General features: G+C 49.5%; 306 protein-coding genes and 2 non-coding genes across 308 annotated transcripts; 154 read left to right on the forward strand and 154 right to left on the reverse strand.

Moving 5' to 3' along the window:
- Positions 1–5,773: 5,773 nt before the first annotated feature.
- On the forward strand, positions 5,774–6,295 carry ACHE_40483S (uncharacterized protein; the record flags this gene model as incomplete). Its single annotated transcript, XM_043278685.1, has 1 exon — positions 5,774–6,295. The coding sequence occupies one exon, from the start codon at positions 5,774–5,776 to the stop codon at positions 6,293–6,295; it is 522 nt and encodes a 173-aa protein (XP_043136440.1).
- Positions 6,296–6,469: 174 nt separating this feature from the next.
- Positions 6,470–7,708, forward strand: ACHE_40484S (uncharacterized protein; the record flags this gene model as incomplete). Its single annotated transcript, XM_043278687.1, has 2 exons — positions 6,470–7,558; positions 7,613–7,708. 2 exons carry the CDS (start codon positions 6,470–6,472, stop codon positions 7,706–7,708), a joined length of 1,185 nt encoding a protein of 394 aa, XP_043136441.1.
- A 74-nt stretch (positions 7,709–7,782) lies between these two features.
- On the reverse strand, positions 7,783–9,342 carry ACHE_40482A (uncharacterized protein; the record flags this gene model as incomplete). The annotated part of the gene is made up of 1 exon (XM_043278688.1): positions 7,783–9,342. The coding sequence occupies one exon, from the start codon at positions 9,340–9,342 to the stop codon at positions 7,783–7,785; it is 1,560 nt and encodes a 519-aa protein (XP_043136442.1).
- Positions 9,343–9,626: 284 nt separating this feature from the next.
- ACHE_40486S (uncharacterized protein) lies at positions 9,627–10,535 on the forward strand (the record flags this gene model as incomplete). Its single annotated transcript, XM_043278689.1, has 1 exon — positions 9,627–10,535. The coding sequence occupies one exon, from the start codon at positions 9,627–9,629 to the stop codon at positions 10,533–10,535; it is 909 nt and encodes a 302-aa protein (XP_043136443.1).
- Positions 10,536–10,899: 364 nt separating this feature from the next.
- ACHE_40485A (uncharacterized protein) lies at positions 10,900–14,882 on the reverse strand (the record flags this gene model as incomplete). The annotated part of the gene is made up of 2 exons (XM_043278690.1): positions 10,900–11,998; positions 12,052–14,882. 2 exons carry the CDS (start codon positions 14,880–14,882, stop codon positions 10,900–10,902), a joined length of 3,930 nt encoding a protein of 1,309 aa, XP_043136444.1.
- Positions 14,883–15,425: 543 nt separating this feature from the next.
- On the reverse strand, positions 15,426–17,382 carry ACHE_40487A (RNA polymerase-associated protein; the record flags this gene model as incomplete). The annotated part of the gene is made up of 3 exons (XM_043278691.1): positions 15,426–16,306; positions 16,364–17,085; positions 17,183–17,382. The coding sequence occupies 3 exons, from the start codon at positions 17,380–17,382 to the stop codon at positions 15,426–15,428; spliced, it is 1,803 nt and encodes a 600-aa protein (XP_043136445.1).
- Positions 17,383–17,911: 529 nt separating this feature from the next.
- ACHE_40488S (demethoxyubiquinone hydroxylase family protein) lies at positions 17,912–18,622 on the forward strand (the record flags this gene model as incomplete). The annotated part of the gene is made up of 1 exon (XM_043278692.1): positions 17,912–18,622. One exon carries the CDS (start codon positions 17,912–17,914, stop codon positions 18,620–18,622), a length of 711 nt encoding a protein of 236 aa, XP_043136446.1.
- Positions 18,623–19,364: 742 nt separating this feature from the next.
- Positions 19,365–20,120, forward strand: ACHE_40489S (uncharacterized protein; the record flags this gene model as incomplete). Its single annotated transcript, XM_043278693.1, has 1 exon — positions 19,365–20,120. The coding sequence occupies one exon, from the start codon at positions 19,365–19,367 to the stop codon at positions 20,118–20,120; it is 756 nt and encodes a 251-aa protein (XP_043136447.1).
- Positions 20,121–20,146: 26 nt separating this feature from the next.
- ACHE_40490S (uncharacterized protein) lies at positions 20,147–20,743 on the forward strand (the record flags this gene model as incomplete). Its single annotated transcript, XM_043278694.1, has 1 exon — positions 20,147–20,743. The coding sequence occupies one exon, from the start codon at positions 20,147–20,149 to the stop codon at positions 20,741–20,743; it is 597 nt and encodes a 198-aa protein (XP_043136448.1).
- A 495-nt stretch (positions 20,744–21,238) lies between these two features.
- On the reverse strand, positions 21,239–22,460 carry ACHE_40491A (zinc-binding alcohol dehydrogenase family protein; the record flags this gene model as incomplete). Its single annotated transcript, XM_043278695.1, has 2 exons — positions 21,239–22,017; positions 22,070–22,460. The coding sequence occupies 2 exons, from the start codon at positions 22,458–22,460 to the stop codon at positions 21,239–21,241; spliced, it is 1,170 nt and encodes a 389-aa protein (XP_043136449.1).
- Positions 22,461–23,225: 765 nt separating this feature from the next.
- ACHE_40492A (uncharacterized protein) lies at positions 23,226–24,002 on the reverse strand (the record flags this gene model as incomplete). The annotated part of the gene is made up of 2 exons (XM_043278696.1): positions 23,226–23,720; positions 23,769–24,002. 2 exons carry the CDS (start codon positions 24,000–24,002, stop codon positions 23,226–23,228), a joined length of 729 nt encoding a protein of 242 aa, XP_043136450.1.
- Positions 24,003–24,030: 28 nt separating this feature from the next.
- Positions 24,031–24,603, reverse strand: ACHE_40493A (uncharacterized protein; the record flags this gene model as incomplete). Its single annotated transcript, XM_043278698.1, has 1 exon — positions 24,031–24,603. One exon carries the CDS (start codon positions 24,601–24,603, stop codon positions 24,031–24,033), a length of 573 nt encoding a protein of 190 aa, XP_043136451.1.
- A 555-nt stretch (positions 24,604–25,158) lies between these two features.
- On the forward strand, positions 25,159–26,804 carry ACHE_40494S (isocyanide synthase family protein; the record flags this gene model as incomplete). The annotated part of the gene is made up of 4 exons (XM_043278699.1): positions 25,159–25,393; positions 25,451–25,713; positions 25,769–25,919; positions 25,969–26,804. The coding sequence occupies 4 exons, from the start codon at positions 25,159–25,161 to the stop codon at positions 26,802–26,804; spliced, it is 1,485 nt and encodes a 494-aa protein (XP_043136452.1).
- Positions 26,805–27,447: 643 nt separating this feature from the next.
- ACHE_40495A (uncharacterized protein) lies at positions 27,448–29,591 on the reverse strand (the record flags this gene model as incomplete). Its single annotated transcript, XM_043278700.1, has 6 exons — positions 27,448–28,059; positions 28,110–28,854; positions 28,903–29,065; positions 29,116–29,315; positions 29,377–29,412; positions 29,464–29,591. The coding sequence occupies 6 exons, from the start codon at positions 29,589–29,591 to the stop codon at positions 27,448–27,450; spliced, it is 1,884 nt and encodes a 627-aa protein (XP_043136453.1).
- Positions 29,592–30,466: 875 nt separating this feature from the next.
- On the reverse strand, positions 30,467–31,331 carry ACHE_40496A (uncharacterized protein; the record flags this gene model as incomplete). Its single annotated transcript, XM_043278701.1, has 3 exons — positions 30,467–30,661; positions 30,714–31,114; positions 31,175–31,331. The coding sequence occupies 3 exons, from the start codon at positions 31,329–31,331 to the stop codon at positions 30,467–30,469; spliced, it is 753 nt and encodes a 250-aa protein (XP_043136454.1).
- Positions 31,332–32,096: 765 nt separating this feature from the next.
- ACHE_40497A (SDR family oxidoreductase) lies at positions 32,097–33,015 on the reverse strand (the record flags this gene model as incomplete). The annotated part of the gene is made up of 4 exons (XM_043278702.1): positions 32,097–32,285; positions 32,338–32,497; positions 32,546–32,653; positions 32,708–33,015. 4 exons carry the CDS (start codon positions 33,013–33,015, stop codon positions 32,097–32,099), a joined length of 765 nt encoding a protein of 254 aa, XP_043136455.1.
- Positions 33,016–35,177: 2,162 nt separating this feature from the next.
- Positions 35,178–36,051, forward strand: ACHE_40498S (uncharacterized protein; the record flags this gene model as incomplete). The annotated part of the gene is made up of 2 exons (XM_043278703.1): positions 35,178–35,209; positions 35,262–36,051. The coding sequence occupies 2 exons, from the start codon at positions 35,178–35,180 to the stop codon at positions 36,049–36,051; spliced, it is 822 nt and encodes a 273-aa protein (XP_043136456.1).
- An 821-nt stretch (positions 36,052–36,872) lies between these two features.
- Positions 36,873–37,692, forward strand: aspf2 (major allergen Asp F2; the record flags this gene model as incomplete). Its single annotated transcript, XM_043278704.1, has 2 exons — positions 36,873–37,242; positions 37,292–37,692. The coding sequence occupies 2 exons, from the start codon at positions 36,873–36,875 to the stop codon at positions 37,690–37,692; spliced, it is 771 nt and encodes a 256-aa protein (XP_043136457.1).
- A 255-nt stretch (positions 37,693–37,947) lies between these two features.
- On the reverse strand, positions 37,948–39,546 carry ACHE_40500A (ribonuclease H family protein; the record flags this gene model as incomplete). The annotated part of the gene is made up of 1 exon (XM_043278705.1): positions 37,948–39,546. One exon carries the CDS (start codon positions 39,544–39,546, stop codon positions 37,948–37,950), a length of 1,599 nt encoding a protein of 532 aa, XP_043136458.1.
- Positions 39,547–40,548: 1,002 nt separating this feature from the next.
- On the reverse strand, positions 40,549–41,198 carry ltpA (tyrosine protein phosphatase LTP1; the record flags this gene model as incomplete). The annotated part of the gene is made up of 2 exons (XM_043278706.1): positions 40,549–41,090; positions 41,147–41,198. The coding sequence occupies 2 exons, from the start codon at positions 41,196–41,198 to the stop codon at positions 40,549–40,551; spliced, it is 594 nt and encodes a 197-aa protein (XP_043136459.1).
- A 972-nt stretch (positions 41,199–42,170) lies between these two features.
- Positions 42,171–45,249, forward strand: chsA (chitin synthase I; the record flags this gene model as incomplete). Its single annotated transcript, XM_043278707.1, has 5 exons — positions 42,171–42,195; positions 42,384–42,547; positions 42,595–44,622; positions 44,669–45,166; positions 45,235–45,249. 5 exons carry the CDS (start codon positions 42,171–42,173, stop codon positions 45,247–45,249), a joined length of 2,730 nt encoding a protein of 909 aa, XP_043136460.1.
- Positions 45,250–46,244: 995 nt separating this feature from the next.
- ACHE_40503S (uncharacterized protein) lies at positions 46,245–46,631 on the forward strand (the record flags this gene model as incomplete). Its single annotated transcript, XM_043278709.1, has 1 exon — positions 46,245–46,631. The coding sequence occupies one exon, from the start codon at positions 46,245–46,247 to the stop codon at positions 46,629–46,631; it is 387 nt and encodes a 128-aa protein (XP_043136461.1).
- Positions 46,632–48,716: 2,085 nt separating this feature from the next.
- Positions 48,717–49,151, reverse strand: ACHE_40504A (uncharacterized protein; the record flags this gene model as incomplete). Its single annotated transcript, XM_043278710.1, has 1 exon — positions 48,717–49,151. The coding sequence occupies one exon, from the start codon at positions 49,149–49,151 to the stop codon at positions 48,717–48,719; it is 435 nt and encodes a 144-aa protein (XP_043136462.1).
- Positions 49,152–50,891: 1,740 nt separating this feature from the next.
- Positions 50,892–51,577, reverse strand: ACHE_40505A (uncharacterized protein; the record flags this gene model as incomplete). Its single annotated transcript, XM_043278711.1, has 2 exons — positions 50,892–51,049; positions 51,100–51,577. 2 exons carry the CDS (start codon positions 51,575–51,577, stop codon positions 50,892–50,894), a joined length of 636 nt encoding a protein of 211 aa, XP_043136463.1.
- Positions 51,578–52,065: 488 nt separating this feature from the next.
- On the reverse strand, positions 52,066–52,800 carry ACHE_40506A (uncharacterized protein; the record flags this gene model as incomplete). The annotated part of the gene is made up of 1 exon (XM_043278712.1): positions 52,066–52,800. The coding sequence occupies one exon, from the start codon at positions 52,798–52,800 to the stop codon at positions 52,066–52,068; it is 735 nt and encodes a 244-aa protein (XP_043136464.1).
- Positions 52,801–56,488: 3,688 nt separating this feature from the next.
- Positions 56,489–58,724, forward strand: ACHE_40507S (ATP-binding protein; the record flags this gene model as incomplete). The annotated part of the gene is made up of 5 exons (XM_043278713.1): positions 56,489–56,855; positions 56,917–57,653; positions 57,764–58,071; positions 58,121–58,557; positions 58,615–58,724. The coding sequence occupies 5 exons, from the start codon at positions 56,489–56,491 to the stop codon at positions 58,722–58,724; spliced, it is 1,959 nt and encodes a 652-aa protein (XP_043136465.1).
- Positions 58,725–60,627: 1,903 nt separating this feature from the next.
- ACHE_40508S (uncharacterized protein) lies at positions 60,628–61,467 on the forward strand (the record flags this gene model as incomplete). The annotated part of the gene is made up of 1 exon (XM_043278714.1): positions 60,628–61,467. The coding sequence occupies one exon, from the start codon at positions 60,628–60,630 to the stop codon at positions 61,465–61,467; it is 840 nt and encodes a 279-aa protein (XP_043136466.1).
- A 646-nt stretch (positions 61,468–62,113) lies between these two features.
- Positions 62,114–63,711, reverse strand: ACHE_40509A (putative monooxygenase; the record flags this gene model as incomplete). The annotated part of the gene is made up of 6 exons (XM_043278715.1): positions 62,114–62,216; positions 62,267–62,370; positions 62,426–62,664; positions 62,713–62,768; positions 62,824–63,659; positions 63,706–63,711. 6 exons carry the CDS (start codon positions 63,709–63,711, stop codon positions 62,114–62,116), a joined length of 1,344 nt encoding a protein of 447 aa, XP_043136467.1.
- A 396-nt stretch (positions 63,712–64,107) lies between these two features.
- ACHE_40510A (DUF3500 domain-containing protein) lies at positions 64,108–65,517 on the reverse strand (the record flags this gene model as incomplete). The annotated part of the gene is made up of 2 exons (XM_043278716.1): positions 64,108–65,186; positions 65,238–65,517. 2 exons carry the CDS (start codon positions 65,515–65,517, stop codon positions 64,108–64,110), a joined length of 1,359 nt encoding a protein of 452 aa, XP_043136468.1.
- A 463-nt stretch (positions 65,518–65,980) lies between these two features.
- Positions 65,981–68,499, reverse strand: SNF1 (serine/threonine-protein kinase; the record flags this gene model as incomplete). Its single annotated transcript, XM_043278717.1, has 4 exons — positions 65,981–66,513; positions 66,566–67,141; positions 67,200–68,035; positions 68,096–68,499. The coding sequence occupies 4 exons, from the start codon at positions 68,497–68,499 to the stop codon at positions 65,981–65,983; spliced, it is 2,349 nt and encodes a 782-aa protein (XP_043136469.1).
- Positions 68,500–69,928: 1,429 nt separating this feature from the next.
- On the forward strand, positions 69,929–71,969 carry ACHE_40512S (uncharacterized protein; the record flags this gene model as incomplete). Its single annotated transcript, XM_043278718.1, has 2 exons — positions 69,929–70,732; positions 70,785–71,969. 2 exons carry the CDS (start codon positions 69,929–69,931, stop codon positions 71,967–71,969), a joined length of 1,989 nt encoding a protein of 662 aa, XP_043136470.1.
- A 448-nt stretch (positions 71,970–72,417) lies between these two features.
- ACHE_40513S (phosphoglycerate mutase family protein) lies at positions 72,418–73,572 on the forward strand (the record flags this gene model as incomplete). The annotated part of the gene is made up of 4 exons (XM_043278720.1): positions 72,418–72,504; positions 72,554–72,778; positions 72,854–73,093; positions 73,180–73,572. 4 exons carry the CDS (start codon positions 72,418–72,420, stop codon positions 73,570–73,572), a joined length of 945 nt encoding a protein of 314 aa, XP_043136471.1.
- Positions 73,573–73,782: 210 nt separating this feature from the next.
- On the reverse strand, positions 73,783–74,915 carry MRPL22 (mitochondrial 54S ribosomal protein uL22m; the record flags this gene model as incomplete). The annotated part of the gene is made up of 2 exons (XM_043278721.1): positions 73,783–74,810; positions 74,867–74,915. The coding sequence occupies 2 exons, from the start codon at positions 74,913–74,915 to the stop codon at positions 73,783–73,785; spliced, it is 1,077 nt and encodes a 358-aa protein (XP_043136472.1).
- A 1,213-nt stretch (positions 74,916–76,128) lies between these two features.
- On the forward strand, positions 76,129–80,190 carry PRP24 (U6 snRNP complex subunit PRP24; the record flags this gene model as incomplete). The annotated part of the gene is made up of 4 exons (XM_043278722.1): positions 76,129–78,678; positions 78,736–78,963; positions 79,018–79,374; positions 79,426–80,190. The coding sequence occupies 4 exons, from the start codon at positions 76,129–76,131 to the stop codon at positions 80,188–80,190; spliced, it is 3,900 nt and encodes a 1,299-aa protein (XP_043136473.1).
- A 612-nt stretch (positions 80,191–80,802) lies between these two features.
- On the forward strand, positions 80,803–81,672 carry ACHE_40516S (uncharacterized protein; the record flags this gene model as incomplete). Its single annotated transcript, XM_043278723.1, has 4 exons — positions 80,803–80,902; positions 80,997–81,058; positions 81,133–81,417; positions 81,499–81,672. 4 exons carry the CDS (start codon positions 80,803–80,805, stop codon positions 81,670–81,672), a joined length of 621 nt encoding a protein of 206 aa, XP_043136474.1.
- Positions 81,673–82,050: 378 nt separating this feature from the next.
- Positions 82,051–83,052, reverse strand: ACHE_40517A (putative pathogenicity factor; the record flags this gene model as incomplete). The annotated part of the gene is made up of 1 exon (XM_043278724.1): positions 82,051–83,052. One exon carries the CDS (start codon positions 83,050–83,052, stop codon positions 82,051–82,053), a length of 1,002 nt encoding a protein of 333 aa, XP_043136475.1.
- Positions 83,053–83,962: 910 nt separating this feature from the next.
- Positions 83,963–86,986, reverse strand: ACHE_40518A (uncharacterized protein; the record flags this gene model as incomplete). Its single annotated transcript, XM_043278725.1, has 2 exons — positions 83,963–86,702; positions 86,754–86,986. The coding sequence occupies 2 exons, from the start codon at positions 86,984–86,986 to the stop codon at positions 83,963–83,965; spliced, it is 2,973 nt and encodes a 990-aa protein (XP_043136476.1).
- A 1,491-nt stretch (positions 86,987–88,477) lies between these two features.
- ACHE_40519A (uncharacterized protein) lies at positions 88,478–88,780 on the reverse strand (the record flags this gene model as incomplete). Its single annotated transcript, XM_043278726.1, has 1 exon — positions 88,478–88,780. The coding sequence occupies one exon, from the start codon at positions 88,778–88,780 to the stop codon at positions 88,478–88,480; it is 303 nt and encodes a 100-aa protein (XP_043136477.1).
- Positions 88,781–89,452: 672 nt separating this feature from the next.
- ACHE_40520S (snoRNA-binding rRNA-processing protein UTP15) lies at positions 89,453–91,075 on the forward strand (the record flags this gene model as incomplete). The annotated part of the gene is made up of 1 exon (XM_043278727.1): positions 89,453–91,075. The coding sequence occupies one exon, from the start codon at positions 89,453–89,455 to the stop codon at positions 91,073–91,075; it is 1,623 nt and encodes a 540-aa protein (XP_043136478.1).
- A 144-nt stretch (positions 91,076–91,219) lies between these two features.
- Positions 91,220–92,173, reverse strand: ACHE_40521A (phytanoyl-CoA dioxygenase family protein; the record flags this gene model as incomplete). The annotated part of the gene is made up of 1 exon (XM_043278728.1): positions 91,220–92,173. The coding sequence occupies one exon, from the start codon at positions 92,171–92,173 to the stop codon at positions 91,220–91,222; it is 954 nt and encodes a 317-aa protein (XP_043136479.1).
- Positions 92,174–92,639: 466 nt separating this feature from the next.
- Positions 92,640–93,226, forward strand: ACHE_40522S (uncharacterized protein; the record flags this gene model as incomplete). The annotated part of the gene is made up of 2 exons (XM_043278729.1): positions 92,640–93,040; positions 93,118–93,226. The coding sequence occupies 2 exons, from the start codon at positions 92,640–92,642 to the stop codon at positions 93,224–93,226; spliced, it is 510 nt and encodes a 169-aa protein (XP_043136480.1).
- A 63-nt stretch (positions 93,227–93,289) lies between these two features.
- On the reverse strand, positions 93,290–94,582 carry ACHE_40523A (putative sulfate/molybdate transporter; the record flags this gene model as incomplete). Its single annotated transcript, XM_043278731.1, has 1 exon — positions 93,290–94,582. The coding sequence occupies one exon, from the start codon at positions 94,580–94,582 to the stop codon at positions 93,290–93,292; it is 1,293 nt and encodes a 430-aa protein (XP_043136481.1).
- A 2,910-nt stretch (positions 94,583–97,492) lies between these two features.
- ACHE_40524S (uncharacterized protein) lies at positions 97,493–98,017 on the forward strand (the record flags this gene model as incomplete). The annotated part of the gene is made up of 1 exon (XM_043278732.1): positions 97,493–98,017. The coding sequence occupies one exon, from the start codon at positions 97,493–97,495 to the stop codon at positions 98,015–98,017; it is 525 nt and encodes a 174-aa protein (XP_043136482.1).
- A 478-nt stretch (positions 98,018–98,495) lies between these two features.
- Positions 98,496–99,361, reverse strand: ACHE_40525A (uncharacterized protein; the record flags this gene model as incomplete). Its single annotated transcript, XM_043278733.1, has 2 exons — positions 98,496–98,749; positions 98,800–99,361. The coding sequence occupies 2 exons, from the start codon at positions 99,359–99,361 to the stop codon at positions 98,496–98,498; spliced, it is 816 nt and encodes a 271-aa protein (XP_043136483.1).
- A 1,543-nt stretch (positions 99,362–100,904) lies between these two features.
- ACHE_40526A (uncharacterized protein) lies at positions 100,905–101,717 on the reverse strand (the record flags this gene model as incomplete). The annotated part of the gene is made up of 1 exon (XM_043278734.1): positions 100,905–101,717. One exon carries the CDS (start codon positions 101,715–101,717, stop codon positions 100,905–100,907), a length of 813 nt encoding a protein of 270 aa, XP_043136484.1.
- A 974-nt stretch (positions 101,718–102,691) lies between these two features.
- ACHE_40527A (MSF1 domain protein) lies at positions 102,692–103,504 on the reverse strand (the record flags this gene model as incomplete). The annotated part of the gene is made up of 1 exon (XM_043278735.1): positions 102,692–103,504. One exon carries the CDS (start codon positions 103,502–103,504, stop codon positions 102,692–102,694), a length of 813 nt encoding a protein of 270 aa, XP_043136485.1.
- A 419-nt stretch (positions 103,505–103,923) lies between these two features.
- On the forward strand, positions 103,924–105,294 carry ACHE_40528S (tryptophan--tRNA ligase WRS1; the record flags this gene model as incomplete). The annotated part of the gene is made up of 2 exons (XM_043278736.1): positions 103,924–104,315; positions 104,379–105,294. 2 exons carry the CDS (start codon positions 103,924–103,926, stop codon positions 105,292–105,294), a joined length of 1,308 nt encoding a protein of 435 aa, XP_043136486.1.
- Positions 105,295–105,973: 679 nt separating this feature from the next.
- ACHE_40529A (aminotransferase class IV) lies at positions 105,974–106,789 on the reverse strand (the record flags this gene model as incomplete). The annotated part of the gene is made up of 1 exon (XM_043278737.1): positions 105,974–106,789. The coding sequence occupies one exon, from the start codon at positions 106,787–106,789 to the stop codon at positions 105,974–105,976; it is 816 nt and encodes a 271-aa protein (XP_043136487.1).
- A 540-nt stretch (positions 106,790–107,329) lies between these two features.
- tom70 (putative mitochondrial outer membrane translocase receptor (TOM70)) lies at positions 107,330–109,481 on the forward strand (the record flags this gene model as incomplete). The annotated part of the gene is made up of 5 exons (XM_043278738.1): positions 107,330–107,639; positions 107,740–107,822; positions 107,896–108,667; positions 108,715–109,188; positions 109,240–109,481. The coding sequence occupies 5 exons, from the start codon at positions 107,330–107,332 to the stop codon at positions 109,479–109,481; spliced, it is 1,881 nt and encodes a 626-aa protein (XP_043136488.1).
- A 1,273-nt stretch (positions 109,482–110,754) lies between these two features.
- ACHE_40531S (FHA domain protein) lies at positions 110,755–113,124 on the forward strand (the record flags this gene model as incomplete). Its single annotated transcript, XM_043278739.1, has 5 exons — positions 110,755–110,770; positions 110,853–111,058; positions 111,115–111,247; positions 111,302–111,353; positions 111,405–113,124. 5 exons carry the CDS (start codon positions 110,755–110,757, stop codon positions 113,122–113,124), a joined length of 2,127 nt encoding a protein of 708 aa, XP_043136489.1.
- Positions 113,125–115,530: 2,406 nt separating this feature from the next.
- Positions 115,531–116,622, forward strand: ACHE_40532S (quercetin 2,3-dioxygenase; the record flags this gene model as incomplete). Its single annotated transcript, XM_043278740.1, has 2 exons — positions 115,531–115,833; positions 115,882–116,622. 2 exons carry the CDS (start codon positions 115,531–115,533, stop codon positions 116,620–116,622), a joined length of 1,044 nt encoding a protein of 347 aa, XP_043136490.1.
- A 296-nt stretch (positions 116,623–116,918) lies between these two features.
- ACHE_40533S (uncharacterized protein) lies at positions 116,919–119,528 on the forward strand (the record flags this gene model as incomplete). Its single annotated transcript, XM_043278743.1, has 10 exons — positions 116,919–117,084; positions 117,140–117,203; positions 117,259–118,063; positions 118,111–118,144; positions 118,191–118,302; positions 118,353–118,373; positions 118,432–118,766; positions 118,816–118,990; positions 119,044–119,377; positions 119,433–119,528. 10 exons carry the CDS (start codon positions 116,919–116,921, stop codon positions 119,526–119,528), a joined length of 2,142 nt encoding a protein of 713 aa, XP_043136491.1.
- A 2,762-nt stretch (positions 119,529–122,290) lies between these two features.
- Positions 122,291–123,806, reverse strand: ACHE_40534A (uncharacterized protein; the record flags this gene model as incomplete). The annotated part of the gene is made up of 4 exons (XM_043278744.1): positions 122,291–122,446; positions 122,496–122,917; positions 122,967–123,363; positions 123,411–123,806. The coding sequence occupies 4 exons, from the start codon at positions 123,804–123,806 to the stop codon at positions 122,291–122,293; spliced, it is 1,371 nt and encodes a 456-aa protein (XP_043136492.1).
- Positions 123,807–124,324: 518 nt separating this feature from the next.
- ACHE_40535A (uncharacterized protein) lies at positions 124,325–125,961 on the reverse strand (the record flags this gene model as incomplete). Its single annotated transcript, XM_043278745.1, has 2 exons — positions 124,325–125,846; positions 125,906–125,961. The coding sequence occupies 2 exons, from the start codon at positions 125,959–125,961 to the stop codon at positions 124,325–124,327; spliced, it is 1,578 nt and encodes a 525-aa protein (XP_043136493.1).
- Positions 125,962–127,091: 1,130 nt separating this feature from the next.
- On the forward strand, positions 127,092–128,258 carry ACHE_40536S (ankyrin repeat domain-containing protein; the record flags this gene model as incomplete). The annotated part of the gene is made up of 2 exons (XM_043278746.1): positions 127,092–127,427; positions 127,482–128,258. The coding sequence occupies 2 exons, from the start codon at positions 127,092–127,094 to the stop codon at positions 128,256–128,258; spliced, it is 1,113 nt and encodes a 370-aa protein (XP_043136494.1).
- Positions 128,259–130,289: 2,031 nt separating this feature from the next.
- ACHE_40537S (uncharacterized protein) lies at positions 130,290–132,560 on the forward strand (the record flags this gene model as incomplete). Its single annotated transcript, XM_043278747.1, has 1 exon — positions 130,290–132,560. One exon carries the CDS (start codon positions 130,290–130,292, stop codon positions 132,558–132,560), a length of 2,271 nt encoding a protein of 756 aa, XP_043136495.1.
- A 1,460-nt stretch (positions 132,561–134,020) lies between these two features.
- Positions 134,021–136,261, reverse strand: ACHE_40538A (uncharacterized protein; the record flags this gene model as incomplete). The annotated part of the gene is made up of 7 exons (XM_043278748.1): positions 134,021–134,276; positions 134,335–134,437; positions 134,495–135,258; positions 135,332–135,589; positions 135,644–135,733; positions 135,790–136,074; positions 136,128–136,261. 7 exons carry the CDS (start codon positions 136,259–136,261, stop codon positions 134,021–134,023), a joined length of 1,890 nt encoding a protein of 629 aa, XP_043136496.1.
- Positions 136,262–136,879: 618 nt separating this feature from the next.
- ACHE_40539S (uncharacterized protein) lies at positions 136,880–137,492 on the forward strand (the record flags this gene model as incomplete). Its single annotated transcript, XM_043278749.1, has 2 exons — positions 136,880–137,165; positions 137,245–137,492. The coding sequence occupies 2 exons, from the start codon at positions 136,880–136,882 to the stop codon at positions 137,490–137,492; spliced, it is 534 nt and encodes a 177-aa protein (XP_043136497.1).
- Positions 137,493–137,960: 468 nt separating this feature from the next.
- ACHE_40540S (uncharacterized protein) lies at positions 137,961–139,226 on the forward strand (the record flags this gene model as incomplete). The annotated part of the gene is made up of 5 exons (XM_043278750.1): positions 137,961–138,330; positions 138,381–138,485; positions 138,539–138,777; positions 138,826–139,056; positions 139,110–139,226. 5 exons carry the CDS (start codon positions 137,961–137,963, stop codon positions 139,224–139,226), a joined length of 1,062 nt encoding a protein of 353 aa, XP_043136498.1.
- A 291-nt stretch (positions 139,227–139,517) lies between these two features.
- ACHE_40541A (flavin-containing monooxygenase) lies at positions 139,518–141,486 on the reverse strand (the record flags this gene model as incomplete). The annotated part of the gene is made up of 7 exons (XM_043278751.1): positions 139,518–139,673; positions 139,723–139,827; positions 139,884–140,031; positions 140,081–140,421; positions 140,481–140,809; positions 140,856–141,257; positions 141,306–141,486. 7 exons carry the CDS (start codon positions 141,484–141,486, stop codon positions 139,518–139,520), a joined length of 1,662 nt encoding a protein of 553 aa, XP_043136499.1.
- A 538-nt stretch (positions 141,487–142,024) lies between these two features.
- Positions 142,025–143,025, forward strand: ACHE_40542S (alpha/beta hydrolase; the record flags this gene model as incomplete). The annotated part of the gene is made up of 4 exons (XM_043278752.1): positions 142,025–142,130; positions 142,181–142,291; positions 142,342–142,433; positions 142,483–143,025. The coding sequence occupies 4 exons, from the start codon at positions 142,025–142,027 to the stop codon at positions 143,023–143,025; spliced, it is 852 nt and encodes a 283-aa protein (XP_043136500.1).
- Positions 143,026–145,091: 2,066 nt separating this feature from the next.
- Positions 145,092–147,241, forward strand: ACHE_40543S (PPN1 endopolyphosphatase family protein; the record flags this gene model as incomplete). The annotated part of the gene is made up of 3 exons (XM_043278754.1): positions 145,092–145,210; positions 145,258–146,426; positions 146,478–147,241. The coding sequence occupies 3 exons, from the start codon at positions 145,092–145,094 to the stop codon at positions 147,239–147,241; spliced, it is 2,052 nt and encodes a 683-aa protein (XP_043136501.1).
- A 592-nt stretch (positions 147,242–147,833) lies between these two features.
- ACHE_40544A (MARVEL domain-containing protein) lies at positions 147,834–148,464 on the reverse strand (the record flags this gene model as incomplete). Its single annotated transcript, XM_043278755.1, has 3 exons — positions 147,834–148,052; positions 148,106–148,372; positions 148,423–148,464. The coding sequence occupies 3 exons, from the start codon at positions 148,462–148,464 to the stop codon at positions 147,834–147,836; spliced, it is 528 nt and encodes a 175-aa protein (XP_043136502.1).
- Positions 148,465–153,417: 4,953 nt separating this feature from the next.
- Positions 153,418–154,438, reverse strand: MAF1 (RNA polymerase III-inhibiting protein MAF1; the record flags this gene model as incomplete). The annotated part of the gene is made up of 2 exons (XM_043278756.1): positions 153,418–154,368; positions 154,433–154,438. 2 exons carry the CDS (start codon positions 154,436–154,438, stop codon positions 153,418–153,420), a joined length of 957 nt encoding a protein of 318 aa, XP_043136503.1.
- Positions 154,439–155,209: 771 nt separating this feature from the next.
- On the reverse strand, positions 155,210–156,164 carry ACHE_40546A (AP-1 complex subunit sigma; the record flags this gene model as incomplete). Its single annotated transcript, XM_043278757.1, has 5 exons — positions 155,210–155,242; positions 155,513–155,787; positions 155,857–155,974; positions 156,054–156,087; positions 156,154–156,164. The coding sequence occupies 5 exons, from the start codon at positions 156,162–156,164 to the stop codon at positions 155,210–155,212; spliced, it is 471 nt and encodes a 156-aa protein (XP_043136504.1).
- A 1,643-nt stretch (positions 156,165–157,807) lies between these two features.
- On the forward strand, positions 157,808–159,910 carry ACHE_40547S (uncharacterized protein; the record flags this gene model as incomplete). The annotated part of the gene is made up of 3 exons (XM_043278758.1): positions 157,808–157,864; positions 157,951–158,634; positions 158,690–159,910. 3 exons carry the CDS (start codon positions 157,808–157,810, stop codon positions 159,908–159,910), a joined length of 1,962 nt encoding a protein of 653 aa, XP_043136505.1.
- Positions 159,911–160,068: 158 nt separating this feature from the next.
- Positions 160,069–161,359, reverse strand: ACHE_40548A (endoplasmic reticulum-Golgi intermediate compartment family protein; the record flags this gene model as incomplete). The annotated part of the gene is made up of 3 exons (XM_043278759.1): positions 160,069–160,571; positions 160,627–161,205; positions 161,269–161,359. 3 exons carry the CDS (start codon positions 161,357–161,359, stop codon positions 160,069–160,071), a joined length of 1,173 nt encoding a protein of 390 aa, XP_043136506.1.
- Positions 161,360–161,994: 635 nt separating this feature from the next.
- Positions 161,995–162,551, reverse strand: ACHE_40549A (uncharacterized protein; the record flags this gene model as incomplete). The annotated part of the gene is made up of 2 exons (XM_043278760.1): positions 161,995–162,228; positions 162,279–162,551. The coding sequence occupies 2 exons, from the start codon at positions 162,549–162,551 to the stop codon at positions 161,995–161,997; spliced, it is 507 nt and encodes a 168-aa protein (XP_043136507.1).
- A 188-nt stretch (positions 162,552–162,739) lies between these two features.
- Positions 162,740–162,904, reverse strand: ACHE_40550A (uncharacterized protein; the record flags this gene model as incomplete). The annotated part of the gene is made up of 1 exon (XM_043278761.1): positions 162,740–162,904. One exon carries the CDS (start codon positions 162,902–162,904, stop codon positions 162,740–162,742), a length of 165 nt encoding a protein of 54 aa, XP_043136508.1.
- Positions 162,905–163,449: 545 nt separating this feature from the next.
- Positions 163,450–164,619, forward strand: ACHE_40551S (zinc-dependent alcohol dehydrogenase family protein; the record flags this gene model as incomplete). Its single annotated transcript, XM_043278762.1, has 3 exons — positions 163,450–163,594; positions 163,648–164,094; positions 164,147–164,619. 3 exons carry the CDS (start codon positions 163,450–163,452, stop codon positions 164,617–164,619), a joined length of 1,065 nt encoding a protein of 354 aa, XP_043136509.1.
- A 315-nt stretch (positions 164,620–164,934) lies between these two features.
- ACHE_40552S (NAD-dependent epimerase/dehydratase family protein) lies at positions 164,935–166,169 on the forward strand (the record flags this gene model as incomplete). Its single annotated transcript, XM_043278763.1, has 4 exons — positions 164,935–165,390; positions 165,454–165,642; positions 165,694–165,977; positions 166,025–166,169. 4 exons carry the CDS (start codon positions 164,935–164,937, stop codon positions 166,167–166,169), a joined length of 1,074 nt encoding a protein of 357 aa, XP_043136510.1.
- Positions 166,170–167,777: 1,608 nt separating this feature from the next.
- Positions 167,778–172,378, reverse strand: ACHE_40553A (putative protein kinase; the record flags this gene model as incomplete). The annotated part of the gene is made up of 4 exons (XM_043278765.1): positions 167,778–167,789; positions 167,844–171,864; positions 171,997–172,186; positions 172,273–172,378. 4 exons carry the CDS (start codon positions 172,376–172,378, stop codon positions 167,778–167,780), a joined length of 4,329 nt encoding a protein of 1,442 aa, XP_043136511.1.
- Positions 172,379–173,319: 941 nt separating this feature from the next.
- ACHE_40554S (PEX28-32 family peroxisomal membrane protein) lies at positions 173,320–175,021 on the forward strand (the record flags this gene model as incomplete). The annotated part of the gene is made up of 3 exons (XM_043278766.1): positions 173,320–173,501; positions 173,558–173,704; positions 173,767–175,021. The coding sequence occupies 3 exons, from the start codon at positions 173,320–173,322 to the stop codon at positions 175,019–175,021; spliced, it is 1,584 nt and encodes a 527-aa protein (XP_043136512.1).
- A 1,031-nt stretch (positions 175,022–176,052) lies between these two features.
- Positions 176,053–179,947, forward strand: ACHE_40555S (putative ABC bile acid transporter; the record flags this gene model as incomplete). The annotated part of the gene is made up of 2 exons (XM_043278767.1): positions 176,053–176,374; positions 176,424–179,947. 2 exons carry the CDS (start codon positions 176,053–176,055, stop codon positions 179,945–179,947), a joined length of 3,846 nt encoding a protein of 1,281 aa, XP_043136513.1.
- Positions 179,948–180,053: 106 nt separating this feature from the next.
- ACHE_40556A (uncharacterized protein) lies at positions 180,054–181,866 on the reverse strand (the record flags this gene model as incomplete). Its single annotated transcript, XM_043278768.1, has 4 exons — positions 180,054–181,444; positions 181,501–181,544; positions 181,603–181,734; positions 181,793–181,866. 4 exons carry the CDS (start codon positions 181,864–181,866, stop codon positions 180,054–180,056), a joined length of 1,641 nt encoding a protein of 546 aa, XP_043136514.1.
- Positions 181,867–182,409: 543 nt separating this feature from the next.
- Positions 182,410–183,190, reverse strand: NOP16 (nucleolar protein 16; the record flags this gene model as incomplete). The annotated part of the gene is made up of 2 exons (XM_043278769.1): positions 182,410–182,998; positions 183,060–183,190. The coding sequence occupies 2 exons, from the start codon at positions 183,188–183,190 to the stop codon at positions 182,410–182,412; spliced, it is 720 nt and encodes a 239-aa protein (XP_043136515.1).
- Positions 183,191–183,412: 222 nt separating this feature from the next.
- ACHE_40558S (Zn(2+) transporter YKE4) lies at positions 183,413–184,839 on the forward strand (the record flags this gene model as incomplete). The annotated part of the gene is made up of 4 exons (XM_043278770.1): positions 183,413–183,553; positions 183,616–183,766; positions 183,829–184,774; positions 184,824–184,839. 4 exons carry the CDS (start codon positions 183,413–183,415, stop codon positions 184,837–184,839), a joined length of 1,254 nt encoding a protein of 417 aa, XP_043136516.1.
- Positions 184,840–185,158: 319 nt separating this feature from the next.
- On the reverse strand, positions 185,159–186,357 carry MNN9 (mannosyltransferase complex subunit MNN9; the record flags this gene model as incomplete). Its single annotated transcript, XM_043278771.1, has 2 exons — positions 185,159–185,179; positions 185,233–186,357. 2 exons carry the CDS (start codon positions 186,355–186,357, stop codon positions 185,159–185,161), a joined length of 1,146 nt encoding a protein of 381 aa, XP_043136517.1.
- Positions 186,358–186,846: 489 nt separating this feature from the next.
- Positions 186,847–188,205, reverse strand: ACHE_40560A (putative mitochondrial carrier protein; the record flags this gene model as incomplete). The annotated part of the gene is made up of 5 exons (XM_043278772.1): positions 186,847–187,266; positions 187,324–187,600; positions 187,674–187,829; positions 187,902–187,911; positions 188,019–188,205. 5 exons carry the CDS (start codon positions 188,203–188,205, stop codon positions 186,847–186,849), a joined length of 1,050 nt encoding a protein of 349 aa, XP_043136518.1.
- A 2,535-nt stretch (positions 188,206–190,740) lies between these two features.
- On the reverse strand, positions 190,741–192,040 carry ACHE_40561A (uncharacterized protein; the record flags this gene model as incomplete). Its single annotated transcript, XM_043278773.1, has 2 exons — positions 190,741–191,801; positions 191,947–192,040. The coding sequence occupies 2 exons, from the start codon at positions 192,038–192,040 to the stop codon at positions 190,741–190,743; spliced, it is 1,155 nt and encodes a 384-aa protein (XP_043136519.1).
- Positions 192,041–192,801: 761 nt separating this feature from the next.
- On the forward strand, positions 192,802–194,387 carry ACHE_40562S (RNA-binding protein; the record flags this gene model as incomplete). The annotated part of the gene is made up of 7 exons (XM_043278774.1): positions 192,802–192,863; positions 192,929–192,938; positions 192,990–193,064; positions 193,118–193,139; positions 193,187–193,239; positions 193,296–193,811; positions 193,869–194,387. 7 exons carry the CDS (start codon positions 192,802–192,804, stop codon positions 194,385–194,387), a joined length of 1,257 nt encoding a protein of 418 aa, XP_043136520.1.
- A 599-nt stretch (positions 194,388–194,986) lies between these two features.
- RPS16 (40S ribosomal protein uS9) lies at positions 194,987–195,804 on the reverse strand (the record flags this gene model as incomplete). The annotated part of the gene is made up of 4 exons (XM_043278776.1): positions 194,987–195,277; positions 195,353–195,424; positions 195,651–195,673; positions 195,759–195,804. The coding sequence occupies 4 exons, from the start codon at positions 195,802–195,804 to the stop codon at positions 194,987–194,989; spliced, it is 432 nt and encodes a 143-aa protein (XP_043136521.1).
- Positions 195,805–196,174: 370 nt separating this feature from the next.
- On the forward strand, positions 196,175–196,797 carry MRPL23 (mitochondrial 54S ribosomal protein uL13m; the record flags this gene model as incomplete). The annotated part of the gene is made up of 3 exons (XM_043278777.1): positions 196,175–196,195; positions 196,253–196,613; positions 196,670–196,797. 3 exons carry the CDS (start codon positions 196,175–196,177, stop codon positions 196,795–196,797), a joined length of 510 nt encoding a protein of 169 aa, XP_043136522.1.
- A 259-nt stretch (positions 196,798–197,056) lies between these two features.
- ACHE_40565A (urate oxidase) lies at positions 197,057–198,083 on the reverse strand (the record flags this gene model as incomplete). Its single annotated transcript, XM_043278778.1, has 3 exons — positions 197,057–197,190; positions 197,243–197,889; positions 197,944–198,083. The coding sequence occupies 3 exons, from the start codon at positions 198,081–198,083 to the stop codon at positions 197,057–197,059; spliced, it is 921 nt and encodes a 306-aa protein (XP_043136523.1).
- A 539-nt stretch (positions 198,084–198,622) lies between these two features.
- On the reverse strand, positions 198,623–200,134 carry ACHE_40566A (type III PLP-dependent enzyme; the record flags this gene model as incomplete). Its single annotated transcript, XM_043278779.1, has 4 exons — positions 198,623–198,801; positions 198,856–199,407; positions 199,469–199,864; positions 199,924–200,134. The coding sequence occupies 4 exons, from the start codon at positions 200,132–200,134 to the stop codon at positions 198,623–198,625; spliced, it is 1,338 nt and encodes a 445-aa protein (XP_043136524.1).
- A 2,094-nt stretch (positions 200,135–202,228) lies between these two features.
- ACHE_40567S (MFS transporter) lies at positions 202,229–203,926 on the forward strand (the record flags this gene model as incomplete). Its single annotated transcript, XM_043278780.1, has 6 exons — positions 202,229–202,324; positions 202,383–202,403; positions 202,458–202,515; positions 202,579–203,240; positions 203,288–203,390; positions 203,442–203,926. 6 exons carry the CDS (start codon positions 202,229–202,231, stop codon positions 203,924–203,926), a joined length of 1,425 nt encoding a protein of 474 aa, XP_043136525.1.
- A 271-nt stretch (positions 203,927–204,197) lies between these two features.
- On the forward strand, positions 204,198–205,778 carry ACHE_40568S (agmatine deiminase family protein; the record flags this gene model as incomplete). Its single annotated transcript, XM_043278781.1, has 1 exon — positions 204,198–205,778. One exon carries the CDS (start codon positions 204,198–204,200, stop codon positions 205,776–205,778), a length of 1,581 nt encoding a protein of 526 aa, XP_043136526.1.
- Positions 205,779–206,057: 279 nt separating this feature from the next.
- On the reverse strand, positions 206,058–206,645 carry ACHE_40569A (uncharacterized protein; the record flags this gene model as incomplete). The annotated part of the gene is made up of 1 exon (XM_043278782.1): positions 206,058–206,645. The coding sequence occupies one exon, from the start codon at positions 206,643–206,645 to the stop codon at positions 206,058–206,060; it is 588 nt and encodes a 195-aa protein (XP_043136527.1).
- A 3,062-nt stretch (positions 206,646–209,707) lies between these two features.
- ACHE_40570A (uncharacterized protein) lies at positions 209,708–211,432 on the reverse strand (the record flags this gene model as incomplete). The annotated part of the gene is made up of 2 exons (XM_043278783.1): positions 209,708–210,582; positions 210,634–211,432. The coding sequence occupies 2 exons, from the start codon at positions 211,430–211,432 to the stop codon at positions 209,708–209,710; spliced, it is 1,674 nt and encodes a 557-aa protein (XP_043136528.1).
- A 3,302-nt stretch (positions 211,433–214,734) lies between these two features.
- Positions 214,735–216,528, reverse strand: ACHE_40571A (amino acid permease; the record flags this gene model as incomplete). The annotated part of the gene is made up of 3 exons (XM_043278784.1): positions 214,735–216,046; positions 216,094–216,205; positions 216,270–216,528. The coding sequence occupies 3 exons, from the start codon at positions 216,526–216,528 to the stop codon at positions 214,735–214,737; spliced, it is 1,683 nt and encodes a 560-aa protein (XP_043136529.1).
- A 2,408-nt stretch (positions 216,529–218,936) lies between these two features.
- ACHE_40572A (putative disulfide isomerase) lies at positions 218,937–220,921 on the reverse strand (the record flags this gene model as incomplete). Its single annotated transcript, XM_043278785.1, has 2 exons — positions 218,937–220,565; positions 220,622–220,921. The coding sequence occupies 2 exons, from the start codon at positions 220,919–220,921 to the stop codon at positions 218,937–218,939; spliced, it is 1,929 nt and encodes a 642-aa protein (XP_043136530.1).
- A 488-nt stretch (positions 220,922–221,409) lies between these two features.
- On the forward strand, positions 221,410–222,260 carry ACHE_40573S (complex I NDUFA5 subunit family protein; the record flags this gene model as incomplete). The annotated part of the gene is made up of 3 exons (XM_043278787.1): positions 221,410–221,948; positions 222,023–222,127; positions 222,200–222,260. 3 exons carry the CDS (start codon positions 221,410–221,412, stop codon positions 222,258–222,260), a joined length of 705 nt encoding a protein of 234 aa, XP_043136531.1.
- A 629-nt stretch (positions 222,261–222,889) lies between these two features.
- ACHE_40574S (coatomer subunit beta') lies at positions 222,890–225,818 on the forward strand (the record flags this gene model as incomplete). The annotated part of the gene is made up of 6 exons (XM_043278788.1): positions 222,890–222,907; positions 223,009–223,071; positions 223,123–223,144; positions 223,200–223,231; positions 223,295–224,563; positions 224,625–225,818. The coding sequence occupies 6 exons, from the start codon at positions 222,890–222,892 to the stop codon at positions 225,816–225,818; spliced, it is 2,598 nt and encodes an 865-aa protein (XP_043136532.1).
- Positions 225,819–226,616: 798 nt separating this feature from the next.
- Positions 226,617–228,849, reverse strand: ACHE_40575A (serine/threonine-protein kinase; the record flags this gene model as incomplete). The annotated part of the gene is made up of 6 exons (XM_043278789.1): positions 226,617–226,814; positions 226,870–227,234; positions 227,295–227,710; positions 227,783–228,545; positions 228,620–228,757; positions 228,828–228,849. 6 exons carry the CDS (start codon positions 228,847–228,849, stop codon positions 226,617–226,619), a joined length of 1,902 nt encoding a protein of 633 aa, XP_043136533.1.
- Positions 228,850–229,955: 1,106 nt separating this feature from the next.
- Positions 229,956–231,708, forward strand: adaB (chromatin-binding transcription regulator ADA2; the record flags this gene model as incomplete). The annotated part of the gene is made up of 3 exons (XM_043278790.1): positions 229,956–230,048; positions 230,105–231,574; positions 231,640–231,708. The coding sequence occupies 3 exons, from the start codon at positions 229,956–229,958 to the stop codon at positions 231,706–231,708; spliced, it is 1,632 nt and encodes a 543-aa protein (XP_043136534.1).
- Positions 231,709–232,174: 466 nt separating this feature from the next.
- Positions 232,175–233,341, reverse strand: ACHE_40577A (mannitol-1-phosphate 5-dehydrogenase; the record flags this gene model as incomplete). Its single annotated transcript, XM_043278791.1, has 1 exon — positions 232,175–233,341. One exon carries the CDS (start codon positions 233,339–233,341, stop codon positions 232,175–232,177), a length of 1,167 nt encoding a protein of 388 aa, XP_043136535.1.
- Positions 233,342–234,073: 732 nt separating this feature from the next.
- ACHE_40578A (uncharacterized protein) lies at positions 234,074–234,999 on the reverse strand (the record flags this gene model as incomplete). The annotated part of the gene is made up of 3 exons (XM_043278792.1): positions 234,074–234,364; positions 234,417–234,782; positions 234,835–234,999. The coding sequence occupies 3 exons, from the start codon at positions 234,997–234,999 to the stop codon at positions 234,074–234,076; spliced, it is 822 nt and encodes a 273-aa protein (XP_043136536.1).
- Positions 235,000–239,432: 4,433 nt separating this feature from the next.
- On the forward strand, positions 239,433–241,580 carry ACHE_40579S (putative MFS phosphate transporter; the record flags this gene model as incomplete). The annotated part of the gene is made up of 3 exons (XM_043278793.1): positions 239,433–239,749; positions 239,843–240,010; positions 240,071–241,580. The coding sequence occupies 3 exons, from the start codon at positions 239,433–239,435 to the stop codon at positions 241,578–241,580; spliced, it is 1,995 nt and encodes a 664-aa protein (XP_043136537.1).
- A 6,506-nt stretch (positions 241,581–248,086) lies between these two features.
- Positions 248,087–249,235, forward strand: ACHE_40580S (RCC1 domain-containing protein; the record flags this gene model as incomplete). Its single annotated transcript, XM_043278794.1, has 1 exon — positions 248,087–249,235. The coding sequence occupies one exon, from the start codon at positions 248,087–248,089 to the stop codon at positions 249,233–249,235; it is 1,149 nt and encodes a 382-aa protein (XP_043136538.1).
- Positions 249,236–249,272: 37 nt separating this feature from the next.
- On the reverse strand, positions 249,273–250,953 carry ACHE_40581A (putative DNA repair protein rad9; the record flags this gene model as incomplete). Its single annotated transcript, XM_043278795.1, has 6 exons — positions 249,273–249,425; positions 249,479–250,095; positions 250,145–250,360; positions 250,413–250,548; positions 250,605–250,769; positions 250,840–250,953. The coding sequence occupies 6 exons, from the start codon at positions 250,951–250,953 to the stop codon at positions 249,273–249,275; spliced, it is 1,401 nt and encodes a 466-aa protein (XP_043136539.1).
- A 274-nt stretch (positions 250,954–251,227) lies between these two features.
- ACHE_40582S (uncharacterized protein) lies at positions 251,228–253,276 on the forward strand (the record flags this gene model as incomplete). Its single annotated transcript, XM_043278796.1, has 7 exons — positions 251,228–251,364; positions 251,419–251,679; positions 251,744–251,856; positions 251,925–251,969; positions 252,047–252,194; positions 252,249–253,174; positions 253,236–253,276. The coding sequence occupies 7 exons, from the start codon at positions 251,228–251,230 to the stop codon at positions 253,274–253,276; spliced, it is 1,671 nt and encodes a 556-aa protein (XP_043136540.1).
- A 398-nt stretch (positions 253,277–253,674) lies between these two features.
- On the forward strand, positions 253,675–258,287 carry POL1 (DNA-directed DNA polymerase alpha catalytic subunit POL1; the record flags this gene model as incomplete). Its single annotated transcript, XM_043278798.1, has 5 exons — positions 253,675–254,061; positions 254,117–255,844; positions 255,900–256,457; positions 256,513–257,253; positions 257,307–258,287. The coding sequence occupies 5 exons, from the start codon at positions 253,675–253,677 to the stop codon at positions 258,285–258,287; spliced, it is 4,395 nt and encodes a 1,464-aa protein (XP_043136541.1).
- Positions 258,288–258,749: 462 nt separating this feature from the next.
- ACHE_40584S (putative thiamine biosynthesis protein (Thi-4)) lies at positions 258,750–260,759 on the forward strand (the record flags this gene model as incomplete). Its single annotated transcript, XM_043278799.1, has 9 exons — positions 258,750–258,799; positions 258,859–259,040; positions 259,100–259,182; positions 259,252–259,796; positions 259,854–260,004; positions 260,065–260,130; positions 260,186–260,294; positions 260,361–260,576; positions 260,635–260,759. The coding sequence occupies 9 exons, from the start codon at positions 258,750–258,752 to the stop codon at positions 260,757–260,759; spliced, it is 1,527 nt and encodes a 508-aa protein (XP_043136542.1).
- Positions 260,760–261,127: 368 nt separating this feature from the next.
- Positions 261,128–263,765, forward strand: DBP2 (DEAD-box ATP-dependent RNA helicase DBP2; the record flags this gene model as incomplete). The annotated part of the gene is made up of 6 exons (XM_043278800.1): positions 261,128–261,165; positions 261,437–261,636; positions 261,697–262,665; positions 262,721–262,828; positions 263,351–263,479; positions 263,539–263,765. 6 exons carry the CDS (start codon positions 261,128–261,130, stop codon positions 263,763–263,765), a joined length of 1,671 nt encoding a protein of 556 aa, XP_043136543.1.
- A 4,746-nt stretch (positions 263,766–268,511) lies between these two features.
- ACHE_40586S (putative C2H2 transcription factor (Con7)) lies at positions 268,512–270,313 on the forward strand (the record flags this gene model as incomplete). The annotated part of the gene is made up of 6 exons (XM_043278801.1): positions 268,512–268,548; positions 268,606–268,878; positions 269,002–269,195; positions 269,252–269,432; positions 269,733–270,077; positions 270,285–270,313. The coding sequence occupies 6 exons, from the start codon at positions 268,512–268,514 to the stop codon at positions 270,311–270,313; spliced, it is 1,059 nt and encodes a 352-aa protein (XP_043136544.1).
- Positions 270,314–271,835: 1,522 nt separating this feature from the next.
- Positions 271,836–274,517, forward strand: ACHE_40587S (uncharacterized protein; the record flags this gene model as incomplete). Its single annotated transcript, XM_043278802.1, has 2 exons — positions 271,836–272,492; positions 272,547–274,517. The coding sequence occupies 2 exons, from the start codon at positions 271,836–271,838 to the stop codon at positions 274,515–274,517; spliced, it is 2,628 nt and encodes an 875-aa protein (XP_043136545.1).
- Positions 274,518–275,820: 1,303 nt separating this feature from the next.
- Positions 275,821–276,666, forward strand: ACHE_40588S (uncharacterized protein; the record flags this gene model as incomplete). The annotated part of the gene is made up of 1 exon (XM_043278803.1): positions 275,821–276,666. One exon carries the CDS (start codon positions 275,821–275,823, stop codon positions 276,664–276,666), a length of 846 nt encoding a protein of 281 aa, XP_043136546.1.
- Positions 276,667–277,047: 381 nt separating this feature from the next.
- On the forward strand, positions 277,048–278,151 carry ACHE_40589S (Yip1 domain protein; the record flags this gene model as incomplete). The annotated part of the gene is made up of 4 exons (XM_043278804.1): positions 277,048–277,138; positions 277,205–277,631; positions 277,691–277,843; positions 277,902–278,151. The coding sequence occupies 4 exons, from the start codon at positions 277,048–277,050 to the stop codon at positions 278,149–278,151; spliced, it is 921 nt and encodes a 306-aa protein (XP_043136547.1).
- An 894-nt stretch (positions 278,152–279,045) lies between these two features.
- Positions 279,046–280,849, forward strand: ACHE_40590S (uncharacterized protein; the record flags this gene model as incomplete). Its single annotated transcript, XM_043278805.1, has 6 exons — positions 279,046–279,082; positions 279,164–279,196; positions 279,279–279,745; positions 279,802–280,354; positions 280,410–280,720; positions 280,784–280,849. 6 exons carry the CDS (start codon positions 279,046–279,048, stop codon positions 280,847–280,849), a joined length of 1,467 nt encoding a protein of 488 aa, XP_043136548.1.
- Positions 280,850–281,300: 451 nt separating this feature from the next.
- Positions 281,301–284,951, forward strand: ACHE_40591S (ATP-dependent 3'-5' DNA helicase; the record flags this gene model as incomplete). Its single annotated transcript, XM_043278806.1, has 1 exon — positions 281,301–284,951. One exon carries the CDS (start codon positions 281,301–281,303, stop codon positions 284,949–284,951), a length of 3,651 nt encoding a protein of 1,216 aa, XP_043136549.1.
- A 604-nt stretch (positions 284,952–285,555) lies between these two features.
- Positions 285,556–287,776, reverse strand: ACHE_40592A (Zn(II)2Cys6 transcription factor; the record flags this gene model as incomplete). Its single annotated transcript, XM_043278807.1, has 3 exons — positions 285,556–285,817; positions 285,877–286,673; positions 286,727–287,776. 3 exons carry the CDS (start codon positions 287,774–287,776, stop codon positions 285,556–285,558), a joined length of 2,109 nt encoding a protein of 702 aa, XP_043136550.1.
- A 3,001-nt stretch (positions 287,777–290,777) lies between these two features.
- ACHE_40593A (phosphoribosylglycinamide formyltransferase) lies at positions 290,778–291,521 on the reverse strand (the record flags this gene model as incomplete). The annotated part of the gene is made up of 2 exons (XM_043278809.1): positions 290,778–291,023; positions 291,111–291,521. The coding sequence occupies 2 exons, from the start codon at positions 291,519–291,521 to the stop codon at positions 290,778–290,780; spliced, it is 657 nt and encodes a 218-aa protein (XP_043136551.1).
- A 407-nt stretch (positions 291,522–291,928) lies between these two features.
- On the reverse strand, positions 291,929–293,059 carry ACHE_40594A (uncharacterized protein; the record flags this gene model as incomplete). Its single annotated transcript, XM_043278810.1, has 1 exon — positions 291,929–293,059. The coding sequence occupies one exon, from the start codon at positions 293,057–293,059 to the stop codon at positions 291,929–291,931; it is 1,131 nt and encodes a 376-aa protein (XP_043136552.1).
- Positions 293,060–294,227: 1,168 nt separating this feature from the next.
- Positions 294,228–296,865, reverse strand: ACHE_40595A (RING-H2 finger protein; the record flags this gene model as incomplete). The annotated part of the gene is made up of 3 exons (XM_043278811.1): positions 294,228–294,335; positions 294,389–294,664; positions 294,730–296,865. 3 exons carry the CDS (start codon positions 296,863–296,865, stop codon positions 294,228–294,230), a joined length of 2,520 nt encoding a protein of 839 aa, XP_043136553.1.
- A 1,098-nt stretch (positions 296,866–297,963) lies between these two features.
- ACHE_40596S (uncharacterized protein) lies at positions 297,964–299,283 on the forward strand (the record flags this gene model as incomplete). The annotated part of the gene is made up of 1 exon (XM_043278812.1): positions 297,964–299,283. The coding sequence occupies one exon, from the start codon at positions 297,964–297,966 to the stop codon at positions 299,281–299,283; it is 1,320 nt and encodes a 439-aa protein (XP_043136554.1).
- Positions 299,284–299,760: 477 nt separating this feature from the next.
- On the forward strand, positions 299,761–300,916 carry LAD1_2 (NAD(P)-dependent alcohol dehydrogenase; the record flags this gene model as incomplete). The annotated part of the gene is made up of 2 exons (XM_043278813.1): positions 299,761–299,906; positions 299,980–300,916. 2 exons carry the CDS (start codon positions 299,761–299,763, stop codon positions 300,914–300,916), a joined length of 1,083 nt encoding a protein of 360 aa, XP_043136555.1.
- A 351-nt stretch (positions 300,917–301,267) lies between these two features.
- Positions 301,268–302,752, forward strand: ACHE_40598S (uncharacterized protein; the record flags this gene model as incomplete). The annotated part of the gene is made up of 1 exon (XM_043278814.1): positions 301,268–302,752. The coding sequence occupies one exon, from the start codon at positions 301,268–301,270 to the stop codon at positions 302,750–302,752; it is 1,485 nt and encodes a 494-aa protein (XP_043136556.1).
- A 323-nt stretch (positions 302,753–303,075) lies between these two features.
- ACHE_40599A (VPS9 domain-containing protein) lies at positions 303,076–305,336 on the reverse strand (the record flags this gene model as incomplete). The annotated part of the gene is made up of 2 exons (XM_043278815.1): positions 303,076–304,921; positions 304,990–305,336. 2 exons carry the CDS (start codon positions 305,334–305,336, stop codon positions 303,076–303,078), a joined length of 2,193 nt encoding a protein of 730 aa, XP_043136557.1.
- Positions 305,337–305,976: 640 nt separating this feature from the next.
- atg15 (triglyceride lipase ATG15) lies at positions 305,977–307,863 on the forward strand (the record flags this gene model as incomplete). The annotated part of the gene is made up of 2 exons (XM_043278816.1): positions 305,977–306,180; positions 306,241–307,863. The coding sequence occupies 2 exons, from the start codon at positions 305,977–305,979 to the stop codon at positions 307,861–307,863; spliced, it is 1,827 nt and encodes a 608-aa protein (XP_043136558.1).
- A 487-nt stretch (positions 307,864–308,350) lies between these two features.
- fgaCat (catalase easC) lies at positions 308,351–309,976 on the reverse strand (the record flags this gene model as incomplete). The annotated part of the gene is made up of 3 exons (XM_043278817.1): positions 308,351–309,601; positions 309,665–309,897; positions 309,955–309,976. 3 exons carry the CDS (start codon positions 309,974–309,976, stop codon positions 308,351–308,353), a joined length of 1,506 nt encoding a protein of 501 aa, XP_043136559.1.
- Positions 309,977–311,143: 1,167 nt separating this feature from the next.
- On the reverse strand, positions 311,144–311,456 carry ACHE_40602A (uncharacterized protein; the record flags this gene model as incomplete). Its single annotated transcript, XM_043278818.1, has 2 exons — positions 311,144–311,388; positions 311,450–311,456. 2 exons carry the CDS (start codon positions 311,454–311,456, stop codon positions 311,144–311,146), a joined length of 252 nt encoding a protein of 83 aa, XP_043136560.1.
- Positions 311,457–312,274: 818 nt separating this feature from the next.
- ACHE_40603A (uncharacterized protein) lies at positions 312,275–312,595 on the reverse strand (the record flags this gene model as incomplete). The annotated part of the gene is made up of 1 exon (XM_043278820.1): positions 312,275–312,595. One exon carries the CDS (start codon positions 312,593–312,595, stop codon positions 312,275–312,277), a length of 321 nt encoding a protein of 106 aa, XP_043136561.1.
- Positions 312,596–313,453: 858 nt separating this feature from the next.
- Positions 313,454–315,271, forward strand: ACHE_40604S (putative MFS alpha-glucoside transporter; the record flags this gene model as incomplete). Its single annotated transcript, XM_043278821.1, has 2 exons — positions 313,454–313,780; positions 313,862–315,271. The coding sequence occupies 2 exons, from the start codon at positions 313,454–313,456 to the stop codon at positions 315,269–315,271; spliced, it is 1,737 nt and encodes a 578-aa protein (XP_043136562.1).
- A 237-nt stretch (positions 315,272–315,508) lies between these two features.
- echA (enoyl-CoA hydratase echA) lies at positions 315,509–316,516 on the reverse strand (the record flags this gene model as incomplete). The annotated part of the gene is made up of 3 exons (XM_043278822.1): positions 315,509–316,104; positions 316,168–316,305; positions 316,363–316,516. The coding sequence occupies 3 exons, from the start codon at positions 316,514–316,516 to the stop codon at positions 315,509–315,511; spliced, it is 888 nt and encodes a 295-aa protein (XP_043136563.1).
- Positions 316,517–317,020: 504 nt separating this feature from the next.
- ACHE_40606S (Rer1 family protein) lies at positions 317,021–317,849 on the forward strand (the record flags this gene model as incomplete). The annotated part of the gene is made up of 4 exons (XM_043278823.1): positions 317,021–317,089; positions 317,219–317,336; positions 317,417–317,713; positions 317,770–317,849. 4 exons carry the CDS (start codon positions 317,021–317,023, stop codon positions 317,847–317,849), a joined length of 564 nt encoding a protein of 187 aa, XP_043136564.1.
- A 654-nt stretch (positions 317,850–318,503) lies between these two features.
- Positions 318,504–321,407, reverse strand: ACHE_40607A (class I SAM-dependent methyltransferase; the record flags this gene model as incomplete). Its single annotated transcript, XM_043278824.1, has 8 exons — positions 318,504–318,633; positions 318,689–319,030; positions 319,085–320,366; positions 320,420–320,494; positions 320,560–320,825; positions 320,881–320,897; positions 320,947–321,078; positions 321,150–321,407. The coding sequence occupies 8 exons, from the start codon at positions 321,405–321,407 to the stop codon at positions 318,504–318,506; spliced, it is 2,502 nt and encodes an 833-aa protein (XP_043136565.1).
- Positions 321,408–322,121: 714 nt separating this feature from the next.
- Positions 322,122–323,645, reverse strand: ACHE_40608A (zinc-dependent alcohol dehydrogenase; the record flags this gene model as incomplete). Its single annotated transcript, XM_043278825.1, has 9 exons — positions 322,122–322,303; positions 322,354–322,610; positions 322,680–322,730; positions 322,789–322,882; positions 322,946–323,026; positions 323,082–323,103; positions 323,164–323,245; positions 323,296–323,347; positions 323,408–323,645. The coding sequence occupies 9 exons, from the start codon at positions 323,643–323,645 to the stop codon at positions 322,122–322,124; spliced, it is 1,059 nt and encodes a 352-aa protein (XP_043136566.1).
- Positions 323,646–324,464: 819 nt separating this feature from the next.
- On the reverse strand, positions 324,465–325,303 carry ARL1 (ADP-ribosylation factor family protein; the record flags this gene model as incomplete). The annotated part of the gene is made up of 5 exons (XM_043278826.1): positions 324,465–324,491; positions 324,558–324,881; positions 324,973–325,056; positions 325,121–325,159; positions 325,229–325,303. 5 exons carry the CDS (start codon positions 325,301–325,303, stop codon positions 324,465–324,467), a joined length of 549 nt encoding a protein of 182 aa, XP_043136567.1.
- A 675-nt stretch (positions 325,304–325,978) lies between these two features.
- On the forward strand, positions 325,979–328,332 carry ARP8 (putative chromatin remodeling complex subunit (Arp8); the record flags this gene model as incomplete). Its single annotated transcript, XM_043278827.1, has 4 exons — positions 325,979–326,021; positions 326,099–326,177; positions 326,250–326,643; positions 326,707–328,332. 4 exons carry the CDS (start codon positions 325,979–325,981, stop codon positions 328,330–328,332), a joined length of 2,142 nt encoding a protein of 713 aa, XP_043136568.1.
- A 438-nt stretch (positions 328,333–328,770) lies between these two features.
- ACHE_40611S (uncharacterized protein) lies at positions 328,771–330,334 on the forward strand (the record flags this gene model as incomplete). The annotated part of the gene is made up of 2 exons (XM_043278828.1): positions 328,771–329,032; positions 329,091–330,334. 2 exons carry the CDS (start codon positions 328,771–328,773, stop codon positions 330,332–330,334), a joined length of 1,506 nt encoding a protein of 501 aa, XP_043136569.1.
- A 738-nt stretch (positions 330,335–331,072) lies between these two features.
- On the forward strand, positions 331,073–332,774 carry URA9 (dihydroorotate dehydrogenase 2; the record flags this gene model as incomplete). The annotated part of the gene is made up of 2 exons (XM_043278829.1): positions 331,073–331,588; positions 331,647–332,774. The coding sequence occupies 2 exons, from the start codon at positions 331,073–331,075 to the stop codon at positions 332,772–332,774; spliced, it is 1,644 nt and encodes a 547-aa protein (XP_043136570.1).
- A 367-nt stretch (positions 332,775–333,141) lies between these two features.
- Positions 333,142–333,957, reverse strand: ACHE_40613A (triose-phosphate isomerase; the record flags this gene model as incomplete). The annotated part of the gene is made up of 1 exon (XM_043278831.1): positions 333,142–333,957. One exon carries the CDS (start codon positions 333,955–333,957, stop codon positions 333,142–333,144), a length of 816 nt encoding a protein of 271 aa, XP_043136571.1.
- A 1,504-nt stretch (positions 333,958–335,461) lies between these two features.
- ACHE_40614S (RpiB/LacA/LacB family sugar-phosphate isomerase) lies at positions 335,462–335,950 on the forward strand (the record flags this gene model as incomplete). Its single annotated transcript, XM_043278832.1, has 1 exon — positions 335,462–335,950. One exon carries the CDS (start codon positions 335,462–335,464, stop codon positions 335,948–335,950), a length of 489 nt encoding a protein of 162 aa, XP_043136572.1.
- A 771-nt stretch (positions 335,951–336,721) lies between these two features.
- ACHE_40615S (uncharacterized protein) lies at positions 336,722–337,855 on the forward strand (the record flags this gene model as incomplete). The annotated part of the gene is made up of 4 exons (XM_043278833.1): positions 336,722–336,903; positions 336,965–337,166; positions 337,221–337,678; positions 337,738–337,855. The coding sequence occupies 4 exons, from the start codon at positions 336,722–336,724 to the stop codon at positions 337,853–337,855; spliced, it is 960 nt and encodes a 319-aa protein (XP_043136573.1).
- A 29-nt stretch (positions 337,856–337,884) lies between these two features.
- On the forward strand, positions 337,885–338,178 carry ACHE_40616S (uncharacterized protein; the record flags this gene model as incomplete). The annotated part of the gene is made up of 1 exon (XM_043278834.1): positions 337,885–338,178. One exon carries the CDS (start codon positions 337,885–337,887, stop codon positions 338,176–338,178), a length of 294 nt encoding a protein of 97 aa, XP_043136574.1.
- Positions 338,179–338,517: 339 nt separating this feature from the next.
- On the reverse strand, positions 338,518–338,703 carry ACHE_40617A (uncharacterized protein; the record flags this gene model as incomplete). The annotated part of the gene is made up of 1 exon (XM_043278835.1): positions 338,518–338,703. One exon carries the CDS (start codon positions 338,701–338,703, stop codon positions 338,518–338,520), a length of 186 nt encoding a protein of 61 aa, XP_043136575.1.
- Positions 338,704–339,145: 442 nt separating this feature from the next.
- Positions 339,146–339,547, reverse strand: ACHE_40618A (uncharacterized protein; the record flags this gene model as incomplete). Its single annotated transcript, XM_043278836.1, has 1 exon — positions 339,146–339,547. One exon carries the CDS (start codon positions 339,545–339,547, stop codon positions 339,146–339,148), a length of 402 nt encoding a protein of 133 aa, XP_043136576.1.
- Positions 339,548–343,101: 3,554 nt separating this feature from the next.
- On the reverse strand, positions 343,102–344,026 carry ACHE_40619A (uncharacterized protein; the record flags this gene model as incomplete). Its single annotated transcript, XM_043278837.1, has 2 exons — positions 343,102–343,933; positions 343,986–344,026. 2 exons carry the CDS (start codon positions 344,024–344,026, stop codon positions 343,102–343,104), a joined length of 873 nt encoding a protein of 290 aa, XP_043136577.1.
- A 444-nt stretch (positions 344,027–344,470) lies between these two features.
- On the forward strand, positions 344,471–344,686 carry ACHE_40620S (uncharacterized protein; the record flags this gene model as incomplete). Its single annotated transcript, XM_043278838.1, has 1 exon — positions 344,471–344,686. One exon carries the CDS (start codon positions 344,471–344,473, stop codon positions 344,684–344,686), a length of 216 nt encoding a protein of 71 aa, XP_043136578.1.
- Positions 344,687–344,899: 213 nt separating this feature from the next.
- On the forward strand, positions 344,900–345,813 carry ACHE_40621S (putative U-box domain protein; the record flags this gene model as incomplete). Its single annotated transcript, XM_043278839.1, has 2 exons — positions 344,900–344,982; positions 345,042–345,813. 2 exons carry the CDS (start codon positions 344,900–344,902, stop codon positions 345,811–345,813), a joined length of 855 nt encoding a protein of 284 aa, XP_043136579.1.
- Positions 345,814–346,142: 329 nt separating this feature from the next.
- Positions 346,143–346,695, forward strand: ACHE_40622S (uncharacterized protein; the record flags this gene model as incomplete). Its single annotated transcript, XM_043278840.1, has 3 exons — positions 346,143–346,394; positions 346,465–346,530; positions 346,579–346,695. 3 exons carry the CDS (start codon positions 346,143–346,145, stop codon positions 346,693–346,695), a joined length of 435 nt encoding a protein of 144 aa, XP_043136580.1.
- A 151-nt stretch (positions 346,696–346,846) lies between these two features.
- ACHE_40623A (tyrosyl-DNA phosphodiesterase 1) lies at positions 346,847–348,685 on the reverse strand (the record flags this gene model as incomplete). Its single annotated transcript, XM_043278842.1, has 4 exons — positions 346,847–347,566; positions 347,616–348,003; positions 348,060–348,172; positions 348,224–348,685. 4 exons carry the CDS (start codon positions 348,683–348,685, stop codon positions 346,847–346,849), a joined length of 1,683 nt encoding a protein of 560 aa, XP_043136581.1.
- Positions 348,686–349,354: 669 nt separating this feature from the next.
- On the reverse strand, positions 349,355–351,336 carry alg10 (dolichyl-P-Glc:Glc(2)Man(9)GlcNAc(2)-PP-dolichol alpha-1,2- glucosyltransferase; the record flags this gene model as incomplete). Its single annotated transcript, XM_043278843.1, has 3 exons — positions 349,355–350,322; positions 350,380–350,517; positions 350,577–351,336. 3 exons carry the CDS (start codon positions 351,334–351,336, stop codon positions 349,355–349,357), a joined length of 1,866 nt encoding a protein of 621 aa, XP_043136582.1.
- A 281-nt stretch (positions 351,337–351,617) lies between these two features.
- psf2 (DNA replication protein PSF2) lies at positions 351,618–352,648 on the forward strand (the record flags this gene model as incomplete). The annotated part of the gene is made up of 3 exons (XM_043278844.1): positions 351,618–351,731; positions 351,887–352,479; positions 352,540–352,648. The coding sequence occupies 3 exons, from the start codon at positions 351,618–351,620 to the stop codon at positions 352,646–352,648; spliced, it is 816 nt and encodes a 271-aa protein (XP_043136583.1).
- A 3,651-nt stretch (positions 352,649–356,299) lies between these two features.
- ACHE_40626A (CUE domain-containing protein) lies at positions 356,300–356,989 on the reverse strand (the record flags this gene model as incomplete). The annotated part of the gene is made up of 2 exons (XM_043278845.1): positions 356,300–356,596; positions 356,684–356,989. The coding sequence occupies 2 exons, from the start codon at positions 356,987–356,989 to the stop codon at positions 356,300–356,302; spliced, it is 603 nt and encodes a 200-aa protein (XP_043136584.1).
- Positions 356,990–357,676: 687 nt separating this feature from the next.
- On the reverse strand, positions 357,677–361,481 carry SMC2 (condensin subunit SMC2; the record flags this gene model as incomplete). The annotated part of the gene is made up of 5 exons (XM_043278846.1): positions 357,677–357,941; positions 357,997–358,670; positions 358,727–361,259; positions 361,358–361,398; positions 361,455–361,481. The coding sequence occupies 5 exons, from the start codon at positions 361,479–361,481 to the stop codon at positions 357,677–357,679; spliced, it is 3,540 nt and encodes a 1,179-aa protein (XP_043136585.1).
- Positions 361,482–361,967: 486 nt separating this feature from the next.
- ACHE_40628A (uncharacterized protein) lies at positions 361,968–364,315 on the reverse strand (the record flags this gene model as incomplete). The annotated part of the gene is made up of 9 exons (XM_043278847.1): positions 361,968–362,060; positions 362,137–362,491; positions 362,555–362,817; positions 362,879–362,943; positions 363,002–363,061; positions 363,113–363,516; positions 363,627–363,768; positions 363,843–363,950; positions 364,303–364,315. The coding sequence occupies 9 exons, from the start codon at positions 364,313–364,315 to the stop codon at positions 361,968–361,970; spliced, it is 1,503 nt and encodes a 500-aa protein (XP_043136586.1).
- Positions 364,316–364,957: 642 nt separating this feature from the next.
- On the forward strand, positions 364,958–365,814 carry mrpl4 (mitochondrial 54S ribosomal protein uL29m; the record flags this gene model as incomplete). The annotated part of the gene is made up of 3 exons (XM_043278848.1): positions 364,958–365,324; positions 365,400–365,566; positions 365,698–365,814. 3 exons carry the CDS (start codon positions 364,958–364,960, stop codon positions 365,812–365,814), a joined length of 651 nt encoding a protein of 216 aa, XP_043136587.1.
- Positions 365,815–366,410: 596 nt separating this feature from the next.
- Positions 366,411–368,257, forward strand: GDI1 (secretory pathway gdp dissociation inhibitor; the record flags this gene model as incomplete). The annotated part of the gene is made up of 8 exons (XM_043278849.1): positions 366,411–366,456; positions 366,515–366,539; positions 366,609–366,668; positions 366,737–366,764; positions 366,838–367,183; positions 367,247–367,801; positions 367,855–368,112; positions 368,169–368,257. The coding sequence occupies 8 exons, from the start codon at positions 366,411–366,413 to the stop codon at positions 368,255–368,257; spliced, it is 1,407 nt and encodes a 468-aa protein (XP_043136588.1).
- A 273-nt stretch (positions 368,258–368,530) lies between these two features.
- ACHE_40631A (PaaI family thioesterase) lies at positions 368,531–369,119 on the reverse strand (the record flags this gene model as incomplete). The annotated part of the gene is made up of 2 exons (XM_043278850.1): positions 368,531–368,941; positions 369,015–369,119. The coding sequence occupies 2 exons, from the start codon at positions 369,117–369,119 to the stop codon at positions 368,531–368,533; spliced, it is 516 nt and encodes a 171-aa protein (XP_043136589.1).
- Positions 369,120–369,929: 810 nt separating this feature from the next.
- On the forward strand, positions 369,930–372,085 carry ACHE_40632S (origin recognition complex subunit 4; the record flags this gene model as incomplete). The annotated part of the gene is made up of 2 exons (XM_043278851.1): positions 369,930–371,411; positions 371,459–372,085. The coding sequence occupies 2 exons, from the start codon at positions 369,930–369,932 to the stop codon at positions 372,083–372,085; spliced, it is 2,109 nt and encodes a 702-aa protein (XP_043136590.1).
- Positions 372,086–372,894: 809 nt separating this feature from the next.
- Positions 372,895–373,583, forward strand: ACHE_40633S (alpha/beta hydrolase; the record flags this gene model as incomplete). Its single annotated transcript, XM_043278855.1, has 2 exons — positions 372,895–373,005; positions 373,059–373,583. 2 exons carry the CDS (start codon positions 372,895–372,897, stop codon positions 373,581–373,583), a joined length of 636 nt encoding a protein of 211 aa, XP_043136591.1.
- A 4,164-nt stretch (positions 373,584–377,747) lies between these two features.
- Positions 377,748–380,201, forward strand: flbA (developmental regulator FlbA; the record flags this gene model as incomplete). Its single annotated transcript, XM_043278856.1, has 4 exons — positions 377,748–378,581; positions 378,634–379,768; positions 379,819–380,006; positions 380,061–380,201. The coding sequence occupies 4 exons, from the start codon at positions 377,748–377,750 to the stop codon at positions 380,199–380,201; spliced, it is 2,298 nt and encodes a 765-aa protein (XP_043136592.1).
- A 915-nt stretch (positions 380,202–381,116) lies between these two features.
- ACHE_40635S (uncharacterized protein) lies at positions 381,117–381,944 on the forward strand (the record flags this gene model as incomplete). The annotated part of the gene is made up of 2 exons (XM_043278857.1): positions 381,117–381,303; positions 381,370–381,944. 2 exons carry the CDS (start codon positions 381,117–381,119, stop codon positions 381,942–381,944), a joined length of 762 nt encoding a protein of 253 aa, XP_043136593.1.
- Positions 381,945–382,143: 199 nt separating this feature from the next.
- CDC73 (CDC73 C-terminal domain-containing protein) lies at positions 382,144–383,636 on the forward strand (the record flags this gene model as incomplete). The annotated part of the gene is made up of 2 exons (XM_043278858.1): positions 382,144–382,863; positions 382,911–383,636. 2 exons carry the CDS (start codon positions 382,144–382,146, stop codon positions 383,634–383,636), a joined length of 1,446 nt encoding a protein of 481 aa, XP_043136594.1.
- A 662-nt stretch (positions 383,637–384,298) lies between these two features.
- Positions 384,299–387,145, reverse strand: ACHE_40637A (putative PHD finger and SET domain protein; the record flags this gene model as incomplete). Its single annotated transcript, XM_043278859.1, has 1 exon — positions 384,299–387,145. The coding sequence occupies one exon, from the start codon at positions 387,143–387,145 to the stop codon at positions 384,299–384,301; it is 2,847 nt and encodes a 948-aa protein (XP_043136595.1).
- Positions 387,146–389,179: 2,034 nt separating this feature from the next.
- ACHE_40638A (putative proline permease) lies at positions 389,180–390,475 on the reverse strand (the record flags this gene model as incomplete). The annotated part of the gene is made up of 1 exon (XM_043278860.1): positions 389,180–390,475. The coding sequence occupies one exon, from the start codon at positions 390,473–390,475 to the stop codon at positions 389,180–389,182; it is 1,296 nt and encodes a 431-aa protein (XP_043136596.1).
- Positions 390,476–391,096: 621 nt separating this feature from the next.
- SEH1 (putative nuclear pore protein (SEH1)) lies at positions 391,097–392,356 on the reverse strand (the record flags this gene model as incomplete). The annotated part of the gene is made up of 2 exons (XM_043278861.1): positions 391,097–392,107; positions 392,174–392,356. 2 exons carry the CDS (start codon positions 392,354–392,356, stop codon positions 391,097–391,099), a joined length of 1,194 nt encoding a protein of 397 aa, XP_043136597.1.
- Positions 392,357–392,792: 436 nt separating this feature from the next.
- Positions 392,793–394,304, forward strand: ALG7 (UDP-N-acetylglucosamine--dolichyl-phosphate N-acetylglucosaminephosphotransferase; the record flags this gene model as incomplete). The annotated part of the gene is made up of 3 exons (XM_043278862.1): positions 392,793–393,040; positions 393,094–393,274; positions 393,324–394,304. The coding sequence occupies 3 exons, from the start codon at positions 392,793–392,795 to the stop codon at positions 394,302–394,304; spliced, it is 1,410 nt and encodes a 469-aa protein (XP_043136598.1).
- A 329-nt stretch (positions 394,305–394,633) lies between these two features.
- Positions 394,634–395,788, forward strand: AAD14 (aldo/keto reductase; the record flags this gene model as incomplete). Its single annotated transcript, XM_043278863.1, has 1 exon — positions 394,634–395,788. The coding sequence occupies one exon, from the start codon at positions 394,634–394,636 to the stop codon at positions 395,786–395,788; it is 1,155 nt and encodes a 384-aa protein (XP_043136599.1).
- Positions 395,789–396,552: 764 nt separating this feature from the next.
- ACHE_40642S (zinc-binding alcohol dehydrogenase family protein) lies at positions 396,553–397,907 on the forward strand (the record flags this gene model as incomplete). Its single annotated transcript, XM_043278864.1, has 3 exons — positions 396,553–396,827; positions 396,880–397,325; positions 397,387–397,907. The coding sequence occupies 3 exons, from the start codon at positions 396,553–396,555 to the stop codon at positions 397,905–397,907; spliced, it is 1,242 nt and encodes a 413-aa protein (XP_043136600.1).
- Positions 397,908–398,027: 120 nt separating this feature from the next.
- On the reverse strand, positions 398,028–399,449 carry ACHE_40643A (LLM class flavin-dependent oxidoreductase; the record flags this gene model as incomplete). The annotated part of the gene is made up of 1 exon (XM_043278866.1): positions 398,028–399,449. The coding sequence occupies one exon, from the start codon at positions 399,447–399,449 to the stop codon at positions 398,028–398,030; it is 1,422 nt and encodes a 473-aa protein (XP_043136601.1).
- A 366-nt stretch (positions 399,450–399,815) lies between these two features.
- On the reverse strand, positions 399,816–401,809 carry ACHE_40644A (flavin-containing monooxygenase; the record flags this gene model as incomplete). The annotated part of the gene is made up of 3 exons (XM_043278867.1): positions 399,816–401,105; positions 401,155–401,415; positions 401,477–401,809. The coding sequence occupies 3 exons, from the start codon at positions 401,807–401,809 to the stop codon at positions 399,816–399,818; spliced, it is 1,884 nt and encodes a 627-aa protein (XP_043136602.1).
- Positions 401,810–404,037: 2,228 nt separating this feature from the next.
- On the forward strand, positions 404,038–406,356 carry luA (3-isopropylmalate dehydratase LEU1; the record flags this gene model as incomplete). The annotated part of the gene is made up of 1 exon (XM_043278868.1): positions 404,038–406,356. The coding sequence occupies one exon, from the start codon at positions 404,038–404,040 to the stop codon at positions 406,354–406,356; it is 2,319 nt and encodes a 772-aa protein (XP_043136603.1).
- A 636-nt stretch (positions 406,357–406,992) lies between these two features.
- On the reverse strand, positions 406,993–414,566 carry ags2 (alpha-1,3-glucan synthase Ags2; the record flags this gene model as incomplete). The annotated part of the gene is made up of 6 exons (XM_043278869.1): positions 406,993–407,041; positions 407,096–407,606; positions 407,661–407,866; positions 407,917–413,922; positions 413,985–414,160; positions 414,216–414,566. 6 exons carry the CDS (start codon positions 414,564–414,566, stop codon positions 406,993–406,995), a joined length of 7,299 nt encoding a protein of 2,432 aa, XP_043136604.1.
- Positions 414,567–418,168: 3,602 nt separating this feature from the next.
- Positions 418,169–418,918, reverse strand: URA5 (orotate phosphoribosyltransferase; the record flags this gene model as incomplete). Its single annotated transcript, XM_043278870.1, has 1 exon — positions 418,169–418,918. The coding sequence occupies one exon, from the start codon at positions 418,916–418,918 to the stop codon at positions 418,169–418,171; it is 750 nt and encodes a 249-aa protein (XP_043136605.1).
- Positions 418,919–419,635: 717 nt separating this feature from the next.
- ACHE_40648S (methylenetetrahydrofolate reductase (NAD(P)H) MET13) lies at positions 419,636–421,597 on the forward strand (the record flags this gene model as incomplete). Its single annotated transcript, XM_043278871.1, has 3 exons — positions 419,636–420,462; positions 420,526–421,397; positions 421,455–421,597. 3 exons carry the CDS (start codon positions 419,636–419,638, stop codon positions 421,595–421,597), a joined length of 1,842 nt encoding a protein of 613 aa, XP_043136606.1.
- Positions 421,598–423,941: 2,344 nt separating this feature from the next.
- Positions 423,942–426,542, reverse strand: ACHE_40649A (putative NTP binding protein; the record flags this gene model as incomplete). Its single annotated transcript, XM_043278872.1, has 1 exon — positions 423,942–426,542. One exon carries the CDS (start codon positions 426,540–426,542, stop codon positions 423,942–423,944), a length of 2,601 nt encoding a protein of 866 aa, XP_043136607.1.
- A 982-nt stretch (positions 426,543–427,524) lies between these two features.
- On the reverse strand, positions 427,525–428,873 carry ACHE_40650A (Nur1/Mug154 family protein; the record flags this gene model as incomplete). The annotated part of the gene is made up of 2 exons (XM_043278873.1): positions 427,525–428,556; positions 428,616–428,873. 2 exons carry the CDS (start codon positions 428,871–428,873, stop codon positions 427,525–427,527), a joined length of 1,290 nt encoding a protein of 429 aa, XP_043136608.1.
- A 389-nt stretch (positions 428,874–429,262) lies between these two features.
- On the forward strand, positions 429,263–429,867 carry VMA7 (H(+)-transporting V1 sector ATPase subunit F; the record flags this gene model as incomplete). Its single annotated transcript, XM_043278874.1, has 5 exons — positions 429,263–429,274; positions 429,329–429,363; positions 429,422–429,455; positions 429,529–429,666; positions 429,727–429,867. The coding sequence occupies 5 exons, from the start codon at positions 429,263–429,265 to the stop codon at positions 429,865–429,867; spliced, it is 360 nt and encodes a 119-aa protein (XP_043136609.1).
- Positions 429,868–430,390: 523 nt separating this feature from the next.
- NPC2 (ML domain-containing protein) lies at positions 430,391–431,051 on the reverse strand (the record flags this gene model as incomplete). Its single annotated transcript, XM_043278875.1, has 3 exons — positions 430,391–430,486; positions 430,543–430,759; positions 430,822–431,051. The coding sequence occupies 3 exons, from the start codon at positions 431,049–431,051 to the stop codon at positions 430,391–430,393; spliced, it is 543 nt and encodes a 180-aa protein (XP_043136610.1).
- Positions 431,052–431,512: 461 nt separating this feature from the next.
- On the reverse strand, positions 431,513–432,990 carry ACHE_40653A (putative peroxisomal 3-ketoacyl-coA thiolase (Kat1); the record flags this gene model as incomplete). The annotated part of the gene is made up of 5 exons (XM_043278877.1): positions 431,513–431,663; positions 431,718–431,782; positions 431,835–432,683; positions 432,736–432,831; positions 432,892–432,990. The coding sequence occupies 5 exons, from the start codon at positions 432,988–432,990 to the stop codon at positions 431,513–431,515; spliced, it is 1,260 nt and encodes a 419-aa protein (XP_043136611.1).
- Positions 432,991–434,029: 1,039 nt separating this feature from the next.
- On the forward strand, positions 434,030–436,176 carry ACHE_40654S (putative bifunctional fatty acid transporter/acyl-CoA synthetase (FAT1); the record flags this gene model as incomplete). The annotated part of the gene is made up of 5 exons (XM_043278878.1): positions 434,030–434,315; positions 434,373–434,528; positions 434,593–435,739; positions 435,799–435,948; positions 436,008–436,176. 5 exons carry the CDS (start codon positions 434,030–434,032, stop codon positions 436,174–436,176), a joined length of 1,908 nt encoding a protein of 635 aa, XP_043136612.1.
- Positions 436,177–436,528: 352 nt separating this feature from the next.
- Positions 436,529–437,744, reverse strand: KRR1 (KRR1 small subunit processome component; the record flags this gene model as incomplete). Its single annotated transcript, XM_043278879.1, has 3 exons — positions 436,529–437,275; positions 437,335–437,607; positions 437,685–437,744. The coding sequence occupies 3 exons, from the start codon at positions 437,742–437,744 to the stop codon at positions 436,529–436,531; spliced, it is 1,080 nt and encodes a 359-aa protein (XP_043136613.1).
- A 1,868-nt stretch (positions 437,745–439,612) lies between these two features.
- On the reverse strand, positions 439,613–441,022 carry ACHE_40656A (class I SAM-dependent methyltransferase; the record flags this gene model as incomplete). Its single annotated transcript, XM_043278880.1, has 6 exons — positions 439,613–439,794; positions 439,853–440,091; positions 440,166–440,287; positions 440,492–440,773; positions 440,829–440,949; positions 441,018–441,022. The coding sequence occupies 6 exons, from the start codon at positions 441,020–441,022 to the stop codon at positions 439,613–439,615; spliced, it is 951 nt and encodes a 316-aa protein (XP_043136614.1).
- A 1,419-nt stretch (positions 441,023–442,441) lies between these two features.
- On the forward strand, positions 442,442–442,768 carry ACHE_40657S (uncharacterized protein; the record flags this gene model as incomplete). Its single annotated transcript, XM_043278881.1, has 1 exon — positions 442,442–442,768. One exon carries the CDS (start codon positions 442,442–442,444, stop codon positions 442,766–442,768), a length of 327 nt encoding a protein of 108 aa, XP_043136615.1.
- A 1,888-nt stretch (positions 442,769–444,656) lies between these two features.
- Positions 444,657–447,506, reverse strand: ACHE_40658A (gamma-tubulin-complex subunit SPC97; the record flags this gene model as incomplete). The annotated part of the gene is made up of 4 exons (XM_043278882.1): positions 444,657–444,738; positions 444,799–445,004; positions 445,061–447,048; positions 447,137–447,506. 4 exons carry the CDS (start codon positions 447,504–447,506, stop codon positions 444,657–444,659), a joined length of 2,646 nt encoding a protein of 881 aa, XP_043136616.1.
- A 418-nt stretch (positions 447,507–447,924) lies between these two features.
- Positions 447,925–448,973, forward strand: pup2 (proteasome core particle subunit alpha 5; the record flags this gene model as incomplete). Its single annotated transcript, XM_043278883.1, has 5 exons — positions 447,925–447,949; positions 448,023–448,035; positions 448,099–448,177; positions 448,281–448,624; positions 448,694–448,973. 5 exons carry the CDS (start codon positions 447,925–447,927, stop codon positions 448,971–448,973), a joined length of 741 nt encoding a protein of 246 aa, XP_043136617.1.
- Positions 448,974–449,168: 195 nt separating this feature from the next.
- RRP8 (25S rRNA (adenine645-N1)-methyltransferase) lies at positions 449,169–450,704 on the reverse strand (the record flags this gene model as incomplete). Its single annotated transcript, XM_043278884.1, has 1 exon — positions 449,169–450,704. The coding sequence occupies one exon, from the start codon at positions 450,702–450,704 to the stop codon at positions 449,169–449,171; it is 1,536 nt and encodes a 511-aa protein (XP_043136618.1).
- A 493-nt stretch (positions 450,705–451,197) lies between these two features.
- On the forward strand, positions 451,198–454,353 carry ACHE_40661S (putative C6 finger domain protein; the record flags this gene model as incomplete). Its single annotated transcript, XM_043278885.1, has 4 exons — positions 451,198–451,348; positions 451,405–451,988; positions 452,052–453,118; positions 453,180–454,353. The coding sequence occupies 4 exons, from the start codon at positions 451,198–451,200 to the stop codon at positions 454,351–454,353; spliced, it is 2,976 nt and encodes a 991-aa protein (XP_043136619.1).
- Positions 454,354–455,521: 1,168 nt separating this feature from the next.
- Positions 455,522–456,844, forward strand: ACHE_40662S (uncharacterized protein; the record flags this gene model as incomplete). The annotated part of the gene is made up of 3 exons (XM_043278886.1): positions 455,522–456,281; positions 456,363–456,746; positions 456,798–456,844. The coding sequence occupies 3 exons, from the start codon at positions 455,522–455,524 to the stop codon at positions 456,842–456,844; spliced, it is 1,191 nt and encodes a 396-aa protein (XP_043136620.1).
- A 415-nt stretch (positions 456,845–457,259) lies between these two features.
- Positions 457,260–458,548, forward strand: ACHE_40663S (BAR domain-containing protein; the record flags this gene model as incomplete). Its single annotated transcript, XM_043278888.1, has 5 exons — positions 457,260–457,294; positions 457,431–457,586; positions 457,697–458,258; positions 458,324–458,455; positions 458,516–458,548. The coding sequence occupies 5 exons, from the start codon at positions 457,260–457,262 to the stop codon at positions 458,546–458,548; spliced, it is 918 nt and encodes a 305-aa protein (XP_043136621.1).
- Positions 458,549–459,307: 759 nt separating this feature from the next.
- Positions 459,308–459,740, forward strand: VMA9 (H(+)-transporting V0 sector ATPase subunit e; the record flags this gene model as incomplete). The annotated part of the gene is made up of 4 exons (XM_043278889.1): positions 459,308–459,318; positions 459,381–459,464; positions 459,547–459,599; positions 459,661–459,740. The coding sequence occupies 4 exons, from the start codon at positions 459,308–459,310 to the stop codon at positions 459,738–459,740; spliced, it is 228 nt and encodes a 75-aa protein (XP_043136622.1).
- Positions 459,741–459,922: 182 nt separating this feature from the next.
- ARV1 (sterol homeostasis protein ARV1) lies at positions 459,923–461,393 on the reverse strand (the record flags this gene model as incomplete). The annotated part of the gene is made up of 3 exons (XM_043278890.1): positions 459,923–461,038; positions 461,096–461,149; positions 461,205–461,393. The coding sequence occupies 3 exons, from the start codon at positions 461,391–461,393 to the stop codon at positions 459,923–459,925; spliced, it is 1,359 nt and encodes a 452-aa protein (XP_043136623.1).
- Positions 461,394–461,567: 174 nt separating this feature from the next.
- arg2 (acetyl-CoA:L-glutamate N-acetyltransferase) lies at positions 461,568–463,880 on the reverse strand (the record flags this gene model as incomplete). Its single annotated transcript, XM_043278891.1, has 3 exons — positions 461,568–463,523; positions 463,589–463,750; positions 463,827–463,880. The coding sequence occupies 3 exons, from the start codon at positions 463,878–463,880 to the stop codon at positions 461,568–461,570; spliced, it is 2,172 nt and encodes a 723-aa protein (XP_043136624.1).
- Positions 463,881–464,106: 226 nt separating this feature from the next.
- ACHE_40667A (NAD(P)/FAD-dependent oxidoreductase) lies at positions 464,107–465,695 on the reverse strand (the record flags this gene model as incomplete). The annotated part of the gene is made up of 4 exons (XM_043278892.1): positions 464,107–464,378; positions 464,439–465,012; positions 465,071–465,360; positions 465,446–465,695. The coding sequence occupies 4 exons, from the start codon at positions 465,693–465,695 to the stop codon at positions 464,107–464,109; spliced, it is 1,386 nt and encodes a 461-aa protein (XP_043136625.1).
- Positions 465,696–465,973: 278 nt separating this feature from the next.
- ACHE_40668A (putative 2-haloalkanoic acid dehalogenase) lies at positions 465,974–466,759 on the reverse strand (the record flags this gene model as incomplete). Its single annotated transcript, XM_043278893.1, has 2 exons — positions 465,974–466,097; positions 466,158–466,759. 2 exons carry the CDS (start codon positions 466,757–466,759, stop codon positions 465,974–465,976), a joined length of 726 nt encoding a protein of 241 aa, XP_043136626.1.
- Positions 466,760–467,643: 884 nt separating this feature from the next.
- Positions 467,644–469,205, forward strand: ACHE_40669S (uncharacterized protein; the record flags this gene model as incomplete). The annotated part of the gene is made up of 4 exons (XM_043278894.1): positions 467,644–467,745; positions 467,821–468,639; positions 468,692–468,970; positions 469,041–469,205. The coding sequence occupies 4 exons, from the start codon at positions 467,644–467,646 to the stop codon at positions 469,203–469,205; spliced, it is 1,365 nt and encodes a 454-aa protein (XP_043136627.1).
- Positions 469,206–470,245: 1,040 nt separating this feature from the next.
- Positions 470,246–471,330, forward strand: ACHE_40670S (polyamine acetyltransferase; the record flags this gene model as incomplete). Its single annotated transcript, XM_043278895.1, has 3 exons — positions 470,246–470,638; positions 470,794–471,246; positions 471,295–471,330. The coding sequence occupies 3 exons, from the start codon at positions 470,246–470,248 to the stop codon at positions 471,328–471,330; spliced, it is 882 nt and encodes a 293-aa protein (XP_043136628.1).
- Positions 471,331–471,805: 475 nt separating this feature from the next.
- NOG1 (putative GTPase NOG1) lies at positions 471,806–474,200 on the forward strand (the record flags this gene model as incomplete). Its single annotated transcript, XM_043278896.1, has 4 exons — positions 471,806–471,826; positions 471,920–472,028; positions 472,136–472,237; positions 472,300–474,200. The coding sequence occupies 4 exons, from the start codon at positions 471,806–471,808 to the stop codon at positions 474,198–474,200; spliced, it is 2,133 nt and encodes a 710-aa protein (XP_043136629.1).
- A 263-nt stretch (positions 474,201–474,463) lies between these two features.
- On the reverse strand, positions 474,464–476,959 carry ACHE_40672A (putative phospholipase A2 (PlaA); the record flags this gene model as incomplete). The annotated part of the gene is made up of 1 exon (XM_043278897.1): positions 474,464–476,959. One exon carries the CDS (start codon positions 476,957–476,959, stop codon positions 474,464–474,466), a length of 2,496 nt encoding a protein of 831 aa, XP_043136630.1.
- Positions 476,960–477,411: 452 nt separating this feature from the next.
- On the forward strand, positions 477,412–479,429 carry EXO70 (EXO70 family protein; the record flags this gene model as incomplete). The annotated part of the gene is made up of 3 exons (XM_043278899.1): positions 477,412–477,695; positions 477,754–477,971; positions 478,036–479,429. The coding sequence occupies 3 exons, from the start codon at positions 477,412–477,414 to the stop codon at positions 479,427–479,429; spliced, it is 1,896 nt and encodes a 631-aa protein (XP_043136631.1).
- A 281-nt stretch (positions 479,430–479,710) lies between these two features.
- ade13 (adenylosuccinase ADE13) lies at positions 479,711–481,447 on the forward strand (the record flags this gene model as incomplete). The annotated part of the gene is made up of 6 exons (XM_043278900.1): positions 479,711–479,762; positions 479,821–479,907; positions 479,970–480,697; positions 480,760–481,028; positions 481,083–481,147; positions 481,197–481,447. 6 exons carry the CDS (start codon positions 479,711–479,713, stop codon positions 481,445–481,447), a joined length of 1,452 nt encoding a protein of 483 aa, XP_043136632.1.
- Positions 481,448–481,732: 285 nt separating this feature from the next.
- On the reverse strand, positions 481,733–482,270 carry ACHE_40675A (uncharacterized protein; the record flags this gene model as incomplete). Its single annotated transcript, XM_043278901.1, has 2 exons — positions 481,733–481,900; positions 481,953–482,270. The coding sequence occupies 2 exons, from the start codon at positions 482,268–482,270 to the stop codon at positions 481,733–481,735; spliced, it is 486 nt and encodes a 161-aa protein (XP_043136633.1).
- A 100-nt stretch (positions 482,271–482,370) lies between these two features.
- Positions 482,371–482,916, forward strand: ERG20_2 (farnesyl pyrophosphate synthetase; the record flags this gene model as incomplete). Its single annotated transcript, XM_043278902.1, has 1 exon — positions 482,371–482,916. One exon carries the CDS (start codon positions 482,371–482,373, stop codon positions 482,914–482,916), a length of 546 nt encoding a protein of 181 aa, XP_043136634.1.
- A 1,647-nt stretch (positions 482,917–484,563) lies between these two features.
- Positions 484,564–485,628, reverse strand: ACHE_40677A (uncharacterized protein; the record flags this gene model as incomplete). Its single annotated transcript, XM_043278903.1, has 4 exons — positions 484,564–484,794; positions 484,850–485,263; positions 485,354–485,499; positions 485,580–485,628. The coding sequence occupies 4 exons, from the start codon at positions 485,626–485,628 to the stop codon at positions 484,564–484,566; spliced, it is 840 nt and encodes a 279-aa protein (XP_043136635.1).
- A 510-nt stretch (positions 485,629–486,138) lies between these two features.
- On the forward strand, positions 486,139–488,048 carry ACHE_40678S (uncharacterized protein; the record flags this gene model as incomplete). Its single annotated transcript, XM_043278904.1, has 3 exons — positions 486,139–486,377; positions 486,430–487,372; positions 487,422–488,048. The coding sequence occupies 3 exons, from the start codon at positions 486,139–486,141 to the stop codon at positions 488,046–488,048; spliced, it is 1,809 nt and encodes a 602-aa protein (XP_043136636.1).
- A 325-nt stretch (positions 488,049–488,373) lies between these two features.
- ACHE_40679A (uncharacterized protein) lies at positions 488,374–489,996 on the reverse strand (the record flags this gene model as incomplete). Its single annotated transcript, XM_043278905.1, has 3 exons — positions 488,374–488,820; positions 488,880–489,294; positions 489,419–489,996. 3 exons carry the CDS (start codon positions 489,994–489,996, stop codon positions 488,374–488,376), a joined length of 1,440 nt encoding a protein of 479 aa, XP_043136637.1.
- Positions 489,997–490,313: 317 nt separating this feature from the next.
- Positions 490,314–491,229, forward strand: CCS1 (copper chaperone CCS1; the record flags this gene model as incomplete). Its single annotated transcript, XM_043278906.1, has 4 exons — positions 490,314–490,331; positions 490,382–490,454; positions 490,516–490,650; positions 490,712–491,229. 4 exons carry the CDS (start codon positions 490,314–490,316, stop codon positions 491,227–491,229), a joined length of 744 nt encoding a protein of 247 aa, XP_043136638.1.
- Positions 491,230–492,497: 1,268 nt separating this feature from the next.
- On the forward strand, positions 492,498–492,777 carry ACHE_40681S (uncharacterized protein; the record flags this gene model as incomplete). Its single annotated transcript, XM_043278907.1, has 2 exons — positions 492,498–492,717; positions 492,767–492,777. The coding sequence occupies 2 exons, from the start codon at positions 492,498–492,500 to the stop codon at positions 492,775–492,777; spliced, it is 231 nt and encodes a 76-aa protein (XP_043136639.1).
- A 1,834-nt stretch (positions 492,778–494,611) lies between these two features.
- Positions 494,612–496,440, forward strand: ACHE_40682S (putative PB1 domain protein; the record flags this gene model as incomplete). The annotated part of the gene is made up of 5 exons (XM_043278908.1): positions 494,612–494,626; positions 494,696–494,845; positions 494,904–495,239; positions 495,291–496,346; positions 496,411–496,440. 5 exons carry the CDS (start codon positions 494,612–494,614, stop codon positions 496,438–496,440), a joined length of 1,587 nt encoding a protein of 528 aa, XP_043136640.1.
- A 1,102-nt stretch (positions 496,441–497,542) lies between these two features.
- On the reverse strand, positions 497,543–501,108 carry ACHE_40683A (uncharacterized protein; the record flags this gene model as incomplete). The annotated part of the gene is made up of 3 exons (XM_043278910.1): positions 497,543–498,513; positions 498,566–498,863; positions 498,919–501,108. The coding sequence occupies 3 exons, from the start codon at positions 501,106–501,108 to the stop codon at positions 497,543–497,545; spliced, it is 3,459 nt and encodes a 1,152-aa protein (XP_043136641.1).
- Positions 501,109–504,162: 3,054 nt separating this feature from the next.
- BPL1 (biotin--[acetyl-CoA-carboxylase] ligase BPL1) lies at positions 504,163–506,348 on the reverse strand (the record flags this gene model as incomplete). The annotated part of the gene is made up of 4 exons (XM_043278911.1): positions 504,163–504,934; positions 504,985–505,554; positions 505,602–506,235; positions 506,300–506,348. 4 exons carry the CDS (start codon positions 506,346–506,348, stop codon positions 504,163–504,165), a joined length of 2,025 nt encoding a protein of 674 aa, XP_043136642.1.
- Positions 506,349–506,443: 95 nt separating this feature from the next.
- Positions 506,444–506,919, forward strand: ACHE_40685S (coiled-coil-helix-coiled-coil-helix domain-containing protein; the record flags this gene model as incomplete). Its single annotated transcript, XM_043278912.1, has 4 exons — positions 506,444–506,502; positions 506,570–506,601; positions 506,653–506,717; positions 506,851–506,919. 4 exons carry the CDS (start codon positions 506,444–506,446, stop codon positions 506,917–506,919), a joined length of 225 nt encoding a protein of 74 aa, XP_043136643.1.
- A 144-nt stretch (positions 506,920–507,063) lies between these two features.
- On the forward strand, positions 507,064–508,069 carry ACHE_40686S (putative mitochondrial genome maintenance protein Mgm101; the record flags this gene model as incomplete). The annotated part of the gene is made up of 2 exons (XM_043278913.1): positions 507,064–507,743; positions 507,802–508,069. The coding sequence occupies 2 exons, from the start codon at positions 507,064–507,066 to the stop codon at positions 508,067–508,069; spliced, it is 948 nt and encodes a 315-aa protein (XP_043136644.1).
- A 200-nt stretch (positions 508,070–508,269) lies between these two features.
- On the reverse strand, positions 508,270–511,498 carry ACHE_40687A (serine/threonine protein kinase; the record flags this gene model as incomplete). The annotated part of the gene is made up of 2 exons (XM_043278914.1): positions 508,270–510,621; positions 510,680–511,498. The coding sequence occupies 2 exons, from the start codon at positions 511,496–511,498 to the stop codon at positions 508,270–508,272; spliced, it is 3,171 nt and encodes a 1,056-aa protein (XP_043136645.1).
- Positions 511,499–511,836: 338 nt separating this feature from the next.
- Positions 511,837–513,276, reverse strand: ACHE_40688A (phytanoyl-CoA dioxygenase family protein; the record flags this gene model as incomplete). Its single annotated transcript, XM_043278915.1, has 1 exon — positions 511,837–513,276. One exon carries the CDS (start codon positions 513,274–513,276, stop codon positions 511,837–511,839), a length of 1,440 nt encoding a protein of 479 aa, XP_043136646.1.
- A 315-nt stretch (positions 513,277–513,591) lies between these two features.
- On the reverse strand, positions 513,592–515,623 carry ACHE_40689A (uncharacterized protein; the record flags this gene model as incomplete). The annotated part of the gene is made up of 4 exons (XM_043278916.1): positions 513,592–514,433; positions 514,479–515,091; positions 515,140–515,455; positions 515,526–515,623. The coding sequence occupies 4 exons, from the start codon at positions 515,621–515,623 to the stop codon at positions 513,592–513,594; spliced, it is 1,869 nt and encodes a 622-aa protein (XP_043136647.1).
- A 2,699-nt stretch (positions 515,624–518,322) lies between these two features.
- On the forward strand, positions 518,323–519,373 carry ACHE_40690S (RING-H2 finger protein; the record flags this gene model as incomplete). Its single annotated transcript, XM_043278917.1, has 3 exons — positions 518,323–518,401; positions 518,453–518,984; positions 519,034–519,373. The coding sequence occupies 3 exons, from the start codon at positions 518,323–518,325 to the stop codon at positions 519,371–519,373; spliced, it is 951 nt and encodes a 316-aa protein (XP_043136648.1).
- Positions 519,374–520,222: 849 nt separating this feature from the next.
- ACHE_40691A (uncharacterized protein) lies at positions 520,223–520,570 on the reverse strand (the record flags this gene model as incomplete). The annotated part of the gene is made up of 3 exons (XM_043278918.1): positions 520,223–520,322; positions 520,375–520,455; positions 520,515–520,570. The coding sequence occupies 3 exons, from the start codon at positions 520,568–520,570 to the stop codon at positions 520,223–520,225; spliced, it is 237 nt and encodes a 78-aa protein (XP_043136649.1).
- Positions 520,571–521,319: 749 nt separating this feature from the next.
- Positions 521,320–522,810, forward strand: AAT2 (aspartate aminotransferase; the record flags this gene model as incomplete). Its single annotated transcript, XM_043278919.1, has 3 exons — positions 521,320–521,583; positions 521,638–522,615; positions 522,715–522,810. The coding sequence occupies 3 exons, from the start codon at positions 521,320–521,322 to the stop codon at positions 522,808–522,810; spliced, it is 1,338 nt and encodes a 445-aa protein (XP_043136650.1).
- Positions 522,811–522,939: 129 nt separating this feature from the next.
- On the reverse strand, positions 522,940–524,198 carry ACHE_40693A (putative SNARE protein (Ufe1); the record flags this gene model as incomplete). The annotated part of the gene is made up of 3 exons (XM_043278921.1): positions 522,940–523,180; positions 523,260–524,011; positions 524,067–524,198. 3 exons carry the CDS (start codon positions 524,196–524,198, stop codon positions 522,940–522,942), a joined length of 1,125 nt encoding a protein of 374 aa, XP_043136651.1.
- A 3,447-nt stretch (positions 524,199–527,645) lies between these two features.
- ACHE_40694A (uncharacterized protein) lies at positions 527,646–528,041 on the reverse strand (the record flags this gene model as incomplete). The annotated part of the gene is made up of 1 exon (XM_043278922.1): positions 527,646–528,041. One exon carries the CDS (start codon positions 528,039–528,041, stop codon positions 527,646–527,648), a length of 396 nt encoding a protein of 131 aa, XP_043136652.1.
- Positions 528,042–528,593: 552 nt separating this feature from the next.
- Positions 528,594–528,956, forward strand: ACHE_40695S (uncharacterized protein; the record flags this gene model as incomplete). The annotated part of the gene is made up of 3 exons (XM_043278923.1): positions 528,594–528,734; positions 528,787–528,851; positions 528,911–528,956. The coding sequence occupies 3 exons, from the start codon at positions 528,594–528,596 to the stop codon at positions 528,954–528,956; spliced, it is 252 nt and encodes an 83-aa protein (XP_043136653.1).
- A 1,689-nt stretch (positions 528,957–530,645) lies between these two features.
- On the forward strand, positions 530,646–532,261 carry ACHE_40696S (cytochrome P450; the record flags this gene model as incomplete). The annotated part of the gene is made up of 2 exons (XM_043278924.1): positions 530,646–531,047; positions 531,101–532,261. The coding sequence occupies 2 exons, from the start codon at positions 530,646–530,648 to the stop codon at positions 532,259–532,261; spliced, it is 1,563 nt and encodes a 520-aa protein (XP_043136654.1).
- A 944-nt stretch (positions 532,262–533,205) lies between these two features.
- Positions 533,206–534,743, forward strand: egl3 (putative extracellular endoglucanase/cellulase; the record flags this gene model as incomplete). Its single annotated transcript, XM_043278925.1, has 4 exons — positions 533,206–533,302; positions 533,352–533,628; positions 533,677–533,774; positions 533,824–534,743. 4 exons carry the CDS (start codon positions 533,206–533,208, stop codon positions 534,741–534,743), a joined length of 1,392 nt encoding a protein of 463 aa, XP_043136655.1.
- A 187-nt stretch (positions 534,744–534,930) lies between these two features.
- Positions 534,931–535,955, reverse strand: ACHE_40698A (NRDE family protein; the record flags this gene model as incomplete). The annotated part of the gene is made up of 2 exons (XM_043278926.1): positions 534,931–535,839; positions 535,890–535,955. The coding sequence occupies 2 exons, from the start codon at positions 535,953–535,955 to the stop codon at positions 534,931–534,933; spliced, it is 975 nt and encodes a 324-aa protein (XP_043136656.1).
- Positions 535,956–537,459: 1,504 nt separating this feature from the next.
- ACHE_40699S (HVA22/TB2/DP1 family protein) lies at positions 537,460–538,509 on the forward strand (the record flags this gene model as incomplete). Its single annotated transcript, XM_043278927.1, has 3 exons — positions 537,460–537,488; positions 537,552–537,701; positions 537,759–538,509. 3 exons carry the CDS (start codon positions 537,460–537,462, stop codon positions 538,507–538,509), a joined length of 930 nt encoding a protein of 309 aa, XP_043136657.1.
- A 1,948-nt stretch (positions 538,510–540,457) lies between these two features.
- On the reverse strand, positions 540,458–541,738 carry ACHE_40700A (uncharacterized protein; the record flags this gene model as incomplete). The annotated part of the gene is made up of 1 exon (XM_043278928.1): positions 540,458–541,738. The coding sequence occupies one exon, from the start codon at positions 541,736–541,738 to the stop codon at positions 540,458–540,460; it is 1,281 nt and encodes a 426-aa protein (XP_043136658.1).
- Positions 541,739–542,475: 737 nt separating this feature from the next.
- ACHE_40701S (putative eukaryotic translation initiation factor subunit eIF-4F) lies at positions 542,476–547,194 on the forward strand (the record flags this gene model as incomplete). Its single annotated transcript, XM_043278929.1, has 5 exons — positions 542,476–543,126; positions 543,264–543,683; positions 543,879–546,485; positions 546,539–547,005; positions 547,056–547,194. 5 exons carry the CDS (start codon positions 542,476–542,478, stop codon positions 547,192–547,194), a joined length of 4,284 nt encoding a protein of 1,427 aa, XP_043136659.1.
- A 1,137-nt stretch (positions 547,195–548,331) lies between these two features.
- ACHE_t40009A lies at positions 548,332–548,425 on the reverse strand. The gene has a single exon. It is a non-coding gene; the product is annotated as a tRNA-Phe (tRNA).
- A 496-nt stretch (positions 548,426–548,921) lies between these two features.
- ACHE_40702S (uncharacterized protein) lies at positions 548,922–549,275 on the forward strand (the record flags this gene model as incomplete). The annotated part of the gene is made up of 1 exon (XM_043278930.1): positions 548,922–549,275. One exon carries the CDS (start codon positions 548,922–548,924, stop codon positions 549,273–549,275), a length of 354 nt encoding a protein of 117 aa, XP_043136660.1.
- A 2,638-nt stretch (positions 549,276–551,913) lies between these two features.
- On the reverse strand, positions 551,914–553,956 carry ACHE_40703A (uncharacterized protein; the record flags this gene model as incomplete). The annotated part of the gene is made up of 1 exon (XM_043278932.1): positions 551,914–553,956. The coding sequence occupies one exon, from the start codon at positions 553,954–553,956 to the stop codon at positions 551,914–551,916; it is 2,043 nt and encodes a 680-aa protein (XP_043136661.1).
- Positions 553,957–554,747: 791 nt separating this feature from the next.
- On the reverse strand, positions 554,748–556,228 carry ACHE_40704A (universal stress protein; the record flags this gene model as incomplete). The annotated part of the gene is made up of 3 exons (XM_043278933.1): positions 554,748–555,419; positions 555,475–555,853; positions 555,909–556,228. 3 exons carry the CDS (start codon positions 556,226–556,228, stop codon positions 554,748–554,750), a joined length of 1,371 nt encoding a protein of 456 aa, XP_043136662.1.
- A 2,649-nt stretch (positions 556,229–558,877) lies between these two features.
- ACHE_40705A (uncharacterized protein) lies at positions 558,878–559,744 on the reverse strand (the record flags this gene model as incomplete). Its single annotated transcript, XM_043278934.1, has 1 exon — positions 558,878–559,744. One exon carries the CDS (start codon positions 559,742–559,744, stop codon positions 558,878–558,880), a length of 867 nt encoding a protein of 288 aa, XP_043136663.1.
- Positions 559,745–561,610: 1,866 nt separating this feature from the next.
- On the forward strand, positions 561,611–564,420 carry ACHE_40706S (uncharacterized protein; the record flags this gene model as incomplete). The annotated part of the gene is made up of 12 exons (XM_043278935.1): positions 561,611–561,706; positions 561,765–561,941; positions 562,001–562,242; positions 562,301–562,397; positions 562,456–562,654; positions 562,709–562,930; positions 562,988–563,184; positions 563,255–563,435; positions 563,494–563,670; positions 563,740–563,955; positions 564,022–564,220; positions 564,279–564,420. 12 exons carry the CDS (start codon positions 561,611–561,613, stop codon positions 564,418–564,420), a joined length of 2,145 nt encoding a protein of 714 aa, XP_043136664.1.
- A 1,158-nt stretch (positions 564,421–565,578) lies between these two features.
- On the reverse strand, positions 565,579–567,468 carry TRK1_2 (potassium transporter; the record flags this gene model as incomplete). Its single annotated transcript, XM_043278936.1, has 2 exons — positions 565,579–566,304; positions 566,353–567,468. 2 exons carry the CDS (start codon positions 567,466–567,468, stop codon positions 565,579–565,581), a joined length of 1,842 nt encoding a protein of 613 aa, XP_043136665.1.
- A 1,247-nt stretch (positions 567,469–568,715) lies between these two features.
- ACHE_40708S (uncharacterized protein) lies at positions 568,716–569,613 on the forward strand (the record flags this gene model as incomplete). Its single annotated transcript, XM_043278937.1, has 4 exons — positions 568,716–568,897; positions 568,962–569,252; positions 569,319–569,399; positions 569,466–569,613. 4 exons carry the CDS (start codon positions 568,716–568,718, stop codon positions 569,611–569,613), a joined length of 702 nt encoding a protein of 233 aa, XP_043136666.1.
- A 454-nt stretch (positions 569,614–570,067) lies between these two features.
- ACHE_40709A (sterol desaturase family protein) lies at positions 570,068–570,826 on the reverse strand (the record flags this gene model as incomplete). Its single annotated transcript, XM_043278938.1, has 1 exon — positions 570,068–570,826. One exon carries the CDS (start codon positions 570,824–570,826, stop codon positions 570,068–570,070), a length of 759 nt encoding a protein of 252 aa, XP_043136667.1.
- Positions 570,827–571,236: 410 nt separating this feature from the next.
- ACHE_40710S (C2HC-type zinc finger protein) lies at positions 571,237–572,280 on the forward strand (the record flags this gene model as incomplete). The annotated part of the gene is made up of 2 exons (XM_043278939.1): positions 571,237–571,784; positions 571,854–572,280. 2 exons carry the CDS (start codon positions 571,237–571,239, stop codon positions 572,278–572,280), a joined length of 975 nt encoding a protein of 324 aa, XP_043136668.1.
- A 3,930-nt stretch (positions 572,281–576,210) lies between these two features.
- ACHE_40711A (uncharacterized protein) lies at positions 576,211–576,507 on the reverse strand (the record flags this gene model as incomplete). Its single annotated transcript, XM_043278940.1, has 1 exon — positions 576,211–576,507. One exon carries the CDS (start codon positions 576,505–576,507, stop codon positions 576,211–576,213), a length of 297 nt encoding a protein of 98 aa, XP_043136669.1.
- Positions 576,508–577,956: 1,449 nt separating this feature from the next.
- ACHE_40712A (arabinan endo-1,5-alpha-L-arabinosidase) lies at positions 577,957–579,324 on the reverse strand (the record flags this gene model as incomplete). Its single annotated transcript, XM_043278941.1, has 2 exons — positions 577,957–578,189; positions 578,244–579,324. The coding sequence occupies 2 exons, from the start codon at positions 579,322–579,324 to the stop codon at positions 577,957–577,959; spliced, it is 1,314 nt and encodes a 437-aa protein (XP_043136670.1).
- A 1,017-nt stretch (positions 579,325–580,341) lies between these two features.
- Positions 580,342–581,016, reverse strand: ACHE_40713A (uncharacterized protein; the record flags this gene model as incomplete). The annotated part of the gene is made up of 2 exons (XM_043278943.1): positions 580,342–580,416; positions 580,735–581,016. The coding sequence occupies 2 exons, from the start codon at positions 581,014–581,016 to the stop codon at positions 580,342–580,344; spliced, it is 357 nt and encodes a 118-aa protein (XP_043136671.1).
- A 754-nt stretch (positions 581,017–581,770) lies between these two features.
- On the forward strand, positions 581,771–582,776 carry ACHE_40714S (uncharacterized protein; the record flags this gene model as incomplete). The annotated part of the gene is made up of 4 exons (XM_043278944.1): positions 581,771–581,832; positions 581,903–582,080; positions 582,139–582,405; positions 582,459–582,776. The coding sequence occupies 4 exons, from the start codon at positions 581,771–581,773 to the stop codon at positions 582,774–582,776; spliced, it is 825 nt and encodes a 274-aa protein (XP_043136672.1).
- A 486-nt stretch (positions 582,777–583,262) lies between these two features.
- Positions 583,263–585,022, reverse strand: ACHE_40715A (carboxylic acid transport protein; the record flags this gene model as incomplete). Its single annotated transcript, XM_043278945.1, has 5 exons — positions 583,263–583,591; positions 583,644–583,992; positions 584,043–584,218; positions 584,278–584,408; positions 584,457–585,022. The coding sequence occupies 5 exons, from the start codon at positions 585,020–585,022 to the stop codon at positions 583,263–583,265; spliced, it is 1,551 nt and encodes a 516-aa protein (XP_043136673.1).
- A 14,528-nt stretch (positions 585,023–599,550) lies between these two features.
- ACHE_40716A (uncharacterized protein) lies at positions 599,551–600,737 on the reverse strand (the record flags this gene model as incomplete). The annotated part of the gene is made up of 3 exons (XM_043278946.1): positions 599,551–599,904; positions 599,970–600,288; positions 600,352–600,737. The coding sequence occupies 3 exons, from the start codon at positions 600,735–600,737 to the stop codon at positions 599,551–599,553; spliced, it is 1,059 nt and encodes a 352-aa protein (XP_043136674.1).
- Positions 600,738–604,341: 3,604 nt separating this feature from the next.
- On the reverse strand, positions 604,342–606,876 carry ACHE_40717A (Zn(II)2Cys6 transcription factor domain-containing protein; the record flags this gene model as incomplete). The annotated part of the gene is made up of 2 exons (XM_043278947.1): positions 604,342–604,548; positions 604,606–606,876. 2 exons carry the CDS (start codon positions 606,874–606,876, stop codon positions 604,342–604,344), a joined length of 2,478 nt encoding a protein of 825 aa, XP_043136675.1.
- A 340-nt stretch (positions 606,877–607,216) lies between these two features.
- On the reverse strand, positions 607,217–608,692 carry ACHE_40718A (flavin monoamine oxidase family protein; the record flags this gene model as incomplete). Its single annotated transcript, XM_043278948.1, has 1 exon — positions 607,217–608,692. The coding sequence occupies one exon, from the start codon at positions 608,690–608,692 to the stop codon at positions 607,217–607,219; it is 1,476 nt and encodes a 491-aa protein (XP_043136676.1).
- A 461-nt stretch (positions 608,693–609,153) lies between these two features.
- On the reverse strand, positions 609,154–610,509 carry ACHE_40719A (saccharopine dehydrogenase family protein; the record flags this gene model as incomplete). Its single annotated transcript, XM_043278949.1, has 1 exon — positions 609,154–610,509. The coding sequence occupies one exon, from the start codon at positions 610,507–610,509 to the stop codon at positions 609,154–609,156; it is 1,356 nt and encodes a 451-aa protein (XP_043136677.1).
- A 1,541-nt stretch (positions 610,510–612,050) lies between these two features.
- ACHE_40720A (uncharacterized protein) lies at positions 612,051–612,425 on the reverse strand (the record flags this gene model as incomplete). Its single annotated transcript, XM_043278950.1, has 1 exon — positions 612,051–612,425. The coding sequence occupies one exon, from the start codon at positions 612,423–612,425 to the stop codon at positions 612,051–612,053; it is 375 nt and encodes a 124-aa protein (XP_043136678.1).
- Positions 612,426–612,932: 507 nt separating this feature from the next.
- Positions 612,933–614,687, reverse strand: ACHE_40721A (putative C6 transcription factor; the record flags this gene model as incomplete). Its single annotated transcript, XM_043278951.1, has 1 exon — positions 612,933–614,687. One exon carries the CDS (start codon positions 614,685–614,687, stop codon positions 612,933–612,935), a length of 1,755 nt encoding a protein of 584 aa, XP_043136679.1.
- A 1,879-nt stretch (positions 614,688–616,566) lies between these two features.
- Positions 616,567–617,259, forward strand: ACHE_40722S (GNAT family N-acetyltransferase; the record flags this gene model as incomplete). The annotated part of the gene is made up of 1 exon (XM_043278952.1): positions 616,567–617,259. One exon carries the CDS (start codon positions 616,567–616,569, stop codon positions 617,257–617,259), a length of 693 nt encoding a protein of 230 aa, XP_043136680.1.
- A 1,331-nt stretch (positions 617,260–618,590) lies between these two features.
- ACHE_40723S (uncharacterized protein) lies at positions 618,591–619,289 on the forward strand (the record flags this gene model as incomplete). Its single annotated transcript, XM_043278954.1, has 1 exon — positions 618,591–619,289. The coding sequence occupies one exon, from the start codon at positions 618,591–618,593 to the stop codon at positions 619,287–619,289; it is 699 nt and encodes a 232-aa protein (XP_043136681.1).
- A 460-nt stretch (positions 619,290–619,749) lies between these two features.
- On the forward strand, positions 619,750–621,496 carry ACHE_40724S (uncharacterized protein; the record flags this gene model as incomplete). The annotated part of the gene is made up of 3 exons (XM_043278955.1): positions 619,750–619,998; positions 620,064–620,467; positions 620,518–621,496. The coding sequence occupies 3 exons, from the start codon at positions 619,750–619,752 to the stop codon at positions 621,494–621,496; spliced, it is 1,632 nt and encodes a 543-aa protein (XP_043136682.1).
- A 283-nt stretch (positions 621,497–621,779) lies between these two features.
- On the reverse strand, positions 621,780–622,560 carry ACHE_40725A (uncharacterized protein; the record flags this gene model as incomplete). Its single annotated transcript, XM_043278956.1, has 4 exons — positions 621,780–621,942; positions 622,001–622,150; positions 622,219–622,404; positions 622,481–622,560. 4 exons carry the CDS (start codon positions 622,558–622,560, stop codon positions 621,780–621,782), a joined length of 579 nt encoding a protein of 192 aa, XP_043136683.1.
- An 849-nt stretch (positions 622,561–623,409) lies between these two features.
- Positions 623,410–623,874, forward strand: ACHE_40726S (uncharacterized protein; the record flags this gene model as incomplete). Its single annotated transcript, XM_043278957.1, has 1 exon — positions 623,410–623,874. The coding sequence occupies one exon, from the start codon at positions 623,410–623,412 to the stop codon at positions 623,872–623,874; it is 465 nt and encodes a 154-aa protein (XP_043136684.1).
- A 615-nt stretch (positions 623,875–624,489) lies between these two features.
- On the forward strand, positions 624,490–624,954 carry ACHE_40727S (CVNH domain-containing protein; the record flags this gene model as incomplete). Its single annotated transcript, XM_043278958.1, has 3 exons — positions 624,490–624,631; positions 624,693–624,874; positions 624,946–624,954. The coding sequence occupies 3 exons, from the start codon at positions 624,490–624,492 to the stop codon at positions 624,952–624,954; spliced, it is 333 nt and encodes a 110-aa protein (XP_043136685.1).
- Positions 624,955–627,639: 2,685 nt separating this feature from the next.
- On the forward strand, positions 627,640–628,952 carry ACHE_40728S (intradiol ring-cleavage dioxygenase; the record flags this gene model as incomplete). The annotated part of the gene is made up of 4 exons (XM_043278959.1): positions 627,640–627,886; positions 627,946–628,095; positions 628,146–628,288; positions 628,344–628,952. 4 exons carry the CDS (start codon positions 627,640–627,642, stop codon positions 628,950–628,952), a joined length of 1,149 nt encoding a protein of 382 aa, XP_043136686.1.
- A 363-nt stretch (positions 628,953–629,315) lies between these two features.
- Positions 629,316–629,397, forward strand: ACHE_t40010S. Its single transcript has one exon. It is a non-coding gene; the product is annotated as a tRNA-Ser (tRNA).
- Positions 629,398–629,747: 350 nt separating this feature from the next.
- ACHE_40729S (cysteine hydrolase family protein) lies at positions 629,748–630,320 on the forward strand (the record flags this gene model as incomplete). The annotated part of the gene is made up of 1 exon (XM_043278960.1): positions 629,748–630,320. The coding sequence occupies one exon, from the start codon at positions 629,748–629,750 to the stop codon at positions 630,318–630,320; it is 573 nt and encodes a 190-aa protein (XP_043136687.1).
- Positions 630,321–630,752: 432 nt separating this feature from the next.
- ACHE_40730S (putative C6 transcription factor) lies at positions 630,753–632,803 on the forward strand (the record flags this gene model as incomplete). The annotated part of the gene is made up of 4 exons (XM_043278961.1): positions 630,753–630,814; positions 630,915–631,358; positions 631,420–632,419; positions 632,477–632,803. 4 exons carry the CDS (start codon positions 630,753–630,755, stop codon positions 632,801–632,803), a joined length of 1,833 nt encoding a protein of 610 aa, XP_043136688.1.
- A 4,499-nt stretch (positions 632,804–637,302) lies between these two features.
- On the reverse strand, positions 637,303–638,895 carry ACHE_40731A (uncharacterized protein; the record flags this gene model as incomplete). The annotated part of the gene is made up of 1 exon (XM_043278962.1): positions 637,303–638,895. One exon carries the CDS (start codon positions 638,893–638,895, stop codon positions 637,303–637,305), a length of 1,593 nt encoding a protein of 530 aa, XP_043136689.1.
- Positions 638,896–642,831: 3,936 nt separating this feature from the next.
- Positions 642,832–643,122, reverse strand: ACHE_40732A (uncharacterized protein; the record flags this gene model as incomplete). The annotated part of the gene is made up of 1 exon (XM_043278963.1): positions 642,832–643,122. One exon carries the CDS (start codon positions 643,120–643,122, stop codon positions 642,832–642,834), a length of 291 nt encoding a protein of 96 aa, XP_043136690.1.
- A 3,042-nt stretch (positions 643,123–646,164) lies between these two features.
- On the reverse strand, positions 646,165–647,807 carry ACHE_40733A (MFS transporter; the record flags this gene model as incomplete). Its single annotated transcript, XM_043278966.1, has 2 exons — positions 646,165–647,156; positions 647,216–647,807. 2 exons carry the CDS (start codon positions 647,805–647,807, stop codon positions 646,165–646,167), a joined length of 1,584 nt encoding a protein of 527 aa, XP_043136691.1.
- Positions 647,808–653,748: 5,941 nt separating this feature from the next.
- Positions 653,749–656,183, reverse strand: ACHE_40734A (CCCH zinc finger and RRM domain protein; the record flags this gene model as incomplete). The annotated part of the gene is made up of 5 exons (XM_043278967.1): positions 653,749–654,096; positions 654,146–655,158; positions 655,217–655,837; positions 655,907–656,025; positions 656,119–656,183. The coding sequence occupies 5 exons, from the start codon at positions 656,181–656,183 to the stop codon at positions 653,749–653,751; spliced, it is 2,166 nt and encodes a 721-aa protein (XP_043136692.1).
- Positions 656,184–656,858: 675 nt separating this feature from the next.
- On the reverse strand, positions 656,859–659,579 carry EFT1 (elongation factor 2; the record flags this gene model as incomplete). Its single annotated transcript, XM_043278968.1, has 4 exons — positions 656,859–656,876; positions 656,938–659,360; positions 659,431–659,504; positions 659,572–659,579. The coding sequence occupies 4 exons, from the start codon at positions 659,577–659,579 to the stop codon at positions 656,859–656,861; spliced, it is 2,523 nt and encodes an 840-aa protein (XP_043136693.1).
- Positions 659,580–660,569: 990 nt separating this feature from the next.
- On the reverse strand, positions 660,570–670,424 carry ACHE_40736A (putative fermentation associated protein (Csf1); the record flags this gene model as incomplete). Its single annotated transcript, XM_043278969.1, has 3 exons — positions 660,570–670,182; positions 670,273–670,308; positions 670,363–670,424. 3 exons carry the CDS (start codon positions 670,422–670,424, stop codon positions 660,570–660,572), a joined length of 9,711 nt encoding a protein of 3,236 aa, XP_043136694.1.
- Positions 670,425–670,830: 406 nt separating this feature from the next.
- ACHE_40737S (OSTA/TMEM184 family protein) lies at positions 670,831–673,108 on the forward strand (the record flags this gene model as incomplete). The annotated part of the gene is made up of 7 exons (XM_043278970.1): positions 670,831–670,976; positions 671,043–671,060; positions 671,124–671,177; positions 671,238–671,325; positions 671,394–672,407; positions 672,464–672,864; positions 672,922–673,108. 7 exons carry the CDS (start codon positions 670,831–670,833, stop codon positions 673,106–673,108), a joined length of 1,908 nt encoding a protein of 635 aa, XP_043136695.1.
- Positions 673,109–677,117: 4,009 nt separating this feature from the next.
- ACHE_40738S (uncharacterized protein) lies at positions 677,118–678,852 on the forward strand (the record flags this gene model as incomplete). Its single annotated transcript, XM_043278971.1, has 3 exons — positions 677,118–678,507; positions 678,566–678,610; positions 678,665–678,852. The coding sequence occupies 3 exons, from the start codon at positions 677,118–677,120 to the stop codon at positions 678,850–678,852; spliced, it is 1,623 nt and encodes a 540-aa protein (XP_043136696.1).
- Positions 678,853–681,792: 2,940 nt separating this feature from the next.
- On the reverse strand, positions 681,793–683,482 carry ACHE_40739A (uncharacterized protein; the record flags this gene model as incomplete). The annotated part of the gene is made up of 2 exons (XM_043278972.1): positions 681,793–682,800; positions 682,865–683,482. The coding sequence occupies 2 exons, from the start codon at positions 683,480–683,482 to the stop codon at positions 681,793–681,795; spliced, it is 1,626 nt and encodes a 541-aa protein (XP_043136697.1).
- A 770-nt stretch (positions 683,483–684,252) lies between these two features.
- Positions 684,253–688,068, reverse strand: BMS1 (GTPase BMS1; the record flags this gene model as incomplete). The annotated part of the gene is made up of 4 exons (XM_043278973.1): positions 684,253–687,600; positions 687,670–687,759; positions 687,833–687,903; positions 688,011–688,068. The coding sequence occupies 4 exons, from the start codon at positions 688,066–688,068 to the stop codon at positions 684,253–684,255; spliced, it is 3,567 nt and encodes a 1,188-aa protein (XP_043136698.1).
- A 500-nt stretch (positions 688,069–688,568) lies between these two features.
- ACHE_40741S (urea carboxylase-associated family protein) lies at positions 688,569–689,566 on the forward strand (the record flags this gene model as incomplete). The annotated part of the gene is made up of 2 exons (XM_043278974.1): positions 688,569–689,307; positions 689,364–689,566. 2 exons carry the CDS (start codon positions 688,569–688,571, stop codon positions 689,564–689,566), a joined length of 942 nt encoding a protein of 313 aa, XP_043136699.1.
- A 688-nt stretch (positions 689,567–690,254) lies between these two features.
- On the forward strand, positions 690,255–690,638 carry ACHE_40742S (uncharacterized protein; the record flags this gene model as incomplete). Its single annotated transcript, XM_043278975.1, has 4 exons — positions 690,255–690,269; positions 690,330–690,370; positions 690,429–690,497; positions 690,551–690,638. The coding sequence occupies 4 exons, from the start codon at positions 690,255–690,257 to the stop codon at positions 690,636–690,638; spliced, it is 213 nt and encodes a 70-aa protein (XP_043136700.1).
- Positions 690,639–691,854: 1,216 nt separating this feature from the next.
- On the forward strand, positions 691,855–692,316 carry ACHE_40743S (uncharacterized protein; the record flags this gene model as incomplete). Its single annotated transcript, XM_043278977.1, has 3 exons — positions 691,855–692,113; positions 692,175–692,245; positions 692,299–692,316. The coding sequence occupies 3 exons, from the start codon at positions 691,855–691,857 to the stop codon at positions 692,314–692,316; spliced, it is 348 nt and encodes a 115-aa protein (XP_043136701.1).
- A 637-nt stretch (positions 692,317–692,953) lies between these two features.
- On the forward strand, positions 692,954–694,240 carry ACHE_40744S (uncharacterized protein; the record flags this gene model as incomplete). Its single annotated transcript, XM_043278978.1, has 2 exons — positions 692,954–693,062; positions 693,120–694,240. 2 exons carry the CDS (start codon positions 692,954–692,956, stop codon positions 694,238–694,240), a joined length of 1,230 nt encoding a protein of 409 aa, XP_043136702.1.
- An 842-nt stretch (positions 694,241–695,082) lies between these two features.
- ACHE_40745A (KH domain protein) lies at positions 695,083–698,314 on the reverse strand (the record flags this gene model as incomplete). The annotated part of the gene is made up of 5 exons (XM_043278979.1): positions 695,083–696,503; positions 696,555–696,879; positions 696,937–697,398; positions 697,453–697,734; positions 697,787–698,314. 5 exons carry the CDS (start codon positions 698,312–698,314, stop codon positions 695,083–695,085), a joined length of 3,018 nt encoding a protein of 1,005 aa, XP_043136703.1.
- Positions 698,315–700,701: 2,387 nt separating this feature from the next.
- Positions 700,702–703,209, reverse strand: ACHE_40746A (uncharacterized protein; the record flags this gene model as incomplete). Its single annotated transcript, XM_043278980.1, has 1 exon — positions 700,702–703,209. One exon carries the CDS (start codon positions 703,207–703,209, stop codon positions 700,702–700,704), a length of 2,508 nt encoding a protein of 835 aa, XP_043136704.1.
- Positions 703,210–703,639: 430 nt separating this feature from the next.
- ACHE_40747S (putative pyrimidine 5'-nucleotidase) lies at positions 703,640–704,704 on the forward strand (the record flags this gene model as incomplete). Its single annotated transcript, XM_043278981.1, has 5 exons — positions 703,640–703,810; positions 703,875–703,887; positions 703,950–703,985; positions 704,043–704,468; positions 704,523–704,704. The coding sequence occupies 5 exons, from the start codon at positions 703,640–703,642 to the stop codon at positions 704,702–704,704; spliced, it is 828 nt and encodes a 275-aa protein (XP_043136705.1).
- Positions 704,705–705,213: 509 nt separating this feature from the next.
- On the forward strand, positions 705,214–709,342 carry ACHE_40748S (putative dynactin; the record flags this gene model as incomplete). Its single annotated transcript, XM_043278982.1, has 2 exons — positions 705,214–705,633; positions 705,698–709,342. The coding sequence occupies 2 exons, from the start codon at positions 705,214–705,216 to the stop codon at positions 709,340–709,342; spliced, it is 4,065 nt and encodes a 1,354-aa protein (XP_043136706.1).
- Positions 709,343–709,739: 397 nt separating this feature from the next.
- On the reverse strand, positions 709,740–715,481 carry chsE (chitin synthase class Va; the record flags this gene model as incomplete). The annotated part of the gene is made up of 4 exons (XM_043278983.1): positions 709,740–709,771; positions 709,828–715,064; positions 715,129–715,317; positions 715,381–715,481. 4 exons carry the CDS (start codon positions 715,479–715,481, stop codon positions 709,740–709,742), a joined length of 5,559 nt encoding a protein of 1,852 aa, XP_043136707.1.
- Positions 715,482–717,700: 2,219 nt separating this feature from the next.
- Positions 717,701–723,147, forward strand: csmB (putative chitin synthase; the record flags this gene model as incomplete). Its single annotated transcript, XM_043278984.1, has 4 exons — positions 717,701–717,978; positions 718,040–721,651; positions 721,703–722,991; positions 723,050–723,147. 4 exons carry the CDS (start codon positions 717,701–717,703, stop codon positions 723,145–723,147), a joined length of 5,277 nt encoding a protein of 1,758 aa, XP_043136708.1.
- A 290-nt stretch (positions 723,148–723,437) lies between these two features.
- On the forward strand, positions 723,438–723,935 carry ACHE_40751S (uncharacterized protein; the record flags this gene model as incomplete). The annotated part of the gene is made up of 1 exon (XM_043278985.1): positions 723,438–723,935. The coding sequence occupies one exon, from the start codon at positions 723,438–723,440 to the stop codon at positions 723,933–723,935; it is 498 nt and encodes a 165-aa protein (XP_043136709.1).
- A 91-nt stretch (positions 723,936–724,026) lies between these two features.
- ACHE_40752A (ATP-binding mismatch repair protein PMS1) lies at positions 724,027–727,298 on the reverse strand (the record flags this gene model as incomplete). The annotated part of the gene is made up of 4 exons (XM_043278986.1): positions 724,027–726,911; positions 726,970–727,056; positions 727,116–727,212; positions 727,266–727,298. 4 exons carry the CDS (start codon positions 727,296–727,298, stop codon positions 724,027–724,029), a joined length of 3,102 nt encoding a protein of 1,033 aa, XP_043136710.1.
- A 254-nt stretch (positions 727,299–727,552) lies between these two features.
- On the reverse strand, positions 727,553–729,194 carry ACHE_40753A (serine incorporator domain-containing protein; the record flags this gene model as incomplete). The annotated part of the gene is made up of 4 exons (XM_043278988.1): positions 727,553–728,278; positions 728,331–728,919; positions 729,011–729,090; positions 729,144–729,194. 4 exons carry the CDS (start codon positions 729,192–729,194, stop codon positions 727,553–727,555), a joined length of 1,446 nt encoding a protein of 481 aa, XP_043136711.1.
- A 534-nt stretch (positions 729,195–729,728) lies between these two features.
- On the forward strand, positions 729,729–731,824 carry ACHE_40754S (putative MFS transporter; the record flags this gene model as incomplete). Its single annotated transcript, XM_043278989.1, has 7 exons — positions 729,729–729,806; positions 729,904–729,975; positions 730,033–730,165; positions 730,230–730,334; positions 730,396–731,032; positions 731,099–731,114; positions 731,165–731,824. The coding sequence occupies 7 exons, from the start codon at positions 729,729–729,731 to the stop codon at positions 731,822–731,824; spliced, it is 1,701 nt and encodes a 566-aa protein (XP_043136712.1).
- A 919-nt stretch (positions 731,825–732,743) lies between these two features.
- ACHE_40755A (putative GATA transcription factor (AreB)) lies at positions 732,744–734,112 on the reverse strand (the record flags this gene model as incomplete). Its single annotated transcript, XM_043278990.1, has 3 exons — positions 732,744–733,442; positions 733,517–733,705; positions 734,023–734,112. 3 exons carry the CDS (start codon positions 734,110–734,112, stop codon positions 732,744–732,746), a joined length of 978 nt encoding a protein of 325 aa, XP_043136713.1.
- A 2,526-nt stretch (positions 734,113–736,638) lies between these two features.
- Positions 736,639–739,071, forward strand: LSB6 (1-phosphatidylinositol 4-kinase LSB6; the record flags this gene model as incomplete). The annotated part of the gene is made up of 2 exons (XM_043278991.1): positions 736,639–738,159; positions 738,229–739,071. The coding sequence occupies 2 exons, from the start codon at positions 736,639–736,641 to the stop codon at positions 739,069–739,071; spliced, it is 2,364 nt and encodes a 787-aa protein (XP_043136714.1).
- A 690-nt stretch (positions 739,072–739,761) lies between these two features.
- On the forward strand, positions 739,762–743,388 carry ACHE_40757S (uncharacterized protein; the record flags this gene model as incomplete). The annotated part of the gene is made up of 2 exons (XM_043278992.1): positions 739,762–740,551; positions 740,606–743,388. The coding sequence occupies 2 exons, from the start codon at positions 739,762–739,764 to the stop codon at positions 743,386–743,388; spliced, it is 3,573 nt and encodes a 1,190-aa protein (XP_043136715.1).
- Positions 743,389–743,658: 270 nt separating this feature from the next.
- Positions 743,659–744,316, reverse strand: SRB7 (med21 domain-containing protein; the record flags this gene model as incomplete). Its single annotated transcript, XM_043278993.1, has 2 exons — positions 743,659–744,219; positions 744,275–744,316. 2 exons carry the CDS (start codon positions 744,314–744,316, stop codon positions 743,659–743,661), a joined length of 603 nt encoding a protein of 200 aa, XP_043136716.1.
- A 184-nt stretch (positions 744,317–744,500) lies between these two features.
- On the forward strand, positions 744,501–745,490 carry ACHE_40759S (uncharacterized protein; the record flags this gene model as incomplete). Its single annotated transcript, XM_043278994.1, has 1 exon — positions 744,501–745,490. The coding sequence occupies one exon, from the start codon at positions 744,501–744,503 to the stop codon at positions 745,488–745,490; it is 990 nt and encodes a 329-aa protein (XP_043136717.1).
- Positions 745,491–745,652: 162 nt separating this feature from the next.
- SPC24 (kinetochore Spc24 family protein) lies at positions 745,653–746,561 on the reverse strand (the record flags this gene model as incomplete). The annotated part of the gene is made up of 3 exons (XM_043278995.1): positions 745,653–745,830; positions 745,882–746,279; positions 746,337–746,561. The coding sequence occupies 3 exons, from the start codon at positions 746,559–746,561 to the stop codon at positions 745,653–745,655; spliced, it is 801 nt and encodes a 266-aa protein (XP_043136718.1).
- Positions 746,562–746,656: 95 nt separating this feature from the next.
- Positions 746,657–747,352, forward strand: FIS1 (mitochondrial fission 1 protein; the record flags this gene model as incomplete). The annotated part of the gene is made up of 4 exons (XM_043278996.1): positions 746,657–746,672; positions 746,736–746,754; positions 746,830–746,923; positions 747,023–747,352. The coding sequence occupies 4 exons, from the start codon at positions 746,657–746,659 to the stop codon at positions 747,350–747,352; spliced, it is 459 nt and encodes a 152-aa protein (XP_043136719.1).
- A 637-nt stretch (positions 747,353–747,989) lies between these two features.
- On the forward strand, positions 747,990–749,503 carry ACHE_40762S (putative RING finger domain protein; the record flags this gene model as incomplete). The annotated part of the gene is made up of 4 exons (XM_043278997.1): positions 747,990–748,097; positions 748,157–748,743; positions 748,801–749,244; positions 749,293–749,503. The coding sequence occupies 4 exons, from the start codon at positions 747,990–747,992 to the stop codon at positions 749,501–749,503; spliced, it is 1,350 nt and encodes a 449-aa protein (XP_043136720.1).
- A 288-nt stretch (positions 749,504–749,791) lies between these two features.
- ACHE_40763S (amidohydrolase) lies at positions 749,792–751,472 on the forward strand (the record flags this gene model as incomplete). The annotated part of the gene is made up of 2 exons (XM_043278999.1): positions 749,792–750,000; positions 750,053–751,472. The coding sequence occupies 2 exons, from the start codon at positions 749,792–749,794 to the stop codon at positions 751,470–751,472; spliced, it is 1,629 nt and encodes a 542-aa protein (XP_043136721.1).
- A 33-nt stretch (positions 751,473–751,505) lies between these two features.
- ACHE_40764A (putative aminotransferase family protein (LolT)) lies at positions 751,506–752,501 on the reverse strand (the record flags this gene model as incomplete). Its single annotated transcript, XM_043279000.1, has 1 exon — positions 751,506–752,501. The coding sequence occupies one exon, from the start codon at positions 752,499–752,501 to the stop codon at positions 751,506–751,508; it is 996 nt and encodes a 331-aa protein (XP_043136722.1).
- A 771-nt stretch (positions 752,502–753,272) lies between these two features.
- On the reverse strand, positions 753,273–758,165 carry ACHE_40765A (uncharacterized protein; the record flags this gene model as incomplete). Its single annotated transcript, XM_043279001.1, has 4 exons — positions 753,273–753,586; positions 753,644–757,355; positions 757,419–757,860; positions 758,071–758,165. 4 exons carry the CDS (start codon positions 758,163–758,165, stop codon positions 753,273–753,275), a joined length of 4,563 nt encoding a protein of 1,520 aa, XP_043136723.1.
- A 1,455-nt stretch (positions 758,166–759,620) lies between these two features.
- On the forward strand, positions 759,621–760,502 carry ACHE_40766S (uncharacterized protein; the record flags this gene model as incomplete). The annotated part of the gene is made up of 1 exon (XM_043279002.1): positions 759,621–760,502. The coding sequence occupies one exon, from the start codon at positions 759,621–759,623 to the stop codon at positions 760,500–760,502; it is 882 nt and encodes a 293-aa protein (XP_043136724.1).
- A 432-nt stretch (positions 760,503–760,934) lies between these two features.
- ACHE_40767S (putative alcohol dehydrogenase) lies at positions 760,935–762,092 on the forward strand (the record flags this gene model as incomplete). The annotated part of the gene is made up of 2 exons (XM_043279003.1): positions 760,935–761,744; positions 761,793–762,092. 2 exons carry the CDS (start codon positions 760,935–760,937, stop codon positions 762,090–762,092), a joined length of 1,110 nt encoding a protein of 369 aa, XP_043136725.1.
- Positions 762,093–762,371: 279 nt separating this feature from the next.
- Positions 762,372–763,148, forward strand: ACHE_40768S (uncharacterized protein; the record flags this gene model as incomplete). Its single annotated transcript, XM_043279004.1, has 3 exons — positions 762,372–762,479; positions 762,550–762,921; positions 762,987–763,148. The coding sequence occupies 3 exons, from the start codon at positions 762,372–762,374 to the stop codon at positions 763,146–763,148; spliced, it is 642 nt and encodes a 213-aa protein (XP_043136726.1).
- A 7,213-nt stretch (positions 763,149–770,361) lies between these two features.
- Positions 770,362–772,502, forward strand: medA (transcriptional regulator medA; the record flags this gene model as incomplete). The annotated part of the gene is made up of 3 exons (XM_043279005.1): positions 770,362–770,401; positions 770,482–771,983; positions 772,044–772,502. The coding sequence occupies 3 exons, from the start codon at positions 770,362–770,364 to the stop codon at positions 772,500–772,502; spliced, it is 2,001 nt and encodes a 666-aa protein (XP_043136727.1).
- A 1,096-nt stretch (positions 772,503–773,598) lies between these two features.
- trpB (tryptophan synthase TRP5) lies at positions 773,599–775,925 on the forward strand (the record flags this gene model as incomplete). The annotated part of the gene is made up of 3 exons (XM_043279006.1): positions 773,599–773,734; positions 773,839–774,142; positions 774,197–775,925. 3 exons carry the CDS (start codon positions 773,599–773,601, stop codon positions 775,923–775,925), a joined length of 2,169 nt encoding a protein of 722 aa, XP_043136728.1.
- Positions 775,926–778,714: 2,789 nt separating this feature from the next.
- On the reverse strand, positions 778,715–779,295 carry ACHE_40771A (uncharacterized protein; the record flags this gene model as incomplete). Its single annotated transcript, XM_043279007.1, has 2 exons — positions 778,715–779,127; positions 779,199–779,295. 2 exons carry the CDS (start codon positions 779,293–779,295, stop codon positions 778,715–778,717), a joined length of 510 nt encoding a protein of 169 aa, XP_043136729.1.
- Positions 779,296–782,149: 2,854 nt separating this feature from the next.
- ACHE_40772S (uncharacterized protein) lies at positions 782,150–782,566 on the forward strand (the record flags this gene model as incomplete). The annotated part of the gene is made up of 1 exon (XM_043279008.1): positions 782,150–782,566. The coding sequence occupies one exon, from the start codon at positions 782,150–782,152 to the stop codon at positions 782,564–782,566; it is 417 nt and encodes a 138-aa protein (XP_043136730.1).
- A 1,298-nt stretch (positions 782,567–783,864) lies between these two features.
- Positions 783,865–784,501, reverse strand: ACHE_40773A (uncharacterized protein; the record flags this gene model as incomplete). Its single annotated transcript, XM_043279010.1, has 2 exons — positions 783,865–784,082; positions 784,339–784,501. The coding sequence occupies 2 exons, from the start codon at positions 784,499–784,501 to the stop codon at positions 783,865–783,867; spliced, it is 381 nt and encodes a 126-aa protein (XP_043136731.1).
- A 2,236-nt stretch (positions 784,502–786,737) lies between these two features.
- On the reverse strand, positions 786,738–786,920 carry ACHE_40774A (uncharacterized protein; the record flags this gene model as incomplete). The annotated part of the gene is made up of 1 exon (XM_043279011.1): positions 786,738–786,920. One exon carries the CDS (start codon positions 786,918–786,920, stop codon positions 786,738–786,740), a length of 183 nt encoding a protein of 60 aa, XP_043136732.1.
- A 58-nt stretch (positions 786,921–786,978) lies between these two features.
- On the reverse strand, positions 786,979–787,176 carry ACHE_40775A (uncharacterized protein; the record flags this gene model as incomplete). Its single annotated transcript, XM_043279012.1, has 1 exon — positions 786,979–787,176. One exon carries the CDS (start codon positions 787,174–787,176, stop codon positions 786,979–786,981), a length of 198 nt encoding a protein of 65 aa, XP_043136733.1.
- Positions 787,177–787,919: 743 nt separating this feature from the next.
- Positions 787,920–789,881, reverse strand: VMA2 (H(+)-transporting V1 sector ATPase subunit B; the record flags this gene model as incomplete). The annotated part of the gene is made up of 8 exons (XM_043279013.1): positions 787,920–788,212; positions 788,278–788,496; positions 788,545–788,819; positions 788,873–789,189; positions 789,263–789,424; positions 789,495–789,530; positions 789,600–789,704; positions 789,780–789,881. 8 exons carry the CDS (start codon positions 789,879–789,881, stop codon positions 787,920–787,922), a joined length of 1,509 nt encoding a protein of 502 aa, XP_043136734.1.
- A 762-nt stretch (positions 789,882–790,643) lies between these two features.
- ACHE_40777A (universal stress protein family domain protein) lies at positions 790,644–793,029 on the reverse strand (the record flags this gene model as incomplete). Its single annotated transcript, XM_043279014.1, has 4 exons — positions 790,644–790,809; positions 790,869–790,930; positions 790,982–791,787; positions 791,853–793,029. The coding sequence occupies 4 exons, from the start codon at positions 793,027–793,029 to the stop codon at positions 790,644–790,646; spliced, it is 2,211 nt and encodes a 736-aa protein (XP_043136735.1).
- An 855-nt stretch (positions 793,030–793,884) lies between these two features.
- On the reverse strand, positions 793,885–794,850 carry ACHE_40778A (DnaJ domain protein; the record flags this gene model as incomplete). The annotated part of the gene is made up of 2 exons (XM_043279015.1): positions 793,885–794,651; positions 794,709–794,850. 2 exons carry the CDS (start codon positions 794,848–794,850, stop codon positions 793,885–793,887), a joined length of 909 nt encoding a protein of 302 aa, XP_043136736.1.
- A 432-nt stretch (positions 794,851–795,282) lies between these two features.
- On the forward strand, positions 795,283–795,969 carry ACHE_40779S (putative DRAP deaminase; the record flags this gene model as incomplete). The annotated part of the gene is made up of 1 exon (XM_043279016.1): positions 795,283–795,969. The coding sequence occupies one exon, from the start codon at positions 795,283–795,285 to the stop codon at positions 795,967–795,969; it is 687 nt and encodes a 228-aa protein (XP_043136737.1).
- Positions 795,970–796,211: 242 nt separating this feature from the next.
- ACHE_40780S (OB-fold domain-containing protein) lies at positions 796,212–797,185 on the forward strand (the record flags this gene model as incomplete). Its single annotated transcript, XM_043279017.1, has 2 exons — positions 796,212–796,344; positions 796,479–797,185. The coding sequence occupies 2 exons, from the start codon at positions 796,212–796,214 to the stop codon at positions 797,183–797,185; spliced, it is 840 nt and encodes a 279-aa protein (XP_043136738.1).
- Positions 797,186–797,461: 276 nt separating this feature from the next.
- Positions 797,462–799,270, reverse strand: ACHE_40781A (uncharacterized protein; the record flags this gene model as incomplete). The annotated part of the gene is made up of 3 exons (XM_043279018.1): positions 797,462–798,483; positions 798,542–798,644; positions 798,695–799,270. The coding sequence occupies 3 exons, from the start codon at positions 799,268–799,270 to the stop codon at positions 797,462–797,464; spliced, it is 1,701 nt and encodes a 566-aa protein (XP_043136739.1).
- Positions 799,271–801,894: 2,624 nt separating this feature from the next.
- On the reverse strand, positions 801,895–803,121 carry ACHE_40782A (uncharacterized protein; the record flags this gene model as incomplete). Its single annotated transcript, XM_043279019.1, has 6 exons — positions 801,895–802,008; positions 802,061–802,459; positions 802,510–802,614; positions 802,673–802,910; positions 802,979–803,005; positions 803,063–803,121. The coding sequence occupies 6 exons, from the start codon at positions 803,119–803,121 to the stop codon at positions 801,895–801,897; spliced, it is 942 nt and encodes a 313-aa protein (XP_043136740.1).
- Positions 803,122–808,197: 5,076 nt separating this feature from the next.
- ACHE_40783S (uncharacterized protein) lies at positions 808,198–810,635 on the forward strand (the record flags this gene model as incomplete). The annotated part of the gene is made up of 4 exons (XM_043279021.1): positions 808,198–808,362; positions 808,423–809,166; positions 809,217–809,622; positions 809,716–810,635. The coding sequence occupies 4 exons, from the start codon at positions 808,198–808,200 to the stop codon at positions 810,633–810,635; spliced, it is 2,235 nt and encodes a 744-aa protein (XP_043136741.1).
- Positions 810,636–811,946: 1,311 nt separating this feature from the next.
- ACHE_40784S (exosome non-catalytic core subunit RRP42) lies at positions 811,947–813,201 on the forward strand (the record flags this gene model as incomplete). Its single annotated transcript, XM_043279022.1, has 2 exons — positions 811,947–812,525; positions 812,581–813,201. 2 exons carry the CDS (start codon positions 811,947–811,949, stop codon positions 813,199–813,201), a joined length of 1,200 nt encoding a protein of 399 aa, XP_043136742.1.
- Positions 813,202–813,483: 282 nt separating this feature from the next.
- ACHE_40785A (uncharacterized protein) lies at positions 813,484–814,323 on the reverse strand (the record flags this gene model as incomplete). Its single annotated transcript, XM_043279023.1, has 2 exons — positions 813,484–813,867; positions 813,922–814,323. The coding sequence occupies 2 exons, from the start codon at positions 814,321–814,323 to the stop codon at positions 813,484–813,486; spliced, it is 786 nt and encodes a 261-aa protein (XP_043136743.1).
- Positions 814,324–815,062: 739 nt separating this feature from the next.
- CYC1 (c-type cytochrome) lies at positions 815,063–815,958 on the forward strand (the record flags this gene model as incomplete). Its single annotated transcript, XM_043279024.1, has 5 exons — positions 815,063–815,090; positions 815,447–815,478; positions 815,545–815,703; positions 815,767–815,861; positions 815,934–815,958. 5 exons carry the CDS (start codon positions 815,063–815,065, stop codon positions 815,956–815,958), a joined length of 339 nt encoding a protein of 112 aa, XP_043136744.1.
- Positions 815,959–817,316: 1,358 nt separating this feature from the next.
- Positions 817,317–819,261, forward strand: ACHE_40787S (uncharacterized protein; the record flags this gene model as incomplete). Its single annotated transcript, XM_043279025.1, has 2 exons — positions 817,317–817,845; positions 817,916–819,261. 2 exons carry the CDS (start codon positions 817,317–817,319, stop codon positions 819,259–819,261), a joined length of 1,875 nt encoding a protein of 624 aa, XP_043136745.1.
- Positions 819,262–822,333: the final 3,072 nt, after the last annotated feature.

The raw sequence follows: 822,333 nt of genomic DNA on the forward strand, positions 1-822,333 counted from the left end.
GAGGCGAATGCTTGTCGGTACTCCGGGAGCATTCAGCAATTTTCATTGCCTCGACGACCAGGGTTGATCTGAGTTTCAAAGATCACTATCAAGAAAGGAATCAGGGTGTCCATGATTGCTATGGCTTCGCCTTCCATTCTGGTTCAAGCTGGAGCCTTTGCGGGAAGCATGCTTCTGGTATTATCAACACTATCAAATCCTGGCTAACCGCCAAGTAAAACTATGATCCTCGAGTCCACGGCACACCAGGAACAATGCGCAAGCTTGACTAACCCCAATAGAGGCCAGGCTAGGAAGCAAAATCTGAACGCCATGGCGATACCTGCCTAGTGTCGAAATTCGCCGAGAACTAGAAATACAGCTGCAGCATTGTCTTATGGTAGTTGCTCAGAGGCTGCTTGACTTCAACCCCGAACAACACTGGAAACTTTCGCATATGAACATGCGAAGATAAACGGAGTCACGTTTGAAGCCATGGAATTGACAGGACCAACCATTCTATGGCTGTGGCGACGCAGACCAACACGATAACCCATGATTTTCTCGATATCATATGGTGGCAGCAGGCGTGGGAGACGGAACAGAAAGGGGCAACCTTGATTGTGCAGAGAGTTTGAGCGCATACGAGTCAAAAGGCTTATGCTTCACATGGCCTCCTGAGCACTGACGTTGTCAAATTACGGCTTTCTCCAAGATCGTAACGCTGCATTGTAACTCGGTACAGTTTTCTTAGACCGAGGCAGAAAGTGCCCATGTCTAGACGGGAGATGCCTCTTCCCTTTTCCCACTGAGTGTCTTCAATGTCTTCAATCTTTTAAACCAGGCGAGAAATGGTATCTCGCGGTTAAATCGGCTTCGAAGGAAATCAGCCATATGCGATCCGCTAGACAAGTCAGTCAGTCCCCATAGTATGGGAATATTCTCATCCACTTACCCTGATTGTCCTCTTGCTTGTTCGTCTCCACGTTTGGAGGTCCCTTCGGATGTAATTTCTTGATTCGGCTATCCATCCCGAGTTTATCGGCAATTATGCATGGTAGTTGGTTGTGTATTTGTATGGTCAAATCAATATCAGAGTCGATTGAGCGCCGCGAGGAAAATATTCGAAATTGTCTCATGGTTTCAAGTCTGAATATTATACGTACCCGGATGCGGAAGCTGCCATTTCTCAACAATTGCCGTGGATATTTCTGCCTTCCGGAGGTCGGAAGGAGTTCTACACCCTGCGTGTGTGATTCTCCCTAGCTTCTGGATTCACCAATTGCTCTTCCATTGGCCAATATAGCGAATGCAGCGACAATACTACTGAGGATTGCCCAAATACTGGGTGCTAGGAAGTTCTGCCCCCACAACTCGCTCGACAACGAATCCATTACACCCAACGGAAGTGTGGGAGACCTAAAAAGATGCGCTTATGTTTGGGTGACATGATCAGTGACACAATAGCCCGTTTCGTTGAACTACATAAGTCCTTCTCCACGAGCAGGCCTGGCAATATTGTCTGCTAGAGAATGAATCAGGAGCATAAATCGGGCGTCGCCTCTCAATTCGCAAACCACCAAATGACATTATGCTGTCAACCAGGCAAGTGACTCGCTCGCGCCGGTCATTGAGACCGGCGCGAGCCAGCCAAAGCTGTCGCCGAGAGTCGCCGAGTTTCGTTTCGCATTTGGCCTGAGACGCAGGCCCAACTGATTCGCTTTGTTAACGAAACAAGAGATAGCAGTTGTCCCCACTGGTAATCCAGGCAGGTATGCTAGGACATGCTAGGATATGCATGAAGAAGCCGATTTTATCAGAGTTTTCTTTTTTCTTTTTTCTTTCTTTGTGACAACATATTCCATAGACCATGGAATATCATCATGGAAATAATGATGCGGCAGAACATTCTCAGGCGACAGTTGCCATTTTCAACCCTGACGGGATTGTCTGTTTCTCATGGAATTGTATAATTACCAGCGAGCATCATTCCGCAAACGATCCACTGACTCAATGAGCCCGACTTCGATTATTAGAGAAGGCCATCCCGCCATTCCTGTTTGTTTGAAATAGCGGCATAAGCCTCGGCCAGGCAGCTTGACCAGAGGTACGACGTAGTCTCCCTTCAGCAAATCCGTGATTTGTACTAGAAATTCGCTTGTTTCTGGCGGTACATAAGATGTATCTGTGCTTAGGCAGGTGACTGTCGATCTTGCTGTGAGACAATCGCCAAATCAATCGCGATCTCAGAAATGCCAGCGCGTTTCCCGGTTGGAATCTGGAATAGATGATATAAATTCAGATTGAATGGCAAGATCGTACGCTATCCATCTTAAAGTCTGACCAAAAGCACGCGCAAAAAGCGAATGCCACTATTTCTGGCTTGCAAAGTTTGCATCCAGGATATAGCCATATGGCAACAACTACGAATTCAGCGTCTCAGGGCTCTGAACAAAGAAGAGATGAGTTTATCGTGATCGAGTAATCGGTCTATGACTGCCTTGGAGCAAGACTGCGTTTAAGCGCTTCGGTCACCCCGACAATGTCATCGTTACCAGGAGGCGGAAGCTGCCCCTTGTTGGTTGCTCCATATGGAGTTATTGGTCTGTGTGGAAATCTTCTTTTCGCTGTCACCACAACTCCAGGCACGCCAAACTGACATCGCTCCTGACTTTAGGCGATGTACGACGGATGCAGTTGGTTTGTATAAAATTCGTAGACCCCTTCCCCTCGGAGAGTAATAGCCTGGCAACGTTGTCTCAATGAGAGAGCATGTTTCGCGTGTCGCTTTCTGAATTCTCAATACAACCCCTGTTATTGTCCTCCTAACGAGGTGCTGTTCGCTGACACCAGTTTCAACGACCAGCGTGAACCGGGCACGACGTCAGCCGAGGTGTTATAGCCGTACGGATGTATACATCAAGCCGTAAGGGATGCGTTAGTCCCCATTGATAGACCAAACCGGTTATGGAATGGCCTTCGCGAAGGTTGCATGTGTTATCCTTATGTGAGACAGGTTGTAGAATCTCCTATCAGACGGCATGGACGATATGATAGACTCTAAAGGGTGCGTATGTGCAATCCTGAGGACCGGACACTCGGGAATGCCGCACAGTGCCTGATGGTTGAGACAAAAATATTGAAGATACGGACAAGAAAACTGTCCCCGACTTGAAAAGAAGAACACTATTCCTTATATATCGAATGTCAACTCGGTAAAGCTCGACGTAAAAGATAGATGCTGCCATTACACTTCCATCATAGCGAAACAAGCTTGCAAAGCAAATGGCACCTAATAAAAAGCAGTGTTTTTTTGCCTTGTGGTTTGCAACTTCATGAATGTTTCTAGTAAACCATGATCAGGCTTGGTGAAGACCCGTGAGGATTGCTTCGGATATTGAGCTGTAGCTATAAGTTTGGGCTATGAGTTTGGGCTTGTAGCTGTCAGCGAAGTTTCACAAAGAGGAAATTGTGGGATCCCTGACAATTTATCATACCCAACGCAGCCTCATTGGTCACTCGTAAACGGTCCATGACTGTTCTAATTACGACGGTGTCCAGTGGCCCCAACATTACTTCAAGCCTGTGGAGGTTGGGAGGCCAAATAAGCACCCAGAAATTCTGCTACGATCAAGCTGCCACTTCTGAGTGACGGGATTGGATGTTTGAATTTCTGGCCATGTTGGCATTTATGTGATTCTTTCGTCACGGCATTGTAAATAAGTGGTCTTATTATATATTGTGTGGTGCGGCTTGCTACTTTTTAACTCCAGAGTTGATTAAGCTTTCTGCGTCTTCTCGCTTAACAGACAACAGTGGCATTGCATAAGTGAAGTCTTGACTTATATTTCGAACCATTGCAGTCCTGTCCGCCCCTAGCACTTTTAGACAACTGCCTTGCATCATTCCGCATTCGGGAAATGACTCAGTCCATCCAGTCTCGACAACTAGTGTAGACCAGCCGTATTTGTCTAATACAATCTCGGGTTATAAATGCCTCTGCTGTGTCCCCGCTTGTATTTTCTCTGGGGCCCAAACAAACCCAATCGACATGCCCCACTGGTACTCTGAACGGGATGCGCACATAGTCCTTATGGGGCGACCAATCTTTTACCTGAAGTTATCGGTGCTGCAGCCGTGATGAGTGAAGGGATTACTTTGATCAGGCTCATGTTCCCTTCGAGGGTGAATCTGAATGGGATGTCTCCCAGGGTTTGGCGGTCGTCGAGGATCGCTGATGCATGGAGTGAGAGGCAGGATATTGAGGTATTGGCTGGGTTTCTCATATTGCTCTTCGAGGTTGCGGAGAATGTGCTCTGCTGCGGCTTCGAGGTTTTCGAGGTTGGCGAAGATTCGGTATAGGGTGTCGTGGGTAGACCTGCTAGGAGGCCTTCTCCGCTGCTGTGCATTTTACCTGTATATCAGATCTTGCCTTCTCTACTGTAGCTACTACGTTCAATATCAGAATGCAGTAAGAAAAAATAAAAAATTCATTGCATTGACTTGTCATAAGTCCATCTATGCACTCCGTCATGATAAGATTATCTTATCTTGATCAAAGCCATCTTATCAATAAAAACCCACAACATCAGAATTCTCTAAATCCTCCAACCCGGCTACAGAAATTGCCTGGTTGTTTTTTTTTTTTTTTAAAAAAAAGCCAGTCGCCAATAGGCCAATACTATGCTTTGTCTCCAACTGACTCAACTCAGCTGAGCATAAGCTTTCCGAGACTCAATGCCCGAATCCCCACTTGTGGAGGGCTCTAACACAGAATTACCAAGCCGGTCGTTGGCTAGCTGAGAACCCTCTCGAATAGCGGCGCGCACAAATAAGAAAATACTAGACTAGCCTCGCGAGTATACGTGGACGTCGCGGTCTCGTTCTAAATCACAACAATAATGCAAGTATGCATACTCTTTACGCACTCCACCAGCCAGCTGGCCTGCACCTGCAGCGCAGTTCAGTGCATCCTCCTGACAGAATGGGGGAGGGATTTCCCCCACGCTGGGTGGAAGATCCTGTCGGCGGCGAATTGGAATGTTAGCAGGGCCCGGGGATGGCATACAGCTTGCCGTACGAGTATGTGTATACACCTGCACTCTGTCAAAGTGAAGCTACACATTCCCCTGTACCTTCTCGTATAATAGTCGGTCATATGGGCAGATTGCCTTTATTTCGCCGCGTCTAGCGCGAGGTGGGATGGAGAGAGACATGGACATCGGACTTCCGACAAATGTATATTTCTTCTTCGGCGGGTGTAGCGCTTTGTGCAAAAGAACTCCACACAATCTAGATTCCGGATACGGGCCGTAGGAAAGCATACTCGCAGGAGTACTCCGTACCAAAGGAGGGGATTAACACTGACTCCGACCGATGACGAATGATATAACATGCAATGGTCAGCTATTTTGCTTTTATCCTTTACAACTGTACATCCCTCATAGGACGGGCTGTCCTGCGTCGGGAAATGTTACCAAGCGCCGACATGATTATCTGACCGATGCCTTTTTGGTAACTTTCGAAAATCGACAGTGCACCGGCACGCACCGATCAGAGATCAAGCGGTTTTCATCTCGGGCTCCGACTGCTGGTGGTGGCTGGGGCTGGCTGCATGTCTACTCAGCTGTGGATCGACCATCGAATCGGAGACTGTTTTGGGGCAGGTGGGTAGAGGTCTGGAAAGTGTATTCTGAAGACTGCGCAAAGAAATGGAGCTTCAGATCAGGTATAAAAGGGCTCGACGGCCCGTCCAGGTTGATGGCAAGATACAATTTCACAACTACAAGACAAAATGACTATCCCAACAACCATCCGTTCTCTTTTATCGCTACTGCGATCGATTCTCCTTCGTTCAGACGGCGGCGACGCCAAGATATCTAAGCACAGCCAAGCACTTTTTGAAACTACCAAGCGACTCCTCGCCGAAGTCGTCAACGAAGGTCTGGTGGATGCTACCATCGGGGGGTCGAAAAACAACCCATATCTGTATCTGCACAGGCGTTCGCCCGCTATGGAGAATGATCGCAAATGGTTAAAAGTCGGTCTTCAGCCGGGTATCATGTTAGAGACCAGAGATGGAAAGGTTACGGCTGTCGTGCGGCCAGATAGCTTGCAGCAGCCTGTGGTGATCAGTAATGGCAGTGGAGAAGAGGAAGAGCTAGACCCGGGTATATTATTCCAGTTCTTGAGCCCGTGGTTAGTCGAAGATGCCGATGAGGATATCTTGAACGAAATCGCCCTTGAATTGGGCAACTCAGCGCGGAATCAAGGTAAGCCATACATCCCTGTACGTGAATCACTGGATACATGCTAATGGAAAGCAGAAACATGGCTTGACATTGGCGAAGCCCAGAAAATTCTCAGCTTGGACGACAGGTCCGCCGCCTGGGAACGAGCCCTGATATACGGCCACCCAAGCCATCCATACCACCGCCTCTGCTACGCCCAACCGCCTCTCCAACAAATCCAACCCTCCGACATTCCTGAAATGCTGACCCCAACGCTCGCCTTCCTCTCCGTCCCGCGAACAGATCTCCGCGTAACAGGTGCTTTTGAAGCAACAATCCAGCCACTGCTAAGCAAACTGGAAATCCCTAGCACAAGCGCCGACAGAGTTGTCGTCCCCTGTCTCTCGCGCCAACTCCCCTCTGTACACCAACGTTTCCCAAACGCTGTTGTGCTAAAAACCGTCGATAACGTTGCAGACGCCCAAGCGTCAATGCGAACACTAACCCTCCGCCCAGAATACGACTTCGGCTACCACCTGAAACTCTCCCTAGCCTGCCAAATTACCTCCGCCCTCCGCACAATCACACCTTGGACAACATGCGGCGGGCCCGTGCAAACAGCGCTCCTCGAGAAATTCCTCCCAACAGATCTCTGGGTCTTCCGCGAAGTCGCTGCAGTCTCAGGCGCACAGGACAACTTTGCTGATGCGAAGCATTTATCTTGCATCCTACGCGATGACCTCGAATCCCGCGCAGACGCCAACAACGAGCGTCTCGTGATCGCAGCAGCACTCGCCCAACAACCTTACAACAACACCCGCAGCTACGCAGAGATCATATACAACATGCACACAACCACCGACAAACAATCCTGGCTACGTACATACGTAACCCGGCTCTTCACCCTGGTGCTCCCGCCTCTAGCGCGATATGGTATCGGTCTTGAAGCGCATGGGCAGAATCTTGTTGCTCGCATTTGTCGGACAACAGGTGAGGTGAAGGGTTTCGCAGTGCGGGATTTTGGTGGCGTGCGGATGCATGTTCCCACGTTGAAGAAGTTCGGGGTGAACTTCGACAGTTTGCCTCCTGGAGGCGCAACGCTGACGGAGGATCTGCACAATGTGTGGAGTAAAGTGCATCATGCGCTTGTACAGAATCATGTAGGGTTGATTGTTAGTGCGTTGGGGTTGGAAAGGGCTGGGGGTTGGGGGATTGTGAGGGAGGTGCTTGGAGGTGTTTTGGAGCAGGAGGAAAAGGGCATGGGGAGGGAGGTGGCGGAGTATTTTATGCAGGATACGATGCCGTTTAAGTGCTTCTTGAGGATGAGAATGGAAGGGAAGTATCGTGATGTGAGTGACTCTTTTCCCTTTTTCAATCAGGGTTATACTGACGATCTATGACAGTATGTCGAGAGGGAAGTCCCGAATGTGCTTCTTATGGACTCGCCTAGATGGGAGAAGGTGCTGCGGAGTTATGAACCAACGTTGCATTATACATAGCCGAGTGGTTGCATTTATTCCGTAGCTATTTTGTCAATTTGTAAACATACAGGGTATCAGAATAGACATAGCGTTCATGAATCATCAAGTTCCGTCGGCCCCGGGATAAAGTCCCACCCCCAATACTCCACCCCACTACCCTGAGGGTTCCTGACGTCGCGACATGGCGGGTTCTCCCAATCTTCAATGATGCCCATCGGCCAGACAGGTATAACGCAGATTTCGTTATACGCACAGCCCTGACACTCTTTCCAGGTTGTCCAGGCGAGGTACTCAACCAGGTCCTGGATCTTGCTGACAGCCGTCTCGTACTCCGGTTGCTCGAACGCCTCCAATAATGTGAAGCAGATACTGTCTGCAATGGAGCGCACGGCACGAGCGGCTATGCCTTGGGTTGGGGCCGTAAAGGGGATGAACTGGGTTGCGCAACGCTCTGCCTCGACGGTGATGTTTCGCCCGCCAAAGTCGAAGAATGGATCCAACACCTTCTTGAGGTTGTCATGCAATTGTTTTGTGTTTGTCGTAATATCTGCAGAGACAAGACTCTTCAGCGTACGAGCGTATCTCTCAACCACCATGTCCGTGACGGATTGCCAATCGAACGAGGACTCGTCCGTGTCATGACCCATAATCAAAGCCTTAAGATCCTGCCGGACAGGCTCCAACTTCGTGGAATCGATATGGTTCAAACGTGGTCGAAGCGGCTTGCTCGCGCCACCGAATATATCCAGGTCGTAGGTGTACGCCGTGACAAAGTGATCGTAGTTAAGTTTCACCCTGTTTCCCCCAATACCATGATACCGTGCCGTGATAGCCTTCATCCACGGCCCAGCATCAGGGATGATTTCATGCATCGTTTTGTTATGATCCTTACCCGGCCGTGGCAAATGACGTGGAATACCGCCCTTGTTTGCCTGGACCTCAACCTCACGCAGCAGGTGTAGATCGCGTTCGAATGAGCAGAGGATGATCTCAAAACCGGCCTCCATGCGGAGCACCCCGTCCAATCGATCGTCCCATACTTCGCGAGACAAACGGCAAAAATCCTTCGCGCGCTCGAACTCGTTCATAATCCGGTCATCGTGGACCGTATCGTTAAACAGAACCCGGTTCTGCGAGTCAAGAGTCCCATTGCTCGTTTTTCCAGCGGACATGCCATCAATATACAACAGTCGTAGGTCCCTAACCGGCACATACGTCTGTAACCAGCCACTCTTCTTCGGCTCCCCGTCCTCCGGCGGCTCGAGCGACAATGGCTTCTGCCCTCCAGGTCCTCCAGGGCCACCACGACCTGGTCGTCCTCCCTTATGTCCACCCCGCCCAGGAGGAATACCAGGTTGAGAGCCCATCGGGGGCATCCGTGCAAACAACATCGCATGTTCCGGTTCAAACGCCAGCCACTCTATCCCAATCACATGGTCAGGACTCATACCACCATGGTACAACTGTGTTCCGGCCGGGACGGAGGCCAGGAAGAAAGACATGCCGTTGTGGTACAGCGACGAGCCCCACTGGCGCATCGACGAGTGGATGGCGTTGAATATATGGTTTGCATTCTTGGTGGATTCTTCATGCGCGACAGTCGAGGTAGAAAAACTAGCCAGCAGGGCCAGAGATAAGAACTGAGATCGCATCTTCGATTCGTGAAGCCGGTGCTGTAGAGAAGTAAGCAAAAATTTCGGTGAAACGGTGGATATATACACGTACCCTCGCAGAATCAGGTGACGCGTCATCCTGCCGGTAGCCGTTGGGGAAAACGATCCCGGTCGAATTTGTGCATAGCGCCTTCTTGTTTGGTCGGGTTTGGTACTTTCTCTGGCTGTTGTTTTAGATATGTCCCATGCCGACCGACCGCCGATACCGCCGATCGGGCATATGACAGCTGCAGCTCTGCAACCACTTCAACTACACATAAAATATGTCGCCACGTTCACTCCTCCTCACTATTGACGCATTCGGTACTATATTCCACCCCCGTCTCCCCGTGCCAGAACAATACGCCTCGACTGCCCACGCTTTTGGTCTTTCGCGGTCGCTCGTAACGCCCGAGTCGCTGCAGCCCGCCTTCAAGGAGGTGTTCAAAGCACATGCTAAACGGTATCCGAATTACGGGAGGGAACTGGCGCTAAGGGGACAATATGGAGGCCCGAGACAATGGTGGGAGGAGGTTATACGGGGGAGTTTTGGGAAAGTGTTGAATGATAATAATGGTGACTTGCCGGAGGGGTTGGTAAAACGACTACTAGATCGGTTTGCTAGTAAAGAGGGGTATGCTTTATACGCGGACGCAGAGGAATTTCTGATGAGGATGAGAGAGGTCAAAAAAGGTCTTCTGCAGAAGCAGAGGTTCGGGCCGTTTGAGAAGGTGCTTGTCGGGGTGATTTCGAACTCGGATGACCGCGTGCCGGGTGTTTTGAAGTCGCTGGGATTGGCTGTTGGCGATACTCGTGCAGATCAGGGCGTGCCGAGTATGCGACTTGCGGGATTTGAGGAGAGGAGTTCTTCCTCAAAGCAAGAGGACAGTGAGATCAACGATCTCGATTTCATCATCACAAGCTACGAAGCCGGGGAAGAGAAGCCCGGTCAAGCTATCTTTGACGTTGCCAAACAGCAGGCCATGAGGGATGCTGGTGCCGATTCTGAGAATTTTTCGCAATGGACTTGTGTCCATGTTGGGGATGATTATTCCAAGGATTATCAGGCTGCTATTGATGCTGGCTGGGATGGGTATTATGTGCCACGAGACGGCGAGGTGCAAGGACATCAGGGTGTGGGAACCATGCGTTCTTTGATTGAATTGTTAAGTTTGTTGAAGGGCTACAAATGAGGGTCTCATGAAAGCCATCGCCGCATGCCGTTATGGACACCGTCGTGATATGGATATATAGATCGCCGACATTTATACCTGTCCAATCATTGAGAGCAGCACAGAAATCTTACCAAGGGACATGGTGGACCACAAGCTGCCTCTCAAGAGACGTCTGTCGGAACCAAGACAGACAACGCTCCCACCAGAGCAATATACGATGACCAGAATTCATCAATCTATAATCATGCACATATAAACCCGTGAAGTAATGAACCTTGCATATCAACATCCCATAGATTATCCTAGAACCAACCAATCCAAATACCAAATCAACGCCCGCTAATCCTACGAGATAGATATCAAACAAGCTCAGTCAAAACCCTCACTCCCACTGCCCCTCCCCCAACGCCCCCAAACCACGCCTATTTGCAGCATGCTTATTGAGCAACGCGGCAACATTCGACCCACTAGACCGTTCCTTAGCCCGAATCGCACGCTCCCGCTCCTTCTCCCTCGCAGCCGTATAGTAATTAACAGCGCCCTTCTTCGCCGTCGATGCTCCCGCAGGCGCCTTCATAGTCTTCCGCGAATCAGAATGCCCAGAAGACACGCTGCCTGATGACGAAGAATTTGCTGTGTTTTTGCGAAGCAGCGGAGGAGGTCTGAAGCCGATGCTTGCAGCTGCGTCGTTTCCGGCGCCAGCGTGGAAGGCGAAGCGGGTGCTTGCAGAGGATTGGGCGGAGTTGGAGGAGGCTTGTCGGAGGAGGGCGAGGCGGTCGACGACAGGGCCTCTTGTGCGGCGGGGGTGGTTATGGTTGTGGGTGCGAGGGACGAAGTCTTCTTTGGGTTCCTCTGCTGTTGGTGTTTCGGCTTCTGCCATTTTTTCGTCGTGGTCACCTTCTTCGTCGATGGCGGCGTCCTCGTGGAAGGAGTCGTATTCGTGGGTCTCTGTAAGGAAGGAGACTGTTTCGCGGATCTCTGCGAGAGTGGCGGGTTTCTTGGACATGTGGCTGGCAGGCTTGCGACGGAGATGAGGTGGTGGACGGTTGGCGATGTCTTCTGCGGAGGGCTCAAGGGGTCTCTTTCTCTTGTTGTCGTTGTTTTCGGTTTCCGGTGTGGCAGGTTCTTTCTGGCCTTCGGATGCCACGTCCTGCGAGGATCGTTCCTGAGAACCACCCTCGTTCTCGTATTCCAGGAATTCCAGATCAACATCATCTTCCTCATCCCGGTCCTCAATGGCCTTGAAGAAGGCTGCCTTCTTAGGATTCTCGGCAATTTCGTTTACCTTCTCATCGGCAAGGAGAGCTCTTCGCATCCGGGCGAATTCTCTCTGCTTCTCGCGACGGCGGGCGAGAAGTTCATCCTCGGGGTCATCGAGATCAAGGTCATCATCAGCTCCTCTGCGCCGTCTCAGAGCACCAGTGGTAATGTCCCTCATGAGCTTTTCCACTTGTTTTGCATCGTCATCTCGCTGACGAGCACTACAGAAAGCGTTAGCATTGCAGGTTTCCATCCCAAAGGGAGGGATACTTACGCATTAAGCCTAGCCAACAACTTCTCATCCACAACCTCTCCGCTGTTATCGTTGATCATTGACTGATCATACGCATCTTCTTCGCCGTCGCTGTCATCACTGGCACCACCAAGACCGGCATATTCATCCTCGGATTCCTCGGCTGCATCCTCGACAACATCCTTGGCTCTGCTCTTTTGCTTGTCGAATGGGACGATGTTCTTCTTTTTACTCGCCTTCCTCATAATGTCAAATGCACTTGAGTCGATTTCAAAGTCGCCTTTACTTTGCTCTTCGGTTCCTTGGTTATCATCTGTACGGCCGCGACGGAGGTGCTTGTTCTTCTTGATGACAACAGGAGAATCCGGGGTTTCGTGCCGCTCGACGACTACCGTTTCGATCGTCGAAGGGGGAGGCCTAAAGCGTTTTGAAGGGTCAAATGGCGAATAAACGAAGCCAGCATCTTGTGTCGGTTCAGGGACCTGCGAAAACTCGGACATGGCTCTGGGGGCTGGTGATTCAGATGCACCACCCTCGGACAGTGCATACCCAGCAAAGATGTCGGCAGTCTGTTCTTGTTGTCCTTGGCTGTCCCTGACGAGGATCTCAGAATCAGACTGTTCGACCCCATTGACCATATTTGCAGGGTCTGGGAGTGACGGGATGACGCTGGGGGTATTAGGCTGAGTATCCTGTCCACTTCCGGCCAATGTGCCCGCAAAAGCTTGGGTTAGACCCATGGTTAAGCCGCCAGAGCCCTCCAAGCCGGGGAACTCGGGTCGTGCTGCAGAACCCTTGTGTGGTGTTATTGGGTTAATCGGAGTTGCCGGCGCTCGAGGTTCATGTTGCTGCTCGTCTTCGTCATCCTCATCTTCAATTACTCTAATAGGCCGCTTTCTTCGCGTGGACGGCACAGCAGCTTCATCGGCAGACATGGCTTCACTCTGCTCGTCTACCGATTCCTCATCCTCACCGGCTTCAGCATCGATCATATTCTCATCATTCTGGGCCCCTGTTTCTCCTGTTTCTTCTTCATCCTCTTCCTCCTCTTCATCTACCTCGTCATTATCACCCTGAACTTCATCCTCGGAACCAGAAGGCTCATAATCCCCCTCATCACTGTCATCATCATCATCGCACTGAGCTTGCTTCTTTTCCTTCCGCTCTTGCTTAGCAATGTCATCAGCTTCTTGCCGGGCCTTCTCCATGAGATTCTCGATTTCATCCTCCATGGCTTGTCGTTCCTCGGCGGTCTCAATAAAAACACCCTGAGCTCTAAGCTCGTCAATTCTCTGCTTTCTTTCGTCGGCAGCTTGCTTTCTCGCTTGTGCAAGTAGATCAGCTGACAACTGCGCAAAATTGGTCGATGTCGCTTGGCGGTCAGGAGAAGTAAGATGAGCCAAAGCCTTCAACTTCAACATGGAAGCGGATTCCTCCGATCTCTTGGTCTTGATGTTTTCGAACGCTGCGACACGACGGCATTTTGCGGGAGATGTAACGACCTCAAGGTCGCTGTCGGAATCCTCCTGCTGGTGTTCCGCTACCGACTGTCGAGAGAGCTGGACGCGAACAGGTGGTTTTGTCAGCGTTTTACGCTGCGGCTTTGATTCTGGTGCCTTTTGTTGTGGTTCTTCCGTTTGGACTTCGGCCTGTGCAACAATTGGTTCTTCGTGTTGTAGATGCGTCCCTGCAAGCACTTCCTCGAGAGGAGGCATGGTAAACTCCATAGCCTCAGTTTCCGTCTCTTTCCCCTTGTCACCCGCAGTTTGAGGACTAACTGGCTTATCAGCAGGGCCCATTACAGGAGATGTACGTGGGGTCTCCCGATCTTTCTGTGCTTCCCCATCCGACGAGTTCTGCGACGCTGTTGTAGAAGAATTCTCCGCCAATGGCCCTGCATTATCCGTCTTAGGCTGCCCGAAATTAAACCTAGCAAAGAAACTCTCCTTCGTAATCTTCTTCTTCGTCTGGGCCTGGTGCGCCAATTGCATGTTCCGGCTCATCCGCTGTGTCTCGCGATTCATCTCTTCCAGTGCCTTCTTGCTAGCCTTGCGTGAAGGACGAGCTTGCTGCGATAATTTCTTCGCGGAGCCACGGTCGTTATCGTCGCCACTGTCTTCACCAGAGAGAACATCGGAGCTGAATTGTTCATTCTGCTTTGCGCGAGCGGCTTTCTTCTCGGCTTCGATTCGCTCACGCTCCTCGCGTTCCTTGCGTTTCTGGGCGATAAGTGCCTGGAGTCGGGTGTCGTTCTTCGGTTGTGGTTCCTCGTCGTCCGGTCCGTCCGATCCATTATCTTCCAGTAGAGCAAGTCGTTGTGTTGCTGGAGAGGACATAAATAACGGAGAAAACGAGCGGGCAGGAGATGGCGATCGATCTGATTCTTCGTCTTCAGAGTCGTTTTGTTTATTTGCTTGTCGCCTCCTTGGTCCAGCCATAGGAAGGTCATCCTCCTCATCATCTTGATTTCCCTTCTCCTGTTCCTTTAGCGTCTTCTTGATCCGATCGTAAGCCGTCTCAGGCTTATTGGCCTCCCCGTCCTGTCCCTCCGCCTGTAATCTCGCAGCCATCCGTCCCCTAGGCATGATAATATCATCAGCTTCATCGTCGCCATCCGAATCCGCGTTCTCTGCCCCTTTTCGCTGAGCCGGTTCGTTGGTCGATGTGTTATTCGTAAAGTTCGGTCTGGCGATTGGCCGTTGCGCTTTCGATGTAGTCTCATTATCTGATTCCGAATCACTATCGAATTGAGCCATCATGGCCTTGATCTTTTGTCCAGGCGTGAGAATCGCCGGCGAGTCGCCTGGCGGTGACGCGGTGCGCGTCGAGCGGGGTGTAGATGGGGCAGACATTGTGGATTATATGATAATTAAAAGGAATATTAGTTCACATAGGTATTAGCAAGAGAATACCATGTAAATGGTGTATTCAATTGCCTGTCATGAAGAAGACAGAAAGCATGGTTGTCAGTGCATGGCGGAGATTCCAACTACAACGACGCGCCGCGTCCAGCGCGTCACGGCGGAGCCCTAGCGCATTACCTATTTGGCCATGTATACACGTGACTCTGAACGCGAAAATGTGGCCAAATTCGGCCCTACAATTAATATTAAGAGGTTTGTTCATTATGCAATTCCTTTTCTATGCAAAATGCGGACTATCCTTTGCGTAGTGCTCCGTATACAAATATCCCATGCAAAAAAGTCATTTACACCCGTGAAACTCCATCAGGATTATACAATTCGAGTAATTCGCTGCCGTTTCGGCCGGCGTATAGAGGAGAACCCTATGGGTATCAAATGTCTTACCAACATCCCGGTTGTGGTGGTTCATGACAGGTTCTCCGCTTATCCCTGGTTGGTGAAGATCTCGACATCGCCTCGTGCGGAAGAAAACTATATTTCGACGTCCAAATCAAGGTCCAGAGCCGCAATGTTCTCGTCATCCATGTTCCGGTGACGAATACCTGCAATGCCTCCCTTGACAGGTTTTTTCTGGGTAGGCGTATCACTCCGTTTCGGTGTGGCTTTGCCAGGGGTGTCGGGGCCGGTTGTCGGTGTAGCATCGCGACTGTCAACAGGGGCGTCTGGCTTGGGCGGTGGTACACTGCTAGTACCATTTGCATCGTGGTGTGTCTTGGCCAAAGTCCTCACACGCATGAACGGATCCTGCGCAGCTTCTCCACGGGCAATGGCAGCGGCAGCTTTCTTGGTGGCTTTCCGCTCTTCCAATTGAGCACGGCGGACATTCTCGTAATTGAGTCGTTGGTTCCGTAGGTTGAGCTCAGCGAGGCGCTCGTGCTCAGACTGCTTCTTAGGCTGCGGTTTGTTGAGTGATGAGCCGAATGCCAATTTAGGTCCAGTTAATTCGGCCAGTTGGGCTTGCAACTTGTCGACTTCGGAATCATCACCAGAAGCCCTAGCAAATGCAAGTTGTTTCTCAGTCTCCATACGCTTGAAGACAAATGTTTTTGAATCCAACGATCCTTGTTTTCGGAGCTTCTCATTCAGCTCTTCGTTGGTAAATTTGTGGTTTAGCAGACGGTTGATGTCAGCCACTTTATCTGCTAGCATGGACTTTGTGGCCATTTTGCAGTCTTCGACTGCCATGGTTTGGCGGTACCGGTTAAATTCATGATCGGTGATAGGAGAGTCGGAACAGGCAACGAATGGGAACTCGCGTTCGGACTTGCCATGAGCAAGAACTGCATATTGGTTCGTGACAAAAGGCCGCCCATTAGAACCTTCCATAGCATATGGCTTTCCTTCAGAGAATTCTAGGGCTATGTTAGTACACCTGTATGTTTAAGGCAGGAAATTTTGATTTCACTCACTCTTAATCAAGCAAAGACGATACTCATTGATGCCAGTATCCCTGTTTGGCCCAACATTGACTCGCACGTAGCAACCAGAAATGGAATTGTCGAATCCAGGGTAGAAGCAAACTTGTGCAAAGTTGCTTCGCCCAACACGGGCACGTTGAATGTCGCGTAACTCGGCAGGGGGGTCATCTTTCGGTGGCGAAGGCGAGCGATCCCGGTCGTCCCACTCGGCCTCGCTCTCTCCCTCAGCATCGTCTTCACTAGCACTCTCATCCTTGGTTCGGCCGACGTCTTTGCCAGGATCGCGGCGCCGGAGTTCATCGCGTTTGCCCTTTTGCTCTCTCTGTCGCTTGTAGGCCTCGATAGCACCAGAAGCTTCTCCAACCTTGCGACCTCCAAGCGTGGTCTTTTGTCTAGAGCTCTTGCGCTGGACATCGTCTATTCCCGCTGAGCTAGCCTTCCGTTTGTTCTTCTTCGCCTGTCGAGCCTCTTCACGTTCCCGGGATGCTAAAAGACGACGCAGCGCAATATCCTGGTTGTGACGATCGACTTGCTGAGCACGTTCGGAGAGGATCTCTTCTCGTTGAATTTCCGGCATGGCCATAATCTCCTGCTTATCCTTTGCAGAATAGTATAACTTGTCATACGGGAAAATCGGGCCGTCGCCATCGACATCCGGCGACGACTCAGCCTCAGAATCTGATTCTGACATGCTGGCGGATTCTGCATCAGACCTGCGTAGCGCAAAATAGTCAGTTCTTCATCTCTAATATGAAGTATGGCGCCGCTAGCAGCAACATGCCATCAAAGAGTACAGGATTAACAACATACACCTCTCCATCCTCCTCATCCCTCCGAGACTTTCGGCCTCTTCGTGCGGACTTGGCGGTCCCTTTGCGATTCGTTGGTTCCGGAGAACGAGATTGTGATGGTGCAGGCGACGCTGCGCTCTGCTTCACTTGGGGCGAAGTCTCCTCGTCCGAGTCGTCACCCGCCAGCGCGAGCAACTCGGCATCAAAATCATCGGCCATGGTGGATAATTCGAATCGAAGTCGTCTGTAATCTCGAGAGGACTGTGGTACGTAGCAAGAAACACCAGGTTCGAGTAAGTAACCGCAAGATGCTCAGCAAAGAGATCTTTCGGTATGAAGGAGTTATCCAACCCCTGAACAGCTGACTAGCCAGGGAAAAGAAAAGGAGAATCTGTCCTCCTCAGTCGGGAATCGGGCAAAAAGACACCAGACGGCGCGTATACTCGTCTCAAAGCGCGTGAATAAGTTTTCGGATAAAATAGGGCGCGAAACCCTGCTTTTGCGATGAGAATAGTCGTGATAGAGAGAGAGACTGGGTGGCGGGCGAGGGAGTTGGGAGTTGGAAGTGACTGAATTCGACGCTGATTCGGCGTACCATGACGTTCCAGCCGAGTTAGGCGCCGAGCCTAGTTGCCGCGCGTTTGTGGCGGGGAGCCGGCATCGGCGGGCACCGAGGATGTTCCGAAATCAGTCGATTCTTGGAATGCCTTTTGGACATTCTTGGACGTTTTGAACTTCACGGATTACAATGTATACGAATCGAACACTTCGGAGTTGTGCGCTGGCTTGCACCGCATCGCCATTGTTCCTCGATTTCCTAGTTCCCTCCACATTGCGCGTGAACCGTGTACGATACAATTCAACCACAACCAAGAAACCAATCTATCAATTAAGCCAACGGCAGCGTGAATTTCTCGATAGCGCCCTTCGCGTCAACCAAGCAGGCGAACTTGCCGCAACCCTAATCTATGATGCACAAAAACCACCCGTCGTGCGCTCACATCCTCACCTCCGGCCGTTAATGAAGCACATGTACGACCAAGAGGCGGGACACTTCTCAACATTCAATAAATACATTGCGAAACACCAAGTTCGTCCGACGGCTATGTATCCTGTCTGGGAAGTTGCTGCGACAGTGCTCGGTTGGTCAACCGCGGTTATGGGCCGTGAGGCTGCTATGGCGTGCACGGAGGCTGTGGAGACGGAGATTGGGTCACACTATAATGAGCAGGTGCGGGAGATTCTGTCGTGGGCGGCCGAGGCTGAACGACGAGGGGAGGAACTGGATGATGAATTGAAGGAGATGGTGGCTACATTCCGGAGGATCCGTGATGAGGAACTGGAACACTTGGACCATGCAGTCGAGAATGACTCGAAAGAGGCAAAGCCCTATGATCCATTGGTCAACTTTATTCGTGCGGGATGCCGGGCTGCCATAAATGTCAGTGAGAGGGTATGATTGGAAATGGTCATGTCATTGAGCGGTGCGTGTACAACTATTTTGTTTTTCTACTGTAAAACATGAATGACATAACGTTATATAATAATGAATAAACAGTGATAGACAACGAATTTCCGTGGTAAATACTACTGACGACTGAGTGTTATCCTCGACTGGCACTAAGCAGCCCCAACCCGCGTTATCCATCCGGACTATGAATGTCAGTTCTGCGACTGCCATTACAGGAGAGAAGAGAATAACTCACCTGGTAGGCGTCAAAAAAAGATAGATCGTAACGACCATCCGAGCATGACCCCAGAATGCCAGAACAGGAACCTGTCACAGAGACTATGAACAGCGGTAAAAGTGCCACAAACTACTACCAAGCTTCCATTCACATGCCTTGTCTAGTCGTGTGTGTTCCTTGCAATTCCTGTGTTGGAAACGTAGATGCAGTCCATGAATTTAAATGATGCGATTATTGGTCATTTGCCTAATCCGGGTTACTTGCCTGTCTCAACTTTGCAATTGAATGAATAGCGCGTGGCAATTAATAAAAAAAATTATTCGCTATCTTCTCGTATAATATCACATAAACCCGGCTTGTGCGATTTGTCCCCCGCGTGTTCATCTTGGCTTTGCTATATGAGCCCTCGACCCCTCGTATTCTGAAGCCACCAACATATATAAACTCCCTTGCAGGAATGCAACATCCTACACTTTCCGATTAACCCATAAAGCTATTCTTTTTTATAGTACAATGAGAATGCCGTGGCAACAAATTTACCCAGGCTACTACGAGCGTCCCCCGGATGTCCTCGAAAGCCTGCACTTTCACGCAGCCCGAGTCGTCTCCCATCTGGGCAAGACACAGCACACGATTAGCACTTCACTCCAGCTCAGCACCGCTCCACCTGCGGAAGATGTGCGAAGGGCGTGGATAGCGTTGCGTGTCAAACACCCGCAATTAGGTGCACTTACAGACGAGGCCGGTACTAAGGTTACCTATATCGTTCCCTCAGGCGAGGATTTGGAGGAGTGGCTACAGGAGTCCCTCACCATTTATGATACCACGGACACTCGCACCGCCGATGATGTGGACGCTAATATCCAGGAGTGCCGATGGCTAGCACTGTATTATTTTCCATCAAGCCGGGAGCTGCTTATCCGGACGCCACACTGGCGGGCGGACTCTATAGGGTTACTTCTTCTTCAGCATGACCTTCTGGATATCCTGACACATGGACCCCCATCAGACACCCCAGTCTTCGACGGCTCCGAGCTGGCCCGTTTTCCGCCGACATTCACGGAAGGGGCCGGTATGCCAACAGAAGCCACACCTGAGATGAACAAAGCTGTCGATGAAAGTTTGGCCGTGATGCTGGTAGGATCGCCTCCCGTAACGCTCCGAGAGGTGCGGCCAGGTACGGTTCCGGAGACCTCACAACGTGCAGTGACACGGTTTTCTCAGGATCTAAGTCGACGGTCTTCGCGGCCTCCAAGGCCCGAGGGATGACGGTCACCACCACGGTACAAGCTGCAATGGCGATAACGATACTTGCACATGCGGCGCCGGTAGAGGAAAAATCTCGTCTTATTTTCTTCAACCCCGTAAATACTCGCGACCACTTGCCGGAACAATGGAGCGGAGCCGCCGGCGCTGCGGGAATATATCACACTGGGAGGGCATGCAGTATTGATCTCGGATCATCACAAACGAACAAGGACAACAACTTCGATAGATTTGCTGACCTTCTTTCCGCCCACTACCGGCAAGATATTAAGACGCTATTCGGGTACATGGTGCCCTACTTACAGAGGTTGGAACAAGCATTCACGGTTCCCTATGAGGTTGGGCTACACAACCCAGGTACGGCGCGTCCCGACCTTAGCTCCCTCGGCATCCTTGAGAAGTATTTGAACCCACGGTATGAAGGACCAAACGCGTCATTCGAGATTCAGGACTGGTGGCTCGGAATGCAGGTGATGGGCCGTTCCCTACACACTTATCTTTGGACGCGGGATGATATGTTGCATATTGGGTGCAGCTACAATGAGACTTTCTATGAGAGGAAGTTCGTGGAGGGGTTTCTGGAGGATTGGAAGACGGCGCTGGTGGATAGGTTGCTTTTGACTTAGTCTGTCACTTTCAATATGATTGTCTCTCATGTTAACATGAGAACAACTAAAGCAACACTACCCAGTTGTGCTTGGATTAGATAACTACACATAATAGTAGAGATTGTCTTTCACTGACATGGTACCATATGCTATATACTGCACCACCGTCCACCACGGATCCTGTAAGAGCTCCTTGGTAGTTGGTCTGTCTTCTGGTCTCCAGGCCAAAGCTCTCCGGATGAACCGTAGAAAGTCCTTCTTTTGGTCTAACATGAACTCATATCTTGGAGCCTGCTACTAGATGTTGAACCAGAGCCTCTAGCTGAACTTGAATGACTGTCAGACAGTTCATCCTATATAGCATTGATATAGCATATGGCAACTACGTGAAGACTGTTCAGTTTATTCGTCAACGAGACTGTCCGTTACACTTCGCAGACTAAAATTTAGAAAGTGCAAGGTATTCTTTAATCTAACCTTCATGTTAACAGCACAAGTTCTCCAATTCCATCCCTAAACCCGATACACCAACTTGACACCGCTAACCCTATTGTGCTTCAAATCTTCCGCACCCTCCAGAATCTTTTCCAAGCCACCCTCCCGCACCTCAGGTGGATGCACCTTAACCTTGCCCTGAGCCAATAACTCTCTCGACAACTCCCAGAACTTAACCTGGAAGTCCAAGTGCGACTGGTCCGCCGGGAACTCCGTACCACCTTTGTGGAAGGTCTCGCCAATACCCGTGTAGGCAAGGGTACGTTTGTTTTCAACGTCTGCGCGCGGGAACTCCTTAACAAGCAACAAGCTACTGTAAGCACCGCCGGTGCTGCTAATTGCCTCCGCGGAGATAGCGACGGAGCTTTCGGAAGCGATGCAGTCAAAGACATGGGCAAGGCGGTCATTAGTGGCAGCGCGAATCTCAGCGCCAACAGTCGGGGAGTGGTAGTCGAAAACCTCATCAGCGCCGAGGGAGCGGAGGAGGTTGAAGTTATGTGGGGAGGCAGTCGCTAAGACTTTGAAGCCGGAGAGCTTAGCGAATTGGATGGCCAGGGTGCCGGTTGCAGTACTACCGCCGTAAATAAGGATGGCAGGGGATTTATCTGTCGTAATAGATGTCGTCGAGGGCCATGGCAGCTCGAGGGACTGGTATAAACCTTGACCGACGGTGGTAATACCGACACCGAGGGTGGAAGCCTCCTCGAAGGAGATATTATCGGGGATTTTAATTTGGATGGCAGCCTTGGCCACGATATGCTCGGCAAAAGCGCCATCTTCAATGTTGTCGCCGTTGCCTGCATGAAATTAACTGATTATCCTCCACAAAGTCCTCGGGGAAACACTTACTGCCGTGAACAAATCCAGCAACCTTATCACCAACCTTCAGGTTGGTCACCGCGGACCCGACCTCCTCAACGATACCACTGTAGTCACAGCCGACAATAGCGCCCTCGGTGGCCAGAAAGTCAATGTGTTTCCAGTCAGTGGGGTTAAGGGCGACGGCGACAGTCTTAACTTTAACATAGTCATCACGGATACTGGGAATTGGAGCATCAGTGACCAGTTTGGCCACCTTAGGACGTTGGATTTGAATTGCACGCTGAACGGACATGGTGTAAGATGAGGCTTTTATGAATATATGGCGCGGGATGAATTTGACGAATTGGAATGGGTTGCATGAGTATTCCAGGTGCGATATGGTACGTCTTTTTATATGCCTAAAAACGGACTCAAACATAATCTCTAAGTCCGTGCTTAACAATCAATGCTAAACAGACATAAAAAAGCAAAAAGAGTCCTATACGAGGTGAGCTGCGGGGGTCATCTAGCGCTTATTCTATGCCGCTATCGGGTCTTCGATTGCGATATATCACCCGGGAATAAGCACCGCAATAAGCAACATGCACTGCTTATTCCGAATTATGGAAGCTTATGGGGATTCCTTTTTCTTGATTTCTAATTCATGTCTTAAATACGGGAGAATGTGAAGGAAAATGTCGATTGGTAAGCTATATTGAATCCTTTCTGTTCTATTCTCACTCGGCGGCCATGTACGGAGCTAATGTATCCGTCAGGTCGAGACTCAAAGGCGCATGATTGGAGACCCTGAGGTATCTTGCTGCATAGCCTACTAAGATACGGAAAGGTTGTACAATTCTGTGTCCCCGTATCATCGCTATAGCGACAGCGTCAGCCAGCTATCCCAGCGATGAGATTAGATCGATCTCCAGATCAGAATTGGCCTGACGGGCCGAACCAAAGTCCAATGTTCCAAAGGAAATAGAATCCGGATAAGGCTGAGCATCTTCCGATTGAATGACATGACTCGTCAATCTCAGCAAGGATTCCGGAGTACAACGCATACGCTTACTTATGCAGCATGAAGATCGTGTCGAGAACATTCTATTCTATGCAATGCAACGCTTTTCCAATTATACCGAAAACTACGATAACAAACATTTCACCGTCTATACCAAACAAACCAGTCTATGCGGAATACATATCAAGACCGCCCCTTCGTCCACCGTGCCACAGACAAAAGCACAAACCCAAGAATAACCGACGTCCCTCCAAACAGCTGCGCCCACAAATAATCACCACCCTTCTTACTGATCAACGCCCCCGCAATCGGCGGCCCCGTAAGACAAGCAAAGCTGCCCACCGTAAACACCATTCCCACCCGAGAAGCCACTTTACTCAGATCCGTGGTCAGCTGAGACAGTGCCGACGGGAAAAGTGTCTGCACGGCATTCGCGCAGATACCGTATATCACGACAAAGCCGTAAAAGCCGCCCGTGGAGTGTACGCCGATCCAGCCGTATAGAAGAGCGGAGACGGCGCAGACGAATGGGAGTAGGGTGTTGAAGGTACCGAAGTAGTTGTCTGCTAAGAGGGAGGGAACAATTCGGCCTGGAACGCCGACAGCATTAAGGATCATGAGAAGGGTGAGGGAGTTATTCTCAGAGATGCCGATTATTTCTTTCCCGAAAGTGGTGGTCTGGCTGGTCAGCGTGAGTGATTAAGAGAAGGGGAAGGAAAGACATACGTAGAAATAAGCAATATAGACACCCCAAAGGGTAAAGAAGATCCCAATGGCAAAGAACAGGTACGTGGGCTCCTTGAACGCCTTTGGATCAACCAAAGGCCCCTTGGTACGTTTGAACTGCCGTGGCCGGGCCAACAAAACGATGAGCACCGAGTCAAAGACGATAATAAAACCCATCACCCGGATCGCCCAGGGATACCCGATCTTCGGCGACAGCTGTTGCGCGATCTGCATTTGTCAGTTGATCATCTCGCTCATGATGTCAGGTGCATAAACTCACAATAGGGAATACGACACCTCCAACCGGTGCCCCGCAAGCAGCGAGACTGAGTGCGAAAGCGCGCCGCTTCGTAAAGTACGTTGACACAAGTGCAATACACGGCGTGAAGAGGAGACCATTACCAATTCCCTGTACAATACCCTGCGAAAGCAGAAGCTGCCAGTACTGCGAAACCGCCGAGGTGGTAAACACCCCTAGAATCTGAAACCCGCAGCCAGCTACCAGCAGGTGACGCAAGTATCCCCGATCCATAATCGGACCCGAAAGGGTACCCAGGAAGAACAGTAAGAAGAGAGAGAGTGATCCAACCCATGAGATGTCTGAATTAGAGCGGTTGAGTGTATCGATCCAATGGGACTGGAAGATGCCAAAGGAAGAAAAGTAGCCGAAGCCATTTACCACAATGAGATGACTGACTAGGACTTGCGAGCAGGCGAGGAGGGATCCTTCTGGGACTGTGGTTTGGGTGTTCTCGGCGGGAGTCTCTTCGGATTCGGAGCTCACGAAGGGCTCCTTTGCTGCTAGGCTGCTACTGGAAGTAGAAGTAGAAGCCATCTTTGAAACTCCGAAGGAGAATTGTGGATGGAAAGATAGAAAAAATTGAGCGTCCCAGGAGATATGAGGTGGGAGAGACAGTCCTAAAACATGGGATCTGCTTTAACAGGCTCTTGTCCTCGTTTTTCCAGTCAGCATTGTAAGCTTAAGCCCACCGGTCATGCTGACGGTAGCACGCCATTCTACTGCAGGGTTGATGACACCTGCAGGGTGACTCTGCTCGGCAAAGATGACCGATGACAGATCCCGACGCGTCAATTAGGGCTACCACATGTTGTGTACTGTATTTTGTATGGTAGAATTGGAATACGGATCCAAGAATAGACAGGAATCAGGATGGAACGCAAGCGGCTGAATGAAGAGCAATGTCAGAGAAATGACAGATGTGACAGGTGACAGAGGTAATAGGGTTGACGGGAGTGACGGGAGGATAGATATTTAAACGGGAACGAAGTGGACCATTTCGTTGAAGCATCAAGCACAATTGTTCTCTTCTCTTCTACAGGAATCCAGAATTAGCAATCAAAAAAAAGAAAACTGCAAAATTTGGATACAATGGCATCTCTTTCTCTTCCGGTTGAGCGAAAGCTGTTCAATCCACTATGGTGGAGAGAGATGCTCTTCCAGTGGCAGAGCCAGTCTCACAAGATCTCCTCCGCCTCCGATGTCGATGCCGGTACTCCAGAGTCCAAAGTTGTTGAAGTTCATCAAGTCAACGCACCATCGAAGGCTTCCTCGGCTTATGACTTCGCCAAGGTCCCTAAGGATGGGGTCACCATCACCGTTACTGGTATTTATCTTCTAGTAACCCTGCTCTGTGTGTCTACTAATACCCTTACTCCTCTAGAACTTGAATCTGAAGACGACCTCGAAGTTGAAGAAGACCGAGCGGTCACTATCATCAGTGAGCCAGAGCCAACCGACTGGGACAAACTCGCCAGCGACATCCTAGATGTTATTGGGGACTATGGTCTTCATACCCAACCTAAAGATGTGGACGGACCGGTCACCGGTTGGGCTGGCAAGTCGTTCTTCATGGACAGAGTAAGGACACAGGTCGCAAAGGGACATGCTATTGAGATGATCCTCCCTGCCTTTCCTTGGAAAAGTGTAAGTAATACCCAGATATCCACGAACGAAGCATGACTAACCTGACGCTGCGCAGATCAACCAAGTGGACAAAGTTACCGGTGTTCTCCCTGACTTGGGTGAGGAGCTGGCACTGTCTCGTCTCCACCAGCTGTGCGAGGATATTAAGGTGGTTTACCCACCTGGAGGCGAGGTTCATATTGCTACAGATGGGTTGTTGTTCGACGGTATGTTTACTCTAGTTCTTGGGATCTAGCCCTGACTAACCTAGCACAGACGTGGTTGGAATCTCCGACGATAACACCTGGGCCTATGGCGACGGCCTCGTCCAAATGGCCAAGTCCAAGGGTTATGACAAATCGATCAAACTTTTCCGAGTCATGGACATTCTCGGCTACACAGCCGACACACCCCTTAACAAAGAATCCTACCTCTCGCTCGCCCAAAAATGCCGCAATGAGATCCTCGAGAAATATGGCCGTACCGAAGAAGAAGTCCGTGAAATGATGCGTGATGACCCAGATACCCTCCTCACTTACTGCGGCTTTATCCGCTTCCTGGAGACAGACCTCCGCCACAGCCCGGTAGCAGCGCATGCCACCAGTGGCCAGAAGTACCGCAAGATTGTCAAGAAGGTCGCTATCAGTATGATGATCCGGGCAGAGTCGTTCACAAAGTTTTTGCAAGCTATGAAGCCCGAACATGTGCGGTTATCCATCCACCCGTCTAGCGGTAACGTCAAACTGTCTATTCCCCTGATTGTCCAAGGATCTGGTGACTTCCCCAAGTCGCCGTGGCATAGCTCCATTGCTGTGGCTCTTGACGGGACTTACACTACTGTCCACTCCAAGGCCGTGCGTGATACGCACCGATTGATGTACAAGGACGGACGGCCGTACTTCTACCGGGAGAAGTCCGAACTGTGGGATTGGGAGGATGAAGATGTTGTCTTCGAGGCGCAGTATCCGAATACCATGCTTCTTTACCCTAGGGCAGGCATTAAGAAGTCGCTTACCGAGGAGCAGTTGGATAAGGTAAAACAGTTGAGGGGTGTACACAAGGGTCCTGTCAAGGTGATCGGATTTGAGAATGCAGCAGCAGGAGCAGCATAAAGAGTGCTTGTCGGCTTTGATTTCTTTTTGGCTTTTCTATTGTGTTTGCTTGTTTATATTTATTGTTTCTTAGGGACATCAATGTCAATAGAGTGTCTTCAATTTTGCATTTGAAGGCCTGTTTTATACTTAAATCTCCACTCCCTTAATATGCGAGGATTTAAATTAACACTATAAAGTTGGCAAACGGTAACATACTGTGGCTATACTCCTGGAAAACTCGTATATGGAAAAGTTTCTCCTTGGAGCCCTGGGTGAAATAGGGCTACTTCGTACGATCGGCCGTCAAGAATCATTTAAGTTACATCTTTATCAAAACGCATTTCATAGCCTCGGACTATGAACCCACCAAACTAGAAAATAAAACAATAACCGAGAACATCAAAATCAGTTCCGATAATGGGGCCTCGGGTATTATATGTCTCTTTTATAGCGTAAGGATGTTCAATACTAATGTTGCAGGATATATATCTATTTGGAACCCGAGTTAGAGATGAAATCTTCACAAAATGAACTATCGCTAGTTATGCATTGACGCTCATAACTCATAATCTAAAGTCGCAAACAAAACCAGACACGCTATTTACAAGCCCCATGCGACCGTGCAACTCCAATCTCATCCCAAATTCATCTTCATATTGATCTAAATGCCCGAATCAATCTGTTCAACGACGTTATACTTTGACCACCGATCCCAATCCTTACATGTCTGCTCCATATAAACAGGGATCTCCACATCCTCGATGTCCCTTGACTGCTCTAGAATCATGATATTGTAGCCCATACTGGCGTGCCACGCAATGTGGCAATGATATGACCACACACCTGGATTATCAGCTTCGAACTGAATTACCAGGTGTCCGTAGCGGCGTTGCATGTGTGTATCCCGACGGGTTGGATTACGTGGGTTGACGATTGTGCCATCCCAGGGACCGTCTCCTTCGGCAAGCACTTGAAAAGAGTGCCCATGAAGGTGCATAGGATGTGCCGATTGATAGACAGTATTCAGCACAATGCGAACGGTCTTGCTAGTTCCGAAGTCATAGACGTTCCAGTCCGGATCTGGGATTGAGAAATTGCCTTCGTTAGCGAGAAGGAGCAGCGGGTTGTTATAGTCTGTTCGCTGTGTTCGGTTGTTCATAGTCCACAAATGGTGGCCTGTTTCGTTGGTGTACAGATCGACTTGGATTGTGGTTGTGATGTCGGGTTCTTTGAGGGCTTGGGGGAAGAACGGGACCGTTTTGTTCAGGTCGTCCTGTGGACCGTTAGTAATCAAAATTTCCATGGGGACGGTTCCAGTCCTACATTTCTGCATAAGAAGTCCTTGCGGTCAGCCTCTTTCACAGCGTCTGTGCTGTCAGTTGTCGGTTCCTGGATATCATCATTTCCCTCGTAGGACAGAACTGCCCATGCCATGGAAGTGTATGTATTGGAGCAATTGGTCGAAATGTTAGATCGGATCCAATAGGTTTCTCTCGGATCAGCATCTCCCATCACCAGAACATCAGTCCGCTGCGCAGCACCCAAAGTGACAACGTCCGCTTCATACGGCACAACGGGTACAAAGTCCTGTGCAATGACTTGCATTTTATGTCCGTCAATGCTGAAGTGAAGGAGCGCCGCAGCACCAATATTCATCAACCGCAGACGATGAACCTTACCAGGCTGGAACCGGAACTGCGCTAGTCCCGCGTCGTCAACGCACGTCGCATTTGTCTTGGACATGGAGCAGTTGTAGTTGTTCTTGCCGTTGATCAGGTTGTTGTCAGACCAAGGCGCGTATACGTTCAGGTCGGTACTGTTGCTGGCGGCATCTTCTACGACTTCGAAGTAATCGCGGTGGTAGTAGTCGCCGAGCATGATGGGTCCGAGGTCAACATCATACGGAATGTGCTTTGGACCGTAGACAATGAGAGGCCCGAATGCCCCGGCTGTCCATTGAGCGGAATAGTGAGAGTGCCACCAAGAGGTTCCGTACTCGCTTGCGCGGAATCGGTAGGTAAAGAACGAACCTGGGGCGATGGGACATTGGGATACGCCAGGGACGCCACTAAAATTGTTAGTAATGCCTAGTCAATGCTTTTGAAAGGATACATACTCAGCCCATTGGGTTCCTTTCTGGGAGATACCGTGCCAATGCATCGCTGTGCCCTCTTCGGGACCCGTGATGTTATTATGCACTGTTACTTCCACCCAATCCCCCCAATTTGCTTCAATTGCAGGACCAGGAAACTGTCCGTTGACAAAGATTCCGTTTTTCTCTGCGGAATGTTAGTTTAATCTCAATAATCGGGCCGTCTTTATGACCTACCATAGCCATCAGGTGAGAGGATATCTCGAGCAACTTCAAAATAATAGTATCTCGTTACTCCCGTATAAGGCACTTCGGGATATGGATCGTTATCCCGACGTTTATTGCTCAGGTTCTCCCATGGGTTGTCCGTAGATCCGTCATGCGATGGGAGGAAATCGGGGAATTGTGGGTTATCTAGTGTGCCCCATGTCGAAAGTCTAGTGAATATCAGTACTGTAATAAAGTCTCAACATGAAAGAGTATGAATGTTCATCTTACCCATTTGTTTGTGCTTGTGTCAAGCCCTGAGAGAGCCTATTTACATGTTAGTCCGTGACGATGCAAGGTATGGCCGTTGTTACTTACTTGGCTGCGCATGCAGCAGTCGCGAAAAGCAGACTTGAAAATAATTGCTTCATGTTTAAACAAAGTAAAGTCATGCAAGTTTGCCTATTTATCGTATCACAACAGAGAGCCTCGATGATCGTCGTCATTCAGATATATATACTACATGTAATTAGTTCTTATCTCTGATATTCCTATAACCTGTCAGTCATCTCATTCTGTTAGCCTTCTGAAACAAAGCTGTTCTAATTACATAGATTAAACAGTCGTATAACTACCACAGCCGTAGGGCTGAGCCGGTTCCTGCCAGATCAGCTTACGGGCTGAGCCCTAACGTTGATGAATGCTGACACCACATCCGTATGCTTATAGGGCGAAATGCAGGGCTTGTGCCCTTATCATTTACCATTATCGGCCCCTACCGTGAGAAATATCCTAATTATATTGCAGGATTGGAGATGTTGAGTCACTGTTTGGGGGCATTTTGAGGGCATCAGACTATTTTGACGCTACATCGGCGAGTGTCATCACGAACGGTGACTCCGATCGAATCCTGAAACCAGCTTCCGACATACTCTAGCATAAAACGTCAATTGGACAGAATCAGAGCTGAGATTAGACCACGTGGGCCCTTCTACTAACGCTACAAGAGCCGCAAATCACGAGATATTGAGTCACAATGGAGAATGGTTCCGCGAAGAAGCCATCAAAGGCTATACGAAGATGTGGTAGGCATCTCACTAGGCTAAGGAGCGTAAACTAACTGGATATGGAACTCGGATGGTAAGCTTGCAGATTTAGCGAGGCGGCTCTTGCCGTCCATTTCTCTTCCACATACGCCACTCTGTAGTCTTCTATCGTATATTTGTAATAATTCTATTGGCAGAGACTATATTGTGATAGTTTAGGAAGCTCCAATAGAAGTGGTCTTTCACGAGTTGGGATTAGAAATTGCAGCACACTAATAAAACAAAGTTTTTATCATGATCATCACGATATGTTATCACACCTCCCTATACTCTAATCATGCCACCTTCATGGCCTTACAAAACGCTTTCTTTAGACTCTCCAACTGAGTAAACATATCGTTATCCTGGGGTACCAGCTCCAGTTCAATGCCAATGTCGTACAGTAGAGATAGTTCGTCCAGTGTCTTCTTAATGCGCTTCGCTAAGCGGTCTGCATTTGTATCTTTTGAACACAGCGGAAGAGGCGATGACTGTTCAAAGATGTAAGTCGATGCTAATTATTTTAATTACGACTCTCCATACCTGGAAATTACGTTCGGGTACCCCGACGGCAAGGAACGGATCGTCAATAGGCAGTGCCCCGTAAAAACCCCGCTCGGTTTGATCCAAATAGCCCGCGTCTTGAGAAAATGCGTTTGCACTGAAGCAAGACGATGCCGATGACGGACGAGAGAGGTCACCCGACGGAGGGAAAAGTAAATCATCCTGTCCCTGGTACTGCCATGGCTCACTCGGCGTCCCGTTGCGAAATGCACTTGTTTCCGGGTTCCATGATAGCGCCGGAGTGTGCTCTCTCGTTCTTGTCGTATTCGGCCCCTGTGCAGAATTGGGATACCAAGGCAGATCGGGGGGAGGCTCCATCGTTAAAGGAACGGGAATCCGATGCCCCGCTGTGGATGCTGCTTGTTCTCTTATTTTGCGGCCTGATTGGTACTTTTGTCAGATATGCAACAAAAAAACTGGGAACTGGGGAGAGGACGTACGATATCTTCGTTGAGCGGCTTTGTTCTGAATTCGTCTTCGCAGGGCCATATCCTCGATGTGAGACCAGCTCTCGTCAGAGGTAAATATAAATTCCACATTGGGCTGTAGAGGGTATTGGTCCGGATGGGAGTTGGGCGATGTTTGAGCGCCTGCCATGGTGATTGCTCGAATGATAATGTTTGGAAGTTATCAACCGGAACAGCATGCATCTCATCTATATAATATATCAACTGTCAGCCGTTGAGAGAAGAATTCCGAGGGTTCACACTACTCAACCTGCAAAATTTGTGCCTCCATCCCCCTTCGTATTGCACCGCCCCTAGTTTCAGGCCTCATGTAGGAGAAAAAGCAAGAATATGTGATTAGCTGAGCCTCTGCACACGAACTCGATGTTTAATTGGTGAATAAGAGCTCGCCGAAATCCTGCAACATGAAAAAATTGGAGCAAACACACAATGATTCGCCCGTTCATGGTTGAGGCTCTGCTCAAATACCTTACCTCGCAGACCCTTGGCAATCAGATAATTGCTGAAAGACCATCATCGGAAATTCAGAGGATGATTCTGGACTCATAAGGCTGGTCAGACGGGACTTTTACTTGGGATCCTTGATATGCTTAGTTGGATCAGTGTCATCCCCGGTTGGTTGCGAGTGTTGGTGCTAATGGCTCGGCACCATGGCGCAAATACGGTATTTTCCATTAGCTTCTATCCAAAGTGTGAGGAATAGGCTGCGACCTGCCATATATGCAAATCATTCCACATTGATCCTCTACAGCCCGGATCTAGGCTCCTTCAGAAGCTAGCATGGTAGTTTGCACGCCATTGAAGTCGGATTAATTGTTCGATACTTGTATAATACCAACATATTAACTTGTCGGATTTCATTGACATTGTTCATTGATTTCACATTCCGTGTAGCCTACCACGGAATTTCACCACCATTGTACTGGTTGATGCCCTCGGACCTCTCCCACCCTGGCACATGGATGTTCATGAATTTTCCGTTGTTTGCCTGGGGGGTCGAGTTGAATACAACGTTCAGGATTGCATTCACACTTTGTTCTATCGTCAAGTCGGCAAATTCGCCCCCAAGATCCGTCTTCACCCACTAGAAATAGGTGTCAGCATCAACGAATCCTTCATGTTGGTGACAGACCTACCCCTGGGCAGATGGCGAAGAATGTGAAGCCTTGATCCGCAAAATCCATGGCATATTGTACCGTGAGCATGTTAAGGGCTGCCTTGGAGATCTTGTACGCTGGCGTAGGCATGTGCGTGTGGTACTTCGGCGCCAGTGTAATCGAGCCAAGTGACGTGGAGCTAACCATGATTAGTACCTGGACCATTAGTACAAACATGAAAACTTACATGTTAGCAACCTTCTTCAAATTTCCCTTTCTTAAAAGCGGTAAAATATTTCTGGTTACTAAATGGGCGCCCAAAACATTGCTGTTCAAAATGAAGTCGAGATTATTTCTATTCAAGTCAGATGGCTATCTCAATTGAGGCACAACAAGGACGTATACACACACTGTGTGAACACCCTCCGGTGCGAAAGGCATGATCCCCACTCCATTGATCAAAACATCTAGACCCTTGCCGCCGAGAGACTTTTCAACCTGCTCCGTAGCTTTCTGGACACTCTCCTCGGAGAGCACATCCATTAATACAAACTCGACGCGCTGGGGATACCGTGAGATCAAGTCTTTCAAAGCATCGGTATGTCTGCGCGCAGTTGCAAAAACCTTTGAAACCTCGGAAGCAGGCTTGGAAGCAAGGATATTGCAAAAGCCCAGGTTGAGACCTTTGGAGCTTCCGGTGACCAGGTACGAAGCCATTGTTTTTGATCTTTGAAATGATTAATGAATAAAATGCTTATACTGGTTAGGCACGGGTGGTAGTAGGAAATGACCGAAGTATGGGATCACTGGTCTTGCGTCAGGGCTTCTTGTTATCGGAACTCGAAGCCGAAGGGACATGTCTCGGATAGACTTTTGGGAAGGACTAATCACATTAAATCGTACACACTTTCTAGATTCTCACAAAAAGACGAAGTAAATTCTCCCTCCCTTTAATGACCGCCTGAATTAGCATCGTGTCCGTTTTGAACCTTAGCTTGGCATCAAACCCGCCTGTGTTCATCGAAATTCTCAGGGAAGGACTAATCACATTAAATCGTACACACTTTCTAGATTCTCACAAAAAGACGAAGTAAATTCTCCCTCCCTTTAATGACCGCCTGAATTAGCATCGTGTCCGTTTTGAACCTTAGCTTGGCATCAAACCCGCCTGTGTTCATCGAAATTCTCATCACGTCTGCATTATCACCTTCGGCGCATTCAAAAAAGTACCCTCATCGCATAGGCCTCGTGGCGGCGTCACTTCGGCGCCTTTGTCCAGCAGCATGCGCACTATTGTTAAGTCCCCATTTTCTGCTGGGGCGCATAGACATGGTTGGTTACTTGGCTTTCCAGTCTTGTGTCAACGCCTCTATCCAACAGCATCTGCACTATCTCCACATGCTGGTGCTTGACCGCAAGGTACAAGGGAGACAAAACCCGTCGATGACCAATACGATGGTGCTGTCTCGAGCGCAGATCCGGATAAATTCGCGGTTGCGCAAGTAAAATCTTTGCCACATCAACGAGCCCATAACTAGCGGCCAGTGCCAAAGCACAATGCCAGAATAAGTCATATGCGTTTGGTCACGCGCTCATGTCGAGTAACAGTACGACCGCCTCTGCATGCTCAAAGTTCGCGACATCAATTAAGGGCGTTGTATTGCAGTAGCCTCGGGTATTTGGGTTGGCACCATGCGCGAGGAGGATATTCAAAACACCTATATGACCTGCTTCTGCAGCCGCGCAGATTGGCGGGTTTCGAGAGGGCTGCCGGTACGGAGGAATGGGGCGCCTGTTGCTTTTTTTTTTTTTTTTGAGGACGACACGTCTGAGTCCGACTCGTGGTCATTGTTACCAAAATTACTGTTTTCAAGTTCCTCGCCGATGCTCACTCGGTGCTAGTAATCACGCAAGTATTCATACTGCCGAGCCACGTCGGCAATCTCCTCTGTGCCAGGTTAGTCCTCCTCGTCTGCACACTCCTCATATGGGATATAACGGTTGTAGTAAAGATATCTACCCATCCGCTCCATAGCGCACGGATTGACACCTTGCCAGATGAACTTTAGCAGCGCGGGCTCGCTTCCTAGCTCTATGGCCCTTCACATGCCCCAGAAATTGTAGCAGTGAATGTTGTGTCGATACAAGAAGATATTCAATCGCCTATAGAGGTTGCTGCATGTGCGGCCGAGCACATGCAGCTTCGGGTTATTTCGGTTCGTCGGTGATATTTAGGAGAACCTCTAGATGCAAGAGGGACATAGTCGTTCATGCTCGCCAGCGGTTACTGTTGTTCGTAAGATTATAATGGCTTACAAGGGAAGGAAGTGATAATAATAGAATGGTGTCATGTGACCGAAGAGAGGTGAACAATCACTACCAGGCACAACTGCAAACAAGACTGAATGAAACACACTCTTGTTTGTCAAATGGGCTCTTTTCATAATAAGTTACCGCGCTTCTTATAGATTCTCTTGGCTTGACAATTTATGCATTCTGCAATGTTCATAGCTCGTATGATAAATACCGCCATATAGGGAACATATGATGGGGCGAGTAGATCCAGCTGCAGTTCCTTGCAAACAAAAGCATCGATAAAGAAACAGTGAGATTGCAGTAGACTGCGTTGCAGTCTTAGCCATAGGAACGACAAAGAATGAAAGGTTGAAGACCAACGGCTCTGCAAGATAAAAGAAAACAGTTCCCTTAGGAACCGAGCAGTTCGTTCAGCTTCAACCCCACATCCAATTCTCTCCATCTGAGCCCAATAGCTCCCCAGGTATCCCACGTCCACACACATCTCACTGTTGGTTCCTGACCTGGCACTTTTGGCAATACAAGAACGCAGGTCATCACCAACTGTCGGATTCTGGGGCAAAATGAACAATGAAAGCACGAGCTACTATACATCGTTCGTACCATTAAATACAAAGTCACCCTACGCATTCGCTAACATTCTATAGAATTATCAAGTCGCCACAGTTCACCTTCCTTGTTGGCAAGGACCGAACCCCCATGACCATCCATGCGAGCATCGTTCAAGGAAAATCAGATCCCCTGGCCGCTATGATCAACAATGGGTTGATGAAGGAGTCGACAACGGGCGTAGCGATACTTGATGATGTCGACGTTGATGTGTTTGGGGGGCTTTGTGAACACTTATACACTGGCAGATATACGACACCTATTTGCACCGTGAATGACGCTGAGAAAACATATCCCGAAGACAAAAAAGTGACGAGATCAAGGTTCCCGTGGATTCCGTATCTGAACCGCCGCGCGATGACGAGTACCAACCCGCGGTCCCCCGACTTTAATGACAATAACATGAGACATGCTCAGCTTTGTATTTCCTACTATCTAACTGTCAGTTTCCGCGAGTTGAATTTTGATGCTTGCAGATGCGCATCAAAAACTTCCACCCCTGACATTATCTTCCATGCTAGACTATACGTGCTGGCAACCAGATTCCTGGTTGAGTCGCTGCGTGAACAGTCCCTCGCGTCTCTCCATCGGGACCTCGAACAACTCATTGACAAGACATCGGATATCGGTCTAATTATTGACCTTCTCCACGTCACTTACAGTCTTACCGGAAAGAGCGAGCCTGGAGGGGGGTCTGCGCTTCGAGAATTGGTCAGCCATTACGCCGCCAGCAAAGCTCCAGAGCTGTCCAAGCACGCTATGTTTCGCGAGTTATTGGAAGCCTCTAGTGACATCGGAACGGATATCATCATGAATTTAACGACATGACAGAGTGTCTTTGAGAGGTTCCGGACAATTCTCTGTTAATTCTTTTGCCTTTTAATCGTAATCGTTTTGTCAAGAATAATTTACATAAAAAGGATTTCCATGTGAGATTCTCAAGGCGCTATAATTATGAGCGTGCAAAGTCAAATGAGGTACATAAGTACTTAATGCAATTATCAATCCTGACTGGTTCATTCCGTATCTCTCCGGGTCTGAACCCTTCAGAAGCCAACCTCCTTACAAGGTATTCATGCCAAGTAGGATATCGTCCTCTGCCAAGAGGTTCCGGGTGTTTCCACCCATTGTAGTCTGGAGTATCTGCAATTAATAGGAGCATTATAAGCAAGTCCTTGGGAATGGCACAGCTTGTTTCTTCCAAGGTCCTTGCCCAGCCCTTGGCACTCTCCGCTCTCGCACGTACGTCGCGCGGGTTTACACTGACAACTGCCCCAGAGAGCGAAAAGCCATACATGCATCTTTGAGGAAACACATGCAAGTGACATCAGATGCTCGGCTAAATTTTTGATGTTCCTGGCAGATGTTCATATCAGATTCTCGGCGATAGTCTCGTAAGCCATGTCCGACATGAGATCTTTAGGGTTAGGCGGAATTATCCGAAGCAACACTGACCTGTTCTGCAAGGTACCTCTTGGCCCTATGTTCGAAGATGGAGATATGCCCTAAGATGGCTCTATCTACGACTGTCACTTACTTGGCAGCTGTCATGCCAAGGCAAACCATCCCGCAAAACAACAGTATAAAGACCTTACGTAGTCCTGACTATGCACGAAATCACCAGAGACTTCCAAGACATCTCAATCAAAATGGCGTCCCTTATCCCCTTCCTCCTCCTCTCCTCGGCCGTGTCAGCGATTCCCACCCCCGTGCAGAATCAAACCACCACATCACCATCTCCCTGGGACTCAGACGCGGTAAGTCAATACCCCATCCACTCAAGCTGTAACGCGACCCAGCGTCTGCAGATCGAAACTGGCCTCAATGAGTCCATCGCTCTAGCCGCGCACGCAAAAGAGCATATTCTCCGCTGGGGTAACAAAAGCTCGATTTACCGGAAGTACTTCGGGAACAGGCCTCTGTTTGAACCAATTGGCATTTATGAACTCCTGAACAGCGGTGATAAGGGCAGTGTGCTTTTCCGGTGCGATAATCCGGATGGGAAGTGTGAAATCGACGGTTCGTCTTCAATATCTGTATATGTTGACATTGATACTGACGTTAGCAGGTTATGCCGGCCACTGGCGCGACACGGCCGCCCCTAACGAAACCGTCATCTGCGATTTGAGCTACATAGAGCGCCGCTCTCTGACTACCATGTGTTCCCTCGGGTACACAGTCTCCAACTCCGAGACGAACACCTTCTGGGCTGCAGATCTGCTGCACAGACTTTTCCATATGCCTCCGATTGGCCAGAATTGGGTTGATCATTTCGCAGATGGTTATGATGAAGTTATTGAATTGGCTGCTAGCAACAAGAGCGTTTCGACGAGGGACTCGGAGACTTTGCAGTATTTTGCGCTGGAGGCTTATGCGTTTGATATTGTTGTTCCGGGCGTTGGATGTCCTGGAGAGCATGATCATGAGCATGATCATGAGCATACTGAGGATATTATTATTATTATTTAATCAAGTTTATTGTCCATACCGAGCCCTAGAGCTATGATAGACCATGATTCGTGGACTCGAGGTCAGTGGCTATTCTACAGTCTCTTGTCCCCATAGGTTCCTGAGGCGTTAGCCCCCTTTTATCATCTTTCCGATCCTTTTCCTCGCCCCAGACCGCCTGTATGCGCAGGGCTTTCGAGCACCGTGCTCTCCTTGTGTTTTGGAGCAAGATGGGTGTGGCCTAGGCTGACTCTCAGCCTTGGGCTACCCTCCCTGCTACCCCTCTCCTGTTCTAACTGCTTCCTCCAATGCTTCCAATCCCCATTCGTCGTCTCTTCGGGCCCTTTCCGCCGTCTGCTGTAGGTGCGCCCGGGGTAGAGCTATGCTGGTGCTGGCTAGGAATTGTAGCAATGCCCTTGTAGCTTTGGGCTCTCCTAGGAGTCGTCCTTGTGGATATTCTTCTGCAGTGGTGGGTCTCAAGACCCCGTCAGTCTCTAGGTCCTTGTAGAGCCTGTTTCGTTGGTGTCGCCATTCCCGACATTCAAAGAGAAGATGGTGTATTGTCTCCCTTGATATACCGCATCCTTCACAGGTTGCATCCTCCCGGACCTGGATCCGATGTAGGTATGTTCCTATAGCGGCGTGTCCTGACTTCAGTTGAAAATAACGGCTTGCTAGGCGCTTGGGAGCCGTTGCGGCTGCCCGGTCAAGCCGCCAGTTCCTCTGTGGTCTGTATGTTCGTTGACCTTGTTGGGATCGCTGTCCAAGTTCTTTGTTGAGCCATCTCTGCCTTTGTGCTGTAATGGCTTCTGTTCGGGCTCTACAGGTGAAGGCCAGGGATATCTCTCTTGGGCCTCTTCCTGGTGGCTTACTGGCTGCCTGTTTTGCTGCCTGGTCGGCTCTCTCATTCCCTTCTATCCCTGCATGTCCCGGCACCCATTGGATAGTGGTTTGGCAACCTCGGGCATGTAGTCTCTTGGCTATAGCATGTGCTTGGATCACTAATGCTTGGCCTGGCCCTGGCTGGGTGTGTCGCATCCTTGCAATGGCTGCTTGGGAGTCCAACAGGATAGTGACTGGTCTTTGGTCTCCCACTTTCTCTGCTAACTGGAGTGCTCGTACAACCCCCAGAAGCTCTGCATCAAAGACCTCATATCCCTTGCCTAATGGGAACCCCCAGGTCTTCCATGTTCCTCCCGGCTCTTGCCAGGCAATCCCTGCCCCGCTTTTGCCATTCTCTAATCTTGATCCATCTGACCAGATTGCTAGCTCTGGAGGGAGAGATTGCGCTGCTGCTAGGGCCTCTGGACCTGGTAGCATCTCTATTTGGCCTGGGAACTGGCTGCTGGTTGTCTGTGTTGTGCTCTCAAAGCCCCCAGATGGGTCCACTGGTAGAATATTGGCTAGTTGTCGAGCAAGGTGTTGTCCCAGGGACCATGGGCCTCGGTTGTTTCTCTCAGCCCATTGTCGGTTCCCTGGGGTCTGTTCCCCAGGTTGGGCGTGCTGATCCCCTTCCCGGAAGCTCACTGGGAGGATCTCCTTAGCTGGGTGGTTCTCTGGTAAGCTGAGCAGCCGGGTAGTGTATTTCAATTGTCGAGCCTCCAATAGGGCCTCTGCTGGTGCCAGGCCCGCTTCACGAACTAGTGGCCCTACAGGAGTGGATTTCATCATGCCAGTAATTGCACGGGCCTGTCGATTGATCATGAGCTGTATACCCACTAGCCGATCCTTCTGGCCCTGCCACCAGAGCTCTGCTCCATACAGGGCTACTGATTGCACTGCTGCTACTTGAACCTGACGAGCTAGCCCTGGGGCCAGTCCATGACTCTGGCATAGGCGTTGTATTCTGTTTTCTGCAGCCCGTGCCTTGCGCATACAGGTCTGATAGTGGGCTTTGAGATTCAGCCCAGAATCAAGCCAGACACCAAGCCATCGCGTTGCCTCTAAGTTGAAGGGCACACAGTGGCCATCTACCTCCACTTGTGCTCGTTGAATCTGATCTTTCAGTTCCCGGCCCCGTTTGCGAGTAAGTCATACTGAGGATAAAACGGATGGTGGTGATTTGGCTAAGGTGAGTAGTTCCCTGTTTGACGTGGTCGCTGCGGTTGGCTAATTTGTTTAGAACTGTCACACTCATGAGGGAGGGGAAGTGCATTGCACATAGCTGGATTAAAGGGACGAATATCAGGGTATGCTCGTGCTTGTCACTAGTCAAGTAGAGAACGGAAATCTGAGTCATAGATAGCCATCCGTATCTGGTGTCGTTCAGTATTGCAATCTAGGAATCAGTTTCCTCTGTCCCCAGCAAGACTTGAAACGAAGCAGCCAGAATACTATCATTGACGAGCTTATCAAACAATCCCCGAACTTGCGCTTCGATGGAAACCCTGCATCAGTCGCCACGGAATCAGACCTTCTTTTCCACATCCGGCTGTACGTGCTTGCCACCAGATTCCTGGTTGAGTCGATGCGCCAGTAATGCCTCAAGTCTCTCCATAGGAATCTCAGCAACCAGTCCCTAAAGAAGAGTGCCGGGTGGTTGTCTCTTCTTGACTACACTATAAGCACACTGCGCGGGCTGAACCTGGAGGGGGGTCACCGCTTCGAGAACTCATGATTCATTATGTGTCTGGTGTGGTGAAGTTGTATCGTCTAGGGGTATTTTGCGAGCTATTGGTTTCGAACGAGGAGATTGGGGTAGATCTTGTTATGAGGTTGGCGATGTGAACGGTTGATTATAACTCGAGGGTGTTTGTGGAGTTAGCTGTTCCCGTTCAAGCCAACGAGGCTTGGATCTCCGAATTTGTGTACATGGTTGACGCTGTCTATTCTATTGAGGGTATCTGTACAATCATAAATCATCCCAGTCACAGAAACTTACTTCCTCTTCTCCAAATGCTCCAAAAACCCCTGCGAAAACCTGACCACCTGCTGATAAACCTCCTCAAACCCATTCGTCCCCCCATAATACGGATCCTGCACGACCTCACCTCCGCCCACGCGCTCATGCACAACACCCTCCTTTCCAAAATCCCCAAACAGCCGCACCTCCGCAACCTTGACATCCTCCCCCTTCGCCTCCGCCGCCGCCGCCGCAGCAGCAGCCTTACTTCCCTTCTTCCCAGCACCACCGCCCTTACCCAAAGACGCAAGCACAGCGGCACGCTCATCCAGTAGATCCCGCAGATTGTACTTGTCCATGGCGAGCAGGTAATCGAAGGTCAGGAAGTCCTCGCGGGTGACTTTGCGGGCGGCGTGGTTGTAGTTTTTAATGCCGTGGGAGCGCAGGGTGGACATCGTGCGCGGGTCCGGGGGCTCCATGACGTGATAGGCGCCTGTGCCGGCGGAGTCGATTTCGTTGATTTGGGGGTGGGAGGCGGCGACGTTGCGGAAGACGCCTTCGGCCATGGGAGAGCGGCCTGTTTGTGTTAGTGGGGTGTGGTATGGCGGGGTGGTGATGGGAATGACGGCGTACAGATGTTGCCGAGGCAGACGAAGAGGACGTTGACGGAATTGGAGTTGGACATTGTGACGTCCCTTTGAACTAGTGTGGTGTTGTATGGTATGAGCAGTCAAGCTTGGTGGGCTGATACGTGAGGTGGGGTGAAGAGCTTTATCGATAGGAGCACGTGCCGCACGTGAGATGCGGAGAGATACGAGTACGAGATTACGGAATTTTATATGTAGAAACAACCATGCCATAAAAGATCAATTGTATAGGCTAGATGAATAACATGATAGAACACTAAATAGTAGATGATCGATGTTGCAGGTGCTCTCCCGTACCTGTATGTATATGCATGCCGAGGTATATCCGAACACTAGAGTACTATTATCGTGGAGAGCTACACTGCACTCGGTCTACTCCGTGCATGACACATAGAGTGAAATTCTCTTTATTCTGTAGAGCATCCCGTACTCGTATAATACCAATCTATTCATGTCGCAAATTCTGCAGCCTGTCTATAAAAAGAAATGTGGCTGGTTGGTGTGGCGCCTATGGCGGTGCACTGTTGTCCCAGTGACGCTCCAATTGGATACCGCTTGGAAAGCTCCCATGGACGCTGTTGATTGTTCCATTTCGGTTCCTTTTCAGGTCCATTTTTTCATCTGAAAGGTCCGGCAATAATTGGTGATAATTCTCTAATTGGCCACTGACCCCAAAGTGGACTGTGTTCTCCCGTCCTCGTGGACGCACCGCCCATCTGCATCGTCATCGGCATTCCGAACAAACACTTCTTTCAGCTTTTTTCAACTCTTCCACTTTCTCTATCTTACTGTTCTACCACCCTACGCGTACTTGGTATTCTCCGAGGTGATACACCCCCTCCATCCCCATAATCCTGTATCAGGTGCTGTCCTGAAACACCGAACAAAAGCCCTGTCAATCCGTCACGGCAGCGCTGCTCGTTATTTCGTCGCCCTCCTGCCAATTTCTCGGCTCCCCTGGTCGAAACTTCGGATGAGACTGTGATTGGAACTGGCTATTAAGTGCGACCATGTCCTACAATCGCTTAGATCCAGGTCAGTTTGTTCTGGTATTTGCTGGTGCTACCCGTCGCATTGTTGCGCCTCTTCGGTGCATTCTTCGGGATTTAGCTTAACTATTTTATTTATTTTTTTTGTTGTTGTCTTTTCTTACCCGAAAAGAGATCCTCTCAGTTGTTATTGTTGATTTTGTACCTGGGAAATGCAGAAACTAACCCCCGCAGACCCCTACGGGGAAGATGAACACGCTCACATGATGCATCCTTACGCCCAGCGCACACCCTCGCCAGGACATCCATTGAACGGCTACCAGCTGGCAGATAATCCTTATGCGCCACCTGGACACCTGGAAATGCCCTCCAGCGACCGTTTGGCGGAGCAACCAACAGTGAGTTTACTCCGCGACGATCACCACAACAATGCTAATGACCACAGTACTCGGTGACCAGGCTGCCCAATTCCTACGGACATAATGAAGCCTACGAAGACCACGGTCCGAACGTCGGTTACCCTGGGTATGACTACACCCTCGACCCCGAGGCTCACCACGACGCCTACTACACCGAACCGTACCGACCTACGGCTACGCCAGAGGAGGACTATGATCTGGGACACCAGCAAAACTTCCAGGACGATCATACTCCCATTTTACAGCACCCAGAAAACCCCTTTGGTCCGGAGAAATACAGTGACGAGTACCACGATGACCCGGGGCTTGCGCACACACCCAGTCCGGCCCCGCTCCGGCGATGGAAGACGGTCAAGGAAGTGCAGTTGTTCAACGGAAACCTCGTGCTCGACTGCCCCATCGCACCACGACTGCTCTCGCAAGTGCCCCACGCTGAACCTCCGGGGCGTGATGAGTTCACGCACATGCGTTATTCGGCTGCAACATGCGATCCGAACGATTTCTTCGAAGAACGCTTCACGCTGCGTCAGAAGCTTTTCGCCAAACCGCGACACACGGAATTGTTCATTGCCGTCACCATGTATAATGAAGATGACTTCCTGTTCGCGCGCACAATGGGCGGTGTTTTCAAAAACATCGAGCACATGGTCTCCCGCACGAGCAGCAAAACCTGGGGCAAGGATGCTTGGAAGAAGATTGTCGTCTGTGTGATCAGTGATGGCCGTGCTAAGATCAACCCGCGGACTCGCGCTGTTCTGGCTGGTCTGGGTGTCTACCAGGACGGAATCGCCAAGCAGCAGGTCAACGGCAAGGACGTAACAGCCCACATTTACGAGTACACCACTCAAATGGCCGTGGAACTGAAAGGCCAACACGTCTCGCTGAAGCGCGGCGCGGTCCCGGTGCAGATGATCTTCTGCTTGAAGGAAAAGAACCAGAAAAAGATCAACTCTCACCGTTGGTTCTTCCAGGCATTCGGTCGCGTGTTGGACCCCAACATCTGCGTTCTTCTGGATGCAGGAACAAAACCCGGAAAGGATTCTATCTACCATCTGTGGAAGGCTTTTGACGTGGAGCCCATGTGCGGTGGCGCCTGTGGTGAAATCAAGGTCATGTTGTCGCACGGCAAAAAGCTCCTGAACCCGCTAATCGCTGGCCAAAATTTCGAATACAAGCTGAGCAACATTCTCGACAAACCACTGGAATCCTCGTTTGGTTTTATCACTGTGTTGCCAGGTGCCTTCTCCGCCTACCGATACGTCGCTTTACAAAACGATAAGAACGGCCAAGGTCCTTTGGAACGGTACTTCCTGGGTGAAAAGATGCACGGTTCGAATGCGGGTATCTTCACAGCAAATATGTACTTGGCTGAAGACCGTATTCTGTGTTTCGAAATTGTGTCCAAGCGGAACTGCCGTTGGTTGCTGCAGTACGTCAAGTCGTCGACGGGTGAGACTGATGTGCCAGATCGTATGGCGGAATTCATCATGCAGCGTCGTCGTTGGTTGAACGGTAGTTTCTTCGCTGCTGTATATGCCATTGCGCACTTCTACCAGATCTGGCGGAGTGATCATAGCTTCATCCGGAAGACGATGTTGATGGTTGAGTTCATTTATCAGACGATCGCTATGCTCTTTGCCTGGTTCGGTATTGGCAACTTCTTCCTGGTCTTCCATATCCTTACGACTTATCTCGGTGACAAAGAACTCCTGGGTACGGCTGGTAAAGTTCTCGGTGTCATATTCGAATGGCTCTATCTCGCGACTTTGGTAACTTGTTTCGTCCTGGCCTTGGGTAACCGACCTGGCGGTTCGAACAAGTTTTACATGACCATGGTGTACTTCTGGATTGGAATCATGATCTACCTGGCGTTCGCCGCGGTGTTCGTGACCGTCCGATCTATCCAGCAGCAAGTCGAGAAACATAGTTTCACGTTCTCGGACTTGTTTACCAACAAGCAGTTCTTCAGTATCATAGTGTCTCTGGGCGCGACGTATGTCATGTGGTTCATCGCGTCGTTTATCTTCCTGGACCCATGGCACATGTTTACTTCCGTAAGTTTCCCCTATTACTGCCCTAAAGCTCAAGCTAACAAACCAGTTCATCCAATACATCCTCCTCACCCCAACCTACATCAACGTCCTCAACATCTACGCCTTTTGCAACACCCACGACATAACCTGGGGCACGAAAGGCGACGACAAAGCCGAAAAACTGCCCTCCGCAAACCTCAAACCCGGCGGCAAAGTCGACGTCAACATCCCCCAGGACGATGGCGACCTCAATGCGCAGTACGAAGCGGAACTCGCCAAATTCGCCGTCAAACCACCAAAGGAGGAAAAAACGATCCCTGAAGAAGAGCGCCAGGCAGACTACTACAAGGGTTTCCGGAGTGCCGTCGTGCTGGTGTGGGTGTTTTGCAACTTTGCGCTTGCTGCGGTTGTGCTTAATGCCGCGGGTATGGAGCAGTTTAGTTCGGATAGTGACAGTACGGAGAATCAAAGGGCGGAGATTTATATGGCTGTGATTTTGTGGAGTGTGGCGGGGATTTCGATTTTCAAGTTTATGGGGGCTATGTGGTATTTGGTTGTGAGGATGGTGAGCATGCCCGTGAATTCTGAATGTGTTTTCTTTCCCTTGAGAAGCCTGCTAACATGACTGAACAGTTCCGCGGCGTTTAATGGATACCCTTTCCCTTTGTCTACGACTTTTCTTACCTAAATATACCACTTACGACCCTATACCACTGCGGGTACAGTGATGGTGCTACGCTACGGCTGATGATTGATGATTGGTTTGGTTTCTTTGCGTTCTAATTTTGATCTCGGATTGGATTGATTGCGGATAGAGATGTACTCTATGTAGATAGATCACTTATGACAGATGAAAATGATGATACTCTCGAGATTTTCAGCACTCGTTATTTCAATTGTGTCAGCGTTGGCTATAGTAGTGGTTCATATGAGATCAATGTTTTCGCATATCAGCTCCTTTCCACCAACAATAACACCCCCAAATCAAACCATTAACGTACTCCACATGCGAATGTAACACACGGGCGAATGTAACACGAAATCACTCCGCCGCGACTTCCGATTTCTACTACAAATTTCACCACACCCAACGATGCCTCAGAAACATGATGAAAGCCAAGTAATATTGGCCCTTCAAGCTATGCAAAATGATAAAAATCTAAGCGCTCGAGCCGCTGGCAGGATCTATCACGTGGATCATGTGAAGCTTAGTCGCCGCCGGCGTGGCATGCGATCACGATGCAATATATCAGCCAATTCACGGAAGCTCACTGATCTAGAGGAATCAACAATTGTCGAACACATACTTGATCTAGATTCCAAAGGGTTTCCTCCTCGGTTGTCTGGTGTGGAAGATATGGCCAACAGACTACTCACAACGCGCGACGCGGGACGCGTTGGGGTAAACTGGGCTAGCACCTTTGTCAAACGGCACCCAGAGCTCACAACTCGTTTCAATCGGAAATATGACTATCAGAGGGCTCTATGCGAAGACCCAGAAGTTATTGGTCGTTGGTTTACACTTGTTCAAAACACAATTGCGAAGTATGGCATCCAGGAAGCAGATATCTATAACTTTGATGAAACTGGGTTTCAGATGGGAGTGATCTCGACTACAATGGTTGTCATAAGCTCTGAACAACATGGAAAGGCAAAAGCAAAACAGCCTGGCAATCTTGAACACTGCTGACGTCCTTACAAAAGGCACGAGGAAGATAATGCATAAGATGGATTTGATGGAAGCAGAGATTCATGATCTTCGGGCGGCAAACGAGGCCCTTAGCAAACGCCGGAGGGCTAAAAAAACACGTCTAAGGAAAGGAGGGTCGCTTTCAATACTGGAAGCTCAGGAATTAGGGGATCAAATGGAGGTTGAGGTGCAACTAAAGGAGGAAACACGCATTAGGGCTGGTCGGCGACCGCGGACTGAGACACGCGCGCGGCGCTGTGGCAATTGCGGAAAGGCCGGACACAATGCGCGTTCCTGTCAGATAGTAGTAGAGACGTCTGAGGAAGATGATTCTGAATAATTTTAATGGAATTTTAGTGCATTGGTGGAGATGTTGGAGTTAACATCGCGGCGGAGCGATTTCGTGTTACATTCGCCCGTGTGTTACATTCGCATGTGGAGTACGTTATATAAAATGACCTGCTCAATCTCTCTAATAACCTCCTACCCAAGACACTTCCTCCGCGCCGTCTCCAACACCCTAACCAACTACTTCACTACGATAATCCGGGAATTCTTCCACACAATCCTCCCCTTCACCACAACAGCCATCGTCATCCTCGCCCTCCTAGTCAGTTTCACGAGTATCTTTTCGTGGTTGTAGAGATGCTGGGTTCCAATCCGTCGAGGGAACTTACGAAGAGGCAGAAGAGAGGGCGGGCTGTGGTGAAGGGAGAGACGCAGATTCAGAATACTAGTGCTGTTGGTGTCTTGAAGGGGGTGAATGAGAGGACGAGGTTGAGGTTTGCGGTGCAGATTTTGAAGGGGTTGGTTAGGGAGAGGTGTGAGGGGTTGGAGGATTCGGGTGTTGTTACTGGATAGCTGGGGATGGCTGTTGTTTGCTGGTGGTGTTTGCTTTTGAGATATCCAGCTGGCGCCTGGTAGGCTGTAGCGGTTCTGGGTTGATTGTCTGCTTTCAGCGTGTTTATACATGGTGTATATCATATCATGCAGTACTCTGGGCACTTCATAGACACATGGACAAGAATTTCAGGCTGTGCTTACTTTCGAGATCTTTTTTTTTTTCCTGACTATGTTGATCATCGGTGTTTACTATGAGTGGCTAATATGAGATCATTACTCTTGCTTGCTATCGTGCCAGTACCTAGAGAACAGGCAGCCAGCGCCCATCAACTTCCATCCCTACAGACTTACACCCCCCTCCAAAACCAAACCACTAGACTCTGTACAAACCCAGTATCTCCTGCCAATCAGCAATCCTGTCCTAACCCGTCGACTTCATCACAACATTCCAATATCCTAACCACCTTCTTCAGTACCATATTCAGTGCCCTCCTAACCATCCTCAGCACATGCTTCAATACTATCCTCCTATTTCTCACAGCAGTACTCATGATATCGAGCTAATGCCAGCTGTTGTGTTTATTTGGTTTTCGGTTAAGGAAATGCTGGGGTTTGATGAGAGACAGAGGAAAGGACAAAATAGTCAGGGCTCTGGGTTTGGCTCTGAGGCAAAAGGGCAGAGTCGGAATGCTAGTGCTAGTTGTCACGGACTCAGCTAGGATACTGGAACATCCGACTCATGTATTGTACCTAGGTAGCTATCGACGAGAATAATCGACATGAGGAAGGAAGAGAAGAGGTAACGCCGTAGTTATCAACAAAGCAAACAACGCCCTTCATGTGACAGCCAACCAACATGACCAGGCCGTCACAGTTTGGATGACGGGAAGACGTGGGTGAGCATTGGAGCACAGATCTTAGAAAAGTTTTTCAGGGTGAAGAGGGAGAGACTTGTGGTGCTGGGTGGATGATGAAGTACACAGTAGTAGTTCGCGTGTTTTAGTTGCTGGTGAAATTGCTGAGGATGATTATTGCTTGCTGGTACTGACTAGCGCCTGTGTTGAACAGAGCAAAGTGGTTGTTTGCTCTCATTATACTCTTGTATATGTTATGATGTGAAATAATGCATCTTAATGCTCTCCTTGTCAACCGCTGGGGTAGCTTCCCTTTCCCTCATCGCTAGAATCAGAACGAACCCTAGACCTTTGTGGGCTTTGCCTTCCATTTCGTTCCCATTATCGTCCTTCCGATCAAGATCATAATATTCCAGCATGTTCAATAGCAATAACGAAGATAAGTGAGCGTGGCCAATGTGATCGTTATTGCAGATGGTCATGAGGAATGCGTGGGGTGGTAATAGTCGTTGCCAACGTCGAGGATGAATGAGATAAGGTTGGGGATGTGGGTTTTTGTTCTCCGGAGTTTGGGGATGTCATTCTGGTTTAGGGTTGAGACTTCCGGCGTAGGGCTTGGAAGGAAATAACCACTCCGTTTCGGCTGATGTCTTGCATATTTAGGAACACACGTCATGCTCATTGAACATCCATCCCCGGCCGGCGTCATACCAAATAGTTCTCATCACTTAATCCTTGTTCAACTCCCCAAGCCTCTCCTTCCGAGCTCTCAATATCCCCTCCAACATCTCAATCTCAACCCTCAACCTGGTCTTCTCATCCACCTCCCCATTTCCCCCGGTCCCGGAACCATCGCAGCCAGCAGCCCCGGGGGCCTTCTTCTCACATTCATTCGAACTTTGACTGTCTTCCTTATTCCGACGCTCACCCTTCTCCTGCTCTGTCTTCTTCTTCTCATCCATCCCAACATCATACCCCAACGCACCCGCAACCATCATACAAACCAAGAAGCAAACAAAAAGAATCACAAGGATAAGAACAACCGCGACAAAAAACGGAAGAATACCTTCGAAGATGATTTCAAAGATGCCAGAGACCATGTCTCCAACAGTTGAGTAAAAGCGTTTATAGTAGGGAGGCGTGACCTTCGGTCGGCAGGCCATTTTGACGATATATGAACAGTGTTTTGTGAGAGGACAGACGAGGGAAAACGAAGTGAGGTGAGATCTAGGATCAAGGCGTTTAGTTTACGCCCTTACGCCGGGCGCCCGGTGCGGTGCTCGGTTAGCCGCCGTGCTGCGATTTATACGAGGTATGAGTGGATCGTTGTTGGCCAATCATGATTTTATGGTACAATCTCTATTTGTTGGGCGAAGATCCTAGGATATAGCCCGTGAGGTATAATCAGCAACTCCATATCAGTTATTATGAGTAGGTAGTCAGCAGAAATGGCGGTACCCTACTCAACTCCCCTAAACAATTTCAAGCCTTCTTCTGCACTCTTTTTTCATTTCTTCCAGCATGTGTATTGAAACCTGCTTCCGTGTTTATTTATCAACGCTCGGCTGTTTGTTTTCTTGCGAATCCGGATTGTGACTAGAGTTTGTAGCTAAATCCTATAGAATCTCTATTTCAATCTGCAATCGGGTCTTCTCATCAACTCCCAAGCGGTCTTTCTCTTGCAATACTCCGTCAAAATTCGTATTATGCTGTACGACTGCTAATAGTAGCAGATAACCAATGAGAATACTGTATGGTAGGCTCCAGAGAGGCAATCAGTGTTTATATTTGTTAAGATGATGTGAGACAAGCTAGTTCGCAGGACTACATATTGGGCAAGCTGAGCGAAGTACATCGTGTGTATAGTGGCTCGGAATATGGTGCTGGGAATTGACCGTGTCATCCTAATAGGGTTGTACGACGCACACAAAACAAGGATTGCTTGATGGTTTGTTAGAAAGCAGGGTTTTGTTTGGCACAAACAAATGAGAAGGAAATTACTACTCTTCTTGAGTACTGGAAAGCTATAAATTATGGCCACCGTACGGGCAACTCACAGCAAGAGACGCCTCAACAGCATCTTGGGAAATATCTTCTGATATTTCATTTCGCTCCCCCGGCTCTGGAGAGACAAAGAAAGCATCCACTATCCTAATGTTAGTGTTCCTATCTACAGAAAGCATAACTGCTAACATAGTCTAGGTTTACAAGGCACTGGGTATCCTGGAAGACATGAGCGAGAATGTTTACCTAGCCCGGCAAGAGCAGCATCCTGTCGAACTAAATTTCCCGATATCATCCAACGGTCGAACTGCGACAGAAGAAAGTCTCATCTACCCTCTACAAAATGGACTATCTCTTATACGAGAAGCCTTTCAATGACTACACTAAAATGATGAAAGGTCAAAACAAAAGGCCAATGAGCTAAACCCGAGTCCTAAGCGTGGATATTGGGCAAAGTCTGGCCACCCTTTAGACATGGTGGTTTCGACGTATTATTTCGTTGGCTTGAAATCTAAGAAGACTATACTGGAAGTGGTCAAATTCTGCTCGGTAACCTGGGATAAGAACTACGAGTGATGCTATGAAATTTCTGCCACCCTTGAACAATTCGAATATGCGCCTTTCGAAGCATCGCAAGCTGGATGTGTTCTAACCTCTATGAACGTTGGAAAGAACTTTCTATGCTTTTATATCCAATAGTGGAAATTTTATCAGCAGCGAATCAGATAGTCGAGTGGTTTGCTTGTGCAGCATCGTTGGTCTAGTGGTAGAATTCGTCGTTGCCATCGACGAGGCCCGTGTTCGATTCACGGACGATGCATTCCTTTTTGTTTTTCTTTTTTTCTTCACCTCTCAATCGAGATGTCTTTCTCATTAAATTACTGCCTTTCTACTGAATATTACTGCTTTGACTGTACACACAATGCAATCCCCCCGAGGACCAAACCCATACCCAACCACGTCTCCTTGGCTATCATCTTCTTTTCCACGTACCATTCCCCAAGGACTGTAAATAAGAATGCGCTCGAATTTGCTAGCGGAACGGTGAGGGATAGTTCTATAGCCCGGTCAGCACTTTCACTGATCGCACGTAGACGGGGGAGGTACCATGCTTCCCAACAAGGAGAAAGAACCAGACACTCCCGGTTAGGTTGATGACGAGTGGAATGGAATAAGCGGGTGTACGTAGGAGATTGAAGACGGTCCAGAGGAGGGTGATGAGCTTTTGTTTGAGCCAGGATTGTTTGGACGGGTTGGGATTCTTCCATGCTGGTTGTTTGGTTGGTGGTGATCGGGGTACCTTGCGAAGGCGTAGACCATTCGATTGCTCACTATCCTCCTCGTGCTCAGCTGGGGTATCATCATGTTTAACCTTATTTTTTCCCCCGCGATTTTTCAAGGGCACCTCCTTCTCTGGTGATTCCGGTTGTGTATCCCGCTGCGCCTCCTGTCGTGCATTAAAGTCCGCCGCCGCGCGCCGGATAAACGGTGTCGTAAAGCCCCATGCTACACCGACTAGGAGGAAAGAAAGGATATAGTTGTAGACGGAGGGAGGTGGTTCGAGGATACTGGCGTCTGGATCCATTGCGTGTGTTTGTGGTTGTCAATGGTAGATGTTTGGGGATGTGTACTCTACGGAGTTTATGCGGAGGACAGACGGAGATAGCGGCATTGGCGGTCAACTACATACAACAGGTAACGTCACCAGAAACATTAAGAGTAAATAAAACAGCGAAGGCCCGATATCATGCACAATATAGCCAACAACAGTCATTGCCTCTCCGGAGGCGAGATCAAGAGCAGAAAATCATGCGTGCTAAATATCACTAACGCCGCTGCGGTCCATTCCCCTGTCTGTCTGTCAGCATTGCGCGCATTCCGCTTATTATCTTGAACTTCAGGAATACTGAAAGACTTGGAGTCGAAACTCATCCGTTCTCAAGGTTGATAGGATCAAAAGTACGCTACCTTTGTTTTGTCTGTCAGCAGCGGGAGATATACATTTTTGTAGAAAATTACCCGGCATTTTCATTAATATGATTGACACCGCAAGGGAATCTATAAACAAGAACTCTATTTGAAGTAAGCACCGTGGAAATGCAAGTGCATGAATCTCTCGTAAGCAATAAGAAGTGCTTGGGGATGATGGCGTCGGTGTCGACGTTGCCGCGCCCTTGGGTGATATTCCTCGCTCATCGGACTGACAACCCGTCCCGCAACCAGTGGCATACCCACCAGGATGTTGGCCTTGTCCGGCAGAACCTTGGCGAATATGCGGCTGACTGTCTGTGAAGCAGCTTTGGCACAGGAAAGCGAGCCGAAAGTCGGTTGCGGTTCTTTATCCAGGATTCCCCCAGTGACGAGAAAAAGCGGCCATTCCCCCTCTGCAATACGATCGACCCGGGAATTGCCCTCGGCAAACCACTGACTGGCCACCATAGTGCCCACGGCTGAGGCCCTGAAGTCTTTCTCCAGCTCCTCGGGTGCCGTTTTGGCGATATCAGTCATGGCGACTCGGGCCGCATTGTAGCTCAGAACATCTAACTTGCATCCTAGTTCCCGGACACACCAGTCAAGCATAGCCTTCAAAATTGAGGGCTCGCTAGCATCGACAGCCTGGTAGATGACACTGACATCTTTGCCTTTCTGGGCCCTGCGCACCTCGTCGGCGATGGCGGACAGGTCCTTCTCGGAGCGGGACACCAAGGCGATGTTCCATCCTAGGATTGCGAGCCAGATGGCAAAGGATTTGGACATGAGGGAGCCGACTCCTACGATGACGATATTTCGGTTTCCGCTGAGGCTCATGACGTGACTGAGAGGTGGATGAGGGGGCAACGGATTGCTTCAGGAAGATCGTAATTTCTTTTGTAAGAAGAGCTCAGAGGATTGATCTGCGGGAGTAGTGATGATGTAAGAGAATAGCTGAGAGTAATAATTGAAGTTCGCAGGGTCGTACACAGGCACATATATGTACTTTGTAGTGGGCCCTACTTTGATCATCGAGCTTTTAGGACTTTCCCATGGAGTCCATTTAGCTGTGTAATTGGTGCTATACATATTATTCTATTACTTTCTGCTTTTTAATATTTATATTACAATTTACGTATTGGACCGCGTTCGTGTTGATCGAGAAAGTGGAAGGGCATTACCCGGGAGGTGGATTACTGTTGACGGGAGGGCATTACCTGGAGAGAGGTCAAGGAACAGCAAATAAGAAAGATCTGAGCCTATAAATAAGTGGTCTTACCAGAAGCAGTCATGGATATTGCATTATCAATCGATGTACTCTTGCCACAATGACTATCTTACGTCTGGTCCTTTTCCGATTCAAATCGAAGGTCGCCCTGGCCACTCAGCAGGAAGTGAGCATGCTGCCGAATGTTGTTTGGACTTTCCTATTCGGCAACATGCTCACTGCCACGCATTTATAAACCAGCTATCTGATGCATACACCTTTGACTGGTTGCTGACTAGTCTCTTTGCCTTGACTGCTTGGTTGAGCATGGTGGCTCCTGACTCTGGAAGGGTCAGACACTCCCTAATTTAGGAGCCAAAATACATAGTAGAGGGTGTCGAATAACTAGAAGCACCCCAATCAAGCCTGGGTGTAGAGATGGTTTCTGCAGGCGACGCTACTCCAGGAACCGGGTACACGGTACCATAAAGAATTGTCCCTGGTGCCATAAAAAGCACGCTTTCTGTGACGGTTCGATGCCTCAGTGACGGATATATACAGATGACGCCATCTCAACAGACAACGCTATCTGAGCTAACAGAATAAAGAACTTAGCGCGGCCACACATATAAGCCCTTTTTCCTGTAGATAGATTTTTTTTTTCTTTCCCAGATTCGATATTCTCGTCGATGCCTAAAATAGTTTAGATAGGAATATCATTTCGTTATTATCTATTATTCCGAGCCCGTGACACTCTCTGAAGTGGGTAGCGCTCAAAGTGACAAAGGCGAAAACGGGAGTTGATTATCATAGGCTATCCAGGCCACCGTATGAAGGGATAGAGGAAGAGTGGATAGACAGACTATTACTATACACACCTCATCGTGGACGTACACCCACTGTAACTATATTTACTGATATATCTGGCCTTTGGACACCTCATTTACTCGGTCTGACTATTTATCTGAGGAAACTCCGACCGTACGACGGTCTTGGCTCCTTTGACAATTTGGAGCCCTAGACGGTGAGAAAATAGGTCCGGAAAAGCACTGAAGTCTTCGGGTAAATAGCCGCCAAAGAGGGCCGGCTCAGCTAACTAACTTAACGTAACCGACCACCGAGCTGGCCAGCTGGCCACATCCGCAACTACCCACCATTTGTATTTTGCTATTTTATCCACGACCACGATTATGGCCGATAATTCAAAAGAAGAGCGCATCAAACTAGCTCTAGAAGCTTATAAAAAAGGCCTTTTTCATCAAGAAATGCAGCAGCCAAGGCATATGATGTACCTCTCTCTACCTTCAAGACCCGAGTCAATGGAACATGCCGCAAGGAATTTATTGCCAATGGCCGAAAATTGACGCCTACTGAAGAAAAGACACTTTCATCATGGATCATTGATATGGGCCAGCGTGGCCTACCACTACAAATCTCTACTGTACGCTATTTGGCACAGTTGTTACTGTCCGCACGGCTATCCTCTCAGACTGCCTATGTTGGCGAGCATTGGGTGACTCGGTATATTCAACGCCATAAGGAACTCTCTTCCAAATATAGCCGAAAATATGACTATCAGCGTGCCAAATGTGAAGATCCAGAGCTTGTTATGGGGTGGTATAAGTGCTTCTACAATGCTATTGAAAAATACGGCATTCTCGAGCAAGATATCTACAATGTGGATGAAACTGGATTTCAGATGGGCATGACATCCACGGCCAAAGTTATATGTGGCTCAGAGACTCAGGTAAGTAACGCCAAAGCCATACAGCCTGGGAATCGCGAATGGGTAACTGCCATTATTGCCGTAAATGCAGCTGGATGGGCCTTGCCTCCCCAGATTATCCTGGCTGCAGAAAACCATCAATCTCAATGGTATCATGCTGTTCCGAAGGACTATACGATCAGTGTCAGCAGGAATGGCTGGACGAACGATGGATTAGGCCTGGAGTGGCTTCAAACTGTCTTTGAGCCACATACAGCCTCCCGTACATTAGGGAGATATCGCATGTTGATTTTGGATGGCCATAGCAGCCATGCCACTGCAGAATTTGACAGATTTTGTACAGAAAGGAATATTATTCCTTTATATATGCCTCCGAATTCATCTCATCTTCTTCAGCCATTGGATGTTGGCTGCTTTTCGCCATTGAAACGCTTATATGGCGAAAGAATCACCAAAAAGATGCAGAAGGGAATCAACGTTGTGGATAAAACAGAATTCCTCTATATATACCCTACCGTCCATTACCAAGCTCTATCATCATCAAATATTCGAAGCAGCTTTGCAGCAACTGGCCTGGTCCCATTTTCACCTGAGCGAGTCCTTTCAAAGCTTCATATACCATATAAAACACCGACGCCGCCTTCATCATCACATAGCAATCAATCCTTTGGTGCAGGAAAGACTCCAGCGGATATAAACCAGCTTGAGGCCCAAAAGAAGCGAATAAATCACCTCCAAAGTCATCAGGTGTCCCCATCAACTATGCAGGAGGCAATGGGAAAGGTCATGAGAGGGGCGGAGATGACCATGCAAATGCCATCCTACTACGGCACGAAGTCCACCAGCTTCGCGTGGAAAACCGGCATCAAAAACAGAGAAGAGCAGCTCCTAGGGCCTTTATACAGGCTGGAGGGAGCCTGACAGGTGCTAAAGGACTACAAAAAGCGCAAGAACAGGAGGCTATAGTAGAGGAAGCATACCACCCAGTTTCCAGGCGGCGTAAGCCACCAACCTGTAGCACATGTGGTAAAATAGGCCACAATCGGCTAAAATGTCCTGAGAAATAGTCTATTGTTTTTATGGATAATACATATCAATTTTCTGGGGAGAAAGGCTTCAAAATCAGTGTATAGTACGATTCGGCGGTAGGCGGCGGCCAGCTGGCCAGCTCGGTGGTCGGTTACGTTAGGGACGTGTATGACATAATCAATCAATCAACCAATCAACACACTAATATCACATGCTCACATTCCTTGGCGGCAGGTCTTCCTTAGCAATTAGCATCCATCTCTAATGATCATAATGATCACCTCTCATCTCACTACATTCTATTCCCTGCAAACTTCTTTCTCAACGGTCGTAAGATAATCCTGGATGGAAAATGGACACATATCACTTGCCTCTGTGTCAAAAGGCCATCAGCAACCCCTCTTCGTACAGTATTGTTTGTCTGTTGTCAGGCAGGTGCATTTCTCGCCCTTATTAGGCAGGTGCAACTCTTGTTCTCATCAGGCAGGTGCGCTTCTAGTCCTTATCTTCCAATTGCCGCTGCCATCACCGGCTGGGTGCTCAACCAAATCCAATCTTTGACAATGTCTCGACCACGCACTCGCAAATTATGGTGTGCTGTCCCTAGCAATCTTAGGGAGCCATTCTCTGTTGTGTGTTTTTCAGACCAGGACGATATTGAGACACTCAAGGAGAAAATATGGGAGAAGATAAAGGAAAGAATCAAGGATACTGCACCTCACTACAGCAATCTCACTCTCTACAGCCCTGTGGTGCAACTCAATCATGAAGAGCAGTTCAGGATTGATGATGGTGAATTCCTACATCCACGCCGAATGATCACGTCCAACCCACTCTTCCCCGAAAGCAAGGATCCAAATGTGGATATTGTTGTTGTTGTGAGTGGAGATACCACTGCACGGAAACGGAAGCGCTCTGAATCACAAGGTGGTGAGAATATCCCATTCTTAATGATCCTTTCATGCTTATAGTTAACAATTACACATTACAGCAAATATACCTTGGACACGTCCCATCACAAAGAATCAATTGATATGCCCTCGAGAGCATACAGTGTCAAAACTTGCGACCATTTTGGATGAAGTGAACATAGTCCATGTGCGTGGAACTCCAGCCAGTGGCAAAACACGTCTCTCTGAACTTTTGAGGGACTACTATCACAAAGAGGGAAGAAAGGTTTCCTTGATCAAGGAATGGGAAACACTCAATCACATGAATCCTTGGCACAGTCTTGTCAAGCTTGTTGAGAAATGGAATGAAGAAACACAGGATGCTCCCACCATGACTTCATTACAATCCGAACAGGATCTCTCTTGGGTTTTGACATCAAACACTGTGATTCTTGTGGATGAGGCACAGGCAACCTACAATGATGATGCGCTCTGGAACACAATCTTCAAAGAGAGACTAACCCCTAGTGTTTACAAATTTAAACTCTGTCTTTTCTGCTCTTACGGCAGTCCGGTCACAGGCCCAGATCAAACATTCTTCACTCCAGTCAGGTTTTCTGACCAACAACGCATCTCATTAACGCCACAAAGCCAGGAAGACTCACCACCTATTGGTCTATTTTATGACAAAGAAGAGTTCAAGGATGTTGTTTCACGGTTGCTTACATTTTATTATGAAGAGAGATTCAATTTTAATGAAGGTGCCCTGGAGTATATATTTGCTCTATCGAATGGCCATCCAGGAGCGGTGACATCGATAGTTGATGTACTTTATGAGGTATGTGCCAAATATCTCTTTAGTATTTTTTTGTTAGCTGAACACATCCCCCCCCCACCTTGGGGCATTTTGAGGGACCATATTTGAGCAAAAAAAGCTAACAGTTTCAGGCCTATCGCCAAGACATCAAGCATGGACATATTAGGACCTTGACAGAAGATCATGTCATCTGGTTCCTGGAGGACGCTGCCACAGTCTTTGACAAACTAAGCACCCGGCCAATTTATCGCTCCTTTCCAGATATATCAAGAGCTACAAATGGAATCTCCAACACATTGTGCAAAATCACAGAAGAAGGAAGTATTCCATTTGATATCAATGATGCAAGTATCAATTTCTGTTATCAGAAAGGTTGGATTCACAGGGTAGCTCTGGATGGTGATGATATTGCAGTTCTGCCATCACGCTTACATGAAAAGTAATTCTTCTTGCATGCCCTTATTGTTGTTCTGATCTGACCATCTTAGATACATTGAATATTCAATTGGCACAATGTCACTGCCCCTGCCTGCCAGATTTGACTCACTACCAAAATTATGCAAGGAAATCCTCAGCAAATTCTCCATAATGAACTTAAGGCATTCAGTTGAGGGCAGAAAAATGTCAAGCGCGTCACAACCCAGACCTGTGGAAGCCCAATACCAGGATGAATTCTACAGGGGATTCAACCATGTAGCAGGGCGAGGTGTGCTGATATCCAGTGAGTGGTCAAGGACCAAGGACAGTCGAGTGGATTTCTATATCCCAGAAAAGAAATGGGTGATTGAATTATTGAGAAATCATGATAAAGTTGATGAACATATCTCTCAATTCAAGGAGGGTGGCAAATATCATCCCTGGCTGAAGGAGAATATGGTCGAGGATTGGATCATAATTGACTGTGCGACTTCTTTACCAACCAAAGGTGTGTTCTCAGTGTTCAATTCAGTATCCATGAGTTATCCCACTAACAACTTAATAGGGTTTTCAGAGCCTAGGCTATGGCATGCTGTATTCATCAATGATTATTCTGAGTTGCAGCTGTATAATCATCAGAAAGCTCTTATGATGTCTGTGCATCTACATAATTGAGAATCAGCAGGGATGATATGGCTATATTACTGCTTACTTGGACTATCTGTTTTATTGTGGTATCTTTGTTAGCTGTAGCCAACTTCTCGACTATCAAGCAATCAGATGAATTCACCAGGTTTCCTTTGTCTTGTTCCCATGGCTTCTTTTCTTCCCTCTCCAGGGCCGATATTTTCGTCTTATGGCTACCTAGTTTAGATTGAGAATACTATCTCATTTTAGCTACTAGACCGAGGCTGTGACAAACAGGGCAATAATACTCTTAGTGTCACAAGTGAGTTGATGGATGAGAAGGTAGACTTAATTCACCCGAACTTAATCTGGACAATTGACCATCAGAAACACCCACGCTAGTCGCGCGAGTGCCAAGAGTTTGCACCATCTCGCACCTTTTAGGGTCACCCACCCGGCTATGACCGTACACAAGCAACATGTTAAATGCGACAAACCGTCATTCTTGCCCTTTTTTTATTGCTGCTCTAAGGGTGATGTCTGGGTGAGCACTAGTTGTTTGCAGGTGATTGGGTGATGCCTTTAGAGTTGAGGGTGAGTGTTGGGGTGATCAATGGGTGAGCAGAGCCATGCAACATGGCATACAGCCTCAAGTCATAAACTGCCTATTGCTACTATCAGACATGGAAGTATTTGATCTGATAAGGCTTTGTTCTTTCCATCTTCAGCGTCTGCATGGAGTGTTATTACCAGCATGATAGGCCCAAGATTTCCATGCCGAAGGGCCGACTATAATATATGCTATTATTGAGCAGATACTAACCTTGCCTTACTGCATCCACTTGGAAGAAATCTAACTATTTTTGGAAGCGGACAATCTTCATTGTTGCCGAAAGAACTGTTGGGGATAGGATTTACTAATATCCGTCAGGCACAATACAATGGTATGCCCAGAGGACATTGATGAAAGTAGTGAAGATCGGATGAATATCGACCAGTCTAGCGAGCTCTGGAGGGGTTTCATCACACAGCAATGAAACGCACCTAATTAGTTAAGCAAGCACTCATTCTATTGTCATAGTGGACATAGTCTATCTATATCACCCTTTAGTGTAATTCAAAGTTCTCTTCCATATAGCCTCATACAGTCCGGATTATCGACTCCCGGTTTCCCGAACCTGAGCTACCCGCTTCAGACATGATCTGGCACATACAGCATAGAACAGGGTGGGCTATGACCACTCTGTCAACACCGCCACACTTGAAGTTATAAAACCCGAATGTCTTGACGCTGACACCACACTTTTTAATTCCTACCAGTATGGGTAAACACGCACAACCAACAACCAGTCCCTTCTCCCGCCTACCACAAGACTGCTGGGAAATAATTGTCCAGCAGCTATCATTTGAAGAACTCCTCTCTACATCAGCAGCATGCCGGAGCCTGTGAGACTCCACTGAACGCCTTATTTACCGGGACATCAGCTGGAATTGGACCACTACACTTCCCCTGCGACGATTCCTGCGACTGTTCCGGAGCATTCTAGAGAGACCGGATTTGGCCTCGACAGTGGAAAATGTCAGCCTGTTTTGCTCAGCTCCTCTCTGGACCCGTCTGGAGGAGTGTGATATGGACAGGGATCAGGAGCTGAGTTCAATATCCTTTGCACCTGTTGTGGAAAAGGCAGTTGCAATTGCGCAGACAGCTCAGTTATCGCCAATTGAGGAGTAGATTGAGGCACTTCAGGGTGGAAATTTTTATGCATTTGTGGCTGTCTTCATCTCACAAATTCCAAATATCAAGTCACTCTGCTTGGATTACTCCTTTCTCTGGATGGGTGGGTATCCAGGACGGATGATAGAACACGCAATACTCTTGCCAAACAGAGCAGTGAGGGAACTGCCCATCTTTGATCAACTGGAGAAAGTTGATTATGGCGGCAATGTACCTATGTATGAGGAGTTTGTTCCTGAATGGAATGACCCGATACCTGACTCTCCTCCCGCATCCTTTAACCATGATCAGTTTGCTGGATGGTTTCATCTGCCAGCACTTAAACATTTGGAAATTTGGCTCTGGGATACTGCAAGACTCAAGGAGCGACCACAAGACCTCAACAACTTACAAACTCTTGTCCTCGCTCGCTCAACTATTCCTGAAGAAGATGTCCCCTTCATCCTTAATCGAACCACTTCTCTACAGAACCTTCATCTAGGATTGGCATATTCATATTACTGTGGATATGTCTTCGAAAAGAGTGACTGCATTGTTCGTGCATTAGACTCTGTCAGCAACACTGTGGAAAGACTCTCTGTGGGTCTAGATCACTATCCAGTTGTATTTAATGAGAGGGACTTTAATGGAACAGAAGTAACTCGATATGAGCATGTACAAGAGGCATTGAAGAAGTTCACCTGCCTCAAAACAGTTGAACTGCCCATCTGCCTCTCAGTCAGTTATGATGTATATCCTGACAATGACGTTGACCTGAGCACTATCTGGCCAGACACACTGTGCGAGGTTGGCCTGAGAATCGACATGAAAGCCGGTCACGAGAATGAGTGGGATGAGTTGAGGATGGTTGATTGGGTGTATGATGTTCTTCTGAAGCAGCGAGATGCGGTCCCACATCTCCAATGGATCATCATTCGGTTTTGGGAACCGTTTTATGATGACCTTTGGCAAGAAGACGAGAAACGGTTACAAGCCAAATGTGAAGAAATAGGCATTCCTCTCGAATTCGTGAACGATGATCTTTCCTGGGGATTGTGGACGCGGACAATTCCGTAGCTTTCTACCGGCCATGAAATGTAGATATTCATTTTTCTATTCATTTTCAAGACATTGCAATCGATAAATGAAGTTCAAGGAAGCATGATAGTAGCTCAGTCTCTTATCTCACCCGGTCAATGTTTCGGACATTACTAGCTGTATTTCGATAGGCCTAAAATATTTCCTTCAGTCCTGGGCGAGGTTGATGAGAAAGAGGGTAGCAGTGCGCCATGCTTATGCGTCCACGCTTTGCTGTATGTGCAAGGCATACATTGGCAACAAAGAATGCGCCTAATTGTTGATAGAGCGGCTGAGGAGAAAGTGGCTGTGTATTGTGAAGCGGGGTCTCTCGGATCGTAGCTCAAAGGGGAAATCAGAAGTCGATTATTCTAGACTAAACGATGTCTATATGGAGAGAATTAGCTTGACGAAAGAGGTATATTGAGCTTTTCGTTGGTGTAGATTCTATCTATAAACTACAGAGGGCTAGGACGGTACTGGGTAACAAGTTGAGAAATTGAAAGTGAAATAGGAGAGTTGGTGCTCTTTAGACCACTCGAAAGTTCAATATAGTGTACACAACGTGAGATAGCACAAACCAACTGCATGTCACAGCAGTCATCATATATTAACTGGGTTAAACACAATAAACCACCATCAAGGATCACAAAACCGATTTAAACATCTCCATGTTCCTCCCAACAGCGTCCTCAGCCTCCTTGATGGCATCGTATCCATACAGCCATGGCTGCACTTCAGGACATGTCCTAGCAGATTCGTTAATCAACAGGAATGGCTTGAGGAGGATAAAACGTACCACCGACTGGGAAAAGCACCCTTGATCTCCTTTCCCAACTGCGAGAGAAAGATCTCATCTCGCTTCCTTTGTTCTTCGCCGTCGGGCATATGGAAGTCGTGTCGCTGCATTGTTATTAGCACTACACAGGGCAAGCTCGTATGGTTGTTCGTTGCGCACCTGCTTAAATGTCTCCCTGACAATAGCCTCCCCTCTTGACTTTCTCAGACTCTCATATAATCGGAGTATTTCCGGTAATTGGGATTTGTTCTTCATATGCCCCAGCAAATGGCCCAGAACGGCGCCATCTTCGAGGGAGGAGTTCGCTCCTTGAGCAAGATAGGGCAGCATGGGATGACAAGCGTCGCCAATGAAAACTAGGTTGGATTTTTCGTTCACCCAGGTTTCCATCTCAGCATCTGCTTCATTAGCTTGTTGCTTAACAATCGCAGAAGAGGGCAGCTCACGATGCATCAACTTCCACTTATCAACATGATCCACATGACTCAGAAACCGAGTCAAACTACACCTCATCAGCCAAGCCATAACCCCCCGCCCTCCTTCTAAAGGAAACTCACATAGGATCCCATCCCCCAAACAACCCCCTCATCTCCTCGACCGACCCAACCTCCCTCGCCACCCCGGGCGGCAAATTATCCGGCACAAGCAACACAACATTAAACATCCTCCCCCCGCGCAGCGAATAAGCAACCGCATGCGCCCCCGGTCCAACCCAGAAATGCACCTCCGGGTTCTCAACCAGCTTCCTCAACTCCGGGTCCTCAATCTGCTCCACAGATAGCACGATCCGATATGCCAGGTCGCCCGTGGGTAGGGGCTCATCTTTGCGGCCCAGGAAGCACTCTCGACAGCGGGACCAGAGACCGTCTGCTGCGATTATTAGATCGCCGGTGTATGTGTTTCCGGAGGCTGCATGTACAGTTGTAGTATTGAAGTCAATCCGCTCAACGCGCTCGTTTAAATGAAATGTCACGCCTAGCTGTTTTGCGCGCGCGAAAAGGGCTTGCTGTAGATCAACCCTGTGCAGGTCCACGAACGGCGCTGTGTATTTTTCGCGGATATTTATGCCAAAGTTGTCCTCATGTGCAAGGACCTGCCCTGAATACCGATGTACCGTTACGGATTTTGGCTCTGCGGCTGTTTCCCAGATTGAAGATGGAAGTTGCCAGTAGTTGAAGAGACGTGAGGCGTTGGGGGTTATTTGGAGGCCGGCTCCGACCTGCCTGTGATTAGAGTTGTGCATGTAATGAGTGTATGGGTTGGATGTTACTTCGGCGAGTTCTTTGGCTTGCTCGACCATTCGGACTGAGTGGCCTGAGGCGGCGCAGGAGATTGCTGCTGCGATGCCGCTGAGGCCGGCGCCGACGATGGTGATGTCGAGACGTTCTTTTAACTGTTCCTTGTTAGCCTTGTTCATCGAAGGGATATATGCGACGCACCACCATTTCGAGTAGCGTGTGTAACTTGATAGGAATGAAATGAACTGCGGTATTGAACGCTCGACCCTACACAGCTGAGCACAAGTTGGACAAAAATAGAAGAATCAAGAAAATGAATTCCTAGTAGTTATAATGAACGTTCGAGGAGTTATGAGACGTAGATGACATCTAATCCCGAGCCTTGGACCCCTGTGGTATCTCTGATGCCAATGCTGGATCGCTCGGGATTGCCGACTACTCGGGATTTCCACCCCCCGGATTTGCAGAGCTTGGCAGGACATTCCGGAGGTATCCTTGTACGCATACAAATACTCCTGCATATGTTATATTCTTGACATTTATCATTCATTCAATTCTCAATGCAAACTTAACTCACAACACACTCCGTACACAACCATCTAGTCACCATGTAATCTCTTTCCCCACAATCCCCTCCACAGAAGGAATAGCTCCCCTCAATGCATGTCCATAGTCCCCTCCATTCGGCGTCCTCAGCAGCGTATGAATATGAAATTTCTTCGGCTCCTCATTTGTCAGGAATACACCCGAGTGGTGATCAAACTCGATTAACACAACGGGACTTTGCACGCGGTAATAAAAAGGGTCTTCGTTTCCGAAGCCGCCGATCCACGAGAACCATGTTTCGGCTTCGAATTGTTTGATGTGTTGGATTTTGAGCTCCCGTGATCGCTTCGGGAGATAGAGGAGGTACTGCTCAAGGATACCATAGAGCAGCTCTCGCTGGGCATCTGTGAAGGTACTCCCGACGTTAATGCCCTCATACGGCACGACACGGTTATCGCGGTATGCCCCGCAAACATGCCGCTGGTCATCTTTATTCCAGCGCCCTGGCGGCATAGCAGGATCATGCATCTGCTCATACACCTGTGCCTGCTTCTGCAACTCTGGACTCAGCGACTGCATAAGCCTCAATCCCAGTTCCTCTTCAACCTGCATAATCCTCGTCCCCGCATGCGGCCCTTCATCAATCTCATTCGGCTCCGCACCCGTAAACCACGGCGATGCAATAATCTGCCCCTTATACAAGAAAATATTCAAGCACAAATGGTGTCCGTAGAACGACCACCCCCACGGCCTAGTTGTCGAGGGCGTCCCAAAAAGCACAAAGTTATACGAGAGCTCGTTCATGACACGCGGGGACTCGACGAGTTCGCCGAGGAAGTGGTTGATGCGCATGGCTTTGATGGCTTTGTCGTAGCCTTCTGGGGAGAGGGTGGTTTTGAGGACCGTTAGGATTGCGTCGCGGAGCTGGGGCTTGACCTCGTCGAGTCGCAGGCCTTTGTGGCTGAGGAGGAATTCAGGGTTGGACCAGGTGCGCCATTCAGGGGAGTCGATGTGGTAGCTGAGGGCTTTTTGTTGGGACTGGTCGCAGAGGGTTAGGACGGTTTGGGTGGCGGTTACGATGGAGTCGATTGGGACGTCTTCATCTTGGAGTGTGAAGAGTCCTGGACGGACGTTTCCTACAGGCCATTGTTAGCCCTCGCTTTTGGATTGTAAAAAATGAAGCGTACCATCGTTGGTTACACCCTTAAACGGCTCCTGCAACAGCTCCAACCAATGCAAATACAACGCATGTAGCCACGGCGGTCTCGCCAACGTCTTAAAATCACGCGCATATTCATGCGCATCCTGCTCGCGCATATTCTGGAAGCGTGGGATACTCAAATCAGGCAAATACTGGCGATATTCGCCCGTTGGCTTTTCCGATGTGACCGTCATGGTGGCTGCCGACCTGCAATGATCCCAACAATTCCCAATGGCAGAGTGGATGGAGGAATTTAATTGAAACATAGTGTCGTTATCAGTAGATATACGTATCCCACTCGGCGTTGATGCTCTCCCCGCGATGGGGCTGTGGGGAGGTTACCCGGGAAAGATGTTTTCCGTCAAGAAGCGCCGGCATTTCCGAGGCCGAGGGCGCTGTCCCCACCGGGTATTGCGCGTGGGGAGGACGGATCCCCACAGATGTTGAGGGGCACACGTGCTAATGTACGGGTGTTATGCTTGTAGAAGACATGAGATCATTTAATTTATGCTAGTATCGTATGATTATGAGCGTTCTATGAGAAACTGAAATTATCCGCCCTGATGTATCCAGTCAGTGTTTGGCAACATTTTTGCAAGGAACAAAGACGTAAGCGCAAATACAATGCATGCACGATGATATAGACACCACAAGCTGCCTTGCGACAGAACTCCAGACTCCATGACGCCACCCAAGATGAACAAACGCGGAAACGCAGAGTATATTCCCTCAGCTAGCAACGGCAAGCTGAGCCACCAAATCAGATGCCACATCAAGGAACGGATAAGGACTCGTAACCTCTTTCTCCTTGTTGCGGAATCGTCTGCTGATCGGACGCCATTCCGCATCTCCTTCCTCCCGTACCACGTTCTGGTAGCCATCGCATTTGAAATCGACCATGTAGCTGTTCTGCTCCAGCTGGTACAGCTGGATGTCAACAAACACCCACACTCCGTGGTTGACACGGCTAGAAGAAGTCCGTCGCGACGGAGGACCAGACGCAGTTTCCACGGCAAGGGAATTCCTGTCATCCCTCGGGATCTTTGTGATGTTGAAACGGCGACGTAGCTCTTCGACCTCGCTCTTGCTGACGGTGCTGCTGGTGCGGCCGTGGACTCGTGGCGAAGGACCAGGTATTCTCATGCCTTCCTTCAAGAGGCGGGCACGAATAAACCAAGGATCCTTAGGGATGTAGTAATCAGACGGAAGGTGGGCATATTTCGTTTGCAGAGGCTTTTCCTCGTCGGCACCGATATCACCGCCTGTAGTTGCATTAGCTTTGAGTTCAAAATAGGGATGATGGTTTGAACTGACCTGTATCGCCTGGTAAAATGTCCCAAACTCCACCCTGTGCATCAATCGCTCTGTACAGATACAGCATTGCTTCATACGGCTGATTGCGCGACCGAATACCAAACTGCCACTTGCGAGATCTCTTAGGCATGTGTGCTGTAGAGTGGTGGCCCTCGGGCGGCTCAAACCGGAGCTTGTCCAAATCGACAATACTCCGAGAGTGCGGCTTCAATGCTCTAGCTGTTGCTTCCTGATCATTTATCGACCGCTCACCCCATGCCGGATCGTCCGGGTTTTCAGCCCTGGCTTGTGCGTCGAGATGCGCAGCACGAGCTCGTTGTTCGCGCTCGCGTTCGCGCTGTTCCATAAGCTGGTCGTGCACGTATGGAATACTCGTCGGTAGGATTCGGACATGGCTCACGCGCACTGGCTCTTCGTCTTCTGGTGGTAACTGGGCGAATCTTTGTGGCGACGGGACAGTAGGAGCTCCATGGGGACGAGTAGCAGCACTTTGTTTAGCCACGGCCGGTGAAGGCAATGGGTTCTTAGAAGGAGGGGAAGGTGCAACGGAGGCCATGAGATTATCATCTGTAGGGGCTGTTCAAGTCAGCACGACTATTTTTTTTTTTTACCATCCAATAGTTAGAGAACTCACAGTTGGTTTGCATCATCTCGTTCTCGACAATAATGAAAAAGGCATCTTTAATGGCGCTCGGTTCGGGGTTCTTCAACGCGTCTTCAATGTCGTCGCGGGCATATCCCATACTCCGCTCGAGTTTTGAGATGGCAATCTGGTGAATCTTGTGTTGGGCAGAAAGGGGCTTCCCAGGTGCAATTTTCCGGATGTCAATCGCCTTGTTCGGATCGGACCCAGTTGCGATGACTTCTTCCGGCGGTGGTTGAAGGTAAGGAGGAAGGTCTTGGAGGAACCAGGGATCCTGACGGATTTCAGGAATCGTCAATCGATGGACAGGATGGACTTGCAGCATGGATTTGATTAAGCGCGCTGCTCCGGAGTGGATGTAAGGCGGCATATGGAAGTTGCCTGCAGCGATCTTCTTAAACAATGCTGGGATGTAATCGTCATCAAATGGCAGTCGCCCAACGAGCAACACATAGAGAATGACACCGCAACTCCACACATCCACCTCTGGTCCGGCGTAGAGCTTTCCTGAAATGACTTCTGGCGCCGCATAATTGGGACTACCACAACTTGTTTTGAGGAAATTCCCATCCGTCATGATATTGCTTAGACCGAAATCAGCAATCTTCACATTCTTATTGGCGTCGATGAGCAGGTTTTCTGGCTTCAGGTCACGATGCACGATCTTATGCCGATGACAGTACTCAACGGCGCAGATGATCTGTTGAAAGAACTTGCGGGCTTCGGCGTCATTGCATCGTCCTCGTTTCACCAGGTAGTCGAACAGCTCCCGTTCTGCGTATTCTAAAACCATTATAATATCGGTTTTGGTAGCGATTACAGTATACCTGCCGGAACAAAATAGTCAGCTTCGGAGATTCCAATCCCCAGGATGGACGGGTACCAACAATTTGATAATATGAGGATGTCGCAGCAATTGCAGATACTGAATTTCCCGTTCCACGCGACCGACCATATCTCTCGAAAGCAGCTTGCGGCGGTTAATAATCTTCAGAGCGACCTGTCGCCCACTGGGCTGATGAATAGCCAATTTGACTTTCCCAAACGAACCCTCCCCCAGAATCTTCATTGTCTGATACTGATCGAGTCGTTGCATATCTCTCGTTGTTGCCGGGGACTGCTTGACCTCGTGGCCTTTTGCGATCGGACGAGCGTGGGGAGGCATTGCCATGGCGGCCGGGTTGTCACCGGAGGGAGGAGGCACCGCAGCCCGATCGCGATCCCGACGATGATCCCGTTCGATGGGAGGGAGGGAGACGGAAAGGTCTTCGTCGTCGAACGCAGCGGCCATGGTTTAATAATAGAGGCGGAGGATAGAGGGGATGGGCAGGTTCAATGTGACGTGATGGATTTCTTTTCTTTCCCAGGGTTCCCGATGGCGGTGACAGAATATTCTGTCTGTCCGCAGTGCAGCACAATTACCTTGACCTTCCGCCCTCGTTACTTTTGTGCTGGTCCTTGTTTATTTTTTGCTCTATTCGGCGTAGGATCAATAGAGTAGTGATAGAGGAAGACTGAGGACGGCAGAGGATCAATTGCTGGAGTTGGCGGGGGGCGGAGAGCGGAGAGGAAAGAGCGCCACGTCACGGATACAAGTTAAGAGGGTCTACTATGGATACTATATACACAGGGCAACAATATCATTGTAGACCTAGCTATAGAAATACTGTAGAAGATATATATGTAGGCTACCCCGGGACCATATATGATGGATTGCAAAAATTGGTGTCGATATGACCGAGTGCTGACAGGACACGTGAATTTCCAGGCAAAGGTGTCATATCGATAGCCCTCGCTTATCGCTCGTTCCACGGTTGGTTCCGATTGACTGCTCGAGGACCGAGTACGTACGGAGTGCTTGTAGCACTATTCGGCTAGCTCACAGAGACGAGAACATGGACGGTGAACATCTCGACACGAACCTATGGTGCGCATAGCCACAGTCTTGCCCGACAGTACCGTATGTAGATCAGCCCTGGGCGGTGCACCGAATACATAACCAGCATTGGTCCAACACACCCATTTCATCATGATCCAATTCGAAAATCTGTTGTTGTTCTCATTTGCAGTCCCAAACTATGATGACGATTAAGCTCAGCCTCGATCTATAGTCGGCACACTGCATTCTATACGGAGTACTCTCTACTCGGTAGTCGTCGTCGGTATCCCGATTCCCTTTATCCCAATTTCCAATGTCATCAATGGTATTGCAATGACATTCGCATCCGTCATGGCTGTCTTTTTGTATGTTCTCATCATTCGCAGGAGTATAGGGCATCCTGATGTCATATAGAGAACCCTGCAATGAGGCTCAAAAAAAGAGAAAAACGTGACTCACAAGGTGTCGGGCTCCCAATCGGGTTTAGCCTAAGCCGGGGTCGGGGAGTCGAAAAGGGATTAGTGTAGACACCTGAGGGTTCATTCTGAAGGCAGTGCCGGGCATCGAGAATCAAAAAGCGCCGTCTTCTCTCGTCGCTCGTGTTGTCCTTTTTTCACTTCCTCTTCGCCCTTGGCCCTCTTTATAATATCATTCTGAAAACCTTAGGTTCTCCTGGGTTCCTAAGACCTCCGGCGTCCCGTTTAGGATCCCGCTCTTGTCGCACGGACATTGTCCTGATATCTTATCGAGGTATATCGAATTGGTTGCTTACGAGCGACTAAGCCTCAGACAGGACAACATTCCTTTCTCCGTCGTACCACGAGCTAGGCAGTTGACCGTTATGGCGACCAACACTCTCTTCCAGGAATACCCCGCGAGAGAATTCGGCCCGAACGATGTCTTTGACTACCATCTGGGCGACCTGAGTCTTTCTCCAGAAGACTGCGACTTGATTGCCAGGATGAACGGGTTCGACACGGACCCCGCATCCGAATTCTCCTCGGAGCCGTGGTTCTCTGATTTCGTCAACTATGATGCTCCTGACGGCCTCCTGCCCGGTGCGTTGGGCAACCTGGGCGCATTCCCTGATGCGGGTCCCATGGGCAACGTGGGAATGGTTCCGAACGGCGGGTTCTTCGATCCCTCTTTCGACTGCAACACCAACAACGGCCAATTTCAGGACATGGTCTTGTATGACCAACCCTACGACTTGACCACCACCATTCGACAAGCGGTGGAAGCCCAAGCTGCGGTGAACACCAGCTGCTCCTCCCAGAAGGAGAAGCGCATGGAAGCATCTATTGCTTTTCACATGCAACGCCTTCAGGAATCCCCGCTTACCGACCCTTATACGAGCCCCGAGTTCTCGTCCCCGTCCTCCTCGTACATGGGCCAAGGTAGTGCGTCTCCAACTTCAACGGGAGCAAGCCAAACACCCGCCTCTGCGACAACAGATGGCGTGTCCACTCCTACACTATCTGGACCAGACCAGCCGGGTGGTGTTGAATTGGTGCTTGACTTGAACATGAATGCAACGACGAACCTCCCGAAGAAGCACAAGCCTCGATCACAAGCCCAGCGAGACAACTACATCAAGGTTCGGAAGCATGGTGCTTGTGAGAAGCACAAAAAACAGCATAAACGGGTAAGTCTTGCAACACCATCATTATGTGTTCAGAAGATGCTAATTTCACTAGTGCAACTGCCTTGAGAAGAAGGCAAGCCTTGTCGACGTTCACGATGGCACGATAATTCAACCACCAAAGCATGCAACGTTGCAATCATTCGCTCCTCGCTCGACACAGTCATCGCTACCGTCGAGAAGTACGCCCAGGGATACGGCACACGATACGCTTCTCGATTTAGCGCACAACCCAACACACATCCCACGACCACCACGACCATCGATTCAACCCATATCCAGGAACGATACGGACATACAACCACACAGCTCTACACCAAGGTGTCCCAGATCAGAGATCCTTTGGTCACTATACCGTCGACACGACCGACCGTCGTTGGACTATGCAGCTCAGCATTCTGTGTCTGTTAACGACAAGCGAGCCAAGCTACCAACTGGACCGCAAATCCAGCTTGCAAGCAACTCGCGTGTTGTCAATACAGATACCCAGCAACTTGGCAAAAATGAAATCTCGAGACGCCTACAGTCTCGCTCGACTCTGCAGAATCACGATACTGCTCAGTCCACGTGCCATACTTACACTAAAGGCAGCCGGATTGAACACATCCACCAAAGACAGAGCCACGAAAAGATACAATCGACTGGAACCAGAGCTGGTATGCTACCAGTCCGCCCTCCAGCCACTGCCAACGCACCTGGCACAACGCCATTTGCGAACAATGCACAGAATCACACCCTTCCCAAGTATGCTGGGCGGTTACAGAGAACGCTCGTATCGGACAAAGCACCATCTATTATTACGTCTGGCACGCTTCCATCTGGAAGCAACGGGAAGAATCGCACTCCCGAATGTGCTGGACGAAAGGTACAGAGAACGCTGGAATCAACGCGCTCATTCTGGCAAGCACCTGCAATTACGACTCTACCTGGAAGCAATGGAAAGATTCGCACAGCTCGCGAAGATGTTGGAAAGAGAACGGTGGTATCGATGCACAGTCAAGCGCCTGCAACTACGTCTGGAAAAATTCTACCTGGAAGCAATGCGCAGAGCACACTTCCCGAATATGCTGGGCGAGTTATACAGAGAATGCTGGGTTCAGTGTTCTCGCTCTGGCAAGCACCTTCTGCACTTACGTCCTTGGTTGGGTCGTACTTTGGCAAAGCTATCATTGGTTGTCTCAAACAGTATTGGTCAGCTCGGAAGAGCCTTGGGATATGTGGTTCGTCTCGAATCGTTTAATTGGTGTACTTGAAGCTTAGCGATGGCCTGATATATGAGGTCTAGTTATGTTGTTTTTTGATGTCTTCCTTTGTCTTTCCATCTCGGCCTAATTAATTAACGGACGAATGCCAACCTGATTAATTTCTAAACCATGTCTTCCCGGTATATATCTCACGTAGTCTATGATGGCAACAGTGCTTGAAAACAGTCAGAAACGGACCAATGGATGGCTCAGGCGCATTCACGTTTCTGCATAATCTTATCTAGATCCCCACATTATCGCATTATTGACACTGAATTCTCCGAACGTCTTGAGCATGGAGAATCTCATTCCTGTTCACGTCTATAAAAGCCAATTCCCCGGTATGTTCTGCAGAATCATCGAAGGCTCCAAATTAACATAATGGCGCTGACCATGCACAGACTCGCCACTCTGCTCGTCGTCCTCAGCTGGACACTCTCAGCCATGGCCTCATTCCACTTCAACCTCACCACCGTCCCGGGGTACTTTCTCCAAGATGACCCAGACACCGACCCGGATGCTTTTAACTATGTATCCCACCCCATTTCTCAGATCCCAGGACGCTACTAACAAATAAAAGGTCTCCTCAAATTTCGGCCTCATAAACCGCACCTACAACACAGACACCGACCTCGACGCAAAAAACACAACCCAATGGCAACGCTTCGCCTACCACCTGCACCACCTAAACCAAGAATCCCACCACAAAACACCAAATGTAACATACCGCCTGCTGTTCCTTGGTAGACACGGCGAGGGGTTCCATAATGTCGCGGAGGAGAAATACGGCACGAAACTGTGGGACGTGAGTCATTTCCAAACTATTACAACCCAATCCCAATATCCAATTACTTGATAACATGATAATATGCTGGAAAAGTGCTACTGGTCCCTCCAAAACGGCGACTCCAATCTAACCTGGTTCGATGCACACTTAACAACCGCGGGGATAAAGCAAGCGCAGGTCGCAAATGAGGCGTGGGAAAAGCAGATCGAGCGCAAGGTGCCCTTTCCGCAGTCATTTTATGTCTCTCCGTTGCATAGGTGTCTTGCGACGGCGGAGATCACGTTCAAGGGGTTGAATGCTACGCCCGTGCCGTTCAGGCCGGTTGTTAAGGAGGTAACGTCCCTCTTTACTTTCATCTTCACCTTGACAGTAGATGCATGCGCCTGCGGCGCAGTCTGGATAGTCGCTGATGGGAACAGTTGCTCCGCGAAACAATCGGCATCCACACCTGCGACAAGCGCTCCCCAGCCTCGAACATAACCGCTTCGTATCCGAAGTACATCCTCGAAAAGGGCTTCGCCAACGGCACGGATCCGCTGTGGGAGCCCGATGCGCGGGAATCGAACTCCATGCGCGATGTGCGGTTACGCGATTTGTTGTATGATATCTTTGAGCACGATGAGAACACGGTTTTGTCGCTGACGGCGCATTCGGGGGCGATTGCGAGTATCCTGAATGTTGTTGGGCATCAGGAGTTTGCGTTGGCCACTGGGGCGATGATTCCCGTGCTTGTGAGGGTTGAGAAGGTTGCTGGACCGAAGCCGGAGATGGAGGTCGACCCGCCGATTGGGGTGCCTAGTTGTGGTGAGTGATTTGTGCGATTAGGGTGTTGTAGATAGCAGAGCAAGGGCGTAGGTGTATATAGAACAGAACAATTTTCGGTATTGTACATTGATGTTCGTAACATGCTGATCCGTTAGGTAGATCTAAATAGAATATCACAACGCCAGGAGACCCGCTTGTCCCAATCAAGGCCTAATACATAAGAGAAAGAAACAAATGAACTCATTTTTAGCTGCAGTCTACCAGCTGTAGTACTGGTTCTGCGCGCTGATCTTCCGGTCAGGGAGCTGGGTCCAGAGGTGAGTCTTGCGCTTGCGCTGCGCGGTGTTTTCACGGTCCTGCCACTCCCGGATCCGAGTGTGTTCTTCCTTCAGCAGCACCGAGAGAGAGGTGTATGGCGGGCGGAGGAGGTTGATCTGGCCTCTCGCCCGGTGGTCGTAGTCAACACCGTACGGTCCCCGGTTCACCCAGGCCTGGGAGATGTAGATGGAGGTTGGGTCAGTGATCGTCTTACGCTCACCAGACTTGGAGACAATGCTGATAGGCTTCTGGGCCTCATCACCAGCAGCAGCACCAAGACCCATACCGGAGCGGACAACAGCGACGTTCTTCGCATGCTGCAAGTGTTCAAGAACATCCTTTGCAGCCTTCTTCTTGCTAAACCGCATCTGCAGAATCGCCTCATCGATGTTCTTCCCCGCAATCTGCCTCGCCAACGGCCCCAACTTCTTAATCGACGTCTTAAACCAATGCGACTTGGACAACGACTCCCTCTCCGTCCGCATAACCTGCTCCGTCTTCGAAAGACGACCCCGACGCCGAATCTCTCTCACAACCATCTTCCGCTCCCAGCGCGTCCGCGCCTGAGGACGAGGGTCCAGCGCCGCCTGCATATTCTCCCGATTCCGAGTCTCCAGGCTAACATCCTGCTCTTCTCCCTCTCCCTCCGCAGGCTGTTCGGCGGTAGGTCTGCGGCCGGGGGTGCGGCCCGAGGCAATTAGTTTGGGGGTGGCCTCGTCTTCTGCGAAGATCGAATCTGCACTCAGGGAACCTTCTCGCTTTGGGGGGGCGTTGGCTCGGCGGGTGATGGTGGGTTTGGGGGCGTCGGAGGGCTTGCCGCCAAAGCCGAAGAAGTTTTTGATCGAAGAGAGGGCGGAGGGTTTGGAGGGGTTTTCGTTGTTGCCATTGTTACTGTTGTCTTCTTGGGCACGACGGGGGGTGGTGTAGGTCAATGTCCGGCGGGGGACGAAGGTCACACCTGCTCGGGCTATTATTCATCGTTAGATTTGACATAGGTTTTAATAGTGATGATGGTTGACATACTGGACCGGAGCAGGTTCCCATAGGGGTAAAGAGCACCCATTGACGCCATGGGGACGGGATTGATGGTGATGGCCGTGGTCAACAATCACGATCTTCTCTTTGCCGGAGAGAACGAAAAAAGCGGCCAGTCTTGGCAGCGCTGATGGTCTCTGCGGATATCCGGAAGTTGCACCGCCACATGCTGTACCTGTAAGTAACAGTACAATACGATATATGTGGCTGTAACATATCGTCATTGGCGGAAACAAGTGAACCATGGGACTATGCCGCATAGGGTGTGGCTAACCGAGCAGCCCTAGGGACTGTGGCTGGTGTCGGTTATGTGAAGCCGGGATAGAAGTAGTAATTGCAAGTCATTAATATAGAGAACAATTATAGGTATACTAGGTCGATATATAGCTGAACATCGACATCAACTGGGCTGAGCTTCTCGTGGTGGCATTACGCCATAGGCGGTCAGGGCGTTGTCGGACGTGAGTCGAGATTCATCAGCGTCATTCTCTTTCTTCCTACTGCCGAGGACGACATCAGCGTCAACTCTCTACAGTTGTTAAATGTTCATATCTGAAGCACAAGATACACATGTTAAGTCCCTGTCACTCAATGCTTGACTCGTGTTCCCTCCTTCCGGTGCCAAACACAGCGGACAACCGTCATCTCCACCGTGCCGATCCACCGACCCTCATCTTTCAAAGGCTTTATTTCTCTTCTTCTTCCGAATCCTTTTTCGCACCTCTTTTCTCCGTCCTCTGCTACTTTATCTAGCAGGTTGTCTGCGTTTCAAGTACAGTACTCTGTATGTTGCTATCCTTCTCCATCTCCCCCGCCCGTGCGGACTCGCTAACCCGCTTTTTTAGATCCCTTCCGCCCTGGAGTCCTCCTAATAGCTCGTCCTCGGCTCTCTGTTCCTTCCGTCCTCTACCTCCTCTACCTTCGCTCGTCGTTCATCGTGCCGTCGGTTCCGCGACTATCCATATTGTCTAGTTGCAAGCGTGGGACGAAAGTGTCAACGGGGTTCTGCTGGATTTCTTTCGCGCTCTTTGCAGCTCGGTTTGGTTCCGAAGAAAAAAGAAAACAGCAGAAAAAAACGCCTACGAATACTGTGACACAACAGCGATTGCTGCGCTGAGCAGGAATGGACGAGGTGATTGGAAAGATTGCCGTTGTTAATTGAGAATTTCCTTCCTTTAGTTCATTCGTCACTCCTTCAGCATCCCTTAGCCCTGTCAAAAACTTTGACGTTTTTAATCAGACCAGAAAATATGGACATCAATTCGTTACTTTCGCCACAGGAATCGAATTCCCAGTCGGGACGCTCGACGCCCGGCTCTGCGCCAACTTCCGCACCATCGTCCGGCCCATCCCAAAAAGGTTTTCGGCGAGGCGGTCGCGCGACTGGTGGACGGGGAGGAATGACCTCGTCTCCGCTTGCGCAGCATGTTCTCGCTCCGCCAAATATCCCCGAACCATCCCCTCCCGCTGTGAGTCCGTCAGTTGGTCCGAACATGGGAGGAGGAAGTGGAACCCCCCCAGCGACTGAACTGCCCCCGTCTCGACAACCTTCGACTCCGGGAATGGATACATTGGCGGATTTGGCATCAATGCAGCATCACCAGCCGCCCCGCTCAAACGCTCCGATCCTGCGAGGGGAATCCTACGAGAGCCAGCTTTCTCCGTCGACGATGTTCCCGAACGTGAATCCTATCGTGCATAACACTCCCACCCCGCGTTCGTCCTTCGATATCGCAATGTCTGATGGCCCGAAGAGGGATTACGCGAAGACGTCTATCAAATCCGACGCGCAACTTGCGACCGAGCTTTTTCAACAGATCCAAGAGAATCCCCACTCGTATACCGCGCACGTTAGCTTTATTCGGCTTTTGCATGCCGGTTTCATGAACCACGTCTATCCTCCAAACAATCCGGAAATTCACGGCGACCCGCATCGGTACGATTTGCTCAAAGACATGAGGACCGCGCGCGAGGAGATGGACAAGTTGTTTGCTATGGGCGAGGATCTCTGGGCTGAGTGGATTCAGGACGAAAGTATGCTGGCAAGCAACGTGAACGAGCGTATCGCAGTTATGGATCTCTGCCAACGGTCCGTTGAGGAGGAATACGGGAGTACGAAACTGTGGAGCATTTACGGAGAATGGGTTCTATATCTTTACAACGCCGCCAATGGGGAAGCTGGTCATAGCCAATGGACGGAGGAGGACCGAATGATTGGTCGCGAGGTTTTCACATTCCAACTGGTCCTGGACGTTTGGCAGAGAGGTGCGGAGGCAACTCGATGGAGGATCAATGACAGCCATTTGGTCTGGGATCGGTTCCTCGAGCTTCAGATCCGTGAACTCTCGCACGTTCCATCGCAGGAGAAGCTCAACCATGTGCGTGGGCTGTTTGAAGTCCGACTTCACACACCCCACGCTACCTGGGAGCAGACGTTCCAGGCATTTTCGAGCTTTGTCTCGACGTACTACAATGCCAATTACGAGGAGATCATGTCGAATACAGCAGCGCATACATCGGAAGCGAAGAACAAATACAGAGCTCGTGAGGATATCGAAATCCGCCTCCGCAATGTGGTGGAAGCGGGCGACATGGCGCAGGAATGGGCTGTTTATACAGAGTATTTGGATTGGGAACTCAGCCGGAATCGGCGCCGACGCCAGTTCAGTTTCGATTTAGTCAACGCTGTCTACCAACGTGCCGTCTTGCGGTTTCCCACCGATGCCAATATGTGGGAAGACTATGTGATGTTTCTCATCGATGAATCCACGCATAAGAATACCAACATGACCACGACATCCACCCTCGATCGCGCGACACGCCACTGTCCGAGCTCCGGTACGCTCTGGTCGCAATATCTGCTCAGCTCAGAACGCGAATTGCAGTCCTTCTCCAAGATTGCCGACATCAAGCACAAGGCTACAAGCACTGGTTTGCTCGATGTGGGCGGAATGGAGGAGGTGCTCAAAGTGCACACGACGTGGTGCAGTTATCTCCGCCGGCGGGCCTTTGCGACTGACTCTACTGACGAGGATATTGATGTTGCCGAGGTTGGTATTCGCTCTGCTATTGAAGATGTTCAGGACCTTGGCGAGAAGAAGTATGGCCGGTCGTACCAGGGAGATCCGTTATTCCGTCTCGAGCGGATCTATATCCGTTATCTGAGTGAAAGTGGCAGCTGGGATAGCGCACGGGAGACGTTCAAGGGCCTGGTAGGACGTCGTGGCAATAGTTATGAGTTCTGGCTCACTTACTACTCGTGGGAGCTGATTTCGTGGAGCAAGTTTGTGCAAGGCGACTCGACTGCCGATGCAGCTCGAAGGACACCCAATCCGTCGTTTGCCACCGCCGTTCTGAAACAGGCGATCAAGCGCACTGATCTGGACTGGCCCGAGAAGATTATGCAGGCCTACATTGCCCATTGTGAAGACTATGAAGATTCGGATGAGCTGCAGCTGGCAATGCTGGCGACACGTAAGGCCACGAGAGCCGTCAATGCTCGCCGCGAACGCGAGGCCAGAGAAGCCGCCGCACAGCAAGAAGCCCTGGTTCAGCAGGCAGCGGTGTTGGCCGAACCCGTTCAGCAAGAGAAACGGAAACGGGAAGATGAGGCTGAATCGAACGGTTTGCCTGAGCAGAAAAAGGCGCGCGCAGAGGAGCCAGTACCAGTCGTCAAGACCGAACCGCAGCCCGAGCCCGAATCTGTTCCTCTACGACGCGATCGCGAGAATGCGACCGTTATTGTTAAGAATCTGCCTCATCATATCACGGAACATCGGGTGCGGCAGTTTTTCAGACATGTAAGTCATTGATTGCATTCGTCCCTTCGTATAATATCTGACTGACTTTTTTTTCAGTACGGAAACATCAATGGAGTCAAGATGCTGCCCGGCGAGGACGGAAATTCAGAAGTCGCCATAATCGAGTTTGATACCAAGGATGAAGCCCTCATGGCGCAGACTCGTGATCAGAAAATGATCGACGAAAACACCATTCAAGTGCAGCTCGGATCTGGCTCGACGCTATATGTTACTAACTTCCCACCCTCTGCTAATGAGGAATATATCCACAATCTGTTCCGTGGTGTAAGCCAAATCCCTTCAAATTTTCATAAGCTGCTGTTGCTGACTGGGTAACAGCATGGCGAAATCGTCGACATTCGTTGGCCATCACTGAAATACAATACTCACCGGCGTTTCTGCTACGTGCAATTTAGGGACCCCATCCAAGCTCGTAAAGCCACGGAACTCGACGGATCGAAAGTTGGTACAGACCAGCAACTCGTCGCTAAGATTTCGGATCCCGGCCGTAAACAAGAGCGTCATGGTCCTATGTACGAGGGGCGGGAGCTTCATGTGTCGAATATCGACTGGAAGGCTAGTGAAGATGATGTTAAGGAGGTGTTTTCGAAGTATGGTACTGTGGAATCGGTGCGCATTCCGAGGAAGGTTGATGGTGGGAGCAAGGGCTTTGGCTATGTTGTGTTTTCTTCTAAGGTGGGGTTTCATGTTTGTCTTACGGGGAATCGGTGCTGACATTTCATCCAGGATGAAGCAAATGCGGCGCTTGCCATGCATCAACAGGAATTCCGTTCTCGACAACTACAAGTACAGCTATCCAGTCCCCAAGGTGTGAAGCGCAGTTCCACGACTATCGTCAACCGTGTTGGAGATTCGCGGTCTCCGTCTGTCGAAGCCAACGGCAGATCCGACCCAGAGGCACCGACTGGCGAACGCGCGGCTCGAACGCTTGGTTTGATGAATGTCCCCGATACCGTTAACGATGCACGGATTCGCGCACTGGCGGAGTCATATGGCAAACTTGTCAAAATTGTTCTGCGACCCGACCATCAAGGTGCGATTGTAGAATATGCGGATGTGCACACTGCAGGGAAAGCTTCATTAGAATTGGAGGGTCAGGAGATTGCGCCTGGGCGCCCATTGCATGTTGGAACGGTCCCGGAGATGCTGAAGCAGTCCGCGGAGAGGAAGAACACGCGTGTGACGCACTCAACTCTATCCAAGGAGAAGAACAACACGGGAGTCCTTGCTCCGCCCAGCGCGGTTAGGCGGCCACAACAACCCGGACGTGGTAGCGGAAGGCGCGGTGGATTAGGCGTGAAGCGCGGAGGAGCGTCAACACAGGCGCGCAACGAAGTTGCAGAAGGCAAAGGCAACGGCAGTAACAATGGCATGACGACAACGACAGAAACAGCTCCCCCGACCGAGGGAGGAACAACGACGACGAAGAGCAACGACGATTTCCGTGCGATGATCCAGCGGAATCAACAAAGCCAAGGTCAAGCGGAGTGAGTTTACGGCGCAAAGGATTTGATATCTTATTTGTCTTGCATGGCAGGTTAGGCGTTCTGTTGCTTGCCTTTACTCTGTGTGTTACAACAAGAGTATTGCTATTGTGTTTCCATTTGATTTGCTGTTGGCATGATGTAGACTATGTTTTATTCGGCTGTTTTTTTTTTTTTTTTTTTGCGTTATCTTCGCGTCTTTGCCTACTACTGGTAGTGGCTATGATTTACTGATGATTTACCTTTTTTTTTTTTTTCCTTTATGAATGGTAGATTGATATCAATGGAATGTCTGTATAGTTGATCTCCATGATATATATATCCGTAATCTGACTGACTGGTCCCGTGACGCGCATACATACCACACCTTGACGTTGATTCAAAACCAAGGGACTTCCCAGTCCTATTTAATCCCGCGACCACCCCACGATAAACATATAAGCCTCATCTCTGTATACATTCACTGCGTACCCTCGACGCGGAAGGTATCGCATGCGGCACTCATCTGTCGTCATCGTAACCTCGTCTCCGCGTTTTGTACAGCTTCACTTCTTCCCCTCTTCTCCAACACTTTCCTTCTTACCTTCTTACAATCCATAGTATCTGGAAAAACAGCACAATGGACTCGCATCTCGTGCCCCGCGGAACAGATCGCAACTATACCGGGCTCTTGACCAAGACGATTGTCTATACGGGGACGCTGGTTGTATTCTTGGCTGGTGGGTTCCGCTCGCTAAGCTTTTAAGCTATGGCCTATAGCTTGGTATTTTATATTTTAAGAGACTAACGGGAAATATGTGTTATTTGTTATAGCATTCGGATTGACTATATCTTCGATTGTCGTCCCAAAATGGGTTAGTTATTCTAACCACAAGGTATGCCCCTCTTCCCATACGCATACCGTCTACTCCGTACGTGCATACCCGCTAACAAAATAATCTACGAAAAGCACACCTACTCCTACGGCCTCCACCGCCGCTGCTCCTCCCTAACCGACACCTGCGAAAGCTTCCCGCAAGGTGAAGACTGCCACGGCGAAGACCGGTACTTCTGCTCCATGTGGCGCTCGGTCGGATTCCTGATGTCGTTTGCCGTTGTACTCGAGGGCATAAGCGTGGTGTCGTATTTGATTATATTATCCGGTGGGAAGAAATTACGGGAGTCTGGGTGGAAGGTGCTTAGTTTGTTGATTGTGTTGGGGGCAGTTGTGCAGGCCGGGTGTGTTAGTATTGTGGTGAGTGCACCCTTTCCTCTGCCCCCGGTATGGAAGTGGAAGGGGTTGGTGGTAGTGGTGGTGACTGATGGTTGATGACAGGCATATCTGTACGACAACGAGGATCGGTTCTTTGCTGGGTGGAAACTAGGGGAGAGTTGGGTTTATTGCACGGTGAGCTGGGGGTTGAGTTTGGTTTGTGCGGTGGTGTTGGTTCTTGCTGCGAATACGTTGCCGTCTGAAGGGGGGTATGAGTTGATTCCGGATCATTTCTGATTGATTGTTTTTCATGGCCGATTGATCCGAGATTGGTCTGGTGATTGGATTGATGGTGGTCGGATTGTGGCGATGACGATAACAAGTCCGGCATGTGCCGGATTCGGATTCTTAATGATTTACGACGGTATTTGGTTGGAAAAGCTGGGGGATATTTGATTATGGGTTTATGATTTAACTTGATTTGATGCGGGTTGAGGGTTACTATGGCGTTATGGAGTACATATTTTGTTTTTATGGTGGCTATGTTGATACGTGAAGCTAATGTCCATTAAATGGTAGTTGCAATCCTCAGGAATGCTAGTACTACAACAATTCTCTATCTTGAGACATATAGGGAAAAAAAAAAGAACACACAAAATTATAAAAGGAAACAGGCTAAACCTTCTGCACAGCACCCCGTTCACTAACTCTCTTCCCACCCTTTTTCACCTGTCCGCCCTTCCGTCCACCACCAGCAGCAGCCCTAGCCTTCTTCACCATCTCCCTATCCATCTTAAACACCCACCCTTCAAGCTCCGGCAGAATCTCAATATCCGGGAACCGTATCTCCTCCTTCCTCCCCTGCTCCCGCAGAACAGTCAGGTACTCCAACAGACGGCTGACAATGCCGCGGATGTCTTCGAAGGACTTGTTAGGGCCGACTTCTTGACGAAGCCAGTCGGGGACGGGGGCAGACTCGATGTTTGGCTTCTTGCGGCAGCCCTTACCCTTGCCCTTGATATTGGTGCAGGTGTGTTCGTCGGAGGAGGGCTGGTCATGGTCATGATCGTGGTCGATGGAAGACGCAGACGTCGAGCCAGTGTTACCATTCTCGCCGCCCTCGTTACCATCTCCCTGCTCCTGGCATTTGGCAGTAGCACTAACCCTTGCACTCTTCCTAGTCCTAGCGTGCCCAATCTCCCCCTGCCCATAACCCTTATCAACCCTCTCAACCTCCCTCCGTCTTAACACCAAATCAAACCCCCTAACCCCACCCCACCTCTCCATCCTCCCCAACGAGTCCAGAAGCAGCTCCGCCTGGGTAAACGGCCACTGCGTGGACCTGTATCTCGCGCGCTGGTAGTGCTTGCGGCAGTAGTGCACCCACACGGAGGGCGGGATGAGCTTTGTGACGAACTTGTTGCGTCCGAAGATGTGGGATATTATTTTTCGGGGGTGTTTGCCGGTGATTTGGGTCGAGGAATTTTTGGTGGGGGAGGAGGATGAGGAGGTTGTTGTGCAGGGGCTTGTGAATTCGCAGCTGGGTTCGGCTTCGCTGGTCTGTTGGTGGTTGGTGTCATCGGGGACGATAGTGTTGCTGTTGCTGTTGCTGTCGCCGTGGTTATTGTTGGTTGGGTAATGCTTGAAGCTGTAGCTGATAGGCGTCAAGCTGGGCATCTTAGCTTGGCTTGTTTGGGTGTATGCTGTGCTTGCTTTGTATTGAAATTGGACGTATGAGCCAAGGAAAAAACAGTCCAGATACAAGATATAAGACGCAAGTATGGACAATAGAAAGTAGAATACGAACAAGCAACCGATGAGCAAAGCGAGAGAAGAAATATGGGAGAAGGACAGAGATGGGAGAAGGACAGAGATGGGAGAAGCACAGATGCCACAGACCGCATATTTATACCCAGACAGAGCAGTGTTCATTCACCATCTTAACGGGAGGTTCCATTCACTGATCCAAGGGGAGATGCCATTATCTAGATGCCACTGGAAGCGCTGAGGGGAGTTGTCTTATGCACTGCGTTGGGATTAAGGCGATATGCCGTTGGATCTTTATTGAATAGGGCATTATGCGATTGAAGTGTCTCTGTCTGGTAGATAAACAGGACAATAGGGGTTCAGGATGAAGATGTTGACAATGAGCGTTGCCTTTCGTTGCCCATTGTTTTGAGATAGCTGTCTTTCAGATTGACTGGAAAGGGAGATTCCTAAACAGATAGGCAGAGACAGAAGGTGAAGATGAAGGCTACGTGTAGTCAGGCTGTAATCGGCGTGTCTGAGACTTGAATCGGACAGCCCTATCTAATTGGTGTGGGCTCAGCTTATACCAACCTAGAAGACAATAGTCTACAGAGTACCTAGAGGTAGAGACAATGCAATATCTTCATTGTTCAATGACTTGAATACAGTAGCTATGCGTGTACGTATACAATTAAGAAGCAAAAACTCCAGCCATGCAGATAAGCCTTTTGATCATGTTGTCGCGTCCCTCCCATATCAAGCACAATCTCATGTCAATATGCAATTCATCAGGCGTCAATCAATGTAATAAAATATACAGGCATTGCGTTCATAAACATCAAACTGCATAACCAGTAGCCACGCGCGGGACGTATTTCCGGATCGCGCGGTTCGTATTGCATCCAACGGATCCAATGTCGATGGTGTTGAGTTCCCGGCTCAGTGCATCCAAGCCTCCGCTTTCGTTGCCGCTGGTATGGGTGTAGTTGGTACCGGCGGGTATTATCGGGTAGCTTTGGTTCATCGGTTGTGCGATGGGGACCTTGGCCGGGATAGGTGGTCCTGTGTTCACAGGTGCGTACAGGCTTGACGTGTGAGACCCAGGGGATGGTGAGACAGATGTTCGCGAGGACGTATACGATGAAGAGTCCATGTTAGGGGACCGGCTGTAGTCCCTCCCGCGGTTGTACTCTGTGTATGCGTCACGTCCGCGGACCAAGTCCATTCGCGGGGACATTCGCTCGACTGCCATGGATCCCCGCTGGTATGAGCTGTTAGGACGTGCCAGGCTCTTATCCGGCGAGTACGTCCGTACTCGATCGGCTGACGGCTTGAATGTCACACGGAGAGGTCGGGACTCCCTGGCTGGAGGGGGGCTGGTCTGAGTGGGCGGGTTCTTGAAGCGAACAACCAGCTCGGGTTTCCGGTTCTTCTTCTCTGGCTCGGGTGCCCATGTATCAGTGGGTAGGTGGTCGGAGGGATCGATCTCACGCCCATTATCGTCGATAATAGGCCCGGGATCCCGTTTGGTCTCCGCCTCGCTCCGTCGCGCAGCTTCCATCGCCTGAGCTGGTGAATCATATTCGCGAGCGGGATCTGCGGTCAAAGCAGACCGTGATGCATTGGGATTCAAGGCGTCATATGAGTCTGGCGAGAATGGTATCGTTCCCGATGAACGCGCTTCAACCGGGGGTGGCTGTGGACTGACGGATTTGCGCCGTGGAACGATGCGAGAGTCAGAGGCTGCAGAGCCCCCTCTGCTCCTCACCAGAGCACCGCTCATCGATCCTCGGTCTTCAGCGGGTTGAGGTGCAGGTTGGGACACGGGCTTAGGGGGCGGATCAACAGGATACGGAGGCACAACAGTAGTCGGTTCTGGAGGCATAGAGGCAGGCGGCTGCGAAACTGCTGGTTGAGAAGCAGGCGGTTGAGTGACCATACCGTCCTCTTCAAACAGGACGCTGCGCCTCTTGCTCTCCCTTTTTTCGTTGTACATACGGTCTGTCTCTGCATCTGCAATCCCAGGATCAAAACCTGCGACCAGGCTGGGGGGCATAGACGAGGCGTTTGTGTGGGGAGGGAGGTCCTGCAATCGAACGTTGTCTGGTATGTAGTGAGAAGGCTGGGATGAAAGGTTGACATCGTCAGAAGCGCTTGGGGAAGATGCGTACTCTGGAGAGTAAGCTCTGTAAGATGATCTTGGCGAAGGCACCAACTGCTGACTCGGCTGCCCCAGGCCTGATCGATGCACGGGCGGAGGAGGAGGAGGGCCTTCATCTTCCTCGTCTTCCACCTTGGGCTGCATCCTGGCATATTGTATCTGAGGCTCGGCGCGACTCATTGAATTGCGCAATGAGCTACGTGTGCTGGCGACGGAGTTGCTCTGCTGACGATAATAGAAACGGTCTTGTTCCGGTTCCGGCTCCGGTAATGGCGCTGGCACGTACTCGTGCGGGGTTTCGCCTGGCATACTCCTCGAATGCCGCAGAGCATAGTTACCAGTCTCATAAGCAGCTGGCTCATCACTGTGAAGGAATCGCTCTGACGACGAAAATGGATAGTCCTGGGTGCTCGGTTGCCGTGGGCGCGTTTCGTATACGTGGGAGTTCCTTCGCGGCTCAACAGGCTCTGCAGGTGGCAGTTGCTGCAGTTGCTCTTGACTGTTCTGGTACAGGTCTTGTCTCGATACGCGGTAGTCCATGGGAGGTGGAACTCCGTCGTATGACGAATGCGGTCGTCCGTGGTTAGAGCGTGCTTGCAAAGAATAAGACTCAGGCGGAGGTTCACGGTAAGAGTGTTGCTGCTCTACCGCGTAATGTCTAGAGGACGGCGTGGGCTGCGGATACGCCACTGGGGGATGAACGGGAGTCGGTTGATGGATCGCAGGAGGGAGTTTCGCAGGTAGAGCAGGTTGGTTTAATTCTCTCTGAAAATCATCCGGGCTCTCATGTCCTCTCGCTGGCCGCGGGCCTGTAGGAGCGTGTGTTGGCACATCGAACTCGGTTTGCATAACCATAGAATGCCTCGAGGGCTGGCGCAAATTATCACTGCTGACATTAGGAGCCGGCATCGAATAAGTATGGTGATGACCGTATTGCTGCTGTTGCTGTTCAGGATAAGGAGCTCTCACGGACGGGAGCTGTGACGGAGCTGGGGCCGTATGTAACTTCTCTGGAGGCGGGGGTCGGACATGAGTTGGGTTATTGGGATCGGTCGGTAATGGACGTCGTTTGATGTCTTTGGGTTGACGGGGCCCCGACATGGTGGAAGAACTGGATGTTGAGCCACTGGTTCTGGCCTGTATCCTCCCTGCAGCATTGCTCCGTCGTTCGATCACGGCTTCGTCCTGCACACGCGTATCGTAGAATGTCATTTCAATCCGAACCTCGCCAGCATATCTCCCACGACACTGTAGTGGATGCCAATTATCACTTTGGCCACCGCCAGGAATAATCAGGTCCCTGAGATCCACCCAGGTTTCTCCGATCATATCGGTTTTCTTATCGTCATTGAACACGGATACCTTGAGTCTGAAGTAGTCTGGCGATTCATGCACGGTAAAACGAAGTTCATAGTCCCTGTTCCTGTCAGTATCATTGTCACAACAGCTCGGATTTGCGGGTAAATACCATCTGGGAGTTTGACCGCCGCGCAAGTCAGTCTCCGTCTTCTTGGCCTCCTTTCCCAAGCGAGCCGCACAGTAAGGATTCTGCTTTCCCATGGTCTTTCTATTAGGCAGGTTCTTGGCACGATCGATAATAGCCACGAGCGTCCCAATTGACGGTCCATCGACGGACATGTCGGCGAAGATGCCTGCGGCATGGTTGACCATGGACATCCGGGGGAGTTGTTTGGAAGCCATGATGGATTTCTCCGACAATGCGCTTCCTAAGACAAGGACTATAGATTGCTGTATGGTATTCTAGGAGACTGAAATCAACACGACTCAAAAAGATCGTCCCACTGGGAGTAACACGTTCAGATCCCAGTCATAGAGTATAGACTAGTAGGATGGAGTTAGAAACGAATGGAAGACCAACGCAGACAGTCGATGAACGACAGATGGTCTGGATGGAAACAAGCGACAAATTGGAAGAGGAGGAAAGAAAATAAGAAGCAGAGCAGATGCAAAGAAAGAAGAACAAAGTGAATGAATGGCTGAGAGGGATGACGAAGGGTGCCTATCGATACGCGCGATAAGCCTTGATAGCGCTAGTACCGTATGGTATGCGGCTTACAGTGCATCCATTGGTGGATGTAGCGGAATAGTGGAGCTCTAGGGAATGAGGGAGGCTGGGATTCGTCGAAAGTTGTGGCTGGTCGTTGTCTCTCATTGGCCAAGGCGGGTGTTCCTGCATGCGCGTCAAGAAAATACCACCTGATTACATACCAATACGCATCTATCCTCCAGCAAGCATGCACTATACACTGGAGAGGGTCACTGAACGCTATATACGGGCATTTCTAGGTAAACTAAACACGTTCTGCTGTTTCGAGATCGCATGAATGACCCCTGCCTGTATCAGCATGATTACACAGCGCTCAGACAATGAACTCAGCCCAGATCCAGACCCGATCTGCCCGTCCCCAGCCACGCCATTTCTGCTTCAGGCAAAGAAAAAAAAAGAAAGAAAGAAAAATAAACAAGGAAATAGTTGCACAAACCCACTTTCAAGAGTCATGTGAATACGTCTTCCGGATGCTTTTCCGCTGCTTTTCTCCCCACAATAGCTTACTCTTTTAAGGGTGTCACCGACGACAGCACGACTCGTATAAAGGCTGGATGGCGACTCTCTCACTCCACTCCCCACGGCGTCACCGTAAACTGGCAGGCGTTTTTCTCCTAGTGACAGGTACTGGCCCTATAGCGTCTCGGAAATTAGAATTGTGATCGTTGCTGTGCAGTAGGTGTGTGGGATAAGCCCGATCCTTGTCGATATCAGGTAGAAAAGATGTTGCCTGTGGGTTCCTTCGGGCTCATTTCGGTTTTTCCGTCCCAATATCTATTGACAGTCCAGCCGTCGGCTGTGTTTCGCGACTGTCTTCACTGAATATGGAAGGCTGAGTTGCTAAAGATAGCTTCATTGCACGGAGTGTACAAGCAACTGTGCAGAATACGATCAAAAAGGCGCATCCACGTGCTTTCCCATTGCCTTTGCCTGGAATGTGAAATCCGATTCTCAACTGTCGAGCGACAAGCTGGGGTGTCAGCATGGAATGCTACCAAGCGCTTCTTGGAATGGCCAAGAATTTGCTGGGACCAGAATGCGGTCTGGGTCTGAAAGACGGTAAACGGGAAAGCAACGAGACAGAAAGAGACAGAGCTTCTGGAATAGGAAGTGGACGTGGTGGATCAGGTGACCGCCATCTTCAGTGTTCGTCGGTCGAACTTCTCTAAGAGCTCCAGAACACGTTTAACTAGAGAATATGTGAGTTCACCTTCCCCCGGTGGCAAGGTACTTAGCGGTATCTGAAAGTACAGAGCACAGTGAGGGCCCATGCCAATAGCTTTGCTACTCGGAGGCGTTCGTTCTATACAGAGTACTCTGTACCAGATGGGGAATGCGTTCAACAAATTCTTCGGCGATTCGATGAGTTGGCTTTGCGTTGGATCCGCAATATATCGCTCTCCGCCGGGATACAAATAGCCAAACATCGCGTGCCAGCTTCGAATGTTAATGTGCCATTGGCCAGAGGGCACGCTGAGAACACAGCAAAGAATTTTTGCCTAGGTGTTCACTTATTACTAATGTATGGTATTAGATTCAGGCAAGCTGGGCCATGAACACATGAACACGGCCGTACGGACAACCGAGGAAGCATTAACATAGGATGATTTCCTGCACAAAGGTGATAGGACCTTCATCCTCGCAAGATTGAACAATGACTGACGGTATACTCCGTACAAGTGCACTCGTCTCTATGATCGGTGGTCGGCTCTCTCGATCATATCCTGTCCGAGCAGAAACTCTTCTGCAGGCTGACAGACGCCATTTAGATTTTTCTCTCCTATGGTGCTTCTATAGCTAGCGTAGCATATGAAAACATTGTTTTCGATCCCTTTACATATGGATTACAAATATTGAGTGTGTTTTTGTGTATTGATGGCCGTCAGATGTGTAATTACATACGGCATGCGCTAACCCGATAAGGAATGAGCGATAGAACTTTTCCCGATGCGATCAAAAAGAAAATCTTCCCAGCACCAACCATCAACGCTTTTTTCCACCGCGCTCCAGCAGGGCTTCGGGGCGACACTTTAACACCCAATTTCCTTTGACCAATTGCGACTGTCTATCCGAAAATAAACAGGACACTCCTCGCAGCCATGGCTGCCCCCGTCCTCCCTCTCCAGCAGGTCAAGCTACCTGCGCTGCCCTCGACCCGTCTAACCCCAGAGCAACAATATTGGAAGACTTTCAAGAACCCTCTCCTAATCCCCTCGCCAGCAAACGGTCCCGTCAACCTCATTACCCAGCCCGCTGCTCCGTCATCCGCCGCAGCCTTCCCGTCTCTCACTCAACCCCCCGATGTCTTCACCGTTACCACCGGCGCCCGCGTGCAAATCTACTCAATCCGTACCCGAAAGCTCCTCCGAACAGTCACGCGCTTCGACGATACTGTGCGAGCAACAGATGTGCGCCCGGACGGGCGTGTCCTGGCGACCGGTGACGAGTCGGGTACAGTGCAGGTGTTTGACGTGGGATCTCGTGCGATTTTGAAGACATGGAAGGATCACAAGCAGCCCGTGTGGGCGACAAAATTTTCGCCTAGTGACCCGACGTCTGTTTTCACGGCTAGTGATGACAGAACGGTGAGATTGTGGGAATTGCCCAGTGAAAATAGTGTGCGGACGTTTGTTGGACATACGGATTATGCGCGCAGTGGTGGGTTCATGCCGGGGTCGCTAGCATCGTCTGGGGTGGTTGTTTCGGGAAGTTATGATCGGACGGTGAGATTGTGGGATCCGCGGATGGAGAGCCGGTCTGCTATGACGTTCAAGATGGGTGCGCCTATTGAAGAGGTTCTACCTATGCCTACGGGAAGTACGGTCTTGGCTGCTGCGGATAACAAGATCGCTGTGTTGGATATTGTGGCCGGAAAGCCGCTGCATATGATCCAGAGCCACCAGAAGACGGTCACGTCGCTTGCACTGGCTTCTGGGGGTGAGCGACTGCTCAGTGGTGCGCTGGACGGACACATGAAGGTGTTTGAGACTACCGGGTGGAACATGGTGTCAGGATCCAAGTACCCATCCCCGATTCTGTCTTTGAATGTGATTACCTCGGGGATCAACCGGGAAGACAAGCACATCGCTGTTGGTATGCAGTCCGGCCTGCTTTCGATCAAGACCCGACTCTCCGGACAACAGAAGATCAAGGAACGTGAACGCAAGAAGGAAATGCAAGCCCTGCTCGAAGGCAAACTCGAAGAACACGACCGCAAAGTCGCAAAACAAAAGCGTGGCTCCGGCTGGGATAAGCGGTTACGCGGACGCGACTTCATCGGTGAAGGAGTAGACATCGTGATCGAAGGACAAGACAGGAAGAAGCGAAAGAAGGAGCAAGCATGGGAAAATGACCTCCGCAAGGCCCGCTACTCCGCCGCGCTTGACCAGGTCCTCACCGGCAGCGACAAGACAGCGCAGCTCACTTGTTTGACGGCCCTTCGGCACCGATCGGCGCTGCGGGCGGCGCTGCAGGGACGGGACGAGGTGACCCTGCAGCCTGTGTTGCAGTGGGTGTATAAGAACATCACGGAACCGCGGTTGGTGACTCTGAGTGTTGAGGTTGGTATGAACCTGCTGGACATCTACTCCGGGAACCTGGGCCAGTCGGCTCAGATCGACAAGCTGGTTACACGGTTACACCGACGGGTACGGGACGAGGTGGAGATGGCACATCAAGCGTGCCAGACAAAGGGAATGCTGGATATGCTGCGGGCTTCTTGATTAATTCTTGCTAAAGTGATGAAGCGTTGGCGTCTGGCCACAAAAGCATGTTTGTATAGATTTGGATACCTCGGATGGAGTTAGGGTTTGACATGTCAATATCGATAATGCATGAGTTGTAAACATAAAACCAAGTACAGGCCCTCAGCGATAAAGCTTGGAAAACCCACCTTCCGTCGGCTGCAACCAATTCCTTCCATCATACTCCCACCCCTCACCCCCCTCAATAACATGAAATGTATACGCAAACCGGCTCCGCCCACTTGTATTCTTCTCACTCTTATGCAGCACATTCCCATGAATCAACACCAACGACCCAGCCTTGATATCCAACACTTCCACCACCCCCTCTCCTTCCTCTCCGTCATTAGATTCACCTTCCATCCCCTTAGGTAGCTTAGGCCCATCATTCTCCACAAACTCCGTCCCGACAGTAACACCGCCCTCCCCAAACCTCCTCACAAACCGCCTCTTAATCGCACCACCCTTAGACCCCTTATGGGAACCCTTGTACATTCCCAGCGTCCCGTTCCCGGGACCAGCGTCTTGTAGCGCATACCACCACCCGACTGCAGATGGGGGACTCGTGTACAAAAACTCCGAGTCCCGGTGCGAGGGCACAGCGCCGCCTATCGACGGCTGTTTGCAAATGACCATACTCTGCAGGACGCGGGGGTCAATAAATCCCAGCGACTTCGCGATAGCCGCATTCCTCTCTGAAAGGGAAACTTTCTCAAATGGCGGCGACAACGCGTGCAATGCATGCCCGATTTTATTAATCGCGAGATGTTTCGGTTTGTTCAGCGTCGGTTTGTCGTTCGGTTTCTGGGGATTTGTGGTGAACGCATCCGGCTCGAAGAAGAAGCGTACTTTGTCTCCGGAGGTTAGGAAGTAGTCATCGCCGACGTGGTCTTTTTGGGAATCACTGTCGTCGCCGGTTGTGAATTGTGTGAGCGGGTGGGATTCTAGAGGGAAGGTTTCGAGGAGGTGGTTTGTTTCGGCGATTAGGGAGGTGATTTCGGTGGGGGAGAGGTAGTCTGGGAGGACGAGGTAGCCATTTTCGTTGAAGAAGGTGAGTTGGTCTTGAGATAATGCCATTTTTGCTGGTGATGGGCGGTGGTGATGTTGTTCGATGGTGGAAGTGGTTTGTGGTGGTGAGAGAAAAGGTTGAGATAAGAAGCGGGGGAGCTTATCGGAGATAGCCGAGGCTTGGGGTTGTATAGCTTCAGACATGCCTGTTTGGGTAGTCTGTGGTTCATTGTTTGGGCCGGTCCAGAACATAGTTCATAGTTCAATGGGTTATTGCATCAGTTGCCATACTCCGCATCACACCCAGTCGGCGATTCGTTTGGATCACTTCTTCAAAAACATATGGCCACCGTCGTGGAGGCAAGTGACATCACCCGCCACGAGATAGTATCTATATATTTCCCCTCAATTTCACCATGATTCTATCTAACATCTACATAGAGTGTAAATAGTACAAGCATTCGCAAGTAGTTCACTCTTAGCAGCGTCCATTCTTAGCGAATCCTCCTCCCCTACCTAATCCAAAAGCAATAAGATGTCCAACTTCACCAGCACATCCTTCTCCTACACCTCGACAACCAACACCACCGACGGCGGTACAACAACCGGCCGCCGTTTCTCAACTGCCTCAACAACCGACAAAGAAGGCCTCACCATAATCCGCACCGCCCGTCAAGACCTTGGCCAACCCGCCATAATCGAAGAACGCCGGTACGACAAGTCCGGCCAGGAACAGCTGCTCCCTGCACCGCCGGAGATGGCTGCTTTACCGTCGCCGGGAGCGGGAAAGGGTGAACCGGGGGAAGGAGAGATGCAAAGAATTACGGAGGTGAATGATGAGACGGCTAGCTATGGGGGTGGGGATATGGGAACGGAGGTTTATGGGTTGAATTCGAGCGAGAATGTAGGTGGGAATTGGGGGGATCTTGGGAGTGGGTATGTGATTCCTGTTGCATCTCTTCTTTCAATGTTGGTTACTTGTCAGTGGAGTATAGCTAATCATGCTTTTTAAGGACAGAACCGGTTGAAACTGGTACGACTAGGGTACAGTATGAGGATCCTAATACGGGGGCCAAGTTGCGCAAGGAGTCGGAGATTGATATGTCCCAATTATTAGGATAGATGTATGTATTTTTTATCGAGATTGTATATACTGGCTTGTCAATATGTAACAATGCGATGTAATTACACTCGGATCCTCCCCTCGCTCCATCGTGCCTTTGCCTTCTCAATAATGGCTGGCAGATCATATGCCCAGTGGCACAGCATCCCAGCCGAAAACCCAACAGCATCGTTCTTGAACCCCACCAAGAGACCAACAGTAACCATCATTACAGTCCAGCGCTTCCGACATTCGCCTTCACTCAACACATGCTGACTGTTGGCCAGATCTCGTGCATCAGAAGTGTTCAGGCTCTCGCCCACACTGACCAATTCCAACCCCGACGCAATCACCATAACCCCCAACAACGCTGCAGGGAAGCGCTTCAACAAGTCCACCAGCGTCTCTCCGAAAATGAGTCCGACGAGCACCTTGAGAACACCCAGGCACATCACACTCGAGCCGGATCGTGCGCCGAACCGGTATTGTGCCGCAAGACCACCAGATCCGTGGCACACGGGCATCGCACCGAACCAGCATCCAACGAGGTTCATAGCGGCCACGCTGAATCCGATTGAGGTGGTGGATGGAGTGCGTACCTCTGGCAGGAGATCACCCGCCAGATGTGTAACTGCCACAATTGAGTTCAAGGTTGTGAGTGGGAGCTGTCCAATACCAGCATCAATGGTACCTACGAGCCACTCGTGTGGCCCTGGTACATTAGCAGTTGGTCGCCAGAGTTGGAACGATGGCAGACGGGCCGACGGGCCGGTAGCCGTGTGGATGATCGCAAAGACCAGACCCAGTATAAATACCAACAAGGCATACGGCACCTTTCGATAAATATGCGAACAAAGAAGGGCTAGAAATGCCGCGACCGCCCAGATGCGATTATCGGCCCATGAGGGATGGATCCATGACAAAGAGGACAGTATATTACCCCCGGCCGCGATGATCAGAGACAGCCCCGCACCAACCTGAATTCCTTTGATGACTGGAATGGGGATCGCATTGGTAAACCAGTGCAGTAGACCAGTGATACTGAATACCAATACGCATATGCTGACAAAAAGCCCCGCGGCTGCGATGGTACCATTGCTGAACGATCTGGCGATAGCAACCGCTCCAATAGCCTTCATAGGCTGCACAGGTAGCGGTATTCCGAAGAAGAGCCCGGTGATTATATTGTAGATCCCGGAGAAAATAAGTGTGCTAGACAGCGAAACCGTGTCGTTGACGGCCAGTGCGATGGCTATAGGGAGAAACGTCCCCAGATCGCCTAGAGAGCCCGAAATTTCCGATACATAGCGACGGCGGAATGTTTGGATATTGTGTTTAGTGATATCTTGGAGATCTGAAAGCATGATGGATGTCATGGAGAAGGTGAGTTGGCGTTGAGTGAGATGAGGTCAAGGATACCCCGCCTTTTAATATGCCCGACAGATCATCTGATATCAGATAAGATCTTATTCTCAAATATGCTCTATTAACAGATTGGTGATGATTTTCCATAATTGCATTTTCAACCTCATCCATCCCTCTACCCCTCCTCATCACACCATTAGCATTACGGAATGGATCATCAGCGCTCTGAGCGTAAGAGCCAGTCCACACATCCACCGTAAAGCATATGATTATCCCATTTGGATAGCCACCACCCAATATTCTGGCCCGTAGCTAGCGACACGCTAAGCCGCCCATGAGACGGGGACACGGTTAAGAAATCCGTCATCATCACTACTGGCTGCAGAAATGCGAGTGCGGGGCTGAATTACTCCACGATTTAGCTCGCCAGCTCTCCAACTGAAATCCCCGGACGCCTCAAATGCTTGATTCCCGGTCCATTGACTCTTTTCTTTTCATTCTCTATCATACTTGAAACAACTTCGAGAGCACTGACCACCATCAAAATGAGTGCAAGTCACCTGTTCAAGAAGTATACACGGAGAGGTAACCCAGCCTAGATCAATTTTGTATGCTCCTGCCCATCTAACTAACAAAAAAGAGAGCATCTCACTTACACCAATCATTCCAGTACGTTCTGGCCCGGATTGAGGATTTAACGGCGCCGATTTTGGTGAGCCTGGCCAGTCGTAAGTCGCTGATTCTTCCATATCCTATGCACTTTTCACATAACTTATACTGATTACCTCAAAAGTGAATCCCCTCTCCTTCAAGTCGTGCAAAGAGCTTTGGAATCAATTGGTGGCCAATTCAATGGTGGCCATGTTGCGCCTGCTCCACGTGTGTGGCCTCCTTTTGTTGCTGTCGTGTATGTCTGGTTCCAGTTTATCCAGCCCTTTCTCAAGACTGCCGTACTAATCTGCTATGGCTTTAGAGCTCAAATCACTCCTGTTTCTGATGAATTGCTCAATGAATCAATCGAGGAGGCCTGGGGAACCTTTCCCCCCCACTCCTGTAGGTTTATGCCAACGTCCAAGATTAATGTGCCATTGCGAGAGGTTATATTTGGCTAGAAAGGAGGTTGGCAGCAATATACAGATATATTCCGAAACTGTTCTCTTTCATGTTCTATTTTGTAACGCCTGCTTCAGTAGTTCGTCTATGGGTGCTAGACTGTCTTCTTATTCGAGACCAGTTAGAGCAGTTCCTAATTGCAAAGAGTGTATCGTCATGTTCGGTTCTCATCATTCACCGTGAAGATGATAGAGACATTGGATTATCATTGCCTGACAGTCACTTTGGGGGAATTTATAAATTTGAGACTGATATTCATATTCTATATTGGTTACAAGTCGTGGCATTATCAGACCAGTAGCTTTGTCCAAGGGTAAAATTGACTTCTACAAATCGACGACCATCGCAACGACTATCATGCAAGATGTAATCCGCTTCCTTTACTGGTGGTGAACATCTCGAGCTTTAAAGACTTGGACCGACCTCGTCATTACTGGTAAATGACCGGTTGCTCTTGGACAACGGTATAAGTATCAGCTTCCCTAGTAAGAGTGAATAATCATTTTTATAGAGAGAATAGCCTATCAAGATCTTACACAAGCATTTCAACGGTCATTAATGATTGCATCTGATAAAGTATTACTCGCCAAAATTATGACTCCTAAGCATTCTCATATGCGGTGTATTAGACCCAGAACTATCAAGACTTGAATGAGATTCAGCACCGCGACCTGTAGGTTTCATTTGCCCGCGGTCAACGAATTGAAGTTCTCGTGTGTTATTATCTAATTATCCACAAGTCCCGTTCTGACAAAATATAGCATTCACTTGAGATACTTCGCAACCGCAGAATGCGGATATACGCCAGCCCTAATCCAAAGTATACAGTTTATACAAACCACAGACTAAGGTGCATCATCTACACGCCTGATTTCAGAAAGAAACAGGCCATCTTAAGCTCACCGAACGCGCTGACAATACACAATTGAGAACAATGAAAGCCCTAAAACGGCGCTGACAGTCCGAGCACCTCGACCGTTGTCTAATTCATTCTCATATCCAACAGAGTATTTCTAAGTATAGGTGGCGCAACTATTTCAGGAAAGGACGTCTGACTCGAAGTCTCGTTCATCGTCTTGCTTGTCGTCTCACTTGCCCCCGAAAACAATGGTGATAGCCCATGATTACAACTTCCCACGCTGACAAAAGAGATAGTCCGGAGTGGCTCCTCCGCGAACGTTCCTAACGACATCAATGGCTTACACAAACGAGCATTTGGCTTCCACTACCCATCTATGTCGATGCAGTATTGGCTCTGAAACTGCATGGCTGTTAGATGTGACAGTAATAACGAGCTATATGGATACACATCCAATCTCGCTACGATTATGTGGTACAAAAAGTGCAAGCAGATCAATATGAGACACATGAGAAGTTGTAGGGAATGAGTTAAAACTCCTCGATGCTCTACAACATCTAGGTCCTCGAGGTTAAGAGTCCACAGAGCCAGGATATCGGAAGATCAATAACTACGGCGCTCTATCTCTTAGAAGACACGCGCATTATGGACGATAGAATCAGGTTATGGACGTACCGTGGGTAGACGATAGTGACATCGGAGATTCCGATGTATACAACCGGATGATCTTTGGTTGGCCATTGACAGATAATGATCTCATTCCCCACAGCTTTATGTCGTAAGTCCATGTCGATCTCATAGAACTTACAATTCCATTTTACACACAAGTACTCTGTACATACTCTGTACAAAGACTCAATTACCATTCTAACCCAGTAGATGACAGCCAGCCATATAACATAACTCCCCTGTACAGTGCCGCAATCGCAACTGCAATCGCAACCGCACCATGCCCCTAAACCCACCAACTCCCGAAACAACCACAACTTTCATCACCGACCTAGCAAACCGCCACCTAATCTACGATTATGATGTGCATGACCGCAACGGCAACCTGGACAAATGGCGCTACGAGCTCTGGTTCTACAACGCCGACCGCGTGATCTACGCCATCCACGGAGGCCCCATGGCCGGCCGCAAAAACTACCAAGAAGCAACATATCAGTGCATTCGGCCGGGCGAACTATGGCAGTGCAACTGGCTTGAAGAGACGGGGACGATCTGTTCGCTTGTTTTCGATATTCCAAAGGGCAGGATTACGACGTTGATTGGGTTTTCGAGGGGGCATTGGGAGAGGAATGGTATGGCGAAGGGGGATAAAAGGGCGAAGGCGGATTTGGAGAGGTGGAGGGAGCTGGCGGGGGTGGGATGGCAGACGGAGAGGGTTATGTTGAGTGAGCAGGCGAGGGTTGTGGAGGATTTTTGGGGGGCGGGGCAGTTGGAAGGAATTGAGATGGATTGGCCTACCATGTGATGTGCTAGAAACGGTGTTGGATGTAAATTGATTGAGATTGTATATGGTTTATTGTCCTCTATAGGTGTTACATGTATATCCGACCAGAGGTACCGAACATGATCTATTCAAAAGATCAAAAACACATATATACAATCCGCGGCAGGCGCTCATGCGGCCAGGTACTGGCAGTCAGTGCAAGGTGTTCAGCTAGCGTGAGTGTCACCCAATGGTTATTCTGACCAAGGCTGGTCTGGTGCCTCGCACTGCTGCGGACGAGTTGACTCATTAAGCACAAGCGCCGTGAATAGCCGCTCAGCGGCGTCGTCTGAATCACAGGATGATCGGTCTGGTAATCGTGAACCAGCCGCACGGTAGACGATGGGCGCTATGCTTGGTAAATGGTCCAAGGTGCAGATGCTGTTCGAACTGCAAGACTAACGTCGCAATATAGCGATATCGATAGATTCATTCGATGGAAAGATGGGAATTGGGTCGGTCAAGAGTCTGGATCTTCGTTGAAGGTGTTTCCGGATGGGGCTTGAAGACAAGCTAATTCAATTTGTACATCGTCTTTACTCTTCGGTGGTGGGCTGTCATCAGATGGGCTGCGACTGAAGATGGCGACGGCGACCTGTTCGGCCTGCTGAAGGGCGCTCATGCGGTCGATATACCAGGTTTTCCAAGGACTTAGATTCGATCCAGCTGTTTGAATGGTAGCGGTTCGTTCTGGCTTCGATTCTTGGGCAAATCCTGGTACTGTCAGCATATTGTTGTCATTGATCGACGAAGGGATAGCATACGAATGACCGGTGCCGACTGAACATCAAAGAACTGAGGCGGACAGTTTTCCAAATAAGGCGGAGTCGAATGCATCTGGTTGAGGACCGTCTGCAAAGGATTCGAATTGTACTCCCCCTCGGTCGCCAACTCGTAAATAGCACCACTCAACAAATTCTTGAGATCCCTCGAACAACGAGGACCCCAAATACCATCACATCCGTTGTTGTTTCCAGAAGGTGTGCCCGTCAAATTCCCGACGCGAAGACTCAGTTCGGATGTGCGGTTCGTGGTGATGGCCGAACTGTTGATCTCCCGACCGTACCGTAGCCAATAACTAACCTTGGTCATTGGTCCATGACCCTTGCCCTGAGAGTTAGCATCGTAGGCGTAATACAGGTTGACATCCTCGAGGAAGAGCGGCGGCAAGTCGAGCGAGATGGCTGTCTGGGCCAGGGGATCAACACAGCCCCCATCCCAAAAGGTGCATAGCTGAGCGGATGTCAAATGCAGGAACGTTGTCCATAGTAACAACAACAGCGTGATGGGTCGACACCACCCTACACTCAACATCGAGGTAGCCATTGACAGGAGAGTAGCGTAGTGAATAATTTCGTATATCGTGGATGAAAACGATCGATTGTGTTATTGTTCGGTAGAGAGCGACCAGGACCACCTCAGAGGCGCGACAGGGACAGAACAGCAGCGGCCAGGACAACAACTGGCATGCTCGTCACCTCTGGTCGGTGGGAGACGTAGTGAAAGAATCTTGTGCTGGAAATTCGAGGACCAAAGACGGGAGAAATGGTAGAAATAATGATAGGATGAAGAGGGTGTTAGTCCAAGGGCATAATCTTAGGTGATCTCCTTCGCCAATCAGGGATTTGTTGCCCAGGAGAGTTGGAAGAATAGCCGTCCCGCAGCGCTTATTACTATAGCCAATGAGATACACACACCGGTTGGCGATAATTAAAAAATAGCGTCTATAGTGTGAAAAAAAAATGAGAGAAAGAGAATAATAATAATGAACGGATGATAAGAGGGAAATAAACGAGAGGAGAGAATTTGAGAAAGTGAGAGAAGAGAGTTTGGCTGGTTTCGCCCGTGGAGGAAAAGGGTGGAAAAGGGTCTGGGCGGTGAGTGTATCGTTGCCCTCTAATTGGCGGATGGTGATCGGATCCCCCCGACAGATTACCATATTACCGTTACGCAGGGTCACCAAAACAGGGATGGATCCACCGCCCCTGGTGGCCGGGCATTCTTGGCGCTGTTTCCGGCGATGTGAGTGGTCGTCGCATAACTGTGCTCCGTATATAGTATGTGAGCTTGCCGATCGGTAACGCTAGTGTATTGGTATTACAGTGTCCTACATATTGTACACTGCTCCGACTCTGTGCTATTGCTACTGCTACTCTTTGACCACTATCGAAGGAGATGCTCTATCCTACTACGGAGTACCGAGTAGAACTAGTTTCTGCTAGAATGCTAGTATCACTGTTTTGAGTATCATATTTCACTTGTATAGTACAGTGTATCACCCCTGCAGGGACTAGTGTTCCAGACTGCTCCACTGCCATCTCCGACACCTCCGGATCTGAAGAAGAGTTTTTTACAGTGGTCCTGATCTTCTTCACAATGGGTTCATAACGGCTGTTTGGTGATAGACATTCTTCGGTTGATCTTCTTGTTGATCTTGACAGTGCATATCTCAATGCTATTGGCAGTACAGTTTGTCTATGGAGTACAGAATGCACTTCTACATTGAACAAACAGAGATTAATGTATCGAATTAATATGCAAATAACACCAATCTTATGTATCAAATGCCCGCATTCCTGCATCGTATGGTATTACTGGTATATTACGGAGTACAGTCCGTTCGGCCTATGACCTCATCGCCAATGCTGGCTGCTATGCGGTGCACGGAACCCGCCGTAAACATCCCCGATCCTGGTATGGGTCAATGGATGAATGCCGGCAATATTCTTGATATTGAGGAAATTCCTTGCGTCATGCCAAAGCCAAGTCCACTGACCTGTCCCAAATTTGAATCATGTGTTCGGATGCCCAAAGTTATCCCCCGGTAGCCCGACAATATCCGTATACAGTACGGCACTGTGTACCGAAATCAGTTCGATTCACGCTGTTTTCGCTTCTCTCCCCTAGGCACCGTCGTTTCCAATGTCGAGGGTGATGGCGATGACTGCAATGACTGCGACGGCGATGATGATTGCAGTAGTTTCTCAAGACTTTGTATTCGCGCTTTCATCACCTCCGTATTCTGGCTAATTGACCGAGTCAGAAGACGGATCCGTTCCAGTTCGCGCGAACGGTTCCTCTCGGCGGTCGCCACTATCTTGCGCGCCGTTTCCATCTCGACCACTTCCATCTCCGATAACCCAGCGTGGGGATTCTGCTGCGCTTGTTTCTCTGCGTTCAACACCCGGACGACGGCTTGTATCAGCGGTAGCGTGGCTGGCATGTTGAATGTCAACCACGACGCATTCTCTGGCGTGGCTCTAGCGCTGACACCTGATGAATCTTCCTTATCTTCTTCCCTTTCAGGCTGAGATAATGGCCTCCATCCCCAAATAATATCCATGGCGACTGCCCTCTTCTCAAACTTCTTCAAACTCTGCACTCCATTCGGAACAACAGCCACGTTCCCCGTCCACTCAAACTCCGGAATCTGATACTTCCCCTCCTTCCACGCATCATAAGCCTGTCGCTCCGAAGGCGTCATCTGCATCCGCGCATTTGTCTCCGCGTCACTGCGCGGCTGCGGTGTCGCTGCCTTCAGACCCGTCCATAGGGCGAGGCTGTTGCCTTTCTGCACGACTGATGCTAGATCTTTGAGCTTTGTTGCTGTGGTTTCTAGGTCATCGTCGATTTCGGGGATTGGGTGGATGGTGAAGTCTTGGCGGAGTTTTTGATAGCTCATTTTTGCTTCCTGTCTTGGTATGGTAGTCAATTCACTATGATACCATGCAGCTTTACTGTACGTGATAAGTAGTATGTATATGTAAGGACGACGACCCGTAAAGTCCTCCGCTATGTACGCTGTGCGCCGTACGCTGCAGGAATGTATGTGTATGTGTATGCGAATGTTCGACCCGCGCAGCAGCGTAGGGCCCGCTCAACGGTCTGCAACGTTCCTGACACTTTGAGAAACAAGAAAGTCCGATGTCGCGATTCCAGATGAGAAGCAAGGAAAGCAATGTCGCATCAAATGTGAGATTCTTTCAATCAATCCGGCTCGTTTGCCTCCTTGCCCCTTTGAGCGGTATAGTCACGTGTGCTTGTACTTGTAGAAGTACACACATATATATCCTGAAAGTCATTGACTTGGATTGTGGTTTTCTAGAAAGACAACACCTTCCTCTCTCGCGCTGTTTGTTTTTCGTATGCCCGTGCGACGGCCAAGTGAGCTTAGTGAACGGGCCAGTCGGATTGTCCGCGTTGTTGATTTTCCGGCCGATGCTTGACGGTTTGCGGATATTACTAAGGCATTAAATTTTGAGTGCTACGCTACGATATCGAAGCAAATGAGAAAATAAATGGAAAAGAAAAATACATACTCAGTGCTAAATCATCAGATAGAATGAATATAGTACAGAAATGCCCCTCATCACGCACGTGAGGTGCCTCCCCCTCCGCTAATGTACAGTATTTTTGTGCTCGTGACTCTCTCCTCGTACTCCGTGATTGCAGCACATTTCGCAGTGTGATGTGCTGGTGTAACAAGAAATTTGAAAAAGAAAAAAAAAATTGAACAGATGCCGAAAATATGGGAGAGTGTCCAGAATGAGAAAGTCAATCCGTAGAAACGCCAAAGCTCCACGCTGAAAACATGGTGAGATGTCACACGATTTTGTCGTACCATACCCGCATAACGCCACAACGGTCTCAACTAGCTCAATTGCCATCGTCGGTTTCCTTAAGACCGTTGCCATTAAGCCAGACCCGCTTCCAAGGGCCCTCGGGTCCATAGAGGGCCTCACGGTCCTGCCGCATGCCCTCCAAAACGCCAACGATGCCGCCATTGCGCAGCCGCTCGAGGACTACATTCATGCCCTGCTTGCTCTTGAGCACAGCATCCCTGGTCCGGTTGACACCAATGAGCTCAATGCTTCGTTGAATGCCCGCAGTGGACAGGGAGGAGAACCAGCCCTGTTTCGGTGCCTGCTCTTCGGCTTCACCGGCCTGGTCACCAATTGACTCAGCCTTCTTCTTACTGCCCAGCAGTTTGCCTTGTCCAAAGCGAGACTTGAAAATAACGGTCGTCTTGACCGTAGTCTTCTCGCCACTCCTCTTATCGTCAAGAGGAAGCCCTACTAGGCTCTCCAGAGCGCCTTCAATCGGCTGACGCTCGAAAAATTGCTTCTCAACTACGCTCAGAATGCCGGTCCATTCCATGTTGCGTGATTCCGTGTGCATCCAGCCTTCCTTGGGGTCCACAACAGTCGTTTCCATGATGTAGCTTTGGCCCGAGTTGTCCGAGCCGCCCATGCCCTTAGGGAGCAATTTCAGTATACCCGAAGGGACTTTTGATTTCTTTAGATGCAATCTAGTGGTGTGAAGACGCTCAGTCTTGGGATCGACATAACGGTCGATAACGTCGGTTGTGAGGACATGACGGGAGTACGGATTCGGATAGCGAAGGAAGTAGGCTAGAGAAACGGCGGGAAAGGAATAATCGTAGGTGAAATTGTTCTCGAAGAACTTCATTGTGAAGAATTCATAAGCAGATGCTCTGATGTTGAGATAGAGACGGGATCGATTCAATCGTTGAGAATATATGCTGGTCAAGAATTGTTGCGTGATGTCGTCTGATCGGTAATGATGGCGTTTTGTTTCGGTTGGAGAATTTCTGGCAGCTTCCGTTATGACGCTAAACCCGTTCGGTAATGCGGGGTTCGATGCCAATATCACGTGAGTGCTTGCTCACCCTGGCCAATCAGCGCCCGGGCCGATTATCTTAGGGCCGACCATCGGGAAAAAAGAGTCATCTCGGAGGGGCATCTTTGTCTGTACAGCGCCGACAGAGCACCTTTACAGCGAGCTTTCTTGTACTTCTTTTGTCTAATTTTGCATTTATTGAATTTTCTTCTTCGGTTCTCCTTCCTCGTTCCTTTTTCCATATCACAATGGCCGACGAACCGGGTCAACCCCCGGCCCTCACGACGCTGAGTCTCGCTGACCAAGCCCCCAGCTCCCAGGCCGTCGAACAGATCGTGACTCCCTTTGATGTCTCCGGTGGTGTCGATGAATCCGGAAAACTACTGCCGGTCGATTATGACAAGCTGGTTCGGGAATTCGGTGCGCATCCAATTAGCAAGGAGCTGCTCGAGCGCTTTGAGAGAGTGACTGGTCACCGTCCGCATCGGTTTATGCGTCGGGGTATTGTATTCAGTCATCGCGAGCTGAATTTGATTCTTGATCGCTACGAGAAGGGGCAGCCTTTCTATCTGTATACTGGACGGGGACCGAGTAGTGATAGTATGCACGTGGGACACACAATTCCGTTTGAGTTCACCAAGTATGTTTCTTCGTCTCCACCTTTTTATGGTCTGCGATGGATACTAATGCTTGCGCCTGCTAGGTGGTTGCAGGATGTCTTCCAGTGCCCGTTGGTCATCATGTTGACAGACGACGAGAAATTCATGCACTCGCAAAAAATCGAGATCGACGACGCAAAGCGGTACGCCAAGGCAAACGCAATGGACATTATCGCAGTTGGTTTCGACATGAAGAAGACTTTCATCTTCAGCGACTTCGACTTCGTCGGTGGCGCTTTCTACGAGAACATGTGCAGAATGGCCAAGAGAATCACAATCAACTCCGTCCGAGGAACCTTCGGCTTCAACGACAGCAACAACGTCGGCGAGTTCCATTTCTGCGCTACCCAATCCGCCTCCGCCTTCGCAACCAGCTTCCCGCACATCTTCGGGAACGATAAAAAGAAGGTCGCCTCGATCCCCTGCCTGATTCCCTGCGCCATCGACCAGGACCCCTACTTCCGTCAATGCCGCGAACACGCCGAGAAGATGAAGTTCAAGAAGCCCGCCCTCATCCACTCCATTTTCCTCCCTGCCCTGCAAGGCCCCGGCTCCAAGATGTCCGCTTCCGTCGACACTTCCGCTATCTTCATGAGCGACGCACCCAACCGCATCAAGAACAAGATCAACAAGTACGCCTTCTCCGGTGGTCAGGACACCGCAGAACTGCAGCGCCAACTCGGTGGAAACACCAAGGCAGACGTCCCCTTCCAGTACCTTACTTTCTTCTTGGAGGACGATGACGAGCTCGAGCGCATTCGCGTTGCGTATGAGAAGGGAGAGATGCTTACGGGCGAGATTAAGCAGAAATGTATTGCTGAGTTGCAGGAGTATGTTAAGGGCTTCCAAGAACGGAGGGCTCAGGTGACAGAGGAGATTCTGAACGAGTATATGAGCCAGCGGCCGTTGGAGTGGACAGGGAACCCCAACCCTGTCAAGGTTGACAAGGAGAAGAAATAGATGATTGCTTGATGAATACCCTAGCTATGCAAAATGGAGACACGTTTCAAAAGTCTGTGCGGTATGATTGATAGAGGTATGCATGAACATCCCGCTTACCTATCCTCTATAACCCAGAAAGATGCCCGTATCAAGGCCTATAACCCGACTCCCGCTGCGGGATCTTCGAATGCAAAAGTCTAAGGTTATTAAATCAGCATTGGTCTACACTTTTTACCAAGCACAACTAGTGAGAGAAATTAGAAGCGTACAGTAGCCTCAGTCGTCTCGCCTAGTCTCTTGCCGGCTAGCTTGTTCCGCCACTCAGTCATCTTTTCCTCTTATGAGGGCGCAAGGTCGATGAGAGACATGGTATCTCTATTCTCTCCTTGTCTGTATATTTCCTCGATCGAAAATTGATGAGGAGGAATTGGAAAGAATGCAGTTCTGGAAGGTGAGATAGTCTGAGGGAAGGGCGGGACTACAGGTACAGGGATGCCGATGATCGCTCCAATAAAAATCTGGATTGCTTCTTTACATTCCTTGTTAATGAGCTAAGATATTTGGCGTGAGCTTATTGTATGCATAATTGGTCCGGATATATATATATCAGGTGGAGAGCTGCTATGCATCAATATACATCACTCACATCTGATATCACATCAAGGCACAGAATGCCAACCTACTGTAATTTCTGCTCCTATTGTCTAAGAACAACTACCCCACGGATAAACCCTCTGACTCCATTACTGATCCAACACTCTTCACCATCAACCAACTCCGATGCCGAAATCACCTGCTCAGCGCAGAATCCCTGAGCCAGCGCATACCGTCTCGTCGTCCCCGCATTCCCGCCACAAGATAGTGGCGGCGTGATCCATCCCAGACGGTTATCAGGGTTATCTTGATTATCAGAACCTCCCCGCCGTCGGAAATATGGGGTTGTAATGCTCCCCTCCATAACCTTGCCCGCGGGGTTGACCACTAGTACCTCCGCCTGTTCCTGAGGCGACATGATCCCTGCGCGATGCCGCGCGGCTGTGTAGTATTCCCGCGCTGTGGTTTTATGGGTGGTAAATGCAGATGGGACAGTGGGTTGGCTGTCCACATAGACGCGCCATGGGGTCGATTGTTGTGTTGCATCGGTCGCAAAGGGAAGGAGGAGCTGGAGGGGGTCAATTGGGGCTGCTGGGTTTATATCGACTGTCAACCCCGCGTCTGGTTTGTTCGCGATTACGATGCGAAGGCGCCAGGGTTTTGTGCGGTCAGGAATGAAGCTGTCGAGGGCGGAAGTGAAGCTCTCGAGATCTTGTTCGAGGAATTGGAGAGCATGATGCCAGTTGAAGTGTTGTGCTGCGTTGATCAGACGATCTAGGTGGTATGGGAGGAGGTAGTAAGGTGTTGGGCGGGGCTCCGGATAGGACTGTGCGGCGTGCTGGGCCACCGCATCTGGAAGTGACGGATCATAGCGAAGGGAGGAAATAACCTGGAAGGATTGCGGGCTATTTGAAGCCATCGCGACAGGCTGTGGGTATCAATTGCTCGCTCCCGTAACCTGATCCCGAGCGAGCCGTCGAACCGAGGATTCCGTCATAGGGTGTTAGTTCCTGGCCATAGCTGCATGTTCGTGCCTCGAGATCATACTGTAGGGTAAAAATGTCAATTGGAATCTTAAGCACAGTCTTCTGATTCCGAGGATTGCATCAGTAAGGACAGTCTCCTTGCTCTGCGATATGCTATGAACAATGGGTTGTTAAAGATGGTCATCGAATGATGTGGGCGGTGGAACAGGGTCGCCCGCCATTGGCCGGGAGATGCCTCAACTGAACTTTTTCAGGTGGTTCCCCTTCCACTCGCCTTGCGTTTCTCAATCCCACCTCCAAACCTTCCATTGAAGCTGCTTTTCGCTGCTCGTGGCTATTGATTACCGCTTTATATTTCCGGGTTTCTTCATTTTTCCTATATCTTACCCGTGACCTCTGCTACCGAGGGTAATCATATAGCACACACACACACACATTCATCACATTAACAATTAAAAAAAACACAACCCACCATGAGTGAATCGTCATTATCCAAGAACGTCGTTGTCGATACGACTTCGCTTCCAGAGTCTACTACTTCCGGCGTGTGGGATCGCATTTCGAAATGGGTGTCGGAGAACAAGGCGCTTGTTTATACTATTGCTGGTGTCGCGGTCGTGGTGACTAGCGCTGGTGTGGTTTACTACCTCTCGGACTCGAACTCCCCCGCAAAGACCGCTACAGCTTCCGCGGCAGCTACAGAGAAGAAGAAGACCAAGAACCAAAAACGGAGAGAGAAGAAGAAGGCTGAGGAGAAGGCTAAGTCTGCGTCTGTTCAAGATGGTAGGTTTTTCTGGTTGTCAGCCCACCGGGATGTTATGCGCCCGGTGTCTATGCAAAAACATACAAGAAGCGGGAAAAGGTTGGAATTGACGTTTCACAGAACAATCAGCTAAAAAGGCCGAAGAGCCTGCCGAAGATATTCCTGAGGTGGACGAGGCGACCGTTGGGCAGTTGTCGGAAGAGGTTCGTGTTAAGCGATTTTGGTGATCTTCGTGGGACGGGGTTGGTAAATGCTGATTTGTCGGAACCATAACAGACCAGAAAGTCATACGCCGGCAAGCTGAAGGCCGCCGGTAACAAGGCCTACGGCTCCAAGGACTACAACCGAGCTATCGAACTCTACGGAAAGGCTATCATTTGCAAGCCCGATCCCGTCTACTACTCCAACCGTGCCGCCTGCTACAATGTCATGTCGGAATGGGAAAAGGTCGTGGAGGACACCACCGCGGCGCTCCAGATGGACAGCGAGTACGTCAAGGCCCTGAACCGTCGTGCCATTGCCTACGAGCATCTCGAGAAGTACAGCGAAGCTCTCCTCGATTTCACCGCCAGCTGCATCATGGACGGATTCTCCAACGAAATGAGCCGTAACTCCCTCGAGAGACTGTTGAAGAAGGTTGCGGAGCATAAGGGTCAGGCCATCCTCGAGGCCAAGGGCAAGAAGCTCCCCAGCCCCACCTTCGTTTCCAACTATCTCCAGAGCTTCCGCCCTAAGCCGCTCCCCGAAGGTCTTGAGGACGCCGAAGACCTGCCCGAGGAATCTGGCAAGGGCCAGCTGCGCAAGGGATTGATTGGTGTCAGCAAGAAGACTGGTGACGGCTACGAGGAGGCTGCTGCTGCCTTTGAGAAGGCTCTGGAACTTGGCGACTTGGGTGAATTCGAGGCTTTGGCGCTTAACATGAGGGCTACCTTCACTTACCTTGAGGGTAACGCCCAGGGTGCTTTGGCTGATCTTGACAAGAGTGTTGAGTTGCAGCCGTCCTTGGTGCAGAGCTATATCAAGCGTGCCAGCTTGCACCTTGAGCTTGGTATGTTTACTTATGACTGCTTAGGGTTCCGTTTTAACGATTTGTAGGAAACAAGGATGCTGCTGCCGATGACTTCGAGCTCGCCATCACTCACAACAAGGATGACCCCGACATCTACTACCACCGTGCCCAACTCCATTTTATCCTCGGAGAGTTCGCGGAAGCTGCCAAGGACTACCAGAAGTCGATTGACCTCGACCGTACCTTTATCTACTCCCACATCCAGCTTGGTGTGACTCAATACAAGATGGGCTCTGTTGCATCCGCCATGGCTACCTTCCGGAGATCACTGAAGAACTTTGAGGATGTCCCCGATGTCTACAACTACTACGGTGAACTCCTGCTCGACCAGCAGAACTTCTCCGAGGCTATTGAGAAGTTCGACAAGGCCGTCGACATGGAGAAGCAGATCAAGCCCATGGGTATCAATGTTCTGCCTCTGATCAACAAGGCCCTTGCCTTGTTCCAGTGGAAGCACGATTTCCAAGAGGCGGAGAACCTCTGCCAGAAGGCTCTTATCAGTAAGTTTGTCGTCATCAAACGTCCCAGAATCACTCTTTAACATAATGTAGTCGACCCCGAATGTGATATTGCCGTTGGAACCATGGCCCAGCTGCTCCTGCAACAGGGCAAGGTCTCGCAGGCACTCAAGTACTTCGAGCGGGCAGCGGAACTGGCCCGTACGGAAGCCGAAATCGTCAACGCCATCTCGTATGCCGAGGCGACACGAACACAATTGGAGGTGCAAGAGAAGTACCCCAAGCTGGCAGCACGACTGCAGACCATGGGTGCCGGGCTTGGTGCCGGTCTGTAAAGAAGGCCAGTTGATAATTGAAGAGTCGCTGTAGATATCTGTGGGCTAATCATATCTTTCCTTTCTTCTGATCCTTCCTCTATTCCCTTTTGCTCTCCCCTTCCACCCCGTGTCTTCTCTAAACGGGATATCGGGAAGACGTATATCATTAATACACTATCTCCCCTGGTTCCTGACCAACTGTCTCGACTGTAATTGCCCTTGTCATTGCTTGGCCATCTCGACATCTCTCACCTCCTTTCGCTGTTTTGCGACCTGGTTCACTAAAAAGAGTTTTGTTTCTTTTCTTTCCATTGTGTTGTTTTACCTTGGTCTCCTACACGACGAGACGTTAGCCGTGGAGTACGAAGCGAATGTCTGTATCATAGTGAATGAAAGACTATCAGTACCTGTAATGGGATGGTACCGTGCTCTTATCGTGTTATCAGTGATCGCAATCAGGTGACCCGCAGCCCCGTCTGATATCCGCCAATTAACAGCCATAATGAATAGAAATCGGCGTCATTGCGGGACCAACGGATCAGGAGTATGAGATATGAGAAAACTAAGGGAAGAATGAACAGAGGAAAGAGTACTATGTATAGAATAACATTGTATTCACTACAGTCGGCAGGCGACTTACTAAGTAAGGGACTGCGACAGAGGAAGTCCATCTCACGGAACTTGACGGAGTTGATGCATGTACTTGTACAGTCAGACTATCCCTGTATACCATGATGACCGACTTTCGGGCAACAACACTGTTCAGTAGGATAACACTAAATACCCCTGTAAAGGACCACCGGAATAGCAACAACAGGATAGTGCAGCTTCCGTGGGCGCAAAAGTGACCGGCGACTGCCGCGTTGACCTCAGCCTGATTCCATCCACTCACTGCATTCCTCCGGCTGCCCCTCCTCTACTCTCTTTCTACCGACGGCTCTCGTCATCATTTCCAACACACCTTCTTCTTCCTCTTTCTTCCTCTTCCTCTTCTTCTTTTTCTTCTTTTTTTTCCCCCTTCTATGCTCTCCTTTTCTTTCTCTTCTCTCTCTGTATATCTATCAGAAGCCACCAACGAGCAAGAGCCGTATCAGCGTTGACTCAGCTACTCCTGTCCATGTCATACAGGTTTAGGTATGTCACTACCACTTTAGTCTCTTTCTCACTGTTCCTTCTCTTCCTTCTACTTTTTGTTGGATATAACTGACTTTGCCAGGAGCCAGTGACAGCAGCCTCGATACCTTCAAGTCCACATCCTCAGCGTCGTCCCTCGAGGATCCCGTTGCTCACCATGCCGGAACGACAAGGTACACTCCTTTTTCTTCTGGAAGCTATGGATAATATCCTGTGGTATACGGCTGACGTGTATTTTTTTTTCTCTTCCTACAGCCGTCGTCACCCTCTACACCCTCTACATCCCCGATACCTTCTCCTTCCGGTCCCTGACCTTCGCATCTGACGATGACTACGTTGATATCGGCCGGTCTTCGAAGCGAGAAACCAAGAATCTGATCCCCGCTCAGAATAATGCTTGGTTCGACTCGAGGGTCATGTCTCGTGATCATGCGAGGATCGGAGTGAATATGGCGGAGAAGGTACATATATCTTATCTCCTACCATGAGATACTGGACATATACTGAGTGTTGGCAGACTGTCATTATCCGTGATGGCGGTTCCATGCACGGTACCTGGGTGAATGACAGGAGGATTCCTGTCGATCAGGATGTCGTTGTGAATAGCGGCGACATCCTGACTTTTGGTGCGGATGTTACTCGTGGTGCTGGTAAGTTTATCATTTCCCCTTGGGTTTTCGGTAAGTGAGGCTAACTGGTAATAGAAACGTTCCCCCCGCTTAGGGTTCGTTGCGGATGTGAGTGGTTCGATTCTAGGTACGTCCTTCCCTTACTTGTTTCTTTTTCCGGATAACCAACGCAATATAGTGATGCTGCAAAGGAGAACATCTCAGCTAGAAAACGGATCCATCCTATCAACACTTTCATCGTTCCTGATGATGATGACGACGACGACAGTGATGTTGAGGTCGTTGAAGACTCTGTGCCCGCTAAACCGATGAGTCCCCAGGATCACGAGTTTGAGGATTCCGACCAGAGTGGTGACGCAGAAAATCAAGATATCAGAGAGAACTCTACGCCCATCACCTCGCCGTCGACTAAGGAAGTCTCTTTGGGACTCGAACCCAAACCCACGAATACCACAACCAAGGAGGGTCATTCGGACCCCTCTGACGGAACTTCGGGCAGTCCTATTGTTCTCGATGGTGACGAGGCTCCCGTCACCCCGAGGATGACTCCTCCACCTGCCTCGAATAATTCGAACTTCCATGTTAACAATGTAGACGCTGATGCCGACGCTATGGACCACGATTCGGATCACTCATCCTCCATCGCAAGCTCTCCCAGGGAGACTCAACCTGCCACCGAATTTGATTACTGGGATGAAGAAGATGTGATTAGCTATGGATTTGGTTCAGAGAGTGAATCGTCGAACGATGAGTCCTCTGACTCAGAGATGGATAGTGAATCCGAGAACGCAACCTCCCACTGTGATGACCTGGAGAACAAGCCCCAGTCGCAGGCAGACAACAAAACGCAGGTTGCTAATGAGAAGGAGGTCGAGTTCAGTGGTTCTGCTTCGACTATCCAGCATCAGGCCATCCAGCCGCAGAGCATCGAAGAAGCTCCGAACGATTTTGACAAAACATGGTCGACGAATAACTTCACCCGATCGGGTCCCCTTTCACCAGCGCTACTTTGTGATCCGTATGCTATCCCAAGGTCCTCTTTGCAGCAGACCGGCAACTCATATGTTCCCCGTCTTCCTAGTCTACATGCTCTTTCCTCAAGTGGATGGGAACCACAAGCAGTGCCACGGAGTGATCACTTTGATATCGGAACGGCACCCAGAGCCTTTGGGCACCGCTGCACTCGATTCGATGATTTCCCTGTGAGGCGACAACCACGGCAGACAGTTCTCTCAGCTCCAGCCATCCCTCCAGTGATTCCTAGCTCATACAACGGCTCGAGCGGTATGTCTCCTGTAAAGAATGATATCTATAATGCGGAAGACCAATGGCAAGTCGAGAAGCCCGGCCTCGCGAGCCAGTCGAAGATAGAGCGGACAACCCCTATGGATTATTTGCGTGAACCCAACACTCGGCTCTGTATTTCCGACATTGTCGATAGCCGGTCGCAGGAGGCCCGGTCTGCGCAGGGACTCCCTCCGAAGAGGAAGGCAGACGAGATGGAATCGGCCGCGATACGTCATGCACCTGCTTATCCATACGAATTTGCTGATCCTTCAACCGCCAACCCTTACGCCTCTGGTTCCAACACTGTACCGTTGGGTACTAACCAATGCGTAGACGACGAGAGCTTTTCGCAAGATGCACAGCCGCGGTCCTCGCTGCCTGATCTTGAGGACTCGACTCAGAACACTGGTATACACTCTATTCCCGAAGATGAGCCCGAGGAACCAAAGTCTGTTCCCGAAGTGGAAAGGCCTAGCAAGCGCATCAAGACCTCCGATGAAGGCAGTGGACGCTTCGTAACTCATGCTGCAACGGCCCTCGCAGGAGCAGTGTTGGGTGGTCTTGGTACCGTTGCTTTGTTGGCTTCTTTGCCACCCGACTACTTTGTCTAGCCAGATTGGGATTCAGACTGATTGATGCCAGTTTTATGATACTATTACGCAATCTCTTTCTTTTGTTTTCCTTCTTTGGGCGAGTTTGGATCTTTACTGCGACGGGATACTTTTTCTTATGAGCCGGCTCAGGCGTATGGTCATAATCTATTCTTCTTTAGTCAGGTTCTTCACGATTGCAATAGCTACGTCTTCTTGTAAACAACTTGTAGCTCATTGGAAATAGACTGTCCGTCGTAGTCTTTCGCAATGGGCATTCTCGTCCGTTGAGCCACTATTTACCAGCTTGATTAAGCTGTACGTACCTTAACCATCCCACGTAATAAAAACCCCTTGCTATCGCAAAAATCAACCACTGATGGCTGATAACAAGAGGCCGGATCCTTGCAGGTCAGCCTCGCATATATTGCTGAAATATTTTACCGCAGGTTGGTGGACATCTGCAACATACGGTTGGTTTTCACACATGTGGAACTGGGACATTTCTTTGAATATGACTTTACGATCGTGGTGGAGTGGTCATGGTTGTCGTTCCTGATTCCTAGTGGATATCTGCCCATAGCGATGATAGTACGTATGTTGATTGTATTTTCTGAATTAAATAATCATCTATGAAACGCTTAATAGCCGAGGCAGTTCCGCAGTCTCCACTACGGCCCGTTCCGTGATGTCGTTCTAAATATACATAGGTTCGATAGACGCTCAAGCATTCAGAGACAAATTTCAGATGGAAAGAAACCATAAGAAGCACTAACATCTTTACATTGATCCGTTAGAAGCACTTGGTTGTCAACATGCCCAGTAAATAAAATGTCTTACGTTGAACTTGCTGGGGGTCGAGGATGGCTTTGCAGTATTGCAGGCAGCTGAAAAAGATTGGCATATTACAGAAAATGCTGCAAGAACTTGGAGGATATTATGGATCACAGGAGAATACATGAATTTAATAGCATTGCCTCTTGTGATGGTTCAGCGCTGTTATCAACAAACAACACCAACATGGCAAATGATACCATACAGGCAATTAAGACAAACGGCAGCTTAGCGATGCCACGCAACCCCTATAAATTTCTTCATGTAAATAGGCCTTTCTCCTTATTTTCTTTTCTTCTTCAGATTCGAGATTCGTCGATGCCTACACTGGTTTAGATATGAATATCATTTCGGTATTTCTACTCGTCCGAGTCCGTGACAGGTGGAATGCCACGCGCTCTGTTACCAATGTGGAAACACCGTATCCAGCCTGACTGGCCTTGCGCCCCATTTAAGCAAGTGAAAACCACAATTTTGGCCCAAGCCTTGATTGTTTCTTACTCTGGCAACTAGATCTATAGCATAGCATCACAACACAACATCCTCAGATTAACTGATTGTATGAATCATTATAGCAATAGGCACTTTTGCCTATTTACCTTTGCGGGTAACCCCCTGGACGTATTCCATTTCGATATAGAGGCGCCTGCCAACACAGTAGGTTCGATGAATTTTCGGAACAGGTATAGAAGTGTATTGTGCAATTTGTTTTAGGCCTTCAAGCTCTGCCAACCTCTCACGGGCCTTTGATTATTCGGGCTTCGCTCACTCTCACTACACTCGGTCCTAAGGAGCCAGAGCACTTCTTGCCCAACTAAAGCCGAGCTCGAAGAAAAAGAGATATTATGCGCTCGAATATTGGCATGATGGGGATTTTTGTATGAAGGTGCCTGTGCAAGTTAAAGCTAGTTATCATAAGATCGAGATGAATGGGTCACGGTCTCGATCTAGAGATGTGATAGGCTCTACGTCTCAACGCTGACTGGAATTGAAAGTTAACAGAGAAAATGTCACAGGCTGCGCCTGTCGCATAAACAGTATGCTTATGTTAATGGAGAGACAATGGGAGATTAGTAATAGGATATCCACTCCGCACGGCGCACATATGTATATAGAATCGTCCGAGCGGACATTCATCCTTTTCTTCAACGAAACCTCTTGTGTTATTATTTTGTTATTATTATTGTTCATACACGCTTCTGTCAGCCCTATGGGCCGAGTGGCGGCAAACCTCTTATGTTATAGCTAGTTATTAGCACTGCGGGCTTAGCCCCTAACAAACAATGATTCTCAACTGACTAGGTTCTCTTCGCTGGCCAGTGCACGGGGAAGACCATAGTGGGACAGGGTATCGGACTGCCGTGAGATGAAGGAAATGCAGTTTATTCAATTCACATTTAATCGCTCGAAACCCTAAAAACCTACTATTTACCGTCTTAATATGCCGTCCATATCAGCCGGATATTCCGACGCGGCTTCTCCGACCTCGGCCTACCCCACATCCCGGACATCCCCAATCTCCAGACATCTTGCGCCAAATATCATTTAACCATCCCATCTTGGACACAAATATTTCTGTATACATATCTGATAATGGCGCTTTCATGGAGCAACCAACCACCCCAATTGCGGGTCCCATACGCAATTCCCCAGCTGGAAGGGGAACGCATCACCATCCCCGGCAGCAAAGGCGTTTTCCGCATCCTCGCGTCCTCCAAGCAGACAAATGGATTGATGGCGGTTTTCCAAAGCGGTGGTGTGCTCTCTGATGCACCGGGCTTCCACTATCATAACCACGCGCATGATGTCTTTCTGGTTACGAAGGGGTGTTTGAAGTTGTGGAATGGGGACAAGTGTCGGTTGATGGGGCCCGGGGACTTCGCTTATGTGCCTCCGGTATGTTTTGTCCGGATATTGGTATGTTGGGATATACTGACTGTGTAGACGGTGATCCATAACCCGGAGATGCTTGGTCCGCATACGGAGATCTTTGGTTTGATTACACCGGGTGATTGGGTGGATTTCTTTCGTTACGTGTCAGAACCGTATGAGGGGATCCTTGTTCCTGAGAATGATGAGCGGGATTTGAAGTCCTTGTTGATTCCTAAAGTCATGGCTGCGAAAGAGCAGTTCGATGTCGTTTTTCAGCCTGATTATCAACCGCCAGAGGTGGGTGATTGGACGGAAGATGATGAGAAGTTACCAAACGGTCCGCAAGCGTTCTATTTGCGAGCCAACACTGGGCCGCGATGGATTTTTGGGGGTATCATGTCTCGTCCGTTTGTTACCACTGCTCAGAGTAGTGGCGTCTGCGCTATTTCTAGCATCGAGTCATCACAGGTCTACGGTCCGACGCTGTTCTCAAAGTACATGACATTCGGATCGGTGGATCACTGTCTGTGTGTCCAAGAGGGAACATTAGTCGTCCGTCTCAAGGGAGCCCCCGATGCTGTGTTCCGGGAGGGCGAGACGGTCGTGATTCCAGCAGGTCAGGCATTTGCACTCGACTTTGCCAGTCGATATGTCCGGTTCTGGTCATTTACTGACGGCAATGGAATCGAGACACTGGTCCACCTTCTGGGAACGCCATTCGTGGGCGTTGTATTACCCGATCAAGCACCGGCATGGGATTCGGCAAATGTAGAATCGGTGACAGCAGAACTCGGCGTCACAATTGAGCTCTAATTGTACATATAAGCATGCGTATAGCGATATCCAATATAACCCATTTCCCCCGCGAACTCAACGGGTCTTAATCTATATCCCTGCTGGTCCTGCAGAAGCTATCCCCGCGGGGTAGTCACGTGGTTCTGCAGGCAGCCGTTCGTGTCGGAATTCCCGGCGCGTTCGGTTCTTCCATACAACTAACTCCCTTCTACGAAGTACAAGCTACCGCACACTGATATCATTTCCTCCACTGGGGAAGCTACTGATAAGAGCACAGTACATACATGATCGTCCGTACATAACATGATTCGATAATGGAGCGTCCGGCTTCATCGTCGCCTTTGCGCCGTCCAGCAGCTACGGCTGGGGATGACGCTGTTCAACCGAAGGCGAAACGGCCGCGCGCGGCGCAGGCCTGTGATCGATGTCGGGTGAAGAAGTATAAATGTGATGAGTCGTATCCTTGTTCGCATTGTAAGAGTGAGTGTGTTTGCCCCCTTTTGTTTTATAATGGATAGGGGCTGATGATTTGAAGAGAGTCAGGTGGATTGTAAATATCAAGGGAATTTTCGATCGAGAGAGGATGCGAGATCTACGACGTATGTTTGTGTGATTTGTTCTGGGGGCTTCGATCCTAATTGACTGTCGTATCAGCTATGTGACCGATTTGGAGAAACGGGTAGAAGAGCTATCGTCAAAGTTGCGAACGCTTGAGTCGAGTGGTGCTTCACGACCATCGCCACAACTTTCGCAGTTAGCGACAGCTCTGGGAAACAAGGCGGCAGCACAGCCGATCACCACTGCAACACCATGTTCATTATCACAACATGAATCGACACCAAAGGACGACGCCACCGTGGCCGGCGACAATCGAGATGGGTCCGCAGACAGCGCAGAAGAAGAGATTAGCGAGTTCAATCATCATACTAATGGGATTGAGTTCCACGGAAGCACGTCTTCTGCTGCTTTTATAGGACACCTTGAAAAGGCGCGAGAGCCAAAACGACCGGAAGAGCAGTCGAACCTGCGTCCGCCGGACGGGTCGTACTCGTTGATCTCAACATTGCATAACTCAAGTTTCTCGCCGTCATGCGCAACCGGTTCTGTGCAGCCCGAGTTTCTCCAAGACCAGAATTTCTATTTCGATCAGGCCTATGCGTTCATGAATGGTTACTTTGAGAATATCCATTTCATCCACCCTTTCATCGATAAGGATGACTTTATAGCTCGTGCGCATGATCTGTGGTTCAACAGGAATCACCAGCAATCACTCAGTTTTATTGCGCTATATCTCAGTATCCTCTCGTTTGGGGCGTTGGTTCGAGTGTGGGATGAAGAGATCCTGAATGGACTGACACGGTTTGACTGGAGTCGGAAATTGTTCCGCGAGGCGCAGACATATTTGAATTATTTGCAGTTTTCCAATGACTTGGAGACTGTGCAGTGTCTTTATCTTATGGTGGGTATATCATTGTTTCCGCATGGAGCTATGCTGATATTTGATAGGCCAAAGTATGCCAGAATGAGCTGAATCCGAATTGTGAGATCCCTTACTTCAGACATTGAGATTTATGCTTATTGTATAGTGGCGTATATGTACCTTGGACTTGCCATACGGACGTGCTTGTCTGCTGGGTTCAATCGAGAGGTGCGGAATCCGAAAGATCAACGCGAGAGTTGGATCTCGAAGACGTGGTGGTATGTAATTGACCATAAACAATCTCGCGTAGATACTGACGTTTTGACAGGGGTCTTTTCTCTCTGGAGATGTGAGCTTTAAGCTTATCGTTCTATGCAAAGCGCAACACGTACACTAACAATCCGCAGAGAAATGAGCTTCTCCGTAGGACGCCCAGATACCCTCGGTATGGACGAATACCACAACCGCTCTCTCCCGGAACGCGATGATTCAGAATACGCCATCATACCATGGATGGTCGACTTTGCGCAGATCATCCGAAAGGTTTCCGTGCAAATATACCATTCACGCTTTACCTTGCAAGACAAACTACAACTTGCTCTTCAGATCGAACAGGAAATGGACAGATGGGTAGCTAGACTGCCTCCTAGAATTAAACCTGACCTCCACGGGCAACCGGCGACAGGAGGTGCGCTGCGGGATCCGAAGTGGGCGAGGAGGCAGAGATTGGTTTTGGGCATTCGTGAGTACTCCCATTAATCCATGACATGAACGATAACTCATTTGTACAGGATATTATAATGTCAAGATGCTGCTCTTCCGACCATTCCTGAGCCACTTTACTCGCAAATTAAGACACACTCCAGCCGAACTAGAGGAAACAATAAACAAGTGTCTTGACGCCGCCATGAAAACCATCGAAGTAATCCACGACATCTACCGCATCCATACATTCTTCCGCTGCTGGTACATCCCCCCTCCCCTTTTTCCCTCCAAATAGAAATCCCTAACAAATATAGGTGGTACAACACGACCTACGTAATGTTCGCCACAACAACCCTCCTCCTCCCCATGTCCAAATTGGGCATGTGCCCACAAACTCTCCCCCTAGCAAGCTCAGTCGAAATGGCCGTCGAGATCCTAGAATCAATGGACGAATCCGTCGTGGCGCGAAAATCTGTCGAGATAATCTTGCAGTACTTGAAGGACTTTAGGGCTCCGAATAACAGTACCGATGGTACACAGATTGCTATTACGCCTTCGCAAGAGAATGCTGATCAGGCAGCTTTTGTGGGGACAGGGACGGGGACGGAGCACGGGGCTGGTCAGGCTGGGATTGGGATTGATATTCCGGTATGTTTTTGTTTCTCTTTCGGATTTAGTGTTGTGGTGCTAATGTCGATGCAAGGAATGGGCATATGGGTTCGGGTTTCCTGATTATTCATTCGATGGGATTGCACGGTTGTTTGATGATTTAGGTGGGCTTCCTATGTTGGATAATTGATTCAGTTGTATTGTTGAGTGTACATATCTTAGCAAGACATTCTCACAGGTGTTTCTCTCGTGGAATGAGGCTATACATCGAGAACTAGATACGGAGTACTGGCGCCAAATGTCAATATCAAGTGTACAGTATGATACAACCAAATCAGACTTCAATATGTACATCGTGAGGTATGCTCTAGTGATAGATAGCCGAACCATTAGTTCCTCTTTTAGTACCCCCCTTAAACCACCTATACCTGACCCAGTCTGTGGTGGTGTTCACCGACCTCTCACTCGAAGCCGCAAGCTCCGAGACATGTCAAACACACTATCTCAACGAAATGGAGTGTGGCCAATTTCACCATAGTCCTTTAGCTCCGATACACCGTATTAAGGCTCCATGAACTAGGTACCTCGGCTGCTAATAAGCCAGGCCTAACTGATTGATATGCCTGTCATCCCTCTTACACTCAATAACACCACACAATTGCGTTGGCGCACCTTGTCTTCTGACATCCAGCAAGCACCTTAGCTGATCCATGCTAACTGGGGTGTCCTGCATTAAACGGATCAGAACAGTTGCCAACGATGGTCACTACTTCGTCGGGCCATTTTCGACAAACTCTGCAAATTCCATGAACCAGCCAAAGACAAAAGACGATGTAAAAACAAAGTCAACGAACAAGAAACAAGGCATATCTTCTGCTGGTATGGATTATGACCAGTTACACTTTGTAAAAGGCCCATATTCAGAGTATGCGCAATGGTGGTAACTTGTAGAAAGGATCAGTGACCAGCGCTACTTTCTAACTTCTTTTCATCATTACAACTTTCCCATTCCACTTGCGTTGAGGATTTCTGCAACACGGAAATACGTGTCTAGAGACATTAAATCTGGAAGAAAAAGATTTGTTTTGGTTTTGAGCGTTATAGTTCTGTATACGGGGGAGGTCGCGGTGATAGCCGGTAGAAAGCTATTCGTATATCTTGACGCTGCAACTTTTGAAAGTCGCTTTGGAATGTAGTCGTATAAGTGTTGATTCAGTCAGGTCATTTTTATCAAGCATAGCACTTGTATACTCGCCTTGGGTTTAAGGACACCCGAATAGTCCGAGCTGAATGTGTATCCCTGGTATCATGCTGATTGCGTTTGAGATGTCAATTTTATCCATATGTATACCCACGCACCAAAACGCTGGGAAGCAGCGGTACAGCGCTTTCCAGATCGTCTCAGTGACTTTGGAAGCGCCCTATCCGTGTGATTGCCTTATGTTCGTTTGTGTGTCCAGAATATTTTCGATTCTAGACAATGGCATTACACGAGCAGCCACTATCTTGCTGCATTTGTCGCTTTCCGGATGTCCCTGTCTCTTCCACTAAGAGTACTCGAGAGCCTTTGTAATTGTGCACAGGTAGTTGCTGCTATTCTATTTGCATGTTCATTTAATTTTTCTATGGTGGGCTCTATAGTTGGGTTTTGCCTAGTCGTTGCCGTTACTATACTGAAGATAGAACCGTATGAGATAATCTGTAGTTCCATATGGCCTACTTGACTCTGATAGTCACGTAGCGAGATCTATACAGTAATTTTATGACCACACAAGGATATGTGTCCCGCTCGAGACACATATTACGGAATTCGTAATCGTCAGCATCCTCCTTGAGCTCATAAGGTTCAAGGGACCTCAGCATGAAGGGATTTGTAACGAGTTCTTTTCTCCGGGGCGTCATCACTTCGAGGGTTAACAGAGCAAAAGAAAGAAACAGAGCCTAACTTACTGGGGTATAATAACCCAGTAACCAATCTGTAGTAGACCCTTCAAAGAGTGTCGTTAACCGTATAGTCTTGGATGTCCCTTGCGACCCATTTCCTTCCTTCTTCCGGTACCCATTCAAGGAAAGCGTGCAGATAAGATACTAAATGTTTGTTACAGCTCGGTCTGCTGGTACGTACCGGTCGGTGCGCTGTTTGGCTTGACAATTCAAATCTGGCCATGTCTCAGTAGACTTATTCTGGGGTGAACCGTTGACTTGGTGTCCCGACGACCGGGGATTATGTGTGTCTGCTGGTGATTTGCCAGCTAAGCAGCGAGATTTTTGAGGATGTTCTTGTACTTGATTCTGGGGGTTCATTTTTCAGGGTTGAGATAGATGGGGAGTGGAAAATATCTATGATGCTATGTGCAGATAGCATCATATGACTTATTCAACCAGGGTAAATGATACTATGGATCAGTAGATATAGAAGTCTTAAAAAAAAAAAAAAAAGAGAGATACGCGATAAAAGAGAATCTTCCGAGCATGGTGCAAGTATTGAGGTCATACTATTCTATATAGCTCAAGGGCATTAGGATTCCCAACATGTTACTGACTATATCTAGCCACACGATATGATGAGGCAAGGGCCAGCCTTTTTCTTATGTTCACAGTAGAATATCATATAACATCTTCTGTGTATTGGAGCTGTGTTATCAATCTACATCGGAGGTGTAGCAGGGCCAATGGGGTACTGATGAATACGTTCAGAAGGTATTAAAGCTGATCAAGGGTCATTCCAGGGAATCAAAATTCATGTGTCAAATCAAATTTATTCTGTAACTTTTTGACATCTATTATGTACTACTTATTTGCTGTTGAAAACTCTACTATGCCCACTCACCCCCAATTTACAGCCGTATTTCCGTTACAAACTTTGGCAGCGACCTTTTCCCACAATTCTACCGGCCTCGTCGAAATCCCACAGAACAGTCCCAAAGGTGTGATAGCTCCTCTAGCACTATCCTACACAAACAGCTCGTTTGTTTCCTCAAGGTTCCGCCCCGCCGTTTCTGGCAGGAACAGCAATGTCCACAAGAGGCCCAAGAACGTCAAGACCGAAAAGAACCAAAAAGTCCCTTTCGGTTGAAGTGCATCTTCAAGTAACATAGACGGGACAGCCTATTTGATCAATATTTTGAACAGCACATGGCATGGTGGGGATGCGTACCTTGGACAAACCATACCGGTTGGCATAGTGAAAACACATCAAAAGACTGGTCCCGATGGCTCGAACTCGGAGTGGAAACACCTCGGCATTAATCAGGTATTGGATTGCGTTAAACCCCATGGCCCAGCCCACGCCTGTGAAATAAATGAAGACGATTGCTCCAATGGCTGCTCGCTTCATGGAAGCTGACTCTGCATCGGCGGAGAATGACTCCATGGTGAGATAGATGGCGACGTACAGCATGGAAACTTGCTGGATCAGAATGCCGGAGACTAAGGATCGCTTGCGTCCGATGTGGTCAATCAAAAAGATGGCGCAAAGGAGAGAGGCAACCAACTTGACGGCTCCCAGTATTGCGGTCGTGAATAGTTTTTCAGACTGGCCCGTCAAGCCAAGCAGGGCGAATAGCCCAGGAGCATATGCTGCTGTTTGTTAATACCAGTATCGTGCGATAATGGGGGATAGACGCACTGGTAATCGAATTTGCTCCGGACCATTGGCTCACAAGCTGCTCTGATATGACAAAAAGCAGTCGCTTTTGGTTAGCTGCCACGAGAAACAATTCCCGCAGGGCACTGAGCCAGGATAGACCATTCGATTGCTCCTGTTCAATATGCAGCTGACGTTGGATAGTATCCATTTCCGACGAAATCAACTCGTGTTCGCCAGGTAGACCCCATAGTTTTTCCAGCGATGTTCTCGCTTTTTCGTCATGCCCGACCTTACACAGATACCGAGGGCTTTCTTCGCATAGATGGGAGAGCAGGAGTAGAGCCCCGGCAACAATGATTTGTATGCTCTGCGGTATGATCCACTGTTTTGCACTGCTGTTGGAGATATGCAACGAAGCGCCCCACGCCGAGAAGTACTATATCTGTTAGTAAACAGAAGTTAAACCCTTGGAACCTGACTTACCCCTATCATTATCCCGATGTACTCTGACATACCAAACAAACAGACCAAGAATCCCCTCACATTGCGAGGAGCAATCTCCGCTAAATATGTAGGAGCAACGATACCAGCCTGCCCAATACCAAGTCCCATGACAAACCGTCCACCATATATCCGACATAGCCTTCCACCCGCAGTGATCATGATGATTACACCCGCTAGCCACAGGGCACATAGTTGGCGCATGGACCAAAGCATTCCAATTCTTTCGCAGAGGACAAAGGCAATCAAGGCACCAGGAATACTGCCGATGTGGACCATGGACGTGATATTTGAGACTCGATCCGCTTGCTCGGAGGCACCGAGAGAACTCGTTCGAAGGTCGAATTCATTGATGAAGGATGGCTCGGCGACAGTCATTGCGATGAGACCCTCGTCAAGTCCTGCTTCTTAGCATACTGTAACAACTCTCTAGGAATACGGCAACTTACCTCTTGACATCCCGGAGAGCCCAAAGCATAGCGCTGCACAGAGCAATTGAAAGCTAACTTTCCCGACTAGGGGGTGAGTGTTCCGTTGTCCCTCTATTCTCGTCATGAGGACTTCGAGCAATGCAAACAGGCTTAACCATGACTGTACGGCAGTGGTTGAACGAAAATGGTCCTGGAAAGGATGCTCTTCCAAAATGAATTGACTATTGTTGCCATATTGGCAGACTGCGCTCCCTTATAAATACACAACTCGCTTGGATCCACTGACCGGTCTATGTGGAGCTAAATGCCGGTGACCCACTCAGCCCTATAAGGCTGAACTATTCCTGGCTTCCGGGGCAGATACAAATTTTGTAGCCTAAGGTGGAACGGCCTATCTGAAGAAAATTCTTCAGATAGGCCGTTGACAGTGCATAATTACTCACAAAAACTCTGTGGTAGCTTTATTCATATGCAAATCTCTTCTATTTGCAGTAAAACCTGGGAATTCATCAGCCGAAATCCGCGGAGATAACACACCGGAACCACCTTTTCGATATATCGAACGCCAACAACAATACCATCCTCGTCCTTCACATCGTAGCCGAAAGTATTGCTTTCCCCATTGTCGAGGCAGGTTAAACAAGCCACTGTCAAATCAGTGTATCTGTCACCCATCGAGCTGGGAAGGCGGTGTTCGGCCATAGCCACCAGTTTTTTCTTGATGGCAAATGCACCTCGACGCGGGTCCTTATCGGAAATAGCGGCCGTTATGTCAAGTTCGGAACATGGAATGGCAGTATCACCATCGTACTGTACGAAGGACCACCACAGTGCAAGCTCCAGTAAGCACACCCCGAGACTGTAAATATCATGCTGCATGTTATAATAATCTTCGGGCCAGAGGCCTTGTCGCGTCGGATGCCGATAAAAGTTCTTTTGCCACACCAAATCACCTGACTTCTCTGTTGCTGCCCCGGATGGTCGGATCCTCTCAAAGCCACTGAGGAACGATGGACCGAGGCGGTTCGATCCGTCTGCGAACACCAGAATGGTCTCCGGGCGGATGTTCTTGTGGACAAACCCTGATGTATGAACGAACATGACTGAGCGAGCCAACTGCTTGGCTAGCTGGATACGATGGCTGAGAGAACACCGAGGAGCTTCTGCCAAGATACTCCGGAGCGTTCTTGGTGATGATAGCCCCTTTGGTACTTCGAGGATGAACTGGAATTGACTTTTATTATTTTCGTCAGGTAGTTCGATCACGCCCTCGCATTTCAAGAGACCAAATGTCATCGGTTCCACGTTCAACAAAAGCCTTGCCACGTCGCGAACATATGTCTTGGCTGTCATTGCTTCAGTGAGAGGACCATAGTCTGTACGGTCCAGTAACACCGTACGTGCAACATTACCGTAACTCGCGATGGTAGTGTTAGTCCCGGGGATTTCGTGTGCGGATCCTACTATATGGGACGTGTTCATGAATACTGAGCCAGCATGGGAGCTCCCAATTGACGAGACCTCCTTAATCGCCTCCCTTATCCGTTTGAGTCGGATTGTGGAAGAATTGTTACCTGGAAGGCCATCTCTGAGTTGCTTGTCGATGACAGGGCTAGCGATGCGTGTAATCAGGTACCACGATGGATCGAATCGTCTTTGCCAATCTTCTAAATCCGCAACGGCTTCCTTGAGATGTCTCTTGATATATATTGCCTTGACTTTCCGAAGTGAACTGGCATCCGGTGCGGCCAACTCCTTGACGTGCTGGATAGTCTGAACAGCGGCCAAAGTCTTTCTTTCAAGTCTTTGTAAGGCGTCGAAGTAATGTGACTGAAGGGTTTTATGGAGTGTGTTCCAAAGGACTCTAAGAGAATCGAGCTGGACTTCAGTCTTCACCCATAACCCTTCCACCACGAGTACAATCTCGTCTATTTCCTCCTCGAATCTTCGATATTCTCGGCATATCTTGATGAGCTCGGTCCCATATCTGCTACAGAGTCAGCCAGCTGAGCAATGCAATGCTTGGGGATCGTATGGTCTGCTCACTTAATGCACAGATCCAAAGCACTGAAGACCGCAAGTCCGAAGCTTGCAGGATCCATAGTGATGGCTGATGCGAGGAATAATAAGAACACAATCTTTACGTTAAGTTTAAGCAAGAACGAATTACCAGAGTGAATTTAAGAGTCACAATGTCTGTTGCATTGTTGGCGCGGTCAGACGAGGCTGAGATTTGCCATGCAGTCACCTGACCAACGAGGCTCTTGAAAGTTACCTTTTCTCCATTAACACAATTACTCTCGATTATCGTCTCATATTCTCTCCAGTATTTTACAAGATGGAAGAAGACGAGTTTGTGAAGCGATACAATCTGGACGCGTCCGTCCTAGGAGATTTGGTACAGCGATATAAGCTGAACGTGTCCGTTCTGGGAGACCGAAATCGCGAGATCCTCCATGTGCCCTCTAACGACCAGTCCCAGGAACAGAAAACTATCACGAAGATATGGCAGCAGAAACGTGCTCTCGCTCATCACGTATACCTGGAGGAGTCGCAATTTGGCGAACTGCGGGCTATCAAGCAGGTGCATTGGAGAGATGTCAAGAGGGACCTGAGGGAGCTTCAGGTCATGAGACGAGTTACAGAGGTATATTAAAACGGTCACAGATTGCTATAATCTTGAACGGCAGCTGACACTCTCGATTCTACTCTAGGAACATGTCTTTTTTGTTCAATTCCTCGGATGGTTTTCGACTCCTGATTATATCTCCTTCGCGATGGAATATTGCTCCCTCGGCGATGTTTCCCAGTGCTTTCAAGATCCGGTTCCTGAAGTGATGGCTCGTAATATCTGTGGACAATTACTGGAAGGACTAGAAAAATTGCACGAGATGGGGATTACGCATCGGGATATAAAGCCTCAAGTACGTTCTTCATGCGGTTATTGTGATGCTCATCTGACCTGTCTCAATAGAACGTAATGGTAGTGCAGAAGGACCCAATATGGGTAAAGATCGGTGACTTCGGAATCAGCAAGCGCATCATAGAAGGTGAAACCAAAACCGACCTAAGAACTCGTGCTGGTACAGAAGGGTATAAAGCCCCGGAAGTGCTTCAGCTACTAGACGAAGACAAAGAAGATTCGAGTTACACATGTGCCGTTGATATATGGTCCTTGGGGTGCTTCCTCTATTACATTCTCACGAAGACAACCCCATTCCAGACGGACTCGATGCTTCGTGACTATTGCCGGGGCCGTATCGAATTCCCCGAAACATCACTTACTGATCGAGGAGTGTCCCGGTCCGGCAGACAGTTTATTAAAAACCTCATGGCTCTTCATCCTCATGACCGACCGCAAGCTTCAAAGGACCTGGTTTCTGATTGGGATATTACTGAGGAAAATAAAACCTCCGAGACTGATAGCTTGCAAGGAACGAGCCGCGAGGTAATAAGGCTGGGAAAACGGCCGGAGTATGTCATGAATCAACCGTCCATCAATATCAATGGAAACGTGCCACTTTATATTCAACCTCAACCCAATAGTGTCAACGTCGACGACGAAATGGTACGGACGCGTCCCCCACTCATAAATATATTCGATACTAAGAATTTCTATTAGAACTATCAATCTTCAGAGTTGTGGCTTATGATGAAAGACACCGATGCAGACATAGGAAGAATACGGTCGTTACTTGAGTCTGGAGCCAACCCAAATAAGTTTCGAGATGGACATACAGCCCTACACAACGCGGCAGAGCGAGGGTCTACAAGATGCATGGAGCTCCTAATTACATACGGGGCGAACGTGCACTTGAAAACCAGATCACACCAGGAGACAGCCTTGCACCTAGCCACGTACAATAGCGACATTTCGAAACTACGATCGCTTCTCAAGCAACGAGCCGACGTCGATGCTCAAAACGCGGATGGAGATACTACACTACACTTAGCCATCCTTAGGTTTTTCACAACGGAAGCAATGGAACTACTCCTCAGCAACGGAGCATCCACGGAGATTAAAGGCCGAAATGGATATACACCGCTGCAGTATGCAATTAGTCTAGACCTGGAAGACAAAGCCAGATTACTCCTGGATCACAGTGCTAGTCCAAATGCGCAGGATAAGCGGGGACGCACACCGCTGCATCAGGCTATCGTGTCTGATAAGTTGACTTTAGCATTTATCAAGAGGCTAGTGGAGGCGGGAGCCAATATTGACCAGAGAGACAAGAGCAAGCGCAGCCCATTATATGAGGCAGCAAAATGCAACAGACGTGACATTATGCATTATCTTATTGACAGCGGTGCGAGTCGTGAGATTGGTTCTTCTGGAATGCAGAGACGATTACAATGGGTGCAATTTTGGAGGGACCTCCCGTGGCCGTTCGGGGGTTGATTTGAGGTTTATGTTTACCATCGTCGAGGTACAATACAGAATAATATAGAATTGTGACTGTTGCTTCCATATATAACGTACCCCACGTGCGAATGTAACACAAAATTGCTCCGACGCGACTTCCGACTTCCACCACAAATATCACCACACCCAAGGATGCCTCAGAAACATGATAAAAGCCAAGTATTATTGGCCCTTCAAGCTATGCAAAATGACAAAAATTTACTGGCAGGATCTATCACGTGGATCATGTGAAGCTTAGTTGCCGCCAGAGTGGCATGCAATCACGATGCAATATATCAGCCAATTCACGGAGGCTCACTGATCTAGAGGAATCAACGATTGTTGGATACATACTTGATCTAGATTCCAAAGGGTTTCCTCCTCAGTTGTCTGGTGTGGAAGATATGGCCAACCGACTACTCACAACGCGCAATGCAAGATGTGTTGGGGTAAATTGGGCTAGCACCTTTGTCAAACAGCACCTAGAGCTCACGACTCGTTTTCATCAGAAATATGACTATTAGAGAGCTCTATGTGAAGACCCAGAAGCTATTCATCATCGGTTTACGCTTGTTTGAAACATAATCGCAAAGTATGGCATCCTGGAAGCAGATATCTATAACTTCAATGAAACTGGGTTTCAAATGGGAGTGATCTTGACTACAATGGTTGTCACTAGCTCTGAATGACATGGCAAAGCAAAAATGAAGCAGCCTGGCAATTGCAAATGGGTCACAGTCATCCAGGGTGTTAATGCTCATGGCTGGGTGATCCCACCATACATCATCATCAAGGGTCAATATCACCTTCTTTCTTGGTATCAGAATAGCCAACTACCAATGGATTGGGTTATCGCTACATCAGAAAACGGTTAGATAATGAATTAACTGGGTTTGGAATAGATCAAGCACTTTGATGAATACATAAGGGCCCAAACAATTGGTCGTTATTGTCTCCTGATTCTTGATGGCCGAGAATCACCACTCAACTGACTTTGAGCTTTATTGCAAAGATAATAACATTATTATACTTTGCATGCCTGTGCATTCATCCCATATCCTCCAACCACTTGATGTTTGATACTTCAGCCCTTTGAAGATTGCTTATGGTAAGCATATTGAAGGGCTGATGCAGGCGCATGTTACCCATATCACCAAAGAAGATTTCTTTCCTGTGTTTTACGCCGCGTACCAAGCCACCATGACAGAAAAAAATATTGAAGGTGGCTTTCAAGGAGCTGGCCTTATCCCTTTTGACCCTGAGAGGGTAATATCAAAGCTTGATGTCCAGCTTAAAAAGCCAACACCATCAAATTAGCGACTGAGTAACTCCCATAGCTGGGTCTCTAAAACACCGAATAACCCAATTGAGGCATCATCCCAGACAAACCTTATCAAAAGCTGAATCTCTCATCACCAAGATAGCTCTCCAACATTAATCTTGAACGCTGTTGACATCCTCATGAAAGGCACGACAAGGATAATATAAGATGGATTTGATGGTAGTAGAGATTCATAATCTTCAGGCGGCGAACGAGGCCCTTGCCAATGCCAAAAAAAAAAAAAAAAGTCAAAGGAAAGGAGGGTTGCTTTCCATACAAGAAGCTCAGGAATTAGGGGATTAAATGGTGATTGAGGTACAACTAAAGGAGGAAACACGCATTGGGGCTGGTCAACGACTGCGGACTGAGACACGCGCGCGGCGCTGTGACAATTGCAGAAAGGCCGGACACAATGCACGTTCCTGTCAGATAGTAACAGAAATGTCTGAGGAAGGTGATTCTGAATAGTTTTAATGGAGTTTTAGGTGCATTGGTGGAAATGTTGGGGTTAAAGTCGCGGCGGAGCGATTTCGTGTGACATTTAGCGTATGCAAAATTTTCTTCATTTCTTGGCGCGATTTCGCGCCAAACATACACATGTATACTCTCTAGTTCATTTACCCCGTTAGACACACAATTTAAAGAGCTCAAGTTGCCTAATTTGTCCAATCTGAAGCTATTCAAACACCTGATATTCTCTATCAGCCATGCCACCCAAGCGAGCCTCCCGAACACCGCAGCCAGCCCCCCAACGCGTATATGACCTTCGGAAAACGCACATTCCTCGCATATCCCCCCCTCCGGAGGAAGGCTATCAAGGGAGGAAAAATACCAATGGGGTATATGTTCCTCGTGCTGCTGCCACTAAAGCTGCAGCCATACGTCGACGAGCAGCTGCCGCTCGAGCTGCACGTGCAAATGAAGAAGCCGATGCGTCTCCTGGGCTGCCGCAAACACGTTTAAGAACTCTGAATAGACGCTCTACAACCCCCCAGGCACGCCGTTCAGCTACTCCTGGAAAAAGAGTGCAGTTTGCACTGCAAAATGCCCAGCCGAAGCCATCATCTGCAGCCAAATCCAACGCGTCATCTCAAAAGGAAGCCTTGCACCGTAGGGCTGCCTCTACGAGTACTGAGCCTGAAACCACTGAAGCAGATGAGGCATCAGAGGCCTCATATGATGAAGAGGAAGTATATGAAGAAGGGGTGAATGAGGATCATGATGAGAATGGTCCAGAAGACGAAGAAAGTGGACAAATGGATGATGAGGGGAGTGCTGATGAGGATGACAATCTACCCTCCATAGATGACCGGGATGTTGATACTGAAGAGGAGGCCTCTGCCCGGGCGCTCTATGATGCCAAAGAGAAGTATAGAGAGCTTATTGGACGACGTGTTCTAGATGAAGCCCGGCGCCGCTATCCAGAAGGCGTACAACGGCAGCCTCGAGAAGTTGAGACTTCAGATTTGGAAGCAGCATTAGAGGATGCCATGAGAGCTGCAGACTATCCTGTAGGCATCATCCTGAATATTCGCATCAACAAGAAGCCATATGTGAAGAAGAGCTTGCCTGATAGTCAGCGCCGTTCCTTCAATATGGAGGATGTTGAAAAGGCCTTTCTAAGTGCCATTGCTCCAACGGTTGGAGAGGAAGAGTATCAAATCATGGCTCGGAGAGTTACCGTCAAACACTCTTCTGGGCGTGGTGGCACCACCCACCATGATTTTGATGATTTTGACACTGCTAACGGCAGCCATATACTATCAATTATAGATAAACACCATAGTCGCCATCGGACAGGCATGATTGAAGCCCATTTCGATATAAACGTCCAGTGTGATGCCATCTTACCAACACCGAAGCGTTCACGGCAGCCAGAGCCCCCTTCTTCAGACATACCGAGCTCCCCCCCTTCCTTCCCTCCAAAAAAGCGCCAAAATCGATCAAGTCGCCTGCAAGAGCAGCATAGTACTCGGCTTGATACCATTCGTGTTGCTGGCAACTTTCAACGCCAGTTGATGGACCGTTGGCGTTGTCACGATCCAAATTGCACAAACAAGGATAACTACTGCTTTCCTGATCCAACCGAGCGTACAAAGCACTTTAATATCACTGCTGTACAGCATGAAGCATGGGCAAATGCTATATCAAATGGTGAAGCTACTATTCAAAATCCTCCGGTCAAAATGCTTCGCTATTGGGAGGAGCATCAGGGTGCTTTAAATAGACAGTCCCGCCAACCAGCCCGCCAAACTTTTATCCAACAAACGAAGTCATCACTTGAGCGATTAGCTGAAATGCAGCAGCAAATGCATGAGCGGATGTTGGAGGCTCGTATGTATGATCAAATGGATGCCCTGGAGGAAAAACAGGAGCGCAGGGAGGAGAGAAATGAGCGAAGGCGTATGGAGCAAGAACGACGTGAGCATGAGCTGGCACATGCACGCTTGATGTACATGCCTCCCCACTATGCAGCCATGCCATACAGCCATGGCCAGTCTCCCCGGCCAATGATGCCTATTTCAGGCCAATATCCTGCAGCGCAATATCCTCGCGCTCCAATTACTCCTCAGGCGGCCTCTCGGGCATCCCAAAAACGCCGTTCTAGCCCAATTGATGAGACAACAGATGAGTATGAGCTGCTTGAGTCTTTTTTCTATTGGAAGAATGTCAACACGCCAAATCCACGCCAAAAAGAGAAGTGGAATCAAGTGAAGGAGATTGTATTTCAAAATGATTGGACGATACAGGATTTAAAGGACATGGAGGATGACGCCAGCCCCATGTATCAGCGTGCTATAAAGGCAGGCATCTCAGATGGCTTCACTCGCCTTATTCAGCGGGAGCTGCAGGCATTCAAACGTGATGTTCGGCGTCAGAAAGAAGCTCATGAGGAAGAGCTTCAAGCTATTGCCACTTTGGGTCAGCTAGGCCATCAAACAGACATTGAAGGATCGGAATTTATGCGATATACCTGATCTATTCGCTCGGCTTCATAGTCAGCTAGAAATCGACGAAATTCATCAAGCTTTTCAGTTTCAATATACACGCCTGCAGCAGCATGTTGGAACTGGCTCCTAGCATATCGACCGCAACGACTATCTCTAATAGCCATCTCCAAGAATTCACCATAGCTTTGACATGTACGGCGATAAAAGGGCCAGTTTCGCTTCATCCATGCCTTTAAGACCGAGAATGTCAACTCAATCGGGTTATAATCAGGCGAATATGGAGGCAGATAACGGATTATATGGCCAGATGATTCTATCAACTGTGTAACCTCCTCTTGTACATGAATGGCGACGTTATCCATCACTATCACCATAGGCCGCCCATGACCATGCTGGTTGACAGCAGGAATCAGATGATTCTGGAGCCAATGAATGAAGTTTTCAGCGCGATAATAACCTTCTTTTATCCCAGTACATGGAAGCCAATCATCTAATGACATGGCAGCGCATATACTCCAGGTTTTGCCTCGTTGGATGTCAGTTTCATAGCGAGCTTCATGCCCGATAGGGGCATAGGCATGATGACGCCAACCAGTCTTCTCATTGAAGATAGACTCATCTATAAAGATGAGATCTTGAGCGCCAAACTGCCTAATATCATCAATATAGGCCCGCCGGAGCTCATCACTGCGGTTTAATGATATTCGCTGGAGTTCTTTTCGAGTCCATCCACGCCGTCTGAATACGCGGGAGAGGGTTGACTGATTAATATGCACCCCTCGCTCATTATATAGCCACCAAACGAGCTCATCCTGCTGGTGCCAACCCTGACTCAAGAGATATTCAAAGAGAGCCTCCTCATCCGCATTTGACAGCTTCCTTGCCCGGCCTAACTTCCGCAGCTGGGGGGGCCGTATACTGCCATATCGGAGTAGGTTGGATTGCATTTTGTACACTGTACGGACAGAAACCTGACACTCCTCGCTTATATCCTGGAACTTCCATCCAAGCAGCATAAGACGTAGTATTCGAGCACGTGTTTCAGCAGGTAGACCATGAGAGGAAAGGGCCGCATTGCTGGGGGGTTCGTCTGGAAAATGATATTTTCTGAGAAGTGAGCAAACTAACCACCGAGAAATCTATATGTATGAGTTACCTCGGCATATTAAAGGCTTTATTAATTCTAAAAAGAGTATAATATGGCAAATAGAGTGCAATCAATAAGTTGGAGTAGACATGTGTGTGTTTGATGTGAAAAAGTGCCAAGAAATGAAGAAAATTTTGCATACGCTAAATTCGCATGTGGGGTACGTTAGAGGCTTTTAGATTCATTCAATATAGTAATGTATTCTATTATCGACATTCTCTTGGATAAAACATGATTGTTGACTTTCAAATTGCAAGCCATGATTGGCCGGCTTGCTGAGAGGCACGAATGTATAGTTCTTTGGTATTCAATAACACAACCTTGGTGTCATAAATACCATTCACGGCGGAGGCGAGGTACCAGTATCACCCAATGTGATCATCCCAACGTTGTACTTGGATTCCTCGAAAGGTTCAAGGGCCACGTCCTTTCGAAGAATATAGCGCTTGAATTTGTACGGGAGCTCCACAAAGAGACGGTACAATGCCAAGTTTTTTGTTGAAGCTTCGAAAACCATGTGCATCTCTTCCAGCGGATATTGGCTGGTTTCTCTCATGAACAAGTATGTCAAAATCGACATCAAAATTAAGAGCGGCCTAATAGCATTAGCATATCTCCAAATTTTCGAGAAAGGTGATAATACTCAATACTCACCCCATTATAGAAGGATGGAGGAAAACGGATCTCCATGACGAACTCAGAATCTCAAGATATTCGATCACCCCTGTAACCGACATGGTCATGGCCAAACCAATCTCTGCTGATATTAGCTATATTCCTGGGAGAAAAGGGAATATAGAGAAGTAGCACTTACCGCGGTGGCTCGCAGGAAAAACCTCAGAAGCATATATGAGCGGTACATGAGCAGCAAAGGACATAACAAGAGTGGCTGCTGATCCCTTGAATAATATTTTAATGATATAATAACCTTGGGGACTCAAGAATGCACCGCTGACTTCCAGTAGCATCAATGGCCAAAGGATATGCGGCATTGCCCTCATAAGCAGCCCACGTCGTCCATACGCCTCGATTGCATATGCAGCGAATAGCTTGAGACCGGTTTGGACGATCAAAACACTGATGGCGCCGAGAAGCATCAGAATAGGTGGGAATAAGCTTGAATGAAGAAGGCGCTGAAGTTCCTGGTTGGGTGTCATCTGTAGGGCGGCGATCGACATGTAGAAGCTAATGATAATACATGGCAGCAACGCACGTCTTACCCTTGGTAGCGTGACTAGTTGATGAAACCTGGTAGTAAAGCTTGATTTCCCATAGCATCGTTGCTCGGGTATAGTTTGGACGTAGATCATGTATAGATCACGCCCAGCTTGTAGCTCTGTTTTTCGGAGCCGACAGAGAGACATGTATGCTTGGTGCATCTCACCTCTGAGTACCAACCAGTGGGGTGACTCAACTGATTTCCATATACAAACCAGTAATAGACAGAAAGTCATGACACTGATAGCAGAGTATGCTTTATTCAAAACAATCATATTTGATGTGGGATCCGGTGTTCCAAATAAGAACCCAACCACAAACATTAGCCCGAGCATGAGTATGAGGGTCAGCTGCGAGATCCTTCAACCTTGTTAGTGAAATAATGACAGAACATATAATCAAACTAAAAAAAAAGAAAAAAAAACCAACTTACAACTGCAACCATAATATCGCACGACCGCGAGAACGAGCAGTGCTAATCTCAGCTCCGTAGATGGACAGGGAGCAGAACAATATCCCCATGCCAGTCCCAATGAATATTCGACTGGCCAATGACCATTGCCAACTACCACCGGAACCTGCTATCGGACCTACGATATTGAAGATCCCAGCTATCACGATAGTACCTCGGCGCCCGGAACACCTGTTTAATAGTTCCGACAGCCAATACCCAATTATAATAAACGGAGCACTATTGCAATTTTTGGTATTGGTATATAACTCAAGCAGTTGATCGAGTACTCACTATTTGCTTATCTTTGCTAGCCGTTCTGCTGGTGAAATGGAATCGTCGTCATCAACCATACTAGAACCAACCATCAATCCAGCTTGTGCACTTACAATCAGTTAGCATGACATCGGACTCGGGGAAGGCTTCCATTAGCTACTTACATGGCAACTCCACCTAGGTAGTATGATAAAAGAGTCATAGTGTCGAAAATATCCTGACGGCCATAGAACCAACGTCGTTTTTCCAGCGCTTCGACGCTCAGAGCCATAATATCAGCCTGGTTCAAGCCCTCGACAAGCCAGAACCTATCAGGGCTTTGAGACAAGATTGCACCTTTCCTCAGGATATCACGTATGTCATGGAGATTATACTTCGCTGTGAACTCGTCGACACCGATCAGGATTTGGCGTTGGCTTATTCTTGTAGCGTGGTGACGGTATTCCTCGCTGTTAAAGAGTGGTTAGCGAAATTTTCAAATATCATCAAGAGTATGACCAACCTTGAATTCTCAATCTCATTTTGTTCTTCCCATTCATGTTGCACGTGTTCATGAGATACGGCCTCCTCAGAATCCGGTTGTCGTCTTTTAGCCCCTCCCGTCAACATCGTTATCCATTTTCCCATTGTCATCATGATTTTTGAATCGAGCGAAGTGGTATGTTGGTAGAATAGGTTAATTGCATTCCGTCAGACAGGAAGAAAAGCGATTCGGCTTACAAGGCTGCGCCTGCGTCGAGCCTCAGCCTCGCAGGGCACGTGACAGAAAACGTAGCCTCACTTTGCATTGGTTATCTAAATAATACGCTTATTTTAATAATAGGGATACAGCTATCAATCATAGTTTTTGAAGTCTCAGAATGTTCAAGGAAACAAAGCGTCATCTGGTATAGTGTCGATATTTCGTACAGACGGGGAGTCCAGGTCAGTGTTTCTCGTCTATGACCTAAACAAACGAAAGACCATATAGGATCTAATAAGGTCAATATGGGTCACTGGCTTTCTCGAGTGGATGCAATGATCCATTGACTGTCGAGCCGAGGTCATGGGAACAAAGCTGTATTGCGGCCTGTAATTTTTTTTGGACGAACGAACAGATGGCGTTATTAGTCAATCGGATTTGTGCAAGCTGCAACATAATCTGAACGAGAGCTGGGTGAGCGATACTACTGTGACGCGACCAGCGACGCACCAGTGCAAAACGGCACCGTCACTTCGAAAACCGTCGATTTATACAGGACAATTATCGGTGGCATGAAAGACGCCCAGGGGCGTCAAGTCTATCTGTCTTACAAACCCGGCGCTCTCTTCTACGATGCCCAGACTCAGTATAACTCGACCTTGGGCCAATGGGAACTGGAAATCAACACATTCGGTGCCGGATACGTCCTTCGTTTCCTATCTCTGGTCGATTCTGATGACTTCGCCAATCTCGATGGTGTCACTTATGATGCCTTGAGGGACTGGGTATACCAAGGTTGGCAGATGTATGAAGACTCCCTCCACACTACCTGGTCCGATTTCACCCGGTTCAACGAAGGTGCGGAAAGATCATCCACTACCAAGGTGAATCCGACGGCAGCATTGCTACTGGGTCATCAGTCCAATACTATGAATAGTGCGCAAGACGTATCCGGGGTTGTCGTATAACCAGAGCACTGAAGTGCTGGGTGACTGGTATCGCCTTTTCCTGGTCACGGGAGCATCAGACTGCTCCAACAATGATCTGCAGCCTAACGGTCCCTTTCCACAACGACCTCTTGCTTTATTGATTGACTGGGTTGAGAATGGCGTGACTTCAGTCACTTTGAATGGAACTGTTCTCTCGGGCGACTATGAAGGCGAGGTCCAGCAGATCTGTGCATAGCCTTTACATCCAATGCGGCGAGACAACGGCACGGTCATGGAGTGCTAGTATGATCGGGACTCCCTTAATACTTGGAATTATGTGTTTGATACATTCAAACTCCCGGTGTACTAGACAGTTAGCCTTCTGTACACCCTTCTCTGTCCCCGTTGATGTCGAAGCAAAATCATGGCAGTATATGGTACTAGTTCTACAGATAAAAATTTGCTTATCAAGTATATGAGTTCTATTCATGGGACCAGTTGGCCTAGGTACCCAGATAATTCACATTCATAGTTCGAATAGGCATGTCTCCGGATCCATCCCGGCCTCCTCGGAATGCACCCGGCGTCAATCTCATCGCCGATCTTTATATTGATAGTACTTTACTAACTTATAGAATGGCCAGTGTACGTTAGTACTTTAGATGTAAAATCATAATTCAGCATTCTTTGCCACATCTATCTTTCGGACTTCATAGGTGTCACCATGTCCATACTCCCCCGCGAAGGCCTATACATCGACCCTATCGTATCTCTGATCCGGAAAACCATCCTAAATCCCACAATCGCTCTACTATTTGTGGGGTACCTCAAGCTGATAGATACTCCACGTCTTGCCGCTTATGAGAGGCCTGCCTTTTGCGCAGCAGCGCTCAGTGTCGCCCTGTGGCTCAACGACTTCCTCACTAGAGGCAGCAGAAACAACTGGGTGACCGATCGGACCTGGGATTGGTCGAAGGAACTCGTCGTAGTGACTGGTGGCAGTAGTGGGATTGGAGGTAGTATCGTACAGCGATTAGCCTCGGATGGAGTGCAGATTGTGGTGATCGATGTTATCCCACCGACGTATAGTACTGGTGAGATAATCCCCTGCGCATTTTCAGATTACATTGTCTAATAAATGCAGAAAACAAGCACATAGCGTACCACTATTGTGACCTGAGCGATGAGTCCGAGATCCGCGAGGTTTGCTCGCGTATCCGGGAGAATATTGGTCATCCTACTGTCCTCGGTGAGAAAAGAAATTTCCTTCTGGGAATTTTAAGTATTGATCAAGGTGATTAGTGAACAATGCCGGACTCTCACGCGGCCAGATGGTAGCTGAAGGCACGTACCACGACAACAGTATTACTCTACGGACAAATCTTCTTGCTCCCCTTCTCCTGAGCAAGGAGTTCCTCCCACACATGATTGAACGGAATCATGGACACATCGTTAATATCTCCTCTCTGAGTGCCTACATCCCTCCGGCTGGACTAGCAGACTATGCTGCCTCCAAAGCCGGACTGGTGGCATTCCATGAGGTCAGTATTTCTATACCCTCTAACGAAGTCATTGTCTAACGTTATTAGTCTCTCGGTCTGGAGCTCAAATATCACCACGGCAGCACAAAGGTCCGCACCTCATTGGCCGTATTAAGCTTTATCAAGACACCACTGTTCAAAGGAGAGTTGAACCAGCCCCACTTCTTCTTTCCGTTGATGCATGTTGATACGGTTGGAGATGCTGTCGTAGATACTTTGTACAGCGGGTATGGAAGAACCATGTTCCTACCGGGAGTATTTCGCTATTTTGCCGGCCTGGTAAGTGAATCTAGCTCTTGTCTGCTGGGATGTAAGCTCTAACATGTCAATAGCGAGGTGCTCCAGAGTGGATACAGAATATCGTGCTAGGTAGCTCGCAGTCTCTGAAGGTTGATTTCAAGGGAAGGCAGATGATTGATCCGGTGACTGGGAAGCTCAGAGAATTGTAGAGTCTCGAGTGACAGATACTTCGCTTGATTAGACAGCTTATATAACCATGTTGATGTTAAAGTCGTCAACACAATATTGGGCAATTCATCGTATTCCATGTGCAGATTTTCAAGCCAGCAATTTCTTGTACCAATATGGTATCTTAGCAAGGGGACATAGGAGTATACGGACACTAATGTGGATATACAGGAACTAATTCATGTGTTTCAAATATGTACGTGTAATTCAGTGGTTAACATAATGATAACGTTCAAGAAAATTATCACATGAAACGAAGCTATTGAAACAGGCTATGCCACATAGGTAGACATCACACTCCTCACTGACCCTAAAACGGTCTCCCAAATTGTTGGCTCTTTCAAAACAACAATCGCTACCCCCACGAGGGATACCAAGCCAATTCCCAGTTGTGCACTTGCCAAAACGTTCTTAGGCTTCTGTGCTGCCTGAAAGATGTAAGCTTTCTTATTCCAATGATATCGACCACGAGCATACCTTGATATTCCAATCGGACCATGTCGGAAACAGACTGCGCCACCAGTAATGTGCCTGCGACCAAGGATAGGACATCGCATTCCATGACTTTTCGTTAACATACCACTGCCTCCTGTCAACTCATCGTCTTCAAAAGGGGGGGGGTTGTGTTGGGTTCATACAGAGTTGCACCCAGTATGCCACACGCGGTTTCTCAAGGCTTCCTGCATCTTCATGATGTATTCGCCTTCTGCTTCCGGCTTGAGGTCGACATATGCTGCGTCCCCTTTCAAAACAGGTTTTAGGACGCGGAGCGCGTAATTCACTGAGCTGTGGATATTAGTACTATACCTTCTTCTCTTCATGTACGGAAACTCACTTCTCCACCGCCATGACGGCAGATGTATGTCCTGTGGCAGCGTTGGGTCCGAGCAGAAGGAAAAAGTTAGGAAACCCACTCATGATAGAGCAGTTGTATGCTCCCGGGCCATCATGACGGCTCCAGTGCTGATTGAGTGTCTTGCCGCTCTGGCCTTTGATCTGGGTATAGGGCACGAATTTGTTTGTTTGAAAACCAGTTGCCAGAACAATCACGTCTGCAGGCACGAATCCATCTGTAGTGACGATTCCATCTGGCACGATTTCAACAATTGGTGCATCTGTGAGGCACAATTTGTCGTTGTGTAGGGACTCGAGGTATCCGCAGTCGAAGATTCGACGCTGCAATTCGTGTCAGCACAGTAGCCCACTTATAAGCCTTATATAGCATGTCTCATTACCTTGCATCCCACGTCAAAATCGGGGATGAGAATGCCGTGATACTTTGCAGGTGCAGCCTTTCGCATATACCTTTCGGCCCATGTTCGTTTCATCTGACGCATTCGAGCCGCTAGCTTTGTCATTGGAAACATAAGGAAGTCGCTTTCTGCGATTAGGAAGATATGAAACCGATGTAATTTCATAGCTAGGGGGATGTAGTGGAAGATCCATTGCAGGACGGTTGGGTATGAGAAGTTGTGCGCTGGAAATATCCAGTGTTTGCTGCGGACGATCTGGGTCAGTGATTGGGTACGGTCGACGATAGATGGCACGATTTGGGCCGCGGTACCTGTTGGGGTTAGCATAGAGTAGGTGCTTCGGTGATTGTCACTCACATCCATTCCCAATAACCACAACCTTCTTTCCTTCAAGATCAACATCGTGATTCCACCTCGCGGAGTGAAAGATTGCACCCTTGAACAATGGCGCGCCTAGAATTTCACAGGGTCGAGGCTCAACCAATTGCCCTGTGGCAGCGAACAATATCTGGCACTCATGATAGAATATTCCATCAGTGTCCAGGTTCCGAATGATCATCAACCATCTTGAGGCATCTTCTCGCCAGATGCATTCCTGAACTTCAGTGCGGAAGGCCATCTTCTCGCGCAAGCTGTAGGTATCGGCCACCTCATGCTGATACGCTTTGATCTCTTTGTACGAAGGCATAAGCTTCGTCCATTTGGCGTTGAGAGCAAACGAGAAGCTGTAAAGCGCACTTGGAACGTCACAGGCACAACCTAAAACATGTCAGAACTGACAACGCATTATTTAAAATACTTACAGACCTGGATAAGAACTGATGTGCCACGTTCCTGCACAGTCGCTATGCCGTTCGAAGAATCTGATATCGTCCATCTGGTACCATCGCTTCAGGGTGGCTCCGAGAGCGATAGCACTCAGACCAGCGCCCACGCAGGCAAATTGGCTGTAAGATGCTACCATCATCTTGGTGGTCTTCTCGTCCATGATTGCGTTTATGTTGGTTGCAGTCACAAAGTGTGTTGAAGCAAGAGTATTTAAACAAGGCCGGACATCTACATGTTCATTTCCCCAGGATGTCCCCGGAACCACCTCCGTGATCAACATGAAGATCTTCAATTCACTGTTCCATCGACCCGTAATATCAAGCATGTAGACAACCGGTTCATTCCGGGCGTGGTGGAAGTAATCATTCTAGCGGTCCGGAATGAACCCGGTGCATGTTTTCATACGATAAAACGACAATAGCCTTTCCAGGTAGACTCCCTGATCCTCCAACTAATCTGACATGGCTTCACAAGTATTATCCGTCTTTGGGTGGGTATCATTGGTCCTTAACTTCCTGGTCTTTGTTCTTCCCTCGGCTCTGCGAAACACAGTAGCAGCAGCCATTCGGGCATTGGTACAACGATTACCCATAGGTGCATCAATATGGAACGGATTCGCACGTTCTCTAATGACCAATCTGTCACCTCATCAGATCCAGGCCCTACTACCGTCGACTATTGACACTTATCGGTCATGGATGACTTCTGCTGGGAAGTCGCCGCTTGTCCAGGTACTCTCTGATGGGTCGACTCGGCTATTATGGCAGAAGGCAGGCGGTACCAAGGTTCTGTTGTTCTTTCATGGTGCGTCTATCGCTCGCTTTACTAGGTTAAGCGACTGACATAAAGTCTAGGTGGGGGATATGTTATGCCACTATCACCAGGGCATCTGGACTGGATGGCCTATATCACAGACAAAGCCTCCGACGCCGGTATACAGTTGGCCACCTGCCTGCTGGAATATGGTACGTCTCTGTTAATCGGTGTCCGAGCTTAGTACTCACAGACACATTAGATTTGGCTCCAAGCAAGCCCTATCCTAAGCAAATGAAACAGGCCACTCTAGCCTTAAACCATCTCCTTAACACTGGATACAATCCCAATGATGTGCGCTGAGTCCCAAGCCTATTTCTATTGCTGAGCTGACCATTGTCAGATTATATTCGGCGGCGACTCAGCAGGCGGTCACCTCGCTCTTTCCCTGCTATCTCATATCCACAACCCACGTCCTGAGCAGGGCAAGGTTAGCCTCACCGCTCCAATAAAAGGCTGCTTTCTAGTCTCCCCGCTTACATCGTTCAATTTCGCCAACCGATCCTACGAGCAGCGCTTCAGCGCAGACGTACTCAGCAAAACCATCGTCCAAAAATGGGGCGACTATCTCATCAACCACTCCCCATGGCAGCAGGAAATTACCGAAGGTAACGGGTGGGGCATGGCTCTGGACGTACCGGAGATGTGGTGGGATGGACTGGACGCTGTGGACCAGATTATGGTAACTGCGGGCCAGGAGGAGGTATTCCGAGATCATGTATTGCAATTAGTTGATGTTTTCCGGCGGAGGTCTAAGGCAAAAGTAGAGTGGTTGGTGCCGGTTGCTGAAGCACACGATGGACCGTTGATGGACTTTTCGGCGAAAAGGTCACCCAGTGCTACCACGGAAAGGATTACGAAGTGGGTTATTCGGTGCTTTGACTAGATTGTTAAGCTCCGGGATATGGTCAACTCCACTTGCCCTTGAGTCTTGGTTAAGTTTGTATGTAGCACGTTTTTGGTTGGGGCATTAGGGCAAGATGATCGAAAACAACTTGCAGATGTGCCAATCACTCCTAATTCTTACTGTGGACATATTCACTAAGATTACTTCCTTTGTTTATTCTATTTCAAAGCTTGCATGTGATTCTCCTCAGTACTGTTCGCTGTCGTTCCGGTCTCTGTTCATCCCTACGGAACCATCCCGTAGATGTCGGATGTCATTCCGGAACCATCCACAATGGCATGCAATTTTTACCCATTCTGAATATAAAGATATCTGTGCATTGAAGTGAGGATCTTCCTATTTCTACTAGCGATCCTTTGCTAAAATTCCACAGCATGGCGTTTGCCGTCATTCAATACTTGTCTCAGGCGTGGGAACACGTCTACGAAAGTTATCCATGAATCTCCATTATTAGTCTCCGGCTATTAATCGCATTCGTCCTTCTTTTCTGGCTACGCGAACAAATCAGACCACCGTACAAAAACGAGGTAAAAATGGAAGAAATACCGCTTGCCCCAGAACCCTCGGGATATCCCATTATAGGGAACTTACTCCGGTTGGGGCAAGCTCGAGATGATGTGGATCATAAATTCGTAAGTAATAATTCCCAGTGTGCTTTTTACCATATTCTAACGCAATAGCAGCAATTGGATCTCAGGGATTACGGTGAAATGGCGACCATACACCTCGGTTCTAAAACCTGGGTGTTTCTTAACTCACCTCGTGTCGTGACTGAGATCATCGCAAAAGAGGGAGTATAACAAATGGCCGTTCCGTGTATCCTGTAGCCAGCGATATCGTGAGCCGCAAAGGCAGGTCATTGATTCTCCCTCCGGCGCAATAGGCAGAGAAGCGTCGCACCATGCATCATTTCCTCAGTGGCTCCGCTCTGAAGCAATACGCAGAGTTCCAGGAGCTGAAAAGCACACAGATGCTGGCTGAGTATATCTACAAGCCGAAGCACTGGTATCAGAATTGCTCTACAGTTCTAGAGACCCTACTGGGAGCGAATCGGGCAGTTTCATTACGACATCTATCGCAGCTGGTGGGATCCGGTCAAGAAGAAAATTGATGAAGGAACCGCGCCTCCGTCCTTTGCTCGCGATGGCCTTTTAAGTCCCGATGCGAAGTCCTCGGGCGATGAACAGGAGGCCATGTATGTCACTATGCAGTTAGTTGAAGCAGGAAGCGACACGACACGAGAGACATTGAACTGCTTTGTAATGTATGCGCTCGCTTATTCTGACAAGTATCAGAAACTGCGTGAGGAAACTGAAAGGGTATGTGGCAAGACACAGAACGACTGCCGGGATTGACTGATATGGAGCACATGCCGTACGTTCACGCGTACGCCAAAGAGCTACTTCGCTGGCGACCGATTTTCGTCTCCATGCCCGATCATATGCTCACCCAGGATGTGGAATTCGAGGGTTACTCCTTCCCAGCAGGGACACATGCTTTGCTATCAACGAGGTTGGATCGTGGTGGCCGGAGTACTAGGGTTTGAATATATATATAGTTGTATCCCGCGGGATCCGCCAGATGTAACCTTTTTGCAGAAATACAGTTAGTTATCTATTCTTGTCTTTCGAAGCCACGTAACATTCTGATCAAACTCAAAGAAAAATATAATATGTACCTATTATGTACCTATTATGTACCCATTATGTACCCCTGAATATCCCCGAAGAAGCAACGATGGCCATTCAATGTTCAGATGAAGGGCACGTGCGCCGCTCTCCTTATCGGGAAATCCCGTGATCACCAGCCGGCTGAATATCTGTCACAGACACACAGCACTAAATTGACAGCCATTCCCATTGAATCTTGAATAAACGACTGTATCGATAGGAAGAGAGTGATTGATATATATCCGACCCTCATGCGCCCTGTGTCCACCAGTTATTGCTCTTATCGCGGTTGTTGACCCACCCTCCTTCCGAATCGGTGTATCAACCACAGCAGGGAGAGATTCAACGCCAGAGAGAATTGGACTTCCCTGGGACATGACGCCGCACTCTGCCATGGCTTGGTCACTTTCGACTCCGGTCTCTAATGCACCGTTATCCCTCCCCGGTGTATCTTCTTTCGTCGCGTCGGCTGGATTTCCGACGTCGGCTTTTTCGTGAGTTTCTCAAGTCTTTAACGGACTACATTTCTAACTGAATCTAGGGCATATTATTATTCACCTGCAAAGCCAACACGGCAGCCTCAACCAATGATTTATGACCCAGTTCTGAACATCACATTTCCCCACAACTTAACAAATCCAGATACTATACCAGACGACAAGTCGGATCCAATCTATTTCCCGGGTCCAGTCAAGAACTTGTCTTACACGCAGAAGCATGCATTAATTGACGAAATAAAGGTCAATGTCCCGCAAATCCTGCAGTCAGATGCCACAAAGGACAGTTGCGCCAAATGCAAGAAGGCCTTGGCAGCAGCCAAGCCCGCCGCTCTATATGCGCCGACCTGGGTACCAGATGCTATGATTTCACTATGTCAAGAATACCAGCTCAAGTCAAATGACAGCTGTGAGGATGAGTTTGCTGCGTCGATATTTGGAGCGACCTGGACGCAGGTGCTGGCGTATGCAGATGTCGAGGGCCTTGATGGCGACTATATCTGCAACTTCTTCAATCCGTCTTCCTGCGCGAAGCCAAAGACGAGTCCATTGGATACGACGACTCTCTTTCCCAAATCTAAACCAGCGAATGCGAGTGTGCCTAAACCCAGCGGTGAACGAGTCAAGGTGCTGCACTTGTCGGATATCCACTTGGATCCACGGTATTCGGTGAGCTCCGAAGCGAACTGTTCGGCCGGCATGTGCTGTCGTAAGAACGAATACAATGCTCAATTTGATGACCAAATTGTTCTACCTGCATCCGCATATGGCGCATACAAGTGTGACACACCATATGATTTGGCTCTGGCGGCTTTGGAATCGGTTGGCCCTTTGACCGGAACGGCGAATGGCAGCCCTCTCGCTTGGACATTATATACGGGTGACCTGGTATCTCATGAGCCCGAGAACCAGTTGTCCCAGAAATACGTGGAGTACACAGAGACTAGCATCTTCGATATGCTGAAAAAATACCTTGGGGGACCGGTCTTCCCAGTGCTGGGAAATCACGACACTGCTCCGTCCAATATCGACTCACCACATAGCCTCCCGGGACGCCTTGGAGAACAACAGAGCTGGAACTTTGAACATGTCACGGGATTGTGGAAGCATGAAGGATGGATCGACGCAAAGACAGCAGATGAAGCACGGACACAGTACGGCGGTTATTCTGTCAAGACGCACTACGGTCTTCGTATTATTGCATTCAACAGTGGTAAGCAAATCAGCCACCCCCTGCTATTCCGATATAAACTAACAATGACAGACTTCTGGTATAAAAGCAACTACCTAAACTTCATCAACACCACCAACCCCGACAACTCTGGCACCTTCTCCTGGATGATCACCGAACTCCAACATGCAGAAGACAACCACGAACGCGTCTGGATAATAGGCCATGTCCCCAGTGGCTGGGATGGAAGCAACGCATTCCCCAACCCAACCAACCTCTTCTACCAAATCATCGACCGCTACTCTCCCCACGTCATCGCAAACGTCTTCTTCGGCCATAACCATGAAGACGAGTTCATGGTCTACTACGCCGACAACGGGACCATTCAGAACAGCAATACGGCATTGACGACCGGCTGGATCGGTCCCAGCATCACGCCCCTAACAAACCTGAACAGCGCATTCCGCCTCTACGAAGTCGACACAGGCGACTTCAACATCTACAACGCCTACACATTCTTCAGCAACGTCTCCGAATACTCCTCCCTCCATGAAACAGGTCCAATCTTCCGCCTTGAATACTCAACCCGTGAAACCTACGGTCCCGCGGCAAACTGGGACGCAAACGCACCATTGAACGCGACATTCTGGCACCGCGTGACGGAAGGCATGGAGAAAGACTTGAGTCTCGTGAGCTGGTTTAATGCACTGCAGGGGAAGAGGAGCATTAAGAGTCCGGCGTGTGATAGTGAAGAGTGTCAGTTGGCGAAGATTTGTTACATGCGAAGTGGGAGTTCTGCGTTGGGGAGGGAGTGTGTTCAGGGGTATGGGTCTGTTCAGAGTGATTTTAAGGTATAGAAATGGGATGGGTCTTGGTGCCTAAGGATTGTTTAGCCCTAATGGCATCCTGTATATACGCTTGCGGATTATTTTTGACGGCCTGGCTTGCATGGATAGACTACGTTCAGGACCAGATATAGAGATAGACATGTGCATTCATGACGAAAGAATTGAATTAATCAATAATCAATTACCCAGAATACGAGTACAAATACATTAAAGCGAGTCTGCTCCATACACCAAAGACATTAAACAAGAGGTATTATTTTAAATCCCATTTCCACTTATCCAACGATCCCATCACTTAACTCCATCCCCAAGATATTTTATTAGTTGATATAAGGCAATATACGCCAGATTAAGTAGTGCTAATCGTCCCGTGAAAATTATTGTCGATATCGAGGTAATCATTATGCATTAGACGTCCGATGGCGGTCGTTTTTGTTGTCATCTGTTTTCTCGAGAAGCATAGCGTTCGTTTTTTCTCTTTTACGTCGCCCCGTTTCAGTACCCAACATCGGCTAGAGACTTCGGCGCACATCGATCTGCACTTCATGTTAGTCGCAGCTCTTCGCCATTTACTCATACACCATACACTGGGAAAACAAACCTAGACCTGAGCCATGCTGGGACGGCTGGGACGAGCAGGACCAGTACGAGGACGCATACGAGAACCACCAGACTGGCGCCACTGGATGAACGAGAGGATCATGGAGGCGGTATACCCAGCCCAGGCAAACCAAAGGAATGCCACGGAAGCTTGAGCCTCGCGGCAACGCTTGGTGCGGCCTTCGGCGCCGTTGGTGACTTCGTTGTGGCGGGTGTATTCCTGCAAGGATTAGTATCGTTATTGCAAATTTCGGGATTGTGGTGGAGACGTACATCGTTGGAGCAGTCGTGGCACTCCAATCTGGCAGCCAAAGCGATACCAGAAGTAAGGAAGAAAATGGCGTTTAGAGTGTCCAGGACGATCAGGATGATCGGGTGGCCCGACCAGTCCGTGTTAAAGGATGCCGGAACGAGGTAAAAGAGAGTGAACATGGAGAACGCAGAGGTGAACATGGCATAGTTCACCGTCGCGGGGTTGCCGGCGAAGGCCTGGTTGATCATGTTACCGATGAGGGCCATGACCAGCAGAGTCCATACGAACTGGCAGGTGTCAGTTTGGCATATTCGGTTGAGATGCAAGTAGAGCATACCTGCCAGGCCCGAAGGCCCATCTGAATTCCTCCAATGGCCATGATGATTGTCTTTGCTGTCGCGCTGTCGTTCAGAGATGTAAAAAGAGGAAAAAGAAGGAGCAACGAGAGAAATTACAGTAAAATAGCAGACAGCACAGCGGAGGTTCAATCCGATCGAAGTGATCTAGGCATTGGGAAGACAGGGCGACTTTTTATGTTCGGAATGCCCGGCGATGCGACGATGACGATATGCGAACTCTGCTACGTCATGTGTCGACTGGCTAGACGATACTGGCACTGGATGAAATCACCATTGGCTTACTTTTTCAAGCAAAGAAACGAATCTTGACGAATTGGGAACGTGGAGAGCAAAAGGATTCTGGTCTGGGAGTTCTATCGCTGTCGGATCGGCATCCTCGCTGATCAGTATGGAGGGGCAGATCTCGTATTGCTTTACATTCCTCGCAACTAGAATAATACCTATCTGTGCAGAATCTAACCAACTAATCTAGAATGATATCTGCTGAACATTCTGACCGAGTGGACTGACATCCGCCGCCATCCGCTCGTGAAATCTCGATGTCGTCACGGACAGTACTCCGTAGCTACAACATCGCATCCTCAACCAAAGCTTATTCAAGGCCCGCAATAGCCTGACTCTGTTATTTCCACTTAAGAAGCTCCCCGTGGTATCCGGCGTTGGCCCAAGTGGACCGACTGTCTTGGACATGGTTGTATCCATCCTTTTCAGGTAATCGCATACCTTCCAATGTCCGAATCATCCTGAATCACCATCCACGACTTGCATCGGTCCGGTTCTTCCCCTTAACATGCCAGGTACGGACGTAGAATTTTCGAGGTAGCGAACCTGATTTTTTCCTTCTCTAGATACGTTACCTTATTCGTAAGTAAGCGCTTGATATGCTTTCTCGCTATACCAATTTTGGATCTCGGTCGATGACCGGCTTTACTGGTGAAGCTCGTGGGACTTTCAAGCAAGCCTCGTCTCAGGATATCAGATTATCGCTGGGGTATATTCATAAAGAAATATCAAGTGAGACTGGTTGTGTTTGGATGCCCTTCACAGGTTTGAGAAGTAGAAGTATTCCTGACTGGCTGCTTAGAACCTCCTAACTCGACTTCATCCACGTCACATCTATCATCTGCTAAACTGCAAAATGGGCAGAAAAGAAGACATTCAAGCTCAAATCACAGAGTCCGAGCGACGATTCAAAGAAGCCTTCCCGGTCTCAAAAAGAATCCAGCAACTCGAATCTTATCTCCAAGATGATAGTCTAAGCCATCAGCATGTCAACATTCGCGCCGCCATTAAGATGTACAAAGCAGGGGAAATTGAATATGAATATCGGCGTACCATTTCGTGGGAAAAGTCGTATCCATGGACGCCTTGCCAGAGGAGTTGGTGATGGAGCCGAGGTGGGCCGAGGTTTGTCTTTCGGTTGATACTTGTATATGTATGGAGTACTTATTCTTGAAAAGAGTATCGGTCGTCAGTGATAGATTGGTGCATACTGTAGTCGGTCATCCAAGATCTTTTGGGTGTTGTACTTCTGCATCAATATGAATGTGTTGGGATTTGCTTCCTTTCACTGCTTCTAGGTATCTATTGAAGCAGTGTGAGAACCAGTGAATATCAGGGTATTATTACTGAACACTAGTGCCATTGACTGGGTATAAAAGGATCGGCCTCCCCCAGCAAGAATTGTTGTTCTTTACCCTCATACTTCTTCAGACAGAGCCAGAATCGTTTTCAGCCAGCTTCAGCTTTCTATTATGTATATTATGTTGTCACAGTGCTGACATCCCCGTCTGCCTCCGGTCTCATCCTACTCATAAAGCCCATATTGCTCATGCAGATTGGATAGTCAGAAATCGCATCAGCGGCCACCACCAGCATCACAATGTCATGGCAGACAGAACAATACACTAAAAAAAAAATTGCCGCTCATTATCGCTACGCATACTATGGTCTGTGGTATGAGGTCCGTGATGCGTCGACAGGAAATTAGTAGTAGACGAAGCGCAGGAACGGTACCTTACAAGTGCAGCTGAGCTCTAGCTGTTAGGCTATAACTATGGGTATGTGGATCCCAGGCTCTGAGTTCCAAGCTGAGGTAGGAAGAATACCTAATTGCTTTCAAATTCCGATAGACATGTCGCAAAGAGCACCGGCCTTCGGGTCGTCGAGGTTCACTCAGGGGATATATCATATTAAATGCCCATACAGCAGAGCACAGGGAAATAATATTTCCCAAATCACGATATTTAACACGCACTGGACTTACGACCGATATTGGTCGTCTTTAATCTCCGTTTCAACTTGCATCTCACCTTGCATTGTCCTCGTTGTTCCATGAGCGCGACAACGCAAAAGCCAATCACTTGCCCAAGTATAGCACCAAATTTGGTACTGAAAGGTTTCCCTGAATGCTGGGATTGAGAAGAAAACACCTTGCGGTTGCTCCAACCCAGACAGCCAGATGCTAAACTGAACCGTTCATGGTTACATGTTGCCCATCATGACCTTCCAGGGTTAGCCATGAACGATATTGATTAAATCTCCATATCATTCATCCAGCTTACGAATTGTGCGTTGATATCGAGTTTGCTGTTGAAGATCTAGATCATCTGTGATGCTGCAACTACTATTAATCGGTATTTGATTATGTTTCTATATAGACTATAGTCGTGTTGATAGAGTCCTATAACCGTCATACAGCAGTACCCTAGCTCTGGAGCTTGGTGGAATCAACAATCTTATTCTCCTCCTCTATCTTCCCAGGAAGACTAAAAAGAGCATATGTCACCCTTCCGAAGACCAATTCCCAGTAAGCTACACAAGACAACTATCATAAAACTTCTGAAAATCTTCCCACTTAGCATCCTCACCATACAGCAAGGAAGAATAAGCTGGATATTGAAAATAGCTCTCCATGGGTAACTATAAGTGCATCGACAAACTCAGACCTTGGCTATGCGAAAAGGGAGTGCAACGGCCTCCCTTTTTCTTTTCCATTTCTTGTTTCAACCTTCTCCATTGCAGCAATAAACATGTCCCGGAACTCAACTATCGCTTTCTGAACTGTCGCATCCGCTACTCGGGGTACCATGAATTCAGGAATCATGGCAAACCTCTCAGCTGGGACAGTTTGCGCATTACTCTAGTCAAGGATATCCGTGATATTGTATTCTTCATCAACGGGTATATTCCCGTGATGAAAGTCCATATGACACAATTGAAATGAACCGTTGATATTCTCTTTTCAGTGACTGTCAACGCCAACGACTTCTCCGGCAACCAAGCAACCGATTTCAACTCTTCTTCGCCTCTTTTGTAAAGAAAGCCTTTGTGGTCTTCGAGAACCACCTTTGTTTGATCTTCGCGAAGGCGATAGAAATACTCCAGCGAAGTGGACAGGGGATCGATGGGAAACCGAGAGTACATGATGGGAAATGACCACACTCCGACCCGGTCAGTCTCAGCCGAGTACAAGATGCGGCCGATCTGGTTGCATCGGATTGTACTCAGCTCGTAGATGTAAGTTGCTAGCTGAGCTGCAAGCTTCCCTTTGTGGGCATCTGGTATTAAGCCATTCGCTTGTTCAGGATGCTTCCGGGAATGGTTTCCGTTAATAGGTAGGGGTATCCGAAGTCATTCGTCGTGTTCTCGGAGTATCCGAACCCGAGGGATTGATGTTTTGGCCCGGATCAATTTTATGATATTTCACCCAACAAAGCAATAGGCGCATCGCCAGCTTCTAGAGGCTGGGGCAGCCTGATTCTCGCTACCCAGAAAGGTGAGAGCCACCACCAGATTACAATATCCAGATGTGAATTTGGTTGTATCGACAGAGCAGGTCAGTAAGTAGGGTGTCTTGGAGTTGCGGTTCCTTTTGTTTACGGACCTTTACGGTTTTGGAGAAAAGGTAATTGAAATTTGCTTCTGGAAGGACTTCGTATTCTTGACTCTTAGGGTCGATAGCTTGGAAGGAGGTTCAATTCTGGTGATTGGAGGCATACTTGGTAAAGGCCTGGAAATTCAGGTAGACAAAGAAAGAAGTGGGAAAATGTGGGCAATCCAAGGGTATTTATAGACAAGGAAGATGACTTGTCCTATTAACAGGTGCTCTATATTACATGCATACCGTTAGACAGTATGATCCAACTTGATACAGCATATATCATCCTTCTGAAGGCCGATTCCCACAGCAACCCTTTCGAGTCAGGAAACCAGCCTCAAAGTGAATGACGTTGTGTTTCTCTTTATTCCATTCGTATATAGACGCCTCGCTCATGGGCAGGATCGAGACGCATATGCTTGATGGTGCAGTGTACAGAGATGGGCTATCGACGGTTATTCAAAGAGGATTTTAAGATGCAGGAAACAGGGCAGAGACGAGAATAGAGGGGGTATAGATATTTTTATGTTAGGGTCATTTCATTGTGTACACCATCAATGAAGCTGTGACTGTTGGATACTGACAGAATTTTTTAACAAGACTAGAAGACTAATATGACAAAAAAGAAAAGATTGACAAGGATGCGTGTCATACGTTGACATCATGTATACAAGGACAGTGGTTGGTCTGATAAATAATTACCAAGAAGAGTAGAATAGTGAATTGTATCAAGATGGTAGTCAAAAAAAGTTACACAGAATCGAAAGCATCGTCAACGTCGCCAGCATGTTTCCTCGTACGCCACGCCGTGTCCTCGTATACACAGCGCATCATCATCAAAGCATTAGAAAATAACAATATAACAGGGGCATCAATACGTATCAACAAGAAGTAGAAAGAAAGAAAATATAGGGGCACGATAAGACCTCTGCCAACGCCCCGGAACTCTCAAGATGCAGGTTGAATGTACGAATCAATCAGTGAACGCCACGAACCAACACAAAAGAACAGCAAAGGAGCCCAACAAGATAACGAAAAGCAAATAGAAAAAGAGAAAAACAAAGAAAAGCTAATTATAGTAAAGGAAACGTGCTTAGACCTCCATCGAATCGGCAATCTCTTCACTCATCGCCCGAACGCCGCCCTTCCTGGACCTTGAACGGGATTCCTCGTCGCTAAGGACATACTGGTCGTATTCACTGTCACTTGTGTGCCCAACCATGTCGGCAACGTCGCCCAACCAGTAGCGAGCCCGCTTGCTGGAACTCAGGTCCGGCGTCAGGTAACCATCCTCGAAAGTGCGTTTGCCCGTTGGTGTTGCAACAAAGCCTTCAGTGTCGGTGGGCGTGTGGCTCAAGATAGGGATTGCGCGGAAATAGAGATAGCACACACGCTTCCGGAGCGGGTTGAAGAAAAAGTAGTGGAGACTCCAGATCGCACCATCATCTGCACCCGATGGGTCCTCCTCGGGGGTGTAGGTGTATATCGAGCACTCCTTCAGCGACATGTGCTCATCGATAATCCTCCACATTCTCGGCCCCCATGTGAAAGGGGCACTCGTGCTGTACGAACCAGATAACGTAGCTGGCGAGGGAGGCGTTAGATCCATGTTCTCACGCGGGCGCAGGTTGAAGAGTGTAGTGTCGATCGTATTCATGACTTTCTTCAGATTCCGCTCTCGATGAAAATCCGATGGGCGCAGGACATGAGAAAAGTCATAATCGGGATGGCTGGCGTTGAGAGTTGCGATCAGGTAGGCGAATGTGCGGCGGCTCCCGTGGTCACTCAGCGGGCCGAACGGACTGGAACGGGAGAGATTGAGAGTAGACGCGGCGTCTGATGCGTGGGGAGGTGACAGAGAGGCGGAAAGACGGAGGACGGATTCATATTGAGCTTCCAGTGATTGTTCAATGTTCCTGTATAGTTTGCGATCGGCTCGAGCAGCCTTCGTTATGTAGAGATCGCATCCTCCGGTTATATTGCAGTCCGCGGTATCGAAAGTGAGGGAACTCGTGATATCCTCAAACTCGGGCAGGGGGATGTACTATACAAGCAGACCATGTTAGTGCCATAGGCAAGTATATATTTTTCATGCGCCATGTCCGTACCTTCATCGTTGGGAGTTGCGGTCAATGTCGCAGATGCTGATAACAGGCGTAGTGATGTCAGATAAGCAGATCCTAGAGAGAATCTAAAACAGACGCGTTCTTTCAAAGGAACAAAGGCAGGACCCCTCGAAATAGCGGAAGATTTCCAGTCGATATAGCAGAGCGATCCTTCGTAGATAGTCGGTCAAGCTGATGGTTTGTTGTCCACTTGAAACGTAGCCGATCGGGGCGACCCGGGGGGGGGGGGGGGTTTTGGGGCAGGTTACAGGGACGAGATAGGGTAAACAAACGTGCCTAACAGTTGGTTGCTGCAAAGACACCATCACAGGTACACAAGAATAGTGAATGAAGATAAAAAACGAGATGAACAAGAGGCCATTCGGGGGTACTTGGATGGTATGGCTGGCTGGATGGTTGCGCGTTGCGGCCGAGGGGGTGTCGGTCACGTGGCGCCGCGCTCGGCCAGTGATATCATGCGCCGACTTCACGGTCCGGAAAGGGGAGATATCACGGCTTTCTCTCAATCTTGGGTCCCGTGGTTGTATTTAGAATCCGGCTTTGGAAAGGTTGGTAATCACTGCCTCGGGATCCTGATTTTGCAGTCAATGTCGTATTAATTAGTCTGAAAATCACAAGTAGTAGTAGTAGTAGAAATAGAAAACAACGCCTATGTAGCCCGTGCCCCAATGGCAGTATACACTCTGCAAACCGGAAACAGAAACCAAATCAAACAAGTGCAAAACATAGAAGCCGCTGAATATGAACAATCGAAAGCCTCTACATGATCTTCGTAACCACGTCCTCCTCAACCTGAGGTTTCAGTGGTATTAGCTCATGTCGACACGTGTGCTCCGGCGGACAGATTGACGGGGGAAAAGGTGTTATGGGAGGTAGGATTTGTGGTAGTAGGTATTAGGATAGCAGCAGGGGAGGATTGGGGATGAGGCCGGGGCAGGCGAGGGGGAAACGAGAACGCTGGGCGGGCAGGCGAGCTGCGAGGCAGATCTGACAAGTGCATTGCCAGCTTATCCTCACACATTTGCGGCAACGAGGGACATAGCATTAAGGTGACGAACTCACCTCCATGTCTTCTAAGCTGTCCTGTTGACTTATGCACCGCAAAACATTCTTCTTGCTGCTTTCCTGCATCTCTCCTGCCAGCAGGAGTTCGTCCAGAATAAAGTATGCCTTTTGGAAATTGAAAATGATATCAAGCTCGCAGACGTTTCCGTAGTACTTGTCCATTTGTTCGACGTATCGGTGGACGGTCTCGAGGGTGATCAACTCGTTGTCGGTCGAGGCGCAACCGGCGATGAAAAAGAGGGAGGCATAACGGCGGTAGACGACTTTGGAATCTGCACAAGAAATAACTCAGCGGTTAAAGGCATTTTCAAGAGTGAGAGCAAGTGCTGGCCATGATGTACCTTTGTACTCAAGGAAGTTGCACATCCGCGTCCGGCGCGAGAGCACAAGCTGAGTCACATCCTTGATGATCTTGGCTTTTTCTTTCGGGGACAGAGTGGTAAACCATTTGGCAAGACGCTGTGAAGGAAGAGTTTGCTGTTAGTCCAAACGAGCTTCTCCAGCAAAATCCGACAGATGGGTGGGCCACGAGACGAACCACTTTGCCCTGCCTCGACAGGAGAATCAAGTAACTGGCCAGATTAGGCTCGTCAGTATATGTTCGTAGGTTCGCATGGTATACGGCAGTGGATTCTCACTGGATAGCCATAGTGATCTTGTGTTGGTTGGAGAGAATTGGCGAGAAAGTTGGAGAGAATTGGCGAGAAAAGGGTAGAGGGGTTCCGACAGGGTTGTTGTGGACAGCTACGAAATCACTGAGGCTCTCCGAAGAAATTATTTGCGGGCCTCTCTTTGGTCTTTGGTGGCCCCGCTGCGGTCAGCAACACTACTGTCGCTGTCAGATGCTTACACAGGCATGCTTTACTTCTATCTTTATTGGAAATTTATTTATGATTTTACTCTGCATTCTGCAGGAAAATCGCTACGGCCTGAGATTCTCTTTCTTGGCCGGCGGCGGCCTTATTTCATTTCGACGACCACGGAGATAGAAAAATATTCCGGACAAAAAGCAAAATAGCCAAACCAATAAGTTATTGGCAATGACCCTTTACTCTTGACCACTGTCTCGCGAAAAGAAACTTGTTCGCTATACACACTATGTGTGTCCCTCTGTGGTTCGAAAATCAAACAACATGCCCTTCTACATCACTATCCCCCAAAATCCCTGGCTAGAACCTTATTGTCTGGACATTTCCACCCCTTGTCAGACCAGTCCCAATCGCGTTCGCCAGAAATAAGCATTTTGGTCCCAACGATGCAATTTCTAATCACCATCTTTTAGGGAAGTTGTGGATCAAGATGCTCAACACTTTTGAGGGTCTGTGTTTGGTTAGCTATCTTGCTGGCTGCCCTGACCATGTCGTTGTATAGTATCCGTCCACCGTGCAATGGCTGCTAAATCCTGCAGTGAAACGGTCGATTTCTTTGTAGCTGATTTTTATGATGATGCTGTCGATTTTGAGGACCGGGCACCATCTTGGTACTGCAGGTCAAAGATCTGACGGCAGATCCTAAGCATTTGCAGCCGTACACATCGCAGATGGGGAATCTTGAGCGCCAGCTGAGGACAGACATGTATTCCACTCTTAAATTCAGAGCCGCAGGTGTCGATCTCAAGCCCTGAGAACTTGGAAAGCCAAGGAGCATCTAAAATTCTAGTCGGTGACCATTTCGAGAGGTAATTAGTGCGGGGGGCTAGAAGCTCTCCTGTATATTCACTATGTGCTCGGAAACGGAAAGATGATAGGCGACAGTATTGAAGCATCAAAATAGCATTTAATGCACCATCGCCCTTCTTGCCAGGCCAGTCCTCGAAGCAACACAGATCAATGATGAACGACTTTACCCAGGCCCTGAGTTTTGCATGCCTTTTCTCAGTCATTTGTGGAAGCCGAGTGGCAGTGAGGATAACATTCTCCAGTAGAATAGGTTCTGCAAGCCTATACCACCACTTGCAGACAGTCTTTTGTTTTCCGAGTTCATGGCTTCCTACGTAGTAAAAAATTTTGCAAATCATCTCAACCGGGAGGTCTTGAAGCGGCATTCTATGTACTCCGTAGGAATGGCGGGTTTGCCTACTATAAGCAGGAATAACTAAGTTAACCTAATCATCGTTATGTTTATAGCAAAGGGCGGTGAGTATACCGCTTTGTTCTGCCTGATGTTCGGATGCTGTCACGTGGTCCATGCGCGGATACCTCGCCGCTCTGGTGTCAACAATTGCTCCTACTCTCTGCAGTACAGACAATCAATTCTCTATAACTTATTCTGTATAACGGTCTGCACTTCATCATGGCTGATGACGAAGAGCGCGTCAAGGCTGAGAAGCTAGCCGCCGCCAAGAAAAGGGTAAGCATTGCGCACTCCGGTCTCAAGCCCGCTTACAATGCGGAGAAGGTGACGGATATCATACTAATTAAACGCTTTCTGAACAGGTGGCCCAATTGCAGAAACAAAAGAAGAAAGCCAACAAGAAGTCCGCCGGCGCAGATGCTTCCAAGGACTCAGAATCCCCCAAAGACTCGGCTACTCCTGCGGAGGAAACGCCCACACCGGAAGAGAAACAAGATGAAGTCGCTGCCACCCCCGAACTCGCGGAGAAGAAGCCAGAGGAGGGAGAAGAAGATAATAAGGAGGAAGAGAAGTCCACTGAACCAGAGCGACCTACCGAATGCGAGGAATCCCCAACTGAACCTATGCCCGAAGCCCCCACGGCCCTTCCGTCAGAAGTCGACTCTTCAAGACTAGACGCCCCACGTGCTCATGGCCGCCAGCCGTCGCTATCAATTCAGTCGAAGATGCGGTCGTCGTCATTCCGCAAAACCTCCGTCTCCCAGGGCAGTGTTTCGCCTTCTCCGTCTACGATGAGGTCGCCCTCGTTACCTCCCTTGAGTGCTGATGGGGATTCGATTCAGGAGGTTTACCGGAAACAGTCCACGCAGATTGGAGAGTTGGAGAAAGATAAGAAGCGGCTTGAGAAGGAGCTCGAAGAGACTACTGGACGGTGGCGGAAGACCGAAGAGCAGCTGGAAGACCTGCAGGAAACGACTGCTGATATGGCGGAGTTGAAGGATAAGTTGGAGAAGGCGGAGCAAAAGGTCACAGAGATTGATGCATTGGTCAGTTCTTATCCTCCACGATTTCCTGCAGACCGGCATACTGACATGCGCTCAGAAAGAGGAAATTGCTTCTCTTCAGCGACAGAACTCACACCTCCAGTCAAAGTCTCATCGCAACAATGTACCTGAGTCTCCACCATCCGACCTAGTACAACAACTAGAATCCATGTCTGCCACGATCGAAGCGATGGAGTTGGAAATCTCCAACCTTCGTGCGCACGAGACCCAGATCAAGGCATTGGAGCAAAAAGTCTCCACAAGTGAATCAACTCTTCAGGAGGCACAGCGCGAACTTGCCGATACTAAGCAAGCTCTCACCCGGGCTTCTGAAAAGGCAGTCAAAGAAGGTGTCGAGAAGACATCTACAGAGACCCTGATCAAGAACCTGGAGCGAGAAATTGAACAACTGAAGCAAGAAAAAACCGAAGCCGACAAGAAGAATGAGACACTTGAGAAGAAACTTGAAGCACTTGGAAACCTCCACAGAGAATCAGAGTCGCGGCACCAAACCCGCCTCCAAGAAGGCGAAAAGACCGAGAAAGAAGCAGCTGTTCTGAAAAAGAAACTAGCCAGCGTCGAAAACGAAAACCTCCGCTTAAAGGAAGAACAAGAGTCTCTCAAGCTTCGCCTCAAGGAGCAAGAAGAATCTAGCAGCAAGCGCGACTCCAGCGGCGGCGCCGATGACGAAGCCATAGATGAACTTGAGAATGAAGGCCGTGCCCATCTAGAGCGCCGCATCCGCGAGCTCGAAGGCGAGAACTTTGATCTCCGCCGCGGAGTTTGGAAGGAGAGAAGGCAAGAACTCGAAGCAGAGCAATACGGCCTGACCCCTCCCAACGAGTCGGACGCCAATGCTTTCGACGACGTCGATTTGGTTGGCGGTGCTCCGGAACACGCTCGACGGCGCAGCATCGCCCAACAACAGCAACAGCGCCATTCCTCTTTCTCCACAGTTTTGTCAAGCGGTCTCGCTGCATTTACTGGTGTTGCAAACAACCGCGGCCGTGCATCCTCGAGTACCAGTAACCAGAATCAAGCCTATCCCCCCGCTACACGGGGAAGTCTGGAACTCCTTTCGGAAGAGAATATCGACGATTTCGATGAAGATGCATTCGCACGCGCGCAAGCTGAAGAAGAGGGGAAGAAGCGTGTGGAATGGGCGAGGGAGATCAAGTCAAAGCTCAATGACTGGAAGGGGTGGCGGTTGGATTTGGTGGATAGTAGGGCTGGGGCTGAGGGAGCGGGTGTTGGGATGGGCGAGATATTTGTCATTTAGCCTTTGTTTCTTTTATTCGGTCTTTTGGTAATTCTACAGCTATGCATTACATGTTGGCACGGATGGGCCAGCGCAGTACGAACGGCATGCTGATATCTTACATCCTTGAAATGTGATTGTATGAAACTCAACCTTCAATGGAAAGACTAGGAAACAGACTAATCATCCACATGCTTCCCTGTCAATACACCTTCCGACACACCACCCCGCCTCTTCCTAACCAATTCAATAACCCACCCCGAAAGTTGATAAACCCAACCCCCAGTAACCATGACTCCAGACACGGTGTTAACCAACCTAATCAACAACGACAGAAAGCTACTCCTCTCCTCACTAATCAGCAACATAATCGGTTCGATGTTATACTTGAAGTAGATGCCCGGCACGTAGAACGGGTTCTCGGGAATAGCGTCGGACTGGCTGGTTGCTCCGTATTGGTTCGTGAAGATCAGGTTCCTGTTGCTGTGGGAGGGGTTTCCGCTGAGGGTGCTGTCGACGGCGCGGGCACCCTTGGAGTAAATGGTGGGGACGACGGAGAGGAAGTATTGGTATTTGTAATAGTGGGATTCGGTGGAGGCGATGGTTTTGTCGAGGGGGTTGAGGATTGTGGGGTAGTGAGGGCCGAAGGAAAGTTCGGTGATCATGTGCGTGAAGTTGAAGGCTGCGTCAGTCAGTCAAATGTAAAGAGAAGACCAAGTGATTGGGGGTAGACGTACTGCTGTGATCTAAATGCGGCGCAAACTCCTGATACCCATGACCCCGGGCTGTGATATGGAAATCCCCCTGCACCTTATTGCCCTCGAGACTGCCATAAATGCGACACGAATCGGGCTTCTCACCCCACCTCAACCTTGGCCCTTTCGCAAACTTCTTTCTTGGATTCCTCCTCACTTCCCCAAGCACATGATGCACATGCGCATCCTCCTCTTGCGCCTCCAACCGCTCGTTATCTTCCTGACTCAACGTTTGATAAATACCCGCCCCGCCATTCCGCTTATCCATCCACAACTTCCAGCTCGTATCTTCCCTCTTGAGTAACTCGCCAGCAAGAATACGGTCGCCCGCCGCGTCCTGGATGTTCACGCGCAGCGTGTCGCAGGGCATCTTGACGACCATGTCGAGGTTGAGCTGGAGTTCGTGCGAAACACCCTTTTCGACGCTGAAGTGGTGGTTTTCGGTGCCTTTGAACCAGGTGCGGAGTTCGGAGAAGGAGAGAACGGTGCAGATGGCGAGGATTAGGACGGTCCATTGGCCGCCGCGGCGGGAGGGGGCTGTATAGGACGCCTTTGTTTTGGCTGGTGCCGTTAGTCTGTATCAATTGGATCGCATCATACGATTTGAGTCGTAGAAAGACATACGAAATGCATCAAACGTCCTCAGGCTCCCCTTCAAGTCCGACTTCTCCCCGAACGCATCTTCGTCCAGGCCGTGCGCCGAGAACCCGTTCATCCCGAATCAGTACCGCAGGTAAGCGAATGTTGGGTCGCAATTAAGACATGAATCGAATTGCACAGAAAAAAGAGCGTGAATAAGATTTACACAGGAAAGAGCGATGGAGCCAGAGCTCTAAGGAAGGGAGGGGTGTCAGCGAAACAAACAAGGCGGAGTTGAGGCCAAGTAGTCGTTTCCGCCTTTGATTAGATTAGATTAGGTTGCCCTAATTACATGCAGAATGTACTCCGTAGCATTAATTTCAATTGGAGAATTCTTGTAAAATCGGTATTCTACGTGTCTTAATCGGCCGGTTAATATTCCATCCTGCTTGTATTGGTCGGATCGGAGAACTAAAAATTCGCAAGAGACTATAACACTCATTATCAGGATAAAGTGGAGCAGTATGGCTTTTCAGTCTTTTGATTCATTATATTGATCGGAGGAATGAACCTCACTGCCAACCCCCTATCTATCGACAAAAAAAGATCAACAAGTAACTACACAAGATGAGCGGATATCAATTCTTGCGCTTCGCCAGAAACTCAGTGCTGAAAGGATAGTCGACGTATCCTGTGGCTGTCTTCGGGGTATAAAAGCTGGTCCTGTCATACTTGGTCAACGGAATGCCGTGTTGAATAGGGAAAGGTAAATTAGGATTCGCCAGGAAGTGTCTGCCAAACACGACCGCGACTTAAATTATTCGCATAGTCCTTATCAATAGCGTGCTTGGCATTCTCCGGAGTATATCCACCAGCAACCAGGGCCGGAGAACACTTCCCCCAGATATCCCAGGCGAATTCGATCCCCTCTATCTTCTCAATGTCCACGTTTTTCGTAACTCGCGACTCGATCACATGGAGATACCCCAGCTTCAGATCCCGGGGCTTTTCAACCAAGTATGAGAATTGTGGCACTGGGTGGAACATCCGCATACCCTGGAAGCTGCTCCAGGGACTGATATGATAACCAAGTTTCTCCGGTCCGATGGCGTTTGAAATTGAACTGACAGCTTGATAGCAAACCGTGCACCGTTTTCGGCGCTCCTACCATATTCGTTGTTTCTGCAGTTGCATGTGTCTTGGAGGAATTGGTCCAAGAGATACCCGTTGGCGCCGTAGATCTCGACGCCGTCAAAGCCTGCACAGATAGTGTTCTGGGCAGCTTTGGTATAATCCACAACAGCGGACTTAATCTGGCTCGCTGTCATGGCCTCCGGGATTGCTGCAGCATCAGACAGCGGAACATGGCTGGAAGACAACAACCCATGACCAGCCTCTTTTTGCACGTGGTAACATCGGCAGCACGGTCAGGAGCGAGGAGCTGACAGAATATAAAGCAGCCTCGAGCGTGTACCGCGCCGACTACCTTCTTCCATCCCGCGATTTGTTCATCGTTCTACATCCCTGGGGCGTTGGGAACTCCGCCATGACTCGGAGAGATCAGCGATGATTCCGCAATGATTAGGGTTCCAGGGTCGGAGGCGCGCTGGCAGTAGTACTTGGTTGCCATTGAGAGCTGGACGTGTTTGTCATCGGCGCGGAGACGGGTCAATGGGGCCATAACGACGCGGTGGGGCGAGCGCTACATTCCCGATTCGGAGAGGCATAAAGAGCTTCGTCATGGTTATAATGGTAAGTGGTCAAGAATAGAATGATGGATGAGAAAAGATACTGCTCAGAACCTTGAGGTTGAAATATTTATACTTATATATCCCAGAGCTCAATGTTTGGAGCTAGCTACCAACTCCAGCAGTCTGGAAGGTTTGGAAATATATACTTCATGATATTGTCAGTAATGGGGACAGCACCTCCAACCCTATAAGACTGTGCTTAATTTATGATTAAAGCCACTTTCGAGCTTATTCTTCTTCTTCAAACCCACTACATTGATAATGCAATAAAGTGTCTCCAGGAGAACAAAAGACCTCGAGTTGGAGGTGTCTGAGACGGATGACAAATCAGGTCCGGAATGGTCAATTACCACCCTCCAACACCTCCAACACCTCCAACAGAATATGTCATCATGCGATATCTAGCCTTCTAGAATATTTGTTTTGGTGTGAATGTTTCAATTGGCCTTTTTTGCTTATCACTGAAAACCTTGCAATGGCACCCTCAATTCAGCAATTCGTTTCCAACTTCGATGGCCTTGATGGCCTGAAGAAAGTCGATGCACCGATGCCCTCTCCCGGACAGGGAGAGGTCCTAGTGCAAATCAAAACCGTATCCCTAAACTACCGTGACATGGAAGGTATGAATCCGTAACTCCCAATTGGCAAGAGATCTGTACACTAATCCACGCAGTAATATGCGGCGAGTACACCCATCACCAATCCATCAATCAGGGCTCCACCATTGTCCCCTGCTCGGACATGTGCGGCATAATCCAAAGCGTGGGAAGTGGTACTACGAAGTGGAAAGTCGGAGACCGCGTGCTTTCAACCTTCATACCAGACCATCAAACTGGTCTGCTCAGTGAAAAAGCACTTTCCAGCGGCCTTGGACTCCCACAGCCTGGTGTGCTTACGACGCACCGGGTGTTCCCTGAGCATGCTTTGATCAAGGCACCTGAGTACATGTCAGACCAAGAGGCTAGTACTCTCACAATCGCAGGTGTCACCGCATGGATGAGTATCAACGGGATGCGTCCGCTTGGCCAGAGTGGTGGTAGGGATGAATACATCCTGCTACAAGGTACGGGAGGAGTCAGTATTGCGGGATTGCAGCTTGCGAAGGCATCCGGCGCAAAAGGTGAGCGTTCATTATGTCCCTCTTCATTTTCTACTCTTGACTGACCACAAAGTGATCATTACTTCCTCCTCTGACGACAAACTGGCCAAAGCCAAAGCTCTCGGCGCAGACTTCACCATCAACTACCGCAAAACCCCCGACTGGGAAAAGGAAGTCATGAAAGTCACAAACGGCCACGGCGCAGACATCATCCTCGAAGTCGGCGGTTCCAAAACCCTCAGCAAGAGCTTTAACTGTGCCGCATACAACGGCTTGATCAACTGCATTGGGTACACTTCCGGCAAGGCGCAAGCTGGTGGCGACCAGCCGAATGTGAATATCCTCGCCATAAGCAAGGTGCTTACTTTGAAGGGTATTATTGTTGGGTCTACGGATCGGTTTGAGGAGATGGTGAGGTTTGTTGAGAAGCATGAGATCCATCCTGTTATCTGTAAGACTTTCTCGTTTGAGGAAGCGAAGGATGCTCTGAAGTATTTGGAGAGTGGATCGCATTTTGGGAAGGTTGTTATTCAGGTATCGAGTTAAATAGTACATAGTGATGGCCCTCGATGCAGATGCAGATGTTAAAATTACCCTTAACTGGCCATTATCTCCACCTTCCAAGGCGCAGATCACAAAATGATTAATCTGAGCTTCTGGAATGTCAAAGTGAAAGATCCAAATCGGACCAAAATCTGTCCGGTCCGGACACTTCCCGGATGGTATAGAATGTAAATTACAAAGCACATCGCACGGAATTACAAATGTATAATATTTGGAGAACAAGTGAGGTCATAGCAGACTTGAATATATATACCGTCTTAGATCCAACCGCCACAATCAACTATATTCAATGCAAACATGTCTCGCAACATCCTGATCACCGGCGGCTCCGGCTACCTAGGCGGCACTGTCCTCGCACGCTGGAAAAGTGCCAATCTACCTCCATACAACACCCTCTACGCCCTCGTCCGGACAGAAGAGCAAGCACAGAAGGTGAAGCAGTACGGCGCGGAGACGCTAATCTGCAACATCAGCAATCATGAGCATGTTACTCGAGCGATCATTGACAAAAAGATCACTGTGATCTATTTCCTGATCGATGCATATTGGGATACGCATCAGAAGGTTTTGATCAAGGCTTTAGGGGAGGTGAAGAAGCAGACAGGGGAGGAGGTGCATTTTCTGCACACTGCAGGAGCAAAGCATTTTAGTCGACATGCGGGGATTTATTTCGATGGGCCGTTGCTTGATACTGATCCGAAGCTGTATGATATTCAGAAGACTGCTGTTTCACCGCATGATTTCTTTTCTCAGGTATGGAATGTTTCAAGTTACGGATGGGATAGGTTAGGTGCTGATATAATTCGTGACGATTAGGCCGTCAGAACGAATGTCACGGTGATTGACACTGCCGAGCGATACGGAGTACGAAGTTATATTTTTGCTCCATGTATCGTCTACGGTGAAGGAGAGGGATTCGGCAACCGCACTTCGATTCAGGATGTTGCAATTGTCAAAGCTGCAAAGAAGGCACGACGAGTGTACAAGGTTGATCTCGACAATCCGGTTAGCATATATCCCCTTTATCTATCCACAATCCATGCTAATGCACCACAGACTTGGCCCGTCTGCCACATAGTCGATACCACCACTCTCTACTTGCAGATCCTGCGCCATATTCTGCTAGGTAACGACATCGGGCATAACAAGAATGGTTTTTTCCTTGCCGCTTCTGGTAGTGTACCTTGGAACGATATCTACAGTGCTATCGCCAAAGCCCTCGCAAAGCGTGGTGTTGTGGATGACGAGAAGGTCGAACAGGCGGACGGACCCGGCCTGGTAAAAATGGCTGATGCGCTCGAGGTAGCGCCGTCTGCTGTTCCTGTGCAGCTAGGTGGGAAGTAGGTAGTCTATTCTTTTGTCTCAAGCGAATGCTAATAGGAATCAGGTGTACCTTTACGGCGGTACATGGCCACCAGATCGGATGGGAGCCGCAGTATCCACCAGAGCACATACTCGAAGAGGCAGATGCAGAGGTTGACCTGATTCTGAGGAGCTTGGAGGTTGATGATTCAAGGGCAACCATCCGGTAATGGCGGAGTGTGTATATAACGAGCAGCGGGTGATAAGATGGTGCTTGACCAAGTCCTGGTAGAATTGTTGCTGAATGCATAACGAATGAAAATATGTACAGCAATTCAAATCCACTTCAGCGTTTGATATTACTGTCTGGGGTGTTAGTCGATCAACCCCAGATAATCCTCATTACAGGAGCCTGTAGTGGAATCAGGTCAGTACCATAGCACCTCACTACAGTAGCCTTCACCTTAACATATAACTCATCCATATCTACAGAAAACAACAGGTACAAACTCCATTCCTTTGGAGCGATTTCATTCCTCTGACATAAACTGACACTCCCTAATGCAACTCATAAATGAACTCTAGCCAACAAGAACGAAACCAAAACACAATTACAGCAATCTCGATGTCTTATCTCCCACAGAATGTACCAGTCTCATCGCTAAGCAGATCAATTCCCTCGATTATCTCTTTAACTGCGCTGGTATAAACCCAACCACAATCTTTATAACAGACACAACAGAAAACTACTTCACAAAGCTCATCGACACAAACCTCCGCGGCACATTTAATGCAACCCGCGCCTGCATTCCCTGCATGCAACTCGGCTCCGCAATCGTAAACGTTCCCAGTATCTGCGGCCTCCAAGGTATCGCAGGATACTCCGTCTACTGCGCGACAAGATCCGGGATCATAGGGCTTACAAAGACCCTAGCGGCGGAGTTAGGGCCGAAGGGGATCTGAGTGAACGCCGTTGTGCCGGGGCCGACTGATACGCCGACCTTTGCTGGGAATGTGGAGGGTAATGTGAGGATGGGGAAAGATGTAGAGGGGATTACGTTGGGGTGGTTGGTGAGGGCGGAGGAGGTTGCAGATGTGGTTGTCTTTCTTTGGGGAGGGGAGTTCGTTTGTTAATGGGCATGTTTGGGAGGTTCATGGGGGAATGAAATAGACACTCTAGACGCGAGAGATGTAATCGATATATTGGAGTCCTTGGTAGACTAAAATACATCAATGCATATATAATCTACTGCTGTTCTGCAAGCTAACTGTACAGCAGAATAATAGAAACCTGATTTCATGAGCGTAGAACCTCAATTCGCAGAAACACCACCCCAGTCACAAGAATGCATGTACCAGCCGCAGCCAAACCATGTGAATGAGAAAGGAAAGAATATAAATGTACAGATTTTTATCAGGGCAGGGAACATCGAGTCCCGTACATGCCCGAGTCTGATCATAGATGAGATGAAATGAAGGACAGACGATGGGTAAACAGACATGCAAATATGGGATATGGGGCTTTCATAATAACAATAATATCGCAGAAAACAGATGGGTTGTAAAGCAAAACGCAAATCATCTAGGCAAAAGCAAAAAAACAACAGCAACAGCAACAGCAAAAAGAAAAGCATGCAGATGTTCAGACACGGGTATAAAATTGAATGAATGAATGCTTCCGCCTCGTCGACCACTTGATTCGAATCAAATTCAAAGTCAGTCATAATGCAACTCCAATAATGATGATGAAACCTTCACACACACAAAATGTACTATTACAATAAGTAAATGGACGAGAAGGTAAAACATAGAAAAAGGTGAAGCCATGTATTGGCACATCATTTGGTCCTCTAGAACATCAGTTAGCAAATTTCATCACCGCACCCTGATATTTGTTTACTTACCAAGCTGGTGGCTGCCGCCGCCGTGGCGAGGTCCGGTTTCCCACTTATACTTCTAGCCGCAACCCGTGGCAGCGCTGACGAAGGCGTAGACGTAACATTTGTACTCATCGTCCGCTTTCCGGGAGTCGATGGTTGCGAACCACTCACAGTAGGATGCCGTTTCGCCAAGTGCGGCTTCACGGGTGAGTTACCCGAAACATCCCGGCTGCGGACAAAGCTGCCATTCTTCATGCTGGTCGCAGGTGGTTCCGGAAGTGGCCTTCCGGTAGACGGGAGCGGCCCGGTAGCGACCCGTTTTCCTGGCGAGCTCGTGGCCGTGTACGTCCTGGAACGCGCGGGCAATTTAACGCCCGTGATGAACTCGTGCCGAAGGGCATCATGAGGGTTAAGACGACGAGCGGGGTCCCAGCGCAGACACCGGCAGAGGAAGTCGAGGAAGGCTTCGTCATCACACCTCAGGACCTGTCGAAGGTCCTTGGAGCTTGGCCGGCGTCGCCGGCCCTTGGAAGAAACGGTCAACCTTGGCTTGCCCATAGAGTCGAAGAATAGCTTCTTCCGTGTGCTCTTCTCGATGAGATGCTTTTCCGGAGGTCCAAAGATCTCCATGATGCATGCAAGCTGCTCCTGTTCGTTCTCTCCGGGGAATAGCGGGTAACCAGTGTATAGCTCAGCCAATATACAGCCAACACTCCACATATCGATAGGCATACCGTAGGACATACCCAGGATGACTTCAGGCGAACGGTAGAAACGACTCTGGATATAAGTGTATACCTTTTCGTTCTCGAAACAACTTGATCCGAAATCGATGGACCGAATCTCTGAGCTCAACGGGTGGACCAGGAGAATATTTTCCGGTTTCAGATCGCAATGAATAACCTTCTTGGCGTGCAACAGGACCAACGTGCTGAGCATTTGTTTCGTGAAACGACGAATGAGCTTCAACGAGAATCCTTTGAAGTCGTGGGCTTTGATGAACTCGTAGAGGTTCATGCCCAAAAGCTCTGTTGATATGCAGAGATGGCCTCTGAAGTAGAAGCTCTGGGTGAAGTTGACCACACTGTGACGACGGTGCGGATCCCATTCCTTTAATTTCTGGAGAAGGTTGACCTCGATCAATGCTTGCTGATGGAACCTCTTCTTGTTGCGGATGATCTTCACGGCAACCAAGCCACCAGTTTTGTGATCAACACACCTCACTACCTGACCGAAACTTCCCTTACCGAGGACATCAATGACTTCGTATCGGTATGCTAGATGATCCCCAATGACGATATTGTAGTCACCGCGGTCATCATCATAGCCGAAATTAGCCGCCTGGGCGTGCAGATCACCGACATGTTTCTTCGCATTCTGAGTCCCGCAGAAGAAGATGTCCTTGAAGTCGATAATTTCGCCGCGTTCAAAGATGTTCAAGTTCGCCATCCGCAGCGCTTGTGCTGGACTGACGCGCTCCTTTGGTCCTGCCTTGCGACGCAAGTCATCCAGTTCTCGTGCAGCAGACTCAAAGTCCTTGCGCTTGCTACCAAGTCGTCTCATTTCCTCATCACCCGCAACGGCATCCGGATCAACGTTGGGATCCACGGTCCGTTGGTTGCTTGCTGCGCTTGACCTTGCGGAGTTTATGATCTTGTGAACGGGCGACAGAATTGAGGTACCAGAACGAGTCGAGTTCGCATCACTCTTGTCAGAATCATTCGAAGGACTTGGCTCCAGCGCAAGACTCTGCTCACTACTGAAACTGGGCTTTCTCGCCGTGGGCAGGTTTCCACTGGATATAGATGCCTGCCTTCGAGATTGAAGATAGCCAGGTTTAAGGGTCGGGCTCCTGGATCGGACCGATGACAAGTTGTTCCAAGTTGAAGAGCTTGGGATCTTGGGAGGTGGCATCTTGTCGTGCTTGACGGGGTCACCGTTCGCATCTGGTTGCTGCGACTTGGAGTTGCTACGCATCCGCGTCAAGTGCAGCTTGCTCCGGAAAGACGGGGTCGGCTGGCCGGCATTCTCAGGTTCAGACGGAGTCGAGATTTGACTGATACGCTCGCCATTCGAAGAGATAACGGGTGTTTGCGTCTGAGGACGAGAACTGGTCAATTTCGGAGTTTGGGGTGCCTTTTGAGAATAGTCTCCGCCGGCATTGCTCCGGAGGTAGTTATAGTCGCTGTTGCTCTTGGGAAGAGCGTAGGAAACGTAAGGCGAAGTGGCCCTGTTGGCGCTGGGAGTACTATCGAACGATGCAAGTGCGCTGGAGCTGCTAGCTGTCCTGAGGCCCGATGTGCCTGAGCTCACCACAAAATGCGATGTGCTGCTCCTAGCTTGAGTCAGAGGCATGCCCACATCGTCTTCATCGCGGGCTTGGAAAAAGTTCGCTTTCGAAGCGGTCATCGGTGTGCTTGGTGTCTTCGGCAGAAGTTGTGCGGAAGGCGTATGGGCTTTACGAGCCCCTTCCTCCTCTCGATCCTTCAGTGCTTCAATCTTGGTCGCCATTGGTGTGCCAAGAGGGAGTAGGTTGAGAGGCGGTAACTTCAACGGTTGCAGGCTCTTCTTCGAAACGCCCACCGGGGCCCTGGGCTTGGCCTCGGGAGTCTTCATAGCACTTCCGCCAGAGCGTTCGGACGAATCATCACCGGTGTGATTGGTGTCCAAATCGGAATCACGCTTGGACTTGGGACGGGAGGGGTCCACCGCCAAGCTCGATTTGCGTGACGTGGGGAAAATCGGTTGCTCCTCCTCGCCCTTGGGGGACTCGAACGCTTTTGGAATCGCGGGTACTGGCGGCACCTCTTCTTCATCGGCAACCACATGTTCCACGCGGGGCTTGGGTGTCGGGAGCCGAGAGGACGAAGACGGAGTTTGCGACAGCCTTGTTTGTACAGAACTTGCCAAGTTCCTAGCAGAATTGGCAGTGTTGGGTGTCAAGGACAACCCAGATGTGTAGGACTTCCTGTTTGGATCGGGTGTTGTTCTGGTCGACGAAGGGGTGACACTCTTTCGCGGGATGTATGATGGAGATTGGACACACGAGCGTGGCCGAACCGGAACGGGATCGGTTTGGGTCGGAGGAGTGTAGGGTACTGGAGGCACTTGAGGAGCTGCTGACATCCGTTGTAACCGTCGTGCGTCGGTAGGGCTTATCGTGCGAGCCCCAAGACCAGTGACATGGTGCGGCATGACAGAAACTCTTTTGTTGGATGAGGACGGGGTTGTCGGAGCCGGCCCAGTAAGTTGGTTTTTCATCGGCGTCCGGACAGCATTGGTCGAAGAGGATCGGGTATGGTCGACCGCCGTGGTGGTCGACAAGTAATTTTCGCGAGGTTCTCTCGTCGGGGGTTGAAGTGACTTGGCTTTTATCGTCCGCGAATGCGTCGGAAGCTTTGATTCGTCACTGGTCCGGTTCGGGTCGAGGTTCTGTCCTCGAGGCTGAAGGAGGCCGTTTTGCTGATCGGCAGCACTGGCTTTGCGAGCCGATAAACTCTGACGCCTGGTAGCAACACCTGAAGGATAAGAACCCGTCCCAACAGATTTACGCGGCGCCCGTGAAGTTGCACTACTGGCACTTGTGGCTTGAATAAGACTCGAACGACGAGTCCGAGGGTTGCCAGAAGTCGACGGGCGCGCAGAATCCGCCGGCAGGTTTGATCCAACTAGACGAGGTACCTCGCTTTTCCGCCGAATAGAACCGCTCCGTGTCCGCCCCGACGCATCATTCTCATCGTTGGTGACTGCTGCCCAGGGATTGGTCGAAGGGAATTCCGGAGGCTGATTTTCAGCGCCTCCGTTTCCGGGCATGGGGAAGTGGTTCAAGCTTGGCTCCGCCACGATACTATTGTGTAGATCGTCGAAGTTGACCGGTGCTAGGAAGTCTGCATTTTCGGGAGGCGTTTGGTTGTAATCGATATTCGAGAGGTTCACCATGCTGGCCGATCGGATGTTAACGCGCGAATTGTTGAGATGGTTATGGCGATCGCTTATTGAGTCGATTGAGGAATCCCCGGAGTGGTAGAATGAGCCGGATAAGTTACTAGAGGAGCAAGTAGATGTTAGCTGAAAAAGACTCAGCCCTCCATTGGTAATTTCTGCAGTCGAATAGACAAGGCGACGCTCGAATCAAGCATGATTGACCAAGCAAAACTCGACACGGCCAATGTCCTACCTTCTTTGCGAGGATTCCTGCGGTCGCGGACCCTGAGGCGCCTTCTGATCGCGAATGGACAGCCTCCTCTTGGCCATGGCACCAAAACGCGACCCGGTGATACTTTTAGAGGGCTGGTGGGAAGCTTCGGATTGTAGATTAGCTTCCGAAACGGGCTTGTGTAATCGTCTGCGGGAAGATGGAGCTTCAACTGTCAAGATTGAAAACAGAACCGTTAGCCATCTGTTAGTTTTTCTGCCCTATGGCATCACTGATCACAGCGTTGTATCACCATACCTCCAGAGCTCGAGTCATCGTCTCGAGACGGATTGGAGCTCCGGGATTGAACCCAACCTGACGAATCTTTCCCAGGCGTTTGCTGGGACGGTACTGATGCCGGCATCGTTGAATCCCTTTCGTTTCGCTATTTTTTAATGAATCTTTTATAAGAGGTCCAGTATCGACGCGGTCAGGAGGGGGCGAGATGAGGTGGAACTGGCGAAGGACAAAGGAGACAGTCGAAAACTCGATGAAAACCGCAGACCAATTGCAATGGCAGTCCATTCAGGAGAAGGACAAGTCGTATAGGAGAAGAGGTCGTATAAAAGGATTGTGTCCAAACAGATAACAAGACGTCTTGACCATGACACCGTCGCGCGACCCGACCACACCGTCGTTAACGGTCCATTGCGGGGATTATAGGCGACAGAAGGGGAGAGGGTTGAGCTTTTGTTGAGATGGTCAATACTCAAGGAATAGAAATCAACGAGAAACGAGTCCTCCAGCAGTACAACAAGGGACACTGTCGAGTGGTTGATGCAGTAACCCCCTATAGGGGACTTTTTATTTTTCCAAGTCGGCCAGAGAAAGAGAGTTGAGGAAGAAACTCTGCTCGGAGCAGGCAAGATCTCTCTTAGTGTTGCTGGCTTGGCGTCACAAACAGGGAGTCTCCTGAGATACTATGCCAGTATACGAGTATCTGAGTACTTATATATGTATCATTTCATCTGCTACAATTTTATGCTTGTTGTGTATATGATGGCTCATTTCCTTTCTGTAGAGTATTATGATACCAGATGATACCAGTTCATCTGCGTGCCCCTTTAGGATTGATATGTGCTGCAATCAGCGTTGATACGGTATTGTACCGAGTGTAAGGTTCTAGCCCTTTCCGGACTAGTCGGCGATCTTAATGCAAACAAGCTCTATGATACAAACATTGCAAACTACCGTTTTCCCAAACGTTCCATCACTCGGTCCCCGCTCCAGCATGTGACTCGCTCACCTCGTTCTCCGAGAATGTCGTTTCTGTCTTTATTCAATTCATCATTACTATGAGCCATCATGGAGGACCACACTGCCAATGCTGTCGTCAATCGCAATGAACCAATTCCCGTCATTTCTCCCCGGAGTCGAGCAGGGAGCGTGAACAGCACCACCAGCTCTACTACGAATAACGCGCAGCACAGGCATAAGAGATCCGGGTCCACCTCCGGGCGTTCCATACAAGATCGACTGTTTACCAAGTATGTCAACGGATCTCTTTCGCGGTACCACCCGCTTCCTAAGCTCACAAGTCAAGATTTCTCCAGCAGATGTTCCCGGTAGAGGGAGACGGCGACAATGAACCTGTACCATCAGGAGACAAGTCCACCGCAGCTGTCGACCCCAAGCGACCTGCCTTTAGCTTACCTTTGATGACAAACAACTTCCGTCGGTTTAATGCAAGGCAAGTATTAATTTGATATCAGGAAGTGGTCGGTGGAAGAGAGCATAACTGACACTGCCCAGAATCGGCATAGTATTCTCCCTCCAGAACCAAATCGAGCGTTTACTCAACTGGCGCAAAGCCTCCCATACCATTTCCTTCCTCGTCGTCTACTCCTTCGTCTGTCTCGATCCACACATCCTCGCGATTCTCCCTATTGCTGCGATTCTTGTCTATGTCATGGTGCCTGCTTTCCTCGCTCGCCATCCTCCGCCCCCCTCCTCGTCCACGTCCAGCACTACACCGTACTACTCCTACGAAGGCCCTGCGCTAGCTCCTCCGAAGACAATAGAGCCGGCATCCGAGACCTCCAAAGATTTCTTTCGCAACCTGCGTGATCTGCAGAACTGCATGGCCGATTTCTCTGATCTGCACGATGGAATAATCTCCATGTTCGCTCCTGTCACGGACTTCTCCAACGAGAAACTGGCTTCAGTAATGTTCCTCTTATTATCTGTTACAGCGGTGCTTTTATTCCCAGCAGCGCACCTTCTTCCCTGGAGATACATTATCCTCGCGGGAGGCAACGCGATCGTTCTATCCAATCACCCAGGCATCCAGGACTTCTTCCGGAATCTTGTGAACGACTTCCTTAATGAGACAACAGGAGAGCCCACGATGTTAGAAAAAGAGGCGCAGGACCTGCTTGGGATTTCCTTACCATCGAGTCCATACGCAACCATGTCTGCCCTGGGACCATTGGCTGAGATCTCCTTGGATTCATATACGGAAGAGCGCGAGGTGGAGATCTTTGAGCTCCAGTATTGGTCCCCCGAGCCGTATGCTGAATCACGTTGGGAGCCTTTCCTCTTCAGTCCCGTTCCCCATGATCCACTTTCTCCTGCCCGCATCGCAGGGGATCGCCCTCGGGGATGTCGATTCTTTGAAGACGTGCAACCACCCTCTGGCTGGGGCTGGAAAAACAAAAAGTGGGAATTGGATCTGGATTGTCGTGAGTGGGTTGTCGAGCGTATGATCACTGGTGTCGGATTTGAGATTCCCGGAAGTGAAGCAGACGGTGCAGGGTCCAGCGAGGTTGGAGGCTGGGTGTGGGATCTGCCTATGAAAACCAATCGTGATGGATCATCTACTTATGATAACGACCCAACGCCAATTTCAAACGGAGAGAAGAGAAAGAATCCACCGCACAAGCGAAACGGTCAAAAGGCACCAGATTGGGAGGAAGGAAGCGTAGGGTCCTACGGGATTGGCGAATGGCGAAGACGAAGATGGGTTCGTATTGTGCACCGGGTTAGCGTAGAAGATGGTGGGAAGTGACAATTGTAAATAATAATACCGAGTACCCTCGTGGGATGTACATATAGCTCAACCATGGACAACATGTCTTTAGTGCGACCGCCTCTCGTATAACACGTGACATGTGACAAAATTATTGTCTTTTGAACGAGTCAAGCCCGTTGGCTATTCTCCAAAACAGTTCCTACAAGATATTTCCATTCGAATGCATACCGTATACCACTTGCAGGCTTGCTGAAATGATCCCAAGTCAGTGGAACCCGAACCTGATGTCCGCCTGGTTCCCGATAAGCTAAGCTCCGCTGCGAACATTCAACCTCGACCATGTCAAGCCATCAAAAGCTACAATTGGACTTGGTCAGTCAAAGTGGCTCAATGCACTCAAATCAACAAAATGGATATCCAATCTCTTGTCATCCGATATGGGTATGTGCAGATACCTCCATGTTGTCGGTCAGGTCTACTATGGACCGTTAGTTAACGGCCGTCTAGGACTCAACCAAGGCCCGGTTATCACCATGTGTGATGCCATATATCTCTGCCATCCCAGGTGCTATAGTACTCATTATCGGATTCAGTCATGTGCTGGACTATTACTTGCGTAGATGGAGGCCAAAATGGACGACACCGTTTGTTGCGGAATATCCCCTGGACAGTCGTCCGTCTTCACTACAAGGAGCAAAACGACGCTTGGGTTGGGCCCTATGCCTGTTGGCTGTCTCTACTATTGGGCTCGCAACTCAGATAGCTCAATTGGTCCCTCCCGGGCTGGATTCAGCTGCTATCATACTGACTATCTCATGGGTAAGTATATCTGCCATCGATTCTACCACAGGCCCAACAATTAACAAAAAATATAGACAGCTGCTACTCTCTCAATTGCGACTAATCATCCAAGGTCATGTCCTACTTCGATACTTGCATTTTTCATCACAGCATTTGCCGTGGAACTCTCCATCATTCTCAGTCTCGAGGCATATCCAAAATTCAAATTGATTTCCCACTATATTGCAGCCAGTGCCGCTGTGTTGGGTTGTCTAGTTATCCTTCTAATGCCACTACGAGCACCCGCTCTTCCATGCATCGATATTGCTGCAGTGGGCCAGCAACCATCTAGCAAGTTCCGCAGCCCAGAGGACAAGTTGCGACTATGGCAGTTCCTTACTGTCTCGTGGATGGCCCCATTGATATCGACAGGGAAAAAGCGACAACTCCAAGAAGATGATGTTTGGCTCCTTGGATTTGAATTTCAACATCGGAGACTACATGATAGGTTCCGCCGGCTTCGAGGTTCCGTTATTGGTCGCTTACTGCATGCGAATGGCATTGATGTGTTTATAATCACTGCTATTGCCATCGTGCAGATGCTTTGCGGTATGTCATTCTATGCACCCTAGTTGAGCCAGTATTAATGCTCTCATAGACTTTTCGACTCCGGTATTGTTGCAGCAGCTATTACAGGCAATGAATGATGTCGCGGCCCCGAAAAGCGTGGCCTTGACTTATGCTTTCCTGTCACTCGTTGTTCGTTTTGTTGCCACGCAATTCCAGGTCCTACTTCTCTGGTATGGCAGAAGATGTTATGAAAGAAGCAGAGGCGAGATTATCATGATGATCTATGAGAAGGCCCTGTCAAGGAAGAATATCTTTGGCGTTCGAATTGATAATGAACACGGCAAGCCTCATGGTGATGATCACGACGAGGATACGGAATCACAGAACGCTAAGAAGAGAAAATTATGCGGACTCATTCCTTGGGGTCGTGAAACCCATGAGAATACCAAAGAGGCAGCCTCTATCGGAAAGATATTCAACCTGCTACGTGGGGACGCTTACGAAGTGGCCCAGAGATTCTGGGAGATTGACTCATTGGTTGACAAGCCCCTGGGACTTTTGATCGCTGTCATCCTCGTGTGGAAATTGTTTGGACCATCATGCTTCTTGGGAATTCTAGCAGTCCTCGTTGCGCAGGGAATCAATGCAATCATTACTCGGACTCTTCTTCGATGGGAGCGTGTCAGGAGAGCAGCGACAGATGTGCGACTACAGATCTCCTCCCAGTTCGTGGAAGCTCTACGTCATCTACGCTGGTATGGATGGCAAAACCATTGGCTTAATCAAGTCATGGATGCCAGACAGTCTGAGCTGAATCTCCGGATTGTGACAAGCTTGTGGAGTATCCTTATCCGCTTTGTCAACGTGTTCGCCAGTGGTGTATTCCCTGTGTTGGCGTTGTATGCCTATACACTATTGGCTGGAAATCCGCTACGGGTTGATATTATCTTTCCGGCGCTGCAGCTCTTTACCATGCTGGAAACCCGGCTTAGAGATATCCCTGGTCTGATCACGGTGTTGATTAACGCTTCCATTGCGGTAGAACGAATCGAGGACTTTATGTCAGAACCGAACAAAGAGATCAGGCCTACGCAAACTCATGCCGACTCGACCCCGATTCAATTGGAATCATGTTCCTTTGCCTGGCCGGGTAAAAGGTCGTCTGTGCTATCTGATATCTCCTTGACCATTCCGAACGGCCTAACCGTGGTCTCTGGAAAAGTTGGTGCCGGAAAATCAGCACTACTTCAAGCGTTTCTCGGAGAACTGGACAGATTCAGTGGTGATTCGCATATCCCTAATGAGATGGTCGGATATTGTGCCCAGACGCCATGGCTTCAAAGCATGAGCATTCGCGACAACATCTTGTTCTCATCTCCTTACGACGAACAGCGATATAAGCGAGTCCTAGACGCCTGTGCCTTGCTCCCTGATCTTTCAAGCTTCAAACATGGCGATCTGTCATTTGTGGGTGAGAACGGCATTGGCTTATCGGGTGGACAGAAGGCTCGTGTGGCCCTTGCCCGGGCACTCTATAGTACATCCAGGATACTGTTGCTTGATGATCCAATCTCCGCTCTGGACCACAGTACAGCCGAAACGATTGTTCGCAAATGTTTCTCTGGTCCATTGATGCAGAATCGGATGGTCGTGCTAGTGACGCACCGTACTGCGCTCGTTCGTCATATTGCAACTCAAATAGTTGAGATCGAGGATGGACGTGCAATTGTGTATGACAAGGATGCTATTTCTACCGCTGCCACGGACGATGTCGCTCAACAGCCTCCCTCAGACGATGAAGAAGCTGAGCTTCATCACGAAGACGAGCTGGAAGGCACGGAAGCTGCAGTTCCGGACAAGTTTATCGAAGAGGAGCATCGAGCAGAATGGGGTGTAAAGGCCAAGGTTTACTGGGATTACATCAGAGCTGGCAAATATAGATGGTGGATTGCTCTTCTCATTGTCATGACAATCTATCGCCTGATATCGGTTGGACAATCCTGGTTTCTGAAAGAATGGGGAGAGGCCTATGATCAGCGCACCCTCGTGCAAGCGTGGCAAGGTCTGAATTCGTTGCCAATTAACCCCGTCGACGGACTGCCCGCACCCCTCGACGACGTTAAACCTTGGCTACTAGCATTCTTCTTGATCACAACCTTTCAGGCTTTCATGCTGCTGGTTGGACAAGTATTGATGCTGGTCATCGTCTACTTCGCGGGAAAAACGCTCTTCAAGCAGGTGATGGTGGGCGTCAGCCATGCCACATTCCGATTCTTTGATGTCACTCCTATCGGCCGTTTGATGAACCGTCTTACGTCGGACATTGGGGTTGTAGATGGCAATATCAGCGAGCAATTCCAAATCATTGCGTTTCAAGCGATTACTTGGATATCGTCTATTGTTGTCATAGCATCGGTGACGCCAATCTTCCTGGTCTTCTCGCTTGTCCTTACCGGCGCATTCATTGTTATTTTTTTGCGCTTCTTACCAACATCACAGAGTCTGCGAAGATTAGAGATGGTGTCGCTGAGCCCTTTGATCTCAAACTTTGGCGAGCTCCTGCATGGCCTAACCACGGTTCGTGCTTTTCACGCGGAAGAACGATTCCAAAACCGTGTTATAGACGTCGTGGACCGTTTCCAGGGTATGGATCACTTCTACTGGTCTTTGCAGAGCTGGTTGATGTACCGTTTCGAAAACCTCTCAGGCCTATCCACGTTCTGCTTGACAGTGCTTGCTCTGTACACAAATGTCACGCCCGGCCTGGCTGCATTCGTTTTGATCGCAGCAAACAATTTCGTCGCATCGACACACGGCCTATGCAAACAATACGGTCAACTGCAAATGGACTTCGTCTCCGTAGAACGCATAGACGAACTCCTCCATATCGAACAAGAAACACCAGGAACCATTACACCCCCAGCATCCTGGCCCAAATACGGCCACGAAATCACCTTCGAAGATGTAACCATCCGCTACGCACCACACCTAGACCCGTCTCTGTCAAACATATCCCTCCGAATCCCAGGCAGCTCGACAACAGCCATAATCGGCCGCACGGGTAGCGGCAAATCCACACTCGCCGTCTCCCTACTATCCGTAATCCGCCCCGAATCCGGCCGCATCATAATCGACGATATCGACATCGCAAAGGTCAACACCCAAGCCCTCCGCACCCGTGTGACCTTCGTCGCCCAAGACCCCGTCCTATTTCCCGGAACCATCCGCCTAAACCTCGACCCCACAAGCGACTACCCAGACTCCGAATGCGCAGACGTCCTGCACCGCCTCTGCGCCAGACACGGCTGGACACTAGACACAAATATCGAAGCTGGTGGGCGGAACCTTAGTCAGGGACAGAGGCAGCTGATTGGGTTGTCGAGGGCTGTGCTTAGGCGGAGTCCGGTTGTTATATTGGATGAGGCGACGGCATCGATTGATCATGAGACATCATTGGAGATCCAGACGATTTTGAGAGATGAGATGAAAGATTCGACAGTTATTATGGTTGCGCATAGGTTGGAGGCGATTAAGGATGCGGATTATTATGTTGTGTTGGATGGGGGGAGGGTTGCTGAGCAGGGGTTTGTGGGGGAGAGGAGATTAGTATAAGAGTGGTTTTTGTGTCTAGCATAAAACTTTTGATTATCCAGGTAGACTGTGCATTGTACAAGCTTTCGAGATAAACGAGAGTATGTTAGTTAACCCTGATCCGTATTCAAACCCCAACAACCAAGGACCAAGCCATTCCCATCAGCCAGAGGAGCATCAACCGGCTCGCATTCAAGCCCAAGACATTCGCACCACCCGTGGCCGTGGCACCCATGGTCTGACTCGGCCTGTCAAGGTTAACGCCCGTCCAAGTCTCAGACACCGAAGACAAGACAAGCTTTCCCGACCTCGTGCTTATTCCAATTTCTTCCTCCCGAGATGCAGTTCTGGTCGTGGATCCGATAGGCACCAGATCAGTAAAGGTCATCGCACGACCAGAGTGAGTTACCACGCTTTCGATTTGCGAGAACGTAACCCAAGGATCTTCGCCGGATTTAGGGTCGGGGAGTGAGTAGCTCACCAGGGGCAGGGCTTTGGTTTGGATTGTAGCATGAGCCGTAGTTGCAGCCGTGGGCTCATTACCAAGCAATAAAATAGTCCCTGTCAGCTCCTGTCCCAACGACGTGATCACACTTTCTACTTCGTCAATGATGATCCACGGGCGCTCGGATTCAGATCCGGAAGATGTGAAGATTGCTTGTGTTGCTGCTGGGTCAGCAAAAACAGTTGTAGTTCGTGTTTCCGTAACCATCCCACGAGCTAGTGTGGGTTTGTTCGTGAGCAATAGAACAGTTTCCGTAAATTCCACCCCTGACTGCGTTGTAAAGCTTTCCGCCTCCGAGACTATCATCCAAGGGCGCTCGGATTCAGACTCGGAGTGCTCGAAAATCAACGGTTCGAATTCGTCTTCTAGTGGTAGTTCGTCGATTGGCATGGTGCTAGAATCAGTCTCGGTCTGTGCTTCGGTTACGATCGCCATTATGATTGTAGGGTATAGGGAGTCGTCTCGGGATTCAGTCTCGATCGAAGTTTCCACGAAAATATGGGGTTGGAATGCTGGCATGGTTTCTTCATTGTCTATATCCTCTGCCTCCGACTCCGTGGAGCTAGCGCTGGGAATAGGACTAGGATCTCCGGGCATAACTGTGACAGCAGTTGCTATATGTCCATTCTCAGGCCACGGGTTCGAGCAAATAGGCGTTGTAGAATCAACTGGCGATGTCTCGAACTCCGTAATGCTAAAACTAGAACTATCAGACAAGACTGTCGTGGTATATCCATTTTCCGGCCAGGAGCTTGAATAAGCTGACGTAGTAGCATCAATGGGCGAGATCTGAGTCTCGACTTGCGTATGAGTCCTATCCCAGACGGTGACCGTTATGGTGGTGGTTGGCGTCGCGTGATCTTCTTGATGTGAGCTGTCTCTCTTCGATAAGAGATGGACAGGTACATCACACAAAACGGTCTCGTCAAGCTTGACTCGAGAGCCGTCGAAGGCGTATCCTGTTCCGTTGAAAGCACAGACGGCATCGCCGGCACTGGGAGATGATTCGTAACCTGATATGTACTTGTTAGCTGAAGAGTTCGAGTCAGCAGGAAAGTGGACTGCTTACAGACAGCAGTTTCTTCATAACCCCCAGGAAGAATTTCCGAGAGTCTAATCCACGGTTAGCCATGTGCCCTAGTAAACACCGTACGTATATCTCTCAACTTACTCAATATTGCAAGAACGTATCTCAGCATCCGTGTTAGACAGGCAAGACATCATGATAGGACTCCTCAGAGGTCCTTCGAGGCAATAATGTCCTCCTGGCTTCGAGCAGAGAAGGGTGTTTGTTTTCGGGTTGCTAGAGGGTGGTCCCGTTAGAGCGCTGGAAAGTCTAGAGTTGGTATAGAGTAACTTACTAGCCAACCTGCGCCTGTCCAAGATGGACAACGGCGAGGATGACCCAAAGGAGGAAGGAGAGGGTTCGAGTCATGGTGGTAAAGGTTTGGTCGAGTTCTTGAGAGGGGAGAGAGGATGAAGATGAGAAGACGTTGAGGGTGGAAGGTAAACATAAACAACTGGAAGACGGTGAATAACAGGCGCGACGCGAGTCGCTCGATAAATACAAAACAGATGAGATCGTATGGCTTTGGCATTTATGTGCATTAATTGGAGCGGTAGACCAGTGTAACAGTGAATATCTACATGACCATCGGATGAAGCAGACCTGAATTTCATTCGGAGCATTGACTTAGGAAAGGGAAGGTGTATTAGCCTTCGAATTTCGAGTAACTTTCATGTACTTCAGCTTGGACTGACTGTTAAGATAACGGACTTGAGTATCACGTATGTGCATTAATGGCGCTGCTGGGGGGACCAGCTAATAGCAAATATCAACATGGCATGGAATAGAGCAGAACCAGTTATAGAACTTTTTTTATCGGAGGAACCCAAAAAAAAAAAAAAAAAAAACCGACTAAACGCCAAACTCGCCCATCAACATGCATCGAAATAGCCAAAGGCACCAACCAGCAGATTACGCCTGGCTTTCCTTGAACTTGCGAATCCGCCGTTTCAAATCGCCCGCAGTTTGCTGCATAGGGTTCAGCTTCATATCGCGCGCCATAGCGCTATAGTCATCTCCATGTCTCTCGATCAACCGCGATGCCCACTCTTCTTCCCGCTTGCTCAAGTGCCTTGGCTTCTTGCTTTCAACCGCCTTGCCCTCCTGCACCGCCTGGCGCTCAAGCATCTGCACAATCACAGAACCATCATTCCGCTTCGCAGACTCTGTTACCCGGCCCTCGTCATCAGACAAATCATTCAGCGGGTCGTTAAGCGGGTTGGAAATCTTGTGCTTGCGGCCGGCGACTTCGATCTCGTCGTCGGGGCGAATCACACGGATAATCTTGCCGGTTTCGGGGTCGCGCTCAACCTTAATCTCACCAAGTCCCAATTGCTTAGTTGTGGCTTTTGCGCTGCTCTTAATGTGGAGAGGGTCGTCGGGTTGTTCCTCGTAGCCTTCTGCGGTTGTGCCGCGGCGCTCGCTGCCACCGGACGGGGCGTTCAGACGGTGCACCAGACCCAGGCGGCGGTAGTTTTGGGTAAGGGTCAGCTTGCGGTCCCTGCGATTTATTGTAAGCATCCATTTTTAGAAAATACTTGGGAAGGGGGAAAAGAAAATACCAGTTCTCAGCAATGATGGAATTGCCCAGCACATTGACCTTCTTGCGCCCACTCTTGAGGACACCACTCCTCTTAGGCTTGGCCTTGGGTAACGAAGACCGGTTCTTCTTAGCTTGTCGAATGTTCGTCATTTTGTAAACTTGCTTGAGACAAGCTCGTTATGGGATGCGATGCTTTTTTCTTGACCTGTAAAAGATCTCTTATCGATTGATTCCGAAACTTTTGATGTTTGCATTGTTGGTCTTGGCATGTTTGCAACTGTGATCAACAACCGATATCGCCGAGGGGGTTCTTATCTTCGACTTCCTCACTCTCGTATTGACCAGAATTTCAACTTACTTCTAATACGCGCAATGGCGTCTGGATTCGTGCCTGCAATGCGCAGGACAGGACTGGTGCTGATTGCTACTGTTGTTGTTTTCTCTGCCCTCGCGGCCGCCAATGCTGTTCCAGTCGGGGAACTGTCAGTGGGTGAGATTGAGGAGGAATTGCAGGTAATGAGCTGTCTTTGAGCATTTTCAGGATGAAGGGAGAATTCTAACCAAGCGAATGACAGAAATGCCCCCTGGTGGAAGCCCTCAATGAGCATAAACGCGCCACTATCCCTGAAACTACCAGCTTAACCTCCAAGATCTTCTCGGTTCTCTTCCCCGGAAGCCCTGCCGTCAATGCTCTCCTGGCAACATTGTATATCTCCGGACCTCCAAGTATGTCAATCTAAGACGCTATACAAACAAGTCCTGCACACTGTATTGACAACTGTAACTAGACTTCCTCCTGGCCCTATGCCCACCCAACATCGACCCCTCCTCTCTCTCCGTCATGGTCGCGTTCGCTGTCGGAGGTCTACTAGGTGACACACTCTTCCACCTTCTTCCCGAGATCTTCCTGGGCGAGGACTCCCCCGAGCACGTGCGATTTGTCATGGTCGAACCGAACCGGAACCTGCTCCTGGGCGTGGGTATCATGGTTGGTTTCTTTACGTTCGTGGCTATGGATAAGACACTGCGCATTGCGACTGGAGGCGAAGGCCATGACCACTCGCGCAGCCATAGCCATGCGGGGGATAGTCAATCCCAAGCCGTGACAACCGGTGCCCAGCAAACCAGCGACAACGGGCTGAAGCGGCGCAAACCTACTACCACCCAACAACATGAGCCCTCGACTTCCACCAAGAACGAGAAGGAAATTAATCCCAGCGTCAAACTGGGCGGCTACCTAAACCTCATTGCTGACTTTACCCACAACATCACTGACGGCCTCGCCATGTCTTCCTCCTTCTACGCCTCCCCCACTATCGGCGCAACAACCACCGTCGCCGTCTTCTTCCACGAAATCCCACACGAAGTTGGCGACTTTGCTCTCCTCGTGCAATCCGGTTTTTCGAAACGCAAGGCCATGGGCGCGCAGTTCGTTACTGCTGTCGGTGCGTTCCTTGGTACACTTATCGGAATTGCAGTGCAAGAGTTCAGTGGACACGGTCCCGATGCTACGTCTACAGGTTCTGATGCCGCTGGTGCTGCGGCTGGGTTGTTTGGGACCAGTTTGACATGGGGAGATATGTTGCTGCCATTTACGGCGGGAACGTTCTTGTATGTTGGAACTGTGTCTGTTATTCCGGAGTTGTTGGAGACCAGCAAAAACAAGGCCGTTGAGATCCGGAAGACGGTTGTGCAGTTTCTGGCTGTTGCTGTTGGAGCGGGGATTATGCTTGCGTAAGTATACATCTTTTTGGTTCGGTTGAATTGGTGCTGACTTGGACAGTATCTCTTGGGATTAATTGCATCGCTGTCATGCATACAACGCATACACTGTCGATCCATACAGATTCGATTGACGATATGAAGGCTAGGTCCAAATTTAATGATAAATACTCATGCCTCATTTGCATTTGTCTCATCAAGCAGTCTATTAATAAAACATGATAAATGATACCAAGTTGTTAATCAACGCCGAAACCCCAAGGTCCCGTTCAATGTTCAATCAAAGCAGTGCAAAACAAAATCACTCGAAAGAATATGCGCGCTGCGCTATAGTCTATAATCAAGAGGGAAGATATCTATAAGTATAAGGACTTTTTTTTCTTCTTTTTCAGACCATCACTCGTTGTAATGATATACCTAGAAAGAGTCAGCACCAAGTAACGACTATAGTCAGAACGACGGGGACTTACAAAGTACTCGGGCAACCCAAAAATAGAGTACCCCAATCTCTTAGCCATCTTAGCAAAGCCCTCCGTCTCAACCAAATGGTAAAACGGAAAAGCCGGGAACATGGCACCATCACGGTGCACATCGGCCTTGACCATCAACGCCGTCCCGCCAACACCGTCCAACGGCATAAGGCGCTCAGGATCGGGATTCTCAACATCCGCGAGATGAGCCATCAGAGTCCGATAGGTAGCCATCTCGCCGTATCCCTCAAGGATGATCTCGTCGGGGTCCAATTCCGCCGCCAGGGCCTGGGCCGTCCCGCTGTCCACCCAAGAGTTATAGTCGTAGGGCCGGGCATCCATCTTTTTCTTATCCTTGTTATAGTACCGCTGGTAGCAGTTCGGCACGATGATAGGCTGGTTGTGGCTGGTCAGATCCTGGATGAGGGTGGAGGGTGTCTCGATGATATCAGCATCCAGCCAGAGAACCCAGGAGGTGCTGGGTCCGAGAGTCGTAAATACAAGACTGTTTCGGGCACGACTCATAGACTCGCGACGCGCCTTCTGGTTCTCCATCTTGTGCCGCTCCTTCTCATCCTGCGAGGTGAGCGGCGGGTCGAAATCTTGCCGAAGGATGCTGATACTCGCGAACCGAGAGTCGACCGGTCCGGACTGCGTCTTGCTGATAGCTTTTTCGAGCGCCGCAACAGCCGCGTTTCCATCTTTCGTTGATGGCGCAATGAACCCGATAGAAACGAGCTCATGCGGGTAACTCAACCGGACCACGTTGTCCCAGTATTCCTGGTAGAACCGGCTCAGCGGCGTGAGAATAAGGACCCGTTCGCCATTTTTCGCGGAAGCGCTAGTGCTCGTAAGACTGTTGAGGTTGTAGTGCACAACAGGTGGAGGAGCACGGTATCCATCATCGCGGACGGGTTGTGACCTCAGGAACGGCTTCGTGGGCGGGGAAAGCGGGTTTTCAGCCGCATCTCCTTTCCGTAATTGAGAAGATGTGTCGTCTGGTGCGGTAGAAGTCGATGGTGTAGAGGATGAGGGCGAGAATAGGAAAGTGATGAATCCGAATGCTAGCAGAGCTGCTAGGACTAGGGTGATGGGGTTTGTACGCCGGCGTGTCACGACGGCCATTGTGTCCGGAGGAAAGATAAAAGTGCGAGACAAGTGTAAATTAGGATTCGGTTTGTAGATGGCTTCGCCTAAGCAGGAGAGTGGTAGAACTGTCTCGTTACCCAGGAATATTCGCAATGAGGTACTGGCGAGCAGGCATAGTAACGTAGCAATGCAGATGGAAGGAGGAACAGAACGAAGGTGGTGACAAAGAAAGTTCGAGCGGAAAAAAAAGTCAATCAATGCAAATAATATAGGGAGACATAGACTGAGAAACTCTCCTGAGAGTCTCCTGCGCCCTTGTTGCTGATGAAGCAAAAGAGGTTGAGTTCTGTAACTTCTGTACAAGGTCCAGCGGAGTGAAAACCGAGGGCGGTGACCCAATGCGGGCAATGGTATGACGACGCTGCATTGGCTGCTATGTATACAGTAGTAGCCATCTATATAGCATGTTCACAGTATATAAGTACAGTCTATCTATTCATTAAATTTACACCCTCTTGCAATTGATCATGGCAAAGACCGCATCACACCCTCAAATGCAACCAGAGCCATGGCATTCGCCGGGAAGGCCCTCAGGAAACAAGGCACGAAGCCTCGCCAATATCCTCTCCATCCACGCTCCTGGTAAACAGCTCTCGCTGCATCCTTCCACCTGGGGAACCGCCGCTCTCCATCGTTCAAAGCGCCACCCATGGGATCCGTCATGAGACGCTGCTTGACCACGTCCGACGGGTACGATGTGATCCAGAAAACCTGGGCGGAGATACCACCGGCCCAGAAGTTGACTACCGGTGCTGACAGTTTTGTGTGTTCATTGAAACACCGGGTTAGGATATCATAAGATCCCCACCAGCAGAAGAAGAAGGATCGAAAAAAAATCGTGGCACAGAGACCACGATAGAGACCCGATATACCGTGCGTTTTCAGCTGGTTCCTCTATCAGCGATGCTTTCGTAGTCATTTGCAGAAAATGCGTAAGCTTACAAGTTTGCGCAGACAGTCAACAGGCCCACTGTACATGCGCTGGGACTTTTCTGCCGCGTATTGAATCTGTAACCGGGCCTTAATGTGCTCAACTGGAGCAGCAATAAAGCTGACTGTAGTACCCGCCATAATACCTGCAATACCATGACCCAAACTTGGCAATGTACGCATATCCGATTGGCTCCCCCGGTTGAATGGGGTCAATGCACGGGTGTGGGGGTTCGAAAAGACATGTTCAAGAAGTAGTCGCCGGTAGAGTGTCAGAGAGCCAAGCATACTGCAGATTATAATCAGCGACCGCTCTCCACGCTATCTGTTCCCTCGTCACCTTCGCGAGGGCTGGAACTCACACAGAATCCATCACCATCCAACCGACCAGCGGCGGCGTGGCACCTTTGTATAACCCGCTTACACCCTCAACCCGTATTGTTCGTAGCACGCAGTCCAATGGACCCTTAAATTGACCTTCTGTGCTTGTTTGTAGTCGGACTTTCACAGTATCGAATCTGTTCGACCAACGATTGGTTATCTTTCTGACTCTCGCACGGCATTAAGACGGAAAACGGTGGGAAACATACGGATGGCCAACTATATTTACGAAACATCCCGATTAGCCGTCACGTCTTCTCATCCATTGCGCCCAAGAAAACAACGGAGCATCATAATCCAAGAAATTAGGTACTATGGAGACATACCACTCAACTTCGCAATCCCCGAGAATACCCCTGCCACAAATCCCTTATAATTGCCCTTTGATTGCGCTTTGCGTGCCGCCGTATTCCCGTTGTTATTGTTATTATCGCTACCAGTCGCTGCTGAGTTTTGTTGGCCCGCCATCCCCGATGTTGTGGCTGTCGCCAACGGTGGCCGCGTGGATGACATTGTCTGTGCTAATTGTGGGCTTTCCGTATCCTGTATACCTCCGTACTTAAGGCACCGACGTGAGCTTATGATGATGTGTAGCTCTTTTGTCAACGAAAAAAGCTGAGAGAATTGCGGGAGTCCGCTATCGGACGCAGTGGTAAAAGTGTCGGTCGCTCGTCATTCAATTGCGCGGCCAATTGAGTAGAAGGAATGAGGAAATGATAGTAAGTGACAGCACGAATCGCACTTAGCAGAGAACTGAGATTTGAGAAAGATGTCACTTTGGAATGAGTGGAGGGGAAAGAATTGGAGAATATGGATGTTCTTAGTAAAGCGATCGCCCCGCAAAACCGAATGCTTCGGGGATAGGGCCCAACTCCGGGCAGGAACAAGCCTTTCCTGTTTTGGTTAGCTCGTATACATCATTCAGGTGATTCTATCTGAGTATACTACAACACATGGTGCTAAACTAGAGCATCAAAATGTCATTGTCAGCAGAAAGCTCCAAATAAGGCCAGTCGGATGTTGTCGCAAACACAACCAAGCTCGAATCCGGCGCCTATGTGGAGAGGAATGCTGGGCATGCAGCATTATCCCAGGGCATGTAAGTCAGTAGTCCAAAAGAATGACGGGTATGCAATATCGATGAAATTCGTTCTAATCAGAAAAGAACTAATATTTCTATGCTGCTATGTAGGTCGGGCTATGGCGCGACAAAGGACTCATCAACTTTTCCGTCGAGCCCATCAACAACGTCATCCTACTCTGCGCCTGTCATTCTAGATTCGAATCCCTTAGGTTCATATTCATTCCAGATGATATTCAGTTCTCTATCGACTTTGAGCGTCGAGACTACGAGCGCAGACGATCTGCGGTGGGAACTTCGGACATTCTGCCCCAAAGAGAAATACCAACCTCAGAGGTGTACCGTGCCTATCAAAACGGGTCGATAGGAGGCCGCTACGAGCGTGTGTTTGTCCATAAACTCGCTCATTTAGGGTTTGGTCTGGAAGAGCATGCGACGACACCGAAAGAATGGCTGGGCTCTCCCATCATTGTTTTCAGACAGACGGGCTTTTCAAATGCTTAGCAGTCTCTATTTTGACTCTTTGAGACTTGAGACGCGCCTTCAACTTGAAGAACTTATGAAACTTATATGTCTACGATGACAATGAACTCAGAGCTGTTTTCCAAGGATATCAAGAAGTAGTTGCCGAAGAGCGGTATGCTGATTATCACCAGCATTTACCAAATACCAGGGTCAGGGGATGCAGGTTGGGTCCTGGGTCCGGACTCTACAACGGAAGATGTGGTTCACCGAAACTTACCCGTCATGTATGCCTATGGTGACAAGCATCTCAGGGGCTATTTCTCAAAATGTCAAGAAAGATACAGGATTTATGGACGCCCCACTAGAGTCGACCAGCAATTATCAAGTGATTCAACAAGTGATTCGCCCGGTGATTTACCCGGTGATTCATCAAGTGATAAAGCAAGCCAGCACTCATCACTTGTCAGCGAGCCAGAAAAGCTTGATAATCAAAGTCAAGCTAGTATCCAGGAATACGGAATGGGTACTGAACCGAAAAGAGGATGTTGCTACCCTATGTAGGTTTCTGTTTACTCGTGGACGAAGCGGAACGAAATGAATGTCTCCCTTTACACTGATACTTTTGTATTTGCAGTTAGACTGAGGAATAATACGTTCTATATTCATGATAATATTCGGTCTTTCTATTGTGTCTTGCCCTTGTCCCAGAAAATCCCGGGAACAGAGCATTCGGGTTTTAAGTAGGTCCCTTTTCGCTTTTTTTTAAGTGCGTTCAGTTTCGCCTCTCTGTTTTTGTTTATCGCATTGGTATCAAAATTTGCGTTTCTCCTTGCTTTAGTTCTCACCATCGGCAAACGGCGCATATCCAGCAGTGACCTGCCTAAGTCTTCGTGACCGCATCTTTTACTAAATTTGGGGATGTACTCGACTCGTTTTCTGGGTGCTGGATTGTTCTGAGCGGTTGTGCTTGTGTTTGAACAGAACTGCGTGTTGTCTGTTTCGGGTACAACGACCTTGAGAATGACTACACAATGCTGTGGAAAGGGCCAGAAGCAGAAGGGAAGGGTGCAGAAAGGAAATAGTAAAGTTATGAATGTCTAGAGGACAGAACACATGTAGTCATTTAGAGGCAGTAAATATACCAGCTATGATCGATTATAAGTACGTTTCAAGGAAAGTATCGAACATGTTCTATTGTCCAAGCCATTTATCCTAGTCAGAACAGCCTGGTTCTGTCCTCCTAATCCATGACTAACACAAAGCAAAAGGTCCGTGAAAGATAAAGAATAGCAAAAAGGCTGTGATGCCATTGGGGGTATAATATAGACATATCATGATGCTAGGCGCTGTGTTATAATTTATAATCGAATCAGAAACTTCATAATGCCGTTTGAATAAACCGCGCCTGGGTGGAGGGCGACAAAAAGAAAAGGAAACATAGACGACGAAGAAGACTTTTTGACCAAGGCCATGCCACCAACGACGCAGGCAGCTAGCAACAGTCACCGACCCTTAGCATTGAGTATGCTGTTCTTCTGCCAGGCTCGGTCCCCTTCGCGGGCGATCACCTTATCCGACGCGGATCCCGAATTCGAAGGGTCTCTCGAAAATGGGTCTGCGCCGGACGCGCCGGAGGTGAGGTAGTTGTTACCGTCCTCCAAGGCCAAGGGGGTGACCGGACCAGGACTCATGAGGGGATCCAATCGTGGAGCGGATGGGCTTGGAGAGTACTGTCCCGAAGGTACTCGCGAGGTCACACTCTCCATCAGCTGCCATACGCCATCCCGAGAAGAGGAGCCTGACGACTGGCGATATGTGTGGTGACGCGATTGCATTGAAGGCTGAGACTGTTGTTGCTGTTGTCCGATCGTAGTCTGCGAGTTGGTGGATGGGTAGGCGGCAGGGTGGAAGCGTGGAAGATTGCTCAGATGAAAGGAAGGGACGGACTTTGTGGTGTTTTGAGCGCGAGCTCGAGACGATTGCGGAGAGGCAGGACGTCCGGAAGGTGGCATGGCCGATGACATGACAGGGGAGTAGAAGTTGGAGTTGTCGGAGCGCATGCTTGGTGTAGACCGGGGGTGGTTATGGTGAAGATTGTGGGAGTGGTGGTGGTGGTGATGATGCTGATGCTGATGACGACGACGGTGAGACGGACGATGACAACCGTGAAAGTCGAGGTTTTTATGTGAAGATGGTTTTCTCTCGTTTGGAGGAGATTGATCGGTTTGCTGCGGTGCGAAATAATAACCTTTTTCGAAACGGCCGGTTAGTGGGGTGACGGGGAGGTCCGCAGTAGAAACCGGTTTTGGGATGGGGATCGGTCGGGAAGATGAGCTAGAGAGATTGAGAGTGTCTAAATTATCCGCAGTTGCCGTAATCGGCGAAGTTGAACGTGTAGGAGAAGAACAGACGGAAGGAGAAGAGGAGGGGGAGGAGGAAGGCGGAGGATTATAAGTCGAGGAAGTCGCTGTCAAATCGCGCAAGGAAGACAACGAAACGGGTGTGGGGTGAGTTAACGACGGTCTGGAGATTAAGCTCGGCCGACGGTATCCACGATTTGAGGCTGGAAAGAAAGCACGCGATCAGCAATCATGAAACTGAGAAGGTATGCCACACGTGTTCAACAGCAGAATGGGAAGGAGAGGAGGGGAAAGAGAGGAATGCTGTCCATACAGAAGAATGACAACTGGAAAAGAGGGCAAACTTACAGGAACTGGTGGTGGAAGATCCATGGGACGAGGGATACACAGAGGACGACGACGAGGAACAGGAAGAGGAGGGGAAATACATTTTATATCCCATCAGCCTATTTTCTCAACACTCTTCTGTCTTTCCCTTTTTCTCTCTTTCTTTCTTTCTTTCTTCCCTTCTAAGCAAAATATCAGTGTCTTAATCTTCTGTTACACGGAGAAAAGACTGCGGGGAAAAATACCGACTATTATATACATAGTACACGGACCCAGACAACGGCAGGTCACGGGCCAACCATCGTGTGACTTGTACGCATGGCGGGCCGGACAGATCCACCCACAGCCGGAACTAGTCTATTTCTAGGCGTATATATGAACTCTTATACCCACTTATACGCTCTTGTGCATGATTACCGTATCATACGGTATCGTAACGTACAGGATGCTCAGACACTGCCCTATGACTTGATCTGCTGCTCATCTTATCACATCATCATCACCGTTGCTGTCACCAGTACTTTCAGCTGGCAGTGTTTTATTGGAGTTGAAGATGGTCTAGATGACTGGATATATATTGATATATATTGATAGTAAACTAGTTGAACTGATTGGTCATGCAGCATGCAAAACACCAAAGACACACGACAACTGGAAGCTGTCGACGATCGGCTGCAGAGCCAACGTAGAGTGACGTTGTAAGATTTCCTCATTGTCTGCCCAAGACTAATAGTTATGCCATACATACAAAAACATAAAAAGACTGGTACATCTCAAGTCTTTCTGTTTTGGTTTCCTTTCTGCCGCTTTCCTTTTTTGGATAACTTCCTATTAACTTCTTTTCTGCCGTGCCAGACCGATCACTACGAGACAATCATGGCCAAAGTTTCTTCACTTTTCCCCCTGGAACAGACCTACTATCAGTCTCTGCTGCAGAGGTAAGTCCTGTCATCTTGTACATCGCTCGTTTCAGAGTCAAAACTAATTATCAACAATCTGACAGGTCCAAAATGGTGAGTACAATCATACTCGAATGTCATCAGTCGCTTATTTCCCTGAGACAGTATTTTCCGGCTCAAGATGTCATGCTGCAAAGCCTCAATACTGTTACCATTTCCAAGCTGGAATATGAGAATCTAGTGAGCTTCATCTTATATGGCTGGCTACCACTTGAAGAGCTAACCTCTGCTAGCTCCAAGCGTCGTATCAATTTGGTATGCAAGTTTTGATACCTACATCGAATCTGACTGACACCATCCAGCAAAACTAAAGGGATCGCTTCTGAACGGGGGTCTGTCACAAGAAACTCTTGATGTAAGCCTCGCTGTTGCAAACACACTTGTCACCTCTGCTGACATGTTGCTTTATAGATATTGATCTACGGTGCGCAAGCACAACCGAAGCCCTCGTCTCAGAACAACGACCAGAATAACGAGAACGCTGCTCCACGACACACTGAATCTAATGAACATACCAACGTTTCGACTCCTGCAAAGACTGCGGTTCATACTCACAAGTATCAGGACGACAAAGACACGATCAATGACTACAAAGTACCTGGTGGCTTTGGCGATTGCGAATATGATGATGAGGAGGAGGAGGAGGATGGCGTCATTGTCTCGCCAAATAGCGAAGGGAAAGTTTATTCTGAGGATACCTCGAAGGGCGAACAATCTTCTACTGGTCAGCGAACTGTTTTGATTCGTAACCTACCAGACCGGGTCACTCATGAAGACATCACCGACGCCGTGAGAGGCGGTGCTCTTCTACATATCTACCTTCGAGCTCGCGACCATTTTGCAAATATATCTTTCGTTGACGAGGGTGCGGCGTACGCCTTTCTGCGTCACACCAAGATTCACGGCCTTCATGTGGCTGGTAAGCGCGTACGTTGACCTATCCTTCTACTGCGTCGTGCCCCAAATCCTAATGATAACTTGCAGGTGGATACAGCGTGGAGTGACCGTCAATTCTATCTTCCTTCATATGTCAGAGCCAAAATCAACGGAGGGGCTTCCCGGGTCCTGGTCATCAACAACGTCAGCCCATTTATCACGGAAGAGTTGATTCGGAGAGACCTTGACCATATCCATAATCTCATTGTCATCTCCGTCAAATTCCATCATGGCAATGCATACATCTCAACGAACTCCGTCCACAACACTCTTTTTGCACGTACGTGTATGATGTCCCGCCGCACGTACAAGGGGATGCGCATTGCCTTTTACCCAGATGAGTGCGCCGAACCACTGGCCAAGATCACGCCAAAGAAGGACATGCATCCAGCACCAAATAAACCAGTTTCACGTCCAAACCGCTTCCAGCTTCTCTCCCTTGATGGGACCGAGAACGAAGAGGAGGATGGGACCGAGAACGAAGAGGATGATTACGAGAACATCCACGATGGCTTGGACAGCCATTCTTCGGTGAATGGCGGTGTCTGCTGGGCAGACAGGATCTGACACGGCATGAGAGTGGTCTTTGTCTTATGATATACCCTATGTTTTATTTTTTTTTTTAGCTCTCCGCCTCGGTCGAGTAAGATCTACCGTGCTTGGTCATTTTGCTTTATAATGTTTATTTTAGGTCCAGTTACGCAGTAGAATGCGATTATACGATCCTACTCTTGAGATGCAACTACCATAGCCTTTAGAATGAGATGGCAGTGAACTCAACTCGAAGCATAAGGATATGAAGGCCGTAGGTATGCGTTGCAGGTTTTTCTTTGATTGCCAACTCCAGACCCAGATAAAACACTAATGCAAGGCTCCCTGTCTTTAAACAGAAGAAAACAGAAAACGGGGTGATATTTCAGATTCCTGGCCTATACTAAATCCATCCGAGAAATTGCCAGTAAACCCTATCCACTTCCATAACACCATGAACAGGACGTTCCTCGGTCGCCCAATGATCCCTCTCTCCCGACAGAAACCACCGCCAAACGAAGCAGAACCAACACCATATGAAAAAGGGGATATGTGTTCGTATTCCCTCTCTTCCGTATTTTGCAAATAAACTTTTTTTTTCGTAAAAAGATGTATTGGCGTGTCGATCTGTCCGTTTAACGGTAGGACTTCTGGTACCTTGCGCGGGCACCGCGACCACCGAACTTCTTGGGCTCGGCGCGGCGGTTGTCGGCAACGAGCAGTGTGCGGTCGTACTGGCCAAGAGCCTGCTTGAGCTGGTTCTTGGAGTGCTCGTCGACGTACTTCTGGTAGTAGGCGACGATGGACTTGGCGATGGCCTGGCGGATGGCGTAGACCTGCGAGGTGTGACCACCACCGGAGACGCGGACACGGATGTCGACACCGGCGAACTTGTCGGCACCAACAATCAGGAGGGGCTCGTAGACCTGTTCATCATCTTGTTAGAAGCGTGTCCCCCTCTTCGACTTCATTTTTTTTTTTCGGCGGTGGTTGCGGCGTACCTTGAAGCGGAGGATCTCAGGCTGGACCAGAGAGAGGGGCTGGCCATTAACCTTGACAAGACCCTTGCCTTGCTGTATAACAGTCTCAGTATTCGTTTCAAATCCCAGGCGATGTGTGAATTCAAGAGCGAGAGCGAATGATTCCCTTCCACCGGTTCCTCCGTGGTCTCCCTTCCATCTTCATTTTTTTCCCCTTCCGTTCTTCATCTTCCGATCATTCAATTCGACGCCATTCGTATCGCCAATCGCTCGTAGAAAGGGACAAGGACAGGATTCATCAGGAAAAGTATTCTCATACCTTGCAGTGGGCGACAGCGGTAGCTATAGTCAAAATCCCGTTAGCAACTCCGATCGCACAAAATTCTTCCCCCATCAAAAAATCCCAAGGAAAAAAATCCAAACATACCCGTCTTCTTCTTGCCGAAGCATTGCACACTCGGGACGGAAGCCATGGTGATAGAATGGCCCTTGTCGGTTGTCGAGAGAGGGAGTGTGCTGTAAAGTTGTCGAGATTATTGCTTGGTCGCTCGAATCGAGATTGTTCCGTGCGGGCAGGTTTTCGCTTAGTGCGCGGCGCTAGTGCGCCTGGGTCTAGGGCTCGGCCGCGGGCGGTGGGAGGTCACGTGATATGGAAAGTTCCGCGTTGGTCGGGCCGGAGGATGCGGACGTAGATGTAGATAGAGAGAAGAGGCTTGGTTGAGGACCATTGTTGCTGGATTGGTTCATTGCTTGTTTGTTTTGCTTTGCGGTGACACATTGATTGATTCCACGTCCTCCGTTCGAAGATAAATCGCCCTCGACGCTGGGGCTGAAGATACAAACATGTCACAAACCGTCGGAAGGGTAAGTTATGCCTCTTGACTTGCCTGTCCGTATAACATTACTGACAATGTCATTCAGACCCGCCTCGCCTACTCTCGCGCCTGGCATCATGTCGACGTCGGCTCCGATCCCCGCTCCCTCGGCCGCGTCGCCTCCTCCATCGCACTCTTCCTAATGGGCAAGCATAAGCCCATCTATGACCCATCGACGGACTGCGGCGACTACGTTGTTGCGGTTGGCTGCCACGATCTGCGAACAACGGGGAAGAAGCGGTTCCAGAAGCTGTACTACACGCATAACACCCGGCCCGGTAGTCTGAAGAGCATGACTATGGACAAAATGATTGAGAAATGGGGTGGTGGCGAGGTTTTGCGGAGGGCGGTTAAAGGCATGTTGCCGAAGAATCGGTTGCAGGCGAAGAGGTTGGCACGGTTGAAGAGTGAGTGCTTATTCTGGACTATGCTGTCGTTGTTGGGTGTAGCTAACTCGTTGCAGCGTTCGAGGGTGTTCACCATCCGTACAAGGAGAACATTATAAAGTACGGCAACCAGTCGGTTATTGGAAGCTTGCCGGAAGTTCAGGATGCTTTCAAGGTTGAGGCCGCCAAGGAGGCGTCTTCGTGAGAATTGCCGGGTTGTTTGTTCTTCTTTCTATCTGTAATGCTTGTCTCCTTTTACTGTTTTCATGATCAAGCGCATCGGTGGGCGTTTTGTGATTATACTACACCACGTGTCAGTTATGCCTTTTCTACTTAGGATGGCCATTGTCGGACTGAAGTTTGATGCTATTGTACTATAGGAATGCCAAAGTGAATACCCTATCTAGACGACTAAACAACGCCGATTGTTGATATTAGATATCGATCCAGTTCTGAATGTATCTCTACAGCTTCCCCTTGACTTGGTCAGGCGGCGAACGTCCCACGGTGCACTTGATAAGGCCGTTGGGGTTGGTTTGCGGAGCGTATACTTCGGCATTTTCACCCGTGTTCTTGAGGTCTTTGTGCCAGCTGAGGTCTGCAAAGGGTTAACATCCAAAGTTCAACAATCCATAGCGCAAGACACATACCGATCTCGAAATAATGCTTGTTCGGCAACGAATACTCCACCGTCTCAACCAACGGCTGATACGCCAGAATCTCGTCCGCCATCTTGTACATCGTGTTCTGCACACTCGCACTGTTATCCTCCGCAAAGATCTTCAATGTAATATCTCTCGCCGCCTCCCAAGTAGCATCAAACTTGGGCACATTTGAACGAACATCCTCCAAATCCCTCAACCGCTTCCACTGCCAATCAGCAGCAACGTCCGTACTCAATACCCGATCCCAAGTCTCCGGCAACGTGGTATACTCGTCCCGCAAGAACCCCCAGAACTGCGAGTTGGTGCTCTTGAGCACTGTCAACCCGCGGATGCTCGTTTTGATATCGATATCCACACCTTCTGTCGCATCTACCTGCACAGTTCTCGTTTCCTCGCCGTTCTTGACGAACGAGTGCGGGTGAGACTTGCCGTCGATGTCCATGCGCGCCCATCGGTGTGTGACGACGGTAGCGTGGGCGGCGTGGATGTGGCGGTATGTTTGGATGAAGTGGGTGGCTAGGATGGAACCGAAGAGCTCGGGGGGTGTCACGGGATGCTGTTTAGCGAGAATGTATATGGTATTTTTGATGGAGTCAGTTGCGACGACGACGCTGTTGTCTGCTTTTGTGTACCTTCACGATATTAGCTTGTTTCGTCTCATGGTGGTTAGTGCATGGAAGACTAACGACTCATCGATTTCTCCCTCCAAGAGCACGCAGACTGTCATCTCGAACACGGTCTGCACGCCTGTTTCGGGATTCCGGTGGACTTTGTAAACGCGCACATTGTCCTTGCCGTAGCGAGCTGCGGATAGTCGAGAGGACATGTTGACTTTAGGATAATGGTATAGAAAGCGTAGAGCAATACAGTAATCGAATCTAAGCCGTAGATAGGCGCTAGCAAGCGATTTGCGGGGAAGCTGTCAACTGATAAGGATAGATCAAGAACTGTCAATCCGGATCACCAACAATCCAGAGTGATGTTTCTTCTTGTTTCTCTTCTCAAGACCAGTTGCATGAGTGACTCGTGGCCTTTTATAGCATGGACTCCTGCAGAAACGCGGTCTGTATCCCACGGCCATCGGCAACCTCCGATGCCCGCATGCCGGCCGCATCCAACGGAGCTCTTATCTCGTTATCAGGGGCTATCAAGAAGTCGCTATCAGTAAAGGAGCAGTATTTGAATATCGCCTGTCGCTTCGCTCGCTAGTTTCTCTTTTGCCTTTCTTTTATGTGAATGTGGGCTGATCTACCCATGTTCCTTCTCTCACGGGGCTTGGATTTGGACGCATTAGCCGCCACGAACCATACAAATGCTATTGGTTACATACATTCTTATAACAACGCAAAGAACAGGACTTTTGAATCAGGTTGAACAGGACATAATCTCAGGCTGACCAGACCGTGTTTCATATTGAATCACCGATTCTGTCGTTCCAAGAGGCATCATTCCCCCGTCTCCTGTCTGCGACTCGCTATTGATATATATCACCGCATGCTGAGCCCCGAACCCATTGAACCGTGTCCCAGTTGCTGTGGTATACGCTATTTCATGTCAATGACCTCATTTCTCGTTTCAACTGATGGTTTGAAACTCACCTCCCATGTTCTTGTACATCAACCAATCCCCAACCTTGACTTCCGAGTCCATTCGCATCTTGCGAGTCACGCAATCTACACTGTCGCAAGTCGGGCCCCAGATGCTATACCAGTGCTCCCCGTCTTCCCGTGACGAATCCGCTCGAGAGGCTGTCAAGCTGAGTGCCGGTGTTACAAGTGACGGACACATAGCCTCGTGCTCGATCAGGACGTTCATGAAATTGCCGTATACGCCGTCATTCTGGTACAGCATGTCCGGGTTCGAGTTGTCATTACAAACCTGGCGTCGACGGGAGATAATTTTGCAAACTAGCGTGTATGCATTACGGGCATAGAACCGTCCGGGTTCTGCGATGATGCGGACTTCGGGAGGCATATACAGCTTTACAGCTTCTCTGATACCGGATGCCATGCGCTCAAAGCCTGAATCTTGGAACCCACCACCTATGTCGAGATATTGCAGATGATGCCCAATTCGAGCGGCTTGATCAAAAACGGCTCTTGCTCTTTCCATTGCGTCGACGAACGACTGATGATTGGTTGCTCCGGTGCCTGAACATCTTTTAGCACCGTGCTCTCACTAGATTCTCAAGGACACAGCGTCATAACTCACCAACATGAAAACTAACCCCTACAACCTCGAGTCCCAAGTCCCAAGCCCGTTCAAGCAATGCCGTCGTCGCCTCAGGGGAAGCACCAAACTTATCACCAAACTGAATCAACGCGTCGTCATCACTGGCATATATCCGCAAAAACAATTGAGCATTAGGCATAAACTTTTTGATCGAGTCCAGCTCGTCCAAATTATCAAAAGTCGTCTTGGTCACACCCATATCGCGTGCCGTACACAATGCAGACGCTGCTTTGCATGGGTTGGCAAAGACAATCCGGGATGGATCCACTCCCAGATTTCGTACTCGTCTCAGTTCGTCAATCGAGGCACAGTCAAAGCCAGTGCCTAGTTCCGCGAGGAAGCTCAGCAGTGTCAGGTCTGGATTACATTTGACCGCTTTCTTATCCATTAGCGGCGCTCAGAGAACAAAATAGTATAGAAGGAGCCATACGGACCATAAAATGGTTGAACGGCAGGCAAATTGCGAGTCCACCGCTGGTGTTGCCTGTATACCTGCCCCAGATCTGCAACGAAGAATGGTTCGTCATCTTCTACTCTACCTGATTCGTCGTCCAACAGGGCCAGGCGGGCCTGGATGACGAATGTTGCTAATTCGTCTGGGCTGATTGCGCTGGCGAGCTTCATTTTATTACCCACGAGGACCATCGAAGTCGAGTATACGTGCGTGGCTTATTAATTCAACTCGAGTCGAATGCAAAAAAGGCAATGGTACGATATGGCTTGGGAAAAAAGACTAGGTGTATCAACGCACATAAACTGAGCGCAGAATCATATCGAAATTGATGTGCGAGAACAGTGGGTTTATAAATGAGAAAGCAAAGAGATGGTGAGCTGAAACTGCACGCCAGCAATGGCTGCATCATTGGTGCAGAGGATTGTCGCCAGAGCTGAGAGCTTGTTTACGGAACCCACCCTCTGCTGCTCTTTACTGGCTAGCTCGCGATGTTGTGTACAGGTATGAGCTTTTTTGAAGGCTTGGAATTCATTTGCCTTACGGATTTACCAACTCGTGATAATTTGATGTCGTGAGATTCGTCGAGAACTTCCCTATTCAGGTCAAAGTGTGCGTGCCGGATGCCGGGGGATGTGCAACAAAATGGCGCTTTTGTTTACATCTTTTTGGTGGAGGCCTGGACCCCCAGTTATGCACAGACAAAAAGTACAAAATACACGAGAAGATTTGTGTTCCGTTGCCAATCATGTCATTTTTCAGCTTGTTTGGTGACGGGTCGAATGGAGGATATGTATCCATACAGAGAGTCGGTGGGCCTGGATGCACTGCCGCCCGGACTGGCTGGCGATCGTCGCTGTGGATCCTCGATATCCATACGCGAATTGCCTGAATCCAGGAAACTGAGCAATGTCCTCGATAATACCCAATGGACTGTACACTTTCTGTTGGGAGATATAATCGGATGATAAGCCGAGTACGACAAAGTACATCAAAACGGTTCCACATGTCTTGAAGCCTCAGGACAGATTGGAATCTACATGTCATTCGGATCGAGCATGCCAGCTCACCGTTGTATGAATTTTAAATGCCTCATGGGATGAGGTGGAAATCCGGTGTCAGAGAGACGAAAGTGAGAGCAATGTCGGACACTGGGGAGCACAGCATACAACCGAAAAATGACCAGAAAATAGAAGCAGTGAGAGACGCGCAGTCGAGTATCCGAGGAATCATTAGGGACCACTCCGTACAGCTATGGTCATGCCCCATGCATACGGAATGCAGTGCTGGAACTGAGAGGGGTGTTTGTTTTGCCGGACACACGGACTACGGGGCAGCCATTGACCTTAAAGCACTCTGAGCTAACAGGCGTGCATAATAACATCATATCCAGCACGGGGGAGGGATTATGCCGTGGAATCCAGATGCAGCCTTGCAGGAGAGCAGGGGTAACCAAACAGCATAATGCATGATAAATCACACAAATCACACCCCTAAGGATCGATCCACACATCGGTCGAATCTTCGCCTCATGAGCAAGGAAAAGCAGAATGGCGTCCGCGTATACAATACGGTGCTACTCTTTCCCAGCTGCTGACGGGAGACGTCAACAAGTTCAGTTGCATCATGAGGATTCTGTACTCCGTACAGCATCACCATGAGTTTGTATGATCAATAGCGAAACGGACTGACTGGCGAATATTTTGCGACGTTAGGCCCGGACAGCTTTTTGTGTGTCGATGTCATGTACTCCGTACCGTTGAGGCTTGTAGGATCGCAAGTAGATTGATCTGTTTTAGATTTCTGAGGCTGGAGGTCACTGTAAGCTCGGGTCAATTCGAGTTTTCAGTTAACTGCGCCGAGGCGGATGCTTATCGAGACGACTATCGGACCATGACCTCACTGGTTTCGATACCTCCGTCTCTGGACTGCAGATATTCGCATTTTTTTTTTTTCGTTCTGTTCAGATGCAGGTTGTTGACAATGCAGCGATACGATCGATGGCGACGGTGCTAATGGCCTGGATTCCTGAGTAATCCGATCCCCGGCGTCAGTCTAATTCTTCAGCCGCGCCATGATGAACAACAACAATTTCATTGCGATCAACCAAGCAGATCTGATTTTCTCGTCTGCTGGATTATACAGCTGTCCATCGCTGACAGGATGAGCGGAATTGATTGCCACGACAAGTGTTAAGAAAAAGAAGTGATTCACGCCTTCGCTCTCAACTTTTTCCCTCGCCGCCATTTTCTCACCTCGAATTGAAACTATTCGGCACAACAGTCAATATGGCAACGAAGAAAAATGCACATCCTCCGTGGATGCTGCGGTTTCGATCGTCGACGGGGTTTATTATCGCGACGGTGTGGACGTCGTGTTTTACTGTAAGCCTGGAAGTTAGTGCGACTGGTTATCACAAGACTAACTGGTGTTCTTCTGTAGGATTACTTTCTATATGCGATGGTGAGCAGAAACATCAATACAATGCTCAATGTATTGGCTCACTAAACAAACCAGATCGTCCCCGTAATGCCAACCGCGCTGAGTGACCGAGCCGGAGTTCCATATGAAGACCGTACGATACTTCCCCAAGAAACACACCAGGAATAACAACGGTACGGTGGTTAACAAGATGCAGGTGAATACTGGGTCAGCGTCCTCCTCATGTGCGAAGCTGCCGTCGCCCTTGTCTGCTGCCCCATCTTCGGCTACCTAGTCGACGTCTCACGAACCCGCCAATACCCTTTCTTCCTCGGTCTAATCCTCCTCGGTGGGTCAATGGGGATGCTCTCCGTCGCACACGCAGTATGGCTCTTTGTCGTCGCCCGGTTACTCCAGGGCGGTGCAACGGCTATGGTCGCTGTCGCCGGTCTAGCGCTGATGACCGATACGGTGGAGTTTAATAATCTGGGGCAGACGATTGGGTATTTGGGGTCTGCGATTACACTGGGTTTCCTGCTTGGACCATTGCTTGGTGGATTGGTATATAATGCTGCTGGGTATAATGCGGTCTTTGCGATGGCATTTGCGATTATCGGGGTGGATTTGGTGATGCGGGTGGCGGTTATTGAAAAGAAGGTGGCGCGGCGGTGGATTAGCACTGGACATGAAGAAAATGGGAATGGGAATGGTCATGTGTATTCGTCCGGTGGTGGTTATCACACGTTCCCTGGGGAGTTTACAGAGGTGGAAGAGGACAAGGGCAAGTTTGCTCTTTTGGAGATTGCCCGGCAGCCGCGGGTTTTGATCTCGTTATGGGCTCTGCTGGTGCAGGGATTGCTATTCTCTGCTTTTGATGCGGTACGTCCTCTGTCCTACAGGCATATCTGATGTACTAACGACTATAGACAATCCCCATCTTCGTGGAGTCGATGTACGGTTGGTCACCGTTTGAAGCCGGAATGACATTCCTCCCATCCGCCATTACAGCCCTTTTCGAGCCTTATTTTGGTATGACTTCCTCCTTTTGCACTACCTGAATCAGAAGCTAATGAATACCAGGTTACATCTCCGACAAATACGGCAACCGTATCGTCACCTTCACCAGCTTCCTCCTCCTCTCCCCACCCCTAATCTGCCTCCACCTGGTCGAACACAACGGCACAGCCCACAAAATCCTCCTCATAACTCTCCTCACCATAATTGGCGCCCTTCTCAACAGTGCCATTCCCGCCCTCTTCGTCGAAACACAACAAGTGCTCGAAGACATGGAGCGGGCGGAACCCGGGATCTTCGGCCGGAAGGGCGCTGTTGCGCAGGCATTTGGGATCCAGACTATGGCGCAGTTCTTGGGACTGTTCCTCGGGCCGTTGTGGGGTGGGTTTGTGACGTATCGGTTCGGGTGGAAAAGTATGGCGTGGTCGTTGGGGGTTCTTGCGGGTGTTACGGCTGTGCCGATGTTGTGGCTTAGTGGTGGCCCTGGTAGTGATACTGGGGATCGTGAGAGTGAAAATGAAGAGGAGCAGGAACGGTTGTTGGATAGTTGAACAACGTGCTGTACATATCTGTCTGTGTGTACATAAAATGGACCATACTTGCTCACGGCAATCCCCGGTACCATACATCAAATGCCAATAAATAAAATATAATCATAACCATTGGGTGCTCAAAGCCGTTTGAACCTGAATGATGCAATTCCACGTCTCTTCTCCCAGGCAGTCGTGATGGGGTGTACAACCGGTATATTTTATATTTATATAAAGCATATAAACCCGCAATTCACCTTCCACGTTTTATTTTTCTATATTACTCGATAATATGCATTCCCTGCGCAACACTCGCCTCCCATTCAAAGTCTCTCTTTCTCTATTGAGTCTGAGCCTCATCCTTCCAATCCAAACATCCGGCCTCTTATTCAAACCCCTAACCCTACCCCCAAGCCATCCCTTATCTCTCCAATCATACCAACCACTCACCAGTGCCACCACCACCACCACCATCACCACCAATAATACAACACCATCACCTCTAACTCTATCAACAAACATGACCCTCTTCTATCCCGCCGAAACAGCTCCCCACAAAGCCACCATCCTAGGCTTCCCGTCCACCCATGCCGTGCCAAGGGACTTACTCAACCAAACCCGCAACGAGATCATGGATCTAGCGGTTGTTATCTCGGAGTTCGAGCCCGTGCGCGTGCATGTACGGCCCGAGGATGAAAGTCTCGCTAGGCGGATTCTGAATGAGCGGTTTCAAAAACTCGAGGATATCAATAACAACAACAACAACAACAACAACAACAGAACCAAGAAAGCCAAAGCCAAGCGCTTCAACCTTCTTAACCGGAGAACCAGAGACAATAATAGCAAAGAGGATGATATACCACAATACCACCTCGACCGAATAACCTTCCACCCCTGTCCAACAAACCACCCCTGGGTCCGCGACACAGCACCAGTCTACGTCCTCGACAAATCGAACCCCGCCCACCGCATCGCCATCGACTTCGGCTTCTGCGAATGGGGCGGCAAGAACCTCCGCGAAATAAACGTCCGCAACGAACCACTGGGACTAGAAGCGGATGGAGAAGATGAGAGATCACCAGTCTCCAGCAGAAAAGGCTATGCGGCTCCTGATAATCGGCACTGGGAGAATGCGCGGTTTGCAAAGAGGGTTCTGGAACGGGAATTTGATCTCGATGAGCAAGCTGAGAACAACGAAATAAAGGTGGAAAGGGTTGTATCGCCGCTGCGTCTCGAAGGCGGGGCCCTCGAGGTCGACGGCGAGGGGACATTCCTTGCAACTGAGAGTTCGATTATCTGCCCGCACCGCAATCCTTCAAGTTCCTTGACAACCAGGGAAGCTATCGAGTCGCACCTGCGCGCTCTGTTGGGTGTTACCAAGATAATCTGGTTCCCCGGCCGGAAGGGGTTAGATATCACGGACTGCCATGTTGACGGGGAAGTCAAGTTCATAGAGCCGGGCCTTGTGGTGCAGAACAAGCCACATCCGAAGACCGGGAAGGCGGAGATGGAGATCTACAAGGAGATCAAGGAGATCCTGGGACGGGAGACTGATGCACAGGGACGCAAGATTAGGGTTGTGGAGCTTGAGGCGGCGGATCCGGATCTGGTAGGTTGGGGTGGAGATTATGATGAGGGTGGTGAAGAGGAACTGGAAAAGGAGCAGGAGGAGGCAGCTGGGACGTATGTCAACTTTTACTTTGTGAATGGGGGGCTGATTGTGCCTGCGTTTGGGGATCAGAAGAGGGATCGAAAGGCCGTTGAGACACTGCGTGGGTTAATTTCACCAGAGCGCAAGATTCGACAGGTTTATGTTAGTGCTTTGCCTCTCATGGGGGGTGTGGTGCATTGTGTGACTCAACAGGTTATCTGAAAGATGGTAATAATTAGTCATTAATCGTTTCATTCATATCATCAATGTTAGTTCAATATGTCAGTATGTACATGCCATTGCTCCGTGTTCCGCAACAGCCAGCAGTTAAAAAATCATGTTGAATATCCTTTTGCAAGGAAAGTGCAAGTGCAATAACACCACCACGCCATGCCTTTTCATGAATACCAAAAATAAACACATAACCCAAAATCACAAACCCAAATGTTATATGTAAACCGAGAATAATTACCCTTCCCACTCACGTCGAAAATGCTCAAGTCACAAACTCAACTGATCAAAGCTCCCCACCCGAGCCATAGCCCCCAATCTCCCACCCCCCTTCGTAACCATCCCCAGCCGATAAAACCTCTCCTCCCCACCCGGCGACCGTCCCCCAATATACCACTTTTCAGGGCCCAGGGCATCGCGGAATCCTCCGCCGCCGCTACCCCCTCCAGAGCCGCTGGAGCTGTCGCTTCCGCGACGGCGTTGGTGGTACTCTGAGACTGCGGGTGTGTTGGCGGCGGTGTTGGCGTTTGTGATGGGTATGGGTGAAGAGGTGGATGGGTACGATTCGGTTGTTGGTGAGGAGGAGCGGTTTGCTGCGGCGGTGGTGTTCGGTGAGGACCCTCGTTCTGTAGCGGATGCGGACGCTGCGGCGGCGGCGGCGGCGACTGCTGTTGCTGAACCCGAGGCTGAAGAAGATGAAGGACCAGGAGATGATGAACTAGCCTTGGTAGCTATAGTTCTCGCGTTTTGTGTGGAGGAAGAGGCGGTGGTGGATGAAGAGGAGGCCTTGAAGTTGGAGGATGATTGGGCTCGAAAGGCGGCCAGGAAGTTGGCCAGGAAGGGTCTGTTTGTGGACATGGCCGTTGTTAAATTGGATTTTTCTAGAGTGAAAATGAATGTCCTCGATATATGAAGGAGATTCAATAGAGTAGAGTGCTAGAATCCGGGGAAGAAGAGAGTGGGTTTAGATTCTGGGGATGACTTCAGACGAGGATTAGAAAGGCCGCTCCGGGGTTTCCCGATCGCCGCCGGGGGGCCAATCAAAAGTGGGGACGTAAATGCTTACTCCGGCACGTGGACGGAGAATACAATACAGTCAAGTCTCGCTATAACGAACGAGTCTCGGCAGCCTAATCTGCTCGTTATAGGCAATATTCGCTATATAAAAATCCTTGGCATTGATATATATCATTATCTAATCCATCCATCTAGCGTAGTCTGCATACGCCGGTCCACCTCTTGGTAGACTAAATGCCGCTCCAACCGCTCAAGACATTGAATATCACTCTGTTGGGCATCTTCCTGAAATTCCTCGTATAAAAGCAGAGTCCGGAGGCAATCTAAAGCCTGTTCCACTGATGGTGGCTGCACAGGTGGTATATCCTCAGGTTCCATCTCAAATTCTGACTCCACATTGTGGCTTAAATGGAAGGAAATAACTTCATTTAAGTCATCATTGTCTGCAATATCCACCATGTCTTCATTAGGGGGGTTGAGAAAGTTATGAAGACTCATAGCCTCTCTGATTTGGCCCACACGCTGGGCTTCAGTATAGAGCGTAGAAAGATCTGGAGGTGGCTGACTTGGGAGACTTGGGATTTGAGGCTGAATAACTGTGCTCTTTCGAAAGCAATTGTAGACAGCAGTATTGCTTATATCATATTTCCATGCCTGAAGAATCCAATGCACGGCATGATATAAGGAAATAGAAGAGGTCGGATCCAGATTAAGCTCATAACTTTCAATCATATATTGCAGCCACCTCTTGCGATAAAAGACTTTCAGATTATTGATGATGCCTTGATCAAGAGGTTGATAAAGACTGGTTGAATTGGCTGGAAGGAATTCGACTCGGATATTAGATGGAGGTGGTGCTAATTCAATGCTTCGAATATGGGCACGGAAGTTGTCTAATAAGAGAAGTATTGATCGGTTTCCTCCTACATGAGAGTAAAAGGATATAAGCCATTCTCTCATTATTAGAGAAGTCATACAGGCTTTCTTATTTGAGCGCCAAACACCTCCAAGAGCTTGAATATTGACCCCACGAAGAGAATGGGGAACTTTTGCTTGTCCAATTATCCAGAGAGGAACCCGGTCAGAGCCTGTACAATTTGTACAGGCAACTAGAGTAATCCGACTTTTATCCTTTCTGGGCCCAGGTCGGTTTTCAGTTGCCAATCCAGATGTAGGAGATTGTCGCCAAAAGAGCCCCGTTTCATCCATATTATAGATATCCTCCTCCAAGAACTCTCCACAAAGTGTTTTAATAGACTTCATCTCTTCAGCAGCTGATTCAGGCACAGAAAAAGCTTCTCCATGATTATTTTGCTTCTGAATCTTGTAGCGCTTTTTGAAGCCAGCAAGCCATCCGACACTGAACTCCGGGACTGGTTGGTTCTGGTATTCTGGGATTTGATGCCAGATATGTCGTGCCTTCTCAACAAGGATTTCGCCAGTCACAATTCCACCTCGGTTTTGGATGATTTGTTGCCAGTCATATAGTATTTCTTCAAGAATCGGCCAGTTCGCAGTCCGGTGCTTTGAGGAGGAGAGGGAGGAGGAAGGGATATCCTGGTCAAGAAAAAGATAGCGGTCAGAAAGGATTTCACAGACGGTAGAGGCGCTGATTTGATGATTAAATTCCTTTTTAAACCAAGGAATAAGCTCACGTTGACGTGGCTTAGGATATTGCCTTTGATACTGCTGCCGGAGAGCTTTTTTCTGACTATCGGGGATTGCTTTACGAGGCATTTTGGATGGCAGGTTTAAATGGATATAACGAATTCGTGGCAAAAGAAAGGCAAATTCGAAAGAGTCAAGAGGGTGTGGGTTTTATATGGGGAATTAATTCGGGCGGAAAAATTTGCTCGTTATAGCGAGACTTGACTGTAATGAGTTGAATAGTTTAACATATTAATGCAGTATATGTACACTGGAAGTCAAGATAAAGCCTCTCGGCTGCTGTCATATGTCCCGTGCAGAGAAATGCACTCTGTCGAATCTACTTACATGTTTTGATAAATCGCAATATAACAATATCAGACGGCCGTCAACTCAATGCAAAGATAGAAAAGACAAAACAGAAACAACTCATTTTCCTCGAGAGAAGGCATGCGAAGGAAAAGAGAAAAACAATCAATCAACAGAGAGGACAAAAAAAAAAACCGCAATCCAAACAATCCTTCCCTCGAGGTTTCTTATCCAGAAGAAAAGAAAATACATGCCCAGGTCTATGTTTGGACGCCGGATAAACACAAAGACAGACAAGACACACGCGCACCAGTCATCTACCCACTCATAATAGTAGGGAAGAAAGAAGAAACAAGAAAAAAAAAATAGGATCAACCCAGTTCGAAATCAACCGCGTCGTTCAACTCGCGTAGAAAATGCTGATCAGAAGAATATAGTAGGAAAATAGTTGTTCGTGGCCAACCGGGACGGACACACCAGGACCACGACGACGGGAGAACAATGTTCAAAAGAGATATCCTGGGAGAAGCAACAGCCATCACTAAACCGGAAGCACACAAAAGGCAAATCACCAGATCGAGAACGCCGCGTTGGAATCAGTAGCACGTATATCTTGTCGTATCAACCCCAGATTGATTTTTGTCCCGACGGAATCGAGATCACAGAAGATGGTAAAGGGAAAACAGACGCCAGACAACTCTCAAGTATTGCAGTTGGTCAGCCCAGCCAAAAAAATCTTAAGAGAGCCCTGAAAACATAATTGTTAGAACAAGCATGCATATAGGTAGATAGAAAATAGAATGTCGTTTGATCAGTATTCAGGTTTGTTGAGTTCCCCCAGTATTTCCATCGACGGTCAGTTAAGCTGAGGTGTCACAATTCCCAGTTCATTGCCTAGCAGGCTGAACGGTTCCTGCGGCCGAATTAGTAATGGCCAGATGATCTGCTTATGGAAAGAAAGGCGTACCATCACCGCTCAAAGTGGTCGAGGCCAGATAAAGACCATTCATACCAGCGCCCTCCTGAGGGCCAGTGGTGGCGGGATAGTACTTGCGTTCGGCATCAACATGGGCGTGAATCGAGTCCTGGCCGGATGCCATGGACTGGGGGAAAACGGGGTTCATGTAACCATCGGAGGTACCGGGCTGAAACATTGAGGTCCAGTCAATTTCGCCAGTATGAGTGGCACCCGGCAGTACCGGGCGCTTGTTAGGATCATGGGCGATCGGGGGATTTACCTGCTCAAAGGAATGACGGTCAACATTCAGCTGCTGGCTGATGGAAGGATTGGGACCAGGCTGCATGAGGTACGGATTCTGCTTGGGGGCAGCCATCCAAGCCCGATGCGGTTGACCAGCGGGGAACGCGTCTTCCGTAGGACCATGGTTCATCCCGTTGACCGACGACATCGTAAAGCCCAGAGGTGGCTGCGGTTGCTGCTGCTGCTGCTGCTGCTGCGGTTGCGGTTGTTGAGGCGGCTGCTGTTCCGGAAATCCCGTTGCGGGGTGGCCCGTGTTAGCCAGCCCGTGGCCATTCACGGAGGCTGCGGCGACGCCAGCGGCAGCAGGAGCACCCCCGCCGAATGTCGTACCTGCAACGCCCGTGGTGGGGGTCGGGGCGGTAGTACTGACTTCATCCTGAATAGGTTTGGTGGCATTGGCGGCCTGCGACCGCTTCAAATGGGCCTGGGGGTGCGACAAGTGAGTGGCACCCGTGGGGTTACCGCGTCGCAAAGAACATTTCTGGAAGTGACGCTTCAAAATGTCACTGCGCGAGAACGTGTCCCGGCAAAGCACACACATGTACGGACGATCACCCGTGTCTTTACCTCATTAGTCTATCGAAATCAATGGCAACGCGGGAAGGTACTCACGTCTCAACAGATGACGCTTGAGGTGCTTGGCGTGCAAGTAAGTCTTGTTGCAGTGAGGGCAAGGGAATTTCCCATCGGCATCCTTGGCGGGAATCGTAGTGTTTTTAGCAGCCCCATTAACGCCATTGGCGACAGGAGTGGCCCGTCCAGGAACGCTGGGGAGGATACCACGACGACCCTGAGAACCAACCACCTGGGTGCGCGGGGAATCCTTAGGGGCGTAAGGTGAGCCACCATTGGCAGTAGCCACGGGGTCCTGGTTCACCCAGGGAGTGGTAGTCTTGCCATCCGGGTAGCTGAAAGCGCCCGAGGGGAGGCCGGAATAGTCTGTACGGCGATCGCGCGGGGGTGCCGGAGCAATTGGCTGAGGATAGCTCTGGGCAGAAGAGGCCGGAGGCAGCACGCTATGCGGCGGGGGATAGTGTTGCGACGGCTGCTGAGCCTGCTGAGCCTGAGGATTGGGGTGGGAGAGGAAAGACGAAGGAGGCAGGCTGCCAACGGCGGTGGTGTGCGGCATGATAGGCGCGGTGGAAGACGCGTAGACATCGTGGGTGGAGGACGCCGGGAACCTAGACAGGTCGGGACGGTACGGCGGCTGGCCCATGTAAGAGTGAGGAGCCGGAGACTGGCTGTGATGCGGCTGCAGCGGCGGCAATGTCTGAGGTTGAGACACAGGATAATGAGGCTGCATGGTGTACTGCGGCATGGGCATACTGGAGATGGGGGTGGAGGACAGCGGCGTGGAGCCCTGGGGCAAGCTGGTGGAGGGAGGTCTCGACGGGTGCGAACGAGGGTCCATGATTTCCTCCTTCTTTTTTTCACAAAAATTCAAATAAAAAAAAAAGAAAAGAGAGAAGAAAAGGAAGAAACGAAAGTGGTGAGGGTTGTGTTGAGAATAGATAGGGCTGAGGTGAGGGGAAGTTGTTCACGGTATCGGGATCATTGATCGTGAAGCGAAGAAAAACAGAAAAAAACAAAAGAGCGTTTTCCGATGGAACCGCGTTCAGATCCGATGATTTTTCTGGTATTATTCTTTTTTCAGCAATTGATCAATTGCTTTTTGACTGTGATTTGACGCGGCAAAAAGAATGCAGTCAAGCAACACCAGATCCCGTGGTGGATCTATTTTTCAACTGGAAAGGGAAAAGGGAAAAAAAAAATAGATGACAGGGAATAAGGGTAGAAGTCAGGTTGTGTGTGAATAACAACAAGCTGTGAGGGACAAAGTGGGAACGTTGAGTTTTATCCGCACGTTGTGTTTTTTCCTTGAGTATCCACACACACCAAAAACTGACTGGGAAAAGGCGGCGGAGCGGTGGGTCAACGCACCACGTCGAGTCCAGTCAGGTAAAACTGCTGTTGCTGGTACGGGCAGGGGAAGTGGAATTGAGCAATGGCGACAAGACGATCACTTTTAACAAAAGAGAATGACAATACCCTGCCTGGAACAGATCCTAAAACTGAAGATTCAAAAGTAAAGAAAAAAAAGATTGAGAGAAAAGAGGAAAGAGAGAAGAGAAAATTCGAAGGGGAGGGGCGGGGAGGAGCGGCAAAAAAGAAAAGAATAGAAAAAAAAATTTCGGGGGAGGCAAAAAAGAAAAATACACGAGAGCAACAGATCAGAAACGGGAAAAGTGAGGGAAAAAAGCGACGGATGGGGTAAATTACCTTTGAAAATACACACTATATTACAGTACATACATACGGCAGCGGTGTCGGTGGGAAGCGATTGGTTGAATCGGGTAAAGATCGGCTGGGACCTCGGAGACAAAGTCACGGGATAGTGCCGGTCGAGCCGGTAGATATAGCTGCTCGTAGAGAACTCCAGGTCGGTACTTTGACTCTGTATAAGAAGATTTGATTTGATACATGGCTGTCGATTATCATAGGTTAATCGTCATATGTACAAGTATAGTATTTGCAAATGCCACAGCAGACCACAAAAGGAATGTATCCCAATCATTAGTCTCAGAAGAAAATGCAGACGTACAGTACAGTACATACGTGTCCGAAGCCAGCGTGAGTTGTACATGTCCATATCCGCATCCAGTTACTTTATCTGAAGGCTATTCTATAGTTCTTCATTCTGAATATTAGATTCAAGAGTACGGAGTGAATACGAATACTACTCCAGAGTCCTTTAGTCAAGATCTTCTCCGCAAGGCCCGCCAGAGGTTCTTGGGAGCAAGAAATCCACATCCCACATGTCATCTTATCAAGGTTATCGATGTGGAGGTCTCCATAGACGGTGCTCCAGTGCACCTATATAGAGGAATATCCATAGATCAGGTACGTTTGAAGGAGTACAGGTACAGAGTACGTACTTCACACTGTAGGCATAATCCTTTGTCCAAGGATAAACACACCCCTGCACGGTCTAGACACCGTGGTACTTTTGCCGGTCGCGATAAATATGCTGCCTATATATATCTTTCGCCTCGTGATATATATACGTACAAAGCAAAATGCATTCAGGATTAAATGATCGATCATTCAGATGTATCAGCCATCGCTATACATGCCTAGCTACGGTTAACCCCGATAAACAAGTTCGCGTTGATATCGATATCCTAGTACTGCGAGTACAAGTACACAGTACGAATGCTTCGTACCTACATACCAGATTAGCTCATCTCCACCATTTTCCAGAGCTTCTCCCGCTTCCATTGTGGACCGTTGCACTTGCCCGATCGACTATACATACTAAGCATATTTAAGGTGAAGAAGCATTGCAAACCCCTGGAATGTTCACCGTCTAAGGACAAACATGCACTCGGAGCACAAGTGCGGAGTACATCGAATGTACGTATCTGCCGTACAGCGATAGAACGGGATGCTCGTACTCCGATGTACTCCGTATGTACAGCTGTCTATCCGATCCCGGCGGCCGCATTCGGTAGGTACCGGCTGCAGAAATGTCCGATGCGTTTTACATTACATATGTAGGAGAATTCCGAAAATAAGAAAACCAATTCCGATTAACTATTATTATCTCTTTTTATCACCATTCAAGCATACTTGCTCACTACAATACATATACTCTACTCTACAGTCGGCGCATACACACCGACTCACGGCAATTCCTCGGTAGTTTTACCCAGGCAGGCGACTTCTCCGACACGCCCACTTGATGCTTCCATTCCTGCTTCCCAGCCCGGATTCCCGCCGAGGCGCCGGTTTCAGGTTTGTATCCGACCAATGGTGATGTCGCAGAACACGGTGAGTGGGGCTAGCACGCCACCCGCTGGTACTTTGGTTTGTCAGCGGCTACGGCGTTTTGCAAATTACGCTGTTACGGACTTGTACTTGTATACATGTACATTTGTGTTCACTTTATGCTATCATGCTTCTGCTCACAAATATCATAAGTATGCTCAATGAATTCAGGCATAGAATGCCTGTATGGTATTATTATCGTTGAAAATCGAGCGCTATTCGAGGTCCGGGTTGGATGAATACTAGGCTCCTGTTCTTATATGGACGCTCAGAGTACAACCACGGTCCTGGATCAACCCAAAGTTACCAATCTCCTGGATGTCAAAGCAAAAGTCGAATTTCATATCAAGGTACGGACTCAAAATCTACTTCTATTTTAAGCAAAGCAGCCATGTTCGTAGAGTTTCGTATATATGCAAGAACCTCTTCCTGTTCATCTGCGCGTCGATACTCAGCTCTACGGACAACCGGAAGCTAAACCTTGCCAGTCATGCTATGCATCGGCATATGTGAATTCGATATGCCGATAAAGAGCATAAAGCTTCTTGTAGAGTACGGGATGCAGTGTAGATATACAAATCTGTAGTTGTTCAAGTGCTATAGAGGACAGCACTAGGTTATTAGATGTACCGTCCAAGCCGATGGAGTTGGCCCACTCCTTCTAGAAAACTGCCCCATTTATGGATACCATCGAGTAAGAGGTGGGCGAAATATGGGGTGAACCACATATCAGTACAACTCATATATTTCCCTGTCCAAGCGCACTATAATTCCTTCAAATATATGCAATATATGCATTGTATATTGTGGGCAATGTATTGAACTGTGCTGGTAAAAACATCAATTCATATTGATGCATGCTCATGCTCCAAATAAGACATTAAGTCACACAGAACCCAATCGCTCTGTATAGCTCCCACTCGGCGACGTCCCCTCATAAACATGCTCAACATTCACCTTCGGCCCCCTAAACCACCTCCTCGCATCCACAACCCACCAAACCACAACCCCCAACATGGGACCCCCATACACCAAACATGTCCAATTCATCAACTGCGGCGTCAATCGCTCTCCCCGAACCTGAGGCAGACATAAAACCGGCACCATCAACGCCACAAAACTCACCCCAACCCCACCAACCGTCCTCCCCAACCAAGCAGGCCCCAAATTCCACGGACCTCGTCGGAACCTGTCACCTACGCAGAACACGCGGATGGCGATGGGGATTCCGAATGCGACGAATTGAGCGATTGCGCCGATGCTGAAGAGTGCGCCGATGGCTACTGAGCCTGCTAGCATGAGGAGGCTCATGAGGACTCCGAGGGACGCGTTGAGGAGGACTGCGTTGACGGGGGTTTGGGTTTTTGTGTTTACGCGCTTCCAGATGCGGGAGAGGGGGAAGCAGTCGTCTCGTGCGTAGGCGTATGTTACTCGTGATGCGGCAACCATGCAGCCCTGACCCATTGAGAAGCCGCAGATGATTGTCAGGGAGAGGAGGGCTATTGCCGTTTTGCGGGGAAGGACTTGGAGTAAGTATGAGGCCCAGGGTTGGCCCAGCGAGGAATTCATTACGGATTCGATATCGTGGACTGTGTATGCGACGACGAGCTGAAGGAGCCAGCCTAGCACTCCACCAATGGCAGAGGTCATTACAATAGCTCGAGGAGCGGCGATATTGGCATTCGAGCACTCTTCGCTCAAATGGAATGGAGAGTCGTAACCCGCCATTGTCCAGATAACACCAACGAAGGTCATTAGCACTGCGATGCCATCAGGCCAGCCGGTGCGGTTGTTAATGTTGCCCCAGACGTCGGATGAGGAATTGAACCCCCATGGCCTCTTGTCATTGTCATCCGTGGCTATTTGCACGGGAATCGCGATCAGGACGGAAATCAGGGCTAGCAGGTTAAAAGTCGAACCATACGAGTTGAACTGTGCAATCCAACGTGTTGGCATACTGCTGATGCCCGCGTGCACGGCCAATAACAACGCCGTCAGCAGAAACGTCTGCCAGGCCGTTGGTTCATACCTTGGGTTCTCGATCGATACCGCAGCCAGAATCATTGCTGCTAGGGAATAGTTCACTGACGGTGCGGCCGTAACCTGTCCGATCCAGTTCGACCAGCCGACAATCCACGCTGCAAACGGCCCGTATCCGGGTGGTGCTAGGACAGCTGCTGCATAGTATAGCCCACCACTATGCCAATTAGCCCTCACTGTCTTTGGTAGGGTTGTCGACCATACCTGGTAGGCATTGCCGAACAAAGCTCAGCCATAGCCATGGCAATGCATTGGATGAAAACCATGGCAATAATCCATCCCCAGACCATTCCTGCCGTGCCAGCATATCCCATTCCTATAACCATCAGCCATCAGCCTACCTCAACCACATTCGATCTTATTTAAATGAAAGGACATACCATAAGCCAATGTACTCCCGAACGATGGCAACAGCCCCAACACCGCAAAACTCACACAAAAAGTCGTCCATAGCGAAAACTCCCGCTTGAATTCCTGCTTATACCCCAGCGCCACGATAACCTGTTCATCTGCATTTCTGGTAGAAGTCCTTGGAACATTGCCATCTGGTAGGATTGTAGTGACTACTGTAGTAGGGCTGGTATGACCATCGACACTGGTGGATACAGAAGCCTGCTTGGTTTCTTTGGGCATCTTCATCTCTTCTTTTCTTCTCCTCTCATGTGTGGATGTAGGCGTAGAGAATTAACACGAGTAGAATCAACTGCGGCTCAGCTTAATATAACATATGAAATCTTACAATCCAAACTAAACGATCATGGGTTACACGATGTCACCCTCCCTTATATATGCATCTTATCTGCCTATTTCTTTTCAATGCAGAGAAGAGATAACGAGTATCTGCAGTGCGGAATCATTTCCCCAGATGCAGGGTTGGTTATCTTGCATCGGAATGAGCATTGTCTGCTCCCTACTCGAAGGAATTGACGATCATTGACGGTTGGAACGGTTGGTTCCAAGGTATGTATAGATCTGCCTAGGTATGATGGTTACTCCAACCCATATCCTCAGACTCAATTGTGTACCCATAATCGTTTACGAAGTACGGAGTAGTGTTTCACCATATAAGACCTAGAAACTGTATCATTGTATTTCTGTTATTGTTCCACGCTAATATTATACATTGTATGTTGCTGACTGTCAATGGAATGCACGACTCTGCCTGGAGAAATTGAAACTTCCAGATAATTGTCGAAGAGGATCCGGGTTGCATTTGGAGTATGAGCACGAGGCTTTCCACAAACGGGAGCCTACAGGCTATGCATCTTATCTTGATAAGCCTCCACCAACCAATCATGAAAACACGGCACACCATAGATCAACCCCAGAAAATACGCATGGACAGGTTAAACCTGCCAAATAAAGCTAGAACGGCATAGACAAGGAAGATATGAAGAGAACAACTGATTGGATGTTGTCTATGAGCTCTCGAATGCCATCACTATTCTACAGTAGTACAAGCCATCCCTTCCCGTCCACGGCCAACAATCGACTGCGGACAAGATATACAGAAAAGTAAACCGATCAAACAAGTTTAGAACGGCTAGAGCCACGTTAGTATATTTTCCAAATTATACCAACGATAAAGAATCCAAAACTCACGTTGTCCTCAGGAGCGAGTCTCCGGTCAAAGTACTGGTCGAAGAAGGGAAACTGCTGGAGGATATCCCGTCGCACACGGGGAACCTCGCCGAAGAAGAAGAGGGCACCGACACCAGCGGCAAGACCGAAGGTACCGACAATACCACCGCTATCCGACGTTAGCAACCTATTTAGAGACGAGCAATCCTCAACCATCGCTTGGAGACTCACTATCTGGTGGCGTGGCCAGCGTCAAGGCCGTGGAAGTGGGTGGGAGTGTAGTACCTGTGTCGCTCGTCGTTAGCCCCTCTTGCCCATATTGCGATTTCAAGCCCTCCGTTCGCCAACTCGTAGCCCCATAGCACACGCAACCTGGATAGCATGGGGTCTGCTATGCCAATTGTGCCAATCCATATATCCCACCAACTCAAGCCAAACCAAAACCAATTGCCGGATCGGGGATATCTCACTTGGGACCAATACGACCGGAGAAGGCCGCAGCGCGACTAACGGTTTGCGAGAACTATAAACCGGAGCAATAATTAGCAATCTATTCAACATAGTTCACTCTAGTCCAGCATCTCCAACCCGTAGCCCGTCGGTCAGTCGGAGCATGACGCGATTTCAACGCCGAGTCCAGGACCCCCCTTCGCCCCTCCTGAGACCAAACACCGGTAAGAAGAAACATATGGGATTAACAAGGATAAGGAGAAAAGTACATACCATCCTGTCTAGCAGCTTGGGACACGCAGAGCGAGAATTTAGTCTGGGACAGCAGCAGCAGAACGAATGATGGTTGCGGGCGAAACGAAAACCGGGAGGCTCCGATGGACAACCAATCAGCGCTCTGGAAAACTAGAGTCACGTGTTGTTACCCGAACGGTCAAATCAGATGCGCTGCATTTGCGATCTCCGAGTATACAAGCCGCTGCCAGAAGATTGAAGCTGTATGCACACTGTGTTTGAATACTATATCTTTGCTGAATGACATTCATCTACGGCACCGATACCCAACACCATTCCCAGACCTGGAAAAGGTCAATAATATCAAAGATCTCCCTTGAACGTATAATAAAATCAATAGAAGCCCAAAAAAGTCATAAGAGAAACAAAAGAAGAAAAGATAGAAATGAGAACAAAAGATATCTATACAAATCCCTGACACTTCTGTTTAATCAACTTTTCCGGTAGTGCCCCCGTTGAGCAGACCCTCCTTTCCTTCAAGTTGAAAGAATCCACCACCGCTGCTACCACCGACACCAAGAATTCCACCCCGAGAACTGCGCCGTGACCCTCTTCCTCGAGCAGCGAACATAATCGCGGTGATGGAGATGGTCAACAGAATGACGAAGATGATGGGATGGTTGGAGATAAAGGAGTGCGTAGAGAAGAATGCGGACTCCAATGTGCCAACAGTGGACTTGGGAGTAAGCTTCGGTGGGCTGGCAATGACAAGAGGAATGGTCTCAAGAATCGAAGTACGCGAGGCCATGATGGTAGCTCCGCTGGACGAGGTGTCCCAGTAGCGTCGGTTCTAGAAATAATGTGTTACTATCAACCAGCTCCTTAGGTTTGTGAAAGATACTCACATCTTCGTCATTGATGATAACTCGTTCGCCATTCTCCACGTCAATTCCATACGTAGTCCGCAGCCAACGCTCCCAGAAGTCGCCATCAACCCAGGCGAACCCGACTTGCTTCTTGTCATCCTCACGGATGGTGATACGCATGTTCTTCGCGGCTCGCAGTGCACGTTGGTCCTCACGGTCTTCAGCCTCCTCAATACGGAGTTGTTTCGTATCCCGAAGTTCCTTTCGTTCCAATTGGAACAATTGAGTCTGCTTATCCATCCACTCGTGGGCCGCATTTTTCAGCTCCCTCTTGCCAAGGATGAAGTCGTCGGAGCGTCTCCGGCTCAGGATACCAAGCACCACGTACTTGCCGGCCATGATTTCACGGGCGTTCGACGCAGTCAGTTCTGGGACAATGGGCAGCCATACGCTACTCATCCAGTTGAGAACCTGTCGGAAGTCTCTCATGTCTTTCGGGGCCAAGGCATTGTAATAAGTCGGGCGGCCATCTCGCACCACGAGAAGACGAGGCCAGGTCGAAATCTTGAATCGCTCGGCCAGAGCAGCACTGTTGGTCTTCACGATCCGTGCATGTCCAACCAAGCTGAGGGTCAGGCGTTCCAAAGCTTCAAAGTCTTCCGATGTTGTTGCATGGTCGTAGAAGTAAAGGAAGATGACTTCCTCCTTTTCCTCCAACTCCTGGAAAGCGACCGCATCAACGTCCTGGACGCCGGATCCGATGTCGACCGCTCTCTTGGCATAGTTCACCAAGTCACCAAGGCCACGCAGTCCATTGTACTCAACTCTCTCACCTCCGCGGAAAAAGTACATGGTCGGGAAAGCGTTCACATGAGCATCCTTGCAAAGTCTGGGCTCCGCATCGCAGTTCACTTCACCAATATTGAGAATGTGCTGCATCTCTCTACCCATCTGGCTCCACGCGGGCGCGAGCGCCTGACAGTGGCCACACCATGGAGCGTAGAACTTGATGAACCAGGGGTCCTGAGTAGTCGTAACCAGTTTCTGGAAGCTTTCGGCGGTAAGCGGGACCGAGATGCCCTGAGGGTTTGCAGGGGCCGACTTCGGTTTCGGCTTGCTCTTGCCCGAAGAGGCCAACTGTGCAGCCTTTTCATTGTGCTTCTCGCCAGCCTTAGCACCGCCCTCAGGGTTCTTGTCTTTGGCGGCTGGAACCTCAGGCTCGGCCTTAGGGTTGACCTTCTTCTCGCCGGGTTCGGGAAGTTTAACACCCTCCACAGGTCGAGACCCCGGCCGGATCAGTTCCAGTTTCTCCTCCACGAACTCGCTCATGCCCTTCATGTCCTTCGGGCCCTCGTACTTTTCCATCAATTTTCCATTGTGGTACAGCGCAAACAAGGGGAAATAGCCAACATCCAATTCTGAGCACAGATCCGCGTAGGCAAGACAGTTCATAGATGCGAAGTGGAAGTCGTAGAATTTCTGGAAGGAATTCAAGGACTGCGTGTCGGGGCTTTTGGACGAGGACGACGATAGCGGATTCGAGGTCTAGAATAGCGATTAGAAAACCAACCGCATAGAACCCTAACAAACTCTCAACTCACATAGTAAAATTCATAGAGCGTCTGCCACGTTGGGGCGATCTTGGTACAATGAGGACAAGATGGGGAGAAATGCTTGACAAACCAGTAACCCTCCTTCGTCAAATCCTGGAAGTTGTCCGGTGTCAACTCCCTCATCGGAGGGACTTCGACACCATTGAAGGTAGTCGAAATAGATTTCGCATCTTTCTCCGAGCCGGCTCTTGTTACCAGACGATGCTCAGATCCCTCCGAAGCGGCAGCGAAAGTCGAGGGAATCGAAACGAGCGAAAGAAGCGACCACACCAGCATAGAGGGTTTCATGCTGGCTGGGGTTTCAAGGTTCACGACCTTGGGAAATCAACGTAAGGAAAGGACCAATGATCGGAATTATGCGTTTGAGATGAACGAAGGGCGAGGCGAATCGATTTAGAAGCGTAGTGTCATATGTGGCAGTCTTGAAATGCGGTGCGACTGCTGTCAGCGTTATGTGGAATAGCAGCGACCGTGGATCTCCGGATATGCTGCACAAAGATGTGCACGATCCACGATCCGGAGAAGAAGTTAAGATATTGTAGAAAAGTGGTCGAACCCGAACGGGATTGTTACTGAAGATAAGTGCTGTATGTAGTTGCCCCCTACCAAAGGCGAATTGCTGGAGATTTGTTTCTCCGCCTCCGGGGCGGCACCTCAACCTTTCGTCCTCTCAGGGCGCGGATAATCGCATTAATCAGATCGAGAGACATCGTCATTTTCAATTGACCCGGCCATCCACGCCTTTCGGGTCTTATACACAACAGACAATTCTCAGGATGAGATCGACATTCCGGTTGTTGGCCAACGTCAAGCCCCGGTACTTGGAGCCGTTTGCTCCCACCGGGTTGACCGGCCTCCTCACCCACCCCAGCCCTCGCCCGACTTTGATCTTCCTCTACCAGAGCACTCTTGACAAGCTGAAGCATTTTCCCGAGTCCTCCGTCTACCGCCAGTCCACCGAGGCATTGACCCGCCACCGCCTGCAAATTGTCGAGTCGACGAAGCCGCCCGGTTTTGAGCAATGGTTGGAGCGTGTTAAGAAGACCGTGGGCGCTGAGCCTGAGCGATTCGCCAGTCTCCTCTTGCAAAACGGACAGTACGCCGCCTCTCAGCAGAGCGACGGAAGCGAGAACCCCCGTGGAGAGGAATGGAATGGCGAATCCCTCGAGACGACGACCGAAGGCCCCGCCCGGACCGCGGCACAGGAAGCGCAATGGCAAAAGTTGATGGAAGAGTCTACCAAGGAGACTCACGAGTCCGATTTCTATAATGAAACCATGAAGTGGGAAGCTGAGCCCGCTCTTGAAGCAGACCAGTATGTTGCCCATTTGATTGCGTCGAATCGAGCCGTTCTATGAGAGAGAAACGGGCGCTGATTCTTTACACCAGGGTTTCCGAGATTGAGAAGCAGATCGGGGCTGGCCTCATTGAGGAAGTTATCCAGGTTGCCGAGGGTGAGCTGAAGCTCGTCGACCACATGTACAAATCGGAAGCGTAAGTCCTTTGACGGTCAACATGGGTTGCAATTTGATGTCTTCGAGCAGCATTTGCTAATATTTGTTTTAGGTGGGAGGAGCTCGAGGAGAAACCCAGCCCTGGCCAGTGGAGCTACTTTGAGCGGGAGTAACGCCATGATTCGGTTTTGTTCAACTACGAGATTTGTATTTATTAGCTCACGGGTTAGTGGAGGGACACCTCCGTGGAAATTTCCTATAATACACAAAAAGGGGATTTATTCAATTGATTGCCTGCAATTTGCTCCTAGCTACAGAACCGTCTAAGTAGTGTAGGGACTGTCTCCGGGTAAGCTGAAGCCTCGTTTGAATACTGCCCCCAGGATATCATATTTCAAAAAGTACACTCATCAATCTCATACTTCTGTTAATTTATCAAGTTGTTCAATATATCTTTATCTTCTCAACGGAGTACTTGTATGTTTGTATGTAGTTGCATAGATGCCCAGAACCGCAGGCGGTGAGCCCACCATCGCTAGGCGGGATTCCGTCTCCTTGTGGACACATCGTCCCTGAGCGTCGCCAGTCACTACTTAGAATAATTCTACTTTACTGCTCTTTGCCATTGCCTGTCCGTTCATCTCCTTTCAATAATACTGGCCGAGCGCTCTCTCCATACGAACTTTCTGATTGTACCCTCGGGCTGGGCTGTTTTGAGCGGCTCGTGGCCTGATTTCCCCTCCGTTTTCGCAGCAGGCCTCCCCCGACGCCGCACTCTTCTCTCTACAAACAACAGTACAATATGCGCTTGGATGTTAAGGTAAGAAGTCCTTGATAAAAGCTATACGCCGCGCTGGACAGGAGCATGTGATATGTGCCTGGAATTGCATCGAAAATGGTTGCTGACGTTGTACTTTACAGAGACAACTCTTTGCCCGCTCGGAGCGGGTAAAGGGCATTGATTTCCACCCTACGGAGCCATGGGTAAGTACATATAACCTTGCTTTGTTCTGTATGGTGCTAACTGTGACCTAGATCCTGACGACATTATATAGCGGTGCGTTCAAGTCGCCGACAATGGCTTCCGCTTCAATGCGCTAATTGAATAATAGGTCACGTATACATCTGGTCTTACGAGACCCAGGTAAGTTCGTAACATAATGTCTCCGTTAGCAGAGGATATAACTGACAATAGCTCTTCTAATAGTCAATTGTTAAAACCTTCGAACTCACCGATGTCCCCGTGCGGGCTGGGCGCTTCGTTGCCCGCAAGAACTGGATTGTTTGCGGTTCGGACGACTTCCAGCTCCGTGTCTACAACTACAATACGTCCGAGAAGATCACGTCGTTCGAGGCTCACCCCGACTACATTCGATCTATCGCCGTCCACCCCACTCAACCTTTCGTTTTGACCGCATCCGATGACATGACAATCAAGCTCTGGGATTGGGAGAGAGGCTGGAAATGCGTCCAGGTCTTCGAGGGCCACAGTCATTATGTGATGGGCTTGGCCATCAACCCCAAGGACACCAACACATTCGCTTCTGCATGTTTGGACCGGACGGTGAAGATCTGGAGCCTTGGCTCACCTCACGCCAACTTCACCCTTGAGGCCCACGAGACCAAGGGTGTGAACCATGTCGACTACTACCCGCAGGCTGACAAGCCATACCTCCTCACCACATCGGACGATAAGACCGTTAAGGTCTGGGACTACACAACGAAGGCGTTGATTGCGACTCTGGAAGGACACACGAGTAACGTCTCTTTCGCCTGCTACCACCCCGAACTCCCCGTGATTATCTCCGGTTCCGAAGATGGAACAATCAAGATCTGGCATGCCAACACATACCGACTGGAGCAGTCGTTGAGCTATGGGCTAGAGCGAGCCTGGTGTGTCTCGTACCAGCGTGGTAGGCAGGGTATCGCCATGGGTTTTGATGATGGTGCTGTGGTCGTCAAGATGGGTAGAGAGGAGCCTGCCGTTTCGATGGACAGCTCTGGAAAGGTCATCTGGGCCAGGCACAATGAAGTGGTGTCGACTGTTATCAAAGGTGGTGATCCCACTGTCAAAGACGGCTCACCCCTCGCTCTGCCCACGAAAGATCTGGGGTCTTGTGAAGTCTACCCGCAGACATTGTCGCACTCCCCCAACGGACGGTTTGTGTCTGTTTGTGGTGACGGAGAGTACATTATCTACACAGCGCTTGCCTGGAGAAACAAGGCCTTCGGGCAAGCCCTCGATTTCGCGTGGGGGTCAAAGGACAACAGCAATGACTATGCCATCCGCGAATCGCCAACCAGCGTGAAAATTTTCAGGAATTTCAAGGAAGTGAGCGGTGGTCTTGATGTTGGTTTCCAGGCGGAAGGTCTCTCAGATGGTGTTCTCCTTGGTGTGAAGGGCCAGGGAGGAATTGGCCTGTTCGACTGGGAGACTGGAAACTTGGTCCGTCGCATTGAGGTCGAGCCAAAGGGCGTAAGTTCATTACCATTCTGTCATGTCGTATGACTCCGCGCACTGATACATTGCTTAATAGGTTTACTGGTCTGAATCTGGAGAATTGGTGACTCTCGCCTGTGAGGATAGCTTCTACGTTCTCCGATTCTCGAGAGAAAACTACGTCAACGCATTGAACGAAGGCGAAGTGGACGAGGATGGTGTTGAGTCTGCATTCGAGGTCGTCACCGACATCAATGACTCTGTTCAAACAGGTCAATGGGTTGGAGATTGCTTCATCTACACGAACACGACGAATCGCCTGAACTACCTGGTCGGTGACCAAACCTACACGATTTCCCACTTCGACCAAGCCATGTACCTTTTGGGCTACCTCCCTCGTGATGGTAGAATCTACCTTGCCGACAAGGACGTCAATGCCGTGTCCTTCGGCCTGTCGCTCGGTATGGTTGAGTACCAGACGCTGGTGCTGCGCGGAGACATGGACCAGGCAGCGGAGCTGCTCGCGGACATCCCTCAGGATCAGATGAACAAGGTAGCCCGCTTCCTCGAAGGCCAAGGCTACAAGGAGATGGCACTCGAAGTCGCCACGGACCCAGAGCACCGCTTCGACCTCGCCCTTTCGCTCAGCGACCTTGAAACTGCTCTCGAGATCGCCCGCGAATCCAACGTCGAACACAAATGGAAGACAGTCGGCGACACTGCCCTGGCAAGCTGGAACCTCTCCCTGGCCCAGGAATGCTTCACCAACGCCAAAGATCTCGGCTCCCTCCTTCTTCTGCACACCGCCAGCGGCAACCGTGAAGGCCTCAAGGCACTCGCCCAGCAAGCCTCCGAAGCTGGCCTACACAACGTTGCCTTCTCCACCCTCTGGACCCTCGGTGACGTTGACGGCAGCGTCGACCTTCTCGTGCAGACCGGCCGTCTCGCAGAAGCCGTCTTGTTCGCTCAGACCTACAAGCCTTCGCGGGCACCCAAGCTTGTAACTCAGTGGAAGGAGTCCCTCGAGCAGGGTGGGAAGTCCAAGATCTCGCGCCTGATTGGTGTTCCACCTGGTGCTCCCGAGGGCGTCGCCACAGACGACGACCTCTTCCCCGAGTGGGATGAATACATCCGTATCGAGAAGGAAGGAGATGCCGCTGCCCCTGCTACTGAGCCGCCGTCGTCAGAATCGCTTATTGACGTTGAGACGGATGAAGGGGGTAATACGGAGAGTGCGACGAATGGTGCTGCTGAAACTGAGGCTGGGGAGGCTGAGGCTGAGGAGGCATAGAAGAAGATAATGTGCTATGTGCTATGTGAGAGTCCAATTATTTTATTTGAGGGGACAACAAAATGGACCCGTATAGTTAGGATGGCTTGATTCCTTACTTTTTACCTACATGTTCTTTAGAGCTTTATTTCACCTCTTTACCCTATCCTGTTTTATCGTGTTAGCAATATCATTGTCGGTTTTTCTTCACTCTCAATTCCCATTCGATGGTTTAAACGGTTGAACCCATTTGGGCAGACTCGATAACCGCGCCTGTATTCAAGTGTCATACAGGCGCTGTTTCCGACCTACTCAGACATGAAGTTCTACGAAGGCTTACGGTTCGTTCAACTGAACTGCACCAATGGCAAGGAAAGAAAGACAAGGCCCAAGAGAATTTATTTAAATTTGTACCATAAATCTTTCTTTATTTCACTCCATTGCACACTCGAACAAAACACAAGACCCGAGAAACCTTGTAACCGGAATGCTAGGATGACAAAAATCACGACCAGATGAGATGGGTAACCGCGCACTCTGAAATGCATAGTAAACAAGACGCTCGAATGTAATTGAGATCGATAATATGGGAAAAGGTAGAAAGCGGGAGATGTTCTGAAAAGAAGAGGAAAAGAAAGAGAGTGAAGGACCAGCTACCAGACCCATTGTACTCAAAGTGGAAAAAATGGTCATATCCATATCTATGCACCATATGGAGAACAATCACGCAGAATGTACAAAGGAGAATTGTTTCAAACAATTCTTCCAAAATGGGAAAGGGCAAGGTCTAGAATAGACCAGCCTGTATTGTCGATCTGTTTACTCTGGGATGCTTCCGAATGACGGGTCCTTGACGCTGCCACCGGCGTCTCCGAGACCGGCAACCGGGCGGTTGTAAGACCAGCCTTCGAACTGTTGCTGCATAGTCTGAGAAAGAACGGGGCCATCGACATAGGAGTCTTGCGGGGCTTCCTGGGTAAACTCGCGGTCAAAGTTGGCGGTATCACGGGCATCGACCTATGGAAGTTAGTTATCAGAGTGGAGAGAAAGAAAAGATGCATGCTCTACATACCACATTGGGGCGGAAGCTTGGCTCGTACTTCCTCTGCAGCAGCTTGCGCCAGTCGATATTAGCAAAAAAGTGGTGAGATTTGATCTCCGCAGCACCATTTGCACCCAGACGGTTCTGAGGATTGCGGTCGAGAAGGCGAGTGAGCAGATCCCGAGCAGCAGGAGGAACCACTTCAGGACCAGGGAATGAGAGAGGCTCTTGAAGGATCTTTCTGTACATTGTATTTGTGTTTTCGTCGTAAAAGGGCGGCAGACCAGTCAGCATTTCGTAGAGGAGGACACCCAGCGTCCACCAGTCGACGGTCTTGGTGTAGCCGTTACCAACGAGGAGTTCCGGAGCAAGGTACTCGGGGGTTCCGCAGAAGGCTGTTTTCAAAGGAGTTAGAAACAGAAGATATATGAAGCCAAAGGCAGGGGAGATCGTACTGTTCGTTCTATCCTCATCCTTCATGTCCAATTTGCAAAGACCAAAGTCGCAAAGAGCGATGTGTCCGCTGTAGTCAAGAAGGATGTTTTCAGGCTTGAGGTCACGATAAATCACCTTGAATCCGTGCAAACATTCCAGGGCACAGAGCAGCTCTGCGGTGTAGAAACGCGCGCGGTTGATATCGAAACGTTGTTCTCGTTGAAGATGGTGGAACAGCTCACCACCATTGACGAACGCCAAGACAAAGTACAGCTTCTCCGGTGATTGGAAGGAAAATTTCAAGGGAACAATGAACGGGTTATTGATCTGCGCAAGCACAGACCTTTCAGCAAGAGTGTGGGTGACTTCCGATCGGGAGATGATATGGGCTTTGCGAATTGTCTTGAGGGCGTAGATTCGACCAGTGTCCTTCTTCCTATAGAGCGATCGCTGGTTAGTACCCGTTTTCCAAAATTAGGTTACAAGGGACGATATGGTGGCAACCTACATGACCTGCATGACCTTGCCAAAACTGCCTTTACCCACTACCTTCATCAAATCGAAATCTTCCAGTTTCAAACTCTGCTGCTTGTTCTCAACGAACGAGACGCCAATCTTGATCGAACCGGTACCGAACTGAAGATCCAGCCATTCGGCACCAAGCTGACCCCGACCACGCTCCTGACTGGCATGGTTGGCCGCTGCCTTCTGGTTGTCCTTCTTGCTCAGCTTGGGGTCCTCCACGTAGGGCTGAGCCTCCTCGAAACGAGGATGCACCTTGACGGCACCAAGGAAAATGTCTTCGCTTCGACCGGCACCCTGGCGGGCCGCGGGGTTCCGCAGATAGAACTGAACGGTCAATTCGGTCTTACGAGAGACATCGAATTTGAAAGCAGTATTGTCACCGGCCCAGAGAGGGTTTTCAGGCGATCCCGAAACAGCGTCGACAAAAACCTGGTTCTTTTCAAAATCAAGAAGAGCGTAGGGAAGATATTTGGTAGAATAGCGACCGTGAATGGTTGGAGCGGCGTTTATCCCTGCGCTGGTAGACTGCGGACGAGTGTGGCGGATAAACGAACCCGCCTGTCCCTGTGCGGAGTGAGACGACGAGGAATTGGGTCGGCCGTAGCCATTGCTATTTTGGAAATGTTGATTGAAAATCTGTTGATAATGGGGTGATAGAGAGAAACCCTGGCCTTCGTGGAGGGTAACGATGAGGATACCGGGCTTCACGGGGGCCACAGGCGGGGAGACGAGCGACTCGGAGGCGCCTTAATGGATCGAAAACGTTAGCAACTGATCGTGACACCGAAACTGTATCACGAAAAGAGGGGTATAATCGTACTGATTCCGTCGGGGTTAGGAGATGTGACGGTCGGAGTCTGCGCAGTGTCTTCATTCGGCTCATTACCCTTGATGGTGGATGTGGACGAAGACCGGGTAAAAGTGTTCGTCAAAGGAGCAAGGTGGGTTTCCTTTAACTCTGTCGATAAGAAAGGAATCAATTAGTATCTGAGAATAGTACAGAGGGAGGGAAGACCAACTGAACATACTTTTGGTGAGTTTCCACGACATTTTGGCGGTTTAAGCGATGGAGAAGTGTAAGAAAGTGCAAATCGATCTGTCTTGAGTATAGAATAGGAAAATAAAAGTAAGACAGCTCGTGCGATGCAGAGAAGCAATAATAAAGTGACAGGCACAATGACAGGGCTGCAAGATTCACCACAGCCACAGCAAATGCACAAGGGAGGAGGATTGAAGGGAGGGATATGAAGGAGGAAAAAGAGAGAAAAGAGAGGGAGAGAGGAATCAAAGGGTTTTATTGAGTCGTCGAGCAACCAGAGCAAAACAAATAAACGATGCAAAATGCGCGAACGGAGGACTGAGAGGGACGAGGGACCAAACGACAGGGTCCAGCACTGTTACTAGTGACAGTGAATTTCCAGGAGTCGCAGGCAGAAGAGATCGAGCCCCAGTAAGTAGTGGATGCTTTTGTCGGTTGTAGATCAGGGGATGCTGGGCTGAGATACGGGAAGAGACGAGAGCCCAACGAGAGAATGACAGGAGAAATAAGACAACAGCGGCAAAGCAACAATAACGAAGAAGAGAGAAAGAGATGAGAGAAGAACAGAAAATAAGACGACAAATGGACTCTCCAACAACCAAAAAGAGACTCTGGAGAGAGCGAAGAGGGGAACCAGAAATGAGAGATTGAGAAATAAGGAGGGGACCTTCGCCACTGCTGATTGGTTCAGGTACCGTTAAATAGCTGAATGCCTGGGGTATCTATACACAGCCCAACACCGCCACCGCCCCAGACCAATAATGGATGCATCCAGAAGGAGAAAAGAACAACGTCCCGTCGCAGACACCGACTGCGCCAGCGAACTCCATTCCGATTTCCTCCCTACCTTGCCGGCCGAATCTCGCGATCGCTTGTCTTTACGTGACGTTCCGATTAGTCCTCATTGGGGTCCGTTCACTCCCCGCGCGTCCATCTCCACTTCAACCGCCGTGTCCCCTTGCACGACGACCTCCCACATTCGCGCGATTACTACTCCTACCACTACCACTACCATCTACGCTCATTCGGATAGTCGCTGATAGCCCTCGCTCATTGCTGGAGGGCTTGGTTCGAAACGGATTCGGAAACTGTGGAGGATGAAAGGGACCAACGATCGATGGGCGTAATACGGAAGAAGACCGCCTCGCGCGGTACCGAGGCTGGCACCAAGTATCACTGTGATATTTGTACGGTGGATGTGACATCTACTGTAGGACTTCCATTTGGTTAATATTGAAGAGCTTGACTGAATAAAGTGAAATGCAGGTTCGCATCTCATGCGCACACCCCGCCTGTCCCGAATACGACCTCTGCGTTCCCTGCTTCGCGGCAGGTGAAAAGTCCAAGAACCATGACCCGAGCACGCATCCCTACCAAGTAATCGAACAGAACTCCGTTCCAATTTTCGACGAGGAATGGGGCGCAGACGAGGAATTGCTCCTGTTGGAGGGCGCGGAGATCTACGGTCTAGGCTCTTGGGCAGACATCGCGGACCACATTGGAAGCTTTCGCACCAAGGATGAAGTGCGAGACCACTACATCAACAACTACGTGGACAGTCCGCACTTCCCATTACCCGCGAATGCGGATCCAGATGACACGACTCTGCCCGATTCCATCTCGAAAGAGGAGTTCCAGGCGCGCAAGAAGCGGCGAATCGAGGAGCGCAAGGAGAATGCCAAGTCAGCGGTTCCTACGACACCTAAACAGAAGCCGACAGCAAGTGTGCCGGCTTGTCACGAAGTGCAGGGATACATGCCTGGGCGATTGGAGTTCGAGACGGAGTTCGTGAACGATGCGGAAGAAGCGGTGCAGCACATGTCGTTCGAACCCGGGGCAGGCATCCTGCCAAACGGCGAGAACGACGCAGAAATGGAACTGAAAATGACCGTGGTCGACATCTACAACTCGCGCCTCACAGCCCGAACAGAGCGCAAGAAGATCCTCTTCGAGCACAACCTCCTCGATTACCGCAAAAACACCGCTCTAGAAAAGAAACGCACGAAAGAAGAACGCGACCTCCTCAACAAAGCCAAACCTTTCGCGCGAATGATGAACCGCGACGACTTCGAAGAACTCAATAAGGGCCTCGAATACGAACACAACCTCCGCCTTGCTATCTCCCAACTCCAAGAATGGCGTCAAATGGGCATAACGGATCTCAAAAGCGGCGAGAAATACGAAACAGAAAAACAACAGCGGTTACAGCGCCTCATGCCCCAAGGCTCCTTCGATCGCTTCGCCAGCACCCGTCCAACAAAACAGGCCCAACAACCCGAACACCCGACCGCAGCTAGCGCGCTCACAACACCAGAACTACCCCTCCGACTCCAGAAAGCGGCTGCCCCTCCCCAAACCCCAAGCAAACAGCAATCACAACCAGACCAGCAACAACAGCAACAATCAACCAACGAACCCCTGAACGACTTTGACCGCGCCTTCGCTGCCAACGGCGACACGGGCACGCCCCAGTCCCAATCCCAACAAGGGCAACAACCTCAACAACCACCCCCGAAGACCAAATTTGTCATCCAACCCCTAACAGGCGTGACACCATGGAAACTCGAAACTGAGGGCGCGCCAGATCTTCACCTCCTAACCAAAGAAGAGATAGAAGTTTGCAACGTCCTGCATATCCAGCCAAAGCCGTACCTGGTTGTTAAGGAGACGTTGTTGAAGGAGGCGATGAAGCAGGGTGGGGGCTTGAAGAGGAAGGATGCGAAGGCTGCTTGTAAGGTGAGTACTTGTTTTTTTTTTCGTTTATTCTCTATTCGTGTTCTCTATTCGTGCTGACTGGTTAGATCGATACGACTAAAACGAGTCGGGTATACGATTTTATGGTGCACAGTGGGTGGATCAATAAGGCATAGTTGTTCTATTACCTTTTATCATTTGATATCCAATTGATTGGAAAGGTGTTCGGCGTTGGATCCAAGTTATATCGTTATGAATAGTGAAATGAATCGTACTTTAACTCGATCACTTGTTCATTCTAAGTACGAGAGGCTTCGGGACAATGGGTACTAGTCTACGTGGAACAAATACTGACTTTGGCCTACGGAGGCAGGAAAGTACAAGGCATTAAAATGTAAATTATCGTAGGCTAGTGCGCAGCATCTATGCCAATAATACAATCGTAAAAATAAGTCCATCGCGCCATACCATGTTCGCCATATCCCATGCGATTGACCTCCGTCCCGTCCTGCGGACCGGTAGATGCGTAAATCGTGGCCGTTACGGTCAAATTCGTGGTCGAGTCGAAGCCCTTCTCAAGTTCAAAAGGGTTGACGGAAAAAAGACAAATTATCGTAAGGGATACGATGTTGGTGAAAAGCCCTACTTGGAGTCTTGCTGCACCTTCTCCACCAGCTTGAGGACAGGCGCATACAGAGGGTGATTCTTGTCAAGTTCGGTAAGCTGGCTAGTAGCATCTGCGGCAGACTTCTCTTTGAGAATCTTGGCCAGCTGGGCACTCTCATCGTCTCCTTCAACGTTCTGGAAGCGAAGAGCCATTTCGATGGAGCCCAACAAGGCATCGAACTTCTTGCCACGCTCCGCCAGCTGAGCAGCCGGTCCGATGAAACGCTCCTTGCGAGACAACTTGCGAACGGGAGCACGACCCACACGCACGACCTGGTCCTCAAGGTACGGGTTGGAGATACGGCCAATAATGGTGTCGACGTACTGCTTCTGCTCCTGTTCGGGAATGCCGTGCTTGTCGACTATGAGAGCAGCCGTTTCCGCGAGGACGTTGTGGACGATACCACGGATCTTGTCGTCGGCCAGGGAGTCGGCAATCATCTTCTTACCGCTCTGGTAGCCATAGTAGGCAGTGGTTGCGTGACCCGTGTTGACGGTGTAGAGCTTGCGTTCGATGTAGGGCTCAAGGTTGTCGACCCAGTGAATGGCAGGGATATCGGGGTGGCCAACGGAGCCAAAGGGGCCCTTCTCGACGACCCATTCGTAGAACTTCTCGATACGGACATTGAGACCACTGTCGGCCGGTTGGTTGGGGACGATACGGTCAATGGCGGAGTTGGCAAACTGGGCACGCTCGCCGAGAGACTTGACGCGAGAGTCATCGGTGTGCTCTTTGATGTAGCCATGCAGAGTGTCGGTGGCACCAATAGCGTTCTCACAAGCAATCACAGCCACGGGCTTGGACTCAGTACGCGCGTCAATACCCTTGGCGATGACGGGAGCGATGAACTTGAGCACGTTGGGGCCAACGGCACAGGTAACGACATCTGCAGTTGCGACCTCTTTGACGACATCACTCTCGTGGGTCTTGGAGTTGATGGCACGGTAGTTAGAGACAGTCTTGGTTTCTTCACCCTTCTCGCTGACCTCCGTGACCTGGTAGGAGGGGGTGTTTTGAAGAGAGTTGATGACATTGTCCATGACATCGATGATGACGACCTCGTAGCCAGCGTCGTGGAGGAAGGCAGCCACGAAGCCACGGCCGATGTTGCCACCACCGAACTGGATAGCCTTCTTTCCCATGGTGTCTTGGTATTATGGAAGGACAGTAGAGACAAGAGGAGTAGAAGAGGTAGTCAGGGGAGCTATGAGAGAATGATTAGCGATGAGAGAAGTGATGAAGAACAGAGAAGACTGTGGTACCTGAGATGGATGTGATGGAAGTATTTGTAGGCGAGATTAACGGAGAGAAGATGGAATGAGGAGAGAAGGACAGAAAAGAGGAGAATAGAAGAGAAGAGAAAAACCGAATGAAGGAAGGAACAGAAGAGGAGGTGATGCAGTCACGGGATTTCCAGGTAAGAGGGACAAGAGGGGGAACGTGGCATGGATGATGATTTCACAGTGTCGGAAATGACATCCACGGCTTACATGCTGACAGTGAATACCAGGAACTTGTCACTATATTCACTTCATGTTAAGAGCACAGTCCCCCTAATGAGGTTGCATTCGGCTTATTACTCTGTTGCAACCAAGTCCAACACAATCCAATCATGGCAGTCAATACATGCAATCAGATAAATTTGGTATCTATATCATTATTTCTATATGACCGTACACATTAAATTTCGTTCATGCTCTGGTACAGTAGACATGAAGCTGTACTTCCTGCACTTCCAAGACGGTGACATCATCCGGCGGCCCCACTATAGAATCCGGTAGATGATTTTTGACCTCATCGAATGTTCTCCTAACAGTATTTTGAAACAATGCATCTTTCTATACCTCTTTCGGAAAGTTCTGTATGCCGAATTGCTAATCTTCCATTCCCTTCGGCTCGTGCGTCTCATCCGGCCCGTCGTGTTCGTCGTGCTCAATAGGCTGAACGTATCCAGTTTCCGGCCGTCGATCAAACAACACAAAGACGAAATTCACGATGCTTCCAGCAAGCAATAGTCCTGTAGCTGCCCAAGTCATGCCCAGAAACTGCTGGCCATATTCCGCGGTGACTCGGGACTCGCGGCCATGCGAGTTGACCAGGTTGACGAATTGGAGCGCAATGACGGTTGCGATAACCGAAGCAACGCTGAGACTGACGAAGCCAAGCTAGACTTTTATCAGCACATTATTTTATCTCGCAATTGTCAAGGATACTCACGAATAATATCGGGAGTTCGAATATCATCTGTTTGGTCCGTCGGGCAATCAGCAGCCCGAATCGGATTAATACCGCAACCGCCGCAATGCCTGCCGCGATACAGTAGAACACCCCCATGCTCTGCTTGGTTGCTGAAAACGCTTCGAAGTCATCGCTGATGGCTGTCGGCCATCCGAGTTCTTCCAATGATGCGTTGTTTCCCGAATCTTCTAGTAATACTTGCGTCGCGTTGAATGTGAAGAGGATATCGTAGCCCGAGCAACCGGACATGTTCATCCCGTCCCCTAAAAATCCTCCACAGTAAGACATGGGATAAATCGCATAGAAGTCTTGAAGACCGGTGCCATTGCCGATGGGTGTGTAAAGCTGAGCCATTAGTAGGTTCGTACACGCTCCGCGTAGACCAGTCGAGACACACCTTAAAGATATCATTCCCCGTAAGGAAATTCATCCTGGTCCCCGAAAAGAGACATAGTAAACTAAGGATAAAGGAGATAAATGCCCCTATCGTTGGAAGTAGTCTGATCCAGTTGGGCATCTTGGATGGAGCGTTGTATTCGTTGTATACCGCTTCACTAAGCATAATCTCATAACAGACAAATGGATAGATTGATAGATGGATACTTCAGAGACATCTCCTGTACATAAAAGCTCTCCGTAGTTCTATTCCTGGTTATTCTAACGGCCAGAATGATGGCCACATACTAGCAGTACGTGGTACAAATCCTGTGTTTCATTCTTCCGCGAGGTCGGCCTTCGAAACGCAGGTCTATACTCTGTAGAGTACTATGTACAACCCACCTGCACGTGGTGTTCATGCAAGTATTTGAATTCAATTTTCCGTAGAATACGACTGACATCCAGTTTAACATCACTGTCTAATTGGCCAGGCTTTGGTGGAGGGGTGCTGAAAACATTCCATTCCGGATGGTGTTGTACCCCCGCCAGTGGAAGGAATGTTGGCCACCGACTTCTGGTATGTATTTTGATATCAGCCTTCAATGATCTTATCAACAACGATCCATGGAATCGAATAGAATGGGCATTCGGACGGGTGTTTGTGATGCTAAGACCGCTGTCGGCGGGTTACCGAGATAAATTTAGGATTAGCCTCTTTGGGCGCCTCCGCATCATAAACAATGGCGCCAACCGCCAACGGAAATGATATCTGGCATTCTTCGCTCTACAACCACGCAGACGGTCAGTCTCCCAACCTCTTTCAATCATCCAAGATTATCTGCGATCTTAATTCCATTGACCCGAGGAAGTGGGTAAATTAAATTCTCAAATCCCCCAGCGGTGGATCAGTTTACAGGACCGTTCGGTTTCGACCAGGAAGGCTTGGAAAAGAGAGACAAAAACGCAAAGGTCGAAAGCAGAGTCGACATGTACAAGCACGTGAAGGAGAATGCGCAAAAACGCCCAAGCGCGCCAAGTCAAAGGTGGAAAATGCACGACATCCTTTTCCTGGGGATCGCCTGAAGTGACAATTCCGCCTCATCAAACGCCAATGTTCAATGGTTGAATTGCACAAGAGCAGCGGGTACCGGTCAGAGAGTATATTTCTGTGACTAAATGTGAAATGTGCTTTGCACCATGCTTATTGAGAAAGGTCAGTATTCAGACCGTGCATGAAGGCGGATAGATTTACTACCTACTCGTGCCCACCGCTTGTGCACGCGTCGGTTCTATGCATCCTGGGACTCAACCAGATGGTACTATTCGTATCTGCCGTTGGAAAGATGAAACCAGAAACCATTTGATATGTAGGCATAAAGAAAACCGTGAGTTATCATGCTACCCTGGGCATTTTCGATGTGGTTGTCCGCACTCCGCTCCGCAGGATATATATATCTACACCCCTAATGATTCTAGCGATAACAACCGGTCAAGTCATTTCCCTGTTTGGTAAGCAAGGTGAATACGAGAAGCAGGGACAGAAAAATGCATAATTTCAGGCAGATGAGTTCAAATCCAAATCCCCTACTCAATTCTATCTTAGAGTATCAGCTGGGTGATATCATTCGTGCAACGTGAACATCACAGGGTAGTACATGCAAAGTGCAAGATCACATCAGCAGGAATAATTAGAAATCCCCTCGCAGCGCATCTATCCTCATTACCTACCTTCAAAGGAGTTGATCTCCAGAAAATCCATAAATAGTGCCCATACCCCGCCATGCGGGATGATGAAACCCAAGACCAAAAAATGAACGCCTACTGATCTCTGCCTTATCTGAAAGCCAATCAAGGAAAGAGAGCGCGTGCTCTCTTTCCGCGTATGGCGGATCTGAAAGAAAACCAAAGTCAATGTGCTGTATGTACATGCGCTGTACCACTGTAAGGGAGTTTCACTGCCACCGTCAATCTATGTCGATCCTCCGCTTCTGCTGCCCGATTGCGAGTTGGACTGTTGTGTTTGGTATGGAGGTCGAATAGGCTTTGTTCCTGGCTCTTCTAGAAAATTAAACAAACATATCAGCACTGTAGCCTGATTCATGGTGCTTGTCGTTTGTTGATTCTTCATCGTGAAGGACTCGTAAGTAGGGCTTGGCGCCATGGACTTGGCGATTGGCAGTGTTGGATATCATCTCACAGAGATTGTTCTTTTTTTTTTTTCTTTTTTGGTCACATTTGATGCTTGGCCAGCCGCAAATCAGGGTATCCTAGACCATAGGTGGAATTTCGGTTGGCTTGATCCCGGTCCTGTTGCCGACATCGACTGACCGAATACGTATTCAGTATCTTCTCCTGATCTGATTGCCGGATTTACCGGAGGTGACTTATGAAAATTCAAAGTAAAAACAACAAGATTCAATGGTAATTCCGACAGCCGCTTGGCGCATGGGGCGTCAGGTATCATGATACCAATTGCCATAGAGACCAATGAGCAAGGAGATTTACAACACGGATCTGAACGCAAGAAAGGACGGAAGCTGTCATCTGAGCGCATGTCCCGGTGAAGGAGAATTCAACAACGAATCCAAATGCCCGGCAGCTTCACGGAGTTTAGATACGGACATTGTCATTCATTTCATGCCATCCGAGCTACGGCTCAGACAAGCTCGTCAAGCAATTTCCAAGAACGAGGTAATCTCAACGAGAGACAGGTGGACAGACAGATAGGCAGATCTGTTCTGCATGAAGACCAATCACAGGATGGCGGTATGCAACGTGACATGGCGAGCGCACGCATCTGAACCAGGGAGATTACATCTCCATATTCCAGAAATATCTGGCATTGTTGCTCGGTAAAGCGTACTCTATACGGAAGACGGAGAACAAAGAACGGAGATGGATTGCGGTATTATTATTAGTATTATGCCTGCTTGACCGGAATGCAAGCACGGAGGAAGAAGCTACGAGTGCATTAGACTCGGAGGAGTACATACGCAACACCAGGCGTCACACTCTAATTGCTTACCAGTAGGAATAGGAGGATGAAGTAGACTCGGGTCTACTGCCACTATGACAGATGGTGGCCATTAGGTATAACCATGGGAGGTGTTTCACGATAAACTTAAGTGACGGGGATGACAATCCTGATACAAACGGGATTAACCAAACGAGAGCAATGCATATCATAATTATGATCGGGGGCATCCGTCAAAACGACGAAGTGACATAGGAAGGAAGGTTGATGGCCGAAACGGTAGAGGAGAGGCAGAGCAGCAACGTGCTGGCAGCACGGCCACTGACTGGCTGAGAGAAATCAGATGCCAAGAAAAGCATATGCAGGGAATCTGAGTTAGGGTTGTTCCTCTTTGGGTATTGTTATTGCAAGTCGGCCACGAGTTCCGGGGGCCAAATTTCAGCATCAACCATGTCATCTCAGGCCTCTCTGGGATCAGAAGAACAATGCGCGTACCGTCGTTGATAATCTTCTTGGCGGTGACAACAAAGAAAGAGGGCATGTATGATCGGCTCTTCTATGACAGTGACTGAGTCCGGTTGTATGCGAGATATGTCTTTGCCTAGCAATGCCACGATGGATAGCCTTGTATGGTCTGCATGGTAAACAGGATACTGTAGGTACGGAGAATTATGTACATTGCTATGTTGGACAGAATAAGCAGTGCACTGACTAAGTGTGTATAAGCCGTGCTCTGAATACAATACCGTAAGTAAAATGACTCCGCTGATTGGCTCGCTCCACCCGAACGATTTCCAGAAAGCGGTGATCCTGCAGCATATTCTGCCACCACGTGCCCCCAATGATTGGCCAGGACGGTCCATGATCTGTCGACGCTTCCCTCTGGACTCCGCTCACTTTCCGCACTCGGTCTTCAACTAGTCCGTACTAGACGGTAATGATGGGTCAGGTTCTGGAAAAAGAGTCTTAACTGTGAACGTAGGACATATTGTCGGAATGTACTCTGTGTGTAATATTGTATGTATGTACAAAATAAAATGTAGGACATATAAAAAGCAAAATATAAGCAACATATCTTTTTTTTTTCTCCCTTCCAACTATATCTCGCATCTTGGCGGTTAAACTCTGGTGAACTAGTCCGATGGGGCTGACCCGCCCGCCACCTGCTCTAACAAGACATAATCCACTGACAGCGTCGCCTCCGGCCTGGAGCCCGCCGTCGTCCCGTGGACCCGCGTTTTTCTCTCTGGCTTATCAGAACGTGCCATTCGGTCATGTGTCTGGAGTCTCGTCCCGGTGGATGCTAGAATTTATTTCTTCCCTTGTCTACCCTCGCCAATATATAATACTAGCTGGATATCTTTTCTTGTCATCTCTTGGAAACCCTCCTCGTCCGACTTGGCTTGCATCCTTAGCCATTGGCCTTCCTCCCTCTACCTTCACCCGCTTGTCCTGCCATCCCGTCGTCCTCCCGCGTGTCTCCTCCTCTCTTTTTTACAGGTTACTCAAGAACACCAGCGCTTCTTGGCTGGTTCACTGATCGCCTTGCCATTTTGTGAGGAAAGAGATCCAACCGCATACTCCTACGCATACTCCGGTACTACGACTACGGAACAACGGTTCTACAGCATTAGAGGCTTAGGATGACGGACTTTGGTCTTCGTGCGCCTCATGGCCCCGACATGTCGGGGACCCATCAGCCCCTCGAGGACATGGATATCAACGAGAAGGGTGCTTTTGATGCCTTGATTCGTCCCGATGATTGTTACACTCCCGAAGGTACCTACTGGGCGGACCTCCCGTTGCTCCAGAAAATCCGCTTTGTGGGCTCTTACGATGCGAAGGAGTCCAAGCGCGAATTGGGAAATATATGGCAAATGTTCAAGAATGACCCGCTGTCGCCCATGTCATATTATTTCCGGAATATGGTTCTCCCCGGTGCTGGTCTGGGTCTAGAAGGGTAAGCATTCCTTATCCTTGCAGAATCTGGGGTGGAAGAAACACGCATTCCTCGGGCGACTGAACTTAATGCTAATGTCCCTTGCTTTTTTAGTTACGTGCTGTTTTCGATCGGAAACATCAAGCCTCTTTTCGAAAGTGTCTTCAGTAACTGCTGGGATACCCATGAGGTTTGCAATAAGCAGTGGATCAGCGCCGTGGAGTACCTGGAAATCGTTGGTATCATTGTTGGTCAGATCCTAGTGGGCTTTCTGGGTGACTGGTACGTTCTTTTTTATTGGCTTTTTTTTTTCTCCCCGGTGATTGTTCTAACCTGAACTAGGCTGGGCCGTCGCTGGGGTCTCATTCAAGATGCGGCCATCATGTTTATCGGTTTGCTCATGCTTACGGCCGCTTGGGGTCTCACCCTCAATGGCTGGGTGATTTGCTATGCCTGGTCCTTGTTCTTTTACGGCATTGGTGTTGGTGGTGAATATCCCATGACTGCCACCAGTGGCATGGAAAATGCTGTTGGCTCCGGAAAGATTTCGACCAAGGAAGACCGTCTGCACCGTGGACGTAAAGTCACCAGCGCATTCTTGATGCAGGGTTGGGGTCAGTTCTTTAACCAGGTCATCCTCATCATCCTGCTCCTTTGCTTCCACCACGGTTCCGGTAACCCTCCGTATTCCACTGTTGCCGCTCAATGGACCTACCGTGTGTCATTCGCCATTCCTGCTGTCGGTACGCTCTGGCTGGTCTACCACCGTGCCTACCACATGAAAGCCGCCAGCAAGCAGCTGGCAGCAGCCAAGAAGAACTCTTCCGTTACGGGTTATGACCGCCAATCTCTTGCCTTGACCTTCAAGTACTTCGGTTTCCGTATTGTCGCTACCGCGGGTGCGTGGTTCGCCAACGATGTCTTCTTCTACGGCAACAAGTTGTTCCAAGATGAATTCATCAGCGTTATCAGCCCCGGATCCGACTCGATTATGCCAACCTGGTTGTGGAACTTGTGCAACGTCGGTGTCTCGCTGGCTGGTTACTACTTGGCCTCTTTCCTCATTGACAACAAGCTCTATGGTCGCAAATGGATGCAGATGATCGGTTTCCTGATGTGCTTCATCCTTTTCATCGTCCCGGCTTTCCACTACCAGTACTACACCTCCCCGGAGCATATCAAGGAGTTCCAGACCATGTACTTCTTGAGTTCCTTCTTCAACCAGTTCGGCCCCAACTCCGTCACTTTCCTCGTCGCTGCTGAAGTGTTTCCTACCCCGATCCGTGCGACCGCCCACGGTATGTCCGCTGCTGCAGGAAAGCTTGGTGCTCTCTTGGCTTCCGTTCTGTACAACTACATCGACACGCAAACCAAGTTCTACGTGGTTCCGTGGTTTGGTCTGGGTGGCATGCTCTTGACTTTCCTTTTCCTGCCCGACACCACCGGTCTTGATTTGAAGGAGCAGGAGCGTCGCTGGAACTACCTCCGCGCCGGTCGTGAGAATGAGTACCATGGTCCCGCTGTTCACTCGAAGCATTTGTCTCTCTGGGAACGCCTGCGCGGTGTTGGAAAGTACTACGATGCCGAAGCAGACTACAAGCAGAAGGTTGAGGAATACCGTGCGGAGTGGGAAGCTGCGATGGCCCAGAGGATGTCCGAGAAGACCCCCGGCGAGGAGTTCGCTGTGGATACCGACGAGACTCTCTTTGAAGGTCATGTTCACTCTTACTTCCACCGGACTAGTCCTATGTTCCGCCCGATGGAACAGACCGGTCCGAACAAGACCGATAACTTTGCCCTTCCTCCGGCCGCTCAGGAAGGTGACTCGGTGGACTCCTATGAAGAAAAGTGATAGATTTCGTCGTTTCTTTCTATCTTTGTTCTATTCTTTACTATACCCCGAAGCTGTGCATAGAGTCGTCTGTCGTTGTTCTCTTTACATATTTGGATAATGATGTGGAGCAGGTGCTTCGTCTTTTTTCTCTTCATGTTTATGCTTTCTCTTTCTTAAATGGACATACCCAAATGTGAAATGCGAAAATGTGCAACTTTGAAAATTGGTTTTTATTCTATGCCTTGCATTGCACTGCATTAGAAAAATGCCTTTATGTCATGAAGCAGATAAATTTGACATCACTTGGGCGTTTGGGTGATTGCGTGTAGAATTATCACCAGAGGTCAATGTAACTGAATGATTCAATTTTACCGATACCCCAGCTCATAACTCAACTTATTCGTGATTCCTTATCTTCCGTATTACAACCGGCATGAATGTCCGATCTATGAATACATACATGTTACTGCATACTTACGAAGTGACGTCGTTGCAACCCAGAAGTCTGGTTACTAGTCGGCCCCATAACCAGAATTTCTTAGCTATTACTATTTTCGGACCTGCACGACATCTACTCCAGACTCTGGACTGCACAACCAGCCTTCACCCCCACCTTTTCCGGAGGATGTCGGAATATAGAGGTTCCTTACCGAACAATACCAACTGATGCCTGGCTGATGCCTGATTTATGTATCATCTGAACAGGCTGATCATTCATTCTTTTACCCAGTTAGCTGTTCTATTCACTACTAGGGCTCACAAGATCGCTTAATTAGGTCTACTAGATGGATATTCGCCTTATATAGTGTTATAGATAGATCACAGCTAGAGAATCAGAGACCTCAACCATATACGCTTGATACGTACTTTCGACCCTGACTAAGCTGTGATTCCAACAGTTATGAGCCCGGACCGCCTCTAGAAAGTCGTTGAAAGCATATAAAGCAGCTCTAGGAAGTTGCTACGCATAGAGACGCCTTCCTGCGATCGCCGTACCGCTACCCCTGAACACATTCAGAAATCGCCTATTGAACTACACAACGCTGCGTGTTGTTCAAATGCTTGGATAGCAAACCGCTTCATTGCTATCCTACCTATTCGCTGCAAAGCTCTTAGCTTATAGAGCTTTCATCCCGCTCTGAATACGCCTCAGAGGGAACGCATCCACATCTGCCTACGCTTCCACAATGTCGGAATACGCCAAGGTCTCCATCGTGCTGGCTAAGCCAGGTGATTGGTGGTTCTGGATAAAGCAAGTGGAAGATATAGCTACTGCCCGAGACATTTGGACCTATGTGAATCCAGATGGAGATACGCCTGAGCCTCAGTCTCCTACGCCACCTAGGCCCCAAGATCTAGGAGCTGAAAGCCTTCGTCAGCTTCATGATCAAGGCATAATGGATCTCTGGAGGGAACACCAACGCCAGTATGACTTCGACCTCCGACGCCATGACAAAAGCCGCAAGAACTTCTTAGCTCTTCGCACTGCTATTCTTGAATCTATCCCTAGCAACCACAGATTGGGATTGGATTCAAACCTGTCTATCCGAGAGATCATTAGGACACTACGTTCTAGTTTCCAGCAGTCCATTCAATCCCGATTCCTTGAGCTAAACCAGAAGTATGAGCTTCTCAAAACGCCGAACAAGAATAAGTCAGTTGAAAAATGGTTTCAAGAATGGAGGGACTTCCTTACAGATGCAAGGAATTGTCCAAATTACTCTGTTAACAAGATGCAAGCCTTGATCCACTTCCACAGCGCTATTCAACCAATCATGCCCATGTTCGCCGCAATTAGGAGTGCTGCAACTATCAACTGCTCTGAAGATCAGATAGATTTATCAAACGAGATCCATCAGTTCGAACAACAATACGCTATCCATAAGGCCCAATCCCCGAAACAGCACAATGCATTTGGCATCTTCCAGGGTCACACTGAAGGAAATGGATCATCGAACAGCAAGGCTCCTAAACGCGCTGATAAACGGACCAACTGCCTATGTGGCGCCAACCACCGCTTCACTGGCTGCCCATATGTGAATCCTGCCTCAAGACCTGCTGGATGGACTCCAGATCCAACCACACAAGCCAAATTCAGTCAACCTAAGCATCCAGCGCTTCAGGCTGCTTTGGACCGTGCTCATCAAGAAACTGGTAGTAATCATCCACCTGCTCCCGCGCCTGCCCCGCAAGCAGGGCCACCGCAAGGAAGAGTGCATACATTAGCTCTCCATACCTCACTTACTATTCCATCTTCACCTGTCTACGAACTCCGAGACAGCTGGATCGCAGATACAGGATCTGATGCGCATGTGTGCAACAATCTGAGTCGTTTTCAACATCTAGAGGAAGCTATGGATGGAAGTGTATTGCGATTTGGAAACAGTGTGACGCCAATTTTGGGCTTTGGGACAGTTCTGATTTATGGAACTCTTCCTGAAGGCCAAGTGACGCTGAGACTGCAGGATGTTGCCTACGTGCCTGGTCTTCATACCAATACTGTGTCCATGTACAAGGCAAAGCAAGCAGGAATCTATTTGAATGGTAGACTCAATTGTCTTGAGGATGGCCAGGGCCGAATGATCTGTCAGCTGCATTCAAAATACGCCCAGGATGTGATTGAATACAACCCACACAGCAACGCTGATGAGGCTCCTGTCACTGCTAACACCTTTGCATCCGCCAATGAAAGAAGTTATAAGAGGTCAGAACTTCCTCCGCATTCAACCGCAGATGCCGAGCTATGGCATGCACGCTTAGCACACGCAGGGACTGCTGCAGTTGATCACCTCACCACCGCTACTGAAGGGGTCTCATTACCCCCATGCCGTCATAAAAATATCTCTGCAAAGTGTGAGACTTGCAACCTCGCTAAATCACAACGCCAGATCTCAAGAAGGTCTATCCCGCCAGCAAACGCACCATGGGAGAAAGTCTATTTTGACTTCTTCAGCAACTCTCCAACTGCTTACAACGGAGATCGCTCTTGTCTGCACTTTATATGCAGCGCCACCGGTTGGCATATAGCTGTCACGATGCCAAACAAAGATCAAGTTCGCCTAATAAGAGCCTTTAAGGGATTGGTTCATTGGGCAAAGACACAACTCAACGCCATAGTCAAGGTCTTCTTCTCCGACAATGATACTTCACTAGGCCTTGCTTATACCCTCTTCGCGCAAGATGAAGGGATTCAGATTCTTCACTCAGCCCGCTATGCTGATTCGCAGCATGGCAAGCCTGAAAGGGCTGGGGGGGTGATTCTTATGAAGATGAGATCCATGATGATTGCTGCTAGATTGCCTGAAGTGCTTTGGCCGCTTGCAGCACAGGCTGCCACATATCTAATAAACCGAACGCCTGCATGGATCGCTACCACTGATGGATCACATGTTTGGACAACGCCACACGAACGCATGCTAGGCACAAAGCTGAATATAGCCAATCTTCGAGTATTTGGGTGTCGTGCCTATGTCAGAGTTGCACGAGTTCCCCAAGGTAGAAAGATGGCTCCGCGAGCCTGGATTGGCTACCTTGTTGGATTCATAGCTTCCAACATATGGCAAATATGGAGTCCACGCCATCAAGAGGTCTTCAATGAGCGAGATGTTGTGTTTGATGAATCGTTATTTTATGATCCAGATCTACCACCACCACAGGATACACCGATTAATTTGCCACCGCAGGTAGTTGAGACGATTCAGTTACCACCTGCTATCCGAGAAGCCGATGCTGAGTTGGATACCGAACCAACTTTTGGAGATTTGTATGAAGGAAATCATGAGACACGTCCTTCTATTTCGCATACTGATTCACATACCGAACCGACTTTACACGCTGAATCCAATGAGGATTCGTCTAACCACAAATTGGATCACCACAATGCCCATGACTTGGAACGAAATGATCTGCTGTCACAGCCGCTTATGACGCCAGATCATACGCCCATGCCTGAATCTCCACAAGGTGCCAGCCGAGCGGAGATAGAGCAGATTCCAGGTGCCTTTAGAGACTCATTGCCAGCCTCACCTGAACCTGCTCACATGGATTCTTTCTTCATCCCATCACCCAGCGATAGGAGTTCACCTGATGATGATGATGTCAACCCTGATGATGCAGCACAGCAACTGTCCTCTGAACTTGAAGAAAGCAGCAACCCACCAGCTGCTGCGGGGGGTGAAGTAGATCGGACAGATCAGCCTAGCCAAGGCCAGAACACTGCACCACGAGCTAATGAGATTTCTGCGGATTTCAATCCCAGATCTATCGTCACCGGAAAGCGCAAGAGGAATCCAGTGGTCCGCGATATCTTTGCCATGTGCCAGGGTTTCTCGCTAGGATGGGAGAAAACACCTAAGCCACTGAATTTGATGGATTCATCTTCAGATTCTATTCCAACAATTCGACTCCATCGCAAAGACCTGCCTGACGCTCCGAAGAATTATCGAGAAATGACAAAGAACCCGCTAAGCAAGTGGTTTGTCGATGCTATGGAACTGGAATTGAAGACACTAGAAAGCAAGGGAACCTGGACCAAAGTACAAAGACCAGATGACGCCTATGTGATCCCAACCATATGGGTATATGCATATAAATTTGATGATGAGGGGTTCCTTAAGAAAGTCAAAGCACGATTGTGCGTGCAAGGGAACAAGCAAGTGCTTACACATGCCGAGACTAGGGCTGCTACCCTAGCCGCCCGATGCTTCCGAACCTTGATGGCACTCACTGCCGCATTTGGCCTGGATATGAAGCAGTTTGACGCCATCAATGCCTTTGTTAATAGCCTATTGGACGAGGTGGTTTATGTGGAGATGCCACCTGGTAGATCACAACCTGGCTATGCTTTACGATTGCTCCGAGCTCTATACGGACTCCGTCGATCTCCACGATTATGGCAAAATGAATTGACCCAAACCTTACGCCAGATCGGACTAGAACCAGTCAATGAAGAACCATGCTTGTTTACAGGAAATGGAGTTATTTTATTGGTCTATGTTGACGATCTACTGTTTGTCTACCATCCAGACAAGACTCAGGAAGCAGAGCGGATCGCCTCTGCCTTGCAGGCACGATATGAACTCCGCTATGAAGGAGAAGGCGATGTCTTCTTAGGTGTTAGGATTATCCGCGACCGGGTCAATCAAGTGGTTCATCTAAGCAGCACCGACTATATAAAGAAAATTGTCAGTCGCTTCCATATGGAAGATAAACACGCCTCAACGCCTGCTGTCAAAGTGCTCACAACTTATGATGGCACTGCTTCTCTGAAAGATATACATCATTACCAGCAAAAGATTGGATCAATCAACTATGCTGCAATAGCTACTCGCCCTGATGTTGCAAAGATCGCATCGCATCTGGCTACATTCATGACAAACCCCGGACCAGAGCACTTTGATGCCGCTAATCAAGTCCTAGCCTATCTCAATTACACACAGAAAGTGGGACTCAGATATTCAGCTACTGCAAATAGAGATGCCACTGAGCCATCTGAATGCTTTGTTACCTCAAGCGACGCTGCTTTTGGCGATCATTCAGACCGCCATAGTTCTGAAGGCTATCTAGCTACCCTATATGGGGGCCCGATTGATTGGAGAGCATCCAAGCAAAAAACAATTACCACATCATCCACAGAAGCTGAACTCCTTGCTATTTCAGAAGCCGGCAAGACCCTGCAATGGTGGAAGCGCTTATTCAATGCCATTGGATTCGATCCTGAGCATCAGCTATCTATCAAATGCGACAACATGCAAACCATTCGAATTCTTTGCAAAGATGATCCAGTCATTCAGACAAAGCTACGCCATGTTGATATTCATCAACATTGGCTTCGTCAAGAAACCCAGTCAAAACGCGTCCTCATTGATTGGATTCCGACCACTCGCATGCCTGCTGATGGCCTGACGAAGATCATGACTGGCCAGCGATTCCACAACTTCATTCGATTGCTTGGGCTTACGGAATTCGTCTAAAAACAGACTGGCTTAGCAGCCAGCCTGGGGGGGTGTGTCGGAATATAGAGGTTCCTTACCGAACAATACCAACTGATGCCTGGCTGATGCCTGGCTGATGCCTGGCTGATGCCTGATTTATGTATCATCTGAACAGGCTGATCATTCATTCTTTTACCCAGTTAGCTGTTCTATTCACTACTAGGGCTCACAAGATCGCTTAATTAGGTCTACTAGATGGATATTCGCCTTATATAGTGTTATAGATAGATCACAGCTAGAGAATCAGAGACCTCAACCATATACGCTTGATACGTACTTTCGACCCTGACTAAGCTGTGATTCCAACAGAGGATAAAAGGTCAGGTGACTCCGCTGGGATTCTGCCGAATGCACGGGGCGGAGCGGAAATTTATGTCAGGTGTAGGCGGTGAGAACGGTGGGGTATCTAATGTTTACGAGGTGTTGCCGAACGAGTGAGTTTGCTTTCTGGTGGTGCTATTGGTTATTGTCACTAATCCTTGTTTGTCAGATTCGAGACTTTGAAGCTTGTATATATACGAAGCAACGATCATGCCGCTCTTCTCATTCGGCTCCAACAGCTGTGGTCAATTAGCTCTGGGTCATGTAGAGGACGTATCGGTACCTACCAAATGTCTGTTCTACGAATATCCAGATCCTACTACACAGAACGACATAATCCGCATCGCAGCAGGCGGGAACCACACTTTTGTGCTTTTCGGGAATGGAGCGGTTTATGTGGCTGGGTGTAATGTGGATGGAAGGTGTGGATGGCAGCAACAAGGAAACGAGGATGAGCGGTTACTGCAGTTCAGACGGGTCATTCTCACTACAGAGGACGGGAAGGTGTATGGCACGTTCAAGGATGTCTCTGCGACGTGGGAGGGGAGCTTCCTAGTTGCGCAGTCTGGAGATGAAGATGTGGTTATTGCACTTGGAACAGGGATAAAAGGAGAACTTGGACTTGGAACTACGAAAACACAAGCTTCCACGCCAACCGTTATTCCAGATTTTCCTCCTCCAGGGACCCACGTGGTTTCAATCGCTAGTGGCATGGGCCATACAGCCGCCGTCTTGTCAAACGGCGAGGTATACGGCTGGGGCGGTGCGAGGAAAGGACAGCTTGGTGAAAGCGCTAAAGCAGGGAAGATAGCTTGGTCGCCTGTTAAGGTCGCGGAAGTGCCATTTTATGCGATGACTGTTACCTGTGGACGAGAGTTTACGGTTGTTTCGAGTGATGAAGAGAAGGGGGAGTATGTGGTTGCGGGGTCGAGCGATGATAAATGGGGGATTCTCTCTGGACGGCCTGGGTCGATTTCTAGTGATGGTGCTCGTGTGCTTCCGGCATTTACTGGTATCTCTGCCGGTTGGCACGCGGTCTATGTACATCATCGACGCCAACATGATTCTGATCTATCTATCACAGCCTGGGGCCGGAATGACCGTGGCCAACTTCCTCCGGCGGATTTATCCAGTGCGAAAATTTTGGCCGTGGGCAGCGAGCATGCGCTTGCCCTTCTTGATGAAGGAACGGTCGTGGCGTTTGGATGGGGTGAGCATGGGAATTGTGGTACAGAGGTTGATGCTCAGGGGAACGTTAAGGGGAGGTATAATAGGATCGAGATGCCCGAGATTGGGCATGAGCATGAGGTTGTGGGAATCGGAGCGGGATGCGCTACTAGTTGGATTATCACTCCGTGATTTGTCGTTTCATGGCAGGTTGGAAGGTAGGCGATTCTCAATCGAAGAGACCAAGACCATGGAGCTGGGACATGCGCTGTGTGGGTGGAATGCCCATATCATCCTGCTGCTGCTCAACTGGCTCGTCTCTGCGCGACGTATGATATTCGTTATCTTGCAATTGCGCACCAAGACTCGCATTGAACGTCTCCTACAGGGTTCAACTGTTAGTCACATCACTTGACAATGTCCACTTGCACTGACCTGATCTGCTGTTGCATCCCAACCGAGCATATCTTCCGACTCTTCCTCATCATTGGGTACATCCCACTGTCTATCATCGTCTGCGGGAACGAACAGGCTGTCAAATTCCATCGACGCTACTGCGGGACGCTGATTCTCCGCATTCCCGTCATTGGTTTCTCTCAAAGCAGAAGGCGTTCCCGTGAGCGGACGAATAGGCCGGCTACGCGAGGCCGCAGCGGCAGGAGCAAGAGACGGGAACATGTCTGTCCGCCTGTTCTCCGGAGTCTGACCAGGTCGATTCGGATTCACCTGCGCCGTTGGCTGCGACTGTCTTGCCAACGACTCGCGAGCAGTACTCCGCGAGGAATTCGGGGCATTATTATCACCACTTGCCTCGCCTCTCGTCATCAGCGTGAATTCTGTCTTGATGCCTTCGAACTCATACGCCAATTGCAGTGGACGGCATGGGCGGGTGTAGCGGGCTGTGAGGAGTGCATTTGCAGTTTCGGCGTGGGTGATGGCTGCTTTGAAATCTTTGATGCTGATGGCGATATGGAGGTTGTCTTCTGCGAGGAAATCTTCGAAGTCTTTTTTGTCGATGGCGACGGAGGTGTGGACGGGCTGTTTGAGTATTTCTGCAAGCTGTCAGCATAAAAGATATAGAGAGTGCATGTAATATGCTACCTTTGCCCTCTGCGATTTTCGTGGTGAAACTAGTAAATATAACCTTGTCACCCTCTGGATGGATGTCTAATTGCTCTGCAGACGGACTGAAATGGTCCGCAATCTCTCTCAGGAACTTAGGATCAATAGTCCATTTATTTGTCGTTCTTGATCTGTCAAATATCGCATGTTGGACATTCATAGGTTCATAAGTAAGCTTGTATGACTTGATGACGCCTATACATTGGTCAGTTCGCCAACATAATACATTATGGATCGAAAATCATACCCAGTCCACAGATCATTCGAATAACGAGCCTGCATTCAGTCTGCTGCGCGTCTTCACGTATCTCAACCTCGCAGCGCTCAACGGCCGTGTCTTTGTCTTTTTCGCTGGTCCTTCCTTTGAAGACCGAGAGGAGTGCCTGTTTCTCATTAGCGGTCTGCCAAAGATGTAGTTGCTTTAGGGATTGATTCTCACTTTGAGATAAATCTGACAACAGAATCTATCTGGACGCCTATTACTGCGGGATGCAGACGATATGTCGCTGCTTGGACTAAAGGTGTAGTTCTCGAAGAAACTGTCCGCTTCGAGAACGAATGCTGAATACGCTGTTTTGGTAGAGTTGAGAACGCTCAAACGAAGCTTGGATCGTACGGGCAAGATATCAGCTATTCATTGTTTCCATTTTCTATGGAGGAGCCATAGAACGTACCAAGTCATATTCGGCCTCGAGGGCGACGCTTTCATTGAATTTGACCAAACATGTTAGAGCTTCATGCAGTCGGACCAGTGAAGCTGGTGCTAGTGAAAAAGACAGGTGAGCCATTCTCTTATTAGACGATCTAATATTGTCCTCCTTTTAACTCCTTTTAACAATTGTTTATTAAAACAGAACAATTGAACTTGGATGCTTCTTCGCGGCACGACGCGAGATTACATAATCCACCCGACACCGAAGTAAGGTGTCTCCCAGACGTGACTTGATACGTCTACAACGAAAATCCATTGAATTGATCATTGCAGCAAAAGAGGAAAGTGAAAGATAGAAATTGGGCTATATAATATTATGTTTTGTTGATTTTGCAGTGCGACGCGCGAAAATGGCTCCCAGTTTACCGGCAGAGGTCCTGTATATGATCCTAGATCAGCTCCGAGATGAAAGGGACTATAACACTATCTATCAATTTGCACTCTGCTCGAAGTACTTCACAGAACCGGCATTGACAATTCTCTACCAGTACGTACCGAAATGGGATTATGGCGTGCAATTCGCTGATTCTTGACATCCCAGACTGTATGATACCGCGCCAGTGACAGGCGGCGGCGCAACAGAAGACGAGCAGATCAAAGCCCGACGGACTGGAGGCTCAGTAGAGGATGCTAAACGGCAGCAGGAAAGGACGATTTGGAAATGGGCGGCTATGTGGCGTTCCGTCATCCTGTCCGCGATTGACCAGACCTATCTTCCGTACTGCAACTATATCCGGCACTTGAACCTCGAGGATTTATCAGATTTGCTCAGTCACTCCGGGTTTAAAGACAAGACACACGAGTAAGTGCTCTGGAGGCTATAGATACATTAGGATAACCCGTTCTCTCGTCTGACAGGTATATAGTTATTTCTTTACATCAGAACTCCGTGAAGCTGCAGGCCAACATAATTGGAATAGAAGGCTTCGGTCGAGAAGTGCTCAAGATTTTCCTTTATTAGTAACCGGGCTTGGCTCAGGTAATCATCTCATTGGTGGTTAAGACCGAGGGAGGTTCATTGTTTATTATCAAGCTAACTCCTCAAAGCGATTATCAAGAATACAAATTCAATACGGGGCTTGTCATGTAACAGTAAGTTTTTCTTTTTCTTTTTTTTTGTGTGTATCGTCAAACACCGTTAAAGGCGACACTAATGTGTGGATATCAAGTTTCAACTGATACACTGTCCGACTGGCTTGAGCATCTACCGTCGTTGCAGACTCTATCAATCTGGGATGGAGGAAATCTTACGCAGCCTGTCGGAAACAAGATCCGCAACCACTGCCCTCAGTTCAAGCGAATTACGGCGTATAGATGGTATGTCACTTGACACAAATGCATTTGCTAAGGTATTGACGATGTTGTGATAAGGGCAAGTAACGGACCCTGGCACACGGAGGCTGAATCTGAACGGTTCCTCAACGAGCTGAGGCCTCATACACTTGAGCATTTTGAGGTTATCAGTTTCAATTTTCTAAGCAGTGACTCAATCAGTGGCCTAAGTACCCATTTGAGTTCACTGACAGAACTGAAACTGACCTCTCTTGGTCTTAATGCCATCGCATCGTTGCCTTCACTAACAGCTCCACCGGCCCTAAGGGCACTGGCCTTGACAGACTCCAAGGTTTTGGTGGACAATGATCTAGTCGACTCGATTATTACGCGTCTTGGTCAATGGATCCATAGTTGCAAGGCACTGAAAGAATTGCACATCAGGAGATTTGTCTTTGATCCTAATACATTGTTATCCCAGGCTCTTGCTAACGGTGGGCCTCGCCTGACTACCCTTTCGTTGTCTGACTATGTCGCGAGTGAAGCTCGCGATTTTCATGAAACCTTGGGTTCACAGAAGACACTACAGAACCTCTACCTCAGCGGTGAGGGCATGGAGCCAGTTGAAGATAACGTGCACCTTGTTCAGGCATTTGCTGAGCTAAATGAGATCCGTGTGCTTGAGCTCAAGGGAGTATCCAACGGCTTCACTCAGGACCACGTCATGGCCTTGGTGGCATTGATTCCACGCGTGGAGAGACTCTGGATCGATGGCGACTACTTCGATGATAGCATTTGGCTTGCATTCAGCTGTCTTTCCAAACTTCGCAGTCTGGTCATCCAAGCGCTCAGCGAATTCTCGGAGCAGGCGATTATCAGTTTCGTCACTAAGCTCAAGTCAGGTAGCCATGGGTTCAACTTATCAATCATGAATTCGGTAACAGAGGCGAATCTTTCGGAGGATGCACAGAAATCAATTCGTGATATCCTGATCGGTGGATTGTTCGAATTCGGCCTGGCACAAGGTGAGTACTCAGATGGAAGTCGAAATCAGCAAATGGGGCAAGTTGCTAATCAAAGGACTAGAGGAATTTAGTGATATGAGTTCAGAGGAGTTCTCGGATTGATCTTTCAACGTTCCCTTTATGGTAGTGTAATAATTGAGATTTTGGATATCACCAGTACCTAGTCTGTGATTTATTTCAAGCCAATAGAAATAAAGCAATTGAAGAGATACTGCTCTGCAGAGTATATCATTGATCTTCTCTTTCTCTTTTATTATCATCAATGACTCGAACATGATTGGTTTCGCTGTCCAGAAACCACTTAACACAAGCGCGTTGCGGTCGCGTCTCCGAACGCGACCCGCATTCCCTACGCGAACCGCCTGTTGCTGCCACCTCTTCCCCCAGACAACACACTTGTCCGATCTTTGCCTGGGTTATCAAATTTTTCGCCATTTGGCAGATTTCTAAGTACGTTAATGGACGCCGGTTAACCAACATAACCGCCGAAGCAGTCCCCCATGCCTACTGCTCGCGAAAGACTAGCGGAGCTGCGGGCTCTCCGTGCCTCCGGAAAGAAGCGTATCGATACATACGAGGTAGAGGATCAGGGAGATATCTACGACGAGGTTGATGATGAGGGCTACAAGAAGGTTATTCGGAATCGACTTGATCAGGACGATTTTGTCGTCGACGACAACGGCGCAGGATATGCGGACGACGGCCGAGAAGTCTGGAATGAAGGTGTACCACAATACGACAGTGATAGTGACGAGGACGTGGAATTGCCAGTGAGGGGCAAGGCGGCTAAGAGGAAACATGACGAGGAGGAGCAGAGGAAAGAGAAAGTCAACAATGGGATTTCAAAATATTTTAAGAGCGGTGCTGCGTCTGCTCCAAAGCCAAAAGTGGGTTTCTCGGTTCGATTGCGTCAAATTGATAGCTGACAATTGTTTCTCTTAGCCCGTTGCTACCGCTGAGGACGACTCTTTTATGGCCGGACTCCTTAACGAGGTCGATACGAACGTTGTATCGAATCATGTGCCCACGCATAATGTGATCAAATCAGAAGCTCGACGAAAAGTTCGCATCCTCTCACCACCGGTATCCCAGAAACCGCCCGTTGAGAAACACGAGAAGAAAGACGAGAATGCTGGTCCAATATCGCCTGTCAGACATGAGCCTCCGGCTGATATTGACGACGACGACGGACCGCTTCCCCAGGCCGACGACGACGATGTTCCGATGAGTGATCCCATGCCATCGTCTCCCATAACCAAGGCCATTGAGCGAAAGACAACTATTCCGATCAAAGAAGAGTTTGACGATGATGATGACAACGATCTGATGGAAGTGGCAGAGGCCACGGGTGACAACGAGAACAAAACTAGCAGTATTAATATGATCGGTAGCCGGCTGCCTCCCAAGATCAAGCAGGAAAACTACCCGACCCCTGCAAGCTCTTCTCCCCTCAAACCTGCCCCCGATACTGTGAGCCCTACGTGGAATGACGTGAGGAGCAAGCTGAATGTCCTTAGCAGCCCAGGAGGACCAGGACCAGAGATGAGAACTTTCGGCAAGCTTCAAGCTCAGGATGCAGTCGAAGAAGATGGAAGTTTACGCATGTTCTGGATCGATTTCACGGAAATCAACGGCAACCTGTGCTTGTTTGGCAAGGTAAGGAACAAGCAGACTGGCGCCTTCGTGAGTGCATTCGTCAAGGTCAACAACGTCTTGCGGAAACTTTACTTCCTTCCGCGAGAACACCGACAGAAGCACGGAAGGGAGACGGATGAAGAAGTCGATATGAAAGACGTCTATGAGGAAGTGGATGAAATGATGTCGAGACTCAAGGTTGGAATGCATAAGATCAAGCCGTGCACGCGAAAATACGCATTTGAACTGTCAGATGTTCCAAAGGAAACAGAGTATCTGAAACTGCTCTACCCTTACGACAAGCCCACCCTGCCAATGGATGTCAAGGGAGAGACATTCTCACGTGTATTTGGAACCAACACGTCTCTCTTTGAGCAGTTCGTTTTGTGGAAGAACATCATGGGTCCTTGCTGGTTGCAGATTAATGAGGCAGACTACTCTGCCGTCAACAATGCATCTTGGTGTAAATTCGAATGTCAGGTCTCGAACCCGGCATCTATAAACCCTGTCCCGGAAACTGAGAACCTCGAAGCGCCACCACTCACGTTGATGAGTCTTTCGTTCAGAACGCAACTCAACGTGAAGGAGAACAAGCAAGAAATCCTCGTTGCAAGTGCCCGGGTCTACGAGAACATCGCGATCACAGACACCACACCTCCCGAGAAAATGCCCTGCAAAACATTTACTGTCATGCGTCCACCTGGCTCGACATATCCTCTTGGCTTCGAAGCTGAGACAAAGAGGCAGCGTGGTACTTTCATGTTGGAAAAGAGCGAGCAGTTCCTGCTCAGTAAATTCCTGGCCTTGTTCGAGAGAATGGACCCCGACGTTATCATGGGGCACCAGCTGCAGGAGGTTGACCTCAGTATTCTGCTGAGCAGACTAAAAGAAAAGAAAACGCCTGGTTGGCATCGTCTCGGACGATTAAAGCGTGGAGAATGGCCCAAGAACTTCAACCGGGGTGGCGGGTTTTTCGCTGAGAGGCACCTAATCGCTGGGCGGTTGATGTGTGATGTAGCTAATGACATGGGCAAGGTAAGTCTTCTGGTATTACCTGAATAATATGAATGCTTAGGCTAATTGCTGGTAGTCTTTGATGATGAAATGTCAATCGTGGAGCTTGACCGAGATGTGTGAACTTTACCTTGGTCAGAGCAATTTGCGCCAGGAATTGGACCACGAGGCAGCACTGAAGACGTGGGCCACTTCCAAAGAAGGCTTAATGAACTTCGTAAACCATTGCGACACAGACACTTACTTCATCGCTGCACTTGTGTTGCGTCTTCAGATGCTTTCCTTAACCAAAGTTCTCACGAACATCGCCGGTAACTCCTGGGCTCGAACTCTCAGCGGTACGCGTGCGGAGCGTAACGAGTACATTCTGCTTCACGAATTCCACCGAAACAAGTATATTTGCCCTGACAAGTATGCGTCCAAACTGCAGAAGGCAGAAGAGAAGATGCAGGAGGGCGACGAAGACGAATCAGTCGACAAGAAGAAGAAAGACAAGTACAAGGGAGGTCTCGTCTTCGAACCGGAGAAGGGCCTTTACGACCGTTTCATCCTTGTCATGGACTTCAACAGTTTGTATCCCAGTATTATCCAGGAGTACAACATCTGCTTCACGACGGTTGAGCGGACGGCAACTGTATGTAGTTTCATACCCTCATTCTCATCCTATCTAACTAACGTATTTTCTCCAGGCTGAAAATGAAAACGACGAAAAAGTACCCGAAGTACCTCCCTCAGACCAGGACCAGGGTATTCTGCCTCGGTTGATTGCCACCCTTGTTGGTCGTCGACGTGAAGTGAAGAAGCTCATGAAAGACAAACGCGCCACACCTGAACAGCTTGCTCTGTGGGATACCAAGCAGCTGGCGTTCAAGCTGACTGCCAACTCCATGTACGGATGTTTGGGTTACACCCAGAGTCGATTCTACGCTCGTCCCCTGGCCATGCTTACCACATTCAAGGGTCGTGAGATTCTCCGGAGCACCAAGGAGCTGGCCGAAAGCAGGCAACTCAGAGTCATCTATGGTGATACTGACTCTGTCATGATCAACACTAACATGGACACTGTCAGCGATGCTCTCAAGGTCGGTGAGGAGTTCAAGAAGTCGGTTAACGAACGATACCGGCTCCTGGAGATCGATATTGATAACATCTTCCGTCGACTCTTGCTACATGCTAAGAAGAAGTATGCAGCCATCAACATGACTGAAGTGGATGGCAAGTATGTGGACAAGCTGGAAGTCAAGGGTCTCGACATGAGGAGACGTGAGTATTGTGCTCTGTCCAAGGAAGTTTCGCAAAGACTTCTGAATGAGGTCCTTTCGGGTGAAGATCAAGAGCTGGTTCTCAACCGGGTCCATGACTACCTACGCGACCTCGCCGCCAAAATGCACGACTACTCGATTCATGTCCAGAAATACGTTATCTACACTGTAAGCCGAGTTCTTTAACCACACTTCTGGCAGTTTGCTAACTATTTTCGCAGAAACTTTCGAAGCGGCCAGAGGAATACCCGAACAAAGAAAGCATGCCTCCAGCTCAAGTCGCGCTACGTGAACTCGCACGTGGTAAAACGGTCCGTCCCAACGATGTCATCTCGTACATTGTGACGAATGGAGATGCGGAAACTGCTTCCCTTGCCCCGGCGAAGCGATCGTATACCCTTCAAGACGTGGTCAAACCCGATTCGGGGTTGAAGCCGGACATTGAATTTTACCTCCTCAAGCAGATCTTCCCTCCCATTGAGCGTCTCTGTGCCCCTATTCCAGGCACAGACGCCGTCCGACTGGCTGAATGCTTGGGGCTCGATGTTCGCAAGTATCAAATCAACAATACTTCCAGTGGCGGTAACCAGCAGAACATGGACATTTTCCCATTGGAGTCGCAAATCCCAGACTCTGTCCGTTTCGAGAATGCCGTTCGCTTCACCTTGACATGTCGATCCTGCAAGGAGAGGTCGGTGTTCGAAGGGCTAGGAGCTTCATCCGGCATGTGCACTCCCCACGGTCTCATCTGCCCGAACCAAGGTTGTCAGAAGCCGTTCCCAGTTTTGACAATCGTTGCACAACTGGAGAGCCAAATCCGAGCGCAAACTTCCAAGTACTACGAAGGATGGCTCATTTGCGACGATTCCGCTTGTGGCAACCATACACGGCAAATCAGCGTCTATGGACACCGATGCCTTGGGCCACGGGGCCATGCTGAAGGCTGCCTAGGACGAATGACTTACGAATACACGGAGAAGCAACTGTATAACCAGCTGCTCTACTTTGCTGGTCTCTTCGATGTGGACAAAATCAAGGCTGCGGCCGCAAAAGAGACTGGGGAGAAGAAAGATAGTCTGGCGGCTCTGGTTGAATTCAACCGGACGCGATTCGATACCATCAAGAGCGTGGTGGATGGTTATCTGAAGAAGTGCGGACGGCAATGGGTCGAGATGGACAGTCTGTTCCGCTTCATGCTTTAGTAAAAAGGAAAGCCGTGCCCTGGTGGCATGACGATAGCGGGGATCTGTATATAGTATGTTTGGGTTGGTATGGTATATGGATGCGATTGGGAATTTTTATTATTGTTTCTTCTGTGGATAGCATAATTGGTTCGATGGGTTGCGAGGTGTTCACAATATTATCATGCCATGAATGTCATTAGAATGCTACGTTGTTTTCCCAAATTGAATCCAAGCTTATTCTCATAATTTCTAGTTCCTGCGACAGGATGGAGTAGACCGATGACAGTTCAGTTTAATTAAACCCGGCTATGATGTTTTCCAGCCCCACGGCAGCTCCCCGCTGATGTCCCACCATCTTCTCTCTCCAATTTCAACGAGACACTGCTGCTCTGGCTACAATTGGAATTATAACACTATTCGGATTCATCCAATTAATTGCCTTGCTTGATTTAATCGATACCTCTCTCCCGGCTCGCCGTCATGGTCAAAAAAGTCCTGGTTATCGCCGGATCCGACAGTTCGGGAGGCGCGTATGTCACTCTACGTCCACTTTTGCATGTGCAGGATACTAACTAACTATGCGACTCAGAGGTCTCGAAGCTGATCAACGAGTTCTGACTGCGCACGGATGTTACGCCCTCACGGCGACGACGGGTCTCACGGCGCAAAACACTCTGGGCGTGCAGGACATTTTTGTCGTCCCGGCAGAGTTCGTGAAGAAACAGATCAATGCGGGCTTGGAAGATGTTGGGGCTGACGTGGTGAAGCTGGGTAAGGATTAATTGAGATGGACGATAACGAAGGGTCGTTTCTGATTGATTGGGATCTAGGAATGCTTTCGTCTACAGAGACTATCCATGTCATTGCGGAGGCGTTGGAATCGCACAAGGTGCCTGCGGTGGTGTTGGATCCGGTATACATCTTTGCACACTGGCCATTCAAAGCCGACTATGATCTAAATGCTGACCAGAGGAAAATGTAGGTCATGGTATCCACGAGCGGATCGCAACTATTACCGGAAGCAGCCGTCAAGGAGCTGCGCACCAGATTGCTCCCTATGACGACCGTCGTTACTCCCAACATCCCCGAAGCAAAACTCCTACTGAAAGACGCCGGAAAGGACGCCCCAGAACCAGAAGGTCTTCCCTCGTTAATACAACTCGCAAAACAGATCAGCGCCTTAGGACCGAGGGCGGTTCTGCTCAAGGGTGGACATCTGGCCCTGACAAGGGACCATAAGATTGCTCGTGACCAACGTGAAGCCTCGTTGGTGGTTGATGTCCTCTATGACGGCAAGGATGTTACTCTTTTCGAGACGGACTATCAGGTATCAAAGAACACACACGGCACTGGTTGTTCCCTGGCGTCTGCCATTGCAGCGAACCTGGCCCTGGGCAAAACTTTGAAGCGGGCTATTCGAAGCGCTGTGCGGTTTGTGGAGGCAGGGATTAAAACCAGCACTGATTTGGGGAAAGGGAGTGGGCCAATCAATCATTTCCATTCGTTTTATAGTCTGCCTTTTGCGCCGTACGTCGATTCCATACTCTTGATTATGCTTTATGGCAATGTGCTAACAGTTTGAAGGGGCCGATTTCTGGAATATGTATTTGACCGCGATGATGTTCGTCCTGTATGGAAACATTTTACAGAGCATGCCTTCGTGCAGGGTATAGCGAATGGCTCGCTTCCCGAGGCACGATTCAAGCATTACCTCGTGCAAGATTATCTCTACCTGGTATGGTTATTCACTGCCCTGTCTACTGGTGCATTGATTAAATTTCCGATGAATTCACAGGTTCATTTTGCCCGGAGCAATGCACTGGCGTCGTACAAGGGGAAGAGCATGGAGTCTATTGCAGCGGTAAGCACACTTCCTGTGAATGGCTCATTGGATAGCGAAACTCAATACGGTATAGTCTGCCCGGATTGTATTGCACATTGAGCGCGAGATGGCATTGCACCTGGACTACTGTGCCTCTTTTGGACTGTCGAAGCAAGATATGGAGAGCTTCCCTGAGACGATTGGTACGCATTCACTCCCTATCCCGTTGTTCTGACTTCTGATCACCGCTGACAACTTGCGTCCGACAGCATGCACGGGATACAGTAGATATATTCTCGATGTAGGTCAATCAGAAGATTGGCTCGCATTACAGATGGCGCTGGCCCCTTGCTTGATTGGATACGGCGCCATTGCTAAGAGACTCTATACAGAGGAGCAGACTCTCCGCGAAGGAAACCGATACTGGAAGTGGATTGAGAACTATGTCGCGGAAGACTACACGGAGGCAGTCCAGTTAGGATCTGGTAAGTATCTTTTTTCCCTCTTGTTGCGATATGTCATGGCTGACAATAACACATCCAGAACTGCTGGAGTTACACATGCGAAAGATCTCGCCAAACCGGGTGGAAGAACTCATCAAGATCTTCATACGAGCAACAGAATTAGAATGCAGCTTCTGGGATATGGGATTGGGCCATCAAGTATAGAATTTATTATACGCATCAATGTCAATAGTTGGTACATACAGAACTTTGAACTGGGTCGAGACTCGGCACTGATAAGAGGCAAAAAAAAAAAAAAGGCGGTGATGGAAATTTTCTTCCGCTAATCCCGAAAAGGTAATTGTCGCATTCGCCGCCCAGCGCCTTCCATCTTTTTCCTTCTTGAACACTTTTCTTCCTCTTCATTCACCTTCTTCATCCTCCTCATCTGCTATTCCCTTTCTACTCTCTTCCTATCTTTTTGGACGCGATAGAGTGTCCTCCTGTTTTATTCTCTTCTCCCCCGTTTTTCCTCCTATTTTTCACGGACACTTTTTTTTTGTCTTCTGATCCGAAAACACTGAAATTTCATCATGTCGTACAGTGGCGGCTACCGTGGTGACTCCTACCGGTAAGTTCTTACTTTCTATCAGGGGAGAGTTCTGAAAGCACTCGGGTGTCCTGCTGGGTGTTGCGTTGGGAAGAAACTCGCGCTTGGACACAGTTTTTCTCAACAATCACCGTTGTGTTTAGCGCGCTAGTTCTCGGTGGCGTTTTTTGCTTTTTAAGCCACCTATCCCCAACGCGATGGCCTTGAATGGGAAAGACTCGTGACTTGGGACTCTTCCTCTGATGCTCCGCTTGGAGAGTAAAAGGAACATCTGCTGAAAGGCTACTGACAGAAGCTATAGGGGCGGTTACTCGAACGGCGGTTCGAACGGTTACTCTAACGGCGGCGGCAGTTACGGAGGTGGCTATGGCGGAGGCTACGGAGGAGGTGGTGGTTACGGCGGTGGTGGATACGGTGGAAGAGGCGGCGGCGGCGGTGCTGGTGGTGACCGCATGTCCAACCTTGGCTCCGGCCTTAAGAAGCAAGATTGGGGTAAGTTAAGATAATCTGTTTCGCTTGAGCGTTTGACGCGTCGCTAACCGGATTATGCAGACCTGGACACGCTCCCCAAGTTTGAAAAGGCTTTCTACAAGGAGCACCCCGACGTCACCAACCGCTCCCAGCAAGAAGTCGATGACTTCCGCAAGAAGCACGAGATGGCCGTCCAGGGCAGGAACATTCCTCGCCCCGTTGAGACTTTCGATGAGGCTGGCTTCCCTCAATATGTTTTGACCGAAGTCAAGGCTCAGGGATTTGACCGCCCCACTTCTATTCAGTCCCAAGGCTGGCCCATGGCTCTCTCCGGTCGCGACGTTGTGGGTATCGCTGAAACCGGTTCTGGAAAGACACTGAGTTACTGTCTTCCGGCTATCGTTCACATCAACGCTCAGCCTCTGCTTGCTCCCGGTGACGGTCCTATTGTTCTTGTCCTTGCTCCCACCCGTGAACTTGCGGTTCAGATTCAAGCCGAAATCACCAAGTTCGGAAAATCATCGCGTATCCGCAACACCTGTATCTACGGTGGTGTTCCCAAAGGTCCTCAGATCCGTGACTTGAGCCGTGGTGTTGAAGTTTGTATTGCGACCCCCGGTCGTCTGATCGACATGCTGGAAGCCGGCCGAACCAACCTCCGCCGTGTCACATACCTTGTCCTCGATGAGGCTGATCGCATGCTGGACATGGGTTTCGAGCCTCAGATCCGCAAGATCATCTCCCAAATCCGTCCCGACAGACAGACTTGCATGTGGTCTGCTACTTGGCCCAAGGAGGTCCGCCAGCTTGCCTCGGACTTCCTGAACGACTACATTCAGGTTAACGTCGGTTCGATGGACCTTTCTGCTAACCACAGAATTACTCAAATCGTTGAGGTCGTTTCGGACTTTGAGAAGCGTGACAGAATGGTTAAGCACCTTGAGAAGATTATGGAAACTCGCACCAACAAGGTCCTCCTCTTCACAGCAACCAAGCGTGTTGCAGACGAGATTACTCGCTTCCTCCGTCAGGATGGATGGCCTGCACTCTGTAAGTTACTTACCCCAGATTTCAATCCCAATTCATCTTGCTGACAGTTGAACAGCCATTCACGGTGACAAGCAGCAGCAAGAAAGAGATTGGGTTTTGAACGAGTTCAAGGCGGGCAAGAGCCCGATCATGGTGGCTACTGATGTGGCTTCCCGTGGTATTGGTATGATAAATTTGCGATCCAAACCCCCTCCCCTTCCCCTCCCTATAGTCCTTTCTTTTTGTCACCCTCACATATAGCTGAGGCTGTGTGACAACGGCAAGGTGCTCAACTCTTTTTAAGACGCCTGTTGGTGTACTTGACTCGTCCAGGCTTGTCGGGTCTTCTCGAATGGTTTTTACACCAGGAGGACCTTGGACTCACAGTGCAGTATAGCAGATGCATGTTTCATTTAATCACTGTCTTCTGTTGTTGTGACATTCGATCTCTATCCCTAACCTGGTAGAGAGATGGAAGTTCCTGCTTCTTTTGACTTCTTGTGTTGAAGCTGCATTCCAAGGTTGCTCCAGGACCGCGATTCTTGCCAGTCAATGGACCACACGCTCCAACGGATCTTTTATATGAAAGAGAGTCCGTGCGAGAAAGAGATTGATGCATTAAGTCTCACATGACTGAGAAAGGGCCCCTCTGGCCACGTTGCTCTTGACTATTGCTCTGTTTGCTAACCAAAATATTTGCCTAAAGATGTTCGCGACATCACTCATGTCCTGAACTATGACTATCCCAACAACTCCGAAGACTACATCCACCGTATCGGTAGAACCGGTCGTGCTGGTGCCAAGGGAACTGCCATTACCTTCTTCACCACTGACAGTAAGTCTTTCATTCCTTTGTTATTTGCGGTTACGACTCTTACTTACAACTCGTTCTAGACTCTAAGCAGGCTCGCGACTTGGTCAAAATCCTTACTGAGGCTAAACAGCAGATTGATCCCCGTCTCGCTGAGATGGTTCGCTACAGTGGCGGCGGCGGTGGCTATGGCGGTGGTTACGGCGGCCGTTGGGGTGGCCGCGGTGGTGGTCGCGGCCGTGGTGGTGGCGGTCGTGGTGGTGGTTTCACTGCTTCCAACGCTGCGCCTCTTGGCAACCGTCGTTGGTAAAGCGATCATCATTGAGCTCGTATCCCATTGTCATATTGGTAGCCTTTTGCTCCTCTATTGTTTCCATAATTTCCATTCCGTAACTCGGCGCGGGCGGCGTTCGTCGATGTCACGATAGACTTGTTTCTTTTTGTTTTTCTTTGGGTGTCGGAAAAAGTGCATGCTGACAGGATCGGATTATACCGGCATCACCTTACTCTATCTTCCCATGCGCATGATTTTTAATTAGGGTCAGTCAAAAGTTCTAATTTTGGCTCGTCAGCGGTACGGATGGGCTTTCGACGAGCTTTAGCTTAGTTTTGCATGTCACCATAGAAATGTATCTATTACTGGATATTTTTTTTTTGTGCTGTGGTTGATGATTCCTATCTTAATTGGCGTTCTTGGGTTAAAAGTACTCTTTTTCGATATTGTTATGGTATCTTAAGACGCTGTCCTCAATCTCCCATAGGTCCATGTATCAGTTGTATGTTCAGGGGGTCGAAGTCCAGGGACCTCTGGCAACCTACATGCGTGGAGTACGCAGTGGTAGACTAAAACATGCGGGAAGTGCCATGTATCTGCAACCGCTGATGTCGATGATGGTCAGTTTCCGAATCAGTTGGGTGTTCTTAGAGCATTGGGCGCCATCCGTTCAGGGAGTTTCCAAGTGAGAGTGGCAGGAGAGCAAGGATGAAATGTAAAATATAGACATGGAATGACACTGTCTTTTGTATATCTAATTCTTTATGGAGCCTCTTTTCCATACAGTAGCCAGCATTAGATAAATCCACACAGGTATCTACAGCATCCTATATCATCCAAAGATATAGCCCACACTACAGCACCCAAAACTTGACCAACAATGCACTGTCAAAGCACTCCATACAACTACTATACAACCGCCCAAATAGGCTAGAACCAAACTAACCACAAAAGGAATAGTCCACAGGACTAGGACTCGGGAATTCCGGGTGTGACAGAATTGGTTCGGGTTGGCTTTAGAGCAGCCGAAGAATATGCATCGAATGCTTACACTACTGCATAAGTACTGTACAAGCACGCACTATGTACAGGTAGGGTACGGTGTAGTAGGAGTCGTACGTTGCTGAAGGTTATCGAGCATTGTTTTGATCCAAGGTGTATATATCCAGGTTATGTGGTAGTACTCTGTAGGAGAAGACCTGCATAAGTACGAGGGAGGACGCTCATCCATCAACAGGATAACCACAACTACGGCTCAAGGCCTTACACCCCACAGGATTTTAACTGTGCTATGGATGGGCCGTGTATCGCAGATCGTGCTATCATAGTATATACTAGTAGTATGGAGTATTTAGACTCGAGTAAGTACAAAGGACGTCGTACTTTGCGCAAAGGATACCAAATGTTGCTTCGACGCTCAAGTCTACGGATTTTATCTTCCATATAGTCTCGCCTGTCACGCCCACGTGAATAACCAACGAGACATAACTGACTCAGCAACACATGACTCGATACGATACCCCTTCCCCTGATATGTTGACTCTGTATTCCTAACTCTCCCTATTCGTATTCTGACCAATTATTTGGACTTTCACCCCTGGCCAGTCGATGCATACAGAGTACGGCGGGCGTACAGATTGCATATGCACATAACAATAACAGGAATTGGTCCTACAGAGTAACAGACTCGTGATTAATTTGAGGGGAACCACCGGGTACCAAGGAAAGAGTGAGAGATCGTCGATATCGGAATATCTCTACGATGTTTGAGCATTGGCATTCTGTAGAGCAAAGTATGGTTCAGGAATATACTCTGCACTTTGAGTACAGTACTCTATACTGTAGGGTATCGGGGAGCATCCGAAATAACGATCATAGTCGCAACCCCGGAATCATGCTCGTCTACTCCGTCTTGTAGGGAGTACTCCGTACTCCGGAGGATACTGGAGAGAACTGGACACTGTTGATTGATCTTCCGTAATGAGCACTCGAAAATCGCGATGCAAGGTGATTTGTTTTATGTCCTTGTATTCCGTATGTTGCAAATTAACCTCGCATTGAGAGTCTCCTACCTCTTCTGTCTTCTGATAAAAAACTCACCGGTTAGCAAGCAGCCATTCCCGGTTCCGCCCTGTGCGGGGATTGCAATACCACCAATTAGGGGCGGTACAAACCCCGTCTAGTGTGGTGGAGAGGTTTCCGAGGAGAGCGCCGTGCAGCGTGCAGCGCCCCTTTTTCTTTTTGGCTGCCAGATTAAAGTCGAGATAATAACAACTGCCGGTTATCCGTACTGTAAGCATGCAGATGGGAAGACATGAGATATGTTTACTACTGGGACAAAGTACAAAGTACAGTCAGAATCCAAGCACACTTTTATGTGCTTTGTACTCTGTACCTACAATTTGTATGCAAAGTGACCAATTTAACCGTCATCTGAGGCCATGATTCAATGTCGTAGTTGATTGGTCAGCTGTCTCGTGCCCCACCGACGCGTTCCTGTGTCGTATTGACGTGACAGTTCTACTACTGTTCCGTGCTATGAGTACATAGTACGAGACAAAGCAGTGATACTCGTAAAGATGTTCATTTTTTGATATGTTTGCTTTTGGTTATTAACAAGATAAGTTTGTACTTAGTGAGTAACACTAAGAGTAAGGAGTACTTGTACTTTGTACGCAAAAAGTACGGAGGACGTAAAGCAGAGGTATGATTGGTAATTACCATACGAACGTACGGAGAAGTACCGGTCAACGCGCAGCAACTGTCACTTTTATTTTTTTCACTTTTCACTTTTCTCTTCCACCTTCCACTACGGAGACTGTTTTCTATCTCTTCTCTCAACGATAGTCAAACAATCTCTTATCGAGTCAGTCTCCAACCAGCCAGAGTGGTTAACCTCGTCTCATTCATACACATACTTTGTACATACTCGTACAGCACTAGCGCACGCTACTCACGCTCTCCTCAGCCGGTCCGCGGGCGCACTTTACCCAGTTGATCCTAGCGCCGGTTAGCGCCCTCCATCAACACTACTACAGACCACTATCAGAGCTCTCCGTTCCTGTACTGAGAAGCCCTGATCTTGGTACGGGTAAACCCACGGACGGACATCTCTTCACTAGGAAGCCCTTTTACCTTTTGCCTGGGTTACGCGCGCATCACTGGTCTACCACTTTGCTGTTCCCGAATCGCGGGTAGACTAAAGCTCTAAATCTACCTACTTGATCCAGTACGATCAGTTCCGGGTTGACTAACTACTACGGAGCATATCCCGAATAATTAAACAGAAGAACGGTTTCTTCTATCACGTCAAAATCAAATACCTCTGGGCAAGCATCAGTCACCTGATAAAAGGGGCCGGAATAATAATCACAATAAAAAAAATCTAACCCTTTTCGCCACTTTGTCGCGGAGAGTTCCGCTTTGAGCAAAAATATCATCCTGAGAAGAGTACTCCGTACGGATACTGCACACTGTGCCCCGGAGCAAAAAGAATACTAGAGAACAGAAACTGTGTTTTCTTTTGATCTCTTTCGGGCACTGACCAAAAGAAGAACCGTCACCGTACAGCGACCGGGTCCCAATCTCGCCGCTGATATTCCGACGATACTGCCCTCTCTCTTTCTTGTGTGTTATTGTTGGTCTTCCGGTGTCGTTCTCCTTTTTATTATTCCTGGCGATACGGTATTACTGGTTCCCCTATTCCAGTTTCTTTCTTGCCAACGTGCTTCTGATTCGCCATATCTCGACCCACGAGCACCACCTCTCCACCGAGCAGCCCACCATTACCACTGTCCACTGGATCCCACGAGGTTCTGCTCTCCCTTCCTTTTTTTCGCTGTCTTTCTGTCTCTCGCGCACTGTCCGGACCGAAGCCTTTTTAGGGGCCGCTTGCTGCTCTCTTTTTAGGGTGACCGCCAGATTGACCCGAGCCCAATCCCCGTTCAGTACGCCGTCTGCGGGTGTTCTTCTAGTTCGGCCGTGGACAAACCTTGTTTTTTCTCATTTGGTTCTGCTCCCCTAAAGTGGTCATTTATTGAAATTAATCTCGTTATCTTATTTGTTTTTTTTTATTACCGCCGGCCCTCGTGCCTGTCCTCCGCCGCGACCACCTGCACCAACACTATCTTCTGGTTCCCCTCCGTTGTTTCCTCTAGAGGCTGAACTAAGTCAATTAAGCATCGCGATCCCCGGAAAACGGGCGCAACGACAACACAACATCCGGAAAAAGCTCCTCTTGTGAACAGGGATAAGGAAGGATAAAATAGAGAAAAAGAGAAAAAAAAGGTCTTCGACAAACTCTCACCAGACCTCACACCCCCCCGCCGATCCTTTCTTTTTTCTCTCTTCTCAATCTTTTTCGGCGATACTCTCTACTACTACCGCGATTTTCTCTCCTTCACTTGACAAGCTACTGTCCGGAGATAATAGCAGGTCGACCAAAAAGAAACAAGCGCGCATCAGTTTTGCGTGTCGGACCTTGATTCTACAGTACGTGATATCACAGAAAAAAAATCATTCGCCGAACAGCAATAGGGAACCACACAGCAAGAGGCAAAGGAGGAGAAAAGAAAAAGAAAAGAAAGCGATTCTCTTAGCTGCCCCGTCGCCACGAGACTTTGATCTATTCTTTTCTCCTCTTTTCCCTTCTCCTTTCCCACTCAAACTTATTCTATACGACTGGAAGCTCATTTTCGACGCGTCGTCCGCACAAAAACAGGCCCCGCAGATTACTTGGAGGATAATTTTTCGGGAAAGACACAGAACAGAAACACCACCTATATGGATAACAGACCTGCTTCGGAGTACGCGCAGTCAGGTTCGCAATTTCCGTATCCACCGTCTGTCGCGCCCTCTTCTGAACTTCCAGCTGTAGACCAGGCTTCGGCTGCTGCAGCCCCTGCTCCCTACACCCCTCAAGCGGAGGTTCGCCCGGCTCCTCAGTATACACCCCAGCCCGACGTCCGTCCCACCGGGACAACCGCCAACATTTCGTCTTCCAACACCCCTCAGTCAGACTACGGTCTGAACCAGCCTCCTGCAGCCGCCGCCGCGCGCTCCCCCGCCTATGATTACATGCCTCGACCTCAATACCATCACGCGCCCAGCACTCAGGCCGGCGGCGCGGCAGGTATGGCTCAAGCAACAAGTCCGTCTATCACCACCCTCGGTAGTAGTGATGGTCAATCGCATATCGACCATCACACCCCATCCAACAACATCAACAATAACCAAAACAACAACATGAAATCTGACATCGACGTTCCTATAGATCCCTCCATCGCAGCCTCCAGTCCCACCTATCCGCCTCCCTACTCGCCCTACCAGCCCCAGGGCCATGACATGACTCAGTATCAAGGTCATCCTCCGCCTCCGCCGCCACAAATGTATGCGCGCCCCGAATGGCCGCACGGTTACGCTCAACACGGACATCACATGCCTCCGTATACTGCCCCTGCTACTACGGTTAGTTCCACTACAAATTGTTCTCGATTTTCAGAAAGCTCATTGAATCTGTCTAGGTCTACTCGTTCGTCCCCATTCCCGGTGCCCAGCAACATAAGCGTCCCCGCCGTCGTTACGAGGAAATTGAACGGATGTACAAATGTGGATGGAATGGCTGCGAAAAGGCTTATGGCACATTGAACCACTTGAACGCACATGTCACAATGCAGTCGCATGGTGCCAAGCGGACTCCTGAAGGTATGCTTTTTTTTTTTTTTGTTTTGTTGATTTTTTGTCGGTTTCTCAAGACGTCGGAATGCTTCAATATGAATTGAGTTGTCGCAATGCCTCAATTCGGCTAGCGCGGGTTGGCGGGCGCTAGTCGAGTTACACTGCTTTGGTGCGCCCGGACCGCGCAGTAGTGCCCGTGGCCGGTGTGGAGGCTAATGCCTCGCTAATGTCACCTTGTGGCGGGTGGCGACAACATCGGCTAACTAAGCGCGTTCTAATTCAATGTTTGTTACATGGAACATTGACTGACATCATTTTTCTTTATAGAATTCAAGGAGATCCGAAAGGAGTGGAAGGCCCGCAAGAAGGAGGAAGAGGCTCAGCGCAAGGCTGCCGAGGAACGTGAACGTGCTGCTGCTCAGGCCGCTCAAGCCAACCATGTCGAAGCCCCTGGAGCGCCAGACCCGACGCAAACTGCGGCCACTCAACCTCCGGCCTACCCTGGCGGTGTCCGTCCTCAACTACCTCCGATCGGGTACCAACCCGCTGACGGCCAGGTGCACGGCGGTTACGGTGCCACCGGTGGTATGGTCTACCAGAACGGCCAGATGGCGTACCCTCCCAACTACCCTCACTCTCCTTATACACAGGGTGGTCAAATGTATCAACCACGTAAGTAGTTGTGCCCTCTTTTTTCTTGTGTTTGTTTTACCAGAATTGGGAAATCATGTGAAAGAAACCACATGAAAAAAAAAAAAAACAAAAAGGCTGTCAAGAATCAGGCTTTGGGGTTTTCTTTCCATTTCGTCTTTCATTCTGTCTCTTCCGTTTTGTTTGTCCAAGTGGGATTATCAGCTGATCGATGTTGATGGCTTCCAGAAAACCAACCAGGCAGCTACCCACAATAAATGTTTCCTGCCCTTTCTTCTCTCATCTCCCTGTTCTTTTTCGGACTGCATGCTTTTAATAACAGTCTTTCTTAATCCTGTACTGCCAACCCCGGTCTAATTCTTGAGTCATTTTGCACATGATACCACTTTTTGGTCCTTGTTTAATTCGTTTTGTTCAAAGAGTCTTTTGTGACTTACGCTTCTATTATTTTCCAGTTATGTTTTATTCGAATTAGATCGTGTGGGAGGGACAAAAGCAAAACAAAAGCAAACACACTACCTTAATCGATTGGGACCCCGAGAAACGAGGTTCTTACCCGCGAGGATTTCGGCTTACAGGACCACGACTCTATTTTTTCTTATCCTTCTTTCTCGGATTTTCTTGGAAGGGGAGGCTTTTCTTTGCATTAGCTGAGCAATACATCTTTTCTTGCTGTTTTCTACATGCGGTTTTTCGTCGTTTCAGCCCTTTGTTTTTGTTGCTGTTATGCTCGGTTGGTTTGCGTCTTTTTCTTCGCTTCTTGTTATTACCCTGGGCTTGACTGGCCTCTGCGTTGAACTGTGCATTATGCTCCGTGGATTGAATCTTTTGTCAGATACAGTTAATTGATTAGGAATGAGGTCGATGTTAGCTGAACTTCAAGCACATCCTTCTGAATATACTATAACAAATTGAACCAACATACCATACACACCACACAGCAACAAAGTACAGTATTAAGACAAAAAAAAAAAAGGCTTAAAACAAGCCCCAACCATCCCTTAGCGGTACACAGACCCTCGATCTAGCGCATAGATGCTGCGTTAGTTCATCCTGTACTACGCACACGCTAGTCCGTCACAATTCATGGATCCGGGGCATTGGATGTATTATAGGGCGTGCGATTTCAATGTCTAAATCCGTGGTCCCTTGCTTGATTTGATTCGTTGTTAGCGTCAACTCTGTGGCGGCGGCGTAGGGCTGAGCGGAGTTTATTTGATTATTAGGGTAAGTCGGAGTTTTAAGGCGTCGCTTTTTTTCTGTTTGTGGTGTACATGAAAGGTGACAAATTCATATTGGTTGTTTTGTCAGGTCTATTTTGATAGAGTGACTGGTGCAATCGTGCAGTGGGGTGTCTATTACCTGGATAATGATGCTTATACGGAGTACGGCTAAGTGAAAAGAGTTCACACTGCCTTAGCCATTGGATAGTTCCATGGCGTTATATCTCAATTTGTAGTTCGATGAAAAAAAAAACAAAGAATTCTGAGAAGGCAAAGGACGAAGATGTCGTCGAGGAACCCAAGCATAAGCACTGCATAACTCGATTATATTATTAATAATCACGCATAACCCGCATAGCCCAATTTTTTCAAAAAGTTCTCGCCGCAAGACCGGCTAAACACCGATCTCGAAATTTGCCTCTCATTATTTTCTTTTTCTTTGCTCGTCATTTGACATTGTCACGAATCCCACGACTTGCTGAATTCCTTCCCCTCGCATACTCCATACCCATTCTGGAGGAACGACCGGACCCGAACCTCACGAACGCAGTATTAGATGCTTCGCTGCAGCAATGTCGGCGCCCTGCAGACGGCAGCCGGGAGGGTTACGGCGCTGAAGTTGATACCGCCGAGATGTGTTGGGTATTCCGGAACTAGAGCAATTGGATTACAGTCTCCGATTTCGAGTAGCGCGATTGCGCGGAGGATACCACGGAGGGGCAATCTAGGACCGTCGCTGTTTTGCGCGCGCTCTGTTGGGGGATTGAGAACATACGCTACAGATGCGACTGAGGATATCGCCGGAGAGGAGAACGATGAAGCCCAGCTTACGCCCCTGCCTACACACGAGAAACCGGAGAAGTCACGCGGGGCACCGAGGAAACGAGACTCGCTACTCCACGAACTCGCAAAAGAAGGAACATCGCCAAAACTCCGAGAAGATAGGAAGCAGAGGGAGTGGAGTAACTTCAGTCTCAATGAAATCAAAAGGGCCGAAACCGCGGCCAACAAAGAAGTGATTTGGTTGACGGATCGGGCGACGTTGGCGGAGAGGGTTGAAAAGGTGCTGCAGAAGAGGGACGCGTTGTTTGCGGCGACGCTTGTGCGGAAGGCACAGGGGTTGGGGCTTGGGAGTACGGCGGCGTGGAATTATCTCATGGAGTATTGCATCAGGGAGAATGAGCCGCAGGCTGCGTGGAGGTTCTATAACGAGGTAGGTTGTTTTTCGTATTCGAGGGTATGGCTTGGATGATTGACCGATTTGCAGATGAAAAAACGAGGACGGCAGCCGAATACGAGGACCTATACGCTCATGTTGTCTGGTCTGGGTAGAACCACCAACCAACTTGGATTCAATAACATTAAGACCGCATTGTCAATTTACGAGAGCATTGCCGAAACCAACAATGGCATCGAACAAAGCATCGTCCATGCCAATGCCTTATTAACTGCCTGTCTTCGACAGGGTGACTTGGACACCCTGTGGAAGGTTGCCGCGGAGCTCCCTGAAGTCGGACCACAGGCGCCGGATGAGAAAACATATACTATAATCCTGAAAGCCGTCACATTTTCCCTCGAGCGAGATGTAAAGGAAATACCATCAGAGGATGTGGACAAGATAATCGAGCGGAGACACGAAGCCGTGATAGAAGCCAAGAAAGTTTGGTCTGAAGTGGTCTATCTCTGGAAAGCAGGACGTATTCCCATGGACACTTATCTCGCCAATGCTATGGCGAAGATCCTGTTGCAGGGAACCTCCGATCACGACTGCCATGATGTCTTTAAGTTGTATAGGCAAGTCTGTGGCACACCGGTTCTTGTAGAGGAACCGCGTAAGCCTAGGGCGCCTACGCCACCATCACCACCTCCCCGTTCTTCCCCGCCACCTAAACCGAAGAGAAAACAGAAGAAAGAGGAACATCTCATTGCCCCAGATTCAGATCCTGATAGGAACTATGTCCCGTTTGTGGGCGAGGACGAAGAACCGTTATACAAGTCGAGAGAGGCAGAAGAGGAACTGGAGGTTATGGAGCAGGAACCGGAGGAAGAGGTCTCGGTGAATTTTGATCATTTATTCGATCCGGTTTTCTCAGGGGTTGCTCCGGCTGCTGAGCAAGCTGCCACAGCGGAGCCCCAGCCTGCTGTGCAGGATGCGACGATTAGAGAGCAAGCTACCAATGCGCAAGAAACCCAAACTGTTGCGCAGGATGCCGAGGACACTTCCTCGGAAGGAACTTCGTCAACTGCTGAGTCCACAGCTGAGACTCCCCAAGCTGTGGAGACAAACGTGGTGACTAGCGGCAGGGAAATCAAAAGACCATCTTTCCGAACATTGGTTCCCTTTGGCAGCTCAGAGCTTTGCTATGTGTTGGAGGCTTGTATGCTTATGACACAAGGGACGCCAGCCGCAAGAGCCAATTGGGAGTATTTCACGCAGAGTGATAATCCACACAAGATCCAACCAGACAAAGAATCCTGCCTTTGGTATCTGCGGATCCTACGACAGTCGCACTCCAGCCGCCTCACAATCCGACTCCTTCAGGATCAGATGATCCCCGCCAAACTGGTGGATGGTAGGGTTTTCCACATCGCTCTCAGCTGCTGCCGGCGTGACCGTAAGAACATCAGCATCTTCAGGAATGCCAATGAGATCCTCGACCTCATGCACCAGAGCATTGTCCTTCCCGACCCGCGAGCGTTGGAGGGCTACCTTGAACTAGTCGAGAGCTTAAGGAGGAATCCTCAACGTCTCACGATCTTGCAGGGTCTTGAGCCGGAGAGGAAAAAGCCCGCTGCCAGCTTGGAAGCTTGGGGTCGCGAGTTGCAGGTGAAGTTGCAATTGCTCGCGGTGCAAGCGCTGCGCCCTCACATTGCGAAGTTCCATGATGCGATGCAACAGGCGGACAATGATCTCCACGCTCAGGGCCGTTCGTCCAAGAACAAAAAGCACGTTGCAGTCTATGGTTCCTCGGCTGTGAAGATCATGCTCACAGCAAGACTCATGATGGACAACCTCTTGACCAGGAGTAATGCATCGCTCATTTCCGAGGAAGATCGCAAGTTGCTCGAGGAAGGCTCGCATAGGTTGCGAGTGTACTCAACCCCCGGCGCATCGAAGAAGTTCCATAACATCACCGTGTTTCCGACGCCAAAGCAGCTTAGGGCATTCGAGAATGGAGGAGGAAGGGCTGTGGTAGGGGAAATTGCGAAGAGAGGATGGCGGCATGATGGCGAATAATAAATTGCGACTTATATTTTCTGTTTCCTGCATTCGGAATTTTCCTTCGATCTCACTATCCGGATTGTACATTACTTGTGCTGCGGGTTGTCGACTTCTCTCTCCCCGGCCGTCAGGCCGATAGCAGTGCATGCATGAACAGGCGTTGGTTATTTTGCATTCTGATTTGGCTCCTTTGACATAAAGCATGTACAACTATACATATTGTGGTTAACGTTTGATGACATGGTGTGGATTTGTACATATCTACGATTTCATGAAGCCTTGCCATGTTTCTGACGCTCCGTTTTCATGGCAGTTCTTGCTAACATTCAAATATTATGTAGGTAGCGTATGATCCAAGTTAGCAAGTAAGAATTGTACGATGTAAGCCCATAGTTAACGTAATCGGTAAACGAGCTGGACATGTAAGCGAGCTGAACACCCCACCCAAATCACGTCCATGAATTAGAACCTTCTACTTTAAACACCCACCATGCCACCAAATCACGCTTGAAGCTCTAGAAATTTAGTAGAGCAAGAGGGTAGGATCTTGTTAGCTATTCAGGCTATCAGGAGGCAAGAAATTCCCTCAATTCGTGAAGCAGCACGCCGATTCAATGTACTGAAGTCAACTTTCTCCACGCGCCTTCGTGGAACGATAAATCGCTCCAAATTACGCGCCAATAACCACAAATTGACAGAAATTGAAGAGGAATCGCTTCAAAGATGGATTCTCTCACTTGATGATCGTGGAGCAGCACCCCGACCTACTACTGTACAAGAAATCGTGAATATTCTTCTGGCAGCACGTGGAACTACCCTGGTTCAAACAGTTGGGGGAAAATGGGTCTATAACTTTGTGAAAAGGTATCCTGAGCTTTCGACCTGATTTTCAAGACGCTACAATTATGAGCGCGCAAAATGTGAAGACCCAAAGATTATCACAGAGTGGTTTAATCTTGTGCAAAAAACAATACTTCAATATGGCATCAGCCCGGACGATATTTACAACTTTGACGAGACTGGTTTTGCAATGGGTTTAGCAACCACTGCAAAAGTCATTACAAGGGCTGAATACTACGGTCGATGATCACTCTTACAACCTGGAAATCGCGAGTGGGCGACTGTTATTGAATGTATAAATGCCTCAGGTTGGGCCTTGCCGCTGTGTGTGATTTTCAAAGGCAAGGTTTTCATTGAGGCTTGGTCTGATGGTCTTCTGGATGATTGGCGATTTGAAGTAAGCCTAAATGGCTGGACTTCTGATGAAATTGGATTTCAATAGCTTCAAAAGCTCTTTATCCCATCATCAATTACTTGTATGAAAGGGAAATATCGGCTTTTGATACTTGACGGTCATGGTAGTCATTTGACACCAAAATTTGATGAATTATGCAGCCAAAATGATATTATTCCAATCTGTATGCCTGCACATTCATTACATCTTTTACAACCTCTTGATATCGGCTGTTTTTCAGTGTTAAAGCGATCATATGGCCGGCTTGTTGAAACCAAAATGCGTCTTAGGATCAACCATATTGACAAGTTCAACTTCCTTGAGGCTTACCCACACACACGATTTGAAACATTCAAGCCTGAAACCATTAGAAATAGCTTTGCGGCTGCTGGCTTAGTACCATTTGATCCTGACAGAGTGCTTTCAAAGCTAAATATTCGTCTTCGCACACCAACCCCCCCAGTGAGCTGGGGTAGTGAATCAAGCCGCAATTTCACACCCAAAACTCCTCAAACGCTTAAGCAACTACATCGACAAGCTTCATCAATTAAAAGGCTACTTAGACAGCGCTCACAAAGCCCACCAAGCCCAACACATCGTGCACTTAATCAGCTAGTAAAAGGCTGCCAACTCGCAATACAAAGTGCTACAATTTTAGCAAAGGAAAACACTGAATTACGTGCTGCCAATGAGAAGCAGAAGCAAAAGCGCACTCGGTCTAAAAGGCAGATACCTCATGAAGAAGGCTTGTCAGTTTTGGAGCTTTGTGAGCTAGTCACACAGCCAGAAGAAGCAATTGAAGCACCTCCCCCCCCTCAGCCAAGAAGGCCTTCACCACCTTTACAGCCGCGAACAAGGGCTTTACCAAGGTGCAGAGCCTGTGGAAATGAGGGACATAAGAGAAATGCATGTCCAGTTAGACATAATTAGCTAATTTCCTTAATTTAATGCCGTTTTGGTTGATACAAATGCATTTACAATTTATAGGTGGGGGTTGGTGTCCAGCTCGCTTACATGTCCAGCTCGTTTACCGATTACGTTATAGATTTTTATTGCCTCATGATCAAGGCATACATATATGAAACGGCTGACCACGTTCCGCCTGCCGTTTTAGGCCCGTGCGTGTACGTAATGCCACTCTAGCTTCTCCGGGCAGTCCAGCAGTACGGAGTTGCTCTATTGCTCGCAGTTGGGATAATTGCATTCCTATCTCACTTCCCTTATCCCATTTTGATCTCAGCTGAAGGGTCATGCCCTGTGGAGGTGAAGCAAGGAACAACGTCCATCCCGTACAGACATAGCCCGTCCACCATGGCTAGCGCACACGCATCCAACTATCCTCATGACGACCTACGCGACGATGAATCGATCCTTGATGATGATGTGATTGAGGCTGATGATGGTAAGTCGCATTATATTTTGGTCATGTATAGTTGTCCTACGGTATGCTGACTCCCTTGTGCGGTAGCCATCGAAGCCGACGACCCTCTACACCAAGACACGTCGGATACTGCTCCGTTACGAGGCAACATTCAGCCCGAACCCTCATCTTCCCGAGGCGGGGGATCCGGAGGCGGCGGTTTCTCCAGCAACTACCTGACCTCTTCGATTCCCGGAGAAGACCGCCGCGCGACGCAGAACACCATCGATGAGACGGTCTGGCAGACCCTTTCGCGCGACCTCACAGCCGTGTGGGAGAAGATGCGCCAGGTCCTGTGGCCGAAATACCTGATGGGGGGAATGTTACAGCGTGGTGGTGGTGGCATCGGAGCCGCTGAACGGGGCGAGGCGACTGGGTTTGGTGGAGGATTGAGACACCTTGTGGGACGGTGGCCGGATGCTGATGTCGTCTTGCAAGGTGGGATGAGCGAGGGATTGCGGGATTGGGACCTTTGGTATGGGCTTTTGTTACCTCCCCACTATTTAGTAAGGTGGGCTAATTGGTTGCTTCTAGGGGTCCGCTTATCTTTTGCTTGCTCCTGAGTATGTTCCTATCGATGCGTGCAAAGGGTGAACAAGCGTCGTTGGTATTTTCCGGTGTCTTCTGCATTGTGTGGATTGGTGAAGCTGTGGTTACGCTGCAGATCAAATTACTAGGTGGCAATATGTATGCTCCATGCCCTTCCATTCATGTCGGATCAGCCGCTAACACGATCTCCCTCCAGTTCGTTCTTCCAATCGGTCTGCATCATCGGCTACACGCTCTTCCCTCTTGTTATCGCCGCTCTCCTCAGTGCCATGGGCCTCCCTACCATTGCGCGAATACCTGTATATCTCGTCCTAATCGCATGGTCTCTGGCAGCGGGTGTCAGTATCCTCGGAGGCTCGGGCGTCGTAAAGAACCGGGTCGGCATTGCGGTCTACCCGCTGTTCGTGTTCTATATTGCGATTGGATGCCTTTGCTTCATTAGTTAGAAGTGTCGGGACAGTGGGATGTTATACTACGTTTCCTCGCGGGTCGAATGGATTTGGGACCTCATTTTCTTTACTCTTATCAAAACTGATTACATTCCCTATATCATGTCAGATGATTCGTTTAGTTCTAGCTGAGTCAAGATATCCAATGCACGTTTCTTTTTTCTTTCTAAGATGATATGCTTTTGTGCTTATAGTTCCGTTGGTCGGCGGGGTGGAGAGCGGTGACCGGACGACGGACAGCGTGACGGAACAACAAAGCGGGCGGTCTGTCATTCGCATCACCAACTCTTCTCCGATCTTGCTTGCTTATACGGGGATTTTCATGCCTAGTGAGATCTCTTACTGTCTCTTTCTTTAATCTTATTTTCTCTCTTGCAGTTACCTGCCTGACTACTCCGCTGTAGTCTCCGGCCCAACCGGGATTTTCAGCTCCGCTTCGCGATTTTCAGCCTGCTCCGGCTTGTTCAGTACGCACATATCACATATATCCAGAGCCGTCTTGATCTACTCGCCTCCTGCGTCGATCGAATTTCCATACCGCATCCTACCGCAACTCTGTACAGCACTTGCAGGACCTCGCATTTCGCATAGTGAGTGGGGCACCCCCGGATCCCCTTTGCTTAGTATTCTATCTTCTGCTCGACTTGCAGGATGCATTGTGAGAGAAGGGGGCAATGAAGGAGAGGATGTCAGACTGGGTCGGGCGAAAGACGGAAAATATGGTCTCATTTTACATACTGACAGTGAGCTTACACTTTTTCTTGTTACATCAGGTTATTTCGCTTTTTTCACGCTCCGCCATTTCACCCCCCCCTCCCCCTGAGCTTGGATATCCGTCTGATTATCATTGTTTCTGTGAATTTCGATTTATAAATTGGCACTTGGGTCGGAATGGCATCGAATTCGCGGCGGAATGCGGAGGTAGAAGGTATGGAATACTTCAATTTGGAACGGTATATTGCTGCAGGGCCACCTTAAGCTTTGAGACTAACATTGATCGGTCTATAAGGGGATGTGCCAATGGAGCCTGTTGAGCAGAAGGGTATGAATTGATACCCACCTTTTGCTTTTGCACCCGTTTCCATTCCTGCCAATTACTCGGCTAATACTCATGCATTCTATAGCTACTACAGATGAAACCCAGACATCCGATAATGACGGCGGCGAACGCCCGGTGCGAAGGAAGCTGAAGGAAACCTCTATCACCTCGGCCCCGCAGAGCTTGAACCCCGCAAACGCCGAAGAGTCGCAGCACGGTGGAAACAGCAGGGCTAGCAGCAGGGGCAGGAAGCGATCATTCAACGAAGACGAACAGGAGAATAATGAGGAGGACGCCGGCCACAGACGGAAAAGGTCGCGCAGTTCGAATGTCGAAGAAGGTATTGGAAAAGTCCAAAATGACCTGTCGTCGAAGATTATGAGCCCGCAGAAGAAGAGAAGCCGGGACCAACTGGATAAGGAGGAACCCAAGATAGGGGCCGCGGCCGGCAAGAAGGTTACTGAGGATTCCGCTGAAAAAGAGGCCAAGCCAGCAGCGGAAGGGGAACCCGAGAAGAAGCGGCATCGGGATGATTCTCAGGAGAGGGGGTCGGTAAGTTACGGTGCCTTTTATTAGTGAAGAGCCGTGGCTAACACAAGTGTCTCTAGAAGGCTCCCCTTCCAAGCGCTTTCGCGAACACTTCATCTGTTTCCCCCTTCGGGTCCATTGGAGTTTCGAAACAAGCTGCCAAGGAAGAAGACATTGCAAACAAGCCTCAAACTACTTCCAAGTCTGCCTTCGCCTCGTCGAGTTTAGCTGCTTTCTCTGGTTCCGAACAGTCGCCTTTCAGCTCCATTGGAGGTTCTACCACATCCGTGTTCAGAAAACCGGCTACTACGGAGCCTGAGAAGCCTAAGACCGGATTTGCTGCAGCAGAGGGGCTTTCACCGTTTGCCGCCGCTGCGCCTTCTGGATTTGGAGGCATGAGCTCTGGGTTTGCTGGTTTCAGTGGCGGATTTGGTGCGGCCGCTAAGACAGGGGGAGGCCTTACCAGCTTTGCTGCCCCAGGTGGTTCTAGTCTTTTGAACAGTACCTCCGCCAAACCTTTCGGGGCTGCGGATGAGGACGAGAAGGAAGACGATGAAGAAGAAGATGAAGCCGAGAAGGGTCCTGGGGAGTTTGAACAAGACAAGACTGATGAGAGATTCTTCGAGCGAGAGAGTATGCTTCCTGTTTCTCCTCTGGTTCCAAGCGGAAATCGGCTAACATGAGATAGTTGAAACCGGTGAGGAGGAAGAGAAGACATACTTCTCCTGCAAAGCGAAGCTCTTCCAATTCTCCGACAAGGAATGGAGAGAGCGCGGCATCGGTACCTTCAAGGTGAATGTTAAAGTAACAGACGGCAAGGAGGATAAGAAAGCCGTACGATTGATCATGCGGGCCGATGGCGTTGGGCGTGTTATGCTCAATACGCCGATTTTCAAAGGCATGAATGTCGGCGATGCTACAGGCAAAGAACCTAAGGCAACAAAGCAGATTCTCCTGGCTAGTCTGGAGAGTGGTCGTTCTGCTCCGATCCTGCTTCGGGTATGTCTTCGAACCCCCTGCTAAAAAAGCTTCTATTAGCGTCCAATACTGACTGGCTCACAGACCGGAAGCGAGGACAACGCAAGGGATCTCTACAGAGTCGTTTGCGACTTACTGAAGGAACAATAGGCGATTTCATCTGCCAGGAGTTCATGGCTGTTACTTCGTAGCCCCAAGCCTACGATGTCATATCTGGAGGCCATAATCAGTCAGTGTTAGAGTTCTGATGTGTGTATTTGATATCCAAAATGGGCGAGGTTTTGCATAGAAGGTGATCGTTGTACGAGTTATGGGCGGGCATCTTGCAAAATGCTGGTAATACATAGTAGTATCGGAGGCAGGCTCTTCGTCTTCTACATTCGACTGGATCCAATTACATTCATTCAAATAGTTATTCATCTGTTTATTATTTTCATTTGCTGCTGGATCGATATTGTATGCCATATGGCGCTATACCATTCTAGGTAGTTATTGAATTTTGACACACGTGACTTCGCGTATCGGGGCATTTCTTTCAAGAAAGCTGAACCTCCTTTTCGAACGCCTTGATCATATCAGGTTATCGCAATGAGGTATCGACATGGCTGGCTCCATGTCAGACTCTGCCTCTCAGGCTGCGCTCAAGCGCAAAAGAACAACTGATACCGGCGAAGGCAAATCGGTTCCTTATACCCATCTTCGGAACAGCGCACCGCCATCCACAGCCGAGCAAGCTGCAGTCGACGGCAATGCAGTGTCAAGCGAAGCACTGACGAGCCAGGGTAAAGCCAAAAGAGCAAAGCCTTCGAAATCATTTACACCAGCCCAAACCAACAACAATGGCACCGACAGCAACGGCGCCAAAACAAGCCATGCGCCTCGCCACCCCAGAAAATCAAGAGATCCTGCCAAAAGAACCCCATCAGCTCCATGGCCTGATGTATTCAAAGACCTCGCGCGGACGCATAGTGCCTTAAATCTCGTGTACACGTTCTGTTGCACGCGGAAGCATTTCGCCACCACGTTTGATAATATCAAGAGTGCCGTCCAGGCGCAGCTTGGAGGTAATCGCGAACTGACTGTGGAAGATATCGCGAGGATGAAGGTTCTTGTGCCTAGGGCCGTGAGGTTGGATTATGTAGATGAGGCGAAATTGGAGGTTATGGCTGTTGGGGGGAAGGACATGCTTGATTATAAGCTGAAGGGGTTTGATGATGGAAGTATGGGCCATAACAACTGGATGGGGACAAGTGAGGGAACAGACCCTGAAGGAATAAAGGAAGTTCTCTTCTTTGAATTCCTCGATGGTGATTTGAAGCGGGAGATCCAGCGTTCAAAAAATACGGACGAGCCTACCAAACCGGCGCGGAAGAAGGCGATGGAAGATCTGAGAATGCCGGTTTACAGCCAGAAACAGATACTGAAGTTGATTGAGAAGCGGAATGCGAAGTTCTCAGATGCTGTTGATGCATTCTTGGTCCAATGTGAAGATGAGGGCTTGGAACCAATGGAACAATTGGAACGCAAGAAGGATATGATGATCCCATCGCCTCCCGATAGTGGTGTCAATACTCCCGCAGCTACTTTGGCATCAAAGCCTCAGTTGCCACGCGAGATTCCAAAGGAACGAAAGTCCATCTCAGAAATCATCGAAGAGATTCGGGAACTAGATTGGTACTCTGCTCAGATAGTCCCAGATGGCCACAGAGCCTTCGATGCTCAGCCATCTGTCTATGGTGACTTGTTGTTTCAGCTTACCCAGAACATGGTCGATGCCTTATATAACACCAAGGGTATTACGCAGTTCTATTCCCATCAGGCGGAGGCAATTAATTATCTGCACCAGGGCCACAATGTCATTGTTTCTACGTCCACAAGCTCTGGAAAATCATTGATATACCAAGTTCCCATGCTGCATGAACTTGAGAGAGATCATAATAGCAGAGGAATGTATATCTTTCCTACAAAGGCTTTGGCACAGGACCAAAGACGCAGTTTGAAAGATTTACTACAGTACATGGATGGCCTGCAGGACACGATTGTGGAAACATTTGATGGAGATACACCCATGGAAGATCGCAATCTGATTCGCGAGGAGGCACGTATTATCTTCACCAATCCTGATATGTTGCATATCACGATCCTGTCGCGGGAGAGTGCGTGGCGCACTTTTTTACAAAACCTCAAATTCGTCGTAGTTGACGAACTGCATGTCTACAATGGCCTTTTTGGCTCGCATGTTGCGTTCATCATTCGGCGACTACGCAGGCTCTGTGCTGCAGTGGGTAACCACCATGTCAAATTCATCTCTTGTTCGGCTACTGTAGCGAACCCCGAAGAACACATGAAGGCCGTTTTTGGCATTGATGATGTCAAATTGGTGGATTTTGATGGATCTCCTTCTGGCCGAAAGGAATTTATATGTTGGAATACGCCTTTCAAGGATCCAGGAGATCCGACGTCAGGACGTGGGGATTGCGTTGTAGAGACTGCAAGGCTCTTCTGCCAACTGATCGCGCGAGGCGTCAGGGTTATCGCCTTTTGTCGGATAAGGAAAATGTGCGAGATCCTCCTCCAAGCTGTGAGGAACGAATTTCACAATCTCGAGCGCCCCGAAATTGGTAAACTGGTAATGGGATATCGAGGTGGCTACAGCCCGCAAGACCGGAGGAGAATTGAGAAAGAAATGTTTGAGGGCCAGTTGATGGGAATCGTTGCGACAAACGCCCTCGAACTGGGCGTTGACATTGGCTCTCTCGATGCCGTTATCACCCTTGGCTTCCCATACTCAATTTCCAACCTGCGCCAGCAAAGTGGTCGAGCCGGACGCAGAAACAAAGATTCACTCTCCGTGCTAGTTGGCGACAGATATCCAACGGACCAGTACTACATGAAGAATCCCAACGAACTATTCACAAAACCAAACTGCGAGTTGCAGATCGATCTTGCAAATGAGCTTATCCTGGAAGGACATGTGCAATGCGCGGCGTTCGAGATGCCTATCAAACCCGATCAGGACAGCGTCTACTTTGGCGAAAAATTGCCAGCATTGGCAGCTACCAGACTTGTCAAGGATGAATTCGGGTTCTACCATTGCCATGAGCGGTTCAGACCCCAACCCTCCCGGTGCATCTCTATCCGAGACACGGAGGACCAGCACTTTGCCGTCATCGACACGACGCACGCGAGGAACGTGGTTCTGGAGGAAGTCGAGGCGTCACGGACGTTCTTTACGATTTACGAAGGTGGCATCTTCCTACATCAAGGTCAAACGTACCTGGTCCAAGAACTCAACACAGACAGACGGTTTGCTCGCGTCGTCCGCGTCCATGTGGATTGGACCACGATGCAGCGGGATTACACCGACATCGACCCAATCGAGACAGAAGCAATGCGCATAATTAGCGACAAAACCTCGTCATCCTCATCCTCATCATCACCTCCACGCGTATACTACGGTTCTGTCCAAATTCACGCCGTCGTATACGGCTTCTTCAAAATCGACAAACGCGGCCGCATTCTTGACGCAGTAGCGGTGGATAACCCACCCATCGACATCTTCACCAAAGGCATCTGGCTCGACGTACCCAAACGGGCCCTTGAGATCCTCGACTCCAGACGTCTAAATATCGCTGCTGCGATCCACGCCGCCGAACATGCCGTGCTCTCTTTACTCCCTACATTCGTTATCTCGTCTCCAGGCGACGTCCGTACAGAATGCAAAGTAGCCAAGAAGGAGTTGGGGAAGAACCTCAAACTCGCCAATGAGATACCTACTGGAAGTGCCAATACCAACGCTTATCAACCACGAACCCAGAAAACCAGGGATCTCCAGCCACCCTCTCGCAAACGTCCCGCTCGTCTTACCTTCTATGACGCGAAAGGTGGTTCCTGCGGTTCTGGGATAGCTGGTAAAGCCCTCGAATTCATCGACGTTCTCCTCCGCCGCGCCATATCCCGCATTGAAACGTGTCATTGTATCACGCCTCAGGGGTGTATCGAGTGCGTCTGCGATGAGCGCTGCAAGGAGATGAACGTGGTGATGAGTAAGGCTGGAGCTGGTGTTGTACTGAGGTGTCTGTTGGGTCTGGAGGTTGATGTTGATGCCTTACCTTGGGGAGAGGAATACTTTGAAGACGAAGGCATTGATGGTGGTAGTAGTGGTGCTGGCGGAGAATTGGCGGGTGGTTTGGAGACGGTTGTTGAGGCGCAGGAGGTTCCGTGGAAGAGGGGCTGTTCGCCTTCATTGTGATGCTTGGCGTTTGGCCGGATCTGAATATTTCGTTGACTTGAGGCGAGCACGGCCTCAACCTGTACAGGGGTTGTGACTATATGAGCTGTTCTATATACATTCATATCACCAGATACAAACACACATTGGTTCAAAGAGAGCCTTTATATCTTTGTAACTTTTCCAAGTAACTCCCTCCACAATGCAACGGCCTGTCATTAACGCCTCTATAGCCGTCTATCATGATAAATACATATCGTACAGTAGATGCAAAGCCTGTAATGGGTGGTTTGTGATTTGTACAGACGGGAACGGTCAAGAGGAAAAGGCAAAAAACAATATTGTAAACCTTCTCGCAGGTAGGGACCAAGGGACCATTGACAACAATGGCTTTTCTGTGTGCTAGTAGAACCGACGCCCAGTGACAGCCCGCGGGTTGTATACTGGCATCTCCACCATCGAAGCTGAGTCGTCTGAAGATATTAAGATCTGGATGGAGTCCAGGTAGAGATGCGGCCATGAAAATCATGGATTTTGATCTCCCAGTTGGATAAAAGTGATGGAAAGGTGTTTTATGCTAAGCGTGACCATATCGAATCGATTCAGGTACGCGAAGCTAAAGAGCTCATGTCCCACTTGCCAGCGTAGACGGGGAACTCCTATCGCTCTCACTGTCGTCCAAGGTAATCTTCCAGAATAGTGTTTTCATATCGCGAACGCTTTCTCGAAAGTCGTCTTGCGGGTCGTTCGTTCGTTCTTCCGTCAATGCGCGTACTTCGCGCACGATATCGGGGTATCCTTCGTCATTCGGGAGCCACCAGTGGTTGAGTTCGGGTTTCTGCCAGATTTCTGCCATGCGTGTTCGATATCGAGGAGCGGTAACGCATCTGCGGTTGAAAATGGGGAAATTAGTATAACCGGCCTCCTTGTTTCGCCGAAGACTCACCCGTTCTGCTCCATTTTGACAAGTTTCCTCCTACACCACATTATATGTTTTTCATCCTTTGGCAGAAGAATGCTTGCAATTCCTAAACAGTTGTTGAAAGCAAAGAAATACCCATTCTCTTTCTCGGGCCATCGATCAATTGTCTCTATCAGCCGACATTGTTCCGAAGCCAAGCGTTGCAGTTCGAACATGGACGGTTGTTGTAAAGTGAGAAATGACTGATACTCGAACATTGTTCTGGTGGAAAGGTAGTCGATCCATGCAAAATTAATACGCCATAACGGACCCGTAGACAGGCTGCCTGGAATGTAGGGATCGAAGGGATCATCCTCGGTCAAAGGCTGTCTATTCGGAAAGGACTGAACAGTATGCTCGGGGCTTTCGAGTGCGATAAGGATATCCTTCATCCGCTCCAATGTTTGAGAAAGGTTTTGGTTCTGAACTATAAAGTCGTCGATCGATATAATGCCTCGAGACAGCTTGGCGTACAACGACGCCATATCCAACCCAAACCGGCGGTTGATGGAAACAGCAAAATCGATCTGTTTTTGCGCGTCATGCGGATACAGTGCGGCTTGCTCCCCATCATATTGTTCTTTAGAAATGTACCAATCACGTCCGAGAACGGCTTCGTTTCCAGCCAGAATGCCGGCCACCAAGTCAAAACGGGAGTACCACAAGAATATATGCGAGTGCATTTCGTCGCGGTTTATGGATTGGGGAGTCAAGAGTTCGCTCATCAAAGCATGCGCAGCTTGATGGTGACTAATAAGGTTCACCCAGTCGCCCGATAATTCCTGCAAAACCTATAAGCATGTAGATAAACAGACAAAACGCTGTTGGTTCATACCTCAAACGTAGTAAGCACTAGGACAGTGATCAGCATTGCCTCAGTATGCTTCTCACCGGAGCTCAAGGACTCGCGTAATAGGGTCAGTGCCTTATTGTAATACTTGAGAAACGTGCAAAGCTTTCCGTTACCACTCTGGACGCAATGATGATACGCAGCAAAGCCGACGACCGCATGGAGGAGAGGTTCGTATTGCAGGGCAAGCTCAGTGATCGTTTGGTGTACAAAACGGTGACACGGGTGTCTCAGAAGGTAGTGTCGGTACGTCAGCACTTCCTGATGGAAGATAAGGTAGAACCGCAAGTCTTCTGCTAGATTGGCAGTCCCGAGAGATCCAACTGGTTCTTGTGGAGGTAGACCTGTACTGCCCGATCGTATACTCATAGTCTCGAACATCGGTGATGCCTCAGTGGACGGGGAGCTGCTCACGTGCTCAAACGACTGTAGATAGCTCTTCGTCGGAGATTGTGAACTGTTTTGCGTTTTGAGAAGAACAGGTAAGGATCTAGCTGTGCCCATGGCAGGGGACAGCTGGGGTCCAGAGCCGGGACTCCGCTCTTCATCCTCCTCATTGTCTGCTATGGGGTTCAAAGCGCGGCCATCGTCTTGTTCCACCTGACTGGGCGAGTCAGTCCCCTGCGAGCGGGAACTTGGTCCCTTGGATTTGGATCGGGAGCGGGCACTAGATCTCGAGGTCGAACCGGAGGCCGATGGATAGACGCAGTCTCGATTTCCTTTCCTGCACCTATCACAAACCGGACGTGCCTCGTCACATTTGATACGCCTAGATCGACAGGTGAAACAGCCACTTCGTGTTCGTCTGTGTTTCTTGTGTTCCGTACCCGGCTGTAAGGATCTCTGCTGGTTTTGCGTCGAGGAGATGAATGGAGGGACGGGAGAGGGAGTGTGCCAGAAAGCTACACTCTCGGAATATTGGCTAGGACCGAGGATCGAGTACGCGGGGAATTGGGTTGGGTTCTGTTGTAGTTGACTTTGGCTTTGCGGATAGCCCATCACGGAGGCTTGAGGCGGGGTATATGGATTTGCCATTCTCTTCCAGACCAGTCGAATTGCATCCAAAACGCAAAGGGAGAATGAAACCTAAAAGTCGGCATAAGCTGGGAGCAATCCGGAACAGACAGCTCATGCGGCTCCACGCTTGACAGAATGGCAGGAAGAGAAGGACCAGGTGAACATCCTTCCAAGGGAAGAATATTTGACCCTAAAAAAAAAAGACGTGAAAAGAGAAGGATAAAAGGAGAGGAATGACAGAAAAAGCAACGAGTGTATATTGAGTGCAAAGAGAAGGCAAGTGTAGTCCGGAAGACTGAGAGTGACGGAATATGTGGGGAGATGGAGCGAGATGGTAGTAATAAGCATTAGTACTACTGCTGCTGCTGCTACAACGGTTACTTCCTTTTTACCAGATCGGGAACCACCCACTTTCATCTCAGAGGACACAATAAATACTTGCTTTTTTCCAAACTATTAACAATGTACGTGTACAGTGTACGCATACCTCACTGCCAATTGGCTTAAGGGTTATTCTTCCATACTGCAGTCATGACGCTGCTGCCCCTGGAGTAGCCGGTTCCCAGCTTTCTTATTTCATTATTCATTTCTTATTATTGTTGTTTTTTTTTTCCCCTCTTTTCTAACATCATATATGCGACACAACGGTTGAAAGCCTGTCTCCTTTTACCAGACCTCAAAATAGAAAAAAAAACATATAGGGTATAACCATGTACGAAAAGTAGGGACCTGCGTCTGTTCCGAACCTCCGACATGTATCCGTACTCCTCCGGAGGACTCGGAGCGTCAAGGAGTGTTTTTCACGACGCCTGCAGAGTACAATTACTTGGATAGAGAAACATAGCGTCAGAGCCAGGGCCACCGCGGAATATCGACCATTACTTCATAGGTTCCGGACATGGCAGTTGAGACTCAAAATAGATTGATTTGCCCATCAGGAGTTCCGGTACAAGATTCAGACCCATATCCAGACCAACAAAGACAGTCGCAAAGCCAAGGCCCAAATCGCCCCTATGGCGATGATCTTAATGCTAAACAGTTTGACCTGTCCGATCCTAGGCTAATTCTCTCTCCACACATTAGCCACACAAGGCAATGGATCCCGGAGAAAGTGGGTACTCGCTCCATAATAAAGATCTTTATCGACCATGTGACTGACAGAAATCATAACGAGGGGACAATTGACAGCTATGATAAAGGAATAAAAAGGGAAAAAAACATCCTATCAATCATACATAATTAGTATGACGCACGCTGTACAAAGTACAGGGATAGGTACCTTTCTATGCGTAACCCCGGACTTGGGTAGGCTCTGATCATCTCCTGGGTGCTAACGAGGCTGAAACAGTCAACCGGCGACTAGCCCGCCATGGTTGGCCGATCTGCCAAGCTAGCCTGTTAGGTTAAGAGGTAGCCCATCCTTCAGTTCCGGACAGCACATGGAGTTATCCGTCTCCCCGATTCCGTTCGCCATTCTCCGTCAGATAGCCGCGGGTATATTCCGTAGTTACCCAGAGTGTACACACTACTATTATATGACAGTAGTGATAGTACACAAGGACCCTATATCTACTGCTAGTAGTATGGACTGGAACATACCCCAGAGTACGGGGTGCACCTGTCTGGAATAGTGGTGGACCGGGCGACTGAACATACCGAGGAATCAATTTCAGTGTCATGTGCAAGATGCTTCTCAGAGGCCCGTGCCCACCGAGTTCCTCCGTTATGCATCAATATGCAAAAGAGCATAATTTATGTTGCCACTGTCCCGGGAAAGGGAATCGGTACCCAGTGCAAATCCCGGGAAAGGGATAGGCCAAGCCACGGCCGTATACACGTACGGAGTACGGAACATGCATCCGTTGATCAAGTTTCAGCTGTTCGTCCGTACCAAGAATTGAAAGCTTTTTTGGCCGTTAAACCATGTCATTCATGTTTGGGCCGTGCCCCTGTTATGGTAAGAGCTAAACTTGGCACGCTGCAGGGGAGTAGTCCAGAACAGTTAAAATTGCCGAAACGTTCATCCATAGTGGATCCCGAACATGGTGAAGCGTGAGCTCCGATCACGTACTCAGTAAGGACCTTCACGACTCCATTCATTTAGCACAATTAGCACAATTAGTGCTGTTATTGTTGGACGGAGCTTGGATGTCGTTCTCGTTCTCGGGGAATGCGAACTAGTATTATTGCGATAGCCGTTAATTGCTGTAATTGGCTTGTATCACCGAATAAATATAGAGCACAGTCGACTCCTGATCGAATGTCCCGTTCATTAAACCGTGAAACGATCAGACAAGACAGATCTGAACTCTCCTACTGGAGCGGGGACCCGGAAGCACGGTACCACCATTGGCTACGTATATTTGTGCAATTAGCTCCATCTGAGGAATAGAGGACCGAAACATGGAAACTTGCAAGACTCGTATTCTTACTATTTACCATAATAGAACAATGATGGACAGGCATCATTGACTAGCAGCATTCCCAGTCACTAGTCAAATATTAACTAATTGAGAGGATAGGGAGCAATCTAGACTAGTAAAGGGGAAATGCTTTATTCAAAGGGAATATGGGACGGCGCCTTCGATCAAGAAGCTTTTGAGTTAGAAAGGCGTACACTACCCATAGGGATGAAAAGCTTAAAGTTCCCTATAAGCGACCAGTCTGTTTCAGAATAGAAACATCTTCGATGAAAAGTATGTTGACCGAAACAAAGCGAAGACTTCCGGGAATGAAGTCACTCCTAATGTCGCATCCCTGTTCTATGGTCCTCGTCGGTCCAAGCTCTCGATTGTGCTTGTCTCTTCAGGGCACTACAGAGTACGAGTTTCGATGCCATTCTCCAACAGGATCAATTCAACCGATACGCAATAACCAAACCCAAGATGTAACAGTGATCATGGTATCTCTATGGTTTCATATATGCATGGCATAGAACGTACGCTTTTAATCATCATAACTCATCAACACAATATTTGCAAGTCTTTTTACCACACCCCCCCCCCGAACCACCGAACACTCATTGTTTCATGCCCTTCAGCTCCTCAATGGCAAGCTTGATTCCTTCAATAACCACTCCCCATTCAATCTCATGCACTCTTGTTTCGAACTTGTCGAGGTCTTCGTCGACGCCCTTGATGAATGGGATCTCCCGGACCAGGATCGGCTTACCCATGTCAACCTCCGAAATGACATTATGGATCATCACACCAGTCTTATCGATCTTGCCTTCGAGCCATGCAGTGTGGGCACGTTCGATCGCATGCTATAAACCCAGAGAGGCCTTGTTAGCAATTCCGTATAATGGAATACCCAAGAGAAAGTACGTGAGAAAAAGAACGCAACAACTTACAGTTCCATTAAACGCCCCAGGTAAAGCCGGATGCAAGTTGATAATCTTCAATTTCACTTCCTCAAGCGGCCCCAGGAAGTTGGGCGACAACACATGCATGAATCCCAGACATACGACTAGATCCGGAGCATCCTGGAGGACCAGCCTCGCCAGTTCCGCATCGTATTCCTCCCGTGCTGCCTGGACGCCCTCAGGTGTGGCTGGATGTCGCTTCTTGTACTTGACGAGATTGTGGTAGGCAGTTGGGATATCGGCTCGTCTTGCTCGTTCAAGTCCAAATGCGTCTTTGCGATTCGAAATGACACGGATGATCTTGGTGGGCAACTCCCCCGCGTTGGTCTTGTCGATTACTGCTTGTAAATTCGATCCACTACCGGATATGAGAATCGTGAGATGAATCGGCGAAGACATATTGTGGATGCTCGACGTTATCGGAGGATGAAAAACGTGAAATTTTCGGTCCCGCCTTCAGCCGGTTTCCGAGCGTACTTGGTGGATCTGTGGCTTGCGAAAGTCCTAAAAAGGAATATGGAATTGGCGCATGAGTTTGAAGGTAAGGCAGGGGAACTTCAATTGATTGTTAGGCACCTAGTTGTTGCGAGCGACGAAGAAACAGCGCGGGGCCGAAAACGGTTCCTGCTGAGTCATCAGGGTAAATGGAGGGGCGGAGGTGCCTGTGGAGTCTTTTTCTCCGCCTAGTTTCCGCTGTAAAAGTAGACGTAGATACGAAACACAATACAGTGCGGCCTCGTTAAGCCGTACAAATGTTGACAAGCGAATTTGGCCGGTTTAAAGAGAATCCGTATTATCCAAGTATACTATCTAAGCCATCGGTCTAAAGTTCGCTGCTGCTTTGATGACTCTGCTTTATATAACAATCGCTTCTCCATGCGCTCAAGCATCTTGATTTCCTCCAAATGAGTCTCCTGAGAGTGTTCCTGGTATTGTATAAGAACCCGGAGACCATCAACTGCTGCTTTCAAGGAAGGTGGTGACGCAACAGGGCCATCATCGTCAGATTCATCATTTGTTGATGGATATATATGTTCAGAAATGATATTCTCCAGAGACTCCAGTTCCTCAATTGGTTCAATGCTCTCTTCTGGTGGATTTATGAAGTTCGAGAGGCTCATTGCATCTCTAATATGGCCAGCTTGCTGGGCTTCATCATAGAGCTTTGTCAGATCTGGTGCTGGCTCTGCTGGAAGGCTGATTTGAGGCTGAATAACCTGGCTCTTGCGAAAACAACTGTATATTGTGGTGTTGTTGACATCATGTCTCCAAATGCGTAGAACCCAGCGGACAGCATGATATAGAGTGATTGACGACATAGGATCTTGTTGATGCTCATAGCTCTCAATGATGAAATGAAGCCATGCCTTCCGGTAATAGGTTTTGAGATTCATGATAATGCCTTGATCGAGTGGTTGATAAACACTTGTTGAATTCGCTGGAAGCCACTGGATTTTGATATTGGCTGGTGGCGGTGTAATATTAACAGCCTGAGTATGCGCAGAGAAGTTGTCAAGAAGAAGAAGAACTTGACGTGATAATCCAATATAAGAATAGAATGCCTGAAGCCACTCGCTCATAACAAAAGTCGTCATCCATGCCTTTTTATTTGAGCGCCAGACACCACCAAGGGCACTTATATTTATCCCATGAAGAGAACGGGGCATTTTTGCAGTTCCAATAATCCATATTGGAAGACGCTCTGAGCCAGTTGAATTGACACAGACTGTGAGAGTAATTCGGGCTTTCTCTTTCTTCAGACCTGGTCTGGTTGGCGCTCCTAGTCCAGAAGTTGGAGGTTGGCGCCAAAAGAGTCCAGTTTCGTCCATATTGAAGATATCCTCCTCATTATATTCTCCTGCGATTGTTTGGATTGCCTTCATTTCTTCAGCAGCTGATTGACTAACAGATGAAGCTTCTCCATGCTGTTTTCTCATCCGAATATTGTACCGCCGCTTAAAATTATGAAGCCATCCTGTACTGAATTCAGGTGTCGGAAAATCTTGATAATCCGGGATATGTGGCCAAATTTGTCGAGCTTTTTCAATGAGTATATCACCAGTAACGAGGCCATTAATATTCTGAACCCTTGTTGCCATTGATAGAGAATATCCTCAAGTATTGGCCAATTAGCAGGGCGCTGACGATAGGTAGCATGCTCATGGTTTACCGGAGATCCTGATCTATCAAGATATAGATATCGGTCGGAGAGGATATCAAGATGGACTGATTTGTTGATTAAATTGATCCTTAAACCATGGAATGCAATCACGCTGGCGACGCCTTGGATATTGTTGTCTATACCAAGTACGCAGTGCCTTCTTTTGGGCTTCAGAAATTGCTTGATGAGGCATGTAGGGTGATGAAAATAGAGAATGATATATGCGATAAGCCGGATTTTGGCCCCAAATGAACCGTATACGGAAGTTTCGCGATGATGGCTGATTTGTATGGAACTATAAAGTTGACAAGAAAAATTGGCCGGCTAATGGCGATTACGGCTTAGAGCATGTACGGCTAAGCGAGGCCGCACTGTATGTATAACTACTTTCCATTAATATAAACAGCGTAATTTCCCGAACTACATACCCATATCAACTAGCGAGCGAAATTGGAACGTAAGACACCAAAGAGAGGAGACAGCAAAAGGTCGAAAACGACGACGCCAGCATTTCAAGCAAGAACCAGCCTTGCTGCAATCGTATCCATCGCATCAAGCCAACCATTGACCAAAAGGAATAACACCAATCCAGACGGGGAACGGTCCCACGGCGAGAGACAGGAACCAGTCAAGAAGCCAAGCTTTTTGCTGCTCGCATGCCAGTCGCCGTAGGAATTGCTCGAGTAACATCAGATCCATTTCGCCATTGCCCCTAATGTATGACCTCGCTTGAACTCATGGCGCTGAAACAACACGAAAAAAAAAAAAAACAAGAGAGAAAAAGAAACACATAACCCAATGCATCCAATGTAAATGTGTAAGTAAAAAGAAAAATAGGGAAGATTCGTTACCTATGCTATTAAATAAGCGCTTCATGCTAATACTGGGACGATAAGAACGTCTCGATAAAGTACCCCAAATATGAGATGTTCAGCCAGGTTATGTTAGATTTCACCCGACATCGCGGGGCCCTGGGCCGGATTCGTATTCTGCGTTTCTGTCACACCTTCACCCCTACATAGCGGGCAGGAATTGCGTCCGGTTGTGAGCCACTTAACAAGAGACGTTAGCCTTGCTATTAAAATTCATGTTGTTCTATACGTACCTGATCAATGCAATCCCTGTGGAAGACATGCTGACATTTGGTCAACTGCCTGAGTTCTTCCGCTGCTTCGTAATCACTGAGGCATATCAAACAACGGTCACCTTCAGGAATTTGGATGTTGCCCGCGCCATCGGCGGCCTCGGCAACCAAGGATCCAGCATATTCCACAAGACGGAACAGCCCGCCAGCTGAGCTAACATCTTCCTGTGTGGCAACCGGTGGCTTTGCCGGTCCTAACAGCGATGACAGCAAGATCATGTCCTCGTAAGTCGGATTCTGAGTGCCACGTTAGTCACAATTCCAGCGAGAAGACGTTCTTATTGCACGGGGAGAGATCTTACGTCGGTAAAAAGACTCGGGGTTGCAAACGCCAGATTGTTCTCTGAAACGTTTGCCCCCACGACATAGATTAGCCAGCTTCTACCTACTGGCGGGGTTGCATTGTCGGGTTCCACGACACCGTTTCGCCTATTAGAACCAGCGCCGAGGCCACGGTGGCGAGCATATTCAGAATCACTCCTGCGCCGTTGACGAGCGGTGTTCAACGGAGCGTGTTCTTCAGCATGCTCAACCGAAGGTTGTATTGACTGGTTTTCGTGGACTTGCGGCAAAGCATTCGGCGACATAGCCGATGTAGAAGATGGTCTGCGACTCGGTGTTGAAGCACCAGACGCCGACGTCGACAAACCTGGCTCAGCGGGAGTCGAAGGTGGAGGATGAGGGCCAGATGGGCTCGCTGGCGAAGAATTAGGGAGTGAAGAAAGCGGGCTACCAATACTTGCATCAGAGAGTCTGTGAGGGACGTTCGAAGATCCTTGTTGCATCGTATCATCATTCGTAGACAGTGCGCCAGATTCTCTTGACAGACGGCTGGGGAACAGTCTCGACGCTGCATCAGGACGGTTCGAGCCACCATCTGGATTCCGTATTCCTGGCGACAGAAACGGCATTCGGAGCAACGCATCCAGGTCATGCCCTGGGTTGGGTTGGTCATTGCCGGGACCGTTGCTCGCCGGAACCAATCTGACACCTACAACGACCAGGGTGACTGTACGTCCTTCAGCTTCAGTGCCCTCTGGTTGGTTATCAACATCCATTCCATCCGCTTGGTTATTGACATTATCTGACCCTGTTGAGGTCCGGTTCGTAGCGTCAGCCCTTGCAGGATCCGAGTTGGCAAATCGAAACACCCGCAAGAAATTGAGCGGAGGCGAAGGGCCACCCTCTCCAGCAGGATTTGGCGCATCACTAGGGTTCGCTTGTGTAGACGTGGCATTGTGGAGACTTTGAATGAAGTTCTCCAATGAGCCATTTAATCCATCATTACCGAGAGCCTGGATATTCGGGAGCACCGGACTAGTTGAGCCAGAGAGTTGGGCTGCAATCGCAGCGGCAGCCAGCTGTAGGACTCGCGACATAGGCATTTGTTCTTCTCGCCGCAAAACTCGGGAAGGCTGCGCCCGCAAGAAACTAGGAATTTGCCGTGTATTCGTCACTTCTTGTGCAGACTGATTAGATGCAGGAGAGTCTGGACGAGTATGCCGTACTGCCGGTTCAACCGAATCGAGTTCATGAGCCCCATGAGGCTCATCAAAATCCATACGGCTATCCAACTCTGTCGAAGGAGGGAAGAGAGGATAAGGGCCATCACCAGGAGAAGATGGGCGCACTGCACCCTCGCCCTCGGTGTTAGGGGACGATATGCCCGTGGACGGTTGGCCGAGCATTTGAGACAGTGGGTTGGATAACGAGCGCCGAACACGATGGAGCCGAGCACTTCGACGCCAGGATCCTCTGTTCGACTCTCGGGCACGTTCGGAGGCAGGATCGGGGTAAGCTGAAGGCGTAGACGTGTCTGGAGCCAGAGTTGGATCACTCCGCGGTATGAAATAAGGCGCTCGAAGTGAACGCCTGGTAATGCCTCTAGAGCCCAGGGAATTGAAGGGGCTGAAGCGACTGCTATTATGGGCCACCTCGCTCCTCGGTGTAGATCTTGAAACGCCATGTCGATGAGCGTGTCCCTCCGCAGGTGTCTCTTCCTCACTGCTTAGCAGCCCGCGGATAACCGAATTTGGCAATATTCTGGACCCTAATCTCGACATGGTAGACTGCCTCCTCGCGGTCATGCGGGCAAAGGTTGCAGAGCGGTAATCTTGGTAGTCCTGTTGATGGCCTAGGTCAAAAACCGATCCATTTTCTCCACGCGTGTTTCCCAAATGATTGGTTCGCCAGCTGTCCGAAAAAGTAGACTGTCCCGATAGCTCTGCGGCTGTCCCTGGTTGGACTGAAGGTGCAGTTTGCATATTGTCATTGAATATTTCCGTCCTTGAAGGATGGCCGGCATCCCCAGTTTGCTCGAAATGTCGCCTGTCGCTCATAGCTTCATGTCTATGCTCCCATCCACGTGCTGTTCGAAAAAGTAAATGATCTGAAAGGCTGCGGCGATGGTCTCTTTGTGTAGACGAAGACTGTCCCATAGTAACAGCGTGGGAGCCGGTGGACGTAAATGGGGCTTCAAAAAGCGCCTACGTCCATGGAAAAGTAGGTATCTATAAAAGAAAAAGAAGAAAAATCAGTTGGATTCGAAGCAAGTTAAATGGGAAGGAGATGGCGTGAAGCAAATGACATTGAAGGAAGTAGTGGTCGGCACCCATACCCGCGCTTAGGAGGCGAAGCAGGCGCTTGATAAGGAAGGCGAGATTACAAACAAAGACGCACCATTAGAAAAGTCAACTGAGTGATACAGAAACCCCAGTATTCCAACGAAAGTAGACCCGATGTTCTTAGGACCGACCGTCGAGATTCGTTTGGATGCTGAGAGAAGGTAAGAGAATGTGAGGGAGAGTTCCAGTTGTCTAGTACACGATGTTAACAAATAAAAAAAAAAAAAAACAAACACCAGTTTGCAATAGGTGCTAGAGGCGATTATCGGAAAGCTCAAACGGATTATTCGGGCCAAGGGCGCAGTAGTCGACAGCAAACGAGTCGTTGCTTGCAGGACGGCGGATTATGACTGAGGAAACCCCACGACAACCAAACCCGCGGTAATATCTTTATTTAAAGAAACACACTGCAAGAAACCACTGTGGTAATCCAATAGCCTAACAAAAAGAGAAGTGAAAAGAGAGAATCGGAAAGAAGGCGATGAGCCCGAGAGTTGAATGACAGATGAATCAAACGGTTGACGAGAGCGACAATGATGAATGATAACGGAGCCTCTCGCCTTCGGCCGGCCGCTCGGCGCTGGATGATTTTCCGGCTGGCGGCAGTTGCGCTTGCGTTTCCGGCGGCTACACGAGCCAGTTGCACGTGATTATGCCGATCCTGGATGGTCACTGGATTTCCGATAGAAAAAGCTGGATAGCTTCTCTGTCTGGGATAACTTCACTGTGCAATCTGGGCACCTTATTTTCCATATTTCCTTTCAGGTGTGCCATTGGTCACCAAATACTATTACACAGATAACAGAACCGGACAGAAAATTCTGATTAGGGGAAAGAAGCCCTGCTCTTCATGGATACCGGATCTATACCGCTGAAGGTTGAGCGACTGGCTTCTTGACCGCCAAGGCCTTAATGGCTTCTTTTGTGCCTTCAGCGTCAGCCTTTTCTTTGCCGCTTCCGCCCTGGCAACAACCTCCTAGCTTGCGTGTAGCTCAATATGAGCGTAAGAAGCGCAAGAGAGATTTCAATGATTGGGGAAATGAGACCGAGGATGCTGGCGATGAAACCACTGATGCTGCCTCAGATTTTACTCCAGCGGCATCATCCTTAATTCTGTCGCCCAACGAAGCCCATCAATACCGCATTGCAGGTCTCCCTTTTGACCAAGAGCTGCCAGGTGGGCATTTCCCTCATGCAGCCCCAAAAGACGTATCACATCGTCGGAAAACTAGAGGCGATATACTCAAGGACTTGTCGGCCTTATCGCCTCCCATCTATCCACCACAGTCTGCTGCCCATAAGGGGAATCTTCGGTTGCAGCATTTTGCCGTGCTCTCGGCTATTCTCCATCGTTGCCTTCTCCAACGAGATTATCTTCGTGCAGGAAGGGCTTGGGCTTTGATCCTCCGTGAAGAGTATGGAGGCAGTCCGGTTGATATACGCTATGAAGGGAGATGGGGTATCGGCGCTGAAATTTTACTTCGGCGGGGACGACAGTTATCCGATCTCACATCTTCATCTGAAACAGTGGATGATGAATCCTTGAAAATGAAGAATGCTTCCGGACTTTGTTTTACGAGGAAAGGATTTGAGGATGCGAAGCAGTATTACGAGAGGCTCATTATTCAATATCCGTTTCGAAAAGTCGCGCCGGACGCAACAAGCGCCTTACATTTCTACCCCGCCATGTTTGGACTTTGGATATATGTTACACAAGAGGAGAGCAATGCCGCTCGAGATGCGTTGCAACGAAGTTTTGCCGAGGACTCGTCGGATGAATTGTCGGATGATGAAGATGGCTTTAAGGTTCATCGCAGCTCCGACAAAAGAAAGCAGAAAATGGCTGCAGAGGTACGAGCGAAAGAATTGGAACAAGCCCAGCAAATCGCAGCCCGTATGGATGAAATTATTGTATCCCCTCCATATTCAGATTCTCCCGAATTATTGGGACTCAGAGGTATGATTTCACTCTGGATCGCGGATCTTTTTGTTCTGAGTGTACCGCAACCAGAAAATGACTATCATGACTTTCATGGTGTCGACGCCATATCCTCAGATGACTTTACAGGGTCCATCCAAGAAAGGCGAGAACAAAGGCTTGCCATGGAAAAGAGGCAGGCGGAGATTTTGAAATCGGTAGGGTATTTCGAGAAAGGAAATCAGCGTGGCAGGGGAGTCTCTCATACACTTGAAAACCTTCACATCGACGATGGGGGTTCTTACATGAGTTGAGTTATTACAGAATGGAATATTATTTCCTATTCCAGCATGCTAAGGACGTTGTATACCATGCCTTGTAGTTACATACAATAGAACCTGGTTTAGTCCCAGTTTGGTCGAATCACTTGTAAAGTATTCTTACGAACTACATGGAGATGTTTGTGTTTGACTTCGCGTCACTCTCCTGTAACAGGATAGCTTGAAGCATACGCGATGCTCACTTCACGAGCGCAATCTAGCCACTGAAATCACAGTCACTGAACAGTAGATCCAATTCCAATCTGGATGTATATTTCCAAGTTTGGTGATTCGGCCGCGCTGCATGTGTTACTGGGCCGGTAATTCATGCGAGTGCTGGATATCTACTATGTTACTACGTGGTCAACTCGCTTCAAGTATATAAATATTAATTGTGTTCCTTGGAGCATAACAGTGCCCAAATTTACGATATCCAATCCTTATATATTGCCCACAATATTTTTTCACAAGATGTCTACCAATCGTGGTGTCTACACTGATCCCGTTCATAATCTATATGTCGCCGATGCAGAACCCGCAGCCGGTACTGTCTCATCCGGTTCATCACTCCAACCGGGCGAGGTTACCGTTGCCACCAAAAGAAGTGGTATATGCGGGTGAGCCTTATCCCATTACCCTTCTTCTCTCACGCATCCTTAGTCACCATGTCTAACCTACTGAGCAAACCAGCTCCGACGTCCACTTCTGGAAGCATGGTGGCATCGGTCCCTGGCAAGTAGCAACCCCGCATATTCTGGGCCACGAATCTGCCGGCGAAATCGTCGCAGTCCATCTCTCTGTAACAACACACAAAGTGGGAGATCGCATCGCTGTCGAACCGCAAATTATCTGTTTTGCCTGCAAGCCTTGTCTCACTGGTCGCTATAACGGGTGCAAAAAACTGACGTTTCGGTCAAGTCCACTGTCACATAGATTGCTGCGCACCTATGTCAACCATCTCACCATCTGGTGCCATAAGATCGGCTACCGGTTGTCCTATGATGGGGGAGCGCTACTGGAGCTGCTGAGTGTGGCGCTGACGGGCGTGACGAGGGCAGGAGTAATGATTGGCGATCCGGTGGTTGTTTGTGGTGCTGGACCTATCGGCTTGATTACGCTTCAGGTTTGTCGGGTTGCGGGGGCATGGCTGATTGTTATAATAGATATCAATGAGACAAGGCTGAAATTTGCCGAGAAATATGTTCCTGGGGTTAGGGCTTGTTTGGTACGACGGGACCAGAGTCCGGAGGACAGTGCTGAGCAGGTAAATGGATTGATGGGTGAGGGGGTTGAAGCTGCCACCGCCTTGGAATGTACCGGAATGGAGTCTAGCTTAGCCACGGCAGTACATAGTGTCAAGTTCGGTGGAAAGGCATTTGTAATCGGGGTAGGCAAGGATAAACTGGAGATCCCCTTTATGAGGATGAGGGCTCGCGAGATCGAACTAAAATTTCAGCAGAGGTATGTCAATATGTGGCCGAGGGCTATTCGGGTTCTGGAGAGCGACATGGTTGACCCGAAGAAGCTGGCGACCCATGAATTCTGCTTAGAAGACGCTGTCGATGCGTTTCTGGCGGCCGCTGATCCAAAACATGGCGCTATAAAGGTGCTCATTCGGTCCGAGTAAATACAGATATCAATTGGGTTTTCAGTCACTATACCAGGCATTTCAATAGGCAAATCGAAAAAAAAAAAAAAACTGTAATGACATTCCTAAAGAATTCTTCAATTTGACTACATATATATTTCAGGTGACACGTGATTTCGTGGCTCGCTCGCGTCGGAAACTGATTCATCTCGCGACTCAAACGTCGATCTGGCAGCCAGATATCAATGCCCAACCAGAACCAGAACAGCGTAAAAGAACGTTATTGAAATTATGGGCAGAGATTCTGAAAGCTTATGAGGGAGAAAGATCAGCGTTTACACTAAGATTCCTTTCCGTCCACGCTAATTTTGGACCATACTGCAAGAAGCAATGGGGGTCGGAGATTATATCCATTCCAAAGAAGCCGGCCAACACCGTGCCACAAATGAGACGTCGAACAAGTCGAGACAATTTCAAGCTGAGCAGGCCAAGGTCAATGTTCCTCAAACAAATCTAATGGCACCGGTTCCTTTGGGGGTTGGTGCATCTGGGCTACCGCAAGAACTAGAAGATGCCCAACAAAGGGATACGTTCGACACAGATGTGGAAGGGATTGATGAATCAACTATCGCTGGAACCAGTATTGCCGATGTTGAAGAATTCCGAATGGAGCCTACCCAATTACCTCAACCTCAGCCTCCTCGGTTGCCCACTCACGTCGCTCAGTCTCAAGACACAGACACAAGAGCTTTGTACCAGTTTCGCCATGGACATCGTCCGTACCAACCTAATTGGTACGAGAACCTGGGGGATAAGGCCATGAAGTCAGCAGGGTTTGAGTCTGACGATGCTGACGACGACGCAAGCCAGTTGACTTCTATTGCCGGGGATGATGAAAGGGATGAGCTCAATGATTGGTACTATTCTCACAAGCACCGTGCTGCACCCGAGGAACCTTTGAGCAAGCGTCTGGAGAATTTCTGGAATGCTAGCAAACGAGCAACTTCCAGACCAGCAACCCAATCTCATCCAGAGACAAAACATCCGGTGCTGGCCCCGCCAGCTCCTGAATCCAGGAAGCAGGACCTGTCCGTGGGAGGAAACAGAAAGATTACTCTTCCTCGCAGTATGACTGCGACGCCCAGAACCAGATTTAGCCCTCCAAAGCCTTCGCTTCTCGAACAATTGGATAATTCCCCCACCCGTCGAGTTGGTGGCTCGCGAACGCGGCCTAGACGGGGAAGCGCGGTTGACCTCCGTCAGAGGAACAACGATGACGATGCCGATTTGTTCAATAGTGACAACCGAGACAGTATTGATGGCCAGTCAATGACCGCTTTTGATTTAACGAACGTGGTGGCTCTTGATGAGGACGACACTCTGCAAGATCCCTTCTTGAGGCACAGCCGGTCTGACTCCGACCCCGCTGCCCGCTCAAAGAAACGGGGCCTCGAACCAGATTATCCGCCGGAAGTCCTGTATCAGAAGTCATTTACTGAGCTTCAGGCCGAACCATTCGATCGCTCTCCTAGCACCACTCCTGTACAGCCCAGACCCACCCCAGAGCCAGATACGGCCCCGGAAGATAAGTTCTTTATGCTTTCAAACATGCCAGACCTTGACCGCCGAAACTATTTCTCGACTCTTTCAATTGACGAATGGGAATCCTATGGTGATCAATTGATCGACCAATTCACCAATATGCTCACCAAAATGAAAGACCTACGTCAGGCACGACGCAAGACAGCCACCATCTTTGAGGCTGAATTGAAAAGAAGGCACGAAATGGTTGAAGAACAAAGTCGCGAGATATCCGACAAGATGGACGTTATGAGAAGCGGGGGAGCGGAGGTTCTGCGCGGTCGTACCCCTTGATGAGAATATCATCTTTGATTCAGATGGCAACTACGACTAATTTAATTTGCGGCACTTGTCTTCGCATATCCATACGCAGACATCTGTACTTTCCTGTTTTTGTTGTTTGAGGGTAACTGGCGATGCGTTGTTACTATTATGTAAAATGACATAAATTTGTCTGACGGGCTTTCTATTCTAATAACTGTCTGTTCTTAGATTGTTTCTTAAACTTTGTATGAATACCCTGTTGCATGTCTTATTTACGGAACCATGAGGATATGGAATGTACCAAGTCTACAAGAAAACCGTGAAAAAAAGAAAGAAATGAAATATTGCTGATTTTAATTGGCGTTCGTATTCTGCTTAAGGAGTATATTTGCCAGCCTCTTGTAATCCTCGAGCAACGTCGAGACATCACCAATCGTAAGTTCGCTGGCATTCGGGGTATCGAGAAAACGTTGAATCGGTGGGTCGACGTTAGGAGGAGGACCACCACTACTAGAAGGGCGCGATGTTTGCGCCAGTGGTGGCATCTTGGTCCTCTCTGGCAGAGCTGGTGGCATTTGCCCACCGCTTGGACTGTCAGAGCCACTGCGTCCAAAGTTTCTAATCATGCCTGGGATGTGGTTGAGTGGGTTAAGGGTGTTGCTAAAGCTTCTCACAGACCCCAGGGGCGTTGAAGGTGACATGATGGAAGACTGGGAGGCGCCTGGTGAGGACTCGTCTTTTGTTGATCCTGCAGCGGCTAGTGACTTCTTGGAGCTTCCTTGGGCTCTTGCGCTGTCTGCACTTCGATCGCGTGGAACTCTGCGTCCACCAACTAATCCTATAATCGTCTCTTCTGCTTTTGAGTGCGAGTGTCTCAGGAGTGGACGATCGGTCGAAAGAGGATCTTTGCTTGCACTATCTTCCTCGCCCAGATTCTTATCGTCCCCAGATATTGGGTATGCAACCAGGCGACGGGCTTCTGCTAGTGTTTTAGGCAATGTTGGACCATTTCCATCCCTTCCGGGTTGCATTTCCTTGAGCCGCCCAAAAAGAAAATTGAAACTGCCGTCCAATGATGCGCCAATATTCTTTAAGCCCTGGTCGGCAGTGTTGCGAACGGCGTCATTAGCGGCACCGAGCATCCTTGACGGAGGCTGAAACAAATTATTCAAGGCCCTTTGTTGGACTGAAGCTGGTGGCTGAGTCTCGGGTAATGTCTCTGAAGCACTCTTATCGTTGGGCTTTGAGAGTTCTGAGGAAGCAGTCAACGGAGCGACTGAAGAAGTTGCGTCCTCGTTCGTAGAATTGTCTTGACTAGAATGTTCAACAGGCGCTGAGTCGGCCCTTCTTTGTCCATTCTGTATTTCGTCTGCACGTAGTTCTGAAAGGTCGACATTCTCCAAAAAGGTGATGGAAGCTTCGAGATTGGTCAGGCAATATGCAGTCTCGCCATCCATTTTGCTCGAGGATCGAAAGCGTTGTATAAAAAGAAGATTGCTTATGACGCTGATTCCCTCGGGAGGACAAGTGATCAATGTATAAATTAGTGTCGGCAGAATTTCATCAGCAGAGGATGATGAGGGCAGTAATTTCGTCAATGCATCCACAATCGCCTTATGTGCATATGATAGATGTTGAAGCTTCCCAAGAGGATACTTCTCTTCATTCATCTTTGCCAGACTTTCGCGAGCCACAGATATATAGTCATTGGCTTCTTTTTGCTTATCTTCGTCAATGGCGCTAATGTCAATGTCAATTCCAAGGTCCTTCAGATTGATCCCAACCAAAAGCAGAGCTGCGGTCTTGGAACGCAGTTTTTCATCTCGAACTTCATCCAAAGTAGTTCTATGCCTCCATATCTTGTCATAAACAGCCTCACACGCTTTCCGCTCTACTGCCTCTTCCAAAGCAACACGCTTGTAAGAAAGGAACTTCCGGGCTTTCCTTTTTTCCGCAACCTCTGATGCCGTTAGCATCTGACGACTAGAGGTAATATCTGCATCTTTCGATTTGTGCTGGGCGTTCCCACGGGGGCTTTGAGGGAGAGGTGAGGGTTCGCGATTGATACGTGATGCTAGGGCCGAGATGTGAGTGGCTATATGCGATTCCGCACGGTAATAAAACTCCTGGAACAAGTCCGCTACTTTCTCAATTGTGGGAGGAGACGAGTGAACCTTGGCCGAGAGGGACTCAACGAATCTAGTATTCAACGGAAACAAACGTCAATATCACACGATATGTAAATAAAGGGAGAAGCTCCACGATACCGATCAGTTAAGCTAGCCAGTTCAATTGGAAGTTCCTCTGCCTGATCCTGTATATTCCGCGAGAGCACAGACTCCTCATCACCCTGCTGCCCGTCGTCTCCGGCGCCTGAGTCTGAAGAGTTTCCCCTTTCAAATATATCAGGACCAGCATCTTGGTCCTCGTTATCTCCGGTCAGCGACAATGGAAGCGATCCAGGGTTCACGGTTTCCGAGATGACCACCGACTGCATCGTCCGGGCTCTCGTGCGGGAGAAAGGGCTCGCGTTCGAGCTATCCATCCTGGGGAACGATACAGCTGTGTGTAGATGCGGCTTCTCGCGCTCCTGTTGGGAAGGACTAGAGGACATGGTTCTTTATTTTTGGGTGATGATCTTGCGTTAGGCCGCGATGTCACAATCGTAATGTCCAGCTGATGGGCTCATGCAGATCGGAAGTACGTTCGGAGTAAGCGGCCTGGGAGTTCGGCGTTTTCTTTTTTCCTCGTTTGAATAATGGGTTCTGTTATTCGTCAAGAGCAGCCATATTCAGAGACAAGCCTGGAAATCCAAGGCAGAATGGATAAGACCGGTTGGTCCTCGTTGGTGACGATGGTACTCTGTGCTCAAAGAGCGGGGAGTTGCTGCTCATGAGGTAGATTTCCTATTTAGGAATAGTGTACACGTGCCACTCGGTTTCGTATAGATAAGTCCTTAACTGTGTTCAGCACACTGTTGTTGCTTAACAAGCTCAGAAACATCTTGTAGGTGTGCATATAAACTGACTAGCAAACGTGATTCTGATTAAAATGATTCTAATCAAGATAGAAGAATGTCGGGCTTATTCACATGACAATTCCGTTCTAAGATCACGTGTCAAGCTCCCGTATCACGTGTGGCATCTCTCCGCACTGCGTCACCGCCTTGTGATAACCGCCATATCAGCGCTGGACAGGACGGGATCTATCAAGCCAGTCATCCCCAACTTCGCTTTTATCATCGGTACATCGCTATGGAAGACGGTCGCAGACGCTCAAAGAAACGCTCTTTATTTGGAAAGGGTGCTCTAGGGCTCCTATTGTCGATTCAGTTGCTACCAAGCGTAGTTTCTGCTAATGTGCCTTCATACTTCGGTTCCCCGTCTCGAGACTCCCCCATATTGCCTCCGCAGATACCTCTAGCCGGTTCTCCCTCGCCTCCGGAGACTCATGAGTTTGTAATTACAATTCTTGTGATCGCATTTTAGTCTGCTGCTGACAATGGGTCTCTACATTAGTCGCTTCGTCATATATTTCATCGAGGAACGCATGAGCATCCCGATCTCCATCAGAGACTCGATATTGAAGCTCACATGCGCCTCTTGAGCGTTTCCGAAGATGGTCAGGAAATAAAACCTGCGGCGCTTGATACCCCCCTGGTCGCCTCGTCCAACCCGGTTACCATCCAACGACTCGCGGACCGGCGAGTCTCGGTTATCGAAGGGTATCTACAGGCTGCGAGATCTACCGGAGAGGTGGTTGCTTTGTCACCATCAGAATGGGTCATGGATACAGTGGATGGTCCTAATGTGAAAGATAAAGAAAGCGTCTTGACATTCGCACAGATGACGGCCAACGACTACATCGAGGAGCCGGGTACAGGAAAATGGCATAACATCAACGGCCGGTTTAACTACTCCGAAAGCTTTGGATGGAACAGTGATGGATTAAGGGGTCATATATACACGGACAAGACAAACAGCACAGTGGTAATCTCCCTGAAGGGGACATCCCCTGCCCTTTTCGATGGAGCCGGTACGACGACAAATGACAAGGTCAACGATAATCTCTTCTTTAGCTGTTGCTGCGGTCAAGGGGGCTCCTATCTTTGGAGGCAAAGTTGTGACTGTATGAAGTCGACGTACACAGGCAACTTAACTTGCATTATCGAAGCTATGAATGACGAAAACCGATATTATCGAGCTTCTATGGACCTCTACTCGAACGTGACGGAACTATACCCGGACGCTAATGTCTGGCTAACAGGCCATTCGCTGGGTGGTGCAATGTCCAGCCTTTTGGGCTTGACATTTGGGCTTCCTGTCGTCAGCTTCGAAGCTATTCCTGACGCTCTGCCAGCGTCCAGATTGGGTCTTCCCTTCCCGCCTGGCCATGATGCACGATTCCCGCAGAGACGGCAGTATACTGCGTCTTATCATTTCGGCCACACTGCAGACCCGATTTACACAGGGACGTGCAACGGTGTTGGTGCAACGTGCACATGGGGTGGTTATGCCCTGGAGACAGCCTGTCACACCGGCCAAATGTGTACTTATGACACGGTCAAGGATAAGGGCTGGCGTGTGGCAATTGGGACTCACCGTATTGAGTCCGTGATTACGGATGTCCTTGATGTCTATGACGAGGTTCCTCCATGTGTAGCCGAGGAAGAATGCTATGATTGTGAACTTTGGAAATTCTTCCGAAGCAATGGCTCTGAAATCACAACGACTTCGACTGCCACTTCAACCAGCTCGACAAGTGCGACAAGGACATCAACTTGCAAAACCCCTGGGTGGTGGGGATGTCTCGACGAGAGCACAACCGACACCGCTACCACGACTTCCACCACAGCGACGACTACGACCTGCAAGACGCCGGGTTGGTTTGGCTGCAAAGACCCTACTACCACAACCGAGCCTGCGACATCTACCACCACTTGCGAGACTCCTGGCTGGTTCGGGTGCCGCGACCTTACGACTACTGCAGAACCCGCTTTGACAAGAACGACCCTTCCTGCTACTGCCGCTCCCACAACTACCTCATGCGAAACCCCAGGATATATCTACGGTTGCTGGGACGGTTCAACGACTATCACGAACAACGATCTTATTACGCCTGCCCCCACTCCATTTTACTAGAATGAAAGTGAACGATAGAAGCCGTTAGACTCCGGCAGTCTCGCTTTTCTCTCTTTTTTTTTTTTTTTTTGGTTGTTAATTGCATTGCATTTTGCATTATTATTGAAACGAATTTCCACGACTGGCCAGTACTTTTTTTTCGTCTCGCAACATGGTCAAGCTGGCGCAAATCTAACGTGACAGGTGTTTTTCTTTCTTGATTGATTTTGGTGTAACGCTTGCTTTGGTCTCTTCGATTTAATAATGTGGATATTCATTTCGGTCAAGAGTGTTATTCATACTTTGGTGTCAAGCGTTGATCAACTATACAATGGTTTGTTTACTTCAGGTTGAAATGAATATATAATACTTCTTGGATAAGGTTCTTTCATTCAGTCGTAATATTATGTTCTAGACCACATACAAATCAGGTCAAAACATGATAGAAAAGTAAAGGGAATCAAGTACAGAAAATTAAACACGAACAATAGGCAGATTTTTGAATACACTACAGACGAGCAGACTTGGTATCGGCAGTCTTAGCCTCAGTAGCTTTTTCAATCCGAGCACCAAGGTCCAAGTTAACACGGCTGAACATCTCGTACGTCTGCTTACGCACGCGCGGATGAGCGTTACACAAATGACCAGAGACGTTTTTGACGAAGTTATCCTGCTGACCGGGCTGGCGGCCAAGGACCTGCCAGAGACCATTGGCCTGGACGTAGTCCTCCTCAGTAACAGGAAGCTGCTCTGTAACGACAGCACCAACCCACTTCTCGTGTTCTTGGGAGGCCTTGACGGGCTTGTACTGCAGAGGACGGAAGGTAGAGGGGTAATTCGGGTTGGCGCCGTAGTTGCCTTGGACGTTCATGTAGCCGTCGCGGTGCCAGGGACTGAAGGACTTGAGTGGGCAGTTAACGGGGATCTGCTCGTTGTTACCGCCGAGACGGTGGCGGTGGGTATCAGGATAGGAGAAGAGACGGGACTGGAGGACGGGGTCTGCGGAAGGCTCGACACCGGGGACCATGTGGGAAGGCGAGAAGGCGGCCTGCTCGACCTCTGCGAAGTAGTTCTGGGGGTTACGGTTGAGGGTGAACTTTCCGAAGCGGCGGAGGGGCACTTCGGACTGCGGCCAGACCTTGGTGAGGTCGAAGATGTTCCAGCGGAACTTCTCGGCCTGTTCGGGGGAGAGGACTTGGACGTAGCACGTCCAGGAGGGGTTCTCGCCGCGCTGGATGGCGTCGAAGAGGTCCTGGGTGTGCCAGTCGGGGTTTCCAGCGGCGAGGTTGCCGGCTTCCTCGTCGGTGAAGGTCTTGTTGCCCTGGTCTGTCTTGCAGTGAATCTGGACGTAGTTGAAGGTGCCGTCGGGCTTGGTCCACTTGTAAGTGTGGCCTGAGTAGCCGTTCATGTGGCGGTAAGAGTAGGGGGTACCACGGTCACTGAAGAGGTGCATCACTTGGTGGACGGCCTCTTGGTGCGTCGAGAGGTAGTCCCAGAACATGGTGGCATCTTTAAGGTTGGTTTGCGGGTTGCGCTTCTGGGTGTGGATGAAGATGGGGAACTTGGCGGGATCGCGCAGGAAGAAGACGGGAGTGTTGTTGAAAACCCAGTCCCAGTTACCCTCCTCTGTGTAAAACTTCATGGCAAACCCACGAGGATCCCGGGCACTGTCTGGGGAACCCTTCTCGCCACCAACAGTCGAGAACCGCGTGAACATCTTGGTCTTCTTACCCACTCCTTTGAGCATGTCGACGACAGTCTAATCCGCGACGTCAGTATCGAGTCCTTTTATTTATCACAGGGGGACAGGTGGGTATCATACGATGTCGCTAATGTCGTCCGTAACCTCGAATTCACCATAGGCGCCAGCACCCTTGGCATGCACAACACGTTCGGGGATTCTTTCACGGTCAAAATGGGCGAGCAGGTCGATCAAGTGGAAGTCCTGAAGGAGGAGAGGTCCGTTACGGCCAACGCGCTGGGCAGCCTGGGGGTCCATGACCGGACAGCCGGTGGACGTGGTGTAGACGGGAGTCTCATTGTAGCGGTAAGTTCCTGGAGAGAATGAGTTAGCCATGATTTACTATAAGAGTAGAGCAATGAGGAGCCTACTGGGTTCGTCGTCTTTGCCCATGGTGACAGATATGCGGGGATAGTAGTGAGGGGGACAATAACAGATGAAGTCAGAAAGAAAAGAGAAAGAGAGAGAAAACGAAACAGACCGGGCGGGGCGTCTATATATACGAGTTGGACAGGTCTCTTAGCCTTGGATGCTGCGACACGGCGAGATCCATCGGACCCAGTATAGCTTGTTCTTAGCACTATGGAATCTGCCAACCAGATCCAGACTCATCAAGCTTGCTAATACTCTCTCCTCTTCCGCCTTGCTCCTTCCCCGCATATTGTCTATTATTATTAATGTAAGGATACTGTTGGCTGTCTAGACTATGCAGGGATACTCAACAAGTACCTCTGATGTATACACTTGGTGTATCGGTAGGTGTACTTGCAGGATAAAGGAAGAGAAAAAAACTTTTCCCCGCACTGCTTAAAATGGGATTGACCGTACGGTTTTGACCAATAAACAACCATCAAATGTCAGACTCCACTTCACTGGCGTGACACACTCGACTTAGTCACAAAGACCGGGCCGGCCATTGGTTCCTGATGCCCCACTTTGCTCTTTTTCAAAATTACGGCGAAAATTCACCGAAACGTGGCGTATCTTTAACTTTTTCTGGTATTTTCATTCCTTCGTTCAGGTAGACACACTTAACTGTTTTGGGTATGTAGATTCTGGCCGGATCCAACTTCTTTACTGGGAAGGACCATCAGTCCCCAATACAGTACACTGTACGGAGTACTGCTGGGTTGATTGTACGTACGGAGGATGTGGAAGTATTCCTAAGGGTGGTGTATCAGGATCAATGTGGACCTGTATCTTCGGCCTGCAACGGATCAGGAAACCGATTCCACTCTATCACTTGCCCTAACGGAATAACCACGGAAACGGCCAGGGCAGGTCCACCCAGCCATTCTAGCGTCTTCCGCATGGTAAGCACCTGGTCAATCAAAATGACGATATCCAGATTACGAAGTAAGAGTACTTTGCTATGTATGAGCACTACTTGTACAAGATGTCTAATTCATAGACAGCGGAACCAACGGAAATCTCCGTCGAATGGGAATTCCGAGTATCATCCTGATTCATTTAGATTCCGAGACATTATAGAAGACCATCTCCCAACTTCAAGCTAACAGCTATTCCCAAGGCCAACCAACGCGGAAAGTCAAAGCGCAATTAATTTTTCGAGAAAGAACCCTTGTCATCCTTTTTCCCAATACTCCCAAAAGCACTCCCAGTCGACTTGCTCACTCCCTTGGCCGTATTCCCCAGTCCCTCCGACGCACCGCTTACTGTTTGTCCCAAGCCTTGAGTCGCTCCACCAACTGTCTTTCCCACGCCAGACACGGTGCTGCCCACGGTGCTGCCCACTCCGCTCACGGTTTTGTCCAAGGCATCACCAAGGCCTCCGAAGAATCCAGCTGTTGATGGGGATCGGGTTAGCTGTGTAGGGAGTGGCGGGGTTTTAGGAGTGGTACTCACACGGCATATTGTCTTTATTTATGAATATTATGTGGGATAAAAAGTTGCTTCAACGCGGCAGCAGAACTGTGGATATTGGTTTGATTATGTCGAGCTCTTGCGCTGAAGTCCGAGTTGCATTCAGGAGTTTTGCGGTGGCTCGTCGTCTCTCCACCTATGATATCATCACTGGCCAATGGTGAAGTTTAGAGACATATCAAACTCGTTTACGAAGAATGTTGCCTTATCAACCAAAAGCAGAACAAAAACCAACAGGAATGGCTCTCAAACAGGTCTCGGCAGAGAGTATAGGAATTTGCAACTGCAGAAAGGGATTGGCGTAAGTATATTTATGGATTGAACGGGTGATCAACATGGTAGTCAGCAATATCAAAAACATTAGAAACTGTAACCATTCACTGGTTTTCTGCTTGTATCTGTTCCTGTTCCATTGTTAGTGCTATCCTGCCGGACTTCAAAGATAGAATATACCAGATGATTCCCGATCCTACCAAATTGCTCTATCTTCCGCTTCATACACGCCTGTTGCTGCTGCTGTAGACTCAGTTTACACTCTCGTCAAAAGTCACTGCTGATGATAAATCCATCCAAAGCACTCTCTTCTCAATTTCAAATACATAGACTTGTTCTTGCCGCCATAACAAAGTCACCCACTTCATGGATCATCGTCAGAATCTCGAGGACATGTTCCCAGAGTCCCTGGAATATACCCATTAATTCGCCTGCTTTGCGCCAGGGATATACCCAACTATAAATAAACAGAATCTATTAGTACCTTCCAAGTTTTCAGGGAGTGGCCCGGGAGATCTAGATCGAGGTTCGGAATCATTCCATGACATTGTGGGATATAACCCTTTTCGCAAAGACCCCGGGCTTTAGGTCTCTTGAAGGCCTTGAACTCTTTCTTGCATGGTAGGCCATCCTATCATTTGTATAAGTATATGCCGTATTCAGGTAATAATCAGTAATAGCGTAAAGAGATATGGAGTATTTTACAAGGCTCAGCACAAATTCTTTTCCTCGGATGGAGGCAAGATAAATAGCAGAGCCTACGCCGTCCTCATACAGCGGCTTTTTGAATTTCATCTCGTTTCTACGAACGGTAGCACCTTCGAGCTCAAATCTAGGAGTCCAGTCTTGTTCCATTGTCGATGAGAAATGAATAATGTAGAGCATAAAATTCATGATTCTACTACGGTCGTGTTCCTTTGACAGTGTACCTTGGTACGGTACACGAGGCATGACTGGATGGTTTAGCTGGAAACTGGGAAATGATATGCAACAATCCGCAATTGATGGAATATGGTGGCAGTCACTCGAGATTGACTGTCATGGTGTCGCGTCAATGCGATCGTCCTTCACTATGCGAGCTGCGATCCTTGAAGCAAAAGATAAACATGTTTCAGATAAGCTGTGCATTATAGGCAATGTAGACTCACCTGTAATCTTGATGTTGACATGCATCAGTCAAACTGTATATAGTCAGCTGACCGGCATAGTTGACAGCGCCCTTGCAGCACCCACGTGCTCTACCAGTGACATGTGCTCTATATCTCAATCCAGAAAGAGATCTTTAATCTCCTAGATCTTGAAATACCAATCAAAAGATACTTTGATCCATTCCGACCGCTGTCATTGCCCACACTAACGGCTTGGCTGCGGTTTTTCACGGCCAACAAAAACTCTGCGCTATGCTCGACCACCGTTGATTTTCTTCCATTCTCTCTTATCCTCTGTTCCTCTTTCTCTCCTCTGATCGCATGAATTCTCGAGAGAAAAGAAAGCAATGCAACGCCGGCACTACTGACCGCAGTAGTATCCATAGTGGGGAGCTCCACAGGCTTCGGCGGGCTATCATAAATTCCAAGCGAGGCCAGTTCCAGTTCTTCCGTCCACATTGGCTCCCCGTCCGGTCCTGTTTCCCTCTCCCGGTCAACCTCCCCCTGATTTTCCTCCGCCGCCGTTCCCCGTTCTGTGCCTGGCAATTGCTTTGCTTTTTGCAGCATGGCTCCCCCAAAGGCACAGGACGCAATTGCGTCCGCAGAGGAGCCGGTCTCGTCGCCTCCGACTCCGGACCACCGCAATTCCACGTCGTCTATGAGCAGGATGGTTCAAGATGCCAAGGCGGCCACTGATAAGGAACAGAAGATGACATTGTTACAAGGCATCAAAACCTATCCCAAGGCCGTGGCTTGGAGTGTGCTTATCTCTACGTGTATAGCAATGGAGGGCTACGATATCAGTCTCGTGAACAATTTCTACGCGTTTCCGGCCTTCAATCACAAATACGGTGAGCAGATGACAGATGGCTCATACCAAGTACCAGCTCAGGTAAGTCTTTTCCCTTCTTTTCTTCCCTATCCCTTATCGCATTAGTGGGAAACAACTGATGAAAAGATTTTTCTCTTCTAGTGGCAATCGGGTCTTAGCAATGGTGCCTACGCCGGAGAAATCATCGGTCTCTTTATCAATGGATGGGCTTCGGAACGCTTCGGATATCGATATACCCTTATAGCTTGTCTGCTTTTGGTCTGCGCGTGGACCGCCATCTTTTTCACAGCCCCCAACGTCCAAGCCCTGCTCGCCGGTGAAATCCTCTGCGGCATCCCATGGGGTGTCTTTCAGACCCTCACCGTCACCTACGCATCCGAAGTCTGCCCTGTCGCCCTTCGAGGGTATCTGACAACCTACGTAAATTTCTGCTGGGGTCTCGGACAATTGATTGGCATCGGCGTGATCACGTCGATGTTACCTCGGAATGATCAATGGGCATACCGGATACCGTACGGGTTGCAGTGGATGTGGCCGGTTCCACTGATAATAGTGATCTTCTTCGCCCCCGAGTCACCATGGTGGCTTGTTAGGAAACATAGGACCGATGATGCTAAGCACTCGCTGCGACGTTTGACCAGCCTCAAAAAAGATTCTGACTTTAACGCCGAGGAAACCGTGGCCATGATGGTCCACACGACCGCGCTGGAAGAGAAAATCACAAAGGGAGCCAGTTATTTGGATTGCTTCAGGGGAACGGACCTGCGCCGGACGGAAATCGTCTGCATGGTCTGGGCCATCCAGAACCTGAGTGGGAATTCATTCTCCAATTATTCGACTTACTTCCTGGAACAGGCGGGATTGGCTACGTCCAACGCGTATGCATTTGCTATGGGACAATACGGAATCAACATGGTGGGCGTGTTCGGTTCCTGGCTCCTCATGACTATGGGAATTGGCCGACGCTCCCTATACCTATACGGCCTTTGCGGTCTCTGCGCCATGCTCTTCATCATGGGATTCCTAGGCCTTGTCCCAGAAGCCCACCGAAGCGAGGCATCCCTTGCCACAGGCTCCATGATGCTTGCCTGGGCTCTTTTCTACCAACTAACAGTAGGAACAGTCACCTATTCTCTAGTGGCAGAACTCTCCACCCGCCGCCTGCAGATCAAAACCGTCGTCCTGGGCCGCGCCCTCTTCAACATCGTCGCCATCGTCTGCGGCGTACTAACCCCCTACATGCTCAACCCGGGCGCCTGGGACTGGGGCAATTACGCCGGCTTCTTTTGGGGCGGCGTTTGCTTCTGCTGCATCGTATATACATTCTTCCGCGTCCCGGAACCCAAGGGCCGCTCGTTTGCGGAACTCGACATGCTCTTTGAGCGGAAGGTCAATGCGCGCAAATTTGCGCATACACAGGTCGATGTCTTTGGTGAGACTATCCAGGGCCAGGTTGTCGATGAGTATCAGACTCAAAAGGCGGCAAGGACGGATGTGGCTCAGTTGGAGAAGGAGGCTGAGTCTCCGAACTCGATGAATCCGACGAAATGATGTGATGCGTTTCATTTGGGATGCGATGTGATGTTGTATGACCATGAACAAAAGCATTAGCATTGGCATTGGCATTTTTATACATACTTTTAATATCTTTCTTGTGAATAGTTCATTTGCCTGTATATAATTTTAATATCCAAGCATGCAATAGACGAATGACACTAATGATAATCATTTCTTAACTTGATGTTCTTGCTGGACTAGGTCATAGTCCAGATGCCGTTATATACATCTTTACTCGTGACTCCACTCAGGCTTCTTCTTCTCAGAGAAGGCCCTCATTCCAATCTTCTGGTCCTGGGTTCCGAAGAGACTGTGGAACAATCTCCGCTCATACTCAACACCCTCCTTCAGCGGCAACTCTTGGCTCTTATTCACAACTTCCTTGCCCGCCAACACAGCAATACGGCTGTAACTCGAGATCTTCGCCGCCGTTGCAATCGATTTCTCCAGCAACTGATCCTTGCCCCCCTCAACGACCTGCGACGCAAGACCCCAGTCCCCAGCATCCTTGCCACTGAAGTTATTCCCCGTCAGGACAATCTCCATCGCCCTGCTCTTTCCAATGGCGCGAGTGAGACGCTGCGACGCACCGGCACCGGGGATAACACCAAGCTTGATTTCAGGTTGTCCGAAGGTAGCGGAGGAGGTGCAATGCAGCATGTCGCACATGAGGGCAAGCTCGCAGCCTCCACCGAGGGCGTAGCCGGAGACGGCGGCGATGACGGGTTTGCGGATTGTGTTGGCAAGGTGAGACCAGGGGGCGATGAAGTTTTGGGCGTAGGCAGAGGAAAAGGTAAGGGGTTCCATTTCTTTGATGTCGGCGCCCGCTGTGGGGTGTTATGTTAGCGGTTGTTCGGTTGGATGGACGAGATGGAAAGAGAGGGACATACCAGCAAAGGCCTTCTCGCTACCGGTGATAACGATGGCCCCGATATCCTTGTCCGCTTCGTACTTGTTCAGGGCATCGTTGAGTTCGGCAATAAGGGTGGAGGAGAGGGCATTGAGGGCCTTGGGACGGTTCAAAGTGACTAGATTTCCGCGTTAGCATATCTTTGGTTCAATCCAATTGGCTATAGAGTACATACCCAGTCCAACATGGGGCTTCGGGTTCTCGGTGAGAATGGTCTCGTAGCTCTTCGCACCAGTCGTCGAGAATGTCCTGCCCGCTCGGTTAAGAAATGATGCCGAGGGCATGACGGGTCTGACGGCGAAGAATCTTGAGCAGCGTTGGGCAAACATAATGATGTAGTGATGAGGATGAGAGGACTTTGTACCAATCCTCGCAACAGAGTCAATCAATTGAAGGTGAGGAGAGGGAGTGATGTGGGTTACTCTAGAGCGGAGCGGAGGTATACAACAACCGCGGCGGTTCAGCGGCCCGCAAATGACCGACGGCAGCCGCCGCAATCACGTGATTTTTGCATTACATCATAGCTTTTATAAAATCATGTGACTCAATGTCATGTGATAACTGAAAACGGAGAAGCGTTATGAGGCGCAGCATCCGTACCTGGATGTGGCTGGTGTGAGTGACAGCCAACGACAAGCCGCGACAGTGGACACTTTTTTCCTTCGCTGCTTCCTGCTTACATTCGCCTCGCCGCCCCTCGCCGTTGGTCAGTGTTTCAGCCTGCATTTGACCTTATTCTCCATTGCAATTGATACTCTGGTCGTTGTTCCTTTACTCCGTGTACAGCAGCAGTCTTGAGAGCAACGATTGTTTTCCGTCTTAAATTCGCAGCCATGGATGTCCCCGAACCCGAACAGACTCCGTTCATGGCAGTCACGGCGCAGACCTCGAAGCTGACCAGGGTGAGTTGCAGTGTTTACTGTTGAATGGTGGCATTTCATAGTCAATTCTTCCATGTCGCGGGTGCTGTGATGGTCCAAACGAGGCGCAATATTTCCAAGCCCGGTGCTAATTACGATATGATCCTCTAGCAATACCAAACCTATCTCGACGCTTCGACTCCCTTCACTGCCTATCGCTGGGCTGGCACCGCTTTCCTTCTCCTTTGCTTCTTTCTGAGGATCGTTCTCGCCCAAGGATGGTACATTGGTATGGCAATCTATCCAACCTGAAACCGCAAGCGCCTCCATCTTTCGCAATCGATGACTAACAAGAACCTCTCGTTTCAGTTGCCTACACCCTCGGAATCTACCTCCTTAACCTCTTCCTCCTTTTTCTGCAACCCAAGTTCGACCCCTCCCTCACCCAAGACGAAGGTCTGGAAGACGGCGAAGGCGCCGGTCTCCCCACCAAGCAGGATGACGAGTTCCGCCCCTTCATCCGCCGTCTTCCCGAGTTCAAGTTCTGGCACTGGGCTACCCGGGCCATCGTGATCGGTTTCGTGTGCTCGTGGTTCTCGGTTTTTGACATTCCGGTGTTCTGGCCTGTTCTGGTGGTTTACTGGATCATTCTTTTCGTTTTGACGAGTATGTTTTCTATTCCATTTGTATTTTCGACTGTTCGTTGGCTAACTTTTCCAAAGTGCGCCGCCAAATCCAGCACATGATCAAGTACCGCTACGTTCCTTTCTCGTTCGGAAAGGCCAAGTACGGCCGCTCGTAAGGAGCTTCTACCGAATCTTGATTGATAATGCGGATATGGATGCTTCGTGTCTTTGCACTGGAGGCTCTCTTTCTTCATAATTGCCAGTAATTCGACCCTCCATGTTCGTTACGACTCCCCTAGATCTTTATGGACATAACCGAAGCATGTGAGAAGGGAGGAGTTTCGCTATGTATCTCTATTTATTGATGATGACCGTTCGGGATCTGAATTTCATGAGCCTACTTGCTTTAATTACGTGTATACAATTCTATTTCATTACATCATCTTGTCTTTGATTTCTTCTCTTCGTCTCTATTTGACCATTTACGTTGTGTAAATGCTTCAGCCTATGTTTGTGCGACATTGTAGTTTGAGAAAGCCAAGTTGGGTTAGAGAGTTAGCCGCATCATGCATGCCATGCATTGGCATAAGTAAGGGTTTCTTTCTTTTGAAAATGCATATCTATTCTCGTTTTTCTCTTATTCAAATCTAGTCATTTTCATCATCAAGCCCAAGTATATGAACAAAGAAAGGCCCAAACGCCAGTTTATTTACACCATGCCAATAGCAAACATCCCGCAGCCTTGTAACAAAATAATGAAATATACGCATAACGCAGAACATATCATCAACCCGAGAGTCATATCGAATAATCATAGAAGGAATGGAAGATTACAGCTCAAGGTGATCAACACTCGACCGTTTCTCATCAAGCGAGAATGAAGAAATCGCTCGGTCCGTAGAGGGTCTCTCGACCTCCTTGGTCTTGGTGCAGATCCAGGTCGATGCGTACATGTTGACACTGTTCTTTGTTAGCAAAAACATTCAAAGATATGTTTTCCCAAGTGTTAATTTACCGGTCGATACAGGTGCCCGGGAATCTAGCTCCGACACGACGAGCGGAGAAACCGTTCTCCTCGAACTGCTTGATGTACCATGGCTCAATGCTGGCAGAACGAAGGAGGATACGACCGCCCATCTTCAGGGCGTAGTTGAGGGTCTGGGCTTGGGAAGAGGCTTCCACACCGTCAGTGTCGAACCAGTCCATGGAATCCATGACAACAGCGATGGTCAAACTGCGAGGAGTAATTCGCTTGATCACTTCGTTGATCTCGTCAGTGTGGATACGGAGGCCATCGAAAGCACCTGGCGATGAAAGCTTCACGTGAGCTCTAGGAGACAGGTAGGCGGGATGGCATCTGTTTCCTGTTAGTTTCCCAGGATCCAATGGCTATAGGCACAATTTGACTTACTTTCTCGAGAATTGGCCCTGAAGACACAGGAAGTAGAAGTAATTGTCGTTGCTGATCATGGTGTCCTGGACCACCGGATCCAATGTGTCAACGACATATTCCCAAATTGATTTTCCACTGACATCCTTGCTCTGCTCCATGTTCTGGTTGAGGCCATTTCGCTTGTAGTAGTCATCGATGATCATATTCCGCTGGTTACGGGGCACACCAGCAGCCTTCCATGCGAACCATTCGGTTCCTACCACAGCCCAGTGAAGTGGGCGACTCATGAGAACTCCACGAATGCGAGGCCAGATGGTGCGCTGCTCAGGCAGGGTTTGGGCTTCACATAGTTTCCGCACTTCGCTCTCAAGACCAAAGACCTTGAAGATGTAGCGAACCATCTTAATTGCATGACGCGATCCACCAGTCTCGTAGAGTCCTTTGCCATAAGAAGATGTGAAGACGTGGGTATGATCCAGCCAGTACTGGAAAGCTTGGCTGGAAAGGTGAGGGCTGAGTTTAGAAATGAGGAGTTGACGGAACTCGGGGTGTTTTCCCTCGCCGAAAATTTTCCAAACATCACGGTGCCCTAGGGCAATGAAACTGGCAACTTTAAGTTCCAGAAGGTGGTTTTGGTTAGGGTTCAAGTCGACAGCGTGAACTCTCCGCGGGCTGTTCTGCAAGTAGTCCAGGATGTTGTCACCGGCGCTGGTGATAGCCAAGATCACATCATCACGGGTAATGTTCAGGAGTCGATGGTCTACACGAGGGTCCTCCCAGTTGAAAGCATAGATGTATTCGTTTCCGAATTGTGTATGTTTAGGGAGCAAGTCGTTGTAAAAGATCCGGTAGTGGTGGTTCTGGTAGAATGCAGACGGAAGCGGAAGGTTTGAGTCCAAGTTGATGATGGCCGATTCGTATGCCTTGGATCGGATCTCGCGGGCACTCTGCTCATTTGCCTTCTCCATCTCCTGTCGGTGGTTGGCGGGAGACAAGTAGGGCGACTCAGTGAAGGACGCGTCCAACTTCTCAATAGCGTCATTACCGGCGGGACTTGAGACAAGATCCTTCTGACATCCAATGAAGATATAGTATGGAATGCCTCCAAGGAGGTAGTTCCGCTCACTAGCCGAGATGACAGTTCCAAAGCGGTATTCCAGGTAGTCACGACGAGCAGCCTCGAGCGACACGCGATCCAGATCGAACCAGGCACGCCAGAACAGGCGTCCAAGCCAATTGACATGGCGGTTGAAAGCGCCACCAATGTAGTTGCGGGATGAGACATCGACAATGCTTTGGACTATTGCAGCAAATTAGTTTCTACCCAGTTCTCTATAAAATGGTCTAACTTACCATAGAAATCGCAGACACCAAGAATTCCACTGGTCTTCATCAAAGATGTCAAAGAATCAACGACACTGTAGTAGTCTACCAGTCAATCGGATTAGTATTCCCTTTGAGACACTTATTGAGAGAACCTCCAATGTGCTTACCTGGGATCATGGACAAGCTGTAACTCATGGTAGCCACATCGGCACCCGAAGTAGTTGTGCTGAACTTGGTCCGAGGGTCGACGTTTTCGACCTCAGGAAGACGGAAGGTCCGCACATCTTGACAGACAACAGAGACGTTTTTCCATCCGAGTCGTTGGAAACGTTGGCGGGCGACGTCGCAGAGCGAAGGGGAAAGGTCAACCAGGTAGACATGCGAGAAGAACGAGTCGACGGGGAGGAAGGAAGACATGGCTTCAATGTTGTATCTATTGTCTCGGTTAAGATCGGGGACCTCGAAGCTCGACCATTTTCAATGCTCACCCTGTGCCACCACCCATCTAAACAATTAGTATCGTTCTTCAAGAGATCAAATGGGAAGAATCTTACATCAACCCACACAGCCTCTCCATGCCGAAGGGCCTTGCTTTCCACCTTGTGTTTTAACTGAGCAGCAACAAGACCCAGCATGTCCTCCCTACCACAGAGAAGACGCTTCCTGGTAGCATCGTAAACACCCGCCTAGAAACCCAATTCTGTCAGCGAAAAGAGAACATAGCAAGTAAAAAGATGGCATAATTTTAAATTCGTACCTGCGTTTTGTAGAAGCTCTCCAATGCATCTTGCTGACCGTCACCCTTTTCATGGGGCTTGAGAAACGAAGCATAAATGAACTTCAAATAGGTGAAGATGCCGCTATTGTAGTCGATCTTCTGCTTCCGGAAGGAGAACAGAAGAACTGCTGCCACGAGAGCGAACACCAGGAAGGCTGTGCCTGCAATATAGACATGTTGCCGGTCGACACTGTTCAGCAGCAAGCCAACAGGACTACTGCTGCTGACAAGGTCCATTGTACAATGGGAAAGAAACACTCGAAAGAAGAAGGTAGAGGGAAATGTTGTGATTAGAGGGAAAGAATGAGAAGGAAGAAGAGAAAAGCAGAGAGGAGGGGACGAGCCGCTTTCTTTTGAATCAAATCCAATTGCAATGAAACGGTACCGTACGCTCTAGAGAGCACGAGCACCTCACTCTCGTTCAGCCCCACCATCGTGACCCCTCGATGCTATTTCTCCGGGTCCAGCAACTCTCATTCAACCAAAGCTTTGGATTTCCCCCAGTGAACCGCATCGTGATGTCCTATCAGGGCAACACATGGGTGGCGATAAGATACGGTGCAGGACGGTTTAGGAGATGACGATCCATCCCGAAGTGGGGGAGGATCATAGCAGCTATTCTTATGGACGCGGTCGAAATTGGAAATAGTGAAGCATTTGGAAAGCAGAGGAAAGGGACGAGCAAGTCAGAGCCTCTCACGCGGTCATGTGTCGGCCATGGGCCTATAGAGAGAGCGGGTGGCGCGGGACCAATCAGAGGGCGGCTTACGGGCACACTTCCACTACGGGGACTGCGGACGGTCAACCGAGAGTTTGTATAGATTCATAGTTCAGTCAGTAGGGAAGGGCCAATGGAAGATAACGGGTGAGAACGGAGCGTGTGTTTGTGTGTTTGCCATATTTTGTTTTCAATTTCTCAAACCGAGGTGGTAACCTGCAGTAGTACTACTACTATGGGATCCTCACCACTGCCCGCCCATCAATTTCACCCCGTTCCAATCGCTGCAAAACCTCATTTATTTGACTCAATTCAAAGCATTCGATATGTGCCTGGACTCCTCTTGTCACAGTCATTTTCATCAACTCGTTCATCTCTTCCGGAGTCCCGGCGGAATTACCCACAATTGTCAACCCTACCAATGTTAACCATATCCAAATATATTTACAAATTGTTCCTACTTACCCTTTACGATCATGTCGAATGGAGTGGCAGGTAGCCTAAATGGTGTACTCGGAATCCCGACACAGACCAATACGCCCAGACGGCGGAGCAGACGCATACTTTGCATGTACGCCATCTCCCCGTGAGCGGTGCATATCACGGCATGTACACCGAATCCGGATGTCAAAGACTTGACTCCACTTTCAACATCGTCCGTCCTGTAGTCTAAGAAGCAACTAGCACCTAGCGAGAGGCAAAGTTGCTTCTTATTTTCACCGCTGTGCATTGACAAATCGGTTAGCCAACCGAAGCTGCTTGTATACAACCATTTGGGAGGGGGTGTGCACCTGTCAATGGCGATCACTTTCAGTCCTTTCCTTACTGCGATCTGTATCCCCCTGGAGCGTTTCTTGTTAGTATCTAGGGTGAGAACGGGGATACCGGAACAAGTCGTACATATGCCCTAAACCTCCCCCAGCCCCAGGCAGAACGAGCCAGTCACCCGGTTTGGTTTTGGTCTTCATTATGGAAGAGTACATGGCAATTCCAGCTGCATTATTTTAGCAATAGATGGATTATGACTGGGTCTTAAGGTCAGACAGAGTGTCCATACCACATAGAAGCGGCGCGGCTGTATCCGAAGGGAGTTCAGGAGGGATCTTCGTTACATGGATTGCGGGGCTGACAATGTACTCTGCACTTGGTCAGTGCCTTACATATGCCGATAGTATATTAGAGGTTGTACTTGCGTTGAAATGTGCCCGGGACATTCTGCGGCATGTCAGATAACGTTCACATGTACTCCGTACCCAGACAAGGGCTGAGACCTACTGCACCAGCATTTTTTTGAGAAGGACATGCTGTCTGGTTTACCGCACAAATCTCGCAGCTTAAGCAAGAGCTGTATAACCATCTGTCTCATGTTAGTCGCTTTCACCAATATGCAATCGAAACTTCTCTCACCTTATTCCAACCCTTTCCCCCATCCACTTCATCTCATCAAGTCCTGAACCAACTGTCGAATAGGAACGGATAAGAATAAGCATCTTGGATATATCCGGATAAAAGTACCTACCCTGAACAACCTTCCCAATTCCTTCATGGCCCGCGATGTCCGTCAACATAGGCGTCTCTCCGTGTACACTGTGCACATCCGAATGGCATACCCCGGAATATTCAAGTTTAACCAGAATCTCTCCTTGTCCTGGCGTTGGAACGGGGCGAGTAGTGCTTATCTGGAGCTGGGCTGTCGGGGATGCACCAGTTGGTGGGAGAACAGCGGCAATTTGAGTCTCGGGAATTTGCATATTCATGGTCGTCTGACCGAAGTATTCCCTAATAAGCAACCGATAGAGAAGAAACGAAGGATTAGATTGTAGGGAATGTACTGAGCCATGCTTGGGGCAGTGCCTCTTGTACTCTGTGGGGGTTGTATAATGCATGAGAAGAGGGGTTTTTGCATTCATTAGTGATCGCAGGGATGATGCGGTGGAATTTCCATATTAGACCGTATATCGTGAAACTGATATGAAAGATAGTATAGATAAGACAAGTAGCTGCCCAGTCAGAATTTTTTTTTGTGGTTTATAACATGTATGAAATCTGTAAAAGAAATAACTTCGGTTTACAGTTCATTCAGCTTCAATTCAACTAGCTACCGACTAAGTAGCATAAATATCGCAGCTATACGTCGCAACTGATGCATTGTGATTCTATCTTCATAAGCAACGCCTAGTGGGAATCACCACTGTCCGAACCAGTGTCCATCGCGACCCATGTGCTGCAAACACAGAAAAAAGCATATAAAAGAGAAAAAAAAAAACAAAGAGAATATAATGGAAATATTCAAGCCAGCACAATTCATAAAGCTTTGTTTGAACAGGTCGAATTCCGGCCCCACGAATCATATGCAACAATGCATGTCATAATCAACCAAACCAACAATTAGGATATTAAAAGCATAGGAAAAAAAAGCTGTCGATGTAAAAACACAGACTCAGTAACAGAGTCAGGAAGAAATGAGGACTCTGGCATCTCACGTACCAGAGGAGGCACCCCCAAGTCCTCTAGCAGGTTCTGGGATGAGTATATCGAAGAAGAGAATCTATATCATGACGCAAAGACGCCGGCGTTTATGCGTTCTCCGACTGAATGGTTTGCTATGTGCACAGGCGATGGTCAGCAACCTGATGAGTTGCCTCCTATAAATCAAAAAGGGAACTTACCACCAGCCAATCCATGCCTTCGTCGAGACCTTTGCCGTCAATAGCAGAGCAAGCCACAATGCTCCAGTTCCTGTCTCGCAGCTCCCCAAGCTTCAAGGCTTCTGAGATCTCGCCAGCGCCCTTGGCACCCGGTTGGTCTTGCTTGTTGGCAAATACCAATAGGTTTGCATCGCGAAGTTCCTCTTCGTTCAGCATAGCAGCAAGTTCATCAGCCGCAGTTCCCAGCCGTTCAATATCCGTCGAATCGATAACGAAGATAACAGCTGCAGTGTTGGCATAGTAGCATCGCCAGTACGGACGAATCGATGTTTGGCCCCCAAGATCCTGCAATTGAAAGACACCGTGTTAGCAGCCATCGCTGGCGCTTCCACTTTCCATAGTCAAGCCTTGATATCCTGCAGGGTAAATGACGTACCCAAACATTGAAATTCAGATTCCGATATGTCACCGATTCAACATTGAATCCAATGGTAGGTATGGTCGTTACAACTTCGCCAATCTGTCCAAATTGAGAAATCAGTACATGATTCCTCGGCAATAAGATCCCTCATCAATCACCATACCTTTAAGCGATAAAGAAGTGTCGTCTTTCCAGCATTATCCTATATCATCGAGGCAAATTGATCAGCACGGTAATCGTCTACTTCATGTCGACCTGCCATTCAACGTACGAGTCCCAGAATTAGAATCCGAATTTCCTTCTTCGACCAGAGCAAGTTCCATATTCTTGATAGAGAGGCGCCCATATTTCTGTATCCGGTTGGTAATGAGGAAAAGGAGAAAGGAGTGAATAGCAGAAATCGGACTCGCGATCGGGGTCGGTCTCTAGTGACAGGTGGTTGCGGAGATGTCAAGGAAAGCGGTGATGGATTGAGCTGTAGGAGGGAGAGAGCGCGTTCGCAATTGCCCTCGGTAAGAAGGGATTTCGAATAGTTATAGGTCGGATGTAGAATGAAACAGATGATGCTGGATAGAGAGGAATCAACATAACCAACTGTAGGCACACGAGATCATGGAGCTGACTAAACACTGCCTAGTGGCGCTGTTATTTTTGCGGGCGGCGGCGATCGGGGGCCCTGGTCCAAGCTTGCCGTTTGGGATGGAAGGGAAAACCGATGGGAGAGTGAGGAAAGAGAATGGAACACATAATAATGGAATGACCCTGCGGAAAGACGCGCTTCTTTCTCTGTTAACTCTCCCATCCATCTCCCAATTGTCCACCATCACTACGCGCTCCTCTCATCCCATTCATTGCAAAATAATTCATTCTGCTCAACTATTATTGCGTATACTCATGACGTTGGTTATCTGAAGAATCACACTAATATCGTCTCCCTCCTTCCGTTACGCCTTGCGATCTGCCCCATTTTCGCCAGATTATTCTGGAGTCATCCAACGTTTTGTCCGGAAGAAAGAGCACAATGGTCGGTAAAAAGTCTGGAAAGGCTCTCCTTCGGGATGAAGGTAAGGATCTAGCCTGGCCCCGGAAGTTATGTGGAGTTGAGATACAGGGACTGATGCGTTCCTGAAACTTGTGATAGGCCTTGAGCGGACCGACAATAACATGGAATTATCGACCTGGCCTGTGATACCTCCAATTAATCAGAAGAATTACTATACGTATGTGCCTAAACCTATGGCCAGTATCGCTATCACGACGTTCTCGTGCTGACTCTTAGTTCTCTGCTCTAGCGACTACCTCAAGAGAGATGACCAGTATCTCGCATTTAGACTACAGAATGAAGAGAATCGAAATCGCATGGCCAAAACGGCCAAAGACCGGGACCGCGCGCTTGCGATGAAGGGGCATGATGCAGAAGACGCGGATATGGATGGCGACACGAACATGGAAGATGGAACTGAGGAGGCACCAGAAACAGCTGGCTCCAAGGTCATTGTCATGCATCTTGGCAGTCAGAACTTACGGATCGGCTTGGCTAGTGATGCTTTACCAAAGACGATTCCCATGGTCATCGCGAGGAAGTCTGCTACCTGCGAATCTGAAGACCAGGAAGAACCAAATCCGAAGAGGTTGAAAGCGGAGGACGGCTCTGAACTGGAACCAGAAAAGATGTTCGGTCAAGAGGTTTGTTTTGCCTTTGGAGGCTAGTGCTAGGTTTGCACTTACTGACCGCGATCTTCGTCGTAGTTTTCTTCGCAATATTCGACGATGGCGGCCGACCTGAAAGTCCACATGCGACAGAACAAACGCCGGACCCTGCCCAATTCGAAGGAAATGGTTGTCAATTACAACCGTCGTACGGTACCTGAGACGATTTCGGAACACAATGACCCGATGCGTATCGAGTGGACGGAAATCAATAACCCTGCACCGGAGTATATCACCGGCCAAGAGGCATTAAGAATACCGGATCTATCGAACCCTCGCTATAAGCTCTACTGGCCAATGCGACATGGGTGGTGCAATGAGAAGGACTACGACAGCAAAAGAGTTTTGTTTCTGGACATTTCGCTCATCCTCGAAGAGGCGATAAAGAACCAGCTTGGTCTTACAAGCAAGAAAGAATGGCCGCAGTATTCATGCGTCTTCGTGATCCCGGATCTGTATGAGAAGTCCTACGTGACTCAGGTCCTCGAGCTGTTGATGAGGGAGTTTGCATTTGCCCGCGTCTGCTTTATCCAAGAAAGCCTGGCAGCTACCTTCGGGGCTGGATTCACATCCGCCTGTGTGGTAGACATTGGTGCGCAGAAGACATCGATATGCTGCGTGGAGGAAGGCATGTGTGTCGAGAACTCGCGCGTCAACCTGAAATACGGTGGTGCCGATGTTACCGAAGCTTTTATCAAGATGATGCTGTACGATCATTTCCCCTATGCTGAGATCAACTTGTGGCGTAGGTACGACTTCCTGCTAGCTGAAGAGCTGAAGAAGAATATCTGTACTATGAACGAAGCCAACGTCTCGGTACAACTTCATGATTTCCATCTTCGTGTCTCTGGACAAGACACACGAAAGTACACATTCAAGGCGTACGATGAAGGGCATCTGGCCCCAATGGGCCTCTTCCAGACGAATACCTTTGACAATTCACATAAGCTCAAGGGACGGAGGAAACTTATTGAGCGCTCGGTGGACATTTACGACGGTCAGCCGAATGATCCGGTGTCAGCGGCTCAATCCGAGATTTTAAGTGCTCTTGCTCCACCAGCTGCCAATGGACATGTGAATGGAGAGAACGCATCAAAAACATTAGACGTCCAATCAACTCCAAGCCGCCCACATCATACAAATGCCCTAGGCCGGGTCCAAGATACCGAAGCTACGCCTCGGTCATCTGTTGCTGGCTCTCCTGCTCCGGAGGCGACAAGTATTCCACACGGAGGCGGAACCAGCACTCCAGCCGTGGGTGGACAGGGCGCAACATCTCGTGCTCCAACTGTCGAAGAAAGAGACGATATTATCCCGATTCTTTCCTTGGACGATGCAATTCTTACCTCCATTGCACATGCCACTCGTGGAGAGGAGCGTAAAATGCGAGAATTCATGGGAGGTATCATGATTGTGGGTGGTGGCAGTCTGATTGATGGTTTCCATCCATTCCTTGAAGAACGACTGAAGAACCTTCGGCCTGGGTTTGCCAAGGAGATCATGATTGGCACCCCTCCAAGAGAGCTCGATCCGCAAGTCGTTGTCTGGAAGGGTGCCAGTGTGTTTGGAAAACTCAACCAAACAAATGATAGCTGGATTGGTCAGTTGGAGTATGATCGCCTGGGTCACAGACTAATGGCCTACAAATGCATGTGGGCTTGGTGATTCATGTTTCGTCTCTTATTAAGTTTGGGTCTGTCTAATTATGGAGAACTGGTTTCTGTTATTGGTATACAGTATTGATGTTAGTTAGCTTTTCTGTAACAAAACAATGCAGTTCACTTGATGCTTTGCAAACACTGATATCGGCGAACCCGGGGAAAATACATTCTCCGGCCTCTCGATTCACCAATTTTAGGCGGTAACTTATGGCAGAATATCAAGTCCAGTCTTCTCTCCGAGGCGCTCGCGCAACAGAGAACCTCTTTGTATTCAATCGCTCATATTTTCTCTGATAATACCTGTGCCAAGGACAGGAGTGCAAGGACTGCATAAAATCCCAGTCGCGGCTAGCTGGCTCGACTCAAGTCTGGATTTCCGCTGAGCACCGCTCATTGAAGCGTCTTTCACCATCTGAAGTTCACACCGGACGACAACGTTAAGATGTCGAAGTCCAAAAATGGCTCCTCTGGTGGCTACCACCAAGAGTACATTGCGTCGACGCGCTACCGAAATGACCTTCCTCCTCCGGACATGCCCCCAAAGTTCCTAGAGATCCCGCATGAGGGGCTCGAACGGTTTCTGACGCCGGGCTTTACGTCGAACCTGGCTAGACGCGAAGAGCCGAATATCGATGTCGATGCGGAAGGTGGAATGCCAATTGATCTTGTCGGTATCCCAGGTCTTCATTTGGGTGATGAAAGTGGTAAGCAGCAAGTCTGTCTCTACGTGTTCACTCGTGTGTTTGCTAACATGGTGTATAGCTATCATGGCCCCCGAAAACCCGCAACCTCTTGACCCAGCCGATCTCCCCCTTCTCATGAGTTTGGATCAACTCAAGAATCCGGCGCCGAAGAACACGAATGTCAGTTTCCTGCGGCGGACTCAGTACATCTCAGCTGGTTTACGTGCCCCTGATGGTGGCTCCAGACCTACTCCAACAAGAGTGAAGCCTCGTGAAGACAAATACAAGAACCAAGACGACCCGAACTACATCAAGCGCTATATCCAGAAGGGATTCGACATTGCCTATCCGGAAAGCAAACATACTGGCGAGGAGACCGCGAGCAAAATCAAGGGCCATACAGCTACGAAGGCAGAACACGATGCATGGGCAGCCCCTGTTCACCCGGATAATCCGAAGCTCAAGCCCGTTGGTTTCTATCCCATCATGCCTGATTTACAAGGCTTCCCAGACCCTGGTGGCTTTGTTCAGTTCAAGTTCGACAAGGCGCCTGTACAAGGCGTTTCAGGGAAGCGCAATAAGGCCATGGACGTTGCTATTCTCCTTCCATCTGCTCCTGAAGAGCGTGTTTGCCAGGAGCATGCTACTAAAGTGGCCCTGCACAAGACGAACCCTAACCTTTACCCCGATCCGGGTCCAATTCCGTGGGATTACGATCTTTTCTTGCCCGAGAAGAAAGAAGCAACACAGAATGTCAAATCAAGTCTCGATATCTCGAATCCGAACCGTGACAGCCCTGAGCTATACACCCACGACGGGCCTGATGACACCAAGTTCCACCGTTTCGACCGCTCTCGCACATATGCCACCAGTGCACAGACGCTAAGCAACGACCAGAAGCAAAGGGATGTCGCTCTGACCATATTCGATCCAGCGCAGGTGTCGGATGCGCGTTCCAAGCAGAAGGCTGCCTACTACTACCCGATCCTGGGCAAGACCCGTCTTAAGCCCGAGCGCGCGCGTACCATTGCGCAAGCAGGATTGGCCCCTACAAAGCCGAAGACGAAGGAAGACCAGGTCGATCAGCTTCAAGTGGTTGTCCGCGACCCAGATGAAGCGGAAGTCTATAAGCGCGCTTTGCACCGCGCAGCCATTGACCCCAAGTTTGCTGATTCCATGCCTCCTCCCCCGGCTGATACGGATGACGAGCAAGAAGCTCTCCAGGAGAACGCCGAGGGGGATGAGAAAGAAAGGGAAGCATCAAGGGAAAGGGAACCAAGTCCTGACCATCAACCTAGGGCTGAGGAAGCAGACGAGGAGTAGATGCTCCGGCTTTACTTTGTCTTTTCTCTACGTTTTGGCGTTGGTCGGGTTGCATTTATGTCAAAGCTAATTGCTATTTTGGAGCACATACCCATGTATCTCATCATTTTTGACAGATCATCACATAATCAGATTAGAACTTGTCAAGCGAGACCTCATGCTGCTGCAAATAGTCGTGGAGTCAGTCTATTGGCGCCGGGTTAAGGGCAGAAAATCATTGGCGTCTGGTGTCATGGAAATAACATTTCAATATATATACTTTGCTGCTTCAACATTAACCACATGTCATGTGTACAAAATAAATTGAAGGACAAGATATCCGGTGTGGATGTATACCGCACACCGCCCGGAATAGTTCTGCCTACCTAAATTTCCGACCGCCCGCGGGCTTGACGCAAGAGAGAAAAACAGTCGGAAGCGGAATAAAATCGCATCGGGATTGATTTCTCTCCCTCTTGCGACTTCATACTGCACACATTGACGCGGGGGATGCTTGCTGCTCTTCCTTGCTTCGCTTAGATTGCTTAGATTGGTGGAATATATTGCAATTGTGAGTCTCCTGAGCCTCCTCCGTTTACTATGCTTCCCCGGCTAGGGTACAAGCATGGGATGGCTATGTCATGCATCTATGGAGCCTAATTGTCTATTCTACAGAGACTAACAGTTTCTCAGATATTTATTACGCATTGTTTGTCAGCCAATGGTTTCTACTTAAGATTAGCGCTCGTGTTATTCATAATGGTCGCAAGCTCTGCTACCCTTGCTTTCCGGTCTGCGGGCTTAAGGGCTCGCGCTCTTCCGCTCGCCCAACGGTCTCTGATCTGCTATAGTCGCGCTGCTGTGCAACTACAAAGCTCGCTGAGATGCTACTCATCGGAACCAAAACCAGAGACGGCCGAGAAGGCGAAGGAAGCCGTTAAAGAGACCGCTGAGACTGCTAAGGAGGCTACAAAGGAGATTAAGGACGCCCCGAAAGAGGCACCAGCCCCGGTTGCTCCCAAGAAGGGAGGTCGTCGGTCTAAGAAGTTCTTCTGTACGTCGCTAGCTTTGGCTCTATTGGTTGGTCTTGTCTACGGATCGGACACCAGGGCTAGCATTCACCGATATGCGGTGCCTCCCTTGATCCGGCTGTTGTACCCTGATGCGGAAGAGGCGCATCATTTCACTGTGGAGGCATTGAAACAGCTCCACCGATTTGGTCTTCACCCTCGGGAGCGTGGAGACCCGGATGGTGATGGCGCATTGGCGACAGAGGTTTGTTTCCAAACATATGAAGCCTAGGACATGAATGCTCAGGAGGTTTCTTGTTTAGGTCTTCGGATATACTCTCTCCAACCCGATTGGTATCTCCGGCGGTCTCGATAAGCACGCGGATATCCCAGACGCGCTTTTCGATATCGGACCTGCAATCGTCGAAGTTGGCGGCACGACTCCGTTACCGCAAGAAGGCAACCCGCGCCCTCGTGTGTTCCGACTCCCATCGCAACATGCAATCATCAACCGGTACGGTCTGAACTCGAAGGGCGCGGATCACATGGCGGAAGTTTTGCAGGAGCGTTTGCGTGACTTTGCATATGCGCAGGGCTTCGGGGAACACGAATTGGCTCAGGAGCGTGTGTTGAATGGCGAAGCGAACGTCCCGCCAGGCAGTCTGGTTTCCGGCAAGCTGCTCGCGGTGCAAGTGGCCAAGAACAAGGCTACGCCGGACTCAGATATTGAAGCCATTAAGCGGGATTATGTATACTGCGTTGACCGTTTGGCCAAATACGCCGATATTCTGGTGGTGAACGTGTCGAGCCCCAACACCCCTGGTCTCCGTGACCTTCAGGCGACGGCTCCTCTGACGGCCATCTTGAGTGCCGTGGTTGGCGCAGCCAAGGGCGTGGAACGTAAGACCAAGCCCTTCGTGATGGTCAAGGTCAGCCCCGATGAGGACGCAGACGAACAAGTGTCTGGCATCTGTGACGCTGTGTGGGGGTCCGGTGTTGACGGAGTGATCGTGGGTAACACAACCAACCGGCGACCGGCACCGCTTCCTAAGGGAAGCATATTGCCAGAGGATGAACAACCCATAGTTAAGGAAACGGGTGGCTACTCCGGTCCCCAACTGGCTGACCGCACGGTTGCGCTGGTTGCACGATACCGGGCGCTCCTGGATAAGCCCAACATGCCGGAGCTGGAGAAGCGCATGCAAGAGCAAACGGCTACAGCTAAGGAAGCGGAGCCAGACCGCGAGAATGTGCCGGCGGTGGGAGCCGCCGAGCCTGTGCACAAGTATGGTCGCAAGACGATATTCGCGTCTGGGGGTATCACGAATGGAGCCCAAGCGCAGGCGGCCTTAGATGCAGGGGCTTCTGTGGCGATGATGTACACGGGGGTCACGTATGGGGGGATAGGCACGGTGACTCGTGTAAAGCAGGAGTTGAGACAGCAGAAGTGATTGATCAATCAGTGTTGCCAGCTGTTTCATTCAGTTCACCGCTGCTACGTCGAGGGCTATAGCTGTAGTGCTCTCTCGTCCGAGTAAAGCAGAAACAAAAGGAAAACAAAAAAAGAAATGAAAGAAATGAAAGAAATAAAAATCTGCAAGCTCATCTGACATGGAAATAAAGCTTAAACTAGCCCCAAATAGGTGAACCCGAGCAGGTGGATCGATCTGGACCATTATTATGGAGAATATATCTGGGGAATGTAGTATGTACCAGTAAATCCATTGTAAATCCATCGTAACGCATCCGATACCATTTACACCGACATGACAACATGGGACCATCATCTATAAACAGTAATCCGTGAAAGCCACTACACTACTGCGGAGTCTCCTCCACCTCTTGAACCACCTTCCGCACGCCGTCAATCTCATGCGCAAATCTACCCAGAAACATCCCATCAACTGACTTCCCCAGACCGCCCGCTCCCCACAATCCGGGGCCCGCGCTTCCCCCATACAGCACTCGCACCTCTCCTTGCCTACCACTACCCCCAGACTCCCGAACCACATCGCGAATGCCCTCAACCACAGCAGACACATGGTCAACACCCGCAGGCACGGGTTTTCCAATCGCCCAAACCGGTTCGTAGGCAAAAATCACCGGCGCATCGGCGGGTATAGCACCGAGGACTGGCCTTATCTGCACAGCAACTTCCTCGATAGCCCGCGCAATCGCTTTCGCCTGGTCTCCCGCGGGTGCCGTAATCTCCCCCACGCAAACCAGCGGGATAAGTCCATACTCGCAAGCGGCCTTCGCCTTCTTCGCGACCTCGTCGTCCGTCTCGTGGAAGATGGCGCGGCGTTCCGCATGTCCAAGCTCGACGATTGACACGCCTAGATCGCGGAGGGCTAGCGGGGAGACTTCGCCGGTGTAAGGGCCGAGGGCTTCCCAGAAGCAGTCCTGGGCGCCGAGGAGGAAGGAGTCTGTGGCGTTGGCTTCGCGGAGGATCTCGGCGCAGGGGTGGATGGTTAGGAAGTCGGGGATGAGGGCTAGGAGGAGGTCTTTCTTGTTTGGATTGTTGGAGTTGGCGTTGAGTTCGAGGAGGCCGCGGAGGTAGGAGAGGGTGCGGGAGGGGGCGAAGTACATCTTGAGGGAGATGATAAGGAGGGTGTTGGGGAGTGTTGGAGGCATTTTGGTGCCAGTATAGACCATATAGACCATATAGATCAGTGTATATTGTAGATGGCACAGAGTAGAGGGTTAGTAGAAATGAGTATAGATTCTGTTCGCTATGTAAATCTGCCACATCGTATGCGTATACTTGGCCTATCGTGCAGCACGTGAGCGTGGGATCCCGTGACTTTTAGAGACACGAAGCATGTATACAGAGTGGGATGCACAAAGCCATTGTGCAGCATTTTGACGGGAACCCTGTCATTCTGTTCTTACTCTAGCCAAGGGCTAGGCTCCCTTGGGTATATTTGTGCCCCGTACCCTGCCCTGGGCCATGATCTGATGTCATAATCGGAACACACAGGATCCGAACCCAAACAGGCAACTACGATGCTATAGGTACTCTTCTTCTACGAAACCATCTGATGCGATCCCTACAATGATTGCCGCGTAGACCCCTGATAACCCTGAGGAGGCAAGATGCTGTGTGCCTCAGCACACCGGAGTCTAGCCCTCATAGAATCCCCTCTCCTCTTCTTGTCCGCTCGAAAGATTCGATTCCATTCCTTGAATTTGAAGCTTTTCCATATCGGCCGTTCGAGAGTAGGCCGGCCACCAATGAGAGACGGTGGAGGAGACGGAATAATACAAATGGCGACTGCACTTTACCCTAAAGAGTGTGTTTCGTACGCAAAGCACAGTTGAACGGGCAACTAACTATATTGGGGTCGTAATTATAGGCTGGGTTGGATGCCGTGATGATATCAATCCGGTTTTTCTTTGCGGTGCGGGAATAATCACAGTCAGTCCACTGTACATGGTAGGATCGTTGTTTGTCCTTCGAGCATAACATTGGATGCCACTCCGTACACCTACAGTCCAAATTTAGTAGTGCTTTCAATACTAAATAGGGAAGCCGTTTGCACATGACCATTTTGATCTACTGCTGGTACATGCTACTACCCCATAGTGATACATAGTAGTACATCCCAGGAGTACTGCATTGAGTATCCCGAGATTCCGTAGAACTGCAATCGACCCGAAACGGTTAGTGCAGTCACTCATTACGACCCGGTATTAGCGAGTCCCCACCCTAGTATATACTACCGAACCATGCCTCCTAATTGCATTATAACTGGCCACTGCCCCCTCGTACATGACGCCACGGCGGGGCTATGGCCCAAACCGGTAATCATCGAACATCGGACATTCCATACTTGTATATGCAACTCTTTGTTGTTTGGCATCAGGTTTGGTGGTTCCAAAGCGAAAGGGAGGGAAGATGAGACAAGAACAATGAGATTCAGGAGGGGTGAACTTGCTCAAGCTCAGCTATTTAAGGGCCGTCAATTCCCCCCCCCCTCCCCCCTGCGCTCCTCTTCTTCACTATCCAAATCCTCTCTTATCCCCTCTGATCTTTTTTGGATTTTACTTCCGGTCTATCCACTTTTGCTTCCGCACAGTCCACTTTTTTTGTACTGATTGCCCACCCTATCTTAACCTCATTTCATATCTATACAAAATGTCCGACCTCCAACCCCTCCGCATCGTCTTCGCCTGCGATGAAGCCGGCCAACCCTACAAAGAAACCCTTAAGGCCGCCTTCGAAAAGAATCCCCTCGTCGCCTCCATAATCGACGTTGGTGTCGACTCGACCTCCGACAAAACCGCCTACCCACACCCCGCCGTCGCCGGCGCCAAACTTATCCGCGAAGGCAAAGCGGACCGTGGTCTCTTCATCTGCGGAACCGGTCTGGGTGTTGCCATCTCCGCAAACAAGGTTCCCGGTATCCGTGCCGTGACTGCCCACGATTCGTTCTCCGTCGAGCGGTCTATCCTGAGCAACGACGCTCAGGTGCTCTGCTTCGGTCAGCGGGTTATCGGTGTCGAGTTGGCGAAGAAGCTGGCTTCCGAATGGCTTACCTACCGCTTTGACCCGAAGAGTTCCTCTGCTGCTAAGGTCCAGGCTATCTGTGACTATGAGGCAGAGCTTTCTGCTGCTGCTCAGTAATGCGGACTCTAAGTACATACTTTGACGAATATACGATTACGTTCGAACGCTTAGGCCTCCTTGATAAGGCCCGGTTTGCGGGACAGTTGTATAGAACATCCGGATGGTGCCATCTTCAACCCTCTTCAACATTTTGATTATTAGCGTTATGATACCACGACTCTGGTGAATTTGGCTGGCCGAATCTTACTTTCTTCGGTATATAGTTGAATATATTTCGATGTACGAAGTATATACGTCTCTATATGTTCCGGTTTATTTTCTAAAACGTCTTCTGAACACCGCCGCTTAACTACTAGGACTGCGTAATGAGTACTTTTACAACTAGAATGTGAGTACTATGAAATCGACGCCGAAAATGACCGCCAGTGAAGCCGTTTACGGCGTCATTTCCACGCGGCGTTTCAGCGACCTGTTGCTGCTTTAACGATTCGATCTGGCCACTATTCTGCACCCGCCCAAGCCCTTTTTTCTTCGTAGCACCTCCGTGCTGTTGGCTTACCCTGCGAACCTCTTCGACTCATGATCGAATCGCCGCCGAAAATGGCTTCCCTCACTGCCAAATACAGTTGCTCTCTGATTCCTACGGGCTTCCCCGGGCGACCGTATAAAATGTCACTTTCTCTCTTCCCCTTGTCTCCTTTTTCTGGCCATCTCTCCGCCTCCCGTCACGCCTCTTGACGAACTCCCCTTCCCAACCCAGCCTCAACTGTTGCGAGCACTGCCTTCAAAACTCCTTTTTCTTCATTCATATTATATCTGTTCGTCTCAATGACGCCGCCTCCTCTTCCTCCTGCGAACCCCGACGAGCACCAGTACTGGACCGATCCTATCCTGCGCGAGGAAACTCGGTCCAGACTTGAGCATTTCCGAAATCTGAGATGGCTCCCCCCTAACTACAAGCCCAAGACACTTGAAGGTCTTGCAGTTAACAACGGTACTGGTGAAGGCACGTCATCCCTTCACTCTCACGGTGGACCAGAGGACGTTTCAATAAAAACTAACGGCCTGCAGATATTGTGCACATTTGAACGAGGACTACGTGGAATATCTACTCTCAGAAGATAAAGCCATCTATATGAACTTTCTTGACTGGATGTCAAGGATCTCGTGCGAGAAAAGACTTCAGACCTATGATGAATATTGGCGGCGCTTGTGCCAATACTTTGGTTTGTTTGCCCGCCGGCCTGTAAATCATCATGAGCAGATGCGACGAGTATGTTGAAGCTTCCTGTTCCATTCTTACACCTGGATACTCAATAGACAACAGTACCTTGAACAAGTTTTTCCGGCAGAGCGCAAGATCAGTAGGTGCGCAAAAAAGAAAAGCACGCTGGACATAGATGATTTCTGCGTCCATTTACGCCATCACTGGGTCCATTCTTCTTTCTTCCGCCATGGGAGCATGATCATCCAGCAAGCTGTGATCATGCTTTGGTCTTCCATCACAGGGGCTCGACCAGGCGTGCTACTTCCGCAGCGAGATGCTACAAACAATCCCAATGCATCGCAAGATGGCTCGTTTTCGCTCGGTCCAAGAAAGCGCAAGCGGGGTGATTCATTTAAGAGTGACCTTCCTCAACAGATTTCGTCCGACGACCTTCCCAATACTATATGTTACAGTGATATCGAGCTCTTTTACCTCAGAGACCCAGATGGTGGTCGGGATGTTCTCTGTGCCATCATTGAATTTTGTAATCTTAAGGGCCGGCCAGAGGGTGCTGACAGGTAAGTTTTCCTGATTTCATTGGCAAACTCCAATGTCTACTGACATTGCTGGGACGAAGGACGAAGTTCTTCGTGCATGGAGATTATCAATTGGCATACTGTCCAATCGCTCAAATTGTGTCACTGGCCTTCCGCGATGATACTTTCAAAAACGAGCTGACCCCGGAGTTGATCTAACTCAGGCGGAATCCAGTGATCAAACAGCCATGGAGTTGAACCGATATCTCAAGGCTGCAGCACACCAGTCTAAGCCAAAATCTCGTCGACTAGTTTCTGGGCTTAGCCAATTTGGTGTACTATCAGTGCAGGATGCCAACAGGCGAATTGGTGCCCGAAAGAAGGCAGAAGAAAAGAAGGAGGAGCAGCGACTTCAACGGTCTACTAGGACTTCTTTGGCCACCACCCACCCCAAATATGACCGATTGGAGCTATGGATGATGGGAATTGATGAAAACGCCGACCAAGAAACTATAGATAGTATTTTAAACAGAAATCGATGAATATAACATGTGCTATTAGACATCTAAATAAGGGTAACTATATGATATTTTTAGGGTCCTACTAGTGCCACACCCCCCTTGGATGATACCACACCCCCCTTCGTTCCTGCCACACCCTCTTTCCAAAAACGGCATAATATAAGTCACGTGTTATGAAAGCCTCTTGATGTGACATCTCCGACGGCACATATTAGATAGACATATTAATACATCTACTCAACGCTATTTTCTCAGTCACCTAAATGCTTTAATTGCCTGGTTTTCCAGCTTATGAGAAGCACAATTCAGATTTGAATACTCGTTACAATATGAGTATTGAGTATCACACTAACAGTCATATTACTGCTCTACTCCTTCCCCTGTGACCCTTTCATACACTCCATTATCAAGCGACTTCTCTCCCAATAAGTTGACTTCTTCACGGCTCTCCTTGTACTCCTCATCCTTGTCCTCCTTGTACTCCACGCCCACAACCACGACCATGTCCACGTCCACGTCCACGACCACGCCCACGTCCACGTCCATGTTCGCATCTCAGGTTCAAATTCTCATCAGCAAGGACATACTCATGCTGTGAGGGCTCTCTCTGTGTTGATCGATCAGGCTCTGCCTGTGTTAATTCACCAGTCTCAGTAGATGATGCTTGAGAGGCTGTTGGGAGATTTGATGCACCTCTTGGTCTGCCACAAGTTCGACAAACTGCTGGATTAAGCACCAATAAGCAAGGATTGATTGGCTGATACTCCTCTGAATCACGGAGCCGCCAGTGAGAATAGAAATGACAAAGTTGCAAGGGCTCATTGTTTTCAACACACTCCTTGATTACATGAATGCATGGCAAACCTGTATTTCGTCTAGTATGACCAGTGCAGTCCAGATCAAAAGGAATTGCTCTGGGGCCAAGGAAACGGTTTTTTATGCCCAAGACTTCACCCAAGGCATAGGATGAGACGTCATTCAGGACAACTCAAAACAATGGGTCTCTCACAAACTGCAGGGGTCGGTTAACCTTGTCATCCTCATGAATTTGGGTCATAGTTGTATGCTGTCGACGGATTGTGCGGTCAAATGACACCCAAGTCTCAAGGAGATCATTTGTGGATACCTGCAAATCCCGCTTCAACATCCAATGGGCTGATTCATTGCGTGAAGTTGTGAGTTGACCAAAGTGCATGCAGTCCTGGAGATAGCAAAATAGGAAGTATTGAGCAGTGTCATCATTCAGCCACTCATCATCAATATACTGGAGAGCAGGCTGCCAGATCTCATCACTGTACTCTACCTTGAATGCAGCCATTGCATCATCCTTCTCCTCTTCAGTCTTTGCATGGACTATTTTACTGAAAGTCTTCTGAAAATTTCTCCACATTTTGTCAATGTGTTCCTTGTATTCTGCATTCTTCTTTCGGGCCTCTGCAGTGTCATTACCAAAGACAGAATGCAATACTTCACTAGCCATGATAGGCCGGACTTTTGTTAAGATATTTTGATGGATATGCCAAACACATATCACATTTCTTGCCAAGGGGAAGACCTTTTGGATTGCTTGCATCAGATTTAGTTCCTTGTCTGTCAAAATGGTCATTGGATGGCGGATGCCTGTTTTCTCCATGAGAGCAAGCAGACAACCCAAGAGGAACTCATAACTCTCTTCTTTCTCATTTGCAATGAAACCAAAGCCAGCAAAAAAAGTCTTATTGCATGCAGTGGACCCTACAATATCAAGCAGTGGCATCTTGTACTTGTTTGTTCGATATGTGCAGTCCATGAAGAGAACACTTGGATACCGTTGAAGAAGCTCTAAAGATGTCTTGTGTGTGCAGAATACTGCAGTCAAGACATGAAAATCATTTGTCTGATAATGGACGAACCAATCCCCATTATTTGGGACTGTATCAAGCAGTGCTTGGACTGGTGTTTTCCCATCAAGAAGCTCATGGTGTATTTTCTGGCGTTTGTTGTAGATGTCCCGTGGTTTAATTGCAGATGAATCGTCCTCATTGTATATGGCAGAGAGGATTTGGCCAGTATTCATGCCTGCTTTAAGTTGAGCCTCAACCTGAGAGCCTTTTTCCTCCATCTCCTGACGGCGAAGTGTTGGATGGGTAGAGGGAGGTGAGGGATGATGATTATGCCGTGAATCTGTCAAATCAAGGTGCCATTCATCATCTTGTCCAAGCCATAAGACAAGTCTGAATGGACAGCCTGCTAACTTTGTCTGCCCTTTTCGAACCCGATGATCTTCATCAATCCGAGACCTGTACTCCCCTCCACGACTGCATTGCAGATATACACGGTGTAAAACATTGTCTGACTTGCGCTTCTTTGAGTTCTTAGTTGTCAGGGAGTATCCATGACAGCTAGTGAAGTCATTAAGGAATCTCATTGCAGCGTCTCGGGAAGGAAAAGTCTCATTAACAGGTGGAGGTGGAATCTGGGTATGCAGTTCGCCGGGGATGATGATGGTGGATTCTGATGGCTCATGATTGTCGCCGTCATCAGAGCTTTCATAACTGACAAGATTGAAGGTCATACTGGCCCTGGTTTGGCTATCACAATGGCTATACGCGATTCTTTGTTTACTGCTTTGACACTGAACCCTATAATCTTACCCTAGCACTAGTACGAAAATGGGAATTTATAGCACATGACTTATATATTATGCCGTTTTTGGAAAGAGGGTGTGGCATTAGCGGGAAAAGGGTGTGGCAGGAACGAAGGGGGGTGTGGCACTAGTAGGACCCTATTTTTATTCTATCGGTGTGAAAATCCTATCGCTGTGGCGCACCCACAGCGAAAGCGGCGAGTGAAAAGTGGAGGCACAAGTAGTCTCCACCTCGAAATGGTGGATCTCCACCAAGAAGGTTCCTAAAGCTAATGTGTGGGTCTGCGATACTGAAGAGGTCCGCTACCAAATGGTGTCGCAACTGGATGTTGAAAAAAGAATAATGAGGGATTCTTAGGAATGAAGCTAAGTTTTCCCATAAAGTCGCCCGTTTCCTTGGTAGACATTTGTAACCGAGACCATACTATAAGGTTACTCTATCTTACCCCGGTGCACAAGACAGCCTGCTGTACAGAAAGAGTGTTCCCATGTCATGTGAGAGATGGCAACAGAGGTGTGTATTTGAACAGGGTTGTAAGAATTGGCCTATTGCTTAATTAGCCCATTATGGCCTCAAGTTTACTTAACAGGAAACAAGTATAACCGTGGTGTGTGGTTGGCAGCAGATGAAACGGCGAGAACATAGAAACGTGGTCTAAAAATGTGGCGCCTTGGAAAATAAAATAAATCTCCTGAGGCCAGTTGATCCGCGACTCAAGGAATATAAACATACCCAAATCTATCCGGAACCAGGAAGGATACTCATTCTTCTCTTTGCAAATTAGCAAAAATGCCTGCAAACTTGGGGCTGCAAAGAATCCCCGTCAGTCAGGAAGTCCAAAAGCGAAGAATCAACAAAAGCGCAAACGCAAGCAGGGACTATTCACAATGGCTTATGAATGTAGCATGTACTGTGATGCAGACGTCTATGTAGTTCCGAAATCACGGGGTAATGGCCATATCTTCTTTCACTTCCGATGACGGGTGGTCACCGTCGATGCGAGAATTGGTATGCCCTCAATGTTGCTTACAGATGTCACGGAACGAGAGAGTAAATGACCTGTATTGAATGTTTGATTACTTTGATCTGTTTGGATATAGGGCAGGAACCCCCTTCGCGCACACTAGATAGCTCAGCAAAGAACTTGTCAAGCTCAATGGATTAATTGATTGATTGACTGTGGATTGGATTGTATGATTTACATTCCTCGAGATGTCCCTCCTATTTATGCTCCTTGCCGTTATTATACAATCGATTCCAAGCGCACCGTCAGGCTGTTTTCTTCAGGACTGTAACAAAAAAACTCTTGGGGGCCAGCGAGGCAGACAGGTCCGCCTAGCTTTTATCGTAGCTGCAGGACAAGGTGCCCTGAAGAAAGGAAAAACGCCGAATCCGCATGAGCTCGCATTTAGAGACGCAGCCAACAGAGAAAGCTTATATGGTAAACAGAGCCCAATGACAACGCGAAATAATATTATATTAGGCTGAACTGAATAAAATGAAAATAAACTGTCAAGAATAGCGAAAAACGCCTTGAACAGCGACCCTGGCCTGATCGTCACCGCAATCAGGGGAATTGATGCGCGTTCCTGCATTGTTCATTATTGCTACGATATCCCTTAGATTGTCCATGAGCACTAAAACTTGAGCACAAAATCTGGCACAGAATCCGGCTGCATTGGTACTATACTTATGTTGTACTATATCTATTCACATCACGTATTATTTTGTGTCCATAGCCCCGGAGACAGATAGTCAAACACCACTTCCAGGTCAATTCCGGCCTCTGTACACATCTCTTTCAATTCTGCGCGCTCTTTGGCAAAGGTTTCCCTGTCAATGGGGTGCAGCATGCATTGCCGGATGGTGACTCGTTTAAGGTGCGGCGAATGAGTCCGTTGATCGTCCAGCAGATACCGGACGCAATCATGTAATTGTGACTCGAATTCCCAAAACCCATTAATCTCCGAATAATCCCACTGCAGACATAATTCCTCGAGGGTATCCGGTAGACGGTCGCCAATTTCATCTGATTCATCTGGACCCAATCCCACAAGTAAAGTGATGGGTACTTCTGCAGATCGCAGCCGGGGGAATTGCTTCAGAAATCCGTCAAATTCTATTCATGCCTGTTCATCCTCATCGGTTCCAAAATCATAGTACCCTTTGCTGAATGGGTAGTATTCCACCCCCAGGGAGAGCTTTTCTAGAGTGTCACTGATGGACTCCAAGCCCTCCAGGATGTTCGAGCATGATGCCAAGGCAAATTCACTGTGCCATCGATATGCCATTCCCAAGTGCAGAGACGTCAAGGTAGTCATCTGGGACAGCAAAGATGGCACATCTTCTTCTTTGATAGTAGCTCGAGCGATGACTCCTGGTCCTCACCAGTAATAACGTCTTGAAAGCTCCGTAGCCAAATGGATATGGATTGAATGGAAGGCAGATGGAACCAGGCCATGAATTGGTTATGATCACAAGGAGGGTAGCCATTCAATTCATCGAAAATATTAAAGATGGGGTCAAACTCCTCAGACAGGGGTACATTACTACCATAGTCAATAGCCGTAAGAGAGTTAAAAGATGATAGTACGGTATTTGGTGTGGAAAATAACGCGTGCTTCATCATCAATCCAGGAAACCCTGATTTCCAGACAAAGGAGTAGTCCAGCCGAAGAGATTTAAGGTTGTGTAATTGGGAGAGGAGAATGGTCACGTATGCATAGGAATTGCCTTTCTGGAGCGCTCCATTCCATTTCAAAATCTCTGGGAGCTGAGCTTTGTCAACAATTGATTCAGACTGCTCCACGACGTCGCTGAAACTCTCAAGATTTTGATTCCAAAGTGGCCCATCCTGGCCATCTCGTGGGTCGTTTTTCCATTCTTCGGTGAGCACATATTGCGAAGATGACAAGATCGAGACGTGCTGGATATTTGAGGCCAGTTCAGGGCACTGTAGAACAGCCCGCAGTAAGCGCAGAATGCGTGCTTGGGGCACAGTGTTCCACCCCCATGCGATAGTGCTATACATCGAAGGCCGAACAGATGCGATGAGATCCCCAGATGCAGACAACATAGTCACGATTTCGTCTGCTTCCATATGGTCAAAGACTCCCATCCAGCAATCCCTGGGCATCCGCTGGCATAAGCTGCACATGGTGTTAGCAAGATGCTTACATGCCTGGCTGGTTGGCTACTCACTCTGGCTGCCTTGAAGGTATGTTTGATTTCACTGTCGTCATCATCATTTGTAATTGAGGTAATGTTCTTTTTTTTTTTTTTGCCCAGTTCATTGTCCTCTGGCCAGTATTTGTAGGTTCTTTTCACTCCATAGCTGACGATGGCTGTTTAAGTAAATGGGGTGGGCGGTGCTTCAAAAGCGTATTTCTGCGGAAGACGGACTATTAACAATAACGACGTCTACTTATAACACTATGCCGTTGAAGAAAAGACACATATTGGGGCTTGAAAATACGACGATCAACCTAGGAAATAACTCTTGACCATATTTGAGCCCTGGATTACTATAGGAGTCAAACAATTGCGAAAACAAGGCGTGGTTACAGGTCGGTCGGGGTCCTTTTTCGGGTCGCGCGAGTAGAAAAGATGATTATGTAGTTTAATTTGATGAGGAGTGCTATAGCAAGGACATAGCCGACTTGAAGCGAACGCTGAAGCAGTCTACGATGGATGAAGAATATGATAGCTCTATGTTGGGAAAGCACGAGAAGAGATGCAGTGCATTGTTTCAGCCTTTGAAAGCATATGGCTTTGATTATGATGCTAACGAGGCTGATGAAACTGAGGAAGATGTGGAGGATGAATGGTCTGGTGAGGATGACGAAGAGAATGATATCAGTGAATTTAGTGACGAGGACTACTTGCGCTCACCATTTCTTTAAAGCTGAGTTTCATCAATACAATGCACTGCAACCCAAACGGGAAAGAGGGCGCATCAATAAATTTCCTCTTTAGGCCTAGTACTGTAGACTGAGTCAGCTGGATTCTGCGGGGATCGATCAGCTTCGACAATCTACAAAATCATTGGCATTAAAGACGTGGTCTTGTTCCTGTACTATTTCCAGATTACTCGTCTTAGTTGCCCAAACAAAAGCATGGCTTTTGAATTAAAAGAAAAAGGTAATCAACTCTTCAAAGAGGGCGATTACAATGGCGCCGAAGATTACTTCTCCCAAGCGTGCGTTTCTCTCTAGTCTTGTATACATTCCAGCCCACTAAAAAGCAGCCCAATAATAGGATCCAAAAGAACTCCCGCGAACCAACCTTCTTCACCAACCGCGCCCTAACCCGCCTGCGCCTGGAGAAATGGCCCGGTGTGGAACAAGACGCCCGCGCCGCCATCGCGCTCTACGGACAGGAGAGCCCCAACCGTCTTAAAAGCAGCGGCTACCTCGTGCAAGCACTTCTCGGCCAACAGCAGCCGCAACCTGCCTACAATGTCGCCATTGAAGCCTACCGCGACAGTCTTTCCTCCAAGTCCCCGCAGACCGAGAACCTTTCCAAGCTCGTCCTGCGGGCTAAGCAGCAGATCTGGGCGCTCAAGGAAACGCGACGCCTGCGCGAAATGAATGATACACTTGCGACGGTGGAGGGGCTTATCGAAGCTGAGCTACAACGCTCACTCGACGACTTGCGCGGTCAGCTGAACGCCGGGGAGATCGGAGAGATTGGGTTTGTGGAGGATGAAAAGGCGCTCCGTGCGGATGCGGAGCGGAACATCCAGAATACTCGCGAGGCTTTCCGGGCTGCGTCGAAAGGGGAAATTGCTGAGCGGGTGGTACCGGATTATCTAGTCGATGGGATCTCATTCGAGATCATGCATGATCCGGTCATCACGCCGTCGGGGACCAGTTTTGATCGCGTGGGGATCGTCAAGTATGTTGAGCAGTCTGGGACTGACCCCCTGACAAGAGTGAACATGTCTGTTAAAGATTTACGGCCCAATTATGCGCTTAAGGCGGCTTGTGAGGAGTTTCTGGATAAGAATGGGTGGGCGGTTGATTGGTGATCTTACTTGCTTTTGCTTTGGGCAATGCTTTTTCTCCCTTTTGCTTTTGCTATTGCATCAAATACCCGTCTTTGCTAGCATTTATGGCGTTGGTTGGCTACTTAATATACAAGTCAGATAGAGTATCATCACAATGTAGAATTGTACAGTAGATTCCATTCATAACTTGCATAATCAGTAATCAGACTCACAGCGGCATAAATAGCTAGGCTACCCCACTTCTCCCCACCATCAACAAGACTCAACCTCAACGTATCTCACCCTTCATCACTACAGACCACAATACCACTTCTATCGATCGTATCTTTATTCACGAAATAAACGCCAGAATGTCCGCTACCGCCTACATCGACACCCTCACCAACACCGCCGCCTTTGACCCCTCCGTCCAGAATGCCGCGGCGGCCCTAGCCCCCTCCAAGGAAACCCTCCAGGCCGCCATCGACGCCGCCCTGGCCATGGACGAGACCGCCGCCGCGCTGAGCGGCGAGCAGGCCGAGGTGCTCAAGAAGGGCTTCGAGTATGCGACGCAGGTCGTGAAGATGTTGACTAAGGAGCCTGCTCCGGAGGAGAAGTTGGACGTACGTTTTCTTTTCTGGGGAGTTGGGGATGAGGAGTTGGATGAATGGGAAGCTAACTGGGGATAAATAGCTGTACAAGTACTTCAAGCGCGCGAACAATGAGACCCCCGCTCAGCCGTCGATGTTCAACTTCGAGGTGCGTGCGCTTTAATGATGGGATGGAACGGAAACTGACAATATGCAGGCTAAGTACAAGTACAACGCCTGGAAGGAGATCAGCCACATCAGCGAGCAGAAGGCTCTGGTCCTCTACATCAAGCAGGTCGATGCCCTCATTAACAAGTATGGCACTCGCTCGTAATCGCATCTACGCGCGCGTTTGGCATACAAATGATTTTTGGTGATTCTTGGGAGGATATTGCTAGCCATGGATAGTAATATATCATGATATTGAATGCGAGTTTACAATCATCATTGCATTATGCGGTGCATTCCGTATATGTAGCTGTATGCTAGCCCTCCCATGTCTGCCCTAACCAGTCAGGTTCCGGATGACTTGCTGTCGCACACCATGGCTCGTCCCGGGGTCCATACGGTATCAAGGGGACATCATATGGCATCCGGAATCCGACCAGGACATCATCCAGTTCAGACTCCGTTTCAGCAGGACGATCTTGCTTGAAGCATGGGGCCATTCTGGCCGTCTTAGTCTCCGGGGAACCATCGACGTACAAACCAGGCCACACAACCACCCCGATCTCCCAGCTACAGACCCTAACCTCCCCCTGTACATTAACCGCTGCACCCCATGCTTGCGTCGAGAGATTCGCAGAGGTCACTATCGCCCAATCTATAGATCCCATGGCCGCATCAGAGAACCGGATATACGTCTTAATATGAGGCGCCGCACGACGACGTCCCGCTTCCCGTCGAGGAATAGATGCTGCTTCTGTGGATGATGCCTCGAGACCAAAGTCGCTATCTCCTGCCCATTGCCGCAAGTAAGGATGCATGTATTGTAGCTGTTTCTGTTGGGGTGCGCTTTGCGTTTTCATGTGAATGGATCCACCGGAACCGTAGCCGTTGAGAGACCGACGAATCTCGTCTGGCGTTGGAAAGATAATAGAAAATCGTGGGCGTGGTGTTGGAGGAGATGAATGTTGCGCGAGAGAATCGAAAAATATGTCCTTCAACCACTTGTCTGTTTGGCCTAAGGAGGCTATTGAAGAGATCTGCTCTTCGTCAGCGGGTCTTGCTATGTTTTCGAGTTGAGTTAATTACCTGAAGCACAATATGTGCCGTCCCAGCATGCGGCGCCAACGGAATATGTCGTATAATGTCTTTCAAAGCCGGCCATCCCCATTGCGTCTCCCTTTTCGCGTCCATACTCTCGACTTTCCGTTTAGATGGCACACTGGCTATCAACGCTGCCCGCACAGCCCGGAAATCGAAACGTTCCAACTGCTTGACCAACTGTCCTGTCTTTGGACGTCCGTATGCATTCAGATAACTGAGTAGATCTCGCTTAAATCTCGTTCCGCTGCCATATCCCCCTGTACCTTCGGAAGTCGATGCGCTTGGTAGCAGTGGCAGGAGAGGAGAGCGCCAGACAGCTTGGGTCATGTTTGCCCAGTCTCCGGGAATCATGTTGGCTGTATGGATTATGACCCTTATCCAATTAATAAATTGAATTTTTTTTTTGAGAATCATGTAAAGGAGCCATACTGAGCAAGGTCATCATGTCGAAGTAGAATCATCATCTTGGAATGATGCGTACCAAATGGCTCAGGCATATACGCAACAATCGATTCCACGTTTGGGTATCGTGAGCATTGCTCCTGTAGCACCATTAGCAAATGCATTAATCTGGAGATTGAAGGGGAAAGTACATCAATCCGTATTCGATTAGGTGCATCCCTCTTCCATGACCCATGCACAACCTTCACTTTCACCAAGTCCCTGACATCCTCATCAAACTGGCTCATCAGAAAATCCACATCGATCAAAAAATTAAACTGCCAGCATTCGCGTATCATCGGATCCCCGAGGATATCTCGCAGTCGAATAGTGTCGACATTGTTCCCCGACGACGCAGGTAAGTCCCGGATATGAGTGAGTTGGATTGGGGATGAATAAATAATCGTAGGCATATGATTTTGCTTTGGAGTTTCAATAGGTTTCATTTCATCAGATACTGCTGCAGTGCTGGTCTGGCGTCGTTGTGGAGGCGGCGTGATAGATCGGTGTAGTGACGCCAAGCCATTGTCTCCTGCTGGTAGGCTTTCTGTACCAACTATGGGAAGATCATGTCCAGGAGGCGATATTTTTGTCCTCTTCGCCGGGCGGTCCATCTCTAGGATAGATGTTTGGTGGTGATGATGACGGTAAAAGAAGGGAGTGTGAGAAGCGGAAGACCGCAAGTGACGCAGCCATTGACCAAGCGACGCGTTTCGTCTGGCATAGGGAAAATAATAGAAAACCATGAACGTGAATTATTATTTGAACAGCTAGGTTTATGAGGAAGTATGCTTTTCGTCTTACATGTTCCTAGTAATCCTTATTTTCTAGAGTTTTTCCTTGGCAGTAATGATAAAACTAAACGGTCATTAAACCTTTCACCATTCCACCGAAACCGTATACGCAAGTCAAACCCCATTTAGAGCCATGGAACAAGACACCGTGATGATTGATGTACCTCAGCCTGGCCAGCTAAAGCTGATTCACCAATTTCTGTTCCAGCCTGTCACAAGGCAGGAGACTTTCAGCTTGTCCTTGTTGATTTCAGAGCCGTGAGGTTCATACGTCCTTTTTTGTAGTATCAACCCCGTTCCCAAATCGAATTGCCCAAATATAAAATAGATGTGATGTGATTTGGCAGAAACCAGAGACAGTAATTTGTAGCTACAGGAAGGGGGGTCCTATTATTCATACAAGGAAAGGTTATCTAGTATTTTCTATCACCTATTGTACATTAATAGTAGTGTACAAAAATTAGTACACGAAACAAAGGGGCATTGTATTCACCACAAGAATCTCTGAATTATTCCCGGTTCCTGTGGCCACTCAAAACCCTTGTACAGGAACACATATCCCGTCACAACATTAACAGCCAAGAACCACAGGGTCTCCAAGAACAGAGGAGAATAAGCAGCCACCTGCGCACGAACAATCTCCTTTTCTTCCTCTGGCCGGTTTAGACGGTGGACAGCCGGAATTGGCTGCGGAGGTAAATGCAATCTCCACATAACCCACGGGATGATAAAGTAACGGGGCTCGACGAGAGGCGCAGTGACCAATGAAAGAGCCGTCGCAGCAAGCCAAATAATCACAAAGCTGACGCGGGTCGGTTCTAGCTGCTGCTTCTGACGCGTGGCGATGTGTGCCTGGATCCTTGCCATGACTTCGGGCGAGACAGGATCCTTTTGCTCAGGTGGAGTAGCCTGTTTCGGGGCTACTGGTTTACGGCCAACTTTTGCCTTCTTGTCTGCTTCCTTTTGTTGTTCTCTCTTTTCTTTCCTCGTAACTGGTTTCGTGGGAGCCGGGGCCTGCGGTTGTTGGGGCTGCGGCTGCATGGGCATCAATCGAGGTGCTGGTGCAATTGTGGTGAAGCCGAACGCAGAAATAACCGCCCAAGCACCCAAAAAATAGATAACGACAGCTCCATATTTGATGGCAGGGTGATACCGGAGGATTCGGAAGGCGTAGAAAACATAGTGACGGTTGTCAGCCAGGGTGAAGGGATGGACAATGGTGTTGTAGTGAATTGCAGCCAGCATAAATGGAACGACCGCAAAAAGAGCCAATAATGACGGAAGTCCCCTCTGTTTCTTAGGGAAGCCGTGATCCAAGAGCTTTGGCAGAAAGTTCTTTGGAAGGACTAGATTGGCAACGGGGATGACGAGAATGGGCCATGAAAAGAACAGGAAGTAAGGCCAGATGTAGAGCATCTGGGGGAAATGAAGGCCCGCAATATGAAACTCCTTGTGTCCTGTGGATGAACTCTTAGTCCTCCATGGCATTTAACGCCCTCGTTGCAAGAACTTACCCAAAACGACGCCATTATTCCATAGAACGAACGCACCAAAAGCTGCCAGAATGAGCATGTGAGGAACTACAGAGACAAGTACTCGGGGAAGATTGTTCAGTGCAGTCGTGGAAAGAGACACGGTGGTCTTGAAGTAGTCTACAATAACGAAATTAGCGGAGAACGCAATCACCATTAAATTGTCAAGCATGTCTCACCTGTAATAGAAGCATCGGACACAAGCGGGTCATATAGCTCATTCTGAAATCCCTTCTTCGCAATTTCACTCATTCCAGAGGAGTTACACCGGTTAGTGGACAGACGTAGCGTTCGGAGCACCTGCAATCCACCAAGAAACACGGAGACCCAAAAGATATTGGTCTGTCTAAAAACAAGGGCAACCAGTCCGAAGACAAGGAACATAAGAGACTGAAGAGGGGCAGATCCGCTCACAGTGGCACGCTTAAGCTGCCAATTGTACGCCTCGACCACTACCACAAGGGCAAGGACATCGGTATAGTAGAGTCCCGAGAAGAAGAACAGAGGGGGGAAGAGACAGATGTTCAACACAGTATGACTCAACCGTGCACCCGCTGGGCGAGATTTGCGGTCATTCCTCAAAAGATCCAGTACAGATTGAAGTCTCCAAGGCAATAGAACAGCTGTTGCTGCGACATTCGTGGTGCGCAAGACATCCGCGTCGAGTTCCGTCGGAGAGCCGCGGAGAGCAAGCATGGCGGCGCAAATCAGATACGACCAGAGGTACAGTCCCGGAGGAGTTGTAATTTTGGGGTCCCAATGCGTCCATTGATGCGCCCAGTATGCCTGCGCCTGGGGAACATGGAAAGCTTCGTCGAGATAAGGCTCCGGAACGGCTGCGCTGACCCGGGTCTTCCACAAGGGAATCAGCAACAAAGCGAAAGGAACCGCATACCGGGCGGCTCGAGACAGATCCGATTCAGGCAGAGTGGCACTCATGATGGCCAGGTCTGGGTATATTTTTCAATTGCGATCTGTCGGGGAGTTGTTCAGTCCAAATTAGCAAAAGGAGTGGAATAGCTGGCAGAGAAGCTCAATGCAAACAAGCCAAACATACCGTATCGAAGATCTCCGAACAAAGCAGCGCTTGCTCTTTTTCGTCCCGAAGACTGAAGCATACGAAAAGGGAATATTGACAGGAACCCTGTGAATCTGGACGGCGGAAGCTGGGTTTCTCTTCAAGCACCGAAATACTCAAAACTCACACCTCGTGACCGTCAATGGCCTTCCCTCTCCCGCGGGGCATCACGCCCCCGGAGATCGCCTTTCTCGCTGAGATGGAACAAGTCACTGTAGTCCCTCGTCAGAGATTAGAAGGTCTGGAATTACTAGGGGTAAGCCAATTGAACCCATGGATAGCCCCGGTGTTGTCGTCGCGAGTGTCGGCAATGCGGACAACACGCTTGAGATAAACGCCGAATGAAAGGCACAGCATACTACTACAGCTCTCTTTATACGAGTTCATTCGATTGATCATTTCTACAAACAGGGTCCCGTCGAACCTCTCCTCCCTCCTCGCCGCGCTACCCTCCCATTATGGCTCGCCCTCCTCCTCAAACGCCAACGCCGCGCAAACATCGTCCCACCCTCCTGGCTCCACCCAGAAGCCCTATCTCTCATCCTTGAAATCGAAACACAACATAGCGATTACCAAAATGCCTTCTCCCCACCACCTCCACTACCTGGGCAACCAAGCGTCCGAGATCGAGAAACACAACAAACGCCAGTAGCCGTGCCGCAATATACACAAGACGGTGAGCGATATTACGCCTCCCCGCCGTTTCTTCCGCAGAATGTCGCGCGGGATTACATACCACCTGGGGAACCGCCGTCATTACCGTATCATTGGCTGGAGGTTGGGAATATGTTGTTGGATGCGGCGAGTGATGATTTGGTGGATCCGGATCAGACACGGCGGTTATTAAAAGAGTTGCGGGAAGTGCGCATGGCTAAGTTCCGGGCTGGTACGGATGTCCTTGATGCTGCTGCAATAGGGGGAGGAGGGGTTGCATTAACAGGAGTGGGTGCAATGGAAATTGGGGAGGGAAGAGGCTTTGTCACGGGGGTGGTGGATGGGCTCAGGTATTTGGATTCTTACCTTATCCTCCATCGTCTCATATCACTAACAAGGGATCTGAATAGGAAAATCGGAGCATCAAAGGAGCAAGCCCGGAGAGAACAGATGGCCGAGGACATGGCCAATGGTGGATATGGTGCTACCCAAGACGATGACGACGACATGGAGTTTTGAGCATCCTCTCGACCAATTATGAACGAAACGATACGAATTATTTATATGCCATTTAATGACCGTATAATATCATAAATCATGGGGCCAATATAACCATCATAGCAAGAATGGGTGTAGCAGCTATGTACAGACAGGCTCTTATATGCTTTCCTCTCCTACCTCCAGGGAATAGGAGACTTACCTCTTCATGGAGGTGGTTCCTGGCCTGTAAACTCTCATGTTACCCTGGCCACTATTCACCAAATTGATCTTTGGTATTGATATTTCCATTCCCTCGGCCACTCATGTAGCTATACAAATCCTATTCCGTTGCTTTCTAGTAATGTCTTTTAAAACTAAGATCATGGTAACCCCAGGAGATTCAGCACCACAGAATCCTCGTTCCCTGTATGACACTTGGTTTTTGAAGAGGCCGTCAAGGATTTCCCAAATCAACCACTTTAATCAGACTTCTCCAGACTCGCCTTCTTCGATTCAATGAATTCTTGAACCATGCATGTCTCCGCAAGCTGACCGAACTCAGCCTCCTGGTTATATTCGTGGCCGTAGATCTCGGGAGGCGGACTAGATAAGACAAAAGAGGCGAATATCGATAGAAGTCCAAGATTAAAATTAATTCCAGCGGCTCAGGGAAGGTTCCATCAATTTTCGACGTATCTCTGGCAAATGCAACAAAGACGCTGCATAATGACACTCGCGATTGACGAAAGTGTTGAAATATGCACCTCGGTCAACGATGGGTCCCAAGTAGTTGGCATGGAACATCCACGGGTTTACACACAAAGAGGGTAAGGGAACGACCGTGCCTGGGAAGTCCAGGATCCCAGTAATGTTGAACTCTTCATCAACATTGCGGAAAGTGTTAGATTATTACCCTTGTAAACAGATAGAAAGAGGGTTTACCGATATATTCTGTATATCCAGGTCATTATGGTAAATGACAAAAGGCTTATGATCAAACTCTCATTGATGATCTTATCCGTGAATTTAGCAAGAACTTCAGCTTTTCCCACGCATTCGACTCTACACTCATCGAGCTCGTGGTCTTCAAAGTGTATTTGCGGTTCATTTGAGCTATGGTCTTGTACCAGTCTGCTGCAGATGAGAGAGCACGCAAAGATCTAATTCTGTTGGACTTCAAGGACACTAACTGCAATCTAATGTCCGTCAACTTCTCATGCACCTTCTTTGCCAAAGCACGATCCTTGGGATTTGGTTCCTCTTCGATATCATCTAGCTCTAAAGTCGGCAAACTATGGTCCGGAAGTCCCTCCATGAGGATATATGTCACATTGGTTTTTAAAATCTGATTTGGGTTGATAACCGAGCACTCCTGGCACTAGAATGCTGGTGTGCTTCTTCAGGTACTTCAACGTGGCTGCATGCGAGCAGAAACTTCTTCTGACTGGTAGCATGAATAGGGAAGTGGGATTCGGGCCGTCCAGACATTGTCGGAGAAGAGGAGCTTATAGACGACATTAAAACCTATAAACAGGTAGGAAGCCTGTTAGTATTGCTCTTTTGATACTTTTGTCCAGGGTAGCTGCATACTTACCTCGTATGATATGTTTGCCCAACTCGCCGGATATGCCACCCCGAAGATTGGTGGCCGCTGTACAAAGCTCGTCGAACCGGATAGTTTTGACAAAGTCGTCAAATTCAGGTGTGGGGACTTTGTACACCCATACTCGCATTCACATTCACCCATGATGATGAACGGTGAGAAAAACGAGCAGTTGTTGGAGAAGTGGAAAATGGGAGAGAAGGTCGAGAGCAAGCAAATGAGGCCAACTGCCGAGAATCACGGCCCTAGTAAGTAGTAAGCTACAGGTATAAAAGAGCAAATATATGGGGAAGTTGATAATGACTCAATTTCCTGTTTGGGTTCCCGACTCTCACCATTAACCTCTTACGAGACAGGTGCTACCGCAAAAGGAAAGAACCGGCATCACGAGTATCGGTTCTCGTCATACTCCATATATCCCGAATTTAAATCGTAGAAAACGTATCAATAAATCGAGTCGCTCAGTCATTGAAAGTGAGTGTTGTTTATCTGACTAGGCAAGAGTCGAGTAAATATAGTAGTCTATCACATGATCATATTGTATTCCTCTGTAATTTCCTCGTCCTTCCTCATCACGTCGACTATGGACAGTCCAGCGACTGGATTAGAACCTGGGCGTATCACGTTCATAAACAAACTTTATGAATGGAACGAAGGGGAACCAGTAGCAACCGAAGCCTGGGCATGTGTTTGGCTCAGCTAGCCTCCATAATAGGGCTCAATCGGGAGCGCAGTACATCCATTGCAACAATATCCACAACAGATTTTGCCAACTCGCAAAAAGCCCTGTATAGACAGACGTTGAATCGCGACAGAAGATGCATTATTACACGTGCTAGTCGATGTATCGAAGCGACCAATAATGCCCCTCTTCAATGACTGAGCACCTTACATCCCTAAGATCGTTGACATGGATGCTTCCGGGGATCCCTCCGATGAGGATATTCAAGCCTGGCAGCAAACGTTGCTTGCTCCATCCAAAACCGAGTTTCCGCAGAACCTGATAAGCATGGACAAGACAGTCCACGCCGCATAGGATGGCTGCATGTTCGCCCTAAAGCATATCCAGACTGCTCCTGACAAGAGATCCATGGGACTCGAGTTCTACTGGCTAAAAATTTGCCCTCGTGGGACGGGGCTCGTCTCGTTCTTAGAAATACCGGACCTGCCATCAAATAGCTCTAGTGGTCAAGGGAACTTGAAGCTCTGGGATTGTCTCACAGGGGAAAAAAAGAGAAAACAAAAATTTCTTCGGGTGATAAGATCACTCTTCGAACAAATAATTCAGAAAAGTTTCCTCTCCCCAGTGAAGAGCTACTCAGAATGCAGCAGTATTTAAATCGGGTGGCCGCTCTGGCAGGTGCTTCGGAGGTGCTTGATTTTCATCGACAAGAAGGCAACCCGTTCATGATTGATTGAAAAGTCATGTCTATTTTCTAGATATCTTCTGCAATGGATTGTTAGAAAAGCATTGATATGGCATATGGCAGTCGAAAAGACAAATCTCTTGATTGAATAGACCCTGCACCAGTTCCTAAAATGGTTGTCGTACCTATCAATAGGTTGTTCACTAAAACCCAGCAAACTCCTTATCGGCACATATAAGAGCGTGCAAAGGCATGAAGACTAAGTTTTTGACAGGTCTACAATGGTGTTCTACAAGCGGCTCACTTGCAGATGACAACTACATCGGGTCACATTTCTGATGTCCAAAATACGTAGCCGACTGGGTTACGCTGGTGAGAATGTAACCAAATTGAAAATCTTGCCGTCTTTCTATATATCTAGTAATCATCCATCTTATAGCAGTAGGTTATGTCATTGAACATCATGGCCCTGAATTCAAAGAAGCGAACCAAGACCAGGGAAATGAAAAACAAGGGTACAAAAAATCACCTAAAAATAAGGGAAAAGAGAAAGCGCTAAATCTGCTTGCATTGACTCCTGAAATGTCCAAATTACCGCTGAAGAAACAACACGGTAATGTCTAAAGATTCTATCCTGACAGAGAAAATAGACGAGGGGAGGGGGTTTCGAAAGTAGGTTTAGAGTAAATATAAAACATGAAAGTAGAATAGTTAGAATGCTTATGAGGCACCTTGCTGATCCTTCTGCATCATCTTCTTGCGCGCTGCCAGAATCATATCGTCCCTCCGCTTCTGCAACATGCGCTGACGCTCTTCCTTACTCTGCGACCATCCTCTCGACGATGGCTCGGGTGCTTCTGAGGAGCTCTCATTCGTAGCTCTTGAGTTAAGATTGTAGCGGGAAATCAGGTCCTGTCTGTCCGATTTCGGAGCGCTTCTGGATGACGATGCAGGCTGTGTCGTGGGAGGAGTAGCAGTGGTAGTAGTAGGAATCGGTGGTTGGAAAGATGGCGGGGGCTACATAAACGAAACGAGAACACTGTTAGCAGTCTGTTCATACCATACAGTAGTGTCTTCTGAAGAAAACAAGCAAAGCAAACTCACCATTTCCAAGCCTCGCCCACTCAAGATCCTCTCCGTAGTCGCCGCGACACTGCCTCCATTCCGCTGCAAATCCCACATTATTTCCCGAGTATTCAGCTGTGGAAACATCTGCGATATTTGTTCAACCTGGGCTGGGTCCACGGCATGTCCGCGCGCACGAGTACGGCTGCCTCCGGCACCGGGCTCATCGTCGCGTTTGAAGAACCATCGGATCACGAAAAAGGACACAACGGCCAAGGTCAGGAGAGAGGGTATATTGAGAGAAGGTTCCTCTTCAGACATCGTCTCGAGCGGTTCGTAAGACATTTACTGCTGCGCGTGCTTTTTCCGGTCGATCTCGATATAAGGCCAGCTCGGTATTTTGGAGATGGTGGGAGGAGGTAAGATAGCTGGTCAAACAGAGGCGTATTCCGTAACAACGTATATCTAAAGAAGAAGGAGATTGAATTCGTGGTAATCGCGATCCAACAGCTTCACAACAATAGTGGGTAGTTGGGCAGTGGGTGCAGATGCTTAATGACGACGGTTATGATGATCCGCGGAGAGGCACGGCGATAGTTAAGGCGGTGTACGACGGCCGATAAACAGTCGGCGGTTCGATCTAGAAGGCAATAGATTCTATCGACGTTGGAGTGAAGAAAGCGAGAGGAAGATAAGAAGTCGACGAGCTGAAGTGGTGAAGTGTGAAGTGGAACAGAGCGGTGCCCTTTCCTCTTCCGACCGCCGCTTTGTAACCCGAAGGCCGATACAAACGTTTCTGAATCGCCGACAGGATCTACGCAGTAGAGCAGCGACACCAGAATATATGCTGAGAATATATATCATTGAGGCGTATATCATAACATAAAACCCGTGGCTTCCAAACACCATTATACATCAACCCTGAAAACACCGTCCTTTCCGATCCAGTACATGCAAAAATGACTATAGACAAAACGGAACCAATAACCAAGATAAACAGAAGAGTAGGCAAATTCCCAGGCAGCAGACATTCTACTTCATATCAGCAGGAGTCAACGCTTGGACGATACTCGTTCCTTCACTGAACCTGGTCCGGAAGATCCGGTTCGCGTTCTGGAACATACCATCCTTAAGAGAGACGATGATGAACTGCGATCCCTTGAACCGGGTCTTGATCAGACGACCGATGTTCTGCGTGTGAGACAGGTCAAGCGCAGCATCGACTTCGTCCAGAATGTACATCGGAGCGGGTTTGAATTGCAGGAGAGCCATGATCAGCGAGAGGGCGATCAGAGATCTAGTCATCCGTTAAGCTGTGCACAGCAGTAAGAGGAGGGACGGAGGAGACATACCGTTGACCACCACTCAGTTCAGTTAGACTTTGCTTCCACACCTTACCCAGACTGACTTTAACTTCCAGACCATCGGTGATGTCTTTGCCTTCAGGAGGATCCAGCTTCGCAAAGCTGCCGGGCAGAAGCTCCGAGAAAATCTGACCAAAGTCGGCATTGACCTTAACCCAAGTCTTATGAAGAGCTTCCTTCTTATATTCGTTCAGGTTGATGATGGTCTCTTCGATCTTACGCTTGTCGCGGATCACGGTCTTCATCATGTTCTTCAACGCAGCTTCTTTCTTCTCAACGCTGTCAATCATGTTCATGACCTTCGGATTGATCTTCTTCTTCATTCCCTGGAATCTTTCGGTAACGTTGCGCAGCGTTGACTTGCATTCCGCAATGTTCTGGTTCTTGAAGTCGTAAACAGTATTGGGGCGTCCGAAATTGTCCTTTTCATCAGCAATCCACTCATGTTCCGATTCCATATGAGCAACGGCCTGAGCGGCAACATGCTGGTCTTTCTGCAACTTCTCAAGCTGGTGCCCAAGTTTCTGCATTTCAAGACCCTCTTCGGTGATCCGGGAGTTCTTGGTCTGGATCGCTGTCTCGAGTTCCCGCAGTTCTTCATCGAAGCCAGTCAGCTTGGCTCTCTCGTCATCGAGCTGAGCTTGAGCAACATCGTGGGCATCCTAGGTTTTTGCGCGTTAGATTCAGATCATTAGATGGCAATGAGATCTTGACGTACCTTTATACGGGCTTGTTCTCTCTTCATCGACTCGATCTCTTCAATCTGGACCTTGAGGGTATTCTCGACCTCTGCACTCTGTTCCTCAGCCGCTGAGAGGTCGCTTCCAACCTGCTCGGATTCCAACCGCGAGCTCTGGAGTTCCTTTTGCAAGGTCTTGACGGCGTTGGAGTTCTTAGAAAGATTTTTTTTAAGCGAATCGACCGAAGCCTGCAATTCTGCGAGCTTGCTGTCTTTATTGTCATTAAATTCGCTCATATCCTTCTCGATTCGTTTAATATCCTTGGTCGCTTCGCTGTGTCGAGCCTTGGCGTTGGTAATGTCCTTCTTCAACTGTTCGATGTTCGCTCGCATTTCCTCAACGGCCTGAATGATAGAAGACGACGAGTTGTTGCTAATTTGCTCTTCTGTGAGCTTGATCTCGTGGGTCTTGAGGTCTAATTCTTGCTTGAGCGCGCGCGTAGCGTCGAGCTTCTTCTTCTCCCTTCTCATATTCTCCTCCAAGCTCGCCAAGTGACGCTCCTTTGTCCGGATTTCTCGGGTGATTTCGTTCAATTTTTGCAGGGTGACGAGTACTCCACTCGAGTTCGGTGCGCTACCTCCAGACAAAGTACCCGATGGATCATAAACATCACCATCGAGAGTAACGCTCTTCATACGCACAGATGGATCGAAAGTCACTCGCTTTGCCGTATCCGCATCCTTGCAAACCAGCGTGTTGCCAAACACATAATTCATAGCGGCCGTAACCTCTTCATCGTACCCAATCAGCTCCAAGGCAAGATCAACCTTGCCGGGTGCAAGGTTCTGTGCTGCGCCAATCTTCTCCACGGATGCCCTGAAAGAAGAGATCTTATTCAACGGGATGATGGTCACTCGCTTGCGCAGTTTCCCTTTCTGAAGCAAATGAGTACCGGTTTCAGAGTTATCAACAACAACGTTGTACAGGCGACCTCCAGCGCAGATTTCCAGCGCTGTCGCAGCGGGGATCTTCTCTTTGTCCAGGGTAAAGAGCTGAGCAACTAGGCCCTTGACTTTGGATCGGTCAAAGCCGGGGTACGGGTCTGTGTAGTTGAAGTCGATGTTGGCCACCCTTCTCTTGAGCTCATCGGCTCGTCCGCGCAGTTCACGGATATCCTTCTGCAGGCTACCTTGTTCCTGGTATATCTGTTCTTCTTTACCAGGTTCATACCCAAGCTTCGTGAGCTCAGATTCCAGTTTCTTGGCCTGCGACTTCAGTCCCTCTAGGTCTTCCAAAAGACCAGAGTTTTGTTGCTTTGCCTTTTTGGCGCGCGGCTCCTCTTCTTTGACCCTCTTTTCCAGATGAGCAATTTTGAGTTTGGCTTGCTCTTGCTCTGTAGCGGCACCGCTAGCACGGTTTCGGGCGTCCTGCAATTGTCCTTGATACCCGCTTTCCTGACCTTCCTTGGATGCGACACCAGTCTGTAACGACTGGAGCAATTCTTCTTTCTGCTCTACCTCAGCGGTCTGAGCGTCGAGCTCCGCCTTCGCAGTGTCGTATTGCGCTTGCAGTTTATCATAGACGTCCTTCTTTTCTTTGAGAAGCTTCTCAAGGTCGTTTACAGTCTTTTTATTGTGCTTCTGCCTTTCCTTCTCTTCTGCAATGCTGGCATTCTTGAGGTCGAAAACAGTCGTCAGTCGGACTAGCTCATGCGAATGGGCCTTGACCTCATCTTCAAGACCCTGGAATTTACCTCCTTTCCGCAACTCTTTATCGCGAGCTGTCCGCACCCGCTTAACATCCTCCTCCAGGTGACCGATCTCGTTCTTCAGTTTAGATGCATTATCCTCAAGTGTTTGGACCTTTTGCCTTTTGTTTTCGCACTCCTCTCCAGCAACCCGTAACCGTTCGTTGCCTCGGATGTAGTCGTGGGAGACAACCAGCCTCGTTAACCGCTCCAGGTCGTTCTGGGTCTGTTGAAAATCGAGGAAAGCACGCTTCTCGGCACGGAGTTTCTCGAGTTTGGGTTCGATTTCTTCCTTTAGTAGTCCCTCGATTTCGCGCAATTTCAGGTCTTTTTTGCCCATTGTCTTGCCCGCCTTCTCTCGCCTATCCTCGAACATTCGCGTACCCGCTGCCTCTTCGATCATGGAAAGAATCTCAACAGCCTTCATGTTCAGAACCTTCGTGATTCGACCTTGCATAATAAGGAAGTTGGGGTTGTTGATGTTCAGCTGAACACTCTGGAAGAGATTCTGCACCGTCTGCTGCTGCGCGCGATGACCGTTAATCAAATATTTGCTCGTACCGCCCAGAACGATCTGTCGTGTCACTGAGATAGTCGCGTATTCCTCGAAACCGATCGGGGATTTCGCGGTATCGCGATTGTCAAAGACGATGGTCACACTGGCCTTCGTCACACCGGCTTGGCCACGTTTGTAGATAAGATCTTGGAGATTCTGCGCCCGGACCGTGGTCATGTTCGTAATACCGAGGACAAAGCAAATCGCATCGAGGATGTTGGATTTACCACTGCCGTTCAGGCCAGTGATCGAGTTGAAGGATTCGTCCCTATTGGGTAGTAGTCAGTACCACGTCTCCCATACAGTCGATAGAGCCGATCGCCGATATCGAGTTAAAAGAGCTGGAGAAATATAGAATTCGCATACCATCCTGAGACGACTGTACGCACGGCGTACGATTTGAAGCCCTGTCACCATAAGATTAGCGGACATGCGAAGGGCAAATCAACAACGGACAACTCACGTCAATGACAATTTCTGTAATCCGCATATTTGCGACACCAATCCAGTCCCATGCATTCAGTTACTACAGCACATGAGATGGGGATATGGTGATGGAAAAGGAGATGTGCGTTGGCCGCTGAGATGGTGGAACGAGATGTTTTGGCGGGCGCGGCTGTTTTGCCGGCGGTAATCAGGTGCTTATGGTTTACCGCTTCGGGAATGGCGCCAGATTAGATGAATAATCATGGAGGGGTCGCCCGATTCGGGAGTCACATGATTGTTATCGATCTACGAAGCAGGATTGAAGTCCTACGAGTCCAAACATAAACAGTAGGAGAAAGAGATCATCAAGTCATTTGGTTTCAAATAGAATAATATCCTAATCCCATACAGACCACCCAGTTTAAGAAATGCGCCTTGCTCTTAGGCTAAACTGCAATACCAGCAGCCAATGCCAGAACAGAATATCACAAAACACTGGTAGCCGACCCAACGCCATTGCTGATCGATTAGCTAGTTTCCCTTCACCATATCATGAACCGGGTGGGAATCCGGCTGTGCGCGCAATGCCACGGCCGGGGTCAAGTCTGTTGTCCAAATCCTCATATCGCAGAATGAACTCACGCTACATCGAGGAATCCTCGTTAGCACAATTCCCGATATAAATAAAAGATGAAGTCCAGGAAAGTTGTTCAACTTACCCTAATCTTCTTCCAGCTGGTAGGATCCCATATGAGGTAGACTCCACGCTCGCTCACGCCACGCTCAACATCAACCGGACCAGGATACGTCTCATCACGGGTCAGCCAACACCGTTCGATCTTGTGATATCTCCATTTGCGGCCCATCAATTCCTCCGCCGCGAGTTCTTGCATGATGTCACGAGGCATGCTGTAGAATATGTAAAAGAGAGATTCATCGCTGAAACTAGGGATACGAGATTGAAGCGGTTGGATATTGGCAACGTTGTAACAGGAGGGTAGAGAAAAATCCTGTTCCAAAGGCAATGAGGACATTGAGGCGACAAATGGCGAAGCAAAAGATGTATGGAGAGGTCTATGGATGGAATCGTTAGCCAGGAGACATCATTGCAAACGATACCAAAGTACAGGCACATACTCAGGTTGATTTAGATCTAAGCCCAAAGTCATCAGATCCTGGCCCACAGCAAGGCTCGCGACGTCTGGACTCTCGCTATGAATCATCCTCAGTAGGCCCGCGAGTCCAAATCTATCGAGCTCACTCATCTGTCCCAGAGGTGGCTGTTCAGCACTTTGAACGGAAGGATCCTGCACATCACCAGAAATAGCTTGCTGTTGTCGCTGTAACTGCTGTTGTTCCGTAAAGGTGCGCTGCCCCGGCGTCATAGCGTTGGCCATATCCTGTTTAGGAATCGTCAGCAGACGAACAAAGGAAGGTAGCAAGCAAAGAATAAACACTTACATCTTTCTCTTGAGCTATCACACCATTTGATTGCTGGTTTACCGGCGATCGCGACGTTCCAATACCTAAGACGCACGGTCAGCTTTCAAACTATTTCAATAAACCAACGTGGCCATAACATACTTCCAGTTCCCATGTTTGCAGGAGACATTATTCTACCGGTTTCTTGACCGTTCACTGATGCTGCCATCATGTTACGGGTTTGTACTGCAGACTGGCTTTGGAACCCCATACCAGAGCTGTAACCCCCAAGCCCAGCATTCTGCATCATTGAGCCTCTGCGATCTTGACCTAGGTCCGCTGTGACGTTGCGTCCAAGGGGTGGGAACTCGTCAATACTGCCGGTTTGGGGTTGTCCGCCCGCTAGTTGACCGCTAATGCCCTGTCCACCACCGCGGAAGTCATCCAAACGGTTGGCGAACTGCATGCCGGAAGGAAATAGGTCGTCATGAGAAGGTTGATTCTGTTGTTGGGGGATATGGGATGGTGTTTGAGATGTGCGTGACGGTGGTTGAGTAGTAGGAGGCTGTTGTCTTTGTACGGGGGTCTGCGCAGCGCGTTGGCTGGCGTTTGCCCACACCATTTGACTCGGATTCTGGGTCTGCGACGGCGGTGCACCTGACAGTGAAGGAAACTCCCTAGGAGTGAATGTCCCTTAGCTCTGAAAACCCAACGAGAACTGCGCCACCCGAGCCCAACAATCACAGCAAGGCAGCCCTAGGCCCACAAGCACACATATCACACTTACGACAAATCGAGCGGCGTGGCTGGCTGCGATCCACTGAGGCTCTGTGCAAATGTCCCCATAGCACCAAAGTTGCGCTGCTGGTTTCCTTGTAACCCAGGTGTACCGCTCACAGGCAAGTTGAAGTTCCAATTGGCTCCGGCTCCTATTCGTTTTCCGTAATTAGCATATGAAGTTCCGTATATCGCTCGAATGAATATCGATCTAAGGGCATCGCACCGATCTTTCCGTTTGGCAGGCGCGCCGAGGCGAGGGTCGCATTTCGAGCCTGTGCTTGCTGTTGTGCGGGGAATCCAGACATGCCTCTCATGGGCTGCGGACCTGGTCCTGAGGAACCACCAAAGACGTCAGCATCACAGTCAAAGAATGGCAAATATTGTAAGAGCAGTAATCGATCGGTATTATGATCAAGCCCCTCAACTTCGTCCCGAGCTGTAGGAGTCTCCTGGCGTGCTCCGAGATACTTCGGTCGCAGGTGGGAAAACCACGTCCATGGGAAGGTTGCAATTGGAGCAGAATGACGAGACAACGATCTGACCAAAAGCTTCAAAAAAACCCAGGTCAGGATGGCAAGAACCAAAAGCTCTTTTATCCGCGAGATCTCCATTGTGGGCACTTCCGAAGGGCACGAACAGCAATGTACCAATAGGACAGGGAATTTGGAATGGAAAAGACACACCTGGTCTGTTCATGGCGAAACTTCAGCTCAGTAAGCTGGTCCACAAAGAGAAGAGAATTTCTGCACGATCAAAGAATATCCTCACAGCCTAGCTGTACTGCAGGAAATCAAACAATGTTGGGTGCTTGTAAGAGCGTTCATTCAATGCGACGACTGCTCCTCCGCCGGCGAAGGCGGAGAGTGGCGTCAACCGCGCGCCTATGAGTGAAGATGGCAAGGCTTAACCGCGGATACGAGTTTCTACACATTTTGCTTTTGTCTAGTAAATTTTCGCTTTTGATTTGCTTTTGATTTGCTTTTGTAATTCTTATGATTTTCTGTGATATAGACAATGGCGGGTTCCGTCACTACATTATGCTTTGCAAAATGCGGAGTACTTGTACGGAGCAGTGATATCTATATGGATGAACCCTAGAGGTAAGATGTTTTTATCTTCCTAGATCTGGATACTTTCCTATGTAGATTTCTTCTAATCTCAGCAGTACTACTGTATGATTAGTGTATCATTTTCCTTAAAGAGGAGTCCCAATCCACGACAAGCGCGATAGGCGGCTATTCCACGTGATCCCGGTCACGGGTCCCACCGCAGCTTTTTGAATTCCCAGAAAAGAACCTCCAAGAGGCTAATCCATTTGACAACAGAGACACCGTCACGATGCCTCGTCGATTCGTCACACGGCTTGCTCGCCAGGTTGGGGGTCTTCCGCTGGCCGAATTGCCCCCTCCGTACCTTGCGCCGTCCCTCCATTTCTCACTCATCCGATCACCTGTCCAATCCTCCAACTTCTCGTCCACCGCGGTTGCCGCTGGCCATGGCCGGGATCTCAGCAAGTCCCGCGGTGTCTCTGCCATCCACCGAAGTGGTCCCAAATTCAAATTGGGCGTGTCGAAATACCCATTGCCGAAGCCTGTGTCTCCCGAGTCGTTGGAACGCCGTCACCCTACACCTGACCATGGACTGTGGGGTTTCTTCCCCAAGGGCAAAGAGGCATTGAGCTCGCCGGAATACGATACCGCCCATGGTTAGTGTTATATATACTTAAGATGGACTGTACAAAGTACGATATGCGAATTTGTGCTGATCGTTGGTGATCCAGGCCGGCCTTGGTCAATCCAGGAACTCCGCGAAAAGTCCTGGGATGATCTCCACAGACTCTGGTGGGTTTGTGTCAAGGAACGCAACCGCATAGCCACCTCCAACTTGGAGCGTCAGCGGTTGAAGGCCGGATACGGAGAATATGAATCGGAAGAACGGGAGCGAGTGGTGAGTCTTGTCCCTCGTTAAGCGGTTGCCCTTTTTGGATATTTTGGAAAATGAGTCTCTTAATGTCTTTCCATTCAATATTTGAATACTGCAACGTGCTAATTCAAGCGCTGTTATTTTTTTTTTTTTAGGTCCGTGTCACTCAGAAATCTATTAAGCACGTTCTGCGGGAGCGATGGTACGCCTGGGAGGACGCACAGAAGCTTTACAAGCAGGGTTATCGACCCCAGGAGGACAACCAGGAATAAGCAAAGAGTGACATGAAGGTTCCTCGGCCCTGTATAGCTCTCCACAAACAGCGCCATCTCTGTCTCGGAAAGTCTATCTCCTGATCCTGGATGTAATATTATCATGGACTGCTTGTTTTATGTACTGCTACGTTCTATACTATTTTATATTGGTTTTGCACCGATATCCTGTCCGATCGAGCAATAGAAAAAAGGATAGCACTACGCATAGACATCCCCCATGTCTAGTAAAGCGGCAGAACTAGCTGTCAATAATGATGCATATCAATATGAAACTGGCCGTCTAGAAACAGGAGGGAAAGAAAAGGGGCTTTGGAAATTCAGGAGTCGCTGTATCCTTATTTCCAGCTCTTTTGTTGTTATTATTATTACTGTTATTAGCGCTGGCGTCAAATAATCCGGTCGATGATCCGCGGAGGGGGCTCCAGCGACTACTTCTACTACGGGATTTAGTTAAGGCCATTTATCACCACGACACCTCACCGCAATCAAACCGCCTCCGCGTTCTTTCCTTTCTTTCTCTTTCCACCTTCTCTTCATCTCTATCTTATTTGATTTTATCCTGAATATCTTCCTCTTTCCATATTCTCATCACCATGGAGGACATCGCTCCCGAGTATGATGTTGTTGTGCTTGGCACTGGTATGTTGGTAACTACCCCGCGGTGATATGGTGGCTAACCGTTCGTTCCTCTGCGCAGGGCTGACGGAGTGTGTTCTGTCTGGGTATGCTGCTCTCCCTTACTTTATGGATTGCGGGGAGATCTAGTTTGCTTATCATTGTTTGGTATACAGTGTTCTCAGTGTCAAGGGAAACAAGGTGCTTCACATCGATCGCAATGACCACTACGGAGGGTAAGTGACGGGGTAGCGTCCACGCATCGCCAGTCCTACAAGTGCCCCCATCTAACGATATACCATAGTGAGGCTGCTTCCGTGAACATCGAGACCGTGAGTATTATGTGTAGCTCTTTGGTTCATCATGTTGTTTTGCATTGCTAACGGGTCTGTTTGTTTCCTATAGCTGTTCAAGAAGTACGGCAACGTCAACCCCGGCGAGGAGCCCTGGAAGAAGTATGGACGGGTCAACGACTGGAACATCGACTTGGTCCCCAAGCTGCTGATGGCCAACGGCGAGTTGACGAATATCCTGGTTTCCACCGATGTTACGAGATACCTTGAGTTCAAGCAGATTGCTGGCAGCTACGTCCAGCAGGGCAAGGGCGGCAAGGCCAACGTGGCCAAGGTCCCCTCGGATGCCAACGAGGCCCTGCGCTCGTCTTTGATGGGAATGTTTGAGAAAAGGAGAGCGAAGAAGTTCTTGGAATGGGTTGGTGAATTCAAGGAGGATGACCCGGCTACTCACCAGGGTGCGTCTCATGACCCTAGCTCTCTCGGTTTAACGATTCATCTTCTTTGCTAACTATATGCAGGTCTGGACATCGGCTCGTGCACGATGAAGGACGTTTATGACAAGTTCAGTCTCGAAGACAATACCCGTGAGTTTGTCGGTCACTCGATGGCTCTGTACCAGTCCGATGACTACATCAACGAGGTTGGTAAGGCCACCGAGACTATCAACCGCGTCCGTCTGTACGTGAACTCGATGGCCCGGTACGGCAAGTCGCCTTACATCTACCCTCTCTACGGTCTGGGTGAGCTCCCTCAGGGCTTCGCCCGTCTGTCCGCCATTTACGGCGGTACCTACATGCTCAACACCAACATCGATGAGGTGCTCTATGACGACAGCGGAAAGGTCTCGGGTATCAAGGCGACGATGAAGGACCGAGACAACGCTGCCGAGACCATGAACTTTACCACCAAGACAAAGAAGATCCTCGCAGACCCGTCCTACTTCCCCAGCAAGGCCTCCGTGACCGGCTACCTGCTCAAGGCCATCTGTATTCTCAAGCACCCTATCGCCAAGACCGATGACAGTGACTCGCTGCAGCTGATCATCCCCCAGTCTCAGGTTGGGCGGAAGCACGGTAAGTTTTGATCATCTTCACAATGATATGGGTGTATATCCTAACTGGAATAGATATCTACATTGCCATGGTTTCGTCGGCACACAACGTCTGCCCCAAAGGCTACTACGTCGCCATTGTCTCGACTATTGCCGAGTCCGACGCAAACCACCACCTTGAGCTTGAGCCTGGATTCGAGCGTCTGGGTGAAATTGAAGAGAAGTTCTTTGGCCCCCCGATCCCGCTCTATGAGCCCCTTGAGAGCGGTGAGAAGGACAACATCTATATCTCGAGAAGCTACGATGCTACGTCACACTTTGAGACCACTACTGGTGAGCCAAGATATGATTCTATGAAGACTAGAAAATCAGTCACTAACATTCCCCAGATGATGTGCGGGATCTTTACCGTCGTGCCGCTGGTGAGGAGTTGGTTGTCGAGGGACTTCGGGAGGACCAGAAGCTTGCTGAAGAGTAAATGTGATTATATGCGTTTCCGGTTAAGACTGGGTAATATATCGTCGTTTTGGGGGAGTAATGATTCCCTGGACTTGCGCTTTTGCTCTTATACTTATATGATCAGATAGCATGTTGGATTAACACGTTTCTTTTGTTTTGAGTCTTTGGTGTGTGGTTGATAGTATCGCTGCTGTCAGACAGGGTTCTCCCTTTCCTTTCCTGCAGTCAATGGGTATATATAAGCCCAGAATAGGCCGAATCGCTATATGTACAAGTAGAAGGCACCAATACCTTACAGCTTCTCATCCGCGGGATCCGTATTAGCCTTCTCATGCTCCCCCAACACACAGATATCTCCATTATCAACCCTCGAAAGCTCCGCTCTCAGATAAGCTAGCCGTTTACCCATGTGCACCAACGTACAAGTCAACCGAACCTCCGTCCCCTGCGGAACCGGCCGCAGATACGTTGTTTTCAAATGACGACTAACCCCTCCCAAGGCAAACACACCCGGGCGCGACATTCCCAGGAGAATCGTAGTAGAGAGAATATCAATGAGAGTGGCAGTGCAGCCACCGTGGAGATTTCCCATGTAGTTGCAGAGGTTCTGGGGGATGGTTAGGAGGTAGGAGACTTGCGGGGGAGGGCCTTGGGATGCGGATTCGAAGCGGAGGTTGCAGGATTTGGCGTCGATGTCCCAGTGCTGGTAAATTAGTTGTCAGTAATGCTCTAATGTCGAGGTTTTGGACTGATCAGGGGTGTTGGGAGGGAAAGACCTTGTTGTCTTCATCGCTGTCTTCTCCTAAGCCCATGCGCAGGGTGTATTCGTAGACGAGCTGCTCGAATTCATCGAGGGGTCTGGATGGATCGAGAACAGACATAGCTGTAGTTGATCGTAAGTATTTCCAAGGGAATATGAGGAATAGGTAAGTATATGGTTTCTTTGAAGAGTCCTGTTGCAGAATCGCATGCTATGGCTTGGATTTGATCGCATTCATCTGAATAGCCGAGGTTCGTAGTCAGTTTGAGGAGTTTCGACTCTAACCATTTAGAGATCTTTTTTCTTGAGGTATTCGATATGATCGTCTTGCCCCATCTGTTAGTGGTTTCCTTTGGAGTATACTCCATAAATGCCATTGCGTTGCTTGTTTAAGATGTTAACAAAAGAATAACAGTTATATCCTCGGTAGCAGACCCATACAAATATGTATGCTGTCGACACCAATTTTTTCCAACGAAGTAGAACATCAACACCACTGTTTATTCTGAATATTCTACCTTCATAGTCAAGTGATTCTACATCTTATATTCCGGACTAATTGCCCTGTGGTTATTCAATCCTCTCGAGTAACCATTAACCACGTCACCTGACCTCGCGTCGCGTTGTCCCAGCTCCGTCGGCCAAGTTTCTTTAGGCATTAGATCGGCCAAGGTCGACTGCTGCATTTTCCAGTGCTCGACGGACAAAATTGCTGTATGTATAATTCCTTCTTTCGCTCAATTGGAATTGCCGGCTAACTTGTTATCTTGCGCAAGCAGTCCGTCGCCGTGATCGCATATCGTTGCCAGTTCTTTGGCCATTGACTACAAAGACCAACATCCACGATCTTCGCTTTCTCGATTATATTTGTACCGCACCACGTTCCTTTTCCCCAGGATTGTGACTTCAAGCCTTGACTACGAAACCCACAATGACGAACCAGCGCGCCTCGAAGAGAAGAAGGGTCTCCGACGTGGATGAAGAGGGGGACACAGAGATGCTCGATTCTAATGATGCTTCGTCGTCGCCATCAGTGAAGAATGAAGGATCTGACGACGACGCATACACACCGACTACACCGACAAGATCCACGCGCCGGCGAACGTCGCGACCAAGCCAGAAGGTAGCCCAGGATAATGAAGGAGAAACGAATGCCGAAACACCTACCAAGTCTGGGCTACGGTCGAGTGGACGACAACGGAAACAGCCGCAGAGGTTCGAGCAAGAATTGAAGGCTCCATCTTCAGCGAGGAAGACGGCCGGGACGCCTAAAAGTACTGATCGCACCCCGAGAAGCACGCGGAAGACCAGACAGGCATCTGAAGTAGAGAAAGAGGAAGAAAACGAGGAAGAGCAATCGCCAGAACCGCAGCCGACAACGCTGGCGAGGACAAGGTCTAAGAGAGCCACTGTGAACTACAATGAAGATCAAGACGAGGAACGAGAGAACACGGCGCAATCCGGCTCACCAGACGAGGGCGACCAAGACGGGATTGACGATCTAGTTGCGATGCAATTACAGCAAGACCTCTATCCTGAACAGGGGGGTAAAGATGCAGTGCCACCAACGGAGCTGCTGCCTGACTACGTTGAGAATATCCAAGCTCTGGCCCAGGGAGATAACTTTCAAAAAGAGCTGCAGGTGCTGACACAGGTCGTACTCGAAAAACTTAATGGAAAGAGACAAATTCCTCTGAAAGGGTTAGAAACCGAGTATCAGAAGGTCTACCACCTTGTTGAGCAGACAGTTACTTCTGGCGAAGGTAACTCGATGTTGCTTCTTGGGTCTCGAGGATGCGGCAAGACGGCTATAGTCGAGACTGTGCTATCGACATTGGCAAAGGAGCATGCGAATGATTTCCATGTTGTCCGTCTTAATGGCTTCCTGCACACTGATGACCGACTGGCCCTCCGTGAGATGTGGCGCCAGCTCGGCCGTGAAATGAATACGGAAGAGGAAGCCGGCAAGATCAACAGTTACGCTGATACGATGGCTACATTACTGGCGTTGCTGTCCCACCCAGAGGAGTTATTCGGTCCGGGTCAAGCAGACGGCATGACTGCTGCCAAATCGATTGTGATTCTGCTGGACGAGTTCGACCTATTCGTATCGCATCCGCGGCAGACATTGCTCTACAATCTGTTTGATATTGCACAGGCACGGAAGGCTCCGGTTGCGGTGATTGGAAGTACCACCAAGGTCGACGTGACGGAAATGCTGGAGAAGCGTGTCAAGAGTCGATTCAGTCATCGATATGTTTTTGTCCCGTTGCCGAGGACCTTTGAGATGTTTTCGGAGATCTGCTTTGCTGGGCTGAATCTCGAGGATGGTGAACTGGCAGGATATTATGGATCTGGTGCGAAAGCTGAGCGTTGGAGGAAGCTCCTCGGGGGCTGGAGAACATATCTAGAGGTTTGTTGCCCAAGGAAATTAAAATTGAAAAAGTGCTGACACGTCAGGCCTTATGGAACGATGAAAACTTCCGCTCACATCTCATGAGGATATACAACCAAACCAAATCCGTCAAAGAATTCTTCACCAGCGCATTGCTCGCCATGACCGAACTCCACCACAGCACCTACACCAGCCCACCAGAAGATCTTACAATCCCAACTCCAAAGACCTTCGCCAACGAACCCCTCACCTGTCCAGATCCCGCACCCCTCCCCTTCCAACCCTCCACAACCGCCTCCAGTCCATCATCCCTTCCTCTCTCCCTCCTCCTCGCCGCAACCCGCCTAACAGCCCTATACGACCCGGGCAACGACGCCGCGGCCCAACCGCAGAGCCTCGCCCCACTCGCTCTATCCTTCCCGGCAGCGTATGCGGAATACGCCCGGCTCCTGACATCAGCCAAGGTCTCTGCGTCAGTGTCCGGAGCTACTGCTACGGCCGGACGGGTCTGGGGCCGGGACGTGGCCCGTGAGGCGTGGGAGAAGCTTGTGAGTTGGGGATTGGTGAATCCAGTTGGTGGGGGGAGTGGGACGGCTGATGGACGGATGTTTCGGGTGGAGGTCAGTTTTGAGGAGGTTGTTGAGATGGCTGGGTCTGGGGGGTCGTTGGGGAGGTGGTGGAGGGATGGTTAATGTGCTTTATTGGTGGTGGTAGGGTGGTGTATCCCTGTATGTATTGAGGTAGGTGCTATATGTGAAACGCTCGGTTTTCTTTGTTTCTTTGTACTACGTGTTATTGGACTGAGAAGTCGTCATGCGATATTTCGGTATACATGTCTAGACTTTCTTGTTTTTGAGTCTCAACCATGCCATTATCCTCTCTCTCGGCCTTAATATATCAAAGCCCTCGTACAGGGTTCTATATACTAAACTGGCGACCAATGACACGATGCTAGACATGCATAAACTACAAACTGAGTCAGTCACTCATCTCAGCATGAAATATTGTACTATTACTGTATGTCCAAGGGCGCTACTTTAATGAAGATTGCAGTAGCATATACCCCGCCAGCTATTTCCTATTTGAGCATGCCCTAAGCGTCTTTTCTTGACCTGCGCTTTCCCCACAATGTATTGAACAACCAACATAGACAAGCCAGTATCTTGGATACTGTCCTCTATCTCATAGTAATCAAATCCATACTCCAGAGTAGAGACTAGCACCCTCGGTAGCTCAGACCGATCTTGTAATCACCGCGTCGGAAGTCATGTTTTCACCGAGAGATCCGCCGTATATCAGTCCATTGACACCTATTCGGGCAATAATTCGACATATAACGAATAAAAGACATAATATTTACCGACAGGTTGGCCGAATAACTCGGTTACTGGACTTAAAAATGTTAATATCCGATAAGACTGAAGATGTATGACGTCTTCTTGACAATAGCCCTGGTTGTCATTCAGCATTTCCAGTTCATTTTGAATGAAATAGCAGCAAGATGACTGTGCCAGGCCGCGACGTTGAATTCACTGTCTGTGATGGTACCATCCTTCGAGGATGGCACTACCCGACACAGGAAAAGAGCCCATGCATCATACTGTCTCATGGGGTACAGTTCCCCAAACCTGAATCCAAAGAAACAAAAGCTAACCGACTAGATAGCTTGCTGGAATCCGCCATTGGTTCCTCCCAGCCTTCGCCTCACGCTTCCAAGAGTCCGGCTTTGCCGTCCTTCTTTACGACAACAGAAACTGGGGCGACAGCGACGGCACACCCAGACAAGAATCCAATTCAATCCTCCAGCAACTAGACCATCACGATGCCTTAAACTATGCAATAACCCTTCCCAGTGTTGACACGGGTAAGATGGTCTACTGGGGCATCAACTTCTCCGGCGACAACGTCATATACGCTGCAGCTATCGACAAACGTATCAAAGCAGCCATCGTGCAGGCACCCTCTGTCTCTGGCGAAACTCGCTCTCTGGCATTCAAGGACCAGATTCCTGGGTTGTTTGACGACCGCGTGCGCATCGCAGCAGGCGGCCAGCAAGGCCGGGTTCCCTGCATCACAGATACCGCTGAATTAGCGCAGAGGGGCACAGCACCCGTGCTCTTCCCGATCTGCACGCGTACGAATCCTACAGCCAGATCCCCGGCTGCGGCGGGAAGTGGAAAAACCATGTGACGGAGCAGACGCAGCTGCATATGCTGAGGTTCGAGCCTCAGGTGTATATGCATCGATTGCGCTTACGCCATTCCTCATGGTGATTGCGGGGGATGATGTCACGGTAAAGGTGTCTTAGCAGGCAGAGGCATTTGAGAAGGCAAGGGAGCCAAAACAGATGCTGTTCTTGGAGGGGGCGCGGCATTTTGATATCCATCAGGGGGAATGGTTTGAGCGGAATATTAGGGTTCAGGTTGAGTTTGAAGAAGCATGTACAGTAGTAGAGTTATGGGCCGTGATTCAGTATGATGTCAAATCAGGGCGTCTCCTAACAGTAGACTGATCCGCTGATCGATCGCTTACGCTGAGATTTGGAATAGCAGATTAGCTCTGCCACTATTTGCTGAGCAAATGCCTCTGCAGTAGCTAGCTGAGTCTAGCAAACAAGCCTCGATTATCAGCATTAGTTCATCGTATGCAAGTCAGCCCAAATTTCAGCTGGACTTCTATGAGAGGTTGTAGCCAATGATGGAGTGAATAGAATACTGTCATGTACTCCGTATGTACTTGTAAGTAAGGTAATATGTGCTCCTGCAGGTCAGTTTCAGGATTTTATTTGGTTCTTTGTCTGGCTGCATCCCTTGCATCAGGAGTGCATGTCATTTACAAGAAGAAGAATACGTTTGCATTTGAATACAGACGGTAAAATACAACAATATCAACTGATAGAGATTAAAGAAGATAAGTACGGTAAGAATGTACAAGTAAGAGAGACGATCCTCCACGTGCTCAATCCTTCCCCAGGAATAAAAACACATGGCTCGGAGATATATTAGCTTTTATTGACCATGGGCACAAATGGATTATCCAAGGATCCTGGTAATAATGCAGGATTGGGTTTGTTAGTGGACAGAGTCGGAGTACTCCGTCAACATCGTACTCTTTACGGAGAAGAGTGGCCACGGCTATGTTCGGAGTTTCGGCCTCAGCGAAGTGAAATTCTCCAGATTATCGCCATGTGGTGATTGAGTTTACTCCGGAGTATGTTGTGCAGATGCTTCCCCATTTCTCTTCTAAAATTATTCTTCAGTAATTAATTTTCCTGACCAGCCACCTCATATTATAATTCACAGCCTTAGTTATAGTTACTTAATACCTCTGATTAAGATAGTCTGATCCGAAACCGGCCGAGTTCGCCACTAGCCAGGGGTACGGCATACAGGATCGTTCATTGGTTGGGTTCTCCCTTGTTCCATGGGTTCCAGAAGGCTTCTGGAATGTTTCTAGCGCGGTTTCGGCCGTTGAACAGGGAACACTTGTTTGTCTGTGTACACACGGCACTGCTAGTTTCGGAGGGACTTGCTGAGATAGCGGTACTTTGTCTGCCGTACCTGGTGCTTTTAGACTACATACGTGTACACAGAGTATGGATACACTGACTCAAACGGTACAATACATACCCATATTGCAGCACATACCAACTATCGTACAGGTCCTTTATGGGGGGAGTATGGAGACTGCAATTACGTTGACATCATCCTGTGCAAACCCAGAAGAAAACATATTCTAGAAAAAACTGCGACTGCCGAGTCAATGGCAGAGTCGATCAATCTGCCGTATTGCGTGTTGCTGCCAGGTACGCAAGGTACGTACCAAAATATGGACGCCACTATCTGTTTCCATGTGGAGCGTATCGAAGATCGGACTACGATCATAACGGCGGGATTATTATTATTATTATTTTAGACCGGAGTACTTGGCCATCTCCATATAGCTATTTACTCTGTACGGTTATGGAGTAGGGAGAGGAAAGGCAAGTGGAGTCGGGAGAATGGAAAGTGTTCTGGAAGATTCAAAATTTTTCAATTATTGAAGCAGAGTGCGATATCTGGTTCTGCGTGGATAAGTATGGAGTATGGGTTATATTGATGGTCTGTTTCAGCATTCTCAAAGGTACTCGTCCGGAGTACCCTACTACCGACGAGATCGGTAGATGTGCCGGTATCCTGCATATTAGTGTACGCGTGCTGTACTTTGCATCTATGATCATGCCACTCTATAGCAGTCCTACTATACTATCACCGTTCGGACTTTTTTTTTTTTTAAATTGATATGCCTCCATACAGTAAGCGCAGTCCGTAGATAAGCACACCACGTGGCAACTGGCGGTCTAGGAGTTTCCCCTCTCGCCCCACTCCTGACCGTCTTTTAGTTTTATATCGTATTTTACAATACACCCTCGTACGGTGGATGGGGTATCTGTACGCTGCCCAAATAGGCAGTAGACCTATATCATTGTATGAGTGTAAACAAGTATTGAGCGCTAACGATATCGAAGGATGGAATTGTTTGTTCATGTCATTTGGACAGGTCAGATATGCCCAGTCTTGTGTGACAGAATCCTGTCTGTGTAACTACTGTATATGTATGAAGGTATGGTTATGGATACATTATGGTATGGGTAAAGGGACAATCCCTGTCAGTCTCGCGTGGCAGCAGGGATTATGGCAATTTGGTATGGAGTCGGAGATCATTTATCGGCATTATATTTTGTATTATCCAACGATATCCATTCTCTACATATCATTTTCTGTACAGAGTACTACTGTAGATACCGAGTGCTTGTGTCCAAGTACAGAGTGCATATGAGGATCGACTGACCGCCACATGGCCTCACCGCTCCTGCAAGACTACCCCACACCAGTGCTAATCACCGCCATCGCTTAAAGCATGCAAGAAAGCGAAAACCTTACCAATTATGATAACATGGAGTCGGAGTACCAGAGTAACCTAACAGCATAATATGGTTTTTGAGCCTCATCGGACTCGCCTGCCCGTTGACTTTAGAATAATATGGATACCTATGGAGTACACAGCTTGTATTTTGGAACCGCGATACCAGGTGATGTATCTCGCGGGCCACGCGGTTGCTGCAGAAAACCTGTCAGATACAGAGAATATGGTGCTCCACGTGTGGTGCACGTGGTTTCTTGGCTAATGTCTGACTGTCTTTCTTATTTTATTTTGATTTTTTTTATTTTCCTAGGAAGGCACGTACTGAAAAAGCTGTATGGTCGTTTTTACATGCAGATCAACTGTCTTCTGTAGGCAGAAGATTGATTCACCACGTGGGATATTCGGTTGGAAAGCCAATTCTTTGAGGGAAAAAAAAAAAGAAAGAGAAAGAGAAGCAAATACCCTGTACCGGAGGAAATACGCACTATGTACGCGCTAGTACTGTAACATCCCTTTATGGTAAGAGTCTCTGGACCGACCTCGGGTATCTCGGCCGTTCATTGGCTGAATAAAAGGATCACCCCAGCCCGTGGCTCAACCATTTGATCCCAGGGTGCTCAAATAGGCAGGTAGTTTTCATGGTCCGTTGTCCTTCTTTTTTACTCTGGAGTCGGGATGGCCGTGTCTCCAGCTAGAACCATGGTTCACTCGTTCTTTCACTATTCCAGCAGTTTTCCAGGGGGTTCTAGGGAGTTTCTTTTTATCTTTACCGGGAGAGTACTGAGCACCGGAGTACGGGCCCTTGTTCGAAGGACTATCCAGGAAAGTGATATGTGATGTGACAGGGTCATTACGATACGGTAATACTGCCGATCTCGAAACTCTCCCGGCGCCGATGCCGCCGATCATCCGACGTAGTACACAATACTGTGCACAAGGATGGACAAGTTCAATCCCATAGAAGAATGGGAGTGTTGTATAACAGATACACATACTGTGTATATTAGTTTTTGAGGTTTTCATCTACACATAGTATTAAAATATTAGTGTACTCTGTACAGGTAGATCACCACGTTGTTGGCGCATGAAACCATCCGCGTGCCCAGTGGGCCCGATGATGACAGCCGGTTCTGCACTGTTTGATTAATCTTACCGTATTCAATACCGCAACCTGACTCGTGCTATACTAAATGATGGCTAGTGTCCACTCTGTAATACCGTACGATACGCTTCCCCATTTTATTATCTTCTCTCGTTCTCACTCAATCATTCACTCACACCTTTTTTGTGTCTATCTGTCTCTCTGTCTCCCTTCTCCCGCTGTCTTTTTTGTAATTTTTTTTCTCCCCTTCCCTTTTTTCTTCCCCTCATCACCCACCATCTCGCTTCTTTCTTCTTTTCTTCTTTTCTTCTTTTTTCCTTTTTCTTTTTTACCTGGCTGATTCTTCAATGCCAACCATATCTTCAACATCCTCCCCCGACATCACTTCTCCTCCTTCCTCTCACACTCATCAACCTTCGTCGTCATCTTCCTCTTCTTCTACCTCATCTGCCTCTACCTTTACTTCTGCTGCGGCTATTCAGGCCCCGGAAACAACAACGACAACTACTACTACCACGACAACTACAGAGCCTACTACAGAGGCTACAGAGCCTGCTTCTACAGACAGCCGCCCTTCCACTCAGTCCTCGGCTGCGTCTTCGCTGTCTACTCCTACAGCCTCTGTCTCAGTCCCACCGCAGTCGGCTTCCCCCACTTCCTCCACTGCCGATACCGCCAGCATCACTACTGCTGTCACAAACAACACACCCAACACCACCGCCGACTCCGGTAGCACAAACAACGACTACTTCAACTACCCTCACAACAGAGAGAGCACCAGCACTCCCCTCGGTTTCTCTGGTTCCGTCGTTGGTTCTGTTTCCCGTCGCAATCGTCGTTCGCTGGCTGCTTTTGCTCGTGAAAAGACTTCCTCCGCGCTCGCCAGTCTTTCCGCTATTGGTACCACCAATAACAACTCTACTCTCCGTTCGTCCACTTCGTCGGGAAGTCTGTCCAAGCATTCCCACAAACCGTCTCAGCTCAGTAGTGCTAGTGAGAGCATCTCTCCTTTCTCCGACGGGAGTTCGACTAGCCCCGAGCAATTAAGCCCCGCACCAGCCGATTTCCCCGCCAGTTCCTCCGCGCCCACTGCCCAGCTTGACGGTGGTCCCTCCCAGAAAATGCATCAAACTTCGTCAAGATTGCTTCGGATGACCGAAGATGATCGGCCTTTTACCAAGGTATGCATACTTTCTATTCCAATCTTCAAGTGAAGGGTACTAATAGGAGCAGGACTTTATGGACCTTTTCTCGACCCTTATGGTCAGCTTAAAATTGGATACTCACCGCGTGCGATTCACCCGTTATGACCACTCTTTCACCGCCGAAGAAGCCATCAACAACTTGGGCTCGCTCAAGTTTTCCCAGTCGAACCGTATGCCGGATCCCAAAGATCCTTCCCGTATTGTGACCACTACTACGACTACCACCTTCTCTATGGCTAAGGAAATGGCCCGATCGGTATGCCAGCGTTTTGTCGATGCTCGTTTCATTGAGGCCACCGATGGCAAGGCCCTGCCTATCTTCCCTCTGAAGGGTGCTCTATTCCATCTCACCCCCAAGGGTATCAACATCCTCCAGCGTTTCTGCCAGCGCAACGGTATCACCGCACAGCATGTCATTGCAGTCCTGGAGTCTCCGCGGAATACCATGCAGCTAGTCAACTTGGAGCGTGACACGGAATCCGACAAGCTGTCCTACGATCGGGCTACGATTGAAGTCATCTTCCGTCGCTTCGCCGGCCAAGACGGCCCCAACGTCAAGAGCAGCACTTCCAGCTCCGATTCCGACTCTCTCAGCGACTACTCTAACGGGATAGTTGGCGTTAAGATGGCCAAGGAGCGCAAGGTCAATGAAAAGACACACCAGAACACTTTCACAGGCAAGGCTGCCGTCGACTGGCTCATGGACTGCTCAACCACCATTGAGCGCCGTGAAACTGTTCTGATTGCGGAACTGTTTGTGAAGTACGGTCTTATCACCATGATTCAGGATGACGAGGAGTTCCCCCAGGCTGAAGACTCGCTGGCCGTGTTCCAGCCTTCCAAGTACGCCATCTACGGTCTCACAGAGCGCGGTCAGCGTGTTTGTGGATGGCTCGCTCGCGATCGGGCCCGTGACACTCCTCCGATCTATGACGTTCGCAACTTGGCCACCAAGGATTCGAACAACGCCCGTCTCCAGCACATCCTCGGTGATGCCGCTCTGCGTTTGCTATTCCGTGAATTCCTGCGTTACTCCTTGTGCGAAGAGAACCTTTCATTTTATCTAGATGTGTCGGAATTCACTGCCAGCTACCGCAAGGCTGAGAATGCGGGCACCTTCAAGAGACCGGATGCTGTCCGTGAGACTCTGGCCGCTGCATATGGTGAGTTTCCTTTGTTTTATTTCCGTTGACAACCAGACTAACCGAAATAGGCTTGTACAACGCTTTCTTGGCCCCGGGTTCCCCTTGCGAGTTGAACATCGACCACGCTCTGCGCAACAGCCTTGCTAGTCGTATGACCAAGGCGGTTGGTGATGATGAATCGATGCTCAAGAGTCTTCAGGAGGTTGAGCAGCTCTTTGAAATGGCTCAGACTTCCGTGTTCAAGTTGATGTCTAGTGTAAGTGTTTTTTCTGTACATCGATTGCCATGATCGGTCACTAATTTCCTACAGGATTCCGTTCCCAAGTTCTTGCGTGACCCCAAGTACACCAGTGTGCTCCAGGAGCACGATGTGGATTTGGGTATTACCCGATCCTACTCGCCCACCCAGTCCTCGATTCCGGAACGTTCCGCCAGCCGTTCTGCGCGGTAATGAGTTGATGACTTGGTTGTGGCACTGGACCGAGACCATTCTTATGGTCGTTCAAACTTGCGGATACTTTGGCCGGTGCGCCCTTATTGGACAAAGTTGACCTATGGCATCGCCCGTGTCAACAGGCCTCACCGCTGCACGAAATCACCAACACTGACGTCTCGACACGACATGAGCATGGATGGTGTTTGAGGATACGATTTCATTTCCTCCCCAAAACTTGATCATGTGATCTGCATGATATTTCTCCCTTCTTTTTAATCAGTCATCATGACACGAAAGCGGTTACGATCTATGGATCATGTGATAGAGATGGAACTGGGACATAATTTTCCTTTTGTTAAAATTTCTTTTCATGTCTTCGCTATCCTTTTGACGGGAACGGACGAGGCTGAATCCTGTGTTGAATGTCCTGAAGCATTAGAAGGGCGTTTTTTGTTTATTGTTTTGCATGATTTCCTTTGTTCTCTTTGCATGATTTCCTTATTTTTCAGTTGATGTACTTTGTGATTCCGAGATTCCCAGAGTACACGCGTTTGTCTTGTGATTTGCATTTGCATTTTTTTCGTTCTGGATACAGCGTGTGTTATTTTTGCTCTTTAGCCAGGCAGTGTCTTGTCTCTCTGTCTGTCTTGTCTAGTCTGAGACATAAGAATACGATGTTGATACAAATTCCTGATTGTAGACCTGCAGTCGTCTTTCTGAATGCTGTATTGTTACCTGTCAAATCCGGAGTAATCCTTGTCCACCCACCTAGGGTTGCCAAGTCTGGAAGACATTTTCTTTACGTCACCAGTCCTCTGTCCCGGAGGTCTCGCTTCTATAAATATTTCCCTTGGTTTTCATCAAAAGTATTGAGACAAAGACTATCAACATCACATCATTGCCTTTAGAGAAATACATCCGCAAGACAACATGCCCTACAACGTCACTGCCAAAGAAACGCAGCCGGCCCACTGGCTGCACCTAAACGGCACCCCGGATCAGATCCTCGACCGATACTGCGTCAGCGAGCTACTCAGAGGTTGGCCAGTGTACCGTGATGCCTCAGAATGGAAGAACTACCGCGAGTGCTTTTCAGATGGTGCCTACGTGTTTACCAGTACGCCACCACTACCTCCTCATTCCACTTGGCAACTATGGAAGTCACTAACATAAACATGAGCAGCATGGAGCGGCGGCCTCCCCATCGACGACTTCATCGAATCTTCAAAACAATCCCGCGCCAACGGCGACTTCCTCATGCACCGCGAAAACGGCATCCTCGTGGACCTAAACCCCAGCACAAACCGCGCAATCGGCAAAATGAAAGCCACAATCACCCAACGCTTCACAGACCCTGCCACAAAGGCAGAATACGACGTTGATTGCGACGCACGCTTCATCGTGTGGTGCCTCAAGGTCCCGCTCCCGCCGAGAGCAGGGTATCCCGTTCCCGGGACGGGATTGGGCCCGCGTGCGATCTCGGGCGGCTGGAAGGTGCAGTATGTGAAACTGTTTTATGAGAAGGATAAAATTGTTCCTGTGGATGGGAAGAACGTGCCTGAGTTTTCGAGGGAGGAGCTGGAGAAGTTCCCGTATGGGTATCGGTATTTGGGGGCTGCGCAGGCGCGGGCTGGAAAGAAGGTGGAGGGGGATATGCCGACGTTGAATGAGGACGAGAGGTTTTGGGATATGTATCGGGCGATGGAGGAGTGGTTGAATGGGGAGGATGTTCCGAAGAGGTTAGGGATTAGCAGGTAGACTTGTATAACTAACTAGATCGATAGCAGTTTAGTCAGTGAATAGAGCTGGGCGGTCAGTCACGTGCACGTCCTCTTTTCACCAGCTCCGATGCTCACTGTAGCTACACCTCCCAACCGCCCATCCTCAACTGCACAGCCGCGCTGCGCAGCTCTTTCTTACTTTCCGTAAGACCAACTGCCTATAGTCACAAGATACAATGGCAGACCCCACCCTCCAAGACCCCCTCCTGGCTCTCCGCCGCGCCATCGCCGCCAGCAGTCTCCCATCACCAACAACCTCCCCCGACCCATCCGAAGAAGAACAGTCCAAGCACACCACCGAAGACCTAGCAACAGCAACACACCTATACTTCCGCCAGCCCACCGCGCAGGCGTTACCGTTGACATCCGCGACGCGCTTCGTCTCCGCCTCGTCGGACTCCGTCGTCGATCTACGCAGTATCTTCTTCGCGTGGCAGAAAAAGGACGTCGCGATCCCGGAGTACATTGCTTCTGCGCAAGAACTCAATGAAGCATTGAAGCAGAAACAGGCCGGTGGAGAGGGTGGTGAGGCGGCACAGGTACAGAATCTGGTTTTCGTGGAGCGGTTGGATCTGATTACCTGGCTTGAGGGCGCGTCGGATGATAGTGAATATATCAAGCCGCTAGAAGGGGCCGCCGCTGCTGCTGCAGCGGCCGCAGCGGCAGCGGCGCATGCTCAGGCGCAGGCTTCTGCGTCCGCGGATATTGCTTCTGGTGCTGCTGGGGGTGTTTCGTCGGTTCCTAGTGGCGCTGGTGCACCGGCTCAGGCGCCTGCGGCTGCTGGTGCGCAGGGAGGGAGGGCGCCGAAGCAAATTGATCCTCGGTTGCAGGAGATTTACAATGGGGAGCGGAAGATGGGGGATCGGAATAGTGTGTTACGGGGGATTAAACCTACGGTAAGTCTGCCCTTACCCTCCTATGCAGGATGCAACTAACAAGTCAGGACTTCTCACACGTGCGCAAAACCGCCGAAACCTTCTTGGGCCGCAACCGCAGACCAGCCCCAGGAACCAGCACCAAGCCCCTCCCCGGCAACAAAACCCCCCTCATCCCAACCCCCTCCTCGGGCCTCTCGATGCCCAAGAAACACAGCAGCAGCGCCCGCACAGACCCCATCATCCTCCTCTCCCCTTCCGCCTCCTCCCTAATCCGCATGACGAACGTCAAATCCTTCCTCCAAGACGGTGTCTTCGTGCCCCCGGACCACCCAACCCTCTCCATGTCCACATCCCCCAACATCCTCGAAATCCAGCGCCCGCTGCGCAACCCCTCAGATCCATCCCGTACCACCACCTCCTCCACATCCTCTAGCTCCTCGAAAATCAAATTCAAACTAGCCGACAGCACCGCAAACTTTCGCCCGGAACACTGGAACCGCCTCGTCGCCGTCTTCACCACGGGCCAGGCATGGCAGTTCAAGTCGTACAAGTGGTCGTCACCGCCTGAGCTGTTCAAGCATGCGACGGGTGTGTATGTTGGTTGGAGGGGGGAGGAACCGCCCCGTGAAGTGAAGGGGTGGGGACGCGGTGTTGAACGGTTTGCTGTTGAGCGGTGGGATGAGAAGGGGGGTGTGAATGGGGCTGGAAGATGGAGGGATCGTGAGGTTGTGGAAGGGATTTGGACGGCTATTGAGGAGGGGATGAGGTTGAGGGGGTATAGTGGGAAGTAGCTTTTTTTCTTCCTAGGATTGGGGATTTGATTGATTTCGGGACCTCTCATTCGTGCGTTTGTTGAGGCTGGTGTCTGGCGTTGTGCGTACTTAATCATCTACCCTGGCCATGGCAGTAAATAGTACAGTATGATATGTTTACATCACAATACAGGAGACAAGAGAACATCAAGCGCAATCATGATCATAGAAGCGTAGAATTCATTCATTGCCATCTGGCTAAGCCATAAAAAAGCCGTCCGGATCCATAGAGCCGAGACAGTCGTCAAGTCAAAATAAAACAAGCGAGAAGAAAAGAAGTAGAAAAACACTACAAGCAACATCAAGTAGAGAAAGACTGCAGCCACCAAGCCCGATTCCTGGGCTCTGAATCTCAATCAATTCCCATAAATCAATCCCACTGTGTGTCCTTTTCCAACCGCTCACGCCGGTGACGCCGTTCAAAACCCACCACGAAACGAACAACTCGTAGAACGCCGGTTCCCATCGTTTACAAAAGTGTAAGAGAGGTAACATTAAGGATAAAGAAAGGGAATCATCTTCGAATGACAAGAAAAAAAAGGAAAGAAAAACAGAACTTTGCCTTCCCATCATCACACCGTGATATTAGTAGAACTCCAGGTATAGTTCTCAATAAAGAAAATAATAAGATAGAACAGCAATTAGAACATGACGGAGTGGAGATGAGGCGTGGCCGAGTCCGGAGGAGGAACATCCTTCATCGTGATATCAGAAGACACAGGCCCGTCGTCCGGTTTAGCCTCTTCTGATGCGCCATCAGGCTTGGGCTGCGCAGGGACACCGTCAGGCTGATTATCACTGGTTTGCGACGGGGACTTTTGAGGCGGCGGAGGGAGCATGGCGTTGGCTTGACTTTGGGTCTTCTCAGCCGTCGGCGTGTTCATCGTGCCGCGTCGTTGAATTAGATAATCCCCTAAGCTCAGTTTCTTTTTGACCGGACTGGGCGCTGTGACACCGGACCCTGGAGTAGGCTGCGAGGTGGCATCCATGGTCGATGCAGGTGACATGGTCGACGGTGTACCAGACCCCGGACTCGCCGTTGATGATGTGAGGTTGGGAGGTGGAAGGGACATGTGCAAATCGGTACGATGACCATTGACCAAAGGCGCCAGGGATATTCGAGCATTGTGCGCAGCGGTAGATGGCCATGGCGGGGACATTTGCGGCTTATTCGACCATGAAACGGGCGTTGGTGACGGTGGACCTGACGGTTCCACCTCCATCGCGTCGGAAGACTCTGGCCTGTAAGGAGTCGGCGAATCTGAGCCCTTCATCTCCACATCCTCTTTTTCTTGATTTGTGAAAACGCTTGGCGAAGCAGACTGCAATAATGGCTGACCATCACCTGGTGTGGCAGCAGAGGACGAAGCAGGGGACTGGAGGCCATGCTCCGGTGGGGTTTGCTTTTCCCCATTAGATTGTTCAAAGCGCACCCAATCTGCATGGCACCGCTTAAGCAACCGCTGCGTGAGAGGCACAAAGCTGGGTCGTCGAGGTGATGGCAGCGGCGAGATAGTGGGCACTCCCTCCGCGTTTGCCTCGTCTGGGTCGGTCTGCATCGCAGCATCCACGTACGGCGCACGTCGAAGTGGTGACGGCACTGAAGGAGTGCTACGTCCCGACACCTTGCGCACACCGACAGCCATAGTCCCAGGGGAGATCGCTGATGGCGGCGAGCGGGAGTGCCGCCCAACCGCCGTGTCCACCTGCACTGATTTGCCGCCAGTCATCGAGCTTGCGCCACCAAGTGGTCCGGGCTGTGTGGAGGGGCCGCTTGTCCGCTTTTTCTTCCGACCATGGGCTGCCGCCTGTTGATCCTGTTCTAATTGCTGGAACTTCTTTTCAGCAGCCGCGATCTTGCGTTTATCTCGTGCCGACATTTCCGAGTCTCCAAAGAGCGGACCGTCGTGGGTGGGTGAAAGATCGCGGCTGCCGGCGTGCCCTCGAGCGGAGCCAGACGCGGATCGACTATCGGCAGCATCGTCGTCATCGGTATGCTTCATTGCCTCGCTGTCCGCGCGGCTGTTAGGCGGTGGCGGAGACATGGTGAGTTTGCGCTTGGATTTCTTGCGCTTGCCGTTTGCGGTCGACTTGGCGCCACCATCGGGAATCTTGGCATGCCGCCGACGATCCACATTGGCCAACAAGCAATTCGACGGTGGATCGCAAGCGCAACCGCCATAATTGGCAAGGACGTTACTGATACAGATTGCTGCAATGTCCTGTGCGCTGTCGTTGGACTCCTGCTTGACCAAACCGTTGGTTGCTTCAGTCAACTGCGGATCCAGATACCACATGGCAGTAATCTCAGTGTTGGCGGAGATGTCCTCCTTGGCGACAAAACAGAAATGATACTCCACTTCGTTGGTAATGTAGGTCTTCATTGTCACATTAGGGCGACACGAGCGGCGCACATAGCGCAACGTGCTCCCTTCATGCCGGCTATCGATGTAGAGAGGAAGTTGAGGGTGAAAGAATACAAAGGGTTCCGGGTGCCGTAGCTCTTGCCATCGGTTGTTAGGGTCAAGACAGTAGTCCCGTAAATGGCCAATCTTGCCAGTGATCTCCCCAACGATTTCATCCTTGGCCACCTTGTCTTGGGTCCTGAGGGTTTTCCACATTGGATGAATCCCGTCGACTTCGATGCTAGGATCGGTGACCGTCTCGACAGCTAATGTTGGCCATCGAGATTTGTCGAGACCAGCATCCGCCCACGTGAAAATGTCCTGCGCAGAGCGTCCATTGGCCACACGAGCCAAGGCCGCGGGCTCCGTCACCCATGACGCTAGGTCTGCGGCGAGAGGCAGGTTCACAAAGAGATTACTGTTCATAATGTCGGCCTGTCCGTGGTCGTGGTCATAGAGATGTAGAAACTCTTTGGAATAAAGCGGAATGGAGGGTCCAGATTTTGTCGGGCTCATCGAGGCAGTGGCTCGTTTGCGCCCGTCCGGTTGAAAAGCGGGGATACCGGCCAGGGAGCTGACCGAGTTGGATGAGCGATGGTTGGATTTGGATTTCTTAACGGGATGGTCGCGACCACCCGAGTCGGAGCGGTGGTGACTGGTGCCATTCACCTTGTCGGCAGGATCCTTGCTGGCCCTCTTCCTCTGACCCTTCGAACCTGAACGTTTGGATTTTCGGTCATTGCCACCGTCACTCTGTTGTTCCCTAACAGCCCGCTGCCGTTCGATGGCGGCGGCTCTATCGATGCCACGTGGATAGCAGTCTTCGCAGAAATGGATATCGGGGACATCCACGCCGTGGTAGTAGCATTCGATATGCTGCCAGGTCTCGCACTTTTCGCAGAAGACCGTGTTGCCATCGTCATCATCGTAGTTACAGACACAACGAATGGTGTACGGCTCCTCCTCTTCCGGGACGACGGGGTCGGCACCGGCGCCGTTGAGGGCGGGCGAGGGCAGAGGGACGGGGACCGAAGTTGGCTCCGTGGTTGAATGCGTGTTGGCGACTGAGGAGGTATCTGTCATAATCCGACAGAATACCCCCTCCGAATAACGGACTGAAAAAAGGTAAAGAAAAAAAAAAAAAAGCGCGCGTGAGCTCGCGAGAAGGCAAAGGTGGGCTTTTGGATGGCAAATAACCCGTCAAAGCTCAACACGCATATCAGCAGTCCAGTGATGGACAAGTTGTCTCGACGGATGTAAATTCACCAACCAGCGCACACACCAGGCAAAATCTCACGAGTAGGTCCCAAGTGTCTTGACGCCTTTTGTTAAAGCCCTCGAGTCTCCTAAGCACCAACACGTGTATTTTCACAAGCACCTCCACGGAAAGAAACCTCCAGGGGACGGTAGAGAAGACGAAGAAGATCGCACGAGGGAGTCAGAACAAGGTTCGAGCTAGTGTCTCCTCCCCTTGCTCCCAAGAGTATCTCCCACAAAAACGAGGCGTGAAGAATCGACAAGAGAGGGAGCGAGAAAAGAGAACGCGGCGAATACAGGAGACGGGTTCGAGTCGTTGAATCGTTCGAGATGGTTGTTGTCTAACGCGCGAGCGACCGTGGGACGGCAGAGACGAGTCGAGGACGGAAGAGCGCACGAGAGTGGGAAGTCGAGGAAACCACGAGTCGCATCGAGGAGAGAGCAAGGGAGAAGGATAGAGAGAAGAGAAGAGAAGAAGTGATAAAAGAGAAGGAAGAAGAGGATGATAAGAGAGGACGAGTGGAGGATTCGAAGAAAGTGCCGGTTTCGATGGCGAGGGAGAGGACGGACGGGTAGTCGAGACACGAGAAGAGATAGAGAAGAGAAGATGCTGAATAAGATGAAGACGGAGAAGAGAATTAAGAAGAGAGAATTAAGAGAATAAAAAGAGAAAAGAGGGAAAACGGAAAGGGAGAAGAGAAGAAACTGAAGGCAGAGAGAGGAAGAGAGAGAGGGTAGAAGGAAGAGGGAAGAAGCGAAGAGAGAGCGAAAGAGGCTAAAGCCACGGATGGGCCATGCCGGCCAAGCAGAAGCAGTAGTGGTGGTGGTGGTGGTGGTGATGGTGGTAGTATTAGCAGTTACTTTTTCTTCAAACACCAAGGCCTTTTCTTTTCTTTTCTTTTTTTCACTTCTCTTGATTGAGCAGTTATCCTTTTCTTACCTGGACTCGCATTCCCCTGTCGAAGGCATCGAGGCATTCCTTTCTCTCTGGCCGCATCGAGAGGGGGACGGGGAACGGTCCAATCAGAGGGGCGGGGTCACATGTAATTCTGCCTGTAACCCCAGGCAGAAAACTATCCACATCAGGCAGGTGGAGGAAACCATTAGTCCGGATGCGGAATAGCCCAGAACAGGCCAGGTCACATGAGACATGACGAAGAGGGAAAGACGAGAGAAGGAAAAGAGGAGAAAGAGGAGAAAACAAGCGATAATAGTAGAGTATTTGTGGTATTCGAGGACTATGTGGTTAGCCAGAGACAGTATTGGTGTGTACCTGTAGAGCAAGAGCAAAGCTGATGGTCAGTGGTCGGTGGTAGAGTCCGTGAAAACCTGGTCGATCCCAGTGAGCACAAGATTGGACCTGAATATCCTCATTATGGGATCCATATATTAAATATTGAAACAAAGAATATGAGTGATCTGTTCTTGCCAAGTTGAAACTGTCCAGAGTTGATAGAGCATAGAGGGAAGAAAGTGTACAGAGTATGTAGAGGAGAAAAAGTAGCAAGGGAGTGTCTGAGAGTGTGTGGTCAGTGGAAGAAAGAGGCAAAAGAGGCATATCAGGTGAGTGCATAGTCATCATCAGGTGAGAATCAATTTTCAACTGACAATTATCATAATAAAACCAAATAAGCATAACAAACTATTGACATTTGCTGATTTGTTTGCTCATCACTGGCCCAGCCTCTCCCCTTGGTTGCCCAACTGGTTGCCCATACCACTAATGCGTACATAACAAGTCCCGAAGAGATCTCAGAACCACCAAGATCTATACTGACATCTGGACACATCACGTGGAATTCAGTGCATCGGTCTATCGTAATAATATCGCTTTACAAAATCCCTGACAACCAAAAACAATTAATTCTCCCTCCGTCGCTCTCCCAACTCAATCTCCTCCGTCCGCTCTGGTTGCCTCCAGAATAACATCCTCCGCACAGGGCTGGTCTCTGAATGGTCCTGTCCATGCATAATCGAATTAATCCGATGTCCAATATACAAGAGAACGAAGCTGATGATGCCCAGGTACGCCGAAAGCAAGTTGCTGGGAACAGTGTCAGACGGTGCCGTGATTAACCCGTTGACAAATGGCAACACGCTGCAAGTCAGAATCCCAAAGTACACCCCATACGGATGGATGCGGGTCTGGTGCGCCCGTGTAAACCCCTGCTCTTCAACTGTGCGGCGAAAGTGGAGGTAGATTATGCACGATCCTAGCCACGAGATGTACCCCGACGTCGTGAGGAAATGCATAAGCCAGTTAAACACCGCAGAGCTTGACGTCGCCACAGACAGATACGCAAATGCCACAAACCAGGCAGATGCAATCACCGCAACGTATGGTACTCCGAATCGATTGCGATGTTTAAACACTGGGGGCGCATGGTCTTCCTCCGCCAGCGAGTAAAGAAGCCGTGACGCCAGGAAGAGAAAAGAGCGTCCTGAGGCCACAGACGAGAGAAGAATCAACATGGTTACCACAATGGGCAGGATCTGAATCCGAGAAATCAAGATGGCCACGAAGAAAGGTGACGATCCAGCACCCACGCCCTTGTTCGTCAACATGGGATGGTTAGACGGACATACTAACCCGGCAGCTATCACACTGAGGACATACAACACCGAAAGCTGGATGCTGTCAATCTGAGTTACTCTCAGTATGCTTGGCCGCACGGTCGCATCGTTTTCCTCCGCTCGTTGGACAATCAGCTCCGGCACTAGGGTGAACGAAACAGTGCTGTAAAGCAAGCACTGCACCAACCCCAAAAACCGACCTGTATTCCCGCTGACCTGGTATTGATTCATGAACCCCGGATCCCTCCAGTAATGGAACCCTTGTATATCGGTGTCAGGAACTCCACGGACGCCCAAGACAATCGACATGATCAGAAGCCCAACAGTCGTGATCAGTTTCAGACCGGTAAACAACGCTTCGGATCTTTTGAAAATTCTCTCGGGGAGCATGTTGAAGCCCAGGATGAAAACCGTCATAATAGTAACGCGGATAGCGACATTCGAGTTCGGGACGAATAGGCCGAGATTGACGATTCCGTTCGTGATTTCGAAGGGGACAAGCATCGCCAGGGAGTACCAGCGGAGGTAACTCATCGAGAACGCTAGATGGCTGGACGAGTATTGGTAGCCATGGTTTACCATTGTGCCGCTTCTGGTGGGCATATGAGCTGCGACTTCTGCGACTGCGGTTCCTAGGCAGTAAACCAGTAACGATAGGAATCCATAAGATATAATTAATGATAACGGACCACCTGCTGCCAGGGCCTGGCCAGACCCGACGAACAGGCCGGTCCCGAGTGTAGGATAGACGGCCATCACAGATAAAGGTAAGAATGTTGTATAGGCGTAAGAATGCCTCAATGAGGTGCATCAAGGGAAAAGGGAGAGCAGTGTTGAGTGAGGCCTGGAGAAAGACATCCTTACTTGCCTGAAGTGGTAAGGCAGGACCGTGTTGCCCGTCGTTCCTACCTCGCAAGCAGCAATATCTTAACCGCAACAACGACAAGCTCTTTCCAAAAGGAGGAACGACGAAGAGCATTGCAGAAAGAACATAAATTTAACCCCGATATTAAGAATAGTTAGTCTTCTATCCACCTCGAACAGCAATTAAATGTGTATGGGTATCACGATCATGCAACAAAACCAGAGCAAAACGACAATATAAACCTCCCACAGTACTCATATACCGATTCACAGATACCCACGAAACGCCACTGTTGTCACGAAGGCAGTATATAGAAAAGCGGACAAACATAAACATGGCTACTGATATGCCATATCGGTTTCAGCGTATTCGAGCCATTCTCCTGTCAACGCTTTCTTCCAGAACCGTACAACTCCATCATCGCCAGAGGAAATAAGGCAATCACCTTCGTATGTTAGAAGATTCTGAACGAGAATAGGGAAGAAGAAATACTCACCAGCATATGAAAATTCAACCTGCCACACATCCAAATGCTTGCTGTCAACGCAGGCGACTTCTTTGTATGAGTGTTTGAATGGCGAGACCCCTGTCGCTGGACGACTCGTATGTTCTGATGGACGGCTAGCTAGAGCTGAACCGATTCCAGACTGTGAGGTTGCGCGAATTGATGGTGATTGTGCTTTGTCTGCGTGACGATTGATGGTATTATCCAATGCATGGTTATCTTTGTTATTATTGTTCTTGGCAACAGACGTGTAGACCTCGAATACTCGAACAAAGCCATCCTTGCAACCACTGGCGATAAGGTCGTATCCTCTAACGGAACCATTGGCCCACGAGATATCCCTCACAAGTCCGCCGTGCCCGGTCAGCTCAATGGCATGATAGAAGCGACGATTGGCGTCTGTGCGATAGATCTTGACCGTGTCCATGGCGGCCACCACGAGCGACAGACCTTTACGATCCGAGCTCGGCAGAACGGAATGCGTGATATCCATTGGGTCGTGATGAAACTGCACTTTGAAACTTGTCTCCTCCCCTCTTTGCGGCGCCGTGCAGACTCTGAACTGGTCGACAGGTTGCCAATCGGCAAGCGTGTCCGGACTCACAGGTTCCATGACCATCAAGTAGCCGTCCCGAGTGATGACAGCTAACCAAGTCTCAAGATCAATGTTGCGGAAATCCATAGAGACAAACGGATGTCGGTCTGGCGCCGTCATCCTGAAAATAGATCTGAACCGCCGACCCGAATTTGGCGGCTGAGTGACATCTTCCTGCCAGATTTTGCATTTCATATCTTCACCCACACTGCCAATATGTTGACCAGTAAACGGACCATTCCAAGTAGCCTGTCAAAGTCTTAACATAAGACCAAGCCAAACATTGAAAACAGGGTTGGTGGTTTGTTTACATACATCGCGAATTTCCGCATCGTGAGCGCGCCATGTGTCTACCAACTGCCATTCGCCATCTTTCTGATCCCACACCTTCATGCGATGATCAGACGATGCAGTAACGATGCGATTCCCATAGAAATTGAACTTGGTAACGGTCACCAGGTCCCGATGTCCAGCATCGAAGTCGATAAACCCAGACATGTTCCTCTCCGGCCGGTTCCGCACGACCCCACGCTTCAGTCGACGTGTCAGATTCCGACCAGCTGCAAACTTCAACCGATTGTGCAGAACACCGTAGCTTGATAAGGGCTTCCTGGTCGTAAATGCCCATGCATGAGATGGATGAGTGAAGCGCCAGGAAGCGGATAATCTTAGTTGTTGCAGAAGACGGCTGACTCAGCGAAGTCTAGCCCCATCCTCTGCTTGGCGGTCCGTTTCGGGGCTAGTGCGGCATAAACGGCATAAGAGGAATAGGCGGTGAGTGCGTGTCCGGCAGAATTATTATTGCGTCGCCTTTAGCCAGATTGCAATTACGCCTCTGGAATTAAATACTATTTGGATTTGGGTCTGATATGGTTATTTGAATTGTGGCATCTGACCTGGACTAGGAAGCAGTGTTGAATGCGCTCTGTGCACAATGACCTCTGCGGCTCTTTCCCACCGGGAGACCTGGAGTCTCCTGGCCCTTGCGGGAATTTGTATGGGTACGATGATAAACAGTTTCCAGGGTTACGGGGATGGTGATGGCGCGCCGTTATTTGCATCGGTTGCTTTCAGCGGTGTTGCTTTTGCGATCACGTATAGCCTGATCCGATGGCTTGGGCCGGTGTTTATGAAGGCTGGGTTGAAGGGGAAGGATATGGCGAAGCCGAAGAAACCGGAGATGTATGTATTTCGTGCAATTACACAACAAGCATTAGCGCTAATGATTTGGTTAGTCCAGAGACAATGGGGGCCGTCTGTGCCGTTGTATATCTTCTTGCGCTGATCTTCTTTATCCCCTTCGCATTCTACAAAGACATTGTTGCGGCTACTTCTGGAGGTGGTAATCGTGATGTTGTTTTAGAAGTCCATCATGTGGAAACTGGACGATATTTGCATCGATTCCCACATGGACGGGTTGGTCTTCTCTTTGTATATTCCTGTTGCTTTCGCTGACTGGTGATAGCTCGCGTCTTATCTGTCCGGACTTCTTTCCCTGCAATGCATCGTCATTTTAGGCCTTGGAGACGACCTCCTAGACATCAGATGGCGGCACAAAGTCCTAATCCCAGCATTTGGTGCAATTCCCATGCTTATCGTCTACTTCGTCGACTTTGGCGTCACCCAAGTGGTAGTACCCGCACCGTTACAGCACTACCTAGGCGAGATGCTCGACCTTGGATACCTGTACTACGTCTACATGGCAGCTGTCGCAATATTCTGCCCCAATTCCATCAACATGCTAGCAGGCATCAACGGAGTGGAAGTTGCACAGTCCCTGGTCATCGCGCTGTTACTGATTGCCAACGATGTGCTGTATCTGGCGCCGATTACGCCCTTCCCGCACCCGGCTATGGATTCGCATTTGTTTTCGATTTACTTCCTCTTGCCGTTTGTTGGAGTTTCAGCGGCGTTGTTGTGTCATAATTGGTATCCGTCGAAGGTATTCGTGGGCGATACGTACTGCTACTTTGCAGGCATGGTATTTGCCGTGGTTGGCATTCTGGGGCATTTCAGCAAGACGCTATTGCTTCTCTTCGTTCCCCAGGTTTTCAACTTTCTCTACTCGACTCCACAGCTGTTTAATTTGGTTCCGTGCCCAAGGCATCGGCTACCTCGGTTCAATTCTGACACTGGACTGCTAGATGCATCAGTGACGGAATGGAAAGAAAAACCGCCATCACGGCTAATCGCGACTTGTTTGGAACTCGGGCGGTTGCTACAATTAATCCGCCTGACAAAGAACAAAGACGGCAAGATAGTGGAGTCAACAAACCTGACACTCCTCAATCTGTGGCTAGTCTGGATGGGCCCGATGCGTGAGGACCGTTTGGCATGGCATATGGTAGGCGTGCAGACTATTTGCGGGCTGTTCGGATTATTTGTGAGACACCGGTTAGCACTACTGGTGTTTCGGCAGGACAATCGCATGTTTAGTACTGCATGATTAGAATTGTGTTCAATGTATTGTTGCATCATTGATGACTTTTAACTCCGCTAAGTCCGCTGCAGCGTCATCGGCGGTGGGCCATGACGATTATCGCCCCCAACAAGGCTTTCTACGGCTCTCATATAGTTTAGTTGTTAATATGAGTAGATGGAAGTAGAGAGAAGTATGGAGATAAAGTTGAACCTAGCCGGAGATAGGCTCCACCGGTCAGCAATGGGGAGATATATAAGGCCGGAGGCTTCGTCCGTCTACGTTCTTCTCTTCAGAACACTACCTCTACACTTTTACATTCAATTGACTCAATTGACGAATATCATCTACGAAAAATGGCCAGTCTCTTCGCACCCGCCCCCGAACCCCCAACCGAGCTGGGCCGGTACCGCATCCTCTCCTCGACCGCCGGTATCCGTGTCTCCCCCCTCCAGCTGGGCGCCATGTCCATCGGCAGCGCATGGAACAACTTCATGGGCTCCATGGATAAGGAAGCCTCCTTCAAGCTCCTCGACGCCTACTATGAAGCCGGCGGCAACTTCATCGACACCGCCAACAATTACCAGAACGAGGAATCCGAGACTTGGATCGGCGAGTGGATGGCGTCGCGCAAGAACCGCGACCAGCTTGTGCTTGCGACCAAGTTCACCACGGACTACAAGTCGTATGACTTGGGTAAGGGTCGCGCGCCGAACCACTGCGGTAACCACCGCCGTAGTCTGCACATGAGCGTGCGGGATTCGCTGAAGAAGTTGGGCACGGACTGGATTGATGTGCTGTACTTGCACTGGTGGGACCACACGACTTCGATCGAGGAGATTATGGACAGTCTGCATATTTTGGTTGAACAGGGTAAGGTGCTGTATTTGGGTATTTCGGACTCGCCCGCGTGGGTGGTTTCTGCTGCCAATACCTACGCGCGCGCGCACGGCAAGACACCCTTCAGCATCTACCAGGGACGTTGGAACGTGCTGCTGCGCGACTTTGAGCGCGAGATCATTCCCATGGCGCGACACTTCGGCATGGCCCTGGCGCCGTGGGATGTGCTTGGCAGCGGCAAGTTCCAGACCAAGAAGGCGATCGAAGAGCGGAAGAAGAAGGGCGAAGGACTGCGGACAATGCTCGGTACCGGTGAACAGACCGAGGAGGAGGTGCGGATGTCCGAAGCACTGGCTAAGGTGGCCGAGGAGCATGGCATTGAATCAGTGACTGCCATTGCGCTGGCGTATGTGATGGCCAAGACACCCAATGTGTTCCCCTTGGTCGGTGGACGGAAGATCGAGCATTTGCACGACAACATTCAAGCGTTGAAGATCAAACTTACTCCGCAGCAGGTCGAGTACCTGGAGAGTGTGCGGCCGCTGGACCCGGGATTCCCCAACACGTTTATTGGACCGGATCCCAAGGTAACGGGACAGGCAAGCTTTTTGTTGGCGGCAAACTCACAGCTGGCGTTTGTGCGGGCTCCTAGACCTATTGGATTGGAGTAATTTCACTAGATATGTACAGAATACCTAGGAGTGCCTTGAATACACCTGATAGGAAGTACCTGATCTATTCCGCTTGTAATACTCCGTGCCGCTACCGAGAATACCCGGGCACGTGACTGGGTGCAGAATAAACGGCTTCATGTGATCCCCGCCACAGAGAGGGGCAACCACGGCACGCTAGTACCATAGCACAGTATTTGATTGGCCAGAAAGAATTTTATTAAAGCTTGGCGCTGTGTCAGAAGTTAGGTAAGCAGCGCCTGAATGGCTTTGTTCGTATCGAAGTAGGGCACTACCCCTGCATACAGCTGCAGTACAGGGGAGGAAGCATGCACATAATAAGCATAGAAAAAAGAAGAATCCCTACACGGCAGAGCTATGGTATCATCCTGGACATTGGTAAATGAGCATTGGCAGCAGAGTATCGATGACAGCAGTAAATCCGAACAAACTCCGTCACGCAATGGGCCCCCGCGGTGAAGCCATCGAAAAAGGATTAATGGAACTTCTGAATGGATCGAATCTTCCACGCTTTAAAGAGGGGCTCTTTTTTTTTTTTTTCCTCTTTTTTCTCTTCCGTTTATCTGCCTCACTGTCCTATAAAAATTTTCCAATTCTTTTACATCTACTCGTCGCATTCCTTTCCTCTGTATATATCCTTCTTTTTTTTTCTTGTTATACTTCATTGCTATTGTAGATAATCGCATTGCCCAAGCATATTTACTCCCGAATTTACCACCACTGCCGAATAGCCTATTGCAGCCATGGCCACCGCGACGACCACCACCACCAAGACTATGAACCCCCCCTCCCCCGATGCTTACGTGCAGCTCGACAACCCACCTGTTGTAATCCAAGAGAAACAAGAATCCCTCCAATCTTCGCCCATTTTGAACCGTCAAAGAGCCCTTTTGATCCACGCTGCCCAGCAACCCTATACTCTTGTTACCGACCACCTCGTGCCGGCAATCTTGAAAGAAGGCGAAATTCTCGTCAAGGTTGCTGCCATTGGCCTCAACCCCGTCGACTGGAAGGGCCCGTACGTACCCATTCCCCTGCGACAATGGCGATGTAGCACTAACGGCGCATAGTGCATTCAATTTTGGTCTCCCATCGCTTCCCTGGATCAACGGTCGTGACTTGGCTGGCATTGTCGTTCGCGGTTCTGATCCATCGGGGCGCGTCCGTACTGGCGATCTCGTCCTCGTTCCCTCCACGGACTACCGCGACATTCGTAAAGCGGCGTTCCAGGAATACGCCATCACTACTGCCTCCAACGCCGCCCGTATTCCCTCCACTACCTGCCCCAAGGCCGCCGCTTCGCTGGGCGTGGCGTTCGTGGCCTCCGTGCTGTCATTGGGTGTATCGTTGGGCTTGGACCTGTCCGCAGTCGGTTCCCTACCCGGGCCGGACCTTGTTAACACATTGAAGGGGGTGGACGAGAATGAAATCCCGGTTGATGTGCGGGGCGAGTGTTTCTCTGCATCTGAGGATGCGGATCGCATTAAGAAGGGCGACTGGTTGGCTATTTGGGGCGGTATGCTTCCTTTCCCACTGCCCAATCGCATAGGAATACATATGTATACTAATAATCGCAGCCTCCACAACCACTGGTTTCATCACTCTTCAACTCGCAAAACTCGCCGGCCTCCGCGTTATTTGCGTCGCCGACGTTGCCCGCCACGGCGCCAAACTCCTCGAACTCGGTGCAGACCTCCTTGTGGACCGACAGGACCCCGAGCGCGCCGTGCAAATTATCCAAGGCGTTACTAACAACAAACTCCGCTACGCCATCGACATTGTCGGCCGGGAGACCGCTACACTCCTGCAGCGCACACTTGCGAACTCGGAGCGGGCGCACTTGCTCGGCTACGCGGGTCTGCCCAAGGAGCAGTTGGGGAACATCAAGTACCATAACATTCCTGTGAAATTGTTCCACTCGTCGCAGGCCGTCGGGGAGCAGATGGTTTGTTGGTTGGAGGGTTTGATGCAGAAAAAGTTGGTGAGTCTGCCGGAGATCGTGCAGGCGCAGGGTGGTCTTGGGGGGATTAATGCTGCGTTGGAATTGTTGCGTAGTGGGAGTGTAGGCGGTAAGCGGGTGGTTGTCAACTTGGATTGATTTGATTTGTTTTATGTCTTAAAATTGCATGTAGATAATGATAACGAGCATATAGATTCTTTTTTCTTTTTCATTCTGCTGAGTGCCATGTCATACCATCTATGTACGTATATACAGAGCTCAATTCTTCAGTGCATACGCAGGAACCTCCTCATCCTTCCTCCACACATACTTCGCTCCCGGATGCTCTGCAGGCAAACGCCTCCTCCCCTCCTTCCCATAAACATTCTCCCTAAATGTACCACCTGGGACCTTATAATCGTCCCAGAACATCCCCCGCCTCCTCAACTCCGGCACCAAAAACTCAATAATATCCTCAAACGTCTCCGGCACACTCGCGTAACTAAAATTAAACCCATCCACATCGCCCACCTCAACCCACCTCGCCAATTCATCCGCAACAGTCTTCGTACTCCCGATGATCTTCGCTCCGTTCCCGCCCAAGACCAGGTACTCAGCAATAGCTCGCTTATCCCATTTCTTCCCGTTGGAGCCCGGCACTGTGCTGGCCCAGTGGTTCACCATGGATCGAATAGCGGGGGCCTCGACGAAGCGGAAGTCTTGGTCGTCGGTGTAGGAGGAGAGATCGTAGCCGGACCATCCGCCGAAGAGGCCGAGGGCGCCTTCACGGTCGCCGTACGAAGCTAGGTTCTCAAACTTGGCGCGTGCAGCTTCATCGGTTTCGGCGACGATGACTAGTATGCCGGCGATGATCTTGATGTCTTCAGGCTTGCGGCCAGCCGCCGCAGCTTGCGAGCGGATGCTGTCAACGGATGGCCGGACGAGCTCTGGTGTCTGTGCGTGGAGGAAGATGGCTTCTGCGTGGGTTGCTGCGAAGGCCTTTCCGGCTGTCGAAGTACCGGCCTGCAATATGAATGGCGTCCGCTGCGGACTCGGCTCACAGAGATGTGGGCCGGGGATGTTGAAGTATTTCCCCTTGTGATCGATCCGTCTCACGGCCTTAGGATTTGCATACCCCTCCGCGGGGTTAGGTAGGTAGGGCTCATCCCTCCACGAGCCTTCCCAGAGCTTATACGTGACATGCAAATACTCATCAGCGATGCGATACCGCTCGTCATGCTCGATCTGCGTATTCAACCCGAAATTCCGCGCCGCGGAGTCCAAATAACTCGTAACAATATTCCACCCCACCCGTCCCCCACTCAAGTGATCAACCGTACTGAATTTCCTCGCCAACATGTACGGATTCTCATACGTCGTCGACGCCGTAATCCCGAAACTAATGCTGTTCGTCGCAGCCGCCATCGCCGGCACCGCATACAGCGGATCATTAATCGGGAACTGCGCGCCGGCGGGAACAATAGGGTCTGTGTTCTGCGGGCCCTTGTAGACATCGTAGGGGCCAAGAACGTCGGCGAAGAAGATGGCATGGAATTTGGCATCTTCGAGCTTTTTGGCGAGATCGATCCAGTGCGAGAGGTCTTTGTAGGAGCGGCCGCGGTCTTTGGGGTAGCGGGTTAAGCCCGGGTTTAGGTGGGAGGGGCTTTGCATTGCGAAGGCGTTGAGGATTAGGGACTTCATTTTGATGGTTTATTTCGGTCCTGTTCCTGTGCCTGTTCCCGTTTGGATGTGGTTTCTGGTTTACTGTTTTCGAGGAGGGAGACATGCTTGCGGGCTATATACTCCGCACGATATTTTACCCTATGTACACGTGCAACAGGGATGTGATGGCGTGAGATCACGACAGACATATTCTCTACTATAATTGAATAAAAATTATCCCGGAGAGTTATGATCGTTGTAAAGGAGATTAGCTCCCGTTGACTGAAAGAAGAAACGTTAACTTTCCTTCATCAAGCAGCATTTAGTCGTTACTTTATTCGATATTACTGCTCTTTTCACAAGAAATAGAGCCATTGAGTCTATATGGGATCAAAGTAAACTAAGCTAAACATCCCACCACCCCTCCAGATGCATCCTCAAATCAATTTCCTCTGGTAACCGTAAATGCGGCGTCAACTCCACTTCCTCGCCCTCCTTGGCCGCCAACTCCCGTTTCGACCATCCATTCCCAAGCCATGCAAACCGATTCCCGCTCGCATTGTCATACGTATACTCAAAATCTTCCCACCTGGGTTCCCGTCGTACGATATTCACGAGCGTGGCACTACCCGGGAATAACCCGTGAACTCGTCCTCCAGGTCGTCCACCGTTATACCACGAGCTGCAGTTCGCAGACCACACGGTGCGCGGGTAGAACGCGTCGCAGAACTGCACAAAGTCATCCGCTGCGGCCTTGGAGGGGACGATAGTGCGGATTCCTTGCCCGCGCACTTTGCGGAGCACCTTTGCGACGTAGGTGACTTGGTTCTCGACTGCGTTGGGGACGGTCCCGCTGTGGCCGCTGGAGTAGGGGCCTCCGAGCCAGAGAAGGTTCGGGAAGTGCGGTGTTGCTACGCCCAAGTATGTGTAAGGGAAGCCCCAGCGGCCGGAGTGCTGCCAGTCTGTTTGGAGGTTGTAGCCGTTGGCGGTGATGGGGAAGGGGGGTGCGTGGTCTCTGTTTGCGCCGGTGGAGCAGATGACCACGTCTACATCTCTGGATTCGCCATCGACGGTCACGATGCCAGTTTCCGTAAAGTGCGAGATCCGGGTCTGAATGAATGACACGTTCTCCTTGGTTAGGGCTTCGAGGTATCCCGGGCCCGGGGTGGGACGACGGCAGTTTGGTGGGAAGTCTGGGATGATTTTGTCGGATAAGTCGGGTTTATCAGAGACTCGTTTTAGCATGAGCTCGCTCCATTGGTCGCGCTGTTGTTGGTTCTCTGGGGAGTCTTTGAAGATAGCCCCGAAGCGCTGGAAGTAGCCTTTTTCAACTCCCCGGCGGTATTCAAGGTATGTCTGCGGGTCTTTAAAGGACTCGCGCTGCTCTTCTGGGAACAAGTTGGGTTCGAGCCGACGGACTCCTGTCACGCCGAAGGAATCTGCGATCCAAGTGCGGTTACGGGCGTAGTGGTCAACATGCGCGGCAATTGGTTGGACGGATGGAAGAACTTGGAGGCCTGATGCGCCATTGCCGATTAGGGCCACTCGTCTGTCTTTGAGGTCAACGCTGTGGTCCCAGTTTGACGAGTGGAAGAGGGCCCCTTTGTACTCGTTGATTCCGGGGTAGTCGGGGAGTTTCCAGGCGTTGAAGTGGCCGATAGCATTGATGACAATGTCCAGCTCTTCGACGTATGTCTGCCACTGTAAGTATCACATCATCCGGAGAAGTTCGAAGAAAACTTACCTTGGAATTGGTTAAATCCTGCAACGTGACTTTCCACTTCGCCTTCTCAGGGACCCATTCGGCACTTTCTACCTGCTGCTGCAGTCGCAGATATTGGTAGACGTTATACTTCTGAGCAACACTCTTCCAGTAGTCGCGAATCTCATGACCCTGCGCGAATTCCTCAGTCCACTGCGTATTCGGAGCAAAGCCAGACTGATACACATGCGCGGGGACATCGCATCGAACCCCGGGATATGTATTTTCGAACCAAGTCCCTCCCTACCACCATTAGTCCCGATCACGAGCCATTCACAGTAGTATCAGTAGTATACGAACGTACCACATCAGCATTCTTATCGTAAATGCGCAAATCCAAACCCGGTACCTTGGCTGGTAACAACGCACCAGCGGTGACACCTGTCAACCCCGCGCCAATGACACCCACTTTGATGGGCTTTACTTCATCAATAGGATGCTCTTCTAGCTGGAAAGCTGATTTGTAAACCGGGGCCGGTTTTGACTCGGGAGTGGATATAGGCTCGGAGGTGGGTGTGTTTTTGATCTCGACGGTCACTTTCTCCTTGGGACCGAGGTCAATTGGCGGGGTATAATCTTGACCATAGCCATTGGTGAAAGGCTGGACGGGGATGCTAAAACCGTCGACTGCTGCCATATTGCCTTACTTGCGATAATGAATGATGCAGTCAAGACACAGCCAAAGTCGTACAGCAACATCGGCACAATTATAGATACGCGGATGCACTGCACGCCATCGCGAGGGGATTATACACCATGCAATGCATTATGCCGATGATTTGCTAGAGTCGAAAGGTTCAATGCTGGGATGTTGTTGCGACAGCGTCGGAAACGCACATCATTGCGGATCGCGATGGTGTCAATCGCATATAAATTAATGCCTTTATACAGTCGGGGCCAGTGCCTCGGTAGTATTATTAGTGCTCTAGATATGAAAAATACCCGTTCAATTGAACATCCGAGTATTCACTGCTTCTTATCAAGTATGCAAGTGGGGTGAGTGAATATTGTCTATTGGTGGGTGGCATCTGATAAATATTGTTCATACTAACCTAGTCAAGCCCAGAATCTTCCTTCTTCCTTCTCCTCACTGCTCTCCTGGTTCTAATTTATTTCCTCCTGGTCAAAGTGCCTTCCCCGCAGTGATCCCAGATATTAAGAATCCAGACGAAGCAATCTCATGGTTCAGCGACCTTTATCATACCATCCAAGATATATTCCCGGTTCATTAACCGGATAAGGAGATCATAGACAGGATGCTTCCCCCAGACGATAGCTGCGACAACTAAACGAGAAGGTCTTCTGACGGAATTTAGCGATACTTTCTTTCGGGGCTACTTTTATATGCATGTCGCTTCTCATCCCAGCGATCAGATAAGACGAATCAATTAGTCTCATGCCAGGGCTTATCCAGGCTGGTATAGTGTTAAAAAACTCACCAAAAGGTCTGATTGACTCCAGACCGACTCAATGGAAAGAATCTATTCCTAGGGAAGTCGAACTACCTCACCTGACTGCTTATCCGATTTAATCTAGAACAAAAAGACATGACAGAAGAGATCAAATTAATGAATGAGGCAACAGGGAAATGCCCATTCAGCATTGCAAGGTATTATCACCTTGAAATATCTCAAGTGGGCAGGGAAGTTGATGACATCCGCGACAATGTTTGTAGGAAACTTGATGTCTTGATATGACAGGAGCACATTACGGACCAGCACGTCCTAGTGCATACCGATGATCGAGTCAAGCCGGTCCACTCAGCAAGCGCAAGTGCTCAAGCTCACCTTTCAGGTCATGTTATCATGCAGGTTATAGAAGCCTATCTGCAGAGTGAAGTCTCGTGTCTTTATGCTTTCTGCGCTGAAGAGCTGTATTGAATGATATGGATCATTGCATACAAATGCTCCGAAAAGTGCTACTTTGTCTCGGTGCCAAAGCCAAACAGAACAATAGCAGTCCCGACGGAGCACTTTTGCAAATTCAAGTATTTCTCACTGCTCATTTCAAGAAGTTGTTGCAGTTAGGGAACGAGCTGGACTCTCCCACCCTCCTACCGGGTCTCGCTTTGATTGTACATGCCCAATCGTGGGTATTTTATCAGGCTTATCAACAGCCAGGACAAGTTGTAAGTCCCTGAGTCTTGTGAATTGTTGCATTTACTGACCAGTGCACAGTACATGGAGAGAGTTGACGAACTTCCTCTTACCGTGGTGGGTCATTCAGACGTGCTGAACTTTATGATATGTTGTCCCATATTGCGACTTACATGGAGGACACATTTTTACCTAGTTGGCATACGCCGAAGCCCAGTTACTAGGTTACATGGGCGAGCACCCCAACACGGTTCAGCAAGTGCTGATGAATGCTGAAGTGCCAATTTGGCTTTCCGATTCAATCCATGAGTTGCGCAGTGACCATCGAATTTTCACAGGTACACTACAACGGAGATCACTGTTTTCCATATCCTATTGTCACCAGAGACGATAATAGTACTAAATGAAAGCATCCCCAGGTCCTGTTTAGGGTATGGAGTAATACAACCAATCAGCCTGCCTCAATTAGTCTCCGTAGTCGGCGGCAGAATCTGAAGAAGAATTACCGCGGATAAGCGCCCTCGGCTAAACCCAAAGGGGGAAGTGGCACCGGTCTCGGGGTAGTGGGCCCCCCGATCTACCAATAAATAAGTGGCAAAAGACTGCTGACCAGCCGAGATCGGAGCAGCCCCTCGAGCGACATCGCGACAGTCAATAGTAAAGGACATTCATAACCTCCCTCTTTCCTCCAATCCTCACTGTTCTCATATCTTGTTGCTATTAGTCTTTATTCTTCTTGTTAGCCTGTTCTTCTTGTTGTATATTCATCATGCCCGCAGTCGATAAGAAGCCCAAGACCCTCTACGATAAGGTGGTTGACGCCCACATAGTCAACGAGCAGGAGGACGGCACGATCCTGCTGTATATCGACAGACACCTTGTCCACGAAGTCACCTCTCCCCAAGCCTTTGAAGGCCTCAAGAATGCCAGTAGAAAGGTCCGCCGGCCGGACTGCACTTTGGTCACCGTTGACCACAACATCCCCACCTCTTCCCGCAAGAACTTCAAGAATGTCGACGAATTCATCGAGGAAAATGACTCCCGGATTCAATGCTCGACCCTCGAAGAGAATGTGAAGGACTTTGGCCTCACATATTTTGGAATGGGTGACAAGCGTCAGGGTATCGTCCACATTATCGGTCCTGAGCAAGGGTTTACTCTCCCCGGAACCACCGTTGTCTGCGGTGATAGTCACACTTCTACACACGGTGCCTTTGGCTCTCTCGCCTTTGGTATCGGTACCTCTGAGGTCGAGCACGTCCTCGCTACCCAGACCCTCATCTCCCGCAGAAGCAAGAACATGCGCATCCAGGTCGACGGTGAGCTCCCTCCCGGTGTCACCTCCAAGGATGTCGTTCTTCACATTATCGGTGTTATTGGTACTGCCGGTGGCACTGGTGCCGTCATTGAGTTCTGTGGCTCCGTTATCCGTGCTCTTAGCATGGAAGCCCGTATGTCCATGTGTAACATGTCCATCGAAGCTGGTGCGCGTGCTGGCATGATCGCACCCGATGAGGTTACTTTCGAATATCTCAAGGGCCGTCCCTTGGCTCCCAAGTACGACAGTGCTCAGTGGCAGAAGGCTGTCAACTACTGGTCTAGCCTGAAGTCGGACGAGGGTGCCGTGTATGACACGACCGTCCTGCTCGACGGCAAGGATATCATCCCTACCGTCTCGTGGGGTACTTCTCCCCAGGATGTGGCGCCTATTAACGGCGTTGTTCCGGGCCCTGACGACTTTGAGGATGAGAACCGCAAGGCCTCTTGCAAGCGTGCTCTCCAATACATGGGTCTTGAGGCTGGTACGCCCCTGAAGGACGTCCAGATCGACAAGGTTTTTATTGGTTCTTGCACCAATGCCCGTATTGAGGATCTGCGGGCCGCCGCGAAAGTGGTCAACGGCAAGAAGATTGCTTCCAACGTTAAGCGTGCCATGATCGTCCCTGGTTCCGGTCTGGTCAAGCAGCAGGCTGAGTCTGAGGGTCTCGATAAGATCTTCACCGACGCTGGTTTCGAGTGGAGAGAGGCAGGTTGCTCCATGTGCTTGGGTATGAACCCTGACATTCTGTCGCCCCAGGAGCGCTGCGCCAGTACCTCCAACCGTAACTTCGAAGGTCGTCAAGGTGCTGGTGGCCGTACCCACCTGATGTCCCCCGCCATGGCTGCTACTGCGGCCATCGTCGGTAAGCTGGCCGACGTCCGGGAGCACGTCGTCGCTAGCCCAGTCCTGGGCAAGGCTCAGCCCAAGGTGGACGTTGAACAGACCCATGAGGAACCCGAGTCGGAGGAGGAGTTCGACCGCATCATGGACCTCCCCGCCGACAATGAGCCTCATACCAACACCTCCGCCGGCGGTACCTCGCCCGCCGGTCTCCCCAAGTTCCACATCTTGAAGGGTATTGCCGCGCCCCTGGACCGCGCCAACGTCGACACCGATGCCATCATCCCCAAGCAATTCCTCAAGACCATCAAGCGTACCGGTCTCGGCAGCGCCGCCTTCTACGAACTGCGTTACCACCCCGACAACACCGAAAACCCAGAGTTCATCCTGAACCAGGGCATCTACCGCAACTCCAACATCCTGGTCGTCACTGGCCCTAACTTCGGCTGTGGTAGCTCCCGTGAGCACGCCCCCTGGGCCCTCCTCGACTTCGGCATCAAGTGCATCATCGCCCCCTCTTTCGCTGATATCTTCTTCAACAACACCTTCAAGAACGGCATGCTCCCCGTCGTCATCTCCGACGAGGCCATTCTCACCAAAATCGCCGACGAAGCCCGTGCCGGTCGCGAACTCGAGATCGACCTCCCTAACCAGCAAGTCAAGGATGCGCAGGGCAACAAGCTCGCTGACTTCGAAGTCGACGGTTTCCGCAAGCACTGCTTGATCAATGGTCTCGACGACATTGGTCTCACTCTCCAGCTCGAGGACAAGATCCGCACATTCGAGACCAAGCGTACCCTCGAGACCCCCTGGTTGGACGGCAGCGGCTACCTCAAGCGCGGTGCCCGTGGCGCCACCATGGTTGAGGCCGCGCCTACGCCCAAGACTAACCGTGGTGATGTCAAGAACGAGCCGCTGGAGTGGTAAAGTTGTCCCACTTGTTTTCATGACTTGGGCCCTGTCTTTGGGGTCTGATTACTCTGATATGACCGGTTATACGAATTGCTTTGTTTTGCTATGTTTGTTTCAAAAAGTGCTCTGGTTCTTAGGGAGCTGTTTCTTTGCATCGGGGTTTGTTTTGGGATCTTTCTTAGTATACCAGATGGTTATGCATTCTAGGTTTGAATATAATGATGAACACACGATTTTCTCTTGGATCGTAGTAGTTAAGGCAGACATTTACAAGTGTATGTGGTAAATGCTTCATCTTGCATTCTCGTCCATTCATTCGTAGATAACCGACGGATAGAATTAAACATAGACATGAAATATATCTAAATAGATAGAATCCCTCTTTTCACCATCCAGATACAGAACATACAATATTATAGATACATCCAACAAGTGCAGTTTAGAAAATGCAATAATAATAATAATAAGTCTTTCCAAGAACAGATAATCAAAATAACAAAACAAAAACAAGTCTATATATCGAACTCGCAGATAAATGCATAAGCCGTGGATGAGAGGGTATCAAACGGCGGTAATTAACAGCAAGTAATGATGTGCTATACATAAGTAAGTCGTAAATATAGTGGGGAACAAGCACACAAACAAGCGTGCTTATGGTTTCGAGAGTTGCTCTTTGCGGAAGAAGAGGAGGAATCCAGCGCTGTAGGTACCGTTAGCAACATGCAGAGGAGTCATGAAAGGAGGAGAGGCTTACCAAATCAACAACTGGAAGATAAGAGCAATCCAGAACCACCCATTCGCCAGAGAACTAGCACCAGCCGTGATATCCGGCGAAATCGGCCCAGGCCCGATACTATTCGGCGCAAAAGCCCTTGCGCAAATCGTCGCAATCGAACCCAGGACTTGCGAGACAATAAGCGCAAAGCAAATATGCATCCGCGTCAGCGTCTGCAGCAGAATCATACCGAAACCCACTCCCTGCAGTGTATCCAGGACACCGAGCCACAGCCATACACTGCGAGAGACAAGTGCTCCGGCTGTGTAGCCGCCGGCCCAGGGGAGGTAGAGGCCGGCGCCGGAGACACCCCACCAAATCTGGGCCCAGCGGGGGGCTCCGAGACCGCATGCGAAGACGGGGAGGATCCAGGAATGGGACTTGGAGAGGTAGCCGAGGATGAAGAGGAAGAGGGCCCAGATGGCACCGAAGAAGACAACGCAGAGAATACCGATTTGCCAGGCGTGAGCATGTTGGGAGCTCCAGAGGACTGTATCTTGTATTAGTCATTGCTTTTCATCATATGTTGGCTTTGGAAACGTACAGCTCCAGTTACGGCCGTATGGTGCACTGAGGAACCAGTTCTGAATGATCACAACGGCAAAATTCCAGAGGATGATCTTGCGTCTGAACACGGATCTGTAGAACGACGGGACCTTTCCTGGTGCTTGGCGGTAGTAGTTTGGCAGGCCGAAGAAGATGAGCAGACCGACAACCCAAAGGAAGACAGCAATCGGTAAACAGATAGCTCTAGTCTCGTTAGCGAGTCATCAAATAGCGGTGGAAATGGTAGCACATACGTCATCTTCCAGGTGTTTGTAATATTCCCTTGTGGATTCATGATTCCATCGGCAGTCGCCTTGGTTAGGGTTGATCCCCAGTACCAAAGACCGATGATATAGGCCTGTTGAGTACCCTGAATAACACAAGCACGGAACACCCATTCCTTCACAGGAGCGCCGCTTTCATCACCGAAATTGAGAGCGAAGAAGATAGAACCACTGGACGATGCAACAGCATATAAACCACTGGCGACGTTCTGGATCCAACCGCGGTTGAACTCGTTACCCTCCCAGTGAGCGACACCGATCAGAACGAAAGCCAGACCGTAGAAGAACCAAGGAAGTGAGAGGGTGACCACAGATTTGAAGTACCGGAACATGAACCACCAGATAATCGAACTGATCAGATACACAGTCGCGATACCGTAGAGCTTCTCGGCCGTTTGACCGACTTCTCCAGTAAGCAGCGTGATCTGATAGGAGTTTGCCGCGATTATCTGTCCCAGACCAAGGAAAAGCGAGTACACAGGCCAATCGCCAATGCGAAGCTGCATCCATTTCTTGAGACCGGTGGGAGGGACGTAGTCCTTTCCAAGCAGGAATTCGTCGGCTTCCTTGTTCTCCTCGCCACCACTTTCGCGCGAGGCCGAATCGTCGTTGGAGAATGAACCAGCCGGCGAACCAGCACGCTTCCCACGGAAGATAGACGGAGCTGGAGAATGATTGCGTCCCAGCCTCGCGTCCCTGAACTTGTCGAACCATTTCTTTTCACTCTTCACCAAGAACTCCTCAATGCAGAGCTGCGTCTCAGAGTTCGAGCCATTAAGATCCTGGAGCCGGCTCTCAAACACTCGGTAGTATTCACCAGTGCTGTCAGTAAAGAACGGGTCGACCTTTTGCAGCTTGAAGTCCTTCTTGTCACCAACAACGGAGTCAACGGAAAGCACAGATGAGCTGCTAAGACGGTTCCCAGGTTCAGCGAAGGGTCTGATAGGGGCCAGAAGACCGTCATCGAATGCCCCCGGCGTCGTTGAGGCGATGGATTGTCTTGTCGCAGTCGAGCCTTGGCTGAAGTGCCTGCTTTGCGCAGGAATGGTGGCGTGGAAGGGTGATAGTCCACCGTGGGTAGCGGCCTGCTGCTGCTGTTGAAGTTCCATTCGGCGACCTTCCTCTGCTTGTTCGGGAGTGAGCGTGTATTCATCTTCTCCGTAGTAGCTGGGGATATTGTCATCGTCGCTTTCCTCTTCCGCGTCGGTCACGACGTGGGCCGTGTTCTCCTCGAGTGCAGGGGCGTTGCTCTTTCTCAATCTCCGACGATGCGAGTGACCAGGACCAGAGCGGACACCAAGCGAAAGCTGTCGACTGAGCCCGGACTTGGGCTTCTCGTTGGCGCTGGGGCTGGGAGTTGGATCAGTGCTGTAAACAATCGTGTTCCGTTGCTGCGGGCCAAGAGTGCTGAGACGGTTGGTATTGCTGTAGCTGCTCTCCCTCGAGTGTGCCATAGGTGGTGTCTGCAATCCTGTCGGGGTCATCGCTCCGGATGGCGAAATGGGAGATGCTAACAATCCAGTACCCGCAGTTGGCGTACTATAACCAGATGGCGTGTAAGGCTGTCCGTGAGACTTGACCAATTCCTTGTTGTGAACACGAATAGAGGTTGCCTGCAAGATTTCCAAGTCCTCAACCCATTGGGCGACGGGGAAACGTTGCTTGGCAGATCGTGCGCGCATCATTGCGCGAACGTCAAGCTTCGAGTTAAGAGCACTGTCGATGGCGACCTTGAACTGATGCAGAAGATGGGCAGTAGTCGTGGATTCGACATTATACCACCAACCAGGCATTTGACCAAGACCACCAACACGGGCACCGATACCAAGAGCACCCTTACGACCGAATTCGACAGCGACAAGACCGAACGGCTCATCACGAGAGGGAATCAGGGCAAATTCAGCACCAGAGAAAATGAAGGGCGGGAGCGCAGTAAACTGGGGTCGAGAGAAGACACGCCCGGGGTAAATTCTCATCATATGATCGAGCTTCAATGCCGCAAACTTTCCGTACAGATCAATAACCGGACCAACACAGATCAACTGGACATTGGGGTGAGCTTCGAGAACGGCAGGCATCACATCGGCAATAAGGTCGACACCCTTTTGCATGGACCATCTTCCAACGAACACCAGAAGATCCGCGTCAGGATTTTGCTCGAGACCAGCCCATTCCTGTGCTTGACGCTTGAGTTCGCCTCTATTCGATTCGTACTCGGGGTCAACTTGAATGTCGCTCTCCTTGGGAAGCTCCTTGTTCCATTCTCCAGTATCCGAGGGATCAGGGTTAGGCAAGTTGCCAACCTTCTTCAGCCCCCAGAAGATGGGGTAACGAGCATAAGACCGTTTTCCGTACTTCTTAGATACACCGACTGCACCGAAGCCTTGCTGATGAACACGGAGGTAGCTTGCACCCGCATGAAGCAGGTTGAAAACCTCACCGAACTGGACATAGCGACTCACGGTATCCATATCGAGGTTGAAGACCGAACAAACTTCATCCTTCTCCTTCTGGGTACGCATAGGCCACAGACCCTGGAACTCAGCATTGTGGAGAGAAAGACAAACAGGAACGGTCTGAGGAAGAAGGTAAAGCGGAGCAACGGAGCCGTGGTAGTCGTTGATGTGGTACAGATCAATGGGGAATCGCTTGATCGCATGCGCAATACACTGATTCCATGCGGAGTAGTAAATGGCACTGTCCAAGTCATCCATGCGGGCTGGGTAGGGCTCAGCCTTGGTTTGCTGGCGGAACACAGGAGCGTCAAGAAGAACGTAGGTGATGTTGTTCAACGTGTGGTACTGGACCTTGACTTCGTATGGATTGCCCAGGACAGTGACGAACATGGATTCGGCTGGACGATCTTCAGGGTAATCGACACCTCCAACACAAGGAACAACCCAAATGAGATCCTGGTGGCCAAGATGTTTGCCCATCAATTGAGCCATCACACCCAAACCACCGATCTTGATCTTAATGCCCCAGTCTTCGATGTCGTACTCCATAGTGGCGATGAGAGCCATTTTTCGGCGGTCCTTGCCCGCCACACCAAAGGCGGATGTGCTCTGGAGGAAACCGGACTTGTTGGCGAGACGCATCAGAGGATTCATCGCTTCGCCCTCTTCAAGGTTGCGCCTCTTCAACTTCCGGCGGAGAGCAAGAGGAAGGAGTCCTCTCTTCTCGCTGACACCAATCTGGTTGAACTTGATCTGGTAGAACGACTTCATGAAGACGTACACGCATGCGACCGCCGACACGATTGGCATTAGCCAAAACAGGAAGTACATGGCCATCTGGGCATATTTCGAGCCTACAGGGATAAGCTCAAACTTCATGGTCGCGTCATTAACGTGGAATCTCCATGCCAAGTAAGGAGAGGGGGGATGATCCGTGACATTGACAAGGGTTGCGCTGAGCGAGGATGGTGGCAGGCGGTCCAAAATCGCATCACCATCAGCATCTCCGTATACGTAGCTTTCATCAGGCTTGCCATTTGGATCCATGCCCCAGACATTGAATTGACCTTGGGCAGGCCACTCAGACACGAATCGGTATTTCCATAGCCCATCTTTATCCTGTTCAACGACATTGTGCAGACCAGCATCATATCCATACTGATTGTAGGGACCGTTGAAGAAGAGATGGGGGAATCGTCGTTCTGTTTTGCCGTCCCAGTCAGTATCTCCTTCTTGAACGTAGTCGCTGCTACCGGTCCATCTGTTCCAGTACTCGACACGAACGTGCTTTCCTTGCCACCGTTGCTGCTTGGTTCCGGACCATTCCAATTCTTCAATGGTGTCGTTTCCACCGGTGTACGGGAGCCATTTTGAAAATGTGCTGCCCCAGTTGGTCGAATAGCGGTACTTGTCGGCTCCGGCTGCGTGATGTTGGATGAACAAGGTCCCGTTGTTCGTTTGGTGAAGCAAACTGCTGGAATAGTTGGCCGAAGGGAACAACATCGGGTTATCGCGCTGTCCAATGCGAATGAGGAAGTGGTCGACAGCATCCGTGAAAGCTCCATCAGCGGTAGTTGCGTTCTTCACTGTCAAACGGTGAACACCGTTGTAGACACCCTTCATTGTTGCCGACCAATACCAAGCACTTGGGATTTGACCAGGCCAAGAAGTCTTGTCGACGGAGATGGGGCTGCAATTGACACTATTGGTATCGAGGGAAGCAGTCTTGTCAGCCTCTGTGGATGAATTGAACGAGATCGACTTGGTGACAGAATCGCAGTCCATTTCGGTGGAGAAATAAATCTTGATATCGACATCTTCATAGGTGTTGGGGAGCACTGTCGAGAGTAGAGGCACGTCATGACCGGGCTCAAACTTGGTAATCATAGGACGAGGCGAAGAGAATTGAGTTTTAGGGACATAGGCCCTAAACTCATACGCGTTCAATGTCAAGCTGTCCAAGCAGCCGTTGACCTCCGTGGAGCCATTCAGACCAAGCTTTTTCGGGCCGTCCTTCAAAACCTTTTCGTCATGCGGATAGAACAAGTTCTTCACTGTGGTCCCGCCGGGAAAAGGAGAGATCAATGCCGTGTCATTGTCACTGCAGTCGAACTGGTACTCGACGGTGTGGTTGTCGTTTTGATAAACTAGCCACACCGGCTGATTATCCGCATCGGATCCCAGATCCTGGTGCTGTCCGTACACGTCCCGGAGGATGGACCACATGCCGGTTTCTGTCGCAGTTCCGTTGGAGCCGGGTAGGTAAATGTCTCGTGTCCGGTTAGATAGCTTCTGAACAAGCCACCCGTCGTTCAGCACGGGATACTGTTGGCGCATTTGGTACATGTGCTTGATGATGTTTCGCACAGGATGCGAGGGATCCCGGTGGTCGTATGTGACTGTCTCGTCGTGACAACCTTCCAGCGCTGCCTCAAGGGGCCATTGGTAGTACTGGGAGGACTTGAGACTGAAGCAACCATGCGTCTTCCATGCGGTGGCGGGCGACATCGACTGACGTCCATAGATATAGTTAGAAGCTGTCGCATCCAAGACGTAGAACGCTTGTTCTTCTCCCCACAATAGCAACGGAATACCGGGAAGATGCAGGGTCGTAATAAACAAAGCCAGGAGCTGTCGCTCGACGCCGTACTGGATGGAAGGCCAACGGAAAACATCCTGGTTGGTTGCGCCAAACATATGTCTGGGGTCGAATTTACCCGTGTTTGCGTTAATCATATCGTTGGACACAAGCATCAGGTTCCAGGCATCGGTCCAGTCGACCGGCGTATCATAACCCGCAGCCAGGTTACCATCCATTCCCAGGAACCGAGTCAGGGAACGGTAGACCGAATAGTGGAAAGCCGCCGCATCGATAGCCTCGTGGCCGTGCTCTCGCAAGAAGTATTGCTGGGCCGACATGTTGTTCATCGTAACCGCCGTTTCAGCATCGTTAGGATATTGGTTGGGCTGTCTGCCACGGCCGAGATAGACGGAACCAAAGGTGTTTCCGCCTGTAATTTCACCGGCGATAAAGAAGTTTTCTTTACCAACTTTCCGGGCACATTCTCTGTAAGCACTGGACATTTCGCCCAGGGCATCCACGGTGGCCTGTGTGGCTTTGTCGTAACGGAAACCGTCGATATCGAAAGCACGGATGATCATGCAGGAGTGTCGGATGAGTCGCTCTCTGACGCTGGGATTCCATTCACGGAGACGGTCCTGGACGGAGGCGAATTTTGCCAGCTGACGTTGCCAGTCGGGGAAGACACCAAAGGCCTCACGGTCACCGTACTGATCAAAATCACTGTCATAGCAGCCTTTCAGTTGGTCTGTGACAGATGAGTCGACTGGGTAACCATCTTCGAACCAAAACCGAGGATAATCGCAGGTTTGATTGTAGGTGTTTCCGATATCAAAGTCAGCATAGCGACGATCAGATTTCCAGAGTACTTCGTGCTCCTTGACTGAGAACGGCGTAGTTTCGTTCAAGTGGCCCTTGAAGCCAATCAGGTCACCCATGCTACGAATTTGGTCAGTTTTCGCGGAGCGCTCACAACGGTCGATAGAGAAGAATGGACTTACGTTGCGATGGTATTGTCAAAGATGACGTACATACCACGGTTATGGATCTCAGTGATCGCTTTTCTCCATGTGTCAATGTTGCCAAAGTGCTGATCCAACAGAGTGGTATCCAAAGCCGAGTAACCATCCGAACCCCATGGTTGGTTCATCAAAACCGTTCCTGCAAGGTAAACGGCCTATTGATGTTAGCTTCGTTCCGCTATGGCCAAGCTAAAAAAGATGAAAGCTTACCTTGATGCCCATTCCTTGCAGGTAATCCAACGTATCAACCAATCCAGCTACATCACCACCGTGACGCATCTGATTCGACCCCAAGTCATGTTCGAAGAGGGTGCCATTGATGTTATCGTTCTCGGGGTCACCGTTGACGAACCGGTCCAGGAAAAGGGTATATACAGGGAAGCGCCAGTTATCCGGCGAAGGGAAATATATGTGACCCGGCCAGTCGATCCAGTAATCTGCGGGGTTGGTCGCGGTCTTGTTCTGGTTGAGGTTGTATTGGAGGAGTGACTCATCGTAGGGCCAGCCCACTGCTGTGGTTGCGAAAAACGCAAGCAACGCACTTGGAGACCCCCACCTCATGTTGGCGGCAGCTCGATTGTACCGTGTTTATCGTCCTATGCGTCAGTCATGTGTCGTAATCGAAGGCGATTGTAGAGGATGTGAGAGAACGAGTAAGGAAGTAGAGATAGACAGAGGTCGAGTGAGAGCGTGAGGCCGTGATTAAAATATATCCCAGAATCCAGTGATTCCTCTCTCTGGTGGTGGTGATCTGAAGAAACTCACACAAGACCGAAAGTCCGACAAAAACGAATGAAAAGATAACGAGCTGTTCGAAAGTAGAAGATAGAAATGAGAGATAGCGATATAGAGATAAAAATAACAAAAGAAAAAAAATATTTCAGCAGTAGAGGTGCAAGCCTAAGAAGATCAATCACTTGCAGGAAGAGAGGTACAGAGAAGAGAAAAAGGAAGACAGACGATTAAGAGCGGTGAATGATAACCTCCGAGGACAGGCAGCGAGGGACATATTGATCTTGGCCTGCCTTTGCTGAGCCTCTTTCTACCACTGTTTCTGCTTCTAGCAAAAGCTCTGGTCCGTAGGGATATGAGATACCTTTCGGAGAATTGTGGGGATGGCTCATCTCGTTGGACACTAACGGCTCGTGGTGACCTGATTTGGTTCTTTTTATTCTATCCATTTCTATTCCAAGACAGGATCCAAAGCTAATGCTGGGGAAAGGGCAAATTGGTCCGTATTGAAGCAAGACAGCCGAGGGAAGGAAAAAACAAGAAAAGAAAATACGTGATATTCGATCTGGTACGCTATTTACGGTACATGTGGGTCGAGTGGGCCCCAGTTCGTTTGGTATTTTACACGGCGTTACCGACATTGGATGTATCCAAAGTTCGGACAATGCATTGTTTATCAGAATTGAAGAGCGGTGGAAGGAAGAAAAGGAATTGAGATATGGTGTATCAAATATTCGCAACATGTTGGAGTTTTTGGAGGCACAACCAGCCCGACATCTTCAGGTGTCCCTAACGTGCTTTTATGTCAGGAAACGCAGATGACAATAAGCCCAAATTGGCCGTCTGCTGCAGCATTGTCAATGTCTTGCTATCCGGCATCTGTATGGCACAAAATTGTGCTATGATGCTGCTTCGGTAGGGATCATTCTTAACGCATCATTCTTGGCAGGGCTAGCTATGAAACCCGGCGAGTCAGCGTCGGCCACCCACTTGCCGGATTGATTAGTTTCGCCATTTGTCTTGCATCCCTATCTAAGCGAGATATTAAATCTCCGGTCCAATATGATACAGTTCAGAGACAGCCGATAAAACTAGTATCTTGCTACAAAACGATAAGTCCTAAGTCCCACGTTCTAGAAAAAGAGAAAAAAAAAAAAAGAAAAACTCCCCATTCACTGATCCAGCTCTCGGATATGGGAATAGCATGGAATACATAAACAAACATGCGGGAGATAGCCTGTTTAGGTCGACAAACCGAACCCTACAAAACACGAGCAGTTGAAACTACAGATATCAACCAATCGGGTTCTCGGAAACTCAATTAGCGGTAACACCGGGCAAGGGTCCAAGAACAAGTGTAATTACACAGTCATAAGCAGGCTCCTTGCCGGGGTAATTTGGAGGGAACTGGAATTAGCCGTTTTGGAGTGATTCGGAAGGGGTCCTATTATCAGTAAATAATTTTCTTTAATGAGGCTGTATGTGGCTGTAAGGTACTCGGTGCTGTACACAGTACTTTAGATGAACGTGCTGGTACGGAGTGCAGAGATCTTCTTTACCTTTCCGCTGTACTATTGCTTTCCCAATGTGCGCTCTCTTGTGTGGTTCGTATAGCGGCATTCGAAAATCGCGTATTCCTTGAGAGGCGTCATTAGAGCAGACGAGATGAGTGCCTGCACTACAGGATACCAGAGCAAAATCACTCGATGACGACATTCATTATGGCGATCCTCGATGATCCGGGGATAACATCCAGCTTTATAGATTATTCGACTCCGTACTCCATGTTCCATTGCCTGGAAAATTCGATGTGGCAACAAACAGGATCCCTTGCTTATGCAGTAGCCACATTGATTTTTTTTTTCTTTCTATTGCATGGGAATGAATGATTTTTCCGGCTTGTACATGGTACGGATGTGATGTAAGTGCCTCTAGAAATCGATACACTACTGTAAACTCTATACTTCGTACTGCGTAAAGATATTAACCTGTGAAAATTTCATGTAACACGCGATACGGAAAAGTAAAAATAATCCATGTCAAGTGGGCTTGACACCGACGCTAAGCCTAACTTGGCGACGATCCAAGTGCCAGGGACCGATCTCGCCGAGACAATCCTCAGTTAGCGCCCGACTAGCGCGGCTCTCAATTTGGCAACAGCGCCGTGTAGTTTAGCGCGCCCCATACAACCGGCAAATCGGTTCCTAAAGGGACTTTGACAGTCAGCCCTTCATGATCGCTTGATGATCAGGATGATCACTTGGGGACGAACACCGGACACCTCCCCTTATCATGCGGTGTCCTGACCAGTGTTATTATGCTTGTACATTATGTGGTAAGCCCAGCAGATATATCCTTCCCATCGTGATAGCCGGATGTCGTTCAATTTCCGGTTTTCATCAAAACAGGAAAATGCTTTCGCTGGCGGCTGGTTCCGGCCGAGCTATCGCCGTATTAGTATTTCTGGCACCATCGTGACACTCGAAAGTGAGACCAGTTTTTCCTATCAGACCCACCTGACTCCCGAAGCCACTGGAAATATTCGGCGTTTTGAACTGCCCAATCAGATACGGAAGGATGCTAAAAACAGAGCATTGGGCGAGCCACTAGACTCAAAATGGCATATACAAAGTATACTTTCGGAGGAACGTTCACGTACCGGCATAATCAAGACCGATATGGCGATGTCAACGACTGGAGGACTACTGTTCTAACTTTTCATATCCGGAAGACTCTGCCTCAGCTGTCTGCGCCACCATGTTCTAGAGATATGCATTACAGTTCAGTAGCTCATGCACTCGCACATGGCGGTCGGATGTGCTGTGTCAATTGATGTTCCGTACATGGCATGGCATTCGAAGGAACAGGATTATCAAATGACCGATATGACACTTGGAATCAGATAGCCAAACTATCAAAGTATCTCGGGCTATCACAACTGACATGAATACAGCACTGTATTCATGCACAGTTCACAAGTACAGACGTATATTCCCTGCGTCCTTATGCATACCTAGATCCTGAATTCAAAGCAAAAACAGTATTTTCCAATATTGGCACATCGTATATTTTACAGCTCCACAAAATATATTTTAATTGCGCTTCAAACGGTATAAAAAGAAACCGGAATGAAGTGGATTGCATTTATCCAATCCAGATTTTTGTACCGGGGCATACAGCGTACATTACTGCTATTTATATACGCTTTGACAGCATCCGGTCAGCATACATTCAAGCTCACCTGCCTTCGAACCCACACGAGGTACATCTAGACAGACAACGTACCATGTGCATGCAAAAGCTTGGGAAATAAGACCTATCCCTATCTCGAAAGTTGCTTTGCCTTCTCCGAACGTGACAATATGAAAATATGCAATTCATTGGTATCATTTTCTAAATTATCCTCAGAGACACGTAGAGAATAATGGAGTTTACTCCGCTCCATAACGAGCCCGGTAGTCCTTCAACCGCTGCACCTCGCCGTCTCCAATCTCACTACCCAACTTTTCAATCAAATCGTGGAGACCAATGACGGCGCGGATGGGGATGTTCTCCCCCAGATCTCTCTGAGCAACACCAACAGCGCTCTTGGGCTCAGCATCACTGACTCTCTCCTCCCGATCCAGCAGGATGACAACGCCCGACACAATACCGCCCTCCTTCTCAATGATGCACACTGCCTCGCGCAGCGCAGTACCCGCGGTGATGACATCGTCGACAATCACCACCCGCTTGCCCTTCAACGGAGCCCCAACAATGTTTCCTCCCTCGCCGTGCGCCTTGGCCTCTTTGCGGTTGAAAGAGTAGCTGACGTTATCCCAGGTACCCTTGGGCGAAGGGGACAGCGAGTCCCGCACGGCCAACTCGTTCACCACAGCGGCACAAATTGGAACACCCTTGTAGGCAGGACCGAAGACGATATCGAAGTTCGGGGTCTTGGTGCCGTCAGCAGCGATGGTGACGAAGGGTTCGGCGGCCAGGACGCTGGCGTAGGCGGCGGAGGTCGCGCGGAGCAATGGGGCCGTGTGCAGGAGCGACGAGGTGAAGAAGTAGGGGGATTCCCGGCCGGACTTTAGCACGTAAGATCCGAACGAAAGGACATTGTTGGACATCAGAAGCGGGAGCAGCGTCCCCTTGTAGTCCTGGTCCGCGGCGGGGGGAGGGATGGTTGCGGCCGACATGGTGTGTGTTTTGTGTCTTTGTATACGGGGAACTTTCTGTCGCTGTTCAGAGAAGAGGCCCAAGGCGATTTAGAAGTATGGCAATTAAGGCGGTCGTGGGGGTAGAGAGGTGACAGCGGTGAATTGGAGATCAAGAGGCAGTTTCGTGAGATTTTTTCTGGATTTCCCCATCCGGTATCGCAGAGGAATGAGGGGCTTTGCGACGCTCTCCGCCATTTGCACGGTATGCCTATGCGCATTCAATCTGTATTCAAGTAAGGTTTCTTAACTACGAGAATTAGATCATAAACATTTCGAATCTCTGTTAAATGCCTGGAGTTGCTGGAAAACCTGCTGCTAAGTAACACAGCATCGGAGGCCGAGATCGGTCACGTGGGCAACCCCTCCGCTCTCCGCTCGAGGACATTCTCCCCGTCTCCTTCGCTCTTCTCTCCCTTTTTCAATTCCTCGTTCTTGTGCCCCGTCCCCGTTTTTCTTCGAGGCCTCTGCCTATTGTCTGTTTTATCTCACTTTTTTTTCTATACCTCGCCTGTGCAGTGCGGGGATTCGTCAGCACGTCCTTAGCACGGCTCGGACGGGAGAATTGCCAAAGCTCAGGCTATTCTGGACTTTTCTCTTATTAAGTTATTTTGGTAAGCTGCCAAATATACATGCTCACATGGATGTTGCAACTCGCTTCAATTGCTAACTGACGCGGGATACAATTAGCTGTTCGAAATGCACGTCAAGGAAAAGCTCGCCCAAAATGAGGCCAACGGGAAGACAGGCATCTCGTTCGAATTCTTCCCTCCGAAGACGGCCCAGGGTGTTCAGAACCTCTACGACAGAATGGATCGCATGCACTCTCTCGGTCCCGAGTTCATCGATATCACCTGGGGTGCTGGTGGTCGACTGTCCGATTTGACTTGCGAAATGGTGAATGTTGCTCAATCGGTGTATGGACTGGAGACCTGTATGCATCTTACTTGCACGGACATGCCGCGGGAGAAGGTGGATGCTGCTCTCCACGCTGCCTACAAGGCTGGTTGTACCAACATCTTGGCCCTGCGTGGAGACCCGCCCCGTGACAAGGAGCAGTGGGAAGTAGTTGACGGAGGATTCCGCTACGCGAAAGATCTTGTTAAGTACATCCGGGACAAATATGGCAACCACTTCGATATTGGCGTGGGAGGTTATCCGGAAGGCGCGGACGACAACCCGGATGTTGATCTCTTGATCGATCACTTGAAGGAGAAGATTGATGCGGGAAGTTCATTTGTGATCACACAGATGTTCTACGACACGGACAACTTTATCAACTGGGTTAAGAAGTGCCGAGCTAAGGGCATCACCGTTCCTATTCTCCCGGGTATCATGCCAATCCAAACATATGCGGCATTCCTCCGACGTGCGAACTGGACAAAGGCACGTATTCCTCAAGACTGGCTTGACGCCCTGGAGCCCGTGAAGAATGATGATGCAGCCGTGAGAGATATCGGAAAGACTCTGATTGCTAACATGTGCCGGCGACTTCTTGATTCTGGGTTGATCAAGCACCTTCATTTGTGAGTCACTGTCGTATGTCATATGAAGAAGTGAAGAAAGGAGAACTAATAAGAATAAAATAGCTATACGATGAACCTTCAACAAGCGACACAATTGGTCCTCGAAGAATTGAAGCTCTTGCCATCCGAAGAGACACCGCTCCCCAAACCTCTCCCATGGCGTCCGTCGCTTGGTCTCAAGCGGCGCGCAGAAGATGTTCGTCCTATCTTCTGGCGGAACAGGAACTCGTCCTATATTGCGCGTACTCAGACTTGGGACGAGTACCCGAACGGCCGTTGGACCGACTCCCGATCACCTGCCTTTGGTGAGCTTGATGCCTATGGTGTAGGCCTGAAGGGTACGAACGAGCAGAACATCAAATTGTGGGGCGAACCAAAGTCTGTGCAAGACATCACGACCATTTTTATTCGCTATTTGAAGGGCGAGCTATCGCGACTGCCATGGAGTGACACCGCCATTTCAGGGGAGGCCGATGCCATCATGGAGAACCTGATCAACCTCAACAGTAGAGGCTTCCTAACAATCAACTCACAGCCTGCCGTCAATGGCGCCAAGTCCTCTCACCCAGTGCACGGATGGGGACCAAAGAATGGCTATGTCTACCAAAAAGCATACCTTGAACTGTTAGTGCCCAACGACGTCGTCGATGAGCTGGTCTCGCGCATCGAGAAGAATGCAGACCTGACATACCACGCCGTTTCGAAGACCGGCAGTTTGAGAACGAACACTCTTGACAGCCCGAATGCGCTGACATGGGGTATTTTCGCGGGACGCGAGGTCATCCAACCTACGATTGTGGAAACGGTCAGTTTCCTGGCTTGGAAGGACGAGGCCTATCGTCTGGGCGAGGACTGGGCCAAATGCCACGACGCCGCCAGCCCAAGTAGGAAGTTGATCCAGAGTGTCGTGGATAATTGGTCCCTTGTCAACATCGGTATGTATTCTCTGGACCTTGTATACGCTGTGTGGGTGCTAACTTGACCGGCAACAGTCAACAACGATTTCCACAACACTTACGATATCTATCGATTGTTTGATGGCTTGAATGTCAAGGATCTTGACGTTGAAGTCTCTGGGGATGTACTGGTACCTCAACAGAACGGAGCATCAGCTGAAGCTGCCGCAGCCAACTAAGTGACTTGCGGGACGCCGACCCTTGGATAACATTCAATATGCGATATGAATGCCTTTTGCCGAGGAATTCCTAACTTCAACCTCTAATGCTATACTAATTCAACATCTATCTCAACGATATTGCGCAGATTGCAGGCATTGCAACGTGTTTATGGTGAAATGACTGAAGACCTCTCAACGATTTCTTCTTAGCGAGCGATTTGATTTCAACAACATATACCCCCGCATTATTTTTCTTTATCGATTACATTCAACATAATTATTCTTTTTCTTCTCTTCCGATAGACAGAAACGGATTACGAAAAGGGCTGGTTTATTCAACACTATGGATTCGACGGAGTTGGGTTGCAAATGTGCATGGTGCTTAAAAAGTGTGATCCTCTTCAACACGGGATATGGAGTCTTTGTTTGGATGGTTTGATGTATTTTCTTTGATGCATCTCTTGTTTCTTGGTTATGTATATTGTCTATTTCGGAAAGACTACTTGCAAGGTGTGATGTGGTGGGTAACAGGGGCGATATAAATCTGCGATACGGATACCTCTAAATAGGATACCTATAGAAAACAACTAAAAAGCATAAGCTGTTTATTTACTTTATTGGCGCTTGCAAGTGATTGGGAATGCATCAAAGTATCTTCTCTTTCGTAGTTTCGTGTGCGTCCTCGCAGATCCCTCGTATATTCAACACCAACCATCTGCAAAAGCTATCAATTGATAAAGCGGCATTCTACAGGAATAGCCTCTTGTTACAGCTCTATAGTTGTCTATGGATCCTTGAGCTTAAAGACCGTCGTCTATTGTTACCCCTGCACGGGTCAATTGTGCTGTCAGCCTAGCGATCACCGTATCTATGCTGACTGTCACCGAATTGAGACTAGACAAACTGAGAAAAGGGCCACCATTGGTCATCTCGTCTGTATGTTTTTCTATTATTATATCTCACAGTCTTCTCCTGGGTAACACAAATCTTCCGCTTCAGGTATAATTACTGCACGCGCTTATCATGGCATTTGGCTTCGATTTACAGTGAGGTGCAGAAAGTCTGAACCCCCCAGATACTGCTGCCCCACACCGCTTTTCAACAACTAGTAATATTCAATTTTTCTGCCGGTCTAAACCTCCAAGGAAACTAATATTTTGTATACCAGCCGTCGGCCTCAATAACAGCCTTAACACGATGCGGCATTGTCTCTGACAACTTAATGCACACCTGCTCATCAATTGCCTGCCAGGCTTCCTTAGCTGCTGCTATTAACCTCTCCCGTGTATCTTCAGTGTCACGGGCGTGCTCTAGTTCAGGATAGAGCTTATAGATTTGCTGTTTCATTATTGCCCAGAGGTTCTCAATTGGATTCAAATCAGGTGAGTAAGGTGGCCAGACCATGACAGTTATCTCTAGTTGTTGGAGGATTTCTATCACAACGTGCGCCCGATGCACTGGTGCTCCATCATGCATAAAGATATCACCAGGGCGGACAAATTTAGGTAAGAATGCCTCATAAAGATCCAAGGGAATCAGTGGCCAGGCCAGAGTGCAACAATGCTCAATTTCGGTATAGATACGAGCGCAAAATGTGATTTTTAGCTCTATCAACCAGGCGATAGGTTGTCTGTCTTTCGTCGTGAGTTTGTTCTCTGACTTGCCTTTTACTTTTACGGATACACACAAAGGGATTTGAAGACATTCAAGGTAACTGGTTCACTGGACTGTCAGCAATCGAGCCCATAACCTTCATCAGAGGATCTGGATGGCCGAAAACGTTATTTCCAAACACAATATTGCCAACATCCCTCAACTTATCTTCTCAGTCCTTTACTTCATAGCAAATAGCGTATGGACCAGCATGGCACTAGCCGCTGAATGGAACAGCAGTTACTCGATCCACCGCAAAAGTCTACGCGTCTCCAAAACCGTCTGTTGGCTATCGATTCTTGTTCCTACAGTTTAGGGTAGAGATTCAATTTCTGCACGGAGTCGGCCCTGTGGATGCTACTGGCCTGTACTTCTTCGTTAACCCCAAGGGCGCGGTCAACGAGTGACGAGGGGTTAAAACACACACACACACACTCTCTCTCTCTCTCTTTCTCTCACCTTTTGAGGCCAATTTCACCTCAGAATGGGGGCAAAATATAAAACGCTTACACATATGAAGTGTCTATTGAATGATATACGTAATTGTAGAGCTACACGGCAAGCATGCTTTGATAATGCTATGCAATCTAACTATAACTAACTGATAATACAAATTTAGAAAAGAAACACATAAACAAATAAGCAATCATACAGGATTCACCAAACTTCAACACCCTCGCTGGTCTTAACTTGTCATATGCGGACGGAATCACGGCACAAGCGCTCTAGCCACCAACCCAAATGCCCAACCAAAAGGTTTCGCCATCCATACCACCCAACTACCAACAATGACAACATACCCAGCAGCCCTACCGATAATAATCATCATAAACCCCAGCGAAATAAGATAAACAATGGCCTGCGCTATATCCGTGAGAGAGCCACAAAGGTCTCCATTGCCCGATTTTGGCCAGGACCCTGTGGACCTGTATGTCGAGAAGGCGAAAGAGATGTGTCTGCTGACATGGGCGCAGTGCTCGAGCATTTCCACGACGCTTTGCAAAATTACTTGCGGGTATTCGTTTCCCAGGAATTCGCTGGAGAGGCGTTGTATGTATGCGACAGATAGGATTAGGATGTCAAAGAGAAGAGATATTGTCAAGGGGTATACTGCGTCTTCCTTGTCACTGTTCTCAGCGTTGTCGGGAGAATCGGTGGTAGCGTTTTTTTCTCTCTCTCGCTGCAGTTGTTCCCCATCGATTTCGGCGACATTCATGATTTCCGTGCTCGAGTCCTTATCTCCATTTTCTTGCGGGACGACCGATGAGACTGGAGACACACTCTTAGACGATGGCTCGGAGGTGACTCGGGCTGGATTGGAGATACTTCTCATCTCTCCGCTGCCACTTTTGCTTGTTGGCATTGGCATAGACGACTGGCGTCTATTCGTGCCCGCATTTTGCTCTGTGGATGACTTCCTCATCCCTGGAAAGCGCATTATTCCACGGATACCTCGTGGAGAGTCAGAGTTTCGCTCGGATTGCCCGCGGGTCTTGTTGAAGGAAATGCTTGTAAGATTTGATGGGGACTTCGAGGGTGTGTTTTGTTTGTCGTCGAGCGGCCTTGGTATCCCTGGTCGTAATCCAGATGGCGGTGACCTCGACATGGGTACCCGGGATGTTGGTGTCGAGTCTCCGGTGGTTCGAGAATTCGATTGTAGTAGTTGCGAGGATGATGATCTTCTAGCATTTGTCTTACCAACTGGAGCGCGCGAGACAGTTGCCGTGTTCATGAAAACCTCGTCTTCCTTTAGATTTTCCGAGTTCCGTGGATTCTCCTTCCCAGGGTTTTTTGGGGGCGCCTGGCCTTTTCCCTGAGGCTGACACACGGACTCTTGACACATGGTCTTGGGAGCCTGCTTCGAACGTTGACGATTCATCAAGTTATCGGAGAGGGATCTCCACTCTCTGTACGCCATGATATTGCCATTCATATCTCCAGGCAGACGACGACCAGCCGGCTTCGCTTTAGCTCTTGGCTTCCTCGAAATCGGTGCTGGGATGTCGACGACCTTCGGGCGCTCAGTTGCCGTTGAGAAGAACAAGATCTCATCCGGGTTTTTCTCTTCTTGGTTGATTTCCTTGCATCCCAAGAACGAGCCATCTGACTTGGAATCAGGATTCTTTTGCTTTGCTTTCGAAGGTGCCTCCTCCCAGATTGTGCTACACCTCTTCTTTCCTATTTCTTCAGGCGAATAGTACCTTCGTTGTGGAGGATTAATGGGATCATCGTTTGTGTTGTCTTGCATTTTGTTCTCCGGGTTAGAATCGTCGCGTCCAGATGTCTTCTCTGGCGTATCGGCCTTGCCCTCGGGCGTTGTAGTACGAGGACTGGGGCAAGTATCGGGATGCACCATATCTCCTCCCTCTCGTCGCACCTTCTCCATGCTCTTCTGGAACTCAACGATTTGCTGAGCCGTCAAGAATGGCGGATTTGGTTCCGTGGCCGATGGCATATTGACGACGAATTTATCCTCCCATTCAGTATTCGAGCTAGCACGACCTGAAATTGATGAGGTAGAGAATTGTGAATAGGCGGACGAATCGGTAGCGTTATCGGTGGTTTCGGACGGCTGTCGCGAAGGGGATTTCTTGATCCGGAGAGGAGCGGGTTGCTCATCTTTTTGTTGTTGCTGTTGCTGTTGCTGTTGCTGTTTCTTCTGTTTTGGAGGCTGGCGGATAGCCGGAGCGCGAGTGATAACTCCCGAAGCACTCCGAGCCCGATTGCTAGGACTAGGAATACCTGTTGCCCCTCGTGCAGGAAGTTCGGTGTCGCTCGCATTGATTTCGCCGTACTTACTGTTCTTAGCCGTTTCGTTTCGCGGGCCGTTCGCAAATGACTTGATTTTCTGACAAGCCCCTTGGTAATACTCCTTCTGTTTCTCCTTGCTCTTTTGTATCAATGGCGAGTCCTTATCAAGCTTCTCGCGGAGTTTACTCCAATGGTGATCGTGGTTCTTCGTCGATCTCTCCGGGGTATTTTCAGATGTCGTAGGCGGCGTGTCCTCCTCCTCATCTTCAACGTATGGTTGCTTGTCCTCCCGTTTGCCCCTTCCTTTGCCTTTGTCCACGAAGCTCTTGGGCATTGGCAGCTTCGTAGCTAACCCAGATGGACTGGTTTGCGGCATCGCGTTAGGATCCGGCCGTGTCGTAGTCTTCCCTTCGATCCGGTTCGAATGCTCTCGCTCTCGGCTCTGTGGCAGTTTCAAATCAGAAGTGACAGGAGGCTGCCGGTTTGCTTTGCTGTTGTTACGAGGCCGCGGGTTCAAGTTGAGAAGGTGTCCGTTAGGTAGTTGAAAATCACCGTCCATAGTGACAACTCTTTTGGAAAGCGAAACAATGATTATCGACAGATCAGACTCTCAGGAGAGAATAAGACACTGAGCCAGCCCATACCGTCCGAGCGGGAGGCTGGGGCTGGTGGTGAATTGCCTGATTCGAAGTGGCTGTAGAATGGTTACGTCGTTGGAAGTACCATATGGAGGGTGGTTAAAGAAGGGAGTGGTGGGAAATACAGAATCACATTGCGACGGCGCGCGGCTTTGCTCGTGCTCATTGGGAATTGGGTGCATATGTAATGAGGGGCGTTGGAATGTTATGCCAATTAAACTGGCCATGCTCAGGAATGTACCGAGTGCACAAGGTCGGGGATGCCGGGAATGCAAGTCGACGCTTTGTATGCCGTAGCCGGTATGTCAAATTGCGATATACGGTAATCGTATCAGGTCATATGCATTATCATCATGCTTCTTGTCCGAGAAATTAGCAAAGAGCCAGATGACAAGTTGGGCACATCGTTGTCCGATCTAATCAGTCCTCATTCTCTTCCGTGAACATGCCCATGCACCTGCCACGTAATTGATATGGCATAGTCATAGACATTATACTATTCTTTCTCTTGGGATACTGAATGCGATAGATGTGATAACTAGGCCGCGTAGTTGGAGGGTGTGCGATCTCCTGTTTGGGTGTCATTACTAAGCCCGACGTATAACTAACCAAACCCTAACTATAACTAAAAATTTCGGCGGGGAAATGCATAGGCCGTTGCGCTTGCAATAGCATCCTGCTTTGAAGGTGTAGAATACACGTTATATAGAACTGGCCATAATAAACAAAGTGGCTGCCTTGAAGAGCAGAAACACAGGTAAAAAGACAGGATTCGAGAAACAAAAAGCCCCAAACGCCACGCCGCGCCCAATGCTATGACAAGACAAAAAGGATCATGCAACCTACACCCCATGGCATGCAACACTTTCTCCAATACTCCACCAGCCACATCAATTACTTCGCCTAAAATCGGCCAGTATCGCGACGAGCACTATATTGACCTGCTAGACTGGCACCGCCAGGTACAATGCTCTTCTTCAGTGGGCTCGATGATCTCTTCAGCGGAGTTCCTCGTTCTTTGTAGAAGAAGTCTCCGCTATTCTGGATGCGGCGTTCAGGATTTACTGACGTAGCTTTCCGGAGAGGTGAGTTGGCATGCGAATAAATACCGAGACTACCTCCATCGCCGGTGCTAGTCGCGGCGGGCCTGAATTGCGGTTGTCGAATAGAAGTGGCAGAGGGGCGGACGACGGGTGAGGCATCACGCAGGTGACTCGGTGTTTTATAGGATGTGGTCGGGGTCGTGAAAGACGGACGTCTGGGAGTGACACCTTCAGGGTCGACATGGCTAACGTAGTTCGGATTGGGGCTGGTTTTGAACCCGCGCTGAATAACGAATGTCGGGGTAAACGTATCAACCCGATTGGCTTTCTCTTCCTCTTCAGAGAACTGGGTGGCAACGTCTCTCATTAAGGGCTGAGTACGAGGATGCACGTATTTGTTGTCGTACTCTCGGAGCACTTCCTTGTGTACCAGCGCTGAATCCTTTGCTTGTTGGGTAAACGACGAAGAGAGAAATGACATCTGCACAGAGAGCAAGACCGTCAAGAACAACGTAGTCACGATAGTAACGCTGGGCCGAGGATCAGACACCTGGGTAGGCAGGAAGAGCCAATAAACCAAAACATGGCCCGGGCTGAACATGCAAAACATCCGGACGCAAATCGGCAAAGGATCCCAGACTGCAAGCTCCCAGACATCCCGCTCCGCATCGGGATGCGCTCTCGACTCGGCTGATCCCGAAATCGCATTCGCAAAGTATCGCAACGGGGAGGCTGCCATGGGAGTCGAATCCACGCGCACTCGTTGAGCAGAAGGGGTCGCAGGAGCTTGATCAATCGATGCTTCGAACATGCGGTAATGGCGTTTGCGATAGAAGGTATAGAAAGAGTTAAAGCCGGAGAAACCGGCCAGTAGGTGAACGACGAAGGACGCCTAAGCAACAACTCCATTAGCCATGCAAGCTTCGCCCAATCAGTCATTGAAACGCATACAAACCAACTCAGCCAGGGAACTCCTCCATCGTCACCGAAGACGTCATCCACGGCCTCGCTGCCACTGGGTCTGCTATTCGCTCTCGCAATCAGAAAGATCACGTTCAATGCTACCCCGACAAGCAGCGCCCAGTCCTTCTCAAACTGATCCCAGTCATTCGCGTCAATTTCTCCTGACAGCCACAAGAGAAAGTCCAATGGATTCAAGTAAGACTTGATGCGCTCCCCCAACGGTCGGCGGCGGACAAGCCGGGGCATGATGAATGCGATGCGAAGGGGAAGCTGGAGAGGATATTGAGCTGGCAGCTGAGAAGACCAGCGTTATATGCACTTCCCCGGCTGAATCAAGGAGAAATCACAGAGCTTGAAATGTTGCTAGAGTTCTGCCCCAGAAAAATTTTAGGAAAAGGTGCAGATAACTCTTCCGTAGCGATGGTGTAAACACAGAAAGCGGCGGCCCGGAGATCGGCTTACATAATCCGATCTCCGACAGCTAGTTAATGACGACGTCTGGTCGAGAATAGCAGTTGGAGCGCATCTATTTCTTCGTTACTTCGTTCTATACATGCTGGGTCTGAGGAGGATCTTGTGAACCGAATCCTGCTTGAGGTGCTTGCTGCGACGTTCTTCCCTTCACTTCTCCCATCATGACGGCTCAGGTACGGACAACATCCATATCACGGAAGCCAGAAGAGGACTGACTGGAATAACAGGGCCGACAATTCCTTGCGGTCATCGGTGATGAAGAGTAATGCTACCTGCGATATCGAGTACCGATTATTTACTGACAATTTGTTCGTTATCAGCTCCGTAACGGGTCTTCTCCTTGCGGGCATCGGGGTAAGTACAAGCAGACGGGAAGTGGTCCGATATCAGAGAAATGTATACTAACCTAGTATTGTCCCTACAATAGCACGTTACAGATGGCCCGGACGCCCAACGAAATTTCCTAGTCGTCGACTCCAAGACCGAGACATCCACGATCGAGAAAGCGTTCAACGACTTCACAAAGGAGAGACAAGATATTGCCATCGTTCTGATCAACCAACATGTTCGTCTCGTTCGCTACCACCTCTATAAATGTCGCGTACTGATAAAGTGGATGTTATAGATTGCGGAGCGCATCAGGACCAGTGTCGACTCGTTCGCCGACCCATTCCCCGCCGTGCTTGAGATCCCGAGTAAAGATCATCCATATGACCCAGAAAAGGATAGTGTGCTGAAGCGGGTGCGACGGCTGTTTGGAGAGTAGATTGTAGTGCTTTTATGCTTTCTGGTTGCTTCATCTTTCCGGTGTTGATCTATCTATGCTATCGGGTGCTTGGGGGCCAAATACATTATCACCATATTCAGTATAACGAAGGGCAGAGGGAGAAGTGATACCCAAACTCGTCCTGCAAATGAAATGCCTGCACATATCAATTATACGACTATCCATTAGCTATTCATGCGATCATAATATATGCAATGTTATTACGCTGGTACAAAGCGCAGAGCTAGCTAACATGCAGTTAATTGCGATAGGCTTTAGCAAAATGTCAAACGCCCAGAAGTCACAACACCATGAGCATCTAGTGGCGTCTATTCCGTACTGCAAACGGAAGTGCATGGGGTTGCTGGCACATTATGGGATCTCGTAAAGAACAGACAACACCGCTGGTAAAAGCAAAAAAGCATCATGAGTGCAAACAAAACACCAATATCAGGGCATCGTTAACCAAAGCAGGCGACAACAATAATCCGTATTCGACATGACCGTGAAGAGGGGGTATAATTTAGCGTCCGAACTTGAATTCAATGTTTTGGGCTTCGAGGCAGGTAACCTGCTTCCCGTCGTTGTTGTAGATATCGGCGTGAACAGAGTATTTACCCTAATTAGACCCATTAGCTCGCGTCGTTGTAAATATCGGGATTTAGAGCCACTTACCGGCGGGATCTGCTTAGGCAACTCAACCTGCTTCTTCAGAACCATGTCACCCTTCTCCAAGGGGCAGTGGAGGTCGACATTCTCGATTTGCTCGCAGAGATCGACGGTTTGCCTGATGAGGGTGATAAGGCCATACTTGACCTCCAAGAGCACGGTAGCACCTTTCTCGATTTTTTCGTGCAAGGTACCCGCAGCCTCGATGGTAAGAGTTTGGCCACTAAATACAAATATTAGATTATGAACAGTCATTTGTGTCGTTTAGGACTATCGATAACATACGGCAGAGGGGGGTTCGGCGTCAAGTCGACCGAATGGATATCCAAACTGTAGGTCGACGGGTCGGCGCAGTAAGTCAATGGGTTGTTTCCATTCACGGGAGCACCAGCAGTAGTCCTGATCGGGGTCTGGGCGATGTCAAAGAACGCGGGAGCGCGAACTGCGAGAGATCCAGCAGCGGAAACGGGGGCGAGAAGGCCGAACAAGGCAGCGGTAGCTGATAAGAGCTTCATTGTCGCGGGATGGCAAACTGCCGTTGTCCTTCTTTCACGGAGTTATGAAAGTCCAAGGAATAATCGCAAAGTCTGGAGTAGATGGCTATTTCAAAATTTTGTGTTAAAAAAGATTCAGCGATGGCAAGATGGAGAGAGAGGTGCATTGGAGATTGTTGCGTTGCGTCGGGTGAGGAGAAGCGGTGATGGTCGCACGTGATGTACCACGCGCCTGACCACGGCATATTATCGCAGGATTGACTCGATGTGTTCTTTTTTTGGGTTGCCGTTTCGCTCGTGTTTCTGACTCTTTGAACACTTTACAATCCAGCACAACAAAGTAACATATCGGAAATGACCCACTGATCTTATCACCGTAGCGATATCGGACATCTTCATAGTACTGTAGTACAACACAAGGCAAAGATTCCACAAGTACATCATTAATATATTACAATCATAATTTTATACCAGCATAAATCCTAGTGCTCGGAAACAAAGATACCAGCCATACCCATGCCTGTGCCAACACACATCGAAGTCACTGCGACCCTCTTGTCCTGTCGTCGCAACTCAGACAGAGCAGTAACAACCTGGCGTGCACCAGTGCAACCCAGCGGGTGACCAAGGGCGCTTGAATTATCAGTTAGTCGCGGCCATATACGATAAAAACCAGCGATTACTTACATGGCACCACCACGAGGGTTCACCTTGGTGAGGTCGAGTCCGAGCTTTTTAACACAGTAGACACCCTGGGTTACATTAGCCATTTGCTAGAGGTTTTCAGGTCCGAAACTATCTTACCATAGAAGCAAAAGCCTCGTTGATCTCAAAGACATCAATGTCTTCCTTGCTCAGGTTGAACTTGGAGAGAATCTTGGGAATAGCGAGGGATGGCCCGATGCCCATGATACGGGGCTCGAGACCTGCAACGGTAGCTCCGCAGAACTTGGCCACCATGGGCTGTCCCAGAGCCTGCGCGCGCGATCTCTTCATGAGGAGAAGACCAGCTGCACCATCGGTGATCTGACTGGCATTTCCACCTGTCGTAGCACTAGGCTTCCACTGAGGAAACGCGGAGCGAACCTTGCTCAGCGACTCCGGAGTAGTGCCATAGCGAATACCGTCATCCCGGTTGACAACCACGTCCTTGACTTCACCGGTCTTGGGGTCCTTAACTTTGGTCTGGACAGGAACGATCTCGTCGGTCGTCCAGCCGGACTTCTGCGCGTGTTCGGCCTTCTGGAAGCTCTTGGCGGCAAACTGGTCATGCGCTTCGCGGGGGATGTTGAACTGAGCGGCGACGTTCTCCGAGGTCTGACCCATGGGCTGCTGGTTCTGCGAGGCAATCGGGTGCGACAGGATCTTATCCGACATCTCTGGTGCACCACCATCGGGGGTGGTGCTCATGCTCTCGGCGCCCACCGCAATACCAACGTCAATCGAGCCAGCGATGATCTGGTTGGCGATGTTCTGAACTGCGAGCAAACCGGATGAGCAGAATCGGTTCGCAATGGATGCAGCAGCTGTTACGGGGTATCCTGCGGCGAGAACGGCGGAACGGGCGACATAGGCAGAGCCAGGAGCGAGGACGTTGCCGACGCAGACATCCTCCACGAGGTTGGGGTCGAGGTTCGATTTTTCGCGGATGGTCTAGATTGTCAGATGTGGCGCTGACCATAATAAGGCATTAGTCAAAGCATACCGTCAGAAGCGAAATGAGCAGGTCGTCAATAGAGGTGTCCTTCAATCCACCCTTCCGGGCCTTGGTGAGAGGAGTGCGCGCAGCGTATGTGATGACCTTTTAGCAATTAATTAGTTCAAGCCTTAAGTGAAAATCACCATATCGGCGTTTACCTACCACATCATCAGGGTTCTTGGACAGGAGTTGTTGTCTGGCCGCGACACTGCCAGACACCTGGTTTGTGATAGAAGACAAACGTTGCTGTGGCGAAGACATGGTCGCAATTGATAACCGTCTTTCTTGAATAAGAGCGTAGAATAAGAGTAACAGAGCACTTAAAGAGTGTCAAGAAGCAACACAATCCCCCAAGCCAGTATTTTGTACTACGGGATCCGGGGCATTATCCATATTAGCCCGTACGGACCGCGGCATCTGGGACTCCAGATATTGAGCCGAACCGAAGGTCACTTTTACTCCGGGGTACAGTGACTCGCCACGCCCAATGATCGCCAAAACCAGGCACATGATAATAGCGGAAATAATGATACCAAGGAAACTAGCAATTCGCAGGCTCTCATAAGCGATGCCTTTTCCTCCTCTTGCCTCTTGCGAGAACCGATATACAATGCCGTCCATAATTACAAGATCGTGTATCATACCGTCACAAAGGGCGCCTCGGTTCTCGGCGTTGAGGATCCAGCGACGATTATTGGTCGGCAGAGGCTTGATAGCATGTATTCCGATGACAAGATACAATTCGGTGGAGATTAACGGCTATAGACGATAAGAAAGGCATCAAGAATCAGAGTGTCTTGATACGGACCCCATACAGTATGGGGGCAGAATGGAGAAGGAAGCTGGTCTTCGTATTGGCCATGCTGTTGCGCCTATGGTACGCAGCACGTCATTATGTCTTATTGCTAAACCCGGGGTATGGAGGAGCCGTCGTCTCGAACTGCTAGTTTGGATCGAGGTCCACGGCAAAGAGACTAACCGGGGAAACGAGGCCTGGGGGCATTACGAAAGTACAGTACGGAGTACCCTATGCGTATTCCAACTGGCGCAGGGGCCGGCAAATCGCGCAGCTAGCAGTCCCCGCCTTCAGACTCCGGTTTGAAGGTCTATCAATCTGACCAGATATAACTTCAAGATATTACCAACTGCGTGGACTGGTATACCTTCTGAGGACGCAAAGGCTACCTTTGCCTGAGCCAAACCAGAACATTGCCACAGAAGCGATTACACGCAACGACTCGAAGTACTCTTATCATCTATACCAGCTAACTAGTATCGCATAGTGTCGCCAACGGAACTCATGGATATCCTCTCCAATATCAGCGCGCCATCAATGGCGATGGCATCGGCCCTTGCGGTGACAGCAGGGGCCTATCTCGATGCAAAATTCGGAGTTTCTACAGATATATCATCAATAAAGAACGATCGTTCCTGGATGAAGAGATTGGAACAACGCATTGCCAACTTGGGAGACTCGACAACAATTTACAGAATGTTGGAGCGTGCAGTGGATGTGGACGGACATGGTTCAAGCGAGGCATTGTGGTTCGAACACAAGACTTGGACCTATTGCCAATTGAAGAATCGTGAGTGCATACCTGTGCAATTGCTTGTGCATGGACTATACTGATGAAAACGTGCAGTGGCCGACCGAATGGCAGCTCTACTTCATGCTAGGGGCCTCCAATCTGGCGACGTAGTCGCCGTGTTTATGACCAATTCTCCTGAGATGGTTGTCACTTCCTACGCGTGCGCAAAGCTAGGCGTCGTGGCTGCGCTTATCAACACAAGTCTGCGAGGTATGTATCGAGATAACATGAAAATCACCCAACAGAAAGAACTAATGTGTCCTGCCTCAAACAGATGACACATTCATACATTGTCTCACCGTTTCCCAATCGAAATCAATCATCTCAACTCCAGACTTGTCGCAGTTCGTATGCTCCGACTTGCCTCATTTTGCGCTGAACCTATCATCCTTCGAAGGGGTCTCGCCCGGGCCAATTGAGCTCGTCACGCCGGCCGACTTGCAACAATACTCGTCCTCCGGGATTGCAGTGGCTAAGCGGTCTCCCAGAGATATCGTTGCGCTCATTTACACCTCCGGCACGACAGGAAAGCCTAAGGCCTGTGCCATCAGGAATATGCTGTCATTGATCACATCCAACCCTCAGACTGTCGATGTTGACGATCCCTCCAAGTACTACCCCCTGCGCACTTACTCCCCCCTTCCCCTCTTCCACGGCACTGCATTCTTCACTGGCCTATGCTACTCGGTTGGCAATGCATCCACCTTGTGTTTGCGCCGCAAATTCTCCGCCTCGCAGTTCTGGAAGGATGTACACGATTCAAGGGCCACCAGAATCCTGTACATTGGTGAACTCTGTCGCTATCTTCTAGCAACACCCCCGTCGCCATATGACAAGGGCCATTCGTGCATTGTAGCCGTCGGAAATGGTCTACGAGAGGACATCTGGGAAGCCTTCCGCCAGCGCTTCGCAGTCCCCGAAATCCGAGAATTCTACCGCTCCACAGAAGGAGTAGCCCGATTCGACAACTGGGGCGTTGGCGCCTGGGGTGCCGGAAAAATTGGGTTCTCGGGTGCTATCAAGCGATACCTCGAGGACGAAGTCTTCATTGTCAAATACGACCCCGAGACTGAGATGCCCTACCGGGACCCGCAGACTGGATTCTGTGTCAAAGCTGCGCTGGGAGAGGAAGGAGAGGCGATTGGACGGGTTAGAGACCGCGGTATGCTTATCGAGTATCTTCATAATGAAGAAGCGACGGAGAAGAAGCTGCTCCGCGACGTATTCGAGAAGGGAGATATGTTCCAGCGCTCTGGGGACTTGGTTGTCCGGGATAGCGCTGGGTGGGTGAAGTTCCAGGACCGAGTGGGAGATACTTTCCGGTGGAAGGGCGAGAACGTCAGCGCAGGAGAGGTTCGCGATCACATCTGTTCGATCCCGGGTGTCTACGACGCTGTGGTTTATGGCGTGAGACTGAATGGGTAAGTCGCACGCTGTTCTTCTCGAAACCTAATGGCTAACCAACCTTCTCTAATCATAGGTACGACGGTCAAGCCGGCGCCGCAGGCGTCACACTCCAAGACGCATCCGCGGCCACAGAGAACGACTTCATCAGTGACCTTCACCATCAGCTCAGAACAAAGGGTGTACCAACATACGCTGTCCCACGCCTCGTGCGACTGGTCGAGAAGTACGTTCACTATCTACGCCCACAATCGCATGCCCGAAGATTGCTAACATGTGCCCCAGAGTCGCAACCAGCGCTACCTTCAAGCAAGCCAAAGGTGATCTGATCAAGAAAGGATGGGATCCTGCTGACACCAAGGGCGATAAGCTGTACTGGCTGAATGGGAAGAAATACGAGAAACTTGATGCGCAGAGTTGGTTGTCGATAGAGAGTGGGCAGGCTAAGCTGTGACTAAAGGGCAGTTTTGAAACTTCCGATGTATTGGGTTTGTATTTTTGTTTGCTAGAATGTTTGTATGTATTACTAGGACTTATAATGCTCTACAAATGTACTATTAACAGTCCAGTTATGGTTATAGGCACAAAGGATGTCACATGCTCACGGTTCCTGGACGTGCTCCATAGATATATTTCCGAAAAAGACAGTCTATCTGGTATTTGAGATAAATATCAACATTGTAAACGATTCAATCCACAGTTTTTGTTTTCAAGCGTATAGAAAGAGTAGAAAAGAACTCCAGCCCATGCTATGCCTAAGCGCCACGAGAAAAACAAACCATTCAAGAACAACATAATTATATCATTCAATTCTCTGCATATTCTGCAGACTTGCTCTTCTTCTTCTTCTTCTCCTTCTTCTCGGAGCTCTCGACATCCGGCTCGGCTTCTGACTCGCGCTTTCTCTTCTTCTTCTCTTTCTTCTCCTTCTTTTCCTCCTTCTTCTTCGCGGCGGCGTCCTGCTCCTCGGGTGCAATGAAAGCCTTTTCGCGTTCCTTCATCTTCTCCTCGCGCTTCTGGCGCTGCTTCTCCATAACTTCCTCCTTGTGCGCGCGGTCCTTGGCCTCCTTGGACAAGAAGTACTCGCCCGATTCGATCTGTAAATCCACCTTGCTCTTCTCCGGCGCGGGAGGGAACGGAGTGTACACCTTCTTGGACTTGTCGGTGACCTTGAGGGGCTGGTGACGCTTCGAGAGAGTGCGTTTCTTGAAGTTGGGTAGGAATCGGTCCCAGGATTCATTGGCGAGCGTGGGGTCCTTGGCGAGTTCACGCTTGATCATAAGCTCTTTGATATGATAGATCGGGTGGATGTTGGCCATGCAGTCATTAACGATACGACGAACCTCCTTCAATCCTTTGAAGGGGCCCATGACGGAGACGGTGTTTCCTTGGACGAGGATGTAGGTGCCGGTAAGGAGCTCGAGAGCTTTCAGGGTAGATCCTTGCGGACCCAGGATACGTTGACGACGCTTGACGAATCGTTCCTTGTTGCGAACTTGGCTGCGGATCTTGATGATGTCGCATGCGCATCCGTCTTCGAGGATTTTGAGGGCCTGGCGATCGGATGATGTCAGTCTTGAGCGAATCACACGAGGGAAGCAATGGCACTGACCTGTTGCACAGGCACACTTCTTGAAAGCAACTTGATAAGGTCACGCGCCTTCAGAATCGCAGCTGGGTCAAAAGTCTTTCGGGTCGTCTTCACAGTCATGCTACCCTCAACCAAGTCCAGAGTGCACGCGATCCCAAGCTTCTCCAATGCTCTCGTGACCACGGGCCATGCTTCCTTCAAGTAGACTTCACGGTATTTGGGGAAAAGTGTAGCGAAAGATGATTCCTCTGCAAAGCTTCCACCAACGTTGTCATCGGCTTTAAATGGTTGCTCCTGTTGTCGCAAATTTGCGGGTTAGCAAAAAAAAAATACATATGGTAGCAGGAAAAATCTTTCTGCTGTAGACGCACCGTCCATTTGTCGATATCGTCCGTATCCCACGGCTTTTCTCTTTTATATGTCGACGGCATTTTGAGGTCTGTGTTGCAACTGACGGAAGGAGTCAAATGGAATTGATGGTTTTCTGACAATTTCCAACTTTTTTTCTGCCCGCCCAGAGCGGCCGCTTACCCGATTGGGCCACTAGTTATATGTAGCCTTAGAAATCAGGCATAAATAAGTCCTTAAGGCATAAATACCTGAATCTTGCGCCGTAAGCGCCCAAGCGCGTCTATAGAGGACGTCGAGAGGAGAGAATGTCCGTGTTCTCTGTATTGGCTTTCTCCATGCTATTTGCTGGTGATCAAAGGCCTACTGCTTGTCTTCAGTGTTCCAAATATGAGAAATCCGAGTGCCGGCAGAGGTCTTTGCAACCAACTCGAGATAGGGTGTTTGCCACTCAACACTTGGTGATATCCCTGTATGTCTTCTTTATACTTGCTGCTTTTCTACAGTCAGCAGAGAGAGACAGACTACGAGAGCACCGAGGGTTGTATTCCGGTGGTCTCTTGATACCCGCCCATCTCGGTTGCCTACTTGAGGTCTTCTATTTAAGTCTTACATGATCAGTCTCGAGGATTAAGCGAATAGCGAATCCAAGCCCAATTTGCGTAGTTTCGTCTTGATTGTTTTGCTTCAGTTTCGTTGGAGAGAAGTAGGCGAACAGGAGGGCCAACTAGGGGGCTAACCGTGGTCCAGACAAGACGCCGTCCATGGGAGTTGTATAACAATGACCGTTTGCCGTAAATGGGTAGTCTTAGACAAAGAGCGATAAATAAACCATTGCCATTATACTGCAGTGGCCAATGCTGAAGTGCAGTACTACTGGTTGGGCATCAACTGGTGTTCGTATGCATGTCCCAGCAGTTTGGTTCCGTACCCGCGACGGCGCCTCTCTTCGCCCCTGCTGGACTTTCCCTCCCTTCCCCAACTTAATTCTCCTTTGCTTTTCATCATTCTCGTCTCTGGCTTGATTTTATCTGTCTTTCACATTGTGGTCCATCGAGGATGTATCCTTTGAGGCTCCAGAGACAACTTTCTGGTCGTTATCATTAGCCCGATCTAATGAAGATCGGACGTGCTTTCCCCTAGAGCTTCTCGTCCAAGCTCCCCTGTCACAGATGGCATCAGCAGCATCTCCAGGGCCATTTTGCCCCCGCTAGCAGTACTTCGATCCGCATTGTTTGGTCGATCCTGAAGGATGAGAAATCTTGATGGTGCACTCCTACTACCATAGAGGTGCGTTGTCCACTCTGTGCCTTCGTACTTGGAGGTTATGACTGATTCTGGATAATTTCCTGTTGTTCTAGCATCCGAATAACTTATTTGACTCCTCCCGAGATTGCAAGATTCCTCGAGCTACGATTTGCCGCACTGTTGCTCTGTGTTAGCCAGCTGTTCGCTTGATCCACACGCCGTCCGATCCCCGAAGCTAGTCTATTCTAAGACCTTGTGGTGCTTCCCCGTCCGGCCGTAGATCATGGGTAAAACGCCCCGATTCAGCCCATATCATGTTGGAAATATCAGCAATGCGCCATATTGGACTGCTTGACCAGCTTGATTGTGTGATAACTATTGCTATGGACAAAAAGGCTCGGGTACAGGAGAATAAGACGTCGAGAAAAGGAAAAGTCCAAACTGACCATTCGTTTCATTCGTTACTTTAATCGTGAAATCGAGGAAGAAATATCTATCATGATAACGGCACTGGGACTCCGCTAGTTAAGCCCAACGTGCAATCTCCCTCGTGTGCTGCGAGAACCTGCTTAGCGGGTGAATCCACCGATCAGAATTCAACACGTCTGTTTCCAGAATTCTTGTCCTTATGGTTTTCGTCCGATACAAACGTATCTGGGCTGTCAGATGATTGTTTCAAAATGATTCCTGGGTGGACCATCACCTACACGGGGAAATAAGCCTTGATTTTGGGATTGTCGGCTTCTTGCGCGGCCTTGGTCACCAGTGCTTGGAATTCCTCCTGAGGCATATGCTGCCGTTGTGTCAAAGGATAATGTGCCAATGCTGAAAATAAGCGCTGAACGTTGTCTCGATTTGCCAAGCCAATTTCTCGCATTCGTGGATCTGGAGCAGTCTCAGGAAAGGTATGGACGATGGCAAGAAGTGGAAACAGCACACTTACCACCAGACCATGCACTGAGTGGCAGTGGTATCATCCTCGCGTCGACATCCACCAACCCTGCTCCCATCATGAGCGTTTTTAGGCGCGTTCCCACACGGAGATCTTTGGTGTCTTCCAATGATCTCATGAACCGCGCGCTCCATTGTCTTAAGCCATGTTCCTCGGTAATCGAACCGTTATCGGATTGAACGTTGAAATATATCTCGACTATCTGTACCCAGCCACCTGGTTTCAGAACCCTACAAGAACCGTGTAATGTTAGAAAGCGGTAATTGACGGGATCTGACAGTAGCTATTCAAGCAAAACTCGTACCTTTTGATGTCTTGAAAGTATGACTGCCACCTGGAACGGTTGAGCCCGGTAGCGAGGAGCCTCGAATGAACAAGATCAAACCAATTCGAAGGGAAAGTGAACGGACGGTTCAGATCGTCGACCTACATAAGATAGGGTCAGTACCATCTCTTGCAGTGACCCTGCTTAAAACCTTAGAACAAATAAGGGGAGCTCTGATGAAGCAAGCGAGGGGAACGACAGATCTCTTCCAGGAAGTACAGACAAACTAGTCGACACCTTACAATGCCCGGAAGAGGACACTTGGAACCAGAACAACCTCAAGAACCAGTGCGCGGAACACGCACCTGTAACCACAGATTGTCCGGTATGTCGTCTGGAATCATGTGCGATGATATATCCACCCCAGTTACCTTTGACGAGCGACGGTCAGTGCGCTTGAAGCAAAAGGCTTTTCGGGCTCTCACCTCGCATCCTGGATATCGCAAAGCAGCCTCGATAGCCCATGATCCCGCTCCGTATCCACAATCAAGCACTCTTCGAGGCCGAGGGACCGGCGGAAAAATGAGTCGGTCGTCAAATACCCTTTGGAAAACGCGATGTTGGATCTCGAGACGCTCTTCTTCTTCCTGCCGAGCAGACTCTTGTTAGCTCAGAGCTATAATCGACCAGTTGCTGCCATACATCATCAATAGGGACAAACGATATGTGGTGATCGATCGAATATTTTTGGTACTGGCGATCTTGGACAGTTATGGTCTCCAACAGTTGCTGGTCCAGGGATTCGGTTTGCGAATCTGGGCTCCTTGATGTTTGCAGAAAATGTCAGTCAGTCCAGTAGTTTTGTACGAATGCTAAGGTGAGGCCTGGTACGTCATCCTAATTCCTTGGGCTTCTGTCTACCTAGGATTGTCTCGGCACGTATAATCTTCGCAAACCGGTTCAGGGGCGGCAAGAGAGAATCGTCACGAGTTATACGGTTCGTTAATTGTCACAATTCGTGGGTTGGTATACAGTCAAATTATAGCCAAAGCGATCGGCGTGGTATGAAAGATACTTCGGCATTTGATGTCAGCAGTATATGTAAGGTGCGTGCTTCTTGAAAACGGCATGGAAGATTACTACGCGAGGCACTGTATTCGTACCAGAATGTACGGACGGTGGGAAATTCCGCACGATCCCTCTCCGCTCAGCCCAGAGGCGTGGGCTGCGAAGGCTAAGCTTGCTTCAAGGGACAGAGCGAATCATTCGCGACGATTGCCTAAAACACCCCTCCTGAAAGACGAAATACGACAAATGGTAATTACTCCTTGAGCAGCGCCGTGCGGTAACAAAAGAAACATGACCGTTCATTTTTCAAGAGGTAAAAAACAATTATCTACCTGTTTTAAACTCGGCATAAGGTCCGGACTTTGGGTCCATATGCCCAAGCCAGATCACAAGGAAAGGAGGGGCCGTTGATGGGTTCCGGAGGGTCACCGGTGCCGACGATTCTGAAACGCAAGGATGGCCGAAGAATAATTATTCCTTACGGTGCTGGTGACTGAGCTTACGAAGCTTGAAAGGCAAATAATGGCAAAGCTAGATTGATCTTTCATCAGCACGCCATCCAGACCTGGAGGTTTAGGACCATTTAAGAGTGTCGGATCTCAGACGTGCTAGTGAATTGATACTCAACTCGCACTACCATGTCTAATACGAGGCAACCTGGTCTTCTCCAACGGCGGTACCTCAATGGCCACAAGCCCTAAGGATGTGCACGGTCACAGGTTCACAGGGGTATTCAGCAAATTATGGATAGCCAGGCCTTGTTGTCCTACTGTGATCGAATGAAAAATTCAGCCAATCACAAGAGGAGCCGCAAAGAAGACACCTGAAAACAACGAGCTACAATTCTGGACTAACGGAAGACAGAAACAGCACCCAAATATGAGCAGCGTGCCCAAAATGGAAGTGGCTGTGAGATCGAAGCAGAATGAGGGGACATTCCAACATCGGCCATCGTATGGGTCCTTATGTAGATGCACTGCAAGGCGTCTATAATATTCTTTCCCTTTACCCATTGGGAAACGACCCAAGCATTCGCTTCCTATCTGTTAGGAGTACTCTGCACTATTGGCAAAACCGCCGAAGAGCGAAATGACGACATTGGTGTTCAATTGTGGTGGAGAAGTTGACTTTGAAGGCGGGCTGAAGATCAGCAGGAGACAAGGAACAAACAGTATGATCTCGCTTCCCAGCAGGCTCGTTACGGATGGTCCCCTTTCCCGGCCTCACCGCTCCTTCCATTATCGCTTATGCTCTGTCAGCTTGAAACCAAGACCCGTATCCAATGGATTCCGATCCATACTACGACGGCGAACAGTCGTGGATATCCCGCTGTTTTGTTCAAGGGCCAAGCCCGCTTTAGCGAGTTCTCAATGGGTTCGAGCGGTCAACGATGCACGCAGGGTTCAAGCGATAATGAGATAACTGGTGCCTTCATGGAGCCATTTGGGTTTCTGCCCAGTATAGTCATTTATGTTGGTGCAATTCCGCAGATAATGCCGTTTTCTGTTTGGAGACCCGAAGGATTACGGCAATCACGCATGCTGCATGTGCATTTTCCCCATTCGTCATTATAAAAGTTCCGGTTCGATGCTTTGGGTCCAGAAAAAATGGACGAAACATAACGGACATAGTCAATACACGACTCGACATGCATGGTCATGCAGGTGTTTAGGGGCTAAATTATCCTATCACTACCGGTTACTGGCACGTTTGGGCCCTCGGGAAGTTCCTAGTCTAAAAACCGAGTTGGACTGAACATGAATGGGCGGCCAGCAGCGCTTGTGACGCAATGCATGCACATCCACGCATGCGTGTCAGTATAATCAGCCACGATTGAGAAAGACAGCATCCAAGCCGCCGGGTCTCACTGTTCAAAAAGGATATCTCTAAAAGCAGGGTTGGCAGCGATTCCAGAGCCATGGTTCGCATTCTCGGGAACCGAGAGTATATTCGGAGGCTAACGATGGCGGTTAGTCCCGTTAGTGTGGCCCACGATATTTCCGAGGATTTGAAGATATGACGATATTTCTTGCCCCTCTGCCAGCATGTTCTCTTCGGGCCTTGCTTTCTCTGTATCAGGGGGCGAAAGTGTTTAAACGAGATACGGAGAACATGAAATATGGAGCAGGTAGGTGGGCCGGGCTCAATTTATCGGCCTTTGAGAACGAGCGTTGGATATTTTCTTCTGCCACGCAATCGCAAAATTCAGGCAGTTTATGGAAGCAGTTCAACTGCAGTATCTAACGTCGGATTAATGGGATTATCATGCAGAACCAGGCATTGTATGTCATTTTACTTTTTCTCGTCTTCTGCAAAGCTGTAATGGACCCATTGGGTGGCTTAGTCGGTGAGGACTCGGCATCTCCAATTCTCCATAGTCTCCATAGTCTCTATGGAGTATGTACGGAGTACCTCCTGGGCCCATTGGACGCCCTCATACGACAGACAACTCATCATGGGAATCGTCGGAAAAAGAAAACGATGCGGAATGCCGGCTGCTAACAGGTCAGCTGGTGCTTCCAAGTGACTTCGACAGCCAGCCATTTCATCACTTCGCTTATCAACATCTACTTTTGCGTAGAGCTGTTTGAGTCATGGATGCAAGATAAGGATAATCGTAGGGCCTTGTAACTATCCTTACGGAATGAAATCTTCAGTTATTAGTACTCCGTACTTCCATTGTCTCCACCGCGTAACGGTCGTAGTCAGATGTAGATTCAGTTGGTATTGGCTAAAGCAATTGTGATGCTACTAGTTCCGTTCATTGTCCGTCCACTAGTACTAGTACTATTGTGTGCATAGGAGACAACGCCATATTAGGCGAAGATACTCTTCAGCAACTGTCATCCATTTGCGAGCCATCTCGGCGCAGGAAGAGAATCCTTATTGCTCAATATTTGTTGCGTAGCAGCGACACTCATTGCCAGATATGCGTAATTCCGCGTGAGTTCTATTTACACGCATGAAGAACTGAACATGGAACATGAATTCGTCAATAATCCGCGCCAGGGTATCTTCATAAATCAAAAGAACAGTGCCTGCCTCGCTTTCAAGCTCCCGATTTGACTCCTAACGAACTGCCTCCCGACGAAGCCGCCGCACAGAGAGAACTCCTGCTCGAATCGAATCCCAAAGAACTCAAAAAAAGGCCGTCCGCCATTCGACTCCGGAGCTTGTCGCAAGGAATCCCTTCAGAAGGGTAGAATAAGAGTGTCGTGTCATGATATCGTGAAGGAGAATGCGCTCTGTTGCTGGGCGAACAATATGGGTAAAGGGTGCATTTGCCATGTGGATAATGTCGAAAAAGTCACGAATCTTACAACGGGATTTGTTGGCTGACGCTTCCACGCATAGATGAAGGCAACAACCTCGCCTAGACTGTGCTTCCGGGCCGTACTCTGGATGGTTGGATACCAACGCGATAAGCTGTTATAGTGTCAAGGAGCCAGGTCGTGTATCAGTTCAATCGTCTTTACCAATCGAACTCAAGGCATGGGCAAGCTTCAAGAGGACAACACTCTCAGTCGCAGCGAAATAGTTCAGACTGCAGCCCATCAGTCAGAATCGTACATGGAATATCATGTGTGGGTGATGCTACACTTACCTGTCCATGAGGATCCGCAGATGCCGATTGAAGTGGTCTTCGTATCTTTTCAGCGTATCCTCCAGCTTGCCGATCCGCGAGGGATCATAGCCTTTCGCATCCGGGTTGGAAGATAAATCCGGGTCTGCTGAATTCAATGCCCGTGATAGTGATGCTGCGGTCCAAGACGCGAACATGGTGCAACAGGTCATGAGTTTGGAGTGTATCTTTGTTAAATTCAGCAAGCCTTGCTCACTAAAAGCGCGGATTCAGTACTACTAACCTTCAATAACTTTGCCTGCGTCAACATGCACTCCTTGAGACATGTGTCCAAGAAATCGACATGGTCTTGCATTAACTCATCGACCGTTCGGTTCACCTGCTTCGTCCCGTTGACAGTCACTTCCGAGCCGTCTGCATCCGTGCCGTTTACTCTGTCCATCAGATTCTGCCAATTCTGCTCAATGACTTCAGAAGTGCAGAAGTAGAGAAGCTGCTGGACAAATACGAGCATTTTCGAGCGCAGGTTCCACGCTCGCCGCTTCCAGAGCTCTAACCGTCGATCTGAGGATTTGTGCCGCCAGCTCACAACCTTGCTTTGGTCTAGCCAAGAAGTCACCAACAGGTCCTCCAGGTGGCGGAGAGACAACAGATGGCGGAATGTAAGTTGATATCGAAGGACGGTCTTGCGGCTGATGACAAGAGATAAAGGGAAAGGTACTGAGTAATCTAATTCAAGAGCATCGTATCCAACGATATCTTTGTCGTCTTCCGTGCCTTGCGTTGGTGGCGCTTGATATTTTTCAATCGCCGCTTCGGGATTATCCTGATCAATACCGGAGACGCTCACGACCTGCATAAGCCACTTCGTGAGCCCAATCTTATTCATCCGTACCTTGACATCTTCCTTGAAAGGATCCTGGGCTGCGATACTACCCGGCTGCCGCAGGACCAAATCAAGAAGCGATTGCAGTTTGCTTTCATTAACACTCTTCGCTGGCTTGCGCAATTCCGACGCGCTCAATTCCAGAAAGTATGAGAAAAAATCGGAGCGATCGAGGAAAAAGTAATGCTTGAGTGAACGGAAACGGGTTGTGAGCGAGTTTTTCGTCAACAGGAGATTCAGCAACGACGCATTCGCGTAGGTATACGCCCCATTGACGTTCTCCAGGAACCGAGGATCATCAAGTGTCTTGGGGACGTCTTTGACTGCTTTGCTGATGTCGACGCCACCACATTCGCGAACAACGTTGAGGTATTTTCCGGCCAAAAGGACCTTCTCCTTGACGCCTTCGAGTTGTGGCGGCACTTCGTTTTCGCGTATTGTGTATCGCTTTTCCCAGTATTCGTCTGTGTAGTCTTCCTCGAGCTTCTCCCGCTTGATCCATTTCTGTTCTTTGACAAGGAACTCTGCATGGGGGTCCTTGATTCCTCCATGGTGCAGCCATTCGTTAAGCATCGTCATATATGGCCTACTAGCCTCGCGGAGTAGAGTCTCCAAGAGTGTCTTGGCAGTCGGGTCTCCTGAAAGTGTTGCCAACCGCTCAGTCAACAGCCGAAGAACATTGCCCCCTTTGCAGATCTTCTTGCTAGACATAGCGCCAGGGACAAGGTCCCCTCCCTCTTTGAGTTGTTCGAGAATGTTATCCACATCGTCAAAGTCATCGATCGATTCGTCGAGGTCTTGGTCCAGCAGTCCGTTACGTCGAAGAAGTTCTTGACCAAGCGAGTATAGCTGAGCCAGACATTGGGCCGTCGGCATCGTGTGTATATGAAGGACGTGTAAAGTGAAATTGGGATTGTTCAACAGCTGGTTCTCAAGCTGAGCGATGAGGATCAAATAATCTTTCAGCAGTTTTCGGATGACCGCGCACATAGCATGGCTAACCGCCCCATACTCCGCGCGACTTTGTACCTCCACGAAAGCCTCCAACGCAGTGTAATGAGTCGCCATCTTCAGCATAGACAGTGTGAGGTCTCTCAGCGTCGGATCTAACCCTGATGCTAATTGAAACGCGGGGCCGGTCAGGCGGTCCATTTCGACGGACGGGTCGTAAGGGGTATGGTAGTGAATATATTGCCCTTCAAAGCCCATAAAGACAAACAAAAGATCCTCGAGGATCGCGCGTTCCTGTTCATCTGCGGAGAGCTCGCGAAGGGATTTGGGTTGCAGCGATTGCGGTAATGTTGAAGCCAGAGGAGGAACGGATACACGAGATGCTAATGGCGCAGTAGAATGAGGTATTAATGACGCTTGCGGATTCCATGGCACTATACAATCAAAACAGTTCAAGTCAGCATTGCCAACAGATCCAATGGCCGTAGAATAAAAGGGCTCGGGGATTATTTTGTGACTGACCCTCCGCGAGCTCCTTCTCTTTCTTCCGCACATTGGGACTACTGGCCCTCTTTGATCGACTTCTCTCGAGGTTGCCCCGATTCCCCGCATTGCCAGAATCCTGTACTGAATTTCTCGTTCGACTTCGAGCTTTTTCTCTGACGGCGGATCGCTCAGCGCGCTTTTCGCTGGTAGTGGCCTGATCCCGCGGCATCTTGTTCTTAAGGCTAACTGAGCTGCCGCGCATGTGCTCCATATTATTATCCATTTGTAAAGGAAGTATTCCACTTCGTAGCGCAGAAACTTTCTCAGGGTCACTGTTGCGATTCGAGGGGACGCGGGGTCGCGGTACGCTCATGTAGCTGGCGGCGCGACGGTCATTGACGGACATGATCCCGCGAGACGGAAGGGAGAGTAGGGTGGTGATTTATGCAGCATGAAATAGTAACATGCAAGGAATTGATTCGGGTAATGGGAGGCGAAATTGAGAAAAATGAAGTGCGTAGCAGTAATTAAAACCAACCGCGACACGTCGGGCGACAGTATCGTCCATCTTCAGTCAGGGCAATAACGGAAAGTAGTTAGCTCTTGTTGATGCCTTGGTTATCTCAGGCAGAAACCGGACACAAGGCATCAAGGCATCCGCTTGCGTAGGCGCAGACCGACCTGGAGAGCTTCACGTCGAGCTTCCCCGAACAGCTCCCACCTTCGCTTTCTAACCTCCTCTACCTGCCATCTTATCATCTCTATTTCTCCTCTCTTCTTTATTTATCTATTGGTCACTTCTATATCCTTTCAGACACGCCAACATGTTCATCGCGCGATCAGAATATGGTAGGTTGATGTGACATCTTCTCCCCGCCAACAAATGTGGTCAATCTAATTTAACATGCTTACCCTCCAATAGACCGTGGAATCAAGTACGGACCATTCTAGACCTCGTTAACCTTCCAGCTCAAATTCTGATAATGTTTTCACCACAGCACCTTCTCTCCGGAAGGCCGTTTATTCCAGGTCGAATACTCTCTCGAAGCTATCAAACTTGGTTCGACAGCAATCGGTGTATGTTCCAATCTTCATCCAGAAAAATTTATAAGACCAAAAGGCCGCGGATGCTTGGTTTTGTTGGTGTAGTGTGAAGGATATATTCTGATATTGCCATCAGGTCGCAACATCGGAGGGCGTTATCTTGGGTGTTGAGAAGCGGGTCACATCCACTCTGCTCGAGGCATCGTCCGTCGAAAAGATTGTTATGATAGACCAGCATATTGGTTGCGCTATGTCCGGTTTGCAGGCAGATGCCCGGAACTTGGTTGAGCACGCCCGCGTTGAAAGCCAGAACCACGCCTTCCACTACGCCGAGCCTCTGCGGGTAGAGAGCTGCACCCAGGCCATTTGTGATCTCGCCCTCCGGTTCGGAGAGACTGGTGATGATGAGGAATCTGTGATGAGTAGACCCTTTGGTGTTGCTTTGTTAATTGCCGGTTACGATGAGGATGGGCCACAGCTGTACGTATATCCCGGTTCATATCGCTTGCCACAAGACATGAAGACCATGCTAATATGCGATCTTCCTAGATATCACGCCGAGCCATCGGGTACATTCTACAAATACGATGCTAAGGCCATCGGTTCCGGAAGCGAGGGTGCGCAGGCGGAGTTGCAGAACGAATACCACCGTTCTTTGACACTGCCGGAGGCTGAGACTTTGGTCTTGAAGACCTTGAAGCAGGTTATGGAAGAGAAGCTGGATGCAAAGAACGTTCAGCTCGCTAGTGTCACAAAGGACCAGGGATTCCGTATCTACAATGATGAAGATATGGGCAAGGCTGTGGCGCAATTGGACAGCAATCAATAAACTACGAATGACTGCATGGCTGTTTGAGAAGTGGAAATGATCTACGTCAAGCATGGTACAATTTGTCACCTTTACAATGGATGAAATAGAAAAGGATAATGATGGTTCTAATGCTATGAATCTTCACATAAATTGCTTTTCTTGGCCCAGGTTCAACTACTACGGGGCCTGTCTATGTACAAATGGTTTCAAAGGCTACCGAATTTTATAGACACAGGGTTTAAGGGTGCTCGCCTCCTCTTCAGGAGACAAGTCCAGCTCTTGCGGCTTCTCAATGAATTTCTTCTTTCCGGCACCGGCACCGGCACCGGCACCAGTGACAGATGCATGTTTGCCCTTGGTAGGCGCAGCGCCTTGCTTCACAAACTCCATCTTAACGAACATTTTGTTCGACTTGTCCACGGATTCGGGCTTAAGAACAAATCCTCGCGTCCGGAACACTTCGATAAACGAGGAGATATCGGTCTCGTCATTGTCGGTTGGACGGGCATCTTCAGCGTAGACTTCTGCATCATCCAAATCCGAGCCGGCCTCCTCCGCATCGGCTTGCTTCTTCTTGAGCTTCTTCTTCTCGGTCTTACTGAGTGGCTTCTTTGTGCCAATCGAACCCTTCTTGCGGACTACCTTTCCGAAACGGCTCTTGACCTCACTCACCCAGCATTCACCCTTGCCGTCACTGCGCAACACTCTCCATGCCTCTTCAACGAAAGATACCCAGTTGGTTCCCATTAAACTCAGACAGAAAATGGCAATATCGACTGAGCCATCCTTGACAGGTAGGTTGCTAATATCCGCTTTGGTAATGTGTTCGTTGGCGTTGTGCAAATCGTAACTCAGGAACTTGAGCTTGAGCTTGTCCGCCGACGGGATAAGCGAGCGGGCGAGCTGGGCATCACCACAACCCATGTCAGCAATTGTGCTAATTCCATTTGGACGGCGGGGAAGAGGGGAGCCTTGTTGGGCCCGTTTTTTGTCGAATTTCCCTCTCTTGTCAGAGATGCCCCCTCTGGCCCGGATTGACTTGATGTACCCATCGACCGGGTTAGACGGCCAGGATTCCTGCACCTGGCGAGAGAATCCGGCGTGATATTCGTTGAAGAGTTCGGGGTTCGAGGAAAAGAGTTCCAGGGCTTGAGCAGACGGGGTCGTGTAAAGGGTCTCGTTTAGATGGCGGAAGCGCGAGGAGATCAACTTTTGCCGCATAGCTTGCTGGAGAGGTGTAAGTTTCGCTTCCGTCACCGGCGGTGCCACGGGCAAGGTTTCAGTCGCTGCGGGAGTTTCATTCGAAGTGGCCTTCTTGTCGGTATCTTCTTGGGGTTGCTCGGCCTTGTTGTTCTTGTTGTTCTTCTTTTGTTTCTTGCTTGGCCTGGTTCCCTCGTTTCCGTCTGACCCCTTTGCTTCAACCTCGCCACTTTGTTGCTGTGGCTTCTTCTCCTTGTTTCCATTAGGACCCTTCTTGTCCTTTCCTTGCTGCTTCTGCGCATTCGAAACATCTCCAATCTGCAACTTCTGTTCCTGCTTCTTGTTCTGCCTATCGGCCCTCTTGTTCACAGGAGTGCTCTTATGACCTTCAATATGCTGACGGTACATTGCATCAACATTTTTCTTGGTGACATTGTCGTTTCCTCGCTTGCGCTTGTTGTTGGACTTGTCATCGGACTTGGGCTGAGGCTGCTCAGATTGAGTCTTCAGAGCGTCGTTCGAGACGGACCACCCTGGAACGGCGAACATGGTGAAGTGCTGCGCAGAATGCGTCCTTGAGAATTGATCCTTCTGTTTGCTTTTTTCCAAAATCACAGCTCCCCCAAGGAAAGAAACAGTCTATCAACGGCACAGAAAAAATTTGGGCGGTGGAATAGGCGGTAACCCAATTTGCGGCACTTTGCGGCTTCCGCCCCATATCAATGGCACGTGACATCATACGGCTTTGGTTCTAGTCCCCGGATTTAATTTCTGGGTGATTCTGCTCCCACCGTTGCTGGTGGATGGAGACAGGGACTGCATTGTCAACTAGTGTCGCCAGCCATCTGGATATCTTTTTTGCCAAGAAAAATAATTCCTACGCGAAAGCCTCAGGCTGATCATTCGGGTAAACGGGCTACTTTTTTGACGATCGTCGTTTTGCTTGGCTGTCTCCAGGCTTTTGACATGCGCGATTTCAACTGAGTTCCATAGCGGCTATGGGATTGTTTCGTGCGCAGTCAGATGTGGATAGTATACTGTCATGAGAAAGCCAGCTACGGAGAATGACCCTCCTGATAAGACGGATGCTGCTCCATCTGGAGAGCAGTCACAGGCTACAGACGGCCAATCTATGACGAAAAATGCGCCTCCCAATAGAGTGATCAAACGGCGCACGAAAACGGGATGCTTGAGTATGTAGATAGCCCCAATTGAGCGTGGGAGCATCCGTCACTGACTTCTGACATAGCATGCCGACAACGTCGCATCAAATGTGGCGAGGAGAAGCCTATCTGCCACAACTGTATCAAGTCAAAGCGAGAATGCAAGGGCTATGCTCAGCGCGTTGTTTTCAAAGACCCGATCGGGATCACTGGCGCATTTGATAATGCACAGGTCTCGTTTCCTGGCGGATATGAACGCCGCTTTTCTCATCAAGGACAGGCACCGTCAGGACTGATCAATGCCCCAGCGAGGCAGTTTCCTGTTATGAGAATAACAGATAATCTGGCTGTCCGAAGTGATGGAACCAGCACGGCTCCATTGCAGTATTTGCCAGATCAGATATCGCATGTGTCGCACGAGGCACCGAATCCGACTCATCCTGCCTTCAACCCCATTCCTACATTGGCACAAGTATCTCGCCAGCCAGCATCTTGGAGTAGCGATTCATATAGCTCGTCTGAAAGCGCTTCAAACTTGGGACTCCCGACACAGAGCCTTGCGCGTCATCCAACTGGCCAAGTTGATAGTACTCAATCTGTACCAACAGAACTGCTTCGTGGGCCGGCATATACTGCAGGCTATCTGCCTCTCACTGCTCCCGTATCACAGGTATGATGGCATTTCTATTCTTCAACGAAATTTACTTGCTTTATATACTAAGCTTGCAATTAGCCGCTTGAGCCTCAGTTTTGGAATCCGAATATCGATCGTAATCGAGAGCAATATTCGTCTTATTATCCTCACGCGTATAATTCACCGTGGCCTGTCATTAGAGCTTCATTCCCTGGCAACTATGGTGATGAACTTTATCACCCTACCGTTGATGGATCGTCTATGGATGAGACATGGCGAGATGCCAGTATGACAACGACAAACCGTAGTGAGCTTCAACTCGGGTCTCTTACCAGTCATTTGAACGAGCCGAACGTCTTAGCTTCCTATCGTCCGACGTTGGATTCAACCCCACTGAATGACCCAAAGGCGGCAAAAATCTTTGTTCATTTTATTCATTCCATTGGCCCATTCCTTTCCATCTTTGAACGACATCCGGTGGATTCCCCAATTCCTTTAGGAGACTCTGTCCCTGCGGCCCAGCAAGGCTTGTGGACATACACATTACCTTTCCAGGCTTTGGAGCATCAGGCATTGCTCCAAGCCATGCTGGCTATCAGCAGCTTGCATATATCCTTCTTGCAACAAGCACCACAGACAGTCTCGCTGAAACATTACCATTATGCATTAAAAAGAGTGGGCAGTGCAGTAGGCCTTCCCACGCGACGCCAACAGTGTGGTACCTTGGCTGCCACGCTGCTCCTCGGATACTATGAGGTTGTGGCCGCTGATCACACGAAGTGGAATAGTCATGTCGCAGGTTCAGCCCAGTTAGTCCGTGAAATTGACTATGCCGGCCTCGCGCGTGACCTTCGAGCCTATCGACGTCGAATGCGAGGCAATGTAGTCCAAGCAGATTGGTGGCCTGCGAATAACCCGCATGCTGTTTCTGGAGATGACCCATTTGCTGAGAAAGAAGCATCCATTGATCAGGATTTTATCGGGACAATCTTCGGCCGAGCAATCAAATACGATGAATATGGACAGATCGAAAATGGTTTGAGTCAACCATACCAGAAGCACTTCACTCAGAGGGATATTGAAAACTTCCGAATTCAATGTGACCTCTACTGGTGGTATTGTAAGCAGGATACCATTCAGAGTATTATCAGTGGCAACCAACTTTTGTCAGTAGCTATACAGCCTGACAGTTTAACTTATATCTAGATGCTAACTATCCAATTCTAGTATGCCGTATTATCGATGGGCACAATGCCCACCACGTGCAGCCATGGGACGCCTAGATGCCGTATATGGATCAGCAGATCACCTGTGGCTCTTACTCGGTCGGTTAACGGACTTTGGTTACCGTGATCGAAGGAGAAAGCTCAAGGCGGCAAAGATGTCTGGAATAGAGTGGAAGCCAAACCCTGGCCTTTTCAAGTTCATGGCCCGGTTTGCCGGCGGCGGCTCTAGCATGCGAAGACCACCACCTCGTGGACCGCCAGGCCCTGCTCAGGATAATCAAGGACCTCATTGCTCCCCGTCATCTGGAAATAACTCCTCACCTTCGAAGGAAGGAAGTCCTCCCATGTATGGCATGGTCCCTCCGCGCGGGCCTGTGCAGTTACCTCTTGCTTTTCAGGACAATGCCCCGCACCCAACGAGCTCGCCAGACCAGGATGATGATGATGGTGGTGAAGATATAACATACGACGATGCGGAAGATGAGTGGGAGCGTATACTAGCAGCATTTGACGCATTTGCTCATGCTCTTGGCCACGATTTCATGCCTTTACCTGATAGGACTCCGCCAACTCTCACTCCCTTTGGACGAGCTCTACAATACCGCACAAAACCAATTGCGGTCTTATGGGGCTTTTACTACACTGGGCGAATTCTGCTTCTTCGGTTACATCCGTCAATGCCACCTGCCATGATGGTAGCTGCCGGTGTTGCAGCTCCAGCTACGGCCGCATATGCACAGACCATTGGGAAAATCGCAGCAAGTGTCTACGATCCACAGTTGCTCAACATTGGACCAGACAAGTTAAGCCCGACTCAAGGGTGTTACATGACGGAAATGACCGTCCCGATTTTCTTCTCCGCGGTACAGTATACTGATCCCGGTCAACGCGAATGGACAGTTGTCAATCTGCGTAATGTATCCCGCCTAACAGGCTGGAAGTCATCCGATTCCATTGCCAGTGGATGCGAGAGATCTTGGGTCGTTGCTGCGACACAGGGGAGAGGCCCTCCATATCAACCTACAGGTGAGGCGAGATGGCAGCCCACAACGGGCCCATCGCCTCAGCGAGGCCCATACCACAACACAGAGAGACGGTTTGTTACCGTGAGCAAATCAAATCGCCTTCATTGGGCGATGGGAATATTGAGCTTGGAAGACGACGTCGAGGTATAGGCAGCTCTGGACATTCAGGTCTATATAATACTACAGCAATAAATAATGCATAATGCAGTGCCAGCGCCTAACGCGCGTGAGCTTATTAGATGGAAATCGTCCGCTATTGTGCGTTCACTTTCGTCGTGAATATTCGTTCTGGGGTGACCAATCTATTTGTGCTCTGTGCGTCCGCTTTTTCTTAATTTACTTCATGCATGTCATGCAGGTACACTTCACCCAGAAAACACAGACACATACCAGACTCGTTCTCCTGCAGAGGGCCCGAGTGTTTTCGTTGGCCGAGTCCGTCCGCTGTGCTCTGATTTGTACACGGCGCTGGAAAGGCCTATGGTTGTGGCTGTCTACCACGGCTTCGTCGGATCCGACTCCGGATTACATCCGAAAGTTTGAAGCAATAGTACTTACACAACTATACCCAGACAGTCCCGGGATTGTTCTCGAAATGGCAGGAGCTTGCTGTTGGGATGGATGCAGCATAGACTCGTCTCGACCAGTATTCAAAGGGTCGGAGAGAATGGCGGAGACTGCGGGTTGGGCATCGGTTTGCCTAGATTGGAATGCATGGAGGAAGAGAACAAGCAGTCTTTGGTGGTTGTTGGTTGTGGAAAATGATTCCGGTCTAATTGCTTATTGAGCAGAACAAAGAGAAGTAGCAAACTGCATTGTGCACAGGCTCATTGTACAGGTATGTATCTTCGTGGCTGTTGACTCGGCGGATGAGGCTCAATCAAACGCACAACGTGTATTTACACTGACATAACCAGCTGAGGCGCATTTTGTATGGCACGGCGTGGGCATATCAGTGTAACATACGGTAACGCTGGGTCCTCCGCAATAGCGTCATGAGCTGGGGGAACTCGCTAAGCCCAAATGGGAAAGATGAGCGGCGGTCGTTGTCGTCGCGAATCGCTTCAATTTTCTGTCTGCATCTCTTTCTCTTCTGCCTGCGTGTGCATTTGGGTATATATATATATACCGCCTCTCAGAATACTCGCTGGTTATTGTTGTGGTCTTCTCCTGTTCCTGTTCCTGTTCCTTCGTCCACGGTTCCTTCTTCCCCGCTTGAGTATCAAGTGAGCGGCCCGCCGAGTCAGCGGCTAGCATCCACAGTTCGCAGTCAGCATTATCTAGTGATACCCTTGTTATTGTTTTGTTCAAATTCCACATGGCTCCATACGACGACTACCGCTTATCTTCGAGCATTCTGGAGAGTCCGCGCGACGGACCCCGTCACTCCAGAGAACGCCTACCTTCTCGTGGTCCTCCGGTACGCGAACGACCACGTCCGGTTTTCGATGATGATGAGCGCTTTGAGTCACGCCTGCATGCGGCTGACAGATACGGTCCTCCTGCCCGCAGACCAGAAAGGTACTACGATGATGCAGACTCGTTTATCTCGTCTGAGCGCCCTGAACGCCGCCGGGGAGTGAGCCCTCCTCCTCGACCCCGCCTTCTGCGACGACAGTCTTCCCTGGATACCTTTGATCGCATCCCTTCACGCAAATTAGAAGAAATGTACTACCGGGGCCCTTCTCCCAGACTTTCACCACCTCCGAGATCCAGATACTCTCCTCCGCGGCACCATGGAGATGACCTCTATTATGAGGATATTCGCATCGCAGAACCGGACTACTATGGAGATGAAGAGTTCAGAGGATTCCGCGAGCGGGATCGGTATCCAACTCGCCCTCGTCGCTCCAGTAGCCGTTTCCGTGAGAGGATTGTCGAAGAACGCATCGAGAGACCCTACCCGCGAAAGGGCAAAACTCGCATGCCCAAGAAGCTGGTTCATCCTCGGGCCATCTTCGACAAGGGCTATCCTTTCGAGGAAGAGGAAAAAGCGGTCATGATTCAGGTGGCTCTCTCCAAGGAGCAGATTGACGAGCTTGTCACTATCAGCCGGGAGATCAGGCGGGTAAACGAGAGTAAGCTAAGCTCTCATCTTGAGTTTTTCTTTTTTTTTAAAAAAAAAAATATAAAAAGCTAACTTTCCTGATTTCTTACAGCCCGAATTGTGCGCACTTCACCGTCACCCGTGCGCATGGAACGGCTTAGTATAGCGGGTAGTCCACCTCGAGCAAGCCACGATACGTTGATTGTTGAGCGATCACCATCTCGATCTCATTCGCGCCATCACCGTCACCGCCGTGGCCACAGCGAGAGAACGTTGAGCGTTTCCCGAACCAGATCTCGATCGATATCGGTTCAGAGTCGTCGTCGCCGTCGGTCATCACCTGGACGCCGCGAGGCCAATGAGCCTGGTCCTCTGGCCATTATGGTGCGCCCCCGAGACAGTGACGATGATCTGAAACTTGTCGGGCCACTGGAGCGTCGCAGTGGGGACCTGATAGAGGACGAAGAAGTCCATGAAGTAAAAAAGGAGCGCAAATGTAAGATGATCTGCGGTATAATCAAATGGCACAGTGCTAACTAGTCTACAGCTCCCAATTCTCGACTTATCCGCGCAATGATGGCCACTCTGACTTAATTTTGATTGTCTTTCTACGCTTTCCTTGCTAATTCCCCTTTTACTTTCATTTCCGTTTTCTATTCTAATTTTTATTTTTCTTCAAATGCCGCCATACTGGAATATGGGCAGATTTTAATGACTGGAGGGCATGTAATTGACGCATTTTACGCCACATGTTTATAATTATTATAATTTCATGCTATCTTTCTTGAAGTGTAATAATATAATCTTGTACCTGGATGCTCTAGATATATGAAACTGGGCGGTGCGGCGGAGGCGGTAACGGCCCGCGTGGCCTTGACAGCCAGAATCTCACTTCCCCTCCATGATATTTTCCATCGCAATTCATCTCCTCTCCAGAGTCTGAATTTTAAAAAGAGTCTACTACTATATCGAATATCTTTACGCTAGACTTAACATATTTCCCACCATCATGGACCGAGTGCAGGCGTTCGGAAAGAACCTCAGGTAATACACCCCTCTTCCCCGGATCCAGTGCATTGCTTGTTTTGGTGGAGCTGTCATGTCGCATTCTACCACTTGTGATCGTTCAAGGAAACCCTGCCTGCTGACATGATCTGTTTTTGCTTTTTATTGCGGCTAGTGCGAACTTCTCGCCGTTTGCTGCGCGCACGCAGCAGATGCTCAAGGAGCAATTTGGCCAGGTTGAGGACAAGACTCAGCTCCCCGACGAGTACATCGAGCTCGAGAAGCGTATTGATGCTTTGAAGCTGGTTCACCAGAAGCTTTTGCAAGTGACGTGAGTTATCTGCCTTTTAATCTTGTGGCTCTAGAGCTCAACCTCTCCCGGACCAACTTTCACATGATTGTCTACTACTCGATACTGAGAAGTTGCTTCCCACCCTCCAGCTCCCAGTACTCCAACGAAGCCTACGACTATCCTCCCAACATCCGCGAGTCATTCAACGACCTTGGCCGTACCATCCAAGAAAAAGTCCAACTCCTTTCGCAAGCAGCCTCCCCTGCAGAGGCCCAGGCTGCCCTGACTGCCCCGCCAGCCGCAAAGCCCCAGCCTAAGACCTTCAACCACGCCATCGCCCGTGCCTCCCTGTCCGGATCGCAGACCCTGGCCCAGAGTGCTACCGGCGAGGACCCCTTGGGAGGCGCGTTGGAGAAGTATGCCCTCGCTTCTGAGAAGGTGGGCGAGGCCCGTCTGGCGCAGGACGCCCAGATCCAGTCGCGGTTCCTGGCTGGATGGAACACGACGCTTAACACCAATTTGATGTTTGCTGCTAAGGCACGCAGGAATGTGGAGAATGCCCGTCTTATGTTGGACTCGGTGAAGGCTAGCAAGAAGGCTGCTGCCAGAGGCGACCTTGACAATTTGAGCGAAGAGGCCCGTGCGGAGATTGAGCAGGCGGAAGATGAGTTTGTTGGACAGACTGAGGAGGCTGTGAGCGTCATGAAGAATGTAAGTTTGCTTGCACCCCTCTGGCTGCTATACGAGAGAACCCACTTTAACCGTGACCCAACCAGGTCCTCGATACCCCCGAGCCCTTGAGAAACTTGGCAGACTTGATTGCCGCACAACTCGAGTTCCACAAGCGGTCGTACGAGATTCTCAGCGAACTGGCTCCTGTTGTCGACGGTTTGCAGGTTGAGCAAGAGGTACGTATACCTACACCTTCCCAATTCTAGTTCAAGTCCGGCCTCTAACTATGATTTTAGGCTAACTATCGTAAGAGCCGTGAGGGTGCGTAAATGATTACTTGATTTTCCATCTTGTCATGGCCTTTGTTCTCGATGTCCCAGTTTGTGTTTCTTGACTACCCCATCACTGTACTGCTTTTGTGCTCGGGATGAGCCTTCCGTATACTCTTATGCTTTAGTCTGAAATGAATATCCCATCGGATGATGCGTAATGATCAATCGAGATTACTTTTTTGCCTTGCAATTCGTAGCAATCCAAGAAATGCATACAAGTACTCAGACGGACGGATGTTGACATGGCGCGTTTACCGCGACAAGCGCTGCCGCCGCTCCATTTACGCCTCAGGCATCAATGCCACATCGCTGGCCGCTCCGCCCATTCCAGACCAACGACAACCTTCTATCAAACGTCTTTCTAAATTCATATTTGAAACCCAGATCCGTGTATCTGAAATCGACACGATCAACGGGCCAACATATTATCGCTAACCTCCGCCATCCAACATCAACCGGCCGTTTTATACTCCCTCCTATTTGAACAGCGGGAAGCTATCCGACAATCGTGAATCGCAATCGGACGCCAACAATCATCCACTCGCGCTACCGGAGATAAAACAAAGACGTGCTCTTACGGGTTACGAGCGTACAAACAATCGATAAGTCGCGTTGGGTTTGGGCTGGTCCTGAATCTGATTGAACCTCGTTCACCTCATTCCGTCGAGCTCGATTGCGCGAGATAGTCCGTCTACGTGCTCTACAACTCCACACTCTGGGACTGTGCTATAGAAGGGGATATACAATACAAGCAAAATGGCATCTGGGTACGTCACGGCGTGGAATGATAGCACACGGGGTATACGGGGTATACTAACCGATGAAATAGGGCAAGTCTTATCATCGGCCTGATTATTGTCGTGCTCGCCTCCATCGTCGCGTGGGTATTTAGTCCTAAGGGTGATAATCAGACGTTCGTTTTCCCCTCCTCTCTCTCCCTTTTACCCTTCTATGGAAGTATATGTGCGTGTTGGCTGACTGTAACTGGGTTCTAGGCTCTGGCGAAGTACGCTTATTCTCTCCTTCGTTTCGTGTTTTCTTATGTGGGGTATGTTATTTCTTCCTAGTTCAAAGATGTGGAGTGTTTGGCTAACTTGACTTCGGTACAGCGATCATCTTCATGGCACAATGGCATCCTCTTATCGCACCCAAGAGATCGGATATCCGACCTGATCGCGTACCGCAGTAAACACTTTTCCTGCGCTTGTGACTTTCGTTCTTGTGGACTTGGTTTTGAGCTAGCTAGCTGGTTAGGATGATGAATGGGATAATGGGACTTGTATAGCTACGTTTTTCATTGTTATAGCGGAACATCAAGGGTCACTTTCATGCTTCTATTACAGCTATGCAATGCAATCTATTATACGCAGGTTATCCAACTCCTACAGCTCCTAATATAACCCGTTGAACCGCCCATCGAGCCACTAATCCTGCAACCGCTAACGCGACAGCGCGCAGATATCCACATCCTAGTAAGATATACAATGCCTCAATGTTACTCAACAAGACCAGATGCGTATCCGCCGCCCCCAACGACAAAAGCGAACCAATCGAGTCCAAGAACAAAGCCAGATATTGATTCGCCGGCGCAGAAACCGGCATCATCGAGGCTATTTTGGCAATCCAGCTCTCGAATAACGGAGGCATTGGCCACGGAGCAGGTAATAACGAAGTAAGTGATGAAGTAGAAGGCGACAACGCAGACGTAGCCGCAGGGACTAGCGTCGCTATCGGTGTTGGGACACCCTGCTGTCGAGCTATAATCAGAGGCCGCGAGTGAATGTCTGCTGGACTTTGGGTGTAGGATTCCGAGGATGCGTTATTCCCGCCGCTGCCGTCTGGGCCCCAAATGACGAGGAGGATTGGGAAGAGCTTTGCGCAGCTGCTGACTAGGAGGGCGGTGCTGATGGCCGTCGGACTTGCGGGAGCTGGAGGCGGGAGAGGTTGGAGGTTCGTTATCGGGGCCGTGGAAGCTCGCCTTAAGGGTGGTGCGACAGGAGGGGGCGGTGGAAGGGGAGGAGTAAAGTTTCCGGAGGCACTGTTGGTGCGAACAAGAGATGGTGATGATACTGAGGCTGAATCATGTTGTGACAGTTTCGGTGGGCTTGCCGTCGGCGGATTCGCGGCGGTTGTATGTGCTTGTGCTTGCGGTGCCTTAGATTGGACACCGGAAGACGAGCAGGTCGATGGAGAGGGGTGAGACATAGAGGGTTGATCCGTCAAGGTGCCGCTATCCGCGCTCCCTCCACTGCTTTTACCACTATCAGCGGTAAGACGCCTGGGAACCAACACGGATGCCAACAGACGAACGGTGAGATGGTGCGCAAGCGTCGCGAGTGCATTAAGGGTGAGGAAAAAGAAGTATTGTATGATAATCGGAGTGTAGATGAGGAAACTAGAGGTCACGGATTGCGATTTCTCGATGCGCGCCCAGGTCAGGTAGACGTCGAAGAGGAGAAGGAGGATACCAAGGCGAATTATGGAGCGCTAAATAACATGGGTCGTTAGTTTTGAATTGAAAAAAGGCAGAAGACCGCGACTTACATCGAATTGGTTGTCATCTCTTCCGAGCCGGTTGAAAAGGAGATGCCGGTACACCTGTCAAATCAGCCTACCACATTTCAGTCTTTAATTGGAGAGATAGTATACACACCTGCGGCTTGATCAAAACCAGGTCAATAAACAGAACGACAAAGTCATACTCGACATATTTGTCTGCAAAATGCTGGCAGCGCGGACATTGCGTCAGGCGCACGCCTTTGCCCAGCGATCGATCATCAGCACGGCTGTAGGTACTGTACAGGTGAGAAACCGGATAGGAGCATTCGATGCAGATGGGCATCGTGTTATTGGCGCATGGCTATCAGGACCACGGCACGGAGAGACTGTATGAACGAACGTACATTTACAGATTGTCGGAGTTGAAGCTCGTCCGAAGGCGGTGAAACATGTCAATATATTCAAGCAGCCCAGTCTTTAAATCTATGTTCGATATCCAAATTTATACAAGAAGAACTTAATCAATCACACCGGTATTATCTGCCCAGCTCGGCTCAATAGTGCGGCACACGGCCTCGTAATCCTGAAGCTTCTGCGCATCATCAGGCAGACCCGGAGTCGTCCAGAACATCGTCCAATTCGTATCCGCCAACTTCCACGTCCCACGAGACCGCTCAAAGTACCACTTATTGACCGGATTGTCCTTGCGACTGCGCCAGCAGACTCCATTGGGGAAGCATGTGCGCACCATCGCATTGAAAACCATGTCCGCCACACCACCTGCGCCTTGGCTACGCTTCAGGACGGCGAACTTGTCTAAGTACGGGACCATTCGTGCGCGGCTGGCTTCGCTGTCGTCGTCTGAGACGCCGGGAGGTGTTTCCCAGGTGAGAATGGCACCGCCTTCGTACTCGCCTGCGATGATTACGCCTGCTAGGCGTTCGTTGACTCGTTTCAGGTAGTCCTGGACGTCGAGTTTGCGGTTGAAGGAGTCTTCAATCAAGTGGACCAAACGAGGTAGGTCAATGCATGGATCGGTCAACCTGACGCGACCTTCTTTGTTGGAGGTCCACATTTGGACTCGCGGATCAGGCATGAGCGTCAGCGGCATGCCGCGTTTGACAAAGGTCGTGTGAGAGACAGGCGGGTTTAATGTTTTATTGCCGTCAAGGGCACTGCGCCGACTCATGGGCAGGGAAGACGAAAGCAATGGTTTGTCAGTGAGCAGATTGTGAATGAGCGGGTTTCGTTGTCGTCGCGTTCCCACGTTCGATACGTCCGAAGCGGCAGTTTGCGGCGTCCGAGCTGAGTTGGCTACATCTGTTGGCGACGAGATGATGCCGGAAGATGTGGCAGGCAACATGGAAAGTGCCTTTTGAGACAACCGGAGGTTTTCGATATGCCCATCGATCGCTTCTAGCCCAGGCTTTGCTTGGTTTATTTGATATGCTTGACCGTACGGCGTCGAGGCGACCTCCAAATTGACGAAGTCCGTGAGAGGGTTACTATCAGCAATGGAAGTTGCCCCCTCCTGGGTTTGTGCGGCTCCAGGTGCCAGTAATGACTGTCCCACCCGCAGCAGTTCATCTTCGATATCCTCAACCTCCTGCTCCATGTTGATGAAGACATGCGACGTCTGCGGTCCACTATAGGCCGGTATACCCCCCAGCGGATCCAATAGTATAACCCGGTCTAAGGATACTTCTTTCTGCAAGCTTCTGATCCTATTGGCAGTGACCAATGGATCCTCATCAGGATCATGAGGGTATGCCAGCCCTGCCAACTCCTTGGTCAGAGCAAGCACGGCGTCGTTTGCAGGAATGAAAACGGCCCGGGGCGTATCCATAGTATACCCGATTGGAGGCACAATCACAGTGTGTGCATCACGCAACGGATTCAGCAGCACCTTTCGTGAGAACACCGTGGGTTCTGTAGCAGTTGATGTAATGGAGAATACTGAGTCCAGCCGGACGGACTTGGAATCAGGCTGCGCATCAATCGCGCTGGAAATGCGATCAGCCTGCTCTATGGCAATTTTCCGCAGCACGTTGGGGTCATCTTTTGTCCCCGGGTCCACCACGACGCAGCAGGGCAATCCCAGACGGCTCAGCTGGGCTAGGGTTTTGGCGACACCATCGATAATGGAGGTCTCGAGGAGCTGAGGTGTTGTGATCTTGACCAAAGCCAGGTGAAGCTTTTCTTCCACTATATCTTGCGGTTGGGCCGCGGGAGTCGCATGCTGACGGAAGACGGGACTATCGTAGACGGATCTCGAGGCACCATAGAACGAGCCGCCGGAAGTTGACTGAGGGGTCAAAGCTGCTGCACTCACAGTCGCCTTCGAAAGCTCCGGTTCAGCTTTAAGTGTTGTAGGAGGATTGTAATCCGTCTTGGGTTGCTGCTTGATCCGCGCCAGGTACGATTTGGCTTCTCGCTTGGTCGAGGCCGAGCTCAACAAACTGAGAAAGAATTCCTATAGCGACAACCATTAGAACATGCCATACTTTGCCATACATGGCACAATAAAGGAGCTCGTACCCGATCGAGCAGCTTTTCCTTGGCCCGTCGGCCCAATCGATCGCTATTTTTACTATAGCTGGAAAAATCGGCGCTCTGGTGGACTGGCCGGTCAGCGCTGGAAGAAAAGGACCAACACCATGGACGAGGGAGGTGGTCGCGTTTAATAAATCGACTGTTCTGCTGCTGGAGCTAGTCAGTATACCCAAGTTCGATGCCATAAACAAGCATTGCGACGGATGGGGTGATATGTATCTACCTGGAGCAACGAAGACGGAGCGGAGCGCGGCCACTTTAGCGTGGAGGTGCTCATGTTTCATTATGGTCGCCCGAGAGAGGAGTTAATGCCAGAAGTAGATGCATAGGAGAGAGAAAGAAGAAGAGAAAAAAGAGTCAATTGAGAAGTTGGAGAAAAGAAGCGTGGGAGTCAAATTGATGTGAGTCGATGTGGGATAATGACGCATTGCCGCTTTCGGCCGTTCGGCGCCGATCCCGCTCTAGATATCTCATTCATCTACTGCGACATAGATATCATACAGCTACAACCGGCTCTCCCCTGCGTCCGATGTCGACAGGATTCCATGGAGAATGCGATTCTCCTTGCTCTTCAGTCTCTCAAGCGTCACCTCGAATAACCGCGGAAGGCCGATATTGCTATACTCTGTACCCTCGACCAACATCCGTGCAACCCCCAGGGCTGACAGGAAAATCTGAGGCATCCCATGACCGTTGAACCCGGCAATAACTATTTGTCCAGGCTTCCCGGGTATAGGTCCGATGTGTGGCAGGAGATCCGTTGTATATCCCATGACTATATCCTCGGTTAGAACTATATATCCGCCAAGCGGACAAGAGAGTTGCGAGAACATACTTCCCGTCCAGACACGATCAGTATACGCCCCCGTATCCTCCCACCCATGAAAATGCCGTTGCATGTAATCGTCAAAGTACCGGGCCGCCGAATCAATCAACCTGCTGTCATCTGTAACGTTGTACCAGTTACCCGGTTCACGCAGATACATTGACCGTCCCCCTCCGACGACAATACTTCCATCCGGTCTTGGAATCAAGTAGTCATAATCCCAGTTATTGAACCGTAATGTGTACGAGCTGTCCAACGGCTTTGTGGGCGGGTTGGGAACAACGATACGACTGCAGATGCCTCGCACCGGAATGATGTGATTCTGGAACTCCGGGGCTAGGGCTGACGTGTAAGCGTTGCAGGCGTACACGACGTGCTTTGCGCGGATTAAACCCCGTTTGGTCGTTACTGTCCAATGTCCATCCTTGTCTGGGATTTCAGATACTTGCAGGACGGGTGTGTATGTCTGTAGGTTTGCCCCGCTAGCTATTGCTTTGTTGAGGAGATGGACCACAAGCTTGTACGGCCAAAGTCGTCCGGCATCATAGCTGAAGCAGCCTCGCGCACCCTTCACGCCTGAAAACTAGCAGATATATATATTGTCAGCATACACTTTAATACCCAACAAGAAACAAACATACAACTTCTGCCTTCTCTCCAGTGTTCATTTCAACAAGCTTAGTCGCTTCCGATCCATTCGCTACCAGAGATTCCAATCCAGCCTTGAGTTTGGCATAGTGCGCATCATCCAGCTGAGCATCAATCGCATGCGCGACTTTCAAATCGCACTCGATCTTCTCTTTCTCGACAAAGGCCTCAACGGCCTGGAGATTCTTCATTTCAAACGTAGCAACTTCAGCTGCTGCTTCGATGCCATGGTCGCTCGCTAGGGTGCTAATGCCGTTGTAGACATCGGGTTTGAGGTGACCTCCTATTGTGTAGAGGCGTGGTCAGCATAAAATACCCACTTCTGCTTTCACACAGTTCAATAGATATAGCGAGAAAACTAAACTCACCATTTCGGCCCGTTGCCCCCGAGCAAGCCTGTCTCGCTTCCAGTACCACGAGAGATGGCTTCCCCTTCCCCGTGCTCTGACTCTGCTCAAGACAATGATACGCCGTTGCTGCCCCGGTATAACCAGCACCGATGATGACGATATCACTGGATTCGGGAAGCGTCTCAGTCGACCGATGATTGTCCAGGACATCTGGCTGGGAGCGCCAGAACGAGGTCATGCCTCCGTCGACGGGGAAAGGCTTGGTCATGGTTTAGTGTAGTCAATGTTCACGTTGATAGTTCGATGTAGTGAAAGCTATTGATCCATCACTGTAAAGGATGTTGTACACGTACTTATTATGTATGTGCTATATGCGTTCGTCTTGATCAATGATTGGCTGGGACCTCCGACGTTGAATATAAAATGCGGAGTAGATAATCTATCAATACAGAGTACGTCTGAAGATAAGCAAGGATATATATCTGTTCGCATGCACTTCATATATTCCACAGGTGCTCTACTGATATCGAAAATATTGACTTTTCTTTAACCCCCAGATGCAATAATCCCTGCTGCCATTTCCGGTAAACTATCGGCAGTCACCTCCATCTCCCCAAACAACTCCGGAAGTGGCTGCTTCTCATACACAGTGCAATACGCCCCTTTGAATCTGCACAGATTAGCTTATCATAACTATCATGGGACATATTAAGAAATAGATATGACCTACCCCGTCCGCCTCGCCGCAGAAACATCCCACATATGCGCCGCCGCAAACCACGGCTTCTCCTCACCCTCCGTCCTCAATCTTTCCAACAACGGCCGATACGCCCCGGGATCCGGCTTCCCAACACCAGCCGTATCACACGATAGGAGATTCTCCGAGGGCATCTCAACACCCGCATTACGCAGATACGCACCGACCCGATTTAAATCACCGGCCGTGAGCGCCCAAACCGTAAACCCGGCGTCCTGAAGATTCTGTACGCATTCCAGCGCTCCAGGGCGAAGGTCTAGATTCGCGTATTCCTGCATGATATACGCGAGGTCCTCGTCTGTGCCGACAGACGCGGGGTCAGCAATGCCGGCTTGGTAGAGCATGCGGTGGAATATCTTTTCGAAGATGGTGGCGTAGGGGGTGTAGGCGCCTGATACGCTGAGATAAGTGTATTCTCGTTCGGCGACTTCGACCCAGGTGTAGCCTAGAAAGGATGGTTGGACGCTATGTTCGCGGAGTTTGGGGCCTAGACGGGTGTCGATGGCGTTGTAAATGCGGTCGTAGGAGACGAGGGTTCCTACGACGTCGAATACGACGTTTTTGTTGGCTGACATGACGATAAACTGATTGTTATTTGGTTGGATAGGATGGATAGAATGGATAGGATGGATTTAATTGTGGTTGGTAGCCAATTTATATAGGGCTCGTCACCTCATTTCCCCGCCGGCTTATCTTGTGTGATGCGGAGAAGATCCGTAATGGTTGCAATGGAGATGTACTTTTGAAACAGGTATACCGCGGGCAAAATAAAACGAGAATGAAAACACAAGAATGGGGTTGGCCTTATCTGGACAAGGCCTTGCCCTATCTAGACAGTATCACTGTCCAGTCCAGAGATATACAGATATCAAACTTATCAGATAGGCCGGAGCCGAAGCAATGTGAATATATCTACCAGAATGTATATAGAAGTGTGGGGAATTTTTACATTTCGAAAATAGTCGTCTATGGCTGATTTTGATCAATATTACCTAGAAGGCATGGCGATTCAACAAGATATCCTAAAGGTATCCAAAGATATACCCAGGACCTCTGATATCGAAAAAGAAGCAGCAGACGTTGGCAATGGCACGACAGTGGTGCTGGGAACGGCCGTTGACAATGCCGGATATCATCGCAGACTCGGAAGAAGGCAAATCATGATGATGACTTTCGGGGCAGGTGTAGGCACTGGCTTGTATGTGATTCCGAATGAAGCTGTGTCTCCGTATTGCTAACGAGATATAGGTGGGTGGGAACGGGAACAGCCCTGAAATATGGTAATTTATGAAAGAGCGACTGTTCATAGTTTGGAAGGCTAAGTCTTCGCAGCGGGCCCTGCGGGAACTGCCATTGCATATACTATTACTGCGTGAGAGCTGCTTGAACTACGTCCGAAGAAGTAGACTAATCGTGAACTAGCATGATTGTGTATTTGCAGTTCACTTCCATTGGCGAAATGACCACGTACAAGCCCGTCCACGGTGGCTTTATCCGCCAGTGTGCCGAATACGTCGAGCCTGCATTTGGTTTTGCAGTTGGTATCAATTTCTGGTTCAGCGTGAGTCCATACAAATTACCATCTTACCGTGTATTCAAACGGACCACAAAGCAATAGCTAACCCTACCACCATAGTGGGTTATATGCATCCCAGCCGAAATCACCGCCGCCGTATCAGTGCTTGAGTTCTGGCCGGAAACAACTTCCGTGCCTTTGGCAGCGTATATTACTATCTTCCTGGTAGCAATCACTCTCGCAAACGTATTTGGGGTTCGTCTCTATGGCCATGTTGAGTATGTCATGTCGTTCATCAAATGCTTGGCCATTTTTGCAGTCATATTCTTCATGTTTATCATGACATCTGGCGGCATTCCTGCCACAAACGGGCCAATAGAGTTTCGCTACTGGAAGAACCCTGGTGCATTTAACAATGGCATTAAAGGTATTGCCAAAGCGTTCGTCCAGGCTCTCTTTAGCTTTGGAGGAGGTGAGCATATCGCTATAATTGCTGGGGAGGCCAAGGAGCCAAGAAAGACGGTCCGCAACGCCGTTAATCCTATATTTTGGCGAATGGCCACCTTTTTTGTGGTCAATATCTGGCTCGTCGGAATGTGCGTACCATACGATGATGAAGATCTCATCAATGGTAGTGGTACCTTGGGGAGCCCCTTCGTCATTGCCATTGAAAGGGCCGGAGTGATGTGGTTCGCGCATGTCACCAATGGGTTTATCTTCCTCACCGTCATCAGCTGTGGGATCACGAGCGCCTATATTGCCAGTCGTAGTCTGGCTGCTTTGGCTGACTTGTCTATTATCCACCCATTTTTCGGTCGGAAGGATACAGTGGGTCGACCGTATGTGTCCTTGCCTATCAGTATTGTTCTGGGAGGAGGTCTCTGTTACCTCAACTGTAGCAACCAGGGGGCTGTTGTATACGGATGGTTCTCGGATTTGGTATGTTTCTACTGTCGTTGACGCAACAAAGCCCAGGCTAATCATTTCATAGGTAGGCATATCGACGCTCTTCCAGTGGGCAGGTATCTTTATCTCTCACATCCGGTTCCGAAGGGGCTTGAAAGCTCAAGGCATGGATTACCACTCCCTTCCCTTCCGGGATTTCGTGGCACCGTATGCTCAATACCTGGCATTGGTAGTCGTAGTGTTCATCGCCGGCTGCGAATTTTACCTTGCCTGTTTCCCATTTGGTGAGAAGGGGTCCGTGAAGAGCTTCTTCTCGTCATACATCGCAGCACCTCTTTTTTTTCTTGATTATTTCACATACAAGGTGAGCGTCCACACCATCTTCTCGTTACGGAAGAATTGAATTGGCTAATATTGGTTATCATCATCCGCAGTTCTATTTCAAATCCAAGTTTGTTCGAGCATCCGAGATGGACTTTAAGGAAGCCTTTGCATTTGACGAAGAAGACCGACTGAGAGCCGCAATGACGGATCGGAATGAGCAGGATGGTCCGAAATCGAAACTGATGAAGCGACTCAAATATTTCACACTTGGGTGACCTAGATGAGGAGTCGTGTGCTGTCAAGTGTCATATGTCGGTGCAAAGCAAGGACCAACACTTTGTTAATCCGTCAGAACCTTATTGTAACCTGCATATACAGAGTACAGAGTAGATGTAAGTTACTCCAGTCAGTTAATAAACCCATGTCTCAGTGTGTTTCCGATTGTGGTCAAGACTGTCCAGCTCGGCCAAGCGCAGTGTAGTGGGCCAGTAATCGGACAGAACGATTCCTGATCCTTGTCTCGGGTACTTGTGGCATAGACGATGACCCTGACAACGGAGACTCGACGTCACTAGAGATTCTTTTCAAGCAACTGTTGTAGTCGTGATGGAGGACGAGGAACTGCATTCCGCTCAGCTGACTCAGCGCAAGTCCCGGGCGGGCGATCTCGGCGCTGTCTGTGATAGTGGTGAAGTATGGCTGCCCCGCGATTCACTGTGCTCTCTTCTCTAGAATTCTGCTGGAGAATTGCATTGTCCGAGTTGAGTCTTGGATCTTAGAGCTTAAAAAGAGTACTGTTTCGATCCAACACACCTCCTCCACATTGAACGCCCTCCGCACTCGTACCCGACGGTCGCAAATTCTTCGCCTCTGGGTCAAGCCTTCGATCCCTTGCACGGTTCCTGAACGTCCCGAGAAGCCCTGTGGCCAGGGTCAGAAACCTTTTCTCTACCTTAACCTCACTTTCTCATTCAACTGCCACTAGTCCAGAATAACGCATCAAAATAAATCGCATATTATTGAAGGTGGGATTGCATCCTCTCGGCCTAATTCTCCCTTATCTTACCCGCATTAAGCTAACTGAGGACCCTCTCCACCGTTCCGTTTCTTCTAGGCTCTTTTTCGGATCTCTCCGTGGAATTTTCAACATCGCCGGCTCTTTTCATTGAACTTCCAGAACTATTGAAAATTTCTAAACCCTTCCTATTCGAAAGGAGCGCATATTCGCATAAGAACAGAAATAAGAAGAGAGGGGTAAAAAGACCGAGAAATAATCCACGGAAGATCCACCGAAATCGATCAGATCGCTACAATCATGGCAGAGCACACGGACAGACCAGCAGAGACCATTCCCGAGGTCGATCCCGCCGATTTCAAGCCGGCGTCGAATGTGGAAGAATTTTCGTTGCCGATGACCGCTGATGATATCGCTCGAATGGACCCGCGTCTCGGGATGGCCATGGCCTCGGGCCTACCTCTCGAAGATGCCGATGAAGACGACGAGGACGAAGATATGGATGAGGGCTACGTTGCTGTCGACCATGATGATACCATTGATTTCTCCTGGTTCCGCCGCCCACCAGTGCACCACCGCACCCAGTTGGATGAATTGCACCCGTTCGTGCAGGTCCTGTCCGTATCCAACGTCGACGATTGTGTCCAAGTGGAGAATGCTCTCCCAGAACCTGAGCGTTGCTCTCGCGAAAAAGTATGTTGAAATCGGACCTTGTTCCAATGCTCTGCGGGAGCGATGTGATGTCTTTTCTGGAAATTCTCATTTCGTACCCTATGGTGCCTTCCGTCTGACCAGAGGCATCGCTGTGCATCATTACTCTTACTAACTGGATTGTTTCCTCTTTGAAGTTCCTATACCGCCTTAACAAATGCCCCGAACTCTGCTTAGGTCTCTTTACTCTTCCGCTTATCCAGGAGGGAGAGCCGAAACCTCGCGCGACATTGGTGGGGCATGTTATCGCCACTCGGTCCTCGGCTCCTCGTGTGACAGACAACTCCATGCAGATGCCCGCCAACTGGAGGAACGAACGGGTGACCGTTGAAGATGGAGAGACAATTGGTCATGATGAATACAGCAACACCATTGCTGTGCACTCGCTTGCGGTGCTCCCAGAGCACCAAAACAAACAAGTCGGTACCACTTTGATGAAGTCCTACATTCAGCGGATCAAAGAAGCCGCCATTGCCGATCGTATTGTCCTCATTGCACACGACAACCTAGTGCCTTTCTACCAGGAATTGGGGTTCGAGAACCGTGGACCTAGCGAGTGCAAGTATGGCGGCGGAGGTTGGTATGATATGGTAAGACTTCTTTCCTTCTTGTAATCGAATGAAGACTAATAGAAATAGTCACTGGAACTTGCGGATAGTTATCTATATTGTTAAATGGCTGCTTATTTCGTTCTGCATCGCTTGGTGGTATGGACATTGTCGGTTGCATTCCCCCTTCTGGCTTTCACTTTGTCCTTTTGCTTCTCTTTTCGTTTATTTGCGGTTTGATTTTACAGGGCTGGTCCAAGGAATCTAAGAGCAACGGAGTTCTGTGCTGGGCTATGACGACTAACTCTATGATGTCCAAGTTAAGCAGGGCGGTTATCTGGCGTACTATAGTGCACGGTAGTAGCAATGTACATGACGATATGACTGATCTTTGCTATAACATTGCTGTAGACTGCTGTAGAGTGCACTCTGTACATAACTAGTAGCTGTAACTCTGTGGAGTAGGTTAGTAACATGCTCACCGCCTGGCAGAACAGCCCACCGCCCAGCAATTTTTTTCCCGCTCATCCAACTTTTTTTGTCCTCACAACAACAATCGGCATTCAAGAGTCGTTTTTTATTGATCTCGACTCGGCCCATCATGAAGACAACGTGGAAGGATGTGAGTTTTGTTTTGCTATTATATGCGTTAACCTGCACGGTAAATCGTGGTGATGGCAGTGTACTGATTGCGAGTTTTTCGCCGCTCGATTAGATCGCACCTGTGCCCACCAGCCAGGAATTCCTGGACATTGTCCTGAGTCGCACGCAGCGACAGCTTCCTACGCAGATTCGTGCTGGTTTTAAGATCAGTCGTATTCGAGGTATTTAGGGACCCAATAAATTGCGTTAAAACCGGTGGTAGATGCGATCAAAAAGTAAAAAGTGGTTGAACATGGTCGCTGATAAAAAATCTTTTTCTGCCATGCAGGTTTCTATACTCGGAAGGTCAAGTACACACAAGAAACTTTCTGCGAGAAGTTCCAAGGGATTCTCGATGGATTCCCGAGATTGCAGGATATTCATCCTTTCCGTAAGGCACCCAGAATTGACAGTTTTCGTTGGGCTCGACATTATCTGACCAATTGCTTCCAGACAAGGATTTGATGAACACTCTTTATGATGCCGACCACTTCAAGATCGCCCTTGGTCAGGTCTCGACTGCCAAGCACCTCATCGAAACTGTTTCTCGCGACTACGTCCGTTTGATTAAATATGCGCAGTCCTTGTTCCAGTGCAAACAGCTCAAGCGCGCTGCGCTGGGTCGTATGGCCACCATCTGCAGACGTCTGAAAGATCCTCTCGTCTACTTGGAGCAGGTCCGTCAGCATTTGGGTCGTCTGCCCTCGATTGATCCCAACACCCGTACCTTGTTGATTTGCGGTTACCCCAACGTCGGAAAGTCCAGCTTCCTGCGCAGCGTTACCCGTGCCGATGTCGACGTTCAGCCTTATGCTTTCACCACCAAGAGTTTGTTCGTCGGTCATTTCGATTACAAGTACCTGCGATTCCAGGCTATCGACACCCCTGGTATTTTGGACCACCCTCTGGAGGAAATGAACACCATTGAAATGCAGTCCATTACCGCAGTTGCTCACCTTCGTTCCGCCATCATGTATTTCATGGATCTGTCCGAGCAGTGTGGATACTCCGTTGCCGATCAGATCAAGCTCTTCCACAGCATTCGACCCCTGTTTGCCAACAAGATCGTGTTCCTTGTGATCAACAAGATTGACGTCAGACGGCCAGAGGACTTGGAGCCCGAATACCAGCAGGAGATCCAGAACATTCTCAACTCTGGCGATGTTGAACTTTTGCAGCTGTCTTGTACCACCACTGAAGGTGTCACTGGTGTGAAGAACGCTGCTTGTGACAAGCTCTTGGCCGAGAGAGTTTCGCAGAAACTCAAGTCTGGTTCCAACAACGCTGGTACCCCTGGTGGACGACTTGGTGATGTCCTTTCCCGTATCCACGTCGCCCAGCCTACTGGTGGTGTGCAGCGTGAGACCTTCATTCCCGATGCTGTGAAGAATTTGAGGAAATACGACAAGGACGATCCGGAGCGCAAGAAGCTCGAGCGGGACATCGAAGAGGAGAACGGTGGTGCTGGTGTTTACAACATCGACCTCAAGAAGACCTACGACCTGGCAGACGACGAATGGAAGCATGACAAGATCCCCGAAGTCTGGAATGGCAAGAACATCTACGACTTTGTGGATCCGGATATCGAGGCCAAGCTCGCCACTCTGGAAGAGGAAGAAGAGAAACTAGAAGGGGAGGGATATTACGAGTCCGACGAGAGCGTCGAAGACGCAGAGGATGCGGACATCCGCATGAAGGCGGACCTGATCCGCGAGAAGCGCGCATTGATGCGCAACGAAGCCAAGATGCGCAAGTCCCTCAAGAACCGCGCCCAGATCCCCCGTACCGCCAAGGCCAAGAAGCTCTCCCAGATGGAGCAGGCCCTGGACTCTGCAGGCTACGACATCGACGCTGCTGCTGCCCGCGCCCGCTCGCAGAGCCAGACCCGCGGCCGCCCGCTTACCCGCGAGGCGGACGACAACAACGACGGCGACGCTATGGATGTCGACGCGGACCCGCGTCAGGCGATCGCCAAGGCCAAGGCTCGCGCTCGCAGCCAGGCTGCCACGAACCGTCTGGAGGATGGTGTTCAAGACGAGGCGCAGCGCACCAAGGCCGACCGTCTCAAGAAGCTGGGACAGAAGAAGATGAACCGGATGGCGAGAGCGGGAGAAGCAGACAGACACACGACGGCATCGCTGCCGAAGCATTTGGTATGTTTACCCTTTAAACTAATTCTCTTTCGTGTATTGTATACTAACTACGTTAAAGTTCACCGGAAAGCGCACAATCGGCAAGACACAACGTCGTTAAGGACTTGGGTAGGGATGTTGACGAAGCGACGAAGTCCGATTTTAATATTTTTCTTATTGACATTGGAATTCCGGGTATTCAAAAACTGGCGTTTGGGTTGACCGTTTTCGTTCTTCGTGCTTTGTTCGTTTAACAGTATCTTGACAATACCTCATGGATGAATATTGACACAACTGTTGTTCGGGATCCGACCTCTATGACATGTTGATGAGACTTGCGTGTTGTATATAGAAAGGAAGTTGCTGGGTTCTGTGTTCATGAAAACTTGCAAGATTTCACCTTATTATTTCGTATGCTGCATTTACATAGCATCATCCAAGTCTGTTATACAATCAATGATTTAAATCAAACCAAACAAATAAGACTATAATGGCACAAACCCCTCCATCCTCCTCCTATCCTCCTGCCCCTCCCTCTTCAAGCGATCAGACCTCTTCCTCTCATAAACAGCCCGAATAACTCTCTTCATCTGTTCCTCGCCCTGCGCGAAATTCGCCTTCGCAAGCCCAACCACCGAATCAACCTGCTCCGGCGTATACACGAAATTCCACGTTGAGAGGAAATCGTCGATATCGGGATCAATAGATCCTGGATGCGGGGCCATCGGCCGTGCAGGATCAGAAATCTCTTTGGCGACGGTTGAGTCCTGCGACGTGCGTGTTGGAGCCGGAGACCGCGACATCGCTGAGCCCTGCGGTAGCTCGGGTGCCGATGTGTTGGGGAGGAGGGGGAAGTAGACGACTGCGATACCAGCATCGGGACGCATGAGGTGGAAATCCGACTCGGCGTGGTCTGCATGTTGTGGGTGAAAGAGGCGTTTTGAGGGCGGGGGCTCATCTCCCGAGACGCGTTCCTGCATCGTTCCCACCCAGACGTTGCAGTAGGATAGGTCCGTGTCTGAGGCAGCGGGGCGGTCTCCTGCCGGGTTTGTTTCGTTGTTGGACTCGGTTGTGCGGGGGATCTTGAGGTTGCGGCCGTGCATGTGCTTGTCTTCGTGCTGGGCGCGGGTCATTTTGGAATCTAGGGATTCTTCGCTAATGTTCTGGGGTTCGCGGAGGATTTCGGAGGTTTGTTCGGGGTTGTCTTCTTGTTTGGGCCAGCCGGCTCCTACGGGCCAGCCTTTGATACCTCGTTGGCGTGCGTAGCCGTCTACCACGGAGAGCCAGTTCTCTCGCTTGATGTCGGCGGATGCGTCGAAGGTGACGATAACGTCGACGTCTCTGCCTGGCCGGAGGAGGGGGTAGATCGGGAGGTTATTGCTCATTCCGGCATCCATAAGACGGAGGTGTTGGCTCTTGAAGATTGACTCTGGGCAGGAATCTGGTAGTACATCCTTCATGCCCAGCACGTAGTTTGGTATAGTAGCCGGGTCGATGGGGTGGACGCGAACCAGATCTTTTGTCTTGCCTTGAATGAGAGAGTCGATGCCGCCAAACCCAGCTATGCCTTTGATCACGGGCCGAATCTCCTTGTAGTAGTGCGAGAGAGTTGCGCAGAAAGCGCTTCCCCATATGCCCATTAACCCAGGAATACGCGTTTCTGGGGTTGGGGGTTCTCCACGAGAAAATACATTCTTGCCCTTATTGAAATGTCTTCCCAGAGCCCAAGTTGGTATACCTGCGCCGAGCTCCTCACAGAAGAATTCATAAGGCGTGAATTCGAACCATTGGAACCACGCCTCACTCCTTGACTCTCTGATGAGTTTCTCTGGCTTGCGGTGTCTTTGCATGTTTTCATCGTTTTGCAGCTCCTCAATTATCGGGATTTCATGACGCACAGCCGTGTAGATCGGAAGTGGATGAGCTCCGTTGTCGACGTTGGGCCGCTGATTTGATAATTTGAGGTCGCGATCAGATACGCCGAGTTCGCCACGCGGCACGAGCAGTCTTGCTGATAGCAAGATTCCATAAATATCCACCAGGCCAAAGTCTGCACCAGGGTCGCCTTTCAGCTTCTCAATCATCCCACTCAACAAATGCTTGTTCGTAGGAGCTGTTGTGAGCAGGCTGAGGGCTTTGGGTGGAAATGCGAGATGCACCCCCAGTCTGTTCTTCAGATGATTAACCAAGCGGTTGAAATTGCACTGTGCGATAGACGAGTGGTATAGGGTCTGTAGCCAACAGCTTCCGCTAACTCCAGCCGTATAAGTGACGCAGTCCCAGAGACCAGCCTCTTGCGCGGCAAGATATGAGCCTGTGCCAGCCACGAGCGCACGCAGACCTCCTCCAGAGCCACACATGGCAATGATTGGGACGTCCTCGGGGTGGATATCTGACTCGGGGATGTCAAGATAAGCTGCTAGTGCTTTCACCGCGTGTTGTTGCCGCTTCTTGCGGAACTCCAGCTCCTCGGGACAGAGAGTATCTCCAACACGGACCCGAGCTTCTCGCAAAATCTCCGGGTGAATGTCTGCGTCTTTAGATTCCCTCCAAATCTCGTCAGCCAAGGAGCCAGGGGACATCGAGAGCTCCCGTTGAAGCTTCTGGACCGTGTCCGGCAAATATTTGGTCCAGTCTGGGATAATGTATTGCTTAATATCAATATCCATCCATTCATTTGAACCAACCGCTTGTTTCACGTCTCCGAACTTGTGTAAGACTCTTGCCCACATAGAGTCGTCGTGGTGTGCCCCCTCGGAGTTCTTATCCGCATTGTTTCCACCCGAATCGCCCGCATTATGCCTGTTGAACGGGTAGAGAGCTCCTTGCGGAGTCGCAGTAGAAAACCTATGCTTCTGGTCTGTGGAAAGCGATTGCCTATTCAATTGATTCTGATCTCCTGTCGCATACAGCGTCCCAGTACCCACAACTAGGGTGGCAGGAAGGGCTGTCCAACGAGAACGTAGCATAGCAGTACCCATCTTGCCCTGGGTACTCCGTTGCGAGGAGGAAAAGCGAAGCACGGGCAGCATTTAATTGCTCTTGTTGCCATTCCAGTCCAGTCAATTGGGCCCTGAGCCTCTGCGATTCCATTCTCTTCTCTGCCAGGTTTCATCGATCAACGACGAATGCCACGATGACGAAATATCACGTGAGAGGTTCGTCGGAGCGGCAGACGGGCCGAAGTCGACCCTTTCGGGACTAGCGCTGGCATTGCGGAGAATGAACAGGAGGACATGATGATTATGTAGCGTTACTACTACGGGATTTCTTGCGTTATGGGGCCCAGAGCCTCCTGAATTGCATCGCTTCTATTGTTATTAACGCTTACAATGCCAGTATAATACGTCTACGCCTACCTTGAGGCATGAGGATATTTGTTGTACCTATCTTACTCTGATTGCGAGAACCGACTCGCTTGACTCGCCCGACTATGGTCGCCCCCAGGAATACGGCGTTCGCAGAGGAGAGCGCAGAGGTGGAGGTGCTATACGCCAACCTCGATAAGCTCAATGTCCTCACGAAGAAAATTCAGGGTTCGATGGTCCGTCTAGAGACGGGAGGAAATGTGGTGAAGCATGCCATTGGGCCGATCTACAGCAACACCCAGTCGCTCCAAATCACCAACACCAACATCGATAAGGTCAATGAAGCTATTGAACGTCTTCGTCAGCCGCTCGATGCAAAGGGCCGGGAAGAGGGTGTCATCCGTGACGGGTAAGTTTATACAGTTGGTACCTAGCTGGGTTGAAATCTTTGCTGACTCCTAATAAAGCCCGGAGAGCGCTGGGTTGTCGCAGTACCTTACGGCGATGAAGCGCGTGGAAAAAGCGCTTGTGGACCTTATCTCGACGAACTTGAAATCTAATCAAAAAGCGATCTCAGAATTTAATAAACTATTGAACATGGGGACTGGGAAGCTTCAAGACATGTTCCGCCGCATGCTGAGCGATCATGTTACTCCTGTCGAACCTCTACACTATTTGACCAAAGGTATGTACGATTCTTGGGCGCGCAACTGTAAATGAGTAATAGCTAACATATCTCTCTGCTTCAGAACTTCCATTCCCATCAATTCCCGAAGACATGCTCGCGGAGCTCGCCCCTGTATGTGCGGCCATCAGCTCAGCAGCGAGGCATGAATCACGGAAAAACGAAAATGACAACCCTGCATTGCAAATATATGCCGAAATTCGCGGACCGTATATCAATGCGAGCCTACAAAACCTTGCCATAGCATCGCTCAATACTGTCAAACGGAGGCCTACCGATGGTCCATACAAGCAGGGTACCAACGGAATCGGAATCTATTCAAATGCGTTGGAAGGCTTCATATATGCGGAGCATGAAAACATAGCGCAGCTTTTCACAGGAGATCAACGGGGATTGGCTCTGCAGGCAACGTGCCGCTCGGCGATGGCCGAGTATTCGAAGACGTTGCGTGAACTCAACCAGTACATCAAAGCTAATCTTATGACGGACTGTTTCCTCGCTTTTGAGATTATTGAAATCGTTACGGCCATGTCATACCGTGTGGATGCCAAGACCGGGGAACTCAAGAGCTTGTTCATCGAAGCTCTCAGGCCCGTCCGCGAAACCGCGAAATCATCCTTGTCAGAATTGCTCGAGGAGACAAAGCGCAAGGCGTCGAATCTTCCTGTTCTTCCACCCGATGGCGGAACTGTACCGCTAGTCAACGAAGTCATGAGCTCGCTCTCGACACTGACTGCCTATTCTGGGCCGCTGGCTTCCATTCTGACATCCCTTGGGGATGGGAATTGGCGCTTCGCATCGAACACGTCCGGAACAGCGCCATTAGATGTCAGCCCTGACAGCTCGACGCTTTTATCGCATTTCATCTTGGACATGATTGAGGCTCTCATGTTTTCACTTGAGACGCGGGGCCGTAACTTCCATCGCACGAAGGCTGCTCAAGGTGTTTTCCTCTCTAACGTTTTTTGTATTGTCGATCGCTTCATCCGACAGACCCCCGAGTTAGCGCGCTACCTGGGTTCACCAGACAGCATTGCGCGAGTCGATAGTTTCCGGAAGCGTGCCACGTCCACCTATCTGGATGCTTGGAAGGAAACGTCGCATTTCCTTCTTGATGTGCAATATACTTCTCGGGGAGCGGGCAGCTCAGCCAGACCGACATCGAGCGGCGCTGTGGACTCCGCTGCTATTCTCAAGTCACTCCATTCCAAGGACAAAGACGCTATCAAGGACAAGTTTAAATCCTTCAATGCCAGTTTCGATGAGCTGGTGTCGCGGCATAAGTCGCTCTACATGGAGCGAGAAGTACGCTCGGTGTTGGCCCGCGAGGTACAGGCTGTACTGGAGCCGTTGTATGCGCGTTTCTGGGACCGGTACCATGAGGTCGACAAAGGCAGAGGCAAGTACGTCAAGTACGACAAGACATCTCTGTCTGCGCAATTGGCAGCTTTGGCTTAGATGCACTATATTTCGGCATTATTCCTACCTACTAGCCTATTTGATAGTCTTAATCCATAATTATTTGCATAAGCACTTGATTCCGATCATAATGCCAAGAACCGCATCACCTGACTGATCTGCTCCCGTCTGATAACGTGACTGATAAGCGGCCTCCAGACCCCTCCGCAAATCAAGGAAAAAAGAGAAAAATTCGTCGAGGACGCGCACATCTCTCTTTTCTACACCACTTTTCCCTTCAATTCGTTCCGCAATTGCCCTTCAGGCCCCTTCTCGACAGAATGGCTACCAGCAATGATTTCTACCAGACTCCTTTGAACTCGAGATATTCGAGTAAGTCTTTTCAATTTCATGTGAACTCCGTCTCCGTACTAACAGGGTGGGGTGATAGGCTCGGAGATGAAGTATCTCTTTTCTCCCAGAAACCGTTTCTCGACCTGGAGAAGCCTGTGGTTATGGCTTGCGCAGTCTCAGAAAGGTACCGCTTTTTCTCCTTGCTGGATTTGCCCTTCGTCCGGGTCCCAGGCTAAACAGTCGCAGAACTCGGTCTCCCCATCACCGACGAGGCAATTGAGCAGATGAAGGCTCACCTCACCATTCAGGATGAGGAGTTCGAAGTTGCCGCTGAGGAGGAGAAGCGCCGGAGACACGATGTCATGGCCCACGTCCACGCCTACGGTCAAGTCGCCCCCGCCGCCGCCGGTATCATTCACTGGGGTGCTACTTCGTGCTACTGTACCGATAACGCCGACCTTATCTTCCTTCGTGATGGTCTCGACATCCTCATTCCCAAGCTCGCCGTTGTGGTTGACAAGTTGGCCGGATTCGCCAAGGAATACAAAGACTTGCCCTGCCTGGGTTTCACCCACGGACAACCCGCACAGCTCGTGACGGTTGGCAAGCGTGCATCGCTGTGGATTCAGGACTTGTTGATGGATCTGCGCAACTTGGAGCGGGCGCGTGATGACCTGCGCTTCCGTGGTGTCAAGGGTACCACTGGTACTCAGGCCTCTTTCCTCCAGATCTTCAACGGTGACCACGACAAGGTGGAACAATTGGACGAGCTTGTTACTGAGAAGGCCGGTTTCAACTCGGCCTTCATTATCTCCAGCCAGACATATTCGCGAAAGATCGATGTTGACGTCTCCAACGCCCTTGGCTCTTTCGGATCGACATGTGAGCGTATCGGTATTGACATCCGTCACCTTGCTATGCTTAAGGAGCTTGAGGAGCCTTTTGAGAAGGACCAGATTGGAAGCAGCGCTATGGTTAGTGAAAATCACGACTTGATCGTTAGACCAAGTATTGGTGCCAATGCTGACCTGCGCAGGCCTACAAGCGTAACCCTATGCGGTCCGAGCGTCTGTGCTCGCTCGGAAGACACCTCCAGAATCTCCCCAAGGACGCTCTCGATACCTATTCGGCACAGTGGTTTGAGCGTTCTTTGGATGACAGTGCTATTCGCCGTATCAGCATTCCTGAGCTCTACCTGTCCGCTGATGCCTGCCTCATCCTTCTGAACAACATCACTTCCGGTTTCGTTGTCTACCCCGAAGTCATCAGACGCCATGTGAACGATGAGCTTCCTTTCATGGCTACGTAAGCTATACGCCTTTCTTGATGTAAGCCGAATTTATCCTAATAATATTCTAGTGAGAACGTTATAATGGCCTGCGTGAAAAAGGGGTTGTCCCGCCAGGACGCCCACGAGGAGATCCGTACGTTCCCCAAAAGCGGAATATTACGATCCTGCACTGACAATTACAGGTGTCCTCTCCCACCAAGCCGCCGACAACGTCAAGAAGCACGGCAAGAACAACGACCTCTTGGAGCGCATCCGTCGCACCGAGTTCTTTGCCCCCATCCTGGGTGAATTGGACGCCCTCCTCGACCCTAGCACCTTCACTGGCCGTGCTCCTCAGCAGGTCGAGAAGTTCGTCTCGACCGAGGTGAAGAACGCACTCAAGCCGTACGAGGCCGCCTTGGCCAAGGCGGAGACTTCTGCCCTGCACGTCTAATTTGGATATAAATGGTGATCGCACTTAATTGCAGAGAGCAGCACATTCATCTGATTGGCCATCTACGAGGGAAGGACCCGGTCTGAGGGACAAGTGCAAGTTATACAAATGTTCTACGATGTATGAGGATAAAAAGAAAAGGGGTCTTCTGGTTTAGTTTATTGGATTTGTAGATACATAGATGGTTTGAACTTGAAAACGATCTATTACTACTATGTTATTCTGTATAGCAGTCGTTCAACTACTCCTAACGAACAATGTTGCTGACTGGCATACAGTGCTCATCTATGCATCCTCATCATAAGGTGGCAGATACTGCTCATCCTCGAACAACTCGACCAGGTAATACCGTCGATGAGCCGTACACAGCATGATCCAGCCCGTTACAAAATTCTTCACAGTCCGCAGCAAATCTTCAATGCCGTCGAGCATCGAATAGACCGACTTGAGCAACTGCAGAGGTCAGCATACGACTATACTCCTTCAGGAAAGAAGAACAACGAACCTTCGGCGTATAACCAGTCAAATGCTGCAGCACATCCAACTGCTGCATCTCATGCGTATCCGCAAAATTCCCCACAAAGTTCCCCTTCTCCCTGTGCAAAATGAACTCCTTATAATACGACAAAATATCATTCGTGAAGTCCGTAAACAGCACCAACTCCTGCATGACCGGGAAATACCGCATCGGATACTCCTGCTCTGGAAAGACGGACTGCGGCCACAGGAGATGCAGGAGGCTCTCAGCGCCCCCGAATTTAGTTCGCAGGAACATGGGCATGAGCCGCGACTCGGAGGGGAATTGGAAGTTGGACTGCTCCATTTTGTGCTCGATGATGCGGCCGTTGACGTAGTGGGAGAGAGGCTTGATGATGGCCGCATAGCAGTATGGGCCGTAATAATTGGCGAGATGGCGAAGGTAGATGTCAAAGGCGTTGAAAAAGGGGATGGTTATGGGGTTTATTCAGGGTGAAGCTTTAGGGTTGACATCCTTATACAATCCAGGAGAAGGGGGGAAGTACTTCTGCCCAAAAGACTGCAACTCTGCCATAAACTCCTCGGCGATATCATCAACCAAACATAGTTTCTATTTACCGGTGACGCTAGCGTTGCATTATCTCCAGCGTGCTAGTGAGGTGAATCTGAAGCAGGCCGAGAAGATTCTCCTTGTGATGGGCGAGTACTTCCAGATTCAGGATGACTATCTTGATGTTTTCAAAGTTTCTGAAGTGACAGGAAAGGTGGACATGGATAACCAGCATAGCAAATGCACTTGGATCATTGTCCAGGGCCTTCGGCGCTGTACCGATGGCCAACGACAGGTGCTGTTCTCGTCATATGGTCAGAAAGGTGACACACGCGAAGCGAGAGTCAAGCGGGTTTTTTGGCCAGATCGACATGGAAGAGGTATACCGGCAGTTCGAAGATACGAAGATCAACGAGCTCCAGGCAGAGAATGGCTGCATTGACGAGCGAATGGGGTTGAGGAAGGAGGTGTTTACGATGCTTCTTTCAAAGATCATGCACAGGAACAAGTGAGCGCCATTGGTTCTCGTCAATTAGAACCAATATTTGTTGTTCAGCTGCGATACCTAGCCATAGTACTGTTCGTGCTCGTACTTTTGTATTAAACTTGGCCCTCGATCCTTTGTCACGTTCTCCATAATTCAGTCTTGCCTCGATTTTTTGCACACCCCGCTTAGACCGTAAAATTTGATCCTTCATCCTAATAACCCTTGTTAGATTCGATTGGATTCTGGATATGTGTGTCGAATCTGGAGCACATGCATTAGTTCAGACCCGCAGTACTACAGAACCTTCAAACTGTGACCATTACAGGAAATTCGTCCTGCTATGTGCAATGATGAACGATGAACTAACACTCTTGTGATGATACGGACAAGACTACGATTTAGAGATTCCCAAGTAACAGAGGAAAGAGAAGGCATACAAAAATGGCCCCGTTCCCAGACTATAATCGTTATTGGGATATTTTGGAACGAACCGGGACAACTCGCTCTATACGGCGCCTACGCTTCACGAATGATGAAGAAGGCACGGCCTAATGGTGTCGGCAAGAGCATGGACAGGCTAAGGGTCATTGCCTGTATTGGGGAGCCATTGGCCCCAATTGTTTGGGAGTGGTGTTACGAAGTAGTCGGTAGAAAGCAGGCGCACGTCCTTGATGTAAGTTCATTCACCCAAGCAATATCGAAACATACTAAATTCTCTACAGACGTACTTTCAGACAGAAACAGGATGTCATGCCTTTTCACCTCTTGCCGGAGTCTCGCCCATCTAGCCCGGCACAGTGGCTTTGCCTCTGTTCGGGATTAACCGGCTCTGATTGATCCCATCACTGGGGAGGAGATTGAAGGCAATGACGCCAAGGGCATTCTGGTGCTCAAAAGGCCTTGGCCGAGCATGGCGCGTTCCGCCTGGGGAGATCTCAGTCGGTATTTGAAGACTTATTTCGAGGTTTACCAACTAATATAACCAAAGAGGATCTGGTCAATAAGGGTATTGAAATGAATCCTCAGTTCTATGCTATCATATTTCGTATAGCAGTCTTCTTGTTTTGCATCAATGTTAATAGACAGGCTTTTTGCGCAGGAATCCTTCACAGCAGTAAAGCTACCAAGTCAAAGCACAAATGCCATTGCAACGGGCATTGCAGACACCTTTCTGAAAGTTGTACGTGGCGTCTAGAGAGAGTCCAGAACAATTTGCGAAAGAAGCTGTACAGGCAACTTCCAGGGTTCTTGTCTGACCAAAAAGCCTTGGCCACAGGTGGACATGGACATGGCCTGGTGAGATTAATGTTGGGATAACTGTGGGCTCTGGATAGGCCAAATATCCTAACACATCTCTCGGAGCCCTAACCATTGAAGAAATGCCGTCTTGCTCTGCGCCCATCAGGTACTGCAAATCTGTTTAAAAAAACATTAATGAATGAAATGCTACCTGACGCACTGCAGTACTATGGGCCGCAGATAGTCCTGGAGTGTACGGCTAGACTGCTGAGGAAGAAGATGGCCCGTGACGAATTAAGATTTATAGTACACTAAATGGTTAACAATTCATGCAGACCACAGATCAACAAGTAGCTTTCCAGTCTATCGGTACCGTCTCCCAAGGGGTTGAGTCGGAACATCAACCATCATCTGGTCACTATAAAGCCTATTGTCCTGGAATCCATATGTTCCATCCTGGATTGCGGGGTCTGCGCGGCGATTACGGCGTTGTCGGTCGGCCTGTTCACGGAGGTTGTCGAAAGATGTTTGGGTGTTGTAATCTGACGCTGCTCCGGCTGGCTTCCAGCGCATCGAAAGGATCCTACCATCGGCCTTTTCATATTCCTATTAGCCCAATACCGGCGTAAGAATAATGAGTGCGAGCTACCTTTTGGTTGTGGAAGTTGGCGACAGTGTTCTCAGCAGACCACTTCTCGGCAAACGTAATCTCAGCAGTCACAGTCGGGTATTGTGAGGTAATCCAGCAATTCATCACCGAGCCGCAGACCGGTTCTAAGGCTGATTGAATGTCTGCTGCAGTGGTACCAGGTGCAAAGTTGCTTCCAATGACAATGAACGGCCCGGAACTCGCCCCCTTGATACTCATACCCCCGGAGTTATCCCGGATTGTCGACTGCCCATTCGCTGGATTGAGAGCTGAGATTAAACGATCTTCATTTGGGCGGCGTTTGTTCGCGGGTTTGGATCGCGGGGCTTTCGAGGGTGCAGGAGGCGCTGCGGACACGGCCGGTTTGTTACTCTTCGGTTTCGCCTTCGGTTTGGAGCTGGTAGATGCAGAACGCTAGGTCTGTAAGCAAGACTGATTGGAATGGATAATCTTTGCGACGCCCATGAGTCACAAGGAAAATAATCCTGGCGAAAGTGTTGTTACCTTTGTGACACCGATCCTGCTTGCTAGACTCCCAGGTGTCGCATTCTGAGCCTTCTTCCCAGCAGCGCCGGAGCCCGGCGCGCTGGCTCTCCTGTTCTTTCCTAGGATCTGACTGGCTAGCTCTTCATTCTTCTTCTTTTGGCGACCTGGAATAAATGCGTAGAATCACGTTAGAATAGTCTGTTGATCGGAAATGGTGGTCATTATGATGGGAGGGATGCGGTACCGGCCCGGATAATATCGTCGAAGGAGGTCGCTGCTTTCCCGGCAGCCATGATTATCGAAGGAAAAGAGGCGAATTAGTGGCCAGGGTAAAAATAAAATGCAGAAGGTAAGAAGGTAACACTGGCACTGTCGAAGTAAGGGAAGGATTATTGGCAGCAGCAGGTGAGTTGGAGGGAAGATGGTCGGAGAGAGACAAGGGCCGACTTTTTCCCACTGCAGCTGTCCGACATTGCGCAACAATCGCCTCTGCAACTGTCTCTGGGCAGTCTCATTTTTCCAAGATCAATTGAAGCCAGTAAGTAAATGCGGAATTACTTGGAATATAATTGCGATCCTGACTGACTGCAAAAGGGGAACTCGTACTGCGTCCATATGGCAGCGCATATGGCGGCGACTGCCGAATTCAGCCCTGTGCCATTGTTGGCTCTTTCCATTTTGTCCAACATGAGAGAAGAAGAAAAGCAATCGTGCAGTGCAGGAGCGCCGGTCGCTTTCTCACTGGCCATGGCCTGGTGTGGCCTGTTTTCTTTCTTCTCCTCTTCTTACCGTCATTGTATCTCATGATACATGGTACTCCTTTCCTCCCCGGGGTCTACCTTATATATGTATCTCCTTGTCTTTATTTGGTTTCCTTAACCTGTGCTGCATTTCTCTTACCAGGGTTTATCAACTTAACTGGAAATCTTTCCAACACGATGGAGACGATGGAGACGATTGCTTCGAATGACCGGGTCAACCAGCGCCGCCAAGGGCTGTCATGGTCTCTTAGCTTCCGGTCTTCCACAAGGAAAAGACCCGGGTAAGGCTTCTATAATTGCTCTTCGAAAGAGTATAATGCTGACCAGCTATAGCAGGATTGTGAGACCCTCTACCCCTCCACCGACCTGCGAGGAAAGAGTCCATTATCCGGTCTTCAACCCGCACGATCCCCGACATAACCCTACGGTCATCCCTCCTTCTTGGCTCCGCGGCAGCTACAGTCTGTCCGAAGACTCGTCCAGTACACACACTTCAGGTCGCTGGCACAGCCTATCTGAGAGGTCCCTCCGCAAAGCACGGTCTGGGCTTGACGCGATCAGGTCGGGAATCCGCAGGCGCCCATCCGTTGATCAGCGAGGTCCCCGTCGTGATCTTCCCGGATTGTGGATGTCAACCGACTCACGTGGAAGTTCTATCACCCGGCCAGACGGCTCTTTCCCATCGACCATCTCGGAAGCCAGCACTGATGACGAATTCGAATTCGGAACTGATCTTTATCGGACGCGACCCAACGGCTCTTCCAAGTGGAACCTCGAGATTGTCAACAGATACCTGAACGAGGTTGGGTCATCGCACGCGCTACCCCCTGATGTCTACACTGATGATGTGGAGATTGGCCCCGCCGGTTCACGATTAGAAGGAGAGACCCTGAACAATCTCAGCGAAGAGGATTCTGAAGCGACGAGACTACCATCCAAGACGCAGACAATCAGATGGGATGATCGCGTTCAATCCGGCCGGAGGCCTTCCCTCACCTCGGCTTCAAGTTCCGTCATCTCGAGCAGGGCATCAACTAGCTCCGATGAGTCGACCCTTTCTCAGCTCATCAATGCTACCCAGGCTTTTGAGGCACTGTGTTCCATCGACGAGCCTACAAAGAATGTACCTGAAAGTTCGGACGTTGAACGCGATGCTAACGATTCGTTGCCTGCCACATCTCAAGGCAGTGCCGAAGCCCTTCCAGAAGGGACTGCAAGTCAGAGCAACTGGTTTACCATGACCAACTCGGAGGAAGCTGACAACCAGTCAAGAAGCGTGAGTGCAAGTTCCCATATTGAAAGCACTACGCTAACTTATAAAATAGGATAACGGAGAAACACCCGCAGACAAACCGTCGCGTGAAACCAGTCGTACCAGTTCGATGAACGCGTCCGGTGGCAGTAACTCCTCTACTGGCCAGGGCGACCGATCTAGACATTCGACTTGTCAAAGCGATAGCACTGCACCTACTTCGCGTACTCAATCTAGTTGTTGGACTCATAGCGAAGGGAATACTAGCACGCCGCCTACGTCGTATACTCAATCCAGGCGTTCAACCATTCAAAGCGGAGGGAACGCTGGCGCGGCGCATACATCATGGTCAAACGCGTCGTCTCCGGTCGGGCAAGATGACGTACTTTCTCTGCTGTCCATGGGCCCCGGTGATGAATATTTTGGTGTCGACGCAAAATCAAACGGTTTTAATCCGGATCAAGGAGCTGCCATCAAATCGGAGCGAGTGTTTCTTCACGAAGGAAGCATTGACAGCAGTACCGGCCTTGGAATCCATCAGAGTTCCTCGGCAAGTGAGCACAATAATTTCCAGATGAATGGGCCAGTACACGCTGACGAGCTGGACCGTCAAGCGAGCATCCGATCTAGGAAATCGATTGACTCGACTGACGATTGTTTCCTTACGTACGCCATGTTTCAAAGGCAATATTCTTCGTGATACTCGATGTCTGGTGATTAGGGTACTTCCTTGGATCGGATGATCGTTCTTTACATGTTTCTCGGTAACGACGTTATGCGGTTATGACTACGGTGTATTGTTATTGGGATCGTATATCTACCCCACATTCATGTCTTCATGTCTGTCATTGGAATTGGTCTTATCAGGGCGCTTTGGAAATGATGTCATGTTTCTAGATCACTCGTTTGTTGCTAATACACCCCTCCTTATTATCTTCATGATTATCCTGGTTGTCAGTTTAAATAGCGCAAATGACACTAAAAGGAGCAAATAAATCTAAAACACCGTCCTATACAAGGATAAATCAACCGAAACGAAGTGTGAACCCAGCACCTGCCTCACCCGTGTCACCACCAGGAGCACCCCCAAACACCCCCGCAAAGTCCAACCGGGGAGCCTCCTGGCCACGCTTAGGAGCCTCGGGCGTCGCACGGCGTCTCCGCTTCTCCATCCCAGCCTTGGACGGGAAAGTCGGGAACATTTCCTTCGGTTTAGGGCGCGGATCCTCGCGGAAGTACGGGTGCGACAGGCATTCCTGAGTCGAAGGCCGCGAGCTTGGGTTCAGCGCAAGCAGAGAGGATAGAAGGTGTAGACCGGCGTTGGTTAGGAAGGGGAATTTGGTGCGGGGTAGTAACGGTGGGTTTCCCGATAGCACGGATGAAATTGATGGGAGTTTGAGAGATTTGGCGTTGGGGAGGGAGCGAAAGCCGGGCCAGGTTTGTTGAGTTGGGGGTCCCGTTAGGGCGAAAATCTGGTGGTTTTGTTAGTGGATGGATTTGGTGGCTGAAAGGGGGGAAGGGCGGTTAGTACCTTGGAGACCTGGTCGACTTCATTCTTTCCTTGTAGCAAGGGTTCCTTGGTGAGGAGTTCTCCGAATATACAACCGATGCTCCACATGTCGACCTCGGTGCCGTATTGCTCTGCGCCCAGGAGTAGCTCAGGAGAGCGGTACCACAGCGTGACGACAAGCTGGGTCAGCTGCGGAGGTGGATCGCCGTAGTATCGTGCCATGCCGAAATCAGCGATCTTGATCTCCCCACGGTTGTTCAGGAGCAGGTTCGAGCTCTTCAGATCGCGGTGCATAATCCATTGCGAATGGAGAAAGTCCAGGCCGGAAAGGACTTGCAGGAGGAGCGTTTTGATTTCGGATGGGAGGAAGGGTTCGCGCATGTCGTCGAGTAAGGTTTTCAAATCATGTTCGAGGAAGTCCATAACGAGGAATACACTGTTCATAGGGTAACAAAGGGAAAAGGGTAATCACAGAGTCCCCGGAAATGGTTAATTTTCTCCTCGATGCATCTCGAACTTTTCAGGAAAGTAGAAGATTAAGGGAATGGGTTATAGCTTACTCGTCCACTTTGTTTCCGATGACGACCTCACGGAGGTAAACAACGTTCTGATGGCGAGCTTCTAAGAGGGTTTGGATTTCGCGCAGTCCAGTGACGGGGAATCCGTCAGGGGAGTTCTCCATCTTCAGCTTCTTGAGAGCAACCACCTCGCCAGATGTGATATCCTTGGCCCTGCTCACCCAGCCGTACGAGCCTTCTTCGATATGGTTCAATCGCTCGAAGTTGTCCACATGTCGACACGGGCCCCATTCGCGCATGGGAAAGCGTAGCAAATTTGATCGTTTCCGCTGTTGTTCGGCTTCAGCGGGAGTTGCTGTCGTCGCGCCGGAGGGCTGATCATTGGACAATCGACGTCGTTTCGCGGGTGGCTGTTGTTGTTGTTGTTGCTGTGCATTGAGCGCGTCATCCTGCTGTTTCTGGGCTTCCGCTGCTTTTCTAGCTTCGGCTTCTTCTTCGAGTTTGCGTTGTCTCTCTGCTTTGGCGCGCTTCTTGGCCTCCTTTTCTCGTTTCTGTTGCGCAACGAGGGCTTCGGTTTCGGGGTCTTCGTCGGCCCATCGTGATTTTCCGGGTGCAGACATATTGATGATTATTCTGGTATCGACCTATCCAGTGCCTACAATGCCAGCGACAGCTTCAAAAGGGCGCGGGTGATTGTCGACTCACAGGCGATGGTTGTGGCGCGTCGGGGTGGATGGGAAAACAGAGAAGAATTGGCAGATCGGATTCGGAAGTGACGCTATCGGCCAAGGCCGGCGATCCCCGCTCCGTCCCGCGAATTCGAGAAAATGCTATGGATTTATAAGACCCCATCCGGAGACAATTTCCTACATTTTGTTGTCGATTTTATTTTCATATACTCATTAATACTCAGTTCTCGTTGCCTCCTATATCCATCATGATTGAGCCGTTCCAGGTCCGTCTCTTAACGTATGGCAGAAAAACTCCGGCACTGACGCTCTATAGACGACCTTCGCGGTCCCGATGACCTGCGAGGGCTGCGTGAAAGATATCTCCGGCTCGCTTAACAAGATTGAAGGTGCGAATTCATCAATTTGATTATTCGACAGAAGATCACCTCTGACTGACTGCCCGGATAGGAATCAACAAAGTCGACGCCAACCTCAAGGAGCAACTAGTCTTCATCGAGGGCACCGCACCACCCAGCAAGATCGTTTCTGCTATCCAGGACACCGGTCGTGATGCGATTCTCCGCGGTAGCGGTACATCCAACAGTACGATTCCTTATTCTCTCCCCTTTCCCGATCCATACTGAGGTGCGAGTTACATAAACAGGTTCCGCCGTCTGCATTCTCGAAACGCACTCGAATAGCGTCTCGAACAAGATCCGCGGACTCGCGCGCATGGTCCAGGTTTCCTCCAACATGACTCTTGTCGACTTGACTATCAACGGACTCTCGCCGGGCCGCTACTGGGCTACCGTCAGACAAGCTGGAGACATTTCGCAGGGAGCGTCTTCAACGGGTGGAATTTGGGAGGCATTGAAATCAACTGTTCTTGGCTCGGAGACCCCCAAGGAGCCCCGGGGTGTGTTTGGAACTGTGGATGTGGACGAGAAGGGCCGTGGGAATGTCTTCATGGACCGGCCGGTTGCTATCTGGGAGATGATTGGCCGGAGTATGGTGCTTTCGAAGTCGAAGGAAGGCCCGTTCAAGCGGGAAGACCCGGATACGCTGGTTGGCGTTATTGCTCGCAGTGCTGGTGTGTGGGATAACGACAAGATGGTCTGCTCGTGCTCCGGAAAGAATGTGTGGCAGGAGCGTCAGGAGCAGGTCTCTCAAGGCATGGTTTGATTTGGTTTGGCTTGGTCCGTTCTAAAAAGGAAAGCGTTTAAGAATTTGTCGCATTCACTGTTTATGATACCTATGAGAGATGATATGTATTTTTCGTCAGGATTTTCCCTTTCTTATTTTTGTTTTTCCTCAACCTTCCGTATTGACGTGAATGCTACCATGTCTTGCCTACGACGTATTGCTGCCTTTAAATCGTTTGTCGGCAACTGACCTCTCTCCATCTCTTTTCTTCTCCCCCTAACTCCCCCCAACCATCATCGTTATCACCTCTTCAAACTGATCAATACCTAAAAGCCAAGGGATGGGTTCTATCCTATGGGTAGAAAATCCGGGTCGCTAATTCAGTACTCGGACCTTGCCTTCCTAGCATCACGCCCACCAGACGTTCCATCAAAAGCCCACATTGTCGCCGTCTGGTATTACAGACACGAACAGTGAAGCGGCCCCAAGCCACGGTGGTTGGTTTCTAAATGACTTTTATTTGATACATCATTTACTTCACCCAGCTTGTATGTTCTCTGTTTGCCGCATATTCGAATATAGATCTGACATATTGTTGTAGATACGCACACTATTAACCAAACCTGGTTGACAGCAATGTCACCAGAGTACCTGGTTGTCACATACGGAGAATACGCTCACGGTGATCCCAGAAAGGAACGGCGTGTTGTTCTTGAATCCTCACTCCTACCCTCAATCAAGAATGCCTTTAATATTCAAGTTGTCGGTGGACAAGACCTCCTTGAGCCATTCGTCAAGACCGTTGAAAACCAGGCACGCCTCGCCAAGCGATACTCAGGCACTGGTTGTTCTCATTTTGGCACATGGTATTAGGGAGAAAAAAGCCCGTCATCATAGGCGATCACCCTACTGGTTACGAACCAAAAAAGAGATGACAGAAACCTTGTACTCGGAAGATTCAACAAGCATTGCTGCAAGGCGTTAAGACAACTTTCCTATCAACAGCATGCTACTCAGGTGGGTGGCTCGTTGAACCGGACGTGAACTACCCACGACACCTAAATGTCACCGGATTGGCGACATCGGAACCAGGACAAGAAACACGCTTATGGCCCATAAGTAAAAATCTCGGACGGGCCTGTGGCAGCACTATTTCCAAGAAAAGTGCCGCAGACTATCTTTCTGTGAAGCCTGGTAAAGGGTCGCTAGCGTCTAACACCGGATTGCATGGGATGCTCGGCCAGTAAATCAAAAAGGTGACATATCAACTGGGTCAGATGTAGGAGGCGGATGAGTTTGTTCAAGCCATGAGGATCGATTTCAGCAGTTGCCTGGGCTATGATCTCGACACGGAATATCACCGCCCAACCGCGATCCTCGCTCTCAGATACACGATTGCCTGGGACGAACTGGTTAGTGTCAGATTGTTCGACCCACTCATCCCTCCCCGCAATTCTCGAAATCGCCCTGGCGAAGACCTGCAAGTCGGAAAGAGAGATAAAGAGCACCTTGCGCAAGCTATGGAGTGTAAGTTCGTTCCCTGACTCTGTTGATCCAGGTACTGACGTGACTTTAGCCAAGAAATGAAAAGCCAGACAATTGTTGCCGCGTGCTAAGGCACAAAATATTATCGGTGATCAAGAAGTTGCAGCTTATGGTAACAATCTCGTCGCTTCGTCAAGAAAACTTGGTCATTCAGTGCATCTGAAGACATCGAGAATGATCCCCAAGCGTTGGGAATACCAAGCGGTATCCACGGAGGCAAGCTAGAGCTGAGCAAGGCGCAAAAGCAAGTCATGTTTTTCTTTCTAGATGGCAGTGATGTGGAGATGGATAAGGCCGCACATAAGATGAGACGGAGACGAAGCTTGAGCGCATGCTTTTGGGCGATGATGAGGGACTTCAGATTGCTTTGAAGAATGAGCGATCTTCTTGCTTTTTCGAGTTTGCTTCGCTTTTCTTTTCGGGATGTTCAATTCTAGGGCTGTTGTTGCGGAATCCGAGGCCCACCAAGTTCATCCATCAAGAAGGCGGTAAGGGCGTTCTGGACAACATTCGTTGTGGGGGTTATTACTGGCTCGACAAGAGTAGATGGCCAACTTTCATTCTCTTGCCGGCATAACATCAGGCCACTTCATAAGATTTCTAGAGGAAGAATGCAATGGAATAACAGAATTTCGGTCAGTCATGACTCACGTTAGAAAACAGATGGCGGCGGTATCGCCATGATTCGGTGATAATTGATTCCAAGCGCCGCGGCGGGTCTGCAGATTGTCGAACAGCCATCACGGCATTGCAATTCGCCGAAAAAGATCCGTTGAGTTATGGGTTATGGAGAATAAAGTCTTGGGCAATGTGCTATTCCCCACGGAGCAGGAATACTGTTGTCAAGGAGCATTTCCGGACAATGGCCCGATGCTGGTGATGACCTCCCGTCTTTTGATGCTCGGACCCAGGCTACTATTTTTATTGAGCGGCCTGAAGAAACTGGAGGATACGAGCCCCATAAGATGCGATAAATGCAGGTCTATCCCTGCATCGGTCAATCAGATCCAGCATCACCGGTGACCAGCCCCATTTTTCATTGTGACAGCCAACCACCGTTGCCGAAAGCCCTGCTGCTAAATGTGTGACAGCGCTTTGGGGCACTCGCTCTCGTCGAATGAAGCGGCTGGGCAGCGAGGACTGCCATAATCTAGCACGCTCCTGGCGGTTAGGTCGGAGGGATGGGATTTTATTGCATGGCCATGTCTCTCTCCCTTGGGCTTGTCCCCCCGAGGCCCCGACTCCGAGTGTATCGCAGTTAAGCAATCAAGCCATCTCAACCTCCAGAGCCACATAATATTTTTCTTCTCTTTCCTCACGTCTCTTCGCCCTTGCCAATGACATAACAAGTAGATTCGCAATCAATTTAGTCCCTTTATACCCTATATTTCTCTCCCTTCGCGGGCGCTTCTACAATCTCGGTCGGATTTTGTTCAACTCCCCTGTTGTTCCTTGCGGCATCACCATCTGCACGCCCTTTTAAATAATTTTTTTTTCTTTTTTCTTTTTCTTGCGTCACTTTACCTAATTTCCACGAGAACGCGCTCGCGCTGCTCTGATAATACTCCCGACGTGTCTGCCAGACTAACAGCCTTGGTTTTCGCTGGGCTGCTGGGCATTGTCTCATTGTCCGGAGATTGATACCCTCCTGCCATCGGAATCAAGCCACAACTTATCTTTCTCCTAAGCAGGGCCAATTTATTTATATTTCTATCGGACATATACCGTGGCTAATCGACCAACTCGCTCCAGATTGGCTCGTGCTGTATAAACACGCGTGACAATTGCGGCCTGATTCTTCGACCTAGTCATCTATATAACCTTCAGAGACCGCTCCGGTTCTTCTTTCACAGGTGGATTGTTTTGACCAGACAAGATGTCCTTGAAGCAGGTAGGCCATAACCCTGACCAGACTGCTTTATCAGCATGAAGCATTCATCCTAATGAGAAGGATGTATAGGAAATCGAAACATGGGTGCTGGCTCTGGAATACTACGACAACCAGCAATATGAAGAGGCCATTCAAGTCTTCGATGGTATCGCGGATACCTCCAAGATTCTCTTCAACTGCGGTGTTATCTGCGCTACGTTGGGAGAACACGAACGAGCAGTATGTTGAACCGGTCTTCTACTCTTAGTGGAAATAGTGTGCTAATGCATGGCAATAGGTCGAGTGCTATCAACGTGCTGTTGGACTAGACCAATACCTTGCTATTGCCTATTTCCAGGAAGGCGTCTCGAACTTCCTTCTGGGTGATTTCGAGGAGGCATTGGCTAATTTCAACGATACCCTGCTCTACCTTCGAGGTAACACATCTATTGACTACGAGCAGCTGGGCCTCAAGTTCCGTCTCTTCTCTTGCGAGGTGCTTTTCAATCGGGGTCTATGCTACATCTACCTCCAGCAGATGGGTCTGGGTCTCCAAGATCTCGAGTTCGCCTCGAAGGAGAAGGTTACACAGGACCACGACGTGATCAACGATGCGATCCGTGAAAGGGCAGAGGTATGTTCTTACCAACTAGGAAAAGGGACCGCACGTTGACATCGGACATAGGGTTACACTGTCTTCTCCATCCCCGTCGGGGTAGTCTACCGACCAAACGAAGCCAAAGTCAAGAACCTGAAGACCAAAGACTACTTAGGAAAAGCAAGATTGATTGCCGCCTCTGACAGAAGTAACACCCCCATGGCACTTAGCCGCCAGCATTCCGAGCCACCCCTGAACCGCAGTCTCTTCCCACCAACACCCCCACCAGACACAGACAAGTCCAGCACGCATAGCTCGAATAATAGCCAAGGAGGCACACTACCAGCAGGTCGATCCGCGTCTGTCCGCGCAGCACGTCCCCCGCGACTGGACCTGGATCGGCCTGGTGCCAATGTTAGTGGCGGCCGGCCAAATGGTAATGAAGCGAGCGAAAAGCCACGGATTGGAACTACGCGCGCGGCATCTGAGACGAGAGGACAATTCGCCCGACAAGAGCAGCAATCACGAGGGTTATATATCCAGAACATGGGACGACAACCCGGGCACTGGGAATCAACGGGGCATAGGCGAGGGATGAGCGATACAGGGTATATGCCACCGATGGAAGACGGATATACAGAAGATCCCTACGGTCACTATGCACCAGCCCGTCAATCTCTAGTCATGAGCACTGGCGGCCAATCTCGAAGAATGATGCCACGCCAACAGATCCAACAATACATCGACGAAGAAGAAGAATACGCCAGCGACGCTTGCGAAGAGGAGGACGCCGCCTTCAACAACGAAGAGTTCGAGATAGTAGGTGCCTTAAGGCAACGCGGACATGCACCAAATACCCGAGTCTCGCGGCGGAGCTACACGCGGCGCCCCGAAATCAACAAATTTCGCATCAAGGTCCACGCACTGGAAGATAAGCGGTATATTATGGTTGGACCAACAATCCAGATTGCGGAGTTCGAGAAAAGGATCCGCGATAAGTTTGGGTTCCAGTCACCGTTGAAGTTGAAGATGCGGGATGATGGGGATATGGTCTCGATGGTGGATCAGGAGGATCTGGATTTGCTCTTGATATCGGCGAAGGAATTTGCTCGACGGGAAGGGAGTGAGATTGGAAAAACGGAGGTAAGTCTTTCTCTGTTCTACCTTGGGATGTGATGATTATGGTTGCTGACAATTATGCTCCTAGATCTGGGTGGAGGTGTTGTCTATGATTTGATTATGGCTGATTTCTTTCTTTACATATATACCCTTGATGATTAAATGCCTTAGCTAGCATATACCCTATAATTGATTTCTTGACATAGTATCCTTTGCCTGATCCTGTAGAATTCCCGACTGATGCCCGGGGCTTCTAAGTTGCCATTCATTGTTACGGAAAAAGATCAAAACCCACTTATCATGGAGCCAGTCAGTCATCATATCGCCCCTCTGTACTTGTCCCAGTTTAAACTTGTGCAGCCCTTCCACTAGCATATCTCGGATGCTGTACTCCTTTTATAGTATGTTTCCCTTCTCTTTCCCTTTTACGATACAGGTTTCAAAATGCTCCACTTGCCTAGTGTAGATCAGCTGAGTTGTCGATCTCGTGTATCTCAGCCTAACATCGTGTGCAAGGATCAAAACAAGGCTTCCACAGCATTAAGGACAACATGCTGAAGTTACTATGTCCCTGTGTTCATTCCTCCTATTCGGAGGACGACACTGTCAACACAGGAAACGCTGACACAGGCAACAAGACGGGAGATGAGAAGGAAGTCAAAACGACTCACAGCACTGACAATGTGAACGCAACAAACAGTCCCAGACGGAACCTCTGACAAGAGGTATATGAAAAATTGGACCCCAACGACCAGAAGCATTACCGTTGGATGACCCCGTATCCGCAAGCGCCGTTATCGACTAAATAACAAACCGCGCGTCGAAAGCGTGTAGGAAGGATAGTCAACCACATGAGCCCAGCCCGCGCGCCGTTGTATTGAGAAGATTGTCGGTGGTACCTTGAAATTCAAGGTATTACTGATCCTCTTGTACCTCTTGATAAAACTGGTTCATAGTATGGAATATAGTATATTTACTGTCTTTTATTCAGATTTTGAAATACTAATGACGAAACTATGCGTGTAAGATGTGTTCTAGGCTTGAATTTATTCTATATTAGTCCCTCGGCATGTAACGGCTCTGCGGAAGCTCGAGTTTGATGTTAGGATATTTGCTGCGAGAAACAAGATCCAAGATGACCATATAAAAGTAGCTGTAGAGGTGCAGCTTTGACCTTATATCCCTTAGATTTGAGGATGCATGTGAATGAATGACATGAGCTACTCTATTCCAAGAGCGCGGTGAAACCGAGCAACAGGCAACGACAACGAGTTCTCATCAGATAACCACAAAGCGATCTTCTTCCACTCTTCAGCAGCTCTTGCAACCCACACAATTGACGTATTGGCAAATGCTCCCTCGAGATAGATAATGATCTGGCTTCCATCTGGTCCTCCAGCCGTGGCAGAGGCCAACATACCTAGCTTCGTCCTGATATGAGTCTGTAAGATCTGCATGTTTTTGAACGGGTTATCGCCCAGCACCGCGGATGCCAGCCCAGGCATCCAGTTGAAGAGCATTGACTCGGCCACAGATGGGACAACATTGCCGCTGATGTTGAGTCGTCGGAGAACCTCATGCCATGGAACACTGGCGTATTCCGACAACTGGGCTTGTGTCTGCTGGACGCGTATCAGATATTCCAGGACTGTTTCTCTCGGGTGGAAGGTGACCAGATTCAACACGATCCCAAAGGTCGGACCGGCAACGTCGACGGCATCGTATGTGCCCTGAGCAGCTATGGATGCTGGCAGGAATGGGAACGTGGATCGAGCTGCCTCCATGTTTGCAAACAGGGCATGGGAATGGTTAGGACGAGAGATGATGAGCAGAGCAAGGGCTGCTTTGAGAATGGTTGGCGTTGTGAGGCTCGGGTATACTTCTCTGAGACGCACAAATGATGGAGCGGAAAATATGATTATGTGCCCACATATGTCCTGACGTTCGGTGGTCACCACCAAGTCGTGTGTTGGACGTGGCCAGAGAACATGCTGATGTTTGCCTAGATCACGGAGATACTCTGCATGGAATTTCACGGCGGTTTCTGCTATAGGAGATTTGCGAAGCGCGTAAAAAGCGTCTGCCCAGGACTTGAACGGTACATGCGGTCGTAAAGCGTGGCCACCGAGAGCCTGATCTAGGTCTGCATTGAGCATCTGGTGATAGATGGCATCCAGGGCGGAATGGGAGCCTGAAATACTGGTCAATGGAGAATGTCTTCTAGCAACGCAGGTGTACCTTACAGTTGGTGATGACAGCAGCAGAATTGGTCTCACGAACGAGCACGAGCAGCGCACGGAACAATGGCCCAGGTAGCCGGGTATGATCTTGGGATGGATACTTCCTGGTAAGGGCCCGGAGATCGTCTAGTGTATCAACAGTGCCATGGTTCAACAGAAGACAACGGTCAAGGTATTCTTTAGTTGGACGAATCATCACGTACAGACCCAATTCTGGGTCGAGTTCCGTCGGATCGATGACCATGAACGAAGTGACCACGGGATTGTTGCGCACCACTGCTTCCAGAGCAGTGCGGAGGTTCTGTCGGTAATTAGGATCAATTATACTTTATCTAACTCGTGTGAGGTGAACTTACCTCCATGGTAGCATATTTAGTCACAATAGCCGTACGGGTGTTCCAATCATTGATTACTCGAGTTCGGCACAGCAACTGAATGAAATCCGTACAGGGGCACACAGAAGCCACCTCATTCCAGGAGAGCCCATACTGAGAGATAGTCTTCCCAATAGCCGCTTTGGTGGCATTGAATCTAGCTTTGTCATTTCCTAGATAAGCGATATCTTCAACATCTGGAGGCCCTGTTGGCTGCTCCTGCTGCAAAGAGGAACACGTATCTTGCTTGCCGGTGGATGGTAGACTATTTTTGAGTAGTCTGATCTGATCTGAGATAGTTGTAGTGGCGTTCCACTGACGCAGCGGAGCCTGTCGACCTGTCCCCTTCCGAATCTGATCTCGCGCAATGAGCATTGTGATGCTGTCTGCAAAGTCTGATATCGGACGCTTCAAATCAAGGTCTTCGGAAGAAACACCGGATACTCGTGTCCACACTGTTTGAATTGCGTGACTGAAATCACAAGGATCATTTGACGGCTCAGAATCTGCAACTTTCTGCGACTCTTGATAAGCCTGTACCATTTCCGCAAGCTTCATCCTTTGGACCTTCCCCGTCGATGTGCGAGGGTAGTCTGTCTGTCGTAAAGTCTCCAAAGGAACAACATGGCTGGGTACATGTGCAACACCCAGTGAGGACCGCATGGTATCCTGCAGTTGTTTGACCACGCTATGATCGGCTTTCCCCTTGATCACGGCTAGGGGAACCTCACCGGCAATCGTATCAGCTGCCGCTACAATCTGCGGCTCAAGAGCATGCAGCTCCGACACTTGTGCAAGAACAGCCTCGATTTTCGGAAGAGAGATGCTCTTCCCTCCTCGAGATATCATGTCTTTGCGGCGTCCAAGAATAAACAACCGGCCCTCATGGTCCACCAGACCTCGATCGCCTGTAATAAACCACACTTCACCGTCTACTTCATAGAGGTCATCGGTGCTTTTGCTAATATATTGTGTAATCATGGATTTGCCGGAGAAGTGCAGCTCACCCTCAATCCCCGGAGGCACGGTTGAATAATCCCCTTGTGCGCAAACTCGAAATTTGCCTCCTCGTATAGGCTTTCCAACACTGACATTACAGTCGTTGGTCACCTTATCAAGATCTTGAACGAGGCCAGTGGTAGCAAAGACACCTTCTGTCATGCCGTAAAAATTCTCCGTGCTCGAGACACCAAGACATTCTTTACATCTCACGAGCAGCTCGGGGGTGATTACACCACCGGCCAATGTCAACCCCTTCAAACTTTTAATGTTAATTGGAAAACTGGACAGTTCCTCAATTAGGCTATGAGCCATGGTTGGTACGATTGCCGCATGCGTGCACTTCTCCTGTGAAATGGCGTCGACAACCGCCTGCAGGCTATACGCGGTCCCGGGGAAGACAACGCATGCACCTTGAAGTAGCGACAATATTATGCAAATATATCCAAAGGCATGGCTGACGGGTACGGGAATCACAATGCGGGCTTGCGGCGAGAAGGACCCCAGGCTGAGGGAAGGCTCGAGATGATAAAACCATTGGGCAGCTTGAATCAAACAGCATTTGGGAAGAGCTGTGGAGCCACTCGTAAAGAAGATGGATTGTTCCGCAACACCTCTAGCCGGTCCTCGTTCTTGAGGTTCTATGCCCGTCCCTAGAAGGAGCTCTTGGAAGGGTATCCAGTCATCGGATCTTCCTTCAGTACAAATCTTAATAGTTCCTGTGGGTAATACAAGCTGATCAAGCTTCACGGCAGAAGTCCTATCATTTGCTAGGAGAATGACTCGGTCTGAGTTGTAATGTTGGATCACAGTGTCCAGCATATGGCGCACATCTCCGAAATTATCCAATATTCCTGGCTCGATGGGGATTTGTATAAACCCCATATAATAAGCCGTCAAAGTGGCAATGACATATTCGACTTGATTCCTACACAATACAAACATTGGTGTGCCTGCTTTCACATTGTGGGCAACCAGACCACGAGCAAACTGCTGGATTGTTACATGAAGGTCGCGATACGTCCATCTGTTCACGTTGTGGCTGCTTCCCGATCGCTGGCGACAGATGATAGCGGGATAGTCGGAATACCGGTTGACGGTCGTTTGGAAGGACTTGATAACTGTGTGGACATCTGGATAGTCCATCATAGGAGTCTCCTTTGTCATTGTCATGTTCGAAAGGCGAAGAGGCCCTAATAGAATTATCACTCCAAAAAGCCTAGTAAAGAGCTTCTTTGATAAATGGATATATGGCGTCCAAAATTTATCGCGTCCCTTGCATCTTCAAGTCATACTTTCTGAAAACTTTTGACGTCAAAAGCTTGTATACGAGATACTACATGACGAATCCAGCTTTCAGCTGCATGCTTCCCTAAGCGTGACAGCGACTTATGTATTCACATACATAACTGGCAAATAGTCCATTCTTCAGCTCCTTGATATTAGAACGGGCGCAGTCAGAGTTTCCACAAGAAGAGAAATACAAGAATAATTCTCAAGACTTCAGGTGCGCATTCCAGCTTTAACGTAAGGAATGCCCATCCAGGTATGCAGTGTTGTCACTTAGGATTCTATAGAACTGCAGAAGTCGAAGGGATGTTCTGCATAATGACCGTTTGATCATGTAAGCAGGCCATGACGATGAATCTACAGTAGCGCGAACTCTTGCAGGTAGTCTACAGATTTCTCGGGAATTCACGTGCGAGTATTGAGTAAACTGCTCAATGCCATGAAGTCGTCGCTGATGACCAATCTCGAAACGATGCCATTGACGAATGATCTTCGAGCCTACCAGGTGTTCAGGCTGCTGGAAATCCGCCAATCCGTCCGAAACTTTTACCCGATATAAGGTAAATCGAAGGGGATGCTGTTGGTGAAAGTGAACCTATAGGAGCTCTACGGAGCTGAGAATAAGTAACCTGTGAGCGGACAAACATGTTGTAGAGTTGTGGCGCCTGAAAAAGCCAAGATAAGAGATATATCTTACACTAACCTCATGCGGCGCTTTGACTTTGTACTATGCAACACCTCTGCCGACGATGTCAGTCTGTTTCGGGACTTCTTTTCTGGCGCGGCGCAGGATAGCTCGGTGGGAGTCCATGCGGCTGTTATTGATATCAAGGGCTAAACCCTATGACAAGACCAAGACTGCTATGCTCTGTTGCCCTGGTGCAACACGACCGAGAACGAATTTGAATCTTGTAGTTGGACCCCCAGTAGCTAGTTCAAGAATGAATGTACTTGCTGAACTCTTGCTGGTTCGGATTCGTGATCATAAGAGCAAGTAAGCGAAGGTGTAGACACCATCGCCAGCATGCCATTCAACTTGACCGAGCCAATTGCAGTAGCAGCAACCCTCTGGAGAGAGAAAGTGGCAAAACCATCTTGGAGGTCAAGATGGCGTGCCTCAGGTCAGGTCTCCGCTAATGAAATTAGGGTATCCATGGTCCACGTGATACGTCAGGTCAGATAAGGTAATTGGGGCCTTTAATACTCCAGAGGTGACTACTCATTCCGCTGGGCAATCCACTTCACGAATTCGAATTCTATGGATCCACTCTCCTCCTTTGATTGCCCAGGCACAACACCCCATGCGGCGAAAACTTCATTGCTCGGGCGGAAAGGCCATAGAAAGCCCCGGACGAGGTCTAATTTACCCTGTTGTTCATCCCTTTTTCAATATGAACGAGACCGATTCTGAGATTGGTAAGCAAAAGCCATGTGGAACTGGCGTATTTTGGGCATTCTTCTAACTGCTCGACCGGCACAAGTGAAGAATCCATCAAAACCGTCCTCGTCTAGGACATCCCGGTTGATATCAATATCACACATGACATTCGTTTCCCAATCATTCCCCTCCATGTTCCTATGAAGGTGATGAGGAATTGTCGTCAGCCACTCATGTATTGAAGTAGTGGGACTGATATTGCGACAGCACACATACCATCCGGCTTAATAGGGGGATTCCGGTTACTTCCAGGACTTCCATGTTGGGCCAGATCTGGTCATCTTGTGGACTTGTATGGGAAGAAGGCCAAAATATATCACAGGATAACCGTGATGCTTGAAGCCGGAGTTCGCGTAGCCGCTGACTGAATTAGAAGAGGGCCAAGGAGAAGATATCCTCTTCAGACGGGGGAAGAATACTGGGGCCATCCACGGTTGAAACCCAGGTCATCTTCGAACATGACATGAAGTTTCTGAAGTGAGTTGGGGAGGAGTGTGAGGTGGCGAACGCTTGATTGATATATGATCGTCAGCTGTACATGCCACGTGAAAGTATCTATAGCATTTAGCAAACCTTCACTCCTTTCCCGAGGTGTTGATTCTTGATCCGGACGAATGTAGTAGTTAAATTCCAAATGCGCACCCTCGCGGCAAGGGAAATGGTGCAGAATTTGTAAAGCAGTGGCTTCCCCATGTACCGGAGCGTATATTCTCGAAAAGCGCCGATTTGACGATGGGCAATTGTGCCAAAGAAAGTTCACCATCAAACTGCGCTTGATATGGAAGAACAGCCCTAGTTTTCCCATTGTCAAAATCCTCACAGTGCCTATCGGCAAGATCTGTCTCCTCGGTTTCAGGCTCCTCGTACCTCTCAGTCGAATAGGCCAAAGCCTCTATACCAAGTGACAAACTAAGCGCGGGGACCAGGAATGCAGAGAATCGAAGAGGCTCTTGACAGCATTGGTAAATGTTTGATTGTCCTCCCGGCGCACATCATTGTCAATAGTATGATCATCCAAAGCACGGCTGGTGTAATCCTCCAAGTGAAACAGTATAATAGCCCAATAGGTTACTTCCGAATCATGGCACGCCGAGCGACACGATACGGAGCCCCCGAGGTGAGTTTCTGGAATAGATCAATTGCCAAACCGATCTTGTTCCCTCTATTATCTTTGCATTTGGCATTGACGACGTCCAGTGTGAAATAAATTTGTCGTTTGAAGGCCGCCTGACATGATCACAGATCACCGTGTAGGGGCCCACTTCCCGCCGCCATGGGAGGCGATTGTTTCTATGATCTCAGCGGGTAGTCGATGAACAGACATGATGTGTTACTTCAAGAGAAATACTAGACAGGGAGTAAAGTTGTTACTCATCAGTCACCACCGCCACAAATACAGCCACATGATACCTGTCTTGGCACCGTGGGCTTACTCAATTAGGCTATCAAAGACTTTTCGTCGACAGAGTATGCATGTTTCTATATACAGCAATATACATCTATACCTTCCGCTTCAACAACCCTCTAAAGAAGTCAAAGCTATTACTGTCACTCTGCAACTGCCACACCCGCCCCGTCGGCCGGTCATTCCACCCAAGCTCCTCTGCCAGTAACAGCCCATAGTCTCTTGTAATGCCCTTAATCCGCGCCTTCGCACCACCTTCCTCCTCGAGTGTTACCACCTGGTGCATATGCAGCCAATCCTCGTAGTACATCTCTTCAAAGGTCTTGTCGAAGCCGGTCCTGAGGAACCGTGCATACAGCTCTTCGTATGTGGTGACGATTCGCGCGAGGAGTTTCTCCAGCGTTATTGGTGCGGCATTTCTAGGGAGGAACTTGGCGACAAGTGCGTTGATGGATGTTGTTGGTGAGGAGTTGGTGGCATTGATGCCGACGCCGACCACAGAGACGTATTCGTTGGCTGAGAAGTGTGAGTTCACTAGGATTCCGCATATCTTGGTGTATTGTTGCTTCTCTGGCTTGTCTGGGTCTAGGGCGTAGACGTCGTTAGGCCACTTCATTTTGACAGGCAATTTCTCGTAGCCTTGATCATAGCTCTTGATTCCCTTTACCACTGCCATGGCGGCTAGGTATTGAATGAATACTATCGGGGACGACTGGATCTTCTCGACCGGGTGGCGCAGCACGGTCGAGAAAATGAGAGCACCCGCTGGGGAAACCCAGACGTTCGAACCACGGCCTCTACCAGCGACTTGAGTGGTTGCCGTCGCAGTGAATCCATTTGGTAAGCTCCGGAGAAGTTTAGGGTTCCTAGTAAAAGTCAGACGTAGACCTGAAAGCAAGGGATGTTGGCAACTCACTTTTCCAAAATGGTATTGGTACTGGTGATGACCTCCGCGTAAATCAAATTCGAACCAAACTCAGCTGTCCCCTCCTTCATCTTGGACTGGTAGTGCCGGAGGTTGGAGTAGAAGGCGTAGTGGTTAAAGTATGGCGTGATCTTCGTGGACGGCAGCTCATCATGGATCACAAGGCGCTTGAGAATCGCGTTGTAGTCCACAATGCCTTGGTTTGTATCTTGATTCTCCGACGCCGGAAGGGACTCTTCGAGCTTACCCATGTTCCACACTCCAGATTTCTCCAAGCGGAACGTATCATTTGCATCCTTGAAGTATTCTTCATCTCCATCTTTGGTGATGGAGTCCTGAAGCGATGATATGATTTTGCGTGTTTCTTCCGAGTCCAGGGATGACAGGTGTAACGACGAAAGAGATGGGACTGTGGTGGTTTCGTCCGTAACCTGCAAACCCAGCTTGGACAAACATGCCTTCAGAAAGTCTGTTCGCGACTTGTCGTCTGCTGCCAGGGCGTCCACCACCTTCGTATACTCTGGTCCGGCAGCGTTCCGATCGAGGTTCGCGGCAGCAAATCTGGATTGTCAGTATCGGCTAAGCATTGGGAAGATGACTAGGCTTACTCTGGATGTGGGCCGGTCAATATCGCTGCGCCGTCCCCTATCTTGCAGTAAACCACAGCGGCTGCTTCGTCGCCGGAGTCAACATTGAGCTCCTCCGTGTAGCTCGCAAGCACTTCCACCCCTCTATCAGCATACTTTGGCGCATCAACAAACACCCCTCCACCATTGTAATATGACCGAAAGACCTCAGGCACCATCCCCGTCGTCAACGACTTCGAGACCTTCAATCCAGCGGCCCGCGCTCCGGCCTCACTATGGTAAACGAACCCAGGAAAAGCCCCTCCACGACAGATTCCGGGGTAAAAAGCCAATTCGCGCTCCCCGATAACCTGCATTGTCTTATCGCCCACTTCGAATTCGCACCGCTTGCAACCGTAGTAGCCCCCCGCACAGAAACCCAAATATGCCCCTCCTCTGCGAACAAACTGCTCGATCCGTCGGTTCCCTGCGCCATTGAGTGTCCGGCAGTATCCCAGGTCTGCTCCGCCTGGTATGACTAGCATAGCGCATGTGAGCGTCCATGGTTCTTTGATTAGCATGTCGCCCGTGACGGGGATCACGGCATAGTGAGGGGCTAGAAGACGGCGGAGGGTGTAGAGACAGTGACGGACGGAGTCCACGGTGGCTCCATTTCCTGTAGATGACAAAGGAGGTGTTAGAATTTTTATTGTGGATTTATATGAATGTCTGGAACGCACCGGAATAAACCAAGACGTTGACTTTCTTGCCCGTCATATTGGCCGCCATCGTGGTGGCGGAAGAAACGGTTCTGGAAAACGACCAACTCCGAACAGGAACTATTAATCAACAATATCCCGAATTAATCACGATTGCCGTTCACAATGTCGAATAACAAAGACAAGGTACTGCCGGAGGTGGAAGACGACGAGCCGGATGACTGGTATGGTTTTTCCTGCGGTTGCTTTCGCTTTCGAGGTTGGAAGACTGACGCCGGAGTCGGAGTATAGGGACAAACGGATCTTCAGCACCGGCTGCGCGAGTAAGCGCGCTGATAACTATGGGAAAGAGGAGAGAAACTGATTACCTGTAGTCGAGCAGGATAAATTGAACGACTGCTTTTTCAACAAAAAGGACTGGCGGAAGTGTCAGAAGCAGGTGAGTCGCCGTGTAGCTCTACTTCCTCCGTCTTTTTCTTTCTCAATGAATGTCTCTTATTTTCTACTTCGTCCTATTCCTTCTGTTTCCCGGCTATATACATTCAATTGTAAGATCTGACTGACAGCTCCAGATGGCGGCCTTTCGCGAGTGCTGGAAGCGCGAGGGCAACGACCAGCGCACGCAGTCCAAAGATGTTTGATTATTATTATTCACTGTTCTGTCTTATTCCAGTCTCTCTATCTCTCCTCTCTGTACTATAAAAATATACCATAATGCTTGTGCAGTTGCAAACAATTGATCTCACGTGACACCATACAGAAATCCGCCCGCCAACCCCAGCGTCATGACTTCATATCAACCACAAACCACTCCTTCCACCCCCAACCGCACCATGCCGGTTTTCCAGCTCACCCGCTCTCTGCGGGCATCAGGGCCCCTGACATCGCTCAGACAGGCCCAAACCCTCGTCTCGAGCTCTCGTACCGTGTACCCAACCAGCTACGCGCCGTCGATCACCCTCAACCGCACGATCACCATTTCCTCACCTTTCAAACAACAACAATCCGCTACAACCCCCTCTACCTCCTCCACATCCTCCACTCCCGCCTCCCAGTCCACCACATCCTCAGGATCAACCCCAGGAACCGCCACAGACCGCGCCTCTCGCATCGTCGGCCCAACTCCTAACCACCAAACCACCCCCAACATCTCCAAGACCGGCCTCTCAGACAAACCGCTAGAGCTGGAAACCACACCCGAGGAGAAGATTGACTGGACGCGTTCGTTCCACGGACTGAGTGCGGCCCCGTTCCCCAAGGAAGCGGCGGATGTTCTGCTCGCGCCTACGGACCCCGAAGAGGTGGAGATCAAGCCTGATGGGATTTTGTATCTGCCGGAGATCAAGTATAGACGGATTTTGAATAAGGCGTTTGGACCGGGTGGATGGGGGTTGGTTCCTAGGAGTGAGAGTATTGTTACGCCCAAGACGGTGACGAGGGAGTATGCCTTGGTTTGTAATGGACGGTACGTTTCCTATGCCATACTTTCTGCTTTTCAGGTTAATGGTTGCTAACGGTAACAGTCTCGTCTCTGTCGCCCGTGGTGAACAGGACTACTTCTCGCCAGACGGAATCCCCACCGCGACAGAGGGATGCCGCTCGAACGCTCTGGTCCGATGCTGCAAGGATCTGGGAATTGCGAGCGAACTCTGGGACCCCCGTTGGATCCGCAAGTTCAAGGCGGCGCACACGAGGGAGGTCTGGGTGGAACATGTCGTAAATAAGAGGAAGACCAAGATCTGGACTCGCAAAGACGATCCGGTGGGGTATCCGTACAAGGAGACTAAATAAAGGATCAGTCGATTTGCTACAGGACTAGCTTCGGTATGGTATGACTGTTATGAAAGTAAAAACGGTTGATGATTGTATTATAGTAATAGATAGCTCTTAACTCCTATGAATGAATGTGTCCTCCGGGTATCCGTTTCGTTATCTGATTATACAGTATCCATCACAAATCACCCCACTAACAAACTAACCTAACATACCGATCACCGCGGCCCCCGAGGCTTCCCAATCCCCTGCTCCTCAGACCCAGCCCGCGACCCATTCGAATGCCCAGCCGGCGAAGGAGGCAACGGTGAAACCGGATCACGCCCATGACCAGACTCATTATCCGAATACTCTAGTCCAGAGGGTAACTTGAGCAGTTCCTGCAGCTGCTCTTCTTGCCCCTCTCGTTCTCCCTGTGCTGGCCCGAAAACTTCGTCATACACTGGCGCACCACTGTCACCTTGACCATTCTCCCGATACGGCTGGTACCGCGTCTCCGTATGCGAGTAGGGATAGTAATAACTAGATCCCTGCATCACCGGCTCCGAATGCTCCGGCGGCATCGGTTCCCCGTTGGCCTCAACACCAACACTCGCTCCACCGGGATACGCCTGGTAGCTAAACGGGCGATACCTGGCTTGATACGGCGAATTCGATTCATGGTCGTTATCATTGACTTCACTGGGATTGGTGCTCCTACTCCGGTGCCCCGTCGACGATCCACGTGAGATAATCTGCTGCGCGGACGTACTGGTGTTATACCGCATACTCACGTCCGTGTTCGCATGGCGCATACGCTCCGGCGATGTAGCAGGTGTTTGATACGTATCATCCGGGAACTCAGAAACACTCGCTGCAGTCGTTGTCACTGGTCGACGGCCTGTGTCGGTGTTCTGGCGGGAAGGTATGCTGCGGCGGTGGAAGAGGAACGAGGATGCTGATGAATTCGTGGATGCGGGTGACTTATCATATCCAGTTGTCCTGGCTTCTGTTGGTGCGGGGCTGACTTTGTGGGGGACCATGAGATGTGCTGTGGACTGGCCTTGTTCTTGCGCTGCGCGAATCTGGCCACTTGTATCTGAGCCGCGCTTGTCGGTGCTGTTTTCAGTGTTGATAGATGGTGCTGGTGGTTGCTCGTCCTCCGGACTGGGTATGGAATCATCCCCCGGCCCACGAATACGGAGCTTTTTCATAGCCAAAACCAAAGCACACATGAACTTCGACCGGCGGGAAGCTCTCACACTCTCATTAGCCCAGTTCGATTTATGCCGGATATCAACACACAACTGCAGTCTATCCGTGTCATCACCAACACCCAGCACGTCAAGATCAACATGGGGCTGGAAGTCTCGGCAATTCTCCTTATTTCTGACAAACGCCTCCATTTCACCTCGCAAGGACTGGATATCAGCGAAAGTGGTGTTGAAGTTCACGCTGATGGTGAGGTTCTCGTGCATGGCGTCCGCGCGGGTGATGTTGTCGATCCAGAGGGTGTTTAGAGTTGCATTAGAGGTTTGCGTTATGCGGTGGTCGGAGATGCAATGGAAGACGGTAAACAACAGGGAAATGCGCTCAACCATGTATGAGCGGCCGTTGATGTCGACGCGGTCACCCACGTCGAAGGGGTGCTTGACGAAGAGGAAGATACATGATCCGAGGACTTCCTGGGCGGTCGTTGAGAAGATGAAACTGAGTGATAGCAGCGAGGTAGCGCCTGCTGCAATGACCGTTCCGAAGCCTGTTGTCACGAAGGACACGAAAACGAGAACGCCGACGATTCCAGCGACAGTGAGCAGTAGGTTATCGAGAACCTGGATCGCCTGGTCCACATCATGCAGACTATGATGCAGCGCTCTGCGCATGCGTCCTATCTCCTTAACACCCAAAATAATTTCATCAAGGCTGATATCCCCATTACCGTCACGATCAAGTAACTGAAACGCCTCCTCGGCTTCGCCCTCTCGTCCAGCCCCGAGGACCTCAGCAATGTCCTCCAGAAACAGCGCCTCGCGCCCTTCAATCACAAACGACATCCAAAGCCGCCTCGCCAGAGCTTCAGAAGACTTCCTCCGCTCCAACGCCTGCGTGACGATCGAATGCGGCGCAGTAGGATTAAAGACATGCTTCCCTGTGATCTCCTGCGCGACATTTCCAAACGCCTCTGTAATCTGATCCGCAAACCGATTAACATTCTGTCCCACGTTCTGGATAATACCCGCCCTCCCTCTCAAGAAGGAACTATTCGACGACGCAGTCCCCCCAGCAGCCGCAAGCATCGAGTCACAAATAAACGCATCCTCATCGTAGAACTCCTTGCAGTACATCGGAAACATTGTCCGCGAGGCTTCATAAAGTGTACTAAGTAGCTGGACATGTCGTTTGGACTTTTTTATCCTGGCATCGAATTGGTTCCGGTGGTAGTTTATCGAAATCAGCAGGATCATCGTTTTCTCGGTGAGGAAGATGAGACTGCACACGAACAGCGCGAAGAGGATGTCCTTGACTGATTTCTCCCAGGACTTGGGGTTCGTGTCGCCGTGCGCTTTTTGAACGGGGTTGTAGGTCATTATCTGCAAGGTCAGCTTTCACCTTCCATGGTCCACAGTCCAGTACAAAGAAAAAACGTACCGGAAAGAAAGTGATAAGTGAGACGCCCGTCCAACCCACCAACGAAATCGGAATTTCCAACGTCCTCAGCACAAGCGCATACCTCCTATTCCCGGGACTGAGAACCCCCCACAAACTCTGGAAAACATATGGCAGCCCCCTCGCCAGAATCTTACACACCCACAAACTGAGCCAAACAACCTCAATCCACGCAAAGAACCAGTATAATTTGACGCCCCCGACTGTTGCATACGGAGTTGCCGTTGCACCCACGATAATGGGTATTGCGATTAGGATCGCGAAGGGCATTATGTAGACTAGGTACCGGATGATGATGGAGGAGTTGATGAGGGATTTGTAGAGGCAGTGGAGGCGAGTTAGGTTTGCGCTTGAGGGCGGCTCTGTGTGGTCTTCGCTGGAGTTGAAATTGAACATGTGGTTGGTGTGGGGGTTGTTTGCTCTGCGGTTCTTTGATTTCCGGCGTCGGCCTGTTGAAGATGCATCGCAGTCGGGAACGAGGTGTGTTTTCTCACTGCCTTCTTCGTCGTTGCTTACTGAGCCGTGATGTCTGAAGAAGGAGAGGGAGTCGCTTTTGCTGTGTGCGTCTGTCCGGTCTTGGTCGTGTTGCTGGTTCCGGTGTTCCCTGTTCTGGGTTTGTTGTTGGTGTTCCTGTCCATGTCCATATTGACTGTGATCATATTCATGTCCATCCTCCTCGTTCAACGGGATATCAATAGTAACGTCGTTCACGATCATCGATTCATTCTCTGCTGGCGTTTCTGGGATCTGATGGAAGCGATGCGACGTCAGACGCTTCTGCGCGATGCCGGGACGGGTCATGTCTGTAGCATGCGAACTGTATATGCATGTGCCATGTAGTGTTTGTATTCTGATCGGAGTGTTTTCAGTTACAGGGAAATGAAAATGGGGAAGGCCGTTATTATGAAGGAGTGTTTGGGGTATGTTACCGCGCGACGGGGAATGCTGCATTCCGGAGGTTATATTGACGTAGGAGATGGACTAAATGATATTAGCGGGATAACTAATGATGACATTCATTCTGCAGTAGTTCATTTTCTGTTTCAGATAATAAGGGATGACAGATGACGTTGGAGTTTTCCAAACGACATCTCTACTCCCCCGGCATCAACCAGCCCTAATCAATCACCAAAACCACCCTACTTAGAATCCTCCTGCATCTCCAACAATTCCTTAACCACCTGTTCCCCACTCCAACCACCCTCCAATCCCCTAATCACAATATCCTGCTCACTCTCCGGCGCCATCCCACTCGGCGCAGGAGGCCTCTTATCCAAATTCGTCGGAAACGGATACGCCTCCGCAATAGCCCTCACCAACAACCCCAACTCCTCATCAACCCTACCAGCCTCCTTAAACCGACGATTCAATCCCTCCCAGCAAGCTTGTACAACTGGCACCGTTTCAACAGTCTCCATGGGCTTTCCAAACGCCGAACTAATCTGCAACAGGTTCGCCTTGCGATGAAACCCCGTTTCAGCAGGCAACACATTCGCCCCCGCTGCATGGAATAGCCCAGGGTTAAAGAAAACTCCATCACCAAGCGCCAGCGGCAACGCAACATACTTCCCCTGGAAAAACTCCCGAAACTCCTCCCTCCTCCACGCAAGATACCCAATCTCATACGTCTGACTGAACGGCAGGAACCTCGTCGGTCCGCTCTCAACCGGCATCTCACTATGCGCAACAGCACCCTGCAGCGTCAAAAACTGACTCGCCAGATGCAAACCTCTCGGGAACTTCGCACAGGCGTCCAAATCCTGAAAACCCAGATGATAGTCCCGGTGACTATCCTGCGCCTTCCCGCCCGGCTTCACGATATTACACTGCGCAGTCACCCGGTAACCGGGGCCCAGCCAGGCCTCGCTGACAACGGAAAGCCAGGGGTTCGCGTAGTAGTGTAGAAACGAGTCAGGATCGTCGAGGGCATGTTTGCCAAAGGAGTTCCAGACGCGATCGTTCTTCCCTGATGCTGCGAAATGGTCACCTTTGGGTTTTGTGGGGTCATTGCGTTCACGGGCGATTATGCGCTCGAAGGATTCATTTGTCGCGGTGAGGGTTTGTTCGTACTTGGACGGGTCGTACATGCCCTTCAGGACGAAGACACCTGGTCCTGTGGCAAGGATATCATACCATTCATCCTGTAGAGCGGACGTAGTCGATGCGTTTGCTGGGTCGAATTTGCTAATTTCGTAGATGGGGATGTTGTGCGTGATGGAGGATGCTAGTGGGTACTCGGCTGGGTTGGTGGTGCGGGAGCAGAATTGTTGGAAGTCGGATAGTTTGGCGGACTCTGCATTGAAGAGTCTGATGCTCTTGGTGGCGCCGTTTGTTCCGTTTGTGGTGGCCATTTTGTTGGGTTCTGTTTGTTGAAGCGGGTGCGATGGGGTTGACAGGAAGATATATATATATATCTTGGGCGAAAGTAAATTGAATTCCGACTTGTTCGGAAACCGATATCCGTGTATGCTGAAGAATTCAAGCAGAAACGAAGGTAACATTTGCAACGAGATATACTGAGGATACCTCACCTGTTTGTCCGGGGTCGCTTTCTGGTATTCACTTGGTGATGTTTGCATAGGTGATACTGCATAGTGCGGAGTAGAGTGGCTCTACATGCCAATTCAGCCAGTGTCTCAAGTACGATGAAACAACTAAGAATGGTTTAGTCTGATGTTTTCTTAAAAATGCCACAATAGAATATCCAATGGCAGAATAAATTCTGGTACAGACATGTATGGAAAACAAGTAAAGAATCAAGAAAGTCAGTCACATTACTCCAGACGACCAAAGTCTATTGACTATACTAATCATTACACTATTCAGTCCATGTATCCATCATAAAGAACAACAATCGTACCCAAACAGTAATAATACTAACCAGAAGAAAGAGATCATGCATTCATAACAACAGCAGCGTCGGAAATCAAAGCCGGGTCATCTGCCAAAAGTGTCGGGTCAACGCGATTCGACTCGGTAAGAATGTGCAGGTTTTCCGACAGGGTTTCCACCAACGAGCTCGGTCGTCCGGCCACAGTAAACAGCACCTTGAGCAAGACTCGCTGGCCGTGTTTTCCATCAGGCATCTTCATCGTTTCGTGTCGCGTGTGCGTCAAAAGGACTCGCACCAGAGACCGGATGTAGACATCAGTCGAGTCATCCTGAAGCACGTCCAAACCGTCAATCACACAAACCAGAAGCGGGGGCGCAAGAGACAACAGGCAGTCGATCAGGGATAACACCTCCTTCCAGCATCCGAGGGTGTCATTCAGGAATCGGAATCGCTCGCAGTTGAGATGACAAGCGACATTGCTGTCCACCACTGGCGGTAAGCAATCGACTAGCTGGCGAATTAGACTATAAGCGAGGGCGAGCAAGCCGTGTTCGAATGGCGTCACATTCTCTCGGGTCTCGAGTGGTAAGGAGCAAAAGTGTGAAATCACCGGCAGCTTTGCCTTACGGGCATAGAAGGCGTAGCAAGCGGAAATCAAAGCGACAGGACTGGGAAAGGTAGTCGGCGAGCCTCCTACGGCCAACACTTGCGAATTGGAGCCCATACCCCACTGACACAAGGAGGACATGACGTTGTCTTCCGTGACGACTTCGACATCAGGTTCAAAGTAGACAATTTGGTCGTCATCGTCAAAGTAATTCTGCAAATGTGCGGATGCGTATTGGAATTCGACTCGAGTGTATTTGCGCCGGGAACCGTATGACCAATCGAATCGAGAGGTAGCTGGTAAATTAGCCGGTTAGTCTTCGAGGACGTGACGAAACATACCTAGGTCCTGCGAAGGAGTAGTGGTCAAACAGGCAATGCCACTCTTCTGTTCGGCGACTGCACGCAACTGACGGTTGGCCGCATCGAGCCACTTGCACAGGAGAAACTCCCGCTCCTCTCTCATGCGGCACCGTTGAGCGTCATCGTCCTGCAAATCCCAAATCAAATGGCGAATGATGGTGTTCTGAGCGGCAACGTGGCGGTCCTTTCCTTGTAGACCGACCTGGCGGATGCGAGCTTCCTCCCATAGATACAAGGCGTTGGCTTGCATGGTTCGATGTTTCTTTGCACATCCACGGTCCTCCAGATTCAATCCGTCGGTGAATTCACGCATGATATCGAGTCCCTGGGAGCGAACGGTGCATACGAGGTTCTCGAGATGGGCGTAGGGTTCGTGATTGGGGCTTTTCAGCAAGCGGCACTTTGCCCGTCGCACATACCAGTCCATAAACTCGGCCAGCAGGAAGAAAAGCAGGGAATAGAAACGGACGACTCGGGATGTCATGTCTTCGACGGCATCAGAGGGGTTCTTCCCGGGCAGACAGATGGATTCGTTGACCTTGACCAGGGCTTTCAAGAGACCATCAATGACCCTGGGGTAGTTTGCAGAAGCCTTGACGGTTTAGCAAAATGAGCGGTACGCCTGAGTCAGGTTACCCACCTTGAAGGCCGACTGCAACACACCGTAAAAGAGAGAGGCATAGCACTCGTAATCCGGGAGGATGGCCAGGAGGGCGGAGTGAGAGTCCATGGTGGCCAGGAAGCGGTCACAGAGTTTCATGGCGGTGCTGAAGAAGTGTTTCTGGGGACTGGCAATCCAGGTGGACTGGATGCTGCGGACACGGGCAATGACATCGCGGATATTCTGAGGGTGCGGGAAGAAGTCGGGCTGATCGTGGGGCGCGAGATTGTCCTGAAACGCCTTCCAGGAGAGGATAAGTTCATTGTATTCGACGTCCAAATCGGCGGTTGCTGGGCTGATGAGAATTGCTTGGTTAATCCCGGCCATGGTGGTCATTGGCTGGAGAGACGCGATCTGACACTCACCGGACTGGTTTCGAATCAAACCGCTTACTCCAGACGGCTCGATCTCTTTCGTCTAGAGCGCGCCTATGGGCGGATAAAGCGGACGAGGGAGAGACCATTATTGTTTAGGGGAAGAGGCGAGCGATGGCGTTATGGAGAGTCGAAAGGGTAGTGAATGTGGTGAAGCGAGTGATGAGGACTGAACGAGGGAATTGCCATGCCGGTGACTCTAGACAAGGAAAGAGAGACCATCACTGACTGCCCATATTCCGTGTTGTTCTTCGTCTTCGTCTTCGTCTTCTTCTTCTTCTTCTTTCCCTATCGCTCTTCCCTCATATTTTTTTCATCTTCTCGGTCGTTTCCTTCTTTTCCTCTGGGCTGGAAATTCTCTTCCCCTCAAGAGCCTCGGCCTTGCCCGCGGCAAACCCTCCGCAGTTCTCGGTCCAATCAACGGCCCGGTGACTGCGGAGCCCTGGGTCGATGGCTAGTCCAGACCCCAGTCGAGAGCGGGGATTTGGCCTCTTATTGGCCGAACAAGCGAATAGTAACCAATTAGGGAAGCCATATATTTAGCCACGGGACGGTGGATTTATTTGCCGATTGAGTTATAGACAGCAGTAGTTTATACTGCACTGTTATGCTAATAGTGCTACTTGTATGCATAGATACAAACAGATTACAGAGTACCACCGATAACGCACGGCCGATCCTGAAACGCAGGATTACACCGACGCGTCATCGGTTACAGTGCTCTAGTAATACTAAGACTAATAGATTAATAGGGATTCAATTGCCGACTTTGCAGAGATTACTTAGTGTACTCTGAACTTGTATGCACGGATGATATCACTGGCAAAACAGGATTGCCAATGTTCCACCCCACCTGCCAAGCCGTGAGATTCCGGGGTTATGCGCATAATTCTGAATAATTGCTGGAGGTCACTCTGTACTCTGTATATTGTACAGAGTAGGGATATATACTTTCTTTATCAATCTATCACGGAGTTGGCATACTTAATAGAGCATCGAGTATACGGTGACACGGTTAGCGGGGCCATGTTCCCAGCGGTGCTGGCATTGAGTCTGAACGGGTACATTTCCAGCACCAAAGTGGGAGAGCGAGGGATGCAGTGGCCTCTCAAGCACCATTCAGTATCGGAGCCGTCCTCCTGAAAAGTGCAGACATCGCCAGAACCGTTCGCGGGGGTGTCAACTGAGCGGGAGTGCAAACAGATCACACCCGTTTTGCCGCCCGGCACGATGGAGAAAAAGGCTTATTAAGGATCAAATCCTTAGGGAATAGAAGAATGAACAGAAAACATCCAAAAAGGGGAGGCCACCTCCGCCAAATCGTCGCAAGACTCCCATCTAGTCGAGCCCGAGGGATGTACGGCGCCCTGCCGCGAAACCGGGCTTATCTGCTCACACAGCTTCGCACAGGTCATTCATGGCTACGACATATGGAGAAAAGCATCAACTTCGAGAAGATAAGAAATGCGAGGGTGGAGCCAAGAAAACAGCAACCCATGTCCTAGACTGCCGAAAGACTTGGGTATTGAATCGGCGGAAAGACGAGCCGGCCTATAACAAGGTCAGTGCTCTCCAGGTTCTCGGGATTTGCTTTTAGAAAGTCCCAAAACCTACCCTTTCCTCGGAATAGAAAAAGCAAAACAGTGAGACTATACAGTTGGGTATATTTCCCTAATTCTTGGACTCCTAGAGTGAGCACAGCCTTGAAGATTATGTTGTAAATTTGGAGCCATGGAAATTCTACGCTGACTCATCTATCCTGTTGAGAGCGGAGTATACAATAATTCTCAGTAATAAGTGTTCATGTTTGAGTCAAGGACACGTAACGTCCATTCTCATATACTCTCTTAATAAAAGCCTTAAATAGCAGCAATGAGCAGGGCTCCTATACATCTGTATCTTTGGAACCCTTCGCTTTAACATGGATACCTTGAAACAGCTCTTTCTCAGCGGAGTTTTTAAGGATGATCCCTCCGGAATCGGATCGAGCGGAGAAGGCCCGAGTCACATGTCCTTGTCCTTGTCCTTGTCCTTGTACCCTGTACCACTGTCTCGTATTTGACAGACTAGTACTATTTGTACAGAGCGTACTAGAGCAGGTACAGTACAAGTATAGAGTACAAATGCATAGAGTGTACATGCACATAGGGTACAACAAGTACAGACGGCCTATTACTCCAGTTAATGTGATGAACTCAGGATCTCCGCAATGATCGGCGCTGACTAAACCAAACGAACTCTCCCAACCCCCCTCATCGACCTTTTTCCCATTTCCTTTCTTCTTTTGACTTTTTTGTCTTCCTTTATCCTGCTGTCATCCGGGGTCTTTCGCCATCTCCTTTTTGTCTCTTCCACTGTTTGTGTTATATCAGTTTATGGGGCTGGGCCCGTCGACTCCCGTCTACTTTCTTCATCCAGTGTCTCTACCGCCGGCCGCCCGGATTCCTCGGTTCATCTCACGGGCCATCAATTGCACTGCGAGAAGTCGAAAGCGACTCGTCAACTCGATCTTGGGCGTTAATAAGCCAGAATCGCTGACGGCAGCATCCACGTTGGCCCAACCTATTCGTCCGTATCGACTCAATCGCCCGATTCTGCGTTGTTAGATGTCAGACGTGCCGGTCGCCTTTACCTACCTATAGCAGCTTCGGTTTTCGCGCTGCTACTACTATATCTATAACTATATAGCCGCTGCGGATGACGACGTGCTGGGCGCGTACGCATCCTTTTGTCGAATCTTCCATCGCACGGCCTCGATATTTGACTTCGGTCCTCCGGGCGTGTCAACATGTCGGCCTACATGCCCACTGGCAACCCTGGTAGTGGGAACGATAACAATGATTCATCGGGCGGGAGTCCTAATACGGGTTGGTGCTATCCTTGGATGCAATTAGGCTCCATTCGTTAACCCATGATAGCGATGATCATTCTATATAGTATCACCGGAATCATCACCGTCCTCTTCCTCGCCATCATCATTACCGGTGCCATCCGCGCTCATCGTCATCCCGAACGCTATGGTCCCCGGTACGCCACCGGACGAAGGAGTCGTCAAAGTCGCGCACGAGGTATAGCCAGGGCGATGTTGGAAACCATACCTATTGTCAAATTCGGCGATGAACCCGAAGGCAAACCCGATCCCGCCAAAGGTGACGTGGAGATGGGAATTCCGGAGTCTGGAGTAGAAACCCCTGCCGATGAGCAACGCAAGGAGACAACCCCGGCTCGTGACACCGTCCAACCTGCGTCACCTGACGAAGTTCCGCCAAAAGATGAGAAACGATCGAGTGCAACGCCGTCCACCCCTGACGCCGGTAACTTTTCGTGCCCGATCTGTACGGATGACTTTGTCAAGGGACAGGATTTGCGGGTTCTTCCTTGCAACCACAAGTTCCATCCCGAGTGTATCGATCCATGGTTGGTGAATGTGTCTGGGACTTGTCCACTGTGGTATGTTTCCGTCTCCTTCACACGCCAAGATACAAGCTAACGATCGCAGTCGCATTGATCTCAACCCTCCCCAAGAAGAACAACAGGAGGAAGAGCAAGGCACCGACAGTCACCCTCAAACCCGCGATCCAACACCGGAACGGCAAACCCGTCAACGACGTCTCACCGGCTATTTCTCCAGCACGTTGAACGCGCGTCGCATGCGAGAGGCCACGGTCGAGGAACGACTAGCAGCCCTTCGGACCGTACGGGAAGAAGCCAGGACCAGCGGGGAAGTTGATGACGCCGATGAGCAAAGACAACGGAACCGGCTATCCACCCGCCTGCGCGAGCGCTTCCGGATAAGGACTCGCACGCACGGTGACCCACAGCCCGACCCTCCCCAGTGATGGTTTATGTATATTGCATGATTGCCGGTATATGATTAATGACGAGTTGTATGATTGGTTTTGGCGTTGGTTGGCGTCGCTGGACGAAAATGCTTGTATATATTGTTGGAATACGATTATGACATTCTGAGCTCATCCCATTCTCTATCCTAGGCTACTGACCTCTCGGCTCAATTGGCCTCTGCGACGGCGGGACATCTATCCATGTTGTCCTGATAGTCGAGTACATATCCGCCGCCGTCAACTCGGTACTACAGTTAACTCCCGCATGACCCCCGAAGAGGAAGTTCATAGGGAACCCGACATCAAACGGGATAACCGTCTCAAGTTCTTGGATCTCCAGGCGCCAACTTGATACTGAGCGCCGTCACATTGGCCAACAATGATCAACCCTCCGCTGTCCAGCAAGCGGAAAGACATACGGCGCTTTGTGCAGCAGATATGCCAGACACTACAATACCGTTAGTTCAGCCACAAATGAAACGCGGTACTGCTAGACAAACATACCAACGCATGAAACTCTACCTCCTTTACGCCGCGCCATCCCCTCAATAGCCCCCGACAACCTCACATTCTCTGACAACGGCACCTTCCGCCCCCTCTCCAAATCCCCCATCACCCTCCCTCTCCAAAATCCCGACATCCCCTCTCCCACTTCCCCTGGTACATGCTGAACCCCCTCAACCCGTTTGCCTTTGCGTACTCATTCGCCTTAACCACGATTCACGCGGGTGTATCTGAGATACCAAAGTGCAGCACCTTACCCGCTGTGAAGAGCGCGTTGAGGCCGTGCATTATCTCGGGGACAGAGGTGGTAAAGTCCCAGTAGCAGAGACAGAGCAGGTCGATTTAATCTGTCTGCAGGTTGCGCAGGGATGAGGGGGTTGCCGGTTGTGTTGCCCGGGAGGGGATGTTGGGGGCGTAGGTTGCGGTATATTTTGTCGCCAGCCTATACACTTAGTATGGGTTCGGTTTGTAGGAGAAGAGGGACGGAAGGCTACACGAGTGGATCACGATTCCCGCGGGCTTGCATCCATTCTCCAATGCATTGTTCGGATTCTCCTGCTTGGTAGAAATTCGCCCTGCCAGTTGATATCATCAGTCAATACCCTGTTCTCACCACCCAGGTATTACAACTCACGTATCGATGAAAAAAGATCCATTATGAAATGCCTCATCCTTGGCACAGTCACCCATTTTCTCACGCCACGCGGAACCGAAATTCATCGTGCCCAGACATAATGGCGAGACTCCGACTGCTGCAGTGGGCGACAATGGGCGATGGTAGCCGGGTAGGCTTGGAGGCTGGATCGCCGAGAGGCATTGTCGTTTATGGGTCAGGTCAGGGACGATCAGGTACAGTAGTATTTACTATTTAGGATATTGGCTACCGTTTCTGGACATTATCTACGTTTATATAGGACGACATTCACATTCTCGATGCGCATTGCACATAGCACAGCAGTACATGTCTACGAGTATCTGTACTCTGTAAGTGATGTATGCACGTGCTTTGGACCGTTCTCGACGCGAGGAGACCAAACCCGTCGGAAAAAGTCCGTGGCAAATTGGCAAAAGACCAGTTTCTGTTGGCCAACACAAATGCGGGATTTTATGCGGAGAGATTGGAGTACGGAGTAGACGTGCGGAGTATAAGGCAGAATATGGAGTCGAGAATTCTCATAGAAATGGCAGAAAATATAGGAGAGGATAGGAATACCGTACGGAGTAATCATAAGATACTACTTGGAAAGGACATGTGAACCGACATCCTCGGTCTTCCTGGTCCCTGACTGGCGCATATAAATACTCTTAATATCGCGATTTCCTGTAACATGCCATTCACTTACTGTATATAACCTTGTAATCTATTCGATCGGTGAACTTTTTGAGGCAATATTGCCGTCGTGTGACTCCTCACTAACATTCCCCATATATCAGTCACCATGCCATCCTCCACTCCCGCCCTTTCAACTTCAACCTCCTCTACTCCTTCTCAACGTCTCGCCAATCTCTCCTCACACATCATGTCTCCTTCAGCACATTCTCCCGTCTTCTCTTCATCGCTCATCGCTGCTGCTCCCCCTGATCCGCTCTTCGGTCTGGCGCAGGATTTCAAGCGCGATCCGTCCGATAAAAAGATCGACCTCGTTATCGGTGCCTACAGAGACGACGATGCAAAGCCGTGGGTTCTACCTTCTGTGCAGAAGGTACCCTTCTTACCCCCCGGTATCCAGATCTAGATAAGATACTAATGAGAATAGGTCCGCAACGACATCCACGAAAACCCGACCCTCAACGAATACCTCCCCATCAAAGGTCTCGCATCCCTGACTACCGCCGCCGCATCCCTCCTCATGGGCCCCTCCTCCCCAGCAATCACCCAGTCCCGCGTCAGCACCGTGCAAACCATCTCCGGCACCGGCGCCGTCCACCTAGGCGGCCTCTTCCTCTCGCGCTTCCATCCCTCCTCCCCAAAACCAGCCATCTACCTCTCCAACCCGACCTGGGCGAACCACCACCAGATCTTCTCGAACGTGGGTCTCTCGCTGGCGCAGTACCCGTATTTCTCGGCCAAGACGAAGGGCTTGGACTTTGGGGGGATGATGGCTGCGTTGAGGGAGGCGCCGGCCGGGTCGATTGTGTTGTTGCATCCGTGTGCGCATAATCCGACGGGTGTTGATCCGACGCAGGAGCAGTGGAAGCAGATTGCGCTGTTGATGCGGGAGAGGAATCACTTCCCGTTCTTTGACTGTGCGTATCAGGGTTTTGCGTCGGGGGATCTTGTGCGTGATTCGTGGGCGATTCGGTACTTTATCGAGCATGGGTTCGAGCTGTGCATTGCGCAGTCGTTTGCGAAGAATTTTGGTCTGTACGGCCAGCGTACTGGTGCTTTCCATTTCGTCTCCGCACCGGGACCTGATGCCGCGAAGGCTACTGAGAACATTGGTTCCCAGCTCGCCGTCCTGCAGCGCTCGGAGATTTCGAACCCGCCTGCGTACGGTGCGCAGATCGCCAGTCGCATCCTGAACGATCCCCAGCTATTTGCCGCGTGGGAGGAGGATCTGCGCACGATGAGCGGTCGTATCGCGGCTATGCGCAGGGGTCTACGCGATCGTCTCGAGGCAAAGGGTACGCCGGGGTCGTGGGAGCATATCACGAACCAGATCGGGATGTTCAGTTTCACCGGTTTGAGCGAGCAGCAGGTGAAACTGTTGCGCGAAAAGTATCACATTTACATGGTAAGCCGTCCTTCCCTTTTCTACTTTTTGCATGGCTCCACTCTTACTTGCATGATCTGCATGACAACCGTACAACTGGCTAATAACTTATCCAACCAGACTAAAAATGGCCGTATCTCCATGGCGGGTCTGAACTCGCATAACCTGGATTACTTTGCCGATTCGGTCGACGCCGTCGTGCGTGAGACCTCATAACCCTTTTTGTTGTTCTTGTTCTGTTCAGTCTGCATTACTAGGGATAGGGATGACTATGTCTGTACCAGACAGTAATCATAATGATAGTAATCACCACTGCTTATACCCTGATATTGTCCTTGTGCCCGATCAAAAAACTAAATCCCAAATAACCAACCATGTACACAACCCTACCGTCCCCCAAAACACCGCCTGCGCCGTACTCCGCTGCTCAGTCGCACGCTTCAACTCCTTATTACCCTCCCCAATATTCGTCGTCGTATTACTCGCGTCCGTAACCAGCTGGTTGATGTAGTCTTCTTGCGTGGCCAGATGCCCGACGAGGGTTTGTTGGAGGGAGGCGATTTCGAGGAGGGATCTCTCCGCATGTCTGCCACCTTCAGTATCTGTATGTCTAGAGCGTGGGGGGCATAGGGTAGGTAGTGCGGAGAAAGGGAACGGAAACGTACTGCACTTTATCAAGCGTCTCCTCATAATACCGTAACATAGTATCATTCTCCTCCGCGAACAACTGCAGCTGCTCGGGCGATAGTTCCGCTTCAATCGCAGCGACCTCGTTCTCGCTGATCGCCGCCGCATCGTGCGTATCCAAACCACCACTCATACCCAGCGTTTCGCCTGTCGCACCCTCCCCCCTCGCCTTTGCCGGTGTCCCCGCAGCAGCAGCCTTATATAGCACACTCTTCTCCCTCTCCCTAACCCTCTCAATCCTCCTCTCCACCATCCCCTTCTGCACGCCCACAACATCCTCCAACCCCCTCCTCAGAAACCACAGAACACCCTCCCTAACAACCCGCACATATCTCACAATTTCCTCTTCCCTGCGCTGTTCATCAGACTTATCCTCGTCATTCTTATCCAGACCGCCGCTCGCCCAGCGGAACAGAACAGAAGTCGTAGACCCGTATTTCTTGCGCAGCAGCGTAGACTCAGTTTCCTGGCGGAGCGACTCGGCGGAGGACAGGTTGGTTATGGAGGATGAGAGGTCGCGGAGGAGGAGCGAGGTTGAGGTGTCGATTTCATCGCGTTGGGCGTCTGTTAGGCTTCCTTGTTGTTTGTCTTGTTGGGGTTGGTGTTTTGAGGAGACGGAGGATGTGCGGCGGAGTTGTTGGCGCTGGGACGGCGGCGGCGCATTCGTTGTTGTTAGGTAGGAGTGGCGGATTGTTTGGAGATAGTGGAGGAGAGAGGCTATGTGGGAGTTCTATTGCTTGTTAGCTTCGCTGTTATCATGGCTTCGTTCAGTTTGAGAGACGAACGATGCGGTATGCTTCCTTGAGGAATTCATCGGCGGTTTCGGTGGATGGGAGTCGGGATGCTGGTGGTGGAATGGTTTTGGATGAGTGTTTTTCTGTTAATAGAGTGTTGAGGGTGGGTGTGAGGTCGGTCATTGTGGTCAATGTCAATGTCAAGGTTGGTGATGTAGTGGTGTAGATGTGTTGCTGTCAACATCGGGATCCGTCATGCGCGGTGGGTCTGCTTCGGCTGCCGGATTTTGGTGCCCTATCCCATACTCCGACTACAGCATGGACATATCAAGATGTACAGAAACGACTCTTGAGCGCGCTTAACTATAGCAACCCGAAGAAAACAAAGACACAAATTTTTATTCATCGTAAACAGACAAAGAAACTGAGACTCTTCTAAGCGAAAATAAAGCTCCCCAACAAATACCCCTTCAAGCCCCCCCAACAATCAACTCCACAACCGAACAACCCATGATCCAGAAAACACCCAAGAAGGATACCCCAGCTCCTCGTTAACCCAGGATTTGTCTAAGCTGCAATAGCTGGTCAGTATCCTGGCACATGGTTGGCAGGGTGCAGGACTATTGGAGTGCTGAAGACGAAGGGAGTTGGGAGTTGAGGGGGAGAATTCTTTGGACTGATGTAATATCAGCCCCAAACAGCTGCAGTCACTCCTAACAAAATCAGCAGAATGGGAAGGAGCGACTGTAGCTTTGATTGGATGTCAGCCTTGCCCTGACCGACCGTGCCAAGACATGGATATGGAGAAAGCTGACGATGAGAGTGAACGAATTGAGTATACTGCATGTATTGAGCCCGAAATGCGACTCGGAAATGCACCTGGAGAGAATAAGAGAATATAAAGGGTAGAGAGACGATTGTCCAGGTGGGTTGAAGAGAGGAAGAGCAGAAATAGCCAGGACAACCCCGAAAAGGAAACCACCCACAGGTGGAGAAAAACCAATCGCTCCTCTATAGTGACAGCATTGAAACACCTTCAATCTATCCCATTCAAACTATGAGAATTGAACTGCTTTGCTTTGAAACACTAGTCAGTCTTCTATCGTCCAAACGGAACCGTAGTTATGTTGGTCAACAGTATGGAGTTATCAGAGTACTGAGAACTAGAATTGTGACACGTTACTACTGGATGCTTACGAGCAAAGTCAACATAGAAAACACAACCTCCCACAAAAGCCAAAAGCAAAACCATAAAACCGGAAAACCGAAAAACAAATAAAAAGCACCCGATATCCACGAGCCTCTAGGACGCCTGACCAGACTGACAGCCATCATCGCGTGATGCGTCCAATACCCCTCGCAATATGCTTGCCTCCTCTCATTATGTTGCCGAAAGCGCCGTTGTTCTCGCTATTGCCCAAGGGTCAGCAAGACGAGGCAGAGAGAGACAGCATTGACGAGGACTTTAATAGCAGTTTCCATAGTGGTAGTGATTGAGTGGCAGGTGAAGAGGAAAGGTATTTATGATTATTTAGTTGATGGTTGGGAGACGATGAGGTTGGTTCGGGAGATGTTTGGAAGATGGTGGGGAAGTTGGGAAGTCCTGAGTAGGGGAGTGGACGAGAAATTCTTCGAACGGATCTGATACGGACCCAAATGGCAGCTATGGTTACTCCTTCCGTAACAGACCCAACAAAGCAGGAAGGAGCAACTGTAGCTGACATCCATCATTGGGCGTCGACCCTGCCCTAACTGGCCGTGGCAAGACAACAGGGGTAAGTCCGGGATGTATTATATTGATCGGGTAAATTCTTTTATATTTTATCAGCTTTTATGGAATACATAGAGTTTTCTAGTGCTGCTACCTCTTGTTGCGAATGGTCTTTCCTTTGGGCTCGTCCTCCTCTCCACGAGGTTCTTCTCTGGGCTTTCATGCCACACTTGATCAACATGTAACTCAGTTGCCCTTGGGCGTAGGTACTGGCCAAAATACACACTCGTCTATAGGCTTCATGAGACCCTGGGCCTGGACTCCACGCAGCAGGATCTATCAATTGGCTATTCAGGTAGTTCAGTTGATCGTCAAAACGGTTTATTCGAGCTTTTCTAGCGAATGACAAAACAGAAAATGCAAAAAGCCTAATCTATACTGGCTTCAATTTAACTGAACATAATCAAAATAAAACAGACTGCATATTCCATCGTTAGGAATAAGTCTTGCTTTCAAGCCTGCAACACAAAGGTCAGCATTTCTCATTCTGCAATCGCCTGAGGACATGCGACTTCTTGGGTGACTTACTTCTCTGATCCAGATCCGGGGCTGTCCGAGACTAATGGTTGGGGATGCGTTATTTTATCCCATATCCTTTAGCTCATAATTCTCGTCTCATTCAACAGAAGTGGCCATGCCGCGGGAGAAGGTCTCATCGGGTTTCGGAGGGTGCTGAGTAGGTAGACGGTGTCCTAACAAACGCACCCGCTAGTATTCAACACTCTATACAGTCTGGGATCGACTCACCAGTTTTCAGATGGACATAGTCGTCTAAAGTGCGAGAGTGATAGATGAGAGGGCAAGAAAGTGGAAAGCTGCACACAATCAGCAACATCTTTTAGGTTTGGAGGTACTCACTAGTATTGAACAATTGCAGCAATGCAGAAGCATAAGGCGATGATTACAATAAGGATTGCAATTGCACCAAAATACAAGAAACTGCTCTCAGCAATACTTGCGGCCATTTTGGATACAAGGCTAATGCCCATTGCTGGAATTGTGGCATATTCTAAAGGTGGGAACATGTATGTGCGTTTTCCTCTTTTGAATAGTGCGACCAACAAGCAATTTCTAGATAGAAAGATACTTCTCTTGGAAGCTCCAAATCTATTGGTACTTTCAGAGAATAGCGAAGATCCATGAGCGGGGGCATGGCTGGAGTTTTGGCTGGGTTCTTCTTGAGTGACTGGGAACGTAGGTGCGGTTGTCACATAGACCACGGAGATGTATACCGGGGACGGTGGGATTTGCAGCGAAGGTCGCTGGGTCTAGTTGACGATCAGGCATGTGCCGGGCCACCTATGGAACAGACACATTAGGGAAAACCATTCTTCAATCGTATTGTATCAGAGGAGACATACTTGTTGCGATAGTAGAACCACGCCACAATGGCCAGTGTCAACACGAGGCCACCCACACCAGTGCAGGTCAGGATCCCGGTCACAAGTTTCCAGGTTTGGCTTCCTACCAAATTGACATGAACATTGGGTATGCTTAACCAGGCACAGGACAGATCGAGGACGTCGGAATAGGTGGTGATGACGACAAAGGAGCCATGTTTACATACGCTAAACGAGAAAAATCCGAGGTACGATATGCAATGTTTAGAAGTTGATTGCTTGTAGTTCTGCAACTAAAAAGACTTATGGTCCTGAGGCAGTGAATGGTCTGGGTTGTTCTCTCCAACATCCAGGGTGAGGGCGGCTCCTGCTCATTTTAATGTCTTGCACCTCAAAAGCTTCATGAGAGATCATACTTCCAATTCCCCCTCGCACGAAGGATATTCTAGTGTTCATCGTTCAGACTCCGGAGTTCTTTTCCATACGCACGAAGTCGCGTTAGTTTCCTATCTCTCCCTCTCATTTTCCGGCTGACAATATGAGTGACTTCTGTATAGCCTTGACTTTCTCTTGAACGAATACTTCCCGTTGGACAACCCGACGTATTTCAGTGTCTCCCAGGGCGATACCATTGGACCATTTGGACGCCCGTTGGTGATATTCGTCAGGCAAATTGTAGAAAGAGAGCCAACACACTGCTCGTGTAAGCTGATGGTAACCTGAGTTTTCCATTTGGAACTCCAGCAGCCTCACCGCAACATCATCATTGATAATCTCCTTTGGCAGCGAGATGAGAATTTTCACCTTGTCGACGAAAGACTCGTCGGCGAACAGGATTTCTGTCAGGCCCAGAGGATTTTTTACCTGCTTAATCAACCTGAGCCAATCTTCCAGCGAGTAGCCCTTGGACGCCATGAGTCTCTATTTGATCAGTGTAAGTCTGTAATTGTGTTGAGATGGAGAGAAAACCGCAGCGCGCTTCTGCCTATTTCGCAGTACTAATCCTGGTTTATAGAGTCATAACATCGTATTCGTATAGATGTTTGGCATGGAATGCCAAGGAGGCTTGTCTTCGCCCTACAGGGCTGAGGATCTACACAGTCGGAGTAGAATATTTAACATTGTTCTTTCACAAGTACTCTACGGAGCTCTCTGTGAAGAAGATAGTAATAATAATAATAAAAAAATTTTTTTTTCAGAATAGCATACGGAGTACAAATTCATGCTCTAAAAATACACAGCGAGTCAGACACCGCCTCAGCCGTCCACGAAAACCGTTACGGAAATCCTCATCTCCAGGCGGGTCGCGCGTCCAGGCAACATTATTAGCCAGTCTCATACCCCTTTGGGTTTAGATCCGCGTGTCTCCTGGAACCTATTAAAGCTTCGGTTTTCCTCTCTGTTTTTCTTTCTCCATCCATCCCCAGACTTCTTCTCTCAATTACTCTATAACTACCTCTAAGCAAAATGTTCAACTTCTCCCTCTTCAAGTCCTCCAAGGAGGAAACCCCCGCCGCCACGTGGAACCCCAACACTCTTACCATGGAACAGCCCTCGAGTCCCGAGGCTCCTCATGCCCAGCAGCAGCAGGTTGTTACTGAACAGCCGGTATGCTTTCTTTATTCTGTGTTTGTGCGCGACAGGTACTAACAAACAATAGTCCACCCAGGAACCGATGCAGATGGGCCTCCGCGGTGGTAACGGCGGTGGTATTTGCTGCGGAATGTACGTTCTCTTTCTTCCTTTTCTCTTCATCAAGTGACTCGTATGCTAACAACCTCTAGCTGCGCCGGTCTTGCTTGCTTCGAGTGCTGCGAAATCTGTTGCTAAACGCGTCAGTTGGTCCCGATAATGGAATAATGGATAATGGATATGAGAACGGGACGGTGGTAAACGGGAATCCTTGAATCGGTTCGCGTCGCATATTTACTACTACGGAGGACACACGTTGTATTATACCCCGGTCTATTGTGATAGATCTATTACGATAATAATGGACTCTAAGGATGTCATTGATTGCGGTCGTAAGCTCGTACGTGATAGGAGTGTATTCTTGTATTCCTGCGGTGACGGTGCTACAAAGTGATACTAAGGATTAGTAGTATGCAGACCTAGAATATTCCGTCGAGTCAGTGTAGGAATATGAGGAATATGCCTTAGGCACATAGTCGACAGTACGGCGCGGACGACACGGACGGGGTGCAGATAGAGTACCGGTAGGAGACTGCAGAAGCATCGCCAAGGCGTGCTGGCCAAGCTCTGGATACAGTCACCGTGGCTACATCTGTCACACCCCGGATCCATCAACATCTGCAACACCCCGCTTGTTTGTGCCCCAGTGATACCCTCATCGATCGCAGGTATCGCATCCACACCACGGTCCGAACGCCAATCCACCCGCGTATCTCGGACATAGTCTCCGTAATTATCGGGCTAACAAAGGATATGTATGTGCCGCTGATCCGCCATGTTGAAAATAGACCATCATCGTCGAATGCCGTGCATCGACTAAAGCAGGCCCTCTTTTTTTTTTTTTTTTGTTTAGCGGCACGGAGAACACCGTGAGTGCAGTGTTTGACCGACACATCGACAGGCACGCAACGGATATCTCCGGACGGGGGTCTAGATAGTTTTTGGTCACCGGTCCGGTGTGTATCCGCGTCGACGGGCCCATTTTGGTTGCTTTTTCTTGGTGGTGTTCTGCTTTCGGCGTGCGGTTTGCGTGCAGGACGGGCATTCGGTGTAGTTATGTACTCCGAACTTGGGCTTATAGTGGAAGATGGCGATGCTGACAGGTTTGTCAGTAGGAGCTGTAGCTGATTTGACCTTTTCGTCTCTTTTTCTACTCCTTTTCACCCAGACGGCTGGTATCGGTACGGCATGCCGATGTCAGCCATATGCCCTTCAATCTCACGGGTATGAAAAGAATAGCATGGAGTACCAGTAGTATCCCATAGAGATCTCTTGAAACAGATGATCTCCATAATTTCTCCACGGCATACGAGAACTCCCTCTGGGCAATGCAAATACAAAGAGCCGAGCGGCGAGATCCGATACGGTGGCTGGCCTGTGCACGTGAAGCGAACTCTGCCGAACCGGATTAGTGATCTGGGCATAAATTATGCAGCAGCGCCTGCAATTGTAGCTGTACACCGGAGTACTGTATACACGCAAAATGATGCCGAATGATGCATTTACAAGTACAGTAATGTACTAGAGACAGTGGCATTTGATATCATTCTGCGCTGTACGCACCTGGTCTGCACAAGGATAGTCCGCATGAGTCTGCACAACTGCATAATTCAGTCATCGGCCACTCCGAGAAGATCTAACAGGCCATTCACGCTTCAGGCGATTCAGAGTCAGTCACTGTCATTGGTACATTCATCCTTCCAGGCACAATGATGTCGTTCCCCACCCTTGTCCCTCGGTCTCCTCGGTCCATGCATATCAACATAAATACTTGCTTCCCGCCTCTTTTCTTCTCATGACACCATCCCACTAGGTTGGACTCAAATCATGTCAACTGTCATTCTACCTCTCGCAGCCGCAGCGTTGGTCCTGCGGTTGCTCTACTCACTCATCCAGTCCATTCACCATGCCCACAAAGCCCGTCAACTGGGCTGTGGCCCGGTCCCTCACTACCCCAGCAAAGACCCGCTAGGAATCTACAATCTCTTCGACACGATTGAAGCCGACAAGCAGAAGCTCGTACCCGTCCTGACAGAGCGTCGACTTGAAACTGTCTGCGATCGCGAAAACCGCTATGTGAAGACCTTCCGGTTCCGCCAAATGGCCCGCGAGACCATCACCACCATCGACCCCGAGAACATCAAGGCAGTGCTGGCGACACAGTTCAAGGATTTCGAACTGGGCGTGCTACGCCAGAGGAGTCTGCATCCGCTGCTGGGAACCGGAATTGTGAGTCTATGCGCTGCAAGGTGCTTACGCTTAGGCGCTGACCAATGTGACAGTTTACCGCCGATGGGGAAGCCTGGACGAGATCGAGAGGCTTGCTGCGACCTCAGTTTACGCGGGATCAGATCAGTCAATTGGACTTGGAGGAACGTCATGTTCAAAATGCGATGAAGGCTATTACGGTGGACGAGGAGAGTGGTTGGACCCGCGACACCGATATTCAGACTATCTTCTTCCGTCTCACTATCGACTCGGCTACGGAATTTCTGTTTGGCGAGAGTGTCGACAGCCAGATGGCAGCCGTGATGAACAATGTGGATGATCAGTTTGCGTATTACTTCGACAAGTCGCAGTGGTTCTGTGCGCAGCGGGCCCGGTTTGAGAAATTGCACTTCCTGGCCGACAACAAAGAATCTCAGCGCGCGACCCAGCAAGTTCACGCCTTTGTCGACCGCTTCGTCCAATCCGCTCTGGATATCGTGCAGCGCGAGAAGAACGGTGGTCTCGACGAAGAGAAGAATGACGAAAACTACGTCTTCCTGCACGCCCTGGCCGCGACCACCCAGGACCCGATCGAACTCCGCTCCCAACTTCTGAACATCCTCCTCGCCGGTCGTGACACCACCGCCTCCCTCCTCAGCTGGTGCACTCTCCTCCTCGCCCGCCACCCGTCCGTCTTCAAGAAACTCCGCCAAACCGTCGTCGACACCTTCGGTACCTACAACCGCCCGCTACCCATCACTTTCTCCGGCCTCAAATCCTGCCAATACCTCCAGCACTTCCTCAACGAAACCCTCCGTCTCTACCCCGTCGTCCCTATGAACCGCCGCACTGCCGTCCGCGACACCACCATTCCCCGCGGCGGTGGCCCCGACGGCATGCAACCCGTGTACGTGCGCAAGGGCGAGTCTGTCGGTTACAACGTGCACCTTCTGCACCGACGGAAGGACATCTGGGGTCCTGATGCGGAGGAGTTCCGTCCCGAGCGATGGTTGGAGAAGAAGCCTGGTTGGGATTACATTCCGTTCAACGGCGGACCAAGAATCTGTATCGGACAGCAGTTTGCGTTGACAGAGGCTGGATATGTGATTGTGAGGTTGTTGCAGAGGTTTGATGAGATTGAGGATGTTTATCCTCAGCGGGGAGTGAGGTATGGATTGACGCTGACGAGTTGTCCGGCTGATCCGGTGACGGTGCGGTTGCATGAGGCTGCGTGATTTGTTTGGCAGTTGCATTTACATGAGCATGAGTTATGATATATCGAAATTGTATAGCAATGAAAACACAGTTAATCGAGTCACTCGAGCATGAAGATCTCGTCACGAATAGACATTGACACGGGACAATTTATAACACAGCCTGGGGTTACGTCAATTAAACAAACCGTCCAATTTAGGGATCTAATATTGCAGCCACGGCATACCGTTTACGGTTGGGATAAAGCATGGGCCAATCCTCCACCCGACTTCCCAATATGAACCATTCCTCCCTCATCGACAACACCATCACGGTCAACAACCAACTCTTGATTCCCTTTTTCATAACAGCACCCGAAAATAGATTTACAGGATTTCCATTCTATGCCGTATTCAGATAGACTGTTTTAGGATCGGAATTTTCTTTCCTCCACGCCCGAACGGGACGCTGAAACCCGACGTTGTTTCATCTTAATCGGTCACTTTATACCCGTTGTATTCCAGCTATTTGGATGAGACTGTGATGATGACAGAATCATTCTCGGTTCATGATTGATTACTTCCGGCTCACAAGGCTGCCGTCTCTTCACTCTACCCGTACGCAGTACTTTTGGAACTACGATGGCACGATTACAGCTCTACCAGGAGCTGTATCCATACAGCAAGTGACAGCCAGGGACAACATGATGCCCCGTGCATTACCGCTCCGACAACTTCCTTTACGAGACAAACAACGAGTCCCTGAATCGCCGCCAACCCGATACTCGGAGATCGGCACTGGAGACGAAGAGGGTCCGGCCTGGTTTGATCTATATCAGGGTCGAGGGGTATATAACCGTGCTCTCTGTCTTTTGCGATCTGGTTCTGGTTCTGCTCTCCATCCCAACTACGTGACTGGCTCTCGTTTACATTCTCTACTACATTTCGTTCAATTTGTCTAAACACATTCTTTTATTTCTATCACCATGAGGTTCACCAGCTTGATGATGGCCGCTAGCGCTATGGGCCTGGTGCACGCAGCCACCAAGCGCGATGCTTCCGCTAAGAAATCCGGCTTTACCTGTACGCCCCCATCCCCCAAGCCACTTATCAATACTAATAAGGAGAACAGGGGTCGGAGCCAACGAATCCGGCGCCGAATTCGGCGAGGACAACATCCCCGGCAAGCTTGACAAAGACTACACCTTCCCCAACACAACCGCTATCCAGACCCTCCGCGACTCCGGCATGAACATCTTCCGTGTGCCCTTCTTAATGGAACGATTGGTGCCGGATGACATGACTGGTGGTGTGAACGCGGCGTATCTGAAGGATTTGAGGAAGACGATTCAGTTCATTACGGAGAGCGGGGCATATGCGGTGCTGGATCCGCATAATTATGGGAGATAGTGAGTCTTCCCTGTTTGGGTGAAGTGAGGGTAGGGCTAATGACGTAGTTCTGGGAATATTATCACCAACACGGATAACTTCAAGGCGTTTTGGAAGACCGTCGCTGGGGAGTTCTCGTCGAACGAGAAAGTTATTTTCGACACCAGTGAGCTCACCTGCACCTCCGTCCTATAAAGCTTGTGCTAAGAATGCAGACAACGAGTACCACGACATGGACCAATCCCTCGTCCTCAACCTTAACCAAGCCGCCATCAACGGCATCCGCTCTGCCGGCGCTAAAAACCAATACATTTTCATCGAAGGCAATGCCTACACCGGTGCCTGGAAATGGACCGACAACAACGACAACCTCAAGTCCCTGACCGATCCCCAAGACAAGCTTGTTTACCAGATGCACCAATACCTCGACTCGGACGGCTCCGGTACATCTGAGACATGTGTCAGCGATACCATAGGCAAGGAACGACTGCAGAGCGCGACGCAGTGGCTGAAGAAGAACAGCAAGAAGGGGTTTGTGGGTGAGTTCGCGGGTGGTGTGAATGAGCAGTGTGAGAAGGCTGTTGAGGGGATGTTGGAGTATATGAATGAGAATAGCGATGTGTGGATGGGCGCTGAGTGGTGGGCTGCTGGGCCTTGGTGGGGGGATTATATGTATAACTTAGAGCCGACAGATGGGCAAGCATACGGTGCTTATCTGCCAATTTTGAAGAAGTACTTTCCTTCTGAGGCTGGTGCTTCGTTGTCGGCTTCGTCTTCGACCTCGACCAAGGCTGTTCGCGTGCCCTTGGTCCGTCCTTCTTCTTCCGGCTCCGGCTCCGTCTCTGCGTCTGCGTCTGCGTCTGCTTCTGCCTCTCCGTCTGGCAAACCAAGCGGCGGTGCTCTGCCTCCTACCATCCCAGTCTTTGTGCCTACTACATTTGCCACTGTTGCTTCTGCGACCCCTTCATCTCTTATCGCGAGCAGCACTTCGAGCGTTGTCCCCTCCGCTAGCAGCTCTGGAGGCGTTGCGAACAAGTACGGACAGTGCGGCGGGATTACTTGGACTGGGCCGAAGACTTGTGAGAGTGGGAGCTCTTGTATTAAGCAGAATGCTTATTATTCGCAGTGTCAGTGATTTGGTTTAGGGTAGGGGTATAGGGTGATGTTGGGGGTGGGTCAAGACAGAATGTGTTGTTTTGATGTAAGGTATCAAATCCGTAAGAGAGTAAGGGTCCGCAAGCTATTTACACCGAAATATATTCTCCAAAGCGCCAAATCCGTAAGTCATCAATCATAACTCATCAAACATATCAAAAGCAAAATCAGCTCTGTCTTTCAACCATAAACTCAAACGATTGATCCCCCTCCCCAACCGGAATAGCATTCACATTGTTATCATAAAGCGTGCGCTCAAAATACCTCACCCTCCCATCCTCCCTCACAAGAAGCACCGTCTGCTTCTGCGTCCCATACGCGCCCTGCATATAAGCAGGGTTTGGAATCGCATCTGCCACACCATCAACCTTTACCCTATCCTCCACGCAAGCAGCAGCAACCTCATCAGCTGACCTTTCGTTTTTACTCTCCGCCCCAATCGCGGGTATAAATATACTCTTCCTTAAATTCGGAATATACGTCTCCGTCGACGAGCCCTCCGGCAATCTTGGCAGCGTATCCGTGCTCAAAACACCCAGAAACCTCTCAATAAGCTTATCCTCCCCCTCCCCAGCCTCCACGTTTGCCCCAATAGCTTCTTCCATAAGTCGCTCTCCGTCAATAATCTTCGGCCACGACCGATCCCCAAAACTCGTATTACTCAGCCCCACTGTCTCTCCCCGTTCCTTCGCAACCCAAGTAACCTGCTCCAGATTCGCCGACCGATTCGACACTATCGCTAACGGCTCATTCACATACCCACAGACCAGACTAAACCCGCCAACGTTTCTCGCTGCGATCCCCGTGATAGTGTCCTGAACAAAGGCCCTCGTATCGCGCTTATCGTCTGGTGGTGCGGCGAGCCAGCTGTTTACGATGACGCCGCGACTTTGTGCTGCGGCGGCTGCTTTTGCGGCTGATGTTTCGCGGTAGTTTGTCAGGACGGCGAGTTTGCCAGTTTTTGTGACGCCCATCCAAGTTCCGTAGGGGGCACGCGCGAGGTCTCGGGAGGAGAGGACGTGGTTGTGTGGTGGGGGCCACCAGGATGGAGGGGAGGTTGGGCGGGTGAGGTATTCCTGGGCGTTGTTAGTTTGAGATCTCGTTTGTTTGGGGGGTTTTTGCGTACATCTCTGTTGTCGATTACGATGAGGGAGTAGGAAGGGTGCGCTGTGGAGACTAGTGCGATGCACATCTTGTCTGTTTTTTCGGTGGTTAGGGTCTTTGATATCCTAGAGGGGTCTCAAGTAGTAGATGACTGAATTCAAGTGAGCGTTGTAGCGCCTGGTTTAACCCGAATGAACGCGTGACACTGGTAGATGAGCATATGATATCATGCCATATATAAGTAGCCAAAGGCGAAGCGCCAATCCTGCTTTCAATTTATCCTGCGAATCATGTATGTCCTCTGCTACGAAAATTTCTGGACGTTGAGGTCATCGTGAACCAGTATATTGCCGAGGCTTGACTTCACCGCCTTCCTGTTGCTAATCCCGTAGTGCCCCTCCTGCTCTGATCTGCCAGAACAGAACGAATTGAAGTTGTCATTTCAACTGTCTTCGAGAGAGGATACTGGAGCTAATTCTGCTGCCTGCCTGGTGGCATCTTGTCATGGCTCTTATGCACGCCGTTCATGACAACCGTACCGGAGTCGTGAACATTCTGTGAATTCCGGACGTCTCGTGTACTCCGTACTCAATACCAGGACTGGCCATGAACTGACTGACACTAAGCTCATCGAGTTCCCCCGGGGTAATCCTAACACAGATACCGGTACCAGGGCTACAATTTCCGAGCCCTACGAACGAAGCGCAACCCCAGCGACGGTTCCAGAATGGCAGAAACAAATTCCGGCCGTCGAATCTCCGATCCGGAACATCGAGATCGACTGAACCAATGAAATGCTGGTTATATTTAGATGTGCGATTAAGTGTTCCACATCTGTTCGCACATAGGGCTCCGAGAGATCTCCACGAAAGATACAGCTTTCTTTGTTCTCGAATCCGGAGTGACCGAGGTTCTTCTGGGAGGTCCCGGATACATACATACTACGGTGGACACGAAATAGCGGTGTGGTATACTAAAAATTGGGCTGTTTGGAATCAGGCTGTGGAATTGGAGATTCAGCTTGAGCTGAGGTTGCAGTCTCCGTAAGCGTCTAACTGAGTTGGTGCTTTTGTATAGCCAATTCGACGGTGAAGATAGCTGTCGGGGGTGCAATTGCTCAATGCTCAATTGCAGTTACAAAGTAGAGTAGAGTATACGGTTACACTAATAAATGGCATTGTTAAGGCAGTATAAAGAATCAACATGACATCAAGAAGCAAAGCCAATGCACCATCACAACTGCTCAATAAGGCAACCGTGTATCAGTCATCCATCCATCGTCCTCCCGATCGGCTAATTTTTTCCTTTCCTTTCTTCTCCTTTTCTCTCCTTTACTACTAACTACTCCTTTTCAATTACAGGTACTTTTCTTTTCCAATTCCCATCCGTGGATATCCTTCCACTGTCACTCAATTATCCTCCACCACATTCTTCCATCGCCGGCGCGGCTGTCCCGGATGGTCGCGTGAAGCTGTCATTTCCGCCCCGCCCTGCAGCTTCCCTGCGATAAGATACCACTTATACCTTGCTTCGATCTCTTTGGCAACCACTTAAGACGTTACTGAAGCAGTCTACGTCTGCATTGTTTCACCATGTTCGGCATCTTTGCGGACTTGTTGTCGTGAGTACAGAGTGGAACGTGTCAAGATACTGGTTCAGCTGCTGACGGTCGATTGAATTACAGCTCCGTCGTTACGATTCTATTCCCCATTTTCGCTTCCTGGAAAGCCCTCCGTTCGTCGAACCCCTCGCAACTGGCGCCATGGTTGATCTACTGGGTGGTTCTGTCGGTCATTTTGCTGGCTGAATCGTGGACTGTGTTCATTCTGGGATGGTATGGCAAGGCTGTGTTATCTCGAGGCTGAGGCTGAGGCTAAATGACGTACTACAGGTTCCCATTCTACAGCTGGATTCGCCTCTTCTTCCTCTGCTACCTCGTTCTTCCCCAGACTCAGGGCGCGCGCCTGCTATATGTGCAATACGTTGATCCGTTCTTGGAGCAGCATGAACGGGAGATTGAGGAGTTTATTGCCAACAGCCACGAAAGAGCCAAGACTCTGGGTCTTCAGTACTTCTATCAGCTCATCGATTTGATCCGCGAAAAGGTCCTGGGCCTGCCGCCGCAAACTGGTGGGGCCTCCCCTCCTCCGCCCAGCGGTGCAGGCGCTTACGCTCAGTCGCTCCTGTCTCGTTTCAACATGCCCGCTGCTGGCGCCGGTGCTGGTACTGGTGGCGGGGCCCCAGCGGCTGGCAACGACTGGTTCTCTACCATTAGTTCGGCAGTGTCCGCGATGGCGTCGACAGGCCAGGGCCAGAGCCAGGAAGCACGAGCGAGGGAGCTTCACGCCAGTGGTAACCTGCTGCCGCGCGAGATGGCATCGATGTCGCGGGAGGAGAAGGCGAAGTACCTGTCCAACCAGCGCGATATTTTGGAGGTTATGCGGGCGGCATTGGCACATGAGGAAAACAACCTGGGTAGCAGTGATGATGAGTCTGGTTCTTCGCTGCGCAAGAACCGCAGTGACAACTCGTTCGACCACATCAACCCCGAGGATATCCGCGACCGGTCTCCGGCTGGCGCTGCGGGAGGATGGGCGTCCGGGTGGTTGGGCGGACAGGGCGGACAGGCACGGCCCCGGTGATCGATGTGCGTTTGGCGTTGTTGAAGCCGGTGCGGTGGATTTGCTTAAGAGGATTGCTTGTGCTACTTATTGTTCTATTTAAGGAACTCGGAACTAGACAAACAGAAGGGATGCAAGGAATGCAAACAGGAATCGCCTGTTCTAGAACGCCTACGGACAATTCATCGTAGCTGCTGTACTATGTAAGGTCCATGCACGGAGTTTTCTGTCCTTGCATAGGAGTTTTTTTTTTTAATTTTTTCCCTCCACGATAGTCGGGCCCTTAAGGGAACGAATGAAGACTGCTATTGGGACATGTTGATACTCTAGGTAGTGAATATCATTCCTTGTAGGCCCAGTTCTGAGTATCGGCCATGATATCGTGGGGATGATACTCGAATGTCCAATACTCTATCTCCAGCTGATGCAGTGACAGCCTTCCCATCTTATCCCGTTTTCTATTTACAAGAATGCAAGCCAAGTTGAAGGAGATTAATACCACCCCTTCACCAAAGGCGTTCAAACAAACCATGAAAGTCTTTTTAGACGCTCTTTGCATTTCTTTTCATCACGGTTGCTGGTTTTGCCTCTAGACAGGGGTATAATAACAATACTCTTCACTCGATACCGATGAAGATGAGAAGGAAAGATTGGCTGATGAAAGTCAGCATTGACCCTTGTCACGAGTGGTCTTGCTGTATGCTTCAAAATTGATATCAGTCACCAGGCAAGCAAGGATACATGTCCCTATCTCTCTCTTCGTTAACCACTGGTGATACATCTCCATGAGATCGAACAGTGCCTGACGATGCCTTTCTTGATACTATTCTCAAATTCAACTGTCTAGACCACATCCGCCTCACATATCAGATCATTTATTATCTGCGTATGATGCTGTAGTCTCTCACCATCCAAGGGTAAGGAGGAATTTTCGATTAGAGGCGTGATTGGAGTATCCATCCACAGGCTGATGGAGAGTCATAATAATCTGATAAGTTAGGTATAGGTTGGTGGCAATGGAGATCCATCTTTGTGGGAAGGGTATAGTTCCAACCCTAAGCCAGCATCAAGAAAACGCCATTTCCCACTACAGGCGCCAAGTCATCTTTCTCAACAGGATATCCTCTAACAGAGCAGCATGGGCGATTCTGGCAATGACTTGTTCAACAGTTTCCCATTGACTATACCCTCGCACCATTGCATTGGCATTGAGCAAGCGAATGGGGCCCCAACCATTGCCAGAATGATATCCCATCCTCTTCTGCTCTGCAGAACTTGACCTGTGCGGAAATAGCCACCCCCTTTCCAAGATAGTTGCTGTTTCTTCTAAGTCGTTTACAGCAGCCCAATATCCAAGTATTGGAAGGCATGGGGATTTCGGAAGGCACCACGGTACCTGCATAGACCATGGAATTTAAATACATCCTCATTTGTCCAAATCTTGTACGGAGCCCTTGCCACTTTCAATGCTGAGAGACGGGCTGCTTTTGAACTGCTCCAGTTCCTCGACAGAGGATGGCAGCTCACGAACTCGGCCCACAAAGTTTCGAATGGTCCATCGTGGCATCGTGTCGATTGACTATGGGGCCAGGATAATTGTTTTAAGTTTATAACCCATTGTGCTTGCTGTCTCCATACGTAATTAACTTATAATTCATTGATGACTCGGCTCTTAGGCCCAATAGGGTTGGCAGAATAATGTAGTTTGCACAGTTTTCCACGTAACAGTAATGAGAAATGAGAAATTAAACACGATGTGTCTGAGCTGCTATGGTATCAAATATCATCTGGATTAGTGAGTCATGGCCACAAATGAAACTATTTCCCTCGCGCTGTAAATTCTGGAAAGACCGGCGATATGTGCCTGAGGTATCTTCAATGGTTGCTCGCCAAAACCAGCCAATCAGATTGCTTCTTTTCGTTCTCGATCTCTACTCTGAACTCATTAGAAGCATCTGAAAGGACAGGGTTAACGGTTCAACTTCAGTCCAAACTCTTTACAAACCCACCGTGCAGTCTTTGTGTGCAGACTCCAATATCGTTCATCCTCGAGGCTCTCCTCTTCTTCCACATTCTCGTCATCTCCCGAGGGATATAGCCTCCCCAACGCCTCGAAAATTACCAACTGATCCCGCATATACTCATCCACGCACGGCTGATGCCGCCTCTCAAACAAGTCATACTGGTCATATGCTTGGTTCCAAAGCTCGTTCTCGAAATTCGCAACGCAGCTCTCGATCAGATTCCGGACGAGAGCGTGTTGGTGGCTATCTTTATCTTGCTTCTTCTTCTTGGGGCGGGGGTCTTTGGCATCTGCGAGAAGAAAGTCATGGCCGATGCGGAAGCCTGTTGTTGTGTAGCCGACGAGTAGGATGTAGATGTGTGTTTGGTGGTAGCTTCGTTCGGAGGTGTGGATGTTGATGGGAATGGGGGATTGGGTGTTTCCTAGGTTGATTATGTGTGGTGGTAGGTGTTTTAGGTTATTCTGGAGAGTTATGACGGTTTCTTGTTCGATGAATTTGCGGGTCGTTAGTTTGTCGTCCTTGCTGGGTTGGGTCGTTGACCAGGATACTTCGTCATCTGGAGCGAGTACCGTGATATCGATCTTGGTGATTGTGCCCCGTCTGTATTTGTTTAGGCCAATTCGTGGAAACCGGCAATCGACACTTCCATCCGGCTTCGTAGTTGACGGCAACGGATCAATCAAACACCTCACAGTTCCCAACTCGACCGGGCCCGTCATCCACCCTCTTTTCTGTATCTCAATGGACAACCCCGGAAACCCCAGGGTTTTCAGATTCGGCACCAACACCTGCTGTACATAATCAAACGACGGCGAGGATGTCACATTCGTACCGCCCGTGATATTAACACGAACCGGCCCTTCGATCTCCGCAAGCGCACCCACACGCAGGAGATACGGATACAGCGCCTGGAATACCAGAAACACACTTCCCGGGGTATCAAGCTTGATATTATACTCTTGTTTCGCCAGTGGGATGTCCGTGGGTGCAGGCGGATAGAAAGACAATGTTTCAGACCTTAATTTCGCACCTTCAACAACGCTATTGCTTATCTCAGCGAGGGACTGCACGGCCGCAAGATGCGATGCTTTAAGACCCTTCTTCCCCGGACGGGAAGCACGGATGGAATAGATTGATAGGGGTTGATTGGTTAGGGCTGCGAGGGCGATGGCGTTGCGGAGGATCTGGCCGCCGCCTTCGAGGGTTTGGCCGTTGAGTGTGATCATTTTGGCTGTGCTGGTGGGTAGTCATGGTTGGAGTGGTGGTTATATAGGGTGGATGCATCCCTGGTTTGTTTGCTGTGTAGCTTATCGGTGACTCACGTATGACTACGAAAGGCGTCAAAGAATAAGCCCAGGGGTGGACTCGTCAGAAAGAGCCTCTTGCAGTAAGATTTTTCTAGTGGTTTTCTATGGTGGTTCGTCTGGGGATTTGACGTCGAGTCATCTCCAGTCACCTCTATACGAGGACAATAGAATGAAAAATACAGAACAAAATAAAATATATTAATTATATATTCAATAATAAAGAAAAGTACAAAAGAAATGCACCAAATCGACCATCTTACTGTGTACACTCTGTAGTGAATCTCTCGCACAAAAATTCTGCCTCTCTTCCGCCTGGCAAACCACCAAAATTAATTTTTCTCCCCTCTTCCTCTCCGTCCTCTTTTCTTCTCTCTCCGGGATTCTCTTTCCTATATTTCTCGTCCATATCCTCTATTCAGGATAAGAACATATCAAATTGACCCGACACGTCCAGTCGCTGGTCTTCTTTTTTAATCCCTTATTTATTTTCCCCTTTGATGCGGCTCGCGTCTGTTCCGAACAGCGCCTGATTTGACATCACCTTCCATCATCGCCTCTTTTTTTTTTTTTTTTTCCTCTCTTTTTCCTCCCTCTCTTCTTCCCCTCACACAAACGCCTCTTAAACCTTGATATACCTCTCGAAACCAACCTGTCTAATGACCTCGATCCCTCCTCAGAAGCAAGGCCTTCAAGGACAGAGCGCTTCCTCTGATACCCCCGCGAACACTTCCTCTTCGTCGCCCGCGCCGCCGGCCAACCGGTCGTCCTACGCCAACGCCACCAGAAAGTCCGCGACGGACTCGACCGCCGCGCCCGTCACCGTGGGTGGCTCTTCGCAACATGGGCAGTCGACCTCAGCATCTTCTGTGAGCGGCAAACCCATGCAACAACAAACAAATACCACCTCTTCCACCTCCCCCGGCGTCACCATCGTCAATGGCGCTCCCGCTTCCCAGCAGCAGCAGCAGCAGGGCGACCACTCTCGCAAACCCTCCGTGACCATCACCTCCGCCGGTACTTCGGGGGGCTTCCCCAACGGGGCCCCTTCCAGTCGTCCCAACAGCTTGCAGTTCGGTTTTGCCAACCAGCAGACTTCCCCCATGGGCAATCCTGCTGTTTTGGCCGGCCAGCCGCAGTCCGGGTTGGGTGTGTCGCCTTCCATGAACCCCCGCGTTACCTCGCCTCAGACCTCTCCGTCACCTATCCCTCAGCCGGCTTCTAGTGGTGGTCGCCCTCCTCCGTCGTCTTACCAGTCGCAGGGAAATGTTCCGAACTTTGGCAGCTTTGGTGATGCCGGTGACGCAAACGTACGTTCTTTTTACATTTCAGGCACCAACAACATTGCTTCTTTGGGCATTAAAAAAATATTCCCTATATCTTGTTTCACCTGGACATACCGAAGTTTACAAATTGCTAACATGTTTTCTTCTTTTTTCCTGAATAGCGCCCGCAAGCCCCCCTTGGTCCCGGCCCTCAATCGACTCATCTCCGTCGCGAATCCTCTCAGTCTACGCATAGCGATATGAGCAACCAGATGGGTGGCGCTCCCGCTGGTCCCGGCCGTGGTGGCTATGGTGGCCGTGGCCGCGGATACTCGCAGTCGGGCTATCAGGGTCAGATGCCCTACTCGCCGGGCCCAAACTTCCGTACGCCCAACCAGCCTCGCGGCGGACCCAACATGGGCCCACAGTTCCAACAGGGCCGTCCGCTCGCCCCGTTCCCCAATTCGCCACACCAGGCCAGCCGCAGCCCAGCTCTGGCCAACGCTCATCCCACGACTCCCCAGATGAACCAGGTCCCCATGGCTCCTCCCCAGATGCCTCCTCAGCCGTTCGCCTACGGTCAGCACATGGCTCCCCAACCTGTGAGACCCCACCCTCCTGCTTTTGGCAATTTCCCGCGTTCTGGTCCCATTCCCAGGAGAAGATCCCAAGGGCCCCGTGTTTTTACTTCATCCCATGCACCCCCTGCACTTCCTGTTCCTATACCTAATTTGGCTCCGGAAAGTGGTCAGTTTCAACAGCTTGAAGAATATCTAACACGTGTGAAAAATCCCCAGGCTTACCCCCATGCCTACGATCCCAACTACGCCTACTACAACCCTGCCGCTTATGGCATGGGTCAGATGCAGTACATGACTCCTCCGTCGCCGCAACCGCGCCCCGGTATGCCCTTTAACCCCCAGGCTCCGTACATGCAGAACCAGTACCCGCCACAACCCCCCACCCAGGCGACTCCTCTGTCTCGTACGCCATCGCAGGTGTCCAACGACCGTCCCAACTCGAGCCTCGGCCAGCCTCAGCCCCCGGCTGGTCCCCCCGGCGCCGGCCACGCTCACAACGCCAGCCGCTCGTCCAACAGTCCCGCCCCCAGCAAGCCGCAGTTCGTTCTTCCCTCGACGAAGAGGAGCCCCATCGTCATCAAGGACCCTGGCAGTGGTGCCGTCAAGACCTTCGACAGCAAGGGTCCCGGCTCTCCCGCTCGTGGTACCCCTTCGCCCGTGAAGATGGCCACTCCTACTTCCACCCCTCCTCCTCGTTCCAACAACGGTCCCGAGCACCAGCGATCGGATAGCAAGGCCACCAAAACGGACGAAGAGAAGAAGAAGGAACTGAGAGACGCCGTCCGTCAGAAGATCGAGCAGGACGAGGCCGAGCAGCGCCGCAAGGAAGACGAAGAGCGCAAGAAGAAAGAGGACGAGGAAGCCGCCCAGAAGAAGAAGGCTGAAGAAGAGGAAGCTGCGAAGAAGAAGGCTGCCGAGGATGAGGAAGCCGCTCGCAAGGCCATGGAAGACATGAGCCTGAAGGATAACAAGGACGAGAAGAAGGATGAAGTAGCAGCCAAGCCGGCTGAAGAGCCCAAGCAGGCCCCTGCACCGCCCGCTGATGATGATGACATTGACTTTGATGCCATCGAGCGGGAGATGGCAGAGATCGAGGCTAAGGAAGCTGCCGCAGAAGCCGACTACTACGCCAAGAAGCAGCGCGAGAAGGAAGAGAAGGAGCGCAAGGAGAAGGAGGAGCTTGAAGCTTACGAGGCCAACATGAAGAATGCTGAACGCGAGGCTGAGGCTCTCGAAGAGGAGCGTGAGAAGAAGCGCGAGGCCGCCGAGAAGAAGACCGAGCCCAGCACTCCTGCTGAGAGTAGTGCCTCGACTCCCATCTCCGACGTGTCCATGGGCCCGCCTGGCAAGCCCGCCAGTGCCGCCAAGAAGCCCGCTGCGCTCAAGCTCGAGACCAGCAAGGCTGTCGAGCCTCCTCAACCCAGCGCAGCCATGAAGGCTCTGCACACAGCCCGCTTCGTGGTCGACCTGAGTAAGATCTCCTACCCTTCGTCGGTCGCCTCTCCAAACCCAGCTCTGAACGCCAACGCGCCCGCGGATCGCAAGTTCCACTACAACAAAGAATTCTTGCTGCAGTTCCAGGCCGTCTTCAAGGAGAAGCCGTCCGTCGACTGGGATTCTCGCGTTCGCGAGACTGTGGGCGACACCGACTCGTCGCGTCCTCAGTCCGCACGCACACCTATGACCAGCCGCACTCCTTCTCGCACGGGAGGCATGCCTCAACCGTTCCAGATGGGAACATTCGGCGCCCCGAACCGTCACAGCTTGCCTCCGAACACCGACCGCATTGCCATTGCCAACGCTGCCCGCACTGCTTCGATGAACAACCCATTCGGCCAGTTCGGTCGTCCCGGTGGCATGGGCATGGGTCCTATCGGTGGACGCGCCAGCTCCTCCGGCATGCCTGGCTCGCCTCGTGTGGGCTCCAACCGCACCAACACCCGCAACAACAGCAAGCGTGCTGAGAAGCACCAGGCCAAGAAGGAAGAAGAGATGGCCAAGAGCATGCCGCTCACCGCCAGCATGGAAGTCAAGCCCCTGCAGGTTTCCGGCACTGGCTGGAAGCCTCGCAGTCTTGCACAGCCTGCCGGCGCTCAGGCTGCCCCCGCCCACATGCCTCCGGACATGGTGCAGCGTAAGGTCAAGGCTGCTCTGAACAAGATGACCCCCGAGAACTTCGAGCGTATCGCCGGCCAGATCCTGGAGATCGTGTCGCAGTCCAAGGCAGAAAACGATGGCCGTACCCTGCGGCAAGTCATTCAGCTCACCTTCGAGAAGGCCACCGACGAAGCCCACTGGGCGTCCATCTACGCCAAGTTCTGCAAGCGCATGCTTGAGACCATGAGCCCCGAGATTCAGGACGAGAGCATCCGCGACAAGACCGGCGCCGTTGTCACCGGTGGCAGTCTCTTCCGCAAGTACCTGCTCAACCGTTGTCAAGAGGAATTCGAGCGTGGCTGGAAGGTCAACCTGCCGCCGAAGCCCGAGGGCGAGACCGAAGAAGCCGCCATGATGTCCGACGAGTACTACGCTGCCGCCGCTGCCAAGCGTCGTGGTCTTGGTCTCGTCAAGTTCATTGGTGAGCTGTACAAGCTGGGTATGTTGACAGAGCGTATTATGCACGAGTGTGTTAAGAAGCTTGTCGACTACGAGGGTATGCCTGATGAAGCTGAGGTTGAGAGTTTGACCAGTCTCTTGCGTACCATTGGTGCTAGCTTGGATGTTTCTGAGAGGGGACACGCCTTGATGGATGTCTACTTCAGTCGCATCCAGATGATGATGGAGACTGAGGGTCTACCTAGTCGTATCCGGTTCATGCTTATGGTAAGTTATTATGCCCTACAACATGGAATATGCTTTTTTTCTGACTCGAACAGGATGTTATCGATCTGCGCAAGGCCAACTGGATGTCCAAGGACGCCGACAAGGGTCCCAAGACCATCCAACAGATTCGTGAAGAAGCCGCCCGCGCTCAGCAAGCAGCCGAGATGGAGCGCATGCGCCAGCAAGCTTCTCGTGGTGGCGGTGGCCGTCCCCCGATTGGCCGCGGAGATGCTCGCAACTTCTCTGGATACGGTCAGCAAGCTCCTCCTCCGGACTTTGCTTCTAGCAAGGTCGGTAGCGATGATCTGCGTCGTCTGCGCACGGGCCGGACTGCCAACCAGCCCATGTCGTTCGGACCGTCTAGCATGCTGGGCTCGCGCAGCAACAGCCGTCGGAACCTAGGCCCCGGTGGCAACTTGGTCCGTGGTAGTGAAGACAGCGCGGCCAGCAGCCGTACCGGCACTCCTCCGGCCGGCAAGAAGGAGGACAAGGAGGCTGCTTCTTCGATCAACGCTTTCAGGTACGTACCTTTGCTCGTTTTGCATGGCTATCATATCTAATGAAAGACAGTGCTCTCGCCAGCTTGGAAGACCGTGACAACTTGGCTACCTCTCCTCCGTCGAACCCTACGTCACCTATGCTCACCAAGGCTCAACCCACAGCTGGCCAACCGGCAAACCCTCCGTCCAAGGACGGCGAAGCATCATAGATTTCTTTTGACTTGAAATGTTGATGAAAAAAAGTCGTTCTTTCTTGAATTATGACATCTTCCCCTTCTTTTCTTCTACCATTTATCTCTTGTTTTCTAATCGACGTATGTACAATCATCCGTTCGACCTAACATGGGGGTTTCGAATTTCGAATGGACCATTTGTTCGTTTGTCCGATTGGTTTGGCAGGGGATATTCTTCTTTTCATCTGTTGATGTTCCCTTTTTTTTTTTTTTTTCTTTTACCTTTTTTTTCCTTTCTCCCTACTGCATTTCCAATACCCGGCAAGCCAGAGGCTTTTTCCTTTGCTCCTTTCTGTTCGGAACTAGAGAAAACGAAGAGATGAAGCTCCCGGCCAGCCACGACCTTGCTGATGTTATGCGAGAAGTCTTTTTCTTTCTTCAATAGCTATGTTCTCTTTCTGTTTGTGTCTGTCTGCATTTGCATGAACCTTGGTGGTGAACGAAACGCCCTTGTAATGGTGTTCCTTTTTTCCGAATTTTCTCTTGCTCATATTAGACAAAAACTGAACTCGTGTTAGAAAAGTTTCCACCTACTTTTATCTACTTCCATCTATCTACCTGTGTCGAATAAATATAACTAGTTTTGAATGGTTGCATGTGTCTGCTTAGGGTTGACCTGATCCGGACTAGTAGATGTATCGAAATAGCTATTAGATTATTCAATCTTCTGCTTGCAATATACTTGATTATCCTCGTACAGCTCGATTCATTCCATCAGTACCTCCGGGACATCAGGGACACAAACAAACCAAAATGATGAGAAGGTTTAAGCTTCACACGGAAATAGTGTAAAACCGAATGTGCTCACCAGCTGGTTCTCTTAGATGAGAATGTGCAGCACGTTTTCTAAGCATCTGGAGAGCACACCCCAGAGACCACCACTGCAGGTTCTGCAAAAAGGTACACAAGCTTAAGAGTTTCCCCGAGCCTTGCGAAGAGCACGAAAAGATACTCTTGAGTTGTTCAAATAAGAGGCCCTAACAATCCTCGCGCGTATTCTCAGACTATCAATGGCACTTCGGTGAGTCCTTATCCGCGTGGTTCCGCAAAAATTTGAGCACCTCGCTGGATTCCCTGAAACAGCATGCACCTCGAGCAAAAACAAAAAGGTAATGGGATGGGTCGGATTCGAACCAACGACCTTTAGATATACTTGGCTGAAGTTAAACTCTTCAGTCTAACGCGCTCCCAACTACGCCACCACCCCACTAAACTGATAGAGTCAATTTTATTGTGTTAATTGAGAAAATTTGTTTTGACCTGCTCAGTTCACTGGGAATATTCCACATCAAAAGGGACTCAATTCGCTAAAACGGTAGTAGATGATCTATAGGCCAATGTGTGGGGCTGCATTCACTCCCCATCAACAATTGGCTTTTATCCATCCACGAGATAGAAATTATCCACGGCTTTTGTCGCCTCTATGGTGGGAAGAGCTTCCAATACAGGTCCGATGTCAAGAGCAAACCCAAGCTGTTATCTCTGGCAGTCAGCTAACAGGACATGTAGACGATCATTATCGTTTAGCAGACATCCAGATTGGCCACCGACCTTTTGCATGTCTGCTCCTTTGAAAATCGCCCGGATAAATGCAAGCGTTGCATTGAGAAGGACCGTGGTGACAGTTCGTATGTGGCAGTAAGTAGTATGTTAGTTTCCTTCATGGCTAATGCGTGTATCCTTCCCGACTCCCTCAAAGTGCAATGAACAGGTGCCCCGTCTTCTCTGCCACGCTCACCAAGCCCGCCACTGACGCTCGGAACTCTCGAAATCTGGCTCAGATGGCCAAGGAAGCAGACCTGGAGATACAGAGGAAACAGGCCAAGAGCAAGCGTATGTTAGCTTCTTTGGGTCATGTTGAGGTGCATGTGCCTGAGGTGCCCGCTCGTGCGCCATCTCCTGTTAGTGCAGCGAGTGAGGCGGAGGCTCCCCCGTCCACCGTACGTGCTTCTGCTGGTCACTTCCGGGACTTCCTTGGTTGGGATAATGTCGCTGTGTCCAGAGAAGGGAAAGTGGGAGGAAGTGCGCTAGTCAGGGTGGCGACTAACGCTTCGTGAACACTACTAATTCGCTTGATCAATCTGCCTTATCAAAAGCTTGCCACAGCGTACCCTTCGCATGGAACTCAAACAATACCAACATTGCAGCAACCCGCGCATTGATCATGGGCTCGTGTAGGCTCCTGCAAGATGCGGACGTCCTCTGCGAATACCTGGGCGAGCACCTAGGCTCATCCGATAAAGACAGGAATATGGTCGCTTTGAACTCCCAGTTACATAATTAATGGAACCGGGATTGTGGGCGTTCAAATGCCTTGGAATGACTGAGGGGCCAATCTCCACTTTCCTGGCATGAGAGTCTGGGTGTTGGGACGCAACGACAATGCTGTCGATATAATGGCCTGTCCACGTCCTCATTAAAAAAACATGGGCAATTTCTCTAAGCAGCCATTCCTCCACGTCACTACCAAAGCTGAATCCCGTCCATTATTATGTACAACTATCCATTTCCCTCACTCAAATGGAGGCCTTTTGGCACGCTATCCTCTACAAGGCGGGCTTAGTCTCCTCTTGTAGGAGCGTGCCAATCTGCTTCTCGAATAATTGGGAGGAATTTTGTACGTATCTGATTCATCTTCGTTACCCTGATTGGTTTCTCACATATTATCCTTAGACCATATTATTCCGAACGGGTTTCGCATTATGCGCGGAATTGGCTTCGAGACCAGCTTGATTGTGTTCAAGACCAATTCGCCCTGCGATCACCATCTCCGTGAGAGTGTGTTGAGGGGAATGACTGAACCCAAAGAGACAACTTGAAGCTTCACCTTGTCTCGCATATCCCTATCTCATCGGTTCCACCATTCAGGAAGTGTCCTGTGCTTAAGACAAATGGAGGAGGCAACTACAGTTGGTGTTCAAATTCGAAGCGCCACTGGTCAGCAATGAGCATGACCACCTCAAAGATAACGAGGACTCACCCTAATAAAGGAGGGGTTTGTCGCCAGGTATTCGACGGCAGACAGCGTACAACACAACAAATTTAGTACACTGAAACGCAATGGACCTGCCATGCTCCAAAGGAACAACTTAATAATAATAGGATCAGTCGCCAACGAAGGGTTCAAACGCAATTCCAGACGACGGCAGATGATGTCGAGTCTAGTCACGCGGTCAGCACTAAGCCATCCAATGTCAATTAATAATTGACGATTAGCCTGTGGCTGAGACTGTCGGGAGGAGGGACTGAAAGCAATCAACCAGTCACCCACGCATATACCCGTCTCGCAAACAGAGATATGTCCGATAGACACAAAATAATGTTGGAGCATGTGTTAGAAGCCAATCAATATCCGAAACGAATGCGCCCGCATTCATAACAACCCAGGCGGACATGGTCCGGAGCAAGTTGTTGACTAAGTCCCTGGGAAAGAAAGCATGGATGGTTGGAACCAACATATTGTACCTTTCAACCTTTGCTAAAGATTGACTCACCTAGATTGTAACGGTCACTTACGGCCGGTGCAAGCGTCATCATCTCATTCCATATCCTCATGGTTTCGAACATGATTTGAGCTTGATTACCGGACCCGATGTGTTGCAATTGCCAAAGACCCCACGTATTGACGTATGGGGCTCGTATGACGAGACAAGCCCAAAAACCAATCCTATACGAAGCCCAATATGCTTAGGAAGTGAAAACGCAACCCCTGAGCACCCGCTCTGCTCTAGGGGACTCTCAGGGACACTGGTGATTTCCAGCGGATATTGGGGAGCAGCCTTCCTCTCGCTGAAACTCGCGACTTATGATTGTGATAGTGACGACCAGAACACGTACGACAGTGGAGGAACCCTTGTCCCCATCAACAAGGGGACAACAAAAGAGCACACCTCGTTAAAATGACGCATCGGGCCTCTGTCGAAAGGCTGACATCGAAGCCAGTGGTCTTTCCATGTGCACGTTGAATAAGTTGCACTGATACAAATTTATTGAGGCTATCTTACTAGACCACATCACTGGCGAAGCAAACCAACATGTCTGGCTGAAGAACAGCCTATATCAGGAATCACCCGTTTGTCTCACTGAAGCCGTAATCAACCCTAGCACGGCAGGACAAGGTGGGCGTCCTAGAAGTCAAGTCCCGCCGCTGGCTTCCTCTGGCTCCCTAGCTATAGACTAGACTACGGCATGCAAGTTTACTCTTGTTATTCCGGAGGTTGGGCTGCCGGGCCATGTTCAAACCAAATGACTTAGGAAATATTTCTAGGACCGCTAGACTCTGATAGAACGTTTGGCCAACCTCTCAGTGCTGCCTTACGAAGTCCTGTTTGTTTCTACATCCTATCAGAAGCTTTATAATTGATATTCCGCGGAGGTTGTCCGAGATTATGCTTTGCATGGCACTCTGTGGCATTACGAGGAATTGTTCTCAAGGAAGTTATGTCCAGTAGAAGCGTGCTTTCAGGATGAGTTCTACCGAGGATTGCTTGGGATGAAGTGAGACTAAAGCTGCGCGGTCACAAGCCGGCCAGAATGGCAGACTTCAACGGAAGTACCTAAAAAAATACAGAATATCAAACGCATGTTATGAGCAACGAAATGAACTTTTATCATTAACAACAAAAGCAATGCAATCTAATACATACATCCTATCATATCATACAACCAACTCAACCCCCTACACCCAAAGACAACCTATAGATCCTTATTCGGCACAAACAACGGCATACTATCCTCCCAAATCGAATCCGTCAGCACCCTTTTGTTGCTCCCATCCGCATCCATAATCATGATCTGCCCATACGGCTGAAACGTCTGATCGTACAGCGCGCACTCATACTGGAACCCGAACATCCCCGTCGAATAGATGATCTTCCCATCATGCGACCACACCGCGTGTGCATCGTTCGCGCCGCTGCTCGTCAACACTTTGATGTCCGTTCCGTCGGGGTTCATCGTGCACACGTCGTAGTTTGTCGGACTGGTTTTGCGGGTGAAGACGATGCGGCTGCCGTCGGGGGAGAAGAAGGGGAGGTTGTCCCATTCTGTGGTTAGGGTGGTGATTTTGCGGGTTTCGAGGTCGAGGAGGCGCAGACCGAGCTGGTTGCGGTCGCCAGAGGTGGAGTTTGCGCCCCAGACGCGGTAGACGATTTTCTTGCCGTCGTGCGAGAAAGACGGGAAGCCGGAGTTTATGGCGGAGGTGTTAGTAGTTAGATCGGTGGTAGATTGGGTGAGAACCTCGTAGTTAGAGGAGCCGTTCGTTGGGGCGCGGACGAGCCACCCGCCGCTTTCGGCGCGCGTTTGGAACCAGTAGCCCACTCCCACGGTGATCCATCGACCGTCAGGTGACCAGGAGGGTTGGAAGGCGCCTGCGAGACCCTGGGAGACTTCAGAGGCGCTGATGAAGTCGGTGTTCATGTCGTCAAGGACGAGGCGCGCGGTGGTGTTGTCTGGGTTTCTGGAGACGACAGAGGAATTGCCGAGTTGTTTTTCGGTGTAGGCAAGGACGTTCCGGTTAGAGAGTTGCGGGAAGACATCTGTGAAGCGGTACTCCCAGTTGTCGTCCCAAGAGTACAGCTTCTTCTCCATCGGGCGGACGTTCCAGGCTGTCTTTTCGTAGACCATCTTCTTTCCGTCGGGGGACCAAGCTGGGGAGCGGAGGGTGATGTCCGTCGTGTTGATGTACCGACCGTTAGTGCTATAGAGACCCTCCTTGGTACCACCCTTGTAAAAGTACCCAACGGTACTCTTGTTATCGAGGAACTGCGGGAAAATCTTCACACCAGTCCCCGAAACCTCGACCCTGCGATCCTTGCCCGTCGCAAAGTCAACAGACACAATCGTCGAGTTTGCAGAGCCCACAGATTCCGGCCGGTGTGCATCCCAAGTCGTCTCACGGGTCATCTCGTAGTAAATAATCCGCGATCCATCATGCGACCACTTCGGGGATCCCAACGAGTACCCATTCTTCGAGACAATCTGTCTGAAATCAGACCCATTGGGGCGCACCGCATAAAGAGACAGTTCCTGCGTGTGCTCCCATCCCGAAACACCCAAGAACACAGGATCCCCATGCCCATACCATCCCGAGTTCCGATCCGACGAGAACGCAAGCCACTGTCCATCCGGCGACCACGACGGACGGAAGTATCCGTTAGGCAGGGATTCGTTCGCAGCAGGGGTCAAAGGCGTGTTGGTGACATTCCACTTCTTTCCAGAATGGATCTCCAGGACCCAGATGTTCGCCTTATATCCGTTCGTGGTGGATACGTATGCGGCGAGCTTGCCGTTCGGTGACAGCACGGCGCTATCCTCGATCGACGGGGTGGAGACGAGTTCCTGAAGGTCAGAGCCGTTGGTGCGGACGCGGTAGATATCCGAGTTACCATCCCCATTGCGCTCGCTGGTGAAACTGATCCATTGGCCATCAGGCGAGAATTCAGCGTGGTACTCGAAGACGGGGTTCGAAAGGAGAGGGCGTTCGTTGGTGCCGTCCGCGTTGGCGATGTAGAGCTGCGATGAACCAGGGGCAATCCGGTTCATCAAGAACACACCCTTCTTGCCTGCCGGGGCTGTAATGGCATCGCTGTTGCTGCTGCGTGCTGAGTGCACATGCGGATTACTTGATAGGAGATTGCTGGTATCCCGGGCCATCTGCTGGGCATACGGGCACGATCCCAGAGCTACCTGGGGAAGAGCCGCGAGGCCCAGCAGGGCCATTAATTGGAGAGAACGCATTGTTGATCTCTTTCCTTCTCAACGATTGACTTCTACACGAGAGAAAAAGAAAGGACAGGCTCGGGTTTATGTGCTTGTAGGTACAACACTGATGGTATCTCCGAGGTGCCGGGCATACTCCGGCGAATTAATTAACTCATCACTGGTAAATACTCTTCCATATGGAAGTGTCTGAAGCAGCTGCTCGTTAGACAAGCAAAACATCTCCTGCCAAGACGCCATCCCGCTTATCTGATCAGTTTTTAACGCGGCGGGGCGGAGCGGATCCCGATTTGGCAGGCAGCCCTCGGACTTAATTGCCGGGCAGAGCGTTGAACCGGGATGTTCCGATCAGATAGAGGTGGTTCTTCGGGGGGATTATCCGCGGGAGGCAATGATCCGTCAGAGATAACTTTGGATGTCGGAAATTATCAACGCTCTATTAATGTTTCTTCAGGGAGAGAAAACTTCCATTGGTTCTTCTCGTGGGGGATCAGGGACTGTATGGCCTGACGCGTTTACTGTTAGGTGATAGGAAATACGTTCTACGGAGAACCGTCTCAGTGCATGCCTATTTCATTCCCGTCAGAATTCATTGGAGTATCAAAATATGCTCATATAAGGCCGTGGCCACTAACGTTAACACAAAAATAATATGCCATGCAACACACCTTCAACACCATCCCGACTGCATAGCGCCATCAGCAGCATATGCGCCTTTACAAAGAGAGAAACCGAACGACTTCGAAAACGCCATTGAGAAGAAAGAAAACGCCTATCATGTTGCAGGCAACAAAGCACCGCCTCATTCATCACTTCGTCTCAGATCCATCCTTAGGAGTACCATCAGTAATAATCACCGGGATATTGGTTGGGTTGTCGCCCAGCTCTGACACCGCTCCAGAATCAACATCTGTAGCAGTAGGGGACAGGGCACCGCCTTGTTCGGTGGCAGCAGAAGGCAAATCATTATCAACTGGTGCCGTCTCGTCATCTTCCAATTTCTGTGACTGCCGCGCGTCCTCGAACTTGTCATGTCCCGAGCCCTCCAGGCTCTCACCGCTAGAGCTCTTCATAGTCATCTCAAGCATGGGAGCGGTCAGGTCATCCACGCTGCTCCTGCCAGAGGAAAGTGAACCCCGCGAATTTGCATACGACGGTGGCAGCCCAAGAGCCTTAGCAACTGCTGCCTCCTCATCTGGAAGCCTAGCCACGCTACTATCGGTGCTCGAGCTGGGATCAAAAATATGACTGCCTCGACGCTCGCTCAATTCCAGGATATGGTTATAGCTGCGACGGGAAGGATTGGCCAATCGCTTCTTTTTCTTCTTCTCACGCTTGGTTGACGGACGGACCACGATGACGGGGATCGGGGATTGCTGTAAACAGTACTTGGAGACCGAGCCAGGTAGCAGACTCTGCATGCCACTGAGGTTCCGACCACGTGTACCAACGATAAGGACGGCCGGCTCATAGATTCGAATCTATCAATCTTGTCAGCGTGTGGAAATGGGAATGGGATGATGGAACAAAACTCACCATGCGTTGAATGATATCCTGCACTTTCCCGACAGCCAATTCCAAGACTAAACTGATGGCCTTTTCATCCTGACTGTTCTTCTGAATCACTTGTTCAAACAGCTTCTCCGCCTCCTTTCGGTACCTGCCAGCCTCAATTCCCGCATCGCTTGCATTCTCCACGGCTCGAAGACAGACAATCTCATCACCATCGTCCACAAGCTCATCAATAAGCCACTCAAGTGCAAAGTCGGAGTATTCATTCTGATCCGTCCCGCAGAGAAAGGTCCTACTCCGTCGAGTACACTGGTAACCTTTGTGTTTGTAGTTCAACGTCAACGAGAAATCCGCTGCATCGGGGTTATCGAACGTGTCAAAGGAAACACCTCGTTCGTATGTACTACCGTCGTCAGCACCCAATCATCCCCAATCGAACTCAAAGACAAACGACTTACTTCGGCGGCGGAGGCGAAGGCCCACGACTAGCACTAGGCGGAATAACACTCTGCTTCTGTTCCTTCTCCTTCTCCTTCTGCTTCTCCCTGTCCTGGAACTCAATATGCGAACGCCTTAAGTTCTTCTCTCCCAGTCCCTTGTCACTCAACGACCGACGATGCTGGCGATTCTCAAACCCCCCTCCAAAACTGAACTGGATTGACTTTCTGCGCGGTGCTTCGTCGGCGTACGAAATGCGCTTGTTGGGTCGGGACGCTTCATTATCCTTGCGCTCGGAGTCGGATTCGAATGATCCCCTCGGTGACGATACCCTCGACATGGTGGAGCGGAAGCGTAAATTGTCCGTTGGACTGGTGTAACCGGTTTTGTCCAGATGAATGTGATAGAATCAAAGCTGTTATCGCAACCTAATCAGCTACGCCGCTGTAAACGCTCGAGATCCAGGGATGATGCGATCCGCTAGACGCAGATCTCATGGTTTGTGCCAGATCTCAACACAATAAGTGACTGACAGAAACAGAGCAGAGCAGGGATAAGACAGATAGAGATGAATGGAATGAGACAGACAGATGGTGGAAAGAGATATGATGCAAGAGGGGAGATGGGGATGATCGGTGGAGGAGGGGCAGCTACTAAGGCGGTGACGGGAGTCATACTTTCCTGATTGGGTAGGTGTGCAGACCGCCGTGGGATTGTTTTTCCGATTCATAGATACTGCTTAAATTATCCATGTGCATAATGTTATGCACTTTGATTCCCTGGATAGACTGCTAGGGCTAACACCGCTATGGTATCTTGTTGTGACGGCCCAAACCCACGCAGTACGGATACAGTACTCAATCTGGTCTGCACCACGGCCTGACGGCTGTGATCCGTGGATCGGACCCTTCGGCATGAATGGCTCAATTATTAATGTCATCTCCGGACATGGGACCAAAGTCTTCCGTTCCGAGTTTATCCCATGCCAGGGTCCGAGAACCGAGGAAGTCACCCGCTAGGAAGTACACGGGATATTATTGAGAGATATACTCGTGATGGACAGTATCAGTGTATCGGTGCTTGGTTGTCTGTACTTGTCTGTATTCAATCTCAGGTTGTATCTACTTGTGTATATTATTGTGCATGAGATTCCGTATACTAAGCACACTGAACATCGAATATGCTACGCTAAGAATGCCCAAGACTACGTAGGGCACAGAAGTGGGACCTGTCAATAGGTTAATAACTTTAATGACTCTACCTGACTCATTTTTCTCTCTTCAGTCATTGGCCGTCTCCTCGTACTCGAATAGTTAACTCCGGATTCCGGACATTAACAATTGAGTCATTCAAGTCTCTCCGTTTTATTCAGCGATAATCTCGAGCAAAAAAAAAAAAATCTGCATGCCATACAGAAAACCGGCACATCGGCATACATACTTGCACATAGCCTAGTTAGTCCTCAACGCTAATGTGCAAATTCTTCAGCAGTGGGGAAGTTGATCTTACTCCCGTATTACAGTACATACAAATACAGAGTACAAGTACGAGGAATCAAAAGTACTTCCTCACCGCCAAACACTAAGCTTATCGTTATCATATCATATCAAATCACATCGATAGATAAGCCCCACATGATCCGATCTCTGCCCATTAATCGTTCAAGCACTGGCAGGGCGAAAACAAGTCAGGTCGACAAGTTAAAATGCCACATTTGTCGGTGTCCAGAACGGATATGCGTTGTTCTAGACTTGACATGCGGTGGCTGTCTGCGTGTCGTGTTTCCCGGGAATACATAATGTGCACTGACACGTACAGAGGCCAGTTATAAGCGGTGTGCTTTGGGCTACAGAGATCTTCGCAAGTCGGTCACATGTGGGGGTTTCGCTGTTTGTTCGTGGTGGGAGGAAAGGGACAACGCAGTGCGGGGTGGACAAAGGGGAATACGGGGTTTTGATGGTGAAACAGAATGGGATAATGGAATTTATTGATTTGTTTCGTTTACTTTGGGATATAGCCCTACTTGGTTACCTGTTTCTGTATATCCAGCGTAGGTGTTCTGTGTTGGTAGGAGTTCTTAGCAATATTCAATGATATTCAATAACAATACTGGAGTGAAGCAAGATCTAGATCGATAACAATAATCATGATATGAGATCTCGTCAACATGATGTAACACCAACAACGTACCTACGTCAAGCAAAAACAAACCCCAGAATAACAAGACTGAACAGTCGTGTTTCGCAAAACTCTAATCTAGCTACTGTCATCGACCTCCTTCGTCCGCAAGCCCCGATTACTCTCTCCCTAATCCCTATGAATTCGGGAATCCAGGCTTTCAACGGGATATCGTACGTCCGCGGCTAGCGGCTATTGACAGCAGGCCCCTACAGAACCCGCCGTATATCCAAACCCATCACCCAAGGCGTAGAACCCCATCTCCTCGTCCATGGAACCAACCGGGGCAATCAACACCTTCATCCCTACAGTCCCCGACACCCGAATCCAAGACGCCGTCTATGGCCCCAGAAAACCGCGCGCACGTTATCCAACGATTATCCCGATCTGTGACCATTTGCTGGGTCCGGAGTGCAGCGGGCTATGGAGAAAAGCACGGGCTCTGTCGGCGGCATGTGGATGGCGATCAGCAGTGTTATTCGGCAGATTCGGTAGATGGGAAGCTCGACGACGAATTCGGGAATAGGCTTTCGATATAGGTTTGGTTAAGGTTACGGCAGTACGGGACCGAGGGTGCGCCGAGAATAAGGCGATCCGCCACATCCGTGTTCAGAGTTACAGGAAGAAACCGGGAAGTGTATAGGGATGAGTCAATTTTTATTGAGGCAATAGTCAATATACTGTATATCCAAGTCCAGACCATATGCAAAGCGCTAAATAACTAGGGTATCACGATCAAATGTACAACCATGCAAATCATAAATCATCAAAGCCAAATGCAAAACGCGTATATAGTAACTAAATGGGAAGCTCAGTAAGCTTCGATAATCGCACCCTGCGACTGGGACGCAGCGTAGTATCTTTGATCGAACAGACCTGCTTGGTCTGCGTCTAGTGGAATGGTATTCGACTGCGGTTGCTTTTCGTCATCCGCAAATGTGTCGAGTGTTTGTTGAGGAGGAGAGGGAGGCATGGTATCGTCTTCAGACTCCTCGTCTGAGTCTGAGGAGAGATCAGGCGGTGATTGCCGCGATGGCGACCGCGTCAATGTGAGATGTGCCAGATCCTCCGCGTCATCGTATTCGAATTCAGATTCAGAGTCGGAGTATCCATCGTCATAGTCCCCAGGGACTTCGCGTTCAGTCACGAAAGGCACGGGTGATTGAGTAGGTCGCCGGATGGGTGTGGTAACGGCGAAGCGCTCCTCCGCGAAATCATCCTCATCAAAATCGGAGTCATCACTGAGATCCGAGTCCGCATCCGACAGATCTTCCGGATCCCAATCATCTTCTGGATCTTCCACGATAGTGTCCGCCCATTGAATGTGTCTTGTATCGGCGAGCGGCGAGGACGGTGACGACGGTGACGGCGACGACTTGGACACGCCGTTGACAGTCTGATTAAACCAGCGTTCCTGTTCTTGCTCGGCATCGGCGAGATCCAACATCAACGAATCGAGAAGATTGGCGTGGCCGACGAGCAGTCGCAGGTCGTGGTCCGCCCGGGAAGCCTCACGAGTGAGCTTCCTACGGGCGGTGTGAGCGAGGTAGTATGTCTGAGTGATGCTCATATTCTTCTGTTGACGCCTTCGAGCAAGAGAAGAGAAGTAGGAGGAAGCGTCAAACGAGTCGAGAGAGTCGAGAGACGAAGAGGAGGAGGAGGAAGACAGCGAGGACATGGCGGGTGGTTGAGGTGCTTATGAGGTTATGAGCTCAAGTGGGATCGACCCAGCCAGGCAAATGCGTGTTGGTGACTCAGGCTGCAGCGGCCAATCACAGGCGGTCAGGTAGGGCGGTGAGTCAGTTGGTTGCGGTAGACGTGATAACTGGATGCAGCAAGGATTCTGTTGGCAAGGTATGTATGCAGTGTATGTACGGAGTACAGAGTAGAATTTATGAGAGGTGAAAAAAGAAGGGCGACCGCTAGTTTTAATATCCCAAATCTGATCCATAAGAAAGATTTCCTCCCAAGATTACTAGGCTGAAAGTTTTTTTATTTCTTTTTAATTCTTCGTTTCCTCTTGCAGGCATATCGGCGATCGGATCCCGACCGCATCCACCCGGTAATATTACAGTACACGGCCAACGGACCAACGGGCTGCCCGGTTGCCCGAGCATCTCTCGCGCGCTCGGAGCGCGATTGGTCCGTTCACCGCCTCGCTGTCTGTATTACCAATACAACGATGCAATACGCCAAGCCAGCCCTGCAGCTGATCCGCCGGAAGTTCGGCTCACTGTACTTCATTGGTAATCTACAGTACTTGTAGAGTCTACATGTCCATGGTACTCTGTAGCATTGTAAAGATTGATATAAAGACGTGATCCAAGTTATGGCATTAAAAATCAATACACTTGTGGTTGCTTGGAAATCATTCCATTATAAATGCTGAGTCTGTCCCACGGTCAGCGCCAAGCCACCGCCAGCTGCCTGGCGAGTTTCCCCTTTGGGCACAAACCCTCCGGTCCCGATTCCGCGGAGATTTGCTAACTCCGGCCGGATCGGAAGTATGCACCAGTCCATGTGTACAGTACGAGTACGAATTTGCACTGGGAGCGTCGTAGATATAGGCATTCTTCACTTAAACAACACTCCTGTCTACTTGTTCTCGTAAGGGCACCAGCAAGGCAGACAGCAGATCACTCACAGCCAACGCGTTTTGCAGATTATGTATGCTTGGCTGGGTCAACGCCAAGCGCCCTTGATCTACCACTTATTATGCACATTATGCGCAGTCTTATTCTTGGCCTTAGTCATGGTCATAATGTATGCACCGCCCTGTGGCTTGGCTTAACTGACAGCTCCACCGGACCGGCTCTGGGTCTAATACAAACCCCATTCTCGGTTCCATCTGAATACAGACACAAGAAACGGCTTTGTATGATCACACGACATTGCCAAGACAAAATCACTTGGGTAAACACAGATAATGCTATGCTGCCTGGTATCGATGCTGTGTAATGCATACCAATCACTCCAAGCCACGTTTGTAGGCAGATGAATTGTTGTCTGAACAGAGTATACAAGTACGATGTATATACATGCTGCAAGAGCCGCACTGTCAGATCGACTCTTACCAGGATTTCCTGTACCATGTTCTGTATGGTCGTCTGTGCTCATTGACAAAAGTGCCGGGGAAACGCGGAAATATCTGTCTTCGTTATGCTTATTTCATGTTTCATTCATGTGTCCGGTGTCATGTTCGGCTTGAAATTTCAAATGTCTAACCTTCAGTTTACTTCAACTTTTGTACAACCAGAAGTACAGGTTTTGATATCATGACGTCACGATCCGGGGTAGTTAGTCATATGTGGTTTCTTCAGCTCTGATGACCGGCACCGAGAGGGTAGGTGGCATCGACTCGTAAAGCGGGTCCCGCCACGCGCAAGTCACCTGACCATGTGGAATTTGTTTATACCGCTAGTAAGTAAAATATTTAAATACCTGTAAATCCTTTGAATTTCACTCCTTAATTTCTTCTTCTTCCTCCCGAATTCTCGATTTCTAGTTCTTTAAGTACTTAGCAACTACTCAGCCACTACTTGCAATGGAGAACACATTCATTTCTGAAGATCCTGGTTTTATCTTACAAGATGATCTATTTAGATCAATTGAAACCGACTTGAGTCAACCCCAGCAGGAGGTATATTATCTGTACTAGTTCCTAACTACTTTGACATTAATTGCTAACTAGATAGAAGGAAGAAAATATTCTTATTCAGCTAAGTGATGCCTCAACGAAGCCATTGAAGGTCCTTAAATTAGAATATACAAGTGATCTTCCGGAATATCCATCTACTGATCCTAATGGATATGGGTATGTTATAAATGTGCCGCCGAATCAGCAGAGGGAAACTGTAGAGGACATGGTTAACAGTGTAAATATTTCACAAGTACCTTACAAGCACTTGGTAAGCAGATACTAAGCACTTTATAGATTCAGTACTGTGTTCGACAAAATTATCGCAACCGGCCTTCCAGCCATTCTTCATTCCTAGGAACATCATATACTAGCTCCTCTTATAGATGTTCTGGTATAAAGATCTGTGAATATGCCGGTATACAACTGAAAAATATGCATCACACTCATGTTACAGATGATTTATGGACAATTTTGCAAGATATTCGACAGCGCATTCATGAGATGGAAAGAGATACAATCAAAGATGCTGCATATAGGTAAGAAGTACTTATCAAGCATTCCGTTATCAAGTATTAACTACTTATGATTCAATAGATTTTATCGATCAGCAAAAAATCTCTTTAAAAATCAACTATCTTGTTATCACTTTCAGAATTCTTGCCAGCCTAAGTTAACCCAAAGCTCCATTCCGGTAATTAATTATCCTAAGTGCTTATGGACTGCTTATTATAGTTGCTAATCAATTATAGAATCCTCTAGGTGGTTTCGATTTCTATGTTAGATGCATCAATGCACCATCAGACCCTGCAGGTCATTATACCTATAGAGTTCCAAAGAATGGCTCAGTGCACCTTCAGTTTCTTGAGGGATTGTTGAATAATGAAATTATTATGGATATGGAAGAGTGCGGTGCTGTTGAATCGATCAAGTCAAAGTCACTGTATTGTGGTAAGTGCTTATAAAATACTTAAAAACTGCTTGCTAAGTACTTATTGTCTCCAGCATATGATCATCCTCAGGGACCTGGAAAATTAGTACATGCTAAATGTAATGTGACTTTCCATTGGTTAATTCCCACTGATTTAAGTCAAAATCCATATTTTGTCTTTATGTCTCATGGTGTTCATACACATGTTCCTCCACCTCCACGAAAGGCACCTGCAAAAATTATGAATGGAATTCTGCAATTGATAAATCAGGCTCGGAGCCCAAGCTTGACACTGGGTAAGTGCTTCCTAAGTGCCTGATAAGTACTTAATGAGTGTTGATAAATGGCTTTAGGTACATTTCTTAAAAGTCCAGCATTACAATCATTCTGTGCTGAGCATAATTGCCATACAATTCAGCAAATTCATGAGAGTTTCTCAAATATGGACCCAATTCAAGCTGTCATTCGAAAACAAAGACTTCTCCATTATCCAGCTGGTCAGAATGTCAATGGTGTAATGTTCGAATTAGGAAAGAACAAAGATCTTCAGGTAAGTACTTCATAACTGCTTGTTCAGTACTCTATAACTACATAATAACTTATCAATTTTTAACATTTAGGAGTACATACATGAAGTTTATCAACAAAATGATCAGATCATGATAATATGCATTCTGAAAGAGCAAGCTGAATTACTTCATACATTATCTTCTATAGAGATTGATATGTCATTCAAACGAGTACAATCAAAAGAGATGAAGGAGGTGGTATTTGCCACATATTTAGCAGATCAGAAAAAGAGTAAGTAAGAGTACTTTTCAACCACTTACTAACCACTTACTAACTGCTGGCTAATTAGTTATGACTCTTTGTCGTGTCTTTACAACTGAAGACACTACAGAGGGCTATTATATCTTATTCAAGAAGATCTATCATATTGTGTATAAGTTGACAGGCAAGAGGATTACCTTTCGTGCCCTACATGGTACTGGTCTTCATGCTCTGGTAATGGATATGGACAATAAGCAAATTGAAGGTATCTAATAGGCACTCCCTGGCCATTTCACAATCAGTTATCAAGCAGCGGCTAACTAATTGGCAATAGGATTGGCTCAGTTTCTAATGGAGATTGATCCAGACCACCATTCACGTATATGGCTTCTAAAGAATGTTCTTCTTCTATGTCGAGTTCATTTCCTACGAGGGATTCGTGAAACTCTTCAAACTCATTCTCTTAATCCATACATCGGGACACGCATGGCTGCGCTTTTAGAATGTGAGTCTGAAGAGGACTATCATAAATGGTGTGATCTGTTAATCAGTAAGTACTTTCTTACTAACTAATTCAAATGCAAATTTTGAATAGTTAATAACTAACTATTTATAGAACATGAACATCCTGCAATTCAGAACTGGGCTCGTCATAAAAAGAGTGCGGTAATTGCAGCAGGTCTCAATAAGTATTGTTCTCTTATACCACATCATATCTTTGATATGGTGCGAAAGAGTACTAATGCTGTTGAACAAACTCATAATAAATCCAATCGTCGTGGAAAGCAATTGACATTGCTTCAAGCAATTCTTGAGTATGTACCTAATAACCACTTGTAAAGCACTTACTAACCACTCATTAAATACATCTAGATCATTGAAGCTAGATATACAGGACGTGCAGCAGAATCGAAGCTATAATTCATATGGTCTTCGACACCGCTATGCAACTCAAACTTTGGAGGCTAGCTTTCTAAGACATATGGCACGATCTGGTATGTATTTATTGTTATAGCTTGAAACCCCAATTGCAAGTGCTTGAGAAGCACATATAAACTGATTAACTCTTATAGAATCAGCTCGACAAACAGAATCTAACTCACCTGAGTTGAATATACAAGATCAAGATCAAGATCATATTTTCTTTCCCTCATCTAGTAGCGGAAGACCATTGCAACGAACTCCAAGTCGAAGGGGGAGCATGAGCCGGCGAGGGAGCTCTCGAGCTAGATCAAGGTAAGATCTATCTTAAATAGTCCTTAACTATTTGACAGCTACTTATAAAGTACTTACTAACTGCTTTATCTTTCTAGCTCATCCCAAGTTAGTCTCCAACGAGTTGCTACAGCTAATTCACATGAGCAATATCAAAATACAGAGCTACAGAACCTGGAGGAGGAATTGAAGATAAACAATCTAAAGGCCGAATTACTTGCAAAGCAGATTGAAATCAAGAAAAGAGAACGTGAGCTACGTGAGTTAGAGTTAGAAAATGGAGGACAGCATTAATCATTAATACATATATTTATGTACTTAATAACTGTTTTTTTAAGTAGTTGTAACTGAGCTTCCAGATAATCACTATATACGGGAACCGGAGAGATATATATACTATAAGTACGCTTTCCCTACACATACACATACACATACGTAAGCCGTCAAACTGCTGAATAGCATTAATAATTGTTTTGCAAATATTTATTAACTAATTTAAATTATAATCAATGCTTAAGCAGTAATCTCAAGTCTGTTTTAAAGCACTCATATTAGCCAGCATCGTAGTTGGCAATAGGTATGGTAAAAGCTCTGAAATTTAAATAACGGTAAGAATATTACACAATGAAGTTACGTGTGGCGCTTGCGTGCACGAGCCATATTCCACACGCCTGACTGGCCTTGGCACGCTAGTGCGTGGCGTTAGCTTTTAGCGTGTCGAACCCAACTACTTTCTGACCGGGACCTTGCTTCCTCGGCTGTTTGTCACACTTCGCCGACGGCAATCAGGTTCTAATCATTCAGAGCTCTAGCAGGGTTCACCGGCAATAGTCGGAGCGACGGAGATGATGGTCGCCGTTCCCTGGTTGTCGACTGATATTGCCATGTTGGGAAGTACCTCGGCATGTTTCCAGATCCATACAATTACGATAACATAGCAAAACAACAATACTGTGAGTCAGGCCAGAAGCGGCTCTCGTTCATTCTCTTCCGTATCTGTGACAGACAAAAGACTACTCAGATCTGACCTCCGTCGACGAATCCACCTTCTCCATCCTGATCCATCGCCCTCCTCATCTTCATCACCATCCTCGTGCTGCCGCAACTCATACGGCAACATAACAGCATGATCCAACGCATACGGCAGTCCCCGATGTCTTCCACGGACCTGCATAGCCAAAATCACCATCTTCGACACTCCCCGGAACTGCGAACACAGACTCGATTCCGTCCATGCGTATCCCAGTGACAAGCCCACAGTGCCGTATGCTGAGACCACTTCAAACAAAACCGAGAATAACGGAAAGTGATCGCTTTCCGCGAGCGCAATAAGGAACGTCCCCAGGACGATATACCACAGATCAAAACTGAGCTGTTTCTGGATATGGTACCAAAGGTCGTTTCGTCTAATTTGCTCTCCTTGGTCGTTATCTGTCAGAACAGATTCCGCGTCTGAGTAAATGGCTAGACTCTTCTCCTCGTAGACGTTTGTCTTGCGCATGGCGATCGTGGTGGGGAATGCGGAGATGTACATCATGACGACGAAGGAGATTTGTACTGCTGGGTGGAGGTCTGCGAGTGAGGTAATTGTGAACCCTGCTGTTCGCGTAGATGCGACCTGGAATAGCCCATTGATGAGCCAGGTGTATCCTTTGTCGTCGTGAAGGTTGTAGGATGGTTGCTTCTGGTAGGGTTAGGTCATGTTCGGCTACCATTGATATCAGGGACTTACATCCAGGAGAAGAAAGATGGCCAAATCAACGGCGTTCAGCACCAATAGAACCCCTAGCAGTCGCCATGTATCCGGTTCAGGAAACAAGAGCGTAAAGCATCTACGAGGGTGTCTCAAAAGAAATTCCAACTCTTCACGCCGTCCACTCGTCTCATCCGTAATCTTTCCCAGCATCCAAATGATCAACCGTAACATACACGGGAACCCCGTATTCCCGACAACAATCAAGAATGTCATGACCAAAAGAAGCAGCGGGACTTTGTTGAACGACGCCATCGAGTTCGGTGTCAGTGTGAATCCCACATCATTAAACGCCGAACTTGCCGTGAAAACGGCCCACCAGGCCTTCGGGGCTCCGATTTCATCAACGACATGGCCATACGCGGGGCGATATGAAATCACGCATAGTAGCGAAACAGCCCCAAGAACGTGAAAGATGATAAAATATCCCAGGAGGATGAAGAATAACGTCTTCAATGCCCGATACTCAGTTCCACCTAGTTCATCCTTCTGCGTCTCGTCCCAGTCCGAGTAACTGGCGATAGATGGATGCCACATAAACGGTGGTAGAGACGAGATTGCTTTTTGATGCAATTGCTCTCGCTGAGATGCTGCGACGTCAAAGGTGATACGCGGCCTTGCAGAGCTGGCGGCGATATGATTGATGGGTTGGGGTTCGCTCTCGCCGCCATATACATTTGCCTCTTGTATCGCAATTCTTCCGTCTGGCGTATTACTTTTCGTAATTGTCCCGTAGGCTCTATACCCACCCCTATCCCTTCCCCGAACAACAGCCTTAACCTCCCCAGCTACAGTTCTCAGCCTCCTCCGAAACCACGACAACCGCACCAACACAAGCAAGGAATTCACGAAAACCACATTCGTGACCATCGCCACCATCCACAGTATCACCTGTTGCCAGATACCCAAACTGTTCAAGTCCACGGGGTTCTGCCCGCTCTGCGTGGCAGCTCCCGAGGCGAGGAGGAGAGCATCAATGTAGCGTAGGCCTCCGGGGATGTAGAGAAAAATGGATGCTACAGCAATCCAAGTAATAGCATAGCTGTAATGAGCTGTGATAAAAGTATGCGTGTGTCCCCTTTGCCAGAGGGGCATACTGAGGCGTGGTCAGTCGTGTATGTACGTGGGACCGGGGAAGGGGCATACATGATGGGATTTATGGAGTGCAAGGATAGGAGGTATTTTTGGCGAATCAAATTAAGGCTCTGTTTGAGTTGGGGTAACAGTTTCTTTATGTCAGGTCAAAATAGACTCATGGGATTGTCGGTGGATTGGATCGGATAAATCCCTCATCGGGGCATTATCCAGTGGTATCCCTCTGCCACGTTAGTGCTAGAGGATGTTATCTGGGTCTATATCAAACAACAACTACTATTTATTGCCACTGTGACACTCCCGCATTGAATGAGATCTATGTTTCTAGATCTCAAGCATAAATACGAACGACTGTTCCCTTGCAAGTTTTATTTGTATTAATAGTATTCACCTTTCGGACTCATCAAATTCAGCAAAACTATATTCTTCTGAATTATATAAGCTAGTCTTTGAAGCCAGTGTCGCTCTGTTGCCATGCTCATCATTTGTTTATGAGCTAAATCGATTCACGCCGGCAAGTGGGAAATGGAGAAGAGGGGGAGACAAATAGGGAAGAGATGACGACGAAAGCGATGGAGACACGCAACAGGACCTAGATGGCTGTGGAGGAGGAGTTGAATGAGGAGAAGGAGGGGGCGAGGAGGTTGATAGGAATGACCGTGCCCGGTTGGCACTAGAGCCCTCTGGATAGAGGCTGACAAGTGAGATCGACATTTAGCAAATAATAGCATATTATATCGAAATATTCACTCACTCATAACAGAATCTAATTAAACCTGGGCTGTTGATGTCAAGATCCAGGCCATTAACTACTGCATAGCCCTCGTTCAGATCAGGGTCTTCGTATTCACTCAGCAGCTCCCCAGCTTTCAAACGCCTGTCGCCGGTGGCCAGGATGCTTTCAGTGAAGTCAGATGACCAGTTAGGCATTTTGCAGATCCAATCGAGATGCCAGTGCTCCATATTGTATTGTAGGATAACGTGAGATATTCTCGGGCATTGCTGTATTTTACTTCTCATCATTAGGCTTCCTCCAGCGGCGTACGAAAATAGGTTTAAGGCGTCATGCATAATGATAAGCGAATACCACATGCAGAGAAATAGGCTGCCCGCATTGGTGCCTGGCAGTAGTCAATATAGCCCAACCTCGCAGGCTCCATCTACTTAAAGTATCTATTCTATCACATATCTGCATCGAATACATGCTCATACCTCGCTTACTTTGCTTAATCAGCTACAAATACAGAATGCACATCCTCGACTACTACATGGATTTCACCGGCAAAATCATCAGCACTGGAGACAAGCGCTACTTCGTCGAGAAGCAGCTAAACGAAGTCATCAATCCCCAGCTCGCCCAATGCCACGTCCTCACGCTAGCGTACGACATGGAGACTTCGAATCCAGTTATGATCAAGATTCGCTACGAGTAAGCCCCTCCCTCTCCCTTCCCTATGCGTTTGAGAAGCCCTCCTCACTAACAAATGCCACAGCCTAAACCCAGAACCCTTCGACATCCACGACCCCTCAAGCCACAAAGAAATAACCGATGAAGACTTCCTCGATGAAGTCAAATGTATCTGGTACCTTAGCTTGCTTGGTCATGGACCACGGTATATCAAGTATGTCACTGCCAGCGCCAGTGCGGAGTTCCCGTATCCTGAGGGGCGGGTTTTTTTTTTGGTTACGGATAGGGTTCCTGGGGAGAATGTGGATGAGATTCGGGGGGAGTTGTCTGATGCGCAGGTTGAAAGTATTGGGGTGCAGCTTGGGTATATTCTTGAGTATGTTGCTTACCCCGGGAATAGAGATTCTTGATGTGTGATGTGATATATGGCTAACAAAGATAGTAGGGCGCTGGGACAAATGAACATCCTTTTGTACGATCAGGATCCGAATTGTCTGCGGTATGATATGCAAAATGGCAAACTGTGGGTACCTTCCTCTCCCATCCTTTTGCCTTATTATCTGTTAGGGCTTCTACTGACAAGTTCAAGGTACTTCATCGACCTATCCTACATGTGCTTCGGCCATCCTAAGGATGCCAACAGCAAAAAGACAGACCATGTTCAATATCTGGCAGGATGGACTAGTGAAGATAACCGAGTCTTGTGGGTTCGACGGTATCCAGGAATGGGCTGTTAATCGGGACAGAAAGGCGAGGGTTATGAGGCTGGAGGAACAGGGTGTTTTGTGCCTTTGAGCTGTCGGTTGATTGGTTTGATGCGTGGCATGCTTGTGTGAGTGTGTGCGTGTTACTTATCTCGGTCTTTTGTGGTTTAAAAATGGAATACGATTGATCGGTCTCTTTACTACTGTAGAAACAACCACGCAAATGTAGGACTACAGTACGACGATAAGAATTTGAAAGAGAAATCTAATATTCAAAATCAACAAACTTGGTATCAATCTGTTTAAAAATGTTATGTACAAACAATAGGGCACCGCAACTTATCCGGAAAATTTGAAGGACTCCCGAGTTACAGAATAACCCACTCGCATCGTGATTCATATCCTCGTGCCTCATTAGAATTTACCAGGCAAGGTCAGAAACAAATAAAGAGTAGGAACAGAAAAGGAAAAGGTATAAGTTCAAAAATCAAATCAATGGCATATCGACCATATTCACATAATCAACATTGTCATCCTTGCACTCAACCCGGTCATGGCAGGTCCCAAAAATACGGTCCCAGAGCCGAGTCTGCTTGCCATAGTTGTGGCTCTTCCTCCATCCCTTGCGGTGGTGGATATCGTGGTCCTCAATGATTAATTCGGCGTCGAAAATCTTTAAGAACCACGAGAGCGTCGATGGCGGGATGGCATGCAAACGAAGACCACTGTGGCCAGCGAGCTCAGCGAACATGACGTACATATGGCAGAACCACCACTCGTAGAAACCCATCGGCAGACCCACGGCCTTGAGTGTGAAGTATGTCATCAGCGGGATACCGGCGATGTCGAAGAACTCTTGTTCGTGGTCTGCGTACAGGGTGAGAAGCGGGTTGGGATGCTTGGTGAGGTGGTGCGTGCGATGGTACTGCCAGAGGCCATTCACGTCATGCATCAATCTGTGGTACCAGTAGAACCAGAAGTCGAGGATGATGCCGTAGAGGCCGATCTCGAGCGGAAGCCAGAACCAGCTGATGGTGTCTGGGGTCTGGCTGGTGCGGTAGCTAAGGAAAACGGACATCATAGGACGGAATGTAGACGTTGAGACAAGCGAGTGCACGACCTTCGCCACGCCAACGTCCGGCACGCCATCACGTTCGTGCTTATCCCCGTCGAGGAAACCGTAGATGTGCCCTAGGCGGCGGAGCACTTGTAACTCATGGATGGCGGTTAACTTGAACGCGATCATGTTGTCACAGGCTGCGCCTGTAGAATAAATGATATGTTATTCGGAGAGATGATCGGAGGGGTTACCAGACTACCTACCCCGCACGGCGTACATTTGTATATAAAGCTGTCCGATCGGACATCCGTTCTCCTGTTCTTCAACGAAATCTTTTGTGTGATAGCTAGTCATTAGCACTACGGGCTTAGCCCTTAACATTAGATTTCGTTCCTTTCCTTTCCTATCGGCGGCTCAATCGTGCGATAGTGGGATCGACCGAGAATAGTATAATCACGCACGACGAGAACCACGACGATAACCACGACGATAACCACGACGATAACCACGACGATAACCACGACGATAACCACGACGATAACCACGACGACAAGAACTATTGCTCTACTATATACAACAGCAACTGGCTAGAACTCATGCCCACATATGAAGCCCCTACCATTAGCGATCACGAAGAATCCGCACTGAGCGCTGAACCGGAAACTACAGACTCACAGGAGACCCCAAGCACTATGAGCCAAAGCAATGATAGCAATAGTGTGCACCAGCGCCCCCGACAAATCCTACCGGATCCTGAGGTGTTTAAGGGAGATATTGCTTCCTATCAGAACTTCAAGCATCTCCTGAAAGCGAAGCTCCATGTTGACAGGAAGGCCCTGGGAGGTCCTTACGAATGCCTCTGGTATGCCTATGGACGATTGTCTGGCAATGCAGCTAGCCATATTCTTCCATGGATGATTGCCAACGCTGATTCGCCCACTATGGTAAACGACGATACAGTGACCAAACTCTTCGAACATCTTGATTTCAACTATATGGATAAGGAGCTCCAGAGGAAGGCTATGTACAACCTCAGCACATTGAAACAAGGCAACAAAACCATCAATGAACTGCTTGCAACCTTTGACCGTTATCTGATGGAGGCTGGCCAACAGAACCAGCCCGACAATATGAAGATTTTTTGGTTGGAAAACACCCTCAATGATGATATATTCAATCGGCTTGTTAACGCGCCTACCTGCAAAACATTTAGCGAATACTGTGTTCAACTCCAGGGTATCTATGATAGGCATCAGAAATACCAACAGCGCTCTGCAGAACACCGACGTCCCCCTAATCGACGGACAACTACACCCATGTTTCCTCCTCCAGCAACCTCCCCCACAGCTACTTCTACCCAAGGAGACCCCATGGACTGGGAGCCCACCATTTCTCGTGCCCGAAACCCCCAACGCAAGCGGGCTCGATGGGTCAGTGGCAAAGAGATTGAGCGCCGGAAGCAGGAGGGATGCTGTTTCCGATGCGGCTCTGCTGGTCATCAGATTAGCCAGTGCCCATTTCTCCCTGCACAACGTCCTACACCTAGGGTTGCTGAATTCACTGCAGAGGATGTCACAGATGCTGTCCTGGATGACACTCAAGCCACACCAGTGCCTGATGTACCTTCGGGAAAAGCCTAACTCCTGTGCAAAGTCGCCCACAGGAGTCAGAGCTAGATCGGTTACAGAGATATTGGCGTACCTTCAATCAAAACGTTCACTTCAATGGTCCCCCACTGCTAGTTAGCTCCTTAGTCAATGGAAAGAGCAATTGCAAAACATTAGCAGATTCTGGTTGTACAACATATGGTATCATATCTGAACGCTACGCCTCACGTCACCGATTACAGCGCATATCCATCTCCCCCGGAGCATGCGAGGATTTGATGGTCCACGAGATGGTCTAATCACAGAAGTCGCCTATTTTTCTATGGACGTTGGTGGGAATAAACAACAGGAAATGTATGCATACATTGTTCCCCGCATTGATGGTGAAGACCTCATTCTTGGCCTACCTTGGCTTTACCACCAAGGAGTGTCCATTATTGCACACAGCCCCCTGGGTGTACCTGCTCTACGTCTGGCCAATGGTGATCACGTCCCCTCGCTGCAGCATGAACCAGACATGGAGATCCATCAGGTCAGCGCTCAATCATTCAGGGTCTGGATGGATCGCCGCAAGAAAAACCATAGTGTACAGATATTTACTGCCAGCATGCGGGATATTGAGAAGGCCCTAGAGGTTAAACATCACTCTGACCCTAGAGAAAAGCTACCCAAGCAGTATCATGCCTGGTTAGAAGTGTTTGAACGGAAGAAGGCGGACACCTTGCCCCCACACCGTGGACCACAGGTGGATCACAAAATTGAGTTAGTAGGGAAGGATGAGAAGGGAAGCACACCTGAACCCCCCTGGGGTCCACTATACAACATGTCCCGGGGAGAGCTCCTTGTACTGCGGAAAACCCTGCGGGAACTCTTGGACAAGCAGTTCATACGTGTTAGTGATTCCCCTGCAGCTGCACCAGTCCTATTTGTCAAGAAACCTGGGGGTGGCTTGCGATTTTGTTGTGACTATCGTGCCCTTAATGCAATCTCCAAGAAGGACCGATATCCACTACCCCTGATTAATGAGACTTTGGAGCGTATTGGAAAAGCTAGATGGTTTACCAAGCTGGATGTTATTGCCGCCTTCCATAAGATCCGCATTGCGAAGGGATATGAATGGTTAACTGCATTCCGCACACGTTTTGGCCTCTTTGAATGGCTAGTCACACCTTTCGGCCTCGCCAATGCACCAAGCACCTTCCAACGCTATGTGAACTGGACTCTACAGGAATTCCTTGATGAATTTGTGTCTGCATACCTAGATGACATCCTAGTTTTCTCCTCTGGATCCCTTCAGGACCACTGTGAAAAAGTCTCCAAAGTCCTGCAACGGCTCAAGGATGCTGGTCTTCAGCTTGATATTGACAAGTGCGAATTTGAAGTACAATCCACCAAGTACCTGGGCTTTATTATTGAGGCAGGCAAAGGCATCCGCATGGACCCTGCCAAATTATCAGCTATCAAGGATTGGGCAGCCCCAACCAGTGTACAGGGGGTGCGTTCCTTCCTAGGGTTCGCCAATTTTTATCGACGGTTCATACGAAACTTTGCAAATATCACAGCACCACTCACTTCACTCACCAAGAAGGAAGCAAAATTCACATGGAATTCAGACGCTGACAAGGCTTTCAACCAGCTCAAGGAGATGTTTACCACTGCACCTATCTTAACGCAATTTGATCCAGACCGCGCTACAGTGGTAGAGGCTGACTCCTCTGGCTGGGCTACTGGTGGTGTATTGTCCCAATATGATGACAATGGGGTACTGCGCCCATGTGCCTTCTTCTCAAAAAAGAACTCACCTGCAGAATGCAACTATGAGATCCATGACAAGGAGTTGCTAGCAATCATCAATTGTTTGAAGGAATGGGAATCAGAGCTCATTAGCACACCCAAGTTCATCATTATCACTGATCATAAGAATCTCCGCTATTTTATGAAGCTGCGACGCCTTAATGAACGACAGATGCGCTGGGCAGATATATTGAGCCGCTATGACTTCTACCTCCAGTACCGACCTGGGAAACTTGCCCTTACTCCTGACGCCCTATCTCGCCGAGATCAAGACATGCCCAATGACCCAGGTGATGAACGACTGCAGATGCGAGAGAAGCGCCTCTTGGACCCTAATGCATTTGTTGAGACCAGTGAATGCACCATATGCTGTGTGTCAGCTGTACAGGTCGACAAGTCCATTCAAATCCTACCAATCCATACTAGTAATGGAACTACAGAAAATGAAAACACCACCTCAGATCTTGAACAGCAATGGAGCCATGCAGAAGCTGAGGATACCACTATGCCCATACTTTGTGATGCCATCCGTGCAGGATTACCTCATTTCCCTCCTGAATTGGGAATCCGGGTCTCAATTGGCGAATGTGAATTAGACTCTGATGGTCGGATCCTCTTTCGCAAACGACGATGGGTTCCCAATAATGAACCTTTACGAACAAGATTAATGCAAGAAGCCCATGACTCCCCACTGTCTGGGCATCCAGGTAGCACTGCACTATATAGTCTACTTGCTCGACAACTTTTCTGGCCCAATATGAGTGCAGATGTGAAACGTTTTGTCAAGAATTGTGACCAATGTGGAGCTACCAACATATGGCGAGATCGACGACAAGGACTGCTGAAACCCTTACCTATCCCAGATCGCAAATGGCGTGAACTCTCCATGGATTTTATAGAAGGACTGCCAGAGTCAAATGGTTACAGTGCTATCCTGGTGATAGTAGACCGCCTCACAAAAGGGACTATCCTAATCCCTTGTGCAAGGACAGGAAGTGACTACATTGTACCAAAGTTCCTGCAGCATGTTGTGGCATACCATGGCCTCCCAGCTGCTATCACCTCTGATCGCGGCTCACAGTTTGTGGGTGAACTCTGGGAACGCATGTGTAGCCTCCTCAAGATCAATCGACGCCTATCCACTGCCTACCACCCCCAAACTGATGGGCAAACAGAGCGCATGAATGCAGTTGTTGAGAGCTATCTCCGTAACTTTTGCAACTTTGCACAGGACAACTGGTCAGAAATCCTACCTATGGCGCAGCTTGCAATTGCCAACCAGACTGCAGCTTCTACTGGGTTCAGCCCCTTTTTCCTTGACCATGGGTTCCACTTGGAGACACTTCAACTAGTTGAACCAGTCACTGAAGAACTCCAACAATCATCCAGTGGGTCTGCAGGTGCACGAATAGCTGACAAACTCAAGAATGCATTGGAGGTCGCTCAAAGTGAGTTAGCTGCAGCCCAGGAACGACAGGAACAATATGCCAACCGTTACCGAAACCTTGCACCACACTACAAGCCTGGTGATAAAGTTTGGCTCGCCCTGCATAATATCCGAACAAGCCGTCCCAGCAAGAAGCTTGATGTGCGCCAGGCCAAATATACCATCCTAGCACAGATTAGCCCGTATGCCTACCGACTGAACACACCAGAGGGTATCCACCCTGTCTTCCATGTTGACCTCCTCCGGCCAGCAGCAAACAACCCCTTTCCCAGTCAGCGCAATGACGACTATCAGCCCCCAGCTGTGCTTGTTGACGGCGAGGAAGAATACCAGGTGGAGCGTATACTGGACTACCGACAGATCCGCCGTGGACGGGGATTTCAGCGACAATACCTAGTGAAATGGACCGGTTATCTACATCCTGAATGGACTGCTGCGCACAACATGGAGAATACCGCCGCACTGGATGAATGGGAGCAACGCCACGGAAGCCAGAGCCCTGTGAGGGATGGGGATGATTCTTAGGAGGGGGGTGTTGTCACAGGCTGCGCCTGTAGAATAAATGATATGTTATTCGGAGAGATGATCGGAGGGGTTACCAGACTACCTACCCCGCACGGCGTACATTTGTATATAAAGCTGTCCGATCGGACATCCGTTCTCCTGTTCTTCAACGAAATCTTTTGTGTGATAGCTAGTCATTAGCACTACGGGCTTAGCCCTTAACACATGTAGAAGATGAACGCGGCGATCGGGCCCAGGTTGTTCCCTGTGAACCTGACGTATGCATGGTGGATGACGAGCGGGATGAACGAGTGGACGAGGACCCAGCGGTGGAGTTGCCAGTCGCGGATGTGGGGCACTTTGTCTTGCTTGGAGTGAATGGGCACTTCCTTGTCGAGGGCTGTTGGGTGGATGCCCAGTACTTCATAGAACCAATGGAATATGGTCCAGTCGCTGCGATTGGTGCGGCGCCAGGTCGATTTCATCGAGTCCTTGGGGTTGCGTTTTGCCTCCATGGTGGAGTAGTGTTGCTTGTCTCTTCTGCGCCTTCGATATGTGGTGTAGTGAAAGCAGGCTATCGTCTTGGGAGAGTTGAAGGAGTGAAGTAATGAGGTCAAGTCCAGGCTTTAATATACCCCCATATCGGCCCCAGTTCCGGACTTCCCAGACGCATGTGAAGAGAATAAAACTAAAAAAGGAAAGAGAAAAGAAACAGTGTCTGAATACACCAAATCAAGCGTCTCTGCGCGCCTCCGGACTCTTTAACCAACCCACAACCAGTCCCTCTCCGGACACTATGCAGATCGTCCTCAGCCAAAACACGAATAACATCCCCCTGACCCAACAATGTTGGGGACCGAGACTCCCCCTTGGACCACTCAAAAGCAGACCCGAAAAACAGTCATCCAAACTTTGAATCTTAACGGGGGAAGAACGCCCCCCATACCTCGGCCACCAACACAGTTAGGCACATATGACGTTGCGAACTGCATACTGTATCTGATCTGGATAAGTCATTAATGTCGTGTTCCAAACCGGAATTGGCTGCAAACTCATTATTCATTCGCCTTTTCTGTCAGATTCGCTTCGGTTCAAGAATGACTTCAACATTTTCGGAGCGGATCCGCGGCACCATGGTTGCCCGAAATGGAAAGACTTGCGAGACTCAAAAGTAAAGCATGGTCACATGATATATCACGTGTTGGTCATATGTGGTCATGTGACTTGCGCGCAGTACTAGGACTATGGCTCTAAGACCAATCATGGTTTACTGCTACATGAACAGGTTGACAACTTTGCTTGACTCATGGTCATCTGTGTCATATGGCTGTAGGCAACCGGGTTGATTTGTTGGGATCACATGTGGTCGATTCCGGAGTATGGAGTACCTCCTAGGGCTAACGCGTCATACTCGAAACAATCATAACCCATGATCTATTTTCCATTTTGATAAGATGGGCTTTCTATCTATTATATTGAAGAAAACGAAGAAAACGGCACAGCATCTACAACATTATATGGGCTTCGCTTACAGATTATGCACGACAGACTACGGAATACGGGCCATGTGAATTGCCGGCATATTGGTATCTTCACCACTGGCGATAATCCTTGAGAATCGAATCATGAGATACAGGAAAGACAGCTACCGAGGCCCAAAAATTACAAAATAGTACTGTTGGTCGAATGTGCTGTTGAGGCTGTGGTGCCAACTCATTGGCGAGCAGACTGCCAAATCATAAATCGGATTGAGGCTGTAACTACCATTTAGAATACAGAGCACCATTGTATATGTAAAAAGATAAATAAATTGCATCAAAACCATATCCGTAACGCCGTGGGGAATCCAAAAGCTATGCTATGCTATAATACAGAACCAGACCAAGCCACCAATGCTATGCAATGCTATTCTATGCACCAAAAAGCAAGTTCAAAACATCGACACCAACACCAAAAGAGCCAACTTATTGAGGCGTAGCTGTCGCCTTAGAAGAGCCGTTTGTCTGTGTAGCCTTAGCTGTAGACGTAGTAGCCTTAGTTATAACCGTAGTAGCCTTGGCTGTAGCCGTGGCTTGCTTATTGCCGCTCTTCTTGTCGTTGTTGCCGTTCTTGCTAGCAACGGGCCATCCGTTGTCATAGTCGAGGTAGTTCCAACCAAGCTGAGCTTGAGCGTGCTTGAAGCCAACTCTGGTGTCCACTGGAGAAAATGTTAGCTTTGTACCGGTGTTCTTTTGCAGACGGGCCAACTTACAATAGTGGTAGTAGAGGACGTCGCGGCGCTGGCCGTTACCAGGGAGAACACCCAGACCACCAGGAGCGTAGGTAAGACCATGGTTGGAGGCGTAGACGGTAGTACCACCACCTTTGCGAAGGTCGTTGCCGTCCTTGTCCTCGAAGGGTCCACTGATGTTCTTGGAACGGCCGACACGGATGTGGTACTCGTCGCCCTTCTTGGGGAATCCATTCTCGAAGTCGCAGCACTTGCCCTGGCTGAACCACATGTAGTAGTAGCCGTCGTGGAAGCTCATCCAGGATCCTTCCTCGGGTCTGTTGTCGCGGTTCGGCATGAAGGTGAGCTGCGTGGCCTTGAGGTTCTCGATCCCCTTGACCTGGTTCTTTTTGTTGTCGTTCTTATTGTTCTTGTCGTTCTTGCCCTTCTTCTTGGAAACCTCAATAGTGGTGTTCGTATTGTACTTGACAGACAGCAGGTCATCCTCCAGCTCGACCTGCCAAAGGTTGTGCCAGTAGCTGCCGTAGTTCAAGTACGGAGTCTTGGTCTTCTGGTCGACGATGAAGGACGGGTCAATCGCGTTGGTCACATTGTACGGTGATCCCTGGTTGTCATTGCCAGTCACGACCAAGCTGCCATGGTCTGTCCAGGAACCCTTGGTGATGTCCTCAGTAGAAGCAACACCAATAGCACTCTTCCGGCTTCCAGCCTGACTGAGCGAGTAGAAGCAGTAGAACTTGCCCTTGTACTCGACGGTAGTAGGGGCCCAGGGACGAGTTGCGTTTGGGCGATCGGGAATGATGCTGTCTTTGGAGAGGACGGTTCCGACTTCCTTCCAGGGACCGCTCAGGTCGGTTGCCTTGTAGTAGGGGATGTGCACGCCGCCCTTGAACATGTAGAAGGTGTTGTCGTGTTCGAGGATGTTGGGGTCGTGTGCTGTGATGTTGCCGGCATTTGGCATGGGGTATTTATCAGTGTGGTCGAATACTGATGCCAGATTCCCGACTTTGAGGTTGGGGGATATCTGTACGGCGGGAGGGAGGGCCATGACCCATTGGCAGAGGATTGCCAAAGGCAGGAGATATGTGAAGAAGGAAAGCATTTGGACTGCGCAATTCCAAGTTGAAGAGATAAAATAGATAGAAAGGTAATAGATGAGATAGAATGTAGAATAGTTTTGATTTTATAGTATCGTTGTTGTCTTTGTCTGGTGTGGATAAGTATCCTCCTTGCAGGAACCTGGACCATACTTATATCCATTTCGACCAGAGAGCTTTTGCAATGCACCCAACAAGGCCGATTGCTATACAGACTGCTGAGGCTGACCCTGTTCATGCAATTGCTATTGTTTGCTTTTGCTGACACTCAGGCGTATGGCCCATCGCATCGCAGCCTCTGGGGGCCAAGCACAGCCCACGCTAGCAAAGTCCACAACCACCAACATGCGCATAAGCCCAATCGGTCAAAATGGGACTAGTACCCGACGGTCGCATTTCCTTTGAGGCTCTCATGGTCAAATTCCCCACAGGAATAAAGGGAGAGATCGTATTGAGTGCGTTGTCGATGTTTGTATCGCTGCTGTCAATAAGGCTTACCACACCGCCCCAGGCAGGGTCCAGGGCATAGGATCCGAAAACAGTAATCCGAATACGGGTTTTTCGCTTGGTTTGCAATATTGCTCTTGGGTTGCATTCGTATTGGAAAGCGGACTAGGATTCATCGCTTATTGTTTCTTGGTATCTGAGTTGTACAAGAAGGGATGCTGCGAGGGATTCGATGAATAATTGTCAATGCGGTCAGCATTGGCGGAGACGGAGAATTCTCTACGATTCAGTTATTATGTGGGATCTGTCAAGAGGCAGAATAAATATTATCCTAATAGTCTGTAAGCTATCGCACACAATGCTGAATTGTCTCTGACAATCTTCGATCACTGTGTACCTGCATAAAGCGAGATCGCGACCATAGCCGACTGTCACTTCCTTTCCAGGCTGCGCAGCCATGAATATAATTAGATATAAAGTTGGCCCTTATTGAGGCTCAGGATCCTCAAGATCCGCACTGATCAATCACTCCTGAAACAAAAGACTGCCTTGTGAGACGAACTGGTGTGACTGCCTCAGGCAGCGACGCACAAGGCGTCCTGCCATTTTGCCTGACCCACAACCTTATTTTTGTCTGCGCTATTATTGGTCTGTATATTTGGATGTATCTATTAATAACGCACGGCTTTCTTTTTCTTTGGGGGCCGCTTTTATTGAATTGTATTCCAATTGACTATCATAGACTAATGGCATATCTCAAGACTAAATCGTCTCCACAAAAAAAGAATAAAGAAAGCAAGGCTAAATAATAATAATCAGGCACACTCCAACTCCAAACCAGCGAAAATTATATCAAAAAAAAAAAAAAAAAGCGAATTCTGGCACCATGAAAGAAAAGTTAGCAATTTCATCCTGCTAAGAATAAACTGAAGCATCTTCACCAACCTGAGATATTCATATTATCAGACCTGCCTCCCCGCATCAACCGAATACTGTGGCGCCGGATACTGCATCGGATAAACCACAGCCTCCGGTTTCTGAACCGGAACGAACGGCGACGACGGCTGCGGCCCAGTTCCCCATTGTGTGATCGGGGGTGGTTGGAATCCGTAATTGGAACTCTCGAGCGCTTTGTCTTCCTTTTTGCGGTTGCGATGGCGGATGAACATGTAGATGGCGATACCAACGATGAGGGCGAATAGGGCGAGGGGAATGAGGATTGCTTTGAGGAGGACTTTTACGAGGCCCATTTTGGTAAGCCCAAGTCTATTGAGATGTGATGATGCCGAGAAATTCGACAGGTTGGCATGGTGTATCCTGCTATTTAACCACGGTTATCCAGTGCAGAATAATTCTGGTGCCTTGTGTGACAACCCGGCAAGTCCATCACAAAGCTTGACTTGCTTTGAGTATCCCTCATGACGAAATCCCTGCTAGTCCGACTTTCCGACACCTGCGCGCTTAACATCCAACTCGGATTCGACGTGATAATGACCCCGATAGCAACCAAGTGGACCTCTCTGCAAGTTGGGTCACATTAACTGCTGGTTGTGTCACGCCCGGCGGCGCTTCTGGCACGGCTTGTCGTACCAGGGCCAATTAGGACTGCAGAATCATTCATAGATCGCGATAGATTTGAGACGATAACGACGTAGGGCTGTAGGGCGACCAATCAATAGTGAGAAAACGTGCTGCCTGGTCATGGTATCTGTCGAGAATGCGCTGTGATTGGTTGGCTGTCCGGCTCTGTACTCCGGAGTATGCGCCGTGTTTATCATCCTCGTTTTGTCGCGATGGAGTCTGCAATTGATATGAGTCCAGAACGCTCAACTCTGAATGTTTGTCTTTTGTTTTTTCTCGACTCCATGTAGTCCATCTTCTTGTGCTCTACTCCGTAAGCCAGAAGCCTAGAACCGTTCCGATTTTGGTCACGTGATACCCCGCGCCATGACATCCGACATCCGACACTGAATTTAGATGGCTCATCCCCAGACAAAGGCCAAAATGACAGATCCAACAACTCAATCCCCAGAGAAAAGCTGGATAGTAAGCCAATTTGAGGATCGGTGCGTACACTTCACCCGTGATGGCCTCTCTCCCAAGATTCACAGCTGATACATATATATATATCCACAGGGCTCCGGAAGCGCACGGCGCAGGCTGGTCCAAGATATGGGACGCGGGGAAGTCCGATCTTTGGGATAGAGGACAGGCCTCTCCGGCTCTGGTTGATATAGTTGAGAAGCACCAGAGACCGGGTGAATTGTTCCATCCGTTTGCTGCTGATGGGCGGCGGAAGAGGGTCCTTGTTCCAGTATTCATCACCCGTGTTTATAAAGAGTGGGCTTAAGGTATCTGATGTTAGTTCATAGGGATGCGGACGCGGCTATGATGTTGTCATGCTAGCTCTGCATGGATTCGATGCGTACGGCCTTGACATCTCCGCGACAGGTGTTGCGGCGGCGAAAGCATTTACGTCGAAGGAGTTGCAAAATCCCAGCGCTACTAACTTCGGTCTTAACCATGACAATAAGGAGTTTCAGTCCCGCGGGAATGTAAAGTTTCTAGAGGGCAATTTCTTTGCGTCGGAATGGGAAAATGAAGCCGGTGGGGAGTTTGACCTTGTTTATGATTATACCGTTTGTTCCTCCCCTCTTTCTGAAATGAGAGTAAGCTAATCATGGTATGATAGTTCCTCTGCGCCCTCCACCCCACAATGCGCAAAGACTGGGCTGCCCGGATGGCATCGCTTCTTGACAAGGACGGCCTCCTCACCTGTCTCGAGTTCCCCATGTACAAGGATCGCACACTGCCTGGTCCGCCGTGGGGTTTGAACGGCGTTCATCGCAATTTGCTCGGGAAGGGAGGTGATGGCATCGACATTGATGATGCAACAGGCACTGGAAAGGAAGGCGACGGATCTTTCAACAGGATTCTATATGTACAGCCCGAACGTACATATGAAGCCGGACAGGGGACAGATATGTTGAGTGTGTATCAGCGAAAGTAGCCATTGTAGCTAGTTACTCGTTCAAATGGTACTCCCAAAGAAAGAAAGAAAAAAAAAGACATAAAATACAAAAAAGAAATGACAAGAGTGGGATTCGAACCCACGCCCCCTGTCGGAGATCAGGAAACTTCAACTGAAGTTGTATGTTAAGGTAACCTTAACCTGACGCCTTGGACCGCTCGGCCATCTTGCCCCTGATGAATGGTATTGTAACCAACTTGGTTACACAATATTAACGATGCATGCATTGCACAGACCCACTACCCCGCATTGCAGCGCGTGGTCAGTGGGTCACCATGCGAAGGCCGGGATGCCGGATTTGGCATGCCTTTTTTATTTCCCTCTACGGAGTATTATGCGAATTGGAAGAAGCAGTGTCATCTCGTCATAATCCGGGCTTGGCTAGTGTGTGACTTGCGATAATCACAATGCCCAATGGACCAGTAACAGCACTCATGGCCTCATAACTCATAACTCGTACCGAATTCAGACTTTTTCAGCCCGCTCGATCCTTTCCTCCGTTTCCTTCTCAGTCTCTTTGCACTCAATTCCCTCTTCCAAGTCAATTTCTTTGCGCGGGGCAGAATCGTCCACACCGGTAACAGCTGACTCGAAGCGCCGACCGCGCTGCTCAGGACCAAATGCAGCAGTAACCGCGATTCCCACCGCAATGATTGCGGTCGCGATGCCCATCGTAGGACCGTAGGCTGGAGCCAATTTTCCAGACGGCGCTTTGACGGTAGTTGCCTCAGCAATAGCGTTGACTATTTGTGCAGAGGGAGAGGAGATCATGTTTCCGATTTGGTATGAGAGACCTGGACATGGTTAGACGCTTTCTGTGTATCAGATGAAGTTTGAAGGACTTACCAGGGAACGTTGACCGGAATGCGGGCGGCGAAAGTTCATTCAAATGAATCGGAATGACACCCCATGCACCCTGGATAAAGAATTGGATGAAAAAGCCGGTTGCGCTCAGAGCTCTCTCGCCGTTCGGCAGGATCCATGCTGGGATGAGGACGCCAGATACTAACGCTGAGACAATAATCGCTCGACGGCGACCGAAGAATTGCGATAAGTAGCCGATTATGGTCCCTCCAACGCAAGCGCCAGTCTTCATGAGGATAGATGCACGAGATGCTGGCGCATTTCCCATTTCTTTCTGGTCCTTCATAAAGGTGGTATATGAATCCTGAGAGGTGTGGGAATAGTAGTTGAACTGGATCGCGTGAGCCTTTATTATTTTTCATGTCGGAAAGTATAACTCACCCAGGTCATCAAGAAGATGCAGTAAACGCACATCTTCCATTGAGCTCGTAGCATCTCCTTGACCTCTTTCCAAAAAGCTTTGGGGTCGGATTTCCTTCCAGACCTTTTTGCTTCAAGGAACTGTTGAGACTCGGGGAAGAAAATACGGACAATACCCACCCCGATAGAAATACCAGCTAGATGACGAGGCCGTTAGCGACGATGCAGTTCTCCAATCCGCGAATGGAGGACCAACCTGCAATCCAAAAGACTGTCTTCCAAGATTCCGTACTACCACCCACACCCAAGTTGGCACATGCCGCAAATACATACCCAAGCGAGTAGCCTTGCTGAAGAATTCCCGACATAAGACCACGGGCGTTGACCCTATTCAGTTAGTGTGGGGAATTATTTTCTGGATGGGAATGCACGTACGGGCAATGCTCCAAGGCCATGGCAATGGCATTTCCATACACACCACCCATGAACAGGCCGAACAAACTGCGTACTGCAAGGAACTGCTGGAAGGTATGACTGTAGATAGTGGCAATTTGCAGCACGCCCAACACAATCATGTTAACCACCATGGGCCATTTTCGGCCGAACTGGTCACCAGCCAATCCAAAACCCGCCGCTCCAACGCTTCGCAATAGCAAGGTGAGCGTGATTGCAGTCGTAATATCGGTATTGCTACGCTCGTAGTATTCGGCCAACTTTGTAGTCTGGATGGATAGGGCATGGAAGTCGAACGCGTCCGCCGTCCATGCTACGAGACCGACAAGGAAGAACAGCCAGTCACGAGCGCTCAGTTGCATAAACAGACTAATTGGGTTGACAATCGGCTCGGGATCCTGCCACTCCGCGTGAGTCTCGCCGTATTCGTTAGTCACGATGACGCGCTGCTTCCACTTGAACAAGTCGCCCCAGGACTGTTTTGCCGTTGCCCAAACTCCATCAGGAATAGGTTCAGCCAGCTCGTTACCGGTGCTGGGATCGCTCATTTTGTTCGTAGTGGGATGTCGTGTATCGCAGATGATTATCGGACTTGCTTCTGACTGTCGACATCGACCCAGATTTATAGGCGTACCAAGTCTCCCTTCCTTTCAATCGCGGGTAGTACCAACCCCGCTCACCAGCAAGGTGATGTTCGATACACTTCATTGCCCTTTGTTCATCACCGGTTTTCCCCGCGAGGTGTACGATTCCCTGTAGGACCAAGGCTTCGCCAAGCGTCTCGCGACAGAGAGATGTGCATGGTGACAGCACGAGCCGCAAGCGCCAAGGGCGCTTTCTTTAGGCCTGAATAACATCTAAACGCCTTACTGTGGCTGGTTTCTTTGGCATTGCGATGTTGAATAGGCAAGTAAAGAGCATTCGGAAAAGAAGAAACACCGCAAAATTTGATGGAACATCAGCGTTGGTATGTCACGTAAATATACCACCGATGTCTGTGGTTAGGATATTTCTCCACAGTTACCATCGTGGAAGGACGTGATCTCGACGGCATAAACCGAGGTCATCCTAGTGGCCTCCCGTAAGCTGACCCGGCACAATATCAGCCTCAATTTGTCCAATCATGGCTCCAACCATTTGTGATATCTGGCTAGCCTTCCTCCGTTCGTGGACGCTTCTGGCATACTGCTCCGTGTCAACTGACCGCCAGGTGACCAAATCGCGGAATTCCTTCCAAGCGAACATAGCACTCTTCCAATAGAAAACGGTTTGTGAGTTTTACCCCACGGGGTCTGGCATCTTTTCCTCCAGACAAAATCAACTTAGGTTCCGATGACACATAGTTTGGGAGCGCGGAGGTGCTCAGACCCGCATTTCTTGCATTTCCCCGGAATATCCCTCTCTTCCACACACATGGCAGCCCCGTCAAACTAACAGCTGACCGGCTTGTCGTGTAGGACTTGGCTTCTTAAGACTGGTCGGAGGTTTTCTTGTCAAGGCTTGATAAAAGACGTGCTGTTGGCGGTAGAACAGGACTTGGGACAGAAGCGGCCGGGAGAGCTCGGGGTTTGATGTGTAGATGTGGATGGAATACGAGGCGGCACAATGGATGGCCACGCAAATCAAACCCCGTACAAAAGAAATTTAATCTATTTAACAAATGCGATATTTTCATGATGGATGAATGGATGAAGTGGTTATTGATGTCTAGTTCAGTTGCTATTTTACGTCGGAAGTTCGGTCACGTGTCAAGTCTTCGCCAGCATGTATGATAGATTTGGTTAGCTACCAGATAGGCGAGTCACTACTTCAGCACTCACACTCACTACCAACACAGCTCAGACGAGTAATGCCGCCTGTCACCAGGCACTCGGCCAGAGGCCACGCCTCAGGCGGTCCCCGCTACGGGGACAGCCCCCGGGAACAAGGCTTAGCCGCGCTAGTGAAAGCCCGCGAACACCGAAAACTCGAAAAGCCAGATAACCAGATGGAGGGAGGCACAGGCGAGCCAAATGCCTCGCCTCCACCCCCAACACCTCTGTTCATGGACTATGAAATGGCAACCCAATCGCCACCAGCTATGCTGGAGCCACAATGCCCAAACAAGCAACTTGACTTCGAGCTCGGAAAAAACGCCAGCGTCGCCCTACAAGCCCGGGCCAAAAAAGAGAAAGAGGAAGACAAGGAGATACTGGAGTTCCTCAACCTACTGGACAAGAAGCTCTCCTCTATGAAACAGAAAAGCCTCCCCAGGGCCTCCTCCTTTGGCAAGGCTCTACAGACCTTCGTGCACAACTACTTCACCCAACCCAGTGGCAAGGCAAATGACCAAGGCCACACAGCCAACCCAGGCCCAGCTAGCCCCCCCAAAACATATGCGAACACTATCTCCCCATCCAAACCAAACAACAAAACTGGAAAACAACCTGTTGTCTCAGCCCCTAAGCCAGCAAGACCTCTTCGCCTTTTCCTTCGACTCCCAACAGACCACCCTGCCCGACATGCCAGCCCGCATGCGACTCTACAAAAGCTTCGCAGTAGCCTAGATCCAGCAGTCACTGACGCCATCAAGGAAATACAACATGTTCCCACAGGGCTCGCTATTGGGCCTAAAGATGTCCAAAATGCAGAGATCCTACTTGTCAATAAGGATGATATACAACAGGTAATCCAAGGCTCTAATGCTGAGTTAGAACAGAGATGGGCAATCTTTGTCATCCCCGGTGCCATCAAACAATACATTGGCTATGATGGTTCTGTTGTCACTATATCAGAGCAAGCAGCAAAGGAAGAATTTAAGCTGCAGACAGGCACCATGCCCCTAAAGCTACACTGGTCCAGGAAGAGCCAAGAACATTCTCTCAATACAGACAACACAGCAACAATGGTCCTGGCAGTGCCAGAGACTTCTGCCCCCAGGATCCCACCTTGGGTCCATTTTTTCGGCAAGAACCTCCGCATTAGGCGCAAGATCATAACCCCCAAAGTCCAACAATGTGCCCGGTGCTGGGACTACCATAACCCCCGGACCTGCACCCGACGACCCAAATGCCGGCTATGTGGAGCTAAAGACCACACTGAAGAGGGTCACAAAGAAAGCACCCAACAATGTGCCAACTGCCAAAGACCTGCTCCTGCTGACCATGCACATTGCCCTGTACGGCCGAGTATCAAGCAGGGCATTTTGGTCCGGGTTCCCAAGACACAGGTAACAGCTATTCGACGAATTGAATCTGGTCGACAACAAGCTCTGCCACCCAAAACTACAGAGGACAGCAACCAGGATAAACAAACAGGCACTGATGCCTCCTCTGTGAACCCTGCTGTGGAAGCAGTTCCCAGTCCCACATCACCCCAATGAGATATGACAAATCTCTCCCACAACTGCAGATCCTCCAGGTCAATGTGGCCCGGAGCCCATCCCCACATGAAGCCGCTCTGCAACTCGCTTTTGAACAAGGCTACCACATTGTTCTCATCCAAGAGCCTTGGATCTCCACCTTCCGCGCACGACGCCTCTCTAAACACCACCCTGCCTTCAAGCTATTCACACCAATAGAAGACTGGACACACAAACCACGTACCCTTACATATACTCGCAAACATCCACAGCTTAAAGCAGAGCTTGTGCCATATGGCCCCCAACCCAGCCGGGACTTGACAGCAGTCCAGGTGGGTTCAGGAGACCAACAAGTGACACTAATGAATCTGTATAATGCTCCCCCTGGATCTGTGGATGCAGGGGAGGGGCTGAAGCACCTCCTAAGCCAGTCCCTCCCTACCAGGCCCTGTTTGGTTGCAGGGGATTTCAATCTCCACCACTCATCCTGGCAGACCAATACAATCAACTCAGCAGGAGCAGAGCATTTCCTGCAATGGGTAGATCATCAGGGGATGACCTTGATGCTCGAGCCAAACACCCCAACACATGATAACAACACCATTGACCTCACCTGGGCCAATAGGCCTCTGGTCTGCTTAGGAACACACACAGAGCCAGCACCAGGGTTCCCAGTCCTAGCAGACCACATAGCTCTGTCCACAACCGTCCATTGGCACCCTATCAACAACACAAAGCCTGTGCCGCCCCTCCGAATGGCCACCATGCAGGAAGACATCTTTCATTCAGTCATCCATAAGGAAGCAACAGCTTTGGGCAAACCGCCACCAGCACAGCTCGACCTCACACCCGAAGCTCTAGACCAGTACACCTCTGCAATCACACAAGTAATCACAAATGCCCTGGAAGCATCCACAAAAAGAGCCCATGCTCACCCATCAGGCCATAGATGGTGGAACGAGGACTGCCAGGATGCAATAGTGGCACTCCGAAGAGCCTCACGAGACCCAGATAGCCCCCCAACTGAATTAGAAATGGCACAACGAACCTTGCGCCGCACAGTACGCCAAGCAAAACGGCAATACTGGCGAACACAACTGGATAACTTCACTGACAGCCAGGATGTTTTCAGAGCAATCAAGTGGAATAGGACAGTGGGATCCTTCCCAATCCCACCTCTCAAGAATGGAGAAACAGTCCACACCACTCCTGACGCCAAAGCAGAGCTCCTGGTAAAAACCCTCCTCCAGAAGGCTGCCTGCGCAGATGACATCCCCTTTGACAATAGTGACAATCCGGAGGCAACCCTCCCCTTTCCGACCATCACATCTGGAGAAGCATACCAAGCTATCTTCCAAGCCAAGAGCAGCACACCTGGGCAAGATGAGATATCCAATGCAGTCCTGAAGAAGGCCTGGCCTGCTCTTGGCCCCCATATTTCAGCTCTGTACAAACATTGTGCTGCAACTGGATGGCACCCAACTCCCTTCCGACAAGCCCTGTTGGTAGCCCTCCCCAAGCCAGGGAAGAAGGACTACAGTAGCCCACGCTCATACAGACTAATTGCTCTCCTCTCTACCTTGGGGAAAGGACTGGAACGCCTTATTGCCCGGAGATTAGCTTGGACAGCCATCAAACACAAGATCCTCCACCCCCAACAATTTGGGGCCCTCCCCTGCCGTTCAGCTACCGACCTGGCGGCAGCTTTGGTGCATGACATTGAAGAATCTTGGGCCCGGGGTCTCAGCGCCTCCATACTAACTCTGGATTTGAAAGGCGCATTTGACGCGGTCCTGTCAGGCAGGCTGAACCATCGACTCCGCAGACAAGGATGGCCTGCCACAGTGCTCCGCTGGGTGTCAAGCTTCACCCAAGACCGAACAGCAGCTATACAATTGGACGGGCATCAGAGCTCAACCTTTGCAGTCCCAGCAGGCTTGCCTCAGGGCTCCCCAGTCTCACCAATCCTGTTCATGCTGTACATTGAACCTGTCTTCAAGATAGGTCCAACAATCGCCCGCAGAGGTCGTTTTGGATATGCAGATGATATCTGCCAACTAGTTGTCAGCAAGTCCCTTGAAGAAAACACCACCAGGCTACAAAACATCACAACAGACCTGATGGCTTGGGGCCGAAGAGAAGGACTCACTTTTGACCTGGCTAAAACAGAGCTCCAGCATTTCACCAGAGGTTGGAAGAGGAACAACCCCACCTGCTCAATCCAAACCCCTGAGGGCACAGTGGAGATTAAACCTCCCCTACTCAATGAGGCGACACGCTGGCTGGGAATCTGGTTTGACCGGAAGCTCAAATTCAGAATACATACCCAGACACTGGCAGCCAAGGCAAAACTGGCCGCTAATGGCATACAAGCCCTGGCCAACACTGTACGAGGAGTCAAAGCCCCCTACTGCGGCAAGCAACAATTGCCTGTGTGGTCTCAGTCTTATGCTATGGGGCTGAGGCATGGTGGCCAGGACGGCACAGACCAAGGCAGAGCAGTTCAGGTGAACAAAAACTGGTATCTAATGGGGTAGCTGCACAGCTAGCCTGTCTGGATCAGGTGCTCCGCAGTGCGCTCCTAGGGACCCTCCCAGTTTACAGGACCACCCAAACAGCAGCACTTCACCGGGAATCGGCTATACCGCCTGTGGAACTCCTCCTCAACCAGAGACGGCGCGGCCTAGAAGTCAGAGTTCAACAACTGGATGCCCGACACCCTCTGTACCGCCGGGCCATGCACCAAAAAAGCCGACACATCAAAACCCGCTTCCGCCGGGCCATCGACCCGGCAAACATCCATCTCGTTGAACAGATAGATCCACTACTGATGAGCCCCTGGGATATAAATCCAGAGCCCAAAGAGCGGCCAATTGCAATTCCGAAGACACAGTCCAAAGAAGCGTTTAAAAAGTGGCTAGAGAGCATCCCACCTTCAGCAATGGTCGTATACACAGATGGGTCCAAAGAAAAGGAGGACACTGCTGCAGGCGCTGGCTGGGTAGGCTACTGGGGCACCAGTACGATCAAGATCCTCTGTGGGCACAGGAAGCTCCCCAACCAGGAGGTATTTGATGCAGAGGCCCACGCGGCCCTGCTTGGCCTACAGGCAGCCCTCAAAGACCCCAGAACTCGATACGCAACAGACATATACATCTGCCTAGACAACTTGGAAGCAGTACAGCAACTCCAAGGCCAACCCAAAGGATCAAGTCAATCAACGTTCATGAACTTCCAAAAAGCCGCCCAGATTTGGCCACACTGCCCCAGAGCACCTGGCATACAATCAGGCACAGTACAGGTGAAATGGGTCCCTGGACACACAGGCATCAAAGGAAATGAAGAGGCGGATAAGGAGGCCAAGTTGGGCTGCCATGCTCCCTTTGAGTTCCCTCTACCACCTGCCTCAATAGCAGCCGCCAAGCGGGCAGCCCAGACAGTGCACTGGCAATGCTTTGCACATTTCTGGGCAGAGAAGGCCCCCAAACGATATAAGGACCTTGGTATAGGAATAGAGAAGCGGCCACCGGAGCTCCATCTTCCCCGAGCAGCTCTGGGTTGCCTCCTAGCAGCCAGGAGCGGTCATGGTGACTTTGCAGAGTACCATGAACGTTTTAAACATGATGAGGCCCTACTGACATGCTCATGTGGCCGCAGAAAAGAGCCCTCCCACTTCTATTTCTGCCGAGAGGGTCGCAAAGCAGCGGCACATCCTTGGGGCCAACAACGAGTAGTGGATATCCTCACCAAAAAGACCGGTTTCACTGCATATGCAGATTGGCTGGATAGATCACATTTCTATACTGCCATCTGTAAACGCCATTAAGATGCTAAATGTGTCAAAGTTGGGAACCTCTAGGGCTTACCTCTGGTTCCCTCCTCTCCTTTCCTCCTTCCCCTCCTCTTCCCCTTCTTCCCCCCCCTCTTCTTCTCACTTCTCCTTGTTTCCATATCAAGAAAACTCGAAGATGCCTAGATTGCTTTTAACAGCTGTGAAAACCCAAGCAGCTCCCCGCGCGGGGAGCTACCTGTATTTAGATGATAGATGGTAGTTTAGCTAGGAGATAGGCAGTTTGTTGGAACCCAGGGTGTAGTGGACATATGGCTCAACCAATGGAATCGCAAAAGAGGTCTGTCTTGCTATATAGCTCCTATCTGGCAATTTTATGAGGGGCAAGCTGACTAATACAAAACAATCGGCAATTTAGATAGTCCACCTCCGAGCTATGGATTCCGACACAGTTCCGATCTGCCCGTCGTATGTCCCGCACCGGGACCAGGGCTTTTCCGCTTCCGAGGCTCCCAAGGAGCCGTGGAGGCGTGGAAAGACCCGACCCTCGACGTTAAATAGAGACACACACACACACACACCAGATAGGCGAGTGCGCTTCGCCCGTCGTATGTTCCGTTCCGGAATCTCTGCGGGCACGTAACTAGCGCACGTACCACTTTCCGACGCTAAATAGCATTATTGTCCATATCGAGCCCTAAAATACGCAGCCCACGCGAGCTATTACAAGGAGGTAAATTATTCAATATAGGTCACATGATGCTAATAAAATTCCATAATCGTCTTTTCCACTCGCGCGACCCGAAAAAGGACCCCGACCGACCTGTAACCACGCCCTAAAGCTAGACCATATTCCATGAACTCGAGGCTAGTAGCTAACTTTGAGCCTCTTGTCCCTATGACTTCCCGAGGTAGCACCCCCCTCTAAAGGAGTCATGGAGGCGTGGAAGGACCCGACCCTCGACGTAAAATACACACACACACACACACACACACACACACTCTCTCTCTCTCTCTCTCTCTCTCTCTCTCTCTGTCTTCCTCTGTCTCTCTCTGTCTCTCTCTGTCTCTCTCTATACCACTACTGTTGCAATGGAAGGATATGAACGTGCAATGATCTCGTCACTCCTAAGTCAGCTTATTAAAATTTTGCTTGGAGCCAGTCCGAGGCTCTCGAGAAGCTGGAAGCTCTCTTTGTCTGCGTCCAATTTATATGAGACTATTGAAGAGACACTAGTAAAAGAAAAAGAAAATTTAATTTCCGATCCGACTGGCGACAGGGATCTACCCGAGATACCGACGGGGGATTATTATTATTATTATTATTATTATTATTATTCATACACGCATCTGTCAGCCCTATAGGCCGAGTGGCGGCAGGTCCTGAGGGGCGACCGGGTAAGCCGCCGTAGTGGTAATCTATGTACATCGTCGCCTTTCTACAAACATCCTGATATCTCATTCCGCATGTTGTATGTCCCGTGCTGCTGGTTTCATACTGCTGTTCCCATGACCATGAAGGTCCAAGGGCTTGTTGGATACTGTCTCGTTTCCTTCCCTACTTCTGCAAGCGTGTAACCTTGGCTGCGCTATGCTGCCGGTTGCCTCAACTCTGTTGTTGTGACTCGGTATGTGGTTGGTAGAGTCTGAAACTGGCCTAGGAGGCCTGTGTCAAGCATAAAGCGCACTGCCTTTGGTACCAGGTCTGGCCTTGTTAGGTAGGCCCGGTAATCCAACTCCCGCCTTGACCCCTGTGTAAGATGGCGCATCCGGGGGCCTGCCTGGTTTGTACAGTGGAGGAGAACATGGCGTATATCTTGACGACCGCGTCCACAAGAGCATTCAGTCGATTCCATAGCATTGAAGGTACCAAGATAACTAGCCAGCGCAATCTTCCCAGTTTGCATTTGAATGAGGACTGATGTGGCGGCTCTTCGTAGGCCTTGATATAGTTGCATCGGTGCTTTTGAGGGTTCTTTCCATAGACGACGGAGGGAGTTCCCATGGGTAGAGGTAGCCCATTCAGACTTCCATGCGCTTGCTGCTTCTATGCGGAGGGCTCTTCGAGTGCTAGCCATGAGAGTAAGCTCCTCCACACCGTTGGGTGCTGGGGAATTAGCAGCTTCTTTTGCAAGAGCGTCAGCACACTCATTGCCGTAGATGCCTTCATGACCCGGGAGCCAATACAGCTGTATATCCCAGCCGTGTTCCTGTAGTTGAGATGCAGTGCATGTAATCTCGCTCAGGATATATTGGCCAGAAGACCTTCCTGGAGCTGAACACGCTTGAATTGCCGCCTGATTGTCTGTAAAGATGATTGCTGTATAGGCCCGATGGGAACGTTGTGATGTCGGTCCAAATGTGTTGCATATTTGGGTGAGAGCCATCTCTATGCCTTGCAATTCCGCTGCATATACCGTGTGGGTAGCTGGGGAGCCAATGTGAACTGCCTGGCGCCCTAGAGGTGAAACCACTGCTGCTCCAACTCCCTGTTCTGTCAAGCTGCCATCTGTGTATGCAATGATGTCAGCGCCGCTATGTACGGCGGTTTGGTGAGCTGCTAAGGCATCTTCCCGAGTTTCTGCTATGTGGGATTCCAGACCTGACCACCATGGGGGGTCACATGTGGGTGTATAACCTCCAGTCTGTTCTGAGGGATTGCAATTCGTCGCCCCCACCGTTCTAGCGGTGATGTCAGAGGGTCGTGGTCTGGGGTGGTGGCCCATTGCATGTGTCGCCGTCGCTCCCATGAATTCCTTGGTGCTGGTCGTTGGCCAGAGTGGTGTATCTCTATGAGGGTGGCCATCAGGGGGGAGGTGGCTATCCGGAGATATGATTCTTTAGCCGCACGCTCCAGTGCAATCATTGGAGGAGGAATGTTGAGACATATCTCTAGAGCAGCTCGAGAGGTTGTTCTGAATGCGCCAGCAATCCTGTAGAGGGCCTTGTGCTGGATAGATTCCAAGGCTTTCCTAGCAGCATTCTCTGCTGCCTTGAAGCCCCATCCAGCTTGTATGAACCATGTGGAACTTGCAAATGTGATTTGTGGCCACAAGACTGCTGTGTACATTTGGCGGAGGTGGGATAGGGTGATGCCCCAGGTTGATCCTGCTATGGAGCAGAGGGCTGCTATCATTTCAGTTGCTTTAACTTGGGCGTGTTCAATTTGTTTCATGCCGGTGAGATGTTGGTCTAGCTGGATACCAAGGTAGCGAAGGGTAGGCACTGGCTTAACCTCTACCCCTTGCACTTTGACTGAAGCATTGGTTGAGCTCAAGGGTCTAGGGATACCTCGGACCTTCCGCCACAGATGTATCAGACCATATTTTGCTGGGGCAAACTTGGAGGCATGTTGAGTTTCCCATTGTTCTGCTATCTTGTGTATTTGTTCAAGACGTTGGCAGTTAGCTGCAGCAGCTCGGCTCCAGACAAGTATGCATATATCATCAATGTAGCCAGTGACCATAGCTTTTCCTGGGTAAGCCTCATATATTTGGTCGATTAAGTCTGCATTGTAGAACAGGTAGAGTATTGGAGAGAGAGGTGAGCCTTGGGGTATGCCAGTATTTGTGGTAAACTGGCCTGTTGCACCCTCCATCAATACAATATCTGTGATGCGGTGGTGTAGGAAGCTTGCTATCCAGTTGACAGCATCAATTGGAATACTTCGTTTCCGGAGGTTATGGATCAAGCGTCTATGTGCAGCATTGTCAAATGCACCACTAACATCCAGGGTGAGCAGTGTGGCTACCAATGCCCCAGTACGCCAAGATGCATGAACTTGTTCTAACAGGAGATGAATAGCATGTTCACATGAACGCCCTCTGCGGCCACCAATGTGGGTCTGTGGTAGGAGACTGTACACTTCAACCATGTAGCTTATGCGGGTTGCGATAACTGCTTCTAGTGCTTTTCCAATTGTGTTCAGCAGTGCTATTGGTCTGTATGCCTTTGGATCTGCATAGTCCAGTTTGCCAGGCTTCCGCAGTACCACTGTAGTCGACTTTCGGAAGTGCTCTGGGCAGTATCCCAACGGCAGGCAAGCGTTGAACAGGTTGGTGAGATGGCTTAGGAAGGCCGGGATGGCTAGTGCGCGATGTAATGTCAGATTTGGTATACCATCAGGACCGGGGGCCTTGTTTGGTGCAGCCCGCCGGACTGCCTGACAGACCTCTTTCTTTGTAATGGCTGGCATCTGTAGTGGTTCAGGATATTCATAGCCAGGGATGTCTGAGAGATCTGCTTCAGGAGGAGGGGGAAATAGAGTTCCCCGCAACGCCTGTGCTTTTCTTTCTGGAGTGTCATATGTTTGGTTCCCTGTATGAAGAGTTGGTGTGTAGGTTGGTTGGACACCTCCACGGCGGCGTGCCCAACGGGCTAGTTTCCAGAAACCTTCTATTGACTCAGTTGCCTCCTCCACGCGGCTGCGGTGGCTGTTCCGGCTCAATTTAGTGGTTTCTCGGCCTAGTTTGTGCCTGGCCTGACGGAAAGCCTTGATATCTTCCTCCTGGCCAGAGGTAGCCCAGCGCCGTGTGCGGTTAACATTGTTGCGTAATCTCTTTAGTTCTGGAGGGTATCCTGGGCGGGAGTAGGGAGTGATTTTGGCTACAGGGACTGTTCTCTCTGCAGATTGCTGGATGGTTTCAATCAGGTGGTTGACTGTGGCGTCTATCTCCTTGGTGGTAGCTAGGGATCGTGTAGGTTGGAGGTCTGCAGCTAATGCCTTTAGGAAGGCATCCCAATCAGCTTCCTGCCACTTCATCTTTAGCCTCTCTGGAGTTTTCTGCACAGATATATCCAATTCTGTGAGCCGACGGGGGATAATGACTTTTTCCGAAATTTCTTGGGATAGATCCTAGTTCACAATGTTATTCTTACATACCTCTCCATACCATATGGATAATGCTTCTGACATACATAGTAACATCCATCTCTCTCACTAGTCTTCCCTTCTTTGTTTCCGACTAGACAGATCACCAAGGCTTGTACTTCAACTGCTAGTAGTTGTATATTCAGCGACTATGTCTACAGCCAAGACCGAACCACCAAAAACTTATACCGGTCGATGTCTCTGCAAAGGCGTCGGCTTCACAGTGGCGGGCCGACCAACAGCAGTGTATTGCTGTTATTGCAATGACTGTGCGCTTGGTGCAGGCGGGCCTTGCCAAATTGTGAATTATACACATCTTCTTTCCCTTATTGGCCCTAAATTGAGTTCTTATGAATTCAGACTGCAGCATACCCATCTCCCAAATTTATACTCCACAATCCTGACGTCCTTCTTGCAACCTACACTATTGATAATACATTGAGTGGACATCCTAAAAAGAAATGCTTCTGCAAAAAGGTGTGGATGTACCATATATACAATCCCATGGAGCAATAAGGTGCAGAGTATCGTTATAAGACCGGCCCTCGTACCAAAAGGGTAGGTGTGACTTTCCCATATTTTAATGGAAATTCACTAGCTAATTTGGATAGGTTGGAGATCTTTCAGCCAATGATCGAGTGCTTCGCGAAACAGCGCCCTAGCTACTTCTCCATGTGTGAGGAAACTGTTGAATATAACACAGAGTGAAAAGATAATTACACTCCTATCTGAATTGCGTTCTGTTGAAAGAGTAGTCAATGAAATTTGAGCCGGAGAATGTTCAAGCAGTGAAAATGTTATTATCACCAATTTTTTTTGCAAACGCCAGGACACTGATCAAGCTACACCTGAAGAAGGTTCTCACTTAAATTTGCCCTATTGGATGTCTCCGATATGTGTACAATATGATATTTTCTCCACTTTGATGTTGCTTTCATTATAGTTCTTACGGTATGCATGCACAAATTCATATACCAAATGCTAACTTCCGGGGATCTTAACCCAGGAATCTCAGGATTGTCCAGCTTGTAGGCTCGCATTTTCACGAGGGGCTGTCCAATGGGACTTTGAACCTGATTCATAACCGAGTCCATATTGATGCTTCAGCTTTCGTCTGCTGAATTCTCCTAATTGAGTCCAGAGTCCTCACGGAGGGTGAACTTCATGGCTTCAAGATCAGGCCAAATTGGTTTTTATTCTGAAATTTTGAAGAAATCAATAATTTTTTATAACTTTAGATAGAAAAGTTAAGAACCCAGAAGCAACGGTCTGGGATAGAAATATGCTATGTTGGCAAAGGGGACACTAACAGAGACCTCATTAATAATACAGAGTCCTGGCATGAAAAGAGTTCAATACCTGTGATAAAGCAGGTCTGCAACGGAAACCAAGCACTAAACATGGCACCTCCTGCCGACAGGTCCTACGCAGGGCTGATTATACACCCCCTCCTCGGGCGGGCGACACTCCAAAGTTCAACATTATCACTGAACCACTGCCACTTCCTTATTCTCCGGTCTCTGTCTTGGCCAAAACCTGCACTATATGTTAGCTACAGGGATAACAACGCAAACAGAAACAACTTAGTCTTGTATGGTATTCCATGCAACCATGCAATAGGCGAGGTTACGGTTCTAGGAAATGGCGTGGACGATTTTTTTGCTGTCCTGTGAGCCACTAAAATACAGTTCGACGTTATCACCGACACGGTATATCCATTCGAGAAGGCAGACGAGGCAATCGAGCATATTTGGAAAAGCAATTAGGGAAGTTAGTAATTCGCGATTCGTCTTTAAGCCGCGATGAACTTGAGGCTATAGCAAAATTCCTTGTTTGAGAAAAGGATGCCTGGGCATTTACATATACTCAGTAGACAGTGAAATATTCATCATAGATCCAAATTTTCTATAGTAACGCTTTGCATTTTTGAACTCTTGTATAGTACAGATCCTTGATTTTTTTTTTCTTTTTCATTTAATTACCGGTACAAGAATAGGGAAACATTGTGTCAGGGTGCAGGGTCGGGTACGTATGTATATTAGGAATTGACGAATAGGATAAGCTACGGGTCAGGCTACCTACAAGTTCATAGACAAGACGCAGCTCGAAGAGCTGCAACAGGATCGGTATCAGACACAGATAGATATCTCGTGTGGGTCGCGTGAACATAACGGGCTGGCACCGTGACACTGGTTCGTGAGACAAGCCTAGCGCTGGCAGAGGTTCTACTGGAGGCCCAACAGTTGAGATATACTACCTGGTTGCTCAGCTTACCAGAGGACCACCCAGCCAAGAAGATCCTTCCAGTAAGCTTTTGAGAGGTTGACCAGCATGCCCAGCCTGGGGAGCAGACCCCAGGGAACCGACAATGGGCTGAGAGAAGCAACCAAGGCCCATGATCCTTGGGACAACACCTCACTTGACAATCAGCCAATATCCTACCAGCAGATCCATCCGAGGGCTTTGAAAGCACAATACAGAAACCAGTAGCTAGTTCCCAGGCCGAATAGGAGTGCTACCAGGTCCAGAGACCCTAGCAGCTGCGCAATCCCTTTTTCCTGGACTGGCAATCTGGCCAGATGGATCAAGGTTGGAGAATTGCAAGTGCGGAGAAAGACTCACATGGCAAGAACCAGGAGGATCTTGGAAGACCCAGGGTTTCACATTGAGCAAGGGACATGAGGTCTTTGATACAGAGCTTCTTGGTGTGACGGCCTGGTCACGTTGGCTCGTGAGGTGCAGTTGTTTGCTTTGTTGATAACTACGGCATTATCTCCCTTCTCCCTTCCTCATGTCGATTATTCTCGTCGATAGCTACGTAGGTAGAACGCGTGAGTTGGAAGTTCCATCATCCTAGCCGAGCTCGCGGCAGCCTCTGGCAACATGAAAGGATCCTTGATTGGATATTTGTCAAAACGAGCGAAAGCCTGGAAAAAAGTAAAAAAAGATATTTTTTTTTTTCTTTAAGAAAGAGGAGGAAGAAAAAGCTCAATTTCTAAAAAGCATTAAAATTCATTCCCGATACTCAACATTGGGTGGCTATGTCTGATAAGAAATTAAGCAGTACAAACAATCTCTAATTCTCCACCTCAAGCAGCTCCTCGAGCATAGACTCCAAGAACTCCTTCTGCTCGGTGAGAAAATTCCTAATTTCAGGAAGATTAAACGGACGCTTTGCGACCTGGCGACGTCGTTCTTCTTTCAACATGATTCTAATACGCTCCTCAAGCAGCTCCAGTCTGTACCCTGTGTACTGTGTGTAAAGGAGTTCCAGATCACTAATACCCCGCACACTAGCCAAGACAGTCTCATCCTTCATTGTAGGAGACCTGGGCCGGAAGCAAGCGGCCATGCTGATTCGCTCGCGGCCACCGAGGGCCTTGAGGGCCTGGTGCTCGATGTATCGTCCTTGCAGCATCATAGCAGTTCCCTATTCGAGTGGTTAACCAAGTCTGCCCATTCTATTTTCAGAACATGATGCCATGGGAGACATACCATTCTTGGTCCGCGAATCTTGATGACATCTCCATTGGGTTTCCGGAGTGCGGTCTCTCCGCCAACCATGCCAGTGCAATCCGAGAGCATCATCACACACACGAAGGGGAAGCTGTCATAGTGCCAAGCAAAAGCGGACGTTCCATCATCATCAGCGCCATTCTGATTTTGTATAGCAGTAGTGCTCCCATCATCAAATGAGACGTTGACATGTGCGATGTCAGTGTCCATGTGAGGGACGAGGTCAACACCCGCAACCTCAGAGAGTCTGGCAACAACCTCGGGATGACTCCAAGCAGTGTAGGTAAACGGAGCCCGTCTATTTCAAACGGAGTTTAGCATCAGCAAAGGTAAATACATAACAGGAATTGACTCAACTCACGCAGGGCCCATGCCTCGGATCATATTTTTGGCAAAGGTCGAGGTGTACTGGCAGTCCCTAAGGGACTCTTCGCTAAAGACTTCTGCTCTTATCTGCCTGATGGCATTTTCAGTGAATAGGGGAAATGGCTCAGAGGCCGCGTTCGGTGAGATACCCTGGTTCTCAAGACCAATCTCCTCCATCGTGTAGATCCGCTTAGGATATTTGTAATTGTAATCCAGGTGCTTGCTAGGGTCAAAGGACTCCTTGGTCACCTTCCGTGCCTCGTCGATCATAGATTGAGGAATCTGGGTACTTGGACGTGTGGCCTTTTTGGTCGCAGGTCCCACAACCTTTGGTGGTGCCTTTGGTGGTGCCGCAGGCGAATCAATTGCTACCGGGGCCATTTTACGATATAAAACACACCGAAATATTCTTTCTCAGGAGATAATTGGATGCGATTCTTGCTGATGCTCGAACTTGTTGATGATGTTGCGACCTTCTCTGGTCGACCAACGCCAGATATTTATAACATTATCAAGAGGACAATAAGGACTATTTCACAGCCATGATGATCTACATAGATTCAACATCATTGAGGTCTCATGACCTTCAAGTATTCCGGATACGGTATTCATTTCTTTGAACTGCCTGATTTGTAGAATAATACCGACTACAAGACAGCTTTCATGGCGAGAGCGTTTTGAGACCCTGATTCCAATGGACGTTTCTACTGCAATCGTCCTTGTGACACACCATCGCATTAGCTCCACCTGATCATTTCCAGCATGGGAAGTCTACTCGATCCTTCGGGTATAATACCCGGTTTGTTGACAAGAGGAATGTGCTATCGCTATCTTACATCCGAAGAAACCGAAACGTCTGGACAAATCCTTATCGAGGTAGGGGTTGCAGAAGTGACAGAGCAGAACTTTGCCGTCCCCTTGGGCGATGTAAGCGTTATGGTTCTGACCGACTGGCCTCGAGTCTCAGGAATTTGGAAAGTTTTCAGATTATGTGGATCTACCATGGACGGCCAGTCTGGGGTAACCTGACATCCAATGACTGTTTGCTTAGATTCACAGGGCCAAGACCACTCCGCAAGCTGGATGCATGCTGATTCGCCCTGAAAATAGGAACGTGGCGATTCTGTCAGAGCGCTCTCACGAATCTTACCTCATTTGTGTTAGCGGTTAGGGTAAGATAGGGAAGCTTTGGCACCATCGGGAAGTGGTCAAATATGGTGGTGAACCACAGTTTATCCCTCTCCCACATACTATAATATCAGTAGCTGATAAGTGTCCCCGCTACCTGGGTATGGGGGACCGGCCCCGCAATGCACCCCCTTAGTAGAAAGGTGACCCAGATTCTCAGACAGCCAGGCTTTGCCATCGTGTCTGAAATGCGCAATCCCCGCCAGCACTCCCGATCTCTGCTTATCACTCAGGGTGTTGTCGTAGCTATATTCATTGTCATCGGCGTCGCCCTCCACTACTACTGCGGGTCCTATGTTTCATCGCCAGCGCTGGGCTCCGCCGACGGAACGTGAAGAAAATAAGCTATGGAATTGCATTGCCGGGGTTGATCGTTACTGCAACGATTGTCGCACATGTAAGAAGTCAGCAGTCTCAGCACCTTTAGAAACTGGCTAACTATTTCTCTCATTACAACAAATACAGATGCCGGCGAAATTCATCTTCCTGCACATCCTCCAAGGCTCCAGGCATCTAACCAGCAACTCCCCAACACACTGGATTGCCTGGCTCAGCTGTGCCCTGGGCATTGTGGTGATTGCATACATCACCGCCAGCGCGATTCCCGTCTTCGATTCCCTGGCCTCGCTGGTCGGCTCCCTGCTCGGGATGATGATGTGTTGCCAGCCGATGGGGTGCATATGGTTGTATGATAACTGGTGGAAAGGTAAGGATGCACAGAGGAGCAAATGGTAAGCTTGGCTTTCCATGATTTGCTGGAGTAGCTTTGTGGTGCTTGTGGGGAGTTTCCTGACGGTTTCGGGGACGTATAAATATGTGGTTGGATTATCGAGTCTTATAATGAGTCCGGGGACTCGGCTGCTTTCGCTTGCGCTGATAACTCGAATTCCGTGTAGACCGTACGGATTCATAGTGAGCAAGCATCAACCAGAAAGAAAACTTCAGGATAGATGAAAGGAAACTTAGCTAACAGTAGAAATCATTCATACTTTAGTCCAAGTTTGGTACATAGACTACATACTCACCTGTCAGTGGAGATAACAAGTACATACAAGTGAGACGAATCGAAGGGATCGTCCTTCCATAATGGGAGGCCAGATCCGAGTCAGACTGATAGCAAAAGGCAGTGTCACTGGCAACGCTGTCCTCGGATTGATCCGATGTATCCGATCCTTGTCGTTCACTACCCGATCCCTGTCGTTTACTATCCGATAAGATTAATCTTTACCGAGCTGTTTCTTGCAGATAGGCTGCGGCAGCATCCAAATCATCATATGATATCCAACTAACACATCCGAGTGATGAGACTTGAATGTCCAACAGTACATCAAAATTACAAATATGCCAAGACCCATGGCCTAGAGACTGCATAGATCATGCATTCTTCGCAGTTTTCGTGGAGTATTCAGTGTGTAACAACTGATTTCCTTGGAAATCAGTCTGGAAACTTGTCACGGTGTCACAACCCGGCTCCTCATGTATTGTACCTAGGGTTCTAGTTAGTTGTATTTCGAGACAGGACACTTACCCTAAGTGTCTTCCAATGTGCACGTATGCTCAAATGACCATCCAGGTCGTCGATGGGTATATCGCCCTCTCCAGGCCCCGTAAGACAATAGAATCAATAAGGTAGCAATTAGAGAAACAAGGCCAACTGAGTACTTGTACTCAGTTGTTGGTTAAGTGCGGACGAGTCAGAAACTAGAAAGGTAATCAATGCTGAATGACTTGAATTGATCACGAAGAACTAAGCTAAGTATATGAATGAGTGTCCTTATATATCCTCCTATCCTATTGAGCGGTAGCGGGGTTGGTATATTGGCTGGTAGAAGAATGGTATATGATATACCATCCGTATATCGTTTCGAACTATGTAAACCTGTTATAACCAATTGAAATCAGGTGATAATGTAGATTGATACGGAGTAATAAATACTTCGTATATGGATTGTACATAAGTTAGTACTCCGAGTACTCATAGGAGGTCTCTTAACTGATAATTGGCCTGATATTTCAGGACGGCGGCTCTGAAGATCTACAGTAACAAATTTTTTGTCAACCGTGGCCCCTTATCCGACGATGGGCTCGCATATCTTCTTTTTGTATCCACTTATCAGATTAGATATAAAAAGATAGGGGAGCTTGACTCGGCGGCGTTATTGTGGGTAGTCACTGAGGATGTCGCTCTTGCCGCCAGTCGGGGATAATGTAAAGCAATACCCACACCTTCACGCGCTGCACTCAAATGTACTCCGTTTGATCATGGTAGGCTCTGGGGTTTGGCACCTTTGGCATAATCGACATGACCAATCCAACAATAACCTCATGGCGAAATAAACTTACCAAAGCTGGCCATCATAGCCATTAACCTGAAACTGGCGTATCGCTTGGACTCTCCCAATTACTGGATTCAAATGGCATGAACCTGGGTCCCGGATCTTGGACATTATCGCTCAATTGGTCGGGCACCTTGCGTCTAGCATGGTCTCTTACCCTCCATCGACAAAGTACCTACTCTGGCGGTTAGCGATACATGCTATTGTCAATCATTGGTGCTCTGAACTCACGATGGCAGGATATTTAGTGCTATTTTGGTAGAAGGACCACTTTCTTGAATGGTGGCAGTCGAATGTGGCCAAAATGAGGAGCCTAAAGACTGGCAAGATGGATATATAAGGCCGACATGTCTGTCTTCCAGGACTCATTGAATCGCCTTTCAATCCTTTCATCAATTGAATATCAAGAAGCATTGTGCAAACGGTACACTTTACATTAACTTTCCACAGGTAAGAGCAAATTACGAAGGTGCTTTGAAACCATGACGGACTGTGCCCGGAAACATAACAAGAGCCTCTTCCAGCGCTTGGAGTCCTTGTAGGCAGCTATAAAGGCTATTCGTCAGCTCGGGCACGCCTTTCATCTCCACTTTGGCGACCAAGCGCTGAATTTCGTCTGCAAATGTCTTGGCAGCAAGCGTATAGGCTCTTATGACAAGGGCCGGTTGCTGTTGCAGGCAGGTCAGCTTCAGAGTTCCGCAGTAATAGACCATTCACTCTCTCACCGGATGGGCACTAATGTCTCGCACGTTTGCCTTCAAACCACATCCCTGTTGGGAGTCCGGGTTCGAGATTCCAACGTTTGTCGATGCTAGGTAGGCGATATGCATTGCGCTCATGAGCCGCTGTTCTTGGCGATACATCTTTGTATATCTGAAATCTGTGTGGATGCTGTCTTCGGCTGGCAGCCATGACTCCCCAGGGAGCTGTGCATCAAGTTCGCGGATAAGCTCATCAAATACAAGGATTGCCAGCTCGCCGTCGGTAGCGCAGAAGAGCACACTGCGCCGAAGCTCGGCCGGGGACCATTGGAGATTCATGATTGTGGAACGGTCAATCTGACCAAAAGTCAATCTCCATGAGCTGATGATCGTGGTCGTAGCGATGTAGTAGCGCTGGAACTCGGCATAACTGGCCAGGCCCGTCAACAGCCGTTGCGAGGCTAGCGTTAGCAGAGCCAGTGACCGCCACAGGAGCACGGCGATTGAGCCTGAATGATTGACAGCTTGATCCACGAGATCGTACGATACACCTTGCTGCCATAGGCCTGTTACCGTGTCCTGCTGAGCTCGAGCACGAGAGAGAATGGCATCTTCAAGTTCTTTCTCATGCCTCCTGGTTTGCATCTCATCCATGTTGCGCGGCTGCTCCGGGCCCCGCAAGGGTAATTTGTCGATTCTGACAGAGTCAATATCGAGACACGTCAGGCCCTTGCACTCGCGGGAAGTCACAATGGTGGCTGATTGGGAGATACAAAGTAACCACTCAATGGCACCAAGCAATTCTAAAACGTTTTGCTTCTCCTCGCACGGTAGCGCTTGCACCGGGCGAGATCCTGGCCTGCCAGTGCGGGGGTCTACCACACTAGAGAAAAAGAGAGGAACATCTGCTCCTCCGTAACTGCTCTGGAGATACAGACGGGCATTAACACCGAGTGTTCGAAGGCGCTGAGCCCCCTCACTGGCCGCGTAAGCGGCGTCTTCCGCAAACGCACTGCTCTGCTCCAGCCCCGTAGGCGGCAATATTGTCCCAAAAAGAAGGAGTGACAGCGCCAAGCGAAACGATCGGGTCGCTCCAATGTTCTGGAAGAGCATCTCTCTTGCCCTTTTCCATGTTACAATGGCGAGATCTTTGGCTCGCGAATGGGTCTCGCCCGTCTCTCCACAATCATATTTGTGAGTTGTGAATTGGGTCGCTGTGGCAATGGCAACCCATTTGTACGTTTCTGCAATGGCTTCATCTCGGAGATTCCTCTTTTGTTGGTCTTCCGGGTGTTGAAAGAGCGCATCGAGTACGGACACGGCGAGAAAAAGCTGGGGTGTTGGGGGCGTTGGCATCCACGGCGTCACATTCATGTCCCAGCATGTGGTGATCCTTGATCGGGCCCGGTCCAAGTATGGAGAAACAACCGTACTCTCGGTCAGGGGCGCCAGAGCGGTGATTCCTAGAGTGTAACAAGGGGGCATGCATCTCTGCGAAAGGCAAACTGCAAGAGGCATGTCAATGATATCAATATAGAGATACAATTGCTGTGACCATCGTTCTCTTGCCACCAATCCCTTTGCCAGGTCCCATTCGGCGCTGGGGGTCAATGATGCACTATGCACCCAGAGTCCATCGTCGTTCTGCCTTTGACGGAGGTTAGCATCACCACTGTCCCCTGTGCGCCGCGTCGTCAGAGAGCGAGAAGAGCTTCCTGGTCGCTTCTGGGCATGACGAGAAGAGCCATCCCTGCTGGCCAACCACGCCACGGTACATTCTGCATTGCGCACGGAGCACATGGTACACGGCATTGGAGGCTTGTTGCCATGTATGGCCACCCCCGGCGGAAGGTCGCATGCCCTTTTTGCCAGGCGACAGGGGTCACAAGAGCGGTATTGGCGACGTGCACGCCGCCCTATGCTGGGTTTCGGGAAGTCACAGACTGGCAAGAGGCTCCGGTTGGCATTGACGGCCGGTGCGACGGAAGATCGATCAGCAATCTGACCGGGTGGGTGAAAATGAGCGATGCCGTCAGAACCAACATTGGCCTCGCTGGCCGGCGGCTCCAGACTGTCCGACCATCCTGGGCCTTGATGGGTCGACTGCGGTAACCGTTGCGTGTCTCCACAAGGGCTACTGAAACTCATCAACTGGCCCTGCTCCGGACCCGGAGGGGCAAGGGGAGGCGGAAGCGAAGGTGGGAGCTCATCGGGCGAATTCAGCCTGCAGTAATCCTCGGGATCATTCGGCATCCGCAGGAATTGCAGGTAGTCGTGCGAGAGAGAAAATGCCATTTTGTGCTGTTGTTTCTGCTACTCCGAAGAAGCGGATCCGCCTGAATCCCGTGGAATTATCATCGGGGAGAGGCCGCCGAGGCCCACTACTTACTATTCATATTCAGAAGGAAAATGCGGGGAAAGGGACCATCCGCGGATCCGCGGACCTGCCATAGTTATCGCACACCGTCCTGCAAAAGATGCGGGTTGAGTTTTCAAGACGCCGTGATTTATTATCATTTACTGTTTCTACGACCAAGGATTAAACAGATAGGCTGGATAGAATATTCAGTTGGGATATTTCCAAGGTGACTGATTCACTAATGTAGCCAGCAATGCAAAGTAATTGTTGACGGATCTATCGAGGTCCTTTGGTCAATGATTTCGATAAATCCCGAGCGGCGATGGCACCACTGGCCAAGGCACCCTCGATTGACCCGGGCGCGGTGGCCGACAGGTCGCTGCCGGCAAATCGAATGTTGCCGTGGGCCTTACGGATCTCTGAAGCACTCCCCGTGAAGGTTCCTGGTCGGTGCATCATCCAGCCTCCCTTGGAGAACTCATCCGCCACCCAGTCATGGCAGGCGGTATCAACCACCTCGATGTCGGGAAGAAATTTGCGCAATGCCGCCTGGACGGCGGCACAGTCGTTCGGATTTATGGAGGCCGCGTCGGAGCACATGCACAGGACCAGGGTGTCGCCATCATGCCGTTTCTCAGTCCGGGCCGCGTTAATCGGCGACTTGCCGGCGGGAGATATGATCGAAAATGGTTCGATTTCCCCCTTGACCCTGATCCAGATCTTGTGCGCCAGCACTGGGTTCTTCCGGTCAATGATGGTGCGTGCTGCGGGGGTAAGCTCTGGGATGATCTTCACGTCGCTCAGCGTGTTGAGGGGAATCGCCAGGATAGCGGCGCGGGCTTGGATCTTCTCTCCTGCGCGCGTGGTGATGGTGACCCCAAATCCATCATCCTCTAAGGCGCTCACGGGGGTGGAAAGACGAAGCTCGGCGGTGGACTCGGCAAGGATCGCGTGGGCCAATTTCTTTGTGCCTCCGTGGATGGCCCAGTTGCCGGCCGTCTCAAAAAAAGCTTGAAAGTCGCCGAACGAGGTTGCCACCGCGTGTAGCAGCTGAGCAATCCCTTGCTCTTTATAGGAATGGACGACGCCCGACAGAGCCCCCTCCAGCAGGTCGCGCTCGTAGAGAGAGAGATTCAGCGAGTTAATACGATCCTCGATCGACTCCTTCTCGATGTCTGATTGGTGGAGAGCCGTGGGATCCATTGGGAGAGGGAAGCGAGCGCGGGCATCGCCAAACAGTCGGGCCAGCAGGGGGCCCACGGCGCCATAGAAGTCTTTGCTGGAGCCGCTGTGTACCTTACCATCGGCCAACCAGTAGGCTTTCCCGTCCTCCATGGGGGCCTGTACTGTTAATCCGTGGCGCTGCACCTCGTACCAGATGTTCGGCTGCGTCCAATGAATGTAGGCCCCTCCGAGTTCCAATTCTCCCCCGAAGCCCCTCTGTCGGTAGGTTCGTCCACCCACTCGATCGCGCGCTTCCAGTAGCATGACCGAATAGCCCTTCTGGGTGAGCTCTCGGGCAGCGACAAGTCCGGCCATGCCAGCTCCAATTACAGTCACGTCGAATTTTGGCGCCATTAGATTATTTGGATGGAATCGATGATTACACTGAATAGGAGCCGTATAAGGGTGATGCCCAGAGGCGGTGCCTGGCTCATACATATATAAGGGCAGTCGCAGCTGCCTGTGGCTAAAGCCGAAGCGAATCGAACTAGTTTGTCCATTCGCGCGGGTCCGCGGATCCGCGGACATGCGGACATTCTACGAAAGATGAAAGTCCGATGCCGCCCTGATGGTGGGTGACACTTAGGTTGATTCCACAGCTTGACTACATGGATGACTATGTATTATTGCTGTATGAAAGGGTGACCTAAGTGGTAGTGTACACGTCGAGCTGGTCGATGTAATATGCAGTAATTCAAAATGGATGGTATCCTGCCGAGACATATATACATATATAACTAGTTATATGCGCTTGAACAACACGAGAAAAAGATACTCCACGAGGTATAGCAGAAAGAATACCTAATGCCAAAAAGATTTAAGAATGATAGTAAACATAAGTTCAGTCTCATAGTGCATTGATTCTGTCTCTTTGAATACTCTCTATGCTCAAATGGATTAATGGACGGTAGCTAGCTACATTGTATGAACTGGGTCAGAAGTCATCAAGTACGCCATCACGCGATCAAATAACAATCAGACCTCGGCATCTAAACTGCCACCACCAGTTCATCACTCGGAGTGCCGAGACGTTCCAATGCGTGGTAGAATTTATCGGGTACAGCCCAGTCCTCGGGCGAATACACACCGCTGCGAGTGAGACCGTCATCAAGGGCAAGCAGCATGAAAGCGGCGGTCGCCGTCCCCGTCAATGTGCCCATGGTCCGCGACAGGAACGCTTTGTCGCCTGACTTAGCCGTCCGCTTCGTCACAGTGGCTGGATGGCCGTTGCGAAGACCTACAGCGCGGACGAGCAATCCGCCTTTGTTTTCCACCCTTTTACCTTGGACCAAGTTCACCAGGAAGCTCAGGACCTCGCCCGTCGTGCACTCTCCAGTCCAGATTGTCTCAATAATTCCATAGAGCGCGAACCGCCACGGACTGATCGAATGGCTCAGGTGTCTGATCAACTGGAAGAGCTCGTTTAGGGTAATGTCTCCGCCCTTGAATGTTGCTGACAACTCTGCGAATCCATTGCCCCATCCAAATGCCGACGGCTCCTCATTGGTCAGAGTAAACAGGAAATCAACCACCTCCTTCATTGAAAGTAGATTGCGGCGGACGGCCTGGCCGAGCCCGCGGGCGATACCATTGAAAGGGGCAGGGGCCAAGGCACCGGCGCAGCGGATGCGATGCGCTTGAGGGAAGAGACGGGGGAGGGTAACTGGTTCCGGATGAGCGGTCTCATGAAGAAGCAGCTCGCCATCGCCCTCCAGCATAGGCGCGTAAATGGTCTCAACCCAGGTTTCATTGACTGTCGGTCTTCCGTCGGCCCAGGTGAGACATGGGCCAGCGGCAATATGCATTAGATGCTCCAAGACGGCCCTTCCTGTCCCGCCGCGCTCGTCCCCAACCAGCCAGCAGATGTCGATAGTCCCCACGTTATCCAATTCCCGAACTGCGTCCATCACCATCACGTTAGACATACCGGGGGATGCACCGCAACCAATATAACATGGTACGCCCGCCTTCCTCGCACGCTCCTGGAGTCCCAACGCCGCCTGGGTGCTCTGCACATCATCGTCGAAGTCAAGGTACGGCACCTTGGCGTCAAGGCAGGCACTCAGCACGGGCTCAGAAGTACGCATATAGGGACCGGCGCCCAACACCACCAGGGCGGCACCTTGGACCACGTCATTCAGCGCGGCGCGATCGAATAAATCCAATTCCTTTGTCAATGCTCGTGCTGGGAGACTGGCCGCCAGAGACTCCAGGACGGACAGGTTGATATCAGCCAGAACGAGGGGAGCGTCGCTCGCGGCCGCAAAGCGCTCGACGGCCACTCGACACATCTCGCCGGCGGCGCCGATAAAGACGACGGGCTTTGCGGTCTTGAAAAATGCCATGTTAGTTTGTAGAATCGACGAGTTCAGAAGAAATGGGGTGATGGAAAATCGCTATACTCTTCAGAATGACCGGAGTTGCCGACTTTTTCTTTTATATCCTCATCCCAAACATGAAATTGACGGACCTGACAGTTTTGGATTTCTACAATTTCATCTGCATTTCTCCACATTATCGAATGCTCCTAGGCTGAGCCCCGGATCCGAGGGTCCGCGATCCCAAACCATGGATTATGCTTGTTTTTGTATGGAGCTTGATATACAGAGAGTTAGTGACGTTGGAAAGTGCATACTGCAGCTTCTCTCGGTATCCGCGGAGACCGAGACCGAAGACTCACCCTTCGTCCGATCGATATGCATGCGCATTTAAGTCGTGCGGAGCCGTGAAACCGCGGGGCCACTGCATAATTCCGAGGTCAAATATCGTAAGATTGTGCTTTACGATCTTCTGAGACCCAGGGTACCGCAAAAATATGACTTAAGCCTGCGCCTCTGGTGCTGATCCTGACGGCATAATTCCACACCTGTCACACCTTGTCGACAAATCATAGCGGACGGCCGATTGTCCAAAAGTCATCCCTTCTTCGAACCGAACTTGCAGATACCCCCAAGGACGTCGAATTTTACTCCTCTCTACCGTTTGCGGCGCTGTACCTGAACAGCCCCTTTTCGAGCCAGTACCATTCATCACCCGATATGAGACCGAAGGCACATCCAAAAAGTTCTTCAATAAAGTGATCAATACGGTGGATACAATCCCATGGTTGCTTGCCATGGTCCGCGCGGCAGACTCAAGGTCAGATCAGACTAGACGTGAGGATGCAGGCCCAAGCATGCCGACCAATCCTGCACACCCGGATTTCGTCGTTTTCGTGCAGCTGGGTTCCGACCTTAGTGGATTCCAGGATACTGTCCACGGCGGGGTCTTAGCTGCCTTGCTTGATAAAGCACTGGGTCTCTGTGCTGAAGCCACGGAGTTGGTCTCAAACAGCCATACGCGGCTGTATACTGCTGAGAAGCCTTCCTGCCAGAAGAGAAATCCCTGGAGTGTCCCACGGATGTATATATTATGTGCTGCGGTATATCCCGCCGCTCACTTTCTAATCCCCGTCTGCACAAGTTTCCATTGAAAAGGAAGGATTCTCTCCACCATCATCTGATCAGTCACCTTATGAACGCGCACGACGGAGTATGCTGCACCTGGGAAACTCGCAGCGAACTCCCTACCTTTATTGATATTGCTGAATTTTCAGCACACGCTGCCAGAATTCATCACTATGAGCTCCATATCAGGCTGGAATGTATTCCCAAGAGACGACAGCCGTCTCGGGATGAAACACCATCTTTCAGCAGCTCAAGCAGATTGTTAAGTTCGAGCTGATCAGGCACCGAGACTCCTGCTTCCTCCGTTGATATTGAAATAGGGAAGATTGGCCCACATTACAGTATCCAACAAGCCCATGGATCTTCGTGGCCAAGGGAACAGCAGTACGAAACCAGCAGTACGGGACATACAACATGCGGAATAACATATCAGGTTCTACCTAGGTAGCTATCGACGAGGATAATTGGCATGAGGAAGGAAAAAAGGAGGTAACGCCGTAGTTATCAACAAAGCAAACAACTGCACCTCGCGTGATAGCCAGCCAACGTTGATGAAAGTAGTGAAGATCGGCTGAATATTGAACCGATCTAGCGAGCTCCGGAAGGGTTACACCACACACGGCGATGAAATGATCATAGTTATTCAATGTCTCCGCAAGCCAGAAACTCTCCATGAAGTCCGACTCGTCGGAATTCTTGTCCCGAACATCGTTGATGACTGCGTGGCCGAGTTTGGTGCGGGAGAGTTTCTCGATGCTGGAGAACATGCACCAGACGGCATCTTGGAGGGATTTGTCGCCTGTTATGCGGTACATGATGAAGACGGATTCGATAGTTTCGGGTCTGTTCTTAGCTCCCTTTTAATCGCTCTAGAAGAGAGGGATGGGTGGCATAAGCAGAGGCCATGTTGACTCGCTTTAAGATAGAACTGCTTCGATATGAGAGAAAAAGAAGCTTGAGCGGGAAGGTGTTGGAAAGGGATCTTAGATACCCAAATCAAATAATAGAACGAATAGATTAAGCCAAATCAATAGGATGGTCGAGTTGATGAATGAATCAGTCAGTAATAGAGAAGTGACCAATGGTTGCCTGCCGCTCAGCATTCACTACTCTTACCCGTCGCCTAGGCCATTGAAAAGAGAGGAAATAATAAGATGAAATAAAAGACAAACACAGAGGAAGAAGGAAGAAGAGACAATGTAGCCCCTGCAAGCTCCTTCCAGATTTTCCATTGTGGAGCATACTCTCATGTAGGGTTTGTAACCACTCAATGCAAGACCGGGTAATTTCATATGAACAGGGTCCAAAAAGCACTCTCCTAACTAGCGATAGATCTCAAGAAAGTCCCAAGGATTATCCGCAATAAAGAATTTATCAAAGTCAAAAGTCTCAGAACTAGGCATATCAGCCACCATATCCCTGAGATACTCTGAATCTTCCATAGTGCTCTGTCGCCTCTGCCCCGGAACATTATCTGATTCAACGGAAGGAGCAAAATGCAAATTAAGAACGCTGCTGAGATGTCTCGCATCATGATCCTTTCTCTTCTGCTGCAGAAGAACAAGCAGACCAGCATTCCGGTAAGCTTCTCTCAACGTATCGGTATCATAGACGTCCGTTACATGCTTGAGGGTCTGCATGGCATCGCCCAGTAGCGATATAGACTCGGGACTATCTACTGCCAGCAGCGTGCAGACAATCTGGAACGGGACGTTGGCCACATGACTCCATGGGCAATTTGCATCCGCGAGTTCCCGCGCGGAGGCGAGAGCCTTCGTGATAAGAGCTAAAATCTGATTCATAAGATCCACCGAGACAGTCGAATGCAGTGCTCGTAGACGCCGGAAAATGCAAAGGATGAGGTTACATTGAGAAAGCACTGACGGCTGTTGCGTACGATTGTTTTCCATGATATTGGAGAGCATGGTTGTTAGCTGGTTGGAGTCCACGGGTTTGTGTGGATCTAAGCTCTCTGACAGGGGCAGGAGATTCAGCATTTCAGCTGTATAGTCTCCTTCTCGGCTCGCTGGTACATTATATGATGCTCCGTGGAGGATGATTCTTGATCTTCCTAAATCGAAAGATGTCCAAGTGTTGATGTATTGTACAAAGCCAACTAGCTTCCTTCGAATATTGTCATTGATATCCTGTGGCGGTTTTATCAAGACAGGCCTGGACGACGGGTCCAGATGCAATCCGGATGCTTCGATTAGGTGTAATAACGAACAGCTAGTCATCCAAGCAGCGTGAGGCGAGGCCGTCAGCCGCATGTAAGAGAGTCTGAGGGTCCATCCTGAGATCACCGTTGAAGAAGGTATCCCGAACAAGGAGCACTGCTCTAGAGCTGACCGGGCTGACTCAATCAGGTGTAGCTCCGCAGCTACTGCTTTCCTCTGAGAAAACAGATATCCCATGGCCGCTACACCACAGAGAACAACATCATATGGTTCAAAAGTCGACGACCGAAGCCACCTTGAATTCAGATGCTCAAAGCAGATATCCCGGTCAATGAAGCCATAGTAAGGATTTACCTTACCGAAGTAAATGTTCGCCAATGCCACCATCTCGTCCTGCGAAATGATATTCACAATAGGCAATGCGGAATAGCTACCGGGCAATTGACGGAAGCCAATGTTCCAAGCGAAGACTTGAGGTTCCGGGGCATTGATTGGATCAATCCTGAGACCTAACTCCCTCGCAAAGGCGGCCCCTGAGTTGGATTCAATGGATTGAGTAGCAGCCGCCATGCTTGCTGGCATGCTTGCTGGTGGCCCCTCTGCGGAATGCGTCGATGGTGTTGCGGCATCTAGTGTTGACGATCCTTGCTGCTGTTGCTGCTGCATCTGTGCTGCTGGTCTGATTGGTGCCGAGCCGCCCATAATGAAGTTTTTGTTTCTTTTCTTGCGTGAGCTCGCATCATAATAGCACGTGTATTGGAAGTCACTGCATGTTTCGCATGGTTGACGTCCGTTACATTTTCGCTTACGCTCCCTGCACGGTTCACAGGCAACCCTGGAGCGTCGCTGTCGTTTCAATGGGTTGGAATGCTCGATGTCTGAATTAACAGGCATCTCCATTTATATCACTGAGTAGTTCTGGTATTATCATCTTAGGAGGACAGCTCTCTGAGTCAACAGTACGCAATCGGATTTTCTTCTGATGCCTTTATGCCTGATTGGTCAGCGTATGTCACGTGCTTTTTTTTTTTTTGAACTATTCATCTATCCATTCCGTGCTCTGGAGTACCCTACTCGTTCGGAAGATGGTGATGCAATTATCTTAGATGACTCTATATACAATCTGAATAAGATTCTATGTCTCAGTGCTCCTCCAAAGCAATATCTGAGCAGATTTGGATTGGTATGGTCAACGAGACTATCGACGCAAATGGCATTTTACGACGGGTATTAAAAGAGACATCGACCCTTAGAGAGTACGTCCTTGATATCAGGCAGGAAAAGAACGTCGGAGTATATATCACGTTTTCGGGCAGTACGATCGGCAACGAGATGGATGCTTTATAACCAGCACTCTCTTTCTCGCCGGACGAGAACCACTTCTCCCAATGCACTGACATGATATCCCGAGACGGGAGTGAAATCTTTCGGCAAAATGAACGATGAGGAGGATAAAGATATCTCTGTTGAATTCGTTCGGGTAGATCTTCGTATGGTTCAATGCCGAAATGAGTCACGGCATTCAGCTTGCTCTGGATTTTCTTTGGCCTTGGTGGGGACTGATTGTGTTCCGCAGGAAGAAACTCCAGATCGATGGTCAGCATTGTTGGGGTGGGCTGCATGGGCTGGGAGTGAATTTGGCCGAGCCGAATAGCTTTCGGCTGGTTTGCCGTCACTGTGAGACGGCCCAGCTTTCGCCCGTTAAGCTCTTTAAAAACGATCTTCTTCGATAGCTCATAGGTTGTGCTGTCTCCAGGAACGAGTATTGGCGGCATCTCGGGCATGTTCGGGACGACGTGAATTCTGTGTGCTTCGTCGATGGAGGTAATTGGTAGGTTCGTCTTTGGGTTGGTTTCGGTGGCTTTGAATTGAACCGCATAGGCAATTGATGCCGTATCAGGCTCCAGACTGAGCGAGAAGCGATTTTGCTCCTTGGGGTGGAACTCCAGGCCAAGGCTCGGTGGTAAATGTAAATGATGGCATTTTACTTCGGCGTTTTCGCATGGATGCTGACATGCTTGTGGCAGCAACCCTGAAGGGACAACAAATAAGAACGGAAGTCGATATGTTCTTCCCGATTCTAAGACCATTCCTTCCGACAATAGCGGCTCGTCAACGGGCTGATTAAGTCGCATGAATTTCTGCGTGATGCAAGGACTGCCTGTTCGTCTCTCGATGTCCGGGTCCCATATCGTTGCTTTGGCGATTCCTAAACATACCCAGCACATTAACGACAACATTCACGGTTTTAATGCACCTAAGGGGATCATACCTTCAAAAGTAATTTGTACATCCCTCAATAGTACATCCCGGCATGGTTTGAAAAGTATCTCACCTTTTATCTGGTCATCTGTCCGGTAGATGTGTGGAAGCCCATTTTGAGAACTCGGAAGAGAGAACTCTACGTTAGACTTCGAGTACCTGTATGATGGCTTTAGATCGTGTAGTAATTTCCTCATCTTGGTAGATTGGCGAAATTCGATTGTTTCAGAAACTAAGCGAAAATATACAAAACTTTTCTAAAGGCCGACTAATTGCAGATATATCCAAATTGACTCATCTCGATATGTCAACGCTAAGATGATATTGTACATTGATCGGCCGTCTCTATACGCCCTTCAGCATACAGCGGATTTGAAAGACCGGATGTAGCGGATATGGTGGATATAATTCCCCTTGCCCTGGAAGGGACCCACATCTCTTGGATTCAAATTCCACGTTTTCCCTCACTTCCTCGTGCTTTCCCGACTTTATTTCTATTCTATAAAAATACATAATAATGGCATCAGATTACCAATATACCTACTTCCGGGTCTCCAAAACAAAGCACCTCCATACATCAGCCCGGCAATACAAGGAACTCCGTCTCCGGGCCTTGAAACTCTCACCTTCCTCATTTGGCTCCACATACGAAATCGAATCTACATTTCCCGACGAATATTGGATATCACGCGTAACAGCAGATGGAAGAGAAACATTTATCTGCGCCGCAACCGCATCTTCGGAATCCAATGCTTCAGACCCAAGCAGTCTTGAATGGGTCGCCCAAGTAACATTACTGGGCCCGCGGAGCAGGGAGCAATTCACGCTCCCTACAGTATCAAGACAGCCAGTTCCCGGTACAGACGAGCAGGAGGAGCGATGGCAGATGCTGGGATTGTATACGCTTACTTCGCATCGAGGCAAAGGTATCGCAACAAAACTTTGTCAAGAAGCTCTGGATTATATCCGCTCGTATCGATCTGAGCCGAAGAATGTCCGGTTCCGCCTCATGGTGAAGCCGGGAGCACAAGCTCCCTTAGGTTTTTATGAGCAGCTTGGGTTTACGGAGGTCGCGAATAGCACCCTTGCAGAGGCCATGATTGCGAATGGAGACGGGAGTTTCTTACCAGAAGACTACCCGGAGCAAGAGAAGTACATGGTTCGGAATAGTCATGTTATGATGCAGCTGTTTACCAGAGATGATAAATGAGAGACATATCGTTTTTAACAATTATTTTGGTTATGTATATAGAACATTATGAACAAAAGTTGCCATTCTCTCTCATTTTCTGCCTTTCTTCATCGGAGCTTAGTTTCTAGATCCTTAAATCTACACGCGGTATTTACATTTAGTACACGGAATTCCAGAGAGTAAACAATACTATAGGTATGTTTTAGAACGTATCCGACAGGAAACAACCAGAGCTTAGTATAGTAGGCCGTGCCTAGACGTCATCCACAGCGGCATAATGCGCAAAAGATCGATACTCGTTCCTGCTTGTATCGTTAACTACTACAATTGGCGCACTAATACAGAATGCAATACTCCTGATTACCAATCAGACTTTTGCTAGCCGATTATCTTCAGTCTCTGTCCCGCTAAATCCGCCATATCCGGTACACCCAATAAATCTGTTATATTCACGATGGTCAGACATAGTCACGGCCAGAATGGGCTTCCATGTTATGACTTTAGTTGAGACATCTAGCGACACTGTTTGTCGAGAAATTAAATCGACATATACATACATCCAATTGCCCCGGCTAGCAGGCTTACACGCTGAGCAACTCATTTGAGAAAGTATTCCCGAGAAACAGGCACGAAAGCGAAATACTCGGGACACCTTTGAAAATATTTGCAATCTCGGGAAATTCAAGAAACCGGAAGCCATCATGTCTCTCAAAACGGCCCTTGGAGGCGGTACGTTGGATGTTGAGAGAGCATATCAGTTGAGCGATGCGCGGAGCCCCACAATGGAAGCTTCAAGTTTCCCAGAGAAAATGATCTCTTGGGCCCGCACAAGCGATAAAGACTACGGACCGCCCCCCGACGGAGGCCTCGAAGCTTGGGGTCAGATACTTTGGTCACATTTCACGGTCTGCAACACTTGGGGCTATGTGACCACATTCGGGGTCTTTCAGACACACTATAACCAGATGTTGAGTGAAAGTCCGTCTGCAATTTCGTGGATCGGCAGTGTCCAAGTCTTCCTCCTTTTCTCAATTGCAACTTTTTCCGGTCGAGCTTCAGATGCGGGATTCTTCAGAGTTGTTTGGGGTATCGGGGCTCTCCTCGTTCTGATCGGGATCTTCATGGCTTCATTGTCTTCAACTTACTGGCAACTCTTTTTGTCACAAGGTCTCTGCCTAGGTATAGGGAGCGGGCTTATGTTCTGTCCTATGCTCTCTTTGATACCAACATATTTTTCAAAGCATCGGTCCTTAGCTGTTGGTGTCACTGCTGCTGGTTCCAGTACCGGAGGTCTCGTATTTCCCGCTGTCGTGGACCAACTACTTCCACGGATCGGATTCCCTTGGACCATGCGTGTCCTTGGTTTCTTAACCCTGTCGATGCTCCTCCCCTCTTTCATTTTCTTCAAACCGAGAATGCCTCCGCGAAAAGGCGGTCCAATTGTGGAATGGGGAGCTTTCAAGGATCCGTCGTATCTGCTCTTCAGCATCGGGATGTTTTTCGCCTTCTGGGGGCTGTATGTCGCTTTTTTCTATATCGGCAGCTTTGCCAGGGAGATTATCGGTGTCGATCAAGCTATCTCCATCAGTCTTTTGTTAATCATGAATGGTGCCGGCATGCCAGCACGAATTCTGCCCAATATTGTCGCAGACCGGTACACCGGCCCACTCAACCTCCTTATCCCGGCTATCCTGATATCTTCAATCATCCTCTTTTGCTGGATAAGCGTCTCCCAAACCAGCAACCTGTACGCGTTTTCGGTGTTCTACGGCATATTTTCCGCCTGTGTGCAATCATTATTCCCAGCCTCACTGACTTCGATGACCGTGGATTTGAGTAAGATCGGGGTTCGGACCGGAATGGTGTTGACCATCGTTAGCTTTGCGGCTTTGACAGGCTCGCCTATTGCAGGTTCATTGGTACAGCGCGGCAATGGAAGTTATCTATATGCTCAGTGCTTCGCTGCTGCCAGCATGGCTGCTGGTGGTATCTTAGTCACCATGGCCCGGATTCGCAAAACTGGACCTACCTTGAATGCGAGGATGTGAGGGGATAAAGCGGAAGGAGATATTGTCATCAGCGACGATTATCTTAAATTCGTGGCTAAATTCATCTGGTTCCAAGGGTTTTGATTATTGTACATTGTTGTTTGTTCTAAAAGAAATGTTATAGACTTGCCCCGTGGCAGATCTTATCAGATTACCCCAATTGAGTAGTCTCCTCCGACTCGGACATCCTTCGGCGCATTAGCCCTGCTAGGCTGATATACCACTCAATTATCTCCGCGGGACACACGGGTGAATTCTCTTCCTATGTGTCAATCGTTTGATATAACCATCATGCAGCATGCCAGTTACCCCTCTTCATTCTCCGCGGCCATGTTTCCTGCATTTCTTCTGAATTGACTAGATAACGCTGTCATTATAAAGCGAGCTCTTCTCCTTTGCACCTGTTTGCTACAGAGAATGTAAGCTTCTCGCGAATTTAGATACAAGATTCTCAAAAATAATGGACAAACAGCCCGAGGGCATCGAAGCCCAGAGTGCTTTTGCCTCGACCCTGATCAACGACACTGAAAAGTCAACACCGGAAGGATCATCTCGGAAACGAGTGGTATCAGTCAAGGCCCAACCATGCATGGACGCCGTTTATGCTGCCAAATCAACACTGCTGAGCCAAGCTCTTCAGGATCTTGGTATGGGACGGTACCAGTGGTTCCTGGCTCTTGTTACCAGTGTTGGCTGGTTCCTCAGCAGCGTATGTTTCTATTCACTTTACTTTTTAATTTCCAAACTTGTACTGACAATGGGGGGCCAATACAGTTCTGGCTCATGTCCTTCAAACTCATCGCACCACCCGCCGCCAACGAGGCCAAGTTCTTCTTCTCTTCCTCTGGTGACCGCGAAGCCTTCCTATTCATCAGCCTTTGTGTCGGGCTCACCGTTGGTGCAGCCTCATGGCCATGGATGTCCGACCGGCTTGGTCGCAAGTGGATCTTTACCAGTACTTTAGTGCTCATGGGGATGGGCGGCCTTGTCGGTGCGGGCATGCCGTCATTTACGGGGTTGTGTGTCGTCAGCTTTGTGATGGGATTTGCTATAGCCGGGAATTTGTTAATCGATACTATCATTCTCATTGAGTGGGTTCCGGCGTCGCATCAGTTTCTGGTGTGTTTGCAGGGGCTGTTTTGGGGGTTAGGAGAACTAGTGGCTGCAGCAGTAGGATGGTTTGTCAATCACTGCCCTATACTTATCTACACAATACTGACTGCCCCAGGCCATTTATCAGCGAATACACCTGCGGCACCGGCCCCGACGAGCTCAGCACCGAGCAAGCCATTTCCCACCAATCTCGAGCGGTACACTCTTCATCCTCTGGCAGCTGCCACTATGTAAGCAACAAAGGCTGGCGCTATATCTGGTGGACCTTTGGCTGCGTCACCCTTTTCCTCTATCTCTGTCGCTTCTGCTTCCCCCTCCGAGAGACACCGAAGTATCTTCTCTCGCGCCATCGTGACGCTGAAGCAACTCAGCTCGTCAAAGATATGGCGTCGTATAACCGCCGCACCACGTGGCTCTCCGAAACATCATTTGCGCGCATCGATTCGACTGTCGACTTTGATGCTCAACGATCTCCGCAAGCTGGTCTTCGTGTGCTGAGTAGCTCAACAGCGGGAAGTCTGCGCGCCGGAATCCTCGCTATCCTTTGGTGCGTCAGCGGACTGACCTTCATCCTCCACCCAAACTATCTCCGCTTGTACCTCTCCAGCAAGGGCGTTTCGGCCGTGACACCCACGACCGTATCCACAAGTTTCCTATATAGCCGGTACCTATATGTCTCGCTATGCGGTATCCCCGGCCCTATTCTCGCGGCAGTTCTGGTAAAGACAAAATACGGCGGTAGGACACGAACTGGTGCCCTTGTCACCCTACTAACAGGCGTATTGATGCTCGTTGCGCCAGTCTCGCGATCCCAAAACACCGCGCTAATATTCAGCTGTCTTCTTTCGTGCACGCAACATGCTGGACTGTCCGTTTTAATCACATACTCGGTCGAGGTCTTTGCCGCGCCAGTCCGGGGCTTTGGACTGGGGGTTGTGGGGTTCTTCGGGGGACTCTTCGGCCTACTGGGTATGATCATTACTACGTTCGACACTGCAATTGCGAATGGAGCGGCTGTATGGTTCAGCGGGGCCGTGTGGATTGCTATGGCGGGATTTTGGCTTATTTTGCAAGAGAGAGATGTGGCAGCGTGACAGTGTACGCAGTATGTGGATTGGACAAACTAGTCCGTGTCGTGCGATACAGACCAAAAGAATACCCCACGACCATATGCCATAGGATATGTACTCAATTGCTTGAGACTATCTAGAAATGACATCAGTTGAATATTTAGGCCGGTAGGGCCAGGTCATTGGTCATCACTCGTGAGAAACGTCCAAGAATCCTCCCCTCTCCCGTACACCATCCCATCTAGAATTCCCTAGGTTATTTTCATGGAAAAGTCAGTCATAAAATCTTAGACCTGAGCCAGTCTCTTCACTTGCTGCCCTGGGGCTTGTGGTAGCTTTGGCCATCGTAATAGTAGACGTACTCGCCCACGTCAAATCCCAAACTGCCTTTACCATTGCCGTCCTTCTTGCAGATAGGGTCGTTCCTGTTGCTATTGCCGCCGTTGTTCTGGAGGGCTTGGCAGTAGGGACTGTCTCATATGTCAATTTGGAAATGAAGTGATAAAAAGGAACCAGAAGGTCTCTTACCCGAGTTGACCAGACCATCCGGTAATTTGGTACCAGCTCTTTGCGTTTGGGTTTTTATGTGCCGACTCAACTTTGTATCTCCTGTAGAAGTCGTTGATGGTTCCACCCTGGGATCTCTGGGACGCTTCAGTGACGGGGAACAGGTAAGCTCTGTACAAAAAGGAAGATCAGTTACTGTATCTATTGCCGTGGGTTTAGCATTTGCATTGAGAACTTACTGGTCTCCGCCTTGCATAGTCGAGGCAGAAAAAAATTCTTCCGGGGACACAAAATTGCCCCCCGGGGGAACATTGACACCAGCCTGGGTCGGATTTCTAAACGGACCTGTGCCTTTGCCCCCTGGGAAAGTCTTCCTCACGCCAGCATCCTTTCGGTTATCCGCGCTCTCAGAGCTGTTTCGCTGGCTAGACGGTGACGATGGATGGTTAGACAGCTTGAAATATCGGGAAACTGGGAAGCTGGAGTTTATATGCAACTTACAAAAGGGGCTTTCTCTCCAGACACAAGATTGCGTAGCAGTCGGCGTCAAATGGCAGTGCATTATTGCCACTGACATTCATAATGCCCTTGATCGGGTTATTATTGCTTGAACCGGGAGCAGGAGGGCTGGAAGCGCGGATTTCGAGGTCGCCAGTAGCAGGAGTCCTCGGTTAGACCGACTGGAGCTGCAATGGCCCACTTTATGCCGGTCACGTATAAGGTAAACGCAAAAAGAAATTGCACGGTACGCATTTTGAAAAGGGTATATTTGTACAGATTGGAAGATAACCGAAGTTGATCAGAACATATGATTGAAGTGATTAAACTGGTTCTTGTTTAGATCCAAATAACTGAGAATTTTGAATACATGGTCCGTCTTATAACATGCTATTCTGTCGTTCTGGCAGGGTACAAGCATGGTGAACGAGGCATAGTCGATATCGGTTTTGGTACAGAATAGCACAGCTGACTACAATCACTGCCTTCTGGCGAGAGCAGAAGCTGTTCTACATGGTGACTGTATGCAAGTATAAAGATCACAACTTATTGGAGTGTTATCAGGCGTTGGATGACCTATTGCCGGCTGTTGTCAACTCTGTCAGCCTGCCCATTATCGCGAGATCAGGGTGTATAGCCTTGCCTCAAGAAGAACTTTATCAATAAGCTCTCATTATCTTGTAACGAGTCAAAGCCTCGCTTGCGAAGCGGCTGACTGAGTACCACAAATAGAGGCGTAATCATGGCAGAGTGAGGTATTGAGCTAGGATTCCTTTACCAGGTCCGAAGCGTCTCTTGAAAATACACGATGTGGAGTGTTATTATTTACTGCCAACGTGCCAGGAAGTGTATGATAGTTCTATTTCCGGAATCGTTGACGACACTGCATATAGACAAGATGCTAATTCTTATTCCAGCTCTTTACCCAACTAATGCATGAGACCCTACAGGTCGATAATGGCTTTCCATTTCTAACCATCCTGCGCACCCCGGATCAACAAGAGATTGATAAATGGGGAACCGAATCACCGATTGAGAACTTCGAAACCGGATTCCTGGGAAGGAGCGAAGATGAGCTCCGTCGTTTTTACCGCCAATGGCTCGCCGAAACACCCGGATCTTCACAGGGGGACGTTAACGAAAACATGATGGCGGTGCTGGACGAACGGTCCGCCATCGACTCAACAATGATACTATACTGGGGAATGAAGAACCGTCACTGGGATGACTATTGCGAGTTTCAACCTGATAAACCGATTACCGGGAATGGCAGGTTGTGTGAGGACGGGTATATCTGGTGGAAGTGGAGGGTGCCTTTTAAGCATGCATTTGAACTCTTCCTGACGGCTGAACACTGCGATACTGAGGTCGTGGAGCTTTTCTGCCGGCCGGAATAACAAGGTCCTGACGGAGTCGTTAATTATGAGACTTGCAACAAGATACTTAACTTGGAAATTCCCGATCCGCTGGGGATTGTTGGTGGACTGAATGAGCGATGATTCCCTGTCAATCTTTTCAAACCATCAAGTTGTACCTAATAATATGGAGGACAAATTTACTTGAAGTTTCATTCTTTGTAGACAGAAAGGTAGGAACTGCGATGGGTATAGCTAAAACGTCTCCATCTTCTCATCCTCTCGTCTATCCTCCGTATTCTGCAGAATCAAGATTAGTATCCTTGGTCGCCGTCATCCGGGCCGAGGATAATAGCCCCACAACGGACAAATCATGCAGCTCTAGTGATCCAAGACACTGTTTTTACACCAGAATTTCTGTATAAATTTAGATCCATACAAGCGTTTACCCGAAGAGGCAATAGCAGTCAATGACATCATCAGCAGTGGATGATCTGGCAGAGCTGAACACTCCACTTGGCGCCGTCTCAGCCACCAATAAACAGCCCCACCACAGAGCTGGGCAGCAACGCCCGCCATATAAATAGACCCTGCAATACCCCAGAATCAGATCTCTCTTCCTTCACGCAAGCAAGAGAACAGCCCAAGAAAGCAGAAATGTCTTTCCACGTCAGCTCCTCCGACATCCACATCACCCACGAGAATGGCAGCACCATGCTCCTCTGCCAGGTCCGTGACACGCACGGCAAGATGAACCCTCGTCGTATCCGTCTCGACGACCACATTGGAAACACCGACGGTACTTCCTCTCTTCTTCTCCCTTACACCACTTTTCGACAATCCAAGACTAACAGACATAGGATGGTTCATCTGGGGCGGCGTCAACTTCACCCAGAGCGCCGAGAACATCGCCCTCGAGCACACTGATCGTGGTCCGAAGCTGACTGCCGAGCTGCACAAGAGAGACGGTGGTTTCCGGGAGCGTCAGGGATTGTTCCTTGCGGATAAGATTTCGAACCAGGATGGTCATTTGAAATTTACGGTAAGAGTGGTCCCGTCCTTGGTGGGGTTAAGTTTGGTTGATCGGCGTGCTAATTGAGTGCTATGCTGCAGGGTCCTTGAGCGTGTGAATAACGGATGACTTTATGATGGAGGTTAACTTGATTGTCTATTGGAGTATATAGGTGCATATGTATTGGATTTTAATGTCACGACATTGTCATTTCTCCAGGTCGAAATGTAGCCAAGATCCCCACATAGTACTAGTACTTGTGGCTTAGTCTAGCGTACATAGTAGAGCTATCCTGGTTCTCGAAAATTCGGTCACAATGTCCGGCGGGCCCCACGATGTATGGTACTCACCATCAAGCATTCTCTATAAGCTACAGTAACATGTAGTGCTAGCCATGTCACAAGGCGCATGCTGTATCTTCGTATTACTGACAAACAAATGGCTATTTTTGGACTTGTTTACTTGTACAACGTAGATGAACCCATCACGTGTCGAATTAGCCACAACGGATCTATCCGAAGTAATCCTCTGGTTCGGACCAGGATCCCTGGAGTTAAAGAGCAGATACAACGCTCGGAATGTATCACCGGGGATGCTTATGTAAGATCACGTACCTGCTGCTAGTTAGTCAAAATGTTGCTTAAAATGTGTGGTTCACGCTATGCTAATCTTAGATCTAAACGCTTTTGCTGGTTCTAGTTGACCATCGCCTCGGGGATTAACACCAGGGAAATAATTTACCCGCTAGTCGGCTTTAAGATCGGACGACATTCCCAGGAATGGGTAGACGAGGAGTCTTTTTGTGCGCACGATTCTATGTATTTAAAGATCTTCCCCCGGTCTCTTTTTCAGTTGACACTTTTCAATCTTCAGAAAATATGGACAGCAACGTCGTTTCAAAGAGTGCAGAACTTCTGCACAGAATATGCCCGACATGGGCACGGTTGACCAGAGCACTTATTGAAGACAGAGAAAACGCTCACTAGCCTCTTATTGGCGCATTAATGTGGACTGGTGGTTTGTCTGGGCAGACCTTTTCTGAGCCTGTTCTGGCCTTACTGGCTATGTTTGGGCGGATTCGACCACCCTCTCGCTGTTATCTCGCCGATAACTTATGATGCCGCAGGCACATTCACGCCATCTTGCTCGCTCATTCCATGTGTCTAGCTGCTCTTTTGCTCTCTACGACATCGCAAACTTGGCAGTTTACGGGATGACATGTCGCCTTGATTTCGTGATGGTGGCGATGGCACCTCCAATTCCTTTAGCACGATCAAGAGTGCACAATACAGTCCGCTTTTTGTAGGTTGGACAGTCAAGCTCATTTCATTTTGACTGCCTATTATGCTGGACTAATGACCGCTTTAGCCCAGGCCCTAGGGCAGCCATGTTCACCAAGATTGAAACGGCGGCTATTGCGTGTCATGCAGCATACGGAATACGCTCTAGCCCTGCCCCTGAAACAGGAACTGACGCAGCAGGACCAAGTTCACAAATTACAAACCTACTAAGGAACGCTCTAGAATTCGCACTATATGACCTGTACTTGAAGACGACGCTACAGATTCTTCGCCTCGTCCGCAGCCACTATGAATATGCAATCCTGTGGCTTTCTGGGTCATCGTGGAGCCAGTAAGGCACGAGTGAATTGTCAAGTTGTCCAGCGTTGTGTGTCCCAGCTCTACTTCATACACCCAGACGGTGACCACGGAGAGCTCGTCTCGGACGGTGATAGCTGCCGCCACCCTCGGTTGAGAGCAGCAGGCCGAGGAAGCCACTCTAGAAAAGAAGTTCCAAGGATGAGCAATCGGCAACATCTTGGACGTCACTTACCGACCTGGCGCCAAGATGGGATCGGCGTCGCTGCACGAAACGCCCCTCATATTCGCCAATGAGAGGTCATACAAATACCCGCTGAACATAAGGCGCCGCGTCGACATTGCTTGGCGCCAAGTCACCGAAGTTTTTTTGGCGATATCGCGCCGAGAGATATCCCACGAAGCATTCAACTTTGTTTTTATGGTTGTTTGCTAAGAAGGCAGGAAGGCTGAGGAGAGGAAGAATCTGTATCTATATATCGTGGTCAACTTGGCATTCCGCTTGTATTACCTTACAGAGGACAATGTACGGAGTAAGTTCCTCCAGGAATCAACAGAGTGTAGACGTTCTATTTGGCTTCGATTGGCTTCATACACCTGTGGGACGCAAATTCGTCAGCCACGGCAATGCTAACTAAATGTAGTTGCTCCGGAGTACTCTATACGGAGCACATATCTACTCTGTATGCATTGTGCACAGTAATGCGTCCGACAAAAGAAATTGATTTGATGAACCGACGGCGACGGAAGCAAATAACAGACCTTGATCCGCTTAGTCACCTCTTGGCCCTGGCACGTGCTCATCCTTCAATCACCCGGCGTTACTCCGGGCCTCATTGATGAGTATTGATGACGCCTCTGTGGCTGTCGTCACAACCTTTCTTTGGAAACTGCCCCTGCTAGGGCTTGGAGTAATCAATCTAATTGATTCCACAGCGGGGCCAATTTCCCCAGACGCTGAACAATATGCCGCACGCTATTTGTCGGTTTCCAGACACTATCTGGAATCGATTCGTCAGCTATCCTCCTGGTGTTGTGTTGAATGCTAATTTTGTATCCTGGTGCTACGGAGTATACCGCGGGGCGTCATGGCGAAGGGAGGAAGTATAAAGAGGGAGACAGATCTTGCTCTGTTGTGGTCTTCTGATCAACAAGTCTATCGTTCTCTATCCTTCGGTCATCATTCCAATCGCAACAATGGTTCGCGCTACTACTCTCTTCGCCGGTCTGGCTGGTCTGGCCGGTATTGTCTCGGCCCACCCTGGCCACGATGTCAAGGCCGAGGCCGCTGAGCGTGCCGCCTTCTTGAAGAACTCCCCCGTCCAGGCTCGTGGTCTGAGCCAGTGTGATACCAAGCTCAAGGCTCGTGGTCTTGAGAACACCAACGTTGCTCGTCGTCAGAGGGCTGTCGAGAACTTGCGTCGCAAGAGAGGCCTTGCTTCTAGTATGTGGTATCCTTCTGTTTGCCGTTCCAGTGGGTTTGTACTAACGACCTGGCTTTAGGCGCCCCTCTCAAGTCCCGCGATGTCTCTTCGTTGAACACCACCCACCACTCCGATCTCAAGGGTGTCACTACCAACATTGACCCCGAAGTCCTCTTCGCCTACAACCCCACTTGTGTCCTTGGTCCTGATGTGACCCAGGGTCCTTACTGTGCGTATATTTAAGTCTTCTTTCTCTACATGCATTCTAACCTGGTGCAGATGTCACCGGTGAATTGATCCGTTCGGACATTTCGGAGGACCAGGAGGGTGTTCCTCTCTTCCTCGACATCCAGCTTGTTGACTCCAACACTTGCGAGCCTGTTCCTGAGATCTACATGGACATCTGGCACTGCAACTCTACTGTATGTATACCATAAGTTAAATAAGCATTCGCAGTTACTAATGGATTCAAACTAGGGTGTCTACTCCGGTGTTTCTGCCAGTGGTAACGGCAACTCCGACGACGAGACCAACCTCGACGCAACCTTCCTCCGTGGTCTCCAGAAGACCGACAAGGAGGGTGTCACCCAGTTCGAGACCGTCTTCCCCGGCCATTACACCGGCCGCGCCACCCACATCCACGTCCTCTCTCACCCCGCCAACGAGACCAAGGTCCTCAAGAACAACACCATCAGCGGCCTCTACACCGCCCACTCCAACTGGGTCGGCCAGATCTTCTTCGACCAGGACCTCATCTCCACCGTCGAGAAGCTTGAGCCCTACAACACCAACACCCAGGAACTCACCACCAACGCCGAAGATGACATCCTCCTCCAGGAAGCTGACACCATCGACCCCTTCGTCGAGTACGTCTTCCTCGGTGACAAGCCCCAGGACGGTATTTTTGCTTGGATCTCCGCGGCCATCGATGTCACCGGTGACAGTGACGTTACTCCCGCCGCTTACCGCACTGAGAACGGTGGTGTTTCTAACCCCAACAGCGGTATGGGTATGGGTGGTGGCTCTCCCCCGGGTGGTTCTTCCCCTAGCGGAAGCGCTGCTCCCAGCTCCAGCTCTAGCGCTTAAGCTTGCTTTGGGTGATGGTCGATAGGGGATAGATTTTTTTTTTTACATTCTTCTTGTACACTGTTTGAAGGTAAATAGCACGTTTACTTCCAGATAGTTTACTGGACTAGTATCGGTCTAGTTCCTTGTACTTTACAAATCATTACAATTGATTCAATTACTGGCAAACATTTGCGCTTGCTGAGCTTCAATGCACTAGTGTATAGCCGGAGCATTATGGAGTGGTCTCAGAGAGAAATTCAATGGAACCTCTTGGTCGTGCTTTCGATAAGTGCTGGGGCTGGGGTGATCGGTGATTCTACAAATTCTACTGGCTTTGTGCTTTGTCTTCAGTTCGTTAAGGAACTTGATACTCAACAAATAGACACTATGGCCGAGTGGTCTAAGGCGGTAGATTAGAAATCTACTCTCTTCGGAGGCGTCGGTTCGAGTCCGACTGGTGTCGATTTTTTGCCCTTCTAGCATACAAGGGGTATTATTCCGTACCTTCAGAATTGAGTCTGCAATTTGTATTTTTTTTCTTCCCGCTTTTTAATATGTCTATTTTTCTCTCTTAGGGGGGAATGGGGGGGGGGAACGATTCATCTAGCCGTAAGAAAATGAATGACCAATGAGATTACCGTAGTCTGACCCCTACAGGTACATCCCGTTACCGGCCTCATGTCAAGCGGAACCGGGATGACCCCTGGAATATATAGATGTTACTTTCCCGTAGCGAAAGGACGTTGTAGATAAGACTCGTACAGATTGTCTTGAGCACCCAGTCACTTTTTTGTCGATGATAATCAAGCGACCATGCCGAACACAGCTCTACTCGTGCTAGACATCCAGAACGGCATAATCGACCGTCTAGGACACAACAGCACCATAGACGACTATCTCCAACGTCTCTCGACTACGATCAACAAAGCCCGCGACTCCGGCGTCAAAATCATCTACATCACAACATCCTTCCGCCCCGGCTACCAAGACCTACACCCAAACAGCCCCTCCACAACAGCAATCAAAGCCTCGAACCAGTTCATCGAAGGCGATCATTCAACCCAGATCCATCCAGCTGTTTCCCCAGACACAAGCAAAGGAGATGCCGTTGTGAACAAGCGCCGCGTGTCCGCATTTGCCGGGACGGATTTGGATCTGATTCTACGCTGTCTTGATGCACGCGACGACTTGGTGGTCTGTGGGCTGATTACTAGTGGTGCAGTGTTATCCACGGTGCGACAGGCGGCGGATCTTGATCATCGACTTACTGTGCTTCGTGATTTGTGTATGGATCGGGATCCTGAGGTGCATGATGTTTTGATGGATAAGGTTTTGACGAAACAGGCGCGGGTTGTGGTTTCGGATGAGTGGGTTGGATTGTTATAGTCGACCCTGTTATGCATGTCGAATTGCTAAGGCCGTGAATATATATTTGTTGTGGTTGGCCATTTCGCAAAGGCTCCGCGCAGTGTTGTATTTCATACCGTCGGAGTCGGCCTCATTCATGTACCTAGTGTAGACAACTCAAAAAATTCAAAATGAATTGAGCCCATATACCTCGTAAGACGCGTAGAAAAGCCCAAGCGAGGACAAGTGCTTTGTTTTGGTTGAATTCCTCAGTCAACGCATCGGCACTAGTCGCTGCTGAGTCAGCGTCCTGCGCAGCACCGCGAACTTCAGGCCAAACCTTTCGAGAAACCGAACAACAACCCAGGCTTCTTGAGTTGCGTCGAAAAGACTCGGTGTGGCGGCCATTGAAGATCACGTGTGTTTGCAAAGAGTAACGAGGACCATAGAGAGCTTCTCTTTCTTAGTGTCATGTCCTCCATGGCGGCAGACCGACCCAAGCGGGCTCGAGCTGGAGCATGTAAGAATTGCCGGTGAGTTTTTTTTTTTTCCTCTTTCGTGTCGCAATGTGCTTTTGCCAAATTAGAAGAAAAATCACGTTTACTGAGAATTCTTCGCGATACATGGAAAAAGAGTACGCAAGAGACGATGCGTTCCCAGTGATAATGGGGATGAATGTGTACTCTGCCAATCGCTGTCGATTCCGTGTAGTTTGAGCCAAAACTACACGGAGACCGAAGGTCCTGTATTGAAAAGGGACTTTCAGGGTACACCAAGGCAGCTGGCGGAACGCGAAAAGCCATTGAATGGCGCTTCGCTGTCCTCTTTTCCTGCTACTGCTGCTACCGCGGCTCCTTCCTCTTTTGCCTTTTCGTCGCATGCATTGCGACCTGTTAAGCCTCAGAGATCGCCTTTGGTGACGACTCCAGTGGTGCTGCTGGAGCTTGTGTCTCTTTATTTTCGTTTCGTTCATAATGTTGCGCATACTTTGTTCCATGAGGCTAGCTTCATCCGCCGCTTTAATGAAGGGAGAGCATCCTTGCTACACGTACACGCGATGTGTGCGCTTTCTGCTAGGTATTCCTCTCTTTTCCTTTTTTCTTGGCGGAAGGGGCTTTCGGTTTAACTTAGTATACAGGTACTCCCAGAATCAAGTATTCAATGGCACTCCACCCGGTTCGCGTGGGCAGGTCTATGCGGCGGAAGCCACGCGACTACTCCAGGGGTATCTGGGATCCCCTAGCTTGGAGAGCACCCAGGCATGTGTTTTGATTGGCCACTTTATGGGCGGCGAAGGCGACCTCAAAGCTAAACACACCTACTTCGGACTCGCCAAACTTCATGCAGAAACTTTGTCGCTGTGGGCGATGCCGCACAACTTGACTGTCGTCCATCGCGAGGAACGTCGCCGGACATGGCTCTCTGTTCGGATAGCTGATCACTGGACCGCAGTCGATACGTCCGTTGAGCCTGCGCCTTTCCCTCACGGACGAGATATGCTTCCCGCTGTTGACGACATTGCATTCCATACGTTTGATCCGAATCTCCTTCGAGAGGATCGCGCATCGTGCAACATGTGGGCACACATGGCTGGTACACTCGATATTTTCGCGCGGATCAGCATTTTACTTGCACGTCTGAGTCGGAGCGTGATCTCTTTCGATACGTATTGCCGCGAGGTGCCGCTTCTAACGCAGCGCCTGGAAAAATGGGCCGATGGATTACCAGAGGAGTTAAAGTACAACATTTCCAACCTTACATCTTTCGCCAACAAGGGCCTTGGACGGACGTTCCTCTCGATGCATATTGGTTATTACCATTTCCGACAAATGCTCTACTTTCCCTTTTTGGATGCCCGCGCTAACAGAAGCACCTCGATCCCCACGGATGGTGCTGCGCAGTGCAAGAGCAGCGCTGCCATGGTTTCAGAGATTGTGCAGTATGCCATGAGGTTTCAGAACTGCGAGCTCGATTATTACATTTACGGCTATATCGCGGTTGTCAGCTCGTGTGTGCACTTGCATACTTTGTTGTTGAGCGAGGATTCGTCGGAGCTATGGACGGCGCGGCAACGGCTGGTATCTAATTTCGAATATCTCATGAGCTTGAAGATCCTCTGGCCTATGGTGAATCTTTCGGTAAGTGCTACGATTCCAAAGGGGAATCGTGCGAATCAATGCTAACGAGGTTGACAGATTGCGCGCCTCAGAATCTTCGAAGATTTCTGTCGCAACTCCATGTCAGACCCCTTTGCGCTCGACAACTGGATGGCCCGCTTCATCACTGAGCATGCTTCGATTCCTCCTGTGCGGAAACAAAGCACATTTCCCAGTCTGGAGCCAGTATTGGTGGACTCCGCTACGCAAGCGGTAGCAGGTCTCAATGGCCACGGCGGCTTAATCGGCACTGACGAAACAGGCTCTGCTGGAGCGGAATGGGGCGTCTTGTCCACTCTTCTCAGCGATCGGAGTCTGACGAGCGAGGCTATTGTGAATAATGCTTTGGATTGGTTGTTGGAATGAGAATCCGAAACATGTCGCTCTACGTGTTAACACGAACCAAAGCGACACTACATCCAGCAGCAAGGGACGACGCAAAATGCCAGGCGAACCGGTCAGTGTGACCCCTTGTCGTGATGCTCGTCCCTCTCGATCACGATCGCTTTTCAACATATGCAGCTTAGCAGGCACTCCCCTCCAGACAGACCCATGACACGACCACGACCTCAAGTGTGCGACTGCGATGCCGTCTCTGCCTCTTATATATACCGCCTGAGCGACGTTGACAGCGCCGAAGTGGACGATCTTACGAAGGCTACTGCCATACCTCCGCCTTCACCGATATCGATACTGAACAACCTACTGTGCGAGATCACTCGAAGCAAACAGTCAGCGTCCATGTACGCTAAGATCATTTCGGTTAATACTGGGCTTGAATAGTGACATTGCTAGCGGGATACACGGTATCTAATCCCATGTTACTTGGGACAAGAGTTGGATTGTGTTGGATGTACACATCATTACTAGTGTACTCTGTGCTTGGCTTGTCTGTCTGTTACTTGACGTGTTTTATTATTAGCAAGAAATGTACGATAAAGGTCATAGATACTGGATATGCATTTATATGGTGGTCTTTGGTGCCCGGCTGCATGATTGTCTGTCGTCTGTCAGAATCACCGGATAACATCAGTAGGCGAAAGATGATTATTGGTCGTTTCATTAGCCTGAACCAAAACAAATCTGATCAAAAATGGAAACAAAAGATAATGCTCGTTTTCGAGTGGCAAAAAACACAAACATACAACAGCCGGGATTCGCTGGTGGTCACCCACCCAACTACTAACCGGCCGGCGTGTGGCTTGTGTACGGTCAATAATTTGAATGGGTATCCCTAAAAGGTGCGCGGTGGTGTCAACTTATGGCGCTCGCGCGACTAGCGTGGGTGCTCCATAGAGGGGTGCGATACTCTACGACCACCCACACCCAGTGCGACCAACCCCACCCCCTTTCTCTACTCCGGTCCAAGCGCTGGCATCATCAATCTGATGATCAATTGGAACTATCTAGATTATGTGCGGGAGAAGTTCCAGTCCGCTTCTGTGTTTGATCTGGGTCGAAGGAGTTTGCTCAAGGCTCCCAGGAACATAACCGATTATCCTGTGAGCTAGGCTGAGATCCACAGGAGATTGAAAGCTCCCATGAACATCCCTCAAATAGGCCAAAGTAATCGAACATTCTATACGGCGGTTGAGTGTTCATCTTCCGTGACAATAAGTCTGCCTTCTCATTCATCAACCTCAACTGTGACTCTAAGAGTATTGCCCTGGTTGCCACGGGCTCGGTCTAGTAGATAAAACGAGATGGTATTCTCAATCTAAACTAGGTAGCCATAAGACGAGAATATCGGCCCTGGAGGGGAAAGGAAAGGAGAAGAAGCCGCGGGGGCGAGACAAAGGAAACCAGGTGAACTCATCTGATTGCTTGATAATCGAGAAGTTGGCTACAGCGAACAAAGACACCACAATGAAAGACAGATGCAAGTAATCAGTGTAATGGCCATATCATCCCTGCTGATCCTCAATTATGTAGATGCACAGACGTCATAAGAGCTTTCTGATGGTTATACGGCTGCAATTCAGAATAATCATTGATGAACACAGCATGCCACAGCCTAGGCTCAGACAATCCTATCATGTTGTCAGTGGAATAAAATCATGACTACTGAATGGAACACTGAGCAAGAACACACCTCTGGTTGGTAAAGAAGTCGCACAGTCGATTATGATCCAATCCTCAATCATCTTCTCCTTCAGCCAGGGATGATACTTTCCGCCTGCCTTGACTCGAGAGATATGTTCATCAGCTTCTCCATAATCTCTCAATAATTCAATCGCCCAATTCTTTTCAGGGATATAGAAATCCACTCAACCATCCCTGGTTCTTGACCATTCAGTGGATATTGGTACACCTTGCCCTGCTGTATGGACAAATCTCCTGTAGAATTCATCCTGGTATTGGGCTTCCACAGGTCTGGGTTGTGATGCAGTTAACATCTTTTTGCCCTCAGCTGAGTACCTTAAGTTCATGATGGAGAATTTGCTGAAAATCTCTTTGCATAATTTCGGTAGTGAGTCAAATTTGGCAGGCATAATGTAATGGGCTGAAGCCTTTGCTATCTAATATATAGATATGTACAAAAAGAACTCGTTGAGAAGGAAAGAAAGAAAGGAAAGAAACTTAGCGTGCTGGCGGTGGATTTATATTTGAAGCGGGTAGCTCAGGTTCGGGGAATCGGGAGCCGATAATCCGACTGCACGAGGCTATATGGCGTACAGAAGATGGAGAGTTTAGTATACGCCGAAAGGAGTAATATTGAAGTCTATGGTAACCACACGTAGAACAAGTGCTTGAGTGCTTGACTATCTAAATACGTGTAAACACCGACCTATATAAAGATCCCCTGGCCTCGGTAATCGGGCCGACTATTTGTCCGATAGATCCTCATCAATATTCTCGTGATCAGGTGACTGTTGGTACCCAGCTGGTCAAGTGCCTCACCGCCCTCGCTTTCTGCCCGGTAGTTATAGTTAACCTTAGCCGATAGGCCACCAACCAATCAACCATCCATCACACACCAAAAGTGACCTGCGGTCACCTGACTTCGGCGAGCTCTTTGTGAATAGCTTCAATCGAGGACCATTTATGGTTCGAGGTGCCTTTCGGGCCTAGCCCGTCACACATAAACAGTACATACCTTACAAATGTACATACACTCCTGTTACAGACCTTGTCGTGTCAGACTCAAGTGATGAAGCGGAGTCAAGGCAGAATCATTGGATAATGGATTAGTTACAAGGAAATGCAGGAAGGAACAGGAAGTTCGGGATCAAGTTGATAACCGGTGGAAGTATCACGTGACTTTCTACCATCCAACATACTATGGGTGGTATACAAATGGTATGATAGAGCGACCATCCATCTATCACAGATGGTATACAAGATGGTATACAGCCAGAAGATATATAAGGATGCTCAGTTATGTACTTAGTTTAGTTCTTCGCGATCAATACAAGAATACAAGTCATTCAGCATTGGTTACCTCTCTAGTTTCTGACTCGTCCACCTAAGCAACAACTCAGTATACGTACTCGGTTGACTCTGTTTCTCTATTCGTTACCTTTACCTATTCTACTTGTTGATTCTCTTACGAAGCCTGGAGGGGGCGATATACCCATCGAAGCACCACGAACCGGACCCGGAAGGGCATTGAGTATACACATACGTTGAAAGACACTTAGGGTAAATGTTCTGTTCCGAACTACAACTAACTAGAACCCTAGGTACGATACGAGGGAAGCCAGATTGTCACAACTCCTTTGTATTCCACAGCACTTTCTATAAATTATAGAACAAGGATATCACTTTTCCATGCTCAGTTGTTAGGTGGAACATAAAACTTTATCCTGTTCAGTACCCACCATGACATTGCCCATTATGAAGGCCATAGTACTGCATATCAGCATCTGTTTGCTTTGCATGGCTTTTGAACATATGCCATTGGTACTGACATTGGCCACAGGGTCGGGGAGGCACTATAGGGATGACAGCCTGAATACCCTGGAAATTCCGTTGAAATATCTGGCAGTTCACGCAGACTCCCTGTCTGGCCACAGTGTTGCTCGTCTTGGCCATTGTAGCCGCTGATGTAATTTAAAATGTAATACCTGCCCACCCTTACACCATTGTACAGGTAGCAGCACCCTCTGAAGGGTAGTCCATGGTCGGCGTGCATTTTGATAGCATGGATACAATGATGGGCGACTCGAATGTAGACAAAAGCGTGGCGTGAAATTGTGGACGGATGGGATCCCAAGCAAAGACCATCTTCTGGTCTTTCCAAGGGCCCTTCCGAATTTAAAACTCGAACGTTTTTGTTATGGCAGATGTTCAAGCCGGTGTAAAATTTGCCAAGTTGCTTATTTCCATTGGCCATACTTAATCATTTTCTTAAGCTTCCTGAACTCGCGTAATGAACTCAACCCCAAAGGGTGAAGAAAGCTTTAGAAGAATTATGATAAGCAAGTAAGATAAGTGAGAAGAAAAAGAAGTGAAGATAGAATAATTTGAATGAGGATAATAGACTACTTTGAATCAACTGTGGGCCATCTGCTCGCTACAAAACTCTACAAAGATGAGAAGAGCAAGTTGGTTTTCAATAGGGTATATTAAACTGCTCGGAAGTCATCTAGACAACAGGAGCAATGAGATAGGATAGGAGAAAGACAAACCAAAGCAGACAGGTAAAAAAAGCAGAATAAATAACCAGATCATCCCAACGCCTTGCCTCCATAGACTCATAAACATCATTCGCTTGCATAACATGCTCAGAAAAAGGAGAACAGAACAAAACCAAGAAAGCAAAGAACATAACCATTTTCAAACCAACTCCGTAACTGCCCGCTCTGTCTGTCTGTCTAATGCGTGAGGGTATCAATCGTGAAGGCGCCAAAACCTTCAAGCCACTACTGGCTGGCGGCGTCCGCGATTGTAGTGAGATCGGCACCAATGCCAACAATGTTGGAGGTAGCATCGAGTCCATTGAGGGCCTTGTCGCTAGAGCTAGATCCACTGTGACCCTTGGGGGCACGCTTCTGGTTGGCGGCTTCGGCGATAGTCGCAGCGTCAGCACCGATGCCGACGATGTTACCGGCGGCATCGAGGCCATTCAGGGCCTTGTCAGAAGAGCTAGATCCACCATGGCTAGAGCCATGGCCCTTGGGCGAACGCTTCTGGTTGGCGGCTTCGGCGATGGTCGCAGCGTCAGCACCGATGCCAACGATGTTACCGGCGGCATCAAGGCCATTCAGGGCCCTGTCGCTGGAAGAGGAAGAAGAACCGCCATGGCTAGAACCATGGCCCTTGGGCGAACGCTTCTGGTTGTTGGCGGCCTCGGCGATAGTCGCAGCGTCAGCCCCAATACCAACCAGGTTGCCGGCGGCATCGAGACCGTTCAGGGCCTTGTCAGACGAGCTGGAAGAGCTGGGACGGCCATGGCCCTTGGGGGCGCGCTTCTGGTTGGCGGCGTCAGCAATAGTGGTGATATCAGCACCAATGCCGACAATGTTGGAGGTAGCATCGAGACCGTTCAAGGCCTTATCGCTGGATGAAGAAGAGGAACCACCGTGACCTTTGGGAGAACGTTTCTGATTGGCAGCCTCAGCGATAGTCGCAGCATCAGCGCCGATACCAACGATGTTACCAGCGGCGTCAAGACCATTCAAAGCCTTGTCGCTAGAAGAGGAAGAAGAGCCACCGTGGCCCTTGGGGGCGCGCTTCTGGTTAGCGGCGTCAGCAATAGTGGTGATATCAGCACCAATGCCGACAATGTTGGAGGTGGCATCGAGTCCATCGAGGGCCTTGCCGCTAGAGCTAGAGCCACCGTGACCCTTGGGGGCACGCTTCTGATTGTTGGCAGCTTCGGCGATGGTCGCAGCGTCAGCACCGATACCAACGATGTTACCGGCGGCATCAAGGCCATTCAGAGCCTTGTCGCTGGAAGAGGAAGAAGAACCGCCATGGCTAGAACCATGGCCCTTGGGCGAACGCTTCTGGTTGTTGGCAGCCTCAGCGATAGTAGCGGCATCGGCTCCCATACCGGTGATGTCGCCCAAAGCACCGGTCCAAGTCGAGACCCGTTCACCGGTGGAAGAGCTTGAGCTAGAGTGGTGGTGGCCGCGAGGGGAACGCTTTTGGTTGTTGGCAGCCTCAGCAATAGTGGCAGCATCAGCGCCCATGCCAGTAATGTCGCCCAAAGCACCGGTCCAAGTCGAGACCCGTTCACCAGTGGAACTGCCAGAGCCAGAGTGGTGGCCGCGAGGGCTGCGCTTCTGGTTCAGATACTCCTGGAGGGTCATGGCATCGGCGATCGCACCAGTACCGTCAGAGATGGCGCCAGTAACGTCAGAGACCTTGTGGGAGGTCGAGCCATGGGAGCCACGGGGGTCACGGGTCAACAAGTTGGAAGAGCGACCAGCCATTGGTGCACTGAGGACGGAGTTGGCAGAGAGGATGGTGGCAAGAGCCACAGTAGCAAGCTTGGAAGTGTTGACATACATTTTGAATAAAGATTGGTTGAAAGTTAGAAGATGCTGTAAAGCAAAGAGTTGTAGGAAGCGGAAGGCTCTGAGATTGGAAGCTTTGTAGTGAAGATGATTGTGATTGTTGTTGATGGAGAATTCAATTCTGGGACGGATTCGAGCACTCTTTTATAGCACAGTCCCTCTCATACATCTTTATGAAATTGTATGCAAAGATGGCCCCCAGGCTGACTAGCGGACGCCTTCATCGCGACGCCGTATAGCACAAGGTCGACATTTGGGGCCTAAGGATCGCAACAGTACCTGCGCATGCTCTGAAACTGCATGAAGGAAGAACACCAGGATCAGCCAAGATCTCCGATATGGAGCGAGCTTATTTTAATTTAATGCTCTGATGAATGATTAATCAGTAGGGTCACATTATTGGATGATCGCAAGGCAGTGGGAGCAGACCTGGGGCCATTTTGATCCTCCAGGATGCATTCACAATCGAAATAGCCGCACTGCGAAAATACGCCTTGAAGGACAATCCAGCGTGGCATCCGAATAGCCTCTTGAACCATGCCTAGAGCGCCATTTTGGGGGTGGCACCCTGCTGAGGCTATGCTGCAGGAATGACAGTTGAAACAGTCTGCGCCCATTTTGGCCCGGATCAGGCAATTTTCCTCATGTTTTAGGTCCTCAGGGTGTACTCTCGACGCACATGGAGACTTTTAATTCCCTGACTCTGCATTGTTGAGCCCCATCGTGGATTATATGGACTGTACGGACTGGACAGATGTCGCGATGAAATTCAGCATGGTGATGGCGGTGATGGCGGTGATGGCAAACTGTATTCTGCTATGTCCATTCTACCGCTGCCAGCAATACAGACTGCTCCAATGTTGTCCACCATTATCTTCTGCTTTCTATTCTGTATTCTGTCGGCCAGTTCTTAATGCTCAATACAAAATGTATCCCATATGCCCAAAGCCTACGCTTGCCCATTCTCAGTGGCATCCTGATTCAGGAACCGGGTGGCATCGGATCCTTCGGGCTACCAAGCCACGCCGCAAAATACGGCTTTGTGAGTGGTGCTTAATCCAGACCTCGCCTAGTCGCGAATTATTGATTCCCCTGCTTCCCCGAGAATCCCATTTTGACTTACATCTAAGCACCTACATGTCATGTTATTATAGTATCGTCAACCTTCAAGGCTGACTATATAGTTATAGTCGCCGGTATAGTATCAGCAAAATAGGCAAACCGGCAAATCGTGAACAGCCCCATCTTAGAAGCTGTATGAAGACTAAAATTACAGTCGTTAGCGATATTTGCTTCCCAAACACTCTCAAATTGTATTGGAGGCCCATGAAACCACTGTCAAGCCATATCAAATTTTTAGCGGTCAGTTGAGTTCATGCGGCACCAGTTAATAGCAGGGCATCATCTAAATAAAACAAATTGCTGAAGCAAGAAACTAGTTGTGTAGGTTACTGAGAATATCGTAGTAATAGTAATCTGACGACTTATAATACATAAGTATGGATGATTTTAAATTTCAATGACCTTGACTTTGACCTGTGTACTCCAAGTGCCCCGCCAATTGCTTGTTTTGTAAACAGCCTTATCTTCCCCATCTAGACTGTGCACCACTGTCACTCCCTTCAGGTCCTTCGCAAACACCAATGCTGCGCCGCCGTCTCTCTTCCCAAAGCAAAGTTCTTCTCTGACCACCGACCGGCCGGTCCGACATTGCCTCGGAAGATGTCATGGACGGGGCTCAGCTGAAACAGTAGAGTCCTAGTCTATCTGGGGCTTCGGCTGAATTTCAGTGCCGTAGTAGGTAGTATTAGCAATAAAAGCCCCAAATACAGCGTTTTGGGTTGCGCTTTCGTGTGAGATCTTGCCAGATACAAGAACAAGAGCAGGCTGAGCAGCCATCTTAGGATCCAAGCTAGGGCTCTTAGGAGTCCGAAAAATCCCAGGAGAAAGCAGGCCATGCGGAAAATACTCGGTTCTATGGCTTACTGCTTAGGATGAGAACAGTAGATTATCCCTACTGATGAAGTGTATAAAAGTGTTCTTGCCCATAAGCCAAGTTAGCATCATATTCCTTGCAACCGTGCTCTGTCTGTGGTCTCATACTGTTCAAGTACATACTATTCATTGCAAGTCTGAAATAACTCATAATTCTTTTCTTTTCTACTTGTATCGGTACTGTATCACTAATCCATTTTCTCTCAGATCTTGCAAAAAAAGGTATCATGACAAGTCTTACTTCAATACCCAGATTCCACAGTTGCGACACCTTGACACTGTATCAACGCCAAGGCCAGCAAACGGCATCAATGAAACTAACGACGCTACTATGCAAGCAGACAAAGAAAGCCCTAGTCTTGCAGCTTAAGCGCACAAACGCTGCCAGATAGTCAAATGCAACAAACACAAGCTTAACCCCTTTTCCAGGCACACATACTGTATATAGCTCTCTGCCGATGAGATGATTTCTTCTTTTTCTTCTTCCCAGATTCGATATTCTCGTTGTTGACTACAATAGTCTAGATAGGAATCCAGTTCGTTATTATCTACTACTCCGCGCCCGTGACGACAATAGGTAAAATGCCTTCATCAGGTCGACAGCTCCGAAAAATTGTAATAAAAAATGGAAATTATGGAATATCTTGATTTTGACAACTGTTCTATCAGGAATGATGTAGGCGCACTGCTCACAGCTCTCTAAATCCAACCCTCGGTTTCGTTTGCCAGATTCTCTTCACTCACAAAGACACATAGATCACACAATGCAGGTCTTTAATCCCTGGATTTGTGACAAGTGCTGGAGACTAGTCTGGGGTCTGACTCCAGATTATTGAATCAATGCATTCTGGATCCGGACGCATTGTGGCAGCCTGGTCATGTTGGCTGATTATTACGTGAGGTGTGGTTATTTGCTTTGTTGCTTTGTTGATAAATATGGCGTTACCTCCTTTCTTCCTTCCTCATGTTGATTATTCTCGTCGATAGCTGCCTAGGTAGAACAATGAGTTGGATGTTCCATTATCCTAGTAGAGCGCTGTGACATGCATGACTGCGACGCTTCTTGGCTGGAACTATGAGTCATAGCAATAATGCCCATTTCCCAAACATGCTAAGCGGCATTCTCGGTTTTCACGCATCTCTAGAGGGCCCAGCCTCCCAAACCATCAAAATAATCACAGCGGACTATATACAACCAGGGTTTAGTAAATAGAATGGATGTTATACTATTCATGATATCGATATATGAAACTATTATCTTGGTCAGATCGGAGTAAGAGTGCTGGGATCGATCAGGGACATAGATATCCCCAATGTACAGAATTACTCTCAAGTGATTGTTTTACGCTTGTGTCAAGGATTTGTGAACTATGTAATTTACATAACCACACTACTGCTTGTAAATAAAACCTGTAAAACAAGCGTTTCATTTACAATAAGCCACAAAAGTGGCAGTGCAGACGTCTTGTACTGTATGTATTTGTGACATGTACGGATAGGTATCTTATAGGGTGTAGAATACAGCCTTGTTCATCTTCTTCAAAGGGATCCACATGAGCCCTCAATCTGTCCAAGTAGGAGAATGTGGCAAGATCGGTATATCACCAGTTGTTGCAGGGCAATATATTCAAGTGGCCGTGCACCCAAGATGACAGTATGGATAGATATGGGGGAAACCCGAGATGGGCAACTTGCCCGTGCCCGTTAGAATTGCTTGGCCATGTCTGATGAATGTGTCTGATGAATGGGCATTTTACCACTGACCAGGTTTTGAGTAGGACAGAATGGTGAATCACAGCAGACAGGCATCTTTGGTCAATAATCTCATTTCTCTGAAACCAACTTGTGTTTCAATGATCCGTAGCATATGGCATATACCACTCCACTGAAGAGTCCACTTGTGAGCCAAACTCTTTCTTTCACGGAACCATGCGTTTAATTCTTCTCAGAGGTTCTCTCCTTCCCCTTCTTCTTATCAGGGACCTTGTCATCTGAAGGGCTTCCTTCCTTCTTCCTCTTATTCTCGTTGTCATTGTTCTCGGGCTTCATTTTCGTCCACTGCACGCCCAGCTCCTGTGCAACCTGGCGACAGCCCTTCTTCTTGTTGGTCTTATTGCCCATGCATGGCCAAGCCTCTCCAGCACTGGTCTTGTCTGAGTATTTACCCCAAACAGTGATGACCGAGCCATCGGGATATTTGCCATTCTTTGTTTCACCGTGCTGCATGACTCCCAGTTGAAGTATGCACCATCCTCCGCGTCATATCGATCATTTCCAACAACTTTGTACCAAACTGGAGCGTTTTCTGCTCCTTCTTCCCTCATTGCGTCGAGCTTCGGGCCTCGGGGGATGGTGGAAGCGTAGAATTTGTTGTTCACTGGATCCGCAAAGACGGCAACCAAGAAAGTGTCTGTGCCAGTGCAGAATTTGTCCTGCTGGCTGACCCAGTCGTAATGCTGGCGGGCAACAAGATGAGGCATCAGGCCAGGTAAGTTCAGCATCGACAGATCATTAAGCCTAGCAATTGCCAATCCCGATACAGGTCCAAGCCTCTGTATATGTTTGATGTGAAAATAGCCGTGTTTAACCACCTATAATTTAAATTCAAAGCCAGCCTTGGCTATGCAGCAATGGCTGAATTTCAAATCCGCCTTGGAGACGCAGATACTCAAATGAGCCCAGGATCTGCAGTTGACTGCTTACATAACCATGGGGCTCTTTCAGTGTGAGGGCTATTTCGGTCGATATTGCAGACATTGAATCAACATCAACTCCAGTCAGTAACAACTATTGTCGCTCTGAATCTGCGGTGAGCTTCGAATGGTGCTAAGTCCTAACTATGGAAGCTCATGCATCTTTCTTGGGCCTGCCGTCAGCCATTTGACTGCGAATATACCGGATGGTCATCCCCCAGTTGGACCTTCCCAACAATCTAAACCCACAACCAAGTTATTCTACAATTCAGCCATACAGATGAGCGTATAATTTAATGCTCACCTGTCGAATCATTTATACTGAAGCTTCATCTATGCTTTATTCAGGGAACCATTTGTTCATTCGATATCGAGATCATGGGAACCTCACAGCTCTGCAAAACCTCCTTCCAAGCTCAGTGGCATCCATCCGTCGCTTGACGATTCACCTCAATGTCAGCTCCTGTGAACAAGGAAATCTATGCTGTAAAGGGCATAGGAGCGCGATCATGCATGATTGCACTAAGAAGCATGACCAGCCTCTTAGGTCATCATCCCCTGGGTATCAGACCCTACTATCTGAGTGGCTTTGTGTGGTCAGCTACCTCAATATGCACATCCCACCATCCAAATTGCACCTGTCTTTGGTTTGTGATGTTGAAGACTTTGAGACAGCAAAGGCAATCATGGAGCCCCTGCTGGATTGGAGGCTTCCTACTGTTGCTAGCTGCAACATTCGTCTAGGTCAAGACTGCAATCTTGCCCTATATGAACTGGCTTGCAAAGCAGCAGCCCAAGCAATGCGACAATCTATGGAAGATCAATCCTTTCAAAAGCCATTCCGATTTTTGGATTTGCCACTAGAGCTTCAATATCAAATCCTTGAATATACAGATTTGGTTGCTCCGCGTCGTGAGATCACTTGGAATCCAAAGGATGGATTCTATCTACATTATTGTCGGTTATTCTGTGAAGACAATGACTGTCCGCCTGAAATCCACTCCAGCTGTCAGCTTCGAAACTGCCATCAGGTTTTGGACAATGGATGTTTTTGCCGGCGCTATCATGCAGCGTTCTCCCCAATTTGCAATTGTTGGTGTCCACCAATGCCACTATTTCTTGTCTCGCGCTCCTTCCGCGCTCATGCCCAGCATGTCTTCTTTTCTAAAAATCGCTTTGTGATTATGCCTTGTGGTGGAGTGTATTTTGAGGCCCCCAAATCAACACCACATCGGTTTGAGGCTTCCATCTTTCTGAGGGATGTTGTCCCCTCCAGGATGCTGCACCTTCTCAAATTCCTTGAAGCTGTCATTCCGCCCGCAGATCCAGACTAGTCTGCCTATAAAGACTGGGATAAAACGGTTTCTTATCTGCAGGAAATACTTTGTCCAGGGTGGTTGACCTTGCGCATCTACTTTCATGACTTTAGCTATTACCAGTAGTTACCAATATTTTACCGTACCAAAGTTTTGGTATTATATTGTGATTCAAGCGAAGGTATGGTCTTGAAATCATGTCATTACATGTAAATACGGCAGCTCGAGAGGTCGTAATATTACTTGCGCTAGCAGTTCCATTCAGATATCACTAGCATTACCGGTATTGTCTGGTAGCCCCTGGTAGCCACCAGTAACGCACACCGCATATAAAGCTGTCGCACCTGGCGAGCTCAAGAGCAATCGAATCACCGACATGGCGACCTTAATTGAACCCCGCGCTTAGTAGCCTACCATCCTGTTACCAGTCATTACCAGTAACTACCTGTGATGCCACCTGGCCAGCGCTACCTGGCGACCTGGCGAGCCCTGCCCTCAGCAGCGAACGCCTCGATAGTGGGTCGGCTCCAATTCTTGAAATTAACCAACTATATTTAAGGGGCTCCAAGGGGACAAATTCCCGCACAACCACCCCGGCAGCTCCTCTTTTACATATTCCAAAACCGCCTCAATAGCCGGGTTGGCGTGTGGAAGGTTTATCAATACGAGCATTCAGCTACGTGCTTCTTTCCCATCTCCATTCAGAGATCTGCATTGACGGGTGTGGAGACTTCATCTTACCTTGTTGGAAACAGGCAATGCTTGGTTAGAAAAAATCATTTAACCTGCATGCTGTCACGGGCTCGGTCTAGTAGATAAAACGAGTCGATATTCTCTATCTAGTCTGAGGAGCTCCTCGACGAGAATATCGAATCTGGAGAAAAGGAAGAAGCTGCCATTCGCCGCACAAAGGAAGATATTTATGGGATTGTGTGCGAGGGCTAGGGCATCATTTGCCATGTGTATCTTCACATACTCCTGCTTCTCTACTCGCTTAGGTGGTTTGTGCATGCTTGAACATCCAACAAACCTGGTCTGAAACAAGAACAATGTAAATGTGTGCTTAATTTGCATAGTACAAACTGTCAACAAAATGTATCCCGTGGTTGGATAGAGTTATGAGACAAGTTAACGCAAGCAGTCTTTATTTGTGTGAAATATTTACTATTCTAAGATAAATATCCCCCAAAGAAATTTTCCATCTTGAAACACAGATGAACCATATTGCCTCTGAGACATCACATTAAAAAAGTGCCACACTATTTGCTCGCGGGATTATTCTCGCCGGTGCCTTTCTCTGCCGCAGCCATTTCTTGTAATTTCCGGAGGTGGCTTGCCGAAATAGCAGCATATTTACACCGTCCCCGAATCGCCGCACCGTATTTATAGAAAAGAAATGGCAGTGGTATGCACGCCACAGAGACAAAGGCCGGAATGGTCGAAGCCCAATGGATACCCAGGCCTTTGTACATGTAGGTCGTGAACAAAGGAAACACGCCACCAAACATGTATCGTAAAACGGACATGGCTGCCAGCACAGACGCAGAATAAACAGTGTATGAGTCGACAAGGTAGTTGACAATCCCCATATATACAATGACCAAGCCAAATCCGAATGGGACAAGTGCTGCCACGCTGGCCATCCAGTGAATAGATGGGGAATTTGTCCATGCAAACCAGAACAAGCCGATGGGGACTGTTATGGCGGAAAGCATGCAAGGTGGGAGACGAGCCTCTGGTGGTGCAAAGCCGTTATGTCTTTCTTGACACTTGATGTATCGCTGATTATCCATGACAGTGTAGGCAATCGCAGTAAGCATGCCTACCAAGACTCCCAGGAAAGGAAGGCCTCCCACTCCCGGATTCCATTTCCGTTCTTGTTCATAAACAATGGGAAATGCAGCAAAAAGCATGTAGAGTGTTCCATAGATGACAGCAGCATAGAAGGTGAAAAGCAGAACAATTGGCTCGCAAAACAGCAACACCCATGGTCGCGAAAACACAGTTTTTAGGTGCTTCCATAAGGCCACATCTTCTTTGCCCAAGTCAAGTTTACTCTGGTAGCATTTCCCAGTTAGCTTGGAAAGCTTTACAGCGCGTTTTCGCAGGAGGACTGGCGCGTAGGTCTCTGGAACAGTGAATGTTACCAAGATCCATACTAGCCCCGCGCATGCGGCCAGAAGCCCTTCAACCCACCGCCAACCGGCGTTCATTTCTAGAAATCCACCTATGAGTGGACCGACTGCCGGGCCTAGCCATACTGTTAATACCGCGTGAATCGAGAGCGACTTGGGGGACAAGGAGAATTACCAATGTAGGGAGTAGATGCAAATAGACAAAGTGCAAGACCCCGCTGCCGCGAAGTAAACATATCAGAGACGACTCCACCTGCATTTGTGAGGGGAGATGAGCCAAATGCTCCAGCAAAGAAGCGCAGAATCAAAAGTGTCTGAATGTTTTGTGCCGCGGCACATCCTGCACAAAAAGCTGCCAGAAGTAGAAATGAGATGAAAAAAGGAATCTGTCTCCCAACATTCTCACTTAGAGGTGCCCATAATAGTGGTCCTATAGAGAAGCCAATGACATAAAGTGAGAGGCCTAAGGTAGCCACTTCTTCACTGATGTTGAAGTGCTGGATGACACCTCCAATACTCCCACTGTAGGCAGAGGATGCTAGAGATATTATAAGCGCTGCAAAACCCGTCATCACCACAATCATCACTTTTCTTGCCATGGCGAATTGTATTGGATTGCGGGGATCTTCTGGTAGCCAGGACACTACATGAGGGTCATTTTCAGTGCCAGATCCAGCATACTCGTGGTTCAGAATCTCCTGGGTGATGACTTGCTGATCAGTCACCAGGCGCCAGAATGAGATTGTCCGGGGATAGTTGGGAATCATGGTGCTCGTCATATCTTGCAAGTTTGCCGTTTCATTCTCTGTCATGGTTCAATCGCCACAATGTCGACTAGTCAAATCTGGCCGACTGTATCGAAGTATTGAAAAAGCAATAACGAAATAATAAGCCAAGAGAGCATATTGCTTCTATATACTAGATTTCATGAGATATTGAACATCGGTAGAATCGGTTAACTCGGGCCGTTGCAGAAAATGCGCTCCTGACAAGTCGCTAGACTCGGCCACCCGATCTAGGGCCTTTTACAATGAAGCCTCGGCTCTCGGCGCCCGTTTTCCGGAAGACCTTTTTAAGGTTCTAGAGTGGAGTTGCTTTAGACCCACAATGCCTGACGATTGTGGGATATGAGTACTAACTCCGAAGTATATACATGTCATGCTATATTATACGATACAATACAACAACATCCCAATGTATTGGTATATAGCGGAATAACCTTTACAAGTGCTGTTGGAGCGGGAGTAGGCGGGACCTTGTGCCACAGACCTACTCGTATCATTCTCACGTGACGATGCGCTGCTTGACCACAGATGGCACACAGATGGTATATGGAGGGGGCATATATTAGGACACTCATTCATGTACTTAGCTTAGTTCTTCACAATCAGTTGATCTTGGTTACCTTTCTAGTTTCTGACTCATCTGTACTCAATCAACCACTGAGTATACATACCCAGTGGGCCGTGTTTCTACTTTGTTACCTTATCAATTCTACTTGTCTATGTAGCCTCGCAGGGGCGATATACCCAGCAATGCACTATCAAACTATTGAATGGATCTTGGCAAACACTCAGGTGAGTGTACTGTCTCGAAGCTCAACTAAATAGAACCTAGGTACGATACAAGGGAAGCCAGGTTGTGACATGGGTCTGCATTCTTTGCCGTAGATCCTACTGTTATGTAGTTGAAGCTCAAGAGTTTTGCAGTGCAAGTTGTTATGGTGTCCACAATTAGATTGCCTCAACCTAATGGTGCCTATCGTACATGAAGGAATCATTGAAGAAAAAGAAAGAAAACCCTGTCTGGCAATACAAAGGAAAACTATCTACCCATAATGCGGTCATGTGTGGAAGGGCTAGGGTTTGTCGTTTGCTCATTTTAATCTGCTGGCAGTTGGTCATTAGCCATTGACCGTCACAGTATGCCACCATGGCCATGAAATAGATTGCTAAGCACTCATTCTATTACAGGCTTACAGCGTTAGATAGTCAATACCACCCCTTTTCAGCAATTTAGAATTCTCTATATAGCCTCGTGCAGTGCGGATAATCGACTCCCCGATTTCTCCGATCTATCTGCAAAGTCAGCACCAAAATCATGTGGCATGCAGGTGCTTAGATGTATGAAGTGGGATTGTCGGGAAACGAGGAAATCTGCTACGAAATGTGATATATTCTCACCTATCCTACGTATATGCGTATATGACTGCTTGAGTGCTTGTCTCTCTAAACGTGCGCATACGCTGGCCTCGTGAGTGATAAGTCGCCTATTCGGCCCGACGATTTTCCTCATCAAATATGGCTTACTCGTGGTGAGTCGAAATGTGGAATCCCTGCTTTTCCAGCTGATTAAACGAAAGCAGGCGAGTCTTCAAGGTAGGAATGTATCGGACATTCTTCAGCTCTACCATGTGCTCTCCTATCGGTAGGCAGATAGTCCCGACTCCCTCTACCCTGTGTTGACTGCCATCGGGCAATCCGGCTGTTGTATGCACAGTAAAAGGCATGTAATTGACAAAAGCTGATCGGTCGTTATAGGTCGTCCAGGTAGCTCCAGTATCTAGTACCCAGCCATATGCACTGGCTGCTGATTGGACTAGATTGGTATAGCCATCTGGCTGTCTCATCGTCGGATTAAGGTTATCGGATTTCGGTGGGGGTCGTTTTTCTGGATGGAGCGTCCAGCAATCATCTAGTGAATGTGGACCTCGTTTGCAATGGGAACAGACGGGTGATCGTTTATTAGGCGATGATGATTCTCCAGAGGTGTTGGGGACCAGGCAGTTTGGCTGAGAGCTCCCCCCCTTGTGTGTGCCACGATTGGCTGGGCCAGTAGTAAAGTGGTTAGGGTTCCAGGGATCCTGTCGATAAATGGTGTATGAAAGGGGCCTATATGTATGTGGAGCAGGCGGCGTACGGCTTTCTATTTGGTCGATTATATCGTCCATATCCATTTCATGGAAGCGGTCTCTTTTGGAGCCAGCAAAAAGATTATCCAACTGAGTACGGACAAATGAGCGCTGAAAATCGCCCAATAGAACAATGCCTATGTCATGGCACAGCTCTGAGGCATCATACTTCTGCACTATCTCACTGGTTATTCGTTGCCATTGCCTCATCATTGAGACGGTGTCACCATTCGGCTTCAAATTCATAAGTGTCTTGACAAGAAGCAGGCGTTCTTCAGCTGGTGAGACGCCATATATGGTATCTAAACGTGATAGAATGTCATGGGGGTGTTGAGTGTGATCTGTGTGCACTTGATAAAGAACATCAAGCATCAAGCGGTCTAAAATGCGGGTATGTAGCAAGCGTGCGGAGGTGTCATGGTGAGCTGATTGTACAGGTGTATTTTTAGGGACTCTATTTGGGTGCAATAAGACATCCCGTGCATTGATAAAATCGGCGTCGATTAGGAGGTTCTTCCTCCATTCAGCATAGTTCTCTCGGCCTTGTAGGCGACGGGTTTCTCTCCAGTGTGTCTTAGCAAGTTGATGAAGCATCTCTTCCTCCTGTTGGATTCTCTGCTCCTCCTGTTGAATCATCCTTTCTTCACAGTGAATCGCTAATAAAATAACTGATTGCTGAATGAGTTGGCTGTTCCCTCCGGATGTACGCTTTGGCTGTTTGGCCCGGCGGAGAGCTTCAACTTCCTCACGGAGTGCACGGAGGTCACGAATGATCTCATCTCGGGTATCTTCTTGTTGGGGCTGTGAATGTGATTGTTGATGTCCTGATATGCTATCAGACGTGGGTGAAGTAAAGCCTTTTGCAGTCATATAGACATGCTCTTGGGGCTGGGGCTGTGGATGAACCTCCTCTGGATCGGGCGGAGTACCGGGAACGGGATTATAGGTTTCATTTTGGGCTTGGTAGTCGATATCCATGGCTATGGTGGCGTCAGGATTGATGCAATGTTGGTGTGCAGTTCGGGGCGCCTCCTGTTGGAGAACTGCTGGCATTTTATTCTTCTTTGGTGGCATATTGGTGTGGTATGATAACGTCGAATTCTTATAGACCTAATGGCACAATCTGACTGGTCTAAAAAGAATTCGCTCGCTAAAGGACCCAATAGAGGTACCTCTAAAACGAATGCTCTCCTTTCTATAGAGCAAGAGGGCTCATAACCTTTTAGTGGGCAAACGTAGTTGATTGCTTTGGGTGGCCTAGCGGGTAGGCTAACTATATGACTACCGGGCAGGAAGCGAGGGCGGTGAGACACGTGACCCACTGGGTACTAACTGAAACGGGGACTCGGATCGTAGTCCAAAGGGAAAATCGGGAGTCGATTATTCCGGACTAAACGAGGTCTATGGAGATAACTAGTTTAACGAAGAGATATATTGCCTATCAAACGTACATGGGTGTACACAGCTGGTTGAATGCTTAATCCACAATATGTGTGCGCACATCAACTATAAGAATCTCCTGACCTCGCTACTCGGGCCAACCATTTATCCGTCGGTTCTTATCACTAACAACTTTCGAGAGTCACGTGCTGCTAAATAAATGACAAGGACGGGAATGACTAGTTCTACAACTATTAATCACACACTGTATCCTCGTGCACTACGCCTATTGCAAAACATACTCCTATATTCGGACAGTTTCATCAGGATTAAGCTCCACCCCCATACTGAGTTTAAGAAAGCTGCGATTCATGTCTGCAAAAACGGTGGAGCAGCAAATGAGAGAAATCGCCAAAACCGCCACTGATGTGAATCAAGGAAGTCATATTGCTCTCTCACCACGTCAGCAACGGACCGGCTATGGTGATAATGCTCAACCAAAGCTCAAAGATGCCAAATATCGTTACAAAGAATTTGGAAAGATCCTGAAGGAAAAAGAGAGTGCATACTCTTGTACCAAGCTCGGGACTTCTCCTATTAATTCCCCTTATGGCCCTACCCACTTCTTTTTTAAGCCTTGCGTCACTACCCCTGTCAATGGGATCGCCTTGCCCACTCCAACCCAAGCCTTCATACTGTGGGTGATATATCAGGAGAATGTTGCGCCGGTCATGCCGCTCCTGCACAAGCCAAGCGTTCAGGCTCTCTTATTCGAAGTTTCCGCACTTCCAGACTCTGTAGACCAGGAAATTGTCGCTCTTTTAACGGCTGTGTATTTGTCGGCCGCAATAAGCATGACAAATGACCAATGTGTACGAGAGCTGGGAGAAGACCGTACAAGGCTACTGAGCCATTTTAGACAACTAACTGAAATGGCATTTACAAAAGCCAATCTATTGCGGACAGAAAGTTTCACTCTCCTTCAAGCGGTCGTGCTCTATTTGTCCTGCATTCGCAAACACGATGAGGAGTCGAGCTCCGTTTGGGCAATGACAACGGTAATTATTCGTTTGGCCCGAAACATCGGGTTGCATTGGGATGGAATGAATTATGGATTGGAATCGTTTGAGATCGAAATGCGCCGGAGACTGTGGTGGCATATCTGCATTCTAGATGTCCGTATATCCGAAGACCAGGGAACAGAGTCCGAAATTCTCGACATGGATTTTGATACCCGTCTACCGCTCAACATCAATGATGAAGATATCTCTACCACATCAAAACAGCCTGTTCAAGAAAGGATTGGCTTCACAGATACAACATTTTTTATCATGCGATGTGAAGCAATCCTTGCTATCAGACTGATGCGAATGTCCCTCAATGCAAGCGAACGCTCGGCCCAGCCAAATTTCCGATTCACGAAGCAATGTGATGAATTCATAAGAAAACTAGAGCGGCGTCTGTGGAACGGCTACGTCTCACATTGCGACCTGAGCGCCCCCGTGAGTCAATTCTACGTTCGTTTTGCGCGCATCGTGCCTAAAATGTCATTTGTAATTCATCACCCAGTGTCTTTGCATGACATCTCAAACTTGCCACTTGAAATCCTAGATTGGTTTTTCATGACTGCTATCGAAGCAGTGGAATTTGGTTTGTTTATTGAATCTTATGCGTCGACCGCTCAATGGACGTGGCTCTTCCGACAGAGCTCTACACGGTGGTATTTTATTACCTTTCTCTTGACCGAAATATGCGTGCGACCTCCTTGCCCATCGGTTGATCGTGCATGGCTTGCAGTGAGCTCTGCATATCAGGAATGGGGACTCGCCATGGCAGGGGAAGAATGGCGAACTGTTTCAGCATTGATGGGGCGGGTTCTGTCATTACGGGCTAGCTCTTAATAACAATGGCTTCTGCCTTGAACACGGATATACATCACTTATTTTAGCATGCCTCGGGAACTACAGGCTATCGTGGATTTTGGGACCGTTAGGGCTCCCGGCTAGCGATAGGAATAAGCATAAGCACCACCCTTGGGGGCTGTGGCAAAACACATCTAGCGGGGCGCCATCCTCCATTTTTGCTTTTTCATTTTCTTTGAATGTCCCGAGAAATTGTTCAGTCGGATGTAACTAAGAGTTTAGAAGTGATCCGTTCACTAGGCTAGGGCTCGGAAATCCGCAATCAATCTAGAAAGCACGAGAAGTGAAGGTTGAGTTTATCAGAGATCTATCAAATCACAGCTATTTTCACTGCGTAGACATTATGGATCAGTAGATAGCAGACGACGATGGTATAAGGAAAACCCCTTTACCAACAAACACCTAAAACCTCCATATTTATACAATGTGTACAAAAAAAAAAAAAGAAACCTATCTTCTTCAATTTTTCTGCCATATGTTCCCATATCTGCAATATCACTCCCAATTATCATCCATCTCAGCAACATCATAATCGACATCATGACCGCCATCCTTTCGTTGCTCAGGCTCGTTCGTCATCGTGGCATCCATAGCCATCGCGTTCGTATCATCGTCATCACCGCCAGCCTTCGCCGCATCAAGCTCCTGACCCGGTGTTGCGGGTGTGGAAGATGGTGCTGTGATGGGGAGGTTGGGGAGCCAGGCGAGCTGGACTTCGCCGACAGAGGGGATGGTCCAGGAGCTGAACATGAGTTTTTCAGCTTGGTAGCGTTCTTTGAAGGCTACAATTAGGGAGTGGGGTTGGTCGGGGTTGGGTTCGACGGATTCGTATTCACCAAGGCCCTGTGATTTGTCAGAAATTTGTTATGCTTGTGTGGGGAGGATAACTTACAATAAGGTACTGTCGGAAAGCTTCATCTTTCTCAGAATTATCAATCCCCGAAACAGCAACCCTTCTAGGCCTGTTATCGAGACGAAGGACACCACCACCACGTCCACGGAATGCTCCTCGGCCACGGAATCCACCTCGGAACGATGGATCGTACCCACGACCACGCGGCGGGAAACCTCCCCGGCCACGGAATCCCGGGAATCCCCGTCCACGACCACGATATCCAAATGAGGATCCGCCTTCCTGGTTGGGGTCGATGCCGAGAGTCTTTGCTTCAGCTTCGAGAGATGCCAGTTGCGCGCGGAGCTGCTTGGTCTGTTCGCTGGCGTTTTCGTCGGCCACGGGCTCATTTTTGCTTTCTTCGACTCCGGTGCCGTTGCTGACGCCCTTTTGCTTGAGTCTTTGGAGGAGTCGATCCTTTTCTTCTTGTTGTTTCTTTAGCAGTTCGTCACGTTGTTGTTCAAGGGCTTGCTTGGCTTGCTCCGTCTCTTTGCGCTTCTGCATCTTTTCATCGTGTGCTTTTTGCGCTTCTTCCTGTTGTCTCTGGAACTCCTCTGGGTCGAATGCTGGACCTTCAGGGGCTTCACCAGGACGCTGCTCATTAGTCCGCTCAGGCTTGGGTCGATACCAGTAGACCTTGACGAATCGGTTGTCGAAAATGACCTTGGGACTTGACCATGCTCGCTTGGCGGAGGCATGACTGTCGTAGGTGACCAACGCAAGCTTTCTGTGTGTTTGTAATGAGATCTCTACGATCTCACCAAACTGAGAGAAAAATTCCCGCACCGACTCCTCGTTGAGTTTGTCCTCGGGGATCTGCTCGACAACGATGGTCGTCACCGTAGTGTCCTCGTTAGGACCAGCTGAAGAGAACTCGGAGCGACGGCCTCTGCCACCAAAACCGCCACGGTCACCACGACCGCGACCACGACCTCTGTCGCTACCGCGCATAGGACCATTCGGTCCCTGGCGCTGGACATCCATCATGATATTCGACGACTTCGGGTCATATTCTACGTATTGCGTTAGTAACTGCTTGGGAAACCAATGAATCAAGGATCCGAAACTCACCATCTTCCCGCAGAGTATCATGCTGGTACGGACAGGTATTTCCCAAGTAGCAGATACCTTGCGTTTCATAAAACGGGCACCGTTCTGAGCTTTTGGGAACCTGCGGCTGCTGTTGACCGGGTGCACCCGGAGCCATAGGCATCGGAGCCATCCCAGGCATCTGAGGGAATCCCATACTCTGGAGAGCCATCATCGCCGCCATGGGGTCATTCTGATCAAACCCAGGGAATGCCGGAGGCATAACCGGAAACCCGCCCGCCGATGCTTGAGGAAACTGACCAGGGGCCTGACGATTATCTCTCCCCATCCAGTCTCCGCGACCACCTCCACGCCCGCGACGTGGAGCCTTGAAGGTCCGGTTGTAAGGCACGTCCTCCTGCTGCTCTTGATCCTGGAAACCCTCATTGTAGCTGCGCTTGCGACTATAGTTCGCGCCGTCTTGCTGGTACGCATCCATAGGCGAGCTATATGAAGCACTAGCAGGACCAGATGGCGCATTGAATGGAAGGGGTTGCTGTGCGGGAATGCCCTGCGGGAGCTGCTCCCCGTGCGAAACGACCGGCGGGGCCTGCTCTTTAGGTCCAAAGGTAGAGAAGAGTTCGTCGACGAATGAGTTCGTGTCTAGATAATCACCCGAACAATCAGTCAAAAGTCCCCAGATATACCTGTGAAACTTTGCGGCCCACTAACGCTCTCTCAAGAAATCCTCCAGATTTTCAACGGAAGCTTTCCTGATTTCATCATCCGGCGCATCAGAACGAATCAATGCGAGCACATAATCCGCAAGCACATCCGAATCAGCATCCGATCTGTCGTCCCACAGAGAACAAAATTAGCACTTCGAAATATCTTTCCCACGCGTGGTGCGTATGCTTGTTTTTGAGCGCGCAAAGGGCACTTACATATCCTCCAACTTCTTCACCACCCACAGCTTCACCTGCGATGCTTCTTCTTCGGAGAACTGCATGGTGATGTATGCAGGGGAGCTAGGCGTGACGTCTGCCGTTTCCCGGGGACCGCGAGGTTGATCCGATTTTGTAAAAGCTGTTGTTCAGAGCTTGAACTGGACGCCGGTAGCGAAATCGCCAGTTGTAAAGTGCAAAGGCACAATTAAGAGATGTCTGTAGCAATATAAGACAGGAAACGACCCTCAATCCATGACGTTGGGGGAATGGACGGAATGAAAACTGGGAAGAGCTTTCATTTGCGGTCTCAAGGCCGGAGCTGGACGCGAGCGCGGATGATGTTCGGTCACGTGATAGAATAACCATGAACACAAAGCAGTTACCACGATTGTCATTCACCAACACTACTATGAAAAATGGAGATGTTTGAATATTCAAATGGACTGTATTCAATATTTTGTCCAGAACTATTTAAAAAGAAAATTGAAAACAAAAAGCAACCAAAGCAACTATGTAAACGAAACCCAGTCATAAACATAACAATAAAACCATAGCAAATGCAGATACACCTGGTTTCTATTCGGAAGAGAAATCCACATACGACAAGTCGTACTGCTGTTTTGGTCGAGAAATCAAAAGGAATTTTTTGCTTTTAACAATGTATCGCGGTCGTCATTCTCATAAACATAGGCATCCAATCGATAATGGATGGCCTATCCAGCGTGCATTGAACATTTTTACAGCTTGTCGTAGTACTGTAGAGAATAGAGTTAGCCTCGACTCATTCAAGAAAAGGAGTAGAAGAAGGAAACTTACGTTCTCGTAACCAGGGACCTGCTCCTTGATACCCTTGCGCTTACGCATCTCAGTAACGACCTGACCAGGCTTGGTGTTGGGGTCAAGAGGAGATCCACCAGGCAGGACTTCCCAGTGGTCGAAGACGGACTGAGGGAAGGCCTGACCACCGGTGGCGGCACGGAGGTCTCCAGGGAAACCGAAGGACTCGTTGACGGGCAGGTAGGCCTTGACATTGAACAGAGGAGTACCGGGACGCTGCTCCTCAGTGTAGACGTGACCACGACGGCGGGTAAGGACACCGTAGATACCACCCATGGCCTGCTCGGGAACCTGGATCTCGACGTTGAAGATGGGTTCGAGGATAGCAGGGTCGGCAAGCATGGAGGCGGCGTACAAGGCACGACGAGCAGTGGGGATGATCTGACCACCACCACGGTGGATAGCATCAGCGTGCAGGGTCACATCAAGGATGTTGAAGCGAATGGCACGCATGGGCTCCTCAGCAACGGGACCCTCACGGGTAGCCCATTGGAAACCAGAGACGACAGAGTCCTTGATTTCGTTGAGGTACTGGACAGCCTTGGTCTGGTCGATGAGCAGGTTGGCACCGTTGGTGTCGGGACCGAAACACCAGATCTTACGGGCGTCGGTAACATCCCACTCGTACTCGTCGGCCATGAGACGGGCACGGGCCTTGAAATCGTCACGGGGAGTGATCTTGCCGTTCTCAATGGCAAGCGAGAGCTCCTCACCAAGGGGCTGAGCAGTGAGGTACAGACGGTTGTGCTTGTTGGGCGACTTGGAGAGGGCAGTCATGCTGGACTCGGCAGTGACAGTCTCACGGTAGGGGACGACAGGGTCGGAGATACGGAGGGGAATACCAGCGTGGTCCTCCTCAAGATCCTTCAAGCAAATCTCAAGGTGCAGCTCACCAGCACCAGCAACGACGTGCTGACCAGACTCGGAAATGAAAGTCAAGACACAAGGGTCGGACTTGGACAGACGCTTGAGACCTTCGACCAGCTTGGGCAGATCCTGGGCGTTCTTGACCTCAACGGAACGCTGGACGACGGGGGAGACGGAGAACTTCATGACCTTGAGGTTGTGGGCAGTCTCCGAGGTGGAGAGGGTACCAGACTTGAGCAAGAACTGGTCAACACCAACCAGACCGACGATGTTACCAGAAGGAACATCCTCAATGGGCTCGACGAAACGACCCATCATCAGAATGGTACGCTGGATGTTCTTGACGAAGAGGTCCTCCTTCTTGCCAGGAACATAGTTAGGGCCCTGGATACGGACCTTCAGACCAGAGCGGACAGTACCCGAGTAGACACGACCGAAAGCGTAGAAACGACCCTTGTCAGAGGTGGGAACCATCTTAGAGACGTAAAGCATGAGAGGAGCCTTGGGGTCACAGTCACGGATACCAAGGGCACACTCGTCGTCCTGGGGACCCTCGTACAGAGTCTCCATACGGTACTTCTGGGCGGTGACGGGCGAAGGAAGGTGGATACAGATCATCTCCAACATGGCGTCGGCGGCAGGCAAGAACTTGCGCATGATGATCTTGAGGAGAGCCTTGCCCTCGAGGTCCTTCTCGTCGGTGGCCAGCTTAACATCGAGCTTCTCGACGAGAGTGTTGATCTCATCACGCTTGTTGTTGTTGACGGCGGCGAAGATCTTGTAGATGGGGTCCAAGATGAACTGGTTGAAGGAACGCTCAACACCGTCGGGGGCACTGGTGCTCCACTTCTTGGTCTTGGGGTTGAAGTAGTTCTCACCCCACAGACGGGTAAGCATCTTCTGGCGGTCGATACCGAACTTCTTGGCGTACTTGACGGCGAACTGGCGGACAGTGAAAGCCCAGCCGTGAAGACCGGAACCGAAAGCAACGGTACCTTTCTCAGGGTAGACCTGGACATCACCGAGGGTCTTGTCAAAGTAGGTGGAGATGATGACGTTGACGGACTCGACGGTACGAGAGAAGGACTGGTACAGGTCCTCCTTGGACTGCTGAAGTTCGAGAAGAGCACGGTCGACCTTGTTGATGACAAGGACGGGCTTGATACGCTCAGTAAGGGCCTGACGCAGGACAGTCTCGGTCTGCACACAGACACCAGAGACACAGTCGACAACGACCAGGGCACCGTCAGTGACACGGAGGGCAGCAGTGACCTCAGACGAGAAGTCAACGTGACCGGGAGAGTCGATCAAGTTGATCAAGAACTCAGAACCGTCGACCTTCTGGGGGATTTCCTTCAGGTCCTCCTCATCGGGGAACTGGGCGTAAAGGGAGATAGCAGTAGACTTGATGGTGATACACCGATCCTGCTCGTCAGGACGGGTATCCATGAAACGAGCCTCACCAGCCTTAGCAGCCGAGATGATACCGGCACGCTGGACCAGCGAGTCGGAGAGGGTGGACTTTCCGTGATCGACTATTATTCAGCAATAGCGCGTTAGCAATCAATCCCAAGCAGTATCTTTATATATAAATGTAGGACATACCGTGAGCAATGACGGACATGTTACGGATGTTGGCCCGGCGGTCCATGAGGGACCGGATCTCTTCGATAGTGAAGCTATAGACAACGTTGTTAGCATGCCATTCTCACCTCCCAATGCACTCAAGCTCGAGCTGCAACTTACTTGACCATCTTGGCTGATTTTTTTCCTCAAAGAGCCCTAGAGGCGGGGTTGCGTAAGAAGAATAAAAAAAAGGAAAAACTGCACACAAGGGTCAGGATCGAGGACTAGCTCGACCTATTAAGAGGCCTATGTGCACAAAAGAGGCTTGATGGCTTCACGGGGGAAGGTGAGGAAGGGAAGGAAGAGAAAAGAGAGGGGAGAAAGGAAAAGAGGAGGAGAGAGAAGATGGTGGTGGTGGTGGGAGACCAGGCCGAAAGCGAGAGAGGGTGGGGCCCAGTGAAATAATACGCCATATATGTAAGCGCGGTATTGTGCGTTTTTTTTTTTTTTGGTGCCCCTCGTCATATACCGTATTGCCGCCTACCCCTCGGTTTCCTATTCGGTATCCGCCTATAGGCCGATGATGCCAGGTTGAGCTGCCTGACTGTGTTGTGACTCAGGCTATGTGAATATCAGTATCACATTGCTATACCATCACTCATTCTACCTGTTCTTTTCATAGTATTCCGCAGTATCCGTCGTGCTACTGCGGATAACGAAGGCGTCTGGTAACTGATGATACGCATAGCCCTGCCCTCTTCGCTCTGATTGGTTGGGATCTATCTAAAACCTGGAAATTTCAAGCAGAAAATTTTTTTCGGCCGTCATTCAAGGCGGGGAGGAGCCAATCAGAGAGCTCTGTGTAGCATCCTCCGCTTCACCGCCCAGTCAATTGGACTGCGGAGTTAGGATTTAACGGCTGCTGATTAATCATTATATCAACGGACATCATCTGACATTTCGATGCATATAGGAAACAGAGGTGTTTAATAGAAGAATATATTACAGCTTGTAATTAAACTTATACAGCAGAAGAGTATAGAAACAATCAAAGAAAACAAAGTCCCGAACGCCATCTATAATGCGAAGTAACAGAGCCGCAGCTCATCCGGGATATCAACGAAACTATGCAAACTTGCACCAGCTCCCGGTTCAATAATAATACACAGAAGAGCACTCTAGGAAGACCCCAAGATCTTCGCATATGCATCCTCCACCTCCTTGGCAATCTCCAGTAAGGTCACAATAATGATTTGATGTGTGATGTTGGGCAGCTTGTCCCGCTGAAGCCCAATCCACTCCAACGGTGGAGTAGCTTCACCCATGTCACGCAGCTGGGGCGTCTCAATCACTGGCACCTTCAGGGGTACATAAGTATACTTCGACTGGGGCATGTTGACGACTGCCGTGATCTTCTCCTGTTCATGCTTGTCCCCGGCCGCTTCGGAGCCCGGCCCACCTTCAATGCGCACCGCGGATGGCGGCAATGGCTTGCCGAGTCGAGACGCCAGTGCGCGGGAGTGCGACTCCCACATGTCTCGGATAAAGCTAATGCGAGAATAGTTCCACCCGACGTCCACTTTGCCTTCGAATGTGCTGCGGAAGACATAGTCGATTTGGGGGAGTCCGGGGGCTTGCCAGGTCTCCATGCTAGCGACCAGCTGCGGAACTTTGAGAATTGTTCCTCCGCGGGCGTCGTTGGCGCGGCGTTCAAGGTCGTTGACGGATAACTCCTCGATATCTATGTAGCTGGGCCGGCCAATGCCAGAGAGCGCCACGCCAAGCTGTCCCAAGGTAAGCCCTAACGTACTGTGGATTCTGCCCTCCTCTAGCGATACGTCGAAATGGGCTTGCGCACGGTGTGCTTCCAGCTTCAGAATTTGATTGTCGAAGAAGGAGCTCGGGAAGGCACCAATGTGCACAGAATTGATAGTAACAACAACCCCCGTCTGGAGCGAAATAGGTGCTTTCTCGGTGTCCTCTTCAGCTTTCTTGGTAGGCTCCCTGGCCTCGAAGTCAACTCTGTCAGCAACGGCTGAAGACCTCCTTCGGAGATACCGTTCAACTTCCCTCAGAGAAGCTTCGTACGCCGCTTGCTTGTCTTGAACCAACCTCTGCCAGGCTTGGAATAGCGCCAGAGATTGCGATGCAGTCAGCGTCGTGCAATAAACCTGTACTTGATCTCCTTCCAGAATGCTAAAGAGTCGTTCCTTCGATGAGCCAGATGCTCCCCGGACATTGTACATCAAGAAGTTGAACATGGCGATCTTAGCGGCAAGGAAAGGCTGATAATCAAATGAAGCTTTGGCCTGTAGCTGCTTGAAAGAGATGGAAGCCTGGATAAGCGGTGTCTTATTCGAGTCTGGCGCTGCTTCATCCGGCCACTGGATCGAGGTGCGAATTTTGAGTGTGCGAAGTTCCACCAGCCCGCTCATTCTGCCTTTGCTGTCCACCCCTAGAGTATCGAAGTTGACACACAACGTTTGCTCCCGTTCGGAATTTTTTTTTGAAGATAGCCACATGTCGTTGATGGTAAACTGTGCCTTTCCCAGCGTAGATCCCAGATCAAGCTGTATCTCTAATTTTTCCACCGCGATGGCAGTGTTCCACGGGAATGCAGAAGTCGAAGCGACTTGTTGATATCTCTGCACAATATAAGTTTGGGTTTCTGTTTCCTGAGACTGGAATGTTGGTTGAGAATCAGGCTCATCACTTGACGGGACCCAGATCTCGCGGAAAAGCAAGAGATCTTGAACCTGTTTTGCACTAAGCGCCACCTTGACAGGGCTGAGCTTGAGCATGGCGGAAATGCCCTTCGTGTTGCTGACATGTTTGCTATTCATCAGGGACACGATAATGGACTTCACCTGGAAGCTCGCAGTTGAGTCGTTCGAATATACGTGTTTCACAGAGGCCTCCAAGGAGTTGAACGCCACCAGAAGCGCAAGGAACCGTCCTTGTTCATCGGATTGAACGGTATTGATTGTCACGTAGACACTGTTGAATCTTGCCGTAGCCGCAACTCGAGCAATAGGTTGGCAACTCAAGCTGAATTCCTGCTTGCAGATTAGGAGGCCCACGTTCACTCTGCAACGCCCAAGAATCGTGTCGGGATCTCTGCTGTTCAGACTTGATTCTTGCATGAGTTTCTGCGGTTGCAGCTTTGCAGCAGTAGATGGCCTTCGAGGACGTTCGTGCTCTCCCATGAGCTCTTTGACAGTAGCGGTCATTTGCTTTATCAACGGCACCAACGTTGGGTACAGAACATTCGTGGATGCGTCAACCTTGAGCTCTGCGTTAAGGGTCGGATCGTCCAAGCCGTTGTCGTCGAATTGAACCTTCAATGCCACTCCGGGAGCTCGCAGCGTGGCGGTGGCTGCCGGATCCCCTTGAACATACTGGCCGTACTTGCCCTCCGAGAACCGGCTCCCCTTGATTGTAGCCGTCAACATTGTCTGCTGATCATCCAAGTGCCTTCCTTGCAGAGACACAATAGCTCCGGCGAAGTCAACATCGACAAGCACGGACCGCAGTCGTCTGTTTCCGAAAAGCTTCCGTTGCGTGGTGTTCTCCGTATTGCCTGGGCTTTCTGGACTGGCCGGGCTATCTGTGCTGTCTGCAGACGGCTTGACCAAGACCGAATTGGCATCGCGTAACGTCTGGGCGGCAGATGCAATGGCGTCTCTTATCATGCTAGCCGGGATAATGAAATCAGACGTGGCTCGCAAGTCCAATGATTTTCCAGCTGCTTGGAACGCAAGCCGAACCTCTTTGCCTCTTGAAGAGTACGCAACGTTGAAGACCAGCTCAGGAAGTAGTGCTGAGGTGAGTGATCGCCTTCGCCTGTCCATCCCAGCTGGCACCATCTGAAGCTGCATATCCTCGATTCGGAGCTTGGCGGCGTTCTTTTTCTTATTCGACAGTTCCACACGTTTAATAGAAAAGACCAGATCATCGGGCCGGCGACCTGATTTAGTTGACAGCACGCTGGTCATGTTCCAGCCAACTTGAATATTGTAGAAATCAAGCGTGTAGATCGCATTGAAGAACACTTGGGGTTCAGACTCGGGTTCATCGTTCACTTGAATCCCGGGAACCTCTGGAGGTTTGGCCTTGCTCTCCGTCTGGCCACGCCGCCGCAGCTTTTTGAAGCGCTCAACTTCATGAGACAAGTCTAGAGTTTTGATGCGCTCTTGAAGATGAGCAGCGATGTCAACCACGAGCGCGGCAGTTTGAGGATATAGTTCAACGTCGAAATTCTTGCTGTCCAAATGATAAGCCCGCATGACTTCCCCGTTCTCGTGTTGGACCGAGGTCCCCACGAGCCTAGTACCAACGGCAAAGCTACCATAAGAGCGGCTTCCCGATTTCTCCTGCTTCCGTAAGTCAAAGCTGATCTGAGACGCATCGACACGGAACTCTGGATATTCCATTGGATAACCATTTTCGAAGCCATTGTCCAGGCGCATGCGCATCATGCCAAGACTGAAGTCCATATCTGCAGAATAGCCCCTTCCATTGAGACCCGGTGCCGTGGCATGTATCTTTGTTCCGGCCATTGTCAAACGAGCCTTATAGAGAAGCTCCGGGGTACTAAACGGCTCTTTGTGTCGCACAGGTGATTTATCGAGAGAAAGAATATCGTGTAGGTGCCCCTGTAGAATTTCCACGTTTTGCTTGACGTCGGACAACAGATGAGACATCTCGGGCCCAGACAAAGCACTCAAGAGACTTCGCACAGCGCTTGCTTCTAGATAGATGAGCTCAATCGTAATGTCAGCTTCCACTTCGGTACGATCTGGTGTCATGTTTGCCACAATTCGGCCATTGATCGGGGGAATTTCCAGGACCGACAAGGTATGCCATTTATCGTCCCCATCAGTTGACGAGAATACATGAGAGTTCTTCTTCAAGTCGAAATCCACCTCCATCTTCGAATGATCTGAAGGCATGACAGACATCCGCGCCACTTCCCCAGATATTGTGTAAACCAGAGACGGCAAAAGACGAAAGCTGAGTTGATAGTCATCCAGAAACAATGCAATTTGCAACTTATTGGGACCTGGTTTCTTGGGTTCCGCTTCTTTCTCGTGGTCATTGGACGGAAAATTGGCATCTCTCGCAATCCGATTAATGTAGCGGATCTCGTCCTCGATGACTCTGTCGGCCGCATGAGCAAGATTCACCGGGTCCTCTCGCATATCATATCGCAGCCTCTTGCATGACCCGGCTATCTTCCACTCGTTACTGACTTCGGTTTCAGTCTCTTCAGATTTGTGCGAGCAATAGACATATGGATTCGCGATTGTCCATAGCATGAGGGAACTGGATCGGCTCGAAATCTCGGTTGAACCAGCCTCTGCACTGAGGAGCAGACATAGATCATCTTTCTTATTCGGGCTTTGCGATTGAGCCACTGAAGTTCTGAGTGACTTTCCGTTCAATGCTAGCTCGACGTTTATGCCATCAAGTATGATGGAACCGGAATCGGCGCCAAGGACAATTTGAAGCTCAGTCTCTTCCTCCGTTGGATCTCTTGGAGGTTCCACAGATGGGGCCGACTCGAATGTAACAGAAGAAACGGCTTTCAAAACCCCTTCAATAAGATCGACAATCTCCCATCGTAGATGGAGAGAGGAAGAAAAACAGTAGGATTCGACGTTAACCACTTTCGTCAACTTCAGGACTCCAGAGGAATTGTCTTTTCGAGAACCAACGGAGATTGCAGTCGTCATATTCTCCAATATAAAATCACTCTCCTTCGGTCCTGGGTCAATAGAGAATCGGAACATGCCCACGGCCAGCGACAAGAACGTTAATCCTTGACGGGCTCCTGGGGTAGACTCGAAGTCATTCCAAATCTTCCGCATGATGTAGCTTTTCTCAACGTGAGCCAAGTCCCATGCACGCCATTGATCAAAGGTCGAAAACACATGTGATTTCGCATTCTTAGGCAATGGAGTGTCCTCGTCTAGGCATTGGGAAATGAGCGCTTGTTGCTTGTCTGACGGAAGATGATTGTACACATTCCGGATACGGGAGATAATCTTCCAGGAATCATGTTGCCGGAAGTGAGTAGGTGCAACTCGTAGGACGTACGAAATACGCGTGAGAAATGGTGGATCTGCAATGCCTGCTGCTTCCTGAGAAATGGAATAGATGAGGAAACGCAAGCGCTTGTCCTCTAGTGACGAGCTATTCTGAAACGCTGACGTCACTGAGTCAAGCATAGTCGTTGTGCGATGAACGAGAGAAGCAAGGTGCTCTACCGATTTCGTCGAGGTTACAGTATCGAAGCCTCGCATCTGTAGATGTGATCGCACAGAAGGAGCCGTGACAAGCCAGAAATCCATGTCGCGTAGCAAGCAGCTCAGTTCAGCTCTTTCCTGGTATGCATCGGTTCGGTCACCGTTGATGCAGACCGAGAGAGTTTGCGCTGCCGCATGGACAGTAATGCTTTGCGCAATCCCCGAAAGAAGATCGCCTTTTTGCCGTTCGACTTTCGTTCGGAATTCCGTTTTCAGGTGAGATATCTCGATGTTATACTCATCTAAAAATCCAGGTCGAAGATCCATGGATATTTCGGAAGCATTGGCAAGCTTGAATAGTATGATTGGAACCCTAACCGCAAGGCTGGTCGACTTTCTCGGCCTATTTAATGCCTTAAGGTACCCAACAATATCGGACACGACCCCTCTCTGAAGTGAGTCAATGATCTCAGCAGGGTGCTTGGGCTGCAGCTCTTTTGACAACGCCGATAGCATAAGAAGAAATTCCGGTGTACAGAACCCCTTCATGCCAGTAGGTAATTCACAAGCAAAACTTGTGTCGGTTGTCTTGTCGCCTCCAAACGGCGAGAAGAAAGGGTCCAGGTTTGTTCCAGACGCATGTTCTTTTTCATCTTCTTCACTGGTAACTTGACGTGTAGGAAGCTGCGATGTATCAAAAGCAACCTTGTAAAGTGAAAATTCTGGCATAACCCACGAGCTAGGAGGATTTTTCGACGTCGCTGGACTTGCTCCTTTCATGAAGACGCCAGTTGCAGGGCTTTTATTGCTTTCAACTGTTCTTGGTTGGTACCGCACGTCTTGAGTCTCTCCATGAGCAGACGATCCGTTCCCCTGGGTGGCACCGTCTCTGGATGCTAAGCTTGCCGTATCCCGGTTCCTTCTTTTCCTGGCGCTACTCAAACTAGAATTGTCGAGATCGACAAGAAAGCTTTTGGAGCTCGCATTGCTTCTGGTCCCTGGGCGATACGACATGGATAGTGAACCCAATTGGTATCCTTTCGCGATGGGTTCCGGCATCGAAGGTATAGCGATGGCAGGAGGTTCCATTGAGCCAATACTTGTAAACGACGAATTCGGTCCCAAGCTTTCCCATTCGAGCAGAAGCCATGGAGTTCTCTGGGTTCTTTTATCATGCACCTTGAGGTGCTCTTGCTGCAATCTTCGGCCCTCGCCAATGTCGCTATTTCGCTGAGCCATCCTCAGCTTTATGGTTGCTTGAAACAGTGCCAAAGGTGCAACCGTGATTGACGGTAGTTTCGGGGCATGGACAACGGACTTGCGGTCAACTGCAGCTATCGAGAGGTCTGGAAGGAGGAGCTTCATGCGTTTCGAAAACAGCATGTCTGCCCAATCATTGAAAGATACTGTTAGAGGCCCTGAGCTGAGAATGAAAGCTGTTTGCTCTAGAAGTACAGACACATGAATTTGATCGACTTTGGCCCGCAAGAAGGTCACATCGTAGAGAGCGATCGGTGCCAGTGGAGGAAGAGCATTTTCCTCGTTATCAAAGGTCATGTCGAAGCTCTGCAGGCCAGCAAACAGGCAGCTCAAGAAATCTGGTGAGCACTCTCCAACCATTTGCCCTATGCCGAAATCCCAATTGCAAACGTATGTTGGTTCTGCAGGCGGCAGACCGAATAGCCGATGACCATGGACCGTGAAACCTTCAATGAATAGTTGAGGCTCAGATATGATAGGAGGACCTTCCATTTGACACGATTCCAGAGCTGCCTTTAAAGGCGCAAGCGTAAAGTGCAGATCCATGTAGTAGTTCGTGAATCTCAGGTCCACTTGTAGGGATGCAGCTGTGAGCCTCGCACATTGCGAGTGATCGTAAATGCCTTCTGGAAGGAGACCACAAGGGCTATCTACAGAGACATGGACTATCACATCGAGGTCGTTTGATTTTCGATTTGCGTTGACACCGTGCTGGGAATTTGGCGGCTTTTCGGTATATGCTAGCTCTTGGAATTCTTCGAGAGTTTTGAAATGCATGTCTTCCCCGAAGTAGTTCTCCTTAACTGTCATGAAATATCGAATCAAAAACCCAAATAAATACATCCTGGGCGAAAATCCATCAATATTCAGTAACAGTGTGTCTGTCAGACCGGACGAAGTGGCGAGATAGTAGTTGTAGCTCCCATCAATAGATAGGCTTTCAAGAGTAGCTGTCGATTTGTCCTGCAAAAAGGAATGATATGTGTCCCACAAAGGTGTCAAAAAGTCGATGGCACCATCTTTGAGATTGACATTGAAGCTGACTGCATTCTGCTCTGGTTTGAACTTGTCGAGCGGGATCGTGACATCCGACCTCAACTCGCGACCGTTGATCAGCAGAAAACGGTTGTCTTCCAGGTCAGAGGGGTTACTGATAATGTTCATGTCGTTGACATTGACGAATAACTTGACATTTGAGAACGAAAGACCCATCTTGTAAATGAATGGCACGTAGGTATGATAGTTCTGTGGTGGTCCAGAGCTCCAATCGGAAACAAGGTCTGTGAGAAGGAATATGTGGTCACGCAGCAAGAAAAGCTCCATATCTTGACTCTCAACGTCAAACTTCCATGTCCGAAAGTTGTTCCAAGTCAGTGGCGTGGAAAGATCGCAGGTAACGAGCTGCCGAGGACATTGCCATAACAACCCGTGGTTGACACTTGATGACATGCGTGACTCCCGGAGGTCCAAATTGAGTTGGTTTAGAAACCCTGTACTTGTACCAGCCATATCCATAGTATAAGTGATCGTGGAATCGCCAGCCACTCGTAGGGAAAGCCACCCGAAGGGACGGATATCTGGGCCGATGTGACCTTTGTCGCCTTCTTTGTTCCTCGATTGTCTCCTTTGCTGTTCCCTCACCTTTGAAGCCCCCTTGATTGTATTGCCTCGACCTTTCCATTGCCAGTCCTTAGATTGCTCTCTTGTGGGGATGCGAAGCGTCGTCTCGTCACTAAGTTCTATGCGAAATTTGAAGACGGTGTTTCGCCTCAGGTCGCCCACAGTCAACGGTTGAGATGGTTTGGAGCTTCGATAGAAATTCGGAAAGAACACGTTTTGTAAGCCACCGCGTTCCCGGTCAGCCCAAGGCCCGTAATTGATAGAGCCACCTTCGATCTTGACATCAATACCCCATTCGGGAGGCGGCGCCCCATTGATGTCCGGGGAGGATCTTCGTGCTGAGGAAGCTGGGTTGATGTGTGATGGACGGACACAACCGGGGATATCCCAGAAATAGCTGACTGTCATACTGGGAGTGTCCAAAATAGTGGAGAATCTACCATACTCGACAGCATTCCACTCTTCATGATCATCCTGGCTGCTTTTGTCCAAGTAGCGAGAAAGACCGGCCCATCGAAAGTCGCTAGGAGCCTCATGTTGGCCTTTTGGTGTATCGGCATGCTTGTCTTGCACGTGAAAGGATTCCACAGATTTCTGAAAATACGGGATAAGATCGCGAACACTATGCCAGACCTTGCGCTTTTGACGCTGGTAATTGAATATGGTGTCCCTTTTGCGCTTCGTCCCACCAAAGTCATCCTCAGCCGAGCTTAATATCTTCGCAGCCGCAAGCTGATTCTGCTTATAATCGGGGTTAGGTCGCATCTGGATGATCGGGTGGCTAAATTGGAAAGAGAATATCTGTCGATACATATCTAGAGATCCAGCATCGCAAGCTTCGATAAAACCTGTAGCACCATCAAAGGTTGTGGTCAGAACAGACGTTGTATGTTGGTTTCCCATAACAATTGCGCCTTTGTCGCAAACCAATTTCAAGGGCAGAAGATGGAGTAATCTTGATAAAGAATCTCCTATCTCTTGACTAGAAGCGGTTTCGCCTTCAGCATCACTTGCTCCATTTTCATCCAAGCCAATCCCGTGCGTATTTCCAGGAGTATCATTGCAATCCCGCTTAGACCTGGGTAATGATGAGATGCTGGGCGCGTTGGATTTCTCCTTAGAACCAGTTGGCGCACGCTGCTCGTTCTGCGGCGTGACTGATAAGAGCGAAGGAGGCGAAGAAACATCATCAGTTGGAACGTTGAAGCCGGCAAGGATGCTGTCATACGCAGGGGTCCTGTTGTATATAAACCATTCCAGACCGTAGAACTTTGCGGTGATCCGACAGGGTAGCGAATCTGTTTTCTTCAACCCCCCTTGCTCTCCTAGTCCAGTGTTATTGCCATCACTCCCCCCATCAGTTTGCGCAGAGCTTCCCTGGCCATTTTCCGATTGCGTCTCGGTGTCTTTGAAGTTCGATAATTCGGTTCGCTTTACGGTGTGCTTCCAATAATGCCACGTTATGAACCCGCCGTGTATGAAGATAGTTTCGTTCACCCCATGATATCGAAGACCTTTGAAGAAGACTCTCCCCCCGAGCAAAGAAACCTGAATCGCATGGATGTCGACATAGGCGCGGTAATAGTGCCAGGTGTAAGCGCGAATACCATACGATAGGAGCGTCGCGAAGAGACGGTTGAAGTAAAGTAGAAAGAAAAGGACCCTTTATAAGCGAGGTTATCGTTAGCGATCTGTTTCTTCCGACGTGTTGTTTTTTCTCTCATAGTTTTAGTTCGAAGACCGCGAAACTCACAAGAGGCAGGATACGATGAGTTCGAGAAGAAAGAACCTGTGAACACCAGTCAGCTCCATTGGTCTTCCCCGTAGCCAGTTGCCATCTCACCAGTTGAAGCTGGGATCCGGAGTCAAGGACAACGTTGTCAAGCTCGTACTATCGCTTGCCATTTTTCACTATCCTCAGGGCAGCCCGCCGACGGCCGCATCGCGACCCAACGGGGACCAGTCACTCTCTCTAGAGCGAAGGCAAGTCGCTGTTCAACGACAGTATAATTCCACGATACGCGTGATTTCGTCTTCTTCTTTCGCAATCGTCGCAGGCAAAAGGCAGTATGGAGAGCTCTTCTTTTTCGCGGGGAAAGGGAGTCAATCAATGCCTTCCCGGGCGGTCACGGGGATCGAAGCTCAGCTCCCGTTTCGTAATCGATGCCTCTCCTCTTCTCTCAACCAGGACTTTTGTCTTTGGGCAGCTTATATCACCCTACAATTATTATGCCCCGCTATTTGCTCTCTTCTTTTTTCCTCCTAGAACTCCGTTAGGCTGCGGAATGGTTTGTGGGTGGTATCAGCGAACATGGAGCACGCGGTCGGGAACCGCAACGACATTTGGTCGACAACGATGGCTGCCAGCGCCCCCGGTGGCACGGGCTCGAGCCTGGCTAGAGCGGTGGTGATAGTGTCTGGTGTCTCGTCTTTGGTAGCTTCATTGCTTTCTTTGGTGTGAGGAATAACCATGCGATTACCCCTCTGGCTCTGGTCTGGTAACTGATAACGCTTCCCCAATAGGTCCATATGGCTTCAAACGTATGCAAGAGCTCCCTACTCGAATCGCACAACCCCCGGGCGACACTAATGGGTTCGCTTTAGGAAAAACTATCGAAAACCGTTACTCCAGCGATACGTCGTTCGCATATTATTGATGTTGGTGGTTTTGATGATAAATGTGGCGCCAGCTCGCAGAGGCTAATATCATATGGTTAGGGTCCCGATATATGCGGCATCTTCTTGGACCAGTATCGTATCCCTAACGGCCTCTCAATTTCTGGATCCCATTCGCGATGTCTACGAGGTATATCTTGTTCTGGGTTACGTATACATACGGCTTGTCCCGAAGTTAACATGCGGTGATTTGTATAGGCGTTCACGATCTATACCTTCTTCCAACTCCTTATCAACTTCCTCGGCGGTGAAAGAGCCCTAATCATAATGACACACGGCCGTCCGCCTGTTCAGCATGCCTGGCCCCTAAACCACGTTTTCCCTAAAGTCGATATCTCGGACCCCCACACATTCTTGGCTGTAAAACGAGGCATCCTCCAGTATACATGGCTGAAACCGATTCTGGCCCTCGCTTCCATCATCATGAAGGCAACAGGTACCTACCAGGAAGGCTATTTGGGTTTGACATCAGGTTACCTGTGGACGGGATTAGTGTATAATGTCAGCGTTACTCTAAGTCTTTATTCATTGGCGATGTTCTGGGTTTGCCTACACGACGACCTAAAACCGTTCCGACCCGTTCCCAAGTTTCTTTGCGTGAAGCTTATTATTTTTGCTTCTTACTGGCAAGGATTCTTCTTGTCGATTCTCCAATGGCTTGGAGCCTTGTCCAACGGGGTTGCAGGTTACACACCAGACAACCTTGCCGCCGCCATCCAGGACACTCTGATATGCTTCGAAATGCCGATTTTTGCAATCAGCCACTGGTATGCATTTTCATGGCATGACTATGCGGACAAGTCTATTTCTGCCGCTCGGTTACCGGTCATATACGCCCTTCGAGATGCGTTTGGACCCCGAGATCTTATCGAAGATACAAAGATGACTCTCCGGGGCGAAAATTATGAGTATCGGTTATTCGATTCCGGAGATAACATTATTCCTCACGCGGAGTCAGCCTCCCGTGTTAAACGGGTGATGGATGGCATGCGGTATGAGCGTGGAGGAAAGGGAAAATACTGGATTCCACGGCCAGGAGAGGTTAATAGTCGGACGCCGTTACTTGCTGGAGAGACATCGAGCGGCCGGGACAGAAGAAGCAGCACGTTGGAGCGCTTTCGCGCCTACGGTGAGCTCGAAGAGTCTACACTGGACGATGAAGATGAACGCCTATTTACCAAGGCTCGGGCCTTGGAGTTTGGGGATTGGAATGTACGTTCAGACCCTCCCGGCTAAGGCCGGAACTGAGAAAACTAACATACAACCAGTACCCTGTGATTACTGCTAATGAGGTCCCACGAGACCAACGTCTTGGATATCCAAGGCCGTACCAGAGCTACCAGAGCCTGCGTTCATCTGGGCAGAGTTCCCAGTCATCTGAACCCGTCAAGAAGGCCCGAAAACACCGGAAAAGCCGGGCTGGTAGTGATGCCACGCACGGAACTGAAGGACACCGTAGCCCTAAGAACTTCAAGGCTCCTCAAAAGAAAAGCTCTTTAGGAGAAACTGGCGCTCTGCAGCGGGAAGCTAGCAGCACATCCCATGGCTCTCGTCGCGGGCAATTGGTTGACTTGGTCGTGGAAAATCGTGAAGCTGAGGAGCAAGAAAGAGTGCATGCTCAGAAAACGCTTGGGTCTGCCTGGGCTGGCCCCGAACGGAGGCATTTTGAGTAAGTACCTCTCGGTTCTTTCCAGATTAGATGAAGAAAGACTGACTTGATTGCTAGACGTGTATCTGACCACACCGCAGAAGAACCGCCCGACGTTGAAACACCGCCAAATGTAGAAAGCGAACAGCCAAATGTTGAGAGTATGGGCACAACCCGATGGGAGGATAGTCCCGATGAAGAGCCGCCTAAAGGGCCGGCTTGGGCTTATGGGCCACTGGAGGAAGAAAATGTCTGGGATAAATAGGCCTGTGAATTGATCTCCACATGATATTCTGTGTGCTTGTTTGATGAACGAATTTCTTTTTCAATGTTTAGATTCTTTCGTCTAAATAGACATTAGCAAAAGCTTTTTGACGGTTCAGGTTAGAGATTCGAAGAGAATATTTTGATCCCCTATTTCTCATTAATAGTTGGTATCCTCGTTTGTTTATATGGGCGCAGCATGTGGAAAAATTCAATAGTTACTGATGATTCACTGTATTTTCTGTCTATCCTTTCACTTGCAAGACATATGATCCTGAAGAAATCTACTTTTCTTTCGCCCTTTCGAATCTTTATATTCTAGCCCTCTGCAGAGTGGGCATGACTAGCAGATTCTTGTCCAGCTGACCAGGTACATGGACAGTTATGACACTTTGTGAGTTAAATACATACCACTACCAATTGCCGATTCAGTACTAACTTTATCTAGAAAAAACAGGTTGCCGAGTGAAAAAGTTCTCAATTCTCTCACTCGATATATTTTAAAGGCAATATTACCAGGTAATGCCGGATCCAACTCGGAAGCTGCTTGCTTCGAGTCTGTTATCATTGCGTGGTCACCAGTTTGTACAACTCACTGACCACCAAAAGACTCGACTGCAATAAGACTGGATCGAAGATGATAAATACCGAGTGACGCACATCGTCCCATTTTCCATAGAAAACCGGTAGGCCAAGGCCGAAGTTAGTACACCATGGCCGTTTTCACCATTTTAGGAAATACGTGCTCCGCAAATCTAGGTAGCTATGCAAAAGCTATTTGCGGAAGGAGATGAGATCCTCGAATACTAGAGATACGGCGAAGGATCTTTGCTATATCTGTGGCACTCCTGCACTGAGCGTTCAACAACTTTATACTATCTTTAAAATCAACAGTATGCATGAATATGCTAATGTGCACGCAGTAACATCCGATTTGTGTAGAGTGAGGGCGATATTTACAGTGTCCTGACCATAGACAGTTTCCAATCGCCGCTTTATCATTTTATGCGTCCGCCCAAAGAGGGTGGCACAGATACATACTGATGTGATTGGAAGAGAGCAATGCACTTCCGCACAACACTCTGCTCCAGGCCCATGCACAGATTCTCAGGGCTAAGGACATGTCGCTGACATGGCGGCTGTAGTACCTATGGCTTCTGCGGGAGTTGGCCTTGGTGGAAACGCTCAAACCAAGAGGCTTTATCACTTCTACCCAATATCTAGCAGATTGGAATTGGTTTTGTATGCTTATAGTGATATTTTCGAGATCACCGCCGTCCGCAACAGAAGCCACTCCATCGAAATCACCGGATCAGCATCAGCCACGTTGTACCCGGCTATTTGGCCAGACTCCTTCCTATGGAAAATTTCTCCATACTTGAGATCCCCGGTCAACAGGCTACCCAGTCTCCATATAGAAAAGGAGGCCAAGTCGAACTATCGCAGGTGTATAACACTTATGCAGAGTATGTATCCACATCGAGATAAGTATCTCTTCCCTCTGAATCAATGTTTCTTCCTGCCACCCACCGATTTGGGCCTCAAACCCAGTCAAACTGTTGGCCGCTCTGATTGACCAATTAAAGCCCGAGTTTCCTGCCTGCCAGAAAGTACGACTTACTACTGCCTGAGCATGTGCATGGACGGATACGCCTAGATGATAACAGGACCGGGGACTACGGCTATGCAGCCAGCAATTTTCTTTTTCTATGGACCAGTGCATACTTGCTTTATGCACTTCGTATCGCTCTTATCTCTTTCGCAACTATTCCCTTACCGTACCTAGTTGATGGCCGACAGATTGTTTATAGATAGGCCTTGTGATCGGTGGCTTTCTCAATCAGAGTTCTTCCTCTATTCAGTCTGAACAGTACCTAAGACATCATATCGAGCATCTTAGTTCACAATTCTGAAAAACAATCAGATTTGGGCCAGACTTGACTTGAAGGCAAGTTTCATCATGGAGAAACACTTGAATCCTAAGACTTCTATCGGCATGTTGAGACGTGCGGGAGAGAAGTGGGATTACCTTAGAAGAAGAGAGGTTTATGAAGACAACTTATGCCTGCAAAGCGATGAAGTTAATGAAGCTGGGAGGCTGGAAGTGGAATTGTACTCATCTGACTGTATGAGAAGCCTTCGAAGAACTTAGCCAAATTGGAGGTGGAACAACTGAGATGACTGGTAGTATGAACATACCAGGAGAGGAGCTGATTATGATAGCATACCTCCGAGGGCTAGGGGATGATTTTGCTGGAAGAAGGAATCCCATTCTTGGTTCTAAGGATACTCTGGATCCTGAGATCGTAATCAGTCATCTCGAGGAATCCATAGCCATGGGTCACCTGCCGCCGAGATTTGCGACTGGTTCTTGCTTTTTCGATTGAGGGGCGTCATTGTGATCAGATGAATTGAATGAATGAGAAAGGGAGAGCTTGCGAGTGATGAAGGGTTTGCTGCGGCTGGATCGACGAGTGCAGCTGGCAGGTCACCGCCGGTTTTGACTGCTGATCACCAGAAGTTTTTCAGGGAACAGCATTACATCAGGCAGTGGGGTTAAAATAGATGTCCTTGTGGAGTGGTGGCCATTGTCCGTGGTCCATTCTGCTCCCCTGGCCGCGTCAAACCAAATAACCAGCGACGCGAAGTTTCCCAACAGTTTATCTTTCTTCTTCAACCATGTCACATCTTTAATCTGGTAACCTTGCTCTGTCAACTCGTTCTCCTCGGTAATATTTTCAATGGCTTGCGCCTTGGTGCCTTAGATCAAAGTCCTCTGCTAGGGTGCAGTGGACAACGATGCCCAGTCTGACTGATTTGGTGTTTTACCTAGTTCGTTTAACCATTCGGCCTTCTTGCAGACGGCGTCGGCCGATCCTGGGTCTTTAGAACGAATCACATATCTAGTCTTCGTAGTACCGATTCCGGCGACTTCGGTGGCATGATATCTACAGATCAACTTGATCACGTAGTTGAGCACTTATGTATTTCTTATGTAATCCTACTGGTATCTCTCGGTCCGACTCGGCAACTCGGTAGCAAGCAATTTGAATGGCACACGAAGAACTATTCGTCTACGTAGAAGTCTACTCTAAGCGTAATCTTTATGTCCAAAACTTTAAGCATATGAGCATCGACAAGGCGGTCCAGTCACCAAGAAAAATCGGCTAACATATTGTGGGGAGATACTAGCCTGGGGTGGAGACCCAGACCGACTCTCTCGGCGAAGGATGCAGGGTTCAGGTTGGACACGTGATTGATAGATCGATGGATTGATCGCGTACAGAATACCCTATTCAATTGAATATCCAGTGTCAACGGCAGCATTTTCAAGTATGTCTTTCGGCATTGGCCAACGCCCAGTCCCTGCCCAGACTGCTCCAGTCAAATCCTGACGTTTCATTGAAGGACCGAGTTGAAACTGGTAAACTTTAGCAAGTGCCATCTTCCCCGTGGACCGATTCTCCCCGACGCCACTGTCTACCGTTATCTGATCCCTGTATAGCACTGGTTTTGTCAGCCCCGAGGGCGAAGAACCGACGGGATCAAGATACCGATTCCTCATTCCCAACTCGGCAAACTCGGGATTGGTCGTAGACATTATGGAATTTGCAGCACAGGCAGCAAAGATGATGCTAGTATCGGGGAAACGGAGGGGGCTGCAGGGTCTTTCGGGACTCCGTCCTCCGGGCCGTAATACGGAGACTCCACGGGCTGACTGGATATCATTATTCACTGCTCATATTTAATCTAAAATCCAACTAAATCAGTTCACCGGGATACCGAATAGGTATAACTAAACGGTAGCGCCGGACTGTGGATGGAAGAAGGAATGTGTGAGTGGCTGTGGCAGCGCTCCTATATTCATTTTCCCCGGTTCCCCAGTTTCCCCGGATATTGGGGTTCAGTATATGTTTATATAATATAATTCTATCTAATAAATATATCAGCGTCCATTTCAGCCAACTTGATTGACCCCTTTAGTACGTGGTACTGAGTTAACAAACACAATGGACAACGTACCTAACAAGCATGCCTCTGTCCCGGAAAAGCACCCACAGGGCCCCTATAATGCCGCAAGAAAAACCGCACTCGATCACCTTGAACACTCGACAGCCAACGAGCGCATCATTCTCACCGAATCGAATTGCTACGAGTCACTGGGCTTTTGTTTTCCCAGCTGGAAAAAATGGATGATTCTTTCGGTCATTTTCCTTGTCCAGACCTCGATGAACTTCAACACGAGCTTGTATTCAAACGGCGTTGGTGGAATATCTGAGGAATTTGGCATCAGTGAACAGGCCGCTCGCTGCGGTGCAATGATTTACCTGATCACCTATGCTTTCGGCTGTGAACTGTGGGCGCCTTGGAGTGAGGAACTGGGCCGGAAGCCCATTCTGCAACTCAGCATGTTCCTTACCAATGTCTGGCAACTGCCTGTTGCCCTTGCACCAAATTTTGCCACTATCATGGTTGGCCGAGCCTTTGGTGGTCTCAGTTTGGCTGGTGGTTCCGTTACATTGGGTATGGTGGCAGATATGTGGGAGGCAGATACCCAACAATATGCTGTGGCTTGTGTGGTGTTCTCATCGGTTGCGGGCTCAGTCATTGGGCCTTTGGTAGGAGGCTTTGTTGAAGCCTTCCTGCCCTGGAGGTGGACCATCTGGATCCAACTTATCTTTGGTGGATTTGTCCAGATTATTCATCTCCTGTTTGTCCCTGAAACCCGGACCTCTATCATGCTCGATAGGCTCGCCAAGAAAAAGCGAAAGGAGAACAGTGTCCTCAATGTCTATGGCCCTAATGAAATTCAGTCCTGGACTGAACGGTTCTCGTTGCATGAAATCATGATCACCTGGATTCGCCCTTTTAAAATGCTGATGACCGAGCCGATCGTGTTGACCCTCTCCTTATTGAGTGGTTTCAGCGATGCGCTAATCTTCATGTTCATCCAATCCTTTGCCTTAGTCTATGAGCAGTGGAATTTCAGCACCGTCGCCGTGGGTCTCTCCTTCATCCCCATCCTGGTGGGATACATTATCGCCTGGCTTTCCTTCTTCCCCATCATCCGGAAGAACAACCTGCAGAGGCAACAAAATCCCAACGATGAGCATATGCAATATGAGTCCCGGCTCTGGTGGCTGCTTTACACCGCGCCTTGCCTTCCTATCGGGTTGATCGGCTTTGCATGGACTAGTTCCGGGCCTCCCCTTCACTGGATGGGAACTATGGTGTTTTCAGCCATTGTTGGTATTGCGAACTATAGTATCTACATGACTACCATTGACTACATGGTTTGCGCATATGGGCCTTACTCTGCATCGGCTACGGGTGGAAATGGATTCTCCCGTGACCTGCTTGCTGGTGTTCTCACCATACCTGCCACACCGTTCTTTACCAGTATGTTTCTCTCTTTTCTTCTCCACCGTTTGAGCACAATACTGACGATCATAATTAGACATTGGCGGAAAACGTCATCTCGAATACGCATCTACCATTCTCTGTAAGCTCTGCCAGACCCCTTCATTTCCATTCAGCCCATTCTTACCTCTTCCAGTCTGCATTTCCGTCCCCCTCGTGGTTTCCGTGTACGTAATTTACTGGTACGGACCAACACTTCGAAAGCGCTCGCCATTCGCCCAGCAACTGTCCGATGCACGCATAGAAGGCAACGCTAGCCGTCGGGCTTCTTCTACGGCATTTGCTGGATCGAGGACGCAGTCAAGGAAGAATAGTCTTGCTTAGTAGTGATACCCATGTGCATATCGAACAGCGGGACAACGACCTTCATTACTGATGAATAAGTTTCTATGGGGAAAGTAAGTGGTATCATTTCAAAAGTTTGTACTATAGATCTTTCAAATTTAGATAGAGTTTAATCGAGCCTATCATCTAATACATAGCAAGCACTCCACGTTATTCCGGGTCCATGCGTTTTTCGCAGAGGTCCTAAACGCCAAAAACATGTTCAAATACGTCGCTGAAATAGCGGATGTGGCAGTTGGCGGTTTCTACGAGTGTTGAATCTGATGGAAGCGTTGAAATCGAGGAGCTTTCATCGCTCCCGCTTAATAGTCAGGAGGTCGGAAATGTTTTCGTATGTTAAACGTGATAAGAATGGCGTGTGAGAATCAATGAGGTACTGCTAGACCGTATTTTCCAAATTACTCTGATCAATACCATCAAGATGCTCATAACTGATCTTCAGGGTGAAATCATAATCTTGATAATTGGCCGATTGGTATCACTGCAAACACTAAGAAAATTCCTGAAAGCCATACCATCCATGGTACCTTTGCTCATAAACTATTTCTCGGAGAACATCAAGTCAGTTTCCCAATTCTTACAAAAAGAGAACAAATTCCTGTCCTATGTGAATGCCATTTTGGCAGCTCACTTCTCCGGTTCTATACATACCGTTGATGAACTAGAATCATTCCTAGCTTATAATTTAATGCTCCATCTCCAACAGCAAAAACCTTGTTTCCTCATAGCATGAAATTGTGAATTATCTGATTGCTATACTCCGTTCTATGGAGTTCTTTTAATTAGTCTTTCCATTCTCTCTTCCCCACAAACTCCTCTCGCCTCCCACAATCTTCCCCCATCTCCAAGCCTCCCATCGATCCCGCTCATACACTTTCCATCCCCGAGCCGCGAATGTCTTACATCCTGGCCCGATCCGAAAGTCCTCAGGATCCGAAGTACGACCATACCGGAAATTATCCGACATCCGGGCCGCGGCGTAGATGAACCAGATGCACGCAGCCTCCATGCAGCCATCCTGGCGAGCATTGGCATGGAAATGTCGTCATTTCCAAGGGTTAGCTTGAGTATTCGGAGTACCCGGTAGGATCTGTCGATGGGGTGGATGTTATCGCCCTGGTTTTAGGTAAGGATATTACTAGCTTTCTGAGGGTTCTTTCTTTTTTTTTTTTTTAAAAAAAAAAGAATACTTTGCAGAGTCCACAAATTGGGGCATAAGTAATCTCCGAATAGTACATTGTATTAACAATGAACATTATTGCTGTTTGTGCTTGGCCTGTTCTACCAATCGAAGCATCACCTTGAGTAATACCTTTGAGCCATGCATTATCATCGAGCATTTCCCTCAACCACGGTTCACATCAGGTAGCCCTATGTTCTACGAATATTATCCGCTTTCGTAAGAAATACTCTCGTCAGCTGGGATCTATCCAAATTCACGATAAAGACAACTCAGTGATGGCAAATTACTCGTTTTGCTGCAGCCTGTCTGTCCTAAGCCCTTTCCACGCTACTGAAGCGGCAAAAAGTATTCTGGCAGTACTCGTCTTGTTACTATCTGGATTGAATTCCCTGTTCACGAGTCACAGTTCACATTAGGTAGCCCTATATTCTACTAGACTTTTGACAGTGCCGCCTAGTGTCTGGCCACATTATCGGATATAGAATCCTGCTTTTAGCTACTATTTTCACTGGATCCTTCACTAAGACCATAGCTCACATTAGGTAGACCTTTATTCTACGAGTCTTCTGACAGTGTTTGAGGGGTGCAACAAGCGGCGGACCGTGCATACTTTCAGGTACGGTTCTTAATCTTAACGGCCACATGCCAAACATTGACTTTTCGCAGAAGAGTCACAATTAGGCACATCAATAGAGACCTAATCAACTGAAAGCAGTTAACATGTTCCTGGAACTCAATCCATTGTCAACCATCCTGAACATCCCGAATGATCCCTCCTGACCTCCACCAAATTTTAGTGTACTCCGCATTTTCGGTATTTATGTCTGTCCAGCCTAGGATTCGGAGTCATAGGCAGATGAGACAGTTCAAGAGGAGTCGTGCGAGACATTTAGCTTTTATGAGCTAGATAGGTTTACGGGATCCTGCCCACTGGGACGCTGGTAGGTGGTTGACAGAGATACAACGAAAAGGAGGAAAGTCTCAAAAACGGGCAAAACAGAAAACCTGAAAAAAAAAGAAAAAAAAAAAGTCAACCACCACTAAAAAACAACAGGCAACAGATTATCATCAGTCAGTCAGTTCATCATCGTCAGTCATCGTCAAAAACAGGTCCACATGGTCAGGTGGTTGGGTTGGGCCCGGGTCCTCTCCTTCAAGCAGTTGGGGACATCATTCTACTTTAATGTAAGTCACATTGATCCCTTTATTTTTTGTTAGCATAGTATAAGACTTGATAATGATATTTAACAAACCACATCCATATTCAACTCCATATCGTTTATAAGCATCTGCATCTGCAAATACTCTGAAATAAAACCCAAGAGATGCAATGATCCAAAAAGAATAGACAGTTCGGAAATATCAGTTTCAAGTAGTTTGAGTGTGTCTCAAATGGCAATGGTGAAATCAAAATGAAGGAACGCTACATAAGTAAAGACCTTGGAACGCCTTATTGATTTCAAAGCCATGCAATATTAATACACTTGGATAATATCCACATGGAATCGCTTCGTAGCAAATTGGGGGATTGAAAGGGAGGTCAACAAATGTTGTCCATGAATTGTCCAACATGACCAAAAGTAGTAAAATGACTCAAAACAGCATCTTATGTTAAGATCCAAGACGACATCCATTTCACAAATGCTCACTGTCCCAAAAAAAAAAAAAGGAGGTAGATGATAGAAGGCCATCTATTTTTCATGTCCTCTTTATGCAGGTTAATGCAGCAAACTTTTTCATGACCCAGACAAGCCATTACACCCTCGCGAATGATTCGCTACGGTATGGCTTCTCGAATGGGCAGATGCAAATCTTTTTTCATCTTCGCTATCGCTGTCTCCCATCTGGTCGAGCATGCGATCGATCTCATCTCCAGCTTGTGCTTCCAGGCCGTTATGTCGGGATTGATCGTCCGAATCTAATGCAGGTGGGCGAGTGTTGCAATGCGTATTCATATGACGATTAAGGTAAAGATTTGTGTTGCTAGTGGAGCTCGAGCCGCTGCCCATTGAGCTGTCAATGCTGTTGCATATCGTGTTCTGTCGTTGTGTGTTAGAACGGTAGCCGGAATTCTCCGGACTGGACATGAAGAGGAGAGTTTCAATGGCATCTTGTTCCATTGATGATTCTTTCGAATTAGTTGGTAGCCTTGTGTGGCCATTATAAGGGGTGGATGTTGGGTATTCATATGGTGGTCGAAGAGAAGGTGTTCCGGGAATAGCATGGATAGCATGTCCAAAATATGGTTTTGATACCCCAAATTCTAGCTGTGAGTGATGTCGTCGGTGGCGAGAAGGCGGATTAATTCGTGGAGGTTGGGCCCATTCATTAGGATTAGGACGGCGACGGCGACCGCTACCCCAGCCAGAAATGATATCTACAGGTGGTGCGAGTTTCGGGGCTTGCTGTGATTTCCTAGGTGAATATTGCGACGTTGGTTGTGTCGAGTGTGCATTGGAGTAGGATGATGATGCTTCAGAAATTCGTGGTGGACCATTAGGAGGTTGAAAGTTGTAGGTTGCAGATCGATTGAAAGCGGAGGCTGCGGTGTCATCCGGACGATCATCAAGCCCTATACCGACATCCAGTTGTTTCCCGTTATTAACAGGTGATGTCGACGAAAGAGCGGGAATTGTGCCTCGCAACGCATGTAATGGACTTTTACTGCACAAATCCTGAGACTGTCGGTTTTTCTCAACCTTGGCTGCAGCATGCGAAAGACGAGTGCGGAGTTGCACAGACAACTGGGGTTTGAAACCGTCAGCATTCAGGACACTAGATGACCATTCGCCCGTGAGATATATTTACCGCTGCAATCCTGTTTTCATGCGAGGCTGAGCTAACGCTTCTAGAACGGTACCCCGCAGAGCCGTCTACGCCATGACCAGGTGATGCTATATCTGCTGACGGAGATTTGATCTCACCGAAAGCATTTCTCTTCTGACCTGATATTGTCTGGGACGAATTGGGAAGAGGCGACGTCGACGACCCGTTAACCCGCATATCTGAGACCGATTGTTCTGTTTTGATCTGCTGCTGGTCCCCTGCATACCGTCCCTGTCGCATATAGTCCGAAGCATAGGCGCTACCGCCGTCCGGCGGTTCTTGACGCGGATCCGGCACACTCCCCGGCAGTGGCTGCTCTATCCCTGTTGGCCCTAAGTCTCGAGTTTCCGGAACGTAAGTGTTACTTTGCTCCGCGCCATCACCGGAACTCGAAGCTAGTCCGCAATAGCCACTCTGCGTGCTGCCCTGGCTCCCATCCACGCGAGCAGGCTGCAGCTGGTCTCCAATACCGCGTGGTATCTGCGCAGGACGCAGCTTGCCGTCATAGTAAGACGGTGCTGTTGCTGTTTCAACGTGTCCTCGGTGCTGATGCTGGTGCAACACCCCGCGAATTGACGGGATGTCGGCGCTGTCATTCATTCTTCCTTGTCAGGAGACGAACGGCAAGTAATCGAGGCGTTATATAATGTACAGAAATAGATCATTCACACATCTCAAGTCATTGGCACTAGCCGGGATCGTTTCCGGGACTCGAGCGTGATCGAGGTCACCACGCACGACCACCCGCATAGAGGATGAACGTGGGACTTGGTCTAATGCGATGCGGGGCACTTCAGAACTAGAAACTTGAAAGATATAGCGCGGTTCCCACTCTGGATCACTGGAAATATGTTCCTGGTGGTATTGTTTCGTTATTGCTGCTGTTGCTATGCTGTATGAAGCGCTCTCTTGCCGGGTTATTTACGCGCGGTTTTGCTTGTCTCCGCACTCCGTCAATAGCGGCTGTTCAAAGGGTGTCTCAGGTGCTGCTATAAAGGCAACCGGACAGAGTGCAGTCCATAGGATTGAGAGGATATATGGCAAGCCTGGCAGTCACGATTCAGCCTGCTCGACCGTTGGTGATTGACCGTTGCGGCGAATCCTCATCGGTGGTTAACGACGCGTCCGCGGCGCGGTCACGTGTGGCGATGATGTAGGCACGTGATTGTATCCAAGTTCCTCTGATGAAAAGGAAGGAATAGGGTATAACACAAGACTGTATTCTCCTGGTATATATAGATTCATCACAAAATAGACACAATTAATGTCGGAAGATACAAAACGCCAGCTACCATGCAACAGCATAGATACAACAACGACTTTTGAACAGACCCAACCAAATACCAAGTATGAACAAAAAGCGACAACTATCACTTGCGCTTCTTCCCTCCTCCACCACCACCAGATTCACCATCCGTGTTCTTCCGCTTCTTACCCTCGCGACGCCAGTAATCATCCCGCTCACGCTTCTCCCGCTCATTCTTCTTCTCCAGGCTGTCAGCCACCTTGGCGCGATGGACCTGGCGACGCTCCTCCTGCTTTGCAGCGCGCTTGGCATGCTTGTCGTTGCGCAGAGTGGTGAGCTTCTGCATGAGGTCGCGGGCCTTCTTTTCCTCGCCCCCAAGAACCACAGCCCGTTTCTGCATGTACGTCTGGTCCTTCTTGGAACGCATCTTGGTGATTTGTGACTTGAAGGGAAGGTCTGCAGCAAGCTGCTTGGGCACGCGGAGAGGGTTGAAGTGGCGTTCTGGACGATCGATAGGGCGGTAATCAGCGCCCTTCTTTGTGGGGATGGCGATGCCTTCGTCGTGGCGGATTTGGCCCGTCAACCGCATTCCCTGCCATCCGGAGTCGCCGTGGGAACCGTCCTCCGGCAAGTCGAGGAGGTTGGTGACAGGATTGTAGAAGCGATGCGGCTTGATCGGGTACCATGCGCGGAGGAAGACGAGGTCACTCATCAAGATCTTGTCTTCGAAGGTGGCACGGAAGCAGCCCTCAGGTTTGCTGAGGGCCCGCTTGATCTGACCTCGGATGCCGGAGACGGTGCGGATAGAGGCGCCTTCAAACTTGGCGATTTCAAGAGAGCTGTTGAACATGTCTTTGATGAAGGCGGTGTTCTTGAAGATCTTGTACGGGTAACCGGTCAGCTTCAGCTTCTTCACGAGCTCCGTGTGCTCGTCGACGCTGAGCACGGTTCCCGTGGCGGCAATACGGAAGCCGGGATTCTTGTTCGAGAACGACTGCACACAACAGAATCCAGTGTTTGGCGCGACGAGAGGTCCATAGAACGTTCCGAAGCAGTGCATGTGCTCAGGGGAGTACTTAAGCATACGGTTCCGCGTTCGACTATCCGATGTACTGTAAATGGGGATGGACTGGAAGCGACGCCAGCCAAGGGAGAAGATCAGGGGATCGTTGCTCTTCAAGATCTTCTTGTGCCAACGATGTCTCTTGATACGAATCTGCACGTAACCGAACCGGTCTTCCGTAGGAGACAGTCCACCGACAATGAGAGGGAAGCGAGGATTGAACTTGGCGGCGAATTCGTACGGCACCTTTTCGAGAACGATACGCGCGTAAGTACCGGCTCTGAAGCCTTCCGCTCGAGCTCTCGAAGCAGGGTCCAACGTATCGAATTCTGCGCGGTTGATGTCCTGCTGCTTTTGCAGCTTAGCCTTCTGCGCATCGTACCATTCGTCTTCGCCAAATTCCTCATCGCCATCGCCGCGAGAGTTATCCTTCTGTTTTCCAAAGCCTTCGCGGTCTTCCTCCTCGAACCGTAGTCGCAATTCTTCTTTCTTCTTTGCATTGCGCTCACGTTCGGCGTCAAGGTCAACGGGGCCTTCCTCTTTCTTCTCTGACTCTGACTCTTCCTCGTCCTCTTCCTTTCCAAATGTCTCACCCGTCTCCAGATCCTCGAACTCTCCGTCTCCTTCATCGTCCTCGTCCTCGTCGAAGGCGTCGTCGACGTCTTCGTCATCATCATCATCATCGTCGTCGCCACGGGACAGTTTACCGGTGACGAAACGGCTTCGCAAGGCTTCAAGTCTCTCCTCATCCTGCCATTTCTTTTCCAGTTGCTCGTAGTCAAATTCTGGGATGGCGCGATTATCGGCTAGCTCTTCCTTCTCAGCATTGGTCTTCTTGAAGAAGTCGTCTTCACCGTCTTCTTCGTCCTCATCTTCCTCATCGTTGTCCTTATCACTGTCTTCCTTTCCGGACCACTTCTTCATCACATCCGCGGGGGCGACAGAATCGTCGTACAGAATCCGCGATAAATCGGTGACACGGAACTTGGCCTTTCCATGAAGAGATTGGGCATTGGCGAGCATGTTTTCTTTCCATCGGATAGCGCTCTCTTCTTCTTCGTCCTCCATATCGTCATCATCGTCATCATCCAAGACCTGGTCTTCTGCGGATGAAATGGAGCCCAGGTCGGAGTCGCTGTCGGCGAATGCAAGATCGCTTTCTTCACGATGGGTGTTGCCATTCTGCCTCTCCTTAAACGAGGTCTCGAAATCTGCCGGAGCGGGAACATCCACTTCTTCGTCATCGTCGCCGCCTATCTCGTCCTCGTCCTCACCTTCATCCTCATCCTCATCGCCCTCGCCGCTTTCAGAGCCCTCATCGTCATCTCCGGAAAGACCTTGACCATCCTCTTCACCTTCGAGGGCGTTGATGCTCCGTCTCTTCGTCCGGCCAGTTTCCTCGTCCTCGTCGTCGGCCTTGTCAATGGCACCACCACCGCGGAATAGGCGGACGCCGGCGTCTGCCTCACCGAGCAGTTTTCTTTCACCCTGCAGGCCAACAACCAATTGTTCTCCCAGTCCACGGTCTGGATCCTCCTCCTCGTCGTCCTCATCTCTGTTGAAGTTCTGGGTCTTGACATCGATGTAAACCGCATCTTTGTCAACCAAAACACCACCGACGTCGGACATGGGGGCAAAAAGCAACTTCTGCTTGTCTCCTAGTCTGCGTCTGGCATCCTTGCCAGTTGCTTTGGCCATCTGCTGGTCGATGAAGGGAGTCGGGCAAGGATCGGGGAGACCTTCGATTTCTGACACGGTCAGGTCGCCAACACCGGGAACGTGAACTCGCGCACCCGTAGCGGGGAAATTCGTGCCTCGTAGATAACCGTAAAGAGCCACTGTCCGGTCACATTTCGGGTCTTCTTCGATCTGTGTCGGCGGGGTGATGTCCAAAAAGCGATCCGCGAGAGCGTATGGGTGGGAGTTACGCCAGATGAGTGGTCGAGGGTTCTTCATGATAGACAAGAAGCGGGAAAGGTTGTGGACTTCGCGGTCCGGATAGCGGCCGTTCACGACGCCGGAAAGATAGAACAGCTTTGCGCCGTTGTACAGTTCGCTCCAGAAACGGTTCTTGAGCCGCTTCTTTGCCGCCTTCAGGGTGCTCTGCTTCTTGAACAGGTCCAGATGGGTTAGGATACCGAACACATTTCCAGGCATACCGTGGGAACCCAAGACGTTTAAGAACTCCATAGTCTCCATTTCGAAGCCATAGTTTCCATCGATCATGAGAAGCACAATATCCGCAATCTTGGCCACATCGATCATACTCGCGAGGGAATCTGACGGACTTTCGAGGAACGTCAGGCGCCGCTTTTTCGATGTGATGACGGTCAAGGGTCCTTGGGGAGTGCTGAGGGTTTGCTTGGTATAACGGCGAATCAGGGACTTGATGAGGGTTGTTTTTCCGACCTAAGCGCAAAAATTGAATGGTCAGAGACTTCTTCTTGCAAACGCAATTCATCGCATAGGGATACATACTCCCGAAGGTCCAACCACTGCCACGATCACTGGAGGGGCCTCTTCAGGAATACGGTCAACAAGAGGCACATGGAGACGTTTTTCTTTGATCTAAAAGTGCGGAGAAACATTAGTACTCGAAAATTTCATGTCATCGCAAAAATCCAAGGTCGTGAAGCCATACATCATGCGATCGAGCCGCCTGTTTGTTCAACTTCCCCGGATTCGAGACCGCAAATGCCTTCGGATTGGCACCTGTAAGAAATTCATGTTAGTATCCGGAGATTGAACAAAAGCGCGATTGAAAATTCTAGCAAATCTTTTGCAAGTGCAGATATCGGAGCTATCTCCGGTGTACATACCTTCATACTTCTTCTTCTCCTTGGAGGGGCGATGCGCCCGGTTTGATTGCTGCTCCATATTGAGGATCAAGGCCTTCTCAGACCTCGCTCAAATTTCACAACAAGCAAAAACCAGTCGTGTCGGTCCGTGAACTATGCTCGTCGAACGCTGCTAGCTTGCTCGGTCTCGAAAAATGTTATCGGCGTTTCTTTTTTGCGGTTCGGGACGGAATTTTCTATCGCCGGGAGGAACGGGAAAGGCTCTGTTAATACCTGAAATACCAGGCATATAACTCCCAGAATGGTAATTTAACTAGCTTTTATTTATCGGGCCGCCCCGTCTTGATAAGGGTTGACCCTATCACGCCGGCCCGACGTCTGCCAGATAAGTCCCCTTGTACATAGACAAAATGCGATATGAGCTAAACTGCTACGCTAATGACAGGATGCAATATCGGCACTATCGCGATATGTCCGAGGTCCGGCATGACCAGATAAATACAAGATGAATGCCCCTGCACTATTGGCATTCACACCAAACCCCTTGTCTCTACGAAGTACTCCTACAACTGAACCAAGATGTCTACCCCGCGTCGACCTTCCCCCGCATACACTGCGCCTCCGGAATCGTCGGTCTTTGCAACCTCTCAGCTGTACAGATCGATCTCCGAGACTGCCTCTGATGCGTCCGCCCGTGAGCTGAAGTCATCGTTCACCATCCGTCCTTGCTCCGGCCAAGCATGGGTCGTCCCGGCAGGTCACGTTTGTCGATTGACCACTCCGCTCGGACCTCAGGTCGGCGATCTGAACATCTGGAATGCGAAGAACCCTCGTGAGCGACTTTGGGCCGCTCGCACGCGTCAGATTCATGCGTCGCACGTCTCTGTCGGTGACCGGCTTTGGTCGAATTTGCCATACTTGCGGCCTCTGGTGTCGATCACTGGTGATTCCTTGGGAGGCGGGCAGCTGCATGAGGTGCTGGATACTGAAGGAAAGCGGAAGCCAGGTGTAGGATTCGGGACAACACAATGGGGAGGACGGGTTCATGATCTCCTGGGCACTAGATGTGATCCGTACGTCAACTTGCTTATGGGTGGGGAGACGTTTGATTTCCATTGTCATTCGAACCTCACCCGTGCGGTGGTGCCGTATGGATTGACGGAGTTGGATGTGCATGATGTTCTGAATGTCTTCCAGGTGACCGGATTGGACGAGGAGGCCAAGTATTTCATGGAGACTTCACCCGCAAAGCCAGGGGAGTATTTCGAATTTTTTGCAGAAGTGGATGTGCTCTGTGCGCTTTCCGCTTGTCCCGGGGGTATGGATGATTCTGCATCTGGGGAATACGATCATGACTGACGACATTTCTGACAGGCGATCTCTCCAACTGGGGCTGGGACGACAAAGAAGGAGACATGGGTGCGACCACTCGTCCCCTTGGTGTAGAGGTCTACCAGTTATGTGACTCCAAGGTCCTGGAGGGGTGGACGGAGCCGGAGAGTCCGAAATACGCCGGCATGCATGGGTTGCGAATGCCCCCTAGACCGGAAGACGGAACAGGCTATGTTGGACAGTAGATTCTGCAGAGTGTTGCAATGTGAATCCGGTATTTTATTTTACTATTGACTGCTCTCCTCAGGGGCTTACCAGGGTCAGTGGTTGGTTCAGCAAGGTGCACAGCTATGTCATATCACGTGGTGGCCCCGCCACCGCCATGGCCAGCGTCATCGGGCATCGCAACCGCGGATAACGGGGGATGATTGTTGACTGGCGATACTCGAGTAAATGCAAATAGCCTGAAGGAGTTTACCTCGTATCGTGAATCTGACTATATTCTGCATTCAAGTCTGCCTAAGAAATTGCAGTGCAACTTTATTTTTCTGGCTGGGTGCAGATATCGTACAATCCTTGGACGGATCTAGTAATTCAATCACATCATCCAGCGCAAGGCAAGGAATGGCCACTGGCTGAGAGTGGCTGAGATGAATGGCGCAACATGGCAAAAAAGTAAACAAATGATATGTCTATGGTGATATATCCAGGGGGCAGTACTACACATAATAGAAGTAGACAACATGCAAGTTCCTTGGTTGTTCCCCCCTCTTATCAGCCTCAACCCCGCCTGCTTTACCTGCCACCTTATATATACCTGCTTCTTCCTGTCACTATCCTCGCACTTTCATCTATCTATCAAACCATTCCCACACTATTCGCTTACAGACTCTTTACTATACACGACGACACCTGTCCCACAAAACCAGCAAAATGCCTCTCTACAACGTTCGTACTCGACTATGACTCTACTACACCCCCATCGCTGCAGTGCTAACCACCTCCTAGGTTACCCTGAAGAAGGACGCTCCTCACGAGGAACTCGAAAAGTATGTCTATAGTTTACTCCCTCTCCGTTCACACCATCTTTACTAACAACGAATCCAGGGCCAAGCAGCAGGCTAGAGCCAACGGCGGCACCATCCAGCACGAGTACAGCCTCATTAAGGGCTTCACGTAAGCTACTTCTCAGTATCGAGCACCAGTGATAGAAAACTAACACGTCACAGCGTGCAATACCCAGATGACCACGTCCAAACCCTCCAAACGACCGAGCACATCCACGTCGAACAGGATGGAGAAGTCCGGACCCAGTAACCAAGATAACTTCAACCGCTGCCTATCTTTCAATCGACAATATCCTTATCCGAGTCTGGGGTGGTCGTAAAAAAACAAATCAAAACAAAAAGAAAAGCTGGGTACCCCGGGAGCGGACGATGGCAACGGACAAGGGCACCCGATAACTCGATAGTCCTCCGGGCAGACTCGTGATCAGATACTAGCATAAGTACATTTGTACACACGGATATGTACATACAACACGAGCACGAAGTTACGGATATTGTGATCGTTCGCGGTGAGGTCAGGTTGCTATGGCCAAATCCGCACGGTGTTCAGAGCAGATATCCCGGATGCGTCCATGTTATGAGTTATTATGAATGCTTTCTCAATATGATTTCTTTTGGCTATTTTGAAATAGTTTCTGAGCGGTACTAAACATTGTCGTGGGAACTGCCGTAGGGTGATGAATTATTGCAGACCGAGTCTACACTGGAGATTTCCGTGAGTTAGTTGATTTCTACTGTACAGGTAGGTCTGAGATGCTTGTCTTTTATCTCCCCTAAGGAGTATCATTATGCTTGGTCACCGTCTAGTTACCTGCGTTATATCGATATCGGTCGGGGATGTCATGCGGATGCAGGTCTAACACACCGGCCATGCAGTATGCACATTGACCTTTGAGCAATACAGGGTGTGTTTACCAAGCCAAATCCAGGAACATGCTAACTATTACTAGGGGATATCAATAGCAATACATATGGGGTGAAGGGGCACACTATATTAGCACGAGAGCCAGTATCCAGGAACCATTATGGTCTCTACCACTTCCGAGATCTTGTCAGATCCGCAACTGAGTTAGAAAACCCCATGGACGTTAGTTATCCAGGAACGTTTGGCCAAATCTGAACATTCCCTTGCAGTAATCCGCACTTCCCCGTGGCTAGCACCCGTGCAGGAACGGGGTATAAACTCCGACTCACATACCGCCATCCCTACGCAAGGCACTCGAGGCATTTCTGCGACGTGCATTCTGTGTTCTCGGCTGTATTGAAGTCGTTGCAACAACCGCGTCAGAATATGAGAGCAAGGCTAAAAGAGTCCTTTAAACTTGCTCTCAAAGCTGAATAAATCATCTCAACTACGACTCAGAATCGAATTCACCATCTAACAGAAGCCAACACAACACTTCTCTTCTCTCACTTCACCTCCACATACCAAAGAACTTGGTTATTCAACCAAACAAAGCACCAAAATGCAGTTTGTTACCATTGTCGCTCTCTTTGCCCTCGCCCTCGGCGTCACTGCCCACCCCGGCCGTCGCCCCGCCGACGTCCACCAGCAAAAGAACGAATGCGGTGGTGGCCAGCTCGCCTGCTGTGTCGAGCACTCTGACATCCACGCCGACAGTTTCCTCTCCAGTCTTCTGACCGAGGGTCTGCTCACCCCCATCATTGGTTCCCAGGAGCAGTCTTGCGCCAAGTTTTCGCTGATTGAAAACCTGAATATTCTTGGTATGTTTCTTGCGTTTCGAGAGGGTGCTGAATTGCAGCAGTTGCTAATAGTGCTTCCAAGGTTTCACCACCAAGAAGGGCGATGACAAGCCCTCTTGCAAGTCCATTACTGCTTGCTGTCCTGATGGCCAGGTAGGTTTGTTCGTTCTGTGGTTGTGTTGGACGATATACTAACGCGATTGCAGTCTTGTAACCGTGTCTAAGCACGTTAATTCAATTGCTTATAATGTCTGAATATTCCGGGAAGCTGAAGGTCATCGGGTACAGAGTAGATAGTCTAGTGAGCTCAATAACACGATTGTACTATATCCATAACCGTTTATTCGATTCAACCCAGACCACCAGATACAAACAGAATATTCTATTAAAAACCAATGAAGCAAGAATAAAAGAAGACCATTCTACAATATAAACCCTCACGTGCCCCTAAACCACCGACAACATCCCAAACATTAGCCTGCTGATCAGCACAATTGCCGCCGATGATTGGAACCCTCCCACCACCACCAAGACCACGACGCGCCCACCTTCCGCCAGCCCTCAACCAACGACACTCCTTTCCGCCTGTGATGAACAATGTGATATCTCCACCGATGGGACGCAGGCGCTGCGTTTCTGAATAAGCGTCACGCTTTAGTTAGTTTAGTCTGATAGCAATAGCAATTGATGTGCATGCACAATGGACGGGATGCGTGGGGGCTACTTTCATCACCGTCCCGCTGCACTTTGTACTTGTACGTTTTGATTTTCCATTCTTTTTTCTTTTCTTTTGCTCTGCCTTGTGCATGCGGAGTACTCCAAACGCTCAAAGTACTCGTATGGAGATGTAATAAGCTGACAATGACGGTCCTCGAGCGAGCAGGATCGCGATTCGCTAGCTGGCTCTCCTGCTTGTTTCTTCGTCCCGAGTCAGATAATGGAGGTCAGCAGCGGCAGGAGGATGGGAAGAGTCAGTACATATATGCACATTCTTCTATACCACGGCAGATAACTAATATGGATACAGGTGTTGAACGGGAGCGAGATCTGACAATAAATATTCAGCCGGGGCTCGTTTCTCCTATGCGCTTGGCTTCATACGATAATGAGAGTGAGACTGGGAAACATCCATCACCACTGCCATTATCACCACCACCGCCTCTCCCCCGGCTCCGGCGCGACAAAGCCATGTCAAGAAGATCCTCCATCCGCGCAAGCTTCTCATTCAACCGGAAGTCCACCATCGGTCCCAGACCCAGTCCAATTTGCATCAGTGCACCCTCGGACTTCAGACGAGTCCAGTCAATGACCACCTTCCCACCCCAACCCCAGCCAAAAGCAACAACCCACCTCGAACTAAGCATCTACAACAACCCCCACCACGCACTCCCTGACCTCCCCTCCTTCGACAACTTCCATCTCAACGAGATCATCGACGACTCTGAATCCCCAATCAAACGGCCACAAAGAGTCTTCTCCTCGCCGCCGGATTTCATCCTCCCACCCGTGATCCCTCGTGCGAGTGCGCAGAACACAGCAGGATCGTTATCAGGGCCAGCATCGTTCCGCTTACCACGGAAACCCGTTGGGACGGCGCCGAAGCCGCGGCGGTCTTCTACTGCCTGGCCTACTGCTAAACCAGAGCGACAGCGTTATTCGACTCCGGCGAGTCCTCTGATTCCGCATTTCGCGAGGGTTCAGCGCGGGCAACCTCAGCCCCGGGCTTTGTCCATGGGTGTGGGGGCGGCATTGCATGGGGATCTCGGATTTACCCTGCAGGATAGGATGACGCATGATACTAACAACGACGACACCAACGCCAACATGACACCTCCAATATCACCCTCTCCAACTCTGACCTCCCCTCAATACCAAAACCAACACAAGTCTCTTCCATTCTCGCTCCCACCATCGCATCCACAGCCACAACCAGGGCCAGAAACAGAAACACACACCCGCTCCTGGAGTGGTTCAACTCTCGCCTCTTCAACATACACATGCACATACAATCCCACCTCTCCCAAGGGATTCGATGTATCAATGATTTCGCGACCTGGGTCTAGAACTGGGTTGGGACAAGGTGCGGTGCTGTATCCGTATCCGGCGCCGACCATCTATGAGGGGGAGCAGGTTGTTGGGTGTATTTGATTGTATTTTCTATTGTAATTAGTGCTTATTTGTTGTGTCGGTTTGGTAGGTTGTCTGGGATGGATTGGTTTTATTGTTTATTATCGCTTTTGGATACCCTCTTTTCGTTTGTCTTATTGTCCGGAAATGTCTCTGGCTATTTTACGATCAAATCCAACTATGTGGATGAAGGAATACGACCAGAAAATACTAGAAAGAACATAACAGATCTGAACGAGACTACAATTGACTTTCTACCACATCCAACAAGTATTTCGGGATATCAAACAACAACAACTGAGGTATATAAACGGACTCGAAAACAATCAACAGAAGCAGCATAGGCACGGAACTCAAATCAATCTGAAAACTTCAATGGAACGGAGAAGCAAAGCCGTCGAAATCGCATTCAAACCAAATTATAAGTCAAAACGGCAAAAGCAGACGAACAAACAGAACATCAACATCATCTCACTTGGTATCATAGCTGAAAATGTTTCCCAGTAATAATATAAAAAGCAGACCTCACACCTGTGCATCACTAGACTGCCTCATGGAAAGACATGAAAAGACAAACGCAAAAAAAAAAAAAAAACGCAATCAACCACAAAACAAGGTCAGAACGAGGTATACATAAAAAATGCATAATGGCAGGCGACCAGTACCTTCCAATAGCAGGGTTTATAGTATCATCCACTCCGTCCATGCTCCTTCTCCTTCCCCGAAATCTCCTTGCTTTGCATAACTGTCCGTGGTATCAAAGAAAACACAAAAAGCAGATAATCAAATCCAAAAACGACAAATAACCGCTGAAAAAAGGAAAATCAAAGTGCCTTTGGGGTATACAGCTGCAACTCAGTTTTTTAACGCGGTGGCCCAATTGGGGCCGGGTATCCAGAAGTAGAATTGGAAGTGCTAGGTCGACCACTGTCAAAAGAAGCGCGCAGGTCATGCTTAGGGGTCATGTCACCTGGCGCCGCACTGAATGGAAACTTTGTATCAAAGCGCACTGGCCAGCCATTGCTGCTGCTGTGGCTATGGGACGTACCAAGAACCGGCAAGTCGTCCTCGGGGAGGTTCACTCCAGAATCATTCCATGGATTGCGGTAGCCACTGTCCCGAGACTCCATGGAGACAAGAGACGCCTTCGAGGCGTTGCTGGAGGCATGCTTGAAAAATGAGCCAGGAGAGGCAGAGTGGTTCTTGCGACCGATGAACGAGGAGAACGAGGAGATGCTACCGGGCTTCCGGAGCCGCTCGAAGATCGATCCACGCTCGCTAGTGTCATCGGGGAAATTCGGCCGAGTGGGGGAGTCGGTCACAATCGGAGCAGGCGCGTGCTGCAACAACTTGGAGTCGAAGAACGGCAATGACTCCTCGAAAGAGTCGGATTTGGGTCGGGGAATGGCACCCTTGACCGTGGTGGCATCGAGGCCGTGGGCGACGAGACGCGAGATCAAGAAGTCAATGGCATCCTTCAGGCCACCCGCATTGTTCCGGGTGTATCCAAGAACGACGCGATCCTCGGGGGGCGCGATAGACGAGCTCGAACCCTCCTCTGGAGACGGCGGGGCATCAACACAGGTATCCACCGTCGTGTCCACTTCGTATTGTTCCTTCAGCTTGGTAGACACATTCTCACGGAAGTCGGAGGTCTTAAAGTAGTCGCGGAGTTCATCGGAACTGTTGAAGAGAAGCTCATGGCTTTCGGGAACCATTCCCAACAGAGCATCGACGGCCTGAGGGACCTGGTACTCGGGTCCAGAAATGGTTACGATGTCACTGGCAAGCTCAGTGCTGGGGAACTCGATCTTGCAGTTCCACTTCTTCTCTAACTCGTCGATTTCGGGCATACGGGCGAGCAATTCGCGATGGTACAGACGGTTGATGGCAACTCGTTCAGAAACATACTCGGCGTCAACCTTCTCGACCATGTCCATAATCTCCTGCTTGACAAGGTCCAAGCTCTGGGCGTTGCGAGCCGGAGTACGGCAGATGACGTTGTCAACCTTGATGTCATCATCTTCTTTGCCCATTCCGCCGCGGTCCATGGCATTGGAGAATTTGACAAAGACAGAGTACTTCTTCATGATGCGCTGAATATGCTGGCCACCAATTCCGATGATCCGCTTGTGGTACTGGTCGGGAACGTGGAAAGAGATCGAAGCAGGCATTTCCTGCTCAACGAGGTCCAGACCGTTCTTGGCGGACTCGTACTGGTTACCACAGACATCGATGTAAAAGTTGTACTCGTTGAATCCGTCGAAGATGATTTGGACATTGCCTGCACGGGTCAGTGTGTTTTACATGCACCACAGAAGACAGATGCACTTACTCTGACCCATGATCTTGTTGATCTTGCCGTTCTTCTTTCCACTGACAAACTCCTTGTGCTCATTGGCCAGCTCGATCTTGACGCGCATCTGGTATTGGCTGCGCTTGACAAACGGAATCTGATTGATAACCATCATGCCAGCCTTGACCGCATCATCCGATCCATTGATAGTGAAGGTCAAGTTGTCAAAGCTAACCTCTGCCTCCGAGTTGGTGCAAATGTCGGACAACATGGTGCGAACGTCGGCAGCGGACGGAGCACGGAAGCCACCCTGAGAGGGATCCGGCATGATGATCCACCAAGACGCACTGTAAAATTGGCCGGCCTAATAGCTGTTAGCCCCATTGTCCTAAAATTCCCGAAAAGTTGAAGGATGACATACCAAAGCCATAATCTCCCGAACTGTGCGCTCGACGTGCAAAACCTCTGAGCCCTGAATGCGAACGAGGCCACGCTGACTGCCCAGCTGCGGGAACAAAACGTAGGAACCATTCATTTCCATGACCTTGCGGACCTTGTCAAGACGGTCAAGCAGAATGTTGTCAATCTTGTTGGAGTTGACAATGACATCCTTGACGTAGATCTTGACACCCATGACCAACTCTCGCAACTTTTGCTTGGCGCGGGCAATCTGCTCAGGAGCGTCACCAGTAATGTAAACCTCATCCTCAGCGCGACGGTGAGCACCCGGGGGCGTGTATCCAAAGATTCGCGGGAACGGAGGAGGGAAGTAGATGGCGGTTCCGGTGGCCGCTTCGATGAGCTTGATATTCTTGCGGGTGCGACCGCAGACCAAGGTGTGCATGGTGAGCTCGAGTTTCAGGGCGTCGACGTGCCGTTTGAGCTAGTATCTTGTTAGCATGCGAAAGCAAAAAGGACAATGGCATGGCTAGCTTACAATCTGGTCGATCATAATCAACACACGGGTCTTTGCATGTTCCGCACTCTCCATGTCTCCATATATTGCGACTCGGAATCGGTGGTCGAGACCATTGTCGGAAGCGTAGCCATAAGACGAAACCACGGCGCTGTCGGTATCCCGAACCTTGGGGGTCAACAAGAAGATGTCGGTTCCGGTATAGGCGGCCAAGGTGTCCAAGTGTTCCAGCACACTCGCACGAATTCCTTTGGTCGAACCATCCATGATGAGATGCATATCCACGTCCACCGTCGCACATCGCTACCGGAATTAGTTACAAATGTCACCGCAAGGAGGGAACAAAGGAACATACCAAGAGAATTGGGGTCTCGTTGAGAATCTTCGCCCGCATTTTGCGCACAGTCTCTCCCTCACCGGTGATACAGACATTGGTCACGAGACTTTGAGGTCGTCGTTGGAGGGAGGGAACGACTTTCGGCTCCGAAGTGGTGACGGTGGCCTCGATCCGGCCAGCACTGGACTCTGTGATTTGACGACAGAGTCTCCGCAAGGACTCGACATTACTAACGTGGACCGGTAACAAATGAACGGGCGTGCCTTCCGGGGTGCCTTCGGGGAAAGACCAGCGCTGAAGAGCGCCGGGACTGGCGTGAATCACATCCTCAGTGTCGGGGCCGGCCAAAGTGGAGGAAAACGGCACGTTCATGGACAGGTTGACGGTGGGATCGATACCGGTCGGAGGAGTCATTGGGGGAGCACCATGAGGCCGACGGAGGGAGTGGGAGGCCAGATCGGTATGAGGCCTGGACATGCTAAAGGTCGGAGTCATCCGTTCCCAGCCATGACGGGCCTGGCCGGTAAAATTGGAGATCTTGTGCATGGCCAGAGCGTGAATGGACCGAGTCTCTTACCCCCTTAAATCGAATCAATTTCGATGGGGGAAGAGATGATGATGATGATGATGATGATGATGATGATGATGCTATGATGGATGAATGATAGGAGAGGATTCGACAATGCGAGTGGGAGACGAGACACGGGTTTGGCGCGGGGAGGATGACCAGCACAAGAATCGAAGAATAAAAAGTCGACGCCAGCAAAAAGGAAAGAAAACAACGGTCGAGGGTCGACAGGGATAGATTATTGGTGGACAGGAAATGAGAATGAGAGTAGTGGGAGTTGTCAGAGAGAAAGTGAGAGGGTGAGAGGAATGAGAGGAGCGCGGCTGAGCAGGAATTGGGGGGATTCCGCGGAATGTCACAGGGCAAAAAAAAAAATAGAAAATTGGGGGTATAAAGAAGAAAGAAAAGAAAATGGATAGAAAAGAAGAACAGAAAAGAAAAAAGTGAAAAAAAAAATCAGATGAATTTGAAGATGCAGAAATGATTTGATGGGGGGAATTATGGAGAGACACAGAGAGAGAGAGAGAGAGAGAAAAGAAGAAAACAGGAAAGCGAGAAGAAGAAAGTGGACGGGAGAGACCCAGCTTTGGCGTACAATCCTCGATAACGGACCACCACAATTTAGTTTTTATTCTCTCTCTATCAGGTCTACTCCGTTCATAATATTACTGTATACAATTCTCTATTAATTCATTGCTACTAGTGTTGTGATCTGGAATGATCTGGTACCGATGAGCCTGCAATGATGGTGATGATGATGATGATGCCGGCGGTCATTCGGAACGAGACACTTTACTTTATTACTCCGGACCCGGAGATATACTATTACTATTCTGTGCATACTCCCATAACCGACGCAGCAGAGTAGTAGTATCTCAGTTCTCTCTGTACTGCCATATCCTATTTTCCACTATCCTCTACTGAATCCGGTCGGAATGACGCTATTCCTCTTCGGGAACGGTTGAAACTATTCCCGTTTGGGAGTTAAGCGAGTGTTCTTGATCAGAAGTCAGTACGCCTAGTGTGCAGTACTGAATTGAGTACGACTACAGAGTAGAGCTAGAGTACTGTGACTGTATTCACACCGGAATAACCAATATGAATTCAGGATGATTCAAGGCAGACAGACCGTTTCCATCCATTCCGGTTTGCGTCACAGCGTATCACTGCATTCTTACAAAAGCTGTACGGAGTAAAAGGGGAGCGTGGCTTGCCGCCATGAAAGTTAGGATATCGAGTCCGAACTCAACTGGCTTTAGAGATCAGTAATAGAAACGTACATTGTAGTACTTGTACAAGTAGGGGACTGACTCGCAATCGAGAAATCACGGCCATCAGCCATGATTGCCCAGTGCCATACCTATCCACTCTGTACTCGTACTGAGTACTCCGTACCCGTACACCTGAATACCTAACAAGGCACATCCAATAATCTTTTCTGCTCTCCGCAGCAATCACAACGTCATGACATCCATCCATTCAAAACCCACGGATCGACTCAACGCACCACTGACCACTAACCACTAACCATTGTCCTGTACATACACAGCCCTGTCCTGCGCTTGCGCTTCCGCTTCCGCTGCATGTATGCGCTGTCCGATTGTGACTTGCCACTGCCCAGCGCCGACAAAAGTACCGATAGGACAAGTGCAGGGCTGATCGAGACCGATCGATGGCTTGTTCCGCCAATCATTTGGGCTATCTTGTTTGTGTCTGTGTTGATAGAGTCAATTTCTGCCGTCTAGCATACAGTAAAGTGCAGTGCCAATGAGAGAAATGCTCTGTACAAAGCGATACATAGAAACCTTCAGTCTACTAAACATATATTCGTAACTAGTCACCAGTCTTACTCAACGGACCGTCCATCGGAATCCATATCCACGAAGCAAACCTCCGCCCTCCCCACCGCCTCCTCCATTACAAATGCAATTGTCCGGTGGAAAAGCCATCAAAATTTGCATCTTCCAACAACTACAAGTACGGGGTCCTGCTCACTGGTCAATGTGCGCCAAAATTGGATCATCACAGACTAGGCGGATATAGTACTCCGTACGAGGACTCGTCACGACCAACCGCAAGTAATTTATCAATGTTTCAGGATACATCTCACCAGACGTGGGACCCCGGTGACCTTGACCTTGCAAAGGATGAAAACCCATTGTGTTTTGGAAATATCCGTGTCAAAACACTGTTCCAATCTTATACGTAGTGGTATTTCTGATGCAAGATGTCTATACCGGAGTAGAATCATTTATATTATTGCGAAGATTGTCAAATGTCAATATAGAACCGCAAATAGAAAAGGAAGCAAATGCAGTTATGTTCATCCCCAATGCTGCGTATGTACAGACCCAAATGCCCCAATTCAATATCGCAGCGGCGCCCGCTGCACCACATTTCTTCCTCCTTCCATCATCACCCGTTCCGGTTCTCCTTCGTAGTATGCCTGGTCTTCCCGCATAGGCGGAGGCCTAGACACATATACAGGTCGTTCAACATACTCCCGCGGTCGCTGCGGGTCTTCATCCATATACACGCTTCCCGGGCGCACACTTGCCACACGGGGAATCACCTCTCGTGGCTCGTCGTATCGCGCCGTTTGAGGTCGAACGCTCGGCATGCGCACCAAACGTTCGCGTGGAAGACCTGGCTCTTCCACGTACGCCGGACGCCGAGCATACTCGCCCACTTGAACGCTGCTACTGCGCGTGAATTGCTCGCCCTCGAGAGGTGTCGCATACGGCCGCCGTTCAACCGGAGCAGGCCGCGCGTAGTCCGTCACCCGCCGATACGTGCTCGGAGGTGGTGGCATCTCTTGCACGTACTTCCGGCCGCCATATGGATCTTCGATGATCGATGCAGCCCGCATACTGGCTTGGCGTACCGGCGCACCGTCGTCGTAGACGTCGCTCCTTGGGACCCGGCCTGCTGAAGGAACATATTGCACGGCAGGTGCTGCTTCGTAGTACTGGTTTCCATGTTCGTCAACCACAATACGTCGCGGTGGCGGCATGAGTCGAACCGGCACTGGCTCCTCCTCATAGTATGCCTCCCGGAATTGTGGGGATGATGGTGATCCCTCAGCTGGGACAAACCGTCTCGAGTACGCCGGCACCGGCTCATCATAGTACCTGGTCGCTCTCTCCGGCGGAGGCCGTTCAACCGCATAAGATGCTGCCCTCACTGCACGGGGACTGGGTTGTTGCTCGACATATTCACGCGCATATTCCGGTTGCCGCGCATTCTGTAAGCTAGCGACCCGTCGTAAATCAGGCTCATCGCGCATGGGCCGGCGGCTGCTAAGCCGAGAGGCCGCTCGTGGCATAGGAGCTTCATGGTACGGATCGGGCTCGTAGACAGGCTCGCGGATCGACGGCTCCCTTCGTTCAATAACCGGAGTATAACGCGGGGATGCAATATCGATGTATACTGGCTGGGCAGATCGGCCTTGGTAAGCTGGTAGCGCGTCTGCGAAAGGCGGCGGTGACACTGGCTCCTCTTTAATATATGGATCAGAAGAATCAACAGCAGCAGGCTTTTTATTGTACGAAACCTGACGGGCTCGACCCTTGTCCTCTTGCAACCTCCTACGCTTCCTCGGCATCGGGTGCTGGGCAGCAGGGACATCGGGACTGCCACGGTCCAGATTCTGTGCAGAGTGAACCTGTTCCGGCCCATATCTTGTACGCATATCCTTAGCCTGAGGGGCGGAGGGAACCTTAGCCACGGCTAGTGGAGACACCCTAGATGGCTGAGGAGCAGCTGGTGAGGTTATATGGTTTCTCACGATTCTCACATCGTCTCTAGGGGACATCGGATTATAATATCCTCCTCGATTCTCTACCCGCCGTCTTGCATCATGAGGAACATACTCCGGTTGATACTCACGAGCGACTGCCCTGTCCATAGGTAGTACACCTGGAGCTGGAGGCGAGTAATCCGGCTCTTCCATCGCATCCTCCGGCTGCTGAACTTCGTGGTATTTGTTGCTTGTCAGGTCTACCGGAGCGCCATAGGGTTGCCTATGACGGTAGGGATCACGCTGGTCTGCCACGGGGTAAGCATCTCGCATTTCCTGATCCGATCCAGTGCGGTTGAGGGCTTCAAGCCGTTGCAACTCATCTGAAAAGTTTTCTACTGGGATCTTGGTAGCAAGGTCTCCGGTGAGAGGTGCTGCTGCTGCTGCTGCTGCCGAAGGCGGCTCGCCTTGCTGCGGAGAGTCAGGGGCTCTACTGGAGTAGAAAGAATTCTCGTCAAACGAGTCACTGGGTGCTCCAGCGACATTGCTTGTAGAGATATCATTTACAGAAGCAGGCTTGACCAGCTCGAGGGCCTGGTTCAGCACATCAGAGACATCAAAGTCGGGCTTTGCGTCCTGCATCGCCGCTTTCTGTCTCGACTCTAATCTCTTCTGCTCCAACTGGTCCCGCAATACTCTTTCCACCCTTTGTCTCTGTAACTGTAATTCTGCCCTGACTAAATCGTCTGATTTGGTCAAAAATATCGGATCAATCTCTGAGGTAGGTTTTGGGACGGTACGGTTCTTCGAAGGGGTTGTCGCGGTTACATCAGATGGACCGTGAACAGAAGCGGTGGTAATAGTCGTAGGAGCTGGTGCTGCTGAAGGAGTAGCCTGGGATGGTCTCTCCGTAGGGGAACCATCTAGTCCACCCGTATTCACTACCTGAGCCTGTGTGGGAGGGTTTCGAGACGTTGTTTTGCGCACAAATTGCTGGGGGACCTTGAGCTTGGGGTGAGTTCCAGAAAATATCTCGTCACTAATTCTCAGAATCTTCTCATATTCCTGCACTTCCTCGCCTATTGGCAAACCAGTAGTACTGGTTGGAAGTGTTGTCACTGCGTGAGCTGCCATAGTGAAGGTTATACTTTTTTTTCTTTCACTAGGGGAAGATTTGGACGAGTGAAGGAATGCTGCCCGTAGGATGTTCACTCCGGGAAGAAACCAGTCTCTTCTGCTACAGCGAGCTAAGAGTCAATTCACTTCCAGTCCACTGATTCCAATCTCTGTATTGACAGAGAAGGAAGGAACAACTGATCGAAAATGGTAGGTGTAAAGAAACGTGAGTGTTGGTGCTGAGTGAATGGGAAGCTCTCCCTCTCCTCACTCTGTCTCCAGGAAATCTCCGGAAGCGACGCTAAACCTGCTGCGGAAAAGAACGTGGGCGCGCCAATCAGACGCGGCGGCGCATACCCGCGGACCAGACAGGCCGGTTCAATGGTTTGGAGATGATGTTGTTATTTTGTATTGCTACTACTAGCAACTGACCCCTATTTCTTTTTGTATGTATCCCGTTTCTCGCCTTCGTCCTGCAGCGCAAGTTTTCTTTGGTTTATGCACCTCTCTCCGCCGCGCTCCATACGTCGGTCTTAATCGGGGGATAATGGCATCGTCAAACTGCCCCGCGGGTGCGGTTGACTCACGACCAGTGTTCTTTTTCGATATCGATAACTGTGTAAGGATTCAGAAAAAGGAATGCTATAGAAGCTAGCTTGTACTAACTTGGGTTCTTGCGACAGCTCTATTCTAAAGGTCCGAGACTGCCACCGAGCAAGACAAGACGACCACTGAGTCACTGACCGAATCGCGCACAGCATGCAACATCCACGAGGAGATGGAGAAACTTATCAGTCAGTATACAAGGTTCTTATATATGGGAGTTATTTTCTAACGGGTCGCCTTTGCAGACAAGTTCTTCGTCAAGCACCTGTCCCTCGAGCCGCAAGATGCCCACATGCTTCACCGGAAATACTATACAGAATACGGTCTCGCCATTGAAGGTCTCACGCGCCATCACAAGATTGATCCCCTCGAGTTCAACCGCGAAGTTGATGATGCCCTGCCGTTAGACGATATTCTTAAACCAGCCCCGCAGCTGCGAAAGATGCTCGAGGATATCGACCGGAGCAAGGTGAGGCTATGGCTTCTCACAAACGCATACGTCAATCATGCCAAACGGGTTGTCAAATTGCTGCAGGTGGATGATCTTTTCGAGGGAGTGACATACTGTGATTACAGCAAAATGCCATTGGTTTGCAAGCCAAGCCAGGAGATGTACGAGAAGGCAGAGATCGAAGCGGGCGTTCCGAGCTCGGCGCAGTGTTACTTTGTCGGTACGTTCTTTTCAATATTCTCTTTCTATATAGACCAGGACTGACATGCGATAGATGACTCCCACTTGAACTGCAAACATGCTGAGGCTCGCGGTTGGAATACCGTCCATTTAGTTGAGCCCGGCCTGCCGATACCACGGATTCCGGCATGCAAATATATAGTGCATAATCTTGACGATCTGCGAGTTCATTTCCCTCATCTATTCAAGCAAACTAATGGCACCCAGACCGGGTAGTCTGCTTATGGGATGCACATTATCTATAGTGTTTGTCAAATAGAAGATACGATACGACTGACTGCATGAACGTTACTTGTCACTTTTTTTTTTTTTTCAATATTACACCGTTTGCTGTCCATTTTGCTATCTTTTTTCCTGTTGGTTATAGAGGAAGAGGTTCAATATTTTGTCACTTGTTTGCTGCATCTACAAGGCTCAAGTAGCATGGAAGATGCACAACAGCGCCTGGCGTTTAGAAAACATATGAAATAGAAACACATAAAGCAAATAAATCCCTGAATTACCGGGTTTGGGTATAATACTGCAAGCATTGCAGCCCTGCACGGCATTTCTGGGGTAAACTGTTACGCCCCAGGCACCCAAGGCACCAACAACGTACCGCGTCCTTAGTGGAAACTCATCTCCGGATCAACAACATACCATCAACCGCTCTTTCGTCACCTCAACCGCCGCAATTAAGGCTTTCTATCTGCCCAGAAAGACAGATTCTTTCTGGATGCTTCATCATGGGTGACCTATCTCCCGGCTGCGTGGTCCTACTGCCAGACGGCAAGAGGGCTACCGTTCGGTATGTTGGTAACACCAGATTCGCCGCAGGGGACTGGATAGGACTCGAACTGGAAGAACCGGCGGGGAAGAACGATGGATCGGTCAGGGGAGAGCGGTATTTCGACTGCGAACAAGACTACGGAGTGTTCGTCCGTTCTTCTGTTGCTTTGACGCTCGTTGAGCGTCCAGCCAAGCCCGCTCCTAAGGGGAACACTGGTAATGCACCACCGACGAGCAGGGCAAGAGCGCAAACTGGGGTGGGAATCAAGAAGCCTGGCGTAAGTGCTTTGCCCTCTGCAAATGCGAAGAGACACAGCGTTAGCACGGCCAATCCCTCATCTGCTGCGAAAGCTGCTCCCCAGCGGCCAGGCTTGAGGGTACGTTCGACTGTTTAAACAACATATTGCATTTCCAACCGCTGACGGATTACCTTGTGCGCAGTCTCCGATAAAATCGCCTACGAAGCAACTGTCCTCCCGTAACCTGTCAATCGACGAGACCTCACGCCCACCGACGACTAGATCCCGCCCATCAAGTACTACCAAGGCCTCCATGGGTCCTCCGCCTGCTCCCTCCGCTACCTCACGCACACCGCGACCATCGATATCGGGTCCAACAAGCAGGGCGAGCAGACAAAGTTTGAGTTCGTCGGGTGCGGCATTGTCCAAGCGCCCCTCCCTGCGCCAGATTGCCTCTAAGGATTCTTCAGCTGCGGAAACGGAAAGTGGACAATCGGATGCCGTGACAGACTCTGCTGGAGTTGAGGGAGATGATACGGAAGATGGAAGTGCCGCACTAAGAGCGCCCCTGGGCTCGTCGCGGCCGTCAATTGCTACCACTCGACCACGGTTATCACAATCATCGACACAGAAGCCGCCGCAAAGTAGTGCTGTTACGAGGGAATTGGATGAATTGAGAACAAAATTGAAAGTAATGGAAAAGAAGCGAGGCGACGATCGAGAGAAGCTCAAGATGCTCGAACAATTACAATCGGAGCGCGACAAGTTCGAAGGAATCATCCAGAAATTGCAGGCCAAATACCAACCGCAACAAGTTGAGCTGGGTGAACTGCGAAAGCAACTGAAAGAGTCGCAAGCGAGACTGGAAGAGATTGAATCGATTCAGGCAGAGCATGACTCCGTCATTGAAATGGCCACTCTAGACCGCGAAATGGCGGAAGAAACGGCTGATGCGTACAAGCATGAATGCGAGGTGCTAAGGGGCAAACTCGAAGAGCTCCAATTGGAGGTTGATGTCTTACGCGACGAAAACGAAGAATTCGACCAAGGCATGAGCCCCGAGGAAAAGTCTAGTCAAGGCTGGCTGCAAATGGTGAAGACCAATGAACGACTCCGTGAAGCTTTGATACGCCTGCGTGATGTGACCCAGCAACAAGAGTTGGATCTCAAAGACCACATCAAAGAAATGGAGGAGGATTTGGAAGACTACGCCGCCATCAAGTCTCAATATGAGACCACAAAGGAGAAGCTGTTGGCTTCTGAGAACAATTTTGAAGACCTCAAACAGCAACTGGAGACTGCTCTCGGTGCTGAAGAGATGATCGAAGAGCTTGCGGACAAGAACATGCGCTACCAGGAGGAAATCAATGAACTGCACGCGGCTATCGAAGATCTCGAAGCTTTGAAGGAAATCAACGATGAGCTCGAGTACAACCATGTTGAAACGGAAAAGCAACTTCAGGAAGAGATCGACTTCAAGGATGGATTGTTCAACGAACAATACCGCAAAATTTCACAGCAGGATGAAGTTATCGAGGACCTGGAGTATACGCTGGTCAGATTCCGGGAGCTGGTTTCGACGCTACAAGGAGACCTCGAAGATATGCGAGCCTCTCAGCAGATCTCGGAGGCTGAAGCCACCGACCTTACATCTCGGTCTCGCGCCATGATTGATCTCAACATGAAGCTCCAAGCGTCAGCATCTAAGGCCCAGACGAAAACGATTGACGTCGAAACTGGTCGAATGGAAGCAGAAGAAGCTGCCCTGCACCTCTCTATTGTGAAGTTATATCTTCCAGAATACTACGACGGAGAACGGAATTCCGTCATGGCGCTTTTACGCTTCAAGCGTGTTAGCTTCAAGGCATCGTTGGTAAGCAGCACCATTCGCGAAAGGAATGCCGACCAGTCGTCGACATCTCCGTTCCACGAAGACTTCTTCACGGCGCACGATGTGCTAGAAAAGCTTCTCTGGATATCTTCCCTCTGTGACCGCTTCACGAGCTACATCGAGAGCTCCTCTGCTGAAAGCTTCGGTGCTATCAAGGGAGCGTTGTTTGAGATGGAGCCAGTGGAACGTACCTTGAACTTCTGGCTCGAGAGCCTGAAGAAGAACGAGATCAACATGAGCAAATGCGCGGTGGAACTGCAAAGATCCATTGCTCTTTTGGCGCATCTCGCAGAAACCATGCTCCCGACCTCGCTGGAAGCTTCTGCTGGTGAACTGTCCATGCGTGCCCTTTTGACTCAGTCATACCTTGACCACTCCGCGTCATGTCTATCGCGACTTCGATCTGTGCTGCAGTCTAAGGTTTCCGTTCCGGAGGGAGGCAATGAGGAGATCCCTCTGCTTTTCAATAAGTTGGATGGACTTGCATCTCAGGCCCGTGGATCCAAGGTAGCCATGGGGAAGATCTACCGTGCGGTCTCTGACTTGCAAGCAAGATCGCTTGCTCTTCCCAGTGATGCATCCGAACCTTTTAAGAAGGTCGAGGATTCTGGCAAAGGCCTCTCGTCGCTATCCCGACAACTGGGAGAGAACATCCTGGCTCTTATCAATGATGAAGCGCGCACGGAGCCGCTCAGCCTGACAGAAACCCTGGACAACCTGTCTCAAACATTGTTATCCTTCGACCAAGGCTCAGAACCGAAGAGCGAGAACAACGATGCCATGTCCTTGATTGGCACCAAGCTGCGCGACATCACCGAATCCCTTGATGAGCTCGACTCAATCTCATCCAACCTATCCCTCACAACCGAGTTCGAAAAGCGTCCCGCACCATGGATCGCAAGATCCGAAGAACTCAAGTCCAACAAAACCATCTCCCCGGACGCAGACGAGAAGATCCGCCAACTCAAGAGCGAAATCCAAGAAGCCTCGACAGCCCTAGGCGTCAAAGACAAAACCATCGAAGAACAAGCCATAAAGGTCGAACTTGTCGAGGCCCGAATGCGCGAAGCAAGCAAAAAAGCCTCAATGGTCAAAGAGCTCGAAGCCAAGATCGACCAACTCCAAGCCCAACACACAGACCTCACCGACACAGTCGAAAAACAGCGCAAAGACCTCGAAACCACAGAAGCAGAGCGCGACGAGCTTAAATCCCGCCTTGATAGAGTCAAACGCGCCTCCGGAACAACAGGCGTCGCAACAACCGCCGACGGCGTCGTCGTCGACGGCAGCGGCGCCTCCCTGGCCACAATACAGGAGAACGAAGCGCTCCGCGCCGAAGTCAAAAGCCTGCAAGCAGCAGTCCGCTTCCTGCGCGAGGAAAACCGTCGCGCAAACATGCTCGATCCTTTCTCCATCCAGCGCGCCGCAGACATGCACTCCTGGCTAGACGTGCCCCTTAACCAATTCGCAAACAACAACACCAGCGTCCAGCGCGAAAAGGTCCACCAAACCGCCGCGGAAAGCAGAGATGCCTTCGCGCACCTCCTCAAACTCGCCAAGGACTCGCACGTCAGCGACCTCAGATCCTCCATGTCTCATCACGCTGAAGGCGAGAGCCGTACAGCATGGCGCCCCTCCAAGACAAAACTTCGCTACCAAGTCCTGCAACAGCGCGAAAACTACGAGCGCTGGGCCGAATGGCGCGACGACATTGTCTCCCATGAAAAAGAACAGGACCGTCTCGTTCTCGCGAAAAAAGAGCGTTTGCTCCGCGAACAGGCTAAGAAGCACCATATGTCGAGAAAGGATTCAATGGCTGCTGGTGAGTTTGGGATGATGGGGCAGGCGTGGAGGATACTGGGGATGCAGCATCAGCATCAGCAGCAGAAGCAGGGGGATGAGAGGAAGTCGCCGATCAGTCGGTTGGTTGAGCCGGCGATTGCGCCGTTTTCTTAGTTTTTTTGTTGTCATAGAAGTCAAGCTGTGAGTGAAGCGTGTACATACTGTGGCTATTTGGGCAGATGTGCTGGTCTGGACTGTTTATATTTCGTATCTTATACCCTCATTTGTTTTCAAAATGATTGCAATTTCGATGCCCAGGTTCCTTCGGCTTGTATAAAATAATCATAGTTAAATACTAGTGTGTTCTAGGACGATATGTACTGTTTAAACTTCAGTAATTCAAATCCAACATCAATCACCATGATCATAGAAAACATGCTATGCTGTAAACACATTATAATGTACAACTGCAGGCTTGTAGCGACAACAAAACACCCTGAACGAAAGAAGTCTTAAGGATTATTAAACAGATGGGGAATGCGATATCATATGAAATATTGACAGATGATCATCAAAGGGCACCAGACAGAATGGCTTCGGTAGCTGAAAACCAAGTTAGCAACGTACCCCAGGACAATGCAGAAAAGGACAGAACTTACCAGAATTGATATAGGACCTCTTGCTGTCCAAATTAACCCCGAACCGCCTCTCAAGCTCCAGCTTAACACTCTTCTTCGTAACAGACATCAAATCCGCGGTTCTCAGAATCTCGCGAATCTCCGCAAGCAGTGCATCGTCACTTGGCAGATTCGACAAATCCTCCAACTCCATGTTCATATGCCGACTGAGCATCTCCGATGGCGGACGCGAGATACTCCGAGCGCCATACTGGTGCGACAGGTCAACTTGCGACATAGGCCTCGAGCCGGAGAACCCTCCGAATCCGTATTCTGACTGTGTCGGGTGGTACGATTTGGTGCCGTACGAGATGCCAGAGACTTCGGAGCGGTCATCGCGGGAGGTTTGTGCTTCCCAGAGTTCGGCTTGGTATTCTTCCCATTTCTTCTTGGGTATGGAGTCAGGGTCGAATTTGCCTTCGTCGGAGATGACGACTTGCCGGCCGCTTTCTCCTGTGATGACGCGGGTGTTACCCCAGGAGAAATCGTCCATGTGCCAGAAGGAGTATAGGGGGAGGGCGAGGGAGAAGACGGGGATGGCGATGATGTAGATGATCATCCAACCGATCATTTCCCATTTGCGGCGGAAGATGAAGATCAGGGCTTGAAGACCGTAGATGGCTCCGAGGAGGATGAACGATGTGTATGGGATGACGGAGGTGTCTCTCACGAGCCAGACGATGAGGTAGATGATGTAGGCGACTGTCACTGGTTGGATGATGGTACTGAGAAGGTCGACAAAGACAATGAATCTCATACTAAAGCAGCAGAAACCACACAGCTGTTGCAGCGGAATCAGTTCGATCAGGTTGTGCACCGTGGAGTTGATCCATCGTCGACGCTGGGATAAGAAGACTGCAAAGCTCTCTGGCGCAATGGTCCAAGCCTTGGCGGCGAAGAGGAACTTGGTCTTGTACTTGGGATGTTCCTTCAGGAGCAGGGTCGTCAGATAACGGTCTTCACCCAAGTGCAGAAGATTTTTCATGTGCAGTGTATCAACGCGAATCTGCGAATAAGCGTCCACAACTTCTTTGCTCACAAAAAGTGGCTTGCCAGATTCCGCAGACCGAATACGGAACATACTGAAACATCCCGGTAAGCAGGTTACTGAGCCGAAAAGACTTTCGAAGGCTTTGATCATATTATGGGAGATGAAATATTCGTAGACCTGGATCATGGTCACCGCTGATGTCTTTGCATTCGTCAAACCCGTCTCTCCACAAACAGCAAGCAGGCGAGTGTCCGACAAGAAAGAAGCAACCATTCGTGTTCCGGCATCCTGGGCAACCACTGTATCTGCATCAACTTGTAAGATGTACTCGTAGAACGTAGGGTTGACACCGATGATGTTGCGTATTTGGTGATACATTTCAAGTTCCATAGGGCTCATGGGGAGGTTGTAGTGGATACGGTTCAAAAACCGCATGAGAACCATCTGGGAATCACGTTTGCCTCTGTTACCGGGTCTCGAAACCTCCGACGGCTTTCCAACCTTGACCACGACCAGGAAAGGAACGATATGACCCTGCACCTCATATAGACCGGAATAGATCTTGCCCATGTTATGCTGCTTCATGCCTTCTCCCAGACTGTCAAAGCTGAGAGGCTCCGGATCGACGGTCTCTGGAACACCCAAGATGTCCAAAGCAATCCGAGGCGTGGGGCGGTCGTTTCCCTGTCCGATAATCATACCATCACAAATGACCAGCAGGAGCTTGCGCTTGTCATCATACCGCATGCGTGCCATGGAGTCAATAGCACGGCGAAGGGACTCCTCGTCTTCTGTATAGACCGGGACCTGACAGATGATAAACTTGTCGATATTCTCGGGAACATTCTTTTTTCCAAATTGCAACGCGGCCACAAACTTGAACACGAGAATTGCACAGATGATGATCGAGATAGAGAGAATGAAGTAACGGGCAAACTGGCAGCGAGGAGAGTTTCGAGTATCGACATGGCCGACGAAAAACAGATTGTCAAGGCACAATTGCATACGATCACGCATTCCCTGATCAATGGCTAGGTTCTGCCAGTATTTCGTGATGTCTTGACCAGACTTTTGCCGGAAAAGGTCCACCACCAGGGAGTCCATGAAATCGGTATCGACATTCTGCGGAACCTCCTTTCCTTCTGGAGCTTGCGTTCTTCGGCCTCCAGCAAGGTAGGTGGTCATGTCATAGACCTTCCCGTCGATGCTCGCAATTGATTGTGATTTGTCTGCCAGTTTTGTCAAATACTCTGGTGTGTAACCGATGAAGCCTTTCTTGTAATTCGCCCGGAGCATGATCATTTGTTCGGTGAACCAGTCAGGGCGGTAGTCGTTGGTGTAATAGCGGAAATCGTGATATTTGGAGTTGGGGTCCGTATCACTAGTTGCCGTCGCGGTTCCAGAAACATTTGTTGATTTATAGTCCAAGAGCACCGTGGGATCAACATGGCCATCTTTGCCTTGACAGAGAGCCGAGACTTGAATGGGGAAGAGATTGGTGGCGTCCACGCCGGCATACTTCTTCAAAGAAGACTGAGGCACGATGTCAGGGTAATGGGATGGCATAAACTCACCCAAGTCAAAAACAACACCCCGGATGGACATGAAAGAGTTGTGGCCATCCTTACCATTATGCGTACTCAGCTCTCCCGCAGAGTAGACATGCTGCGTGGGACAGACCAACCCGGGAAAAGCAACAATGAAGAAGATGGCAACCCCACAACTAAACCAAATAATCAAGTTGATTGCGAACTTCTCTCGCCAAGCTAGTCGAATATCCTTGCGCTTCATCCGCCCAAACCATTTGATAGCAATATCGGGAATGTAGAAAGTCAGCAGATAGACCAAGGCCATCCAGCGTTTGCGGCTGCTGGAAACAGGAATATCGTCCACTTCTTCCATTTTCTTTTCGTTGCCCTTCTCCAGCATCTGCTCTCTCGTCTCGAGATTGCGGAACATATCACCGGAGTTGAAGGCAGAGCCCCCGGCATCAGAGCGTCCATCGACGTCACGGGCGCCAAAGTATCCTTGCTTGTTGTCATCGCCATAGGGAGACCGATCGGGCGAATCAAGGAGCCGGACCTTGGAATCCATATACGCCGCAGTTCGCGGGTGCAGAAAACCCTCGCCGACGTCCTCAGAGCCCCTGCCATGATAGACAGGCACCACACGCTCGCCTACTTTTGCGAGGTCGGCCCAGCATCGTTCACTCAAAAAGACACCAGTGCTACCGACTCTTGCTTCATTGCCTGGCCACCGCTTCTCGTCCAATACAATTTCACACTTTTCCCTATCACTCCCAACGACGACATTGCCAATCTCCGCCAACCCAAGGAACTCGGCAAAGGGAAGGAACACGCTGAAATCCGCATTGCGAAGGCGTTGGCTGATCTCTGCAATGCCAAAGGTCTGGACCTGTGCTCGGACACATTTACTATCAAACTGGTTCGCAATGCGTCGGTCGTTGGGTTTCAAACAAAACACAAAATAGGGGTTGAGATTGGATGTGCTCAAGCTCTTCCTAACGATCTCAAGCGAAGACAAAAATTGTCCGGCTGCGCCCTGTGGGCTGTTTGTCATCAGACCAGTCTTCCGTCTCCCAGGAGTGTTTCCAGTTGAGCTGCCATCAGGGCTCTCATGATCAGTTGCATCATTCGCATCGAATGGGTGCGCAACAGACGGGCCAGCCTTTCGTCTTGCAACACTGGGCATTCGTAAAGGCTTCGCGCTGACCTGTGCCTGCATAATGGCCGTTTTCTCTCTCGGATGAGTGACCGTTTGCAGGGTTTCCTGTCCAAAAAGATCCCGCACGAAATCACTCCTTGTGGATTTCACGAGATTCATCAAATCACCAGAAATGGCTTCGCCATTTTCCTCGACCAGGCCCTTCACGGAGTAATCGATTTCACCAGCGAAATGTCGCACTGTGAATGCTGAACGCGCCTCCGGCGAGACATGACGAGTACCGGGTCCGGTTCCTGCTGTTCCGACCATGATGGCAGGGTTCTTGTTTTCAAACCGTTTCTTCAAACTCTCGGCAAGCTGTGCGTCGGATCGGCCGCGCTTGGTCTGGTCATCAAGGATGCTCAGCAGGCCGTTACCATGCTTCAACAATCCGCGCACCGCATCAGTGTTGTCAAAATAGCTGATGGCTGGCACCGAGACTTCTTCACGTTCCAGCATATCGGCCTTTCTATCGAAGAAGGATTGAAGGCAGAAATTGTAAAGCGATTCCGTCGCTGCATTGTTCAGGAGCTGGTCTAAGGTGGATCCAGTTGCAGAGGCCTGGGAGAAACCTGGAAAATCGACGATAGACACGGTGTTGGCAACGCTGTCATCGGCCGCGCAGATTCTCTGGTTAACGGTCTCAATCACGTAAGTCACTAAAAGAGTGTAAATCGTTCGAGCAAGCTCGTCTGCGTTCCGTCGCGCTCCTCTGGGATCCAGCATCACAGTCACCCTCTCACGACTGATGGTCTTTGTTCGGTATCCAAGACTGGCTTCAAGGTCATCAACGCCCAGACCAAGGAAAGCAGCGACAATGGAAAGGACATCCTTATTCTTGACGGAAGTAACGGTCTCACCACCTTCGAGAGCATATCCTCCGCTTTCTTCAGCAGATGTAGCAGTAGATTGGCCGCTAACAAACTCTAGCTGTCCGATATGTAGCACAGTCGCGAGGATTTGGCAAATTTCAGCAATCTCGCTTCGAGGGAATTCCAATTTCCGAAGTGCTGTTTTGAAATGGTAGAACGCATCAGCGTCATTGATGCCGACCTTTAGCTGTGTAGGATGACCCAGATATCTCCACCGTTTGTGGCTCACTGTGCTCGAACCGAGCATTCCACCGTTGGTAGAGACATGGATAGGATTATCGAAGCCCAAGTGAGCTTTTTCCTGGGCACTTGTTCCAGCCAGAAGGTAGTAGAGAGAATGGAAGCTTCGCTCTCCGGTCGGTACGGAGGCAATCCGATTGCGTTCCAATCTGTGGTCGATTATCTTGCCGCCAATCAACGTCGGATTTACCGATGAAGAGCCATCATACTGCAGTTCCAAAAATAGTCCCGCTTTCGATGCTGTCTGAGTGGTCAAGGATTTCGTTGTCGTCAAGGCGTCAAAAATGAAGGTAGCATAGGAGAGCTTCGACGAGAGGGGTGTGGAGGAGTAGGAAAGAAACGATGACAGAATATGCGAGCGAATGGTCGTTTTTCCAGATCCATTCTCTCCACTACAAGGAGACCACACATTTAGATGTTGTTTGGCAATGCGACAATTCATCAGTTAGCACTTACAGAAACACAATGGCCTGGTTTTCACCGCGGGTAGCCAATCGAGTGAATGCACGTTTGGCCAGGTCCTCGGCCTCTGCCATTGAGCTGCCCTCTTTGCCGCCATCTGGACCTTTGGTCGGGGTTGTGTATGTATTGAGACATATTAAAGCCTGCGAAGAGAGACGAGCCGTTGGTAAACCGACATGAAATCTGTAGACAAGTTTGGTCGTTAGTGCATGATTGTCGTGCAAATGTTAGAGATAGTTGTCATACCGGCTTGCGAGATGCGCAGTCAAATGCGTATCTGATTGTAGATGGGCTGGTAATGATGGCAGCGACGACTGGGCATGGGATGGGATATTTCCTGAAGCCATATTGTCCGGTGTCAACTTTTGACAACCTTTCTCCCCTAGGTATGTAAGATTGTCACTGATAACCAGATGGCCGGTGGATTCGTATCAAGCGCTGGCCCTATCTGAGCAATGCGGCGGATACTCCGAGAATTAGGAATGTTGAGTTGAAATGGTCAACATCAGCATAGGAAAAGCCACATTTTTTGCTCTTGAGATAAGTCGAAAAAAAGCGACGGTAACGACGGACGATGCGCTGTAGCAATTGCAGGCGATAATTCTGGTGTGACAGGTCAAGTGTGAATGAAAACCGGGGTGTTTTAGAGCTGAAGCGATAGCCACGGTGTATCCGTCTGGGAATGAAACGAAGCGAGATTGGACAACGATAGACTAGAGTCAGGGGAAAAGAGAATGAAATGAAAGAAGAGATGAAGAGCCAGAGATAGAGAAACAGAGGAGAGTCAGGTATTATCGCTAGTACTGAAATTCTACAAATACCACAATCGGCGTTAAGTGTCCGGGGTCAGTCTCACCGCCCGCCGATGATACATTTTGATACGATAATCGTTACCAGGAAATACACCTGATAGGCTGTGACAGCTGGTCTGTTTACCACTAAGCTTGATTAGGGTTGAGCCGGTGGAGATGGAAGATTCTCGGCCGGTCATACAGGTATCACACTAGTAACCTAGTGTTTTTCGTAGAATTTTTCTACATCAAACATCAATAGAGGAATGATAGTTATTATGTAGAGCACATAGTATGGGCAGACCGCATTCCGGGAAGCTGTATAGAGTTCAATCGAAGAGACAATCCTTCAGCTTTGTGCAGGTGACTCGTAGGGCATCCCTGAAAAGAACTGATACTGTACTGGTGGAGATACACGACGGACCCTGAAACTTGCAGTGAGTGGATCATCCGATCTGCCGGACAAGACCCCGAGGGCAACGCTGTTCGGTTCGGGGTTGGATAAATATATTATCTATGGCATGATTATGCAATATACGAGATAAAGTAGATATCTACTGGAAGCACCCAGAACAAGGATAAAAATAACAAAGACAGCAGCATCTGAAACCACAGTCTACTCTGCATGACTCTGCAGGTCATCGAATAAGGATTCTATATTTATAGATTTGGATACGGAGGATGTACGAGCAGAGTCAGTTCTCACACATTTCTTGTAAAAGTTTGCGCGCTCTTGATAACCAAAAAATGGCAAATGGAAATGGGTTATGGTGAGACAAAGTAAGACAATGTGCCAAATATAGGGTCTCCAGCCCGGCGGAACTGACCGTTAGTTGTGCTCTGATTGGCCAGTCGGTGCGTTTGATCCTCGGTTCAAAGTCAATCCGCACTATTTCCCTTTTTGGGAAGGCATATCAAATTGATCTCCGTACGGAGTACAATACTGTCATCAAAATACAAATACTTCTGCCACCACAACACAATAAGTGGATAAGTAGGTGCCCAATGCTGACTATATGGAATAGCCCTACACGAGCACACATATACCACGCACAAATAGGAAAGAGAAGAAAAGGACCGGTCAAACAAGAGGATGCAATGAAGCTGTCTGGATGGACTAGCGTATTGCTAGTGTATCAGCCCATTCTCTAGTGACGGCCATCATTGGCATATGACAGCGCACTAATCCTATCTAAGGGTGTGTTTTGTAATACGGTACATTACTAGCTGTATTATTCGGTCTTTTTCTGCGCTGTTCCACTGGCCAATCAACGTTGCGCATTCACTGACCCCAGACAGGTCCATTACAACCATCCGCTGCTCTGCATCACGGCCAGCTCCAGATCTCTGCTTCTTTTCTTTCTTTTCTCTTCTCATTCTTCTTCCCTTCTCTCGCATATTGATCTTTCCTCAGACTCCTCGAGGTCATCTGTGGTTGTATCATCTAACTGCAACGGTTGTTGTATGTATACTCGTATCGTACCCTCTTATCTCTAGCTGTCCCCTGCTAATTTGCTCTTCAGGGTACACAACGATACACTCGTTATCCAGAGTTCTCGTTTTGAGTCATTCGCTTCATCCAGTTCATTTTGATCATACTCTGTTTCATCTATTATCTCGAATTCATCGATTGCATCGCAAATATCGTCTTCAGAATCACTCCGCTGTGATCGCACCCTCATGCTCCGACATATTTGAAACGACGCAATCTGTGCTCTGCGTGGTGGCTCGGGAGAGCTGCTGAGTTTTCAGTGTAACTTCCCCTTGACTACACCATGTCTAATCGATTCTCCGTCTATTCCAGCGCCTCTGCTGGTTTCCCTACTGGTTCTCCACGTCCACAACAAAACATGCAAGTCTCAACGACGACTTTGCTTAATGCTCTACACTCGTCCTATAACACCAGTCAGCCATACCAGCTGGACGCAGGGGCTAGCGTGGTCGTGAATACATGGCTCAATGCCAACCAAGCCGCAACAGTTGATCAGGAACTCGCATTGAGGGCTTGGGAACATGCAAGAAGGAGAGCCGAGGATGGTTGTATTGTTCTATGGTTAGATCATACCTTACTTCGGATGAAAATACCTGCCTTTGCTGACTTTTACATGATCCAGCTCGATCCATCAGTCGACGCCATCCGTGTTAGAACCTTTCCTGTCAACGCTGCCGGTTGCTACCCCTGGGACTGCCTTCACAACATTGGCAGCTCTTCGCCCGTTCCTATCTGCAGTAACTTCCTTTAATCCTTCATACTCCCTTTATCCGGCTCTCGCTGCCTGCTATACACTGAGTTTGCGAGGGGACGTGGTTGGTTTCTCCTGGGCACTATCCACTTCCGGCATCAACATCCGTAAAGGTCTACTGGACATCCCAGCAGAGGCTGGCTACCGTGCATTCGATGTATTCTACTACCTCTTGACCTCAGCCTCGACGCCAGCCGAACGGGAATTTTTGGGTCTCAAAGAGTCCTCTGCCTACGCATTGCTTAACAAATCCGGGACCTATACCCCACCCTCGTACCTCCCGACTGCCGACGATGGTGCCGCTGCAGAGGATTTCAGAGCTGCGCTCAAAGCCATTGGTATCAAAGGTGCTTCTCAGCGAAGCCTTCTATCCGCTCTCGCAGGCCTACTGAAATTGGGTAACGCCACTGGGTTTCTGGTCGACCAGGAGGATCTCGAAGAAACCTGTGAAGATGTTGGTGACCTATTGGGCCTGAACCCAGAAGCCCTCCTCCACAAATGTGCCACCGATGATCGAGAGGTCCTGATTGCAGGTATCTACGAGTCGTTGGTTGATTGGGTGCTTCGCAAAGCAAATGAGACCATTGCGGATGAAGTCCAAAAAACCTTGGAGGGACATTCGAACTATAGTGGTCAATGGTCCGAAGAGGATACGGTGAGTATCACCATTGTGGACATGCCCAGACCGGCTTTGGGAAAGGCTGTGGCAATGAGGGGGGTCTTTGATGATACTCTGGGTATCAACGCTGAGATGAAAGAAGACGGAGTCCCAATTCCCCCTGTCGGACACGCTGTGGCCAACGATATGAACAATGCAGTCGCACAAGTCGAAGCTGATCTTGGAATAACCACCGGTGCCGCTTGGAGTGAACGGGAACATGAGCTCGACAGAAAGCAAACCGTTCTTGAGAAGGTAATCGATGACTTTGAACCGGACGCTTTTCTTCGACAAGTCCTTCTTCCGGTCGAAAGTGAGGGTATCTCGGTTGGCAAAAGGGGCCGATTCGATCTTCCTACCACCTTAGGTAGCAGTCGGGTTTGGTACCATATATCTATTCACCCCACTGATGACTCTCCTGGTGTACTGAATCCGTTGATGCCGGCGGCGGTTTGGTCTGCGAGCGCTGTTTCCCGTCAGCTGCGCGACTGGAAGCTTTCAGAGTGGGCTAACCGCCGCCTTAAGGAGCACGACTTCACGGCTGACTTCGATATGGAGGAGTTTGTTAGCAGATATGCCCGACTGGGATGTCTGGATGGCCGAGACGGCATTGAAAACTGGATTCTAGAACGGGGCTGGAGTAATGGCGATGCCTTCGTTGGATACCAGCGAATTTGGATGAGAGAAGGCGCCTGGTGGGAAGCTGAAACGATGCTTGACCTTAAGCCGGATGAATCGCCTGCATCTGATCCTTTCGCTTACGGGACTGGCATGTTTGACAATCCGTTCGCTTCCAACTTGAACGTGGCAAACCCCATCGCAGAATCCACGAGCCTTTTGGGTAGCCGCGACGATCTTTCGCACCAAAAGCGACACAGTACTCTGGCTCCTCCCAGTATCATGGGAGGTGCGAAATCAATCGCCCCGAGTCTGCCGCATACGATGAATACGGGTGGTGATTATGGTTTGGGCACAAAGGGTGACGACCGGAAGTGGGAGCCATACGACGCAGACTATGGTCAATACACCGGCGAGCTCGACCCCGAATATGGCGATCCTAAGCACATCGAAAAGAAGGAAATCCCAGTTACACGACGTATGTGGACAGCCTTCGTCTGGGCATTGACTTTCTGGATCCCATCCTTCGCGCTACGATACCTGGGTCGCATGAAGCGCCCCGACGTACGGATGGCCTGGCGAGAAAAGGTTGTTCTCGTGTTTCTCATCCTTTTCTTCAATGCGCTTGTCTGTTTCTATATTATTGCTTTCGGAGACCTGCTTTGCCCCAACAAAGATAAAGTGTGGAATGAGAAGCAGGTCGGTTGGCACGAAGGTGATGACGACTTCTTCGTCAGTATTCACGGCAAGGTCTACGACATCAGCAACTTTTGGCAGATCCAACACAGCGACACGGCAACCGAAACGACTTCCTCCAATATGAAGCCGTTCGCAGGGCAGGGCTTGGATGCATACTTCCCCCCTCCTCTCACCCAGGTCTGCTCGGACTTTGTCGACGATGAGTCAATCACGCTCCAAAACAACGACACGAGTGCTGTGCTGTATCCCCAGGCGAAGCACGATTGCGGTCCCCGAAGCCAAAGCGACACGAGCACCAAGCGAAACAAAATCACATGGTACCAGGATGTTTTCTTGCCAAAGATCAAAGAATATTATAAGGGCGACCTGGTTTGGAAACGATCCGAGGTGAAAAAGCAAGCCAAGACAAGCTCACGGTACTGGGTTATTGTGAACAAAAATATCTACGATCTAACGGATTACTTTTATACGCTGAAGATGATGAACAATATCGACACGTACGATTTCTTGCCCACCACTGTGACGGACCTTTTCAAGAACTATCCGGGCACCGATGTCACGGATAAATGGCAGGATACAGATCAGTTCCAGAAAGCACAATCGTGTCTCGACAGTGTGTTTTACAAAGGAAAGGTAGATTTCCGAGATTCTCCCCGGTGTACCGTCAACAACTGGATTCTCTTGTCATTCACCGTTCTCATTTGTGCAGTTGTCTTGGTCAAGTTCCTTGCTGCTCTTCAATTCGGCTCTAAGCGTCGGCCTGCGCCACAGGACAAATTCGTCATTTGCCTTGTCCCAGCGTATACTGAAGGCGAAGATTCGCTGCGCCAAGGTCTTGATTCATTGACTGCTCTGGAGTACGACAACAAGAGGAAGCTCATTTTTGTCATCTGTGATGGTATGATCGTCGGTGGGGGTAATGACCGGCCAACACCCAAAATCGTCCTTGATGTTCTAGGGGTAGACCCCAAGATTGATCCTCCTGCGTTGCCAATGAAGTCTATTGGCCAGGGGAGTGAGCAGCTCAACTACGGCAAGGTGTACTCTGGTCTTTACGAATATGAAGGCAACGTGGTGCCCTACGTCGTTGTCGTGAAGGTCGGCAAAGAATCAGAGCAGAACAAATCAAAGCCCGGAAACCGGGGTAAGCGAGACACGCAAATTCTTCTCCTCAACTTCCTCAACCGCGTACATTATCGTGCACCGATGTCGCCGCTGGAGCTGGAGATATTCCACCAGATCAACAATATCATCGGTGTTGACCCTGAGCTGTACGAATACTGTCTGATGGTCGATGCGGATACCAGTGTCAAGGAGGACGCTCTCAATCGTCTAGTTGCCGCGTGTGCCAATGATGCCAGGATTGCTGGTATATGTGGTGAAACCAGTCTTCAAAACCAAGAACAAAGTTGGTGGACGATGATTCAGGTTTATGAGTACTATATCTCGCATCATTTGGCCAAGGCTTTTGAGTCACTTTTCGGGAGTATCACTTGTCTTCCTGGGTGGTAAGTTTTGGTGCATCCATAGCTCGCTTGATCCCTTGCTAACTTATATAGCTTCTGCATGTATCGTCTGCGGACTGCTGACAAAGGCCGTCCTCTTATTATATCCGATCAGTTGATTCGAGAATATGCGGATAACGACATCGATACGCTTCACAAGAAGAACCTGCTCTCCCTTGGTGAGGATCGGTATCTGACCACGCTGATGACGAAACACTTCCCAGCCATGTCCTACAAGTTTGTCCCTGATGCCTATGCAAGCACAGCTGCTCCGGAAACATGGAGTGTGCTTCTGTCGCAGAGACGTCGTTGGATCAATTCCACTGTTCACAACCTCGTGGAATTGGTATACTTGAAAGATCTATGTGGCTTCTGCTGCTTTAGCATGCGATTTGTCGTCATGGTGGATCTGCTTGGAACCATCATTCTTCCTGCGACCTGTGTCTATCTGGGATATCTGATTTACCGGGTTGCCAGTCACACCGGACCGTTCCCGCTTATTTCCATCATCATCTTGGCAGGTGTCTATGGTCTTCAGGCTATTATCTTTATCCTCAAGCGCCAGTGGCAACACGTGGGATGGATGTTTATTTACATCCTCGCATACCCTATCTACAGTTTCATCCTGCCTTTGTATTCGTTCTGGTTCCAGGATGATTTCACCTGGGGTAACACACGTGTTGTCATTGGAGAGAAGGGCGACAAGCGTGTTGTTGCTGTTGAAGATGAAGGCTTCGATCCTCGAAGTATCCCACTCCAACGCTGGGACGACTACGCCCTGGCTAACAGCCTTCCCGGCCGTCGCGGAGACTACGGTGTTACCCAGGAGAAGTTCTACCCAGGCATGTATCCGGACGATAACGCAATGGAGATGGACGACATGCACTCCAATTATTCCTCGGTGAAGCCAGCATCCACGATCCTCACCGGGTTCCCGGGTCAAAACCGCAACGTCAACCCATACATGCCACCGCAATCACCGGCGCCATTTGGCGGAAACATGCCTGGCAATCGCAACTCCCATATGTCGAACTTCTCCAGATACACCGACCAGCCGCATCTGGGAGGTATTCCGTCACGGCCCATGTCGATGAGCAACCTCAGCCATTACCAGGATAATCCCATGCGTATGAGCCGACAGAGCATGGGCATGGCTCCAAGCACGGAGAATCTGTTGAATTCTCGGCCAGCTACCCAGAGTCCATTGGCGGCGGGCTATCACTCGAGGTCTACAAGTGCTTTTGATCTCCACGGTGGCACTGGACCGGATGAGGCTTCCATCACTGAGGCTATTCGTAGCTGTTTGATGGAGGCTGATTTGGATACCGTTACGAAGAAGCAGAGTAAGTTGCAATAATAATCTATATTTAAATGAACGCTGTTGCTAACGGTCATTTCTAGTCCGCGCTCTTGTCGAGACTCGACTCCAGACAACGTTGACCGGCAACAAGAGAGCCTTCCTTGACCAACAGATTGATCAAGAATTGGCTAATATGTAGTCCGGCCGCAAACTAGTACTGTAGATATCATTTAGATGTATTGTCTTGTTTCTTTCCCCGTTTTTTTATGGCACGGCGTTCGGATATTGGAGCATCTAGCGAGGGTATTTTGTTGATACGAACATTTCATATGTAACTAGAGCTGTAACTAATCTGAGTGATCTAAGTGGGGGTGACACTTCATATTTAGCCTGTTTCCGTGTAGCATACTCGATATTTAACCATACCATCTTCATCAACATCCACACCAAACCTACCACAGATATATATATTTCAAAAGACATACAACCATGTCCACCCAACCCCAACCCCACCCAGACTCAACCCCAGACCCAGACCACGACAAACGCACCGCCGAAGCCAAAACCGCCTTCACCGCATCCCTCTCCTCCATCGGCACAAACCACGACGCCCCCCTCCGCGCCCGCGCCTCCCTCCTCCACGCCAACGCCTCCGCGCTTATGAAACAAGAAAACAACGTTGTGCAGGCGACGGAGGATCTGGGGCGGTCGAATGGGGAGTTGGAGAGGGTGGCGGATAAGGCGCGGGAGGGGTTGAAGGAGATTGGGGATGTGCAGAATTGGGCGGAGGTTATTGAACGGGAGTTGTTGGTTTTGGAGGAGGTTGTTAGGAATGTTGAGGAGAGTGTTGAAGAGCAGGAAGGTGGAGTTGGTGGGCATGGGGATAGGGATAGGGATGGGGGTGGTGGTAGTAGTGGTGAGCAGAGGAGTGGTGATGCTGTTGGTAGGGGGAATGGGGAGAGTAATGGGTGGTTGAGGTGGTGGTAGTGTATTTGATTGGATTCGTGCATATACCGGGTATAGCTTCAACTTCCAAAATTCAAGTATCAACTATCAACGTTCTCAAAAAGGAAATGATCTATTCGACATCCTCTTCTTCATCGTCACCCGCCATCTCGAAATAACTCCTCCAGAGATCCATCTCATCTATCCCAGTCTCTCCATCGCCACCCTCGTCTCCAGCGTCTTTCCACTCACTCCATTCATCCCAATCTCCCAAACTCATCAGATGCCTCATTGTCGGCCGCCCATGCGGACAGTTCCACGGTTTATCGATAGTCCCCATGTTCCTCACCACCTTCTCCATCTGCCGCGAAGTCAAGTTCTTTCCGATCATGATGCTAGATCGACATGCACGCATGGCAAACATTTTGCGTACTTTAGTAGGTCGGGGAATGTAGGTATTCGATTGGGTCGCCGTCGAGGGTGTTTCGGATAATAAGATGATGAGTTCCTCGAGATCACGAACGCCGAAGACAACTTCCTTGCTCAGCGGTAGAGAGACGAGTTTACATCGTCGTCCGATAGGCTCATTTCCGCTATCATCGATGTCCACTATGAACCCGTTCTTCTCAAGTGCAGCGCGATTCTCCAGCACGATTTCCTCTTCGACCGCAGTTAGGTCGAGGGTCTTTGGTTGGACGAGACGCTGGTTCTGGACGACGGTTTCAGTTTGGAGACGCTCGAAGTTAAACTTTTCGTCTGAGGCGTGTTGGTCGATGATGAAGAGTTCGTCTTTGTTACCGGAGTCCGAGTCATTCTTTGGAGACGACCGCATGGCTATGATGAAACCGAGGTTGAACTGGCCGATGATTCGCATTCTGGCGAAGTCGTCTTTAGTCACTGTCAGCGAGAGGCGGTCTTCGGCGGTTTGTTCGGAGGTTACGGTTTCGTCTGCGCCCTGGGCTGCGGATGTATCAGGGTAGTGCGATCGAAGACTTTTCTGCAGCTGCTCCATTTGGTATTGGATTTTGCAGAGGGAGCCGTTGATAGACCCGATCAAGTGGACGGTGGAATCCTTGTGAGCAGCACCCTTGTTCATCTTGTTGACTCGATTGGCAGTGTTCTCATTGGGTAATGCGGCCTTCTCCTCGGCTTCGTGGATAAGGCGCTGTACCTCTGCGTCTTCATGGACTTTCTTTTCTTCTTCAGTCATGTTATCTGGTGCAGAGACTTGCGTGTTAGGCTCAATGTAGTCACCAGCATCGTGCTCGGGTGACTCTTGTTCTTCCATGTCATCGGCTGCGTGATCGCTTTTATTATCAGGAACGAATAACTGAGAGCCATCTTCCGACTGTTCATGTCGGATGTCCTCAGCATCCTCAGCATCCTCCTCGACCTCCTCTTTCTCATCCGCATCCTCAGAAGCCTCCGTCGACTGGGTTCCCGGAGCAGAAAATCGACCAAATATGCCTGGACGAGACGGTGTATGTATCCGTCTCTTCCTCCACATAAAGCCGCTAGAGCCGCCATCCGCAGCCCTCTTCTTAGGGATCCCGCTTCCTACCATTGAGGTAACTGTTCTATCCCCTATAGTAATGGTAGCAACCTCAGCCGGCATTCTCCTTGGACGCATGCGATCAAACGCATTCTGTACGGTATTCGGTGTTTCCACTGGCTGATCCACCTGTGATGATGTAGGCTCATCAGAATTAGCGGTATATTGCGAAGGTTCCGGCTCTGTCTCTTCCTGGGTAGGGGGCTGGTCTTGTGTTTCATCAGGTAATTCGCTTGGTGATTGCTCGCCATCATCATGGTCTGTGTTGTGGACCTTGCTGCTCAATACAGGAACAGACCTTGTAGGGGTCACCATTGGGGATGACTCAGGTGGTCGATCTGGTATACTGGAACGAGCTGGTGACGAAGTATCCACTCGACTGCTACTCTCCAGGCTGCCTAGGAAGCTTCTCATTCTGTCCTGTGCATTACGTGGGGATTCGGCCCCTTCATTTGCATCTGAGACCCCATTCTGTACTTCTTCCTTGTCTTTTGTATCACCTGCTGGAGATGGAGCGCGAGTCGGCGGCTTCCTAGATGTCACAGAGGCCTGTGAGCTCCCCAGAAGGTGTTGTTTGAGGTTCAGCTGCGATTGAGGAACCGTCTGATCCGCAGATTCAAACAACTCCGTAAGAGACGTTTTCAAAGACTCAATCATCGCACCGGCATCATGCAGAAGAATCGTTCGCTTGTCAGGCGACACGTTGACATCGTAGGCATTCGTATCCATGTGAAAATCCGCAAATATAAATGGCGACTGAGAAACGTTAAACGATTTATAGACCTCATTGAACGCCTTGGCAATTTGCGGTAGACCACAGGGTCGTGCATTCACAAAGAACATTTGCCGATCAGGCGTCTGCCTCCCCTCTCCAAATACTGGCCGAGATATATGGCCATAAACCTGGAGCTTGTTGACCTCCCCATCCTGACTACCTCCCACCAAACGCCTCCCAGATGTGGAAGGCTCAAACTCTAGAGCCAAATCGAGAGGTATCAGGGCCGATAAAGTCTTTGCACCGTATACATTCGCAATGTTCTGCTTCGTAGTCGGATTTCCACTCGTTGCAAAAACCACCACATTCTTCGTCTTGCCCACAGTATTCTTCACACTGAAGCGCACGCCCGTTCCAATACATGCATATGCATGTAAAAGATTCAAGACCTTCCCATACTCGCGCTTAATGTTCTTCTCGAGATCACGTCGTCGAACAGGCAACCTCTTGAACAGACCCTCCACTGAAACCGTTGTACCTCGTTGTCCTGCCACAACTTGTGTTTTCTTGAGTTTTCCCGATGGCTCAAAATCTAGTCGGCTCGCTCGAGGGGCTTGGTGGGCTTGTGCTGTGACAACGTGGAAGTCGGAGAGGGCGCATAGTGAGGATAACGCTTCTCCGCGGAAACCGAAGGTTCGCAGGCTTGTGAGGTCTTCATAGGTCGACAGTTTGGAGGTGTAGTGCTTGAGTGCTGTTCTTGATTAGTACTGACCCAGAGAAACAGAGAACCCGACGACATAGAAACGCACCTAGGCCTTCATAGTTTTCTGGTGCTATCCCACCCCCATTGTCCTGCACTTCGATCAAATCCAGTCCATTGCTTTTAAAGCGGACCTCTGCAAAGATTTTAAGTCAATTTTAAAGTCACGATCACAAGTAACAATTAGAAAAATACCTATTGATGTAGCACCGGCATCGAGGCTGTTCTCGACGAGCTCCTTCGCAACGGAGCACAGGTCGACAATGACCTGACCGGATTGGATTTGGTGGACCTAGCAATCAAATCAGTGAATAGCCTCAGGGCATATAAGACAATTAGACGCACCGAGCGGGCCTCGATGGCCTTGATGGTAGCCATGTTTCATCCCATGGTGAGTTGAGTTGGTGAGGAGGACGTTCGGGGAGACGCGCCGCGCGGTTCATCATTGACGCGCTCTCTACGGAACCTCTTACAATATCAAATTCGGTAGACGAAATGAATAGCACTACTCACTACACGATGATGGCTGGAGAGACAGAAATAAAATAGAAAATACGGATATAACGTTCTTATACTATACGAACAGCAAACAATCTAGATACAACGCCAAACTCCATGGGAATGACCGGCACTCAGTAGACATCAAAGCGATCAGGCATGACAACAGGCGCAACCAGCGTCCACAAATAAATAGCATAGCACACCCATGCGCTGATAATCTTCACCCAGCTGGCCCAGTAGGTCCGGCCCACAGGAGCAAAGTCGTCGGTGGTCTGCGAGTCTGGATCCAAGTTCTGAGTCAACAAGCTCGCAACCCAGCAGGTAGCCAAGTAGAAGATAATGTGGAACAAGGAGTAGTTGTACTGCGTCGATCCTCGCTCGTCATCCTTCGTGGCATAATCGTCATCATCTTCATCGTCACTCTCATCCAAGGCGCTTGCAGGTAAGCTTCCGCTTTCAACGGCAGCACGGAGGGCCTCAGCGCGCATCTCCCGACGGCTGGTAGGTTGCTGAGTGACCAGACCATGTTCGTTATCATCCATTCCGAGTTGAGAGTAGTTGTGACCACTCTTTGAGCCAAGCGCAATTCCTTGGGTAGCAGCACGGGTCGTAGTGTATGCGATAGTTGCCATCGTGACAATAGCACCCAAGACAATACTGGCCGTCCGAGTGCCTCGAGAGCGGATCAACGGATTGCAATGACGGTCGTCTGGTTCCATGGAGACGGCGGACATAGTCAAATATGTGCAGTACGCAGTCACCATGGCAGCTTGTGCCAGGCCGGCTCTGGGGTTGTGCTCCTGCACTATCGGTTGGACGGATATAATCGAAATGATCAGGAAAACGATCAAGTTGATCTGATAAATTGTTAGCCTGCTAGATTCATACAGAAGAAACAGGAAAGCTTACCGTAATGGCGGCCTGATTCATGGAACATCCACTTGATGCAAAGAAGACGTACATCAAGACCGTCATGACAATAGATGCGATGTACATGCCGACAGTGGAGCCAATGAGCAACCCACGCCACAATCGCGAGTCACTGTCCTCGATCTTCTGCAGACACACTTCAGCCCATGAGTGTGCCAGGTCCACGAGAAGAATCAGGCCCAGCAGCAAGAAGAGTATGGCGCCAAAGAAGGCGACGTATGGGCCATAGACGAAGAAGAACGACTCGGGAATGAAAAACGACATCACCACAAATCCGATCCACAAAACCACCTTAGGGCCCCAGAATCCATTTTGCAGAGAAGCGCGACCATCCTTGGAACTTCGCACGCCCAACAGCAGAAGAGCCAAAATCAAATGGAACAAGCCAAGACCGAAGTTGATACGGTGAACCGCCACCCAACCATGACACTCCTTCCCATCGCATCTGATCTGCATATAGTCCATGGTCATATGTTGAAGCTTCTTGAGGGCCCATGGTGTAAGCATTATCCACGATACGATCGAGTTGATCAAAAGGATGAAAGCGTAGGCAATTCGCGTAGCCATACTAATAGTTCACTCAAAGGTCAGCGACTGTTCTCAATTTCACCTCGCGCCATAACCCGAGATCGATCAGTAGCAGTAAAGACATCATTTACCTGTTTTGGAACTTCCCACAAGCACTACAAACCGCTGAGCAGGTCGCAGCTCCACAGCATGAGGTCGCAACGGTAACGAGCTAATCAGCGTCAGTAGAGTCCTGTGCAAGCACTCACTACACATCCAACATACCGTTCCAACGCTCGGAACCGCGAGGAGCGGCAGAGACAGTAGAGCGCCCATCGTGCTTGCTTGTTAATGGAGTCGTCAGTCTTGATGGTATACAGAGATGGTCGACGGACAGCGCGAACCGAGAATGCGATCATCGCCGCCTTCGTCATGCGACCTTAGTCATACCGCTCACGTGACCGTTATCGCAATCCCGAAACGGATGGAGCAACTCCCCATGCGCGGCCTCCGGATTCTTCTCCAGTCCTTCCTTTTGGCTGAATATTTTTCCTTCTCGTTGTTCGATAGGCCTTCGTACATGCCAGTCTCTCCTTTTGCATGAAATTTCCCGCCAGTCCGTCCTCCATATACAGCTGGACTGTGATTAGTTCGGCCCGCGATCAATCGCTCTTTATCCGAATCCATACAATTATCGCGACTTTATCTCCTGCTAATTATATCCGTTGACACCTGGCCCGCCTTTTTTTTTGCGGGGTCGCTGACGTTCAATTGTCGGAATCGCCTCCTTTTCTCTTTCGTTGTATACCAGGTATCACCAATACATTGTGGACAGAAAAGGTGCCTTTAGCACCCTGATAGCTCGTCGCGATGGGCTCAACCGATAAAACCAAACGCATTGTCTCTGCCGTCGCGGCGACGGTGGTCGCTCTTGCGGCCGGAACCAACGTACGATTGTCTCATTTACTGTCTCTTGCTCAATGGAACATGCATGGAACATTGTCGGTCTCAGGAACAAGTTGCTAATTGCCTGGTCTACTCATAGTATGCATACTCAGCATGGGCGCCTCAGTTCGGAGAACGGATGAAACTTTCGTCAACCGAAGTCAACTTTATCGTGAGCCAGACTGCATTGTTCTTGATATGGCAGGGAATGGATGTTCACAACTTCTAGGGTGCGGCCGGTAACCTGGGAATGTACGCCTCAGGCATTCCCCTGGGCTTATTGACTGATGCTCGTGGCCCACGACTCACAACGCTGTTGGGTGCGATAACGCTGGGAGTGGGGTATTATCCAGTCTATTCAGGTTTGTACGGACTTTGCTAGTGATGATATTGGGCGATGGTGGCTCATTCGTTTCCACAAAACAGCCTACGAGCATGGTGAGGGATCGCTAGGAGCAGTGCTTTTGTCTTTCTTCGTCTTCCTCACAGGCTTTGGGAGTTGCTCTGCCTTTTCGGCCTCCATTAAGACAGGTTTGTACTGGCCATCAGCCCAAAATATGGGGAACCTGAATGCTGAGTACTTGAACTACAGCGGCATCCAACTTTCCAGACCACCGCGGGACGGCAACTGCATTTCCTTTGGCAGCCTTCGGATTGAGTGCATTTTTTTGGTCTACCGTCTCGACCATCGCTTTCAAGGATGACACTGGTCGATTTCTCCTATTGCTGGCGCTGGGAACATTCTCTTTGAACACCGTTTCGATTCCGTTTCTTCGAATTTTGCCCCCCAGCGGCCCTTACGCGCCACTATCGTCGTCTGAATTGAGAGCAGAGTCTAGGCCGCTGCGCCGGACCAAGTCCTCCGAGTTCTCACCTCACGCAGGAGAATCTGATGAAGCAGGTACGCAGAGTTCTTCTACTCTTGAACCACAGCGTTCCGTGCGTGGCCGGTCGCAATCCATCGTATCCAATTCCCACTATCCTGTACACAATTCTGATGTCGGTGAAACCTCGTCTCTGGTATCCAAGTCGAGGTCGTCACAAGACTCCGTGAACGAGGGTCATCCCAAACACAACACCGAAGAGGATCATGATGATGCTTTGTCTGACATTGGCATGGACTCACCCCACCCAGACATTCGAGGCCTTGCAATGCTCGCAAAGGTCGAGTTTTGGCAGCTTTTCCTGACCATGGCGCTTCTTTCTGGTCTTGGATTGATGACTATCAAGTATGTGATTCCCGCTTTTCTAAAAAAAAAAAAAGACATTGGATCTCATTGCTAACGTCTCGACAGCAATATTGGCAACAGCGTAAGAATGATTGTCCAACCCATGTGTTTTCGATATCTAACATAATATAGACCAAGGCACTTTGGAATCACTACGACGACAGCGCGTCTGCCAAGTTTATCCAACAGCGACAGGTCATGCACGTGTCCATTCTGTCATGCGGAAACTTTATCGGCCGCCTTTCTAGTGGTATGTGGCCCTATATGTTCGTAGTTCTGAAGCCGGCTAACCATCCTCCACTCGTAGGCATTGGGTCAGATCTTTTGGTCAAGAAACTGAACATGTCTCGTTTCTGGTGCCTGTTCATTTCCGCAGTCGTCTTCACCGGAACCCAGCTTGCTGGCGCCAGCATAGACAACCCTAACACATTGGTTATCGTCTCTGGTTTGACAGGAGTCGCGTATGGCTTCCTCTTCGGCGTCTTCCCATCCCTGGTCGCCCATACATTCGGTATCGGCGGTCTCTCCCAAAACTGGGGCGCAATGACCATGGCACCCGTTCTGAGCGGCAATATCTTCAACATGCTTTACGGAAGCATTTACGACAAGCACTCTGTTGTCGGTCCGGACGGCGAGCGGGACTGCCCTGATGGACTAGGCTGTTACCAAGCCGCGTACTATACCACGTTTTTCTCCGGTCTTGCCGGAATTGTGGTTTGTCTTTGGAGTATCACGCGTGAGAAGCGGATCCACGCTCACAGCAAAAAAGCTGAGCATGAGCGTCTTGCTTAGTTGTTTCGTTACTATACCCCTCGGTTATTATCGTTCATTCATTTTCGTGATTTGATACATATACACTTTCTTCCTTTCCTTCCCCCCATCTATTTCACTTACATCTATCGTTGTCGACTTTTTTCTTATGTATTCTGTATTCTGTATTTGTTGGGATTTCAGCAAGTTGCAAGTACATATTGTCACAATAGAGGAAAAGTTGGTCGTCATACATTGTCTACACTGATTGACTCAATTAATAGATTTCGTTGCTTGTCCGATCAATGAGCAAATAGAAAATAAAGAAAATTAAACCAGATGCATTGTAGAAAATATATCAGAATGACTTTGACAGAAATCTGATGTCAGTCGAGTATATCATAAAAATAGAATCGTTCCAGCCGCTAGACAGGTAGAGGAAGAAACGATCATTAATGTCGTCTACTTTGGCATGACTCTCATCGAGAAAAAAAAAAAGTAAAGAAACAACGTAACCAAAATGAAGGGGAAATATTCAATTCAAGAGTATAATAAGAACAAAGAGTATAGAAAACATCGACTCCTTTTTCTTTTCCGATATCTTTGCTTCACTGCTTTTTCTGTCTCGAGGGAACGAAACATGAGAAATGTTACTCCTTATCCTTTCCCTGACATATGGAAAGGAAAGAAGGTAAGATAGGACCGTAACAGAGAAGAAGGGAAGTAACAAGAGGTTTAGAAAATCAAAAGGCGTATTAATATTCCGATTTATATTCAGCCAATGACAAAAGTCGTAAAGGGTATCAAAAAGAGCAGGGAGGACCAGAGGATTTCGGCGATGGGAGAACTGCTTCTTTCCTTGTCTTTTTTTTCTTTTTTTTTCTTTTTTTTGTTTTCTTTTAATGGGCGTATGTGGTAGTCGTATACAAGTGCCTAGTCCCGACGCATCCAATGTTCTTTCCTAGATGCTCTTGGGTGACTTGGTAGGTGAGGAAGCAGAGGGTTGTTCCACCACATCGGACAATTTAATTCGTTTTGCCATAGGTTCGCCGGGGCTTTCGTTATTTGCCAGATTGCCGTCACCACTAGGGTTCTCGGACAATTGGGTCTCAAGCTCGGCTACACGTCGCTTGAGGTCGTCTTCTCGTCGTTGAGACTCTTCCAGGGATCTTCGAAGACGCACCTCGGAATCCCGGACGATCATTTCTGACCGGCGTGCAGTGGCATCGCTCTGCTCAAGTTCCGCGACACGACCACGGAAGAGCTCATTGATCACTTCCAATTCACTGACGCGGGTGTTGAGTTTGGTGTTGGCGGCCAGAAGTCTCTCGTATGTTTGTGGTGCTTCCATGTGACGGTCGACCGCCGTGGATGTGGGAGACGGTTGGCGTAGCTGCATAGACGCATGGCCGTTGTGTTGATTTAGGCTCTGTTCTGCGAGGGTAACACTGTCGAACATGTGTTGGGGCGCGATGTTGGAATTGTGTTGGTTGAATGGTATACCCGGAGTATCTGTTCGGGAGACAGGTGAATTGGAGCGATCCGAATGACTCGGGGATGCCTTTCGCGACGCGCGACGATATCCATGGGAGCCAAGGGGAGGAGTCCCTGCGTCGGATTGCGCGGAGGTTAGGCCATTTGCATCGGCGGTACCGCCAGACTATCAGGGCTATCAGTTAGCACCTTATCGGAGGAAAGGACAAGAAGAAAAAATTTTGGCTGGTAACGATATACCTTGCGTTTTGGACCCTGGCCGGCGGTTTTAACTCGATTGCGACTTTTGATCACATCTGTTTTCAAGCTTATCGGACGGGGTCGACCGTGGAGTTTCAGGAAGAGACCACAGGCGTTGCAGAGGACCGATCCGAGTTCGTCTCTGCGCCAGAGGGGCGTGGTGGACGTGCCACAATTCTGGCAAACTGGCTGTAATTGAGAGCGTTTCTGGTCAGTCAAAGTAGTCGCCATTATGCAAGAGAATATAGAAAGAGGACGAAGGTAAGAGAGGAGAAAGGAGAGAAAGTGAGGAGACGACAAGACACTGATACGGACGGTGAGGCAGAAAGTGAGAGGATGTGCGATGGTTGATAAGATCGGGAGTGAGAGATTTGATTGCTGGACCGGGCGCGATAAGGATTTGGTGCGCGCCAAGACTCGCCGCGATAACACCAGGAAAAGATCACAGCACGAAAAGTTGAGATAAAAGCAGCAGATATTAGGAAATATTACTATCAATCACTCACCGGATGATTTCCCTGTCCTCCAGTCGTGGCTGCGGGAGACGACGTTGCGTAGTTCATGTTCATCGCATTGCTGCTCGACGCTCTGAACATGTAGAGAACACTCGGTCAGCATACTTTCTTTTGGCTATTTTTTCCCCTCTGTGTACAGATATAATGGCGATAAAAATGCTGGAGGTTATACAATGGCAACGGGGTCCGAGGAGCGAGATATCCAACATAGACCCTTCGACATGGGATTTCCCGACTCGATTCTAAGATAGCACATACCGCAGATTCGATGTAGGAGCAGACGCGACCGACGCGAGAGCAGACAGTCCTGGAAGTGATGGGCCTAAGGAGCTGGACTCGAAGCCGTTGCTGGTATGGTTGGAATTATCGATGCCGCCTATTTCGGGAAGGGCACCGGAAAAGTGTGACGCGGTGGAAGACACACCCGCAACAGCATCCGTCAGCGGCTGACGAGATGCCGCTTCGGAATCAATCGAGGAAGATTGGCTATAGTTGGGGAGCTCGTGAGTCTGCGACGCGGAGGGCGACGAAGGACGGAGGGCTGGGTCGATGGGCGACGCCCGGAAAAGGATGGAAGCCACCGTGGAAGTAGTGGAGGGAGACGGACTAGAAATCCGGCCAGAAATGACCGAATTGACCGAGAAAAGGTAAGATGAAAAAGGAAAGAATATGGGGAAGTTCACGTCCTCGGAGTCGGAATCGAGAACCGCGGAGGAATTGGGGGCCCAGCCAGATTAGAAAACAGACAACACAGAATTCACAGATGAACTCAGTAAGTGCTTTTTCCAATCTACACCTGTGTCAGAAGAAAATTGGATGACAGGGGGCTGCAATTGACTGGCGACGGTGGAAAGGGAGGGAGAAAGAATAGGAGCGAAATCCCATAAATTCCAGAAGCAAAACTTATCGATCAGTGATATGTAAGAATCTCCCGAGGGCTATCAGCCACCACCACTACCAACTTTCAAAAACAGCAGCAGCAATGGAGGCACTATTTAAAAGAGAGACAAAGATTTTGCTTTATATATATTACAAGCAATTCGCAGATATCGACAATTATAAGAATAACTAGGACAGGACCGGAGCGTGGGTCGACAGGGAGAGGCGGAGAACCATCACCGGCTTTATCTCGACAGACTTGTCTGGTAATGGGAAATCTCCAGCCTCCCTGTTCTATGCTCTGGATGCTAACTGCTATCTGGGTTATCGGTACCAGGCTCACTATCAATATTGGACAGCAAAATCCTGAATGAAGTATGCAATGCAGGACGCAGGGAATGGCTCCCTTTCTTCGGCGAACGCATCGCGTGAAATATGCATGCACACGCACAAAATATTAGATTCTGACATCTCATTCTTCACGCTCACTTGGGGCCGTCGTCAAGATAGTGTATGGCTATCCGTACATAGCACTCGTTCCAGATCTATGCCATGGCCTTGGCTTCCTGTCTGTGAAGATATCAACCGTCTCCACTAAGTAAAAAGCAATGATTTGATCCAAACAACTGTTTCTATATTCATTGATTGGTGACATTGGGCCAGTTTTGGGGCCTTCTATCAACGGCATGTCACTTTTCTGAAGACCACGTTCACGTGGACATGAAATCACGAAACATGCATACCATAATGGGTAGGTGAAGCTCACCCAAAACAACCCGAGCTATGGAGCTCGCTTGATGCCTTGATCTGGGGATTAATCGAGTCCGATGAAGTCCAGTCCGGACAAACGGGTCAAATCCGTACTCTTTGTGAGAGTTCGCTTGGTGAACCTGCGACATCCGGACGCAAACCCTATCTGAAATGTCTCGTTGAATTGCATTGATACCCCAAGGCAATTGCCTAGCAAACTGATGTCAAGGCTGAAGCACCAGGAGAAGCAGTTCGAGGATCATACACCATACATGGCAATCTCCCTCGAGTTACGTACCAACTGTCCTTTTTGTTCCCACTGAGTCTGGGGATCTTCATTTGTCGTCGTCGGCCTGTTTCTATTAGTGGAAACCTCATACTCTGTCCTGTATCGGAGTGCCAACCATCCCCTATCTTCAACAAAACAAACGACACAGTTGTTTAATATGTTCGAGCTTTTGTATATTCTGTAAAGACTGCAATATTGCTTCTTTGTTTCTTCATTGCACCGTCATCGGTTTTTAATATGGGAAACCTTTCAGGGGCGTCGGTGGTTAAACTTCTCCGCCCGGTGGAGCCACACGGCATTTATGTGGCTGAGCGGTATTGTAATTACCAGCATGTGTGGCTGATGACTTTTGCCCAGGGTCTCACAGGGACGGTAATATAATCACGTGCAGTAATTACTGGTAATCAGTGCAGTCGTAAGGACCCCGAAAGGAACAACTCGACTACATTACTACTATCATTCCGACCATTTGATTCTGCTTCTTTCCCTTTTTTTTTTTTTCTGCTTTATGATTGTAATGCTTTGAATAGATCTTCTTAGTCTTGTCTTTCGTTTCATTCCATCTTCTACTTCACCTTCTTATTAATATTCGGCTCTTTTTGCCTTCGCTGATGATCTATTCTCCTTCGCCTCCGAACGCTGCCCTGCGAACAATCAAGCAATAATTGACCTTCTCGAACCCTTCGATCATGCCGAAGAAGAACCGACCTGCGACATCGGGCTATGCCCGTCTCGCACAGGAGGAGGATAGACATGAATTCTACAATTATGATGATTCCGAAGACGACGACCTTCACGGAGTTAATTCCAGCATTGTTTCCCAATCCGCCCCTCGATATGCCCCCATATCCTCTCGAACCCAGATGCACGGGCTCTCCACGCCTCCCGAGTATCGACGAAGACATAGTGGTCATTACCATCGACGAGGACGCAGGAACTCCGGCGTGGACATCAAAGCCATCAACGCGCGTCTTGAACGTTGGGCAGAGGAAATCGCCTCCAAGTTCAAAATCAACAAGGTTAAGGGGAAAACGCTAGAGGAGGAGAAGCTGGAAATTTACCACTCCGTTTTTCAACCTCCAGAGGGTGTTCGACCGGTCACTGCGGAGACGCTCGAGTCCGAGGAGATGGAAGGCGCCGCACGGCGAGCGCGGGCTGAGTTCGAGGATGTGGTGGAAAGTGTCCGCGTGGCGATCGAATTAGGAACTCATCCTCGCATGATTTCCCAGGGAAGTTCCGGTAGCTACTTTGCGCGCAACACCGAAGGAAAAGTGGTGGGCGTCTTCAAACCCAAGGATGAGGAACCCTATGCTTCTCGCAACCCGAAGTGGACCAAGTGGATTCACCGGAACTTGTTCCCGTGCTTCTTTGGACGGGCGTGTTTGATTCCCAACCTTTCTTACGTATCGGAAGCAGCGGCTTATGTCCTTGACGCGCGTCTACAGACTCACATGGTCCCTTACACCGACATCGTCTGGTTATCCTCGAAGTCATTCTTCTACGACTTCTGGGACCGGAGAAAAGCCTGGATGGGCAAGAAACAGCTTCCTCCCAAGGTAGGCAGTTTCCAAGTTTTCCTCAAGGGATACAAGGATGCGAATATATTCCTGCGAGAACACCCATGGCCCGACCAAACCAACACTGGGTTCCGTGCGGAGGACGCACCGAAACGTAAGAAGCGGCCATGGAACGAGGCTTGTCGCCCATCAGGGATCCATTCGGATGATGAGGATGAAGATGAATACGCAGACGGTGATGTGCCGTCGCCGTCGCCACGAGAACAGAGCAACGAGCGCCGATTCCAGTGGACCGAAGGACTTAAACAATCTTTCAGAGAAGCGCTGGAAAAACTTGTCATTCTTGACTACATTATGCGCAACACAGACCGTGGTCTGGATAATTGGATGATCAAAATCGACTCGTTATCAGAGGAGGTCTCTATTGTGGCTGATCCTCCGAAGTCGAACGGGAACAGTCCGCAGCCAGGTGATGACGAAGATGATGACTACTTGCGTCCAGCACAACCTGTTTCCTTGAATCCAAACCAAAATCAAAGTACCAGCGCATCCTATCCTTACAAACGACATGAAACCATGGTTGCTATAAGCCGCACCGGGACACCTTTGAGTGGACAACAAGAGCCGCCGGTTTCGATTCAGATCGGTGCCATTGATAACAGTTTGTCATGGCCATGGAAGCATCCTGACGCAGTAAGTTATCCCTAAGTTCGATGAAGAATGTGTTCAGTGACGGTGCACTGACGCTTTTATGTTTAATAGTGGCGAAGCTTCCCCTTTGGATGGCTATTTCTTCCCGTCTCCCTTATCGGACAACCGTTCTCGCAACGCACGAGGGATCATTTCTTACCGCTTCTGACTTCGACGGCATGGTGGAGTGGCACACAGATGGCTCTCCGGAAAATATTCGCGCAGGACGACGATTTCAAGGAGAGCATGTTTGCCCGACAGATGGCCGTCATGAAGGGTCAAGCTTGGAATGTCGTAGAGACTTTGAAGCATCCGGACCATGGTCCTTTGGAACTGACAAGGCGGACGCGGGTGTGTGTCTGGGATGACTTGGTGGATGTTCCCGTTGCAATTCCTCTCCGCGCCCCGTCGACGGATGCGCAAAAACGCAAGGCGCGACAATACGACCCAGACAATGAGGAGATGGATATTGGTGCGGCCATGTCGTTGCAATCTGACCACGACCTCTTGGGTCTCGGATCACCATCAAGTGAACTTCCCAACCCGAACCGGTTCGAACTTGCCCGTGATCAAGGCGAACCGAGTAATCTTGGTGGCAGTCCTGCAACAATCGGTGCGCATGAGGTCAACCGGGATAGTATTGATGGACTGGGCGCCAACGGGAGAGACCTGGACAGGAGTTGGGCTACTCTCCCTCCTCGGTCCCATACTAAATCTGCCAGTGTTGGCGGTCACCGCAAGAATGACTCGCTCTCGACTGTCCGCAACCAGGCGGCCTTTGTGTTTGGCAGCGATGATCTGGAAGGTGATCTGGGGTACGCTGCCGCAGAAGGTATGGAAGGGAACCAACGCAAGGTCATTGTGGAACGAATAGAGGCTGTTAAGAGCAAGAACCCGGTTTTCACGTGGTGCTAGTGTACCCACCATTACTTTCTGCTTCGAATTTTTTCTGTATTCTCTCGGTTTGCTTCGCTTTTTCTTCGTTTTTAGCGTGTGTTACGGGAATCTGACAAGGAGTGCTTGTTTCTTTTTTACCGCAGGACACGGCATCTTTGTGGTTACAAAATCTATGCTGTTTGTATATAGAGCTTATGCGCCAACCTCTTTTCTTTCTAATTCGCATAGAGTCAGACTATGTAGCATTGACGATTAATTCCACGATATCTACTACCCTTTTGGTACATGCTTTGATAAGCGTTCTTATCGTGCTTGGCGCGAGTGAGATCATTAGCACTGCAGAACTCTTGGTTCTTTACCCTTCTTAACACTCCTTTCTCTACGGTGCTGGTGATTGAGATCGCCAGAATGACCGATATTCTCTAATAGACAGCATCTCTTTATTGTCAGCGTTGTCTTTGCCACGGCCTCTTTCCTGTGTGTGGCATGCCTCGGTCGTCGAATTTCAACTCATCTCTGTCAAATCCCGACATCTCCCTCGAAAGACTTACCTACGACTAGCATATCTTCCTGTTCATTGCTCCGCAAACCGATAAACGTCGATCGCATCGCGTCCTTCACCCCCGCGATAATAGCTATCTACCTGCGATACGACTCGTCAAGCCTGTCTCGGATACCTGCATAAGTGAGAAGCGAAGCAAAGCAATCATGGCATCCCACGCGGCCATGCTCCTGGACCCGCGAGCCTACAGGAAACGGATCCAGACAAACGGTAATAATAGCCCCGGATATACACCCTATGGTCCGTCAAATTTACACAGCGATGCGACTTCCACAAAGGGCCCTGACATCGACGGCACTTTGTTCTTCCCGTCGCGGATCCGTTGCCCCTCTCCACCCGAGGACCCTGTTTATGGCTATTCGAGTTCAAATGCAACTGGTTCACAGTCAGTTGGCTTACTTGGTGAAGGAACAACAGGACAGTCGGATCCCGGTCGTCAGTCGTCGCGCAGCCATGCGACTACGCCCTCTCTCGCGCCGGCAGGCACCGTCACCGCCACCCACCAGTTTCTCAGCCCCCAACGCCTTCCATTATCGAGAAGAACCGCGAAGTCGAGATCGCCACGACGAGATGCGAGTCGGTCGAGTAGTGCTGGGAATAGAACGGCAAAGTCGCCACAGCATGCTGTGAGATTAGAACCGACGATCGATGTGCAGTATGCGGCACCAACGGATTTTGAGAATGGGAACAATGAGAATGGGGCCACCGATACGCGCCATGGCAGTTTGTTAGAGGATATGTATGGGGTGGAGAGACGGGAAAACCAGCCGCGCAAAAGGATCAAGACCGTTGATCCATTGGATGAGCAGCAACAGCAGGCAAAACGCAGGAACTTCGCAATGGTCGGGAATAGCGGGTTGGGAGAATGGATGAAAGAAGACCAGGGCGAATCTAAGCAGTCTTTCTCAGCTACAAACATCGTCGATCTGACACTAGGTAAGACGAATGAAAGCACAATCGGTGGTATTTTGCTAAGCTTGGAAATCCCAGATGCTCCCAGCCACGGCGACGATGACGATCTACAGGTTACCGGATCTAACAATCTCAGCATACAAAGAGTTTGCTACGGGAAGTTAGAAAATGCGATGGTTCAAGCGATTATGGTTCCAAGGCCAGCTGCACAGAATATCTTTGGAGACTCGGCACATGACTGGCCATCGTTAAAGCTAGGAGTACACAGGGAAGCAAACCAGGGCAACAACCGAATAGATGTATCAGACCCCCATGGGAAAATATTCGGTGCAATAGATGCAAAGACAGCAGCGGTGATTGTTCCCTTACTCGATTCTCCTGCCTTGAGGGTGGATATCACGGCTCGATTGGACGTTCGAAGACGGTCACCAGACGAATATCCATGGGGGCCTTGTTCCGCATTCTACCGTGCATCTATCAACCTCTATGGCCTCAGGAAGGACGCGGACATTGTCGGGAGACACCTTGGGCAGAACAACGTCTGGTTAGGAACCCCAAACTCTGTTGAGCAAGGTGTTCCAGTATTCAATCCACATGCAGAGCGCCGACGTGCTCAAGCATCCTTCTTGCCGGCAGTAGCGGCGCGTGGTCGGTCAGGGGTCAACTATGAAGTCCGAACAGCCGAGGAAGTCAACGATGCCGTTATGAAAATGTTTGATCAGTTGCAAAGTGCGGAGAATCTTCCCGAAATGCAGCCTCCTTCTATTATATCCACCCGGCTCCTGCGCCACCAAAGACAGGGACTGTGGTATATGACGGAAAAGGAAAAACCGCGCAAATTCGGACCCAAGGAAGAAGATAACAATTCGCTTTGGAGGGTGGATTATCGTCCTAATGGGTCGAAAAAGTACCGTGAGATTATCAGTGGCTTGGTCCTTGACGAAGAGCCCCCACAAAGCTTGGGCGGTTTACTAGCGGACATGATGGGGTTAGGGAAAACGTTAAGTATTCTTTCGCTTGTTGCATCTTCTCTCGAACAGGCTAGCGAGTGGGAAAAGATGACACCACATCCGGAGCTCGTTAAAACCCTACCAAACATCCGCAATACCAGAACTACGCTGCTGGTGGCTCCTCTCAGTGCCGTCAACAACTGGGTGTCGCAGATTAAGGAACATGTCATCGAGGGTGGCCTTTCATATTACGTCTTTCACGGCTCGAACCGGACATCCGACGTTGACAAACTGTCGCAGTATGATCTAGTGATTACGACCTACAGCATCGTACTCAGCGAAATATCCGGGCGTGGTTCAAAACGCTGTGGCGTGAGCCCCTTGACCAAGATGAACATGTTCCGGATTGTTCTCGACGAGGCGCACACGATACGCGAGCAGAGCGCTGCGCAAACTCAGGCGATCTTCAAGTTGAACTCTGAACGACGCTGGTCGGTAACGGGTACCCCCATCCAGAACCGTCTGGATGATCTGCTCTCCGTGACCAAGTTTCTTGGACTAGTCCCATATGACGATCGATCTCGATTTGCGATGCACATTCTTAGCAGGTTTAAGACCGGTGATGCCACGGTATTGGCGAGTCTACGGGTGCTTGTTGATTCGTTTACTTTGCGTCGGGTTAAGGACAAAGTTGATATTCCTACTCGTCATGATAAAATCATCACCCTTGACTTTTCTGAGAAGGAACGGCAATTACATGAATTCTTCCGGAAGGAATCGAATGTGATGATGAGTGTGATTGCCGGACAGGACCAGACGAAGATGAAGGGGCGGATGTATCACCACGTCCTCAAGGCTATGATGATTCTACGGCAGATCAGTGCTCATGGAAAGGAGCTTTTGGAGCCCGAGGACCGTGAGCGGATCAAGGGGGTTAGCGCACACGATGCTATTGACTTAGAAGAAGGCGGTGAAATTACGACGGGACTGTCGGATAAGAAGGCTTATGAGATGTTCACGCTGATGCAGCAATCATCGGCAGACGCTTGCGCGGTGTGTGCGAAGCGCTTGGAGGAGCCGAGCACGGAGACTGGTGCCTCGGACAAGAAAACCGCAATGGCCATTGTGCTTCCTTGTTTCGATGTACTCTGTCCGGACTGCTTCTCTGGTTGGAAAAAGGCGTTTAAACCTCAAATGGATGGATCTTTGAACGACACCAAATGCCAGATTTGCGAAGGATGGATTCCAGCAACATATTCCACGATCACTCCGGCAGGTCTCCAGGAATACGAAGTGAACCAAGCCCAGGCAAAGCAAAGTCGAAAGCAAGCCAAGGCGATTGGAGAATACGAAGGACCGCACACCAAGACGAAGGCCCTCCTAGCCTCCATACTGGATTCTGCAGAAGCGACAAAGACCCTCCCCGAAGGCGAGAAACCGATAAAATCCGTCGTATTCTCTGCCTGGACCTCCCATCTCGACTTAATCGAAATTGCCCTCAAAGACAACAACATCACAGGCTACACCCGTTTAGATGGCACAATGTCTCTCTCCGCTCGCCACCATGCCCTCGAAGCCTTTCACAACGACAACAGCATCACAATCCTCCTAGCCACCATTGGAGCCGGCGGCGTGGGCCTGAACCTGACCGCTGCGTCTAATGTCTACATCATGGAGCCGCAATATAACCCCGCGGCCGTGGCGCAGGCTGTCGACCGTGTACATCGTCTGGGGCAGACGAGGGAGGTTAACACGGTACAGTTCGTGATGAAAGGGAGTATTGAGGAGAAGATCTTTGATTTGGCCAAGAAGAAGCAACAGTTGGCGGATTTGAGTATGAACCGGGGGAAATTGGATAAGAAGGAGGTTCAGGAGGCGAGAATGCAAGAGTATAGAAGTTTGTTTAGGTGATCCTTTCTTGTTTAGCCTGGCATTTGTTTCCTTTATATCTATTTCTGGTCATGTGTTTGGTGTTTACGGGCGAGTCTGGTTGATATTTTTTTAATTCCTTTTCCCTTGATACCCGCAGAGATATTATGATATTACAGAGCAGATATTATACCCCCAGAGATACACGAGAGCTGGCGAGGCAGACCCATTCATAGAATTTTGATTTATTAATTGATGATTCTTGGACATGCAAATTCGTATTTCTCAGAAATAATGCAGACCCCTAGACAATCACCTCTCCCCATAAATTCCCTTCTCAACACCTCCCAACACACCCTCCAACTTCCTCCTCAGCACCCTCAACTCCCTAACCTTCCGTTCCCTCTCATCCTCAACCGTCCTCAACTCCCCTTCCAACTCCCTAAGCCTAACCTCCTGCTCCTTCTCCGACGACCCAATTCCCGGCAACACAGAAATCAAGTACTCAATCTGCTGCTCTTTGATAACCAAATCTCTCGCCAACTCCCTCTGCCGACTCGCAAACGTGCTTGGCGGATCAGGCGCCGGAGCAAGTGGATCGTTCGGTTCTCCTGCCACACCGCCGGCACCACCATCAGCCTTCCCACCCGGTGTTTCTGGAGCCGCAGATCCGCCGCCTGCTTGGCCGGGAGGAGGTGGTGAGGCTTGGGATTGGGATTGTGATGCGACGTTGGCTGGGACGGGGTGGGCGGTGGAGTTCTTGGTGATTTTTGCGAGAGCTGGGGCAGCGTCGTGGACTTGGGGTGGGGTTGCGGGGGAGTTGTCGTGGTAGGTTGTTAGGTAGCCTAGGGTCGCGTAGAATTGGGTTGCTAGCTGGGTTGCGTTAGTGAGGGCGTGGTTTGGTAAGTTGGGAGTGGTGGGTGATTACCTGGTCGAGGCAGGTTTGGAGTTGGGTTAGGATGTCGGCCATGGTGGTTATGACATGAGAGGTATTATTATATGCGGTATTAGATACGATAATTGGATGTGAGTGGTTAGTTTATTCATGTAGTTGAGGATGCGGTGGTTCGTGAAAGGTAGTTGGAGATATATGCGGAGAAAAGATAAAAATAAAGCTCAGGCGGTGATCAATTTCTCTTCAACCACTCGACACCATGCGCCCAACTCGCCCAATACGAAACACACTCCTCTCAACAAGAAAAGAACAACCAAAGCCTCGCCGATTCACCCGATGCGCAATCCTCCATAACACACCATCCTTCACCCCCTTCACCCGCCGCCTCTTCAAACTCCCATCTCCACCACCCACTCCCCCCCAAAACCACCATGACCTCCCCTCCTTCCTCACCTACGCCGATCGAATTGCCCTGCCTGAATCCAGCACAACCTACGTAGGCATGCGCTACGAATACACCGTCCAACAAGCCCTCCGCCGCTTCGCCTTCTCCCTGCACCGCGTCGGCGGGCGCGATGATCTGGGTGTTGATCTGGTGGGAACCTGGCACTTGCCGAAACATGAGCATCCGCTGCGCGTGTTTGTGCAATGTAAAGCGCTGAAGACTAAATTGGGTCCGAATTTTGTGCGGGAGTTGGAGGGGTCGTTTAATCTTCGGTCGTCGCCGGTGGATGGTGGCGGGGGAGCGGGAGGGAAATTGGGTGTATTGGTGGGCACGCGCGAGGCGACGAAAGGAGTAAGAGATGCGATGGCGAGGAGTCCGTATCCGGTTATGTGGATGATGGTTGAGAAGGAGCGGGGAACTTTGCTGCAGGCGTTGTGGAATGCGAAGGGGGAGGAGATGGGCTTGGGGGGATTGGGGGTTGAGGTGCAGTTTTCGTCTGAGCCTAGTTCGACTACGAAGAGTATTGCATTGACGTGCGATGGTGAGGAGATTCCGGGTATGGATGAGGTGGAGAGGAATATGGCTGAGCTTGAGGATCGGTGGATGGCGTTGTGGGGAAAGGATGGGTCTATGCCGGAGAGTCGCAAGTTGGCTCTGTTGGATATTGTAGAGAAGCTGTATCCCGAAGAGAAACCCCTGTTCGGGACCACGGGGGTTACGGGGACGTGCAGTATGCTGTCTGATGAAGACAGAGAAAGGGTGCTGCAACTCGTGAGGGAGAACGAGTCTGTTCAAAAAGAGTGAAACCGATCATAAAATCGCCACGTTCCCGTAGCTGCTTTTGGATGTAGGTTCTTGCACTGCACCTTATTGATTCATCCTTAAGGGTATATAACTTATCGTAGACATAACATAGCCACCAATTTCCATATGCTGAACGCCTTATCCCAAACGCCAACCCGACACTTATCCCTGCATAGTCCCCCAGAAGTAGTTGGAGTAGAAAAATCGTGAGAACTTCGAGTCGACATTAACCACGTGCACATCACCCTTCCGACTGTTGCGAATAACGGCCTTGGTGAAGTTTCCGGCCTCGTCCGGTTCAATGTCGATGCCCAGAGAACGGTAGATCTTGAGACGAAGACTGTCATACTCAGCATATGTCAGTTAAAAAAAAAGCAGATGAGGAACTCACATCGTAGCATCATCGGCTTCCCGCTCTCTCCTCGTACCCTCATCCCCCTCTAGTCCCTGCGCCTCCAAATCTGCCAACCTTTCCTTCAAAATCTCCAACTCACTCTCCAGTCTCTCGCTTTCAATCTCTAGTTCTGACGCCGCCTTTGCAATTCGGAATTTCTTCGTGTCTAGCTCGACAATGTCCTGCGCATGCCTCCCCGAGTCGTGCGCGCTTACGGCTTCTTCATGTTGCGCGTTTAGGGAGTTGAGGTTGCGGGAGAGCTTGCGGAGGACGGATTCGGCTTCACGGGAGCGCAGTTCGCGGGATTGTTGGAGGGTAGAGAGGGAATCGTTGATGCGCGTTACGGCTTGTTTGTCGGGGTGGATGTTGAAGTTGCCGATTGTGTGGTGGATGAGCTACCGATTTGTTAGTTTTTTTTTTTTTTCTCATGTCATAAAGTTTACAATACGCACAGTAGAGGGGTCCTCATCGAGAAGCATTTTGGCCCTAGTCGATTCGTTCAGTAACAAATGGTCTGCGTTGATGGTGGTCGGCGATGGTTTGTTATTTTGTTGACGTTTAGGTTGGAGGAGCAACAGCCACAGCGCCACGGACCCTGCACCGCCACATGTTGGCCCTCCGCAAGTGACGAAAAGCACGAGGATCAACACACGCGGTTTTGTTTCTTCATCTGCCATCCTTCTGACCGGGTTTCTTCGTTTGAAGAGGTCTATTCAAGAATTTCTATTTTATTTGTATACTGTACTGCTCAAGTGCAAGTGTTAGTCACAGAATGTCCAACCTACCATGTATGTGCCCGCTACATATTGCTGCTCCTGCGTTGATTGCATGCTGACTTGGTTTCCTTGCAGATGCTGCTGATGCCGAAAGGTCAGTATGATGCATCCATTCAAGTTGCCGTCCATAAGATCCTCTAATCCGGTTTATGAACTAACGTGTCTTCAGCCCGTTGAAGCCAGCGGAGCTTCAGGTCTTACGGGCACAGTACGAGAAGGAGGGGGACTACGTTGGAATCCAGACTAAATTCAACTATGCTTGGGTATGATCATCACCAGGTCTCACTTGTGTTATGGGCGACTACTACATATGCTCTTTCCTCAAATGACATGGCATGCTGACCACCTCTACCCCACCATAGGGCCTAATCAAATCCAACGCTCGCTACGACCAACAAGAAGGCGTCCGTCTCCTCTCTGAAATCTTCCGCGCCGCCCCTGAACGTCGCAGAGAATGTCTCTACTACCTTGCTCTCGGAAACTTCAAGCTCGGCAACTACGGCGAGGCCCGACGCTACAATGACCTGCTCCTGGACAAGGAACCGGCGAACATGCAAGCGGCTAGTCTGGGGCAGCTTATCGATGACAAGGTGTCCAAGGAGGGATTGGTGGGAATTGCGATCGTGGGTGGTTTGGCGCTTGCTGCTGGTGTGGTTGGGGGTATGATTTTCAAGGGGGCTAAGAGACGGTGAACTTCTACCTCTTCAGTACATATAGGAAAGAGGGAAGCGTTGTATATAGTAGTGGCTTTGTTTGTTTGGGATTTGGTCCAGCATATTCGACCGGCGTTTTTTTTTTTTTTTGTTGCTTTCTTTCGCTTTCGCTTCACTGCCGGTTACCAGTTTGTTTACCTGATGAGTCATGATATGCGTTGTGAATACACCAATGCCTAGGGATTTCTTCCGTATTCTACGTCTACATCTATAGTACAGTGGACGTGAATCATTCATAATACTGTTTTTTGGTACATTCTCCGTACTCCGACTGCATCGTGGGTACGTCATCCAATCGAGTCGTTAGCCGATTCCGCTTTCTCTCGCCTCATTTCAGCTCGCCTTATTCTCTCTGTGACCGTTTATTCCGTTTCTATCTGAGTATTTGCCAGTCAGCAGAATGAGTTAACTACTTTTACTCCTCGTTTGGGCCCTTGGATGCGTTGTCCCGAGACAATGACTGCAACCCTCTTCTGCTAATAAGATTGCGTCTACGGAGATTGTCTGCGTTGTATGCTCTTATCATCATTCCTCGATATTATCGCGATACCTTCAAACGCTCTTCTTCTTTCCACTTTACTATATTTGACCACAACTGAATTCTCAAGCTTTCGCCATGGAGAACGGAGATCGAATGTTCTGCCATCAATGTGGCGGGGTCTGGCTCCGGCGTTCTGAGGATGACCTGCAGTGCCAACATTGCGGTTCAGATTTTACTGAAATAGTACGTTTTTAAAGCCAAGAGCAAGCGGTGGGAATACAAGCTAACTATGACTCAATCAGATCGAAATCCCTCCAGACACCGAAGAACCACCCGGCCATGCTGCCCCACCACCAGCCTCACCACGTCGGGAAAGAACATTCCCTCCGATCAATCCCTTTGCAAATCATAACCCGTGGGCGCACGGCGACGACGATGACGACTACGATACGCATGGCTTCGGTTCGAGTCCCGGGTTCGCCCACCGTGCATACAGATCGCCAGATGGCCGGTTCACCTTCTCGAGCACGACATTCAACGGAAGCGGAGGTTTTGGTGGCGGTGGTGGCTTCGGTGGTCCTCCACGCTCAGCTGGATATGGGATGGATGAATTTGGTGATCCCTTGATGCCGATGGTGCGCCGGTTGGATACAATCTTCCATGGCCTCGCCGATACCTATCGCCAGCAGGGTCAGGGTCAGGGTCAAGGTCTAGGTCGGGAGTCGTCGAGACAGGCAGGAGCTACGCCCACACGACCTCAGCATGATGACTTTCCGGATCCTGAAGAACGGGCCCCTGGTGAGCCAGATGATTTTGGTCCTTCGAGGTTGTTCCCGAGGAATGCAGATCGTCCGCAGCCAATGGCGCCGCCGTTGGGGACGTTGGGAGAGTATGTTGCTTTTCCTATTATTGCTTATGTTGATGTTCCATCTACTAACTCTGGTAGTATTCTTGAACTCTTTCAGCAAGACTTTGGTCAAGGAGGACAGAGGGCTGGGGGCGGAAGCGGAGTCCGTGTCATGACAGGACCGAATCCGTTGGCCATGTTATCGAGTCTATTGAACTTTGACCGACACGGTGACGCTGTTTACTCACAGGAAGAGCTGGACCGGGTAATATCGCAATTGGTCGGACAAAATGCGGGCAGCAATGGACCCCCGCCTGCGTCCCAGAGCTCCATTCAGAATCTACCGAAGAAGCCTGTTGACCGGGACATGCTGGGTAATGATGGAAAGGCGGAGTGTTCGATTTGTATGGATCCGGTGGAGTTGGGGACGGAAGTGACCGTACTCCCGTGCAAGCATTGGTTCCACTATAACTGCATCGAAATGTGGTTGACTCAGCACAACACATGTCCTCATTGTCGACGAAGTATTGACGCGCCTGCGCAGTGAGTCTACATCTTACGATTGGAATACAGCATGCTAACCTCACACAGGGAAGGAAGTCGAGAGAACCCAGTGCCAGTTAATGACAGCCCCGAAGCCTCGCGCCGTTCTAGTAGTGCTATTCCCGGACAAAGCGGACGGCGCTGGTCATCCAGCTACGATAGCGGAGGACGGCGTGCTAGTGGACAGGGACAAGGGCAGGGCCAACCCGGTGGGGGAGGACTTGCAGAGTGGTTGAGAAACCATTTTGGTGGAAGTTAGGATTCTGTCAGGATTAGATGAGTGCGCGACATGCAGAGATTTTTTGCTTGATAGACTGGATGTCCAGATTGTTATGCTGTATGTATTATGATTGACGACAGCCGTTTTCTTTGCTGCTACGAAGAGGTATTTCTGTCAGAGTTTATGCCAAGGACTATCAGATGGAGATAAGATAAACCCCACATTTCTACGACTCCTCACACGACTCCCCTTTGCTTTCGCAATTGACAAATTCAATTGGCCCCAATCCGATCACTTCAAGGGACAAGCCTAGAAAAGAATAGCAAAATGAAGACAGTCTACCACAACGGGGTCATCGTCACCGGCAATCGACAACAGGACATATCGACCGCCCCAACCTGCCTAGTCGTCGAGAACGATCTCGTCGTCTACGTGGGAAATGACGATAACCTCTTCATCGTCAAGACCATGGAAAACACAAAAACGAAAAAAGTCAACCTAGAAGGAAGAATCATCCTCCCCGGCTTCATCGATGGGTGCATCCCCCTCCCCCTCCCATCATAAACACACCAACCTAACAAATTAAAGACACATGCACCTCCTCTTCTTCGGCGCCAGCCTCTCCAAAATCGACCTCGAATCCTGCAAAAACCTAACCGACATTCGCACCACCATCAAATCAGCCGCGCAGCAAAACCCCTCCGCCAAACGCCTCTTCTGCCGCGGCTGGATGCACCCCATGACCAACGGCATTGCTCTCGCAAGCATGATCGACGACCTTGACCCACAGCGACGCCCAATCTTCATCGACTCGAAGGACCTGCATTCGACATGGTGCAATACCGCCGCGCTGAAGGAATTGGGCGTTGACGAGAACACACCGGACCCCGAGGGCGGGGAGATAAGTCGTGACCCTGAAACAGGGAAGCCGAATGGATTGTTGAGCGAGGCTGCGAATGTGAATATCGCGTGGCCGCATGTAGCCCGTGTTGCGACTGTGGATGAGCGCGTGGGGTACATTCGTGACGCGGTGGAAGCGTATAATGCAGCGGGGTACACAGGGATAACGGAGATGGCGACTGACCATACAATATGGGAGGCTATGCGTGTTCTCCGCGAGCAGGAAGACGTGCCGATTCGTATGGCTGCATACTGGATTATCACGCCGTGCAAGACGGATGAGGAGAATCTGGCCCAGGTGGATAGGGCGATTGATCTGCATAGACAGTATAACAGCAGCACATCGCCTGATTTCCGTATCGTTGGTATAAAACTCATCTGTGATGGTGTCGTCGATGCGTGCACTGCGTCTTTACTCGAGCCATACTCCACGAACGGTGCTAATGCAGAAACGGTCTGGGCTTCGGATGCTCTCCGTAAAGTCGTTGAAAAAGCCGATGCAGCAGGTCTCCAGTGTGCCCTGCATGCTATTGGCGATGCAACCGTGAAACTAGCCATTGATACACTCGAGGCCGTTGGCACGCCAGGTCGCCGCCACCGCATCGAACATCTCGAGCTTACGGCGCCGGAGGATGCGAAGAGGTTGGGTGATGTGGGTATCACGGCGTCTGTACAGCCTGTGCATGCGGACCCTGCTATTCTCCGCGCGTGGTCTGCGCTCCTTGGTCCCACTAGATTACAGCGTGCGTTCGCATACAAGGAGTTCCTGGACCATCACGCGCCGTTGGCGATCGGAACCGATTCACCAACAGCACCGCATTGGCCGCTAAAGAATGTGTATACAGCAACCACACGGCGGTCAGCAAGGGAACCGGAGTACGAAACGAAAGTGAACGAGCATTTTGCGCTGGGGTTAGGAGAAGCTGTTTCTGCGGGAACGGCGGGGAGTGCGTACTCGACGTTTGCGGACGGGTTCATTGGGACCTTGGGGGAAGGGAAGAAGGCGGACTTTGTCGTTTGGGATATGCAGTGGGAGAAAGAAAAGCTGTTGGAAGCGGTTGTATATGAGACGTATTTTGGGGGAAGACAAGTCTATCATCGTTCTTAGGTTGTATATATAGCATGGTGTATATACGTATGCCTATAGCTTGGCTTCGGGTTGAGATTTCTTGCCAACCCGCTCACACAAGTCCTTCAGAATAGGAGCCACCCATTCGAAATCCTTCTTCTCCAGATACACCTGCGCGCTCAATCTTGTCCAAAGCCACCCTCCATGCGGGAATATGGGCAAAAACGTGTCATACTCATCAACTAGTGTATCCTGCATCCACCGACAAACACCCGGGACTTCATCCGCGGGCAATGGCATGCAAACACGTTTCTTCCCAGCATCAGGCGAAAGATCTGTGTCATCCTGGATAGGAATCGGCAACCGGACAGTAGTCATCCCACACTTCCTCAGCAGGGATTCCTTCCAATACTTTATCCGGGGCTCCTGCATGACTTCCGTTCCTAGCTCTCCCGCAACGATATCAGCAGCTTCGTTGGCTAGCTCTTCGAGATATGTGAAGATTCGCTCGTCCCCGCCGCAGGTTTCTCTGCGGAATTTCATCGCCGCCGGAATACACAGGTACGGCGTATCATCCGTCGTAGCTACAAACTCAAACAAACTCTCAAACGCCGATTTCCCATTACCAGCCGTTTGCATCGTCGATGTCCCAGTGCTCGGGGAATCAGGAGCCGGGATATACCCCCAGGATGTCGGGAGAGTCGTGCGGATGAGATGCTGGTGACGGAGGGGAACGTACAAGACTGCACAGCCGCGCGGGGTGTAGAGCCATTTGTGGCAGTTGCTGGTGAAGAAGTCTGGTTGCAATGTCCCGAGATCCAACGGGATGTGGCCGATGCCGTGTGCTCCGTCAATAAGACTCAAAACGCCTTCCGCACGACATACTTCAACCAGCCATTCGAACGGGAAACGGACGCCAGGCATGCTGACGATAGTTTCGAAGACCGCGGCGCGGACGTTCAATCCTTCGTCCCTTGCTGCACGAACGGCATCAACAAACTTAGTAACCAATTCCTCCGGATGTAGTGGCAGTCGATACTCGACTTTCTTCAATGCCACACCCGTCATCTCAACAGTCGAGAACAACATCCGCTCCACAGCCCCATACACCGTATCAAAGTACACAACCGCATCCCCCTTTTTCAAACCCAGATTATGCAGGATAGTATGCACACCCGTCGTCGCATTCTTTACCAGCACAACTTCATTCTTGGGAACGTGGAGTAGGAAAGCGACCTCTTGTCGCGATGAGTCAAGAGCTCGCGGTGTGGTGCGGCGAATGAAGGGGTCTGGGCGGGATTCGGCTTCGGATTGGAGATTGTGTAGGGCGTTTCGGACGGGGAGGGGGTGTGTGCCGAAGGAGCCTGTTTGTATATTGTTAGTTATACTGGTATACTATGGCTTGGGATGATGGGAGGACATGCCGTGGTTGAGGTTTTTGAAGTTGGGGGAGAACGAAAAATATTTGAGCATGGGAGCTCCGAAGGGGGTTGGGGAGGACATGGCTTGTTACATTTGAGTGCCCTCAGTGAAAGTAAATGACTGGAAATAATATCATATGCTACAATGACAATATGTAGATATTGAAGATGGACAAGTACTAATCGGCTGCAGGCGGAGCGGAGAAATACTCGGTGTGGAGTTCTGGGGTCTTCGCCCATTGAGAGAGCCTCATGCCTACGAGGTATTATTATAAGTGAACTCGTAGAACGCACCTAGAGACTACTTTGACAAATCGCATGACCAAGTACAGCTATGTTGACACTAGCTCAAGTAAGATATCAAGATATTCACAGATCAATCCGACATGACTTCTGTACAGTACTGTCATGACACTATTTACCTCTTGCCCTTCTTGCGAGGAGCAACTACCTTGAACGCCGCGTTGGGGCTCTCCTCCTCCTTGTTCACGTGCGACGACGACGACGACGATCCCTTCTTAGCCACCTCGCTCCAGCCACCACCGTTCTTCTGATCAGCGTAGGCACTGGCTGACACAGGGTCGACAATACCCTTGTCCGCAAGCTTGCGACGTCGAATGAATTCCTCGGCGAAACGACGGCCGTCCAGAGTAGGAGAGTTGGCGTAAACCGAGTCCGAGATGATCTCTGCCTCTGCGGGCAAAAACAGCAGTTGCTGAACAAAGTCGTCGACTAAAATCGTTCGTTAGCGTAAGGAATAACCAGATAGAAGTGAGGAGGAAAACCTACCATTGATGTTGCTGTTCAAGCCCTTGCCCAGGGCCAACTTAGCCCACTTGGTGAACTCCTCCAGAGCACGGTTCGGATTCGGAGGGGAGGCAGTAGGTGCAGTGTTCACACTAATGGTCCGAGGAGACGGTGCGACAGCTGGCTTGGGCTTTGCCGCCACGGGACTGGGGGCAGCAGGGGTCGGGGCAGGTGGTGCCTTGACCTTGCCACCAGCACCGACCGTGGTCCATGCACCCGTGCCCACGGAGACCGTCTGAGCAGGAGCTGGGGTCTTGCTGGCGAGATCCGCATATCGCTTTCCAACACCGGCCGCAGCAGGGGGGCTGGCAGCTGCAGTCTGCGCAGAAGCGGTAGCGGCAGCGTTAGCCATGCGCTGCTTACGGGCTTCCTCTTCCTTCTGGATCTGAGCGAGAGTCTTCTTGGCACCAGTGGGAGCAGTCTGGCCCTTGTTGTTCCACACAGAAGTAGTCGAGGTCGGGGTTGCAGGGGATCCGGCACTGGCCCAGTTGGCAGTCGACGGCAAGCCGGGGCTCTGAGCCTGGGCAGCCTGGCTGATACGTTCTTGCTCTGCGAGCAGTTGAGCGCGACGAGCGGCAGCCGCCATCTCTTCTCTCTGGGCAGCGCTGCGAGCCTCGGCCTCCTGAATCTCCTTCAAAGAAGGACCCTTGGGTAGCTCGTTGGCATCCTTGGCCCATGGAGCAATGGAAGTAGTCGGAGGCTCCACGGGAGTCTGGGTCTGAGAACGCGAGTTGGCAGCCAGAGATTCAGCAACATTCTGGCGGTTACGTTGAGCAGCAGGGGCCGGGAGAGGCGAGGCAGACGGAGGGGGAGGGAATGGACGAGGCAAGCCGCTATCGTTCTTGTTCCATACGGATTCGCGAGGAGCATGTTGTTCCTCCTGCTCATGCTGGCTCTGCTCCTCTTCCTGCATCTTCTGCTCTTCCTCTAGCTGTTGTTTCTGGGCAGACGCAGCCTTCTGAACCTGTTGAGAAAGTGTGAGAGGCTCCTGAGTAGTCGTGGTAGTCGTGGTAGCAGTAGTCGTAGTAGCCGTAGTAGCCTCACTGGCCTGGGGCTCCGCGGCGGGGATTTCCTGGGAAGGTTCATCCTGTTCAGACTCATTCTGCTGGGTGGTGGGGTGAGTGGGGAGGCCTTCCGCAGTTCGCATGCCGAATTCACCCTCCTGCGATCTCAAAGAGTGGAATTGACGGAGTCGCTCCTCGCGAGCCTGCTGGTCGAACAAGCTGTCACCCTGCGCACTGTCAAATTGTTCCTGCTCCTGCTGCAACTGAGTCCGATCTTGGAGCATGCTTGCGACTTGCTGCTGGTGCAACAGGTTCTCTGGCTGACGTGCAGCGAATGCTGGGCTTCCAAACGCAAACGGATCAGGTCGGCTCACGTTCAATCGGTCCAGAAGAGCCGGGAGCTGATCCTGGCTGTTGACCAAGTCAGTGCCAAGCATTTGCGGGCCAAGATTGGGTAGTATATTCTGTCCAAAGAATCCGGGGGCATTCTGAGGCTGTTGCTGCATAGGAGCCTGGATAGGCGACGGCTGGAAGCCAATCGGCGAAGTGAGGCTTCCAATACTAGGCTGACTGTGAAGGCTGTGAGCACTCGAGTGATGTTGAAGTGGCTGAGGCACGCCATGGGGGAGGCCTTGAATCTGCATCTGTTTCATCAAGGCCTGCTGCTGCGCGAGATGCTCCTTTTGTCGGGCCATCAGATATTGCTCTTCCTGCTTCCTGCGTTCCAGAGCATTCTGCTGCTCAGCGGTTAAAGTAGTTCCAAAGCTTGGGAAACTACCGGGGAAAGGTGGTTGAGCAGTGCCGGATGGAGCGGCCCACGGAGTAGCGTTAGGATCAGGTCCGTGGGGAATACCGATCTGGGGCACCAGGAACGGTTCGCGCGAGTTCCCAATGCGACGCACCAGCTGCGCCAACGGCTCGAATTCCGGGTCTTCAAGCTTCTTGATCTGCAAGTCGGGGCTGAAAAATCCGGCCTTGAACCAGTCGTGCATTTCCAGGCCAGTCCAAGGACCCTGAATGTTGCCCTGCGGGTCACGGTAAATCCAGCGCATACGATCCGGCATGACCATGGTCCGCTGCTGAGCCGGGGGAACCGAGCTGGGGTTGCTGGCTGATTGTCCGGGAGTCTGGCTTGGCTGAGGCGCCTCTTGAGATGCCAACGGAATCGAACCAACAGCGGAGACTGGGGTCTGGGAAGCCGAGGTGCTAGTGGGCACGTTGGTTTGGCCGGCCTTATCGACTTGCTGACCATCCTCTCCCTGGTCTCCCTGCATTTGGTCCTGCATCGCCGCAGGGAACAAGGATCCAAGCTTGCTGGAGCGGCCTAGACTGCTTGTACCGGAGATTCCAGCATGCGGGCTGAAGAGACCACTGCCTCCCAAGGTCGACAGGCTGGGCGACTGGAGCTCCCCGCCCATCGAGCCGAAAATAGGATCACCAAAACCGCTTGCGAAAGCAGACCGCTCCCTCGTAGGCGTCCCAACTGCCGGGTTAGAAGGCCATCCGGAGGTCCCACCCAGTGTAGGAAGACCACCCAAACCGCCTAGATTGGAGAAGCTTCGGTTACCCGCCACACTGGACGTCTGGCTGCGGTCAATCGAGGGTAGGTCAATTCCCGAGCCCACACGACGAATGGAGCCAAACGGATTCGACGAATCACGAAATCCACTAAGACCAGGGTGCTGAGAAGCCTGGATATCAGATCCATCCGTCTCAATATCCTCCACGTCTCCTCGACGATCGCCATGAGGGCTCTGGTACGGGTTCGTATTGGTTGGGCTGCTCGGTTCGTGGCCTTGCAGAAGACTGGGAGTCGGGTTACGGGAATTCTCGTGGCTCTGTATCAGTTCTCGAAAACCGGGGACACTCGAGGTCATTCCGAAAGCCGAAAATCCCAGAGGATCAGCCTGGGAAGCCGGTTCCAGATCCTGTGATCCACCCAACGCTGCACTTCCACTGCGAGGCTCATCGGAGAACGGATTCGTCTCGCTTCGGCCAGCACGAGTTCTGACCGTCTCCCCCCAAGGCGACTGCGCACCCTTGTCCCCCTCGGTTTCCGGCAGACGTTCCAAGCTACTGAATGACGGTTTCTCTCTAACAGACGCTCCAATGTCTTCCGAACTGTCCTTGGAGAACAGGCCCTTCAAACGACTTTCACCGCGCAGACTACCAAATCCTTTCTTCTCGGTGGTGGGGGTCTGAGCTGATTGTGCTGGGCCCAAAGAGAAAGCACCAAATGCTCCCATTGGGGAAAAGTTGGCACTCTGTGACGCAGACGCCCACGGGGAGCTTGGCCCACTGAGCCCCGCACTCAAAGGATTGGTGGAACTGCGCTTCAATGAGTTGAAAGGAGAGGCAGACTCGCCTTCCTTGCTGTCCCTCTCGTCCAACCTAGAACTGTTTTCTCGAAAATCGGTTTTCCGGCGTAGAAGAGAGGGTGGCGGGGTCGAGGTGTTGGTCTCGTCACGGAAAAAGCGCGAACCACCGGGCGTTGGGGACATAGGATTACCGGCAGAATCACCAGTCTCCCTTCTCCTGGGACCTGGTCGAGCAGAACCTGGAGAAGAGGTGTTGAAGTTCTGGTTATAGGAGACCGACGATTTGCGTCCACCCGTACTGGCAACCTGGTTATCTTTGGGGGCGTTCGACGGCGGGGGCTTCAAGGGAGAGTTAACCGACGCGGAGAATAACTACCAATAGTCAGCACGATGCTCTCTCACTCGAAAACCAAGTGTGGCTTCTGAAAAACAAACCTCTTTCTCCTCATCCGTCATAGTCATTAACGCCAACGGTTCGACCTGTCCACCATGATCCCAACATATTTCGGGCCCGTTCGGAGGGTCCTTCTGGTCCTCCCGTTTTCCCCAGGCCCCGTTCATGCTGGGCGTCTCAACATGGGGGTCCCAGTCGGCCACAAAATAATCTGTCACGTTCTTTGCCAAGGAACCGGATTCCCGCTGGGATTTGTAGAGTTCGAGAAGTTGCTCTTTGGAGTAGCGAGTCTCGCCAGTGGCCATTCCGTTGCGTAGCCCACTGGATTGTGGATTCGACGATATGTGTGGAGGAACGTAAGCACCAACAGTTGGGGTCGAAGCGGAAGTGGTGGTTTGGCTGGTATCCCGGTTTTGAGAAGGGTTTGTAGCAACTGAAGGACGGCGGAAAGTTTGTGTTGCTCCATTCATGCGAGTCCGAGACCTAAGAAGTAACATAGCATGTGAGTATCAAGCAGAAACAAGGTTACTAGAGAGGTCAAGGATATAAATAAAGTTCGGTCAAGACCATGCAGCAATGAAGCAGAAAATCCGCATAAACCAGCACAGCTCGAAACGGCCAATGCAGCACAAAAATACAGTAAAGGATTATAGCAACCATAAAAACAGAACGAGAAGAAAAAGAAAGGCGTACCATTCACCAGCAGCAGTTCCATCGCCTCGTTTGTTAGGGTCGTGGACGTTGCCAGCGGCGGCGGAAGCAAAACTCGAAGGGAGTGGCGTGGGCATTGTGATAACAAGGGAGCTGGTAAAAATACACAGAAAGCTGCCAAGTCACCGACAAGCTCGTCGTGAAGAATTAAAAGAGAGTGTGGAAAAGGTCGAGTTGCGCAAAGCGTGGCGTTGCGTTGAGAGGTTGGTATGGGTTTGGTGTGGTTATTGGAGGTGGTGGGTGTCAGAGAGAGGGTTGCGTAGGAGATTTGGATGTGGGAACAACCGACACCGGAAAGATGGGAAAATTACGGCGATGCAAAAACGCGAATATGGAGGCTGGGAGTTGGGTTAAAACTACCAAAACAGAGTCCAGGAGTGGCTAATTTCAGCTAGGATTCAAAAGAAGCAATACTTATTCGATCAGGAATGAAAGAAGCGCTCGAAGGTTCGTTTCGGGCGACGACTTGAAGTTTGCTCAATGAGAAAATTTGCCGCATTTGGTAGGCGGTGTGATATGGCAGTATATGTACGGTAATTTACGGTACTTTACAGGAACAAATGGCCACCTTTGCCCGTTTGCAGCTCGTTATGTTATGGTATTACCGGCCATCGATACATGATGATACACTCACGCGCACAAACCACAATGAAATTGATATATTCCGTACTTATTCTTCTGGCATTATGATGGAACATTATCTGCTAGTGTAACTCGCGAATACGTACTTATATCAACTTATTGATGTTGCTTGAGTCTTTCCCATAAGGTCTACTCTGTACTGTTGTGGATTTGTATCCGGTTACATACGTGTCGTGTTGGCAGCCGGACAGCGAAGATAGAAGAAGCAAAAATTCTCCGTTTGTGATTAAACACCGTGAATACCCTGTCCCTCTCTCTGTCTGTCTCCGTTTATTTCTTTTCGTTGGCTATCTTCCTGCATTCAGGCCCAGGCCAGGGACATTATCCAATGGCAATATGCCCGACCAGTATTCAGGGCACAGGTCTTACTGTCGTAGAATCGCAACAAGACTCAGATAAAAATGTCTCCTCAGTTACCAGGGCGCAAAACAACAACAAATGGTGTTTTATATGCCCTGGTATCAGAATGAGGTAAAGAAAAAGCTCATCACCGTCTTTGTTGGAAATTCGCAGAAGCAGCAAAATTAAACTCGTTTTTATATGGCCCATTGTGGCCCCTGCATCTGCTTAGTCATGATTTTCCTGGTGCTGTCATTGGCCAGTCTATAGTTCGTTTGGATACATGTAGACACCCTGTCTGTAGACGTCAAAGAGAGCTTCTGTATGTCTAAGAAAGCTGATTGTATGCGCCTGCACTATCTGGTTGATTCATTCAACGCTCACCGTACTACAATGATTCAAACATCAGGCTCCGGGTACCCCTCCATCATGGCTATTTCTACTAGCTCTTTCCCCTCTCAGAATAGACCTACACAAGCAACTTACTGTCTGTTATCGCTCGTTGCCCTCGTTTCAAGTATAATCAGAAGCGCTCTGGAAAGGTCACCAAAATGAGACGCGAGAAATTCATCCCCTTCGCCTGGTACTGGGAAGGCAGACCCTTCCGCGAAAACCAGATCAGACCTGTCTACACCGGTCCAGAGCCCTATTCTCCCAGCACACTTGCAAGCTGCTGTCCCAGTCACTCAGCTGCAGAAGCGGTCCATTCCCACTCGACGTCGAATTCGACATCCAAAACCCATGAATGCCCTGATCATCAACACATGGAGCCTGACTGCTGCTCCTCTGAGACGTGCTGCGAAAGCGCAGAGGACACTGAGACAGAAGATTGCTGCTGTTCTTTATGCTGTGGTAATGAGCATACCACTACCACTTCGACGACCTCGACCTGTACCCTGCCATCAGAGTCACCCTCGTCGTCGTCATCGTCCTCTGCATCGACATGTTCGACAGCAAGCAGCACCCCATCGACTATCCACTACCACTCCCACGCGTATTTCTGCTATCCCGGGTACGACTGTCCGTCACAGGCTCCATACGTATCAGAACCATCTTGCACCTGCGCATCCTGCCAGACCTACTACTACCCACCCGCTCCTGCGCCTGCGCCTGCACCCACTACTCGCACAACCAAGCACCAATGCCCCGACTACCCACCACCGACCCAATCCCGAGCCAAGAAGACTCCCAAAACTGCTGCAGACACTTACCACCAGTGCCATCCCAGCAACCACTATCCGCACTACCCGCACTACCCGCGTACGAAGGCTCGTGCTCACTTCGACGAGCCCTGTGAAGACGGCTCCGACACTGCTACCATATCGTCAGAGTATACGGACTCTGTGTATGTGGATTGCGAGAAGGAGACCTGTGAGTGTTGTAGTCCGGCTTGGTGGTATCGTGATCATCCGGCTTTTCGGAAGAGGTGTTAGTTCTCTTTGTTATGAGATATGAGGGGAATTGGTTTTTTATGCTTTAAGTTAAAGTAAAAAAGTAGAAAGAATGTCATCTTGCAGTAATGCTAAAACTGGGTTCTCGTTTTCCTCGAGTATCGTAGCAGCTGATAACCTGATTATAAATGCCATCTTTAAAGTACCGAGGTCGGTGCGGATGATGTTTATATATCCCCGCATTCTCACATTCAGCATCATCCTTATTTTTTTTTTTGCTCGACCATATCAATTGTTTATTATTTTCATTTGTGATATCAACTATTGTTGATTATTTTTCATTGCAATTGATCAATTGATACTCTTCGTTCTATTATCCAGCGCCAACACCCCGCACACGCCGACAGTCGCAATTCAACCTCCGTACATAACTTCACCCAAGTCAACAATTGAACAGATAACACAGAAAGCAAAATGTCCAAAGCAATCTTCATCTCCACCATTGATGGTAAGCCTGGCAAGCCGGGCCAAGTCTACTACCCCCTCTCCCTCCAAAACCTCCCCAAACCAACCCCGCAGGGTCGGGAGGTCCTTGTGAAGATGACCGCCGCATCGCTAAATCACCGCGACGTTTTCCTTCGCCAACATCTCTACCCTGGTATAACCTTCGACGTCCCAATGGGCGCAGACGGTGTGGGAACCGTGGTCGCGACAGGCCCCGAGGTGTCGAACCCCAACCAATGGCAAGGAAAGCGGGTCATCTTGAACCCAGGGACGGGATGGAAGGATTCTCCTGATGGCCCGGAGGATCCGCAGGGATATAAAATCCTGGGAGGGACTAAGACCTATCGTAATGGGACAATGCAGGATTATGTTGTTATTGAAGAGTCGGAGCTTGAAGAAGCACCGGAGCATTTGTCGGATGCGGAGGCGGCTGCCCTGCCATTGACGGGGTTGACGGGATGGAGAGCACTTGTGAGCAAGGCTGGAGAGAGGAACTCGGGCAAGGGCGCTGCGGTGTTGATCACTGGAATCGGTGGTGGTGTTGCACTGATGGTCCTTCGTTTTGCTGTGGCCCGTGGTGCCGATGTTTATGTGACGAGCTCGAGCGAGGAGAAAATTCAGAAGGCTGTTGAATTGGGAGCCAAAGGAGGTGTAAATTATAAGGAGGAGGCATGGGAGAAGAAGCTCTTGGGTATGCTTCCTGCTGGCAAGACTTCTTTTGATGCCATTATCGACGGTGCTGGAGGCGACGCGGTCGAGAAGGGTGCCAAACTGCTCAAGGTAAGTCGAAAGTCAGCATAGTAACAAATACGCGCTGACGACTATTAGGCTGGTGGTGTTATCTCCATTTACGGAATGACAATCTCTCCCAAGATGCCATTCTTGATGCAGGCCGTCCTGAAGAACATCGACGTTCGTGGTTCAACGATGGGCTCTCGTAAGGAATTCACTGAGATGATCGAGTTCGTCAAAGCAAACAAGATCTATCCGGTGGTTTCGCGTGTGCAGCAAAGTGAGTTGGATGATATCGCGGCTCTTGACTCGTTGTTCGAGGATATGAAACAGGGCAAACAGTTTGGAAAGTTGGTGATCGAATTTGGAAAGTCTGGTTCGGACAGTAAGCTGTAAAGTGTTGATAGTGATAGCTGGTTATATAAACTACTTGTTCTTAGTAGCATGTACAATGCTGGAACGGGTGGATTGAAGGGTTGGCCGCTCCTTCCTTCTACCGGTGTTGCCAAGGGTGCCATTTCCTTGCCATGACTGTACGCAACAATTCTTCCTGTAATCCATCATTGTCTCTTTTTGACAGCATTGCATCTTTAACAGCATTGCAGCTTTATTCCACGATCATTATTGAATAGGCTAGTCGATTACCATCTATCCAATATTGTATCCATCACCACAATGGTGGCCGACCTCGTTAAACTGTACGGACCAGGCATGTCCTACTACCTCCCGAAGACCGAAGGAAGCACCACGAATGCAGAGGATGACAAGAAATCGCCAGACGAGGTTTGTTCACACCCTGCGCCTGAGATTTGGGAGCGACCAAGCAAAGCGACCGGCTACTAACGTTGCTCAGAAATACTCCGCAGCTCTACGGGCACTCTACAGCAGCAACCAGATCCTCGAGAAGAAGATGTCCAAGTTACGCGCGAGCACAATCCGTCTTAACCTTGATCTTATGAAGCTCCAACGACACATGAGCACCATGCAGCACGACTTTCTCACGACCTGGCAAGCGGATATCCTCACCCTTCTCATCGAGGTTGTGTTCGCGCGGTGTCATCGAGTGCTACCGGGGGGATACGCGGTTGAGGAGATCGAATCGTTGGATTATGAGACGTTGACGAGGGTGTACAGGACTGCGGCGAAGAGGATTCAAAAGGAGAGGCTGCGGAGGAATTTTGGACTGTCAGCGAAGTATTACTTTGCGTTGCAAAAGTACTGGGAGGTAAGAATATTACTTGTCATCACTTTGTCATCATGCTTTTTATCATGCTGACCATACTGACCAAGGTTGTCGAGTTTCGAAGTGAGGATCCATTTCAGACGGAGTGTGTGTTTGCTCGGTGGTTGGTCGCGGAGAAGGAGAAAGATCCTGGTGTATACGAGTTTTGGGGGAAGTTGTTTCCATTGTGCTACAGACGAACGGTCGAGGAAAGTGCTGCTATCTTTTGATGTCTCATTTTTGTCTCATTCTATCAATTGTCACTCGCTTTGTCTTGATTTTAACTATGGATTATTCGCACTATTTGCATATGGCGAATGAATGTGTTCCGTTCTTCCTGAAGATCATGACATCTGGCAAGTGCACTCCGTGCTGCAATTCTTCTCCAGGAGAAACTGACAGCCAATACTAATTATAGAGAGTTGCAAAACAAATGGGATGGTATTACGGATTCTAGAGACTCAAAGATAACCGTTGAATCTATACAAAACGTTGTCAATCGGTGAACCCCCAATCGTCACAATTACCCATTCAGGTATCGACTCTGGATGGAGTTCAGCCAGCCATGAGCCCTCCGCACGGGCACCTAATAGGGAAAGGAGACTCCATAATACTCCCCGGTACAGGGGGTACAAGGGGACCGTAAGTACGGAATACACCAGGCTGGTGAAGTCCTCGGACGGCTGCCACATTCGTGCAAGCGCAGTATTTCGGCGGTCCCGGGCGCCAAACCAGCAGCCCTTTTACCCTACAAGGCATGAGCATGAATAATAGCTTGCACTAGTAGCATGAGAAATGACTGACGACTGGCTACGTTTCTGGTCGGCACGGCTGTCATGGGACCCTGAGCTTTAGGGCAGACTCCGCCACCGTCGCTTTTCGGCCAATGACGCTATGGTTCCACCCTGGGGGGCTTAGCTAACATTAGCCATGCTAAAGAGTTTGTTTGGAATGGGGTGCTTCTGTTCTGGGCTTTGAAGGGTATTGTAGATTGATTTCTTGCTGATTATTGAATTGATGTTAAGGGTAGCGTTAGTGGTGTCGAATGATTGTGTGCAGGGTAGGTAAGTGATTAGGGGGACTTAGTAAAGTAGGTATAATGGACACGACACGAGGTTCTTCTAAGCTTCTATTATACACTAGGAGTTCTATCATTTTATTCATAGGATAGTATGGCATGTAAAGTACAGTTATATGCCAGATTGGTATATAGTCGACTGCCGAACTGGAGTTGGTGGTTAGGGTTCGGCACCGAGCCGGGTCGTGCACTACGGAGTTCACAGCACGGCTTGCTTAGCCACACCGGTAGGCTGTACAGCAACGCTCCCACAGCACTTTACCAGAACAATGATTTGTCCGAATGGAAACTCGGAATTGAGATACCATTTTTAAGAGGCACTCCGATAATTCTAATTCTTTGTGCTTTGTGTTTCATGTTTTGTTGTTCTGTGGTGTATACCCGAGGGTAAAGCTGTACGGAGTACTCCGTTGGTGTGTGCTCTACTATGGACAACTAACGGTGTGATAAGTCAACGCCAAGCTATCATATTGGCTCACACGAGCTGGAAAGATGAAAATGCAGTAGTCTAACGTTTTTGACAGGCCATAGATCAGGAAGACGTTATTTTAAGCGTTTTCTCACTTATCAATCTGACCATGGCCAGCTGAGTGTGGGAACGCTAACAGTCCTTATGGATAGTTTATTCTTTAAATTTATCTTACTAGAAGGATTGGCATGGAGAAACGTCACTTTGTATCTTTACCGGCAGCCAATGGCCTTGCTTGATTTGTGTACAAAATGTAGAACAGTCATGGTATACGGCGTACTCCGATCGACTTTCCTATGTATTTAAAGGGCCGATCAACAGCTGGTCCGACCGGCTATGCCACAGTACCATGTGGCCTGTATGAATATGGGCAATTAACGTTGAATTCTCATTCCATTTACCGAAAGTAGAGTAACTCCAGTCCCCGTTCCCTTGGCCTGCACACCGCACCGCACCAAAACACGCCAATTATCATAGCTCCAAACTTAAACCAACAAAATGGGGAGAATTGAGTCTCGTAGAACGGGGAACTAATTTACCGAAAAAAACGAAAGAACTAACCCTAATATTGAGCACATGATCGAATTGACCAATAACAACTGCTCTTCTAACAAAGTAGGCTTCTGGCTTGTTTCATCCCACCGGGATGCAAGGACCAACCAGCGTCCTACAGAGTGCATAGTTCATAGGAATATCAGGGAGCGTTGCCCGTAGACTTGCACACTGTAAAGTGGGTGCCAAACCGGTGCTGCGATGATCTGGCAGATCAGTGGTGAGGGGAGGATGTTGATTGGGGGGATTGGGAGGAAGTGAAACATGTGCGGTTCGATGGAGGAATTGACTCGGCTAATATTTTCCTTAGTACGCACTTGTACGCTGCAGTAGTCATATGCAAAATCTTATTGAATATCTGTGGCCTTGTGCGGTCCGTAGTTCCGGTCTGTAAGGGGACTACATGTGTCGTGCACTGAGGGTGGTCGACGATTCTGCAGTCTGCCCCGTCCCTTGCGAGATTTGGTATGAAAATGAGACCACAGAATAATGGGTAAACATTGACGTCAATGGAGCCAATACTCTCATGTGGTGTCAGAAAGTAAACTCTGTTATCGCGTTGAACCGTTCCTCGGCTAGGTTCCTACGCTCGTTTGCTCGTTTATTTTTCACGGGCTATTTTTATACACAACAGCGCTAGACGGCATTTACCCGAATGATGAGGTTAAATAAATTACATGCAGAACAAGCGCCGTAAGGTCGTATGTTTCTTTTTCTTTTTCTCTTTCTTTTTTTCTATTTATTTTTATTTTTATTTTTTCTTTTGGCGGACTGAGGCTGCGACGGCAGAAAAATACCGCACGGGGAAAAGCCGGTCAACTAATTCTGAAGCAAAAAAAAAGGGTCGACCGGAATTACATCGGAGGTTCGAAACATGGTACCCGCGGGGCAGTTGTTAGATGTGTGTGTTAGGAATAGATGAGCATGGAACTAGCATAGCTCTTTATCCAGATAGAATGGGGGAGTATACCCCCGTACTCTGTGCGAGTTATAGATTATTCGAGAAAAATGTACTCCGTACTACGGCTGCTTCATATGTGTACCATGATTAATCTAGCGTCCATGATGAGGAATTTATACTCCGTAGTATATCCATGATATGTCCGACTCCCTGGTTGAAACTGCGGAATGGCATAACAGTGCTAAAACAACTCGTTTGTTGAAACCGAGGTTAGGATACTTGAAGTCCTTTGGAGAGAAACAGTGATGATTTGTTGTATTTGACACCAGTTGGCCTGGCGGTCGCCGAATTTTCTCCTATTCCTGGCCGATGATTGAAAGGAGAGAATATCTATCTTGTAGAAAGAATGGGGATAATGGGCAGAAAGTGGAATGGCGATGATCTCGTAAAAGCGGTGAATTACTGCCACCTTACAGCTCCCACAAAGGTCGCACAAAATGATGTTGATCCCGATCAATGGTGATCCTGGCCCACTGCACTGATAACCCTATGCTCAGCCTAACATCAGATGCAATGCAGACCTGTTATGCTGATTATCGTACAGATTACTTTGTCGGTGATATTCAGCTCCAGCCCTGTACCGAGTCAAGCCTCATCTCACCTCAGACACGAGCCTGACAGCCACCGTCATATTACATGCCTTGTCCTTACTCAACCTGCCACTCCGATTTGTAACTCTTTCGTGTGACCCAAGAAAACAAAAAGCGGACTCGTTTTCGTATAAATAGAATACAGAACAATCTTCCGGAAACAGGCAAGGTGGTGATTGGCTGGAGGGAGGCTGGTACATACGGAGGATTCTTCTTCTTCAGCTATTCCCGATTGAATTTAGTGCGGTAGAGTGGGGAGGAGAAAAATAATCCACTCAGCTCTCTCGTGAACCAATGGTAGCGCGTGGCCCTTGCATTGGCCCGTGAGAGCAGCACCGAGCCGGTTGCTGGAAGGGCTAATCAGGGTTGCCCGGAGTCAGGCAGACTACGGAGTACTGGTGGTTGCTATGTTTAACAGCTTCTTGAGATCACCCGCTTATCATAGATCGGTGACATAATTGGTTCCGGACTTGAGAGAACATAGTACGGAGGGTAAGATATGAGTGGTGTTATCGTGGATGACTCGTGTAAAGTACCAAATGTACATTATAGTATCTGTACATACTCTGTTAAGTGGACTGCATGCAGTACCCGGGACAATCGAACTGCTCAATTGGAAGATATCATGACTTCAGCCTGACAGCACAGCATGGGACGTGGTGGATGTCTCCACGGAGCTTGAAGGTGACTCGGTTCCAAGCGCCCTACTGAGAGTCCTTTACGGGAGATCCGGTACTAGTGCTAAGCCCTCCGTACGGTGTCCATAACTACTCATTTCTGGAAAGTAGGCCTCCCACTCCACGAGACCGAGTGGGACGACAAACCAGGGTGCGTCGGACCGGGGGTTTTGAATCTAGCGCGGAAGGAACTGTTATTGGCTTTCGGAGACTGGAGGTCATGTGGGCCTGACAAAAAACAAACAGAGCGAGAAATAGAGGCGGTGCACATTTTTTTTTTTCACGCTTTCGATGCCATCTCCGACGCTAAGCCTGATATTCGGACGGTCGGGTGTACTTTTGGCCGGTTGCCGGTATTTTTGATCGTATTGCAATACGCCCACCCCTCGGTTTTGTTTTTGCATCCCAGCGTCCCAGCGCATCATCCCATGCTGAAGAACTAATAAGAGGGAGAATAATGCTGATTATAAAGTACTATCGTCACAATAATCATAATTGACAGGGGAGAGAAAGAAAAAGAATAAGAAAGGGAGAAATCAAGGCTGACATTGGATGATGCTGGTATTGATGCTGGTATCGTTGGTGTTGGATAACGGCTCCTCGATTTCTAAAAAAGGAATACATACATAGCACCCCAAAAGGTGAACCCAAGCTAAAAGTCCTTGACTCTTTCTGGCTACTCCAATCACAGCCTCTCTTTCTTTTGCTTGTACAGAATAAAAATAAACCTGAACCTGAAAAAAAATTATGTACAGGCATTTTGGATAGAAAAATGACCCCATCCGTTCCGACTAGTCCCTGGTCCCTACTGTGACTACTGGTACTAAGAAGTGTAGTAAGACTACAAGGTGCTCTAGTATAATAAATACATGTCCTCCATCTCGAGAGCACATCCCCCGCCACTCCACTCAGTCCCAGCTTCTTTTCTTCTTCCGTCTTCTACTACTTCTATTTCTTCTAATTCTATTTCTACCCCGGTGTGCTCCTCTTTTTTTCCCTTCTGTCTTACTCCCATCTCTTCCAGGGTCTCGGGTTCACTCTTCCTCTCCTCTTCCTCCTACTTATTCTTTAACCTTTCATTTCCCCATCGCCTGTGATGACGCTTTGAACGTCTCATCACTTTCGCTTTCCTCCTTTCGCCTTTGTTTGCTAGCTTACACTCGCTGCTACATTCGCTTGTTGCTATCGTCGCTGATTATCCATCACGCTCGCTACGTTGGATCGTTGAAAGCAAGAACCAAGAGACACCCGGTGGAGAAAACGAAGAGTATCACGAAAAAAAAAAAAAAACGCTGAAACGAAGTCCGACGATTAATAAAACGAACACCAAAACAAAAAAGGAATAGAAGGAGGTTATATAAAAAAAAGACAATTTCTGAAACGCTGTCTTGGTATACTTACTGTGGTATACCCGTCCTGATAATACCTAATTCATCGGATGCTTCCACACTGCCGTCGTTGATCGCTGGACGAAAAAAAGAAATTCAAGAAGAACTCCCTCGTTTTCCTATCCGTTTCGACCAACAGGAATTAATTGAATAAAAGAGAACGTGAAACGAAACCGAGTTGGACTCCTGATCGCGGCGTTTGTTGCCCTCATAACCCTCTCCGCAGAGCCGTTTGCCCACTCAGTCGGAGGTGTAACTGGCAGATCCTTCCCCTCGTCAACCTCATCGTCAATCTGAGTCTCTGTGTAAATCCATTTCGAAAAAGGATTAACATCTGGGGTCTTCTCCTGCGACAGGAGATCATTGATCTGAGTCTCTGTCTCGGTTGAAAGCACCATCTTCTTCTGAGAAACCCAATTCGACCAGAATCCCTTCGTCTGCCTGCTAAAAAGGTTAGTGCTAATTTCCCTTTTCTCCCTCTGCCACGGGCTACTCTTGTTTCTCTTGTTCTCTCGCCTCTCCGGTGCTGGTGGTTGGTGCTGGTGCCTTGCATCGACATCTCCCCTTTCATCTCCCACGGGCTCCTTGCTTCCCCAGAAAGGAAGAGGTCGTGCCCATCGGAGTCCAAACCGTTAGGAAGGCGTGCGATTGGAGAGTAATGATCGCTGCTCATGAGCTTGTCCTCCCGGTGGCGTTTCTTTTTTCATATTTCGTCTCCTGGGTTCTGGGTGTTTGTTGTTGACATTGTCATTTCCTCTTCATTTCCCATAGGGCCTGTGCGAACCGTGGATTTTACATATTAGATTGGGAAAGGTCTCAGAAGCTCTGAATCTAGTCCCTCGTCTTTTTTCTCCCCTCACTCTTTGTCAATTCGGTAAGTCCCGCGAGTGTCCTATGCAACAAGCCGGTCTTTCCATCGTCCGCCATTCTCATTAGCCGTATCTTAGTTCGCGACTTGTCCCTCTTCGCTTTTAACCAACTTGGGCCCCGTCTTGGTGTACTGAGACTCGTTTCGTTCAAATCCAGAGAGAGGAAAACTCCGGAACATCTCCGGATCAGGTCTCTGGACACCGATATAAAGCGTTCTTTGGTTCAGATCGTGGGACATCGCCAGACTATCACTTATCTTTACGTCTATTGACCATTGGTGGTTGGTATTGGATCCTGCCACACCCCCCTATCCTGCAGCCAACCTATATTGGTTTCAGCTTGGGTCGCCGTTGATTCGAAGTGGTCTTTCGTGACGTCTCTTCTTTTGTTGAGACTGACAGCCCGCTTCGTCTCGTCACTCGTTTTGTCTCGGAGAGCTCCCTGGTGACTTTCCGGCCCTACTGTCGTTTCCCAGGATAAATTCCCAGTCATTCGCTTCGTTAGAGAAATCCTGTCTCGTTGCAGTGCATCATCACTGCAACACCCTTCAAGCTGGCTTACTCGAAGGATCACGGTGTTTTGGTAGGTCCCAACCATCCGTCGACCGCTTGTTTCGTTTTCTGTCTCTCTGCCCCTTCTCAATCTCACCTTCTGTGCCTCTTCCCTACTTGTTTTGGCCTTGCATGTATCCTGACTTGAGGTTTCTCATCACTAACATATTGCATATGACAGTTCGACCCCGACTTCCAAACTCCCTTGATTCTCGACGAATCGTTCGAGCTTTCGGATACTGAAGAGACTCGGTTCGCTGGTGCATTTTCAGACGGCCTGTTGGCCAAGTCTGAGCCACTCCTATCTATGTCTGCCTTTCAGAAACCCCCGCAGATGGCCCTTCTAGGTATGTTCTCCTGTCCCTCGCGGGAAAGGGCTTCTGCCTTGATCAAGAATGTGACCCTAAAACTTAACGTTTCTTGATAGATTATGGTGCGACACGATCTGTACATGACGATGCCGCCGCTTATCCCTCGTACGGTCAGACCTCGTATGTGACCACTCCGCTCGTCCCTTCTCCCATGGGGGATCAGGCGAGCCAAGTATCCGACTGCGTGCCATACCTGGCTGGCGGGGACTATGCCAGCTCTTACGGCGATGCCAGCTCCCCCATGCTTGGTGGCGATGGTAGCACCCCGATGCCAGAGGTCGTTTCTTACACCCCTCAGAGAGGCGGCGAAGAGACCACTGTCTTTGTACAGATCCAGTCCCCTTACGACCTTCACTCCTCGACGGTGCCAATCACCTTGGTTTTTGGTTCTAAGAGGTGCGAATGCATTCCCCACCTTCTCGGCGCTCAAGGCTCGTTGTCCCAGTATGCCATCTCCGCTCAAGCCCCGCCCTTCATTTCCACCGGATCTCATTCGTTTGCGGTGCCATTGCAAGTGGTCATCAATGGCCAACCCTCGACCACGCTCCAAGTCGGTGTATACACATACGAACAAGTTTCTCAATCTTCGCCATCGGATGCATCACAGAAGAAGCGAAGAATCTCGTCCTTCGAAGATGACGACGTGTCCCAACCAATCAAGCGCCTTGCAGGACCTCCGATTAGCGCCCGAGACTCACAGCAAGACGTATATCCGTACTGTGAAAGTCGTTCGACATCGTTCTCACCCTATTTACAGAGTATTCCCGCTGTGAACGGCTTCGCGGCGCCTTACCGTCCCGCCTCTTCGCCCAGAGTGAACTCTTTTCAATACTCCAACGTGTCGGCAACACCCCAGTCTGGCCTTCGAGCCCCCTCACCATTGATGCCTTCTTGGAGTCCGTCACTCATGTCGATGTCTAGCGATATCCGGAATCCCGCCTTTGCTTCCAGCCACAGCCTACGTCCACCCCAGGGACATTCCACGTCGACAGGGTCAAACCCCACGCTGATTCGAACTTCGACTTTGCACCAGTCTAGTGGCTTCGGACAAACACAGTCTTTCAACCCGTACGCGATGTACCCGACCAAGGCAGTGCTGAAGTTGAATGGTGACCTTGACACCATGGCGGATAACTGGACCCAAGAGGAACATGATGCGAAGAGACGTCTGGTGCAGTTTACTCGTGCACAGAGCGGCAGCACCATTCACGCCGACTTTGCCCCGGTCGCCCCGGAAAAGCGCGCGCCCAACAGTATTTGCATCAGCTGCATCTACTGGGAGGGCAAGGATGAGTGCTTTGTGACCAGCGTAGACACCATATACCTGCTCGAGTCGCTGGTCGGGGTGCGGTTCACCGTGGAGGAAAAGAACCGAATTCGGAGAAATCTGGAGGGATTCCGACCTCTTACCGTTTCGAAGGCTAAGGCAGACAGTGAAGAATTCTTCAAGGTTATTATGGGCTTCCCGGCACCGAAACCCCGCAATATTGAGAAGGATGTCAAAGTTTTTCCTTGGAAAATTCTTGGCCATGCCTTGAAGAAGATCATCGGAAAATACGTGAGTTCTGTCGTCAAACACCCCTTTAGTACAATAACTGATTCAGATTCATCTCCACAGTCTGCAAGCTACTCGTCTACTGCCGCAGCTTTACCGACCTCAATGGTGTCAAGTTACGGTCCTGGTTCCGACTCGGGAACGGATCCCCAGAATGCGGAGTCTCCCCAATCCGTCTCCGACACAGCACCCTCTTATGGTCCTACCATGGTCACGTCTGCCTATTCCTCTCCGGCAAACATCCCCATGACGCCCATGACAGGAAATTCCGACTACCGGACTGTTCTTCCGGCCGTCAGCCAGCCGTTCAACTCGATGCCGGCTCCATTCTCGTACCCCCCCGCTGTCTGTCAGCAGCAGAACCAATACGCTCTTCCTACACCCATCAATCGGACTTCCTCGTGGGATTATAACGGATACGTCAATAATCCAGCCCCAGTGAGTGCGGCTCCAAGCAATACTTGCTATAATTATATGGCGCCAATGTCATATCCTTTGACTGATGCGCCAAATGGAGCATAATCGCTCTGCTCTTTTCCCTTTGTCTTTCTGTTCTTATTGTATTGACTTCGCGCATTACATATTGGTTGGCGTTCTTTGATAATACTTTTTGTCAGTTTGCCAGGGCCGATTGTGGCCGCTTACTTGACCATGACCTGGTCATTATTCCATTTATGCTGGACATTCTTCGAATGGCGCTGGACCATACGCTAATTATGTCTCTCTGCCTTGGAAATCTGGTGGTGCTCTGTTGATATCTTCGGCGCAATGATTTCACGTCCCGCCTTTCACTTCTTTTTGTCTTCTTGCATTCTTACATCTTGCATTTATCTTTTGTCTTAATGCCCCTATTTTTGCATTTTACGCTTCTTCGACGACATTCGTTCATCATTCATTTGGTCAGTTGCATATTTCATTTCTTCCGGGGCATTCAGATTCCACTCTTTACTGGATATTGTACGATATTTCGCATTAGCATGGCGCTGCAGTCCTTCCTTTTCCTTTGTTTCGCAGGTCAATTGGGTTTACATTGTGGGATAGACATACGGGATACTTCGGTGGGCAAAAGACAGAAGGATGTACTTTGGACAATTTCTTTTCTTCTATGGTTTCTTTGACATACTATGCGAAAGCAGTCTACTGACTGCTACATACATGTGCATAGCTTTTGGCGTTGTGCGGATTGATTCCCTTATTTTTCCTTCTTTTCTCTGTCTTTTTTAATGAGATGTTTGCCTTGTGACTGTAACCAATGGATATTAGTGTTTATTAAGATTTTAATAATTATTGACCCATTATTCCTTATGCTGGTTCCCTTCTGCATTCACTCAAAAAGTGCCCTAACTGCGGTGGCCCTCCGCAATCGGCCTTATCTTATCGCCACATCACCTGACCGGCCCGCGTGTGACTCAAGCATTGATTGATAGCCTCCAATTTCTCTTTCGCTTCTCTGTGTCACACCAGCTCTCCTTCTTTTCTACATCCATCCCTCTCTCTTCTTCTTCAATTCCCCTTTACTCGTCATACTCAGTGCGCTTACCTATCTTCCTCTCGAATTGACAATCGTTTTTGGTTTCCTCCCCTAGATCTGCCCCGCCGCTTGATCGCTCCCCCCGCCATGGATCACATCAAGGCGACCTTCGCAAAGTGCAAGGACGAGAAGCGCGCTGCGCTCGTTTCCTACATTACTGCTGGTTATCCAACCGTTGAGGAGACCGTGGATATTCTGCTTGGGTTGGAGAGTGGTGGTGCTGGTATGTCAAACTTTTCCTTACTCTCCCCGCAACTTTTTTTTTTGGCCTCCGCAAAACCCATTCATTGTTACTTTGATTTCTAACGCTGTCTCCAATTCAATCAGATGTCATCGAACTGGGCGTTCCCTTCACCGATCCCATTGCCGATGGACCAACTATTCAGAAAGCTAACACCAAGGCCCTGCAAAATGGTGTGACCGTTAGCACCGTTCTCGATATCGTTCGCGCAGTGCGCAGCAAGGGTCTGCAGACTCCTTTGCTTCTCATGGGATACTACAACCCGATGATGCGATATGGTGAGGAGCGTATGCTCAAGGATTGTAAGGAGGCTGGTGTCAATGGCTTTATCATGGTCGATCTGCCTCCTGAGGAGGCCGTGAGGTTCAGGAACATCTGTACCAGCTATGGGTGAGTCACTTCCCTCGTCGTTGGATTGGTTGGCCTTTTGCTTATTTTGATAAGTCTGTCCTACGTCCCGCTCATCGCTCCCTCGACTTCCGAGTCTCGAATGAAACTGTTGTGTAACATTGCCGATTCGTTCATCTACGTGGTGTCGCGAATGGGTGTCACTGGCGCCACTGGTCAGCTCAGCTCGAATCTCGACGAACTTTTGGCTCGCGTTCACAATTGGTCCGGTAACGTGCCTGCTGCACTGGGATTCGGTGTCAGCACTCGTGAGCACTTTTTGGCCGTGCAGGACCTCACGGAAGGAGTCGTTATTGGTAGTCAAATCATCACCGTCTTGGGCCAGGCCCCTGCAGGCCAAGCCGCTAAGAATGCACAGGAGTACCTCTCCAGCGTCACTGGTCGTAAGCTGGAGCGCGATCCCTCGGGTGCTGTGACCAAGGTGGTCAATGTACTTGAGAAGGTGGAGAAGAAACCGCAGGCTATCTCGCAGCCGACGGAGGTCGTCACTGACGCCGACACTCCTGCCGGCCCTGGTTTGGCTGATCAATTGGCCGCCCTTAACGGCACTGGCAACCCTGCTGAGCAACCTTCGCGCTTTGGCGAGTTCGGTGGTCAGTACGTTCCCGAGTCTCTGATGGACTGTATGGCCGAGTTAGAACAGGGCTTCAGCGATGCTCTGAATGACCCGTCGTTCTGGGAGGAATACCGCTCTTATTACCCTTACATGGGCCGACCCAGCAGCCTCCATATCGCCCCTCGTCTTACTGAGGCTTGTGGTGGTGCCACCATCTGGCTCAAGCGCGAGGATCTTAACCACACTGGTAGCCACAAGATCAACAACGCGTTGGGTCAGATTCTCCTTGCCCGCAGACTGGGTAAGACCAGAATCATTGCTGAAACCGGCGCTGGTCAGCATGGTGTTGCTACTGCGACTGTCTGCGCCAAGTTTGGCATGGCATGCACGGTCTACATGGGTGCTGAAGATGTCCGCCGCCAGGCTCTGAACGTGTTCCGCATGAAGCTTTTGGGTGCCTCTGTTGTTGCAGTTGATGCTGGTAGCCGTACCCTGCGTGATGCGGTCAACGAGGCGCTTCGTGCGTGGGTTGTTGACTTGGACACCACTCACTACATCATTGGCTCCGCTATCGGACCTCACCCGTTCCCAACCATTGTGCGTACCTTCCAGTCGGTCATCGGTAACGAGACCAAGCAGCAGTTGCAGGAACAGATTGGCAAGCTGCCCGACGCCGTTGTTGCCTGTGTTGGTGGTGGTAGCAACGCTGTTGGTATGTTCTACCCCTTCTCCAAGGACCCCAGCGTCAAGCTGCTGGGTGTCGAGGCTGGTGGAGATGGTGTCGAGACTGCTAGACATTCCGCTACCCTCTCCGGCGGTAGCAAGGGTGTTCTGCACGGTGTCCGCACCTACGTCCTGCAGGACGAGCACGGGCAGATTTCCGAGACTCATTCCATCTCCGCTGGTCTGGATTACCCTGGTGTCGGTCCGGAATTGAGTTCCTGGAAGGACAGCGAGCGTGCCAAGTTCATTGCTGCCACCGACGCCGAAGCCATGACTGGTTTCCGTGCTCTCGCTGTGCACGAAGGTATCATCCCGGCCCTCGAGTCGTCGCACGCGGTCTTTGCCGCCATGGAACTCGCCAAGACCATGAAGAAGGGCGAGAACATCGTCCTCAACCTGAGTGGTAGAGGTGACAAGGACGTACAGAGCGTTGCCGATGAGCTCCCCAGACTGGGACCGAAGATCGGCTGGGATCTGCGGTTCTAGATGTAGATCTGCACTCCGCTCGGCCTTAGGGTTTGTTTCGAATTGTTTCTTGTTTTGAATTGTTTCTACACGATGTTTATGCATGGTGCTATGGATTTCTTTTTTTTCGGGATTATGACATTGAAAAGTCTTTTTTGGATGGGCCTGCCCATGGACGACAATTATGGACGATCCTATATCTATTCTATTTTGGGTATCTTTCCCGGATTACCTTGAAGATATTATGAGCCATATGTGAATGAAATTTAGTGAATAGAGAAAGACTTGTGAATAGCAAAGTAATTTACTCTATTTACCACGTCTTTCGTAGAAGATCCTCCATCCCTCGTATTTCTCGATGTCCACATTCGAAAGATGCCTCGAGAAAAATCATCGCGGATACCGACCAACAGTGCGCTCGCCAGGCGAGTAGAGGCCAATTTTGCAGCAGTACACCATCAACCAGATCTTGCAAAATTGGTACACGCACTATCCCAAATATCTGCTAGTCATTTGCCTGTGCAGAATCTCAATCAATCGAAGCCCTCACGCTAGGCTATCATTAGCTGTTTCCTTCTTATGACACTAACCAATGCTGTCTTGTTCATGCATGCTATCTTCTCCCAATATTGGCCATTTCCAGGCCCAGCTTCGGGAACAGAGTCCATCTCCTTTGTCTGTATCTTGCGTTGGTCCATAATCACTAAACTGTCTCTGGTTAGGATTCTGGAGTCTCAGATATCGGCACTCTTGTGGGACCCCGGATGTCAGCAACTCAGCACGTAGCGGTGGAAATTCCCAATTAAAACGGCGAAAATCTCACTCAATCTAGCATTGCTGACAAGTTTCGATATGTACAAGAAGAGGCGGAACAATCGGGCGCATATCCTCGGTTTTCGCTTGTTGGAAGACATTTCAGACCAAGCCCTCTAATTTCTTCCTGAATACCCTCTTTAAAGCCTGTGTACATACAGAGTTGTCATCGCATGTATGACGACAGGACAGTAGTTTATGTAAATTGCACGGAGACGCGCAGCGAGGGTGCACAGGTAGTGGGAATGTTTTGCACAGATCCAGGCCAACAAAGTACATGCAATGGTATCTATCTTGGAGATGAAATACCTGGCCGTGTGTTCCAGTCTCAGTTCAGAATTTTATAAAATAACGAGGAACGAAATATGTTTCCACTGCCCTTGAAAGCCAGCATCATATGCTAACATAGTAGAACGGATAATGAGTATCGTGACATCTATTTCAATCAACTTTAGAGACTACCCAGAATGGCAGATTTAAAAAGAATTTCCGCGTGAAAGCCAAAAGAGCCAGCGACATCTTGCAGAGAACCACGTCCATCGTTGTATTCCCAGTCACCAGGCCGAATTACATTAGCACCGACGACGACCGTGTATACTCTGATAACCACAACCTAACTGGCCTCCCGTGATCAATCCCGGAGTGATCAGGGAACGTCCTTCGACGCTCCGGGACACGCACCGTAGAGCCCCAGCTCGCTCCGGGAGCTCCCGGAGCATCCCTGAGCAGTCCTCACAAAAAATCTACCCCGACTTCGACTCTCGTACCTACGGATGGTCCAAGTCTAGATAGGAATATCATTTCATCAATGTCTACTAGTCCGAGCCCGTGAAATCCACATATTCCTGCAAGTGATATCAGGTCGTCACAAAGATCACCGTCATCCACAGCATACTGCGCATGAGCAAGGTACATCCTCCAGACCATTTGATTTATCTGGTCACTGTCTGCCAATAATGCATTGAACCGTTGATATCCTTCATATGTCATTCAGGAATATTGGTTCTCAGGAAAGCAGAAAACTTCAAAGGTTTACCTCTAAGCCCTGAGAGAAACAGCAAATTTCTTGACTGACTTTTCTTGCTAGTTATCTAGCATCAAATGGCCACAACTTGTCTGCTTTTGCTACTGTCAGACTGTCGCCACGAGACTCAGATTCTTTGGCCGTCTGGATCCATTCATTGTACACTGCGTGATGGGCATCTTTTGCAACACTCCATACATCGTTCGGAACCCAACCATCCGAGTTCGTATTGAGGGAGTTTCTAAGCCATAGTTTAAGTCTTTAAAGGTCTCAAAGTCTTCATAATCTCGAGCGTGCTCCTTCAATTCTTCCTCAGTCAGAGAAACTGGGCACGAGCCCTGCAGTCCCAGTTCTGCCCAGTGAGCTGATAGCTCGATTAACTCTTGGCGGATAGCCGTAGCGCTGTCTCTCCATGTTGTATGACAGTAATGGAAAAGTCGAAACAGAGTCGGATCGAGTAACCTCGTGGGGCGTAGTTTAGGGGCAAGGCCCTTCATGCACACATCATATGCCTGGTAACAGATTAATGCATCTTTCCGTCCTTGTTCATTAAGGCCAGGAACTTTGTGTTTGTCTTGAACTTTCTCGAATGTGCTTCTCTCTGTCCCCTCAGGTAGTGAAGCAAAATCAGGAGTCTCATTGGCATAAATGAACGCAGGCTCAATGCTTGTTGACTGCCAATCAAGCGCGCCAGTCATAATGGTTGGTTCCTCGGCTGAGACAGATATTCCTTTTGTGAAAATCAGGGTGAAGTAGAGCTGGAGTAGCAGCATCCTGAATGCGCTTATCTTTAACCAACTTCTGCATCACTTCTTGGCTTATTTTCAAAAGACTGATGTGGTCTTGGATTGATCCCTGGTGAGGGAGGAACTCGCGATTGACAGCATCTTCTTTCGGTAAACGAGAGAAACCGGTCTCTATCAAGCCTAGGGAATAACTTGTGAGGTCCTTCCCTAATTTTGCGCCTGTTGTGTTAGAACTGGTTATTAAGGAGATTGAGAATCGTGAAACTGACAAGGACCGCAGTTGGGACTTGGCTGCCGTAGAGTTCAAGTTCCCCCGGATTCCGGTTCCAGAATACTGGATTGCAATGAGGACCAATACAGAAGCCCTGGTTGAAGGGAATTTTCATATGCGACTCTAGCGGCCCATCTGAGAAGTATAGACCGCCATAGGCCGGGAAGTCCAAGGATGCCATATTTCTTATCACCAACGAAAGCATCTTGGCGCACAGCATATGTTGTTCCGAGTTCATTTTAGGCCACATTTGGTGCAGCTGAACACCCGCAACATGCTCCTGGATGATATATTCTGTGCCAATTGGATTTGATGAATTATCGTTCCAGTCAAGGATTTTCGGTATCGGAAGTGAGATCTTGGATTGTACTATATGAAAAACAACAGTTAGCATATCAACTGCATCCTCAAGAAGGCAGGTATGTGTAGATCAGCCTTACAATAAGTCATCGTTGCAACTTCAGAGTTGGTCGTTAACCTTGGCGGGCGAGCAATACCGGTCGGTAATCTCGCCACAACACAAGAACCCGTGTCCATTGTGAAAAGAAAGACTCTATTAAATCCACCTTCTCTCTTTTCGCATTTGAAAATCTTGGTTGCTTCTGGACATAGACTGATAGCTCTTTCGCAAAGCGCTGAGAAGTCGAAAACAATGCGGCGAGACTCTCGTTCGAGCTCATCCCGATTAAGCTATCTTCCACTGGTGTAGCTATAAGGATCATGCCCTACAAATGGAGTCAGCGCCATAGGAAATTACAGATCAGAGTAAATAAATAATGCTACTTGCATGGAACCACTTCTTCCGAATCTGTCCCTTGGGGTAAGCTATTTGGCAAGGGATGCGGCGACGTCGTGCCGAGTTTGCTTCCCATGTTGGACAAATTTCGCTGAGAAGAAAAAGGAATTCGGAAATGCTGGATGGTTGGTGAATGAATACTCAACCGCTGCCAAAATCGAAGCATCCTAGGTAGCAAGTCTTTGTTTCCCAGGTTATCGGCCCATGAGTTCTGAGAACGCTTAAGCGTCTTTGAACCGCCGCCCCTTGGTCCTATACGGCGGCAGTGTATTGTGTGGGCCAGTGTCAAACTAGAAAACCAATGATCAATTGTCCTGGCAAGCTAATGGACAATTAGGACTCCCATACAAAATATAGATAACGATTACCAGCAATGTTTAATCACTCAGCCTCAACTAACCATCTTTGAATACGCCTTTCAACCCGGTTATCATCGACAGTACTTCTGTTACAATGACCATTATCACTGGTGTCAGAACCATTACTGGCCCAAATGCCTCACTCCTGTCTTCCTCTTGCAACCATTTGTCTTGGTAGACGCTTTCGGGCGGGAGGCCCTTGCAGTTACGCATTACCCAGCCAAAGTATTCGAAAGGAGCCATTATAGACGCTTCCTGCTCAGATAGTGGTTTGGAAGGGAGCATAATTCCAGTCCCGATGTCCAATTGTTCTGGCTACATTGTGATACTATTAGGCTGGAAACCTTTGTCGTTTGCCGTGGGCCCATTTTGTCGAAGCCAAGACCAATGGCAATATAGAAGCGGATGTCGGGGACAATTACGGTGCACCCGAACCCTGATCGCTGAATCTTTGAAGATTGTCATTGCCACAGGCTCCCGTGGACTAAGTGGTGGGCTTTTGTAGTGCAAGTCATCGTCGAGGAGGGAGGTAGAGAAGTCGCCAAACATCGGCTCTGGCTTCTTCCGTGCCAGAGCCAGTAGATTTAGTAGTTTCTCATCGACGGCTACAATAGTTTAGATAAGAATTTAGTTCGTTATTATCTACTATTCCGAGCCAGTGACAGAATCCATGGATTAAAGATTTGCATGGTGTGATCTATATGTCTTGGCGAGTGAAGGGAATCTGGTAAATGAAACTGAGGGTTTGGATATAAAGAGCTGCAAGCAGTGCGCCCACATCTGATCCTGATAAAGCAGTTATCAAAATGCAAGATTTCCATAATGTCCCTTATGTGTAACAATTTTCCGGAGCTGTTGACCCGATGAAGGCAGTTCGTCTATTGCAGAATCTGGGTATTGAAGTAAGACTTGTTGCAATACTTTTTTTGCAAGATCTGAGAGGGAACGGATTAGTGATACAGTACTTAATAGAGTAATTTATATCAAGTAGAAAAGGGAAGAATAATGAGTTCTCACGGACTTACAATGAATCATCAGTATCTGAATAATATGAGACGACAGACAGAGCACGGTTGCAAGGAAGAACACATTTATAACACTTTGCCAGTAGGGATCATTTACTGTTGTATTTTCCGCATGGCCTTGCTTGCTCCTGGAATTTGTTCAGACTTCTAGGAGCGCTGGCCCGGATCCCAAGATGGCTGCTCTTGTCACGGAGCATGACTGTTCGCTAAGTTACATGACACGTTTGATTCCTTTGTGTTGGTTTCTTTGTTCTGTTTTAGGGCCAGGACCCCTCGCACATTAAATAGTTCAACGCTGGCAGGCACAGCGTTCTTTTTTCTCTCCTCCTTCTTATGCTAGTATTTCGCGAGATAGTCTACCAATATATTTTATATTGAACGGGACCGTCACAACTCCTGTTCTTGAGAGCTAGGAGCACATTCCCCAGACATAGGATAATCTCTGGAGCGAATTGAATCTTCATGGGAGCTTAGTTCTCCCCACTATCTCTGGGAAGAAGTTGGCATGGTAAGAAGCAGAGCAGAAGGAATGATGACTACAATTCCTTGTTTCATTGATAGTACCATCGCTTTGTTGAAGGGGGTCAAAGGGGGTGACAGTCAAAAGTGCTATGAAGAAAAGTGGAGACAGGTGAAACTCTTAGCGTGGCTTGTTTTGACTATTGAGGCTACCTTAGTCAGGCTACTCGTCCTCTGCTCAGCCCCTACCTACCTACCTACTCAGAGTACTGACGAAGTTCGGGGCGCCCGATCTTTTGAACGAGGGCGGCTCATCTGTAACCTGCCTACCTCAGCCATCAGCTCAGGCTGCTCAGGGCGTGCTAAGGTCTACGCAGTGAGCAAAAGCGGCGAGGGGGTGAGCACTAAAACGAAAGGGGAAAGCCTTCGAGCTGCCCAGAAAATCAAGTACGTATGTTAATACATGGACTATAGCAAGAGACCAGACAAAGCTCGCTTAGATTCTTTGCTTGTTGAAGGATATCAAAGGCAGGAGAAACAAGGCGATCACTCAATGAGACAAGAGACAACAGACTCTAAATAATAAAGAAGCCTTAGGGATTACATTGTCAAAGACTATGATTCAAATGGCAGCCTGCGAGACAGCCTGGTGAGTTTTATCGCCCTAGCATATGTACATATCTGTTGTAACACCCGAAACCATCATTGAATACTCAAGAATAACAGGTTAAAAAAAAAAAAAAGCAGACAAAATGCCCCACGACCAGCTTCTGACCCCTAACCCAGATATTGAAAACACCAAGTACAACCAACGTCTGAGTGATCTCCATAAGGACATGAATCAGGCAAACAAGAGCTTCTGTCAAGCAAGCGGGCAACTGAGCGAGACGAATGAGGAACTTAATGATCTTGACAGAAAACTAGATGCTCTAGAAGACAAGTTCAAGGAGCACGACAAAGAGATGGAACTTCTCAAGCAAGCCTTGGCTAAATACGAAGAGCAGATGCTTAGGGCGAAGGATGCTCTGATTGAAAAGGAAATGGACGATGCGACCAGATTTGCCGGTGATGATGCTGATATCGATGCGTGGTGTATGTTGATGGAGAGAGAGCTAATACAGACACGTATATTATCATATAGGTTAGCCAGGGCAGGCTTAGATCTCTAGACCTTCGTGATTGAAAAAAAGGTTTCGAGATATGACTACTCCAATATGCTTGTTGCACCAGAATAAAGAACAATTTGGAAGTGCTGGGTATGATGCCGAAGCGTTAATCTGATGATCAGATATAACACTGGAAGCACAGAGCGACCCATATATTGCCACAGATTGGAGATCTTCAACACCCTTTCTCAAAAATATATCCGGATGTGGCTTTTCGAGACTGATGATGAGCTTGATGATGAACTACATGAATAGCAAGAAGACAGGAGTTACAGCTGATGGCTCTCTACTAGTAAAAGAGAAAATTGCGCTGGAGCAAGATTGGCTTGGATATCCAGTTTTAACTAGCACATGGGTCCCAAATGCCAGTGCAGGAATTCGGGGTGTTTTCTTCTCCTTTTCTTATGCTTCATATAGCAGGCCGTTAAGTCTCTTGCACTGATTCCTTTTTTGTTTGGCTACCAATTGTTGTATACTACTTTGATTTAATCAAATATACTGCTGTTTGATACCTGGTTAATTCTTGGATGAAATTGATGCCTCCTAGCTCCCGCACGTTTCAGTCATGTAACAGTAGAATGCTAGTATTTGATGCAGCACAAGCACATATTCATGTAACACTAGGGTATACATCACGTCACTGAACCTCCGGCTTTGATGACGTAGACCTTGTGCTTTTCTACCTAGCGGCTTGACTACGGCCACCAGGTTCAAGATTGCGTGCATTTTTCTATCACTAGGCAATATCAGGGACCCAGTGCCCCTTTTCTTCAAGCCATCCGCATTCGGTCTTCTGCCTCACTTCCTCCTTATGGGAATGCTGGTCGCACGGTACAGTTGACACTCACTGGCCATGAGAGGGGTGTCAATCTGCATAGTGGATGCGGTGAACTGAGATTCTTGTCTGTGGGGTGGTTTGAACTTTTATTCGAGGATGGCTTCTAATGTACAGTAATGTGAGCGACTGCCTGTTTATGGTTCAGGGCTGGAGAGGATCTGCTTTCTTCCCTCTCAGTCTCTATCAAGCTACTATACATAATTATCTCAAAGCAACAGCTTTCAAGCCACACCGGGTTCTCAGCCGTGTATTGAATAAGCACCGGAATCGTATTAACACAAACAGGGCAACAGCAGCAGAATTTGCATGACCTATAAGCAAAACATCGTTAACTTCTTGGGGAACGAGTGTATATGAACGAGTGTATATAAACATAAAGACGGCACCATCAAGGCTGAGAAGTACAACACTTGGAGGAGCATTAAAGCAGAACACACAAGAGATACACATGAGAAAAGGTCAATCACCATCCCATGGTATCACGAACAGCCCCCCAGTATTGGTAAGAAGCTTTTTCGATAAGAGACTCGGAACCATCACTTGAGACGAAACTTGTCAGAAGCAGCTTTCGTACAAAGGAGTGATGCTGGTATTCGACCTCGGGTGTGACCTCACGCTGCGTCAGATGGAGGTTTGCGTTATGCTCAAGTACTCTATTGATATAGTGAAGGCCTCGCTCATCTAGAGAACCAGTTAGCATGATAGCTTCTGCTTCTGTATCGAACAACAGCTCAACCCACGGTATCGAATGGCCATTTCCGGATCTGAACAATACAGCGAAGTAAAAATAAACCTGTCCGTAATTACGCCACTCACCACGAGCTCAGCATCAGTAAGTATGTCGGCTTTGTAGGTTGCGTTCTTCATGATCCGTTCGGCGACTTCTCTCTGAGAGGAATCGTCGTGCTTCCCGAGTTCTTTGATAACTGCTACGTACTGGGCGAGCTTTCGGTATCATATTCGAGAAGGTAGCAATCGATGTCGAGATCCTGAAGTTTCTGGGTTTGCTGTTCGGGGTTGAGGGCTTCGGCTTCAGTCACGCGTCTGCGTAGCTCCGCGGTATCCTCCCTCAACCTGGTGGTAGTATGTGTCAAGTTCATCGTTTCCGGAAATTTTGAGCTAAGATTGGGGGTTGGTATTGTCTTGTGAGTCGAAGAATGGAGGGAAGTGAATTATCTGGGAGTCCTTCGGGTAGTTGCCTTTATCGACGCGTAAGGTTAGGAATAGTAACTTGCCAGGATACAAAATTCTTGAGGACAATGTGCATACCTTTAGTCAATAGACGGGAGATCCAATGATCCAATGCTATGAAGATTATAGATGGTGAGTTGATTGAAGGAAGAGAGAAAAGAGTGGGATGCGAATGGAAGGTGAATGAGAAAAGAAAGTCGCCCGTGACCGAAAGAGGAAGCCACGCCATCTCCCAATTAAAGAGTAACGCTCAATATGTCCCAATATATGATTGATTGATCTAAAGCGCGATATGCTAGACCATCCGGTTCTAACTGGCACGTGGATCCCAAACTCGCGATGTGGGAGTAATCGAAGCAACGTAAACGCGACAATAACATATTCTCGAGTCATGTATTACTAGTATATCTAATCAATTGCAAGGCCAAAATAAGTAACACCACCGAAGCTCTGAGTTAGTTCGCCTATCAGTGGAAACGATACAGAAGCCGAAAGGATCCCACAAGACAGAAACAACCCGCAAGCGAAAGCAGCACACGAATGAATCACCAATCCATTGTTTCGCAGACAGCCTTATTATAGGGATAAGTGAACCTCTTCATAATAACGGAACACGCTCTGAAAGGCACGAGTTCGAATAGAATAGCGCTTGTATGAACCTCGTATGAACATGATATACTCATGCTCGACTTCTGGCGTAATCTCCTGCTCGTCGAGACGAAAGGTTGCGTGAAACTCAAGTAGTCTGTTGGTGTAATAAAAGCCTCGTCTCTTTGATAAATAATTAGCATGAAATCCAGAATCCAAGAACATGTCTCTTGCACCGGGAAAGATCCAGTCAAACTCACCATACTCGAGGACTCTCTCCGGTTCCTGGAAGTACATCAAAATGAATATGAGCCTATCGTTCTGTATACCACTGATAATTGTCTCTGCATCCTGTACAATATTTGCCTGTTAGAATGCTTCATGCAAAAGCTGTTTGGCAAGTTCGTATCTCTTTGACTCGTCGTCATGCTTGCGGATCTCGTCGAGAATTGAGATGTTTTGGGCTAGTTTAGCAATTTCGTAGGCCAGGAGCTTGCGCTAGACATGGAAGTTGTTTAATCTGTTTATCGGACGAGTCGAGGTCCTCTGCTTCAGAAATGCGGCTTGAGAGGTGTTCGTAGTCTTCCAACAAGGCATGGAGCTCTCCTAGGTTCATCTTTTCGATGTGTTTGGTTGCATCAAACTGAACTGAGAGGATGGCGAGGCTTTTTTGGAGGAAGGCGGTAAAATGTTGAAGGGTATTGAGGATGCTTTCTAATGATGCATATCTGGGCTCCACCCGGGTTAGTTGCTGGGGATTGCCAGCCTATATTTCCATTGAGGAAAAACATACCGTTAGTCGTTAGACGAAGCACTCGATGGTACCAAGACGATGGACGGTGGAATGGCTGAAGGAGGGGATAAGGTGTGGGTTGAGAGGAGAAGTGAATGAGAAGAGAAGGGTTCCCGTGATCCATCCAAGGGAGGAACACCCGATGTTGTTTATTTCGAGCTGACTAGCAAAGAAACAATTACTGCCTATAGACCATACTGGTTGATGGCATTGTGCTTCCTAAGGCTTATTTTTACCTGAACTAATTCTGCACGCAAAAGAGTCCTGTACCAACTTTATGGACTGCCAAAGCATTGAAAGGAAACCATCACCTAATGAAAGGTTGGAATACAGTTGGTATCAGTCTCAAATATCACCACCAGCACATTCTCATATTATATCATTACAGTATCGTGTCAACTGCAAAGCCAGCGTATCGAAAGAAAAAGAAACCATATCGTCAGAGTACAAGATAGAAGACGGAGGAATGTTCGACAACCAGCTCTTAAAATGAAGTCTGAATCAGCATCCATTGTGTTCTGAACAACCCTCCAGTATCTGTACGTACCCTCCTTTGCAAGAAATGCAGGGTCCAGCCGTAAGGAGGAGTAGTTCGATAAAAACAGCATCCTTATAAAGCGAACGTGCTCTTCCTCGACTTCTGGGGTTATCTCTCGTTCGTTGAGGAGGAGATTCGCGTGATATTCCAGGAGTCTGTTGACGCTGTGAAATCCATGCTTCTCTAAAAGAACCGATCAGCACAGTAGCCGTCGCTGTATCAAATATCAGTTCAACCCACTATACTCAAGAACTTTCTCGGGCTCTTGGTAATACAGCTCGAGGAAGGTATCCCTGCCGTCCCTGGCAAAGATCTCTGCATCCACAATGATATCCGCCTTGAACTTCATCTTCTTCGTAAACTCCTGGATACCGTCTTCATCGCCGTCACCACGCTTGTGGATCTCCATCAGCCACTCGACGTGCTGGGTCTTCTTCTTCCAATCATATATAGGAACTAGTCTCCATCTATTCAATGCTCTTGAGGGTTGAATCCTCCTTCCCGAACGGATCGCCACGTGCATAGATCTCCATCGCAATTCTGAGGTATTGCCGCATCTCCTGGCAGTCATACTTTATGAGCATCCAATCAATGATAGGTTCTTCGCAGTTCGATTCGATGCATTCAATGCTTTCGAGTATGGCAGCGTTCTCCTTCAAAAGCATTTTGATTTCCTCTATACAGGCTGCGCGAGTTGATAGGTTGGTTTCTTTGTGGCTGAGCCGTCTGCGTGGACGGGGATGGAATCGGAAGGTTGGCATGATCCGCCTGAACGGAGCAACGACTAGTGAGTAGTATTATTGTCCGTGTGAATGCTCCCTTGATCCAAGCCCTTAGAGCGGAGTATCAGCCAGGTCGGTAATCGGAGGTTGTTAGAATCAACGGCTGAATGATGTACAAACCTCTCGGGTTCGAAGCGGGAGGCGAAACGGTTAAGACGATAAAACAGTAGATAGAATGGTAGATGAGAATAAAATAAGAGAAAGGTGCGGGGAGATGTTGGAAGAAAGAAGAGGGAGAATGGCCCTGTGAATGAGAAGAGGGAAGGTGCCCCAGGCCCACCCAAAGAGGAATAGCACGTCTACTACCACCACCAAGACTACCACAACGTGAGGAGCAAAATCCAGCACTAATTTGCTAATACAGACTGCTCAAGGTATTCAATTATGTTCTCATTTCATACATGACGATCAGATTAAGTGACTTAGGGCTCACTCCCGCTTTGAAGAAGCAGCGTACCAAAGAAGATAAGAAGCCAGAGAGCGCAATCTGGAAGTCCAGTATATATGCAAAAGTGGTAACATAACAAGAGAAATGTATCAGGCTAAAAAAAAAAAAATAGAGGTAAGAAATAGCTACAAAAATCCCCTCATCGACATATGACATCTCTAAACCGCGGGAAATTAGTTTAAGCATCAATCAGGTTCTGCGGCGCCTGCGTGCTGTCCCTCGTGTCCTTGTTGGGAACTTTACGAGCAGAGCGGGCGTAGAACTCGTCCAAGACACGCTTGGGAATACGGTTGAGCAGCTCCTTGGGGTAGACACGGAGGAGGTTCCAGGCGATGTCGAGCGATTCGAAGATACTCCGGGATTCGTATGCGGACTGGCTGATGAAGGTACGTTCGAACTTTTCGAGGAACTCGAGAGAGAGCTTGTCCTCGGAGGACAGAGCCTCCTCACCGACGACTGCCTTCATGGCGGCTGTTACGGGGGTCAGCAATTTTCTTCTCTTCAAACTGAGAGGGGGTAGCTTGAAGGAAACTAACCAGCATCACGTCCAATAGCGTACTTGGCGTACAGCTGGTTGGACACATCGGAGTGGTCCTTCCGAGTACGACCCTCACCAATGGCAGATTTCATCAGACGCGACAGGGATGGAAGGACGTTAATAGGAGGGCTGACACCCTTGTTGTAGAGCTGACGGTCAATGAAGATCTGACCCTCAGTAATGTAACCAGTCAAGTCGGGAATAGGGTGGGTGATATCTGAGAATAGTCAGCTTTGTAGCAGATGGCATTAAAATCGCAACATACCATCGTTAGGCATAGTCAAGATAGGAATCTGGGTGATGGAGCCGTTACGGCCCTCAACACGTCCAGCACGTTCGTACATGGTAGCCAAGTCAGTATACATGTAACCAGGGTAACCACGACGACCAGGAACTTCTTCTCGTGCAGCGGAGACTTCACGAAGGGCATCACAGTAAGCAGAAAGGTCAGTCATGATGGTCAGGACGTGCTTCTCCAATTGGTAGGCGTAGTATTCGGCAGTGGTCAAGGCGAGACGGGGAGTAATGATACGCTCAATTCTGTATACCAAGTTAGCAAAGCCTCCATGGCTGTAGCAGGTGTCGAAACATACGTAGGATCATTGGCCAAGTTCAGGAATAGAGTGACACGCTCCATACTACCGTTCTCCTCGAAGTCGCGGGTGAAGAAGCGGCTAGTTTCCATGTTAACACCCATAGCAGCGAAAACGATCGAGAAGTTCTCCTCGTGACCATCGTGAACGCCCTTCGTCGGTTGGTTGACCAAGCTTGCCTGACGACAAATCTGTGCAGCGATTTCATTGTGGGGAAGACCGGCAGCGGAGAAAATGGGGATCTTCTGTCCTCTGGCAATGGAGTTCATGGTGTCGATGGCGGAGATACCAGTGGAGATCATCTCTTCGGGGTAGACCTATTCAGAGAAAAGGGCCTATCAGCAACCAATTCAAAACCTTCCATAGCGAATCCATAATCGATGTACATACTCGCGAGTAAGGGTTGATAGGTTGACCGTTGATATCCAGATAATCCTCCGCCAACACCTTGGGGCCCTTATCAATTGCACGACCCGAACCATCGAAAACACGACCCAGCATGTCCTCGGACACACCCAGCTTCAAACTGTGCCCGGTAAACTCGACTTTGGTCTAATCCACAATAGTCAGTCACCGTGCGTTCTCCGCAATTTAACAATCCAGGAACTAAGCAGTGTTATACCTTTTTGACATCGACGCCCGAGGTACCTTCGAACACCTATATGATCGCAAGGGAGCTTCGTTAACATCGCGCGCGAGTTATCAGTCGGGGTATCCGTATCCGCACCTGGACAACGGCCCTGTTGCCTCTCGCTTCTAGGACCTGACCCGAACGTTCTGTGCCATCGGCGAGCGTCAAGGAGACGATTTCATTGTACCGGGGGAATTTGACCTGTCGACGCATTTATCAGATATTATCATCAAATTGAATTGATTGATTGTCGGAGGGCGCATGCGCAGCACGTACGTTATCAAGGACGACCAGAGGTCCGTTGATACCTCCGATGGTGTTGTAGCGGATACGAGGCTTGATGGAGGTCATCCGGGGGTCGACGAATTCGGACGCCATGATTGCGGTTCTTCGAGGACTGCGGGGTATTATCAGGAGGAAGATAATAAGAGAATGGTAAAACAAGCAAAAAGCGAGGCACAGAACCGAAGCTGCTCCTGGTCAAAGCAAGCGTCGTCGGGCCAGGTCGTCGATTCGTATGGGACGGCGTCATCCCGCCCAGGCGGTGGCGCACGTGATACCCACCTGATATACAGTTCCGGAAATGGAACAGAGTAGGCAATATCAGGTTATTTTATGTTACAGAGTGCGTGATTATCATCCTAAGTAGACACACGCTCTACTCTTCAGCTGCCGTGTATATCCTTGGGGTACGGAGTATGGTGCGGAGAGATAGATGGATCGCGAACTAGACTCCGTAGTACAACTGCTAGAACGTTTTGCGACTTTAAGGTGAGGAGTAGCTACTGTTTTTAGGCAGAGATGTCTTGGGATGGTCAAATAATGGAAAAGAAAAGCTGCAGAAACACGATAATGTCAACTCCTGAATGAATGCGCTGCATTCTACGTGACGTGGCTCCTATAATAAGAAGCGGAAACGGATATCATCAATCATGTTTATGTGGACAGTTCATCTCAGGTCATTCAAAGGCGAAAAGTGAAGGCAATGTCCAAAGGGGATGCTGTGAAACGAAATAAAGAAAACTCCGTCCATCGGTAAACCCATAAAAAGATCGTAATAATACAGTATAAAGAATCGAATAGGAAGGAAAGTCGTAACTCGTGCATAGCCCCAGGGATCCCAGAGCAAAAGGCTCTTTGTCAATCAATCTTTGCCATGGCAAGACTCTTTGGCGTTGATAAGTTGTTGGAAAGGCGAATATTCGTCTTTTTGTTCTTGGTGTGCTTCTTTAGTTTCCTGCGAGCGACCATTACCGGAACGGAAGATTTGGTGACCAGGTAGTTCGAGAACGATCCCAGAAGAACACTGTGTGGTGGTTTATTGTTAGCGAGGCAACATGTTGTAACTGGATGGTAGATACTAACCCCTTCAAAGCACTTCGTCCTCTGGCCCCGACAATCACGAGAGTCGGCTCGAGTCCGTCAATCTGGAAACAATCTTAGCATTTCATCCATCACTCAGTTTGCGTAGCACATACAGCCTCAGTTATCATATGCTTAGGACTCTTGCAATGAATCACCTCCACCGCAATCCGTACCTGAAGCAGTGTCTTCCTCAACAACCGAACACAGGTCTGAGAAATTGTCTCGACAGCATGCATCCGATCCGACTCTGCTTTGGAGATACCCTTGGCATCGACGGAGTTCGACTTGCTATCAGAGCCCGACCCTAGACGATCCCGAATGGCACGAGGAAGATAAGTGGACGGATCATTCTGGTACTTCCGTGCTGTCTCCTCTGTTTGAGACCCCACCACCATCGCGGAATCCTGCATCGCTTTTGCGCCCTCGCCGATCTGAACAGACGGGCCGGTGCTGGTCTCTTCGTTGAGAGCACAGACGGCAAACAAGGTATCTCCATCCCGCAAAATGGTTCCAATCGTCCACTCCAGCGCATACACAGATTCCTCGCTGAGGTCGGTGGTCACCATGTACTTCCGCCGCCGGCGACGGCCTCCTTCAGTTTCCTCTAGCACATTGCCAAAGTCACCACGCACGATGGTCCTGATAGATCTATTGTGAACAGAGTTGTTGATGGACGACATTTGGATGCTGAGTTTCTGGGCTCGTTTGATATCCGACAGCTCCGCTTCGTCTTCCGATCCAAACGGCGTGTTCACTGCAGAAGTCGCTTCGTAGCTCGTACGCGGGTGAACCTGGGGCTGCTGGGGCTTCGGTGGTTGCGGAGGATTCAGTGGCTGCGGGCCCAGCTTTGCGGAGTGAATCAATGTGGGTTTCTGCTCCTCGTGGGGTGTAGAGTTGATCTTGTCCTCGACCAGTTTACCTATGCCTGATCAGTATTGAGATTGGCAGCTAGACGTGGGAGGTACCGAAAGGTTAATGACTTACGCTCTTCTTCTGCTGCTGCAAGAAGACTTCGTGGCTTTTCCTCCGTGTCAACCGGACTGCCATCATCGGACGGAGATATAATCTCGATAGACACCTTCCTCCCACGGCCCACGGATTCGTCATCGCTTGAGGAATTGTCGTCAAAGTCTTCTTCGTCGCTTGTCTCTCCGATCGGATTGTTCTCGCTGTCATATACGTCCTTCTCCAAACGTTCATCATCTGCAGTCGAACCTTCGTCAAGCGAACCCCGACGGGATCCGGGCTCTGGGAGTGCTGATAGACCTCCCGACAATTTAGAGAGCGCTGCATCGGACAAATGCATGTCGATCGCTTTGGCGGTTGATTTATTGGGTTTAAGGGAAGAGGTTGCCAGGCTGAAAGGGTTGGTTCGGAGCCATCGGTTCCTGGGGGAGATGGAGCGCGCAAACCGAGAGGGGAGCCGAGAATCCAGTGAAGACCCCCTCGATGCGCCGCTGCGGCGAGCGGAGTCTCGTCCCCTAGCGAAAGTCGGCAACCCGAACTTCGAGTCCAATCCTGACATCATTGCAGCCACAGTATTTTTGCCGACCGGCGACTTTTCCTGTGCCAGAGATGTAGAGGTGGGGGAAATCGCAGAGTCACGGTCGGGGCTACTGAGCGACACTGAGGTATCGAGATGAAGTGCGGTAGTAATTGTCGGTGACTTCATCCCGGATTTCTCGGTCTTGCCTACTGATTTTTTCCTCTCGTGGGATCGGTCCGTGCCGTCCGATGACTTACGAGGGGCAGTCTCGGAATCGCCAGATGATTTTTCCTTTTCCTGATCCTGAGGAGAGGTAGGAGACGATGCAGAGGGCGGGGACGTCGCAGTAGAGCTCAGGCGCAATGGCGACGACAAGATCGGCTCATTCCAGGAGCGCCGATGAGTTGACGACGGCGGAGTCACACCCACTCCTATACCGGCAATGGACCCATGGCGCAGCGGTAGAGCCCCAGGACTAGGAGAGAACTCCAGCATACTGTATCTCGCAGGGTTTCCCGAATTATTATTCATGGAGGACGATGCTGAAGTCCATGATTCGGAGACGTGACGCGTCTGACGACCCTCCAGAGTATCCACGAGCTCCCGTCGTTCCTGCTCCAGAGTCTCCTCCAGCGACATTCTGGTGCCATGACGTCTTGAGTGGGAGTATGCCATTGCAGGTTATTCTCTTCCCCCGCCTGTGGGAGGCAATGATAACAGACGACACAGCTAACGGACGTATTCTGTGGGCACTCGGTACTCTTATGTATCCCGTAGTGTATCCGTACTCCGTATGGGGCTCTTTGTTTTGCGGAGGAATGTGGGGAAGATGAGCGTAAAATCGGCGGTTAAGTTCAGCCTCGTGATAAGGGAAATAGACGAAGATCTCTGTCAGCTACTTAAAGAGTCAGCGATAATTATGACCTTTGGGTAGAAGACCAGAGAGAAAAGCAGCAATTTGGGGGATTGAGAGGGAAAACAGGGAGGGTGAAGAGGGGATTCAGGAACAGCCACGGCGCTGACAATATAAACGCTGCGTCCACGTGCAATCAAGGCAGCTGCAGAAGCCTTACCAGAGAGATAAAGGAATGGATGTTTGTATCTGTCTGCTGCGACGATAAAATAATGGTATGGGTAGTTCAGTTGAGATTGGTATATGCGCCTGTCGGACTATGAAAATGACGCTGGGAAGGCAAGAGTCACTCAGAGCAAAGACAAGGCAGGATCAACTGGGCTACGAGAACATTCCTTAGTCAGGGAAGAATGTCTAGATTGCCGTCCACAACGGGTACAATTATACTGATAGCAGTGGTATACTACTGCCATAGAACATGATTGTATGCATTGTCTATCTTCACATGAAAATGAATAAATGTACCAAATGCCAGTCCTGTGAAATTTGACCAATATTTATTCAACATAATCCCTGACCTTACCAGTCCAGTCACCCAAACTCCTGGCTTAATAGAATTCACAAGTAACGAAAATTGATAGAAATGCGAAATGGGAATCCCAAATAGCCGAAAACCATCACGCCCTAGTCTTCTTCTTCTTCTTACCACCGCCGGACGACTTGCGCTCCCCCGTAACAGCAAAAGCTTCCTCGGGAGGCTCATCCATCTGCGCAGCTCGTTTTCTATGGCCCTTGGGTGCATATTTCTCCTCCAACTTGTCGAAAAACGACTCAGCGCGATTCGCCTGTCGCTGCTTGATCATAGCCACCAGCGCATTATCATCCAAGGCATTATCCTTGGCCTTCTTCTTCCTCCCACCTCCGCTCTTGCACTTCGCCTCTTTCTTTTCCTCAATCTCCTTGGCCAACTCCTCCGCTTCCTCGGCCTCCTTCTGCGCTGCTTCTATCCGCTGCTGGCGCTTGCTCTCCGGTTCCTCTGAGTAATCCTTGTAATTCTTCACCTCGCCATCAGCAATGGCCTTGTCGATGATAGCCCGGAACCGCTCATCGTCATCGAGGACATTGCACAGCATCACCGACTCGTAGACCTTGTCCATATCACCCTTACTCTTCTCAAAAGCTGCGAGCACGTCGCGCTCTTCCTCCTCCGATCCCTGATATTCCTTCTTCAATTGCTCCAGTGCATTCACATCCACGGACGCAGAGAATTGTTCGCGGTAAAAGTCCATCCAGTTGAAGTCTTCATCTTCGTTGACCGCTTCAGCCGTGCTACCGGTCAGGTCGAATCGCTTACGACGGCGTTCGTCGGAGAGTATGGCATAAGCGAAGGCTATCTGCTGGAACTTGTGGTTTGCTTCGTCTTTGGAGTCGGCCGGTGCCTTGTCTGCGGGTTGTTAGTATGGTTTCCATTGTCGCGTGTTATGAACGGTGGGTGAAGTACCAGGATGGTGTTTCAGCGCTAGCTTCTTGTATGCGGATTTGATATTCTCTGGTTTCGCATCTTCGCTGACACCAAGTATATCGTAAAGATCTGTCTCGAGAGGGGGCTCGCGTGGGATTTCTGGCGAGTTGCGATCTGACATGATGTAGTAGTCACGATAAACGAGCGAAGGGAAGAAAATTTAGAAAAATGGGAACAGTGAGATAAAAGAATGAAGAAATAATATGTTCAAGTGTCTATAACTGTCACAAAGAGATTGAGTAGAAATAAATAAGAAACGTTGGTTGTAGTGCTTTACGCGACCTGGACGCGAGCCGTGGGAGGGAAAAGGAACTCTGCCGTCATCGCCGATAATCAGTTCTCCGGAGTAGGATATAAACCCCACGCCCAGTTTCAGTATTAAAGAGAAACCTCCCACAACAACTGAACTATCTACGATTTCTCTGGATCCTCTGTCAATTGAGGAATCAAGCAAACTCATTTATCTTGTTACAGTCCAATCCCACTGCATACTTGTACCATACGCATACGCTAGAGACTACAAGCACATTCTACCGGCATCACCACCTACACCATGACCACCTCCTCCCCTCATGTCCGCTACATATCCGAATGCCTCAAACTCGCCGAAAAGTCTCCCCCACGACCAACCAACTTTCGCGTTGGCGCGATCCTCCTCTCCCGCAAAACATCCTCCAACGAAACCACCAATGACGCCACACAAGACGACCAAATCCTCTCCACCGGCTACACAATGGAACTAACCGGCAACACCCATGCCGAACAATGCTGTCTCTCCAACTACGCCGCCGTGCACTCCGTCCCCGAAGACCACGTCGCAGAGGTTCTCCCCTCAAACGACCCCGATCGCAAGCTCGTCATGTACGTGACCATGGAGCCTTGCGGGAAGCGACTGTCGGGAAATGCGCCGTGTGTACAGAGGATTATCAACACTCGTTTCGATGGGCGTGCGGGGATTCAGAAGGTGTATTTCGGTGTCAAGGAGCCTGGGACGTTTGTGGGGGGTTCGGAGGGGTGTAAGATGCTAGATGCGGCGGGGATTGAGTGGGAGGTTGTGCGCGGGTTGGAGAGGGAGATTCTATCAGTTGCTACTGCTGGACATGAGAATAGCGAGGAAGAGGTTAAGGCTGCGTTGGCGGATTATGGGACTAATGTTGACGATATTAGTCCTGAGGAGCGGCAGAGACAGGAGCAGCAGCCGCGGAATCCGAAGAAAAGGATGATGGAGGGTTTGGTTTAATTCGTAACTAGCATATCATCTTGTATGGCATTTCGATAGCTGAATGAAGCCATTGAATAACTCGCCAGTGTCGGATTTCGATTGCATTGTAATTCAACGGTACCTTGAGAGCTAAAGAATGCAAAATAGCGGACAAGCAAAAAAAGCACGTGATCTCCACGCAACGGCCAGAGAACCTCCTTCCTATCCCACTCATATCCCTCCAACAACCAGAAAGAAATAAACAGACAAAAAATGAGCCCATGGAGACGGTCGACAATGATAGCCTGGCCTTTTACCCGGCATTCTGCTTCAAGGCGTCGCCAACCCATTTCGCCTGGGTAAAAATGGCCGCTGTAGATGTGCATCGGCTGAAGAAACGGCCGGGGTTTGAAGGTGTGTATTCACTGGTGCATGTATGCTTTGTTTTTGGGTGGACTGGGTATATCTGTACAAACTTAGTGTTGCCATACGGCTGTTTTGGTGTCGTAGACTCAATATATATCCTGAAAGAAACTAACAACCCCAAGGCCAAAACATCTACTTCTATTTGAACCATCCAATCCGCTTCGTCTGCCTCGTGGGACTCATAGTCGCCAGAACAGATGTCTACAAGCGCACCATTCTTACCCTCGACGATAGCAGCGGCTCAACCATCGAAATCGCCGTTCTGAAATCCGAGCAATTTACTCCTCCAGAGGGGACTGAACAAGGCCAGCAGCAACACCACCACCAACAAGGATCTAAAGCACAGACACAGCCGATCATAGAGATGCATGTCACCGCAACTGACAAGACGTACTTGGACATCTCATCTCTCGTCCCCGGGACGCTGGTAAAGGTTAAGGGCACGTTGTCCACCTTCCGCTCCGCCATGCAACTTAATCTTGAGCGCTTTTTCCCGGTCCCTGATACGAATGCTGAAATGCAGTTTCTGGATCAGCGCATTCGGTTCCTTGTTGAGGTTCTGTGGGTGCCGTGGGTGTTGAGTGAAGATGAGATTGCGCAGTTGCGGACGGAGGCTGAGGAGGAGCAAGAGCGGCTCGAAGAAGAGCAGGATCGCATCCGGAGGAGACATAGGAAGCGTGTCGAGCGGGAAGAGAGGGATCAGAGACGAATTCAGAAGTTGTGGGAGCGGGAAGAGAGACTAAGGGAGAAAGAGGCGGCTTCTTGCCAGGCTGCTGGGAGGAAGATTATGCGGGAATTGGAGACAAGGAAACGGCTCAGGGAGGAATAGGGTCATGGTCTTGATATGTGCTATAAGAATTGATATATATATACTTTCAGCATGCGTTGACATCAATCATGAGGACATGACGCACAGATCGTAAGGCTAGAAATATGGACGCTAATAAATGCACAACTTCCAAACCAACGCAAACACTGAAAAGAACAAACGCTTGGATATAAATCATGCATCATGGGACATAAACTTGGCTTCATGAAAGGCGTCAAACAAAAGCTAGCAATCATAACTTCTAATTCCCTTCTCCAGAATCAAGCAGAGCCGTATTCATCGATAACCGTAGGCGTCGTAACCACCGCTTCCACCAGGGCCGGACAGAGCACGGTAGTAATCCTCCTGGCCTACCCAGTGCCCTCGCGGAGGGAAGTGATCATGATATTTAGCCTTTTCACGTTCTCGAATAGCGTCATAGAGTCGCTTATCCTCGCTTTCGCGCTCAAAGTCTCGGTACCGCCGACCATCATCGAATGTATCACCTGAAACGGTCGCCGGGCTCAAATAGTGGTCTCCGGCGTAACGTGGATGGCCATGGTGAGTGAGGATATCTCCCTCAGAGTGTCTGTACTCATGACCAGCTACGCTCCGCGAAGAGCTTCGAGAGCGTCCAGGTCTGATGAGAGGATGGTGGGGCGTAGCACTTCCGGAGCGTGGGTAGACTGGGTCCTGGTGTTGCGGTTCAGGTGTCCGATGTCCAGGAACTGGAGGTATCGAGCTTTCTCTCGGTCTAGCGGTACTCGACGAAAAGGACTTGCTATGACCATGCCCTGGCCTAAAGGGACCGTCATCATACTTTTTACCACCGCCCGGCTGCGCGCTATACGGTTTTCGTTCGCGCTCGATAGGGCCTGAAATTGTTTCCTCATCCTCCTCCTCTTCGTCTTCTACTGCCGGGCTGACATAGGCCTTGTGAGGGCGGTGCGCAGCGGCGATCTCCTCATCCGTTATGGGTGGTAGTTTCACGACACAGTGCTCCGTAATGTATTGATCGAGTTGTCTTCTCAACTCAAAATTCGGAGTTTCTGGAAACAGCCGTCGGGGAATTTCTTTGGGAAATCTCTCTCTCTTATCGTCCGGATTGCTGATGGGCATGTTCAAGACGGCCTTCTGCAATCGATCGAATTCCCTGTCCGGATGAGCTTGGATCATCAACGAAGCCCATCGCTCGAAGCCTCGAGGCGTCAAGCCTGGAACGTCCGGTCTTTCGTTCAACTTAATTTGTATAAGGTGGTGTTCTGCTTCTACTTCTCGGAGTAGCCTTGAGATCGAGGATGTGCGGTCGTGGAAGATATCTGAATTGAGAGCACCAGTTAGACATGGCCTAAGCAAGTAGGGTGATCGTAAACTAACCTTGCCATGGATAAGGGTCAGAGGCAACTGCCGTATCCTCGTAGAACTTCTGCATCTTCTCAGGAGTGACAACGATGGTATTCCCCGGCGGATAATCCTCGATCTACCCAGAATTAGCATTGGTCTTCCCAACGATAAATTTGAATCACAAACCAAATGCATTGCAATCCCCCGCAAGAATTGCGAAAGCCTCTTGGTTGGCTTTCCGTCCACAAAGAGCTTTCCCCAGATTTTCTCAAGCGTCGTCATTTCCCCATCAGCATCAGTGCTCTCTCTGGACAGAGGACTCGAACGAGACTCCACCCTAGTATTATATTCGCTGACTTGACTCGCCCGCGAGCCAGACCTGCTCATGGGTTGAGAAATGTGAGAAGATCTCGAAGGCGGGCGGGGGCTGTTTTGATATACGTTTGGAGGCGGTGGATGATATGGCTGATAGCTCGAGGTGTTGTCTTCTCGTCCAGCACGAGGTGACATGGGGGAGTGATGCTGCGGCTGCTGCTGCTGTTGAGTCGGAATATTCTCGAGGCCGGTTGTTTTAAGCTGCTGGATCACATTGGCCGTTATCTGGGTGAGGACTTCGGGGGATAAGTAAGGCGGCTGATCTGCGTTGCTGAACGCCGAGTTGACGGCTTCGTTAATGCGGCCCGTCTGCTGGGACTGCGGGTACCACTGGTTATTATCATAATTATTTGGATATTGACCGGGGGACGACGATGTGGGAGGCATTATCTTGGATTGCGGTGGTTGATGCCATACGGTGGGCTTACAGTGATAATAAACCGGAGCGGAAAAAGTGCCTCGGGAGGGACAAGGCTGCTATCGTATTGTAAATTATGATGCGTTTGGAGATTAGCGGAAATTAACTCCATTCAACTCAATTGCGATATATGATTGGTCATAATGTTTTTACTATGTATACAAATGGTAGCCCTGCTTACGGTCGTATGTGCTCTCAGAGCAAGTTTATACTCAGCTTACTCAGACACTGGCTTTAAAAGGAAATTACTGCAGGCAAAGAGCTGTAAGCACCTTCAGAGGATTGCGGAGTTATCTGACCAGAAGCAGATATATATCAACTAGGCAACATGTTCGTTTCGAATCGAGGAATATGCGAATCAAAGGAAAGGTACACGGTAACAAAATTATCTCCGGCTATGACAAGGAAAAGAAGGTACAGGGTAGCCCAGTAGCCATACTATCAGTAAGTATGACTCTCAAAGCAATAGTTTCTCAGACCTATCTAGAACATATTGGCAGACATGAAAGCGTTGGCGAGGATCTGCTCTTCTTCCAATTCGAATAATTCGATTTTGTCGATTCTGATGGCCAAAGAGTCGTTGCAAGGCTCATGATTGCTCTCTTTAGGCATATCACTGATAGTAAGTAGGGCGGACGCAACATGAATATCTTTCTTCTAGCAATTACATGGCTAATCTCCATCCATTCACTGAAAAAGCTACTTTCTACTGGCATCTCCCTTTCTACCACCTCCCTTCATTCATCATCCCATCTACCATCCATCCTGTATTTGTCCACCATCGTCGAGTACACATACAGCTCAAAAGAAATACACACCTGGATGACTTGTCATGATAAACTGTTTCATGCTACACAAGTGGAATGTGGCAACAGATGTGGTGAATTATTCACATAGATGACTTTCTGTTAGAGAGGCTCTTCCCACTGAAACCATCAGGGTTTATAAACCATAGTGCTGAGCTTATCAGGCAAAAAATGCATGCATCAGCTACGCTCATGAAACATGCACACTTGATTTGTGCAATCCGATCACAATGCAGACAAAGACGTATGGCATAAAACCGTGAGCCCCGTCATATCCATATATAGTTCTTATATATGTTTTCTCTTGTCAAGCAGTCTTACGGAGGCTGCATCTCCAACAGAGATGAATCCAAGTGTAGCTTTCATGAGGACAAGCTCTGTTTCAAAGCGAGCTTGGTTAACACTTAGCTGGGACGCCTTGGAGACTCCAAGACTCCAAGGCTCCGACGGTGTTTATTTACACCAAATATGACATCACATACAAGGATTTCACTTCGCTACCCTTTTCAAGGCATTGTCCTGGGTTCTAAAAAGGAAACGTCCACATCTGCATGGCACGAACCACTGGGTATAATCGCTTTTTCGGTCAACCTCGAGCTTCAACGAGGAAAAGACGTGCTTGTCCTCCCAGTGAGCCACGCGGGAAGAGAATTACACCCACACACAGGCCAGTTTGAAGAGCTTTTAACAACGCCTCACTATTTGATGACACGAATTGTCCCAATTGTTTAACAACTCGCCCACTATGGGCAAAATGGTAGAGGTCACCGTGGAGATTATTGCGGGACCATAACCAGTCCAATTCATTTGAGTTCGCTGCTTTCAGCGTCAGAGCTTGCAAGAATCCTCTCGAAGGGTTCCGGTATCACGAAGGAAAATTGGTTCAATGATACGGAATCGAACAACCTCAGCAATGATGTCGTCTTAGCAATGCAGGACGATTATATCTGATGAATACAACTCCAAGATGCCAATACTTTCTTTCGAGGTCTGTCATTGAAGTCCGACGCTTGTGTATTCTGATTGGTCTCATGGGCAGAAAAAAGCCACGCTACGTTGGAGGCGTGAGATGTGGACTCGGAGAAAACGAGAGTGCGTCAACGGAGTCATTACGTGCCCAGAGATACCTGAGTTACCCAGGCCAACTATATTGACCTACAGCAATAAGAGATCAAAGCGATGAAGCAGCGGGACGGATGGCGTATCAATCCACAGGCCGCAGGTATGCCTTGTGACATGCCACTTCACGGCCAACTATTTGAAAACTGTTAAAAATGCGAGTGCCCATCGCCGAGCGTCTGGTTGTGCTCCCAAGCAAAGCCTTCAATCTCAAATATTATGAAGAGAAATCTTTGGCCCTCAAAGGGGCCATGGCACTGGTCACGAGTGTGTTTCGCTGGCGAAAGATAATTACTGGGCGATGTCAAGTCAAAAGAAAAATCTACCATTGAATCGGTTCCGGATCTGGGTCTAGTATCTATGCGGACTAAAACAGAGAAGCAGAGGGACGAGGAAGAAGAGAAGGGACATTAACCGCAATGAAGAAAATATGTATGTAGAAATGGCGTAAGGAAGAGAGGTACATACAATATCGAAACCTGTCTCTCTAGGATCAATAAGGCTAGAGGCTGCAAAGGGAATCAACATTGAGTAAAGGGGAAAGATGGCAAGCAGACAGCGGGACTAGGAAGAACAATTTTCCTCCAAGTAACCACTTAAGATCCACAGCGTATCTCCCTTAGCGATGACAGTCTTGCGAACGGGCATTGATTGTAGAGCATAGTACTCTACAGGAAATCCTCGATACCGTTCTCATTATCATCATCATCAGAATGGTGAGCTTCGGCTGTGGACTCGGGGACACGCATGGAGGGAGCTTCGTTGGCTGGCACGCGGCGGCCCTGAAGACAGTGAGCATGATATCCGGTGCTACATAAATAGTGGAACACTCACCGGCACTTTGGCAAAGTTGGAAGCCTTCTTCTTCGGAAGCGGGGGAGGAGGCAGAGTGTTGCCGGTCCTGATGTTGGGAACCTGAGCCGCGGCACTCTGATACTTCAGTGCATGGGGTTGGCCGTTGCTATTGCCGTAGAAGGAGTCATATCCGCCTGACTGGGAATCAGTGACATGATGATGGGCGGTGCCATTAGCGGCGAAACCGGTGTACATGCGGCTCTTGCCCTTGCTGAGACTGTTCTCGTCGTTTCCGGACTCCGATTCCACCCAGACGCCACCACCGATGGAGAGATCGTCATCGTCCTCTTCGAGGGCGGAGAAGCCGCTGCGGGCGTAGAGGCTGGTGATATTGAGGCGATTGGTGGTTGCAGCGACGGATTCGTCGTCGAAGTGGGACTGTGCAGGTACTGTCAGATGCGTTTAAGGATTGTTATGGTTATTCCTACCCGAGTCAAGGCAGTGTCCTGCGTAGTCAACTCACTTTCCGGGATGAGTTTCTGTTCGTCCACGAGCTCGGTGTCGGTAATGAACTGAACACAATTCAGGCATCTCTGTAGTCGTCAGCCCGTCAGCTCCTCCTCAAGCATATATACAAAGGTAGAAGCATACCGCGGTATCGTGGAACTGACGCTGAGCCTTCGCAAATTCATCCAGACCCTTTATCTTATCACAAATGCAGCACTTGAGCTCGACCGTCTGGCCCCCAACGCAGGTGCGACACTTGGCGATACCAGTGCCGTTGACCGCACGAGCACCCTGTGTGACAATACCGTGACGCAGGTACTCGAGCTGGCGCTTGGAGAACATGCTCTGCATGCGGACCTTCTTGCAGTTGACGCACTTAACCCTGTTGTAGAAGGTAGGTGAGTGTCGTAGTCGATTTGACGGGTTTTGGTGGAGGTAGGGTTGGCTCACTTGTCTGGAATGGTGACCTGCTCGAGCCTGACGGTTTATTGGTTGGAGTCGATAAATAGGATTCATCGAAGGGGTGATGCTTACTGTCTCTTGGTGTTCTCGTTGTAGCCCCCGGCGTAGGCGCTTCTCACTGGGGGCGGCATCTTGTCCGTAAGAGAGAAAGAGAGCTTAGAGAGTGAGAGAGGATCGAATTCAGGATCTCGAATACGTCGTGAAGTTGGATTGTTGATGAAAATGAGGATGAACTGGGGATGGGGAGGGAGGAAAGGAAGAAGAGCAAAGGAAACAAAGAAAGAAGGCGAAGTATTCCATAGGAGATTCTTCAATCTCACTAGCAGACAAACAAGCAGTAACTGTATGAGAGGAAGAACAATTGAGCAACCGACGACCTCTGTAACTGCCAATGGAACATTTTCTTCACGGATGCTGAGGTCAATATTCATTGGCAGCTAGTGAATATGAATAATAGGTTGATATGAAGAATTTCTATAGCACTTCACTGCCGTCAACCCAATCTGGGAAATAGTCTGTAGACATCTTCTCTTTCATTTTCTTATTGGCATGGCTAGTTGCAGCGTAATTCTGTTCTCAATGTCTGTCAGCCTGTCAGTTTTCTGCTGTGTTGATTTCTAAGTGCATGACATATGTACTCATCGTTGCAAACGAATATCTTGGTTAGACATATGGACGAAGAACCTGATCTACGAGGATCCATGGGTACAAACGGCCGATAGCAAGTGTAAGTAGGTTATGACAGGACGAAGATAGCCAAGAAAATAGAATTCCAAAGGCAAACAGAAGAATGAAGTGACTACAAAGTTTGAACACAGACGATAGCTACTTGGATAATCAACAGACGAAACCACTACTATTGAATCTCTCCCCTCTACTTCGTAAGACCGTACAAGTACAAATGCAGCGGGGCCAAGCTGAAATATATAAGCAAACAAAGCCACGGCTGCATATAATCTGTCCTGTATAAGCAATGCATAAATTGAACCCCTCAATCCTCGCTTGTGTAACATTCCATATGCACGCACTGCATCTGTATGAGATACTTGGATCGACCTGCAAGATTGGTTTGTCCTGCATCATCTATTGGTGATCTCTCAACTAATCCAATTCCTTACAGGGAGACGAGGGGCCGGGGGATGGGGGATCAATACCCCTTCTGACAAGAAGCTACTCCTGGCGTTATTTTTTTTCCCCCAGAAACATCGACGTATAGATGCGAAGATGATCGAGTGGGCACTACGGAGCAGAGGATGGAGGATGGAGTCTATGGAGACCTCGGAACACACTCTGATAGAGAGAGAGAGAGAGAGAGAGAGGAGATCCATGCTACTGCAGAGCACTGAGTAAGTGGTGAGGGAAATTCTTCGAACGTCCTTCCAAATCCTTCTGGAAGTCCCAAACGAAGGACTCCTGATACGCGTGGGTGGAGGAAGTGGGTGGGAAGCTCCATCCACGCGATACCGGGAGTGTCACAGAGTGCATTAGTACGAGCACAGATGTTATTGATGAGTACGGAGCAAAGTACAAGTACATTAAGACAAGAGGCGGAAGCCAACAGTTATTCCGTACATAGCGCTCGACACTGCAGTTGATGCCTTGAATTTTAAACAGACGAGTATTTCGCAGAAAACAGTTGACTCGTATTACTTGATAGCATCACACCGATCCTACTATCACACCGCTAACACAACTCCTTCCCCATACGTATACAGCACACCATCGATTTATCGATAGGTCGAGATATCCATCCTTCCGATACTGGGGTACAGATACACAGTATCCGACAACCCATCCCGCGCTCCCCTTGTGGGTTCCCGTATCCACCAACGGGTCTAGTGCGGACTACTCCCACCATTCATCTTCCCCTAAAAGGCGCTACCGGCAACTAAAACAACTAGCGTCTCCATTGGCCCCTCGGGTAAGCCTGGGACGGGCCTAGACAGAGTGGGGGTTCCGCATTCCCCGAGTTCCAAAGCCAGTCAGCGTTGCCACTGCCCCGCCGTATCCACTATGACCCACAGTACTCACCAGTCACCGCTTCCCAAAATGTCGGATGACTGACGATCAGATACAGGCAATGGTTTCCGCGGTCTTCATTTTTTACCGCTACCAAGATCGGGTCAGGAACGGTTGGTGATGGAGAGGAACCGAGGGACCAACTTTGGGTTATCATCGTCCGGGTGATGGTCAAAGAAAAGAAACCTTGTACGGAATAGAACAAGGACATGAGCAAAGGATATGCATTCGTACAGAATCAAGATGCGATGCAGAGTACGATCATTGATGCAAGTAACCATGATCCGTACTTCGGCCTTTGTCTTGTCTAGTTCGGCCCCCTCCGCTGTCCGTGCCGTAATCCGCGGTCTGCCGTACCCAAGGGACAAAAACTGGTCCGTCGTTTGTTTGACAGTTATGTTGAGCAGCATTTGATTATCATCATCTCTGGCCCATGTGTCCACGGTCGGAGTGGATTGCATTATGATTATCCTGTGGCGTGGGAGAGGAGCATGAGCCGAGGTACCTTTACACGGTGACGTGAAAACGGCGGACCGGTTATATCATAACGAACATCAGATGGAATCGTCGTACTCATACAGATGAACACCGCCTGTTGTCTACAGATTTGTCTCTGGAGTACTCCGCACAGAAAGCAGAGATACACCGCTATATAGAGGGGTATGCGGTGGGGTGAATGAGGTTAGAGCGGATACACGGATCGAGACTGTACTTCGTATACTTGACCGGAAACAAAACAGTCGATGATAGTATCAAACCCTACCTATCTTTTTTTCTCAGGTGCTCTCTACTCCGAAATAGAGTAGGATTAAAATCCTCTAGAAAAGTTCTTCAAACCGCGCGGTCAGACCTGCTCATTATATACCGCGTAATAATCACGCACACCACCTACCATTTCCGTCAAGTGGGATAAGTAACGTATGCACCGTCGATTGATTAAAAACGATTATCAAGCAGATTGAGTCAAGCCACACGCATAGTCGCAGACAGATAGACTCCCCTTGCCCATTGCAGGTCTCACAACCGATGATAGTTTATCTCTCATGACTGCCATGCTGGCAGACATTTTCCACATGTTCAGCCGCCGTTGGTTGAGATCTACTGGAGTACATGAACCAGTCGAGTCCACCAAGTGCATGAACTGTCAAGCGCCTTTTAGCATGGGTATGCTTGTATGGTATTGTAAAGCGCATGTACATTGTCACATTATTTATGCCCGAGACCCTGTCGTCAGAGAAGGGGGGAATCACACACAAAACACACACACAGGAAGGCAAAAACACACGCGGCCCAACCTCCCTTTCACCCCTGGCCATAACCATTAGGGCCCGTCTAACGATCACTAGGGGTGGAGTCTATGTGGAGCTTCATTAAGGCTGGACTCTGGGAGGTGCGTGTGCGTTGGTTCCTGGCTTTGGTGGTATCAGTCATTACCACGCTATACAAGTACTGAGTACATACCATACACAACTGCACACTGACAGAGGATCACTTGCAGGTGTCGTTTCCCTACCAACAAATAATTGTTTATGGTCTCTCTTTTCTTCCCCGTACATACATGGCACAGTCCAAAGTGTCCGTCCTCAAGTCAAGAAGCGGTAGTCGTGCATAATAATTAGTTGCAGGGGATCCACCGAGTCTGGTGGATGCTGTTTTGAGTTAGTCCAGTGACCAATAGGCCAGCTGATAGCCAATGGCAGCGCGTCAAAATGTGTTATGCACAGCCAGTAATACTCACATACTACTGATAATTAGGATCTGACAAGTATCAAACAAAGACTACTACAAGAGAATTAATGGGATATGAAACTGATTTATGTGATAGCGAATAACAACCGACATTTATGTTATTTACCTGACATGATCCGGTGTTTACCATAGCGGTTACCAACTCCGGGTAACCCGACCAATAAGAAGGACTATCGGGCTCCACCGATACTGTTCGGATACGATACAGTACGGACCCGTGGGTACCATACCCGATTGGGACGACCCTTCTGGCTCTCACATCCTCACATTTTACAGTACCCTCCCTATTCTGGTCTCTGAACAAGTAATCCTTCTTCTCAGTGAACACCAGCATCACTTTGACTACTGTCGCCAACTATTGTACACTCTTTTCTTTTATTCTTCTTTCCCCTCACTTGTCCAGTCATTCTTTTTTATTTTTATATGAATTTTTTGTATATTTTCTTTTTTCCCTTCCTGTGATCACCTCCCTATCCGGTCTACACTTCCTCCGTACTATCAACTCTACATTACCACTAACAACAAACCCCTCAAAACGGTCTGCTTTCTTTTTTGATTTAGTCGCGTTTTTTATTCGTCCTTTTTTGATTATCGTCTCCTTTGATCTGCATAAAAAAAAAAAAAACCCAACTGGTGCAGTTCCGACAGTCGACCGCTTGTTCCTAAAAGAGTCTCCACGGCCCGGTCCATCTGAGCTCCTCTCTATATACACACACAGCAACAGAGAGAGAGAGCTGTCACCGCGTCAGGGGCTTGTTCGCATCCACCTCCAAATTCCCAACCTCATCTTTCACTCTTTTTTTTCTTTTTTTATTTTTTCCCCCTCTCTTAGTACTCCGTTAGTTTAACTCGCCAATTCCCACCGACCCGGATCCGCCCCTAATCATCCGTCCGTCTTATTCCTCCATCGCTCGCTCCAGTGATCACGTCCGAATCGCTGGGTCTTCCATCTGGCTTCCAGATCTACTCTCCCTCGTCTTTTTTACTCTCCCCGTTTTCCCTTTTTTTCTTTTCTTTTTCTTCCGTTTTTCCTTTTTCCTCCACTCCTCGCCGCGTCTCAGGGAAACTACTTGTACATTCCCCTCCCTCTTCTCCATTCATCCCTCTTCCATACCCTCCTCCTCCCTCCTTCCACCTTCGTTATCGTCAGTCCCTCCTATCAATGGGATAGACCTCATCCGGATTCATTACTGTTTTGCGGCAAAAGGATGAGCATCTGCTTGAATTGAATCTCTTCCTTCATTCCTAGGGAGCTCGACCTTATATAATACTACTAATATACTATACACCTTACGTCGTTGCAAAGGGGTAGGTCTCCACCATGATGCTGTCTAGATACATACCAGAGTCCCTCGCTAACCGCTTCTCGCGCCTCATAGTTATCGGGCCTTATCGTTCTCTGCTGGCAGAAACTCGCATAATCCACACAACCATTCACTATGACCGTCACATACGATCTGCCACGGAGTACTGCTCCTACATCAATGGCGACTCTTGAAGACAGATTCGAGGTCATGAAGGAAATTGGAGATGGTAGCTTTGGTAGCGTGGCCGTGGCACGGGTCCGGACGGCGGGATCCAACATTGCCCGGAGAGGGACAATGGTACGCAGGAACCTTGGAACTGAGATTTGGTTCATGTGGACTGACTCTTGGCATGAACAGGTCGCGATCAAGACGATGAAGAAGACTTTCGATTCATTGACACCGTGTTTAGAATTAAGAGAAGTCATCTTCCTCCGCACATTGCCCATCCACCCTCATCTCGTTCCCGCACTTGATATCTTCCTCGACCCCCTATCCCGAAAGCTCCACATCTGCATGGAATACATGGACGGCAACCTCTACCAGTTGATGAAGGCACGAGACCACAAGGCTTTTGACGCCAAGCACGTCAAGAGCATCCTCTACCAGATTATGTGCGGTTTGGATCACATCCATGCTCACCACTTCTTCCACCGCGATATCAAGCCAGAGAACATTCTGGTTTCTACGTCCGCCCCCAATGACTCTGCCTTCAGTCGCTACTCCAACCTCGTTACTCCTCCTTCCACTCCTCCCACCTACACCGTCAAGATCGCCGATTTTGGTCTGGCACGCGAAACCCACTCCAGAATGCCCTACACAACCTATGTCTCGACCCGTTGGTATCGGGCCCCTGAAGTCCTTTTGCGGGCCGGAGAGTACTCCGCCCCGGTCGATATGTGGGCAGTTGGTGCTATGGCCGTCGAGATCGCGACGCTCAAGCCTCTGTTCCCCGGTGGCAACGAAGTGGACCAGGTATGGAGGGTTTGTGAGATCATGGGTAGCCCCGGAAACTGGTATAGCAAGTCTGGTTCGAAACTCGGTGGTGGTGAATGGAGAGAAGGGGCCCGTTTGGCCCAGAAGCTGGGGTTCACTTTCCCCAAGGTAAGAGTCATTGGTGATTTTGTTTGTTTCCGCGCTAACATTCATTCTAGATGGCACCTCATTCAATGGAGAGCATTCTGCAGCCGCCTCAATGGCCTGCGTCTCTTAGCCACTTCGTGACTTGGTGTCTCATGTGGGACCCTAAGCAGCGACCGACATCCACACAAGCCCTGAACCACGAGTACTTCGCAGACGCCGTGGATCCATTGCGTCCCAAGTCTTCGACTGCCCGTCTGCTGGGTCGGAAGCAATCAGACAAGAGCTTCAAGTCCGCCATCAAGGAGACAACCGACTCTCCAACTCTGTCTACCAAGCCGTCTTGGTTCCGACGGTCATTCATTGGAAAGACTGAGAACCAGGTACCTGCTGTGGAGACAGAACAACCAGCCCGGGCAGCTCCGGTCCCGTCTTACAATGCGACCGTTGACGCACAGCCTGTCAACAAGGCCAAACAAGGTACCACGAAGCGTGCTACCTGGGCGAACGGGGCCCCGATGCCCATTCTGCCTTCAATCCGTCCTGTGTCACCACTGTCTAACGCGGTTACAGCACAAGCCAACTCGACTTTCACTCATGACAACAGTAGCAACGCTACAAGTGTCACCTTTGCGGACAATAAGGCAAGCAAGAAGATTGGCAGACAACTATCGCTGAACTCGCACGGCAACCACTATGCCGACGTCCACCGGCAAGAGGCTGAGAAAGCACTCAACGGGGGTAACGGTGGAATGGCAACCACAACAAAGGAGAGCTTCTTCTCGCACCTGCGCAAGCGTGCGCGGAGACTTTCTGGTCGCAATCAATCGCATACTGCGAGCGACGACGCTGAGGCTAATGCAGGTTGTATGCCGTGGTCAAATCGGTCGTCCTTGGCGCTGGAATCCAACAACGAAGCAAAGCAAGGCTCTGATCTTTCGGAGTTGGACAAGGCTCTTCAGAACGTCAAATATTCGCTCGATACCTCGTCAAAGGGCAATGTTCCGGTTCAGATCACCTCCCCAATCGAGGGCACCAAGCGCCAATCGATGCCCCAGGGCTCCATTCGATCCTCGATAACAGAGAGTCCCAGCTCTACCAGCGGCTCTGCTGGGCCGACCTCTGGCCGGACCAGACGCGCCATGCAGATGTCTACTCACCCGGTGCACCGATATGAGACGCCCGAGGAGGAAGACGAGCTTTTGGACGAAGTGCTGCATTCGGCTACGAAGGCTGCCAAGCGGTTGGCGCAACAGAACCATACGTCTGATGCCAACTACAGCCATCAGCCCATGGCCAAGGACAACACGCAGGCCTTGCCTAGTCCCTATCCGACTCCTTCCCCTTCCGCCAACGGCGCCTCTTTCGGCCAGGACACGCCATGCCGGAAAGATGTGAAACCAGACAACCGTCAATGGCCCACCCCACCTTACGAGGAGGGCTGGACGAGTCCGACTTCTGCCACTTTCCTTAGCAGTCCCACTTACAGGTAAACCGCCTGTATGATGCGATTTGATCTATTGGCATATAAAAGATGAAAAACATCTAAAAACAACAAAAAAAACAAAAATCTCTGCGATGCGCAAATCTGGGAATATTACCGAGGACGGCGTACAGGATATGGTGACATTTTCTCTTGTTTCTGGCATCTATTTCAAGGAGAGGTTTGGCTTTTCTTATTTCCCCTGTGTTTCTATGGGACGGGTGACAGGTTTTTTTCATTTGTGATGCTCTTTTTCGTCTTCATACCCCACAGGCCTGTCATAGATACATGATGGCTTTGTTATCTGTTTATTTTCCGGTATACATCCAGTGTTTGTTTCTTCCGTTCCTTTGCACATTATTGCTATGTGGTTCTTTGCATTGTCGATCTACTTTGATACCATTTGCGCGTTTTGCGGGATTTACTGCTGTCGTTCCTTTGTTTTCTATATATATTGCATCTCCCTCCTTCATCTTTTTTAGACTTACGTACCTTTTACCTGACCTTTTTCTGATCCTTTCCTCGTCTCTCCTTGTGTCTCTCCTTATTGTACATTTTTCATTCTCTCCCTCCTTTCATCTGTTTTATTTGTTTCCGACTATCTGTTGCACTACGGGGGAATACTTGTTTGGGCGGATCTTTCCTTTCGACTTGTACATTTTTTTTTTTGGGCTTGTGATTTTGACTGGGTCGGACCAGTGGTGATCTGGTCCTGGGTTTTATATGCCCTTGTAATATAGCATTCTCATGGCGAAAGCCAGTGTTCATATTTATCCATATGGAGTACATAGCATCGCATATTGCAGCATCGCTACTGGTAAAATATAATATTTACTGCTTAACTTCTTTTTGCTTCTTTGACTGACTGGGTAGGCTTGTAAGCCATGCCACCTGTACAACGGAATCCTTTTGATAATTCCGTTGGAGCAATACCGTTAGGACTAGATTAGTGCCATTGATGTGGTTGACGATTTACCTGAACCGTTTTGCCATGAAGTACTTCGTACACTCTGCTCGCCCTAACAGGAATATTGATAGCGGGACGGAACAATTATTTCCCGCACGAAGATTTCCTACGTCAGGTCGACAATTGTATTCACACATCTTTCGCAAGCAGTCTTTTTATTTTCTGAATACTTCCGTTTTCCACGGAAGTACCTTGCTGTACCAAGTTCAGCATATCGTGCAGCAGCTCGTTAGCGTTGGACTGGTTCTAAGCTTGCGGTCCAGTCCCCTCGAAGAATTCAAAACCCTCTACGCCAACTCGAAAAAGCTCAATTCAGACTCACACATTGTCGCATCCTCATAATAAAACACTACAATGTCCGCCCGCCAGGCCTCCTCAGCCTCGCAAACCCCGCACCTCTCCCCCGCTGAACTCTCCTACATCTACACGTCGCTTTCCCTCCCCAACACTCCCATCCGCCCCGACGGCCGCTCATCAACCCAATTCCGCCCTCTAACTGCCGAAACCGACATTCTCCCGGGGACGAACGGTAGCGCGCGCATCGGTTTCGCAGACGGGACGCAGGCGATTGTCGGCGTGAAGGCGGAGGTCGAGAAGACGGTTGTTGCGGCCGATGCGTTGGATTTGAGGAGTATTTCGAGACAGGCGCAAGGGGAGAGTTTGGCGCGTGAGAGTAGTGAGGAAAAGGAGAGTGGTGGTGCCGGGGAGGATGGGACTGCTACTGGGCAGGGGTCGTGGGTGCAGATGTCGATTGAGATTCCGGGGTTTAGGGATGATGATGCGTTGCCGGTTTTTCTGGCGGAGATGATGAGGGAGCCGCTTGTGGGGAGTGTTTCTGGTGGAAGTGGGAAAGGTGAGGACGGTGAGATGGCGGGTGGGTTGAAGGGGAGGTTGGTGATTAATCGTCGGTGGCATTGGAGGTTGTATATTGATGTGAGTTTCTGTCTTTCCTGTGAGGTTCGTCTGGGGCTATATGCTAACGATTTAGGTCCTTCTTCTCTCACAACCGCTGTCATATCCCCTTCCGCTGCTCTCCCTCACAACACACCTAGCCCTCCTGTCAACAAAACTCCCCAAACTCAAATCCCAAGGCGAAGAAGATCCCTTCTTTGACGACGACTGGGCCGCCGCCGAATACCTCTACCCCCGCACACGCACCGCAATTAACACCCCCAAACCGCCCTCCCAAAATGTCCGCCCCCCAATCACCCTCCTCGTCCTCTCTGCCGGCGAAAACATCATCTTCGACCCGAGCCGCGAAGAAATTGCCGTCGCAGACTCCGTCCTCGCGGTATCCGTCACCCGCGATTCCGAATTCGGTGGCCTGAAATTGCTCTCTATCCGTACCGTTGACCCGCCGTCGAGACTGACGCAACCTGGTGTTGCGAATTCGGACAATGTGACTACGTTGGGATCTACTGGGGCTGCTGAGGAGGCGAGTTTGCAGCATCCGAGTGTTGGGGGGGAGGAGGAGATGCCAGGGGTCTGGAGGCCGAGACGTGGTGGTGTTAAGAGGGGCGTTATTGCGAGGATTGTGAAGATGGTGCTTAAGAAGGGGGGTGTGGGGGAGGAGGTTTTGGAGGGATTGGAGGGGGTTGAGGTGGGATGATCTGTTTCTTTGGTTGGGGTTTGTGGATTATGCTGGAGCAAATGCCTCTGTCGATTGGCGGATGACTACGAAGTACTTGACCAAGGAGCAGATGCCGCGACCTAGACGCCAGGCATATACTCCTGTTCCAGAGATGCGATTTAATCGTGTCACCATAATAGATGCAATGTACATAAATAATAGTACAAAAGTCCAAGTCTTCAGCTCTCGTCTACTTACTTCCCCATATCCCACTCAACCGACTCACTCACAGATAATTTAATCCCAAATACCTCCAGTAAATCACCAAATCCCAAACCACTTCTTAACCGGCTTCTTATTTCCCTCCCAATCAACAAAAGCCTCCCCCTTACCATCCACATCCCGCGCAACAGGCGACTGATCATCAACAACTTCCTTCTTCTCCTCCTTCTGCGTATCCTCCTCCATCCCATGCGCAACACGGTACTTCCTCCTCTTCTCCGCGTCCTCGACGCGCTGCAGACGCTTTTCCCGCGTCAGCATGGACCGGTGCTCCACGTCCATGCGGTAGACGGATAGGGCTTGCGAGATTGTGTCGTAGGGATGCGAGAGGAGGTTGGACCAGGAGGGGAGTAGGTGCGCATAGGGCGAGGTGCGTTTGAAGTTCGTGGTGAAAGTGAATGTTGCGAGGGATGTCAATATACCCTATTCCAGTTAGCACTACCTCCTATCAATTGCGATACACTAGGAAGCAAGTACCATAGCAATCCAGACATGAATCCACCGACTCGTCAAAAACTTAAACATAACCGTGCCCTCGGGCGGGAACATATTCGGATACTGTCTTGTCTTCTGCTCCTCCTTCTCTTTCTCCGAAAGTTTGGGGCCCGGGTAATTCACGGGCCCCGCGTTGACGACCTTGCCATTGCGGGTTTGGACGACGCGGCGGGCAGGATGGGATGGTGGGCGGAATTTGTCGGGTTGGACTAGGACGCGTGGTTTGGAGGGGTCTTGGGAGTGGGAGATTGGGGAGGTGGTGAGGGTGCGGGGAGATGAGGTTGACGCGGTTGGGATGATTTGGTGGTGATGTTGGAGGCTGCGCAGGGTCCTGGCAGAGGGGATTCCCCGGGGAAGGAGAAATTGGGGGATTGAAACTGACATTTTGCTATTGAGATTCGAGGCTGTCCCTCCAGGTCAATAATGTGCGGTATCCCCCGTGTATCGGCGATGTTTTCGATCTCGGATGTCGTTTTTTTCTGCCGGGCGGCGGCGGGATGGACATCACATGACTTTTTTCTATCGGAAAATTTACTGTATTCTCGCAGAACCAAGGCGGTATCCCTCCACACCGCCGGGACTAAACCGCACTCGGTACGGACCATCCCACGTGACCGTCACTGGCAAATGGGAAACGGGGCATTTCCAAGGCGACGGGAGAACGGGATTTGGTGGTTAATGGGTTTGATGAAGTCATGGATATGCCATGATGAGGGCATCTTGCCTACACATACGTTATGGGGCGACAGAGACGGTTGCAGTAATTGAGCTACTCCGTATATCCTGTAAACCCACTAGATCTACAGGGATAGAATACTTCATAGTAAGCAAAAAGAATGCACAGAAGCCCAAAAGAAACACGGACGCTTCGAATACGATCCCGAACCCGCCCGTTGCGCTCTGAATCATCTGCACGCTGATTGGCCCGCAGCCTGATCACGGGAGCCGCCGGGGGCGATTTACGCCGGGCGCTTTTGCAGTACAAATTCTCCCAGATTTTTTCAAGGCGTCTGTCGCTTCGTTTCCGTTTTCTCTCTCTCTCTCTTTCCAACTTCTGTGATACCAATTCTTGTACAGTTACTTCTTTTCAACGTTTAAACTCCCTTACACACACACATTCATCATGCCTAAGGAAGCTTCTTTCGCTCCCGGTAGGTTGTTTTCCTTGATTTTGTTAATTTCGCAAGTCGGTCTGGATTCGGGGGGGCGGGGGTTGTCGACTTCTCGAGACTGGAGGTGCTAGAGATGTTCTGGTCTTCGAGTGAGGGTCGCTTCAGGGATTGGACTGCGTCTGTCAGCTACCTGTTGCTTTTTACACTCGATAGTGCTTGCTGCACGTCGCCCTTTCGCAATCGCACGGTCTTTTGAGACTCGAAGGGATACGGAGAGCAAAAACTCGCACCATGACCAGTTGCGGCACTTCAACCTCCTCACGACTATCAAAAGCACGAGACCGGTCTTGAAATCGTCATAGCCACGACAGTCGGCTAACAATTTCTCTCTACAGGTGACTCTGCCAAGGGTGCCAAGCTCTTCCAGGTGAGTAGATACGCGAAAACAAGGACAAATTCAACTGCGAACGAATACTGATTGTGCATTTCCCAGACCCGTTGCGCTCAGTGCCACACTGTCGAGGCTGGCGGTCCCCACAAGGTTGGCCCCAACCTGAACGGTCTCTTTGGCCGTAAGACCGGTCAGGCCGAGGGATACTCCTACACCGACGCCAACAAGCAGGCCGGTGTTACCTGGGACGAGAACACTCTGGTATGCATCTTCCACCACCAATTTTTTTTTTCCCAAATGAATTCGCCTCTGACGCAATTGCAGTTCTCCTACCTCGAGAACCCCAAGAAGTACATCCCCGGTACCAAGATGGCCTTCGGTGGTCTGAAGAAGGGCAAGGAGAGGAACGACCTCATCACGTAAGTTTCCGCCATCCGGGTCGACTAGTTCGTTTCATGTTTATGTTCGCTAACATTGTCTCTCCGCCACAGTTACCTCAAGGAGTCGACCGCCTAAATAACGCGATGATGTCTGCATAAAAATTTCCCTTTAATGTTTCCCAACCCGGTCCGTGGATCGATTGCGCGCCCTGTGGTAACAGCAGTTCGTGGATGGTCTGACGGGCAGGGCATGTAATATTATCACGTTTCCTTGTTTTTCTCTTCTCTCTACATGCAATAGACCGGATTTCTGTGTGCGCTGGACCCGGACATTATTTTAGAGTCATGTTTTATTACAGGACTTGGTTTATGGGTTTCCTGTTTTTGTTTGTCTATTGTCAGTGTATTATGATTAACTCTCAGGACAACGAGGCCAGGTTTGACTGAGCCAGTAACGAATAAACTTCTCCTCTCAAGACTGTCTGCTCTTTCTCTTGTCGCTCACCGGCAGATCATTTTTCGGAATCGGATCGGACAACGGGCGGTCCGCATCACGTGTGGTATTGACTCTCTTATCACTGCCTGATCACATGCCTGACTACTGCCTGAGGTGTTTATTTGCGAATGCCAACGAGGATCCCTTGTCCGACTCTGATTGGCGGATATTATTGGACGGACAAGTCATGTGCCGGACGGACTACTGCGCATTGGCCGTTTGTCCTCCTTAACAGTGTATCCTGCAGCCAAACGCAAGTACCGGAGAGGATGCGAGGGCAGGTCGATGCTGGGAACTACGATGAGTATGTACGCCACAGCACGCCACGCAGGGGCACATGACCAGCAGGTGATTGGTCCAGCCACCGCCTGCCCGATTCGAATTTGGGATGCGAGGGGTATCTCTCCTCTCTTCTATCGCTATCTCAAAGTTCCTCTTCTCTTCATCTTCTAATTCACTCTCTGCCTACGTTCACTGGCATCTTCTTATTCATCGCTAGTCTCCGCGTATTGCAGTACTATAGCCCTGTCAGGCGTGAAAAACGGCCGAGTAACAAACAGTAAAAGAAACACACGTGCAGAAAACGAGTGACTTGGCCCCGGAACCCGGCGGTCCTCAGGCATCGATCAACAGCATCAACTCCTTGGGTGCATCGATCGCAGTCCATGCCTCGCGTTGGTTTACTCCTAGCTTGGGAATCTCTGACGTGCAGACTCTTCCGTATTTCTTGCTCTACCACTATTCTCCTTCCATCGTGTGTTCCTGCTGCCGGCGCATACTACTGTGTTTTATATCACTCCTGCCCGCTATCGCTATCTTATCGCTGCGACTAACCTCGTTATCATCATCATCTACTATCATCTACTATCATCATCATACATCTCTCTCTCTCTCTCTCTTTTCTTTTCTAGGAACTATTGCCTCTCTTGGTTGTTGATTTGGGCAATCCCCCCACAGAAACAATATTGCTTATCAGGATCTGCGATACGCCGTCCATCATGCTGGACGAGCTGGATAACGTTTTCGACGATCATCCATCCTTGGATGCATCGCTCGAGGACTTTGAAAATAACAGCAATGCTCATCGCTCTCCCGTCTTTGGTCTACCTTCCCAGCATTCTGGCTTTCGCTCTGAAGAATCAGACGTCGAGGAAGATGATTCGACTCCCAACGGCGAACGCTGGTCTCCTCCTGGACTACGTCAATACGAGAGTAATGGTTGGTACCGCCATCAGCCCTACATGCGCAAGGCCGATCACGATCGCCTGCTGCTGAAGCCCACCGTGCGCCTCAGCCCGAGAAACTCGCGCGAACCGAGCCCCCAGTATGAAGATGCTATCGAATCGCCCACGGTAGGAAAACGCAGTGATACAGACTCCAAGGATATCATTGTCGCTGCCAATGTGCCTCTGCCAAATGGTGGAGATACCCCGTTGAAGGGTCGATCGCCCAGCCCTGGCCCAGCTGCACGAACTAACAATGACGGTGGCCTCGAGTTTGGTCCTGACAACAATCAAATTAGCAATTGTAGGCATTTACCCTATCAAGTCATTTCCCCTCCCCCCTGATTGGCGTAGCTAATATTTGCTCCCTCAAGACATTCGATTTGCCGTTCGCGCAGAAGTCCAGCATCGCGAACCATTGGCCGCCATTTGTTCTTATGTCCGGTCCAAGTTCGATCGTATGACCAGTTCCAAATCCAATGCCACCCTGTCCGTCGTCCTACTGTTGCTCTCCTTTGCGTTCATGCGCGCCTTATTCCTACCTAGCGTCCCACAGGCAATTCCCGATTTAGTCAAACTGTCTGGCTTCGCGCGCTCTTTTGAGCCCCTGATTTATTATTCTGAGAATGGCGTCCAGCAGATTGGAACGCTTCAAGAGACCGGTGTTGCCGTCTGGGACTTGAGTGAATCAGTCCGTGGCACCAACATGACCAGTGCGCCGATTATCGTTCGTCAGCTTGATGAGCTATCTGAGTCTTTGAAGTCGCTCTCTCTGGAGTTGACTCGGTTCTTCGCGAATGTCGACTCGGACATCGATTCGATTCTTATTGTCATGGACTGGGCCAAACGAGAACTCGAGACTCTGTCATCGCAACCGCCGCGGACCTTACCTTCCATTGTTTTTGATAATATGAACGACATGTTGTCGCAACTGGGAACTCTGGAGCGTATCACCTTGCCTAATCGAAGCGAAGCAGATGGAGATGGTAGTGGCGACAGCGCAGACGAGCTAGCTAGCACTCCTACTGTGTTTGGGAATATCGTCACCACCATTTTCGGGCAAACCTCAGCGCAGCGCACTCGGGCTACTCTCACGCGAACGTTCACCGAATTCCTATCTGTCCTGGAAGAATCGATCAACAGCGAATTGACCCACTCCACAGCTCTCTTTGCGCTTTTCGAATCCATCGATCGCCAATTTCTGAATCTCCAACGCACAGTCGTTCGTGAATCCGATGCCCAAGAACGCGCCGAAGGCGAAATGCTCAGCTCCCTCTGGACCCGTGTCCTGGGCCCCGATGCCACTGTCGTCCGCAAATACGAGAAAAACAAACGCCTTCTGGCCAACGTACGCAGCAGGACAGTCGCCAACAAGCATCTCCTTATGGACCATCGCGGGCGTCTCCTGACTCTGAAGGTCAACCTTGAAACGCTGCGCCGAAAACTTGTCAGCCCGCTCGTGCGTCGCAATGACTCTGTCAGTTTTGTTGGCGTTGAGTCCAGCGGGGGTCGCAGTAATGGACGGATGTTAGGACCTGTTGAAGCCGTTATTGATGGACAGATCCGTGGATTGGAGGGGACTTATGATTATCTGCGTTCTGTGAGGGAGCGACAGAAGGCAAAGCTTATGGAAATGGTCTATGGGGCTGGGCGCAGGCTTCCGTCGAATTCGATATTGACGGGTTCGGATGACGGTGCTGATGCCATTGATGGTTATTGATCTCTAATTATTGCCATCTGGGCGTTTTCTATCTATTATTTACGGCATTCGCACACTCGGCGTCAACGGCTCCTTCGATCGGTATCGGTATTTCGACAGATTTCCTTATCATCATGCGTATTAGCCTAGCGTCTTCTTTAGCGACTTCAGTGTCTACTCGGACGGTTTCCTCTCTTGTATTCTGGTCATTCCCTGGCGAACCTGGCGCACATATGGCGAATTGGTAGAACTGGGGAACCACACGGTCGGTGTTATGTTATGATTGCATCTCCTCTCTTTTTTCTTTTTTGTCTCCTCTCGTTTATGTCTTCTATTCTTGGACATGGACATGGTACGGAGTACATATGGATTACGGCTCCTTTGTCTTGGGTGGGTGGTTTTCTGTCTATCTATCTGCCTGGGCAAGGAATAGGAAAAGGTTATGGTTAAGGTACAGGTATAGGTACGGTGAAACGGTCATGGCGCATATTGGTGCTGACTGCATTGCGTGCATTGTATTGCATTGCGTTGCGTTGCGTTGCGTTGCATTTGCAGATGCAGTTGGGTATGGATTCGGATATGTTTTTGTTGTTGATATTCGTTTGGGATACGGTTCTGTTTTCTGGATATGGTTATGATGGGCGTGCGGTATGTGGGAATGTAGGATATGCATTTGCCATGTGCGTCGGATATTTGAATCGAATGAATTTCTTGAGTAAGGATAGTGACATCAAAGCGTGCGAATAGGAGTCTAAGATTGCGTCCCATGACCGCTTTTGTCTTGTCAGGTGGAAGTTTAGGGCTATGATCGGAGATCTAGCAGGGTATCATTAACAAAACGTTGAAGATTCCTTTCGAAAGCTTAATGCTACACAGGCATTTTCAGGCAATTCCCGAAACACGGAATGGAAGTCATGAAGGATAATATAAGTAGATAGAAGCACTCCAATGAACCGAATCTACCAATTCCAACCTCAGATTCGTCCACTGCCGCGGCCATGGCTCCCAACTGTGAAGCAATAAGACGATAAACATGGAAAAATGAAGCGCAGAAAGAAAAAAGGATTTTAACGCCCGAGTCGGAATCATCCGTTTCCTCACTTGTACAGTACCTAAGCATCTCATCCGCTCCTCACCTCGTCAATGGCCGGCCTCGGCTACTTCAACCTATGTTTCCCTGAAGACTTCTTCACATGAAGTCGCGATTCTATCTATGATAGTTTACGTGTAAAGTTAGCCGTGTCCGCCGGGTGTAGGCAGCAACCCAGCCCTCAACCTATAGCAATCCCCCTAAAGAGATTGACAAAGCACTCAAATAATCTCTGGACTCGCTCGATCTTGGCCTCCCGTTTATATGAGAAAGCAAGATGGAACTGTTTCATAACTCACGTTTAAGCTTGCTCAACAGCCCTACCTAATATTGGTACAATCTCTCAATGCTGAAAGCATATTAGTGCGCGGGTTGTCTATCTGGCTTATGGCTATCTGAGAATAAAATCATCTCGAAGGGGCACAATGAGCGCGTTTGTCGATCGCATTGAGCAAAGTCATGCTAAGCTTTTACTATCATGTGTTGTTGTCGTATGCTGTATGCTGGACGCTTATTTCCAAAGGATCGTGGTTTCCGTTTCCGAATGCCCAGGAATTCGGATATATAATGCATACAAAAGGCACAGGTTATAAACAAACATGCATTCGACCCCCTTTTTACTCTGTTGCTCTATGGCCAAAATATTACCCATGTACTGTCAAAACACTCCATATAAGCGAAGTGGCCAGAAGGAGGGCGGAGAACAAAAAAGCCAATCGGTTTCTCCGATTGGCCGACGTTAGCCAGTCCATACGCAGAGATCCACGCCATCTACATGTCCAAGTACTTCCATATCGGTGCATATTCGTTTTGGGCAGGCCACCATCGCTGTTTTCCCTTCTCCTTCTTTGCGTCTCCTGTTGTTGACATTCTTCCTCCTCGGAAGTGGAAGTCGTGTCCCAACACTCGCTCGACAAGCGGTCCCTCATCGATCTGAATGGGTGCGTCGACTGGTTTGAAAAGGTATTAGAATGTGAGGGAATAGGCGAGAGCGAACTGCCAGATTGGGTAAATCAGTCCATCGAAAATAGTGAGTCGTGCTCAGCCAGATCCCGTTTTGCCAACTTTCATGGCAATTATTCGATATAGGGGAACGCCGATGTTTATGCCCCATACATCCCCAAGCAAGAATCTGGAAATTGTTGCCGTTCGATTATGGCGAGACAACACTGATATTCGAAAATTCTCGCCTCCTTTTTGATATAAGGCCAGAACTCCTCGAGCTTTGGACAAGCGCGTTAAGCAACCAGGACCATTTGGCCATTTACGGAGCACTCAGAGATTACATACTCCCGATTGCTGTACTGGTGAGGATGTCGACGCGTCAAGTCGCCCAGAGGATTTCGATGAAGGCGGCCCCGATCTTGTCCGGTCCCTGCATAATCATTGGGTTGGCGAATACATTGGCCCCTCGTGCATGCTCTTAAGGGAAAGAAATACGCGAGTACGAGAAAACTACCCCAAAGATGAACACTATGCGAAGTCAATATTATTCGTCCAGTCCAGTGGCATTGGAAGGTCGAGATTGGCTGACTCCTACGGGACATTTAAACACCGTAATATTCGGTTATAAACAACATCGAGATATCATTGTTGAGCTTATTTGCGATGGGACAGGACAGACGCCATTTCTCCCCACTCGTAGACCAGCAATTTTTCTTCTGTGTATCTCCCTATAGGGCGCGAACACGAATTGCGCGGGCTATGCCCCTAGGGTTTGCGTCTGAGTGAAGGGCTAGCCACGGCTCTGTCCAGCCAGCCTCCATGACCACAATGCATGAGGCTGTCCCGCTATGGTTGGGCATGCCAGGTATCCGGCACTTTGCGAGAGCTAATAAAATCTACTGAAACCCTGCGGGATGATCGTAGATATGCAACAATTCTTTGGAATGGGCTATAGTAGTCAAGTACTCACTTGCGTCAGCGTAGAGTTTGTACCCCGCTTAGTCTAGGAAATTTAGTCCCTGTGTCCAATTGCTTTCATCCAATCCTAGTGGCAATCG

Source organism: Aspergillus chevalieri, chromosome 4 (assembly GCF_016861735.1).
Source record: "Aspergillus chevalieri M1 DNA, chromosome 4, nearly complete sequence".
NCBI lineage: Eukaryota > Fungi > Ascomycota > Eurotiomycetes > Eurotiales > Aspergillaceae > Aspergillus > Aspergillus chevalieri.